The 981,558-nt window shown below is 42.1% G+C and overlaps 29 protein-coding genes and 2 long non-coding RNA genes across 83 annotated transcripts; 14 read left to right on the top strand and 17 right to left on the bottom strand.

Annotated features, from left to right (window-relative positions):
* Positions 1–6,049: 6,049 nt before the first annotated feature.
* LOC118088364 (rho GTPase-activating protein 39) lies at positions 6,050–85,173 on the bottom strand. Of its 6 annotated transcripts, none has more exons than XM_035121953.2 (10): positions 85,055–85,173; positions 34,148–34,546; positions 20,703–22,002; positions 17,713–18,265; positions 16,310–16,399; positions 13,626–13,699; positions 11,589–11,788; positions 9,965–10,056; positions 8,735–8,904; positions 6,050–8,077 (listed from the first exon to the last, which is right to left on the bottom strand). In XM_035121953.2, exons 1-10 carry the CDS (start codon positions 85,063–85,065, stop codon positions 7,883–7,885), a joined length of 3,084 nt encoding a protein of 1,027 aa, XP_034977844.2. In that variant the 5' UTR covers positions 85,066–85,173; the 3' UTR covers positions 6,050–7,882. The 6 variants fall into 6 exon arrangements, with proteins under 6 accessions (XP_034977844.2, XP_060133210.1, XP_060133211.1 ...); XM_060277227.1 differs by lacking the exon at positions 85,055–85,173 and adding an exon at positions 57,619–58,773; XM_060277228.1 differs by lacking the exon at positions 85,055–85,173 and adding an exon at positions 45,719–57,592.
* LOC132592451 (uncharacterized) lies at positions 35,924–45,712 on the bottom strand. Its single transcript, XR_009557932.1, has 2 exons — positions 44,652–45,712; positions 35,924–44,260 (listed from the first exon to the last, which is right to left on the bottom strand). It is a non-coding gene; the product is annotated as an uncharacterized LOC132592451 (long non-coding RNA).
* On the bottom strand, positions 68,235–85,048 carry LOC132592450 (uncharacterized). The gene is made up of 2 exons (XR_009557931.1): positions 77,990–85,048; positions 68,235–77,857 (listed from the first exon to the last, which is right to left on the bottom strand). It is a non-coding gene; the product is annotated as an uncharacterized LOC132592450 (long non-coding RNA).
* Positions 85,174–96,802: 11,629 nt separating the features above from the next.
* Positions 96,803–130,829, top strand: RBM39 (RNA binding motif protein 39). Of its 7 annotated transcripts, none has more exons than XM_035121961.2 (19): positions 96,803–97,121; positions 102,471–102,533; positions 102,756–102,828; positions 104,283–104,332; positions 105,675–106,942; positions 114,579–114,773; positions 115,432–115,497; positions 115,587–115,640; positions 117,578–117,695; positions 119,403–119,555; positions 120,439–120,576; positions 121,308–121,373; positions 122,562–122,766; positions 123,681–123,758; positions 125,482–125,514; positions 127,620–127,695; positions 127,802–127,907; positions 129,027–129,105; positions 130,341–130,829. In XM_035121961.2, the coding sequence occupies exons 5-19, from the start codon at positions 106,932–106,934 to the stop codon at positions 130,439–130,441; spliced, it is 1,479 nt and encodes a 492-aa protein (XP_034977852.2). In that variant the 5' UTR covers positions 96,803–97,121; positions 102,471–102,533; positions 102,756–102,828; positions 104,283–104,332; positions 105,675–106,931; the 3' UTR covers positions 130,442–130,829. The 7 variants fall into 7 exon arrangements, with proteins under 7 accessions (XP_034977852.2, XP_034977848.2, XP_034977847.2 ...); XM_035121957.2 differs by lacking the exon at positions 105,675–106,942 and adding an exon at positions 103,760–103,914; XM_035121956.2 differs by lacking the exon at positions 105,675–106,942 and having other exon boundaries at positions 102,756–103,914.
* Positions 130,830–132,772: 1,943 nt separating this feature from the next.
* Positions 132,773–136,089, bottom strand: ROMO1 (reactive oxygen species modulator 1). Its single transcript, XM_035121969.2, has 3 exons — positions 135,958–136,089; positions 134,261–134,391; positions 132,773–133,129 (listed from the first exon to the last, which is right to left on the bottom strand). Exons 2-3 carry the CDS (start codon positions 134,389–134,391, stop codon positions 133,021–133,023), a joined length of 240 nt encoding a protein of 79 aa, XP_034977860.1. The 5' UTR covers positions 135,958–136,089; the 3' UTR covers positions 132,773–133,020.
* A 10-nt stretch (positions 136,090–136,099) lies between these two features.
* NFS1 (NFS1 cysteine desulfurase) lies at positions 136,100–152,471 on the top strand. Of its 2 annotated transcripts, none has more exons than XM_060277226.1 (13): positions 136,100–136,232; positions 137,850–137,919; positions 138,453–138,569; positions 141,037–141,120; positions 142,741–142,893; positions 143,341–143,434; positions 144,044–144,178; positions 145,447–145,604; positions 146,606–146,711; positions 147,664–147,745; positions 149,255–149,338; positions 149,603–149,692; positions 150,689–152,471. In XM_060277226.1, the coding sequence occupies exons 1-13, from the start codon at positions 136,135–136,137 to the stop codon at positions 150,750–150,752; spliced, it is 1,335 nt and encodes a 444-aa protein (XP_060133209.1). In that variant the 5' UTR covers positions 136,100–136,134; the 3' UTR covers positions 150,753–152,471. The 2 variants fall into 2 exon arrangements, with proteins under 2 accessions (XP_060133209.1, XP_034977858.2); XM_035121967.2 differs by having other exon boundaries at positions 136,135–136,237; positions 137,852–137,919.
* A 1,495-nt stretch (positions 152,472–153,966) lies between these two features.
* Positions 153,967–208,502, top strand: RBM12 (RNA binding motif protein 12). 10 transcript variants are annotated; one of them, XM_060277221.1, is made up of 17 exons: positions 153,986–154,120; positions 157,258–157,341; positions 190,725–190,853; positions 192,494–192,673; positions 194,968–195,042; positions 196,285–196,356; positions 197,963–198,046; positions 198,785–198,874; positions 202,073–202,171; positions 202,737–202,823; positions 202,907–202,966; positions 203,362–203,495; positions 204,054–204,108; positions 204,188–204,239; positions 204,723–204,856; positions 205,665–205,901; positions 206,290–208,502. In XM_060277221.1, exons 3-17 carry the CDS (start codon positions 190,725–190,727, stop codon positions 206,404–206,406), a joined length of 1,605 nt encoding a protein of 534 aa, XP_060133204.1. In that variant the 5' UTR covers positions 153,986–154,120; positions 157,258–157,341; the 3' UTR covers positions 206,407–208,502. The 10 variants fall into 10 exon arrangements, with proteins under 10 accessions (XP_034980261.2, XP_060133204.1, XP_060133201.1 ...); XM_060277220.1 differs by having other exon boundaries at positions 153,991–154,120; positions 157,290–157,341; XM_035124370.2 differs by lacking the exon at positions 157,258–157,341 and having other exon boundaries at positions 153,967–154,120.
* A 114-nt stretch (positions 208,503–208,616) lies between these two features.
* LOC118089180 (fer-1-like protein 4) lies at positions 208,617–270,245 on the top strand. Its single transcript, XM_035123607.2, has 46 exons — positions 208,617–210,151; positions 210,302–212,091; positions 215,344–215,399; positions 215,994–216,082; positions 217,085–217,184; positions 218,082–218,173; positions 220,158–220,199; positions 221,639–221,794; positions 222,463–222,523; positions 223,453–223,584; positions 225,251–225,313; positions 226,174–226,258; positions 226,940–227,099; positions 227,303–227,486; positions 228,068–228,254; positions 229,561–229,931; positions 230,971–231,079; positions 232,126–232,324; positions 233,160–233,280; positions 233,856–233,956; positions 234,372–234,459; positions 235,465–235,581; positions 236,386–236,538; positions 239,888–240,071; positions 240,926–241,050; positions 242,087–242,221; positions 242,736–242,909; positions 244,392–244,508; positions 246,006–246,167; positions 247,260–247,428; positions 248,189–248,355; positions 251,614–251,745; positions 253,365–253,407; positions 255,147–255,238; positions 256,159–256,290; positions 256,662–256,772; positions 258,091–258,218; positions 258,787–258,957; positions 259,623–259,777; positions 260,403–260,581; positions 262,371–262,456; positions 263,514–263,612; positions 263,973–264,214; positions 267,091–267,383; positions 267,746–267,846; positions 268,509–270,245. The coding sequence occupies exons 2-46, from the start codon at positions 212,013–212,015 to the stop codon at positions 268,687–268,689; spliced, it is 6,123 nt and encodes a 2,040-aa protein (XP_034979498.2). The 5' UTR covers positions 208,617–210,151; positions 210,302–212,012; the 3' UTR covers positions 268,690–270,245.
* Positions 270,246–270,360: 115 nt separating this feature from the next.
* Positions 270,361–303,616, top strand: LOC118088251 (arf-GAP with SH3 domain, ANK repeat and PH domain-containing protein 2-like). Of its 3 annotated transcripts, none has more exons than XR_009557930.1 (28): positions 270,361–270,822; positions 272,809–272,881; positions 276,061–276,206; positions 277,035–277,100; positions 277,541–277,590; positions 277,704–277,833; positions 279,347–279,432; positions 280,362–280,437; positions 282,934–283,020; positions 283,634–283,734; positions 285,275–285,344; positions 285,719–285,806; positions 286,327–286,375; positions 287,099–287,262; positions 287,871–288,004; positions 288,648–288,739; positions 291,183–291,372; positions 292,073–292,158; positions 293,210–293,325; positions 294,274–294,341; positions 296,004–296,111; positions 297,334–297,571; positions 298,241–298,402; positions 299,399–299,462; positions 300,435–300,487; positions 301,392–301,531; positions 302,005–302,142; positions 302,245–302,351. XR_009557930.1 is itself a non-coding variant. In XM_060277216.1 (28 exons), exons 1-28 carry the CDS (start codon positions 270,697–270,699, stop codon positions 302,998–303,000), a joined length of 2,970 nt encoding a protein of 989 aa, XP_060133199.1. In that variant the 5' UTR covers positions 270,361–270,696; the 3' UTR covers positions 303,001–303,616. The 3 variants fall into 3 exon arrangements, 2 of the variants coding, with proteins under 2 accessions (XP_060133199.1, XP_060133200.1); XM_060277216.1 differs by lacking the exon at positions 302,005–302,142 and adding an exon at positions 302,913–303,616 and having other exon boundaries at positions 302,245–302,363; XM_060277217.1 differs by lacking the exon at positions 302,005–302,142 and adding an exon at positions 302,913–303,616 and having other exon boundaries at positions 302,245–302,367.
* Positions 303,617–307,935: 4,319 nt separating this feature from the next.
* On the top strand, positions 307,936–325,744 carry LOC118088254 (CMP-N-acetylneuraminate-beta-galactosamide-alpha-2,3-sialyltransferase 2). 3 transcript variants are annotated; one of them, XM_035121643.2, is made up of 7 exons: positions 307,936–308,079; positions 313,820–314,375; positions 316,245–316,435; positions 320,058–320,237; positions 321,196–321,241; positions 323,195–323,314; positions 324,856–325,744. In XM_035121643.2, exons 2-7 carry the CDS (start codon positions 314,103–314,105, stop codon positions 325,021–325,023), a joined length of 978 nt encoding a protein of 325 aa, XP_034977534.2. In that variant the 5' UTR covers positions 307,936–308,079; positions 313,820–314,102; the 3' UTR covers positions 325,024–325,744. The 3 variants fall into 3 exon arrangements, with proteins under 3 accessions (XP_034977534.2, XP_034977533.2, XP_034977531.2); XM_035121642.2 differs by lacking the exon at positions 307,936–308,079 and adding an exon at positions 309,218–309,895; XM_035121640.2 differs by lacking the exon at positions 307,936–308,079 and adding an exon at positions 309,218–310,130.
* On the bottom strand, positions 325,698–342,989 carry ERGIC3 (ERGIC and golgi 3). 4 transcript variants are annotated; one of them, XM_035121637.2, is made up of 14 exons: positions 342,875–342,983; positions 341,064–341,134; positions 339,529–339,616; positions 338,462–338,581; positions 338,124–338,217; positions 337,180–337,345; positions 335,523–335,580; positions 331,892–331,906; positions 330,195–330,226; positions 329,489–329,585; positions 327,854–327,918; positions 327,035–327,171; positions 326,582–326,637; positions 325,698–326,148 (listed from the first exon to the last, which is right to left on the bottom strand). In XM_035121637.2, the coding sequence occupies exons 1-14, from the start codon at positions 342,960–342,962 to the stop codon at positions 326,069–326,071; spliced, it is 1,167 nt and encodes a 388-aa protein (XP_034977528.1). In that variant the 5' UTR covers positions 342,963–342,983; the 3' UTR covers positions 325,698–326,068. The 4 variants fall into 4 exon arrangements, with proteins under 4 accessions (XP_034977528.1, XP_034977530.1, XP_060133198.1 ...); XM_035121639.2 differs by having other exon boundaries at positions 338,495–338,581; XM_060277215.1 differs by lacking the exon at positions 341,064–341,134 and having other exon boundaries at positions 342,875–342,989.
* A 1,010-nt stretch (positions 342,990–343,999) lies between these two features.
* On the bottom strand, positions 344,000–480,925 carry CEP250 (centrosomal protein 250). 4 transcript variants are annotated; one of them, XM_035122191.2, is made up of 33 exons: positions 388,841–389,054; positions 387,005–387,187; positions 386,216–386,272; positions 385,513–385,595; positions 385,207–385,372; positions 384,472–384,578; positions 384,065–384,322; positions 383,021–383,117; positions 380,447–380,545; positions 379,793–379,903; positions 376,776–376,954; positions 373,161–373,343; positions 372,629–372,773; positions 370,946–371,092; positions 369,507–369,737; positions 366,340–366,533; positions 365,700–365,827; positions 365,395–365,564; positions 362,446–362,625; positions 361,753–361,887; positions 359,502–359,645; positions 358,148–358,986; positions 357,287–357,446; positions 356,610–356,967; positions 354,150–354,277; positions 352,651–352,771; positions 351,610–351,764; positions 348,403–350,862; positions 347,505–347,633; positions 346,968–347,120; positions 346,489–346,596; positions 346,190–346,237; positions 344,000–345,165 (listed from the first exon to the last, which is right to left on the bottom strand). In XM_035122191.2, the coding sequence occupies exons 2-33, from the start codon at positions 387,185–387,187 to the stop codon at positions 344,878–344,880; spliced, it is 7,944 nt and encodes a 2,647-aa protein (XP_034978082.2). In that variant the 5' UTR covers positions 388,841–389,054; the 3' UTR covers positions 344,000–344,877. The 4 variants fall into 4 exon arrangements, with proteins under 4 accessions (XP_034978082.2, XP_034978081.2, XP_034978080.2 ...); XM_035122190.2 differs by lacking the exon at positions 388,841–389,054 and adding an exon at positions 480,876–480,925 and having other exon boundaries at positions 344,001–345,165; positions 379,793–379,945; XM_035122189.2 differs by having other exon boundaries at positions 344,001–345,165; positions 379,793–379,945; positions 388,806–389,054.
* Positions 399,012–402,654, top strand: GDF5 (growth differentiation factor 5). The gene is made up of 2 exons (XM_035122197.2): positions 399,012–399,915; positions 401,173–402,654. The coding sequence occupies exons 1-2, from the start codon at positions 399,279–399,281 to the stop codon at positions 402,039–402,041; spliced, it is 1,506 nt and encodes a 501-aa protein (XP_034978088.2). The 5' UTR covers positions 399,012–399,278; the 3' UTR covers positions 402,042–402,654.
* On the top strand, positions 420,641–469,484 carry LOC118088491 (ubiquinol-cytochrome-c reductase complex assembly factor 1). 2 transcript variants are annotated; one of them, XM_035122198.2, is made up of 10 exons: positions 420,641–420,782; positions 422,642–422,746; positions 424,395–424,499; positions 429,748–429,855; positions 436,449–436,521; positions 440,346–440,403; positions 448,894–449,002; positions 465,980–466,057; positions 467,007–467,120; positions 469,207–469,484. In XM_035122198.2, the coding sequence occupies exons 1-10, from the start codon at positions 420,759–420,761 to the stop codon at positions 469,339–469,341; spliced, it is 909 nt and encodes a 302-aa protein (XP_034978089.1). In that variant the 5' UTR covers positions 420,641–420,758; the 3' UTR covers positions 469,342–469,484. The 2 variants fall into 2 exon arrangements, with proteins under 2 accessions (XP_034978089.1, XP_034978091.1); XM_035122200.2 differs by lacking the exons at positions 420,641–420,782; positions 422,642–422,746; positions 424,395–424,499 and adding an exon at positions 426,637–427,511.
* FAM83C (family with sequence similarity 83 member C) lies at positions 480,861–494,020 on the top strand. The gene is made up of 4 exons (XM_035122196.2): positions 480,861–481,908; positions 486,797–486,964; positions 488,590–488,714; positions 491,455–494,020. The coding sequence occupies exons 1-4, from the start codon at positions 481,360–481,362 to the stop codon at positions 492,320–492,322; spliced, it is 1,710 nt and encodes a 569-aa protein (XP_034978087.2). The 5' UTR covers positions 480,861–481,359; the 3' UTR covers positions 492,323–494,020.
* A 2,628-nt stretch (positions 494,021–496,648) lies between these two features.
* Positions 496,649–509,355, top strand: EIF6 (eukaryotic translation initiation factor 6). 2 transcript variants are annotated; one of them, XM_035122202.2, is made up of 7 exons: positions 496,724–496,863; positions 497,917–498,002; positions 498,440–498,525; positions 499,340–499,515; positions 500,389–500,565; positions 502,796–502,977; positions 504,112–509,355. In XM_035122202.2, the coding sequence occupies exons 2-7, from the start codon at positions 497,974–497,976 to the stop codon at positions 504,119–504,121; spliced, it is 660 nt and encodes a 219-aa protein (XP_034978093.2). In that variant the 5' UTR covers positions 496,724–496,863; positions 497,917–497,973; the 3' UTR covers positions 504,122–509,355. The 2 variants fall into 2 exon arrangements, with proteins under 2 accessions (XP_034978092.1, XP_034978093.2); XM_035122201.2 differs by lacking the exon at positions 498,440–498,525 and having other exon boundaries at positions 496,649–496,863.
* A 73-nt stretch (positions 509,356–509,428) lies between these two features.
* MMP24 (matrix metallopeptidase 24) lies at positions 509,429–546,580 on the bottom strand. Its single transcript, XM_035122195.2, has 9 exons — positions 546,455–546,580; positions 529,775–529,923; positions 528,102–528,218; positions 522,117–522,421; positions 516,891–517,052; positions 513,726–513,940; positions 511,153–511,291; positions 510,736–511,002; positions 509,429–510,222 (listed from the first exon to the last, which is right to left on the bottom strand). The coding sequence occupies exons 1-9, from the start codon at positions 546,578–546,580 to the stop codon at positions 509,885–509,887; spliced, it is 1,818 nt and encodes a 605-aa protein (XP_034978086.1). The 3' UTR covers positions 509,429–509,884.
* Positions 546,581–549,945: 3,365 nt separating this feature from the next.
* Positions 549,946–573,687, bottom strand: LZTR1 (leucine zipper like post translational regulator 1). Of its 4 annotated transcripts, none has more exons than XM_035122203.2 (20): positions 573,446–573,686; positions 573,257–573,319; positions 569,971–570,027; positions 569,307–569,386; positions 567,203–567,311; positions 566,296–566,379; positions 565,322–565,379; positions 563,821–563,960; positions 562,527–562,728; positions 562,225–562,335; positions 561,171–561,263; positions 560,252–560,347; positions 559,470–559,653; positions 559,020–559,189; positions 558,644–558,800; positions 558,010–558,136; positions 555,846–555,995; positions 554,874–554,979; positions 553,702–553,782; positions 549,946–550,952 (listed from the first exon to the last, which is right to left on the bottom strand). In XM_035122203.2, the coding sequence occupies exons 1-20, from the start codon at positions 573,610–573,612 to the stop codon at positions 550,836–550,838; spliced, it is 2,352 nt and encodes a 783-aa protein (XP_034978094.1). In that variant the 5' UTR covers positions 573,613–573,686; the 3' UTR covers positions 549,946–550,835. The 4 variants fall into 4 exon arrangements, with proteins under 4 accessions (XP_034978094.1, XP_034978098.1, XP_034978097.1 ...); XM_035122207.2 differs by lacking the exon at positions 573,446–573,686 and adding an exon at positions 572,400–572,474 and having other exon boundaries at positions 573,257–573,310; XM_035122204.2 differs by having other exon boundaries at positions 550,818–550,952; positions 553,629–553,782; positions 573,446–573,687.
* A 3,782-nt stretch (positions 573,688–577,469) lies between these two features.
* On the bottom strand, positions 577,470–612,043 carry IPO9 (importin 9). The gene is made up of 24 exons (XM_035122795.2): positions 611,700–612,043; positions 599,663–599,724; positions 598,612–598,698; positions 598,172–598,373; positions 596,935–597,023; positions 595,858–595,944; positions 594,006–594,125; positions 593,148–593,248; positions 592,436–592,494; positions 591,866–592,017; positions 591,508–591,606; positions 590,971–591,077; positions 589,962–590,101; positions 589,113–589,272; positions 588,634–588,860; positions 587,839–587,987; positions 586,121–586,249; positions 584,332–584,607; positions 583,677–583,843; positions 582,988–583,121; positions 582,237–582,356; positions 580,970–581,074; positions 580,584–580,660; positions 577,470–579,532 (listed from the first exon to the last, which is right to left on the bottom strand). Exons 1-24 carry the CDS (start codon positions 611,836–611,838, stop codon positions 579,422–579,424), a joined length of 3,099 nt encoding a protein of 1,032 aa, XP_034978686.1. The 5' UTR covers positions 611,839–612,043; the 3' UTR covers positions 577,470–579,421.
* Positions 612,044–616,013: 3,970 nt separating this feature from the next.
* KDM5B (lysine demethylase 5B) lies at positions 616,014–670,299 on the bottom strand. 4 transcript variants are annotated; one of them, XM_035121537.2, is made up of 28 exons: positions 669,897–670,298; positions 660,138–660,215; positions 656,888–657,010; positions 656,376–656,546; positions 653,229–653,285; positions 649,548–649,682; positions 648,183–648,285; positions 647,606–647,715; positions 646,370–646,528; positions 645,000–645,119; positions 643,284–643,442; positions 641,078–641,259; positions 640,704–640,866; positions 635,316–635,435; positions 634,468–634,662; positions 632,724–632,905; positions 632,001–632,125; positions 631,192–631,342; positions 628,293–628,407; positions 626,878–627,233; positions 625,413–625,560; positions 624,932–625,111; positions 623,419–623,577; positions 622,493–622,978; positions 621,251–621,362; positions 620,504–620,658; positions 619,534–619,851; positions 616,014–618,587 (listed from the first exon to the last, which is right to left on the bottom strand). In XM_035121537.2, exons 1-28 carry the CDS (start codon positions 670,032–670,034, stop codon positions 618,450–618,452), a joined length of 4,638 nt encoding a protein of 1,545 aa, XP_034977428.2. In that variant the 5' UTR covers positions 670,035–670,298; the 3' UTR covers positions 616,014–618,449. The 4 variants fall into 4 exon arrangements, with proteins under 4 accessions (XP_034977428.2, XP_034977430.2, XP_034977431.2 ...); XM_035121538.2 differs by having other exon boundaries at positions 616,015–618,587; positions 625,422–625,560; XM_035121539.2 differs by lacking the exon at positions 653,229–653,285 and having other exon boundaries at positions 669,897–670,299.
* A 13,927-nt stretch (positions 670,300–684,226) lies between these two features.
* LOC118088270 (tubulin alpha-8 chain) lies at positions 684,227–696,909 on the bottom strand. The gene is made up of 5 exons (XM_035121676.2): positions 696,764–696,909; positions 690,279–690,501; positions 688,885–689,033; positions 686,909–687,589; positions 684,227–685,535 (listed from the first exon to the last, which is right to left on the bottom strand). Exons 1-5 carry the CDS (start codon positions 696,764–696,766, stop codon positions 685,242–685,244), a joined length of 1,350 nt encoding a protein of 449 aa, XP_034977567.1. The 5' UTR covers positions 696,767–696,909; the 3' UTR covers positions 684,227–685,241.
* An 18,236-nt stretch (positions 696,910–715,145) lies between these two features.
* RABIF (RAB interacting factor) lies at positions 715,146–717,935 on the bottom strand. Its single transcript, XM_035121677.2, has 2 exons — positions 717,781–717,935; positions 715,146–716,770 (listed from the first exon to the last, which is right to left on the bottom strand). The coding sequence occupies exons 1-2, from the start codon at positions 717,931–717,933 to the stop codon at positions 716,525–716,527; spliced, it is 399 nt and encodes a 132-aa protein (XP_034977568.1). The 5' UTR covers positions 717,934–717,935; the 3' UTR covers positions 715,146–716,524.
* Positions 716,739–737,307, bottom strand: KLHL12 (kelch like family member 12). The gene is made up of 13 exons (XM_035121678.2): positions 737,000–737,307; positions 735,239–735,478; positions 733,625–733,778; positions 731,764–731,981; positions 729,938–730,087; positions 728,562–728,676; positions 725,355–725,461; positions 723,774–723,969; positions 723,447–723,605; positions 722,392–722,490; positions 721,961–722,147; positions 718,297–721,233; positions 716,739–716,770 (listed from the first exon to the last, which is right to left on the bottom strand). Exons 2-12 carry the CDS (start codon positions 735,419–735,421, stop codon positions 721,107–721,109), a joined length of 1,695 nt encoding a protein of 564 aa, XP_034977569.1. The 5' UTR covers positions 735,422–735,478; positions 737,000–737,307; the 3' UTR covers positions 716,739–716,770; positions 718,297–721,106.
* An 8,042-nt stretch (positions 737,308–745,349) lies between these two features.
* SHISA4 (shisa family member 4) lies at positions 745,350–774,202 on the top strand. The gene is made up of 5 exons (XM_035123821.2): positions 745,350–745,636; positions 768,365–768,536; positions 770,172–770,305; positions 770,736–770,915; positions 772,150–774,202. Exons 1-5 carry the CDS (start codon positions 745,579–745,581, stop codon positions 772,194–772,196), a joined length of 591 nt encoding a protein of 196 aa, XP_034979712.1. The 5' UTR covers positions 745,350–745,578; the 3' UTR covers positions 772,197–774,202.
* Positions 745,657–768,288, top strand: LOC132592449 (uncharacterized). Its single transcript, XM_060277214.1, has 2 exons — positions 745,657–756,979; positions 762,798–768,288. The coding sequence occupies exon 1, from the start codon at positions 748,029–748,031 to the stop codon at positions 749,100–749,102; it is 1,074 nt and encodes a 357-aa protein (XP_060133197.1). The 5' UTR covers positions 745,657–748,028; the 3' UTR covers positions 749,103–756,979; positions 762,798–768,288.
* A 9,518-nt stretch (positions 774,203–783,720) lies between the features above and the next one.
* Positions 783,721–809,681, bottom strand: LMOD1 (leiomodin 1). The gene is made up of 3 exons (XM_035123188.2): positions 809,237–809,681; positions 789,913–791,628; positions 783,721–787,392 (listed from the first exon to the last, which is right to left on the bottom strand). The coding sequence occupies exons 1-3, from the start codon at positions 809,495–809,497 to the stop codon at positions 787,366–787,368; spliced, it is 2,004 nt and encodes a 667-aa protein (XP_034979079.2). The 5' UTR covers positions 809,498–809,681; the 3' UTR covers positions 783,721–787,365.
* Positions 809,682–812,684: 3,003 nt separating this feature from the next.
* Positions 812,685–821,004, top strand: TIMM17A (translocase of inner mitochondrial membrane 17A). Its single transcript, XM_035124113.2, has 6 exons — positions 812,685–812,797; positions 815,257–815,356; positions 815,775–815,838; positions 817,756–817,884; positions 818,332–818,442; positions 819,821–821,004. Exons 1-6 carry the CDS (start codon positions 812,772–812,774, stop codon positions 819,889–819,891), a joined length of 501 nt encoding a protein of 166 aa, XP_034980004.1. The 5' UTR covers positions 812,685–812,771; the 3' UTR covers positions 819,892–821,004.
* Positions 821,005–821,437: 433 nt separating this feature from the next.
* On the bottom strand, positions 821,438–832,292 carry LOC118089492 (alpha-1,6-mannosyl-glycoprotein 4-beta-N-acetylglucosaminyltransferase). 4 transcript variants are annotated; one of them, XM_060277212.1, is made up of 5 exons: positions 831,756–832,292; positions 831,155–831,189; positions 830,819–831,000; positions 828,350–828,497; positions 821,438–825,660 (listed from the first exon to the last, which is right to left on the bottom strand). In XM_060277212.1, the coding sequence occupies exons 3-5, from the start codon at positions 830,918–830,920 to the stop codon at positions 824,516–824,518; spliced, it is 1,395 nt and encodes a 464-aa protein (XP_060133195.1). In that variant the 5' UTR covers positions 830,921–831,000; positions 831,155–831,189; positions 831,756–832,292; the 3' UTR covers positions 821,438–824,515. The 4 variants fall into 4 exon arrangements, with proteins under 4 accessions (XP_060133195.1, XP_034980120.1, XP_034980121.1 ...); XM_035124229.2 differs by lacking the exon at positions 831,756–832,292 and adding an exon at positions 831,426–831,746; XM_035124230.2 differs by lacking the exon at positions 831,155–831,189.
* A 21,593-nt stretch (positions 832,293–853,885) lies between these two features.
* Positions 853,886–862,573, bottom strand: TMEM183A (transmembrane protein 183A). The gene is given in 9 exon segments (XM_035123683.2): positions 853,886–854,175; positions 854,394–854,549; positions 854,756–854,830; positions 857,348–857,528; positions 859,294–859,453; positions 860,464–860,616; positions 862,160–862,249; positions 862,342–862,410; positions 862,413–862,573. Coding segments are annotated over 9 exon segments (1,101 nt in total). The 5' UTR covers positions 862,447–862,573; the 3' UTR covers positions 853,886–853,992.
* A 3,902-nt stretch (positions 862,574–866,475) lies between these two features.
* PPFIA4 (PTPRF interacting protein alpha 4) lies at positions 866,476–973,230 on the top strand. Of its 11 annotated transcripts, none has more exons than XM_060277202.1 (30): positions 866,476–866,539; positions 897,852–898,727; positions 918,451–918,552; positions 920,328–920,492; positions 921,160–921,234; positions 922,157–922,258; positions 922,663–922,884; positions 923,723–923,869; positions 924,613–924,751; positions 926,371–926,450; positions 927,542–927,673; positions 932,614–932,676; positions 933,600–933,691; positions 937,991–938,132; positions 939,798–940,003; positions 942,056–942,296; positions 942,647–942,682; positions 946,360–946,493; positions 948,174–948,340; positions 949,145–949,238; positions 949,846–949,927; positions 950,943–951,143; positions 952,401–952,463; positions 954,858–954,884; positions 955,967–956,142; positions 957,365–957,462; positions 958,087–958,262; positions 959,073–959,141; positions 968,469–968,646; positions 972,044–973,230. In XM_060277202.1, exons 2-30 carry the CDS (start codon positions 898,491–898,493, stop codon positions 972,091–972,093), a joined length of 3,696 nt encoding a protein of 1,231 aa, XP_060133185.1. In that variant the 5' UTR covers positions 866,476–866,539; positions 897,852–898,490; the 3' UTR covers positions 972,094–973,230. The 11 variants fall into 11 exon arrangements, with proteins under 11 accessions (XP_060133185.1, XP_060133183.1, XP_060133190.1 ...); XM_060277200.1 differs by lacking the exon at positions 972,044–973,230 and adding an exon at positions 969,497–969,770; XM_060277207.1 differs by lacking the exon at positions 932,614–932,676.
* A 1,439-nt stretch (positions 973,231–974,669) lies between these two features.
* MYOG (myogenin) lies at positions 974,670–980,456 on the bottom strand. The gene is made up of 3 exons (XM_035123016.2): positions 979,902–980,456; positions 976,816–976,897; positions 974,670–975,609 (listed from the first exon to the last, which is right to left on the bottom strand). Exons 1-3 carry the CDS (start codon positions 980,454–980,456, stop codon positions 975,488–975,490), a joined length of 759 nt encoding a protein of 252 aa, XP_034978907.1. The 3' UTR covers positions 974,670–975,487.
* Positions 980,457–981,558: the final 1,102 nt, after the last annotated feature.

Here is a 981,558-nt window from a genome sequence, read left to right as displayed (position 1 = left end):
TGCTGTAGTGGTCAACTCTGAAGTGCAGGCACTCTTCAATGATAGCGTTGCACCTTGACTTTTGAGCTTACACAACAACAAAAAATATGAATTTTTTGGCTTCCGTATCAAGGCAATTTTCTGCTCACTCGCTCTTCCAACCAGGGGCGTACCTTGAGGTTGGCCATGTTGGCCCTTGCCCCCCCCCGCCAAGAGCGCAGGCCCAATGGGTGGGTGGGTGTGCAAAAAAAATTGATTCTCTCCACTCTGGTTTGGAGTGGCTAGGAGCAATTTTGCTGGGAGGAGAAGCAAGTTGGTTTATAATCTTGCTCTTTTCTTTTAAAATGCAGGTTATCCTTGTTTATAATTTTTCTGGTTTTTTAAATTGTTGTATGTTTATTTTCAAAATTTTCCAGAAGTGAGAAAATCAGGACCAGATTCTCCTCTTTCAGGTTTTGGGGGAAGCTAATAAGGTTATATAACATACCTCCTCCTCAGTCCGCTGCTCTGAGCAGCAGTCAGAATCTCTGATGTTGGCGACGGGATCAATGGCCATAATCAGAATACAGCTAGGTAGCCGTGTTGGTCTGAGTCGAAACAAAATAAAAAAATTCCTTCAGTAGCACCTTAAAGACCAACTAAGTTTTTATTTTGGTATGAGCTTTCGTGTGCATGCACACTTCATCAGATACAGCGTAAGCGTTACCGAACCGAGTTCCGCCGGCTTTAGAGACCTCTTCATAGTTCGATTCTTACACTGGCCATAGGGTGGCAGTATTTCCCTAAACACATCCTTTGTTTCCATTTCATTAACTTTAGAAATACTGTAAGGCGCAGGTTATCGAGAATGAGCAGCAGTGCTTTTTGAAATCAATGAGTTTTGATTTTAGTGGGGAATACTTTGAGTATGACTTAGTTGGGTATCATCCACACTTTTCTTTCAGCTGAAGAATTCCTCATGTTTTTCTGTTCTAGAGGGCACTGAAAGTGTGGCTCTGCTAGTAGATGCAAGCTGTGATTAACTTGCAAACTATTTTGATCACAAAGTTGCTTGTATCCTATTTCTGTTCACACTGAGAAGGCTCAGTGGGCATGCCCTTAGTCTCCCTGCCAAGTTTTGATGGGCAGAATTTTACTTATTCTGCCCAATAATATGGACAAGTTGTTGAAGATGGAGCCCAATCATATACCCCCTTGATCCCCGCCCTGTTTGGCTGGTGAAAACTGCCCCAGGCAGCTTGTCTATTTGGGAGTATCAACACCTATTTATTAGATTATGTGGAACCATTGCTTTTGTGTGTGTGTGTTTACACATTACATTTTTTTTTAAAAAAAGTTGCACCTCCCCTGAAGTACTGAGTACTTCCGGGTGGGGGGGGGGACTAAATAGATGGTAGATTGAAGTGAAAATTCCATCTTCTCATGTCTACCATCACAATTTGTTCTCAGCTCAGATTTCCACAATGAGAAGCTAATATCTAGTTCTGCACAGAAACTGGAATGCGCAAACCCAGTGTTAGCTTCTAGAGCTCATTTTTGGCTGGAAGCTACAGACTTTAAGTTGAAAATTCTGCCCCTTGAACTTAAAAGGTGAAAATATAGGATACATCAGATCTATTAGCTGTGCAATCTTTTGAAATGTTAGGGTGCAACAGTGGGAGCATTCACAGCCATGCATGATCTGAGAGCTATGGAATATTGCAACAGGGTCTGGCGTATATCCACTACCGCAGATGGGAAACTTTGGGCCAAGTGTAGCCCTCTAGGAGTCTATGTGGCTCTCCCCATGTCACACCTTTCACCCGCCATGCTTCATGCCCTTGAGTGCTCTTGACTAGCCAGAATGTGTCCTTGAATTGTGTTAATGCCTCTTGCTTGTCGCGATGGAGGGGTGTGTGACTTTTACCTGTTGTTCCACCTATTTTTAATATGGTTCTGCCTCACCATGAGCGTGTGGCCTCCAGATTGCCCACGAGGGAATGTGGCCCTCGGGCTGAGAACTGTTATCCACCCTTGACCATCCTGATGTCCTTAATTAATTGCTTCTCCATGTGACCATGTGGGACTATTTGCAGTGTTGAGCCAGCTCTTGTGTTGAGGGAAGGGTGCTTCCCACACACTCAAGAACACATTCTATTACTGTAATTCACTTTTCTGGACTAAGCCAATGAGCTGAAATCACTACTGTTAGAAGACAAACAAAAAGTTGCAAGCAGGAATGGCTGGTAAAAAGTCAGCTAACGGCATTGGAGGGGTGTGTGTGGATAAAGCCTGTTTTCATACACTCCTCTAGATATTCCTAACCAGAAAACTCCAAGCTGCAGAGTTCACAAATATTGACTTGCAATGTATCAAGCTTTTGACTGATATAACCTTGCTGTTATTTGCATTAGCACTAAGATTAGGAGCTAATATGTATTCCCGGATGGTGTAACCTGGAAAACGATCTGTGGAGGGTGAGGACCAATTTTTATACAAACCTATATAGTATGAACCGTTTGCTTTACATGTGCTTAACATTTATTTATTTATTTATTTAATAATAATAATTATTATCATTCTTATCATTATCATCATCAAACTTTTTATTGCCCAAGGCAACGCAAAGTGGCTTATAAACAAACAACAACTCCCCCTCAATACATACATTAAAACTGAGAAACAAAAATATATTAAAAGCATCCACTCTAAAAGGCCACAGTTAAGTTAAGAGGCTAGAGGCCTGGTTAAAGAAGAAATGTTTTGCTTGGCATTGAAAAATATAGAATGCTGCTGCCAGGTGATTCTCTGTGGGGAGAGCATTCCACAAACGGGGAGCAACCACTGAAAAGGCCCATTCTTGTGTTGTTACTCTCCAGACCTCCTATGGAGGGGGCATACAAAGAAGGGCCTCAGATGATGGTCCATATTGGTTCATATGGGAAGAGGTGGTACCTGAAGTTTTGGTAAAATTAGTACTCTGCTATGACCCAAAACCACAAAAGAGACAACACCACAAAAAACTCAAAAGTAGGCTGATTTTTTTTAAAAGACTGCCTGCCATTAACAATGTGTAAATAAGTTATAGTCACTATTCAGCCAGGAGGAAAGATAAGAAAAAAAGCAGATACTATGAAAGGTAGTTTAAATTCATGCCCTTAGTCAAGGCACAGTTTGTCTAAATCTAAATCGGTGTTCAAAAACACATAGAAAACAATGATGAACCACAGGTGTTTAATTATTCTTTAACAACAGTAAGGGACAGTATGTTTTGCTGATTCACATTTACAAACATGTTGGCAAAAAGAAAACAATATCCAGTGTAATTTTTAGCCTATTTTACAGCCCTTGAGGGGGGAAAGCATTAATACAACAGCCTGTCTATGCTTCTGTTATACTTAAGTGCCAGGGGGAATTTTAATCATTACCCACACTGTAATTGGCTGCAGTGTTTAAATCTGGGAGACCTGTGCATCCAGAGGACATCCCGAAACAATTTTTAAAAGCCCTTTTTTTTTAAAGGAGCGGGGGTGTATGGCATACCAAATATTGGTAAACACTTCCCATTTTGAAAAAGAATGATTTGCGTAAAATGTAGTTGCTCTATGGTGTGGCCACAAACAGAGTCAAGTCCTTAGTATGCTGCATGGATATGAGCTCTGTGTGAAACAGAGAAAATAACTTTATATCAAGATTTGTAATAGAAGCAAGCCCAAGGTACTCTTGTTTTCAGGCAAGTTTGGGAAGAGTTTTTCTAATCCAACATATTTACTTGGAAATAAGTTTGAGTTTGATGGGACTCGCTCCCAAATAAAGTGTTTATAGGATTCCAGTTCTAACAACCTGGCACAAAGAGTGAACAGCACTGGCCAAATTCTGAAAAAGGAGCCTTTTTAAATAGCACCCAGCTCCTCAGAAAACTCAGGCTTCATCAAGTACAGCTCAGTAAGAGAGAGCAAGGAGCATTCTGCACATGTCACAGTGATTGCCTGAATTCTGGATTCAGCTCAAACAGCATGTTATGGGCAGTTGTGTGGATATCACCCACATGTCTCTCCCTGGCAACTTAAGGGATGGAAAAGTCACGTGACATGCTACAATGGAGTTTCTGTAGCCACCTGCCTTATGTAAAGTAGGGAAACATGAATGCAAATTGCATCACCTGTTCCCCACATTACTAGTGAGATGTGCACATAACATGTAGTTTGGGTCCCAGAGAATGGCTCTGTTCAGATACAAGAAATCAGAACCCCCAAATTTCTTGATAATTTAAATGAAAAGAAGCTAACTCTAAAAAGATAGCTAGAAAAAGGCACACTATAAAGGTGAATGGGAACTTTGGCATTACCAAATAAACCAAGCTAAAGGATCTTTTACAGCAGAACTGGCTCAAATAGGGAAACAGTAGCATACTTTGGTTCCACATCATGAGATGGAATAATCTAGTAAGAGTCACAGTGTCTGGAGATCAAAGGATAATGTGCATTCCTCTATCCATTAAGATCACATCAACCACTATCTGAGAAGTACTAATTCGTTCTGAAGACTCATCACACTGGCAGAGGAAAGGCTCAAAGCACTGACTGTAGAAGAATATACAACCTGACTCAATTTTCCAAGATTCTGTCCTTGTCATTTCCACCAACTGGCCTCTTCCCAAGGAACCCAAGCCTGCAAGTCTGTTCAAGGGCTTTCTGAAGGAGCGACACCCACTTCCCAAATGACAAAGAGGCAAGGACATGAAAGGCTCCTGTTTCAGGTATGTACCGTGTTTCTCACATTTTAAGACACCGTCTTATAACTTTTTTCCCTCAAAAAAACACTGGGTGGCTTATTTTCAGGGAATGTCTTGTTTTTATTACGTCAGGAGCAGTGCCCCTCTTGCTCCCTGGCTCCCTGCGGGGCAGGATTCTTGACTGAAAGAAAAGGACGGGCAACAGCCACCACCAAACTCCGTGAGAGGGAGTCTGAGGGAAGGGAAGTGTGTGCGTCCCTGGCCCAGCCCTCTCTCCCCGGCCCTGGGATGTTCGTGAGGGAGGGAGGGAGGGAGCTCCTCCGAAGGGCTGCTCTCTCTCTCTCTCTCCTCCCAGGTGGGGACTCACTTAATAGCAATCTGCTACACTGGAGCTTCTTAAATTTAAACCAGTACAGTATAATGGAATCTATCTGTGTGATGCAGTACGTATAGCAAATAAGGATCTCTACCAGCCAGCCCAAGACTTAAGAGCGAAAGTTCCAACAATGTAGCACTTTGTAGCACTGATAGCAAAGAGGCTACCGGCTGATAAGAGATACTGTAGAAAACAAGGCAGTTGAGCAGCAATTAAAATGGTAAATGGTAGCAATTGTAGCAATTGAGCCAGCAGGAAAGCGGGGTGAGATAATCTGCTGGTCCTAACTGCTTCTCTTACCCACAAAATGTTAACTTTTAGCAGCTCCTAAACAGCGAGAAGCCACCGGCAGCGATCCCGGTACCAGTAAAAATCCTTAAAGGGGCAGCTCTACAGACAAGCAATAGAAAGAAAAAGAATCCTCACTTTTTAAAAGGTTTTTAAAAGGGGGGAAGGTGGGGGGAAGCGAGAGGTGGGCTCTGTGTGTGTGTGTGTGTGTGTGTGTGTGTGTGTGTGAGAGAGAGAGAGAGAGAGAGAGACGCAGGGGAGAGAGAGAGAGAGAGAGAGAGACGCGCACACAGAGTCTCTCCCTAAAGGGGAAGGCAGCGTCTTCAATCGCCCCTCTTTTCTTCCTCCTGTTTCATCTCCTCCCCACCGCAAATGCCACTTTTCTCCTCTTCACTCACACAGCCTAGCTAAAAAAAAAAAAATCGAACGGGAGGGGAAATCACGAGTCTGCAGCAACCAGCAGCTATGGCTCTTCGGTGCATTTTTACAAGCTTTTAAAAGAAATACGTGTCTTTGGAGCGACAGCAAAATGGGGAGAGATTTTTAGGGGGGGGGAGTTTGCTGGCGGGAGGGGGGAAGGGTCTATCACTATGTCTTATTTTCGGGTTATGGCTTATATCGCACAATTGCTTAGAAATCCTGCTATGTCTTATATTATGCCTACGTCTTAAAAAAGGAGAAACACGGTATCAGCGAAGTGGCAAGAGAAAGGTGTGGAAGTACTGAGGCAGCAGTCTTACTCCTACCCCTTCCCTTTAATCAGCAAGGACTCCCTGACTGGTGGAGGGGCAAAGTGGTCAGAAGACTTCAGCCTCGGTGAGAAAAATCCAACTTTCTGGGAAAGGGTGAAATGAAGTTCAGAGTGTTATGGCATCAAACTGTTCTTCTTGCTTAGCATAATTGCTCTCTTCTACCTTAAGACTACAACCTGTGTTTTTCAAACCAGAAGTATTGACTGAGGTCCTAACTATTACGGATGAAGGAAATCCATGATCAGATCTCCCAATGTTTTTTTCCCTTTCGTTTAAAAAGCAGTCACTGGTGGGGACTTAACCCTTTACTCCTCTCACTATTTGCCCAACTTAAAGTTCAGAGATGAGGGAAGAGACAGGTATTATACGGATACTGGCTTTCCTACCACACTGCATCAAGCTTCTCAGCTAACAGCAGCTTTGGAAGGGCAATTTAAATCTGGAAAGTGCAAAGGACACGAAGGGTTCAACTCCAAACCAGTTCAGCCTCCCTACAGCTTCTTTTAACCAAAGAAATAGATAGCAGGAGATCTGATCAAGGAGTTCTCATGTTATGTCTAGTTTGGCTTTGTAAGCCTGAGTGGGAAGCAGAACACAAAAGGCATATCTTGAGCTCAGTAAAAGCCTTCAAGCTGATCATGTTTGCTCATAACATCTTCACAACAACTTGATACCCGATTTTAGTCTATATTGGACTAAGGAGGAGAAAAGCAACAGGAGTCATAATTGACTGCAGTTTTTAACATATAGAGAAAGTTCCTTTCTGGAGAAACAATCTGTAAGCTATTTACATTGCTGTGACTTAGCTTTAACTCAAGGGGACAAGGATCTTTGCCATTTGAGACATCTAACCCAAACAATGAAAAAGTATATCTGGGCTAAAAAAAATAGCTCGGCATTTAATCAGCCTCTTTCTAAGGTACTATACAGCAGGAGAAGAAAGCAACAGGCAGTCTCCCAAACTCCAGTCCATGACTGTTTTTCACTGTGGAAAAAGGTTGCTGTTAAATAGCTTGACCTTGGTTTCCAACAATGCCTTCCACTTGGTCCTTCTAATATGAATTGAGTAGTGAAAGTACTGCAGGCATGAGGAGAGTCAACCTGGATCGGAAGCTACAGCTCATCCAGTGCTGCCAAACTGAACCTTTGGTAAGAGTGGTGTGTTTTAAGGTAGCAAAGAGAGGTAAAAGAGTTGGAGAAGGATGCAGCCAGCAATTTGAATGGCAGCACTGGCTGCAGCAGGTTTGCTCCGAGGCAGGATATATGCTATAGCAGCCTGAGACAACAACCCTTTTCCTTCTGGGGGTGAAGCTTGATTAGCGAAGTTTCCAATCTTCAGGTGGTGGAAGCAAAATCCCAGTATCTGAGAGCAGTTGGTTCCCAATAAACAATTCCACTTTGAACGTGCAGTGGATTCCCAGTGCAATGCAAAATGGTTCCAACTTTTGTGCTTTGACAATGCAGTGGCTGCTGCCTCTGGCATCTTGACTTCCTAGGAATCAACTGCTGCAGGTTCTTAGGAGTGCCCTCACAGCATGGTCTGAGAGTTGGCTCCCTGATGCTTCAAAACCCTTTCTAGTATGATGACCTCATTATTATGGGGTTTCCTTGGAGACATTAGCGGTGTTGCTGGGGTGAGGAAACAGCTGTCGAAGCAACAGAAGCAACCCGAGGAACCTGGAGCCTGCAGAGGGGAAGATCCATGGCTCAAAGAAGGTAATACTGGCAAGAGATCCTTGCTCCCTTCACATGGTGTTGCCTGAAGCCAACCCTTCACACCACTCCTTTGATAAAGCTGGTGTCCAAGTGCACAATTAGCATGCGCAAGAAGGACATCTCTTTGCGAGTGTTTTCAAAGATAACTCTGGGATCATCAGACTGGCATCGCAGACAGTTTGGGGCCATCACCATGGCCAAGTTGTTTACGTCCATCTTGGTTTTGCCCACATTGGTTGGCTGAGCAAAAATCTGTGAAATAAAGAAGGTGCAGCTCAAATAAACTCAAAGATATATAGATGTAAAATTCTGGAAATAGCCCAGAAGATTTAGTTGTCCCACAAAGAATCACTTACTCCTGCTAGTGTTGATATGCTGTCAACTTTAAGAAAGAATTTCATATAGGAGATCTAATATTATTATTGCGGGTCCTAAGACCTGCAGCCAAGACTGCCCCTGACACACATTAGAAGAAATGAAGATTGAATCTTCAGAGGGTTTTATTCAAATGTCATCCTTCCCCTAATGGAAGGTTCTTTGGTTTAGCAATGCCTTTTCTCAGTGGAGCTCAGGTAGAAACATTCATCAGCTAGTTCCCTTTTCTTCGGCAGCCCCCACCCCATCTCAAATCTGCTCTGGGGAGTTGACAGTATGGGAGGTGGCAAAATGCGGAGAGAATAGGTTCTTCAAGTGGTTCTTAATCCCTGTTCCATTGATGGAAGGCTGTGCTGGATTAAAGAGCCTTCCATCAGTGGAAGGATATCAACTGGATATAATCCAGAATATTTGCAATGCAGAGTGAAGCGAGACGTTCCGGAGTGCAGCTACCATATGCTACTTCAGAATGCCTGTGGCCTGTCTGCTGCTTCAGAATGATTCCTAGTCTCAGAAATGCAGTTGCCTACATACCTGTAAGAAGTGGATGAGGTAACACAAAACCAATTTGTTGAGCTCAGGCAGGAGTTCCACTACTGCTACAGCAGCATCAGGGTTCTCATAGTTGCTGATACACTCTTTGTAGAATTGCTGTGGGATGACAGGCTCCTCCAGCTCCCGATACCACAGCTTCAGCAAAGAAGCTGCAAGGGCAAGAAGGAAAAAATCAAGCACTTTCAACAACAGCAGCTTAACAAATAAGGTATCTGGGTCAGAAACATCTGTCCTGAAGCAGATATTTAATTGAATAAGGACACAACACCCCTGTTCCTCTATCTTATGCTAAACAAGACTCTGTTCTTCCCCAGAGGAAATACAGCATCACCTAATTCATTGAGATTTATGGTTTCAGACCTTTGAAATCACAGGACACAAATCCTAAAGGGGCTAAGGTACCAATGGCCTGTGGCTTCAGAAGTAGGTACTAAAAGCTTTGGTTTAAATAGGAGGGAAGAAACATAAGAACACAAGATGGATCTATCTCAGTGTACTGTGATTTGGAGTGTGACTGAAATGTTAAGGGAATCTATTGGAGAGCAGAATGCTGGAAATGGAGCACAGCTGTCAAGTTCTCCCTTTTTTAAGGGAAATTCCCTTATGCTGAATAGGCTTCCTCGTGAGAAAAGGGAAAACTTGACAGCTATGAAATGGAACAGTTGGGATTTGGCACTTAAAGAAGGAAGTGAGTATGGAACGAGGGTGGGTGGGGAGGGAATGAGGTTCTTGGGTTAAGAAAAGGTCCCAAATCAAAGATCTCTTGTTTTGAAGGCTTCTGAATAAAAGTTCCTGCTATTTATTTGATTCCCATTCTCTCATGAATGAAAACAGTTATATTGTCAATCTGGGTCTATTTTCCATGGAATTGAAGGATTTGAGCACCTCCCCACAAAAGTAATGTATTAATGGTGAGGCTGTGACGGGGGACAGGATCACAAAAAGAAAACAGGCCTTTTCAGCAGTGCAGCCTTCCTCCTGCTGGTTGGAATGTTCTCTCAGATGACTGAGTATTAATTTTTCTTGCAACAGTTGGCAAATTTGGGGGAGGGTGGTGGTGCTGTTGTTCTGCAGGGGTCGGGATGGTGGGACTGTTTTATGGTTTGATTGTACTTTTAATCTGTAAGTTGTTGCGAGACCTTTTCATAAAGTAATCAAGAAACAAACAAATCTGAGCAAGAATACAGAAGCTGTGTTGTTTATCCATACCTGGTATATTGGGATCACCAACGTTGTTAGGAATTTTCCACTGATCAACCTGCAGCTTGAGTGCATTGACTTCATCAATGTCACCAGGAATTCTGAAAGCAGACACAGAGATTGATCAATAAAGTCCAACTGAACAGAGGAAGCAAATCCCACAGATCCAGGAACCAGAGGAACAGACAAGACTACATGTACAGAGTTGTTTGACAAGAATGCCATAGTTAGTGTTAAACAAGTAGGACACGAACCAAAATATTGCAGTTTAGAGTGCATCTGTTTGATATTTCTCCTTAAATTGGGGGTTGGGGTAGGGAGAGGGGTCTCTACCTGCTCTGCTTAAGGACCAGAAACTTTGGCTCTTCCTCTCCTTGAGTCTTTCGATTCCAGCCGGTCATTACAATAACTCTATTAAGTAAGAAATAGTGCCAGAGTTTGCTTTTTTCCTCTTATCTCCCAAACTCTTTTCCTTTCAGGTCATGACTTTTATAAACTTTTAGAGTTAGACTAAGCCTCAAGGCATCATTATCATCCACATTTGTAAACTGTTCTGGGAACCTTATATGGCAGAAGAATGTGATTTTAAAATGCTATAAACAAACAAACAGACCAAGCCGCAAGATTTGGGGGTCTCATTAATCTACTAGTTCCTCCCTTTTGAGCATGGCGGCTGTGGCTAAATGAAGAGTCATGTTCTGAGAATGAGTATTTAATTAGTTTAGAGGATTCATTTTTAAAGTTTTTGACAAAACAATGGCCTTATTGGTATGGTAGACATGTTGGGGGCATGTCCTATTTCTAAAAATGCCTTTATCAGCAGCAGCCCTAGTATGAGGATACAAACTACCACAATGAAACTTCCTTCAACTATGATGCAGATGTCAACACTGCCATAAATCAAGCTCTGACTCCAAATGGTTTAAACAAGCTAAGCAGCTAAAAACGTCCCCCTTCCCCATGTTATGCAAGAGAAGTTGCTTTACAACTTTTCAACTTGTGGTCTACGGGCCCTGTCCAATTTTTTTGTAGTGGCTTCTTCAGTCTATAAATACTTATATTTCCCTTGATTTTCAGAACAGAGTGCAAAAACAAAGCAAGTTCCCCACTCTCAAGGCCCTAGCTTAGGTAGTATCTATACTGTGTGAGAGGGGGAGTGAACGGTGGCAATTCCTCTTCCCGTCCTAGCTAACTCTGACAAAGCTAGCAATGGCTAAATGGCCTTCACAAACACGCTGATATTCTAGGAAAGGAGGAGATTAAATCACAGAAAACATGCACCGCTGATGGTACATTTACCGCAGTCCCGTCTCCCCCCCCCCAAAAAAAATCCAAAATATGCAGGTGGGTAGATTAGAGACTTTAGCCTCAGGTTTTAGGAGCGAGTTCATATGTACTAGCATAAGCCTATTTGTTTGGAAGCAACTGAGAAGGTGGCATGAGTCCCTGGAGACCTCATAAATCTTTTGCTGTGGTTTGAAAGCTGCTTCCTCTCCTAAAACTGTTTGTAAAAACAAGGCTTGAGAGGATGCAGTTACACTAGGGCAAGGAGGAGAAATGTCATGCATCTCCAACTATCCGGTCAGCTATACAGTAATGGATCCTTTATGTAACTCCGGTCAGCCAACCTCACCTGAATATTCCCTCAGTCTGTTCTCCCCCCAGTTCCAAAACTTGCTGAGACAGCTGTGTTTGTACCCAAGGTAGCTTGTTATCAGGATACATGTCCTGCTGCCGTAACATGATTTCCTCCAGAGAACTGCCAAACAATGAAGGTGTTACAATAGCATTCTTGGCATGTATTATCTCTTCAATTATAGGCTTCCGGAGACCCTATAAGCAAAAAAGGGAAAGGGGGGGGAAAGGATGGAAAACAATGATGAACAGATTTGCATAAGAAACAATCACATGGAACGCCTCCTAGGAAAGCATTTTGTATTTGCTCTGAATTTTTTAAAAAATAATTATCTATGTCAGAACCTACGGGACGCAGGTGGCACTGTGGGTTAAACCACAGAGCCTAGGGCTTGCCGATCAGAAGGTCGGCGGTTCGAATCCCTGTGATGGGGTGAGCTCCCATTGCTTGGTCCCAGCTCCTGCCAACCTAGCAGTTCGAAAGCATGTCAAAGTGCAAGTAGATAAATAGGTACTGCTACAGCGAGAAGGTAAACGATGTTTCCGTGTGCTGCTCTGGTTCGCCGGAAGCGGCTTTGTCATGCTCGCCACATGACCTGGAAAGTTGTACGCCAGCTCCCTCGGCCAATAATGCGAGATGAGCACTGCAACCCCAGAGTCGGTCACGACTGGACCTAATGGTCAGGGGTGCCTTTACCTTTACTTTATGTCAGAACCTGTGTGGATGAGCATGTTAGCTGCGGCCTGTTGTTGCTGCATGCAGCACTCATCGGGGTGGGGGGGGGAAGAGGAAGGATGCATATTCACAATTAAGCCATGGGTAGTTTATGCAGTGCTCTCCAGGTTTTGGATTACGATGCAGATCAGCTCTAGGAGGCATGAGCAAAGGAAGTTGTAGCCCAGCGACATCTGGAGAGCACCATGCTGCTCTCCCCTGGCTTAGTGTGACATGCTAATCAGCCTACCCACTTCTCCACTGGAAAAAAAAACTGCAGTGGGGGCATAGAGACTCAATATGATGACAGTGTCACACACTGGAAGCTGCCTTACATGAAATCAGACCATTGATCCATTGAGCTCATTATTTCTACACTGAGTTGGCACCAGTTCTCCATAGCTTCAGACAGGAGTCTTTCTCAACCCTACCTAGAGATGCCAGCAGAGATAGGATTGGGAGTGTCTGTATGCAAAGCATATGCTCTGCTAATGCACTTTCCCAAGAAAAGTACTTCTAAATGATACACATTTTTAAATGTCATAGCAGAAAAACTGTGTGTCCATGGAGCTGTCATCCTAGTATTATTCCTCTGTAAATGTAATTCTGGCCTTCAATTGCTGCTGATAAGTTAGTGGAGCGTGCACTCATATTAGCTATTTATTCATCATTTTTGCAAACGCAAGGTAATGGAACATTTCCAATCCAGACAAGAACTTGTATAATTCATCTATGGTACTTTGATGTCATGCGTAACAGGAAGAACTCAGCCTCACAGTGTGCACATGACTCAGTCAGATGATCACATCTATGCCAGGCAAGAGTACACCATTTTTCCAGTAATGATAAATATGCTGAAAATTTCTGCATCGTAATGAAATTGATCTCAAAAACCGTGAGTGCTAGAAATTCATTCTTCACTTTGGAAAAAAATAAGGAGATTTCCAGAACTCAAATAAGTGTTTTGCTATATGCAACCTTGCTCACCCAATCCTGCAGCATGTGTTTTATAAGTACAATTCCAAGGCCGCCTATTCTTAATTCTGATTACCAGGGCATCTTCCCACCCATTTGTTGTATGAATACTCAAGACATATGAAAATGAAGATTTTATGTTATTTTGTCTTTCCACTGATTTTTTCTGTCTTAAAAAAGGAAAAATAGAAGATTTCAGGCATATCGTTCCCACATCTACCACTGACTTTCCCATTAATGTCTGCAGCTTTCCAATCTGCGCTTCTGATCACCATCAAAATAATGCCAAAGGGGCAAGAGAACAGTTCACTTAAACTACAAGATGAGAATATGACACTGACTCACCTTTTTGCCTCCAGTGACTGCAACTTTTTGCAGCTTCCGGTAGCAGTATCTGGCATAAGTGCTGATAGGCAGACCTAACAAATGGAAATAAATAAAATGGGAGTTTTAGAATAGTTGTGGAGAACTTCAGAGGAGAAAATGGCCCCAGAGCACAAATGTTTGTATTCTCCCTAACTGACCCTCAAGCTTATCCTTCTGAGCAAGTGATAAAATAAGTGCTATAAAGGCCGTATTACTGTTTTAGTGTGCAATAAATGTGCACTTGTGGCAGATCTAGATATCCTTTCTCAAGATAGCACGTCTGCCGCAGGGTTATTTCATTAGCTTGGCACTCAAAATAGTCCTCCCCTCCAACTATCACATCCATTGCAGTTTAGAGTGCTGTGAGAAATGTAATTGAATTGGGCTCAAGTGGTACAACTCCTTAAAGTCCATGGCATTTTGTGAATTTTTATTTTTTTAAAGAGGGATTTTTTTTCCAGTGCAGGAAAACTCATACAGTATTCTAGAAGGGAGAAAAGTTCTGATGAACATCAGAAAGGCAATATTTCCCCCATAGCAATGCTCTACATTTTGTGAACCTTTACCCATTAAAAACACACAAAATACTAAACTGCATGTGCTTTTTCTCTAGCACTGGTGCTTAGGCTTCCCCTGCTTAAAAGAAAAACAAAGCAACGAACAGATCACTTTCTCCTGCACTTTGTAGGACTAATATCAGTTTCTGACAGATTTTAGTATAAAATATTATTTGGCCACTGTCTGGAAAAGCACTCAGAGGGAGCTGCTAGACTGAGGTGTCTGTGAGAAATGAGTTGAACAGGTCTTACAAACTGCATGTGCAATTCTGCCTCCTAACATGAGATAATATAGATGTGCATTATTTCACTTTTGCAGACATGCTTCACAGTTTCATATAGGCACATAAAGCTGGAAATGGCAACCCTCTAATTTCTTTGGATTATTATCCCACCTCCTGCTGCTATTCAAAATGGCATACAAAAGCCCTCCAGTGCTGCAGTATTGAACATAACAAAGTACAGATACATTCTCTTTCCTGAAATGCCCTCACTTAATCATGTTTTCTGACAAGTCTGGGGTCCAGGTGACGAAGAATGCTCTTCTGGGAATACAGAAAAGGGCACGGTGAATGGACATATTACTCTGGGTATCTTCTGGCTTCAGATAATGGAACCAGCCGGGTTCTGGCATCACATATATTGGGGAACACCTCCTAGTGCATTCTTAATCCATGATGGAAATCAAAGCTCCAGACCCCTAAATTACTTTGCCAGATCAAGTCCAATTAATTTCAGTGAGACTTGAGCTTGGGCTGACACAGAGTTTTGTGGATGGGTGCTGAGGGAGCACCATTACAATTCTGGAGCAGGTAAGCAGCTCCATGTGTGAAACAGGGTCATCCTAAGGTAGCCAAAATGAGGTACTCTGGGCAATATTAAAGCAAATCACTGGAGGCCAACACTGAATTATTTGGAATTGGAAAAACAGAAAGGAATTGTGAAGAGCTCCAAAAGGACCTCTCCAAATTGAGTAATTTGAAGGCAATAAAATGACAAAAGTGGTTCAACGTAACTAAGAATAAAATGCAGAGTTTCAGATAATGTAACTCTCCTATCAGGAGAAATGTTTTAGTTTAGTTGAGGGCTTTTTAATGTAGAGAAAAGACATGTAAGGGAAGGGGAGGGCACATGATAGAGAGATAAAAAAAACTGCATGGTGTGAGGAAAGTGAATAGTGTATTTCTTCCTCTCTCATAACTAGGAGCCAAGAACATTAAGTGAAGCTGAACATTCAAAACAAACAGAAGTACTTATTCACACAGTGCATAGGTAATCTATGGAGTTCCCTATCACAAGATGTGGTGATGGCCACCACCTTAAAAGAGGATTAAACAAATTCATGGGCGATAAGGCTATCAATGACTAGTCATGATGGTGGTGTGCTACCTTGAGGATCAGAGGCAACATGTCTCTGAATACCAAAGGAACACAGAACACAGGAAGCTAACTCATAGCGAGGGTGCCATTGCTCCATCTACCTCTCAGTATTGCCCTAATTTCAGACAGGAAGCTTATCCAGCCCTCTCTAAAAGGCCCCCTTCTAAATGGAAAAGGAACTCTTTAGCTGCTAGATTAGATGGGAATGCAGTGCTGCCTGTCTACACTGAATCCAATGAATCCATCTCAGGACTTTTGCTATCAAAGTTCTCAGACTAGAAGAGAAGGGAAAGAAGTCCATCTACGTAGGGTACAAATATAGCCAAATAAAGGTTTCTCCTAAACCTCCCTGCAGTTGAAAGTCAGTTATTAACTAATCCCATCTGAATGGAGAGATCCAGTTTGCTCTTGTGAAAGTAAGATGGAAACACTACACATCTTTATTTGGAAACATGTTCTACTGAAATCAATTGGACTTTAAATGTGGTTAAGATTTGCTGTTAATCATTAAATACTGCTCTATCAAGTGTTGCATACAAATTTTATCAAGAGCCATTTTGCATTTTCCTCCATTCCCAAAATGTTGATGCCTGTACAACTCCCAGGTCTTATCTTTCTACAATAAAGCCCATACAACTATATCTGAGGTCAATGGCACACAAACACAGGCATGTGTAGTTGTGTCTCCTCCATTATTAGCCCTTCTCATAATTCAGTTATTTTTACCTTCATCCTCTGTATTTTGCTTCCTCTTTTTCCTGGATTTTGAGTTCTTTTTGTTTTTCATATCCAGAAGCTCCTTAATGCGCTGGGTAACTGAAAATCCAAAGCATCGTTGATTGAGTGATGGCAAAAACATTAAATGCTCACTGCCCTGTTTTACTCAGCCATGGCAGAAGAGGGGCCTGTATTTATTGAATTCACACATCACAAAATCAGCTCTATCCATCTCCTTTTCATTACATGTCAAGATCAGTTTTCATTACAAACATCAAGATCAGTTTAACAATGAATGTAAGAAGAAGGAAGTTCAGATTCTAAAAAATTCTTTTTAGGGTTAATAATTTGATTAAAAATCAGCTGGAATGTTTACCATTCATGGACGGGAACATTTCAGGATTATGGCTGCTGATGGGGTTACATCTGATGCCAGGAACAAAAAAGGGCCTGATTTCTTACTAATGAAGTCTCCTAACCAATTATTTTCTTTCAGCAACCTTCAGAATAGTGTACTTGGAATAAAACCATTGCACTGAATGCTTTCTCTTCACTTTCTAAAGCATTTAACACGCTTCACTTTCTAAAGCATTTAACACGATATAGAGCAAAAGTTATTGAACCGGGTTAACCCAACTCCCCAAATGTATATCTTGACAAACAGAGCAACATGAAAGACATTTGGCCATTTATTCTGAGTGAGTTGCCAGCTGTGATCTAAAAAAAATGTGATACATCTGATGCAATTATTTTTGTAACTGTTTTTTCCATCTACTTAATTATATCAGCCTTCCCTTAGAATCCTTATAATAGCTTATCACCAAGTTCTAAAGGAACATTCCAAATTGTTGCCCCCCCCAAAGAGGATAGATATTATCATTCAAAGAAACAAACTCAATGGGAGCAGATCAACCCCTTAAAATAGCAGAAATGTTTTTCTTCTTAGTTGTTTTCCAAGACTGGAGTGGAGAGAGAAATCTGCTTTGTAATTGTTATTGTTATAATTTGGCTATTATTGGGGGTTCATTGGAAAACTAATAAAAATGTATTAAAAGAAGAAGACTGCTTTGTGCAAAAAGTTAGATAAACTTCTTGTTGTAACACCTGCTCCATTTCACTTTCTAGCAAAGAAATAGCTGTTGCTTTTAATCCTGCTGCATTCTTTTGAGCTGCTTTACTATCAGAATGTACTGAGCTTTTTTATTACTTTTCGGTTACAGTACCTAATATATTACAATAAGAATAAAATATATTAAAATTACATAGTGTCCTATAGATAATATTTCTAAAACTTCCATTTCCCTAAATCTGGAAATGAAAAGGTTGCCTACTCCTTCTGAACATGATCTTTACTTAATTTTATTTGCTATTGTGCTGCAATGTATTTCACCCTTATTAGATAAGGCACTTACTATTTTCATCATTGACCTGGTTGAGATGACGATAGATATAGCCTTCTAGATAAGACTGGAACTTGGGTGATGGGGAGAAAAAGGCCAGACTGATGGCCATGAGTTCCCAGCCCCATGCCAGGCTTCGGTAGCACATATTGTCTGTTGTTTGTCTAATCAGTTGTATGTACAGCTCATCCCGTAAACCTTGAATGCTCCAGCACTTAGCAACAGTGATCAAAGCCACATGATCCCGGTCCATCCGAGCCTGGCGGTCACCCATGTAGATTTGCACCAGTTTAAATATTTCACAAGCTTCCTTTTTAATGGTGTGGTTGCTGGTGATGAGCATTGGCTTTTTGATGGAGCCACCGTTCCAGGAGAGCATGTTGGCAATGGAGAGCCTTCGGCGAAAGATGCCCTGAGTGTGCATATTTAGGTTTTTCGAGGCCCAGTCGGCCATGCTGCTTTGAGAGATAGGCTTTCGTATGGTGTGGAAGGGAAACTGATACCCCATGGTGGTGCCAGGCTGGTCATTATTTTCTTGCTGGGAATCAGACCTTATTGTTCCAGGCTGCAATGGAGAACAGAAAGAAAATGGTTTTTAAAAAGCTGAGCTATTCCTATTTCCCTGAGCAGAACAGCTAACTATAGTCACTTCCAAAAGAGGGGGCAGTCTTTCTACGAGTCCCAGTGTCTACTGACAACTTGAGAAGCTCTCTTCCTCCCTCTCCCTCGCTCTTCACTATCTTCTTGTCTCAATGTCTGAAACTTCAACTCAAACCAATTCTTTCACACCCTTCTAACTCAGTTCCTGCGTTTGTAATATGAGGCCTTTCTTCGTATGTCCCCTCAGAGGGGAGTGGCAAAATAAGAGCAGGCCTTTTCAATGGTGGCTCCCCAATAATGGAATGCTCTCTTCAGAGATATGCATCTTAGGCCACCCTTATCAATGTTTAGATGCTAGTCAAGGATGTTTACTCAGGCATTTGGCTCTTAATTGGGGTCATAGGATATGATACTCTAATTTGTATTGGGTGTTCATCTTTTAGAAGGGTTGAATAGGATTCTTCCTATTTGGGTTATTGCAGAATGAGCACCTTTACTCAATTCATGTTCATTTATCTTTCCTGGTGCATTTTAAATGTTGTGTACGCATGCTTTTATATAATTGTACTTTGCTTTGATGCATTTTTGTAGTAAGCAACATATAAATGCAGTAATAATAGCTATTGTTGTTAATTGTTACTACAGAAGCTCCAGTTTTCATTGAACAACATCTTCCTTACATATTTGTCTCGTAAGAAGGCAGGGAAAGACATGGAGTCCTATTACTGGTAATTTTGTTTATTTTGTTCCTTATGATGTGCAATGATCTCTGTTCTCTATCACAAAAGAACAGCTGGGGAGATCTGGGTGCTCACAGATGAACAACAGCCTCAGGGATGGGTCCTGGTGTTGTCACAAGGATGGCAGCTGTCCCTTGTACTATGGACATGTTTGTTATGCTGGATTCGCTTAGTTGTTGCCTCAGTGCATTAGGCTGTAGGGGAAACCCATAAGGAATCCTCCAGGAGTAGAATTTTTCAATACTGTCAGCTCATTCTAAAAATTATTAGCACCATGAACTTTTTTTTTTACTTTTCAAATTCATATTTTGGGTTATTTTGTTTGCTTTTTAGCTCAGAGCATCTAACATTTCAAAGTATTGCTGTAGAAGGACAAAATATCATAGCTTTATTTTGTTTTGTTTTTTAATCTACCCTGAGTTGAATCATTTTAAGACATAGAGCTAGTTAAAAATCACCAACTAAGTATCTTATGTGTTCTAAAGCATGGCAGTTGCAAAGTAGCCTTCACAAAGAGCTATCAGTCAGTCAATCACCCATTTCCACCACCCTTCTGAGTGATCCCCCCTCCCCATCCCCACCCCTCCCCACCCCTTCTCTACATAAGTGCCTGGAAACTTCCATTTCACTGTATCTGAAGAAGTGTGCATGCACACGAAAGCTCATACCAAAATAAAAACTTAGTTGGTCTTTAAGGTGCTACTGAAGGAATTTTTTTAGTCACAGGTTGTAATTCTTTAGGTTAAAGTAGCAAACTAGGTAATATACCGTGTTTCTCATATTATAAGACACGTCTTATATTTATTTTTTCCTCAAAAAAACACACTATGGCTTATTTTCAAGGGATGTCTTATTTTTTTCCTCCTCATCCTGCCACGGCCGGCATTGCTGCTGCACCTATCACTATGTCTTATTTTCGGGGTATGGCTTATATTCCTTGAATGCTTAAAAATCCTGCTATGGCTTATTTTATGGGGATGTCTTAAAATATGAGAAACAGGGTAAGAATTATGATTCCAGGTTTGTCCAAACATATAAATAAAACACTTTCCAAAAATCCTCTAAAGATGACAATGTTGTCCTAATTGTTAAGGATATTTAATTGTTAAGGATAATTTTAGAGGATATGACAAATACGATATAGACATCGTATATGTACACATACACATGATAGAATTATAGAGTCTGGAAAAGCCCTAAAGGTCATCCAGTTCATCCCCCTGCTGATGCGTTCCTGCAGGTGACCATCCAGTCTTTGCTTAAACTCCCCTAACAAAGTTTACCTCCTTTTGAGGCAGTCTGTTCCACTGCTGAATGAGCGGCATGAGGCATGGAGTCAAGAGGGCCTTTCAGGTCCCACTAACTGCTTCAGAAGTGGAGCAAGGAGAAGTGGCTCGTGGCTCCTTTAGGAATGTAGACAGCTGCCAGTTTTAGTTGGCTATCCTGACAGATTTATATAGCAACATCCCTTCTAAAGCAATTTTAAGAGGGCCCGAATGATTTGATAATTATTGACACCCTTTTAAACGTTATCCCACCACAGGTGCCCCAAAACTCTCCAACCCACCACAACTTGGCCATTTACATCCAAAGGCTTCATCAACTCCATTTCCACAAAATGCCTTGCTGCCTGATAAGAGAAGATTGATAAGAAAAGAATACCTGGGATGGTATCTGTGCTGATTCAGACGAAGACATATTTATCTGACTGGACACATTCTTTTCTAAAGAATCTATTTTTTCGTAGGTTCTCTTCTGCCTCACTGTGTCTTGCTGTACTGCTGGATCATTTGAGAGGCTCCCTCTACTGTCCATTCGAGGTCTGTATAATGACCTGTTACTAGAAGTCACATCATCTCTTGAGCTCCTATTACATTTTTTCAAGCGCTCCGACTGGAACTTAATTTTGTTACCCTCTGGCAAACTAGCATTTTCCAGCATTTCTGCATCTAAGCTACCTTTACTTCCTCTGCAGGCTGCTGATCGATTCACCACAGCACGCATTTCTGCAATCAGCTTGTCATTCAGAGCACTGAGTTCACTGTTGCTTCCCACAGAGCCAGGTCTTCCCTGGCCAGGAGCTTGTCGCCTTCCTTTTCTCTTTCTCAGGCTTGGAGAAGGTCCTGTTGAATAGCCAGAGTCTTGCTGACTTATAACTGTAGGATACTCTTGAACCTGAAGACTGTTTTGCCGACTGTGGTGGGCCTCCATATTTTTGAGAACGTTGGCCTCCAAGATTTTCCAAGATTGTTTGAAGCTGTCCCTGGAACTAAGCTGCCCTAGCTGTGGTTTAGCAACACCATCAACTATCACACCTGTAGAGTTAGGATTTCTGGATGATTGGTCAACATTGACCATATGTTTAATATATTCTCTTCCAACAGGGCTGTACTCTGTTGCAGATGGGTTTCTCACATGCTTTTTTCCAGCTTGCTGCATACTTGGATGCTGTAATAATTTAACTGGTTGGGGTTTCTTATTTAAGCTGTTGCTTGGCGACATTTGTGGAGTTGTCCCATTCACATTTACAATCCCAGTGTCCATATCTACAGGGGGCTCATCATAAATTGGGGAATCAATTGATGGCTCATCATATATTGGTGCTGGAGAAGCATACTTGGGAGATGAAGGCTGTGATGTTTGCGTCTGACTTCCTGAAGGACTACTGAGCCCATTAGTTAACACTAGACAAAACCCTCCATTCTCTGTCTTCTTAATTTGCATTGATTGTTTTGTTTCTGCTGAAGCTACTGGTTTCTGCATTGCTGGATTTGGGGTTATAGCCTGAGGTTGGGCATATATAACTTGTTTTGCATGCAGAGATTTCTGGCTGCTGGTTTCTGTGCTGTTCTGCATCTGAAGCGAATTGCTCGAGGTGGAATTAACTTGTCTCAGACTGTTGACTTTGACCAGCATGGCTGCTTTAGTCCCTGGTAAAGGCTGCCACCGGGTAGGGGTGTCTCTGTATGGGAAAAATAAAGCATTTAGGAAAATAACGCAAAAAAATGCAATACTACCTTCAAGTGTAAAATACAGTCAGAAGTTTTATCCAAATATCCAACTGGACCTCCAGTGAAGAGCAGCTTAGGTTGGGTATGCATGCATGGTATGTCTATGGAATGATCTGTGGGCAGAGATCTACTGCTAGTGGTGCTTCTGCCAGGAGTAGGCCCCCAAGCAGTACATTTCTGCGATGTTTTGGTGGGTGGCCTTGAACCAAATGGCTTCAAAGATCCTTATTTGCTCTGAGAGGCCCTAGGATTGAGAGGCCCATCATCTATGCCAGCCTGGAGGTTAATCCTGCTCCCCATCCTCCATTGGTTTCAATGCAACACAGTTATTGTTCTGTCCACAATTATGGTATTAGGAATAACTTCCATATCAAACCATTGTGCAGGTATTTCCTTTGTTTCTATCGGAGCTATTCAAGTTAGTAATGGAAAAATAATAAATCATTCCTGCAACAGGAAAATGCTGCTCTCGGGGAGTCTGTCCCCTATCCCTTGGACAAGCCCTCCCCTGTTTAACTCCATAGGACACCGGGCATTAATTTTTCAACATCCAAACACTGCACATGGTCTCTACAGTGCTACTTCTCAGTTGTAAGTAAAGATCGTATTTTTGTTGTCTGCTGATTTCTGTTGAGTCTTGGGGGAAAGGAAGACTTTGTCCCATTCAACATAGAAAAAACCCATGGGCTTAATTTTTTAACAGTGTCCTCCCTTGCTCTTCCAATGAATGATGAGGAATCTAGAAGTTCAACACTCGTGTAACTGGGCTTTCCTCCCTAAATCCACTCTGGAGGATAGGGAAAACCCACAGAACAGTGCATTTGGGGGGGGGGGGTTGGAGTGGAGAAGGGCAAACAGAAATGCTTGTGCTGACATGATTGGCTTAGCTGCACTCCACTGATTTCCACCCACATAATTTGCATATATTACCTTGCCGACAAAGGTTTGTATAGTTAAAGCTATGGTGTTCCCAGTAGTGATGTATGGAAGTGAGAGCTGGACCATAAAGAAGGCTGATCACCGAAGAACTGATGCTTTTGAGTTATGGTGCTGGAGGAGACTCTTGAGAGTCCCATAGACTGCAAGAAGATCAAACCTATCCATTCTTAAGGAAATCAGCCCTGAGTGCTCACTGGAAGGACAGGTCCTGAAGCTGAGGCTCCAATACTTTGGCCACCTCATGAGAAGAGAAGACTCCCTGGAAAAGACCCTGATGTTGGGAAAGATTGAGGGCACAAGGAGAAGGGGACGACAGAGGACAAGATGGTTGGACAGTGTTCTCGAAGCTACGAACATGAGTTTGACCAAGCTGCGGGAGGCAGTGGAAGACAGGAGTGCCTGGCGTGCTCTGGTCCATGGGGTCACGAAGTGTCGGACCCGACTAAACAACAACAACAATTTGCATACATTCAGAGTTGCCTATAAAGTTCCTTGAACTGAATGTGTCACTCCCCAAGGGCAAATGCCAGGGTTACATTTCTATAGGTTTTGAAAGGAGGAGGAAAACAAGTGAAATGAAAAGTAGAAATTGTTGTTGTTTAGTCGTTTAGTCGTGACCGACTAAAGTAGAAATAGCAACCATTTAAATGCTATCATGCCTCATTGCTACAGAGGATCTGGCTGCTTTCTCATATTGTAGGATTATTCTTGGTTATGAGAAGGTTTTTTATGCTGTTCCTCCCAGCATAGTAAATAAATGAGTTCTCTTTCAAATGAGTCTTGGGATTCGATCCAGGTCCATATGCAGTTCCACACTACTAGTATGAACTCCAGAAAATCATGTGTTGTAACAGTCATGCAACTCACCACCAATTTATTTGCCCAGGCAATTAGCACTTGCCCATCTTCTCACCAAATCCAGAGAATTGCATTACAACCCCCAAATTCCTAAATTGTAGGGATGGCTGTCAACTTGGATGGCTTAAAAGAGGATTAAACAAATTCATGGTGAATAAGCCTAACATGAAGGATAATGGCTACCGATATGTTTTACTTCCACAGTTGGGGGCAATATGAATACTAGCTGATAGCAATCATGAGTGACACCAGTGGTGTTGTATGCAGGTTTCCCCTTGAAGGCTTCCCATGGTTAGACATTGTGAGAACAGGATGCTGGACTAGATGTTGCCTTTGGTTTCATCCAACGGCACTCTTATGTTCCTATAAGACAGAAAGAGTAAGAGGAGGACAAAGACTGGCATCTGGATAGATACTTCTGCTGTTATTTTCTAAGTGGAGGAAACAAAGCAACATTCTCTGTATCTTGTTAAGAATACAGAGTCCAGACTGACAAGACTAGCATTTCAGGGAAATACAGTGGAACCTCGTGTTATGTACCATCCTCCTTGCGAACGCTTCGGGTTATGAGCTCCGCTAACCTGGAAGTAGATGCTCCCGGTTGCGAACTTCCCCCCAGGATGCCAGCAGAAGTCGCACGCTGGCAGGCGCCATTAGCGAAAGCGCGCCTCGGGTTATGAACAGTTTGGGCTTAAGAATGAACCTCCGGAACAAATTGAGTTCGTAACTGGAGGTACCACTGTACAGCACTGTTGTATGACAGCTGGGGGGGGGGGACACACAGAATCTGGGCAGGTGAGCAGAGCAGGTGACAGGCAGAACACTTGTTTGCAAATATCAGACGGCATCAACTGAAGCTAATGAACAGTTTCCTTCTATTTCTAATAATAATAATAATAATAATAATAATAATAATAATATAATTTATTTATTTATACCCCGCCCATCTGGCTGGGTTCCCCAGCCACTCTGGGTGGCTTCCAACAGAAAAATAAAATAAAATAATCTATTAAACATTAAAAGCCTCCCTAAACAGGGCTGCCTTCAGATGTCTTCTAAAAATCTGGTAGCTGTTCTCTTTGACATCTGATGGGAGGGCGTTCCACAGGGTGGGCCCCCTGCCTGGTTCCCTACAACTTGGCTTCTCGCAACGAGGGAACCGCCAGAAGGCCCTCGGTGCTGGACCTCAGTGTCTGGGCAGAAAGTTGGGGGTGGAGACGCTCCTTCAGGTATACTGGACCGAGCAGTTACCAATACAAGGGCCAGCACGACCAGGAAATGTTAGTCTGTTCTTCGAGTTTTGCCTATGTGAAAGCTTTATTCCGAATTCATCGGTCCGCAGCATGAAATGCAGTCTGGTTAACCAACATGTTTTCATTTATGTTTCCAGTTAATTATAGCTTTTGTGTGGTTGCTCAGGCCTCATGGTCGTAGTCTTGAGTTAAACTACCTGCAATAAGACTCACCACAGATTAACCAAACTATATCATATATAGTAGGAGTGAACTCAATTATCCGAGTGCCGATCCACGGCACCACCCACCCACAAAATGTTCCAAAACAGTCCAAGAAGGGCGTAGCATGCTCAGTGGTGATGGAATGCTAGCTGGCTGTTGTGGGGGGAGGGAATAGAGTAGTTGGGCAACATTTCACACTGCAACATCTTATTGCAGATTGCACTTTTAAATATGTCACACTAACCGCCCGCCCCCCAATCAGTTTTCTGCCCAACCAAGCAGGGCGTGCTCATACAAAGTTTACTGGAACTTATGCCAGACTCAAAGTGGGTCAAATCTATCTGGATGAAGACTGAGTAATTTAATGAATTAATTGCATCAGTTAATTAACCAAGTGGTCTTTTGATGAAGCAGAAGAGTTTAAATTTGGTTGAATACTTGGTACATTTTATTATATATTGCTTTTTGTATAAAGTGCTGAGGGAACAATACTTGGAACAAATTTTTGGGAGGTATGTGGAGAGGTCCTTCCATGAGGCTATAAACTTTCCGCTCTGTAGCCAAGACAGACACGTTGCTGTAAAGACTGCATGTTTTTTAACCCTAGTAATTGATGATAGGAGAATTTTTTTAAAGGAGAAAACTGTGTCTTGCCAGAGATATTCAGAATTTTAAGTTTGTTACTGTTTTTATTTTATTCAGATTTGTGTAACTTTGATTTATTTGAACATGTGTTAAAATAGGGGCCATAAACAAATCTTACACTTGTTTATGTTGCACAATATATATTTTTTATTTGGAACTCTCTCAATTTTGTTTAGCTTAACTTGTGTTACTTTCATATGGCTATGTACTTCTCTGTGTTAAACCCTCTTGCTTTGTGATGGTCTGATGACAAATGAACCCAAGTGGCAGTGGCAGAGAGAAGGTAGAGATTGTTGGGTAGATAGAACAAATGGTCAGGCAACCCAAGGAATTTAATCCCCAGTTCTGCTCTTCAGAAGAATTAGCAGCAATCACAACAGAGAACAGTTAATTTGATGACTCCCCAAAAGTATTTTTAGCTTGTCTTCAGAAAAGGAAATATTTTTATTTCACAACAAAGAAACAAAGGGAAACACACGGGGCTGCATCCTGCATATGATAGGATACAAGCGTGCAAAATATCCTTAATATAAACTGGCATGGCAAATATGACTACGCCAAGTTTGCTCAGGAAAAGCTTATGGAGAGGCAAGAGTCACTGTTTCAAAAAAAACCCCCAAAACCCTGAAGTTGTAACTTTAAGGAGTTCTTACTCAAAAGCATATTTACCAATGGCTCAAAATACATTTGAAGAACACAAAGTTGGGAAAGATCTACGGTAGTATAATCACACTTACAATCTAACTAGACTTGACGCATCTCTCCACCCTTCCCTCAACAAAGATTTATGACTGAATTTTATTAGCATTTAGAACAGCCATGCCGGATGCCATCTTGAATTTTCAGCAGAGCTCTCACCGTGCTCAAGATTTGCACAGAGAAATAGTAAAACCTAAAAAGTGGGTGAACCACTGCTGGGTGAGAGAGATTCTGCCGCAACATCTCCACAAACTGTCACACAAATACTCACATTGCACAAGCAGGTGCTGTTCATTTAATACACAAACTAGTCCTCTGAAAAAAACTTGCATGTGGATAAGTCCAGTCATTTTGGGTATTGAGCAGGATAGTGAAGCGCAATATAAATTATTACAGCAAATAAGTAAATAAAACAAACTGGGCTGTATCAAGTGAAGTCATTGCACTCACAAAACTTCCGCACATGCAATCAAACTTTTCCCTCCCTCTCCTCCCCTTCCCTAGATCTGCTCTTGGGGTCCTCCTAACCCTCCAGAGCAGATCTGAGGGGCACACAGGGAAAGGAGAAGTAGGGAAAGTTTCAGTGGAAGTCACTTTCCAAGTGCAATATTTAATTGGCTTCAACCCATTACATCCTGACACAGCCATACTGTTGATTATGATTTTTTTACAAATAACTTTAGAGTGTATATTTTACACAGCTGGAACATTTGAGGACTGGGAGTCTCCTAACATTTCTACTCCCACAGTTCCTCCTTTATCTACCATCAGAGCCTAAGGCTGTGAGGAGAGATAGCAATATAGCAGCAGCAGCAGCCGCCACCGCCCAATGCGGAAGCCTTGGCTTGTGAGGGACTAATACCTGGTTGCTTCAACAGTCAGTTCTAGGCCAGGAGTTCCAGCTGCAGACTGACACTTGTTGCAACAACAGAGAACTGGTGGGGAGGGAGGGAGATTTATATGCACCTTTGCTCAACTCTAGAAAATATTGTTCCATTGTCCTTTTTATTGTGTTTTAAATATAGTCTAAGCTGCCTTGAGAGCTTCAGCTATCCGCCTTGTTAGCTCCGTTGGTAGAGCAAAAGACTAATTTCAGCTGGAAGGAGCAGTATAAATACTCCAGAAGGCAGGCAGGCAATGTCAGGATCCCCCCCCCCCCCGGGACATCTTCAGACAAGGGCATTTCTCAAGTTTGTCCTGTGCAACCCTGTGAACTAACATACCAGTACTTACTTTGTAATGGCAAAGCCATTTTGCACTGTTGGTGCAAAAGACTGGCCTTTTTTTTAAAAAAAAAACTGCACAAGTGTGCAAAAGTCAAGATTACGCCCTAAGAAATGAATGCAGCTAGTGCAAAGCCTGCTATTTCACCTTTCTATTTTAAGCACCACTTTCTTCCTCCTCCTCTATGAAAGCTGGTCTCAAGGCAAGCTCTTCCACCTGCCACGTTGCTGAAACCTGAGAACTCTCCATGTAACAGACTGATAGGTTAGAACAGATGCATCTCAATACCACCAGGGGGAAAGGCTGCCAGCTTGCATAATTCTTTTAGGCTTTGCCAGCTTTCATTTAGAAAAATAGCTGCATAGGTGCCAACTCTATACGTGTGTCAAAAATGCAAAGGGGCTTGCATTCTGCACAGTTTTCAACAGGTGTTATATCCTTTTTGTGCAGTTGTCTTTGTCTATATCAGACAACGGTTAAAAAACGTCATAGGCAGCTGTTCATATGGGATTATGTGAACTTATGGCTTTATAATATTTTGTCTGCACTTCTGTCTCAGTTCTGCGTCCCTGAAATTCTGTGTCATCAGATTTGTTTTATTTTTGTTCAAGCAGCAGAACCTAGTATTCTCGGGTTCATGCAATATCTGGGAGATTTAAGAGGGGGCCATGCTAACCAATCCAAAACTGCCATGGAGCAGGGAATAAGCTTTTTAAAGAGACAGAAATCCATTGGGGAAGAAGGTGAGAAATGGGGTTTGGCTGTTAGGTTTGAGATCCAAAGAAAAAGGGAGAATAAGAGAAGTGCTCTCTACCTGAAAAACTCTCAGCTTCATACACAAAAGATACACAAATTAACAGTTGGAAGAAGAGCAATCAGTAGCAAAAGCTCACCTTATTGCTCCGGAACACCCACTCAGAACATGGAGAAATATCATCATGGAAATGATTAACCTTGTAGATGTAGTTTTAGCAAACAAACCCTTTTTTCAAATACAATCATATGTCTGACTTCAATTGGGTTGCCAGTCAGTGAATGTAATACCCTTTTTATGAGGACCAGCCAAGGTTTCAAAATGCAGCTTGCAAAGCTTTCGATTTTCATAGAGATATTTATCAGGCTGAGGTTAATGTTGTATTTAGATTTGAGCATAATGAATGTCAGGGACAGACACAGACTGGTTTTTTGTATTTTCAAAAGGAACCATGTCCATTTCTGCTTAGTCCCAGTGGGCTTTGTGTGACTTTAGCAGACGGCCTAGTCTTAACTTGATCATATCTGTGAATATTTCCACCACTCTAAGGCTGGCAAGGGTGGGGAGTGGGAACCAAAGCAATAAGGATAAGCTGGACTTTATATCATGCCAGAAACACCTACTTTTCCCCACACTCATCTACTTATCTACACACACACACACACAGAGAGAGAGAGAGAGAGAGAGAGAGAGAGAGAGAGAGAGAGAGAGAGAGAGAGAGAACTATCTCACCTAAATAAGAATTCTCAATAACTTAAAAGCTCATATATGCATTTTGATTTGCAGGTTACTCATAACATAAACACAAAGTAGCATCCTACCATTTTTGTGGTTTTTGAATTAGCATGTAGTCACGGCTATAAAATTATTTTATTTTATTATGTGTATTATTTCTCACCAGCCAAAAATGTGCTGCTAAACATTTGTTTTGGCGTGAAACCATCTGTCCATGTAAAATTATGCACAGGATTCAGTTGCCAGTTTCTTCCCATTTATCTTCCATACTGGCATTTTAAGTGATTGCATAACAATATGACCATATTTTAGTTTTGAGGGTAGGGAGAGTATTTACTTTGCCACTGTCCCTTGGAAAAAATCCTACAAATGCTCAGTAGATGTGATCCCAAGGCTGAAAACATGGTTTTAAAGGTGTCGATTTCTTTCCTCTCACAGTGTTTTCAGGTGACTGTGGTTTGAAAAAGCCCAGTTCCCACTGAGCTCCCCATAGGTATGGATGGGATCAACTTTTTTTTTTTTAGCACAATCTACACTTCATTATGCACAGTTCCATGTTCCAAAAGCAGGCAGGGCTAGACTATTAGGCTAATAAGTCTATTCGGCTAACAAGGCCCTTAAATCTTGTAATTCCTCAATTTTACATTTGAGACAGGGCCGTCTCAAGCAGGTTGGGCGCCCTGGTGCTGAGATCGCTCCGGCGCCCCCGCCCTTGCAGCGCGGCTTCGCCATGCAGCGCCACCCCTGCCAGCCCCGCGCCCTGGCGCCCTGGCGCCCCGCGCCACCGGGACTGCACCTAGAGCCGGGCCTGATTTGAGACCTTGGGCCTGTCACTCTTAGGGAAATCCATGTATGACATCTTGGGCCCAGGGAAGAATAAATAAGGATTAAAACAAAAACAAAAAACCGAGGACTGTCTCAGTAAGCATTTTAAAGTGCTATGTGTTAAAATGGGCTATAGTAGTCTAATCTTCAAAGTCTATTACACATAGCAGAAGTATCGTGTTGTGGATTGATATCCTGAAGCAGTTTCATTTGGGAGATTTCTCCACCATCCTCCACCAAAAAAAACCCAAACACATGCATAATGCTCAAATCCTTTTTTGGGGACATGTTGGTTTGCGGAAGTGCCAGCAGTGAAGAAAGTCTACTTGGATGGACCATGTTATTACAGAATCTAATGTGAGAGAATGGTATAATCATCTTAGCAAAACATTCACAAAGGTGAGTGGGGTTGAAGGTGCGGTGCACTCCAAACAAATCAGGGTCAAGCATGGAAAACTCACTTTAGATTCAAAACATGATCCAAAAGCAAAGTTAGGCAATAGTCCAAGGTCATTGCCAAAGTGATCCCAGGCAAGATGCAGCTCAGCAAGGAGGGGAGCATGGTTTGGGACCAAAGAGCCAGAAATCTCCATTGTTTCCAGCAACTGAAGGGCTACTCAAGAGGATTCTCACCACTGGTTACAGGGGACCTTGTCTGATCCTCAAAGTCCTTGACCAGCAAGGTGGCTAGTTTGTCCTCTGGCAATTATGTTTGACACCATGTCAGGGCTAAGCGTGACAGAACGTTTTCCAAATTTCACAACTGCATTTGGGTACTAACAGTAAAATGTTCCTTCTCTTTTCTAAAACGGGTAAAGAATGTCTTCTGATCCATCATGAGTCTTTCACAGCTTTGTTCCTCTTGGTCACCAACAGTGAATTTATCAGATTTCTGAACTATGATTACATCACTCGTGATTTTCCCAGGAGAAACACCTGGCAATTAGTATTCAGTTGCATATTATCTCTGAACATGGAGGTTCTGGTTAGCTATCAGGGCTAACAGTCCTTGATAGAACTATATGACTTTGATTAAAATCACTGGGTGGCATTCAAATAATACCGTAGTCACACCAGCACAAAGATTCTGCTGCTTTCCTTTCCCCCATGTGAGCTCTGTGCTGTCCCCAGATCTGCTCCTATGCATTGGGTGAAGTCCCAGAACATATTTTAGGGAGCACATGGGGGCAGTACATTCCATTGCACAAGGAGAAATTCTTGCACTGACAGAACATTTTGCTCAGTGCTATGTTGAACAGAACCTATTGTCCCCTTGTGTTGGTCTGTACTCGGGATAAATTCCTTCATTGTTGTCTTACATGATCCCCTCTCTTGCCTGCATAAAACAACAAATTTCATTTCGGGAGGCACAAAGAAAGGAATAAATCCTGATTGCCCTTCAGCAGGCCCTCTAGATTAAGGATGCAATATCTGTAGGTTTCTTTACATATAAAACTGCAGAACAAATAGGATTCACATATAGGAATATTATCTTATTGGTAATAGAAACACTAATCATCAATAAAATACTCTTTATATATAATTAAACCGAGCTCTACATTATATACATTAAAATGCATGCTGGTTGTGTAATGGTACTTGTAATAAAGATTTTTGTGTGTGTCTATATGCCCTATAGTAGAGTTAAAAATTGTGCCAACAGGGGAGGGTTTAAATATTGCTTAAAACTGGAGTAGATAGTGCTAGGGAAACACCCTTGGCTAGAAGCAATGAACTTGTTTTCTTACAATGCTGTGTTACTTGCTACCAAAACGTCTATGCAAGAAATAAACTCCATGATTTTGGGGCTGACTTATTGGCGAACAGAAAACTGTGAGTTACCTAAACAAATGAAATGCCACTTTGAGTTTCTTCAGCAAGTTGTTGACAAGTTTAAGCACTACAGCTTCAAGCACGGCTTTCAGTGCCTCCAGCACAACACTCCAGCAAGGCTTAGCCAGCAAAAGAAAGAATGGGCAGACAGCTGCAGCCTGAAAAAAGGATTTTGCCATTCCAAGTCCTGGCCAAAATCTGGAAACTCTGCTTACGGAATGTGATCTCACTTTTCAGAGAGTTATAGCTTTGTCAATCCACCAGAATGGAGGACAGAATAGGTTCAGACTAGAAACCATATACTTAGGGTGCAGGGACAAGACAACAGGGATGTCTGCTGAGAGCCAGTGTGGTGTAGTGGTTAAGAACGGTAGACTCATAATCTGGTGAACCGGGTTCGCGTCTCTGCTCCTCCACATCCAGCTGCTGGGTGACCTTGGGCTAGTCACACTTCTTTGAAGTCTCTCAGCCCCACTCACCTCACAGAGGGTTTGTTGTGGGGGAGGAAGGGAAAGGAGAATGTTAGCCGCTTTGAGACTCCTTCGGGTAGTGAAAAAGTGGGATGACAAATCCAAACTCCTCCTCCTCCTCCTCTTTTCTCCATGCCCTGCTTATGAATCATTGAGCTGGCTTCTCCTGGAAACAGAATACTGGGCTCTACCTTTTTTGGGACTTTCCATAGGGCAGTTCTTAGGTGAAAAATTACTTACTGAGTCCATTCTAAATACCTTACAAGGGCTTCAGGTACCAGTGTTCACAGCAAAAATAAAGGGAAGTTAATTACTTTATTCAATTTTTAGGCCTCATAATTAGCACTCAGGATATAAGATCTGTCTTGGTAAAACCATGTCATTTGTGGAAAACAGCACATGACATATTTCCACATTTGTGGCCGTTCTGCACATGTGCCTAGTGCTCTGCTCTCCATCAAATGATTTAGTGGACTTTGAAGGCAATGAACGCAATTGTCATAGGCAGTTGGAAAGAGGCTTGGATATGATATGATAGTACCAAAACACTAGTGCCAGTTTATTATGTCTGAACTGACTGTAAGCCAAATGAGTTGGAGTTCATCTAATCCTTATCCAGAAAGTAAGATGACAAAGACTAAAAAGCTTTCAATATCAGCAAAATCAATAACTTCCAAGTTGCTTTTGTGTTCACAGAAGTCTTACAAAATAGAGAAGAGAGGACAAATGACACACAAACAACAATCAATAACATCACACAACAGACTAGAAATGTTTTGAAAACATTTCATGATGATTTCTGCAACTGTCCCAAGTTTTTCTAGACATAATTATTTTTACAAAATGATATTGTTATTAAGTTTATTCTCTGCTCTGAATCGCAATCCTTCACGGATATATTAATTTGTAAAAGCATAGATCACCCACTCTCAGGGGGACAGTTTAAAGCTGCAATCCTACACACATGTAACTGTAACCAAGCCCTGTCAAACACAATGGGGTTATCTCTGAGTAAACATGCAAAGGAATGTGTTACACATCTCATGCCAACTTACAGCCTTTACCCATTCTTCACACAAGCATGCTAATCTCATGAAGAACAGAAGGGGGGGGGAGAATGCCCATTAATGTTAATGCATAAGAGATTATTTCAAGTCCTTTCTCTCAAATTCAACAACTAAAGCCTAGTTAAGCAACTGAACTTCAACCTTTGCAGTTGCTCTCCTACTCTGTCTTTCCCATGCAAGCTACATTCAGCAAAATTTCCTTCAAGTGATGGTTTACTGACTATTGCTTATTACATTTGTATTTTGCCACTTCCCCAAGGAGACCATTTCATGTTCCAATATCACCCTGACTGGGTGATTTAACTGAGGTCTCCTTAGTCCAGCTCAAACACCCTGATTCACATAGCATTCAAAAGTTCTTACAATGAGATTTACTGAGATTGTTTTATATACCCTTGAGTTCAGTTACTTTTTCTCAAAAATCTTTCTCAAGGGGCACTTCCTGAGTAGGACAGACAACTTCAACTTGCCTTCTTTTCCATAGTCAGCAACCAGATCACCTTAGGACTAGCTCTGTCCTATGACTTTTTCTAGAAGCTGGAATGTGGATGGGCCCCTTTAGTTAGTTATATAAAAGAGAATACTGTTACCTTCCAGTCTCTGGTCTCTTCTCCAGGCTGTTATCCTCTTTATCCTTCTCCATCTCCTGCAAGAGAGCCATCTGGACGGGAGTGTTTCGCCCGTCACTACTTGTGCTGCCCCTGTGCTGGGATGTCCTGAAGTCAGACTTGGAATTGCGTTTCATGGCTTGGAGCTGAGCCAGTGGCACAATGTCACAACCCTGTGGCCTATGCCACACTGTCTGCTGTGTGATGGCATTGTAGTAGTAGAAACGGTTGTTGTTTTGGTCAAAGAGCTCCCACCACTGGTTCTCATCTGACTGACGAACTCTGAGGTTGGACGGTGGCTCCCAGCCACACTCGCCGGTTGTCAAGTTGACATACATTCTCTCTCGAGAACGGGGCTCAATGATCTCCACCCAATCTGAGCTGAAATAGCAAAAGAAAAAGGCAATGTTGGTCGGAGCCAACACACAATATAATCTTGTCCAGCGAGGCAAATGGCTGCTTAGGTGGTCTTACGGGCTCATGGCCACAGCGTAAAAACCAATTGATTGTAGAGCCTGAGTCAAACCTACATCTAACAATGATTACGCAGACAACCTTCCAGGTTTGAAACATGGATTTGCCAGCCCTGTGCAAAACATAGTTTAGCCACATCAGATTCCTGATAAAATAGTTGTTAATATGCCCAAGCCCAACCTGCAAATTGCACAGTAGTAGCCACATGAAGTACAACAGACAGAATTTCATACGATAAGCAATTTGTATGAAGTGGCTTCCCGTGTGGTTTAGAAAATTCTCACCATGGCAGTTACACACAAAGTCAATTTAAACAAAGTGCTGGCCACATGGGGAGCTTCTACCACATGGCTATATTTTAGATGCACCCCCCCCTACAATCTGCATGCATGACAGAAAAAGCACATTGTTCTACATTATAGGGGTTTTTCTTTTGTAAGAAGAAATAAAGGACAGTAACACATTTTTTACTCCAAAATGTTTTAAAGCATTAATAACTTGCAAGCTCAACTATCAAATCTAATTCAAAAAAAGCAATGCAAACTTATTTTTCTCCACTATGGACTCCTTCAAGTTCAACATTTAGACAGAATAAACTGTATTTGTTGAGATGATGGGGGCTTAGGCAGAGTTAGCAGAAAATTGTACCAGTCCCTCACCCTGGGGAAGGGGGCAGTGCTATGGGAATTAATGCCTGGGAGCCTTTAAATACCAAAGCATTGTTCTCACAAGTGTAAACAACAGTGGCTCCAACTTTGTCTGATCTGAATGCTACTGCTTTGTCAGGGAAATTCTTAGTACGCTCAGATTCCACTTTGTAATATTCAGCATGCCACAGAAAAATGTCCCCATTGAAAATCTGTATGCAGGGCCTCTCTGTAATGAAAGCAACTTTACAACAGACCAAGAAATCGCTACAAAAATGTGCTGCATAATTACGCACACAGCTGTGGAAGTCATTAACAAACTTATGTCTGCATTAAGCCATTTGCAGCTTCTCACATTTCCTTAATCTTTTCATTTATGTAAATGGTGAGCCTCTGGTTCCCTCAATCTAGCAAGCCAGGCCCATGTCAGTGAGCCTTATCCACCTGTCAGCCATCCCACATCATCTCTTAAACAGGCATAGGGATCTCAGTGCTGTGAATTCAGCACTCCCTCTGGGAGTGAATGTATGAGTGTGTGTGCCTGCATGGCTTGGTCTGTGAGAGGTTATTTAAGAATGTGTCTAGTGCATGTGTGCTTATGACAAGGGAAGGGGCAGAGGTGCAGTATATGATGTGATATTTATTTATTTATTTATGCATCCATGCTTTGCTTCATTCAGAAGATCAGTCAAATCAAATTTCATTTTTCTTTACGTTTTGTCTATCTTCCTCTGACCTATTCTCTGTTCTAATATCCTAACCCTTGGATCTTAACATCAGACTTCAAAATACGTAATTAGACCTGAATGCACATTGTTGGATTTTCTGAAATGTCAGCAGGAACTTCAAGACTCGTGTTTTTGAGAACCTATATATGGGGTCCCATTTGGCTTCTAGGCTTAATTCCTCACATCCTACAAATGTGCCCATTTCACTATGTCTATCAGTATCTATCAGTGATACCCCTCCCCACCCTTTCTCTACATATAAGCATCTGGGGACTTCTATTTCAGTGTATCTGAAGAAGTGTGCATGCACACGAAAGTTCATACCAAAATAAAAAACTTAGTTGGTCTTTAAGGTGCTGCTGGAAGGAATTTTTTTTATTTAGTATCTTGTATGCAATTCTAGTCTTTGAGCAGGATCCCTATGCCAGGATCTCAGTGTGGATTAGGGGGCCTGGTCCTACAATTTACTCTGGAGAGCAGTGAGTGGCATTTCCCCCTTCAACACAAATTGCAGGCTTATGCGTACGTGAATGGATGGGTGGGTGGTATGCAAGTGAGTGAGAAAGAAACGGAGTGGGGTTGCCCCATTCACTTTTGGCTGCAGCCCTCCCCACCACTGGCATGGGGGGCGGGGGGCGGAAACGTTTCTCACCCCAGCTCTAGGGCTGCTAAGGCTCTATATGTTTTAAAGGGCGCCCTGAACTGCAGAGGGGTGAACTATTCTACACAAACTGAACTTCAATAAGTATAGTTCAGGAGTTCCTGCCAATTGTTTTCAAATCTCAATGTTCAAACAAAATCAAAATCTTTAGGCTGAACACACAAACCATGATTGTTCATGATTTCTAAAACCAGTCTTTTAGCCTGAAGTTTTGCTTTTAAGCATGTATGGAATACTGTTGTCCTTCACAATCATGAAGGATGTAAAACTTCTTTAAAAAGGGTTGAAAGGGTTGAAAGCTACTAAAATTACAAGAACTGGCAATCATGGTTGAGTTTGCCTGTGGAATGTGTTTAACAATATGCCTGCAGTTATAAAATCTGCACACTAGGTGTCCTTGGACTAAAAGGGAGTTGTTTTTGGTCAAGAGTTTACCTTTCATTGCTGGTATTTCAATAAGTACCTGATATTATACAGACAACAAATGCCCTACAAATCAACAGTATCAAGTCAGATACAGTATCAAGTCAGATACAGCCTAGAAAGAAAATATCCTATACAAAATTAGGAATTCCTATAGCATAGATCACCCAAAGATTTTGAGTCAGGCAAACAAGGAACTGGTAGCTGGAGACATAGCTCAGGCTCACTCTTAGATGATATTTTATTTCCTATATACAGTAATTGACAGTGCCATGCATCCTTCTGCCATATTTGTGAATAGAAACTTACGAGCTATTCTGTTGCAAGTGAAACTCAGCAGACGTTCCACCTCAAATAAGGAGTGATGGTCTCTCTGCCCAAGTCCCCTAGTGATTTGCTACCATGTGAAAGCGCTAGCGCTAGCAGCACTGCTGCTGAATGCCCATGAACTGAAACAACATTGAAGTAAACAGAACACCAGTAGCTCTGTGGAGTACTGCCTCCTTTATAATGTCAGAGAGAAAGCAGCAGATCAATGCCAGCATCATTCGAATACTCTTGAGAGTTAAATTCAGGGTTAAGCACCGTTTGCGTACACTACATCTTGAGGAGGCCAGCTGAATCCAGTGGGCAACTGAAGTTCCAGGGACAATCATGCACACTGCCTTTCTACTTGCTGAAGCTGGAACCAGATGTCATTTGGGCAAGTGCATGGCTTCAACCACCTCCCAAATTGGAGGAGACCATTTAAAATGTAGAGATGATTGGCAGGTGGGAGGAGCAAATGCTTTATCCCTCCTATGCCAATGCCTGCAAACCCCACCCACCCCACTTCAGTTGCCATTTTGCTAGCTGAATTAACTTCCAATTTTGGAGCTTAGCTGGGGGGGAACCAAACTTTTAAATATTGTGAGTGGGGAAGAGTTAAATACTCCCTTCCATTCACCAATTTTCTGTTCTGCAAATGCCATATCCAACCCTCACATTAACTGCAGGGGCAAATCTAGAGTTGGGAACCAATGATTTCCTCTGTAACGTCTAATTACTGTAGTTCCAACTCGACATGATTCTTTACCATCCTTTCCCTTGTCTCAACTACTCTCTACCCTCATTGTTATGCTACCTTTCTTATTTCTTTCCATATGAGTCCATTTTTTATTCAACAAAGTAGATCAGGTAAATGACTAACTACAAAAGCCTGGACTAGACTGTGAGTTAGTAAAGGTGCGTGCTCCAGTTGCATGGGTAAAGAGCAACATGCATACATCACTCCAAAAACCCAAGGCAGGCATGATAATGTTGGATATTAGGACAAAGCAAGGCATGATAAGAACCATTCAAAGCTGCCTCTTTTATTGAAAGTACCTATCTGCTAGCTTTGCAGAAGGATGCAAATGCAACACGCTGGCTAATAACTGTTAGTAAATATATAATCGGTATGATGTCATTCAAAATATAGGAATAAGCCACTTTAAAACAATATATGTATCATACAACACATCTCACAAAATATACAAGTAACTGCAAGTTGTTATATGTATCAGAGTCAAACAAAAAATCAAACAACTAATTAATAGCAAGGAACGCCAAACCGTCTCTCAAAGGAAGACATCTCTCCAAAGTCTCAAAAGGACAGTGCATCCAGGATAGTTAAACTGTTTCGGAATAAAGTCTTCATCAGTGAATAATTATCAATGAAATATACATAATTATCCAGTGAGCACTGATCCACTAGTATGATCTTCACTAGTATGTATACATTCGTATATTTTGAATGACATCATACTGATTATATATTTTGTTGTTGTTTAGTCGTTTAGTCGTGTCCGACTCTTCGTGATTATATATTTACTAACAGTTATTAGGCAGCGTGTTGCGTTTGCATTTTTGTAGATGGTCACATTTTGCAACACAGGGGTTTGTGTTTGTTCAGCTTTGCAGAAGGAGGCAGAAAAGGAACCAAATTCAATTACAGTAAACAGAAAGTCACAATTCTGAGGTACTGTATAGACCTTGGGAGCAAACAGTTAACATTATAGTCTACCAGTTGCTTGAAGCACCCTTACTGCCAGAAAGAGCTAGTAGCCTCAGACTATGCAGCTGTCCCAAAAGGAGGTAACCCACCCCCAGGGTCAAAAATATCTGGTGCTACCTGGCCCTGGTTGCTGGGTAGTTCACTTCCAATGGGGACAAACACCACAGTATTTCCCCATCTAGTTACTACAGAACTTTTAAAGAGCAGCAGATGGAGCACAGTCACTTCTGCCTTTTTATTTAAACAAAAATCTTATATGTAATGTAAGTTGCTCAGGAGGCCAACTCTCGGGCAGAAAGGTGGGATAGAAATATTGTTAATAAATGCCTACTATCATGTCAATAAAAATATTCCGAATAAAGGTTTGTTCTCCTGCTAGAAACAATTTGCATATTATGTTCATGAACCTGTATCATTTAAAGTGACCTTATCTATGTCCCCCCCCCTTTGCTTAATTTATAATCTTCTAAAACCTTATTTGGTGAAAACTACGGATACAGTCTGATTGATACAAGAAGCCTGGAGAATGAGTAACTTTGCAAAGAGAAAGTGCAATCGTTTGGCTGAGTGTAGTGACTCAGAAAGGGGAAGCCTTAATGTACGGAATAACCCAGATGTGCTTAAAAGAAAAACAACTGATCTAAGGGCTATTAATATCCTTGCAATGAGCTCTCTTCTCTCTCCCTCCCCCACCTGCTCCAGCACTAGTGCCTGTATGAACAAGAAATAAATCAGCCAAATGCTCTGTGGGATAGATAATCACTTCATGTAGCAATGACCAGGCACCAGGTCTAATACTTTGCCTATAAAGTGGTTAATGAGTCTGTGAGTGTTATTTCCTGCCTTATCTCCAGCTTTCTTTGTCACACTTTTGGCATTTAACATCATTCTGAAGATGCTAGAATGGTCCACAAAAATGGAAATAGAGAACTGGAACAGACACTGCCCTACTTAAAAGATTCCGAACAGATACCTATCCAACCTTTTATTGCTGGCCTGTAGTTTTTACAGTTTCCACAAGCCATTTATTTACACGTCTCAAATTGCAATGCACAGCTGGATTAAGGGTAAATATTGGGCAATTTCCTATTCTCCTGCATTGTTGTTGTTGGTGGTAATTTGTTGCCTGTCCTTCACCCTAAGGTCCCAGGACGGATGGGTTACAACGTTAAAACACAATTTTTTAAACGGTTTTAAACAACTTACAATCACAAAAATAAGACGGGTCCTAAAAATAAGTGTCAAAAAGCCAGGGCAAAGAGGTGAATAACTATGGTGAGCCCTTGACTGGTAAACTCCGCATATTCCTCTCTCACCAGAGAGACAGTATATGAATATCCTGCCACAGCAACTGCAAGCTCAACACACACCCTCTTCTAGACTTCATACGCTGCTGAGGTTGGGAGGAGCTACACCCTCACCACCTCCACAGTAAAGCAAGGCAGGCAGTGAGCTGGTTCACACATAAGGTTAAACAATAGTTTGAAATAAATTATGATTTAATAAGCATTTGCTCCATCCTTACTCCTGACTGTGCTGCATGGGAGAGGAAACACACCGGGAGCAAGCCAGAGTCTGTCTTGCCTGTTCTGTGTGAAACCGGACTCATGGCTTGTTTCTCTCCAAACAAACCACAAGAAGCCACAATTTCTCATTGGTTTATTTGGAGGAAACAAATCATGAACCTGCCAAGGCCTGGGTTCACATTTAATGCAACTTGAATGCCAAACCAGACTGCGGCTTGTTCCGGTCCAGCGGCTTGTGTGAAACAGACGAGGGGTACATACACCAGACGGGGGGGACGCCTGCCCAGCCCTTGCCACTGATGCTACCAGAGCAACTCTACCCCAACCAGAGGAAAGCAGGGCCGTGCTTAACTGCCTGCCCACCCATGCCTTGGGGAACCTGAGTGGCCGGACGAGACCTTGGTGGGTGGAAGGTTCATGCCCCCTCAGAAATTTGTGCACCCAAGGCCCTCTGGCACACACACCTCCACATGACACCCCTCCAGTCTTCCTTCCCTCCCTGCACGGCACAGTCAAGAGCAGGCATCCCCAGACTTTGGCCTCCAGATGTTTTGGACTACAATTCCCACCATCCCTGACCACTGGTCCTCTTAGCTAGGGATCATGGGAGTTGTAGGCCAAAACATCTGGAGGGCCGCAGTTTGGGGATGCCTGGTCAAGAGCAAGGAAGGCACAAAGCACTTGTGTTCATTAAACCATATTGTATTTTAAAATATAGTTTAATGCTGCGAGAGGCTGCCCCCTAAATAACCATGTGCAAGCCTGTTCCATCTACTATTAATCCTTCTCAGATGATTCAGTGAATAATTGGTTCTCACTCCAGCCTGAGGATGTCACACCTTTCAATGAAGGTGGACTTTACAATTGGGACAGAGCTGCTGTTCCTTCATAGGGCTCAGTTTAAGTTTGACTGTTGCTGTATCCACATCAGAACTCTGCTCTCTTTTATTTAGCATTCAGCCTGAGTCCAAGAAGCACAGGGGAAAACAAAATCCTGCCTAATATGGGACTGGCTTTTTTCTGACAATTTTTGTGCTTCGGGTTCTGTACTAAAAATATCAAACCAGAATATATGCCCCTATAATTATGCTATAAACACCATTTGTTCCAAGATCTATACGAAAAGACACTTCATTCAGGAGTAACCTTTTCAGCCATACCCCCAGTTTCTACTGAGCGCTTTGACATGCTTTTCAGAAACCCCAAAGCCAACAGATATCTGCTCAGCTAGTCAGACTACACACTCAAGTTATACCCACCAAACCAAAGAGAGAATTGAAAAGAGAGCAGTCTGGGAGCCTTGAATACCGCTTAGGAAAACAAATTCCAGTCAGTGGTCCTCCAGAGAATGATCTGGTGCCAGGACCCGCTGCCAGAAAAATTGGTTTGCATGGCAGCAAATGGGATGGTGGAAGAGGTCAGTACCTTGTACTGTACAGCTTTTAACTCCTTGGCTTTGCTTAGTTAGTATGATTCATAATGCTTTGCATGTCATCGCAAGGTATTTGCAGCAGGAGCTTGCTGTGATGAAGCCCAAATACTTTTTCCACTCAACAGACACAGCTGGCTTTAGAATGAAGAGGATTTTATGAATTCTCATAGTTTAAATATCAGACTGCAAAGTGCAGCAACATAATCTCCACACTGGCATGAATGTGGACCATGAATCATGCCTAGCAGCAAATAGGAATCTACTATGTTTGTATAACGTGCTATTTAAGGTCCAATAAGCAGCTTTAGTTTTTGACTAGTTCTCTTGCATCATCGAGTGTTAAGCTTTCCAACATGTTAATTGCAAGGCGTTGTTATCTGTGGCAAGATAAAAAGAAGAACGAGTTGCACTACATAAAAGAAAAGAGAGGGGGGAAAAAATCTGTATTTAACAGTAGCCAGAATATTTTTTTTTAAAAAAAAATCTCATTAGGTACAAACAACATTGGTATCACTAATTTGTAGAGAATACTTTGTGTAAAAACTTCCCCATATCTACCAGCACCACTTCCCCTTTAGACAGTCATAAGGCCCAGAGTGTTCATACATGTTTTTGACCCAGCTGATCATGAGGCCCAAATCTCATGGCTGAGACACAGCACTGCATATGCCTGCTTCTCAACCAATCTACCCAGTCTTGTGACATATGGAGTAAGGGTGCAGAGATACCAGATGTCTGTGTGGGAGAGGAAACAGATCCGTATGGAAGCAGGCTGGCACACTAAACAGCACACAGTATATACATGGCACTGTGCCCATATGTTTCTTTCCTCACAGCTGTATAGTATGGAGCAGGTGGCTAGCTGACCACTGGTGTTCATGATGGCTGTGGGAAGTTCCAATCAATGGCCACAATCTGAAGTACAGTACTGTAAAACTAGTACTGTGAACATGAAGTGAGGCAGGCAATGTTAGAATTGATATTCCTGAATAGGAGTGATCCCCTCCTGACTAAACTAAAGACAATTTCAAAAAGCACATGTGGGACAAATATTTAAAGGGGGGGGGAAGAGATTTTGCATAATCCCAAACAGATCTTTGGATCTTAGCTACTGCAGCAGAAGATTTATAGCCTACCAAATGATTCCAGTCAAGTCAGTTGAGAAGAGGGTCTTAGTAAATCCCAGAATTGCTGGTGGTGAAAATAGTTTAATAAGACTATCCCTCTGCCCCAAGCCAAGTTCTGAGGGCAATTTCATCTATATAAAAGAAAACATGGGGGAAGCCGAAGGAGGAAATATAATAATGGATGACTCATTTTCACATTGACTAGGGGTTCTAGCTTAGCCTTCTCTCTCTTAGGTTAGGTTTCTATTTGCGGGGGATTTCTTTTTGGTATAGTTTCTAATAAGAACATTACATGATACAGCAACATCACAATGTAGATACAAGTAGGTGTACATTTGTAAACTAAACAGTTAATTTTATTCAGTCTATCATGCAGGGAATTATTTTGTTTGAATAAACATTCAGTCCTGTTAGTCCTCATCTGGCCGCTAACGCAGTATAGTCTAGGATCACAGGTTTACCTCTTTATCGTTAGTTTGTGAGAACGAGGCCAAAGATTTTCCAAGTTACAAGTACAAACTCGCAATGCTGGAAAGGAACCAAAGCACAATGAGAACTCACAGAGGATTCAGTAATATCTCAAAATGACCTCATCATTTCTCCCTTTTCTGACCTCCTTCAAGTCTTGCCAATTGGAAAAATGTGAAAAGACGAATGTCAGAAATCAGAAATTTAGTTTTACTGCCCTTGCTCTTTGATTTTTTTTTTTAAAGAAAGTAGCACAGAGCCTGCTACTTATGCCTGTGGTGCTGGTTTTCTAACTCGGAAGAGTTACAAATAATCAGATGATTATAAAAGAGCACAAGAACAATTTGTCTCACATTCTGTGAAGGCTTTTAAGAGTTAGCAAAGCAGGAGAGCCATTTCCTACTTTCCTCTGATTTTTAGAATATTTCTCATTTATTTTACTTGCTCAACAATAGCAAAGGATGCCTATGTTCTAATGTACCAACAACAAAAAAGCAGTGAAAAGAAGGGGGATAAAAAACTTTGACGGGAGTACCCAGAGACACACCATTGACGAATTACTATCCATTACCACCTCGCCAACCTAGCAGTTAGAAAGCACCTCAAAATGCAAGTAGATAAATAGGAACCGCTACAGCGGGAAGGAACCGCTACACCGATCAGAAGGTCGGTGGTTCGAATCCCTGTGACGGGGTGAGCTCCCGTTGCTTGGTCCCAGCTCCTGCCAACCTAGCAGTTCGAAAGCATGTCAAAATGCAAGTAGATAAATAGGAACTGCTACAGCGGGAAGGTAAACGGCGTTTCCATGTGCTGCTCTGGGTTGCCAGAAGCGGCTTTGTCATGCTGGCCACATGACCTGGAAGCTATACGCCGGTTCACTCGGCCAATAATGCGAGATGAGCGCGCAACCCCAGAGTCGGTCACGACTGGACCTAATGGTCAGGGGTCTCTTTACCTTTTACCACCTCGCCAAGTCAGTATTGTGTTGTGACAGGTCAAACTATAGTTTGAATTATGCTTTTGCAAAATAATCATACAAAACACTAGTATTTTAAGGGGATGTTAACAACCTAGGATTCAAATTTATCATGTTTATGGTGTTTACAACCTATCAAGAGAGCCAAGCACACCAGGGCAGGAGAGGTAATCGATGCAAAACCTGTAGCCTTAGCCTTCACAGATGTAAAATTCCAACAATCACGCTGGAAGATGTTGAGAAGTGCAACAGAAGTCCCCTACTAGACCATAGGCCAAAAATGCATTGTCAATTCCCAGATGAAATCTGGAGATGGTTGCGGAAAGGATAAAACTCTAACCCCATGCAATTAACTGTATAGGCTATTTAATATATTGTCCAAACCAGTATTCTATTTGCTGCACTAATCTCTTGTTTTTCTAAGCTAGGCATTGGAAATCTCATACACTATATGAATAAAAAATGGTTAGAAAAAAATGATATCACATTTCGTTAGTTCATCTCAGGGGAAGGGCTGTAATCAACCTCTAACATCTTGGGGAAATGGCCTGTTTTTTCCTTGAGTCCATTTGTGAAGCATAACTGTAAAGACATTCATTTCAGTTGGCTATCATATATTTCTACCTTTTATTTGAAACAAATAAATAAAAGTGCAGCTTGGACAGATTTTAATGGGAAAGGAGAACTAGCCAGGGATGAGGCATAATCTGGAAACGTCATTCCATCTAGCTGCAGCACAGGGAGGGAGGAAACAGGACAAAGACCAACTGCATTTTGTTTATTCTCTCTCTGAATTATTTGTGTTCAAACTGGCTCTTAGAATAATTTTGTAAATTTAATAACTGGTGGCTAAGTCTGCTTTACCCCTCTTCCCTCCACGTGTCTTCCTTTTGTGTTGAGTCATTTCAACTGTAAGCCTGTGGGGTGGCAACTGTCTTGTTTACTGAACTGTTCTGAAGAGCATAGAAATAAAATCTTAAAACCAACAGTTTTGGAATATAAAACCCAGAGAATGGTTATATACACAAAAATGAAGAGATTAAAAAACAAACAAACCTGAGGTGTTGGGGCGGAGGTCAAGCAGGGAAAGCAATGTAAATAGATTCCTAAACTTTGTCAGGAAACATACCGGGTATGTTCTGATTCTCCATACCTATAACTAAGATAGAACAAGGTGCATGTCATGTCCTAAGATGAAAATAATTGTAGGATGTAAGATCTGGAGCTATAAAATTTAACAGGACAGTTTGGATTTAACAAATATAGTTTGGATTAAAATATATATTTCCAAAAAAATAGTGGATTGTTCAATTCATCCCTATCACCGTTCAACAGAAGTGTGGCACCCCCACACCTGCCTGTATTACTGTAATTAAGACTGAGGAAAACAAAATGTTAACACTGTCCAAACTCTTGGTTGAGGACCTGACAAAAGCATGCACTTTCACTGAATAGCAAAAACTTGTGCTTTCAGGGGGAGATATACTTCAGAGGTTTTAAACACAATGTTCACGATTAAAGAGTAATGTGCGGAAAGGGGAAAAAAAACTACCTCTACCTAAAAATGAAAAATGGCAAGCATATAATGGTTATGTGATGAAAGAATTTGAGACACAGTATTGTACTCTGGCCAGGAGCAAAACTGGCAAGAATTTGGTTCTAAAAACAAAACCTGTCATTTGAAGCATTGTTATTTCCTGGGAAAGAGGGAGGATGGAATATTTGCAGCTAGGGGGTATGCTATAGAAAGCAACTTCAAAAACTATTCCAATGGCATTCATCCATAAGTTTGTTTGCATTGTTGCTAACTATAGCTTGTTTTCCTCTCCTAGCTACATTAACCTTTGACCGCAGAGGCAGTTCTAACACAAGGGTTTAGTTGGTGGCCAATGTTGACTTCCGTGTCCACAGGTTACATACAATGAACCATTTAACAAGGATCATGACAAACCATATTTTATTTTGGTGTGTGCCTGTGTGTATATATATACATGCAAAATCTTACCTATAATAAAAAGGTATGGCTGTCATCACACAGTTTGCTTGGCTACCAATAGGTGGCTCAGCAAACAACAGCGTTATAACAGCCTTCTGAGAGCTGCTGGGTCATCAAAGCAGCATTGGAGGGCGAGGAGAAGTTTAGTGGAGAAGGGAGAAGGGAGACTAAGGCAGATAGGTGGCAAGCTCTATGGGTAGGTTATTTGGAGAGCTCCAAAGGGAGGGGGCTGCTGATTTTGTCAGGGGGGAAGGGGAAGTGGTGGAGGTAGGTGTCGTGGGTAAGCATATATCTTATCTATTCTTTCTCTCCCCCCCCCCCGGGTGTATGTATGTATAAAGAAGAACATAAGGAAGAGGAAATCTGCACTGGAATCTAGCAATCTAAGGCAGCAATCCTACTTCCCTGTGAGTTAGCACTATTGAATTCAATATGACTTACAGTGGTACCTCGCTAGACGAATGCCCTGCTAGACTAATTTTTCGCTAGACGAATGGGTTTTGCGATCGGAGGTTGCCTTGTAAGACGAATTCGTTTTGTGAAAAAATTGTCTACCGAATCGCAGTTTCCCATAGGAATGCATTTAAATTCAATTAATGCATTCCTATGGGCAAATTTTTTTAAAAAAAAAATTCAATGCATTCCTATGGGATTCACTAGACGAATTTTTCACAAAACGAATTGACTCACAGAACGAATTAAATTCGTCCTGCGCGGCACCACTGTACTTCTGAAAAGACATGGTTAGGTTTGTGCTGTAACTTTGAAAAGATGAGAAACTGAAAAGCTGTGAACTCCAATCCTATACATATTTCCTTGCCAGTAATTCCACTGTACTTAGTGAAGCTTACTCCCAAGTGTGCAGACTGGATTATAGCCTTAGACAATGTACTGCAATTGTTCACAAAAACACACAATTCCACTACCATTAAAGACAAAACAAAGAAAATTGCTGGCAGGAGTCTGAGAGAATGACCTAAATCCTAAAGAAATCTACAGACTTTCAAACAACTTGTCCAAGCCACGAAGTTGCAATCTAAATCCTAACCCTGTCAAAAGATAGTACAGAAATCTATGGATTGATCAGAACTGTTTCATGAATGTTCATTGGAAAGACATTTGTGTGTTCCTCATTCTAACTCCTGCAGCTTAATGCAGAAGAGAGAGGAAACAAAAGAGGAGCTTTCAATTTAAGTACTGTAATAGTATTCAGAAATAGTACTGCACCAGGTCACCCCCGTGGTTAAAATGTATAGCAGGGAAGTCTTCTACAAGTCTTTTTGCTAGTTTTGTTTAAAATAGTACTCATATGTTAATAACCTTGACTGATCATATACAAAGATGACTCGTATGGCTGGAACTGATCTTCTGGGCTGGCACAGACAATCACATAAACATGGTTTATATGATTTGGGAGCAAGTTGCAATGAGCCTCAGGATCACTCAGCTTTCTTCCTCTTTCCCCCTTTCATGCTTTCGCTTTAAAAACAAATCACAGTTCCATCTTACAGCTGAACGTAGGAGAGTTGTGATTTGTTGTTAGAGAAGATAGTTTCAGAATCTGAAACCAGTTTGATCCTAGCTTATTAAAGCAAACTTTGAAAATAGATTCAGGACAAGGAACCACATCTGGAAACTAAGGACTCAGTTACACAGCTGCAAATAAAACATATTAAATGGGTTGTAAAGTGCAATATACTAATGTGACACTAGATGGCGAAAGTGAGTTATGCATAATTAAATATATTTTTCAAAACCTTTTTTTAAAAAAGCATTTTCACAGCGTTTTTTATGTGTGTGTAATATTCCACCCAAGTAATAAAAATGTAAATATTTATAGAAGACAGCTACTACTTTATAAAATGGACATGGTCATGGGCCACAAGTTGCAAAGTCATAAAGCAACTTCTGCCAAACATCTGGGTGGAAGAAAAATGTTTTAGGTCACATAAATTTTATTTAATGATCTAATTCTAAACTGTGCTTAACTTACCTTCAGGATTTGGGTTTTCCTTCCCATCTTAAAAAAAACAGGAGAACAATAAAATCTTATTGTGACTCTCCGTACTTCCCTAAAGTTCCCTAAAGTGCCACTGCTCCTTACTCTTTCAAAGCCCTGACTTTGCTGTGTGAGGAAGGGGAAGGGGAATCTGTAGGATGCACATGAATGGCGGCAACTCTTCTTCCTCATCCCAGCTATTTCTGATAAACCTAGCAATGGCTAAAAGACCTTCATAAACAAGGTCATGTATGAGGAAAGAAAGGAAAGGAAATCACAGAAAGCATTTCATACATTCTAAAGATTAAACATGTTTAGATCAGAAGCTAAGTTTAGGGAAAATGCTTAATACAACATAATTCAGAGCCAGCTGTTCTCTGCAGTTTCTGCCTAAGCATTCTTTGCACACCAATATATAATTACTCTAGCTCAGAAACAAACATTTTTCTTGGTACACCCAAAGGCAGTTACCATTGCATTAGTAACAACAGAAACTGAAAGGAAGGCAAAATCATGACAAAATATGTAACCCGTCCCTAAATGCATAAGGCACTATGAATGTTAGTGCATTAAGACTTCCTATTAAAATAAAATATAGGAATACTAAATAAATTAGGATAAACTCTTTCTTTATCTGATGATTAGTATTTTATGGGACAAACTGTCAAATTCCCCTCTCATCCAGTAACTTAGTAACAAGCTTGTCTATTAATTGCAGGAATTCGGTTATTGATTAATTTGGTTCCTGAATCAAACTTCTGTTACATCACATGCCAAATAGCCGTTTGTACTGTCTCTTTTCTCTGTGTTGTTTTATAAATCTCAGGCATTTCCTCTGCTTTCATAAATATAAAAATTCTTTCCACTAAGCTACAGCCTGTCAAAATAAACCACAGCTCTGGACGGTTTGCTACTGGGGAACTTCCTGAGCAAGACAAAAACAAAATATAACACCCAATGGCACTCAGGCATTTGATCAAAGCATGCCAACTTTGTATGATCCAGGTTTGATGAGAGCCAAAGGATATTTGAAGAGTGAGACCCAATTCAGATTGGGACCACCTTCTTCTGCACTTGTGAATGTCCACTTGGCACTTTAATTTGCACAACTTGATAATGTGAGCAAGGTGTCTCAGTAAGTATTCTCAGAGCCTCAGAGAACAGTAATGTTGTGTCCTGGATTACTAATCACATTGTTCAAGCATGTAGAATTGCCAGATGAACTGCAAAGAAGGGGTGCAAAAGAACTCAACCAGCTTTGAATATTTCTCCACTTTACAACTAGGATTTAGGTAGCTCTATAAGCAGAACAAAAGAGTGATGTGGTTACTCAAAGGCAGGTCTCTTAACTCATTTTAGTTGAGAATTTGCTCCATACTTTTAATAGACCCAGAAAGCAATGTGTTCGCCACCCACCTAACACTTTCTAGACAATTCACACATTCATGTTAATAATTCTTAAAATCAGAAATATTAGCATCTGGATATGCCCCCTACACACACCACACCAAACCAAGTGCTTCCAATTTAGTAATTATTCTTGTTCTTGTTCCAACCAAGTCCTCCTTTAGTAAATGAAAAAGCTTTTCCTTGACTAAAATAAACTCTTGATTGAGAGCCTCCAGATGGTATATGAAAAAGCTAGATACAACATGATACGTCACCCAGGAAACATAAGCATTCCTTGTTAATGACTTACCACACCAGTGGAGCAATGTGTGTGCTAAATGCAAAAGTTTGGAAAATAAAGAGCAGTTCAAACAAAGCCTTAGAAGGATAAAAAATGAAGGCTTCGTCACTTAAGTTTTGCAGATAAGACAGTGATTTAATTAAGATTCACATTTACTTATTTGTTTCTTAATGGAGATTGGTAGAGTGGGAATACTCATTAAAGTACCTTGAAATGTCCTCTCATGGAGTGAAGCTGTCTCCCACCTTAAGAGATCCTTTAAGGTGAATATGTTTATTACTTTAGAAGTTATTTTGCAGAACAGAAATAAAAAGGTGAGCCTATTGTTTTCAATCCTCCAGCTAATCTAAATACCAGATTTAGCTTACAGCTGCAAGCTTCTCCTTGCTCATGAGAAAAAACAGGACAATTAGGAAACAAAGCCTGCTAAGCCATGCATTGCAAACTTATCAGCTTCTCCCTTCATCACTGTACATCATTCCTGTGGGATAACCAGCCTCATATAACCAACATGCTTAAATCTAATTAATGCATGAACAGGTTAAAGCCATAGAGGAGTAAGCTGTCCTGTGAGGCTGAGCTCACCCTGGGAGGGACTAGATAATCAAGCCTTTGTTCCCTTTTAGTCTACTACCTGAGAAGCTCAACATGTGAGGAGGTCTGAGCTGGTTGCTCCAAGCTCAGTCTGTATGGCTCTCACACCACTGAAACCAAGTCAAGATTTGCTGCCTGTGGAACTTTTTCTGAATGCTGTATAGAAAAGCACATGAATCTGCCCTTTGGGGAGTTTGTAAGTTTATCATTTTTAACATACCAAACATATGGTCTTTTGCTAGGGGAAGAGGAAAACTTTGGAAGGATATTGGAAGGGCATATTTTAAAGGTCTAACAACCTATACTTCCATGCTTTACTTTGCTGCATATTTTGTGATTTTTAATCTCCGTTGGGGTTCTCTCACCAAAGAGTACTTGCCCCAAACTTTGATCTTGACATCCAGGAATTTCCCTTTTATACCTATTTTTTACTTGCAACCAAGAATTCCAAGGTTTTAGCAACTGTGTTTGTAACCCTTCAGAATGCTTATGGATTTGCTTTTGTAGGTGAGCTCTGTACAGACAATTGATTATAAGGAGGAAACACTCTGCTTTGTCCCTTGCAAATAAGGTGAAGTTACATGTGCAATACACCGGTAATTCTTAAACTGTAACCCAAGGACCACAAATGGTGTGCTCAAAATGGACTGCTCTCCAAAATCACAAGGGAAATTAAATAAAAATGCTGATATGCCAGAGGTTTATTTGCTGTTTCCACAATAGCTGCTTGTATTTATGAAATGGAACGTTTCAGAAACACATACCTAGTAGGTTAGTTCTGACACACTTTTGCTACAAATTAAAAAATTGTCCTTTGCACTGCCATGCCAACAGCAAGCTGCAATCCATGGGTTAACAAAGGGTAACCAGTGACTTGAAGCCTTGCTTGCAAGGTTCAAGAATCATTTGGATGGTTACTTTGGAAACAGAATGCAGACTAGGAATGTGCTCTGCAGGAGGCCGCTTTGGACACTGTCTGGAAAGTGCAGGTGGCCCAAACAAGAACTGTGAGATTGTGAACTGGGCCTGGGCTATGTGACTATATGACGCCAGTCAGGCCCGGCTCTAGGTATAGTCCCGGGGGCGCCGGGCCGGCAGGGGGGGGGCGCTGCGTGGCGAAGCCGCGCGGAAGCCGTGCTGCGCGCTGCGAGGGCACCGGAGCGATCTCCACGCCTCAGCGCCAGGGCGCCCGACCTGCTTGAGACGGCCCTGACGCCAGTGCTTCACTAACTGCACTAGTTTCTAGTTCATTTCTGGGCCCAAGATTAAAGTGCTGGTTTTCGGCTTAAAAGCCCTTAACAAGTTGGGACTAGGATACCTGAAATACCATTTTTTAAATCCACATCGTGAGATCCTCTTTAGGTTCTGTTCCAGAAGCACTTCCCAAGTGAAGTAAAATGAGTGAGTACTAAAATGAGGGCTTCTTGGTGGTGGTGCCCTGGTGCTGAAATTGTCACCTCCCCCCTCACACACAAAAGTCTTATTGTTATAAACCATGCTTGGTGTTCTGTGTCTTTTAGTCAGCTGTCTTTATGCTTCTTTCTGATGGAAGCATTTTATGCTGCAAATTGTATTCAGTTGTTTTGGTTTGAATACACAAAATAGTCCCATCAGAGAAGCATAGTAAACCTTTATTTCAGAAGTATTTTAAGCTGACACCCACATGGCAGCAGAAATGAAAGATGATCTGCAAACAAAATTTAATACAAACAGTGCTATACAATATAGAAAACTGCAGTTTAGGAACTCCTACAACATCCTCAGGTAAGTAACAAGCAGTATAGTGGGTTGGGAAGTAAAAAGACATCCAGTTTTGCTTTTTTAGGAACAGGCTGTTGAAAAACAAATGCAGAGAGCTACTGTACAGATGGATTAACATTTAAAGAGGGGTTCCTAAATTAGGCATCTAACCTTTGCAGTCAACCCAAGTTCATAAAAAAACCAACCCTATAATAAAGGGGAAAGCAGGACTAACGTAAGAAAGACATTTAAAATGGGAGAACCTAGAAATCTAGGTAAGTGCTATTTTGGAGACATAGTCTTGCCAATGTTGTTTAAAGATATACTTAGAAAGAAGCTAATGAAGGTTTTTTTTTTGTTTTTTTGCCAGAGATAATAATAGTTTTTTTACATGAAAATGTCTTGCCTTTTAAAATACACAGGCTCCAAGGATACACAGTAATAATGTTTCAAACTGGTGGAACTAGTGAACACCTGTCTTTCAGTTTCTAGCATTTATCCTTTACTGTGATCCAATGCTGGTGCTTATTCTCTTGGTAAGAGACAAGATGTAAGGGGGCACAATCCTCTCATCCAGTATATTAGCAGTGTCCTAAATATACTGCCGTACAATACAGTATAGCAAAACATCTAACCTGCATCTGCTTTCATTTGGATCCCCTGGTCAAGTCATGCCCCGTTCCTGGAACAATAAATATATGAACACTGAGATTTAAGAAAGGCCTCCAAGGAGGTCTCCAAATTTGTGCTCTCTCTGAACACTTTATTTTGCCATACAACTTTACCAGCTGCTATGGTCAGTTCCTAGAGGGAAACAAATTCTATTTCCACCATCATGATACTCTCTGTCTGGATTTTCTGCCAAAACCAGGAAAAGCTATAATTTGAAACCCCTAAAGCAAGCAATTATATATATGCCCACACTTATCATGCACATTGTCAGGAAAATTACAGAGAAACCATAGTAAATATAACTGCAGCCAGTTTCACAAAATGTCCGTTGCCTTTGTAAATAAGTATCATCAAAATACACCAGAGTTTGTTTAGTTAGGCGCATATATATATTTCTGTTCTTCAAAAATATAGAATACTGTTAACTAGAGCAAGGGTAGCCAACCTTTCTTCAGCCAACCCTACAAGAGCCTCATGGCATGGCAGACCCACAAACACAGACATACTGAGGACATGCCCATATAGGGATACGGCACGTATTATTTCTGTCTATGATATATATTCAGGCATGAAAAAGCAGTGTTGAAGGCCTCCCCCTCTGGCCCTAGCTTATTTGTAGCTGCAGCTCAGGAGAAGGAAAAACACACACACACACACACACACACACACACACACACACACACACTGAGGGAATGGAGAGATTTGCATTCCCATTGTTGTGCTGGACTACTCAGAGACTGAAATCTCTATGCTGGAGTAGGGAACCCGTGGCCCTCCAGATACTGGACTCCAATTCCATGACCATTCGGCATGAGGGTCGTGGCTGATGGGAACTGGAGTCCAACAACTTCTGGAGAACCACAGGTTCCCCATCATAGCTCTGTGATCACAATTGCCCAATGATGGGCCTTGACAATGCCAACTTCTGCTCAGTAGAAATATTATATATATAATAATCTGAGACATGTGCCTGCAGAGACACTACGTACAAGTACAGCCTGGTGATATTATAATTAATAATACAGTAAATACCCAGCTATCTAAGGCAATTGTAAGGCAAAATAGTCCTAGTTGTTATGTATCTATTTCACATAAGGAGAAAAGATATACAGTATGCAGGAGAACTGTGTCCTTGATCCCACAAAGCAAACCAATACAGAAGCTTACTGTATTCCTATGCAACTCTACATCTTTGAATAACCAATACAGTCCAACCTCCGTTTACATAACCCTCTGGTTACATAAACTTCGGGATGCGTGCATGGCAAACCCGGAAGAATTTTATCGGGTTTCGCCATGCATGCACGCACAGAAGCGGTCCTCAGGTTGCGGAAACCTCGGGATCTTACTGAACCTCTGGGACGGATCCCGTCCACAACCGGAGGTACCACTGTACAACTTATCTGCAGGGCTGATTATAGAATAACTGAATGAGGTGCACTAAAGGGTATATTTGCAGTAAGATATCCACATACTGTGTCCAATAGGCATAAATTAATTAAACACAACTGCTTTGTCCTACATTGCAAAAAGACATAAGGGCAGAAAACTAGTGTATATTTTCTGTGAGGTCTGTGAGTACTTATGCAGAGTAAGCACTGAAAATATACATTGATTTCTGCCCTTCTCTCCTTTAATCAACTTCTGTACTGCAAGCTCTTGGGCAGAGTGGGTTTTTTATGAGGTAAGGCACACAGCATAGTGCCTTACACTCACCTCTCCTTCAACTTTTGAAGACCAGGATTCACACAAGAGCCTAAGTAATAAGAAAAACAAGGGGAAATGCAGCCAGGTTCGCAAACAACCCATCCTTAGTTTAATTGCATGTTGTTATGAACACAAGCTCTAGAAGCCCCAGGGTATGTCTCTGGGCTGACAGCTTCAAAAAGCCTGGGACCTGCTCCAGAGCTGGATTTTTGAAATGCTGTACTCCCATTGAAATTGGAAGCTATACGCCGGCTCCCTCAGCCAATAATGCGAGATGAGCGCGCAACCCCAGAGTCGGTCACGACTGGACCTAATGGTCAGGGGTCCCTTTACCTTTACCTTAAGTTTGTCATAGGTATGAGCTTTCTTGCTTAACACAGAGAAGATTAGAATAGAAAATATACAGCATATGCTACAATACCTCAAAGAGACATTTATTGGAAAATACTTTCCAGCCTGGGTCACAAGAAAACTTTGGGAAATGACCATTGGTTTCATATACATAATATATAGTACAGTACTTTTGGTTGTGTGAACATTTATTATATGCTAGTCACTTTTACTTGCAGGAGGTATTTAATGCAAACATTAAGAAATGGTTTCTACTACATATTATAGGCAAGTGGTACAATGCACTCTACCACTCTGCTTCAGAGTGCAATCTTATGTGTAGCTACTTGGAAATAAATCCCATTGGGTTCAGTGAGGCTTATCCCAAGTGTGAATAGGATTTCAGCCTGTGTCCCTTTAACGTGGTCAGCAAAGACTAATGTAGTCAGCTTCGGGGGGGGGGGAATAGAATCAGAATCTTTATACTTGGACATATTTGCCTAGTTCTAATGATTTCAGAATGCTTCATTCCTCAACTGCTGGGACTTGTTCTACCTGCCTAACTAAACTGTAGCTGATTATTTGGACACAGAAAAGGATTCCCAGAAAACTGTGGATTTCATAGAATTATAGATTTGTAGAGTTGGAAGGGAGCACAAGGGTCATCCAACCCCCTGCAATGCAAGAATCTTTTCCCCAACATTGTTTTATTTAATTACTGATTCTAGGTTCTCCTGCCTTATATTGGATCTGCCTCACTTTGATCTCTGAATGTCTCCAAAGTAGTATCTGTACCAGTGCTTATTACAGAATTTCATTTAAACATCAGTTTGTTCTTCATTATCCTGATATATTTATATTTGTACATTTTGATACACAGGTGCCTTCCCCGTCTTCAGAGTTCTGGGCTCCAACCTTCAACATTTCTTCTAAAATAAAAGTTGAATTTGCACAATCACCTCTGAACACCAACAACCACGATGCTGCATGGTGATGAAAGAGATGAGAGAGAAAGGTCTTGTTGCCTTTTGTCCAGGCTCTTTTGTCCTGATTTCCTTTCCTGGCTTATGAACCCTGTAGCCTGCCTAACCCTCAAATTAGTGTCTGATCATCCTTGCCATACAAATGTGATGTTGAAAAGGACCAGGGTCTCTAAGTTTGATTTCCTAAATAACGTGGTGAACATGTGCACACCCACAAACCCACTAAAAACAAACAAATCTATAAAATGCAGGCCACAGTGTTACGCACAAAGAATAGGTACAATGCCAAATAGTGTCTGCAGGGAAAATAGATCACTTAAAGCAAAGCTTGCCAGCCTGATCTTCCATTCTTGCATCTTTGTCTGCCTCCCCCCATAGCTGCCAAGTCTCCCGTATTCCCTGGGAAATCCCCATTTTTTCAGCTGTTCCTAGCTGAAAAACGGATCCCCCCGGTTTCTTCTGGCGCGGTGGCCATTTTGGAACTGGGCGGAGCATGCTCAGAAGCGACTTTTGATGCTGCTCTGCTCAGTTCCAAAATGGCTGCAATGCGACTTCTGGCATGGTGGCCATTTTGGAACTGGGCAAAGCAGCATCAAAAGTCACTTCTGAGCATGCTCCTCCCAGTTCCAAAATGGCGGCAGCGCTACTTCCAGTCTGCTACTTCCGCCCGGTCCCTTATTTCTCTGACAGCAACTTGGCAGGTATGCCTCCCCCTTTGAAGCCAAAAGTGGGACAGAGAGCCTACTAAAGGAATTTTATCTGCCGATTAAAACCTTGAGCTGATGCAATACCAAAGTTTTTCCAGATTATTGTTATTGTCCGAGGCCTTAGCATGTGTTTTGTATGACTATGATTCTTCAGGTAGGTGTTACTAGAAGGTTTAACGGAAACACCAGCAGCAAATTTTGGAACAAACGGGATTTACACTGAAGGAATTATTTGAACATCAAGTTCTTCGCACATAATAGACATGTACAGAGAAGCTTACCTTCCTAGCAAATGAAATCTCTACCACTCGCTAATTTCCAAACAAGGGGGCAAAAACTGTACAGAAAAGCAAACATGTTGCCAGAAGGGATTAAGCAAAGAACAAAAACACTATCATCGAACTGCAGAATGTCTCCTTTCTCTCCCCTCCCACCACCTCTGTGGGAGATGATTTAAAGGGGGGGGGGAATCAGCAAAACTCAACAGAACACACACACACACACACACACACACACACACACACACACACACACTGACCTTTGTGCCTGCTGACCTTGGCTCCAACTCCCTTTTGCTTCTTATCTTGCTCTTGCGGTTCCTGATCCTGGCTCCCACTGACCACACCTTCCCACACCCCTCCAGTTTGTGGTCCTAGTCTATTCATCCAGAATCTTCTAAGGGTTTTTGTGGATCTTACTTTCTCACTCTTACTCCTGCACATTAAATATAAATACCACACTGGCCCTGGCAAAGCTCATTTCCCTTGCCCAGTCCTTAGGAATGTGTCCAGAGTCCTAGTTCAACTGGAACAGAGAAGGTATGCTTAGAACTCCCCCCCCCCCAACCGCACAAGCGAGATTCAGTACTGAATGAAAAGGTAACAGGCCAGAGTCTGACTGAAGCAAATAAAGTTCCACCAGAATTCCTGGAATACTGGATAGTGGCCAGGGGCTTGATGTCCTTCCACTGCTGTCACGCTCCTCTGAACTGCTGGAAGGTGAACAGCTGCTAAATGCTACTCATCATGCACAAACAATATTCTTCTTTTGAGAACACAGATGTGCCCATAATTCTTTAGTAGCATTCAGGAGATTCTGATCAAGGCAGGTTGCTGTTATTTGAATCTAGACAATCTGGGTCTTTGTCATTTGGAGCTGCTGTTTTAAATAATTTCCCTCTTAACTCCCCTCTCTTCAGTGCTGCTGGCTGATGTTTCAAGTGTTTGTATGGAGGGCAGCATCTAGTGACCATTGCCTGCTTCTTTGGAATCATAGCCAATCAGGTTAGGAACTATCCAGACAAGCCACACATAACCTCAGAAACTGCTCAGGTGATTTGGCATCAGGCCCTGTCACTCAGCTGCAATATGAATGAGACTGTAAGGGATACAACTGAATTTTATAAATAGATTTTCTGTGCTGGACAAGCTGCTTGTGTAATTAGTTAAACCTTCCAAGTCTCTACACAGCTGCAAACTATTTTGACCATCATAGATTGTATTACAGTGCAGCGTGTGCTCTGAACAACAACAAGGAGTGCGAACACAGGACCCCCTGCCATCTCCGCCGGGAACAAAAGTAGGGACGTTGTAGGAAACAACCATCAGCATTTTATCCATCACTACCTGACCCTGCCACGCGTTGCTGTGGCTAATTCCTGTGACTGCCCCCACCTGTGCTGATCCATGATGTATCCCGCCCCCTGCTCCCCCCACCCCCGGCTTATCCCTGCGATTCCCCCCCATCCCGACCCATGATGTATCACGCCCCCTCTTCCCCCCACCCCCGGCTCATCCCTGTGACTGGTCCCACCGTGTCCTGACCTATCCCGTCCCCTCCTTCCCCCCAACCCCCACCCAGGGGAGTCAGTACTTCCATTCGGCCTAGTCTGTAAAGGCTTTGGCCTAGTATGTAAATGGGAGCAGAGGTGCTGTTGAGAGGGAAGGTTTTATAGGTGCAGTACCAGTGTAGCTGCCGCTAGAGGGCGCTGGTTTGCACCCTGGTTCTTTTCCCAGCATGCATTTTTGTCTGAGTGGTGTGTTTTGAAACACTGGGTTTTTGGGGTTTTACCTGGCAAAGGTGTGACATCTGTCTTCGAAAATGGTACAGGATCACTCTCATATTCACATGCGGCATTGTCAAAATTTGAACGCAATCGGTCAAGCGGTTTTGGTGAAAAGTAGATACTAACGGACATGGCCAGTTTACATTTATATATATAGATTACAAAACCTGCTATCCATCTTGCATAAATGCAATACTGTACACTAAAAATATAACAACACACATTTAAATGTCAAGGAAAGCTACCACGTTACACACAACCTATTAGCTCCTCCCTGCAGAGACAAAATGAGGGTACACAGCTGAGAGTACATGCTTCTCAGGCAAGTCGTAGAAAACAGAAAGCTGCCATATATTAAATTGGACTATTGGTCCGCCTAGCTCAGTATGGTCTGCACTGATTGGCTGCAGCTCTCCAGAGTTTCACAGACAGGGCTTTCCTAACCTACCAGGAGATACCAGGACTGAATTTGGCTTCTTTTGCTGGCAAAGCATGCACTCAACTCACTGAGATATATATGTGGCTTTTTTAAGTCACTTTGAGACCTTTGTGGTATAAAGAAGGAGAAGAGGAGCTTGGATTTGATATCCCGCTTTATCACTACGCTAAGGAGTCTCAAAGCGGCTAACATTCTCCTTTCCCTTCCTCCCCCACAACAAACACTCTGTGAGGTGAGTGAGGGTGAGAGACTTCAGAGAAGTGTGACTAGCCCAAGGTCACCCAGCAGCTGCATGTGGAGGAGCGGAAGACGTGAACCCAGTTCCCCACATTATGAGTCTACCGCTCTTAACCACTACACCACACTGGCTCTAAACGACTAATAAATAAAATAATGATAATAATAATAAACCTGAAAATCTGGTAACTTTTGAAAAAGCATTATGTGAGTTACTGTGATATCACTGTGAAATAAAATCCACACCCTTTCCCCCAGTGTTTTCAGGAGGGAGTTTGATTGGAAAATATGGGGAACTTGACCAATAAAAAACAGGCAAAGGTAGGTGGTGTGTGCACATAGGCAGGAGGTGCTGTGATATGACTGCCCAAGATAAGAGAAGGACCAGACAGAATTAGCACCCACAACTTCCCCTGAATATTCAAGCCAAAGCTCACTTACTTTCAAATAATGAAGGAAGAGTTCCCTGGGTGGAAACAGGGGCACTTAAAGTGATGCGCCTCCTGGGCGCAGGACCAGATCACAGACAAATATTTCCTGAACTATTGGCAAGGCTGGATAAAGTCATTATAGGTGAAAAACAACTTTCAAATGGTTTTAGAGTATTAGGCCAGGACTGGAAGACCCAGGCTGAAATTCCCTCCTAACCACAAAGCTCACTAGCTGACCTTGAGACAGCACTGGTGGAGGAAGGGGTGTGTGGTGGGTGCGACCAGCCCCAGGTGTAATCCCTGAGGGAGGGTGACATTGCTGCCCTGGCTCCCTGGGACGCTCACCACAGGTGGCACCCCGGGACACTCGCCCCGCCCCCCACGGGCTACTAGCCCCGCCCCTGGGTGCACAGCATGTGCAGTGCTCCGGGTGCTGGAGCAGCTAGCTCCGCCTCTGTGAGACAGTACTACTTCTTAACCTACCTTACAGGTTATTTGTGAGGAAAAACCAGAGGGGGAAACTATATACAGTATGCTGCCTTCGAATCCTTGGAGGAAATGCGGGGTTTAAGTGCGGTAAATAAATTAAAATGAGCAGTAAACCTGATTTTAGGCCCATCTTATATCAACTATAAACATTACAAACTGGGCTGCTTATGTTCTAAAATGTCATATACATGTCATTTGATACAGGATTTTAATTATTGTGTCAGCTTTTGTTCTTGTTTTTTAAACCTACCTTTAAATTTATGGAAGTAAACCTGCCAATCAGAAGGTCGGCGGTTTGAATCCCCTGTAGTAGCAGCAGCAGCGGCAGCATTTCAACAATACATATACAGTACTGTACTGCTTAATTACAGAGCCTAGGGCTTGCTGATCAGAAGGTCGGCGGTTCGAATCCCTGCAACGGGGTGAGCTCCCGTTGCTCGGTCCCAGCTCCTGCCAACCTAGCAGTTCGAAAGCACGTCAAAGTGCAAGTAGATAAATAGGGACCGCTACAGCGGGAAGGTAAACGGCGTTTCCGTGTGCTGCTCTGGTTCGCCAGAAGCAGCTTTGTCATGCTGGCCACATGACCTGGAAGCTGTACGCCGGCTCCCTCGGCCAATAACGCGAGATGAGCGCCGCAACCCCAGAGTCAGTCACGACTGGACCTAATGGTCAGGGGTCACTTTACCTTTTAAACCTGAAAAAGCCTCCTGTGTTTAGAAGACACAGCTTTTATTTCCAGCTTGGCATCCTTTGTATATTCCAATAGTGATTCCCAACACAGTGGTACCTCGGGTTATAGACGCTTCGGGTTACAAACTCCGCTAACCAGGAAGTGGTTGCTCCAGGTTAAGAACCCCAGGATAACAATGGAAATCGTGCGCCAGCAGCACAGCAGCAACAGGAGGCCCCATTAGTGAAAGTGCGCCTCAGGTTAAGAACCGTTTCAGGTTAAGAACGGAACTCTGGAATGAATTAAGTTCTTAAACCGAGGTACCACTGTATAAAGTCTGGAGTTTCTTTTAATGCAGAGTATGAACTAGGCATGGGTTATTTACTGTAGCATGGCTCTGTCTAATTTGCAGTTGCTCTGCAAGGGACACTATTGTAGCTTTTTTTTATTCTGAACACCCCACACATTATCCAAATGCCAAAGAGTCAGTTGTTTGCTTCCCTGCCAAAGCCCTCTATTTACCAAACATACCTTCAAACAAAACAACCACTTTGCATATGCTCCATGCAAAGGCCTGGGACTCAGTCTTGCAGGAAATGTACTTTCCATTCTGGAAGACTTAACTTCAACAGAGTAAAAATTTGCAGCAAGCCAGTTAAAAGACACTGACTCTGAAGTTACAAATTCAAGTCCCAGAACAAACCAAAATGTTGTGTGACATTCCTCAGCATCTGCTATCAGCAAATAATAGCCTTCTGTCTTTTTTCTTTCTTTCTGGGATTTTGAAGTTTCCAGCCTTTTATGAGCCAAAAGAGAGAGCTCATTGAAAACCTGCAAATACGTGTGTACTTTGGGAAGGATTTGGCTATTTTTCAGGTAGCAAAGTCCACAAGAGACTAGTCATTAAACCTATCAAACAAAGATAAATGTTGTTTTCATTGCAACTTATGTAGTTTCATTTTTCGGGAACTCTCTCAGATTGCAGCTGTCCCTATCCACAGTTGTTTCCCTCTGTCTCTCAAAGCCGAGCACTCTTGAACATATTAGCTGCCCAAGCTTGTTAAGTGTGACTCAACTAAATCACTACAACTCTGGGATAGTGTAGAAATTTGGCGATAAGCCAAACAACAAGGAGAAAACTGCTTAGTCCACAAGGATCCAAAATTACATGTTTCCTTCAACTTCCAATTACTTTGTAAATCCAAATAGAGGCACATTGTGACTTTTGAACAGGGGGAAGAACAACCATTTTCCTGATGGTGCTAAACTGCAGAAAGGAAGCCAAATGGCTAACCAAACGAAAAAGCAAAGATCTGTTTACAAAACTGCCCTGAATAATGTGACATAAATGTTTGTTCCATAAACAAAGAGAGGTTAATAAATGGACAAATGAAAGGCACAAGGTGTAGGTCTAGCAAAACATTTTCAAACTATGGGCTTCTTCAGCATTTGCCGTAAACAAACCAATCTAAACATAGTGGTCATTGTTTATATTGCAGGACACAAACACATAAGTAAAACTGCTACTTTAAAGGCTCGGGTGGAATACCTTGGGGTTTAAATTCTGCATCCAGTTTTCAGATATTTTTATTGTGACTAACAGATCTATTTTCAAACAAGAGCACATTTGATAACTGAGCAGAAGAAGAAGAAGAAAAAACATGTGTTGGGGTGAACAATACTTTTTATCCCACAGCAGGCAAGCACAACACAGCTTGATTGTTGACCAGAGTTAACTGGCAACACAAAGCACCACAGATCAAATCGAAAGTGCCAAGGACATTTGGGGAGGGACTGTATACAAGTGTTTATATGCTAATCCTAGAAGCCTCTGAGCTAAGATGGGTGAACCAGAGCGCTTCGTCTTAGAGGATGGCACTGATATAGTGTGAACAACAGAAACCTGGTGGAACAGAGAGAAGCAAAAAAACGCCAATATCATAATGTCATCATACAAATCTATGGCGTGACTGTATTTGGAATACTGTGTATAGTTCTGATCACTCTACCTCAAAAGGGAAAATGCAGAGTTGGAAAAGGTTCAGAAAAGGGCAGCCCAAATTATCAAGGGGGTGGAGTTACTCCCCTATGGAAAATATTATAGCATTTTGGGACTTTTTAGTTTAGGGAGAAGGCAAGCAAGAGGTGACCTGATAGAAATTTATAAAATTATGCACAGTGTGAATAAAGTGGATAGAAAAAAGTTTTTCTCCCTCTCTTCTAAGACTAGAACTTGTGGACACCCAATGAAGATAAATGTTGGAAGATTTGGGACAGATAAAATAAAGTATTTATTCATGCAGTGCATAGCTAAACTACAGATCATGCTCCCACATGAAGCAGTGACAGCCATCAACATGGATGGTTTTAAAAGAGGATTAGACAAACTCATGGAGGATAAAGCTATCATAGAGTCGGAAGGGAGCTTAAGAATCATCTAGTCCCCCAACAATGCAAGAAGATGCAGTTGTCCCATAGAGGGATCAAACCTGCAACCTGGCGTTATCAGCACCACAATCTAACCAACTGAGCTATCCAGGCTATCAAAGGCTATGAGCCATTATGGCTATGTTCTATCACCACTGTCAGAGGCAGGGTACCTTTTAATACCAGTTACTGTACTGGGAATCACAAGTCTGAGAGCTGTTGTGCTCAAGTAGTCTTGCTTGCAGGTTTCCCACAGCCATCTCATTGGCCACTGTGAGAAAGGGATGCTGGACTAGATGGGCCATTGGCAGGCTCTTTTTGTGTTCTTTTGAATTAAAACCTATAATAGGAAAGTTTCCCTTTCTATTATAGAATATGCCGCTTCCACTGACGTTCTCTCAACAACTCACATGACAAAAATATCAAAGCAACGGTGATCAGCCGACTGCATAACATTTACAATTATCATGTGAAGGACAACACAGATCAATTCCTCTCAGCTTTCTCAAACGCATTTCTAACCAGATTTCCTTGGTGTCAGCTGCACCTATTCAGCAAACCCAATATCAATGATGTGCCAACAGGGACTGGGCCAAATCTTGCTGTGCTGATCCTTATTAGTCTAAACCAGGGGTCCCAAGAACTTACCGGGCTTCGGGCCGGTGCCCGCCGCGCCGGCCGCGTGGCGGGCCGGAGGGCAGGGGAGTGCGCGCGCAGCGGGCCGGAGGGTGGGGGAGTGCGCGCCCGTGCGCATGCGCACACGCACACGGTCGGAAAAAATCGCCGAAAATCGCTTGTGCGCATGCGTATGGGCCTTCCCCGACCCGGAAGTGCATCAGGAATGACCTCTTCTGGGGTCATACGCATGCGCACAAAGGATTTTCGGCAATTTTTTGCCGATTTTGAATATCGCCGCCCCGCCGCGCGCTGTAAGAGCGGGCGGCGGCAGCGGGCGTCGTCGCGGGCCGGATTGGGAGGCCAATTGGGCCGCATCCGGCCCGGGGGCCGTAGTCTGGGGACCCCTGGTCTAAACTGCAGACCAGGAGATTAGCTGGAACACAGATCATGCAAGCCCCCACATATTTGTGCACCTTCATTTTTTTGGACACTGCTTCTAGTTTAAAACTTAAATTATGCAGTACTAGAAGCTGTGGCTTAAACACAGCCTAAATTTCATATGTATTACAGTATTTCCACTAGACAACAGTTCCAAGTGAAAGCTATCAAAACTCTTTCTATGGGTTGCTGCATCACAAAATGAAGAGATAGTAAAGTATGGGCACATTCTCTCTTACAAATTCAAAGCTCCACTCACTGCATAGTGCTGGGCCAATAAATTCATTGCCAGTCTCTCTGCTCCCCTTCCAGCCATTCTCCCTACCCCTTGCGCTGAGTTCAAGTTCAGACAGAATCAAGCACAAGTGTGTTTAAGTACAGTGGTACCTCGCTAGACGAATGCCCTGCTAGACAAATTTTTCGCTAGACGAATGAGTTTTGCGATCGGAGGTTGCCTTGCAAGACGAATTTGTTTTGTGAAAAATTTGTCTAGCGAATCGCGGTTTCCCATAGGAATGCATTGAAATGCAATTAATGCGTTCCTATGAGCAAAAAATTATAATAATTCAATGCATTCCTATGGGATTCACAAGATGATTTTTTCGCAAAACGAATTGCCTCACAGAACGAATTAAATTCGTCTTGCGAGGCACCACTGTAATGTCTTCATATTTCAATGCCAGGCTGGAAAACAAACACATTCCATTTAATTGTCCTGGGTATGGATGTCTTGGCTTCAATTTGGCACTTTATGCAGTCCAAAACTCAAGGAATGCAAAGGGCAGCATCTGAAATATAACTTCTCTTTTGACTGGTTTTCAAACAAGTCTATCCCAGAAGGAATGGAAATGCATTGTGTAAAAAGAAAGTGAGTGGCAACAAAGTGTTAGCAGCTGAGGTTATGCTGCATCCGTTAGAATTTCCTGACTGTGTCTTGAATGGCCACTTGCCAAGACAGTAACTGTTCTATTCAGTTGCAGCTATAGCTAGCCAGCTCTGATTCTGAGGAAATATGGCCCTTTTCAGTTACCTCTAAATAGGGGAGAGTGCACTCTTTTAAATGTTCAACTACCACTTTAGCAGGCATCACCATTTCACCCAAGCTTCTTACACTGGCTCATCCAACTCTGATAGTTTCTGCACAGCAATGAACTCTGGCGTATAAACTATGCAGCATCAACCTACACCAGGCTTCCTCAACCTCGGCCCTCCAGATGTTTTGAGACTACAATTCCCATCATCCCTGACCACTGGTCCTGCTAGCTAGGGATCATGGGAGTTGTAGGCCAAAAACATCTTGAGGGCTGAGGTTGAGGAAGCCTGACCTACACTTCGTCAAGAAACAAAATAAAAAAATTATTTCCAGGAGCACCTTAGAGACCAACTAAGTTTGTCATTGGTATGAGCTTTTGTGTGCATGCACACTTCTTCAGATACACTGAAACAGAAGCCACCAGACCCTTATATATAGTGAGAGGGTGGTGAGAGGTATTACTCAGAAGAGTGGTGGGAATGGGTGATTGGCTGATAGGTGTGGTAAACCTGTTGACGACTGTTAATGACTGCAATTGGTCTTACAGGAAAAAGCATGGGGTGAGATGGCTAAAAATAGCTTTATCATGTATAATGAGGTAAGAATCCAATGTCTCTCTTCAGATCTCCATGGTTTTAAGTTTGGTAATAAGTTGCAATTCAGCAACTTCTCTTTCCAGTCTATTTCTGAAATTCTTTTGTAATAAGAAAGCTACTTTGAGATCTTGTATAGAATGTCCTGGGAGAATGAAGTGTTCTCCTACTGGTTTCTCTGTCTTGTGATTCCTGATGTCAGATTTATGTCCATTTATCGTTTGGCGTAGGGTTTGGCCTGTTTGTCCAATATAGAAAGCTGAAGGGCACTGTTGGTCTGAATAGAGACACTGGAAAGAGAAGTTGTAAGACCAATTACAGTCGTTAACAGTCGTCAACAGGTGACTTCTGTTTCAGTGTATCTGAAGAAGTGTGCATGCACACGAAAGCTCATACCTATGACAAACTTAGTTGGTCTCTAAGGTGCTACTGGAAAGAATTTTTTTATTTGGTTTCGAGCACGGCAGACCAACACGGCCACCTACCTGTTACTTTGTCAAGAAAGGCTTGAAGTCCGCTAACCACCACAAATTATGACAAAACTCTGGTAATTTGAGATTCTGAGACCATAAAGGTTTGGAGGCAGCAAGGATCTGTGATGGTACTTTTAACACATCTCCTGTCCACAAGGACTGTAGGGAAAGGCCTAAGTTCCTATGAGGGCATGTTGCTCAATTATTAAAACATGTTTTTGTTTTAATTATAAGTTGCATTTCTTTGTTTCTCAATTTCACCCTTTTATTTGGTTATGTATATATGGTGGCATTTTATGCATTGTGATTTGCTGTTACTTTTATTGATTATACTTTAGCAATTATTTACTGTGATTGTTAAGAGTAAATTTCCATGTAATTATTATTTGCTGATATTTTCAGAGTTAATTTTGTTCTGTACTATTATATTCTAATGGATTGTTGAATATTGCTTTATTTGATATAAGTTGTTTACAGTATTTTAAAGTTATGTTTAAAGTTACCGTAAAGTTACCTATAAAGATTTTTTTGTATTGGATCAGATTATTGTAAGGGGTGTGATCTTTGTGGTATATTTTGTTGTTGTAAACCGCCTTGTGTATAGTAATATAGAAAGGCAGTATACAAATTAAAAGTGAAATGGAATGAAAATGAAATGTTTTCTTATTTCTGTAGTTAACATCTGGGCCAAAAGAGGTTTATTGATGGCCAGCATGATGCTGTGGCTAACAGACGCATCCAGAGAAACACGAATATGTAGAGGAGATTATACCCAGAGAGATGACTTCTCATAACAGATGTTGCTCTTTAGTAGTTAATCTAATGTAACTAATCTAGGCAAACTAACTAGAAAAAGGCAAACTCCATTGTGAATGGATAAGAGAAACACGGGCTTATCTATTTAGAAACTTTAGATAATGAATATGTACACTGAAATATATACTCTGTGGTAATTACAGAGGCCACTAACAAATGATAAGGGGTTTCTTTTGTGGGGGTTGGTTAGTCAGCAAATGTACTAGAATCATGTTTACAGGGTTCTTTCATGCTAATCATCTGCTGATTTAAGAAGCTACTGAAGGACTATGAATCTTTGAAACTAACTTGGAATCTGAAAAAGATTCCAAGAGTCCCAAATTAGTTAATCCAATATTAATTCCACGCATACACTACCATATAATATTTATTTATTTATTTATTTATTTATTTATTTATTTATTTATTTATTTATTTATACATACATACCCCACCCATCTGGCTGGGTTTCCCCAGCCACTCTGGGCAGCTTCCAACAAAATATTAAAATACAATGGTCCTTCAGATATTAAAAGCTTCCCTAAACAGGGCTGCCTTCAGATGTCCACTCTGCAAGTGGTACATTCCATACTAAAGCACACAACTTACCCCAAAGTTTGCTTGAAGTTGATTGATTTGCATGTTTGAAAATGTACATTTTCAAACATGCAAATCAATCAACTTTAAAGCAAACAGGATATTTTATGGCTCCGTAAAGCACCTTTAAAAGAATTCTGGGAACTGTAGTTTACTCTTCACAAAGCTACAATTCCTAGCACCCTTAACACACTGCTATTTCTAAGATTATTTGGGGTAAGTTGTGTGCTTTAGTGTGTACATAGCCTTATGTACACACCTGTCTTACTTGGAACATTATTTGGAACATTACATGGAACATTAGTGTGATTTTTCTCTGGCACAATATAGATTCAGCTTGGAGGGAAGGCAACATGGAGAAAGAAAGTGTCCATAACCGCTGAGATCAAAGAAGAAAGCTAAGACTGCAGAAGACAGCAACCAATCTTAAACATTATGGCAGGGGTACCCAAACTAAGGCCCGGGGGCCGGATGCGGCCCAAACACCTTCTAAATCCAGCCTGCGGACGGTCTGGAAATCAGCATGTTTTTTACATGAGTAGAATGTGTCATTTTATTTAAAATGCATCTCTGGGTTATTTGTGGGGCCTGCCTGGTGTTTTTACATGAGTAGAATGTGTCCTTTTATTTAAAATGCATCTCTGGGTTATTTGTGGGGCATAGGAATTTGTTCATATTTTTTTCCAAAATATAGTCCGGCCCCCCACAAGGTCTGAGGGACAGTGGACCGGCCCCCTGCTGAAAAAGTTTGCTGACCCCTGCATTATGGCAACAATAAACATTATGGAAAGGGCAGATGGGCAACAGAACAAGATTCTTCCATCGAGGCAACAAAACAGGATCGTTCAATTAAGCTAGATTAGCATTAAGAATGGTTTAATCTGTCTCAAAGAATGAGACAGATGACCCAATACCCTTACAAGCCCTTTTATTCTATAAATAATCTACAGAAATATAACTAGATCCCAAGGTGTTGTTGCATGGTGTTCTTGAAATAGTGTTTAGCACCAGAGGGCTGTCTGTGAAGAACAAAAAAAACCTTTGCACTTGGGAGTTCAAACAAAGTATTTCTATACATAGCAGCAAGATGAAATTAGTCTTTATGCACACCTGACACAAAAGACGGTCCTGCAACACGGCTGCAATCACAGCCTAATTTTCATATTTATAAGGAATCTTATTTCTTGTGGTGCATCCATAGACCAGGAAGAACTGGTTTGCACAAGGTCCACAAAAATAGTCTGACAAACAACTGCAGAGCAGATTTAATTATGAACCTACATATAACCAGAGCCACAGTAATTTAAGCAAAGAGCATAAAATACAGTAGAGGACTTCCTGGTGTACTCTCTATCTATACCTGTACAGTCAGAAATAATTAAGAAAAATAATTTATTAGTCTAATAAGTTGGGTTCCTGCATGATTTTGCATCGTATTAGTCTTTTGTTATTCCATTAAGTAGTCAAACAGAAGGGATGACTTCAGACTGTACAGATTGTGGGATTCCAACACAGTCAGAATACTTCCCCTGAATTGTGATAGCTGCAGGATGAATGTAATAGCAACCTTAGAAGACACTCTAGGCCATTTTACCTTGTTTTGAATAGTGCTGCCCTTAATTTAGCATTTCAGCTGAAAAATTTAGATCAGTGGCTCCCAAACTTTCTTCCCTTTGGACCCATAGCTGCCAAGTTATCCCTTTTTTAAAGGGATTTTCCCTTATGCTGAATAGGCTTCCTCGCGAGAAAAGGGAAAACTTGGCAGCTATGTCTGGACCATTTAAAAACTGCTGAGTGTCTTGGTGGACTACTTAATTATTGATCTTTGTGTTGTAGCAACTGTGTTGCTGGATGATTACACAGAATTACATAGAAATTAAATTTTAATACCATAAAATACAACATAAAAGAAGTAATAAAAATACAATTAAAAATCAATATAAATATTGATGATTAGCCACAACCACAAATTCACTGACTCAATCTGAACCACCTGAATGAAGCTTCCAAACCACAGTTTGGGAACCCCTGATCTAGACGACACTCTACTCTGTGACATCTGTGTTTGCATCTTTTCCTCTCTATAATTGAGCTGCACATAAACCTAGTCATTTGAGACTGATGCCCCATTAAAATTTTGCTTCTCCCCCTAACTTTTAACATTCTCCTTTCATCTACTACATTTAAGAAAACGGTGTCCCAAATCCATAAGGCAAAAGAAGTGTAAGTTATTTTTGACTTACTTAAAAAATGAGCTTTGAGTTCTCTCTATGTGCTTTTTGGAGTGGCATACTGCCCTAAATTTACATTTTCCCTGCTGTGTTAAGCCAAAATAAACCTTTGCTGGCTATTGTGAAATCTCTGGCAAGCTGTTAAAGAACTCTACACCTCATCCAAAGGGCCTTGGTGCCAACTGCCATGTATTTCAGATATCTTGATGTATGATCAGACCACCATTTCACTAAATAAACATTCACTGCTATTGTTTCATTCTTGTGGGGTGCAGCCCCACGTACAACATTTTACCCACAGCAGTTTCCTAGCAGATACTACACATTCCCTTTTATAGCTTCAGCTTCCTTGTGCAGAGAGATTAATTGCAGTTGCTAAGTTTCAGTGGAGTCTGATGGGTATGACCAAATAGGTCTTTGCTGGCAGGTTTGTCCCTGGCTGGCTTAATAAGATTATGTCTCCTAGCACAGACCACTGCTCCTAATTACACAACCATATAACCCTGTCAAACTAATAGCTTTAGTTATCCCTTTCTTTTTCTTTTTCTTTTCTTTCTTTTCAAATCTGCTCTAACAATACAACTTAGCCCTTTTGGAGGGCTAAAAAACCTATGCAAACAAGCACTTTTTTCCCCAATCCCCCTTTTGGGTTTCACAAATGCACAGTCCGTTTAAGGATGCTTCCAGCTCAAAATAACATTGTGAGATTATACTGGAAAACTCAGCAACATACCGTACTGAAAACCACTTTTATTTCAAGCACAATGGCAACATGTCTTTCATTCTAACCATGTGGTGACAGCAAGTGTAGGAACCTTTGGCCCTCCAGATGTTGCTGAACTACAACTCCCATCTTCCCTAGCAAGCATGGCCAATGGCCAAGGATGGCTGGGATTGTAGTTCAGCAATAACTGGAGGGTCAATGGTTCCCCACGCCTGGGATGCAGCCGAAATTCTTTGACCCCAACTGCCAGGATCACATATTGAATTTTGTGTGGTCTGCTTCAGGAAGGTGGCTTTGCACAGGATTCCTAGTTACAGGTAGGTAGCCGTGTTGGTCTGCCGTAGTCGAAACAAAATAAAAAAATTCCTTCCAGTAGCACCTTAGAGACAAACTAAGTTTGTCATTGGTATGAGCTTTCATGTGCATGCACACTTCTTCAGATACACTGAAACAGAAGTCACCAGACCCTTATATATACCGGTAGTGAGAGGGCGGGGAGGGATATTACTCAGAAGGGTGGTGGGTATGGGTGATTGGCTGACAGGTGTGGTAAACCTGTTGACTGTTAACGACTGCAATTGGTCTTACAGGAAAAAGCAAGGGGTGAGATGACACCATTTAATTAGAGACATAGTAGTCCTTGATCCCAGCAAAACAGAATGCTAAACCTCCACAGGTGCATGGACTTGTCAAGGTCACTGATAATGCAGCCCTTGATGAGCCTGTCTTGAGGACTTGAAGTACTGAGTACTGTAAAGGTAAAGGTAAAGGTAAAGGCACCCCTGACCATTAAGTCCAGTTGTGGAAGACTCTGGGGTTGTGGCGCTCATCTCGCTTTACTGGACAAAGGAGCCGGCTTAAAGCTGGCCAGCATGACTAAGCTGCTTCTGGCGAACCAAAGCAGCGCATGGAAACGTCGTTTACCTTCCCGCTGGAGCAGTACCTATTTATCTCCTTGCACTTTGAGGTGTTTTCAAACTGCTATGTGGGCAGGAGCAGGGAACAAGCAACGGTAGCTCACCCCACTGCAGGGATTCGAACCGCCAACCTTCTGATCGGCAAGCCCTAGGCTCTGTGGTTTAGACCACAACACCACCCACATCCCTTATTGAGTACTGTACACACTTTTATTTCCTCAACTTAGTCTAAAATACCCATGTGCTTTTAACTAAATGATTAAAACTTTGCTATCATGGATTACAAAATAAAAAGCTTTAAGTGATTAAACCTGGAGCCATCTAAAAATACATACAGTAGTTAAAAAAAGGTATAAGCAAGTGCACAGTTAATGTGCTTAAATCACCCTCGAGTTAAAGACACTTAACCACACTTAACAATGCTCTCTGTTATGCCACAGAAGAGAAATGAAGCCTGCAGGAGATTCTTCACTTAGCACTAGTAGCATCCTACAAAAGACTACACGCCAAATTCTCCTGTGTCCATGCTATTATATTATTTCCATGTTTTTCTCAGAAGCTCAAACTAGATTTCTACATTCTATAAAACCAGAACGATGTACCTACAAAGTTGTGTGAAACAACTACCTGACATTTAGAAAACACCTAAAGGCAGCCCTGTTTAGGGAAGTTTTTAATCTGTGATATTTTAATGTATTTTGCTATTTGTTGGAAGCCGCCCAGAGTGGTGGGGGAAACCCAGCCAGATGGGCGGGGTATAAATAATAATAATAAATAAAATAATAATAATACATAGAAACACATGGGACTACACACACACACACACACACACACACACACACACACACATTTTACTGTATTACAATCGCAGAATTGGGTTCTGAGGTTGAAGGAAATGGTGGGTTTTGTTACTGGAGGATTTTAGGGCCCCTGGCTTTCAGCAACATGTAAAATTTTGTTGTTTTGCAAGTGGAAACTCTGACTTCACACACTGCTTTTATGAGAAAGCAATGATAGGAAACAGAACTCAAGAGAAAGCCAGCTTCCTTCAAAAACCATATTCCAGTCAACTGCTTTTAAAGAAAGTAAGTCACTCTGAATTAGTTCTTTCAGGATTTTCTCTCAGTTGCAGTGTGAAGTCCCAAATGGCAATGCTTTCCAGACTATGGCTCTAAATCCAAGTTGTAGTATGTCTGAAAGAGATAGAATCTTACTGAAAAGTTTCTAAAAGGAACTATCAGAAACATTTAAAAATTTGGAAAGGCTCTAATTAGTAAGCTAAATACTAAGAAGGGGCCCAAAATAAAATGTAATATTAGCAGCCACATCTTTCAACGGAGGCCTTGCCTCAACCACGTATAAAGCAGGAGTAGGGTTCAATTTAAAATGTAAACGTGGGACATGGCAGAGGGTGTCTAGCATTCTCCCACTTTTGTCAGAGGCCATCCACCTGGGACTTTCCCTCAGGCCAGGACCGGCTCTAGGTAGACCCCCGGTGGTGCAGTGTGTAAGGGCGCCGGGCCGGTAGGCAGGGCGCCGCGTGGAAACCATGCTGCGCCCTGTGAGGGCGGGGGCGCCAGAGCGATCTCCGCCCCTCAGCACCAGGGTGCGCGACCTGCTCAAGACTGCCCTGCCAGGACCTGATATTGGAAATAGTAACTTGATGGCGAAAAAAAGTAGCTGAGCAGAGCAGTAGTGGACAGACAAGTAGCAGGCAGAATTTGTGCATAAGCCCCTTTTACTCTTTAACTAGGGCCCTTGCCTCTCCAGTGAACTTACCTGCATCTCTCACAATAATAAATTTCTATTAGCTGCTTTTCTGTTCACAGCAACAATCTTTCCTTTACAACATTCTGTACACTGTGCAAAAAAGAACACAGCGTCTCAAATATGAATCCACGGGAAGCATTTGTACTGTACACTATCATCAATCTTGCTGTACATTTTTAGTTGTACCTTAGTGCACTAATGACACAGCAGACTGTGGAAAACATCTACCTACATGTGAGAGGATGGCAGATAGTAGCTGCCTTAAATACCCAGAATAAGTCTGAGAATAGGACTGAGCCACATAGTTGCAATGCTTCTAAACTTCGTCAACTGGCACCAGATGAAGCATTTTACAAATATCAGGTCCACAGATTCTATATCTATAACTGGACACCGCATGGGTTGTGCCAATCTTCAAACTAATGACTACTAGCCACAAATACAGGATCTGTGTAGATGGAAGAGGCTAAAAGAGGTATTGTGGTTGAAAAACATCTTCCCTGGTTGTTATCTCTGCTAAATAATGCTTCCACCTCATGAACACTTCCAGTTTAGCACCGCAGAGGTAAATCACCCACAAGGAAAACCTTATTTAACTCTTCATTGAAACATCCATGACTTAAGGCCTTTTTTGGCTCAAAAGCTTGCAATACTTTAAAATAACTGACCAGTTAATTGGGTCAATAAGGTACCTTTAGTTTCATAGCAAAACATCTAATGCAGGTAAACTTAAAACCCCTCAGTGTGATAAAATAGGAAGTCCTTTCCATCCTTGCTTATGGGTTGCCTTGAGGTTCTAATCTGCATTACTGTTTCTACGTACAGAAGGAGAAAGGAGCAATTTTAGATGAATTAATATATAAAATGAGGGACAGCTGGATCAATGCAAGGAGGAAGGAAAAAGAGAGTACAGTAAGTTAGAGGTGTTCCCCCTCCAAACCATAGCTGCCAAGTTTTCCCATTTCTTGCGAGGAAGCCTATTCAGCATAAGGGAATTTCCCTTAAAAAAAGAGAGAACTTGGCAGCTATGCTCCAAACAATTTCCTACAGAGACTGAGAAATTGTACAGGTATTTGCCTACTTTTACATAGAAGGTAATGGGCAATTATCCCTAATGATACTTAGTTGCAAATAATTTCCAGAGGGGTTATCCATGTCCGTCAGTTGGAGCAAAACCAGCAAAGGGTCTTGTGGCACCCTGAAATTTATTATGCTACAAGTCCATGCATGTTACTTGAAAGTTAAGTCCTAATGTCTTCAAAGTTGCTTACACTCAGGAAAGTGATTTTCAGATTGCAGCCTAGCAAGAATAGTTGACACCTACAAATGCACTGTGTGTAGGCTTCTGTTCTTGAAATAAATGCAAAGATAATTTTATATTCCTGCTGAAAAAGCCAATTTAAGCATATAAGGTTAATTTACACATGAGAGTTTAATGAGGCATTAAAAACCTCCAGGTAGTAGACCATCCTAAAAAAATTACACACAGAAACCTTTCATAAACGCAGATTGAACCAGATCATCATGTTTACCCTAGTTTTAATTTATATTATAAAGGATGACATTACTGGCTGTTTTGACTACCTAAGGCCCTAAGGGGATTTTCATGCAGTAGGCTATGCATGTTAGAACAAGACACTATTCCAGTGAGGCAACAGACACTTAAGACCAAATAAAGCATTAGGAAAATGTATGTATTCTAATGACAGCTAATTGTGAACCAGGAAAAAGGCAAAAGTTGGGGGACTACTAAGGGATATGTGGAAGAGGCAACGGAGGAATACATTTTTTAAATAAAAAATGTGTTTATTTTTCAAATTTTCAATTGCATTTCAGGAAAACACACACACAATTTGATTAGTTTTGCATCAACTTACATTATGAGGTTGGCGGTAGAAATCTTCTAGATACTCAGTGTCTATCTGCAAAGGATTCTATTTTTTAAATTTCAGAGGCTGTGAAACCAAGTCCTTGTCAAACAAGTATGCATTATATTCCACCAGGAATTTGTCCAAGCCTTATTGCATCAGCTTGGGCACCCAGATTCAACAAGTATTAGTGGTACTGTACCTTTAATACCTGCACAGAAGACTTAAGCTGCTCCTTACATAATCCCTCATCTATGTAATTATTAAAAGCACAGGAAACCAATTCTATACCAACTCTGACAAATTTGTTCATTAATGTAAGTTACCGCCAATATGAATCTTTTTTACCTGCCATTTTATGATGTGTAGGACTTGCAACATTCTATTTTGCATTCTTCACATCACCACTTTGCTATAAAGATTATACACTGTTCCATACCAGAAGGCAAATAGGGACTTGGTTCTAGAATAAGCTTGTGGGCTACATGTCAAATATACAACTGAACATTTACAAGCTGGAAGCATTTCCAATTTTGACAGAGGGAGTATTCCTACTTATCAAGAGTAGATGTGGTCTAGCCAGATAATACACTAATAGATAAAGAATTCTTTTTATCTATAGGACAGTTAAGCTCCCCAAATGAAGGCTCTTTCTGCATCAAAAGGACCGAAGAGTTCTTGTATTTGGTGGATGCAAGAATATTACCCACCTCCACTGTAACTTCTGAACAGCTAGAACTGACTGTTCTTTTCAACAAAGGTTTTGTGACTGCGCCCACAAGGTGCTATCTAATGACGTAAATGCAGAGGTTTAATTTCTCACAACAGTCACTGACTTCAAAATTCAAATTCTTAGTTTTCTCCATTCCCTTCTGTGGTCAAGCATCCTAGGTGAAAGCATAGCAGATGCTCAGAGCCGCTACACCAAAGGCAGCTGGGAGGGTGATGCAAGGCCAGATATCTGATTCACTTGCAAGATGATAATCAGAGCAGATTGTCTCTCTTGATGCTGTTGCCAAAGAAGGCAAAAAAAATTGAGTCCCAATATGACATTATGTAAGTGATTTAATTACTTCTAAGTAAATTATGCTAAGGATTGGGACATACATTAATTCAAATCAAGCTTGAGGAGAAAGCAGGTCTACCAGGAAGGTAATGATGGGAATAATGATAATTGTAGAATACAGTCCATCGTACCAGCCCTTAGCTAATATTCAGTCAAAAGAAGTTTAGTAGCATGAAGGAGCTCATGGCAGCACCTGGTTCTGGATTTAGAAGAATCATTTAAGTAAAGAAATGCACTTATTAATTTATGCCTCAACAGGAACACATTTATTTGGAAACAAATCTCACTGGTTTCAATGGGACACTCCCAAACAAACAAGTCTAATCATACTTGGGAATAAGTGCCACTGAAATGGATTTATGTACATGCAAATGCATTTATGACCAGGCTGTAAATTTTACTTGGCTTTATATTTTTTATACCAGGTAATCAGTGTTGGCTCTCTCTTTTTTTCTTTTTCTTTTTTGAGCTGCTGGTTTTCAAGGACCAAGGTTTTCAAAATTACATTACTTTGTCTACTTTTAAACTAGTGTAAAATTATAACATTAAGAACTAAACTTGACCAAACTAAGCATTTGAGGTTTTTTGATATTAAAATTATGCTACTATGGGAAGAAATCACTGAAGAAATCACTTCTAGCTTAGCACTTGTAGTTTATTTGGTTGTGCAGTGTGGCAAACCATACTAAGTTTTGTTTGTGTCATGCACGGCACCAATGATAGGAAGCCACACAAGGTGCATTCACAGTTAAGGTCAACACAATGGGAAGGATAGTTCAGTGGTAGATAATATGTTTCATCTGGAAGATATTTAATTCAACTCTCAGCATTTTCAATTAAAAGAAAGTAAATAATCTCAGGTAGCAAAACTGAAAAATATAGTTCTGACCAAGACCCTGGAGATCCAAGTAAAATAAAAAAAATTCCTTCAGTAGCACCTTAAAGACCAACTAAGTTTTTATTTTGGTATGAGCTTTCGTGTGCATGCACACTTCTTCAGATACAGTGAAATGGAAGTTTCCAGGCACTTGGAGATCCACTTCAAGTCACAGAGTAAAATTATACTGGCCAATGTCACAGTGACTAATGACAAAGTATGTTGGTTTGTATGTCATGCTAACCCATAGTTTGTTTTAAACTGTGGCTTAACTGTGAATGCACCTTGTGTGGCTTCCTATCATTGGTGCCGTGCATGACACAAACAAAACTTAGTATGGTTTGCCACACTGCACAACCAAATAAACTACAAGTGCTAAGCTAGAAGTAAGTTGTAAGGTAAAGGTAAAAGGAACCCCTGACCATTAGGTCCAGTCGTGACCGACTCTGGGGTTGCGGCACTCATCTCGCATTATTGGCCGAGGGAGCCGGCGTATAGATTCGAACCGCCGACCTTCTGATCGGCAAACCCTAGGCTCAGTGGTTTAGACCACAGCGCCACCCGCTCCCTATAAGTAAGCTGTATTTCTGGCTTATTTTTGGCATATCGGTCATTGGTTTGTTGGGGGGGGTACCCCAATCCAGGGTTGTGCAACACGACAAGCCATATTATGGCTTTTTTGTGCCATGCATGACACCCACAGGTTAAATCCTTGCAAGGGGTAGAAAGCACATTGACAGTTAAGTCATAGTGTTTGTGGGGGGGGGAGTAAATGCTTTGTTTCTGTTTTTAAACTGTAGATCTGTTTGTCACTGTGGTTTCCTTTGAGAGGAGGGGAGCTTATAAATTCAAAAAATAAATACTGTAAATAGTTGAAAACGAATCATGGCTAAGTGTGAATTGTGAACTAGCTTGGTATAAGAAAGCTTTATATGTTCAGCAGCTCTGTGTCTCACCGCAAATAAAGCCTTGAGCCTATTTAGATACATAGCATATTCAGTATTTTCACAACCAAAGCTGAAATATCAGCACTATATAACTAGGTAATGTGGATTATTAACTTTCCTCCAGGGTGAAATCTAATGTCGGGTTTTTCTTAAAGGTGCACACTACTTTCTTAAACCAGTGATTACAGGGCTCCTAAAGCACTTCTTTAATAAAATTAATGTTGAATACAAGAGTTGTCAGATGGACACCACACATGGCATACTAGCAAGAGACACTCAGTGCTCTCTATTGCCTATCACCCCTACTAGGACTTACCTAAACTGTTTTTAAACACTACAGGACTAAAACCCAGAGAGGACAAAGTTATCAGAAGGTAGTTTTCATTACTCTGCCACCTGAAAACTGACACATATTCTAAACTAGAAAGTCATTTTGCCTTGACAACATTACCCTGGGCATTATTCAGCTGTAAAGCAGGAACGAGAAGAAACAACCAAATCTTAAATTCTTTATTTTATAACTTTTAAAATATACAAAGCTCGGGCTGCAATCCTATATACACTTACCTGGGTTTTGCATCACTGAATTCAGTGGGGCTTATTTCTGAGTAGCCACGCATGTATAGGATTGTACTGGCTAACACATGACTTGTTAGTCTTCACTCCGTAATACGGATTTTCCTGTTGCACTAAAGTTGCTCAGAAAGATTTACGATACAGACCATTTGTTCCCTTTTGTTAGACAAGAGGCTCTAATCCTACAATTTGCTGATCTGCACAGGTGGGCAGGCTGTAGGCTAAACACAGACCAGATTAAAGAACGAGCAATATTTATAAAACATGTAAAGGACTACTTCAAACAGAAAGATTAGGAAAACATGCAGACTCATGCTGTTTTTAATATACAGTATATATATTTATTAGGTAAAAAACACTACATAGAAATAAATATTTAAGATACAAGTCATTGCTGAGAGCCTTACACAGCTATTGCTTTGCTATTATCTAGCTCAGCCATCCCCAAACTGCGGCCCTCCAGATGTTTTGGCCTACAACTCCCATGATTCCTAGCTAAGAGAACCAGTGGTCAGGGATGATGGGAATTGTAGTCCAAAACATCTGGAGGGCCAAAGTCTGGGGATGTCTGATCTAGCTAGCTAGCTAGCATTAGTTGTGGTAGTAGTAGTAGTAGCAGCAGCAGCAGCAGCAGCAGTATTTCAACAATACATATACTGCTTAATTACAGTCATCTCTATGCAATGTACAGGAGACCCAATAAAATAAGTCTACAAATGAATTAAACCTATAAAATAACAACATAATTTAAAAGCCTGCTGGAACAAAAAGTCTTCAGTAAATGAAGTGCAACAGGGAGAGGGCCTTTCTGACCTCAATTGGAAGGGAATGCCACAAAATTGGACCCATAATACTGAACACATACTTTGTGGATATGGGCCCTGTATCTGAGCTGTGGGGGACCACTAACAGTGACTCCTGCAAAGATCTCAGTGATTTAAGCAGGGATATAACAAATCAGGTTGTCCCTGAGGCAGTGGTTCCCAACAGGTGGTCCACGGACCCCCAGGGGTCCGCAAGCTATGCCAGAGGGGTCCGCAAGATGCTATTAGAATAAAAAATATATTAAATATATTTCGTATGATAACAGATTTTTTGTTTTGGCCGCTTCCTGCATGAGCAGAGTCTACTAGAATTAGATGAGGCAGTAGTTCTGCTGTATGCTGTTAGGTGGCGCTTTACAAACACTACTGTTTTGCAAAGAGGCAGCGTGCGCATTCTACTAACGCTCACCTCCCCAAGATGCTTTGCGCGCATCGGCTTCATTTGTGCGCTACTACGCAGGTACCCTGTCTTCTCCATTCCCCTCTCTCCTCCATGGACTCTTATAAAAAGACTCTTAATTTGGCTCTCACTTTTTAATTTTAGGATTGGGAATTAATAGGGGTCCTTGTCACAATAGCGGCTCGATGAGGGGTCCTTGAGAAAATTTTGTTGGGAACCCCTGCCCTGAGGTATCCTAGATCCAAATTATTAAGAGCTCTGTAAATTAATACAGGTGGTGCTATGGGTTAAACCACTGAGCCTAGGGATTGCTGATCGGAAGGTCAGCGGTTCGAATCCCTGTGACGGGGTGAGCTCCCGTTGCTCGGTCCCAGCTCCTGCCAACCTAGCAGTTCGAAAGCACATCAAAATGCAAGTAGATAAATAGGAACCGCTACAGCGGGAAGGTAAACGGCGTTTCCGAGTGCTGCTCTAGTTCGCCAGAAGTGGCTTTGTCATGCTGGCCACATGACCTGGAAGCTATATGCCGGCTCCCTCGGCCAATAATGCGAGATGAGCGTGCAACCCCAGAGTCGGTCACAACTGGACGTAATGGTCAGGGGTCCCTTTACCTTTACGTCTTTAAATTAATACAATAACAAGTTATAGCTGGCCTAGTAGTGTATGGACAGCCAGTGGAAGCTTTTGAACACTGGAGTTATGTGCTGGTGATAGCCTGTCCCCATCAACAGCCTAGCTGCAACATTTTGCACCAGCTGGAGCTTTTACTAGACCAAGGATAGCTCAACATAGGGCACATTGCAATACAGTAACCAAGTTTTGAGGTTACCAATGCATGAATCACTGTGGTCAGACTATCCCTGCCCAATAAGGGCTGTAGTTGGCGTACCAGCCATAGTTGCAAAAAGGAATTCATAGCCACTGAGGCTACCCAAGCTTCCAGTGACAAAAATAGTCTCAAGAACACACCACAACTCCAAACTTGTTCATTCAGCGAGTACAACCCCATTCAGACAGGCAACTGGACAATTCCCAAGACATCTTTACAGGATTCAACCTCAACTTTCTGGTCAACTCCACCACTGTGCTCACACAGTCCAGATCATGTGCAGCCTCGCGTGACTCAGATGTTACAGAGAAGTAGAACTGTGTGTCACCATTGTTTTGGTGACACTTTGCCCCCAAACTCCGAATGACCACACCCAATGGCTTCATGCAGATGTTGAGTAGACTGTACCCTGTGGGACACCATAGTGCAATGAGCATGGGGCTGAAACACAGTCTCCTAATGCTGCTCTCTGGATATGACCCTGTAAGTAGTAGCAGAACTACTATAGAACAGCGCCCCAATTTCCATCCCACAGAGATGGTCCAGAAGGATACCATTGTGAATGGTATTAAAAGATCAAGAAGCAAGAGTTGCATTCCTCCTGTCCTGCTCTCAATATAGGTCATCCACCAGGGCAACAAAGGATGATTCAGTCCCAAAACTGCACCTGACTGAAATGGATCTAATTGATTCATATTCTCCAGGAAATGCTGCAGCTTTCTCAGCCACCACTATTTTCACCATACCTTATGAAAAAAGGGGGTACTTGCAACCAGATGGTAGTTGTTATAAACCATAGATTCTGAAGTGGAGTGTTTAACAGCAGTAGGCAGCTTTCCACTGAGTAAAGTTGTGTTCACCACACCCTGGATCTATCCGGTTAACACTCCCCACCAACTGGCTTTCACCAGCCAGGATGGACAGAGGTCAAGAGTGCAAGAAGCGAACTGCATCACTGCATGAAACCTGTCCACATCACTGGGCTGCATAATCCAAAATTGATCCCACAGAGCATGGGAACACACTGCATTGGATACCTCAGCTGGAACTGCAACAACAATATTTTAAAAAATTCCTTCCAGTAGCACCTTAGAGACCAAGTTTGTTATTGGTATGAGCTTTTGTGTGCAAGTCTAGACATACAAATCACAGCACTTTATCCTGAATTTAAGAGCTGTGAATATATGGCATTGTTGAATCCCTGAAGAATGTGCATGTTTCCAAGCAGAGGTTTTCAATGTTTCCAAGAAAATGCTCCTATTCAAGTACACATGACCTTCACTTTTATCTTGGAAGTAATAGTTCTACATGGGAGTGGGTTACAAAAGAAACAAAAGCACACTAGCATAAAACATTTAAAAAGTACAAGATGATAATAGAGTATATCCAAAAGAAGTGCACAAAGACCTTTTTAGTACAAACAGCTTGGGATCAACATGTTTACATTGAGGTTTCAATCTTGCGCACACTTACTAAGGAGCAAGTCACATGGAAGTAAGTCCCAAAGCCAATATGCCCAGAAATAAGCTGCAATTCTGCACTAAACAGCAGTCCCCCATGCCACACTTTGAAACCAGTTTGAGACACACGCTACTGATTGCCATATATTTCCTCTGAGTGTGTGTGGTGACTGTTCTTCAGAGAAAAATGCCAGTCATATTGGGCATGAACTCCTTAATTTGGGCAGTTCTTTGGATCATAGCCCTATGTTGTAGAACAGTGGCTCCCAAACATTTCCTCCATGGACCAATGGAGAACTGCCAACAATCTTGGCAGACCACTTAATTTTTCTACCCAAGATAGAATGCTGTATGATTTTAAATTTGCTTTTATTACTTTCATTGCATTTTACTGTATCACAATTTTAATTCCATAAAATAAAATATAAAATACAACAAGATTCCTGCATTGCAGGCGGTTGGACTAGACGACCCTTGTGGTCCCTTCCAATTATACAATTCTGATTCTATGAATAAATAATAAAACACAATGCAAGAAACAAAAGACGCAATAAAAATACATTTAAAAATCAACAATAATATTTACTGTGGACCACAGTTTGGGAACCCTTGTTGTAGAACAATTTACTTCTCTAGGTTTTTTTAAAAAAAGTTGTTTCCCGTAAGAGTACACTATCAAGTAAGGATATAATAATGATAAAAAAAATGAGTAATGGGATATATTTTATTGGTCCAGCAACTTCTGTTGATATAAGAGCATGTGCACACATACAAGTTATATTTTTGTGTGTCTATACTACATACAAATCAGAAAGTACAACTACAAACACATACACACTTATAAAAATAGAATCCATTTCATTAAAATGTATCAGGTTGCCTATTTTGCATTCCATGTTCTGGCAATAGCGCAAAGCTGCCTACATCACAGAAGAGAGGCTCGGAAGGTCAGTGGCTGATCAGCCAAATAAAATAGCCTCCTGATTAGAACTGCTAGATCTGTATACTAACCTATTCATGGATCCCAGCATAGGACAAAAGAACCAAATGGGTGCCTGTCCCAGTCAATACATAGATATGCCTTTTCCGAGTGCATGATCAGTCCTTATAGAAGCAACACTACTGTTCATAAACATGTGCATGGATTGCATGCATCTATACTATGTTCCATTGCAGTTTGAAACCCACGACCCTGTACATACATTCCCGCATGCCAAGTATGCAGATGGGAAATGGAGTCCCAGTAAGAAGAAGGGGCTTGGTGACATCTTACTGCATATGTCAGCCACGGCATACTTGTGCTCTGTAGTAACCCTAAACACATGTGATTTCTAAAAGTACCCACTCTTGACCTTTAGCTACCTTTGTCATGCTCACAACCAGCGTGGTTAACTTAACTAGTTATGCAAGGGTGATCTTTCCAGCGCTTTTCCGGGCACGGTTCTGGATGAAGCAGGAATTGCAATCCTTGTTGGCTAGCTACTGGAAGTATGGCTGGCACCCGGAGGAGAGAGTCATTACAGTACTTGCAAGTGTGCAAGGCTGCAGTCTCAAGCATGATGCACCAGCGCATCATACATTCTTCGCCTATAAGACTATATGCCCCCATCGAAACAACCACCGACATAAGGCTGTAATCCGCCGCCGCCTAAAGCCACTCACACGATAAGTCGACCAAAAACCATTAACATGTGAAAATGCACCATGCCACCTTCGTGTGGGGACACCTCGCCGGTCTGTGCCGAGGCGGGGGGCGGATTAAACTTCATTTCCAGGAGGGTCGCGCAACTCTGTTCTTTCACCACAATCCCACTACTTTCCCATCCGCCGCCGCCTCCCGCCTATTGTCCCGCTCCCCTTCCCCCAGTTTTAGGAAACTCCCTCAGGAGCCCAAAGCCAACTAAGAGGAGCTCCCGAAGACCGCCAAGTGCCCGTTTGCCATTCATAACCCCCCAAACGGGGCGCCCAAAAGTTCCCGCACACTTTTCTTTCCTCCCCTCAGCCGCGCGCTCGCCTAGGAAAGGAGCGCGGAATGGCGGCGGAGGCTTCTCCATACTTTTCCCTGCGTCTGGGGCCCAGCCCTGCGCCCCACCCAGCTCAACAGGTAGGGAGGCAAGAGGTCGGACAGGGGATCCCCTCCGTCCCGAAGTTGCTGCCTCGGATCCGACGGCCGCACTCACCTTTCCGCCATGTCCTCCGCTCGGGCCGCGCCGCCCGGGCTTCCCTCCTTGTGCCCCTCCGGCTGAGCGAAGGCTACTGCTGCTCCTGAGCGAGTCGGGATCAGGATGTGAAACCCGATCCCGCCTGCTGCCGCCGCCGCCGCCGCCGTTGCTGCCCCTCCCGGCTTCCCGTGGAGCGCAGGGACCCCGCTCTCCAGTCCCTCTGGTGGGGAAAGCCAGCTCAGGCCTGGCAGTGAAATCTGGAAAGGAAAGGGGAGCTGGGGTTAAACATTAGCGAGGGTCCGCGGGAGTTTAGTGTGCTAAAAGCGCTTGTTGCTCCTTCCCCGAGTCGGCGAAGCTTTATAGACGCGGCGGCAGACGGTCGGTTTTCCTTCCCTGTCAATCGAAGGTCACACTTTTCAGCACTACATGCTCAAATCAAAACCACCTCGTCTTTTAAACCGTTTTAATAACTACTTTTTTTCCCTAACAGGTAGCTGAAGAGGAAATATTTCATTTCTTTTTGCTCTTTCAGAGCATGTTTATTTTATTTTATCCATTTTAATGATTGCCTAGACAAGCAGGCGGTAATGGTTATTCTGGATTAATAAAAAGCAAAGTGTCTTTACGCACAGCCATTCTGCTACATACATTAGTAAATAAGAGGTATTCATCATGGTTCTGTGATCAGAAACAAGGATTAGGCATGAACTAAATTTGGAAAATGTGTGGAAATGTAACTTTTGGGATATCTTTATAACTTGGTTCAGTATTGCCTCCTTTTAACTTCAGATTAGATTATCCAAACCACTTGGTTCTGTTCTTGCAGTCTTTAACATAAAGGGTGGGTGGGTGGGACCCTTAACATTCTTATCCCTATAAATGGAATAAATATAAAAGGATAGTTGAAGTAAGTTTGGGGGTACCTGAATCTATATTAAATGATCCATTGTAAAATTATCCTAACTTCTCAGGTATACACTGCACTGTTAATTTTTCATAACAGCACTATCAACATTACAATTTCCATATGAGGAATACGGAAAGCTATTTCACTTTACTGTTTTGAACATTAAGACCCATGTCAGAAAATACATGCACAAAATAATGTGTATGTGATGGTATAAAAAAGGTAAGTAAGTACCAGTTTGTTGGCAATATATTGTCACACTTAAGGAAAACATCTAATAAGAATATTGTATATATGAGACAAAGCTTTGCTTTATATAGTATGGAACTTTCTTTATATAAACTTTATATAACTATCACTGTGAAATTAGGATATTTCATACAGTTTATTGGGAACTCTGAACATAAAATAATTTTCTCCCTTAGAATTATTCTATATTATTTCCTTGTGAATGGCCTAATAAGGAGGATGTGTTCCAAATAGTTTTCTGCCAGAACACTGCTCATCAAGCAACAGGGTTGTCATGCTTGGAAATAGAGGTGAAATAAAGTATTAATTGTGTTCTATGATTTATGAGATCTAGAGCGCAATATACTGTCCTAACTGTGTTCTATTGCAATAAAGGATATCTGCATTACTAATATGAAAGAAGAGTGCTGTGTGTGGAAACCCCAATGGGACATTTATTGAGACTCATTAAACCACAATAATTCAGGCCAGCATCCTACTCTCACTAACAAGGTCTAATGGCCTTGAACAAGTCACTTGATAGCCAACTTTCCTCCTTAGGAAAGCATGCCAATTATTGTGGACTTCTTTCAAATATAATACAATTGCAGCCCCTGGTGGCAGCTCTTTCCAATTAAATTACAACTCTCATCTGAAGAAGTGTGCATGCACACAAAAGCTCATACCAATGACAAACTTAGTTGGTCTCTACGGTGCTACTGGAAGGAAAATTTTTTATTTTGTTTCGACTATGGCAGACCAACATGGCTACCTACCTGTAACTCTCATCTAGTTAGCCTGGCTTATTTTTTTTAGTGTCAGTAAAAACTTGAAACTAACTTTGGCATATTCTGCATAAGAAACTTTTAGATCCATATACTTTGATAAACTGAACCCCTCAAATATTTATTCCCATTTTGGGAGACTCACTATAATTGTTTTTCAGGGGCTTTGAAACAGAATGCTATAAATAATATTATATTTGTTCAAGCTGCAGCATGAATTAACAGTATCTCAAACAGCATAGATCACAATCGTGTAGATTGACACATACAGATATTTAAGCCCCAATATTACAGTTGAACCATATGCACTGGTGGGGACATGTCGTGCTTCATCTGTGGTAGTTTGTCCACCTTTGGTCCCCACCCTGCACTTAGCTCTCACCTGTGGCTCCTACAAGCTGTCAGCATGTGACAACGGCCACCCCCAGGTAATGGCTTTCACTGCCTGGCTAAACTAGGTGAGAGTAGTCAATGGGTCTCAAACCATCAGTGAGTTAGGGACCTCTCTGCATGCAAAGACAAGCTGCAGCAGATTGCAGTGGACTTGACCAATAGTGGGTTCAACTGTCAATAACATGGTTTCTACTTGTGCTGTAGAGGGGAGTGAGGGGTAGATGGGCCCTGGAAAGGTAGCCCATTTAGGGCAAGGAAACTCTTATATTGACCTCTGCTGCCTTGTGGGATATCTTCAGAAGAAGAGATGGCTAAGGAGTAAACCTTACACAAATCCGGACTGGAGTCCCTAAGACAGTTGCATAGTGTTTTGTACGCTGCCTTTTGTCAACTCCTGCAGCCAAGCTGGTGACAGACACATTGCTCTGTTTTCCTTTGCACCACATCAGCAAGGCTGAGAGGGGGGCATGTCTTATCGTCAGGACCACCATACACACTGTCTAGGCTTGTGTCCCAAGGAGCTCACATTGGTGCTGCTAATGCAGCTTTGTGACTTCTTTCTTAGAGGCACACTCCACTGTCTCTCGAGACAGACTGATGCCAACAATTATTCTCTGACTAGGAGCTTCTGAGAGGAGGTGATCCCAGCTGAGCTTGCATTTGGTGCCAAATTTAAAAGATGACAACTTGCAGAGAAACAATCGGGTATGCATTCTAATGGTCCTGATTGGTCCTTTGAAGCTGCAGCTTTACCTGTCCAACCTGACCTGATATGTGGTGACAAATGTAGAAAAGGTTGGTGTGACTGGGGAAACATGGTATTGTGGGCCAAATTAGGATTTATGGTGGGATTAATATTGCCTGCAGGCCAGAAAGTCACCATGCATGTAAAAGGATAAAGTGTACATGTACCAACATGTATCATTGTTACCAGACCCACCAAGTGTCCCTATTTTCCAGGGACGTCCCTGATTTAGAGAAGCTGTCCTGCTTTCTGATTTGATCCTAGAATGTCACGCTTTTCCTTAGGATGTCCCTATTTTCACCAGAGAAAAGTTGGAGGGTATGGAGTTATTTGACGACACCCCCCCCCAAGCCGTCTGAAGGCAATCCTGTAGGGAAGTTCTTTTAATGTTTAACGTTTTACTTATGCTTTTATATTTGTTGGAAGCTGTTCATGGAAGCTGCTCAGAGTGCTGGGGCAACCCAATAAGATGTGTGGTGTATAAATAGTAAAATTAGCATTATGGAATGGGATGTCCTTGTTTTCATCAGAGAAATGTTGGAGAGTATGTGTTACTGCAAGAGCTCCAGTACTGTACTTAGTTAATTTTAAAAAATGAAATAGCTAGTTTATAAACTTTGTTGAGGTACTCAGTGCTGTTGTGCTTTTTTTTTGGCTATCATGTGTATTCTTTGCTTTTTTAGTGGTACACTTCGTGCTTTGGTAAATTATTTATCAGGAATTAGAGGAGTCATATTGTGAAATCCTTCTGAATCATTGGGTACTATCTTATGTGCAACGAACTGTAAACAGCTCAACAGCCTACATTTGGTTAATAATTTTAAACTGTTTCCCCTCTGTGTGAGAGGTCTTGTTTTTTAAACCCTCTGGAATAGGCAAGGAAGGAGAAAAAGGGATTGCCTCAAGAGCTGGAAAGCTATGGTTTATTTTTAAGAGAAAATAGAATTGTGTTACACAGTTCTGCATGTTAAATAATTCAGGTTTTTCTCTAAATGCCTATTAAAAGTCCACAAAGGGGAAAAACAGCTTATTAGGGTACTTATCATTCAGGAGAGTACAAGCAGTCCAAATGAAAATGACATATTCTTATAGCTGCCAAAGCTCCACCCTGCCCTGTGCTTTGTCTCTTAATTCATAAATCTCTTCCTCTGGATAACTTGTGCATACACCAACACAGGATAAAATAAAACTGCTTAAAGCAGCTTTGCTTCAGACAGGTCCTTGTTGTGTCTCCTGTTCCCCTACAGCTTACCCTGTTTAATTAAAAACCTCCACAATCTGTCCAGGGATACTACGCTACCATGGATAGAACCATTCCTTAGGTATGAGCTTGGCCAGCTGCTTCCTGGCCTATGTTCAAGCCAAGAGACAAGAGACTGGTTAACCTTAAAAAAACAAACCTAAGTCTGTAGTCCTCAGCTTTTTTCTCTCTCTTTAAAGTGCATCCCACTGAATGTAAAAATAACTAGTCAGCTTAAATAAAAATAAAAATAAACATCCAATGTTTTAATCATAAACATATATTATTACTTAATTAATATAACACTATTATCAGGAAACAATATTTTCCCTAACTTAAGTTGTAATAAAACAGATTATATGTAAAATTGTATTAATTTTCTTAACATAATAATATCTTTGTTTCTGTGCTTATCTGTTTGAATGTGTTTGCTTCAGATTTTAATTACTGTATGTGTGTTTTGTATTTGGCTTTACACCAGTAAACCACGAAGAGGTGATTATGGCACTTAATCAGCATATTAATTACTTAATATGTAAAAATAATTTCGTAAAAAATCACAGGGTTGTATCCAATGTTGCATGCACTGAGTTCCACTCACAAAACTGGACTTATCCTTCCTCACCTCCCTTTGTGCCCCCTATTTTGGTTTAGAGGGCCCTCCACCTTCTGGATTTTGAGCGTGTGCTGGGGGCTGCAGGGAAAAAGAAATGAGGGTGATGTTCTGTTGAGTAAGTGGAATTCTGTTGTGCAAGTAGAAAAACAGCTTTGAAGACAACCTTCAATCTTCATAAGCACAGGAACATATTAAGTATATACTTTGTTCCTTTTCTGCTGTTTTATCTTTAGCTAAATAGTTTCCTTTTAATTCTCTTGTTTGTTTTCAACCATTCGTGTACTCAGTGGTTGAAACAAGCCGGTTTTATTATCTATGGTTTGAAGCTGTCTCATTTCAAACAGTAATTAAGATTAATCACTTTAAAGTTTGGATGTAACACAAAACTGTGTTTTATTGAAAATGAAAGCCAAAGCTTAAAAATTCCACTTCATGGCTGCGCCAAAGGAGAAGAGGGGAAGATGGAGATTGTGAAACTGAGGCTCGCCTAGGCACATTCTTTACACAATTAACCATAGTTCAGCGTCGTGTCTACAGTCATACAGTTAAATTCCCACAATGGGAACTAATCATTAGGATATCTCCCACCCCACAATGAAAATGCATTATACTTGCATAGCCTGACATGACTGGACAAATACATTTTAGTGCTTTAAACAAAAATGGTTGTGTGAGAGAAATAAACCTGCAGCCCTGCAGATTTAAATTTAAGAATGAGCAAACTGGAGTTTTCTGTCTGGAGTTAACTAAAACTAGGACTTCAGCCTGGGGAAGGTGATGTATGCAGACACAAGTTGCTCTTTGCTGTTATATTTGTGGTGATGCTATCTGCTGAAGCAGTGTTTTTACCTCCACTGTGCTTGTGTATTTGGAAATAAAGCAAATATTAAAAAGGTGCTATTTGTCTCCAGTACTCCCTAACAAAAGGAAACTATAACCTGTAATTCTACTCCTAGAACTTCTGACTACAGTGGTGCCTCGCTAGATGAATTTAATTCGTTCCACAGGTATTTTCTTATAACGAAAAATTCGTCTAGCGAATCCCATAGGAATGCATTGAATTTATTTTTGAATTTATTTTTGCCCATAGGAACGCATTAATTGAATTTCAATGCATTCCTATGGGAAACCACGATTCGCTAGATGAATTTTTCATAAAACGAATTCGTCTAGCGAGGCAACCTCCGCTCGAAAAATCCTTTTGTTAAGCGGAAATTTCATTAAGCAGAGCATTCGTTAAGCGAGGCACCACTGTACTTGCAAAGGTGGGTCAATCAAATTGCAGTAGCAGCATACAAATGTCCAAACAATGATTTTGGAGGATTGGGAAGAAGCCACGGGCACTAAAGTGTTTTAGTATTGAAATATTTCCAAATAAATAAATGAAAACAGCTTATCGTCTCCAAGAATAGTTGATATTCAAGTTATGAATACATTTGAACTGATTGTCGGCCAAGGAAAGCTTAAACATTCCCATCACCAGACTTGCCAAGGGGTCCAGACATGCAAAGGAAATTCTATTGTACTTTGGGTGGTGGGATTTCAGAGGTATTTGCCTATGCTAATCTTTTACCTGGGTCTTGCCCTGACATGTCTGCTTATGCTAGTCTTGAACCAAGGACTTGTCTGGACAGGTTTGCTAGTGTACCCCTGTCTACCCCTCTCCTTTCGTGACATGTCAGTGATGTAAAGATGATGTATCAGTGATGCTATGTGAACTGTATTCTGGGTAAGAGTGGGAAGTTTTAAAAGTTCTTGTCACCCCCTTCCACCCTCAGTCCTTCTTTTAACCCAGGGGTCCCCAGACTTACCGCGCAGCGGGCCGGTGCCCGCCGCGCCGACTGCGCGGCGGGCCGGAGGGCAGGGGAGTGCGCGCGCAGCGGGCCGGAGGACGGGGGAGTGCGCGCCCATGCGCATGCGCACACGGTTGGGGAAAAATCGCCGAAAATCGCTTGTGCGCATGTGTATGGGCCTCCCCCGACCCGGAAGTGCATAGGAAATGACCTCTTCTGGGTCGGGAGAGGCCCATACGCATGCGCACAAAGGATTTTCGGCGATTTTTTGCCGATTTTTAAGATCGTCGCCGCACCGCGCGCCATAAGAGCGGGCGGCGGCAGCGGGCGGCGGGGGTCGTCGCGGGCCGGATTGGGAGGCCAATTGGGCCGCATCCGGCCCGGGGGCCGTAGATTGGGGACCCTGTTTTAACCTGTTGCGCAATAAACGTTGGTATTATATCTTTGCTCCGGTTGTTGGCTGGTTTCCTTCTTTGCTCCGCAGGGACCCATGGGCTCTGCACAGTAGGCTAGGTGGCTGAACAGCCTCACCCCTAGATTTTTTTCCGTAACAGATACTGTTTCCCCGCACCAAATACTCGTTTAGCCTTGATTATATTTCCCAGTTATTCCAAACCCATTTCCATCTTTCCCCTGAAATAGAAGTGATCAGTATTTTATTTATTTTGGAAGGTATTCACTGTATTATTTAAAGAAATCAACATATCAATGTTCCCTGGAAGGCCTTTTATTTTTTATTTATTTTTTTTAAAAATATAGTTTATTGCTTTTTCTTAAAAGAGAAAAACATATTGGAAGAAAACATCAACCACCCTCCTGCCTCAAGTGCAGAGCCAACAACAAAAGAAAAAGTGGAAAGAATTTAAGCTATTGAAAGTTGTCAGCCTCATTAAATAAGTGTGTCATACAAGAAACTTCAATGTGTTCTTGGTGGTTTGCAACCATATTCAATGGATGTTGCATATACAATCAAGTCCTATTGCATTATGTAGTAGGTAGTGAATCTTTACTAATTCAGATCTCCTTTAAATGTGTCATTAAGTTGTCCTTGATGATTAGATCCCATGTCTGTGCAAGCCATACTTCAAATAAATCCACATTAAATGTCCCCCAATGCTTGGCCGTGGTGATTATAGTGGCTGTTAGTAAGTTCGTGATACACTTTTTTTCTGAGAGGTCCCGGAAAGGCCTTTAGTCCTCTATTTAACAATAGATTTTTTAAAAGGCAGTTTTCTTAATGGGCCAGGATTTCTCAACAATGTTCTTACTGAATGCCTGGTTTGTCAATACTGAATCAAAGGAGCCTTGAAACAAAGGAGCCTTAGTGATGTGATTCCCTTTTTAATTTGCCATATCCTCATACTGTAAGTTTCTGTGGTCAACTGTTTCTTGGCTTCACTCTTATTTATGTAATTGTAATACAGTAAGCCTGCCACTTGCATGCATTTAACTTGTGTGCATTCAGCTTTACGCACATGGCAAAAAAAAAATTAAGGTAAGATATTAAAAGGGGGTGAAAAGTGGGTGGGGTTCTGGGGGAAATGACTTTGGCAAGCCTATCTGCTATTGAACCCAATGGATTTTGACAATACACAATTTTGCCTTTAGACACAATCCCTGGAAAATAACCCCTGTGTAAATTGTGGGCCTACTGTAATTCTTGTTCTATGTATCAATGGTTCTTCTCCCCTTTTCATCAGTTCTTGAAGGTCCTTAGCTTTTTACTTGGTCTTTTCCCACTTGTAGCTGTCATCTAGTCTTGTAATAATAGTAATAATTCCCATGCCAATAATCTGCAGTTTTGCTTATCTTCTCCTAATTTATCACACTCTGTTTAATCTCTCTTCCTGCCTGCAACTCTTGCATGATTTTACATAAACTTAATCCTTCTAAAGCTGAACTTCCTTTTCTTTGGCTGTGCTTCTGTTCTTTTCTTCCCTCTTTCTGTTGCACCTATTCCCTTTTCACCTCCTCCTAGGTTATAACTTATTGATTTTATATTTCCTTATATTTTCTTCTGCCATTATTGCATATGTTTGAAGTTTTACTATGTTTTTATATTCAGGTGGGTAGCTGTGTTGGTCTGACACAGTTGAAATACATAAAAAAATAAAATAATTGTCCAGTAGCACCTTAGAGGCCAACTAAGTTTGTTCTTGGTATAAGCTTTTGTGTGCATGGTATCTGAAGAAGTGTGTGAAGGAGTGTGCATGCACACGAAAGCTTATCCCAAGAACCAACTTAGTTGGTCTCTAAGGTGCTGCTGGACAATTTTTTAAAAAAATTTAATATATGTTTTTATATGTGCTGTAAGCTGCCCAGAGTGGCTGAGGAAGCCCAGCCAAATGGGCAGGGTGTTGTTGGTGTTGCTGTATCCTAATCTTATAAACTTCTGAATATCTGTAGCCTTTTCTCATTTCACTCCACCATTACACTGTTTTTCTATTTTCTAATTTATTCTTACATTTTCATTAAGTGTTCCTGGACTGCTATAATTACCCAAATTAATGACTTTAATGATATTAATCAATACAGTATGTTGTATTTGAGAGACTGACAAAGCTTCTGCCACATATGTCTAATTAATATTGCTAAAAAATTGAAACACAAAATACAGAATTTAGATTTATGAAGTAAAATGATTCAGCAGCCATTACTTAGTATTAATTAGTTTAATACTAAACTAATTATGTGACTCATACCTCCAAGTAAGAATTATTATGGCATCAATGCTAACCCTACTTACCTGGATGTAAGCCTTATTAATTCTAAGTCAACAAGGTTAGGATTGTGGTGTAAAAGAGAATATCTAGCATTTGAATTTCAGGAAGTTTGTGAATGCTAAATATAATTTTGATTTTCGGTTAACTTCCCTCGTCTTTTGTTTGGGATTTCAATACAGAACATTAAATACAGTTGAGTCAATAATGGATGAGTCAATAATGGAAATATTTATATAGAATAACATTTTTACATATACTATGTGTAAACCACTTTTAAAATGGTTTAAGTGCAATGTATGGTGTGGATGTGACATTTGTTTCATATTTACCTATATACAGTTACTTCATAGCTCCAAATGAACACTTTATTGTATGTTGGCATTAGTTGTGGCAGCTGTTTGTAACAGAACTAATCTCTGGCAGAATCCAGAACAGATGTCCCAACAAATGCCTACTCCTCTTTATTCCTTCTCCCCATCTTCACGTTTTTGCTATGCATTTTAATTTTCCTCTAATGAGTCTGTCCCCATTCGTCATTAGTTCTTAGCCATTCTCTTTATGGGGTCTGCTCTGGAAAATACACAAATTCCGTGAGAAGCAGGTGATCCAAGATGACCATTTGGTGGAACATCTGTTTCCCCCCTACCCCTATAATGGCATCATGCCTGCACATTTACCCAGGATGTGCAGGAAGAGCAGTGCCAGTGGTGGCAAGCTAAAATCCATATTAGTTTAATTCTGGGCCAGAGCACGCCAGGCACTCCTGTCTTCCATTACCTCCCACAGTTTGGTCAGACTCATGTTGGTAGCTTCAAGAACACTGTCCAACCATCTTGTACTTTGTCGTCCCCTGCTCCTAGTGCCCTCAATCTTTCCCAACATCAGGGTCTTTTCCAGGGAGTCTTCTCTTCTTTGTTGGCAAGGTGATGTCTCTGTTTTTTAAGATGCTGTCTAGGTTTGTCATTGCTTTTCTCCCAAGGAGCAGGCGTCTTTTAATTTCATGTCTGCTGTCACCATCTGCAGTGATCATAGAACCCAAGAAAGTTAAATCTCTCACTGCCTCCATTTCTTCCCCTTCTATTTGCCAGGAGGTGATGGGACCAGTGGCCATGATCTTAGTTTTTTTGATGTTGAGCTTCAGACCATATCTGGATACATATATATGTCCAAAGCAAAACTTCTTAAGTAGTAAACAAAATAAACAAAAACTGTTCTGTTTGGTCTTTGCCTTTTGGTGAGATTTTTCTAGCATCTCAGAAAAAAGCATCAAATTTTAAACCAATCAGTTGATTATAATCATTATACGTGGACTGCTGTAAAAAAGGTTCATCAAGTGCTACTAGCAGATTAACTCCTCTTTAAACAGAAGATAACATACACGAGTCAAGTAATCATGGTATTTATTGGATGATATTGATTGCACAAGACAAATGAACAAGCCACTTTTATGGGAGTTCCCAACATGGCCTACCAAAACATTATCTTTTTAAAATGCTATTATAACTTTACCTTTAGCTAAGCTCAGCATGAACATTATTGCATTTAACTAAACTTATAATATTTCTAATATATAAGTATGTGCACTTTCATAATTATATTGCATTATTGGCCTAGGGAGCCGGCGTATAGCTTCCAGGTCATGGGGCCAGCATGACTAAGCCGCTTCTGGCAAACCAGAGCAGCACATGGAAACGCCGTTTACCTTCCCGCTGTAGCGGTTCCTATTTATCTACTTGCATTTTGAGGTGCTTTCGAACTGCTAGGTTGGCAGGAGCTGGGACCAAGCAACGGGAGCTCACCCCGTCACAGGGATTCGAACCGCCAACCTTCTGATCAGCAAGCCCTAGGCTCAGTGGTTTAACCACAGGGCCACCTGGGTCCCTCTAGCAGCCCATACATACAGTAATGAAATGTCAGGGAAAATTAAATTTGCAGTTAAATTATTGAGCTTACAATAATATGCCCACTTACCTGGGCGTAAGCCCCATTGAACTCACTGATACTTACTTCTGAATAAACATGCCTAGAATTGCATTGCAAAAGAATTTTGCCTGGAATGAGATTATTTTTTGATCCATAGGCTCAGCACTTTAACCTTTGAACCTTTTATTGTGACGCTCACAGAGCCTTCTGTTCTCGCGAGAGTCTTGAGGCAGACGGTGTTCCTGAATGAGGCTACACAAACAACACGTTACTCTCGCGAGTTACTAGGCGCGTTTATGCGAGACGTCTTTCCTCGCGAGATGTGCTTGGCGGGCACCCGCCATTTGCACAGCATCCAGCCCGCTTGTGCCGAGATCTCGCGAGAGCCCGTGCGGAGAGCTCTGGGTGTCCCCATATCTCCAGCACGGACCCTCCTCCAAGCAGCAGGACGCGGCGGGCGCCATTTCAGGGAGCAGTCGTTTCTGCTAAAGCCGAGTCCGAATCTCCTCGTTGTGGAACTTCCTCGGCTTTGGACTTATCCGTAAAATATCTGTTGAGGCCCAGATTTTCCCCATCTCTCTTTCCCGTCGTTGACGGAATAATTTTGCCGTTGGGGGGCCTACTTCCCCCCCGCCCGAAACATCCGAAGCCTGAGCAAGTAAACAGCGGTAGTTGCAGCAGCCGCCCTCCTCACAGACACCTGAGCTAGAAGCGGGACCCCCAGCAGCGCAGGTAACTGCCTCCGTCTCTTTGAGGGGCGACTCGAGGGGCCGCGCACGTTTCGTAAGGAGGCCCGGGTTTTGCGTTGGGCCTTCTAGGTGGCGGACCAGTCTCGTTCCCCTTCCCCCTGGAAGCGTGCGAGCTTGGCCCGACAGACTCGGTGTTCAACCGCTTGGTTTTTCGAGGCACGGTATTCGCCTGTTTCGCAACGCGTTGCCAGTGGCTGCGGGGTGGGGGGAGGGTAGGAAGGGGAAGTCGACAAGGACTTGGTTATAGGGAATTGGCTTGTACAGTAGTCTTAACACGTCAGTTTTCATGGACCCGATCGACTTTCCTCAGCTTCACGGTGATCGGACCACTTTCCACCACAAGATTTCTAGCCACTTTTAAGTTAATATGTTTTCGTGCCAAGCGCCATTAAACTTGGTATTGTGTGTTTACGAAACGTTGATGACGTGAGCTTATAAGGGCAGTTAATAAAAAAGCCGAGGTAATACATGCTGGAAGGAGAGTAGGAAGACTTGTTTTCTTTGTGTTCCCCCCTCCCCAAGCATATTGGGAGGAGGAATGAACCCCCCATTTCTGCAGAGTTTGTAGTTTGTTTAATTACAAAAGCATGAAAAGCGTGTAAGTTTTTACCTCAAGAATTAGAATCCTATCAGGATAAATGGATTCATTTTAAGTTTTCAATTTTATCCTTCTTAAATTATTAAACCATCAGGTGGCAAATCAATGAGACATTTAAAGAACCTTTATATTGCATATGATCATAATCCAAAATTTTTATGTAGTTTAGGCCCCCCTCAAACCACACCTGAAATTTCATGTGCCATCACTTTCTCAACATTGGTGTACTCAAAAGTAGACCCACTGAAACAATGAGACTTATTTGAGAATGAGTAACATATATTCTCCATAGACATGCCCCTGGACTGGTACAAGCCCATGCATTGGGCTTTAGCAGTTCTTTGGATTCTGGTCTGAAAGTCCACACTTCACACAAGCGAGGGATGAAGCAGATTGTTTCTCATGTTCAGTGAAAAGTAAATAGCTATGCTGTTCTTAGGATAGCCACATAGTGTATACTCATAACTTTACATAAGCATGTAAAGTCATTATCTATTGTGACACATTTATAATGCTTGACATCAGACATCATCGTTCACCTTTCTACTCAGAAAACAGACATTTGACTGGTTTTTTGATAGGGTCTTCAGTTTTAAGGGACTGAAACGGTTGACTTTAACAAGCTTATGTTTCCATTTTCAATAGGATTATTTGCTTTTAAAAAGTTATGCTTAATGTAGCAAATTTTAGACAAAGTCAAAATGTGTCTCAATAAAAATTTGAAATGCTAGAAAATTACAGCGTTCTTTAAAATTTGAATATCTTGAATTACTTGTGTAATCAGTTTCTTAACCCATAATTATACAACTATTTTGGCATACCTGCCCTAAGTTAATGTGGATACTTGTATGTCCAACTCGGACAGTAATATTCTGCATCTTGTGGCTATCCAAAATCTCTTTAGCAAATTTGAATTATTTTATATCATATTTCAGTCCTCCAAAAGGGCCCCCAAGAACAGCTATGTTTGAACAGTGAGCTATACTCACTAGCAATCATTAACTTGGCCTAACCTATGGGCAGTATTATTCCTGTATTGGTGTTAATGTAATGGGAGGCAGAGAGAGAATGTAAGTTCTTGGCTTAATTAAGATTTCACCAGGTATTTTCAGCTCCTGTTCTTAGTTACCTGCCTCCACTATTTTCAGATTTGTCTAATAATTTAATTTGTGGTTTGGCTTTCTTAAATTATAGTAAAAGATAGGTCAGAGTTAGGTCTTTGAGTTTTGTGCATTTTTCAAATTTAAACTGGAATAGAATAAATTTTGGGCAAACCTGTTTTTTGCTTACAAATAATTTCCCTTATTCCTTGATCCTGCAAGACAGCAGATGTGCCAGCATGTTTTTTGCTTCTGGGGATTTTCTCATGTTTGTGAGTTTGCTTTACAGAGAAGAAATTGGTGTACAGTACTGTATCTTAAAATTTATGTTATTTGTTTTAAGTTAGGTATTTCTGGCATGACATTACCATTTTACTTACTGGCACATCATCTTTAATAAATGCAAACTTGAAAGACACTTTTCCCAAATGCATCAACTCCACACATGCTAAGCAAAATACATACCTGTTGGAAATCAAAAGTAATGCAAAGCAGATAAGCTTGCACTAACATTACTGTGCACACATTAGTTAGTACTCTCCATTATCTTTAACATCACTAGTTATCAACACAGTTTTGTATTCACTGAACTCTCACACTTAGGCAGTGGAACTTCCTCTGCCTTTCTTTCTCACATGCCCTTCAGATTTGCTCTGAGGGCTCCCCAACAGTGTTTGAAATACCCCAGACACGTTTTGTGACTGGCGTGGGTCCAATTGTGACCATATGGAGATCTCTGGATGCCAGGGTGGCGACTGACATCTCCATCTGGGTGTCCCCTCCAGCTTTCTTAAGTAGGTATGCAGAAGAGCTCATTTGTTGAATTTATATCTCACCCTTTTCTCCAAGGAGTACATGGTTCACCCCCTCTTCAGTTAATCCTTACAACAACCCTATAAGGTAGGTTAAGAGGCTGTGATTTGCCCAAAGTCACCCAGTGAGCTTCATGACGAGTGAGATTTGAACCCTCATTTCCCGGGTTCTAGTCCAACACTAACAAGTAAACGACACTGGCTTCCTAGTGTGCTTCTGCTTTGGGGTAGCTATATAAATTAAGTAGGTAAAGAAATATGGGGAAAGCAAAATATCCCTTAGGGAAGCATCTGAAATACTTTCCTTTGAAGCTTCAGTTGTTTTATTCTGGATTATTTTATTTGATGTTTTAATGTGCTGTAAACTACTTTGAGATTTTTTTTCTTTAAAATATAAAGCAGTATAGAAGTGAAGTGAATAAAAAGTATCAAAAATAATAAAATTCACTGCAGGAAAAAAGGTACCTAGACATTCCTATGTGGCGACCATAACCTAGGTTTAAGGTGGCATTTGGTGATTAATTAACATTTCTGAGTTTCTAACGCTGCCCCCCAGCCTTCTGAAGGGGTCTGCATGTGTGAATAGGAGCAGGAGCAGTTTTGTTGCACAAGGGAGTAATTACGTGAGTTTAATTATTATGTTGCTTTCAACACTCTTTGAAACCCCTAAAACAAAATTACTGTGCTATATAATGACAGTTATAAAAAAGTTTAGTGTTAGAAATTGAGATAAGAAAGCTAGGAGCTAAATGCCATGTTATACCTAGGTTATGGGCGCAACAACAAAATGTTGAGGCACACTTTTTAAAATAACAATAATACAAAGCTGAAAATGAATGAACTGCAGCTAAAATATTATGTTCCGGCCCATGGATCTGGCCCACAGAGGCTGTTTATCTGGCCCGCTCGGCACACTGCGCTAAACCAGCGCTGCACGGGGACTCACTGAGCGGCGCCGGAAATGGTGCCTGTGCAGATGCCGGAAATCATGTCTGCGCAGGCGCTATTTCCAACGTCTGCACAGCCGCAGAAGCAATTTCCGGCGCTGCAGACATGTACAGGTGCCATTTCCAGTGTCACGCTGCGCCCGTCCGGCCCACGGACAATGTTTGTGGGAACCATCCGGCCCATGGCCGGATAACCTTGCCAACACCTGCTTAAGAGAGTAGCTGAGAGTAGTGTACCCATAATCTTTATTATGACAACCTCAGGATTGTTGATATCTTGCAGTTGGGGAATCTGTAACAGCTAATTGCACACAAAAGATTTTCTGGGATAGTTTAACTTACTGTTTCGAATTTTTGACCCAAGGAGTCAATGATTCATGGTAGATTTCAGGTGATGGGAAATCATCAGATTCATGAGGTACTTCTAATCTGAAGCTCTATTGAGCTTTTTTTCACCACAGGGATGTTTCTCCCACACCCTGGAGGTAAGGCAACAACACAAAACGGATTCCTTTTTATAATTCTGCATAGCTGTATTCACTGTCGAATTTAGGGAAATGTCAATCAACTTTAAACTTGAACAAACAGCATTTACAGTAACAAAATGCTCAACTAAAATGTTAGAGCATTCCAGGGACAGTTTTATGGGAGGGTATATGCATACTGTATATGCATTTCCAAGAGTTCATTTTTCAAAATGTGCTTAAACAATTGGGATTTCTTGATTATTGTTATTTGTTACATTGAATTGACAATTGAATTGGTTCCAAAAGCTTGATATTAGTGCATATCTGGTTTAACAAGAGTATGTTGAAATGCTCTTGTTTGTTTTGCTTTCAGCCGTTGCTTGGGGCCTGCAGCATCTGTGTTCCTTGCCCATTGACAAAGTCTGGGCTCTCCATGATACAGAGAAATTGAGAGAGAGAAACTGTAACCTGAGCTGAATATCACATTTATTTTAAGAAATCTTTACCTCTGTTAGTCAGAAAGCCAACAGGATTATAATAGTTTTTTGTCTTTGAAAGTCAAATGACTTGGTGAGGGGTTTTCAGCAAATTATTCTCTTAATTACACAGGTATTACTGGAGTTCTCCTAAAACCTATTATGTTCATTTGGAGAAGGGATATTTTAGTATGTTTCATTAGCAAATAGGTTTCTGTTTATGTATGTTGGGTAGGTATTTACAAAAGTAATTTACAAACATGGGAACGGGGTTTACCTTTTTCTCTGGATAATAGGAAAACCGTAGTTTTGTGTTTGGCTGAATGTGTTACATGCTTCCAAAGACAGTGACTTTTTGCAGGCATAATGCTGAACCCATGCTTTAGTGTTACAGGATTAAGCCTAGCCTCTCTTTGAGCTCACACACTTCCCTCTCCTCTAGCATAGCTACACCTAGGAGATTATAAATTATCACTTGGAATTTTAGCTGAACTACAGTTTAGCATGTTTGAACCCTAAGCTCTGGTAAATCTTATCTATAGTTAATGAAAGCAAGCCTGCTATGGTATGAGGTTGGCTTGTTTCCATTAGCCGTAGTTAAAAATAATCACACTTGCTCCAGAGTTTGGTAACACAAAAGCTGCTGTTAATAAAAAACGGATATGAACACTTGTGGCCACTGGTACCTTTCATTTGCACTAGAGGAAGATGAAAGGGTGTAAAAAGTAGGGAGAAGCTTGGTTCATTCACTTTAACAGTGTTATGTTAAAACTGGCCTAGAGTTTCAATAATGTTAAGAATATAAAACTATGAGTCATTTGGAAGTGTGGACTGATGCAACATTTGTCACCATCACAATCTTCAAGCTCTTAATTTTTGAACCAGTCTGGATTAGTACATGCTTGACTAAAGGAACTTTTCCCTCTCTCTAGGTGTCGTGAAAAATGGCTGATGATATTGATATTGAAGCAATGCTTGAAGCTCCTTATAAGAAGGTGAGAAAATATGCTAATAAGGGCTTTATCACTATTCATTTAGCATTATTCATGAAACTACTGCTGAACTGTAAACTAACATCCCCGGAGCCCTCGTGATTTATCTTATTGGACGTGCGTTACGTGTATCTTACGAGTAACTATATGCTGTTAATGTAATTATATTGTGCAGTAGTTTCACTTCAGCGTGATGAATAAATGCCCATCTATCTCTCTTTGTAGACTTGCCTAACGATATCTCACCTCTACTCCCATGAATTCACCTTTGATTCCAGTGTGAACTGTCAATCATAAGGTAGTAATTGAGTGACGTATCGCTGTACCGTGGTCCCCCTAGGTAAAAACAAACAAAAAACAAACAAACGGAAAACACTCCTAAAAACTACCAGCTCAATTTTGGATTAGCAACAAGGTGAATGCAGTGGTTTGGTCAAATAGCAGGGTTCCAAGAATAATCTCTTCCCCAAGTTCATGGCAAGCAAATACTTAGACTGCTTAATGGAAGAAGAGTGACCTCTTTTCTTAAAAAAAATGATAGACGGGTGACTAATCTTTAACAGGACAGGAGGCAATTAACTGTTGTGCGAAAGACCTTTCCAAAAATTCTTGGATCCCTGAGTAGTTCACATTTTAGTAATAATAAAACAAAATATTGTTGCAGTCTACCGTTCGTTGTGAAAGAGTACTCTTCTATTTATTTAATTTAGCAACTTTGATATAATATTTTTACAGTTATGAATATTTAATACCTAGCTTCTAGATCTAAACAGGCAGCAAGTGTATTTAGTTTTTCACTGGATATTGGTGAAACTATTAAATTATGCATGCAGTAGCACTGGCTTCACAAATCTATAAATACAAAAAATTAAGTAATGTAGCAGTTGAACTCATGGTGTAACTGGTGTGATAACTACAATAAACATAACAGCAACTATTAGTTCATTTTGGAGTATGTTTAGTGCAGCTATGCGGTATGAGTTTTGAACAAGTGTTTGTAACCTTTTAAATTTTCATGTTTAGTTTTATGTAATATTTATTAGCAATGTAATATTTTGAAACAAATCATAATTTGTAATGTTAAGAATCTTGTGTGCTAGTTTAACATGGATATTTTCCATGTAAACAGGTATGGAAATAGGGAATATTTAGGCTGGACTGGTTGGATTATTGATGACTGACTTGGGAGTCGACGTTACTAAAGCAGTGTGAATCCCTGTTTGCTTCAGGGCGAGATGTGTGACAGAGGTGGCATCAAGCTCTTACAGTCCCAACCCTCCAACGAAAATGGGCGAAGATCTCAGGACTGGCATCGGTCACAGGAAATCGATAGTGGCTGGCTGCTAGCATGGCCACTTGGGGCTTAGGCAGAGATATAGCCTTGGTACTGGTCAAAGGGATTATAGTACATGAAAATGTTTTAAACATGAAATTTCTTTTTACATTTTATTTATTTAACCACTTGAGTGCTGAAAACCTCAGGATAACTTTAAAGTCACGTAAGGAAGTTTGTACGATTTAAATATATTTTTAAATAGTAATTCTTGTATTTGTAATTGTATGACTTAACTATAAGCAACAAAGTGGTTAAACAAGTCTACATTAACTAGTAGCACTCCATATTAAATGTAAAATAATTTTAGTATTAAAATTTTTGTTTTGTATTTTCTTATCCCTATTCCCATTACCCTTTTGACCACTTGAAATGTTTCCACTTCGTCCTCACGATGTTCTTCTATCAACCCTGCTTAGGATGAGAACAAATTGAGCAGTGCCAATGGCCATGAAGAACGCAGCAAGAAGTAAGTATCCATTGGTATTACTGAATTTGTCATTATGCCTAGGAAACATTCTTTGGCAGCCAGGCCCTCTTCTCTCAGTAATATTAGTGTTCTTCAGTTTTTAAGCAAACAGAATATTTTACTCCCAACATAAACTTTTGAAAGAGACAAATGGAATCCTTGTTCAATTCCAAAAATTTCCACCGGGTCATCTTTCAAAAGAAATTAAATACAGCTAAATATATAGTCTATGACAGATATATAATTTTAGATTTCTGTAGCAGTTTACCTAACTTTTTTTTAAAAAAAGTTAAAAGGTACCTTAAATGACTGATGGCATAATATGTCTGCTCAGAAGTAAGTTCCATTGCGTTCATTGGTGCTTATTTCCAGATAAGTGGACATAGGATTTTTGTAGCCCAAGTGAATCTGGTATGAACTTTTATAGGTAATCTCCAAATGGAATAAACTTTTGACTGTGGAATCTTGGGTCACAAGAACTTGTGTTGTTGAAGCACCTTGGAACTACTTTAGGCTAGCATACCTATCTTTCTGGAATGTTGAGAAGAATGTGTGGGTTGGTTTAAGGTGACTCTTAAGCTAATTCTATAAGGTTGGAGTCACCACTGAACAGTCTTTGCCTTGAGTTCCAGCCAATCTTGCCTCGTAGTGGCAGGACAAAAGAACAGTGTTTGGCAGTATCTTGATAAACTATTTGGGAACACAGTGAGAGTTGCTGTTTTCCATTAGTTTTTTTCTTCTAGAACAGGGGTCAGCAAACTTTTTCAGCAGGGGGCCGGTCCACTGTCCCTCAGACCTTGTGGAGGGCCAGACTATATTTTTGGGGAAAAAATGAACGAATTCCTATGCCCCACAAATAACCCAGAGATGCATTTTAAATAAAAGCACACATTCTACTCATGTAAAAACATCAGACAGGCCCCACAAATAACCCAGAGTTGCATTTTAAATAAAAGGACACAGTCTACTCATGTAAAAACATGCTGATTCCTGGACCGTCTGCGGGCCGGATTTAGAAGGCGATTGGGCCGCATCTGGCCCCCGGGCCTTAGTTTGGGGACCCCTGTTCTAGAAAATGGAAGCAAAATATTTTAATATAACAGTGAGGGCTAATGAAACAGAACTGGATTAGTTCTAAAAACTAAATGAAATAGTTTTCCAGTGAGATGATCTGCTTCTTTTAAATAAAAGGGAATCTTGGGGTCAACTTGCATATCCTTTCTTTAAATTTCTTTAAATAACACTGACTAAACATTTACTTAAACTTACTGCTGAGAGACAAGTTGAGAGAGCACAAGAGACAGAACTTAGCTCTTTAAAAGAATAATATGTTTCTTCCCAGAGCTATCCCATCAGAAAACCGCTACTGGAAAAGTACAGTCTACTCTTGCCTTCTGAGAGCACGTCTTTGCCACCTGTGCAGAATGTGGCCCTTCTTGTGGAAATGAGAGGAGTAAACTACTGTTTAAAAATGTGCACAATATAGAAATAAGACTCATTTGCCTAAATTACACTTGCGGAGTATCTGAGGTAGATTGCCTTGTTCATGTAAAGACAGCTTGTATTGGGAAGGTAGATAACTCCTTTCTTTTTGGAGTATTTGATAGTGGAAATAACTGGAAACTTCTAATTTCCTTTCCCTCATGGTTTTACTTTTATAAAGTGGAACACACTACATAGAAGAAGAAGTCATGCTGTATTCTCTCTTATCCAAATGTAATGGTGTTAGAAGGAAACTAGCTTCTCTACCAGCCTTGTTGGCCATTTTATTCAGTGGATGGTGTCCAGTGATGACTATCAGCTGCTGAAAGGTTATTTTTAATTATTTCTGCTCCCCCAACCTTCTGGAGCAGGGGGAATGGGAGATTAATAAAACTCTCTCCCTTCCATTGTCAGATTCCCTTTTGTCTGCTGACAGTCTCCACTGGATACTACCCAAAATGAAAATCTAAATACCCTGAATAATACTATTGCAGGCTCCCTGACATGCTTTTATTAGAGAAAAAACCCTGAGTTTGTTTATATTTTAAGACTGCAAGCCACAATAATAGGTTGACAGTGTTGTATGAAAAGTTAATAATGTCACAGGTCAGTGGGATAAGAAAGGATGTACTCTCAAAAACAGTGGTTTTTTAAAAAACAGTAAGTTATTTCCCAAAACCTTTTTTAATTCCTTTGTAGTAGTTTACTTGAGGAAATATGCATTTATATTTCATTAAAGCCTTTTGGACCCTTTGCTGTACTAAATTAACTGCAAGGCAGCCTGAAACCCATGGTCTTACAACCACAGCAGGCAACAAAGAACTGGCTGGACAGTCTCCTTTTAAAAAAATGCTATCTTGGTGGGAAGATGTTAACTTAGCTTTTTGTTGCTTGTCCTAGGTGTTGAGGAAAGTTCTGCCGTCTCCCGTCACCCTCAAGAATTTACAAGAGACTTTGTTCTGTCAGCCATTGGGTGAACAGGGAAACAGTGCTGAACGTTTTTGTTTTTTTAATGTAGTTTTATGTAGCCTCTGATCTCATGGGCTAAATATGGGATGGGGAACCTGTGGCCCTTCAGATGTTGCTGGACTACACCTTCCATCCCTGACAATAGGCTATGCCAAGAGGGTAAGAGGTTCCCCATCCCTGCGCTAAAATTTTATGGACATGGACAATTTCATGCAGGTTTTTTCCTGTCTGGGTTCATTAAAAGGTGTAGACTTCATACCCTGTTGGTTTGTTCAGGGCTTTAAAATCCTGACCTTTTGCTTAATTCATAGCTTTAAAAGGCCCAAAATGATGGGAAATGATCTACAATATAACAAAATGATTAGTGAAAGCATTATGCAAAAAAAAGTTTATTTACATTAATGTAAGAGAACTTCTAAGCAGCTTACAAAAATATAACATACAACATTAAAACCCTCTATTAAAAACACGTATTTAAACATTTAGAGATTATTAAAACCAGCAGTAGCCAAAAGACAGAAATCACATGTAGCTTCTACATTTATGGATAGAGTTGTCTAAACAGAAATGCTTTAAGCAGGCACTGAGAGGAGTACAATGAAGGAACCTGTCAGGCCTGGAGTTCCAAACTGTAGGTGCTGCCACTAAAATAATGATTACTACAAGTGTGGAACGAATATTACGTGGCACCTGTAACAGTGCCAGTTCTGCAGATTGAAGCAATTGAGTGGGTATATATGGGGTAAGATCCTAAAAGTGAAGAATGGATGTTGCATAAAATTCAATATGCATAAAACAACACAGATTTTGCTTATACCAAAACCTCAGTTGTCTATAATGTTCTGATGAATAGTTATCCATTTACCATATGCAAAAAAGATACATTCTAGTATAAACTAAGCAAAACTAACTACAACAAATACAATTTGGATTTAGGTTAATTTTCTGGGCGGGTGCCTAATAAACATGTCATTTACCTATTGATACCAGTGTTTTCAGTTTCTTGCAGATGTGTGCTGTATTTTAACTTGAAGCAAAATAGAATAGTAGCAAATGCACAAGCTTTTACAGTCATGATGACTGCATGTATTTTATTAGGAAAACAGCATTATTTGGTTTTATGTAGGGTGAAAAAAGTTCCAGAGCTTTTCTTTCATTATTAACATCAAATGGGTATCAATTGCAATTATAATACTTAGGCATGCTTGGCAGTTTCAGAATTTTTTCTTTTGTTTACTAAATACAGTGGTGCCTCGCTAGACAAATTTAATTCGTTTCACGGGTCTTTTCTTATAACAAAAAATTCGTCTAGCGAATCCCATAGGAATACATTGAATTTTTTTGATTTTTTTTGCCCATAGGAACGCATTAATTGAATTTCAATGCATTCCTATGGGAAACCGCGATTCGCTAGACGAATTTTTCATAAAACGAATTCGTCTAGCGAGGCAACCTCCGCTCGAAAAATCCTTTCATTAAGCAGGGCATTCGTTAAGCGAGGCACCACTGTACAAGTAAAATAAACATGGTTAGATGACTCTCTAGGGCAGGTGCTGAGGAAGCTTTTTGGCTCCATGAGCTAGATGCTTATCAGGAGCTACCGACCCATCAGCCACCTGATGTCACAATGATGCAAAGTGCTTTAAAGCCCAAAGGTGCAGCTAAAATTAAAAAGTGTTTTCCTTCATTCTGGGAAGGCTAAACCCTAGGAAGCTGTTTGTGTTGGAATTCCTTGCTAAAACAAATCCCTGCTCTGTTTTAGCAGGGAGTTCCATACAAAACCCTTCCTGAATCAGGAATTACCCCCCCCCCCACTTTTCGGCTCACAAGTAGGGGGTTAAATCTTGCTGCTTTGGCTGTGGACTCGTTCTTTGCTGGGAACAGGAATGTGTTAAATCAACCCTATCCCTAATGTCAGCTGAAAGGCAGGCAGTGTGGTTTTGGAAAAAGGACCTCATGGACCAACTTGAACCCCCTGACAGGACGAGATTGGCCCACAGGCTAGATGTTCTAACACCCATGCTCCTGGGCATCAGAAAATTTTCTGGTGCAAATGGAAAATTACCCTATGCATATTACCTTAGTTTTCCAGAAAACCTTTGTCACTGTGCACTACTGCTTACATTAAAGAAATACATTAATCATTTGTTGATTTGTTGCATTTTAGAACACCTTATTCACCAAAGAGCTCAAGGTGGCGTACATAGCTCTCTCCCACCTCATTTATTCCCCACAACAACCCTTTGAGGTAGGTTGGGCTAAGAGCAGGGCCGGCTCTATGGCCAGGCTGGGTGGTGCAGGGCGCCACGGCACCAGCCCGCCAGGGGGGGGCGCCACGCAGCTGCGGCCGGCCGTGCAGCAGCGTCATTGGCAGCCGCGCTGCGCACTGAGCCCGCCTGCTGCGCTGGAAAACGGGGCGCCGGAGGGATCCGTTGCACCAGGGTGCCAAAGGCGCTTAAGACAGCCCTGGCTAAGAGGCTGTCACCCAGTAAGCTTCATAGTCAAGTGGGCATTCAAGTCTCAGGTCCTAGTCTGATACTCTTAACAGTTAACACTACACTAACACTCAAGCTTACAAGTCCAATGGAAAGTGTGTAATTTGATAACACACACACAGAAATAATAAAAAAGCAAATCCTCAAAAGTGATGATCATACTCATAGAATCAGCGAATTGTAGAAGGGATCCTGAGTCATCTAGTCCAACCCTCTGCAATGCAGGAATTTCAACAGGTGTTCCTCCCGTCTAATTTGAAACCATATTGGAGCTGCACCAACTTGGTTAGGAACTGTTGGTTAGAAGGAACATACCTTTTTACCAGTTTGACTGCTTCATTATAGTAGCCTGATTATGGATGTGGTGTAGAGCATTTTGTATTGCTGGCATGCTCTTAAGAAATGAAGATGATTTGAAGCCTGTATTAGGCATGACCAGTGCCCATTTATTACATTTTTCTTTATAATCAGTTTGGGGCAGCATGCTGCACATGAAGTAGTTCTTTTTTATTACATTCTTCATGGTTAATCTTTAGGATGCACTATCACTGACCTCCCACGCACAGCATGAGAGTGATTTTTTGTCTGTAGTTCCAAGCATTAATTTTCCCCCTATAGCGTGTAAGGTTTTCTGAAGTGCTTCTTCATTCTCATGATTTGAAAGAAGCTCTTCCACTTAATTGGTCTTTGCTGTTCCCAAGCTATTAAAGTATTTGGAAATGAGCAATCTGGTTCACTTTGGTTCACTTTCCATAATTTCTGACTTTATTTATGAACCAGAGATCGTGATATAAAACAATCTCTAGTCAGGTTTCTAAGCGAGCTAATTTCAAACCATGAGTTATGAAGCTGGCTCATTTTAAATCACTGTTGCCTAGAACAGGAGTTTGTGAACCTGAAGCTTTTCTCATGCTGATCCCATGTAACGCTAAGCTATATTTTAGTGCTGCATACAAACCAGCCCACTTTTAATGCTATTGCTAGTATACCATTCTCTCAAAGTTCCAATAGGTCATTTGATACAGGTAGAGTTATTGTCATCAGCATAAAAAGCGGGTTGGTTTGCACATTTGCTGCAAGCATAAGACTATATACTCACCAAATTGTTTGTTGGATGAAGATCATGTTCTTCGGCTGCAACTTGTAACACTGGCAATGTCCTGCCACAAGGAAGAAAGACAATTTAAGAAAGCCCTTATCTTTTCTTTACAGAAGTTCATTCCTGTGGTGTAGGCAGTACTGGGGTGAAATCTTTTGTTATGAGAGTAAACTACAGCTTTTTCCTGATGGCATATGCAAGCATGCATTATGCATTCTTGTGGCAGATTTATTAGAAATTTAAATTATTTGACTTGTGGTAGAAATGAGGTGAAACTCTAATTTTAAACTTGGGTAAATTTCACATTCTATGTTTTATATTTTAATGGAGAAACAATTGGTCGCACTTGTTTATTTAATAATAATAATAATAATAATAATAATAATAATAATAATGAAATGAACATTAATTGTAGGTCCAAGTTTGAACTTCAGTATCTTCTCAGAGTTTCTTTTTATTCCTGTAGTAGGAAAATTCTTGTAGTTCCCATAAATGTTTTACTTGCCACATTCATGTTTGGTGCAAAACTGATACAAGAGTCTTACAGGTTAAAAGAAAAGGCGTACTAGGAAAAAAAAACATAATATAATTAGCAGGCAGCTAATTACTGGGCTTGTAGGTTCCAGGTATATGTTGCAATAATTCCTTACCTAGGTATTAGGTCTGAAATCTATACATTTTCATTAGGAAGGGGGATATTGGCGATATTTCATCTGGTTATTCCTGTATTGACAGTTTTTGTCATCTGGGAATCAAAGAAGAATTGCTTTCTATAAGGATGTTTCTTGAGGATATCTGACTGCAAAGAGGAATACCATCCATAATATCTCACTAATATCATGCTAGGTAAACTGCTTAGGTTTGAGTTGATTATTTGGCCTATGAATTTCTTGAATTTTAATTAACAAATCACAGTAGAAACAAATGGTCCTTGTGATTACAAACCAAGGCCCTGGTTTTTGCTCACTGAAGCTATCTGATTCATAACCTACTTGTTTTCATATGTACAGGGTAGAAACATAACACTGATTCAAATAGTAATACCGGTATGAATTCGTTCAATCTCTTTGTTTAGAATAGAAACTGAGTGAGATCTTAACTCCTGAATTAATTCCAGTTGTCCAGTTTAGCTAGTAACATTATTCCTGCACAAGGTTGAATACTCTGGATGCAATAAACCTTGTGAAATGAAAAGTGCAGATTATAGCAGGTGTTGTTAGCTTAAACAACTTTTAAGAAATTCAGTACTCTTGTTAGGATACTACAGCTTAAGTAAAAAATGAATGCACCACTGTAATAAACCAGGGTCAACAAATAGTTTTGTGAACACTTACGCTCTAAATCCTTTAAAGCAGAGGCACAGGAGGGAGTACCTCTGGATTTTTTTGCAATAGAACTGCAACAGTTTCTGACTCCAGCTGTTTACCAGCAAATCAAAAGGGCTCCCCATATTACACTACTGAAAAAAGTAATTGAGGAGAACTAAAAATATCTTCCTTTTCTGAGACGTGTACTTAGAGGCCACCAGTTCCTTAATTCTTGGTACATGTCTGCCTCTTTACAGTGGAAACATTATTTGTCCCTGCTTTTAAGTATGGAGAAACCCTAATATGGACTAATTAAGTCTTTTGGGGTAATGCAGTATGTATATGTTCTTACATTTAAACCTGTCTTTGGGTCCATATGTTTCTTCTGTAGTTTTTTTCTTCTTAAAAATACTTTGCATTTTATGTTATAACCAGCAAATGGTTTAGAATATATAACTATAAGGGGCTAAATAACTGACTTGGATCCAGATAAACGAGGGGAAGAAGATCATTAATGTATTAGTGCTGTTTGAATTTTCTTGCGAGTGATAATAAAATATTTTTCACAAGCCAGCAACAGAAGGTAGCATACTGTGTCTACAGTATGAGAGAAATACCGTGTTTCCCCTTTTTTAAGACACCGTCTTATAACTTTTTTCCCTCAAAAAAACACACAGTGGCTTATTTTCAGGGGGTGTCTTTTTTTTTTTAAAAAAGTGCTGGTACAACTGGGACCCACTGGCTCAGGATGCTCGGTGCTCTCTTCTGCACATTGCTGGGCGCGTTGTTGGCGCTGCCAGTTCCGAGCGCCTGCAGGGTGGGGTGGGGGTGGCAGTGCTTTAAACCCCCAACCCTGTAGAAAGCAATGGAAGTTATGGACCGTAACAATCCTTAAGAGGCGCAGGTCTTAAAAAACCCCTGGTATCACCCTTGAAGCACAGCCTTCCAAAGTCAGGGGGGAAGAGGTCTGTTTAGACAAAGGAAAGGATCGGGGTGATTCTGTGCCCTGGGACCCACAGAACTACTTTAAAAATCCCAACCTGGGGTGGGGGGTCAAATAGTGAAGCCCCATAGCCCTGTAGCAACAGAAGGCACATTCTGAAGCACCCGAGCTGTTCGGTTCCATAAAAAATCCAGGAATTGTAAAATTAACAACAATAATGGGGGGGGGCACTCTATCCAAAGAGTTAAGAAGGAATGGGAAAGTGTTGAGTTATATATGGAAAAATATGGAAAGGAAAGTTAGTTAAAGATAAAAAATAAATAATTATCGCAAGGGGAAAAATAACATCATAAAGGGTAATAATATTAAATATAAAATAGACAACACAACAGAAAAAGCAAGTATATGACTAAATGAGATCGCACAGGAGTGAGGGAAGTGGGGAGAGAGGGAGGGGGGTAAGGAATGGAAGGAGACAATGGTTGGAGGAGGGTATAGGGGGATGAATTAAAGGAAAATTAAGACTGAGAAGCGCATGGTTTTTGTTTTTTAAAGATGCAAAGGCTTGCAATCAGCCAAAGTATAGAGCCCAACTTCCAAGAGACTGCGATCTACTTGCGGATTTATAAACTGGAGGTGATCTACCCCCGTTTTATTGGTGTTCAGGTCAGAGTTGTTTTTAGAGAGAGGAAATATCCCATTTTTGAGGTTAAAGTAAAAGTTCCTGACCTTTTTTTTATAATGAGGAAATGCTGCTAAAACTCTGTTCTTCATTCCACGAAGGGGAGAGGGGGCGGGGCCGGGTGCTCAAAGACAAAAGAAATGGAAAAGGAGATAGCGATCAACTCCAGCCTCGCATTCATGCAGCCGTCGGGAGAGGCAGGGGCTGCAGCCGAGTGCTGCTTCACAAACAAACGGGGGAAAGTGCTTAGAACCCAGAGAATCCAGCTGAAAAACACGAAGCAGCAACAGCAATTGCACACACACCATCCCAAGCCAGCACAGTAACCAAGTCCCAAAAGCAAGAAAGGACTCAGCAAACACTGCTGCGGCCGGCGTTGCTGCTGCTGACTCGGGGAGCTCAGTGATCTCTTCCGCACAGCGCCTATCACTATGGCTTATTTTCGGGGTACGGTTTATATTTCTCAAATGCTTAGAAATGCTGCTATGGCTTATTTTATGACTACGCCTTAAAAAGGGGGAAACACGGTAGTGAATAAGAAAGCTGTAGGATAAACTAGTGGGCTGTAATGTCTTGAAAATAGCTTATGCAAACAGAAGCACTTCTTTGGATTTGGGGTTGCTTTTCTCATGCAATGCTCTTCCGCTAGGTCGGAAACAGCCCTTCTGTGAGTGGAAGAGGCTTTCCGCTAGCAGAAGGGCACCTGGGATCCAAGCTACTTGCTCCAATGGGACTTATTCCTTCTCCATTTGGAACATATCTAGCGTGAGCAGGCAGTAGAGTGGAAAGAGTCTCATTAAATGAACAGTTCAGAATCAACTATGAACCTGACATTTCTGCAAAGGAACTTGGTAGGTATAGTTATCTGCAGTTTAAACATTTTTGTGTCTTCTGTTGGATAAAATATTCCTCCTCCTAGGAGGGAGGTAGATATTTTAAAGAGTGAGGAACCAGTATGTTTATCCTGGTTGAGGGTATGCTTCTGAATGTGTGCTGTCACCTTGAAGGCCTCTCCATAACAGTGCATTGCTTTTAACTATTGTATAAATGGTTTAGAGAGAATTAAAATATATTATGTAATTTGATTAAAGAATGATTGCATTATTTAAAAATAATGTACATTATAAAGAAAATTTGCATTCATGCTGCAGTTGCCATAACTTAACTTGATAGGGGGTTTCTTAAACTTGCCTACCTACCCAGTGGGTCTTATTATTTGCTGCTTTTGAAAAAAAAGACACTTAAACTTGTGTTGTTTGTCCTGTTCAGGAGAAAAAAGAGCAAGAGCAGAAGTCGTAGCCATGACAGGAAGAGGAGTAGAAGTAAGGAGCGCAAACGAAGTCGTGATCGTGAGAGGAAGAAGAGCAAAAGTCGGGAGAGGAAGCGCAGTAGAAGTAAAGAACGGAGACGCAGCCGTTCAAGAAGTAGAGAACGGCGATTCAGAGGCCGTTACAGAAGCCCCTAGTATGTTGCACGAAATTGTCATTTTAGTGCTAATATTTCATTGCTGAATAAGCAGAAAATGTAATCAAAGTATAAGTTTTATTTTAAAAAGAAAAAGCAAACTAACCTTTTAATATAGATGCATAAGTCTCATTTTTAAGATGTATACATATCTGTACCTTGGCTTAGGTTTTTAAAAATACTTTTAAGCAGACAATTGAAGAGAAATCTGCTTCCAGTATCATGTGGCATCTGAAATCACAGTATGACTATAGCAGTGACACAATTTTCTTTTGCAGTATTGGAGTGGGTAATTACTGTAATGGTGGAATATCAATATTTTGTTCATACATAATACCAAGTCCATGAAACAAAGTCCTTGCCATACAGGGGGAGGATAAGACAGACCATGCAAGCCTGAAACTTTGCTTGTGTGCCTTCTTGTTCATATATATGTAGCACTAAATCATCTGAGAACTAGCCCAGACTTTCTCATAATGTCAAAATGATATCTCAGGTTAATTTTGGCTATGCTTCACATATCTGCCTTACTGCATCCCACTTGCTTTCAGGTATACTTTTAAAGTGAAAACCAGTTAGCATTTAGTTTCTTTCAAGATTGTTCCTGCTAATAATGAACTTGCTTAGTAATATATTGTCTTTTCTTCTTTTAATCTAGTTCTGGTCCAAAATTTAACAGTGCCATCAGAGGAAAGATTGGCTTGCCTCACAACATTAAAATAAGGTTTCCTTCTCTTATTTTATGGTGACTATTTAATTATCTATTTTGATGTATTTAATATTAAATAATTGGTTGTGTGCTTTTTTCCACAGTAGACGACGATCTAGGAGCAAAAGTCCATTTAGAAAAGACAAGAGTCCTGTGAGGTAGGCAGTTTAATACTACTACTGTATTTAAATTGACTGTGCAGTGTTGAATGTTATATGAGGTGTCTCAGTTGCTTTCTGTGCAAATCTCATTCTCACCTTTCAGATTTCAGAACATGCTCTCTATGCATGTTTAGTGTGCTGCCTCTGCACGCCAAGGTTATTGTTAGTGTTTTAATTTGGCTTGAGTAGCATAGAGTGCACCCATTTTGATTGATGGTGGCAGTTCTGAAATGTTGTGGATGTAGGTAGCACTACTGAATTTGATGTTCCTTTATTACTGGTAGTATGACCTTTTGCTTTCTCTGGTCATTAATAGGCACGTCCTTTGAAAGGCATCTGTGATACACCTCTGTGTGAAGGTGACATGCATTTGACATTGATGAGCTTTAAGTAGATTAATGTAAAATTTTCACAGAGGGAGCGGCAAGAGATATTGTGCTCCTTTCAGCTGTTCTCCACGCCTCACTGATGTGTCTTAGGTCTATGGGGACAACCTCTGCTGAAGGAAGGAACCGTCTGGTTTGAGTAGAGGGACTTGAATGTGTCTCTAAGTTAGGCTCTATGGAACCATTGGGTAAGACGACCCAAATGGCAGCTAAGCTGCAGGAGCTTGGGGTGCAGTTATGGCCTACAGAGATCACTATTAACTGGCAGCTTCATGGACCCAATGGGCAAATGTCATGATAGCCTCAACTGCCTGCTCCCTCATTTTTTGAAAAGCCATCTTTCACTGCTTAATTCAATACTTACGGCAGACGGTTAGGGTCATTCCCCATTCCCCCATCAGGCCAGGCTGGAAGAAAACAAGCATTGGGCTGCTTTCTTGCTTTCAGCCTAGCTACTAACTTTGGGCTCCTGTGAGCTTAAGCTTGTGAATTCATCTCTCCTACCAAAATTTTCTGGCAGCACCCATGTATAGATCTCGGCCCCTGTGTGTTCCTGTCTAGCCTGCCCACATACAGGGGACTTGCTTTGAAAATAGGGGGCTGATTGAATTAAAGATTCAATGGCAGGCATAAATTTGCAGTCTTGTAACTGGGAGTCATGGTTACTTTGCGAACAGAGTGCTGTTAGGTTTAGACCTTAATCCCATTCTTGCCACAGTCCACAAAATGTGGACATTTTGAAAGGGTAAGGTGTAAATAATGTTTGGAGGGAGATTGAAACATTTTGTAATATCTCCTTTCAGTTGCAAAGTATATGATCAATGCATTTTTGTGTGTAAAAAGTGCTATTCTGCTTAAGCTTGATAAATACAGTGCTATGCCTTCATTTTTCTATGCATCATTGCATTTCTCTTGCTGCCCAGTGCTATACTGATTACTGCCTTTGTATGGATAGAGTATCGAAAGACATAAATTTGTAAAATGGCTGAATACATTCTTTCATTTCAGACATACACAACTATTAAAGTACGTTGAGGTTAAAAGCATTTCCTTTCTAATGCTGGGATTAGGTAAGGTGTACGTACTTAGAAGTATGTCCATTAAATTAACAGATTTTTCCAGGCATACTTGTAGAATCGGGGTGCAAGACCTCTAAAACATCCTTTGTTAACCCCAAGCGCCTTCTCCCAAACCCTATTTTGTCTTTTTCATCTGCGTTACACATTGGGGTAGGAATGTATATTGGGGTAGGAAATACATTACACAGGAAGGAGCCCTTTTCTGAGGGCAATAGCTTTCTTTGCATTTTAAATAATGAATTCTGAGATATTTAGACATGGACACATCTCATTAAAGGGGACTGTAGATATCTGGTGCAGTTGAAAAACGGGTACCTGTCTGCCTTACTTGAAGCATGTGCTATTTGAATGTTATACCTCCATCTGTGTCTGAGTGTAAATGGATTTAATGAATATCAGAACAAATGTGTTCAAATTATCTTCTTTTAAAATAGAAAATTACTGACCATGGTTTATCTATTATTTTCAGAGAACCTATTGATAATCTAACTCCAGAGGAGAGAGATGCTCGAACAGTATTCTGTATGCAGCTTGCTGCAAGAATTAGGCCAAGAGATTTGGAAGAGTTTTTCTCTACTGTAGGAAAGGTGAGGTGTCAATAACTCAAATTTCTTCCGGTGTCATCCTAATATTTTTAAAGCAGAATAACTGAGCAGATTTTTTCAAACTTTCTGTATATTAAATTCCATTTAAGATACAGTGGTGTATTTGAGATGACTTGCAAGACTGAGCTGCTGAATTTTTAGGCTAAGTCTAAAGAAGCTTCCACGTGAGGACTTGCTAGCTAAAATAACATAGACCAGGCATGTCCAACTCCCAAGAGACTGCGATCTACTCCCAGTATAAAAAACTGGCAGTGACCTACCCATTGTCATTGGAGGGACGAGGAGCATGGGCGGGTTGCATGTGTGGAAGGAGGTGGCTAAGTGGATGCAGGAGGGGGGAGTTTAAGTGGGGGGGGGGAGGAAAGGGGGGCAAAAGTTCTCTCTCTGAGGAGCCAGTTGGCTTCTCTCTCCATCCCCAGCTAGCCCATCTCCCTCTCTCTCCCCTTAACCAGCTCTCCCCCCCCCCCTGTCAAAGGGAGCTGCGTTGCTGACGTGATCCCGATTGCACACACCCCCGCAAACCTTTCACCCCCGCTGCCAGAAGGACGGGGCCAGGCGACATTCCTTGCGCTTGCTGCCCAGCCTGGCCTTCTCGGCAGTGGCGGGACCCAGCGCCAGGGCCACTGCTGCAGCCGGGCCGGGCAGCAAGTGAGCAGGCAAGGAATGTTGCTCCCCCCAGTGCTGGGTCCCGCCGCTGGTGGGAAGGCCGGTCTGGGCAACCTTCCTTGTGCTTGCCGCCTGGCCTTCCTTGCGGCTGCGGCGGAAGCCTGGGGAAGGGGCGGCGACATTGCTTGCTCACTTGGTTTAATCCCACGATCGACCAGGATCACTACTGCGATCTATTGGTCGATTGCGGTTGACTGGTTGAACATGTCTGACATAGACAAAACCAAGGTACGGTAGGATTGTCCTGTTCCATTATTTTGGCCACACTCAGGAAATAGGAGAAAGTAAGTAACGTGCATGTTACTTAGTGCGTGTTAGCAAAAAAATGTGATTGGATCCTAAGGTGCCATTCTGTGGCGCCTCTGTCTAATGTTAGGGGGAAAGGCAGTTTTGTTGATTTCCCTCTCTTCCCCTCTGTAGTAGACTTTCAGGGGTGTGGTGAGGGGGATTCGGCAAAAACAGAATCTCAGGATCCACCCATGATTTGCTTACTTTTCTGATGGTGTAAGATGCTGACGCTTTTGACTCTGAAAGTTTCACAGTTGTTACACCAGATGGTCTTGAACAGGCATGTCCAACCTCAAGTAGGTTGTGATCTACCAACAAGTATCAAAAACTGGCAGTGATCTACCACCCTCCAAAGTCATTTAATGGCACTGCAGTTTTCACAAGTTTATCTGCAGGCATGGTTTTAAGTTGGCTTATTATGAAATGGATTCCTTTTTCAAACATGTTTAACATTAAGCATGCTTTCAACATGTAATTAAACTCTGCAAGTCCTGCTCTGGGTGAAGTAGAGAGGAATGTGCGACACTGATGCTTTGCTCATGTTCCATGAGGCGTGTCCACATAGTGCTAAACAGTGGCTTAATGTTACCTTTGAGCCAGACCGTGTCTGCACACTGCAAAATGACATTTGCTTACTTGGATATACTTAAGTCAGGAATCTGGGGAAACTGAAGTCTATGCTGATTAAACTTTTCAAATAGGTAAAACAAGTTTTAACTGTTCGCATCTTTCTAGGTCCGTGATGTACGCATGATTTCAGACAGAAACTCCAGACGTTCCAAGGGAATTGCTTATGTGGAATTTGTTGATGTTAGTTCAGTACCTTTGGCAATTGGATTAACAGGACAACGAGTTTTGGGGGTACCAATTATTGTACAAGCATCTCAAGTAAGTTGATACTAATTTCTGTTCTAGCTCCGTTATGATCAGTAAATCTTACTTCATGGGCACTTTATTCTTGCATTGCAGGGGGTTGGAGTAGATGACCCTTGCAACTCTACAATTCTATGAGTCACTTGTGATCGAGTCCTTACATTCCATTCTCAACTCTGGATAGATCTTAAGTGTCATTTAGGGTTATACAAGAACCTTGAATATGTCCAGTATATTTTTGACTTCTTTTGTTTGAGTTTGTCAACCTGTGCCATACCTCGAAGTGCTGTTGAAGATTAGGGGACTTTCAAAAGTTGTTTGACTAAACAATGATTGATAACAGATAAGAAACAGAGATGGCAGATAAAAAAGTTTATGAGAATAAACTAGCATGCCTATTTGCAAATTTAAATGCCATCTACTTGAATATTATTGTTAATAGTAATAGTAGTATATTTCTTAATGCTTGTGCCTAGTTATTTACAATAAACAGTGCTTGATAGTAGACCAAAAGGTGGAAATCACTTCTAATTTATCAACAGTTGCATTTTTAAGATGGTGAATGCTTAGTTAAAATTTGTTTGGCACTAAAAATACTGGTGATGACAGCAAACTCCTACTCTTGAATCATTGGAAGTCCCTTTTTTTAGTATTTATTTTTGAGTGCACTAAACTTACAGTGAGTTGGGGGGCTTCTGCTAATATGCATGCTTTATTTGTTTTTTGCTTAATGTAATAATACAATTTTTGAACTTGCCCTAATCTGTAGTGCACCCCCCCTCTCACACTCACAGTTTTTGAATACAGTCTGAAGCATTCCTCAGTTAAATGTGGGACAGTTAATGGTTAAACTATATTTAGTAATGTGGATTGTTTCTATTTGGGGTAACTTTTCTAGGCAGAGAAAAATCGAGCGGCAGCAATGGCTAATAACCTACAAAAAGGAAGTGCAGGCCCCATGAGACTGTATGTGGGATCATTACACTTCAATATAACTGAAGATATGCTTCGTGGAATCTTTGAACCTTTTGGGCGGGTAAGTTTTTTAGTTCATTGGGGACAACTGCACCTAGTAGTAGTGACAGAATTATGAATTCCTGAATGGTTTAATTGGCTAACTTCCTTACTCTGATTTTAAGAAATGTTAGTTCAAGTAGAAATAAACACTGCATATATTCATTTGATCCTAAAGACCAGTCTTGATTGAGTAACTTGCAGTTGCACTTCTATAGTAGTGGATGCCAAGTTGCGTAGACTGCTATCTTAGCCGATTGTAAAAATTGAAATAATATTTCATCTGTCTAACTGCAATATTATTCTGGTTTGTGCTTTCAACGACACTGTGATAACATCAAACTGTGGTCTGGCACCATGGGAACAAATCTTGTGCTCCCTTTCCCCCTCACACTCCCCAGTTTACAGTCCCAGTTTTCAGGAAATATCATAATTAGAAGGTTTGCTTGTAACTGCTGTTGATGGTTTGCCTCAACCAGCAAATGAGTAAGCAGAGTGTCTGAGAACGGAGCACTTAGGAATAGCACAAAAGTATGATTTTTTAGTGTTATGTGTGACACACCTATTCTTAAGGATTTCACGATCCAAATCTTGAGGATTTCAGGGGAGCTATTAGAACATTCTGTGCATATTCCAATTTGCATTATAATCCTGGACAAACAGACTTTGTTTTCTTCTACATCCTTTTCTATAAAATAAGAATTGATGAAAGTAGGTTTTATATACAGTACTAATTGGTACTGGTCTTTTCAGATTGAAAGCATTCAGCTGATGATGGACAGTGAAACTGGACGTTCCAAAGGATATGGATTTATTACTGTAAGTTTATAAAGTTTATTGTGGCAAATAGGTTCTACTGATGTCAATGAAATATATTGTTTCCAAGTGAAAATTCTTAGATCTTAAGATGTTCTGATTTTTTAGACTTTTGTGATCCTTAACTTAGTTTCAGTTTACATGTGTAAAATTACAATATGTACCACACTTTTTATAATGTGCCCTGAAAGAAGTTGAAGATATTTTAAGTCATAAACATGAATACCGTATATTCCGGCGTATAAGACGACTGGGCGTATAAGACGACCCCCAACTTTTCCAGTTAAAATATAGAGTTTGGGATATACTCACTGTATAAGAAATACGGCCCGGCGTATAAGACGACCCCTGGCTTTTGAGAAGACTTTCCTGGGTTAAAAAGTAGTCTTATACGCAGGAATATACTGTAATTCTGAAAGTTAGGTACTAAGCCCCAGGTTTTGGGTATGTTCACAATGGTAGAATAATTCCAGTTTTCTTTAAACATGAGCAACCACTGCTATTGTACTGGACTTAAAGTTGGAGTGTGAAATGAAGATAGCTGCTTCACTACCAGATAGTGGCGTTCAGTAGACTACAGTCATATCTTGGATCCTGAATGCCTTGGTACACAGACGTTTTGGCTCCTGAATGCTGCAAACCCGGAAGTGAGTGTTCCGGCTTGCATACGTTATTTGGAACCCAAATGTCCGATGGGGCTTCTGCAGCTTTGGTTTCCGAACATTTTGGAAGTTGAATGGACTTCCGGAACGGATTCCGTTCGACTTCCAAGTTACAACTGTATGTTGCTGTGTTGATAAAAGCAAATTGAAAATGAAAGGATGGAGGCAATATTGTCCATAGACAAGTATGCAACTCCTCAAGTTACATAAAATTACTAAATGCAAACGTCAAGTTGACAAACACTATAACCCTTTAAACCTGATGGAAGTATGCCAGTGGTTGCTCATGTTTAAAGTTAGTTTGTGCTCCCATGTAAATGTCTGTATCTCTGGGTTTTATAGCAACAACAACAAAAAATCAAATACATTGTGGCTTCTGTCACACTAAACCAGTTATTTGAAGGGTTCTGGTATTAGCTTTATGACTGAAACTTAATAGGATGTAGGTCATTTTTAAAAAAATAATAAATGCTGAAATAAAAGTCTGCCAACAGCTGTATTTTAAATGACCATAGATTAATTTGTTTAGTTTTCAGATTCTGAGTGTGCTAAAAAGGCCTTGGAACAACTAAATGGGTTTGAACTAGCTGGCAGGCCAATGAAAGTAGGCCATGTAACTGAACGTACAGATGCATCCAGTGCTAGCTCATTTTTGGACAGCGATGAACTGGAAAGGACTGGAATTGACTTGGGAACAACTGGCCGTCTTCAGTTAATGGCAAGACTCGCTGAGGGTAAGTATATTTGTAAAAAGCATAGTACATATTTTCTTCTAAGGTATTTTTAGCATAACACTACACTACATACTACTATTATGATTTCAGTCTTAAAGGAAAGCTCACTGCCAAGCTTTTCTAGCTGTGGGACATAGTCATCTCCATGTTGTAGACCTTCTAGTTTGGCTACATTGATTCCCAAGACTTTAAGCTAGTTTGCATACAGTGCTTAAACCATGATTTAATACTATGGGGATGAAGTGAACAAACCTAAGGCTGCACTTCCTATTTCTCTTACCACCTCCTGTGCAGCTGGGAAATAAATGCCTGCTGCATTTGCTTTGAGTTTCGTGAATCCTAGCTTGTCATGAGGTGCTAATCAGAATCAAGGTTTAAAATAAACTTGTAAGCTCCAAAAGTCAGTAAACTTTAAACCATGGGTAATGAAGCTGGCTTTAACTAATCAGAGTTTTTTTTAATTAAACTGCTGTCTGGAAATTAAACATACTCTCGCTACGAGAAGCCAAGTTACAGGGAACCAGGCAGAGGGCCTTCTCGGTATTGTGGCACCCACCCTGTGGAATGCCCTCCCACCAGAAGTCAAAGAGAATAACAATTACCAGACCTTTAGAAGGCATCTCAAGGCAGCCCTGTTTAGGGAAGCTTTTAATGTTTGATGGATTTCTGTATTTTAGTATTTTGTTGGAACGCCCAGAGTGGCTGGGTATAAATAATAAATTATTATTATTATTAACACAGCAGAAGTCTCCCCAAACCATGTGGAAGTGGGAGGGGAGAGCTGTAAAGCTAGTAGCTTTGATTGGGCTCATTATAGGTTGTACTTGTAGCACAAAACCATTTTTCATAATTTTAGTATCCTAGTTAAATGTAGAGCCTGTAGTACAAAATAGATTAATGGCTTTCTGTTCCAGGTACTGGCTTGCAAATTCCTCCAGCTGCACAGCAAGCTCTTCAGATGAGTGGATCATTAGCATTTAGCGCTGTAGCAGGTAAAATTGCTTTTTCTAAGTACTGTAATCTGGAAGTTATTATTAAGGAAGATAACTCACCTATTGATTATGATATGTTAGCTGATTTGCACAATCACAGCAATTTTCTGTATCACTTTATTTCATTTATTTCAACTATATACCACTTAGTCACAGAAATTGCGGTACAATCAGATTACAAAAGTAGCAGTGAATAAAATTTTATGCAGGAAATAAAATTAATCATAAAAACAGAATGTATTTAAATGCCTGCTGAAATAGAAAGGTTTTCAGGCACCTGAAATTCAACTATCAGAGGGCCCTGTATAATATCAGTTGTGAGGGAGTTCTACAGAATCAGGCCCACAATACTGAATGTGCATCTCCTGAGGGATATGGACTGCGGATTTGAACCACGGGAGACCACTAAAACTGATTACTCTGAAGATCTCAGAGATCAGGCAGGGATATAAGGTATCCTGGGCTCAGAATATTAAGGGCTTTGTAAACTATACAAGAACCTTGAACTTGGCCTAGTAACATGGACAGCCAGTGCGAGTTTTGAAGTGCCAGATTTATGTGCTGATGATAATCTGTCCCTACTGGCATTCTAGCCACAGTATTTAGCAGCTGCTGGAGCTTCTAGACTGAACATCATCATCATCAATATTATTTATACATACATACATACCTCGTCCAAGGATAGCCCCACATAGAGAACATTGTAGTAATGAGAATTGAGGCTACTAGTGATCAGGCTATCCCTGTCTTAAGAACAGCCATAGTTGATAACCATAGCTTGTAAAAGGCACTCCTAGTCACTGAGTCTACCTGAGCCTAAAGTGACAGAGAACCCCCAAATTATGAACCTGTTCTTTCAGAGAGAGCATACTCATGTCCATAATAGGCAGGAGGCCAATTCCCCAGTCATGGGAACCATTATTCCACAGTGCCTTCTTAGGCTCCTCATCCAGTTTCCTACTTTGCCCAGTGGTCCATTTCATGTTTAACTTCTCCTGATTCAGATATTGTGGAGATTAGAGCTGCATGTCATCAGCATACTGATGATACTTGGCCCCCAAACTCCTCATGACTGTTCCCAATGGCTTCATATGGATGCATTGGCAACAAGATTCTGCTCTGCAGCACACCATAGCACAAAGACTGGGGCCCAAGACATGATATCCTAACTCTATTCTGTATTGAATCACCGCCAACACAACAGGGAGATCACTTGACTAAGCTATTGATGCTTTAAATCAGGACAGTTATTGAATGATTGCTGATTCCTGACTTGCAGCATGAGCTTTCAGTATTAAATTCTACACACATTATTATCCCATCACTTTTATGGATGTTAGTTATGTGGTTGTCAAGACCTTTATGTAGTGGTTGCATGTACAGCTTTCTGCCTTATGTTGCTGTATCTCACATTTGTCCTGTGATGAAGATTAAAACTGCTCCTGCTTGTCCTTGTCCTGTTTTCTGCTTTGGTGTCCAGCCTCTGATTTAATGGCTCAAATGACTGGCTGACTCAGATATACAGAACACATTTCACATAACCAGTCTTGAATTGCTTGTGAAATTATCATATGACCTCTTTCTTTTATTGCTTCTTGTCTGCTAGCTTATGCATGCACAGTGACAAATTTTCATAGAGGAATGGTTGGTACTAAGGGATGTGTGAGAGAAATTTGTATTCCAAATGTTACATTAAAATGTTCTCTGCAATATTTTTCTTTAGATTTACAGACACGACTTTCACAGCAGAGTGAAGGTGAGACTGATTTTGAATATAGTTGTAAATGGCTAGAAAGACAGGCAAATACAATTCTACCTGCTTGAGAGCAAGAGCAAGTGCGCCTTACTACCCGTGAGAGGAACTCTTAGAAGCTTTAGACCAGGGGTCAGCAACCTTTTTCAGCCGTGGGCCAGTCCACTGTCCCTCAGACCATGTGGTGGGCTAGACTATATTTTGAAAAACAATGAATGAATTCCTATGCCCCACAAATAACCCAGAGATGCATTTTAAATAAAAGCACACATTCTACTCATGTAAAAACGTGTTGACCATCAGTGGACCGGATTGAAAAGGCAATTGGGTCGCATCCAGCGCATGGGCCTTAGGTTGTCTACCCCTGCTTTAGACAGTTCCCAACAGTTTGGATAAGAAAAGATACAGCATTAATTTCTCCTGTTTCTTTCCCTGTCCAAGCCACAGACAAGAGAAAACTTCCACTGCTTTCAGCCTATCATGCTTGGCTATGGAACTTGAGAAATTGGTAGCAAGGAGAAATGGATGCTCACCTAGTTAAGATAGGGTGATATCAGTGGATCCAGTATGAAGATGACATTTGAGCTTTTGTCTTTTGTTAAAGTAAATAATAAAACACTGGATTGGATGGAAAATGTTTATTTCTATTTTCCAATTCTTCTAAAAGAATTTCATTTTTCACCAATTCTGGTGTGGATGTGCTGACACTCAAAAACCTATACATACACTACTGGGATTTTGGGTGTAGTCTTATAACTGTTCTCAGACAGTCCACTCAGTTGTACTCTAGTTGTTCCTGAACCATTTCTGAGTTGGATCTAAATTTTGTAAAGCATAGGCTCTTTTGATCTAAGGACATTTATGCAAGCTTATTTGTCTGGTCCAGGATGAAGGAAGAAATAAACAGTTGACAGTCTCCCTAGTTAAAGGAGCCATGTGTTGTTTTATTGGAGCCCCTTTGACCCCCCTCCCAAAAAGGGGGCATTATTTACTACTTTTAGTAGAGCAAAATGTATGTGCAATATTCAAATAACAAACACTGCCAATGGAAGCCTTTTCAGGAACTTATCCTTATCCAAAATTGGTTGTGGGGCAGGGCGGGGAACACCCTGGAAACTGCACAGGGGGAGAAAAAGACAGATCATTGCATCAGAAATTCCAACAGAGCAATCTGCTTAGCACAATGTTGAATTTCTCCCTATATGTTTCAGACAGTATCTTGTCCTCAGAAATGGGGACGGGAGTAGGCCTATTGAAGTTAATAAGGCATGTTTAAATTAGGTTCATTAACTTTTGGCACCTCTGCTCTAAGTAGGACTTAGTTTAATACAACCCGTGAATTCAGATAGCTGTTCAAATTACTTAGTGTTTCTTGACAGGGACATAATGCAGTCAGTTTACTTGTTAGCACAAGGCTCAACAAATTGAATTGCAAATATACCTCCTTGCCCATTTTAAAGGCTTTGAAGTAGAACTCCAGTTTTTTAAAATTTGAATGGGAAAGACTGCTTATTAGGAACTGTATTCTTGCAGCAAAATCATACAGTCATACCTTGTGTTACAGACACTTCAGGTTGTGCACCGCACGAACCCAGAAGTACCCGAATGGGTTACTTCCGGGTTTCGGCGCTCGCACAGAAACGCTAAATCATGCTTTGCACAGAAGCGCCGAATTGCGATGCGCAGATGTTATGCTGCAGGTTGCGAACGCTGCTGGTTGCGAACGCTGCTGGTTGTGAACGTGCCTCCCGCATGGATCACATTCACAACCCGAGCGTTCACTGTATTTTGTAAACCTTTGTTTTCTATTTTATAACAATGTATTATGATAAATTTGCCCTGGTACTTTTAAAGTCTTAGTTGTAATCTGAGGGTGGAATTCAACTGTGATATTACAAACGTTCTGCCTGTGCAAGTGTATCAGCTTGCCAGGGGGACCATTCTGCCTCCGCTGGCATGCCTCTCGCAGCCAGTTGCGGAGGAGGGAAAGAAAAGAAGAAAGTCTGTTATGCACAAGGCTTCTACTGACAGGGCTTTTAGGCATATCCCAACCTGAATTTTGTGCTTCTTAAAATAAGGAGAAACTTACTCTACACTTTCTTCTCCAGTGTTGGCAGCAGCTGCTTCTGTACAACCACTTGCAACACAGTGCTTCCAGCTCTCCAATATGTTTAATCCTCAAACGTAAGTTAATCTCTCTCTCTCTCTCTTTTGTAAAATCTGTTTTATTTCTCTATTTTCAGTATACATATGAAGAATAATTAATTTATTGTATTGTCTTACTCTTCAGTGAAGAAGATGCTGGCTGGGATACAGAAATTAAGGATGATGTGATTGAGGAGTGTAACAAACATGGAGGCGTTGCCCATATTTATGTAGACAAAAATTCAGCTCAGGTATGTTGATTAAATCAGTACCCAAAGGTGGTAACTTCTATCTGTTCCTTTACTTCTACAATATGTGGCTATACTACTGATAGAACGGTCAAGTACTTGGGAGCATTTTATGTTCTACAAACAGACCAAACTAAAGTATGCTCTGTGTTATGCCAGAAAACTGTTACTCAGTTGTCAGTGAACAAATGTCTATACAGACATTGATTCAATTACTATTTACATCATTGCAAGGTTAAAATACATGCTTATGAATCCTGAATCACTAGCTGCAAAGAATATAGGTTCAGTAAGTACTGCATGGACACAGTAATTCAGTTTTACTAGCAAACCAGAGGTTTAGAGTAACCTCTTTTCAACCCTGGGAGGTGCGTGGGGTGTGTTCACGTGCACCACACCACAGCTGACACACAAACATGTCATGACACACAGTTTGGAAAGCTCTGCCATAGACCATCTCAGTTAAAGGAAAAAAGATGATACTCTGAAACCTAAATGAGATTTGCATGCACCTAAAACTTTTATGGGGAACCTGTAGAACTCCAGATGTTGTTGAACTCCCAACCTGCCTCAGCCAACATGGCTAGTGGTCAGAGATGATGGGAATTGTAGTCCAGAAACAATTGAAAGGCCACAGATTCCCCAGCTCTGCCCTACAAGATCATGTAGGAATGCTCCTTAATCTAGTTCTGCTTTCAGATGCACAGGTGGCTATGTGCTCACCTTTGGCTGATATGCCAGATATAACCCTTCCTGATGAAACTGGACCATGCCAGTCTTTCAATCCTTAGTTACCTCGTGCTTTTTGTGGCACTGCCCTTGAAAAGCTTTTGGAAACTTCAGTTGGTACAAAATGCTACCATCAGACTTTTGTCTCAGGTTAAACATTCAGAACAAATTACTTTTTCTTTTTTTATTGCAGGATGTATTTTAGCATAAGCTGCCTTGAATTAACTTCGTGCAGAAAAGGCAGGATATAAGTATATTAAATTAATTTGATGGATTAAAATATTTGTTCATATTTAATCGGTAGTTTTGTTCCAACAACTTGAATTGTTGATTTCTGTTGAATCTGCAAGTGAAAGGTTCTGTTAAATGCAGTTAATGTTGTTTGTATTTCAGGGTAATGTGTATGTCAAATGCCCTTCAATAGCTGCAGCAATTGCAGCTGTCAATGCATTACATGGAAGGTGGTTTGCAGGTATGTGACTTAAAGTTGTTGTTGTTGTTGTTGTTAGAATTTATATACCGCCATATTACCCTCAGGTAATGTTTGCCTTGTTGCTGTCTAACATAGGTAATAGGTACTGTATAGATAAACAGGTGGGACTTTGAGAAATAAATAGTGAGGAGAGTTGTTTTTTAGACCACCACCTAAAAAACTAGGTAATCACAAGTACTTGGGCGAAGTGGTATATCAATTTGCAGGCTTCCACTGAGAACCACAGCATCTCCACCATACTTCCTACAAATTTATCTTCAGAGCTAGTAAGCCAGTGCCCTTAGAACACATGTTGATTTGAGTTCTAATACTTTAAATTGTCTAGATTGATGATTTGCAGTTGAACTCAGATGGGATTGATATTTTGGGGAAGAAGGTTATTTGTGTAGTAGCACTTGGGTAATTGCTGGGTGAGATATAAAACCCTTCCACCTGTTTTCAGTTTGACATCCCTTACCCAGGATACTTTCCCAACAATTTTATTACAAGAGGATCAACAGTTCCATTTAAGTTTAATGTAGCCTTTGATGCCCCATCCTTCTTTGCCAGGCATATCTTTGTACGTTACAGCAGTGGTTTTCAACCAGTGTGCCGTGGCACCCTGGGGTGCCTTGAATGATGGTCAGGGGTGCCATGGGCAACACTGGCCTCTGTCCCTCTTTCTTTCTCTCCCCCTTCTGATGGCTTCTTGCGTCTCTGCCTCTCTAAGGCTTGCATAGCTGTTTGTTGCAGCAGCCCCAACTACAAGCTCCCCAGGCGAATGGTTTCTCTGGGGCTAGTCAGGGGATGCTTCCCAGGCCCCTGTGAGGCAGTGTGAGGAGGCAGCTTTCCCTGCAGCACACCTGACCATCATTCAAGGCACCCCAGGGTGCCACGGCACTCTGGTTGAAAACCCCTGCCTTATTCACTGATATTTTACTATTAACTTACTGTAACCTTAATATTTTTTCATTGGACTGGCTAACAAGTTCTAATTCTGGAAATTATTGCTCTTGTTGGACAGAAGATTTTAATGGTTTTTTTCCTGCTTTTTGTTGTTGAAAACCTCCCTGAGCATTGCAGATGCATTGTGAGGATAGAAGTTTTCTAAAACAATAGTCCTTGGAGGTCTTGTAATGAACTTCATAGGTGTTGCACATTTCTCATTTTGTCCATTCTTGTTTAAAAAGTAAATAAGAATTTTAAGCCGTTTCCCCCTCTCTCATTTCTTTTAGGTAAAATGATCACAGCAGCGTATGTACCACTTCCAACATACCACAACCTTTTCCCTGATTCTATGAATGCAACCCAGCTCTTGGTTCCTGCTCGGCGATGAAGATGGATTTAGTCAGTTTTGTACATAGCTATTTTTGAAGGAAGACTTGAGTTACCTTTTTAATTAGAAGAAAACAAAAGGAAAGGCTGTAAAGTCCTTTCGTGTACATTTCCTGTTACTTTTAAACAAAAAACAAAAAAATAGAGTAAGCAGGAATGCTGTGTGTTCGTTCTCTTGATTAGCATTCCCACTGTATACAAAGCTGACTACTTGTTCTGCCTTGTAATTCTTGTACATTTAGAACATTTGGCTAAAGTGATCTGTAGGAACAGATGTAGCTCATAGAAAAGATTTTTCTGTAAAAGGTGGACAGGACATAATTTTTAATGTTTCACAAGCCTTTTCTTTTAATGCAGGTATTACATTTTACATTCACCTAAATGTAGATGCTCTGCTAAAGGTTAATATCAGATTTAACTGGACATATTTAGTGTGTTTTGTATGGATCAAAAATTTGAGAGGCTACTGAGTGATTTCTTTGGCCAGCTGTTCTGCTCACTTAATGTTGACCAGTTGGCAAAATTGGGAGGATTATAGATGATTTTATTTCTAGATGGTAACTTTTGATTGTCTCTGTAAAAGTTTCTTGTAAATAAGGTGTAAGGTGTGTTTAGAATTCCAAACAAAGCTATCTCTGCATTTCCAGATTAAAGTTCCATTGATTGCAGGGAATGTACCTAAGTTTGAAAGTTGAAGTAGGAAATGCAGGAATATATTTTGTCTGGTTGCATATAATCTGCTCTTTTTTAAGCTCTGTGAGCTCTGAAATATATTTTTGGGTTACTTCAATGTGTTTGACAAAACAGCTTGATATTTCTATCAACAAATGACTTTCATATTGCAATGATCTTTGTAAGAACCACTCAATAAAATTCTCCTAAAGGCCTCCAAAAGCATTATTTTTGAGAACTCAAATTAGGTGCAGCCAGAAAAATGCAAATTATGAATAGTTTGGTTCAAAATGCTGGAAAATCAGCAATAGTTTGAACTTCTCTTTCCCTCCCTCCCTCCACCTTAGTGCAGTTTTTCCTTACACATATCCACCAGAATTTCTTACAGTTTAAAAACCAAGCTACATTTGTCACGGTGTAGAGGGTGGGCCCCTAACCACCTTGGGCCTACAGGCACATTTGGAATTTTAGGAGTGTTTGCATGACCACAGATTGACTGCTGCTGTTACTAAATGTTGGAAGCATACGCAGCTGTCATCTCTTGCCATCTCGAGTGATTTTTAAAAAAACATGAAAGACATGGGGCACATGTTCACCAATGGAGATGGAAAAACCTAGTGAGGCCTGCCTGTTAGTTGGAGCAGTGTACTACTCTGCTCAGCACAGGAAGTGCAGAAGCAAGTCCCTACCCAGTGTTGTATCATATCTTACTCCTCACAATGACCCTGATGGCCTTTTCTTCTGGACTCTATAATTTCTATGTGGATGGCAAAGGTTGCGGTACTTATGACTCCCATGTGTCAATTCCAGGGAACTTAGGTTCACCTCTCTGCCACTAACAGCCATGCAGCTGGTAAAGCTCAAATTGCAACATAGGTTATTTAGGTGATATGGTATCCTATCTGTAAAGTGTGTGGCCCTTGACAACTGATTGAAAGCTCTTAACCCCACATTTTTAAACTAAAAGTTTTGTTAATTTGGTTATATTTTGAGAAGGCTATGCTGAGACAAATTTGAAACTAAAAATGAATTATTTTATAAGTGACAACATGTGGTTGGGCGACACCCTATATAACTATGCCTATTAAGTGAAAATAGTTAATAATCTCTGGAGAATATGCCAAATCAATTCACAACATACCCAAACAAGTTCTCATTATTTATCCCCCTCAAAGGCATAAGAGGGCCTGAGCTCCCCTTCTATAATAGTAGTGATCCAATCCTACAGTAGTGAGTTCTTGTTATCGCCAAGTGGAAAGCTATGGACTTCTTTAAACTTGAAATGAAAATTATTTTTACTCTTCCAGAATAAGTGCAACTTAAACATGAAAGTGTTATTAGGCTTACACTGCAAAAGCTTGGTACCAACTTCTTTTGATTATCCATGCAATGATTCAAATTAATGCTGGCCCAATCCAAATTGTTTTGCAAGTCATTCTATAAACAGTTTCACATACACACTTTTGCCCAATTTTATTTCACCTCCATAAACTTGGGATTTTTGCAAAAATTCAAGCCTCCCTGGTTTGGCTTACAAAATCAAAGACAGAAGATTCCTTTGATAAACAATCAATGGCTGATCTTTTAATACACTAATCATACCCACACAGGAAACACTTGATACCAATTAAAAAGCAACTTCTAATAGGTATGATTCCTATAATTGATCATTTATTTGAGGTCACATCCATGGAGATTCATTGTATATAGAGATTCCATTGCTTCTAAATCTCCACTGCCTTTGCCACTTTTGTTGTGGAGAAAAAGATTTACAAACTCTTGCTACAGTAATAAAGGCCGAAACTTAACTTGATGGATTATTCAATCTTGGTGCAGAGATTTTTACTCTACTACATAGCAGAACTTCCAACTTGCAGGGGCATTGGTCTTCGTGATAGAAAAGTAACATTAACAGCGGATTCCCATGCCAATTGCCATAAATGTCCCAAAAGTTCCACCACTCTGCATCATGGTTTTGCCAACACCACCCATCAGTTCTCGCCCTCTCATGCCAAACCTAAAAGAGAAGAAACAATGACAGAGGTGGTTACTTCCCACAATAATGGGAAAATTTGTGTCTGTTCCTGGGAAATGAAATCAACAAAAAAAACTTAACTAATTTTGAGTGGGTACTTTGGAGTGACCTATACAGCAAGTTAGCTCATAGTAAACACGGGGTGGTCTGCCAGCCAGTGCAACTTAACAAACAGAAGTAAAGGTAAAGGGACCCCTGACCATTAGGTCTAGTCGTGACTGACTAGGGTTGCAGCGCTCATCTCGTTATTGGCCGAGGGAGCCGGCGTACAGCTTCCAGGTCATGTGGCCAGCATGACTAAGCTGCTTCTGGCGAACTAGAGCAGCACACGGAAACGCCGTTTACCTTCTTGCTGTATTTATCTATTTGCACTTTGACGTGCTTTCGAACTGCTAGGTTGGCAGGAGCTGGGACCGAGCAATGGGAGCTCACCGTGTCGCAGGGATTCGAACCGCTGACCTTCTGATCAGCAAGCCCTAGGCTCTGTGGTTTAACCCACAGTGCCACCTGAGTCCTAACAAACAGAAGTACTTCCCATAAACTAAACTCCAAAGAGAAGAAGTTAATGATAGCAGGTCATTTGAGAAAACACATATTTTAAGATTTACTATTAACCCCAAACCCCATCCTTTACTTTGTATATACAGTATACACCAACACAGTTTAAGTGTACAAAGTTTTAGTACTAATTATTCTCCAGTAGAAGTGATTTCTACAATAGATTTTATCTAAAGCTTTATACTCATGAATGTGTCTTGCTCTCAGAAATATACAGGAATGCAGTCATGATATGTTATCTGGCAACAATCCACAGAATAGGTGGGGAAGTAAGCATAAAAGATTGTTAACTACAGGCGGTGGCCATTTGGGGCACGTCCAATTGACACGCAATTGCCAACGCATGGGTCCTTATGGACTTGGAAGAGTGCAGACCATGGCCGTAATGAGGGTGGGACACACTTATATCTGCATCTCTGACTCACGCTGGGCTGCAAACAGAATCCCTGCTCAAAATGGTTACCGCCTCTGATACGATCATATAGCACTAGGCTAGGAAAGGTAACGAAGGTTCTTCTTAGGATTTATGTTGCATTCAACTACATTCCAACATACCTGAGACAAGAAAATGTGCCGAACAGTGCACCTGCTGCCATACCAACAGCAAAGCCCATCATGAAGCCCATTTTCACTCTGTCAAAGCAACTGGGTTGGGATTGGCCATATGGCCCCACTGTCACAGGCATCTAAAAATATAAAAAATACTTTAAACAATATCGCTTCCATGCAGAAGATAATCCTCATCTGCAGTGTGGATGGATTACTCCAAATATGAAAGTGTGATCAATGTACATGACTGTTATGAATAACAGGTGAAAAAGAAGTCCCTGCACCAATAAGTATTTTATTGGTTTTCAACAGTAGTACCATAGGAATTCATAATTTGATTTGCTTCATACAAAATAAAACTTGCTACAAATGTCTCTTTTTATGGAAGTTGTAATGGATGTGGGGGATGTGTAATGGGGAAATGTGGTCCTATTTAGATCACAAAGGTTCCCTCAAAATGCCCCATGGAGGCAAATGAGTTGAACATGCAGTAAGCCCTACCTGTGTGAAGATATGGCACTAAACCTAGTACTTTAGTTTCCTGCACTAAACCTAGTACTGTATTATTCTAGTCACCACATTTTCTTTGGGATCGCCAATCAACGTGTGATAGAAATGTACAAAGGATGAATGCAAGTCAGTTAAGGACTAGGCTGAAAACAAGCACTTTGGACTCAACATTAATTTTTTTTAAAAAAGTTTTAATTTCAATTTACAATAAATAATAAAGAACTGTTCCAAATCAACTTCGTTGAATGAACAGCAACTTTGAAATGAACTATAAACTTTGAGATTTTAAGCTATTTTCATTTACTACCCTGTTTGGTCTCTTAAGAAATATTTAGACAAAGTTCTATTTTACAACTGTTTAAATTCTTAAATGTTTAAATTAAGGAGCAATACTTTCCCACTAGGTAACACTTGTAGCAGTTCAGTAGTTTAGCAAGCAGAAGTTCAAACACACAAGTTGCCAAACAATCCGAAATCAAAAGGGCCTGACAACAGGCAAACATATTGTTAACATTAGCTTGAAGGATATATACAGTATCCCCACTGAATCTTCCACGGAGTTCAACTGGCTTAGCCATTATTTGTAATATTGTGCAATGTAGACCTTGAACTCGTAGACGCTTACATAATGCTTTTTATATTAAAAAAACACCAAAAAAGCCAGCAGCGTAGCCATTCTAATTTAAAGATCAAAATTCCTATATTCTTGCTTAACTCTTGTGCGAGTATCAGCATTTTCCTCCAATATGGAGAAACGGACCAGTTTCTGGAAACATTGCCGCTTTTAAAGGGATACAGAGAGGAAAAGAGAAATAATTCACAAAAGACCGACACATCTTTGTTGGGGATGCGGGGGGGTGGGGCGCAATAAAATAGGCTCAAGAATAACACGCGTGACTTTAGAATTTTAAGGTTACGTGGCAACGAACACTGAGGTCTTTAAATATCGTACGTTTAAGGGCGCGCGTATCTTTCTGTCCCACTTGCTTATTGAGTTTCTCAGTTTCGCTGAAACCACAAAGGCGGAGAAAGGCTCGGGACACGAGAACAACGCAAACAGCGGCATCGCTATGGCAACCTAAAGAGACCCCCACCCGGATACCCAGCGTCAGAAAGCCCACCCTGGACCATCTCGCTCTCTGGGCCCGCCTGCAAACAACCTTCGCCCTGCTTCTTCCCTGGTCCCCCCTCACCTCGACCACTCCGTGCCTCGTTAAACCCGAGTTTCCCTCAGCTCGGCCTGCACTTCCGTCGCACTCCGATTACGTCGCAGGAAACGGCTCTCACTGGGGAGGCGAAGAGGCGAGCGTCGTTGTTGCGGGTGCTTGTGGCTGCGCTCCGCTAGGCGAAGGACGGGAGGCGGAGTGACGATGATGGCGGTGCGGCCGGCGACATGGCGGGCTCTGAGAGGACTGCTAGCCGGCCAAAGGAGGCGGCTTTCAGGGGTTCAGCAGCAGCAGCAGCAGCAGCAAGGTAACGGCGCTCTTTCTTTTGGAATCCCGCCAGGGGGGCGAGCGAGCCTGGCGGGACGCCCGGCGGATCCAGAGTTTCAGGAGTAGCAGCTGGTAGGCGGTTCCCTTCAGCCGCTGCGATGGCATCTGCCTCCTGGGCAATGTTATGTTTTCCGCTGCTGCGGACTTGGGAAGCTCGCGCAGGAAAAAAAACAACCCCAAACACGAGTGAGAATCGCCTGGTCCCTTCTTCCCTAAGGCAGCTTGAGCAGTTATTTTTTCCTGTTGAGGGCTTACTCTCTGAAGTGGGTTTGCTGTCATTTGGAAGCAAACTTGACAGAATGTGAAAATAGTAGAGGATCGGGACCGTAGAGCCGTAAGATCGGACGGGGTAGAGCCGCCGCAGCGACACTGCTGGCTAGCCCCAGGCAGATGTGAAAAGCTCAAACGCAGAAAGAGAACGTGTAGTAAATAAATAACTACGCCTCCCGGTGTTGCGGTGGTCTGTCCAACTTTCTCTCCCGTCAGCTACAGTAAACGGCATTGCGATTGAGTCCTACTGTAGTAGCCGAAGGGATCGTTGAGATGACGGGAGTGGGATTACAGCCCTTTGAAAGTTACAGGCCCAACCTTGGGTTTGCAAAAGTGGCGTAGTTAGTAAATGTTGGAAGGGCGGGAACTCATCGTGACAGCTCCCATGGTTACATCCCTAAGAACAGTTAAGGGGGGGGCGGGAAGTAGGCTGCTTTGTTGATCAGCAAAACATTGCATAATGCCCACTTTTAGAATACAGTAGTGACCTGATAAATCCATGTTGGATTGGGAGAGACTTGGGTTCACATCTTTGATAAGCCATGAAGTTCACTGGGTGACCTTGGGCCAGTTACTGTCTGAGCCTAGCCTACCTAATAAAAGTACCATGTGCCAGACCAAACTTCCAAGCTTGCAGTGCTGGCAAATACTGCCCAATCAGATGCCATTGCTCCAGGTATGAATAACTATTGAAGCTGTTGTCTCCCATGTTCATGCTCTACTACATCACTGGTTGGAAACCTTTTCTACTTGTCCCTTGCTTGCACTTCTATAGAGGTAGCCATTTTTCTCTCCCATTGTGAATTGGGGATGATTTTGGGCAGGAAAATGCCAGGAGGGGAAAGGGATGAAATAGCCCTTTATCCTCATGCTGTCCCTGTGCTGAAACTACCAGCCTCCTGTGGCTGCTTTCCATTAAAAAAGTAGTAGGAACCAAACATTCTGAATCTGAAAATGTTTTATATGTTACATATAGCTAATCTATGGAGATAATCTTGCTCTTTGAATGCTTCACTATTGTGTGAGCTCAGTTCAATTGATTTCTGCTGGTGGTTCAGTTTCAAACTTTTAAAATGCCACATTCTGGTTGAAATGCTTTGTTATAGCTGCCTGAACAATAAAGTCCTGTGTATCAGCTTCTGAAGCTGAACTTAAAGTGGAAGTATTTTTTTAAAATATGTTTTAACCATCTGTCTGAATTGCTTGTGCATTAATTAATCTTCATATACTACCGGTACATACTGGGATAAGCCCTCCACCCCATAGTAGAAATGATATCTTCTGCAAATTTGCATTTGTCACTCATATAGTTGTCTTTCCCTAGGCATAGGAGGTGCTGATGAAACTTCGCTTCGACCATTGTACATGGATGTCCAAGCAACTACTCCTCTGGTTTGTGAACTAAGTACTGTACTCTTTTGAGGAGTGTTTGTTTAAAGAAACACATTGTTTACAGAGTAGTCCTGCACTATTTACTTAGAGGTAAATCCCACTATGTTCAGTGGGGGCTTACTCCCAGGTAAGTGCATAGGATCACAGCCCAAGTCTCCTGTCAACCGTGAGAGGTTTGATAGGTGAGAGAATAATACAATATGATATCTGACTAAGATGTACTCAGGCTAGATCTGTAGAAATGATAATTTCTAGAGTCTGACTGAGTCATATACTTCTCATTGGATCTAGTACATGGCTGAACATTTACACCCTGTTCTTAATCACGTTTTAATCCTATTTACTCTGAAATAAAGACTGTTGCCATACTGGCCATACTGTCTTGTGTACACAGACAGAAAGAAGATTGTAGCCTTAATAACAGGTCTGGGTGTGTTCCAAGCATTTGTGTGTGTACGGGAAAAATCTTTGATACAGAAATATATTTGTTAGTGATGAAATGAAATAGAAGAACTATTAATATTTTGTTCTAGGACCCTAGGGTTTTGGATACCATGCTTCCCTATCTTGTGCATTTTTATGGCAACCCACACTCAAGAACTCATGCTTATGGTTGGGAGAGTGAATCTGCTATGGAAAAAGCTAGACAGGTGAGATTTCTGCATTGTTCTTATAATCCTATATAATAAAGTCCCCGTGTCTCTGCGTCCAGATTCCCTGTGTCCCGTTTCCGCGCTACTGCGCATGTGCCCCACGGACACAGGGATTGGACCAGAGACTTGGAACGCACATGCGTGCGCTCTCCCCCCCAACCCCTCTGCCTACTGTTTACCTACCTGCGGCTGCCAACCACTCGCTTCTAAGCAGCAGTGCGAGGAGGAGGAGGCTGCGAGATAGACCCGTGCGCTTCTCTTTCTTTCTCTCTCTCTCTCTCGCACACACACACACAAACCGCCCGCCCGCCGCCACAGCAAACCACCTCAGGCGGTCACTGGAGGGAAACGCAGCTGCAACTTTCCCCTCTCACGGCTGCTGCTTTTTCCCTTCGCCCCTCTCACGGCTTATTCTTTTTCCCCTTCGCTCGCGCAGGCAGCGCGTCCCGGAGAAGCCCTGCTCTCTTCTCTCTCTCTCTCTCTCTCTCTCTCTCTCTCTCTCTCTCTCTCTCCTGTTTATTGAACGGGCTGAAATACACTAGTTTATTTATAAACTGCTTATCAGTCAAATCTCATGGCATAGCTGCCAAGTTCTCCCTTTTTTTAAGGGAAATTCCATTATGCTGAATAGGCTTCCTCGCGAGAAAAGGGAAAACTTGGCAGCTATGTCTCATGGCAGTATATGTATGGGTATGGGAATTTCATCCAGAAGACAAAATGTATTGAGGAGTTAGTGATCTGACAAGGTTACCCTTCCTCCCTCTGTTCCTTCCCCCTCCCTCGCTCTTTTAAATTTTTTTTTGCTAGTGTGAGAACAGTCTTTAATGTCCTGAGAATGAGAAGGTGAAGCCCCCCCCCCCAGCTGCCTTAATCAGTTGTGGAGGATAATGCTGGGTACCTTCTTTGCCATTGGACATTGTTTTGAAAAAGTGATGCATTGGGAGGGGGCGGCTAATGGATGATCTGCACGTAGCCAGTCTAGGAAGGCACACAAGCTATCTATAAAATCAGGCGGTTTGGGCAGAGTTTCTTTGAAGCTCGTGCACGGACTGGTCGACCGCAGGGCATGCAAACTGAGACTAGCTGGGGGAGTCGCTTTGCCACTTCTTGAGGGCTTCCAAGTAGCAGATTGAAGTGCTTACTTTGTATGTATACATTGCTTGCTGTTTTGAATAAAATCTTTATAATCTCACTCACCTGTGTATTTTGTATTGCTTCTGAATCTTATTTTAAAAGAATCACCTTGCCTTTAGCAAGACAGTATACAAAATCAAGAAAAGCAAGATACAAACTTAAAACAGTAAGAGTACATTAAGCCCAATGTAAAACCAACATGAACAATAGCCAATACTGCTATCCTGAAAAGGCCTGGCATTCAATGACAGTTGCAGCTTCTAGGCAAACCTCAAGGGCAGCTTCACGTAGAGCACATTCTAGTAATTCAACCTTGAGGGGATAAATATATGGACCACTGTGGCCAAGGTATCCCTGTGTAGCCGAAGCTGATAGAAAGCTGATAGAAGGTGCTCTGAGCCCCTGAGACTACTTGGGCCTTTAGTGACAAAGTTGGAGTCAGCAGTACACCTTAGCTTGTTCAGGAAGAATGCAGTCCAACCCAGAATAGGCAACTGAGCTGCCTTCTGGACTTTACCACTTACCCACAGAGCTTCCATCTTGTCAGGATTCATTTTCAGTTTATTGGCGATCATCCATCCCACCACTCCACCCAAGCATGTTTAATACTTGCATAGCCTCATCTGATTTAGATTTCAGAGAGAAATAGATAGAGCAGGGTGTCATCAGCATACTGGTAACACCTTACTCCAAATCCCCTAATGATGACACCTAACAGCTTCATACAGATGTTAAACAGCCCTGGGGTCAGGACGGTTTCCTGTGGCACCCCATAGCACACTTTGTGGGGGGCCAACAAAACTGCCATGCAGTGCTGCTCATTGAAATCAGCCCTGGAGCAACACAGCACCTCCAACTCCCATCCCAGGAGGTTACTATTGTTAATGGCATCAAAAGCCTCTGGGAGATCAAGTAATAGCAACAGAGTCACACTTCCCTGTCCCTTTTTTGAGAAAGACAACCCATCAGAGCAACCAAGGCAATTCAGCCATGAAATCAGACCTAAATCTAGATTGCAGTGGTTAGTGGGTTAAGGTAATCTGTCCACCAAGAATGCCTGTAGATGTGCTGCTGCTACCTTCCCTCCAAAAGAGGGTACTAGTGGCCAGGCAGTAGTTGGCAAATGCTACTGGACCATGTTTTGTTTTGTTGTTAATATAACGAAGTGGCTGCACCACCACCTGTGAGCATAAAAATGCAGTTTAATTCTAAATCTGCCCTTGCTGACTTATGAAGCAGTTGTGTTTTGAAATATGTTACAAAAAATGTCTGGTGAATGTGGTTTTCTGCCTCAAAGTAGTAACATTGTGTTCTGTCTTTTTTTAAACAGCAAGTTGCATCGTTAATAGGAGCAGATCCTAGAGAAATTATTTTTACTAGTGGGGCAACAGAATCAAACAACATAGCAATTAAGGTAAATGACTATATTGTAATGCCAAGTGATGGTGATGTAAAAACAATTCACAGTAGTCTGGATGTTCAAATATTACTGTCCTGTCTTGTGTTATAATTAAGGCAGAAGCTTAATACAATTGCAGCAACTAACAGTGCAATCCTGTGTATATTTTTTGGCTTTACCTGAGAATAAATAAAAGTATTGGCAAGTCTTAAAAAATGCTAAACCGATTACCTTGTGTGCTGTTTTTATAAGTATGTGGAAGTCACAATTCTCTACATAAGATTATTTGGATAATGTTATTGTTTTTGCATTTGCTGGATGAGCATACTGAGTCATGTTAAATATCTAAAGATACTTTGTTGTTTCTGGTATCATAAATGTATTGTAATTGTAACTTGGTTGAGATCATATAGTGTACACTGTAAGTTCCTAAAACAACTTGATGTAAACTTAACCAGGTTCACACCACACTCCTATGCACTCAGAAGTAAGTGCTATTGAATTCCGTGGGACTTCTTTGGGTAAGTGTGCATAAGAGCCTCAGGCTGTGCTCTTAAACTCACTTATTAGGAGGTAAGCCCTATTGAACACTGTGGGACTTACTTCTATGCAGACATGCATGTAAGATCCTACTGCTAGTTGAATTAAACTTCTGCCTTCCTTAAATTAGATTGGCTAAGGTTTCTTGATGTTAAGAGACATATTATATAACCAAACCTAATTCTGCCTGCTTTGTACTTAAAACAGTTATGCAAAGAAAGATTTGCATTATCAAAACAAACTGACAGGTCTCTTTTCAAGATTCTTCTCTGCACTGCAGTTTGTAAGGTTTCTGTGGCTACAGTTTTGCTTTGTAGCTATTTCCCATAATTACACTTAGGAAAAACGTTCTATGTAAAAATTAAACCATGAAATTTATTTAAAAAACTGAGCTAAAGTTGAAAATTGCCAAGATTATTTGAATAGTTTTTCATATGCAATCCTTTGCATATTTACTCAAAAAGTAAATCTCATTGTGTTCAGTGGGGCTTAAAGGTAAAGGTAAAGGGACCCCTGACCATTAGGTCCAGTCGTGACCGACTCTGGGGTTGCGCGCTCATCTCGCATTATTGGCCAAGGGAGCCGGCGTATAGCTTCCAGGTCATGTGGCCAGCATGACAAAGCCGCTTCTGGCAAACCAGAGCAGCACATGGAAACGCCGTTTACCTTCCCGCTGTAGCGGTTCCTATTTATCTACTTGCATTTTGACGTGCTTTCGAACTGCTAGGTTGGCAGGAGCTGGGACCAAGCAACGGGAGCTCACCCCGTCACAGGGATTCGAACCGCCGACCTTCTGATCAGCAAGCCCTAGGCTCAGTGGTTTAACCACAGCGCCACCTGGGTCCCTTCAGTGGGGCTTACTCCCATGTAAATGTATACCGTTTTGGGCTGCAATCCTATACACACTTTTGGGAGTAAACCCCCCTGAACTTGGTGGGACCTATTTCTGAGTAAATGTGCCTAGGAATGTGTTGTCTATTGCTTGAAGCATCAAGGTAACTGGGCATTTTGCATTTTTTTAAACTTGATACTTATAGAAACTACGGACTTCCAGCAGTTTTGATCTAATATTTTCCCCCTTTTATCTGTGTAAAGGGTGTTGCAAGATTCTATAAATCCAGAAAGAAACATATAATTACAACACAAACGGAACACAAGTGTGTGCTGGATTCATGTCGTGCCCTGGAAGCTGAGGGATTTCAAGTCACATACTTGCCTGTACAGAAAAATGGGATTATAGATATAAAGGTAAATCACTTGTTTCCAAATTTGTATCCATGTGATTGCAGCTCCTCTCTTCTTTTTCAGTCCTTTGCAATGGAATGTTAACAAAAATACAGTCTTCAACTTAGAATATGGATGCTACAGAGAGCTGTCTAAATAAAAACTGGTGAAATGTTTGTTGGGTTGCAGTGACAAAAGGGTGAGGTTTACTGCATACCTAGTATATTGTACAAAATTGGATCAGTTTAGCAGGTGCATTCAAAGAAAGGACACTCCCCCAACTTCACTACAGTACTAGTAGAATAAATTGATTTACATCTTTAACCATTTAGACTGCACATCTCAGCACAGGGAGTTGCCCTATTGAATATAATGGTGCTTATATGTTAAAAGTGCAGTGTAGTTGTAAAATAAGTTTCATTTGCAGTGCTAATGCAGTTTGAATTAGTTCTCTTCTATGATTTCCCCCAGGATCTAAAAAATGCAATACAACCAGACACAGGCTTGGTTTCAGTAATGACTGTGAATAATGAAATAGGAGTGATACAGCCAGTTAAGGACATTGGTAAGTTGACAGTTTGGGTGGAATTGATTTTATGAAAGATTGTAAGATGCTTTATGGAAGAAGTTCCTCAAAAAACTGGTTATGAAATTTGAAATAAATAAATAAATAAATAAATAAATAATAGTCTTAGCTTGTGCTTAAATGCCAAATACTTATAAAGCGCACACTGTTGAAGCATAGAATAGCTACATAATTGTGGTGACTTAGAAACAAATCATTGGCTCACATTCAATATCTGACAGCTTTTCTATGTCTGTCAATAATTTGTGAGGGTCAAAACAGATGTTACATGTGAGATCTGTGACCAGATTTCCAAACTGTTTATGTGTCTACTTTTGAAGCAGGACTGTGGGGATTTTTTTCACTTTTTCTTTTCCGCCATTTCACTCCCATCTAAATGCCCACCTCCCAGCAGTTGAAAGCTAATAGTGCGGTGAAACACAGACATCATTTGTATTATATCGGTTCCCAGATTTATTTTGTGATGACCTCTGGGTTTTAGCAATACATTTGAATTGATTGATAAAATCAGTATGTTTAAAATCTTTAAACATTTTCATAAAATATAAATAATATTTCATTCTGAACCATGTTGTTTTTGCATTGTAGGTCAGATCTGCAGTTCCCATAAAATTTTCTTTCATACAGATGCTGCACAGGCAGTTGGGAAAATTCCTCTAAATGTCAATGATATGAAAATTGATTTAATGAGCATCAGTGGCCATAAAATCTATGGTCCCAAAGGTATTGATATTTCTTATATTAGATACTACTGCATTTTTACTAATAAAGGTGGCCAGGTTTATTTGATTAGGTAGTCAAATAAACATTTGGAGAAATAGCTAACCCTTGTCAAGGCATCATGAAAAACAGTGACCATAGTACAGGGCTGGAGAACCTGTGGCCTTCCAGATGTTGCTGGCCTACAGCTCTAATCAGCCCTAGCAATTATAGCCAATGATGATCAAGGATTATGGGACTTGTAGTCCAGAAATACTGTATATTGAGGGCCTCAGGCTCCCTATTCCTGCAGTAGTATTTAAGGAGGAAACGAGAACAGCAGAGGAAAGCCTGCAACTGTCTTGCATGGATGGGCACTTCATTCAAAATAGCTTTCTTTGAAATAAGTCCTTTGAATTTTGGTGTAAAGTACTTCCATGTGAGCACTTTGAACACAACTCGGTTCCTAAACATTGGTCTGCTATCCAAGATCTGGAGACAGCTATGTGTGGAACAAGCTACATCTACAAATGGAATAAGCTATACCTATCCACATACCTTACACTATACAGATCTATATGCAGCAGCCTCCATGCAAACGACTGCACAGGGCACTAAGGTCGCAGTCTATAATATAGTAAGATGTGCTTTAACAGGTTGACTGTTGACATCTGTGTGTATGGATGTGACAGTATGCATGACAGTACACATGACTTTCTGCCAGTATATTAAAGATTAGGATGCCAGACAGTTATTTCTCATTTTCTGGAGTTAAATAATGACAAAGGAAGATCCTGCTGAGAACACCTCAAGGATTTTGATAAATAAGAAGATACTTATTTTATAGAAATTAGCAAATGAGGATTCTTCCAATTAGAAATGTAAATTGAATATCTGAGGATGAGATCCAACAAAATGTGAATGGTTCTGTTTATGTAACAGGGCTTCTTCTTCCTCTCCCGCCCCCCACTGCAGGTCCCCACAGTGACCCCCCCAAAAAAATCTTCAGAGGGTTGGGAGACCCTCTGGAGTAGATTTTGGGGGGGTGCATAGGGGGCTGCAAGCTCAAGTGAGAAACTGGAAGTTCTGTTGTAGCAACCAGATTGCCATTGCTCAAGTGGCTGAACATCACTGGATGTTGCCCTGAATGTTTAAAATGCATCTCTTATGATGAAGAATCTTGATTAAAAGTTCCTGAAGGATTTTTTCTAAATATTTCTAAATATGCTAGGAGACATACAGTATGGAAAGTCTACCTGTGTACTGAACAGAAGTAACTTCTTGTTTCTAAGGGGTTGGTGCAATTTATGTTCGGCGGCGACCAAGAGTAAGAATGGAACCTTTACAAAGTGGGGGAGGCCAGGAGCGAGGATTACGTTCTGGGACTGTGCCAACTCCTTTAGCAGTTGGTCTTGGAGCAGCTTGCGAATTGGCACAACAAGAGATGGAGGTATAAAGAGCAGTTCTAGTTGTGTAAATGTTCTTGATCCATTTATTTTACCATGTTCTTTGAAGCCTTGTTGATGGTTGAAAGTCTGCAACACATTCCTTTAACAATAATGATTAGGGTTTAATATGATGCCCTTCTCTGTACTGTAGAGAACTACCGTAATCATGCTCCTTAATTCAGCCTTTATTTTCCTATAATATGTAAAAGCAGTTAAATAAGCAAAGCAAACTTGACCTTCTTGGCAGAACAATTTTCTGAGATGGTTTTGAGTATAGTAAGTTTATTTTAGTAGTGCTATGTTCATTTATTAAGTAGTTCTCTGTGCCATGTTTCTTACAAATTCTAACCTTACAGTTAGAACCTTTATGGTCTCTGTCTTGCTGTTGATAAGAGAAGGCAGGCAGTTTCTAGAACAACTAGTGTTTATTGATTATAATAATTGTACAGGGATTTGCCTCCATTTGGTGGGCATCTCTGTTTCTTCTCAAGCATAGGATTTTCAAACAATTATGGAGGCAATTTCTTAAAGAATTTTCCTGCTACATATCTCTGAATTTTACAGCAGCAATTGTGGGATAGCAGCGCAAATTCAGGGGGTGGAATCCAATGTTGTGCAAGCAGACTTCTGTTCACAGAAAGAATCTATCCTTTCTTTCCTCCACCCCCCCATGTACCCTGAAAATGTGGGGCATTTGGGGGTATTAGAGCATGGAAGGGAGAGGAGAGGTAGGTGAAGTCCCATTGTGCATGTGGAAGTCTATTCCACTTGCACATAGCCAGCATTGGATATAGCCTGCTATCAGCTTGATAACCATAACTCTCATATTTAACTTGGGGCTGAATTTTGCTGTGGTTACTATTTGTGTGAGAAATTGTGTTATTTTGCCTTGTCTTTTTGGTTAACATGCCAGATTTTACTGATACAACATTTTTAGTACATCAATCAAGGCTCATCTGCATGTTTGTAGAATAGCTAATAAGTTCTCTTGTTTCTTTTTCAGTATGACCATAAGCGAATTAGTTTATTAGCTGGCAGATTAGTTACAAACATAATGTCTGAAATTCCTGATGTAATAATGAATGGCGATCCAGTTCATCGTTATCCAGGTATTATTAGCAGAATGTTGAGTTCTTTACTACAGAAATTACCTTTGACCATTAAGGGTTTCTTTTTAAAATGAATATAGCATTGGAAAATTTAAAAACAGATTGAAGTGTTATTCTGTTACAGCAGTATTGTTTTAGAATTGAAAGCATTGTTGTGCTCATAGGGTACTAGCCCAGAAACTCAACAAATAGCTTAAATATTGCAAAATTCTCATCATCTGTTATACAATGTTCTGTATATTCATGACTAGATGAAAACTGAGATAATATAACAGCATCAGTGCTAAATAGTTTTACTGTTGCTCTATTAAGCATATGAAGTCAACATGAAATTAAGTAGAGATTGTAGTCACCGAGACACGATGTTTAACTAATTCAGGGATGTCTTCTGCTTCTGTACTGACCTTAAATTACTGCATAAATTAATCCCAGTGAGTTGCAGATTATGCACAAGCTTTTCTTATTGTTTTACATCTTAGTTCTGAATTGTATGTTTTAGGTAGAGCACTAGGATTAGGATAAATCACTGTATTAAAGACTGAATGAAGAATTCTGTAATGGTCCAAAGAGCTGCTCACTATTTTCTTCCACTGCGTTAGCCAGTTTTAGGTTGTTTATAAATAAAAATTATGGCTCTGCTGGTGAGACAGTTGTTCTATGTGCATTTCTGGAATTAGCATTTAGCTCTCTAGTGATCAGAGCTGTGGTGACATTCACATTTCAAAGGAAATGAAAAATAAACATTCCATAAAGGGAAAATAGGCTCAGATTATTTAAGAGCAGGATTCGAGCCCCATGTTGGGCTAAAAATTCCTGCATTGCAGGAGGCTGGACTAGATGACCCTCGTAGTCCCTTCGAATTCTACAATTCTATCATTCTGTGATTCTGGAAAACTCTGTTGTCTAAAGTACAATCTTAAAAGAAGCTGACACTGCTTTGTTAACTTTGCAGGCTGCATTAACTTATCCTTTGCATATGTGGAAGGAGAAAGCCTGCTGATGGCCCTTAAAGATGTGGCTCTGTCTTCTGGAAGGTAATATTGTTGGTGTAAATAGGAAAGAATGGGTGAAATTGCATTAAGCACTTGGATCGTGTCTGAGGTGTCCATCCCTTCGTCTCTGGATTCTGTTTAGAGAAAGACCCAGCTACACAGGGTGGTTAGAAACAGTTGAAGGCTAAATACTTAAAGCATGACTCATCCAGCCTCCCTTTTTCTAAGGAATGTGTGTACATGCAGAGGCAGGTATAAAACCCAAGGTTGAATTCAGCAGCATTGGCATCAGTGTGAGGTATTTGCCAAGTGTGAGCTTTTATCATCTTGGTGGATGTTACATGCTATATGGTTCAGTTCAGTATAGTACGATGAGCTAGCATGGTAAAAGGCAAGTGATCACTACAAGGTTTGTTTCTGGGACAAGAGAACTCTATTATAGCAGATTAATTTATGATGTACCAGCATCTCTTAATGTAGCTAATGTATTTATGCTTGTCTTGTGCCATGAGACAATAGACACTACATACTTTGAACTGAACTGAATGGGATAGGGAACTGTGAAAAAGGTGGACTACTAGAAAGCAGGAAAACTCTGATATTGTGCTGGAAGAGTCTGCTGGAGCTGTGCATACTCTGCTGATCACACTGGTCAAAGTGGTGTAGTATCAACAACAGATGGTGGACCCAAGTATAACAGGTTATGGGCCAACTGACTTCTAGAAGTCTTACATATGTGAGAGAGAAGAGAGAGCCTGGAATATGGTCTAAGGACACATTATGCAGTCTATTGTTAAGGCTAAGCAAGTCTTAGTTTGGTCATGTGCAGATGAGAGATTGCCTGGAACTCCCATGGCATATATTTAAAGGAGAGCAGAATAAAAGTGGTCTTTTCCACTTCAAGTCACCAGAATTGATGATCTAGAACAAATCTATGAGCCATCTAATCCAGAATCTTTCCTTATTTTGATCAGGGCTGATTTACTTCCATTTATAAGGAGTGTCCTATTAGCATTTCTGACTCCTTTCAAATATTTATGATTCCTTTTAAAATTCAATTGGCAAATGTCAAATTACATAATTTAACAACCAAGCTTTATTGGTTATAACTGGATCTACTAGATGGTTAAGTCTTCCTGCTAATATCTTTTTGCCCTGTCCTTCCAGTACTTTAGTCCCCCTAAATTATAAGAACAACTTAGGGCATTATGTTCCTGATCACATAACACACTTTTTGATATATTACCCACCCTTTCTGATCTTTTCCCCTACCCCACACTTCTTTTTCTAACACCAATCTGTTGCTGTACTCTGTCTTCTTTAATTTTCTGCTTCTGCAGTTGAAATGCCTTACCTTCTATTAATTATGCAATTACACACTCTTCTCTTGCAGAATTAGTCTTCTTAGTTTGTTTCTGTAGTCAGTAAATCTTTAGGTGGCAGTGATAGAGTTATAATAAGAGTATATTACTCTAAAGTTGTCTGCTATTTTGATTTCTATACCAGTTCTATGTAAGGACAAAATGCCAACATATTGTTTTTTCTCGTTAGTGCTTGCACATCTGCATCTCTGGAACCATCATATGTGTTGCGTGCAATTGGAACTGATGAAGACTTGGCTCACTCATCTATAAGGCAAGGCTTATAGTTCTATATCAGGCATAGGCAAACTCGGCCCTCCAGATGTTTTGGGACTACAACTCCCATCATCCCTGACCACTGGTCCTGTTAGCTAGGGATGATGGGAGTTGTAGTCCCAAAACATCTGAAGGACTGAGTTTGCCTTTGCCTGTTCTAGATAGTCACATGTAATTATATTACATCCATCAAGAGAAGAATCCCTTTTTATGTTTTTATGTGTGCTGTGTTGCATCTGATAAGCTCTCTGCTTCATTTCAGGTTTGGCATTAGCCGTTTCACTACTGAGGAAGAGGTAGATTATACCGTTAAAAAATGCATACAGCATGTGAAGAGATTAAGGGAGATGAGGTAAATAATAATAATCTGAATATTAGACATTAACCATCACAGGATTTCTTTTAAAGTCTGTCTGTGGTAAGGAAATACTCCCAGAAGTCACTGAATCTCAGTGGTTAGAGCAGATCAAGATAGGGGAAGGAATATACTATCTCTGTAGCTGTGATCCAACCTGATATTTACAGCAAACTGGCACAATCCTTATAAAGCCCAAATATGCATGCAGTCCCATTATCATTAGACTGATATTAGCAAAAATACTTATAAAACATTCCTCTTCTTAAATATTATTATTATTATTATTTGCTATTGGACCTTCATCATTAGGTCCCTGGGTAGATCACAACAATTCAAAAATACAATACTATAATCAGTTAAAGCAAATTAAGTCACAGAATCAGGTGGGTCCTAATATATATTTATCAGGTGTCAAAGGCCAGGGTAAATAGGCATTTAGAAGGGTGGAAATTCATAAATAAATATCTTTATTTCCATTACTAGTGTCTCAGTATAATACCCATTGTGGGTTCAGGCATTCAACCTTGGTGAAATTTTGCCATAACAAAACATCTTAATTGGGTATTTCGGAAGATAGGAGTCATTCTTAGACATAATTACTTTATGTAATTAGAAAGTGTTCTTTGAGGAACTTCTTTTAAAATAATATTTTGTTCTTAGTTATTTCCTGAAAGTTCTGTTGATGTCAAATTACAGTGGTACCTCGGTTTGCGACCGCAATCTGTTCCACGGAGCCGGTCGCTCCCCGAATCGGTCGTTCACCGAAGGCACGCTTCTGCGCGAGCGTGAAGCACCAATAGAGCGCTTCTGCGCATGCGCCACTGCACAGATCGCTTCTGTGCATCCAAGCGCCGCGGAACCCGGATGTAAACACTTCCGGGTCCGTGGTGGTCGGAAAACAAAGCGGTCGTAAACGGAGGCGGTCGCAAACCGAGGTTTGACTGTATTTGTATTTCTGACTGTCATTGAATTTTCCTTCTCATTTTACAGCCCACTATGGGAAATGGTACAGGATGGAGTTGATTTGAAGAGCATTAAATGGACACAACATTAAGCAAGGAAATCACTTGTTACCTTGGACTGCATGGATATAGATTAAAGTAATATTTTCTCTACATTCCTGAGTAAAACCATGTTGTACTTGTTTAAAAATACAAAATCTTTGGGTAATCAGTTACGCTTTCTAAATTCGGAGCCTGAAAACTAAATCTAAGGTGATGTTTGTTCAGGTAAACAATTGTGCTTACAAATCATCAAATACAAATAGACATTAGTTTCCTGGAACCAAAGAAGTTGCAGTACTTTTATTTTGGAGGTGACATTGGTGCAGCTTGATATGCCAAATCTTCAACTGTCTTATTGTAAAAATAATAAAAAAGTAGTTTGTTTCTACAGTAGGTTCACCTAGAATAATTTGCATCTGTTTCAGCAACATCTGTCTTATTGCAAAACTTGTGTTCAAACAGACAGTATGGTCAGAAGTAATCCTCTTACAGAAGGCAGTCTTCCATCTAAAAAGTCCATGTCTTATATTTGAGCAGTGGTATTTGCTACATAGCAATGAATTCAACTGTGCCTAAGGCTTACTAGCTCCCAAATGCAGATCACATTCACCTTTTCACAATTTCACCTTTTCCTTACTTTTACCCTTGATTTGTTATCACAAAATATTTTCTCTTGCTTTCCAGAGTAACTTTTTCTGAGCTATTTATTGCTTTATTTTTGAGTGATGATGGAAGATTTCAATGTAATGTTTTTCCTGTAGGGCAACAAAGTTTGGTTTTTGCTGAGGATAAGAAGCTATGGTATTGAGAATGAGATTGTGTCTGTCTAGAAATAAACCAGTTGTGGAAATATCCCAGATTTATCATCACTTAAAAAATAAAACAATGTCATTGCCTTGCACTTCAGGGTGCCTGACAGTGCTAGATTAAGTTAAACTGGTGGTGCTAGTATTTTTGGTACTCAAGAAATGTGTGCCCTCATTTGTATGGGATTTTTTTTTACTGTTATTACTCTTTCTAATAGTAGAAAGAAAAAATCTATTTAAGGGAAGTTTTTGTGGTTTTTTACTGCTTTCTCAAATAAATGCAGGAAGGAAATTTAACTGTCTATAATAAATGAACACTTGTGTTATGCATCTTTGTGTGCACACCATTTTGAAGGAAATGGCTGCTGACCCTAGGCAATGGATTGTTAGCACACAATCAATGAAGTATCCTATCACTTGCCTTAACTACAAGTACACACAACACATATACTCCCATTGAAATTGTATCAGCTTCCTTGAGATAATGTTTATTGCAAACCTGTTCCAGCAAAACTGCTTCATGTAGGAGAGTTCTTAATTTGCAAAATTGTTACAGAAGTTTTCAAAAGCATGGTTTAAAATGGAAGAAGCATTGATACTGCAATGATGACAGTTTTATTACCATATCACAAAATTCAATTTAATTTTGTGGGCAAGCCATTAATCATCCCCCCCGGCAATTTTTTTTTTTAAAAAAAACAGCTTTGGAACACTTCTTACACTGTACACTGTTTCTTACACTGTACACATAGACTTTTTGAGACATTTATTTTTGTTGTTTTAGAGGAATTCTGTGCAATATAAGTACAGTGAAAGAGAAAGGACATATTACAGGCAGGCAGAGAGAAAAAAGATAATGTGTTGAAAACAAAAAACTGAGTTAAAATTGGCACAAAAATGCTTTTCTATGTTTAACTTGGTAATGTGGCACTCTTCTATTAATAAAGAGATAAAAGCAGCTTTTACTTGTTTGAGTTGTGAATTTTTGTTCATTGGGATGGAAAATATATATACACTGATTTACTGAGCAAGTACCCTAGTTCTCATAAGCATATATGAGATTATAGGAATTTTTGTCTGAATGTGCACCACTCTGCAGTTCCATACATTGCAACATATTTGCTATTGTGCACAGAGTTTGGAGAGATCCTTTTTGAAGACCCCATGGACTGCAAGATCAAACCTATCCGTTCTGAAGGAAATCAACCCTGAATGCTCACTGGAAGGACAGATCCTGAAGCTGAGGCTCCAATACTTTGGCCACCACATGAGAAGAGAAGATTCCCAGGAAAAGACCCTGATGTTGGGAAAGATTGAGGGCACTTGGAGAAGGGGACGACAGGATGAGATGGTTGGACAGTGTTATAGAAGCGACCAACATGAATTTGATGAAACTCCGGGAGGCAGTGGAAGACAGGAGTGCCTGGCGTGCTCTGTCCATGGGGTCACAAAGAGTAGGACACGATTAATCGACTAAACAACAACAGTCCTATCAAGAGGTACCTAGTGGAAAACACAGCTGCCCATTGCTACTAATATGAAATTTGAACAAAGGCACATTGAAAAAAAAGTAAGTGGCCCACCCAGGCAACCTGAAAATGTTGCACTCATCAGTTAAATATAGTTGATAACTATATTTTAGTTCAACATGCATAGAAAAGAATTGTTCCATAACCCACCACCGTTCTTTTTAGGAAAAGGAAAGGCAACTCAACTCTCCCCTTAAGGCAACACAGATAGTGATTTATCAGGGAATAACAGGGGGGAAAGGAGTCTATATTGGTAAACAGAAATGTCGGTATCTGAAGAAGTGTGCATGCACACGAAAGCTCATACCAAAATAAAAACTTAGTTGGTCTTTAAGGTGCTACTGAAGGAATTTTTTTATTTTACTTCGATCCAGACCAACACGGCTACCTACCTGTAACCAGAAATGTCGGGTTAGCAGAAACATGACAGCTGCTCTTCCGATGCTAACTTCTACCATGAGCAGAAAAAGATAAAGAGAAGCAGAAAGAGAAATGACTGACATTTAGCACCTTCCTTGCAGCTAAAAGTGAATGGGGCTGCGATTCTGAACACCATAGTAAGTAACCCCTGTGAAACTCAGCGGAACTTATTGCCGAGTAAGCATGCATAGGACTACTTTTTCTCTGTTTTTATGTTGTATATATTTGGGTTTGATATGGAAATGTGACAGAAGTACATACTGTATTTCATGGCAGGTCGATCCTAATGTTTACAAAAATTTCCCCACTCCGCCCCCTTTTGGCTACAACGTTTCTGTGTCTTTTGGCGGAGTGGCTTTTACCACCTGAAAGCTCCAAATGTACCACAGGAGGCCACCTCGAAGATGCGCCCGCGCTTTTACCTCACCAGGGAAGACCCCTCTCTCTCGCTCTGCTTGCCTTTGCCACACACGCTCTCGCTGCGCCGCCTACCGCAGGCCACACCCTCCTCTCCTCGCCGCAGACGGCCCGGAGGCGGTGCAGACGGGCGGCCATTTTGTGGCGCTGCTCGGTCGCTGGCGCTGGGGCTCAGCGCGGGGAGCGGGGCCTGAGTGGCGAGTTAGTGTCCTTTCTAACCCACTTTTTTCCCGTACAGGCCCCTCGGTAAGAACTTAGCACTTCCCTGGCGGCGCCTCCAGCTCGCCGGGGAATAATAATAGGTGGGGAAAGCCGGGCTTGTCCGGCTCGGCTGCGAGGGGGAGCGTGTTCCCCTCCCACCTCAGCTTGCACAAAGGGCGGGAGGGCGGGAACTAGGCCTCAACGGGGCGTGCGGGGGGGGGGAAGGCTGCGCTCCGGAGCCTTGTTGGCTCCTCAAGGCCTTGGCCTGTAACTATCGCAAGGGGTCTGTAGGTTCGACAGGCATTTAGCGTCGCTAAGGCATTTTGGGCCTGGTGCGCAGGGTTGCTTGGCTGCGCCTGAGCGACGGTGCTGGTTCGGGGTAGTGGATTTGCGCCCCGTGGGTTTGTGACCCCCCGTGGGTTTGTGACCCCCCGTTTCTTTTGGGGGTAGGTGAGTATCAGCGGCTCCCTTCATAAGTGGCCTTACTAAGCCGGGCTTCCCTGGGAGCACCTCCGGGGCCGGGTCTTAGGGCGGTGCAGGCGCTCCGATTGTAGGGGATGATGGGGGCGAATGGAAGCGGACTCGGTAGTGTAAAACAAAATGGCCTGAGCTGCGGGGATTTTTTTGTTTTGCATCGACCAAAAGCTGCCGCAGTTACGTCAGATTCTCTGGCGTCCAAGTCAAAGAAAGACTCGTCCTTGTGCAGATTCGAAGTGATACTGGACTTAATGTGAACAACGCCGTCATGAATTTTCGATAGCTTTCGATTGAGATCTAGCGTCCTGTTTTCACGGTTTCCTTTTCGTTTTGGTGGGGTGGTCTCCAGGTACACACACCACTGGTTGTTTTGGTTAACTGCGCTCTGTGAAATTTCTGGGCCTTTCGTGGTTAACAAAAATTAAATTCGCGGCATGAAATGATACCTTGCATGTGAAACCCGGTGTCGTTTTAAGTTGGCTTAAAAGGTTTTAAGAAACATTTGGTTCTGGAGGATGACAGCAGAGTTTATGGTTGTTCTTTAGGACTCCTGGGGTGGATCTGTTTCATATCTTCATTGAAATGGGTGTACTCATCAGGTTATATAACAAATGTATATGTTATAGAGCGATAAGGACATCATTTGTATACAAAATTAATTTATCGTTCCGAAATTTGACTTCATAAAAGAGAGCTTCATTGTTTGCTGTATTTTCCTAGTTTCTTTATTTCCTCTGAGGGACATAAATGTAAGGATACAATATTTGCTTTTTAAACAATAGGACTGTTGTAAGTAGGTAAAGTAATTGATGGTAATTAGCCAAAGATAAAGGAAGGTGATAGGAATTAAATTTGCCAATTGACAATAGAACAGCTAAACTTACATATAGGTACAAACTGTTAAGATGCTATAAAAAAGGCTTTTCATTTTTTTTTAAAAAAGTATTTGTTATGTATTTTGATTATTAGGAAATACTGGCTTTAGTTTTGTGTTGACTTTTGACTTTGAGTCTTCAGTTGTGAATCCCTTTATTCTAGCACACTTCTTCTCCTTCCCCCGTTACCGATAAGCATAGTAAGGTTACATTTTTAATACAGTTTGTTTGAAACAAGGCTCCAAGAAAATGCTTGGTCTTGGAAAGTTACTTTGTACAGTACTTAGGAATGTTCTGCTTACCTCATGAATAAAAAAGAAGCTTATCATAGGTTCTATAGGATTTTGGTGTATATTTTGGAACTCAAGGGCAACATACAAAGAGTATTCATTGGGCACAAAGTCATTAAGACCAGGGATAAATTAATATGACAGAATATCTCAGCAGACCTGGTAGTATGCTTTTTTGAAATGGTTTTTGATTTCTGAACGTGCTTGCTTGGAACTATGCATGCGGCATAAACCACAGAAAATAGTTATGGGAAAAACAGAGCATGATGGCAGACCCTTTTGTTGAATAGAAATGTGCACTGGGAACTGGTTGGAGAAAAATATTTGTTAGCATTTATATTTTGCAGTGAAATTACCATGTGGAAAATTTTCAAGTTATTTAGAAATGAAAAAAGGAGATCTCTCGAATTGTACAAAAAAATAATCACCAGGATAATTGAAAGATTTCAGATGCTGAAGTTTCACTTGTGCTGAATAATTCTCACATGAACATATTGGTATGTCCTAATCTTGAATTGTAAATAGTTTATAAGGTCAGGAAGTGAATCAGTTCTCTGGTTTTGCTGTTCAGACAGGTGTTTTACTTCAGATTTTATGTGGGAATTCACACTGTTTAAGTTTTGTGGTGCTGATGTTGGTCTGTGCTTTGAAAGTCTTTGTTTCGATTAATAGTTACTTCCTGTGGTCAGCAAAAATATGGTTTTCTTTAAATAAGGCATAATTACAGATATCACGTGTTCATAGAACTGTCTGTCAAGCCATTCATGAGACGTGTGGAATTCAGTATTCTTCGTTTTTTGTTTCCTTTCTCTAAATGGAAAATATTTTCAGGATCTGCAAATCAGGATTGCCAGATTACATTAGGGTTGTGTGTGTTTAAGTACTAGTGTATATAAACTTGCTGAACGTTGGGCACAATGATTGTGAAATACTGTTTGGTCCAGTGCTTTGAGAAGATGATTGTGTTGCAACTTATGTTGGATTGTATTTTGATTCTGCAGCTCTAAAATAAACAAGGTTAAAGAAGTGTATTGTAAGGTGTTTGCAGTCTGATTTGGCTTCAGCAAATGTGAAATGACTTTGAAAGGAAGTTGTATTTTGGTTTATTTAAAGTACTTCTTAATTGGGTGAGAAGTTGTAGCATTAGAAAACTATTCTAGTTTTCTTGATCAGTTGATCAGGAAAAATAAATTTGCCCCCTTTCTGAAATGAGACAAATCAGCTATCTAAAGAGAGAAAGCAAATCTGAAAAATTAATTTCTTTAACGAATGTGTTCTGGCTTTTTGTTTGTGTTCATTCTCATGTTGGGTATATTTTGTTTTAAAATTAAAGTAATTGTTGCTATCAAAATTTGTGAAGCTGTGGGAAAGACCAATGAATGTATATTTCATGCACTCAAACTTGTGGTTCCCATGTATTAGAGTGCCTTATGATGGACATTGCCCCAGACTGTCATAATACACAGCACATTGTGGACTGCTAACTTTTAGTTATGTGTTGCTTGCATTGATTTTTGCCTCCATTTATTCTTTATTGCAGTCTAAAAGTTGGTTTTAATTGGTTGCCCACAGGATTGCCTTGGCTTCTGCTACTTGTTAAGGAAAAAAACACCTCTCTTGGCAGGTAAGATACTGAAGATGTATTTATGCTTACTGAACACGCTTGGATAATTCAAAGTACTCAGGAAGATAGAGCCAGTACCGTGTTTCTCATATTATAAGACACGTCTTATATTTATTTTTTCCTCAAAAAAACACACCATGGCTTATTTTCAAGGGATGTCTTATTTTTTTCCTCCTCCTCCTGCCGCGGCCGGCATTGCTGCTGCACCTATCACTATGTCTTATTTTCGGGGTATGGCTTATATTCCTTGAATGCTTAAAAATCCTGCTATGGCTTATTTTATGGGTATGTCTTAAAATATGAGAAACAGGGTACATGAATTACTTTTAAAGTTTAAATCACCAAAAATGTCGGCCTCTAGTTGTGATTATTTTTTGTAAAACTTTCTGCGAGTAGAATTCTTTAAGATGGATGTCTTTTTAGGGTTATGTGGTTTTTAAAACACCATTAACTCTTCTGTATAGCATGTTTTGTGTAGTTCCCCAAATTGTCTAGCCATGTAGGTTTAAAAAGAAACAAAACCCAGGTGAGTTCTTCTCTCCTAGCTGAAGCTTGGCAGCTAAGTCTTTAATTTGCATTTGGTGTTTGAATACATTTTTATTATAATTGTAGCTCTTTGGTGTTTAGTCTGAAATAATTAATACATTTTTGTGATACACATCAGTGTTAGCTATATATTTGCAAAGCCAGATTTTTATATATCCTTGCCCCCCAGAAAACATTCTTTACATATACCAGGATGGTTATATCTACAGCCTGTTGTTTTCTGGAGAACTTTACTATTTTGCTGCTCAGTCTTCTATGTAACATTTATGAACTGTTGTTAAATGGCTGTGCAAACATTTGTGTCTTGTATTTTTTAATGAGTATTTCCAGATGAATGAATTATTTAAAATGGAAGGCCATGTTAGGCAGCTTTATGACATTATGGAAGAAATGTGTTCTTTGAGATAATGGCCCAAAGATTAATAATTTAGTTTCAAATATTTTTATCCTGCTCTCTTAACTAAAATATAATCAAAACTGCTATTAAATCTAAAACATCAGTAACTACAGTTTGGTATAAAATAAACAGCACAGCATAGCTTTTTGGTAAGTATAAAAGACAAAAGTTTTGTGAACTACCCACATAAAAACAAATAAAGATGGAGCCAAGTAGACATCTCTCAAAACGACATTCCAAAATATTTGCACCTTGTCAGAAAAGGCCCTGTTCCTATGGTCTACCAATGATATATCTGGTGATGAAGTATGGAACAAGACTTTGGTGTCTCAGTATTTCAGCCGGTTCCCAAGACAGACTTAATAGTTTTGATTAATAGAATGTATTTATCAGGACTAGTTTATCTCAAAACTCCTTATGATTGCAGAGAAAGATTTGACTGTAAACAGTACTGTTGCTTACTTGTATCACTGACCAGCGATGATTGAAAGCATCTCCCTATTTTTTGTATAAGATCAGAAATTTGGTGCACATAATGCAAGTGAAATACTTATGTAGATCAGACTAGGAGGCTTCTCCTTTTTTTAGACCAAGGACCAGCCTTCAGTCCAGACATGTGTTTGGGCATTTATATTTAATTTTCATCATACAGGCTTTACCCGATTTGCGCGGGGTTGCTTTCCTGGTTCCTGCACACATCAGAGCGTACATAAGCCTACTCTTTTACACCCCAACTCGTGTTCAGGCCACTTCCAGGTCTGCAGCGATAAGCGTGTGTGCTGTCATGTGTCAATCGGACACATATAAAATGATTGCTGCCTGTACATTTGTTTGGCAGTAGTGCTTTATATCCTGGAGCACCAGTTGAATAACTGTGGTAATAAGGTATGCAGCAATGTATCTTCAGGCCAAAGGACAATACACCTTGATTTATGAACTTAATCTGGAAGTACGTTCCAAGGTGTGCTTTACTATAGCAGCAGGGAACTCAATTTACAATGAATGCTTGCTTTAACTCGTACTAAATTGTTTGCTTGCATTTGAATAATCTACATTTTCTCATGCTTTTAAATAGGGATTAATAAACTTTTAAAAGCTTTTTCCCCTTTCCCACTTGCAAATCTAGTGCATATTAATTTGTATCTGTGACTGTCATAACATCTTAAAGGTGACAGTGCAGATTTCAAACCTGTTTTATTTTAAAAGAAAACTCTTTAATTAAGAGTACTTACTACAGTAAATATAAGCAACATTGTAAAACTGGACAAAATATATTACCAACACAAAATCACCGTTATCAGCCCGAAGGGAGGTGTTTAAATAAAATAATAACTCTTATAATTATTTCTACCAGGAACTTAATGAGCTAGTTCAGAAATTAATAAAACCATTTAATTGCATTGTTGAATAAGTAACAAGAATGCAGTTTAGCATACAAAGAATCTTGCTTTGCCAGTTCTTCTGCTAATTTAGCACAGTATGCTATTTATTCTGCACCAATCATATGATCAGGATGTCACACATAGTGTGTCCTTCAAATATGCAGTTATTTTCTGCTTAGCCATTGTAACTAATGAAATGGACACATTTTTATGGGAAAGCTTTTTCAATTCATGCAGTAAAAAGTCTGAGTGCTAATCTAGATTCTGTACCAGTAGTGTTTGAAATTTCATTAGAAATTTCTTTATTTCTTTACTTCAGAAAGACTGTGACATCACATTTTCACCAAATATGATGTACAGTATCCAGTACATCAGTAGCCCTTCCAGCACCTAGGCATTAGGATGAATGTGAAGTACTCTCTGTACAGTGGTACCTCGCAAGACGAAATTAATTCGTTCTGCGAGTCGTTTCATATTGTGAAAATTCTGTCTTGCAAATGCATTGAAATTTAATCAATGCGTTCCTATGGGCAAAAAGAAGCCACTGCCCTCCGGGGTTCCTGCAGGTCCGTCCCTGCGGTGCGCTCGCTTCCCCTCCCCCCAGCTCGCCTTGGGAGCCGGAGCTCTTTCCCGCCGACTCATCCGCCGAGAAGGAGCAGCCACAGCAGCCACATTGCCCCCAAGCGCCACGGCCGCTTTAAGGCTCTTCCTTTAAGGCTCCCACCCGGGCCAGACGGAGGGCCAGTCTTCTTCAGGGGGCTTCTTTTCTTCTCAGTTGTTGCAGCAGCAGCGGCAGCTTCCCTTCAGCTCTGCTGAGCGCTTTAAGGTTCTTCCGCTCCATGGCGGGAAGGGGGAAGCAGGAGGAGGGCCAGGGGAGCCGGAGCTCTTTCCCACTGACTCACCCGAGCCCAGGAGCAGCTACAGCAGCCACATTGCCCCCAAGCGCCATGGCCGCTTTAAGGCTCTTCCGCCTTAAAGAGGGGAAGAAGAGAAGCCCACCTGCTTCCCTCACAGCCTCGGCGCTCACCGGCCTCATTTCCGGCGCCGCCGCTGAGACCCGAGCCGGCTAAGCCGAGACTCCACTCTGAGGGAAAGGGGCGAAGCGGGCGCACGGCGGTGGGGAGGTGCAGACGAGGCCTGCTGCTGGCTGCGCTGCCCACCCGGGCTGGACGGAGGGCCAGCCTTCTTCAGGGGGCTTTTTTTCTCCTCAGTTGTTGCAGCGGCGGCAGCTTCCCTTCAGCTCTGCCGAGCGCTTTAAGGCTCTTCCGCTCCATGGCGGGAAGGAGGAAGCAGGAGGAGGGCCAGGGGAGCCGGAGCTCTTTCCCGCTGACTCACCCAAGCCAGGAGCAGCCACAGCAGCCACATTGCCCCCAAGCCACGCGGCTGCTTTAAGGCGCTTCTGCCTTAAAGAGGGGAGGAAGAGAAGCCCACCTGCTTCCCTCACAGCCCTGGCGCTCACAGGCCTCAATTCCGCCGCCGCCGCTGAGACCCGAGCCGGCCGAGCCGATACTCCGCTCTGAGGGAAAGGGGCGAAGCGGGCGCTTGGCGGTGGGGAGGCGCGGACGAGGCCTGCTGTCGGCTGTGCTGCCCACCCGGGCCGAACGGAGTGCCAGCCTTCTTCAGGGGGCTCCTTTTCTCCTCAGTTGTTGCAGCGATGGCAGCTTCCCTTCCCGTCGCGAGGCTACTTAGTCTTGTGAAGCACGGCCATAGACAACTTCGTTTTGCGAGTCTTCAAAAAAAAATCACAAAATGCTTTCGTCTTGCGATTTTTTCATTGCGCGAGGCGTTCGTCTTGCGAGGTACCACTGTATTTTCATGAGATTTAGCATTATTAGTGGATGACTTAGAACGTTGCCTCTTTGATCTAGCATAGATATATTGAAAAAATGTTTACATGAAATTTATTCTGGTGGCATAAGATGGTTTCCTGATTTGTTTAGTAATGGGAAAATGTTGTGCTTGTAAATCCCAGGCAACATGGCACCGTTGGAGCATTTATTTTTCATACTGCTGGCTATTGGTTACTTGGTTGTTTCAGCTAAAGTTCATTTTGTAGTTCTCTCTGCAACCATAAGGAAAAATGAAGGTTCTTCTGATGAGCTTCAACTAAATCAAAGCCAATTTATTGAAAATGTTATGATACTGCAAAAGCAATTATGTAAGTTTTTATCCCTTCATGTTAGCAAGCTGATGAATGGTTTTAAAAGCATTTTCTTTTAACAAAAAAGTTTTTTTAAAAAAAGAAATCATGAACATTTAAAATACTACTTCCTTTATCACATTCCAGTGATAACCATGCCAGTCCTTTTTTATTTAGAAAGGCTTGTAACAATACTATGTAGCTATTTCAGAGTGACATTATCTGAAACAGCAACATAATCAAACACAGGGTGCAGGAGAGGTGTATTACTGGTTCCTATCTGACTTCTAAAATACATCTTGCAGTGCCTGGTAATTCTAGAGTTTTCCATTCAAACACCAAACCAAGTATTGGCTTGCTTGTGTAAAGGAATTAATGACTTTGTGAAAGCTGCAGAGTAGGAAGAGACTCTTTAGAAAATAAAAAAACAAAAGTGAGGAGCAAGGAATAGGCTGGAGAGATTCAATGACTCTAGATACCAAGCAATCTGATGTATAGGAATTTTGAAGTAGTTATGCATTCCTGTGTGGGACTGGAGTATAAGATTGTGACATAAGATAATTGTTTTAAAAATAAAAAGTTTGTTGGTGCACAGGAGCCTAAAATATTATTCCAGCCATGAGCTAAATGCAAGAAGTTTGCTTTTGGATTGTCATATCTGAAGCTGGTGTTCTCCAAAAGGATTTGTCTTGGTTCCAGTTTTTGACTGTGTTCTTGTCAACAGCCTTTAACACCCCATATCGCAATTTACTGGAAAGCTTTGATACAATCGTGCTTTAAAAGTGCTTTGTAGAGAAAGCTGCATGAATAAAGATCACAAATTGTAAATTGATTTAAGATCTGCAGGAGCTTTTAAACATAAGTATCTAGGTTAAGCATATGGTGTCTTAAATAGTCTGACCTAGCCGTTGCCTTTTCTCATCTGCAGGTGTGTGTGTTTCAGCGCAGCATGGCTGTGGTCATCCGCTTACAAGGTCTCCCAATTGTGGCGGGGACTATGGACATTCGCCACTTCTTCTCTGGATTGACCATTCCTGATGGGGGCGTGCATATTGTAGGGGGTGAGCTGGGTGAGGCTTTCATCGTCTTTGCCACTGATGAAGATGCAAGGCTGGGTATGATGCGCACAGGTGGTACCATTAAAGGGTCCAAAGTAACACTATTGCTGAGCAGTAAAACTGAAATGCAGAATATGATTGAACTCAGTCGCAGGCGCTTTGAAACAGCAAATCTAGATATGCCACCAGCAAATGCTAGCAGGTCTGGACCTCCACCTAGTTCTGGAATAAGTAGCAGGGTGACTCTTCCTACGACAGTACCTAACTTTAACAGTCCCTCTCCTAGTGTAGTTACTGCAGCTACTTCAGTTCATGAAAGCAACAAAAACATACCAACATTCTCCACTGCCAGTATGGGAACTGCTCCTCCTAATATTGGTGCTACTTTTGGAAGTCCCACCTTTAGTTCCACCATACCTAGTACAGCATCCTCAATGAACACAGTACCACCTCCACCAATACCTCCAATTCCAGCTCTGCCATCATTGCCCCCAATGCCTTCCATCCCTCCCATCCCTGTCCCACCTCCAGTACCTACACTGCCTCCTGTTCCCCCAGTTCCCCCAATACCTCCTGTACCTCCTGTGCCACCTATGACCCCTCTGCCTCCTTTATCAGGAATGCCTCCAATGAATCCCCCACCTGTAGCCCCTTTGCCTACAGGAATGAATGGATCTGGAACAGCCATGAATCTGAGCACTAACTTGAATTCAATGTTCATGAGTCCCATAAATCCTATTCAGATCAATTCTCAAAGTGGTGTGAAATCACTTCCTATCAATCCAGATGATCTGTATGTCAGTGTGCATGGAATGCCATTCTCGGCAACAGAATCTGACGTGAAAGACTTTTTTCATGGACTTCGTGTGGATGCAGTGCATATACTGAAAGATCATGTAGGACGAAATAATGGAAATGGATTAGTTAAGTTTTGTTCTCCTCAAGATACATTTGAAGCCTTGAAGCGAAACAGGATGCTGATGATTCAACGCTATGTTGAAGTTGGCCCTGCAACAGAGAGACAGTGGGTGTCTGCAGGAGGCCATATAACATTCAAGCAAACCATGGGTCCTTCTGGACAAAACCATCCTTCACCTCAGACTCTCTCTATGTCCAAATCACCTAATGGTCAGAAAAGATCCAGATCCAGATCACCACATGACCAGGGCTTCTGTGTTTATTTAAAAGGACTTCCTTTTGAAACTGAGAACAAGCATGTAATAGATTTCTTTAAAAAGCTGGATATTGTGGAAGATAGTATTTACATAGCTTATGGACCCAATGGGAAAGCACTTGGTGAAGGTTTTGTTGAGTTCAGAAATGAAACTGACTACAAAGCAGCTTTATGTCATCATAAGCAGTACATTGGAAATCGTTTCATTCAAGTACATCCCATAACAAAAAAAGCTATGTTAGAAAAGATAGAAATGATTCGGAAAAGACTGCAAAACTTCAACTATGATCAGCGTGAGATCATTATGAATACTGAAGGGGAGACTGGCCCTTCTAAACTATGTGCACATATATCCAATATCCCCTACAACATTACTAAAATGGAAATCCTTCAGTTTCTAGAGGGGCTGGCAGTGGAAGAGAACTCTATACAAATTCTTGTTGATACTAATGGGCAAGGTTTAGGACAAGCACTGGTCCAGTTCAAAGCTGAAGAAGATGCTCGTAAATCAGAGCGCCTGCATCGAAAGAAACTAAATGGGAGAGATGTTGTGCTAAGAGTGATTTCCCTTGAAGAAATGAGAGAAATTGAGAGAAATCCTCCCTCCCAGGGGAAAAAAATGTTGAAAATGCCATTGCAAGGGAGTGCACTAATGCCAGGAGTGCAGAATGCTGGTGGGGATAAGCATTCTTTCATAGGTAATAGCCCCAAAGATGCAAACAGTGGTCCTCCTTTTCATTTTCCCAGCAATTTCAGTGGGTCTAATGCATTTGGCCCCCCTCTTCCACCTCCAGGAATAGGAGGTGGCTTTGGTGATTCAAGGCCAGGGATGCCTTCTATTGGAAATAGTGGCCTGCCTGGCCTGCCTGGTTCAGGAATTGATGTTCCGGGTTTTGGAGGTGGGACTAGCAATTTAACTGGGCCATCAGGTTTCACAGGAGGTCCTCAGAACTTTGGAAATGGGCCTGGTAATTTAACTGTTCCTCCTAACTTTGGTAGTGGACCTCCAGGTCTTGGTGGTGTGCTTGGACATTTAAGTGGACCTCCAGGGTTTGGACCTGGACCTGGAAACTTGCATATTGCTGGGCCACCTGGGTTTGGAGCTGGCTCTGGAAAGCCAGGGCCAACTGTCATTAAAGTTCAGAATATGCCCTTTACTGTATCAGTGGATGAAATTTTGGATTTCTTCTATGGTTACCAAGTAATCCCAGGTTCAGTGTGCTTAAAATACAATGAAAAGGGCATGCCAACAGGTGAAGCAATGGTTGCATTTGAATCTCGTGATGAAGCAATGGCAGCTGTTGTTGATCTGAATGACAGGCCAATAGGCTCAAGAAAAGTCAAACTTGTTTTAGGGTAGCTGGTAATATAAAATGTTTGTAGAATAGATATTAGTGCTGTGATTTATGCATTCAGGCTGTTTTATAGTAGCTCCAGGTTAGAACCTATAAATTGTTTAAACTTTCCATTTGTTTTGATTTGACTGGTTTAATTGTTTACAGAGCAATCACTGCAAGGGAAAATGCGCAGTTGTTCTACCAGTACAGATACATAAAGAAGGATTCTCATCAGTAGAAAAAGTTTGCTAATGCTAAATTAACCATGCAATGTTTATCAAGGAGTCTAGATTGTGTTTTTTGTTTGTTTGTTTGAAATCTTGGATGAGGAAAACTGTCTTGATGAAGTTAGTGATCTCTTAGTGGGTACTGTTGCAAGCTATTGTAAAATAGGAAGTAGCTATTTCTAGAGTTGGTTAAAAGCTGGCTGAATTTCTTTGTTTACACAGGTCAAAGTTTTTATGTTTTTTGGGGGGTTATTTTGCTTAAAAGTCCTGAGTTTAACATTGCAACTGAATAAAGTCTAAGTATACACAGATTGTTTATGTACCTTATTTTTTCAAAGATTCTTGGTGTATGGACAATGAAATTATGTACATTGAGAAACATATAGGCAGTTTTCCTATACATAAACAGAACAATCTGTAAAATTCCAGCTTTTGTGGAATAATTTTAGTTCATATTTCAACTGACTGTATAGAATAAGGCTTTTGCCACAAGTGCAGATACCTTCATTTATTACTCTGCATCTTTACTGTATGCTTAATATTGAATACATGGAGGTGCCATACCATGCCACAACTTGAAAGTATAACTGTTTGATTAGATGGATTTGTTAGGATTGTATGTTACAGTTGGGATAGGATCCTCATCACTTGGTTTTTGTACACTCTGTATGTTGTGTATATTTTTGAACCACACCCTTCTGAAATGTCTTGGTTTATTAAGTGAACATAAGGGACTGATGCAAAGTGTTAATGTTAGCAATCATTTGTGTTACTATGATTCCATGAAATCTTGTGAATTATTGCTATGATCACTTAAGAAATTAAAGCATTGAAATGTCTCCCGTCACACATTGAGTTCTTAAAGTCTTTCCAACAGATTACATTGTTCAAATTCTATATAGAATTGTCACTTTCTTAGTAGAACTCTCTTATGAAAGAGGGAAGATGCAAATCAAAGACTGTCCATGATTAGATTCAACAAGTTGCCTAAGAAACACTTGCAAATCATTGTATATTTAAAAAACATTTTAAGCTATTCTGATCCCAGTTAAAGGGAAACAGTGTCCATTTGAGTTGGGTATGATGGAACATCTGAAGTGCACAGCCTGGCATAATGTAGACGTGCAAGTGGCAACCATTCTATTCTAGTCATCCAGTGTGTTACCGTAGGTGAATGAAAAAACATGCTGAATTGCTGTATCATGAGAGGATTTTGCAGTACAGTAATTCAAGGATTGTGTGAACGTGTTGCAATGAAGTGGTGGCTGTATTACAAATTTTGTAATTCATGGATTTGAAACTTTTGACAGGAACAGAGATGGTGCATTCCTGAAAAATGACATGATTGTACGACACTGTTAAAATTACTAAGCCTCCTGTTAATAAAACTGTCTTTCTGAAGTTTCTTGCTATCTATTTTTAATTGTCTGGTGTGTTTCAACAGCAGACTTCTTTTATTGAACGGTCAATAAAAATATTACATTTTGAGGAAATGGCCTGAATAGGGAATGAGCATTTTCTACTTCTATTTTTAAAGTTTGTTCTCTAATTGCCAACTAGTTTGCAATCATATGGGTATGACTGCAGGAATACAAATCCTGAAAAGTAAAATCATGAGATTGAACTAAAAGGTTCTGTTTCATGAATGAAATGACTTCTTTCAATCACTGATGACTATTTCCATGGATGGGCAGTCCCTTTAATGAGTGGGATGGAACCTTTGGATTTAGCCTAATGTTTTATTTCAAGAACTGGTTGAATTTTGAAAGTGGCACGTAGATGAATTGGTAACCGTACTTAAATATTGAAAAATCCTAGTGTTGCTTTTGTTGATGTTAACTTCAGTTAAACTGGTGGTTTTTAGTCCTCACTTAATGGTTCTGAACGCTTTGTTTCACTTTGAAGTGGGATTGTTAGGATACTTCTGCAAATACTCTAGAAAATACAGCAGGGTACTAGGAAACTTGTAGACATGTTTCTCCAGATTGTTATGCAGATGGTGTTTGAAATCCCATCTGATTCATATCCTATATACTGTTTAAAAATTTTAAAAATAGTGCTCTAGTAAATCTTTTTTAAAATGAGAGGATATATTTGTCTGAAGTTTTTAAAATTGCAGCTTATCTTGCTAAAGCTATACTCAAAGCTTAATATTTATATTTGGTGTTTATATACTGTCCAATTAATCATGTCCTCTGGTCAGTGGCTATATTTACACTGTAACACCTCAGTATACGTATCAGATATTGGAAAATTCAATTGATGTTATTGTAGGGTTTTTTTTAGTGGTGTACAAGCTGAAATTAATTTGGGAGCTTGTGTTAAAGTTTTGACAAGAAGACAATGTTTTCCTGGAAAATTCTGCAAGACGACAATGTTTTCCTGGAAAATTCTGCAAGATGGATTGGATCCTAGAAACCACTTACAGAATGTGCTTTCTCACCCACTCCAGGATTAGAGGATCTCTATGTATATGGAGGAGGGAGTTACAAGACCCCACAGAACCCACCTTGCATTAACAGAAATTTATTCTTCTCATACTAGAGTCCCTTTTTGTTCCAACTTTTGTTCTACTGAGTAGAACAAACAGCTAAATTTTGCCTATTTTATCTAAGAAAACTTTACAGTACAATCTTATGCCTATTTACTCAGAAGTCAGTCCCATTGAGTTCAATGGGACTTATTCTTAGGTAAGTATGTATAAGATTATATTCACAGTATGATTTCCAGTGTACAACAGATTGTCACCCTCATTGGAATAGCTAAATAATTCTTGTTTAGATATGAAAGGCCAGAGAAACCCAGGCAATATGTATTTCAGATTTATCTTTAATATTGGAGGCCCCAGTGGCATCTGTTAAATGAAGTACTTTTCACCAGTTTCACCTAGTGTGCTAGCTGCAGTGCCTCCTGGGCATTATTTGCCTTTCTACAGTTACCTTTGCTGTTAACATCCATACTGCATAGTGTTGTATGTAGGATGTCCAACTTAACTTGAAATAGCTGCTTGGAACTTATCCTGCCAGCATATATTACGTTTTAATCTTAATTCAGTTGGTTGTATCCTGTGAGGAAATGAGTGGAACTCTGCTCGCACAATGAGGTTTTCTTGGCTCATCTTTCACACATCAATCCTCTGTGCCCCCTGAAAAAGCTGTTCCTGGGGGTCAAGGGTCCTTTTGAACACTGATGGGGCAGCAGGTAATGGGTACAGCTTGAGAGGGCTGCCTTGTACCAATGGAAGTGCCTTTCTGCTTTTAGGAAATATCTTTGGATCCAAGTCATTGGTTCCCAGTTTGAGTACAAGTAAAGTACTGGTCTTGATTGAAAGTTCAGAATTGGGGCTTCTGAAGGGCGTCTGATTCTGTGTGAATATCTACATTCCTTGAGCTCTTTAGACACCCTACTGTGGGTGCCTCTGCTTTTGGAGATTCAGTGGATGACTAATGGGGATAGGGTACTGTGGGTGGGTGATGTCCAATTGATGGAATAAATTGATAGAACCGCTTAGCTGGCTCCTAACTTCGCTAGCCTTTAGCTAACATTGGGGAGCATTAGATGGATTTAATTATATTTTTTGCTCTGCTAACATTATTTAAGGAGCTATATTGTAGAAGGCATAGTGAGTCTTGATTTTCTTAACATGTAGCTGATGTTCTCTAAGAGTATGAAATTAATATACTTCTATACGAACCAGTGACTTCAAGTTACAAGAAAGGAGATTCCGACTAAACATCAGGAAAAACTTCACTATAAGAGCTGTTTGACGGTGGAATGGTCTCCCTTGGGAGGTTGTGGACCCTCCTTCCTTGCAGGTTTTTAAGCAAAGCTTGGGTGGCCATCTGCTATGGATGCTTTAACTGAGATTCCTGCATTGCAGGAGGTTGGACTAGATGACCCTTGAGGCCCCTTCCAAGTGTACAATTCTAATACAATAACAGCTTTCTAAATTTTGATTAGAATTTTATAAATTGCCTTTCTGCTTTAGAGTATTTGAAGCAGTGTTCAGGAAAAACACCTGAACTGCCAGAGTACACTGCCAGAGTATACGGCACTTTATTAAATCAAATACCACACAGTTATTCACCATGTGGAGGCTACTGACTAAATTCTAACTACGAGGAGAAAAAAATACGTATAGAAGAGAGATAAAGGTGGAAGGAATAATTTTTGTGTTCAGCTTCACACATTTAGGCATTTTGTCTTTGGGTGAGAAGTCTTTATGGAAGATAGACATTTTGAGATGTGATGCAATATTGATTTATAAAGAGGAGCAAACAGTAGAGCCATTTAAGTAAGCTAGTGGCTTTTGGGAAGCAGAGGACACCAAACATGATGGTACCCATTGTTACGCCACTTCACTGTAAAAGCAACTATTTATAATGACTTAAAATAATTTCTGTTGTGTTAAAACCAAGGACTCCCATTAAAAAAAATCAGATATTGTGTTAGAAAAGAAAGCTACCACTTGGTGATTCAGTTAAGGAAACCTATGCACATAAGCAGGTTTCTGTGTATTTTTTATTTAACCACATTTCTGTTTCATTTAACAATTTATATCATGTTTAATTGTAAGCACCTCTAAGAAGTTTACATAAAATATATAATAAATATTACAACAAAGAATAAATAAATACTGCCTCAACAAAGAAGTTTTTAACAGGCACTTAAAATAGTTCAGCAAATGCCGAAAGGAATTGAGTTCCAGAGGAGGTATGGCATTAGAAGCATTGTAGGCAGTATTTAGTTCAGTACACTAAATAGGGGCGAAATTCAGCCAGCCAGCATCATAGAGGCAGAAGAAATGTTGAGGTATCTGTGGTATCAGCTTGTCGACAGGCCACTTTTTGGGGATTGCATGTGGGATTTGGGCAAATAAGCACACACTCATTAAAGTGGGAGGAAATGAAGTGAGAGGAAAAGATGCTGACTAGCAGCATACAGAAATTTGTTTTTGATCTGTTGTTGGTCTGCTGATGCATAAGATATTAGTCCTTGCACTGCTTAAGTGATTGATCGTAAAGAGCATATGGAAGGGACACTGCCAGATTTCTGAAATTGTGATAATTTCTCATAGTGAAAAATGCTTTGTTTTGGTGTTTCTATTCTACATAGCATGGTTACTTGTGCGAGGAACTTGACTTTGTGTTTGTATTTTTTTTAAAGCAAAATTCTGCATTAAAAAACGAAAATTCCTGCAGCCTGTCTAAATTACACAACTTAATTTTGCTTGCTTCTGCTACTCCTTATTTATTGCCCATGCACTTAATCTCTGTCCATGATGCCTAAAGACTTGGACTTTATATTCAAAGTTTTCATGTAAAATGTGGTTTTATGCATTTATGCAGAGTTGTATACAGGCAGCTTTATTATTTTATTTGTTGTGTGTGTGGCCAATGACACATGTCTCTCCCAGTATATCTTCATAGCTGCCTTTATGAAGAATAGTGACTGTCCCAAGGATTTACACAGTGATCTTCATGGCTTAGTGGGGGTTTGAATGTGGGTCTCTGCTCCTAGGTCCAACAAAATTCTGTTGTAGCTTAGGTGTGTGTGCACAGCTGTCCCCTGTTTATTATTTTTGGTGCAAGACTAAGTTCTAATTGGTAGCAATAAGGTTTATTGCAAAATATGCCTGAGCGTATGAAAAGTGATAGGTTGCAGGTACTCAAGCTACAATTGCTGCAATTGAGAACTTTTTTTGGGCAGCCTTTCTTTTGATTTTGATTTCAGGTCCTTTCTGTGGATTTTGAGATTTTTAGGTTAGCTAGCTTTGGCCTTTGCAGTTCAGAGTTTGGTGAAATAGTTACATAGTAACAAGTTTAGAAATTGTTGTTTTCCCTTCTGATTTCTACTTCTTTTATTCAGAACAAGTTTAAATGTATTCCGCACTTACCATAGATGGTTTAGCTCACAAGTTTATTAATATATGGGCCTTCCACCAAAAACCGAATGTGTCAGATGTGAGAGACAGATATTTTTGTGCTAAAAGTGGTTACTATGATGCACCAGAACATTAGTTTGCAGGTTCAATATGAGGTTTGTGCTTTACCTTTTAAACCAGGATTTGCTGAATGATCCTTTCTCTTAAACTTGTTTAGGTGTAGTTAACAGATATTTCTCAAATACATATACTGTAGATAAATTCCAGAGTAGTTGTTCCCAAACATTTTTCCCACATGGGCCACTTGAAAATTGGTTGGCAGACCACTTTATTATTTTTCTTCCTGTTGTAGCAATTGTAATGCACTTGCAGATGCTGTGTGATTTTTACTTTTATTTAATTGTATTACAATTTGTATTCCAGAGAATAAAATTGTAATACTATATGAGAATGAAAAGATAAAATTCAAATGAATATTTATTGTGGACATGCTATGGATCACCTGGGTGAAGCTCACAGACCACAGTTCAGAAACCCTTGCTATAGAACCTTGTTAAAGTTCTCAGAACAGTGAAACTTTGCATACAAGTAATATAATGCTTAATTTAAGGTGTGTGCATGGCCCTTGGGAGAACTATGCTTTTTTGATTGGATTATTTAAACATTTTTTTCTTGCATTCTTTACTGTTAAGCTGCAGGTCTAGTATTGTATATTGGATCTGGTTATTACTATGGACAACAAAATTAAAATCTAAACTTTGACCATAGAATACTAGAAAATATGCTGTATAGATTGAAAACTTCGTTTAGGAATTCAGTGTTGTCAGTTATCCTTTGTCTGTTGGCTCTATCACTGGGAAATGGTGGTATGTTGACACTGGCCTATCAAGAATACAGTTGTGATGCTAAAGAATCCAGAGAATAACATCACATTTAATATACATCACTTTAAGGTAGGTGTAATGTCTAGCTACATGTTGATTGGCAGTCAGTGCATTTAATTTGCTTGGATTAGCTCTCAGGGTTCTAGCAAAGCATTTTGTTCATATCTATGACTCATGTGGCCCTCATGGTAGTATTCCTAAACCACCTCAAAGGTCTATAAGCTGTAAGACATTTGGCTCTGTTTACCCACTCAGTGATGATGACCATAAATACTGTATTTCTCAGTTACTCTTATCACAAGACAGTTCAAGTGTTAAATCTCCTAAAGAACAGATACTATGATAGATTTGAACTTTGCGGACTTAATACTAGTGCAGAAAAAATTGTGGTCATTGTGTGGATGAGCAGTACCAGCTAACCTTAAGGTCATTGTAAAGACTACATCCCTTGAAAAAATAGATTTTGAAATGCACCAGGAACAAAGAATAGTCCATGCCTCTCATCATTATTGTGTGTTGCTTTTCTTCAACATTCCTTATATTTATTGGATACCTCTTGTAAACCCTAAATACTACATCTAAGAGGTTTATTTATTTATTTTTATTTTATTTATCTTTCACTTAATATTTAGACTGTCTTAAGTGGTGTACTTAAAAAAAAGGTAAGGGTACTTAAAATTCATAATAGCAACACAAAAGTACTTGAAAACCACTGCTTTGAGAGTTTTCCCCCTGGCATATAGGTATACATTTTATGAAATAATAATAATAAAAATAAATAAATAAATAAAGTGCCTGCTGAAACAGGTAAGTCTGTCAAGAACCTGAAATTCAGTAGGGAAGAGTTCTGCCTAATCTCAGTTAAAGCAGATTATCAAATTTGGTAGAAATTCAAATTAGACAAAACTAGAGAACACATTTCCTTGTAAAAAGGAATGTGCAGTTAACACTGGAAAATTGTTCGCTCAAAGTTAACCACCTAAAATTTGGTGCTACTAAAAATTGAGAATTCTTGTGTTTCATTTCTGTGTAGGGCTTCTTCTTTAGAATGAAGGCTCAGAGCAGCTTAAGTAGCAGCCTCCTGCCTACCCACCCAGTAATTGGATACACTCTTGCTTAGCTTCACTGGTGCACTCTCTGTTGAAGGGTGGTATACAAATTTAATAAATAAAAATTATAAATGATAGATTTTCCTAATAGAGCTACCCCAAAGGGAAATGCTAACAATAACTATAAGCAAATTATGCACTCTTTCTTACTAGGGAGAGTTTTTTATTTAACCAATGCATGATTTTTCTAATGAAACTCGTGAGAACTGAGAGGTGGCCATTGAATTTCCTCACATGTATGGAGAAGCATTTCATGCTGCCTACAGAAGCTGCTTTATATCCAAGCTTAACGATGTTTCCAGGCATTCAATACAGTAACTTCTAAAAGGTGAAGAGTAGACATTGATTGCCAGTCAATTACAGGTGAGTTACAAGACTCAGGTTTTGTTAAAATGGTATCTTAAAGACAACCATGAACAGTGTTTTCTTTGTAACAAATTTACCATGTAGAAACAAGTGGCTAAAGAATGAACTAAAGGTAAAGGGACCCCTGACCATCAGGTCCAGTCGTGACCGACTCTGGGGTTGCGCGCTCATCTCGCATTATTGGCCGAGGGAGCCGGCGTATAGCTTCCAGGTCATGTGGCCAGCATGACAAAGCCGCTTCTGGCAAACCAGAGCAGCACATGGAAACGCCGTTTACCTTCCCGCTGTAGCGGTTCCTATTTATCTACTTGCATTTTGACGTGCTTTCGAACTGCTAGGTTGGCAGGAGCTGGGACCAAGCAACGGGAGCTCACCCCGTCACAGGGATTTGAACCGCCGACCTTCTGGTCAGCAAGCCCTAGGCTCAGTGGTTTAACCACAGCGCCACCTGGGTCCCTAAAGAATGAACTAGGCATACACAATGAGAAATTGTGGGAAATACTAAACAATCATTCATCCTGGCATTTGGTCTGTTTTCAGCTAGAGGAGTCTTGCAAAATCCACCAACTTCTATACAGTAAATAACAAATAAGGTTCTAAGTTAAGCAGCTGTTTTCTTTATAGTTAAGGGAAGAGGATATGCTGAACATCTTCACAAATGGGAACTGAAGGTTTCACTGAGATAATGAAACTGCATCTGTAATGGTTTATTGCAGGGGTTCCCAAATTAGCCTGGGGACTGAGCTACATTAAGGTGGTCCACAGTGTGTTTGTGGATTTGTGGTTGAATGTGGGAGACCGCACATCCATTTCATTAAATAGCCATACTGATCTTTAATTGTATTTTAATTGCTTCTTTTATTTATTACATTCTGTGGAAATCAAATTGTAATACAATATGTAAAATAAAAGATGCAATTAAAATACAATTAAAATCATGCAGCATATATCATAATGCAATACAATTACCACAACCAACAGAAAAGTCGGTAAGTGGTCTTCCAAGACCTTCAGCAATTTTCAAATGGCCCATGTGGGGAAAAGCATGGGAACCACTGGCTTATTGGTTTCTGTGGGATTACAGGGTAGAAACTACATAGTTAGCATTCTCTGCTGATAGCCTTTCAGAGAATACAGAGCAGGTGACAGATGACTTGACAAATGTGTGTTCCACTCTATGCCCCACCATACACACATTTTTAGGTTTGTGTATAAACTGTTTTAAATGTACATTAAAGTGGTTTGGTTTGTGACAATATCCTTCTTGAAAACATATATTACTTGGAAGTAAAATGATACAAGTATAGTCAGTACAGTAGTGTGTTGCAAGGAAGGATACAGTAAATTTAAAATAGTAGTACTGTATTGCAATATTAAGGGAGGTTGGGATGGAGGAAAAGTAGAAAATGACATCCAAACCGAACGTTTTTGCATAAACATGTTTGCTATGTGTAGCTGTATGTTTGGGTATGTATAACATACAGTACTTAGAGAAGACTGGTTTATGTTAGTATTTGCTTCTTTCACCTACAGTCCTTGGCATTTAAGCTTAGTGTTTTCATCCAGCGTAGTAGTATTTTAATTGCCGGATTGCACCTCTGTTCTGCATTATCCATAGTTACTCTGGTGAATGATTTTTATGTATTCTTCTAAAGATATGACCTTAGCAGGAGTTAATGAAAAATTAATTAGCCTTCTACTCTATAACTTTACCAGGGGATCCATTTCTACCACTAGTTGCACAGTTTTGAACCTGGAGCAGGAATAACTAATGCTGTGTGTTCTAATTCTAAATCCTTACTGCTAAATAGCAGCAGAAAAGTGTAAATGCAGCAGTGATAGGCACAAGGATTACTCGTTTAAGCGTAGTAAAAAAGTTCTCATGGAGGAGATTTACTAACCAGATGTCACTGGATTTGCACTGGCATAAGCTTAGCCTATATTCGTGGTTGTTAGATGTGTATAGAGTTTGGATAAAGATACCTGTTTAGTATAACTATAAAGCAAGAGTATCCTGCTTATGGGAATTCTTTTCAGTCTTAACCATTGCTGCCAATATTGCAAAGCTGATTCTGCAGTTGGGCTGTCACCTGCAAAGTGTTCACTCTACAGTTTTTGATTAAACGTCTGCTACTGTGCCTAAATTCATGAAGAGTCTTGGGTAAGCCCAGGGATGCTGGGATTTGAAACTGGTCAAACAATAGACATTCAGAGGATTAATTGTAAAAGGTCCAAGTCAAGAAGGAGATTAAAACAGATTTCAGATTCTTTTCTGAAGGCTGGGGTTTGTATATGCAGCACAAAGCAGTTTAATTTCCCCCCCAAAAAGTCACACTGTTTTGCCTGTCAGGCACTTTGGAATCAAGAATAATGCAGGAGTACATTGCCCGTTGTCCATCGTTCATAACTGCAATGAGAGATGGAGCATCTTTTCCTATTGTATCCTCACTCCGCTGTAGTGAGGGAAATGGCCAGATGAGCTATATGCATGGCCAGATGCATTGAATGTGCAGCTAATAAGCATCTCTGTAAACTGAACTTTGAAAAGTAATAAACATTCAGCTTCCCCTTCAATGTAACCTCTGACAAGTTTCCCATATGGAAGGTTAGTTGCATGCTTCTAAACAAAAGTGATCTTTATGTTTTACCTGATCTGTGAAAGAGTGGTCTGTATCTGGAAAGCAGAGAAGCCTGTCATTGAGGTGAAATCTCCCATCACGGTTCCACTGCTTCAGCTTCTTGAATAATACAGGGTATTGTACTTCTAAAGCAAATACACTCAAACATACATACCCTATGAAGTACCATTTTTGGATGAAACACTGAAGTCACTGTGAGAATGAGAATAACAGAAAATGAGAGGAGGAAACGGATTTCAGTTCAGCTGTCGAATAAAGTGTTGAATGAGACCAGCAGCATGGATGTGTGTTCTCATCGACACTGCGATGCAGACACCAATGAGCATCCTGAAATCAGAAACGTGAAATGTGGATAGCAATGTGCATCCATGTCTTGCTTCCATCTGAATGAGCATTTGCATCAGGTTGCGCACACAGCCTGCTGCGATGGGACAAAAGTTCCAAAATTTGTATTGCAAACATGAAATGCTTATAATATTACACTATATAGGCAGGTTGAAGGAGCCCAGTAATAACAGCAGTATTAAAAGTGAAAAAGGCAACCCCCCCACACTAGAAAAGTAGGAATGAAAAAAGACCTTGCCAAGTGAATTCAAGGACATTATTAAGTAGAGAGCTTAAACGGACATGTTTAAGACATGTTTAAAATAGAAAGAACACTCACAGGTGAAAATGTAGTTCCTCAGAGACTCAATACATTTCTACTTAACTAAAGAACTATTTTGTAGATGAGAGACACTTGGATCTAATTTTTATATATAATCCATGAAGACTTAAGTTATATTCATGCCAAAGCTATGAAGGGAATGAAAACATTGCTGAACTAGGTTGTATACTAGCCACAAATCTCTTCCCCACCCCTTCTAGTTAGCAAATATCATAGTTACTTTCCAATATTGTGGCTTGTAAGACCAGCTTTTTAGAAAGTCTGAATAGTTTAGCATTGTGCTAAACTAGTTTTTGAAAATAAAATTTCAGCAACATTTGTTTACATGTGCTGCAACATGAGAATCTAAAATGAGACCGCAACATTGAAAAATGCAAGTGAAATATGGAATTCAACTTCATTTATTGTGTGATGATTATATCACTTAAGGAATAAGCTCAGGCTAGGAAGTGATAGAAAAGAATAGCATTTCTTGATCTTAAGTAGTACGGTACATGACGTTCTGGGCAGCTTAACTCTATGAAACTGCAAGCTATGAGAAGGGAGTTATTGATCTGGAAAGCTATGGGGGAAAGAGTTAAGAAAACCTGGTGGAAAACTTTTTTAAAAAACACCTTTCATACAATCATAGTTCCTTAGCATTCAACAAGCTCATGGCAAAGGAAATAAGTGGTTCATGACACCATAAACTTGCCGTATTGGCAGTTGGGGGGGGGGCGTAGAAAGCCACTAAAGATGATATTCTACCCAGAGTAGACCTGTTGAAATAATAAACATGGCTAACTTATGCCCATTAATATCAATGGGTCTACTCTTGAATAAAACTCAAGCCACAACCTATAACCTCAATGAGGTTTGAGAATTAGGAATGGATTAGCAGGGTCTGTAGTATGCAGTGGCCTGGGTAATTGCAAATGATTCCTGCATTGCAGGGGTTGGACTACTAACTAGATGATCCTCAGGGTCCCAACACTATGATTCTATGATCAGGAATACATTGGAAACAGTAAATGATGGTTCAAGTAAGGTTTTTCATCTTGCAATACCATGACCCCTGACCATTAGGTCGAGTCGTGACCAACTCTGGGGTTGCGGCGCTCATCTCACGTTATTGGCCGAGCGTACAGCTTCCAGGTCATGAGGCCAGCATGACAAAGCTGCTTTTGGGAAACCAGAGCAGCACACGGAAACGCCGTTTACCTTCCCGCTGTAGCGGTACTTATTTATCTGCTTGCACTTTGACGTGCTTTCGAACTGCTAGGTTGGCAGGAGCTGGGACCGAGCAATAGGAGCTCACCCCGTCGCGGGGATTTGAATCGCTGACCTTCTGATCGGCAAGCCCTAGGCTTTGTGGTTTAACCCACAACGTCACCCGCATCCCTGCAATACCATACTCCGCAGCAATGTACTACAGTAATTGCTGGTAAGTGCTCACATATAAAGGATTGCTCAGTTGGTTAGAGTGTGGTGCTAATAACACCAATGTTGCAGGTTTGTTCCCTGTATGGGACAGCTGCATATTGCTGCATTACAGGGGGCTTGGACGGGATGATCCTCGGGGGCCCTTTCCAACTCTGCAATTCTAGGATTCTGTGAATGGGGGGAGGGATTAGAATGCAGCACTAAATGAAGTATGTATGTTGGGGTAGTGTTTTGGGATAGGTCAGGGGGTGGGATGTGAGATGCTTCATTTAAGCACCCAAAGCTCACACAGCAAGTCTTTGAGTTCTTAAGCTAATCAAAGTGTGCTAGATAACCTCAAATATAGACATAGCATTGCAGCGTCTGTGGGTAAAGAAAAGGATAGGGGTTTGGGTTATTCACCTAGTTATCCTCCTGCTCTGTTGCCCCATTTCTATAGAATCCCACAACTGTCTGTCTCATATTTAATGAAAATCCACTTTCCTCATTTTATGGAAGGTAATCCACCTGTTGAGTGCAGCAGAGTAAATAACACGGCTTTGTGTATTGAGTCACTAAACAATGCTGTTATCCATATTCTGTGCATATGTTGACCCTGGGGATTTGTTTGGAGAGTGCAGCAGAAATCTGTAAATAAAACCATGAGTGTAGTGAAACAACAAGTGAACTGCTGCTACATAAATTGATCTTTGAACATTTTCACTGCTGTGCTATTCTCTTGAGCAATTGCTTCCACTGCTTCAATTAAGTACTGTGGTGTTCCAATGATGCTGAGATGCATGTCACATTATTGCTTACTACTGCTTTCCTTTTTTCACATCTGGAAAATGGGTATAAGTATGAGAGATGCATCAAATACAAACCAAAATGCAGAAGGAACATTCTGAGCATTCTGGATTAAGCTGATGAACAAAAAGCAAGCAATGCTTCTTACTGAGAAGTGCAAAATAATGTACATCTGTTGAGAATTATTCCAACTACACAGTTTTCAATTTTAAATAGAAAGGAAAGCAATTTACTAGAATATCAGCAGGCCATTTCTGTGGTCAAAAGTTATTAGAAGCCAAAAAATAGTACAAGAATAAGATGTAATCAGTACAACACAGTCTCTGTGGCCAAATCATTTTAGCTTTGCCTTATCAAAAAGATACAAAATAAAAACAATTTAAGATGAGCACCCAAATTCATGATTCTCTATTGATTCTAAAATATAATTAATTGACCGGACTTATGTGTCAGTAGTGTAGTGGAGAAGATTTGTATGCCCATTCTGAAAGAGTGAACTTAACAAAGAGGCACAAAGAAATGACTTTTGCTATATAAATTACATTACAAAGTCTAGTGACACTACTATATTCAAAAGGTCTAGAAAAATGGAAAGAACATATAACATCTTACTGGCTCTTAGCCAAGAAGTACCTGAAACCTCATTCATATATGCAGTGTTTTTTTTCTGGGGATACGCAGGGGTACACATACCCCTAAACATTTTGTGAATCTAAGTTTGACCTCATTGAGGGGCAGTATTTCAATATGAGTAGGAAAAGAGCGTACCCCTAAACATTTTTTTTAGAACAACAGCACTGCGTATATGTGATCTGACTTAACGTTACTAAATGGGAGCAAATAAAAGATATATTGCTCCATGATGACACTTGGTTCAATTTCCTATCTTCTAAGGGGGTGGGGTGGGAACTAACCTGCTATTCAGTCAGTTAGGGTTATTATGCATAAAAATTCCTGTTCAAAGGTTCGGATTAGAAACTCTGGCCCGGGTTTAGACCTTACCCAGTAAGCATTTGTGGAAACTAAATCTTGGCACTGTTCAGCTGTAGAAAGGAAATATGGTGAATTCATCGAGGAATATCAGTCATAGCCAACTTCTTGGCATATGTGTCACATGCAGAGTTCAAAGAGTGTAACAAACTAGAGCATTTATCCTTTGATGCAGTAGAATAAGATGAGAGTAGCAAATACAGTCGTACCTCGGTTTACGACCCGCTTGGGTTGCGAACAGTTCGGGTTACAAACTCCGCAAACCCGGAAGTGTTTTCGGTGCGCTTTGCGCATGCGCAGAAATGGCGCTCAGTTTGCGACCTTTTCGGGTTACGAACCGCGATCCGGAACGGATCGTGTTCGTAACCCGAGGTACTACTGTAGTGTAGATTAGGCTATGTTATGTGATAGGCTAGCCGTTGGTTCCTCTGCCACACTGCACCATGCTTCCAGGTAAGAGCAACTGTATACTACAGCAGTCCTGTTTATCTTCATAATCTTCCATGCACGTTACTTAGAATTCATTAATAATGTCAAAGAGGATACTAAAGGGGAGTATATTCAGAAAATCATTTGACTGAATGTATTTTACAGTTCTAGGGCTTTTCCAGACTGTCTTATTGCACTGAAACTATAACCCAGTTACAGTTGCATATGTGAGCCAAACATTTTACTGCCATTCTCAGTAGTGTGGTGTTTGGGCTTTTAGAAGCTAGCTAATGTACCTTTTGCATTTTTATTTGCATTGAATATAGTTTGGTTGGCAGCCTGTGGCTAGTGTCTATAGCATCACTGGTGATAAGTTACACATTTCTCTCCATCCATCCATTCTAAGGATTTTTTTTTGAGAATTTTTTTACTGCTGTACTTCTTCAGAAGCACCAATGGTTGCCAGGCGTTCCCTATTTCCCATTGGCAGAGGTCATCCAACAGCCATTGTAGATGTTCCTGATTTACATTTCCATGGAAAAAGGCCAGTTTAAGTTTCCCTTTTTGAAATCCATGTTTTTTGAACAAGCAATTGCTTGTGGCAATTAAAGCTTTGGTTTGCTACAAAATTGAAACTTGTTATACAACCAAAGTATATACTGTAATCCAAAATGTCTGGTCATGCTGTTTGTGTGCACTAAACAATTGTATCTTTTTAGAGACAAAGATCACTTACAGAATCACTTACCTGAAGGCTAAGGCTGCAGATGAATACAAGGGCTCAGTGGACAATTTTGGTACAATGCAAGATGCCATTCCTGTATTCGCATGTCTGTGGGCCATGCTTCATGACTTTCTGCATCAAATGAAAAGGCAAAATGATATATTACAAGGCCTTTTCCTTGCATTTATAATTCCTAACCTTGGAAACCAGATCTCTACAAACACATACACACCAACATGGAGGTGTTTGTGATACTGATATATAATACTATGTATAATATATTTTGGTTGTGTGTTGAAAGCAGTTTGTGGCATAGAAGAGCAGCATGTGTCGCCATGAGAAGACCTGATATAGCCAGGAAAAGATGCAGGTGGCATTCTAACTTTAGCTATGCAAAAGTGCACTTGGCCACCACTGAAACTCAGGCTTCCAGGTTCAGGGTTGAAGCTAGGAACACACCCAAACGGCAAACCTGTGTCCAAGAGGTCTGCTATCTCATCTAAGATAGAGTAAGGCCAGGATCAACTCTGCTTTGTCTGAATCAGGCTTCAATGTCTTCACTCTTATCCAGTCTTCTTATAGATGTCAAAAATGATTCAGAATCTGAACAACTTTCTTGGATTTAAATGGAAAGGAAAGGTAGCATTGAGCATCTTCAGCATATTGTTAACACAGAACCTCAAAACCACGGATGCTCTCACACAGTGGTTAGTACTGAGGCAAGATGGAGTCATGAGGGATTCTATAGCCCAATGAGCAAATCATAATACCACCTTCTGAAACTGACCCTGCACAAAGGACTAGAACCACCATAAATCAGTGCCTCCAAGTCCTATCACAACCAGGCAGTTCACAAGAATAGGATTCCATGGTTGATAGTAACAAAAATCACGGAGAAGTCTGGCAGAACCACCAGGGACATGCTCTCCCTGTCCAGTTCATGGAGTAGATTGTCCACCAAGAGGATCAAAGCTGCCTCCATCCCCAACCTGACACTGCATTCAAATGGCTCTAGATAATCAGTCTTAAATTTAAAAAAAACACCTGAAGTTAAGATGCCACCACATGCTTGAGCACCTTTCCAAGAACGGAGTACAGTATTGGAGACTGGATGGAAATTTGATACTGTCTTCACGATTTCATGAAACAAGATGTAACTGATCATTGACCACCCAAAAAAGTTGCACTGAATGACTGTGGAATGCAGTGGTGGCAGAAATGCAGTTTCTTTGCTGCCATAGAGTAGGTTTCCAGACGGCTTCTACCCTGTATTCATTTGGACTTGCTCATAGTCTTTTGCCATTATTGCTCTAGCTATTGTCCTCCTTCATTGCATCACTCTCTGCTCCCCCCCGCTCCAAAAAAAAATCCCAGAGAGTGATCTCATGAGTAATTTTGTCAACTATTCAGGCCATTTCCCCTTTTTGAAGGTGGACCAGTGCTTTAACAGGATTGCCTCTTGAAGTGAAAGGCAAACCCCCAAGAGCCATCAGCCTTCTCTGATGGCCCATTTTAATCGGTGCCTCACACCAGCAGAGGTTTGGAGCCTCAGTAAGCTTAAACCCTACTGTCAGAGTTGTTATGACTACTCCTGAGTAACGACCTTCCACATGCTTGTCTTTCAAAAGTCTTTATTAGTGCACATTATTTACAGTGTAGCGAGCTGCTGGTTTCATGTCTCCTCATTCCGAATCAGAATCCGGCACTGCCCCTTTTCACGACTTTGACCAACATAAAAGCCTCAGGACAGTGAATCTCCTCCCTTTTCTCCTCCTTCTCAATACCGGTGTCGGTGGGAAGGGTCTACGGTCTGCCCTGTTCCTGTCCACCCTTCCCGCCTCTCTTCCTGCCTGTGGAGCAGGGGCTCTCCAGTGCTGCCAGAGCCCTGGCACTCCTCCGTCTCCTGACTCACCCCTTCAGGCTCCTCGCTTTCCTGACTGCTTGGAGACGGGCTGCTTCTGATGGGGGGGTTTCTCTGTAATCCCTCCCCCTTACACCTACCATGATGGTGGGACTGTAGCACTACCACTAAGACTATACCTTAGCTCAGGAGTGGAGGTAAATGGGCAGCACTGTACACCAGTAAAATCCATATTCTGTCCTAAATACACACCTAGATGCGCACAATCCAAATGGGAAGACGGCTCTTGGGCACCTGGGTCAGGGGGTAGAATAATGATAGATAGACCCCTGTGGCTCCAATCCCTCTCTCCTTCCAGGTCTTGCAACTAATGAAGTGAGCTGTAATCCAAGAAAGCTTGTAACAATAAATTTGTTAATTTTTTAGATGTCACAAGAATCTTTGTTTTTGCTGCAAATGACTAACATGCCTACCCCTCAGATATGTTTAAAATAGAATATTTTTTTCAAGACATTAATTCTAAACTTACATTTTAAATGTGGTTTAAAAATGTTTTTGTTCATGCTGCTTACTCTTAGTTCTCCCTTCCTAGGGCTTTAACAATATAGACAGGTCCGGCTATCTGCTAGCTGAAGATTCACTTAGCCACACATAAAGAATTATGCCCAAACCTGCTGTACACTTCACAGATTCACTTATCCAAACAAACAACATCCTTGCTTGTGCTTTGCTGGTTGGTGGCAGCCATTTTCAGGTAGAAACCACAGAAAGAGGGCTGGGAGGGGGGACATGATAGGACGAATCAGAGCAAGAGAGAGTGGACAAATCTGAGCAGGTGAGATCAGATAAATCAGTTTTTCCCCTTTCTCTTGCTGATTGGCTGCAGCCATTTCAGGAAGAAACCATGGAGAGAAATGGGGAAATGTTGGAAAATCTTGCATTAGAAATATTTTGATAGGAAATAGTGCAAATCGTAAGTCTGTTATGTGAATGCTCGCCTAATGAACAATTTCCAGGGAACGCATTCTGTTCGTTAAGTGGGACCTGTGTAGCAAATAACACCACCATTCATTGTGTAGGAATAGGATTATGCATTCCTAGAACCACAAATAAGAAGTAAATTTCATATTATCGTGTGCAATACAGTGGATGAGGATCTTATGTCTTGCTCAAATTAAATACAAGTTCACTTTGCAGAGTAAGCACCTAACAGATTTCCCCACTCCTTTATAAAAACGATAAAAACTTGTTTCTGCCTTGTTCTGTGACCTTAGGAGCTATTCCTTCCTTTGAAAAGAATTACTTGCTTCAGTAGTGTAGCATACTTCATAAGAATGTAGTATTTCTTGTACAAAATGGTATCTTACCTTCAAACCTTTTCCTTTTTTTCTAGTGTAATAATATGCCTACGGGAATCTGTTTTGAGGTCTACATAGAGTTAAAGAGAAGCTTATTTATTCATCTTACTAAAGGCAGTGATTATTAAAAACTGAATGAACATAGTAGCAATTGAATAATGTAAAAGAAAGATGACAGAGCTTAACTTTCAGATTGCTGATGGACAACTGCAACTGTACTGGCCCCGCTTCCAATAACAAATTGTGCATTTGCAGAGAAGGTTTTAGCCTAGCCACCCTGGTATTCTAGCTTTCTGTATGTAGGGAGTTCCTCCTTAATTGTGGGGCCGTTTTGAGACATTGGCTTGGTTAACATGTAATGCTAAGTCTAACCATGGCTTGGCGCTAAGGTGGGTTCCCAGAGAAGAGATAGTGTCTGCTTTGCTTGTCCTCACTGGTACTGCTGCTGTGTTACTGTGAGCTAAGCCACAATTTGGCTTAGTGTATCATCTGAACCTGGATATGTGGTTTGTCTCACTCCAGACAAATCACAAGCTGTAACCACCAGTGTATTTGCTGAAATGGTACAACTGATGCAACATAGGAAGTTGCCGAAAGTATGTATTTATGTTCTGCATTTTACACAAATACATTGTGCTCAAAGTGGTCCACAGAAAACAATTCAAATACAATAGCACAAATAAGAATAATACACTAGATTATACCATTGATCATCTACTTTAGTTTGTGAGCAAGAAAGGAAAGATGTATGTTTTCTTTAATAGGGAGAATAAAGTATTCTATGTTCTTCTAATGCAAGCTTTCATATATTGCTTCTGTTTGTGTGAATGGTTTTTAATTGTCTGTATTCTCTAGAGATTCTGTGAACAGACCTTGATCATACAGCATTCATATGAGTATAAAAATTAATTGTATTTTATGTTCCCTTCATGCCATATGCTAATAATTCAGTAAAGGTAAAGGGACCCCTGATCATTACGGTAGGTCTAGTTGTGACCGACTCTGGGGTTGCGGCGCTCACCTCGCGTTATTGGCCGAGGGAGCCGGCGTACAGCTTCCATGTCACGTGGCCAGCATGACAAAGCCGCTTCTGGTGAACTAGAGCAGCACACGGAAACGCCGTTTACCTTCTTGCTGTATTTATCTACTTGCACTTTGACGTGCTTTTGAACTGCTAGGTTGACAGGAGCTGACACTGAGCAACGGGAGCTCACCTTGTCGCGGGGATTCAAACTGCCGACCTTCTGGTCGGCAAGCCCTAGGCTCAGTGGTTTAACCCACAGCGCCACCCACGTCCCCTAATTCAGTATGCACTGAATTCAGTATGCACTGGCAATTGGATTAGAGCTTTCGAAGTAAGTAGTTTTTCTTGTTAGCTTACCTTAAACTTAGGCCTGACTTGGATATTATTATTGCTGTGATCAGTTTCTGTTGAGAGCAAGACAGGCAAAAATAGTTTACGGTAATTTATTTTATTGTTTGCTCTACATTTTTACATTAGAGGAGCCATGAAACTGGCTTACAAATTTTATTGAAAGGGGACCTTTTAATTTAAAAAAATATATTTAAAAGCATCTAATCACAAACATCTGAAGCAAAATTTAACAGATATAACCAAATGTCTGCCTGGAAAAACAGAAAAGTTTTCAGTAGGCATCAAAAGGAGTATAGTGATGGTGCCAGCTTAATGTCAGTAGTGAGCTACAAAGTATAGGTGCCAAAGGAAGACTCCTTACAAACGCAGAAAGGATATTGCATGGCGCTTGGAGAAGTGCCTCTTCTGCGGATCAGAATGAATCTGCACACATGAGGTATGACAATCCCTTAAGTAAACTGGTTCCAAAGAGTTAAGAACTTTATATACCAATTAGAACAATTCAGGCATGTAGTGAACTGGCAGTCAGTGCAGATCTTCAAGCACAGGTGTAATATGCTAACAGACTCCTGTCAGCAATCATGCCGCTGCATTTTGCACTAAGTGGAGTTTCTGGACAAAAACGGGAAATCCCATGTTGAGGACATTGCAGTCGACTAGTCTTGAAGTTACTTGCTCTTAAAGCAACAGTCTTCCGTTGAAAAGGATGAATGTGGATGAAACAGGCTTTACGCAGCCTGTACCACAAAACATGGGATCAGTATTGACCTGCCAGAAATCTCGCCAGATCCAAGTTGAGCCATTAGGCTTGAGGACCAATACAATAAGGCTACACCATAATTCCACAGTATTCTAACTCAGCATTTCCTTAAACTCTATAAAGCCCTATACGGCCCAGGACCCTCATACCTATGGGACCGCCTCTTCTGGTACGCCCCACGGAGGACCTTACGGTCTGCAGATAATAACTAATATGAATAAGAACTAATATGAAAGGCCTCCCAGCATTCTCACAAGCCCATCCATATAAGATCAGCATACACAGTTGGGCCAATGAGCACTTACTGTTCCAACCCTAATCCTGCGGAAACCCATCTAATTAGATTTTAATTTGATTTTGACCTGTTTTTAGTAGGTAATTTAATTATTGTTTGATTTTATACCAATGTTATATATCTGATGCTAGCCGCCCTGAGCCCGACTTCAGCCGGGGAGGGCAGGATATAAATAGAAGTTTATTATTATTATTGTATGTTGCATCCTGCATTCTTTTGGACTGTGACACCTTCCCAGGAGTAGTAGTGTATTGTTGGATTAAAGAAATTGTGGTGCAGATTTGACATCAGTGAGGCTGCCTAGTCTTTCAGCACACTGCCCTTATTCTGCCTGTGCTGCATTATGTTTATCCCTTTTAGCTGAAAACTGGAATTCAGTTGATGCCCCCTGGTGAATTCATCTGTCCCAGGTGAGTTGAGAGAAATTCTCCTCCCATGCCAGTCATGCAACAAATTCAGAGTAAATACTTCAGAGGTCTGACAAGTATTGTGTAACCTTAGGCATAAATCCTTATCCGCAGGTATATTGTTGTTCCTTATTATGGTACCTTTTCTGATCTGAACCCTAGTAAAGCTATTCTGTATATAATCAGCACCATCTATAAACGCTACTGATTTCTGTATCTGAGGCTCCAGGGTTGCTGTGTTTGTTCTGTCCCATGATTCCCCTGTGGAAGATTGTGGGCTGTGGGAGAGAGGAAGGGGATAATTCCAGGGAGACCTGTGGGACTGCCTGAAAAGCAAACAACACAGGATCAGGAATTGTATCGTTGTGGTTGAGATGGTATATACAGGAGGGTTTTATTAAAGCACTTGACCAAACCATCAAAGAGGAAGGGATGTAGCTCATTGGTAGAGCATCTGCTTTGCATGCAGAAGGTCTCAGGTTCAATCCTGATCATCTCCAGGTATGGCTAGGAATGATCCTGCTGCCAGTCAGTGTAGACAGTAAGGAGCCAATTGTCCTGTTTTGGTATATGGCAGCTTCCTAATTTTCCAGAGGCTGAAAGTTGCTCCTCTTATGAGACTCCGTAATGGTGATATTAAAGCAAATGCAAAGGATGATTGGAGATAAGCTGGTGGCATACTTCCATCCAGGGAGAAAGATTTACCAACAAGCTATTCCCAGGGCTTCATCATCACTCACCACTAGAAACCAGTAGGCTATTCAGTCCAGTCCCTGGGAAGAGCATTGTAAGATGTTCCAGGGGAAATGCTCAACATAAGTAGAAGCTATCGGGGCCTTACCTCTATTACCTGACCCAAGGTGGGAGGAACTTCTGCTGGATGGACACATCTGGTTTATACTTGTGCAGAAAGAAATGTTGCAAAAGGACACTTGGATATTGTATGGAAGTGACATTCATGGGTAGCTTGAATGGGTAGCACCCTTTGCAAAACCTAATGCCCTCCATATATTTTGGGCTACAACTCTCACCAGCCCCCTAGTTAGAATGCAAGATTGCTTAGTCCAGTCTGCTTTGGGCAGAATCATAGTAAATTGTAGAATGACCAGGTAGTCTCAGACAAGTGTTTGATCAATGGCTGAAGAGAAGATGGGTTTTCTCTGCTTTGCTGCTGTTACTGCCCTAACTCGGGGGTGATTTGCAAATAAAAGTTCTGGTTGAGTGTCTCTTGCCTTCTCAGCAGTAGCACTTGTGGTGGATTTCCTTCCTTTTAGGGTGGGCAGAAGGTAGATCTGTGTCTGCTGGTAGATCTCAGGACATTCTACAAGAATTTCTGACTCCCAGTTGCTTGACAAAAGCAATAACAGAATTAACAATTGCTGCCAACACAAATTATACTGCTGGAATGAAGAAAGGTTGGGAAGCCTGTGTGGAAGGACTGTGAGCTTTGTTCAGTTCAGATCCTCAAAATGAGTTCCTAGGCTCTGAATTCTTTAATTTTTAGTGTGTGTGTTTTGCACCTGACTCTGGTTCAAGGATCTTGGGGTTCTAGTAAAAGAGCAAGATCCCACAAGCCTGAAGTCTGCCAGTACCTGATTTAGGTGAGTTGCAGGCTACTTCCTTTGTCATTGGGAAAGTAGCTAATGCTTCTTTAAGTGAGAGAGGAATGGGAACTTTGCAACCCTTATAAACTTGGTTAACTGCAAGGGACAGCAGATTTGCCTGGAACCTGCATAAACTGATAATAGTGTGATTTAAGAAAAGGACATTTTTGAAGAAACATAGCAGCTGCCTTGGGACTATATGGCAAATATAACAACAGATGTATTGAGTTTTGTGTTGCGTCCGTTTATGTTTGTATGCTATTAAAAAAAATTAAAGGAACATAGCTATTCTGCCAAGGCATGTGCTTTCAGATTAATTGTCGTATGGTGTTGTTATGACTTTTCCATAGGTGGAGTGTGCATAGTCGTGTGATTTGAATGCCCATCTTGTAGAAGGTGTCTTGTCTGCCCAGAGGCTTCCTTTTGGATATTTCTGAACTCGTGGATGATTATTACTTATGAATTGCCTTTTGTATTTGTGTGAGAAAGTGATTTGCAGTCGTATCACAGGAGTAATGAGTGATGGACTCATGGCATCTGCTTATCATATACTGACTTTGCCAGCTGTGGAGGCAATGTGAGCTACAAGGAATGAAACATGAACAATGAAATATTTAGTGGTGGTTTTCCTCATTTATATTTACCTATGGTAAAATTACTACTGTCACAGGTTAAGCCTGTGTGGTAGCTGCACCCTATAGACACGAGAGAGGGTGTCCAGTAAAAAACAGTTTTGTTTGGAGACAAAACAGATGTTAACTATTCTTGGGACCTTCTGGTTGCCCTTGCATCTTCTCAGGTGTGCACAGCTATTCTTTGCAGTGGGTTTGGGAAGCCTAAATGGTGTCCCCACACAACCCCTTTCTACATCAGTTAAATTTAGATGCATGAAAGGGTTGCTTGGCCTGGTGTTGCTTCTGTAGCGTCTGTAGCAGGGCTGCATCTCTTCCTGCTTACCTTCCAACCAATCTGAGTTTTCCTTAGGGTTATCCCAAGTCAACTAGCCTCTCCATAACATCTGCCCATGGGCATGTGATGATGTTGAAACAGAAAAGTAATGAGCTATGCGGTCTGAAAGTTTGCCAGTTAGTATGTTAAACCCATATCAATTTCTGTTGTATATTAACATTAGTGTGAAACTGATGTGCAGATTATTATATTTAGCATTTGGTCCATTTGAATGTTACACTGCATGTTTCTGCAGGAAAATACGCATGTGTACAAGAAAAGTGCAGCTTCATACAGTTTTCATGTTCTAGAAATATTTCTGATACTGTACAGAAAACCTGACTGTATGAAGCAACCCTAACACCATCATATTAAATGGCATTGGGCCAAAGCTTTCTGTGAGTATCAGACAAGTAGTTAAAACAGTGTACCTGATCATTACTTCTTTATTTCTTTTATTTTTGGAGGAAAATGTATTTAGCTCTATGGTCTGTAAAGACAAGAGAATACATGGCAGTCAAAAGAAAGTATTAGGAAACAGATGACATATTTATTATTATTATGACTGAATCGTTTAAAGAGTATTCATCATTCTCCTTTCACTCTGTTAACAGATGGCGCACTGCGTGACAAAGGTGGAACTGTCCATATCATGCGATAATCTGCTTGATAAAGATGTTGGCTCAAAATCTGATCCTCTATGTGTCCTGCTTCAAGATGTTGGTGGAAACCAATGGTCCGAAGTAAGGAACTGTTTGTAGTAATTTTAAAACTACCAGAAGTTGGTAATGTTTCCTTTCTGAACACATCTGAACACTTGATGTCTTGGTTAAAATTAATTAAGGATTAATATTTTACAGGTTTTAGCAATTAAATGAGCTAAATGACAACAAAATCTCACAAGTTTTGTGTGTACGTCCCATTTTTAAAATAAAAATATATACAGGGCTTTTACGTAGCCCACGCTTTTTAATCATGAAAGTTTTTATAAATTAGTTTTAACTGAATTTGTATTTGCTAATTCATTTCCTCTGGCTTTTGGTGGAGAAAGGAGGCCGGCAATAACAGCATCAGCATTTTTAATGTTCCCTTTGAAATGCTGAAAGTTCCACTATGTTGTCAAATCGTTCTACTGTTTGAAGTTCCATTTGGAGACAATGCATATTTAGTTGCCCCAAAGTCAACATACCCAACTTTTCCTCTCCTTCCCTTCTGGTTTTACTCAACATCCAACCTGAAAAAGTGTTCAGGAGAAATCAGAAGCCTGTTCACAACTTTGGCATTTTGGTTGTTCCTAACATAAAACTCTTACTATTATGCAGCTTATGGGGATTTAGATATATATATATAATGGACCAGCATGATTGCCCTTAACTCTTGTTACTTTTTGTATCTTCTACAAGTAATTGACAGTGGAAAGATTGAAGGCAGTATATTTCTGTACTGGCCTGGGTCACATGTAGTGCCAATCCCAAACAATGACTAAGCAAGAGCAAGCAAGAATGTGAGCACACAGAGCAAAATCTGCAGCTGTCTTGCTGCTCTTCCAGGCTTACTGCTGCTGCACTAATCAAAACTAAGCCATGCCATGGTTTAGTATATCATTACATGGGAACCTAGGTTCATGGTTTTGTCTCCTCCAAACAAGCCATGAGCAGCAAGCCAAAAATAAACTTTAGCTGCACTTTGTGGTTTGCTTGGAGTGAGACAGATAATGAGCCAATAATGCGAGATGAGCGCGCAACCCCAGAGTCGGTCACGACTGGACCTAATGGTCAGGGGTCCCTTTACCTTTACCTTTTACTATGGCTTAGGGGAGGAGTTGTGATGTTTGCTTTGTGTATTTGCATGCTTACTTGTTCAAAATACGTCATAGTTTGACTTAGCATTACATGTGACTCAGGCCAGTTTATGACCTGAACTACCTACAGAAAAAAGGACATTGGTGTTTTCCTTTCTATTTTTGCTTCTTCGGTCCTTAATGAAAATACCACCGTGGAAAATATGCTTCCATGAACTGTTTCCCCTGCAGTAAGCAGCCACAGGAAAGTGTTGTGTAGGAAACTGCTTTATATCAAGTCAGATGATTAGTTATTCTAGCTCAGTATTTTTATCACTGGCTGGCATAGGTGCTCTAGAATTTCAAACAGGAGATGCAGCCAAAGTTAATCACCTAAAATTGCATAACTTTGGCATGTTCAACCATTTTTCTTCCTCTTAAGTTAAAACAAAGCACTTGTAAATCCAAATAGTTTCAGAGGGGTTAAGATCTCCCACTCAAAGTAGAACTTAGAAAGTACTTAATTTTGATCACACCTCTAGTTTTCTGTTAAAGAATGTGAGTTGAAGCATGACATTTCCCTTTCTTGTTGTATTGTTACAGTTGGATCGAACTGAAAAAATAAAGAATTGCCAGAATCCTCAATTTTCAAAGAAGCTGCAAATTGATTATTATTTTGAGAAAGTTCAGAAACTGAAATTTGGCATTTACGACATTGATAACAAATCCTATGACTTAAATGATGATGACTTTCTTGGAGGGGCTGAGTGCACCTTGGGACAGGTACTGGAAAACAAGTACTGTAATGCTACGTGCTATTTTTTAATCTTTTAATTACACAGATGAAAGGAGGAGTTAATATTCTGAAAGCTTTCAGTTAAGAGTAGAAGTACTTGCATCAATTGCCTCCTTTTTTGTGGTGGTGCAGGACTCTATGGACCTGCTTGTTTGCTGGACACAAGCAAACGTCAGTCTTGCCAACCATAAAACTAGACCTCACTGTGACTATCGCACGTGACAATAATTCCATGATAGAGTTGTTCTCATTCTCACCCCTAGGCTTCGAAATAGACGTTTACCTTACGCCTGATGTATTCTAACTCTAAGTAGCCCAAAATGTGAGGTGTGGCATGGCATTGCAGGAGTGCTCACCCCCACATGTGCCAATGAAATAGGGTAGGAAAACTTACAATGCAGCAATGTTATGCTGGCAGCCAGGATAATAAAACTTATTATTCATTAAATTTATATCCCACCCTTTATTCAAAGATTACTGGGTGATTTACAATATAAAAACACACCCACCCCAGGTTTAGGCCGTAGAGGAATATGTTTGCCTGCCGCCTAAAGATATACAGTCATACCTCAGGTTACAGACGCTTCGGGTTGTGCGTTTTTGGGTTGCGCACTGCGGCAAACCCGGAAGTGCCGGAACGGGTTATTTTTAGGTTTCAGCGCTCGTGCGTGTGCAGAAGCGCCGAATCACAACCCGCGCGTGCGTGTATAACAAAGGCACCAGGTGAGCCTCCCTGGTCCTTGGGGACAGCATTCCACAAGCAGGGACTAGAAAAGGCCAGTTCTCAGGTTGCTGCCCTCCTGACCATTCCTGGAGGAGGCACATGAAGAAGGACCTCAGATAGTGATTGCAGGGTCCGAGTTGGTTCATATGGGGGAAAGCGATCCTTGAGGTATTGCAATCCTTAGCCGTTTAAGGTTTTATAGGTTGAAACCAGTGCTTTCTATTGGGCCTGAAAACTAATTGGCAGCCAGTGCAGTTCAGCCAGGATTGGTGCTATATGCTCAAACCGTCTTGCCCTGGTAAGCAACCTGGCCGCTGAATTCTGCACCAGCTGAACAGTCTTCAGAGGCAACCCCATGTACCAGAACATAGAGAACAGAAGTTAGGCTATCCCTGTCTGGTTAGGGGTGTAGCTGATGGAAGACACTCCATGCCACCAAGGCCACCTGAGCCTCAAGTGACAGCAATGCATCCAGTGGCACCTCCATGCTATTCCCCATCAAGAGCACGCCACCTCCCATCCATCCGGTCTAGGGAACCACCCACTAACAGAGCCTCCATCTTATCTGGATTGAGCTTCACTTTATTGGCTCTTATCCAGTCCATTACCAAGGCAAGGCAACAGTCCAGCACACCCACTGCCACACCTGCAGATGTAAAGGAGAAGTATTACATTGCTGACAATGTATTTGAAAGCTCTGGATAAGGGGCTGTTGCGCTGGTGGCACCAAGTCATCTGCCATAACATGTTGTTACAGCATTGGAGGTAGTTCTTAGGGCTGAGTTACACAATCCTTTCAGTACCTTGGGATGTGAGTTTGCTTGATCCTTATTGTGTTTGTTCCTTTGATTTAAAATAATGCATCCTGAGGCTTTGGGAGCTGCCTGAAAATCCAAATGGTTAAATCACGTAAAAGTTCAAATCTGTTTCTCGTTACATTTATATAATTACATTGACATGTATCTTGGCAAATGCTTTTGGGTTCCATGATAAAATTTCACACTATGTAAAAACAGGTGAAACTCGGAAAATTAGAATATCGTTGAAAAGTGCATTTATTTCAGGAACGCAACTTAAAAGGCGAAACCAATATATGAGATAGATGCATGACATGCAAAGCAAGCTATGTCAAGCCTTTATTTGTTGTAATTGTTATTATTTGTCATTAGGCAGGTCAATTATAATTGGAATGTAATTAATGAAATTAATAACGATATTTATTTTTGTTTATTTTTTATTATTGTAACTATTTGTTATATTACTGTGGAATTTCCAAAAGAAAGCATTTGTAAAAATTAAAATAAAAAAACTAAAATAAAAAGTTGCATTACTGTACTGAAATAAATGCACTTTTCGAAGATATTCTAATTTTCCGAGTTTCACCTGTAGTTATGATGGGTTGTTATAACTGATAGCTGCAAAAATGTCTGTCATGTTGACCGCATGTTAATTGGCCTTTTGCCAGTGATATTTCTTTCTTCACATTGCTGCCTCAGGGTAGAATATATCACTTTGTGTGACTTTTGTAATGGATGCATAGATTTCATTCTTCTTTAGATTGTGTCAAGTAAAACAGTCACTCAGCCTTTAATGCTGAAGAAAGGAAAACCTGCAGGAAAAGGCACTGTTACGGTAAGAAACTCATTTCTGGCTAATTTAAGGTTCCTCTACAGTTTTTTTCACCAAACAAAGACTTCCTTATTTCAGCAGGCATTTTAAGGTAGTTTTCTGGTTTTATGAATAAATTGAATTGTGAGTGTTTTTATTTTAAGAATATATATACCATTAATTTTAAATATTAAGTGATATAGAACTATCTGAAATAAACATAAATTTAAAAATTGTGATCGATTTCACAATTACTCCAGTTTAACAGACAAAATAGTGGTTTTTTTTAAAAGTGTCATATTAAAAAAAGTGATCTAAAAAGCTATCGGGGTACATTGAAACTGTCCATGTCTATTTAAATTCTTTATTGGGCTATCAGGAAGCCCTGGAGGAGAAAAAAGGGAAATATGAGATACTGGCTTATAACACAAGAGGAAACAACACAGAAACTAATGCCTGAGTGAAATACTGGCCTCATAGTAAATAATGGAAGTGGGCCAATGTACCTCAATAACCTCAATGGTCTAATAAGGTTTGCTGTTTGTCTTTTCAAATAAGAAATAAACGTTTCAAGTTTACACTATGTTAACTCTTGTGTCAAAGCAAAACAGAATTAACCCTAGGTTGAAATTTACTCCTGGAGAACCAAAAAACCCCTGTGATCCTTTTTGTAATTGTGGGTGGGTGTGTTGTGTGTACACAGGAATGTACAGGCCTTTAAAAAACCAAAATAGGTAAGTGATACAGAATTCATGATAGAGGCATAAATGCTAAGGGTTTGTCTATCCTATTTTGAGAAGTTGCCGGGAATAGCATAGACATTTTGTAGTTTCACATTCCCATTCATTTCAATAGGGCTAAATCAGACCTCTGATAGTTAAACATTTTTTAAAAAAATGAAAAGATGAAGGGAGTTAAACAGGACAACTAACCTCATTATTGTGAAATATATGTGTGGAGTATGAAGTGGTTCGGGTTTGCTTTAAAAAAAAACAGTTTTGCAAGTAATTCAAACAGCTTCTGCATTCCACAGCAGTCACATTATCACAGGAGGAATCTAGGGAGAATCTAGGAAGTAAATAACACTGCTGCTTCACGCGAATGTATTTGGAACACGATAGCTTCATATATTTCTCCTTTGGTTAAGCTAATTGTGAAGTACATTGGTGAACTTGTTTTATAATTTGTGTATTTGAACGGCCTGCATTATTCACATTAGAATACTTTCCAAAATCACACTGAAATTATTTCCCCTTGAATTTTCAGATTTCTGCAGAAGAGATTAAAGACACTAGAGTTGTGTCCATAGATGTTGAAGCCCGGAATTTAGACAAAAAGGTAAATGATATATTGAAAGTAACTCTCTTTCCAGTTCATTCGGTACTTGAACCAACATTTATATCCCATCCCTAAACGGCCTCGGTCCAGTATACCTGAAGGAGCGTCTCCACCCCCATCGTTCTGCCCGGACACTGAGATCCAGCGCCGAGGGCCTTCTGGCGGTTCCCTCACTATGAGAAGCCAAGCTACAGGGAACCAGGCAGAGGGCCTTCTTGGTAGTGGCACCCGCCCTGTGGAATGCCCTCCCACCAGATGTCAAAGAGAAAAACAACTACCAGACTTTTAGAAGACATCTGTTTAGGGAAGCTTTTAATGTTTAATAGATTATTGCATTTTAACGTTGTGTTCTGTTGGAAGCCACCCAGAGTGGCTGGCGAAACTCAGCCAGATGAGCGGGGTATAAATAAATAAATAAATAAATAATAATTATTATTATTATTATTATCTTTCCTCCAAGGAGCTCAAGGTGGTGTACAGAGCTCTCCCCACTCCATTTTATCCTTGCAGCAACTTGTGAGGTAGGTTAGGCTGAGAGGCTTGACTGACCCACTGAGCTTTATGGTTGAGTGGGGACTGTTAGGATCTCTTACTCGCGAGTAGGACCCTGGCAGAGACACATGCCTGACTGGCATGTTCTCTCCCTCCTGGTCAATCATTTGGGAGCTACAAAAGCATTCTTCTGCCGGAACATCACAGCGACTGATGCCAACTGACATCAGCACACTTACAGATCTGCAGAGTTTGTACAATTGCGTAACAGAACTCAGTAGCACAGCATTTGGCTAATCTACGTTTATTTACATATAAACACACACGGAGCAATGCAACATGGCTCCCTCTCTCTCTAGCATCAGACAGCAAAGAGAATGAACAAAGGACAATAGCCCCACTTCAGGAACACACAGTAACAAAAACATCCTGTTCCTGACACGTCTGACTTTGTGGAATGAAAACATACACCATCATGTGATAGACAACAATCCCATGAATGCAAACACAGGGAATGAATCTCTAACAGGGACTAGATCCCTGGACACCTCCCCACACTGGCTTTATAGCAGTACTTGTGTGAATAGGTTTCACAATGTATGTCATGACAGAAACATCAAGAAGGAAATGGCAATAAATGTAGTAATTAAGGGCTTACATGAGAATGGACCTGTCTGTTGCTTCGAAGGAATGGGGGGGGGGAGGTTGAATGAGAGAGGAATGAGGGACCACACTTGAATTTATTATTATTATTATTATTTTGTAAAGCTTTTTATTTATTGAAGTTAATTCTTGAAGTACAGATTTCCTAGAGAAGCATAATAATTTCAGCTCTCGCTACCATGCATTTTGGTGCTTAAAGCACTTTATAGTTTGCCTTAGCTGAGCATTGGCGTGCATTGTTTGCAGGCTACTAAATGAACAAAAGGACCGAACAGAAACATCTGTGACTGAAAATAAGCTTTTATTCGTTGAATGCTTGATATGTGGTGTGGGTGTGGGGGTGTGGGTGTGTGTGTGTGTTGCCAGTAATAGCAGAAAGGTATGTTGCTCTAGAAGTTCTTATATGCTGAATTATTATTTGTATAAAGATCAAGGTTCTTTTTCTACACAGGATTTTTTGGGAAAATCTGATCCATTTTTGGAGTTTTATAAAGAGAGTGATGGTGGAAAATGGCAGCTTGTCTACCGATCAGAGGTAGGATTTGCACAGTGATTCAACTTTTGAACTTCAGGAGCTGCTATATCTTAATGGGGAGTTATACTGCCTCTGAATGAACTCAATTGCAAAAAAATGGAACTGCAACTTCTTTGGACAAAATCGGGCAGAGGCATTATGCATAAGTGGAGCTCTGCCAATCCAGGGTGCTTCAGCCGGACTTTGGGTGATACCTCCCCATCCCACTCTCTTCCAGAGGGCTTCCGACCTTCAGAAACACCTTTTCAGTGGGCATAGTGGGCTGCATTACATAACAGTTTCTTTTGCTAGAGGTTCTCAGACTTCAACCCACTATAAGTTCCTCATATTTGGGTGGTGATGTACAAGCCAATAGGGATGTCTGGAAGGCACTGCAGCAGCTCATAAATTTTGCAGCTGTGGCCACCCAAAATCTCATACTTATGCCAAACTGTGCACGTTCAGCTGAGATCATGTTTAAATTTATCTAGATATGAAACTAGAAATTGGCTTTAAAATACAGAAAATACATATATGTTTATTACATATACATCAAGTGTATTAACAGATATTTGCTTATAAGCAATGAGTTATGTCTTATCATAATGGTACTCTACTTTTCATCCAGAAAATTATTATGCAGCTTTTTTTTTTTAATAGTCTGCAGAAATTCTAGGTGAGGGAATGCTATTGTCATAATATACTTGTAGGATGAGGAGAAATCTCAGGCACTTGATTGTAATTGGATTTCTTTTATAGGTAATTAAGAACAATTTAAATCCCTGCTGGAGAAAGTTCAGTGTTCCTCTGCAAACATTCTGTGGTGGTGACTTCAACAAACCAATGAAGGTGATGACAATGAATTAACTTTTTTTTAAAAAAAACAAAATACAGGTTACCCATTTGATTAAATTATAAACATCTTTTGCAATATGAAGTCTGACCATGAAAGAACTAAAACCAAATAATGTGTGGTTGCCCAATAATTTAATTAGTTTGCCATTATTTTTGCTCCAGATGTGTGCTATTTCCCTCCCCTTACCCATTTATCTCTTATACTGACAGCAATATACTGGCAATATGAGCCATTCTCCATCCCTCTTAACTGAGCAGGAACCTTTGTTCTGTTTATTGGTCACCTAGAAACATCATGTGCTAGAGCTGCCTTTCTGTATAGACTTAATTTTTGCAGTACATCCACTGTGGACTACAACTATGTCTGAAAATAATAAATAATATTGTTCCTACATGCTTAAATGTAGTTTTATGGAAGACCAAGATCATGAAGACCTAAATAGCAGCTTGAATTTTCAAAAGTAAGTCTGTAGTATTGCTGGTTCTGCGGGAAAGCTTGAAAATATGACCTGAGTGTACCAAAATGCCCTTTGGAGGATACTTGGCTCTGTTTTTAAGCTTTGGTTTTTGTGGCTTAATTAATGAAATTATTATCTTCACACCCAAACATTCTAAACTATACAGTGACTGCAAAGCCTCCATGAGTCCATTGCTTTTTAAAAAAATGCCCTTCCAAGTATCTAATACAGTTGTTTAATATGCTTAATTTGCTGATGTTAAGAATTGAAGTCATATCCACTGCCTGGTAAAATTGCCATTTAAGATAGGATTTTTAATATACTGGCCAACCAGATTTCACAACCTGGACTTTGTAGCCTTCTTGCAGGCTTCCCACAGCCCTTGGGTGAGCAACATTTGGCCCTCCAGATGTTGCTGGGCTACAACTCCCATCACCCCTGCTTGTTGGCCCCATACTATTTGGGACTTATGGTAATTGGTGTCCAACAACATCTAGGTGCTACAGGTCTCCACCCCTGGCAAAGGCATCTGTATTGGCTACTGTCACAACAGAATGCTGGACTTAGATGGTCCTTTGATCTGATCCAGATGGGCACCTCTTATGTTTTGTGCTGGCTGTCTTGGTAAGTTAAGACTGCTTGGGAGAAGCTGAGCTGTATATGTGGAAGAGGGAGCACAGTGGTACCTCTGGTTAAGAACTTAATTCATTCCGGAGGTCCGTTCTTAACCTGAAACTGTTCTTAACCTGAAGACCACTTTAGCTAATGGGGCCTCCTGCTGCCGCCGCGTCACTGGCACACAATTTCTGTTCTCATCCTGAAGCAAAGTTCTTAACCTGAGGTACTATTTCTGGGTTAGCAGAGTCTGTAACCTGAAGCGTCTGTAACCTGAAGCGTTTGTAACCCGAGGTACCACTGTACTATACTCACGTAAAGGAATGGAAGGTGCTAGATACCTTTAGTGAGATAGTCACAATTGGAGGAAAAAACATAAATGTTGAGGATCCTTTCAGCTGTTGCTCATTGTCAAACCTTCCATTTTTGGTGATCACAACTAGATCGAGTATTTCTAACCTGGGTCATGTCCTGGTTATGTAACTGAAGGTGCGTTAGCAGTGTCAGTAGATTATCTATTAATTGGAGATTAACGAAGGAAAATTTGACTTTAGGGGGTTTGTAAGAACTTACAGCAAGAGCAGTTGATAGTACCGATACAACTGTAGGACCTGGCATGTGTAAATAGGCCTGCAGTAAGTTGGCTCAGCTCTTAACCTGCCCAGCCATTCCCAGGGGAATCAGATTCTAATCATCTTCTAGTATCTGTACTTGGGGTTGTGCTGGAGTGGTCTCATTCTTCTTTGTTTATTCAGAATATGCATGAGCATGCTGGATTACACCACCAAATTTGCACCTATGAAAGACATGTCCTTCCCACCCAAGCAGGGAGAGAAGAGCATTTTACATTCATGTATCTTTCTGGATCTGTACTTGCAAAAGCTTTCCCTGCCTGAGCAGAGGGAGATTGAAACTAAGCAGAGCCAATTGAAACTAAATCCAAGACAAGAGTGATAATGGTTGGTGCGTAGATAGACCAGGGGAGAACAGATGAAAGGAGCATTGCTTCCTTGGTTCAGTCAGGTTTACAGTTTGAGTTTCAAGTGTAAACCAGGAGCACTTATCACCTCCTAATCTGGTGAGAAAGCTGCTTTTCCTATCTATGCCATTACTGGAAGGTGCTGCTTTTCAGTAATTGATGGTGTTCTAGGATGCACACTGTTGGCTTGTGCTGTTTTAAAACTTACTCTACTCCTAAAAACACATCACTGAATGTTGGTCACAAACAAATTAGTGGGATGTGCATTCAAGAAAATATATTTATGATCAAGCCATTTATATGTAAGCCATATATTGTATCTAGATGTAATTCCTATCTTTTCAACCTGCTGGTAAACAAGGGCAGTGGTGAAATCTACCTGTTGTTTAAACTATAGCATTACTCAAAGTTATTTTAAGCCCCAAATACATAGCAATTCTCAATTGAGTCTTGTGTTCCTTCCATTGCAGACTATCTAAATGGCTTAGAATGGACATTCAGGTCATATTTCATTTGACTTTTGAGAATGAGGCTTGCAGGTTTTTGCATGATTAGATATCATCAGGGAAGAGTATTCATGCAAAGTTCTTAAAACAAGAGGGAACTTTGGATTATACAGTTTGTGTTAAGGCTCTTCTTTGCTGTTGAATGTCTTGGGGTTTTTGTGCTGTTTTTGTTTTGTTCCCATTGTTTCTTTTTATAAGGCTTATATAAGACTTAATTTCAGTTGATTGCTTGGCTTCTATAACTGGATTTTTTTACTTAATTTAGCCTTGGAACATTCATTTTCTTCTTTTTTATCTGCTTAGCATTTTAGTTGCATTTCCATTGCCTACTAAACATGGCTTTCCTCAAGGACTCGTTTTTCCCCCCAAGAAAATTTTTATTCCTTTTATAACAATAAATAATATAACACAAAAAATAACTCAATACAACAGACTACAAACAACACAAACAAATCTCTCTCTTACTATTAGGTTTCAGTTAGTGATATGGATGACAGCACCAGTTCAGATTTGATAGGGGAGTTCACATGCATCACTGCAAAGCTGTTGGAAGTGAGAGACCAAGCGGTGAGCAGCAGTCATTCTCCATTATAAAGTTCTGCTTGTCCATTGCCTGCTGTTTCTTTCCTTTCAGGTGCACTGTTCAGATTATGATAGTGATGGGTCACATGACTTGATAGGCATTTTTGAAACTAACCTCTCCCAGCTACAGAAGGCAGGTGGCAGCTCTCCGGTGAGCTTTTACTTTTACCTTCTTTTATTAAGTAATTGAACCTATTTCTCATTGCAAAGAAGAATAATAGAAAGAATAAATTTATTCTCACAGAGCTACAATTCCCAGCACCCTTTACAGTTCCTAGGAAGCAATAGATGTTGTTTTTTAAGTCATCTGTGTTCCTCAGCAACCCAAGCAGCCTAGGATCCTAAGATATCAAATTTCTACTTCCTGGTTTACCACGAGGGGGAAAGGAAGCCAGGTTTGCTATCGCAGCAAACCGGTTGCTGCTTTTTGGAGCTTTGGGGCAGCTCGCAGGCAACAAGCGCCCCAAAGAAGGTCCTGGGGATGACCAGGACATTGAGGGTTCCCACGGAGGTCAAAAGCGAGCTCCCAAAGGGTCTGCACAGTTCCATTTGGTGCTGGATTGACCCGGCTGCCAAGCTGTGATCACTTGCCAGTATGCATGGCTACCATTATTTTTTCTGTTGGGTCTTGTCCTGTGTATCTTAAAATGTGAACTATGTGGTTTCATTTCATTTACCAGAACAAGTTCCTTTGATGTGTGTTGCTTTCTTTGTAGGTGGAATTTGAGTGTATTCACCCTGAGAAGAAGAGAAAGAAGAAGAGCTATAAAAACTCTGGCATTGTTAGAGTAAAGTCTTGCAAAGTAAGGAGCATTTCATACAGAAGAGTTTGCTATTCTGTGATTGTAGGGTAGAAGTTGTAATAGTTGTGTGCTGTTTCTTTCAGATTGAAACAGAATATTCTTTCCTGGATTACATCATGGGAGGCTGCCAAATTAATTTCACTGTGAGTTGGGTCACCTATTTACATGCTTTCCCCCCTAAGTTAAAACATAACTCAAGCATTTATATATTCCTGTGAAAAAGCCATTGCACTTAAATTGGACAAAAACCTGTTTACTAGATCTGGCAGTGAATACATCTGCTGCTTTTATATCTGCCAGATTAAACAAAATGAATTCGCCGATCTTTCTAATACATAGCAGTCTCCCTGGTTGCATTTTGGGGGAACCTAATGTTTGACCTTTCTTCAGCTGCCTTGAGTTTTTTAGTGGTTATTTCAGCAGCATTCTTCACTGGTGTTAGGTATGCTTGAAGTCAGCTTCCATGAATCTTGGGCTTTTTTTGGTTGCCTGTTTCCAGAAAGAAATCTTATATCTGTGCTGTTCATTATTGTGTCAGGTCGGCATAGATTTCACTGGCTCCAATGGAGATCCAAAGTCACCAGATTCTCTTCACTATATCAGTCCAAATGGGATAAATGAATACCTGACCGCCATCTGGTGTGTGGGGAACGTGGTACAAGATTATGACACGTATGTTAAAACTATTTTTAGCTGCTCTAGCTGCAAGCATTAGAAATAAGCGAAATTTAATAGAGTTAAAAATGACTGAGTAACTTCAGTCCCTTCAACCTTTATGGATTATGCATCACCTGCATCTTGTGTTATTGCTGAGAATGGTAATTCAGTGAGAGTTGCAGTAGATTGTTCTTTGTTTTGTTGGTTCCTTCATGAGAGTAAGTGATTGTTTTCCTTTTCTGCTTGCTCATAAAATGACACTACTGTGTCTCGGTACTTGAGAACAGGAGCTGTAGGCAGTCATGTATTAATGAAAACGATCACTACTCATGGGATGAGTGTGCATTTCCCCCCAACATTTTAAACTGAAGGAGTCAACTCAATTACAACATTGGCTCCTGGAAGCCTCGCTCCCCTGCACTCTTACTGCTTGCTTCGCTTTTAGCAGTTTTGGTTTTCTGAGGTAGCATGCAGTTTCTGCCAGCTTGTAGCAGTGGTAACTATGAATTGTTTTTGTTCAGTTGAAAGTAACATATCTATCTTTCCTCCTCCTCCACCCCCTACATCTTTCAGTGACAAACTGTTCCCTGCCTTTGGGTTTGGAGCTCAAGTTCCTCCAGACTGGAAGGTGAATTTCTTAGTTTAAGTGTTTCTTAATTAAAATGCATTGGTATTTGGCTATATGACTAAGTGTGTTTCTTTCCCAGGTGTCCCATGAATTTGCATTGAACTTTAACCCTTCAAATCCCTATTGCCAAGGTAAGTATTTAGTAATCTTCACGACCCAGTAATCGAATTTGACAAAGTCTGCATCAGAGAGTATCTTCCATTAAAAATAAAGAACAGGACCAGCAGGGCTTCTAGAGTTTTTGTCAGGATAAAGTGCACGACTATTGGTATATCTTCTTTGCCACTCCACCTGTTCTGTAGCCACAGACCTCTTGGCAGCCAGTGACCGCCTCTGCAAGGCTCCAAGAATTGTGCTATGTGCTGCAGGCAGTACATGTTTTGCCATCCTCTGAAAATAACTGATTCACACACCCACACCCTACAAATGTGGTGAAATGGGGGAAGGGATGTCTGCTCAGCTTCAGTTATTGTGCACACATTAGATTGCCATTTCTATTTTGTGATAGAAATGATAAAAGTTGAATAACTGTGAGAGGATCTATGGAGAACAGTGGGAAATAAGCAGGATACATATGAACTATTGCAATAACAATTGGTGTTTTCATTTTTCAGGAATCCAGGGAATTGTGGATGCATATCGCCAGGCATTGCCTCAGATTCGTCTCTATGGTCCAACAAACTTCTCCCCAATTATAAATCATGTTGCCAGGTTTGCTGCTCAGGCAGCACAGCAACATACTGCTTCTGTGAGTCTGTTTGATTTAATATTTTGGATGTTTTTGTTTTTATTTTTAGGTGATGGATTGGGAAAAAAATGTCACAAGAGGCATTTATTTAAAGGTGTGCTAGTATTCTTTCATTACTTCACTGTTGTGAAGCCATAGTCTGCCATGAAACCAGGTGCTGAATGGATTTGTAATCACTCTACCCTCTGAATTCTGTGTTTTCTCTGCAATTCATTCCCATGTGGTAGAGTTAGGACATACTTCCGTTTGTCCGGTGATTTCAAGTCATGGGTCCAAGACGCTTTACATTTCTCCCACTGCTTTCCCCGGTAAAACCTGTTTACTGCTGAATCAGAACAAAGTCAATCCACAGGAAACCTGATTGGTGTTTGTTCTGATTCAGCAGTAAACAACGGGTTTTCCATGGGGAAGCAGTGGAAGAAACCTAAAACCTATCGGACCCATGACTTGAAATCACAGGACAAATGGAAGTGTGCATGAGCCCTTGAAGTTCTAAAGCCTAGGTTATTGATGCTATCCAAAATAATTTCAAATAAAGCTAATGTGAAATACAGCAGCTGGTTTGAGAATAGGACAGGGTTTTAAAAGTTGTGTTTTATTGTTTTCAATCCGGGGTTGTTGTTGTTGTTGTTGTTGTTGTTGTTGTTTACTCTTTCATGCTTTATGAAGTTGTGAGACACAGTGTACAGATCGTTCTTTATATTTGAGCAAACACAGAAGTATAAAAACACCAGCCCTTCAGTCCCTTCCTTAACACTTGCCTAAGATTTGAAGTCAACCTCTATTGACTAATCTGATTTTCTTGCAGCAATACTTTGTCTTGCTGATAATCACAGACGGGGAGATCACCGATCTGGACCAAACCAGGCAAGCCATTGTCAATGCTTCCAAGCTGCCCATGTCTATCATTATCATTGGAGTTGGCAGCGCTGAGTTCCAAGCCATGGAATTCCTTGATGGAGACGATGGTGTTCTAAAGTCCTTGTCAGGGGAACCAGCTGCACGAGATATTGTCCAGTTTGTGCCCTTCAGGAAATTCCAGAATGTAAGTTGAAGAATACCTAACTCTTCCAGATAGTTATACTTTGTCAGCAGGCAATATTATTTACTTCTTGAAGACTCTTTGGTTCACACATAATGGTACAATGTAGGCAAAACAAGCCAAGGTTCATAGTCCAACCACAAACTATAACTTCAGATTGTGGTTTGTTGGCAGTAAACAAATCATAGTGAGGCTGCTGGACACAGTTCACACGTAATGCTAAACCATAGTTTAGTAAACCGTAATCTGTAGTTTGACCCAGAATTTCTCATAGCATTGTTTGCACATTTTTAAAAAATTAATAATAACAATGTCCAAAGCCAGCTATGAAAACCATTCCTTTTCTTGCTCTTGTCATCACTGATGTTGTCTTGCTCTTTCTTCATTACAGGCTCCTCGTGAAGCACTTAACCAATCAGTGTTAGCTGAAGTTCCTAAGCAACTGGTATCCTACTTCAAGATGCTTGGCCTGATTCCCATGAAGTTGCCTTCAGAAAAACAGCCATAAAGCACAATACCTTTCATTTACAAGGAAAAGAATACTGCATATAGAGCTTTCCAGTGAATAGTCCTTTCCCCTATGTATTACTCTGCATTCAAAACAATATTTCTGTACTTTCAACATATTGGGAATCTGATATATTTGCAGACAATTTATAAGAATACTAGTGCTCTTGGCAGTTCTTATTAGAAAACTGACAAATACCTTATGGTCAAATCCATTTGCATTCTGTCTACCTGCCCATGCTGTGCAGCACACAATCCTAGTGAAAAATATTGGGTTTGTTTGTTTTGTTTATTTTTAAAGTCAAGATCCTAGCCCTTGATTTAAAAGAAAGCTTTTTTTAATTTTAATTTTTTTAGTCAGTTGTGAAGGTTCATTTATAACAAATTATGTAAACACCAGATATTTGTACTAAAATTACAACAACAAAAAACTAAAAGGGGAAAAATGGCCAGGGGAAAAATGGCCAGGTATTCATGCAGCTCACTAAAAAGAATTGTCTTGTGAGTGGTTGCTTCTCTCAGTTTAGAATGTATTTGAAATCTAGCTGCTATAAAGTTTACATATATAGTTATATATTACTTACCATGTGTTGCTGGATGGTCTTTTCTGTGTCTGGAAAGAAAAATAATTTTGCATTGATATATACCAAAATCACTGATTGCCTTAATTTCTACTATGCCTTTATGGAATGCCAATGAATTTTTTAGTACTTTATTTACAATGAAGCCTTAAGCTTCAGGTGCCAAAATCGAATGCAAATCAAGAGATTCTTGCTTCTAAGGTGCTGTTTACATATAAAAATTCTTTCTCAAGGGGATTTTGGTCAGTGTGTTTCAAACTGGGCTGTGCACTGATATGCAGGGGAGAGCAAGTGAGATAATTTGTGCTTCTGTCTCTGAATTATCACTTGGGAAAATGGATGTGTGTGGATGTACTGTTGAGTAACTGCTGCACTATCTGTCCCAGGTTTATTGCAATATTTACAATCCTGTAGGTTTATTTGTAGCAGAAGCTTGGATGCTTGCTTTAGACAACATTATTTTAGCTGTACTGTTTATAAAATGTATTACATGCTTCCTACAACTTTTGGATTTAAGCACTTTAAAACATTATATAAAATATTTATTGGATTTAAGGAAAACAGTATATGGGGAACTTTAATATTTAATACTACCAACTATAACTAATCACTGTTCCAAAATATAAGAAAATTACATTAGAGTAAAATCCCTGCACAATACCTAAATAGCCTCTTCTTTTGAAACTGCAATTTGATCCATACATAAATTTGAACTTATATAAATGAGGAAGACAGGAGTGCCTGACGTGCTCTGGTCCTTGGGGTCACGAAGAGTTGGACACAACTAAACATCTTAGCATCTTGCTCTCCTTTTAGCCAAGTGCTTTTTGAGCAATTGTGATGCTTTGTGGGTAGCTATAGTGTGAGTTGTGTGTTATTTTGCGGTATACTAGTGTGCCCTATTGGCACAGTTTGGTAATCCCCAATACTATACGCCAGAATATATATATGATCTCCAGATCATGCTGTTTATGGATCTATCCCAGTATTGTTGACTCTTGACTTGCAACATCTCTTTAAGGTCTCAGGCAGAGGTCTTTCTCATCTGATCCTTTTAACTAGAAATTTTGGTGATTGAACCTGGAACCTTCTGCATGCAAAGCAGATGCGCTGCTACTAAGCTTTGGTCCCTTTTAAGACAGTGTTGATTGCAACCAGAATAAGTTATGCCTTTCGTACATCATGGCTGTAGCAGTCTGGGGGTCTCCATCAGTTCTCGCTGGTCTAGCAGTGTTCAGCTGGCATAACTGGCAGGGCCTTCTCATGGGGGAGATTCTACACACATACTGTTACTGTTTCACTGGAAATATTATTGGCCAACGTGGAATGACAGCCTGGTTCTTTGGTAGAAAGTGGAGTATTTTACCAAAGTAAGCTTTGCTTTCTTTGGAAACTATTACATTGATATTCTATTGCACTGCTTGGTTTGGTTGATTAATGCAGAAAAGAATCAGTTCTTCATGTAAGAATTATCTTGTGTACTGCAAACACCATTAAATTTCTTGATCAAGCTCAAGGTGTCTTCAGTCTCTAATTTTAATAAAATTTCACAGGTATAGATGGAGATTGATGCTAAGGTTTCTTTGTTACTTGAAACCCCCATTACTACATATGTGCAAAGACTCTGTCATTACAAACTGTTAGGTTCTTATTGCAAAGGTTATTGGAGGGAGGGGCGCAGAGCTTCTCAGCACATCACTCTCATACAGTATTGACAAACACAGGACCAAGAATGTCCAAATGGGGGTAATGTCTTTTATGTTGGGCTATGTGTGCTCACATGTTCATAGAATCATAGAGTTGGAAGAGACCACAAGGGCCATCCAGTCCAACCCCCTGCCAAGCAGGAAACACCATCAAAGTATTCTTGACATATGGCTGTCAAGCCTCTGCTTAAAGACCTCCAAAGGAGGAGACTCCACCACACTCCTTAATGTTAATTAAGTCATACACAAGGTGAACAGAGGAGAAAGGTGTGACTTCCTTGCATTTAGGTGTGCTGCAAACTAAAAGGAGCACAGTAAGAAGCACAGCTGAGCTGAGTGTACTGGTATGCAGTTATCTGCCCACTAGTGGTGCTAAACTGCTAAGCTTAAAGTTCCCCAAAATGTTATTTGACTTGGATCCATTCTCTGGTGCTGTGCACTCGTGACGCATGCAGCTGCCTTCCTACTTGCTTATACCTCTAGCCTAACGGGGAGTGGCTGGAATGCAGTTACACAGCATATTTGTAGCCTACAGGTGCTTCAGTTTCCCCTTTTAATTGTCTTACCTCCAGTATGTGTAGAAGTCCTTATAAACTTAATGTCATTCAAGTCAACCACGTAGTTCCTATTTGGCACAGCACTGGAGAAGTATTGAATCACAATCCTTGCCTCAACCAAGTTGCTTAAAAATGCATAAGCTCCTCTTTCTGCAGGTAGCATTCTTTACCATTCTTTTTTTTAAAAAAAATATCCCTTGTAAGTATTCAGCAAGCAAGAGTACTAAAATAAAAATCAGTAAAAATAACAATGCAGAGCCAATGTAAACCTGTTACACTGAGGTAGTCTGATCATTAGCTTAGATGGCTTTAATATGGGATTAGAGAAATTCATGGGGGAGGGATCTATTATTCAGTCTTGGACTTGAGCTCACCAGGTTGTGATTTCAAACATCACCAAATTATATATATATAAAAGCAGCCAATGAAACCAATCCTAAAACTGATGTTTTTTGTTGAGAACCCCGGTGTAAGCAAGTCCTCTGTGCTAACCTGCTTCCTAGTAGGCAGCTGTTTGGCATACATAGAAGTGGCAACTCCTGACATCGCCCTTTTTCTCTCGATCATAAATCACACTCCACACACCCATGAGCTTTGTTTCCAGAAGGTGAAAACACAAGAATAAGAGAAAATTGCCTTAGGTATTCATTCCATGCCATATATAAATTGTCACTGCTTGGCTCCAACAGAGAAAGGGTGGACCAAGGGTTCATGTGCAATATGAAAACACCCTTTGCCTAGATAAATCCCAGTGTGGCGCAGCTATGTTTGGGAGGGGAGAGGGAAGAGAAAACAAACTTCCGGGAGAGGGAGCCTCATGGCTGATTGATTTTCTCTCATCAGTGGTAGGCTGATTAGAGATAACTCTGTTGAGTACTGCTTTTGCAAGACTGGAATCTGGGGTAAGTGGCGTGAGGATGCAACAGCCATGCATCGATCCCAGCCCCTCAGACCTCGGAAAGCGGTGCAGAGCTGGCTTGAGGAGGGCCAGAGCAGGTGCAATATAGGAAAATGTGTGCAAATTTGCAGCTCCTGATCTGATCATTCTTCAGTTCGTTCCTCAGAACAGACAGCAGGGCCAGCCCAAGACATTTGGGCACCTGAGATGAACCACAAAATGGCATCCCCTTCCCTGACAGGGAAGAAGGGATGAATGAAGATCTGCAATGGAATCTGCTGTCTGAGGAGGTCACCTCACCTTCCCTCACAGGGAAACTAGAACTAACTAAAATGTTGAGAGAGATTAAATAGTCTGAGGAAAAAACAGGCCAGAATAATACTGTAAACATGTACATGACAAGGGAATTCATTTTCAAGTTTCTCAGCAAAGGAAGTAAACAGAATCTTGGAACTAAGCAGAAGGCAAGTCACATGTACTCCACCTATTCTGTCAACAACTAGAAAAAAGGGGAAACAATATGGACTGTGGGAAGCGTTAATGGCACTCAAGCAGAAATTATGGAACCTCCAAATGTATTTAGGATTGGCTGTGAATTTATATTATTTACTATGTATTCTAAATGTATATGAAGAAATGATACTAATATTAGGGCTCTTGGCACACTGCTCCAGACCTGAATACATCACTTGAAGTAAATTAGCAGCTTCTGATTTGATTCTTTACCTCCACTGGTTGTGTGGAGGGGGCGTTATATAGAAGGTCAAGTGGAGAGAGAGATGGGGCCCCAGCATAGCTGTCAACTTTTCCTTTTTTTAAAGGGAATAGGATTCCTTTATTCCGAATAGGATTCCTTGTGAGAAAAGGGGAAAGTGGACAGCTATGGGCCCCAGATATATTGAACAAAGAAATTTGGTGCAGTCAGGAAAAGGTGGGGGGGCGGGGAGAAGTCTCTAGAGCTCCACTCAGCAGCATGAGGGCCCCCAAACGTAACAGGACCTACTTATCATGAAAGGCCCCTCCAGACTGTTGCTTTATTATGGGTGCATTCTGCTACATGTTGGTGACACATAGTAATGAATTAGTGGTGAATTTATTCTGCATTATTAGTTGTGCAACACTTCCCCAGTCCTGCCATATAATTACTGTCCAGATGAGCTTTCATGCAAGAAAAGTGTGGCAAAAATAAACCATAATATTTGTGGTATAGAAAGTCACAAGATTTTAGCAGAAAGATATGGGACATGCACTGACTGGAAATGAAGCAGTGTGACCACCCCAAAAATTTTGCAGGCATAAGTAGTATAGAAAATGAGATTATGTATGAGCACCTGAGGAGCACAAATTATGAATGTGTGGTAAAAAGTATGGATGAAAGGGTCCAAAATTTGTGAATAATACACATATCTGAAGAGCCCCCATCCTCAACCAGACCATTTAAGTCCAGAATTTAAAATTACCTCATTGACCCGCTGAGGGGGAAATGGCTGCTGTTCCTCAGCTGGCTGTGACTCACGCTCGTTAGGCACCATGGCTTGTATTAAGGAGAATCAGAGTGGGGGGGGGATAGAGGGCTGTAGCTAGCTAATGCTCACAATTCAGTCACGTCTTACTAATTTCAATGGGCCTACTCTGAGAAGCACTAGTACTGAATACAGCCCAGAGCGTTTGGTGCCTACCCACTTTGAACGCACTTGCCAATATTGGATAATGTGTGACTTGCAGGTGGGGTCTGGGCAGCCAAACCTGCTTGGTGAGTCCCCAGGCCTGACTCACTGAGTGACGAGACAGGTGGAGCCCTGGACTCTTAGCAGCCAGCCGTCATTCCTGGTCAGTGCTGAAGCGAGCCAAGCCCTGGCAGCACCATGGCCCTGAGTGTCAGCGTCAAGAGGGTCACCCACCTGCCAGGGACAGGGGAGCGGCAGGTGCAACTGAGTTTCCGAGGTGCGGAGCATGGGGAGGCGCGGGGAAGGAAGTCGGGGTGAGGTGGGAAGGAAAGGAAATGCATCCAAGGTTTGGGGAAGGGGGTGGGGAAGGAACTGGTTGCCCGGGAATCTGTTTGCTTTAGCCTGAGATGATGAAAATGCATCAGGGGGCCAAGATGCAGGTCTGTGGGACTCTGTGCATTGTGCCTTTCCTTTTCGGTTGTATGAACACATCTGTTATGTGAGCTGTGGTCCTGCTTGTTCTGTCATGGAATCTGCTTGTTCATATAACCTTGAAGAAAGTCCTGAAACCGAGGAACTCTTCGCACATGATACATTTAAAAAACAACAACACATGTAGCACTCTCTTTTTTGAAAATGCCTGCATCTGTGTGTACAACATCACATGTAACAAACATACTGATCTCTGTCTGTTTCACTGCAAGAGTGTGCTATGGGAGCTGGCCCCCATTCAGGACTTCCCTCAACTCAAATATGTGGTGAAATAGCCATGTGTATGTTAAACACACAGGATTGTATATGCACATACTTAATTTCTTACAAGGATGTACTTAGCTGTATAAAAAATTTGTCGTGGGAAGCAGCTCTCTTTAAGGAAAAAAGAAAACCTTTCTCCTCGGTCACACACACACACACCCTCAAAAGAAACACCTCTTAAATCTTATAACCATTTAGGAGCAAATATTCATTCCCAGTCCTATTTTTCTAGAAAAAGAGGTGCCGGAACTCACCATGAACACTTCTTTTGTTCTCTTATAATGGCAATGATGCCCAGCTGAGAGGTGCCAGAACTAAGTTCTGGTAAGTTCCGGCTAATTTTTTTACATCTAAATTAGCTTTAAAAAAAGGCCTGTTCGTTACTCATATATGTACACATTACTAGTAACAAGATGTGGAGGCAGAATTCAGATTGTCCAGTCACCTGAATGGACAATATTTTGTACTGGAGATAGGACAGCAAAAGAACATAGAAACCCATTCTGCAGTGTTAATCTTAATTGGAGACTAATTTAATGGAGGTCAGCAAGATAGCGGAATTATCAAAAGATCCCACGTTTCCTAGAAGATTACTTCTTCTTGTGCAGGAAAAGCCTAATGTATGAAGTAATATTCACCTCCAAGTAACTATGCACTGGCTACAAGGGTTCTGTTAGATCTTTTAGGCAATGCTTCCAATGATTTTAATTACCCACCTCAGAAACATTTTCACTTCTCTGTCCAAGGAAGGATTTCTCTTGTAGCTTTTTTGTCAGTCATTTCCTCTTTGGTCTCTATTTAAGTCCAGCAACTCACCAGTAGTTGTTGACTCAGTAGCTGATAACAGTCTAGTATCCTTTGTGTACATTCCACTGCAATGAACTATTTGCTAAAGGAAAGAGGTGTTCCCATCTGCTTGTTAAAAAGTGGTGGTGAATTATCAGGTCATGTCATAGTTATGGTGATAATCCGTGTGGTAAGCTTTGTTTCCTTTGAACAACCAAGAAACCCAGATAGGTGAACAGTTTCCTCCACTCTAAATTAAAACCAAAAATTATGGTAATTTCATCTAGTAACCTGTCTCCCTCCCCAGTGCATAGCTGTCAAGTTTTCCCTTTTCTCGCAAGGAAGCCTATTCAGCATAAGGGAATTTCCCTTTTAAAAAAAGGGAGAACTTGACGGCTATGCCCCAGTGTCACACTCTCTATAATCCCAGAAAGCCGGTTCCTTGTGCCCTGGTTCCCCCTTATTTAGAGCATTCATGTCATACAACAACTTCTAACACTATGCAGAGGCTTCCTTTCCGTATGTACAGGGATAATTTCTCTTATGCTAAAAGAAAGTTATTTGTGTACAAAAGTCCAGTATGTCAGTGAATTAAAAGCTCATACCACCGAATGCTTTCAATGCTAGAGTTTTGCTTTCAATTCTGGGAAAAGCTTCTAAAGTCACCATTATTTAGTCGTCCTCCTTGCATGTATTCTACCATGACTAGGGGGGGAAACCTATAACATTTTGTTATCTGTAATGAGGGTCACAAATCCCCATTCAGCCACATAGCTTATCCCCATTCAGCCACATAGCTTAATGGGTGATACTGGGCCAGCCACATACTCTCAGCCCGAAACCCATCACAGCATTGTTGTGTGGATAAAAGGCAAGGGGGCATACGCAATGGCAAGGATAATGATTCTGTTTCTTTTAAATAACAACAGTGGGATGATGAAGTCTGAGACATCACCTGTGCATATCCCTTCAGACAACTGGTTACCAAAACACTCTTTAGGTAGCAATTGGCTTTAGGTGTGCTATTGTGATTAAGTCTGGTATATACCTCAAAAAGACACACCTGGCTTTATCAAAGATGTCAGTGCTCTGAGTTCTCCCTGCACAGCAGCATAGGAAGTCCTATCAAGGAGACCTTACCAGGTAACTCAAGTGCAAGGCAAAGGGTGACCAGGAATGTTTTCTGAGGCGTGGTGTTTTTCTAGGCAAAATTATTTGGATCTCTGTTTTCTAAACACATGCTAGCAGCAGCATGCTAAGGCTAGAGCAAAGCTTCTGTTAATATCAGATTCTATCATGAGGGGAGCTGAGCTAAACAAAATATGAGAGTCAAAATCTCCATAAAGTTATTATCAGTCATAGGCTGTATACACACTTGCATTTTCTCTGTATCCAGTGTGCTCCCACCACTGGTTTGGAAAGTGGTGTACACACAACATTAGCCACAATCCATATTTATATTGTTGTTTCTTATGAAAAGCTGCATGTTGATGCATCCCCGCCCTGCCCCCGGCAAATCAGCTTCAATCCCAATTGAGAAAAAGAACGACCTTGCTGCATTTTAAGTTGGCAATGTGTACACAGCTGCAGTTTCATATCACTCTGTCTTTCGTTGGATAATAATAGGGATTCTTAGGAACTCCACTAGATGTTTCCATATTATTTGAGCCCCAAGAAAAATATCTGATTTCCTAAAACAAACAACCCCAGCATCCTTGGAGGATGTGTATTCCCCAATGGAAGATGCAGATATACTGTCTAGAACGGGGATGTGGCCCTCCAGATGTTCATTGAAGTACAACACTCATCATTCCTGACTGTTGGTCAGTCATACTACCTGGGGTTGATGGGAGCTAGAGTCCATCAAGATCTGGAGGGCCAGAGGTTCCGCATCTCTGCCATAGGCATCTGGGTCGGCTGTTGTGAGAACGGGTTCACCACTACTGTACAGTATTCTAGAATGACAAACTCTGCATTTTGTCCTAAGGTTTTACTCAGAAGACAAAGAAGATACACTGTGGCCAGGAAGTAGTCTTTGGAGAGGTAAGGAAGCATTACATTGTGCTCAAAGAGGATTGAGTTTTCAGTTATGACACATTAGCATATGCTCCCAAAGTGTTTGTGGACATGCGTCTCCACACTTGACATGTCTACCACAGCAAAATAGTGTCCCCAGGCTGCTGTATAATGTGAAGCAGCATGATCTGGCTGAAGGCATGTTTGTGCTCTTAGCCACAGAATCTCATTCTGCCCCACAGTCTACTTTTATTAAATCATATATTGTTATAATTTTCCCAGTATATTAAGTGTAATATAATCCTTAGGTTATTAAGCAATAAAAGAAAGTGATGACAAGCCTTCTCTCACTGTTGTTTAATGTGTGAAGTTCTGTGACTCAAAAGATGTGATGACTGTCTTAATCTCATGTGGTCTTTTAAGATACCCCAGCCCTCACCACCCTCCAGATGTTTCAGAGGACTTGCCTCAACATGGCTGGGGCTGGTGGGAGTTATAGTCCCAAATACCTTGAGGGCACCAGGTTGGTGAAGGCTGGTATATGACATGAAGAACTGGGGAAGCGGGCTCTTCAGGATTCTTCAGGATTCATGAATTCTGCTGCTCGTCTTTTCTTTTTAGCTTTTTCGCTGGCCGCACTATGGAAAGCTGATTATGGAAGAGATGCTGATTGTTAAAGTTTACAACTGCAGTAAGGTATTCAGTAATAGGTAAGTTCATATTTATTCCAAGTGGGTGACTATGAGGCACTAGCTAGGCTTAGGGCAACAAGCCTGGCTGATGTCACCAATATATATGTCCGTTTCACAAATTTCACAGAAATCAACACATGCCTCCATTGGGAAGGTCTTGTTGCTGTACTTTGCCTCAGGCAAATTGTGTTCTTTACGACTTCATGACTTTTGGACTCTGGATGGTACAACTGGGTTAGGTGGAGTTAAAACATATGCCCTTGGCTTAAATATCAACAGAATTAAATTTTGGTGATTTGGATACAGGAGTATTGTGAGTTGTCTAAATCAGAGCTCAATTGAAGCAGATGGAGGTTCTAAACTGACCTGATGAATCCCTAATCCATATCCACCCTCTTCTTTGCCTACAGCCAAATACTCATGCTTTGACACATAGAGGCAGCCACCCCAGAGAGGTCAAATGTCAATATGGGATCACGTTTTGTGAAGTCACCAGGGTGAGGGAGGTGCAATGGCAGGTAGTACATAAGTGGACATTGTTGAGAAACATTGCCACTGAACAATTGCAAGGCAATCTAGTTTTGTGAGCATCAGATCTGGTTAAGATTGCAAGAACTACTCCTTTGCTTGTACAAATGGCAAACATTTTGAGCAGGGGTTCTGTTCCTTGCCCCCCCCTCCCCACGCATCGGCAGAGCATGCATAAGCCTGCCCTGCCCCATAACACCCCATTACGCCCCACCCACTGCACCCTATTCTGTCTCCCGTTCCACCCCCATTCTGCCCTCTTCCAGGACAAAAGGACCCGGAGGTCAGTGGTCATGTGTCAATTGGACGCGTGTAAAATGGCCGTCGCCTGAATTCAACACCCACCAGTGCACAGCAAAAGGTGCATTCCCAGGGAGTCCTTTATAAGTCTTTTCAATGGGTGGAATAGGAATAGTCAGATGTTGCTGGATTGCTGAGCTCCACATCCCTGAGTCCCTGACTGTTTCAACATTGCTTATTCTTTCATTGTAGATTACTTGGTTCCTTAGTTATAAGCCTTCAGCACTTAGTAACATCTGGACGGCTAAACATCAGAGAGCCTCTGGTTGACAAAAACTACAGCATCACAGGTGTAAGTAGTTTGACTATCATCAGAATACTGGGATACTTTCATGGGTGTAGCCAAGAGTGGGGCAGGAGGGGGCAACTGCACCCCCCCAGTTCAAGTAAAACAATAGAAATACTTAACTAACTGATCGATCACATTGGTTCTGCTCCCGAACAAAAGTCATGCCCCCCTATCAAAGTTCTGCCCCCCCCAACAGAAATCCTGGCTAGGCCCACGGATACTTGAAAAGCACTACTGAGCTGGCTTTTGAGTGCCACACCTAACTTGACAAAGCACTTAATATGTGTTAGGCTCCTATTTCCTGGAAAGAGATCCTACATGAGTTATAGAAGATTCTGCAGAGATATTCCATTGCTAACATGCTTAGATTTTGGTTTTGGGCATGCACAGACAATGGTCCATTTATTATATGTTTAATTCCTCCATTCCTCCAAAGAGCTCAGAACAGCATGCATGGTCCCTGCCTCACAACTGTTCTTTGAGGTGGGTTAGGCTGAGATACTAGGCCTCCACTTAATTTAGCGCACTATTACTTTTTACTTACTTTTGTATGTGCATTTACTATATTCTCTTCTGTTTTAAAATATTCTTATGTACTTCATGCATGCATTTATCCATACCCAATGCTTTTTTATGTGGGGATGCAGTGGGGATACATACCCCTAAATATTTTGTGAATCTTTGTACTTTTGTCCATTTACTGTATTTATTTTTCCTTATTTGAACTATAAGATGGTGTTTTTCTTGAGTCAAAATGAGAGTACCCCTAAACATGTTTTTAAAACAAAAAAGCACTGTCCATACCAATTTACATCCTGTATTTCAGGGCAAAAAAGCCATCCCCAAGCCAGCTGCCTTATAACAGTTGTGGTCTTCCTATGGTTTGCCTTTCCCATATAGATCTATATTGAACTAGAGCTGCGATACCAGCCTCCTGATGGAGCCGCAGGAACATGGGCTGAAGAAGATTTTGTCTATCAGATGAAAGACAGGTACTGGATATAATGTGAGAGGAAAATTACACTGGGGAGAAGGTAGGACTAGACAGAAGTGACCTTCCACTCAGGAACCCTAGCTCAGTCAGCCTCCTCCCAGTTACCAAACAGGTGGGCAGGAAGCCTGCTGGCAGGATCCCTACCAACAGCTGGCAGAATCCCACAATGGGTGTTCCAAGGGCTGAGAAAAGCTAGAGCTGGACTGAGCTTGCCTGGGAGCCAGTTTATAGCCGGAAAGATGGCATCAACTCTGATCATCCTCCCCATATTTGCTGAAACCAGCAGGATTACAAATGTGGGAGTGGCTCCACTGCAGGGGTTAGCAAACTTTTTCAGCAGGGCGTGAACTATATTTTGAAGAAGAAAAAAATTGAACGAATTCCTATGTCCCACAAATAACTCAGAGATGCATTTTAAATAAAAGGACACATTCTACTCATGTAAAAACATGCTGATTCCCAGACCATCTGCGGGCCGGATTTAGAAGGTGATTGGGCCACATCCGGCCTCTGGGCCTTAGTTTGGCAACCCCTGCTCCACTGCTCCACAAGGTCCCATCAGTGGGAGGGGAGAGTTTAGATTGCACCCTTAGTTTCAAAGCACAGACTTAGGTAAAGGTAAAGGGACCCCTGACCATTAGGTCCAGTCGTGACCGACTCTGGGGTTGCGGCGCTCATTTCACGTTATTGGCCGAGGGAGCCGGCGTACAGCTTCCAGGTCATGTGGCCAGCATGACAAAGCCGCTTCTGGTGAACCAGAGCAGCATACGGAAATGCCGTTTACCTTCCCACTGTAGTGGTACCTATTTATCTACTTGCACTTTGACGTGCTTTCGAACTGCTAGGTTGGCAGGAGCTGGGACTGAGCAACAGGAGCTCACCCCATCACAGGGATTTGAACCGACAACCTTCTGATCGGCAAGCCCTAGGCTCAGTGGTTTAACCCACAGTGCCACCCGCAGACTTAGTTGTCTGCTATTCAATCAGCATTCCTACAGGCATGTCTCCACCGTGCTCTCCCCTCTCTGCGGTGTTAGGAGATTTCAAAGCATTTCTACAATGAGCACAGAAACGTAAGATCAGCAAGGATAAGATTTCAGCACATGCAGGGCTCATGCAAGTGCAAATTGAATGACTAGCCCCAGGCAATGCGGGTTTTGAGGCATGAAAGAGAAATTGCCACAGTTAAGCATATTACTCATAATGTTGCTTTGGAAGCAATTGCACCATAACTGGCCTCTCACAACCACTAATCTGAGGAGTTCTGATTGCCATCAGAATCACTCTGTTGCTATGAAATGCTAGGCCAGGGGTCAGCAAACTTTTTCAGCAGGGGGCCGGTCCACTGTCCCTCAGACCTTGTGGAGGGCCAGACTATATTTTGGGGGGAAAAATGAACGAATTCCTATGCCCCACAAATAACCCAGAGATGCATTTTAAATAAAAGCACACATTCTACTCATGTAAAAACATCAGACAGGCCCCACAAATAACCCAGAGTTGCATTTTAAATAAAAGGACACAGTCTACTCATGTAAAAACATGCTGATTCCTGGACCGTCTGCGGGCCGGATTTAGAAGGCGATTGGGCCGCATCTGGCCCCCGGGCCTTAGTTTGGGGACCCCTGTGCTAGGCCAAGAGAGACTGCAACCCGTTAAGGAGATTCACCAGTCAGATATCATTCACTCACTCAGGTTTTCCTGAGAGTGGAGACAAAACAATTACATTCCAGGCTTTCCCTGTTGACATCCTTTCTTTTTAAATATCTTGTTTATGGCGCCCCTGTCCCAACTGGGAAATAGAGCAACATTTTAAACTGTGTGTGTACCCATAGTTATTATTCTGCTTCTAGTTAACTGCTGAAAGGGATAAAGGGCCCTATTATGGAAATAACCCAAGAAAGGTTAAATTGGATAGAGAGCTATTTTCTGCAGTCGGTGCATGCTTATAATTATTCTTTTTCTCCCACTATTTACTATAGCTCAGAGGTTATAATCCGCAACCCTGGATTTGAGGAGCTGGAGTAAGTGTCCTATTCAATTACCATTTTACAACCTGATATTCTGAGTTAATCAATCAAACACAAAAGCTTCTATGCACTGGTTCAAAATCACAAGTTGGGGCAGTGCTGTAGCCTGGGGGACTGAGAGGGGGCCATTGCCCTGGGTGCATTTTGTGAGGGGGCACAACCACTCTAGTTCTCTTATCAAATGAAGCCATGCCCAGGCTGGCCTTCCGGGCTGGGGTGCTGGCAGTAGCTGCTCCACTCCCGGGTCAGGCTTGACCCAGGGGTGAAAGCGTCGGAGAGGTGGTGGCGCTGCCCCTCTCTGATGCTGCGATTACACACAGCTTCGAAGCATCAGAGAGGCGCTGCCACCGCCCCTCTCCAACACTGCGATGATCCGGTACAGGAGGGAGCCGGGTGCTTCCGGCGGGCTCCAGTGGGTAAGTGTTGTGCTCCCAGCATGTTCCACTCACCCTTGGCGCGCGCACACCCCTCTGCATGCACGCACACATGCACGCCCTGGGCAGCAATCAGGGATGCAGCGCCCTTGAGTTGGGGCATTGGCTCTTGCATTGTGAGTCAACTTGGGGCACTACAGTACAACACGATAGCACTGGGGGATCAACACTGCAGAGTTGGTGACTTGCCATATTTGCTAGATGCAGTGTAGCAATGCCAAGCATAGTTGTGATATGACACATTAGTGGGCAAAGAGTGTGTGCAATGGGCCTGTGATGGAATACACAAACAACAGAAGGACCCAAAGTATGAAACTGTTACAGGTAGCTAGCCATGTTGGTCTAACGTAGTCAAAACAAACAAACAAACAAAATTCCTTCCAGTAGTACCTTAGAGACCAACTAAGTTTGCCATAGGTATGAGCTTTCGTGTGCATGCACACTTCTTCAGATGCACATGAAAGCTCATACCTATGACAAACTTAGTTGGTCTCTAAGGTGCTACTGGAAGGGATTTTTATTTTATTTTTTGTTTCCAAAATATGAAAATACTGTACTCCAGAAACTCAAAGTTATAGTATGTTTTGTCTCTGCACAACTTTGGATGTTTCATTGTGTTGTTTCAACACTGGGTTGATTTAAATTGCTTTTATATTTTGTATGCTGTTTTTGGTTGGTTTGTGTTTCTTTTCTTTTGTTTCACTGGAAAGCAGGGGGCAGGGGGAACTCTAGATCTAGCCATAGTTAAGCATTATGCCTTATGGATTGAGTGGAAAAAGAAGACACCCTTAAACCTCTGACACTGTAATAATTGATTAACTTGGAGTGGGTTGTGTTGTTATTGATGATGATGATAAAATGAACAAAAAGGGAAGAACTAGATGCTCAGTTCTGGTCATGTTGAATGATATAGATAAGATTTTTTTAAAGCTTCAGAGGCTGATAACTGTGCTTCTTAAAGTTCCCTTTGCATGTAGCATGAGCTTGTGTTTGTTGCAGCCCTGATGATGTGAAGCGAGCTGCTGATCTGGATAGGAAGGCTGCAGTACTTGGCAGGAAACTTGTCAAAGGCTTGGAGACTGATGATGATGATGATGATTGTTATGATGTGTCTGACATGGAGTTCTCCGGCATTGTCTTCACTCCTGTCAAGAGGTACTTTTCTTGAAAGCACTTTAACACGAAAGGGTCTGTCTTCATGTTTCTATCTAGCTTGGCATGTCATTGCATAGCTATTTGATATCCCTTCAAAAAAGGAACTTGGTGTTAAGCACAGTGTACCTTTCAGAACAGTGTACATGTGCTGTATGAGGGTCCTTCATCATTTATCAACAGGAGCACCATATTTCATAGGATCATAGAGTTGGAAGGGACCCTGAGGATCATCTAGAATACCACTTAAAATTTTGGAATAAGAGATTATCTATTACAGATGATGCTTTATTAATTGTCTGCATAAACCTGATTAGTATTATTATTTTATTTACTAAATTTGTATACTGCTCTTCATCCAAAGATTACAAGGTGGTTCACAACATAAAAAAACAAAATGATGGCACAGAAATGTTTTCAGCGGAAGTTTAAAAGTTAAAGCGGAAAGCGCTTGCTGAATTTCTATTGAGAGAGCGATGATAATAAAAAGCATTTGGTTAAATTTTGAAGTCAATGTTTTGCTTTCTTCTATTATCCTTCCCTTTTAAATTATATTAACAAGGGTCACAGTTCAAACTAGCAGCTTAACTTATATACCCCCAAAATAAAATAATGATTTACAGAAAATGGCATTGTTGAAGTGTTTAATCAGTGTTTTCTTTCCATTGCAGCCGTTCTAGGGTCTTTTCCAAATGGGACTTGTATGCTACTCCTAGACCACAGAACTTCCAGGTACTATACTTGCCAGTCTTCCTGTGTAAACTATTTCAGGCAGTGGCTCTCAAACTTTTTAAAAAAATCTAGGCCACACTTTCAGAATTAAAAATATGCTCACACCACATCAAATTTTGCATTGATAAGAAATAAGAAATATAAAAAGAAACAATTCTGAGCAGTGCTTAATTTATAAGATGGAACACAACTACTTCCTAATATGACCATGGGACATCCAAAAAGTATAAAATAATGCAGCTACAAAAGTACACGAATCATTCCCAAAATATAATTATAAACGAGCCTCTGATATACTGTATGTATACTTAAGTATGTATACAAACTCAATGAGAGGTGTGTGTTTGCTTTTGCCAGGTAATCTCATTTATATTAGGTCTAATTTGAGACTCTCATTTGAAACTCTCATTTCCTCAACAATAGAAATGAATCATTTAAATGTCCTTGAATTTTCTGGCCACACTTGCCATTCTGTCCTGCCACATCAGTGTGTCATGCTACACCCTTTAAGAACCACTGGTTTTTAGGGAATGTCCACATTGCCTTAAGATTTCTAGAAGGGCATATGTTCTTTTATGGGAGATAACTCCAAGTTACGTATTTAACTCTTATTAGACTAGCCCAGGACATGTTAGATCAGGAGTGGGGGAACCTATGAGCCTCCAGATGTTGAACTACAACTCCCATCATCCCTGACCATTAGCCATGCTTCCTGGGGCTGGTGGGAGTTGGATTCCAACAACCTCTGGAGGGCCATGGATTCCCCATTTCTGCCTACAGACTAGAAGAAAATTCCCAAGTGGCCCCAACATACCAGTAACTTATGAAAAAGCTCAATGATGTTTGAAACGAGCAGTTTTCTCCTTCCTCTTATCTCCCATAATGATGACATCCTCAGACTGATCCTAGGAAGTGTATTGTCTCCACAGATTGGCATAAACATTATTGAAGCCCAGAAATTGGTGGGAGTGAATATTGACCCTTTTGTAGTTGTGAAAATCGGAGATGAGAAGAGACACACAGCAACACAAAAGTCAACCAACTGTCCCTTTTACAATGAGGTATGTAATGTACAGGCAAGATTCCACGACTCCATCACTCAGAACTTGTTTTGTACACATCATGTCCACTGTTAGGCAGCTGACGGCAGGCTGCAAACTTCTCTCAAAAGACTTGCGTGCTCTTGTATATGCTACAGAAGATGTTGCATTAACATGCAAGTCATGTCTAAATTATCAAGGTTGACAACTGCACACTCGAGAAATGGTTCTGTGTACAGTTGCTAAAACTTTGCTGCAGCCTACTAGCACATGGAGGCCAGGAGTATATAAATCAAATTACCCTGTGTTCATGATCACCTATTGGATTAGCAGCATGTGGGTCAACCATTTATTCCTTTGGGAGAAATTTTTGCAACATGTGAAAAAGTCCTAAGCTTATGCACCTCTGTAGAGCAGGAGTGGAGAACCTCTGGCCCCTGGACGAATCTTGCCCTGCCACGTCCAGTTTTCCCTGTGAGGCCATTTCCCCCCAATCCATAACCACTTGTCAATCAGCTCTCTTCACTGGGCAATGCCAAATGATGGGTGGAGGGCAGGGTTCAGTGAGGTGGGCTGGGTATGGGTTCAAAAGTTTAGAGGAGTGGGAGACACACAGCTACACCCACAGAAGCCTTCCCTGGGTCCCTTTTCCCTCTTGCCCCTCCACATGCTGAAATCAGGATTGAAAGAAAGGTTCTATTGTAGCAAAAAAGTTTCAATGAAGCTTGACTGTGGGGGTGGGAACATTTTCAGCATGGGGGTCTCAAATAGAGAAGGGTGAGTTAATTTTGACCCCTAGTTGTGAGCCTCCTAACTCAAAATGCCTCCAACACAGAGGTCCTCTGTTGACTACAATGGAATGTTCCCCCCCAGGCCTAATTACAATGGAAGAGGGGTGATGGGAGGTTGCAGTTTGGGAGGGAAGGGTATCTTCTCCAGGAATACCACCTTCTGCCTTAAGTTAGACTTGGGGGTGGGGGAAAACAAAAACACTTTTGTCAAGCCTAATTGCTGGTGCGGGAAGGGTATGTGCCTTGTTGTGACAGGTGTGTGCAAAATTGCAGCAAATGCATGTGTGTATGCCATGTGGCGCTGTGGGTTAAACCACAGAGCCTAGGGCTTGCTGATCAGAAGGTTGGTGGTTCAAATCCCCACAACGGGGTGAGTTCCCGTTGCTCCGTCCCTGCTCCTGCCAACCTAGCAGTTTGAAAACACGCAGTGCAGGTACGGTAGATAAATAGGTACCGCTCTGGCGGGAAGGTAAGCAGCATTTCCATGCGCTGCTCTGGTTCACCAGAAGTGGCTTAGTCATGCTGGTCACATGACCTGGAAGCTGTACGCCAGCTCCCTCGGTCAGTAAAGCAAGATGAGCACTGCAACCCTAGAGTTGTCTGCGACTGGACTTAGCGATTAGGGGTCCCTTTACCTTTACCTTATGCCATGTGTGCATATATGTGTGGCTGTAAAGTATGCAGGAGTGAATGGCTTCAATATGCAGATGGCTGCAGTACAGTACTTGCATGTTGCTCATGGCAGCTTCCCCAGTTTGCAAATTTGCACATGGGATGAAAAAGTTTGATGACCCCTGCTTTAAAGAAAGCATCTCATACGGTGGTTGTGGTGGGCAACTATGGTCCTTGGAATATGAAAGCAATCATGAGTCAGAATTCTTCACCTTCCCTTCCAGTATTTTACATTTGAATTCCATGAACCGAGAGATGTTTTGTTCCACAGACTCATAGAGATTTCTGTAAGTATCAGCCATTGTGGGTCACTGTTATGGGGAGAGAGCTAGCATGAGCCTATTGCATAGCAAGATTGGCGCTAAGAACCATAACAAAATAGGTGGGGTACTAATCCATGCCTCTGCTTTAGGTTTCCTTCCTCTTCTTCCAAAGTTTTGCTGATTCTTAGTTTCATAAGAATGACTGCCTCAGTGGGAACCATTACAATCCAAACCAATGTGGGCATTACTATTTTTGTTCATGGTATTTTATAGTGCCTTAAGTGTAGGTGGCACTTTGCAGGAGGATCAGAGAGGTCCCTCCCTGCAATGAGCATGCAATCTAGAACTTAAAGTGCGAGAGACAACAAACAAAGGGGTGGGTAAGAGACAAATGAGATAAAATGTAATTATGTGCACCGAAGTTTTGTTTTAGCTGAAAATGAGGATTCAGGGGTTAAACCAAACGTTCAATGAAAATGGTGTGTTCTAAGAGAAATTTGAAGGAGCAGCTAAAGTAATCTGAACCTCAGCTATACTGGGCTGCCTTGGTCCTAGGACAGGGGTCAGCAAAGTTTTTTGTGGCTTAGGCCAGTTCACGGTCCCGCTGACGCTGCGGTGGGCCGGAGTGCATGCATGCATGCGTGTGCACGCACACATGCGCAAACACTATTTTCGGCGCTCCTTCTGGTGCAGAGGAGGCAAGCTTGTCTCTGTTTGTATAGTACAGTTTAACTTGGCCATTTTTTTGCCACTCACCCTATCCTTTGGAATCACCAAACAATTCTATTAGCTCAATTCCTTCCACCACTGCTGATAGAGGGTTACTACTGTAGTTCTGCACACCTTTTGACAATGCTGAGAAAGTGGTTTGTATTACTGTGCAGGTCTTCCATTCAAAGAAGATCCGATTCTTAGGTGCACTCATAGGGATATTCAAGATTGATCTAGCGACTATATACAACCAGCCAGGTATGGTACTTGGAAGTGGCTCTTGATTTCCTTTTCCATTATCTGCTTTGAGTCTATGATATGAGTTGCTCTTGCATTATGGTCTGTTTTGAACTCTTTCTTTCACAACAACATAATTTACAATTAAGTAATGAATGAGAATATTGTAAAATGGGTTTCCATCTGCCTAGTCAGGGCACAGCCCCAATACATTTTGCTGAAAACTAAGGATAACATTGTGCCTTTCCCTATTCCATGAACAAAAGGCAACCAGACTGACGGCAGCTGAATCTTCCTTGAACACTAGTGAAGGGTAGCAGACTTGTAAGTGGGGAGGAGGGTGCAGGGCTGCAAAGCTCACACAACTCTGACCTCCAACAGGGGATATATGAGCCTCATTGTGCAAAGTGTTGCCTCATCAAAACTGAAAGCTCCATGGAATTTCTATCATGTCCATGGAAAGACCACATTAAGCTCATATTTCCTGTGCATAACCTCCCGTAAATCTGCAGAGCTCTGTTGGTTTCAGGGAATGGATATTGGTTTTTGCTTGCAAAGTGTCTTCCCTGGTACTTTGTGAGGATAATACAACTCTGCTGGCTTTTCTCCAAGGCTTTGAACTTGTGATGAAAGTTGTCACCATAATATGTATTGGATCCAAGAAAATTGTGAATCAGATATTCTCTCTTTATGTCCTTTTAGATCACAGATTTTACCATAAGTGGGCTGTTATTCATGACCCCAAGGACACCAGGGCAGGAGTTAAAGGCTTTGTGAAATGCAACATTTCTGTCATTGCACGGGGGGATGTAATGAGTTCCCTTCCCACTACCTCAACAAGTCAGAATGAAGACATTGAAAAGTAAGTTCGTGTTATGGAGTGGTATGTAGTGTGTTCTCCCTAAGGATTGGCAAGCGATTGATAGCTAATGTTATTCAAGATTAGAGAACTGATGGAATTGGCCATTGTTCTGATTCAGTGATCTCCTTTCCTTCAATTTTAGTTACCCTCTGGTTTTTTAGGAGCTGTGAACACTATTTAGAGCTCAAATATATTCCTTTCAGGAACTTGCTGCTGCCTAAAAGAGTCCCAGCTGAGAGGCCATGGGCGAAATTCTGCATCAAAATGTACAAAGCAGAGGGTCTGCCCAGCATGAGTGCAGGAATCATGGGTGGTTTTTCAAAGATTGTGGGTGAGAAGAAAGTCTTCATTGATCCATATGTGCAAGTTGTTTTTTCTGGTCAGCAGGTAAGTTTAAGCTTGAGCAACTGATTTATGTGAAATGTTTGGTTCTTTGTTCTGTGGCTCACAACAGTCCAGTCTATGTAACTTGAACAAATGCTTTTCTAATGCATCATAATAGAGAGAGGGTATGTACTAAGAATGTAGGAAGCTGATTAGAAAACTGATTAGAGCAGGCATCCCCAAACTCGGCCCTCCAGATGTTTTGGGAATACAATTCCCATCATCCCTGACCACTGGTCCTGTTGGCTAGGGATGATGGGAGTTGTAGTCTCAAAACATCTGGAGGGCCGAGTTTGGGGATGCCTGGATTAGAGAGACAGCCTTCTCCTCCATTACTCTGCCTAATCCTCTTTTAGACAATCCAAGTTGGTGGCCATCACTACTTCCTGTGGGAGTAAGTTCAATAGTTTAAATATGTGCTGTGTGAAGAAGTGCTTTCAAAAATATGTCCTGAATCTGCCAACATTCACCTCATTGGATGTCCACAAGTTATTATGAATGAGAAATTAATGTTGTGTGGTTTCAAAGTGGAAACGTCTACTGTTTTTCCTTGCGTGCAATTTTGATTCATTTATTTGGTTCAGGGAGAAACTTCGGTTGAAAGCAGTACTACAGAACCAGTGTGGAATGAACAGATCAGCTTCATTGAAATGTTCCCGCCTCTTGTCAGAAAAATAAAAGTCCAAATGTTGGATGATGCCAACATTGGAGATGTTGCCCTTGCCACACACTTTATTGACCTGCAGCAAATATCTGATCCTGGCAGAAATGGTGAGTCCCCTCAGAGCAGCAGGCACTTCTGAATGTTCAAATGATTCTTTCACTCGTTGCCTATTTGTCTGGAGTGGGTTTTTAAAAAAATTGATTATATCTTTCATCTTATTTTCTGAGCTACCTGTCCAGGGAATATATTTGAAGAATGGAATACATACAAGCATATAATAAATATTAATTTATCTACTACAGCTTAGTTGGCTGGGTATGCAAATATATCCATCTCTCTGTGTGTAGAAGCACAACTAGGGGAGATCTGATGGGCACCCAAATCTAAGGCTGCATGTACACAATACAGTCAGAGCACTTTTAAAGCATATACCCGCAAATAATCATGGGAACTATAGTTTACCCCTCACAGAACTGTAATTCCCAACACCCTTAACAAACTACAGTTTCCAAGATTTGGGTGTGTGTGCTTCATGGGCGTAGCCAGGGGGGGCAGGAGGGGGCAGCTGCCCCCCAGAAGCCAGAAAGGAAAAAAAAGGTGTAAAACAGCTCGGTGCAAAAAAACAGCCGCTGTTTTTTACACAGCAGCAGCAGTCCCGCTGCTCCTCTGGCACTGCCTCCCTCCCACTGTCTCGGAGGGGCAGGACGCGGGGTGGGCTCTCTTGTGATGTCACCCTCCCAGCGCCCCTCCCCCCGCGGCCGGTCACGCGCGTCCTGGGTGACGGCGCCGAGAGCCTGCAGGAGCTAAAGGGCCATCACGGCCAGAGAAGGCGAGCAACTCGCCCCATCCCCTCCACCAGGACCCAGCGATGGCGGCCGAAGCGTGCGGGCATCCGAGTAGCCCCCCCGGGCAGTGTGGCGGCGCCAGGCGGCCTGCTGCCCATGAACCTGTTTGCGGCCTGTGAGGTGGACAGCTCCGGCCCCAGCTGCGTCCCGCGGTTAGTCCCACCTTCCTTGCGCTCGCTCCGGCGGGCCCTGCCGCCCCGCCGAGGCTCCGCCTTCCGCCGCCCCAGCCGGGATGCTCACCCTCCGGGGGGCGTGGATGTAGACCATGCCTCCTGGGGGGGATCCTGGCCACATCATCGCCAGCCAGCCAATCTGGTGGCTGGGGGCGTGGCTGGGCCCCGTGGCTTGCCTGCCCCCCCTAGTTTTGATCCTGGGTACGCCCATGTAAGTGTTTGGCATGTAGGCAATCTGTGGGATATGGCCACAGTCATTCTTGCTTAATTCTATTTGGTTACAGCCAGTATCTAGGAGGGTCACCAAGAGTCTCTGCTCTGCTCCATAGTGGGGAATGACATGTGTGAAATTCTGAACCAATTAACAGTAAATTCAGAGATGTCTTTTACCACAGGCTTTAATCCCACCTTTGGCCCAACCTGGGTGAATTTATATGGATCACCCAAGAATTCTGCCCTGCGAGATGTACACAAAGATCTCAATGAAGGTCTGGGTGAAGGCATATTCTACCGCGGGCGTCTTCTCATGGCCATTAGTGTGGAGATCTTTAGCACTATCCAGGCAGCAGAAAAAAAGCCTGTGGAAGCTCTCAAAGGTGCCCTAAGTAAGCTGAAGCTGAAGAAAAAGAGCAAAAAGGCCAAGGAGAAAGCCAAAGCTTCTGTCAAAGAGCAGCAACGAAGCCAATCTGAGGTTGACGTCCAGGAGGAGTCTGACCAGCCAAGTGAGGTGATTGTGGAGGTAGAGGACCTCCATCCTCTCCCAGAGGTGAGTCTCATATTTAGATATTAAAGCAAAGCTCTGGCTGTGTGTGTTGCCTTCTTCTAAACACACATATGTGTGTGAATTCCAGAATAGAGATGAAACGTTTCCTGGGCAGCAACAAAAGTAATATAATTATAATTGTCTCTTGCAAAGGCACTATGTAAGACAAAGATACTATGTTGCAAGGTAGGTACTAAGTTAAAATTCTGAAATCTTGAAATTGTAAGCGTCCCTTTCACATTTCAAGTTTAATGAGTTGTGATTTTGTTTCAAGGCGCTTAAGCAAATTAAGCAAATCCAGCATAGTCAATGAGACAAAGGCAAGATACGTGCCTCTGTTGTTTTGCGTGTCTGTGGCTACCACTAGTTGCTGCTTAAGTCCCATGTACAGAAGAAAGTGTCATATGGGTCCCAGAATATTCTGGCCTTCACAGGCACTTGCATCCTTTACATATAAGGAAGACAGATCCTCTAATGCATCAGCTTCTGCATGAGTATTCTTTTGCACTCAGAACTCTAGATCAAGTGGTTGACTTATTTCTCCAATATTCACATCCTTCTCCCAAGATGATATCATCCTTATACTGACCTGTAAAACAGAAACCGAGCTGAGCCAGCCAGTCATTAATCTAATCACCTATGGAACCCCACAGCTGTTTGCCCTTGTTTGTCTTGGGTGGCATTTGTATTAAGATTAGTGTGTTGTATTAAGGCACAGTGAATTAACTTTACCATGTCTCTCAGTTAGAATCCAGCTTCCAGTTTTCCCCACCCAGCCTTCTCTTGGACAAGGAGAAACCCTACTACGGTTCTCTCTTTAGAGCCCAGCCCAAGGGGGCTATGAATAAGCCATGAATAAATTTGCAATACAAGCAAAAGATGTGTGAAGCCTGAATTGGTGTCAGTGTTTAGCAGCCATCACAAATTAGTACAGTACTTGGATTTATCCACAAGTTACTTTTCTGAATTATTATTTGAGGAGGTCGATATTGTATACCTAGGCTGTTTTGAAACTACCGTATATTTCTTTGTTGTTGTTCAGAATGCCCTGGGACTGAAAGAAGAATTCCTTCTCTTTGCCTCCTTCTTTGAGGTGACTATGATGGAGCCAGCAATAGGTAGCAAGCCTGTGAAGTTTGAGATCTCCATAGGTAAATTTGACATAGACTTGTGTTCACTTTAAAACAGTTTCTTCCCAATGTGTCTCCTTTTTTGTTTCTCTCTCACGCTTTCTATTCTCGTATTCTCTTATATAAATGCCCCTCTCTTTGTGACTACCTTGTACGCTTAGCTCTGCAACTACACCAAATATACAACCTTGTCTGCAATAGGCCACAGTGAAATTGGCCACTTGTGCAACAGGTTTGCAGCCCGGCACATATTGCTTAAGGATTAGCACTCGCAAAATGGCTTGGAAAATGCCCTCAGCGGATTATCTCCACAGGTAGTTGGCCCTGTTTGCCTCTGCCTTCACTGTCATTGCTCTTGAATCACCTGAGAAAGTGGAAGCTTTTGGTTACCCATGTAGGTGTTTGTTCACTGTAAGTACAAGCAAGAGAACAGTCTAGGAAAATGGGAACTCATTGCTTTTACTCACATAAGGGATGGAAGGAACTGTCAGTTTGAGTTTTCTCAGTTTCTAATTTTTCCAGAGTTATTAATTTATCCACAATTTGCACCAATCTGCAGACTTACTTGTTTATTTATTTTTAAAATCCACATGGAAATTCACCAGTATTTTCGTGTGAATTTATCCTAATAAACACATCTTTCTAAGCTGCTTTAATGTACTTTTTTTTTGCAAAAAATTCCCCTAACATAATGCATGCGACTTTCACTAAGATCTTAATTTTTATGCACAGTTTTCCACAATACATGCATTTTTTGTAAGTGGTGTTTGTTTGGAGAGCTGCATTGCAAAACTTGGAGAAGTAAGAATTCTTAAGGAAAGCTGTGTTTTGGTTCTCGTATGAGTGTGAATTGGATAAGTTTGGCTTTTACTACAAACTAATTTGAATTTCTCCTGACTCTCTAACCCAGACCATAAATTATAATATATTAGAGCATGCATGTTATGAACACAAGTTGTTAATGCTCCAGAGATATTTATAATATTATAAATTTATTTTTATAATTATATAACATTATAAATATGAAATGTTAATGAGAATAAAGAATAACCATACTCATCTTCAAGGGAACTATGGCAAAGCTGAAGAAGTGATGACCAAAATTTCCAAGAAAGATGAGAAGGGAGAAAAGAGTGAAGACAAGCAACCTTTGCTGGAGCCCAGTTCAGATGATGAGCTGGATATTGAAGTCATAGCACCAAGTACAACTTTGCTTGATAAATCTATGACTGAGAACCAAAGACCTGAACCCACTGAATATGACAAGTAATTACTCTTTGTACTCTTAGCCCTGTTTGTGTCTTCATATTCTTTCATTCATTTCTAATGTAATGCATTCAAAAAATTATGTTGAGGCATTCGTATGAACACCTGAGTGCAAAACTGTATAAGGGGACGGGAACACACTCACAAGTTTTGCACCCCAATGTCATTGCATGCACCGTCTCCCCAAACTTCCTTATTGCATAGAACTTTATAAGCCCTTCTGATCAGGAAAGCCTTTTAATTATAATATCCAGTAAGGAACTGATCAATGCTACTATGTAATTTAAGCATGGGAAAGTGGAAAGGATTTTCATCTATGTCAAATTTGTGTAGCAGAAACACAGTTTTCTATATATCTGTATTTTGGCACTGCTAAAAACTCCAAGGGAAAAGCAGTTCTTTATCCTGTAAAGCTACCCCTACTGATATTAGGGAGTGAGTGGTGCTGTGATTTAAACCACTGAGCCTCTTGGGCTTGCCGATCAGAAGGTTGGTGGTTCAAATCTGTGCGACGGAGTGAGCTTCTGTTGCTCTATCCCAGCTCCTGCCAACCTAGCAGTTCGAAAGCATACCAATGCAAGTAGATAAATAGGTAAATGGTGTTTCTGTGCGCCAAGACCCAGAAAGCTGTCTGCAAACAAACGCCAGCTCCCTTGGCCTGAAGTGAGATGAGCACCGCACCCCATAGTTGTCTTTGACTGGACTTAACCATTCAGGGGTCCTTTACCTTACTGATATTATATATCTAAGTATAACTTTGGCATGCAGACAGTTGTTAGCTGTTAGTAGAAGGTTAGTAGAAGGTTTGTAAAACTTCTCTGTTTGCTGCTCTTAGCTCTTACAGCTGCGTGCCAATGCTGCATGAGAAGCCCTGTGTGTATGTTTGGAGCTACTGGGAAGACTATACCTGGAGACTCTGTAATTCCAACTGGATTGTCAAAATAGCAGAGCGTCTGGTAAAGTATTGCTCTACCTTTAAAGGCTCTGTCAATCCCTAATACTTTTTTTCTGATATACTTGTTTTATTTGCACCACATATCCTTAACTGGACTGAGAAAGAGCATGATTGAAATTAGATTCAGAGTACTCTCAGCTCTGTTCCTGACGAAGGATGACATCCTTGCGGCTTATATATGAGATACTTTGCTATCTTTGGAATTCCTTACACCACGAAGTATGTTCGTTTAGCTTTTTTTTATTGAACTCTGTTGATTTTATACTGACTTGTATTCCCCACCCCCATCTCTGAGCAGTGTGAGATTCCAGGGATTCCAGGCGCTTGCCCAGGATTCATGTTTCCTTTTGGAAGTGAGGTACAGCAGAGACTGTGGTGTCTTTATCATATATGGTTTACTTACACATATATACAACCTTAGTCTTCAGTGAAGGGGCTCACTGCATCCGCACCCCAAAAGGGTCTTGTTTCTCCCATAGCTGCAGCTTTGGATTCAAACAGAAATCAAACATTGCTCTCAAACATTGCTCTGACTCTCTTCTGGGACTGATATCATTATTGTATTTGCCGTAACAGGAACATGGACTAGAAGAGGTGGAGAAGCTCCTGAGGAGACCAAGGTCAAAGGCAGATGAGAGGCTTCGGCAGGTTCTAGAGGAGTTTGTAGCTGGATGTAGGTTAGTACTACATATTTGATTTCTTTTCACATAAAGCTGGCTTTTTAGCTCCCTCAGCCACAGATAATTGCAATAATCTTGAAATAATATCAGGGAGTCCAAGAACCACAAATCCTAGAAGCTAAAAGGGAGAAAGAGGCAACCCTCATACCATCTTATAGGTACAGTACAGACCCATGTGTGGTTTGGGCTGTTGATTCTGGTGCTTAATCCACAGGCCAGCATTTCAATCCAAGTATGTCTCCAAGGGAGGTGAAATGGGAAAGTTCACTCCAAAATGCAGAGTGAACCAGAATTATCCCCAACCCTGTATTAAATTCAGCTCATGTTTTCATGTGATATGTGTATCTACAGCCTGTGTGGTATGTGTGTACTACTGTCATGAGCTCAGAACTCACAGCTTCTCTGATTCCAGGCAGTATTCTCTTAACGTGGACAAAAAGCCCATGGCCCGTCCAAACAACCTTGATCGATGCCGGATGAAATCTCTACCACAAAACATTGTAAGTCATGTGATCAAACTGTGTGCATGCACTCTTGAGGAGCAGAAAGGAATTTGAATGTTCCATGTGACCGCAAATACTCTGACCTTCATCTAAAGGTAAAGGTACCCCTGACCGTTAGGTCCAGTCGTGGACGACTGGGGTTGCGGGCTCATCTCGCTCTATAGGCCGAGGGAGCCAGCGTTTGTCTGCAGACAGATTCCGGGTCATGTGGCCAGCATGACTAAGCTGTTTCTGGCAAACCAGAGCAGTGCACAGAAACACCATTTACCTTCCTCCTGGAGTGGTACCTATTTATCTACTTGCACTTTGACGTGCTTTCGAACTGCTAGGTTGGCAGGAGCTGGGACTGAACCACGAGAGCTCACCTCATCACGAGGATTCGAACCGCTGACCTTCTGATCGGCAAGCCCCTAGGCTCTGTGGTTTAGACCACAGCGCCACCCATGTCCCCTTCATCTAGCCCAATATAAACATGGAACCTCATTGTGTTGCTAGGTTCATTGGCTATCAGAGTATCCCCAGATCAGTGCAAATATCTATAGCTTTGAAACCCATTGGCTAGGTGGATCTAGATTACCAATTGGCATCCATTCATGTTGCAATTAATTCTTCATAGGGGAACCCCCCCCCCTTACAGCTACTAATTGTACTAGCTGAAAAAGTTATCACAAGGGAGAAGCAAATCATAGGAACTCCACATAATCAGGCTGCAGCCAGGTCCTACTTGAAAACCGAGTCTACTCATAGTCAAAGGACCTGAAAAAGTCCCAAGCATGAGTGAAATTAACATTTCCAAAATTATAGTAGTACTTTCTGCAGCAATCTACAGCTTAGAGCTATAGAATCGGAGATTCTCTGCTATGGGCGATTTGCAAGGAGGTGTGGGAGAGCAGAAGAAGGGAATTCGCCTTTTGATGGAGCAAAAAAGAAGATGGGACCTCTCAGCCTGGTCCCCTATGTTGTTAAATTCATGGTTAGAGGATGTGATCTTTTTGTCTTCAGATACTATATGCAAAACAGGGGATGCGCATAAGAAGGCGCCTGACTCGCACCAATGTCAAGGAGAAAGTAAATGAGACAAAGATAATCTTGTCAAAGCTGCGCTTCCTGGCTAATGAGGTATGTGATTGCAGGTGTGGGAGTACAATCGGGTTTGGGAGCTCCTATACATTATACGGTACATTATATACATTAAAAGCTGGGTAGCTCAAGCAACTGTGAAAGGAAACACTGGACCAGAGAGCATGATATTCTAGTAATACCCTAGAATCCTTAGAATTTCTGTTTATGTTTTGAAAGAAGAAAAAACAAACAGGTTTCTAGTCCTTTTGGTAGTGGGGTGGGGGGTGGGAGAAATATGAGTGCATGTGAGAAATTCAGTGTGGTGCTTTCCAAACCAGAAGGTGTCTGGATGGTGCATGAAAGGATCAAGGGTTGAGATGAATTTGAAGAAGCTCAGCTCCCACTCTGGTCCCTACATCTGTTGCCTACGCCCATGAATCATATCTTCCTTCACTTCTCCACACTGGAGAGCCAGTGTGGTGTAGTGGTTAAGAGTGGTAGATTCGTAATCTGGGGGAACCGGGTTCGCGTCTCCGCTCCTCCACAGGCAGCTGCTGGGTGACCTTGGGCTAGTCACACTTCTTTGAAGTCTCTCAGTCCCACCTACCTCACAGGGTGTCTGTTGTGGGGGAGGAAGGGAAAGGAGATTGTTAGCCGCTTTGAGACGCCTTCGGGTAGTGATAAAGTGGAATATCAAATCCAAACTCTTCTTCTTCTCAGTCTCAAACAAAAAGTTCCATTAAAAAAACACAACCTCAACTCTTCCTCCCCACAGATATAGAAAAAGAATGCTTGCACTTGAAAAAAAAATTAAGCTAGTTTTATTTCAGCTTTCCCTCTCATTCCGTCCCCGCTCCCCAGCCCCAATGTCCTATCCCTGATGTCCTGATCTGGATGTTTAGCAACAACAAGCGTGTCGCATACACTCGGATCCCTGCCCAACACATCCTTTATGCAGTGGTAGAAGAGGAGAAAGGCAAGGACTGTGCCAAGATACAAACTGTCTTTCTCAAGGTGAGTGATCACCATTTTTGTCCATTAAATTTCTGTTGCATGCACCTGACCCTCCAAGCAGCAAGAGACTCCAGGGGTTCCAGCACTTACTTACCAATGGTTCAGTTTCCTTGGAATAACAGCAGCAGCAGCAGCAGCAGCAGCAGCAGCAGCAGCAACAACAACAACAACAACAACAACAACAACAACTTTATTATTTATACCTCTCACATCTGTCTGGGTTTCCTCAGCCACTCTGAGCAGCTTCCAGCACATATAAAACATTTTTTTAAATTGCTGATACAGGGCTGTTGGAATGGTCACTGGAGACTGTATCTTTAGGATGTATGGTGTTATTTTCACATATAGACAACCTGAGCATAGGATAGAGGGGCTCCACAGCTCTAGAGCCAGTGTGGTGTAGTGGTTAAGAGTGGTAGATTCGTAATCTGGGGAACCGGGTTTGCGTCTCCGCTCTTCCACATGCAGCTGCGGGGTGACCTTGGGCTAGTCATACTTCTTTGTTTTGTTTTTTTTTAAACATACTTTTTATTAATTTTACAAAATACAAAAAAAACGGTACATACATAAACACCTTTTCCACCTCCTTCCTACCCACCCACATGGGTCCTCCCCTGCCACAGAAGTATCCCATGTATGTGAACAGTCAGAGATGGTCCATTTTATGCTTGGATTTCTGTCCTCCTCCCCCTCCCCTGACCCCAAAGCCCCCCCCCCTGCCACCAGGGAGCTCCAGCAAACCAGGGCAGTACGCAGGAGGCCATCCATCCAACCATCTATTGTCATACCAAAAAAAGAGAAAAATAGAAATAGGAAAAAAGAGAAAAAAGAAAGGGCAAAAAAAGAGAAAAAAACAATACAAAACAGAAAAATTTTTCTTACATTCATAATTGTAAAACCATATTTTGTGGGCTTCCCCCCCCCCTTCCCCGGTTTTCATCCCTTTTTTATCATCTGCAACAGTTTCTTACTTTATAAAAATACACCTTTGTATCTTATACAACTTATAAATCAATTGTTAACATTTTCATCTAATATTCAAATCACTGAAAAATCAAACTCCCATTTTATCTTCCCGTGCCTAATTTTTACTCCCTCTATAAGCCTCCATATTTTCACATTTTTCCAAAATCCATTCACTTTTAAAACTATAACTATTCTCAATTTAACCTTACATCCCCGATTACCGGCTCCACCCCCCCAATCCAGCAAATTCCATAATCAGCAGACCAGTTATAAACCTGTTAATCCATCCTTATAATCACAACATCACTTTCCCTTCACCCCACCCCCTGTTTACAGTCTTTTGCCATCCAGGCCCCCATACAGGACCCCTGAATTTCTTCTCTTCTCTGCATATTTTTTCCTTCTTCCCTGTGGGCGTTCTGGAGTTCCAGTAATACCAATCGTGCCCTCCTCAAAGGCAGGGCACTCCATCCAACTTTTTGTAGAGTAAAGTCATCATTTTTTTCGTGGTGTGTTTCATTTTGTGTTGAATCATCACAGTCCTCATCTTCATCTTTTCCTTCCAAATCACAGTCACCATCATTGTCATTCTCACATTCATCTTTTTCAGAGTCAAAAGCTTCATCTTCTAAAAAATCATATTCTGCCATCACCATCTGAAATTGTTGCTGTAACTCTTGCCGTCGTGTCTCCTCTTGACATAGTTCTATTCTTGTTTCCCACATTAAGGTCAAAACAGACCGCTGGAACTCAGGGGAACACTTTTTTGTTGACATAGTTCAATCCTGCCAAGGTCAAAACTTGTCACGTGGGGTGGAATATGATCACAGTTTATTTTCTCGACTCCATTTTAACAAACTGGCTGCATTCTTCAAGTCTTATTAACAATAAAGTTCGAACTCACATTTCACAAACATTTAAACCAAAAAAGAAATTCCACAAAGTCCAGAAATACAAAGTGAAATAAAAATTGACTTATAAATCCTGATCAACTCACTGGGTTGTCTGGGCTGCCGGCTCCCGAGGAAAAGAAAGGTTTTTCTTAGTCTTTACCTCTTGCTGCAGGGCACTCACAACCACAGTCTCTCTCCCCTTTCACCCTGCATCAAAGGGGAGATTCTCTTTGATGCCTTTGAGGGATCCTTTTGAATTGCAAATCTTCTGTTTACGGCTTCGGGTTTCTATTTACTGTCTCTTTTGTTGCCGTGGGGGGGGGGTGGCTTCCTCTTTTCTCCCCTCTCTCCCAGATCCAAATTGTTTTATAATCCAAATCGTGAGGTTACTTACAATCTTGTTTCCAATCGTTTTATTTTCGGAAGAATCCATCGCTCTCCGCCTTCGGCTTGAAGCTTCTCCCTGCTAGAATAACGTTGCCGCTCAAAATGGCCCCCGCGACTTCTACCCTCCTCGCTCCGGAGCTCTTATTAGAGCTAGCCGAAGAGTTGGGGAGTCCGGATTGGGGCTGTGCCGAGCAAATTTGCCCCCGGGACGCCCTTCCCGAGGTTCTAAGGGGCGCAGTGTCGCTCTCGCTGCCCTCCCCACTCCTAGCAGGGACGGGCCGTCTCGGAGACGAGACGAAACCCCGCCGATCGGCGCTGGCGCTGAACCCGGAAGCCTAGTCATACTTCTTTGAAGTCTCTCAGCCCCACCCACCTCACAGGGTGTCTGTTGTGGGGGAGGAGGGGAAAGGAGATTGTTAGCCGCTTTGAGACTCCTTCGGGTAGTGATAAAGCGGGATATCAAATCCAAACTACTACTCTTCTTCTTCTTCTTCTTCTTCTTGCATTAGGTTCCTAGGAAGATCCCCAAGCCCATAGCTTTGGGATCCAGCATACAGCAAGATAAAGCCTCTATGTCTCCAGCTTCCAGCACCAACCACAAACTCACTCAAAACCCCCACTTGGCCTATTGCTCTCCCTTAATAAGGTGGCATAGCATCCAGCCAGATGACATGAGAAAAGGCCCATCCCTTTGTCCCTATGCAAAAGGGCAACCAGGGCCGTCTCAAGCCGGTTGGGCGCTGTGGCATGGAGATAGCTCCGGCGTCCCCGCCCTGGTGGGCGGGCACAGCATGGCTTCCGCGCGGCTTCGCCGTGCAGCGCCCTCCTGCCGGCCCCGCGCCACCGAGACTACCCCTAGAGCCAGGCCTGAGGGGCAACCTCTTTTGACACGTAAATGGCAGGTTTTCTCTCATAGATTCTAACTTCACATACACAGGATCATAGGTTTGGAAAGGACTGACACACACACACACCACAGACTTAGAACATTGCTTTATGTGTGGAAGCAGACCTAGTAATTTATTTCATGCTTTTACTATATCAGCACTTCTTGCCCTCACCATAATATTTTAACTGAAAAAAATATTATTTGGGGCTTAAAGGTTCCAGGGTCACAGAGTGGAGAAATCTTTGCAAAACTGGAAATCTACATGTGGCTTGGGGTAACTAAATATGTGAAGAACAGCACTGCAGAGCTACCAGAGGAGTTCAAACCAATATATGATAAGGCTGTGCAGGCTGCAAGGATTCCAGCGTACATCCCACCCAGTCAGCTCAACAGAGATGGTAAGCCCATATTGGTTTTTGTTACATCCCAGTCCTTTCAGAAATGAAAAGATATCATAACTCAAAACTAGCACAGGGTGGAAGATTCTAATGTAAGGGTAGCCAGATGTTGTTGGACTCCAACTCCCATCAACCCTAACCATCATGGCCAGTTGTACAAAGCTGTAGCACAGCTGGTTGGTGGCAGTGATCCTGTCCCATTCTGGTAAACAGTAGTGACATCAGTGCTGGGAGAGCGGCTCCACCTTATCACACATGCCACAATTGTCAAATGCCATAGTGAGATAAGAAGCTGCTATATACGTTCATGCCACACAGAACTGAATTTTTTATATATGTTACTGTTCAGCAATTCCATACCAGAGTGAAGAAATACAGCCTCTGATATGTTAAAAGGAAGACTCCTTAGTGAGCTCACTGCTAACATCCCCTCATCACTCAAGGGTGCTCAAGGGTGTGTGTGTGTGTTACCTTAGCTAGGTTGGCAGGTGTATGTTTGTGTGACACACACACACACACAAACATATACCTGCCAACTTTGTTAAGGTAGCATTCAATGGCTCTGAAGTAGACCCTGGTCCATGAAAGCTTATACCACCATAATAAATCAGTCACTTATTCAAAGTGCCACAATACTCTAATGAGCTTTTAAAATGAAATGTTCATGTGGAACTTTTTTGTAGTTCTAGCAGTTTCACTTTCGTGATTAAATGCTGTTGGATATATTTATCATTCTGCCCCATTGTAAACTTTTTGAAAACAGCAATGATTCACATCAAAGTCCTGTCTAATGTGTGAACATCACACACGGCTGTCATCTTGGATAGCTGATAGATGCATTTTGCTTTTTGCAGACTTCAGTTACTTTCAGCTGCGTGCCCATTTGTACCAGGCTCGGGGGATTCTCCCAGCTGATGAAAATGGCCTTTCTGATCCATTTGCAAAAGTGGTGTTTTCAACTCAGTGCCAGACTACATGTGTAAGTGTATTTGCAGCAGACTTGTGAGTAAACACATTTGATAGCCCAGGTGAATATTGCAATGGTCCAGCATAGGGGTGGGGGAAATGCTTAGGGAGATGTTTTTGTCTGTGTTTTAGTGGGAAAATGGTGTTATAGATGTGGATAAAATTAATAAATGCCATTTTGGTTATTTTTTGTATGAAGGGAGAAATATAAGCTGCAAAGGAATACTTGGGTAGCCTGGCCAAGCTAGGGCTGTTAAGGAAATAACAGAGAGCCATTTAGGGTCATGAAGAAGACAAGAGAATAGTGTGACCAGAGAATGGGGATTTGGAAGGTTGCCAGGGTAACTGCTGGTGGGGGGAAGAGCAAGGGTTTCTGGGAGGAAGAAAGAAGAAGAAGAGGGGAGAACCATCTTTGGAGTGTGCTGACTGCATGCAGCTTATGCTGCTGCTTCTTGGAATGACTATGCCATAAAATGGACCCCCTCCATGCAGACTAAAGGTGTAAATAGGTGAATAAACCATATTTCTTAAAGCACAACAGTCTATGCCATGTCTTCCATTCTCCAAAGGGACACAGACCCTGTGTGTGTGCCTGTGGCCCCATGTGCTCTTTTGTAACAATAGTAAAAGACTGTAAGAGTCATGTTGAATGAGACCAGGCACCCCCCAAACTGCGGCCCTCCAAATATTTAGGCCGACAACTCCCATGATCCCTAGCTAGCAGGACTAGTGGTCAGGGAAAATGTGAATTGTAGTCCAAAACATCTGGAGGGCTGAGGTTTGGGGATGCCTGGATGAGACCAATGGCCCATCTAGTCCAGCACTCTGTTTCCAGATTGCTCAACCTGATACCCACGAAAATCCCACAAGCAGAATGGAAGGGAAGTGGTTAAGCAGTCCTTCCCTTTACTTAATTTCACAGACTCCTGGGGCAGCTTTTGTTTTAAAAAGTAAGTTGGGTGAAAGATATACATGACTGCAGATTGCATGGGTCTAGCCTGGTCCTAAAGGAGCTGTTTAAACAGCAGCTTTGATCTCTGTTAATTCAGATCTTGGAAGAGACACTCAGCCCGATGTGGAATGAATTACTTCTGTATGACCAGCTCATTATCGATGGAAAGAAGGAGGACTTGAAGACAGAGACTCCAATTGCTGTGGTCAATATCTTTGACTACAATAAATTTGTAAGTTTGAACATATAAACTCTCATCTGTTTTGTGTGGCTGTAATTTTCTATTTGGCTGCAATAGCTTTTCGGGTACCAAAAACTCTCATAGGCCATAACCCCACTTTCGTGCAGAAGCCATTCAAAATGGTTTGGGAACCATTTGAAGGGATAATATACATGGCAAGTTGCAGAAAAACCTACACCGATACAGTTGATCTAGTCAAGCACTTGGGTGGGCTGAATGGGCATACCAATCTAGTTCCTAATCTAAACAATGAGTTGGGGAAGAGGTTAAGTCACTCTAGCAGCAGACTTGCTGGGCAGTGCTCAGTTGTGTGAATTTTCTGTGTGAGTGAAAAGCAGAGGCAGGATGGTGATGCAGTGAAGACGGAGGTAAGGGAGCTCATTGCTCTTAGATACAAAGGGTGCTGCAGTGTGGGTAAAACACCCATCATTGGCTCTAATGGGAAACTGGGTTCCTGAAATAATGTTTCTCGCCATATCTGATAGCTGCTTCCTCTTCTCTCCAGGGCTCACCTGAGTTCCTTGGCCGAGCCTTTGTTACACCACTGGTGAAGCTGGTAGACGAGCCATATAGCAAACCTTCTCTCCAGTTTTTTGACATTTACAAGGGACACAAAGCAGCTGGGGAATTAATTGCTGTCTTTGAGCTGATTGAACTGGATTATAGTGGCTACTTAGAGGTAAGTGGGCTCATTGCCACCTCATGGTTACAGGGGATGTGTTTGGCAGCTTGAATAGGTTGTGAACAGCCAGCGAATAGTCTCATAATAATAATAAAAATGCCCCAAATCTCATGTAACAGTAAAGTTTTGTGCTGATGAGCTGGACTGAGCTTAAGTGAAACCTCAGGGACCTGTGCTCCATCACCTCATCCTGTGCAGTGCTGGAGGACTTTGCCAGTGTTTCATTTCATTGTAATTAGGGATGGGGGAAAAATCTGTTTCAATTTGGATTTAAAGGCAAATCTACTGCACATAGTGGGGACGTGGGTGCTGCTGTGGGTTAAATCACAGAGCCTAGGGCTTGCCGATCAGAAGGTCGGCAGTTCGAATCCCTGCGACAGGGTGAGCTCCCATTGTTTGGTCCCAGCTCCTGCCAACCTAGCAGTTCGAAAGCATGTCAAAGTGCAAGTAGATAAATACAGCGGGAAGGTAAACGGCATTTCCGTGTGCTGCCCTGGTTCGCCAGAAGCGGCTTTGTCATGCTGGCAACATGACCTGGAAGCTATAGGCTGGCTCCCTCGGCCAATAACACGAGATGAGTGCCGCAACCCCAGAGTCGGTCATAACTGGACCTAATGGTCAGGGGTCCCTTTACCTTTACCTACTGCATTCACACTTTCCACATGAACCAAAACACAACCATCCTTCAACATTCCCCCCTCTCCAAATTTTGCAATGCAGTTCTCCAGCCAAGAATTGTGTGCAAAAATGTATACACTGGTGTAAAATGTATTTATTAGTATTCATTGTAATGCATTTATTAGTGAAAATAACATACAAAATGTGTAATATTTGCTTGCGGTGATGTGCATATTAGGCAAAATCTCATACGGACATCTCTACTGTGAGGACTTTTTTAAAAAAAGAAATTGCAAATGGATACGGAAATGTGGAGAACTGACTTTAAAATTGGAGCAAGGAGAAACAGAGAGACACCAACATTGATAGATGTACTTACCCTAATTGTAATTTAATTTTGCCTTGTGTGTGAACCAGGGATTGTGATTTATCATAAACTCTAGCTAGTTAAACAAGCCAGCTTCATATTCCCTGGTTTGATGTTGTCTTGTTTAAAAACTAACCAGAATTTGTGATAAAACCAAGTTCTCAGGTTCATCATGTTCTCCTCGCAGAGGGGCCTTGTGTTTTAGAGCAGAATCCTGAAGCATTGATGGGAAAGAATTTTATGGAAAGGCTTGATACAAGACAGGTAGTGTCCAAGTGCCTTTCAGTATATAACCAATGACCATCTCTCACTGCTGACCACCCACAACCAGTGCTGCTCATACACCTGGGATTAGAGGGAAAAGGCTTGACAGCTTTCACTTTAGAAAGTGAGGATTGGTTAGGATGGTAATTGGTGGATAACTTGACAGGTGGGCATTTAAGTCTACATAGCTAGTAGAGAAGACTTTTAAATTGTTGTTCTGTGCTGTCCAGCCATCAGTGCCTAGTGATGTAGAACCCAAGGAGCCGGAATATTTGGGAGACCCCCGTTCTGGACGATTCATTATCCCTGAAGGTATCCGACCAATCCTTAAAGAGTTTCGTATAGAGGTAACATTATTTGTTCTTCTTTTAGCAAAGGATTTATTTAACCTAACCATTTTGATTTTAACCTGTTCAAATACATCAGTATTGTAGGGATTCTCCCCCTTACATATTGACATTATTGACATTATTGTAGAAATTGGAGTTCTCGGTGCAATCAGGAAATCAAAAGAAAAGGTTCCAAAAACTCGGGCATTTCAAGGACAAGGCCCTGTTTCATTTAACCTTTTGTGTTTGCCTGGTACACTTTGACCATGAAACTATAGCTGGTGAAGAATAAACGAAACAGGGCCTTGTCCTGGATTTGAAAATCATTTCAACTGGAATTTGTCTCATTACCATAAGCAAAAAACAGTTTGAAGAATTCATAATTAATCTCCTTCCTGGCCTGAGTTCTTGGAACCTTTTCATTTGATTATTGACATTATTGACATAATGATTATTTTTAATCATTCCTAATATGTTATTGCAATTATCATATTAATTGTTGCTCATTTAGCATGTTGTATGAGCCAATTTGGGCACAATTTTGTGAAAAAGCAGCAAGGAAATAAACAGAAGAGAGAATGAAGGAATCCAGTTTGACACACAATAACTAACAATGCAATCCCCTTTGCACAAGGCTGTGGCATAGAACTCCCTGTTCTGCCCAGGGCAGTCTCGAGCAGGTCACGCGCCCTGGCGTTGAGGGGCGGAGATCGCTCCGGCGCCCCCACCCTCGCAGGGCACAGTATGGCTTCCATGCGGCTTTGCCGCACAGCGCCCTGCCTACCGGCCCGGCGCCCTGGCACACCGCGCCACCGGGACTCTAGCTAGAGCCGGCCCTGGTTCTGCCCACCAAATGTGTGGGTGAGTGAAAATGTTGCTGGTGGGATCCTTGCTGGTAGTGTTCTGGGGCAGAGATGAACTGAGGCCACGGCCATCATGTGTTTACATGAGGCCTAATCCAGGCCCAATCACTACATCAGCTCCAAGATGGCACAGAGATTTGCCTGCTCCCCTGCCTTCTGTCCAGGCCAGCACCAGCACTGTGTTAAGATCCATTGTTCCTCAGCTGGGGTTTGGCTTGCAGAGAACAGGAGAGAGTACCGTGTTTCCCTGAAAATAAGATACTGTCTTATATTTATTTTTCCTCAAGAAAACACACTATGGCTTAATTTCAGGGGATGTCTTATTTTTATTACGCGTCCAGCCTCGCCTCTTCCTTGGCACCCCCCAGAACTGCACCTATCACTATGTCATATTTTCGGGGTATGGCTTATATTGCACAAATGCTTAGAAATCCTGCTATGGCTTATTTTATGGGTATGTCTTATTTTCGGGGAAACAGGGTAGGTGGGTGTCATATAGACCTGTTAATCTAGAATGCAACTGTGAGTGAGCATCAGGAAAGGTGCTTCAGTGGGTTTTTTTAGAAGAGGACCATTTTAGAGAAAGAGGGTGTTGGGCCCTCTACGGAGTACCCAGAAGAGTCAACTCTTCTGCTTTCTTTCTTTTTTTTAGATCTTGTTTTGGGGCCTGAGAGATCTGAAGCGTGTGAACCTGTTTGAGGTTGACCAGCCACAAGTGATCATTGAATGTGCTGGGAAGAAAGTGGAATCTGAAGTGATTACAGTGTACAAAGAGAACCCAAATTTCAATGAACTTGTCAAATTTGTTGATGTGGTGAGTAAGAGGCAGATCTCAAAATACTGGGATCGCCTTCCATTACCTGATTAACAAAACCAGAGTTGTACGGCAGTAATTTAGAAGCTCTTGTTATCTTGAGTTAGCTTCCACATTGTATACATTTCTGCTAAATAATGTTATTAATAAATAAAGGTTTCCGTGTGCTTGATTATCAGTAGAAATGGCTGAGCAACAATCTGAATGTTGCTGAATGGCTGATACTCTGATACTTTGGTCTTGAGCAGAGCTGTAGAATTCTGCTATCATACCTGTGGAAGCTCCAATGATGGAGCAAGCTGTTTCTCTTGAAAGGCCACACCACAATAAAAAGCTGCATTAAAAATACCACTAAAGATTACATGCAAACATACAACCCAACCAGTATATATGAATAATGCCTGAATTGATTACTTATAGCAGCTTTGGATTTATTTCTGAGATTTTGACTCTTAATCCACACCTTTTACTTGACTTGACCTCTCTTCCTAATGTTGCCAGGGTTGATGTGAATCATTCACAGTATCTTGTTGAACTAGGATACAGAACCATCCCACCAGTTATGAAATCACTTTACACAGTGAATAATCTTATTTGGGACCTTATATTAACTGCTGCTTTTTATCCTGACCAAGATTAGTAATTCAGTGTACTGTTTTAATTTCTGTTATCATTGCTGGGCTGTTTTAAAAAGGTTGCTTTATTGCATACTTTATTCATGGATAAACGATGTTCTAACTGCATTGTTTTATTGGGTACAGGCAGCTCCCCGTTTGTGCAGGGGCCACATGCCAGGTCATTGCACATGTCAGTGGTTACGTGTAAACCTGCCCCTCTTCTGCTCCCTTCTGGGGCCAAAAACAACACACACGTTGGCGGTCATGCATCAATTGGATGCGCGGAATTGCCGTTTGTATTTTGATTCTGGTGTATTAATTTTTCTGTATATAAACAATGTTGTGCTATCGGTCTATGTGTGTGTGCTTTTGTACACTGCTTAGAAGAAGCCATCTGGGCATCAAGCAATGTAATCAATAAATGACTAATAATGAATAAATAATCTGCATTGTGGCACCTGATTGTATCCCACAGGAGCTTCCAGAGCAGGTGTACTTGCACCCACCTCTCAGTATCTTCGTGGTGGAAAAGAGGGCCTTTGGACGCTCTGTCATGGTGGGAACTCACATAGTTTCCCATATTATGAAATTTGCTCCGAAAGAGCTAGATGAGTTGGAAGAGGAAGATGACAGTCCATCCAAAAGTGAGTCTTCAGAATCCCAACTCCTTTAAGGGACCTTTCAATGAGGTGAAATTGTATGAGGGTCGAATTAGGGTTTTATGTGTTGGGATTTAACAATTGCAAAGTGTGACACCATGCTATGAAAAGCACCATGCTTTGAAAGAAAAATCTAAGTCGAGCATGGTAAAAAGGCTGTGCAAGCAACCTAAGCTTCAGCATTTCTCCATTTTGCTTTTTAAATACCTTCTCAGAGTCAGATTGTATTATTTCCACCTAAAACCCATGCTGAGAACATATAGAGACTGTATTTCATGAAGGAGCTTTAAGATGAGTCAGGCCAGTGGTATATCTAAATGCAACATCCTTTCTCTTTGCCAGCTAATTAGAGGAAAGTTGTGGGTGGATGGCAAAGCACATTAAACCATAGCTGCCAAGTTATCCCTTTTTTTAAGGGATTTTCCCTTATGCTGAATAGGCTTCCTTGCGAGAAAAGGGAAAACTTGGCAGCTATGCATTAAACACACATTTAAAGCATATGGCTTCCCCCAAAGAATCCTGAGAGCTATAGTTTGTTAAGGATGCTGGGAACTGCAGCTCAGGGAGGATGAAACTATAGTTCCCAGAAATCTTTGGGGGAAGTTGTGTGCTTTAAATGTGCACTGAATGTGCTTTAAATGTATGGCATGGGTGTGTCCATAACTGGTTAGTAAAGCGGAAATGATTCAGCAAGTGAAGGCACGTATTCATACTGAAGTATAGAATTTATACTGTTTTCTTATAGCACGGAAAGCCTCACGGCCGAAAATCTCCAAATCAGTTCTGAATCTTGGTGCAGCTGCTGGGAAGACGGTGATAAACATTGGAGCAGCTGCTGGTCAGACAGTAATAAATATTGGTGCAGTTGCTGGAGACCTAGGAAGCAAAGTAAATCCCCTTAAGCTTGCAAAGGTGAGTGCAGTAATTGGATGGTCACAGATTCTGCTATTAGAGGAGTGTTGTGGCTCATAGGAAGAGCCTTTCAACATCCACATTGCAGAAATTGATTTTCCACATAGCTGAACCATTCAAAAAGCTTAGGTACTTTATGGTGGGGTGGACTTTACTGAGTAGCTAGGGGGAGAATATAAACAGCAGGGGTGTGAATCACTGGAAACAGATCCTCACAGATTTCACTAAGACAGATTCTCAGACACATCCTTTTATCCTAAATCCCAGGTATTTATCACAAAAGGGAGTGCTGAGTTGCAGTCCTTTGTTACTGCTTTCTCTAGCAGTAGGCATGGGTTGTGGTGTGTATGTGAGAGAGCTATGCATGTTACACATGCACATCTGCCCCAGGGAAAGCATTTTGATCTTTCCCGTCAGAAATTTCCTTTGTAGGAAAAGCCATGCAACAATTGTGGGAGGTAATATGGTTTAAGGGATGTGAGTCAGTTCCATATCAGAGCATTAGTAAGCAGTCAACATAAAACCAGGAGAATCTGGGAGTTAGGAAGCTCAGAAAATCGGTGGAAAGCGTGATTAAAGTTAGAATTATGAAACCTATAGAACAAGCTTTGCTAAGGAAGAATCAGCATGGCTTCCCCCAAATGGAATTTCTGCTTCACTAATCTTTTAGAATTATTTGAGAGTGTCGGTAGAAGCATTTTAGTAGCAGACATTCTACACTTGGAGTTTGAAAAAGATTTAACACAGTCCTTCATGAATGACTTCCAAGTGAACATAACAGGGATAAGAGGATGGGTCCTTTTGTGGACTTGTAACTAACTGAAGAATAAGAACCCAGTGAAATCCAGTAAAAGGATAGTTTTCACAAAGAAGGGATATAAGCAATGATTTGCTATTGAAATTGGTACTATTTAATGTATTCATAAATGAACTGGAATTGGGAAAAGCAATGAGGTAGTAAAACAGTAACATGTGGACTGTAATTTAGAATCTGGGGGCCCTCCAGGTACTGTTGAACTCCAGTTCCCATCAGCTGTTATTCCGGATTGCTAAATGGAACCTCCATTTTGGGAGTAGTTTACCTCTTACTCATTGCTGGGGGAATAGAGGAGAGCTTGCATATAGACTTCATTGAGCCATCTGGCTAGACACTGTTGGAAGCAGGACACTGGACCTGATGGAGCTTCTGGGCCAACCCAGTAGGGCCCTTATGTTCACACATGCCTTTGATAGATTGAGATAATTTATTCTCAGGCACAACCCCTCTGATCCATCTAATTATAGACCAATTAGTCTTCTGAACACGATCTGCAAATTATATACAAAACATCTGGGCCTAAAATTGTGTGAATGGTTGGACCACAATGACTTATTAGAGATTGAACAAGCCGGCTTTACACCTGGCTGCGCTACTATTGATCATTGTCTAGTGCTTGACTATTTCATCTACAAATATGTGAAACACTGGGGAAAGTCACTGTATGCGGTCTTTGTGGATCAAAAGGCAGCATTTGATTCCGTGTCTAGGGGAAGGCTTTGGGCTAAACTGGCCGATATGGGCATCAACAGAAGGCTATTTCTTCTGTCAGGGGCGTAGCAGGGCGCCGCGACACCCGAGGCAACAAATTGCCATACACCCGGGGCGCGGCGTCGCTACGTAATGACGCATGCCAAGCGCATGCGGAACACCGTGGAGTCGCCACACGCCAGCAGCACCCCGATCGGACTGCGCACGCGCTAGATCTGGCACTTGCGCAGTCTGATCGGGGTGCTGCTGGCTTGCGGCAGCTCCACTGTGTTCTACACGCACTTGGCAGCTGTTATGGGATGCCACGCGAGAGCGGCACCCCGTAAGGGCCGCCGAGTGTGTGCGGAACACCCTGGAGCCACCGCACGCCAGCGGCACCCCGAACGGACTGCACATTTGCGGGTGGAGGCGAGGGGCGGGCCAGGGAAGCCGAGTGCCTGTCACCCCCCCAGGGCGTCGCTCGGGGCAGACCGCCCCCCGCCCCCGCTTGCTCCGCCCCTGACTTCTGTTAATTAAATTACATGAAAATAATACCCTTCAGATAAGACTTGCACAGGATGGCAGACTTTCCAATGGAATTCCAGTTCAAAAAGGGGTCAGACAAGGATGTTTACTGGCTCCATTTTTATTTAACATCTATGTTAATTCCTTAATCACATGTTTGCATGTAATTGATACTCACCCACCTGTGTTTTCTAGTGGCAGAAAAGTTCCAATTTTAATGTACGCAGATGACGCTGTACTTCTTTCTCAAACCAAAGTTGGCTTGAAACGAGCATCAGAGAAATTCAGTGATCAATGTAACACTGAACTGCTAACAATTAACTTTGCTAAAACTAAAATTGTCTGCTTTGGCCGCTCCTTTAGGAAACATAATTGGAATATGAAGGGAAATGCCATAGATAAAACTAAGAACTTCCAATACTTAGGCATCACCTTCTCTTACAACGCCAAATTCTCAGCACATTTGACCGCATCAGCCACCTTAGCAGAAAGAAGTGCTAACGCCATTCATAGACTATTTAGAAGGAAAGGTGCTGGTTTCCTTCCTATGGCCCTAAAACTCTTTCAGGCAAAATCTCTGGTCCAACTTCTATATGGTTCACATATTGGACTCTCTGCCAATCTTAAGATTCTCGAAACAGTCCAATCAAAATTTCTTAGATACCTAATCGGCACCCCTAAGAGCACATCTAATGTAATATTAAGGCAAGAGGCAGGACTGCCCAGAGTTGAATTAAAGTTTGGGAACAAGCAATATCCCTCTGGCTGAAAATTCATTATAACCCAAAGGGAATGTTACCTCATTTTCTGGCCGCAGCCCCTTATCCACCTTGGCTTACGCAAATTACTAACAAGATCAAACAAATTGGCCTAAACCCAGAAGACCTCTTTAATGGAACTTTGAATAAGGCAAAAACAATTATTACTCAGAGGGTTTTCGATATTGAACTGCAAAAAGAAGATGCCTTACTCCCTGAGAACTACAGGTATCTAAAATCTTGGCCTAATTTGGCACTTGGCAGCTGCCCCATATCTATCCAATATTACTTTTTGCACCTTAGCTATTAAAAAACCTAAATCTCTTTTATTGAATAACATATTATAACAATTTGTCCTGCCCTCCGATGATGATATTGCTGATCTTTTGTTTGGAGTTGTGTCGTTTTGTATTGCTGGCTCTTGCTGTAGTAAAATTGACTGACTGAAAATTTACTGACTATTCTCAGGCACCTCTGAAGAAACTCCCAATTGATAAACTCATGCCGAAGGAGGAAGAATTTGAGGAGGAAAAGCCTGAGAAAGAAGAGCTGGATTGGTGGTCTAAGTACTATGAATCATTAAAGGAATTAAACAACCAGGTAATGGGATTTCAACTACTGAATTGTATTTGCAATAGAATGTAACCTGCCGCCGTCCATATGCTTTGGACTACAGCTCCCTTCATCCCTGACCATTGGTCATGCTGGCTGCGGCTGATAGGAGCTGTAGTCCAAAAAATTTGAACGGCAGCAGATGGGGGGGGGCGCTCAGGTGTGAAGCAAATGACTGCAGTGGAGAACTACATAGGAGAGGTAGGAGGAAGCAGGAAAAACCATTTCCCATCAGGATACTGCAATTCCCTCATGGGATTTGGAGAAGGAGAAGAAAGAAGAATGGGAAGGGAGTAAAAAAGGTCCTTTAGTAAACTTAGTAAGAGGATGGGTTCTTTTATGGATTGAGAACTACTTAAAAAGGGAAGGCAATTAAATGATTTTAAAAAACCCAGTTTATTTCAAATACTAAGGCACTTTTTTGGTTAAAAAATGAGGTACCAGTAATCATATCTTGATAGAAATGCTGTGTTTGCCAGCCAGCGCAAAACGGATGCTATGGGCAGGTGCAAAAGAGGTGGCAGTATTCTGTATCATCACAAAAAGAGTCCTGCCTTATTGTATTCTGTTTACAATTCAATATATGAGGTTAGGATGTGAAGTAAAGGGTGCTTTGTTTCTAGAACATCACACATTAATAAAACAGTTTAGGTTTCCCTAGCATACACAAATCCTTGCAGGATTCCCAGCAAGGCCACAACAAGAAACTGTGAAGCTTTGTGTTAGGGTGGAATGCTGATTTTGATGTTCTATTACAGGGATGTCCATCAGGCATAGCTGCCAAGTCTCCTGTATTCCCCGGGAAACCCCCGTTTTTCCAGCTGTCCCCAGCTGAAAAAACAGATTTTTTTTTGTTTTCCCCCGGTTTATTCTGGCGCGGCGGCCATTTTGGAACTGGGCGGAGCATGCTCAGAAGCGACTTTTGATGCTGCTCTGCCCAGTTCCAAAATGGCTGCAGCGCGACTTCTGGTCCAGTCCCTTATTTTTCAGAGAGGAATTTGGCAGGTATGCCATCAGGTCGACTTTGGGTGTTCCTCCCCCCCAAAAAAAGCTCAAGAACTTGGGTGAGGGCTCCCCCCAAAAAGCTTAACAACTTTGGTCAATCCAATGGGTAGATCACTGCCAGTGTTTTTATAGTGGGAGTAGATCACAGTCTCTTGGGAGTTGGACATCCCTGTTCTAGTACAAAGCAGGATTCTTTAAAGACTGAATTGGAATGCAGGGTGGGTGGGTGGGGGTTAGAATGGTGTCCAGAGTCCAGGAGAGGAGCACTGGTGGTGGGAGGGCTCCACTCTGATGGGGGGTCCCAGCTGTACCCTAATAAGCTAAAGCTACCCCTTCTGCATTTCTCCTGCCAATCATTAACAAATCAAAGTTGGTCATATCCATTAATTTCAATGAGTCTGCTCTGAGTAGGTCTAATACTGGAGACAACTCAAAATTTGTGTTATATAGCTTCTGTTTTCTGCAGCAAAATTTATGGGTTTCTGAATTTTTGGGGGTGGTATTATTGTGAAATTCATCTCACATTGTTAATAGATTTGCTCAGTTAGTAGTGACTGGTGGTTATTTGTCATAGTTTGAATAATGACTATCCTATTTTACAGTCCTTCAGTGATGAGGAAGAGGAAGAGGACCCAAATGATCCAGGTGAGATCTTCTTACTGTAGAAATTGTCAGGACCAGGAACTGAACTTCCCAGAATTTCTGGTGTTCAAATGACCTACCCATCCCAAAGTGGTGTTTTTATTATTGTTCTGCCTGTGCTTCCCCACCATGAGCTGTGAGAAGCACGGTTCCCTATGTTGATGTAATGTGAAAAAATAGGTGAAATTGCGCCTGGATTCTGTTCAGGGTTAGTGCATCAGCTGCAATGGGTGGTTAAAAATACCGTTGGGTTATTTGTATCCACCCAAGACCAAATGCCTAAAGCATTACTCATCGACTCTCCCTTTCTCTAAGGAATGTTTGTACATGCAGTGATTGGTATAAAGCCAAGGCTGGATTCAGCCATATTGACATGACTGCGCGGTATTTGCTGAATGCAAAGGTTACATGCTTTATGGTAAAGTACAGCATGGTGAGCTAGCATGGTAAAGCGCTAGAGAATCTCTCTGTAAACTTGGATCTTTACGAGGTTTATTTCTAAAACCAAAGAACTGTATTATAGTACAGTGGAACCTCGGTTTATGAACACCTCGGTTTATGAATTTTCAGTTTATGAACACCGTGGACCCATCTGGAACGGATTAATTCATTTTCCATTACTTTCAATGGGAAAGTTCGCTTCAGTTTATGAACAGACTTCCGGAACCAATTACACCCATGCTTCAGTTTATGAACACTTCAGTTTATGTACTCCACGGACCCATCTGGAACGGATTAATCCACTTTCCATTACTTCCAATGGGAAAGTTCGCTTCAGTTTATGAACACTTCAGTTTAAGTACCCCGCGGACCGTCTGGAACGGATTAATCCACTTTCCATTACTTTTAATGGGAAAGTTCGCTTCAGTTTATGAACGCTTCAGTTTATGAACAGACTTCCGGAACCAATTGTGTTCATAAACCGAGGTACCACTGTAGATTAGTTCATGATGTACCAGCATCTCTTAAAGTTAATGTAGGTAGTATGTTTATGCTTGTCTTGCACCATGAGACAAAACACACTTTATACTTTGAGCTGGACTTGTGTGGAAAAGGAGTTTTCTTAACCAGGAATTATGGAAAAGACTGACTACTGGAAAGCAGGAAGACTGAAGTTCAGCTGGAAGATTCTGCTGGAGTTGTGCATACTCTGCTGCTAACCCTGTTCAAAGTGTGGTGTAGTATCAACAACAGAGGGTGGGCTCAGTATAGCAGGTGATGGGTCTAACATCATTTTTCAGGAGAGAGACCAGTGGTGCTTTTTGTGAATATCAGTCTATTTGCAAATGTACAAAATGAACAGGAATTATAACTGGGCACAGAGTCAATTCACAGTAATAGTCTAGAACCTCTTAGTAACACTGGTTTTGGCTGGCAAACTGCTTCTTTCAGATTTCATAGGATTGGTTCACACGCAGCCATCTTAATGGAGCACTATGCTTGCAGAAACCTCCCAGTGCCTACCTACAGTGTGCCCTGGTTCTGTCAGCTGCGACAGGTGTCTGCAGAGGGACCACTTCCAGCCTTTCTTTGCCCTCTGCTCACACTGAATTCTCAATTGCAAGCATGAATGCCTGACGCTAGAAAGAATAAAGGAGAAGAATGGGGTGGAGAGCGACATTCTGGTCATTGACTTTGTTGGAAATTCTTCAAAGCTGCAGGGGGTGAATGGAAAATCTGTGTGATATTTGACTGTATGAGTTGAGCAAATTATCCCATTAATTTCCCAATGTCTTATTTAGATGTTGCTTCTCTTGAAGTGGAAGGGGACCCTGGCCCGATAGTGGAAGTTGAGCCAGTTCGTCCCAAAAGGAAACTTATAGCTACATTAAAGGTAGGTCTTTCAGAGACAGAATCCTGTCCTAAGTTATCAAGGGTAAGTCCTATTAAGGATAAGTAAGGGAAGGGCCATGGCTCATTGGCAGAACACATGGGTTGCATGCAAAAGGCACCAGATTCAATCCCTAGTGTTTCCAGGTAGAGCTGGAAAAGATCCCCACCTGAAACCCTCAAGAGCTGCTGCCAATCAGTGTCAGCAATACTGAGCTAACTTCCAAACAGTCTGACTAGATACAAGGCGCTGCCTATGTTCCTATTGGTTTCTGTGAGACATGGGCTGGTGTATTTCAGCCCCCTCCCCCAATTTGTATATTATGCACATCAATTTGTGCATTTCCTGCTAGTTGATTTGTGTCTGCTCCTGACATTTACCACAGAAAAAAATCGGGAAGGAGTAGTGGAAATAATTGTTTACTTCACTATTTACTCAGGCCAGGAAAGAGTGGCCTTTCTTATTTATGTGTGTATTGATGTTTGTTTATAAAAGTATTTATATAGCACCATCTCATAAAATTTTTGACTAAGGCACCAATGTCCATAATGTTCTATTTTGTCAGCCTTTGAGGTTGAGATCACAGTGAAGAGTGATAAGGGGAGATGTGGCTGACTACTCTTTTTTAGCTCTTCAAAACCAACAAAGAGCATCTTGCAACATCTGAAAGACTACACATTTGTTATGTCACAAGTTTTAATGGAATTCATGGATCCACTTTAAAAATGCTTGAGAGACCTGTAGGAACCTGTAGCACCTGTAGCGACATGACATAACCTATTCACTTGATCAGTGATAGAACTGAAAACAGATCACTAAAGGGGAGAGGCCTCTGGTTGCACTAACTTTTCTCTGTACTACTGGTTTGCATTATCAGCTGTTATGGCAAGAAAGCTCTAAAATTAACACATCTCTCATTTCAGATCTACAGTTCGGAGCTGGAAAACGAGTTTGACAATTTTGAGGACTGGCTACATATTTTTCCACTTCATCGTGGGAAAGCCAATGAGGATGAAGATGGAAATGAAGAGGATAATTTAGTGGGAAAATACAAGGTAACTGGTATTAAACTAACCCTGTGCACTAGTGCAATGGTAGATCTAGCCTGCTCTATAAGATGAAGGCTAATACTTTGCTCAGAATGCAGTAATAAACCTCCTTGTGTCTATTCCTTATGGAGTTATAGCTTTACTTTTACTGTGCTCTTCCTTCTCCTGTCTCTCCTGTGATTTATGTGCAATAAATTTATGTTTCGATATATGTGTCACCAGAGGTATGGTAGAGCTGTGATACTGCAGGACTCAACATGTTGCAGTCTCCTAGGAAACAAGAAGAAAAATCTTCTGACAGGTGTAGGGCTATTCAAAATATCATTCTACTAGAAAGAGTGACATAGATTGCCTTTTGTTTAATCCTTCTTTTGCAGGGCTCATTCTATGTCTATCGGGCTGAAGAGGCAGGTGCAGAGCACAAGATCTCCCAGGGCATCCCCAGAAACAGACCCGTTAAGGTCCTTGTCCGAATTTATATTGTAAAAGTAAGTATTTGTATTGAATGGCATGAGTTTTGAAACCTGTGCTACAATTACCAGATAATGAATTCATAACAATCCTACAATCTGCAAAGTCCTCTGGGATTCTGTTGTCACTGTTTGTATCTCCTTTGAGCTATGGCAAGGATGATCTCCCAAGATGAATAGTAGCTCTGTGATTTAAATTCTTCATTCAATTCAAGCTCCTCCTAATAATTGTGCTTTCATTAATTTGAGGATGAGATGCCACAGAAGGAGCCCCTTGAATTCCCAGACTCTGCCTTTAGATTGGGGAGACTTGGGACTGCTAGCGCCATCGATTCCATTCCAAGATGCAAACAGCATTCTAAAATGTTATGTATTTTGCAGAGAGCCTCCAGACTGTCAGTGTTTTGCAGGAGGCATTCAGGTGCATACGAAAATGCTAGGTTTGCCATGCACAGTTAAAGTAGATTAAATTGCTCTATCATCCCAATGCATCAAATTTGCCTCTCCATTTTAAGCAGCCTTTTTGCAGTTTGGAAAGTGACAGTGAAATGCATTGAAAAGTGAGGGGTAGATGAATAATTAACGGGAGGACATGTAAATGCCCCACAAGCAAATCAGAATGAACTCAGGCTGACTGCTCATTGTCATATAACTGTCCTATATAGAAATCAGAATGAATGCTGCATAACCTTTGTGCAAAATAATCAGGATGAATGCTAAATAAACAAGAGCCTGCAATATATTCTTTTATCTCAGCACATCATAAAAACATAGCAGTTCTTTTCCACTTTAGAACAGTACTGCTTCATTGAAGTTCCTTTTGAGGGAAAGTGGGGTTGTCTCACTCTCAGGGGTTGTCTCACTCTTTCAGGGCATCCTGGTTTTTACTTTTTGAAGTATGGCAACCCTAGGTTTCCTCCCCACTCCATTCAGGTTCAATTGGCTAGTGACCATAGTTCTGCCTGTAACATGTGCCCTAGCTTCGGCAAGCAAGCCTTCTGAAGTTACAGGCACTTTGATCGTGGTTCTGCTCCTGCTTGGGACATATTGGTCTGGCTGGCAGGAAATAATTTTTGGGGGAAGGAGGAAAGCGACTAACTTCTAGGTAGCTCTGCCTCCCGAGGCTGGAAATGATGATCTTCAAGTTCCTTGTAACTCTATGATTTTATAACTGTTGATGTTTTGATCATGTAACACAGGTCAGTGATCTTTTGCAATAGTAGTTTTTCGTTACCGATTCAACCTGAAGCCTCATGAAAGTGTTACCAGACAAATATATGTAATGTTATATGGTCTTGTGCAGGCAATGTTATAGTTCCACGTGTTATGTTTTTAGGCAACTAATCTGAGTCCAGCAGACCCCAATGGCAAGGCAGATCCCTACCTTGTGGTTAAAATTGGGCAGCAACAGAAGGACACCAAAGAGCGGTACATCCCAAAGCAGCTGCATCCAGTCTTTGGAGAGTAAGAACGCAGCTTTACTTTGCATCTGAGTTGTATCCTCTCCACATTGCTTATAGCACTAGGTGAACCTAGGCAACTGCAAAGGGTAGCTTGTGTTGGTCCCATTGTTGGAGATACAAAAGGGAGGGAGTCGTATTCTCAGCACCACCTAGGTGTGCATGCATCTCTAACAAGATGGCGGTGCAGCAAAGAAGGAAACAGGACTTTCTATAGGAAGATGAGGAAGGGTATAGCAGTTATCGAAAGTTAGCGGAAATGAGGGGTGAACAAACAAGAGCATCGTTGGGTTCTGCCAATGACTTGGCCACATGAGATGGGGGAGGGAAATTGGCAAGTTCAGGGTCATCAAGGTGAAGGGTCTGTTAAAGGGGGCTTGTGCCAGTTGGATGTCATGGATGGATGTGTGTGACTTTACCCAGATATAATACATAGATTTTAAAATGGTGCAGGTTCCATTACAACAAGAATTAAACTGGTGGTGGTTGTACAGAGCCTACTTCCATAGGTTGTTTCCCATCCTCTAGTTGCCCATATATATTCTCATCCTGTCTGCCTCTTTCTTCTTCAGGGTGCTGGAGCTGAGCATATCCTTTCCCATAGAATCAGAACTCACCATATCGATATTTGACCATGATTTGGTCGGATCAGATGACTTAATTGGGGAAACAAAGATCGACTTGGAGAACCGATTCTACAGCAATCACAGAGCCAACTGTGGGGTTGCCTCGCAATATGACACGTATGTAATATACTGTAGAAGGAGTTGGCAAGGCAACCACAAACCCTTATTGTCATTTTGTTAGTAATTTTAAAATCATGATTTTGCAGAAAGTATTGTGGCTGGTAGCAACTCTGTAGCCTTCCCAAGGAAGCCTGTTTCTATACTGGTGGGTAGGGGTTGGACTCCCAGTGCTCCCTGCTCTATAGAAACGTCTCCTGGAATGCTAGCACTAAGATGAAATAAACTAGCTTCACATCCAGTTCTATACCCATTAGGAGGTAATGGCTATGGCCTCACATGACACTAAGCCATTATTTGATGTAACTGTTCAGCAAACCACAGGTCATCTTACAGATGAACTGACAGGCCACAGCTTATTTCTCCAAAGCTTAGTTTGTTCTCCATCTGTTCTTGCCTTGTAGCTTAGATGAGCACCAAATGAAACAAGGTTAAACAAGGTAGTTGTGTTCAGCCATAATGCCATGCTAAAGTTTAAAAAAGCCATGATGAGTTAAGCCAATAACAAACCATGGTTTCACACTGTGCTTTGTTTTCAGAAAACAAACCATGGTTAGTCTGCTAGGTCCAGATGTTCAAACAAACCATACTTTGATTTAACAAACCATGGTGGAGTATTATGTGCAGACCAGGCCAATAAGTTTGATCCTGTTCCTTCCTTACAGAGAGGGATACAACATGTGGCGTGATGCTTTCAAACCCACACATATCTTGGACAGTTTGTGTAAGAAGAATTCACTCCCCTCAGCTGAGTACAGGCGGGAGGAAGTCAAAGTAAACAACAAGATTTTTAAGATCCCTCCTGAAGCTTTTCCTGAAGGTACTGGTTTATGCTTTAAAAAAATAAAATGCATTTTTTTACCCAACTTTTCTGCCAAGTTGCTCAAGGTGGTGTACATTGTTCTCATGCTCCCTATTTCATTTTCACAACAACACTATGAGGCAGGTTAAGCTGAGAGGCAGTGACTAGCCCAAGGTCATCCAGTGAACATCCCAGCTGAGTGGGAATTTGAATATGGGTCTACCCAGTTCTAGCCCGACACTCTAACCACTACAACACACTTGTTCAGTGTTTCAAAGGAGAACATAAAGCCAAAGCTGCTAAAGTGAGCAGTGGTGATATCCCTTTGAGATTCCTATATAATTTATTTATAATAATGATAATAATTTATAATTTGTACCCCACCCATCTGAATGGGCTGCCCCAGCCACTCTGGGCAGTTTCCAGCATATATAAAAACATAGTAAAACATTGAACCTTAAAAAGCTTCTCTATGAAGGACTGCCTTCAGATGCCTCCTAAAGGGTATATAATTCCTAGGCTTTGCCATGGCATTCTTTGTTGGTTGATACTGATAAACAGGACTGATTCTGTCTGGTTCCTTTTCTTAGGAGCTTCTGGCTTATTATTATTATTATTATTATTATTATTATTATTATTATAGAAGCCTTTGTAAAAGACAAGAAAGAAAACGAAGATGAAACCTGGTCCGCTTATGATGAGCACAAGGCTTTGTATGTTCTTCAACACTGGGATGAAATGCCAGAATATGGATATAAATTAGTACCAGAACATGTAGAAGTTCGGTCCCTTTACAATCCAGACAGCCCGGGTCTCCTACAGGTGAGATGAGACTGTTGGTTTACTCATAATACAGCTTCTGTACATTGGTGATATAGGATCATGTGCAAGGAATATTACACTAGCACAACTGCAGCAGGGAAACACACCCCTGTTATATCCATTGTAGGGAAGGGAAGGCCGTTATACATAGCAGATATAGACAGAAAGGCAGCACTTGAGAGCAAAAATGTATACCTTCTTCCACAATCATAAAAGTCTTTAGGCCAGCCATTACCAATGTAGGGCCCTCTAGGTGGTTTGAATTGTAAGTCCCATCAGCCCCAGCCAGCAGAGGACACTAGGTTGGCAAAGACTGGCTTAGCTTCTTCCCTTTCCATTGAAGCCTTGGGAAATCATACCTGTGTCAACGTAGACGTTTGTAAAACCTTATGCAGAGATTTTGGAATGTAGGAGTGAGAGTTGCACTAATCCCAGACCACTTCGAAACCAAAAAGAAAATTAGCTCCTAAACATTGAAATTGAATAAAAAATCATTCCCCTGATGATTTAGCTCCTAAACATTGAAATTGTTTAGCTCCTAAACATTGAAATTGAATAAAAATCATTCCCCAGAAAAGTACCTCAGAGATCGAGGGGGGTCTTAGTGGTCATCTAGTCCAACCCCCTGTAATGCAATAATATGCGGCTCTTCCATATGGGGATTGAACCTACAAGTTTCATAAAGAAGATTCCCAATCCTACCTAGAGATGCCAGGGACCTTCTGCATGCAAAGCAGGCTATCTTCACTGTGGTACAGCTCTAGGATTAGGTTAAGTAATTAGGCCAAAGGTCATTTACTAATCTCGACAATTTACTGGAGATTTGAAGAATATAATTTATTATTGATAGAATTTTATTTATTGATTTTCTATATTAAATATTTATTATTATTATTATTTTATTATTATTATTATCACCACCATCATCATTCTTACTACTACTACTATTACTACTACTGATTATTATAGAGCATTATTTACTCTTTATGCAAGGCGAGCATAAACTAGCAGCTATGAGAGTAAAATAATCAAGCAACAATAACAAAAGCAAAACAATGTAACTAGGATTAGAGTGATTTAGCTGCTGGCTAGAAAGGGACTTAGAGCAGCGTTTCTCAACCGCTGTTCCGCGGCACACTAGTGTGCCGCGAGACGCTGGCTGGTGTGCCGCGACGTGCGGCGACGAGAAGGGCGATTTGCATTGTCACGTGCCTGGTGGCCGCCAATAAACAGCGCTGACCCGCCGGAAAGCAATATTTCTCCTCCTCTTTCCCAAAGCTCAGTGCAAATGAGCCTGGCGGCCGCCAATACACAACGCTAACCCGCCAGAAAGCAATATTTGGCAAGTGTTTCTTACAGTCATAATTATAATATAGGGCGGCACAGAGTTAAAATTTTTAACTTTTTTAATGGTGGTGTGCCTCGTGATTTTTTTAACGGAACAAGTGTGCCGTGGCCCAAAAAAAGGTTGAGAAACACTGACTTAGAGGGAACCTTTACGATGCAAAAACCAACAGAGGTCACCCAGCAATCCTTCCCTGTCCCAGGGAATGGTCCACACTGAGGATGAACACTGCAACTCCGCACTCCGCTGCCGGCTGGGTTTTTTTTTGCTGCGCAGGAGCTCCCCCCCCCCTTTTTTTGCTTCTCTGGGGAGGGGCAGCTGCCCCCTCCTGCCCCATGCTGGGTACGCCCATGGTTAGCACCATTCTGGACATTTCGCCCTCCCTTCATTAGATAGATTCAGCTGCTATTGAATCTCAGAAACAAACACCTTGTTTTCTCCTAGGGTGCTCTCCACATGTGGATCGATATGTTTCCAAACGATGTCCCTGCACCACCTCCTGTCAACATCAAACCACGACTCCCAATCAGGTAAAGGCCCTCTGTGAACTGGAATAGAGCCGATTCCTAAACTATTTGTTGCTTAGCCTTTTATAGAATGTTTTCTTACATTGTGTGCCCCCTGGTAGGAACTACTGCAGAAAAACATCTGCAACAGGCACCTGACCTGCTAGTGCCTGTCCCAATAATGTATAGGAATTTCTGTGCGTATGGCTACCACTATGCAAATGGTATCCCCTTAAAGAGGAAGTCTTGTCTCTTCTGTTTTAATATGCTGGTAAAATGCAAATGGAGCATGTTTAAATGCAGAGTCCTTCGGAAGATGTTTTGAAGCTCCAGCGATCAGCTGATTGTTGGGGCTTCAAAGCACAGTGTGAGGTTCTCAACAAGCACCAACTATTGATTAAAGAGTCAGTTGAAGCTCCAACTACTATTATTTTGCATTTCCACCAAGGATTTGCACCACCACCAACACAAAGTCAGCCGAGAAGGCCTTTGTTTGGGCAGGTGGCCTGATGCCCTTTGGATGGCAGTGGGTGTTACAGCTAGTGCAGCAAAAAGGGAGGGACAGCTTGGACTCAAAATGGAGTATTTCTGCATGCAGAAGGGGAAATTACCTGACTTTGAAAGCATTTCCCCTGCTGCAGAGACTTCACACTTATATCCAGTGACCAGCTGATTGGAAGTTACAGGGAGCCTCTCTGAAGACACAATCCCAGCTCATTGGCACTAAACCTGCTTCTTCAAAAAAAGGTTACAGCAACCATCAACTGACTGATGGTCACGGAAGCCTCCTTTGAGCTTTATAGGTGTCATTACAAGTTGGCCCACAGGGGGTAGAAGAGAGAAGGATCTGGCCCGCCTTCCTGATACAGTTCCCTACCCCTGGTCTAAGAAAATTACTCAGTTGCACCCTGTCTGCCCTTTGATCATTTGGCATGCTTCTGTTGTGGTTCACATACTGGGTAGTCTGGCCCCTCGTATTGGTAAGGGGTACTCTTAGTTCTTTGTGGAAAGTTTTGTCCAGAATTTACAGATGCAGAAAATAAGTTTTAAACAGAACTTTGCATTTTCTTATTCTTTCTAGCTATGAGCTGCGTGTCATTATCTGGAACACGGACGATGTGGTCCTTGATGACGTCAATCCGATAACAGGAGAAATCTCCAGTGACATCTATGTAAAAAGGTGCCTTCACCAATAGATTCAGATAGACTGAAATGGAAGGAAAAGCTTTCAGTGGAAGATAGTGTAGCTTATCATTTCTTTAGAAACATGAGGATTTCCCTGATGGAATGGGCAGCCAACTGTTCTGGTTTCAATATGGTGGGTTGCTAGTTTAGCAGGGGTCAAAACGTTTGATTAATAAGTAATATCGGTTGTATCCAATGTAGTGCTAAGTAACTGTCCCATTTTCACCTGCACAATGGGACTCCCCCCCTTTCTCCCACACGTACCCCCTAAATTATGGGTTTCATGCCTTTTGTGAGGTGGGGCCAGGAACTGATGCTGAAGTATTGCTAGATTCTAATAAAGGTTCTTCTGCAGTTGGATCAAAGGACTGGAGAAGGACAAGCAAGAGACAGATGTTCACTTTAACTCTTTGACTGGGGAAGGCAACTTCAACTGGAGATTTGTGTTTCGCTTTGACTACCTCCCAACAGAAAAAGAGATAACTTACAAAAAGAAGGATTCAATCTTCTCTCTGGAGGAATCGGAATTTCGAGAGCCAGCTGTCCTGGTCCTTCAGGTCTGGGATTATGATAGGATTTCAGCAAATGACTTTCTAGGTATTTTAATACTCAATGTGCCTTTTAAAGGTTTGGGCATATAAAAATCTTCTTCTTCTTCTTCTTCTTCTTCTTCTTCTTCTTCTTCTTCTTCTTCTTCTTCTTCTTCTTCTTCTTCTTCTTCTTCTTCTTCTTTTTCTTCTTCTTCTTCTTCTTCTTCTTCTTCTTCTTCTTCTTCTTCTTCTTCTTCTTCTTCTTCTTCTTCTTCTTCTTCTTCTTCTTCTTCTTCTTCTTCTTCTTCTTTTCCAGAACGGTGTGCAACAAATATATTGCAAGGAAGTTAAAAACTGGCCCTACAAAGCTTCTGAAACTCTCCTTTTCTTTCTACTCCTCCTTCCCTGACTCCATAAAATTCATTCAGTAAGAGGCTTTTTTAGCAGTGCAATTTCCTAAAAACGGCTAATCTGAACTGATGAGGATTCCAGGGATAGGAAAAGGAGAGTGTGTGTGCTTGGCAAGCACATCTTTCTATAGTCCATCTGTTTTTCACCTTCATATACAAATAATTTATATTCAGTAAAAGTAATCTAGCCCATTTGTGTCTAAATTCTCAGTACAGCTATTAAAAGCTTGTCTTCTGCAAGCAAACAAATGGTAAAACACCACTCATTCATGACTCTGTATTGTATTGTATTGTTTTGATTTGGTTTCGGTTCCTATTGATTAAATTGCATGGAATTGAATCAAAACAATATGGGATAACGGATGAAATTGTGTAAATATACTGGGGCAACAACAAGCTCTAAAAAGGGAAAACTAATAGGCAGCACCATCTAGTGGTTAACCAAGGTACTGCAGGTTTTTGAACTTCATTCTGATTTTGTTGGGGTGAAGTTGCAAATTCTGAACATGGTTTGCTGCCCAGGTATCAGTTACTTTGAATGCATGAAATTCGGACAGCAACAAAGAGATCTCAGCTGTATTTCCTGCTATGCCGTCCTTTTGCATATTTCCTCTTTCTACATCCCACTGTTTTCTCATGTAATATATGTAATATGTGGATTTACAACATCCTAGTGGTAAGAAACTAACGGCAAATTTAGGTTGAAGAAGAATGTTTTTAACCAATGAAGATGTAACCTTCTGGAATAGCTGTGAGATGGAAGGAAAGAAGCACGTGGAGGATATCGTGTAGTTTTTTTCTTGATGCTAGGATCATTTAAGATTTTCCCAGGTATCTTTCTGCTTAGGTGATTGTGTTCCTTCACCCCCTCACACCTCCCCTTTTAATATAATGTTGTGTGGTGTACAAATACACCCAGGGGGTGATTTAGTGGATGTATTTTGCAGTGGCGGACTTGTGGCTCTCAAATATCTGTGGCGCCCTGTTGCATGGGGCACTAGCATTGTTGTTGTGATGCCTCACGAACCACCAGCCATTCTTGCATTCAATTGTGGAGTTGCGGGGCAGTGCTATCATGCTCTCTGTCTCCAGAAGTAAAATGTCTTGGTTGCTGAGGAAGAGTTCCTCTGCCCCACCCCGCCTTGGAATGCAGGCTTACTTGAGCTTCCCTACTTTTGTGCCTTCCAGCCTCCTAGCAGCTGTTATAAAAGGAAGTGGAAGAAGCTGATGATTAGTTGGTCAGTAGTTCCTGGGCTATGCCTTGAATCTGTTTTCTGACTCTTTGTTTCCCTTGCCTTGCTGTTCCCTGAATACTGCTCAGTTTTGTTTGCTCATTCCTTGCCAGATGGTCCTTAATTTCCCCCTGATCCAGCTATGCTGACTGTGTCTCAGTTTGTCTACTGAGACAAACGGCTGTATTTGGAACAAAATGAAAAAAAAAAATTCCTTCCAGTAGCACCTTAGAGACCAACTAAGTTTGTCATTGGTATGAGCTTTCGTGTGCATGCACACTTCTTCAGATACACTGAAACAGAAGTCACCAGAACCTTATTAGTCTTACAGGAAAAAGCAAGGGGTGAGATGGCTAAAAATAGCTTTATCATGTATAATGAGATAAGAATCCAATGTCTCTATTCAGACCAGGTCTCTCCTGTAAGACCAACTGCAGTCATTAACAGTCGTCAACAGGTTTACCACACCTATCAGCCAATCACCCATTCCCATCACCCTTCTGAGTAATACCTCTCCCCACCCTCTCACTATATATAAGGGTCTGGTGACTTCTGTTTCAGTGTATCTGAAGAAGTGTGCATGCACACGAAAGCTCATACCAATGACAAACTTAGTTAAGTCTCCAAGGTGCTACTGGAAGGATTTTTTAAATATTTTGTTTCAACTATGGCAGACCAACACGGCTACCTACCTGCTGCATTTTGGTTTGCAAATATTTTTTCCACCAATTTGGATTGACAATGATCTCAGGCTTCCCTACCCTGTAAGCTAGGGCTGCCATACATTACTGGAATTTCAAAGGTGGAATTGACATCTGGTGGGAGTTTCTGAAAGGTGGTGCCTTGTCCTGGATGTTAGGCAAGTCAATCAAAAGACAAAAAGCTCAACAACTTTTGGGGTGTCCTGGTAATCCTACTGTAAGCACCTTTTTGCAGTGCATTTTCTAACTACTTCTATTATGATGGAAGATCCTGTTTTGAACCAGGGGACTGTTTGCTCCAGTCTAAAGCTGTGATCTCTACAAAAATGTAGTGGCTGCATTCTGTAAATCATATCATAGCCCAATAGCTGCAAGCAAATTTCCCCATGGATGGAAATTATGTGTTTCCTAGCCATCTGGGGTGTGTGGGTGGGTGGGTGTGGTCAAATCTCCCATTATAAGTAGCCATAGCTGCCAAGTTATCCCTTTTTTACAGGGATTTTCCCTTATGCTGAATAGGCTTCCTCGCGAGAAAAGCGAAAACTTGGCAGCTATGATAAGTAGCTAGTATACGTTATCCCAACTTTGTTGTGTTTCAAGGAGCCATTGAGTTGAAGCTGAACGATATGGTGAGAGCCGCCAAGAGTTCAGAGCAGTGCACCATCAAGATGGCCAAGGAGAAGGCCATGCCCCGTTTCTCCATCTTCCGAAACAAACGAATGAGAGGCTGGTGGCCATTCATCAAACTCAAGGGCCAGGAAGACATTGAAAGGGAAGAGAGGGAGGCTAAGCAGAAGAAGAAAAAGAAGAAGAAGAAGAAGAAGTGGGGGAGCTCTGTAAAACCAGAAGACGTTGAGTTTTCAGATCCTAGTGGAAATATCTTCATCCTTACCGTAAGAGAATTGCACTAAAGATGCACCTATTTACATTTATTAGCTATCTGTTAACCCGTTTCTCTAGGCAGCATACAACAAAAATCAAATAGCACACTGAGGGTGCAATCCATATCCACTGGGTGTGGCATGAGTTGAGTGGGACTCTCCTTCCATCAAGTCCTGCTGAGCTCCACCGGCCTCCACCTGCAGAGCGATGCCAACGTCACTCTGCTGGCCCAGAACCCCCACTCCACTCTGAGTAAGGCAGAACTGCCGTTGGCAGGATCTCCACCATTGGCAGCAAGCGGGTGAGAGGCTCTGAAGCACAGCAGACTCTTGCAGTATGTCAGACATTTTGCTCACAGTGTGCTTCTCTGCAGGGAAAAGTGGAAGCCGAATTCCAGCTACTGACTGTAGAGGAGGCTGAGAATGCCCCAGTTGGTCGGGCACGGAAAGAGCCTGAACCCTTAGAGAAACCCAAGTAAGTATCTAAAGATTTATATAAATGACTTTGAGAAGATCAGGCTGGATCAGGCCATGGTCCATCTAATGCAGCATCCTGCTCTCATGGTGGTCAGGTACCTATGGGAAGCATACAAGCCTATGGGAAACCCCTGCTCTATACTAAGGATGGGGGAATCTGTGGGCTCCAACCCCCATCAGTCCAGCTGTCATGGCATCAGCCAGGGATGATGGGAGTTGTAGTCCAGCAGCATCTGGAGGGCCACAGTTCCCCACTCCTGCTTTGTACTGTTGTGAATTAAAGGGAATACATTAATATTGTTGGAACACACTATTTAACGGGAAAGCTGATTAAATGCAAAATGACCTTTGGATTTCCAGGCATTCAAGCATAGATTGACTTGTCTTCACTGTGAGCATTGACCTATTATCAGCTTGGGGTGGTGGTGGTTCTAGGTATGTGCTACCACAGGCACCCCCAAACTCCAGCCCTCCAGATGTTTTGGATTACAATTCCCATCATCCCTGACCACCGGTCCTGTTAGCTAGGGATCATGGGAGTTGTAGGCCAAAACATCTGGAGGGCCGCAGTTTGGGGATGCCTGTGCTATCAACAATAACTTTGTTGCTACACCCTTGTCCAAACCTGCACCAAGTCTTGCCCTTTCCTTTTCTCCCCAGCCGCCCGAAAACATCCTTCAACTGGTTTGTGAATCCCATGAAGACGTTTGTCTTCTTCATTTGGAAGCGGTACAAGAAGTACATAATTGCACTGCTTATTATTGCAATTCTGACCATATTCTTGGTTCTCATTCTCTACACAATGCCGGGATACATCAGCGAGAAGATAATAAATGGCTAAAGACAGTGCTTTCTGTCCTCTTCCCCAAGTTGGGACTTGACAAAGGAAGATAACGGTGACTTCTGTGCCAAAGACACCAAGGAGCATGTGCAGCTGGCTGATTGTGCCTGGAGCACTTTGGAAATGCAACTGTCAGAGTAAGGGAAGAGACAGCCCATTTTTGGCAGTCAGGCACCCTGCTCACATCTGTGATGTGATGACAATGATCTCTGAAGAGCTTTTGGAATGATTCATTAAACGCCTTGTCTGTCATTAGCTCTTAAGATGGTATGCTTGTTCTATGACCCAGCAACTCTTTATAGCTAAAGCAATCAACTGTCACTTAAGAAGAAAATTGGAAGAGGCCACCTATAGCAATGGATATAGAAGCATGGGAACCTAGCCAAATGGAAAGGAATTTATAGTTTTATGCCACTGCTGTCTGTGTCTCCAAATCATATGAGTCTGGTATGTGGGCGTGGTTTGCTAGGAATCGCCTGGCAGGTCCAATTGATACCCCTAGTGGTTCACAGTTGGTCTGTGGGTTGGCGGTTCCCCATTCCTTAATGTACTGGTCTGAGAAATGTGGATTTGCTAAATCTGCATTAAAATGCGGATCACATTTCTCATCCATCCCTACACTCTACTGCAATAAGCAGTATACATGCCATCATGTATGGAAGTGGGAGACAGCTGTGCGGTTTTCCATTTTTGTGGAAGATGCGCAGATGCTGGAAATCGTGTCTGTGCAGATGCCATAAATCACGGGCAGGCGTGTTCACATGTGCGCACAATCTGGCCCACGGAGGGATCTTCACTGGAGTGAACTGGCCCAGGTGAGGTAAACCTTGCCGACCCCTGGCCTAAAAGGTGCCTCTGACATTTGTGCAACCTCATTGTTTGAAGAACTATTCAGCATTATCTAGCAAAACGATTCAATTTTCCCAGCAAGATACTGCACTTTTGGAGCAAAGAAAATGTGTTGTCTTGGCAACAGAAAACTGTCTTGGACAACCCCCCCCCCCCAATATTGCCTGTATTAGCTGAAATGCTGCTTGTGTCTTTTTGCCCTGTGAAATAGTGACATTGATATAACATGATTTTTTGCTGTTCTTTAAAGATTATATGCACTTTTAAAATAAAAAACACTGCCACTTTTGCAACTTACAGGCTGGTTTCCCCCCCAGAAATGCATATTTCTACAGATGTATTTTCTTCTCTCTGTGTGTTTCTCTCCCTTACAGGTGAAGAAGCCACTGAGGGTGGGCAGTTTTAAGCTTAAAAAGCAGCCTGAGGGTTAAAATGCAATGCACCTCGCTATAGTGGAGAAACTATAGTGACCAGGTAACCTGGTCTGTACTATTCAGGTACTAAGTGTTGATGGGGGACTTCAAGGTCTCTCTCTCCTGCTTCCCCATATTCTGATTCTTTATATTTGAACTAGACTTGGACTGAGTGGTTTAAACAGAATGTAGCTGTTCAAGTAGTAAACATAATGGATAACCCTACTCCCTTATCAAGAGAGAGTGAGGGAATTACTAGGTTTCAGTGAGGATTCAAAAACAGTCAGGGGTGCCAACTTGAATAAAATATTTGGGGGGGCAGGTAAGCCCCACCCCACATAATTGATCACTAGACACAGCACGCACGCACACACACACGCACACACACGCACACACACACACCATTTGAATCAACTCTTTTGGGTGGGAGTCCCCTCAAATATTTTATTGGGGAGGCTGAAGGGACCTCAACCCCTAGCGGTTGGCTCCCATGTTAAACAGTATTTAACAAACTCTGAGTAGTACTGTGTTTTGGGGCAGGGAAGCAGCGGCAAGAGGCCAGCTCTTTGCAACTTGTGGACATGGAGGGACAGCGGCTGTTGCTCTGCTTTTCTGGTGTTTGTGGCCTTCTCTGCTACCCTTAGCTGCTTCCTCTCAATCCTGAGTTCCCCTTTTTCCGTGGCCTGGCATTATGACTCTGCTGCTTCTCTGGGTCTGATCTGCAACAAGGCGTTAAGGAAGCAAGATGCCTGAGCTTATCTCTGTCCAGGACTTTATCTCCCAGACCCAGGAGGATCTCAGCTCTCCGACCACCTCCTCTTTTACCAGCCACATGGGCAAATGCAGGAGCACCGTTTGCAGCCTAGAGGAGGTAAGAGAGGGTTCAAGGAAAGAGGTGGCGGCGGCTGGACTGAGCCCAAAGCGAAGGGGGAGATTTTGGGATCCCATGAGGAGAATTTGCTGCTGGGTGTTCCTCACTCTGTGCAGGTAAATAGACAAACTGAGGAGTGAAGAAGGGTGCAGTTATTTTTATTTATTTAAGGATTTGTACCCCTCATTTCCTTCAAAAGAGGAAGCTAAAAACAGCTTGCACAATGTCCATAGAGATTAACAGAGAACAACCAATTCCCATAAATGAGCTCGAAAAACCAAATAGCACAAGCTTCAGAGGAACTTTTATTCAATACAAAACTGCCCATCCAGCTAATGAAATTAACAGAAACCACTCCTCCTAAACATGCAGCATTCACTTGCCTTCTTAATGACTGATGGGCCAGATCTGGGGGAACAAGATTCCACAGCTATGTTGCAGGCAAGAGCCTCTACTTGATATCTTGCCAGATTTCTCCTCACTGACAGAAGGAACCCAAAAGAAGGGTACCAAAGTCACCTGGGAGAAAGCACATCCTAAGACTTGCCCCTTTGTCACAGTGACCTAGGACGTAAAATTAGCTTCTGAATTATTCTCAACCCTATTCAGGAGCACGGTGGCTTAAGTCCTTGTCCTCAGCAACTTTGCATTTATTAGAAGACTGGCAAGCAAGACAATTGTATACCTAAGGCTAAAATGGGGCAAGAAAGCATGTATAGGATTGCACTGTTGGTGTTAAAACAAATAAATAAATTGCACTGTTGTCCATGTGATATATCTGTTTGCTTTGCTCTGATACTAACTAAACCACATTGTTCTTACCATCCATAAGGGAAGGGCTGTGGCTCTTCCCTTCAAGTTTCAGATCTCAGCCTCTCCAAGCAGTCCCATGTCTGAAAACCTGGAGAGCTGCCTGCCAGTCAAAGTAGACAACATTGACCTGGTTCCCTGTGTTCCTATAGGGCACCCTTTCAAAATGCAATTATATCACACAGCTATCTGTGTAGGAGTCTGGGAGCCACCACCAAACTCTCCTCTGACTAACTTGAAACCACTTCTGCCCTTCTCACCTTCTCATTTCCTCTTATGAAATTCGTTGCATATATGCCCTTCAAGTTTCCAAATGCTGGACTCGTGTGAAGCGAAATCCAAAGGCCAGGATGCCTGATCACGTTTTGCATAATGCAGTTTAGCAGAACCCGCAAAACAGTAAAAGAGCCTTAGGGCAGTATGTTAAGATAAAATGAAAAGCTGGAAACAGGAAACCATTTAGAAATATGAATAGTTTGAGGGCTGAAAAGAAAAGCTTGCACATCAGGAAACGGAAATGTTGCATGAACTCAGGGTGCCCGAGAGGCAGGAATATCCAAAGCAGAATACTGAACTTCAAGAGAGCAACTTCAGAATGTTAAGTAATGAGGGTGAGGGGCACAAAGCTTTTGAGTTGCCCAGAGTTCCTCCTCAAAACAATGGGGGTGGGTATACAGCTGGGCATGATATAGAAGACCAACATGATTTGATTTTCCAGATGGAGGAGAGTGGTCATTACTGGTTTGTACGGTATGTCCCAGTAGCCCTTGGGGCAACTTGAATTCTGTTTTGCACCTAGAAAAACAGAGAGAGTCAAAAGAATTGGCAAACAACCTGAATCAGTTTTATAGCAGGTTTGAAAGTCAAGCATTATCAACTAGTGCCATTCAGTTTGCGCCAGAAGCACCAACAACCACCTCAACCTGTTCTGAAGTCACTCCGCTGGTGATCTTGAAATAGTGTTCTGCACACTTTGTATAAAGTACTTTTACATTGCAATGTAGCTGAAACAAAATTCCAAGTACTGTATATTAGTACTTGGCCAATAAATTATTATTCTATTCTATTCTATTCTATTCTATAATAATTTTTGCATATTTATAAACTTTGTTTTGCTTTGGGAGAGCAGCTTGTGCTTAGGACGTTTTTTTCTTTTTTTTCTTTAATGCCTTCAAGACTTTAGATTCTGATCGAATCATTCTGCAAAAAATGAGGAAAGCAGTGAAAGCAGAGCACACAACTGGACAAGGTCAGACTGTCATTGGGGATGTGATATGGGCTGCCCAGCCCAGAGGCCCTGAGAATTTTCCTGTAGCTTTAAGGGTTGCTTAGAAGGGCTAATTTTACCAGTGTCCACTTATCAATTCTTATAAGAAGAGGATCCCTCTCAGAGTCTTACAATGCAATATTATACATGTCTACTAGTCCTATTAAATCCTGTTAAATTAATGGAATGGTAATTACTCTTTGGCAAGTATATATAGGATTGCAGACAAAATTTGGCAACCATAGATCATAAAATCATAGAAGGGACCACAAGGGCCATCCAGTCCAACCCCCTGCCAAGAAGATAACACCATCAAAGCATACCTGACAGATGGCTGTAAAGCCTCCGCTTAAAGACCTCCAAAGAAGGAGACTCCACCACACTCCTTGGCAGCAAGATGTAGTTGATAGGATGAGACCTTTAAAGACACATCTTGCTTTTATGCATACACACACCTGTTTAAACAAGCATTCCCTAATCTCCTGACCGGAGCCTCCTGTTTTAATAGTTCTAATTTGTTCTTTTAATTGTTGTGTTATTTTAATGGAATTCTTTTATTGCATTGTTGCATGCCACCCCAATCTCCTAGTATTGTGAGATTCCAGGTGCTTACTCAGGGCTCGTGTTTCCTTTTGGAATGAGTCACGGTGGAGACTATGGTGTTGTGCTATATGGTTTATTAAAGGGTCTTGTTTCTCCCATAGCTGCAACCTTGGATTCAAGCAGAGAGCAGAGATCTGGCATGACTCTCTCTCTCTCTCTCTCTCTCTCTCTCTCTCTCTCTCTCTCTCTCTCTCTCTCTCTCTCTCTCTGCACTGCTTTGATTCTGGGTCACATTACTGCTCCAACTCTCCACTCTAAACTCTGACTTTTATTTGCTGAGGGAGGGGGCGCTACCCATTTGCCATCTTGTACCTAGCCCCTTGGGATGCAGGTGGCGCTGTGGGTTAAACCACAGAGCCTAGAGCTTGCTGATCAGAAGGTAGATAAATAGGTACCGCTACAGCGGGAAGGTAAACGGCGTTTTCGTGTGCTGCTCTGGTTCGCCAGAAGCGGCTTAGTCATGCTGGCCACATGACCTGGAAGCTGTACGCCGGCTCCCTCGGCCAATAATGCAAGATGAGCGCCGCAACCCCAGAGTCACGACTGGACCTAATGGTCAGGGGTCCCTTTACCTTTACCTTTACCTTGCCCCTTATTCCCTCTCCATGGCCTGTCATCCAGGTTATCACTTCACCAGTTGGCTAGCCTGCCTATTCCAAGAATTAAAAGCCTTGATTAAATTCTAACACTTGCTGGATCCAGAGATTAGAGGAGTCTAGCACATACCTTAACACCTCAAACTTATAACAGTATTTTAGATATGTGTGCGAATATTTTTGCAATTGATTTTGTAAACACCTTGCAAGCCGCTTTGGCAATTAAATGGCATACTGCATTAATAATATTGTTGTGAGTTGGGGGGGTTAATCTGCATGATGCCTGAGTCCCTTCTAATTCCTGGGGTCATGGAACCAGCCATCAAAGGTTAAAATATCTTGGAGGATCTCATTGTTGAACTAGTCAGGCAAGGTTTTTTTTGTGTGTGAGTTAATGGCCATAAGGATCACGTTGCTCTGTGCCAGAGAACAAATGGGCGGGCCCCCTCCCTCACTTAACTGGTACAGTAGTTAGAATACAAAAGCCTGGGCACTTGTGTGTGAGAGAGGAAAGCAGACTGCAGGCAGAAGCTGGAGAGGGAGAGCCATGCTTGATTTCTGCTACTGTAGAAAACACAGCTGTGGCTATGGGAGAAGCAAGAACTTTTGAGGTTTTAATGCTGTGAACCCCCTCATTTTAGACGCAGGTTGTATGTGTTACTAAACCATATATCCTAAAGACACTACAGACGGTGCTGTCCTTCATTCCAAGGAAACAGAACCCTGAGTAAGCACCACTTGGAGGTTGGAGTGGAGTGCAACATTATTATTATTATTATTATTATTATTATTATTATTGATGTGTGCACACTCAAAAACTTTACTCACAACAAGTCATATTGTGCTTAGGATACACCATGCAGGGAACCATTACCCTATATTTTAAAATGTGTGATAGCACATTAAAATGATAACCAAATCTTTATCATTTGGCAACAGTGGTAGAGCACATTCCTTGCATGTGGAAGCTCCCAGGAAGAGCTCCTGGTTTTTCCAGATGGAGCAAGAAAAGACTCTTGTCTGGAACTCTGGAAAGTCACTGACAGGCAGCATAGGCAAGACAGACCAATGATCAGAACTCTGTACAGTATCAGTAGTTCCCCATGTTCCTCACTTCCCTGAGCAATGTGAAATCCAGGGGTAGCATCTTTACAACAACTGTTTAAAATAATACAAGTAGAGTGCCTTGGAAACAACTGGTTTCCTAAAAACAGGCTGCAGAATTGCTGGTCCTGCAGTTGGGTCAGGTTCCCAAAGGCAGCAGCTGCACAATGTCAAAATCCTTCATCTTATTGGCAGCTCTCTCCATCTGCCCTCTCTTCCATTGGACTCTACCCATTTGTACCTTTTTTGGGGCATATATGAACAAATTGTAGTTAATAGCTGCCATTAAGAAAACATCACTCCATAATTTATTGATTATTAGCAAGAAAGCAACTTAACAAAGGATGACCACTTAACTTACTCCTGAATCAATATGCGTCAGAGCTTTCATTGCTAATTCAGTCAAATAGGTATAGGTAAAGGGACCCCTGACCATTAGGTCCAGTCGTGACCGACTCTGGGGTTGTGGCGCTCATCTTGTGTTATTGGCCAAGGGAGCCGGCGTACAGCTTCCAGGTCATGTGGCCAGCATGACAAAGCCGCTTCTGGCAAACCAGAGCAGCACACAAAAACGCTGTTTACCTTCCTGCTGTAGCGGTACCTATTTATCTACCTGCACTTTGACATGCTTTCGAACTGCTAGGTTGGCAGGAGCTGGGACCGAGCAACAGGAGCTCACCCCATCGCGGGGATTCAAACCGCCGACCTTCTGATTTGCAAGCCCTAGGCTCTGTGGTTTAACCCACAACACCACCTGTGTCAGTCAAATAGGTAGCTCACTGTTTTATCATTTTAGGGAATTTTTTGTTTGTTTTAGAAAGGTGTACATGAATGTTCAAACAAATTTTGCTTCTGCAGATCTCATTAACCACTTAGAAGCTCACATTATTACCCAGGAGAGGTTTTCAGGGAACTATCACAACAACAGTGATGAGAAGCTAGCTGAAGCCTTCATCACCTTTGCTTCATTCTCACGGGAGCTGCTAGATGCTGTCAAGAGTCTGGTATGAAACTGTTCTCCGCACCCACAGATTTGTCTGAAAAACAAAAGCATGATGACAGGGGCATGGTCAATGGTCTCAGTCTTCCCTTCCGGGCCCAAAGGAGAAGAGCAAAGGCCATGGGAGAATCTGAAAAGGCTACCTTTCCTTTTCTTACTGAAATTAGGGCATGCAAATAAGCCTACAGTTTGATCCCCCCCTTTCTTTTCCCGTTCCTTTTTGACAAGCTAAAACAATAATGCAATTATTTTTTGTTTTATTCGTTCTACTTTATTGTAAATGTTTCCATCCCCACCTTTCAATTAAAACTTGGATCTCCAAAGGGGGCTTACAATAAAAATAATAAATACAACACACATTTCTAAAGCACAAAATGCTCAAGGACCTCCAGGGCGTCCACTATGAGAAATGGGCCACATATTACTGGTGTTTAGCTATATCAAATAGACTAGCTATTTGATGTTAATGCCTGTCAAACAAAATGCCTTCTGGTTTTACTTTACTGAAATTGTTTTGGCATCTCTGACATTGCCTCTGAGGAGATCTGTAAAGTTTTGGACTGGACTACAGAGATCCTTTAGGAGTTTGGGGTAATACTCAAAGGATTGGGATTGCCTGCTTGATGCACTTGTTTTTGCATTCCCATAGTGCCAGTTGGATCTGTATGTTTTTATTTAGGTTGTTACAAGCAAGCAAAGCCCTAAATGTGCAGTATTGTCCTTCCCAAAATGAAAAGGATGCCTTAAATTATATCATCTATTGCTGGAGAGCACTCAATAATATGAAGAAGCCGTTAGTGCTAGCTACATATTGAACTCTCTCTTTTTGTAGTTGCTGAGCCTGTATCACAACATTCACTTTTCCCTGGACTCACTGATCAAGGGAGACTTTAAAGGGGTGAGTAAATAGATGCTGAAAAATGTGTTTCTGTCCGGTTATTACTGTTAGATTGCTTAGATTTTTGTTCATTCATTCATTTTTACATTTACATTCTGCCTTTACTCCAAGAACTTCAAGGAGGCACAAATGGCTCTTTCCATTTTTTAATCTTTACCGGTATGTGCTGCAAAACTTTGTTGCTCAACCTTGTTCTCATTGCAATGCAATGCAATGTTTTAAACTGATCCTGTGGGATCAAGTATTGAGATGCACTATAAAAAGCATGAAAATAGCAGGTAGGGAAAATAGAGGTTTGATTCTCTTCACCCCATATAGGGCAGCGTAACAGTTTAGCAATCTGTATGAAATATGAGGAGTCCTGAAAGGACTGAAATAGGGAAGAAGAAATAAAACAACAACTAGATTTATTAAGTCTTAGTTTCTTTGTCTCTTGATAGGACTTTAAAAAGCCTTTTGAGAAAGCCTATAAAGACTATGAGAGCAAACTGTAAGTTGGCCTTTTCCTCTTAAGCCAATGATTGCTTCTGTACTTGGAATTGTTTCTAGCAAAATACACCTGCACACAGCCATTAATAAATACTGTCTCCTTCTAAATTCCAGTGCAAAGATAGAGAAGGAAAAACGAGAGCTGGCAAAACAGTATGGGATGGTAAGGACAGAGGTTGCAGGAGGGGAGATTGCTGAGGAGATGGAAAAGGAACGAAGGATGTTCCAGTTGCACATGTGTGAGGTGAGTGAGGCAGATGAAAAAGTGCTTCTTCCTATCGTTTCCTGTGTCAGTCTGCTTGACAACACTGCATGTTAAAACGTGATATAGTCTGTCTATTTCCCTTTATGGGACAGATACTCATATCAGATTATTTAAATTGTTATGTAAATAATAATAATAATAGTTGCAAACTATTACTTCATTTAGGAGGCAGGAAGCACCTCTGAACTCCATAAGCAGGGCACTTGCAGGCCAAGTAGATGCAATAATTTTTTTAAAGAAGGAATTCTCTTCTAAAGATTTTACATTCATTGTGGATGGAATGAAACAATGGGTCCTACATGATATTGTGCCCAACCTAGAAAAAAAAAATCTTACAGTACAAACAGAAGTTGAGTCTGGATGTAAGACATTTCTCTACAATAAATGTGTGCTTGCTTCTATTTTTGTTTCTGTGCAGTTTTCAGGATTGTGACTCAGTTGCCAGGATATCAGATTTCTCCAGCACTTGAAGTCTTAATGCTTTGTGTTTTGTACCTGGGGAAATGCAATGCTTCCCCCAGAGAGTGTATTCCCTTTGGTACAATGCAATGTGGTTATATTATAGGTGCTGCTCTGGCACTCGTCAGTCCTCCGTGCGCCAGTAGTGATTTAGTCGTGCTGGCCACATGACCCAGAAAGCTGTCTGTGGATAAACGCTGGCTCTCTCAGCCTGAAAAGTGAGATGAGCGCCACACCCCATAGTCACATTTGACTGGACTTAACTGTCCAGGGGTCCTTTACTTTTAAAGGGATATCTTAACAACAGATCCACTGAATGTGTTTGCTTTTGTTAGGGGGGAAATAATCCTTCTACACTAGTAGCTGCGGAAGTAAGAATGAGTTGTCAAGGGTAAATTAAAAGACAATGTAAACACTATATAAAATCTGCCTTTTTTTAGAATTTGAAGGGGGGGGATGGAGCTGATTTAAGTTATCTAAATACAAAGAGTTTGATCCAGATTTGTCTTTTCATAAACAGAAGGGCTCCTTTCGTTCATGGAAGGGACTGAGATCCAGTGGAAGATCCCACTGGGGAAAGGACAGGAGGAGGCAATTTTTCCTGATTGTTGCCCTCTTACTTTGTACCACCTTTCATTTTGTTCTGTGAGTCTCCTGGTCCTTAAGAGCAGCTTTTTGGATGGCACAGGGGCTGCAGAGGGAAGAGGATATAAGCGGAAAATTACCTATGTGCCCACTTTCCAGCAGCAGGAACTTCCTTTGAGTTCTGCTTACAAGAAATCTAGATCTTAGCCAGTGTATTGTGCTGTCTTCAAAGAACAATTGGTGTATTATACAGTTCATGTAGCAAAATAATTATGCTAATGATGCAAGGTACAATTTACAAAATAAATTTATGTCATGTAATTTGGGGGAAGCATTTTTAAACGAAACAAATCACTGCAGAACACTGTTTTCTATTTGAGCAGAGGAGGCATAAGTAAACAAAACAAAATAAGTAAACTCAGCAGGTCCATGTTCCCTTTCCCTCCAGTACCTAATTAAAGTGAATGAGATTAACACCAAGAAAGGAGTTGACTTGCTGCAGAACAACATCAATCACTGCAACTCCCAGTTCAAGTAAGTGGATTCAGTTTCCTATATTCTCATTCCTCACAACGTTGCAATAAATTTTTGAGCATCTTAAATATTAACAACAGTACGGTATTACATCGTGAGCTTCTGTATGGTATTCATTTATTTTTCATTTATAGTGTGTGTGAGATCTCTCTCTCCACACACCTTTTTTTTATTCTGAATAATCTTCTTTCCCCACAGCAGAGCTTCCCCACATTACATCTTTACAAGCCTTAAGCCTTGCCCTTAAGTATACATCTGCATTAAGTAACTTGTGCAATTGTGCCTGTGTGTTCAAAATGTGTGATACTGCGCTGCCCAACTTCACCCACTTTTGGTTCTGGCCCTGCTTGCTTATGAAATGTGGCCCCTTACAGTTTTCCACTGTGGTAATGCAGCCCCCAGACTCAAAAAGGTCCCATCCCAGCCTTAAGAGAGTTCCAGAACATTCCAATTTAGATTAAGCCCTGGATTATGCAACCATGTTTGGAATACCTCCAAAGGACATTGTAGAGCTGGTAAAGGCTCAAAATGATCAAGGGGGTGGAGTGGCTCCCCTGAATTTAGGATTTTATAGTGAGTATGAAGTGACGTGATGGAAGTTTATATAATTGTGCACGGAATGCATAAAGTGGATAAAGTTTTTCTTTCTCATACCACTAAAACTTGTGGTTGTCCAACCAAGTTGAACCAACATTCAGGACAGATTAAAGAATGCCCTTTTTCGCACAGTGCATAGTTAAACTATGGAACTCACTCCCACAGGAGGCAGTGATGGCTACCAAGTCAGAATGTGTTAAAAGACGATTAGACAAATTCATGGAGGATAAAGGGTATCAGCGGCTACTAGCTATGATGGCTTTGCTTTGCCTCTGGGGTGGGAACTGGGAATATCATTTTTCTACTTTTGTTCCACGATGTTTTTCTGACAGTTTTTTCCAGGCGTGTTTAAAGGCAACAGAGAAGCACAAACAGTTTATAGAGAATCTTACTCCTGAGCTTCAGAGTGTGAGTATGCTTCATCGGTTTCAGAGGGTTGTGTTCGACTGGAATCATAGAATCATAGAGTTGGAAGAGACCACAAGGGCCATCCAGTCCAACCCCCTGCCATGCAGGACCACCATCAAAGCATTCTTGACCTATGGCTGTCAAGCCTCCGCTTAAAGACCTCCAAAGAAGGAGACTCCACCACACTTATTGGCAGCAAATTCCACTGTCGAACAGCTCTTACTGTCAGGAAGTTCTTCCTAATGTTTAGGTGGAAGCTTCTTTCTTGTAATTTGAATCCATTGCTCCGTGTCTGCTTCTCTGGAGCAGCAGAAAACAACCTTTCACCCTCCTCTATATGACATCCTTTTATATATTTGAACATGGCTATCATATCACCCCTTAACCTTCTCTTCTCCAGGCTAAACATACCCAGCTCCCTAAGCCGTTCCTCATAAGGCATTGTTTTGAAGCCTTTGGCCATTTTGACTAACATTTGCTGAGAGTAGACTTTGCTGAAATTAATGGCCGTGACTAACTTAGGTCCGTTAATTTCAGTGTGTCTAGTCTGAGTAAACATTAGTTGAATACAGCAGCACTAGAGAATATGTAAGGGCTCCTCCAGAGGATCTGTTGATTCAGCATTCATCCATAGGTAGTGGAGCATTTGTTCTGGGGTTTTTTTACAGGGCAGTTAAAAGGCAATGAACATCCATCCTGATTTGCTTGTTGAGTGTTTAGATGTCTTCCTGTTAACCAGTCATTCATCCCATACTTTTCTATGCATTTTCACTTCACTTTCAAAACTACAAAAGCTCTGTTGGCTTTTAAGCTGATTTCTTGTGCTGGGGTGACAGAGTATTTCAACCCACTTTAATTGTGCAAACCTTTAGTTTCAGTATGCCCCTGAGTCATTTGGGCAAACTGCTGATGGTCTGCAGGCACCTTGAGATTTTGAATGGTCATTATTTTTGTATCATTCTCAGAACACTTTTCGCTGTAACATGATGCTTTTTATTCTAAGGTACTAAGGCAGGGGTCCCCAGACTTACCTGGCTTTGGGCCGGAGGGCGGGGGAGTGCGCGCCCATGCACATGCGCACACACACTTACTGGTGCGGTGGCGCACTTTCAGGTCGGAAAAATCGCTGAAAATTATTTGTGCACATGTGTATGGGCCTCCCCCCGACCCGGAAGTGCACCGGAAATGACCTCTTCTGGGTCGGGAGAGGCCCATACGCATGCGCACAAACGATTTTCGGCGCTTTTTTTCGATCTGGAAGTGTGTCACCGCGCTGTGCGCCGTAAGAGCGGGCGGTGGCAGCGGGCTGGGGGGGGGTCATCGTGGGCCGGATTGGGAGACCAATTGGGCCGCATCTGGCCCGTGGACCGTAGTTTGGGGACCCTGTACTAAGGCTTCTAAGGTACTAAGGCTGCAATCCTATGCATGCTTACCTGGGATAAAGTCACAGTAGGCCTTTACTGTAGGGCTGCAATTCTAAATTTCACACTTTCCTTGAAGTAAGTCACATTGAACTTAGTGGAGCTTACGTCTGAACAGACAGGTAAATGATTGTGCTGTAAAAGGTTTATATCCTGCCTTTCTTTCATAAAAAAGGATCTAAGCTGGCTAACAGAATTAAATGAAAGCAACCAAAAACTCAAAAGCTACCTAAAAATCAGAACATTATCAAATCATAAAAGTTACAGCAGGAGAATAGGAAAATTTTATGTATTCCCCCCCCCTTCACAATAATATTGTCACCATGTCTACTGCTTTTAAGGCATAGTATAATATCATTGAACTGAAACCAATAAAACAGCAATATTATAAACACATAAAAGGAAATAAAACAGAAAGTGAGAGGATTCAAACATGTAAAACAGGTGCCAATGTTATGGGCCAGGAATAGGCAAAAAGGTATGTCTTGACAAGACTTCTGAAGTAATTGATGGTTGCTGCTTCATGTATGACAGAAGAAGAGGCATTATACAGTGCAGCAGGAGGAGCAGAAAATACCCATTGTCAGGTCACTGCCCTCTGATATTCTGCTCAGGTGCAGAGGACACAACTATTATTCATACAGAATGCATATCCTGTTTTTTCACCTGCACTGGTTCCTGTCAACCATGTGGATCCATAGAAGAGCACTATAATAGTGCGACAGAACTGGATGTGGCCTAACAGTGCAGGCACGTGAACATCTAAGCTGGGACTTGTGCAAGTGGTGATCAACCTTAGTTACTTTTAGTCTTTGTAAGTGTGGGAAGCCTATGGCCCTCCAAATGATATTGGTGTTAGACAATAGCTCCCATTGGGAGTGACCATTGACCAAGCTGGCTGGGAACTGTTTTGGGAATTGGAGGGCCATGGCCTCCGCATCTCTGCAGTATACATAGCAGAGTTATTCAGTGTAGAATGTAAAAACAGGAAGGAAATGCCTACCGAGGGGATTTAGCAGCAGCAGATGCAAGAACTCCCTTGCTTGATGGAATGTTTGTTGCACTGCCCTTTCAGATAAAGGCCAAGCAGGACGAGGAGAAGAAGCAGTTGTGCTCTCTTCGGGATCAGCTGAAAGCAGCGCTGCAACTGGAGCCCAAAGAGGTAAAACTGGTGAGGGAGCGCCTCCTTTTGTCTAGGAATAGGGATGGATGAATTAGCTAATTTGGTTTCCCTTAGTTCCACATTGTTTCAATCTTAAGTTCAGTTTCCTCATCAGTGTGATTTTTTAAAAAATGTACTCAAAAATCTTCATGCAATTTTGTGCTTATTTCTCCTATAATATACATATTTTGTATACATCATGGTCATTGATATGGATTTGGGCAAGTCATTTCCCCCAATATGTATTTTTCCATGTTTCTTTGACTAATAACCTCATTTTGTGTGCACACTTTCCCTTAATATGTGCAGTTTTGTGTATCTTGTTTGGTTTGTGACCTGTATTGCAAAATTCAGGCAGATTTTGAGAAACAGCTGTGTTTCAGTTTCCATCTTGGTTCAGAATGTGCAAATTAGGTTGGTTTACATTAATATTCTAGTGTGGTGGAGTCAGAAAATAAGGAACTCTATTTCACAAAAGTTTTTGGTGAATGTGAACAGAGGTTTGGAATAATTGTAAGAGCATGAAGCTTGGATTTTTGAACCCTGGGCCAATGTTAGATTTGTACTTGAGAAAAACTACAAAGTGCTACAAAACTGGTCTGTTTCCCAACAGAATTCTGTTAGCAAGCCATTGAGATACAGCATGCACCAGTTTCGGGGAAATAAGCAGTATGGCACAGAGAGATCTGGGAGTCTCTTTAAGAGAAGTGATGGGTAAGTGAAACCACTTCAGATATGGCAACTGCAAATATATTTTATGAGCTCAGTTTACAACAACAAAATCATAAGAAGAGCCTGCTGAGTCAGGATAATGGTTCATGTAAGTCCAGTTCTCATAGTGGCCAACCAGATGCTTATGAGAAGCCTGCAAGCAGAACCTGAACTCAGCAGTATTCTCCACACTCATAGGTCTGGTTCACACATCACATTAAACCATAGTTTAAAACAACCAATGGATCAATGTGGATGCACAATGTGTTGGCACATGCTGCTGAAAAGTTCTGTCTACTCCTCTTGCACCCATGCTGTTACCACTCTGCCAGGAAAGAAGCCAGAGTTTGGCTTGTTGTGATATTTAAACCTGGGCCCATGATTTTTCTCCTCTAAACAAACCATGAGTAGCAAGCCAAAAGCAAGCCTTAGTTTCACGGCTCATGGTTTGTTTGGAGAGAAGCAAACCACAAACCTGGATTTGGGCAGCATGACAAAACAGACTCTGGCTTGCTTCCCAGCAGTGGTACGGTAGTGAAGGAGTAGAGAAGTGTCTACCATTGTTTGTTTGTTTGTTTTATCTATGATTTAATGTGACATGTGAACCAAATCATTCTGTAAGTTTGCCTTGGAAAGATTTTATATTGTATGGCAGACTATAAATAAACAAACAAAGAAACGAGCAACTGCTGTACAGAACAGGCGAAATTTCAATGGATGAAATTTCTCATCATGCATTTCCATGTTGAGAAGAGGGACATGTGTTGCTGAATTCCTGCTTGTTATGCTGCTGGTTAAAGGCCATGCCTTACCCTCAAAAAAATTGGCAGACTAAGTTGTGTCATGTTTATATGTAACCTGATGTTATTTTAGAACTATCCTATGTACATTAGTTTAATATGTGATTGTAGGAAGGGCTAAGTAAGAGATGTGATGTTGTCACTAAGATGCTTGTTCAAGTGAGTCCTCCAGAGAGACTTTTGTGAGTGTAGGAGGGGAAAACAACAGTAACACTCCTCCCAGGAACTTCTATAAATTAATTTAGGACGACAGCCATCGTGTTTATTTCCATCATGCCCTTTGATGCACTTACCCTAGGGAAGTAGTTGGAATTAGTACAGGTGAAACTCAAAAAATTAAAATATCTTCGAAAAGTGCATTTATTTCAGTAATGCAACTTTTTATTTTTTATTTTTCTTTTAATTTTTACAAATGCTTTATTTTGGAAATTCCACAGTAATAAAACAAATAGTTACAATAATACAAAAATAAACATCGCTATTACATGCCATTAATTACATTCCATTTATAATTGACCCGCCTAATAACAAATAATTACAATTACAACAAATAAAGGCTTGACATAGCTTGCTTTGCATGCCATGCATCTACATCATATATTGGTTTCACCTTGTAAGTTGTGTTACTGAAATAAATGCACTTTTCAACGATATTCTAATTTTCTGAGTTTCACCTGTATTTGACAGGTTGGGTCTCCCACCTGAGACTTTCTGTTTAATGCGATGTTACTTTTAAATTTCAGCTTAAGAAAGGTCTGGCAGAAGAGAAAATGCACAGTCAGGTATGGCTACCTGACCATCTCACACAGCACGGTAGGCATCATGCTTCATCTTAGAACCTGTTCAGTGTAGAGAGAAGAAGCTTCTTGGGAAACCAGTTACGTACAAGAACTTTATTAGGGTACTTCCAAAGCTCATCTTCCCTACAAAAGTGAAAGAGGAAGTATCCCTTAAAAGAAGCACTTGTTATCCCAGGGGTCAGGAGTGAGGTTTTTCTGGTTCTGAACAATGTTTGCTGCTGTTCTTCATACACCAATGCTTGGTCTAGTGGTGATTAGAATGATGAGTGGGTAGTGGAGACCCACCTGATTTCTGTTTCGTACGTGCATAATCCATATTGTATGCATGTTGTGGAGCTGGACACTGTTGAAACTGACTTACAATATTCTTTTCTTTTCATCATCTAGCTAAATCGCACTCCAGTCAAGCTGAATTTGCTCACTTGCCAAGTGAAGCCAAATGTGGATGACAGGAAGTGCTTTGATCTTATTTCACGTAAGGCCTCATTTTCTGAGGAAGCATTTCAAGGAGCACCCTTTTTCTATAGTGCTTCATAGGGAAGGGACAGGTGAAGAGGGTTTTTCTTTTGTAGAAGTCTTAAATGTATGACTACATTATCTTTGCATTTCATTCCTTTCTCACTGGGTGACCTTGGCCAGCCATTGGTCTCATTTAGACATAATGTAAGCCTAATATGGTTTAGTGAAAATAAGCAAGCATGCAGGTCCCCAGAGCATTTTGCTCCTCCCCCAGCTATGCTGCAGTTGTGCAACCTAGGGCTAAGCCATGACTCACGTTTCATCTCCTCTTAATAAACCACGAGTGGTAAATCAAAAACAAACCTTGGTTTACAGCTCATGGTTTGTTGGGAGATTCACTTGTTTCCAAGTTTAGGCATGTGGGAAGAACTGTTTATGGGGGATTATTTTGTGTTCTGATAATATTTCTAAAACAAAATCATTCTCTCTCTCTCTCTCTCTGTGTGTGTGTGTGTGTGTGTGTGTGTTTATTTCAGATAACCGAACATACCATTTTCTAGCAGAGGACGAACAGGAATGTACCATGTAAGTATTGGGGAGGAGGGATGGAGCCCTTAAGACCTGTGTCGATTGAAAAAGTGCAACAGGTGACACTTCTCCTATGTTTATTGTTTTCTCATGTTAGGAGAAAGCCCCAACCATTTATTTTTGCTCTATTAACAGAGCTTTGAGCAGAACTACACATTATGAATGGTTCTGTTATTCTTCCTGTAGACTTTTTTAAAAAATAAATAAAAACAAAACAAAATATACTAACTGAGACTGAATTTGAAGGGGGAGGCTGACCTCTGTTACATTAAACCTACAGAATTCACAAGGATATATGTGTGCCTGCATCCCCCTGCTGCAGGAATGGGACACCAGATGTTGTTGGACACCAACTTCCATTAGCTTCATCCAGCACAGTCAATGGTCAGGAATGGAGAACTACAGTCTCCTGCTATAGTGGCTCAGATGCAGGCGGGACCTCTGCTTATGGGTCCAGCATCTTCCATCTTAGCAAAGTGTCCTAACAACATCATAGTGTGGTTTGAAGTTCCATCTTCAAGCTCGTCTGTTGCCTTGCATCCCTTTGTTTAAGGAAGTGGCATGCGTGGGGAAGGTATTTACTTTGGATTCCTTACAGATTCTGGCTTCGATTTACTTCCACTTGCAGCCATCCATGCAGTCCACAGTACAGAGGCCTAGGTCGACTGAAAGGATGAGGAAGTTCAGTTTATCTGACAGTAGTTTCCTTCTGCCTTGCAGATGGGTCTCTGTCCTCAGCAATAGTAAAGAAGAGGCTCTCAACGTGGCATTCAAACAAGCACAAGGCAGGGAAGAGTGCAGCATGGACGACCTGACCGGAGCTATCATCAAGGAGATAAAGCGCATGCCAGGAAACAGCATGTGCTGTGACTGCTCAGCATCAGGTGCAAAAGGAGACAGCTTAACTACTTCCCATTTTGCCCCTGAATGGCTGGGGCAGGTTCCACAGAGGGGGATGCATTGGGATACCCAATCTCAGTGATCGTGAGCAGGAGGAGGACGTATGCTAGGACCAGATCATGTCATTATTGAGGACTGTCATTGTCTGAAGACTATCCCTGCCTCAGGGTCTGGTCAATGATTCATAAGACCACTGCCATCCATGATGCGATTGTGGATGGAGGAATTGACCTGGCAAGATACTTTGTTAGACATAGCAGATGGGTCTGTTCTTGCCGCTGCTCGTCCACCAGGTTTCTCTTTAGCACAGCAACCCAGGGGGTGGGGGTGGGGTTGCAATGAGTTTTAGGAAGTTGTTAGTTTCCACTAGGCATCCTATTATTTCATTTCATTTTTATGTGTTTGAAGCTTTGAAGATTAATTGTTCTATAGTAAACCGAGCAAATGTTCACCCCTTCCACTGACGTTTTTGAGGGCCCTCAGAGGTGTTGAGAACATTTCATGAGGCGAGAGTGTGAAGATTTCTTACCATACTGTCCATCACCTTCAGCAAGGTGACAATACCTGTTTTGTTCTCGCTTACTCCACACAGACCCAGCTTGGCTCTCCATTAATTTGGGAATCCTGATTTGCATTGAATGCTCTGGCATTCACCGAGAGATGGGTGTCCATCATTCCCGTATTCAGTCAGTAGCCTTGGACAAACTGGCAACCTCAGAGCTTCTGGTAAGGGTGTTCTGACTGTGATTCTGCAACCACCTTCCATTCAAAGTTCATGATGGCATTTCCCCTTCCAAGTACAACTGATTCACCTCTTTAATAAGCTCCATTTTGGTTATAACATTCCTTCGGTGATTATGCTGTTTTCCTCTCTACCCCATTTCTTTTGCAGTCTGCCACTTTCTGTGACGTTACCATGGTTTCACCTTGCCTGCTAACCCAGGCTGTGTGCACACCATACATTTAAAGCACATGGCTTCCCCTCAAAGAATCTTGGAAACTGTAGTTTGCCATCCACAAAGCTACAATTCCCAGCAGCCTTGACAAACTTCATTTTTCAGGATTCCTTGGGGGGCATCATGGGATTTAAATGTACTTTAAATGCATAGTATGTATGCACACACACACATACACACGTCTGTGTCTGTTGTTACTTTCCTCCTTACTCCTCCCTTTACATTTAAGCTAAGCAGGACATAAATAACACAGAGGTACTACTCAAATGTTGCCATAGTTCTACTCTAATGTGATTTTCTCTGTCGTAAGACCCATCCAAGGTGCAGCTTGTGGGCAAGCACATGCTTGGCACTGACATAGCTATATTTTTATTTCCTATTGTGTGTTAAATTACATCTTGTTTGTTTTGCAGTTGGCAAAGAATATTGGAAACACACAGTTTAATGACATTGTTGAAGCCAATCTTCCCAGTGCATCTCTAAAGCCTTCTACTGATAGTGCAATGTAAATAATCTTGATTCTGTTTTTTGCTTTTTTTTATTCTGGTGAGTGAGAAAGAGTGTTGGGGAGTGGGGCAATGGGAGAAGCACAAACATGTCAGACATTACACCTCAAGCCAAATGTCAAAACAAAACAAATTTTGGTGACACTATTGGTGTTTTATCTATAATTGATTGCGGCAAGAACTTTCAAAGAGGGTTTATTACATCCAATGCATTAAGTGGTTATATTGTGAGAGATGGCAACTATGGAATTTATTAAAATAGATACTTTATATTTTGTCGGCATAGATCAGACCCAATGACTCATCAAGCCCATAATCCAGTTGAGAAGTGTAAAAGCAGGGAATGAAGGCAAAAGTCCTACCTCTCTGTTTGCAAGGTCCTACTGTCAATGTTATAAGAGTGCATTCTTAGGTATTTAGGAGAAGACAGCAGATAGACAATAAGGCAGCATGGTTTCACCACAGGTAGATTTTGCCCGACTAATTTATAGGAATACTTTGTACTACTTGTGACATAATATCTTACGTAGGTTAAATTAGTAGAGAGTGAATGTGTAATAAGGATGTGAGGTTGACACTTGAAGACTTGGGCTTTAGAGACTGTCTGGACACAGACTTTCCTGCACTGCTGTTTTGATGTAGAGAGCCAGGTATATAGGAAGATCCCTGGTAAAATCCTGGTAGTTTTTTAGCCTACCCTGCCCCCACCCCCTGTTGAACATAGGAACCCTATTGTGTAGTAGTAGTAGTAGTAGTAAGTGCTTTTTTCTGGGGGGTACTCAAGGGTACTCAATGGGTTTTCGCAGGGAAAGCTCCAGAGCAGAAGGAAAGAGTGCTCAGACACAGAATTTTAAAGTGTGGACCATGAGAAAGCACAGAGGACAGTTAAGCATAGATAAGCTCTAAGACAAGCCTATTAAAACAGCACAATTAAAAGAGCTGAAACAGCAATTAAAACAATTAAAGCAGGAGATCAAACAAATGCTTGTCTAAACAGGTGTGACTTCAAAAACCGGCAGCATGCCAATACTGATGGGCCTCTCTTGTATTTCAGCAAGGTCAGCATTCTACAACAACAATGACACTAGTGAAAAAACCTTGGCTTTTCCTTAGCCGGTAATAATCAGGCTAAGGAAAAAGAAACCAGGTTTCATATGTTGATCTTAATTCCCTTATTGGAGAAAACATAAAACAATGATTTATTTTCTGCTTCTGAAAGGGCAAGGTGTGAGATGTTTTACAAAAAATATAAAGCACAGTGGTATCTCGCAAGACGAATGCCCTGCAAGATGAATTTTTCGCAAGACGAATACGTTTTGCGATCTGATGGTGACTCGCAAGATGAATTCGTTTTGTGAAAAATTCATCTTGCAAACCGCTGTTTCCCATAGGAATGCATTGAAATTTAATTAATACGTTCCTATGGGCAAAAAAAGAAATTTCAATGCAATGAATTAAATTCGTCTTGTGAGGCACCACTGCATATCCTAAACTGTCCTTACCAGCTTTGTCAAGTGATAAGAGCACCTTGACTTTGGAGCACTAGAACAGTGCTGAAGATTTCTAAGATAAGAAAACAGGAGCCATCGGTCTGTATGATCTTGTGATCCTCTAGCTCTATGGATCTGCAGGTGTGACATTTGGCACTCCACAGATAAAAATTCTGAAAATGTATTTCTTCTTCCCACCTGAAGCGGTGATTCGAAGCAAAAAGCAATGTGATGGGGAGCCAGAACAGGGAGTGGGGAAAGAAAAGAATATGTTGCCTCCAGACTGTTAATGTTTTGGAGGAGGAATTCAGAAATATAGGTTTGCACAGTTAAAGTGGATTGTAGCAATCAGTCACAATGATTTCATTTATTTATTTATTTATTTATTGTTTGTTTGTTCAAGAAAACCTATTTCTGCAGTTAGAAAAGTGACAGGGAAATGAACCAAGATGTGTGGGATGAACAAATTATAAACAGGAAGATCTATAACTGCCATGTCATCAAATTCGGACAAATTCAACAATAATGCATTGTTGTATAACCACCCTGCAAACAAATCAGAACAAATGCTCAATAGATGTCAGGCATAGCTTAAACACCATGTAGGTTTTGTGTAAGCAAATCATGATGAATGCTCAATAAATAGGTCATCTGGTGAAGCCCATAGTCTCTACCCATAGAGTGAAGCTCTGAACTTCTGCTGCTTGTTGACTTAGAGCAGACATGTCAAACCTGCGGCCCTCCAGATGTTTTGGCCTACAACTCCCATGATCCCTAGCTAGCAGGACCAGTGGTTGGGGAAGATGGGAATTGTAGTCCAAAACATCTGGAGGGCCGCAGGTTTGACATGCCTGACTTAGAGGCTATTCTTGACATCAGCTTTTCTGCTGGCTTTTCATCAAAATGCCCCATCAGAGCCATGGTTCCCAATTTGTGCTTTGCACCATTACAGGGCTCTCCGGAAGGATTTTATCATCTCCAAGTATGTTGATAGGAAGTATGTTGCTCGGAGGACCACAGAGCGCCCAGCTGCCAGGCTCAAGGACATGCAGGATGCTGTCAAAGACAAGGATATATTCATATTGCTTCAGGCATATGCTGAAAAGGTGGATTTAAATGAGGCCCTTCTGGAGTACAGGCAGGTGAGGCTTCCTCTACCCCAAATAGTCGAACCAGAACAGGGGTAAGATGGTATTTGCACCTAGGCTATGCACCAAGGAGATTCATAAACTTTGAGTCACTGAATAGTATTGCTTTGCTATTTGGCTATTTATACAAGGCCTTTTGCTTGCATAATAAAGCAACACAGTTGTTTCCTCTTCATTATTTTTCACTCAGCATTTGGCACCCAGGGTCATATTCCTCTATGTCTCTGTAACAAAGCCACAGAGCCTTTGCCACTGTGTATTCTACGTATTTCCCCCATTGCTTCTTGCATCTCATATACTGTACAGTATTGCCTCCCTTCCCCTTAAAAAAAAAACCTGTCAGGGAGAAATAATGACAGATCTACTGCACTTTATTTATTTAATGGTTATTTAGATTATATTTTTGGATACTGCTGTTGAACTGTCTTGAGTTGCCTGTATAATTTGCAGCATATGAACATTTTAATAAAATAAATAAACATAGCATGTAGTTTAGCCCGAAGTTTATGCCAGGAACTGATTATAGAAAAATACAATTAAGAGCCTTCCCCTGAAGTTTTTAGAGTGATATGAATGCCATCAGGAAGTGATTTCCATGATGCTAAAGAGCAATAACTAGGACTTTACTGATATCTCAAGAAAGCAGCAAAACATGGTTGCACAATAACTTTGTCGTCTTCTTCTTTGTTTAAAGGAGCCAGGCGAGACACTTCTCCATCTGGCGGTTCTACTATGTGACCGAACATCTTTGCATATTGTAGATTTTCTGGTGCAGAACAGGTAAGCTGACTCTCTAGGCCTCCCCTCAACAACAACAACAACAACAACAACAACAACAAACACAACAACAACTACAGAAAGGTCCTGAATGAGAGTAGGAAGACACACACTCCATTTCCTTGCAAAAAGGCATCTGCATTGTTTGAGGAGGAAGGGAAGTTACTTGGACTTGAAGAAGTGTTGTCTCTTTGGGCTCTTCTGAAGTTTTCAGCCCCCTCTCCCTGCCCCATTTTTTTTAAAGTGCAGTCTCCATTGAGTTGGAAAAGATATTAAAGTTCTCTCTATGGTGTTTGAACTAGAATGGCATGTTCCTTCATGATAAATCATCATGAGGCTGAGCATGTCATCCAGTGCTGAGCATGCATGTGTGAATTTGTGCCTGGTGTGTGCCAGAAGGCATTCTCTATATGTTACATGCTGTTGCGCTGTCTTCCATGTCTCCAGCCCTGAAAATGATGTTGACAATTATATGCATGTATTTTAATTTGGTAATGGTAATTAGAAGATTGAGTCCCCGGACAAAAGCAGAATTTAATTCTTGGAGAGCTGGATCAGCTGTGGTGTGTGTGTGTGTGTGTGCGCGCGCGTGTGCACGCACACTTATATTGTGTGTGTAATGGCACTTATCAACAGCTGGGGAGGAGTGGTGATGGCAACACTAACTCCCTCAGCTAATGAGGAAATGAAATGGTGGAGAGAACAGAGTGAAATCAATTGCTGCTGTTGAAGCTGTGGCAGTAATGGCAAGGTCCAGGTATACCTCTTCCTTTTCCTCTTCCAATTCTGAACACTATTTAATTGCATAACCCAAAACTTGTTCCTCATATTCAAGCCATACTCCATTGCATTACCAATGCATTGCTTAGACTCACTGACTGTATATATTGTCATAAATTACATTTATCTGGAGTGTGAATGTTAGTAAGGGGGAGTTATTTGTAGACAGAGATTTTCACTCTGTGGTTAATTGAGCCATCAAAGAAATGATGTACTGTACAGTATTCTATAAATGGGAAACAGCCTGCCTGGCTAATAATTGTCTCTCATCCAGTGGGAGCCTGGTGAAGCAGACCTCCAAGGGCAACACCCCACTTCATTACTGCAGCCTTCACAATAAACCTGAATGCATAAAACTCCTCCTACGGGCCAGAGCCAACATCACAATCAGTAAGTGGTTACCAAACAAAAGAGCCCAGGGATTGGTGGTGGGATGACGCTGAATAGTCAGAGAAGCCCTGGGAGGAGGAGGTGTCAGGTTGAAGGGGCAACAGGGCCATCTTTACCCGGGTGTGGGGCACCCGGATGCCGAATTCTGGGGAGCGCCAGGCGCCCACCGCTGAAGCCGCCTAAGCTCTTAACTATATACCTGTTATTAAATAATAAATAATTTTGATCAAGCTAGAAAAACAAAATACATATATAGCTAGGTATTACCGAAATGTATGCCTACTGTTTCGCTAAAGGACTTTCAACTTTGTGTGCTCATTTACCAAAGACACACCGCGTCATTGGCAGCACTTGCCATTCACAACGGTGGTGTTTCTCAGACTCAATGACGGAGCTTGTCATTCTCAACGGCGCCATGCACGTGAAGTTAACTAAATTTGGGGCGCTGGGCAGATCTTTGCACCCCGGCGGCACATATGCTAAAGACGGGCTAAGGGGCAACAGGGCTTAGCGAGTTGGGAGAGTCTGTGTCAGGGAGAATCAAGAATCAGAGGCAGAAGCTGAAGCAGGTGAGTGGGAAAAGGGAGATCACGAGGCAGAGATGAGTCAGGATAATGAAGAGTCATACAGTGTCTCTCCATCCTGCTGTGGCAAGCTCCCCTCATTTCCTCCTGTGCACATTTCCTCCTAATATATGCATTCTTCTAAACATTGTTTGGTTGGAGAACTGAGTCGCAAAATTCAGATAAATGTAAATTTTGACAGGTGGCTATGTTTCAGTTCCCATATTCTTTTGGAAGGTGCCAATTTGAAATATTCAACTGTAAATGTGTACAGAATCAAATTTCTCCCCTGTTCCTAAAAGTACGATGATAATCAACGGAGCTTAGTCTGTTAATGGTTGCTCTCATTATTACTCATTTGGTGTCACCTGATATTTCTTAACAGCGAATGAAGCTGGAGAGACAGCCCTCGATATTGCTAAGCAAATGAATCACGATGTGTGTGAAAATCTGGTAAGAAATGGGAGGTTTATCTCTGCTTTGCCACTATTGGAAAGTAATGAGCTTGAGAAGTATTTAGAAAGGGCCATAGCTCAGTGATAGAGCATCATTTTTGCATGCAGAAGGTCCCAGGTTCAGACTCTGGCATCTCCACATTGGACTGAATGAGGCCCCTGTCTGAAATGCAGGTGAGCCTCTACCAGTCAGTGTAGGCAATACTGAGGCAGATGTACGAATGGTCTGACTTGGTGTAAGGCAGCTTCCTATGTTCCTGTGTCTGGAATCTGGACATACCCAAATCTTGGCAAAATTAAATATCTAGTGCTCTGTATTTTCAAGAGATTCAAATTACTATGAAACTATTGCTCGTGTGCTTATTTTGTGTACACACTCTACCTTGGTCTTTGCTGGAAACAAGGCTATCAGATTTACTTAGTGCTTTAAAGCTATACCCGGTAAAAGCACTGCAGTTGTGTGAATTCACTTATGAAAATGAGAGAAGTTGGGAGACGGTAGCCACCAAGTTAAACATATCCCTCTTCTCCCAGGCCTTTGGCCAATTAAACAATCTATGGCCTTTTGAACTGGAAGGGGGTCTTGTTTTTGTTACTATGTTACATAGTTTTGGGTTTTTATATTGTAAACCACCCTGTGATCTCCGGATAAAGGCTGGTATAGAAATTAAATAAATATATGTGCAAGGCTTCTCTTCATTTGCATGTTGTAAAAGCTTTTTTTCTGCTTTACTGAAAAACATGCTTCTGTGTGAGTAGTTAAGGAAGTGACAGAAATACAGCCGCAGTTTGCCAGCAATTTATTGGCAATTTGTTGTGTTGGAATTATAGCCCCCCACTACCCCTTCTCTTCTGGGTGCTTCCAGGTGGTTATTTATTGTGGGATGGCTGCTCATCATGCCTGCAAGTTTAAAAATAATTGCAGTATCCACACAATGTCATTGGCATCAAAATGCCAGCCTGCATCCTGCCCTGGGAGATGGGTATGTTTAGCCTGGAGAAGAGAAGGTTAAGGGGTAATATGATAGCCATGTTCAAATATATAAAAGGATGTCATATAGAGGAGGGAGAAAGGTTGTTTTCTGCTGCTCCAGAGAAGCGGACACGGAGCAATGGATTCAAACTACAAGAAAGAAGATTCCACCTAAACATTAGGAAGAACTTCCTGACAGTAAGAGCTGTTCAGCAGTGGAATTTGCTGCCAAGGAGTGTGGTGGAGTCTCCTTCTTTGGAGATCTTTAAGTGGAGGCCTGGTGGCCATATGTCAGGAATGCTTTGATGGTGTTTCCTGCTTGGCAGGGGGTTGGACTGGATGGCCCTTGTGGTCTCTTCCAACTCTATGATTCTATGAATCTGCCCCTCTTTTAATTTGACTTTACCTTTTCCAGGGAAAATCTGATAAACTAAAAGAAAATAAACTGTTCTCAATGATCCATTTGTGATATCTCAGTGACCTGTTTACAATATTAAGCCTCCATATTCTGGAAGCACCTTTTATGCTTTGGCAGTATGACTTCCCACTTCCCCACTGGAACTCTGGACTACAAAAGAGAGCAGTTAGGAGAACTCCAGCAAACTTAAAGTTTGCTTTGGAACTTGTCCAAACTATAACAAGAAAGAATGTGAAGAGATACTAGACTGAGTGTCCTCTGTCTTGCAGCTATTGGAGGCTCAAAATGATCAGTTCAACATGCGAGCTCATGTGGAATACGAGTGGCGGCTGGGCCAAGAAGACATGTTCGAAAGCGATGATGATCTAGATGAGAAGGTAAGATCCCAGCACTTTTGATCAGTTCTTTTGTGAACTGGAAGTCTGTCCATTGCTTTCCATTTCTCAGCACCTTTCTAAAACACATTTGGTCGCTTAAAGTTGGATGCCTCTTCCAGCAGAGAGTTTGTGAACATAGCCAAAACCGAATGGATATTTCTGTAGTCATTGAATTACAGAATTGGCAGGATTCCAAGAATGATCCACTACTGGGGTTATTAATGTGAATCATTTTAATCAATGTATTCCAAGGCCACTCAAAGCCATTGATTTCAGCAGACTTAAGCATGCTTGATTTTGTGCTAGGATGCAACCCCTGGGTTGTGGTCAACATAGTGCTAAGGAGGTTGTTCCATTCACACAAGCATTTCTGCTGCACAAGGGAACAATCTCCCCTTTCCTCTCCCACTCACTGTTCTAGGGATTCTCCAAACAATCTGGAACAGATTTGGGGAGGGCATAGGAGAGGGAGCAGGAGAGGGGATGGAATCCTGTTGCATTAGTGGGGATCCTTGCACATGCTTCTGTGCAACAAGTTAGTTGAATACAGACCTGCATGTTTTAATCAAAGATTGCAGGGGGCTATTCACCATGGAGGAAAGTTCTTTATCATGCTCAAGACTGCGATTATTACTTTTTTAAAAGGAGAGCTACTTCATCATCACCATCATTTATTTATTTATTTATTTATTTATTTAAAGAAAATAGGGCTGCAATCCTGTGCACACGTGCTAGGCATTAAACATGAATAAGGCTTCAGTCTTCACCATGAGGTGCTTGCCTGAAGAAAAAAAAATTCGACAACTCATTTAAAAGAGCCATCGCACAACTTAAGTGTTTCAAACTTAGATCCAAAATAGATAAGCATCTAGTTTCCAGGATCAGGCACTGACTATAATCTTATTCGAACAAAGACCTTGGAATTGTAAAAAAAATGAATACGTTTCAAGGAGAAGCACTTCATCCATTTATTCTACATGCATTGTGTGCATCCTTTTAGCTGGAACTTCCATGTGCAGAAGTAGTTTTCTTCTGAATACCAAACAACAGGGAACTGCTGTTGCCCTTTGTGACCTCTTGAAAGCTTCCTGGTGGCTGGAGGCTCTTGGGAGCAGAATACTAAATTGAATTGGGCTGCCGATCCAGCGATGTTGTTCTTGAGTAAGGTTTCTAGTGTTTTATTCTGCTCTCTGTTAACATGGTTTACATTTATTCGTTTCAGCTTAGCCCAGCGAAAAAAGATCGCTTTCATCGTCCTCAGAGCTGCTACAATCTGCCTGGAACAGCCTCTCAGTCATGGAAAAATCCAGCTGACTTCTCAAAGGGAGCCAGTCCACTATCCTCAGAGAAGCTCCGTGAGCTATACGCTGTGCCACATGTTTCTACCTCTAGACCCACTGTAGCAACATTGCCCCCCGCCTGTACAGGCCCACCATTGCCACCACGCAATGCACCTAAAGGTTAGACAGCATCGATAATGTCCTATTTCATCACTGCCTTTATAGCGACAAAATTATAGTGCTATAACTGCACCATTCCTATGTTAGCTAATTCCCTGATGTACCATATGAGTCATCTAATTACTCTGATTTTGCGTAGGTAGAAAGGTTGGCTTCTATCTCTCCACAATTTGCAAAGTGTACCCTACAGCTTATTTTGTGTGTGGGGTAAAGTGTAAGGGCTATAAGGCCAAAGATTACCTGACCAAAGGTGCATTATTCATATCACTTTTCACTCTGATCGAGAATGTGTTTTAATGGGGATTTTGGAGACCTAGAAGACAGGGAGGGGCAGAGGTTGATACATTTTCATACCCACAGATGTAGTGCAGCAACATGAAAGAGAGGACTAATTTCAAGTGTAAATACTGTCGTGGTAGTGAGCAGTATCCTGCATCTCCTATTCCTATGCAAAATATACAATATATCTTAAATTTTGCACCTAGGTATAGATGGCCAGCTCCTTTATTTTTAGGGCATGGGTGCAGAACTCATGGCCTTCCAGACATTGTTGACCTACAAGTCCCACCAAGCCTCACCACTGGCCATGCTGGCTGAGGCTGATGGGATCTGCAGTCCAACAACCTTTAACAAGAGTGTTATCACTGACTTTTCTCTTTTTTTGGTCAGCCCCCAGCTTCCCTCCTCCACTGCCCCCATCCAGCTGGTCAGTCCTCCCTGCAGACACAGCACCTAGAAAGATCTTGCCTCCACCTCTGACAATTCGACATAAGCGGACCTCCTCAGAGCCTTCTCCCAGCACACCCCTGAATCCTACCAGCCCAACTGCAGGTAAGAGAGCTAACTGAATCAGTTGAGGATTGCTGCATTGATTATGAAAATGAGGAACAGGAATATATCTAAATCTAGATCTATGGGGGGATGGCTTTATGCTGAGGTATACCATTGGTCCACTATTGACATTGGCTAGGGATGTTAACTCTTCTTATTCACAAACTACCACAGGACACCAGTATGTTAAAATCTGGAAACATAGCTCTAGGTATATGAAGTTAGGAAACACGGGTGGGGTTTTTTTTCCATACGCCTTCCTGCACCATTTCTAAATGTTGATTATCTGTGAATGCTCTGACACACTTTGAATATGTGGGCCACCACTTCTTGCAAACCTGCAAAAAATATGATTTTAATCAAGATATGGTGAGTTCACAAATTCAGTTCATCTGGCTAAAATTCTCTTTAAAAATCAAATTGGGTTTATTTTAGCACATTAGCTATTTCTTTTAAAATGCCCATCAGTTCATATACTGAATCACTTCAGAAGCATTCCAAACAATCCAGAATGGAGAAAGAGGATGAATGCATTCTTTTGAGGTAGCAAATAACCTTCAAATTGATTACATAAAAATCAGGGGCATGGCATGATAGTGAGAATGGACCACATCTATCCTGAGTGCATCACTCTAATTCACAACCATTTTGACATGTTATTGATGCTGTTAAGTGTCCACAAGTTGGTTTTGTTTTTTGCTGCAGTGACAGGATTTGTGAATCCTCTGACATGTTGAGATGGTGGTTTTATAATACCTCCTTGGCGGATTCACATTTTGGAGGATTTTTGAGAGATTGTGAGATGTGTTCTGGGCACGTGCATATCAGAGGCAGGTCAGAACATTCACAAAATTAGTAATTGTGGCAAACAAGGGGGAGGGGGGCTCAACTGGTTTTACTATGTCATCAAAGGATTGTTTCCTCATAAGTTTAGGCTATAGTAAACTGACCTGATTCCTGCTTGTAAACACAAAAGTCCCTTTGTCTCTGTCTTAGACCCTAGATCTTTCTCCCTTCCAAGACGTTGCTCTCCAGAAGGAGCCTCTCCTAGGAGGTTGAGGTAACAATGTGTGTCTGGGGGCTCCTCCAGACATCCTTTTTATTGCACATTCATGATTTGTGCTCCTGAAGCTATTGGGGCTGTCATCATATGTGATCCCACTTTCAATACTGTTTGCAGCTGCAAATGTTTTGCAGCAGTCTCCCGGCTTCATTTTTGGTCAGCTCATATATCGTAACTTACTGCTGAAATTCAGTAACTTTGCATACTACAATTGTTCTGGTTTATTTTTGTCCCGCTTTTGTTGCACTGTAGCACCCCCTGGCCAGCAATAATGTGGTAGCATTGGGGCAGCATTGCAGAACAAACTAAAGGAGAATAAATCCTCCACTACTGTTGTGTCAAGAACATGTTGCAGAATGCATCCGCAATAAAACACAGTTCTGGAGAGGCCCTGTGATGTAGAGCTGATTGCCTGGTGCATCACAGCTGTGTTTTGAAATAGGGTGGTTGGGCAATCTTTGTCTTTGTCAATCTGTCTGTCTCTGTATATACTGCTCAAGAGCAGAGAATGAGGTTTAAAGCAGTTCAGTTAGGGCTCTTCCAGATTTCCTGTTTGTTCATCCTTATTCATTTGCGCAGAATTTGCACGGGGGTTATGTAATGTTGCCCAACTTTGCTGTCATCCCATTCTTTCCGGTATACTTTCCTGACCACCAAAATAATTTGAGGGGTTTTGTTTTGTTCTGCTAGAGCACCAAGTTTTCTTTAATTATGCAAACTGAAGTTTCTGGTATATGATGGAATCATACCCGCAATATAGTGACAATATGGAAGCAACTTTAACTTGCATTGTGAATATAAAATTTATATTGGTCAGAATCCTCATTTACAAGACAGCTGCCTTTCTTCTGCTCACCTGTCAGTTGGTATAAGTTTTCAGGCAGCTGCTGTTTTTCAAGCACCTCGATTAGGAAATGAGGGATTCTTCAAGGTGAATGAACACTCCCCCCACCCTTATTTCCTTTACAGTAGTTCCGATTCTTCTGAACTCCCTGAAGTGGTTGTGGATTCCTGGCAACAAGGTAAAACTCTCTCTCTCTCTCTCTCTCTCTCTCTCTCTCTCTCTCTCTCTCTCTCTCTCTCTCTCTCTCTCTCTCTCTCTCTCTCTCTCTCTCTCTCTCTCTCTCTCTCTCTCTCCTCTCAGCAAATACCTGCTGAGCTACTTCCTTCTCCCCACTACAGTCCTCGACAATATTTCACATATTCTTTCCTTCTGAAGTTGATTTCTTTTTGAACCTATGGACTTCTACTATATCATAAGTTTGTGAATTTTACTCCCTTGTATTCAATTGTGCAAGGTGTTCCTACATCAGCCTTGTTCTTCCATTTTGACACCATTTCAGAATCTAGGGGCACTTCCAAATGACCTGTTTATTGAGCATTCCTCCTGATTGCAGTATGATGACAGGGCATTGGCTTTTGATGAACATTCAGCCTGACTGGCTTTTGGGGAAATTAAATGACATTGCATCAAAGCAAATGTTATCCACACTTTAAAGTGCATTTTCCTATCACTTTCCTTACTGCAAAAAGTCAAAACTTTGGGGGAAACCAGGTTTGTTGCGCATAACTTCCAGTCACCTAGGATTGCACAAGCTAAATTTGCTGTTATGTGATTGAATCCCACCCCAAAATAACAACAGTCTGGAAGTGCCTTAGGTGATATGTTCCCCTAACTGTTGCATCCCTGTGCTTCCTCGCCCAAGCTATTGCTCTGGTTTTGCAAGTACTTTGGGGGAGCTTCTGTTGAATTGTAGTTCAATCCTTTCAGATGTGAACCAGTATAGTACCATTGTCTCACTTGGTTCTAAGTTGCTTGCTGGTGATGTGTAACCTTGCCTCTATTTATTACCTGACTGCGCCTTCACTCTTGTTTTGGATTTTCCAACATGAAATAACACAACAGGGCTGTGTTTTATGTTGCAGCTGCCTTAAAGGAAGAGGGGACAATTTATGAGCAAAATCAACATGCAAGAAAAAGCCAGTGGACTTCTTGCCACTCACTGGAATCATCCCTTGAATCATCAGATGATGTCCCACCACCTCTGCCAAAAAGGGGGGGTTTGGTGTGTTCTTCATTTAAATTTACATTTTCTTACTAAGTGCTTTCATTTTCCCTCTTCATTTTAGTGTACTGTTAGCTAAGGATGATTGCCTTTCACTGACCTGAGCTGCCTCTGACTACTGTAGGAGAGGGGGGGGAGAATTAAGCTTCTGATGAATTGGGGGAGGGGTTAGTCTGCACAGCACTTTAAATATGAAATTGCCAACTCCAGAGATGTTATGAATCACCAAGTGAGCCAAAGCGATGAGGTAATGAAGTCTGTCTGTCACTAACAGGATTCAGGGGTGAAGAAATTAATTGCATGGTGGTGGCCCCTCTCCTCAGCCATATTGTGATGAGGTCTGCCTCACAATATGACTGAGGAGAGACTTCACTTACTAAATTGATGCCAGTTGCTTGCAAATGCACCGTTCAGCCCTGCTTGCTAAGAATTTTTGCCGAAAATAACAGTTCAATTTCCTTCTTGCTATAAAGCTTCTTCATGTGTAAGTGACTGAGGCCTTCGACATGAACTACACCAGGTTTGGGGGAACCTGTGGCCTTCCAGATGTTACTTGACTACAGTTCCCATCATTCCTGACTATTGGTTGTGCTGGCTGGGGCTGATGGAAGGTAGGAGTCCCTAAACATCTAGACGGCCACAAGTTCCCCCAACCCTGAACTCCATTATCTGTGTTTGCAAGCTTGACATTGCTTTCTGGTGCCCATTTTCAGAGACGCTCCAGTCTGTGTCGGGTCAGAGCCCTTTATGACTGCCAGGCTGACCACGAAGATGAGCTAACCTTCCAGACTGGAGAGATAATTGTAGTAGAAGGACAGGAGGACTCCAATTGGTGGGTATGTAACAGTTTATTCTGGGTGGTTGCTAGGGATTCCTTATCATGGCACTGATCATTACCCTACCCCATGGGACTGGCTCCAGGTTTGAAGGGGTCCTCAGCAAAGTGCCCTGTGGTCAGTGGGCCTTAGCAGGAGTCAGCGGTGATGGGCTGTGTCATGCAACAGCTTCAACACCAGACAGGGGATCTTTCCACCATTTATATTCAACAATGCTGCCAGCCACAATTTTAATTTCCCACAATGCCTTGGAGCATGAGGGAATATTTTGTATTGAATATTAAAATGGCAGCTAGACCCAATACTGCTCAGAAAGTCAGGTCTGCATTGGCAACGACCCTGGTCGGGGCTCTGGAGCTCCAATTGCTTCCCAATGACGCCAGGTGCTGCCTTCAGACATCATAGCGCATCACATCCCAATCCCATAAATATAGGGAATGATGGTCTCAGAAATACAGTTGTTGTAAGACTTGTAATTACAATGCACTGAGGTTTTTCTCTCTGTGTTAAAACTGCCTCACCTTCTGGTATTTCTTTCTTTGCAGTGTGGCAGGATTGAAGGGCAGCCTTCCAGGAAAGGTTTATTCCCAGCATCGTTTGTTTACATTCTGCATGAATAGAAGGATGGGTTGATGAAAGAACACTGTATCATTTGCTGAAAATATACAGTAATCCTCTGCTTTAAGAGTGGCCTCTGAAGGCAACATGCCAAGACTTCAGTAGTGTTCCTTTCACATTTATTAACTCAGTCACCAATCTGTAGGGTGACATGCTGGACCAGGAATCAGGCTCACTGATGCAGAAATGTCATCATAGACTAAAGTGCAATCCACTTCTCATTCAAGCCGCTGGAAAAATGTCCATTGATTTAAATAGAATTGTAGCTAAGCTGTATTATCTGACAAACTCACTGGCCTCTTTCATACACACTCAGAGTGGCACAGGAGTCCTTTTTTGGTGGTTCAATCAGTCATTGCTATGGTTTTTGTATGAATGCCAGACATCCAAGAGTGAAGCCAACTCCATGTGTCTTTTCCAACTGAATCATCCTCAAGCCTCACAGCTAGGTAACAATTGGATGGGAAAGATCCTCTAGGTGGTTGCTTCATTCATGCACACTCTGGCAGCGGTTCCACAGAAAAGCAGCTTCCACACAGTGTATCTGTGATGGGGTCAATATGTTCCAGGTATTCTGTTTGGAAAGCTCCACCTCTTCACTGTTACTCCCTTCCACTGCACAGAAAAATAGGCACCTCTTTGTGACTTAGAATCATATGACCTGGAGGACTAAAAGGCTATGAAGCTTGACTTCTTGTTCTAGTCATGAACTACCCATATGTTAACCAGCAGAAGTTAGAAGGGAGATACTTGCTGAGCCTATAGTTCCTGATGGTAGAAACAAGTAGGACAAAATCATAATAGCCGCCTTCATTCCCTTCCACAAGCTATGGGGAACATTCTTCTTGAATTCCAACATAGCAACCAGCAGTCCATGAAGCAAAATACAGTATGTCAGCTAAATCTCCAATCCCATGTGCATCCCATGCAGCAACCTTTTTCTAGTGATGCAAGGAGCCCCACCTTCCTTAAAAAAAAAACCACCCACATAAAAGATATTTCAGTTTTTGCAAATGTATCCCACTCTGTGGATAAATTCAGATTTTGCTGCTTATATAACACAAGGATGGTGAACCTTTGGCCCTTAAACGTCGTTGGATTTCAACTCCCAACATCCTCTTCTCTTGCTGACTATGACTGATGGGAGTTGGAGTCCAGCAACTTCTGGAGGGCCATTGGTTCCTGTGCCTTAGAAGACGTTCCAAGCTGTCTCTCATCCCACTCCAGTCTTAACAGGACAGTTTTACCATTCATACCAGTGATTTCAGAAATAATAGTTCTAACTGATCTAATTATATCCTTCCCGAACAGGACAGGCATTAAACACTTCGTTGCAAATAAAGTCTTACTATTGCTTTACATAACAGTAACCCTATTTACCTATTCTTACTAAGACTGCCCAACCTGACATATCCAAGAATTGCAGCTGACATCTTTACAGCTGCCTTGTGTTGATAGTTTAGATATAATCCTGATTGCCCGAATCATTAGAGCTCTTTCCTATCTGTCTTTTCAAATGATGATTCCACCTGAGAAGAAAACGTACTGCAGTCCAAAACTGTATACCATTTAATTTTTGTCTCATGTTTCTTTTTCCAGCTTATCCTGAAAAAGTGGTCTGTCTTTGTACTAGCAGTGACCTCCTAAATCAGTCAGTGTGATTTATGTCTCTGTGTGAAAAGAATATTACTTTTATTTCCTAAATGTTTTGGTACACCTGAATGCATGTTTTATCCCCATCACCACCACCACTCCGGTAATAAATTTTCTTTTGCTTATGTCTCATGCTGCTTAGTCAGATTGCCAAGGGAGATTTGAAATTACACTTTTCCAGTGTTACTTCTGAGTGGAAGGTTTTGAGGGAAGTTGAAAACCTGCTTTGTGTAGTAAAAAATAAATGTTGATGTTAAATAACTTTGTACACTTGCACCATATATAGTTCAACTCAATAAAATTACTATTTAAGAGGAGGCAGTTGTAAATAGGCGGATCTTTGGGGCTTGCTTAAAAGTCTACAATAATGGAGCCTTATATATTTCAGCTGAAACAGAGTTCCACAAGCATGGGGCCACTGCCAAAAAGGCCCCCTCCCTAATTCCCATTAGCCTTATTGCTCTTACAGTCAGGCACACAAGCAGAGTCTCTGAAGCTGATCTCAAAAAAGTGCGGGCAGACTACAGGAAGAGTGAACCCCAGGGGCTGAATGCAGCTCTCTAGGCCTTGGGATTCTCCTAGAACATGCCCCCTCACGAGTACCCATACCCCCTTCCCACCAGCCTTACTGCACTTTCTCCAAGTGCTTTTGCCTGGATGAAGGATGGAGACTTTTGCATAGCTGGTAAGTCTCATATCTGTTGCTCCACCCACTTTGGCCTCAGCCCCACTCACTTTATATCTTTAACCCTACCCACCAGTGGCATGCAGTTCAGGCTAAAAGGGGTTTCCCAGCCCTAATCTAAAGTAACCTGGTCCCAAACCTTTAAAGAATAAACTCAGTACTGTACTTTAAAATGGACCTGGAAATACACTGGCAACTTATGCACCTGGTAAGGTACCCCTGACTATTAGGTACAGTCGTGACCGACTCTGGGGTTGCGGTGCTCATCTCGCATTATTGGCCAAGGGAGCCAGCGTACAGCTTCCAGGTCATGTGGCCAGCATGACAAAGCCGCTTCTGGTGAACCAGAGCACCACACAGAAACACCATTTACCTTCCCGCTTGGAGCAGTACCTATTTATCTACTTGCACTTTGACGTGCTTTCGAACTGCTAGGTTGGCAGGAGCTGGGACCGAGCAACGGGAGTTCACCCCGTTGCAGGGATTCAAACCGTCTACCTTCTGATCAGCAAGCCCTAGGCTCAGTGGTTTAACCCACAGCACCCCCCGCGTCCCAATTATTTATTTACACATAGACAAATGCCTGAAAGCTAAAAATACAGTCTACAGTTACTGACCTCTCCTTGAAAGCATAGTAAGAAAAACTGACAAAAGAGAATTACATGTTCTGACGGTCTCCACATCTATGGATGAAACAAAATAAAAAAATTCCTTCCAGTAGCACCTTAGAGACCAACTAAGTTTGTCATTGGTATGAGCTTTCGTGTGCATGCACACTTCTTCAGATACACACGAAATGCACACGAAAGCTCATACCAATAACAAACTTAGTTGGTCTCTAAGGTGCTACTGGAAGGAATTTTTTTATTTTGTTTCGACTACATCAGACCAACACAGCTACCTACCTGTTGCTAAAATAGATCACTCTCTATAGTGGGAAACTCTGATCTGGCCAGTGGGTCAGATCCTTATCTCTTCCCACCTACAGGGGCCAAGTCTGACAGTGACCTCTCATACTATGGACATCACCACTTTCTGGAAAACCCAAATCATTGCTGTTGATGTGTTGCTGTTGATGTGTTACTACAAAAGAGAGAAGAAACTCTAGGAAAATGAGTGGGGAAAGCAGGTTAATAAATTGGCTGATGACTGGAAGCCTATATAGGCTGTATAAATTAATGGCTTTTAAAACTAAACATCCTGATCTGGTGTGTAACACACACACGGGACAGATTATATTTAAAACACGTATATTCAGGCAGCTGAAATGCCACCTTCAGTTTTTAATCAGAAATGCAGTCTAGCTTGCAGGCAAATACTGTAAATGTTACTGTTCAGACTTCTGTTTCAGTGTATCTGAAGAAGTGTTGCATGCATATGAAAGCTCATACCTATAACAAACTTAGTTGGCCTCTAAGGTGCTACTGGAAAGATTTTTTTATTTTGTTCAGACTGTTATCCTAAAATAGGAACCCTATAAAAGAAAGTGAAAGTATCTGACCTCTGTTTAACCATGTTCCTTCTTTTGCACAAATGGAACCTGTAAGAACAAGGATCAGGGACTTCTGTTTGACTCCTCGTGTCTTAGAAAGGAAACTCTCTAGCAACCAGCAATTTAAAGGATTTATGTTGCAATAAGCTTTTGCTGGCAGATTGCTTTTAGGACCACTTGTTTACATGCATGCCTCCCAAAGCCTTAAGATCTTCTGGTAAGACACCACTTGGGGGTAGGGGGGGGGGCTCCCTTCACTTACTAAGATCCATTGAGTTAGGGAATGGAGAACAGGTCTTTTCTGTAGTGGCAGCCTGCTTGTGGAGTACCCTCCTCTTAACTCTGTATGTTAAAGAGGATTTGGGGATGTATTCAGTGGCACATGCTCTTTTCTTACAGGGTGCTGGGTAAGCCTGCTGGAATTAGCCATTTCCCCTGGCAAACAGACAGTGTACCTAGAATACACCCAACACTCCCCAGCTGCTGTGAATTCCAATGGATTTCCTAGCAGTGATGAAAGGTGTGGTGGGTGCCCACCATTACTGATCTTCTCACTGTGGAGCCTCCTGAAACTTTGAAGGAATTCCAATATTTCCCACCAACAGGGCTTGAAAATATATGAGATAACCTACTATCAGAAGACAAGTTGGGGGAGTTGGGTTGGCAGAGGCAGTGCTTGTTGCAGCCAAAGTTGGTTGATAATTCTGACTGGTTAAGCAGAACAGCTGTGTGAGCCAATTTTACAATAGCAGGAGGATAGCATGATTTGGGAAAGGATTGCAGCTCAGTGGTTAATGGTTCGGTCTCCAGCATTGGCAGGTACAGCTGGCAAACACTCTGGCCTGAAACCCTGAAGAGCTGCTGCCAGTCAGAGTAGATGTACAAATGATCTGACTCGGTATAAGGCAGCCTCCTATGTTCCTAATGCAGTCAACAATGGCTGCCTGCTTGCAAATGTGACCAACCACACAGTGGCTTCCTCTATGCTGCAGGAGACATTTTCTCTTCTACAGCTTAAACAATACCATTTGCTTTTAAAGCATGTGTCTTTGGTCTGATGTGGTTGTCATTGGGTTGTTAACTTCCCCTTCTATTTTTGCAATAGTTCCTGTTCGAAAGCACTATTTCAAAATGAGTCACTTACTGCATGCAGCCATGGGAGGTGGCTTCAATCTTCATTAATATTCTGAGTGCAACCAAGGAAGATTCAGAGAGGAAGAACAATAATTCAGTTTGCCCGGACTGTGTGATTTCCTACACTTGGGTAAGGTAAGCAGGTGGTAACACTAGCAAACTATCTTTCAGCAGCAACAGTTAGGATTATTAGTGTGGGGCCTGTGGCACTATTCAGTGCAATGAGTAGCATCAGACATAGTGCATGTATCTCTGTGACAGTGTGTTTCAGGAGTAATTGTGCTCTGCTTCATAAGCTGCTGTAAAATGTCAAATTGTACTCCAAAGCAATGCTGCTTTGACACTGCACAGAAGGGAGAGGCCCCATTAAAATAGTATTTGGGCACACATAAATGTTGCTAATGCAGGAAAGACCCCTTTAAAATCAATGGGACATTCTGGCAGTTTATAAACTGAAAATAACTATTTATTGTTCCTTAATGTTCCTTTGCAGTATTTGTCAAATGCTCTGAGGGTTGTTGTTGTTGTGTTGTTGTTTTTAAAAAACCACACACAATCAGGCAGTGTATAAATTTTATTAAAATTAATTAATTAATTAATTAAAGGTACATGGTTATGTAATCTGACGTACTCTGCCTAATGCCTAATACTAAATTATTTTTAGTAGAAGTTGCTTATCTGTAGCCCATATTTCCACAGTGCTTGTAAATTATGAATAAAAGCTGGTCTTGACAACCAACACGAACCTCTCTTTCCATTGTCAGCATTATTACTATCATTATTGATTAAATTTGTATACCGCCCTTTATCCAAAGAGCACAGGGCAGCTCACATCATAAAAAATGAGAAATGAGAGCACAGAATACACAATAAAACAAACCAATAATTCCTCTCCCACAAGCACATTTAAAAGGTCATGGGATGTTAATCAGCCAAAGGCCTGGCCTGGCTATAGAGAAACATTTTCACCTGGTGCCTAAAAATATGTAATGAAGGTCCCAGGTGAGCCCCGTTCTCCTGTTGCCACCCTCCAGACCTCTCATGGGAGGAGGCACACAAAGAAGGGCCTCAGATGATGATCATTTCTGCGTCCTCCACCCTTTAAGACACTCTCTGAAAGGATAGGTGAGAATAGGACTTGCCTTGTAGCATGTTTCAGAGTGCATTTGCTAGCTGTAGTGCTTTCCGATGAAATGTGCAAAAATCCATGTAAATGTGAATCAACAAATAGGAGGGGTTAACTCTGATTTGTGTGAAATAATAATAAGGGGCCTGGCCATTATAGGTTTTACGCTTACCTTACAGAGTGATTTAGAGTTAGACCAATCAAACAATGAAAGCTTAGTGTGGGAAAACAAACTCCTGCCTCCACTGAATCACCTCTTGCGGTAGTTGGCCTGGTGCAAGCAGGATTTCCTCCTCCCACACAATTCCTTCCCCAGTTTTTCCCCTCAGAAGTTGAGGACTGTTACGCAGAGCTGCCTTGGAGAGCAGTAACTGACTCTCATGGCTATGTTTTTTGCTTGAAAGATAGTAGCAACATGTCTCTTGACTTGATAAGAGACTTCAGGGACACGAGATAACGTAGCTGCAGACTTTGAAACAACAGCCTGTTCAGTCTTCGCTGCAGGTCCTTGTTTTTGAACACACTGTAGAGTCTGTTGAGGTGTCCTTGAACTTGTTGAAACATAACCTCAATTATGGTAAAAAGTTTGCCAGATTAACAAAGGGGGGGAACGAGCCAGTTCGTTCTTTAACAGAAAGTGTATTTGCATTAGTTTTTGTTTTTCAAATGCAAATACCCTTAGTGTAAGGTGGGGGAGGGGCTAGTGATTATCTCAGCCAGGTGGGGAAGAGGACAATCTCCTGCTGAGGTCCCGAAGAAGATCCCTCCTCGGAAGCTGTTATTTGCAGTGGTGCCAAAGAGCAGCAACCTCCTTTTCCAAGTGAGTCATAGTTGTGTTTGCAGCAACTTTCCACGCTGCAGCGATAAACTAGCAGGAAATGGGAAAGAATTCCCTCGTTGCTGGAACCAGTGCTTCTCCCTCTATGGAGGAATTCCACTATCTCAGCTGAATTTGCAACAAAACTTCCGCTTGGGGCTGCCACCAGTGCCTGTGCTGTGCGTGTTGACTCTCACAAGTAAATCACAATGCGTTCAGTGGGGCGTGCTCTTCCCGGGTAAGTGTGCAGAGGGTTGTGTCTGTCTTTTATTTTTGTTAATACCCCACCCTCCCTTGCCTTCTTCCTCTATTTTATTTGCTTGTTCATTGCTCACAAACTGGTCTTCATTCACTTCCTGCCATCCGGTTTATCATATCTTTAAAAGACTTTAAAACAGCTTTAAAACACATTCGGAGTACATTTCCTCCCCTCAAATAATTTTGGGCACAGTAGTTTGTTCAGAGTGGCTGGGAATTGTTTGTGATGGATAAACTACAGTGCCCAGAATTCTTTGAGTGGGGGAATGTGCTTCAAACGTGCATTAAAGGTGTACTGTAGTGTGTTTGCAGCTGTAATTTGTGTTTTTAATTCCTTCCACACACCCTTTCCCCCTTCAGTTACAGCCGGATCCTAGGCACCTTTTATTCAGAAGAATATATTGCTGAGTTTCATAGGACTCACTCCTAAACAATGTGTCTAGGATTGTGAAGTAATAAGATGAAAGTCCCAAAACATGTACAGAGTGTGTTTCCTTCAGTCCTGCCTAATTGCATTTCAGATCCAACAATGTTCTTGACTATTGGCCCAGGGAAACTTATGCACTTGATTTGTAACCAATTACAGTACATAAGTCTTCCTAGTTCATTTACGTTCATTTATAACATTTTATACTTTAGCATCCTTAGCATCAGAGCAACAAACGCAAGTCCCATTTTAAAATGTGAAGCTCTGCACATGATCTCTCTTTTTCATTCTTCAGAGTTGTCTTCTTTCTTTCTTTTGCTCTAACAACATATCAGTAGTTGCAAAGTATAGAGTTAAAGGGGCGGGTAAGATAAAATGCCCCTCTTTCTGGAATTGTGTGTTTTCTTTCTTTCTGGTGTCCCAGCTCAACATCTCACTTTGTGCGATGAGGCTGTGATTTCATTGTTGTAACCTGACACAAACTTTTACTCTGGAATAATCCCTACTGAGCCTAGTGGGATTTATTTTGCATAGGATCAGTTTATACCATGTGAATTGTGTCCAATTAAGTTATACTCAAGAGTAGGCCTACTAAAATCAATGTTAGCCATGGCTATTATTTTTAACGCATCTGAGTAGGACTAACATTGCATACAACCCTGTGTAGGTGGCACAGTGAATTGTGCACCTTTGGAGGTGATGGGTGCATTTTGTGTTTCTCATTTGCAGTAACTTTACCATTGAAATCCTCCCCTCAATATCATTAGGTTCAGAGTCCAAAATGATCTAGTGGCACCAGTGTGTATTTGCCTTGCGGGGATTTTTGTTAGCTTTCCTTCTTCTTGATAACATTGATAGCATGTATGACTAAGAGCATTTTAAACGAACATTTCTAGATAACCTTTCTGCATCACTATTTTAATATTTAGAAATCGTTTCTGAAATGAGAACATTATTCACATTACTAAGGCTTTGTTAGAATTAGGGTATTAGTTACAGGTAGGTAGCCGTGTTGGTCTGACGTAGTCAAAACAAAATTTAAAAAATCCTTCCAGTAGCACCTTAGAGACCAACTAAGTTTGTCATAGGTATGGGCTTTCGTATACCTATGACAAACTTTGTTGCTGTTTAGTCGTGTCCGACTCTTCGTGACCCCATGGCAAACTTAGTTGGTCTCTAAAGTGCTACTGGAAGGATTTTTTAAATTTTGTTTTGCTTAGGGTATGTTTGCACAAGCCTGGATTTTCTTTTCATGTTCTTCCAGTTTAGTTTGATTTCTCCTTTGACAGCGCAGGCTGTAGCCTGTAAGCAAACCAACCTCTCCTCCTTGCTAATTTCACTGTTGCCACCAGGTAAAAATATCTCCCCACCCCACCCAATTCCTCCTAACCCCCACCCATCCCCACTAAACAGCTGTTTAACCACCTGGACTTTAGCTCACCCAGCCTACTCTCGATACTGTACTGGGTAGTGTGTGATGGCAGTTGTGCGTGGAGTGAATAACAAGACCTCACACCAAACTTTTCCAAAAAAAACATTGTGTATTTACTTACAGGTTTAGCAAGGCAACAAATTTTTAAGAAAATGGTTTCTTATAGGGGCAACCCCAATTTTTACATTTTTAGCAGTTGCCCATAAGAGTAGTTGATTTCTCTATTTTGGTTTTTTAAAATCTTTAAATACTTTATTGAAACAACACTTTAAAAGCAAATAAACAATAAACAAACCACAAAACAAAACTGTCTGCTTCTCTGACCAAACCAATACTGACAATTTGCATCCACAGTTCAGCTTCTGCATCCCTTTGTAGTTTTCTCTGGGCTCCTTTGGTGTGGTGCCTAACTGTGGTTTCCAAACACTTCCCAGTGTTTCAGGTCTCTGAAATGGTTTCGTCACTTTTTCCCTCTTGCAGCTTTTTACATTTATGACTCCACAACCTTCTGCTGAACTCCCATATTCTTTAGCTGGACTTATAGACCATATTTTCACTCCCCCTTCCACCCTTTTAACTAGGCACAAGGAGAGTCTTGGTTAAGAACAAGGATAAACCTTTGACCTTCCTTTAAGGAAAAACCTTTGACCCTCCTTTGAAGGACTTCCAGCACAAAACAGACCCTTGTGCTTTCTGTTAAAATTTGACCCGCTTACACATGACAGTTTCTAAAGCAAAAAAGCAAGTGTTTTTATGAGTTTGGTTTTGAAACCAAAACCCCCAACACAAAATGACATGCTCTTTACGAGTCTTGTGCTTTGCTGCTTTGGAATAGGTCCTTTTGAGTCATCTCTGTTTTTAGTGTGGATAAGCCAGTGTATATCCTTATTGGAGTGCAAGAGGAGAGGAGTCTCCATCTAAAAATAGCTAGGACCGTATAATACCAGAAAAATCTACAAACCCTGCAATAAGAGGGAAAGGAAAATGCAAGTATTGATGGGAATGGGTGAATTGGTGAACAAACTGTCTTTTTAACTGGCTGGGATGAGGGACAATACAGAATGTATGAAGCAAATTATGGAAATGTCAGGATGTGTTTAATGAGATGCTAACTTGATTACTAACACAAACCTTGGATACGACCAGAAATAAATACAGTACTGGATGGGTTGCTGACAGTGCTGTACAGTTGGGTACAAATCACACTCGAAGTGGCTCACCCAGAGTCACAATTATAGTTTCCTGGTCATGGTCTTGCTGCTGTTACCGGAACATAGTTGGGGAAGCAGGAAGGAGGTTGGGGCTGTGCAGCTGCACCAGTGATTTAGGGAGTTGAGGGATAGCTCAGTCAGTAGAGCATGCGATTCTTAATCTCAGGGTCGTAGGTTTGAGCCCCACGTTGGCTGAAAGATTCCTGCATTGCAGGTGGTTGGACTAGATGACCCTTGTGGTCCCTTCCAGCTCTACAACTCTGTGATTCTGAAGCCAAACCAGCAGTTCTGTAGAGCACCTGAACAGCCTTGACCTGTTCACCAACTCAGCCCTTTCAGTAAATGGCAGCATTGCTACTGCTGGGAAGGTAGTGTTGCAGTTCTGCCCCATCTGGTAAACTGCTACTGAATTGCATGCAGCATAACTGGAGGAAAGTTTGGGACCAACAGCATAGACATTTAGAAAAATATTACACCATTAAACTTCTTAATGTACAGAACGATGTCTGAAAATAATAACTTTATCTTGCCACAAGCATTTCCCTCTGCCATCTTTAGTCCATGCTAACATCATATCACACTTTTTCTGTGTGTTTCAGCATTCGTTTGATGTGAGGCCTTAACTGGTTCACACCCACAGAACACTGGCTGGCTGAATAAATGGAGAATGAATCAGACCTGGATTTTTCTGAGTTTTTAGCTGCTGAGCTGCGCATCTGTGTGGAGCAGTATCTACTCAAGAAGCTACCTGCTCATCATATGTGAACAGGAAACGCACAGAGCAAAAAGTCTGACATAGGCAATAAAGTTAAACCACACTGCATGATGCTTTTGCCTCATGGAAGGTTTTTTAACTATGAGATCCAACTGATTGAGTGAAGGATGCAGTTCAGGAAAAAGCTGTGGAGCATCCTGGCCCTCTGCCTTGTATTTTTCCTTTGGAAGGTTTACAAGGCTGTGTATATGGGCCCTTTGCCTTCCTCTGGAGAATGGCCACTGATGGAGTCTCCCTGGGAGGGAAAGATGTGCAGCCAGAACAGGTGCACAGAGCATAGCAAGTTGGACTGGTTTTGTGATCACTTTGATGCCTCGGTAAACTGCCTGCTGACTCTTAGAAATCCAGAGGTCCCCTTGGAGGTTCTGCAGTGGTGGCTGGTGAGTGTTGCACCACATTAATGGCAAACACGCAGAAAGGCTCCTCCCTGATGTGTCCATTGAGCTAAATGAAACACAGAGCATCTCCTTACTTCTTTGAGTGTTCAGAGGTTCAGGCAGTGTACTGCATACCTTTTTTTAGTTTGGTGTTTGTTTTGTTTTTAACTCCCAACTTCACCAGGAGGTCCAGCACCAAGGCCAGCTGCTGTAAATTACTGTGAGGTGGGTCCTTCTCCTGGAATGGTCCTGCAGTTCCCCTCTCACACAGGGATAGCCGCACCAAATGCAGAGCAAGGAAGAGTTGGCAAATGTTTTACATGCTCTGCATTTGTTCCAGCCACTAATCGTCACCTGTCTGTGCTGGAGGTCCAGCCCATTGAAATTATACAGGCTCTGACATTATCTACATTTTATCAGATCAGCACTGGGTTTTGGGTGGTATGGGCAGTTCCCTCACACAGGGCATTGAGCTGAGGGAGCACAAAATTGAGAAGATCCATAGTTGAGAAGATCGATTAGGGAGTGCCCAATTTTGGCCTCACACAGGGCATCATATTAAAAAGATATTAACGAAGTCCAACCATCAGATGCCAGAGTCTCACCTATTACTATAGGTTTTCTTGTGCACTCTGGTTTCCATCACGTTCTGTTCTGGTGCGCCAGAAGCGGTTTAGTCATGCTGGCCACATGTCCTGGAAAGCTGTCTGTGGACAAACGCTGGCTCTCTTGGCCTGAAAGTGAGTTGAGCGCCACAACCCCACAACACCTTTGACTGGACTTAACCTTTCAGGGGTCCTTTCCCTTTTACCTTTACCTTAGAAGGATAAGTTGACTCATGGGTCAGTTTTTCTGGGAAACCATTTTTATTTATTGCAGTGTTGTACACTGCTATGATATTTGCTGATACAGTCATACCTCGGTTTAAGTACGCTTCAGGTTGAGTACTTTCAGTTTAAGTACCCGTCTGGAACGGATTAATTCACTTTCCATTACTTTCAATGGGAAAGTTCACTTCAGGTTAAGTACACTTCAAGAACAGACTTCCGGAACCAATTGTGTACTTAAACCGAGGTACCACTGTATTTAGCCGAGCAAACACTCTCCCTGAGCAACTTTAGGAGGAAGGCACAGATATAAATTCAATAAATAAAGTAACTATTTATTGCTTTATAACTATTTATTACAGCAACCATTACTCATCATTTAGCCCATGGTCATAATTACCCTAACAAAAGGACGATCTGGCCAGCATGTTTGACCAATCTTAAACAGTCCTTCCAGCTTCACTAACTCTCTCTTGTACATATACCCAGCAGTCTCTCAATAATGAGGAAAGAGTCCTGGCTGCAGGACCAGGAAAGCCACTGGGTGGGAGATGTACAGATGCCAACTGCTTTACCCAAAGAGAGCTCCTGTGCTTTTATAGTTGCATGGCAGGGAGAAGCCACCCAGCAGAAATGTCTTCCATTTCTGAGATTAAAAAAAAAGCAGCAGTGACAGCACATGAACAATGTTTTCCTGACTGACAGCACAGGAGCCACCCTTGCATGAGGCATTCTCGTTAAAGATATTTGCCTTTGTTCTGTATCCCTATTCAGAATAGTTAGCAGTCAGTCAATTGTACCATCAAATATTTCTCTTTTGTGATCTGTTTAAGCAGGCAGTTCCTTTTTTTGTTTAAAGAAAAAGATGCTATTGGAAAGCAGGTTCTACACCCCCTCCCTTAATGTCCTCTGTTAGTATTTATTAATAATAAAAATAATTTTATCTCATCCTCTTCAAGGAGCCCAGGGTGGTCATAACAACATACTGGGGGGAAATTACAAAGAAAAAAAATTAAACAACTAAAAGCATACTTTGTTCCATTAGAAGCTGCAAGGCTATCAGGATGGAAGCCAACTCCAGAAGATAATAAAGGACTTGTTTTACATCCTTCACTCCCCTCCTGTTACAGTCCAGGATTTTAGCCAGTGTGGAACATGTGCTGTGGTGGGCAATTCAGGGAGGCTGAAGGGCTCTAAATATGGAAAAAAGATTGACTCTCACCACTTTGTGCTGAGGTAAGTGGAGTAAAGTATATACACCCTACCTTGGGCTTCATAACATTAGTGTGAATAATGCTGAAAAGTATTTTTGTGTGGTATTGTGTGTATTGTAGTATTATGGCTGATGAGAAACCATTCCTTTGTTAGGCAGATTATTTGTTAATAGGTCAGAATGACTGGCTGATGAGAGATAATTGTTGGGGGTATTATCTCTTGATACTTTAAATCTCTCTCTCTGATGGTTAATACTGAAGACTCAGCCACAGAATCATAGTTGGAAGGGACCATTAATGCTTCGCAGTTTGTATTTTTTTAAAAAAATAATAATGAAGCCATCACCTTCCTTTTTTTTGAAATACTTTTTATTAAATTTTCCAATTAAAACACATCAAATCACATTGAAATTATTCTCAATTACATTTTTACAAATCCAAATTAATCCTACAATTCCAATTAAAGGAAACATTCCAATTATAGCCAATTATACTTAATTTTTCGGACTCCCATGCCTCAGATTCCCAGAGCTCCCTGCTAATCACCAATATCCCTTGCTTCCTTTTCAATTTATCCCTTATTTAACAGCCTCTGATATAAATATCACATATTTTCAAGTCCGTTACTGTCCTTTCTTGGCCTCCAAGTTTACGTTGCCAGCCGGATGTTTCCAAATACTTTCTGTCTCTATGTGGACTGTATCTGTAACCTCCCTCCAATCTCTGGCCCCTAATATCAATTAAGTCATAACTTATATCCAAATTCCTCTCCATGGCTCCTCCGAAAATAGAATCACAGTCTTTCCAGCAGAAGAAAAGCCAGACGTCCCTTCTCACCAGGCGGCTTCTCTTCTACCTCTGACTGCACTCCATTCCAGCGCCATCTTGTTTGATTTACGAACTGCGACACAAATCTTAAATCCTCCTTACAGTCACAAATCTTCATCATCTCAGCCATGGCCAGGATTTTAAGGGAGATTTTTGCAAAGATGTCAAATTATATATAATTCATCCAAATTCATATTTCTTTAAAGTTCCATGTCCACCAGTTTGTACTCTCCATTATCCTGCTGCTCTAGATCAAGTCCGATGTTCCGTCCAGGAAAGGTATTTAATAAATTATAGACAAAGAACAAAGAAAAGGGTTGCTAGGGAATAGTTGCTAGGAATAACAATCCCAACTCCAGATTTGCATAGTTCTGAAAATCCTGAAATACTACCTATTTTTGAAAATAAAATCAGGGGCGTAGCCAGGATCAAAACTAGGGGGGGGCAAGCCATGGTCGATCAGGGGCGGGGCCACAAAGTGGGAACGTGGGCGGGGCTACAGGGCCAGCTGGCCTGACGACATTGTGGCGGCAGCGTCAGCGGCCACCTTGTGCTTCTGGGGCTGGCAGCGTCGGCGGCTACCCTGCTTGGCTGGAGAGGACGGGAGGGTCGGGCAGGCGAGAGGGGGTGGCAGGGCGGGCGAGGGCGAGGCAAGGCACGGCCGCAGTCACGACGGCTCCGAGGCGTTGCTGCATATCAGCATAATATTTCAACCATGTCGTGGGGGTGGCAGGGCGGGCGAGGGCGAGGCAAGACAGGGCCGCAGTCATGATCACTCCGAGGCGTTGCTTCATATCAGCATGATATTTCAACCATGCCGTGGGTTCAAGCCCCACCTTGGGGAAAAATCCTGCATTGCAGGGGGTTGGACTAGATGACCCTTGTGGTCCCTTCCGACTACAATTCTATGATTCCATTGATATATTATACTGTATAGCATATGCATCATTCTGCTTTCTTGAATTGTCCTACTGCTAGGCATAGCAGCCAACTCCTAGAGGCCTAGGTGCATCTCCCCCCCCCCAATTACTGGTAAATACCGTATTTGAAAGAGTCACCCCCCATGTTGATGGGCTTTCTATGTGGGGCTTATCTGCCCCCCCCCCCAGTATTTTATTAAGGATGGAAGAGGGAGGGAAGGAAGGAAGAATAGAGAGAGGGATAACTCATATTTGTGGGTGCCTCTGGGTGATGCTGTGATGCTAGAACTCTGCAGCAAGAGGACGGGAGGGTCGGGCAGGGGAGAGGGGGTGGCAGGGCGGGCGAGGGCGAGGCAAGACAGGGCCGCAGTCATGATCACTCCGAGGCGTTGCTGCATATCAGCATAATATTTCAACCATGTTGTGGGTTCAAACCCCACATTGGGGGGAAATTCCTGCATTGCAGGGGGTTGGACTAGATGACCCTTGTGGTCCCTTCTGGCTACAATTCCATGATTCTATTGATATATTACCATAGCATATGCATCATTCTGCTTTCTTGAATTGTCCTAGGCATAGCAGCCAACTCCTAGAGGCCTAGGTGCCTCCCCCCCAATTACTGGTAAATACTGTATTTTAAATAGTCATTCCCCCCCCCATGTTGATGGGCTTTCTATGTGGGGCTTATCTGCCCCCCCCCCCAGTATTTTATTGAGGATGGAAGAGGGAGGAAAGGAAGGAAGAAATAGAGAGAGAGATAACTCATATTTGTGGGTGCCTCTGGGTGACGCTGTGATGCTAGAACTCTGCAGCAAGAGGAAGATACTGGTACACCTGTACAGGAGCCTTGTAAGCAGCTTTCTCTCTGCTTGATTTACAGCAGGCTTGTCCAACAGGTAGATTGTGATCTACCAGTAGATCACTGGATGTCTGTGGTAGATCACTGCTAGATCACTGGCACCCCTAAAAAAAGCTCACCCAAAATTTTCCTCCTCCCTAAAAAAAGCTGAACTATGACCTGAAGCCCTAAACAAAAATGGGCCTCCCTCCCTCCTAAAAGAAGCTCAACAAGTTTGACCTAAACCCCCAAAACAGGGCTTCCCTTCCTTAAAAAAAACTCAACAGCTTTGACCTGAACCCCCCAAAAGGGGGTAGATCACTCCCAGTTTTTAACTCTGTGAGTAGATCAGAGTCTCTTGGGAGGTGGCCACCCCTGATTTACAGTATACAGATGCAGAAGGAGGGGCAGACTGGAAAAACCACTGCTTTTTATAAACATCACTGTGTCTATCAAAGCTACAGCCCCCCCTTTCTTATTCACTTCCTTTTAGCCTTGCAGGGCCACCTTAGTCAAATTGAATCCTCTGCACCCTCATTAAATCGCCAAAAGAACTGTTAATGCGATCCCTGAATGCTCATTAACAGCTCCCACTGAAGAACAATAGGGTGAATAGGGTGAACCTTGCCTGAAGGGATATTCTTCTCCCTTGTCTTAACTGCTTAAGTACTGGTAGCCACTTTGCTTTATTTATTTGATGTGTTTTTGTTACAGCTGTGTTCCTGCCCCCCCGCCCCCCCCCCGCCCCCAGCAAGTGGAGAGCTGCTCTTGCTAAAGCAAAGCCCTTTCCACTTCAGTTTTTGGAGGGGGAAAGTGCTGGTTATGGTCTGTAAAATACAATAATTTTTTGCTTCTAGGGGGGGGGCAGCTGCCCCCTCCTGCCCCCCCTGTCTACACCCATGAATAAAATCTGGTAATCTACAGTCCTGAAAAATGGCATCTGATTGATGTCCCTAGGCCTCAACCCATCAAATGTCAGATTCAGACATTGACCATCCCCATGTTCCTGGACTGGATATTTTGTGAAGCCTCTGATCATGTTTCTTATGTCCTTTGAGGATGAACACAGCACAAACTGCAGGTTTTGAGGAAGATGTTGGTACAAGAACCACACACCATTTCATGTACCCAGAGAGTGCTATAGACCTGCATGCTGGCGTCCATCTTGTGCTCGTCCCCTTCAAACCTCTGGATCTCAAATGGCTAGCTAGTGCTTTTTCCTCAGGAGAAATTAAGCGGTGAGCACTTTGTCTAATTGGAGTACAAAAAGCTAGGCAAGTACTACAGCGGGAACAAAACCTTGAGCATTCATTTATGGGGCAGTTTCCTTTGGGCACAACTTCTGCACTGTGAGTGGATATTCTGCTTGAACTCCTTAAAAAGACAGCACAGAGCTGGAAAAGGTGCAGAAAAAAGAAATCAGAATATCAAGGGGCTATGTGAGTAAATGTTTGTGTGCTTGTTTGGTTTTTTTTAGTTTAGAAGGGATTTATATGGGAGACTTCATAAATAAAATGTGGATGAAGTGGAGAGAGAGCTTTATTTCTTCCTTTCCCATGGTACAGTGGAACCTCGGTTTACACCTACCTCCGTTTATGAACGCCTCCGTTTACGAACGCTGCGGACCCAGAAGTTTTACATTCGGGTTCCGTAGTGCTCAGATGCGCGAAAGCAATCTATCGGCGCTTTGTGCACGCACAGAAGCATGCCTTCGGCGAGCGAATGCCTCGGCGAGCGAACACCTCCGCGGAACGGATTGCGTTCACAAACCGAGGTACCACTGTATTAGAAATGGGTCATCAAATGAAGCTGAATGGTGGGGGTTTCAGGACAGACAAAATGAAGTACTTCTCCAAACAGTGCATGATGAGGATTTCATTCCTCACAATAAACATTCCTTGCTAAGAGCAGAGTTGGTTTCTTTGTGCCGTTACATAGTCAGTAGGGAAATCTTGAAGTGACCCTTAAAAGCTTCATTGAGACTACAAATTTGTCCACTATGGGCTTAAGTGAGTGCTGCAAATGTATGGAAATATGCTTGTAATAACAGGAGCGCACCCAGTCAATCCTTATTCAGAGAGTTGCATGACTGCTTCCTCTCCAGGAATGGGTTTTATGTATACTGAACACTGGAGGGGAAAATTTGATGGTAAAAGTAATAAAATGATGAATGCTATTCTTCCTTTTCTTTCATAGTACATACCAAAGAGTCAAGCCCTTCATTGAAGCTGATAAAAGCAAGGTAAGTTGTGAATGCAGGCAATACGTTGATTTGGATCTGTCATTGCTTGTTTAATCTGTGAATTTAAGGACTGGTATGTGCAACTGCGGTGTTTTGTTTGTTTTTACAGAAATTGTCAGTGTGGCCCGTACAGTCTTATTCCAGGACTCTAGAATGGAGGTAGAGGAGCTTTAATCTCCTCCTGCCCCAACTATGTTCCCAATCCATATCTTCCCCTGCAATTTGGAGGGGGCTGGAAGGGATAGCATTGAAACAAATGGAAGATTTCACGGCAATGCAGTGAGGATGGGTAGTGGGTATAAAGCCATCCAACCCCTATGCTAGAATCCTGATCCAGACGGGGGGGGGGCATTGGCAATTTCTGCAAACAAAAGAAACAAAAAAGATATTGGCACTTAAAAGCACATAAAATGTAGTTTTAATGGGCCAGCTTTTAGGGGCGAGGAAAAGGTTATGGAGTAGAACAACACAAGTCTTGAGGTTTCCGGCAGAAAATGAACAGCTTCATTAATTTCAATAATACAAGAGTAAAATTCTGTTTTACCTTCTGAAATAAATCATTAGGCCAGAGGTTTTCAACCTTTTTGGGTCCGTGGCTCCCTTGACTAACTGCATTCTTTCTGCAGCACCCCGTGGGGCTCAGAGGCCCAGTTATGTCACCCCTTGCCTACAGAGCTGGCAGCCCCTCAACTTTTTTTGAACACCCTCCCTTGTGGAGTGTTCCCTCAGCTTCCTCTCTCCAGCTGCCACCCCTGGTCTCTGAGCTGCCCCCCGCAAAGAGAGAGGTGCCTCCTCACACTGCCCCACAGGGGCCTGGGAAGCACCCCCTGGGCCAGCCCGAGGTGCACCATTTGCTTGAGCTCATAGCCAGGGCTGCTGCAACAAACAGCTGTGCAAGCCTTTGGGAGGCAGAGATGTGAGAGGGCATCAGAGGAGGGAGGGAAGGAAAGAGGGGCAGAGGCCAGTGTTGCCTGCAACACCCCTGACCACCATTCAAGGCACCCCACCATTCAAGGCACCCCAGTGTTGAAAACCACTGTGTTAGGCCTTTGAGTCTAATGAAACGCTGTACAGTAGTCCCTCGACTTATGAATGACTCGACATCCGTAGGTTTCGACTTACAAATGGGACAAATGGCTGCACGCTTACAAATTTTTCTACATCTGAACGGAAACCGTTGGCGGTTTTTAATGCTGTTTCCTCGACTTATGAATTTTTAAATGCAATTTCCTCGACTTACAATTTTTTCCGAATATTTTTTTTCCTATGGGAAGCCGCGCTTCCACTTGCGAACTTTTCGACCTACGAATGTGCAATCGGAATGGATTAAGTTTGTAAGTCGAGGGACCACTGTACTGGAAAACTTGTATTTGTATTATTATTTACATTCTTTCTTGCCTCCAAGGAGCTCCAAGGGGCACACATGATTCCCCTGCTCCTCACATTGTCATCACATTTACCCCTGTAAGGTGGGTTAGGCTGAGAGATGGTGTGACTGATCTCTGACAGACATTCTCGACTGTGTGTGGATTTGAACCCTGCTCTCCCAGGTCCTAGTTCAACACTCCTCAGCCCTATAGCACAAGTTCAGAAATGAAAAACTAATACAAATTGGGCTTAGGTTACTCATGACTGGAGTGACTAATGTTTAAAAAGGCAAGGGCTGTTGTAATTGCTTTTTAGTTTTAAGGAAATATTTATTGAAGGTTATTTTGTACTTCTATGTGAACTGATGTTTCATTTGTTTATGTGAACTTCTTGGGAGATTTATTTTATCAAGCAGCATGAATTTGCTTTAAGTAAAAGCAACACCTTTGCTTTTAATGTGTTGCATAGGAGTCACAAACCATCTCATTCTCATTAGCTATGCTTGTGGCAGGTGGGGCAATTTGAGGAAGAGGCTATGACAGTAGGTGAGAACTTCTCAGTCCAAATGTTTTTTCTTCTCCTCAGGTCTTAATACTAAACCCTGCCTTCCTAAAATATATTCACGATAAATGGATGAAGCGCTTTGGAAGGTATCCATCCACTGGATTCGCTGCACTGCTTTTTGCTATCCATACGTGTAAACAGGTATGTACTGTACAGTGATCTCCAGATGTCTACAGATGCAGGCTGCTGTTGATATTGCAATGCAGTGCATTTGATTGTGAGGCAACTTGCCTCTTTGGGCCATGTTTACAAAGCAACTTTTCTCACAACTGATTTGGTGACAGAATGGTAGTTCAGAAAGTACATGGGCAGAGTCCCTCAGAAAACAAGATAGTCCTCCATGTTTTGAAACACTGAAGTTGACTGAAGAGATTGCATGTGGCAGGTATTGAAACTGTGCTGGGTGTCTTATGTCTTGATCACTAAGTTGCAATATAATAAGAGATTTTTTTAAAAAAAATAACCTAAAAATTACTCAAATTATACAGAAACAAGCAGGCCTTGATAATAAGCTGGCAGTGTGACTTTCCATTTTTGTTTCATTGTCTTTGCATAAAAATCCATCTCCTCTTAAAGAATGAACTAAACCTGCCAAAATTCCATACAGCCCCAAATTAAATTAGGAGTGACACTGGAGGAAGGATATCTATTAAGCAGCTATTACAGTAAATTCTGCTTTTTAATGCAGTAGGATATGTTTTCACATTTAAAAATCTTTGCCAAAATTAACCTCACCACTGCTATCTTTATATAATGGAGTCTGCTTCTGTAAAATGTGGCCACTCCTTGCAGGGTTAAAGGTAAAGGGACCCCTGACCATTAGGTCCAGTCGTTACCGACTCTGGGGTTGCAGTGCTCATCTCGCGTTATTGGCAGAGGGAGCCGGCGTATAGCTTCCAGGTCATGTGGCCAGCATGACAAAGCTGCTTCTGGCAAACAGCACACGGAAATGGCATTTACCTTCCTGCCGTAGCGGTACCTATTTACAGTGGTGCCTCTACTTACAAATTTAATCCGTTCCGAAGGCACCTTCGTAAGTCGAAAAATTCGTGAGTCGAAAAACGCCATTGGAAACGCGATTTCCCATAGGAATGCATTGAAAATGGAAAAATCCGTAAGTCGAAGCAACCCTATCTAAAACCGCTGTGGGTTTTTTCCGGATGTTGAGACATTTGTAAGCGTGCAGCCATTACCCCCATTTGTAAGTCGAAAACTTCGGTTGTTGAGTCGTTCGTAAGTCGAGGTACCACTGTATCTACTTGCACTTTGACGTGCTTTCGAATTGCTAGGAGCTGGGACTGAGCAACGGGAGGTTAGATTATCGACTATTAAATTTAAATTTAAGAAAGCTTTATTGAGAGATCACAAAACAAGCAGTAGAAGTTAGTATTTAATGAACCAGAAGAAGGAGTTGAGGGAAGTTGGGGGGGGGGGAATTGGGGGGCTGTATTTTCCTTTTTCTTTTGTTGCGGCAATGTTATTGTGATGAAGATTTTTTTTTCGTAAAACTTAATTTTTTTGTTTTTGTTTTAAATAATTTTTATTACCAATGGCTGCATGTAGCTGACCACCACTCACTGCCTGCAGACTTCTGAGAAACAGAATGCTAGGTTAGGTAGCAGCTTTTGGGCTACATAGGCCTCATGCTCTCATTTCCTTCCCCATGATGCTTTGTGTGTCAGGTATCTGCATTTGGTTTCGGCGCAGACAGCAGAGGGAACTGGCACCACTACTGGGAAAAGAATCGGTACGCTGGAGCATTCCGCAGGACTGGGGTCCACAATGCCACTTTTGAACTGGCACTCATTGAGAGACTAGCAGCTGAAGGCAGAGTATCATTTTATAAGTAGCTTGTTCTGGTGCCCCACAGACTTCAAAGTCACTAATCCAAGAAAGTGAAACCCAAATCCTGGCCCCAATGATGGTCTTTTCAGCCACAAGAGAAGCAAGGTGGATGGATTAGAGATCAAAGCACAGTTCAGCAGCCCAGCGCAGGTATGTATGTATATACATATACATACACACGTAACACTACTTCTGAACGGATTACTTTCTTAGCAAGATGGTCAACTTAAAATGTTTTTCTTTAAATTAAATTTGGACAATAGAGGCTATCTCCGATAGCTGACTTTGTTCTTCTCTTTCATTGCATTTTATGGACAATATAGGTTGCTTTATCCTTGGACAGAGATTTCAAAAAGCTGATATTGACAGTACCTCTCAGGCCTACATTTGTGCTAAAGCCGCTGTTATTTAAGTGGTTAAGAAAGGCTAAGTATAAGGCAGGCATCCCCAAACTTTGGCCCTCCAGATGTTTTGGACTACAATTCCCATCTTCCCCGACCACTGGTCCTGTTAGCTAGGGATCATGGGAGTTGTAGGCCAAAACATCTGGAGGGCCGCAGTTTGGGGATGTCTGGTATAAGGTATCAAAGGAGCTGGGAAGCAAGCACAGACTACTGAGCAATATTCTTGGCTGCAATGCTATTTGATACAGTGTGTTGAAATATGAGTAAAAAAAAGCAAATATTACACGACTTTATTAAAACTTTTTCCTGAGAATTTGGTCCAAACAAAGGGTAGCACTGTGTACAAATTAAATAGAAAATATTTGTTTTACACATGTAAAAGGTCTTGTGTTCCATATTATTGATTTCTCTTCATTTCATAATCTAGAAGTTGAGAGATAGGCCAACATATAAGACAAGTACTGAAATCTAGGGTATACAGCACTGCCACAAAAAATGGATGTTTAAATTAATCCCCCGTTTTACTTGTGAAGAGAAACTGATGATAGTTCCAGTCTTGGTACAAGTCCAGGGATCTTCTTGGCACCCTCAAAATGACCATTTGTTTAATTCCTTCAAGTTCTTCAGAGGGGATTGCACTTGATAATTATGTTGTTTTTCCGAGTTCTATTTTCTTTTGAATGACCCGAGCTGAATGATAGATCAAAGAATCAATGAGTCCTGCCACTGGAAGAAGGAGGAAAATGAAGGTCAGGTTATATGTTCCATATTGACAGTGCATGTAAAGAGGAAATTAACAAGAAACCCCCCTCTTTCTTCCAAAATATTGCTTTTAGGTGTTCGGGGAATCACTAAACTTGTCAAAGCAGCGAGGAAATAGTGCACTGCCCAAAGAGCCATATCAGACAATCAAAATATGCTGTTCACTAATACTAGTAGGAGACATTTTTTGATGAGCAAAAATGCAACTGAATGGTGCTTATTTTATATGTATAGAAATCAGATGTACTATAATATTTCAACAATCATTGTACTACTAGTGATGATTCTGCCCTCTTTGTAAAAACAAGTTTTGAAAGTGCCTAGGATGTTGATCAAAACATTTGCAAGCTAAACTTTAGATCCAAGATGTGTGAGAACAATTAAAATATTCAAATACCTGTAAATACTCCTCCAATGATGGCACAGACTCCTGTGAGAAAATGTGTAAAGGACCTATATGGGGCAAGGGGGAAAAAAACTTTGATTACCCTGTAATGTGTACATTATGAATGAACAAGTTAAAACTTGGGGGGGGGGGATGAAACACATGGATTACTGTATTTACTCTAATCTAATGCTCACCTTTTTTGGCCAAATCACGTTGCGGAAATTAAGGTGCGCATTGGATTTGATGGTGCATTAGACTCGAGTAAATACAGTAATTCAATCCCACTTGACCATGTCCAATGAACACTTAGGTTCACAAGGCAGTCAAAACGTAACCGCTTCAAATGGAAGCTTTTGGCAACTATCTCTACTGTACAACCTATTTGTATGCATCAAGTGATGAGAAAATGAAACATAATTTTATAAGCAAGTTGTAAAATGGGTTCACATGAAAACTTCTCACCTGTGTTTCTCTGTTAGTTTCACCATCATGGGAGAAAGCTCATAGAGCACAAATACTCCAGGGAGACCCTGGTCTCCAATTAGCCCGTTAGCTACTTTCTCATGTCGTGTTACTGAAAACTGATTTGATCTCACCACCTAGTAGAACATAAGTAGAACATAATGTTACTCTTAAACTAGTTAAGACACACAATTGACTATATAGGATTTGGAGCTGGGTTGAATTTTGCCACAATGCATTCTTCCCCAGCAGGAAGCATTAAGTATACCTTAGTCCAGGCACCCCCAAACTTTGGCCCTCCAGATGTTTTGGACTACAATTCCCATCTTCCCCGACCACTGGTCCTGTTAGCTAGCGATCATGGAAGTTGTAGACCAAAACATCTGGAGGGCCGAAGTTTGGGGATGCCTGCCTGTCCTCTCTCTCTCTCTCCACCCCCTCTCTGCCCAACACAAAGAAACCACCTACCCAAGTCCTACAATACACTCAAGATAATTCCCCCCATGACTCATAACTGTCCTGTCTTCACACTAGCTTCTCTAGCCTGAGGAAACTGGGTCCACAGCAATAAAGAGTTCTCTTTCAGAAATCCCCATGTGGTTGCCCTCCACACTTTTGCAAATCTGGAGCTTTGATTGTTCAGAGGCTTATTGGTAATAAGATACACAACTCTTTGCAATTTCATTTCCTCCACATTTGCTCATGTCCCAACCCCTAATTACACTGCAATAACCTGGACAGCACTATTCTATATTAAAATATAATGCTAGGTTTTGGTGTTTGTTTGCTTGTTTTTAAAAGAAAATGTGGGGATCTCACCTCACCATCGACCTTCATATACACCGTGGGGACCACTTTTACGAAGTACTGGAACATCATGGATGCTAAGTGCAAAATACAGTGTTAACAGGCCAAAGCCCCCTTATACAGAACTTAATGAAATTGATATGGGGCAAGAAGGAATTTGAATAGATAATTAGTAAGCAGCAGTAACTTTGAAGTGGGAAGTTAGAATTCTATTGAGGTCCAAGCCACATAGTAAAAACATTTGCTATAATGATTTAGTCTACAATCTTACCAGCAGGATCTTATTGAAGAGCAGGTGAGGGAGGGAGAGAAAAGAAACTCAAGATTTCATTCCCAGGGAAGAAAGATAAGGCTAGTTTGCTCTCACTATTCATATTTATTTTGCTGTGGGTTGTGGGGAGAAGAGGCTCTGTCCCTATAACTCCATCTTTCTGACCTGGGAATGGCTTAGAAAGTAAAAAAAAGGGGGTGTAGGTGTGTGGAGAAAGGAGAAAAGACAATTCTTTCATGCATGCACCCCTGCCTGTAACTCACTGTCAGCCAGGAAGGAAGAGGAAGCTTGCTGGCATCTTTCCCATTTTACTGAGCCAGAAGCCAGCCAGTTAGTTGCCCAACTTTATATTAAAATAAATGCATATATACATAACTTGTGTGGCGTTACCACAAATGTGATAGTCTTCACTTACACAGTTTTATTCCCTTCTCATGCAAACCTAAATTTAATATTAATTAAAATATTTTATTTATTTCAATTATTATTTATAAAATAGGCTCTTAACCCTTCAGTGCATGTGAGTAGAAACATCCAAGAGCTGTGTCTGCGGTGAGAGCATGACTACAGCCCAAGAAGCAATGTTCAGTGTGATTTGTGGATGGTATTAGAGGCATGCGTTTTTGTTTTTAATTTTATATTATTTTAAATCTCCTATGGCCTGTTGTTTAGAAAGTAGATTACCAGGATCCTGCACGTTGGACCACCAAGTAGGTTGATGAACTAAACATGAGGGTCTGCTTGTTTACCCTGATGTAGTGAGAGGGAGATAGAAACTAAAAGAATGTGACTGGATTAAGTGAGACAGTCCTAGGTTAGACAGTAACCATCATATTTTGGCCAGTTCATTGTTTAGGTCCTATTATAAGGGAAGGGAAGAATTTATTATTATTACCATACTTTTCAGTCTATAAAACTATTTGGGGGGACTCAAATTTAAGAAAATGAGGGGTTATGGCACAGAGTTTTTGAGCTTTTTTTAGAGGGGATTGCCAAGAATCACTCACCCGCACATGTTGCAAACTCCGCCTCTCAGCTGTCCAATCACCCGCCCAACTTCCCAAGCATCAGCCAATCAACACCACCCATTGACGCAGCAACCAATAACACGCACAATATCAATCAAACTTCCACCCTATGCACTATCCATGTATCAGAAGACATCTACTTTTTAGCATGATTTTTAAAGAAAAAAACATAGTATTATACACATAAAAGTACGGTATTATTATTATTATTAGCTATCTTATATTGGTTTTACGGCTGACTTACTGTATTTTACTGCACCTTCCTTTGTATTAATATAGTATTCATCACTTTGGGAGCAAAAGCAGTATATAAGCAAACTATAACGTAACTTATTTTCAGACCAGTACCTTGCTGTGCTGTGACAACTGTCCCATCAAGTGGGTTCACAATGCCAGGATAATCCCTCCCAAATGAAAGGTGCTTGATAAAATGGGTCATGTTTATCTGAAACAAAAAAAAAAGGGAAACATGTTCAAACAGAACCAGCAAAGGGCAGAGCAGGCTGAGTACTAAGCCTATGATCAAAAGGTAGGCAGGTGTTTTTCTACCAACTCTCTCCAATAAGAGCAGCAGGATTTTAGCACCTGTGCCCGCTTATGCAAGTTGAGCACAGCTAATGTTGTTTTCTCTTCTGTGCAATTTTCATGCATATACTACCTTAGGGCAGAAGCCCTGCTAGAAATACACTCCTCACCCTGTAATTACACACCTCCTCTCCTCTGGGAACTGCAGCCACAGGAAGGAGATGAGGTGTTCATGCTCAGTAGCATACAGGGTGAGAATAAAATAAGGCAAGGAGCTCAGGGTAGATGCTTAGTGACTCACTGGATTCTGAAAGCACCAGTATACAATGAATTACGTGGTCACCTTTTTGGGGTTGTTCTATATGTTGCTTTTTTGTTCTTTTTGCCTATCATTTACACAGCTGCTGCCAAAGCTAGAGGTGCCACACCAGTATGCACAAGGGGAAATCATCTGCACTGACACTTTACTCCCTTCTCTGCAGGCGTGAATCAATATCTCAAACTCAGTATGTCTCTCCCAGATACTTACATTGTCAAGCCCAAAGCTCTGCAGATCATGAACTGTAAGAGAGGCAAGACAACAAAATGTTAAATAACTTTAGGAAGTCTTTTCCTTTATGTAACTGCTCTGTTCTTTTTTAAAAAAGAAAAGGAAAAAACCTGCAAATTTTCACAATCCGTGCATGTTTCCAAGTAAAGGACATGACAAACTTCCTTGCGCAACTGTAATATATTTTATTTGTTGAGCAAAATATGTATAGCTTAATTGTAAACAAAACCTCAGAACAGTTTACAACTTCTCAACTCATATGCTACATTCTAAGCATATGCACAAGGATTAGAATACTGTACACCTATTTGTTCCATCATCAGACACTGCCCACCATAATTCTCAACTGTGTTTTCAAGGTGCAGCTCTTTATTCTTTCCCAACCTGCAAATATAGCTTATGGTAATTTCTGAATGCATTCAGAGCAGGCTTTCAACTTTTCCAAATTATCCCAGTTTAGTTGTAATTCCTCTTTAGGAGTTTTCAGATAGCAAGTTGTTACTACCTTTAAATAGGCTCTACTAAATAAATGGAATACATCCCGCTTTTTTATGCTATTTAGCGCTATGCAAACCAACATTTAGAAATCTAAGTAAGTGGAATCCATTGCAAATTATCAACCAAATCTATATTAATATAATATTAAGATGACTGTAATATAAGACAGGGATTTGAGCAAGGCAATTCAGCAGTAAGTGTCAGATCCAACTGGGAATGAAGCTAACATTTTGAGAATTTAGGGCAGAGATACTAGATGTTCCACTCTCAGGCTTACAACTAAGCGGTATCTGTGTGTATATGCAGCGGCTAAGGCCAATCCCTGCAGTCTGGAGTATGTATTCCTATCATAGGTTTAGCTGAAAAACACAAGATTGTCCATTTCTTTTTTAAATATGCCATGCAAGGTCTTTAGGTATGCATTTTTAAAATGTGTGAAGCTGCCTTCAATTGTCTGCAAAGCTTCCCAAACTAGTCAGTCTGCCTAGGTCTTAGCATTTGCAAAGTAAAGTAAAATATGTATCTATAGAGCAGTTTCAGAAGGCACATTCACACTTTAATGGGAAGAAAGAAATGCGCTGATATGGGCCTCAGGGCAAATTGCACTGACCCTGCCTTCAATATACCCTGCACTGCAAACTCAATCCACCACCACCCCTAGTTGCGGAAGAAAGTCTCCAGGGGGCTCCTGTGCTTGGCTGAACATGTATAGCCTGATACACAACCCAAGGTCTTGCATGCATTAGGTTTTTCCTGTCTAGGCATAATGTCTTTACAGGGTATGGAGACATTTCATTCAGTATTAAGATGAGCGTAATATAAAGCTAAGCTAAATTTTGTTTCTGCCTTTTTAAACTATTATATGCTGTCCTCTTTTTTCCTATATGCTGTGAGATCCAATATGCTGGGCAGAGGGCTTAATCCTGCACTCTCTTCCATATGTTCAATGAACATTATTTAAGATAAGAATGGAAATGACCTGACATTTTTTATACAAAAGAGACCTTCTAAAGCCATGTAAAAACCATTTGCAGTTCCTTGACTAACAACATGCAGTGTCTACTGATACTTTAATACTGTCAAATCTTTAGGGAGCACCAAGGTTGAACTGGAGAAATTAACTGGTTTAATTACAGACAGCACAGAACTAGTAAAGAAAATAAGTCAGCAACACTTACTCTCAACAGCGTGAACTGCAAAAATGAGCAGGGTTAAGAAAAGAAAGAGAGAAACATTCAGAGCTCCATACTGAAAAGCAAGGATGTAAAAACAAAGGCAATACTTGACATTAGTTTTGCTTTCAGGAGGCACTGGCTACTCTGCCAACAAAACTCTAGGCTCAGAGCAATTTGTGAAGGAGCACAAAGCAGCATGTGAACCTTCACATATACATGTGGCCTGAGGACTAAAAAGGAACACTGTGTTGCTTCCTAAAGACGCAGCATTGGCTGCCCATTCAGATGCTGCAGGGCACCAACTACAAGCCCACAGAGGAAACCAGCATGATATATGATGATCTGAATGCATGTGTTTATACAGCCCTCCCAAGGCTAAGCCATCCCTGCTCTAGGTCTTTTGGGGGCTGGGGAAAGACTGGCCTTGTGGAACACAGAACTCTATATTGTTCAGGCTTGTAGCAAAGATTAGAGGATGGAAAACAGTAGGAATTGGCACTGATCACTAGTTTCAAACAAATCTCAACCAATCTCCATCTTTTGTCTGGCCAATGCTTCTGTGCATAGTGAAACAGTTTGCACTGGCAAAGGCCCTTCACAAGCAACACAATTAGCAAGTTGGATCTTGACACTTACAACACAGGAATTCTACCAAGGAATTATTTTGCCTCTGGCCAACTGCCTCTCAACTGTGAAAGAAAAATGGGCATGACTTTAGCTGTCCTAGTATCACATATTTGGGAGAAATCTCAAGTCCTTCACCACATACACTACTGAGCAGCCAAAGTAAGTGATGCAAATCATCCACATCAGAATTTGGTTAAACCTCCCTAACAACTCATATTTCTTCCATGACTGAATTTGTCAGCTAGTAATGCAAGGAAACAGTAATAAGCAAAGGATCAACTATTTGGGGTGATGAGACTGTGAGCCAGGGAGCTGAGCACCATGCACAACCTCTGTACCCTAATCCCTGGAAAACTTATACATCTATAATTTCTCTCTAAAGCCACAAGGGTAAATGCACATGGCTACAGTCCTTCACAAACTTAAGCTACAGAAGTTCCATCTGATATAAGTGATATTTAACAGCCTAATAATGGACCAGGATTATTACATCCATTATCCTTAACAGATAGTGGAGATGCTGAAAAGCAAAGATCAGCACCATGAACTACAACTGAGGTCATGCGGATTGCTAGACTCCTAAACCTATTCCCTTCCGAAGGGAGCTCATGTGACTGAAACAGGCAGAACAAGGTTTATGCAGGGAAGTGACGAGCTTGGACCAGTGTAATCATGTTTAAACTGAATAAATTATTACAGGAAAAATTAAAAAGACAGTGCACAGAAAAGAAACAAAATGCTTTGTCCCATAATATTCTTTATACCTTCATATTTTCCCAAATTGAAAAAGATAGAAGATTAATAGTTTTTTAAATGGCAGTTAGTTGAGCTATGTAGTTTGGCTGATAAAATATTAGCTGTAGAGCAATGCTCATATTCTGAAAAGAAGAGTCCAAACCCTATGAAGCTGCAATTAAAATTTAACAAATCAGTATTATCAATAAAGTGGTGGTTGCTCTCAACTGTTCCAGCAGGATCTAAAGCAGAGATAATATACGTTATTGCAACAGCAGCAGCCTCTCAACATTAGATATTCTTATTTTTTTCCCAAAGCTTCCTCTAGCACAGGCTATGGTTTAAGGGGAATATGAAGGCAAGAGTGCAGTTGTTCAATATCAATATTTTTTTTTTTACTGTATCCCATGTTATGCTGTTCTGGACTAGACTACTCTTCCATGCCAACAGGAGGAAGAAGCTGGATGGTTTGCAAAAGAAACACAATCATGGTGATCTTAAACTACTGGCAGGATATCTAAAACAAGATTCCAGAAAAAGATGAGAATTTCAGCATTGACTGCCTCTTAGCAGCAGTGACTTTTCAAGTCAGATGTATAAGAACTCATCAGTAATAAAGTGCCCATTTGTGAAACCTTTGGTAAAAGACTAAGATGTCAAGAGAGAAAAGGAGAAGGGGAAATTCCCTGACAAAGTTCCCATTGGAGAGGAGAGGGAGGAACAGAAAATAATAAAGCTCATCTTCCTTTGATTAAGTGCTAGAGCAGAAAACATTCAACAAGTTAACAGAAGCAATAAGGAGTAATATTCTATAGCAGAGGTGGGGAACCATTTTGGCTCAGTGGGCTAGTGTCTTATCTGTCACCACCACCCCTCTGGCCAACTCTGACAAGCAGGTGGGACTACCATTATTATGTCAGACAATTTACAGTTGGGTTGTCCTACCCACCTGTCAAAGTTTATTGTGCAGCATTTCACAAGTGTCTGAAAGTCAAAGGGTTGTTGGGCAATTGGAAAGTGCAGTGCAATAGGCTTTGCTAGCCCTATGCTCAGCACTTGGCAAGTACCTGACAACTAGTTAGCTGTTGGACCTTTGGAAAGCACTGCATAACGTGCTTTGCAAACCCTGTGCTCGGTTGCTTCCCAAGTGCCAGTCACAGGGCTGGCAAAGATGCTTCCCGCAGGGATTGGCTGCACAATTGAGTTCTCTCTGGAAACTCAGTTGTGCAGCTGATCCAGCCACATCTCTACCTGCCCACACCTGGGATCACATAATGAAGGTGGGAATGTTCTGAGGAAAACAGTTTTACAGGCTAAAATTGGGACCCATGCCAGGCCAAAGGTTCCCCACACCCCACTGTTGTATAGCACTGTCACACAGAAACTTTGGCAGGAACCATTTCTATGGTTCCAGGAATGAAAACCAGAAATGGAAAATATTCAGTACAAAATTGAAGAGGAAACCTTCAGACAATGATTGCAGACAGTATATTCACTACGTATCACATACATGCGTTATGTGCATTCTGAATTTTGAAAAAGCTGCAGATGCCAAAGTACTTATTTCCTGAATTGTGTTAGTCGATGTAGCCTAACATTGGTATCAAAATCTTAATATACAGGAAGTGCACATTCAAGCAGAATTTCCGCTCATCTTGTATGCCAATGGAATAAGCTCAGCATGCTCACAGAACTATGCTACAACCTGCCATAAAATGTATGCTTTAAAATTTTGATGCATCAAACTACTGCATGCAATTTCAATCTTGGTCTTAAAATATCCTGTTTATTTGTTTTGAAATATAATGTGTGCTGTGCATAGTAAGTATACTTGTGCTTATTTTTTGTTTCATTTTGTAAGCCACTCTGAGCGGCGTGGCTCTGAGGAGGGGATAACAGTATTTTTAATTTCATTATTTAAAACATTTATGTTGTCAAATAACCCTGCATAAGGCAGCAGATTATTAACAGGATTGGAATTGCTTTGAAATGCTAGTCTTACCACTGCCAGGACAGAAGTGGCTATTGATAAAAACCCATTTATAGAAGAAAGGCATTGCCTCAAAGGATCTAATGTTACAACTTTCTTTCTCATGTGAATAGAAACATCACAATTTCCCGACATACTTCTTAGAACATCCCTTCTGAAAGTTCCTCCTTAACAGTATATTCTATATACCTACTTTAGCTCATGAGTTACAATTATTTCCTGATATTTAGTAAAAAGGAAACATTACAAAAAACCCACTCAGAAGAATGCAAACTACTTTACCATGAACATGAGATTGCTGAAAGCTTTTTCCTGGTGCAAAGTGAAAATTGCCAGCTACCTGTAAAAGACAGCTACATTTCATTAAACTGCCCAGCTCTCCATAGCAAATTGTAACAACTTTTAAAAGTGAAGCCGTATAGCTTAAAAAAGGAATGTCAAGGTGAAGTATTTAACCTATACTTCAGTACACTTTCACCCAAACTAGATCCAAGCAGGAGTTGCTAATGTCCAAAACACAGTCAGTCTTTATTATGAGAATTACTATATCAACATACAGTTGATATTTTAAAGTCAAGAGACACCAAATTGAGAAAGATAAAAAAATGATATCCAAGGATTTGAACCCCTCCTCCAAACTGCAAATGCAGATTGCTTGCTACACTGACCATTGAAGAGATAAGAATACTCAACTTCAACAGACACAGCCCAAACTATGCATCACCACATACTCTGGACTCATGGAAGCCTTTGGGAGAAGAGCAGCACATCTCATCAGAAGTAGCTCCCTTTCCCCATTCCAGCTTTACTGCTTTTGAACTTCACATACATTTCCTTCATGGAAGTAGATCAGCTCACATGTTCATAAACTAATCAGGTCCTCTGGATTGGAAGTAATTTTTTTTATGGCACAATCTCAATCTTTGCCAAAGATATGTAATATTATGTAAAAAACAAACAACCCCCCCCCAAACCCACAAAATCCAGCATGGTTGTTACCACTTCAGTCTGCAAGTGGTAAACCACATTTTTGAATCTTTCCCTCCATCAAAACCACACTATTTGAAAGTAGATTAGCACAGAAGAAAGCAAACAGGGCTAGATCCCTTCTCCCTCATATGATGAATAAAACTGGTCTGGGCACTATCACAAATAAAAGAAAAGATTCTTGCCTGGTCTCCCTACTGTGTATGTTGGGTGGTCCTCACCCTTTCTTTTATATATTCAAAAATGAAGTACCCTTCACCCAGAAGTCTGAAGTACACGCTATCATTTAGCGATACAACCTATCATTTAGTAGTCTACCTATGCAAATTTGGTCCAAAAAGTCACTTCCTGCTACAGAGGTATTGGTTACAGGAGAGAAGCTAGTGCCAAATGCTGAAGGAATAAGCAGTTTCATTAGGAACTATCTAACTTATAAGGAATCTGGAAGAGAGCTTACAGGGAGACACTGGCATTCCTCTTTGTAAGATTGAACAAAGTACAGTAAAGATTTAAGCTGCCAAAAACTTGTGGTAGACCAAAGCGTATAAAAGCATACTCCACATGCAACCTGTATTCTCCACGGGATTAAAGAGTTACATTCTGGCTCTAAAAGCTGTCAGTGAACTTTTGCTAATCACTATATTATTTTCTGAGTCTGACCAAACTGCAGGAGGCAGTGGAAGACAGGAGTGCCTGGCGTGCTCTGGTCCATGGGGTCACGAAGAGTCGGACACGACTAAACACAAAATATTAATTTCTATTCTACATGGTATCTATCTTGTATGTTGCTCAACAGTAATATGCACACCTGCAAAGATCTAGAGACACTCAAACTATGGCAACACCAGAGTGCAGATCCCATTTTCCCAGTTTCCCTTGCTTCTTGGTCACTTGTGTCACTGGGATTTCAATATACCTTTCGGCGTAAGGTGATAAAAATGGACTCACTTACTTTGTTGACTTCTAAGAAGCCATATACTTTGCAGCCCTCATTTTTCTGCTCCTGCATTTTCTGGCTAAACCCTTCTCTCTTGCATTGTTCTATTGTGTCTGGATTCTTGAAAGCCCAGCCACGCCGCCTGTATGCTTCTCTCACATCGTCACAAGTATTACAGCATCTGTGAAAAAGAATGAGCATGTAAATCAACAAAAATGGTCACCTATGAAGCACATAGTAAGAAAATGGGGTTCTGCATAAAAGTCTAGACTTCCATCTGAAATGGGCTAAGCTGTGTAAGCTCTGCCAGTTGCTTCCTGTGGGCTTCAGGAAACTCACAGCTGGGAGAGGGCTAAGGTTGCTGAGCAAGAAATAGCCACCAGCAGGGACACAAAAAGATGTGCCTTGTAGGTCTTCCCATAAGTAAAATAATGTGGGGGGGAAATGTATCTCCCCATCTCAGATGCAGCATGCTGAGCTGTTCCCAGATTACTAGCACATTGGCTGACAGACAAGTGGTAACTTCTTCATCGTTCTATGGCTTCACTCACAGGACCTTTCTAATATGTACACAGAATAAGAATAAGAAATCACCATCACCACCATCTTATGATGATTTTGTATTCATTTTAATTTTTTACCCACCCTTCAACCTAAGATCCCAGAACGGATTACAACAATTAAAAATAAATAAAATGTTATCTGAAAGACAGAAGGTTAATGAAATCCACGCACTGCCTATTTATCCTCTCTTCCAATTAACTACAGTATGAGGAAACCAATATTATCACCCTCCACCTGACCTCCAGAGTAAGCAGAATAGAAGAGCACATGGTGTTTGACTAAAAACAATCTGGAGCCCACTTCTTCCTAGAAGGTTCGGGAAATGCTATGGTTCTGCAGCTCCCTTCCAACTTCATCTCTTTGCCTCTAGTAATACTGATGGAATTAAGGCATACCTGATGTCCTCGGATTCTGCCCCGTAACAACTTTCACATCGATCAGGGTCTAAAGAGTTTGGATCAAATAGTATCTCCTCTTCTTTTCCCAACTCTGAAACAAAGACAGACATGGTCCTTGTACTAGCAACCCACAGATTCCCAGCATGGAACTATCAATCTAAAGCACACCCAACCCTACTTAACAGTGGTGCACCTCCCTGAGAAGCAGCAAATGTCTGGCCCTACAGTAGACAAGAGTGTGAGCTTGTCACTTTAGCTGCCTTTAAATCAGATGCCACAGTGTTAGCATCTTGACTGCAATACTGTTCCCACACAGTGGGAACAGTGTATTCTACCATGTCTTTCTGCCTCTGGAGTCACATGCTTGCCATCTTTATCCAAGCGCTGTTTGTAGAGGTTGTGTTCAACGTCTAGCTGTTGCTCTCCAGCTACGTCCATTGCATCAATGCTCAAATCTGAAAAACAACATTGATCAGGTGAAGGCAGATTTCTTAAGACATCAGGCGATTCCTTTACTTCATGATAAACCAGGGGCGCCGATCTGGCTCTGGGAGAAAAGCCACATCCTTCTCTCCCCCACTTCCAAGAGCCAAGGGCAACAGGTGCGGGGGGACACCCACCTGTCAAACCACATGGTTTAAAATTATACCATGCAGGTAAAAGCACAGCAGGCACTGCTAATCAGCAGCACTTGGAAAGCACTGTTCACAGGGCTTTACTGACACTGTCAATCAGCTTTTTGTCAGTGCCTGCAAACCTCCCTTCAGTTCAGTCACATCTTTCCTTGCACCAAACCTGAAACCATAAGCGATGGCTTGTGTATGGCAGGTTGGCATTGCAGGCCTTGCAGGCCAAATGAGTCCCCACCCCACTGTGATATACCCACTGAGCTATCAAATATCAAGATGGTACAAAATACAAAGGTTTTCTGAGAGAACCTTTCTAAGGATTAGGCCGATTTACTGAAGAGGATTTGATTAGAGGACTAAGCATCCAAAAACAGCAATGTAGACCCTTAAAACCACATTAGCTGGGCATAGGGAAAGACCAATAATTCACTAGAGCAGGCTTCCTCAACCTCGGCCCTCCAGATGTTTTTGAGACTACAATTTCCATCATCCCTGACCACTGGTCCTGCTAGCTAGGTATCATGGGAGTTGTAGGCCAAAAACATCTGGAGGCTCAAGGCTGAGGAAGCCTGCACTAGAGGAACAGAAAATGCCATCCTGCATAAGGGACCAGGTTCAATCCCTGGTCTCTCACTCATTTTCTCTGTAGAGGCGTTTATGACTGACTCCAGTGAAGTTCACATAAGTTATATAATGCGCTATGAGATGCCAAGCCATACCATATTGTCATGGTTTAATATAATTAAAAGCCAAGTGTTAAAGAAGATACTCACAAGCACATGGCATATGTGGAAAGGAAACATCTATGTTTATCCGTAGTTTGTCTCCCCTTGATTTGTCAACATATAATTCTGGGTGAATCTAAAAATGAAGAAAATGAAAAGTCACCCAATTGGAAAAATAAAAAAATAAATCAGCTGTTTTATTCTCATCTGTCCAGATTTGTAAATGTTTCTTTATAAGCATTCCACATTCAGAGAACTAAAAAGGGAGGGAAATTTTCAGGAACGTTAAGAGAAACAGTGTCAGAGGTCGACATGAATAAGAATGAGAAAAACCAGGCTAACAGAATTTTAGACTTTAGTTTAAGGCACAATCATGACCAAATCCCAGAACATGAGCTAGATCTCAGTCTTGCTCCTCTTTCTGAAACTGTATGTAGCGAAAAAAGAGAAAATCCCCTTGAGGCACAACAATTATTGGTAGGATGCCTTCGGAGTGGAAAAAAGACCAACAGTACTGATTTCCTCCTTTGAATAAGCAAATGTGAAAGAGCCCTAGATGGAGGATCTTAAATGAGCAAGCAAGAAAGGATTGTGTGTATAGGGACAGAATAGCATCTTACAATTCCAATTGCATTACTTTTAATCTATGAAAACAACACCAAAGGTTTGACACTAAGCATACAAGCTGAGGCAGGAGATTTTCTAAGTCTATTTTATCCCATTATAGAATAAAAGACTATTCAAAAATAGTTAGGAAAGATAAGCTAAAGCATGAATGAAAATTCTGGTTGATTTTTTACCTAAACTGTACACTAAATCTGTGCCTAGTATTTGAATATTATTCTACCCAGGCCTCAAGTAATTCAAGGAGACATCTAACAAAGTAATTGCACAAGTAAAGCAACTTTCATTCATGCAATGAAACTTCTCCATCTCTTCCTTCAGTCTGCTTGAGGTTCTCCCAACCCTCTGGAGCAGATGGCACAGGTGCAGGGGGAGGAGAGGAAGGTGAACTTCCATAGTGTGAATGGAAGCTGCTCTGCTCACCCAAAGACTTTTCTGGAGTCCCCTTTATCTTCCCAACCATTCTGTGAGGTAAGTAAGTTTGGCTAAAAAATGGTGGCTGGCCCATCAATGACCTGACTTGGTAGAAAGCAGCTTCCTATGTTCCAAATAACTCCATGAGCATCATGGCTGGATCGCTTCAGCCTTAGTCTAGCACATTATCCACAATTACTGAAATCTCTAGCATCAAAAAACAAAGACGAAGCAAAATACAGTGGTACCTCGACATCCGAATGCCTCGACTTCCGAAGGTTTCAACTTACGAAGTCGGCAAACCCGGAAGTCTTTTCGCCGCATGCACGTTCTGCGCCTGCGCAGGAGCGGCGTGCGAGGTCTGCGCATACACAAAGCGCAAAATCGCACTTTGCGCATGCGCGAAACGGACACTTCGACAACTGAAGATTCGACTTACAAAGAGCGCCGCGGAACGGATCGCCTTCGTAAGTCGAGGCACCACTGTATGTATTGGGGAGTGTGAGCATGTGTGCACAGGGGATGAGTAAAACAGACTCATTTACCTCCTTTGTGAGATAGTACTGGAGCTCCGAGAAGAACAGTAAGAGCATGACAAGTCCACTAACTACAGTCACTGCAGAGAAAGAAGGGAAAACACAAGTAACATATTGTCATATCTTGCAACGTCTACACATGATTTTATCAATATTTTAGGGAACATAGGAAGCTGACTTATACCGAGTCACACTACCGGTATTGGTTCATCTAGCTTGATATTGTCTACACTGAATGACAGTGGCTCTCCTGGGTTCCAAATGGGTCTTTTCCTGGAGATAACAGGAACTGATCTGATATCTTCAAAATAATGAGCTCATGAAGATCAACGGTTAGATAAGTTTTCTCAAAAAACTGCTTGCCCATCACCTCTAATCTTTTCATGAAACACACTGCTCACAAGAGAGCTCTGCATGTGTTCTTTGGCAGGTACACTCTCAGTACATGTAGTTTGATTATCAAGGCTCAACAGACATGGTCAGCACTCCCACATGAATTGTTCAGCATGCTGAAACATATCCCTGAACCCTTTGCAAAATGCGGCACTCTTCTCCATCCCAGAAAGGTGGGGAGGAAGATGCAGCCAAGATACATTTCAGACAGCTATATTTAGCTGTTGATATATCATGATGCTGAAAACCAGGTATCACCCAGTCCTAACACATATGTACTTGAGTGGCCTAAATTAGATTAAGTGATCACTTTCTACTTTAGTAGTCATCAAGTCTTCAATCCACCACTAAAAATCCCTTCTGTTTATGTATTTGTAAATCTATTTACAAAATACCTCTCATAAAATAGCAGGGCAGTGTACAATAATATGAATACAATAAAACAAAAACCATTAAGAACAGAATGAAGCATCTCGGTGGAATCAGTTTTAATTCTTTTCCTGCTTAACTACTTTCAAGGAACTGGAATTACTCCAAAGTAAAAAAAATTACTAGGAAGAAAATCCTACTTCCTTGTTTCCTGTGTTCAGTAAAAGAGGTGTGCTCTCAGAGCAAGCACCAATTAGAATACAACACTTGGCAAATAAGCCCCAAGATTCTTACTAAAAATAATCTACTGTGCAGAAGAAAGCCACTAGGAAGCACAGCAAGTCTCTTGCGTCTTCATAATGGGCACACAAAAATGGGAGATTCCCATCCTCTGCAGCCAGCATGGAAATATTGGAGACTCTTAGCAAGCCAGGCTAGCAAAATACATCTGCTGGAGAGTAAGTTTACTAAATTACATTTCCTGATTAAATACTAAAATCTCTTTAAACCAGTAGCTGTCTTGAGTTGACTAAGGGCATCTCTTGAGAATTAGTCCTCTTCCCACTCTTGCCTGATCATGAAGAGCCTCTGCACAACAACAAAACCGACTACACACCTGCTATGCCGCTCGAAGCAGTATAGTAAAAGGACGCCGCTTCCTATGTTTTGCATCTCTTCCACAGCTGGTTCATTCGCACCCACATGCCCAGCCTTCTTGATGCTGCTGCCGCTTGCCATCAAGAAGACTTACACGTGCGAGTAAACCAACACGGATTAAAAACACCACAGACAGAAGGGCCACATCTCAAACACTAGAGGCTTTCCGGGAAGGAAAGCTCAGCTGCAAGTCGCCAAAGTGATGAAACATCACGTGCGAACCACGCCCGTCACCTGAACACGCGAACACGCGACTGCACGTAACAGACTCGCACACAGGACACGCAAATGAAAGCATCACATCGTGAGTGAACTCGCGTCTGAATCCCGCTCCCACAGCAAGGAAGGCGCTCCTCGCCAGAGCACAATTCAGGCCGCCCCCCCCAAACGACCCCTCTCACCGAGCGCCCCGCCGCAGGTCTTAACCCGAAAATCCTCCAGTGTCTTGGGAAACGCATCGAACCGCTTCAGCCTCCCGAGCGACTCCATGACGGACACTCCCACTCCGCCCCCCCCCGTGACCCGGAAAAACAGCCTGCTTCCGGTTGGGGGCTCTGCCGCTCCGCCCCCCGTTGCTATGGCAGCTACGGTAAAGATGAGTGGGATTCCATACAATCCCCCTAAGAATTCAAGCGGTCCCGCTTTTTATAGACGGTTAGGATTTTTAGTGCAGCCCTGACCGGACAGCGTATTTTCCTCATCAACGAATTTAAAAGTAGCAACGTGGGTTTTTTCCTCTCCCCTCACCCCAACTTGGGTTGTGAACCGCAATCCTAAAGAGACTTAACTGAAAATGGAAGATCCATTGAAAGAAAGGGGTTTGCTTCCATGTAGAGAGGAATGAATGCAATGGTTTTGCGAGGGATCTGTGTGTGTGTATTCTGCATTCTGCGGAATGGAAAGGGGGGATTGGAAAGGGCTTTGGGAAATCAATTTAAGAAGACTGACTTTTGTTGGCAACATGAACATTTTGTAGGAGAGGTTTTTGGCTGGACATCCAGACCAGCCTTAGCCCGCACCTCTCATTAAACATGCTGGTGACATCCAGTTCTGCTTTTCTCTTTCTTGCCTGAAACAGGAGACTACAGCAGAATAAAGGTTCCCCACCCCTGTGCTAGAGGAACTAGCCACTCTGTGTTTAAGATAAAACAATAAATTGGAGAAATTATCTATTTCTTGATGGAATACTTATCTTAAATGAACCCTAGCCTGAGATCAATTTGATATAGGGCAAGTTAAATTTTTATAGATAAACAGGAGTATGTTTCAGATGATACGGTACCTGGCTTCAGTAACCCAAAAATAGACGGTAAAAGCAACTTTCTACCAAACTCTGCTCTCCCAGCCAGCAAAATCGGGATCATGGGAAGTTACTGGAATTTGCAAACTTAAAAAGAGAAGTTTCAAATAAAATAAGGTTGCAATCTTAACTCTGCTTACCTAGGAGTTCTTGCCATGCTGATGAAGCTGTGAAGGACACTGTGCATTACAAAAACAACCAGTGACAGGATCTGAGGGAAAATCTCAAAAAGGAGTGTATGAGACAAGCATACAGTATACTTATTTCAGAGGGGTGTGTGAGTGTGTTTCTTTTTGCAGCTGCAGGTCCAGCAGCACAAGCTTACACCCTTATACAGACATTAAGGGCTAAAATCAGCATAGAAAGTACAGCTTCCTAACAAATAGAAACAAACAAGATAGAAACTGAAGCGATCAAGTAAAGTAGACATATTTAATGTGGAAGGGTATTTGAGTTAAAAAAGTTAAAGTGAATATATTTATAAATATTAAGAAAATATTTAGTACAAAAATATTGAACAACTTTAAAGATATTTTACAATGAGCTGCTGCGTTCAGAAAAGGGCAAGACATCAATTCTGAAAAAATCTCATTACCCAATAAAATTATTAAGGAATTCAGATAATGCTGCTTTGGTTAGAATCCTTCCCCAACATTCAGTTCTGACCTGACTTCTATGTAAAATCTGGCTGGAACTTTTTTTCGTGAACTCCCATCTCCCTCAGGACTCAATTTCAGCAATTCACTTCTACTCTCCCCACCAGAAATTCAGTTCTCTTTTTTTGTTTGATTCTCATTCTTAGCTCAGTGTTCTGTTCTATGACACAATCTCCACAATACATATCTTCAGCTACTTAATATGCAGCCCACCAGCTATTCTTGTTATTTCACAGCATGTTTTAACATGATTGACTCCAAACAATGAACATACAAATTGGCAGCATGGGTCCTAGGAGTCCAGGCCTAGTTGAGTGAGGTGAAGCCCCCTGCATATTAATGATTATACGCAGTTCAATATGGGTTGAAGTTCATGTTGATGAAAGAGTCTTTCAAGATTGTTCTGTTGGAGGCACTTCTGCAGAGCTTCTGATTCCTGCCATTTCCTTCATGCTATCTTGAGGTCTTTCTGGACTGTTTTGGGTGTTGAGTTTATTGGTTGTTTTCCAGAAAAGAAACCATCCCAGCCTACTGCCAAGCTGTGGTTCAGAGTTTCATCCAACTTGCGAGTCTCCAGTTCCAGGACAGCAGCCTCGGGCTCCTTAGCCACAGCAGCTAAAGAATCAGAAAGTTCTTGGTGTAGGCAGGAAAGCTCCTGGTTTGTTTTGGCACAGCAGTCAACATAATCCTGCTTCTGCTTCCGCTCCAGCGACAGCTGCTTTTGTAGAACAGAAACCTAAAAAAAGAAAAAGATAGTATCAGGACCTACTAGATGGTTTGATTCTGAGTATCTTGCTTTCAACAGTTCTGCATCTCAGCAAGGAACAACTTCAGTCCCATTTTTTATATCCAGGTTTATTATTATTAATCATTTCTAACACTTTTCAATGTTTGCATAGTAAGCTATGTATGTAAACATTTTATACATATACAGTAACATGCAAGAACAAGACCAAAGTGACATGATCTGCAATAAGCAGCTATGTTAAAGGAGGGACTAAGATTTCAACAGATTAAAGTGGGGAGGAAGCATAATCCTCTCTCTCTTAAAAGATAACACCGGTCTTGAAAGATCTACATTGGCTCCCAGTACGTTTCCGAGCACAATTCAAAGTGTTGGTGCTTACCTTTAGAGCCCTAAATGGCCTCGGTCCAGTATACCTGAAAGAGCGTCTCCACCTCCATCATTCTGCCCGGACACTGAGGTCCAGCACCGAGGGCCTTCTGGCGGTTCCCTCATTGCGAGAAGCCAAGTTGCAGGGAACTAGGCAGAGGGCCTTCTCGGTGGTGGTGCCTGCCCTGTGGAACGCCCTCCCAACAGATGTTAAAGAGGAAAACAACTACCAGACTTTTAGAAGACATCTGAAGGTAGCCCTGTTCAGGGAAGCTTTTAATGTTTAATAGATTATTGTGTTTTATTTTTCTGTTGGAAGCCGCCCAGAGTGGCTGGGGAAGCCCAGCCAGATGGGCGGGGTATAAATAATAAATTATTATTATTATTATTATTATTATTATTATTATTATTATTATTATTATTATTTGTCTGGATGCCACTGATGGTAAAATGCTTCAATGAATCTCCGTTGGCTCCAATTATTATTACGGTACTTTTAAAGGACGGTTTGTAGGGGCAGATGCTACAGGTTAGCCATCTCTACCATAGGGGCTCATTACAGTGGAGATGCAAAACGGAAGAAGAGATAGAGAAAGAGGCACACCGTTCTGAAAGCCTCAGTGTGCTATAGAAATTAACTGCTCACCTGTTTTTGTAACTCTTCCAGTTGCTTATGGAGAACCTGAATTTCTTCCTAGAGAGAGAAAAGTGACAAGATTCAGCCACTTGCTTATTTTCAAGATGCCTACAACATGGGGGGGGGGGGGAGAGAGTACTAAAGAGGAAATTTGTTTTTTCCCTCCGATTTATCCAAGGACAACTGAAGACAACAATTTATGAATAGCACTGAAAAAGAGTTTAGAGACCAGCATACCAATATCCAGAAGAAAAGATATTACAGGACAAAAATAATTGATGTGTTTTAGAGTATGCAAGTATTCAGACCTTTGCTAGAGATGGAACCTTTTCGGTGCCAGAATCAGCCTGGGAGAGTCCAGAGCTCAGAGAAAGGTCTCCATGACTTCTTTTCAGTCTCCTACGTTCACGTTCTACCTGAAGACAAGAGAAGAAGCAGGCAAGGGCATCACAAAAGAGATTATGACAATGATCATCAGGACAAAGGGGGATAAGCAGAAGGCTGCGAAAATGCACTGGAGCTGAGCGGGTTAGGTTGCACAGGGCATTGGTATTCTGGAAAGCACCAAATCTCTGAAGACAAATTATGAGAGAAAAGAACAAAAAGATCACTAGCCCATTAAATCAGTAAAGCAGTACAAGCCTGCACTGGAAAAATCAGGAGCAGGCACTGTTGCAGTATCTAAAGGGGTGGGCAATGAGTGATAAGGTAGGTTTACCATAAATTTCACTGGGAAATGGGGAGGAGGCACATGAACTAAGCCTGATTCTTCTTTTTGTAACCTCACCTGCTCTAGTGCACCTCTAAGCTGCATATTGTGCTGCTTTAGGCCATGTTTATCATTTTCCAGCCTGGCAACAGCTTGCTGCAGAAGCTGCAGGCGTTTGCATAAGAGTCTCCTTTCAGCTATCCATGTCAGCTCTCCCTCTTTTCTCATAGCCTGCATGATGAAGAAAACAGGGTGGGGTAAAGAAGGGACCATAAAAGATACTGGAGTTGATATATATGCAGAACAGACACTTTACTCCACGAATATGACACAGTCTTTTCCTTCTCTTGGAAAGAACCTCCTTGTCTCAGCACCATAGCTGCCAAGTTTTCCCTTTTCTCACGAGGAAGTCTACTCAGCATAAGGGGAAATCCCTTTAAAAAAGGGATAACTTGGCAGCTATGCTCAGCACTGTTGTTACTGGAAATTTTAGAACCAGGCCATTAGCCCCTTAAACTAGACACGTGCCATAAATTGGGAAACTCAACAATCAACATCAGAATTCAAGTGTTCTTCTCAATTTTGGTATCCTTCCCACCTGTTCCGTTATCTTACCTTTCCAGCCTCCTTTTGCCTTATTTCTGGCATATCATTTTCTCTGGGTAGCAGACTTGCATCTCCTGCCAGAGCTTTAGTAACTAGTTTCTCTTCCTCCAGAGCTCTGAAAGCTGTATCTAACTGCTCCTGTGGAACAAACCATATTACTCACTTACCTAAGTACCCAAGTAGTTACACAGACTTTTTAAACATGTCATTACTGTGTCCCTAGAGTGTTATGCACAAGTGAACTGTATCTAAATGAGGATGTGTCTGTCAGGGTTCAACCCACAGCTACTTGGGTTCTTTCTATCTCCTACTTCATCTTATGAGTTACTCATGTCCTGCTAATTACACCCCAGAGCAGGGGTAACCAGCCCACCTATTGTTGCTGGACTACAACTCCCATCACCCCTGGCCACCAGGCATAATAACTAGGGCTGATGGGAGTTGTAGTCCAGCAAATCTGGAGAGCAACACAGAGGTACCTCACTAAAATCCAATTTTTATAATGCTATCTAGCTAAGACAGTTTCCTATTACAAAGTACAAAATGAACTGAAGGAAGATACAACCTTACCATGACATATAATCTTACTTAATTTTTACAGAGTGTGCTGAATGTAAGAAGAGCCTTGCTGAATGAGGCCCAAGGTTCATGTGGTCCAGCATTCTGCTGTCATAGCGGCTAAACAGATGTCTGTGGGAAGTTCACAAACAGGACACAAGTGCATCCATACCCTCTCTACTTGTGATTTCCTGCTATTCAGGGACGTGCTGCCTCCATTAGTGGAGCTAGAACATAGCCATCATTCCTGTAGTCATTCACAGCCTTATGCTCTGTGAATTTGTCTAATCCCCTTTGTTATAACAGATCAACTTGCAGGGTTTTTAAATAGCACCACTAAAATCCTTACTTGAAGATGAAGCCTGTCCTTATCCCTTTCTGAAACCATGCTCTGTACAATAGCCATTTCTTCTCTCAGGACTCTCAAGGCCTCTTCACTCTGGGCCAGCGACAAACCCAGTTTCTGTGCTCTCTCTCTCCATTCTATCTCTTCACTTTCTGTCTGTTTCAGAATAGCGGCCAGACGATCAAATTCCTGTCTCTTTACTCTTTTCTCATCTTCCAAGTGTTGAATTTTTTCATTTTGCCATTGCAACTGCTGGTCCTTTTCCTGAAGAGACTTGTTCTTGGCTGCCTCCTCTTCCTTCCACATAAGAATTTTTTGGATATAGTTCTGTAAATTGCAGTCTCCCTTCTCTTCCGATTTCAGAGCAGAAACAATTTCCTTCAGCTGTTCACTGCAGGTTAACAATTCCTTCTCTTTAACTCTGACTCTCTCTTCCAGCTGCTTCACATTCTCTCTCTGCCACTCAGCTTCCTCATCTTTTTTCTTCAGTGCATGTTGAAGATGCTGTATGTTCTCAAGATGTTCCTTCATCTCATCTTTCATTAGCCTTTGCACTCTCTCATTTTGAGTTCTCTCTTTCTCCCTTTCTTTCTGTCCTTCTTCTAACAAGTCTTCTTTTTCATCCCCTTTCAACTGCTTGTGTTGGTGCTGAAGCTTTTGGTGGTCTCTCTCACATTGTTCTTTCTGTTTAATTACTTCCTCCAGGTGAGTTGCCCGATTCTGGCATACCTGTAATTCTGCAAGAGTGACTTCTACTTTAACCTGGTATGTGCTAATTTGCTCAGCCTGCTTGTGAAGCTCATCTTCCATTTCTGACATTAATTGCTTCGTTTTATCTAGCTCCTGCTTTAGGCTTGCTATACTTTTCTGTTCCAACTCTTTCTGCCTCAAGAGTTCCTTTATGTACCCTTGTAAAGATTCTATCTCCTTGTCTTTGTCTTGAAGAGAAGATCTGTTCAACTCCAGTTTCTCCAATAGAGATTTAGTATGTGCTACTGCTTTTTGTGCTTGTTGCTTAAGCTGGCAATTTTCTTCCTTGAAGGACTCCAGCTGCTTCTCACCATTTCTCTGAGCATGCTCTGCTAATTCAAGATTTGTCTGCATTTCTCTCACAAGCCTTTCTTTCTCCTCCTTGTGTTCTTCTTGCTGCTCTTTCAGGGACTCAATTTCTTGCATTCTCTCCTTTAGCAATACCCTGAGTTGCTCCAACATATCAATAGTTGTTTCTTGCAGCTCTTCTTTCTTCAGCTGCTGCATTTGCTCTTTCTGAAACCCTGCACTACCATCTCTCTCCTTTAATACTGCTGCACTGTGCTGGACATCTCCAAGCAGAACTCCTAACTGCCTTTTCAGTTCTTCTTCATGTTTCATTTGAAACACCAACTCAGTGTTCTTTTCCTTCAAGAATGCCTCCGTCTTACCCAAAAGTTCACGAAGAGCCTTTAATTCTGTTTCCATTTCTCTTTCCAGCTCTTTTATCTGCTGTTTTTGTGACTCAAGCTCTTGATCTTTCTGGGTCAACATGAATGTCATCTGTTTTACTTTCTCTTGCAGTTCATGGAGATGGTTCTCACGTTGAGCCTCGCACTGCTGGAATCTTGTTATCTGTCCCCTCTGGGATTCTACCTCCCTTTCTTTGTTCCTGAGAATGGCCTTCATGTGTTCTAGGCTTGTGTGAAGAGACTTTTCCCGCTTCCCCCCCTGTTCTTCCCGTTCTTGAAGTAGCTGCTTTTGAGATGCGAGTTCCCAATCTTTTTCACTCAAACTTATTTTCAAGTCACCCAACTCTTTCAGCAGAGCACCAATTTGTGCTGAATCATTCTCTTCAGCAATGCGGATTTTTTCTTCCATGATTTTCATTTCTTTGTCTTTTTGCTCCAGATTCAAATTCAGGCTTTCCATTATAGTCCTTTGGTTTTGTAACAGGTCTTCTAGTATTTGGATCTTGTCCTGTTGAGATTTCACATTCTGGAGTGTCTCTTCTAGATCTATATTCAGTCTCTCTAGAGCAGCCTCCTGTGTTTTATTCTGCTTTCCCAAGTCTTCAATCTGTTTGTTTTGAGATTCAATTTCTTGCTCTCTTTTTTTTAGATCTTTAGTGAGATGTTCCACAGCAGATTTTTGCACGTCTCTGTGCCTCTCCAGTTCTCTGTTTTGTTGCAGCACGGATTTTATTTCTTCATCTCTTTTTCCTAGAGTAACAGTTAGGCAATCCAGATTTTCTTGCAAACCTTTTTGCACTTCTGCATCTTGCTGCAAAGTCATAAATCTCTTTTGTTGAGTCTCTGCTTCCTCCTGTTTAATTCTGAGAGTGGAGAGAGTTGACTGAAGCTCTTGTTCTAGGGACTGATTCATCTTCTCCATGGCATTTGCTCGAATTTCAGAGGCTGTGACAGATTCCCGAAGAAGATCCAGCTCCCATGTCAGCTTTTCCTTGGCCATTTGTAGCATGTCTCGTTCATTCTGAAACAGAAATATAATTATTCAAAATGCAGAAGCAAACTGCAACTCTTTGCTCTCTTTATGTAGAGTGCTAAGCTGGCCATGATGTTAGCTGAACCACCCTGGTTTTTTTTATTGTTAACTATATATATTAACAGGAAATAGGATGGTTTTCAACATAAGCTTTACATAAAAACCGAACTGATTACCTCTCTTTTTAACCAAATGTCTGCTGAAGTGGCATCACTTCACATAATAGACAAGTTATTTGAGAATAACTTTCTGAAATGTTCACAAGAGGGCATGCAATATTTCTTCCAGATTGAGAGAATCTTTAAGCCATAACAGAATAACACAAGGAGCAAACAACTATTTGATTAATCATAAGACACTAATTAAAAATCAGACTCTGAATAATAGAAGACTACAGTACTATGACACTTCACTGAATTTTATTATTTTTTCTTCTGGGTATTCTTCATTTGTGTTAGTGATAGTTGTTTATCAAAAACTGTTCAGTCCCTGCAGTTAAATGCAAAAGAATTAGCTGGAAGCATTAAACAGGCTGTGGGAGATAAGTATAGCATTATCAAAAAGTAGAGGATGTTGTAGGTTCAATGGGCATGGTTCTGCAAAAGCTGTAAGAGAAGGAAAGTAAATCCCTAATAGATGCTGTCTCACATCAAGAATAGTAACACTCCCCATCAGATATTCATGAGCCTGTCTAATTTCATAACTGGACCTCTGCAGACCACCTGCTAGCCTTACCATTACATCTTTTCTTTGCTTCTCTGTACTCTCAAGAGTCTTCTCCAAAGCAATCACCTTCCCATGCAAAGTCACATTCTCTTCTTTGAAAGCAATGACCTCTGCCTTCAAGGCAGACTCTAGGGAGCCTCGTCTGCCTTCTTTCACATTTTTTTCTGAAATGGAGAATGTAAGAAGAAAAGTATTTTTTTTTGTTTTTGGCACCAGTGAAAGATCTACCTCTTCCTCCAGACTTTTGGTGAAGATAGAGGTCAATATTTTGAGACTTACATATTCTTATTTATATGACAATGAATAGATTAAAGTGAGCATACTTGAATACTTTTAATGCTGCATAATGTTTTATTGGTTCAATTTTATTGTGTGCATCTGCTTTTTACTATGTATTACCCTGTTTCTCCGAAAATAAGACGTAGCCATACAATAAGACGTAGCAAGATTTTTAAGCCTTCAAGGAATATAAGCCATACCCCAAAAATAAGACATAGTGATAGGCACAGCAGCGATGCCGGCCGCGGCAGGAGGAGGAGGAAAAAATAAGACATCCCCTGAAAATAAGCCATAGTGTGTTTTTTGGAGGAAATATAAATATAAGGTGGTGTCTTATTTTCGGAAAAACACAGTACACCCTGAAAGCACTTGGCAATGAAGTGTGGGATAGAAGTGGCATAACTAGACAAAAAAAAACATTACAAGCTGCAGCTATTTTGAACAGTGACCCCGCCCCCTGCAAGGGAAGCTATATTTTGGAGCCGTTTCTCTAAAACAAACACTGTAGATGTCTGGTTTGCATAACTTAATGTCCCGCAGCTGCTGGATACCTCCCTTTATTCCTTCTTATAATACACCCAAAGCAATCTGCATAAAAAGGGCATCTTTTGTCTCCAACCCCTGCTATACATGACACAGCACGTTTTATTGACATCTAATATTTTTCATATTGTGGATTTCCCCCAGCTTCCGCTTTTTGAGCAGACAGCTCTGCTTCTGGGAGATCTATGACACTTCTGAGGCACTATAGTGAAAATGAGGAGTCTATACCTTCTTGGCTTTGATCTAGCCACTTTTGAAGCTCTTCGGCTTTGGCACTGACACGGTCTCTTTCTGCTTCCTTTTCACTGAGGTCTTGCTTCAGTTTTTCTGAATTCTTTCTCATCTCATCCTGCAAGAAAAGCAAGGGGTACAATGTATGCTACACATGTCCAATAAAGAGCACAGTAAAATAAGGAGAAAGACCAGGGGGCCCCAAAGGCTATGAACAAACAAACCCCTCTTTTCAGGGTAAACTACACATCACACAGAGTTCTGTATAAATCACACTGTAAACCTTTTCCTTACCAACTAGTTTTTATCTCAAAAATTGCCCTATTTGAACCACTTTTCCTCTTGCAGGAAAAGGTAGAGGTTCCCAAATCTTTTTCTCCTGTGAGAAGAAATTTTGAGATGAAAATTGCCTACTAAGAAAAACACTGTTCCACCTTCCTACCCACCAAATTTCTACTCTAGGCTACAGGCTCTAGAAACTACTTTTCTTTTAAAAAATAGGCATAAAAAGCATTAAGGTAATGTTACGTAAAACTCTGTGTATCGTATAGTTTGGCCCCCAGGAGCGTCTTAGGACCAAGTCAGCAGTAAGAAGTTGTGTAGGGCTTGAAATTTTATTCATCTGAAACACTGGAGAGCTCCTGATAGTCAATAGACAATACTGAGCTGACTAAACCTATGGTCTGACTCCGCATATGACAGCTTCCTATGTTTCTAAAATCATCTTCTCCCCACAGCAAATGGCACTACAGCAAAACCCCAATACGTTGAGGCCTAGGTAGTTGCATTAGTTGCTTTAGAAGACAGAGTCATCAGTCTTTGTTGAACACAGTTTTGTCAATACAATAGGAAAATGCATTCTGAGTTTCTGCATATCCAGCTGTTAACTAGCTGTACTAAGAAAAAGCTAAGTTTACCTCAGTTAGCTGAATCACAGGGCAACTTTTGCTAAGCTCAGAATTTTTTAGCAGCAGCAGAAAATTCAGATAGACAGAACCAACTATAATATTTTTAAGGCATATATTTATCTCCATTCCTAGTGAGCCACATAAAACCATTAGTATGACAGAGAACAGATATGGCATATATTATTATATTAAGCAAGCTGGAGATTCATTTGCTAAACACAACAAGCGAAGAAGTAAATTCAATACAATGGTACATCCTGATAATTATTACTATAGTGCTTAATGCAACCTTGGGTAACTTAGTATTCTCCATGTGTTTTGGATGACAATCATAAACTGGCTGAGACTGATGGGAGTTGTAGCCAAAACATCTGGAGAGCACCAGGAAGACCAAGGCTGACTTAATGTATACTAGGCACCACATGGAGGATTAATAGTAAGGATGAAACTAAGTGCTTTTTATTTTTCTTTTAATTCATGGGAAATGTATTTGTGCTTCAAAAGTTTACTATATCCCTTTAAACTTGGATGCCAAGGAAGGACAGTGATACTGTATGATTTATTAAAAAATGAAAGCAAAACAATTACCCGTTCTAGGCGAGTCTGCCAGAGTTCTTGCCGCAGGTCCTGAATAGCTTCTGCCACTCTCTCCACTGTAAGCTCAGCAGAAAGGTCCTTCAGCTGAGATAAAGACAGTCCCGTTCCATTATCCTGTTCTGAAGAAATAAACCTCCTCTGTAACAGCGTCTAGCTGAAGGGATGTTAGGCAAGATATAGAAAATTATTGGATTATTTTTCATTGAAGGCAGAACTAGATGTTGCGAGAGATATTGAGCTGCTGCTACTGTTCTCTTTTTCTTGTAATGCAAGAACTCTTCAGTGCAAGATAAGGGTGGGAAGATGGAAGAGATGCATGACGTAATACCAATAATGTATGACATTGCATATTCCAAGAAAAATATAGCAAAAAGACACAAAGGATTCCTATTTACTGCACATTTGTAGTGTCCCTGGGCACACTTCTGGTGTGGAGGGATCCACATGACCTTGTGCTTGAATTGTATGAATTCCAGTCCATCTGCCCCCTACCCTGCCACCCTTGTTAAAGCAGTTTCTCCCTAACTTGGAAGAATCTAAGTATTACTGTTAAGTCCAATATAAATGCGAAAACTCTCAAGATGCGGCTGTTTCAGAGAAAAGCTATTCCATTTTGAATGTAGTTTCTGACACATCATATGGCATTTATTGAGGTGAGCTCTATAACCACTTCTCCCTGGTTCCAGTTTGGCACATCTGAGCCATTTTATTTCCAGATCAGCCACATCTGTTGCTTTTACTTTGAAAGGAAGGAGAAAGAGATGGCAATCCTGCTGTGCATAAGCTGAGCTTGTTGACAAGGTGCAAGTCCCATCCAGTTATTATTTTTTTAAAAACCAACTCTGCGGGTGCAGCAAGAGGGATGTACTACGAAATGTATGTACAACTGTATGTCAAACATTTCCTGTGGCTGGACAATTACAAAAATCAGGCCCTGCTTCATACTTTCTATGCATGCTCAGTGAGGTGTAATAGTGGGCAAGAATAACCAAGAACAAGATGAGCACTTTCAGATATGCACCACCTACTGATGTGGAATAGCATAGGTGCAAAAACAAAAAATTGGGAAAAGTGGGGATGGTGCCACGCTACCCTGTATTCTGACAAAAGTGGAATGAGAAGGGAAAGATATCAGCAGAGGGGTCCCATGTGGAAGTACCCACAAAGCAACAGCTTCATAGCTCTTGAAAAGTCTGACCTCACAGGGTAACCATCATACCCAGTGCATTATCTACACAGTCCACAAGATGTCAGTGCTGTCACACAAACAAGAATCCAAGGAATCAGTGCAATTTGTAGCTAGGCCCAAGACTTGTCATTATGACTTATTTTCAGCAATATTCCACAGAAAAATGATAGTGTTCCTATCCCATCTAATCTACACACCTTGGCCAGTCCCCACCACCCCAATCTTCTGTGTCCGATTCAACTCTCAGGACACAGTTGACACTACTCTGCTATTTGATGGGTCTTAACTGTTCGGCACGGTTGAGTTTTCCTTCTACACAAAACCTTGTACCATCCCTACAAGGAAGTGGCCTCAAGACTTTTGGTGCTATCAGTCAGCTCTGCCTCCAACAGCAGCCTGTTCTTTCCTCTGGGCTAACCCAACTAATCTCAGGAAAGATCAATTCCATCCTGTATACCTGAGACAGCTAATGGCTTCACATGTGCCACATGTTGGCAGGGGCTGCTTAAATAAGCAATTTATACCACTGCTATTGAAAGGAGCAAGGTGTCACTCATTATAATAATAATAAATTTTTATTTATACCCTGCCCTCCCCAGTCAAAACTGGGCTCAGGGTGGCTAACACCAATAAAATTACAATAAGACATAAAAGAAAACAATTAATTAAAATACAGATTAAAATACAATATTAAAATTTAAAATGCAGCCTCATTTTAAGTAGTCCATAAATCAAAACCATGAGGGAGGAAAACACAGGGGTCAGACTGAATCCAACCCAAAGGCCAGGTGGAACAGCTCTGTCTTGCAGGCCCTGCGGAAAGATGACAAATCCCGCAGGGCACTGGTCTCCTGTGAAAGAGCGTTCCACCAAGTTGGGGCCAGGACTGAAAAGGCCCTGGCCCTAGTCGAGACCAATCTAACCATCTTATGGCTCAGAATCTCCAGAATCTTGTTATTTGTGGACCTTAAGGTCCTCCGTGGGGCATACCACACCAGGAGAGGCAGTCCCGTAAGAACAAGGGTCCTTAGCTTTAGGCAAAGATGGCAATATTAGGTCATTTTGCCACTCCTTAGTAAATCCATTTGAAGTTGAATCAACGTGAAAGGTGTGCCTTTTCAAGACATCATATTAGAAAATAAGTAATAAGAACCAAAGCACACACAAAAATGTATCTTCCCCTATTGCAGAGTTCTGACTCTGTCACATATTCAACAATTTACCTGCAAAGGACATAATACTAGTCCACTTATTAGACTCACCTCTTGCACTGAACAATGAGCTTCGAATAGCTTTGTCTCCTCTCCCTCCATGCTCCAGCTTTGCCTCGGGACTTTTGCACAGCATGTACTGCAGAACCGAGTGGAGCTTAGTCAAGTGAGACTGTGCCTCCCAACGGGCAGAACAAGCACGCTGACATTCCGATGCCAATGCCAATGCCCGACTCTCTGTGCTGGACAGGCTCAGGCGTAGCTGAGATACTTCACCTTCCAGCATTTTCATGGAGTCCTTCAAAGACTGCTCACTAGCACGGGACTCTTCCAGGTTCCGGGCGAACTGCTCCTTATGAGCTACCAAGGCAGCCTCCTTCTCTAGCACAATTTCCCTGAGGGATTGTATCTGGGGGAAGGCAGATACAATGATATTGGAATGGTGGATTGGAATGAAAAGAAGTTAGCACCGGGTGAATAATTAACCAAACAAAGAAGAGAAGCTGGATATCATTTGCACAGAAAGGAGATAAGGATATAATTTGCTTGTGAACACACACACACACACACACGTATATTTGGAAGTCAGTGTGTTATGGAAAACACGCCATGTTTGGGGGGGGGCTGTATAACAGAAGCACCATGTGAAGCAGATGGGGGCTGGCAGTAGCGCAGAGAGAAAAAAGGCAGTATTGTACCCTGTATTGAGGTTTTTTTCCAGGTAATACCTGTCTAGCGAGCTCCTGCTCTTCTCGTCTGTGCTCAGCAAGTAGCTGCTCTGCTTGCTGGAGTGCAGTATTCAATTTGGTGACTTCACCCTGGTGAGCACTATCACTGTCTTGCAGTCTCTTGAGCCTGAGTTCCTTCTGCTCCAAGGATGCAGCCAAACTGAAACCAGAAAAAAGCAGGACTTTCTATTACAGAATGAAAAACAAAAACAAAAACCCTATGCAAGCAAGTACAAGACTTGGCTTTTCACCTTGGTTCTCTTGCATGACACACTTATGAAAGACTTGGCTATGGCAAACAAACAGTGTGCCAACCACAAGACACTACACTTATGCAAAAATAAACAAATGATAATCTCAAGTGCAGACTATGTATCTTGTATATATAATTTCTATGTAATTGCACAAAAAGGGGAATTTAAGTGAAAAGGAGGTATTCCAGTTACAAACTTCATAAATGGGATGGGGAGCTGGCGCATAGTGGTGGGGGGGGGGGCTGAGGGCAATGGGCCTGGGTGCATTTTTCTGGGGGGTTTGCTCACACCGCCCTGTCAACCCTCTACTCCTTTGTGAGGCTGGGATCTGATTCACCAGGTAAAATCATTCAGGTCAGATGCCAGCTTCGCAAAGCAGCTCAGGGCTGGCAGGGCGGTGTGAGAAGATGCACGGAGGACCCCTCTTTGCTAAAAGTTCCAAATCAGGCAATTAATGCCCAGGATTTCTCCAAGAGAAACTTTCAAAAGTGCAGTTTCTAAAAAATTATGTATACATACATAAGTGTTTAGACATCGGGTCTGCAGAGGTGAGATAGCTATATGTGAGACTATTAGTCCACCCACAAATTATGAGAGTTGTGCTCACCTGGTGCGTTTCTGCTCCAAAGCATGCAATGCTACTTTAAGATCTGAATTCTGACGTTCAACTTCCTCCAACTGAGTCTGTTCTCTCTTCATCTTCTGTAGAGCAGTGCTCTGCTGTTCCATCTCTTCCTGCTTTGCCTGCAGCTCCATGGTCCGACATTGCAACTCCTCTTGCTGGGTATGGAGAAGGGCCTGCAAATCTGAATTCTGATGTTCAACTTTCTCTTTCCAACTCTGTAACTCTAAATAACGTCGTTCTGCCTCCTCCCAACGGTTCTGATGCACTACACTCTCATGTTCCGCTTCCTCCTGCTGTCTCAGGAGCACAGCCTTCAGCTGTGCATTCTGACGTTCTACCTCCTCTTTTTGGTGCCGCAGTTCTATGTTCTGATTTTGCAGTTGCTTATTTTGACATTTTGCCTCCTCCCACTGCCTCTGGAGTGCAGAATGCTGCTCTGAATTCTGGCGCTTTGCCTCCTCCCACTGGCTCTGCTCCCTTTCCAGGGCCTGAACTGTGGCACGTTGGTGCTCAATTTCTTCCTGCTTGCTTTTCAGCTCTCTGTTCAGATGCTGCTCTGCCTCCCATTGACTTTGTAGCATATTATGCAGTTCTGTGTTTCTGTGCTCCATCTCTTCTTTCTGATTCTGCAACTCCGTGTTTTGATGTTCTCTCTCTTCTCGGAGTTTTCTTTCTGCTTCCATCATCTTCTGGAGGTGTGAAATTTCCAATGCCTTCTGTCTGGACAACTCTTGGATGTCACTTAAATGCTGCTGAGCCTCCTGGCTAATCAAATGGCAAGAATCTTTTTCTGTCAGTAGTTGTGACTGCAACTCTTGTACCTAGAAATAGACAGGAGAATAGCAAAGATGCAGCAGTTACAGTATCCACTTATTTTAGGAGACATGAGGAGATAATATACAGATTCAAGCATCTTATTTCACAGTTTCATGTCACTTTAAACATCCACTTTAACAGAATGCAGCTTTTTATTTGCTTTATAAACCAAGCAAGACTTTTTTATAAGCATGATAGAGACATTTCCCCATTTGAGTAACATGAAAGAACTCTGGTGAAACAGGATACATTTTTAGCATGCCTAGGACTTCTTATACAGAACCAAACATATGGCTTTTCTTGGAGTATTGCATCAAAAAATTTCCAAAACTGTTTCAAATAATGGCTTTTTGGTTTCCTAGTACTTCAAGTAGTTTTCCACGATGGTTTGGGAAAGGTTCCCATAACTTAGTTTTACCCCACAAAGAGATTTCCATTTTTACTTGTCGAAGCAGCTTATGAAAAACCACACATTTGGCACTGAACAAAATGCTTAGCCCATAATTCTAAGTAAAATCACCTGACTTTGTAGAGAGTCTCGTTGTTTACAGAGAAAGTTGATTTCTTCTTTGAGAGACTTGAGCTCCTCCTTGTACTTCTTTTCTAGTGCTTCTATAGTACTGTGGGCCGCCTCCAGCTTAGCTTCCACACCTTGCAAAGTATCCTGCACTCCCCACCCGGCCAAAAAAGTTGAGTTATTTCCAAGGTTCAGGTTTGGTCAAATAAGAGAACTATTCTATAATGTGCAATTATAAAACATGTACAGCAACTGCTGCACAAGATAAAATGATCTACATCTCACAACAGTCAGGCCACAAATCTTGTGGGATGAAGACTAAGTACTTCAGTCAAAAATCAATAAATAACAATAAAAAGATGAACAATTATGAAACAGACATAAAATGCAAATTTCAATATAGCATATTATCATAGCAAGTATCTAGGGGAAATGTAGGGCATAATTAAGGATAATACTCTACAAAGAGAAATGGGGTTTATGAGGAGCATGCAATGAAAGATACAATCTTCACACTGGCATCAAAATGGACTCAAAAAAAGAATGAGGTGGCAGCTTTTCGATATAACTTACTCAAATTATATTGGAAAAATGGAGGGCACAACAAGAAAAAGCTGCAAGTAGCTACATTTATGGTTTTGTCTAAAACCATTTGGATAAACTTTTGTGTAAGGATTTCATAAATGCCTTAGTTACCAAATGTAAGCCAAAATTTGATAGGTGCTAATAAGATGCAATTTTGCATTAGAATTAGAACCCATCTCCTTGCTTTTGGTTCTATCACACGTCACAACTTTGGAAAAATGCAGAAACTGTCTGAACCTTAATTAACAGACATTCAACAAGCAGTTCTTCAAAAATGAAGCAACTGAATTATCAAATGTGATTGGGTTGGGTGAGAGTTCTGAAATCAGTCATATGCACATAATCCTAGGAAAACTTTTCACACACCATGTAATTGGTCCAAACTATCCATTCATTGAGCCAACTTTCTATCATGTTGTCATGAGTCTATGTGTATTCCTACCCTTGGTTTGTGCAGAGCACCATGGGAGTTGCAAAGCTTCATGGGACCCTGGCCATCGAGAGAGAGAATGGCCTGGGAATCTAAACTCTTGAACTCTGAGTAAGAGGATTCTTGACTCCTATCCTGTTCTTTGATCCCGTGTATAATTTCCCCAACTCTGCAGCTGTGAAATCTCCCATTCCTATGCGATAAGAAATTAGGGAGGAAGGGTTGTCCGGTGTGTGCTGGGAACTGAGAGTGTTAATTGCCCTGCAGGTTGATTAATGGGTAAACACAAGACATCTGTGTAGCCTCTAATTGATTGACAGGACAAACGGTTGTGGAACTTTTGATTGGATTATTCAAACGCCAAAACCCACGTAGATTGGATAATGACCTGTAAGCCCACGTGGAACACCTCGAGGGTTTTGAAGATTTAAGTCTGTAAGAAGTGGGCTCTAGTGTCCTTTTGTCTTGCAAAATGGCCCAGCAAGGTACTGCTGTCCTGTTCCTCTTCAAAGAGCCTAAGAGAGACTGAGGTCTGCCAATGGCTCTTGACTGCGATTTGCCGAGATGGAGAGATGCAGTCTTGATTTCAACTTTGCCTTAAGTTTGTATCCGTAAGTTAGTTATATCTTTCTTGTTTTATCTTTGTATTCCCTTTTCTTGAGAACTGTCGCATTTTACTTTGTTTAACTGTTTTATAATAAATAGTTAAAAGAGATTTCTTTGTGGATCTTGGTCCTTTCTGGTTACACTGCTAAACCCAGTCCTAGGCTGCTTTGCCCTCTACCAGGCTGAGTGTGTATTATTGGTCCCGGTGGCTTTAAGGAGACCCCGGGTGGTGGCAGCTTTACCATTTGAAGGAATTGTTTTATAACCCCGTTAGAGCCACTGAGCATAGCTAGATCCTTTCCCAGGTAACGTGGGGCAGCCAAGCGGACTCCGGAGGGAGAGCGGGCATGCCAGTGGGGAAAGAGATTAAAGGTGCTGTGGGGCGCTAACGTGACACATGTTAATATACTTTATTTCATATTTGCTTCATAGCTTTCTGCTGAATTCTTGGTAGATATTGGAGTTCTTGGTAAGTTCAGAAGTAAACAAAAAATTACAAGAACTCGGGCCAGAAAGGATAATTTGTGAAGAATTTTTGAAATTATCCTTTCTGGCCCGAGTTCTTGTAATTTTTTGTTTACTTCTGAATTCTTGGTAGATGTCATAAGCTTTTCTGTTTTGGTCTACTCCTACCTGCTCCCTCTCTTGGTTCTTCTTTATTTCCTGACGGAGATAATCTAGCTGCTGGCAAGTACTAGTGAGTTCCTGTTTTGTTTGGAGGTGAAACTCTTGTAATGATTTCTTCTCATTCTCTTTTTCTAGCAGCACCTAGATATTAGGAAGCAGAGAATTTAAAACATTCCAGCTGAACTCCAAACTGATCAAAGGATTGGAGCAGGTCCCCTGTGAGGAAAGATTACAGAAAATGGGGGCTTTTTAGTTAGAGAAAAGGTGAATAATGATGACATGCTATAGATGCATAAAATTATGCATGGTGCAGTATAAGTGGATAGAGAAAAGCTTTTCTCCTTCTCACATAATAACTAAAATACATTTTCCCCCTCATACAACACCTAAGCAATACTCATATAATACCTTTAGGCATGGACATAGCCTAGGGGAGCAGTTGCCTCCCCCTATCAATAAAAAATACTTAACTACCTGAGGTTATCCCCCAACATAAAGCCTGCCTCCCCAACATAAAACCTGACCATGCCCACGCTTTTAGGATACCTAAAAGATCGTCTCACCCCTTATATACAAAATCCAATTACTATGGTCTGCGGGAGACGGCCTCCTGCAGATACCATTCCATCACAAGGTCCCAAGACAGAAAGACAGAAGTCGGGGGATGTCTCTAGGTCAAAAGCACCTATCAAATTTTACCTCTTGCTTTGCATTTTCAGCCTTAATGAGCTCGTCTTTCATATGTGTTTTTACAGCAATGACCTCCTGTTGTAGTTCCAGCAGCTTCCTCTCATAGACACTTTCATTCTCTTCCTTTTCCTTGACTATGCGCTCCAACACCTGCTCCAGTTCTAAACGGTGGCGTTCTCGTTCCCCTTCCTGGAAGCATTTCAGCCAATTTCAATAAATGAACAAAAAGAAAGGAAAAACAGTCCCACTTCTAGCCAATGATGTAAGGTAAGGTTTACTACTTACCTTAGCAGATGCTGTGTATAGTGTTATGAGTTTTGCTTCTGGGAAGGATATTTATCAAACTTTGCTCTTAGAGTAATAATTATCACCTATGGGTACTACCCGTGTTTCTCAAATTTTAAGACATGTCTTATATTTTTTTTTACTCAAGAAAATAAGCCTATGGCTTATTTTCGGGGGTGTCTTATTTTTTGCCGAGCCCCGACTGAGCGGGAGCTGGCAAAGGCATCAGCCCGCCGCCGGCTTGGAGCTCGAGCCGGCAAAGGCAGCAGCGGCGCTTTGCCGAGCTCCAAGCCGGCGGCGGGCTGCTGCCTTTGCTGGTTTTCGCTCCGTTGGGGGGGGGAGCAGGAAGTCGCTCGCAACTTTCCGGATCCCTCCCCGCCGGTCTCCTCCTCCTTCCTGCTGCGCCTCCCCTTTCTGGGTTTCTCGGCGGCACCTCCTTCTCCTCTTCCGACGCTGGCTGGCGGCTTTGTGCTGGAATGCCGCGTGCGCAGCTTTCAGGTACCGGTAGTCGAGGACGCGGGTCGGGGGTGGGGATGCACGTGTGAACGCCCTGGGTGAAGGGTCGGAGGCTGCAAGGCAGGGATACGAACGCAATTCTCACCCGATTCAGTGGAGCTCGGCAAAGCGTCACTGCTGCCTTTGCCGGCTCGAGCTCCAAGCTGGCGGCGGGCTGCTGCCTTTGCCAGCTCCCGCTCAGTCGGGGCTCGGCAAAGCGCGCACTGCTGCCCTTGCTGGGTCCCGCTGGGTCGGGACTTGGCGCGGCGTGCCCTGCCATACCGTACCAGCATGTCTTATTTTCGGGGTATGCCTTATATTTCGCCAGGTCTTGAAATTCCTGCCATGCCTTATTTTTTAGGGATGCCTTAAAATATGAGAAACACGGTAAATGAAGGTTTCCTATTAGTCACTGGCCTATGGAACTGGTAGACTGTTCAACTGGAATGCCAGTCCTCCTTTCTCTGTGTGGCCATGTTTACAAACAGGATCGGCTTGAGCTATTAGGGGTTTCGAAGACTGGGAAATTTGGTGCTTGTGGCTGCTGTTCTCCTAACCATCAGGCATCAGCTGCTGTTCTCCTAACCACTGGGTGTGGCATTAGCTATGCCAGGGGCACTGTGAGCTCTTCTTGGCAGCATTGTGTGCCTTTTATGTGTGTGTATGAGGTGGGGGACATGGAATGGATTAAGTAATATCATGATTTTTCCAATTTCCAAATGTTACTTGGTGCTTTCCAAGCATAGCTAATATGAAAGAGTCATGAGTAACATTGCAATAGATGGGTATGGAGAGTTGTTAGGGACTTTGTTGCAACAGAATATTTTCTCCATTTTCTGCTGCTGTTATATGTTTGATATTGAGGCAAGCTAGAATACAAAATAGCTAGGCGTCTGTGTAAGGTTGGATGTAGCGGAAGCCATATTAGTTGGACCACAAGGTTGCCAGGCACAGATTGAACTGAATGATGCCAGAAGACTGGGAGATTTTGGACTAAAGTAAAAATTATATGCAACAATAATACAAGCACCACGTGAATTTGTTTTATATTGAAAAACACACTAGAAGTAAAAAAAAGAAAAACAAACCATAACAACAACAACAAAAAGTAAAAATTTGGGGCAACGTTTTAGATGTGACATATCATGCAACTGGAGGCACAGATGTAAACACACAACTATTCCAGATCCATTTAACAAGGCAGCATACTATTATAGCAAGAACACTAACTACGATGTAGTGGATAGTATAAGGAAGCTACCCACCCCATTCCTCCATTCACTACAACATGGCCTATGTGCATGTCAGGTATTCAGAGCTCTTCACATACTTTAGTAACATTGTATCACTAATATTTTATCAGCTAAGGCAGAGAGAGGAGGAGGAGGAGTTTGGATTTGATATCCCACTTTATCACTACCCGAAGGAGTCTCAAAGCGGCTCACAATCTCCTTTCCCTTCCTCCCCCACAACAAACACTCTGTGAGGTGAGTGGGGCTGAGAGACTTCAGAGAAGTGTGACTAGCCCAAGGTCACCCAGCAGCTGCATGTGGAGGAGCGGAGACGCGAACCCGGTTCCCCAGATTACGAATCTACCGCTCTTAACCACTACACCACACTGGCTACACCACACTGCATCCTGATGCAGATGTATAAGAGAACAAGAGTTTAGGGATCAAGACACTGGACCATTATGTGTACAAAACACCTCTTGTCACCCTCTGCTAAGGTTTGCTGCAATGGGAAATTCCTGGCAATCTAAGCTAAGTTACTTATTTCTGTGTTCATCAAAACCTGGCTTCCCCACCTTTCCTCCCCCTGCATCTGTCCTCCACCAATTCTACTCCATTCTACTCTGTTGGGGGTCCCCCGGAACAGATATAGAGGGTGCACAGGGAGAGGAGAGGGGGGCACTTGATTGTGCACAAAGAAATCCTTGAGCTGACAAACAATTCACCTTAGCATTATGCTGAAAACAACCCATCGGAAGCAAGGTAGTTTAAAAGACTAATAGTTTAATTAGTACAAGGCATAGCAGTTGAATGGAAAAGTAAGTCTTGGTAATCATCTGGCATTTTGAGCCATTTAATTAATTCTATCTTCTGCTCAATTTCCCACCTCCCCCCCCCAAAAAAAAATTATATCATGAATTAAAGAGGTGACCATATGGTTGCTTACCAACTCTTGACACAGTGTATTAACTTCCTCCTTATGTACAATTTGACAGTGGTCAAGCATTTCTTGGTACTTCTGCTCGGCCTGCAAGAGCTGTTGTGCTTTTTCTTCCATTTCTTGCTTAACTTTTGACTTTTCAGCTTCCAGTTCAGTGCAAAGGCATCTCACCTCTCCTGTGTGAACAAACAAAGAGCAGGAGTCTGAATGTATGAGGCATAACAGCTTGCTTGACTGCTGGCCTTTTATCACATGAAGGGAGGATGCTCTGTTCATACTACCTTTGCTAGAAGCCTTTGAAGACATCTTACCTTGTATCACTTCTTTGGCCTGGTTGATTGCCTGGATTTTCAATTCCAGTTGACCCTTGGTAACTTCCAGGTCAGACACCTGCAGCTGAGCTTGAAGGAGGCTTGATTCCAGAAGATCCTTCGTTGATCTACAAATGACATATACAGAATTTGTGTGATTTTAATATCTTGCTCATGACATAATAAAGGAGGATGTAATCCCAGCCAGTTTTAGTACCCTGGAAACACTATGAAAAAATGAAGTCATTAATTTGTAGCAGTGCACCAGTCAGTTAGAGTCTAAATATACAGACAAGAAGGACAACAATCACAGGCCATTTGTCATGCTGATACAAGAGACAATGTTTGGAAGAACAGAAATACTATTAAGTGTAAGTTTTGCAGCTTTATGGAAAACAGACCTGTCAAACTGTGTGCAGGATTTCAAACTTGGGCTTGACTTAAACATTTTTCCTGCTGTGCATTTGTTGAATTTCTTTCTCCAGATGTGGAACTACTTCTGCCACATGGCTGAACAGTCAAGACACAAAAAGCTGCATAGTCCTCTGATAGAATTCCAGAGCTCAGAATCCAGAGCTACAATGATTGCATCAAATAATTATTTGAATAGGCAAGGGCCTTCCTTTCATCAGCCTCTTACCTGTACTCTGCCACTTGCTCTGAAAGACTCCATCTCTCTCGTTCAACAGCCCCGAGTCGTACTTCCAATGTGGCTTTCTCACGCATTAATGATTCCTTTTCTTTGGATGTCTTGGCCAGCACCTCTCCAAGACGACTTGACTCCTGATGTGCATGCTCCAAATCAGTACTAGATGTCTCATGCTGGTGATGAGCCTATGAAGTAGAAAGAAAATCAATTTATAACACAAGGTAAAGCTCTGTCACATTAAGCAATAATGCACTGTAAAAAGAAACAGTTCTATAGCTTCTTTTGAAGGATAGAAAAAATTGATCTCACAGAAGAGAGGGAACTGCCTAACTGGACATTACAAAGAAAAATGGATCTGTTACAGATGGACTGTATTTCCAAACATTGCTATGGAGAAGCTTGATTATCTATACACAGGAGAGGACCCGAGTACAAAATATATAATTGCCTGAAGGCCACCGCACTTAATGTTTTACTGTGACACTTCACCAGTGGCCAGATTTTTAGAAAGAATGTGTATTGGAAAAGAGGAAAAACTCCATGAATGTTACAATGGCTGCAAAACATACTTTACCCAGAAACACTAATGGAGCACAAATAAATAAGATTGAAAATATTGTCTTATGCAAGAATAGTAAAATGAACTTTGTGAGGAGCAGCACTAGCTATTGAAGATTTATAGAATCATAGAATTGTAGAGCTGGAAGGGACCCTGAGGATCATCTAGTCCAACCCGCTGCAATGCAGGAATATCCAGCTGTCCCATATGGAGATCAAACCTACAACCTTGGTATTATCAGCACCACCTTCAAACTAACCGAGCTATTCACTTGTTCCTATTACTTCTTGGTTACTTTCAGTCATCAGTGATGAACTAAAAACTGGACAAATTTACTAGGGCTACAGTTCTATGCACATTTACTTGGGAGTAAGTCCCACTGAAATCTGTGGGGCTCGCTTCCACATAAACAGTATCTGTCTATTAAGATCATATTAAAGACACCACTGCAACTAATACATTGAACACACAAATGTATGTGTATGGCATACCAACAGTTTTGAGTGCAGGAACTGTCTTGCATTATACAAGCTGAAGGGTCAGCTCTTCTGATCTTAAAACAGAAGAATGGCGTAAAATGACTACTATTTAGCATTTCTGTGGAAAGACTTGTTGTTGTTGTTTTGTAGTTTAATCGTGTCCGACTCTTCATGACCCCATGGACCAGAGCACCCCAGGCACTCCTGTCTTCCACTTCCTCCTTCATGGATCACTGCCTTGTCGTGGCGAAGGGGCTTGAATAACTCAGAGAAGCTATGAGCTATGCCGTGATGGGCCACCCAAGATGGACAGGTCATAGCTGAGAGTTTAGACTACAGTTTACGAATTTTCAGTTTACGAACAATCATAACCCGGAAGTAAGTAAACCGAGGTTTCCGAGGCCTACGACACTCCAATGCCTTCACGGAGGCCAGGCCTTTGCTCCCGCCTCTGGGAGGCATCGGAGTGAAGGCCCAGCCTCCGCGAAGGCATCAGATGCTCCGGGCCTTCACGGAGCCATGGGAGCGCTTCCGTGGCTAGGCCACAGCTATGGAAGCGCCTTCGCTCCGGGCCTTCGCGGAGCTATCGGAGCGCTTCCGCAGCTGCGGCCCAGTCGTGGACGCTCCGGGCAGCTGCAGAATGGCAGGAGAGAAGTGATTGTGGAAGAGGACCCTGAGCCCCCATCCAAACAATGACTATCATCAGCCCAGGTAAGAAAAAATGTTAATTTTTTTCATCTACAATACTGTCTTATTTATTTTATAGTACAGTACATTGATTATTGCCTTCATTTTATGGATCAATGGCCTCATTAGACAGTAACATTCGTGTTAAGTTGCTGTTTTAGGGGGTGTTTTTCATCATCTGGAACGGATTAATCCACTTTCCATTGCTTTCAATGGGAAAGTTCGCTTCAGGTTAAGTACGCTTCGGTTTAAGTACAGACTTCCGGAACCAATTGTGGTTGTAAACTGAGGTACCACTGTAAATGTGATCCACCCGGAGAAGGAACTGGCAAACAACTCCAGTATTTTGCCAAGAAAACTCCATAGAAAGACCTAGAAATGCACATTAAAAAAAAAAAAAATCCAGGACAGGGAATGACCATTTTGCGCCTGTCACTTTTGGCCCTGGAAGGAGGTACAATGGGCTTATGCATGACCTCTGACACACCCGATGACCCGGAATGAAATCTCTGTGCAAACAGAGAGTTGCCTGCCCTTAATTGCCTAAATAGAGCACTGTCCAAAGCAAGGGAAAATGCTGACTACCCCTGGAACGTCTTCTGTTGTTATTAGATAGACTACGGTGCACCACACTTTTTGGACCAGTGGATACATTTTGAATGCTGAGAAAGTGGCGCCAGCCACAAAATGTCTACCATGGGGCATGGCATAATACAACTTGGCTACAAATCACACTTGCATACCATGTCCACCGCTCTTTCACACACACTCATTCACCTTTCCCCTTTCTCACTCACATACACGATACATGAGCAACATATGCCCCCATTCAAGAAAGCCTCTTCACAGAGTGAAAAGGACAATCCCAGACACTCCTTCTCCCCAAATGATTTTTTTAAAAAAGCTTCTCCATGGAGCTAAGCAAGTGCCCAGTCATCAGCTCCTCCTATCAATAAAGTCCCTCCACCAAAACAAAGCAACTTAATTGGCAGATGCCCCTGGGTTGCCTCAGGGACGCCAAGGTGTGCTGGGATGACAACCCACAATATAGACTTTTTATTTAATGAAACTCCAGTCTTATAAGAGATAGCAGGACATTTACTGAATAACTAAGTAAAATATCATTATTACTACCTTAGAAAAACAATCAAAATTTATTGCACTCAGAATTACTGCAATAAATAAACGGATGAAGCCTTACAAGGTAGCATAGTTCTGAAGTGCAGGTTCAGATGCTATGTGGCCTCAAAATCCACCTACAAATTCCAAATGATGAATTTATTTAGGCGTGTTATTGAAAATACCTTAAAATTCCAAGTAATGCCTCAAGCAGAATCCCATAATCTAACAGCACTGAACCCAACTCCAGAAGCACAGCACTGCTACTGCCCAATGTCCATGCAGGATACCTCACGTCTGCTGCTAACACTCACCTGGCTCAGCTTCTCACAGGTCTCTTTCTGTTCATCTCTCAGTACTCGTAACTCTTCCTGTAAACTTTCCTGCATTCCCTCAGCCTCGTGTAGCAACTGCTGGAACCGAGTCTTTTCTGCACTTTGTTCTTCATTTGTTCTCGCCAACTGGTTGAGCTGCTTCTCTGAAGAGGTCCTTAGTCTTTCCAAGTGATCAACTTTGTCCAAAAGTGCCTGTTTCTCCTGCTCCATCTACGTTCAAGGAAATGGAAGCAACTGATAAAAGAGCAGCCCTCAATGGGCCTATTCTGGCTTAAAGACCAGAGGTACCCCTTTGTCTGGAAAATCTATACAACAAACCTCTCCCACAATTGGATGGTAAACCCTAAAGTCATTCACTTCATCAGTGTCAGGGAAATTTGCAAACAAGGGACAAATTCATAACCATGTTTTAAAATGTTTTATAGCTTATAAATCTATTTTTAATTTTTAAACATCAAAATCCTCCAATTTGAAGACTAGATAGGAAAGACTTAGAAGAAATTGATTATGTTTTATGGGAAAGAATGTGAGAAAATATTTCCTTTTTGAACTAATTATGCTCATGTACGAGAAAACACCTTAAAGCTAACGAACAGATGGTACCAGCACCCCACACTACTAAGTAAAATAGGCAAAAATACATTTCTACAATGTTGGAGAAATTGTGGGGATAAAGGAACATTTATACACATGTGGTGAGAATGCCACAGATAAAAAACTTCTAGTTAAAGGTATTTTAGGAAATGGAACAAATTACTTCTAAACTGATTACTTTAGATCCCAAAATGGCACTATTTCAATATCTACAGCTGAAGCACATTATCTTTGAGACAGAGACTTAATTATGAATCTTATAACTGCAGCACTTCTTGTTCTTGCAAGGCACTGGAGGATACTGAATGCAAACATATGAAATTTGGTATGCTTATTGTTTGGGCCTTTATCTTGATGGGAAAGTTGACAGATAAAGTAGAAGAAAGAAGACAACATAAGAATCTACAAAACTTTTACAAAATGTGGTCCACTTATTTAAGTTGCAACGAAGAAAAAACATGTGTATAAAACATGGGAACATGTTTTATACACATGTTTAAAAACATGTGTATACACATGTTTAAAAACATGTGTAAAAACATGGGAACCTGTGGAACAACATTTTAAAAATTGACACCTATTAATTTATGTTTCAGTTTATTACTACTAATACAGATGGACATACTTGGGGTTATTATGGGGGGGAACTGTAATTGTTTGTTTCTGTACAGTATTCAAAATTAATTTTATTTAAAAAAAATTTAACTAGCAGCCCTCCTTTCCCCCATTCTGAATAAAATGCAACCTACATATTAGCAAATTCCTTACATATATTTTATAGGCTGCACAGAATAAGAATAGTTCAACTGCAACAGTCTTCTTACCTTCAAGAGAAGTTGATTCAAACTCACTTTGTCCAATGCTAGAGCTTCATTAAGGGCACTCATCTTTGCAACTACATCATGAAGGTGAGCAGTTTCTGCTTTTAGCTTATTGTGTTCACCAGTTAACTTTGCAAAGGACTGCCCAGCCTTGTGGACCCAAAAACACAAAACATAGAAATACCAGTCAATAAAAGCAGAATAAGACTTGCCCCTAACTTTGTTAACTTACAATAAACCATATTTTATCATGCTATCCAAATGGACTTTCCTGCAGCAACTTCTTGCACTCCCTAAAAGGTTGTCCCTGAAGGTGAGGAGACCCGATAGTATGTAGAGCTTACAGCTGGATATTTCAGATTCCCCATTGAGGAAGGTCAAATGCCTCCCACTCACCAAAGATTCACTCTCTGAAGTTGTACAATGTTTTAAATGTTTGTTTTCCTTCTGCGATTGTACCCCCAAGTGTGTTTTATAAGCTGGTCTCCGACCGTAATAAATTATCTATCATCTATCTTTCTATCTATCCATGAAGCCATTCAAGGCAATGTGTTGTGTGTTGTATTAGTCACAGTTAGAATACAGCCTTTGAAATTAATGGACATAGCTAACTTAGAACAATTAATTTCAATGGCAGTACTCTTAAGTAAAACTTGAGATACATACATATTTTTAAAGATAACTTCTATCCTCAATGCCTCCCTGTGGCATGGAACTTTCATATAGGGTTCTAATGGGAGACAGACTAGATTAATATCTGTTGGATTATTTAGAATATCTCCTTATATCATCTCAATCTTCCATCATGTCACTGGTTTTCCATCATCATTATGTCTCCTTTTCTTCCTTAAATAGAAACCCAACGACTTTACTAATGTTTGAGGATGTAACTTAAATGTCATAAAAAACACTCTTCTGACTGATCATGAAAAAAACCAACCCATATGTGTATGTGTGTGGTTTTTTTAAAAATCTCTGGGCCAGTCCCAAGGATCATGTGCTTTAATGCCAGAAACATGTTCCAATTGCCAGATATATATACATATTTTCCTTTTTTTAGTACAACCAGAACATTTTGAGTAGAAATCTTTAGCACCGTTTTACTTAGACTGGAACTAGACATTACACACTATTTGTTGAACTTTCTCCTTTTTTCTTTTCTTTTCAAAATCAAACGCAGTCCAGGAAGTTCTGACTTTCAGTGGAAGAATGGCTGCAATGGAACCAGGCAGGAGAGAAGAAGAGTTGCACCTGTTCCTGTTTTTAGCTTCCCAAAACTAATCAAGGGTAAGTTACAAAGAATTGCCCCAGATGCATGTATTTAAGCCATATAGCCAATACATGTGCACTAATATCAAATGCTGCTACAATGTTGTTTCTCCATAACTGTCCTTCACAGGCTTTACTAAACCACGGGAAAAGGGATGGGAGCATGTGATGGCTAGGAAACATGGAAACTTGTTGTGGGAACTGGATTTGCAGCCCAGCCTCTTGCCCAGAACAGGACAATACAATACCAGAATTTTGAATTTTTTGTAAACTCTACTGTTATGCTCGCTGACCACCACTTTACAGCAGTTTAATGAACATGCTAGTGTCAATCTACAGTGAGTCTCTATGGAGAGTTTCCTGTTTAAATTCAAGAGTGTGTTTGGCTATTACTAGGAAAAGAAGATGTAACTGTACCTGCTCCAGTGCTGTAGCAAGTTCATGTTTTTCTTGTTTCACCAGTTCTCCATCAAGGTGAGATTTTTCCAGTGCTTCTTTCATGGCTACCAACTCACTCTTTAACAATGAATGCTTTCCTTCAAGAGCATTTCGGTCTTCCTGACTGAATGAACACATACACTTATTTATTTTAAGTAGTGAAGTACATGAGAGCTCCAAAGTTTAATCGGGGCTGCAAATTTAATTTTCTATCATAAAAGTCCTCATACAGCACCATTTTTTATTTTTTTATGTTGCAAATTTCACAAATGCTATCCAGAGGGGCTCATCTTAAAAAGTGAAATTGGCAGAGCCCAAACACAGTCCTGACAAGAGGGTGAAGAAAGTGCAAAGCTTCCAAATTTCCACAACCTTCATAAAATGGAGAGGGATTGTTGTAAGAACTGGGTTTGTGAACAGCTCTAGCCATTTGCCAGCATCTCCTTTTCCTGTATTTCCCTAGCAACAAACTTACTGCCCTTTGGGGAAGGAAAAAAGACAAAAGGCTCACATATATTCTCTCTCCCGCAGCACCCTTTCCAATTGATGCTGCTGTTCTTCTTTTTGGCCATCCACCATGTCTCCTTTCAGCTGTAGCTCAGTATTGCTTCGGCGCAACTGCTGGACTTCCTGTTCCAAGACTTCCAGCTGTTGCTGTAATTCTATCTTGGATTTATCCAGGGTGATATGGTCACTAAGAAGAAAAAGTCTCCAGTTAGAGAAAAACAAAAAAGAGATATATTGTGAAGTTTCATTTGCACTTATTTAGCTACTACTGACTGAGCATTCTCTTTTTCCTATCTGGGCTACTGGAGAATACAGGGAAATTAGGACACCATCACATCTTAAAGGCAGAGTGACTTTTTGAGTACTGTCTCTCTCCAACCTGTGGATGCAAACTGCCCCAGGCAAACTTTGAAGAGCACAGGCCACACATGAAGGTTTATTCACAACTTAAATAGGTGCTTCAAATCCAGAGAGATATTGGGTTGCATCCAGCTAATTGCTACTCAGAGTAGACCCATTGGAAAAGCCACTTTTCAAATCAAAATCTTTATTGCGTTAGCATACAGCCATAGCAAAATAAAACAATACAAAAATGCCAGAGACAAGCAACGAAACATAATTCAAGGTGATATTGTTGGCGTAATAGCATTTAAATTACCCTGAGACAATGATGCAAAGGTTTAGGTGCCAGCGCCAAAGGTCTAATATGCAGATATATGTGAAGCATAAAATAGCCCAAAATAGGCTCGACACATTGAGTTAAAAATATAAAAGAGAGCATTAAAACAGGTCCAGGCATAGGACACACTACCCTGTCAGGGTAGCCCTGAGTTTCAGAGCCTGCACTATGAAGATTGCCACCCCACGTGAAATTTGGGGATTTGCGTCCACAAGAAGCAATTTCAAACAGTCTTCCTTAGATGTAATGGTGGACGGGATCAAGAGGAGGAGCTTAGATCTTATTGGCTCATAAATGGGGCAGTAGAAAAAGAAATGTAGAAAATCCTCTATTTCATTCATTGTGCATGGGCATAGGCGCTGAGTAATAGGGGTCTTAGAGTAAATCCCCTGCAGGAAGGCCGTGGGTATAGAATGGAAACGGGCCATAGTGAACGCTCTTCTCAAATTGGGCTCCGTCAGGTCTTTCAAGTAGTTGGCAAGTGATCTTACCACTTTCACTTTAGGAAGCCACGTAGAGAGGCGGGCTGTGGTTGACCGTGCCCGGTCCATGGCCTCATCCCTTGTAAGAATCCAGGCCCGGATTTTATGTTGGTCCCAGGATGACAGCGTGTCGAATTCTGGGAGGGAGTAGCGTGTAATAATAGTCTCAATGCCCTTGGACCATTGGTAGCTATGGGAACAAGTTAAAAAGGCTTGCCTGGCTAATAGGGAACCTGGGGCATTCATCAGTTTACAATAAAAACTAATAATTCTAATGTGGGCTCTCGCAACAATGGAGGGGAGGCCCAGTTCTGTTCTTAACTGTGCAGCAACCGAGCCCTTGGGGAGACCCAGTATCTTTCGTGCAAAAGAGTTTTGTAGAATCTCCAGCCGTTGTAGAATTTTTAAGTTCCACCCCCAAATTTCAACCCCATACAGTAACATCGGGATGACTTTGCTGATAAATGCTTTTCTAATTGGTGGAACCAGCTGGCCGCCTTTTGCATAGAAGAATTTCTCCAAGGCTTTGATGGTTCTGTGGGCGGCCAGGGTGGTCATATTTAGGTGAGCTGACCAGCTAAGCCCGTGCTGAAAGGTGATGCCCAAATATTTGAATGCTGAACAATATTCAATGGGGTGGCCCTCAAAATTCCAGAATGACTTCCGAGTTTTCGTGCCAAAGGTAAGAATTTTGGTTTTGGCAAAATTGATTTTGAGGGAGTTGGTGTCACAGTATGTCATGAGCCCTCTGAGCATGTTGTTTAGGCCCTGCTTGGTTAATGAAAGTATCACCATGTCGTCCGCATAGAGTAGTATGGGGATCTTGAGCTGTTGTAAGGAGGGGGCAGATTGGTTTAGGGCCTTCATAGTTGTAACAATGTCATTGATATAGAAATTGAATAGGAAAGGGGCCAAAAGGCAGCCCTGTTTGACCCCTTTATTCAGAGGGAAAGAATCGGAAAGAGCTCCAAGAGGGCCGAATTTTACTCTGGCCGATATGTCATTATGAATTTCCATTAGAAGGAGGAGGAGTCTCTTATCTATGTTGGTGTAACTAAGCTTCTGCCATAGCCTATCTCTGGGAATGGAGTCAAAAGCGGAGGTCAGGTCCACGAAAGCCGTGTGTAATTTGCAGTTGAACCTGTTTAGGTATTTATCAATCAGAGTAAATAGAACAAGGCATTGGCCAGATGTGCTGTGACCTTTACGGAAGCCAGCCTGTTCCGGGTGGAATAGCTTTGTTTCTTCTGCCCACTCGATTAATTTCTCTAGCAAGAATCTAGAGTAAACCTTGTATGTTATGTCCAGCAGGCTAATAGGTCGATAGTTGCGCGGATCTTGTGGGTCCCCCTTTTTATGTATTGGAATGACTATGCTCTGTTTCCAGTTAGGTGGAATTTTAAGAGTAGCATTAATGGTGGTAAAGAGAGATGCTAAAATAGGGGCCCACCATGTCCGGTTCGATAAGAATACCTCAGGTGGTATCATATCCTCCCCCGGGGATTTACCCCCTGATAGCATGCTAATTAGTTGTACACATCTCTCCGGGGAGACTGGCTCCCAGGTGGGCAAGGCAGATGCTGGAAGGGTGGAGACTACATTTACATCGGAATCTGGGGCGGAATACAGCTGAGCAAAGTGAGAGTGCCAACTGGCTGCTGTGATGTTATTAATGATGAATGAGGGGGGTCTTAGACCTGCATTAATTAAATTCCAGAATTTCTTGTCGTCACGGGTTTTAATGGCCACTGACAGTGCCGTCCAGCGTTCTTTCGCAAAGAGCAATTTCTTATGTTGGAGCAGTTTCTTGTAATATGAGCGGAATTGGGCTAACTCCCTGATTTTGCTCTGGGTGCTGTCTGATTTCATATCAGACTGGAGAAATCTAAGCCTACTTCTGCACTGTTTGCATTCATGGTCGAACCAAGATTGATTCTTCCAGGCTGAAATCGCATGGGAAGGTTTCGTAAGTGTAGGGAGCAAGTAGGCTAAAATTTGCTGGAAACTTGTGAAATGATTCACATTCTTTGTTAACAGCTGAGCTTTCAGGGCTAGAATCTCAGGGGAATTTAGGAGGACTTTTATGTCTTGCTCCAGATAGATATCCCACTTCTTACGTCCGGGGGCTAAAATCAAGGAATCCTGGGGGTGGAGGGAGCTGGGAGGCCCTAGCTGTGTGTGGTGGAAGGAGATGGCGATTGGAAGGTGGTCGCTTTCGGTTCTGTTGAACACATTGAAACAGTATGCCTTATCAATCAATACCGAGGAGGACCAGATGTAATCTATAACACTAGCCACTTTTGTCCATTAATTACAATGGGTCTACTCTGAGTAGGACTAGCACTGGAGACAACCTACTGACTTGACAAGAGGAGAGCACACTGCAAGCCAGGAGACGCATATGGATCTATTTTACAATACAAGTCTTTTAAGATGGGGAAAGCGTTACATGTCTGACCTGCGGTAAGTCTCCACCATGGACTGCAGATGCTGAAGTTGGCTAATGAGTGTGTCTTGTTCTCCTTCTAGCTGCTCAAGTTTTTGTCTTAGGAACTTACAGTGGTCTTTCTGCTGCTCTTGTTGCTTCTCCAGGGAGCTGGCAGAATTTTGACTAGACAAGAGTTGCTGTCTCAGGTGCTGCAGAAGAAGGCAAAATATAATGATTAGGGGGAAAGTGAGAGACTGAAGGGGTATTATATACATACAGAGGTGGTTAAGCATTAGTCTACAGAGAGGCAACAGCTGAAGACTGAAGGAATGTTATGTACTGGCAGAGAAAGTTGTAAGGTTGAGGTCACCATAAACAGAATTCTGGTGACAGCAGTAGTTCCAGCTTCATGGAAAGACACATTCATTACCCAGATCCCAAAACAAGACAGTGACTTAACAAAGACTAAAATTTACAGACCAATTTCATTATTGAACTGTGATTATAAACTATTTGCTACAATCTTGCCTAATAGATTGAAAAGGACACAGAGTCAGTTCCCAGAGACCAGGCCGACAAATGAAAGACAATATAAGAAATGCAATCAATTTACCTGGAAGTAAGAAATGAAAAACAGGCTGTCCTAATCTTTCTAGATGTGGAAAAAGCTTTTGACAATATTTCATGGTCATTTGTGATTAAGGTTCTGGAGAAAATGGAAATAGGTAATTCTTTCCTAGCAGGAATTAAAGCTATCTATGCTCATCAATCTGCAAATATATTAGTAAACAATTTTTTCAGATAAATGCCAAATAGAAAAAGAAAGGAGACAAGGCTGTCCCCTATGTCCACTGTAGTTTATTATGATGTTAGAAATATTGCTTCAGAATGTAAGGAGAAATAGGGAAATTAAAAGTATTGAGGTGGGATGTAGATTCTGGAAATTAAGGGTATTGGCTGACGATGTGGTGTTGACACTAGAACAACCTTTGGAGAGTGTTCCCAAAGCATTAGAAGAAATTAAAAGGTTTGGAAAAGTGGTGGGTTTCAAGATAAACCCATATAAAACCAAAATATTGGTCAAAAACATGGATGAGCAGTCAATAAAATTTAAAAATAAGCAAAAAAAATTAAGTGTTTGGAAATTTGGCTGACAAATTCCCAAATTCAACCTATTTGAAAATAATTATATTTAATTGTGGAAAGAGGTTAAGAAAGAGTTGGAGATATGTAGAATTTCAGCCATTAAAATGAATATACTCCCTAGGAGTCTGTTTTTATTCTGATCTAATCTGATTGTAAATAATTCAAGCTGCTTCAAAGAATGAAAAAAAGATATTTCTAAATTCATATGGCGGGGGGGGGGAGCCAAGAATTAAACAAAAAATTCTGATAAACGCAAAAGAAAGAGGAGGCTTTGCCCTGCCAGACCTGCAATTGTATTATGAGGCAGCTAGTTTGAGTTGGATAAAAGAATGAATTGTATTGGGCAATGCAGACATTTTAGATTTAGTAGGCCATTATTTAGAATTTTGCTGGTATGCATGTCTTTGGTATGGGAAGGCTAAAATTTATTAGAGTTTCATGAACCACATTCTTAGAATCTGTATAGAGTCTGGGAGAAATAGAAAAATCTGCTGGAAATAAAAAACCCTTTATGGCTAACTCCCATCGAAGTTAAGAGATTTAATATGGATAGACAATGGGCAACTTACAGGGAACTGCTGGATTTTACAGGGAGTGAACCCAAACTGAAACCAATGGAAAACTTGAGAAGCCAAGTTACGGATTGGCTACAATATCAACAGACACACAATATGTTTAAATTAGATTAAAATAATGGATTTATGGACCAAAGCTCACAATTTGAAAAAGAACTTTTACAAAATAAGGATGAACTTCTTCCTAAAATGTGTAATTTTTATTAGAATGGGAAACAAAAGAAGAGCTTATTAAAGTTTCAATGACACAATGGGTAATGGATAAAGGACACAATATGGACTTCAACCTCTGGGAGAAACTTTGGAAAAATGATCTGAAATTTACTGCATGTTACTCACTAAAAGAGATTTATAAATGATTCAGAGTGTTTAACTCCAGGTGGCTAAGATCTATAAAACAGAATTAGATACATGTTGGAGGTGTAAAGAAGCAGAGGGAACCTTTTTTCATATGTGGTGGACATGTAAAAAGGTAAAAGTTTATTGGGAAATGATTTATAATGAGTTGAAAAAAATGTTTAAAATTATTTCCACCCGAAAAACAGAGTCCTTTTTATTGGGAATAACCCAGAAAGAAATTCCTAGGTGTCATAAAAGGTTATTTATGTATGCAACAACTGTGGCCCATGTTCTGTTAGCCCAAAAATGGTAACTGAGCAAGATCCCAACAAAAGAGGATTGGAAACTTAAGTTGATCAAATATACAGAATTTGCAGATTTAATACATAGAATAAGAGAGCAAGAAGAACATACATTTTAAAGAGTAGAAAACATTTATTGAATAAATGGAAAATAACTGTACACAGCTGAAAAAGCTGGCATCATAAAGATAAATTCAACAGTGTAAATAATATTTGATTGATGTAAAGGAAGAAAACTGGTCTGAATGGTTACAGTAAAATATGCAGGAATGTATGACGTGTAAAATGAACCATGGAAGGAGAAGAAGGAAAATCACTGGATATTTTAAAGTTTGCAAAATGCTTACAGTATTTTGAAATGTAAAACTGAAAAGTTAATTAAAATTATAATAAAAAATAAAATAGAGAAAGTTGTAAGATTGGACATAAGCAGAATGCTCATGGGGAAAGGTAGTGATTAGAAAAGTGGAAAGAACAAATCAACAATGCAAAACCTGTCTGGGAAAGAAATGACTGTCAAAAACAGCTTGAGGGAATTAGGAATGCTTATTAGCAGGAAAAGGAAGAGGCTGAAATTTATAAGGCAGAGCATCAAAGGGAGAGAAAAGTGCTACACGAGGTGTGGAGTTTTACTACTGGTGATGTGATAGTCTTACTGGCAAGGGAACCTCTGACGTTCTCTCACCTGCACTTCATTGCTTCTCCTAGTCAGCACCTCACGCACCAGCAGGACCGCACTATCTGGGTCACCAGGGTTCAACTGCAAGAAGCTACAAGGCTCAGCATAGTTCTCATCCTGTGGGGTGCCAATAGTTGCATCACTCTCATTGATTACTGCCTGGAATCCAAGATCAACATTACTTTTTCAGTTCTGTACAATCAAAACACTGCATCTTGCTACCTATTTGTCTTTCACTTCTGCTGGATAATAGTGATCCACTGCAATTTCAAGGATGGGAAATTATGATGATGGGGTAGAATACAACCCAGCAAAATGGCAGCAGCAAAATCTAGGATTACATTATCAGCAAAGGAAAACCAACATTGTTTAATAATAATAATAATAATAATAATAATAATAATAATAATAATATCAGGGCTTAATTTGTGTCAGGCTTTACCAGCACTTAGTCCTCACAAAAGTTTTTAAATCAGAGTTTTTAAACACTGAAATACATGAACTAATGCAAGTGCCCCGAGCAGGTGCAAAATATGTAAAACCTGTGTTTAAATTTTAGAACATGTTTATACCACATCTGCGTTCATTAATTTTGTTTTAAATACAGACATGGGAAATTCTACAGAAGCAACCATGAAGACAGATTCCAATTAGGACTACCTCAGTTATTTCTTTTATCACATGTTGAAGGGAGAGTATCTCTTCATGTGTATTATTGCTCAGTGATTGTTCATATTCTTTCCGCAAGCGATCAGCATCCTAGAAAAAGAATTGGGGGCGATTTTTTTATATAAAAAAAGGTAAAGGACCCCTGACAGTTAATTCCAGTTGCAGACAACACTGGGGTTGCGGCGCTCATCTCGTTTTATAGGCCGAGGGAGCCGGCGTTTGTCCAGACAGTTTCTCCGGGTCATGTGGCCACCATGACTAAGCTGCTTCTGGTGCAACGGAACACCGAAACCAGAGCAGCGCACAGAAACGCTGTTTACCTTCCCACCAGAGCGGTACCTACTTGCACTTTTGGCGTGCTTTCGAACTGCTAGGTTGGCAGGAGCTGGGGCCAAGCAACGGGAGCTCACCCCTTCGTGGGGATTCGAACCACCGACCTTCTGATCAGCAAGCCCAAGAGGCTCAGTGGTTTAGACCACAGTGTCACCCATGTCCTCAGGGGCAATTAAGAGGGAGCTACACCCTCTTCCAGAGGTGCAATTCCCTCAGACATATCTTATATTTTAGAGCACAGGTTTAAGAAGAGTACTGAATGACAGCATCATATCAGTGGAGTGTCTCCAAATGCCCACTACGTCACAAACCAGAACTAAGATGCCAAATGAAAACATGTAAAAAAGTCTGTCTATAGGCAAGTCCAGAAGAAAGAAACAGAGCAGATTTCCTCAGAAACTTCAGATAACTTTTTTCCAGTTGTTGCATTCTATACTATAGAATCACTTGAGAATTGCTACCGTTTGTGGCAGGATTATTGTAATAACCATTCATGGCAGGATTATTGTAATAACCATTCATGGCAGGATTATTGTAATAAATAATTAAGAGCATGTATTTAAAGTAGATGAATAAATGAGTAACTTAATTTGGAATATGCAGGAAATAAAAATAAATAAATTTAAGGAATCACAGAAAGAGGGGGAAGGAAGTCGAGTTTCGAAATGTTAAAATGATTGTAAAACTATTGAAATGTATGTAACTAAAAATCATAAATAATTTTTTTTAAAAAAGAGTGGAGCAGCATCATACAGTGGATAAAATGCTCTTGTAGCCTGCTTTCTGTGATCATGCAAAAGGATACACAGGGTTCATTTCCTTCACACACAATTGTAGCTTCTTGTGAAACTCCATGAGGTAGGCAATCCACACTTAACTATTTAAATCATTTATAACCATCTCTCTCCAAAAAAAAATGGATTTTAGGGTTATATACAATCCACATGGAGGGCTACTACATGTGAACAGCTTTCCATATTGAGCAAACCACACCCAATATGTGTAATATCAAACAGATTCCATATGCTGAACACTGTATGCAAAACACTTTGAAGTACAGTAGCTATACAAAAAACTTGATGTTGATATTATGGTAAACAACAACAACTTTCTTGTTGCACAGTCCTTTGCTGACTTTAGACTGGCCAAAAAAGCACAACAACTAGTTCTTAGACCCCTTTATTATAAGTGCTGACAGTCTCTACTACAGTGGTACCTCAGTTTAAGTACACAATTGGTTCCGGAAGTCTGTACTTAACCTGAAGCATACTTAACCTGAAGCGAACTTTCCCATTGAAAGTAATGGAAAGTGGATTAATCCGTTCCAGAAGGGTCTGCAGGTAACAGGGGCCCAAAGGGCTACAATTAAGGTGATAATGTAAATCCCTATAAATCTTGGAATATGCTTATAATAGAAGAGTTATGGTAACCTGTTGCTTTAAAGAAACTGATGATTTAGCAAGATGCCGTTCTTTTACTAGAACAGAAGGTCAGCTAATACGTCAATCACAAAGAAGCAATTCATAAACTAGAACATAAGTTGTTACATCCACATGTAACACAGGTTCCCATACATGTAAACTAACAATATGTAACAGATCATGGTGAGAATCAAAGTTTAGTTAGCGATGCTTATTGCGCATGCATATTAAACATGAAATGATGTAATGATTTACAGTCATTACCTCGACATTCGAACGATTCGACTTCCGAAGGTTTCAACTTCTGAAGTCGACAACCCCGGAGGTTTTTCCGGTCCTGCGCCTGCACAGAGCAGTATGCGCCGACCATGCGCTTCGACATCCAAAAACCTCGACTTACAAAGACGGCCGCAGAACGGATCGTCTTCGTAAGTCGAGGTACCACTGTATGTAATTGGTTAAATCAAAATCCTTTGTCTGAAATGTTATAAATTCCTCTGCCCCACGTTGGGTGGGGTTGCAGTTTTGCAAAATGATTCGACTGTAGCCTATTGCTTTGCAATAAACAAAATGGACTCCTAACTCCTCCTGTCTCTGAGTTTTATTGGCCTAACTCAAAAGATAAGCCATTTTTGGCCATGCAACACGCAGAGTACATAAACTGAAAGTACTCAAACCGAAGCATACTTAAACCGAGGTATGACTGTACTAGATATATATGGAATGAACAGCTCCTCTTCATGTTTACAATAGGACAAAGGAACGTTTCTCCACAACAGCCACTGGATTATTTTTCAAACTGCTAACATACCAGAATCTCCACAGTGTCTCTGAGAGTCTTCATTGACATTTCCTTCTCCTCATTCTGTTTTTGAGACTGTTCAAGCAAGGCAGTCAACTCTATCACCCTTGGAAAAAGAAGAGAAACATTTACAGCACACTAGGTTTTTCACTAACACATTAGCACAGGGGTTGCAACCCTGCGTGGGACGTGGGTGGCGCTGTGGCAAGAGCTGGGACCAAGCAACGGGAGCTCACCCCGTCACAGGGATTCAAACCGCCGACCTTCTGATCAGCAAGCCCTAGGTTAAACCACTGAGCCTAGGGCTTGCTGATCAGAAGGTCGGCGGTTTGAATCCCTGTGACGGGGTGAGCTCCCGTTGCTTGGACCCAGCTCCTGCCAACCTTGCAGTTCGAAAGCACGTCAAAATGCAAGTAGATGAATAGGAACCGCTACGCATTAATTGAATTTCAATGCATTCCTATGGGAAACTGCGATTCACTAGATGAATTTTTCGTAAAACGAATTCGTCTAGCGAGGCAACCTCCGCTCGAAAAATCCTTTCGTTAAGCGGAAATTTTGTTAAGCAGGGCATTCGTAAAGTGAGGCACCACTGTATACTTCACAACTCATTTGACATCAACTATACTAGCTTAAAATATAGCCTTTGTCTTTTTTATCCTCTTCCTCACCCCCACTATTTACTCATAAACCACCACCCCCAGCTCAAGAATCACCAGTCAAGATTTTTTTTAGAGACAAAACGACACTGGGTTGGATCCCTTCTCTGGATCAGTGACTGATCTCTGAGATTCTAGTACAGTGGTACCTTGGTTGTCGAACGTAATCCATTCTGGGAGTCTATTCGACTCCCAGAACCGTTCAAAAACCAAGGTGCGGCTTCCAATTGGCTGCAGGAGCTTCTAGGTGGCCACTTTAAGAGGATGCTAGATTTAATAGGCCTTTGGTCTGATTCAGCAGCACTGTTATGTCATTATGTTCCATCCAACTCTTTAAAAAATCTACAGTAAATGAGGACAGCAGTTAGTGGGGCCTTTTAAGGAGGTACTTTACCTCTTATGAAGATCCTCCTTTGCTAATTCTCCTTTGACATGCAAACTCACAATTGCTTGTGCTTGCTGGTATATTTCCTTTTCCATATCCAACTTCTTGGGCCTCATATGAAGTTGCTGATATTGGGCCTGTCCCCTCAGGGTAAGGTTTTCAAAACTATTGGTATCCAAGAGCTGTGTGCCAGAACTTAAGCGTAAGCAACTGATGAGTATACAGCCAGAAAGTCTTGCTTGTTCAGCCTTTAATTCAGACAGATCCCTGAAACAGAAACAAATAATACTGAACTGGACAAATAAATTAAATTACAGATTTAAAGACATGAAAAGCTAGAGTAAGGTTTTCCCCCTGCTAATCAGCTATTTTAGTTCAGCAAATGATGTCACATTCAACTGACAGAAAAACCTCACCTGTCAGTTGCTGTCTTCATTTCCACAAAATAACGGTGCAAGGTCACCACTTGCCGCCATATGCCAAAGAGACGATCATGTTCAGTCCGCATGTAACTCTCAAAAAACTATATATGTAAAGACAACAGCAAGTCATAAAAACTGCTTTCTTTCAAAAATGCATATTTAGTTATTGTCAGCAGCATTCAGAATTGTGTTAAAGACTTTCAGAACCGACAAAACTGAGTCTCTTTAAACTGTTAAAAAATACATTTTTCTGAAATTTGAAAAAGCTTTTATTATATTTTTTAGGACTGGCCAATTATTGAGAAATCTGGAAAGAAGTCAAAGGGTTGAGAAATACTTTTCTAACTTTAGAATTCATGGATCATATAGGATAAACTCATCATACACAGCATTTTCCACATCAATAAAAGGTATGTTCAGATTACAGTATATTGAATACTGGAGTTGTTTTTTTCTTCATTACACTACCTCTGAAAATCAGTCACTGGGAACTGCATGTCTGTATAACATACAGTATAAGTTACATATATTAAATATGAACAATTTTTCGCAGCAGCATCTGCGAAACAATGTACATCTGTACGCATCCTGAATTAATTTTCTGTTGTTTGCTTAATCCCAGCCAATGCCTGCCAAACCAGAAATGAGTATTTGTGCCTAGAATATAAGGTTAATCGAGAAGGAAATCCACCTTGCCTACCCAGTATCTTATTAGTGACACATTCCTACCTCCCGCTCTTTATGCCATTCGCTCTCCTTGTGCTCCAGCTCATCTCTGGCCCTTGTCCAGTCAGCTATCAGCTTGTTGACATCCTCTCGGAGAGCCCCATTCACCTCATTGGCTTTGTCCAAGTGCTCACGGAGCAAGTTGTTCACCCCAGCCAAATTCTCACATCTGAAGCGCAGGAGAAAGGCAACTGATTAGCAAATCTCTATTTGTAAATGTGCCAATAAGATGAAATGATGGTGCTGCAGCTGTTGCACTACTTCCCCCAAAAAGCAGTTAAGATAAAGCTTCTGCAAAAGCTCACTCACCTCTGCTGCTCTTCTTCCAACTGGATCAGCGCTTTCTCTAGACCACAGTCCTCTTTACGATCCCACTGGTGTGGATGGGACCCCTTTGCAAGAAAAGCAGACAATGTAATCAAAACAACATCCATGTTAAGTCTATTCCCTCACTTCAGGATCTCCTTGTTAACATCCCATAAACAATAAGCCAGTGAACAGCTGAGATGAGCACAACTTGAAGTGCATTTGTTTGCATTTATAGGGTCTTTCTTGCTTAATAAAAGATGCTTAAGGGCCAAACAAGACAAAATGTTATTCACAACTTTAGTCCTTGTGTGGCTTATTTTTGAAAATAACTGGAGAAAATGGAACTATAATCACTTGGCCCGACTATTATCCCAGTGAGAATCCACCCCTCCACACACAACTGCTGTTCATAATGGAAGATTAGTCAAAGCTATGTCATAATTTGATTTCCTTCCTAGTTTCCATGTAAATAAGCATGCCCATTGTTTGTGACATTACAGCATATATTGAACTATGCTAATTTCTTTTAACAGTGATCACAAAAGGGAAGTAGAACACTACAAGGGAAAATAGCCAAAAACATCCCTTGCCAGGACAAGGGAACCAATTTCTTTTGAGTACTGTATCTTCCTTATCTCCAACAAACACTTTGTTACCAATGGCAAAACCACATAAAATGGTCCTCAGATACTTTAAAACTTACCCTATTTGCTTCCAGACGCATTTCTAACTCCTTGCACCAATTACGATATTGCAGCACCTGCAATAAAACAGGAAAAGTTGGTTTATTATTATTATTATTATTATTATTATTATTATTATTATTATTGCCTTTTTGAGTGTGTATGCAGCAACACCCTTCATGAAATTTTAAGAGTTCTGAGTTTGTTCCAAGTTGTTTAGGGATGATTTTGTGCATTGCACACACAACATACATACATACATACATACATGTAATGGCCATGAATAGTTTTCTTTTAAAACCAGGCTTAAACACGCATATGTGTATATTCAGTATTAAATATTCTTAAAATAAATGGGAAAGGATATTTTTAAAAAGTGAGCATTTCAAGAATATTTTCTGTGATACATACAGCAATATAGTACTGTCGTTTATATCAAATAGCAAATTAGCTTGTTATTGATGCATCAGCTTAACTTCCAGCAAGCACAGCAGAGTGCTTGAAGTAGTACAATGATGCTAATATTTACCAGTTGGTACGGCAGCTCATTGCTTTGGGGAGCAGGGAAGTATACAGGTTTTCAGAAAGACAGAAAAACGGGGAAAATCCCAAGTTTAGAGCTGAGCAATTTGCCAAGTCAGGAAAAAGGTTCTATGTCCAAAACATATATTTAGAAGAAAAGCAGAACGAAACTTATTTTCAAGAAAGCAATTTATTCTTCATGTACCCTTCTTCCACCCGCCAACAGCTCTACACTCAAAATTCATCTTCTCCTTGTTTGAATATCACTAGAAATGTAATGGTTTTACCTTTGCCTGTAACTTTTGTACAAGTACTGCCTGCCTGTGCTGTGCCTCCTGTGAATTCTGTAGTCTGTGTTGATAGGATGCCTGATTTTCCACCATCTGGTAATGGAGTGACACTAGTTGCTCTTCTGGTAGTAAGTGAACTGACTGTGTTTTCATACTGCTTGCTGCTTGGTCTCCTTCCATCTAAAGGTCAAAGCAGAAAGAAGCAAGACTGGTTTAATTAATCTAGCAGACAAGATGGCCCTGATGGCTCTACTTCCTCAAAAGGAAAAATGCACAAAGATGGGAAATAATTTGCTTTGTTTCCAACAGAAGAAAAATAAATGTTGTTAGCTGGAAAGCCATTTCAACAGTCTTGTTGGAGACTTCCATTCTGTATAAAGAATGAAAAAGCATTAGTTATGGCATTTGTCAAGCCTAGATTCTGGCAAAAAGGAAAAAGAAAAGGTTTCTCTGGAATCCTAACCAGTTGAGAAAATTGTTCTTTGTATTTCCAGACAAGAATGCAGTTACCCACATGAAACAAAGGTGACAGTTCAGCAGTCCTAATCCTTATGGACACAGTGAATGACAATTCTTGTAAATTTAGATATATATATTTCATCTAGCACATTTTGGTCAGTCATTTTTAGTCATGTTTTATGAGAATGGGGATATTACCAAAAAACACACAAACCATAAAGTGGTGTGTGACAGAGTCAAGAAAAAGCAGGTGGAGATGCAAGAGACCAACCTCAAGCTGACATTTTAAAAAGTTTTAATATGCTTGAGTAAAAGCAATAAAGTGCCTAACACATTTCAAATGGAAATCTTCCTCGTATCAACTGATCCAAATTCTTTTTCTTACAAAGGAAATGTGATCCTATGTTTGTTTCCCCCAAAAAAACAATTCCCACTATGCTGCTTATTCTCAGGTAAATGCATCAGTCTGCATTTTTAGAAATTATAATTTCAATATAACATGTTATGGTTTGTCAGTAATCTATGGTTTTGCACAACTCTGTCAATATTCTGAAACAAATTCCTACAGTCCACACATGCATGTGGAATAAGTACAAATTCCAACACAGAACTAAACCTATGCAGGAATTTCATGTGTGAAAAGCACAAATAAATATTAATTCTCTTTTCTCACCACTTGTCCTTGACAAGATAACTTTCCCATCTCAGCTTTACAGAGAATAACATTATACATCCTAGCCATGTTAGTCTGTGGAAGGGAAAAAAACAACTAGGAGTCTTGTGGCACTTACAAACTTGTCAAGACCCAAGCTTTCATGGCGCAGAGTCCATAATCTATTCTTCTGTGCATTTATTTGAAAGTATAATGGATTTCCAGGCGTTTTACTTGCTGGAAATTGCATAGAAATGCATTCCTGGTACTTTCCCTAACCTAATGTATCTAAATACTATTTACAACAATCTTGTAATGCAGATTGGTACTATCTCATGCCTGCTTACTCAAAAACAAGTTCCACTGAATCCAATGGGGCTTACTTGCAAAGTAACCGTGCTTAGGATTTTTAACCTTAGGACTTTTGAGTTTGCAACGACAGTAAGCAGCACGAGTTTTGAGGCGGTTGGGAGGGGAGAAGGTTTCTCTATTAATGGCAGATTCTTCCAATCCAGAGTCTGGGAAGATCGCAAGCTGTAGCTTCCCTTTCTGCAAACGGGTTGAGCTCAGGGGCGGAGGCGGAGCGAGGTGATGGCTCTCCGTTATAATTTTCAATAGCAGCACGTTATCCCTCACCTGTTCTGCCCTGCCTAGTATATAACAACAAGCAAGCCTCCCCGCCCTCACCTGAGCACGCCTCAACGTGCACCTGGGATGCTCACCTCCACAGAGATGGTGAAACTTCCTTTCCGCTGCCGCCCGCAGGCTTTCGTGGGCGGGGAAAGGAGGCGGCCGGAGTCCTATTACACTTCTTCTCTCAGCTCCGACAACGGAAACCCGCCCGCTCGTTTAGTGGCAGCGGCCAAGCGACTCGTTTGTGCTGCCCCGCTTTTCCACAGTTAAGAGACTCTTGGCTGCCCGGGCGCATGAGGGCGCACGTTCCCCTTGTGAGCCTGGCAAGGGGACTGTCTAGGCCTGGTACATTATCCCCAAAGGATGGACAGGCCTACTGCGAAGCTCCGACTCACAGTAGCCAGTGCCGCCGGCAGGAAAGGCGGCGCGGCGGGAGGGAGGGGGAGCGGAATAGCGCGAGGCAATAGCTGTGGCTTTTCGGAAGTTCGAGCTGCGCGATTATTTCCTGAGCGACGAGGCTAGGCCTCTCACGGCAACCCCTCTAGCGAAACACAAGAGGCCTTGGCGGTTGTGGAGCGCTTGCTGTTTGGGCCCTCGGGTCTCGGCTTCTCGCCGCCGCTAGTTCACGTCACGGCGCCCCCAAGACCGTCCACGCCGCGTCGGGAAGTCTGGGCAAGTGCTGACCCCGCTGTTCGCAATTCGGGGTACATAAGCGTCTGGTTCGTCCCGAGGGACATCTCACTCCTATGCGGAGTTAGGCTCTTAAGCCCATAGAAGCTCTCCATAGGATAGGCTACAAAGCTACAAACCTGTGCTCAAAATGCAGAGGGGTTCTCTTTAATAGTGTTTCCTTCTTATTTAACGAATTACTATTATTAGTATATATCTATTTATGTCCCACCTTTCCCTCAACATGAGACAGTTAAAACAATTTAACGTATTTAAAACATGTAAAACAATCACATATGCTCCCAGATAATACTTTGAAGGTTGCTAAAATCTGAGTAATGAAATGAGGTTTATGCAAGTACCATTGAGATCAATCTTGTGCACATTTTACATGGTAGGATGTCTCACTGCTTTCAATAGGGACCCAGGATCGGTTGGGTGAGGCAGCAGTCTTAACTGGAGAGGAACAATGCAATCCTAACACCCCATAAATTATGTTTTATTGAATGCTAATAGGGCTTGCTCTTAGGTAAATGGGATTAGAATTGCCACTTTAGGCCTTTGAATCAGGTTACATGCTTGCTTAGAAGTCAGTCTCATTGAAAAGTAATAGGACACATTTCGAAGTTGGTTAGGATCATGATGTCGGGTGTATGAAGGCAGAAATTTCAGTGCCCAGATTCAAGCTGCACCCAATAACGTGTTAGCTGCTCTCTACCTCTGTTGGAATTGACTTGAGGACTGAGTTGTAAATTATCTCTTGTGAATTGATTGCTGTAAATGTGTATTTTGGTAGCATTTAGCAGTTCTGATCTTTTTTGTAACCTGCCCTGAGAGCATGCAATTAACATGTACAATAAATAATAATAACACAAACTACTTTTACAAGTACTGATTCTAATCTCTTTAGGGACTGTGAAAACAGAACTGGGGTAATTATTCCAAGTTAATTAACACAGACATAAAATGGGAAGTTATACTAGAAGCATTCTACCGTATGTATATGAAGGTATGCCTGTAGGGCCCTTTCACACTGGCTAACAACTCCTTGCTCTGACAGCACATGGGTGTTCATATGAACCCCTCTTGTGAATCATACTACTTAAGCACAAAATTTGGTATATATGAAGAATTCAGCACCTGAGAATCTCCAGTTTCATGGTTGTTTTAACCAAAGGTTCAAAATGTATGAACAATGTTGAAATTTCAAAGTTGAGCAGTTCTTTACCTGACCAACACGCCTTGCCTTTCAGCATCTATATCGTAATTGCCACCTTATTGCCTCTACTGTACAGTTGACCAACCAGACTTCAGACATGGCAAAGCCTAAACCAGTTCACCAGCAGACAACTTTATTTCAACTGAACTTCTTTCCAAATAAATACAGTAGTGGTATCATTCACTGCAAACAGTTTCTGTCAGGCTCCAAAGACTTCTTCCATCGTTCTAGTTACAGGTAGGTAGTCTGGTGTAGTTGAAACAAACAAACAAACAAAAATCCTTCCAGTAGCACCTTAGAGACCAACTAAGTTTGTCATTGGTATGAGCTTTCATGTGCATGCACACTTCTTCCATCGTATTCTTTTCCCTGAAAAGTCCTCCTTAAAAATGTAAAATTTCTTCTGCCACACACCTGTCCTACTACATAAGTACTATCTGCGTTTTGTCCTGCTGAATTTATGAATCCATTCCTTTAGATTTTTTTTGGAACTCTTGTTTTTCATATGAAGCATTTATAAAAACTAATAATAAAATACAATTTCTCAAGTTAGTACTGATTTCAGAAGAAAAACCACATGGAACTGATCAGGAAAATAGCTGGATAATGTTAACTTTGGCTCAAAGATGTAGAAGATTGTTGCATGTGCTTCAGATCTAGCATAAATTCTGTTGGATACACTCATGATTTCTGTAGACTGGTTGCAGCTTGTTTCTATAACGTCCTGGCGCTGCTGCAGACAAGCAAATCACATGATTCTGTCTCCAAGTTTCCATGCCTTGGATTATTGTACTCAACCACTTGCTTCTTCAGATTCTTATGCTTCTGTTTGCATTAAGACACTAATGTTATTGATTTATAAGTCCAAGAAGCTGGAGACCTTGGACTCTGCTTTCCAATTATTAGAAATGTCATTTGTTAGACACTGCCAACAGCAACATCTGGTTTCTATTATTTAAAGGGACAGAAATTATTGGTAACCTTTTTTGTGAATGCCAAAGAAGCCCACAGTATCCATGCCCCTGAGAGGCCCCTTTCTTCCTCAGGTCTCTTGTAACAACTCACAGAAGCTGTCAGTATCCATACTGTACCCTTGAGGGGCCTCCACTATGAGAGCACATTTTAGAAAATGTATTTGCAGCCTTTTGGTTCCTTGGTCATAAAGGGCTGGGCTACCTCTCAACTATGGCATAAAACTCACATCAGTGGCTACTTCAGCAGGTGTTCCCATTAGCCGGGGAGCATAAAATCCAAGTTGTAGTTCTTTAGAATCCTGCAGAGAACTTTTTCTTAGCTTTATTGCAAAGCAGAGAGTGTGATGTTCGAGTGCTGCACAACTTATAATTTCCTTCCAAAGAAGATGGTTGGCCATATGTCTTTTTGTGACGGCTTAAACTACATATGGTGGCTTTCTAGGTTAGCAAAGGGATTTTTCTCTCTGAAACTAGCTAAACATAAGCTCTGAAGAGCAGTGATTTGTAGATAGGAACCATTTTTAAAACTGCTCCCTCTGGAGTACTGTTGCAGTCTGAGTACATTGCCTGCATATATTTGCTAAGCCTCTTGACACTGAAACACACTATTCTTTCTTCACTTTTCTGTTTACTTTAGTGAAGCTCAAGCCCTGCCATAGCTAAGGTTACGCCAGGATATTCCATATAGTGAGACATTCTAAAAGTTTGCAATCATTCTTGGGCGCCATAGCCTGCTGTGGCATATATTTGGCATACATCTAGGCAGTCCCTCGGCCTCCACTTTCTGCTTGTACAATTTATGGACAACTATCATGAAGAGTTTCTGTCCCTGTAGCTAATGAAGCTGAAGGTTTTGCTGTAACAGCACTAAACAGCTCTAATGACTTATTCCCACTTAATGGGTGGAATTGGCCTGGTTGCCCAGGAACAAGCTTTGGTGTTGGAGATAGCAAGGAGAAAAAATTAAATGGCTAGAGATTTGTACTCGAGCACTGGATCAGAAAGCACACAGCCTCTGAAAAGAAGAAGGGGAAAACAGCGTGGAAATTGTTTCAAATTGCACAGCTAGGTGGGTTTAAAAAATGAGCGAGGTACTTACCAGTAATATCATGGAAATATAATAATAGTTTGTTATGCTACCATAGAATGCTTCCAGACACGTTTATTGTGGGATCAGTGCACGTCATGCATGGTGTTTTTTTTGGGGGGGGGGTGTTTTTTTGTTTTTGCAGTAGCCACATCATTGGCATCAAAACATCAGCCCATATTTTTTCCTCATTTAATTTAGATTTACTCTTCCCACAGAAAATCCAATCAAGTAAGACAAATTTGTTGCCTGTTTACAACGCCTCAACAATTCATTTGCAGATTAAGACCCCGACTGGAAACATACATCGTCAATTCCCTCAGCAAAATGAGGAGGATAAGTTGGTGTGCTGGACTGAGAATGGCAAAAATCCAGCAGATTGAATGCTGGGAAACAAACAATGGGTTGCAACTGTGAAGTACTCCTGAGAGATCCTAGTGTCTGGGATGGCCTCTAGCAAGCAGTCCAAAAGTCTTAACTGGAGGACATTAGATTGAACGGCTTATCCACACTGAAGCAATATGTTGATTTGCACCAGCCTGTCTCCCCAATAATATGGGGACATCCCCACGCCAATGTTTCCCCACATTAAATGTGAGGTTTTTTTATCCTGGCCATTTCAAACTTTCCAAGTATTAAAAAACCCTGCATTTAAAGGGGACAGGGTCCAGGCCAACACTAGGATGAGGGGTATGTCCTCATATAATAGTAGAACCCCTTAGGCCTCATCTTCTATAGGTGGGGAACCTGCAGCCCTTGAAAGGTTGCCGAACTACAACTCCTACCATTCCTGACCATTGGCTGATGGAGTCCAACAAGATCTGGAGGCCACAGGTTTTCCATTCCTGTTCTACTTAAACCAAAACTAAGTGCATATTCTTCCCATTACCCTTGTCTCCATCTTCCTCCCCTTCCTCTGTACCCTCTGCCTGTGTCTGACTTTAAAGTCTCTTGAGCCCAAGCAAGAGCTGAAAATATAGTAAGTTTTCATATTAAAATCTGGTAAAATGAGGATTATGGCTATCATCATTTGCAATAGTTAGGAAGGAGATTGGGAAATGCCTTGCCTGGGGAATCAGGATAACTGTATATGCCCTACTTCAGGCTTTTCTTTCTCCTCACCAGCATTTAAAATTCACCAGGCGCTAGGCGCATTTTGCAGCTGGCTATCCGCTACTTGCGACCAAGTGAAGATGCCCGGGTGCCAGAAGGGTGCCTGACGTCTCCACCATCTGGAGGTGCATGCCTGGGGATCCTTCGATCTTGACTGTTTTCACACACTAGCAACATATCCTGTAAAATTCCAATCTTTATACAGTATTTTATTTGCACAATCAGAATGAATGCCGGGAACTAAAAAGACATTGAAAAAGATGACTTTTGAGCCTTCTGGCATAAAAATGGCAACTAGGCATTCCATTTTGGCAACTGTAACCCTTGTTTAAGGAGCTATTTGGTGCCTAGCTTATATATCTGAGCTTCTAACACTGCACCTCACGTGTTCTTTGTCAAACTGTTGAAATTCCCTGTGCTTTAATTTCTAAAGAACTGCTCAGTCCCCAAACAGCTGCGTCAGCATAAAAAGCTATAGAGCTCATTACCGTGTTTCCCACATTTTAAGACACCGTCTTATATTTATTTTACCCAAGAAAACAAGCCTATGGCTTATTTTCGGGGGGTGTCTTTTTTTAAAAAAAAAAAATACTGTACACGTTGCTGCTGCTGGGTCCCACGGACTCAGGGCTCAGGACGTGCAGCAAGCCTCCTTCTCCTTCTGCCACGTTGCTGCTGCTGGAGGCGGCCTGCCGGGTTGGCGCCCAGCTGCGCTGGCACTGGGCATCGGAGAGAGCAGGAGACTGATCAGCCACTGCGGCATCGCGCTGCCAGAGACTCGCAGCCACTGAGGAGCTCGCGGCACTGGGGCTTGAGGGCGGCTCTCGCCTTGCCGCCCTTTCTCCCGCTCCAGGGGGAGACACGGCTTCCATCCCCCGTTGCCAAGGAAATGGCCCAGGGGAGAGACGCCAGAGCGGAGGGGCCGCCCGGCTGTTGCCACCGCCGAAAACGGCAATGCTTAGGGCCGCCTCCTCCTCGCGCGAGATGAAGTAAGGCCCCTCGAGCGGTCCAGGGCTCGCTTCCGAATGCGCAGGGATAGGGCTGCGCCATTAAACTGCTTGCAAACTCCTTGGAAAAAAGAAACGTGTCCTGCAGAGCCCAGATCAAGGAGGTGGCCTGCGGGGTTGTCGCCGCTCAGCACCGCGCAGAGCGCCGGATTAAGGAGCTGGTCTGCAGAGTCGGTGCCCAGCAGCGCGGCGCTGGATTGGGGAGGCGGTGCTTCGTGCGGAGCTGCTGGGCGCCGACCCTGCAGACCGGCTCCTCGATCCGGTGGCCTGCCGGGTCGGCGCCCAGAAGCACCGCCCAGAGCACCGGATCGAGGAGCCGGTCTGCAGGGTCGGTGCCCAGCAGCTCCGCACGAAGCACCGCCTCCCCAATCCAGCGCCGCGCTGCTGGGCGCCGACTCTGCAGACCGGCTCCTTAATCCGGCGCTCTGCGCGGTGCTGAGCGGCGACAACCCCGCAGGCCACCTCCTTGATCTGGGCTCTGCAGGACACGTTTCTTTTTTCCAAGGAGTTTGCAAGCAGTTTAATGGCGCAGCCCTATCCCTGCGCATTCGGAAGCGAGCCCTGGACCGCTCGAGGGGCCTTACTTCATCTCGCGCGAGGAGGAGGCGGCCCTAAGCATTGCCGTTTTCGGCGGTGGCAACAGCCGGGCGGCACCTCCGCTCTGGCGTCTCTCCCCTGGGCCATTTCCTTGGCAACGGGGGATGGAAGCCGCGTCTCCCCCGGGAGCGGGAGAAAGGGCGGCAAGGCGAGAGCCGCCCTCAAGCCCCAGTGCCGCGAGCTCCTCAGTGGCTGCGAGTCTCTGGCAGCGCGATGCCGCAGTGGCTGATCAGTCTCCTGCTCTCTCCCATGCCCAGCGCTGGCAGGCGGCGGCATGGCTTATTTTCAGGGTATGGCTTAAATTTTACAAAAGCTTTCAAATCCTGCCATGGCTTATATTATGACTACGTCTTAAAAAGGGGGAAACACGGTAGTGGTTTGAGGACGGCAATCTCTATTTGTACAATGGAGATCATGCCGCTTGCTCAGGCTATTAGAGCACAGTTAGTAAGAAAATTAATGTTTGAAGTAGTATTTTCTTTAAACATTTCTGCTTCTGGTCATGGTCAAAACCAACTGTTGGCAGGAAAAAAATGGCTTAAGGATCAAATGACACCCTCAACCCCAATTAACACCTTTATTTTTTATTTTCTCTGAGCTGGTTGGCTCATTCCTTTTTCTAATAGAAACAAGTCGCTTTTCTGACATACAGGAGAAATCTTGTAATTATTCTGAATTTAAAAACTTGAGTACATGTGACAAATCCGTGGTGTTTCTGCAGCAACTGGGAGGCTTAACAGCAAAGTCTGTAGTGCTAAGGTGCATCAGTACCTTTTGCCATCCTAATAACAGCTTTAAAGGGCAATTTTGTTTGGAGTTGGGATGGCATAGTAGAGAAGGGTTAACCCTTTCCAGCCTGCTTCCCCCATCAAATCAGTAATCCACCAGCTCTGCTTTGAATTTTGTTTTGTTTTTTGCCTTGCTTGGAGCGACACACATTTTTTTGTTTTGCTTTGTGCCTTAAGGTTAATAGAAGATCCAGGACTTATTCACACTGGAGTTTCATTTTTTAAAACAATATTTTTAAAGAACAGTTTTAATTGAACAACCTAAAAAAGGAAAAGGAAATATTATTACAAGAGTTAACAATAATATATACCGTATACAGGGTGATTCATAATGAAGTATGCAGTTCCCATTCATAGTAAATGGAAAGTGTATACTTCATTATGAATCACCCTGTATATATACATTAGATAAGTATATAAAGGTAAAGGGGCCCCTGACCATCAGGTCCAGTCGTGTCCGACTCTGGGATTGCAGCGCTCATCTCGCTCTATAGGCCGAGGGAGCTGGTGTTTGTCCTCAGACAGCTTCCGGGTCATGTGGCCAGCATGACAAAGCTGCTTCTGGCGAACCAGAGCAGCGCACGGAAACGCCGTTTACCTTCCCGCCGGAGCGGTCCCTATTTATCTACTTGCACTTTGATGTGCTTTCGAACTGCAGGAGCTGGAACCGAGCAATGGGAGCTCACCCCGTTGCAGGGATTCGAATCGCCGACCTTCTGATCAGCAAGTCCTAGACTCTGTGGTTTAACCCACAGCGCCACCTGGATCCCCGTATATATGGGATTGTAATTGTTAACACACTGAAATTTAATGTGGATTTGAAGCTGTTTGTGTCTCTGTATTTTTGTCTGGCAAATGACGTCCTCCTCATTCAAATGGTACCCTGCACTCCTCCCTGCCCCCCATTCGGATTTTCCTGATATGCTAATCATCTGATAAGGGAAGAAGATCCAATATAAAATCACATGTGACCCAGCTGTGAAGGCATTGAAGCACACTGTGCACATTGCATGGGCAAGTTTGTTTACATACATGGCAATGCTTCACTGTGTGCCATCTATTGCCACACTTCTTCCATTTTGTTTTCATTTCGGAGTGACACACACACTCTTTTTATTTGCCTGCTCTTTTGCGCAAATTTGGCATCCCAAAAAACTTATAATTTTATTTTAAATTAAGTTTAAAAATACCTGTGTGCATGCCTACATTAGACCACAGGTTTCTGGAAATGATGGTGGGTGGGTAAGTCTTAATCAAGGGGAGGAGACAGGAACACACTATGTGAATAAATCTCATCAAGCACCACCAACTGATGTGGATGGGAAACACTGAGAGAGATTTCAGAGGCTTAAAACTAAAAGCGCTCACATTTGGACGCACAGAAATATACACAGGGAAACAGTGACCCAGGTGCATATGAATGCCTAATGTGGACACAGCCCCAACCAGACATTTCCTCCATCTAAAGTAAATAAATAAAAACAAAAATAAGCATTTGACAAAGCGGTCATAACTTCTGGGCATATTTCAGCAGGTGATGTAGGGTGTGGTGCACAGGTGGACAAGGAGCCCCTGACACATTCCCTATGCAGCAGAATTCATCTTGGGGTCAAATTTTGTTGAGCAACATGTACAAGATTAAAGATTCGGGATACACTTCTTCATGCAGAAGACATTGCTCAGCGAAGCTCACCTGTTTTTGTTACAATCGTTTCCATGTGCTGCTCTGATTCACCAGAAGCAGCTTAGTCATGCTGGCCACATGACCTGGAAGCTGTACGCCGGCTCCCTCGGCCAATAACGCGAGATGAGCACCGCAACCCCAGAGTCATCCGCGACTGGACCTAATGGGTCCCTTTACCTTTACCTTCACAGTTCCAGCAGTCTGTTTTGTAATAGCAATTTTTCTGTAAAATATCACATTTATACTACTGTAAACTACAGTATTTAAACAAGCTGCCTTTTCTTTCACAGGAGTTCTAGGTTCCTGCAGGGGACACTGCTGCTCAAACATTGACTAATCCTGGTAAAGAGAACCTGTTAAATAAAAGACTCTAAAAAGCTTTATGCAGCACTAGCAAATTTTCCCTTAGCTAGGCATCACATGAGATTTTGCTTAATTTCTTAAAGACTTTTAAAAATATGTCATAATAAATGTTTTAAAGTGCTTATTAAAGAAGAGTTTATTTTGTTAATACTCTTGTTAACTCTCATCCTTTCATCACCCAGTGACAGAAGGAAATTGCTGCTAATAAAGGTCAGCGTCTATGTTCAGAAGAACTTTATAAAACATCTCTGTGAATTAGAGCACGCTTTAATGCATTTATTTCAACTGATTTTGTTAAAGGCTTCTACTTTTTCTCTTATATGACTTTGTCTTGTTTAAAATGAGAAGTTCATTTAAGGCTAAAAGAGGCAACAAGTTGCCACTTTAAATTGCATATTCTTCTATAGAGTTTGGGTCCTACAGAGTTGTTTTACATGAAGCAGAGTATGACTCATGCTAATGGAAAGGGCAAAGAAGACTTTTTAAAAGAAATATATCACACTTAAATTAGTTTAGACAGCATGACATCAGAGAGTAATTAAATAGGTTTTTGTTGGAATTCCGCTTCCAATTCCTGAGTTCAGGTTTGTAAAAGATTTCTGAGCACCTGCAGGTTTCTGTGTGTGAAATATTTTCACTGGAAGGGATTCAAAACTTTTTAAAAAACCTTTTAATACAGAGGCAGCATTACGCCATTCTTCCTTCTTGGAAAAAAAACCCTCTCCGATTTAAACAAGAGTCCTTCAAGTTTTTAGTCACTTTTACAGAAGAAAGGGGGGTGGTAAACTTTCTCTTTTCAAGAACAAGCTGCTAGCAGAAACCAGGAGAAGACTACATTGACTAAATTAGCATTTCCACTATGGGACTGGATACAAATATTAAACAAGTAGATTTAAAGTGCTTTAAGCTGAAAATAAAACGCTTTCTGCTGACTTTGATTCTTAATTTTTTTCATGCTTTCTTATGCCAAACTGGAGGAACCTTTTCTGATTTTTTCTTTGGTGGCATTCAAAGGAAGACCAGAGGATGAAAATCCTGTACTTTCTTACTTTACTGCTTTGGCACTTTAGCTGGTTTTACCTTGTTCTCATTTCCTTAGCGCTGAGTCCTGCTGAAGCAAGTCAAGGCAATCCAGGATCCAAATTAGGATTGTCAAACATAGATGGAAAAGAGAGAAACCCCTTGCCAAGGGCAGGTACATTTAGAACGGGGAACCATGGATATAGTGCTGGGAATTCAAAGTCTAGGGCAAAAAATAACAATGCTCAAGCTGGAGTTCTCTTGGCAAAGACTGATGACTCAAAGAAGACTGTCTCTAAAGCAGGGAGCACAGACAAAAAGGTAGGAGTTCATTCTTCAAACAGACAATCGGGAATAAGGACGGTGACCCCAAAGCTACAGAACTTTGGCCCCAAAGCCCCACTGAAGAAAACTGGCACCGGCAATTCAGATGCCAGCTCCTACAAAACCAAAAAGACTAAAGAAGCTATTGCCCAAAGGGAATCTAAGGAGGCATTCAGGCATCCTGCGATCACCCCACATGAATACATGCTCTCCCTGTACAGGACTCTTTCTGATGCAGAACGGAAAGGTGTTAATGGAAGCGTAAAACTGGAGACTGGGCTTGCCAATACCATTACAAGCTTCATAGACAAGGGGCAAGGTAAGAAAATAGAATGTTTGCCTATCTTTCAAGTGCATGAAATCCATGTCAGAAGGGCAGAGGGGATCTGTATTTCCAAAAACCTTGGCAGACTACAGACATTTTCATCCTTGTAATGCAGACTTAAAGAGCATTTTTCAAATCAGCTTTTTGGTATATTTACTAAACAAAACGGTCCTGCTTTTATCTCAGTGATATTAGTAATTTTAGGATTATGTTGTTGGTGGTGTTGGTGTTGGTGTTGTTTTACAGTGAAATACGTAAAATGGTTTTATTTCCTGCAGAACATGCTACTAAAAGTGTATGATGGCAGTATATCTGCTGCAGAAAACAATAACCAGTTAGCCCATTTCAGCTAAAATACCAATTTAAAGGGTTAGACTTGGGGAGAAGAAGACTCTTGAGACTTTCTGATTTTGTTGTTTGTCTGTTGTTATGAATCAAACAAATTTAGATGTACCTTGTTATAAGAAATGAGCAGGAGATTTAATATTTCAGTGATGTCTCCAAGACCTCAGGAGTCCATCCACATTCTTCCTTAGACCCTCACAGGGCGCCACAGCAACCTGTGAATGCTGGATGGATCAAGTGACAGTGCTGTTGGGTGCACAGGTCTCTGACACAAGCACCATTGGAATGAATGATTTGTGCAACCATGCTTAGTAAATTTAGCTTGGATCAGTCAATGGATCATACAATTTTATGTAGAGAGTTTTGCAGTCATTTAAAGAAGTGTAGAGTGATTCAGAAGAGATGCAACCCAACTTTATCTAAACTAAAGGAAGTGTCATGCTAATGGACAACAAAGACTCTCACACACGTCCGCTATGTATCTCAATAGGTAGATAGTATATAAAAGAGAATGTATGCCTTCAAAGGCTAAATCAAGTGACAGCATGTAAGTTACCAAAAGCACAATAAAACAAAATGTATTAAATTTGCAGTCTGGAATCTTAATACCAATGCAGTCAAATGGAAACTAAGTCCTATTGATTAGCCTTAATGTGCTGTCGGATTAACTTTGGGGTACAAGAACGCAGACTAAAATAATGCAGAAATATTTCTATGTCTGAATTGGAAATGTGGTTTTAGTAAACCTCCATGGAGTATGAACTTGTAGCATTTCCATATCATTGTTTTATAATTTCCAAGGCTGCAAGCTAATAGTGAAGGTCATTGTATATTATTAAGAGAAATTGAAATTTTGAACAAATTTTTGTTCAGTATACATACATCTCTCCCTCTTTCTCTCTTTAGATGACCGTGCTCCAGCTGTTAAAAAGCAGAAATACATTTTTGACATCAGTGCATTAGAAAAAGATGGCTTACTGGGGGCAGAGCTGCGTATTTTAAGGAAAAAACCTTCTGACAACTGGAAGCCTACTTCTCATGGGAAAACATGTCAAATGAAACTATTCAGTTGCTCCACAAGCAGGCAAGCATCCATGCTCTTGGACTCTCGGACAGTCAACATCTTAGATACCGCAAAATGGGAAGTCTTTGACATTTGGAAGCTTTTTAGGAATTTTAAAAACTCTGCTAACTTGTGTTTTGAACTGGAGGCTTTTGAAAGGGGAAGGCCTGTTGATTTAAGGACTGTGGGATTTAACAGAACAGGGAGGCAAGTCAATGAAAAAGCTCTCTTCTTAGTATTTGGTAGGACAAAGAAAAGAGACTTGTTCTTCAATGAAATAAAAGCCAGATCTGGCCAGGATGACAAAACTGTTTATGAATACCTATTCAACCAGAGAAGAAAGAGACGGGCTCCTCTAGCAACTCGGCAAGGAAAGAGGCCCAACAAGAATCTGAAGACAAGATGCAGCAAAAAAGCACTTCATGTGAATTTTAAGGATATGGGCTGGGATGACTGGATAATAGCCCCTCTTGAATATGAAGCTTATCATTGTGAAGGACTTTGCGAATTTCCTCTTCGGTCCCATCTGGAACCCACCAATCATGCTGTTATCCAAACGTTAATGAACTCTATGGACCCAGAGTCAACACCTCCAACTTGTTGTGTTCCGACAAGACTGAGTCCTATTAGCATCCTGTTTATTGACTCTGCTAATAATGTAGTCTACAAACAATATGAAGACATGGTAGTGGAGTCATGCGGCTGTAGGTAGCAGCAGCGCAATCTCTCACACTACTAACTGCAAAGCCTTTCCTAGCAGTTGACAAAAATGAAACTGACACAGATCAGCACTGTGATATCACTCAGAGTGGTTTGCGCTGATCGATAGCTGCTGTGGCATCTGTCACAAGCAATGCATTGGTTGGCAATTAATGCAAGCCTGTTTTGCTCTGCTGCCTCTCAGTTGCAGCACCCTAACCTCTACAAGCTACCGGTACCATCAAAGCTCAGTGGGATGGAGGACTGTGTAATATTGCATACCCTATGGTGACTGAAACTCCGTTTGTGGTGCTACATTGTTCAGTTGTTCCCTGCCATACATCAACCATGCCTCCATCATGCTTCTTGTCTGTCCTGTTCAGCACTAATTAGCAATTGTATGCAATGCTGTTGTGCCACATTTGGAGGGGCTCACGGTTGCCAACACAGCAGCTTAAAATATGCTGAAGTAGCCATTTAAAGTCTTGGATCAGCTCATAGTGCCAAGCCATAGACAATGTTGTTGTATCAGTGCAGCATCTGTTGCACTACACCTTAAATGCTTGTACTAGTGACACAACTCATAGGACCAGGCTGTATGTTTTCCAATAGCTAGAATAGATTTATAGAAGAAGTGACATGAAAAATCTACTGAAATGTAATTGTTTTTGTATCTACCTTTTGGACTCATTCCAACACTAATTTATTACTTCCAGACTCTGTTCTAGTTCAAGACATTTTGCTCTATGGAGCAGAGCGCCAAATGGTGATGCAGATATTAGAGTCAACACTTCTAAAAGTCTCGCTGCGCCATTCAGATGTCAGTTCCTGCCCTCATCTATCCACCTAAATTCCTATGCCTGAAGCAGCTTGATTCACTTTGACACACAGTAGGGAAGGCCTAGAGTTGCACAGACTCACCCAGAGTTACAACTTTCCTATGAAAACCTCCTTCAAAGGACATTTAATTTTCACATGATACAGATTTTTGAATTTCTAAGGACACTGGCAAATTCAGTACAAGTTGCTTCTGTACATTTTTGTTTTCTCCTTCTGGCACTGTTTCGAAGCCTGAACAATAATAATCCATCTTTGCAGGATTAACCCTCTGTTTTCATCACCATATATATAACTTTCATATGTGCTTTAGGATATCTCTACAAAACAGTGGACAAGATTCACATAACGAACCCCATTAGCCCATTAGTGCAATGGAGCATTGCCTCATCACCTACTCCCATAATCCAAAACATTGACGGGGGAGGGGGTGCCAGAAGAACCCCCAGAAGAGCACATGGAGAAAGGGGGGGGTATCATTCCATCTGGTAGCCAGAATGCTTGTACAGATGGAATGACTGGAAGAGCATGTTTAATTCTACCAACATTGTTTCAACTAATTAGTTTAACACAAATAGTTATGAGCAACATTTCATAATTATTAAAACTGTATATTTACCAAAAAATAAATGTTGAATTTGTTTTAAATTGTACGCATTATACATGGATTTAGAGAACTTCAGACAAACCTATTTCTTTCAATGTATATTTTATTTCAGCTTCATAGCTTTATTAAATATCCATCTTTTTCATGTTATCGTTCAAACTGTTGTATTATTCTGCTTCGAATTCATGCTGTTCTCTATTGCTCGTAGTAAAATAACACCTTAAGATGTACTAAATTATTGACAGTGTTAAGTGTATCTAGGTGCCATAGTTACCATAAATATAATTTTATTTTAAAAAGCTTGTTGTTTTGAATGTTTTGTTCAATTAATGAAAGCCAAACAAGAGAACCTAGGACTGAGGCGGGCTCTGTTTCTGAGCAATTATGGTTTTGTGCAAATGTTTGATTGTCAGCAGTTGTATCTTCTCTAGAGGGTTCGTGGGTGAGGAAATTGCTGTGGTTGTACTTGCAATTTACACCCTTGGAGTGTCATATAGGAAGGTTCTCTTGCCAGTCTACCTCAGACAACGCCCCCATCTTCCAGCCAGAATCTGTTATTGGCTCCCACCAGTGGGCTGCCACATTGAGAATCCTGTTGGCTCCTTCCCACACCCTGTGCTAGCAGCACAAGACAGCCCACTGCCCAATAACAGAGGACATGGATAGCATATAGTAAAAACCTAAGTATTCCCTGGCATTTTGTGTTAAAAGATTTCAAGCAACGTTGCTGGAAAGATTTATGCTGAAGACCATAGAAGGTTATTGCCAGTCAGAGTATTCAGCACTGGATTAAATGGACCTTAGATCGAGTGGAATAAGACTGTTTGCCAGTTTCATATATTGGTATTTACTTACATTTCTGTGGGTGTTACCTTCATTTCAGTAAATAGCTATTGAGTGACTCAGGGCCCCTAGCTCTGGCCTTTGTCTGAGTCAATATCTGAATAATAAGTCTGGGAAATAAAAATATATAAATAAAAAATGTGGCCTCAGTTCACCTTTCTTCCCCTTACTTTATGACTGCTCTTGAGGAACTGTAGAGAAATTAACTTCGGTGCAGAACTGAATACTGTATAGGTTTAATTTCCCTCGAAAATGTGAATATTGCAGTCGTGGTGTTCATGAAATCCTGTTTATTTTTATTTTTGCTACTTATACCGGTATGCTGTGACAAAATAAGTGGTAGGGAACACTGGATGCATACAAACAGACATACAAGCTTCATCTGCCTTGCTCCTCAGAAGACATAGTTGCCTCTGAATGCAAAGCTGATTTTCTCTTCCCTTCCCTTGTGCATTTTTTGATCAAAGGCTTGTATTGTGCCTATTTGAAAATTGGTTTAAAAAAAAAAACTTGGAAAACTTTCTGAAGGGAGGAAGAGGAGGGGCTTAATGCTGCCACAAAGGCTATCCCAACAGCACTGTGCACAACTGGCTGCTAGCAAATAGTAGACATACCTCATTTTATTGATCTTTGTTTTATTGCTCTTCACTTTCAGGGGAAGGAAGCCCCCTGCCACTGCCACCCCTCTTCTGGCCCAGGGAGTGGAGCTGGCTAGAGCTGGTGCTGGACTTTCCCCCTCCTGCCCCTGCAGCCAGCAGCAGATACTTGCTTACTAGACGACAGCAGAGGTTTTCAAGCTTTTTGAGTTCATGGCTCCCTTGACTATATTCTTTCTGCAGCTCTCCTGTGTGATACCTGGGGAAAGCCTGACCATCATTCAAGGCACCCCAGGGTCCTGTGGCGCATCGGTCGAAAACCACTGGATTATACTATAGTGTAAACATAACTTTTATGCGTACTGGGAAACAGGGGGAAATGTGTGATTCACTTTATTGCGATATTTGCTTTATCATGGTGGTCTGGAACCAAACCCACAATATGTCCAGGGTATGCCTGTACTGTCCTGCAGAGAAGAGGTTGTATGCTTGAATAAACTAGAGTATGCATGGGTCGCTTTACAGCAGGCTTCTCCAGCCTGGCGCTCTCCAGCTGTTTTGGACTGCAGCTCCCATCCTTCTCAGCCAGCTATGCATCCATGCTGGCTGGGTCTGGTGAGAGCTGTAGCCCAAAGCATCTGGATGGCACAGTGACCTGAGCACTTTCATCATGTCAGGATACATCCAGCCAGTATACCTTCTAAGCCTCCAAGGCTAGTTCAGTGCTGGCCCAATAATTAATTTGTTGAATAACTTCAGCTGCATTACTCCCAAAGGATGGAGTCTGTCCCTAAGATGTGCTTCCCAAGTGTTTGTAGTGCATGCACATTTGATCCATTCATAATCACAGGACTGATCGTCGTCACATGTTATCTCCACAAAACACATGGAACGTTCTGTTCATGGCCAGGAGAAAGTGGTCATGTCAATCCATTCATAAATAGTTATTGTACCCTTAGCTATAATCCATTAATACTACATTAAAACCTCAAAGAGAACGGTGAAGGCTTGCTTTATGTCTAGACAGAACACATCTAAGCCACTAGGGTTTCTTTTTGATACATAATAACATCTGGATTTCATCAGCAGGTAAAGGATGGGAGCAAGATCACACGCCCCCACAGAAGTCTTTACAGCACCTGGGAGAAGAGCCTCATGAAACAATTTGGAACACAAACTGGCTGTGAAAACTAAAATGTTGCCCCATTATGCCTGATAACATTCAGGATAAGGGTGAAACAAAGGGGGGTGTTGCACTAATTGGTAGTTGCAGGCACACTCTAGGATCTATCTAGTGCTGGCCCTACTAGGCAGAAGGAGGCAGCCACTGGAGGCAGCCCCAACACCACCATTTCCCCCAAGTCCCCTCAAAAATTACCTTGCTATGGCAATGTACAGTGGAGGATGCTGCCCCAGGGCCAATGATGAGATTCAACTGCCAATTAAATAAATATTTAAAAGATCATCCTGCTCTTAAGCCAAAAAAAGGATCCCAGAGAAGTTTACAGATTGCTAAAAAAAAACCCCAAAAGACTCTTCCATCAGGCTTACAATTGAAAAAGACACAACGTAAGAGGTAAATGGACTGAGAGGAGAAAATAAACAAACTCTTACCAAGAGGGTATTTCATTGTCCTTTGCTTTAAACAGCCCTGAGTCCCTATCTGGGGAAATCAAGAGAGAGCTTCGGGAAAATTCTTTGGCTTTTAAAATGTAATTGTTTGTTGTTTCTAAATTAGCGTAGCTATACTGTTGCTTGTGAAATGCTTTTTCCTTGAACAGCAGGATACATGTATCCAAATAAATAAACTGCCCAAATAAGTAAAATGGCCATACCTTCCTGAGAAGTTGTGCTTCATGCTTTTGAAAACCATAAGTGTTGTGACATCTGTAGTACATCTCACAGTACTGTCAGGATTAGATTTGAGTTGACAGGCCCCAAAGCAGGAGAAGGAAGAAACAACTGACCAGTAGGACAGGGGGGGGGAGCTCATTAGTGAGAGCAAGGAAGTGGGGGCAAGGATGCCAGCTCCATACCCTGATCTCCTGGCTGAGTGGAGAGCCTTACTGGAGGCTGGGCTGGGCTGTGGGCAGCTGTGGGGGGAGGCAATTCAGGAAGGCAGCAGTATCTGATCAGAAGCCTGAATAGGAGAGTGCAGTATTTTCCCCTAGAACCAAGCACCAATCCCGCAGACCTGAACAGACCCACCCACCCTCCCCAGAGGAGTGTGCATCTGCAAACCCGCAAAGTAAGTGAATCTCGTGAGTGAGAGTGTAACACTCCATTTTTAAAAGCTTGACAGGCAGGATGTGGAAACTCTTGGGACATCTTCGTTGCTTCTGACCAGTTCTGAACATCTTGTCCTGCTCCTGTACTCCTAAAATCGTGATTCCTGGATTCTGTGTCTGCTGCCAAGCCCATACTGTTAGTTGGCCTGTGGAAATACCTCTTTCTTACTTCCTTTTAAGAACCTCTTGCCTGTGTGTATGGAGCATGAGGCAGGCAATTATTGCCATAGTGAGCCTTTCCAAAGTAAGGAAGACATAGTTTGATCTTTCCCACATGTAATGAAGAAAAAAACAAAGCAAAGATGACTTGGCAGGCAAAGTTCATTTTCAACCCATGCATGGTAGTGATCAATGGAAAAGGAAATGAGTCTGAAGGGCCCCACCCAAAGAAGAAAACCTTTCCAAAAATATTAGGAAATAGTTCTGCAAAAAAAGAAGAAAAAGAAAAGTGAGTAAGAAAGACTGGCGGTGGGAAGGACACGATGTGGCATACATCGCTACATAGAGCCAATGTACTGCCCACCACCTAAAAAAAACACCACCTCTAGATATTTTTAAGCTTACAAAAAGTGTTGTAAGTTTTTTCAGAACTGCTAATTCAAACTTGAAATTTGTTCATATTGGACCTAAAAGAGAATTATTATTATTTTAAAAAAAGTGCTAATGGAATGTCTCTGTCTTTAGTAAGTCCCACTATGTTTGAGGTTGGGAATGGGGTGGGAAAGAAGATTGGATAACTGGGATCATAAGTTTACAAGTGAGTCCATGCAACATAGTGTTGCAGTGCTGGGTAGTTCTGTTCAGGGTTCCATCCACTCCATTCCCCTTCCTCCCTGGCCACCATAGCAGTCAGCAAACATATAATGCCTACTGAACATGCCTAGTCCTTAGTGGTCTTTTTTTGGCAGGGGTAGGTCGCCATTTTGTTTTGTTTTTCTGGGGGTGGAGATGGGCTAGACATACTTCTGCCTAATCCTAGGCAGAGTAAAACATTTAATTTTCCCATTGATATCTATGATCAGCTCTCCTACTGTGAAGAACATTTTATAGTAGCTTCTCCGTGTGAAGCAGGAATTTTCTACACATTCAATACTTTCGCCATCTATGTATCCCTGCTTCCTTCCTTTCTTCCCAGCCACTCCATTCTATTCTCCCTTCTACCCAGTCCCTCCCTCAGTCGGCATTCAGTGCCATTGCATCTTTTGGGGCTGTTTGTGCCAATAGGCCAATGCAGTGGGTTACATTTTCTTTATTTGCCAATCATTTTAATGGTGGTTTTGTATTATTTTATAGTGTTTCATGTTTTCTTGTACATGAGTTGGTGGTATATAAAAGCGAGTGAGCAAAAGAAAGAAAGATCTTACCAAGCTACATTATTTGCAGGAGCAGTGGAGAGAATCTATGGATTTTTTTTTCAATAAAGTGTAATTGGACTGTAAAAGTGATTCATGAATTTGAACAACCTAAGAAATGGAAACCTTCAGAAGGTATTGTTGAGGATTTATTTTAGCTAAACTCTGTATGTTAAATAAGAACTAGGAAGCTTCATTGCTCGTGTTTGTTTGTGTTTTGCACCTTTTCTGCTTTTTTTGCAATGGCTATGGCTATGAGCAATAAATATTTATTGTTCTAGCAAATCAGAAAAGAAAGAACAATAAAATGAGATATAGTATAAAGAGACTGAGCAAAGAAAATAATTCACTCTTAATTAGTCAGGGCCCCTTATTAAACTGATTTCACATAATTAACAGCAGAAACCTATACATGTGCCCCCATTGTAATTTAATGAGACTTCATCCCAGGTAAGTCTTTATAGGACTGCTGCCTAAAGTACTTCTCATAACACATAAACTACAACATTATAGAATTCACATTATGTTAGCCACTAGCACAAATGGCTTTAAAAAAACCCCAGAGACGTTTACTGAATATATTTACTAGTGGTACCACTTCCATCTAATGGATTTTGGAGGCAAACAAGAAATGGATATAAACAACTTACCCTCCTTGTGAACTTCCTTGGGGAAGTTTGGCAGTTCGAAAGACACAACACTGGTCTAAAGTGAACCATTGGTCTGATCCAACATGTCACTTGTCCAAGCTCAAGTTCCCACATTGAACAAACTTTAATTGTGAACTCTGAGCATTTATGGTGCTATGTGGCTGCAACCATGAGCATGTTCTCCTGTAAGTATGTCATATTTAATGACAATATATACATTTATATATGTGTTGCATGTGCAGCCATTATCTAGAAGCATGAAAAGCTATACCGAAACATGTCAAAGGCTTACAACTCCACAGCTATTACTCTCTTATCAGCTGTTGGATTCTGCTACAGAGTGTGAAGACTGGCGTCCCATATTATTGTTATTGCCAAGTGCCCTGCTCTCCACTGGGGAATTGGCATTAGGCAAATGGTAAAAATGAGAAGAAACATGAGTGGTAAAATAATACAGGTTAAAAGTTCAGCTTTCCACCTTTATGATGGCAGGTTTCTCTCCTCTCTCTCCCTCTTACTGAAAATGTCTCATTTGTATTTACTTTCTAGGGTCATTATCTGTCCCTAGTGAGTCTTTGTAAAGGTCCAAATTTCAAATAAACAGTACACTATGAGACAGGTATGTGTTGGTAATTTTTGTTGCATTTGGCAAAAATATGAACACTAAGCTGAATAGGTAAACATAAAAGTATGCCATTTAAAACAATGCATTCCCATTAGTGTTTGAATATGCGCCTAAACTCCATGTACACTTTTACATGGTTATGTCATTTCCTGTATAAAATGTGCTTGTTTATACAGCAGCCATATGAAAGATGCAGTAACCCAGTATGTGGGCTATTTGAAGCTGCTTTTAAGAAACATAAAACCCCCTTGGCCCTTGTATAATAAAAGGTGTTAAAAGATACTGCTTTTACAACATCTTAACCAAGCCTGATAAGATTTTTTTCTTTTTCTTTTGCTGTTAAAAACTTTTGCTCTGTGGTTTTGGTTAATCTTATTCTTCTTGCATAGTGTAGGCCGGGGTATTTTTTTTTACAAGTTAGACATAAAGTTATGTATCAGGTGACAATGGTTTTCAACAATTGTTAAATAATTGTCAAGCATGAACAGTCAAATTAGTTGACAGGCCGCCTAATCCTCAGGGACTGCAAAGGCGCAGAAGCGAAGAAACAGCTTTGTGCCACTAAAATTCATAAGACTGTGTGGACAGCAAGTTTTTAGGGACTTGGATGTGGTGTAACAGAGCCACCGTTGCTTCAATCCCCATTCATGTGTTCGTTTGTTTTTAAACTGTTCCACCACAGCTCCTGAAACAAACCAATTTTGCAGATTTCTGTAACTCTTCAAGCAGTACCTGAGGAAACACTAATCTAGTTCCCAGCTATGAGGCCAGTTTTGCAGTACTAGACGTTAGTGTCCATGATATCATGGGTGATGGGTACCCCCTCCACATAGTTTTCTGTTTCACTCCAGAAAATAACGTGTAAAGAACATGTGTTTATCCAATGCAGAGCAGATAATATCTGCTCATCTGCAGTAGCGGCTGGAACATATTATCCTTAATATTGTAATTACTGTATAAATGTGCAGTTTTGTTAGTTGTTTTTAAAAAGTGCCTTGGATCCAAAGGAAAGTTAACTCAGAAAGTGCTCAGCAGGCAACCTTCCCCACTCAGCAACCACATGCACCCCTCTCTGGGGTTTGGGAACCCCTCCTGAGCAATGAGAGATGGAGTATGAATGACTGCTAGGTGAGGGAGAAGATGCTTTGCTTGAGTCCTGGCAGTACCTGCATCCTTCCTATGCCCAAGGTAAGTTACTGAGATTTGGGGACATGGGAAGGGGTGTGTGGCACTCAGTTTCAAAGTGAGCAGGGCCCACTTTGTCATGCCTTGCTTGGAAACATCTGAATGGGGTTGCCTGCTTTTTCAAGTTGCCTGTTTGAATATTTGTGCTGTCCAGGGGAAAAAACTAGGCTTTATTTCACCCGGGTCAAAGACCCAGTTTAGCACACACAAACCCCATTTGCGTACACACACAGGTTGGGAGCCTCAATGTCGCCTCTCTGGAGATTTCACCAAAAAAAACCCAGCTTAACCCCCCCCCCCGCTATGGCACTTGTGCTGTCCCTAATGATTTATATTTGTATACACATTTCAGTGGGGTTGGCTATAGCTCAGTGATAGAGCAGCTCCTTTGCATGCAGATGACCCCAAATTCTGACTTCTCCAGGTCAGGACTGAAAATAATAATAATATTGGGCCGCTTCCAACCGAATATTAAAAACAGTACAGTATCAAACATTTAAAACTTCCCTAAACAGGGCCGCCTTCAGTTGTCTTCTAAAAGTAAAATAGTTACTTATTGCCTTGACATCCGCTGGGAGGGCGTTCCACAGGGCGGATGCCACTACCGAGAAGGCCCTCTGTCTGAAACACTGGACAGCTGCTGCCTGTCAGTGTAGAAAATACACTGAGCTAAATGAGCCAATGGTCTGATTCTGAATCAGACAGCTTTGTGTGTTCCCATGCTAGCTTCATGTTCCTTTGATATGATACATCAGACACACATTCTGAAGATCATGCTGTTCAGTTACAAGCCATCAGGTTTACACAGAATGACTTTATGACTAGCCTACAATAAGAAATGTAGGGTGCAATGGGACTTTTCTAAAATATTAATTATCCTACCAGCATTTTGGATGCTCTGTCATACAAAATCTGGATCCCCACAGATGTTTTAAATAGTGTATGAATTAATCTATTAAAAATATTTATTGACTAGACCAGGCATCCCCAAACTTCGGCCCTCCAGATGTTTTGGACTACAATTCCCTTCTTCCCCAACCACTGGTCCTGTTAGCTAGGGATCATGGGAGTTGTAGGCCAAAACATCTGGAGGGCCGCAGTTTGGGGATGCCTGGACTAGACTGTCATACTTCAATGCACTGAAAAGGAGGCCAAGAATTTTCTTTAATTAAAAGAAGTGATGATGACTCTAACTGCCATTGAATAAGGCAGTGTCTTTATGAGAGCAAACTTTTCAAGCTCAATTATAGGAGTGATAAATATGGCTTTGAAATCAAAACCAATATTGACATCACTTATTAGAATGCAATTAACTCATAATATTGTCACCGATTCTTAGTTTTAAACGTATGCTATGCATGAGCACTGCTCACCAAGTTTTTTAGACCACTCGCTTAGAACAGGCAGCAAATACTGTTAAATGTTTTACTATCTGGATATAGTTGGTTCAGTTTTACTGGAGCATGCTCTCCTCTCTGTTGTAAGACTCCCCTGTCTGAACACCACAACTTGGAATAATGAATCCAAATGTATCAGGGCAGAGGTCACTAATGCACACGCCACTACACGATTTTGAGAGAATCTGTCTTCAGATTTCAGTCTCAGGAGTGGATTTTTTTTAAAAAAAAAAAAAGGATGGAGACAAAAATCATAGGAAGTGAATGGAAAACTTTACCCAGCTTTAAGACTAGTGGTTCCTGCTACTCCTGTTAGAATGACACATTTATTTATTTTAGCTGATCATCTGTGGGGGCTCTGTTTGCGACTACCTGCCCAGCAGGATGCTCCTGGCATTTCAACCCTCCCTGTCAATTTCTGAATATGTTTTGGCACAGTGCCCAGCTGGAAGGTTTGATGACTCCAGCAGACATTGTTACAGCAACAGAACAGAACAGTGATTAAGCTGCCCTCTACTTTGTCAGGTTTTTCTTCTCATTTCTGTGCTGTTTAAAGAAGAGAATCTTTGCTGGTCAGACAGGTTTTTCACTCCTGCCTGCTTTAGCTTTCCATTACCAATAAGAGGTTATACAGCGTACAGGGCTGCACACTGTACCACACTATATGTAGAGGAGGTGTTCAGACTTAATTTATTCCCTGCCCCTGGATAAAGATTATTGCAGCTGTGTGTTTTGGAAAACCATCAATGAAGGGAGTTCAGCTCATACAACAAGCTTTGAATAGGCTACTGTACTCTGTATTTCCAGGTTCTGTTTTAATTGCACTTGCATATTACCTTAGAGAAAGCCAAAATCTGGAAAATGTTTTCTCATAGATGGTACCTCAGCCTTCTTGACCTTCTTTTTCACACCAAATGCATTCATGCATATGATCAAAACAATCTAATATGGAACAGGGCTTGTCTATAGAACAAGCTTGCATTTGCCAAAATCCAGGTTTGCTTGGCCATGGGTAACATTCTGCAGACACTGGTCTCCAATGACCCTCCTCTGGACATTTGTTGAGTTATTGTCAGGAGATGCAGATTAAATGGGAAAGTGGGGGGGACCAGACAGGTATTTTGTTGCCAACAATGTTGTGTGGATACTGGGGGGAAATGCAAGCATGCATGAGTAGCACCAATTCCAGAATAAACTTCAATCTGGAAGTGCCCCATGACATGGGAGATATTATGATCCTATCCCTGGGTGTTATTTCATGTTCCAATATATAACTATATCATAAGATACTGAACACCCGCTAATCTGCAGTTGATATGTGCGGGAGAAAAGTTGGAGGCACGCAGTGGTGGCTTGGCTTCATGTGGTTGTCTGTCAGTTTCCCTGCCAACCTCTGCTGCCTTGAGATAGTTTGGGAACCTGGGGATTGGGCTTGTGTGTATGGCTTTCCAGGCAGGATTAGAGCCTTAAATGTATTTTAAGATTACCAAGGGCTCCCAAAAAAGGCCTTGTAGCCCACACATTGGACCACCCTGCCTCTTTGCCATTTCACACTAAAGGATGGAACTAGAACATTGAATTGGACCTAGAAGCAAATGGGAAGCTGATGAAGTTGATGTAAAATCAGTTCAATGCTGCAGCCTAAGAGTACCAGACAAGTCTGGCTGCCGTATTTTGTGCTAATTGGCACCATACCCTAAATGTCACCACCCCACTTTTGCAACAACAAAGGAATGGGGGAACGACAATCACTCTTCCCTCCGAGCTATTCTTTCCACTTGCTTTACATGCTTTGCCATTTTTGCACTGTCATCCACTGCAGCTTCAATCTTGAACATCACTAACCGTTCCAAGCACCAATATGACTGCAAAACCTTGTCTTCTGTGTTTGATAGATCTAGTTTTTGTCACCTGTTGATTCCCAACCCCCAAAGTTTTTCTGATACCTGAAAGGTCCAAATTATTTTCTTATTGGAGGTAAGCAAGTTACAAATTAGAGGACTTGTGAGGAATCTGCTTTAATTTTAATCACATACCATGAGGCAAAGGAAGGATAAACCTTGGCATGAAAAACACAAACAAAAATGCCAACCTATTTTGTTATTACCCTGAATCCATTGGCTGGAAAAGGGAAGGAAAAATCTTGGCATGATTGATAGAAAACGGATGGTGACAACAAGCCGTACGGAAGTCAAGAAACTTGTGCTGCGGGTTGATTTTGGCTTCAGAACTGTGAAAGAAAAGTCCCAACAGGATAAAAGCAGATTGGAACTGGCAGAAAGTACAGAGTCTAGTCCAGAGTAGCAACTGAATGATCAATGACTAATTTGTGGGGAATCTACTGAGCAAGACCTGAGATCACAGAACATGAGACAAGGCACAACTACATAGTGGAAAGCGTTACAGCAAATAAAAACAAAACAAACCTCAATTAAATTAGCTCAGTCCTGAAAAACACTCCGCAACTTCCTTGATATGTACTTGTCCTCAAGGAAGTGCAGACCACAAGTGAAAATGGAGGTTCCAGAAGCATTACTAATTATTAAACTGCTTTTGGTGTCAAACACATTAATTCCACTAACTGTGTTAAATTTGTTGGTTTCAAGAATTTTATATTGTAATACCCTAAAGAATTTTGTGGTGGTGAAACCTCTGGCAGAGATTGACTGAGCTGATGAAATGTCATGGAATGTTCACAACAGAACATTCTCAGTCTTTTACAATTTCACACAGGCGCGTGGGACAGAGGGGTTGTTACATTGGCAATAGAGGTAGACTGCTCTAATGCCCAAGGTAGCTTTAACAAGTCAAATTGGATAATGGATTCTAGCCTTCTATGGTAACCACATCTTCATGTTTGGATGTGTTCCATCCAGCATATGGCAATCCTTAATATTTTTAAAAAACACTTTTATTTCTAAATGCCAAACATATGTTTCTCTGGAGAGGATGAGTCTGGAAAGACCTCGGTGTTAATGAATATTAGAACTTAAACTTCGCCTCAATTCCAGATTAATATTTGTACAGCTATTTCTATGCATTTGCTTAACATCTGGGGCTTATGTTTATTAAGATGGTATCAGTGTTTATTCTTGCATTTGAAGTGCCAGGAGCAATTGATTTGTTTAAGTCAAAGCTGGGCTATACCTAGTTTTGTGCTGCAAAAGAGAGCTTCCATGTGGGGTGTACCTGAGTTGGGCATTTTATTTATTTATTTCATTTATAAAAGTATTTATAGGCCAGAATCTATCTACTGCAACACCAGAGCAGTATATATAACTAAAACATAAACCTAATTTTAAGGAATGCAAGACACATATACAAACACACAAACATATTGCAACATGCATTAAGGGTGCTTTCAAATGCGTCATTTAGATTTGATTTTAGTGTATGTCTGTTTGCACATTAGCTCCAAACACAATTTTTTTTTCAGTCATGAATTTTCATTGCTATGCTGATCTTATTTAGAAGCTTGTCACTCCCTTCAATTGCTCCTTCCCCTTTCCACAACCCTTTTCTGTTCTGGGCATACACACAGATAAATTTCAGGAAGTGTGCAAGAGCAAATGTTACAAGGCCTGCTAGTTATCATGTTTCCTAATGGGTAAAATGAAGGTTTGTGCTGTCTTTTTATATGTGCATGTGTGAATTTTCATTAAAAAACATGTTACTTAATACCAAAATAGGCTGTTACATTTATCTGGGTTAGGCTTGCACGCAAATGATAAAGAGGTATTGTTGAAGACCCTTGTGTTGTTGTTGTTGTTGTTGTTAGGTGATGAGCAAATGGAAACCGGGTTGTGGTGGTGTCAAAGAGACCGGCAGTAAATCACTCTGTTCGAAGTTGGAGTTTACTTTATTACCAAAATAAATAAATAAATAAATGAAAATGACTCAGACTTAGCTTAGTGTCTTATCCCATGAATCATCTGCCGAGACTGAAAGTCCTTGCCTCTCCACAGCTGTCTAAGCCTCCCCCTCTCCAGAGCTGTTTCCAAGCAATCAGAGACCATGCCTGCATGCAGCCTGCCATAGCTCTGCCAGTTTCAGACCTCTTCGAGTTCTGGGAGATGGAGGGGAGGGAAGCCTGTCACAGCAGAGGAGGGAAACAACCCAGGAGTCTTCACCAGCCTGACTTATCTCTGCCTCTTAGCTTCCCTCTTCCAACTGACACAGCTTCTTCCTCCGATTCTGGACTTCTCTCTGACACAGACTCTCCCAGCTCACTAAGTCCTGTTACCCCTTCAGCTTCTGACACCTCCTCTTCCCAGTCTGTTTACTGTGATCACTCATCGTTGTCCCACCACCAATCCCTGGGCTCGGAGTCTTACTCCCTTGGAGATTTCCCAGTTGGTTCCTCCCACGATTCCTCTGCATCCAACCAGTCAATAACAGGTAGAATTAGATGTCACAAAGAGAAATGTCACCATAGGTGACAAGTTACTCAGATGCAGAAATGTGCTAATAAACATTGATGAATTTTGCTCTCAGTGACAAAAATGATTGTATGTTATTTATACCCCCTATTGTCAGCAGTCAACACCTCCTTGAGAGGCACTACACAAAAATTTGGGGGGGGGGGGATTCAGTACTTATATTTCAATACATGCTCTAGTTCTAAAACCTTATATTTCCATACCAGTCCTTTATTTAGTACAGCATTTGCCAACTTGGTGTTCTCCAGATGTGTTCTGCTACCGGCACAAATCCTGTCACCCTCAGCCAGTGCTTTTTTTCTAAAAAAAAATGTTTAAGGGTACTCTCATTTTCCTACTCATATTGAAATACTGCCCCTCAATGAGGCCAAACTTAGATTCACAAAATGTTTAGGGGTATGTGTACCCCTGTGTCGTCGTCGTCCCTGAAAATAAGTGATGCCCTCAGCCATCACAGCTATGCTAATGGGCTGAAGGGAGTTGTAATTCAAAACATCTGGAGGGTACAAGCTGGCAAAGGCTGATTTCCTACTTAAAATGGAGTGTACCAATAGCTAGCTGGTACCATGTCACAAAAGAATTGTAGCATCATCATAATGCTGGGCAACTGTTTAGAACCAATGTGCCATTAGCGTCTAGTTAAATATTGTGTCTAGGTTCAGGCAATATTTTAAGAAACAAGTGGATAATTTAAAAGAAAGCAGGAATATATTGGATTTACGTAGAATGTAATATATATGAAGGCCACTTTTTCACTTATTTACTTATTTTATTAAACTATTCCCCATCTGGGTCTCAAAGTGGCTTACAAAATGGAAACATAAAATATACAAAAATTCAAAACAATAAACATGAGAGGTTTAAAACATCAGAGATTAACACATCAGAATAGCATTCACTCTACAAAGGCCTCCTGGAATAAAATAATTCTAACCAAGCATCTGAGAACTGGCTAAGTTGAAGCTGAAGGCACTGAAAATATTTATCAAGGAGAAAACAACAGGAATTCCAGTCTTGAAAGCGCCTATGCTATCAGAACTAGCAAAGCTGGCAACTCTTTTCAAATACATATCTAAACAGCTGCTATAAGGTTGGTGGAGATCAATTGTTCTCCATAGCTACTGAAGGTAAGGGAGGAAGCAATGATTTTTGAGTTACAAGAACATTTTCAGCTTAAATATTACAAAAGGAATTGTAAATGTGAAAATTGTTGGAGAGTGGAATAAGTTAATAGTGGTGATTATGGAATCCCTTTCATTGGAAATTATTTTAAAAAAGGCCAGGGAAAAGATTCTGCCAATATGATTTGGCAATGTGCCTATTTGGGAACTTGCCAATACACTGCCAGAAATGGTCTGGGTATTTAAAGTGTAGAACTTCAGAAGCATAAACAGTTTAAGAATGGAGCTTGTTCACAACACAACACAACACAACACAACACAAATAAAGTCTTTCCCTCCTATTGTTCCATGCTCATCATGACTCCATTCTTGACAGCTCCTTTTTCACAAATGGGCCTTTTATCACAGAAGGCCAAGACTGACGCAATGAATGGCTCCTCAGTCCTCACAGCTCCTTTCAGAGGCAGAACTTGCAGAAGTAGCCTTAAGGAAACTTACAAGGCCTGGGCATCTGACTGATAGCATCCTGCATCTTTGGCATTCAGAGTTGAAAGTTATGCTCATTAATAATGCCATCATTCAGAAGATGCAAAAGTGATTTATATTTGGGTTGCAAATGAGTTTAGGGCTGCTTCACACATTATGCCAAATATGAATCTGTACTTGTTCACTGCATGCTTCATGTATTATGTGGGAGACAGATATATGAAAAGGATCACTGGCCTCAGAGTACATGTTTACTACATGTTAACATCTCCCCTCCAAACATTATAGGTTCCAATCTTTCCTTGAAGGCCAGAGCTCCTAATACTGTTTAGCATTTTCTAGTAAACCAGAGAAGCAACAGAGTGTGTTTCCTACTATAAGAAGTGCTTTTATTTGTTTCTTTTATATAGTATTTGTTTTGTAGCCCTTTCTAAAGGTGGGGTGGGGGATAAGAGTGAGAGAACAGTGGACACTGTGTGTCTCTATCTATCAATTTTGTATTTATTTTTGTGAATTCGATTGGAGGAGAAATGGTTGGTGGCTTATGTAGCAACAAGCTCTGTATTAACCATTTCCCTGCATTCACTCATTAAAAGCTACTGCAGCAGCAGCTGTTTAGTAGGGAAAGACTGCTTGATTGCAGATGTCAAAGAGTTAAACAACTGTAAAAAAAATTCATAGACATCTGAAGGCAACCCTGTTTTAGGAAGCTTTTAATGTTTTATGTTGATTTTCCCTTGTATTTTTATTGGAAGCCTCCCAGAATGGCTGGGGCAACAAAGTCAGATGAGCAAGGTTTAATAAATAAATTGTTGTTGCTGTATTTCCAGGAAAAGTGTGTGTATCTACTTCCAACATGCCCCTCTAAGAGCAAAGTTCAAAATATATTGAATGCAGCATGGAGGAAATGTTGTTCCTCTCTTATAAAAAAAACTCCATAAAAGTGCAGAGAATAATTGATGGAGGTTGTTTTTTTTAGTGAGACAGGGTACATATGAAATGGTACACTTTCCAAAATGAGTGCCATACTAGTCTTATTGTGAGGAAAACCACAAGGTTAAAAATTTCAGCCCTACCTAGACAAAATCTTACCAGCTGCCACTGATTTTTTTAGCTTTTCTTATGCAATTATAAATCTGTGGTTCTAATCTAAACATACGTTGACAGCAGTTGACATGGGTGTCACACCAAATGTATGGGTTGCACCAGGCGCAGTTATGGCACTTGTTAAGCGCACAACAAGAGGGTGAGGAGAACAGAGAACAACCTGGTCGGAATTAGGCACTGCCACCTCATCCTTGGTATGTGTGTTGGGGGAGCGGGTTGTGGCTACTAACTGGTGGGAGAAAATTGCACTCTGCGCATTTTTGAAAGCAGGGCCAGATTTAGGTTTGATGAGGCCCTAAGCTACTGAAGGTAATGGGGGGCCTTTATATGTCCAGCTGTCCTTTATCAACAACAAATTGTCGCTGTCTTTTGTGTTGAATATATGCTATATGGTAAATTATGGACCCAATAGGTATCTAAAGCCATTTGCACATAACAAAATATGTATTTTATCAAAGTAATTGTTGAACTGAAATACAATTAAGAAGTATATTAATAGTGAAATAATTATTAAGCTCTAACTTAAAATGGTTTTTTATTCATAACAAACTTAATAATGGAAACACATTGGCATTTGGCAGTAACAAAAGTTCCTGTAGAAACACAATTTACAAAGACTCGATCTTTATTGGTTTTTTATCTTATATTTTGAAAATGTACACCCAGTTGTTTTTTTCCTTTAAATTTTTTTGGGGGGCCCCAAGAGAGTGGGGCCCTAAGCTATAGCTTGTTTAGCTTATACGTAAATCCGGCACTGCTAGAAAGCACCTTCCTCGTCATTAAAAATACATCAAGTTTCCGAGGCTTTATGGGAAACAGATTTCGAGGAGGATAAAATTAAAAGAAACCTTCACGGCGTTTCCTCAGCCACTACGGAGAGTCTCCTGGCTTCCCCATAATAAATACGAGCTGCGAGCTGCCCCGCAGGCGCAGGTCGCCCCTATGGCAGCTCCCGCAAATAGAGCTCCGTTATTATGCCCCTGGCGCAAAACTAACAGCAAGGCTAGCGAGGCTACGAAGGAGCTTCTTCACGCGGATGCCCCGCCGCCCCCGGCCAGACACGCTCCGCAAGAGCATCCCGGGGGGACTTGGATGAGGGCCGTTTCGGAGGTGGCGGCGCCGGCATCAGCGGCGTCGGATGAAGGAGCGGAAGCACTTTGAAGTTTCGCGGAAGCGGAAGCTCGTCCTTGAAGAATTATGGCGGCGCTGGTGAGGGTTGTGGTGAGTGAGGTTGGCGACTGCCTTTGCGCGCTGCCTTCGTGAGCTCGGCGGCCGGCCCCACTCTCTCGGCCTGCAGGGCCCGAGGGAGAGGGCTGGGGAGGCCGGCTTCGGGCAGCCTCTCCGGGGCCATGGGCTTGAGACAGCCAAGGGGCGCGGGGTGGGCGGGGGGGGGGAAGGGTCCGCAAGGGGCTGTCGCTGGGCAGCCCCACAAGCTGCCACCTGGTTCACGGTGGGAAGGCTGAGGAAATCGGGAGCGAGGGCTCCTGCTCGCCATGGAAGGCTTTGCCCTTGGAGGCTTCGGCGAGGTGACAGACGTTGCTGTGGGAAGGACGAAAGCGCCATAGCTGCTTCTGTTGGGACCCGTCGTAGAAAGGCCAAAGCATCACCGGGTGGCCTTCACAGAATTAGGCATAAAATTATTTGTTGCATTTATATGCCACCTTTTTATCCAGAGAGCTCAAGGCGGTATACATGGTCGTCCGTCCCCCCTCAGTTAATCCCCACAACAACCCTGTGAGGTAGGTTAGGCTGAGAGGTGGTGACTGGCCCAAGATCACCCAGTGAGCTTCACGGCTCAGCGGGGAATTTGAACCCTGGTCTCCCAGGTCTAGTCCAACACTAACCATTTATATGCCTGTAAAGTAACTTCAGCAGCCAAGGCAAAATCTCTGGTAGTATAACCAGGATCTTCAGCGGTTAATTTAATAGTCTGGCCCATGCTCTGTCATAATTAGTAGTACAGTAGTGCTATTTTTTAAATATTTGTAATGACAATGGAGGTGGGCTCTGAGTCAAAGTTTTTTGCAGAGATGGTCTTTACTTGTGCGCCACATTTTTCAGCTGTTTTCACAGCACCATTTCATGCCTTGTTCTCTGTGTCTGTATGGCTTAAATCAGAAATGGGGCATATGTGTCAGCTGGAGGGTGGTATATCCTTCTGGGCCACCTTCTGGGGGCTGTGTGCCAGAGGTGGATAGGGCCAGAGGCAAATGTGAGGAGAGCAACACATAGAAAGTTTATATTTGTAAACACACACACACCCCTCCATTCAGGGAAGCAGGAAGCATTATCAGAGTTCAAATACACATTCCAGCCAAGCAAAGACATTTGGGGTATGAAACAGGACTGGTGGGGTGTGAGTCTGGGGGGAGTCATATTTATGGCCAAGGTTCCCCACTCCTGCCTTAAACCTAAAGAACAGGAAGATAACCCTCTTTTTGGCTTTTCTGCTTGCTTACTAGCAGCAGCCCTTTAAATCTCATTGTCTGTTATAACATTTTTCTTATGGGCTATGTAGTCAGCAAAAGGGCTGGGACTGGAAGGGACATGTGGTTATCCAATCTCCTTTGGCAAGGCAGGATCTTTTAGAAGTTAAGCCATGTTACCCCGGTTATATAACTTAGGATATAATCATTATGTAAGAGAATAGCAGTGAGCAAGGTGTGGTAAGACACACAGTGTCTTGAGGCAGGAAATAATTTAGACATATGGAGCAAATTATAATTTCCTCACTTTTGCTTGTATCAGTTATGTAGAAGGACTGTGGGTCCTTTTACACTGGGCACCTTTAGTTGTTGTATTTCTTATCTTTGTGATTTTAGTTAAGACTTCTTAGTAGAGAATGTGTCAGTTTGCCTGAGCAGATACTTCTGCATGCCCATTGCATATTTGAACTTCTAGCAGTAGGTTACTTTGAACTATAATAGTTCATACTGAATCGTGCTGAGGAGATAGAGAATCTTCAGATGAGCAGTACTAGTGTTTTTACAGTATTATTCAAACATGGGGTTATAGGAAGGTGGGTGTTTGATAATGCTGGTCAAAATAATCACTGCTGATTAGTGGCTATTATTTTATAGACTCATCGAGCTGGAGTACCACAATGGATTGCATTATGCAGTGGATTGATACAAACAACATTAGCTCAGCAACAATGGGGCAGGATGCTCCATGGCACTCTCCAGGTACGATTTTTTTAAATTGCAAGAATGAGAACTTTGCTAGAGCTTATCAGAGTTGTTTGCTAGAGTTGTTGTTTTCAGAGCCCTAAGAGAAATGCTTTGCAAATCTGTATTGGTTCAATGGTTAGTATTTCATAATGGCTATATATTGCTGCCTCTGAATAACACTTCTGGAGAACATGAGTGCGAGAGTGTTCATACCCTCATGTCCTGCTTGTGAGCTTCCCACAGGCATTTGGTTGGCCACTGTGGGAACAGAATGCTGGGCTAGATGGGTCTGAGACCTGATCCAGGAAGTCTACACTCTAACATTCCAATGTTAACTTTCCATGGCTTGTATTTACTCATATTTCAGGGAACTGAATAGTTTGAGCCAGGTGTGACTCGCCATGATAGTATTTACCCTTTCTCGAGGCCCAGCGTGATATATACAATACGGGACATTATTCCTCACAAAACAGATTAAATATTGAGTGTACTTCTTTAGGCTTACAGCTCTCCTCAGTGGTGCACCAACTGGAAATGGTATCAGACTAAAGCAGGCATCGGCAACGTTTTCCTGCCATGGGCCGGAGCATTCCCATGGACTATCGTCCGTGGGCTGGACTTGGGCCACACATGCGCAGAAGCGATTTCCGGCACCACGCTGCCCATGTCCGGGGCGCCGGAAATGGCTTCTGCACATATCCGCAATGCTGGAAATGGCTTCTGCGGATGCGCAGACGCGATTTCCAGCATCTGCGCAGGTGCAGGCACCATTTCCGGCGCCGCTCAATGAGTCCCTGCGCCGCGCCACACTGCACCAGTTTAGTGCAGCATGTGGGGGACTTGCCGCAGATAAATGGCCTCCGTGGGCTGTATCCGGCCCATAGGCTGGAGGTTGCCGATGTATGGACTATAAAGCCTTGTGTCAGAAAGACACTCTAAAGGAAAGCTATGTGGCTGCTCATCACTTGCTTTAGCCTACGAATGCCTCAAGGATATGGGACAGTTATCAATATTTTAAATCGTCTGACATGGGTTTTTGCTATTTGAATGTTGATGAAATAGGAAGTAAATAATAAATACCATAGGCTCTATACCACATCCAAGCACATACAAAAGGTATTTTGGTTCAAAAGATAATGAAAAATGCAGACTTTTCAGTTTTATTTGAGATAACTTTTACTGCAATTGTTCCCAGTTGCTGGGAATCACAAGAAGGGAGAGTGCTGTTGTGTGAAGATTCTGCTTGCAGATTTCCTATGGGTATCTGGTTTGCCACTGTAAAAACAGGATGTTGGAAAAGATGGGCCTTTGGCCTGATCCAGCAGGCTCTTCTTATGTTTTTAAGAGATTCCTGATAGTAGCAATATTTCTTAGGTCGAGGGTGTGTGGTGTCTTCATGACCTTTTCATCTTTTCTGGTGTATGAAGCTGGTAAGTTTAGAAGGCCAAACAATGTAACCCTTTCCTTATGTATTTGTGAGCAAAGTTGTGCTGTGCTCATGTGTACAGTATAATAAACCTGAGAACTTTGAAAATCTCTGATCTGAAATTCTTCCACAGGGAAACACTAATGTATAATTTGTGTGCCTAATTGTATGATCCAGTGTTGCCCTTCCACACTACTATTTTTTACGCTTGGTTATTTCTCTTTGTTGTTTTACCAGAGACGCAAGAATGGCCAGTCACAACTAACCCAAGTTTGCTGTGGATTAATACAAACTATTGGTACAGTAAAGCAGCCAAACAGAACACTTCATCACACAAACAAGGTCAGACCAAACTGAAGTCTTGTATTTCAGATATGCTGTCTGCCCTTATTGAACTAGGATTGTGGTTCTATTGGGGGTTGGGATTTTTTGAGTTAACAGGTTTCAAGCAAAACTTTAAATGCACAGTATTTGTTGTCTTATTATGAAGGAGAAGCATTAAATCCCAGAGTAATCTGAGGAGGTGAAACCTGCTGAAAATGGCAGAATACTTTCAATGATTCAGACAAATTCATGGAAGATCTTAAATGGCTATAAACCAGAATGCTAAGGAGTGAGATGGCACAAATAGGGTACTATGTTATTCTGACTTCTAAGATCCACAAGGAAGAAAAATGAGATTGCTTTTTATACTACAATTTTTTATGCATTTAAAATCAGTGTGTGCAAATGATCTCTGAGAACTGTTTTTAGTTGCATCTTGCATTGCATTTTGTCTGATTCAGCTAATAGCTCTCCAAAGCAATTCTTATGTCAATATATCTTTATTGTGCCTGATGGTGTTGGTGATTTATTTGACTTATATCTGCCCTCTTACCAAAGGGGCCCAGGGTGGCAGGTGTAGCACTGATAAAACATTTTTTTTAAAAAAAAACAACTAAAACCATTTTTAAATGTTACAGGGGGAAAAATATTTAAAAGTTAAAAAAAACCTCTTACCTACTGATCTCATGGCTACCAGGCTGACATTTTAAGCAATTTTTTTTATAAAAAAAACTCCTGTAGATTTGCTATCATCAAAACCAGTCACACACACCATGGCATGAGCTATTTTTGCACCTTGGTAAATTCATAATGTACACTAGGTATAAACCTCTTGCCTCTTTGCAGGGAGATATAAGGCTAAGAATCTTGTCACTGGGGTTCTACTGCTCCTTTTTCTAGATTTGGAGGTTTGCAGTGGAATTGACTTGGCTTGTAGTTTGTTGAAGCCAGCCATATGGCATGACCCACATGTTTCCCAAATTCCTTTGGTGTGTGAAAGTCCATATGCTTTTTATGCCATATTCTGTGAGGAGGGTAAATAGATTGGGAGAATAAAGCAAAAGAAGGAAGGAGACTGAATGATGAAAAAGTTGTGAGCATCAGTGTAGAGCGGGGGAAATACTGACATGGAAGTGCTAAATTGCAGTTATCAACTAAGCCAGCTTTGCAAAAAAAAAATGTTTGTGGCACTTGGGCTTGAAACAACAAATCCCAGACACTCTTTAACAATGGGCACAACTTGCTGTTGTCAATGAATAGTGAAGTGAATAGTGAATTCTTCCTCTCCATGCTGGTTGAGTGGTTTCTCATCAACCTGGAATAAGCATAGCCAGTACTTTAAAAAAAAAAAACACAACCATCTGACTAAACCTAATCTGGAAAGTAGTTTAGGAAGTGCTTGAGATGCAGTTACAAACTTTTGGTCCTGAGTATGTCCATTTTCACTCAGCTGCCTCTGAGACATTAATTGTGAGTTAGGTTATGTCACATGCTAAGGGCCCTGCATAGTAATTCAGATACATAAGCTGTTAAATACTGAAGCAGTTTCACAGCTAAATGCACATTGTATTTCACTTGTTCATCAGGTTGAATACTTTTTTAAAATGCCAAGTTGGCAAACTTCACAGCTGGAGCAGGCCCATATATTTCTCTAGTCCCACCCCCCTCACCTTTCCTCTTTCCAGAATGTAAAGTAAATGTCAGATTGCGTTTTCTTTTAACTTCTTACTCTTTATGAAAACATGAAAAGTGTTTTCTATCTTGGTAACAGGGATGGGGGATGTTTTGCAAGCCAAGGACTGCATTCCCTTGTAGCTAACTTTCTGGGGGCTGGTGTCCAGGGCTGTCTTAACCATATCTGGCGCCCTGGTGCCAAGATCCCTCCGGCGCCCCCCGTGAGTGAGGCGGGCAGGAGGGGCGCGTGGGGAGCTGAGAGGCACGGAGGAGGCAGCCCCAGGCTTGCGCTCCCTGTGCGCCTCCAGAGAGTGGCCTGAAGCTGCTCAAAAACTGAGAGGCACGGAGGAGGCGCCCCCAGGCTCCCGCTCCCCGCGCAAAGCTCCGGAGGTGCGTGGGGAGCGTGGGCCTGGGGCCGCCGCGCTGCGCCTCTCAGCTGTTCAGGCGGCCCCAGCCCCGCGCGCCTCTGGAGAGCAACCTGAAACCGCTCAACAGCAGAGGCGCGCAGAGACAGACACCAGCGTTCGGCGCCCCTTCCACACCCCTGATGGCCAGGCGCCCTGGCGCCTTGTGCCACCCAGCCCGGGGCTAGGGACGGCCCTGCTGGTGTCAAAAGTGGGTGAGGCTACAGCCATTCAGTTCATTTATTTTATCACACACCTATACACAGGCATTCATTACATTCTCTCTCTCTTTCTCTTTCTCTCTCTCAACTGCACACACACCCTTCACAATCACATGCCCTAGTTATTCTCTCTCACACCTATCACCACACAAGCATTTGTTCTTTTCATATTCTCTCACATCATTAATCATCCCAGATCCACTGCCTTCAGTTAATCTATTCCCCCATCCATATTGTAAGTATAAGGGTGGGCATATTGTCAGCCACCTCATAGGTAAGCTGTGGGGTGCAGGAGTGGACAAAGTGGGGCTGGTAAAGGGCCAAGGAGAGGTGTCTTTCAAGGAGAGTCAAAGTCCTAATAGAGAGGCCCTGAGTGCCACACCTGGCCTGTGAGTCATAGGTTCTTCCCCCCGACTTCTAATTTGTTCAACTTGGGGGGGGGCACTACAATAATTTTCGGAAGAGGCTCATATCTACAGTAAGAAACCAACATGGGGGATTAAGAAATGAGGTTTATGCCTAATTGTAGAGCCTACTGCTGTGATTTATTTTCATAGTTTTGTTGTTGTTATTGGATCTTCGTTAGGAAACCCTCTAGTGTGAGGGCCATCCATCCAGTGTCCTTGATGCCTGTCGAAGACTACTTGGCTCAAAGAGATGCACCCATGGAGTATCTTCACAGCAAAAGGGAGCAGTATGGGCAGGGACAGGGCACTTCATATGTATACTTTGTAAGTGGCTCAAACAGCAGTCGCTCCAGGCAGCTATGTTATCATTTTAGCCAGCATCAATCCACCATTTCCTGCAATGACAGTAGCAGAGCTACTAGAAAGTGCTAGCTGTGGAAGACACTTTAGTTACTGTGTCCACTAACCTGTATGACAAGGTTGTATCAGAATACTTTAGTTTATTGTTCATTTTAATTACTTTTTATTATATATATATATATATATATATATATATATATATATATATGTTTTTAACTCTATCATTTTAATTTAATATTTTATTTTTTGTGAACTGTTTTGAGATTTACAATCAAATAATATAAGCATTTTGTTAAATAAAAAAAATAATTGTTTAGGTGTGCCATTTCTAGAGGGTAGATATGGGCAATGTCTGCTTTCCTTACCCTGGAATGGCAGATCACATGTGACTATTCATCAGAAACACTTGTATTTCGGGGCACCTCACTGCTTCTATACATATGCCATATCCTCTTACAAAACAAATAAATGGTCTTATGTGCTATGCTTACATGCTAAAGGAATCTTTGCTGCTTACAAAAAAAGTCACCATGCTTGAAAACAGATAAAATGTATCTCAGAGTAGATACATTTTGAACTGCTGAATATCTTTATACCATATTCTTTCATGCCTTTCTTCTGAAACAGCACCCCTGAAACTACTAACTTCGAAAGACTCGAAGTCCATTATGGTATTTAGACTGATTAAAAGAGACCTCAAGAGTTTGGGTGGACAATTTGCAAATGTAGTGAGCTGAATATTCTTAAAAGAGGAATCTATTCCAGAATGCATTATCAAATGTGCTTAGTGGCAAACAATTTGCTTCACCTTTTTCAGGTCTGAATTGAACCTAAGGTATTCTCATTTTCAGTTGTGATAGTTTAAGGCCTATAAAATTAAAAACTGTACAGTTCATAACAGTCTTCTAGTAGGAAGAGGATATACAATGTACTATGTGAACTACATTTCAGAGCCCAGTTCCTTTTACACACACACACATTAGAAGGATTTTAAATGAAGTTCTTGTATGCTGCTATTAGTGGGCAATATAATGCTAGTTTTAAAGGGACAAATACACATTTAACAGTAAAAGTTGTTAAGATAAAACTTAACTGTACAGGAATAAGCTATTTTGTGAGATCTTCAATCTCTGATTGTTCATTTCAGGGTTGTGAAAGTAGATTTAGACAGCGATCAGCAACCTCTCATCCTGACTTATAGCTATAGGTATATCTATTCATGAATTTGTCGAATCTTGTTTTTCATGTTACAGGTAGGTAGCCGTGTTGGTCTGACGTAGTCGAAACAAAAAATAAAATAAAATTTCCTTCCAGTAGCACCTTAGAGACCAACTAAGTTTGTCATTGGTATGAGCTTTCGTGGGCTGAAGAAGTGTGCATGCACACGAAAGCTCATACCAATGACACTTACTTGTTTTTCATGTTGCTTATAGTGCTTTTGATCATGGATTTCTCTATTTCTTTAAAGTGCCAGCCTCACACTGGCTTCTTCAAGTTCATGTAGGCATAAATTACCTGGTTAATTAGAACAGAAAGGCCAAATGTGTTGCCAATATTATATTATCTCATAGGGCTGGACATGAAAGGGGCTTATTTCTCATAGGCAACCATGTGGATTTCATTCCTAACTAACTAGTCCAGCCCCCAGTTGGAACACAGAGTTACTGTTGCAGACCATGCTCTGTGGTTTTTATGTTTTCCCATGTTAGGAACAATGTTTTTTTAAGACTTAAGAATATTCTTGAAGTGACAAAGGTAATCAGAAACACTGTTTTTATTGTCATGTAATAGCTTTGATTTCTTCCCAACAATGTGGAAATATCATGTTTTCCCACCTCGTGGGATACACTTATCCCATCTTCAGAACTACTGGAGGCCCACAAACGTTTTAAACATGTAAATGTGATATAGAGGCATTAAGTCTAACACAGATGGGGCCCACATTGCACAGTCACTTACACCGCCAAGGCTACTTAGACACCGGATTTCACATTTGTGTAGCCTGGTCAAAAAGGACCATGCATGTGGCAGATAGGCATGGCAGCCTCCATCTCCTATTCCAGATTGGCCTGGCCTGGACAATACCTTTCCTCCAATGTGTGAAGCATCCCTTTTGGCTTAATGTTGGTTTAATTTGCAGAGAATGCTTTGGTGATTAAGATGTGACTCCTGTTAACACATTTCTTTGCTTTTATTATAGGTTTTTACAGCCAAAGACTCCCCTCAACCATCTGAAGAGAAAGTAGGTGCTTTCACGAAGATAATAGAAGCAATGGGTTTCACAGGACCACTAAAATATAACAAATGGGTAAAAAATTCATCTTGTTTTCAGTGGCACTAAATCAGGAAGGACTATCAGAATAAAGTAGTTCAAACTTCTGCTTACAAGCACATGTCTGAATGTCTTTTACGGTGCAATCCTACTTATGTCTGCTTAGAAGGAAGTCCCACTGAGTACAGTGTGGGCTCACTCTCAGGTACACATCTGTAGGATTGCAATGCTACTTAACATTTGTATCCGAATGGCTAAAAGCTTGTGTATGTGTGGATTTCAGCCAATTATAATGGACTGGCTGGACATTTGTGCCACATTTTCTGGTGGAACTACCATTCATTTGATCTGATTTATTTATTGATATTCCACTTAATCCCAGAGTCTCTTACAGCAGTTTTTCCTTATTATCAATATGTCTGACCCCCAGGGGCTCAAAGGGACTAAAATTCTTTGGGTGAAAAAAGGCCAAATGAAGTAAAAATACATTATAAACATAAAATATGTCTAAAACAACAACAGAGCTCTCATCTCACCTTGAATGACCTGTCTAAAAAATACATTGAAAGGATGGGGTGTGGGTGTGGTGATGGTATCTCTTGAGCTTTGTCTAGGAGATAGATTGATCTATACTCCCAGCCCCTGGTATGCTCCTCTTCCAGCAGCAAAAGCACCAGCTGCTTTTGTTTTGAAGCTTTATTTTTAATTTCAGTTCCTTTTAGTCTTCTTCTGTGTGTGTATTTTATTTTATTAAAAGATTTATAGACCTCCTTTCAGGGCAATTGCCATGACAAGGCAGTGTACAGTGAAATAACACAATAAATATAAAAAAGCACTGCAGTAAAACTTTATCCAGATACAACAATTAATCAAAATTAGATTAGAGGAAAACTCAAGAGCATATACTGATGTTACACAACAAAATAACTGTCTGCCAACCCATCTCTACAATCATTGATTTGATAAGCCTGTTGATCTTTTAAGATGTTATTACTTGAAGATAAGGATAATGCCACTGGCATTATTGGACCACTTCTGCTGCTGGCCTGGCACCTTAGTAACATGGAAAGTTCTCACAGGGCCCATTTCTAGTAATGACCCCATATACCATCATGGGCTGGTATGAAGCTCCATCCTGGACCCTGTGAAATTTTGATCTGGTTGGCTTGGATTGCATCGTGATTTTATGTTGTATAGACATGGATGTAGCTGAATCTATAAAAACTGACTGACTGAGCAGATGGTTTGGCTAGCATACATGGGATTCCTTGACTCTCACAAACATTGCATTCCATAATAAGCACCAACAGTAGTGTTCACAAGCAAGCCTACGGTCACTTAGTCTGAGGTCTGGAAATGATTATTCCATCACCTCTCTTGGATTCATTTCATCCACTAGCTATCCTCACTGCTTAAAAAAATGTGTCTCATTTTGAGCCCTCCAGATACCAATTTCCTGGGTTTTCAACTATGTTTTTAAAGAGAACTAGAAAGTCTATGTCTAATGTTATATGAATCAAAAGTACGATTTATGTTACAGTGCTTCTCTTCAGTACCACAATTGATCCTCCTGCCCATGCTGTCAAGTTGGAATTGGATATGGCATATTGTCAAACTGCCTATGGCATTGGGATGTGAAAATGGGAGTTTTCACTAAATTAAGCATTTCTATAACTACCATACTTATAATTTTCCATGTAGTCAAAATACTGTAAACATTCCTGTAATATGGAGTTGTTCAATCCGTAAAATTAAATTACTATTTCTTTAAAGGAAGGCTCTTAAAAATACGTGGTAGGTACTTATTTGAGCTGGTCTTCTTGAAAGAACTAAGAATCTTACGAGAACTTAAAGCGTAGCTTCTACGCTTGCACCAACTATCAGAAATTTTACAAAGGCAGGTGGAAGCAAAATCTAGATGTTTGCTGTTCTAATTACTGTACTTGAGGGAAAACTTGGTGGAAGATAGTTGAAATGTTAGTATGGTGTCAGAGTGCAACAATACTTTGAGAGGTTATTGGGCAAACCACTTGTTATTAGTTCTGCAGCTTAAAGTTCTAGTTACTTTTTTATATATGTGGAATGAGATGGGATTGTGGTTTGATAGTATACTACTAAAAGCTACAGTCCTAAACATGCATTCTAGAGCTAAACCCACTGAAGATGTGAGATTTATTTTTGAGCAGACATGCATAGAATTGCATTAAAAAGCATTTAAGATTTTGGGAAAAAAACTAATTTGGGGCACAATCCTGATTTCTTGCTAAGTTTACTTTGATGCAGTTTTTATGTTCTTTTTGTAAAAAAAAAAAGACCTGGCTCATGTGTTAGGCAAAATAATTTATTTCTGTTTTAATCTGTATTTATTGTTAATCTATTTAATCCATGGAACCATTTATGTAACAGGGAGCTAGCACTTTCTGAGACACAGCCAGCAGCATTATGCTTCTGCATGATTCTGGATCTCCAGTATTTTGTGATTCACACAGAAGCAAGCTATCTTGAAAAAAGTGGGGGTTATTACATCGTAAAAAATGAATGGAATTTTACACATTTTTAGAGATATCCACCACAGTCTATTATCTATCAAGCTAAAGCAGTGCTTTCTAACTCCCTAAGAATGTTGAGTTAATAATATTTGCGATATTCTTAGAGGAAAAAGATATGGTAGGATGTGCCTATTTCACTTAATTTATTTGTCAGTTGGGGAATTTAGTTTTGGGAAATGGTCTGTCCTATTAGTGTAGTAATTATGGTGCAATTGACCAGAAGTGTGAATTCATTTAATTACCGGTATCTTTGGAACCTGATGTGGTCTTGGTGGTATGACAAGACTTTAATTGGAGTGGTTTTAAATAGCAATACTTTTTAGCTATGTTTATTTTCCAAATTGCCTTTATTTCCAAATTACAATAAGAACATATTGTTTATTTAAGGGATTTATAGCCTATTTTTCAAGGAATTCCTCACAAAGTGGCTTAAATCAAGTTTACAATGCAAATGCAAGTCATAAAAGCACTTTTAAAATACATTAGTAACATAATCAATACAAGCAATAAGACAATAAAATTATCTCCAGTAAGTAGCTGCTTTCTGTGGTCCTACATTAAAAGCTTTGCCAAGGAAAAAAGTTTTTAAAGCTCACTTAAGAGTTATAAGAGATGAGACCACCACCAAGAAGGCCCTATACAGTGGTACCTCGGTTTACGAACTTAATCCGTTCTGGAGGTCTGTTCTTAAACCAAAGCCATTCTTAAACTGAGGTGTGCTTTCCCTAATGAGGCCTCCCTTCGCCGGTGCCCTTCCAGCATTCGGCTTCCGTTCTTAGACTGAGATAAAGTTTGCTAACTGGAACACTACTTCCAGTTTTGCAGAGTTCTTATACCAAATAGTTCGTAAACAGGGCTGTTCTTAAACTGAGGTACCACTGTACTACTAGCCTGCTTGCTGTTACTGTGACACAGTTGAAACAAAATTAAAAAAAATTCCTTCCAGTAGCACCTTAGAGACCAACTAAGTTTGTCATTCGTATGAGCTTTCGTGTGCATGCACACTTCTTCAGATGCACACGAAAGCTCATACGAATGACAAACTTAGTTGGTCTCTAAGGTGCTACTGGAAGGAATTTTTTTATTTTGTTTCGACTATGTCAAACCAACACAACTACCTACCTGGAACTAGAACTGTGACACAGATCACGGTACAGGTAATGAGTATAGGCATTCTTTTCAAGATCATTCAGGACTTAAAATGTAAGAACGAGGTATTAAAAAATAAAATAAAATGTAAGAACCAAAACCTTGGATTGGGCCTGGAAATGAACTGGCAACCAGTGCAACTGATACAATATCAGTGTAGTATGTTCTGACTATACCCAGCTGTAACTAGTTGGTTACACTTTGTTCCAGCTGAGGTTTCCCACCCATCTTCAAAGGCAGACCCATGTAGAACATTACAGTAGTCCAATCTGGATGTGACAAATGCATGAATGACTGAGGCGAGATCTGACCTCTCTTTACATAGAGTTGCAGTTGGAGTACCAGCCTAAGCTACCATCACCACCAGAGCTTCCCCAGAGAGCAATAATTCTGGAAATACCAACTAACTGCCAACTGATCCTTTAGGTTTAGTGTCAAGGACAGGCTGAAAAGCTCTATACAAAGGTGTCTACTGTCCCACACACAGTACCTCTGTCATATCTGGATTAAGCTTCAGTTTGGTCTCCCTCATTCATCCCCCAAATGGTTTAGGAGCTCCACAGTCTCCTCAGGATAAGCTTCCAGAAGAGAAAAATGACTTCTCCCTGTGGCTTCATATAGATAATTTGCTTAGCAATATGTTTTAGATATAACCTGAGTTATTCTACCTGCCTATCAGCTACTTTGATTCTATTGTGGTGTCTGGTGACTTAGTGCACACAGATTCTTTTTTTCCCTTTCTTTGCAAGTACAGCTTAAATTCAGGGTTCATCTGGAAAGGAAGTTTTTTTGTTAATGGAGCCAATCCCAGCAATTCTTGAAGTTGGAACCAAATTTAAAATGTGCCAAATAAAAGTCCCATTTGCAGAAGAATGATCAGGAGTGCACTCCAACACTCCTTTTTGTTCTTTGTAGCCACAGCTTTACCTTGATGTCAGATGTGTGTAGCTGGGGAGAAATGGATTTACATACCAAATGAGGACTCCTGGCAGGCCTGGTTTGCCCTATGAGCCAGATGTTCCCTATATGCTTCCCCTATAGGAAGCTGCCTTATACCAGATCATACATTTTTGGCCCATCTAGTCTTGCATTGCCTCATCTGACTTATATTGGCTCTCTAGGGATGCTGGCCAGGGTCTTTCACATTACACACAACCTGACACTTTTAGCTGGCGATGGCAGGGATTACATTTGGGTTCTTGTTTCATACTAAGCATGTGTGCTTCCACCTTTACTGCCAACAACACAGGGAAACAAATAAGAATGTCAACTAGTTCACTAAATAGCACCTGGATTTCTTGGTGCTTCTGTGACCTTGTGAGATGCAGTTTAAATAAATACTTGGCCAATCATATTGGAACGAAAGAGCCCAATCTAGATTCTGGAATATAGCATTAGGCTCTGGGCTTCTAGCAGTAGCACAAAGGGGCTCCTTGTGCTTTTGAATCCTTTGGCTCTGGTTCTAAAAAAAAAGTTCTACATAGCACAGGAATGCCAACACAAGGGGCTTAAAAAATCTGGAGTGGGTGGAGCCTGAGCTAATGCTGTAGTGAAGAAGTGAGTTTTGTATTTCAGCAACTGAGGCAGAGGTTTTCCCGTCTGCTTCTCTTGCACATCTTGTGCTTGCACTGCAACAAGTATACAGTAATAGGGAACAGAATGGTGCTGTAACTTGTGGGGTGACTGCATAAGGTGAAGATCCTCAATCCATGTTTTGTATACGTGCATTCATTGAGCCTAGTACTCGAAACTGCACAGAGCATGTACTCCTTCACATGTGCCATATATTCTCTGATATGTTGTCACTGTGGGCTCATTCAGCTTATTTTCCAGATGATCTTTGTTTTCATTATAATTTCCTTTATGAGCCCTATGAGGGTCTTTTTCTCTTACTGCTCTTGCTTTTTCCCAGATCTGAGATGGAGGAGTATTGAGCGTCTTGCTCTTTCTTTGTCTTTATTTTAACTTTGCAGAGGCTCACCAGAAACCTGTCTGGAAATTGGCTTGCAGTCTTCTACACTGTTGTTGGTTTAAAAAAAACCACTGGTCTAGACAAGTTGGAGTTATTAGAAAGGGGAAGGGTTAGGATTAGAGGACCTGAAGAACTAATTAATCAATTGCTATAATTTTTACTGCCCAAGAAATTGTTAGTGTAAATAATAAATTGGTTAGTCATAATTTCCTGGACAGAAAAGAGATGGTGGCTACTAGCCAGTATAAGTTTAAGAATATTGCCAGCCCAACAAAATATCATTCTATGGCAGGAAAATCCAGTAAACATAATGTGTTTCTTGACTTAAGAACATGGAACTGTGTCAAATCTTATTGGAGGAGTAGAAAAAAATTGGCTGGAATATTCACTAATGTGTCAATGTATAAATGGTATACATGAAACGAGACCTTGGAAGGGCTAGTCTTAGGAGTGAGTACAGTATGAAGATATTTTTTCATTTATGAACTTACTCATCAGATCTCCATATAATTGAATGAAACAGCAGACACATTAGAAAACAGTATTGCTCATGATTGTCATTAACAGGAATTTAGATGGGCTAAATGTATGAAGAGCTGAAATGCATGCAAAAAACCTTGACAGACGTTGATAAAAATGGTGCACTGCTGACTAGACAGTTTGAGCATTTGGAGCCATCGATATGATAACCCAAAAGTTAACTTAGTATTTTGGTTTGTTTTCAGTATGGGAGAGTTAAATAGCAACAAACATAACACAATAATATAAGTATCTCAGAAGACTGAAGGCCATCTCCACAATTATTTATGCAAATGTTTTAAGATAGCCAGACTATTTTATTACAATCCTTAAACAATTGTATAGTTTTGATAGCAGAAGAAGTGTATTTGGTGTGATTAATGAAAATTGTCACATAATGCATGTTGTGAGTACTAAAAGCAATCGTTTTTCCTCTCCAGAAAATCAAAATAGCAGCCCTGCGAATGTACACATGCTGTGTAGAGAAAACAGACTATGAGGAATTCTTTAACAGTAGGTTTTCCATCTCTCATCTCTTATTCACTTCTATTATACCCCCACCCTTAGGTTATGGAGGAAGTAGGACAGCCTGCAACGTGGTTTTAATGCTCAAATCTTGCTTATTTCCTTATAAGTGTGTATGCCTACACTTATTTCTGCCTGTTATAAGGAACAGTTCTTATGAAACAAAGCCTGCTATACAGCCAACATATTGCATATTTAAAAGGAAAAGAAAGCGGTCATTCATATCCAGCCTATTTTTTTTTATAAAAAAAAACCAAATCTCACCAATATGAAAACACTTGTCTTCACTGTCACTGCAGGTAACCTAGGCACTGAGTTTCCTGCCCTGTTGCCACTCCTGTATGCTCAACTTGTTTTTCAACCATCCTATGATCCTTTAATTATTCAAGCACAGAATGGAATGTGAAGCCCATGTTTGGAAGAGAACTATCATTAATATGGTCCTGCAATAATAATGACTTGGCTGTTAAACAAGATAGTGGTTTTCAACTAATAGATCAGTGTATAATGAGCAATTGAGTGGACAACCAGAAATCATTAATCCATTAAGAAAGGCTTTTCCTCACTGTTCCAGTTTATAACAGAATCAATAAAACCACAAAAACTAAAGAAGTAAATATGTAAAATTAACCAAGTTGCAGACAGAAAGCTTGCCTAATGAATAAAAAAATTCAGAAAGTGGTGATGTGTCACCAGAGAAGGTGCCATATGACTCTCTGAAGATACGGAGTTCTAGAAAGGGTGCTGTAACAGAGTTTCCCCACATGTTCCCACTAATCATGCTCAAATGGAGTTGGGAGATGTAGGAAGACCTCTCCCAGTGATCTGGATGGATCGGCAAGATTGGTAGAAGGAATTGATCCTTTAAGTATCCTTGGTATAGGCTGTTTAGGAAATCTACTAGGTCAGCTTCTCCGCCCCATCTTAAGCCATGAAGAGCAAGGATCAAAAGCAGAGGTGGACAACACCAGTTGGGTTCATCATAAGTCTTTGCTTGCTGCCACTCTCATCCCTGCAGTTTTTTAATTAATCGAAGCTCCCAGAAACTAGAGAGCCAATCTGGTTCTCACTCATAAGAGTGGATATTTGGAAGTGATAATTTTGAGAGTGCCAATCATTTCTCCATTCCAGAGGTCAGCTACAGTTTGAAGGGAGGGGGCCATAGTTCAGTGTTAGAGTACATGCACCCCAGTTTTAGTCCCTGCCATCTTCAGGTAGCCTGTTTCCTGTCTGAAACCCTGAAGATCTGCTGTCAGTCAGCATGCAGACAATTTTCAGCTATATAGACCAATCGTCTGAGGCTGAAAAGGGAGCATTCTTTGACAGAACCACCACTAGTCACAGCTGAGAAAATCCCCCAGAGCCATAGGGATACAGTGGGGATTGTCTTCCTCCTCTGCAGAGGTGAGAGGTCGCAGGACACATTTTAAGGCAAGTATATTAATGATGACAGTTCATGATCTTGGTATTACATTCTTATGTTAACACCTTGCTCACTCAAAATACAGCATTTGTTGTTTATTTAGAATGTTTATATGCTTAGCTGTGATTTCTGCATTTAGCTATGACTCCCTTGAGGTCCCTCTCAGCTCCACAATTCTGTGATTCTATGATCCTCCAGTTTAAGAAAAACCAAAGGTGACTCTGACAATAAAATAGCAAATAAAATTAAACTTAAAATGTACATGAAGCAATAGAAGCACAGGAGAGTATTAAGTCTAGCAGAACCATTGGTTTAAAATAGCTTTGGTAACATGCTGAAAAGCCTGGGCAAATATGCTGGAAAAGACATGAGACTTGGTACCAGGCAAAAGTCCTTCAAGGGGGCATTCCACATAAGGGGTGATAAAACTGCCTCTGCCTGGTAATCACCTAATTTCAGGAGACAGGAACTTAGAGAAGGGCCTTCATATAATGTAAAATTTGGGCAGGCTTGTGTGGTCAAGTATCTTGAGTCCTAAGCCATAAAATGTGGCCCCCAGGCCCTTGAACTGTTCCTAGAAATACACTACAGTTATTTAAGAAGTGATCCCAGTTGCCGGTAGTAGCCTAGTTCTTCTATTGTCCAGTAACAAAAGTTTCCAAAATGTCTTAAAAAGCACTACAGCACATTGCAATATAGATGCAATATAGATAATATAGATGAGAAGTTACCAGGGTGTGGATAGCTGTTGCCCGGTTGTTGTTGTTTTGGTTTTGGTTTTTTTATGAAAGGCTGTAGCCATGAGCATAGCCAGGATTTATTTTAAGGAGGAGGCAGGCTTTATGCTGGGGGGGGGGGAACCAAAATACCTGCAATACAATCAGTGAGCTAGTTAAGCATTTCTGTTTATTTACTTAAGGGGGGGCAGCTGCCCATGGCTGCAGCTGGAGTACCAGGCTTAACCATTTGAAGGACAGAGGACAGGATCACACTTCAAAATGACCTTAACAGATTAGACAACTGGGCCAAAGCAAACAAGATGAATTTTAACAAGGAGAAATGTAAGGCACTACACTTGGGCAAAAAAAATGAAAGGCACAAATACAGGATGGGTGACACCTGGCTTGAGAGCAGTACATGTAAAAAGGACCTAGGAGTCTTGGTAGACCACAGACTTGACATGAGTCAGCAGTGTGATGCAGCAGCTAAAAAAGCCAATGCAATTCTGGGCTGCATCAATAGGAGTATAGCATCTAGATCTAGGGAAGTAATAGTACCACTGTATTCTGCTCTGGTCAGACCTCACCTGGAGTACTGTGTCCAGTTCTGGGCACCACAGTTCAAGAAGGATACTGACAAGCTGGAACGTGTCCAGAAGAGGGCAACCAAAATGGTCAAAGGCCTGGAAACGATGCCTTATGAGGAACGGCTTAGGGAGCTGGGTATGTTTAGCCTGGAGAAGAGAAGGTTAAGGGGTGATATGATAGCCATGTTCAAATATATTAAAGGATGTCATATGGAGGAGGGAGAAAGATTGTTTTCTGCTGCTCCAGAGAAGCGGACACGGAGCAATGGATTCAAACTTCAAGAAAGAAGATTCCACCTAAACATTAGGAAGAACTTCCTGACAGTAAGAGCTGTTCGGCAGTGGAATTTGCTACCAAGGAGTGTGGTGGAGTCTCCTTCTTTGGAGGTCTTTAAGCAGAGGCTTGACAGCCATATGTCAAGAATGCTTTGATGAGTGTTTCCTGCTTGGCAGGGGGTTGGACTGGATGGCCCTTGTGGTCTCTTCCAACTCTATGATTCTATGATTCTAAGGTGCTGCATGCTGTGGGAGCCCCATGAGCCCCCACTGTATCCAGCCCAATCCAGAACAGTTTGGACATCTCCCTGTTCTATGAATTGCCCACCAACAGTGAATCAGTGTCATAGGTCAGTCTAAAACCTGATAAGGAACAATAAGCTGAAGCTCATTCCAGAGAAGCTCCATTCCAGGAGGTTTTGTTGGTGGGCAATTTATCTTCCTTGTAGTATTAACTGCATAGCAAATTATCATTCATTTTAAACTTTGCATAGGAAAACATTTGATTTTGTTACACTGTTTTTAATATTGTATTTTATGTTGTTGTAACCTGCCCTGGGGCCTTACTGATGAAGGGCAAATAAGAAATCTCAATGATATTATTAATTATTATTATTATTATTATTATTATTATTATTATTACCCTGCCCATCTGGCTGGGTTTCCCCTGCCACTCTGGGCAGCTTCCAATATATATAAAAACATAATAAAACATCAAACATTAAAAATATGTTTGTGTAAATTCATTTACTTTTTTAAAAAAGATTAAAGTAATGGATTTTAAAAATAATTATATATCTTCTTAAGAATTTCAGATGCCTGACACGTTGAACTCATGGTTTTTAGTAGCACAGCTTCATGTCTGGTAAGCAAAAATTTAAAGGTATATTGTCTGCCCTCCAAAAGCTGTATTTACTGAATTCTGCAAAATCTATACCAACTACAGAAGTCTGTCACTGCTAGTGACAAAAATGTTGGACTTGTGGGCAATTTTAAAAAAAACAAAGGTCAAAGAAGCCTCATATTTGTAGTTATTTCTAAAGTCTAGTAGTGGGAAGGATATGGCTAGGAATAACTTTAAAATAAATAAATATATAAAGGTTTCATTCACCTTGAATGGAAAGGTCTCTTATTTAGCTGTTATAGGAAAATCTCACATTTACGTAAAAGTGGTTTGAATTGTGAGAACCTGTGGTGATTTTACTTTCTGGTTGTCAGAAGCCTTTAACAAATTATACCATTGACATTTACAGTTGCACCTCTAAAATGTACCTACAGATTAAGTGAATGCCAGGTTGGTTGCATGTAGAATATTTAACACCTCAGAAAGTGAGTTTTTCCTTCATTTGTTAAATAACTGGCCAATAAAAATAATTAGGCAAAATATAGTTTTCATCTAAAGTTATGTGTTTGAAAAGGTCAAAGTGATATAGCAATGATGCAGAGGGAAGGAAATTATTTTTCCAATTGCTTGCCTCTCTGAAAGTTAATAGCACTAGATTTGAGTCTACCAATATAGACACTCAGAAGGTGTCACCGAACAAAGTGTAATCACATGACCCAGATAGCATGTTTACTTTTTTTCATCTCTCTTTTTCCAAGCTTTCTCAATTACTTCAGGGTTCCAAATGATATTATGAACTTTATTCCAGTGGTGTGCGATGTTAGCTTACAACAGGCATTTAGAAAATGAGACACCTGAAAGATTAAAGTGTGTATGCATCTCATGAGTGCATTTAAGAAAGCCCCTTATTAGAGCACATTAATCACTGGGTTGGGGATGTGACACAGAGACACGTGAATCCTGAGCTAATATAGGGTCCTTTGGGGGGATTTTGGTTATGTCCCAAGGTGAACTGGGGATCTGAACTAGGTACCTGAAGTAAAGTGAGGTCCCGTGGTGCCTCAGTGATTCAGATGTCTAAAAATGTTGCAGAAAAGTTTGCCGTATATGAGCAAAAGCGCAGAAGCATATATCTATCTTGTTTATTTAATTATTTTTAATTATTTAACAAACTTATACAGTATTCCACTTGATTGGAAATAGACTCTCTAAGCGGTTTACAAGGAACAAGCTTTAACATTTTAATTTAAAAAAGACAAAGTATTTAAAGAATTCAAATACAGTGGAAACCTCAGTTTTCGAGAGTCTCAGAAGCTGAAGAATTCGGAACCCAAATGCCAAAAACCCGAAAGTAATTGCTTCCGTTTTCGAACATGCCTCAGAGGTTGAACAGCTTCCGAGGTGAGTTTCTTCATTTTTTTCAATGGATTTTGCCGAACACCCATTGATCCTCAGTTTTTGAATGTTTCGGAAGTCGAACGGTCTTCCAGAACAGATTATGTTCGAAAACTGAGGTTCCACTGTATAATTAAAATCAACAGTTAAGATGAAACAGCTTAAATCATATGCATTCATCACATGCATGTCTGGAAAGACTTGCCTGAACAAAAATGTGTTAATACCGTAATCATTCTGCCCAGACACTGAGGTCCAGTGCTGAGGGCCTTATGGCGGTTCCCTCACTGTGAGAAGCCAAGTTACAGGGAACCAGGCAGAGGGCCTTCTCGGTAGTGGCACCCGCGCTGTGGAACGCCCTCCCACCAGATGTCAAAGAAAAAAACAACTACCAGACTTTTAGAAGACATCTGAAGGCAGCCCTGTTTAGGGAAGCTTTTAATGTATAACTGTTAGGTTAGAGCCATTGCTGTTGCTCACAGCATGACTCATCTAACTTGCTGCTGAAGGGGAAGCATGTGGATTTAAGCAAGAATGGAAGAAAAGGGGAAGCAGCAACCGGCTGGGGATTTATCAGTCGGCGCAACAGCAATGGAGATGAAGTTAGAAGATAATACTGAAGCTCTCTGGGCAGAGAACCAAGAGTTGAAGGCAAGATTAGCACGGCTGGAAGGAGTGACCTCAGAACAAGCAAGACAACTCTCTGACTTATCTGGCAGGCAAGTGGCAAAGAATTTTGTTCCCCTTCCCCCACGTTTTAGTGGGAGCGGTGCAGAGTATGATTCATTTCGGGCTTCCTGCTTGTATTATTTAAGGCTTAAGGGAGAAGAATACAGAGATGATGATGCCAGAGTGGCCCTGGTGGTGGGGCTTTTAGAAGGGAAGGCGCGGCAGTGTATTGCCCCTTACCTAATGTCTAATGACCGAGTGCTCACCAACTTATCAGCCTTCTTGAAGCTTCTGGATAGCATGTTCAGGAATCCTGCACAAGAAGCAGAGTGGGAACAGGAGTTCTTGAGCCTTAAGCAAGGAAAGGGAACTGTAGCACAGTTCTGGTCCTCTTTTGTGAGACTTGCTAGACAACTAGGCTGGGAAGGAAAGGCCTTGGTTGGATTGTTTAAGGCGGGACTCAGTGAAGAGATTCGGGTGGAGTTGGCAAAAAATCCTGGGTTGAAGACCTTGGAAGAGGTGGCACAAGTCGCCTTGCAACTAGACCTGAGGTTCCAATCGCTGGACAGGTTGCGTAGGGGCCAAGGAAGGTCAGAGAGCCGCAGGACATTTGTGCCCTTAGAGCTGCCGGATTCACGAAGGGTGGAGGAAGAAGCACCCATGCAACGTAGTTCTATCAGAAGGGGTACAACACCTAGTATTACACACGCTGAGAGAGAGAGAAGGTGGAGAGATCGGTTGTGCCTTATCTGCGGCTCCCCCAATCACATGGCTCGTCAGTGTACTGTAGGAAGAAACCGAGGTGCGCTGTCTGGCACAAATGTAACAACACCTGGAGAGGGCATAGTGGAGCAGTCGGGAAACGAGATGACCCAGCCCGTTCTGGAGGCCTCGGGTTGGGGGAAAAGAGACCCAAAGGTTAGGCTATAGAATCACCCCAGAGGGGGTGCACATGGATCCAGCAAAGGTTCAGGCAGTAGTGTCATGGCAAAGACCCAAGACTCGAAAAGATGTACAAAGATTCTTGGGGTTTGCCAATTACTATCGGAAGTTTATACCAATGTACTCAAGCCTTACAGCACCGATAACAGATTGTTTGAAAGGCAAAAAGGCGTTTAAATGGACTGAGGAAGCCCAAAGGGCGTTTGAGAGACTTAAGAACTTGTTTGTGGAGGAAAGATACTTGGCTCATCCAGACCCGTACAAGCCGATGGTCGTGGAAACCGATGCTTCGGACAAAGCCATTGGGGCGGTGCTTCTCCAGGAAGATGACAAAGGGGAACTGAGACCATGTGCCTTTCACTCAAGGAAATTAAACTCGTCAGAACAAAATTATACTATATGGGAGAGAGAGTTGTTGGCAATAAAGGATGCTCTACAAACTTGGCGGCATTTCTTGGAAGGGGCGCAGCATCAGGTGGAGGTACGCACTGATCATAAAAACCTAGAGTACTGGCAGACGGCTCGTCAATTGAACCAACGACAGATTAGGTGGGCGCAATTCTTTGCCAGGTTCAATTTCCGGATTAAGTATGTGTCTAGTGCTCAGAACCAGCGGGCGGACGCATTGTCCCGAAAACCGGAGTATTCCGAAATAGAGACCGGGTTAGAACGGAGATTGATCCTGAGCCCCGAACAACTGCAGCTAGCAACGATGACGGCATTAGAACGGTCAGACTTTCTCCAACAAACGCAGAAGGATGGGTTCGCTCAAGAGAAGAGGAAGGCAATACGTAAGGGGGAAGTCCAAGGGAAGGAGTTTACTGAGAGAGGAGGGCTGCTGTACAAGGGGGAAGCTCTCTATGTGCCAGAGGGAGAGCTTCGTGCGAGGGTGCTGAGACAATGCCATGACAGTCCAACAGCAGGACATTTTGGGCAGTGGAAGACAGAACGTCTGGTATCAAGGGATTTTTGGTGGCCACGGATGCAGGAGGAGGTCAAGGAGTATGTCCGGGCATGTGAAGTGTGCCAACGGTCCAAAAGACCTCGCGAAACACCAGCCGGGCTACTTCAACCACTGCCCACACCACAAGCACCGTGGGAAGGCATTGCTATGGACTTTATCACTGATTTGCCCGAGTCGCAGAAACAGACAGTGGTTTGGGTGGTAGTAGATCTGTTCTCCAAGATGGCACACTTTGTTCCTTGCAAGAAATTACCGTCGGCACAGGAGACCGCGCAACTCTTCATAGAACATGTGTTCAAATTGCATGGATTGCCGCAGAAGATTGTGTCTGATAGGGGAACGCAGTTTACCTCCCAGTTTTGGAGGAGACTGATGCAATTGCTGAAGGTGGAGGTGTGCCTCTCATCGGCTCGGCATCCTCAGACAAATGGAGAGGCCGAACGGACGAACGCGACGTTGCAACAGTACCTACGTTGTTACGTGAATTATCAACAGGATGACTGGGTTGGGAAACTAGCGTTGGCTGAGTTTGCTTATAATAATGCTGTGCACGCTTCTACACAGCAGACGCCATTTTTTGCCTGCCATGGGCGACATCCACGGGTGTTTCCAGGTCAGGGAGATGGACTGGCAGTGCCTGCAGCTGAACAGTTCGCAGAAGAAATGGAAGCGTTGCACAGTATTCTGCGAGAACAGCTAGAAAAAGCGAAGGCTCTGTATAAGGCAGAAGCTGATAAACACCGGCAAGTGGGCAAGGAGATAAGGGTAGGGGACCAAGTTTGGCTATCCACTAAAGATTGGCCGAGCAAGGGACGTTGTAAGAAGTTACTGCCGCAACGGGTAGGGCCATTCGAAGTGTTGGAACAAATAAATCCTGTTTCATATAAGTTACGTTTACCGACTTCAATGAAGATGTATCCGGTGTTCCATCGGTCACTCTTATCGCCAGTAACGCCAAGACACCGGTATCAGAAGAGGAAGGAGCCACCACCTTTGCCCATCTGGGTGGAGGGTGAACCGGAATATGAAGTGGTTCAGCTATTGGACTCTCGTAGAAGGGGCAGGGGGGTACAGTATTTGGTGGCTTGGAAAGGGTACGGACCAGAGGAGAACTCATGGGTGAATGCGAGTGATATACATGCATCTAGGCTGCAGAGAGAGTTTCACCATAGGTACCCTAATAAACCCAAACCCCGGGGTTGGGTAGAGGAGCAGGCAGAACAGGCAGACTGGGAAGCTGAAGTGAATGGTGGGTTTGAAGAGGAGGAAGAAGTAGAAGAGTCGCAACCGGGTTGCAGTTATTGGGGAAGTGAAGAGGGAGAATGGTGGGAGGTATCTCATAACGCCCCAAGTAAGGAAGTGCGGAGGCGGGAGGAAGGAGAGGAGGCCCCTAGAGGGGGGGATGATGTTAGGTTAGAGCCGATAACTAATGAGGCTCAGCTGTCGGACTTGGCTGATAGCCCGGAACTGGAAGGGAGGCTTGCTTTGATAAAGGAACTGGCTGGGAGGGGTGAGCAAATGGCAGAAATAACTCAAACCTCAGAAGAGAGTTTGTCCGAGTCTGGTCCTAGTTCTTTAAAGTTACAGGAACGTAGGAGGGGAGGGTTACAGGATAAGAGGAAATGGCAATTACAGAGAGAGAGGCAGAGGGCGTTGTTCGAGCGTAGGAATAAAAGGAGGTGGACTCACGCTAGAGAGCTAGATGAGTCATCATCTGATTAACTAGTGGTCTTGAGCAGGAAGTTGCAGTCTTTCTTGTGGTTACTTGCCTTTGTTTTGACTATTTGGAATAAAACTCACTATTTACACACAGACTGTGTGCTAGCCACTACTGTATTTTAATATTTTGTTGGAAGGCCCCCAGAGTGGCTGGGGAAACCCAGCCAGATGGGCAGGGTATAAATAATAAATTATTATTATTATTATTAAATAAGGCGCTGACAAGAATACAGCAATGGTACCTGCCTGGTGTGAATAGGCAGGGAGTTCAGAAGTGTGCTGTGAAAATAAAAGATTGTTTCCCCACCCCACCCCTGGTACCTATTTGTTTGTTTGTTTGTTTCAGGCAATTTATATAACACTTGTAGAAAAAAAAATCAAAGCAGTTTACAAAAATGATAAAACAATGAAATTATCACTAAAAATTTACAGCCATAATTTAAAACATAAAGTAAAAATCACAATAGACTAAAACAAATAAAAACTCATACTAACTTTTAAGCGATTTAAGTGATTCCTTTTTTATCTCCCTTCTCAGCCAAACTGCAACGGCGCTCTTGCAGTAAAACCACAGCTTGTATCCTTCTGAAATTTGTCACAATTCACTCCCTAATAAGGATATACCATTTCCTTAAATTCCACACACCCACACCCCAAATAAAAGTTATAGAAATTTCATTTTGAGTGCAACACAAAAAGCCCTGGAGTGAGTTGCCTGTACTGCAACACAGTGCGACAGTCTTTATTTATCCACCCTGGAGCAGGGGCAAGTGCCTTGGACCCTGCACCAAATTTAAGTTGAAACTGAATCTTGTGGCCAGAAACCAATTTTGCAAGTTGCTTTGGGTTACATTTTGTAAATAAAATTGACTAATAAGTAAATAATAATAAAAATAATAATCTTATCCTCTGAATGTTCATTCTTAATTGCTGCTGTTAGACTCACAGAATTGCTAGTAACTAGCTCTGTAGATGAAGGGACACAGGTGGCGCTGTGGTCTAAACCACAGAGCCTAGAGCTTGCCGATCAGAAGGTCAGTGTTCGAATCCCCGCTACGGGGTGAGCTCCCGTTGTTCGGTCCCAGCTCCTGCCTACCTAGCAGTTTGAAAGCATTTCAGAGTGCACGTAGATAAATAGGTACCGCTCCGGCGGGAAGGTAAACGGCGTTTCCGTGTGCTGCTCTGGTTCGCCAGAAGCGGCTTAGTCATGCTGGCCACATGACCCGGAAGCTAGACGCCGGCTCCCTTGGCCAGTAAAGCGAGATGAGAGCTGCAACCCCAGAATCGTCCGCAACTAGACCTAACAGTCAGGGGTCCCTTTACTGTTACCTTTAGCTCTGTAGATGGCCATCACAGCAGCCAAAAGCAGCTATGCTAATTGCTGTACTTGTATTTTCAAAAGTAAGTGTTGAATGTATTCCAAATATTTCTGGTACCCTTGCAACTAATTACATCTCAATAATACTTTAATCATTCAAGCTATTTTGTGTTGCCTGCATTCACAACTCAGATTGCACTTTGCCCTAAGGCTGAAGATGCCAAGTTGAGGCAGCCCTGTGCTCATCAATTTCATTGTGCAAGCCTCCTTTGTTTACCTCTTTCTAAAATGCTGAACAGGAGAGTGGGAAACTGTGATGTTTTTATTAGAGATCTCTAGCTCCTTAATGGTGACTAAAATAAAAACCCCAAAACAAAACTGAGGATGGCTATCCCAGGAGATGGATAGTACTCAGAAGTCATCTTCAGTAGGCAAGTACAAGCCATGGATTTTGGACACACATCCTACAAGCTTGCACACCAACTTGCTCCAGGCTGAGGTATTGGAAACCAAAGATATCTGAGGACCAAGCAAGTCATTAAATGGATATTTGCATTTAATTAGCAGGTTTTTAAAATATGCAAATAGCTTCAACTGAAGCATGATAATTATTAGGATTGCAGCAGGTAAGGAGAGGAAGTGCCACCTGAAAGGTTGCTTTTTCCTGTTGATATCTGCCTGTAGGTCTGTGAACTACCCTGAGACCTCCGGGTATAGGGCAGTATAAAAGTTCAATAAATAAATAAATAAATAAATATCCTCTATTGAGGCCCTGTTATATTATCCACAGACATACGCCCATAGCATAGAATAAACTTGGTCTGTTCATATTTCTAAGATAATTATCTTTTTAAAATAACATGGATAGTCTTTTTTAAAATCCCAGATATTAATACATCTCTAAAGCAAAACTTCCCTATACTCAAAATATGGTTTGGTTGTTGAATAATTGAATATATTACAAAACATGACCTTATGGTAAAACAATAAAAAGTTTTGCAGCTGTGTTGATGTAGTTAGAAAATCTAAGAACCTGTGTCATTTAACCTCAAGTGGCAGTTGTTGTAAATGAGGTACTGTTTTTTAAAAAATAAACTCTCCAGATTCCATGACCTCATTCAGGGTGCTGCAACACTGCTCTGTGACAGCACTAAACATCCAAATATACAGCATCTTTTCAAGCGTTGGGCTAAGTGTTACTTTGAAAAAACATTTGGTTGTTGTTCCATCAGTGAGAGCTTTCAGTGCTTGGTCTCTGCCACTTTTGGATCCTGTTGTTGTTAATACAGGGAACATTTGACAAAAGTTTTATAGTAAAAACGGGCATGTCCATGGTCCCACGGAGCTTACAGTCTACAGGATGGTGCTTATGTTGTTATCAGACACACTCCTGCTCTATATTCCTGGATCATGCACCAGTTGCATCTCCTTCTTTGTCTCCCCTTTGTACTTCTCATACTCTTAAAGTCAAGATTTCTAATGTGTTTCCTTTGCTATCCTCTAGGATGTGTTTAGTACGAATGAAGCAGGAAGGACGAACAGGAAAATACATGTGTCGCTATATAGTTCATTCTATGTGGGAAGATGTTGAGCAACGTGGGAAGGTCATGGGAGTAAGTAGTCTGTGGCACAGATTCTTTTATCACATGACTGTCATGTTGTGATCGGTGTCAGGAAGCCAGTGCTTCAGAATTCAGATTGCCCTAGCCATGTGGTCCATCTAAGATTTTACTATTTAATATGTTTGGAAGAATGACTGAGCAGAACAGTGAACAGATGGTGTTTCCAATGATCTTTTCTCACGTGCAAGTACAGCTAGCCATAAGCTTCATCTTAAGCTAAATTTAAATATCTCACACTGAGGTGACTAATATGTATTCATCCATGTGTTTTATTTTTTGTTTATTGCATTTATATCCCACCTGCCTTGCCTCCAAGGAGCTCAAGATGGCATCCCCCTCTCCATTTTATTCTCACTACAACCCTGTAGTAGTTAGGTTTGGCTGAAATCCTTAACATAGCTGTGTGAGATTAGAAGGCAACTCCTCAACCATTAGAGAGTAGGTAGGCTGACCTTGGCAAAATGAGGTATAAATGCTAGGTTTGCCCAACTGATCAGTGATTTCTCATTGCCAGCAATAATCTAATGATGGTGTCCAATTATTGCACTGTTGATTGATTCTTTGCAAGTGTTCATCCTTGATGGGGGGGGGGGAATGCATTCTGACTACTTACACAGAATGGACAGCAGTTGCTATGACTTCATGGGTTGCTGTAGAGAGATGTTAGCCACTCTCTTTAGACACTCCCATCACTCCGTACCTGAGAAATAGTAAGCTTGCTGCTCCTATGATGAACTCACAGTGGAGGTTCTCAAATCATCCTTCCAGCCTATAAAAAAGTGTGCTGCCTAATGCTGAGAACTAATTATAGTAAGCAGCAGTCAGAGCATAGGAAGGTCAAGGATATACCATCAGCTGCCCAGAGCAACAAGCTAACAATTAGCTAATTAAGCAGTATTTATTTCAGAAAGTCAAATCCAATCAAATTATGCTTTCTGAAAATATGCTAGCTTTGGTCAGTTTCACCAATGTGATTTAAAAAGCAAAGCCTGTCATGTAATAAAGGGGAAGGCAAAAAAAAGAAGAAAAGGAAAAAGAAAAAACCCTCCTGGCATTGCCATGGGATATTTTTTATAAGGTATTCAGTTTTACTTTCTCAGTAGTAATTCTACCAGCTCATAGTTAATGATGTGAAGGCCTGGGGGAAACATGGGAATTCCCCCCCCCCCCCAAGAACTTTAAAATAATTTTCCAGGGGGAACACTGAAAGTTTTGGGGAACAAAACTTCTTATGCAATATTTTTTTCCTCTTTGAATTAAGAAAATGATGTATAATACTGTTATTTTTATATCAGATAGTCTACAGCAGAGTAACTTATTCCTGAGTAAACTGTAGGCATATATACAGCACACAAATTCCTTATGCATTTCTGAATCTAGAGAGCGCTGCCATGATGATGAAAAGACCATACTTGGCCTAGCTTTCTTTGAATTGCTCCTTGCTTCCTTCTGGTGATGTTTGATTTAGTTTTGAGATTCTAGAGCAATTATTCGCCATGGCTTCAAAATATCCGGAAGTGTTGCATCTCTAAATGTATCCAAGATTAAAGTTCAAAACATTACTATTTCCTACCTGAGAAATAAAAATACTTGTACAAAAAATAGTATTGCAAACCTATGGATCAGGGATGAGGAAGCTGAAGCCTTCCAGATGTTGTAGGATTCCAGCTCCCTTCATTCCTACTCACTGACCATTCTGGCTGGAGCCGAGGGGAGTTGGACTCCCAACAGCATTTGAAGACTTTCTGGTTCCCCAGCCCTGCTTTATTATACCTGCTTTATTAATTAATTTAGAGGATCATTTAACTATAATGTGACTTTATGTGGCTGAAACTACTGCAAGCTTTATTTCAGTTATGGGTTAGTAATATAGAAGAAAATGGAGTGGTATTGAAAGACAAAGTGTAGATTGAATAACATTTGTAAAGCCCTAAGTCCTTGTCCTTTTTGTAGATAGATATCTGGCACTGGCTTCTTAAGCTGTATATGAAGGCCAGAATAAAACACGTGAAGTCACTGTTTTATACATATTTTTCTGAATTTTCACATAGAGAAAAGTGCAATTTTTATTTCTTATATTAATATTACTGAGAATTTTTGTTATCGTTAGCTAGTAAGGAAGTCTGATTCCATAGCTTTCTTGTTCTGCTGATCCAAACAATGATGTTCTTTAAAACAGAAGGACTCAATTTTTATGTTAAGAATTCATGGCAGAGAAAGTAAACTAGCTCAAAATAACAAGTGCTCATTCCAGAACGTTGATGATACCTTTCTAGGCCAAAAGGGGGGTTTCAACCTATGAAACCTGCTTACTCAAAGTTAGAAGGACTTTCGATTTTCAGAATTTTGATTTGAGATCTATCAGTTTTGAGTTCTATATGAAAGCATAAATCGGTCATTTCATACCAGCATAGCATATAGATATAGCAGTATAAGTAACAGGCACAAGGAAGTTCAGCTATACTTTTACAAAGAAACCCCATTTAGGCGCAAGCTGTATGAAGAAATTATAAAAAGATCTGCAGTTAATTGGAATACTTTTGAAAGATAACTATGCTGAAGAAAATAAAACTTAGATACTATTTTGGCAAGGCAAGTGAAACATTGCTTTCATAGCTGGCAATGCATAGAGAAAATGAATGTTAAAATTATATATTTCAGATCTGGTGCCTTTGTTTAGTTTTAGAACAGATTACAGATGTAAGGATATCATGGTTTGAACCAGTGCAATCCATTGCATTTTCACTTCAAATTTATGCTTATCCCTGTTTTAAATGGTGTATTAATTCATAGACTACTTGTAAAAATTGTTGCAATCTGAATCTCAGCTGCAAAGTTTTGGGACCCTTTAACCTGGGCTCCTTCAGCACTCTTGATTGTTGGCAAGAGTTGAGACCCAAAACTTGACACAGCTGTAAAAACAGAAAGAAAGCCTTTGGCCTCAGCAATTCTACTGGTGCAGGCAGATTTCATATATAAATTTTACTCTCCTGCCCCTAGAACTAATGAAGTCAGTTTCTTTTGGTGGTTATGCAGCCAGGTGTGTCCAGTTTTGTGGCTAACCAGTGTTCTTTACTTAATTTTTCCACTTGTGACTTTTCTACCAAACTTAAAAACAAGCATGAAAATTGGCTTGATTCAAAGTATTACTAGTAACATTAGGCTCGATAAAAGATTTCCTTTTGATCCTGCTCTGCTCTTGTGTCTGTCTTGCATTTTATAGACATGAACTGTCTAATCTGTCAGCTGCTCAGTAGTTTTCGTAGGTGAGAGCCAGGGACGGAACCTGAAAACACAAATTAATGTTCCACCTAAACAAATAAATGAATCTGTTAAGATGCTTCTCAAAAAAGAAAAACCCTGAATCATCTTTTCATTTTCAAAACATCTGAACTGGGGATGGGTGGGATTAAAATAATGGTAGGCGTTGGTATATGTCACTGAGTGAGTTATAGGCCTGGTTTGGATTGTCACACCTTTGCTTATTAAGCTGATATGTTCACATTGCAATTGAATATTTCGTCTTGCTCCATAAAATTGTAAATACAGTTTCCCAGTTCAGACAAAATGGGAAACCATGTTTAATTAGAGTCTTCTTGGTTCAGTCTCTGTTTGCATGGGCAAAAGGTTTTGTATATCTCAGCTTAATCAATGGAGATGTTCATTTGAATGCACCTATAGGCTTCTCGCTGATTTAAATTTTTAACTAGGATTTTGGAAGTCTGCTATGCAATTGTGCCTGTTCTGCACCCCCACCCCGCTTGATCACCCCCCCCCCGAATATATCAAGTGAGTCTCTTGAATTCACCGACCCCCATTAAGCTAATCCCCACAATGCTTCTGAACACATATGCAGAATATTGGTGCATCTGTAGATTGATGGCTGTAGCATGCAATACCAAACTAGAGAGAAGTAGGAAGCACAGAATCCCACAACCTGTTCCTGATCCCTAAGCCCTAGTTATTTTTTATTTCTGCCCCAGTCCTTAGAAATGTTATCTTCTGCTTAAAATTTCAAAGCTCTCACTTTCTATACAGAAACTTAAAAACTGTGGAAAACATGACTTAAAATCACATCTGAAATAAGCATTCCTAATGGCAAACATCTTTCTAACAAAAACCTTGCCTTCAAGTTGAAGTGCTGCTCTTATCCCACAACGTACAAGACTTGTTTGTTCAGTGTAAAATCCTGATTTGTAGCTGAGCCTGTTTTAAAAGCTGTACAAGATGATAGGAGCAGGAAGAGGCCGTCCAGCCCAACATGCCAACCGCATTTTAATTTAACTTAATCCCACCTTCCTGCTTTCCCACCAGACCACTCAGGCCCCTCCTTTTCCAGAAACACATCTAAGTGTCTCTTGAATTCATTTATTGGCCCTGCACTGTGGAGTACAATGAAGTCTTTGTTATGTTTTTAGGTAGCGCTATTTATACACAGTAGCCCCTATTCTATATTCAGTTACTCTGGAGTGGTTCAGATGAAGTTTACTGGGATTACTTCATATTATACCAGAGCGGCTAAAATGAGTCTTGCCTGATGTTCTGCAATTAATTGAAGTAAAACTCATGCTCCCTTCTTTCTTTCCTCTCTTCCCCCGCCACCAGTACACTGAGGATTAATTTATAATAACACTAGACTATAATGGCAATAGAGGTTAGTATACAAATCACAGTCTTAATCTATTTCATAGATGCCATACTTCCAATTCAGAAGGATCTCTCCTGGTTACAAACAGATCCAATAATAGCAAGAAAAGGAATCAGTAAAATTAGTCTGAATGGATAATTATCACAGGACCAAACAAATTGTTCATGTAACCCAGAACCATTTAATTGATAGTACTGTTACTTTTCTCTATATGAGCAGGAGAGTAAAAACTGCCTAATTCACATGTCACAGTAAGCCAGTATTGCTGGCTTATCAGAAACAGGCAGTGTGCTAGTGCATGCTTTCCGATTGCTCTCACTTGCTCACGCTAAGGGAAGAGCAAAACACCAGGAAGCCGCAATTAAAATTGGCTTCCCATTACATCCCATTACATCCAACTAGGGTTGCCAGACTCAATAGAGAACAGGACTTCTGTGCCTTTAATTGCCCTGCTCTCTTTTGAGTCTGGAAACCTTAAAGAGAAACCAGTTTAATTTCCAAGCAAAGGGTCTGCTGGTTTCTCTTTAAGGTTTCCAAACTCAAAAGAGAGCGGGGCAATTAAAGGCACAGAAGTCCTGTCCTCTATTGAGTCTGGCAACCCTACATCCAACCCAGGATCCTAGTTTGTTGCTCTCTACCATGCCATTTTTAAAAAACTTGAAATTGCTAACTTCTTAAAGAGCAACAGACTAGGGTCCAGGGTTCGGACAGCATATGAAGCCATGTTTAATTGAGGCTTCTAGTTTCTGCTGCTCATGCTGCATAGGAGTGAAATAGGAACAGTTGGGCAGCATGCAGGAACACACTGCTCATTTCTGGTAAACTATGATAAGCCAGCAATCTTGACATATGGTGACAGGAAAACATGGTTCCTTTGTGTTCAATCCCAGTGAAAGGCCAGACTAATGCACAGAAACAATGGGATAACAGTGACTTTAAACTCCAGCTAAATTTATGGAAACCCTTCCATGTGGTAAGTTGGCAATACATATCTGGAGACTTTTCACCCTCAAAAGTTAAAGGAGGGTAAGTTTAACAAGGGAAACATTTGGACCCATGCATATGAACAATAGAGCGCATTAAAAACTTCTACGTAGTTTCAATTAAAACAGTGGCAGGGTGACTGCTTGTGTGAATTTGGCCATTTGCAGTACTTGGAATGAACTAGTTCGGTTTAACCAAGTTCACAAAATTCATTTTAAAATCTCAGAACCACATCTGAAAGCAGTTCCCATAATTTTCAGGTGAACTGAACACGAATTAAGTCCATTTTAGGGTAGAACTCTGAGCTCTCTCTCTCTCTCTCTCTCTCTCTCTCTCTCTCTCTCTCTCTCTCTCCATCCTTAATATTTAGAAGGAATTCTTGTTTACCCAGGCATTTGGTGAATACTAAAGAATGCTGTTTGCAACAACCCTGAAATCACTGGATGGAATAATATTTTTAGCTAGCTGTTTTTAGAATGCTTTAACTGTTTTAGAATTCTTTTTTGAAATGTATGTTTGTCACCCTGAGTTTTCAGGAGGAGAGGTGGGGTATGAATTCAATAAACAAATCTTCACTATTGAAAATACAGTATTCAAGTTGTTCTCTCAACTTGACAAAGTATGGAAGCTATTTCTCACTTGTTGGTTTTCTTCTTTGAATTAGCCCCAATATCATAGTCCTGTTCTTACCTTATTCTTCATGTATTTACTAAAACCCTGGTGGGAAATCAGGATCACCGTAGCTAGCTCTGAGCTCTGCACATTTACTGGTCATTCCCGCAACCTTCATACATTGGGTCAGAGATGAGAACAAGTCTGCATACACAATTTTACACATGTGGGGCCTGTATGAGTGATCTGAAAACATGTTCACACATACCTGTTCTCACATTGTACCCGATGTTGGAAAATTCCATTCCACCTTTAGTTGCAGACATGGGATTCTTGTGTGTCACATGTCTGGTTACATTCCAGCACTTTGCTGGAACAAGCGGAACTTCCTTTGTGTTGTTGTTGCTTTTGCTTTTCTCTCTCTCTTGGAAGAGACAGCAAGGAGAGAAACGACATGTTTCTTTGTCCTGATTTATGATTAATAAATCCGTAGTTCCTAGTATGTTTCCACAAGCTTCAAGCCTCTTTTGTTGCGCAGTTTTGCCCTGCTAATTAAAGTGTGCCCATGGCTGCAGACTTGGGTCACTGATTTATGTCACACCAGAGGTCGAGGGATCTTCACAGTTGCCTGCTGGAAGAAGAAGATCCAGCTGGGGGCTAGCCAACTGGCTGTTCGACCCCAGATGCCAACACCCAATACATGGAGGTTGTGGGACAAACAGCCACAGTGCCATTTCTCACAACATATAGCTTGAGGAGAGCTCATGTCTATTATTCTTAGTCCCTCTTGGTCTGCATCAAAATGAAGGTGAATTTCTGGCACAGAAAACTAATCCTGTGTTAGATTTTGCATGTAAAAGGTAAAGGTCCCCTGGATGCAAAATGCTTCCATCAGTCTCTTGTATTCAGCCCGAATAGCCTTGGCTTTTTATTTTTTATACAAAAAATGCCAGTCAAAGCCCACAGATCTGCCCTCACTCACTGCAGATTTCTATGGGGCATGGCAATTCCAACTCCAGAATTGCAGCTAATGAGAACATATAGGAGGTAGTAGACCAAGCAAAGGGTGTGTGCATTGTAGGCTCATAGACTATATTCCAAACACCCACTTCTTACAGTTCTGTCTTTTGTGCTACTCTTCTCTTACTTGTGGTCAGAGGCTATAATGTTCACTAGGAGTGCCAATACATCTCAATCAGTAACTCAGCATGGCGAGGGTGGCTTATATAGATTTCTTGGAATTGCCCCCACCCAAAGCCACATATTTGTATGAAACAGATTCCATGCTTCAAAAGGTCACTTCCTAGTGGTGGGAAGATGGGCTGGTATAAACAGTAGTGGGTAGTTCATTGGTTACTGTGAAAGGGCTTTTCATTGGTAATTTGTCTATGAAAGGTCAAATAGAATTTACATCATTGAAATTATGGGAAACTCTGACAGAGGTATCCCCTTCATGGATCAATGCCTTGTCGTGGCGAAGGGGCTTGAATAACTCAGAGAAGCTATGAGCTATGCCATGCAGGGCCACCCAAGATGGACAGGTCATAGTGGAGAGTTTTGACTAAACGTGATCCACCTGGAGAAGGAACTGGCAAGCCACTCCAGTATCCCTGCCAAGAAAACTCCATGGACAAAGACAACAGGCATATAAAAGTTATGACGCTGGAAGATGAGCCCCTCAGGTCGGAAGGCGTCCAACATGCTACTGAGGAAGAGCGGAGGACAAGTACAAGTAGATTCAGAGCTGATGAAGCGGCTGGGCCAAAGCCGAAAGGACGCTCAGTTGCGGATATGCCTGGAAGCGAAAGGAAAGTCCGATGCTGTAAAGAAAAATATTGCATAGGAACCTGGAATGTAAGAACCATGAATAGAGGTAAGCTGGATGTGGTCAAAAATGAGATGACAAGAATAAATATCGACATCCTGGGCATCAGTGAACTAAAATGGAAGGGAATGGGTGAATTCAGTTCGGGTGACTATCATATCTACTACTGTGGGCAAGAATCCTGTAGAAGAAATGGAGTGGCCCTCATAGTCAACAAAAGAGTGGCAAAAGCTGTAATGGGATGCAATCTCAAAAATGACAGAATGATCTCGATACGAATCCAAGGCAGACCTTTTAACATCACAGTAATCCAAGTTTATGCACCAACTACCAGTGCTGAAGAAAGTGAAATTGACCAATTCTATGAAGACCTACAACACCTTCTAGAAATGACACCAAAGAAGGATGTTCTTCTCATTACAGGGGATTGGAATGCTAAAGTAGGGAATCAAGAGATAAAAGGAACAACTGGCAAGTTTGGCCTTGGAGTTCAAAATGAAGCAGGGCAAAGGCTAATAGAGTTCTGTCAAGAGAACAAGCTGGTCATCACAAACACTCTCTTCCAACAACACAAGAGACGACTCTACACATGGATATCACCAAATGGGCAGCATCGAAATCAGATTGATTATATTCTCTGCAGCCAAAGATGGAGAAGCTCTATACAATCAGCAAAAACAAGACCTGGAGCTGACTGTAACTCAGATCATCAGCTTCTTATAGCAAAATTCCAGCTTAAACTGAAGAAAGTAGGAAAAACCACTGGGCCAGTAAGATACAATCTGAATCAAATCCCTTATGAATACACAGTGGAAGTGAGGAACAGGTTTAAGGATTTAGATTTGGTGGACAGAGTGCCTGAAGAACTATGGATGGAGGCTCGTAACATTATACAGGAGGCAGCAACGAAAACCATCCCAAGGAAAAGGAAATGCAAGAAGGCAAAATGGCTGTCCAACGAGGCCTTACAAATAGCGGAGGAGAGGAGGCAAGCAAAATGCAAGGGAGATAGGGAAAGATACAGGAAACTGAATGCAGATTTCCAAAAAACAGCAAGGAGAGATAAGAGGGTCTTCTTAAATGAGCAATGCAAAGAAATAGAGGAAAACAATAGAATGGGGAAAACCAGAGATCTGTTCAAGAAAATTGGAGATATGAAAGGAACATTTCGTACAAAGATTACCATAATCAAGGACAAAAGTGGTAAGGACCTAACAGAAGCAGAAGACATCAAGAAGAGGTGGCAAGAATACACAGAGGAATTATACCAGAAAAATATGGAGGTCTCGTACACCCCAGGTAGTGTGTTTGCTGACCTTGAGCCAGACATCTTGGAGAGTGAAGTCAAATGGGCCTTAGAAAGCACTGCTAATAACAAAGCCAGTGGAAGTGATGATATTCCAGCAGAACTATTTAAAATTTTAAAAGATGATGCTGTTAAGGTGCTACACCCAATATGCCAGCAAGTTTGGAAAACTCAGCAATGGCCAGAGGATTGGAGAAGATCAGTCTACATCCCAATTCCAAAGAAGGGCAGTGCCAAAGAATGCTCCAACTACCGCACTATTGCGCTCATTTCACACGCTAGCAAGGTTATGCTTAAAATTCTACAAGGCAGGCTTAGGCTGTATGTGGACCGAGAACTCCCAGAAGTGCAAGCTGGATTTCGAAAGGGCAGAGGAACCAGAGACCAAATAGCAAACATGCGCTGGATTATGGAGAAAGCTAGAGAGTTCCAGAAAAACGTCTACTTCTGCTTCATTGACTATGCAAAAGCCTTTGACTGTGTTGACCACAGCAAACTATGGCAAGTTCTTAAAGAAATGGGAGTGCCTGATCACCTCATCTGTCTCCTGAGAAATCTCTATGTGGGACAAGAAGCTACAGTTAGAACTGGATATGGAACAACTGATTGGTTCAAAATTGGGAAAGGAGTACGACAAGGTTGTATATTGTCTCCCTGCTTATTTAACTTATATGCAGAATTCATCATGCGAAAGGCTGGACTAGATGAATCCCAAGCAGGAATTAAGATTGCCGGAAGAAATATCAACAACCTCAGATATGCAGATGACACAACCTTGATGGCAGAAAGTGAGGAGGAATTAAAGAACCTTTTAATGAGGGTGAAAGAGGAGAGCGCAAAATATGGTCTGAAGCTCAACACCAAAAAAACCAAGATCATGGCCACTGGTCCCATCACCTCCTGGCAAATAGAAGGGGAAGAAATGGAGGCAGTGAGAGATTTTACTTTCTTGGGCTCCTTGATCACTGCAGATGGTGACAGCAGTCACGAAATTAAAAGACGCCTGCTTCTTGGGAGAAAAGCAATGACAAACCTAGACAGCATCTTAAAAAGCAGAGACATCACCTTGCCGACAAAGGTCCGTATAGTTAAAGCTATGGTTTTCCCAGTAGTGATGTATGGAAGTGAGAGCTGGACCATAAAGAAGGCTGATCGCCGAAGAATTGATGCTTTTGAATTATGGTGCTGGAGGAGACTCTTGAGAGTCCCATGGACTGCTAGAAGATCAAACCTATCAATTCTTAAGGAAATCAGCCCTGAGTGCTCCCTGGAAGGACAGATCGTGAAGCTGAGGCTCCAATACTTTGGCCACCTCATGAGAAGAGAAGAATCCTTGGAAAAGACCCTGATGTTGGGAAAGATTGAGGGCACTAGGAGAAGGGGACGACAGAGGACAAGATGGTTGGACAGTGTTCTCGAAGCTACGAACATGAGTTTGACCAAACTACGGGAGGCAGTGCAAGACAGGAGTGCCTGGCGTGCTATGGTCCATGGGGTCACGAAGAGTCGGACACGACTAAACGACTAAACAACAACAACGACAGAGGTATACCCACATGAGAAGGAGCTATGAGGTGATGTTCCACATACTGCATCTGATCACCCTGGGTTCTCTTGATTTAGCATCAGGGTATTATGATTAAGCCCTCAGATTCATTTTTTTAAAAAAAATTCCCATGACCCCCCGTCTTGTGAACTGTTGTAGAATCATAGAATTGTAGAGTTGGAAGGGGCCAGCTCCCTGCAATGCAGGAATCTTCTTGCCCAATGCGGGGCTTGAACCCACAACTCTTGAGATGATGAGTCTCATACTGTATTGACTGAGCTATCCCAGAGGTGGTCTTGCTCCTAGAGTTCATTCATACTGCCATTCAGTGTTGATAGTACTCTTCTTGTGCCTCCATCAATCTGCAGTCCATATGATGCTCTTCACATCTCTGCCCTCCCTTGTTGCTACTTCCTTTTCCTTTATAAAGTTTCTAAACCCATTCTTTCTTAAGGTCTCACATTTTTCCAGTAATTCTCCAGTTGTGCTCTCAACTTCTTTTGACATCCAAATGTATTGTTTTTCTTGCTTGTGTGTGTGTGTGCGCAATCCGCACATGTCTTTAATCCCCACTTTCCTGACTGCACTGTTCCCCACTTTCTGTTGTTGTTGTGTTTAGTCGTGTCCGACTCTTTGTGACCCCATGGACCAGAGCACGCCAGGCACTCCTGTCTTCCACTGCCTCCCGCAGTTTGGTCAGACTCATGTTGGTGGCTTCGAGAACACTGTCCAACCATCTTGTCCTCTGTCGTCCCCTTCTCCTTGTGCCCTCCATCTTTCCCAGCATCAGGGTCTTTTCCAGGGAGTCTTCTCTTCTCATGAGGTGGCCAAAGTCTTTGAGCCTCAGCTTCACAATCTGTCCTTCCAGTGAGCACTCAGGGCTGATTTCCTTCAGAATGGATAGGTTTGATCTTCTTGCAATCCATGGGACTCTCAAGAGTCTCCTCCAGCACCATAATTCAAAAGCATCAATTCTTCGGCAATCAGCCTTCTTTATGGTCCAGCTCTCACTTCCATGCATCACTACTGGGAAAACCATAGCTTTAACTATATGGACCTTTGTCGGCAAGGTGATGGCTCTGCTTTTTAAGATGCTGTCTAGGTTTGTAATTGCTTTTCTCCCAAGAAGCAGGCGTCTTTTAATTTTGTGACTGCTGTCACCATCTGCAGTGATCACGGAACCCAAGAAAGTAAAATCTCTCACTGCCTCCATTTCTTCCCCTTCTATTTGCCAGGAGGTGATGGGACCACTGGCCATGATCTTGGTTTTTTTATGTTGAGCTTCAGACCATATTTTGCACTCTCCTCTTTCACCCTCATTAAAAGGTTCTTTAATTCCTCCTCACTTTCCATGGACAAAGACAACAGGCACTTTCTGTTACATATCATTAAATTACCTCCCAGCATCCATCCCACTACTTCTGTTGGTACATTTAAATTCCTAACAAAGCTGTCTCATCATTTATATAGCTAACCAAACTCATAGATCTCACCACTCCTTTTCTGCAGGATGTGTTCTAGATAATAGATTTTCAGCTGATGGGTTGGAACCTGCTGCAGAGAGTTATAACCCTGTAGAGACCTAGAACAAATATTACAAGCATGCAGCATTTGCAAAAAAAATCTCTAATTCTGCTCTTCAAATTTTGAAAATGGTTTTTGAATTTTAGGTTGAGATCTGAAATTTAGCATCTGTTCTGATGCTTTTCATTTGTTAGCTTCTGGATTTCATTTTTGAAATGGACAGGCCAGCTTCACAAGGGAACAAGAAGGATGCTGCTGTCCTCCCTTGCCCACTGAAAGCAGCCCAGGAATGAGCCAGTAGGAGGAGCTGAGTGATTCTCAAGCTGCCGTAGGTCAGATGTTACCTGCAAGCCACTATTTGCCCACCTCTTGCTTATACATATTTCATCCACACCATTAAATACCGTCAAATACAACATGACATAGAAATCTCAACTGTTAAATAAAACATTTGTCAGCAAATACCATGATGTACAGATAACATATGGTAAATTAGAATTCACAGCAGAGTAGAGAGAGAGAGAGAGCGCAAACTTGCCAATTGCAGCTGTATTTTGAACCACTTGAGCTCAATTATGTTATTGCTTAAGAAAACTAGCTGGGGAAGATGATCCTTCTCTCTGGGATTGTGGTGGTGTTACCCATCAGCTGCCTAAAAGTATATCATTAAATGAGATCCAGATAACATGCAAAATACTACATGTCAGTGTTATATGCTAATCACTTATATCCCCCATCTATAAACTGAGGACATCAAGTATTTTTACTATAACGTAAGCAGTTAGTTCTGCAAATGAATGACAACCAATTTATCATAAATGTTATCTCATTTGTTTTTCCCGATGATGATATACTTTCCTAGCTTAGCCATGTGTACTCTTATCTTACCTTCCCCTCAAAGATGTTATGAATTGTCACACTGTGCTTCTCCCTGCCAGTCCCATTCATTTAAATGAGAAAGTTAAGCATGTGCTTAACTCTGTCACTGAACTCTGCAGTGCTTTAAAGTGCTTAAACTGGGCTAGATTGAACCACAAATGTGCAAGTTTGAGGCCCGTTAGGAAAGCCCAGCAAATAAAATGCACTTTGTATTTTGGCACAGGCAATCTTTATTTTGTTGTGGCAATTTTTGCTACAAATTAAGAATCACATACCACCAAAAGATGAACACAGCTAAAGAGCAGATGAACACTTTATCAAAAAGGATCCTTTGCACATAACATTTTTCAACGGAATTGAACAAACATTTTGGAGATTTGCAGAAACTTTTGCATTAGTGGGACATAAGTTTTGCAACAAGGGTACAATGTGTTTACATAACTTATAAACAAATGCTTAAAACTTAAGAATCCTCCAGGATTCTCAACATCTTACTGTGTAACTTTTTTGTGGTTCACTTTCCTTCTTTTCCTTTTAGTTGAGGGCAGAAGTAGGGCAGAGAAGTAATTTTTATTCACTTCAGAAAGGTTATAGTAATAAAGGAACTCTTGTTAACATCAGAGAGCATGGCAGCCAGGAGTTTTCACAGTCTGGCATTGTTTATTTTACCAGCAATTTGGAACCTTCTGCACTCTTAAAATATTGGCAAGAAAATATTTAACTGTTAACTGTTTTGTGGCAAGCATGAATATGATACCTTGGGTAGGAGGAGCGCTTAAGGGGAGCTAAGCTTTAATTGATCTAGAAATCCCTCTGCATTTGAGAGAGGAGGGGGAAATCCTGCAGTGTAAATGACAATATTTCAAGACTACATATGGAACTTTTACAAATGCAAAGTTCAGATATAACAAATGTTATGAGCAAACTTTGCAATGTGACTAGAGACTGAAAAGGTTTAAGACAAATGTATGACACCAGAAGACATTGGGTGAAAACTTTGATAAAACACTGTATTCAGATGTATTAATAAAATGTGGTTTATTGTTACAGGAACAATCCATAACAATCCTTGGGCTCCTAGGCTCCCCCACCCCCACTTCTTCTGGTACTACAACCACAAGGAAGCTATAGGGAACTTATTTCTATTTTTGATTAACAGCAGTTTAGCATTGCACCAGAACCCTACACTGTGGTTAAACTTCGCTATGGTGTATTAAAAGAAACCAGCTTCGTAGCCCAAGGTTTGAAGGTGGCTTATTTCAATAAACCATAGTTAAAGTTAACCACACTTTGATCACATTTAGTTGGAAAGGAAAAACGCAGTGAATACAAAATAGAAGCAAAAGCTTCCAATCTCCTTATAGCCGTGCCTGAGGAAGACAGTGGGGGGGGGGGAAGCTTGAGATCTTGCTATGTCTGAATGCAGCTAAGGTGTCCCTCTATATTGTCATTGATAGATACCATACTGCTAAGAAACGAAAATAAATTTCAAAGGAGTGCCATTGAAATCCTTAGGCTGGGAGACTGGGGACAGTTCTTAGGCCCTAAGAGCTCTACACATTTATCTTGGAGTAAATCCAGGTGAATTAGTGGAACTTACTTCTGAGTGACTTGCTTAGGACTGAAAGGCTTCTTTCAAAACTAAGTAGTCTTATATGCAGGTATAATCCAAAATTGCTATTGGATTCTTGGATATAGCTTTTAATATATACCCTTTGGTGAAATTCTGAAGATTCCATACACCATCCTAGTATTTTTTGTTCATCCCTTCTAAGAATCCTTGTCTATTTTGAACCAAAGCAGGTACTGGAGTCCAAGGTCTGTTTTTGACAAAGTGTGAAGGAGCTTAAATTTACAGGAGAAATCCAGTGGCTATTAGCAGCATTAACATTGAGTAGCAGTTTAAACTTTTCTAGTGCCCTTGACACTTGAGACAAGCTTGCAGTCAGTGAAGTCATTTCTATTGAAAGCCAGGTGTTGAGAATTGCCAGTGCTGGGAAGACGGGATTGAGAAAAGAATGTTTCTAAAGAACCCTTCTTTAAGTTTATTTACTTATTTTAATGAGATGGTGTTTCTCTAGTATTAACCAGTTTCCTCCAAATACTGCGATAGCCCTCTTAAAAAACGTGATGTTATCCAGGATACTGCCCTCCCCTCCTATGTAAGAGTCATATTTTTATTTATTGCCATGTTTATTTAGCTTTGTTATCTCCTTATTAATCTCTTTCTTAAAGCTGCTGCTTTTTGCTTTTATATAGTGAGCTGCTCCCTTAGGGATACAAAGTCCAGGACCTGTCCCTGTAATGGTGCTGTTTATTTTCTTTGCCCCCTTGCAATTGCCTGCTGTAACATTTGTAGTATGTGTTAAGTAATCCTTAAGGTAACATTTTTATTATGTCATAAAAAGTGCATGGCAAATATATTATAACTCATGGAATTTGTTTGTTTTAAAAATGGAAGGATAATTTATTGAGTGTGTTACATGAGAGCTGCTCCCCCTTATTAGAGTATAGAAATGCTGCTTATTTAGGAGTATGTTCTATTGAGAAAAGCCATGGTCTCTGACATGCCTAGAAAGTACAAGCCTGGTTGGCTAAAAGTGACATCATAGTTTATGTACTCAATAAAAATTTAATTAAGTCATTACAGAGGTTGCAGTCATCATTTAACCCTGTGATTTCTTCTATTTAGCGATTTTTTCATTAAACATTCAGTAATAGCCCAATGACCAAATCTTGATGGCCTATAAAATATATGCATGAATTTTCATAGTTTATATAAATGGAAAAATATGAGTAACTGACATAAAAGAACTTTTTCCTTGTGGTTCCACTGTATGCATGTATTATAAAAATAATGTTATGAAGGATAACAGTTTAATGGAGGACTATATATAAGCCATAGGTTTGATAATATGACATGAACTAATTAGCTGTTGGAGGGGGAAATTATTACAAGGCAGTAACCGCAGGGCTATATGCATATTAATAGGGCTTTGATGACATCATTGATGAAGCAGTACTGGTTTCTTTTATCAAAGTGTTGAGATTTCTGTATGGTGTTATTCATAGCTTTCTTTTGTGTGTCAGATTCAGCAACTGATGGTCCAGCATGATCTTTGAGGGCTGGACATTCAAATTCTGCTCGGCCTCCCTTTTACTTATAGTAAAAGGTGGCCCAACAGTAATCTGCGGCCCTTCAAACATTGCTGGATTCCATCTCTCATCAGGCCCAGCCACCTTGACCAATAGTCAACAGTGATGGGAGTTGTAGCCTAGCAAAATCAGGACCACCACAGGTATCCCACCCCGTCACTGTTGAGTTCTCCAAGTGGCTTCACTTAGTTTACTTGCCATATTAGGAGCCATATTTGGAAGATACTCTTCCTGCCTTTGTTTTGTTTACAAGTATAGTGTATTGCCCATGCATTGCAAATACATGGAGATGTGCTGATGAACATGCACCTTCCTCCTTATGTATTCCAAGGCTCTTCTGTGAAATTTGTTTATCCAGACATGTTTCTACCAAACCCTGGCCAACAAGGGTGCTTGTTCTGTTCTATCTAGATGTGGGTTGGATAAGCAAGAGACTGCTCACTTCTGATTTCCCCAATACTACTACTGACTGCTGTTTTATTTTTCAGATTGATTCTGTTGCCCTGAAAACGAGTATGAGAAGCATGACAGAAAATTTCTATGCAGCTATTTTTGGATATGATGAGGTAATACTAATGTATGTAGACAAGATAAATGGCAGGTGCATATTATGCACTACAAAAAAGATGCATTATTTCTGTGCTGAATATACTGTGTTTTCCAAACCATAGAGATTATTCCAATGGAAGTGTGTTTGTGCATACTTGCTTGTCTTGGCTAATTTGTTCTGCTTCTGCTAATGATGCTCATTGACTAAAGCTAGGGAGTGTGATGTGGTCATAAGGGAGCTGTCTTTTGCCCATATCATGCTGCATGTTAGTGGGGAATGTGTTGTTCATAGGTAGCACGAATCTGGGTAAAGATTTTGTGTCTCATGCAGACTTCTGCAAAACTTGTTTATTTATTTTTTTAAATCTAGAGTATCAGCACCTGATCCCTGAGGCTACTGAATCTGTTTCTCAGAATTGTGCCCAAGTTTTCAGAGTTTCAGACCTGTATTTGCTGCTTGTTTTCCCTCTGCCAATAAGATCTCTGATGCTTTGTCTTCTCCTACCAATAAAGGAAGGCAATGAACACACCATAAAAATAGCAGTAATAGTAGTAGTATTCGTATGCCATGGCTTCCGATCTGTTTACAAGTATAAAATCAATTATAAAATATCTACACACAATTAAACTACACAATAAAAAGCTAGTTTAAAAGCATAACATTTAAACTGTTATTATTGGAAAGTTTGAAGCTGTATTCGTACATTGCTACAGTTTAGAGCAGGCATTCCCAAACTGCGGTCCTCCAGATGTTTTGGCCTACAACTCCCATGATCCCTAGCTAACAGGACCAGTGGTCAGGAATGATGGGAATTATAGTCCAAAACATCTGGAGGGCCGAAGTTTGGGGGTGCCTGCTAAAGAGTCTAGAGGGAACGTCCAGCTAAATAGTCATTTGTAAGGTCTGAAACCACTTCCTATTTAGTGTTTACATTTTCCCAATTTGCTGTTTTTCTTTCGTTTTAGGGAATTTTATCAGATGATCATGTGCTTGCAGCAGCCATCTGGAGAAATCTGTTCAACAAGCATTGTGAAGACCCAAGGCAGCTGGAAATAATGGTGGAATATATACGCAAGCAGGTGGGAAACTATTTATAATGTGGATGTTTTCCCTACATTTCAAACAATATGCATGCTTGGTGTACTTGCCACTGGCCTTTCTCTCTCCCCCCCCCCCAAAATTCCTTAACCATTGTTAAGCCTTTGAAATCTGCTTCAAACACTAGCTTACAGGCACTAATTTTTAAACATGGTTATGGGCAGCATTGACACAACCATATTTTCCCTTGTATAACACGACCCCATGTATAAGACGACCCCTACTTTTGGGAGCCCAAAATTTAGAAATCATTATTTTAAAGTTGTTCAGTTTTGGGGGAAATCACCCCAAAAGCTGTTGAGCTTTTTCTATCCTCTGTACCTCAGAACAGCCTTGCCTCTCCAGTCAGCTCACCCAGTACTTATCATATAAATCTGTGTATAAGACGACCTCCAATTTCTTACTAAAATTTGGGGGGGATTGTCTTGTACAGAGAAAAATACGGTACATTGTTCCAATTCCTTAACTGTGGTTAAGGGATCAGGTTTTTCTCAACCTGCATAGGCTCATGTAAGGGCAATTATAGAACAAGCAGAGATTCAAAGCCGTATGGAAATTGTCCAGTCACACCTAGCAATAATTTTACCATCCTACTAACCATATATTTCAGTACCCTAATACCCAGGAGAAATGCTTTTCTAAATGTAAAGCATTTTTTTGCGGGAGTGGGTGATTGCAAACATCATTAAAGCAAAATGAGATGTATTCATTTTAATGAGATAGTTAGAGTTTTTGCTTTGTAGAAAGAAAAACCACCCATAAAGGCGAAAAGGAAATGGCGTTTGTATGATCCCTACCACTAAAAATGAAAACTGATATATAAAGAATAAGATATGTAGTTTTGGTTACTCTAGATGCCAATCACTTGCACACAGGCAATTGGCATAATGGTTAGAGTGTAAGACCTGGACCAGGGAGGCATATTGGGGAAATCATCATCATCATCCTTTTATTTGTATGTCACCCTTCTATAGTTAAAACAATGCTCAAGGCGGAATGGAAAACAATTTCCACATAAATCATAAAATCTAAAATGAAGAATACAGTATTAATATCAATCACAATTTAAAATGATATAGATAAAAAATAGCAATTTTAAAAAACAAAACAAAAACAGAGGCCTCTGCACCCAGCAGCAACATAAGTCCTTTATGGAGCCTGACAAGCCCTGCCCCAAACCAGGTGAAGAGAAGCAGGACAGGGCCCTTTAGGCTCCCAGCAGGTCAGGTCAGACTTCTGATTATCAGGCCAGTTATTCTCCACCTAACCTAATTTGTGGAACACTTACGCTAGACTAAAATGTGGTAATTTCATTAGCTTCTTGGAGGTAGAATGTGAGATAAAATGCATTTGTTTATCACATTTATCAGATGGATTACTCTAGCAAGCAGTATATAGGGGATATCTGCTCATTGGAGGCCAATATTTTCTGTTTGTCTCCAGATTAGAGAACAGCTCAATCTGAAACAGATAAATGTTTTACAATTGCCTTTTATATGGCATTATTTATCTTACAAGGGATGCTGGTAGTGCTGTGGTCTAAACCACTGAGCCTCTTGGGCTTGCCAATCAGAAGGTTGGCGGTTTGAATCCTCGCAACGGGATGAGCTTCTGTTGCTCTGTCCCAACTCCTGCCAACCTAGCAGTTCGAAAGCACACCAAAAAGTGCAAGTAGATAAATAGGTACTGCTGCAGCAGTAGGTAAATGGCATTTCTGTGTGCTCTGGTTTCCGTCACAGTGTCCTGTTGCGCCAGAAGCGGTTTAGTCATGCTGGTCACATGACCCAGAAAGCTGTCTGGACAAATGCTGACTCCCTTGGCCTGATGAGAGATGAGCACTGCACCCCATTGTCGCATTTGACTGGACTTAACCTTTACCTATTTATCTTACAAATGTCTGGTTTACTTACTAACACCTTTTTGGTCCCATATAACCTGAAATACCATGAGATCACAAATTCCCTGTCTTTACTTCCTTAGTGGTTGCACAGGTAGACTTCTGATGAGAGGTATCATATTTAGAATCACTCTGTTGGGTGACTTGCATTATTCTGTTGTGACTGTCAGGTGCAGCACCTGGATGCTATTCCTGGAGAAGACCTGCTGCTGTCTGGTGAAGTGACCTGGCGCCCCCTTGTGGAAACAAATGCTCAAAGCATCGTGAAACCTGCTTTACCAACATACAATGATGCAGGACTCTGAAATCTTCATCACCCTGCTTGAAAACGTTTGCTGCTGACTGTGTTTAATTCTATATGTGGAACAATTCCTGGAAGTGAGAGTTGATTTCCTGGGGGTTCCCAGGAAAGAAAGGAATAAATGCTGTATTTGCTATTTGAAAGAGTGATTAGAACTCCTCTTTTTGTAATTATTTTCACCTTAGAAAGATTAACATGCTACTTTTATAGTATTATATATGTGGTTAAATGCTGCTAGTTCATTTCAGGAATCCCTCTCAGTTCCATTATCTGGTTGTTCTAACACACAGGTTCTTGAATGGAGCTTCCTTTTCTTGAGAGCAAAATAGTTTACCAAAGTGACAGGCAATATGCTTTTCATCTAGTAAGAGGGGATCAGCTATCTAAACATACTATAATTCTGTCTTCCATAAAACTGGTAAGCACAAGCATGGATGTGAAAGAAGTTCTTCGGTACAAGTATTGTGCATCTTGGGGCAAATGGGAAACTAGAATTCCAAAGCTTGAAAAAATACAGAAGTTTTTGAAAGGATTGCCTGCCGTTTCCCAACGAAGGTTAGTATGAAGCTGATCCAAATAGTCAGGGACAGTTTCCTTCCTTGCCTCTGTAATAGTTTTTATGACCCCATAGATGGAAGAGTTTTTGTTCCTTTAAAATGATCCCATGGGAGGCAGAGAGCCAAACTAGGCATAATATTAATGTGCAGTTTTTTTTAAAAAGCAGAACATCAACTGCCATTAATTGGGAATTTCTTTCCACGGAATGTTCCATTTGCATTTGAGAAATTTACATGAGGATTGCAGCATGGGAGGAAGGTGTTACATTTCTTCTCCATGCCTGATGCAATCTTGATTATTGTCAGCCCCACCCTAGCTGATGCCATTTGCATTTTTTTAAGCTGCACATTATGCTTGTAATGTCAGACTGGTTTGGGCCTGAGACTTGTGACTAAAAACACTTCAGGGTTCCATGTCTCCAAACTGTGTTCTGAAGGCTTTTGCAGTATGAGCAACATTTCCTATCCATGGGTTTGTTTTGCCACTTTGTAAAATAGTGGCTCAGGATCCTACGTGACTAACAAATTTGGCCAAGTGGTAGGTTTTCTAACTTGCTTATCAAAAGAGTTCATTCACTTCAAAACAGCCCTTGTATGTGTTGCATTAAGCAGGTTAGCGCATTATTCCAAACCTATTTTGTTTCTCTTATGGTACAACATGTAACCCGAGAAACAATAATCATGTTTTTCCTTACCGTGTAATGCCTTTGTTGAAAACCTGGAGAATAGTTCTCCACACACATTTCAAAATTTGATCCAAATAAATGTACTGAAAATATAGAAATAAGTCTTTCATTTTGTACAGCATGCACATTCACAGAAGTTGGCTTTTGAAGCTTAACCAGGTCTATGCATGTCTCTGTGCTCTTCCGCATACCTTCCAAAGGGCTGTCAAGTTTAATCCTCTTGGGGAGACTCAAATATGGCCCCCAGCACACAAACCTGCTCTTCAGTGCGTGCATCCAGGCAAGCAGTCTTATATTCTGTATTTGCTACTGGCGAAAATTATGTGATGGGGTGGATTAGAAAATGCATTATTTAGTGCTATTATTCCTGGGGAGGTGGTTGCATGAAAGAAACTTGTACTTCTTTTAAGTAGAGGCAGACGTCTTTCAATGACTGCCTTTCATAGAAGTTTCACCCTAGCTGCCTTCCTGGTAATTGTCCTGCTCCTCTCCTCATTCATTATTGTAAGGATGGGGAACCTTCAACCCTCCAAGTAACCCCAGTCAGCATTGCCCAATAATCAGGGTCCAACAACATTTGTCATTAGGTTACCAACTCAATCCCTGCATTTTTTGGAAAAAGTGTTGAATTCAATCTGTTGCACCTGTGAATGGAAATTAGCTTCTTGTAAAAGCTTGCAACACCACTATCCCTTGCTGAGACACACTGAATCGATTATATTGGGGGAGGGGGTGTCTGGGTACACTGGTAACTCTACAAATTCAATGTGTTAGGGGGAAACTGAAAACTGGAGTCCCAGCTCCAGGCCTCAGAGAGCAGGCATGCATGGGAGATGTGTGCAAATTAGTATGAAGACGAGAAAGAACAAAACTACAATGAAATGAAGTGCAACAAGCTGGCTTCTCTGAATGTACCCTTAGGCCTCTGCAACAGCTACCAATTTTCTTTGTACAAAAAAAGCCAATTTGTTATTTTTTCCCCCAAAGCAAACTTCCTCAGTTTAACTTGTTATAAAATGAGTCATATAAAGAAACTTTATATGTGTGAGGTATATTCCACTTCTGTGAAAACATTACAAACCAAACATTTTTTTCTCAGTTTATTTAAGATGCTTTTGTTGCAAACTGAGCTAAGGAGAGAAAACCTCTTATGTGTGAAGTATTATGCAGTGTGTGTGAGAGAGATAATAACACCTTGTAATTCATTACAGCTGTGTTGTATTTACATAAAAGAAGGCTTAGCTGTGTAGGAATTTGCTGATTAATTTATTTTTAATGGGAGTGAAGTATACCTAGGACCAAAATAAACTTTACTGTGTGTATCTTGCTGCTCCTGGAATAGATGGAAAAAGTAATGGTAGATATTTTGGCACAAAGCTACATACATTAATTCATATTCAAAATACTCACTTAAACATTAACCCCCACTCCTGAACCCAGGACTGTCTTGTCATCCAGCAATGCCATGGGAGTACAATACTGCCAGCCAACCTTAGTGGAGGCCTGGGATGCACTGGGAATGCAAAGCTGTTATGCATCAGATATGCAGTTTACAGTCTAGAATTGTTGGTGTCTCACTTCTAAGCCATGGGACCATGTGGAGCCCAGGGGACCCCGACCTCAGCATGTTTAAATACTATTGGTTTTGTTATTGGCTACTCAAATATTGGCACCTCTCTTAGTGAATTGAGTGTCAAGTTCTAGATCCATATTAATATTCTGTGGCCCCAGAAAATGCTGCATGGCTGTTGAGCTGCAAATGGAGGCAAAAGAGAAATGAACCATGAGAGTGATATCTTGGCTGTTGGTGTACAGTCATAGTCAACAGAGGAAGGTAAGATACTGGTGACATGGACTGGTTGTACACAGATGAGTGGTAGGAGGAACCAGCTGGGGAAAGACCAAGGGAAGAAGGCTCAGAGCCTGGGGAATGGTGGTGGGACAATGATGAGTGGTCAGAGGGAGAATAAAGGGAAGAGGAGGGGTTGGAAGCTGAAGAGGTAACAGGGCTTAGTGAGCAGGGAGGGTCTGTGGCAGAGAGAAGTCTAGAATCAAAGGCTGAAGCAGGAGAAGGGAGGCTAAGAGGCAAAGATGAGCCAGGCTGATGAAGATTCATGGGTGTCTCCCCCTCCTGCTGCGGCAAGCTCCCCTCTTTTCTCCCAGAACCAGAAGAGGCATGAAAAGGGCAGAGGAGAGGTTTGGCTGCCTGCAGGCGCAGTCTCTGATTGCTTGGGGAAATCCCTGGAGAGAAGGGGACTTAGGACAGCTGTGAGGAGGTGGGGACTTTTAGTCTCAGCAACTAATTTTCATTAATTTACTCCATAATTTTTATGGAGCACGACCACTGGGAATGCCTGCTCTGCTCATTATTCCTGACACTCAACCAAGTCTGTAGAGATGATGTATTTGCTAACAATAACAATTTATATGTCACCCATCTGACAGTTGCCCCAGCCAAAAAAAAATAGTTACAGTGGTGCCTCGCTAGACGAATGCCCTGTAAGACGAATTTTTCGCTTAACAAAGATTTTTCGAGCGGAGGTTACCTCGCAAGACAAATTCATTTTGTGAAAAATTTGTCTAGCGAATCGCGGTTTCCCATAGGAATGCATTGAAATTCAATTAATGTGTTCCTATGGGCAAAAAAAAAATTCAATGCATTCCTATGGGATTCGCTAGACAAATTTTTCGTTATACGAATTGACCCGTGGAACGAATTAAATTTGTCTAGCGAGGCACCACTGTAACTCCAATTTAGGCTCCTGTAACAATTGGGTTGCAAGAAGCACTGCACAGGTTGTCAATTTGTCTCACATATTTACAGTACACAATCCTACAGTGAGCCATCTAATATTTGGAACCCTACAGTCACCAATAATTTCGGGGTTGACAGGGATAGGTCTTTCAGCCATCAAATGCCTGAGTAAACTGAAATGCTCAAAATTCTTCCTAAAGTTAATAATGAGGGAAATTGATAGATCTCGCTAGGGAAGGCATTCTACAAATGGGGAGCTGCCACCGAAAAGGCCCTCTCACGGGTAATCACCAACAGGGTCTCCCCTGCTAAGTATAGGAGCAAAGATGGCTGGTGTTCGGTCCCAAGCCGTTTAGGGCTTTATCTGCTCATACTAACACCTTGAATTGGGCATGGTAACTCACTGGTAGTCAGTGCACTGCTCTACAGACAATGTTCCCATTTGGACTGTCCCAACCTGGCAGCCATATTCTGCACTAGCTGAAACCTCCATACCGTCTTCCTATGTAGAGCACATTACAGTAGTCCAGGTGGGAGGTCACCAAAGCCTGGACCACTGAAGCCAGGCTATCACAATCCAGGACTGGCCATAGCTATGAACCAACCTAAGCTGGGCTAGCACTCCTAGCCACAGAAGCCACTTGAGACTCCTGTGACAGGTTGGAATCCAGAAGTACAAACCTGTTCTTTCAGGGGAGGTGCAGTGCCTAATTCCCAGACCCACAGACCTCCTTCTTGTCAAGATTCAGACTCAGTTTATTGAACCCCCCACCCAGCCATCACAGCCTCTCCTGGTTGTGGTAGAATGGGGGAGAGGAGAGAACTGCATGTCATCAGCATACTAATGGCACCAGGCTCCAAATCCTTGGGTGACAGTTCTCAACATTTTAATCTACATAATGGACCCTTGCAGGACCCCACAGCTCAAAAGCCATGGAGCCAAGCAACAGTAGGCAGCATATGCATTGCTTCCAGTTTCCACCTCCCTGAGTCCCTCCACAAGGTCACCATGGTCAATAATGTCAAAAGGTTCCTGAGTGGTCAAGAAGGGTCACAGTCCCCTTTTCTCCCAAGAAAGGTCATCAGTCAGGGTGACCAAGGCTGCATTGGTGCCAAAATCAGGCCTGAAAGTTGAATATATCTAGAGATAATCTATTTTCTCCAGGTGTACCTGCAGCTGTCAGCCACCACTCACTGGATACAGAAGGGAATATTAGAGACAGGCTGGATCCAGGGAGGACCACACTTTTGAGGCAAATGCATGTTATCCTCCTCCCTTACCAATAGTGCTTTAGCACAAGGCTCTGATGGCCTGGACAGGGGTTTTGGGTTGAAAAGGCTGGGCCCTTCATAACCAAGTGGGGGATATGAACTTTAGTCTTTCCAGCTTGAGTCCAACACACTGGCTGCAGGTGGTTCTGCAACACCTGGGGGCAAATCCTAGCATAGTCATGAATTTGCTTAGATAAGGCTCTGATTTAATCTCATTAGAATAGAGGAAGAGGTTCACTGTGAAGGCATGTAAAATGGAGATCATGAAACAGTTGGCACATTAAGAGCCCTATATGCATCATACTGTGCAAACAATTGCAATCTATAACCGAAAGGTGTCTGTTGCAACATGTCTTTGAAGCAAGCCTGTTCCATTTCCTACAGCAGTCAGTGGATAGTACACTCAACTGTGCTCCCATGTATGTTCACTTCAGACGAATGTTTCCTTTTAAGTTTAGGGTTCCAAAATGTGGATGTGTAGTTAAGTTTTTCCTCAAACGTTTATTGTTATTGTTATTGTTATCCCACTGTTTGGCTACCAAAATGTTTTTTCTTGTGATAAAATAGATTCAAAGCTTCCTGGAACGGGAATTGGTTGGGGGGGGGGGGAGTTGATGTCACAATTACTACCGAGAAGGTAGTTGAAAAATAAATAGTCACTGCATGCTTGCCAAGATGATAGACAGATACTAATTTCACACAGCAGCACTTTTCACAATGAATCAGAGGGTGTGACTTGATTTTTTGTTTAGAAAGCTCCAGTAGAAAGGGCTTTATCAGAACTGGCAACCATATCAATAGATTAATTTCTTTGGGGTTTTATTTTTATTTTTAATTTGATGGTGGTGTATAGTCTTTTTGTGCACGGTTTCAACAACCCTGCAAGGTAGGCTATTGTAGGGATTTGATATAGTTCCAACATTAGAAAAGACATCCCACGGAGTTAGCTACCGGTACTATGTACTTCCTCCTAATTTTTATCACAGAATTTTTATCACATAGAATCATAGGGACCCCAAAGGTCATCTAGTCCAAACCCCTACAATGCAGGAATCATAGCTAAATGCAAGGGTCACAGCTAAGGAGAGCATATAAACATTATAAATAAATGACAAATGTTGGATTTTGCGTAAACAACATGGTTAAGACGAAGAATGTCATTCAAAGATCATGAAGCAACTAAATCTTGTGAAAAGACTTTTGAGGTTTGTTAAGTCACAGTTTCCCAGTTATGTGCAAACTAGGAAAATATGGTCAAAAAACTGACTACCATCCTGACTGGCAAACCAGGATCAAAACGCAGTTTGCAATCCTTGTTTGTAGCTGCAAGTTACAACTTAAATCACAGTTCCACAATTCCCACATAACACTTCTGAGGTTTATTAAGCCAATTCCTTGTTAACACACACACACAAGCAGTGTGCAGGCACAATGGTACCTCTTTGTAGGATAAATTATGTTGGAAGTCATGTATTTACCATGCACTATTTACTGTACAATCCTATACATGTATACAGAGAAGCAAATGCAATAATTTTCAATGGGGCTTACTCCCATATACGGGTGTATAGGATTGTAGCCTTAATTTATTATAGCCACCATGGAAACCAGGCTAAAATAAATCAACCAAATCTAGTATGTAAGTCAGGATAAGGGCTGGTAACTTGGTCAAGACCACCCCAAAAAGTATCACTGCAGAGCAGTGACTGCAGGGCAGCAGATAATACTGCCTATTATTGCTAATTACTATTATTATCCTCATTAATACTGTTTTCGAATGTGCCACCAGGGCTGTAACTATACACACCCAGATGTTTGCAAAAATGTCTAACAACAATATGTTGTGAACAGTGTGTGTGTCTCCTTCACGGCTGGGACTCCCTTCCTTTCATTAGGGATTTTGCAATACAGTATTTTAATATTGCGACTCACAACTGCATGCATATCTATCTAGCATCGATTTAGTGGGAAAGCTCCAAGCTGCTACACTGGTGTATCCCCTCTCTCTCTCTCTCTCTCTCTGCCTTCATCTCTTTTTATTCCTGCCAGACTCACAAGCAAAGCCAAGATCTACTTACTCTCCAAGCCTGCTTCCATAAATTGCTCAATTACCTTCATTAGTAGCACTGTTCTTAAACTTTGGGTCCTTGGCTATTGTTGGACCATAACTCTCATAACCTCCATCCAGTTTAGCCAGCAATGGTTGATGGGAGTTGTAGTCCCAACAATATCTGGGGCCCTAAGGTTGTTGAACACTAGATAGGGAAAAATGGCCCTAGGAAGAAGACAGAGTTATTGTTATGCTCTCCCGCTGTACCTTCATCCCTGACACTGTTGCTGTGTTGAAGTGAGCAGGGCTGGATCTGACCTCTCCTCTTGCTTGCAGCATGGCAACAAACCTCTCCACATCACCCTACCCTTCAGCCCTTCCTTCCTACTGCCTCTGTCTCCCTTTGGGTGAAGAGCAAGGCTGATTCGGTTCACAAGCTTGGCCTCATGCCAAGAGCAAAATGGAAGAAAGGGTTCTCTGCTCCAGCACCACAACCCCAACAAGATTGCACCCCCCATTACCACCACACCATACCAGTGGTGCTATCATCATCATCGTCGCCGCCGCAATGGAGGAATCTAATCATAGATCTCCAAATTTCATGTCTCGTTTGACCATAAGTTGGGTGGACTTGGAAGGCTTAGAAATTAAAATGATGTTTCCTCTAACAAAAGCCATCCTGACCAAAGTAAGGTAAAGGTAAAGGAACCCCTGACCATTAGGTCGAGTCGTGACCGACTCTGGGGTTGCGGCGCTCATCTCGCATTATTGGCCGAGGGAGCCGGCGTACAGCTTCCAGGTCATGTGGCCAGCATGACAAAGCCGCTTCTGGTGAACCAGAGAAGCACACGGAAAGCACCTGGCAAATGTGCCTCTAGATATGGCTTGCCTTTTTTAGGCTAGGCCACGTCACCAGGACACCATTAGTAATTTTGCAGCTCCAGCCCCCTTTATAATGAGTACAATAATGAGTGCTCTTCTGGTTGAATCCAGCTTGCGGGCTTCCCACAGGCATCTGCTGGGCCACTAGGAGAAGATGATGCTGGATTAGATGGCCAACTGGCTTGATCCAGCAGGCTCATCTCATGTTCTTATTAAAATGAATGCAAACTGCTAAACCAATCAGTGTCTGGGGTCCAAAGAGCTTATTGAGTGAAGGGAAGACACCAGCCCTGCCCCCCCGCTGCCCAAATTTCTACCCCCACTGAAACCATTGCATCACATCCCAGAGTGTTGTTGGCCTTTGGGAGTAGCTTTGGGGGAAAGCGGGACAAAGGACAAAGGAGGAAGCAGGAAGCAGGAAGCAGTAAAACAGAACACTTTATAAGCCAAAGTGCACTTGGGTCACTCTGATTCCAGATGCCACTGTTGAAAAATGAACATCTCTACATGTGTAACCCCTTGCTGACAAAGGTCCGTATAGTTAAAGCTATGGTTTTCCCAGTAGTGATGCATGGAAGTGAAAGCTGGACTATAAAGAAGGCTGATCGCCGAATAATTGATGCTTTTGAATTATGGTGCTGGAGGAGACCCTTGAGAGTCCCATAGACTGCAAGAAGATCAAACCTATCCATTCTGAAGGAAATTAGCTCTGAGTGCTCAATGGAAGGACAGATCCTGAAGCTGAGGTTCCAGTACTTTGGCCACCTCATGAGAAGAGAAGACTCCCTGGAAAAGACCCTGATGTTGGGAATGATGGAGGGCACTAGGAGAAGGGGACGACAGAGGACGAGATGGTTGGACAGTGTTCTCGAAGCTACGAACATGAGTTTGACCAAACTGCGGGAGGCAGTGGAAGACAGGAGTGCCTGGCGTGCTCTGGTCCATGGGGTTAGGAAGAGTTGGGCATGACTAAACAACTAAAGAACAACAACAACAACACATGTGTAACAACCAGCAATTGTACGCCACCATATTAATGTAATACCCACAGTTCAGAAACATTGATAAAAATGCAATAGTTTTAAGTAGCTAAATGTCAGTTCTGTCAGCAGCAAGGATTATTTGCTGCTCTCTTATCCAAAAGGCAGTATGCTTTACAAACCTTAAAATTAGGTTGTTATTATTAATAACAAAATATATCTGAAATATTAGTTAAAGACTAGAAAATACTTCAAATAGATTTTCTTCTCCAATTTGGTGCTGTCTGGATATTTTTAACTATAACTCACATCATCTCTGATGATTAGCTATACTGGCTGGGGTCGATTGGGGGTGTAGTCCAAAATATCTGGAAGCTACCAAACTTGGGAAGGATGCAGTAAACACACACACACACAAACACACACACAGAGGAATTCAGCCAGGGTTGATCTTTAAGAAATTATCCAGTCAAAAAAATATTGTAAAGTTCCATTTACTTCAATAGGAGATATACAAGCATACATTCAACACTGAAACCAGTGCAACTTCACTTTTTTGTACGTATTACTATTATTACTAAAATTTGTATACCACCCTGTACCACCCAGGGTGTTTCACAACATAAACGTTTGTTACTAAGTAAGGAACACTGAATATCCTAGGGGCAATGCTATTTATACCGTATATCAATATTGGTAGCCCATGAGAACAATATGATGTAACAATAAGCAAATACAAAGTGATCAGGGCTGGCCCTACTATTAGGCAGAGTGTGACAACTGCCTCAGGCAGAAGCTGCTGCAGAGTAGCAGTGGCAGCCCTCTGGCTGTTTCTCTTAAGCTCACCAGATGCTCCCTCTCCTTAGTTACAGGCTCCACTGGGACCCCTAAACTGGCCTGCTGCCTCAGATTAAGTGCAGGAGGCTATTCCATTGCCAGTGCAGAAATAAAGATTCAGGTGCCAGTTCAATGAGCTTCTGTACATAATAATTATTATTTATACCCCACCCATCCGGCTGGGTTTCTCCAGCCATTCTGGGCTGCTTCCAACAAAATATTAAAAATACAGTAAGAGATCAGACATTAAAAGCTTCCCTAAACAGGGCTGCCTTCAGATGTCTTCTAAAAGTCAGATAGTTGTTTATTTCCTTGACATCTGATGAGAGGGCATTCCACAGAGCAGGCGCCACTACCAAGAAGGCCTTCTGCCTGGTTCCCTGTTAACGTTGCTTCTTGCAGAGAGGGAACCGCCAGAAGGCCCTCGGTGCTGGATCTCAGTGTCCGGCCTGAACGATGGGGGTGGAGACACTCCCTCAGGTATACTGGACCGAGGCCGTTTAGAGCTTTAATGGTCAGCATCACGTACTGGGAGCCAGTGTAGGTCTTTCAAGACCGGTGTTATGTGGTCTCGGCGGCCACTCCCAGTCACCAGTCTAGCTGCCTCATTCTGGATTAGTTTTTGTTTCCGAGTCACCTTCAAAGGTAGCCCCACATTGAATGGGGAGTAGTACCATTTTGACCTTTACCTCAAGCAACAAAATGTCTTGGGCTGACCCTGAAAGTGATAGAAGAAGCTACTTATGCATCTCCTCCACCACCACCACCACCACCCCCATCATTATTGTTTCGACATCTTAGTCGCTTGTTACCTAAAATGTATTCAAGAAGCTTACATTTTTAAAAATAAACATAAATACATAATATCATTTAAATGTCATATCAAAGTTTTTAATTTTCAAGCAAACACCTACAATTCCTTTTAAAAAAAACACCACACATGCAGCCCGTAACAGCCACAGGAAGCTTTAGCAGCACACTAGCACCAGAACAAAATCAACTCAGTCCATCAAAAGCCTAGTGGAAAAGCTAAGTCTTTACCTGACATCAAAAATATGTCAGTGAAGGAGCCGGACAGACCTCACTGGGGAGAGCATTCCAGAGATAGGCCTTCGCTCAACATTACCCTCCAAGTTTCCCTCAGAAGAAGTTCCAGAGGAGAGCTTCAGATGAAATAACCTAGACATAGCCAGAATGCTGACTACACTTGTCCTAAATCTAATGTTATTTAAACATTGTAAAAAAATAAGTTTGCCTAATACTTAATCATTTCTGGTGCACTTCAAAGAAAATATGTGCTCTGGAGACCCTAGACAACCACAGCCCTGCCCTGAATTGCAGCAATTTGCAGAATTTATTGCACAGGTGTGCACCCATTAACACCAGAAGAAAAAAAGAATACTAATGTACACTAAAGAACACACTACAATCTTCCTTCCTATTTCGAGCTGGGTTCAGTGTTAATATATTCTTTTTCCATTTGTGTATAGTTATTATAGTCACATAAATCAACACTGACCTTAGAACAGGTTCCAGCATTCCTCTTTCCTCTTGAGGCATGAGAACTGCCTGAACAGGTTTCAGGGTTTTGACTGCAACAGAGAAATTTGTTCACGGTTAGTTAGGGCGGGAACTTATTTGAGTCTCACTGCTTGAGGAAGCGTATCTAAAAGCAGCTACTGCAGAAAAGATGGGGAAATCCTTCTTGACATTTCCATGAGGAAGGCAACATCGAAACAGGCCCTGGACACCAAAATTTCCAGCAACTACTACTTCCTTCAGCAGACAAATTGGAACAACCAGAGAAGTTTCCTTCTTCCTGGAAGGAATGGATGTTTAGAAGAGGCTGCGGAGGACAAAGGATACAGATCCTCAGGAGCTAGAGTGTCGTCGTGAGCTACGTTGTTGAAGAACCCAGCAAAAAACAGAAATAGCAAACAGGAAGACTCCCGACTGAAAAAGAAGCAGAATTTTCCTCAAGAGGGGCAACTCTGAGTATTATCATGTTTGGCTACTCAACAGCAGAGGCAATGAACTGGCTCCACAGGGGCTATGGGAACTCCCAAGGGACCACAGGGCAATTGAAAAGCCGTTTGGATGATCTGAAAAAGCCCTGGAGGGTGGAAATCACCCCTTCAATGCTGCAGCATAGCGAGACGGCGAGGCTGGCTGTGGATGCCTTTCTGGAACAGGGAGAAGGTGGCTACCGGCAAGCCATTACTAAGGAAAAGGAGCTGCCATTTCTTTCCACATTAGATATGGATTACATGAGCCAACATAGTCAAAGCATCACAGGGTCTCCAATTAAAAGACGAGAGTCAGGGCTGACGAGAGAAGACAGTGGTGACGGGGCTTCCCTCCTCTCTGGAGTCACATCTGGGACATACTTCCCATTTATGTCAGACATTGATCCCCCAGATCTGGAGCTCGGTTGGCCAGAGGTTCCCACGGTCTCCTCATTTGGCCAAACAGAAGTTACTCTGTACTTCCAAAGGGACAAGACACACAATGTAAAGGAATTACTTCGGTCTCTGATAGGCAAGGCCAAGACAGTAAGTAGAGCATTTGATATGTAATCCAAAAGGGGAAGACGGGGCTGATCATTGGGGTTCTGGAGTTGCACTGGAATTACTTATATGTTTGCAAGGCTGGTCCTACCATTAGGAAGAGTAAGTCGACTGCCTCAAGTGAGCAGCTTTCCCTAGTGTTCCCTCTGAGCCCCACTTCTGTACTTTTCTATTGGCAAACAGAGCTGTATGTGCCCTATAGTCTGTCCCAGGTGTGGTGGTGGATACCATCCTGTTCCTAATATTGTAGTAAAACGCAGCTGCCTTCTGCATGTGGAGTAAGAGTGGGGTGCCCTTTTGTCCTTCATCTCTGGCAGCAAACTGTCTTTGGCCAGTCCTGGTAGTTTGCTCCCATTTTTATGATATCCTGCTTAGAATTTTTGGGCTATAGCCAACGCCACTGCTCTGCTCATGCAGCAGATTTCCACTTCCGCATCTGAACTTCTCCTTCCTTTCATCTGCCCTGCAGTCTCCCACACAGCACCTCTACTCCAGATGGTTGGGGGACACTCAGGAGGAGATTTGGACAGCATTAGATACAATTATTTATGTATTATGTCAGCTCCGTGTGTGTTTATGTGTGTGTGAGTATTTTAGCCTTGTATGAGTTTTTTATCTGATGAGTTACATGACAGGCTTTGACGCTCCATTGCTCAGTATTGTAGTGGAAAGTATGTCATATTTAGCTATTGCAGAAGTGGGCAACCTATATTTTCAATCCCATTATAAGAATTCTGGGGGAAGAATAATATTTTGCCGCACACCTTTAGAAATGCTTAGATTCAATTATATTATTCTTTAGTATAAAGTCATCCTTGCAACCTAGGAGTGAGAACTTCACCATCATGGAGCAGGTGGCTGTATGCATGGCCCAGGTATTATGCGCAAAACTCAAAAACAGAAGCAGCATTAAACTGTAAATAACCCAGCTTCTAAAAATATTTTCCCGAAAGCATGAAACGGTAGAGAAAAAGGTTGTGTGGCAATGTCCCTCCTTCCCCGTAGAAATAAAACACAAGAGACAAAGATAGATTTTAATAGGCTAAAAGGCCACAACTTTATTGGTTACGGATGTTGAACGGTATTGGCTTAGGCATTGGATCCTAACCGACTATATCCGACTCCAACCCGTGTGTTGGAATCTGGGAGAAGTTAACCACCAGTAAGGAGCTCAGTGATATACATCAACCGTAACTCCTCCTGTGATCACCGTTAGGGGCGTGCCTTACAGCCCTGGCCTCGCGAGGCTCTGGACCAAGCTCCGCCCCCGGAAACCTTTAACGGAATACTTCTCCATTTCCTGGGCAGGTGATGACGCTACCTGCCCCCCATTCATCTTTTACTGTAATATCCAATGCCTAACCGCCAAACCAATAGTTGTGACGTATTGCTATGAGGTAGGCGAAAAAAACATCTTGGCTAGCCCAAGTGGGAAAAGTCCTACCAGGCCCCTGGCCAACCAGGCGACCAACCGAAGTCCATAGCAGTGTCAGCCTAGCCTAAAGAGTGGGCGGGCAGGTGAACCGATGCAGCTGGGATTAAAGAGACCGGGTTCCCGTCTGCGGCCTGCTTAAAAGCAGGCTGGCCCCACCCCCGGCCAGCCGGGCGGGAACCACCACCCCGAACACGAAGGGGCTGAGCTCTCAGCCCGTGTGAGTGCAGGAGGGACGCCCACAACTCCACCTCCGACGCAGGCACGGAAGTGGTTTTATCCTACAATCATTAAATTTGGTGTGGTCTCCAAGAACCAAATAAAATTGCTTCCTGGACCATACCTGGCCGTGCAGTCTCCTCTTGGCCATCCCTAAACTGTAGCCCAGCAGAGTATCAAGACAGGAGAGTTATTTGGGATGAGTCAGTCAAGAAATGTATGTGGGAAATGTTATACCAAAGTGGACAGTCCATGCGGCTTTTCTAGGAAAGAACCATGAATAGGATGCCAGGTTCCTGCTAGTTCCTTTTCTAGGATATCTCCTCAAAACTTCAAGTAGTTTTTCCTATTTAGTGTAAAATGTTTGATGTTTATTGTCTCAAAGAAGTAATTCCAAAGTGTTTGTGCATGTATGTGCTATGTCAAAATGTCTACAGACCTTGCTCTGGTGACTGCTGAAAGTACTTAACAGAGCTTGCAACACATCTGTGAATAGATTTGTTTCCTAAATACATTTACATGTAGATCTGTTATTCATTTGAATAGAGTTAATTTCCCTTTAATCGTCTATCACATTCACGCCAAACACTACCACTCAATGTTAAAGGCACTGAGAGTTGTGAGGAGGCGCTAAACAAATTACAACTACCATGATTCTCTGGAGGAATATATCAACCCATACAGTCACAGCAGGCGCTGCAAGTCTCCAGTGTGGTTTGGCTTCACCTCCAAAGACGCACTCCTCCATTGTCTTCCGAGACAGGCAGATGCCAACAATAATAAGAACCGACAAGAGCTGTGTGACTGTGTTGCCTGAGGAAGAGGTGGCAAGGACACATGACGGGTGGAAGGATTAAGTGCACTCCCAGTTTTTACAAATACTTAGTGCTAATCGACATTTATGGTTGAGATCAGTTACCTAATTCAGCTGCTTACTGGAATGTTGTTGTAATATTGGTGTAATTACAAAACCCCTACAGAAATAAGAGTGTGACACTGAAATTAAGCTCATTAGTTGGCAGGGTTGCCAGATCTATAGATGCTGAAGAATTGAATATAGAAAAACAATAACATACAAAAAACACATTCCAAAACTGTAAATATAACTAAATGCAAAAAAATATGTGAAGATCACTTGTGCTCTACATAGCTCAGCTGGTTAGAACATGGTGCTGATAACATCATGGCTGCAAGGTTCAATCCCCATATGGGACAGCTGCATATTCCTGCATTACAGGGGGGTTGGACTAGACTAGACTAGATGATCCTCGGGGTCACTTCCAACTCTACAATTCTATGATTCTATGATACTTAAACAACATGCAGTAGCCAAAAGCAAATATAACAAGGGAGCTAGACAATGAATGGGCCTTTTCAGCTCATACTCCTCCTTCACGGCTGTAACTCCTGTGGCTCCCGTGTGCACACTATCATTGAGCTATGGCCAATCTCCAAACTCTATTAACTTAATATTTAATACTCATGGTATTAAACAGACATCTGTATCCACTTCAAATTTAAAATATTACTCTTCATCTATACAGTTGCCAGGTTAAGGCATTTTTAATTCCCTCAGGCACTGTATATAAAATGGATGGTTTAGCTCTTATGGTAAAAGATGTTATATTTGAAACACTGTAATTGAGACTTCCATTATCCTCCCTGAATTTGTTTTAAAGTTGTGGTTAATTTGTAGAATGGTTTTTATTTATGGAGTTGTTGTTGGCTCCACCCCCACCCTGGTATTTCATTAAGTAATAGCGTTTTATTGTAATTTACTATTGGGAACCAGTCTGGGATATATTTGCATGAAAGGCAGCATACAAATACTTTAGATAAATCCACCTATTTGATATGAGAAGAGCTCCTTCGAAGTACAGGATTCCCTTCAGGTCCTGGCCTGCCAAACTGAGTCACAAAACTCCCTCCACATGCAGGTCTTGGGGCATTGGTGCCATTTTGTGGGCGTGATTCAATTGCATACCAAATTCAGATTGCACACCAAACCCGCTTCCAAAACAAACAAGCCCTGAACTTTCTGCTCTAAGGAGTGTTATGGAAATCCACTGAAAACTGTAGAGAAACAATTGCTTAATGTGGCATTGTATACTGTTATGTGCTGGGGCACCAGTTTTGTGGGTGAATTCTTATAATAAATAAAAGTTAGAATCAAGGTTTGATTAAACTCTGCCAAACACGGAAATTCCTCAGTGTAGCTTCCAACTCTACAATTCTTATTATGTGATTCTAATTCAGCCAAGATAGCAGTAATGATTGTTAGTAGATAAGGTGATTTGGGAACAGAAATACCGTATTACCTGTTGTGATGAGGATGACCTCTATCTGAAGCACCAGGCTAGCATTACACCTGGCTATCCAGGCAGCTGCTGTGGCTACGATCTGGCCACAGTGACACATGCCTCAGTCATATTACCACAATGTGTTCTACATGGAGCTTCCCTTGAAGTGTGTCTGGAAATTAAAGGTAAAGGTAAAGGGACTGACTCTGGGGTTGCAGCACTCATGATCTCATGTTATTGGCCGAGGGAGCCGGCGTACAGCTTCTGGGTCATGTGGCTAGCATGAGAAAGCCGCTTCTGGCGAACCAGAGCAGCACATGGAAATGCCGCTTACTTTCCCACCGGAACAGTACCTATTTATCTACTTGCACTTTGACGTGCTTTCGAACTGCAGTAGCTGGGACCGAGCAACAGGAGCTCACCCCGTCGCGGGGATTCGAACCGCCGACCTTCTGATCGGCAAGCCCTAGGCTCAGTGGTTTAACCCACAACGCCTTCGTCAAAATGCTTTCTGATTATCTGAAAGACTGGTGCTGCAATGGTATTTTATTGCAAACAACAACGTGGCTAAGTCAAACCTGGGAGAGAAAAAAACCATCATTAGAGAGAACACTAAGATGTACCCATTTGTCAGCGATATTGCATGGGCTCTCCTTAAAAATGAGTGACCAAAGGACTGCAATTCCATACAAAAGAGCTAGTGTGGAAGCAGCCTAGGATAGAGGACCAGAAGAAGCTCACTTTGTCTGTCTCACTTTATCTGTAAAGTACCCTTGCTCTTCCATTTTCCCAAAGCAAACCAAATCACTTACAGAGATACGGGAACTCATTGCTATGTTTTGGAAAATAATTTTTAGTAGTACAGATCTACAGCTGGTCTTTTTTAACATGTCCCCTATCACTTTCACCCCGGTCTGTGCAGGTGATTGCAATTATGATGGATCTCTTCACAGACATGGAGATACTCAGTGACCTGATGGAGGCTTCAAGCAGACGGCGTGTTCCGGTTTACCTGATCCTTGATGAGAAGAACTTGAGACACTTTGCAGAAATGTGCAATAAAATGGATCTCACTATGGATGACTTCCCAGTATGTTTCTAGTTAGTTTTGTTAGTATAGTACTACTAAGTTAAAACAACCTGTGAGGAAATATATTGACATTAAAGGGGGAGGACAGTTATATGCCTGTCATTATAGTGCTGTTGAGAGGGGTTGGGGGCTAGAGACCTCTAACAATTCTCAGCATCCTCACCAGACCGAAACCCCAGGCTTTTTTGGAAGACATAACAGTTAAACTGGTATAACACCAATATCAGTTTGCAGTTTGGCTATACTGTCATTTAAAAAAGAAAATTGAATTTTGATCCCTGCTTCCTTACAATGTAGGTGAAGAAGTAGAATGTGTTGCTGAATGTTTGTTCAGCTGGATGACAGAGAGAAAAGCAAACAGGACAAGTACAGCCTTTAAAGCAGAGGTTGTGCATTGGCAGAAGAGGCTTCACGTGTCATTTCTACCACTCAGGAGCAGCCCCAAGAGCAGAGACAGTGATAATTATCAGGGCTAAGTTACAAATGCATATACCATGCATCAGGCTCAGTGACACACTGTGAGGTCTTCACCCACATATTTCCATCCATCCATTTTGGGTGAAACCAGATAGGATGGCAACAGCAACATTTGTTTATATGCCCAGGTCTGCCCTGATCACATATAAAGATGGATTTATGGAAAGCTCATGCTTGAAGCACATGGGACCAGAGAGTGAATCTCTATCTCTCTGACACACACACACACACACACACACACACACACCTTTTCTTCCATCTATGCTCATTTCTGGTATGGAAACTCAACTGAAGAGAAAACTGCCTGAGGGGCAATACAGATACATTTTATTTCCCTGATTTTAAATACAATTGGGGCAAACATGAAATTAAACCTATGGGCCTCCTGGTGTCATGTCTAATTGTGCCCTTTGTCTTCTGAAACTATGTTCTTCTTCATAGCACTTTCTTCAGGAATTAAAATATAAGTTCTGCCTTGGTGGATCAGACCAAGTTCATCCAGTTCAACAGCATTCTATTTCCATTTTCTAATAATCAAATAGCCTGCTTGTCTACATTATTTAACCTATACTGTACTATATTTGTCAATATGAGCTTATCCTATACTCTTAATAAACATTCTGTATCACAGAGGTTTTTCTTTTCCAGTATTTTATAATTTTAGAGTATTTTGCCTGAAAACATGAGGCAAAACAGCTCCTGGTCTTTCATATCTGCAGCAGTTATTATATTTTGAGATATATATTTAAACTGCAATCTATGCATCCTCACCTGGGATTAAGCCCCAATGAACTCACTGAGCCCTACTCCCAAGTTGACATTTACTGTTGTAAATTGTGCGGTTAATCTTAATGGGGTAAGGAAACATGTACATTGGATTTTTTTTTTGAAACATTCCCTTAAATCCAAACACATTGTTGATGTGTATGTATGCATGTGTGTATATATATATATATATATATGTGTGTGTGTGTGTGTGTGTGTGTGTGTGTGTGTGTGTGTATATATATATATATATATATAGCAATGGCAAATTCCAAGTTTCATATTAATTTATACACACTGCATACACATGTAAGTTCAGCACAGAAAAGACGACATTTGTCTTTGCTCCCTTTGATCTCTACTGTGCCTTGTTCCCATTTCAGAATATGCGCATACGCTGTGTGAGTGGAGACACATACTACAGCAAAGCTGGCAAGAAGCTTACAGGACAAGCACTTGAGAAATTTGTGTTGATAGATGGCGAAGAAGTCCTTGCAGGGACCTACAGGTGAGATATCATGAACAATGCATGTAAGATATGACCACCTCTTTCTTTAGGACCTGTGCTATTTTAGGCCCTGTGAATAGGATTTATATGCTTGCTACTTCGTTCATGCAATTTGGCAGTGGGATATATGAGAACCAAAACACAGCCAATCCTTTGAAATTCACACTTCTCAGAATTTTGCAGGGCAGTTCTTCCATGGAAACAGATTGTGTTGAGAGTATGCCTGACCCAGACATTGTGGTTGGACATGGATCTCCCTAATCTTCTTCCAAGTAAATAGAGATAATGTGACACTGACACAAACATTTATACAGTATAAAAGAGATAAGTTTCACAAGTTGACTGTTCACTCATTGATCTTGTCCCCTTCCTTGCTGATGCTATTGCATATGTATTTTATCATCAGTAAGTGCAGCTTCCTTTTTATTTGCATGCCTCAATTACTCTGCCACACATGCCAATCCCTTGGCTTTGCCTTCAGGAGGAAACAGCCCTGTCTTGTTTTAACTGCAGCTAAGAGGACTTCCTTGACTGATACAACTCACTCCTTTACACCCAGACAGATTCATCAACACTTTAATAGCTGCCTTTCCCTTGCCCTCTCATTTTAACTTACAGGAAGCCTGGCAACCCAATGGAATGTTCCCATATCATGAAGCCATCTCAAAGAACTACAATGCATGCATTCCAAAATGGCATTTTTTTCTTCATGGCTTTTAATAGGCAGGGATACTTGGGTGTGGGAGTTTATAATAACTTGGCAGCCAGACTTGTTATTGTCAAGGGCATTTAGGAACAGGGTAATTTATTGCACCAGCACAAGACACGATTGATGCAGTTTTAAAAAACCCACCCACTGGATTCTTGAGTTGCTGGGATTCGTTGCACTTCAACTATTCTACTCAGAATCCATTTACCCATTTCAAACAAACCAGGCAAAATGTTTGTTTCAATATTTCTAGACCAGGCATCCCCAAACTTCGGCCCTCCAGATGTTTTGGACTACAATTCCCATCTTCCCCGACCACTGGTCCTGTTAGCTAGGGATCATGGGAGTTGTAGGCCAAAACATCTGGAGGGCTGCAGTTTGAGCATCCTTTAATATATTTGAAGGATCAGGCTGGATCAGGCCATGGTCCATCTAATGCAGCATCCTGTTCTCATGGTGGTCAGGTACCTATGGGAAGCATACAAGCCTATGGGAAACCCCTGCTCTATACCAAGGATGGGGGAATCTGTGGACTCCAACCCCCATCAGTCCAGCTGTCATAGCATCAGCCAGGCATGATGGGAGTTGTAGTCCAGCAGCATCTGGAGGGCCACAGGTTCCCCACTTCTGCTTTGTACTGTTGTGAATTAAAGGGAATACATTAATATTGTTGGAACACACTATTTAACGGGAAAGCTGATTAAATGCAAAATGACCTTTGGATGTCCAGGCATTCAAGCATAGGTTGACTTGTCTTCGCTGTGAGCATTGACCTATTATCAGCTTGGGGTGGTGGTGGTTCTAGGTATGTGCTACCACAGGCATCCCCAAACTCCAGCCCTCCAGATGTTTTGGATTACAATTCCCATCATCACTGACCACCGGTCCTGTTAGCTAGGGATCATGGGAGTTGTAGGCCAAAACATCTGGAGGGCCGCAGTTTGGGGATGCCTGTTCTAGACCTTTCACTTTCACTTTCTGGAAAGTGGCTAACAAAAAAATTAAAAAAATGCATAATACAACGGTATACAAGAACAAAAATAAGAACATGATAGAATAAACTGTAAATCACAGCAGTACACTGATAACTAATTCAATTCAGTAGCAGGAAATGGGAACAGTGAACCAAAAACTCGTCCCAAACTCAGAATCTAAAAGATAATTAGACGGAGATGGAGTGAGCTTCTCTAACAGGGTGCTGCCATTGTAAGAATGCCATATCATAAGCTGATGATTTCCACTGTAACCCCAATGGCACACACACCTGGAGCAAACCTCTTAGAGGAAGATGGAGGTCAAGCCTCCCTAGACACCTTGTCCTCTAAACTAAATTTTAAACCAATATATATGGAGATTAGCCCTAGTAACTCATCTTGAGCAGAAAGTGCTTTACACATGTTCAGGAACACCCATTACTTTTTCATATCCCAGGGCTGGTCCTTAACATTGAAAATAAAGTCCAGGGCTAAACCCTTGTAAAGGATTACTGTATTCATATTCTGCAGCAAACACCCCATTCTTGCTTCAATTTATATTTCTGAGCAGTCAGCTCTGTAACATGTGCTGCCAACACAGCACCACCTGGAGTTGCCAAGTGGTAGGGCCAATTATATTTCCTTACACTGTAGACTGGGGAGCATATCAAAGGCTAATCTAGGGAATACTGGTGTGGATGGAATGGCCCCCCAAGGTCTTTTTCTCTGACATACTGAATATATGACAAACAAACCTACCAGTTTCCCCCCATATCTGTTACTAGGATCTTATAGCAATCATGAAGTATAACAGCTTGGCATATTCAGGTAATAGCTTGAATTATTGCCCAACAACCTAATTTGTATGAACTCATCCTGAGTCACTACTCCTTAAACTGATCCACCCATTATTTTCATGCACTGAAAAAATACTGATGTGTTCAGCTAACTATCCTGTCCAATGCATTTCCATAGTATCCAAATAGATAACTATTTGAAATCAGAGTTATTTAGTATGTTGATGATTCACGGGGTCTCTGAATCCTTTCCTTTTCAGTTTTACGTGGCTGTGCAGTCAAGTACACACTGGCCTGGTGACACACTTCAAAGGAAAAATTGTTGAGGACTTTGACAGAGAGTTCCGATGCATATATGCCGAGTCTAGATCTGTGAATAAACTCAGTATCCCCAAAGCTGAAAATTCCACACCATCTCCCCACAGATTGTTGCAGAAACTTGAGCCAGTTTCTAAGCGTATTCAAACGAATGAAAATGAGACCACAAGCCCCTCAACTAGCCTCTCAAATTCAAGCGTAGTAAGCATAAGAAGATCACCATATCTAGACCTGACAACTTCTAATGCACACTGCGAAATTAAAGAACGGACTCCCGGTGAAACAAGAATGAATGTTGCAGGCTTCCTGGGACTTAATGACTTGAAATACCAGCCCAGGGAGCTGCCAGACTCTAGCTGCAGTGCATCAGCTAAATTAAATGATGCACCTAATCTACTAAGACTTAAGACATCTTTGCTGTCAACATCTTCACCAATACTAAGCAACAACACAAGAAATGGGCATGATTTGAAGCTTCAGCCTGAGAGCATAGGAATGAAAGTCAACAAGAAGTTCCCTTATACTATTCAAGCTATGGAAGATGTAAACAAAATACAGAAGGATGAAAAACCAGCAACTCATGGCTACAGCAAACTAGATCTCAGTAACAAGCCTAACAAATCAGTACATTTTGAGCCGAGGACCACGGATTCCAGTTCCTATTGCTCCTCTGATGATGTGCCAACGAAAAACAACAGCAAAATACACAGGGATGAAAAAAGGATGACTCTTGGTCACAGTAAATTGGATCTCATTACCAACTATAACAAGTCAAAACCAAAGCTAGTTCACAGTCGATTTGAAATGTAATTTTGTATCATCATTTTAGCAAAAACATATGATCTCATTCAAATGGTTAATTATATCTGTAATAATACAAAAATATGGAAGTCCCAAATCTCCCATTCATAGTTGGTGTATCAGACTTAGTTTTAAAAAAGGAAAAAAAAACCCAAAAATCTGAATAGTCTTAAAAAGGAGTCCAGAAATATAAACCCATAGCTATGTGACAGCTATAGGATGAACTCTTGATATTGTAGGGTGCTAGAATATAAAGCAGCATGTCCAACAGGTAGATTGCTATCCAGTGGTAGAACACGGGGTGTTCATGGTAGATCCTGGTTGATCTCTGGCCCCTCAGCGATCTTACAAAAAAGCAAAACAAAAAACAAAAAAACCAACTTTGGCTTCCTAAAAAAAAACTCCACAACTTTGGGTAAATCACTGCCAGTCTTTTTACGACAATGTGTAGATCACTGCCAGTTTTTTAATGTGAGTAGATCACAGACTATTGGGAGTTGGAAGTCCCTGATATAAGGATGGCATATTCTGAAAACTGGAAAAATGGTTAGTCTGGACTTCTGCACCATTACATAACTAGGTTCCTGAAATAATGGGTGGAGTTGACTAAATCTCTCATTTGCAGAAGTTAAGAATATTGAATCATGACCAGGAAGTCTCTTTGGGGAGATTCATTGGGGATCTTGAGCCAACTGCTATCTGTCAGCAAAATGTAGGGTTGTTGTAAGGGTAAATGAGGGAGTAGAGTGGACCTGCATGTCATCCTGAGCTCAGTGGAGGAAAAAAACGGGATAAAAATGTAATCAATCCATTAAAAAGTAACATGAGGCACACAAACCACCCACTTTAAAATACTGGCAGAGAGACTTCAATCCAGCTTGTTAGTGGAACTAGAAGCACTCTCTAGTCAGAGCTGCAAGAAATCGTTGCTACCAAGGGGAAGAGTTCACAGAGGTAAAAGTTGTAAAGATCAGTAGAAGCCAAAGTAAAAGCTATGCTCCCACCTACTCCCAGTTGTTACTTTCCCACTTCTCTTTCCTTCTCCCCCAGAAATGTCAGTCAGGGCTGACCCACGCATGAGGCAAGGTGAGGCAGCTACCTCGGGTGGCAGGATCCAAGGGGCAGAATATCTGGCCTCCAATGAATGCAATGCCTGCTGCTGCTGCCACAGTGGCAGCAACAGCTACGGTGCACTCTGTGGAGGCTGGAAGTGCCACTTCTGCAGCACCCTCTTGGTGAATAGAAGATACTGCTGGTCTCCTCCCACTCTTGTTCCCGATATAGGTCTTTATTCCCCCCCCTTGTTCCCAATGTAGATCTTCACTCAGCCATTCTGCCATGGTGGCAAGGAGGCTCCATTTTGAGGTTTGCCTCAAGTGCCAAAATGTTTTGGGCCAGCCCTGCATAAAGCTATTAATTCTAATGGAGGAAGCAGCAGATAATATGAAAAATGCTTAGTGGTAGGGGGATTAGTCATATGAAATTATGCAAAGCTACTGTATAAATCCCAGTGCCTTGTCAGTCATAGGTTCTGCTCCTGTAAAAATAAATAAATCTGCTCTTGTAGGAAGAAAACATCAAGAATACATTGGTTTGCTTTGATTGTATCTCTTAAAAATAGCCTGTGAACCCTGTGATGAAAGATAGCATGGGAAGGGCTATAATTATTGACTCTTTGTGTTTAATAAACACTTTTGTGTTGCACAAGTTGGGCCTCTGGGTACTGAGCATTGGTGTCACATATACAAGAAGCCTTTCCAAAGGGTGATGCAGATAGATGCCTGGAAATGTCCTGAACAGCAGCCTATACGACCTGAATTCTGAATTCCTTGACACTGTGCCATGTGCGTGTGTTTAATTACATGAAGACATGTTGTATTTATCCCAAATAGGTGGTCAACCAGATTTTAACAAAGGATCTACACAATCCTAGAATACGTCATTCCACCTGAGTCAATGGAACAGAGTTAGGTCACAGTCCAAAGTTACACACTTGGAAGTTCCACTGATTTCAGTAGGAGGGTTAATTGCATGCTTAACAATCTGAAATCAGTGACACACATTTAGCTTTGACTAACTTGAACTCTTACTTAGTAGAGAGAAGCAGGCTGTCACCACCAATGCCTGTTATTTCTCAAAATCAAGACTAGGTGTGTTGCTTGAGAGCTGCGCTAGTTCAGCCAAGTTTTCTGGGCTTGATGGGAGAGATTTTGGGGAGGGTGCAACAGCAGAGGAGGAGTGGATCAGCCGTGATTTTCTCTCTGAACAGCAGCACACTGTGCATTCACCTTTAAATGATAATTTAAATATGGCTTAAAGTGATGTGCAAACTGCACCATCACTAGAATAGGAGGTATTAGAGTAGGATAAAGGTTTATATATGGGATAAGTTTCCTTACAGTCTCATACTGAGCAACAATGTGCAGAGCTCAATGGAATGGGAGACCAGTGAACCAGAAGAGTCTCAAGGGTTTACTTGCCTGGAGGCAGGGTCATCATCCAAAGTCAGGTCCAGTCCTAGGGTCGGATGAACAGCAATCCATGTGGTCAGATGGTCCAGGAACAGGAAGCAGCAAAGTAGGGCCAGGAACTACTGACTGCAGCAGGATGCTCTGCTTAAGAAGGCTGAAGCCAGCTGTTTCTTATCAGCGCCTTCTCCTCTGTATCATTGAAAGCTGATCAGCTGCAAGTGGAGTCACTCCACCTTCTCCCCTTTTGGGCTGTTTAGCAGGCAAAGCCAACTCCTAGCCCATGATACCAGTAACTTCTCTGCTGCTTAATCTTCTGGCTTGAAAATGGATGAAGTAGCCAGATGTTTCTCCCTTTGAAGTCGAGACTTTGCTACTGGGCTGCAGGTAGCAGATGCAGGAGGCTCTGGGGAAGCAAAAGTGCTACAGTTCTCAGGTGTTCCAACTTTTAGACATCTTATGATGCTAATGAATTAACATCTAGTGCATCATGCCCATGCAAGAACCACTAGATTGCAGGGATTGGGTGTCTTACTGAGTCCAACACCGCAGCAGCAGCCGTCCCATCCCAATCCCTTCGGCCCTGACTGGTTTGGCAACACACACACTGTTCCCCCCTTTTGGCTTATTCTCAGATTAGGAAAACCCAGATTTACAAGTGAGAATGTATGAGATAGGGGCTGAGTGGGGAGGGCATCATGAGGGCATTGCTAAATAACAGAGACATAAGCAACCTTAAATTCCCATTAAACTCCAGTGTAGACAACCCCTCAGAGAAGAACATTGAGTTGCAACCACTCTGGGACAACAAAGTCCATCACCACTCCTTTTAAGGCAGACCTGTGGTCTTGTGCCTACCTCGCAGACCAAAAAATATGATGCTTAATGTCCGCCTTTCCAGTGCTATTTTTCTCAAGAGGTGCCAGAACTCACCAGGAACACCTCCTTCGTTCTCTTATAATGGCAATGGCACTCACCTGAGAGGTGCTGGAACTAAGTTCTGGCAAGTTCTGGCTGAAAAAAGCCTTGCTTCTTTCCATTACCAATGTCGAGAGAAAGCCTTTTCAGCACCAAGTCGTGTTGGGAAAGGGTCAGGGCCTCTGGCAACCTGGAGGCAGGTGGCAATCAGAGATACTGAAAAGTGATTCATCTGGATTGGGGAATTTCCAGGTTTGAACTGCAGCCTCTCCTCAATGGGAGCTGCTTTAGAAATCGATGGGAGTAGAAAGTATTTTAGTGTAACTGCGATTGGTCAGCAGCACCGAAAAAGAAAATATATAGCAACAGAAAGTGCCTGCTCTTTCAAACCCAGATCTTACTTCATTTTGGGGCTTGTAAACTTTCAAAGAAACAATCCCTACCAGTACAAACGAAATCCATTATTTCCACAACTACAGGTTGTAGGGGTTGAAAGAGCGGCTAAAGACAGCCCTGCAGTGCAACCCATTACTATTATTGCGCGTTAGAGGCCAGACTGATGGGGATGCCCAACCAAAAAAAAAAAATCCCTCACAGGAAGTTCCCAATTGCAACGAATACCAGCCTCCTTACATTTCCCCCTCGCGCCCTCTCGGCGCCCGAATCCAGCGCTCATTTGCATACTGCAGTGTTTTTTCCACATTAAATTAAAACTTGGAACTTTTTTCTTTCTTTTTTTACTGGGGATGTGGGGCACGTTAATGCCCAGTCACAAACACGGTGGAAACCCAGGATTTCTCCACTGTTTTGTTCGAGTTACTTTTTTTCTTCTACGGACGGAGGAGGCGAGGAACCAAAACTCCAAAGTCACCCCCGGAATCAGGCCTCCGTACGCACGACGTGCTTCTGCGTTTAAGAAGCGGAAGTGACGTCGCCGCGTGTTTCCGGGCGACGGGGCTTGCGGCCTGTCCGCGTGTCTAAGGAAACGGGCGAAGGGCGACGACGTCGGGCGGTTTTCCTCTCTCTCTGCTTTCTGCTCGGGGGCTCTTTGACAGCAATGGCGGTGCGGGCCAGCTTCGAGAACAACAACGAGATCGGCTGCTTCGCCAAGCTCACGAACGCCTACTGCCTGGTGGCCATCGGGGGCTCAGAGGGCTTCTACAGGTAAACACCCCCCCCAAAAAAAGGCCTTCCTCTCAGCCTGGTCGCCTCGAGTCTCTCCAGGCTATTTCTGTCACCCTTTTCTCCTGCCTTTCGATCTCCGAACTCGGACCTGAAACCAGAGAGATCCCTGCGCAGAGCCAGGCCTGACCCGTGAAAAGGAAGCTGCCTCTCTGATTCCACGGCAGCCGGGCTTCTTTCCCTGCCCCCCCCCCAATACTGCTAAATCTAGGCGGGAATCCATTAAGGCGCTGGGCAAGTTATGGGTGGCAGGTTTTGAACTGTTAATCCCGAATGCTGCTTCCACACTGGTGACTGTGGGACCACATCACACTAGTGTCCTAGTGTGGCTCTCCCGGCCTGTTTCCGAGCACCATTCGAAGTACTGGTTAAAGCCCTAAATGGCCAACACCCTGTCTACCTGAAGGACACTGAGGTCCTTCTGGATGTTTCCTCAATAGCCGCACCTGCCTAGTGGCACGCCCTCCCGTCAGATGTTAAAGAGATCAACAGTTGTATGACTTTTCATAGATATCTGAAGGCAGCCCTTGTTTGGGGAAGCTTTTAATATTTGATGCGTCCTCGCCCCCTGTGTTTTGTTGGGAGTTGCCCAGAGTGGCTGCGACAATCCAGTCAGATGGGTGGGGTATAAGAAATAAATTGTTGTTATATACCTGCAATTTTGGATCGTCTCTTCTTTTTGAGCCTTGGAGAATGACAAGAGATGGAATGGAGTTCAGAGTCCATCTCCAGCATTGAAAGAGAGTCACTGACCCATTGTTGTTGGTTGGTTTCTCTGTTTTCGTCAAAGGCTGTTTGCCTCTTAAATTGATAAATTTGCTTACCTGGGTTCTTCCAGTTTAGCAACAAGCTCATGTCATGCCATGTTGGTTTATGCCACAATAAAGCCGTATGCCAGGATAAATCTGTTAGTTGTTAAGGTGCTGCAAGAGCTATTTGTATTTGGTGCAGGAGGCTCATGTGACTGACTATCCTTGCACAAGCTTCTCCTTTATTCGACTACCGTTTTACAATTTTCATTCTGCTGTGCTTTAGTGTGTTTGAAGGGGAGCTTTCGGATACCATCCCTGTAGTTCATGCTTCAATTGCCGGATGTCGAATCATTGGCAGGATGTGTGTGGGTAAGTTGCATTCTCCAGTCGGGTTGTCTGAATCCTTTTTAAAATATAAATGCTGTAGCTCAGTGATACAGCATCTGCTTCCCAGATTCAATCTCCACCATCTTCAGGTAGGGCGGCAAATGTCCCCTGCCTGAAACTCTGGAAAGCCGCCACTGGTCAGTGTAGACAACACTGAGCTGGATGGACCAGTGGTTTGATGCAGCATAAGGCAGTTTCCTGGTTTTGTGTAAACCACAAATTTAACAAGGAAAAGGGAGGGGCCAGTGAAAGAGGAAAGTGAAATAAAGAAGAAAAAGGAAGAGAAAAATACTAATATTAACAGTAAACAGCAATGTGAACTGATGGTAGTATACTGTTATTAGTGTTAAAGTATTACATAATGTTATCTAAGAGCTGGGAAGCAGATAGCTAATATCACTGTCCTTTTGCAACTTAAGTCACCACTGTTTCCAGGAATATCTAGCAGCTGCAGAATGTCCAATTCCCAAGAAGAGTACTCCAGGTCCAGGAATAAAAATTAAAGGTGGAGACTATTTTCACTGTTTTCTTTTTTTTAAAAAAAATGTTTCTTGTGGCTTAGAAACCTATTATCTAGCAGAAACACAGGGTATATTTAAAAATATATATAAACTTGTTTTAAATTATGTAGATTAACAACTTAGTTCTTCTGACACTAGTTTGTTAGCTAGATATATTGCATTTATTATATAATATTTTATATATCTGAATGAGTATTCAATGACCCTGTACTGGGGCGGAAGTATATGGCTTGGTTTACTTGCATTCATGTCTGTAGTTATTTGCTTTGTGAATGCATTTCTGTACTCCATTAACAGCAAGAAAGGTGTCACAGGAAGTTGGGTTAGATCAATTTCTGTGGTTCTGTGGCAGAGTTCACACAGTTAATAGTTTACAGTGAACATGCAGGTGGCCCCACTTTCCTTCTTCCCTAGTGCAAATGGGAGCTTCAAACCATGATCCCAAGATTTGTTTTCTGGGTAGTGACTGTTTGTGTTTCTTCAAACAAACCATGATCTTAGGTCAGTGTTGTTCTTGTCTTCCCAATTGTTTGAGCAAAAGAAACCACACATCCCAGTTCCTACATAAGCCAGGGATCATGGTTTGTTCCGGCTACCACTAGGGGAGTAGTGAAGTCATCTGTCTGTTCATGGTAAACAGTTAACTATTGTTTACTACGACCTGTGAACTCAACCAATGATTTTTTTTTTTCATTCGTTGCTTTATGGCATCCAGGTTTGGGGGGAGAGAAAATTAAAGACCTGGTACTCCTGAATCATGAATTGTGTCTTTTTTCTTCCCCACCCCTTTTCTTTTAGGAAACAGGCATGGCTTGTTAGTCCCAAACAATACCACGGACCAGGAGCTTCAGCACATCCGAAACAGTCTTCCAGACTCCGTACGAATTCAGCGAGTGGAAGAGCGCCTCTCTGCCTTGGGCAATGTCACTACGTGCAATGACTATGTAGCACTTGTCCATCCGGACATTGACAGAGTAAATGAGTTCATTTTGATCTGAATTTTTCAGCAATTAGCATGCTACCGCTACTTATGTTAAGTAGTGATAGTAGTTTAGGGAGCCCCCTTCTTCCACACAAGGTTCAGCAGTTGAGCTGCCTGCGAACTCTGGCATCCTCTCTTCCGGGCCCTTGACACCATCGGCTGAATTTTACGACAACTGGAAGGCAGGATGCCAGAGACATAGTTACAGAGGCAGTTGGCAGAATGGAAGAAAGGAGTTGTCATTTAAACTATTTTTTATTTTATTAAATTTCTATACTGCCTTTCAGCTGAGGATCACAGGATGATTTACGATATAAAAGTTGGTGGTGGCAGCATGCTAATTCCATTCTAGTAGTAAATCCTTTTAATATGGCTTTCCTTCTAGCAGTAAGAACTACATGCTGTGTGCTATTGATCACTACTGACTTGAGAGTCTATACTCAGAGGCAATGGAAACTGATTGTGCTCAGTTGAAATCACCTAGCAACCTAGGAAGCCATTCTATTTCATTGGTTCACAGAAGTCAGTACTGTCTGCACTGACTGGCCGTGGCTGTCCATGGTTGAAGGCAGGGGTCTTCCTCAGCCCTGAATTAAATCTGAGACCTTCCACAAGTCTCTGGTGGTGCACTCACAGAGCAACAGCCCTTCCACGGCCAGTATCTAAACACAGGCTCTTCTAAACATGAGTGGTGGTGTTTGTTTATTAAACTGAGTTTAGTTCTCAAAAAGGCCTTTATATTAATATTGTGATCATATGTACATTTCTTAACGTGATAAATTGATTTAGCATTTGATTTTAATTAATTAGGAAATGTTTAATGTGTACAGTGCTGGTTTTAAACATTTCCCTCTTTTTTTTACAGGAGACAGAAGAGATTTTAGCAGACGTACTAAAAGTGGAAGTATTTAGGCAGACGGTAGCAGAACAAGTGCTGGTGGGAAGTTATTGTGCTTTCAGCAACCAGGGAGGACTTGTGCACCCCAAGACTTCCATTGAAGACCAGGATGAGCTCTCCTCGTTGCTACAAGTCCCACTTGTGGTAACTACTCTTTTTGTTGAAATTTTTTTGAGTGCCCAGTTTTCTTACACTGTGAAGCAGTTAAGAGGCTGAGTTTGAGTTGTCAGCCCCCCCCCAACACCCCTATGTACCCTGTTTCTCCGAAAATAAGACGTAGCCATAAAATAAGCCATAGCAGGATTTTTAAGCATTCAGGGAATATAAGCCATACCCCGAAAATAAGACAAAGTGATAGGCGCAGCAGCCATGCCGGCCACGGCAGGAGGAGGAAAAAAATAAGACATCCCCTGAAAATAAGCCATAGTGTTGTTTTTTTGAGGAAAAATATATAAGACGGTGTCTTATTTTCGGAGAAGCACGGTAGTGGTCTAAGAAGACTGAGATCAGAGACCATACCCTCTGTATTTATGACTGAGATACCATAGCCACACCCTGGCCAATTCAAAACATGAGATCGCTTTCTAATGCCAGTTCTAACCATTCCTTAGTATGATGCTGGGCAATGTATAAAAGCACAAGATTACTCTCTTTTCCCAAAACAGAAAAATGTGTATGAAGAGCAATGAAGAATTTGAGTGAATGTTTACATTAACAAGAAATGCTTAATGACTTGGAAGACACCCAAGACTGAGTGTTTTAGAGTGTCTTGGGGAGAGGGGTTTGAAATGTGCTTTGGGAATAACATTGATTAAATGAAAAATGTCAAAGTGCCATTGTTACATTGGCTGCATACAGTGTTGGTGATTATAATTGGTTTCAAAAGGATCAGACTAGAGCTATTTGACAAGTACTCCTCTTAAGAAACTGACTTAAAAGGGATAAAAGCTTTTGATGCTGCTTCTCCTGGAATTCTGTAAAGAGAACTTTGGAGTGCCAATCTTGTTTTGATTCAACTCTTCACTTACCCTAATTGTCTGCATTTTAGAGTCCACAGACTGTGAAGAGAATCTTATCAGTTACTATAGAGGTAAAGGGACCCCTGACTATTAAGTCCAGTCGTGACCGACTCTGGGGTTGTGGCACTCATCTTGCTTTATTGGCCGAGGGAGCCAGCATACAGCTTCCGGGTCATGTGGCCAGCAAGATTAAGCCGCTTTGGGCGAACCAGAGAAGCACACAGAAACGCTGTTTACCTTCCCGCTGGAGCGGTACCTATTTATCTACGTGCACTTTGACATGCTTTCAAACTGCTAGATTGGCAGGAGCAGGGACCGAGCAATGGGAGTTCACCCCATCGCGGGGATTCGAACCGCCGATCTTCTGATCAGCAAGCCCTAGGCTCTGGTTTAGCCCACAGCGCCACCCGCATCCCTTATCAGTTACTATAGCTAACACTGAAAAGTGATGTGTACATTAACGGTTATGTTGATCACAGATATTGATGATTATTTCTACATATTAATTAGCAGCCAGGGCAGCCTGTTTCTGAGCAAAAGTGGGCGTGAGGAAAATGAGGTTAACTCTATCCTCTCTGGTCCCTTCTTAGCAAGTTGCTTTCTCAGCCATGGGAGTCAGGGGATGGGGTTGTGATATGAAGCTTCCATATCTTACATGTATATTTGTCCCCCAAACTGGGGGGGGGGGGAACAGCTCACATAGAGTGGTTTTAAGCTGTAAGGGGTTAAGCCACCCATTTTCTGCATAGGTGGAGCTGGTTCCAGTCTTAAAGGATTGAAACAAGTGGAGAATAACATGCAGAAATCTATGTTATGTGTAGTTGGAGCCTACATGGAATGGGGTGTGGAAGTGCAGAATCCCAAAACAGAAACACACCCTGTGTTTAAATTCCACACAATAGATGAGCACTTGTGCTGTAAATTGTTTGCCAAGACCCAGTGGATTCCTCAAGGCCACTCAATGAGAATTATGGGCTGGAGAATTGGGGCCTGGCTTTTCTGATGTTTCTGAATGCTGGGCTATATTATTTTTGAAATGATGGTAAAACATAAAGAGCTAACTTACATATGCCTTCCTGGTTCTGGAGGGTTTGGCTTCTATTGCCTTTTCAAATATTTTACTTAAAATACTTCTATCCTGCCTTTCCACTAAAAAGTATTCAAGGCTAATGGTTCCAAACTAAATTATCAGTTACATATACTTTACTTCTGGCTCATAATACATCCAACCCTGGGTGGTGGGAGGTATTAACTCTGATATTGGTGCATTGGGTATTGCCGTTATAGATGAGCATGACAAAAAAAAATCTCTCTTAGCCAGAGGTACTGTCATGAATGTCTCTCTTTTTTACCAGGCTGGAACTGTTAACCGTGGCAGTGAGGTGATTGCAGCTGGAATGGTTGTGAATGACTGGTGTGCCTTCTGTGGCCTGGACACAACCAGCACAGAGTTATCTGTTATTGAGAGTGTCTTTAAACTCAATGAATCACAGCCAAGTACCATTGCTACTACTATGAGAGATTCTTTGATTGACAGGTAGGTTTTCTCACAAATCCAGTAAATGCCTCAAGGTTGGTGGCTGCCTGGATTCTCATTTTGCTTATTATAACTTTCCTATCATTAATCATAAATGGTGGTGATTATACTGTAGTTCGTTTTCTTCATTTGTCTCAATACTTTCACCTGCTTATCACGGTCTGTGAAACTGATCTGCTAGAAGTTATAGTACCACTTTCATCATTTGCAAAGGGAATACTTTTTCTGTATATCCTACTCACCATTTTCACTCCACTTACGTGAGGGTTACATTTTGGGGGCCCATGCACATAAGTGAAATTAGATAAAGTGGGGAGCAAACCACTTTAATTGGGGGGGAGCGCAGGGAGGAGAGAGAGAGAGAGTCATCCTGGAGATCGTTCAGGGCCGCTGCCTGGCCTGTCCCAAGCCTTCCTAATGGGAGCTAGCGCACATAGTGGTGGATGGCCACAGAGGATGAGGGCTGAGAAGGACACCCAGCAGAACTGTTGCCAGGATGGGTGTGCCCTGTGATGCTGGCCAATCAAAGGCCACCTTCCCTCACTCAAGGCAGCAGCCCAGAGCAACTTCCAGGCAAAAGTCCCAAGTGAGGCAAGGCCTATCTATTTTGCGACGACCTGCATAAACATTTGTTTTGTGTTGCAAAAAGATTGTGAGGCATGCAAGTGGGATGTGTGTAAGTGTATGCAGGCGATGTGCCTGTAATTAATATTTGCAGTGACTTGATCCACGACTCGATTCAAGAATAATAAACTTTGTAAGTTTTTTTTTTAAAACCTTGCAGCTTCTCGTGTATCTGCTACCTGTGTGAGCACATTGTGCTTTGCTACTGGCTTATGGAATGGCCAAAAGGGGCAGTGAATAAAGTGGGAAGCCACTGGACTCTTTGCCTGTATGTGGTATGTCTAATCTCCTGAACATTGTGAGAATTCAGTACTGACATGGCTGTATAGCTGATATTTCTACATGCATCCAGTTTGTGACCTTCACAATGCAGTCCAATTAGTGTGACAGGTTTTGAATTCTCTGTTGCACCTTGCCTGGTTTTTTAGATGACGGAGATGAAAATAAGACAGCCTTGCTGGAGCCCCAAAAGTATTTTTGGCTAACCTTCATTTCTGTTTCCTTTTTTAGCTTGACATGATCTGCTACTCCCTGACCACCACAGAAGCACTGAAGGCCAGATTATGATTTTGATTGCTCACTGAAGTAAATGCTCTGTTTATTACTCTGCAGACCTAGACGCGGAAGGGTATACAACAATCAGCATTTCTAAACTACAATGTTACACACCTGTGCCCCCTTTTGTTACTTCTGCTAATTTGGCCTGCTTTCATTAATTCATGAGATAATTTTCAAATTGTGAGTGTATGTCTTAGAAAAATGTTTTAAAATTCATTACCTGTAATAATGGTTTAAAAAACAAACAAAATTGTTTTCTTCTTCTGTATTCACCAGCATGTGCCTGAACCAGCTATCATTTCTTGATCAGACACAGATGGGATTTCTACTGGATCATTTTTACATAGCCTGCAGCCTAGATTAATGTAGCTGTCTTATGTAAATTTGGTAGTCAGACACTTCCTGTTAAAAGGACTGAAATAAGCCATGGAGCTTTTTCCCGTATCCCTGTAATTCTGTAAAGCCAACATGTGCTAGCAGTTCTCTGAAATTACACTGGCCTTTATCTGTGAAAATAGCCTGGGTGGAAATAATTTATTTTGACCTCTTCGTTGTATGCACACTTCCTTAACAATTCAGTCATAAGAAACTACTTTGCAACCTGTATCTTAAGCCTCTTATGAGGCTCTGCTTTGTTGCACAGCGATAGAAGCAATCCTTGGAAGTAGGTGATGGTGTCACTTGAGGTTTAATGCAAAAGGCAGTTAAAACTAATAAACCCTAAAGCTAGAAACGGTTGTTCTGGACATTGATACTGGAATTCAATATTAGGGATAAGGGCTTCATCAAACTTAAGGGATCTGAAAGAACACATACGTTTTGTTAAACAATCTGGCCTTTGCTTGAAAGCTTACCATAGCTACTTTATGATTTCATAGCTTTTTCTTTCCCTGCTGCAGTTTACTGGCCAAAGTACCTGTTTCAATTGTGCCACCTGTCTTTTCTCATTGTTCCTGGCTATTACAAAATCACCCTTGTCTTCCTTTGTAAGGTGATCCAGCATGCTCTACTCCATGTTTTACTACATCTAGCTCAAACACATCCCAGTAATGAAGGATGGTGCAAGTTAAAAGCAGCTGAAGGTGTATTGCACTGGCGTGAGGAACCTTTGATCCTCCAGACAGTGCTAAAATACAGCTCCCATCATCTCTGATTATTGACTAGGCTGGCGGGAGTTGGGAGTCCAATAACATCTAAAGGGCCACCGGTTTCTTGCTCCTGTATTACACATGTAATCCTCCAGTCTTGCACTATCGCTTACATTATTTCCCAAATATATTACTTTCCCCACCTCCCACAATAGTGAGGTTTTGCAGTTCTTACACGCTGATGCTGTTAAGGGAATCTAGTGCAACAATAAAGTGTTCAGCTCACAACAAATTTTCTTTATGAACTGTAGTGGTCCAGGGCAGCAATAAATAAATAATAGGTAACAAGTTCTTAGCATAGACTATTGAAAGCGCCTTTATAGCTATAGTACTTCCTTACTAACGTTACACAAAATGCCCTATTGCAACAGCTTTCAAGCATGTATACACACACACACACACACACACACACACACACACTTGCACTCACCATACATGCTCGCATTGGAACGTCTTGTAAATACCTAGCATCTATATGACTATGCCTTGAAGTACAGCCACATTGAATAATAATGGCTAAACCACTGTATCCCAGATGTGAGTGCAGTAGCATTTTATTTAGCTATCTGGCCCACAGATGACAACTAAGAGATTGAGTGTGCACAGAGGACTAGATATTTTCTTCTGCCATGTGGCTATTTTTCTGAGAGTGGCCAGACTGCTTTGTGAAGCAAATGTAACCTGCAGCAGCATTTAAATGTGTTGTTAGCAAGAGTGATGGGTAGAATGTTTAAGAAAAGGGAAACAAATAACTTATGCAGTAACCAGTTGGAAAGAGACTACTTGATTAAAAAAACAAGCATTATGAATATGGAAGAAATGGAAAATACATTTAACACCTTAAGTGTGGAATCTAGAAACAAGCTCCCATCAACAGATTAGAAAAGCAAAATATTTCTGCCTGAAAACAGCAAAAAACAAAAACTCTGAAATCTAGGAAAACCAGAAATGTAACACCTTAGGAGCTGGCAGATTTATTGGAATAGTAATAAACTGGCCAGTCTCAAATTTTTAGAGTTTGGAAACAACAGATGCTGTTCAGGTGTCCTGACAAGCATTCATTTAAAAATGTATGACAAGATGACAAACTCATTTAATAAATGTGCTGGTGTGTGATTTCATGAGCACTTTTTGTGGTATGGCAAAATGACAAACTCCTTTAATAAATGTGTCGATTTGCATTGTAACGCAAGTAGATTTAGCTCATACATAACAGTGTAGATAAGGAATTAATAAATAATGTGATTTTATAAAATTTAGATATGACTCAAATAATAATGAGGTGGGACATTATAACAGATTGATACAGTAACATTGTAGAATAAAATTTTCGGTACTAGGGTAAGACCAAGTATCGGCAAGGATGTGTTTTCAAAGCAGAGCTGCAAGACAAGAATAAAATCCTATTGAGTCCATATGATGGCAGCATATTTTAAATAAGTGGGTAGTCTGACAGAATTCGATATGGGGCAAAAATAAATCTAGTTAATACCGTACCATATGTGATCTTGGTAGTGTGTTACATAGGGACCACTCAGCTATTAGCAGGAGGCTTCCATGATGTTTAAAGCAGATAAAGCTTTAGGGACCATTTTAATTATTTTTAAAGCAAAGATGGATTGCCATAAGACAGTTATGCAACTTCTAGATTATATCAAGTATTTGCTCTGGAAATTTTATGCTTCTCAGGTGAGTAATTTCAGAACAGTAGCAGTGTTTGGAATTAGATTCAGGTAGGTAGCCATGTTGGTCTGACGCAGTCAGAAATAAATTTTTAAAATGTCCAGTAGCACCTTAGAGACCAACCAAGATACCATCTGAAGAAGTGTGCATGCACACAAAAGTTTATACCCGGAACAAACTTTGTTGGTCTCTAAGGTGCTACTGGACAAGTGTTTGGAATTGTGCTGAAAGGAAGCTTGATAGTGTGAAAGTTATTCCTGGGTGCACAACAAAACCATATTAAGAGTTCCATAGAATAGCCAAGTCCCAAGCTTGCAACTTGTATGGATATTTTACTCTGCCCAACTATTTGAAGCCTTTGCAGTGCTGCAATTAAATTCACATATAAATCAGTATTGGATTGGGGTGGTAAAATGCATATGAGCAAGTACTGTCAACCTGCATTTCACTGTTTGTAGCACTTTCACATCTGTTCAGGTTCATTGTATTAATAGTGATTGCATGCAAACCACACAATTTACTGAGGTTTATGTTGGTTCACAGAAGCAACTCCTTGCATGCACTGATAAAAGTCAACATGGCCTATCTAAAAACCATGCTTGCCATCCTGAATAGCTGCAAAAAAGGCAAAATGCTGTAGCACCTTACACACTGCCTTATTGTGGCATGAGCTTTCAAGGCAACATCAAATGTATTAAGTGTATCCGCTTTAAAGTATTACATGGCTTTACGTTTCTAAACTTTCACCCGAAAGTGAAGGTAATACAGTATAAGGGAAGTATCTTCTAGTTACATGCTAAAACTGAGACAATCCAGTGTCTCACCCATAATACCAATTTGATGGATAATTGTTGGGGAGGGAATGGAAACCCCACCTTGAATAGTTCATGATTTTTGCTCCAGTTTGAGGGGGTGGAAAGCCAAGAGTGGATGTGCAGACTACAGTCAGTGGACATGGGATAAGTACCTGTCCTCACAATAGACCCTGCATCTCCATTATTTTCGCATAAAAAAGGTTTGGATCAGGCCACTAGCAGAACAGACACAGTTGGCAGAATGGATTGTCCCATCTCAAAATCTGCTCCAGAGGATTGGGGAACCCTCCATAGCAGATTTGGGGAGAAATTAGGAAAAGAAAGTCTCTGTGATGTTGGGTGTTGTCCTTAAGAGTTTTGGCAACATGAACTTGTGATATGAAAATAAAAATTAAAACCCCAAAAGGTTTTTCTCTGATTACATTCCTATAATTTCCAATAGGTCTCTAGCATAACAGCAAGTAGAGAATTTCCTGAAACGGCCAAAAAGATTGATGTCTTGCCAACAAGAATGACAAAAATATACTGCATCAAAATAAACCAACTTGGTTTGTCTAGCCTATAAATACCGTAAACCCGAAATACTTAGTTTTTATACCTACCTGGAAAGCAGAATTGGATAGTTTCTATCAGGCCATCAAGAGCACAACTAGTGAATGTCATCCGCTGTAGTAGTATAAAAGATAATTGCAGCTTTCTTGTTTTACAGATACATGTGGCACACCAAGATCATTTAAGCACCGATACTATAAAATACTGCAATTTACTTCATACATTTTGGAGAATTTGCCAGACAAGTTTCTAAATTGCAATCTTTAGGATAACCTCTTACTCATGATTAAGTGGTATATGAATGCCTCTTGAATAAACAAATCAGATTTTAAAAACATGAATTTCCTTCTAAATGCCACTCCTTTCCTGCACTCCCGCAACTACAATTCTCATTATAATTTTGTTAAAGAATGTCAAGCATCCTAATGTACATGCCACTTGGCCTCCATTTATAAAAGAAAAAGGATCAAGGGGACTAGTATTTGCAGAGTACCATATTGGCCACTGAAAGAACAGTGTTGGGCTGGATGGACCTTTGGCCTGATTCAGCAGGACCCTTCTTACATTCTTAAATACTGTATCACAGAATTTGCCTTTAATCTTATAATGGTAACAATTAATTTATTGTTGCCAACTTAAAATAGTGGTAATATGACATTTAAATGTTTAGTACATGACAGGTTCTTAAAAACAAGAGTTTTAAGGGCTGCATTCATGTTAGTGTTCAAACCCAATTGCTTAGTCTTGCAGACTGGTTGTATTCACAAATTTCTGTTCCTAGTTGCTGTTGTGATTTGATCTGGCTTTAGAGCTGTTTGAAGTCGTGGTCTACACAGAATTATCTCCTAAGAGCTCTTTATATGTGTCTGCTATTGCAGAGTGGGAACATCAGCTAATTACCATGAATGTACAAAACATCTGACCAGCAGGTATTGGAAAAAAAACAGTATCCAGGTAATTGCCTGGTTCCTGTAATAAATTAAAATATTTCAGAATGACTCAGCCTCAGAATGTCTTCTTCAGAAGGTCCTGAAGTGTTCCTTTTGTGTCCCACAGTATTATCTCTTTTTTTCTTTTATGAGACAAGTGTAGGAGAAAAACAACTTGTTGAGAGGTGTTTGGCTACACTGGCAAATGCTGGGTTTAAAAGAGGGCACTGAAGAAGATTGCTCGAGTGAGTTGAAAAAAGGTTGAAGCAAACTCCTCTTGAGGTCTCTGACACTCACTGAGTGGGTTGGTGAAAAATGTCACACCGAGACATACACGGCACTGAGGCAGTCAGTCAGTCAGAAGGAAAGCGGCTCCACCGTGCAAGGCCACCTGGGTTTAATTGAATTTTGTTCCTGTTCTTTCAGTCCCAGAATTCTCTCTGACTCATCTAAATCTCTTGAAGAGTTATGTATGTTTGTTTGGCAGGCTATCCTTCAATCTCCCCCTTTTTAAAATGTCTGCAGCCTGTTGCCACCATCCTCAATAGTCGCCACCGTCTTCTTCCATCTTGTCAGCCCAAACGAGCTGGTGAGCCTGTCATACCCACTCTTGTACGGGTCGTCTGTAATAGGTCACGCTTTGCTGGACCTCTTTGTTCTTGAACTGGAAGATTGTGTACACCAGGACAAGGATACACAGAGATAAAATGCAGGGGATCACGACTGCAATTGCATTGACAGTGCTAGGCACATCGTTTATAGTCACCATAATATCCACATCATCGTGAGAGAGCCGCCGGTCTTTGCTCCGTTCAACCTCCTTTTGGTTGCAGCCCATCCAGTCTTTGAGGATTGACCTGGGGTATCCCGGCTCCACAGTCAACCTCTGGTTATCAAACTTCCAGTATTCCTTACCTTTATAAAAGTAGGTATAAACTGAAAAAGAAAACAGATATTATTCCATTCTGTGCCATTCACATATTCTGGAGGTGTGCAGGTGGGAGAAAATATTCTATATATGGCAGGAGTGGTTATGTTGGAAATACAGATGGTCTGTATGATATATATTGGATAACATGGGGGGATCTGTCTTACCCCATGCAAAGAAAATAACTTTTGCTTCTGTACTTGCATTCATAGGGATAAGAAAAAATGATTTATTTATTTTTTAATAAAATCAGAGAAAAACTCAGATGAAAACCAATCAATCACCCAGTTTAGGAAGAATAGCATGTGCTGTGCCTTTACCTTTATGAAACAAATATCTGCCTCAAGTTTACTTTGGGGTGGGTGGATATGTGATATATGGGCAAGTAAATGTCCATAACTACATGTGTCTGCAATCTTGTAAATGTTCAGGCTTTAATACAATCTGAATGTAAAGTTCAGCACATGGAGGATTATTAAACACTACTAAGCTGCTAAATAAGCCACATATTTAATACTTACAGCCTTCTTTACTGACAAAAGCTCCTTGCGGGGCTTGTGGGATTCCTTTCCACACAGTGATGGGTTTGGGGTAGCCTGGATCTGTTGCTCTCTTGTCTTCATTATACCTCCAATATCGGTCTCCTTTGAAGAAATAAGTTTTGCCTACAGGCTCCCACCTTAAAGCTGTGTCGATCCCTTCCCGGGGAAGACAACTGCCCAACTCCACTAGGTTGTGTGGGTACCCTGGCTCTGCAGTCACCTCCTTGAAAACCCAGTATTTATCTCCTAGGCAAGAAAGTGGGAGAGGAGGGTGGGTAAGACATCTATAATCAGCTACAGCCAATGGGACTTTACCTTCCTCTGGAGCAGATTTGGGGGACAACAGGAAGGGGAAGTACACACACGCAGTGTTGGATACAACCTCAAAATGTTTACCTTTAAAGAAAACAAATTTCCCATCAGATCTTTCATAGGCAGCATCAATTTTTGCAGGGAGCCCTTTCCAGAACTGTTCGATCTGCATGGGGTAGCCTTCTTGCACTCGATTGTTACGGAGACGCCAAAACCAGCGGTCCTAAAAAGGAAAAGGAAAAATAAGAGTCTGGTTGAATGTCTACATCAGATTCCAACATGAATAATAATAAAAAAAATTTTTTATCTATACCCCGCCCCGTCCCCCAGCGAGAGCCGTGCTCAGGGTGGCTGACATCAACAAGATCACAACAAAACGTAAAAGAAAAAAAACTATTAAAATGCAGATTAAAATACAATCCAAATTTTTTAAAAAATTTTTTTAAATGCAGCCTCATTTTAAAATGGCCCAAATCAAAACCATAAGGGAAGAAAAACATAGTGGTCAGACAGAGTCCAGCCCAAAGGCCAGGCGGAACAGCTCTGTATTGCAGGGCTTGCGGAAAGATGTCAAATCCTGCAGGGCCTTGGTCTCCTGTGAGAGAGTGTTCCACCAAGTCGGGGCCAATACTGAAAAGGCCCTGCCCCTAGTTGAAGCCAATCTAGCCACCTTATGGCTCAGGATCTCCAAAATATTGTTATTTGTGGACCTTAAGGTCCTCCACGGGGCATACCAGGAGAGGCGGTCCCGTAGGTACGAGGGTCCCAAGCCGCATAGGGCTTTAAAGGTCAAAACCAGCACCTTAAATCTGATCCTGTACTCCACTGGGAGCCAGTGCAGCTGGTAAAGCACTGGATGAATGTGGTCCCGCAGCAGGGCCTCCGTAAGGAGCCTCGCCACGGCATTCAGCACCCGCTGGAGTTTCTGGGTCAGCTTCAGGGGCAGCCCTGCATGATGAAATTAATTTTAAAATATGACAGCACCCTCAGGTTTACTAACATCAGACATCCCTTTAACTTTCCAATCACTGTGTTCCTCTCAGGTAGAATTAGACGACTCCTCTGTTTGTTATCTTATATTCGGCACCAGTCATTCAAAAAACAGTCTTACTAAGCAATAACTGCCACCTCAAAAAAAAGTGCCAAATAGTGCCACTAACAGCCACCTCCAAAAGCTTCAATTTCCTGCCCTGCTTAGAACTTCTCTTGCTATTCTTGCTATCAAGTCATTACCCCAGACAAAATAATAGTGTGCTTTCTTATTTATGATATTCTCTATGTTGTTAAATGTCTCAAAATAAAATTCACTAGCAGGACTAGAGTGAGTCGAAGAAGAAGAAGAAGAAGAAGAAGAAGAAGAAGAGGAGGAGGAGGAGGAGGTGGTGGTTTGGATTTGATATCCCGTTATATCACTACCCGAAGGAGTCTCAAAGTGGCTAACATTCCTTTCCTCCCCCACAACAAACACTCTGTGAGGTGAGTGGGGCTGAGAGACTTCAGAGAAGTGTGACTAGCCCAAGGTCACCCAGCAGCTGCAGGTGGAGGAGCGGAGACTCAAACCTGGTTCCCCAGATTACGAGTCTACCGCTCTTAACCACTACACCACACAGAGGGCTGTGTTCATCTTTTACTTTGAGCAGACCCACTGAAATTAATGCACACAAACTAGTAATGTTCATGTATTCCAATGTGTCTACTCTGAGTAAAAGTTAATTGAATACAATCCACACGTCCGATCTACACACATTGTTCATTAAGAAGGTAGAATTCTGGAATACTAGAGAAGACAAATGCTGAAAACAGGATCTACGTCTGCAGGGCTTGTTTGGAAGCAAGTGAAAAATTGATTTTTTTTTTGTCCTAGATTTAAGAAGTTTCACTTAATTTAAGTGTTGCTGAAGGAAACACATTATTTCAACTATCACAACAAACATTCTAATTTATTATTATTTCTTCAAACCAAGAAGCAAGCTAATCCACAATTTGTGACATCTACCAATAAAAAATCTGCAGAGATTAAAATACCAAGAAATTCTGGTGGCGTTTAATTAATTATACATGCATTTGTAATATATAAAGATTAATGGAAACAGCATTGACAGTTCTCCCATTTTCCAATTCCTGCAAGGTTGTTCTAAGCACAACCATAATATTCATGATGGAAAATAAATAAATAATAAAAAGACAGATAATAATAAATAATAAATAATAAAATAATAAAAAGACAGATTACTTAATAAATAAATAAAAGACAGATTACTTTCATGCATACTGAGATAACTAGTGTACGGAGAAGCGGTGGAAGTCGCAAATGTTGTTCAATGCTATTTTGCAATGTACTGTATTTCTATTTCTCTCTCTCTCTCTCTCTCTCTCTCTTTTTCTTCTTCTCTGCTTTATTCTCTACATTCCATTTGTGGAGTATTTCTTCTCTTTTCTCTTCTTTCTTCTTTTTCTCTTTTCTTCTTTATGAAATGTGATGTATGATTACTTCGAATAACTGTCTATGACATAATCTGCTGGTATGTATTTTCTTTATTTGATTATGTATGTTTCAATTGAATATATGCATATTTTTATTTGAATTTATGAATAAAGGATTTTTAAACATAAAGGGGGGGGGGAGAAAACAGCATTGACAGGATGATTTTCATTACCTTAAAAACAAACATTTCTCCTCTGAAGAGAGCCACAGTATTGAAGTTCCCATCACAAATGTTTGGTTTACTGCCTGGGGTAGAAGGCCTGTCTCCTAGAGGAGGTCTGGGAGGTCTCGAATGTCTGTCATGCTTTCTTTCTGAAGTGGAATGGATTCTACGAACAGGAAGGGTTGGTAAAGGTCTAGTGGGTTCAAGTGGCTCAGCAGGTGGGCCTAAAAAAAAAAAAGAGGGAAGAGAGAAAACCAATTAACAGCTTGAATATTGTACCCATCATTTGAAAAACCATCATAAGTTTGAACACTCCTTCCCAATTTTTTCTCAAAATCTTTCCTTCCACCACAGACATAATCACCATCCTCAACTTGCTGTCAAAAGTATTGGCTCTAGATCACAGAATCACAGAATTGTATAGTTGGAAGGGATCACGAGCATCATCTAGTCCACCCCAGCAATGCAGGAATCTTTTGTCCAATGTGGGGCTTGAACCCATGACCCTGAGATTAAGAGTCTCATGCTTTACCAGTTGTGCTCTCTCATCCCAATCATCATGCTCATACTTTTGTGTAACATCATCTAGCAACAGCACTTGACCTTTGCATTGGAACTGGCCCATCCATTTGCCAGGGACCTCATAGTTTATGATTATTCTTTCTCTTTCCTACCCTGGACCTCATGGTGAAGGATAGGTAGGAAATCTAATAAATGATAAGACTCTAACTTGTCTCCAAAGCCACCCTATTTTAGTCCTTTGCATCCCAGTACCTCAAAAACTTAATCCAAGAGTTTCATTATCTAAGCTAAAGGTTCCCCCCAAGTAATCTAGGTTTTTAAAGTTCCCCTTAACTCGGTAACTGTTTCCAAAATTTGCTGCTGTATCTGCTGTATAGAATATCAGGACCTGAAATCCCAATGAGAGCTAACTGCTCTCACTGCATAGCAATAAGGCCCTCAGAAGCAACCCTCTACAAAAGCATACATCAAATTCACGTAGTATATACATATACTTTCTATTCCTTAGCCACAAACCTTGTAAAGGTATGTCCTATAGCTGGAGTCAGGAGAGGTATATAAGATGGAAGTGGCTATTTTCAGGTGGTGAACAGTAGGAGCCAGCTCCAGATTCTGCAAATTGAAGCTGTCTCAGGCTGGAGCCAAATAAAAAAGTGTTGGCCCCTTTGCAAAAGAAGTAGTGTATTTGGATGGATACAGGTGACCACTTAACCACACAACTGCACTGGGTATATCATAAGTCTCTCCCCACTCTGCACCCCACCAACTTGGCAGCATGATAAAGAGGGCTGATTCACACATGCATGGCACATGCATGACAATCACTTAAATTCTTATCCATTTATTTTCCTGCATTCTAGGAACCTCCACATTAGGCCACTGAAATATCTCATACATGGGTCCGTCTCTGATGATTGTTCAGACACTGACGGCACCTGACCATTAGGTCCAGTCATGACCAACTGTGGGGCTGCGGTGCTCATCTCGCGTTATTGGCCGAGGGAGCCGGCGTACAGTTTCCAGGTCATGTGGCCAGCATGACGAAGCCGCTTCTGGCGAATCCGAGCAGCACACGGAAACGCAGTTTACCTATTTATCTACTTGCACTTTGACGTGCTTTCAAACTGCTAGGTTGGCAGGAGCAGGGACCAAGCAACGGGAGCTCACCCCGTCGCGGGGATTCGAACCGCCGACCTTCTGATTGGCAAGCCCTAGGCTCTTGAGCTAACTGAGACTAGGCATTATGGTCATATTTTGGTGGTTCAACTGCACTACCAGTAACTCCTGAGTCAAAGTGCCAGTTTGGGCTTTTAAATCTCTTCACAACTTGGGGCCAGGGTACCTGAAGGACTGCCTGTCTCCACATATTGGTTGTAATCTACTATTTGTTTTCCTTATTCTTCAACATCCAGAAGACAGCAGAGCTGGCTGCCAGGGGGAAAACCTTCTCAGTGGTGACATCCTGACAATGGGGCACTCTTCATCTTGAATGAGTTTTCATTTTTATGTCATAATCACTGAGGTATTAGAAACCCTCACAATGTAGTTTTTTGGAACACTGTTACATGGTACCTTTGATAGAGCACCAGCACCACAACATTCCATTCCCATGCAATGGAAGTATTGGCTTGCTGCAAGTAGAATAACACTGAAAGGGAGAGCTATTTTCATGGTGTGTGTGTGTGTGTGTGTGTGTGTGTGTGTGTGTGTGTGTGTGTTTTGCTGCTCTTCTCTTCATTGTTATTTTAAGGAGGGTGGTTGTCAGTAAAGATGTGTGTTCCAGTACTGGAAAGGGGTAGTCCATAGAACTACATGAAAACAGAAAAAGGAGGCAAAGGATCAAACAGTGGCAGAGTGTTGCTATGGGAGAAAGGGCAGCATTGCTGGAATTGTTAGTCTATAAATTATTTCATTTTAAAATCTGGCTAAGAATTCCTTTCCATATTGATATTGCAGTCCGAAACACTTATTAAAATGCTGGCAGTTTTGGGGAAGGGGGAGGGAGTAAGAGCAAGACTGAACACTGAAATATTTGTCGGGCTTGAGCAACTATTCTACTAGTAGTTGGTTATACTCACAACAGCTGTGCAGGATGGAAATGGCATATTACCAGCCAGCAGCATATTACAGTAGGGGGAAATGCAATTTCCCCATGCAATTACAAGGGAAAATCACTTCATATGCATCCTGCTCACCTGATCAGTGCCCTGTTCATTGCTCACAGTGAACATCTGGAAAGGCCTCAAGGTTCCCTGATGACAGTATTCTAAGAGTGCCCTGTTTATCAGTTACCAAGATGCAAGACATGGGAAGAGGCAGTTTTAGGTAACTGCCATTCAGCTTTGGAAGTCATCTTTGTTTTTACTGCAGTGTGTCAAACCCAGACCCTCATCATTTTCCTGAAGAGGTTTATTTTCACGAACAATTGATTGCTAATGGAAAATAAGTGGGAGTTATTTTAAGTGCACTTTCCCTTACTATAAGCTTTATTTAAAAACAACAACAACATGGCCACAGCCACCATATGCCCACACATCCCAGATAAATATACACATCTGTATATTTCAGTACCTTAAGTTGCCTGAGCTTATGGGAGGCGATGAGGAATTGGCATCCTGCCAATGTCAATTAATAAAACAGGTACCATCTTACCATAGATCTTCTGGATTCCTTGAAGGTCATCCTGTGGTAACTTGAAGTTGTGCGTTTCCATATATTGATAAAAAGGAGCCATGATGGCGCTGGGGTCATTGGAGTGCTCAAGGCCTAGGGCATGGCCCAGTTCATGCACCGCAACAAGAAAGAGGTCATTTCCTACAGAGGCAAGATGTTACAACCATCAGCTTCAACATCCATAGGGCAATAGTGCCAGTCACAAACTTAACAAAATTCTAAAGACGAAGATAAAGCAGTTTATCCAACAACTATAGAGGCTCAGCAGGAACACTTTTTAAAATAAGTCTTGCAATGCACCTGGTCTAATTAGATGATTATCAGATGCAGTAGCTGATGCTATTGCAACTGCTAAGAGTACGACCAGGAAGTCCCTGGTTCATATTTATGGCACAACAGACACATTCATCTTTTAAGGCACCAACAGATTCTTCGTTGTCCGCTAAATATAATGTGGAAAGAGATTGCAAAAGACTGTTGACAATGTGTAATTAAACCAGCAAAAGAGACAATGACTGAATCGCTCTGCAAAATTGAGAGAATATATTTTGAGAAGTCAGAGAGGGAGAGAGAGAAAATATAAAACCTGAGTCTAAAGACATATGCTCCAGATTCAATTAACTGTTTGTGAAGAAGCCACTGATCAGCATCTTAAAAGTAAAATATGTAGCACTGGGCTTTTGGAGTTTAGGGAAAGTGATGACTAGAAGCTGATGAGAGTCAGAACAGCATCAAAAAAGGGAGGCAAAAACGTCTCCTAGACATGCCCTTTGTTGTACCAAGTGGCTTTGTTGCTCAAGTACATCTCATGAAGCAAAGGACTGAGGCAAAGGGTATTAAAAGTTTAGTGGCTATGGATTTTGGAATTTTGTTTTTTGGTACAAAATTATGCCTTTAAAAATCCATTTGGAGTCTTGGGATCAGAGCAAATAAAATCAAATAAACAGTTACAAACAGTACAACAGTTACATTTGGGAAATAGGGAGGACTGATTCTTATCAACATGAAAATGGATGTCCTCAAAGAGTGAAGGGTGGTTAGCGGTCAAAACAGGAGTAATCTGATAAATAAAGACAAGGTTATTAAACAAGTAGGCCATAAAATAAATCACATGTGTGGTTGAGAGTAATGACAACAAAACCATGATTATTTAAAGTAAAATGTGGGTGATCCTAATCTGTCTATAACCGCCCTACTTTGTTATTAAATTAAGCTTTGCCAGCATGACAACAATATTACTAATGAGACACTCTTCATTTCAGTCCTGTAAGTAAGTTGAAAACAAGTGAAAGGCAGTCCTAATCATGTAGCAGCACGTTGAAAAGTAAGAGAAATGAAACCAACATGTGACCGGGGTCTAAACAAGTAGGAATGACAGAAGGGAGATAGTTTTAATATGATGGCAAAGATTAGATGAGCTCCTTTAATAGGATAGCAAAGCTGATAATATAGCAAAGTAGATCAAAGAAAGTGGATAGAATTTTGAAATGGTTCCATCCACTTAAGTCAGTAATAGCTGCCTGATTTCCAGAAAGGCAACAGAGGAGAGTTCTAAGAGCAGATCTTAAAACAACCTGAGAAATCAAAATTGTTTAGGAACTGCAAAAAAACTGACGTGTCATCTGAAAGGTGCAGTTAGGTCTGAAGAAAAGCTCCTAATTTAGTATAGCGTCAAGGCATGGGCATATATTTTGTCACTTTTTAGTTCTTGCAGTACAGAACCTGTACAGTGTTTGACTAAAATACAGTTGCTATCTGAATTTAGGGTATGACAGCAAAACGTGGATCAGCCTTATCTAAATCATGTGGTGTGGTACCCAATTAAATCATACTACAAATAGACTCAATAACATCAATGGACTTCTCCAAGTATAGTTTGGGGGTGTTGACATTACTGCCTCAGACTGCAGTGAGTGCCCCCCAATACCCCCGCTGTCACAGCTCTCCCCCCCCCCCGCCTCAGCTGTTCACATTAGCACAGCCTCATGGCTTCATTTGTTTCAAATTTGTACGCCAAGGTGTTTCACAGCTTGGCTAGAGACAAATTAGGAATGATTTAAGGATTCCAGTCAGAGAGAGGCTGATTTGAGAAAAAAACACATTAGACAGTAATATTTCATGGCAAAGCACAAGATACAAAATGCATTTTGGATAATGCCATGTGAACATGGAATTACAGCCTAGCACCGGAAACATAGTGAGTGCTGAGTAAATGGTTTACACAGCCTTAGTTAGGATACCACCCCCCAATCAACAGTCCTTTGGGCATTATGGGTGAAGCAGAGCCATCTTGAGTTATAGAAAGGGGCTGCAGAGGCCCAGAATTTCTCTGTACCCAATTGTTCATGAGATGCTAATAATAATACATTAAATTACTGGTTTGTGTAAAAGAACAATTTTGTTGCAGAGCACCTGGAGCCCCTAATTACACACTGGGCTTTTCATGCTTTTCACCACCTTTCAAAAATACTAAGTGATCCAGAATTCATCTCAGGTCACTAGCAGTCAGGTTAATCAAAAAAATCCCTATACCTGCCACACCAACAACAGCCTGCATATATATATTTATATATAATCAATTTTATATAAAATTGATTTTATTTACATAAAATCAATGCAAACGTCAATGCCCAGGATTCAGCGTGCTGTGGATCTAGTTTCAGGACCATCAAAATCTGCATTATACTGAGTGAGACCATTGTTCCATCTAGTTCAGTATCACTGAGTGCTCTCCAATATTTCCAGCAGGAGTCTGTACTAGCAGAACCTGGAGCTGTTTTACCACTGAGCTACACCCCTTCCCTATATGTTTGGCTGTATAGCTGATGGAAGTGGTGAGGGCTAAAGAAGTATGATTTGGTAATCAGTATAATTTTCAAAGCAAGGGAGGAAGGGACTACACTGCCAGTTTTGAAAGGACATTATTTGAGGAAACTGAGGACAAGGGTTCACCTGCCTGGGATACAGATTTTGAAAGTCTACTTTATCATTGGGGGGGGGGCACCTCTGTCTCAACCAGGATGGCATATAGGAGTTAACCAATGCATCTTAACAACTTTGAATCTGTAGTTTATTTTGCTGTGCAGTTGTTCCATATCTGTTCTGCCTTCTCTCTAATCTTTAAAAATACATTTTCATTTAGAATAATTAAACATGAAGGTCTCCCTGCTTACTGGGAGAGGCACCAAAGTAAGATGCTTAGGACTGGGGCGTACAAAATATTTTAAAAATGGTAATGGGTGGTAAAATAGGATGTGTTCTCATTAACTCTAGGTAGCTGAGAAATGGCAACTTCACAATGATCTGATACGAAGTGTGAGTAGTACATAAACAACAAATGCTTAATAACCATATTGCAGCATTCACAAGGAGCCCTGAAAGCAGTTTTGGGCAATAACTATACCACTGCCTTTCCACTTATAGCAGGCATCCTACATGAATCAACAGAAATGTATAGCAAGTCCCCTTACCAGCATTGCAACTCCATAGGACACTAAGACTCCCACAGTGTCTTCTTAAGCAATTGTATATATACCAGTAATGACAGTTATGTGGAGTCCCAACCATGCAGAAGCCAATTTTAGCAGCAACCACAGCCCCACATTCATAAAGGAGATACTATGTTTATGTTATATTTATGTAATTTATACAGTGGAATAAGGCAACCTCATCACACCACACGAAACCAGAAAAATACTGTGGTGGGGAACAATAATACAAAATCAGAAGAATCGGTACAAATATATATATAGAGAGAGAGACTTCTGAGAACCATTGTTTTAACAAAATCCCTGAAACCATCAAGTACTGTATCTATTTTCTCCAAGTACCCTCGTCACAGCTGAGCACTCTACATCCAATTATTTCCCCCCAGCCTCTGGGTAACAGCCTCAGAGGGTGGGTGGCTTCATACTGTGGTATTACCTACTTGAAGAATATACTGGGATTTAAAAGATTTGTATTTCCCACATAATCAGCATAATTAGAGGAGAACATTTCACAGTGAAGCCTTGTTAAAAAAATAATAATTGTATTTATAGCACGGACTTTACTGAAAAAACATCACTGCACAGAATGGTCTCTGCAAAAGATGCTATCATCAGACCCTGGGCTACAGAATCACTTGAAATTTATGTGAACCCAGATAGGACAACAGTCTTTTGTGCCATCAATGGGCCTTTTTGCTCCAACTAATGGGTTGTTTTACCCCAAGAGTCTTCTGAACATTGATGCACAAGAATGATGTTTGAACAGATTGCACATGCCTAAAGTCCACCTAGGGTAGACACAGGTCCCCAAATCCAGAAATTCCTTCTTCTATTTGGACTGTTGTATGTAGGGTGTTAAGGTAAAGGGGACCCAGGTGGCGCTGTGGGTTAAACCACAGCGCCTAGGGCTTGCTGATCAGAAGCTCGGCGGTTCGAATCCCTGCAACGGGGTGAGCTCCCGTTGCTTGGTCCCAGCTCCTGCCCACCTAGCAGTTCAAAAGCACATCAAAGTGCAAGTAGATAAATAGGGACTGCTCCGGCAGGAAGGTAAACGGCATTTCCGTGTGCTGCTCTGGTTCGCCAGAAGCAGCTTTGTCTGCTTCTGAAGCTGTCTGCGGACAAACGCCGGCTCCCTCGTGATGAGCACCGCAAGATGAGCACCGCAACCCCAGAGTCGGACACGACTGGACCTGATGGTCAGGGGCCCCTTTACCCCTTTACCTTTATGTAGGGTGTACATCCTGTTCAAATGTCTGTGTAATTGAGTGCAGATCTGTGCAATTTAGTGCAGGTTGGCTCTCAAATGCATCTGAAACATTTGATGTCATAACTACTTAGTACTTACAATAATTAATCTTTTTGTTTAAACTTAATTTCACCAATTAATTTTCTCTCTCTCTTTTCCCTTTTCACTGAGAATTGTTCTAGTTTCTCAGGCAGCTAGATCAGAGTGCCATTTAAATTTAATCTGCCGGTTCATATTGCTTTTGATTTATAAGCAAAACTGGCATTATTTTTTGGAGGGCAAACTCATGTTCTTCTAGCCTTGGGGGGGGGGGAGTGGGGAGCATGGATTTTTGTTCACCTCAGTATCACCAAACTTTGGACCACATTCTTACAGGAAGTCCTGTGATGACACCTCTTCCTTTCTGTAAGCCAACTGCCTCATGAAATATCATATTAAAAATTCTGTTATAAAAACCCCATGTCATCTTACCATCATGGTTAGAATTTCCCAGTGTCCATGGTTCATCTGAATCAAAATGAGTATCACCTCCTATCCCTGGTCCAGGAAAATAAGCATGGGCTAGGAATCCACCCTCCCCATCAAAAGGAGAGCTGTCACCATGGAAACCAGAAGCAAAAAATATCATAATGTCTGCCTCTTTTCTGTCACTTTTAATTTCATGGTAAGGAACTTCTTCAAAGGTGAGCGGAGTCACCCTCTGCCAAACATCAAATGCTTGCCGGATGGCTTTCCTTGTATCAAGCTCTCCAACCTTGGGGGTGTAGTTGTGAACACTGTGAAGAAGATGAGAAGGGGTTTATTTAGGAGGATTCATTCAGAGAATTTCGTATTCTCTGATGTTAACAAACATGTTTCAGGACTCAGATCAACACAACCGTAATACTACATTTTGAGCACTTTGATATCTTTTGAGTACACATTACGGTACACATTATGAGGTTTACAAATATTTCCTACATAATAAATAATAACTAGAGGGTTTTAAAACAAAATTCAGAAAACGTAATGACTTAAAAGTATTGCATTCCAACAGCTAATCCATAACAACAAGGCCACCACTAATAAGACCCATTTACTGTCCTCTGAATATGAATACTGTACTCAAGGCTTGGTCAGATGGCAGGTTCCTGAGCTTCCAACTGGGCATACGGGAAGTGTTTTGGACACAGAAATATACCTTTACAGTATTTCCTAATCATGCAAATTATGAAGGTTGTGCTGGCAAAGCATTTCTGAATACTGTACTGGAGACTGGACAGTTTGATTCATTGTAACCTCTCCTTGCAATGTTGTCTCAGTCCAGAAACAGGAACCTATTTGGATATATTTTAGAGGCCCCGATACATCGTATCTCTATTCAAAACCCTACATAGCACCAAACCTGGCAGTGGGATAAACTTCACAAGCTGCTATACAGAAAGCCAATCAGCTTGTCAGTGTGGTCACTTGGTGGAATTAATCCCAGATAATCCCCATATGTAATACAGAACTGTCTCTATAGTGTAACTGCTTAGCATCCCGTCCAACCGCAATGCTCAAATCTGTCCACAACTACTGCAGAATCTAGTATTAGTACCATTTGCTTCTTACATGGGTAAAAGTGACTGACTCAGGGATCTTAGCAGACTCTAGTCTAAAAAGCATGTTGCCATTGATAATGTGTGGGATGGAAAAGGCATATGAAATGTTACATCATTGTACAAAATCAATGGATTGCCTTCATCTAGAATACTGTGATCAGCACAGATGATTTAACCACAGGATATCACAGAACTAGAGTAATGTCAGTACAGTAAAGGATAAGAATGTTGATAGATTTAGGAAAACCAGAAAGACAGAAATAAAAAAAATGCTGATAAAAACAATGTTAGATGACAGGAAAGGGAGAGTGGGAAATCACCTCACATGCAAAGTAAGGTACAGTGAATTACAAGAGAGAAAGGATAGATGACATAATAAACTATGGTTACAGGAACAAGTTTTCTGAGACTCAGATGAGTAACTCTCACCTCCTCCTCTGACATAGCTATAGGTCAGAGGTTTTCACTCCTTTTTTGTTTGTTTGTTTAATCATAGCTTTGCAATACAACTGAACCTTAAAGCATGGTTTGTTCAACAAGCCAACTTCATAACCCTTCAGGGTGGAAACTCCTATTTTATCAACATGGCCAACATTCTTTGGACCTGAAATGAAAAGGATTGGCTCCGTAATGGCCCTTAGATTGCAATTAGTTTTAATTAAAAACAATTACAATTTATCAAAATTCCTTCCAGCAGCACTTAAATTTATTTATTTATTGAAATTTTTAATTTTGTTTCGACTACGTCAGACCAACACAGCTACCTCCCTGTAACTACAATTTATCAGTTTGACTCTATAATATTTTATTTTAGACTTCCCATTAAAATATTCTGGCCTGGATTAAACCAAGCAGTTGCATTAGGAGCAGTCAGCACAAGAAGAGCCACTAGTGCAATGGGTCTTCCCTCCTCTCCCCCACCCCCACCCCCCATTTGGTTCTGTGGGAGACAGGAGAACCACCAGAACAACATGCAGGGGGAAGAGCCCGGAGAGTGTTCCACCTCACAAACTGAAATGTTTGTGCTGATGGAACGATTGCTATAGAACCATGTTGACTTCCAGCCTTTGTTAGCTCCCATGCATTCATGGACAACTGTTAATAGGCATAATCTCTGGGACACACTCTGCCCACAAAGGGCAGAGCCAACAACAGACATGGTCACACCTCCATATCTTTGAATCCTCAGCAATAAGTAATGTTCCGTGGCATGGCCAAGAGTTCCTAACTAAAAGAATAAACACAGAAACCAAAGCAAAGTCCAAAAACGTTTAAAACACAGCACCAGCACTTAAAAATTGATTGTAGTCACTAGTATCAACCACTAGAGGGAAGCATGGCTATACATTAGCAGTTGTCAGTCTCTAGTTACCTTAAAAAGCAGCTACCACATTTTCAGATAAAATTGTGAAATGCTGCAGGCTGAAATTGTTGTACAGTGGTACCTCGGTTTATGAACACAATTGGTTCCGGAAGTCTGTTCATAAACTGAAGCGTTCATAAACTGAAGCAAGCTTTCCCATTGAAAATAATGGAAAATGAATTAATCCGTTCCAGACAGTCCGCGGAGTACTTAAACTGAAGCGTTCATAAACTGAAGCGAACTTTCCCATTGAAAGTAATGGAAAGTGGATTAATCGGTTCCAGACGGGTCCACGGAGTACTTAAACTGAAGCGTTCATAAACTGAAGCATGGGTGTAATTGGTTCCGGAAGTCTGTTCATAAACTGAAGCGTTCATAAACTGAAACAAACTTTCCCATTGAAAGTAATGGAAAGTGAATTAATCCGTTCCAGATGGGTCCGCGGCGTTCATAAACCGAAAATTCATAAACCGAGGTGTTCATAAACCGAGGTTCCACTGTACAAGGAATTATCAAAAGGGGACTAAATCAATAGCTGACTATCAAGGCAACTAAAAGGAAAAGTTTGTCTCCATATAAACGGTGACGTGGGGTCCGGAGCTCTATTTTTCCAACTGCAAATGCAGTATTAGGCAAGTTTAGCAGTCTCAAGGTTGTATTGTAATTAATTATTTTCATTGCTATTATCTTAAGTTTTGGGACCTATAGTTGAGCAACATCCAGAAAGTCAGAGCTTAGCCATCTCTGGTTTACTAAATGCAAGTAAAATAATAATAGTACTAAATTAGATCATGCTCGGGTCTAGGGCATCAGAAAATGTTCCAATACAAATTGACTTATGCAAATACTGTAACCCTAATTTGCATTTAAAAATTCCAAATAGTTTTAAATACAAACATTTCTGTAAAATCTGTATCACTCTATGTTAATGCATACAAGATGGCAATTTTTTTTTACAAACACATACCCTCCAACATTCCTCAGAAAACAGGGACATTCTAGTACGCTTTTTGCAAACACACAATACCAAAACAAATGACGTGACAAACAATGTTTTACTGTAGTATTATTTCACAAAGCAGATTTCATAACAACAGTTCCCTGTTTTGGCACATCAGACTGCTGATATGGAAAGACGGCTCAGCAGGATTCCTCAACCTCCATAGTATATTTGTGGGGGAAGAGATACAGGGAAGGAAATGGAATGGAAGTCCTGTTTGTGTTGCACATGGAGTGGAAGCCAGTTGCACATGTGGGCTGATGTCGTTTAATGCTGTCCCATAAACAACATAAAGCATGCACAAATAAATAACAAACGTAGACATATATTTCCAGGAGCACCAATGCGTTACAAACAGTAAGTAAGCACTTTTGCATGAAACTGTAGTCTAGTGCTTGTCCTAGACTACATGATGAGTTTAGGGTGGCCAGATGCAAAAGAAAGCAGGGGTTCAGCACTTTTGATAATTGTATAGAAGACTAAATTTCAGCAGGTGTAAAGGTGCAGAGGCCCTGTCCTCTTTTGCTCCTGGCCACCACTCTATGATTCTAAACCTGAACACAACCCAAGAGAGGTGGAGCAATCTATTTCTTTTCTAAAAGAAGGATATTGTTACCGTAGCAGCTATCATTAGATTGATAGCCGTGTCCATACTAGAGGTGTGTACAAAGTCTTTCAGATGCCCAAGTATCTTAAAGAATCCCAAATCTTGAAGAATCCCAATTCTCTATCTGTTGCTTTAAGAACACCAGTACAGAAAATCTGTATGAATCTCTGGCTCTTGGACAGTGTTCAATTTGTGTTCAATTTGTCCACTTTTATCCCAATCCAGAGTAACAAACAGGAAAACAACACTCTCTGTTTGTGCCACAGCAAGCTTGAGAGAAGTGTGGTGAAGCCATATTGCTGCATGCTTGGAGGTCCAGGAAGGAATTGGCAAACTGTAAAGGTGCATATAGAGCTGTCATACTTCAAAGGGATTTCCCCATTTACTTCAATGAAAGGGGCAACACACACAAAGGAATACATTCATAGATATTCTACCAATAACTAAGCAAAGAATACAGGAGAATGGAGAGCCTAATTTAAGTCCAATTTTAACATGGAACTTTTGGTTCCTACTTTTTTAAAAATAAAGTAAGCTAAAAATACCATCATCTATTGAAATTCATCACTTAGGCAGACTGAAATGTAGCATTCTCCCTGAAGCAGACTTTGCAGTCACTTCCATCTTGCAAGGTTGGAATAAATTAAGATAAAATAACTAACAAAGTCACCTTTTCAGCTAAGTTTAGAGGGAGTAAGTGTGTCAGACATCAGATTAAAGATAGCAAAAATAAATGATTAAAGGGCTTTAAAGAAAGAAAGACCCTGTTGTCTTTTTACTTATAAATTCCTTTGCAGTTAGCAATGAAGGAGAAATCCATTTTAAGCTAATTTTATACAGTACATGGAATTTAGCAGTTCTGACCCAGTCAAGCTTTGCCTGCATCGCGCTACCTACTGCATTGAATGCCCACTTATGTCCAAGTCACTCATTGTGTTGTTTTTTAACAAAAAGTCTGACTAATTATATCCAAAAAATGTAAGCAAAAAAAATATGTATGCAGGTAAAGGAAAAGGTAAAGGACCCCTGGACTGTTAAGTCCAATCAAAGGCGACTATGGGGTTGCGGTGCTCATCTCACTTTCAGGCCAAGGGAGCCAGCATTTGTCCATAGACAGCTTTCTAGGTCATGTGGCCAGCATGACTAAACCGCTTCTGGTGCACAGGACACTGTGATGGAAACCAGAGCGCACAGAAATGCTGTTTTACCTTCCCACCACAGTGGTACCCATTTATCTACTTGCACTTTGACGTGCTTTCGAACTGCTAGGTTGGCAGGAGCAGGGACAGAGCAATGGGAGCTCACACTGTCGCGGGGATTCGAACCACCAACCTTCCGACCTCTGACAGTGGAGGCAGCACAATTTCATAAGTATGAACACAAAAATATTTTAAGAGTTATATCATTTTTGTGTGAATGCTTAGAATTACAGAACAGTAGAGTTGGAAGGGCCCACAAGGGTCATCCAGTCCAAGCCCCTGCAATGCAGGAATCTTTTGCCCGACATGGGGCTCAAACCCATGACTTACGCTATGGTTACTAATATAATACAATATAATATACTGCTTCAGTAATTGTTTGTATTTTCATTTTATTGATAGGAAACAGAAGCTGGGAAACAGTGGTTTGACTTGCCACTCCTGTCACATGTCTTCTGGGGCAATTTGGGAGCAGGCAGTAACTCTGAAGGGAAGAGATTTGGCCTAGGTGACTCCAATTGCTTATCCCTACTGAAAATGTGTACCCTGGGCATTTGCAGGTAGCAGACTATTAAATAAGTCAAAATTACCTAAGGAAATTGATTGCTACGTAACATTGTTACACATACAAACGCGCATACACACCCTATAGAACTCAGTTGAATATCTATGTATTGAACTTTAAAATACTGCATTATACACACCTGTATGTGATATGCTTCTGCCTCCACTTTTGTCCGGTTAGTGCATATCGCTTGCTCCTTCGTCTATGGCTTAGGTGGGGATGATCAGGAACACCACAGCGAGGCTTTTTCATCCACCTGGAAAGTGAAATATTCCCTTGTGAGTCTGGGAAATATGCTAAATGACATGGCTATGAGCTAGGCTGTCCTGTTTGGTGGTTCAGCTACAAATAATGAATGCTAATTAATGGGCAACCAAGATAAGCTCGGAATGCAGATTACACCTGCCTGCCTACACCCGGAGGGCAGGCACTGAAATGGAATAAAGAAAAGGGCAGCTTGAACTGGGCCAGAAAAAGAGCTTTTAGAGTTTTTGAAGTAGGGTATAAAGAGGGTTTGAGGGTTTGCTGTTGCTTTTGGAGACTGAAGATGTTTAAGAACTAGTGCCACATTCATGCATGCAGTTTCTCCTATCCTTTGCCACCACACATTTTCAGGGTTCTCTTTCTTCACAGGAAAACTGCAAAAACAAAAACAAAAACCTGTCTCTGGAACTTCCAAATCACTCAGGAAAGTGGGGAGGGAGCTTAAAACAATATTTTAACAATAAGTTGGATCCATTATAGATTAGACAAAAGTAAAAATACCAATACATTTACCAATCAGTTACCTATATTCTGAGCTGTAGGGAGCAGGAAGGGAGGAAAGCTGACATTCATATAACTATGTGTATATAAGAGCCAAACTATTTGCTCTTAATGTGTGATTTTTCTTGCAGAAGTAGCTAACGCTCCTCTGCCCACGTAAATTGCAGGAATGGGGTTCCCCTGTTCCAGATTGCAATTACAGTGCAATAGAGGGCTAAAGAACTCGCTGTTTTGTGCAAGGGTTCCAATATGGACCATTGCTCCCCACAACCATCCTCAGGGCTGGCCCTATGGCAAGGCTGGGTAGCGCAGGGCGCCAGGGTACACAGCCGCCAGGGGGTGTCGCACTGCTGAGCCTGCGGCAGCCGCGCTGCACACTGCGCCCACCAGACAGCCGCGCTGGGAAACGGGGCAGGGGGGGGCGCCAGAGGGATATTCACACCACAGCACCAGGGCACCAGATATGCTTAAGACGGCCCTGACCGTCCTGCTCTGCTACTTATTTCTGCAAGAAAAATCGTGTGCTCATTAATAACATCCCATGCAGTTTGGCACTACGCAAATCAGTAAAGACCAGGCTCAGATTATGTCAGAGACGCATTTTGAAATAGCATATCTTTAAGAATATAGAATGGTTTAAGATATAGAACTGCAATACCTCTGTATATATGGGATTTAGACAAAACCCAATAATGGTTATATTATACATTGCACACAATGTTGTTTTTGCATGTCTCTGTGATGCACAGTGTTCCAGTTGTTAAATCAATTTAGTTAAACCACCACAAATCCCTGTATGAACACTCTTATTTTGGATTTAACATGGATTATGTTAGTTGATCAGTTCATTTCCAGTTAACTTTATTTAGCAAGAAATGGGGCTTGGTTGGCCATTTGAGCTGGGAGTCAGAGACATGTTCTGTTCCAGAGAATATATAAGCGCAAAGTGAATTTATGCAGGTCCACATTATACAGGATTTCATTAAGCAATTAATGATGATTTTGGTGAATACAATGCTTTCAACTGTTTACAACAGTAACTCTTACTCAATTGTCGTTGGGTCCAACACTCCTGTCACAGGGATGCCATAAAACTGCTGCATAGTGGTGACTGCAGACTGCATAACTTTTCCTGAGTGCAGAGCAGACATTCGGATGTCAGAAGGAAGCAGATAACCATAGGTTTTTAACCAGCTCTGAAAAAAATATGGTAAAGCAAAACCACGTTCACAACATAGTCTGATTTGACAGTATATATCAGCAGGTTAGATGTGTTTTAGTTTTAACGTAAATCCAAAGCTGAAACAGTTTGCTGCATATTTTGAGCTCATTCGTCCTACTTGGTATATCTGAATATATGCTGTTTTGAGGATAACAATAAAAGTACATGAGCAAAGGCTGATTGCCATAATCAGTGCTGGTTTGCTAACCTCCCAGGGGCGGTTGAATTACAGTTTGTGTGCAAATTTATCTCCTTTGTCTGCATACAGGTCATTAGTGTACATATCTCAATTTCAGCTGATGTGCTTATTTTAAAGTATATGCTAGGTGGTTCTGAGGGTGGAGGGTAGATTCCCCACATATTTTTGTTTCACACTCTTGGGGTTTTTTTTTGTCATACCCGAAATGTATAAAGCTGTTTACAATAGTAGTCCGCATGGTTTTTGTGTTATCAAAGTGCTGCAGACTACATAGAGTTCCAATGAGAATCAAATTAGGATGCGGCAAGACAATGTAGGAAATTAATGCATTTAAATATGACCAATACTCGAAAGGCTTTAAGAACACATTCCATAGCTGCCAAGTTATCCCCTTTTTTAAAGGGATTTTCCATTATGCTGAATAGGCTTCCTCGCGAGAAAAGGGAAAACTTGGCAGCTATGAACACATTCATGGAGAAAAATTAAAACATTGCCGTATAACAGATCAGACTATTTGTTCCTCTAGTCTCGACCACTACTGTCCAATCTGACTGGAGGTAGCCTCAAGCAAAGGACTGTCCTGTTTCCAAACAAAGCTTTGGTTCAAACTATATGTGACAGTGTCTTTTTAAGATCTCCCTCTATTGCATATAAAGGGGGGGGGGGAGAATGAATTCACCATTAGTCCATAGAATTCTAAAAGGAATATGTACTCTTAGGCAAATAATTAGGATTAAAATTTGATATTTGAAAGTAAGTCATAAAGCAACCTTAACTGGTGTTGCTACCTGCATATCCCATAATAGTCTTTACCGCATAATGCACACAGAGTGTGCAAAATCTCATGATAAGATGTTTGCAGACCTTTCAAGTATAGAGCAGAGCTCACAAGTTAAACCAATTCAACATATTTTCAGTTTAGCAGTAATGTCTTAGGTTTTGACATCAACCAGTGCAGCTCTATTGCACAACTACCGGTATTACAGACTACAGTGCTGTAATTTACTCAAAATAGTCTACATTCTGAGGACAAAAAATGTTGCGTTGGTGGCATTTTTTTAAAAAATAGCATGCATAGGACCTTTATGTCTTAACAAAAAGCAGCCATGCCAGGAGGAGAACAGGGTGGGATTCAGGGAAGAGACCATGCTTGGGACTATGACTTGGAAAGTGGGTTAGGATTGAACTCTTTCTTCCATACTGTTTCTATATCAAATATCCCCACAAAGCTGTTATATACTGCAACATTTCTCCAATTATACTTGCATTTTCCCTTTCATAAATACATACAGAAGTGTCCAGTTGTGCCCATCCACTCATGCAATGGATTTTCACTCGCATGATTCTGTTTACAAACACACACACACACACACACACACACACACACACACACACACACACACACATTAAGGTATTTATCTTGTATTTAAAACACTAAATAACTCAATCCTAGAACAACAGTCCAGGACAAAAATAACAGCAGGTACTGATATGACAAAGAGTTGAAGAAATCCAAATTAAATGGGGTTAGACATATATAGGAATTACCGTACCATAACCATCTAGATTAAAAATTATGCCCATTCGATACATGACTATTAATTTTCAGTAGGTAGGTACTGATCATAATCACTTGAGCCATTTGCAAAATGATTTTATATTTTCAGTTACCAATGAAAAATATTTCAAGACAGCTCAGTTTAATGTAATCAAAAACAAATGTCTCACCAGAAGCCTGCGAAACATTGATTTGAGCCAAGCCATCCTGTAAGGTAGAAAGAAACTTTGGTGCCCTCTGCATCAACTATACAGCCAGCCCACCTAATTTGCACATTGTGGAATATATTTCAGAAATGTATATTGCTTTAATTTGAAAGCTGCATAATCCTGCTCTGCTGCTAACTGAATACATAAAAAGACACAAGTTGTCTTAATTTATGTCATTAGGTCTAGTAAGGCAGATTTTTTTTAAAAGTAATGCACAATGGTGTCACAACACTGACTTGCATCCATTTCAGAGGATTTACTACATGACAGCCCAGGGGCGACCACCTATTTATTTATTTATTTGCAACCATTTCCATTATCACCACCCCTGCAGAATACAGGGTAAACCAATTAGTATATCGAAACAAAATAAATAAAAAAACTTTCCAGTAGCACCTTAAAGATAAAGGTCCAGACAGTTGCGGATGACTCTGGGGTTGCGGCGCTCATCTTGTTCTATAGCTGAGGGAGCCGGCGTTTGTCTGTAGACAGCTTCCGGTTCATGTGGCCAGCATGACTAAGCCGCTTCTGGCGAACTAGAGCAGCGCATGGAAATGCCGTTTACCTTCCCGCCGGAGCGGTACCTATTTATCTACAGTGGTACCTCTGGTTAAGAACTTAATTCGTTCTGGAGGTCCGTTCTTAACCTGAAACTGTTCTTAACCTGAAGCACCACTTTAGCTAATGGGGCCTCCTGCTGCCACCACGCAGCTAGAGCACAATTTCTGTTCTCATCCTGAAGCAAAGTTTTTAACCTGAGGTACTATTTATGGGTTAGCAGAATCTGTAACCTGAAGTGTTTGTAACCTGAAGCGTTTGTAACCTGAGGTACCACTGTACTTGCACTTTGATGTGCTTTCAGACTGCTAGGTTGGCAGGAGCTGGGACCAAACAATGGGAGCTCACCCTGTCGCGGGGATTCGAACCGCCGAGCTTCTGATCAGCAAGCCCTAGGCTCTGTGGTTTAGACCACAGTGCCACCTGCATCGCTAGCGCCACTACATGCATGCACACACAAAAGCTCATACCAATAACAAACTTAGTTGGTCTTCAAGGTGCTACTGGAAGGAATTTTTTTATTTTGTTTCATCTACAGCAGACCAACACGGCCTGTAACTACAATTAGTACATCAATATAGATAGATCACCTCTCAGGGAAAGCTTGGGAGAACAGGTATATGTTAAGCAGGTACCAAAATGCCATATTGTATGTCTCTGCCTGTTGTTCATTGCAAGCACATTTTGAAGGGCAGGTATCATCACACTAAAAGCTCTGGTCTTAATGGACAAAACACAAAGTTCATGCAGCACTACTATAAGTGCCTCAAGCACCTGAAAATACTTGAGGTCTTGTGCACCAAATCTGCATACTGATAGGATTCCTACATGACAATGCCCTTGTTTTTCCAAGGCAGAGGTGCTTTATTGTTCTGGGTTTTTATTTTTCCTTTGATTCTTGTTTTGCATTCTTGAAAATATATAAAAGGGGGTGGGGGTGGGCAGAAGTATCAGCCAGCCAGTTTTTAGATTACAGATGTATTTAAATGACAAAAACAAAATCCTGAGTCATTAAGCCACAGCAAAGGCTATTAGTCAGACACAACATCTGTTCATCAGTTAGCTACACAAATAATTTTTTGGGCTTTCAGGATAAGGTATAATCAATTTTAGGGCTAGCTGTTGGTTCCATGTATATATCATTGAAAGGCAGTGTTCTCCTATATTCCTATTCAAGGAGGATTGTTCTTTGGGTATGCTTTCAAAACTAAAATCCTACCTTATTTGTCTCTGCTAATTATCTAGGATCTCAATTGCTAAACACTCCAAACAAAGATCACAGATATCTTTGATAACAAAAGCCCAATTTTTCAATCCAAAAAGTTCTGACATATTGATCTAAATTTACCACAAATCCAGCTCAACAACAATCCCAACATGCCTTCTTCTCTCAGGGCTTGGGCCAGCTTCCTCTAACCATACAAGAGGAGGAACCAACACACATTTATCTTTTATGCGCCTATTAGGTCACTGTGGTCTGTGAGAGGGATTATTCTGCAAGTTCCAAAGCTATCAGAGGCCTGCTCCACAGTAATTCTGAACAGGGGCAGCCACACTGAAAGCCCTGCTCTGTGTTACAGTATTCCTGACAAGATACAGCAAGGGCCCAATGGCTACACTTTCTGGAAACAATTGATGACATTTTTGTTCCAGCTACATGAATTGGTTTCTGCCATGGGTGTCTATTCTGTATTGGGATATATGTTATTTGTGTGTTTATTTTTAATTGTTTAATTGTTTTTAAGGTGCTTTTATTTCACATCATATTGAGAACTGTGTGTAAGTGGATATTAAAATATAAGTAAATAAAAACACATCAATGGTAGGCAACCTTATTCCTCAGAAAAAGAAGCTGGACTCTTCATATTTTTTTCAAGGTGTGCTTATTAAAAGCAGGAAATCTTAGAATTCTTCCACACCAAATCACCAAATTACCAAGCCAAATTATCATGTTTTTGGAACTCGTTTTTTTTTTTAAGGGCATCTACATGTCGTTATCATCATTTTGTAGGATTTTCCCATCTTTTTTTCCTGCAGAAAACCTGACTTGGGATTGTATCAAACAACACTGCAGTTCTACCTGCGGAACAGAAGTTCTTCTTCCTGTCCTGTTCCTTTCAGCCCCCATGTGCACCCTCCAAAGGGCTGGGGACGCTGCAGAGCAGAGTTGGGGGGGTGCAGGGGGGAGGAAAGGAAATGTTAAGTCCCTTTATGCCAGTGGGACCCCACACACACAGCACCAGAAACCTGCTAAGTGCCCCATGCAAGATTGCGGCAACCCTTTTGAGTGCCATACCCTTGCCCTTGCCTTTTGGGGGGTGGCAAGAGCAAGGCATGGGTCATGTGACTCACCCAGAAGATCATCTCAGAAGACGTATGTCCCTGTTTTGGGTCTGAAAAAGTAGGATGGTACGGAGACAGCCCTTAGCTGTAATATGTGCTGTTCTTTATCACGCAAGTGAGGCTATCTCCATACATCTATACTAGGAGATGGAGAACCTCCCGCCATAAACAATATTGTTGGACTCCTACTGCCATCAGTTTCAGCAAACATGGCCAGTGGTGAGGGGTGATGGGTGTTGTAGTCTAGCAGTATCCAAAGGGCCATAGGTTCCCCATTCCTGGTACACCAAGTGCATGCCATTTTTGTGAGTGTGATGATAATGATGGTGATGATTTTAAAAATCTGTCTTATTCACTAAAACACACTTTTGCCTGTTTGTTTTAATTATTAAAATAATTGTTGGTGTTTTAGCATCAACTAAAAAGGCATGACTTTCCTGGTAGGTGCCATTTTACTGGGCTACTTCCCCCACCACTATGAGTTTCCCTTTTAATTTCAGCTTTAACATTTTAGCATCTCTCTTCACTTTTTTGTGATAATCAAACAAGAGAGCAAAAATAAAAAAGCACTTAAAGCAATTATTGGGCAGAGTTAGGCGACAAGGGGAGACAAGAGAAAGCAGGCTGAAATCACTTAGTGATGACAAGGGAATTGTATAGTTGCACCCTCCCAAGCAGAAAATCAACCCACAAAGGTAATGGTAGACATAAATGGCAGTGTTGCAGGCTGCCCTTGCCTTCAAGGCAGTGGGCATTCAGCACAGATGGATCCCCCATATTCTCTCCCCTTGTTACTCTCCTGTAGCTATACATTTTGGAGAACTAAGAATTGTGCCCATTATTTCAGAATGCAAAAGATTAATTTTACCTGCACTTGCTTTTGACCTTAAGATAGGTCTCAGAAATCTTTCAGCTTTCTTAGGATGTTTAAAAAGTTCCCTCTGTATACTAGGCACATCATTACTTTTTCCAACTCTAACGACTGCAGGAAGACAATTGCCAAAACTATAACACATTTAAGTTAGAGGACTATTATGGGTGGCACCAAACCCATTGGCAGACCAACTCTGTGTTACAAAGATGTCTGCAAACGTGACTTGAAGGCTGGCAGCATCAACAACCGCAGTGCCTGGAGACAGGCAGTCAGGTTGTGCATCCGTCACAGTGACCAGAGGAGGGATGACCACTGGGAGGAGTGCAGAGAAGAATCGTCATGGTGCATCTGCAGCATCATAACCAGATACCTTCATCTGCCCCAACTCCAACAAAACATGTCTCTCCTGTATCGGTCTCTACAGCCACAGCAGGCGCTGTAAACTTCTAACAGTGACTTCACTGCCAAAGGCACACTCCGCCCCGTCTACCAACACAGACAGATGCCAACAACAGCATATCAAGGGTGATTAGACACTGCAAAAGAAAGCTTGAAGGTGAGAATATGTTTTTTTCAGTCTTCAGGTGACCATAAACTACGGTATATAAAGAAGAATAGCCAAATAAAATGGGATATAATGGTTTTTTTTGACAGGATTCACAGCTTCCCCTTCAAAATCAGTAAAGAGGCATTAGAAACCCCACAGTGCATTAACATTTCTTACAGTGTTCCCTGAACCTTAGGAAAATGACCAATTTAGTACTTTGATTCCTGCTGTGGCAGAGCTAAGGCAGAAACCTATGTTTCTATATTTTCACCCAAGCATCTGAAACTCCCCCCCCCCCCCAGGGTTACAATATTTCTTTGGGACTTAATAATAAAAACCCATTTATGAGTTTTGAGGTACAAATTATAGGACCAAGGTATTTTAATATGCACAAAGCATTTTTTCCTCTTCTATATACTTTTAATCTGATTAACTTTTCAGAAAGCCGAGAACTTAAAACATTCAGGTGCATGAGTTCATATAAATGATACTGCCAGAAATGTATAGGGAAATGTACTCAAACAAAATGTCAGCAGAATAAAAAAACAATAACTGAGAATCCTAATGCCTGCCTGAAACAGTTCACTGGATTTTTCACATTAAAACTATAGGCGGAACAAATATTCTAGAAAACTCATCTCTGTACTGGGAAATTGAAACAGTTGGCATTTTATGTACCACCCTGGAAGACAGTGGTCAAAAAGCCTATTGCTGTCATTGGAAAAATGTTTCTTACTTTGTTTCAATTTTTTCTAGCTTCAGCTACGAAACACTATTTAATTCCTTAAAGGTAAAGGGGCCCCTGACCATCAGGTCCAGTCGTGTCCGACTCTGGGGTTGCGGCGCTCATCTTGCTCTATAGGCTGACGTTTGTCTGCAGACAGCTTCCGGGTCATGTGGCCAGCATGACAAAGCTGCTTCTGGCGAACCAGAGCAGCACACGGAAACGCTGTTTACCTTCCCGCCGGAGCGGTCCCTATTTATCTACTTGCACTTTGATGTGCTTTCAAACTGCTAGGTGGGCAGGAGCCGGGACCAAGCAACGGGAGCTCACCCCGTTGCAGGGATTCGAACCGCCGGTCTTCTGATCAGCAAGCCCTAGACTCTGTGGTTTAACCCACAGCGCCACCTGGGTCCCTCATTTAATTCCTTAGTTAGCTATATTAAACAATTTTCTAATATTAGTGTTGCCTCTGTAAGAATCTAAATACAGTGAACAGAACTCACTTTTCCTGTTGGATAGATGAAAAGGGGTAAACCAGCTAACACTGACTGGCCTGATTCACAAGGATTATTAAACCATGGATTATTAAGTCATTTTTTAGTGTTCTGTGTGAACACTGCCCAGTGGCTCAATAATGGCACGAATATAGCCAACGAACCAAAATCTGACGCCATGGCTTGTTGTTGGCTTATGAACTGGTAGCTACAGTAACTCATGGTTTCTTATACAAGCCATAGCTTAGTGTTGCATGTAACGCAGATCAGCCAAGGGGAGGCAGGGAGGGAGAGCTGCCCCCCCATCAATAAAATTCAATAAAAAATACATAGCAAACTGAGGTTCTGTCCCCCCTAACAAAAGGGCTGTGCCCCCCCCCCCAAAAAAAATCCTGGCTACGACCATGCTTGGAGGATGGATGGCGGCTAACAGATTGAGGTTGAACCCTGACAAGACAGAAGTACTGTTTGTGGGCAATAGGGGGCGGGCAGGTGTGGAGGACTCCCTGGTCCTGAACCGGGTAACTGTGCCCCTGAAGGACCAGGTGCACAGCCTGGGAGTCATTCTGGACTCACAGCTGTCCATGGAGGCGCAGGTCAATTCTGTGTCCAGGGCAGCTGTCTATCAGCTCCATCTGGTACGCAGGCTGAGACCCTATCTGCCTGCGGACTGTTTCGCCAGAGTGGTGCATGCTCTAGTTATCTCCCGCTTGGACTACTGCAATGCGCTCTACATGGGGCTACCTCTGAAGGAAACTTCAACTAATCCAGAATGCCCATCATGCAGCACAAAACCTCCAAATAATAACCTGGCAAACCAAAGGCCTATATTGCCTAACTGACTTCTATAAAAACAACAAACCCCTGTCAGCACAAGAAATACAAGCCAAACTAGAAGACACCCAAATACCCTGGTTAGCACAAAACCAAATACATACTCTTCTAAACAATCCAGCAATAAAATCGGCAGCAACTAGACCCCCAACAACATTTGAAAACCTCCTCCTAACGACAAAGGGCTGGTATCCGCAATATACAAAATACTACTCAAAGGTCCCACAAACCCCCTAGACCCGATCAAAAAGCAATGGGAGGACGACATAGGATATGAAATAAACCCCACCCAATGGACCAAAATGTGGTCTAAACCCCCCTTCAAATCCCCCCAGAACTGGTCTTATTAAACATCTTCCAATACAACAACACCCACACAGAATACAAAGAACTCATAACCCACCTACTGTCAGCAACCAGAAACATCATAACCAGACACTGGAAAGACCTGTCAGGAGTAAGCATGGCCCAATGGTATCAAGCAGTATGGGAAACAGCCCTAATAGAAAAACTAACCAGTAAGCTGAAAATGACACGGGGACAAACAGAAGAAGACACCTTCACCCCAATATGGTTCCCCCTCATCAATTGCACAGCCCAACAAGACAATGACAAAAACCCACCGTCAGCATACAAATCAATATGGTTAAACTAATCAAAAGCACCCACCCCACTCACACAAGAAACCAAAGACCACCACAGCCATCCACAAATGAATAATTACACCCTACGCCAACCCCCGACCCCTCTCACCAACGAAGGAACACAAGCGAACAACAGAGAACCCGCACAAACAACGCTGACACTGAACCCCTGCATATATCAAGGAAAACAGAAACATAGCCACCCCACCCCACCCACTCCCCCATCCCGCCCCCCTCTTCCCCCCTCTTCCTCCTAATGTCTCAACAAGCAAGATTGATGTGTAACAAGGGAAAAATTATGAGACACTGCATTACCTTTGTAAACCAAGAAAATCCTCAATAATTTTTTTAAAAAAGAAACTAATCCAGAATGCGGCAGCTAGACTGGTGACTGGGAGTGGCCGCCGAGACCACATAATACCAGTCTTGAAAGATCTACATTGGCTCCCAGTACGTTTCCGAGCACAATTCAAAGTGTTGGTGCTGACCTTTAAAGCCCTAAATGGCCTCGGTCCAGTATACCTGAAGGAGCGTCCCCACTCCCATCGTTCTGCCCGGACACTGAGGTCCAGTACCGAGGGCCTTCTGGTGGTTCCCTCGTTGCGAGAAGCCAAGTTGCAGGGAACCAGGCAGAGGGCCTTCTCGGTAGTGGCGTCCGCCCTGTGGAATGCCCTCCCATCAGATGTCAAAGAGAAAAACAGCTACCAGATTTTCAGAAGACATCTGAAGGAAGCCCTGTTTAGGGAGGCTTTTAATGTTTAATAGATAATTTTATTTTATTTTTCTGTTGGAAGCTGCCCAGAGTGGCTAGGGAAACACAGCCAGATGGGCGAGGTATAAATAAATTATTATTATTATTATTATTATTATTATTATTAATCTTTAACTTAGTGCCTCCAAAATGCCTAATGTTTTGAATATTCAGTCATTGATACAGTAGACAGGAATTCAATATCAAAATTATAACAGATTATGGCAAAGTGAAAGAACATGGACTACATAATAAGAATGTGTTTAGTGGAGGTCTTTGGTGAACTGCCAAAAACTGGTAAACTGATGTATCCAATTTAGATTGATATTAGACAAACTATGATAGAAGTTAGCATACATTGCAGCCTAATTGATCATGCTATTCATACACACACGTATGCTATGTACAAACATTTCCCTAAAGAAAAAGAAGGAACATGGGACGGTATTCAATGAATTAGTTATGTTAGTGCAAGGATTTCGGGTTGTATAACAGAACGTCTTCACCCTCTCCTCCCCCTACACCCCTAAACCTATTCTCTGTGTGTTTGTCCCCCAACCCTCTGGAGAAGATTTGTGGTATGTGCGAGGGGGAAAGAGAGGAAGGGGAGCTCCATTGCACAATCACAAATCCTTGTGCTAATGCAACTTATTTTGTTAGATGCTGCCCATAATTTTGGAAACATTCAACAGAACTTGCTGTGGAGGAAAGGTATTTAATTACACTTTTAGTAGCTTCTTCAAAACTACTAAAGTCAAAGCTACTTCAAAGTCAAAGAAAACCAAACTTAAATGTGAAAATTATTTTTATTAAGACATCAAGTCAATAGAGTAGAGGACAATGTTTAAAGCTTCTCAAGATACATTAAGAACAGAAATAAATAACTGAACCGAAAAGGAGAGAGCAGTAACCACATAACTCAACATTACTGTGATTATGGAGAAAGTTACAGTATTTATTTACCCCTTTAAAATAGAAGCTGAGACATGGACTCCTAATGATCCAACAGAATATTTTAACATGATCACCAGTGTTAGAAACTGCATGATATTGAATCTTATGGTTAAAATGGCTGTGATCCAAAGAACCACATAGCTGGCTCCATACACCTGAGGAGGGCTGTGCTAAATACTCCTTCCAACATTTTGTATTCCCCATAAGGATTGCCTCAGTTGACCAGTAGCTTGAAGCAGGACAGCTATAACTGCTCTGCAACAATTTCAGTTTCATGGAGTTTTAAATAACTTATATTATCTTGCATTATATTTTAATTATGAGCAGACAAACTGATACCTGAAGGAAAGCTTCTATGGGTTCTACAATGCATGCCTCAAATGACTAACAGACCAATCTCAACACTTGCTGCATCAGCAAACAATTCATTTAGATGGAATATATTGACTGCTGTTTCAACATAATGTCACAAAAAGGATCTGGGCAGATAAAAAACTCATTATCACCTAAACTGACTTTGGTTCACATCCATGTTTGGATTATGGGAAGAACTATGGTGTAATTTCTGTTGGATGAAATCTTTCTGCTATTGTCACTCAAGACGAACTCAAGAGTTTGTGTAAGGGGAAAAATATTTTTGTTTCAAAAGCCTACCAACCATCAACAAATGTCTAGCAATGTAAACTGAACTCTAGAATAAATATTCAGAGATTTGAATTAAGGCTCAAAGCAAGCAGGAAATTGCCCTAAAAATGGCAATATATACATATATTTGTATTTACCTTTTAGGCTGTGTGCCTGTTTCAACAATTCACATAAGTGTCTAGTAAAAATATCATTTATGGAAATAGCAGGATTTCTACAAATGGGTCATACTAAAATGTCAGAAAGCTACTTTGCAACTACTAATTTGTAACCCAGGATTACATCTTCTACAAGGAGACAGAGCAGCTTCAAGCCTAATGATAGAACCACCCATGCTAGTCAATGTCACCCTATACAGCAGCTGTACCTTGTGTTCATTGATCTGATGCTGAAGTCCACAAAATACTTAGTACTTCAGTACTTTGCAAGTGAATATAAAGTAAAGCACCAAGGACTTCATGCATCTGTAGACTGTCAAACCCAAGGGGGGGGGGGAGCTATACATTTACTTGAAAATTGCATGCATACATGTACCATATTTGCTTCTCATTTCTATTGCTTATGAGGATGGCTTTTCTCTATACTTTTCTCTATACTTTCTCTATACTTTTCATACACAGCTATGCTGCCTCTACAATGAACAAAACGAAACAAAGCAACTACTGTGCCAGGTAGTGTGTACACCCTTGACCACTAACAATATAATTCAGGGCTCGAGACACAACTATTCATTCAAATATTTCTATATTCAAATAGATTTCTCGTAAATACTTCTATAAAACTCGAGCAAATTATGTCATATTATTTTCTATCATTTGAATGAACTTGAGAATGGTAGCTCCTAGTTCAAATGGCTGGAGAACTAATGGTTCAAACTTCACGAGAAATGGCACCTAGGAGGACATACCGGTATCTAGTTTTTAAAAATACTTGGGTAAATACTATTAATGACTCTATTGTTTCAATTCATTTTATGCTTCTTTACATCTATGTTTCTAGCTTTCATTTCCCTTCTCTACTTTTCCCCTGCTCCATATCATAAATCCAGATAGCATAACTGCATAGTTTTACATATATTTATTGATTGCATAGCATGTAATTAATCTATTGATCATTCACATTGTCAATTAAACTTGGCTCCATTAGCTTATGTTTGCAACTAAGGCTGTAATCCATCTGTCCCCTTCTGCTTGTCAGTGGGAGATGGAAAGCAGAGCTCACTCCATCAGCTCTGCTGTGACAGACCAGTTCCATCAGGCCTCTTCTCCCTCAACTTTCACCTTGAAGCAGCCATTTCATCAGACTGCCTCTGTGAGAAAGATAGGAAGCAGGGCTCGTTCCATCAGTTTGGCATCAGGCACCTCCTACCTCTGAATTGTACCAGTAGCTGGTCATTATAAGAACAGCTGTTTAAGAATTGGGGCCTGAGTTTGATTTTGTGTTCAGGAAGGGACATTTTTTTTGGCTAAAGAGCAGGGTACAAATGCTCTAAATAAATATATAAATCCTAACCACAGCTACTCAGAAGTCAGTCCCATTTAATTCAATGGGGTTTACACACAGTTAAATGGGGTTGGGATAACAGTGTAAGACTGCAATCCTATACCCACTTACCTTCCAACTGAACTTGGATGTGAATTACTTCTGAGCAGATATGCATATATTTCACTGTAAAGGAGGATCTCTCTGCAATTGCAACCCTGCATCCAGTTACTCAGGTACAGAACTCATTAAATTAAAGGAAACTTAACCATGCATAATTAAGGGCAGGGTTGCATCCACAGCTATCACACAGAACTACCACTGGGGGTGCACACATGCCATGGTAGCTTCTCTGCTCATAGAATCCTATCCAGGGAATATTAGGCTTCAGTCCTACACAAACTTACATGGGAGTAAATCCTATTGAACTGAATGGAATTCCTTCTAAGGAAACATCTTTAAGAATGCACTATTAGTTTCACTTAACATTAGCTGTGATGTGATCCACCTGCCCCATTGATTTCAAATGACCAAAATGTAACTTTCTCCAAATTGGGGCCACAGAACTGTAGCATATTAAATGTAGTCGAAACAAAAAATAAAAATATAATCCTTCCAGTAGCACCTTAGAGACCAGCTAAGTTTGTCATTGGTATGAGCTTTCATGTGCATGCACACGTCTTCAGATACACTGAAACAGAAGTCACCAGACCCTTATATATACCGGTAGTGAGAGGGTGGGAGGGGTATTACTCAGAAGGGTGGTGGGAATGGGTGATTGACTGATAGGAGTGGTAAACCTGTTGATGACTGTTAACGACTGTTAACGACTGCAATTGGTCTTGCAGGAAAAAGCAATGGGTGAGATGGCCACATACACCCGCACAACACCATTACTGGCCCCAACAACATCAAACATACCATCTCAGGACTATTTAATTGCTCATCTTCTAACATTGTGTATGCCATCAAATGCCAACAGTGCCCTTCAGCTCTCTATATTGGACAAACAGGCCAAACCCTTCGCCAAAAGATAAATGGACATAAATCTGACATCAAGAATCACAAGACAGAGAAACCAGTAGGAGAACACTTCAATCTCCCAGGACATTCTATACAATATCTCAAAGTAGCTGTCTTATTACAGAAAATTTTCAGAAACAGACTGGAAAGAGAAGTTGCTGAATTGCAACTCATTACCAAGCTTAAAACCACGGAGAGACCTGGTCTGAATAAAGACATTGGATTCTTATCCCATTATACATGATAAAGCTATCTTTAGCCATCTCACCCCTTGCTTTTTCCTGCAATACCAATTGCAGTCGTTGACAGTCATTAACAGTCGTCAACAGGTTTACCACTCCTATCAGCCAATCACCCATTCCCACCACCCTTATGAGTAATACCCCTCCCCACCCTCTGACTATACATAAGGGTCTGGTGACTTCTGTTTCAGTGTATCTGAAGAAGTGTGCATGCACACGAAAGCTCATACCAATGACAAACTTAGTTTGTCTCTAAGGTGCTACTGAAAGGATTTTTTATATTTTTTGTTTCGACTACGTCAGACCAACACGGCTACCTACATGTAACTAATATTAAATGTAATTAGCACAAGCTCCTTCATTACAGGAACATTCACCTGCACATACACACCCAACTCTACAGATCAGCCTTTCTCAACCTTGGGTCCCCAGATGTTGGACTACAACACCCATTATCCCTAGCTAGCAGGACCAGTGGCCAAGGATGATGGAACTGATGGAACTTATTTCAGCTACTTTAGGCATGCCCAAATGCTTGGCTGCACCCATAATGATACAACATCCCCACTCCATCTTCCAAACTACTTTAGAAAGTTTCCTCAGTCTATGTATGTGCAAACCTGCCAATTCCAGTTTCTCTTTCTTCTAGTCTTAAATTCAGTTATCAATATCCGGACATCAGCTTGAGATTTATTTTTAAAAGTTAATGAAAATTTGGCCTTTTTGTACAAATTTCTCCTAATACAGTATACACTCTTGTATGTAATATTGCCTAAAATATACAACCCCCCCCAACAAATTTCCCTAATGCATTTTGTATGTTATTTTCAAGAATATTTACATTTGAATGCACATTTTACTAGAGTATATGCATTTCTGTACATATTACTCATCTGAAGGACGGCACTGCAAGATCTGGGAAAGTCCTTATTTCGAAGAATGGTTGTTCATGTATTGCTGCAGAAAACGTGGATTAGGCAGATTTGCTCTTAAATACAAACAAGTCCTATCTCAGGGTCAATAGTGGTTTAGCATGTGATGTGTGGGGCTGCTGCTGTTTGAGCAATGTCAGCTGAAAGATCCTTGGGGCATCTCACCAGCAGCCATTGGTCAGTAGCAGTCAGTGTTAAGAAACAGACCAGCTGTGCCCATGTATCAGAAGTTTTATGCACGGTTTGCTAGTCTGTCACTGCTCTGTGAAGGTTCTACAGTTGCAGTTAACTGGACTGTCCTTATCTCCTACCCACCTCATTACTTTAACCCTTCAAAATCGGAATATTCAAGACCGAGTAAGTAATAACACTCAGCTTTATTGACAAACAAAACTGCACACCTCATTTAACTGGGCAACCTCATCCTAAACGCTAAAATGTGCATGATCAACCATGCATATCTTTGTCCTTAAAAGTTGTGCCTGGTTGCATTTTCACACCATGTTTTTCTTCTATTATTACTATTGATGGAAGGCATTAACACCGAGACATATACCAAACAATACCATATAAAGCTAGCAAAAAGAGGAGGGTACAGGAATATAATTACAGACCAAAATCAACAGCACCATTAGCGTTTAGCTAGCGCCGTACTTCTCCCTCTGTGCCTGCTGCGCTGCTGGCCACAAAAGCGATTCATGCTGCTCAATAACATGTATGCACGTTTCTATACTGGCAGATCTTTCCCATGAACGCACCATTAGGGACGTAAAGGATACAACATTATCGAGTCCCCCTCGGGAGAAGCTGGCTCACATGTTTCGTGTGCCCATTTCCATTAGACCAGGGCACCCCGATTCACCTTTTTCTCCCTCGCGCATCCTAGCCACCGTCCTCCATGGCATTCCCCCTGACCCCCAGAATCATCGCCGCCGCCGCCGCCACTTATTCCCTGCAGGCGGAAGAGAGCAGCTCAGGCCCCTTCCCCCAAGGACCCCACGCCAGACCTCCGAGGCAGGGGCATCCAAACATATCTCCCCCATCAGCAGCCTTCCTGGAGATACCCACTCCTTCCTCTGAGGGACGGAGGGGACGGAGGGCAGGAAAACAGCCAACAACACCCCCAAGGCGCCGGGAGGAGCCCCTCGACCCGCGTCCACCTTCATTTAATTGGAGACAACGCCGCCGTGCCAGGAGGAGAGCGAGGAAGGGGGGGCACCCCGAGCAGCCCCTCCCTGTCTCTGCCAGCCTTGCCAGCCTGGGGAAGGCGAACTGGTCCAGCTGCATCTCGCGTCCCTGGGGGTGGCTCCACCTGCCCTCCCCTTCAGCCGGGGGGCAACCCAGCAGCCCCCCCCAGGTTGCCGCGCCCGGGGGCTGGGAGCGGGGGCGACGCCCGGGGATGGAGAGGAAGGAGCCCTCCGGGCGGCAGATTCCCATTTGTCTCCCTCACGGCACCCACCGAGGCAGGCGGCTCGCCGCTCCCTGTCCCTACCGGGCCGGCGCTGGTGTCCCCAGAAGCGCAGAGCAGAGGGGCGCAGAGGAGGAGCAGCAGGCGGCGGCACCCCCAGGCAGGGGCTCCACGGCATCCCCGCTGCCTCCGCTCCATCGCGGGGCCCATCCCTGCACCTGCTCAGGCAGGGAGAGCAGGGCCTGGCCGACCGCGCATGCGCCCGGCCACAGAGGTGGGAAGGGGACGCGATGCAACTCAACCCCGCTGGTTCCTTGAGGTAATCGCGCGCGCGCGCGCGCGCAAACACATGCACACACGCAGACCGTGCCCACCACCCGCCCCGGCGCCCTGGGCGCCTCCTTCCCGGGTGGCGGGAAAGAAGGGTTTCCGTTCCAGGTTTGCCTGTCTGAAGGGCGCGCCTTGGAGAAGCTCGCCAAGGGTGGGCACCACCTTGTGTGGCAAACGCGGCTCCGTTTGAGGAGAAGGGCGGGCGGGCGAGGTTTGGGCTTAGCCCGGGTTGGAAAGACGGCACTCAAAAAATAATAATAATAAGGCTGAAGGGCTCCAAGATGCTCGCCAAAGCAAGAGGGGCACCGGGGGGGGGGGAGTATCAGCAACAGAACTCGCTGTTCCGCCGGGCTCGAAAGTTCTTTTGGCGCGCAATCCTAACCATGCCTACTGGTACTTGGAAGTCCTTTTGAACTCAGTGGCGCTTGCAACCTTAGATATCAAGTGTCTTGATTGCAGATGGTCACCGTGTGAAAATTCCTGATGCTGTTATCCTGGATTATACCACTCGCTGCCCCTTTAGAGCGTCTTTGGTATGTTTTTGTTTTTTAATACATGCAGACTTGAATTACAACCCAATTCTATTAAACACAATGACTAAGTAAAATTGTATAACGGGGCTAACTTTCAAGTTGTTTTTCATTATTATCCTTTTTTACTCCAGTCTCGGAATCTCTTAATTTACTAGTAAATTTGCTTCAAGATGATCCAACTCCCTAATTATTATGATCAGTGTTTTTTTCTTCTTCTAGAAAAAGAGGTGCAGTGCCGATACTAAGTACCCTTGAGTACCCTTGGGAAAACACTGATTATGGCCCAACACACACACACAGTTTTAAGTGTATTGAGAGGTAACCTAAGTAACTTTAAATGTGCAGACTTGTGGCTCTCATACCAAGTGAGAAAGCAGGGGTAAACAGAATTCTGAGATATATCGTTTAGCTTTTTCATTCTAGATATGGAATGCTAAATTCGCAGGTTAGATATCTATGATGACTGTGCCACAATGTCATGGTCTGGTAGGAGGAACGAGCTGGAGAACCACCAAGGGAAGAAGGCTCAGAGCCCGGGGGGGGGGGGAGTGATGGAACCACCACTCCAGTTCTCCAGTTCTCTTAAAGGTGGCCTGGAGGACCAATAATGTTGAAAGAGCCAGAGAGAGACCCTCTTGATGCAAGTGCAGCCATGATTGCTTCTCTCTCAGCCAGACTCTGCTTGCAAGCAGCATGACCTATTTAGCCGGTACCTGCTCTTCTTAGAAAAAGTTAGTTAACCTGACACACTTTGTGGTTGGAAGTTTACTGTCAGTGTCAAAAAGGCAAAGTCCGGGACAGAGTGTGACCACAGAACCTGCGGAAGCCTGCTTTTTAGGGACCTAAGCCCAGTCCTAACTGAATGCTGACCACAAAGCTTTTCCATTTTGATACTCATGTCTCAGATGGATGCTAATTAACAAGGGATTGAATGCTTTTTAGACAATCATTTCTGTATTTCTATGATCACACATGTATGTGACAAATAGGTAACATGGTCACACTTTTGTTTTTTTATGTAAAAATGTATTGGAACCTTAAAGGTACTATGAGGAGTTGCATATTTTTAAGGTGTTAAACCTATTGAAATGGATCTAGAAAATCAGTTTCCTCCAAGAGCACATGGATGTGGTCTGCAACAACCCACTCAAGAACCTTGCCCAAGGAAAGATTGGCAACTGGCCAGCAGTTACTTAGATATTCCAAGTCCAGTGTTTATTGAGGAGTAGTTTTACCACTGCTTCCTTCAAGCAGGCAGGGTCTACTCACAAGGAGTCATTCATCACCTTCCTCCCTAGCCAGCTGTGCCCTCCTTGCTAGTTTTTATCAGTCACCCCAGAGCCAGTCACGCTGGCATGGATGACACTTAAGTCAGACCTAGCAGACACCCTGTTAAAAATAAGTGTTTTGCTCAAGTAAGGTAAAGGGACCCCTGACCATTAGGTCCAGTCGTGACAGACTTTGGGGTTGTGTGCTCATCTCGCATTATTGGCCGAGGGAGCCGGTGTATAGCTTCCAGGTCATGTGGCCAGCATGACAAATCCACTTCTGGAGAACCAGAGCAGCACACGGAAACGCCGTTTACCTTCCCGCTGTAGTGGTTCCTATTTATCTACTTGCATTTTGACGTGTTTTCGAACTGCTAGGTTGGCAGGAGCTGGGAATCCCGTCACAGGGATTCGAACCGCTGACCTTCTGATCAGCAAGCCCTAGGCTCAGTGGTTTAACCCACAGCGCCACCTGGGTCCCAAGTTCAAGTAATGGTTACAATTGGACAATAAGTTATATCTCTCACAGGTTGCTGGATGGGGTTATCCGGAGGTTCAGAGTATGTTGTCAGCAGTATGCTGAATGACACCCAGCACTATTTCTCCTTTACATCTGCAGGTGACGTGGAAGTGCTGGACCAGTGTCTTGCCTTGGTAATGGACTGGATGAGAGCCAACAAATGGAAACTCAATCCAGATAAGACTGAGGTGGTTAGTGGGTGGTTCCCTAGACCAGATGGGTGGGAAATCGCCTGTCTCTTGATGGGGTTACACTTCCTCTGAAGGAGGTTCGTAGCTTGGGGGTACTCCTGGATCCATTGCTGTCGCTCGAGGGTCAGGTGGCCTCAGTGGCCCAGAGTGCCTTCAGCTAGTGGCCCAGCTACACCCCTGTCTGGACAGGGATAGCCTAACTACTGTTGTCTATGCTCTGGTAACCTCAATGTTAGATAACTTCAATGCATTATACATAGGGCTGCCTCTGAAGAGTTTGGAAACTTCAGCCTGTGCAGAATTCAGCAGCCAGGTTGCTCACTGGAGCAAGACGGTTTGAGCATATTGCACCGATCCTGGTCCAGCACTGGATACCAATTAGTTTCCAATTCAAAGTGCTGGCTTTGACTTATAAAGCCTTAAACAGCTCAGGACCACAATACCTCAAGATACCTGTTTCCATATGAACCTACCTGGACCCTGAGATCATCTTCTGAGTTCTCCAATATGGCATACCTGTTACTGAAGCTTGTAATTGACATTTTGATTCAACTGCAAAACATGCTCTATTAGTTAATTGAAAGGTCTGCTTTATTCAGATACGTGTTTTTTTTTCTAAAAGGAGTACAGTGAGAGTAGAGAACAAGCAAAAAGCAAGCCAGCCAGCAATTCAGCTATACTCCCTTTGGGCAGGGGATGTTGAGGTTGCTAACGAAAACACTTTTTTTTTAAAAAAAAAATGCAGACAAACAAGGAGACAACTTTTATTTGATCAATTTCTATGTGAATGTTTCAAGCTATACTGAAAACTTAAGTGTGCAAAATATCAGGCATTAATGTTCCCTAATTAAAAGATTGCATCAAAGGCTTTCGAGAGTACACCACATTCCAATATACATTTACATTTCTTTGCCACTCTGCTTTTCAGAAAGTATATTCAACCTTTAAACTATAAACAGACACAATGAAAGGGATAACACTGTTTCGAAAAGAGTCTTTGGTGACATCTGCTTAGATGCTGGGAAAGGAAAAACATCTACGACTTAACAAATATACGCTGGATGCACCTTGTCAACAGATGCTCCATGTAGTGACTTGTTACACTGACGGAGAAGCAGAACACAGTTTTGGCTGCTCCACTGCATTCATAATTACCTGAAACCATGAGGCACTGAATCGTTTTTCCTTCAGCTTCTATATCTCAATCCACCTGATTAAATGGAATTGTGTCAGGCATCAGAAGTGTACTGATGGGAAAAGGAAGCAACTTCTCTGTTTGGATAAAACCATATTGTCGTGGTTCAAATGTGATCCTCTCAAGGACAAAGAATCAAAGAGGCATTATCAGTAATAAAGTTAAGTAAATATTTGTATCAGGCTTGTTTCTTAGTAGTGCCAACATGCCTGAGAACTGTCGTATCATCTTCTCTTTACATCCCTGTGGTCAGGTTCAGGTTCAGGTTCAAATTTACCTTTCACACATTCAAAGGTTTCCATGCGTTGAGGACATTCTTCACCAGATCAACGTGGAATGGTAACAAAGGTTAGACAGAGACTGGTGGTACAGGTAGGAAAAGTGCCATCTCTTGAAGAAAAAGTGCAATATGAAGAATACAGGAAATCTTAGATATCTGAGCCAAGTTCAGCACATTGCTTGTCTGATATGTGATTTGCTAATGATTCTATGATGTCAAGTAAGAGAGGCTGACTGAGGGACCGAAGATTTGGCAATTTCGAAACCTTCAAGAGGAAAAAAGAGGGGGAGGGAGTTAGTTTTCACTGTAACTACAGCAATGTTTGAAACACATAGAATAATAAAAATGATATTTGTTTATTTTGTAGGCACCATAGCCCATGCCAATCTGAAGCCCTATATATGTTTTGGACTACAACTCCAATCAGCCCTAGCTCACACAGCTGTGCTGGAACTGATGAACGTCAAGGGCATATGGACGAGTTTTGTAATGCCTTCTTTCAGCCTCATTGTATCCTGTTTGTACAGGTACATTTTTATTATTAGTTTATAGCATTTTAATATAACACAGCACTTAATTTGTTCAAAAACATACACACAAGAGCACTAAGCATTGTGTACCAGTATATTTACACATTCAGGGCTTAGGTTTCCAAACATCTCAAAATTAAATATTGAAACCAACATAAAAGATTCTGTAGGGTTGTTGTTGTTGTTTTTAAAAAAGCAAGTGTGCACCTTTGTACTTTGAAACTTTATATTCTTTTCCCTACTTTAAAAAGTCCTCACATTGGTGTCATTTGCAAACAGAGTTTCAAAAGAGCACAGCACTTGCAACAGACTTGCTTTTAGTGGACTCCTTTTAAATTCTGAGCAACAGCCATAATTTTCCTAGTAGACAGTACAATCTCAACTGAATCAGAAACAAATCTATATTTTATTACAATTCTAAAGTAAGCAAGCAAGCAAACATCATCAAAAACATGTTACATTTTTATTATGTGTCAATACCTAATATTCATAATAAAAGTGTGGGTATGTGTAAAGTAGTAACACGTGTCTTTACTTGGCCTTTGTTATTTTATCTCACATGCAGCTACTCATTCTACTTGCTTATTTTATAGCTTTGTTTTTCATCTTTTAATTTTCTTCTGTTATAATTATACTCTGTTTTCTATACATTATAATAAAAAGCTTTACCCCCCCCAAAAAAAACCTGCCACTGAAATCACAAGAAACTTATAATACCCTCTTGACCATTAAGTATTGCTAGTTTCATCCACCAATTTATGCATCAAAGGTAGAAAAAGCTTTTCACCAAGATTACAATACATTGGGCTTATATAAAAATTCTATTTCAGGGATCTATTATACCCTCAGCATATGTATTTGACTTTAAAGATCCCCCAAAAGGGGACATAGCATTATCAAGGGATAAAAGAGAGTAGTGCTGTTAACATTGGTGGAAATCTGCCATTTACCAGGGAGGAAAAAAGGTGGACAGTTAGGACTCCAACACAAAGAAATAACAGAACATAAAACTCCAGAGGGGGGAAAAACACTATTTGACACTTATTAAACTCTGAAGAAGACTTTGTAATGAGGCATAAAGCTTTATTCTTAAAAAACCAACCTTTCTTTAGCTTAATAAAACTGATCTATTCAGGAAACAGAATTCCAAAAAACACTTTTTACTTGCCACACAAGCAGGTTTAGTGAAGATGGAACCTCCCCCCCACCCCCCCACAAAACCATCTCCCTTAGTCTCCTCTAGTTTTCATCTCTCTGCAACTAAGCAGAGGGTGTTTCTGGAACTCATTTTATGATATTTTTTCAGAAGTCAACAGAAAGAGGTTTTATAAATATTTCAAAACACTGTAAAAATGTAAATAATTGAAAGAATTAGATTAAAAAAAATAGAAGGATTTTAGAGTCTCAGCCACAGTGGAAGCTTGGGTTCTTCCTGGCTTTGCAACTGAGATGTCAGGTGTGGACCAACAATGTTTATCCAATCATTTTTAATTTGAAGTTAGAAGACAGGCATATATATATATATATATATATATATATATATATATATATATATATATATGGTCTGTGGTTGGACCATAGCTGCCAAGTTATCCCTTTTTTTAAGGGATTTTCCATTATGCTGAATAGGCTTCCTCGCAAGAAAAGGGAAAACTTGACAGCTATGGGTTGGACAGGCAGTTTCTTAGTGACATCACAGACACTAGCCCATCAGCCCAATGCACAATAGCTATTGCTGTAGATTCTCCCCCCACAAAAAAACCCTGAGAAAGGAAAGGCATATTTGGAAAGGTACTTCAAATCAGCTCCACTGCTGTTAAATGTTATGCATTACTTCATCCTTAATGGGCTCTTGAAATGGGCTAGAGGTAGCAATATGGAATTTTGAGGATTTGTTCCTTTGAGCAGGTGACCTTTCTATGACATATCACATTCCCTGCATTTCAAGAGCAGTTTGTCATGTTGTGTGTCTGGGGGTGGGTGGCAGAGCTCCTGCTTGTGAAACACATATCTAAAGTTTCCTTAGATTCTCAGAATATTTTCAGAGATTTTTTAAAAAAAATCTTGACCAACACAAAAGTATATTGCAGTTCCATGAAAATAGCATTTTGCAAAGTTGCAGAAGATCTTTTCCCTGGAATAGAAAGCTGAGAGTTCTATTTACATTCATTACCAGAAAGGACCTTATATGCTATATGGCCAAATGAAACACGTAGAAACCAGGTACACAGAACAGTCAGTACTTAAGAAGACAACAAATAAAAGGTAAAGAGGCACTGAAGAAATGGAAAATACGACCACAAACATATAAAAATCATGTTAGTGACTATATATTTATCAGTGTTAAAGACAAGTTATAAAAGCATAGCACACAGTCCAAAGGGAGGAACAAGAATGAAATGGAGGACTACCTTAAGCTGTTTTCAACCATGGCAGTGAAAGGGGACAGCAGATGCCCAGAACCCAAGAAAACATCCAACCAACCTTGGTGAACTGGTGAACAATGATATGCAGGCAGTGTCTCTTCATATCCAGAGCCTGGGTCTTGTCAGCTGCCTCTAAAATCTGAAACAGAGTTTCTACGTTTTTACTAAGTTAAAACAACAACAAACCAAACCATTTTAAATGTTTAATTTTTTTAAGAGCAATCTTTATAGATTAATGGTGCAATCCTATTGTAAGATCCACTGGGGTGAGCAGGATTAGGATCCAAAAGATCTCTAGTTGTGCTGAGAGGTTCCCAGTACAGACAGGCTACACTGGCTTCCTCATCCTCAGCTCAGGCACAGATATACCAACAGAACTCCCCGATCTTGACTGAATCAGGACCTAGCTGGCTGAGCCAAGCCCAGTAGTGACTCTTAAGCCAATGTAATCCCTGAGAAAGGGGAGTTGCATACAGCTCAGTCAAGTAAACTGGCAACGGAGTGTAAATTAGGCCATCAAAAGGGTGGTGTAACACACTATTTTAAAAGCTTGTTTTCCCTCTGCCAGGCTTTGGCTGCCTCAGCCAGCTGTAGCCTGACTCCTGAAATGAGTTTGAATCCTAGTGTATTCGCACTGGCTTAATTTACGCCAGGCTTGCTTTATGCCAGCTTCTTGTGTATAGGATTGCTCCCAGGATTTTCGTGTTTTCTTGTATTTGAGGCAGAAAACAGCACAGACACTGATTATACACCCTCCATTTTTAAACTTATGGCAGTAATAAAGTAATTGGGGCAAGTCCATAAAACTTCATAAACAAACAAACTTTTTTTTAAAAACAAAACAAAACTTTATTTTAAAAGTTTTCATTTAGAAAATAAAATAGTAATTGGGGCAATTCCTATGATACTGCATCAACTCAAGTCTGTTGTAGAAATATATTAAGGATTTAGCCACTTTGTAGGGTGTCTTTACATCTTGGGGCCAGTCGGATGCAATCCCAACCTATGCACCATTTTCTATGGGAAGGAGTGCATTTAACCCTCTTAGGCAGTCGCCGTAATGTTCATCTGGGAATGTGAATTCATCTTACAAACCTCCAAGACAAAAATTTGTGGGCCTTTTATTTGACAAGTTTCCATAGAAAAAAATATGTTAGGAGCTAATTGTAATTACAGTTATTAATTGTAATTGTAATTACAGTTAGTTCCTGATTAGGTGGTAATAAGTACCTGTAGCACGTTTTCCACAGTAACGTTCATTTCTAGGTTCTGCTTACAATATGCCTGGAGTCGGTTATTGTAGAATCCGTAATAATAAGGGGCAGCAAAGAGGTAGCTAAAAAAAGCCAGTTAAAGAGAATTCATGTTTCAAGTTGCAAGGAACAGAGGTACCATAAACCTAAATGGAATGGCAATAAGGATGAACAGAGATTTGACCTCTGTCTGCTGCATTCTCTCTAATGTGTTATTGTTATAATTGCTGCTGGCTGCCTCCTTGAAAGTTGTCTTTGGCTCTGGGCCATGCATAGCACGGTGCCACATCAACCATGCTATATATGCAGCAGCTGTTTCCAGGTTTTCTGTGAACTCAAACATTCTGGAGAGACAGAATAAGCAAGAAATGGAACAAAAAAACCCAGAACTAGTGTCCTTGAAGAGGATCAATTCTTATAGTAAGCTGACAACTAACTGCCTTCCTGAACTGAAACTATCTGTTTGTCTGTCCAAGGATTTTGGCCATGAACAGCACTAAGGAAAATCATAAACTATACAAAAAGGCTGGGAAAGGTGTGCTGGGAAAACTACCCTATATTTTTACACCAGATGGGAGAACCAAAGCAAATATTCAGTGATCCTCCATTCTTAACTGTGTTTGGAATATGCTGAGAGACAAAAGAAAAATTAACTCATCTGAGCTTTTAGGTTAATGCTCACAAAAAACATACTCTATTTACTGTTCTGTTTGACTATGCAAAGCTAGCTCTTTCCCCAAAATCCTATTATACTCTTCAAGATTCATTCAAAGACTTAGCCTAGATGTACAATATATTGGTTGACAAAGAATTACTGTTCACCTCGGTATGGTATTTGCATATTTATAGCAGAGAAAAACGTGTGAACTGGAAACACTAAAATGTTAAGTACATTTTTATAAAAGTATCAAGGAAATAGATCCAGCCTATATAGTCAGATAAAGGATACAGAGAATCTTCAGGAGGCATGTTCACTTCACCATAATAAATATATCTTAGCATAGACTCAAATGCTTGTTTGCTTGGAACCATCTCACCTATTGAAATATTAACTTGCCCATCTTCTGGCATAAAAGAACGAAACATAGCTTCAAAGTAACTGGAAAAAATGCAAATGTGGTGATGCAAGAAGAAACAGGGTCAGCCAAAATAATTAAGGCATTTTTCTGCTACTGTCTGCTTTTCATAAGATTGTTTCACTAATTTGTAGCCAGTAAGAAAAAAGTGTATGGTGGGAGGCCTAAGGCATTTCTAAATGCCTCTTATATATTAAATTGCTTAAGTCTAGGCTTATCCAAATGCAGAATTTTAACAAACTTTTTCAGAAACACATCCCATATCATGTCTTGAACAAACAATGATTAATGCGTAGCAACTAACTAGCATTTCTAAATTTATTTCTTAATAATCTATTTCCCTATACTTTCCTTCAGCAAATTTGCTTTAGGATTATACTTCGTGCATCTATAAAGTAGTCTCTGCTCTATGAAAGCTTATGCCGTATTACAATTCTTCAAGAAATTCAATGCTGTCCCTTGTGGCTTGACTTCAGAAAGTGGGTAGTTTCAAACTAAATAACTGCATAAGCAGAATGACTTGCACTTGAACAATGTGACTTGAACAATGCCCTCATCCTCCCCCTGTGCCTACAAATCTGTTGACTCATGCAAGAAGTTATTTAGTGTTGTTTTAGATAAAACCTTATGGATTTTTATCACAATGTGTTGATTATCTTACCCAGTGCCAGGATGTTTGTGTTATAACCAACGCTGTCTTGTCAATTGCCACTGTATCTGTTTTGCTTTTACATAATTCTTAATATTCTTTTTGCATTTGGTTCCCCTCTAACTTCACTCTTCCCCACATGTGTGCACAAGCTGACCAATTTACATCAAACACCCAATGAAGTGGACCCAGGTCCAAAAAAGCTTTCGCTATACAGTGGTACCTTCGGTTACAAACTTAATTTGTTCCAGAGGTCCGCTCTTAACTCGAAATCATTCTTAACCTGAGCCGTGCTTTCGCTAATGGGGACTCCTGCTGCCACGCGACTTCGACTCGTATCCCAGGGCAAAGTTCGCTACCAGGAGCACCTACTTCTGGGTTAGCAGAGCTCGTTACCTGGAGCGTTCATAAGGAGGATGGTACGTGACCTGAGGTTCCACTGTATTAAATATGCTAATCTTTTAAATTACAGGTAGGTAGCCTGCTAGTCGTTAACAGCCGTCAACAGGTTTACCACACCTATCAGCCAATCACCTATTCCCACCACCCTTCTGAGTAATACCCCTCCCCACCCTCTCACTATATATATAAGGGTCTGGTGACTTCTGTTTCAGTGTATCTGCACACGAAAGCTCCTACCAATGACAAACCTAGTTGGTCTCTAAGGTGCTACTGGAAGGAAATTTTTTAAAAATCTTTTAAGGTGCAACAAGACAGTGTTGTTTCCCCTGCAACACACTAAGTTGGCTATCCCAAGAAAAAAGTTGCTTTTGTATTTCTCATTCCCCAATAATTTCTGCAACCTATCTTAGCAAAACATTCCATCAAAAGTTGGTTGTTTAAATGTGGTAGTGGCTCAATAAGAGCTAGCCAAATATTTGTTTATTTCTTAAGGACTGTTTGACATTACTCCTGATTGTGAGAACAGGAGCAGATTTCAGCTTTTTTATACTCCTCCCCCCCAATCTCTGCATATAAGCCAACATCCAAACCGGGGCAGAGGGCACAATTATTTGAACATGGATTTCCGATGTTCCTGGATATCAAATCTGTTTTGCGCTGTGTATTCAATATCCATACATAACACATCAAGAGTGATCCCCATTCCAACAACAGCGGAACTCCATTCAGGAACTCCCTCCACTCAGGAACTCCCTTCTATATGCCATAAAAGGAACAAGGAGAACAGAAAGGAAACAGAAGCCTAAGAGAACTGAAAGGAGGAAGTGAAGCCCAACAGCTGAAAGTATAACTCTGTACCACTGAATGACTGATCTAGTAATAATGATGTTATTATTTGCACCCCGACCATATGACTGAGTTGCCCCAGCCACTCTGGGCAGCTTCCAGCATATACAAAAACATAATAAAACATCTAAGTGACATACCTGGAGCGGGCTGCAAGAATAGCTTTATGAGCTGGCCTTGGGTGACCATCTAAGAGTAAAGTTATATCACAGAATTCAAGTCCAGCACCTTCCAGATAGGCCTTCATATCCTGAATCAATGAGGTTCCTGAACATGAACATACAGAAAATAAATGTAACACACAAGTATGGATCAAGGTATAGTAAAATGCCATGGGACTAACTATGTATGTAGAACCATATACTGATAGGCACTCCAGTTCTCAATCTGGGTAATAGTTACACCATTACTCAACCCAGCTACTAAGACCAGCAACAGGGTCTCTGGTGTTTATGACCCTTTAGTTAGTGGAAGGTAACTTCTTGTTAGACCATCAATAAGAGCTAGCCAACAATCAGATTTCCATTCCCTCCCCGCTAAAAACTACAAAGTGTCACTACACTATCCTCTTAAGATAAATTTTATTTCAAAATAACTTTTTCACTGAATTTTGTTCTACGTCCCTCTATCAACTCTTGAAAGAGTTAAAGTAGTTGTGCAAGCAGAACTAAATGACAACAACATCTGGAGACAGTCATGTTCAGGATATGGGTCATTATTTACATCCATCAAGAGCCACAAACTATCTTTCATTCAGGAAGGAAGGTACGTTACCAATATCAAGAGGCTGATCGGAATGTGTTCGAAGTGGAGGTTGCTGTTTTCTTCGTACTATCTCCACAATCAAAGCTGAGGAAAGGTGTTCAAATTCTTTCATCATTATTACTTGATTAAAGTGTGATTCTTTTACTACAAAATTCAGGCAGTGTTCCTAAAGGAAACAAATAGTTGCTTGTCATCTGAAGAACCACCACCACTTTAAGAAAAACACAAGTCTGTCATATTTCTCCTGCAAGTTATCTTTGAAGAATCTACCAGCAAGTCTTTTCTCCCTCAGAATCTTCTAGAATGGGATTTAACCAATTAGGTTGATTCTATTTGGACTAGTTTTTAAAAAAATGAAATCGTACTCAGTCTTGTGCACACCTACCTTTAGCTGATCTAACTGAAGTTTGTTCGCATTTTCGCACACAACAAGCACATTCTGGAGATCGACTGAGGCCTCAATATACTGGACACACAGCTGTTCCAATCGTGAGAGTTTGAAGTTAAGTGCCAATTTGTACACATCCATGATTAGCAATACATCTTGCACATGCCCTGTACAACACAATATATATATAAATATAAATAATGCGATTTTATGTACTGAAGACAGAGAGAAAAGTGTGACAGCAGGCTGGGAAAGGTTCCCTGTTCCAATATTAAGAATAACTTAATTGGGCTCTACTACCATAGTATGAAAATGCCCTTGAAGCACAGATAAATAACAATGTGTTTATGGACTGAAACTACATAGTTATTATGTGAAGAAACTCTGAAAGAGGCTGAGACAGAAAATGTACACTTCTTTTCCTAGGAAGCCATTCTGCTACCCTACCTTTGCGTGGGTATTTGATTTTGTCTGTGTACAGGAACTGCATGAGCACCTCAAAAGGCTGGGCTTCAGCTTCCCGGATGGTCACCTCCAGCAGCGGCTGCAGGCGGCACAGCTTGACATTGTTGCCTGCTGTCTCCATCTGGGGTGCTCCTTCTCCTTCTTCATCAACATCTTGCTTAGATTTCTAACAGCACAATGGGAACAAGAAAAGACTGAACCATCTGGGCAATCTTACAGCATAACAGCACCCCAAAACTATTCATGCATTTAACCATGTACAGACAATATCAGGCAAACCAACTTTTGTTTTTAACGTAACTTCAGTGCTAAAAACCTAGAATGGGATCACCAATGTTGTGCTCTCCAGATGTTGTTAGGCTAAAACTCCTATCAGCCCCAGGCAGGATGGCCAATATGCAGGGATAATGACAGTTTTAGTCCAACAGCATTCAGGTAATCACGCTAGCTGCCTCTGACCCAGAACATCTTGTTTCTTAAACAAAACAAAACAATTCTGACACAGGTGCTCATCCAGGTTAACGGAATCCAATCACAGGCTCTGTCTTTCAATTTATCAAGACAAACTTATGTAGGTACTTAGAAATCATGTGTCACCCTTTTTGATAGATATTGCTGTGCCATATCAACAAAACTGCAAATCTGGAAGTCATGAGATTAACCACCAAATCAATTCTTCAAAATGTTTTTCAGAATGCATGCCATGACAATGACGGCTATAATAGCTAATCATCCCACAAGGAAACCTTCTCAGCAAATCATACCTGCTTCAATCTCTCTCTTGCCTGTGTAATTTTCTTCCTGAGCCACTTACAGCGGGCTGTGACAATGGCTGTATGTCCTCGCACTCTTTCTTCCTTCTGTCAAACAGTTGAGAGAAAAAGATTTGCATTCCTTGACAGTTATAGGATTTGACAGATAGCTGAATTTTAAAATCTTTTAACTTGCTGCAGTAACAGCTGATGAGAGGCAACACAGCAAAACAAACACCCTTATTTTCATTTTAAATACATGCAATTCCCCATTTACATGGGAGTTATGTTCCAAGGCACTGGGAAGCCTGGAAGCCCACCCCGTTCTGCCCTTTGGAATGCCAAAAATGGTGCGTGCATCAGCGGTCATGCACCTGCCAACTGTGTGAAATGGGGAGGTGCCTGTACAAAACCAGGAGATTGCTACAGATGTGCAATAGCTAGTATAAACCTAACATTATTTCAATATTTTCCAACATCAACATTACACCATCCATGCTGATGTCATGCAAACGTTAACATATTCTTGCTGGCAACTTTAAAATCCTTAAACCAGAGGTACAAAAAGTGACAAGCAGAGATAATAGGCAATATCCAGTTAAGCATACTACAAGTATATCCACAGAAATCAATGAACTTAAGTTCAATGGGTCTATTCTGACTGGACCTCACCTAATGTACTACTCCGTTTCCCTATTTCCTAAATAACAGTGGAATATGTCACTATCATACCTACCCTTATAACCTATATACATAGAGAAAACTCTTCTGTGAAAAAGCACATAAAAAGCCAATTTGCAACATCTGTTTCTCTCCCTCTCCATCAAAGTATATAATTAAAAGTATCTGATGTAGTATTGTATCACAACTGTATCTCTTTAGCCAGGAAATAAACAACTTCTGCTCAACATTTCCATTAGAACACACTCACCTCTCCAAGAACAAATTCCAGGTCACTGAATTGCCTGTTTTCCCACAGTCTTCCATAGTCATCATGTAAAGTGCATTTGGGATAACAAGAAAACTGAAAATGAGAGTTCAAGTTCTGTTAAAAGTCTGAAATGGAAAAAGTTCTGTCGTTGAGTTGCCATATTACAAATGTGTAATTATTAAAGTTGCCATTGGACCAATGTATTGTTGCAGTATATAGCAGCCAGCTGTAGAATGACTTACAACATTTGAACAGGAGCAGTGCGAAAGAAGCATCCAGGCCTAATTCACAGGTACCAACAGCGGTGTAGGTGGCCACTTGAAATATAACCAAGTGGGGGCAACTCTGCATGGAAAGCTATCTGAAATGTGTGTAGTATTAGTGAATTTCAACATACATCAACACAAATATACAAAAAAAAATCAGGAATATAGGAATAGCTAGAATAAAAGTATTTCACATGAACAGCTTGTTGCACTGAGCCACCTCAGAATAGCTGTGTTCAAGTAGCCACCCATATTACTTCTTATATTTGCAAGTCAGGTTTTTGCTAAGTAGGCAGAGGATTAACACATTTTCATGACGTACTTGTGATTCTATGATGAGATGCCACGTGCTCAGGTAGAAGGATATATGCTCTGGCAAGGAAGTTCGCAAATATCAGCCAGGTGCAGAAAAATTAATATCAAACTCCTGTTACAATTAATCATCTTTGTTTTCTATTTGTATGGGGGCAAACTCGTACTGGCTTCAAAATCAAACTATTTTGGAGAGCTGCCTAAGGCTATTGTTATGGATATGAATGTGGTCATAGATGTCTCTTCCTGGTCACAGGGCCATGTTTCAAGATGAGTTATTTAAAGAACATTGTTTGAAATGTTGATGAAATGGTTGAACTTACATTGATTAAAGTTTCACATTATAATTTAGAATGAAGCCAAATATAAAAACTTTTAAAATAAATTGTTCTTTGCTGTTAAACTTTGTCATTGGGAAGAAAGAATAATTATCATAATCTTAAATGAAAGGAAGACCAGTGCTTTTAACGTGTTACCTGAAATCTATACATTTCTCCACTTCTAATGTTGTTATCCACTGTTCCACCAAAGATGTACATTGCATCACAGATGACTGCTGCAGCATGAAAAAGTCTTCCAGTTGGAAGCTAGAAGGGGAGGTCGGGGGGGAAGACACACAACATGAACAGACATTGTATCTGTCAAATATATAAAACAGAGATTTTTTTCAACCCAAAGGCCACATTCCCCTAATGGCTACTTTCTGGGGGGTTATTCAGCAATATCTGGAGGGCTAAAGGTTCCCCACACCAGATTTAAATCTTACTACTTTTTTTACCTCGCTATCTGGGCTTGGCTGGATAACTTCCCATGTCTGAGAATCTACGTCATAGCAGTGAAGTTCATTAGGCAATGTGTTGTCTGCAGCGCCACCAAACACATAGAGATGGCGATCAAAGGCAACCATTGTGTGACCATATCTCCGCTGTGGGGGAGGAGGAGAGCCCCGTAGTAAATGCTCAGTCGGAATTCTTGTCCAACTGAAGTAGAAAACAAAAGGTTTTAGTGGCTCAGTCCCTAAAGACACACATGAATCCATATACACAACTATGTTATCTTTCATTCTCATAGCATACCACAAGCTGTAGTATGATGTCAATTCTATAGCTCTTTTCTTTATGTGTATGCGTGTTGGATCTGTTGTCTTGTCTAAGATGCAATACTCACTCAGACTGCAATCCTAATGACAATCCTGAATACAGTGGGATTTATTTATGAACAGACATACGATTGTGCTATTTCTTTTAAACTTATCTTAAATGCATTGGTACAATGAATTTTGTTTGTAAGCAATAAATGTAAACATTTGCAACATATGGGAGAGAAGTACAAGCTTTTGTCTGAGTAAGTGACTTTAGTAGGTACATATACAGTATTATATAAGTGCCCCAATATACATCAAGTGAGCAGAAGAGCAGTCTGTAATGACAATTCTTGCGCTTCATGGGCAAGGAGACCTACACTGCTTTGGCTTTCTGGCCCCAACCTGGTGTGTCAAATACATCAGCAATGCATGATGTCACCTCACAATATTATTGTACAAAAGCAGGGATGGCTACTCCTAAACTGGGGGCCTAATTCAGTACCCAAACAAGTGTTTATACTCTCAAGGTCCCACTAATTTTGATGGGAGCAGAAAAAATAAAAGCAGACACAGTGCTGGGGTAGGTAGAAGGGACTTAAAAGTGCTCCACCCAGTCCAAATGATAATCAGCTGCAGCTACAGCCCCCTATTTACATTTTTATTAGTATTTTCATACTTTTTCCTATTGAATTGGGGGGGAACCCCAATATTTTTGTGGGCACATTATAAAAATCACATTAAATACTTCAACTATTTCTATTTCACAGTACAGGCAACCCCCAATTTGTGTGGGGGTTTCCTTCCTGGTTGTCACGTGCGATGGCAGAGCACACATAAGTCCACCCTGCCATTTTACACCCTCGTCTGGGTCCAAAACTGGCACACACATGCACCATCACATGTGCCTTGAACATGCACAAAATGGTTGTTCCTGTATTGTTTTTAATTCAGCCACAATTTGGTTTGGGTTGGGTATTTTGAGACTCACATTTTTTCCTTGAATTCAAACTGAAAAAGATTATTGGTGATCTTTGCTCCGCTCTGACCAGAGAAGACAAACATCTTCTCTTTGCAAACAGCTACAGGAAAATTGCAACACGAAGGAGGAATCTCACCCGTTTGCTTAATCTGAAAAGCAGCAACACAAAATAGACCATATTTCATCTTGAAATTAAGCCAAAGGACAATTTCAAGTTTGGACTGCTCATTCAAAACATATACATATACAAAACATATACAACAACTATGTTCTTAGCAAACCATGCAATTGTTAACATGCCCCAAATGTATTACAAACACAAACCTTACTAATATCTTGCAATACAATCCTATACATATCCACTAAGAAATATGAACCACTGAGGTCAACAAGGTTTACTCTCATGTAAGCAGGCAGAGGACTGCAGCCTTTTATACTTAAGGTACAATCTACCAGAAAATACATAGGTAGCATCGAAGTAACTGCACACACCTAGTTATGAACATTGGTTCTCTACTATCGGTGTCACATGATGAACGAAGTTTGAAACTTTGGAGACTTCAATAATAAGATATTGCCAATAACAGTTCTTGGCAATTTCAACTATTCATTGTTTACTACTACACCAAAACATATAAAATTCAGTCATTATTTAACTTAAACTACTGAGTTAAGTAGTAAAGACATCAACTGAGGAGGATAGCAGCACAGGTGTTCGATTGTATGAAAATGAAAGTTTAGGTCATGCAAATATGCAGGAGTAGATTTCAGAATCCTGAAAAAGTTTTAAGCTTTGAAAACATTCAGCTTTAGTAAGTTCATAACCCTTGTTATTGTGAAGAAATGTTGAAAGTATGTAAGCAATATCTATTGGTGTCTCAAACTATTTGGGTCCATCTGAATGCATCTCCCCTTTTATTAAAATTAAAAAGCATGCTATTCCAGATTTTCTCCAAACTGGGAATGATCCAAACAGCCTTCTGTATCTATGGTTCTCCAACCCTTGCTCAGCACTAAAAGATACCTTCCTCTTCACCTGAAGGAGGTGGGGGAAGAGAAAGGCTTCTCATGCTGTGCTGCTAAGCTCTTGATACAAAAAGCTCCCACTTCCCCAATTCTCTGGCAAGTGCAAAGAACTTGGAAGAAGAGAATGGATGGCCATCTCTCATAGATGCTTTAGCTAAGATTTCTGCATTGCAGGGGGTTGGACTAGATGACCCTTGGGGTCCCTTCCAACTCTACAATTCTATGATTTTATGAGAAGGCTCTGTGATAACCCAAACCAGTCCACAATTCGTGGGCCCTTGGATCCAATAAAGAATGTGTGGCAAATGCTCCATTATAAATGTATATCAAAGCCATCAGGGTGTTCTAGAGAAATGGTTAACCTTCACTGTTACAGAGGAATTTAATTTTGACAAGACTAAGCTTCTCTAGATCAGATACGTGACACAAACTATATCAAGCACTAAAATGAATAGTTACTTTTAAAAATATCCATTCCTCTTACCTCTTCCCAACAAGTTAAATCCCTGTCTTGTAAACTAATGGTCCACATGTCATTGAGTCTGCATCAAGAGGAAAGATCAATTTTAAAATACTCTTTAAAAGCTGATCACAACCACACTGGAGTATATTTTGCTCCTTTCACATATACAATAAGATTCCTTCCAATTTGGAGACTGAATAAAGATCAATCTATACATTACAGATACATGCATGCAACAAACCTCTCTCACCTTTTCCCCTACAAAAAGCAGCTGTGGGGAGAGGGGGATATGAAATGGAGAGAGAGCATGGGAATTAGCCACTTACTTTGTGCTGCTCCCCACACTCCTGACGTCAGCCAGCCTTTTATTAGGGACTGAGCTTTCAGTGTGGCAAGCCCTGTCGTGTGGAACTCATACTCTCACCTCATTTTATGAGTTACACTGCCTTTCTGTATGTTATGAAAATGTGGTTTCTGATGTTTAAATAAATAAAAGTGCTTAGCAAGGCATTTGGCACAAAGTATATTACTTCTAGTTTGTTCTTGTCTGCACAAGAGGCTCTAAAGGATGGGAATTATCAATTCCCAACAGTGAACATATTTCAAAACTACTTTAAACATGTTATATGATCTTCCTTCACATCAGTTTCAGTTGCTCAATAAGCTACACACATGCCAGTTCAGGTCTTATTAACTACAAGTTTCTAGATGTCATCAAGGCCCAACTCTAAACTTAAAATACTAATTATCTTTTATCCATGTTGTTTTTAATTGTATATTGCGTGTATTCTGTTGCTATGGCTGTCAGCTATGCAAATAAAGCTGATTGATTGATTGATACTAATTAAGAAAACAGTAGGACTTAGCACAGACGTCCTAAGAGAGAAGAGTTTTTGTTACAACTCAGAAAGACAAAAAACCCTGTTTCATATTTAGCAATACTGAAGCTGGATTATTGTGTGTGAACCAGAAGAGACCAGAAAAATGCTACCTACCGTGCATTCCCATCATATCCTGCAAAGATCCACAATTTGTCACTATAGACTGTTGCACCATGAGCTGACCGGGCAACAGGTAATCTGAAATAAGAACAGACCTATCAATCATTTTACATGACAACGTGAACACACATTTACAATAAAGGCAATACGTGGTATTCAACTAAGTTTTCCTCTGAACAGACCCACTGACATAAATGAACACATCTGAGTTAGATCCATTATTTTCAATTAGTCCACTCTGAGTAAACTTCCAATGAGTATCTCGCCACTCCCCAATATTTGCCTTGACGCCTAAAGAAGTGGTTAGTAGTATCTAAACTTTAAGAACTGGATCTAGAGAAATGCCAGAAGGGAAAAGATAACATTCCTGCCCCCCCCCCACCTACTCACAACATGGCAATCCCCACATAAGGCTCTCAAGGGCAGTGCCAAAGTGCTGTCTGCTGGCACTTGGTGCAGGAGCATGTGCTTGCCCCCCCCCCCCAGCAGGGATGGAGTGCGCTAACCCAGCCCTCGCCGCTGCCAGACCAAAGCAGGGACACAGAGGGTGAAGAGCACTCTGTGTGCTCACCCAGCCACCTGTCAGCTGACAGGCAGGCATGGTGGCATTGCCCCTCTGGACCCCCCACGCTATGCTACTGCTTGAGGGTGCGGGACCCTGCTGAATGGGTTAGGCTGTGGTGCATAGCATGGGGGTGGGGTCCTAAAAACTCCATGAGTGGAGTTTACTGAATTTAAACAGTAAAAAATTGCTATTGTTTATTGGCTGACTAGCACTGATGCTTGCTTTTTTTAAAAAGGACAATAAATTTCAACTATCTTTGCAGGCTTTACAATCATATTCACTATAGTATAATAACAATCTCCTTTTAAAGGCTTACACTGATGCACAGGCTTTTACCTTCCTTCAATCTTCCACTCAGTCCACTGACCAGTTGCAAGCTTGTATTCAAAAAGATCATTTTTATTCTTCAAATTGGAATTGGAATAGATGTCTCCAGTATAGCCACCTAGATGATGATAATGTGAGTGCAGTAAAAGGGATATTAGGCACAATTGCAGATTGAAAATATTATTTAATAAAATTCTGGAGTTGAACAAAGCAAGCCAACTAGGGTGCAGACCGCTATATGTATAGCTATCAGTAGATAACACAGCCCAAAACCCCTGGAGAAGTTACAATTTTTTCTTTTACCAGATGAAATATAGCCTAAAAGACACCAGAGCATTTCCATGTACCGTATGTGCAGACAGGGTGTTGGGGAAGTTAAAGCAAAAAACCATGGAGTCATTTTCACCATGTAAATGGTGGCCATTAAGGTGCTATTGTTGCTGGGTAATAATACGGTAAGTGAGGCAGACATTGTGACAGGCTAACAGACTATGGCCTCATCCAATGTCCTTTTTATTGTGCACTCATGCCTAATGATTTCTGCTCATTGTTATACTGAGGCACTTCTACGTGATCCTGCTTTCTATACTGTTTGTGCCTGCAAATGTTTTGGGGCAAATGTACTGTTTGATTTCCAATCTGTGTGTGGCCCGTAAACTCCTACTGATACCGTAGTACCGTACCCTCCACAAGGGTAATAGGAGTGTCCCTCCAGATGGCAATAATGCAGTAACACTGGGGAAGCCTCACAGAAAAATGAATGAAGAAAAATGCCGGGTGGCCAGTCCACCACTAAAGCGGTATTTTGGGCATCAATGGCAAGTTGCAGAATACATATACAGTACCAAAAATACTAGTCTGGTGGAGCCCTATGTTGTTTTGTCCCCATGAAATGCAGCATATAAAAGAGCTGATAACCAAGCTCTGGGGTAGACTCACCTGATACTTTAAAAAAGTTATCAGGCATATTTATCTGGCTGAACTTTATGCTTTTTTAAGCGTACGCGCACACGTGCACACCCACACAGTTTTGATTTACTGCACCTGTATGTTTTTATATCCCGTTGCTCGGTCCCAGCTCCTGCCAACCTAGCAGTTCGAAAGCACGTCAAAGTGCAAGTAGATAAATAGGTACCGCTCCAAGCGGGAAGGTAAACGACGTTTCCGTGTGCTGCTCTGGCTTGCCAGAAGCGGCTTTGTCATGCTGGCCACATGACCTGGAAGCTGTATGCCGGCTCCCTCGGCCAATAACGCGAGATGAGCACCGCAACCCCAGAGTTGGTCACGACTGGACCTAATGGTCAGGGGTCGCTTTACCTTTACCTATGTTTTCATGATCATCTATAATTTCCATTGCTCAATACAGCACTATTCATATATTTTAGTATCCTGAATACATAAATTATCAAGAATTAAGCTGTTTGTTTGGATATCCATATTAATGCTACCTGTTTGAAGTAAGTTGTGTGGCCTCTCTACAAAACTGGCAAATTGGCAATTATCTACTATGTTGTTGTTGTTGTTTAGTCGTTTAGTCGTGTCCGACTCTTCGTGACCCCATGGACCATAGCACGCCAGGCACTCCTGTCTTGCACTGCCTCCCGTAGTTTGGTCAAACTCATGTTCGTAGCTTCGAGAACACTGTCCAACCATCTTGTCCTCTGTCGTCCCCTTCTCCTAGTGCCCTCAATCTTTCCCAACATTAGGGTCTTTTCCAAGGATTCTTCTCTTCTCATGAGGTGGCCAAAGTATTGGAGCCTCAGCTTCACGATCTGTCCTTCCAGGGAGCACTCAGGGCTGATTTCCTTAAGAATGGACAGGTTTGATCTTCTAGCAGTCCATCATAGGACTCTCAAGAGTCTCCTCCAGCACCATAATTCAAAAGCATCAATTCTTCGGCGATCAGCCTTCTTTATGGTCCAGCTCTCACTTCTTATCTACTATATGATGGCATCTTATCTACTATATGATGGCACAAACACTTTTATGATTCCACTTGTCCATTCTTGCACTAGTATTTGCTGGACAGCTCTTTCACAAATCCAGCAAGACCTCAAACGTATATTTATTCTGACTTGCTCACAGATAATGATGTAGCTTACTAATAACTTACCAAATACAAACATACTGCTTCCATAGACTACTGCTGAATGGTGATATCTGGGTGCTGGAGGGGTCCCTGTAGTAAAAGCCCTGTGCAATGTAACACAAAGCAGTACAAATGCAAGAGTACTCATTAATGTGACAATATTTTATTTGTAAGGATATTTAAATATTCATAGTTTGGTGTGCATTTTAAGTGCATTTTCTATTGCACTATTGACTCTAATCTAATTAAATAATTTGTTCATTTCACACTGTTACAGATGCATGTCATTTGTGGTATTTTGAGAATTTTCTTAGAACATTTTAGAGTCTTCAAACTGCAGAAAAGAGCAGCCATTAGATATATCTTGTTTTACTATAGGAAAACATTATTGTGGGCTAAATATAGATTTTTAGCAAACTTCCAAGTTTAGGATTGTATCCTGATTTTATAAACAAAGGGTTGAGGCCTTATTACAAGTTTCAAAATTACCCTTCTTTCCCCATCTATAACACTTCAACGTAATTTGATTACAAACCCATAGTAGATAGTTATCAAGTATACATTAGCCATCAAAAAATGCAGCATGCCAATAATATCTATTTTTTTCAGCCATTTAGGTCTAATCGGTTAGGCTTAAAAATGGATGCAAAAATAATGCATGAAATATTCACTAGAAATAGAGCTGTACCTGCACCAAGAACAGTCCTTCACATCAAATCTCAACAGGTCATTCAACATGGTTTTCCTTCAGAATAAGGGAAATAATATATACAGTTATCCTCAGATAATCCTCAGATACAGGCATAATGCCGGCCTCCACATTATTTAGTTTTCAGTCCCCCACCATTCTAAGCAGCAGACAGTACAAAAGAGATGCTTTGTACCCAAAACAAATGAGAGCAAACACAGGAATTCACATTGGCCTGGTTCACTCACAACACAAAGCCTTGGTTTGTTTAACCAAAGTATAGTTTGTTTGAATATTTGAACCAGCCTACGGGCTTACCAGGATTTGTTTTCTGGCAACAAGCCAAAATACTGAACCATTGTTTGTTGGTAGGTTACAAATCTTGGCTTTTTAAAACTATGGCCTATCATTATGTCTGAATACAACCATCTTGATGAACATTGGTTTGTTTGGCTACTCTGCCCCAGACTTTGCCAAGCTACAGGAGCATAAGACAAAAGTAGACAAATCACAAACAAAGATTTGGTGTTTCACCAGTGTGTTTTCTCATCTGTGAGATGGCTTGAAGTTTGCTGAACCATGGTTAACCCAAACAATGGCTAAGCAATAAATGCGAATGTTGCTATTTATACTACTTGTTTATATTACAATTAACTTTACCAGCTATTACACTGATTTGCTAAAATATGACACATTTATTATTTGCTGAAACTGTCCTGGCTATGCCTATAATAATTTGGATTTAATTACTGTTTACTAATTTCCCACACACATATGTGCATTTGTCTCTATTAATAAATTGCTTTGAGAAATTATACAGATCTGCCATCCCTCAACATGGACCAAGTCAAGATTGCCATTTTCTCCCACAATAATTCTACCACTTTGAATCCCATAATGAAGATCCAATTTTATAATCAAGATACTTTTAAACATAAATTTATTCCAGCATATCCACTTCTAATATCTTACAGAGTTACGGGAGAGATACGGCAACACCAGGACAGAGGGTTATTTTCTTTGCAAATGATTTTTCCTAGCTATCTTTGAAGTCTTTGCCTTCTCTTTACTACAGTGGCAATGATGACAGCTTATCATACAAGACAGTGAAGGAAAATTCATGATTTTAGTCATTTGCAGGCATCATCCCCAACCCTTGAGCATTTTATAGTAGAGATGCCACCACAGAGTGGCCCTTTCCCAGCTTCCTGCATAGTAGACTTCTATTGTCCCCCACCAATGATCTTACCACATCAGCAAGTCAGTATGTAAGGCGATGCTCCAAATACTTAAATCCCAAGTTGTACAGGACTTGACAAGTCATTACTAATACTCTGAATGTGGCTCAGTAGCAAATTGGCAGTCAGCGCAAGATCAGTGGAATATAATCCTGGTAGGCTAAACCACTCAACAGCCTTGCCAACAGTTCTTACTGAATACTAGTGGACAGCTATATTCTAGATTGTGGATAAAGATGGCAAAGATGGCATAATGCTGGGGATCGGCTAAGAGGAAGCAGCTTATGACTATATGGTTCAGTATTACTGTCCCCATCAGAGTGGGGAATGATGTTGGAGACAAGGCAATACTCAGTTTTTACTGTTAGTTTTATACGCTGCCAGTATCTTTTTGGTGAGTGTGAATGCTACCCATTATACTAATACTACCCATAATAGTATTATGGGTATCTGAAGAAGTGTGCATGCACACGAAAGCTCATACCAAAATATAAACTTAGTTGGTCTTTAAGGTGCTACTGAAGGAATTTTCATAATAACATTGTTATTATTCCCATATTGCCTGGATTGCTCTTATCACTAACACAGATTTTAGATACCAAACATAAGAAACCAAAAGATAATAAATAGGCTTTTGGTTTTTTTGCTTCCATAGTAAAGTTGGTGTCAGAACTTCTTATATTCAGCAGAAAGCAAAACTAGAGGTTGATCTCTGTTAACTGTAATTTGTGAAAACAGTTTCTAAAATCACACATGATTTGAGCTTTTCACGAGGACTATTTATTGAATTTATATACTGCCTTATACCTGGAGATCTCAGGGCAGTTCACAGAACAAAATCAAAATATAAAACCACAAAATATATAATCAAAATAAAAACAACAATACAGTAACGCACGCCCCCCCCCCCGGAACCTCTGGACATTTATAATATGATTTGGCATTCCTTTATGACATATACAGAGGAACCATCATTTTCAGGGCAACCTCTGTCACAAGCCTGGCAAAGCTGGAAGGATGCTTGATGATCTGATAAAGGGCATAAGTCTTTATTTGTTATTTTAACTCATATGCAACTACTACATGCCTATTTTATAGGTTTGCTTTTCGTCTTTTAATTTTTGCCTGTTATAACTGTTCTCTCTGTTTTATATACATTATAAAATGAAATAATTATATATCTTCCCCTACCCTCATCCCCAAAGCACAACAGCAAGCAACAGCAAATTCAGCTCCTCTGGGCTGCTCTTTGTTTTTTCGTATTTCCTGTTTTAGATACCAAACACCAGAAACCAAAAGATTTTTATTTGCATGCGTAGCTTTTGATCTGCACGGCAAATCTCTCCAGCAAAAAAAAACCTTCCCCATCCATCACCGCACACTTTCCACTTGGGTTTAGGGTTGCCACTCGCTTTTGTTCCCCCCCCCCCCAAAGCGGGGCTTCTGTGCATATAAGCGTGTGACAAGCAACAATTCCACAGGGGAGCCTTTCTGGTAGGGAGACTCCCCCCCCAATCGCATTGCTAAAAGGCACACAGGGAAGGGAGAGAGAAAGCGATGGTGGCATCAGCCTCGCCTACACGAAGGCGACCTGGGATCAAGACCTGGGGATTACAGGTGAAACTCGGAAAATTAGAATACTGTCAAAAAGTGCATTTATTTCAGTAATGCAACTTATTATTTTTTTCTTTTTCTTTTAATTTTTACAAATGCTTTCTTTTGGAAATTCCACAGTAATAAAACAAATAGTTACAATAATACTGTACAAAAATAAACATCACTGTTACATTTCATTAATTACTTTCCATTTATAATTGACCCGCCTAACGACAAATAATTACAATTACAACAAATAAAGGCTTGGCATATCTTGCTTTGCATGTCATGCATCTATCTCATATACTCTATTGGTTTCACCTTTTAAGTTGCGTTACGGAAATAAATGCACTTTTCGACGATATTCTAATTTTCCGAGTTTCACCTGTATAAACTGCCGCCTGCAACAGGGTACCCAAGGGATCGACGCGATTCCCGGGAGGAGGACTCACCCATTATCCCCGCCGAAGACGTAGATGGCGTCTCGATAGGCGACCACGGTGTGTTTGCTGCGGCTGGAAGGACGAAGGAGAGAAAACGGCCTTATTTATGATTTATCCCTCCGATAAACTGTCAGCCGCCGCCCCCTCGGGGCTCCCCCTCAGCGACACCCCCCCCCCACCGCCCAGCAGCCTCCTCACCGAGCCCCGACGAACTCGTCGCAGGGCGGGAGGCGGCGCCACCGGTGCACGGCCTCGAAGGGCCCGAAGTTCAGAGTCAGGTACTCGACGCTGTCCGAGCAGCTGTGGTCGAAATCCACGCTGGGAGCCACTTTGGAGCGCCCGCCCGAGCCGGCCGCATCCGCCATGGCCCGGGCTTGAGAAGAGGAGGAGGGCGAACGACGGCCGGTAGCGGCCAGGACGGAGCAGAAACTACACTTCCCGGCATTCCCGTCTCACCTCAGAGGAACTGACGCTACCCAGGAGCGCTTTTAGTCGTCGTCGTGGCCACGCGAGACTACAATCCCCAGCATGCCAAACGCGTTCTGAGGCCGGGCATTCGGAGGGCTGTGCCGTAAACAAGAATGCGGAATGAGCGCGGAATGAAGCATCCGCGCAGAAACGTCGCCTGAAAATGGCCTTTTGGCCTCTCTCGGTTTCGGAGATGCCCCAAATAACAGACCCAACGAAGATGACCCCGAGCTTTAATAAAAAATCTTAGGAACCGCCACATCAAAGGTCCTACCGGGCCAGACGTGCAGCTCTTTCTTCCCAGCGCGCCAGACAAGACCTGGATGTTTGCTTCAGAAATGGGCATAAAGATAAATAAGAGCACTGTGCCGGAGAGTTAATGCAATAAACGTATCTCTTGGTTAAACTGTGGCATTCAGTCACCAACATTTAAAAGGTCGTTAGCCAAATTCATGGAGAATAGGGCTTGCCATGCCTACTGGTATCGGAGGCAGTTTAGGAATCGCAAGCGGGGAGAGGAGAGCGCATCTGGCTGGCCATTGTGAGCACAGGATGCTAGCCTACATGCGCCTTTGTTTTATTTCAGCCGGGCTCTTCGAGCGTTCTTAAGAAACAAAAAACAGGATTCAACCATATTTAGCAAACAGAAAATCCTTCTCTGCTCTTTAAGCCCTGAGAAAGGCAGCCTGCTTTCCACACTGGTTTTAAACCCTTAAGAAGCAAATCCAGAAAAACTAGTCTTAACTTGAATTTTCTCACTAAGTTTCAGGAAAGTAGCCGTGTTGGTCCGACGCAGTCGAAATCAAATAAATAAATAATTGTCCAGTAGCACCTTAGATACCAAGTAAGTTTGTTCCGGGTATAAGATAGTGTGCATGCACACTTTTTCATGCACACGAAAGCTTATACCCAGAACAAACCTAGTTGGTCTCTAAGGTGCTACTGGGCAATTTTTTAATTTATTCCTCACTAAGACTCCGGATAGCATTTAACTAGTGTTTATCAAGCTTCCCTATGTCCAGTAAGGCAAAAGACTCACATGAAACAGGTATCAAGTTCTTGTGAATAGAGAGAAGAGCCGTTGGAGGCTGTGCCTCCTGCAGCCTTGTCACGTTAGAACACACAGAACCAGAGCATGCACCTAATAAAGTTGTATTATTTGTAAAGCTGTTATCAAGAGCATTAGCTAGCACTAGGCAAAATCTTGATGCAGCACACTCAATATTGGAATTTTGAGTCTAGGAAAGATCAAGATTGGCAAGAATTTTCCCTCCATTAGAATAGTAGAGCAATACAGTAGTTAGTCCCAGACTGATTTTTAAAAGGCCAGGCAGATGCCCTGGCAAAAGCTTGCAAACACGACATGATAGCTAGAAATGCAGTGTTTGCCAAATACTGTGGGTGTATGGCCACAAATAGATCTAATTTTTAGGCATCAGTGCCACCACCTAAGATCAGCTAGCTAGGGCTGAGGAACTAATGGTTTTCCAGTACAGTAGTGGATCATTGGCCATGGTGGTTGAGGTTGATGGGAGATACATCTGGAGGGCAAGATACCACATCCTTCTATTTGACAATTTTATGGCAATTAAATTCTCTATCAGATGAATACATCCTTCCAGTTATCTTTTCCTGAGAGCCCTTATGTAGCCTGGATTGTATTATACTTATCCCTGCCAGGGCTAAAGCACATCAGGAACTAAGGCCACAATCTTAGTTGTACTTAGTTGGGAGTAATACGCATTCAACACAGGACTTCTGAGTAAACATGAATAGAATTCCGCTCTAAATTGCTTGTCGTTATGGTTCTTTGCCTGCTAGATTGATAAGGTGCTGGCCAGACAACAGTGCAAGTTAACCAAATGGTAAGCCTTGTTGTAAAACTAAATACAGAACATATCCAGGATTAGTCGTCTGAATGCAGGCAGGAGTTCCTGCATCATTTAAGCAAATAGATGCATATGAGCACAGGAAGGCTTGTGTGTGTAGAATAAAGCAGACATTGAACATTTATTTATAGAGTTTATTAAATTTTCTCTACACAGAATCAAGACACAAACAATATTTAGGGATAGCTTTAGCTCAGTTTCTAAAATTGCATTTGACCAGATCTAACCTCTGTTCAATATATATGAAGCTCTGAGAGTTCCTAAAGCAAGATACATATAGAGAGGAAGGTTGCTTGCATTTTCTTTCATCAAGGAGTCTGGCATAGATGTATAGCAGGCATTCATTTTAAGGAGCAATAAAAACATGAGGTACTCAAAGTCAATCCTTTAGTGTGCAAAGAGTTTAAGATTACAAGATGAGACATACCATACATTCATTAAAGGACAATGAATGTATGAGACATAAGCTGTTTCTAGTATCCTAAATAATAGTTTAATATGCTATCCTGAGCTATTAACTCCTGAGTTTACATTTTAGCTTTATGTACTTCAAACACAGGATGCTGTGATCTTTACAGTTCTCCTATGTAAGACACATTTTATAGACATGCCTTAGAAAAGGAAACAGAAGGGAAACCATTCAAATGGATGTTTCACACTTGGGGTAGAACCAAACATAGCACAAAATCTTGCACAATGGAACCTTTTCTCTCTTTTCCCACCCCATGTGTGCCTCCTAAATGTACTCTGGGGTGCCCTCAACCCCCTGGAACATATTTGGGGAGGAGATTCCTGTTGCACAAGCAAAAATCCTTGTGCTAGCAGGGCATGGTAGTTGAATCCCATCTGTGGTCTTTAGTTGGTTGTGTCACAAGATTGTTTTCAGCTAACTGGTATTTTTTCAAGTTTCCTAACTTGCACAAAAAAGCCTTAAGGCATTTATTTTTTTATAGTTCAACAAAATATTTTTGGCAAGACAATAAAAACAAAGATTACTTTTTAAGAATTGCAAATGTCATAGCTTTCGATACTGCCCTCTTCAAGAAGTTGGTGTCACTATTTCCATAAAATAGTCTAAACTCAGCTTCAATTTAGAAATGGTTTATAAACTATTAAAAAAATCTTTTTCTCAGCTATCTCCACCTTGCCACCTAGATGGTTGTTACGGGAATAAGTAGGAGGAATAACCCCCCCCCCCAAACTATACTTAACATATATAAATAGGTTTTTATTAGGAAAAGACATTTAAGATGACTAACTTCACAAGCATGTCAGTTATCTATGTGTTTTGTTTTGGCACAGTGGTCCTAAATTTGTGGAGTGCTAGAAATTGCATTTATGCCACCCCCCTAGAGAGATGACTCATAGTTCAGATCAGTGCTTTCACTTCAGCTTATTTGCCCTAGCCCAGGGGTAGGCAACCTCAGGCCCGTGGGCCGGATGCAGCCCAATCGCATTCTCAATCCGGCCCACAGATAGTCCGGGAATCAGCATGTCTTTCCATGAGTAGAATGTGTGCTTTTATTTAAAATGCACATCTGGGTTAATTGTGGGGCATAAGAATTCGTTCATTTTTTCTCCAAAATATAGTCCGACCCACCACATGGTCTGAGGGATGGTGGACTGGCCCACGGCTGAAAAAGGTTGCTGACTCCTGCCCTAGCCTAATATCTGCCTGAAGATACACATGTGGTTAACTGCTACTGTATTTTGCAATCTTCTGGAAGTGGATCCATGGCAAACAGGTTATTTAAAAAAAATCTTCATACAGTAAGCTTTTTTAAAAAAAAATCATGTTGTGCAATAATAGATTAAGTTGGTATGGACTGACAATAAGAAAGTGAATATATAGCTTCAAAGTTATATACTACAAAGAAAATTAGACATTGTTGCTCTGTAGATTTTTTAAAAAGTTTATTATTTTGTAAAACTGTAACTCTGGCAACAGCCTCTAATGCAGAACAGAACTTCAATGAGACTGATTCTTACTGGCAAATTAGGCTTGAGTATAAAAATGCTGTCAGGAAACAACTTCATTTGGAGAGACATGCATCCTACATACTGTATCTCAATTAGATTTAACAAAAATACAAAATAAACTTACCTTCAATTGTTTTTTGTACTGTTCTTAAAACTATTTTAGCTGGTTTTATCATATATTTGTAAATTGCCTTAAGGCATATGCAAATAGCAATTCATTGATGAATAAATGGTCCAAATGTGCTCACACATTCAAATTGAATTATGGGGAGGGTGGAACCACAGTTAATATTGGTCCCTCAATTAACAGTCTCTCTCTTTTACACTCAGCATGCAAAGCTAAGCTTGGTCCCAGCATGTTTGTGATTTTATTTCCCTTGCTAAACCCCTACTGCTTTTTCCTTGGCACTGTACTGCAATTAAGCAGTTGAAGTCTCAAGTTGGGGCTGAAAACCCTGACAGCTATTAAACTGAAACACTCCCCAAACCTCCAGCATCTCATGATTCATTAAATTTTATCCATGGAACATGAATAAAGTATTATAAATCCAGTTTTCAGACCTGGCAGCCATCACTCTCCTCCATCATACAGTATCTCATCCAAACTGTCTTCAGTTGTAATAAACACATGAACTGTCTCCATTGTATCTTTATAAAGTTGATAGATCATGACATCATTAAATTACATCATTAAATTTGGATTTAATTTTGGAAGACTCATATAACCTTTAACATAAAAACCAGTGAAACAAGCTGTGCAATACCTCAAATTAAAGATGCCTATACCTCGTTCAATGCAGTGGCAATTAAAGGCTGCTATGCTTTTCACACGTGAATTTTAAAGAGATTACCAAAGGATGCAACTTTGTTACCTGGATATTTTAAAAAGAATGATAACAATGGAGGTTTGAACAGTTTTATTTTTAATTTCTTTCCCAAAAAGGGAGAAAAAGGCAAAGAGGTGTTGTGAGATGCATCACTGTACTTGCAGATTAGCCAGTAAATGTTAATTTTATGGCCCTATAAAAATACACATACTAATTTGTGGAGTACAGCTTAGCCATATTGTGTGATTTGTGTATGTGAAGGAAGCAAAGAGTATATGAAAGCTGTATTCATGGAGTAAATAGACAAGTTAAATACAATCAAGATTTTGTATAAAAATGTTTGGTTGCAAAACCAGTCATCAGTAACCACAGGAACTGAGTTTTTTAGCAAGCCTGCTCAGTATGGGTGCATGATAGCTTTAGTAAAGAATCATGAGAATAACGGAGCTCAGATAGGAGTCGTTTACTTCTATATATGAACGGTAAACAATTTTATTTTTCAGGTTTTAATCCAAGCTCTTGTATTGTAAGCGGATTCCATTTCCACTCAAGTGTCTGTAAAAAGATGTCGTATGGTAAAATCAAGATAATTTACCCTGTGTGACAGAAGTGCAAAGTGGGACAAAACTTCCCAGTTTCAATACACATCTGAACGAATGGCGATGTCTTCCTCATTTCATTAAGCTGTGCTGTGAAAAGTCAGTGAAGTGCTTTTTCAGTGGAGGAGAGAAAGTTGGCTTTAGGGGCACGATACTTTAATTTTCTCCTGAAAAGCTGATCTGAAGAATAGTGTTCCCGTTGTGCAAATCCAGTGTGCAAAATTCTATGCACATCTGCCTCTTGTTGCCTTCAACAATCCTTCTCTTAACCCTACATCATGATGAGGAACAGTTCTTCAAAATAAAGATAATCACATCTGGCGAATAATGGAGGATGTTTCATGTTTCAAGTCACAAAACGTGAAATAAACCAGAAAAATATTTTCCAGATATGTTCACAATGCTCAGGATTTATAAGCCAATGGTCTGAAGAACTCTTCTTTCATTCTCATTGAGGTGGTCTGAGAACACTGCATAGCAAGGCTGCTGTGCAAACTGACATAAGAAGTTTGTAAGGTAAGCCTATAAGGGAGACAAATAGTTGTCAATTCATTTCCACAGGATACTGCACAATTATTTATATGTGAAATTATTCTATAATACAGTACAGAAGAACAAAAGAGTGATATCAATATAAAATACTCAAGACCTTAGTTTGAAGGTCTTAAACCCTTAAGCCTTGTGCCTACTCAAATGTTCTTTTCATGCCAGGCAAAAGACCTTTTTATTTTTCCACCTGAATTGCTCCCTGTCAGATACCAAGAATAAGACTAATCTGTCACTGCTTTGCTTTTATTGCTTCTGTTGTTTTAGTTTATTTTGTTTTGGTATGATTTTACCAGTTATTTTAAAATAAATGATTGCATTTTAGCCCCAAAGAGTTTCATCTAATTCTAATTTAAATTTTGATTTATTTCATTTTCTTATACATCAGATTCAGTATTATATAGCTCTCTTGCTGTTACAAGAAACTTTCCTGAAAGATGAACCTTCCTCTCCAAATACATACCCTCTACTGACTACAACAACTCTATGGCATTAACCAAGAGTTACAAAATCTGTGTTGGGATAATATAACATCAAAGCAGTTTCGGAAGGGGGAAAGAAGCAGAACGTTTTCAGTCATTTTCCCACTCAAAATTAAAACTCCAGATGCTTCCTGCCGCAAGATTTAAGAAGCTTTTCTCTTTAAAGAACAACAGCAGATCACTATTACATCCCAATATTCAGGATTACTGTCTGGCGACACAGAGAAATCTAGATTTTTCTTTCTGAGTCCTTTTATCTACTGACCACCAGATGGATGTACAGGACTGATATTTTTCTTCAGCCTCATGTGTGGTGCTATGCATTACTGTGAGACAAAGCTTTCAAAGTTAATTACAGTAGCTTCATGCTGTTGTGAGGGCATGTTAAACAGATGAGAATAAATATTTAACAGTCAGTATTCAACAGTATTAACTGTATTCCAGGTATTTGAATAAGTATTTTAAAAGATTAGAATAAGTATTTATTAGAATAAGTATTTTAAAAGATTAGTAAACAGCAATGAAACCTTGATCATTCAACCCACCTGTAGGTCTATCTGATACAGAGGATCCTTCAGTGCATCTGGATCATCTTCATCATCATCTTCATAATAATCGTCATCTGTAAACAAACAATGTGATGTAATATGTCATGTCAGCCATCATATTGGCAAGAAAACACCAAGATGCACAATTACAGAAATCTGTCCTTTTTTGCATACACTTTTTGCACTGAAATGAACTACAACACTTTTATTTAGACACTGAATACATTTGGAAGAAGAAATAAACTGGTGTTATTTCAGTTCTTACACAAGTCACATTTCTAAACAACACAGTGAAAGTGGTTTGTAAAATACTTTTATTAAATGTCTGGGTCTACCTCTCCCTGCACAAATAATCTTCACAAGTTTAGAACTGCTTTGCTCACCATACTTGTTTGTAGCAAGAATATCAGACAATAGCTGCCCTGCTAACCCTTCCTCCTCCTCTTCCTCTTCCTCTTCTTCATCTTCCCACATATCATTGGATTCCTCTGTTAATTAAGAGAGAAGTAGTAGTTTTGCCATGAGGACTGTGGTTTTTTGTTTTTTGTTTGCTTTGATGTAAAGTTCATCACCTGGACATCACTTTTTAACTAGGAGACATACTGGAAATTTCAATATGGACAGAGCTGTACATTTCTGAGCAAGCAGAATATTACCAAGGAAGCTGCAATTCTCACCAAAAAGAAAAATAAACTGAAAATGCCATGGTTGACAATGGAATGTTCTATATAGGTACATAAAAAGCATGCACAGATTCAATTCCAAGTACATATGTTGGACATATACCTACAATTAAGTACAGTGGTACCTCGGGTTACAGAAGCTTTGGGTTACAAACTCTGCTAACCAGGAAGTGGTTGCTCCAGGTTAAGAACTTTGCCCCAGGATAAGAACGGAAATTGCGCGCCAGCGGCACAGCGGCAGCAGGAGGCCCCATTAGCAAAAGAGTGCTTCAGGTTAAAAACCGTTTCAGGTTAAGAACGGACCTCTGGAACAAATTAAGTTCTTAACCCGAGGTACCACTGTACTATTTTAAAATTGTATTTATTGCCAAGTAAATTTGTTATATTATTTTGGTTAGTAATTCACATACTTCTAATTGAAAATATTTGTTTCATGGAATACTTAGTATTTCTAGTCACTGAGGAAAATTACATAGAAATGGGGCTATAAAGGGGGCAGAGCTCTCACTGCTAAGTAAGAAGACCTATTCCCAGAACTCCTATTCTCTAAACATCTGTACTCTCATGCAGCTTAGTGCAAATCTAAGATTGTCCACAGCGTGTGAGCATTCTCTATGATGTATGGGTTAAAAAAATTAAAACTACATTCTCACTCTCTCCATGCGGGCATAGTTGACATTTCGTGCTACAGAAGCAGCAGTCATATATTTTAATGTATTGCATCTGTATCTTACCAAGGAGCTCATTGCAGCATACTTGGTTCCCTATCCCTCCATTTTATCATCACAACCTTGTGAGGTGGGCTAGGTTGAGAGACAGTGACGGGCCCTAGTGTGAGATTCATGTCAGAATGGAAACGTGAACCTGGTCTTCCTAGACCTAGTCTGAAACTCTTTACCACTGCAACATATTGGATGGCACCAAATGATAGCTACCATAAAGATTGAAAGTGACATCAGTGTTATACCTTGACTCCATTCTGCAGCAGTTTGTCGAGAAGCGCTTGCTTCCATTGCATTAGAAAGTTCATTTATTATCAATTTTAAGATTTTAACTAACAAAGGAATGTTTGTCCAGCGTTCAGGATCTGAGAGGAACAGAGAAAGTAAATATATATCTATACATACAGCTAAGAATTTTGGAAACTCGATGCAATTATGTAAACGTTCACAACTGTCTGAAGAGGCATTCCAAATCTGCTAAACACTTCAGTTTTTTAAGTTGTGACAAAAAACAGCAGTAATCAACTCTTTTCAACACTATACATTCACTATGATCCCTTTAACATTGTTTTCTAAACTAATGACTAAGCATACATCCTGTTGAGCAGTTACATTTGCAGCATCAGGGAGAACAGGATGACTAAATGCCAATCCTTTGCATCATCACTTTATCTTATTATTTAAAAGATGGCATTCTTCTCCTATATACAATTGCTATTTATAAGTCAGCAATTGTGCACTGTTTCTGACCAACATGCATTTAATACATTCAACTACTATCAAATCTCTTATGTCTGTGTAAGTCTTGCATTGTACATTAGTCTGAAAAAGACCAAAAAAAAAGATGTACATGTCATAACTTTCAAAGCTTTTAATTCTCTGTCAGTGGCACTTAAGTCCCACTGGTTTTGATGGGAGTTGTATCATATTTTAATGGACTTTCTATGCCTCTTACTTCTGGCTGATTCAATCTTGAGAGAATATTTTAACACTTACTTTTAGCTGCTTTTGATCGTGTGCGTATTCCTTCTTCCATATTAAATATTTCTTCTCCCTTTACCCTGATATCCTGCAGTCGCTTGTCATCTGTATTGATACCATGCTGGAGAAGTTTACACAGGGCTACAGAGCTGAAAATTTAAAAAGTCACATACTTGAAGATCAGCTCCATTATTACTGTCATCCTCTTTACAAGACTTTAGAACAAACTATAGTTTCCCCTTATCTACAAATCTGGGGCAGAGTGGTTTGTTCAAAGAGCAGGTGATTAAAGCAAAACCAGGAACAAACAACTATCTACAATGACACAGGATTCTTTTAAAATGAAAGGTATGAGCATGCTCAAGTATTTCAAAACAAAATTAAAAATTCCTTCCAGCAGCACCTTAGAGACCAACTAAGTTTGTCATTGGTATGAGCTTTCGTGTGCATGCAAACTTCTTCAGATACACCTGAAACAGAAGTCACCAGACGCTTATATATAGTGAGAGGGTGGGGAGGGGTATTACTCAGAAGGGTGGTGGGAATGGGTGATTGACTGTTAACGACTGCAATTGGTCTTCCAGGAAAAAGCAAGGTGCTGCTGGAAGGAATTTTTTTATTTTGTTTCGACTATGTCAGACCAATACGGCTATCTACCTGTAACAGGTATTTCAAGGCATACATGTGATCATGGGACACCTTACCTGACCTTGCCTTCATATTGTCCATAAAACAAATGTTGTCGACTCATCCACTCTGACATTACAAATTCCAGGGCAGGCTTGCCTGTTGGCCCAGGCAGACTACAAAGAAACTCTAGTAGTGGTTCAAGTTGAGAATGAACCAGGTGAGCAAATACCATGATCAAAGACTGCAAGAGAGACAAAGTAAGATAGACATTTTGACTTTTGTATTTTGGGAATTTCAGTGATTTTACCAATGCTTGAAACTGAACTCAACAATAACATCCTGCAAAACAAAAACCAAAAAAGGACTGCAGGATCAGTCTCTGAACTTGACTGAAAAAGTTACCAAGCACCTAGTCCCCATGCACCCTGCTAAGAAGTTTATGACTAAGGTCTAAGGTCATTTCTAATATAGGACAATATGTTTTGTACGCAAATACAATATTTGTGGTAATTATAGGGAATATACTGTTTCATAAACAAACTTGTGAGTTCAATTCAGAACACCCACTTACAACTGGAATACCATCCCGCCAGGCATTAGTGAACATATCCCTGACCAAATTGGCTTTGCTCTAAGCCAAGTGATCTTCATGTATAAAACTACAGCTAAATACATGAAGGGGTTTGGGCAAAGCTACTCATTTTATCAACTTAGTTTTGAGCCTCTTACCTGCATTACAGTGAGTGTTTCTGCTTGCTGCATTTTACTAAGAATTGCTCTCAGAATCTGGTCGAGATTCTCTCCTAATTCACTCCCTGCTTTAGAAATCAACGTGGAAACTAATCTGCCTACAAAGGCAGCTGTGAATTCTGAAGTGCGTGGATCAAGAAGCTGGCTCACCACCTGCATCACATACCACAGTCCATTGTGGCCTTGCTCATCATGCCATTGTGCAATTTGCTCCAGAGCGACTGAAATATATGCACGTAGACACTCACCACCATTCTGAAAGAACAAAGCATGTAAGAATACACACTTTCAACCTACCAAGTTTTTCAGACATTTAACAAACAGCATTATAGGCCCAAAGGAAACAAATTAACTGGGAAGAGATTGTACGAGTAAAAAACTGTATGTGGAATATCTTTTTCATGCAAACTTGCTCCTTTCGTTTTATGCCAGGGCTAGGAAATAGTCCTGAGTGCCACCAAAACATTTTTATCTGGCAAAACTTGTACTTGGAAACTATCTGTTATGATGACAATGTTCTGAGCTCACACACTTAACATTGAGAGAATGCTATGAAAACATGGGATGCATTTCTGGTCCTGTTAGCTGCTGCATAGATGGGAGACAAAACCTGGAACTATATCTGAATGGCTCCAAAGGGTATAAATACGATCTACAGCCAGCCAGCTGTGAAATACTCAACTGGGGAAATGTTACTTATTAAGCAATGACAACCTACCTGTATTGCAGGCACAGTAGTACCAGTGCCAACAAAGACATGATGGAAGGGATCCCATAATTCATTAGTTTATGCTTTATGAGTTATTGTTTTGGATTTGAATGGGAACTAACTCTCCTGGGAAATCAAGGTCAGTGAAGCTTGCCCCAAGTACATGCAAACTCTATTATGTATTATTTATTTTATTTATTCATCACTTTGCTCACTAAAGTGACCCACTTAAACCAATTACAAGAGCACATCCAAGAAAACCACACCTATTTTAAATATCTACACAAACAGAAGACAAGTCTTATAGATCCTGCCCCACTACAAGAAATCGTAAGTACTTAAAATAATATTCAAATTAATGGTCAAAAGCACATGTAAAAAGGAAGGTTTTTGCCTGACACCTAAAAATAGATAAAGATGATGCCAGACAAGCCTCTGGGGAGCATTCCACCAACAAGAGGCACCACTGAAAAGGCCCATTCTCATCTTTCCACCCTTCAGAACTTCTGTGGAAGGGGTACATGGAGAAGGGCCTCAGATGATGATCACAATGTCCAGGTTGGTTTATGTGAGGAGCTTGGACTTAACTCACAAATTCCTTTCAAATATTCTTCTGTGAATATATTTCATCTTTAGGTTTCTTGCTTCTCTCCAATTCATTCATATAATTTGAGCTGTGTTAATAGTCTAATAATAGACAGTCTCCTATGAAAAGTTGTATCATTCTACAATAAAAAAAGTTACTAAAAAATATTCTCAAGGTACTATCAAACCCATTTATTTCTCTTAATTTTACAAATTACCAAAAGAAAAAGAGAGGAGCATGAGGCACTCACTCGCTCTAGTATTTTGGGGGCTTAAGCAAGGTAAATTTCAAGTTACTATGACCAAGAATTATAATAAAAATAAGATACTTGTGCTTTCACTAACAGATCCAGTTGCAATTTCCAGTCCATAAACCTAAACATGATATGCAGTATGAAGTGGCTGGCTTCAACTCAGAAGCTTACAGACAATGCAAGATCTAACAACAACTTCCCTCTTCCCAAAAATGATTACCTGCATGGTAGCATGGTCATCTGTGTGCAGACTACACTGAGCCACAGCAGGAAAAGCTTGGCAGATTAGGAGCTGTGAAAGGGGAGGTTTAGTATTCCTCACAACAGTTGTTAATATGTCTATTGAAGTCTGAAAAAGAAAAATTCAGATAGATGGTGAGTAGTTGTAGAATAAGGAGACACAGCACAAAGTCAGGAAATGAGCAGATCAGTTTGCAGAAAACATTTTTGTCATCTGCAAAATATTCTTGCAGACATTCTTCCAGATGGTTGCATCAAGAGTAGTCAGAAGAGTGGTAGTTTTAGTGTGCCGGCTGGAACTAAATTAAGATGTTGAACTTAGGTCCTGTTGAACTCAAAGAGTTACATTAGTCATGACTAGCTCTCATGGAAATAAATCAAATTTAAATTCAACTAACGTGTCCTGGTCCAAACACTGTGAAAAATCCTCTCAATCTGGTTAATGGTTCAGTTTTCACCAAGAAACAGTTACTGTTACCTAAAGGACCAAAGATGTGCACTGTTCTCAAAATATACACAGTGGGAGCACATCTTACATGCATTCTATTTATGCAGATCCAGCTGCAGTGGGTCTTCCTCAAGTGGAGAGAGAACGGGGGGGGGGGATCCTGTTTCAAAATGGTGTTCCCATCACTTCTCCAGAAGGAATATCCTCAGTGGAGTGGAGAAGGGCACCTCAGGGGGCTTCCCAGTTAGCAATGGCCCACCCCACTTGGCCCCATCACTCTTATCCCTCTCCACATGTGCCTGGGCAACAAAGGTGAGGCACCCCTGCTCTCCTGGCTTCCAAACATAGCATGTTGCTTGTATGAGAGGGAGAGGCACAGGGAGCTCGGCACTGTGTATCTGTGTAATGGCAAGAGTAGAGGACTGGTTCCACTGCACTGTACAATACTGAACTCACAGCACCTTATCCCTGCCTCGCTTCCTCCAGAATGTGCCAGCAACATGCTGTGTTTGGAAGGTGGGAGAGCAGCAGTGCCCAGCCTCTGCCACCCCGCTGGCTGCTAATAAAAGAAAGGGTGAATCCAGCAGTGCTGTAGATCTTGAGGCCATTAGGCAGCTGGAGGTGCTAGGGTTCATAGAGGCAGGGGACGGGGATGAAGAGGCAGGGTAAATCTGCAAGTGCCAAAAAAGCTGTGAAAGGCCGCTGGGTTGTAGCAGCAGTTGGCGGGTTGCTCAAGTACTTGTTGCTGCCAGTGAGAGGAGGAACAACCTGTTGCTGCTGGTGATGGAGGTTCTTCTTCCTACAGGCGACTCTCCACTTACACGGGGGTTATTTTCCAAGCCCCTGCATGCATAAGTGAAATGCGCGTAAGTGGGGAACACCCTGGAGAGTCCTTGTGGCTTGCAAAGAGACCCTTCCCCAGAGCCCAAAGAGGCTGTCCTTTTTGGGCTCTGGAGTCTCCCCGTGAGCCAGACTTTCCAGGTCTCTCCCACTGCTTTCAGGTTCCTGGCACTGTGCATGTGTGCAGCTGTACGCAAGTAGATTGCGTGCAAGTTGGGAGTTGCCTGTACACAATTTTGTGTATATGTGCTTTGTCAGAAACCAAACCCACACATAAGATACGATCCAAATGTATGCCCTTCTCTTCGATGATTATGTATTTTTCAGTAATAAAAAATATTTCTGTTTTTATAAACTGCATAAGGCTATATAAAACATTTCACGTTCTGAGATGATACCCTCATACTTACTGCACAAAGCCCTGCTGGAATCTTATCAGCAGGAGCCTGCATGATGCTGACAAGGGTTGGGATCAATCGCATCTGCATTGCATCTTGGCAGGCTTCTATTTGCGCTAATTCCTTAAAGATATCTTGGGCAAGTGAGGCCACAACAGGATCTAAAGCAAGAAAAACACCCAATTACCAAGAGTATAAAATTACATCAAATTATACTACTGAAGTAAGGAAATCCTCCTAGATTGAATATGATGCTCTTCCATTATATGTGGCAGGGTTCCTCCTTTCTGCCTAAACAAAGCAGTTTGTTTTAAATTATAAAGGTCAGAAAGAAAAAGTCACAGCTGTGATGTTTGCCTTTGGTGATTCATGCATTGTATGTGGGGGTGCCTTAGCTTGACTCATCTGCAGTCCCAATGTCATGATATCTGGTTAGAAGTATCAACAATCAAGAGTAAAGGACTAAACCGTGGGAAAGAATGCTTGACTTCCACATACTTAAAATATGTCCCTTGCTCCTAACTACTAACAGTAATTATTAAATGCAAAGGGCGGAAGAGGTGCTACCAGAACTGGGTGAAGAAAGATGCAGAGATTTTGATCAACCACACCTCAAAATTTCTGGCATTATTTACAAGAAAACAGGATTGAAATAATTTATACCGGTAGCTCTAATTATTATAACTACAAGTTCACCAAGCTCTAGCTGGGACATTTTCACAGATTAAGAAATGAGCACATCAAATACAATTTCTTGATGGATTTTCCTATCCAATGTATATTTAATAGTTTTGCCTGGGCACATACCATTACTATATTTGAGAAAGATGGCAATGGTGAAGGGGCAGATCTTGTTCTCTACACTTGCTGTAAAGGCTGGATCTACTGTGCAGACAATGCAAAGTGTTTCCATCACAAGGTTGAGGACCTCAGAACTAAATTGAGCTGCTAAGTGAATTAGTCCATCAAGGATACTGGGAAGGAAAGGCTGCAAGACGTGGGTGCTTTCAGATATCTTCAACTGGTCACAGTACCTAGGAGGGAAAACCCAAAAAACATCAATAATATAGTAATGGTGTCCAATATTTCTTCAGGCTGCAATCCTATCCATGCTTATCCAGACATAAGTCTAGATAGGGCTTATTTCTGAGTAGATATGCACTGTCATAATCACAGAGTCAAGAATACAGCTTCAACATTTCACCTGGCACAGCAAGAAATTGTGAACATTTTCTTGTATCAGCCTACAATCAACTAATATAGGTTCTATTTCTTGACCTACTTACCCCCAAATAGCCCTTACTGCAGAAATTCGAACAGAAGGGGGTTGAGTTTCATGAAGACCACTGACTGTGGCTTGTAGGAACTGCTGGATGAGCTCTGGAGACATTGCAACTGTGAAACGACTGGCAGCCCAAAGAGCACGACCAAGAAGGAAAGGAGACACTGGAAGAAGGAAAAAAGCGTCCATGCATTTCTCCCTCATAAGTACCATTAAACAGAAGGATCCAATATATTATTGAGAAGAGCTGTATACAGTTACAGAATGGTCTTCAACTGTTTACTCATTGTAACTTTACTGAAATTAATGGACTTAACTTAGTCATCTTCATTAATTGCAATGGGTCTACTCAGAATAAAACGTAATGACTACAAATTATTTGTGCCTTTGCATGCATAGACTGCTCCCTTAGCAGTATCTAGGGCATGTTCAAGCAAGTAATAGCTGAAAGCAGTATCTGAAAATCTCTTTCGCCTGACCTGGGAGTGGGCTGGTTTGTCACTATGGTTCCTATTACCTTGAAGGCTGAAGCACAGAAGAGACACACAATGCTCCCAGAGCTATGACTCTTGAAGAGGTAGCAACAGTTTCTATTTGAAAGGCACAAGCAGATTCAGGGAAACAGGAGTGGAGAGATGACACTGCCTCTCCCACACTGAAGCTCCCACTATTTACATTTTATGAACTTCATTTTAGCAAATGTTTCCCTCCTGCGTTAATATTTTGATGTTAATGTTTTAGGCTAGTTTATCTTTTTTAAGTTTAGAAATCTATGGGATAACAATTTCTCCAACACAGCTTGAATTTCAGGTTATTTTCTAGGAACCAATCAGTAAACCAAATGATGAAGTACCTGACAGGTTGAGGTCTGCAAGAACTACATTTGTTAGAAATCCATGCATATCAAAGTGTATTCTACCATTCTTCACACTGTCTGTGATAAGAGATTTGACAGAACCTAAAGCCAGCATGCAAGCTTCATGTATCTTCCACCTGCAATATACAAATAAGTTACTTGGGTCTTCCAATATTCATTTTTCTAATTTACTTCTGGAGAAATTATACAAATAAGTTTTGTTACCCTTAATAACACAAAAGGTAAATATTTGTATATACCGGTATTAACTGTAAACATGGAGTACCGTATAATTAAAAAGAAAGTGGAAAAGAATTTCTATAAAATGCTGTACTGGGGGGACTGGGGGAAAGTTAAGCCATTCAGAACTGCTGTAAATTGTATTATGAATGAATTTATGCTTTTCTATTAATCTGACTCCATTAACAGATTTGACCAGATCAGTGGTTCCCAATTAGCTAAGTACTGAGGGCCCCGATTTCAAGAGTCAAGCCACTGACCCCCTTACTTTTGAAAATTTTGATATCTCTATGGTAGCTTTTGTTATGTGAATGGTGTCACAGACCCACTAGGTGTAATTACACGGACCCCCAATTGGGAACAACTTAGATTATAAAATGCATCGTTCCCCCCCCAAAAAAATCCTACAATAATTTGGATAATCTAACTGGCATTTGAATAGTATCAATATAGTGCATATGCCAGGCATAGGCAACCTTGGCTCTCCAGATGTTTTGGAACTACAACTCCCATGATCCCTAGCTAACAGGGCCAGTGGTCAGGGATCATAGGAGTTGTAGTTCCAAAACATCTGGAGAGCCAAGGTTTCCTATGCCTGGCATATGCACTATAAACATAAATTTAACAGCTGGAAACTGGAATAGTTAAGACTGTCAGTTAATATCATTTCTGACTACATCAATCAATGAAACTGATTTGTTTTCGTTGCCTGCTAAATAATCTGAGATAGTACCATCCAATGAATAGCTGCCACTCATAGTCTTACCAATGCTCAGCACCACTGTTTTTAGCTTGCTCAGCTTCCTGCAAGTGTCTTGTAGCTGCTGCAGCCAATGCTGTTGCACTCTCATTCTGGAAATCAGTTGCAACAGCCTACAGAGAAATACGACAATAGGATACATTTTGCAGACAAGAAAAAAGGGAACTCATATCACTTTACACCTTGTTGAAAATCAAGCTAGATGTTTAAGTACATAGTCCCAGAACACAGAGAATCTGGGCATGATAGAAATGCCCTCAACTCTTCATTCCCTGTTTCAGATTGACTTTTTCCAAGATGCTTAGTGGAATATCCAAAGGGAATGAAATCACAGAATCATAGAGTTGTAGAGTTGGAAGGGATCTTGAGGGCCATCTAGTTCAACCCCCTGCAATGTAGGAATCTCAACTAAATCATACATGAAGTGGCTCTAAAGAAAATACTCAAGTTCCACGTATATGGGTTTGTATTTGTGTATTTGCTGCATGTGAAAAATCACTCCTATTTACCATTACTGCAAAAACACAGCATATTATTTCTTACCAGCAGTAAGTCCTGTGCAGCAATCCTAACTGTGTAGGAAAATGTATCATCATCTTCATCTTCAACAAACTGTTGTGGGTTTGCAGTCCAGACTTTTATCTGAGAAGGAAAGCACAATACGTCAGTAACTTACAGGAAATCCTTAGCCTATTCAGGAATACATGCAACTAAATGAACTAACACATGCAGAAAGATTCCAATGTTATTTTTCAGATCACTGGAGACTATTACAAAGGAACCGATTCAATAATCATAAATATTGTATCTTCTACCACTAAGTACTAACCAGCCTTAAAGGCTGTATAAGAAGCATTAAAAAATCATTTTCTAAATAATAATGTACAGTAAATATACTTACCTGCTCTTCTGTAATCTGCATATAGAGAATGATGTAATATATTAGCTCTGGCAACGCTTTCTTCACTGTGCTTTTAAATTTGTGGTTTTCCAACAGAGCGTGAACAAACTCAAATATGCTGAATACTAGGTTTTCAAAGCCCAAAACTTCACCTAAATTTGAAAAAAGTAAAGACTGTTAAAGTCAAGCTTTTTCTGAGATAGGAAAAAATTATGAATAGGTTCCAAAATTAATTCAACTTATTGCATGACAGTCGAACTATTTTTTTTTACAGTTTCAAATCTTTGCCAACAGCAAGTATCTTGTTTATGTTGCTGTTTTAACAATATTTAAAATCTCAACTATAGTTATACAGTATAGAAATATATTAAAAGTTATTGGCTTCACCTAAGTTAGTCAGTTTTTAATTTTTTCCAAAGAGGTTTCCAGCAAATAATACTTAATCTTATAATATTCGCACAGCATGCTTTTCAAGGATGACTTCTTTCTTCTAGAGATCCATGTGCTGTGAGTTTCTTACAGATGCTTAGATACGAGTTTCAATCACACCGGTAACAGTGAGTTTCTTACCATCAGAATCCACTGGGTCTTCTACTTCTTCTGTGTAATTTACTTCTGTTCTCACATAGGTATGTTAGTTAAGGAGAAATAGATTCAGTTGACATGGCACCTTTTTTTAGGACCAAAATGAAATTTTGCAATGAAATTACTATACTTCAGTCAGAGTAAGTGAGCAACAATACCCCTTGAACAGGAAATCAATAACATATTGTGGCTAATTCTTTTTTTTAAAAAATAGACAAACTGGCTGCATATCACAGCAATCTTTATTACAGACGTTAAAATGATTTTTTCCCCTTGCAAATGTTGATTATGTGATACGTTTTTCTCAGGGTTGTAAGCCAGTTAGAGCATAATCTTTTTGTGAAGAGGTGGTATACAAATAAAGTGATGATGAGATAATCTAAGGTCCAAATAACAAGTTATGACACAGATGCATCCATGTTCTTTCTTAGGGGACTCCCATTCTGTATCAGACCTAGGTTGAGGGTGTCCCATCAAAGCTATTTGTTCCAGTAGCCAAAATATTCAAGCATGCCTTCACCTTCTCATGTCAATCTTCTCAGTAAGATATATTATTCAGAAGTGCCACAGATCTAATTCTTTCAGCCTCAAGTCATTTGCTTCTGAGTGAAATGCTTATTGCATGTTTACTTTTTCCTGCCTTAGTACTTCTTTCTAGAAAACCTGCTCTTATTTCAAAATGCAGAAAAAAGGATATAAGGCTGCACTTTCTGTAAGTGTATTCCACACAATAGGAAGGATCTGTTGCATGGAGGAAATCATATGCCTTGGGTAGTTTTTCACTAAGGCTGTCACTGCCTGCAGAAGGAAGGGATACTTAGAATCATTTTTTACAAAATTAGCAATTTTCCCTCTAAAAACCACTATATTCACATTTATCCATCTGAAGAATAGAAGAGACTTGTCTGATATATATGCAAGTGAGTATTAATACTGAAATGGGTAATTAAATGAACACAAACGTGAATCTATTATTCTCTGATTCTATGATCCATAGACACAGTATGACCCATAGAATCATTTATGTCATAAGGAGGTAGCAGCTGACAATTGATGGACGATCTAGAAAGCCATGTCCATCTTTAAGAACCCTACTGGAAACATATTACAGACTTACGAAAAGCTAATTCATGGGTTCTGACAAAGGACAAGCAAAGGGTTGCACACAAACCCTTAGCCTTATATGCTCCAATCTCATTCTAGATAAATTAACTATATAATAAAATATCCTGGAGTAATTTCTAACAAAGCATTCATACCACTTCGCCAGTAGTAGCATTTGCAAAGGGAATACTTATTTTTGATCCCTAAACAGAGCTATTTTACTCCTATGTAAGGGTTTCTAAAGAAATATATTTCCTGAAAGTCTCTTGTGTTGTATTTTGTTTACCTAAATTTAATGGCACCTGTTATTAACTGCTATATTAGTATTGTTATAATGTCACATACCATGTAAATAAAAACAAAGCTTAAGAACACATTTTTGTTGCCCACTAAAGCAAGACTTTCAAAAGAAGGTTCTCTGCTTACATGCAGGTGTATTTTATATACTCACCTTTAAAACCTCCATTTTAAGTCCACTATCTGATGTAGGGCCATCAGGCAGTTGTAGGGCCTGAACAAAAGCTTCAGTGAATTGCTGCACCACAGGGAAAATAAGGACTTTGGCTGCTCCCTACCAGAATAAAAAGTATCATTTGGTTTTCAGTTACAGCAATGTGTAAACTGCTTATTCCTGGAAAAAACAGTGAAGGAAACGTGTGACTCACATGCCCCAAAGCTCTTCATGGTCCCCCTCCTCCTTAAAAACAACTAACTGGTTCTAATTGCTGCAGATTTCAAAGCTACACATACGGTAATCTCTATCTCATTTATTTATCACTTAGTTTCCAAGCTTTGTATTCAACTAAGACTTACAGTAGACCCACTGAAATTAATGAACCTATGTTGGTTGAATCCCACCCAAAATGGTTCAGCTTGCCCTTAGCTTCCCCCTCTCTTAGTGTTCCAGCAGCTGCCTTTATAAACCCTCAATTACTTGGCTTCGCCCTATACCCCCCCAAACACAACAGACTCAAATATCGTCAACCAATTGAATTACATATTCAGCAAGCCTCATTTGAATCCAACTAGGGACCCAGGTGGCGCTGTGGGCTAAACCACTGAGCCTAGGGCTTGCTGATCAGAAGGTCAGCAGTTTGAATCCCTGTGACGGGGTGAGCTCCCGTTGCTTGGTCCCAGCTCCTGCCAACCTAGCAGTTCGAAAGCACATCAAAATGCAAGTAGATAAATAGGAACCGCTATAGCGGGACAAACCTAGACAGCATCTTAAAAAGCAGAGACATCACTTTGCCGACAAAGGTCCGTATAGTTAAAGCTATGGTTTTCCCAGTAGTGATGTATGGAAGTGAGAGCTGGACCATAAAGAAGGCTGATCGTCGAAGAATTGATGCTTTTGAATTATGGTGCTGGAGGAGACTCTTGAGAGTCCCATGGACTGCTAGAAGATCAAACCTATCCATTCTTAAGGAAATCAGCCCTGAGTGTTCCCTGGAAGGACAGATCGTGAAGCTGAGGCTCCAATACTTTGGCCACCTCATGAGAAGAGAAGAATCCTTGGAAAAGACCCTGATGTTGGGAAAGATTGAGGGCACTAGGAGAAGGGGACGACAGAGGACGAGATGGTTGGACAGTGTTCTCGAAGCTACGAACATGAGTTTGACCAAACTGCGGGAGGCAGTGGAAGACAGGATTGCCTGGCGTGCTATGGTCCATGGGGTCACGAAGAGTCGGACACGACTAAACGACTAAACGACGACGATAGCGGGAAGGTAAACGGCGTTTCCATGTGCTGCTCTGGTTTGCCAGAAGCGGCTTTGTCATGCTGGCCACATGACCTGGAAGCTATACGCCAGCTCCCTCGGCCAATAATGCGAGATGAGCGCGCAACCCCAGAGTCGGTCACGACTGGACCTAATGGTCAGGGGTCCCTTTACCTTTACCTTTACTCTCAAGATGGGCTCTAAAAATGGACTAAGCATACCAGCTGCCATTCCTGGGAGACTGTTGGAGGTCTCCCTTTGCCACACATTATAACCAAGTCAAAGGTTCCTTGACTGTCATGCTAAAAATTATACCAATCTCTCAGTTTGGCAACACATTTCCTACCAACAGGCCACCTTCCATACAATCTAGTCCTATACAACGCAGGGTATAGATCAGAGGGTTTGAACATAAAAAATCACATTCAAATCTCCTTTCAGTCCTGATGCTAGAAGGAATTTTTGATCTTGTCACCTCTTTTTTAACCTATCACAGAGTTAGTACATCCCTGTGCCAAGTATAATGAAAAGAATATTATACTACTACAATCAACACAACTCATAGATAAGGAATCAACAATTTACCTTTTCTAACTCCTCCATGTTACAGATCATATGGGCACAAGTAGTGAAGATTTCCACAGCACGTGATCTTGTACGAATACCGTAAACCTAACAGGAGAAGCAACTTGTCAAAATATGAAAATGACTAGCGTTTGTTAATGTGTTATCAGCAGTTGCCACCCACAATACTAGTTCTCCCTGCTTCATAATTCTGCAGAATTGTATCTAGTAAAAAGTAGTTGGCTTTCTAATTTTTCACTGTGCAACCTAAAATCATCAGATTTTCCCCAATAGATATTTTAAGATAGAATAATATATACTTTCAAACTAGCCTTTCAAAGCACTCCTAGCTGAAATGTTCTGACAATTAATTTTCTGTCAAGCATACTTTGTTAATCTGTTTCTATTGAGAAAAAATGATTTCCTTGTACAACCAAAATAAGCAAAACACTCATTTTTGTAAGAAATATTCCTTTTGTAAGATATTCATCTAGAATATCACATAATTGAAGACTGGGATGTTTAGAGGATTCTGTGAGAAAAATACTAGGATCACTGGGGCACTAACAGAATTGGCTTAGGAGACAGATAAGCATTGAAGAAACCATTATATACAACTTGTGTTGGTGTAATCCTTGATATAGCATGTAGCTAATAGTATATTTATAAATATCACTCTAGACCTGGAAATATGAAAACAAAGCCCAAAGGCATTTTCTCTGTCTATATTATGCAGAAGCTACCATATAGGGGCCACCAACTTCTTGAGGATAGTTCTTGCCACACACCATGAGTGTAGTCAAGTGGGGATAGGGAGGGGCAGCTGCCCCTCATCAATAAAAATACATACCTGAGGTTCCCCCCCAACAAAAGGCCTGCCTCCGTAACAAAAATCCTGGCTACACCCATGCTACACACCCACATTTCAACTTGTCTAGAGATCCTCTAAGTACATATTTAGAAGAGAAGCTAGAGGAAGTATGTGTTAACTATGCAAGAGCATAGTTGATCTAAACAGATCAGTACCTAGTAGGATGGATCCTCTAATGAAAATTTTGTTATTCCTACTAGATGGAAGCCATCCATTTTCACCCATACCTCTGCCATTGTAAAAATCTTGTACATCTCTGGAAGAATAACAGGAGCTACAAGGGGCATCTGTGTATCTGTCACCTCCCGAGTAAACTCTAGAAAAAAGAAAAGTAGCAAAGTACTTATTGAGAGATTATTCAGAGTAACATCTCACTTCCATATTGTTTGGTCTAATGACACACACATTCACGAATGGGCAAGGGTTAAATTTCCTTTTAGGATTACATAAAGCAGATGTCAACTTCCTTCTGAGGTGTTAAACTGCATCTGGGTTGTACTGTTTCAGACTACAGGTTGTTGCTCACATAACTGAAGAGTTCACTATACATAACAAATATTTGTACACAGAGGACTAAACTATGAGACTGAAGAGTTCTAGTCTAGTCTTCTCCCCAACATCTAAACCAGCCATAGCTTTACAACCTCAGTGACAACTAGGCTTATATCCAGTACAGGAGTCATTCAGAATTTAGCATTAATTCTCTCTCAGGAGTTACATACAACTGCTTTGAAATTATCCACTTAACATGCGCCCTAATTCTCACACTGTACAGTATAGCCAAGGCTTCGGCTTGGTAGCACTACAGAGGTTCATTATGAAAATCTGCAAAAAGAGGGTGGTGGCTCCATGAACAGAGCAATCACTGATTGCCTTTTGACTAAACCCAAAGTATCTAACATCCTTATCTCACTCAACAGAGTTTCAAGAACTCAGTGTAGCTGAGGTGGCACAAGGGGGCTACAAGATTCAATTGGGAACAAATCTGACAAAAATGCTATTAGCCATTTTACAATCTTCTGTAAAAACCCAACCCTGCAGAGGTAAAAATAAATAAAAAATACCTCAGTTCTACTGGATTTTTTTCTGTTTTAATTTAACATTTATGAACACCATAGTTATATATACCTGGCTAGACAGATGAACTAGTGACTACGTGCAAGGGAGATGGCTAAAGTGGATTATTTGCTGAAGATTTACTGGAATCAATAGCCTCATCTACTACTACACCTAAATTATTTTATCATTACGCAGCTTCCAGAAATTTGTACGAGTGGAAACTAAAAGTTTTTCCAATAATACAAGCTGCAGTACGAACAATGTAATTTATAAGGCAAAGAAAGAAGGCAACACCAAGTTTCCCATCTAAAAATAAAAATAAAAAATCAACATATTAAAATGGTTTGGAAGCCCCAAAACAAGTTGCAAGAACTACTCAGTTAAGACTACATAATCCTCACATACCTGTAAGCACTCGCATTGCTCCATGCACTGCATTCAGATCCCCACTGACAAGCATTTCCATCAACAGATTGAAAAGCTCAGGCCAAGCTTCAGGCCAATCCCAATGAGCTATTGCTGAAACGGCATACGCAACACTTGAACGTACTTTGCTAATAGATTCTCGCAACCCATTGGGAAGCAGTTCCCTAATGGCAGCTTTTGCCTGTGGAAAATAAATGGTAGAGGAACTTAGCAAGGGACACCAATCATTTGCACAATACAGTAGGATGTACAGATGATGTACTATTCCAAATCACCTATCAGTAAATACCCAGCTGAGGTGTATCCTACACAAAAAGTTCTCTATACATTTATAAATAGCTTTAACTTGGAAATCAAGGAAACACATCTTTCTTCCCAACTTGAGCATTATGTAACTGAGCAATTAATGAAAGTATTACCCTTTCTGTAGTCTCAGGAGGCCTAAACTTGTCTGACTGGGAACACCAGTGAGTTTCCACATATTGTTTCAAGATCACAGAAGCCAGCTGCGAAGGAAAGCAAGGAAGATAAAACAAAACCAAGCTGTTGAAATTTAGGTCTTCAAAGCTCCTTTTTATCTCTTAGATTGCCCACAGAAAGGGCAAAGCTCTCAACATTAGATAAACATTCTAATTCAGAAGATGCCTGCCTCTTTGGTGTCAAAGTACGAGAAAAGGAATGTCAGCCATCATATATATGTGCAAAGAGTGAGGATTTTGTTGTGGTCTGTGCTTCAGGAATAAAACAATGTAAACATTCAGAGGCAAGGCAATAAAGGCACCTTTCAATAGACAAAAAGAACACTTTCTGCAAGTACATCATCCTGTCTTACACGATACCATGTTCAAGAGTTAGCTTTCTTTCATTCTTCACTCTGACAAGGGAGATAAGAACTGCCAGTATCAACATTCCAGTGAAGTCACACGCCTTTGGATTGATCCTTCCTAAGTTAAGCACTTTTATTTTCAAGGAGAGAAATTTAAGCATGTGCTCTCTCTCTCTCATTTGATTTAATGGGACTTAAATGTGCTTAACTTTAAAATGTTAAAAATTGAATGTCCTTATTCATGTCTGTCTGTATATTTTAAGAAAGGCATCATAATTTTACCAGCAGTAGCACTATTTTGTAATATGTATGTTCTGCTTCTATCTCATCATAGCTAATACTCCCTGTTTGGGCAAGGTTCTGATGACTGCATTCTTCTGCATTGGTTCTCTAGGTTGAAGACTGGGACACTGTTTTACAGTGGTTCCACTCCTATTTGGGCAGCTGTTTCGAGAAAGTGGTGCTAAGGGACCCTTACTCAGCTTTGTGGTATTAACATCTCTGGAAGGGGCAGGGAGAAGTGAGTCGTAATGCATGAAAGTGAACATCCCCTGTACCAAAATAATTGCTCACCTGGTAATAGGGATAACAGGAGGCTACTCGGCAAACAAATACTTTCATTAAATTATTTGAGAAAGACTGACCTGACGAATGGCCAGTGCTCCTTGGGGATCTACAGTCAATTCTGCCAAGTGAACACCAAATTCTGAAATTAAAAGAAAAACAAAGTAAGCTGCTGGTAACACAGTATCTCAGAGGTTATAACGCTGAGGAAACTACATTGTCGTTTTTACATCTAGAAATCTGAACCATTTGAAGAAAATAATGCTTTGTCATTACTTTGCCACTAATACACAAATATAGATGATAAAAAATAGTGTCTGACATTCCAACCAAATAATTTACAAAGCAAAAAGGTCATTACAAAGCAAGTTCATACAATTTGAAAGTAAAGCTTGAAAATTACAATCCTGTGTGTATCTAAGCAGTAAATATTTTATTTAGATCAGGGACAGCAAACCTGTTTTCAGGTGGAGGGCCACATGCCAGTAGTGAGTGGGGATAAAAGCAGAAGTACGTGGCGCAACAAATGTGATCCAGCCACACAAAATGTATAAGTTTCCACAACCACATGCATTTATATCATCTTTCTCTATCATCCATCCAGATAAACAAGCATTCCAGTCAAGCACCAACTCTCAAGAAGGAAATGGAGCATGGTCACTAAGCTATGTGGCCCAGGAAGAAATCAAAGGGCCTGGAGGGTCACATGTGGCCTTGAGGTGTGAGATTCCCCACCCCAATTTTGTATTTCAACCTCCTTTATAAGGTAAAAAGCTTTCACAAAGGAACTTATAATTACGCTAACATAAATATGAGTTTAAAACTATAAACCTTCAATTAAAACAAATAATTCCTAATGTCTCCCAGTTCTATGGCACAAGAGAAGCTTCTGCACTTGGACTTATAATAGACACCATTGCAGCAGGTACATACTGATCACATTCACATCCTATGCAAAATCCACTGGTGATTGATGCAGTGCTAGTACAGCCCCTCAATATTTTCACCAACATCATCTCTGCAGTTTCTTATCTCCCTCTCCAATAAGACATATTATTCAATTTTATATATGCAGTTTTTAAACTCAGGGGTGGGACTTCTGGCTCACAGGGTGTTCCCATTCAATCACCCCAATTTCTGGAATTTCACAAAGAAAAATGGGAAGATGTTGCTTTGCAGCAGAGCTGTTAAGTATTTCTGCTCCCCAACCTGTGTACTAATTTTTTCTTTTGCCAAGATATGTGATATCTTTGCAGGAAACGTCATTTGTATGCTGAGCTTTCCAACAAGACTACCCTTTTGTTTGTAAATGGACTTTAATTACTTCCCCACAAATCAGAGAAATGGTTCCCCTTTTGCTGATGCAAACCTTAACCATAACTTTTCCTCCACTCCACTCTTTCAAGCAGAGACAGATGGGGTAGGAAGGAGAGAGAGAGGATAGGGTAACTGAAAGAGTCATTCAGTCAAGTCATGGTTCCGTTTACCTATCCACTTCTTGCTTTGGCTCCAGCATTAGACAGGTTTCCCCCAAAAGAATGTGGCCGGGGGGGGGGGGGAGATTTCCCAATGTCAAGATTGGCCTTGTTCCCACAACCCTGCATGACAAGGCAGTGTGCAGCCCGTGGGTTCCATGTTGAAGTACTCCTGTAGCCCATTTGGTATGAAAAGTTGGACTGGCCTGCCTCACATCATTATGTCAGGTGACTGACAGCCATCAACATTCAAAATATGCTGACCATTATGCAGGAAGGAGGGGTAAATGGTCCTAAAAACTGAGCATCTTCTCCTCTGCAGAGAACACCTTTGTATTCAAAGCACTTCTTCCAGCACTCTCTGAATACAAGGCTTTCTGTGCACCTGTTTCCAGCTGATTGTACAGGCTGCAGTTGTGCAGGGCTCTCTCCAACACCCAAATATCAACTGATCATCTGTGCTTGCAGAGAGCCCTAAGCTTCAAAACTCCAACAATCAGCTGATAATTGGGACTTCAAAGCACCATGAAGAGGGCTTTGCAGGCACCTTTCTGGTCCAGCGGTGACTTTACGTGTCCCACATTTGACACCAGAAAGGTAGATAAGCATGCATTGATCAGAATTGCCTGGCAGGACAAATGGGGAGGGCCATGGGTTGTAGGTTCCCCACCCTGATATAGAGAATGCAATGAAAAATTCAAAAGAAGTCTATCTTTCTTTCTTGCTCCTGAATTTTTATGGGGCACAGTTCCTATAAGAGCACGAGCATCCTAATTAAAAGAAGAAGCAATGTTAAAGGTTTCTTTTGTTCAGAAATATTTTCTCAAACTACTTGTGGAACCAAAGCCAATACCAGTAGTAAAAAAACTGCAAAACTGGCCTTTATCCAAGTACAGGCTCCATCAGCTAGGCCCAGTGAACACCACATGCTCAGGACTGAGTCTTGATCCCCGAGGGTTCTCCCTTCGCAGAAGAACATTGTTTAGGCTATACTGGAAGAGATCCAGAAAACCTCAAGTGAGAATAGGAAAGCAATTTCTCCCTCCAATTCCAAGTTAGTGGAATCATTATATGACCACTATGGTCACCTAGTCTTGCAACCATAGGAGTAATCTGAACTCAGGAAGACTGAGCAGGGTTTAAAGCACTGCTTGGTGTCAGTTTTGGGTTGGTAGTGAGAAAACAAGCTGCAACTTAATCCAGACAAAGTGGAAATATTGTTGGGCGAGGAGGTTGGAAACTGGGAGGTAGATGTAAAACTTGTTTTGGAGAGGACTGCACCACCCTGAACATCAGTCTCAACACTGGAGTGCTCCTGGATTCAGCTGTGCCTAGAGGCCAGATAGTGAGGCTGGGTAGAATGCTGTTTTTATGACAGCATAGGTTTCAGCTGGCACATGGCCTCTTTCATTCATACGCTGTAGTAAATGGGCATCTACATTTTGAACCAAGACATTATGTAGGACTCACAGCTTGGATCATCTCTCTGTTATCATCTGATCTCCATTGGTTACCAATTTGTCCCTGGGCTAAATTCAAAGTGCTGCTTTTGACGTTAAACAGCATAGGACCTGATACTAAGAACAGTCTTAAGAATCCAGCCAAACACAGAAGTCGACTTCAGAATCCCAATTCTATGCCCCTCTACCATAAGAAGTGAAGCTGGTGGGCATTAGGGACAGGATCTTCTGTTGTGCTACAAAGATTACTGAACACCCTCCCCAAAAAGGTATGTACAAAATATGTACCGTAAACATACATCCTTACGAAAGACTTTTTGGGCGCTACACTTTAATCATAGGGTGCTGATACTGCCATTAAAAAAATACTGATTCCTGTTATTTTTTAATTGTGGTTACATTTGTTTTTTAATTTTAATGTATACTTCATTTTTGATTATATTTTGTTAGCAGCTGAATATTTACCTAAGACAGAAACACAAGACAAAAATATTTTGAAAAAGGTATTTGTTTACAGTAAATTTCAAACTATGCTATCACTGCAAAGACAAACCTCTCTAATGAAGCAAAGACATAACTACTGAGAAGCAATATTGCATTCAAACCAGGGTGGATAAAAATCAATGATTTTTTTTAAAAAATCAAAAAAATCAGATTTTTTTGATTTAAATCGATTTTTTTGATTTAAATTGGATTTTTTTTAAATAAAATGCTTTTTGAGGAAAATATATTACCACCCAAAGGTTATTCCATCATGAAATAAAGATTAGTTTTTTAAATTATGTAGAATAAGGTTGTATGTGTTTAATTTTGGGGGTAAATAAATTCCATTAATCTATTCACAATGTCGTGCTCTTCCAGAGGTTTTTGTAAGATTATTGGACAGTTTCTCTGCCTACAAGATATTATCACAGGTGCTTGGTTTACTTTTGCAGTTCTCAAAACTGAATTTGACTCAACAGAGATCACATGCCTCTTCTTCACAGCAAAAATGTTATAACATGAACAGAGTTGAGAAAAAGACCTTAATCCTATTGTTCTACAAACCTATGAATACAGAAACAACCCCTTCAGTGCTAAGTTGCAAGAAGTTCAGTGAATAGAATGGAAACAATATTTTTCTTATTGGAGTGGACAGTATTTAAGTTTTTCATGTGTAGGCTGGGCTGGCAGTCTAAGTTTCTTAAATATATATATATATATATTGTTTTTGTTTAGCCAAATTAGTTAACAAACATGGATGTTTGTTTCAGCAAATAACAAACGCTGTAATGTTATTGTTTCAGTTGAATAAATCTATTTAAATTGTTATTAGTAAGGTAATGATTATTTTTCTCCTTCCTAAGTACAACAGTAAAGTTGTCCAAATATGAATGATTAACCTATTAAACTGGGGATAAAAAACTAATATGAAAAGTTGTTATTCTAAAAATCTTCATCTACTTGCATATTAAAGTTATACCAGCAAGAATTAGTCTTTATGTAGAAAACTATGATTTAAATCAAGCCTTACTGACTAGTGATTTAAATCGTGATTTAAATCGTGATTTAAATCAGTTTGATTTAAATCAAATCCACCCTGATTCAAACTGTGTTTTAAATGAAACCAAGTACTTTAACTTATTCACATAACAGCAGAAGATGACATCCTTAATGCTGATTGTTGACATTATTGCATGGACATTGATCTAATCCAGCAAAACCTAGCTCAGTGGTACACGGTTTGCCTTGAAGCAGAAAGTCCCAGGTTCAATCCCCCGCACTTCCAGTTAGGGTTGGGGAGACTCCTGCCTGAAATCCTGGAGAGTCACCGCCAGTCAGTGTAGACAATACTGAGCTAGATCAAAAAATGGCCCAACCATGGTATAAGGCAGCTTCCTATGCTGTCATAAAAAGTTCATTCTCAGGATCATCCAGCACAGATTTTAATTATGCACTCTTGATTTAGACCAGAGGTGACTAACCAGTGACCCTCCACATGGTTTTGGACTCTCATTTCCATTAGCCTCAATCAGTATGGTCAATGGCCAGGGATGATGGAAGCTGTAGTCCAACAACATCTGGAGGATCTCGGGTTAGCAACCCTTGTTTTACACATTTAAAACATATTGGTGATTTGAGATGAGGCAAGACTGAGGGCAGTCCTAGAAAGTCTCCAGGGAAATAGGGATGGCCAGCTGTGGGGTAGCCAGTGAGATACATCTCATGTGACATGCTCTTTCACATAATTTAAGTGCTCTGACAGTGATGCTGTCCTATGCTATCTCAACTGAAGCTTGCAAAACTCTTCCTGAGCAACACTATGTAGAATGCTTCACACTAGCCTATTCTCAAGGTTAAATCCATTAACTTAAAACCATTAACTATTTTCACTAAATCGTAATCTCACAGCCATTGCTTTCCCATCAAATGGACTCTGTGAAGAGGTATCTTTGGATGTGATCTGGGTCAAAAATGCCCGTTTTCAAACCTGAGAGACTGAATCTATCTATAGATAGATTGCAGGGCCCACCTCATCTAGCAATACGGTAGGTTCACAACTATTAAAATTCAACCCAGAGCCCTCTGGATAGGAAATAGTAACAACCTGAATAATTGCTAGGGCAAGAAAAGTACTTGAATAATTGCTAGGGCAAACTAGTGTTCATTTGCAAACTAGTGCAAATTTGCCCGTGTTTCCAGTTTCAGCATAACAAAACCTGCAGGTTCTGCCAAATACTACTATTACTACTACTACTACTTTATTTATTTATTTTAATAAATAAATAACCTGTTCAGAAGGTGCAGGATGTAAATGTGACAGTTGTGAATGACATATGTAAGGTGCAACACATCAGAGGGCCCAATGGTGGTTGCTCACCCCATACTGTACCATTACATGATCATATAATGCAACAGAGTCTGGGCTTGCTGCTAAAAGTAGAAGTGTGACATGTTCCCAAGCTCGCTTGAAGCAACCACTCCTAGAATGAGCAATTCTCATTTGTTCTGTAACAGGAGGACTGACCTCAGGTCTTCAAAGCAGCTATCAGCTCATATTTGATACTACAAGCCGCTTACTGTATAAATTTTCCCTGTAGGTGCGAGCACTTGACACTTGGGATATGTAAGAAATAGGTTGGGAATCATTGAATTTGTATGGGGAGGAGGGTAAGAATGTGTGTGAACAGACCCATACTATCCTTTCAAGAGTCTGAAATCCTGCATTGTCAATTTGCCTGCAGTCCCTGAATTTTCAGTACTGTAGTACATTCTCAGATTAATCCTTTATTTCCAGTGGGTCAGCTAATCTGAAGTGGTTTGCCTTATGTAATGTAAGTTCAATGCTGTTGAGGTAGACCCAGCGTCAAACTAATTTATATTATATGTAAGATGGATGTTTTGTCAAAAAAAATCTATAAGATTTAATAAAAAATATTTTAAAAAATATTAGTTTCCATCAATAGGTGATTCATCAACAGTATTTTGTCTCTTGAAACCATTCAGCCAGGTGACCACAGATGCTTTCTCTCTGAATCTCTTTTCTGCTAGGTGCTCTGAAACATCTAACTAGCTAAGACAAGAGATTGACTTAACAGTACAGTGCTGCCTCGCTAGACGAAATTAATTCATTCCACGGTTCAATTCGTGAAACGAATTTTCGTCTAGCGAGTCACGGTTTTCCATAGGAATGCATTGAAACTTAATCAATGCGTTCCTATGGGCTCCGGGGGACTGGCGGCAGGGAAGGCAGGCAGGCGCTTGCTCTCTTGCCTGCCTGCCTTCCCCACCGCCTGTCACACGAAGATCAGCGGGCGCTGCTTGCGGGGCTTGTCAACTCCGGCAAACAGCGCCCGCCAATCTTCGGCTCTGTCCCCCGATGCGCTACGGCTCAGGGAAGCAGGCAGGGAGACGGCAACAGCCCGCAGCTTCCCGGGCTGTTGCCATCTCCCTGCCTGCTTCCCCAAGCTGAAGCGCCCGGGCAAGCCCGACACAGCGGGGGATCCCGCCTGTCACACAGCGGGGATCGTAGGGGCTTCTCAAGCCCATACGATCCCCACTGTGTGTCGGACGGGATGCGGGGGAGACGCAGGAGAAATCCTGTGTTTCCCCCGCATCCCATCTGTCGGGGGGCTAGAGGCGGCGGCGGGAAAAGACCTTCTACCGCTGCCGCCTCCCGCCTGCCTCCCCCCACACGGAGCGCAACTTCGGAGGTCTCCAAAGTTGCGCTCAGTGTCGGGGCTGCGGGGCGAGAGGCAGCGGGGGGAAAAGACCTTTCCCCGCCGCCGCCTCCCCCCACACTGAGCACAGCTTCGGAGACCTCCGAAGTTGCGCTCCGTGTGGGGGGAGGCAGGCGGGAGCCGGCGGCGGTAGAAGGTCTTTCCCCCCCGCCGCTCAGTGTCCAAGGGGAAGACAGGCAGGGGCAGCCGCCGCACCGCCGCGTTTCGGCTCCGCCTCCCCGGCAAAGGAAGATTAGCTGTCAGCTTCCCGCGCTGACAGCTGATCTTCCTTTGCCGCTTTCTATGGCCGCGCTTCGTAAGATGAAGCGGCGGTCATAGAAAATTTTGACGTCTTACGAATGCCTCTCGCAACGCAAAACTCTTTCGTCTAGCGAGTTTTCGTTGTGCGAGGCATTCGTAAAGCGAGGCACCACTGTATTTCATTTTAAGTCTCTCTGTGTGTTTTTGCCTTCCCTTTTCTTCTCCCCCACCTTTCACCAAATAAAATTTCATATAGTTTGACATTTGGCTTCAATTGTTTTAAAAAGCAATTATCTGGAATGTCTCATAAAACTCTTCCCCACATGCTCAACAATATGATTAAGTTTTGTGTTTTAAGGATACAGTAGTTTATGACTTGGTGTACTCTCAGCTTTGGAAAAGTGAGTCTAAAGCTGCTTCCTGTTTAATATTTTTATGAGCTCTCAAAAAAATGAGGCAGCCTAGAGTTTTATGCTGGCTAGCATTATCCTGTTGTGATGACCTATGGAACTCTCATACTTTCATACACAATAGTGTGCTGTAAATTCTCTTCAACTCCAGCATTCCTTAGTGCTATTATTCCTCAGCACAAAAGTGGGCTTGCTTACAGGATAGGTACAGAAAAAGCTAAGCTAAGTTACAAAGAAAATATGTGCAACTTACTTCTGATCTTAAAATATATATCATTAATGCTTAATCCTATGTGAAGAAGCCTCATGGATAAGCCTTCTCAGAAGGCTATACAATTGATTTCTTCTATTGCAATAATTAGTGACACTTTAATAGTGCCATCTCTGTCCTCTTTGTACAATTAATCTTTCTGCCCTCTCCACCAAAACCTCAACACACATTTGTACTCAGCAGACATCTCCAATTAAATTGTGCCAGAGATAAAAGAAACCGCATTGGGGGAAGCCTCAAAGGATTTAGCCGGGTTGGGTTTCTGAAGGAAGTTCCCTTTGAAGTGACATAATCAAACTGTTTAAAACAGACAGAAACAGAAATATAGTACAAATACACATAAATATTGGTACTTCTCCTTCAAGCAATGACAGCTTTCAAACAAGAAGAACAGCATCACAAAAGTGCTATATTCTTCATGACTTGCTTCTGAAAGTCGGAAGCTATGCCTTTCTCCCCTATAACTCCACTTGCCTGCACAACACGATTGCACAACAAAGACCAAGTAGCAATCCTATCTGCCCACAACACATTACATACAACTACAGCCTCAGGAATTTTCTTCTCATTAGTCACTTAAGTTACCATAGTGGGGGTGGCAAGAGAGGGAAAGGCAGATAAATTTCTTAAAGGCTGATTTAACATTTGAATTTGCTATGGAAAACATTGTTTTTAAATATTTCAACAGAATATTCCTAATGCATAAGTACATAAATAATTCATAAATTGATAAATAAAGCTAATGCAGTTTTTTTTTCTATTGTAGAATTTTGGCAGGAGAAATTAATTTCCTTAGCACAGGGTTGGGGCACATGGTGTCCAGCAGCTAATTGTTGGAATACACATCTTATCACCCCTGATGATTGACTGTGCTGGCTGAGACTGGTGGGAGTTGGATCTAACCACATATAAGCACATAAGCACATATGTATGTATGTAGGTATGTAGGTATATATCAACACATATAACACACACACAACTAATAACCACACAGAATTAACTTCAGATCTTATAATAACTGCTATGTCGCTCCTAAATCTATGAAGTTTAAATGGGTTTTAGAGCACATTTAAAAAGCCTAAATTGGAAATTATGGAGTGAAGTATCAGCACGTTCAGACTGCAATTTAGACATGCAATGCTTCAGCCCTTGCTGAGCTGCGCCAGTTCATATGGTATATCGTGATCTGTGTGGGAATATTTATGCACCTGGCACTCCCACAGCTAGCTTATCACAGTGAGCATAACAATGCTCCAGAGGAGAAGTGGGAGAAAGACAGTATACCCTGTGACAGTACTGTATACTACGCCTAAGCTAGTCTTAAGTAGGAGAGAACGCCTTTTGGAAACATTTCTGCATAAGGCTTAAGATCTACATCAGTACGGGCCACATGATCTCCTGCAACGATTTTGCAAAGTTTTTTGCAGATAAAGTGGCTCAGATTCGGGAAGAGGTAGACTCCACCATGGGCGCAGGGCCGGGTGCGGGGGAGTGTTGGAGGTCTGTCTAGTCCAGTTGCGTGGGATCAATTCCAATCTGTTACCTCCGAGGATGTGGACAGGCTGCTTGGACGAGTGAAACTAACCACCTGTCTCCTTGATCCTTACCCATCCTGGCTTATAAAAGCTAGCCGGGAAGGGCTGGGCGATGGGGCTTTGCGGGTTGGTGAATGCTTCTCTCCATGAGGGAGCCTTCCCAGACCCGCTGAAAGAAGCGGTTATTAAACCACTTCTTAAAAAACCATCTTTAGATGCGGTCAATATGGCCAACTATCACCCAGTCTCAAATCTTCCATTCTTGGGCAAGGTGATTGAGCGAGTGGTTGCTGAACAACTCCAGGCACGCCTGGAAGAAGCGGACCATTTGGATCCCTTCCAGTCGGGATTCAGGCCTCATCATGGGACTGAAACTGCCTTGGTCGCACTGGTTGATGATCTCCGGCGGGCTAGAAACAAAGGTGAGAGCTATTTCCTAGTACTGCTGGATCTCTCCGCGGCTTTTGACACCATTGACCATAACATCCTTCTGGACTGTCTAGAGAGGTTGGGAGCTGGGGGCACTGTTATACAGTGGTTCAGCTCCTTCCTCCTGGGCCGTGTTCAGAAAGTGCTGGTGGGGGATGAGTGTTCAGACCACTGGGCTCTCACTTGTGGGGTGCCTCAGGGTTCTGTCCTCTCCCCCATGCTTTTTAACATCTACATGCAGCCGCTGGGAGAGATCATCAGGGGGTTTGGGCAGGGTGTTCATCAGTATGCGGATGATACCCAGCTCTACCTCTCTTTCAAATCAGAACCAGTGAGGGCAGTGAAGGTCCTGTGTGAGTGCCTGGAGGCGGTTGGAGGATGGATGGCTGCTAACAGATTGAGGCTGAATCATGACAAGACAGAAGTACTGTTTGTGGGGGACAGGAGGCGGGCAGGTGTGGAGGACTCCCTGGTCCTGAATGGGGTAACTGTGCGCAGCCTGGGAGTCATTTTGGACTCACAGCTGTCCATGGAGGTGCAGGTCAATTCTGTGTCCAGGGCAGCTGTCTATCAGCTCCATCTGGTACGCAGGCTGAGACCCTACCTGCCTGCAGACTGTCTCGCCAGAGTGGTGCATGCTCTAGTTATCTCTCGCTTGGACTACTGCTATGCGCTCTACGTGGAGCTACCTTTGAAGGTGACTCGGAAACTACAACTAATCCAGAATGCGGCAGCTAGACTGGTGATTGGGAGTGGCCACCGAGACCACATAACACCGGTCTTGAAAGATCTAAATTGGCTCCCAGTACGTTTCTGAGCACAGTTGAAAGTGTTGGTGCTGACCTTTAAAGCCCTAAATGGCCTCGGTCCAGTATACCTGAAGGAGCGTCTCCACCTCCATCGTTCTGCCCGGACACTGAGGTCCAGCACCGAGGGCCTTCTGGCGGTTCCCTCATTGCGAGAAGCCAAGTTGCAGGGAACTACCGGTAGACAGAGGGCCTTCTCGGTAGTGGCGCCCGCCCTGTGGAACGCCCTCCCATCAGATGTCAAAGAGAAAAACAACTACCAGACTTTTAGAAGACATCTGAAGGCAGCCCTGTTTAGGGAGGCTTTTAATGTTTAATAGATCACTGTGTTTTATTTTTCTGTTGGAAGCTGCCCAGAGTGGCTGGGGAAACCCAGCCAGATGGGCGGGGTATAAATAATAAATTATTATTATTATTATATTATTATTATTACATCTCTATTTAAGTCTACTACACTTAATGTTAATGAGCACAGCTTTTTCTCATTAAAACCCGGCTGTACGCAACCCTTTAGGCCAATCCATTTTACTACAGAGATATTACTATCTCACTCAGCTCAGTGCTGCTCTTTAAAGTCTGAATAATTCAGCTTGGAAACCCTTAAGGCTGCTTTATAGGTGAACTTCAGCAAGGCACAAAGACAAAGGCCCTTCCATCCCCAGCCCCAGCCCCCAACCTATCCCATGAGGAACCCTCTTTCCCTTCACCCTTTTCTGACCAAGGACCCGCCTTTAGCCCAAAGGGAGAAAGCCACTTTTTAAATGCATCCTGTAGTAGTTGTGTGGCAGCACCGCTGCGGCGACCCTTAGGGCCAGGCCGACGACACTCACCAGACGAAGGCCGATTTATGCCTTACACATACACAATGGGCACAAAAGGAGAAGCGGGGCCCACTCCCGAGATATATAAACTCCGGGCGACCTGGAAAGAAGCCTTGGCATCTCCGGTGCCGAAGAAGAGGCGAGCCTGGACTGAAGGGAGCGCGGAACCGGTGGCAGCAGAGGCAGGACACGAGTTTCCCAGTCCACCTCGAGCTCTGCGAGAAGTCCCTTCCAGCCCCTTCCCCCCCCCCCCAAAAAAGGGGTTAATCCAGAACTGGAAAACCGAGGAGCAGCTGCATCCTCATCTCCTTCTCTGCCCATCGCCCTGGCCGGGGAGACCCGAGGCTGATCCCAGGCCGAAGCCCACAGAAGGGAAGAAGCGGGAGGCTCCGCTCCCCTCAGAGCTTCCCCCCACCCCGTCGGGCAGTTGCTGCCCTCCCCCACACTCACCCTCGGTGACCTCCAGCACCTTCACCTGCTCCTCGGCAGCTGCGCGCACCCCTTGCACCGGGCACAGGATGCCGTTCAGGGTCTCCACCAGCGCTTCCTTCAGCCCCTGAGCCACAGGGCCCGCCACGACGCCCGCCATCCCGCCGCGCCCCTGAGAGCAGCAGCAAAGGCGAGGGAGAACCTCTGCGGGGGCGGGGGCGGGGGGGGGGAAGGAAGCGCGAGGCGGGAGGAAAGGCAGCGGGTGCGGGAGAGGCAGCACTAGGTGGGTTGAGGGCCGCGGCTCCTGCCGCCACCGCGCGCCAAACGCGCACGCAACGACGTGCTCTCGCGCGGAGAGCGGCGCCTGCGACGATCCCGCCGGAACTGGTTCTCGGAGAGCGCCCCCTGCAGCACGGATTGAAGCATCGCATTCTTAGGCTGACAACTTTTTTTTTTTTTTACACTTGGAGAGTCCTTTATTACAGATCAGGCAGATTAAAAAGGCAGACAGTTAGGACTATGTAAACCAGAAGGCTGAAACAAAAATGTACCCATTTAAACGTTTCAAAAACCATGTATGGAAAGAAGCTGAAGGAAAACACCCGAGAAGAGGCAGGCGTGCCGCCTTTCCCAGCCTGCGCTGTGCTGGTGGAGCTATTTCTCTTGGTGGTCTGCTAAAGAGAAATGTTGACATCATGCCATCTCATTCTGCTGGTACTTAATGGGTCAGGCTGGCATGGGTCAGAGACACCATCACGAGTCCGACGAACCAGAAGCTGCTGGGTGAAAAGTGACTCATGGTCAATGGTGACAGAAATGCCAAGCCATGCCATGCCATGCCATGGAATGGCAGGAAGTTGCTGTTTCTGCAGTTACAAGAAAGATAACAGTGGGCCCCACCAAATTCCTGCTTGGCTTTGCAGCCAAGGGCTGCTGGACTGGCTGATACAAGTGAAGGACAAAATCTAGGACAAAATCATGAGAATTTAGTAAAACCCCATTCTCAGTGGCAAGGCATGGCTTCCAGTCCTAAAGGTTCAGCAAGGTCAAATCAGGAGAATTTCCCATCCATCATGTAGTAGCACTACATCAATCCCAAGACTATGGTTCCCAAAACAGGGATCAGCTAGACTGTCCAGAAACTTCATTCTTTCGAAGGAGACTTGTTTGGAACCTTGGAGGCATTAGGATTTCTGTCATACAGATGAACCTGTCCTATAAGGTATTGGTCAAGCATCTCATGGGCCCCTGCTGGATAGCATGCATGATTGCTATTAATGAGCAGCCATCACTGTGCATACACAATCTTTTGTCTCTTAAAAAAAAACAAGCATTTTTTTCTCATTGCCACCATCAGAATTAAAATGCCCACCCACTCACCCATCCTTCTCAGTAGTGAGCTATGAACTAAAAGCAGAGCTGTAGCTTGGCATCATTCTCCTGGCTGTACTTCAAATAGTGGTGAGGCAGTAAAGAGAGAAGATTGCTGAAAGCCCAATAAGGGCTGCTTTCTTAAGCCAACTAACTGCTCATACAGCCCTGGAAGAACAGGAGAACTGAAAGGCTACACTGTGTTGCCACAGCTGACTTCCCTTATATGGACGGGTGCTATGGAGGATACAAAATACAAAGGCTGCACCAAAAGACTCTAAGAATTGAACAGAATTTGGTTGCATTTATAAATTTTATGTCTGTCCTGGTCTATTGTCTGATGATTTATTTTGTACTGTGTGTGTTTTTATTGTACATTGGCTTGTAATTACAATGCGAAGTTGATATAGAAGTATAATGATGATGAGGAGGAGAGGGGACTTTTATTAATCAGAGCTGGAAAAAAAATGCTTGCAACTTCTACATGCCTGGAGGGCTTGCCTAACCAAAAGATGTTTGAAACAGGCACCATTAAGATTACAGTGAAAGTGCCTACTACCTGACCTCATTCACAGGAAGTACCAAAGTGTACATGCTGCCACACTAAAAGACAGATTTATTACAAGTGCAAAACAAGTATTATGTGGCACCTGTAACGAATGTCCTGCAGCATCAATACGTAGCAAAGTTCTTTTTCCTCCATTGCATGCTGAAGCAAACTGCTGAAGGGCTTGCAATGCTTTTCTTAGAATGGCTGATTTAATTAATCATGCAAAAACCACAGACAGAAATATGTGGATTTTTCACAAATCCAACATGTACTATAAATACCCCATTGTTTGTCCTGCAGATGGATGCATGAAACCAAAAGCATGGTCTGACTATAGGCATCTTCCTTTTGAACTAGCACATTCTGAGGTAAATCTGGGTTGTAGCCAGAATTAAATATGCCAGTTCAGATCTGATGAGCAGGCAGTAGTGAGACATGTGTGTCATGCCAGTGAAGTGCATGACAGAGCCTATAAACATCCAGATGAACAGAGTATTATTATTTCTGGCCTATTACCAATACAGTATATGTACTAACCCAATTTCATTGTTGCTATTTTAAGACAAAGCTCCCTAACTGGCTTTGTTGTGCAACTGCTTTCACTAAAGAGAATGCCTGAGAGGACGACGCTTTGCACAGATCAACAGGGTGACAATTTAAATGTTTCCAGCACTGGCTTGTTACATCAGCACCCATGTGTTCTAGAGCAGGGGTTCCCAACAAAATTTTCTCGAGGACCCCTCATTGAGCTGCTATTGTGACAAGGACCCCCATTAATTCCTAATCCTAAAATTAAAAAGTGAGAGCCAAATTAAGAGTCTTTTTATATTTTATATTTATACGTTTTTTACAGTTCTTCCTCTTCATCTGTAGGCCTTTGTCGTTTTAACGAACCACTTTTTAACCAACGGTCCATTTTTAACTACGCGAACTGTAGCTTCCACGAAAACAACGCTTTGTTTACAAACACTACTGTTTTGCAAAGAGGAGGAGGGAGGAGGGAGGGGAATGGAGAAGACAGGGTACCTGCGCAGTAGCGCACAAATGAAGCCAACGCGCGCAAAGCATCTTGGGGAGGTGAGCCTTAGTAGAATGCGCGCGCTGCCTCTTTGCAAAACAGTAGTGTTTGTAAAGCGCCACCTAACTGCATACAGCAGAACTACTGCCTCTATCTAATTCTAGTTTTGCGCTAGACTCTGCTCATGCAGGAAGCGGCCAAAACAAAAAATCTGTTATCATACGAAATATATTTAATATATTTTTTATTCTAATAGCATCTTGCGGACCCCTCTGGCATAGCTCGCGGACCCCTGGGGGTCCCCGGACCACCTGTTGGGAACCACTGTTCTAGAGTAAATGCTTTGAGAGTACTGCTTTGCAAAGACCGGCATGGTGACAAAACAATCCTATTTAAGTGCTTCCATATGAAAGATCAGTGTTTTCTTAAACCAGTACCCTTGTGTTCTAGATCCGATTCTGTCAAAACAATGGCAATTTCTCTGTAATAACCTCACTATTGTACAGGGAACCAACCAGACCACTGTATGTAACCCAATCTCATGTTGGCTGTGCAGTGGTGATATGATAAAGTCTAGTTTTTGTTTCCTTCCCACAATGCAGTGCTTTCGAAGCTGAGGGCCTTTGCAAGAACCTGGCAAAACAATGCAATATTGCCACTTTTTCTCCCACTCCTTCTTGACACAATAGGTGCTCCCCTCTCCCCATTCCCCCAAAATAAAGTGTCACAGGCCAATAATGTTCTTACCTTTAAACACGCATCTCTCATAAGGGGAAAGGTTGGCGGCACTGGCTCAAAGGTAACATTGTAGATTGAAATGAGATGTTTATTTATGTCTGAAGAGGGTACATTTCTGAAAAACTAAGGGCTGATCAGTCTAAAAAACTTTTATTACTCTATTGATGCTACTTTGTGTTTTCAAGGTGTAACTTGGATGAGTTATACCTTGATGCGTGTTGGTGTTCTTAAGCTCACAGGAGGACTTTTGATTCAGCAGGTGCTTCTGCTAAGCCAATGGATGATCACAGAGGGGGTTGTTCACCATTTCTTCCTTGCCCCCACAGGTACAAGCATTTCCCCAAAATCAGAGTGAATGTTGAGGGACACCTGAAAATATGGGAGGTGGCATGGGGTGACTACAGCAGGAAGAGCTAGTCTGCAAATATCACGTTCCCTCAGAATCTGTTAGCAGAGGTGTCCACAGGTTTTCCACCCAAGTAACACAGCATTTTGGAAAGGAACACATCTAGGACAGTATTTCTCTCACACACAATCTTTTTCTACACAGTTCTGTAACAGGTTTCTTCATAAAGGAGCAAAGTATTTTTTCATTCTGCCCCTCCCCACCAAGTGTTGATCAAGATGTTCTTTATTACAATATAATAATATAATATAATATATAAAGTGGCACTAGGATTGTTTTGGCATGGCTTTCAAGGAAAGGCTTTCCCTCAGGTAGCCTTCCTAAGGCTCGTGCTCCAAATGTTGAGACTCCCAACTGCCCTCAACCCCAGCCATCATGACAATGGGTCTTAGTGTGCTTTGTTCTCAAATAATGGGAGTTCTGAAAGTGCTGCTGGTCAGTGCAGCCAACGCACTGCAGTTGGGACAATACCTTATTATAAAACACAGTTTCCATTGCTTTTCTGGAACCACTACAAGGGCTGCAGGTAGACAGAAGAAACTCCTGGACTATAGCATCCATAATTTGTACTGCTTGTACTCACTAGCTGTCAGATTTAGTGCAAGTCTTAAGAACTAATCCCATGGCATATTCCCATCACTAGTTCCAAAAGTTAAAATGAAATAAGAAGCCTGTAAATAAGAATTCCATCGCCACTCAATTTTTGATTTTTGTGTTACAAACATGTTTTATGCTTTAAATGTATTGGCATTTTTTAAAAAAACAGCCAGCCAATGTTTTTTTCCGTTCTGCTAGCAAGTTACATTTTAGGCCAAATGTATGTCAAGAGTCTCATTCTCTGCTGACTGAGCTTTCATCTAATGTAACATTGATTCTGAACTCAGTTGGACTTGTTAGAAGTGGCAGTTATACAGAGATAGAAGCAAGAAGATCAAAGCTGCTAGGAATATTTCTGTCCTTTTTCTCACTGGTCAAGAGTTCCAAACTGTATTCGTGTCACCCATGAATTGGGAAAGAATGGCATCTGGTTGTGAAGACTGCTGTCCAAAAACTTACCAAAGTCAGAAGTGAGCAAATATATACCATGAGGAATTAACACAAAAAGGAACACCAGTCCAATATACATATAGCCATGGGCAGGGTTTGTGCTGACAAAGCTTGTAGATGAATCCTGGTCCTCATACTGAATCAGACCACCCGCTGCTGAAGCCTGGACTGGCAGTAGCACTCAGGGTTTAAAGCAGTGGTCTCTCCCACCCATACCTGGAGATGCTAGGGATGGAAGAAGACATTTATGTCCACTCTGTTGCAGTTTGTCTTCTGAAACTTAACTACATTATTAGTCTCACTTTCCAGTTTGGCAGAGTTTTACATTAACTGCTATTATTACGTTATTACACACCATTTCAATGCAACGGTAATTCATTTCAATACACAGGGAACTCAATACAAATAGGGAAAGAAGCAATCAATCACGCACCACTGGCAAACTCAAAACAAGAGCGAATACGTATCATATTCGCTGAATTGATTTCTGTTCCAGACATGGGACAAATAAGTGAACATTGCCAGTTTCCACACCGATTTCCATCAGAATTCTGTGACAAGTCTAGAGATGCTGAGGACTGAACCTGGGGTGTTTTGCCTGCAGAGTCTGGACTCGACACTGAGCCAAGGCCCTTCCATCATTTATGTCATCTGAGAGACCTTTGTAAAACATATCTACAAAAGTTACTACCTCATAAAACCCACTTGCCTACACATTTGTGGTCTTAGAAAAGAAACAGATTTGTTAAGTTTCTATGCATATTTGCCACAGGTAATGAGGAAGTATGTTTTTACAAGGCTGATCTAGGCTATGTGGAATTAGGGAGAGAAAGAAGTTTGAAATGCAATGGCATGGATGCTTTTGAAAACATGCATCATAAAAGTGATTGAAGTGGGAAACGGCTGCAATGCAACATCTTTGAAGACACCAGCATCAAATTTTGTAGCATAACCAAAGGTTTATTCCACAATATAAACTGCAACATTTGATACAAGCTACCAAAAAAGAAGAAAAAGCCAAAATACAGCTGTGGCCATTACTTTACAGAGCTTTCTTGTCTCCTACATCACTAGTCCATCAGTGACACTAGAACCTAAACATTTGCTTTCTGTACATTAACCAATGCTAAAAGCACCACACGCTGTTCAGAAATAGAATTCCAGTCACTGAAACCAGACACAGAAGTTATTGCTCAGATAAATAAACCTAGTCTACAAAATCAAAGGAGGGGGGGTAATCTAAAGTTTTCAAAAATGTTCAAAAGAGTAAACAGGGATTTCTTCAAAAAGAGGAATTATGGGAGTTCTTAGTGCAGTGTTTTGCACCTAAACAGATTGATTAAATGTGCTGGTAAATTTCAAAGAGGTAATTTAATGCTATACATGAAAAGGTGCATGTTTTGATGCCTTCAAACTGGCAAAAAAACCCTGTCTGAACAGTCAGCATTTCAAACCTCAATAACCACAAACAGCTTAAAGGATAAAAATACAAAAGTGTCAAATTGTTTTAAGGTCTGAAAAATGATCCCATTAGGATAGAAGTAGCACCATTTGCAACTTGGCTCTAAAACCAGCCTAGTGGCTTTATGGAGGAAAAAAAGCTAATCTTCTGTTGTAGAGTTCTTATGTTCATCAGGCATGTTACTTTCGATATGGAGAGTCCTTTCCCGTACAGCTCACACATATGTAGTCTTCTTTTTCTGCCATTTCTGGAGAGACACCCACACATACTTGATGGAACCACTGATTGCAGCAGCCATCACACTGGACCCAGTCCACCTAGACACAAAGAGAGAGTTAAAAGTCTTCACACAACAACAAATATAGTACATCACTTTTATATCTGTTTGCTAGCAAGTTTTCTGTAGCTACATGCAGGCCCGGTGCGTCCATTTAGGCGGACTAGGCCATTGCCTAGGGCGTGAAAATGGAGGGGGCGCTGCCGAGCCTGCCCCGCAAAACCCCCACGCCACCGCCGCCCTCCCAAGTCGCGTGCTCGCGCTCCTCCCGCCTATGGAGGGGACGCAGAGAGCTCCCCAGCGGCGGCGGCCGCAGTGAGCGAGCGGCGGCGGTAGTGGCGGCAAGCACCCACAGCCGAAGCCTTTAGCTATGGGCGCTGCCACCGCCCGCCCGCTCGCCAAGGAGCCCCCAGCGTCCCCTCCACAGGCGGGAGGAGCACGAGCCAAAGGGAGAGCTCAGCGCCCTCCCGCCCATCGAAGGGACGCTGTGAGCTCCCCAGTGGCTGCAGCGAGCAAGCGGCAGCAGCGCCCGCTGTTGAACCCTTCAGCTATGGGCGCTGCTGCCGCCGCGGCCGCTGAGGAGCTCAAAGAGGCCCCTGCACAGGCGGGAGGGTGCCAAGCTCCCCCCTTGGCCCGTGCTCCCCCCACCAATGGAGGGGCATCAGCAGTGTGTGTGCGTGTGTGTGTCATGATGCATGCGTCATGACACATGTGCCCGGGGGCGCCAGAAGGTGTTTTGCTTAGGGCGCAAAAAGCCCTAGCACCGCGCCTGGCTACATGTCTAGCAGTCTAATAGTACCATATCCTGTACTGGGCACAATACTTTGAGGAGATAGAAAAACTGGTGTTCAGAAAACAGTCTTAGGGTGAAAGGCTGAAAGAACTGGGTTTGTTTGTCCTGGGTAGCCTATAATGTCCCCTCCATCTCTATGATTCTACCAAACCATGCATTTTTATATCCTTTACAGATATTTCCTTCAACTTACCTCATCACCTTCAGGCTGCAGGCAGTTGACAGCTGGACAGATGGCATCCTCATCTTCAGATTCTTCTTGTTCAGAGAAGGACATATCCGAAAGAAGCAACTGGCTTTCACCAGACCGCTGTATGTCAAACAACCTGTTTCTTTCCAGCTTGCTAGTACCCAGTTCCCTCAAATGAGATAATTTCAGTTTTTTCTTGTTGGGAGCTATTTTTCTGACTCGTGTTCTCATCTCACTGCAGAAATCTCCTCTCTCAAATTGTCTTTTCAGCTTCCTTTCCACAGAGCAAATTCCATCTCTCTTCCCTCGACAAAAATCAGTCTACAAGAAACATGCATTATAAGATCATAAAGTACCATATAGCCAGTTCCTTATACTTCTGCATGCTATGCAGTAACCATCCACACATTTAATGAGAAGCACATATTAAGCATAATACTTCAGCATCTCTTTCTTATAGCACTTAAGAATGAGATTTTTTTGAAAAGTTTAACCATTTTTTCAACACATACACAAAAAACTTCCTTTCACCTTTTAAGTGCAAGGGAATTAATATTGAGAGCGCACATATTGGCTGTGAACTGCCACAGCATGCAAGCTATCCCTAACTACTTTTGGAGCTCATAAGCAATGTCACAAAAACCTGGATATTAGAGCTTTGGTTTGGCAAAGCTTATACAACAGAACGTTGGTAAGAATTCCATTGCAAGTGCACATCTGGTGTGCTTTTTTGGGGGAAGGGGGTACAGAGAAACAACTGAGCTGGATTTCTATTGTGCCCTCTCCATCATCTCCTGGTGGCTGATGTTGAGGGAGGGGAAAAGTGATACACAGGAAAATGCTTCTGTGTGTGCATGTGCACTGTTGATGGGGGGGGGGGCTGTATTTACACTACAGCAATTAAGGTTTTTGAAACAAGCAGGTTCAAGCAATTACTCCCTTTCTGAGATGGACCCCAGTCCCAAATACATACGTTTTCACTTGTTGGTCCTACTGGTGACCTCTGTTCTGTCTTTGCAACTGGGCTTTGCTTTGTGAATAAGATCTCATACAGCTCTTGTATTTCAGGTAGTGAAACCTGTAGTAGTTGGGCTTCCATCATCAGTTCATTCAGCTCTGCACTTATGGCTAGAGTGACAAACACAATAATTTTAAATTATCAGGTGAAGTTACATAGCTTTAAAACTTTTCTTTCCAAAGCACATCAAGCAAATTGAAATTATTTTTACAAACTCTCTGCCTACAAGACCCTACACAAAGGAGCTCATAATGTTATGTTTAGGATTTCACACTGATTTTTTAAAAAAGTATTTTTATTAAAGGTTTCTTGATTTACAAAAGTATGTGCAATGTCTCTCTCTTGTATTTTTTCTATTTATCATTTTTACAAATCAGTTGGTCGAAGAGAGGTAGCCGGGGGGGGGGGGGAGGTTGGGTGACTATGCTTCTATTTTACCTAATAAATGTAGAGTTTCATGTCAGCGTTGCTTGTGTAAGTTCTCTTTTGTTTGCTTGTGTTCCTTTGGTGGTTAGTGTTGCCCTAGGGTGTGGTTGTTCATTTGTGGTTGGCTGTGGTGATCATTATTTTCATGTGTGAGTGGGGTGTGTGTGTGTTTTGGATCAGGTTAGCCATATTGATTTGTATGCTGTTGGTAGATTTTTGTCATTGTCTTGTTGGGCTGGATTTCACACTGATGAATGCTAAGTACAGCATACTTACCATGAAGGGGGATGCAGTTTTGTCCTGTAGAGAATGGAGAGTGTAAATGCATGGGTCTGTTATTCCAGTCATGTGGCAAAGAGAAAGATGTAGCACCAATTGTCTGTGAAACCTAATTAAAGAGAAGCAATTAAACACCACCTTATTTCTTTAACATGCTGTGAACTTGAATGATCATGGTGTTAAAATGTAACTTTCAATTAACAATTGATTAAAATGACCTGCCCGATATCTTACGTTTTAGAAAGTTCTATTATTATTACCGGTATTATTATTCCAATTTATTACTCACTCTTCACCATAAGGTGCTATGGTTGGCTACAACAATTTAAAACACAATATTATAACAGTCTAAAACAAACTGAAGTCACTGGATTAGGTCCTCTTTTGGACTGGAAACTGATTAAGGAACAGGAAGCAGGAGTGAGGAATAAACAGTTTTCCACAACAGAGTAATGCATGTAGGCAAGATCAGTATTGGAGCAGGTGCTATTTAATTTAGTCATAAGTGACCTGGAGTTAGGGGTGATGTAGCAAAGTCTGTAGTTAATACAGTACCAATTTATCCAGTATTGTGAAAACTCAACAAACATGTCAGGAGCTTCAAAAGCATTTCACCAAACTGGGCGGATGGCCAGCAAAAAGTAGCAAATGAAAAGCCATTGAAATGTGAAGGGGCAAAACATTCTAACCATATATTCACTAATAGGGTCTAATCTGTCTGTGACTTGGGGAAAAAATCTACATAGTCAAATCTAATTAGACCTTGGAGGAGGGGGTGTTACTCCCCAAGACAAATAGTCAAACAAGTTTCATCTCAACCCAGCTAAACAGACTGTGACATCAGATCGTCTGGTCCACAAGCAGACTGGGGGTCCATGACAGAGGAGCTGATGAAGGGCCAGAGACACAAGACTGATAAGAGAGCCCTACTGTTAACAACTGAGCAGGAAAGCAGGGGTGCAGGAGGATTTACTTTATTCTAAATGATACAGTTTAGGACAGGAACATAAGGTAGCTTAAATCCATGATAAGGCTACATATCAAGGAAGGAGAGTAGAATTCATTGCCTAATAGGGCAATCCATTAACTAATAAATGTGTGTGAACCAAGGCCTGGGAATTAGCATGTAATTCCTTAATAATTTACCACAGTATTGTTAGCTCAGAGTTTAGATAAATGTGTCAACTGGATGTTGCGCAACACATCCTTGTGAGCTCCCCTTATCAAGGAGAACCTTACCTTACTTGTCTCTTGCAACTGGCCTGCCATGGTTTGCCATCTGCTGTACAGTATACCTGAGCCCACTTTGTCTTGTATATGTTTTATATTCCCTGAGGATAACATCTGCTGTGCTCTATGTTGCCAGTTCACGGTTCTCTCTATCATATACCGTAAAGCATCTCCCTCAGGCAGTCTCACTCGAATACGCTGCAAGGAAGCCAGTAAAGGTAGAATCTTTTCTAAAGGTGGCTTTTCAGATCTATGACAGTGAGGGCAGAGCCACACCCGAGGTTCCTGCAAAGTTCTGGGCACTGAAACACAGCTGGTATGGAAGACCGCTCTGCATAGTTCACACTGTATCATTGGTGCTGCAGGCTCACTCTGGCAGAGACAAACTTTGATCTCTACATCCTGTTCAGTGGAGAATATTTTTTTTTCATTTGCTTCTCTAAGTGAATGCAGTGCTTCCATCTCCTTTAAGCGGGCTTCACCAAGTGTGGCCATCTGGAAGAAAATGACATGAAAACAGTCAAATTCCTCAGAGCAAGGTTTTTAAACTGAAGGGCTCAACTGAAGGGCTCAACTATAATTTTCTCTAAATCTTGCGAGAAAGCTTTAGATGATCCTCAGGGTCCCTGCCAACTCTACAATTCTATGATTCCAGCTAGGGAGTCAAACCAGATGCATTCTTTTTGAACCTTTTTTTTTCATGGCACATTGTCTGACACTTCATCAAATGTTAAGGGATACATGTAGAGTAAAAGGCTTGACTTTCATTAACAGAAGATCCATCCCAAACACATCTTATCTCAATCCTCAGAAAGTCCCATTTTTAAAAAGTATTAAAAAATGGAAGAAATGAAGCATCATAAAAGAACAAAGCAAGAGAAAAGCTTAATCTACTGAACACCTATTTCCAAACTCATTTCCAACAGTATACATACCGCAGCAGCAGTTTCCTTACTCTCAGATAAAGCTCTTTCTAAATCACTTAAACTCTCTAATTTGGTGCTCTTCTTTTTTGCATTTGGGACAGGCTCTTTTAATTTCTTCATTTTTCTTTTAAATCCCAATGTTCCAATATCACATCTTGGACACAACACCTGGTGAAGAGTCAGAACAACCATTATTCATCCTGGTGTAAAACAACATAATTATATCCTCCTTGTAAACGGCCATCCACAGTAGCTGTGTTAGTCTGTTGTGGCAAAAGCAATAAAGATGCATCTGAATCAGGAGGTTCTCAGCTATGCAAGGTCATGCTGTCAAAAAAGAGGGAGGCAACAAGACACTGACCTGCTTCACAAAACACAGTAAGACAAACTTGTAGGCTCCTGGAGAGGAGCTCACAATAATTTTACTCCTCCCAAGTCCTTTTTACTACTGTGCCACACCTAGTTAAACCAAGGTGTGGCTTAATGCTTTACCAGAAGTGATATTGATGGTCCAGGGGTCCTTTAGCTTTACCTTACCTTTTACTCATGGTTAAGCTAACTGCTCACTAAACATGAGTTGTAGCCAAGAACAAACATAGGAGAGGGCATACATTACTCAGCAGTGACCATCTATGAGAAACAGCCTGGAAACAGAAGACTGCATATACATCTTTTAAAATCTGATAGTCATCAGTCACCTGAGCCTTTAGGGCTGTCAGTTCCAGCACTTCCTTCTTGTATAATTCCACTTCCCATATCATAGTTACCTGGGAATCTCAAGGGCCAAACTAGTTACTGCACACAGTCATGTATAACATCATCCTGATAGACCTTCTCTGAACCAGGAAAGCCACCTTTTGGAGGGACAATCAGGATTAATGTGGTCCAGCTTAGGACTTCATGGCTTCCATGACAACCATGGATCAGTCATAGTTTGTCACTGGCCTGACACAGAAAGCATATACTTTGCCTTGGTGAGGAACTTGTCAAGATGGATTCTTGCATTCTAGGTGAATTCCTGGCAGCTAAAGATGTGGAGGCCTCACTGTGGAATGGTGAGACGTGATAGGCCATTGGCACAACAGCTTCTGAGCACCCTCTTGGCACGATGGAGCCTGAATACCCCCGCGTAGTGGTGAGGGCAGCAATGAAGGCTTATTTTGCAGCCCCCATCACATTGAGTAGCTGTCCAGCAGAGCTTTTCAAAGAGGTGCAAGGTTTGCTGATATCTGCCGCAGGAAACAGTATGCTGGAACCCTCAGAAGCCTGCTATGTGAGTTTTGCTAGGCAATTTTAGGCCAAAATTCTTGATTTCATAGTGATCCAAATACCATAGTTGGGACAAATCTATGTCAGATGTCTTGTCCAGTTTTGTGGGATACTTTCAGTTGATGTACCCTATGGATGTGAACAAGATACTTGTGGTATTTCAGTCAGCCCTTGACTCTTAATTTCTATGTGGTGTGTATATATCACAAATACTGAATTAAAAGCAAACATGTATACACCTTAAACTGCTTACCTCAAGAAGAGAATAAGGTGAATTCTCAGTCAAAAAAGTATTGCTTGCACATTCTTTCCAAGTTTGAACCTCAGCAACTAATGATTCCAATCTTGGCAGATATTCAAGATGTACTGGAATAGAGCGACTTCTAGACACCAGTTCCACAAGTGTATCTAACACAGGCACACGTCCACCAACCTAACAGTGTAGAAACATTATTTTTTTAAAAAACATTAAAGTAATTGTATTATTCTGCTGCATGTCTATATAAGGCAGATACGGAGAACTTGTGGGACTCCTGATATTGCTGGACTACATGCTGGCTGGGGTTGATGGGAGTCCCAACAATATCTGAAGGATAACAGGTTCCCCATCCCTACCCTAAGGAAACATCAGTTGTACAATTTAAATTTCTGCCAGCAGTTGAACACCACACACTCTACAGAAACAAATGAAATTAAGAGTGGAATCAATGATGAACATCACTGATGATCAATACCTTTCCTACCTGCAAGCCATCCACTTCCTGTAGCCAGTCTCTGGCCTTTTTTACAGCCTCTTTCAGAGCTATGCCATTTGGAAGGTAAGCAGGAATTTCCTCAATCTCCTTCACTGCTGCTTCAAGACTACTTAATGACTGCCGCGGTCTTAAAATAAACAAACATATATGATCAAAGTGTTGTATTATTCAAACACTGGTGAAAAATTGCTATTGGCCAAACAATGATAGTATCATAAGGCACTTATTGTCAGTATGGGATGTCAACAGATAAATCAGATGCATATATAATTCAGTTTAAATTACAGGCAACCCCCCATTTATGTGCGGGTCACATTCCATGTTATCACACATGTAAGCCCACCCTGCTTCTCTTCCAACACTGAACATGCAGAAATTGAGAATTGCTTGTGTAAGGTTCCCATATCTTGAAGACCGAGAAGGAGAATGCGGGGGGGGGGGATTCTGGGGAGGCCAGCTCACTTGCCTCATCCAAAGCCGCCTTGGCGCAGGGGTTGGGCAAGGCAGAGGCAGCCCAGAATCTGCAGCAGAGAGCCCTGAAAGCAGTGCAAGGGCTCTGTTGTGATGCTGCTGCTGGACTGCCACTGCCTTGCCCAGCTGGGAAGCGGGAGCAAGCCAAAGCAGTTGGCTCCTTCCATGTTCTCTCTGCCTGCATATGCTGCTTGCAAAGCAGTTCAGCAAACACATGCATACACACACAGACTCTTTCCCCCCATGACCCCAACACACTTTTTTGCTAAGCAAAATATCCCTTACGGATGCAATTTTTACATTTTAATCAGGGGAATGGGGACCAAGTGTTGGAGGATCTTCTCAGCCCGATGGTGATAAAAATAAAAATAAAAGGGAGGAGAGGAATTCAACATTGCACTCTTCTGATCTTTCCTCCTCACATGTGCTGCTCTGGGGAGTATTCCTGACCCTTCAGAGTGGAATTGGGGAAGTGGGGGAGCAGCAAATCCCATATACAGTAGTGAGAGCCCTTGGGCTGGTGTTCACTAGTGCGCATGGTTACCTGAATCCAGGGCAAAGTTCTAGCCTGGCCACTTTCCTGACAACAGTTTTTTATGTGCAGGGACTCTGTATGCATGTGTGTGTACATATGTACATACGGAGAAGCATTGAGACACATAAGGCTCCATCTTGAAGTCTAAAGTGGTACAGGTCGGAAACAAGTTAATCCCTGTAGTTAAAACTAGGCTCAATACATTATTATAGGACTCTTGTAGGACTCTGTGTCACCCAAATCCCTTCAAGTGGAAGATGGGTTAATGGTTAACCATTTCCTGCCTGCTGGGACTGAGAATATATCATCTCGCTTTCTTTCCTGTACACAGGGTGCTACAGACTCACCTTTCCTCATTTTTGTGAAAGTTTGGGGAAATAATTACTTGAAAGCAGTGAGTGGTAACTGCAATAGTTCTGAAAAAGGTTCAGTTTCTACCTGGCTTTTATCATGGTTCTAGCCTTGTCATCCCAGTGTTCAGATACTGTCAAGAGCTCTTGCAGCTTAGCCATTGCCTTCTCAACAGCAGGATGAGGAGCGAGCCCAACACCAGAGTCTATAAGTCTTCTCATATCATCCAGAGTAAGAGAATTTTGGTCCAAGCAAACATGCTGCACATCTTCCAGCCAGTGGGCTTGCTCTAGGCGTATCCGTAATTCACTCAGCTGGGGAAGATCAACATCGAAGTCAAAACTGACATCCAACAGTTCCTGTATTTTTGAAGCACTGGGAATTTCTTCAGAGAGGAGTTTTTGGCTATACTTCTGAAAGTCTTCCACACGATTAAGAAGATCCTGAAATATAAAGCAGCAAAATATGTCAAGGGTTTAAAACTCTTCCACCAAAATATTATGAAATCTATTCTGTCACTTTCACCTGAACAGCAAGCAACCTAGCAGGTTTTTCAGAATGCATGGCATATTTGTTTCCAAGAAGTAAAAAAAAAATTCATCAGATTTTAGGATTTCTGAACAAATCTCGTTTTAAGAGCTTGTCAACTTTGCCAAGATCTGCTTAAATAATGACCAAAAATTCTGATGTGTTTCAGAATTTTGTATGAGTTAACCAGGTCAACTTTATTAGATTTAGATTTTGGTCAGGGAGAGCTCCAATCTGAATTCATATTCTTCCTGTTCTTAGGAAGTGACAACTCCTTGGGGTAAGGTTTCTACACCAAGAAAGGATTGAAAATTAGTAAGTAATGCAGACCTTCCAATTTACATTCATTTAAAACTATGTCCAAATACATACACCAAAATATGATATATATGTTTGGTTTGCACAAAACACTAACCCATGGTTTATTAAAACCACTGTTTGATTGTCCGAACCCTGCCCAACAGCTTAACTATGGTTTGTTTATTCCCAATAAGTTGTTGGCTCTAGTGGGATTTGTTTCTCTATCCAAATTATATAATAATAACAATAACAATGATAATAATAAACAATAACAATAACAATAATTTGATATTTATACCCCGCCCATCTGGGCGGCTTCCAACAGAAAAATAAAACACAGTAATCTATTAAACATTAAAAGCCTCCCTAAACAGAGCTGCCTTCAGATGTCTTCTAAAAATCTGGCAGCTGTTTTCTCTTTGACATTCCACAGGGCGGGCGCCACTACCGAGAAGGCCCTCTGCCTGGTTCCCTGCAACTTGGCTTCTCGAACGAGGTAACCACCAGAAGGCCCTTGGTACTAGACCTCAGAACGATGGGGGTGGAGACGCTCCTTCAGGTATACTGGACCGAGGCCATTTGCGGCTTTAAAGGTCAGCACCAACACTTTGAATTGTGCTCAGAAATCGGAGTCTGTTTTATTAGTATTTATTATCTAGAGCACTCTAATTTACCTTCAACAATGTTGTTTGGCTGATGACACATGGTAAAGCATAGAGCTGCCTAACAAATAAACGAAGTTCATTCACTGTCAGCTGATTTTGAGATTTCCCTCCTCCAGACCGATACCTGCAATCACAGAGACATAATTACAACATGCTTCCATTTACTGTATTAGCATAATCAGAAATGATTTTTTAAAAATGGATTTGTGCCCCGCTGTTCAATAAAATTCCTACAGCAGTTGGACTTTTGTTGCAATTGATACTTTTTCACCTGCTATTTAAACTTCATATAAGCTAGGGGTGGGGAACAGCATGTGGTCAATGCCATGTGAAGTGTGAATGTGCTAATTTTACTCTTCTTGGAGAATAATGAGGCCAAGACAGGTTTCATACAACAATGGCAAATCTTCAAGTTGCAGAAGAAAATGGTCTAATTTTGTTTACAAACACACTGACTGCAACACATGAACATTAGACGATACCTGCTGGATCAGACCAAAAGTCTATTAGTCCAGAATCCTGTTTCCCACTGTGGCCAACCCAATGTCTATGGGTAGCCCACAAGGAGGAGATCATGGGTAAAGTTCTCTGCCACTGTTACCCCACAATTATTAATATTTCGAGGCATGCCACCCTTGGAACCTGCAGACAGCATGTAGCCATGAGTAGTAGCCATTGCTAGTCTTATTGTCCATGAATCTGCCTAATCTCCTTTAAAAGCTAAACTGATGGCCACCATCAGATCCTGCAATAGTGAATTCCAAGGTTTAGCTATATGAAGTACTCCCTTTTATCTGTCTTGAACCTCCCATCATTTAGCTTCATTGGATGACCTCTCTCCACTTTCTGCACACCAGGAGTGGAGAACATCCAGTTTGCAGGTCAAACCTGGCCCACTACTGAGTCAAAACTGGTCTGCAAGGCCAGTTTCTCTAAACCACTTCCAACCGCCCAACAGCTGACACCACTGGTGAAGTTTTATTTAGTGCCAATGTGTGTTACTTTACACTTACGTGCACTAAGCTGTATTTCCCATTTCAATGCCCAGTTAGGAGACGTACCGTATATTCTGGCGTATAAGGCGACTGGGCGTATAAGACGACTCCCTACTTTTCCAGTCAAAATATAGAGTTTATCCCAAACTTCCAACACACACCAAATAAAAATTTTCTGTATCTCTTCCTCTCCCTGCTTTTTAAATACCAGTAAATGAAGCCAAAAGAGAGACATCAGTGCTTAAATGCACAGATGTTTAAATGCACTTACTTGCAGGCATGCTAAGAACTACAGGTAGCATTTTGAACTACCGTAGATTTCATTCGGAGGGAGGGGAGGAGAGGCGGAGAGAGGGAGAAGGGGAGGGAGCGCAGCCCAGAGCCGGTTCCAGGCACGGAGGCGAGTGGGGGGGGGGAGAGAGAGAAAGAAAGAAGCTGCTTTCCGTGCATGCTTTCTTTCCCCTCTTCCTGCAGGGAAATAAAGCGGCAGTTGCTTACACGTGCGTAAACGGGTGCCGCTTTCTTCCTCTGCACGGAGGAGGGAGGAGGGGGGGGGGAAGAGAAAGAAAGAAGCTGCTTTCCGTGCTTTTCTTTCCCCTCTTCCTGCAGGGAAATAAAGCGGCAGTTGCTTACACGCGCATAAACGGGTGCCGCTTTCTTTCCCAGGAGGGAGGAGAGCTCCGTGAGGGAGGAAAGCCCCGTGCATCCCCTCTCCCTGGACTGAAAGAAAGCCGTCACTGCTTACATGCGAGTAAGCGGCTGCTGCGTTCTTTCCCTGCAGGGAGGAAAGCCCCGCGTGTCCCCTCTTCCTGCACGGAAAGCAAGCGCCAGCCGCTTACATGCGAGTAAGCTGCTCCTGCTTTCTTTCCCTGGAGGGAGAAAAGCCCCGCAAAAGAAAGCGGTGCCTGCTTGCATGCGAGTAAGCTGCTGCTGCTTTCCCTGCAGGGAGGAGGAATGAAAGCCCCGCGCCGCGTCCCCTCTCGCTTACACGGTCGCTGCATATGGCGGGGATGCGGCCGTGGCCGTTTTTGAGCTCCCCCCCACACCGTATGCGGCGACCTGGCGTATAAGACAGCCCCCCAACTTTTGAAAAGACTTTCCTGGGTTCAAAAGTCGTCTTATAGGCCAGAATATACGGTATCTTTTATTTTTACTACCTTGAATAATTTGGTGTCACTGTTGGCTACCTTACTGCTTACCATGCTCATTCCAATTGTCTTCCTCATTCAAAAACTGAGAAGCTGCTACTGCCACCGAAAGAACTGGTGCACTCAAAATACATCAAGTGTAAAAATAGAAAACTTGAGTGCTTTTGAAATAAAGTATTTTCTTCAGCACCATGTGATGCTTGCCTCTGTGTCCTTTCCCACTCCTGTTTTGCTCCTTCTAATCTCCTCTGGTGTTTACCATTGCTAAAAGAAGCCTAAGAAAGTTACACTCTGTTCCTGCCAACACACCTCCCATCAGGATATGGGAGATTGCCACCAAGGTTCCTTTGATGATGCAGGAGCGACTGCAGCCATTTCCTATTAATTAGGTCAATGTGGCTATTTAAGAACAGCAGAATGAACAAACAATTACTGTACTTCATTGTGTTATTGGCTGCAAACATGCTCTCCTCCCAAAGGGAAATTGAAAATTGCTCAGCTCTCTTATTGTTCCAGGTAAGGCCCATCATCATAGTAACTGATGATGCCAAGCATAGATATGCATGTTTCTATTCACATTTAACCTCAATAAAAATGTAGGTAATTTAGTGTATTTTCAGCACTTTATGCTGTAGGGTTGTATTCAGCATTTTTAGAAGCAAAAAATGTTTAAACACTCACTATAATTTAAAGACATGAAGCAAGTTTTCCTAATAAACCCCCTGGGAATTTGAAATCAAGCTACAAAACACATATTAAACATACCTAGTTTGCCGTTTGCCATTAAGAAGTTGTTGTGCAACTGAGGCACATTTCTCTGCATCCTGAGTAACTAAACGAAGGTGTCTCAGCAAATCATTGTCTGGAAACTTTCTCGTTTCAGATTCTTCAATTAAAGCTTTGAAATTCATGAGACCTTTGGGAGAACCAAATTTTTTGGTAATTATAATAGTAAAGTGCACTATTTTGGATCTGCATTTTTATAGTAAACTGTTTTACTTACTTACCGTATTTACCTTACTTATTTGAAATACTACGACTTAAATATATATATCAAAACAGTTTACAGCAATAAAATATAAAATTGTACAATAAAAACCATATAAAAAAGTATAAAACAGACATCAATTAACCACTGTGGAAGAATGTATTCTTAAATTGCTTATCATGGCTTGCTGAATCTCTATTAGCAGAATATTCTACTGGATTGGGCCTTTGATTGTTGTAAAATGAGCCTTCATTAACTTGGGGAACGACCAATGGCACTCCTGCAGTTGATTTCAGTGACTGAACTGGGGGGAAAGGGTTCAGGAGAGCTCTGGACCTAAGTTGTTCTGGGCTTTGTAAATTAAAACAAAAACCATAAACCTGGCTTGGTAACAGATGAGGTTGCTCATCTTCAACCTATACAGAACTAGCTGCAGTCATATGTAAATTTAGTGGAGAGTAAGGATCACTGAACTTGGTGGAATTTCTGGGTACATGTGATAAAGAACAGCCTGATAATATCAAACTAATAACAACATTTGACAATATGTAGTCATAGTACAAAACAAAAAGGTAAAGATACATACTTTTTTTATTATTAACTTTTGCCTCCAAAGCTTCATTTACGTTAGAAGCCCATTCATTGTAGGATTCAGCCCGCAGCTTAAGTGCATTCATCATTGGATAGAGTTCATCTAATGTGTAACGATATCTGGAAATAGTACAGAATTTCAGTAACTACTTACAAATTTGAAATTCTAAGTGAAGCATTTTGGCATGTACTATTCTACTACAATATGCACAGTATGCTGAAATGTTAGGGAGACTGTAGCCACTGCCAACGGTAGCAGCCCCACTACCCACTATTTGCCGATGCCTTAATTTATGTAGTGCAATAATTAACCAACCATATTGTACCTAATGGAAAAATGATGGCAAATCTCATCTAGTTTAAATTTTTAGAATATATTTTAAACTGTATTCTGATTGATTTTATGTTTTTAATATGCTGTGCTGGTCGTTAACTGTAATAAATTCTCCTCTTCCTCCTCCTCCTCTTCTTCTTCTTCTTCTTCTTCTTCTTCTTCTTCTTCTTCTTCTTCTTCTTCAACTATGATCTGTTACTGTTTATTTAAAACTCTAACCTATTATAGGTTGTGATAAGAAACCAAACAAAATTTGTTGTTTAAGCTTCTAAGATGCAATTTTACACACAATATTCAGCAAAAGCAGGAAAAAAGAAATGCAATTATACTTTAAGAGAAACATTTCTATTCCTCAGAATTGAACAGTTGCAAACAAAATCTTACCCCATTTTGTATTTATAAGCGGGACATGTGCAGAGGTCCTCTACATGATACAGGCATGCCAATGAGTCAGGATTACAAGAACAGTAGACTGCAGACATGTAACAAGTGGTTTTACACTTTATGCACTGTCGTTCATCATCGGGCAATATTTCCAAATTCACTCTCTCTAAATCAGTAACTCCCTGTAATAAACAACAGTCATTCACTTCGTAGGACAGTAAAAACAAAACAGTTCATGGATGTTAGTAAATTTCAAGAATGGCAAGGTACCATCCTGAGAGATTCAGGCATAGCTACTTTCCATACAAATAAACTGATTCACTGCATGTAAACTGTACATTTATGAGTAAACTACCCCATCATGTAGATTAAAATTATCAATAATTATCATTTTTTGGAATTAAGGATTTTAAATAGTGAAGTTAAACAACTCTTACCAAAGTTAGTAAACAAACAATAAAACTTTTCAAAAAAATAAATGTTACCTGCATTAATGGCCAAACATTCTGATTGCTTTTTCTAATATGGACAGCTACTATGCAAGGAACAGAAGTAGGAATATCTCTCCTTGCTAGCTGAGAGTACAGGATATAGGAATGTAGGAAGCTGCCTTATGCAGAGTCAGAACATTGATCCATCTACCTCATTACTGTTGGCATGTTTGAGAGAAGGGACATTCCCTGCCATACCTAGAGATGCTGAAACTGAACCTGGAAGCTGGGCCAGAGGGGGACCTAGGAGGGCCATTTGCCACGAGGCCTCAAGTTCAAAGGAAGCCTCAAATTTAATTCAACACTTGTTATTTTGGGGGAATTTGGTACGTTTCACAACTTGTTTTTATGTACATTGGACCAGATTGTGACACACCCTCCCAGCTTAGAAATGCAAATTTAAACAAATGGATGATTTTCTAAAAGACAACATTTTTGGTTAATTGATAGGGATTTTTGTCATATGCTTCTTATCAACTGCTGTATTTCATGAAAGTTACATTTTACCTCAATAATTTATGCACTTCCATAGGAAAAGGGTAGAAAAGTCTAAAAAAAATTAAAAATCAAATTATGTCTATTTTTCTGTTGTGGTTCCTTTTTGTTTGTTGTCATGCTTCATAGTTATTGTGGCTGGGGCAGTGGAGCCGTTGGAGCAACCAGGGCTTAAAACACCAAGTGCTTTTTAACACATACACCCCAAAAAATCTCAAAGGCACATTTTTTCCTGTCCCATAACCAATTTAAACTCTGAGAGAAGTATGTATTCTCCAGGAGGACCTTCTCTAGCTCCTGTTCACTGGCCAATCAACTCTCTGCACAACTCACTCAGTCCAAAAGTAATGCTATGGCCAGGAGGTCTCACCCATCTGTGCAGTATTTTTAACCCTTTATCTCCCAGGTCCCATTCCACTCAATATTCAACATCACTTGAAATATTGAAGTGAATAACTTGGGAGGGAAAAAAATATTTCCCCATAGCTTGGAAGTTCATGGGGGCCCTTGTGTGGCACCTTTAACACTAGCAGTTTCAGGCTGCAATCTTGTACATACTTATCAGAGAGCAATCCCCATGGAACTCAGTGGATCTCAGAAGCAAGCCACCACTGGCTAGGGGTCCTCAAAAGTTGTAAATGGCCCAGGGCTCTGAGATGGCCTGCTTAGAAAGACCTGCAAGCAAAGTAGGTGGCTACCACTGAGCTGCTTGCTTTGAAACAATTTCACTGCTAATCGCTTAACTTCATAAAACATACCAGTTTACACACAGCCTCCCGTAAAGCCTTTTCATCTTCAATCATAATAGCCATGTCTTTCTCAACAGTAGATGCTACTACTACATCAAGAGTCTCTGCTTTGGCAGCCATTCTGCATATCATCTCATCATGAGAAAACACACAGTAGCGGTTTAATAAGCGATAGTGCTCCACACATTGACGTCCCAATGGCAACTAGAAGAAAAAATACAATAAACGGATTTCCTTAACGTTCTCAGGAGAGGCGAAGCTGTATAAAGCAACAAATTCTTGCCAATACATAACTGGCCAAGATATCAAATTAATGCAGTCCACTTGATCCAGAAGAAACAAGGTAAGCACAGCCCATTCTAGGACCCTGTACAAATAAGTATTAAAAACCATTCTCTGCAGAAAGGAATTCAACGTTAATTAAGATTGTACAGTGCTTTGTGCAAAACTGAAGCATAACCAGAATCTTGGCAGCACACTTCCAGCTGAAATGTTTCAACCATTCACAGCATTTGGAATACATCAGCAGGGATATATCCATTTTACTTCAGTGGATTGGAAGAACTCAGCAGTCAAGAATGCTATATGCACAATGAAGCCCTTCTATAAAATTTTGAATCAGAAACAAAATGTGTAACAGAGTTTGCTTCTTAAGGTGAGATGATGACAAGGTGTTCAAAGAATACAGCAAGATCTTTTAAAACCTAATTCATATTCTTAAAAAAGAATAAAACTCATACTATCCACACTGTGATCCAACTCACAGAAGTGTTTTGAAGGGTAAAGGAAACAATGGCCACACCTTCAAATTTCAGAATATGCTTTCCAACAAGATGGCAATAAAATGTAAAACTTACCCAGTCAACAGTGCAAAAATTAACAGCTTCAGCAAAGTTGAAACCTTGATTAAAGCCACTATGATAGGCTCTTGGAAACGTAATCACAAATTCACCAGCACACTGGTTAGTACGGTAAATCTATGGCAAAGCAAAGCAAACCAGAAAATGATGAAGTTGAAAATTTAGAATTTTTAGAAACCTTTTTAAAAGCCATCTAGATCAGACCAAGCATCCATTCGCATTCTAACCATAGTTAATCAGTTGCATCCAGGAAACCCATAAATGTGGTGTAAAGGAAGAAACAACCCTCCATGTTCTTTGTCCCCACCATCTGGTATCCAGAAGTATGGACTGCTTCTGTACATTTACCTATCAAATCTATTTGGCGCTGACAGAAATATCCTGTTAGTTTGTCCAAGCCTTTTCCCCCCCAAGCTATCTATGATGACAGCCATCATCATCAGAAAAAGTCATTGCTGTTCACAAAATGGGACAGCTGTTGAAACCCATGGATACTGAGGGGTTCAATTATCCAGGTGGCTCAGCCTCTAGCTCTAATACGCTCTCTGTCACATTATGTTGGCAAACAAAGGGGCTAAATATTAAGGAAGTTATTCAACTAAGCTTTTACTCACTGTAGAGCCACTGAAATTAATGAACATGACTAGCCCAGAGCCATTAATTCCAACAGGTTTGCTCTTTTTTATTTAAACATGTTTATAAAAGTTTTGTAATCATACAAAGAGAACATTCAAATAAAGTAACTAATCAATGTCTCTACTACGAGTAAAACTAAGTTGGACACAACCAGTTTTACCCAGCCTACAACCTGTTTTCCAGGGACAGCATGCTACTGGTGCTGCATGAAGGTAAAGGGACAGCTGACCATTAGGTCCAGTCGTGGACGACTCTGGGGTTGCGGTGCTCATCTCGCTTTACTGGCCGAGGGAGCCGCGTACAGCTTCCGGGTTATGTGGTCAGCATGACTAAGCCGCTTCTGGTGAACCAGAGCAGTGCACGGAAACGCCGTTTACCTTCCCGTCGGAGCGGTACCTATTTATCTACTTGCACTCTGACATGCTTTTGAACTGCTAGGTTGGCAGGAGCTGGGAACGAGCAACGGGAGCTCACCCTGTCGCAGGGATTCAAACCGCAGACCTTCTTCCGATTGGCAAGCCCTAGGCTCTGTGGTTTAGACCACAGTACCACCTGTTGTGGAGCTGCTTTTGTGGTAAAAACATGAATGCAGCTCTCAAATGTGATCGGAGTGTTTGGTGCTTTAGCTATTTTATATTGTTTTGATTTATCTATTGTATATTTCTTTTGTACTACTATGTCATTCACTGCTTTGGGGACTTTTGAGCCAAAAAGTAGTATGTAAAAAATCCATAACTCCACATCTTTTGGCACCAGACCAAGACTCCTCAGCATTTTATTGTAAAATGTTTTCTCCTGCTGCTTGAAGGGTTTTGTTAGCTCCCTGTTGTAATAGTTATCTTATTGTTGCAGCTGGGGAACGGGTATTTCAATAGCTCATAATTAGTATATAATCACTGTTATAAGGGTGCTTCTGTCTTCACATAAAGTCAGACCACTGGTCCATCTAGCTCAGTATTATCCACAGAGATGTTTTGTTGGATAGAATGTTTATATCTTACTTCTTTAATGCAAGTCACTTTTAAAGCTTTGTGGTATCAGGAGAGGGAGAGGGAGAGAGGAGAGGAAAGACTAATAATAACTCTTTCAATTTAGATTTTCCATTCTGATGTAACTTTCTACCTTTATTCCTTCATAGGAATTACTCCAAAGTAGTGCCCTTGAAGAAAAATCATTACATCATTTTACAGTCACATAATTCCTACCTGGATACTATAATTTGGACAAAAAGGAAGCAATGTGTAACAAAGGAATAATTTCCACTATGGAATTGTGCTCATTTATTGTGCACAATAGGAGCTTGGAACAGCAAGCAAAAATTGGTTTTGCTAGTTTCAAATTAATTATTGAGAAGCAAGGACAGTATTGCTCTTTCTATAGCTATAGCCCCCTTCATGGATCAATGCCTTGTCGTGGCGAAGGGGCTTGAATAACTCAGAGAAGCTATGAGCTATGCCATGCAGGGCCACCCAAGATGGACAGGTCATAGTGGAGAGTTTTGACTAAACGTGATCCACCTGGAGAAGGAACTGGCAAGCCACTCCAGTATCCCTGCCAAGAAAACTCCATGGACAAAGACAACAGGCATATAAAAGTTATGACGCTGGAAGATGAGCCCCTCAGGTCGGAAGGCGTCCAACATGCTACTGAGGAAGAGCGGAGGACAAGTACAAGTAGATTCAGAGCTGATGAAGCGGCTGGGCCAAAGCCGAAAGGACGCTCAGTTGCGGATATGCCTGGAAGCGAAAGGAAAGTCCGATGCTGTAAAGAAAAATATTGCATAGGAACCTGGAATGTAAGAACCATGAGTGGAGGTAAGCTGGATGTGGTCAAAAATGAGATGACAAGAATAAATATCGACATCCTGGGCATCAGTGAACTAAAATGGAAGGGAATGGGCGGATTCAGTTCGGATGACTATCATATCTACTACTGTGGGCAAGAATCCTGTAGCAGAAATGGAGTGGCCCTCATAGTCAACAAAAGAGTGGCAAAAGCTGTAATGGGATGCAATCTCAAAAATGACAGAATGATCTCGATACGAATCCAAGGCAGACCTTTTAACATCACAGTAATCCAAGTTTATGCACCAACTACCGGTGCTGAAGAAAGTGAAATTGACCAATTCTATGAAGACCTACAACACCTTCTAGAAATGACACCAAAGAAGGATGTTCTTCTCATTACAGGGGACTGGAATGCTAAAGTAGGGAATCAAGAGATAAAAGGAACAACTGGCAAGTTTGGCCTTGGAGTTCAAAATGAAGCAGGGCAAAGGCTAATAGAGTTCTGTCAAGAGAACAAGCTGGTCATCACAAACACTCTATTCCAACAACACAAGAGACGACTCTACACATGGATATCACCAAATGGACAGCATCGAAATCAGATTGATTATATTCTCTGCAGCCAAAGATGGAGAAGCTCCATACAGTCAGCAAAAACAAGACCTGGAGCTGACTGTAACTCAGATCATCAGCTTCTTATAGCAAAATTCCAGCTTAAACTGAAGAAAGTAGGAAAAACCACTGGGCCAGTAAGATACAATCTGAATCAAATCCCTTATGAATACACAGTGGAAGTGAGGAACAGGTTTAAGGATTTAGATTTGGTGGACAGAGTGCCTGAAGAACTATGGATGGAGGCTCGTAACATTATACAGGAGGCAGCAATGAAAACCATCCCAAGGAAAAGGAAATGCAAGAAAGCAAAATGGCTGTCCAACGAGGCCTTACAAATAGCGGAGGAGAGGAGGCAAGCAAAATGCAAGGGAGATAGGGAAAGATACAGGAAACTGAATGCAGATTTCCAAAAAACAGCAAGGAGAGACAAGAGGGTCTTCTTAAATGAGCAATGCAAAGAAATAGAGGAAAACAATAGAATGGGGAAAACCAGAGATCTGTTCAAGAAAATTGGAGATATGAAAGGAACATTTCGTACAAAGATTACCATAATCAAGGACAAAAGTGGTAAGGACCTAACAGAAGCAGAAGACATCAAGAAGAGGTGGCAAGAATACACAGAGGAATTATACCAGAAAGATATGGAGGTCTCGTACACCTCAGGTAGTGTGGTTGCTGACCTTGAGCCAGACATCTTGGAGAGTGAAGTCAAATGGGCCTTAGAAAGCATTGCTAATAACAAGGCCAGTGGAAGTGATGATATTCCAGCTGAACTGTTTAAAATTTTAAAAGATGATGCTGTTAAGGTGCTACACCCAATATGCCAGCAAGTTTGGAAAACTCAGCAATGGCCAGAGGATTGGAGAAGATCAGTCTACATCCCAATTCCAAAGAAGGGCAGTGCCAAAGAATGCTGCAACTACCGCACAATTGCGCTCATTTCACACGCTAGCAAGGTTATGCTTAAAATTCTACAAGGCAGGCTTAGGCAGTATGTGGACCGAGAACTCCCAGAAGTGCAAGCTGGATTTCGAAAGGGCAGAGGAACCAGAGACCAAATAGCAAACATGCGCTGGATTATGGAGAAAGCTAGAGAGTTCCAGAAAAACGTCTACTTCTGCTTCATTGACTATGCAAAAGCCTTTGACTGTGTCGACCACAGCAAACTATGGCAAGTTCTTAAAGAAATGGGAGTGCCTGATCACCTCATCTGTCTCCTGAGAAATCTCTATGTGGGACAAGAAGCTACAGTTAGAACTGGATATGGAACAACTGATTGGTTCAAAATTGGGAAAGGAGTACGACAAGGTTGTATATTGTCTCCCTGCTTATTTAACTTATATGCAGAATTCATCATGCGAAAGGCTGGACTAGATGAATCCCAAGCCGGAATTAAGATTGCTGGAAGAAATATCAACAACCTCAGATATGCAGATGACACAACCTTGATGGCAGAAAGTGAGGAGGAATTAAAGAACCTTTTAATGAGGGTGAAAGAGGAGAGCGCAAAATATGGTCTGAAGCTCAACATCAAAAAAACCAAGATCATGGCCACTGGTCCCATCACCTCCTGGCAAATAGAAGGGGAAGAAATGGAGGCAGTGAGAGATTTTACTTTCTTGGGCTCCTTGATCACTGCAGATGGTGACAGCAGTCACGAAATTAAAAGACGCCTGCTTCTTGGGAGAAAAGCAATGACAAACCTAGACAGCATCTTAAAAAGCAGAGACATCACCTTGCCGACAAAGGTCCGTATAGTTAAAGCTATGGTTTTCCCAGTAGTGATGTATGGAAGTGAGAGTTGGACCATAAAGAAGGCTGATCGCCGAAGAATTGATGCTTTTGAATTATGGTGCTGGAGGAGACTCTTGAGAGTCCCATGGACTGCAAGAAGATCAAACCTATCCATTCTTAAGGAAATCAGCCCTGAGTGCTCACTGGAAGGACAGATCGTGAAGCTGAGGCTCCAATACTTTGGCCACCTCATGAGAAGAGAAGAATCCTTGGAAAAGACCCTGATGTTGGGAAAGATTGAGGGCACTAGGAGAAGGGGACGACAGAGGACAAGATGGTTGGACAGTGTTCTCGAAGCTACGAACATGAGTTTGACCAAACTACGGGAGGCAGTGCAAGACAGGAGTGCCTGGCGTGCTATGGTCCATGGGGTCACGAAGAGTCGGACACGACTAAACGACTAAACAACAACAACATAGCTATAGCTCATGAAACACCACAACTAGTGTTTGCAAAAAAGCTTGAAGTTTGTCAGGTACTACAAAACAACTGCCTAAGATATGAACCTTGCACTAGAAGGGGTAGGGATGAAAACAAAAGCTCAATGACATACAGGCACACCATGAGACATTAATGTATTGGGATTCATAATTGTAACCAGCTGATGTAAAAGGTCTGGCTGAGATTCAAATAGCTCAGGAGCCAACTTCTTCATTACATCTTCCAGTTGCTCCGCTGCATATCCTGGGGCTCCATACCATGTTTTAGGCTCCCCCCTGCAAACATAAAAAAGCAGATAAACTACAATAATCAACCATTTGCAGGTTTTAGGATCATAATTATGTCCTATAAGTGGGGAGACAAGTTAGGTATGCAGAATTACAAATACCTAGATATAAATGTTGAAAGGAAACATTATAATTTAGTCTGGTGACCTATATATCGTTGCACAAACATATCTATATGCTCCATTCCCTATAAACTCACCAGTGCAGATAGTTGATGGAATAGCTCCAGTGATCCTCAATATGCCAGCAAAACGAGGAAAAGCACATCCCTACATATAGCCAGGGCAACTTCATTCCACATATATCTGCAGTGATGTGAGCAAGTACAGACTGTTCCATCACAGGCATATTGTTCAAATTCCATCCACTATCAAGATACTCCTGAAAGCAAAGCAAATGGGAGAGTCCACAGGTTTAACATAAACCACGTTTAAAAAGCAGTTTTCTATTTGAGGAGGACATTTTTCTAATTTGATAACTCTAAAAAATGCCATAGAATATTGCATGGGTAGTTTACCGCCCCAAGTTTAGCTATTGCTTTAACATTAGCTTTTCCAGTAAAATAAATTTATATTCCTATTAAGTTCTTATTGCACTTGTGTCCTAATACATGTATTACAGATCACCTGGGCTGCTTGGAAGTAGGATGTCTTAGCACTGCTGAGGCATAATTATCAGCTGTAAAATAAAATAAAAATAATGGTTCCATACTGCAGTTAATACTGTGCTTCATTTCCATTAGCATAAAGGAATGCCCACCCGTATGGTGAAGGGCCAAATGAAGATGGGTATATGTGGATATCCACACACAACGGTAATTTTACAGAACTTATGAAGAGAAGGGAATGCAAGAAGCACTGGCGGAGCTTCATGCTCTGGCACCGGGGGCGTGGCTGGCGCTCGTTCTGGGAGCAAGGCACGTGTTCTGGGGGCGTGGCAAGCCACCCGTAGGGGCGGACTGCGCGTTCTGGGGGCGGGGGGCAGCCGCCATGGCACCCTCGGAATCGCGCTGCCCGGGGCGGAGTGCCCCTATCGCCCCTCCCTTCCTACGCCCCTGGCAAGAAGGGTTCCCATAATCCCAGGCCACTAGCCATACTGACGGAGGTTTGATGGGAATCCGTTAACATCAGGAGAGCCACAGGTTTTCCCACCCTGGATTACTCCTTCCTCCCACATTTCCTTGATGTACTGAACATTAGAACAGTAAAATATCTCTCAATGCAGATGGCATGGATTTCCCCCTGCCTTTTCCAACACACATGAAGCTGCAGAAATCAGAAAGCAACAAGAGATCCTGCTGCTTTCCATCACAGCCCAGATCTTCCCTTCTCAGCCTTGAAAAGCAGCAGGACCTCTCACTGATTTCAACAAACAAATAATATTATTATTTATACCCTGTCCATCTGGCTGGGTTTCCCCAGCCACTCTGGGTGGCTCCCAACAGAATATTAAAAGCACGATAAAACATTAAACATTAAAAACTTCAGTTGTCTTCTAAAAGTCAGATAGTTGTTTATTTCCTTGACATCAGATGGGAGGGCGTTCCACAGGACGGGCGCCACTAACTCCAGTGCCATGTGAATCAGAGAAAGGAGGGGGATTTCATAGTCTTTGAATCATTTGCAGAAGGTATTTCACTGTTTTGGAAACCTCCCCAGCTTTGTGCCACACAAAGTCCTCTTCCTTCATATTGGAGTCTAAGGGCAGGGGGTCGGGTGGAATTATGACAGTAGTTCTATTCCAGTGCAACAAGGAAGGGTGGGTGGAAACCTGGGCTAGAAATGTAATGAAGGGAGGTATGGGACTGTAGCACAAAGGTGATGTACACCAGCCAGGGCTACAATGGTCTTCTGATTCCCTCCCCTTACAACAGTTGGGGAGTTTATGTGCTCTAAAAAGGAATGAAAGACAAACAAGACAAAGCCAAAAGAACAATAATTTGATGGCTGAGTCAACTGGATGATTTGTTAAAAAAATAGTATGTGAACAAAAGATTGTGATTCTGGACTAAATACATAGTTTAAAAGCTTCCATGGTTGAAATAAGCATAGAAACTCTGAGCAGCTAAGTAACTGGCTTCAAATTATTCCCATCTGGGATATTTTTGGCCTATTTTACCACATTGGAAAGGAAGTGCTTGATCTGGGGGAGTATATTGTTGTTCCAGAATCTCATTCACGCCTAAAGTGATAGCAAAGTGCTCTCCTCACTCCTCTTGGAGAATCAGCAAGATGGTTATTTCGGAACTGAAAAATACTATAACAATCACCTAATTCACAAGCAGAGAAACCGCCAAAAGGCTGAGGCCAGTCAGAGCTGCTCATTTCTTACTCTGAATCCATGAAATTTTATACATGTTTCTAAACAGCCTACATGCCAAATATTAGTTAATAGTCAAATCTTACCTCTTCTTCTGGTTTTAATTTGATTTTCCCACCTCTCACAGGAAACCCACTGCCAAACTCCTTTGAAGCAATATCAGCACCATATTCCACTGTAACATCCTCTTCAATTGTGCTAACAAGACGCCAAAACTCTTTCTCAACCAATTCTGTAGGAACCATCTGAACAAGAGGCAGGTAAAAGTTACTCGCAAAAAATAAAACAGCAGCATGTTATAAATATAAAGGGCTGAAACGGAATTGTGAGGTGGTGAGGGTTAAGTGTTACTATCCCTAACATAAAATGCCATCCCCTATCAAAAAACAGGGGAAATGTAGCAGGTATGCTACAAATATAAGTAGGAGAGGCCACAATGAAATAAGAGAGCTGGAAAGGAACTAGTAGTGCACCTTAGTGGTGAAAACCATGAACACAAAGGAAAATACCACTTTCATACTTTCCCTGGACCAGTTGAAGTGCCACATAGAAACCTGGGGGGTCCTTCCATGAATAGACATGTCAATGAGAAAGATGAGATGGGCCAGTGGATGATTCAGGTATCTCAGGTTAATAATTAAAATATTTTAGGTTGGGAAAATCTCTAATGGGTCTCTAATGGGCATCAACAGTCTCTAATGGGCATCAATAAGAATTATATCTGCATGCAAGTATCACTGGTCATTTCAACATTTTGCAGGGATCAGTACTTGCTTTGTGTTACTACAAACACATGCAGTTTTAAGGAGTCAGATAAGTACAAAAATATATTTACATTGGTACTGTTAGAAGACATTGTACTCCACAACTCAGTGTTAAACCCTTTTAACAAATGCATTTAAGGTAAAGGTAAAGGGACCCCTGACCATTAGGTCCAGTCATGACAGACTCTGGGGTTGCAGCGCTCATCTCGCGTTATTGGCAGAGGGAGCCGGCGTACAGCTTCCAGGTCATGTGACCAGCATGACAAAGCCGCTTCTGGTGAACCAGAGCAGCATATGGAAATGCCGTTTACCTTCCCGCTGTAGCAGTACCTATTTATCTACTTGCACTTTGACGTGCTTTCGAACTGCTAGGTTGGCAGGAGCTGGGACCGAGCAACGGGAGTTCACCCCGTCACAGGGATTCGTACCGCCGACCTTCTGATCGGCAAGCCCTAGGCTCTGTGGTTTAACCCACAGCGCCACCTGCGTCCCCAACAAATGCATTAAATCAGAATAAATGCTAGAGGAAACATTAGAAAAGGTGGTAACTAATACCAAAGGATTTAGCGGATGGGCGGTATGGAAGTGTCATGGCAAATAAATAAGTACCAAGCAGGTACTCCTTTCTGGGGTAGTCAAGTTGTTATAGTAGCCACCTGTTCATTAAAATGCAAGTTACAATGAATTCCTTTAAAATGCCAGGATAGCAGTGGGAGAGGGAGGCAAGAATCTTTCAACACCTTAACTCCTTCCCCACACTGGTTCTGCCCAGAGTATCAATTCTGAATCTTCAACTTTATCACGTAAAAACCAAATGGGAAACAGCTGTCATTCTGTCTTATAAATAATCACATTGCCACCCACTTTATAGGGATGAGATAGAAACTACTGCCAGTGTTTAGTTTCCCACTCCAAATTCATAACTAAATTCTCCATTTTTGTTTTCTAGATACCAACACAAGTTTCCCCCGAATGCAAATTTTAATAAACCCAATAATGAAACCCAAGTTAACAGACTCATTAGAAGTGTGAACATACATGCACTGGCATATTGAAATAATCTGACTTGAAGGCATCTGCCATTTCTCCAAAAGTGCGAAGTGTGTAGTCTCGTGCTGCCTGTTCAAAACCAAATGCTTCTTGTGGTTTATTACACTCCTGTGTAATTAAAATACAGCACTGAATTAACAAAAACATACCATACATAAAGCGAGTATTTTTTTAAACAAACAACTAAAACAACCAAGATGGACTAGCATGGATCCATTTTTACAGGTTGACAAAAGGAATTGCAGGTTACACTACACAGATAAACATGGAGTAGAGAAATGTAGATGGTGCTCTTCAAAAGTCCCACCACCTTTTTCTCAAAATTAGTACAAACCGTTGGGGAGAATGCTCATTGGCAGTTTGGGGGACACAGGGCTGACAGTGGGAGCTTCCCATCAATCCTGGGTCACAGAGTCCAATTACTCACATCGAATTACCTAAACCAAAGGACCTTGTGAGGCATGTATTAAAAACTGACCGTAACTGGATGCAGCATGGTGTCAGTGTACATTTACCATAGTGGTAAAACAGATCACCTGAGTAAGAGAAGATGTCAAGCATGCACATATTCTGTACCCTTCTGACGATATAAAAGAGTGTGGCCTGGGTGTGTGTGGAGAGAACGAGGCTGGACCAGGACACAGAGCAACCGACTTTGAAAGTTAATGGTAGAAGGCCACTCTTAACATCCCAGACCCATAAATTAACCTTGAAGAGGGAACTGCCTAAAAGGTAAGTGGGAAAGCTACTGATAAGAGGAGTAAAATTAACTCCATAAATACAGGACAGTACTGGAAGGGGTTTTGTAACAAGACACAGTCAGACACGCACTATACTAGATATGTGTGGGTGCCCTCTGATGAGAAGAATCTTAAATTTTCTCCAGGAGGAACAAAGGAGTCACCAGAACCCTTTGCTGAATGATAAGAAGGGTCTGGGGCTCTAAGAGTATGCTGAATCTAAACAAAACTCTTATACTGAATGAGTAATTGCATCCTGGGGTTGGGGTAGGACGAAGGTGTACAACAGTGGATTGTCTACAGAGTAGCCTTAAGTTGCAGTCCCATCAGACGAAGGATTACTACTTGTGCAACAGAACTCCTCCCCCCACACCTCCATACACTTTGTACAGAAGATCTGGGGAAGGCGCAGGGCACTTGTGCAGATAAAAGTACCTCTGGAAACCCTTGTGTTGATGGGACATATTACTTGGATACCACCCAGTGACCTCCAAGGTAGAGGAGAAGTCAAAGAAGAACATATTTTTGTTTAATGTATATTAGTCTACTTGGGTGCTGACCTTTTATATTTGTGAGTCCGGGGGGGGGGGGAATATTTCACCCACATTTTCTTATTACCTGAGCTAGGCATTGGGGGCATCTCCAGTCCCCCTTGGGAACATCATGAAGAGGTGGTATTAAGCAAAAGGTATGGTAACTGTCATCACAGCCATCACATAGGAGCAGGCGATCCTCATCATTACCACTGCCGCACAAGAGACAAACATATAAATCCACCTGTAAAAAAAAATTACCAAAGTGAGGGATGGGGGATTGGTTCCATCATTACCTTGCTTACTTTTATGCATGGTTCTTGGTAAGAAAACACTTGATAGATATGATGTAGGCTTGTCATGTGTATGCAGAAACACATTTCATTTCTTTATCCTTACAAACATCTCAAGCTAGAGGCACTGTGATCCAAACACCCTTGGAACTGGTGAGAAGATTCAGAACTGAACATTTGAGAAGTACTGTATAACCTACTAGCAGCACTCCACAGAAAGCTCCAAAACAGGGCATTATGGGGGAGCAGTTGTGTTGCCCCAGGACTTCACTGCTGTGACAAGATGGCACTGGGCCCAAGCCTGATAGCTGTGCCAACTTCAGTCCTGGGCAGCTTGAGTGGCAGGGATGCAGAAGCATCCTGCCACTTCATTAAACCCTACTGCTGCCAGGCCAGGTTTGGATTGCACCATTAATGGCCCAGTTGTTTGGAGTGAGTTATCTATGAATAGATGGATGGGGGAGGGAGTAAAGAAAACCTGGTGTGCTACCATCAAAAACACCCTTATTTTCTAATAGTTATCCCACCCTTCCATCAAGGAGCACAATGGGATGGATGGGCAACCTCATTTTATCATGTCAGCTGTGGCTGCTATAAAGAAATATGCAGTCAGGCCGTCTCCTAGAAGAGAGAAAGGATCCAGTAACAGTTACAAAGCTTCCTGCATATCAGCTTTTCAGAAAAAGCAGCTTTCCCATTACATAGCAAGATAGAGCACGTGACACAGATATCAGATGGAATTTGCCATATGTCTACTGAACAGCTGAATGCCAAAATTGTGATCTCATTCTAAATGAATGAGGTAATTGTAGAACCTCGTTTGGATCAACTTTTTGCAAAAACCTGTTACAGTTAACACATGCTATCTTTTCTATATTAACCAAGAATAAAAAGTATTGCATCACTGTATTTCACAACACAAAATACCAAGAAATTCTTTTTCTACTACTGTACTAAGTTCAAACTACAAGCCCATAATTTTCTACAATCAGCATTAATTAAAGGGGGAGGGAGAGAAGAGTACTCACTGCATTAAAGCTTTTCTTAGAACGTCCCTTTGGTTTTTCTCTTTCTGCTTCCCAGATGGGTTGCTTTTTATCAACCGTTTCCCGTTTCACAAGGCCTTGAGACTCTTTATCTGATTCAGCAAAATACATTTAGAAAATATTACTCAAAAGTGTTTGAGACAAAATAGAAATGCTTTTAAAAGAGTTTAAATGGGGCTGTCATCCACTTAAAGAATTCTCAAGTGATTAAATTGTGTGAATATTAATTTATTAAATCTGCAAGTTAGGTAAAAACAAAGAGAAAGGGGAAAGGGAATAGGTTCTTCTAAGATGGTGCCCACCACCTACTTACAATTTGCTTATTTTTTTTAACAGAAGTTGCATTTTAAAAAACCAACCGTCTCAGCAATGTATTTTCTCTTGTTAAAGGTCATCAGGTTCATAAATTTCAAAGCTTTATTTTAAAATAAAGATTTTGCTTCAAAGCCACCACAATTTTGGCAAATACTACATCCAAATGAATACCAGTCAAGCTATAACTTGGATGTTAAAAAGCAAATGCCCACTATTTTATTCCCCACCCCATTGATACACTTACCACTGTCAGGCTCAAGCTTTGGAGGGGTGGTTCCCATTCTACGTCTCAAATTGTGAGTTTTGGTTTCTGTAGCTTCCTCCAATTCAGTTTTAATATTAGTAGCCTAGAGGGGAGGGGAATTAAGCTTATTCTTTATTTATTCTTCCTTTTTGTTCAGTACAGAATTACCTGTCATGAGCTTATAATATGCAACAGCAGACCGCTCCTGGAATAGTTATTTGGATGTGTTCAAATGCATAGTCTTCCCCATAACTTATTTATCACAATAGTGAGATTATGCAAAGGTGAAAAGGAAGGGGTGCTTCTGACTCCTTCCTCAACTGCTGGCATTTGATTTTCTCTTATGGAAGCACAGTAACGACAATGCTGAGGAATGTTTCCCTGAAGTATCCAACACCTACAATTTAGTATTTTACTGATAAACTAGAAGAATGAAGGAAGTCCCATTCATAGACATTTTGTTCCCTACTAAAAGTAGGTAGGAGTTTCATGTGCTGATATTGCTCCTGCACAGCTGTGGGTGGATGCCTAAGTCAAAGTCAAGGCAATTCACACAATCCAGGCTAAAGCTGCATCCTAGACTATTCAGAAAGTTTAGATTCAGCTGCTTTAAAACAGATGTGCTAGTATATTATTAAAATTAAAACAACAACAACAACAATTGAGACAATTGATGTCACCTTTGGTGGTTCTCCAGAAAACTATAAAGTTTCAGGGATGCTACACTTAGTCTTTTCCTAAACTAGATTCTAGGAGGAATTCAAAAGAATGTTATGTTGCTTAAGGCCTCCGGTTTTAAAGGGCAACCCAAATTGTGCATGACTCAGGATTTCTGAATAGTCAGTATTTCTCAGCCTCAGTTTACTCAAAAGTGGAAATTATGACATATATTCTACAGCGCTGTTGTATAGATGACTACAAGAGATTCTAAACCCCAATGTGTATCAGAAATGTTATATGAATATAAACTGTAGTATTGAAGATGTCAACAGCTTCAGACAATACAAGGAAATGCTAGTGAAATCTAGACCCTAGTTTCAAATCCTTGTTAAATGGGAACCCTGATTATCCAGTTACTGTTAGTGCCAACACCAAGACTTCACTGTGGTTAAGGCTGAAAGATTTGTTCCCACAAGGAAAGGCAGTGTGACCCTACAGTGTGATCATAATCTCTTAACCACATTAAAGAGTATGTCTGCATCAGTCCATAAATAAAACTGTACAGTATGTGCTCCTCAGAACCATAGGCAGAGATGATGTGGAAATATTGGAACTGCTTTTTAATTTCTGGCAAGGAAAACAACTACTTCTGTGGCTTTGAATTATGGTCATTTAAGAAATCAATATATGAAAAGTCAATCCTACCTCTGCTTTCATGCGTTTTGCTCGACGAGCAGGTGGACAAGTTTCAGACAGCTGAACAGACTGTCTTTGAGGAATATCATGTGGTTTATATTCCTTGTCCTTTGAGCCACTGGTAATATCTGGCTTCTGAAGACACTAAAAAAACAAACAAAAGTGCTTTTTTCCCCTCTCTCTATTTCCTAACAAATATTTCACACTTTTTTTTAAAAAAAAAACAACCCAATGTAAAGTATTTTTAGTAGCTAAAATAAAAAACAACACATGATCATATTCACTACAGATGGACTGGAATGACAAAGCTGTACTTTCTAAAATGATTTAATAATTGCAAATTTATTTGAAAATAAATCTGTTACAAGTTTCCTGTTCTATATAGCATTCCAACAGTAACTGCAGAAGTAAATCTGGATCCAACAATCTGGCAGTTTTGCAGTGGTGGAGACAAATGACAGTGGATAGAAGAAAAGTAGATTGCGATCATTTACATCCAAGGTACTCTGCAAGGGACCTGCAATGTAATTCCTGACAATTTTACCATTTCTGTGGATTGCTATTGATAATAACATTTGAGTTTTCTGGGCAGTGGGAAGAAAATACCAAATCTGCTATGAAAATACTGAAGTATTACATGGTTTTGTCACCCTTCATTCCTAGAAAGAAGGATAGTGTACATTTATTCCCTAGCATGCACATTTTATTGTCACAACAATGCTGTGAGATAAGGTTAGGAATAGAGTGGTGACTAGCCCAAGGTCTCGCAAGGAGTGTCATGAAAGAGCAAGGAATCTGAAATTGGGTCAGTCCTGGTACAACATATTAACTGCAACCCTCCAACCACTGGCTCTCAGGTAGGCACAAATCATTAAATGTTTTACTGAAGAAGCAAAGAACACAAGTACAGTGGTGCTTCGCTAGGCGAATTTAATTCGTTCCGACGGTCAATTCATCCAACGAAAAATTCGTCTTGCGAGGCACCATTTCCCATAGGAATGCATTAAAAGTTAATTAATGCGTTCCTATGGGCTCCAGGGGACTGGCGGAAGTGGCGGCACTTGCTCACTTGGCTTGCCGGAAGGCAGGCAGGCAGGCGGTAACAGCCACAGAGCTGTCCTTGCTGTCGGCGGCAGGGGGAGAGGAATGAAGGAAGAGAAAGGGCAACTTTCTCTTCCTTCGTTCCTCTCCCCCTGCTGCTGAGTGTGCACGGATACCGGGGTTCGGAGAAGCGCTTGCGCAGCACTTCTCCGAACCCCGGGATCTGTCCTTGCTGTCAGTGGCAGGGGGAGAGAAACGAAGGAAGAGAAAGCAGCCCTTTCTCTCCCTTCGTTCCTCTCCCCCTGCCACTGACAGCAAGGACAGATCCCGGGATCTGTCCTTGCTGTCAGTGATGGGGGGAGAGGAACGAACGGAGAGAAAGCAGCCCTTTCGTTCCTCTCCCCCCCACCGCAGAGTCAAATGCTGGCTCTGCCGGGCGGGGGGGAGGGAGAAGCGGAGATCCGATCCGATCCTCCGCTTCTCCCTCCCTCCGCCCGACAGAGTCAAATGCCGGCTCTGTTGGGCGGGGGGAGGGAGAAGCGGAGGACCAATCCAATCCTCCGCTTCTCCCTCCCCCTGCCCAACAGAGCCTAAGTGCGGCGGTGCGAAAGGGGAAGACAGGCGGCAAAAAGCCCGCGGCTGTGCGGGGGCTTTCGCACTGCCGCGCTTCGGCTCCGTCCCCTGGAGCTGAAGTGCGGCGGTGTGAAAGCGAAAAGCCCCCGCCACCTGGCACACAGCTGCTTGCCTTCGCAGACCCCACACCGCCGCACTTCGGCTCCGTCCCCCAGAGCCGAAGTGCGGCAGTGTGGGGGCGTTTTGCCGCCTGCCTTCCCCAAGCCAAGGGGAAGGCAGGCGGTAAAAAGCCCTGGCAATTTTTCGCTACACGCTGGACTTTGCAATTGGAGGTTCATTTTTCTATGGCCACGCTTCGCAAGACGAAGCGGTGGCCATAGAAAACCTCGTCGTCTTGCGAGGCAACCTCCAATCGCAAAATCCATTCGTCTAGCGAAAAATTCGTCTTACAGGGCATTCGTTAAGTGAGGCACCACTGTAGTTACCAAACATACATGTTTACTGCTGGGGGGCGAGAACAATATTCATATTCATATATTTATTTCATTAAATTTATACACCGCTTGATGTAGAAAATACACTTTTTCTCCATGCCCACTTTTTTTTGAAAAAATTATTGACTGCTATTCTAATGAAGGGAAATATAAAGTCAATGTACATGTACCTGTTCCCCCAGCAGGATTAACAGCAGATTTGCAGCAGGGGGAGATTAAACAGAGTGTTGCTTTTTCCAGTATTAAAAAAAAGAACTGCACATCTGTTCTGACAGCAAGGTGCCATTGTCATAAAAAGCTAAACCTGAATTCTTTGCAGATTCAACAGAGACACAATGAGAAACAGTTCTCAACCTTTTGATCATTCCTCTTCTGCCAGCTGTGCATTGAAATATGTTTCCTAGCAAATCTACAACTGAACTTACAAATCTACAATTGAACTTAAGTGTTGCCTGATCAAAATGTGGTACATAGGTAAACACCACATGGTGGTAGCACAGGGATGTCCAGACAAGGGAAAAACCAAAATGGCCTGGATGCACCGAAAGTTCTCTCTCTGCCTGACCATGTACTTTTAAATAAACAGAATTTTAATCATGCACCAAACTACTTATATAAACCTCTACATGCACAAAATGGCTTTTAACTCCCCCCCCCCAACAGCTTTCAAGAATTCAAAAATTCAAAAGTTACAGAAGCACTAATAAAACAAAATTCCATAGCAGGTTGTCAATTCTCATCACAATGCTAATTGTTCTCCTGAGAAAGATTTAGACTTCAAACAAAAAGCTATGAAGATACAAGTAATAGACAGGGGAGCAGAATAATCATAGCTGCTAAAGAATCATTTTGCATCCAACAAACAGCACTTTGCTTGAAGGGTAGAAGCTTTACATATGAAAAAAATAAATCTTAAGTAAATAACTGCAAGCCTAGGGCTTGCCGATCAGGCCAGCGGTTTGAATCCCTGTGATGGGGTGAGCTCCCGTTCCTCCGTCCCTGCTCCTGCCAACCTAGCAGTTCAAAAGCATGTCAAAGTGCAAGTAGATAAATAGGCACCGCTCCAGCGGGAAGGTAACAGTGTTTCCGTGCGCTGCTCTGGTTTGCCAGAAGTGGCTTAGTCATGCTGGCCACATGACTCGGAAGCTATCCATGACTGGACCTAATGGTCAGGGGTCCCTTTACCTTTATACAACAACAAACACCACAATACTCCATAATATCACAAATATGCTTAAAAATGAATGCAGGCTATTAATAAGAGTCAACTAATTTTTTATACAGCATTTGCCTCCAGTTCTCCCTCTCTGTATTATACACTAACACACAATCACTGAATACAGGAAATAATGTCTGAGTTAGGCAATGAACACGCCACACTAAAGTAACATGCTTTTACAGAAACATTATTGAAAAGCATATAATTGAAATGCTGTGCCCAAAACACAGATTTGCACAATTCTTTGATGCACTTCACAGAATATAGAACTATTTTGCACAGGTGGATATAGAGGAAGCACCTAAAACAGCTTAGAAGAGAAACAGGAAAGGATCATCATTTTAAAAAAAATGTTGAACATACCTTTTCCAGAACTGCATCATCCACTAAACACATCAGTTTGGAACAAATGTCTGGCGCCTATTGCAAGAGAGAGCTTGGAGAGTTACAATTTAAAGAACTGTGACCCTGTGAAGTCGGGTCACAAGTAGCTATTTGAAAGTCATTTCCTTCTAAGTGGTCCTTTTCTGAAAAGCTGCAAGTTTTCATTTCAGAAATATAAAGACACCTATACCAGGACTAGATTTTCAGTAAGTACATGGGCATTAAGACAGCCCTGTTTTAAGATGGGACTAAAATATCCTCTTCTATAAGTTCCTATTACAATAACTATAAAAACCTGATTACACAAGGCCAAAGCAGCAGATCTTCATAAGATGCTACCATGACTATATAGCCTTTAGAGCAAAACACAAACTGCAATGATTTACTGGCTTCTACTGGACAGAGAATAGGAATGTACTAACAAAGATAATGGCAGAAACACTAAAATCAAATTTTTGATACAAAAATCTAGTATTTTCCCTTCAAAGGTTTTGTCCTTGCATCATTAGCATTTTTATAAATTAATAACAAAAAAATTCAGAACTTGGGGGGGGAGGGGGGAACCACATACTGTATATACTTAATTGAGAAAAATAAGTTTTTATTTACAACCTACAATATACCATTATGGTTATTTAGTGGAAACAAAAGAATCTACTTTTTTTGGTTTAATTAAACTCTTTTAGCTCAGCAGCAGCTATGTTTCAGTTGGCCTATTACAGTCACCCCAGAATGAGGTGGTTCTATGCATGATGTGCAAACACAGCCACTGTAAGTAAGCTTATGACACAAAGACCATCAAGTTTAAAGGGCCTGTCATATTGCATAATGGGATAAAATTAGTAGCAACAGCTTTCTGCATGATCCTTGAATATGAAGACATCCCTGTTATTATAGACACAGTTAGAGTTTGACAGCTATTTTGATTACTACCATATACATCCATAGTCTTTACTGTGTAGACTAACTTAGTGAATAAGCACCACAGTGCCACATAGACCTACAGAGAGGTTAGTAAATGTCTTAAAAGACGAATTCTAAAAAGCAATACTATGGATATTTAGAATGACTTCTAATGTGCTATCAAATAGCACAACTGCTATGAAGAATGAACAAAGACTAATTCAAACTATGCTATGCGCAAGATGGGAGGTAATGCAAACACAGCCTTTTAATTGTGGTAAAGAAACATTGCACTAAAATGTGCAGCTTTCTTTGCAACTTCAGACTTCAGTTTAAAAGCCTATCCACCCTTCTGAATTTATATCAAACCAAATAATTTCAACTTGTTTTTCTTTTTTTAAAAGGAGAAAGAAAACAAGATCAGTATAAAAGAAAGGAATGAAAGGTACAGAGGAGTCTGTACAGACAGGGATACAACTTCTCTCCAATTCCAAAGTAAAAAATGCCTTTTAGCACACCAAACTAGTTTTAAAGCTAAAGTTACATATATAATTTGGATCTTTCCTTTTGCTCAAAATATTTTGTTCAATTATTTAGAAACTGCCAGAAGTGGTCTGTAAAACTCCTGTATTTGTGGGTAAGGGGGGGGACCCTTTATGATTTTCATTTGACAATAGAGACAGACAGAGAGGGGGAGGTGATTGGGAAATCAGCCTGGGTCATGAAGTTCTTCCCATTCTGTTTATTTATCTGATAAATTTCTACCCTCTGTTTTAGGGCTTGCAATAAACAATGTTAGAATAGAACTGACACACAGCATAACAAAAATAAGCATTAGATAAATTTGATGGGAATCAAAATCTAGACAGAATAAATATTTAGGACCCAATTAAAGAGTTCTAGGGAGAAGGAATTCTACAAGGGTAGGGACATCACTATATAGGCCATGTCCCTGGGACCTGGCTGCCTGAATAATGGGGCTGAGATAGGACTTTAGAAATCAGTACCATCACTTAGTCCAGAAACAAAAAGGTAAACCAACGCAACCAATACAAAATTGGTATTATATTATCTGCCTAATCCTCACAAGCAACCTGGCATCTGTTTCCAGACTGTCTTCAGAAACAACTCTACATACAGTAAATTACAGTAGTCTAGTCTGGATGTACCCAGTGCATGTGTAATGAGTTATTGGCCGTAAAAGAACTGCAGCTCAGTGAAATATAGTACAATATCTGCTTTGCAATCAGGAAGTCCCAAGTTCAATCCCCAGAAACTCCACATGGGGCTGGGATTGTCCCGTCAGAACCCCTGGAGAGCTGTTGCCAGCTGCTGTAGTTAAATGGCCCAATGACCTAAATATAGGACAGCTTCCTATGTTCCTATAGAACAGGCACCCCAAACTGCGGCCCTCCAGATGTTTTGGCCTACAACTCCCATGTTCCCTAGCTAACAGGACCAAGTGGTCGGGGAAGATGGGAATTGTAGTCCAAAACATCTGGAGGGCCGAAGTTTGGGGATGCCTGCTATAGATGGTCTAAAGTGGTCTTTGATCAGCTGGAGCCTATCCTTTCTACATAACATTTCTACTCTTTCAGTAAAACAGTGTCATGTCCTTTCAGACATACCAGCTTTCTATATACCAATTGCACAACTACCTCAGAAACTGCAGATAAACTTTAACCACTTTGGGGTCCAATAAAGTAAGAAACTTACTCCCATTCAGTGCAAGCTAGGGAAGGAACCCAAGCAGGCTAGAACTGCACAAATGTAAGCTAAGAAGATTACCACACTGAAAATGTGTACTGTAAAAAAAGTGCTGCATAGAGCCCTCAAAGTAACATACAGCTTTAGATGTGGTTCAAAAGCTAACTAACTACCTTGTTTCTAACTGTGAGGAAGGAACAAAGCAATCCAAACCACTTCCCTTCTACTAGGCAAGAATAGCCATTGTAAGTATCAACTTCTTGATCAAGCAAGAAGATAAAACCCTAAAAACAGCAGCTAATATACAACTATGACTTTGTGTTCAGTGAAACCTTAAAAAATTATATTAAAATTTCCATGACTCTGCTGTAGTAAGTCTTTTTTAGAACTCTAAAAACATTCACCAAAAAAGAAAATTGAAAGCAATGTTGAAACATTGGAGGACTCTTTCCCACAATGGATAAACAGTCAATTTGTAAAGAAGTTCACAATCTAGGCAAAGTAGTCAATACTCACCAGCAGACTAGCTCCAGTCTGAAATAAGTTGTAAGGGTAAAGAATGCGCTCATAATGAGCACGAATATGTGAGCCCACAGCTTTGCCAGGAGCAAACCCCATCTTGGTAGCTATTTTAGTCCATTTTCTGTCCTTACACACCAAGTCAAATCCACCTTCTTCTGCAACTAGCTGCAAATGAAAAGGATTGCACATCAAGATTTACAAATTTACAGGGTCATTTCCGACAAATATAACTCAGAAAACAAAACTGCTTAACTCCAGTGAGCAGGTGCTATCTTATAAATAAATGTCAGATCCAGAGGAAGTTATTACTTTAACACAATTACCTAGTGTGACAGACAAAAACAAAGCTTTGCGTAATTAATACAACTACTTAATCCCTGTTTGTCTAGATGCTACATTCTAAAATATTTAACAACTCAAGGGCCTTCAGGACCAAACAAGTCTACTTTTACTTGCTTACTACTGAAAATTAGCATAACTTCGGCCAAAAGACATGTGAAACTTACCCTATTAAGCTGGAATAAATCCAAAATCTTTCTTTCTACATGTGGAATTTTCAGTGTGCATCCCTGAAGTTCCCAAAACTTTGCAATCTGGTCCAGAAAATTCAGTTTTACGCGGGTCTGAGCCTGTTCGGAGTGTGGATTTATTATACAGTTTAGTTATTATTTTCAAGTACCAATTTTAATATTCTCCAATCTATTATGCATAATGAACAAAGAAAGTGAAAATAAAGGTGATTACTATTATCCTTTGATGCAAGCAGCAGTATAGAGGAAGAATCTGCTATGATTTAAGCAACCATGTACACCATCCAAATGGGAGTTCTTCTCGGTGCATGTAAAAACTACATCAGGCGGGACTTGAGCTCTACCTACCTGTAGCAAGCAGAATTTGCTGTTTTAAAAGTTCTGAATGTTCTAGAGCTCTAGTCCTTTCATGAAGCTAGGAGCACCATGTAGATTCCCATAGATGGGTGGAATCTATGGTGAGTGGGAGGACATTTGAGCAAAGTACCAGAAAGGAAATGTTTGTCATATGGATGAGAGCCTTGAGCCTTGCTCAGATTCTCTGACAGCACTGCTGAAAGGATGATGACTGGAGCTTTAAGGTGTTAGCTTTGAAGCTCATGCTCAAACCAGCTTGAAGTAATAACAATTCTGAGATTCCAACTTTTGTGTGTGTGTGTGCAAGAGCCCTTCTTATTACACCATTTAGAGAACACTTTCCAAGTGTTTTGATATATCCAAGGAAGAAGATGCCGGAGGTCAACATAGTATCAACTGGTGGGAGAAAGGCCCAACTTGATTGAGATACTTCCACTCAGTATTCATACATGCAGGTTCTGCCATGCTGGAACTGGATAATGAAGCTCTCCCTAAGTCAAGAGGTTGTCATGCAAAAGAAGTCCATTGGAATTCTATGCCCATCTCAGAAGACCATGGCCTTTAAGGCCAGTATGGGGCCACAAGGTGAATTGTACCCTCTCTTTTCTCATCTTCTTCAAGACTTGGGAGAGGAGTAGGAATGGGGTGAAGGCATAAAACATTCCTGGAGGTCACGGTGAGGACAGAACGATTGACTAAGGAGGTGAAGAGGTCCACCTGGACTGTCCCAAAAGCAGGACACAATTTTTCTAAACACCTCAAGATGAAGCATCCATTCTCCACAAAGGAGGTGTTCCCTGCTCAGCCAGATGGCTTGAGCATTTTCAATCCATTTGAAGTGCTTGACAGAAATGGAGTCCACGTGTTCTTCTACCCATAGGAGGTGCAATGTGGAGAAATGGATCTAATGCCACTCTGTGACTGTTGGTCTGTGACATTGCTGGTTAAGATTAGGATCACCCCCAAATGTCCCTTGGTTGCAAAGTGCTGGACTATGAAGCGGGCTGCCCTTCATTCCAAGTTGATGAGGAGAGTCTCTTCTGAGGACTAGGTGCCTTGGAGCATCCAGCTGCTGGAGAGAGGCCCTCAGTCTATCTGAGATGATGACTGTCCAAGGGTGTCGTCTGACAGGGAATCCCTGGTGAAGGGAGGATTTCTGAAACCACTGAAAAGAGTGACACACCAATCTTGGCAGGGAAATGAGGGTATGTCACTTGGCAGCTATGGAACTTCGATGAGAGAGCAGCAGCCACTGAAGAGGTCAAGAATATAGTATTGCCATGAGACCCAGAATTTGCACCATGAGGTCCACTCATGATTTTGACAGAACTGAGTGCACTGCCGCTTTGACCTTGCCTATCCTCTCTGGAGAAAAGGACATTGTTCCCACAATAGAGTCCATCAGGGCTCCCAGATGAAGAATGTGCTATGATGGAAGGCTTGAACCATGCAATCAGAAGAGGTCAAAAAAATGCTTCCACAGTAGCGAGACAGAATTTTAGACTGGGTTCATGAGAGAATTAACGCTGCCGAGCATTCAGAATTTTAAAACAGTGAATTCTACCTGCTACCACTAGGTGGCATTTAAGTCCCACCTGATGTCTTGCATGCACAGGAAAAGACTTCTGAACAAATGCAAATACTGTATAGCATTTTAATACATACTACAGAAATATATTTATTTAAATTACTCCTGCTTCTTTAAAATGACAAAAATAATAATCAACTGATATTTTTGGTAGATTGGAATGTAGGTAGTCAAAAGGAGCTTGCAGAATGAGCAGAACAAGCTTAATGACTGTTCAAAACAAAATAGCTGTCAAAACACCAACAAAGAGAAGTTTGGGTGTGTTATTTTGAAAATGCACCAACCGGCACTTCTGAAGCACCTCCACATCTCAACCACTGGAAAGGGATAGGCAGGACTCAATGTCACATAAAACATGTAACAGCCAAGATATTCAGAGGAAAAGTGGTAGAAATACAATCTAAGATTAACTTCTCCTGAAGTCCTTTCCAGATGAACCAGTAGTGTGGTTTTTCCGGGCTTATGAATTACCCCTTCTCCACATTTCTAGATCATTTGAAACTCTCCACTTTTCTGTATCTTATTTCCCATCTCACCCCCAACACGGATACAATTTTAGGATATCCTCATGTTCATTACAGTTAGATGAGGAGACCCTCTTGGTTGCGCTAAACTTTAGAGATGTGAATTTGGCAGTAACCAGGAAGAGGGCCTTCTCTGTAGCAGCACCTTCCCTATGGAACTATTTACAATACATCTTCTGCTAAGGCAGACCAACACTAGTGTGTTTCAGCACTCATAAAAAACATACCAACACCCCTAGGCTTTTGCTGATGTTTGATTCCACTATAGAGTGGATCTTTTATTTTCCTTGGATCACTTTTGTATTTTTAATTGTTCTTAATTGTTTAATCTGTTTATACCTTTGTAGACCATGAGATGCCAAATGAAAGAAAGCATAGAAATACTTAAATAATATATGCCCGGGAAGCTGAACATTAGGCAGAAAAATATGGTGTATACTTGCTCCAAAAAGACATCTTTAAAAGGTCAAAATGTTAGAGAAGCCAACCAGAGTGCTAGCAGCTGAGGCTCTCTGACTAGAATTTATGTATTTGTCAGGTCCTCAAACTGCTGAGGGAAAGGTAGCATTCTAGAACTTCTCTATCCAGCCTTACAGATCACAACCTAATGGTGGCTAATCACCACACCTGTTACCTCTTTTTGTCTGAAAAGGAGATCTGCTATTTTAATTAAAAATACTGCATTTTTCTCAACAGTTTTAGGCATCCAATCCATCAGCAGCCACTGGGAAGTATTTACGATTAGTTAATTCATTACCTCCAACTCATTCAGCCTTTGGATCCGTGGAGTAAAGTGAAGTTTATCAACATCACATGCAAATGGAGGCTGCCAATCCTAGGAAAGAGGGAAAAACAATTCAGTACAGAGAAGAGAATTGTTTGACAGACCAAAACTGATATACAATTTAAAAGATCTTGATCACTTTATTTTCAGATGTAGAAAAATCTAACAGAAAAATATAGTTCACATTTACTTCTTACTAGCATTAACTTTCATCCAGCTTTGCGGGGTAAGACACTTACTGCAGGCACATTTCTCATTGTGCAATTTACTCACACACATAACCACACACAAATTGTCAGCTGTGCAGCGTTCCCAAGTTTGAGCCAGTTACCACTTACTGATTTAGTAGTGGAAACAAAAACCACCTGCAGCATAAAATGGCCCAGAAAAGCATTGAATTTTGCTACTGGGGTGTGTTTATTACTCCAGCCAATTTAGTGGATTGGGGTAGTAAAACACTTCACTGTTTTTTCATAGACAAATGGTCATGGAAAGGTCAAGCAAATGTCAGTCGGTTGGCACAAACTATGTTTCTCTAACCAGGAAGAAGTTTTCTTGTAGGTTTCTAAATGGGGTAAGAAAAACATTCCAAAAAAACATTAAGGTTAATTCTCAGTTGTAATTTCTAGACATTTTACAGTATTTCCAGAGCATTTTTAAAATATAGTTTTTGCACTTTGGAATTGTTTGCAATTTAAAATAAAAATATTAGTTTCTTATTTATACAACATCCCATGAATATTGTTTCTGGCTCTGGGTGTTTGGGTTCTGCTGAGCACACTTCATCCAATACTACAAACACTAATATTATATGGGGTAAAAATGCTGCCTCACACCATACAGTGCAAATCTCATTGGCATTAGAAAATGCATGCCAAAAACCACTATTGCTGGAAATCTAGTCAAATACAGTAGAATGCTGTCATCACCTTTTTTAATCTTTTCAAACACTGGAATTAATCCAACAAGTCACTGCATGAGCAGAACAACTTTAGCTTGCATAATGGAACCTCTCATCCTTCTCTAACCACACACCACCCCGAAATCTGTTCCAGGGGAGGGCCCAAATCAGGTGTGGGTGGGCATGTGGAGAGAGGAGAGGAAAGGGAAGTTGCACTGTGTAGGTAGAAATTGTTTCACTTGCACAGTGATTAAGTTGGATACAACTCACTATTTCCTTGTTCTAGTTTTTTTTATAATACTCTCTAAAATTTAATAATAAAAATTAAAAGGAAAACAATCTGCACCAAGTCGAAGAAAATATGTATTTATATGGAAATATTTTGAAGTATGGAAATCTATATAGAGAACATAAGATTCTATGAGTGTGGGTGAATGTGTACAGTTGTAGGCTGACTGATGTAGAGGAGTTAGTAGATGTGGATAACTGAGAGAGGATAAGTATACTGAGTGGTTGGAATTCTACATTTTGGAGGTTGATCTCTTATATCCTCTTTTATTGTATTATTTATAGATTTTGATATTTTCCATAATGTATCTACTGTATTTTTATTGTTTTTTTTATTTTCTTTGCATACTGCTTTGTGATCTTTTCAATGAGTGATGGAGTGGTGGATCCACTGCTCAAGCAGCTGAGAGAGCCTTAGAATTAAATTCCTCATGGAATTCGTGGAGCTTTGGATCCAGGGTATCTAAAGCCACTTGGACCCAACCTCGCAATACCTCATTTCAGAATGTACTGCCTGCTTCTGCCAATGGGAGAACCATCAGTAGGAGCCTTCCACCAGGCTGAACACAGCTACCTCTCCCACTAACCATGCTTCATTCTAATGTCAGAGGCCAGCAGAGAAGCATCACAATCCCATATTAAAGGAGCCAGAAATATGCAAGGAGAGGGAGTTAGGACTGCTCAATACCTATCAAATTTACAATACTATATAAAAATGGCTAACTGTGTTAATGTATGAAATCAACTATTTTCAAATTCCTATTTTTTACCTTTGGGGTGGGAGTGGGGAAGTACAGAGCCTCTGTTGCCATCCAGAAAGACAAGGCAGCAGAAATTTAAATTTAAAGGGAGAATTACACAACTGCCACACTAATATGTAAGAAAAACCTAAACTAGAAATCAGAGGTGGATCTTTTTAAACTCAAGATGGCTACATCACTTATGTTTCTCCCCCGCCCGCTGTATAACAGCTACAGATTTAAGAATTAATCTAGTCCAATACTGGTGAAAGTGAATCCAACAGCTACCACTTCTCTGCTACAGCAAGCATACTGACATTATGGGCTAAAGTATACACTCAGGAACAAGAAGGTTCCAATCCCAAAATCTGCTGATAGAGTGGGGAACACAGGAGGTGCTGATCATAAAGCAGAAAGGAGGGCTATGTAATCTCTCCAGTGCCTGCAAATTTCTCCTACAAATGCCACCCACAACGTAATTTCCCCCCCCCCCCAAGTCCTAAAATCAAAAATCAGAGAGGGAAAGTAAGTGCCCAGACAGTACCTACAGGAGAGAACTGACAAGTGCAAGGGGGTAATAACAGCCCACCCCATACGCAACAACCCACTACGGTAGTTTTCTTCTGCAAATATCCCCCGGTCCATGTTGCCTTAGAAGGGAAAATACTGGAAAACTATTTTTTCTCTCATAATATCAGGTTCGGCCCACTTCACACAACATTTTTTTCTATATAAAGATGGCTTTCAAATGGTCTGGTTCACACATCACATTAAGCCATAGTTCAAAGTTAACTATGGTTTAGTATGAATGCTCATCATGCTATCACATGCAGCTAAGGATTTCTCACTCCACCTTCCCAGCTCCTGCCAGAGTCTGGCTTGTGATTACATCCAAACCAGGATTCCTGGTTCTTTCAAAAGCACAAGCAGTAGCCAACATTTGTTTTGGAAAAACAAACCACAAGCCCATGTTTGGACAAGCCAGTGTTGCTTGTTTCCTAATGGCACATCAGGAGCAAGTGAAAACAAAAGCAAAAACTTTCCAGTAGCATTCACTACAGTGCATTCATTTTAAAACATTTTTGAAGTGTGGTTTAATGTGACTTGTGATGCAGACATATGGAAAATGGTCCTGATACAAGCCCAGTCTGGTGATCCTCTTTGTTTCCTGTTAAGTCTATGTTCTGAAATCTCATAAAGTTCTCCAATTCCGTAGACTGCAAGTGCTATTTTTCTCTGCTACATAACATTTTCACACAAGTTACCACACTGAAAATTTAGCAAACCTATCGTCCCTTTTCCTGACTTGGATTTTAAAATATTGCTAACTTTTTCAGTTAGAAAAGACATGGTCCATGGTATAAAACAGTGATGTGCCAACTTAAAGATAATAATAATAAGGGTAATTATTGGCAGGAATATCTAAAAGATACATTTGATGGCATGCTCTGGAATTGTTTTAGTAGCATTGAAAAGGGTCAATGAAGACTTCATTACCTGCATAAATCCAGCATTTCAAACACTGTACTAAATTTGCCATTTTTTTAAATTGCCCCACACAGATAACCCAAAAAAGCTTGATCCTACAAAAAGCACTTTGTATTCAAGTGCCATCTTACAAGTACTACCCAATTAGTGCTTCATACTGAACTCTCCATCCCGGGGTGTTTTAAGGTGTGTATGTACACCAAGCTTCTTAGTTTGTGCAGTACACCAACTCCAGGCTGCGTTCACTGCCTTAGGAACATTCACTTGTCTCTGTCTGGCTCATAACACATTAGGCATGCCTCAGCATGCCACAGTTCATACAAATAACCAGATTGGTTTCTACATGTTTCTACAGGGATGTGATAATAATGCACAGGTTTAGCACCAGAAATCACTTTGATCTATGTATGTCCTTTTAGCAAGACTTGTGTATTACCAGTTGAAGTTTCTCTTGGGAATGAAATTGCAATATTAAATTACATTAAAATAAATCAAACATGTAAGGTATAGTCTCTGTAAAATTCACTTCTAGGTCTCTGAGAAACAGGGGAGGACTGATGTTCAGTAAGGCATCACTGATCAAGCCCTAGACCAAACTCCTAAAAGTTTTTTATAGTTAGACCAAGAATGGGGATATAACTTGAAGGTAGCAGTTAAGATTTCTTCAGGTAGGATGTTGGGTTTCCAAGAGCAAGAGAGCAATTGGGAAAAACCTCCTTCACCAAGAACTGCAGATTTTCACAACCAGTCAACCAAATTGAGACTAATAAGAAGCAAGTTCAGAGAAGTGGCAGTTAGCAAATGAACTGTAATGCAACTGGTGAGCCTTTACAGTACTAACAATGGCTTGAAAAGAAAATTTAAAAGAACCATGTTACAAATTTTCTTAAGAGAAACAGAAGCCATCATTTGAAAAATTGCATGGCCCCAATTTTAAGCCATGCAATGTAGAGTTGGTTCCCACATCCCTTTGCTGGACCTCTAAAAAATAAGAGTGTACTCTTGAGACCAATAGCATGCACAAGGAAAGTGTTGAAAACTATTCCAGAATTACAAGTTTTTCATCTGATTGTGCCATGCCAACAGTAGAATATGAAAACTAAGATACAGATTAGATTTAAGGTAATGTTCATCATCAGCAGGTAGGTCCCTGCTTCAGATTTTCCAAAAGTTCATATTTTGAAAGGCATATATTTTGAAATTAACATTTATACCACCTGAATGGATAGACTCAGGGAACTGCTAGAATTTCATCAAAGTACCAGTGTGCCCAGTTTTGGCAAGTTTAGGTCTGGTGAAGGTGTTTTTCTTGGCAAAGATCATGTCCTTTTGACAGCAAAAAATCTAATATGCATGACCTCCTCATTCCATTCCAGGAGAAGCACCTGTTGAATTCCTTTTTGCTGTAAAAAGGTACAATGTCTATGCCAGGCAAATACAGTCAAAAGGTCAGAAGCTTTATTGAAAGCTATCGTCTTATGGTAATGCTAGAAGACTGTACTCCATGTTGCTATAGATATGACACTTCATATAGAATAGTAAACAATACTATCATAACCTCATTTCAGGAAGCAAAATGCCTAAAAAACAGACTAAGTTTCACCTTTGCATGAAGGTATGTATATTAAGTCTTCTACAACGGGAAGGAATAAGGCATGTGATGTTGAGAGTGATTCTGCTATCCCAGTTAGATAAAAGTTGTTCACATCAAAGGATCACTTGATAATAAATAAAATTGGAAGCAAGATGGATATTCTTGTCCACAAATGTTGATCAGGGGTTATAAAAAACCATAGTGTATTGTTACATGAACAAGCTCAAATAAAATCTTAGGTATGTGCACTTCCTTTCCCCTTCATACAAAAAAAGAAAGATATAAAGCTTCTATTCCTGGTTAGAAACAAATTGTGGTTTGTTGGTTTACGAACTTGGCAAATGGCGGTTTGTTAGTAAGTTAGGCTCAAAACCTGGGTCTGATCCAAGGCTTCTGCCAGCTCATTGAAGTAACAACAACCTACTTCAATGCCACCACCAAGAAGGCAATGTCAAATGCTGAAATGTGCACATTTAACCCATTTTAACTCTCTTTTTTCTATGAGATTAACATTATTTGAATCCAAACATTCCAGTTTGATGAGCTCTGGTTGGGCTATTAGGAAAAAGAATTCTTAGTCCAGAAAGGAGGTTTTCAATTACATTATCAACAGTGCCTTTGTAGTTCTGGTGCAGCTGGAAAGAAACATTTGGAGATCTGGAAGTTATTTTACCTGCCTGCCAGACATCAACAGAATTACAGCTGGGAACAAGCTTTAATTTTCAGAACATGGCTTGCTACAGCACCTTTTCCAGGGAAGGCCTGGGAGTGAAGATTCATCTGCCTTCTGGACAGAGCTCCAGAGAAACAATCATCCATCCCACTTAACTTTACAGCATCTCTACAACAAGTAGGCATTTAGCAGATGGTGTCCACAAAAATCACTATCCTTTGGGTGGCATTTTGGACTGGTAATTTATGGTGTGGTGTGGGTATTTCTTTTCTTTTTTAAAAATATAAAGGTTACCACCCCATTTTTTCTTTTTTCTTTTGCTTCCTTTACCCACCCACCCCCCAGTGTACAGGATTTTAAGTCTGTAGATTTAATTCAGTACACAAGTTGCGCTAATTTCAGTGAGACTCAAGCATCCGTAACAATCACCCTGATCAGAGTTAGGAGCATCATTCTAAACCCTTTGAAATCCATGGTCTTAGGCATGTCTAAGCACACAATCAGGCTGTCTGCCAGACTGCAGGCTAAAATATTAAGTATTCTGAGACCAGTGCAAAAAAATCTTCATTTAAAAGCAGGTGGAACCTACGGTCCAGAGTTTAATTTCACATCAAATACACCAATATGAGGTGCTGAGTAGTATTATTTGGTGATATTAAATTCCATGGGCATTTCGTCTTCTACATCATTATTTGTGTGCTTCACTATTCAACAGCTTCATTTGAAAACATACAATTCTCACAAATGTCCCTCTTTTAAAAATATCTGTCTGCTCATATAACCAACAAAAGTTGGAGTAACAAGTTTAAAAGAAACACACTCACAGAACATGGTGGTAGAGTGTACCTCATTCAAAATGGCAGCAGGCTGCATCTTGAGTCAGAACAAAGCATTAGTGTTATGGGTTGGAGGGATTATTACATACATACAATTCTCATTGCTCCCCCCCCAAAAGCTCTTCAACAAGGCAACAGAAACAAAAGGGATGTCATTTTGCCTCTGTAGAGCTGGAAGCAAGAAAGCAGGCTCCTATAAACAATTATTTGCTACCAAGCACTGCCAAAATTAAGTGACAAAAAAAAAAAACACCAGGCAAACACCCAGCAAGGAATCCTTTAGAACAGAGATGGCCAACTTGTGTCCTTGAGGGTCATATTATAGTCTAGATACTAATCCATGGGCCATCAATATTTTGTGCGTTCTGACCCATTCAGGGATGAGCAGGCCCTTTTATAAATATGGTGTCACCTACCAGCAAGGATCTCAAAGGTATGGGACACAATGCATTCATATGATAAAAGGCCTGGGGTGGAAGGAGAGAAATGTGCTTCCTAAAAAATCACCTCAAAGGGCAGCCTGGCAATACCTTTCTAGAATGCACCTAAGCCTGAAGTAATTTCTATGAAATGCATGTCTCATGACTTATTTTCCTAAAAAGTAAATCTTGATTGGTAGGACCACTGGGACCAAACAATCAAGCCAGGCCATCTCAGCATTAACAAAATACATACCGGTAACACACACACTTTACCTCCACCCTATTCAAAGGCACTAAAACCATAACCAACCCAACAACCAACCACCAACAATAATTTTACAAACACAGGGACTTAAAATGGATGCCATGTATGATACACAATCTTAGGTGCAGTTTTTATCTTGTTCAACCACACACTTTTTAATGCATACACATGTACAATTAAAACATAAAAATGAAACTGAAGAAACTTTAAAAGATCATATATTAAATGGAGTTACTTTCAAATCAAAAGGCTGCCCTACTTAAGTCTATATGTGAGGGACACCCACCAATCACTCTTTCCACACAAACCTTACTAAAATAAATGGAATTTAACAGGAACAAAGGTTGACAAGATTTCACCCAGTAGAATAAGAAAAGTTCCTACAAGCTACTTTCTTCAGTCAATGGTCAATCTTCAGTTATGTTTTCCAGTTAGGACTGAAAGTCATACTGAAATGTATCTGGATACAGAGAATGTATAAAATTCAAGTTTCATTGCAAAACTCAAGTTCATCAAAATGTTTCATTTATACTCAGCTCCAAATTAACATTTCAAGTATTTTAACTACAATGTAAATTGTTTGAATTCACATTTACCAATACATCTCCCTAAATGAAGATTGCCTTCTTTTTAGTGAAAGTAGTGTATACCCCTTGCAACAAACAAATCTTTGTTTCTTCAAATCCTTCCTCAATCACAGTTTACCTTTTTTTTTTAAGGAAGTGCAAATAACTGGGGTAATAAAGCTGAAGCAAATTATACTGAGAAACAATTTTTAAAAAACTGAATTGCGTTAGTGGCTCAAAATCACCCCTTCTATAGCCCTCTGTAGTGTCTGTTTATACTGGTAATGATGAAGACTTATCACCCTTCCCACTATGTATCGCACTCTAAAATGGTGGCCATGTCTGCCTAGGATTCTGAAAGAAAAAATCTCTGAAAACTCAATGGCTTCTATATATTTCCAACTTTAAAATATGGGTGCCAGTATTAAAATTAACCCAGATGGAACTAAAGTGGCCACAGAAAAGCTTTTTGTGGGTACAGAAAACATGGAAATAAGAAAATCCACAGTCCTAGCTCAACCACAATGCCAACATGGAGGGCAACACCCAAGCAGCTGTCTCAGGTTTTAACACAGTGACTGCTATAAAGTATTTCTATTCTATTGATATTTGTAGCCCAGTCCCCAAGAATTTGACAATGCTTAAACTTTGTTAGTTAAACCATGTGGAACAAACATTTATTTACATTCAAAATACCCTACTATAGAAAAAGGTAAAACAGTGACAATGGCTGCCTCTTTCTAGCCATAAAAAAATCAACTACTTCTGCTGCATTAAGTCTTTAGAAACAAACAAATAATGTGTTCTTTCTTCACTGTAGTTGCCTGTAAGGTAAAACTTGTTCCCTCAATTTAAAAGTGGGCTTGCAAGGCAGGTTTTGAGCCTTAACAAAGTTTCTTCCACCTCCCCCTTCCTCACTCATTTTAAAAGCTGCACTCATTACTCAACTAGCTGTGCAGAGATCCTGTGCAGAGAAACAAAAGCCTCAACTGGTCTTGAGAGGCTTTTTGCCACTGGAGCTACCCTAGCACGAGTCATCCCAAAGGAGGCACTTCGGGAACAACTTCCCCGTTTGATTTGGAAAACTAGCAGCTGAGAAACGTGCCTCATTGTGTGAAAGGTGCGGGTTTCTTGCTTTTTTTCCCAACCCGCGGGCTAAGACACACAAGGCAACTTTATTTGGGTCGAGGAGATGGGGGAGACGCGGGAGGGGAGCTCCCCGAGTGGAAAGTGAGCCAGGGGCCAAAGTGAGAGAGCCATGGGGGCCAGAGAGAGGGAGAGGGAGGAGGGAGGGAGGGGGGAGAGAGAGAGAGAGAGGCAGAACGCTCACTGGCAGCCATATTAGAGTGGGTCTCCCTACGGGAGCCAAAGCTCAAAAGTCCGCTGGGCTGAAGCGACACAAGAGGGCCATTCTGCACTCCAACGCATGACCCCGTTTCTGTGGGATAAACGCGAGCCGGGGCTCCGAAGCGAGTCCATATGGGGACAAGGACGCCTTTTAGGACTCTCTCAAGAGCTCATCCAGGCCCCCAGAAACCCAACGCTTGCCCGCCCCTCCTGTCCATCATTCAAGGGTCAATGGGTGGGGCGGGGGGCTCTTCCCCCCCCCCAAGAAGGTGTGCAGTGGGGGGGGGACGGGGACGAATGGATGGAAGGCCCCCGAAACTCCCTGAAGATTAAAGGGGGAACCGACGGAAGATGTACACGTTTATTGAGTAGGGATGTGTAAAATGATACCTGCCCCCCCATACAGGGGTCTTGGGACCGGGAGTTTTTAGTAACTTGGACGGCGGGGGGTGGGGCAAAAGGCTCGAAGGGGGAATAGATGGTGTTGTTGTTGCCCCCAGACTCTCTGCATGCAGGCCGTCCGCCCCCCCCCCGCCCCCGCTCGGCCGTCCTCGGCGTCGCTGCTGGGGGGACGGGAGGCGGCGCACAGGTCGGTCGCCCAGGCTCACTCACCGGCGGCGGCCGCACCTTGCAGATCCCGGTCTGCTCGGCGATGGGCCGGATCTTGTGGATGAAGGCGAAGGGGTCGGCGAACTCCTCCCAGCTGGGCTCGAAGACGGGGCACTCGGGCGGCGGCAGGAACTCGGCCATGGTCAGCCCTGGGTCGCCGGCAGGACGGGCAGCGCCGAGGCAGGCAGCCGTTCCGAACAATCCCCCAACAGCCAAAGCGTCGCTGAGCGCCGCTGGAACGGCCCGTGTGCCTCCGCCAGAGCGAGGGCGGGGGGAGGGGGAGAAAAAGAGTTCCGAGGAGGAGGAGGCCCGGACCTATGGAAAGTGCCTCCCTCGCTCCCCCTTAGGGATCCGCCCGTCCCTCCCCCACGCCACATGGGGTGCCAGCCCCTTTTCTCCACCGCACCCCTTTGTTTGGTTTGACTCGCGGACGCCCAACTCTAGTCCGAAAGAGCTTGCGCAAAACACGGGTTGCGTGCGTGCGTGCTCGCTCCTCTTTACAGGAAGGCCTCTTCTGGGACGGCCGAGTATAGGGCCCATCTTGGCTACGCCCATGGGGCCCATATGCATAAAAAGTAATGGGGCTGCAGCAGCAGCAGCAGAGAAAGTATTGCAGCCGGGACTGGTTCAGCTGTGTGTCCCCCCCGGGAATGTGTCTGTTTTGGGAAGAGAGAGCGTGTTCTCCATACGAGGTTATGCCTTCAGGCCCCATGGTAGGCTTTCATTGTTTTGGTGGGATCGATCCAGTGATCCATCCCATTTGGACTCCTGTTTTCCGACAAAATGGGACTGAGGAAAAAGGAGCCACCTTTGCAATTCGCTAAGGATCAGGGCGTTCTTCGTCTAGGTACCCATTATTTTGTTTCAGGGTACACAGTACACTCAACAGTCACTCCATTTTGTTTCTCTGTCACAACCAGGAATCCCTAATATTCTCCTTCATTACATGCCTTCCACTCTAAAATCTGTATTTAAAATTTAATTTCATCGTTTTTCCATAATTAATAACTAATAAAATGATTCAACTAGCTGCGCTTTAAAATATCTGTTTCTGACTTACTCAGCACCTATTACGATGACAGAACAGTTTGTTCATAACAGGAAAATGTCCATTTTTAAGTGATAACGCCCAAATGTGCAAAGATTAATATTCTGATTATGAGCATATTTTATTGCTGGTTTTAAGTGAAGTAGCTTTAATTTTGCCAGCCCCAGGAACCTTTAAAAGAAAGCACAACATATTTATGCATTTAGTTTGTTTCACATATGGTGGGCTGAAAATCCCATTTTGTTTTATTAGGATGCTGTATTCTCACATTGATACTGCCAAATGATTAGTAATTACATAATTCTGAAATACTTTAATGTTTTAAATGTGCTAGCTTAATGATGAAATACTTAAATATGCCTAAATATGCTTCAAGTGTTTAAATATGCTTCAGTAGGCAGGATTCTGACCTATATTTTTGATAAACATACAACAGATCCACGTGTTTTCAGATGCAGTAGTTAATTCTACAAGAGAATAATGCACATGCAAGGAAGATTAGAACTCCATGGTTTTATTTAGCCATGCATTGTTTTAAAAATACTTCATTGTCAAAAATATATTAATGTGTCTCAGCAAGGTACAGTATATGAAACAAATAATAGTCTGACATTTAAAACTGAGTTTGGGTTTGCTTTATATTCATACTTTATACTGTTTCATAGATTCTATATTGGTTTCTTTATGTGCAAACCATTCCTAATTCAAAATGGAGATTGAGCCAAAAGGGTTAGCAGTATGTTTTCTCTCACATTAGTTTTATTTATTTTCTTTATTTCTCATGCATTTCTAATATTACCTTTGCTGTTTTCAAATTAAACCAAAAAGCAGCCTGATTATATTGTATGTAGGCTTATGGGTAAAGCCCACCAACTTCAGTTATTTATTTAATTTTGTAACTTCCCATAACCCAATTATTTATTGATCTTGACCTCTAAAGCCAGAGCTTTCCAAATTGTGTGTTGTGAAACATTAGTGTGCTGGCTGCAGTGTGTAGGTGTGTCCGCACAAACGCTCCCAGTGCTTCTGCTGGGGCTGGAAAGGGGTTAGTTTCACCTCAGGTTTGCTAGGAAAACTGGATCACTGTGTCACGAAATGATGCATGTCTAAAAAGTGTATCACCAAGATGAAAAAATTGGAAAGTTCTGTCTAAAGCAATTATCAAAATCAGGTGGTTTTGTATTGATTCCAAGAGAATGCTTAAGGCTGCAATTATAACTTCTTTACTTGGGAGTAAGCCCCATTTAACTCAGTAGGACTTCCTTCTGGGTAGATATGTTTATGCTTTTAGCTCTAATAGTGGGGGGGGGGGAGGGAGAGGATATCATGTACACTGAGGGAAGTTTATTGTGTGGCTTGTACATTTTAAGTCATGCACAGATTATACATTCAATCACCATAGTCAACACCACAGGATATAAATTGTGGGTGGCCTTCCAAGTTAGGTATGGATCATTTTTAGTACCATGCATTTTGTTACAAGACTGCAATCTTCAGTCCATTTCCTTCAGAGTAATACTGCTTCTTTTAAATTTAGAATGAGGAATAAAATGGTGATATATATATATACTGTAATCTATCCCGTGTGTGTGTGTGAGAGAGAGAGAGAGGACTCCATTATTAAACCACAAGAATTATTTTATCCCTAAAATACTATGTTCTGTATAAGTTAATGGCTCCTCAACCAAAAGATAAAGGCATGTTCCAAACTTATTAAATTAAGTAGAGCAGGAGTACCGCAGGATTGGCACAATCTCCTCCTTTAGATCTGTTGTGCAAAACTTTAGGATTTGTCTTTGTGGCATGGGGGTGGGGACCTACAACGTGACTGTTCCAATGACAGATTCCCTTCAGTTTCGCCAGCAACAGGGGATCACTAGAGGCCTCTAAGCTAATGAGCTCCATGCAGAGAACGCCAACCACATGGGTCTCCTCTCTCTAATCCACCTTCTTCGCCTTTATGATCTATGTTTACATGTGCGCAGGGATCCTTCACAGCTGACAGCCACCTCAGTGCCGGCACTTCTTTTTTTAAAGAGCCTCTCTATTCTCTGGGATAGGCCAGGGCTTGGGGGGACGTCAGAGGGGGAGGGAGGCCGAGCTGTTTCATTGTCTGCGCCTGGCTCTGTGCAGTAGGGAAGCCTTCCCTTTCCAGTGCAAAGCAGTGCGTGGAGCAAGGGGGGGCGCACTGTAACGCTGCTATCCCTGTCGCTTCCTAGCTCTCATACGGGACTTGGAGGCCCCTTGGTTCAGAGGGGACTATAGGCAGATCACTGGAGTCCCCAGGACAATGGGAATTGATGGTTAGATGGGAGGAAGGCAGCGGGGGGGGGGCATTGCTCGGCGCAACTATCGTACAATTCTACCACGGGTTTCCTTAGCAGTAGGCCCCACTGAGCTCAATAGGATTTATTCTCGAGCGTAAGGCTGCAGCCTTAACGTCTAGGCTATTTTGATAAACGGTGCCACGCTCTAGGGGGAGGGGCGGTGATCAACCGCGGAGCTGGCAGTTGCTAACAGTGCTCCGCCCACTGATCTGTTCTCCCTGGTGGGGTTCCCCCCCCCAAAAAGGTAGCTTTGTCGCTGCTCCTCCCCACACCGGGCCACAACCTTTCCCCTCCCCTCCCTGCCCCACCCCCTCAAAGCGGATCATACCTTCTCCATGAGATGAACTGACACCATCACCCCCGCCCCCCGTTTTATAATCCTTCATTCCCCAGCAGAACCCCTTCGCTTCCAGCAAAGACCGGGCTCCCTTCCAAGGGGGTGGGGTGGGGGAGATATTGGAACTGCTCCAAAAGTTGTGCACAAAAGAGGTTCCTCCTCTTCTCGCCCCCCCCCAATGGAGCCACTGACAAAGGTTGCTGAAGGGGTTCGTTCCAGAACTTCTCCTTCAGCATCCACGGCGTGTCCTCAGAGGGGGAGGGGGCGGTGGCTGTACTGCTCCCTACGCTTAAGAGAAAACAGATCAAGCCATCTTCTCAGTAGTACCCCAACACACACACCCCAAATCTGGAGACGCCCATTGTAATCTCTTCCCACCCTGAACTCCTTAGTAGTTATGCCTCCCTCATTTAGTATTGCACAAAGCTCGTGGGTTCCGCTACCTACCCCGCACTAGCGGGGATGTGTTCCCCCGTATCACTTCCAGCATTCCTGCAGCAGCTGTCCTAACCCTCCAGATGAGTATCGTCCCCCCCCCTTGTGCAGTCTTCCATGCTCCTCTAATCCTGCCTCCGCACCCCCAATTTCATTACTGGGAGAGGGTGAGGAACTTGGGGTTCGGCCGGGTGATCCTGGGGGTGAGCAGCCCTAAAGGCGTGTAGGTTAGCAAACAGACACCCCCTCGGCCTCGGGCCCGTACTCCGGGCCACTCTGCCCCCGTCGATGCCGATGAACAGGACAAAGGGAAGGGGCAGCCCCCTCTGGTGTCAGCTTCTCCAAGGGAAACGCAACCCATCCCGGACGCAGCCAGGCCCCCTCCCCACCCCCTCCGCATCTGGCAGGGGTCTGCCTTATGGAGGCCGGCGAGGGGAGTCGAAGGAAGCGCCTCCATTGGTGAAGAAACACATCGAGCATTTATTACCAAAGGGAGGGAGGGCGTGTTGGGGTGGCGGAGGGGGGGAGAGGCATGAGGCTCTCCTCGAGGGTCGACCCAGCAAAGAGGGATGATGGAGCCAAAGAGCCGATCGACAAGGCAGCCACCCCACCGCACCCCACGGATGTGGCTCCCCATTGAGGAACTCTCTAGGACCCAGGGGAGCAGCGGGCGCTGCACGTAGCACACGTGTATTCGCTCCCGCATTTCTGGGCCAGCCTGCTGCTCCCCCCACCCCACCCGTCCAACCTTGCAGCCATCACTCCCCTTTCTCCGCGGTCCTGACACCGCCCCCTCTATTATCCCGACTTCTCCATTGCCCCGCGCCCTTCTCTCTTAAGTATGCGCTAGGCAACTTCTCCAGCATAGCAACAGCTTAAGGGGAGTCTTCGCCGTCGAGCCACATGGGATCAGGTCTTTTAACTTACAGCGCCACCCTGAATTTCGAGGGGACGTCGTTTCCACACTGCCGGGGGGGGGGGCGGGTTTGCCAGCTCTGAAGCGTGGGCCCTTTATCCAACCGGGTCATCTTCACAAAGGAAGTTACTGAGGACTGAAGGCAAGGCGTTGCCCCACTTCCCAGTACACGCTGTGGGTGAAGTTTAGCACAACTGTAATCTAAGTTAGTTGCTGTGTCTACAGAATCAGGGAGTGGTTTTTTATGATGGATTAATAAAAAATTAGCAAAAAGGGCATGTGTTTGTGTATTAAAAGCTACAGTGGAGCACAATCCTTTGTATGTTTACTCCGAAGTAAGGGCCATTATGCCCCAAAGTAAGGCTCAGGTAGCAGCACAATTCTAACCACAGAAGCTCAGAAGTGAATCCTATTGATTTCAGTGTGGCTTATTTCCAAGTGAGAATGCACAGAATTAAACAGATGTAAACAAAGCTTTCAACAAATGCATTATGCTAAGAAGGCTTTTGTATGATCATGATAAAGGTCAAATATATGTGCCTGCATTAAAAAAAAAACAAAAACCCCACAGCCTTAAAGTCCTATTCCTCCTCTGTAGACTTTATACTGAGTATCTACCAGATATCCAGTGCTCAGCACTGGATATTTAATGCTACTTGATATTTGGCATTCAATATTTATTAAGATATTTTAGGCTGTATTTTAGGACTAGGATTCTGACAAGGAAGCTTCTGTTACACAAGTAGTACAGAATCATATTTAATAAAAATACAAAAACCCCATAGAACATCTAAAAACAATAGAAAAGCCACAGAAAAAGCAGCAGATATAATAAATAACTGTAAAAGCAACAAAGCAAAATAGTGACAAATAGCAAGGTCAATTCAGCACATGCTACCATAGTCACACTTCCTGAAAGACCCTCTTTTATTCAATTGTTTGCAGCCCTGTCCTCTTTGGCAATTGGCCACTCTTGAAAGGGGTAAGGTAGGATTAAGGAACCAATCAACAAACATCTGCATTGCTCGTAAAAAAAGGATGCACCCCACAATCTAAAGCACTCACATTTTGAAATAAAATTTCAAAATCAAAGCTGAATTTTTAAATTTCAACTGCTGTTGAAATCTTGAGAAATTCTGTTTTAGCTTTGTTGCAGACATCTTTCCAGCTGACTCCGAGGCTCAAATAATTCCAAGGCAATCTCCTCCTGCAATAAAAAGCAGCAAACAGAAATGGCCAACATATTATTGATAATCCACTTCCCCCACTGACTGGTTCCCTACAACTCCTATATAATGGACCAGACATTGGCTTCAAATCCCAGCCAGACTTATTCATTCTGTTCTGTGTCCTTAGATACAGGATGGGGAACAAACTGGTAAGTAAAAGGAGGAAGAGCAATGGATGCAACTCTTAGAAAGGTAAAGGGATCCCTGACCGTTAGGTCCAGTCACGGACAACTCTGGGATTGCGGCGCTCATCTCACTTTACTGGCTGAGGGATCCGGCCAACAGCTACAAAAGGCTAAATGCCAACCACTAAAAAAATCAATGTTTTCTCTACATACGACTCTCCACCTGTCCTATTTTGCTGCCTGAGGCGAAACAGAAAGATGCTCCCTTCTGTCAAGGCCACGCTTACTGAGGTTAAGCGGCAGTGTCTTCTGGTGAGATCTTGTGAGGTGGTAGGCAAGGAGTTTGCAGTGACGCCATCCCATGGGATTACATCACCTGAGGTGGCTGCTTCAGTCCACCTCATGGGCAGGCCAATCTTGCCATCTACGCATGCAAGAGGCATTATCACAGTTCAAGGACAATAAAGCACACAAAAAGTGCCAAAAGGAAGGCCAGTGAATGTCTGACATTGTTTTATTACATTTCTATCCCACTTTTCTTCCATTACATAAATTGCAGCAATGTAATGGGATTTGCAGGCAGTCTCCTATCCAGGCCAGTTAGATCTCACCAGACTGAGATGTGCAAAAGATCACCAAAGAGGCTGTGCCATATGCCTTCAGACCAAACCCTGTAAGGATGCTGGGTATTCAGAGTAAAATGGTGTGATTATTTTATCTATAGATAGATATAGATATTGGTTCCCCCCCCCCAAAGCCTACTCAGATTCTCACACTCCTGTGTGGATGGTGCTATTTTGGCTACTCTATAAAGATCCATCCTAGGAGGATGAATTTATGCTTAGAAGTAGGATGTATGGAATCTGAAACCAATTCGAAAATAATCCGATCTTTATTTCTTTGCAGATTTGGGATTAGCAACAACCAGGCAACAAGAATCTACAGGAAACCATTTGTAGTGTGTATAGTAAAACGACGATTTCTGGCAAACTAGTCAACTCATCATAGAAAAAAAATCATATACCAGATCTGTTCTTATTCACGTGTTCCACTAGATGGCAACATATAAAACAGGATGCTTTTGCTTCTAATGGTCAAACGTTAGGACACAAAAAGTTTGCCCAGGCCAGCACAAAGCAAGCTGAGTGACGAATGGCATGGGATGTTAGGCAGTGCGAGTTTGCTCTCTCTCTCTCTCTCTCTCTCCCTCTCTCTCTCTCTCTCTCTCTCTCTCTCTCTCTCTCTCTCTCTCTCTCTCTCTCTCTCTCTCACACACACACACACACACACACACAGCAGCCTCAGTTACAGGTAGGTAGCCATGTTGGTCTGCTGTAGTCAATACCTATCTTAAGAAGTGTGCACGCACACGAAAGCTCATACCAATGACAAACTTAGTTGCTCTCTAAAGTGCTATTGGAAGGAATTTTTTTATTTTGTTTCGACAGCAGCCTCAGATTGGGGAAGAAAAAATATTCAGTGGCAATAAGAAACAAAAATCTAAGAATCAAACAAGCCACACATACAGAGGACGTCCTCCTTCACATGCTTTTATCAACACTTGGATTTGTGGAGGGAGTTTTTATCGGCAGCCAGATATGTATCTACCCTGGCAGGATACAAGATTCACTTTAAAGCAACAAGCTATGCAAACACATCTACATTAATGTCCTGATATCTCTCTTGTAACAGCTCAAATAATCTTCCCCTTAAAGTGGCCTCTGCTTAAGAAATGGATAGGTTATCTCTTAGGAAACTTTTTGAATGTCTGGAACTTATTTTCTGGCTATGTGATTCAAGGAATTTATTTCCCTTTCTCATTCTATGATTCCCAGAATGCTTGTTCTGCTTTGGCAGAAAGGTGTATAAATGGAGCCCGGACAGCCCCGTGGTTTTCCACGGATCTGAGGGCAATGAAACAATCGCTGAGACGGCTAGAGCGCTGGTGGCAGATAACTCATTCTGAATCTGACCGGACACGGGTTAGAGCTCAATGTCGAGCCTACCAAGTGGCGGTAGCGACGGCGAAGAAGACTTTCTTCACCGCCTCTATTGCATCTGCAGAAAACAGTAGCAGGAGACTTTTTTCAGGTGGTTCGCAGTTTAGTGGAACCACCAGCTCAATCACATGATCCCCTGCAACGATTTTGCAAAGTGTTTTGCAGATAAAGTCGCTCAGATTCGGGAAGAGGTAGACTCCACCATGGGCGCAGGGCCGGGTGCGGGGGAGTGTTGGAGGTCTGTCTAGTGCAGTTGCGTGGGATCAATTCCAATCTGTTACCTCCGAGGATGTGGACAGGCTGCTTGGACGAGTGAAACCAACCACCTGTCTCCTTGATCATTGCCCATCCTGGCTTATAAAAGCTAGCCGGGAAGGGCTGGGCGATGGGCTTTGCGGGTTGGTGAATGCTTCTCTCCATGAGGGAGCCTTCCCAGACCCGCTGAAAGAGGCGGTTATTAAACCGCTTCTTAAAAAACCATCTTTAGATGCGGCCAATATGGCCAACTATCACCCAGTCTCAAATATTCCATTCTTGGGCAAGGTGATTGAGCGAGTGGTTGCTGAACAACTCCAGGCACGCCTGGAAGAAGCGGACCATTTGGATCCCTTCCAGTCGGGATTCAGGCCTCATCATGGGACTGAAACTGCCTTGGTTGCACTGGTTGATGATCTCCGGCGGGCTAGGGACAAAGGTGAGAGCTGTTTCCTAGTCCTGCTGGATTTCTCAGTGGCTTTTGACACCATTGACCATAACATCCTCCTGGGCCGTGTTCAGAAAGTGCTGGTGGGGGATGAGTGTTCAGACCACTGGGCTCTCACTTGTGGGGTGCCTCAGGGTTCTGTCCTCTCCCCCATGCTTTTTAACATCTACATGCAGCCGCTGGGAGAGATCATCAGGGGGTTTGGGCTGGGTGTTTATCAGTTCTACATTGGCTCCCAGTACGTTTCCGAACACAATTCAAAGTGTTGGTGCTGACCTTTAATGCCCTAAATGGCCTCGGTCCAGTATACCTGAAGGAGCGTCTCCACCTCCATCATTCTGCCTGGACACTGAGTCCAACACCGAGGGCCTTCTGGCGGTTCCCTCATTGCGAGAAGCCATGTTGCAGGGAACTAGGCAGAGGGCCTTCTCGGCAGTGGCGCCCGCCCTGTGGAACGCCCTCCCATCAGATGTCAAAGAGAAAAACAACTACCAGACTTTTAGAAGACATCTGAAGGCAGCCCTGTTTAGGGAGGCTTTTAATGTTTAATAGATCACTGTGTTTTATTTTTCTGTTGGAAGCTGCCCAGAGTGGCTGGGGAAGCCCAGCCAGATGGGTGGGGTATAAATAAATAAATAAATAAATTATTATTATTATTATTATTATTATTATTATTATTATTATTATTATTAATGTGGCAAATAAATATCCTTAACATCTTAAATGCTGCACTATAAACATTAGTTTTTAATATGTATTGCATTTTTATTTATTTTTGGGGGGCAAGGAGGTTGCTAGTTATTGTAGAGAAAATAGACATAACATTCGCAATGTAGGTTTGCCAATTAACCAGAAAAGAGCAGGCGGGGTTGCATGTGTACCTTCCACAGCAGTACCTTCTGTTAAAAACAGCAGGTGAAAGTTTTTCATGGGCCCAGCCAGCACAGCTGATGGGAGCTGTGGTTCAAAACGTCTGGAGGGCACCAACTTGGAGAAGGCTGTGAGATAACAATTAACTCCAGTGACTGGGTGTCTCCCTTCTGCAAACCCCTATGCTGTGTAGAAAGAAAAAGAGGCCAGATCTCACATAGTATTCCACAAACATTCTGCAATATAGACAGATTGAGATGTACCTTTACACAACCTAAGAAAACACACGTTTTGTGGCTACTTAAAATCGTGACTGCATGTATTGTGTTTTACATAGGATAAGTCTTTTGTTTGTAGCCAGTTAAATTAACAAATAGTTCCAGTAACTGCAACATGTCTCTACACATCATAAGAGACTGTTTGCATTGGCTTTGTGATGGCAAGTAGCTGATTTATCCAGCAACCATCAGAAAATAAAATACTTGCTAAGCAGAGCAGCCTTCATGCAGGAATTTCAACCAACTACCAAGTATGTAGCTGATAGTTTGTATGAATGGGACCCAGTTATCTGAGACCAAACATCAAAAGTATTTTCTCTGTCCATTTGGGGCCTAAATAAATTTGCAAGTAAGGGCATTCAATTGCCACAATGCACATGGAATTTTACGGTAGAAAACTCATTCTGCCAAATAACCTCCTGGGAACAAATGAATTTAGAAATGGAGAGCATCTGTTTCTGATCAGGCCAAACCAGTTTTGGTAGGCACACAGCCTACATGGCACTGAGTCATCAACTGTGGCACAGGTTTCCCTTGTACTTTCACCATCTATAATGGACCTCATTTATCTCCTTTTTTCTTTAAGGCTGCTGCAGCTTCAGATGTGCATGAATGAAACATGTATGCTGCATATTTAATGCATACATGCACATGAAGATGAGAGAATTTCTCATTCCCCTCTGAAAACTGATGTAGTCCCACTGAATGAGGATCAAGAGCCAAAACTGGCTTCTGGCCTTGTACTAGAACTTAACTGGGTATTGGATTCCACACACTCCCCCCCCCCCAATGTTTTAAGAGATCTGGATGTATTAAGAGGTAGGCAGCAAGTGCAGAGAAGAAGAAGAAGAAGAAGAAGAAGAAGAAGAAGAAGAAGAAGAAGAAGAAGAAGAAGAAGAAGAAGAAGAAGAAGAAGAAGAAGAAGAAGAAGAAGAAGAAGAAGAGTGTGAAGCAATGGCTAAAGTGTTTTACTTAGGCAAGGGTGACCCAGCTTCACATTTCGTCTCAGTCACAGAGCTCATGGGGTGCCCTTGGGCCAGTCATTCTGGCTAATGGACTCCAGAGGGTTATTGTTGTGGGGAGTAATAGGGGGAATATCATCATCTTATTGTTTGGCAATCATTTGAAGCTGAGTATGATTGTCTTCCATAAACACAGTTTTAACAGCGAGTCTGTCAGTGACTGTGGAGGCCACTTCTGGATCCCTGCACTCCTTGGAGTAAGAGGATAGGAAAAGGAGGCTCACAGGTTCACCAACCCTGCTTTAGTCATTTGTATGGCAAGAAGGATTAAGTTCACAATTTCCTTTCCTTTCCCTCTTCTAGTTCAAATTCAGTTTATTTGTTAAGATCTGACAACCGATGTGTAATATGCTGGTCTGGGATTCCAGACCTTCAAAGAAACCTACCGTAGTTGCAGCCATTTATCACCACGGCACGAAAGTCTCTTGAATTAATGTGGGCGACAAGAAACCAGACCACATGGGCCATGGAACAAGAAGCAACAGCGGCAAAAAAACACTTGACGGGAAATGATCAACACAGGAAGGAAGTCCTATCATGCTTTTGGCAGCACTCTGTACACAGTTATAAAAACCAACAAAAAAACAAAACAATGTCCAAAAAGGCCTCCAGTGTGTGTATTTGTATGTTTTAAAAAGTATCAACATTTATAAAGCAACAGTCATTACCTTTTGGAAGTAATAATTGGGCTTGGGGTTTGCTTCAGCTTTAGCTAGATTTTGAAGCTGTAAGGATCACCACTATACACCTTCACCTGGGAGGAAGCCCACACGGTGGCACATATTTTTGTGTAGACGTGGCTAAATCCACAGTTACTACATACTACTATCAGTATGCAGATGATACTCAGCTCTACCTCTCTTTCACATTGGAACCAGTGAAGGTCATTTTGGACTCACAGCTGTCCATGGAGGCGCAGGTCAATTCTGTGTCCAGGGCAGCCGTCTACCATCTCCATCTGGTATGCAGGCTGAGTCCCTACCTGCTCGCAGACTGTCTTGCCAGAGTGTTGCATGCTCTAGTTATCTCCCGCTTGGACTACTGCAACACGCTCTACATGGGGCTACCTTTGAAGGTGACCCAGAAGCTATAACTAATACAGAATGTGGCAGCCAGACTGGTGACTGGGAGCAGCTGCCGAGACCACATAACTCCGGTCTTGAAAGACCTACATTGGCTCCCAGTGCTGACCTTTAATGCCCTAAATGGCCTCGGCCCAGTATACCTGAAGGAGCGTCTCCACCCCCATCGTTCAGGCCAGACACTGAGGTTCAGTGCCAAGGGCCTTCTGGCGGTTCCCTCGTTGCGAGAAGCCAAGTTACAGGGAACCAGGCAGAGGGCCTTCTCGGTAGTGGCACCTGCCCTGTGGAATGCCCTCCCATCAGATAAACAACTATCTGACATTTAGAAGACATCTGAAGGCAGCCCTGTTTAGGGAAGTTTTTAATGACTGATGTTTTAGTGTGTTTTTATTCTTTGTTGGAAGCCGCCCAGAGTGGCTGGGGAAGCCCATTCAGATGGGCGGGGTACAAATAATAAATTATTATTATTACAAACATAGGCTCTAGGACAGGGTAGGCAGCATGCAACATGTGGCCTAGTTTCATACGGCTGGAGCGGTGTTGGTGGAGAACAGTGGCAATGGCAAGGGTGTCAGAGTATGCTGTCAGGAACAAGAGTCCAGTGTCAGATGACTTACCAGGATCCAAAAGTGATCAAGTGGCAGAGCTGGAAAGCAAAGTAAGGAATGAAGGCTGAAGAAAAATCATGATCAGAGATCAAGCCACAAGACAGGACTCTGCTAGAGCAGCATGGTGAGAAATGCAGGACATGCTAGGGCTCTGGCAGGCCTTGTTCAAGAAGGAACAAACAGAACAGTGGACCATCCTTGTGGCCAATTGATGCCTATAGGTCACAAGCAGGGCTTCCAATGAGCTAATCCAACTGGAAAAGGAAGTCCTTTGGCTCCTCTTCGGCTGGAAGGAGTCTAATGGGAAGCCTGGGCTGAGAGAACCAGGTCAGAACTAGAAGATTCTTCTCTAAGAGTCTCATGCAGCTCACCACAGAGGGCAGCGCTCAGCAGTTCTTGAGAGAAGGGGTTGGCCAGCTTCCCTTTTGCTCCGACCCCGCCTTTTTTTTTTTTTTTGCTTAGGACCCACCTACTCAGTCCCAGTATGCTTTACTTTCTTTACAAGTGTATTGCCATATAAAGTAATTTAGGGGATATAATGCCTCTTTGATATGCAAGGTTTAAGAACAAGATGCTGCAGTATTTGCCAATTTAATCTAGGCAGAGGGATGTGGGTGGCACTGTGGTCTAAACCACAGAGGCCAGGGCTTGCCGATCGGACGGTCAGCGGTTCGAATCCCCGCAACAGGGTGAGCTCCCGTTGCTCGGTCCCAGCTCCTGCCAACCTAGCAGTTTGAAAGCACGTCACAGTGCAAGTAGATAAATAAGTACTACAGTGTTTCCGTGTGCTCCTCTGGTTTGCCAGAAGCGGCTACTGTTTTGCCAATGTATTTCCTATGAAGGCATTGATGCTCCCTGTGACATAGGAGCACCTCTCCCCATAAAATAAGCTGAAGGAAAAATAAAGATGCCTACAAAATTATTACAATCATAAACTCCCCATAGCCTTCTGCAAAACTGTTACTGGCTAAACGTACAAGGCTAAACATACATCGAACCCGTTCTGTTCCGTGCCTCCACTGAAGCTTGGGCAAATAAGAGCATGACCTATTTTCGGGAGTCTTAAGCTTTTTTCTTTTTGTGCCAGGAACAGCATGTGACTGGAAAGTGACATATTAAAAAAGGCCTTGCCTGCTTTAGGCAATGAGAGAAAATTATTAACAGGGAACTCAGACTGTACCCACACCATCACATCATAGCTCTGTGAAATGTGGAAATATAAATACACACCAACAGCATGATGTGTTTACAAAAGTGGATCTGATCAGAAATGTAGTTTTCTCCTCCCACAATCCCCATTAACAAAGTTTTTAAAATATTCCAGATTTTTTAACATCAGGAATTGGTCAGCAATAGTAACAAAGACAACATTTATTAGATCTCTGACACATTGCCAGACAGTAACCAGTGGCAGAACTCCACAATTTAAGTGATCTAGTCAATTATATGTGATTTTAAGGCCTACCCCCTGCCTCCTCAGACATTTTATATGATAACTAAGTAGAATTTGAGCAGCCATGTGCCACAAACAGACCTTCGATACTATCTGATTACTTTAGATGTGTGCATGCACACGAAAGCTCATACCTATGACAAACTTAGTTGGTCTCTAAGGTGCTGTTGGAAGAATTTTTTTATTTTGTTTCATCTTACCTGGGTTCTTCTGCCAGCTTCTCTTCCCCTTTTCTCATCTTCAACACCCTCTTTTGTCCTATTGCATGTAGTATCTTGTTCTGGAGGTGCATTTTCCCTCCAGTGGGTGAGCAGGTTGTGAGGGGCTGGCCATTTACTCTTTTGTTTCTACTTTTAATTAGACCAATTACAACAGTTAAAAGTTTTGGTTCTTATGGCAATTTGGCAATTCCGAATAAGCATATCTAGGAATGGAGTATTTCATTAGCTATAAGTAGAATTTATATGCACTACTCACAACAATGATTAACATTTTCAAACACGTTGGAAAACAGCTTGGCTTTTTGTTTGTTAACAACTACTTGCTAGTGCAGGAGCAAGCAAATTGACCACCGAAGCTTGTTAGTGGCTAAGCCACCAATGTAACCCAACTTCTTCCCAATGATCTATCTCCTCTCCCTAAAATCTGCCTGCTTCAAGTGTTTAGGGCATGTAGCAATGAGACAAGTACTCCATGTTAGTAAATAGCAAGGTGGTTTTTTTTGTTTTCATCCAGCTGAATGCTTTAATGCTTGCATCATCATCAACTGGCAAGATACTCAGTTATAAAAGTGTTTATTCCAAGCGCTCTGGCATGGAATGCCAGGTGTACTGTTTACATTTGAGATTTGCTCCCCATTTACTTTATTACAAAGTAGCAAATGGTAACAGCCATATAACAGACATGCGTGCAAGTCTAATACTCCTCGCCTTCATCATCACCATCCAAGGAGTCTGTGCCCACTTCTTCATAATCCTTCTCAAGTGCAGCCAGATCTTCTCGGGCCTCCGAAAACTCCCCTTCCTCCATTCCTTCTCCGACATACCAATGGACAAAAGCACGCTTGGCATACATCAAGTCGAATTTGTGGTCCAGGCGGGCCCAGGCCTCTGCAATGGCTGTGGTGTTGCTGAGCATACAGACTGCACGCTGGACTTTGGCCAAGTCGCCACCAGGAACAACCGTCGGAGGCTGGTAATTAATACCCACCTAGAAATACAGACAATGTAAAGTTTCCTATATCACAGTAATATCTAATTTGTGTGCATTTGCAAGTCAGAAAGGAGCTGCCTCTGTACACAGGCCAGCAAGCTCAAGATCACCTTGTGTTAAGAACACCGGGGCTGGAAGTGTAGAACCTCACATTTGTTCTAAAAATCTTTTTATCTGGGCTCCTTTCCCACATTGATTTAAATGTAAGAGATGTCTAGCTATATCAATTTCCTGAGGGGTATCCAGATACGTTCCCCACAAAATAGTATTTGTGTTATGGGCCAAACTTTTACCCATTTGCAAAAGTGCAATATTTTGTGCTACTATTCTTCACAACTAGCATAGTGGGGAGCTCTTATAACTGACACATGGATGGGACTTTCAGATACCCATTAGAGCAGGCACCCCCAAACTCGGCCCTCCAGCTGATTTGGGACTAAAACTCCCATCATCCCTAGATAACAGGACCAGTAATCAGGGATGATGGGAATTGTAGTCCCAAAACATCTGGAGGGCCCAGTTTCGGGATGCCTGCATTAGAGCAAAGGGAGGGTGTCTCTTCTTCCAAAGGCTGCATACTCTTTCTTGCACCCTGTTCTCCTCACCCGGTGGGAAGGATTGACAAAGAGCTCTTGCCAGAAGTCAGAACAGAGAGATTTTCTACCTCCTTCCATTTCAGCTTTCCTTTGTTTCCCACCCACTTCTCTCATGTGGCATTAGACTGAGGGATGCAGGCTTCCCACCCCTACATTAGAAGCTGAAACATCATTAGTCATCGACATAATTCTCTTTTCTCTACAGGCCTACATCATTTTATAATTCTGTTAGGAGCTAGTGCTCCCATTTTAAACTACCCCCACAAAACAGTACATTAATCTACCATGACTAACATTAGAAGGCCTTTTTATATTGAAAAGTCCTGATTGTTAACGTTCGAATCAGCTTTAGTTAGTTCATATATATGGCAAGCTGGGTATTGACTGAGTATTTCCACCCTCCTTCACGTAGGTTCTGCAAAAGCAGAAAATGGTAGATGCCCTCCCACCAAAGGTGGTGATCCAGTTCAGGGGATGGCTGCATGCCTTTAGGGCAGGCATCCCCAAACTTCGGCCCTCCAGATGTTTTGAACTACAATTCCCATCATCCCTGACCACTGGGTCCTCTTAGCTAGGGATCATGGGAGTTGTAGGCCAAAACATCTGGAGGGCCGCAGCTTGGGGGTGCCTGCTTTAGGTCACCTTAAGACTGAAATACAGTGAATTAAGCCTGCCTACACCATTTGTAAAATTATATACTTGAGATGTGCTTATTCAATCACCTATAAATCTTGACATGAAACAGACCAATTGAATGCAATCAGCAGCGCTTACCTTAAAACCAGTAGGGCACCAGTCAACAAACTGAATGGAACGCTTCGTTTTGATAGCGGCAATGGCAACATTGACATCCTTGGGGACAACATCTCCACGATACAGCATACAACAAGCCATGTACTTGCCATGGCGGGGATCACATTTCACCATCTGGTTGGATGGCTCAAAGCAGGCATTGGTGATCTCAGAGACAGAGAGCTGCTCATGGTAGGCCTTCTCTGCTGAGATAATGGGGGAATAGGTTACCAGAGGGAAGTGGATTCTGGGGTAAGGCACCAGGTTTGTCTGGAACTCTGTCAGATCCACATTTAAGGCGCCATCAAATCTGAGAGAGGCGGTGATTGAAGAAACAATCTGACCAATGAGGCGGTTGAGGTTAGTGTAGGTAGGCCGTTCGATGTCCAGATTCCTACGACAAATGTCGTAGATTGCTTCATTATCAACCATGAAGGCACAGTCAGAATGTTCGAGGGTGGTGTGGGTTGTAAGGATGGAGTTATATGGCTCAACAACAGCAGTTGAAACTTGGGGAGCTGGGTATATGGCAAATTCTAATTTTGATTTCTTTCCATAGTCGACTGAGAGGCGTTCCATCAGCAGAGAAGTGAATCCTGACCCAGTGCCACCTCCAAAGCTGTGGAAGATCAGGAATCCTTGCAAGCCAGTACACTGGTCAGCCTGGGGGGGGGGAAGGGGAGGAGAAAGGACATTATAGCAGGCTAGCAATCCTAACACTTGAGAATGGGTTTTGCCCATTCACTTTTCTACCTTCTTGTGTGGTATTCTGCCCAGCAGCAAAAAGTTCATTTATCGTTCAAGTCAACCACTAAGCATTTGTAAGAAAAAAACAGAGACCAAAGGTAGAACTCTTCAGCAGGAACTGTGAGCAGTTCCCACACCAACCAAACAGATCTGCCAAATGGAGGTAGATATTTCTTATTACATGGAGGTCACAAGCAATGCAAGTTCATCAACTGAGCAGGCCAGGTGTATTTCAGTCACCCAATAACTTACATTCTCTGGGCAATCACAGCTTACAAATTTTTTGAACCCCCCACCCCGCTTCAGTTCTCTAACCCAATACTATTTTATACATAAAAATTGAGAAAGCTAAAATCTATACCAGGACCAACAAATATTGCAATCTAAATATTTTAGAGAGTAAGAAAGCCATAGCCCCCAGAATTCTCTTACTGTAGTTATCTATAGCCTCATTCCTCTTTGACTCAATTCTAAAACCATGTGAGATGAGACCAAATCCATAAAAATGGCAGAAACCAATGTAAAACATTGCATTAGTTGCCTTACATGGACCTCCTAGACAAATACGTAGTACAGTGGCTAGGGAAGGAAGAGGGTATGTTTGCTCAAGTCTTATTAGTTTAACCCATGGGTAGCTAGACTAAAGCGCAGGGGCAAGATCCAGCCCAATCGCCTTCTAAATCCGGCCTGCGGATGGTCTGGGAATCAGCATGTTTTTACATGAGTAGACTGTGTCCTTTTATTTAAAATGCATCTTTGGGTTATTTGTGGGGCCTGCCTGGTGTTTTTACATGAGTAGAATGTGTGCTTTTATTTAAAATGCATCTCTGTTATTTGTGGGGCATAGGAATTTTTCATTCCCCCCCCCATATAGTCCAGCCCCCCACAAGGTCTGAGTGACAGTGGACCGGCCCCCTACTGAAAAGGTCTGCTGACCCCTGGTTTAACCACACCAAACCTGTCACTTCAGGACTGCCACATGGTTCTAAACAGAGTAAAAAAATACATGAAGCAACAGTCTGTGTTCTAGTAGCATCAAAAGTTAAATACCCCCCCCAAATAAATTTAGATGGAGCTACAAAAGAGCTCGAGGATATTTACATTTTTACAGGCACAGATTGACAGATGAACACTGAACATTCAGAATTAGTTTTGAAACAGGGCAAAATGTTTCAATGCAAGTTTGACTGTGCAAATGCAACAGAACTTACCAGTTTCCTGACGCGCTCCAATACGAGATCAATTATTTCTTTGCCTACAGTGTAGTGACCTCTTGCATAATTATTAGCAGCATCTTCCTTGCCAGAAATCAGCTGTTCAGGGTGAAAGAGCTGTTTATATGTCCCAGTCCGCACTTCATCTGAAAACAAAACCACAAGTTATTGTACAATAAAAAATGAAACAAATAAAATTTACAATTTTGTTTGTGCTTGAAGCACCCTAAGTAGTTTTTCAGGTTTATAGAACTTGAAGAGAACTTTTTTTCCTGCTTATAGGCACTGCTAGAAATTGCCTAGCACAGGTTTTGTTAGTACAGTACAGTGGTACCTCGGTTTATGAACACAATTGGTTCCAGAAGTCTGTTCATAAACTGAAGCGAACTTTCCCATTGAAAGTAATGGAAAGTGAATTAATCCGTTCCAGATGGGTCTGCGGCGTCCATAAACTGAAAATTCGTAAACCGAGGTGTTCGTAAACTGAGGTTCCACTGTACAAGAACAACGGATTTTTAAACAATATACTGTACATAGAAGTATAAACAGCTGGCAACAGTATCCAGTATGTGGGTTAAAATTATTTTCCAGCTACAATTTAGCCATGCTAGTCTGTTGTAGCAGAGTGCAACAAAGAGTCTTGAAACACCTTAAAGACTAGTAAATATGTTAAGTGTTTTACCAGTTACAGTGGTACCTCGGTTTAAGTACACAATTGGTTCCGGAAGTCTGTACTTAACCTGAGGCGTACTTAACCTGAAGCGAACTTTTCCATTGAAAGTAATGGAAAGTGGATTAATCCATTCCAGACGGGTCCACAGAGTACTTAAACTGAAAATACTCAAACCAAAGCATACTTAAACCGAGGTGTGACTGTAGTTACACTCAGAGTAGACCCGCTGAAATAAATGGGCATGAAATAGTCCATTAATGTAAACTAGTCTACTCTGAGTAATGATTACTTGGATGTAAACTTTCACCTTTTAAGATGCCACAAGACTTATCCCGTCCCACCATCTGTAAACACTTTATTGTAAAAACTTAGGCAAAACTCCTGCAATCCAGTATTTCACATACCAAGCATTACAGATATCCACAAGTGACATCTTAACCCAGGCTACATGTCCATCCAAGTCACAGCAAAGTACTATCTAATTTCTCAAGGATTTCTGTATCTAAACTTAAACAATGATAAATACGTTGTCCACATATTTAGAAATACTGTGCCTTGCTCTGGCTATGTCTACAGTTAAGGTCACACAATGTGTTTATATAGCATCTAAAATACAGCAGGGAAAAACTGAATCCTCACAGTCCAGACTTTTTATTATACAACTGTCCCACATCCCATCTCACATCCATTCCAACCACACAGGCTGTATTTACTTTACCTATCACTGATGGCTCCAGATCCACAAACACAGCACGAGGGACATGTTTTCCTGCACCAGTTTCACTGAAGAAGGTGTTGAATGAGTCATCTCCACCACCAATTGTTTTGTCACTTGGCATGGTGCCATTAGGCTGGATCCCATGCTCCAAGCAGTAAAGTTCCCAGCATCCATTGCCGATTTGCACACCAGCTTGGCCAACGTGAATTGAGATGCACTCACGCTATGAGGAAGGGAGACAGACAGAAATGGTTAATGCTAGTTTCCTCCTCCTTTGTTCTTTGCTGAAGCTGAAATGTAAACTGCCACCAAACCCATGAAAAGGGGAACATGCACTTAAAGAGAAGCTGCCAAGCACAATTCAATTTACAGTTACTAATGTCCTGTGGGATAAAAAAAGAGAGGATTCAATAGTCTCTGTGTCCCATAACTGCCAACCTAGCCACTACTGAAATAGTACTGATAGCAGATGGCCCACCATTGATTGCATATACAATACAGTATATGAATTATTCAGCTGAAAACAAAAAAACCCATCTAATTTAGGTTGAAAACTCAGCTTGCCAAGAACCACCTCTCTAGCTCAGTCGGTAAATCATGAGACTCTTAATCTCAGGGTTGTGGGTTCAAGCCCCACGTTGGGCAGAAGATTCCTACATTGCAGGGGGTTGGACTAGATGAGCTCATGGTTTATTACATTAATTTCTGTACAATTAATTAATTTTGAATTTATATACCACCCTATACCCAGAGGTCTCAGGATGGTTCACAGAAAAGACCACAATGTATATAAAATAAAAACCCAATAACACTCCCTCCCCAAGAGCCACATTTTAAAAGGGTATAGGTTGTCTACTGATCAAATTATTTCCCAGTTACTATGAGTCCAATCTTGCCCAAGAAGGAAGTAGAAAAGGTTCTTGACCATCTAGAATCCCTGGAAGCTCTGCTTTTCTAGAACCAATCAAGAGAAAAATATTAGAAACCCAAGCAGCTTTAGCTTTGTAATTAGATTCCCATATATATTCCTATAATGTACTGTGTACAGCATTAATAATTTTTTATTGTGAGTCACCCAAGGAGTCTTGACTAAAGAACAGTATACAAATATGGCAAATAAAGCACAGATTAGTCCATTTAAAGAAAAAGTTGTATTTTTCCAAGAAAGTTGTCATCAGTTTGGATTGTGATGTTCTGGTGCAATCATCAAGCCAGATGGTGATATGTTACCATACAGAAATTATGTATCAATTGGGCTAACACAAATCCTAAATCTCTACCCTAGTTAAGGTTTTCCCCATTCCAGTTACTGTTTTTTTCAAGTTCCTCCTCCCCATGTAATTTAAATATTCATCTCTCATATTACTTGTTGACTGATGCTGCTTTTTCTTGGTTTATTTATTTTTAATGCAAAAAAAGTTAAGCTTGCCCCCAAAGTATTCTTTATCTAGAAATAATGATGAAGCTAACTCAATTAGCAAGCTATTAGTGCACTTTTAATTAGCTGTCCTAATTTGTTAACTTTATCCCGCTGGTGTCTCAAAGCTCAGGATATACTCTCTTGTAAGACCTATTTTGAGATATCTTACATTTAGATATTTCTCTCATCAATTATCCATACTAGGTAATTTTCTTCTAACACGGAAGGATAATGATCTAAAATGATCTAAATTATACAGCTCACAACGGTATTTCAGTTGTAGCTTAAGCAGCAGCTAATAATATATTTTTAATGTTAGTAAGCGCCTTAAATCTCATTCTGCTCTTTTCCCACAAAAACTTGTCTCCCCTTTCAGAAGGTCTCTTTCTTTCCACATTGTGTTGTTTAGTCGTTTAGTCATGTCCGACTCTTCGTGACCCCATGGACCATAGCACGCCAGGCACTCCACTTTCCACCAGGGGCGTAGCCAGGATCAAAACTAGGGGGGGCAAGCCATGGTCGTTCAGGGGCGGGGCCAAGGCACGGAAGGGGAGGGGCCACGAAGTGGGCGGGGCTAAAGGGCCAGCGGGCCTGATGACATCGTGGCAGCGGCAGCAGCGGCCACCTTGTGCTTCTGGGGCTGGTAGCGTCGGCGGCTACCCTGCTTGGCTGGAGAGGACGGGAGGGTCGGGCAGGCGAGAGGGGGTGGCAGGGCGGGCGAGGGCGAGGCAAGACACGGCCGCAGCCACGACGGCTCCGAGGTGTTGCTGCATATCAGCATAATATTTCAACCATGGTTCAAGCCCCACCTTAGGAAAAAAATCCTGCATTGCAGGGGGTTGGACTAGATGACCCTTGTGGTCCCTTCCGACTACAATTCTATGATTCTATTGATATATTACCATAGCATATGCATCATTCTGCTTTCTTGAATTGTCCTACTCCTAGGCATAGCATCCAGCTCCTAGAGGCCTAGGTCCCCCCCTCCCCAATTACTGGTAAATACCGTATTTGAAAGAGTCATCCCCCCATGTTGATGGGCTTTCTATGTGGGGCTTATCTGCCCCCCCCGTATTTTATTAAGGACGGAAGAGGGAGGGAAGGAAGGAAGAAATAGAGAGAGGGATAACTCTGCAGCAAGAGGACAGGAGGGTCGGGCAGGCGAGAGGGGGTGGAAGGGCGGGCGAGGGCGGGGCAAGGCATGGCCGCAGCCACGACGGCTCCGAGGTGTTGCTGCATATCAGCATAATATTTCAACCATGGTTCAAGCCCCACCTTAGAAAAAAAATCCTGCATTGCAGCGGGTTGGACTAGATGACCCTTGTGGTCCCTTCCGACTACAATTCTACGATTCTATTGATATATTACCATACCATATGCATCGTTCTGCTTTCTTGAATTGTCCTACTCCTAGGCATAGCAGCCAACTCCTAGAGGCCTAGGTGCCTCCCCCCCCCCAATTACTGGTAAATACCGTATTTGAAAGAGTCATCCCCCCATGTTGATGGGCTTTCTATTTGGGGCTTATCTGCCTCCCCCCGTATTTTATTAAGGATGGAAGAGGGAGGGAAGGAAGGAAGAAATAGAGAGAGAGATAACTCATATTTGTGGGTGTCTCTGGATGACGCTGTGATGCTGGAACTCTGCATGTACAGGAGCCTTGTAAGCAGCTTTCTCTCTGCTTGATTTACAGCAGGCATGTCCAACAGGTAGATTGTGATCTACCAGTAGATCACTGGATGTCTGTGGTAGATCACTGGTAGGTCACTGGCACCCCTAAAAAAAGCTCACCCAAAATTTTCCTCCTCCCTCAAAAAAGTTGAACTATGACCTGAAGCCCTAAACAAAAATGGGCCTCCCTCCCTCCTAAAAGAAGCTCAACAAGTTTGACCTAAACCCCAAAAAACAGGGCTTCCCTCCTTTAAAAAAAAACTCAGCAGCTTTGACCTGAACCCCCCAAAAGGGGGTAGATCACCCCCAGTTTTAAACTCTGAGTAGATCAGAGTCTCTTGGGAGGTGGCCACCCCTGATTTACAGTATACAGATGCAGGAGGAGGGGCAGACTGGAACACCAATGCTTTTTATAAACATCACTGTGTCCGTCAAAGCTACAGCCTCCCCCCTTTCTTATTCACTTCTTTTTAGCCTTGCAGAGCCACCTTAGTCAAATTGAATCCTCTGAGTCTGCACCCTCATTAAATCGCCAATAGAACTCTTAATGCTCCTGAATGCTCATTAACAACTCCCATTTAAGAACAATAGGGTGAAATGGTCAGCTATCAAATCTTGCCTGGGGATATATGCTCCATTGTCTTAACTGCTTAACGACTGGTAGCCACTTTGCTTTATTTATTTGATGTGTTTTTGTTACTGCTGTGTCCCCCCCCACCCAGCAAGCGGAGACTTAGCTGCTCTTGCTAAAGCAAAGCCCTTTCCACTTCAGTTTTTGGAGGGGAAAAGTGCTGGTTATGGTCTGTAAAATACATTACTTTTTTTGCTTCTAGGGGGGGGCAGCTGCCCCCTCCTGCCCCCCTGCCTATGCCCATGCTTTCCACATTGCTGACACCTTATTAGTGGTTCCTGGACAAATGGCCAAGGATATAGTGCATGAGGTTTAATGCCCCCATCATCTTTAAAGCTGAGTATTTGCTTAGTGTGAAAAGTGCCACAGGATTCTCAATTTCTGCAGCAAGCTGGGAGGCACAGAACAGGAACATCCAGTCCTTGGCTTCCCCACACTGAGAAAACAGCCTCATGGCTGATTCATGTTTCTGCTATCTGCCTTTCATCTCTTAAGCAGTGCACTTCAGAGGACACCCATTGAGAGTGGTGGTGGCTTACTGGGCAATCCAGCAGTATTGTCAGGATTTAACCCCAAGTCTTTTACTGCACCCCCCCCAAAGCCAGGGACAACTGTTGATGGAACGCAGGCACATCTCGGCTAAGGCAGAATGAAAAAATATGAAGCACAGACAGAAAGATGCTATAATCAAAGTAAGGGAAATAGGTAAGGGAAACCCTAGCTGGCAGTGGCTGTAGCTGTAGTAGAAACCTGCAAAAATTAGTTCAGTCGAAATATCATACACGGGAGTTGAATCATATCAAAACTGCAACCCTGAGTGTGTGTGCTTGTGTATGAGGTTTACTGGCTTCATAATGGAATAAACTCTCAAGAATATTAGGACAGCAGATAAAATCTTCAGTTGTTGATTAGAGTTTCCTTTGCCTAAGGAATCATGAGGAATGATCAATAATTTCTGTTACCTGTTACACTGCTCCCTGCTATTTCATGTCTGCGGGAGAAAAAAAACACATCTCTTCTTGCAGTCATTTAGTAACTGGCATAATTGGAATTGCTGGCAAGTCATTCTTGATGCAAGACATTTGTAATCTAAAATTCAACTAAGGCCATAATTTTGCTGGACAGAGTACAGCACTTTAGCCAGATATTAAGAAATGCCCTCTAAAACAGAATTCAGGTCTTTGTAGTCATTTCAAGATTTAGTGTCTATCACCATTACAGCAATGTTTCTCTTGCCTTTTGGGTTTGTTTTTTTTGTATGTGTTCACAAAGTTGTATTTTGAGAACTCACTAGCAAAAGTGAAGGATGGAATGTAACAGGAAAGCCTGCCTGGTGCCAATTTTGAAAGAATGAAGTATGTATTTGTGCATGTGTGTACGTGTATACTGTACACACACACACACACACACACCAGTCAGTTTGACAGGATGGAGCAATTCACATTAAGGGATAACACAAAATAGCAATGTGAACTTTGGGCTAAAAATCAAAGAGACAGACTTAAAAACAACAACCCTAAAACCCCAGGATGTTGAAATACCAGGGAAGGGAAGGACTGAGAGAGGCAGCCATCTTCTTTAAAAACTTCCCACCATTTTGCAGCAATGCTGCTTTATAAACTTGTAAAAAGGGGAGCACAGTGAGTGGCCAACACAGCATCAAACTAGTTTTGATACCCAAGAAATCTTCCAGCACTCTTTAAAAAAAACCCGACAAAAAACCACTGCCTGGTCAAAAATAACCAATTAAGTCTTGAAAGGCTTAAAACGGAGGCAAGCAGGACAGAGGGTGGTGGATCAAAAACTCTTGCCCCTGCTGCCCCTCCTTCCCATTCTAGACAAAGGAAGGGGGCTCGGAGATGTCAGCTCGAAGCCTCCCAGACAAATGAGTCATGCCCAAGCCATTTTAAGTCTCAGCTTCCTTTGTGTCCTTTGATTTGATTTGAGAGCGTGTAGGCATCTCTTGCATATCCCCAAATGCATGTCTAGGCCCTGAGACGATTAAGACTGAGAATCTCAGCAACGGAGGTTTCAAGAGAAGCTGGCAGAAAGGACAAGCGGGGCAACTTGAGGTTGAGGCAAAACGAGACACTGAATCGGAGAAAAGAGTCCAAGTGCAGCAGCAGCTGTTGGCTGGTCTCCCACGCGAGGACTTTGGACACTGACCTTTTGCAAAAACCCGAAGCTCACCCCCCCCCCCAACTCAGCCTACACCAGCTGGACGCGCGACTCGGGCGGGGAACCAGGAAACGAAGAAGGGCCCGATCCTGCATTACTAGCTTCACGGAGGCCACACTTAGGGAAACCTGTGGGCCTTCCGAGATCGACGGGACCCCCCCCCCCCCACTGAACAGTCCTGCATCTCTGTTTCTATAGACAGCATAGGCTGCGGTCCTCACCACGTCTACTCAGAAGTAAGTCCCGTTGCATTAAACATGGCTTACTCCTGTGTAAGCGGGGATAGGATCGTTGTCTTAGCAAAGGCTTTCCGCTCTGTCAAATGCGCATTACACACCGATCTACAAGATGTTCCCCAACCCTCTTTCCCGCAGAGCAGAAAGAAGCTCCCTGAAGGACACGGAGAAGCCCTTCGACGTACCCACTCGCCCCAACGTCGCTAGCGCGGTACAGAAAACGGAAAGGAAAGCCCGACGGCATGACATTACGTAAGGCAAAGAATCACATAACACGCGCCTTTATTAAGAGGCACGGAGGGGGAGAGGCAGGAACCCGGCGGGAAGAAAAAAAACAAGCAACCCTCACCATGTCTCCGACAGGCTACGAAATATGTGAGGTTGTAGGTGCTCTGGCTTCAGCAGACGCGCTACGGGTCTGATCAGCACCACGAAAACAGCTGCTCTGATGACTGGGCATCCCTTATATAAGGGGCTCCGAAGGAGCGCTTCTCTCCTCGCAGCCGATTGGGCAGCGCCAGAGTCTCCTTGCCGCGCCCCACTGAATAGGGAGCAAAAGGGAGACGCCCCCGGCCCGCCACCATTGGGCAGCAGTTACGAATTTGCCCATTTGCGGACAGCCATAGGGTAATTCATAACAAGGCAAAACTGAGATACGAGTTCCCGCCAAACCAGAAAATGATCGGGATAAGAGCGAACCCCCCCAAGCTCTTTCTCTCGTGCTATTTCCACCACTGGCAGAACCTTGCTTCCCTGATTTTGGAAAATTTCCAAGTGCGTCGTCCCCCAGAGGCTGAGGGTTGGTCAGTTGTTTCTGGACGTGTGTCCCTACGTGTTCCTTGAGCAGGCAAACCTTCCGCCCACCTTGTGCCGAACCGCTTGCCGGAGAACCCTGCGCTTATCTTTTGGCTGCGCTTCTCTGCGCACGACTTGGCGACATCCCGCGAACTTGCAAGGCGGATCAGGCTGAAGAATGAAAAGCGGTGGGGTGGGGTTGGACGCGAATCTGACGGGTGCAAAGAGATGCACTGATTCATTACCGACACACTTCGAACCATCAATGTTATGGGAAACAAATCCACTTTAAATTAGGTTGAACCTAGCACTCTATATGGTTGTGATTCTTACTTCTCCAAGAGCTGCCGGGTTTCGGTTCCTTTTGGGAGCGGGAGGAGGTCACTAGATGCTCACTGGCACACTGTGACATTTGCATTTAGTGACAAATATGCCGGCCGCCCAGTTTAAACACTCCAGCAGATGCACAAAGGCCACTGCTCCCGTGTGAGACCTCCAAGGATGAGAGCAGGGTGGGTGGGTCAACTCTATATCAGCGATCATTAGGAAAGAGATTTTTAAAAACTGCCCTTGATAGAAATCTATGGTAGCGCCATACTTAGAATACCGCATATAGTCCCCATTGCTGTATTTCAGGAAGGATTTTGTAGAGTTGGAGGAAGGGATAGCCAACATGATTAGGGAACTGGAGTTAAGACCTTAACACAATTTGGAGCTTTTTTTTAGGTTGGGAGAAAAGAAGATTAAGGTGTGTGTGTTGGGGTGTGTTTGTATATGATATGCCTAAAGGTGTATAAATGTATGCACAGTGTAGAGAAAGTGGATAGAGAGAAGTCTCTCCCCGCCACTGCCAACCCCATACTAGAAGCTGGGGACATTCAATTAAGCTGAATTGTGGAAGATTTGGGACAGACAAGAAGGGCTACTTTTTCCACACAATGCTAAACCATGGAATTTAGCTACCACAACTATGGTGATGGCAACCAGATTAGAGGGCTTTAAAAGAGAATTGGACAACTCCACAAGAGAATAAAGCTGTCATTGGCTACTAGTTATGGTGGCTGTACAGTGGTACCTCGGGTTACAGACACTTCAGGTTACAGACTCCGCTAACCCAGGAATAGTACCTCAGGTTAAGAACTTTGCTTCAGGATGAGAACAGAAATTGCGTGGCGGAAGCGGGAGGCCCCAATAGCTAAAGCAGTTAAGAACAGTTTTAGGTTAAGAACGGACCTCCAGAACAAATTAAGTTCTTAACCCGAGGTACCACTGTATAGTATTTCTCCCTCTAGGATCTGAGGCATCCTGCTTTTCACTGTCATTCACTGCTGGGGAGCCCAAGCAGAAGATCAAGATTGTGCTTTTGCCCTGCTTGTGGGCTTCCTTTGGGCACATGTGGGAAACAAGAACGGTGAACTAGAAGGTACCGTATTTACTCGGATCTAGCTGGGCTCTTGTGTGAAATATCAGGCAGGGCTCCCACCCTGTTAATAATTGTGTAGGGATTTCAGCAGGTTGGGCTTGTCATGCAAGTTACACCTGCCAAAATTCTCTCTCCTACATAACTATTAAAGGGGTTGGAGTCTTGTCCACTCTTTCATCTAGTAAGACAGGTGTGGGGGAACCTTCAGCCTTCCAGATGTTCCTAAGCTTCGATTTCCATGTGCCCCAGCTAGCACAGCAAAAGCTCAGGGATGATGGAAATTGTAGTTCAGTGGCATCTCGAGGGTCAAAGGTTCCCTACACTTGTAGCAGGGAAGCAGTTGTAGCATCCTAAGATATTGATAAAGCCCAAGCTGAGTTCTCTGTATATTTCTCTGTTTTTCTCAAACTGCAGTGTATGTTTACACATGGATTAACACATCCTTAGCTAGGAGGGGGCTAGTACCTTCTCTGATACCGTGTTTCTCCAAAAATAAGCCATACCCCAAAAATAAGCCATACCCCAAAAATAAGCCATAGTGATAGGCAGTTTAACCTTGTAGGTTAAACTGTACCATACTTAATAATAAAAAAGACATCCCCTGAAAATAAGCCACCGTGTTTTTTTTGAGGAAAAATAAATATAAGACGGTGTCTTATTTTTGGAGAAACACGGTAGTTGTCCAAATCAACAATCAGTTGGCTAATTATTTATTAGTTCCCATGCCAACACATTACCAACACTTTTGTCAAGTCTACTTATTGCCTCGGGGCAACCTAGACAGCTGACAGAAATCTGATGGAAAACAGATACAATATAATTGAGGTTGTGCCAACATGTTACTCAGATCAATATTGTATATGAATTGTCATTCCAAACACACTTACGTACTAACTAGTAAGTCCCATTGAGTTTGGGGAGACATACCTGTTTAAGTAAACATGTATAGGGTTATGCTGGTAGTTAACTCATAGATAAACTGTTATTTCCAGGAATGATAATAAGAGAATTGATTTTTTGGTAGTAGCTCCCTGTCAGCATTTAGTAAAATCCTGTGATATGTAAATATTAGTTAGGGTTTTATTATTGGACTTTTTTTCTTTGGACAAATTGAGGTTCATTGGCAGCTACAGGGGGGTCTGGATAGATCAAGGGCCCTTGGGAATTAAGCTCCTGGAGATTTATAGCCCCTTATCTCAAGACTGGTACCCAAGTTTCTAGGATATCCACCGATTCCTAACCAGTAACATCTTATGGGTTTTTATCTCCTGACTAATTCTGGAATGGGCATGTCTGTATTAGCACAGGGCCACCTAACCCATCCACCCAGGTCTTAGTTAAATATGCCAAGTCTGCGCCTTCATCCACAATTAAATAATTAATGTCTGATGTTTTATTCTGGCATTTAGCAACAATACCACCAGTTTCTGCATCATGGTTATGGAGAAGCCATAATCACTGTAAATTATAACAGTAGTATTTAAATATCATTTTCCAGTGATATTTAGCACTTCCCATACATTATCTCAAAAAACCTCCTTACAATAACCATCTTTAGGGAGATCAGAATTATTATCCCTATACTGCAGAAGGGATTTGTACAAGAGGCTAAGATAATAATAGATGGTTCAAGATAGCCTAATGAGGTCACAGCAGAACTTGAATGCAAGACTTCCAAAGACTCTGTTCTTGATCGTTTTGAGTGCATGAGCAAGCCTCTTTCTCATTTAAAGCAGCCCAGTAAATGTAACTTGGTTTGTCCTTGGCCTTTTTCCAGCAGGAGACTATTACTACCGGTATAAAGAATTTAATTATTGCTTCATGGTTTCTGGAAGGAAGGAACCTGGCCAGGAATTAACATGGTATGTCTGTGTGCAAGGGGAAAGTGGGTTGGTATTGGCAAGAGAAACACAGGAGGAGTATTTACAGCTCTGGGAGTTGCCTGCCTGCTGTAATTGCTGTATGTGACTTACTTATTAACCAGTCAGACAGGCCAGGCAAGATAGACCAGGGATTATTTTGCATTCTCGAGTGTGTTAGGTAAGGCTGAGGGATTTTTAAACACCCACATAATACATTTCAGCGGGTTTTTTTTCATGTTCTTTAAATACTTGTGCTTTGCAGCAATCCACATTTCACTAGGCCTTGTGCCAGGGCGCATCACACACTTGGTTTCAGAGCCATTGGGTGAACAAATAAATCTGATTTTTGATGGCATTTGGTTACTTTTTTTGCTGTAGATTTTACTTATGAGTATGCTTAACTCTGTGCATGGTGTTTTAGAAAAATTGGGGTTGGCTTTTGCAACCCAAATTCCCAAGGGACTTAGAGTCCATGATCGGTCAGAGAAGAATGGATGGAGGCAAAACCCAGTGAAAGAAGGAAGATATTTATTTTTCTGTTGCAATGGAGTCCTCTCCCCCCCCTTTGCAAGGAGTTAAGCAACCAAGAACAAAGGTGTGCAACTCCCTTTAAAGACTTTTGAAATTGCCCAACCCCTTACCCAAAGACCACCCCAAAAGCACCATACATATATCACAGGAGGAGGCTGTCCATAGCAGAAATTTGAGTACATGGCTTCTCTCCTGTCTGTCAAAATACCCTAATGTTTTACTGATTGCATTGCCTGGAAAGCCTGATCATGCTTTTGAGATGGCAAATACTTTAGTTCTTGAATCCAGGTAACAGGCATACCCTATTCATACACAAAATATGCCCTCAAGACAGGATTTGTAAGTGAAAGAACTGTTGGGAAAGATTTCCCCAATATACTGTATTTCCTTCTGCAGAGGAAATATTTGGAGTCATTAGGAAAGCCAAGATGGCTTTTTGGGATTGTTCTGTCTGCTAAAATAAAGTGTAATTTTTCTCAGGGAATATTTTGTGTGTCTGCTATGTGTGTGCACCCTAAACTTGTATAGCAATGCTAACTGGTTTTGTGAGCAGGTTTGCCACCACATGTATGAATAACTGATGTGGCTGTTTTGAACTGCGAGGGCTCCCAATACACGAGTTTGTGTAGGAGAGAAGATGCAACTGGGAGTAGATATTGACCAATAAAATACATGTGAAGATGTCTTACTGCAGAATTTCCCAACCTGGTGCCCTCTGTGTGTTTTAGACTACAACTCCCATCAGCTTCAGCGAGCATAACTGTTTAATGTCTCTTCCTACTTTTGCTATAGCAGACTGGGAAGTTTGAGGTACCGTACTTTGATGCTAGACTCAGCTCTCTTCTCGCATTCTTGATCAGCCTCTGGTACAGTGGAACCTTGGTTTTTGAACATAATCCATTCTGGAAGTCGGTTCGACTTCCAAAACTTTCAAAAACCAAGGATCAAAGGGTTGGCAGCAAAATCCATTGGAAAAAAATGGAGAAATGCGCCTCGGAAGCTGTTTGACTTCCGAGGTGCATTCGAAAACGGAAGCAATCACTTCTACGTTTTCGGCTTCCGAAACATTCGGCAGCCAAGACGTTCGAAAACCGAGGTTTGACTGTACTCTGCAATGTGAACTTTTACACTTACATTTTACTGTCTCCAGCTCAAACTTGAGAAATATCCCAAGACAAAAACAGGGCCTCAGGGCACTCTTGGCTGAATCTGGCTTCTATCAAAATCAGTGCTGAATGATTCACCAGTATTACTGGGTTTGAATTGAAACCCAGAGCAAGGCAGTATAAAGATCACACATGCATATGGCAGAATAATTGGAAGGAGCTCTGAATGTTGTGTGTACTTCTAGGCAGGGCTGTAACTAGAGGGTGGTGAGGTGGGCCCCTGCCAGGGGCGCAGGTGAGGGTGTGTGTGCAAAATCAGCTTTAAAATATGTCCATAAATAGGTCTATAAATAAAAATATTGATTATTGTCTCATACAAAAAATGTTTTAAATAGAGGATGAATTGAATGGGTGGAAGAGAGGTGGAAAGTAGAGCTAATTTGTCAGTGTCTAGGGGCACAATCTGGACAGTTCTGCCAGGGGTGCAAGATCACCTAGCTACGGCTCTGCTTCTAGGTGGGAGTGAGGAACCTTTTTTAGCCTGAGCGTCACAGTCCCTTCTGGGAAGCCTTCCAGGGGCCACATGCCAGTGGTGGGCATGTAAATTTTAGAGTTGTGCAGGAGGCTATACATACACTCATACATCCCTCTCTTGTCATTTATCCAGGCACACAAGAGGCAATATCAAGAGAAAAAGGACCTATTCCTTGGGAGAATTCCTAGGATTAGGTGAAAAGGCCTATGGGGGCGCATTCAGCCCCTGGGCCTAAGGTTCCCCACCCCTGTTCTAAAGGGATGAGAATTGTAGAGTTGGAAGGGAACACAGGTCTAGTCCAACCCCATGTAACGCAGGAATATTTTGCCCAATGCAGGGCTCGGACCCATGACCCTGAGATTTAAGAGTCTCATGCTCTACTAACTGAACTATCTCTATTCCCCTTTGCTGTGATTCTAGATGCCATGCATTTTTACTGAATTGCACAGGCTTGAAATTTAACCTCATGGGTTTCATTTTGCAAATAACAAGATGAATCGGGGGACATTACCAATAAAGGATAGTTTGTATTGTTGTCCTTGACTCATCATTTGTCACTCAGATGGAGGGAAATGGCATAGGAAAGATAGCACTTTTAACTGGGGTGGAAAAGTCCAAACAAGGAATCACAGAGATAGTGCTGTTTCAACGGCTAAGGTTGATCCCATAAATGGTTTTGCATGACAGTCTTCCTCAATTTAATCATTACAAGAGTTGATATAATAAATGTGTGATTTATGAGGTGTAAAACAACAAAGCTGTATTGTTATGGGTTTTCTATTAGATCACTATGAATGGGTTTTCTGTCCATGTGAGTTGCCTTGAAGAAATACCTGACTAGCCTCTTAGTTTTGACAAAACAATTGATAGCTATACAGTATTAAGATGGTGTGTATCTGTGTTAACTATGATATCCCAATAAAACTAAGTGAGCCTTGGGAAATTTTCTTCCTTTTAGTCAAGGGAAGCATGGCAAGGTGTCTCTCTGTGAGAAGAACAGTTGACTGCAGTTTTGAGTGAGACCACAGTTTTCGGAAAAGCCCAGAGACACAGAACTGCTTAGCTTTTGGACTTTGTGAGCTAGCAGTGTTTTGGAGTGCTAGTTTTTTTTGCCTGGCTGGAGTCCTGAAGTGAGAGCATTGAACTTTGGCTCTCATGTGGAGTGTTTAAGCTATGATTCCATGTGGACGTTTCCTCTCTGCATATATAATATTTATATATCACTCTCAAACACCTAATTTTATCTTGTCAGCTGAAAATCAAAGAGTACAGACAGCTTCTCTTTAATTTAAATTTTAATGCATGATTTTATGAGATTTCCACTGTATTTAAAAATGAGACTTGCACCCGTACCATATTATTTTGCATACCAAAGACTGCAGAACTTTATTTCTTGTTTTACCTGTTAGGAATTGGGCCTAATTGCATCATCATATTTCTTAAACCATTCATTAGCAAATGTCTTTTTAGTCTTTCATCCAGTACAAAACCTCCATATAATGTATTTTAAAAAACCCTGCTCTTTTAAATATGTCTTAATCCCTACAACAATGATAACCATAATTAGGATTGAATTGCAACATTTAGGGTGCAACATGACTGCTTTATTGCAGAAGGAAAGCACAGTTGTTTCATGGATCCACACAATACATTTCAAGCACATTCAATGCAAATTTAAAATACGTTTGCACCTGAGGTTTGCACATTCCCTAATTAATTGGCAATATAAAACACTTGAGTGAATATATGACAAAATAGCTTAGCTGTCTGCATGGGTGAGTGAAATTGCTGCTCTTTCATAAGAACATGAGAAAAGCCTGCTGGATCTGACTAATGGGCCATCTAGGCCAATGTCTCTGTTTCCACAGTGGCAAACTGGATGCCTGTTCATACCGGTAGCTGTCAAGTTCTCCCTTTTTTTTAAGGGAAATTCCCTTATGTTGAATAGGCTTCCTCGCGAGAAAAGGGAAAACTTGACAGCTATGTGCCTGTTGTTGTTGTTGTTTAGTCGTGTCCGACTCTTCGTGACCCCATGGACCAGAGCACGCCAGGCACTCCTGTTTTCCACTGCCTCCCGTAGTTTGGTCAAACTCATGTTCCTAGCTTCGAGAACACTGTCCAACCATCTTGTCCTCTGTCGTCCCCTTCTCCTAGTGCCCTCAATCTTTCCCAACATCAGGGTTTTTTCCAGGGAGTCTTCTCTTCTCATGAGGTGGCCAAAGTATTGGAGCCTCAGCTTCACGATCTGTCCTTCCAGGGAGCACTCAGGGCTGATTTCCTTAAGAATGGATAGGTTTGATCTTCTTGCAGTCCATGGGACTCTCAAGAGTCTCCTCCAGCACCATAATTCAAAAGCATCAATTCTTCGGCGATCAGCCTTCTTTATGGTCCAGCTCTCACTTCCATACATCACTACTGGGAAAACCACAGCTTTAACTATACGGACCTTTGTCAGCAAGGTGATGTCTCTGGATGCCTATAGCAAACCTGAAAGCAATATCTAAGTACAACAGCTGTCTCCAAAACCTATGATTCCCAGTAACTGGCATTCAGAGGCATACTGCCTCTAACAGTGGAGGTGGCAAGTAGATAGGGTTGCCAGACTCAATAGAGGACAGGACTTCTGTGCCTCTAATTGCCCTGCTCTCTTTTGAGTCTGGAAACCTTAAAGAGAAACCAGCAGACCCTTTGCTTGGAAATTAAACAAAGGGTCTGCTGGTTTCTCTTTAAGGTTTCCAGGCTCAAAAGAGAGCAGGGCAATTAAAGTCCTGTCCTCTATTGAGTCTGGCAACCCTACAAGTACAGTAGATGTTGTTTGCCTTATCTTGCACGAATTTGCCTAATCCACTTTTTTAAGCCATCCAAGCTGGTGGCCATCACTACTTCTTGTGGGAGCGAATTCTATAGTTTAACTATTATCCACACTTAGCTTTTGCCCTGCTCTTTCCAGGCATGGGCCCACGCTCAAAAGCTCAGTGTCCAAGTTTGTCCCCCTACCCCAGAGCTTTCCCCACAAAAATCTGCCCTTTAGCGCTTAATCAGAGCAAACGTCAATTTGGGTTTTCTGCGGATTTTCGCTTGCTCTGATTGAGCTTTAAAGAGCAGGTTTTCACGGGGAAAGATATAGAGTGGGAAAAGGGTGTTTAGACACAGAGCTTTAAGGTGCAGCAGTCTGTGTGAAGAAGTGCTTTCATTTGGCTGTCCCGAATCTTCCAACATTCAGCTTTATGGGATGATGTCTCCAGTTCTAATATTACAAGAGGAGGGAGTAAAGCTTTTCTCTCTCCATTCTCTCCACGCAATGCATAATTATATGCTTCCTTCTGCAAGATAGTGATATCTTGCAAAGGGCCTCTTTCTGCTCAACCAGATGTTCTGAGTTTGCAGGAAGAATGATGAGGTGAAATTCTCTGGTGTATATCGTAGTGGAGATATGCCTCGGTCTAATTTTTACATATGATTTGCATTTATTGTGCCAAAATGGTGTCTAGTTTCATCAGTGGGTTTTAGGAATCTATGACAGATACAGATATAACTCCATAACAAATCAGCACTTCCTCTGTGTTTTTAATTATTTATAAATTCCCCACTTTCCCCTTTAATATTACATAAGGTAAGGGTATAGCCATTATGGATTTCTAAAGAACTTCTAAAGAAGTTGATCATTGTAATGAATGTTTATGATGCACAATTTTCACAAATGGCAAAGAATTCTGAACAATAGTATAAATATTAAATCGGTAAAGTAAATACCTGATTTTTGAGTGAACAGAGCTTTACCTGCCAATCTACTATATACTTTGCAACGTTGCCTGCTTTGCTATGGATTTAGATACATCTCAAGATATCATAACCAAATTTTGCATGGAATTGCAGAGAGCAAGGAACAGGATTTCAAATATGTTTGGATGCAATGGAATGGCAGTTTTGATCAAAATAGCAGACCAAACTTTTCAAACCTGCGCTGATGTTTTGGTTTCTTAGAATTACTGAGCAACAGAGGACACAATGCTGCTAGCTGTAAATAAGATGTCCACGGGTCTTTCATCTTTCCCCACTTTTTTCCTTTCTTTGTTATTACAGAAAAGAAAACATTGTCCCAAAAATCTCTATACTGTATATCCAATCAATAAATTAAGGTACAGTATATTGTCCATGGGGTCACGAAGAGTCGGACACGACTAAACAACAACAACAATATTGTCCAGCTAATAAATGCAATGCAAAAATGAATAAACATTTGAGGTATTGAAGTATGCACTAAACTAGGGGTAAAGGTAAAAGTATGGCTAACCATATTTGGCTAACCTTGGGCAGCCCTCCAGGGGCTGCATACCAGCAATGATGTCCAGTGACTGACAGGTGGGTAGCCATGTTCATGAGTCAAAGCTGGCCTGCCCAGGGGTGGGGGTGGGGAGATAAAGATCTGGTTTGCCAAGCCAAAAAGATTCTCCACCCTGGCTTAGAATTTGGATACCTGAGGGAGCAACTTCTAACTTATGGGCCTGCCCAAGTATTAAGTGCTAATAGGGGCACCATCTTGACAGTGCCACACTTGCCAGGGATTGAAAATGCTGCAACCCAAGCAAGGGCACTCTGATTATTCCTCAGATAGAGTTGGTGTCTGGCTTTAATGTTTGTTGATGGCTTGCATGGTTTTATGGTGTTTGAATGGTATTGCACCCCCACTTTGGGATTATTTTGTAATGAAAAGCAACAGGGAACACATTTTAATAAATAAATACCATGTGGTACTTCTTTAGCTGAATCTACTTCTTACTGAATCTGATATTCTTCATGTGCCAACACGAGAAAGGGCCTTTTCTGTGGTGGCTCTCCATTTGCGGAAGGCTCTCCCCAGCGGGGCTCACCTGGTGCCTTCATTACATATCTTTAGGCACCAGGCCAAATTGTTCCTCTTCCGTTAGGTCTTTGCCTGGTTAAACAATTGAAACATGGACCACTTAGAAACTCCATCTCCAACTCCTCGAAAGATTCCATCAACGGTGTCTCCAAAATTTTTTACACATCACTTGGGAAGACAGGAGAACTAATGACAATGGACTGGAAGAAGCAACGATCACCAGTGTTGAAGCAATGGTTCTTCAACATCTACTTCGTTGGACTGGTCACGTTGTTCGGATGCCTTCCAAAGCAACTACTCTATTCCCAACTTAAGAATGGAAAGCAAAATGGACAACAAAAGAGGTTTAAAGATGCACTCAAGGCAAATCTTTAAAAATGTAGTATAAACACTGATAACTGGGAAACACTGGCCTGCAAGAGCTCCAATTGGAGAATAGACTTTACCAAAGGTGCCATGGACTTTAAAGAAGCATGAACTCAGGGCAAAAAGGAGAAAAGAGCTAAGAATAAGGCACTTCTGGCAAACCCTCAGCAGAACCTATGTCCCCACTGTGGAAGTATGTGTGGATCCAGAATTGGCCTCCACAGTCACTTACAGACTCACTGTTAAGACTGTTTTCATGGAAAACAATCTTACTTGGCTACAAGTGATTGCTAAAGAAAGATGGGCTTTTAAATGTGCTTGTAGGAGGGGTTTTTTATGTTGATTTTATGTTGTTTTTAATTTCTATGTTATAATGTTATGTATTTTGCATCTTTGTTTTGTATTTTTGTGTTGTACAGTGGATAGTGTACAACACCCCACTTTTTTCTTATCTGATAGCATGATTTAAGTATCCCTTCTAAATTTAATCCTACCAGATGTTCCCCACATATACCTATCACTTAACAACTCTTTCTTCTTCTTCTTCAGATTCAGTATTGTAATAGGTGGCTGTCAAAAGAGACAGCCCAGGATTTAACATGTTCTTGGATTTCTGCCAGTTCACAAATAGATCGCTAGTACACAAATAGACCTCTGTCTCTAGGGGTAGAATTTAATAGTTAATAAAAGTTTTTGATTGTAATACTGTACCATAATGCATGCTTTAAATTTGCTGTTATGCCTTGCTGCTCCAAGGTCAATATGGAACTTTCTCATGGTATTTGGTGTTAAAATGCAACTTGGAAGCTTAACTGAACACTGAAACACTGTTGAAGAAGCACGCTTTACACTGAGACGCTTGAGTTTTGAAAATAAGAAAGCTAAGCTTATTAAAGGAAATACGGTACTTAATAGGAAATATCCTAGTTCTCACTCAGGTGGAGATACAAAGAGCTATGTTTGCTCACTGATGTCTGCGGGAGAGACTCATGAAGATGTCTCATCTCCCAGGATGAGCATGAAGAAAAGGAAGTAGGAAATGAGGCCAGGGGCTCTGAGAGCATCAGTAGAATACTGAATAAATAGATCAGCAAAAGAAAGACCGTGAAGGAAGGATGGAGGTTCCTCCCCATTTACCCTTCCCATGCCAGTCTACAAAGCAAGATGTGTTGCACCCCAACGTCTCCCTCAGAGAAAACTTTTAAATGGGCTAGCATGGCTACTTTATAATTCCACTTTAAGCCGGGATTGGGGGGGGGGCTTCCTTTTAAGCACTTAGGACTGTTGCCTGCCATAAATGGATGCCTATGCAATGGTTCATGAGCATATAAAAAGTATTGATTAAAAATATGATAAACAATGTTTTAAAGCAATAAAATTCCTTCCAGTAGCACCTTAGAGACCAACTAAGTTTGTCATTGGTATGAGCTTTCGTGTGCAGAAGTGTGCATGCACACGAAAGCTCATACCAACGACACTTAGTTGGTCTCTAAGGTGCTACTGGAAGGATTTTGTTTGTTTGTTTTGACTATGGCAGACCAACACGGCTACCTACCTGTAACGAGAACTATTGTTTTAAAGGAAAGCTGCTTGATATTTGATATTCTTTTTGTTGTTGTTGTTAAAGAAGAAGTACCCAGTCTAGCAAACGTTAGACATGAGTTAAGTTCCACTGAAAAGAAGGGAAACTTGGTTGATTGGGAGTAAAACTCCATTTCTAAACATGCTTCCCACTGAACTCAAATTCCCATTGCGCTAGCAGGAGACCTGGCACTGGCTCCAGCCGGCAGACCTACTTACTTGAACCTGGCCCACTGCAATGTTCTTCAAATCTAGTTTCCTTATAATAACCCTCCGCCTGCCAAATTTTCCTATGGTACTCACTGCCTAAAGAGCCAGTACTTCATCCTCTTCTTCAGCCTGTCCTGGCAGAACGAGCCAAGTCATGATCTGCACAGAAAGGAGAAAAAGGAATTATTCCATAATGAAGGCAAGAATTTCCTGGCGCTCCACACATCGTATCTCGTGAAGGAATGTTCTCCAGCTAGCACTAAACAGTAGCTAGGGGCCTTTTGTTCCATCGCAGGATGGTGCTGCCTGAAGCAGCCTGCTCTGACAGCGCTGAAAACTGCTGACGTGGCATCCCTTTCCTGACTGTTCTTAGAGGCAGCTCTCCTGGCTGGGGGACAAACACACCATGGTACATGAAATATACTCGGAGTCGAGAGTGAATTTCATGCTCTTTATTCAGCTCATATTCATCAAGGAGAAGAAGAGAAGACGAATGGCTCTTTTCCCAAAACCATCTGCTTATATACATTATTTACACAATGGGCCTTGCGTGATTGGCTACTTCAGGGCTACACCTGTGGGCCAATTATATTGTGGATTGACTTCTGCCTGCAGCCTGATTGGCTGCTCCTACAGGCCAATCAGGTAGCAGATTCACTTCTGCCAGCCGCCTGATTGGCTGCTCCAGCAGGCCAATCAGGTTGCGGATTCACTTCCACCTGGAGTTGGATTGGGTAGCTCCCGCTGATTCTGAATCCTATTGTTCTAGGATTCAGCTCAGTACATAACAGTACACCAGTCCAGTTCAGTTCAAACAGGGGTGGCCAAACATCTTCCTCTCAAAGGCCACATCCCCTTGAGGATAGTCTGTCAGGGGCCACATGTGAACTATGGGTAGGGCTGAACAAGGAGCTGGTAGAAGGCCACCCAGTTCTCTCTCTTCCACTCTTGCATGTCCAGCAGGCTGCTGCAGGAGGGGCACGTCACTCTTGTCAGAGGCCTGAACTAATTTGCTTGCAGAAATTAAGCCAGATGGGCGGGGTATAACTATGTTGTTGTTGTTGTTGTTGTTGTTGTTGTTGTTGTTGTTGTTGTTGTTGTTGTTGTTGTTGTTGTTGTTACGCAATGCTCACCTGTGAATTAAAAGAGTGATCCCAGGTCTGCTGCTTAACTAGAAATGGTCCATTTGACCATAGCTGTCAAGTTCTCCCTTTTTAAAAGGGAAATTCCCTTATGCTGAATAGGCTTCCGTGCGAGAAAAGGGAAAACTTGACAGCTATGCCATTTGACCAAATTGTTACTTTTTAATTGTAAAACATATGACGCTTTAAATTAATATAATTTCCAGTTTGGTTTGTAATGTTGCCTTGCTAAGCTGTGAACTTTTTTTGTTATTTGTAGCTGATAATGAACTTTTATTGCAGAAGCACAGTGTTTGTTTTTAAATTCATTTGATTCTAGTTTACTCTGTTGTGTTAGTTGCGATGGATGTCTTGGATGCGTTATTATTATTATTTGTATTTCTTATGTATTTAAGTATAGTTTCAAATATACAGTAACCCCCCCTTTACACCTGAACGATATTTCAGAATTCAGATTTTGTTTATTTAAAACACAATATATAGAATCATAGAATCTTAGAGTTGGAAGGGACCCCAAGGGTCATCTAGTCCTACCCCCTGAAATGCAGGAATCCCAGCTAAAGCATCCATGACAGATGGCCATCCAACCTCTGCTTAAAAACCTCTAAGGAAGGAAAGTCCACCACCTCTCTATTCTACAGATAGGATAATTTTTTAAAATTTAGCATAGTATTACTTTTTCCTTTACTGTGTTCATTTTTAAAAATAACCAATAATAGAAAAATGACACCATTAATTAGATCCACATTTAATTTTTCTTAATTCATCTAAACGTTCTTCAATTTCCCCTTAAAAAGACCAAACCATTTAGCTGGAACTGTTCTACCCAATTCCTGGCTATTTATAAAATAAACAAATAACAGTCTGCCAAAAGCTTTTCCATCTTTCTTTGATCTCCCATTATTTGAAGTTTGTGAGACAATATTTCCCGTGCTGCTCTTTGCCGATACAGTAGTACCTCGAGTTACAAACGCTTCAGGTTACAAACACTTCAGGTTACAAACTCTGCTAACCTGGAAAAGTTACCTCGAGTTGAGAACTTTGCCCCAGGATGAGAACGGAAATTGTGTGCCGGCGGCGCAGCGGCAGCAAGAGGCCCCATGAGCGAGAGAACACTTCTAGTTAAGAACAGTTTCAGGTTAAGAACGGACCTCTGGAACGAATTAAGTTCGTAACTAGAGGCAGGGCTGTCTTAACCATATCTGGCGCCAAGATCCCTCCGGCACCCCCCCCGTAAGGCAGGCAGGAGGGGTGCGCGGGGAGCTGAGAGACACGGAGGAGACAGCCCCAGGCTCGCGCTCCTTGCGCACCTCTGGAGAGTGGCCCGAAGCCGCTCAAAAACTGAGAGGTGCGGAGGAGGTGGCTCCAGGCTCCCACTCCCCGTGCGAAGCTCCAGAGGCGCACGGGGAGCGCGAGCCTGGGGCTGCCGCGCTGCGCCTCTCAGCTGTTCTGGCGGCCCCAGGCCAGCGCTCCCCGCGCGCCTCTGGAGAGCGGCCTGAAGCCGCTCAACAGCAGAGGTGCGCGGAGGCAGACACCAGCGCTCGGCGCCCCTTCTGCGCCCCTGATGGTCAGGCACCTTGGCGTCTTGCGCCACCCAGCCCAGGCCTAGGGACAGCCCTGACTAGAGGTACCACTGTAATCCATTTATCCTCCAAACGCCTACTGAAAGAGGTGCATCTTAACCAGGTGCCTAAAACTATAAAGAGGTGGAGCCAGGTGCACCTTTGTAGGAAAAGTGATCCACTTGCAAGGTGCCACCATAGAAAAGGCCCTTCCCTGGGCCACTCACAATCTTGCTTAGGGACCACCAAGAGGGTGTCACCTGCTGGTCTTAAAGCACAGGTAGGTTGAGTTGAAAGGAGACATTCTTGCAGCTATTTGGGTCCCACACCATTTAGGCCTTTAAACATCAAAATAACCACCATGGTTTTGGCCCAGAAAACAACTAGCAACCAGTGTAGTTTTTTCAAGATAGGAGTAATGTGCTTATGGCCTGCTGTTCCGATTAATATTCTTACTGCAGCATTTTGCATTAGTTGTGATTTCAAGACAGTTTCCAAAGACAGCCCCATGTACAGCAAATCAGGTTGTAGCTTATCAGATTGTGAATAACTATGGCCAAGGTATTCCTATCCAGAAATGGTTGTGTTGGTACATAAGCTGAAGTTGGACATAGGTTTTCCTAGCCACGGCCACCTTGGCCTTGAGTGACAAAAAAAGACGATTCCAGGAGTGTCCCCAAAATACACACACTTCAAAAGAAGTGCACCCTATCAAGAACAGCTAATTCTGCCACCTCCTGGACACCCATAGCACTTCTGCCTTGTTTGGATTCAGCTTCAGTTTATTTATATTACATTTCTATCCCATCTTTCCTCCAAGGAAATCAAGGCAGCAGATATATTGGTTCTCCATTTTATCCTCACAACAACCCTGTGAGGTACGTTAGGCTGAGAGACAGTGACTGGTCCAAGGCTACCCAGTGAACTTCAAGGCTGATTGGGGATTTGAGCCCACCTCCCAGGTCCCAATCCAACACTGTAACTACCGGTGCTACACTACACTTAAGATGAATTATTGGGCCAGATCTAGCTCACTGCCACCTCCAGGCACTGACTGAGCAGTGGAAAAGAGAACACTGTGTGTTACATCAGCATACTGGTGACTTGGCGCTCCAATCCTGATGGCTGCTTCCAGTGGCTTCGTACAAATATGAAATAGCATGGACAATTAAGACTAAACTGTGCGTGACTCTGCAAGAAAGCTAGCTCTGGCCCAAGCAGAAGTCACCCAGGGCTATTGTCTGAAGCTGCCACAGAATATGAATGGAAGCACTGCAAAGGAGTGCTTCCTACCTCCTACAGATGGCCTAGAAGGATAACATGGCCAATGGTATAAAAAGCCACTGAGAGGTCAAGAAGAATCAGCCACTTCAGAAAAGGTAGTAAAGAGGTATGAAGGAAGCTGCTGCACTGGAGATAATCACTGCTTTAACAGGGACACATTCACTTATTTGCAAGACAAGTGCTGGATAACAGAAGCTAAAAAGTCCACACTACAGCCCTGGAGCAGTAGTGCCACCATGAGGTGTACATTTGAAATGGAAATGCCATCATGCCCTCTCTGTTTTATTTTCCAGGTCATTTCAGATGCTTGCCAAGAAGGGCAATGGCTTCCTCTCTGGTGTCCCAGAGGTCAGGACAAGATCTAATGGGTTTAAATGATAGGAGGGCAGACTTTAACTAAATTAGGAGAAATGTTTTGATGGTGAAGAGCACGTCAGCAATAGAACTAATGCCATAGAGGGCTAGAGGTCTTCAGGAGAGGTTGGGGATGCTCTGAAGCTGGGTTTTCTCAACTAAGCAGGGTGTTGGCACTATAAATCTACTCACTAGACCAGGCATCCCCAAACTTCGGCCCTCCAGATGTTTTGGACTACAATTCCCATCTTCCCTGACCACTGGTCCTGTTAGCTAGGGATCATGGGAGTTGTAGGCCAAAACATCTGGAGAGCCGGTTTGGGGATGCCTGCACTAGACCAGGGTATCCCAAAATCCAGATGTTGCTGGACTCCCAACTGCCACTAGCCCCTGCCAATATGGTCAGCAGTCGAGGATTATGGGAGTTGTAGTCCAGCAATAGCTAGAAAACAGCACATTGGCTATTGCTGGGCTAGGATATTTTTGCCTAACAAAAGCATTGGACATTTCTCTTCATGAAGTCCTTTAGCAATGTTTTGTAGTTCTAATTTACAAAAGGTTCCTTTGATCTATCACAGAATTGTAGTGTTGGAAGGGATCCTGAGGGTCATCTAGTCCTACCCCCTGCAATGCAGGAATCCCAACCAAAGCATCCATGGCAGATGGCCACCCCATCTCTGCTTAAAAACCTCCAAGGAAGGAGAGTCCACGACCTCTCGAGGGAGTCCTTGCACTGTCAAACAGCTCTTACTGTCAGAAAGTTCTTCCTGATGTTTTATTGGAATCTCATTTCTTGTAATTTGAATCCATTGGTTCGGGTCCTAGCTTCGGGAGAAGGAAACGAGCTTGCTCCATCCTCCATGTGGCACCCCTTTAGATATTTAATGATGGCTATCATCTCTCCTCTCAGTCTCCTCTTCTCCAGGTTAAACATTCTCAACTCCTATGACGGGTGTTTCTACATGTGCTACTTTGTTTTTATCCATCACTGTTGTTGTTGTTGTTGTTGTTGTTGTTGTTAGAACAGGAAGAGGTTTATTGAACCAGTGTTTTTTTTTTAAATATTTGCATATTCATTGTCAACAAGCTGAGGCCAAGAATAAATGCTGGCAACTGTTTTCTTTGTTATCTGTCAGATTATTCGTCATTCTCATAGTCAGCTGGGTTCTTCCTTTTAAGACGTTCAAATTCTTCGGTTCCCCAGGAATAGATGACATAGGCACCCCCCCCCCCCAAGATCTGTGAACTGAACCGCCTCCAGACATTAAGAATTCCTTTGGAGAACTAGTTTGGGAAAGCTCTTTGTTCAAATGGAGACAAGCTGTAGGTCAGGCATCCCCAAACTTCGGCCCTCCAGATGTTTTGGACTACAATTCCCATCACCCCTGACCACTGGTCCTGTTAGCTAGGGATCATGGGAGTTGTAGGCCAAAACATCTGGAGGGCCGCAGTTTTGGGGATGCCTGCTGTAGGTGATCACATGCCTTACTCTCTCCAGGTTTCCAAAGTATATACCCATTTTGGCAGGCTGTTCCGCTCAGCTCCTTGCAGGAAAGGTCACGTTTCTCACTCCAGCATCAGCAAAGGCAACAGGTACTCCTGTCCCTTTTCCCATCCATCACTGTTATTGAAAAAATGGATAAAAAAAGGCCTCTGCGGGGAAGTAGAAGTAAATCCAACTGAAGCATTCTTTCTTTGTCAAGATTTGCTGTGTTTTTAATTAGCTAATTAGGTTCATTGTCTCTGGCAACATTTTATAGAAAGATCACAACATACAAATTGAAAAGCTTGGTTTACATTTAATTAAATACAAATATTTGTAAAGGGTTAGGAGGTTAGCTCCTCCAATGACATTCTTTTCTTGTACTTTTCTTTCTGCACTCTCAAAAGCTTCGATTTATTTTCCCACATTTAAAAAGTCCTGCAACCAAGACTTGGCTTTCAATAACCATTATAAGATAGAAATTATAAAATGTCAATTGACAGAGATATAGCAGTCATGTCTGTAAACATTAAAGTCAAAAGTATGCACCCTTTGGTCCAAAATATAGCAGAAAACCATACTTCTCTGGATATGATACTGCCCAAAAGCAACAACAAAAAAGAATTATTCCAGTTGCATTAATATGCTCATTTTACAGGGGATAGATGGTTCAGTTTATCTCAAAAAAATTCTTTCATTCAATAATTAAATAAAGCGAATATTTGCTTCAAATTACACCAATGTAATCTGCAAGATTTTAGACAAGAACAGGACTCAGGGCAAGAATTAAGTGGGGAAGAAGGGATTCAAGGGAGTTGTAAGTCACTTGACAAACAATATAAGCAGACACTTCTTTCAATGCAACATGGCAGGGCACCATTCTTGAGCCGTTTTCAAGGCTGCATGTTGGCATTACAAAGTAGACATCAGTTTGCTAGAGAGGCGAGTAGCTATAACATGTCCGAACCAGCCGACAGGAAGATCATTGATCTTTTGGTCACCAGCCAGCACATCATTCATGGGACACACGGTCCAAGGCCACGTAAAAACTCTTTTTGTCATCCAAGCAGTGCCAGCCAATAGGACCGATTTCACAGTCTGCACAGATCAGGAACTTTATATTTCCAACATCCTTGGTGAAGCCAACATTTTCAAAAGAGAACATGTCATCAACCAGCCAGTGGTCCTGTAGGACATCCCCATCCAAGTCACTGTTACCCACCAGTGCAGTCTTTTTCTTCATAGCAGGGAGGAAAAGCTGTCAAGCAACAAAATAAGCAAGTCAGCTGCTTTTACTGCGAAAGGAGCAACATGGCTGGCATGATATGCTGGGACTTACTATGGGATAGTTAGAGCTCTCTACAGTTTCCCAAACACACAACTCCCTGTCTCTTCACTGTTACTTTGAATATTCATCAAGAGTGGCTAATAACCTGTGGCCCTCCAGATGTTGTTGGACTACAACTCCCACCATCCCTGACTACTTATCATGCTGGCTGGGGCTGATGGGAAACGGAGTCCAATAGCACTGGTCAGCCTCCCCTAGCATACACAAGCTGTCTAGCTGCATACAGGGGCGTACCTAGGAGCTGGCTGGTTTGCCCCTGCCAAGGGCGCAGGCCTGGGAGGGTGGAAAAATTGTGCCTCTCCGCACCAATAGATCTCCTTGCCAAGGGTGCAAGGGAAGGCAGGGGCGAGACAGCTGACTCCGAAGGGTGCAAGGGAGCCTGGGTACGCCTCTGGCTGCAAAGTAGGCTCTCCACCTAGATTTTGGATTCAGGGCTTCATTTTAGGCAATTGTAAAGCATGTGTTAATAATAATATGCCTCTTAGCATCTGCAGGGTGTCTTTTCAGTCTTCCCATTCTGCAGTCAGACAAGTTGCCAAGCGTCTTTCTGAAACAGAGGCAGTGTTCTTGGCGGAAACGCCTTTCATAGCCATTATTTTCACTTATGCCTTCAACAAGGTCAACATTGCAGATATCACCCCCCCCCCCCATCCCATTTTTAACTCGCAACCTCCCTGCAAGGTAGCATTAGGCGAGTCTGAGAGAATGACTGGCCCGAAATCACCGAGGGATCTTCAGGGCTAGGCAGAGATTTCTACCTCAGGCTGCCTCCTCTTATTAAGCAAAGCACTACCGGACGAAAAGGAGAGTCCGGGGAAGCTCCTCCGAAAACCCCTCCCTGGCAAGCCGTCTCGCGGCACCCGGACGAGGCGGGCCGAGGACGGGCGCCCCAACAAGCCCTTCTCCCGCCCGCTGCCTACCTCTCTGCGGGTGAAGGTGGCGGTGCCAGGCAGAAGCACGCGGGAGCTGCAGCGCTGGCACAGGACGGCCTTGCGGTTCCGGCCCCGCGCGCACACCAGCTCCTCCGGCCCCGCCGCGCCCGCCGCCTCCATCTCCGAACCGGGCGCCGCCATAGCCACGCAGGCGCAAGAGGGCGAGGGCGGGGCGACACCGCGGGGCGGGCGGGCGGCAGCAGCGGGGACCAGAGGCGCCCTGCTTTGTTCCCCTTTGCCGCTCCAGGAGGCCGTCTCGGCAAGGCGCGCGCGCAAATTACGCCCAGCGCTCCTAAATGCTAAAAGCTCCTCTTTTTCTCCCCCCCCCGCCCAATCCTGCCGTTGCACCAGTTCGGTGTTTTTTTGTTTTTTTAAAGTACTAATATAATATTGAACGGAAATAGTAAAAGTAGATGCCGGCTGAATTAATCAACTACGAACCCGGGGTGGTGGTGGTGGTTGGAAGATGAGCAAATGTCTGTGCCCTTGTTCACAGTACTGTACCGGCAGCTTCCAAGATATCATGAACACGTCTGCGTGGATGGAAGGCAGCTTCCCGTTATGCCAGGAAAGGTGGTAGCGCACATCCCACTTCGTTTTGAGAAGAACGCCCTGCTAGTGCTGATTCTTCTTTGTTCCTGTTTGCCAACTGGGGAATTATTGAAGGCTGGCATAGGTGCCGTTATGGTTTTGTTTTTTTTTTTTTCAAAGGCGGGTGGGATTGGAGGGGTAGATGTAACCGAAAGTCGTCGTCCCAAAATAAAACGTGACTCCATTCACACATGTGGCCATTGTGCCTTCCAAACAAATCATTGTGCCCATGGGTTCTGTGTTCAGATTACTACCCCGTTTCCTCTCCTGTAACGTATTTCACTGAGTTCGATTAAAAATACAGTACTAAAGAGGAAGAATATGGTGGCTTCTTGTATAAGGACGATGGTACCTGGCTATAGCTCCCGGCATCTCTTTTATGGTGGTAAGATATTACAGAGAGAAGTGGAAGAGCTCAAAAGAGTAGGAAAACACACAGAATTATTTCTTGGCAACTTCTTTTCCAGACAATGAGATGCATTAATTATTTCATTCAGAGCCTGCCTTAATAGATGGCAGTTCCCTCCCTGAAAAGCACAATGGGGTCATACTATAATGTAAGCAAGAGTGGAAAGGGAGATCCGAAGATATGCAAGATTAAGAAAGCCACAAATGCAATTTGCGCATCAAAGTAAAAATAATCTTCAGTTGGTTAAGAGTGTGGTGCTGATAATGCCAAGGTTGCAGGTTTGATCCCCATATGGGACAGCTGCATATTCCTGTATTGCAGGGGGTTGGAGTAGATCAGGCTTCCTCAACCTCAGCCCTCCATATGTTTTGAGACTACCAATTCCTATCATCCCTGACCACTGGTCCTGCTAGCTAGGAATCATGGGAGTTGTAGGCCAAAAACATTGGAGGGCCGAGGTTGTGGAAGCCTGGAGTAGATGATCCTCAAGGTCCCTTCCAACTCTACAATTCTATTATTCTATAAACATTTTCTTAATCCCTATCACTTTACTTTCTCTTTAAGAAATATGTAAAAGAAAAAAAGGAACTTAAGAGAAAAGTGGGCAAATGCAGACTCCACCAATGCCCAGTTGGCACCTCTTCACAAGAAGCTTACATAAAAGGTGCACTTCACCAACAAAGGCTTTAGATTTTAAAAACTTGTTTAGAGAATAGCACTGCAAAAATAAAGGCAACCTACTTAGAGAGACCAAATGTTCACATGTACCAGAGATACTTTTATTAAAAAATACGTAAGAAATGAATCACAAACACTGATGTGATAGGACAGGACTTATAAACTCAGTGTTATTTGAAAGTGCATCATTCTCCCATGCTACCATATCCCCAAAGCAAGGAGTCAAGATCACCCAGCAAATAAATACATTCACCCCTTAGCTCCCAATAGAGCTGTGTGACACAGGAAGAGGCTCAGTGGGTCATGGGAGAGAGAGAGCTCCAGGATCATGCTGAAAGTTTAGGGCACATCCATGAGGGGTTGGAGGCGCATTATCCACAGGCTCAGGTGTCCATTTCAGCAATGTGGTGTGTGAATTCACATATCTAGTACAAGCTGCAGAACACACCAGAGGGGTATTAAAATAGGCAAGGAGAATCATAAATATGCCACAAAAGATGCCTTGAGCAAATGTTCCAGTTCACGTGAAATCCCTTGTTGTAATTGGGTATGGAGAGAAATGTCACCAGGTAAAACTACAATGCACTGTAAACATTAGTGTGCTCTTAACGAAATATCATGCTCCTACTTTGGTGCTAAAGCAGAAGCACAATAAAAGCTGAGTGTAAGACAACCTGTGCTGACAATGCTCATGCAGAAGGCCTGCACAGGGTATCGGGCTTAAGACCAGTGTGGGGTTGAGAAGAGAAGTTCAGTGATTTGTGGAGATTGAAGGGACATTTGCAATGCAGCCTAAGTGGCCTGGGCAGATGCACCCTTTCCAGAGCACATTATACTCTTTCCTGCCAATATGTCAAGATTTGCTACTTCACTGCTCCACTAACACTAAAAAACGTGGCTTAGATAGCAGATGTAAACAGGTTTTGGTTCACAACTACTAGAACACACACCCTCTCTTCAGGAAAAATTGGTAAAAACATGAAATTCAGTATTTTCTTCCTGTCTGCTTGCCTTTCTTCCCAGCAGATAAGACTGAATATTCCAGCAGGCTATAGTCTCCACTGCCCCCTTTTCCGTTATGGTGGAAGGCCAGATTGCTTACACCAACACACAGTCTTTATCAGTTGCATGCATCAGCCTGTGTTCCTGGCTCTTTTCCCCAGCACTATGGGGAAGTCTGTGCAGAACGTAAAAAGCATCCAAAAACAAACCCAGTGTGCCCACATAATGCTCACAAACAGTATGTCTGCACTGCAGCATATTTGGTACATGGAAACATTCAGGCACAAACCGTTGGTGCCATGCTCAAACTTCCTTGTGTGTGCCAATGCTCTAGAGATGCAGCAGGCCAGAAGGCATAGACACCTTTACTGCTTTAGGCAACTCGCTTCCACAGGGTTAGCATTACATGAGCATGTGATTTTTCTGTTTTCAGTTCAAAGTGCCTTGTGTGTGGATTGTTTTTTAAATGGAATCAGTAGCTTTGACAATGAGACTGAAGGTCTGCAGCGCAAGGCCAGCTAGCAATGCTCACTGCATCCACAGCTCCAAGAGCAATAGCTGCAAGTGAGCCAGTACTTTCTCCCGTAGTCTCTTTGTTCCACAGGCGTGCTCTCGTAAGGCCTTCCCCCTAAGGTCACTTCTCACGCAGCACACAAACACCAGCATCACACCGTTGGGTTCCCAGCGATGTCACCACTTCCCAGCTGTCAATGATAGGGTCATAGCACTCAATACTGCTCAGAAGCGAGTTCCCATCGTACCTACATGTGAGAGAAGATTACTGATGAGAACATGTTAAAGTCTGGAACTCTTAAAAAGGAGATGACTTGATAATAGTTTGGAGCGGTGGAACACCCATCCCTATTAAGTCATACGATGACAGAACTCTTGTATAGTGGTACCTCAGGTTGTGGAACTGATCTGTTCCGGGGCGCCATTTGCACCCCGAAAAGTCCACAACCCGAGCGGCGCTTTTGTGCTTGCATGAAAGCACAATAGAGTGCTTCTGTGCATGTACGAAGCACGCAGAAAACTTCTGCACATGAGCGCACAGTGAAACCCGGAAGTAAACACTTCCGGGTCCGCCGTGTTTGCAACACGAAAAAACGCAACCCGCAGTTGATGCAACACGAGGTATGACTGTATTTTGTGAGAGGTCAGTGCAAGGAAACACTTGCCATGTCCATCTTGGATCATGTTACCACAAACCCACCCACCACAGCTTACAATTTCACAGAAGGAAGACTCACGCCTGGTATGCCAGTAGCTCAGCTATTTTGGCATCCTGTTCTCACAGAAACCTATAGGGAGCCTGCAAACAAGACCTGAGCGCAACAGCATTTGTCCCTCCTGCATTTTTTATCTTGATCATGTGCCTCAGTGTGCAAAAAAGATATATGCTGTATCAGATGGGCCTTTTGCCTTGTTACTGGGCATCTAATATGCTAGGGCTTACAGGTATTTCTGAGTGAAGCTTGGCCCCCTTACCCTGCTATGGCATAAAGTCGTCCCCTCAGGACTGTTGCTCCAACATAACAGCGGGGGGTTGTCATGCTGGTCACTGTTGTCCATGAGTCTGTGCGAATGTTATATGCCTCCACAGAGGAGAGATGTGCTGTTCCATCAAACCCTCCAACCACAAAGATATGATCATTTAGCAAGGCTACTCCAGCTCCTGGAAAAGAAAAACCATGGAATGTGGCACCAAATCCCACAATTAGGCATATCAGGATGGAAGATTGTGCCTCTTGCTTTCTGAAAATTAACAAGCCCCTTGGTGGGTGAAGTTATCAATGCCTGCCTCTTTTAATAGTCACAGTTTACCACTGCAAAGCTGACAGGGGGAAAGTAATCTTCCTATTAAATTAAAGAAAGCTGGTATACTGCCAACAGCTCCCCACCCTGATCAGGACTCTCACCTGAGCGCTTTGTGGCCATTGGAGTGACATTTGTCCAGTGCCCAGTGTGGGGATCATATCGCTCTACAGAATTTAAGATGTTCAGACCATCATAACCACCTGAAAACATAGAGAAACTCATTAAATTACTTGTATTACTTTTATGAGGAGCTATTGCCCATGCTCACTTCACTCACCAAACCAACCTTCGCACAAAAAACACCCACATCCCCTTAAGAACTCACCAAAAGCCTTTTACGATCTCCCTGATCTCCCCATTGCCTCCACTTCTCCTTTTCCTCTCCTGATGTCAGAGGAGTGCAGGGAGGATCATGAAAGGCTTAGACTTTCTTGTGCTGTTGCCAAACATTTTAGGATGAAGAGTCAGACTGGCAGGAGGAGGACTGCAGGAAGAGGAAGGCAGCAGCAAGCCAGCCTAGGGATTGGTGGTGGCGACTGCAGCAGTGGATTATCTGTCCACTGCTTCTACCAACATTCCTTGCTCCCACACTCCTCCTGGCAGACTGACTCCTAACTGGCAGCAGTAGAAGCAGCAGATCCCCAAGCTGGCTGGCGAAGTAAGGTGGCCAGTAGTGGCAGTGGCTGGCTTGGGCATCTGGATTCTGGAGGCAGAGGCTTTAGGGTTGGGTAGGCTGAGGAGCCTGTGGAGCTGAGGGCTCTGCATCTACTGTGCTGGACAACTCTTAAGTACCTACTAAGGATTTCTTTGGGATGGTTTCTTAAATATTAAGTCACCTCTTCAAAACCAAAAGATACAGGACTGACACAATGCAACAATTCCTGAGCTCTGTCCTGCAAAATTCACTGCCTTTGCTCTGTTTCTTCGTTTATACATGGAGCCTACTGCTTTCAGATATTGGAATTCTGAATTCAAAGGCTTTCCACGGAAGAAACCTTTCATACTTGATGGGCATTCCAGGGCAAAACAGAACTTACAAATGCTGTGAAACTAGCAAGATCACTTCCTAATTACAGCTTCTTGCATAGTCTTTTCACCAGACTGCAGCTGAGGCACTGCCACATAAAAATTTGTAAATACACTGAGGTTTACCTACCAAGACAATAGATAACATTATTAGCAACCACCAGTCCTGCTCCTTCTCGAGCTGTCTGCATATCTCCCAACATACTCCACTGATCAATGTTGGGATCATATCTTTCCATACTGGTGTGGCGCCGACTTCCATCAAAACCTCCAGAAACATAGATCATGTCTGTAACACAGCAGGTAACTGAATTAAACAAATCACAATATTTAAAATCAGTATTTTACAAATATGCATTTATGTCGGTTGAATAAATGAATGAATTTCCCTGAAAAAATGAATGCACTTAAGATTGTTTCCAGCAATGATTATCAGTAGGGGAATTAGAATACATACCTCCTAGTGTTGTAGCCCCTGCTAGGCCCCGTCGAACGTTCATGGGAGCCACAGAGTACCAGATACTGTCTTCGTCAGATGTATAATCCAAACATTCCACAGAACTGAGGCGAGAACGGCCATCATAACCACCTATTACATATATCCGATCATGCAAGGAAACTGTGGCAACATAGCGTCTTTTACGGCTGATACTCTATGCATAAAGAAAAAAGTGGAAGCAATTTTTTTTTGTATCTCTAGGTATGATGGGCACCTGCAATTTCCTAGTGATGCCACACAGAGATAATGTGATCAATATAGACAAGGTGCTGCACTAATGTGTCAGGGCTTATCATTTCTATATATCCTGTTTATCTACAATATGTTCAATATATTCAATTTCACACATTCACCTCTTCAGTATGCAGCACACTTTTGAGGTTCTCTGCGTGAGACGAGAAGAGCCTCAATGGAATGCAGTGAGTATTAAAAGATTTTGACATAAAGAAAGCAAACAGCTCACCAGGGGATTTAGAAAACATTAATTTAAATTTCAGATGGCTCTGTGAGTATAATCATCATCCAGAACCTCCCCAGTTCTTCATCTCAGACTACTTTACACAAGAGGCCTTTCTAACATTTACTGTGTATACGTACAATGCTTTTATGGGTTCAAATAGTTTCACATGCCTTTTCTGGACAATCCTTATACTAGCCCTATGAAGGCGAAAAAGGGCAGTATTATTTTATTTTATTATTTTATTTATTAAAAGCCTTCCTCTCAAAGGAGGGTGGAAATTATTAGGGGAGTGTTGGTGGGAATGGAAGAGTGTGGCTTGCCCAAGATTACCCAATGAATTCAAGGAAGAGATGAGATTTGAACTGGGGACTTCTGACTCGCAGTTTATTCTTGGTAAGAAGTCACCATTCAGCTCCTGCAGCACAGAAGGTGGTCAGAGACACATGTACTATTGCCCACAGATGATGCTGTACAGCAGAGCTGGCTAACCCCCTTTTTAGCCAGATGTTAGCAAACTCCATGCCACTGAGACATACATGTGGATGGATACACACAATCCTACATTGCAGAGGGTTAAACACCTCTCAGCTCAGTGCTGCAAGGGATGGCCGGCTTTTGCCAAGGTGTGGTGAGCTACCTGCATTGGTTTGCCAGGCCGAATCCAGCCCACAATTTCACAACAATGGGACTACAGGGTTTATCCATTTTCCTACATGGAGAAGATGCCTGCATTAGAAACATCTTTGTGAAGCCCTCCCTGCAGCAACTTTTCCAACCACAAGGTTCTAAAGAAGCATTTTCAATTGCAAATGTATGTCCACACCACGGAGGAAAAGCAATCTGAGAGGAAAAACAGAGGGCAGGGAGATGGTAAAGCACTCCCAACTGCTGCTTCCCTGTTTTAAATTCCCTCATCTCTCTTTAAAAAAACAACGTGTTGAGACACTGTTACATGCATTAGCTAGTAAGTGCAGTTAGCATTAGTAAGCTTAATCAGACTGGTCAAACATGTGTTATTAAAGTATGTACCTGGTATTTTACTGTTGCAAAAAAAAGTGATAAAGCAAACAATTACATACTGGTAGGAAACTCCACTCCTGTGTCTTCGGATCATATTTCTCCACCACATCAATAGGTGACTGTTGACTTCCAAAGCCCCCAATTACTAAGAGAACCTCATTGGCACCTGAATAAAAACAGACCACTTTAAGGATAATACCCGAGAGTATATATTTTTTACTTCCATTATTGATGTACAGATGCTCACTTTAACTCTAAGTAGTGGGTCAAGAATAGTAGAACAGAGTGACACACTAGTTCAGCCTTGAAAATAAAAGCACAAGTGTTACTAGCCTTTATTTTGTTTTTTTGATAACTTGCTAAGGAGCTAGTGGCCTGCATTTCCATGCCAGCTGTGGAGAACAGAAGTCCATCACCCGTGGTCAGCATGGAAAGGCAGGCTACTAAAAAACTGCAGGCTGGTGAAAGGATAGGGTGTTTCATTCTCCCACTGCATTTCTGTGATGGTTGTGGAGGAAGAGACTTTCCTTCCTCTGTTGCTAGACTGGAAACCAAGTGGGCAGACTGAGAAGGATGGAGCAACCCATCTCTCAGTCAGGCCTTTAACGCATCTACATAGAATTCCTATGGCTGCTGGGTAAATTGTTAAATACAAGGCCACATACCCTTAAGCCACTCTTGACAGGTTGCCTAACCCTTTTAATCTCTCCAGCAAGAGACACCTGACTATTTTAGTAAGCAATAGATTTCATTGCACTTTGTAGTCTTAGTAGTCCCCCCTCCACTTGCCACCCTTGAATTATGCCAGGGGTCCCCAAACTACGGCCCCCGGGCCGGATGCGGCCCAATCGGCCTTCCAATCCGGCCCGTGACGACCCCCGCCGCTGCCCGCTCTCACGGCGCGCGGCGCAGCGACGATCTAAAAAATCGGCAAAAAATCGCCGAAAATCCTTTGTGCGCATGCGTATGGGCCTCTCCCGACCCGGAAGAGGTCATTTCTGGTGCACTTCCGGGTCGGGGGAGGCCCATACGCATACGCACAAGCGATTTTCGGCGATTTTCCCCCCGCCCGTGTGCGTGTGCGCATGCGCACGGGCGCGCACTCCCCCGCCCTCCGGCCCGCTGCGCGCGCACTCCCCTGCCCTCCGGCCCGCCGCACGGTAAGTCTGGGGACCCCTGAATTATGCCTAAATCTATACTGCTTCCATTTTAAACACAGGGCACAATTTGCAAATCATGACGCTTAAGCATGTTTTTTTTAAAAAAATTATTTCAATAGCATCTAAGCAAACCTATCTATGAGCTGGTGTATTTCACTGTGTTTTGCTTTTTCTTACATGATTGTGAGGAATAGTAAATCCTATTTTAACAACAGCCTTGTTATTTTGCCCATCAATCTACTAAAGGCTAGATAAGTGTGACAATAAGAATCTAGTTTTGGTTTAACGCCCAACTGAAGTGTATTAATTTCCTATGTCTGTGAATCCAAGCCAATAACCCTTGCTCTTTTCTTTTCAACACCACCACCACACAGATGACTCATGCTTAGCTTGTGCCATATAATCTTCATCTCTCTCTCTTGACAACCTTACAGCCCATTTTGCAGCTGTGCACTTGGGCTTTGTTTCCTAACCATATTTGCCCTTGGCAAGTCCATTCTATTAATTTCCAGTTAATTGCTCCAATCCGGAAGATAATAGTGAAGCTTCAAGGATGTTTGCCATACCACATGAGAAGTCTTTTTGCTCACTTTCCAGAACATCCTGAACATGTTGTCTTAAAAAAAAATGCTTTGAATTTCTCCCAGCATCATCAGTTTGTCATTAACAAATTTAGGTTGAATTTTCAGCATTATACAGAATCTAAGAATAGTAAGTATCTGTATGCCTGTCAGACAAAGGTTTGAGTATCTGAAAATTACCACTGAGCTGTAATATCATGTAATAACTTACTTCCATTTTCTTCTAACAAGCCTTCATTACACAATGCTTCAGTTGAGAGTAATATTAAATACTATACTGCAGAAGTATTTTTATATGCTTGTTTATCATATACAGAGATTCTCTCTTGCTTGGAATACAAGTTAAAAATTATATTTATCATTTATACCAGGTTTGTAAGATGCAATTTATATGGCTGTCTTTCGTGATAGCAATAGCTTCCAGGCATGCATGCAAGCTAGTATTAACAAATTTCATTCTCTTTTAAGTCACATATGCCATGTGGGCAAGTATGGACATACTGTATAGGCTAGCAAAATTTTCTGAGGCTAGACAGTTTGCAGAAGTATTTGCAAGACAGTTAACATCCATCTATACCACACACACACACACACTAATCCAATTAATTAAAAGACCTAGCTAAAAATTATTTGTTTTCTGAGCATTGTTTATGTTTGTGCAGGACCTGAGGTATGTAAATGAATATATTGGCTAACTACAGGTAGCTTTCAGCAATTTTACTTCCCCAAAGGTGTGTTTGGGGCAACAGCTGCTATTCCCAGCGCTTTTTTTCTGGGGATACGCAAGGATATGCATACCCCTAAAAATTTTGTGAATCTTTGTCCTTTTGTCCATTTACTGTATTTATTTTTCCCTATTTGAACTATAAAATTGGGATTTTCTTGGGTCAAAATGAGAGAGTACCCCTAAACATTGTGTTTTTTTAATAGAAAAAAAGCACTGGTTATTCCTATAAAGCAGTTATTTAGACAAATCTGTGAAGGTGCTTCTTTTGTATCATGCAGCTGCTGTCTGGGTCCTTGTACCTACACGTTTATTAGGTCTGTGCACACAACCAGCATCCCCCCTACATCATTCCCTATGTCTCCAGGGATAGTCTGAAGGCACAGTTTTATTTACTTCTTAAAATCATATCTTGCCCTTCCTCCCAAAAGGTCCTGGGTAGCAAGCATTTCCATAATAAAAACATTATTAAACATAAAAGAAAACTTATTTTAAAAATTTCAAGAACAGTTAAAACCTCTAAAAGCAATAAAAGCATAACAAATTAAAAACAGATTACATATCAAAATTATATGTCTGGATAGGCCCACTGAAACAAAAGTTTTCAACAGGCATCTAAAGGATTACAGTGACAGTACCTGTGTAATGTCAACAGGCAGAGAGTTCCAAAGTTCAGGTACACTAAAGAACAGACTCCTTGTATACATGAAACATTGCTTCATTTCGAGCCTGCCAAATGGCAGAAGACATTAAACCATACCCTTTCCCAGCTATTTTGATATGTACTTCTCTGATGCTTACCCAAACGTGCTCTGGTTCTGGGACCTTGCATCTGACTCCGAAGTTCAGGTCTTAGATGAAACTTCTTCGCTTCATCTACAAGGTCTCTGCATTGCAAACTACATCGAATAAAAGGCTGGAGAAGACATACAGGCACTATTTTCACTTTATCCAATTCTTTATACACCTTTACAATTCTTCAAAATACCCTATAGCTAGTAGAAGAATGGAAATACTTGCACACTATGACCCACTGCAAAAAAACCTAATATTTAATGAAATTAATCTAAAATTAGTTCAGTTACATTAATTCAAGTACTGTAATATAAAACATGTGGAAAAACCATGCTGGTGGAGCATGCAACAGAAATCTTTATTCAAATCCAGTTTCCAGGATTAAAACTTCACTGGTTCCAGAAGACCTTTGCATTAACTTAATTGGTTTGAATGTAAAAATTATATACTAAGGATACTGATTTGTGAATTTGATTTTGGCCAATTCTCTCTTCCTTTAGCAAAGCCCTGTGCCTCATCCCACACCATTCAGGAAGGTCCCATTTTTGAGGCAATGCAAAGGACTGCCTGGGGTAGGGGTGGCAGGTAACCTTCTGTGAGCTTCCTTCTATTGTCCTAATTTTCAAGGATACAACATAGAAATTCCTTCCTCAGTTACTGGCCAAAATTGCAAAAATCTTGTTTACCTACTTGCTAATACTAAAAAGAAGGCTACTCTGAAAGCAGCCTAACGTTTCTATGGCAGCTGCAAATTTTTGTCAAAGAAACCTTGACTTGTGTAGTAGATTGCAAATTAGCTGTATTACATTTATTAGAACTGATGTTACTGTATTTTGTTATATTAAGTCATCTGAATAGCTAAGGCCTGTGGCAAAATAACTGAAAATTATGGTTGGTTTTTTTATATGGATGGGGAAATTTAAAAAAAACAAAACACAACTAATGATGTACAGACCAGAGTTTCCCCCTTTCTGCACAACGGCTATACCAGAATTGGATTGTCTTTCTCATTTCTATGTTTAGGCATCACAGAACTCATGGCTACCTCCAGTATTAATACATGATACTGAAGGAAGGAGGGGAAATGGGGAACAGTTAGGTTAGGTCATTCATTTCACTGCTGAGAGGCATGTTCAGCTGACTTGCTTCAGATAATTTTTCAAGTTCTTATACAGTAAAGCAGATGGGTTAGGGGTTAGGGTTTCTCTTAAGGGAGAATTGCAGGGGTACTAATTTTTGTTCCCATATTCTAACATGTATATATGCAAGGGATCAGCTAGACCACATTACAAAGTTACTATTATGAGTGAGGTTTTCCTAAATACAGCTGTTGTTCTGCAGGACTTATTCCATGAGCTGCTTAATAGGGCAACGGGCCCTACCTCAGTGTCTATGACATCGGTAATGTAGCGTGGGGTGAGTAGTGGCATGCGCACATACTGCAGAAGCTCTGGCAGGGATGCTTCCCGTTCCTTCTTTGAATGCTTTACCCAATTAATAACAGCCTCAAAGACAGGCTCTTCAGAATCCACCTATAACAAAAGGCATGGGAATAATCAGTCTTTTGAAAAATAGATGATACGGGAGGAGGGACTACTTTAAGGGGGGGCAGCATAGATTGTACTTCTGGTGTGGGGAAGCTGCATTTGCACAGAAAATTATGGGGGTTGGAAAGCAAGATCCACATTGCAAAGCAAACACAGGCAGATCTCTAGAGGGGGAAATGTGTAACTTTGCACATTATATGCTTGTCACAGTTGCACGACAATGTCAATGATACATCCTTTTATTTGTATGCCGCCTTTCCATAGCTAAAACCATGCTCAAGGTGGCTTACAGCATGAAACAAATTACATAGTTTCAAATATAACCATGGCAGTAAAAACAATAAACACATCAAAAAGTACACAACCAAATTGAACAATTTCCACATAAATCACAGCAAGATTTAAAAATAAGGATAGAAAAAATTAATCGGTTAACAGCAACAATCCCCCTGCAACCCTCGCTAAACAGTACCCCAAGCCAAGACCAGCACACATTCCTCACTATGACCATGCAAGATGTTTTTCTTTTAAAAAGCATTTTCTCTGAAGAAAGTGCAGTCCCTTTTATTTTTATTCTTTATTAAATTTCTATACTAATCTTATATCTGAGAATCTCGTGGCGGTTTACAACATAAAAACACTAAAATCCATATCAAAGTAAAAAACAATAACACACACACACCCAACACAACTTTGTTTGGGTTTGCTCTTTTAAGAGGGGGACAATCAGGTTTTGTTCATAAAGCAAATATATCCCATGATGTTAACCTAGGCAAACATATATTTAACAAGATAGGGTTAGCATGAGTGTAGTGCAAAGAGGGCTCTTTCCCACTGATAAAAGGGTGATCATATCTACAAGCACAAATGTGCTTAAAATCTGGTTGGTGCCTTTCAAAATGCTTCAAAATCTTTCAGAGTAACTAGCAAGACTGAACTTCTCACTTTAACCATCTTCAACAGCTTCCACAAATTTTAAATCATTCATTTACTGCCAATGATTTTGTAGCACAAAATTAAGTATTGATTTATAACTTTTAAAGAGCATGGACCAACTGTTAAAATCCCCACACCGTGTGCCTCAAAAGCCCTGTTTGGACATTCAGAATCTTGGTTTAACACACACACACATGGTGGGAAAAGGGCATGAGCTCTGGTCATCCTCATGTTCCTCTGAGAGTTCAAGGACTACTGTTTGCAACAGGAAACCTCCTGTACTTGTGGAGACACCCCCACATTGTGTCATGCAGGGAGCATTCCTGGAGAAGCAAGTAAGAACTCCTCTTGATTATTCCAGATTTACATCTTGTACATCCTACACCCTGCCCCCTTTTCAGCCCTGAATTCTGAATTTTAGCCTTGCATCCATTCTAGCCCCTTTTTGTTCACATTCTCTCTTTTGCCATTGCTTCTTTAAACAGATCTTGGTAACTCTAAAGGCTACCAACTTGCTTCTATATTGAAATGAAAACTAGGATTCTCAGAATTCTAGTAAGATCTTACAAGTGCTCATGGATTGTAAATTACTAACCTCCAAAGTATGAATTCCATCAGTCAGTTCCATAGTATTTTACCGGTTAATTCCTAGGTAGTGTTTGGTTCCCGTGTCAAATACTAGAACTTAATAGCATTGTTTTGGACAACAAGAAGGAATATTTTACCTGAATCTCATCACATTTTATTAGCTTTTCCACTTCTTCTTGATTTAGGAGAATAAATTCTTCGTGTTGAACTACATCTGAGAAGTGCTTCTGGCTGAAAACCTCAGCTGCCTGCATTAAGTCAACACAATTGTGTGTTTCAGCAAAATCTCGAATCCCCAAACAGTTGGAAGGATCCAGCTGGCTTTCTAGGAACTCACAGCAAGCCTGCTTCACTCCTGTGAGAAATGACATGATTTGCACTTCAGAGGGCTAAGTCACTGTTCTGAAAAGTGTTTAAGAAGGGGGGAAAACTGTGCTTAACAAATCCATCCATTTTTCTAACAAACACCAAATTTGGTAAATAAAAAGCCATCTTTTTATCATAACCAGCCTGCCATTTTCCTTGGTAGTTAGTACTGGGGTTCTTTTTGGTGGTAATAAATTCTGAAAATGGTGTGACATCAGTAAAATACATTCTTAATTAACTATTGTATTTTAATCTATATTACAAAAAAAAATCTCTACCCTTTCATAAAGACATAAATATCTTACTACCCAGAAAATGCTCCCAAATTACTAATCAACTGCAGCTTTACAATTTCATTTGTTCTCAGGATTTTCATTTGTCCTCGGGATTGCATTTCCCCCAGAACTCAGATAACTGAATGTTCAGGATCTTAGTATATAATAAAATTGTAATGATGTCATCAAGCTAAAGTTTGTGTGGCCAATGGGCAGCCATGCAAACTGCTACATAACAGGGATGGGGGTTTGGCCAGGCTTAAAAGGAGGAGGGTTGGTAAGGAGCAGTGGTGCTGGCAAGCAATGCTAGCAGGGGTGCAGTTCCTAGTATGTCTATAATTTCAAATTTAACAATCTTAAAATGGGGAGACGCTCTCACTAAAGAGTCCCCATATGAAAATTTGTAAAAGTATATACCTTTTACTATGGTGTAATGTGGGTTTTAATATGATTTTATATGTAATGCTGGTTGTATAATTTTCTGTACATTGCCTTTGAATCCATTATGAAAGGCAGTTTATAAATTTCAGTTTCTAAATAAAAAGTGTGGCATTAGAGAACAGTTCCTATTTGCTGTCCAATTACAAAATCAAAGCATGAGGCATGAAACCACAGAAACACCACATCCCTACCCACATCACTTGATGAAACATGTTTTACTATGCTTAAATAAGAACAAGCAGAGATGTTTGCGATCCTTTTATTCATTAGGGCAAGATTTCTTTTTTTAAAAAGAAAGCCTCCTTGACTTTTATATTGTTCCTGACATTCCTTATTAATCAAGCTACACTTCTGGTGAATCCTTGGAGCACCTTCTGCCCGTTGAGAGCATGGTTCAAGATATTTCTTCAGACCCCAACCCACTAAAGCAGAGGTAGTCAACCTTTTTATACCTACCGCCCACTAATGCATCTTTCTTGATGGTAAAATTTCCTTACCGCCCACCAGTGCTCGATGGAAGGACGATTCAGCTTGTGCCGTAGAACCCCCTACCGCCCACCTAGAATCCTGAAATGCCCACTAGTGGGCAGTAGGGACCAGGTTGACAACCGCTGCACTAAAGTATCACCCCACTGGTATCTGCAATGTGGCATTTTCAATCATATTACCTGAGTGGTTGACACACTCAATTGAATAGGTTCACTCAAGCTACAATGCTTTTGTTCATGTGGGCATTTAGACTAGGTTAGGCTCATGTTGTATTAGAAGCTGCTGGTTTTATATTTTTTATTAGTCTAAATATATTTGTTTTCTTATTCTGTTCACAACTTTGTAAATCTCTAAAAATGGGCAATACAGATCAAGGATTCTCAAAAGCTCTTCACTCCTGATCTATACTGTATGTTTTTGTCATTACCTTTCAGCTGAAGCAAACAGGCTGCTGGAAGCAACTCCTGAACATTCTCCACTGTCACATGAACGGTCTCAGTGTATACGAAGTCCAGCAATATTTCCATAGTTGATGCTGTTAGCCCTTGAATATCCACATAGGGTTTATCCTTCTCTGAAAGCTGCGAATTATAAACAAGGGAAGTACTTTTTTTATTCCCTGGGTTTTACAGGGTTCCAAAACATAACCTGGAAAACTACAGTGTGGGCAATGAGGAAGAGATACAAATCATTAATCTCACATGAATATTTCAGCAAATGGAACATATAACAAATACCCTACAGACATTTTGGTGCAAGGATAATACTTTGAAAAGTGTTATTTTAAATATCAGAGAAACAAAGAGTTTAATAACATGCTTTAAATATATTCTGTCAAAGGGCAGGCAAATTAATTCACCAAAAGTAATTAACATGCACCTCTACATATAAATCACAGCAATGTCCTTATTACTCTGAATTCAGGGTTGAGAGGAGAACATAGTAATGCCTTTCTATCCTACAAAAATTCTGCATGGCTTGTTTACCCATTACGTACTTACATGGGTCACTTGCAGCCAAATTAAAAAAGAACCACCAACATTTGTAAAGCTTCCTTCCTGGTGGACCAGAAGACAAAACACATTTGCCAGCCAGCTTAGTAACAATTTAAAAGTGTGGATTTGCAACAGAGATAACATTTTTAAAGACCAGATATCCAAGAAAGTTAAAGTGTTTATAAAGTTGAAACATTAGGAAGCCTACAATTTAACTTCTCTTATACAGTGGACGATCGGGTTGCGAACGTGATCCGTGCGGGAGGCACGTTCGCAACCCGCAACATTCGCAACCTGCAGCGCTCCATCTGCACATGCGTGGGTCTGCGCATGTGCAAAGTGTGATTTAGTGTTTTGCGCATGCGACGAAACCCAGAAGTAACCCGTACTGGGACTTGCTGGTTCGGCGCGGTGCGCAAGCCAAAAACTCACAACCTGAAGCGGCTGTAACCTGAGATATGACTGTACTGGGATGTTGAGATCGGCTAGCAACACTGCCACCATATGATTCTTGTGGCAGTGCAGGAGAGGGCCAATTCTGTGGTGGCCCCCAGGTTCTGGAATGCCCCCCATCCAAGGGGCAAATGGCCTTGACTTAGTATGACTTTTGATGGCAGGTGTCTAGATCTTTAGGGGTACAGGATAAGACCTGATGTTCCCTATTGCAGTGCTGTTGTTGACATTGATTGCAATTTAAGATGGATTTAATTGCTGAGTAAGTGAAAAGTATTACATCAGGCATCCCCAAACTGCGGCCCTCCAGATGTTTTGGCCTACAACACCCATGATCCCTAGCTAACAGGACCAGTGGTCAGGGATGATTGGAAATGTAGTCCAAAACACCTGGAGGGCCGAAGTTTGGGGATGCCTGTATTACATGGTTTTGTGCGTAATGAGCATTAGGGCTGCTTGGTGAAGAGCAAGGTATAAATGCATACAGAATTGCAACCTTAATGACATTTTTTGGACTTTTAAGTTGTATTACAAGCAACTTTCTTATTTGCATGAATAAAAACAAAAATGTGTGTACTCTGCATCTTGCCTACCTCACTGGTGAACATAGCACAGAAGTAGTCACTGCAAGCAGCTAACACAATACGATGGGCTGGAAAGTCTTTCTGCTCCACACGAAGGGTCACATCACAAAGTGTGTTACTTTTTCGTAGAGAGTTCATTGCATTGAGAATGGACTTGGCATGAGAATTAGTCATTATATCTTTAGGAGCCATAGTGAATTACTCCAGTCAACAATAGCGTTGAGAAGGTAGGTTCAGAGTATGAGTAACCTGTTAAGAGAAGAGTCTGCTTCACTAATGGCATCAAGCTTGAAAGAGGTAGAGAATGAGGATCTTGGTTTCTGCTGGTCCTCTCTTCTATCCCATGGGCCTGTCGTCTACCTTGATTCACTTCTAATTGCGCTACTCAACCACATTCAGATGACCACCATCCCTACCTAACAGAAGCATAGGCATATCATAAAACACAGAAATTCTATGTTTGAAGACAATAAAATCTCAGAACAGTACACATTTATTAACAGTGAAATGTATGCTAGGCAAATTGTAGAACATCAAAGCATCTCAGAACTACAGACTAATAAAGACAAAGACAAGATTAAGTGCAAGGACAATAGTGGAGAACCATCTGTCCAGGAAAGCGCAACAGTGTGGCCAAAGTTAAACCATATATTGCCACCTATTTAACTTTCCCCCATGTAAGTTTGTAAGTTCAAAAAGAGACACAAATATATGACTATTTCCTAATGTAGATCAATAGAACAAGACTTCTACAATGAAAGCCTCTGCCTTTGTTTTATAAAGTGTATAAATGTATGTTAATAAACCTTCAAGAACTTACTATAGTTGATACTCAACAATCATTATCTGCTGTAGTAATTACATAGAAGCAAGTACCACTGAATTTGATGGAATTCACTCCAAAACAAGGGTGCACAACTCAGAATATAGTAGCCTAATCTTTCTTGTTTCAAAGGTTGTTAAAGCTATACTGTACCTCCTAGCCACCCCTAGCTTATCAATGTAACAACAGGTAACTTACTGTGCACACAAGTTTTACTTGGTGTTTAGTTGCAGCAACTGAAGTAATGGTTCAAAGACAGTAGCATTTGCAAATAATGTGAGCAGAGAACATCCATTTCAGAGCTAATTCTGCTCCCTACCACAAACAGTTGTGTTAACTAAGGAGATTCGTTGACCATTCCAGTGGCATTCCAGTGTGGGAATAATATTCTCTTGGAGTTGAATTCTCCAACCAACCTAATTCCCACATAACATTACAATTCTTGGGCATTCCTAAATGAGATTCATATACCTCAGATCAAGCAATTGGTCCCATTACCTAGCACATAATTGGGGAATCTTAGCCCAGAGGCCAAATACAGTTCCCCAGGGCTCTCTCTGTTGGACCTTCAGGTGCCTCCCCATGTCATAGCTGCCACTTCCCCTGCTTCACACCCAAGTATTTATCCTAGTTGGAACTCATCCCTGACCTCTGATCATGCTTCACGCTTTTCTGGGTGGAGGTTAGAGAGCCGTGTACGTGTGTGTGTAGAAACTAGCCTAACAGTACAAAGGCAAAAATTAAATTTGCTACAGACTTTGCCCACAGGCATGCGGCTCCCAGAAGGTTGCCCAGAAAGCCATAAATACGGCCCTCCGACTGAAAACGGCTCCCACTCCTGACCTACTACTAGGCGAAGATTTAGCTACACAATTTGGTACTGGTATAACCAATGCGGTCGCCAAAACCCACAGCAGGGCAAGATCTCTATTTTGAAATACTGGTACCTATATATTTGGCTATTCAGCAACGGCTGGGAACGGAGCTGTGGCTCAGCGAAAAGGGAAGCTCTCCTTCTCCCTTTTCGCCCAGGGCTTCAATGACCTCTTCCCCTGGGCCGGTGGAAGCCCTCGGAGGGAGCGGTGGCTCAGGAGCTCCGCTCAGCAGCACATGGAAGGGGGCAGGCCGCGCAGCATTTCTGCCCTCGGGGCCTTCCCCGTCCAAACTCACCGCCGCACCCTCCCCGTGAGGGGAGAGATTCCCGGCTCGGCTCCTCAGGCCCACACGTCTCCTTCCTCCTTCGCATCTGGCGCGCCTCGATGACGTCACTATGGTGGACGCCAAACCGCAGGCTTCGGGAACCATCTTTTAAACAGGAAAAAGCGCGGCGGATGGATTCGGCTCGGCCTCGGTTGCTAGGCAACAGGATTCACAACGAAGCTGCACGACGCCAACTCCCGCCGGCTGGATAACTCCGCCCGAACGCTGTAAAACAAAAAGAAAGAAAGAAAGGCTGCTCTTTTCTTGCCGTCGTTAAACTGCCATATGACCGGAATTTCCCGGACATAACAGGTATTCGTCGAAAATGACGTCCGGACGGAGTTTTGGAAAAGCTGTAAATCCCAGCCCAAATAAGAAGCGTTGCTTTTTTTGGGGGGGTGCTGGGATGCGGGATGGGGTGGGGTGGGGGCTTCAATGAGAAAAAGGACTGCCTAGTGCCTTCTCCTCCGTCCTACTACACCCGAGGATTCCTTGGTGGCAGGGGGATCTTTGGGAAGGGGGCGGGGGAGGGGGCAGTATAATATATGTAAGAAAAATTGAGTTAAGGATTGGAAAATTATGATAAAGGATATTTTTTTAAAAGGTTATAAATTGAAGATCAGAAAGGGGGGGAATGGGGAAGTCTGCAAGATAATGATTTGAAAATTAGATGTATTAAAGCTTGTTTTTTCTTTTTTTTCTCCCCCCTTTTTCTGTTCTCTTTTTGATTTTTCTTCTTCTATGTATGTGTTTGTTGGTGTATTTGCTTAATTATGTTTTTAAAATCCAATAAAAATCAGTATTAAAAAAATAGAAGCATTGATTTTCTTTTTCTTTTTCGGTTTCCCTAAAAATAGGTAAAAAACTTCATTTTTGGGGGGGAAAGCAGCCTCAATTTCTGGGCCGGAGTTTGACCTGGGCTTTAGGTCAGATTGCATGCAGAGGCATGGAAAAAGCCACGACTACTGTATTGTTGTTGTTGTTGTAGTAGTAGTAGTAGTAGTAGTAGTATTGTTGCAATGACAAACCTAGACAGCATCTTAAAAAGCAGAGACATCACCTTGCTGACAAAGGACCGTATGTTAAAGCTATGGTTTTCCCAGTAGTGATGTATGGAAGTGAGAGCTGGACCAAAAAGAAGGTTGATCGTGGAAGAATTGATGCTTTTGAATTATGGTGCTGGAGGAGACTCTTGAGCAGGCACCCCCAAACTTCAGCCCTCCAGATGTTTGGGGCTACAATTCCCATCTTCCCCGACCACTGGTCCTGTTAGCTAGGGATCATGGGAGTTGTAGGCCAAAACATCTGGAGGGCCGCAGTTTGGGGATGCCTGCTCTTGAGAATCCCATGGACTGCTAGAAGATCAAAACTTTTCCATTCTTAAGGAAATCAGCCCTGAATGCTCACTGGAAGGACAGATCCTGAAGGTGAGGCTCCCATACATTTGCCCACCTCATGAGAAGAGAAGACTCCTTGGAAAAGACCCTGATGTTGGGAAAGATTGAGGGCACAAGGAGAAGGGTACAAGAAAAGGATGAGATGGTTGGACAGTGTTCTTGAAGCTACTAACATGAGTCTGACCAAACTGTGGGAGGCAGTGGAAGACAGGAGTATCTGGCGTGCTCTGGTCCATGGGGTCACGAAGAGTCGGACACAACTAAATGACTAAACAACAACAAAAATCATACAGTGGTAGAATAGCCTCCCCAATGCAGAAGTTACCCTTCCAACACATGGAGGGTAATGGAACATGGGGAGCTGTCTTATACTGAGTCATGTTCTGTCGCATCTTCCTATTTGTGGATGGGAGGCCGAATGATTTTTGTTTGGCTTTAATTAGCCACTCTATTATATATTAGAATTCAAAAGCAAGCACAGAACAAAATTATCACAGAAAACAGGTATGAAATTTGAAAAAGAGACAAAAAGCAGGCCAGAGACATCAGCAACACATTCCAGACTTTTTATATAATAGAAATTATAACAAGTCATACAGTCCTAATTGTCTTGTTTTACTACTTTGGTGGGGCTCCTCTAGAGAAGAAAGAGCAGGACAGAAATTAAACAAACAAACAAACACCCTCCCCCACGGACCCACACCGATAGTGCCACAGTACTGTTGTTTTTGCTGCAACATGCTACTATTCTGGAAATTACCAACTTGGGAATCCTTTTTTCTTCCAGAAGATGGCAGACTTTCCTAATTGTTTCACATTTAGCTGTACTGTACAAATTTAGCAAAACACTTTCTTGGTTGACTGGGAGAGGGAGAGACATTGTAGACAGACAGAAAGAAAGAAAGAAAGAAAGAAAGAAAGAAAGAAAGAAAGAAAGAAAGAAAGAAAGAAAGAAAGAAAGAAAGAATTTTAATAACATTTGTGCTATTCCAGGCAAGTTGAGATAGTGGTATTTTTAGCCATTCAGTAAGATTCGTAATATAAATACACTATAAATAATTCCTGACTGTACCTGGGAAAAAGCTGTGGTTCTATTCAGAGCTTTACCTCTTCTAAGACAGGATCAGTGGTGGGACCTCTGCATTTTAACTTGTTCACAAACCGTCTAGGTTTGGGGGTGTCCCACACATTTTGGGCATTGCCATTCAAATAGTGTGCATGTGCCACATCATGTGATTATATGGGGCGGGGATTACCTGTCTCCCCCAATATTTTATTTATATATACAGTATATATAATTTTTGTTTATTTTACATTTAATAATATACCTTCACATCATTGTTGTTGTTGTTGTTTAGTCGTTTAGCCAGGCACTCTTGTCTTGCACTGCCTCCCGCAGTTTGGTCAAACTCATGTTCGTAGCTTCGAGAACACTGTCCAACCATCTCGTCCTCTGTCGTCCCCTTCTCCTAGTGCCCTCAATCTTTCCCAACATCAGGGTCTTTTCCAAGGATTCTTCTCTTCTCATGAGGTGGCCAAAGTATTGGAGCCTCAGCTTCACGATCTGTCCTTCCAGTGAACACTCAGAGCTGATTTCCTTCAGAATGGATAGGTTTGATCTTCTTGCAGTCCATGGGACTCTCAAGAGTCTCCTCCAGCACCATAATTCAAAAGCATCAATTCTTCAGCGATCAGCCTTCTTTATGGTCCAGCTCTCACTTCCATACATCACTACTGGGAAAACCATAGCTTTAACTATACGGACCTTCACATCATTACACTCCACTTTACGTCCCTGGCTCTTTAGAGCCTGTCAACTTCCTTCCCTCCCACCTCATGGCTTTCAAAATTAACCTTTATATCATTGCATTTTGTACATTTTCCAATTCTAATTACACACATTACAAAATAACTCAAAATTTAAATGAATATAGAAAGGTAGAAAGCTTCTCATTACAAGTCTTCAAACAAGCCTGCTAGTGATGTTAATTGCTTACAATAATCTTTCAAATATCGTATAAATTTACTCCAGTCCTTTTGGAATACTTGATCTTGCTGGTTTCGGATTTTTCCTGTCAGCTTCGCCAGTTCTGCAAAGTCCATCATCTTCATCTGCCACTCTTCTTTCATTGGTACTTGTTGTTTCCATTTTTGGGCTAAGAAGAATTCTTGCTGCAGTCTTTTATCTTCCCTTGGTATCTCTTCACCCACTAAACCCAATAAAAAGGCTTCTGGTTTTTTAACAAAAGTATTTTTAAACATTTTCTTTAACTCATTATATATCATTTCCCATTAAGCCTTTACCTCTTTACAAATCCACCACATGTGGTAAAAGATAGCTTCCTTTTCTTTACATTTCCAGCACTTATTAGTTCTTGTCCTATACATTTTGGCAAGTTGAGCTGGTGTTAAATACCATCTATACACCATTTTCATAACATTTTCTTTAAGTGGGCTGCATGCATTAAAATTAATACCTTCCTTCCATAACCTTTCCCATGATTCTAATTGAATATTATATCCAAAATCTTTAGTCCAGGCATAGGCAACCTTCAGCCCTCCAGATGTTTTGAACTACAATTTCCATTATCCCTGACCACTGGTCCTGTTAGCTAGGGATCATGGGAGTTGTAGGCCAAAACATCTGGAGGGCCAAAGGTTTCCTATGCCTGCTTTAGCCCAATACATCATCACAACCCCTCCCCAATATTTTATTCAAGTTGGCACCCCTGGGCCCAAACCGCTTTCAGCTCCATCACATGGCACAGCAGGATGTGGTCCAGTCGTGATCGACTCTGGGGTTGTGGCGCTCATCTCGCCTTATTGACCGAGGGAGCCGGCGTACAGCTTCCAGGTCATGTGGCCAGCATGACTAAGCTGCTTCTGGCGAACCAGAGCAGCGCACAGAAACACCGTTTACCTTCCCGCCTTTTTATCTACTTGCACTTTGATGTGCTTTTGAACTGCTAGGTGGGCAGGAGCTGGGACCGAACAATGGGAGCTCACCCCGTCGCGGGGATTCGAACCACCAACCTTCTGACCCTTTAACCCACAGCACCACCCACGTCCCTTGTGGCCAGCAGAAAGGGTGGTGTAAATCAAATGCCTCCGGAATGGAATAGGGGCTAAATTGTCCCAGTGCAATTTATGCTGGCGTAGTTGGTGCATAACTCCTACAGTTAGGATTGCTCTGTTGCAAGATGACTCCATATGTCATCTTGACAGCCATATGTCAAGAATGCTTTGATGGTGTTTCCTGCTTGGTAGGGGGTTGGACTGGATGGCCCTTGTGGTCTCTTCCAACTCTATGATTCTATGACTCCCGTAGGAGTCTGCTGTGAAATACTGGGTGCTACAGCTGGGAAGCTGAGTGAGCCCTTGTTTATGGGCTCATCTTCAAGTTTTGCACTAGTTCCGCATCACTGTGTGTTCCTGCCTCTTGGACATTTTATGGGCCAGGAAAGCTTCTGGTCTTACTATGAGGTTAAGAAACAAAGGAGCTTCCTAGCTTCTCAACCTTCCTATGGTTTACATTGCCACTCCATTTCTCAGCATGTACAAACCAAGCCTGGGGGTGGGTGCATGAGAAGATCCTTGGCTCAAATAATATCCATCTCAACAATGTTTTTGCACTGTTCTTACTTGCTTTTTGAATCTGGTTACAATGTGGAGTATTTTAACAGCAGTTTGAGATATACACGGTGTCACTTTGGTCAAAACAATTTTGTATATACCGTAATTCTGGAGTGTGGGGGTGGTGTTTCTGGTGATTTGCCTGAACATCAATATTTTTTTTAAATAAAAAAAATCCTACTGCCCTGACAGTACCTTGCTAGCAAAATCCCACCCCGCTAAAATCATTGGAGTACAACAACCCAAACTCACCAGTTTATGCTGTCTAAACCTCCAAAAGGACACCAATTTATGCTCCATCCTTAACCCAAAATTTATTCCATTAACTTTCCAGGTCAAGAATAAAATTCTTGACTTCTATTCTCCCCCTCCCCAATCAATTTAATACATTTAACTTCCTCTTCCCTCTAAAAGTTATTTAATAAATCTCTTCTTCCAAAATTCATTTCCTTGCCTCCGAGCTTATTTGACAGCAGTCCAACTGCCCCTCCCCACCCAACACCATTCATTCTCCATTACAAAGACTACAAATCACAACATACAATTTGCTCACCAGCGCTTATTGTTAAGTGCTAAAGTGGTGCTGCTGGCTGCAACCCCTTGTCCCTACTCTGATGCATTCAGCAGAATTCTGGACAGATTGCTGAAGGTCCACACTTTGGCTGCTGACAGCATCACAGGCAGCTACTAAGTAGTGCTGTGTTTATTTTTATCTTATTTTGTGTGTGTGCGCACACAAAAGAATAGAAACAGTACCAAAACCCAGCAACAACAGATGTAGTTGTTGCAAAGAAAATACTTGGACTGTTTCTCATTCATTTATTGAATTCAGTAAGTATCACCATTAATAGTGCTGCCAAAAATTAAGGCAAAGCATTATTTACAACATGGAACTACTGTATAAAGAGCTAAAAGGCAGCCATTTGGGGGGGGTGTATTTAGAAAATTACAGAGATGAAAATTACCCATATTATACCCAAGGGTTCTTGGGGAAACCTGGGGAAATCCCCCTCAAACAGCACCATTGAATTTGTCACCAATAAATGTTGGGGGTTCTATGGCCACCAAAATTCTCTTGGCAGCCACATATAGCCCAGCCATGAACCAGCCATTTCTGCTTTAAGGGCTAGCTGTGGTCTAAACCACAGAGCCTAGGACTTGCAGATCAGAAGGTCGGTGGTTTGAATCCCTGCGACGGGGTGAGCTCCCATTGCTCGGTCCCAGCTCCTGCCAACCTAGCAGTTTGAAAGCATGTCAAAGTGCAAGTAGATAAATAGGTACCACTCCGACGGAAAGGTAAACAGCGTTTCCGTGTGCTGCTCTGGTTCACCAGAAGTGGCTTTGTCATGCTGGCCACATGACCTGGAAGCTGTACCCCGGCGCCCTCGGCCAGTAAAGTGAGATGAGCACTGCAACCCCAGAGTCGTCTGCGACTGGACCTAATGGTCAGGGGTACCTTTACCTTTACCTTTACATATTCTCATTTTACCCAGAATAAGTATCTGGGCTTTTGTAGTATGACCAAGGAACTGTAGAATTCATTGTTTTGGATGATTTTGCCCACAGACTTAGTTTGTGAATGAGAATAGGTTTGGTGGAAGCTTGGTAAGGTTGGTTCACCTGGATGACTTCAGAACCTCCTTCTGCAACAAAGCACCTTGCCCTCTGATAGCTGAGCTGAATACATTTCTTTCAGGCCATGGTGAGATGATACTAAGGAACCATAGTGGGGAGGGTTTTGGTTGTTTTCAAGTTTGATGCTCCCAAGTATGTACCTGGGGACCTAGGTGTATGTGTACCACACAGGTGACTCTTAAGCATGGTGAGATGCTATTGAGTGCCAGAGGAGAAAGTGGAACTGCTCAAAACCTACTTTGCCTCTGCCTTCGCTCTGCCCAAAAAGAAGTAAGTGCCCAACAACCTGGTGATGATAGAATAAATAATTCATAAAGGGAGCTGCAGCCCAAGAGGTGATAAGACAACACGTAGCTACTTTAAATGAATTCATATCTCCAGGGCCTGATGAACCTCACCCAGGAATACTACAAGTGAAACTCGGAAAATTAGAATATCGTCGAAAAGTGATTTATTTCAGTAACACAACTTAAAAGGTGAAACCAATATATGAGATAGATGCATGACATGCAAAGCAAGATATGTCAAGCCTTTATTTGTTGTCATTGTAATTATTTGTCATTAGGCGGGTCAATTATAAATGGAATGTAATTAATGAAATGTAATAGCGATGTTTATTTTTGTATTATTGTAACTATTTGTTTTATTACTGTGGAATTTCCAAAAGAAAGCATTTGTAAAAATTAAAATAAAATAATAATAATAATAATAATAAGTTGCATTAGCTACTGAAATAAATGCACTTTTGGACGATATTCTAATTTTCCGAGTTTCACCAAGGAACTTGCAGATGCAATCTTAGAGGCTCCGTCTATATTCTTGAAAATTCTTAGAGGTTCCTGTGGGCTGAAGGCAGGCAAATGTCCCCATCTTCAAAAGAAAAGGTTGTTTTTTTGTTTTTTTGGTTGGACCAAGCAACTACCAATTGATCAGCTTGACGTTGAGACCAGGAAAGGTCCTAGAACAGAGAATTAAACAGCCAGCAAGCACTTAGAAAATGATGGGTGCCTGGTTACAATTTCGGCGCATGTTAAAACTTTCCCTTGTTCAACACAGCCTTGGGTGGCTGTTGATGCTAGCAGCTGTGGAAATGTTAAGTATGTTGACTGGACTCGACCGTAATTGTGTTAGTTCTGTATGGTGTTTTATGGCGCTATTGCACGACGTCGCCATGAAATGCCCAACTAACGCACGGCGCGCAAAAATCGCAGTAGGTATAAATTCTGCAGTGGGGCATCCTTCCCGCCCTCCACCGCTCTCTTCTCTCGCATACCTAGCAAAACGTGGGGCTCTAAAAGCCCGCCACTTTCCAACCTCTCGCCATCGATTCCCAGCCTTTCGCTGCCAAGGAGACTAGTCCTTCTTTCCCTCCTCGATCTCGCCCCCCCCCCCGCCACCAGCGGCGCCAAGGAGAAGCACCGCGGGGAAGCATCGCGGAGCAGCCTCCGCGTCTGGCTCTCAAAGGCTGGTCGTCGGGCTCGCCAGTGGGGGCGGCTTGCTCCAGGTTCCAGGGTGAGGCTCTCCGCCCTTCCCGGGAGAAGAGGAGGAGGAGGAGGCGTCGCCCCCCGCTCCGCTCGGATCCGGTTTCTCCGCTCCCGCCCTCTCCCGCAGCGTCGCCCTGGGGCTCGCCGAGCTGGTCTGAGCCGTCGGGAGCTGTCGCGATGGGAGCCTGGGGCCTGGCGGCGATGGTGCTCTGCAGTCTGGCTGCTGCAACCTTCGGTGAGGCGGTGGAGGCGAGAGAAGCGCGGGGAAGGGAAGGCAAGGGGCGCCCGGGCGAGGCGGGGAGGGGGGCAGGATGGGCCGCCCCAGGGCTACGCTGCCCCGCCCGAGGTGCCTTTCTCCTCCTCCTCCTCCCGCCCGAGGAGAACAACGGGGCGCTGGGTGGCGCGCCTGCTTCGAGCCCGACCTGTGGAGTCTTGTCCTGGCGCCCCCCTGGAAATATGGAGGGTCTGGGCGCGCCTCTGCTGGGAGGAGGAAAAGCTGGGGCGCGCGGGGGAGAGACACGTTTCTTCCCCGGAATTTGAACCCGGGGCAAGTTGTTCCCCAGATTGTTTTTTTCAACCTGAGAAGCCACGCCTCTGAGCATGTGCAAAATGCCTATATCGCGACTGGGTTAAAGAAGCGGGGGGGGGGCTCACACAGCTCTCATTAGTTGGGAGGAAGCCTCGATCCCAGCAGATCCCCACATGGTGGCTCTGTCTGTGCGCCCTTTGCTGCTGCTTGCTTGTGAATTGAGGGCTACCCCCACCCCCGTATATTTCTCAAGGTTTTCTGCCTTGGGAGTTACGTCTTAGACTTAAGCTAGCCAGAGGTGTGTATGGATTATTCATGGTGTGGCGGGAAAGTGGATGGAGAGGAGTTTCCTAATCCTCTCTGAGTATAGGAAGCTGGGTGGTGGGAGATTCAGGACAGAGAGGAAGCGCTTTTTGAAAGCGCAGGTAGTTAAAACTGGAATTGGTTACAGGTAGATGTGGTGATGGCCACCAACCTGGATGGCTTTAAAAGGGGGACTAAAGGAACAATACAAAAAAAAATATCCTTCCAGTAGCACCTTAGAGACCAACTAAGTTTGTCATAGGTATGAGCTTTTGTGTGCATGCACACTTCTTCAGATACAAAGGAACAATAGATAGTGGATAGGGCCGCCAATGGCTTCTAACATGACTATCTATTGCCTCCATTGTCAGAGGCAATGCTCACTTGCTGGAGAATTAGAGCCCTGGGGAAAGGGCTATCACAATGCACTCATGTCCTGCTTGTGGACATCCTATAAGCATATGGCTGGCCCCTGTAGGGGCAAAATGGTGGACTTGATGGGCCTTTGGTCTGATGACGCCACAATAATGGGTTTTATTACAGGCGGCGATGAATCTGCGTACAGGGGGGAGGTTCAAAAGGTATCCACATGGTGCTCAGAGAACAATCTGCATCTAAACATTGGCAAGACAAAGGAGATGGTGTTGGACTTTCAGAGGAAGAAAGGGGAGCTAGCCCTGTTGTATATTGGGGGGGGGGGGCTGTGAAGACCTAACTTGGAAGGTCAATACAGCCCAGGTTGTTAGGAAGGCCCAACAGAGACTTCCTTTCCTTAGGCTCTTGAGAAAGAACAAGGTTGGACAGCAACTGATGATTTCCTTCTATCGGTCCACGATAGAAAGTGTTCACTCATACTGCATTACGGTGTGTTATGCTTGTTTGACAGCCATGGACAGAGTACCTGTGGTGAAGACAGTTCTCGTGAGCTGTCCCCTGAATCGTGGGAGACCCTTGCCTCAAGAAACATCCTCAGGGATGACTCACAACCTAGCCAGCACCTTTTAAATCTCCTCCCTCAGGCAGGAGATATAGAAGCATGATAAGCCACACCAACAGGTTTAAATAACAGTTTTTACCCATGGGCCGTGAGGCTTGTGAATGGAAGACAGCAACATGTTCGGGGTTGGTGGTTTTAGGACAGTATCCAGAGTGAAACAAGGACTGAGAGATTGCGGGAGGGGGATGTGGGGCTTGTTTCATCTCACTGTAAACAAGTGGTACAGTGACAAAGTATGTATGTATGTATGTATGTATGTATGTATGTATGTATGTACTGTATGTATATATTTATTATTTATCCAGCACAGCTCTTCTTCTGTTCCTATATGCGATGTGATGTTTGCCTCTGTAGAATTTCTCTGGATTTATTCCTATGGAGGCAGACACCCTATGGAGAGTATCACACCCAAACTGTATTCCTTCAATTAGTAATTTTTTTAAATGAGGATCTTAAACCACTTTTAGATATATTAAGAAGCTTCATTATGCCAAGCCAGAACATTGGTCCATCTTGCTCAGCATCATTCACACTGTGGATCTCCAGGACTTCAGACATTCCCAGCCCTACCTGAAGATGCCAGGGATTGAACCAGGCACCTTCTGCATGCACAGCAAATGCTCTACCACTGAATTACAATCCTTATTTTTTTGTATTAAGTGGTATATAATCTTTCCAAGTAAACAAGTAAAATTCATGGATTGGTTTTAGGAGCCAGAAAAAAAGTCAAATATAAGAAACTTGCCATACTAAACACTGAAAATTTCTGAGTGTGCTCCATTGAAGTGAATCGGAGCCATGCAAGAATGTGGATACAATCTATTTCAGAGAAATAGACCAAACAGGAAAGGAGGAGGAGTAGCGTTATATGTCAGGGATGTGTATACCTGTGAAGAGATCCAGGATTTAAAACTTCAAAGCCGAGTTGAGTGTATCTGGGTCAAAATTAAGGGAGAGAAAAATAACAGTGATCTCATTGTGGGAGTTTACTATAGATCCCCAAGCCAAACTGAGGACACAGATGATGCCTTCCTGGAACTGATGGCCAAGCATTCAAAAGGAAGTGAGATGGGGGATTTCAACTATCCTGATATTTGTTGGATGTCAAACTCAGCCAAGAGCATAAGGTCGAACAGATTCCTCACTGGCCTTGCAGACAATTTCATTGTCCAGAAAGTGGGAGAAGCAACAAGAGGATCAGCCATTTTAGATCGGGTCCTAACCAATAGTGATGACCTGGTTAGTGGGGTAGAAGTGGCAGGATCATTAGGTGGGAGTGACCATGCTCTTCTGGAGTTTATTATACAGCGGAAAGGAGCAACCAAGCATACTAAGACTCAAATCCTAGACTTTAAGAAAACTGACTTCAGAAAACTTAGAGAAACGCTGGGTAAAATCCCATGGACAGTAATACTAAAAGGGAAGGGAGTTCATGATGGTTGGGAGTTTGTTAAAAGGGAGATATTAAAAGCACAACTTCAGGCAATACCAATGAGACGGAAACATGGAAGGTGCCTAAAGAAGCCAGGGTGGCTATCTAAAGAACTTTTAACTGAGTTAAGATTTAAAAGGGATATGTACCAAAAATGGAAAAAGGGGGAAATCACCAGAGAGGGATTCAAACAAATAGCCAGCGTGTGTAGAGACAAAGTCAGAAAAGCTAAAGCACAGAATGAACTCAGGCTTGCTAGAGAGGTTAAAAGCAACAAAAAGGGCTTTGATGGGTATGTCCGTAGCAAAAGGAAGAACAAGGAAGCAGTGGGGTCACTTAGGGGAGAAGATGGTGAAATGCGAACAGGGGACAGAGAAAGGGCAGAACTCCTCAATACCTTCTTTGCCTCAGTCTTCTCCAAAAAAGAAAACAATGCCTGACCTGAAGAATATGGAGCAGATGTTTCAGCAGGGGAAACACAGCCCAGAATAAGTAAGGAGGTAATACAAGAATACTTGGCTAATTTAGATGTATTCAAGTCTCCAGGGCCAGATGAATTATATCCAAGAGTATTAAAAGAACTGGCAGAGGTGATTTCAGAACCACTGGCAATAATCTTTGAGAATTCCTGGAGAACAGGCGAAGTCCCAGCAGACTGGAGGAGGGCAAATGTTGTCCCTATTTTCAAAAAGGGGAAAAGAGAGGACCCAAACAATTACCGCCCAGTCAGCCTGACATCAATACCAGGAAAGATTCTAGAGCAGATCATTAAGCAAACGGTCTGTGAGCACCTAGAAAGGAATGCTGTGATCACTAAAAGTCAGCATGGGTTTCTGAAAAATAAGTCATGTCAGACTAATCTGATCTTATTTTTTGACAGAATTACAAGCCTGGTAGATGAAGGGAATGCTGTGGATATAGCCTATCTTGATTTCAGCAAGGCCTTTGACAAGGTGCCCCATGATATTCTTGTAAAGAAGCTGGTAAAATGCGGGCTAGACAATGCTACCATTCAGTGGATTTGTAACTGGATGCAGCAGCTAAAAATGCCAATGCAATTATGGGCTGCATCAATAGGAGTATAGCATCTAGATCAAGGGAAGTAATAGCACCACTGTATTCTGCTCTGGTCAGACCTCACCTGGAGTACTATGTCCAGTTCTGGGCACCACAGTTCAAGAAGGATACTGACAAGCTGGAACGTGTCCAGAGGAGGGCAACCAAAATGGTCAAAGGCCTGGAAACGATGCCTTATGAGGAAAGGCTTAGGGAGCTGGGTATGTTTAGCCTGGAGAAGAGAAGGTTAAGGGGTGATATGATAGCCATGTTCAAATATATAAAAGGATGTCATATAGAGGAGGGTGAAAGGTTGTTTTCTGTTGCTCCAGAGAGGCGGACATGGAGCAATGGATTCAAACTACAAGAAAGAAGATTCCACCTAAACATTAGGAAGAACTTCCTGACAGTAAGAGCTGTTCGGCAGTGGAATTTGCTGCCAAGAAGTGTGGTGGAGTCTCCTTCTTTGGAGGTCTTTAAGCAGAGGCTTGACAGCCATATGTCAAGAATGCTTTGATGGTGTTTCTTGCTTGGCAGGGGGTTGGACTGGATGGCCCTTGTGGTCTCTTCCAACTCTATGATTCTATGTGACTATTCATCTCAGTGGAGTTTGTGCAGGGAAAAACTTTCAATGGTATTTGCACTTTGTAGGTATTGTGATCACTGCCATCCATCCATGCATTCTGTTGCTGCATCTTGGGCATCTCTTGGAAGCCAGTGAAAATGCACATCCCAACGCCTACCTGCTGGACCCTTTTTCCATTTCCTGCCACGTCCCCATTGAGTTCTTTGTGGGTAATTTTTGTCTGTGGCTAAGGAAGGATGTTAAACCTGTAATTAGAGGGCACCAAGAGAATTAAATGTCTTATTCAGTGTGAGTTTCAAAAATAACTATGCTTTCCTTTCTTTTTTTAGAAATGTGGATTTGTGCATTGACTTGAGTGCATGCAGTAACTTATTCCTGGCAACTGAACATGCTGCTGTCTGATTCTCTCAATAATTCCTTTCTATTTCCCCCAAAAGCAGGGTTATCTGACTATACTACCGGTATATAGAAAGAGTCAGAGTGTAATTGCTAATGCTCTTTTAATTGACTATTCAGATTGTTGCTTTGCAGTATGAGGTTTGCAGAGCTGATTCAAATACTCAGGGGGAAAATTGTGACACAGGAAACAGAAGTGGGGGGGACCGCACATTTTTATACACTCCTGCGTTGAACGCTTATGAAAAACTAACATGTTAGATGTTATGGAAGAACTGGGAGTGAAACATACTAAGTGTACTTTTGTACGCTTGAAACGCTGAGCATTTTCACATTAGGCACCTCTGTGACCATATGAAGCTGCCTTATTCAGAACATTGGGCCATCTACCCCAATCAGGGGTGTCATCTTGAATAAAATATTGCGGGGGCCCAGGTAAGCCCCACATAATCGATCACATAACGCAGTGCAGACACACCAATTGAATGGGAATGTCCATCAACTTTGCAGGGACCTGGCCCCCTAAAATATTTTATTGTGGGGGCCGAAGCCCCCACGGCCCCTAGGAATTGGCTCTATGAGCCCCGATGCTGTCTATTCTGACTGGCTGCAGCTCTCTCATTGTAGTAAGGCAGAAGTATTTCTCCTTAACTGGAGGTGCCAGGGGTTGGTGAGGCTTTCTATGTACCAGTTGTGTGCTCGGTCACTGAACTAAGGCCCCTCCAATAATTTGCCCATAGTCGCTTTTCCTTAAATCTAAAGCAAATGGAAAGCCTGTATCGGCAGGAATGCACTTGTTGTTTCTTTTAAAATTTTATCCTATGGTAACAACTATTGCTATAGGGAACAAGTAGTACTAGAGTGCCTCAAATATATTTCTGCATGTTTCATGGAAACAGTATCTGTATGGAATCTATAAACTCTGTCTCTCTTGTGGAGTGCTGTTTTCAAAATTGTGCTGGTAGCTACAATGAGACTAGGATTAACAAAGTAAATGTCAGCAATGATATTTACAAGAGAGAGATACAGAATTGATTCCTCAATCCTGAAAAATGGTCTCTCCCCAGACTGTTGTCCCAGACTGCTGTCTTAAATTAACTTAATATAGATTTCTTATCCCTTAACATACCCGTTAGAGTTATTACTTGTTACAGGTAGGTAGCCGTGTTGGTCTGACGTAGTTGAAACAAAAAAAAAAATAAATTCCTTCCAGTAGCACCTTAGAGACCAACTAAGTTTGTCATAGGTATGAGCTTTTGTGTGCATGCACACTTCTTCAGATATTACTTGTTTGTTACATTTATATCCCAACTCTCCTCCAAGGAATTAAGGGTGCCACACATTGTTCTTCCCCATCCCATTTCAATCTCACAACAACTCTGGCCCAAGGTCCTCCAGTGAGCCTCATGAATGGAGATATAAACCCTGATCTCCCGGGTCCTTGTCCAAACGACTGGACTCAGTGGTCTAAACCTTTTTTTTAATTAGGCTTGCTGATTGGAAGATCAGTGGTTTGAATCCGTGCGACGGGGTGAGCTCCCGTTGCTCTGTCCCAGCTTCAGCCAGCCTAGCAGTTGGAAGGCACACCAGTGCAAGTAGATAAATAGGTACCTCTGCAGCAGAAAGGTAAACGGCTTTTCCGTGCACTCTGGTTTCCATCATGGTGTTCTTTTGCACCAGTAGTGGTTTAGTCATGCTGGCCACATGACCTGGAAAGCTGTCTGTGGACAAAAGCTGGCTCCCTTGGCCTGAAGCGAGATGAGCACTGCACCCCATAGTCACCTTTGACTGGACTTAACTGTCCAGGGGTCCTTTACCTTTTTTTAATTTTTTTTTTACCGTCCAACCACCAAACTGACTTACTAGTAAGTCACAATTTTCCTGCTGATTTCAGACACTGACTTCTACCCAGCTTTTTTATTTACTTCCATAACAGTTCCTAGAGAAAGAAGAAAGCTTATTTTTCTTGCACCCCAATGTTCATTTGTCCTGTTTTTCTACTGAGGAGAAAGAAAACCCTTGATTATTGAAGCTAAAGTGCTTATTGGGCGGAAAAACCTCTCCAGTGCTTTGGGAAATATTCATTAGGGGCTCTGTCTGTAACAGTCTGTTGTGTTTAGTCTGTGGCAGTAATTTTGTTCAGTAGAGGAGTAATCTAAGATCTATCCCAAGTCAGATGACTCTGCCTTAGATCTAGATATAGGGTGGAATTCAATGGAGGCATTGCATGCATGGATTGAGGTCTGCTCATGCAGTGGAATTTCCCTCCTTTCCTATTCCCTTTCCTATGCCCCCTAAATCTTCTCTGGAGGGTTGGGGGGGGGGAATCCCAGAACAGATTTAGGGGGTGTGCAGGGGGAAGTGTCCCACTGTGTAAGTAAACCTTGTTTCCTTTATTAGTGCTACTACTGCCCCACACTTGAGATTAAAAAAAGTTTTCAAAGCAGCTTTCAATTTGAGAAAATTAAAAACACACACAGAAGTTATGCTGCTATTCCCAACACAAAATACAGCTGCAAAGAGATGGGTTTTTTTTAATTAAAAAAAAATCAAGGAAAGGTTCTGGCAAGAGCAAGTCAGTGTGGTTGGAGAAAATGTCAGCCACAAATCTATGTAACTGAGGCTCAAACTACACATAATGGTGGCAGACCAATCAGTTTAAACCAGGGGCTCTCCTCATGGCACAGAAAGGAGGGGGTGAAAACCTAATTTATAGAGCAAAAAGGAGTGTGCAGGTGGGGGTGTAGGCCAGACAGGACGGAGAGCCTATGATCCTCCAGTTGTTGTTGGACTCAACTCCCATCAACTCCAACCATATCTAGCTGTCAGGAATGATGGGTATTGTAGCCCAGCAAGATCTGGAGGGTTGGTCTCCAGTGATAGCCTCTTCCTTTAAAAATCAAAGCAGCCATGGAAGGCTGTGATCAAGAGTAGAAGAGTCTCTTTAACCATGGCCAATTTACTGTTCAAAATTACTCTCTTGACTGCTTTTTCATCTGTGATACCTATATTTTTTTCCTTTCTTGGGTAGAAAAGCAGCTTTGGCAGCAGGAGCTTCCTTACTGATACGGTAAAAAGGCCAGAGGAGGAAGCAGCTCCCCACCCTCTTCTCTTGCGAAACACACCACCCCTATCACCAGTACACAAAAGCAGGAGTCTTAAGTGGGTTCAGTGTAATCTTTCATTAGAACTGTATTTTTTCTAAAGCAAACATTCTTCTTCTATTCATATCCCACTGTCTTTTCCTTGCCAAATAACTATTTGAAATACTGCATAGAAGTTATAGATTTGATTCCCCCCCCCTGCCATATATATTTAAAAGCTGGTTAAAAGAACTCAGCCCCTGGAATTATATGTACAATGCAGTGCCATTTTTTGGGGTTTCCTGTTTTTAACAAAAATTGCTTTTATTAAAAGATTTTCTTGGATAACAAAAGTACATACAGCATATCTGTTTCCAATTCATAGAGTCCTTTCTGCAGACCGGTTGTCTGGGTTTTCTGTTTTGTTTTGTTTTGATATTGGTTTATTTCCCCCCTCATTATCTGTAGCAACACCCTCCCCCCCAAAAAGGGGGGGGAAAGAATTGAAAGAGAAGGAAAAACCAGAACAAAAACTTGGAAGTCTTGAAAAACAGATGCTTTATGTTGTCCAAAACTATCTGGAAGATAAGTCATTAAATGTTAGGGATGCAGTTGGCGCTGTGGGTTAAACCACAGAGCCTAGGGCTTGCTGATCAGAAGGTCGGCGGTTCGAATCCCTGCAACGGGGTGAGCTCCCGTTGCTCGGTCTCAGCTCCTGCCAACCTAGCAGTTCGAAAGCACGTCAAAGTGCAAGTACCGCTACAGCTGGAAGGTAAACGGTGTTTCCGTGTGCTGCTCTGGTTCGCCAGAAGCGGCTTTGTCATGCTGGCCACATGACCTGGAAGCTGTACGCTGGCTCCCTCAACCAATAACGCAAGATGAGCGCCACAACCCCAGAGTCGGTCATGACTCGACCTAATGGTCAGGGGTCCCTTTACCTTTACCTTTTAGTCATTAAATGATGTCTGTGTTCTTGCAGCTGAGCTGCTCCTTTTCACCTTCTTAGAGGATCAAGGATGTATTCACTTGCTGTTGGTGTGTGTGTGGGGAGGAAGAGAGGGAGTTGGTGGCTTCAGAGGTAAATGCTTTAATTGAGGATAATCAGATGAAGATGTATATCAGACAAGTATTCATCAAAGGGAGACAAGATAATCCCATGGTGGAGACAGTAGGAGAAATGAATCTACTTACGGTAACAAGTGTGGATTCTTTTGTAGCTAGCTAAATGTGAAAGGCTGAATGAAAAATTCCTGGTGGGGGGAAGCTGGGAGAATGAAGCCTGGGAACCCTTAAAGGTAGGGAAATCCTGACAGCAAGGGAGGAAAAATAAAGCAGGGGCGGGGAGGCATGGAAGAAGGCAGATATCTGTCGGTAGAGCATGAAACTTTTTATCTCAGTGTTGTGGTTCAAGTCCCACATCGGGCAAGAGATCCCTGCATTGCAGGGAGGTGGACTAGATGACCCTTTTGATCCCTCCCAACTCTACCAGTCTATGCTTCTAAGGGGGAGACTGAGCAGAAATATGACATTTGAGATCATGGCTCATGACAGAAGCCTTGTTACAAACTCCACTAACCCAGAAGTAGTACCTTGGGTTGCGAACTTTGCCCCAGGATGAGAATGGAAATCGCGTGCTGGCGGTGCGGTGGCAATGGGAGGCCCCATTAGCAAAAGCGTGCCTCAGGTTAAGAACAATTTTGGGTTAAGAACGGACCTCCGGAATGAAGTTCGTAACCCAAGGTACCACTGTATTAGGTTTAATGTGAGTTTCTTGCATCCAATTGTGCATCTTGGTGGTGCTGTCCATGGTACCATCTGTGGTACCATTTTAATGACCAGGTACAGTACTGTGAGGTATTGCTTAAGAGGCAACATGGCACAACTTCCATATTGAGATTCCTACTCCCACCCCCACATTATGTGCACTTGTGATCTGCAAGCTGTAGAAGCAGATTTTTTTTTTAATCAAGTTGATTGGATCTGTCTTAGCCTTTGGGTGGTTGGTGAAGACCTTTTTATTCTGAAAATCCTCTGAGTGGATCTGGCTAGATGGTTCGGTTAAAGATGTCCATACCTATGCTTATCTTTCTATAGACATTTGTTTCTGTCTTGGATCTGTGTTGCTTTGTTGTTGTTGTTTAGTCGTTTAGTTGTGTCCGACTCTTCATGACCCCATGGACCAGAGCACGCCAGGCACTCCTGTCTTCCACTGCCTCCCACAGTTTGGTCAGACTCATGTTGGTAGCTTCGAGAACACTGTCCAACCATCTCGTCCTCTGTCGTCTCCTTCTCCTTGTGCCCTCCACTTTTCCCAACATCAGGGTCTTTTCCAGGGAGTCTTCTCTTCTCATGAGGTGGCCAAAGTATTGGAGCCTCAGCTTCACGACCTGTCCTTCCAGTGAGCACTCAGGGCTGATTTCCTTCAGAATGGATAGGTTTGATCTTCTAGCAGTCCATGGGACTCTCAAGAGTCTCCTCTGTGTTGCTTATGACCCCGATAATACTAGCAGAGTGGTTGTTCCTTTTTTCCAGTTTTGCATAAGGAAGAGATGTTTTTACTGCACTAAAGGAGTTGGTGCCAGAAACGTTAATTATTCAAGCTCTGTTACAAGAATGCTTTTCCCATGCTTGGCAATATCTCTGCACAAAATGCTAAAGAGTGATTAAACTCAGTAAATCGACTACCTAGCCAAAAACAAGTCTGTTGTACGAGCATCTCTAAGATCATATTGAAATACTGAAATATTGAAATAGATTCAGATTTCTGGCCGGAAGACACTGAATAAATTCCTTTCTGATGTCCAAATCTCCCTACAGATGGATAGCTTATGTGTTAAAAGGCTATGCTTGTATTAGCTTGCTTTTCTACCTCTCCATCCTGTCACCGCAGAGCTATTCCTACTGCATACCTCAAACCCTATAGAAGAAGTAATATGAGAGTGTTAATGGTGGCTATGCACACCCTTTTCTCTTTTCTGGGCTTCCAGTGCCAGGGGAAAGAGTGATGCTGTGGTCTGCAGAGAGAGTGAGAAAGGGAGGTGCAGCTGTTCCTCCTGCAAAAAAAAAAAAAAAGCACATATATTGCCTATCCTGTCTGCTAGTCCTGGCTCAGTGAGTGAGCACAGCAAATATGGACCCTTGATGAGATTGTCTTTCCTGAGACCCAGTATATTTCCATTTATGTTTTTTGGATCATGTGAGGGACAGGGGATATCGCGAAGTCCCTCCCCTCCTGAGTTCAAGCCCGTCCCCGAGCAAAGGGGAAAGCAGGGAGAGTTCCGATTCCAGTGGGGAAGCAGGAAGTCGTGTCCGAGGCTCAGGCAAGGTAGAGGAGCCAGGGTCCCAGGTGGGACAGGAAGGGGCAAGCAAGGGGGGAAGACCCATCCCTCCAACTCCAGAATTACGCAGGAAGAGGAGGGGCAAGAGGATGGGTCTGCCAAAGCTTTTGTGTTGGAGAAAGACGCGCCAAAAGCCATTAGGAGGTTCTGAAACCGACTGACAACATCGCTCCGTGTAAATAGCAATGACTTGAGCACTGTAAATACGCAGCACCAATAAAAGAATAAAATGCAGAGCTGCGTAGCGTCGTTACTCTGAAGTAGTCCACTCCGGCCACTGTGACAGCAACCTCCTAATCATTTTTGGGCTACTTCGGAGTTGCCGGGATGAGCGTGTCCGAGGCGGAGAAGTGGCGGCAGATCGCTGAGCAAGCCCAGCTAGAACTGCAACAGCTGTCGCTGCAGGCGCAGGGAGAATTGAAGGCAGCTAAAGAGGAGACTAAGAAGGTCCAGGACGACCGGCTACAACTTGCGGAACAGGTGAGAGAGCTCCAGGAAAAAGAGCAGCATTTAAGGGCGGTGGCGGTAGACCTCCAAAACAAGCTGGATGCAGAGAAAAACAAGGCGGGAGGGGCTCCCCAAGTCCAAGTGCTGCCAGGAAGGAGAGCAGGGACCCTTGTAAGCAAGTTCAATGGAGACCCGAAGGAGTTTCAGGGCTTTGAGACTGAGATCGTGTATGCTCTTGAGCTGCACCAGAATGAGTTCCCCGATGATGAGCACAGAGTAGCGTTTATTGTGGAACATCTCACCGGAGCAGCCAGGGAGTGGCTAAGACCATTAATCGCAACCAAGAATCCTTGCATGAAAAATGTCCAACAATTTCTAGAAGGTTTGAGGACGATGTATTCGTCCGATAGTCATTTGGACCAGACTAAGGAGGAACTGCATAATTTACGCCAAGGAAATATGACAGTTCGCGCATATTGGGCGAAATTCACCATGCTGGTGCACAGACTGGGGTGGGTTTTGGATTCGCCTCCCATGCAAGCTGCGTTTTACTTGGGTTTGAGCGAGGAGGTGAAGGATGAACTCTCGAGAGGTCCAAAGCCCAGTACTATGGATCAGCTGAGCAAAGCAGCTCTGGCGGTGGGGGTGAGGCAGGAATCCCGGTGGAACGACAAGCAAGCGACGCGCGCAAAGCGGGCTTGGTTCCCACGGTCGCAGGAGAAGCCACTCCCTCAACAACCCTTTCAGGCCACGCCTGGAGCCAGCCAGGACCAGGAGCCCATGCAGATTGATAGCGCGCGCGCGCGGGCTTTTCAAACCCCAGCGGCGCCAAGACGCAAGGAGGGAAGGGGCGGGAATTGCTTTCTCTGCAACTCACCCCAGCATCTCGTCAGAGACTGCCCACATCGCAGGGAGTGGCAAGGAAAGGCGGGAACGGTGGTGCCCTCCCCCACTGACGCAGCACCACAGCAGGGAAACGGGAAAGCCTGGCTGCAGGAGACAAGGGGCAGCAGCCAGGCACAGTCAGCAGACAACAGCCCCAGCCCGCCCACCCGCACAGAGAGGTGCAGAGCCAGCCCACCCCTCCCAGAGCAGGAGTGGTTCTAGAAGTGACGCTAACGCTCCCAAATGGCTATCCCCTGACGGTCCTCGCCTTAATTGACAGTGGGGCGTCCGCCAACTTCTTCTCGAGAAGCTTTGCAGAAGAGCACCAAATCCAGCTTTTGCAGTTGGATTTTCCTCTGCACGTAGCAACCATTGACGGCAGGGAGCTGCTGGGAGGGGCCATCACACATCAAACCCCCCCCATGAGAATGACGGTGGGAAGGCACTCAGAGACACTGGCGTTCAACGTCACCACCATCTCAGACCCCCCCATCGTCTTGGGCATGAGCTGGCTGGCGCGCCACGACCCCTCCATAAGTTGGCATCAGAGATGCATCACTTTTGGATCGGACTTTTGCCTGGAACATTGCATGCAGCACCAACCAGGGGAGGGGCCTCCGATAGCCACGGTGGCCACCATGCACGTCAAAGGGGGTGAGGCGATACCCAAGCCGTACTGGGACCTGCAGGAGGTCTTCAGCGAAGCGGAGTCCGACCACCTACCCCCACACAGGTCTTTTGACTGCCAGATCAACCTGGTGCCAGGGGCAACTATACCCCCAGCCAAGCTGTACGCCATGTCAGACCAGGAGCTGGAGGATCTGCGCGCTTTCATCGACAAGAACCTCAAGCGGGGGTTCATAAGGGAAAGCAAGGCAGCAGGGGGCAGCCCGGTCTTCTGGGTGGACAAGAAAGACACGCAACAGCGCCGTCTTGTGGTGGACTTTAGACGGCTGAATTCGGTGACAGAGCCCGTGGCTTTCCCCATGCCCAGAGTGGATGATCTCCTGACAGCGGCACGCAGGGGCAAGATTTTCACCAAGCTGGACCTAAGGGGGGCGTACAACTTGATCAGGATCCGGGAAGGAGATGAATGGAAAACCACGATGTTCACGCCTCTGGGCTCTTTTGAATATCTGGTGATGCCCTTCGGTTTGCAAGGGGGCTCAGCATGCTTCCAGGCCTTCATGCACCACGTCCTGGGGTCCCTCCTCTTCAGGAAATGCTTGGTCTTCCTAGATGACATCCTTATCTACTCGAATGACCCAGTGCAGCATGTGAAAGATGTCAGAGAGGTGTTGCAACGCCTGAAGGAGAACCACCTGTATGTGAAGCTGGAGAAGTGCAAGTTTCACACCAAGGAGGTGGACTTCCTGGGCTACAAGCTGTCAGACAAGGGGCTGGCGATGGACAAGGACAAGGTGCAGGCCATCCTGGACTGGCACAGCCCCAGGACGCGCAAAGATGCCCAACGCCTACTAGGCTTCGCTAACTTCTACAGGAAGTTCATCAAGAACTTCTCTCGCGTTACGGCTCCCATCACGGACTGCCTGAGAGGCAAGCAGAAGTTCAAGTGGACACCAGAGGCGCAAGCAGCGTTCGAAAGCCTCAAGAGAGTGTTCGCCTCAGACCAAAACCTGTTCCATGTGGTGCAGGACGCGCCCCTACGCATTGAGACAGATGCTTCTGAAAAAGCTGTGGGCGCAATTTTGTTGCAACTGGACGCCAACAGGGAGTGGAGACCCTGTGCCTGCTTCTCCAGGAAGCTGACACAGCCTGAACGCAACTACACAGTGTTTGATAGGGAACTTCTTGCGATCTACGCTGCGTTCCAGCACTGGCGACACTTCCTGGTGGGCGCGAAGCACCCCATCCAGGTGTGCACAGACCACAAGAACCTGGAGTTCTGGAGAACTGCCAGGGTGCTCAACCAGCGGCAGATACGGTGGGCAGAGTTCTTCTCGAACTTCAACTTCTCCATCCACTACATCCCGGGGGAGCAGAATGTCAGGGCGGATGCCCTCTCCCGCAAGCCAGAGTACATGGAGGAGGAGGCGCCACCAGCCCCAAGGCACATTTTCCCCCCGTCGGCATGGTCCTGCGGAGCAGCTGTGGTGAGCGAGGCAGAACTCACAGCACTGACGGCAGCGGATGAATTTGCCAACCGCATCTTCAGAGAACTGAGAGGGGGGAGGGAGCAGGCAAAAGACTTTGCAGAACGCAGAGGGCTGCTTTTCTACAAGGGTGCGCTGTACCTACCCACCACCCAGCTTCGACGTACGGTCCTCAAGCAGATGCACGACAACCCTACAGCGGGGCATTTTGGAAGGGACAAAACCGCTCACCTAGTCATGAGACACTTCTGGTGGCCAGGGGTGCGGGAAGATGTTCGAGACTATGTAAGGGGCTGTACCACCTGCCAGCGGGCGAAGGTGGTCAGAGCAGCGCCACCAGGGTTGCTGGAGCCCTTAGCCACACCACACAGGCCGTGGGAAGTGGTGTCCATGGACTTCATCACAGATCTGCCTTCGTCCAGGGGTAAGACTGCAGTGTTGGTGGTGGTGGACCTTATGTCCAAAATGTGTCACTTTATACCGTGTGCCAGGGCAGTCTCGGCAGAAGAGACAGCCAAACTGTTTGTTGATCACATTTTCAGACTGCATGGATTACCTTTAAGGGTTATTTCGGATCGTGGCCGCCAATTTGTTTCCAGGTTCTGGCGGCGGCTCATGAACCTCCTACAGGTGGAGGTCAGCTTGTCGACGGCTAGACACCCGCAGACCAACGGACAAGCGGAGAGGGTCAACGCCATTCTGCAGCAGTACCTGAGATGCTACGTCAGCCAGCGGCAAACGGACTGGGTGGATCGCTTGCCACTAGCAGAATTTGCCTACAACAATGCAGTGCACGTCTCCACAGGGGTGTCGCCCTTTAAGGCCAATTACGGGCGCGACCTCAGATCTTTCCCAGAGAGGGAGAGGGAGGAGGAAGAGGAGGAGGGCCCACAGGCTGAGGATTGGGCAGAGGAACTGGAGACGGTGCACCAGCAGCTCAGAGAACACTTGGAGAGGGCCAAGGAAGCGTACAAAAAGGGGGCAGATCGCCACAGGCGACAAGGGGAGGTCATCAGGGTGGGGGACAAGGTGTGGTTGTCCTCGGAGGGCCTTCCCACCAGAGGGAGGTGCAAAAAGCTGGCACCCAAAAGGCTGGGCCCCTTCACGGTCACGCAACAGGTAAACCCGGTGGCATACAGGCTGGCACTGCCAGAGGACATGAGGGTGCATCCAGTGTTTCATAGATCGCTGCTGTCGCCGTACAGGGAAAGCAGCAGGCTCCGAGACAGCGAACAAACCCCCGAGGGAGGGGGGGAGAGGGAAGGCAGGGAGCAACTCAATGAGGCCACGGCCATCCTGGATTCAAGGTGGGGGGTGGGGGGACTGGAGTACCTCATGGCATGGGAGGATGCTCCACCGTCCCAGAATGAATGGGTCCCAGCCACTCAGATACAGGAGGAATTCTTGGTGGAAGAATTTCACGCCCTCTTTCCCCACAGACCCAAGCCCTGGCACATGGAAAGGGAGGGGGAGGAGGAGGAGGCACGGGAGAGCAGCTCACCATGGCGCTGGGAAGCGGAGTTTGAGGAACCAGAGGATGAGGTATGGGTGTCACCGAGATCCACCCAGTCAGAGGAAGGAGCAGATTGGCAGAACGTTTTTACCCCCACCAGCTCTGACGCCACGGACTTTTTGGGATTCCCGTCAGCCCAGGCGGAAGGGGGGGGCTCGCAGGACTGGGGGGAGGTATTCACACCAACGGGCTCGGAGAGCACTGAGTTCTTAGGCTTCCAGTCGTCACCGACACATGGGGGGGGCCTGGGGAGGGGTGAAGGAGAGCTTGGGAGGGGGGTGGATGTGAGGGACAGGGGATATCGCGAAGTCCCTCCCCTCCTGAGTTCAAGCCCGTCCCCGAGCAAAGGGGAAAGCAGGGAGAGTTCCGATTCCAGTGGGGAAGCAGGAAGTCGTGTCCGAGGCTCAGGCAAGGTAGAGGAGCCAGGGTCCCAGGTGGGACAGGAAGGGGCAAGCAAGGGGGGAAGACCCATCCCTCCAACTCCAGAATTACGCAGGAAGAGGAGGGGCAAGAGGATGGGTCTGCCAAAGCTTTTGTGTTGGAGAAAGACGCGCCAAAAGCCATTAGGAGGTTCTGAAACCGACTGACAACATCGCTCCGTGTAAATAGCAATGACTTGAGCACTGTAAATACGCAGCACCAATAAAAGAATAAAATGCAGAGCTGCGTAGCGTCGTTACTCTGAAGTAGTCCACTCCGGCCACTGTGACAGATCAGGTGGCTATGACCTTTAGGTATCTGTCAGCCCTGTAGTTCTGTGGTCTCGTGGCTGTTTTTCAACTTTTTAACCCACAAAGCCATGCAACTTCTAGCTACTGTTTCTTAGTCGGTCTGTATTGTGGGTGGTACAGTGGGGACTGTCAGAGAAAGGGCCTTTTCAGCAATGGCATCCCAAATGTGAAACATCTTCAAATCTCGCCTAGGCATCTAGGTCATGTTTGTCTATTTTGTTTTATTTTTTCCAGGCATTTTGAGATTACCGGTACTTAAAGATTTTTGGTATTTTTGACTCTGTTGTTTTCATATATGTTTTGCTGTACCTGGTTTTATGTAATGGTTTGATTTTGTAATGCAGGTTTCTTTCTGTTTATCTTCTAGGGTTCTTTTTAAAAATGATTTTAACATTTATTGTTGACTAAGAGGGTAGTGCTAATTGGGTGACTTAGGGTGAAGGGCACGTAATAAAATAATGACAATGACAACAATAACAACCGTAATAATAGTAATGCAAAATATGTTCATAAATAATAAATGCAGTTTCCATGGACTGGGGGACACCAAGCAAATCCCAGGTAAAAGGAAGTCACTGCATTTATTAGAATGTATATATATTTTATTGATTCATTACAAAGAGAAAAGGGCAAACATAACAAAAAGGAAGCAAACAAAGAAAAGTACAAAGACAGAAGTCACTGTATGGGAACAGTATTTATTAGGTAATCATCAGATCATTACTTTTGAGATTTGCCTTAATCTTGTATTTACTGCCAGAGATTACAAACACATTTCTAGATTCTGTGGAGTGGTGAGAATACATTTTCTCTGTAAGCGAATTGCTTGCATGTTGGGGAAGGGCTGCTTTTAGAATTGCAGATGTTGAAGGGGCTAACATTTGTCAAAAAATATAGTGCTGTGTAGTGGTTAGTGTTTTGGACTAGGGCTGGTTCAGATCTCCACTTGGGCATGAAGCTCACTGTGTGATGTTGAAACTTAACCTGTCTCACAGGATTCATAGAATCATAGAATCATAGAGTTGGAAGAGACCACAAGGGCCATCCAGTCCAACCCCCTGCCAAGCAGGAAATACCATCAAAGCATTCTTGACATATGCCTGTCAAGCCTCTGCTTAAAGACCTCCAAAGAAGGAGACTCCACCACACTCCTTGGTAGCAAATTCCACTGCCGAACAGCTCTTATTGTCAGGAAGTTCTTCCTAATGTTTAGGTGGAATCTTCTTTCTTGAGATTGTTGTGAGAATAGAGTGGTGGTGGTGGTAAGAATCATGCGCATCATCTGCAGCTACTTGGTGAAAGGACAAAATATGATAAGTAAATAAAATAGCTTGTGTACGACAGATGGTTATCACAGTTTCTTCAGAAGTTCAGCATAGTTTGAAAACAAAATGTATTAAAATAACTTATGGTTTAAGTGCAGGTCATTATGATGGCATTGAAATAAGCTTGAATTGGATGGATTTGCCGATTTGCCCCATCATTGCCTAAAAGTACTAGATAATTTCCTAACTGCTAAAATACGAGCAGACCCTGCATGCTCTATGCACCTAGTGTATCGGTACAGTTTCCTAAAAGATTTGAGAGCTTGTGGCAGTTGCTATGGCCCAAAGGTCACAGGCAGAATGGCAGAAGGGTGGGATTCCTGAATAAGGAGCTGGACCTGGCTGGATAAGGCAGGTTTCATGAATCAAAGCCCCGCTGTGTATATAGAGCAGGGCATGCATCATTTCCATCCATTCCAAGGCGGCTGATCATGTTCCATATGTGGAGATTACATTTGGAAGAGAAGGGGACTTGGAGCGTGAGTATGAACTCCCAAAACATGATACTCTAGGTGGCAATATAAAACCACGGCAGCTGCCCAGTCTACATGTCTCAAAGAGCGGAGGAGTTTCAGTTTCCTGTTCCCCTGCTGCCCTGACTCATGGCCAGGTCTGATGTAATATGATCTATGTGTGTCTGATTTTTCTCGCCTGCGACAGGCTTTATATATGCATGCTCATCTACATTTCCAAGAAGGAAGGACATGCATGTGACTTCAGCACCTGCCCCCTCATCTATTTACAGTATTTTAAAAGCAGAATGGCTACATGTGCACCATGTTATCTCCCGCTTGGACTACTGCAGTGCGCTCTACGTGGGGCTACCTTTGAAGGTGACCCGGAAACTGCAATTAATCCAGAATGTGGCAGCTAGACTGGTGACTGGGAGTGGCCGCTGAGACCACATAACACCGGTCCTAAGAGACCTACATTGGCTCCCAGTACGTTTCCGAGCACAATTCAAAGTGTTGGTGCTGACCTTTAAAGCCCTAAACGGCCTCGGTCCTGTATACCTGAAGGAGTGTCTCCACCCCCATCGTTTAGCCCGGACACTGAGATCCAGCGCTGAGGGCCTTCTGGCAGTTCCCTCACTGCGAGAAGCAAAGCTACAGGGAACCAGGCAGAGGGCCTTCTCGGTAGTGGCACCCGCCCTGTGGGACGCCCTCCCATCGGAGGTCAAGGAGATAAACAACTACCTGACATTTAGAAAACACCTAAAGGCAGCCCTGTTTAGGGAAGTTTTTAATCTGTGATATTTTAATGTATTTTGGTATTTGCTGGAAGCCGCCCAGAGTGGCGGGGGAAACCCAGCCAGATGGGTGGGGTATAAATAAATAAATAAATAAATAAATAAATAAATAAATAATAATAATAATAATGTTGTCTGGACAACAGGAAAAATAGTTTTGTTCTACATTTTGTTTAACTGCAGATAAGGGGTGACAATGAGTTAATACAGCCCATGAAAAGAATAAAAGAAGAGCCTGCTGGATCAGGCCATAGCCCTATCTAGTCTACAGCACTCTTCCCCCCCCCCACTTGCAATGCTCAGCAACTGGTATGCCAAGGCACACTCCTTCTGATATCCATAATGGCTAGTGAGCGTTGCCATAGACTTGTCTGCATGAATTTGTCTTATCTCCTTTTAAAACCATCCAGATTGGTGGCCATCCCAACACCTTTCAACAGTGTGCCATTTAACTATGTGCTGTGTCTATCCTTCCAACATTTGGATTTATTGGATGGTCCCAGTGATTTGTTACTTCTCTTGCTCAGGACATGTATCTACATAGGGAATTGGAGGCTGTCTGGTAAATTGTTTTTGCTTCTGAGGGAAAAGGAGAAGGGAATTGAAGTAGGAACTGAAAACTTGAAGAGGGCGAAAGTGTGCCAAAAGCTTCTTACATATCCCTATTGGGAGAACTTTACTCTAGAACAACAAACGTGTTACCTGGAGGCCAGGAGCTCATTGCATTGAGCACCCACAACGTCTGTCCAGCAGGCAGGCAGTCATACTTCTGACATTCTGTACAATACACTGAATAGCCCTGACACTGATATTATGTTTTTTTAATGCTAATTTGCTTTGGAGTTTGGGATTTGTTACAGAGAGAATAGCATATTGGAGAGCATAGCCTGCCTGGGTCTCTTTGCCCAGCTTCCCACCTCACTTGTCACTTTGAAGCTTTGCCATTGGGCCCAAGATGCTTCATCAGATGGGGCTCCCCTGCAGTATGGAATAAATAAATATTACCTTTACCTGGTTTACAAAGGAGAGGAGTTCATGTGAGGTTTTGCATTTACAGGGTACCTCGGTTTATGAACACAATTGGTTCCGGATGTCTGTTCATAAACTGAAGCGTTCATAAACTGAAGCGAACTTTCCCATTGAAAGTAATGGAAAGTGAATTAATCCGTTCCAGATGAGTCCGTGGCATTTGTAAACCGAAAATTCATAAACCGAGGTGTTCATAAACCGAGGTTCCACTGTATTGCAAAGGACACTACTAGCATTAGGACTCTTGATGATAACTTGATAGGCGATACAGTGTTGCTTTGATTGGATTAGAAACTGGATGAAGATTAAGCATTAGCTATTTTAGGAGTTCCAGTTGATGTATAGAGGGTGTTGATACTCCCTTGTCCATTTAAAATAGAGGGCTTCAGTGGAAACTTTCAAGTGCATTTTTATCTTGGTTTGCTATATCTTTACTAGCTCCCTTCAGAGGAAACAAAACTTTTTTGTCTAAAGTACCTTGTGGTAGCTATTATGTTGCACACCACTTCTATTTACAGTGGAACCTCGGTTTATGAACACCTCGGTTTATGAATTTTCGGTTTATGAACACCGCGGACCCATCTGGAACGGATTAATTCATTTTCCATTACTTTCAATGGGAAAGTTCGCTTCAGTTTATGAACGCTTCAGTTTATGAACGGACTTCCGGAACCAATTACACCCATGCTTCAGTTTATGAACGCTTCAGTTTAAGTACTCCGTGGACCCGTCTGGAACGGATTAATCCACTTTCCATTACTTTCAATGGGAAAGTTCGCTTCAGTTTATGAACGCTTCAGTTTAAGTACTCCGCGGACTGTCTGGAATGGATTAATCCACTTTCCATTACTTTCAATGGAAAAGTTCGCTTCAGTTTATGAACACTTCAGTTTATGAACAGACTTCCGGAACCAATTGTGTTCATAAACCGAGGTACCACTGTATGGGAATTCTTTAGCCACAGAGAATTCGAAAATGTTGCTGTCTCACTTAGTGTGACCCAGCTGTTCTTTCTTTGGTAGGGAATTTACTGTGAAATAGCCTGCTTTAGTCACTTTTTTTTAAAAAAAATGAAGGCATCTGCACAGTGAACAAAACACCCCTATCTCATGTTCTCTCTGTTCAGTTTTTGGTTGGTTTCCCTCCCTGGGATGACCTGCTGGGTGGCTATTTTGGCCAGTTATGGCCTGCACAGATTGCCCTAGTCATTTTCTTCTCTGTCGGCTCTTCCACCTCTCTAGGAATAAAACACCTCTAGGAATAAACACTATCACATTAACCCTCCATTTCCATAGTGGAGAGGCAATCAAATGATTGGGAGTGCAGTGAAAGGGGAGTATTTAACCCTTCCCTCACACATAATGGCCCCAATGAAAATGGGCCCACTCCAACATTTCGGCTGTGGAAAAGCAGAGTGTCCCCTTGGCTGAAGAGTGTTAGAAGTTTGGAAACAGATTTGCTGTTCTGCTTCGAGCAGCAGTGTTTTGAGTGCTGCTAAATTGTCCACCTCTGGAAGCAATCACAGAGAAAGAACAGAGAATTGTGATATGGAATTGTGATTCAACTTTTCTATTTGTATGCATTCATGCAGGAAATTTATACTGCATTTAGAGGAAGGTGTGCAGTATATCCTGATATCCTGGTTCTTGTAAAAGTGGATATTGAGCAGGGAATAGCTAGATTATAAAGACTGCATCTTGTATTATTGGATTGCATTCTAGTGTGCTCCTTAGGCTGTATTCCAGTGGTGAAAGAAAATAGATTTTTTTTTCTCCTGGTATGAATGCTAGCAGTGATAAAGTTGTGCTGTTGTATGGCATCACTGCCATTTATTTTAAGCATGTGGGTAGGGAAGCAGACATGCTGCAGTTGACAAGTGAGGGAAATTTACTCTGCACATGCTCAGAGGCAGGAAAAGACTAACGAATGACTTATTCAACCTCCCCACAGTCTCAGCCGATGAAGACTGCAAGTGGTACATGGACCGAAATGGCTCATGGCATCCTGGCTTCGACTGCCACTTTCCCTCCTTCTGCTGCGGTGACTGCTATCAGCGTTACTGCTGCATTGACCTCAGGAAACTCCTCACTGAACGGCAGCAAAAGCACTGCATAGCATTTGGGTAAGAAGAGGCAAGATGTGTGCCAGGAAAGGGAGGGGCTGGGAGAAAAAAAGAGAGTGGAAGAAAGGGTCAAGGTTGTGCTTCAATACTTGAAAAGGCTAAACCAGATGGAGCTGAGGAGGAAAGAAGTGAGCAGACTTCTTATTATCCCCCACTCTTTTTTGTTCATGGAGGAGTTGCAAATTTGATCAGATCATAATAGTGGCTGTGGGGGGTGGGGCAGGGGAATAATTTCCTCTGAGTGGTTTTTGTAATCAAAATTCCTGCTGTGTAGGTGGGAATGGCTTTCACCATGGAGATGGCCCCCTAAGGGATGTTGGAAAATTCTGACAAAACAGAAATGGGAGTGGGATTTGCCAATGTTCGTTTATTTGCCCCATGTCCAAAACAGACATCAATCCAGTGAACATGATTGTTATTTGCTGCTGCTGCTGCTTTCCATCCTCAAACGATACACAATTAATTACGTCCCCCCCCCATTTGCATTGCATCTCTTTGTATTGAAATGATCAGGGTGGAGTAATGCAGTGACAAGGTAATGGCATAATTTACATAATTAATTACATAAGTGATGTAAGTTACATAAATTTGCTGCAATGGACAGCGAGATGAATAACATTGTTTTTGGCAGAAGGTCAGCTGCAGCAGAATGGAAACAGTTCTGCATGCTGGGAATACAGGGCAGAACGAAAAACACTGCCTTTTCACATCCCTACTGCAGACACAAGCATGTATCACACTGTGATCCACACACCTCACTGATTTGAGAATACAGTACAGAGTTCATATCTCAGTTAGAAATCATGGATATTATAGGTAAGATCAATCCCTAGTGAAGGTGAACCTCATGGGATCTGCTACTCCAGGGTTGGAAAATCTCAAGCCCACAGGCTGAATGTGGCCCTCCAGGCATCTCTGTCTGACCCTCAGGTTTGCTCCATGTCCTCCTTAAATACTTCTGCCTAGCTGGAATATATCCTTGAATTCTGATATTACCTCTGGATTACCTGGCTAGAAGATGGAGAGCTGTTTGAGCAACTTCTGACATTTGTGCAGCCAGAGTGCAGCCTACTATACAAAGGTTGCTCCACCCATTTTTAGGCCCTGCTCCCTCCAAAGGGTGCCCAGGAAGGATTGCAACCTTTTGACTATAAAATGTTCTTCACTCCTGCTATAGTTTCTATAGTCTTTCTACACACATATATTAAAATTGTCTGCCCCAAAGGTTGTTGGATCCAGCAGGTTTCCACTCTGCCCTCATCAGCTTCCAGTTAGCTTATCAAGGCTTCCTGTTGATGCCCTGGTGAGTTAACTATATATTCCATTTAACCCACAATCAGGGTAGCTAAAAACTAGAAGAGGAAGCATTTGACCACACATTCAGTGCAGGCCAGTGCATGAAACTGTTATTCTTAATCATGTAATTATACATATAGGTGTTTTTTAAGTAGAACTAAAAGTAATCTGTCACCTAGCTCATCTATATTGACAACACAATTTCCTCCTGTTATTATTAAGAAAAACTGATTTGTTTCTACCTCAATCAAGTCTACTTCTGGAAGCTCTGGTGTCTGGTTTGGTATCAGATGCTATTGTATGCCCAGCTCATTTATCATCTCTGTCTGTGTCCTATAGCCCCAAAACCATTGCTGGCATCGCTTCAGCTGTGATTCTCTTTGTGGCTATTGTTGCCACAATTGTCTGCTGCTTCCTGTGCTCCTGCTGCTACTTGTACCAGCGACGGCATCATCTTCAGACACCCTATCAAGGTAGGAGAAGTCCTGGTGATTAATTTGTATTAATGCCTTAATACAAATCCATAGTGAGACCACACTAAGAATACTGTGCACAGTTCTGATCTGTGCACTTAAGAAACAATACAGTACAGCTCAAAAAGTTGCAGAACCAGACTCCCAAAAGACCAGAGGCTAGAACACCTCCCCTAAGAGGAAAAGTTACAATGTCGGGGGCTGTTTAGTTTAGGGGGGGGGAAGCAAGTTAGGGGAGGCATGGAGGTGAATCTGTGGCTCTTCACATGTTGGATTCCAAAGTCCTATCAGCACTAACCAACATACCAAATGTGAAGGGTTGAAGGGAGATGCAGTCCAACCACATCTAGAGCAGCACAGGTTTTCCATGCCTGACTTGTAGACTCATCAGCCCAGCATATGCTCACAGAGTGTGTTTCCTTTGTCCCAGGTCAAGAGATCCCACTTTCTGGCTACCCTGCCCAGCCTCCAGGGCCTTACCCTATGGATCCCAAAGCTGGGCCAGCACCATATCATCCTGGCTATACCCCAGTTGTTTCCTATCCTCCCACAGCACCAGCTGCACAGTATCCTCTGTACCCACCTGGGCCACCATACTACAACCCTGCAGGTAAGAAAGCAGGGGGAAATTAGACTTGAAGACAAGTGGGCCTTAGTTAAAGCTTTGTCTTATCCTCTTCTTCTGCATAGAGAACCTGCCTCAGGAATTGAAGTGTTACATTTCATTCAGCCACCAAATGGGGAAAGAAGGGGGCTGGTGTTGGGAACCTCCAGGTTTTGTTAGACATAAGCTCCCATCCCCCCCCCCCAGCTACCATGGACAATATTCAGGGATCACGGGAATTGTGGTCCAGATACTTCTGCAGGTTTCTGAAATTAGCCACCCTGTTCTAGACCAACATCTCCAGAACAGAGGTTACTACCGGGAAGTGGAAGATGGTCCAACAGGGCGAATGGTGAACTCTTCTACCAACATTGGCCAGCCTCTGCCTGCCTTCTTAACTTACATTCATTCCATGGGGTGGCACTGTCTCCTCCCAAGTATCAGGGTTGCTATTGACTCCTACATCTGTAGAGTAGGCTGCATTTCCGCCATTGCCAACTCAGCAGGGAGGAGGATGGGGAGGTGGGAAACTCAAATTAGTTGGCTCTACAGTCGTACCTTGGTTTTCGAACAGCTTAGTTCTCGAAAGTTTTGGCTCCCAAAAGCCGCAAACCCAGAAGTGAGTGTTCCGGTTTGCAAACTATTTTGGAATCCGAATGTCTGATGGGGCTTCTGCAGCTTCTGATTGGCTGCAGGAGCTTCCTGCAGCCAATCAGAAGCCACGTTTTGGTTTCCGAACATTTTGGAAGTCAAACGGACTTCCGAAACCGATTCCATTCAACTTCCAAGGTACGACTGTACTTGGCTGTGGCTCCCTGTGTTGTTGGCCTTTCTGCCTTCTGTCTTACCAGTCCCAATGGGTGCACTAGTCATCACTGCTACCTGGGTGGTTCAACGATAAATTCCTCTTCACAGAGAGCTCTGGGAATTGTAGCTCTGGAGGCAGAATATGGGTCTTCTCATAACTCTTAGCACACCAGCTCCCAGTATTCTTTTGGGGAATCCATGACTCTTTAAAATGGTATCATAGTGCTTTAAATCTGTGGTGTGAATGTGGCCCAAGTTTCTTCTGGTTATTCCTGAGATGTGGGGGGATAACACCTCCCTTATCCTTGCGCACTGTGCAGTATGCAACTGCTGAGTGATGACTTTCACATCCACCCCTCCCTATGAGGCTACTCTCCCTTTAACCTTCAGTGCCTCTAGCCACCTCCTGATTGCCCCTCTCTTTCTGCTGCAGCTCCCCCACCCTACATCCCACCACAGCCGTCACAGCCCAGCTCCTGAAGAGGACCTTGCAGAGACTATCCAAAGGAGCCCTTTCTCTCTGGGTCTGCCATTTCCACAGAACCTGTATTGGGTTTCCTGCTGCACTGAAACTCCAGCCCAAGCTTCAGCATTTGCCAGTGTCCCTACTCGTTACCTTTTTCTCTGCATGGTAGGAGGCATCATGACTCTCTGCATCTTTGCCTGCGCACCCGCCACCCCCAATTCTTGCAATTCCTGCCTGTGTCACTGTGGGGAAGCTCCTAGTCCTCCTTGCCTTCCACCTGGGCTCAGGAAAGAGCATGTGTTAAGACGGCCACAAACGCCATACGTTGCATCAACTGTGCTGCTGAGCCTCTTCGATGGGAAGTGAGGGGAGTGATGGGAAGTGAGGAGGTGACTGTCTCAAGGTGGCAACAGAGAGCAAAGTGCAACAGTCTGTATCTCACACAAGGACTTCGGTCCACCCTGTTCCCTGACAAGGCACAAGGATCATTTATGCCTGCTGTTCATGGTCCCAGGTTGAAGTTTTGTCTCTAAGGAAGTCCTGAAACTTTGGAAAAGAGGAATGGGAGGATACCCAAATACCCCAGGAGCCTGATATCACATGTGGCTGTTATAGGCCATTAAACTTACTCACCCAGTGTCCCTTCTTTTTTTTACAAACAGCTAAGCTGGGTACTTGTCCAGCATCCCTTACCCAAACCCTTTTCCACTTCAGCTTTGTCTGTGGCCTTTGAGGGGTGGGTGGAGGTTAGAGCACCTACTTTAAATGAGCTTCTTTGCAGCGTAGCCATTATTTCACATTTCCCCAGGAAGTTATTGGTGCTCCCTGCAGCTTTGCCTGTATTCTGGCTGCATGGCTCTTTGCCTTGGCTGAGCAGCTCACCAATCTGATCCTGTAGGCTTAAACCAATCCTTCTTCTCAAACGATAGCAAACCTTCGGTCTGTGGAGATGAGGATGCAAGGTCCAGGGTGATGTCCCTCTCCTGATGCATTGACCTTTGGAGTGGATAGCGTTGGAAACTGACTCTTACATTTTAATTCTCTGGAGTAGAATCATGGCACAGGGAGCAAGGCAAGAGTGTGGAGCAAAGGCACAATATACCAGTCAGGGTACAAAGGCAGTCATTGTGTGCAGAAAAGAAAAGAAAAAGAAAAAGGACTTTTTGTTGTTGTTGTTGATGTCACAGCAGTGAAGCAGTTCCCCATGAGCTCATGGCTCTTAGGAATGGATGAGGCCAATGGGCCCATTGTAAAGAGGGAAAATGCACCATGCATGTGACCTTTACCGCAAGACCAGAGCACAGCTTTACATGGTGTGTTGCTGTCTTATGGAGCTGGGCGGCCGAGAACGTTGTCTGGGAGTACATCTCAGGAGAGAGCTCAGACCTCTGTCTCTAGGGTGGAGAACCTCGCAAATATTTATTTGAAGTATGGGGCAGTATAGAAATAGCTTAAATAAATAACCTGTGGCCCCCCACTGCTGGACTACATCAACACCAGCTAACATGGCTAATAGGCAGGGATGATGGAAGCAGTAGTCTAGCAACATCTAGAACAGCCTGCCCCCACCTTGGGTCCCCAAATGTTGCTGGACTACAACTCCCATCAGCCAAAGCCAATGGTCAGGAATGATGGGAATTGTAGTCCAACCAGCTGGGAATCCAAAGGTGGGAAAGGACGATCTGGAGGACCCCAGGTTCCCCACCCCTCCCCTAGGTCAAGCCTTGTTCCCACTGTGGGGGGGGGCATGGCCCTGCTATTTTCCAGGAGCAGCAACCAACACCATGAGCTCATGTTATAGTCAGAATGACAAGTGTTGGCATCACAAAATGTTGGCTAAAATGTGGATTAAACTTGTAAATAAAGCAACTGTTTTACGTGTGTGTTCTTCCTCTCTGTGAGGCATACAGGGTGGTACATAAACCTGAAGGTGGTTCTGAGAGAATTAACAACACTTAAGAGCGGTTTTCTCACTTTTGGAAGGATTAAGAGCTTGATATGGGGAAAAATATGAATATGTTGGAGAAAGGAAGGAAAGTGAGTCGGTGTGATTCTGCACTGAGGTGTGCACACTGACAGGCCACTCTGAGTAATAATGCTTACAAACAGCTGCAAAGGTAAGCTTCTCCCACTTCTAAAGTGTAAATTCTCAAGCAAGCTAGGGGGGAAATATAGGCCCAAAGTAGCCCAGCCAGTATAAAATGGCTAACGAAAGCCTGGTTGCCATGGTAACACAGGCTTGAATTTGGAACAGTGCTCTTGGTGTACAAAAATATCCCTTCAGTGTTTCCCTGAACTGCAGCCCTATGTTTTAATTACAGCACAGTTTGAGAAACCTGTAGACCGTCGGATGTTACTGGACTGCAACTCATCAGTCTCCCCAGTTGGGCTGATGGGAGTTGAGAGTCCAACAATAGGTGAAGGTACTCACGTTCCCCATACGCAGAGGTACAGGTTTGCTCTTCTCCTTGACCCTCAGAGCTTTCTCTCTCCCTGAAGCATTCCTTCCCCAATGGGCACACATTTCCCCCATGTAACTGACTTCATTTGGAAGTACAACCACTTAACAGATGTTTTAATTTTGGACCGAATTTTGTCATGAGAAATCTTTCTTCTGCCTCTGCGTGGCGTCTTACCCAGCCATAGGAATCTAGCTGGATCTCTGTATTCCTGCCACTGCCACTTCAGCCTGAGGCTATAAGCTTAAAAGTACGGTATGTATGCTAGAGCATTGCCATCTAGATCAACAATCAATAATTCTGTTATAGTGGGCCCTGTTCTTGCCCCCAGGGCAACCATAAGTGGACTCCACAACAAGTTTTAGGTCTTGATGATTTTCAGCAGGGCAAACCAAGCCCCTTCTGCTGATAATTGTGATAGGCAGAGGGAAAAAGGAGCAGTGTTGGAGGGGCAGTTGGAGCAATAAGACCAAGTAAGTAAAATGGAGGTAGAAAAATCAGGGTTGTTCACCCCTTAGAAAAAGGACTCTGGATTTTCAGTGGAGACAGAAGCAGGGTGATGCAGTGCACAAACTACTGTTTAGCTAGATGGTCTACCAATACCACAGACATGCCCTGCTTGGTAACTGATTCTTAAGCAGAGATGTCAACTTCACAGTTTTATTGAGCTGGGAATGGAAGGAGAATCCAAAGGAAAATCTGTCCTGAAAACAAACAAACCTGTAACTCCACAAGAGCTGAATAAATTCTTCCCCATATTAGTCACTTCTGGAGTAGCTGGCACCTTTCCGTGAAAGGGCATTGGCACCTAGAGGTGCTTGGGATATTCTGCTGGTGGATCCCTCATTGCTTGGGTACCACCTGTTGGCGGAGGTAGAGGTCCCGGATCTCGGACAGGCTGCTGCAGACACCACTCAGGGCTTCAGCAATGCTGTGCAAGACGGAGGCAGTCTCCCTGCGGCTCTCAGCATATTCCTGCCGGAAGGCACGCACCTCCTGTGCCAGCTGCTCATTTGACTGGACAATCCGCCTCTCTGCTAGGCTCAGGTGGCTGCTTTCTGACAGCCCTTCCTGAATTGGCACAGTCTCAGGAGCAACCATATCTCCTATGTTGCAGTCGCTTAGGTGCCCAGGTGGTGGTGACTCATGGTCAAATGCGATGCTTGCATAATCCGAACCCAGGGCCTCTGAGAGCTCAGTCTGTGAGGAATTTGAGGGGCTTCTCCTCCAGCCCTCACAAGGATCATTGGGGGCATGGGCAGAGCTCCTGAGCAGCTGCGCCTCAGCCCCCTGGCTCCCACGCTGGTGGATGGCCTTAGTGGGAAGGGAGTGAGGTGGCTCTGGCTTCACATCTACTGGTTCTTCCTTCACTGGCTCCTCCTTCACACCTGCCCAGAGCAGAGAGGACAGATCAGGTTAACTCAAAGTAGCAGCCAGCTAGAACCACGAGCCCTTTCAGGCCCTTCCTGACATCAAACATGCAGTTAGAGAGAGAGAGAGAGAGAGAAAGCCAACTTCAAGTTGTCCCAAGAGCCTGTATCAAAGGATCTATCATCATACAGAAATGTTTTGGTACAGGGAGACAAGAAAGTGGAAAAGAAAAATATGCACTGCAAGATGGAGTATAAGAAGCTGCCTTATACCATGTTAGACCATTGGTCCATGTAATAAGTTTTTTTTTCCAGGCAGACAAAGCTTGAAAGGGGGATTTCTAATTGTATGCGTGCCCTTGGGCCATTTTTACCTCTGAAAAAAACACGAGCTTTCCACTATGTCAACAACCTGTAAAAACAGTTTGACAAAAATATGTGTACCATACATAGCCATAGGAAGAAATGCTTTCCCCCCTCAGTCTAAAAGGCTCTTGTCTTGCTGTATCTAACTTCCCTCATCCTTTGTTGCTGTGAAGAAATACCTCCCCGCATTACCAGGATGCTGCTCTGCACTACATTGCAACTTCTTCCTATCTTGTCATGTGATATGCATGGCAATGTCAGCACTTCAAAGACCAATCCATGCTGTTAAAAATAGTAATTTTGATAAAAATGAACCTAGGCTGAAGGCCAAGAGGGCAAAAGGACATCAAGGCAGAGGAAGCGGCGCCGCAAATGAACAGAAAGCTGAGAGAGCAGATTATGAAAAGCCAATGCTGGCCTTATTTGCACCATACATTTAAAATGCTAAAATTCTTTGGACACACCAAAGAATTATGAGAAGTGTAGTTTGTTTGCAATTGGCAGGGTGGCTAAACAATCAAGTCCTCTTTCCAGGGTATTATCGGAATTATAATTTTGTGAGGGGAATAGGTATCTCTTAACAAATCTCAACATCCCTTAACAAATGACGTTTCCCAGGATTCTCTGGGGGAAGCCATGACTGCTTATAGTGGCATGATACCGCTTTAAATCAGGATGTAGATGTGGCCTCTGTTTGGAAAATAATTGCCTTCGCCCAACATCACATTAATATAAAGTGCAATGAGGCTTCCAGAGTTCACACTCCAGCAGTAAGAGAACATTATATATAGTGTAAGCAGAGGTATTTAAATGTGTTATTCCCAGTGCAGCTTAGCCCTTTGATAGGGCTTTGATTTCACACGCCTCCCCACAGTGTCTGCAAGCAACAATAACAAATTTATGTTGGGTGTGCAATAATGGAACTACTAAAGAGATTTTGGATTGATTTTTATTGGACAAATAGATACATGGCAAAATATATTTGCTTCTCTAATTTCAGCAACTGTAAAGCTATTATCAAAATACTTCTCACCGTTAAGTGGATGCTTGTGTTTCTTAGCTATACCAAAATCTTGTTTTGCTGGTCCAACAAATACACCCCAGCTGACTTTTTACATCAGTGGTCAGGTGCCTGTATGCCCAGTTCCTACCAGCCCCAGCCAGCATTGCCATTGGTGAGGGATGATGGGAACTGCAATTCTATGTGTGGAGGCCTGCAAGCTCCCCATCCCTGTTTTAAACCCTTCCAGGGGCAATTCCACACCATACAAAGACTCCTGGGAATTGTAGTTTCCCCCTCCCAGAGCTAAAATTCACAGTGCCCTTAAACTACAGCTCCTAGCATTCCTTGAGGGAAGTCATGTGCTTTAAATGTGCATTGGATACATGCGCCTTATGGGCATGCTGTGAGTATGCTAGCCCAAACAGAGCTAAGTGCTGCTAGAGCGATGCCTCAACTTCCATGAGGCTGCTGCATGGGTGGCGCCAGAGAGGGGGGAGGGGACGGGGCAATCACCCTCCAAACAAGCCCCCTCCCATTGCTGGATTCCTGTCATTAATATATGCTGTTAATTTTCTTTCAGCGATCTTAACATGTGGGTTACAATTTGCCCATCTAGAAATATACTTTGCCCCTTCTGTGCCTCCTACCCAGAAACGTTTTTTCTGGTGCCACTGCTGGGTGGATGAAAAGGGTTACTGGTTAGTTCAGACTAGGTGGGGAAGCTTTGTGGGCCAACCTTTTAGGAGCCACATGTCAGTGGTGGGTGGGCCAATGGCTGTGATTTCAAGTTTGAGTGGAAAGCTACATTCTAGAGATGAAATCTAAAGGTTTACACACACACACACACACACACACACACACAGTGTGTCCCCAAAGAATCTCTAGAAGCCTAGTCTGTTGAGGATACTGGGAATGTGAGGTTTGTGAGTGGGAAACTATGGTTCCCAGGATTCTTTTGGGGGGAAGCCACGTGCTTTAAAAGCACACCTTATGCACTTTTAAGTGCACAGGGCGGATCACACACTCATACATCCATTCAGGCAAGCAAAAGGTATTCGTCACCCGTTCCAAGGACACAAATTCCAGAAAGCCATATGAGAAGGCGTGGCAGGGTCCGCGAGGGGCGTGGCCTACGGAGGGGGCGGTGCTAAACGAGAGCATCCCGAGGGCCAAATGGAGAGGCCGCATTTGGTCCCTGCGCCTGAGGGTTCCCCCACCTTTGTCTGTGGGCGGAGAACACTCACCCTGAAGAGCCACAACCTCCATAGCGGGAGGCGATGGCGGCGCATCCGAGGGGCGCACGGGCGAGGCCCACTCGGGGCCGAGCTCCGGTGAGCTGTGGGACTCGCTGCTGCTGCTACCGTCGACGCCACTGCCGGGGAGGTGGGCGAGGCGGGGTCGCCCCCCGGCCAGGGCCTGCGCCTGGCGCTGCAGGAGACGATGCCGCGCGATCTTGTCGTTGGCGCGGCGCCGCAGTCCCCGCCAGCGGTTCTTGACCTCGCCAATGTCGCGCTGGTTGCGCCCGGCCGCGTTGATCTTGCCGGTGATGCGCCACCAGATCTTCTGCTTCTCGTAGGCGTTGACGGTGGCGGCGGCGGTGCCGAAGAGCAGCTGCTCGTAGCGGAGCACCTCGCTCATCAGCACGTCGATCTCCTGCAGCGTGAAGTTGGGCTTGCGCTTCAGCAGCCCGCGGCGCCCGGCCATAGCGCCGCGCGGTCTCCGCCCGGCGGTGCACACGCCCGCACCACATTGCTCTCCGCCACCGGCGGGCCAAACGCGCGGGCGGGGGCTGAGAGAGAGAGACCAAGGGCCTTTTGTCTGCTGTTGGCTGCGCCGGGCCAGTTTGTCTCTCGCCCCCTGGCGGAGGCACTTGGCGCAGAGAAAGGAGATGGGCTGCGTGGGAATCGGTGTGTGCGTGTTTTTGCGTGTGTGCCTTTAAGGGAGCTGGACCCCGGCCCTGTCCCCATGCAGGGCTAAATCTGATCCACGTGGAATCCCCGCTCTCCCACCCGGCAGGACTCTCGTACATGGCGGGCAGAAGTTCAACAGGTTATGCTTTTCACGGAGAGGCAGTGATGTGGAAGGTGCTACCTGCTGTAATTCCTCCTGCACATCACACGTGTAGTAAAAGGCCCGGAATCCCAATATAATCAATATATTGTGACATAACCTTTGTTGACTAGGGAACCCTGCTTGTCTGGTGCGTGGAGATGAACTTACTCATGCTTTAGCTAACCTGGTGCCGCCACTGTTTTGGGCTTCAATTCCCATCAGCTCTAGCCAGGAGCAGGTTAAGGATTTCCTTCGTCGTACATTACGTGCATTAGGGTTATCACTTGGTTCAATAATTTCCCATCATTTGCAGAGTTCAACATGTGCTTAATAGGACTTAAAAGTCCTCAATTGTGCCTGGATTGCGCCTTAATTGAATCCCAAAATATTAAGAACAAAATACCTCTGCAAACCTTTTTTTTTTTAATGAAGCCTACAGCCCTTCAACCAATAGCAATGTGCCTTTCCTTGAGCATGTGAGGCAAGAATCCCACCACTTGAGGGCAGGGCTGCATTACCCAAGTGGAAAGTGAAGTCCCAGATTATTTCTCCATCCTTTCAATGCATGCTGATTGGTGAAATCAAAGTGTAGGTGTTGATGATAGTTATTCAAGATTAATTAACACTGGAGTAAGGCAGTGTCCAGTCTTGATTAAAATCCATTGCTCCACCCCTGCCACTTGTTTCCACCCCTAAGTGTTATGTTCCACGGCTTGTGATAATGGATACTACTGGTGCTCTAATGAAAGTGGGACCTAAGGACCCTGATCTTTCTACTGATCCTTTCACCAGGAGGGGAATGTGGAAATGAAGCTGAACAAGAATTCCCATAGATTTCTTTATTTCTGCCCTCTTCCCAATAAAAAGCAGCCCTCTTTAGAGATGATTCCATTTTTACTGCCACCTGCAAACACACACACAAAACCTACTTAAAAGGTGCCCAACAGAAAAACAAATGCACCTATTTGTCTGTAATTTGGCAGACAATATTCACTCAGAAAGAGCTGGTAACTCTGCACATTTTAATCAATTCTGGAAAAAATAATAAAAGAAGTGATAACTGATTCAACAGTGGGCTAGCCCCATTGAACTTCACCTTCCTCTCCATGGGCATAGTCAAGGGGGTTGGGGGGCACCTGCCCCCCATAAATAAAAATCAATACAAATCTGAGGTTCCCCCCCTAACAAAAATCCTGGCTACGCCCATGTTCCTTTCCTCTCCCTGCAGCCCTCTGTGTGCCCTCAAAATTTGGTCTGGAGGATTGGGGTAGCTCAGTCTGTAGAACACGAGACTCTTAATCTCAGGGTCATGGGTTCAAGCCCCATGTTGGGCAAAATATTCTGCATTTCAGGGGGTTGGACTAGATGACCATTATGGCCTCTTCCAACTCTATGAAACTGATTTTGGATGCACATGGGAGGGCTGCACTTGGGAGGACAGAAAGCTTCCTGAAATGCAGGTTTCTGCCCATATATATATATATATATATATATAATCAGTGATTGGGCGTCAGAGATGAAAAGACTATGGTTATGTCATGTTGAGCTCCTGAGACATTGGGAGATCCATGATCCAATAATCCTCATTCTTTTTAAAATTTAAAAACTGTGCATGTGTGTGGACTGGGACAGTGGTGTTGGAAAGGATAACTCCTTTCCTCCTCCTGTTTTCTGGTCAATCTTCCCACTTCCAAGCTATATTTTGCATCCTGGGGAACTTGCCCAGAAAAGGGGCAGAAGAGATTGTCACTGATCAAACCAAAGAACAGGATGTCTTTTCCAAATCAAATTATCAGAACATTCAATTCTGTTTTGGGTCTGAATAGAGATTGTGGCTTTCTGCCTCACTTAACGTATTAAATTACCCAGCAATGCTAAGATGATAGTTCATCCCCAATCATTTCTGCTGGGAAGGGTCATTTTGCATACATTTGTGATTTAGCTGAATTGTCACAGACTGTACTTTTAAAATTCAGTTGCTATTTAACTCCTACCTAACCCTTGTTCATGTGTATATATACCTGACAACTGAGGACCACTTGCCCTGCATCTGATGATGTGGACTGCGGTTCTTGAAAGTTTATGCCGTAATAACAAAGGTCTTTAAGGTACCTTTGTTGTTTCTGCTGCAACAAACCAACATGGTGAATCTTCTGGAAATCCTTCTAGTAGTCCTGGGACAGCATAATTCAGTGCTATAAATAACAAAGGGTGCTAAAGTTCCCTTGTATACTTTCCAGCATTAGATGGAGAAATCCATAGTGTTTACCGAGGAAAGACAGGCCATCCTTTTTCATTATTTTCAGTGGAAAGCAGAAGTTCCACAGCTCTGGGTGGCCAAGGGGAAGTGATGGTGCTATGACCCCAAACTGCCTGATTTTATGCACTGCAGTGCAGAGAGAGACCACCAAGGGTAGGAAATTGTCCTCATCTCATGGTATCTTAACGTATTATTATTATTATTATTATTATTATTATTATTATGCCATTATAATATTAGTGGGAAGGGAAGAGCACAGAAATTCCTCTTAAAATGACTACAGGTGCACCATTCAGGGACCACACAACTCAAGCAATTAGCATTTTTAGTTTCCCAAAGCCCTGAGACATCGTTATTTGGCTCTGAGTCACTGCTGGAATGGCTCCCTCATAGATGCTCATGTAAAACTGTTTTAAGTGTAAACATCTTCATTTATTAAGTTCCCAGGTTCTGTGCAGATTATAGACACAAATGCTATGGCACAAGTTATTTGGCTTGCACTGACCGAAAAATCTGTCCCCCCCCCAATAATCAGTTAGGCAGCCCTCTTTTCCTCCACTACCTTTCTCAACATTAGCCACAATTTTTTCATGGTTGTTTTGTATGCAAAACAGTGTAAACTCACTGATATCATAGAAATATAAGCAACTTCAATTACGAAACTGTATGAAAAAATGAAGTCTGGGTTTGCAAACAGGAACACCCCGTATGAGTGTTGAAGCCTGGCTTACTTGCAAATTCCTCATGCCACTGAGTGCTCAGTCTTCCACTTTCTATGGCTGGTGGTGTGCACTGAATCTGTTTCTAATATTGTGGCATTTTCTCCAACTTCACCTCATTGGCTGGGACAATACCAGACAACATTTTGGTCTTGGATATCACTGTAGCAGTGTGGGAGAAATGGTAGAATGCACAGGGGAGAATCCATGTGACACAATGAAATTCAGATCCATACTGAGGATTTGCAGGGGGGGGGGAATGCTTTCTAGGTTGGTGGGAAATGAAGTCTTTGTGACTTCACCGGCTGGTCGTTTTAGGCGGGTCATGCAACCCGATAGTATGAAAGTAAATCTCCTCCTTTTCACATCACTTGCCCTTCTTTTCTATTTTCATCTGCCACCTGTGGGACTGTTTGCAATGTGGCACTGACTTACAGAAGTCAAGGGGCATCTGTGATAGGACAGCAGAGCCTGCCAGGTGCTCTTGTGACTGAGGGCAGCTGTGTGCTGATGGCAAAGATCTTGGTGGCAATGACAGGAGAATCACAGGTGGAAAAAGCACCAGATGAGAGAGGACCACAGTGCTGCTGAGAGTGTAGCTTGGTAACCAAAGAGGAGGTCCTTGTGAACTAAGCCTTGTTTTCTCTCCTCTTCTTGGCCGCTCTGGGCAGTTGGAAGGCTTCCCACTATTAGGAAGAGCAAAGGAATGAAGTTTTGCTTGGGCTAGTCTATGCAAAATGCCCAAATATAGACATTTCTCTGGACTCTTGAGGAGCAATTCAGCTGCCCTTGGAGTCAGCCAGACCCTCGTCAGCAGTGATTGACTTCTGCACAGAGCTGGCAGGCAACCCTCTGAATTGGCAGCAACAAGAGGGAGAAGCTCCTCTCTGGCCCAGTGCCCAGCACACTCAGGCTGCACGGTGGGCTTCTTGTGTTTGTACACAAAGAGAAATGTCCCATCTCAGCTGTGGATTTCTGCAAGTTCCTGACATTCTCTGGTTAGTTTTTAAAAAGAACAGAGAAAAGGAACCAATTCTCCACTTATTTTATCACCTATTTTGAGCCTGACCCGAAATGAAAATTCTGGACTGTGTGATCAGACCAGCTACAATTGCAAGAAAACCATTGCTTCTTAACCTCAGTTGCCCACGTGTCAAGTGGGTAGCAGTAATAAATTAGTTCATGGGGTATTTGAAACATGATTCTGATGCCAGTTGACACACCTACAAGGCTGTCCAAATCTGCACATACTTGCATAAGTCTAAAGGTATTCACCGCCCACAGCCTCAGAATTTTCCACTACTCGCCATCAGCAGCATTTTGTGAGCTTTATTAATGAAAGTGTGGGTGATTTTGTACATATTTCAAATAAGATTTACATTCATGAGTTAGAACTGAAAACTGCAGCAGCTTTTACACCCAAGATCACCTGCTCAAGTGATTTGTCTCTTGTTATTTCTCTCTCCTTCTCCAACATTTGTCCAAAATGTGCGACAGATCTAGGTGCATGCTCTAGTTATCTCCCACTTGGACTACTGCAATGCGCTCTACGCGGGGCTACCTTTGAAGGTGACCCGGAAACTACAACTAATCCAGAATGTGGCAGCTAGACTGATGACTGGGAGCGGCTGCCAAGACCATATAACACCGGTCCTGAAAGACCTACTGTACATTGGCTCCAAGTACGTTTCCGAGCACAATTCAAAGTGTTGGTGCTGACCTTTAAAGCCCTAAATGGCCTCGGTCCTGTATACCTGAAGGAGTGTCTCAACCCCCATCATTCTGCCCGGACACTGAGATCCAGCACCGAGGGCCTTCTGGCGGTTCCCTCGCTGCGAGAAGCAAACCTACAGGGAACCAGACAGAGGGCCTTCTAGGTAGTGGCGCCCGCCCTGTGGAATGCCCTCCCGTCAGATGTCAAAGAGATAAACTACCACCTGACATTTAGAAAACATCTGAAGGCAGCCCTGTTTAGGGAAGTTTTTAATGTGTGACATTTTAATGTATTTTGGTCTTTGTTGGAAGCCGCCCAGAGTGGCAGGGGCCCCCCGGTTGGATGGGCGGGGTACAAATAGTGAATTATTACTATTATTATTATTAATAATCCAATACTACTTTCTTTTTCAGTAAGCAAGCACAGATTCCCTCTCCAAAGACTGATTTAAAGAAAACCCAAACCCACGAAGAACAGTTCTCTTTCAAGTGCTACATAAACCCCCTCCCGTATTTTACACTCACTTATTAGGACCCCTCTAACCTCAGAGTTTGCATGATCAGCTGGATAAGAGAATAGGCAGGGAAAGCCTTTTTGAGTTGTGAAGATCCCCATAGACACGTTAACAGGAGTTCCACTTGTCCTTCATGGAAGGATGAACACCGACATGTGCAGCTTGGGGAGAGAGTTCTATGCTACCTGTTCCTGGGTGAGAAATCTTGCTGGTTTCTCTCCTACCGCATAGGAACCATGAATGAGTTTCCTAATCTGGAAACTGATTTAAACAGACCGGTAAGCGAATCACTTTCCAGTCACTTGCACCTGCATCACTTGGCACCATCTCAGTGCAGACAAGCTTTGGCAATTTGTGTGAGAAATAAAACTCTGCTCCTTAGAGAGGAAATCTATTACGATATATATCCATCTGTCTATATATTAAACTCTTACAGCCATAGAAATGCATAGATAATCTTTCTTTCTTTATGTACAGGCTGAGCCACAAACTGGTTAAGCTGCAGGGAACTAAACTGGGCAACATCCTTGTAGCTGAACTGGTATACAACTACAGCTGCTCATTATCCATCACTCACTCCATGCAGGAGTAAGGAAGATGCCATTTTCATTCTTCAATCTAACACATCCCCAATTGCTACAGCTGAACTCCTATTGCATGTGCTAGTGTAGTGCAGAGGTCAGCTTGCTCACTGTTTATGTTGCCTTCTTCATTTAACTAAAGGGCAAACCCCACCGATTTCTTGAAAACAGCTGCTCAGCCATTTCCCTTAAGCAGGAAGAAAGATGATGCCATTGGTTACTCTTCTTCTTGCAGGCCCCCTCCGTACATTCTCTTTGTGGCACATTTGCTACTTCAAAAGTGCTTCCATGTGGTTGACCCAAATGCCCATCAGCAGCATGTGGATGTTCCTGCGCACTACACGGGGAGTCTGAATTACGTACATGGGCACCTCCCTTGGCAGTGCCCCTCCACTGGAACTGCTGTTGCTGGCATGGGAAATACTCCTGCAACCCAGGCTATCTGTGGAGATGCAGAACATCCACATGTTACCAGTGCGTAATGGGAAGCAACCGCAGGAGAGCCTTGGGCAGCCACCATGCTGCAAAGGTAATGTATGAGCTGGGCTTCGCTTGCCTGGAAAGAGAAGAGACAAGAAACGGAAGCTGAATCTGACACATAGGATGGTTGGAGGACATAGTATCTTCACAGCCCACATGCCATGGCTTGTTGACAATAGTTCAGGAGACACTGGTCAACAGGCCACAAATGCTACTCCCTTGGGAGTGCCTCTTTCACTTCAAATGAGCAGATGTTGAACTATTTTGAAAAGTTCTGAATTGGCACAGAAACCTTCTGGTCCCAAAAACAAGCCTTATGTTGTTTCTGTAGCAAACAAGTGAAGCAGGAGTTCTGTACTCTCTGCTAGGTTACTGTCATCTTGACCAGGCTTCCTCAACCTCGGCCCTCCAGATGTTTTGAGACTACAACTCCCATCATCCCTGACCACTGGTCCTGCTAGCTAGGGATCATGGGAGTTGTAGGCCAAAAACATCTGGAGGGCCGAGGTTGAGGAAGCCTGATCTTGACTATCATGACACAGCTGGTGCCCAAGTGCCAGAAATATATGAATGAGTAGTTGTCAGTTTGCCCTGAGCACTGGTGATTCTGAATGAAGGTTTCCCAATGCAAGCTTTCAAGCCTGCTTTCAATTCTGTTGTACACATAACAGCCACTGCTTGCCTTTGCCATCACCTCCATTGCATGGCCAACCATAATGTGCTCCTTCCCTCCCATCAGGCCTCTTAAGATTAGGCATCACAATAGTAGTTTGGAAGATGCTGCGTATGTCAGAGGTGCAAGCACCATGTAGATCACCGCCCCCTCCCCCCATCACGGCAGCACAATCCGTAATCCTTTCAGAGCCCTTGCCCACGCGTGTGCTTACAGGTTTGTTCGCAGTACGGTGAGAAGCCATTTACATACATACACATACAAAACACATGCTTCTTCAGGGAACAAAGCCAGCCTTTGCATGATCGTCTATCAGAAAAATGGAATCCTTGAGATCACAGAGACATTGGGAAATTAGGTTTGGCCCAGTGATTTCTCCTCCAACCTTCTGCTTCATAATATTCCAGGTAGAGTAACATTGGTGCTGCCAGTTAGATTTAGCGGCAAATGGCAAGAACATGCTGCTGCTTTGTGTGGCAATTTTGGAGTCATTTTGTGCTGAAGATGAGCCTGGTCATTTTCTTCTTCTGTGCTGCTACTCCAATGTGGCTTTACTCTTGTATATATTTCTAGCGGCAAGTGATTGCCGTGGTGTCTTAAGATAAGCAGGGATGCTGCAAATATAGGCTTCTTCGAGACTTCCCACTTTTCTTTCAAAATTCCAAAAAGGGGGAGGGGGATTGGACAATTAACCCAGCTACATAACACTCTGAGCGTCTGCAGACGTCTCCTCTCACAGGGGGAAAAAGTTTTATGATTGAAAAGCTCTAACAATAAATATTGCTTCTTCCTGACACGTTTCCTTGGCAGCTCATTCAGTCCTTCCATCCAATTCAGTTGAACCCCATAGAGAACACTGCTCATTTGGGACTGGAGCAAGGCAGCTTCCTGCTCCTGCTGCGTCCTTCTCGTGTAAACAGTCACCTGAGAGACAAACATAGTGATTCAGCCTTGGCAATCTCATCCTTCCAGGGAAATCTGGATTCCGTTCCCTATTGCAGTATCTTGGGAACCTCCACCTGCCAAGATGAAAGGTGTGCTTGTTAATGCAAGATCTAAAACCAAAGGAAGCTATCGGTGATGCAAATAGCAGTTTGCAGAGAGGGGGAGCAATTTTCACCGGGACCTGCAATCCTAGTATGGCTCCCCATGTGCACCACATCTGCTATTTACATTACAAAAATGTGCCTGTTAATTGCATCTATGCGAACCTTGCTTCACATATGAAGGGACATTCATTTTATTTTTCTGTCTGTGTTTTTTCATACATGGATCTACAAGCATCTACAACATATGTTTAAGAACACAGTCTCTGAGGTATATGCCATGGGTATGCTCCCAGTATGTTTCCGAGCACAATTCAAAGTGTTGGTGCTGACCTTTAAATCCCTAAATGGCCTCGGTCCTGTATACCTGAAGGTTTGGTCCTATATACCTGAAGGAGCATCTTCACCTCCATCATTCAACCTGGATTCTGAGGTCCAGTGCTGAGGGCCTTCTGGCGGTTCCCTCACTGCGGGAATAAATTACAGAGAACCAGACAGAGGGCCTTCTCAGTAGTGGCGCCTGCGCTGTGGAACGCCCTCCCATCAGATGTCAAGGAAATAAACAACTATCTGACTTTTAGAAGACATCTGAAGGCAGCCCTGTTTAGGGATGGTTTTAATGACTGATGTTTTAATGTATTTTTAACCTTCTGTTGGAAGCTGCCCAAAGTGGCTGGGGAAACCCAGCCAGATGGGCAGGGTAGAAATAATAATAATAATAATAATAATAATAATAATAATAATAATAATGGATTTGGTTGGTTAGTGGTCAGAGATATTATAAGCTGCTCTTCAGTTAAAACTCCCAGAGCATAACTAAATCAATGCAGTATTTTTTGAAAGTATATATAGCATCAAAGCAGAAAAAAAAAGTGTTAACAGGGCACGATGGTCTAAAACATTATTATACTGTTTTTGAATGTTATAATAAAGCCTCCACAGGGGCTAGGAAGACAACTGATTTACCCATACGAATAACATGAAACTTGGTTCATTCACCAGAAAAGCATTCAAAACAAAGGGAGCCACCACCTGATAGTTTATATCCCTGTTTGGTGGGGCACCATGGGGGGGGGGCATCTCTGATTTTCAAGGATGATCTTAATAACCAGGAAGTCCATGTAAGTGCAGGTGGTCATTTAGGAATCCAGGTTCATGATCAGTTAGGGTTTTGAAGATTAAATATGTCCTGGAAATGTTTTAAGATGTCTACTGGTGCATGAGCTTCACAACATTGCATATGACGGGCAAAGTAGATACACGTGGTTCCTCATGATTGTAGTTTACAGATTTTGTACAATGACTCAGTTCAGGCGTCATACCAGATCTGATTTGAACAGCCCCAACCATGGTCTGAGCTTCCACATGTACAGCAAACCATGGTTAAGAAGTATTTGTCTGCTTTCATTTTCCATTCTCTAAGCACCTAGATCCACAATGTCACTCTTATCTCAACTGCACAGCAGTCTCTGAAGACAGAACTACCACGGTAACTATAGCTTGTCAATTCAACCCTTGTTTGCACAAAGTCTAGTTTGTCAATTCAGTAATTTATGATTCTGTTTCTTTTATCAATTGCAAACAATGGTGTTCAAACATGGCAAAGTAAAATTAAGCTTCCTTTACCATGGTTTGGCATGTCGTCTGAACTAGGAAGCAATGTATGAAGTGTGTAGTGCATCAATGGTGAAGTATGAAAGTATCTATTTAGCCCTGAGTTCACATACTGGAAAGCTGAGCAGATGCACAGATGTCACAAAACTGTCACATGTGTGTACATATTTTGTGGATTTTACATCAATGCAAAAAACGTTTCATGTATCAAAAGGGGATCATGTTTGTTTCCAGTTCTCACCTCTTCCTCCCTTTAAATTATTCCATGAAATCAGCGGACCAGTGTGAACCTGATAATCCATCCTTGCAAGGACCCCAGAGAGGCTCGTTTTCCTTCTATTTTGTTGCCATTTTGGTACCTTTTAATTTCCCCAGTCCTTTTAAGCTGTCTTAGCATTAAGGTGTTTTTTTGTCTCTGCGAGAATTATTTTTACATAGCACAACACTGTTAACTGTGACTTGTTCAATTGTTATTGAGTTTTTAATGGCTTTATCTTTAATAATAATAATAATTATTTATACCCCGCCCATCTGGCTAGGTTTTGCCAGCCACTCTGGGCAGCTTCCAGAAGAATATAATAAGTTGTGAGCTGCTTTGAGAGCAATATTATTAATAAATAAATGCACATGCTATTTAACAGTACTGAGCCATTCTGGGCTTGGTACTCATTGGGCAGTTCTCAGCAACACTCCATACTTCTTTAGAATGCAAGTGATGGAAAATATGCCTTTTATCAGACACAGGAGATTGGGATGGGCTAGGGGGAGTGCGTGTGTCTAGCACTAATCCTAGATAGCTGGCATTATTAAGAGTGTAGCTTCAATGAACCCAGCAAGGACTTCACCCCAGGATGATTCCCACATTTGCCCTTTACTTGCCTTCTTCAGTTGTTTGACATTGGTGGAGCGAATGGCTGCCAGAAGCTGGTCTCTGGAGTTCTTCTCTTGTGGAGGAAGAGCTTTTTCTACCATCTTCCTCTGAGTTGCCGGAGAGAGAGACAACCGTAAGTTTTCATTGATCAGGGGAGGAGCCAGGAAAGGAGCCGGAGGAGGTGGGGGTGGGGGTGCTTCTGGGGCTCCGGCTTTCTTAGGGGAAACTTTAGGGGACATTTTGGGGGATGGCTTTGGAGAGGCCTTAGGGGAAGAAGCAGCTGGCAGGCCTCTTGGCACCTCCAGGAAGTCCTTCTCCCCTTTCCCCTGAGCCTGCTTCTGCTCCTGCAGGCGCTTCTGCCGCTGCTTGTCCATGTTGCGGCTCAGCAGGTTGGTCACGGTCATCCGGGGCCCTGCCAGCTCAAAGTGGTAGCCCAGCTTTAGGAGGGTGGTGTTCTCCTTCAGCAGCGTGGCTATCTCCATCTCCGTCTTCCCTCCGCAGATATGCCTCTGATTGTGAAAGCGGAGCTCAGTCAGAGTGTTGTTCTGCAGCAGCGCACGAAAGATGGCCAGGATCCCTTTGCCCGTGATGTGATTGGAATCCAGGTTGATGCTGGTCAGCGTCTTGTTGGCCTTCAGCATGATGGCAATGGCAAAAGCAACATGGTCATCTGCGCGTGTGTTGGCCAGAGCAAAGACCTTGGCGACGGTGTTGAATTCCAAGGCCTCGGCAAAACGCACCAGGATCTCGTTGTTGATGCAGTCGGAGTTATTGACATTGATCTCTATCATCTCTGGGTCGTTATTCTTCACTTTCTCCAAGGGCTCATCAAAGATGCTGGTGCCTTCCTCTTCCGTGCTGGAAGAGCCCTCTGCCAGTTTAGAGGGGCTGCTCTCAGGAGCCTCTGTTGTCCCATTCCCTTGCCCTGACATTGAGGTTTTCCCCTCAGAGGTTCCTTTGCTATCTGTTGGGGATTTTGCCTCACTGGCAACCTTTGATCCTTGCTTTAAAGCTGAACTTTTCTCTCCATTTTTCTCCGATTCCTTTTTGTCTTCTCTCCGCCTGTCTAAGCCTGACTTTAAAGCAGAGCTTTTTTCTCCCGTTTTTTCAGATTCCTTTTTATCTTCTCCCTTTCTGTCTAAGCCTGACTTTAAAGCAGAACCCTTTTCTCCAGTTTTTTCATATTCCTTTTTCTCTTCTCCCTTTCTGTTTAAGCCTGACTTTAAAGCGGAACCTTTTTCTCCAGTTTTTTCAGATTCCTTTTTGTCTTCTCCCTTTCTGTCTAAGCCTGAATTTAAAGCTGAGTCCTTTGCTCCTGTTTTTTCGGGTTCTTTTTTATCCCCCCTCTTTTTGTCCTTTTCAGTGCCCCTCTTCAGCTCTGTTGCCTTTTCTTCTTTCCTTTTTTCCTCAACAGCTTTGATCTTGGCTGCCAGGCCCTTTTCTTCCCATCTTCCTTTAATTTCATTATTGTCCACTGAGATGGCTTTGTATTTTTCTTTGGGTAACTTATTTCCCTCCTTCTTCTCTTCTTTGACTGACCCAGTATTCTTAGTAGTGTCCAGTTCATCCTTCCCTTTCTGATTAGCTTTCTGGACATTTTCTTCTTTTTTCCCTTCATTTCCGAGATCAGAAGATTTGTTTCTTTTCAGATCTCTACCATGGGTTTCCTTTCGTTTTTCTTCAAGAACCTTCACCTCTTTCTTCTTCTCTGCTGCTTTCTCTTCCTAGAGCAGGGGCAGAAATGCAGAAAGAAATATTTGTTGAGACAATAGCATGCTGACGATGCAGCAAAAATGCAGTTCGCTCCTGGAGGCTATGTTTGTCATATTTAATAGGAGAAAATGACAGTGGTTAAGGAGAGCCTACCCATTTCCTCCCCAAATCAGCTTTAATTAGAATTGAGAAGAAGAATAACCTAGATGCATTTTAAGCCAGGAATGTGTACAATGCAAACTAGAGAGAGATCTTATTAACACTCATTTGACTTTGACGTGGATCCATGGTCAGCTCATGCCAAACCCTCCAAGCAATGAACTTGCCCTTTGGATCTCAATGAGCATTTCTATAAACATCAGGTCTTGCTGTCCCTTGAGGAAACAGCTGAGCCAAAATGCTACATCTGAATCTCTGGCTTACACGGATTTCATTTCTGGCATGGCCAGGACCTAAACTTTCTAGAATCAATGTGCCCTCTAGCTAAAGGACACCCATAGAAAAGGCAATCTTTTATATGACTTTGGTCTAAGAAATCTGGAAAAATAACAACCCAGCACATAGTTAAAACAAATTTGCCTCAAGACATTATTTACATTATGGCCATAAAGAGACTCCCTTTTGAGAAAGCAAGGATCTGTATTTAGTTAAGAGATTACGAGACTCGTTTGAGTCCAGTATCTAGAGCTGCCCTTCCAGGACTGGAATGCAAACAAGTGGACCAAACACTCAGACATGGTTTGCTGCTGGGTCAGAAAAGCAACCTATAGCCCCATGCCACCTAGAAATGCAACAACAGCCCTTTCTCTTGCTAGCCTTTACAAATATTTTTAAATTTAAAAACAAGAAAGGAAATTGGCATTTTTTTTGAAAGGAATTAACCTAAGTGAAAAAGCAGAGAGGGACAAGAGACAAGAACCAATATCGGTAGCTTTGACAGTAGATTAAACAGTCATTTATTATGTTTTTTATATAAGTTGGAAGCCACCCAGAGTGGCTAGGGCAACCCAGTCAGATGGGTGGGGTATAAATTAATAAAATTGTTGTTGTTGAAAAGGACACCCCTATTCTCATCGGAGAAATGCTGGAGGCTATGAAATTCACTTGCAGCCCTCCCTCTGACCTACCCTCTTATACCATCCCATGAGTGGACAAAATGTCTCCCTAGTCACCATGCCTTGCAGCTATTGGCATGAACTTATTATGCTCTGCCCCGGCCTTTCTTTAAAAAGAACCAGCCTGTTGCTTGCGCCGATTCATCACAAATGTTTTGACAAACTAAAGCACTTCAAGTTCCTCCTAAACATACTAAAATGAGCATCGCTGTTGCTCGCTGGCAATTACAGTTCCGCAGCCCCACTCAGATGTTTCCTTAAAAGGAAAAGGAGACTTGGGAACTTCTTGTTTGGAATCTGGGCATTGAGGCACTAATGATCCCTCCTTGGTCCTCTCCCTGGTGCAGCTAGCCTGCTGGACTGGTGCCCAGGGGTGGCTGTGTGCTAGTGGTATTATTCAGCAGGTACCAACAGAGTGACTTAATTGAGCTGCAGAGCTTGGCAGGTGTTTGGCAAGGGATGTGAAAGGCACACTTGGGTTCGAGGGTTGTTAACAGCCAATACTTACTAAACGACATCTCTGCTCTTCAGCCTTGCAGAGAGTCAGTAACAGTGACTATGTAAGTATGAATGCAACCCCTAGCAGCAAATCTAGATTGGTCGCAGAGAAGAAAAGATTATTTACATTAAACATCCAGTGGAAGACAGTACTATGCTAAAACAATCCTCAATAACCCTCAAGTAATTATCCTTAAATCAAGACTGTGGACACAGGACCAGCTTAAAACACAGCTAGGTAGTTCTTTCTCTCAATTCGGATTGATGCTGGTTTGAGGAACAACATATAAAAATACAGTATTTCATAAGGAGTGACAGGATAGATGCAGGATAGTAAAGATGCAGGATTGTGGCTAACACTGTGTGTACATTGCTTCCCAAACTAGCAACTGGAGCATAATGGATGCAGAGTAAAAAAAAAAGGTGTGTGTGTGTGTGTGTGTGTGTGTGTGTGTGTGTGTATACAGTCCAAGAAAGGGTGTATACATTAAGTGGCATAAAATGCAGTGAGGATGTTCCCTCTGGCTGCATTTCAAGTTGCATTTGCACTTGCTGTACACACCAGAGAGGGAGGGTTTTCACTCGATGTACATAACCCTATTTGTTTCCATGTGCCCCAACACCGTCTGCACTCCTATTCATGGAAGCCATCGTCTGCACAAGTGTCTGAACACAGCTGAAGCATGTCTTGCATTTTCAAATCAGATTGACGCTGCAATCCGTTAGGAGTATTCCTCGAGAAACTACAACTATATGGATTGTGGCCAAGGTCATGGGTACTCCACTTTAAACACCAGTGGTGGGAGCAGCTGGGAGCCAGAGTAAATGGTAATGTGTACACAGCCTAAGCTGTAGCCTGAAAAGACATGACCTTGGCAAAATTCTGAAGGTCAGGAAACCCAGAATCCCAGGAGCCAACAGCTCAGCCCACACGGGACAGGAAAGAACTCCTAGGGGTAACTATGGCAGGCATCAAATCTTGCCAATGATTCCTTTACTCTGAGAAGTGCCTGCGCAGGGATGGGTTGGGTAGGGATTTCCTCCTCCCCAAAAGCATGACTATTTCTGGAATGGGTGTGTGCACATTAAACATATGTCTGGAAAGCATGAATCTGATCTGCTTCCTGGTCTTCATTCCTGTCTTAAATTGGGCTTTCCACATTGTTGCTTGGCTTACAACTGAGATCTGAAGTAGGCACAGGGCGAACATTTGAAAGTGGGGAGCTCAAAATGGTTTCCTCAGATACAGCACACATTTGTGTTGGGTTGCGTGGAACCCTTTGAGCATGGGCAAACTGAAAGAGAGGCATGCACCCTCTTACCACATCGCCTGCTGCTTATTACCCAGTGGCACCATAGGTCAGTGCATCTGGCTATTAAGCAGAATGCTGGTGGTTCGAGTCCACCCAGGGATGGCAATGGACGGGTTTCCTGCATTGCAGGGGGTTGGACTAGATGGCCTCACAGTCACTTCCAACTCTATGATTCTTCCACTTCTCCAAGCCAAAACACCTTTGCAGGGGGAACTACGGGATAGATATCTATTGTCATGTGAAAGTTGCTGCAAAAACTAGCAGTTGGAATGTGCTGATGTGGAGTAAATGGTAATGTGAATATACCTTGACTGACCCGATCCAGCCTAGTCATTTATCAGAGGACTATAATCAGAGGATTTATAAGAGCACCCGAGGAAAAAATGTATGCTGTCACATATAAACATCCCCCAATGATTTGAGCTCATGATGGTATGGAGGTGGTTATACGGGATCCTGCTTTCAATACCGTTTGCATCTGCAAGTTTTGGGGCAGACATACCGGTACTGCTTCATTTCCAGCCAGTGCATGTGTACCATAGCTTCTTGCTGAATCCCTTCATACCACAAGTGTCCCAGAGTGAGTTCGTTGTTCCTCTTCAGTGCATTATGGTGCAGGAGTGTCCCTCTCAAGTGCAATAATATGGTAACATTGGCAAAGCATCACAGAACAACTAATAAAGCAGAATGATGTGTGGACAGTCCAGTATAAATCTGACACTAACGCGCTATGCTTAGGACTGCACCCAGTTTGAGATTCTATTCCATTTCCTTTGTTAAATATTTTGTAGTAGTCTCCAGTTGCTATTAAAAATGTGAGCTCCCCCCCCCCAAAGAGTGGGCAAATAATAATAAGTCTTGTACAAAGGAAAAGATTTGCTTTTAACAGATACAAGACCAAAACTCAACAGGCATTTTCTCAGCATAGACAGAGATGGTTGCAGGATTCCCCCCCCCCAAAGAAAAGTACTTATGAGGAATAATTCAGTAATACAATCTAAATAACCCAGGCATCCCCAAACTGCAGCCCTCCAGATGTTTTGGCCTACAACTCCCATGATCCCTAGCTAAGAGGACCAGTGGTCAGGGATGATGGGAATTGTAGTCCAAAACATCTGGAGGGCCGAAGTTTGGGGATGCCTGAAAGAACCCAAGGAAGTAAGCCAGTCACACACCACATGGCATAGCAGAAAATGAAACACCACTTCACATTGGGGAAAGGGACATGACAAGAGTATCTGAGGATGTTCATTACAGGAGGACTCAAAGGAGACAAAGTGTATCTAGTCATGGAAACTAATTCCAGGACTCAGCTTGGTCTATGTATTTTATATGACTACTCACAATCACAATGGATATCTCTAATGCTGTTTATGAACATTGCTAACAAGAAAGTGCAGCTTATTCTACTTGTTTGAGAAGAGAAGCATTCAGAAACATGACTGCGGATGATGTTGACCACAGAACTAGCTCTGTAACATCCGAAAGCCCATTTCCATGAAGAAACATTTCAATTGTGCAGCATCCAGCTAAACTATCACATTCAGATCAATATACTCCCATAATAGATGAGTTGGTGGTGCCAAGTTGCGGAAAGATTATGCAGTTAGCAACAGCTTATGCAGTGCCAACTGCATCTCTCAACTTGAAGGTGTCAACAGTTCCTCAAATGTCAACTGATATTCAATTATGTTTCAATGTGAACCGTCCAGATGGTGTGAAAAAAAGAATATGGCTAAATAACATTGTTGCCCCAAAACAAACTTAAAGATGATCAACTTGCTGTCTTCATCATTTCGTCAGTTGCAAAAATTCGCCTGCTGGTTTTTTGTGCTCTCTCTGGATCCAGCTGTTTAAAAAAAGGTAAAGGACCCCTGACCGTTAAGTCCAGTCACAGACGACTCTGGGGTTGTAGTGCTCATCTTGCTTTACTGGCCGAGGGAGCTGATGTTTGTCCGCAGACAGTTTTTCCGGGTCATGTGGCCAGCATGACTAAGCCGCTTCTGACAAAACCAGAGCAGCGCACGGAAACACCGTTTACCTTCCCACCGGAGTGGTACCTATTTATCTACTTGCACTTTGACGTGCTTTCGAACTGCTAGGTTGGCCGGAGCTGGGACTGAACAATGGGAGCTCACCCTGTTGCGGAGATTCAAGCCACTGACCATCCAATTGGCAAGCCCTAGGCTCAGTGATTTAGACCACAGCACCACCCACATCCCATAAGTTTAGCCCTTTTCAAATAACTTGCACATTCTCTGCCTGAATGACTTTGCAGACAATGAATATTGTGAAAGAGCTAACAGAGCAATTAAACCTGGGGCAGACACCTGTCACTAGGAACACAAGAAGATCCTGCTGGGCCAGGCCAATGGCCCCTCCAATCCAGCATCCTGCTCTCACAGGGGCCACCCAGGGTTCCCAAGCAAGACCCAAGCACAGGAACACTTTCTCCTCTTGTGGTTTTCATCAAGTGGCATCCAGAAGCATACTGCCTCCAACAGTGAAGGCAGAACAATGCCACTGCGGCTGGTAGCTATTGATTCAGAAGCATGACTTCTGAAGCTTTACCAGGTTGGCATCTTTATTGGGTTAGCCACTATGCCCCCCAGGTCTCATTCCCAGTCAGTCACCACCATGAGTGTATATGGGAAATCAAGATTTTTGGCCTTGGCATGCATTACTTACACTTTCTTCTCCTTCTGCATGAACACCTATGTAGGCTCTATAAGCAACAAGTAACTGATAAACCCCTTCCAGTTTCCTATACGCTACCAATAACCTCAATTGTCCTTTTTCGTTGAGAAGTTTCCTTTTATGGTCCTTCTCCCCACCCCCCACCCCAACAAAGCAATTCACAGGCTCCAGCTGACTCATGTCTTTGGACTTTCTGGCTGGACATAGTGTGATTCTGGGAATGGTGAATTGACATTGGCTGCCACACCAGCATCAGCCAGAGATGTCACAGAGGTTAACTCTGTTCCTCATTCTGACCCTGGTCACACACAACAGAGTATGTCTTCGGGTACCTCTCTTGGCTTATTTGTCTGGATTGTAACAAGTACATATTAGAGAATTACTTCACAACTTTTGTAAATTCTTATGTTCACTGGTTCCACAGAGAAAAGTTTAGGTCCCGCTTCTAATCAAATAACTTCCTATTGTTTCTCCAGTTTGGGCTATATGCCTAAATAGGAACTGAACAGGAATGCCCGAGTTTGCTATTAGAGGAAATAATTAGAACAGTGCTTTCCGAACTTTTCATGTTGGTGACGCACTTTTTAGACATGCATCATTTCGTGACACAGTAATTCAGTTTTACTAGCAAACTGGAGGTTAAACTAACCCCTTTTCAGCCCTGGGAGGATCTTGAAGAACATTTGCTTGACACAACTACGCACTGCAGCCAACACACTAATGTGTCATGACACACAGTTTGGAAAGCTCTGGTGTGGATGCTACACAACCTGGTCACCTCTTAGGTTTCCCTTGGGCCATGATTTTCTTCGCAGATCTGATACATGCTAAAGCTATTTTTGGTCATCTGCATACTATCCCTTGCTTTTTCTTGTAGGACGAAATGCAGTCGTCAACAGGTTTACCATACCCATTGAGTCAATCACCCATCTCCTACTATCCTTCTGAGGAAAAACCCCACCCCACCCTCCCACTGGTGACTTCTGTTTCAGTGTATCTGAAGAAGTGTGCATGCACACGAAAGCTTATACCCAGAACAAACTTAGTTGGTCTCTAAGGTGCTACTGGATAATTTTTTTAATTTAGATCTGAGAGTTGTTATGGTCCTTTCCTAGAGAGACGCTTTGCTAAAATTGGGGAATGAGTAGGGTCAGGATTTATCTCTAGAGAAATGTGCCTGGCACCATCATAATAAACTTTTAGACACCAGGCAAATACATTCTTGTTTACTGTAGCATTCAGTTCTTAACTGGGATCATATGGTATGTTACTCTAGTCTGGACCAGTCTTTTAATAGGATATGGCACAATTCACCCTTTTTATGATATTGCAGGATAAGCTCTTTTACTAAAGAATTTATTCATGTTCCTCCTTTAGTGGGTTGGGGTAGATTTGTCTTTTTATAACATTGCTGGGTGAGTTTTATCTTTTTGATGTTTTAAGTTTTGTATTCTGTAGATGGTATGAAATGAAGTAGTAGACCCACTAGAAGTACCAGACTTAATGTGCTTTAATTTTAATGCGTCTGTTCTGAGTAAAACTTCATTGATAACTAGGTAAGGTAAAAGGTAACTACCAGACTTTTAGAAGACATCTGAAGGCAGCCCTGTTTAGGGAAGCTTTTAATGTTTAATAGATTATTGTATTTTAATATTCTGTTGGAAGCAGCCCAGAGTGGATGGGGAAACCCAGCCAGATGGGCAGGATATAAATAATAACTTATTATTATTATTATTAACCCCTGGACAATTAAGTCCAGTCAAAGTCAACTGCGGAGTGCAGTGCTCATCTCGTTGCAGGCTGAGGGAGCCGACGTTTGTCCACAGACAAACTACCCTTTATGTTTTCACAGTGGAAAGGCTTTGAAACATTTTATGTAGTTAGTGACGAATAAACACAATTATAATAGCAATCCTTTCACTAGCAATAAGGTTAACTGACGCCCCCCCTGAGCTGTGTGCATTTGGCTTCTTGAGTATGAGGAAATCATAGAGATGCCCATTTCTATTTTAGGTTGTTTATAAACAGCTTCCTGGTTACCTATGGTTGTTCTAACCATCAGAGAAAAAGAAGACCTGTTATTATGTAGTCAAAGTAGTTCCAAATATAACTTGCTCTTCTGAGATTCAGTAGAGAACCAGGATCATAAATACCTGCTACTTTCCCATGTCCCTGATAAATTCCAAATGAACCTCATGGACCTGGCTTCTGTCTTTTTCTCTCATTCCAGGAAAATGATTGGTATTTACCATACAAGGTTAAGCAGATGCAAGACCACCCCGTTCCTCTGCCAGCTCAACAGAGCAGAGTAGGTAAAGCTGTCTAGGAGGAATGGACATTGGGTTAGCAATCTCCAGCACAGCTGGCAGGTATTGGTTTGTGGATGTCTGGTCTGATCAAAGGTGCATATTTTAGATAGCAGCAAAGCCATGAACTCCAGATTAGTCAGCTTACAGTGAAGCATCCCTCAGCCCTGCAACATTTTGCTTTGTTAACCAAACACCATCTGAAAACATCACAATGATATACAGTATGGGGTCCCTTCAGCTCACATACCTACACAGAAGAAAAGGCTGCAGACTGACATCCAGGATGGAGGTGGAAACATGAGGCAAATGGAGGAACACAGGAAGCTGGTTTCTACTACGTTAGACCATTGGTCCACCAGCTCTGGATTGTCAACACTGACTGGCAGTCTCTCTTCAGGGTTTCAGACAAGGAGTGTCTCCCAGGGACATGGAGATGCCAGGGATGGGACCTGGGATCTTCTGTATGGAAAGCAGTTCTTCCATCACTAAACTATAGCCCTGTGTGCACTTATCACACAGACTTTGGTTACTTGAAGGTAGAGGCAAAGCATGTTTCCTGCTTGGCAGGGGGTTGGAATGGATGGCCCTTGTGATCTCTTCCAACTCTATGATTCTATGATTCTATGTGGCTATCCTGAGTTGTTGCAGTGGCTTTATTCTCCACCTAGAGCATCTCCCTGCTTGCAATGAACTCATCTGCCACAAGCAGAAGGTGCTGCCTCTCCTATGTGGTATGGTGCTTAGCATGTTGGACTAGGTTGGGGGAGCTGTCAGCTTGAATCCCTTCCCAGCCACGATGCTTGCTGTTGGTCCATCATTATATCTCGGCTTAACCTACCTTCCAGATTTGTTGTGAGGATACAAGCAGGGACAAGGAGGAACTGTACAAGCAGGGACAAGAAGCCTTGGGCTCCTTGTAGGTGCACTGCCTTGCAGGGTGTGATAAAAATGCAATAGGCACATTATAAATACCACCCAAAGGCCTGTCAATTGTTGGCATGCAAAACTGAATAGGCAAGAACTGCCTTGGTGGATCAGATCAAACCTCCACTTAATCTCACACTCTGTCACCAACAGCACTAGTAAGATGCCTTTGGGGAACTTATAAGCAGAGCATTTAGAGAGAGATTATTGCAGCATAACTGGAGGCTCTGCTCCTGGCAAATCAATGCGGCAATATCTGCTTCGGGCAGCTCTATGGACCACCCCTCAGCTCGAAGAATGCTTTGAGTCTCAGCCTGAGCACTGTCACCTGCTAAACAGGCCTTCAACCAAACCTTCACTTTGGTCTTCTGTTTCATTACTGTATTAATTCACTCAATCGGTCATGGAGAACAAACCACTGGGCACAGGACCAAAAGCTCTATGGTTTGACATATTGCGTTTCCATGAGGTAAGAAAAACTGATGGGGAATCTGTGGGTCTCCAGTCAAGAGAAATGGGATGATGATTTCAGTGTATGAGAGATCTTTATGTTATTACAAACTATACAACAACTATAATGTTACATGTGTTTGAACTATGGGCAAACTATAATGTCACGTGTGAACTACGGGCAAACTATAATGTTACATGTGTTTCAATCTATTTCAACTACAGTGGTATCTTGGTACTTGAATGGCTTGGCTCCTGAACAAATCGGCTCCCAAACACCGCAAACCCGGAAGTAAGTGTTCTGATTTGCGAACGTTTTTTCAGAAGCCAACTGTCTGACATGGCTTCCAATTGAGTGCAGGAAGCTCCTGGAGCCAATCGGAAGCTGTGTCTTAGTTTTCGAATGGTTTCGGGAGTCGAACGGACTTCTGGAACAGATTACGTTTGAGAACCAAGGTACCACTGTATTGTTTTTAATATAGTTCTATAGTTTGTTTATACTACAATACTATGTCTTTTATAATGGCGTTTTAAAATGCTGTGAGCCACCTTGAACTCCAATTTGGGAGAAAGGCAAGATATGAATACAATAAATATATAAACAAACAAACAAACAAACAAACAACTGGAGGGCCACAGGTTGCTCATCCCTGCTCTAAGTACAGTACAGTGTCTCAGATGATCATGACAGAAGTCACAGGATTAACAAAGGCTGATTCACATGTTATTCTTGTATAACCCAGGGGAGATGGGAGGTTCTGCATACCTGGTGTGGAGCGAAGGGTGGGGGGGTGGGGGGAGACGGTAGCAACATGCCAAATAGTGACACTAGAATCTCAGCTGTGCCTAGATTGAAGTGGCCCAGAATTAATTTCAGCCTTGAGAAAATTCCAAACTAACACAACTTAAAAGGTTTTAACCATTCAAAAGGGTTCGGTTGAAACAAGAGAATGCTAAAGTCACTACTCTACTTATGGAAGAACCAGAGGAGCACAAGGAAGACTGCATTCGGATGATGATCTTCTCAGCCTGTGAGAGATCTTCGTGTCATAACAAATTTGGCCCCGGTTTCAGCCCCGCTGCTGCCGGGATCTGGGGTTTCAGGAGTGTTAATCCCCCTATTACTAACAAGCCCAAGGAGGAGGAAGGGATTGGACAGGGTATTTTTTCTTTCTCTCCGGGGATGGAAAGAGAAGAGAGTCAGCTAGGCAAGATCTTATTACTGCAACATGATCTAAAGGGGGAGATTTACCAGGCAGCTTGACCACCAGCATAAGTTCTTTGTCTTCTACAGTTTAGCTCTGTAGTACATACATCAAATTAAGCAAGTTGGTAATTCTTTGAAGGTGTCATTCAATATTTTAAAAATGTGTATTTGGGGCCTTTCTTTAGCTTGGTCCATGAAATCACTATTCCGTGAAATCTACTCTTTGTCACCGATCACACTTTGCAGAGCTTTGCACTACAATGGAAGTAAATCCAGTGAAACAGGGTATGCTATTTAGAAATTTGCATTCTTTCAGATACTGTTATTAAATGGATTTCAGAAAGCAAAAACTTGGAAATCCGATGGTGCCATATCATAAGGTTAGTTTTTGGTTTTGGTTTTTTTAGAAAAAAATAAATAACATGCATTCTTTTCTTAATAGGCTGCAGATGACCTCTGGCAAAGGATATCTTAAGGTGAGGTTCCCAGGCTTTTTAAGAGCAATAAAACAAATCCAAATGACCAGTTGATTTGGTGGCATTTAACCTTACCCTTCGACTCACCATTCAAAGAAAAAAGGAACAAAACCATATGATCCAAAGGCACACCATATAATTTCTTAGGAACAAACTTTTTTGTTTTGTTTTGCAGGAGGGAACATTGTTAAAAATAACAAATAATGCTTCACTGACCTCTAGCATTGATAATGTATATGAGGATATTGGGGTGGGGAGCATCAGGTGTGATCCTGTCCCCATCGTCCATGTGATGATTCAGTACACATTTATTGTGTGGATAGGGTTATATTATTGAAGGTACCATGAAGGCACACATGTGCTGTCCACATGGGGACTTTAGTAGTGGCTGTATCCAACTAAGGCTATGTATACATTAGTGGCCTAAAATGCAATGAGGTTGTTTCCTTTCACTATGATTTTCAAGTTGCATTTGCCCACTGCTGTACACACTGGAGAGGGGGTTAGGACGCTTTCACCCAATGCACATTATCTGTTTGGTTTCCCCGCACACAAAACCCCGAACTCCTATTCAAAAAGCTGTCATCTGCACGAGAGCTGTCATCTGTGCACACACAATGGCTACCTCAAATGTGCACACCTCAGCTGAACTGAGAAGTGAATGTGGCTTACATTTTCAAATTGGATGGAAGCTGGTTTGAGAGAAAGTGCACCAACCAGCAGTATTTCTCAAGAAACTGCAGGATACATATGGATGGCAGCTTACATTGTATATACGATAACTGATGACTCCAAATGGTGGGAGCGCCCTTGGGTCAGATTTTTTTAAAAATGTGTACAGGTTGTCCTACTCAGAGTAGATCCAGTGAATTTAATGGAACAAAGTTAGTTGTGTAATGGGTCTGTTTTGAGTAGGATTGACATTGGATGCAACCCCAGATGTTTCTCTTTCTTCAAAAGCCATTGCTTTACACTTTCCATTTTACAGTTATCTGGCTCAGCTTCAGCAAAATTTAGCTGTCATACCTTAAATAACTTGCTGAACATTCGAAGTTTTGAAAGGAGCCCTTCTTATAATCCCTCGAGCAGCTTATTTTAATCAGTATTATTACTATGAACAAAACCTCAATGAAATAATAAGTACTTTTTGTAGGACTACACATGAAACTGACTTCATCAAAGACAAACCATGGAGCAATAAACAGGCAGGGAGGTTGATCAGCTGAAGCAACAAAAATCCACTAAACAAAGAGTAGCTACAATTGGCACATCTTTTATGCCTTTCCGCTGGCTCTTCTAACTCCCTTATTACTTTCACTATGGAAAGCATTTATTCCTTGGACTTTGCATGCTTTACATTAACTGATTCTCTATAGCTGGCTCTTAAGTCCAGAACAATGTTGAAACCAATCCTATGTTCTTGCTTCACAGCAACAGACAATCACAGAGCAAAGCTTATGACTTCTCATGTGGGCATCACGGTGCACATGTGCAAAAGCAACCCTTGGGTAGCACCAACCATTGACACTACAGCATTGATCCTAGGGGGACGTCTCTGTGGTTCAGGAGCTTTAAAAAGGCATGGAGGCAAATTCATGGTAGTCTTGTCAATAGCTATTAGCAATAATAGTTAAATGGAAGCTCAGTATTCAGATAGGAAAACACGAGGGGAAGGCTATTGCATTTATGTTCCTAGAAGCATCTAACCCAACCAAGTATGGGGAACCTTTGGCCCTCCAGATGTTGCTGAGACTTCCATCAGGCTCAGCCAGCATGGCCAATGGTCAGGGATGATGGAAGTTAGTTCAGCAACATCTGGAGGGCCACAGGTTCTCCATCCCTGGACTAGTCACTGTGAGAAACAAGATGTTGGATCAGATGGACATTTGATCTGATCTAAAAAGGCTCTTCTTCTGTCCTTTGTGTGTTTGATTTTTGACCAGGTTGTGGGCAGGTAGAATAAGAAACATTTTGAACCCAATCATGAGGGCTGATAGCAGCCTCACAATCTTGGCACCAACACAAGTTGGTGCTAGTAAGGAAGTTCCCTGCACACATTTGTGTGTGCATGTACACACACACACACACACACACACACACACAGAGAGAGAGAGAGAGAGAGAGAGAGAGAGAGAGAGAGAGAGAGAGAGAGAGAGACTGAACAATAGGAAACCAGCTGGGTGTATGTATGCGATTGTGATCACAAAAATGGCCTGTAGGAAAATTATAGAATTGTAGAGTTGGAAAGGACCCTGAGGATGCTGCAACACTGGGATCTCAACTAAAGCATCCATGATGCATGGCTATCCGATCTCTGCTTAAAAACCTTCAAGGAAGGGGAGTCCACCACCTTCTGAGGGAGTCCCTTCCACAGTTCTTTCAGGACATCATTAGTGGCTGTGATCTAATTTCCAGCAACCCCCCCCCCAAAAAAAATCTAAATGATGAATTTCATTACAAATAAAGAAACATGAGCTTGATCATTCCATGCAACTGAACGCTGGAGAATTCAGGGAAAGTAAAAGAAAGTACTTCATTACTCAGTGCATAAACTATGGAACTCACTCCCCACAGGAGGCACTGATGGCCACCAACTTGGATGACTTTAAAAGTAGATTGATTGGACAAGTCGTGGAGGTTAAGGCTATCAATGATTGCTGCACTCTGCCTTCATGGTCAGAGGCAGTAATGCTTCTGAATACCAGATACTGGAACCCATGGGGGATGGGGGGAGACTGCTCTTGTGCATGGTTCTGCTCGTGGGTTTCCCACTGGTATCTGGGTGGCCACTGTGGGAAAAGTGATGCTGGACTAAATGGGTTATTTGCCTCCTCCAAAAGGCTCCTCTCAGTTTCTTACGATCACAAATCTCCTAATGTCATGCGTAGTTTTAAGGAGAGGCAAATGGGACAGAGCTGTCCACCTGCCCTATGTGCCTGGCAAAGGATGGCACAGCTGCTTTAGCAACTGGGTGGAAGGAAATGCTTGGCTACAATGATGGAAGCTTTAAATAGGATTGAACTGCTTGTGCACTCTTTGCAGCACACAACTTGGCAGTACAGGACAGTGTTCATGAAGCTCCTCTGCTAAAGAAACACTCTCTGGGAAAGATGTATATTCTCCATAGCATTCAAATCAACCCTGAGCCACAAATAATAATAATAAAAATGGTTAACAGTGTCTTTAACTGTCTACTTCCTTTTATGGGTTTTTTTTGTTTTTTTTTATCATCCTGCATGCTCTAGTTAAACTCATTGTTTATGCAGATTCCCTTAAACTGGATGCTTACAAAGAATCGTGCTGCATACACAGTGTGCTTAACTTTATCTAGTGGGAAACCAAAGAAATAAAGAGAAACACTGCTTAATTATTTGCAGGACTAGAGCTATAAAGGAGGCATCAACTATGCATGCATGAAAGAGCCTGTGACTCACCAAAAGACAGCCAATCAGCCCACAGTCCCAGGGGCTCAATGAACTTGTTGCTGCTTCCTGGGACTAGGATGGCTGATGGGCTAGATTGAGTCTGGTGGGTCACAAGCCATGCAAGGCCCCATCCACAAGCTGCCTTGTTTTCCATTTTTCTCATTGGTTTTCATCAGCTTTGCAGTTCAGACTACTTCCTGTTGATCTAGGGCGAGACTGAAAAATGAACTGTCAAGTGTGACTGTTCATTGAAATACCACAGTTGTGTTGTTGTTGTTCTGGCCTTCGTTCAGCTCATCCTGGAACAGAAAAACGGGCATGCATTCCCAGTTACATGCTCCAAGCCCCTAGGCTGGACCAAATAGCCTAGCAGTTTAAATACAAACAAATACAGAACCTGCACTTTAAAAGCCACATTTTTCTTGGTCCTGGTTTCATGGACATTACATGTTTTAGTTTCCAAACAGAACAGCCAATGCAAAGTAAAACACATTTTATATATTTCAACACTTGAAATCAACTAACTATTGCCAACTTTATTCGCATGCACGAACACAGGGTCTGAGCTCAGTGGAAGAGGACATCCATTCTTTGCATGCAAAAGCCCGGCCTAGGAGGAATGCCTGCTGGATGGAGCGCAGAGAGAAGAAATGCCATGGTGCATCTGCAGCAGCACAACCGAATGCCTTCTTCTGCCCCAGCTGCAACAAAGCATGTCTTTCCCCCATCAGTCTCTGCAGCCACAGCAGGCGCTGCAACCTTCAAACAAGGTAACCTTCTGAGTAATACCCCTCCCCACCCTCTGACTGTACACAAGGGTCTGGTGACTTCTGTTTCAGTGTATCTGAAGACGTGTGCATGCACACGAAAGCTCATACCAATGGCAAACTTAGTTGGTCTCTAAGGTGCTACTGGAAGGAATTTTTATATTTTTTGTTTCAACCTTCAAACAGTTTGACTTCATCTCCAAAGGCACACTCCTCTATTGTCTCCCGAGACAGATAGATGCCAACCAATGCCTGGGGTCTCCAGGTAGGGCTGGGAAAGACTCCTGCCTGTACAGTCACTGCCAGTCAGTGTTGATGATTTCAAGCTATAATACCTGTCAATCATGGGCACTGAAGATCTGCGGGGAGGACTGCTCCCTGTTGTCTCAAAACAAATTCAACAGAGACCAAGTGACTGAAAATGTTTTTTTTTTAAATAAAATATTTAACCCCTCTAAGATGTCTGTTACACTTCATAAGTTTTTCTGTTGTTGCTTTTAAACAGAAAAAAGCATAATGTTTCAACGCAGTATTGTGTCCCAAATTACAAACAGAATTTCGCAGGACTGCTGATGTTAATGTTAAAGATAAGCCTATCCCCCCCTTCCCTAGCAAGTACCGTAACTGAATTCTTTTGAGTCCCCACAACCACATGCGTGTGTAGTGAACATTTAGTTCTGCAAAAGGGATCAGTGTGTGTGCAGTGGGGAGAGATCAAGCCACTTTTTTCAGCTCCATGGCAGACAGAAATAGAACAGGTCCCACTTCTCTAAGCATGGAGGTTCAATTATGGGAATTACTTAACCTGTTGAATTTCTGCCTGCTATGCAATTATTTTTTGAAAACACGGACAACCCCTGCACAGAATGGTAGCAACCCCTCCAGGACAAAATATTACAAAGTTTCAGTTGTGTGAAGTCAACATTACCGTGACTCTGATTTTGTGAAGCAAATCACCACTAATAATAAACACACCTCCTTTCTCCAGCTTTTCTTGCTCAGCGGCCTATGCTCCCCCAAGTCCAATTCCAGTATCAAAGCAGCAGCAGGAGGCACCCTATCAGAATATAGAACTGGGCAGCTTGCAAAGGCTACTGCTATGCACAACAATATTATTTAATTTTATAAAATACATCAGCAATAATGAAGGTAGATCATTTATTTTACACCAGTTTTTATTCCTGCCCTGGCTTCCTGTCTGTTCTCAGATGTTCTCAGATGTCTGTTCTCAGATGTTCTCTTGCTGTTAAACTCCTCCATGGCCTTGCTTTCCCTTCTCATTTTGCTGTTTTATCCCATTTATTTACCATTTTAGTGTGTATGAAATTGAGTGTCGCTGCAACTGCACTGCCACCGTCCCACCCAGCTGTGCTGATGCTGCCATTTGCCAGGACCAGGATGAGGCACAGCGGTGGTAGGGATGGAGGGGTATCAGGCTGGCAGTGGTGGGCACAGATGCATGAGAACCTCCCAACCCCACCCCAACTTGGTGCTTACATGTGTCATCCTCACCACAACATGCTCCACCCCATCACAGTACCAGAAAGTACCTGTGTGCCATTGCCTCTCCTCAGTTTCTGCTCTCAGGCACAGCAGGTACAACAATTGAGTAAGAAAGGCTAGATTCCCAAGGTCAGTATCACAGCCTTTGGTAAGGAAGGTGGCAGGAAGCAAACAGACCTGGAACCCCAGTCAGGCCTGAGACAGAATGGCCTCCTGACCCTTATATGTTCCTGCTCCCTGCTGGGCTGGAGGACACAGAGCAGCAAAGTCCAAATGGCAGAAACAAAGATACTGTACTGTATTGTGACAGTGACTTATATTTCCTAACTCTTGGGGACATTTTTTGCGAGAGTGAAAGGCAACAAGAGTCCCCTGACACAATCATAAGCATCCTTTTGGCACCAAGTTAAAACTCACCCCTTCTCCCAGGCATTTGATGGATTATTGCTATCTGTTGACGGCATGCGTATGTTGCTGAATGTTTTGCTGCTGTTCTATTGGATTTGTTTTATAGCTTATTGTATGCCTTTTATTGTGATGCGTTGTTCTTTCCTCGCTGAGTTTATGTCATGCTTTAAAAATTCTGAAGCTACTTGGAGACTCTTTATGTGTGAAACACTAACTAATACAATGAAATAATATTAATAATAGCGGTAGCAGTTAGCAGTAAAACACTGACACCTTGATCTTCCCTGCTGGGTTTCTTGATTATCCCCTTTTGGAAGAGCTAACACTTAAAAGACGATTGTATTAATTCCGCTGCATCTTACCATGCTCATTACTATTCTCTAAGAGGGACAGTGCTCAACTATTGACTCATTGATTTGCTAGTGTCCCTTAAGTGGTTTTCATAACACATAAGTCCTGTTCCTGCCTTCCCCTCCAAATTGCACAAATACTCCCTTTCCCAACACTCAGTAAGAGCAACAACTTACATCTATTGATTGTTCCCTCTGAAGAATTTTCTTGCTCTCCTTCTCACAATAATTGAGCATTGCCTCTCGATTGTATTTGCCACTTGGCTGCTTGTCAGTTTGGTCTCTCTGCCGCAACCCCACAGGAATGTTTGCATCTGTATCAGAGGCCTCCAGCTCTTTTTCTAGCTCTTCCATCTCCTCAGCAGAGAGTGTAGACAATAAGTTGTCAATATCTGGATCCTCACTGACTTGACTTCGGAATCTTGCTACCTTGGACATTTTGGTAGCTTGCAGTTGAAGCACAGTATGTCTATATATTGAAAAGGACAAGTGCCAAATTAATAGGCTTTCAGGGGAAACAGTCCAGTGAAACCAGGTTCTTCTTTCTCTTACTTTGGAGGTGTTGAGATGTTACATGAAAGCAGCTGTGACTTCCCCACAGCCTTGAATATAATGGATATGCAGCTGAAAAACAGCTGGCCAATGAGAGTCAAAGCAGTGCAGCCTGGTTTAGATAGGCCAATCAGACATGGCAGGAGGCGGAGCTGGTGTCTATCAGAGGAGTTTGAAACCTGAGGACATTCCAGGGAATCTTCAAGTGCTGCATGACCAAATTTAGTCCTGCACATTTAGCTTTTTAAATGGGAAAGAAAACATGTAAAAAGAAGAAGGAAAAAACCCACCCCCCAAACAAGAGATTAAACAAACGCTGCATGAAAAGTATCAGAACTGTTTGCAGGACATCCTCTACTTCAACATCAACATCACATTTATTGACAAAGTATTGTCGGCACTTTGTATCCTTTTAATTAAACAGTCAATTTGCGAGAGAATGCAAGAGATCCAGGACATGCTTGTGGCTTTCATTTTCACTAAATGTTTCCATTTTAAAAAGAATAACACATGCTCTGCTCTTTATACGGTAGTATATGAGCATCTGGGTCTTTCTCTGGAATGTTATGCAACACAATGTACTTCTATGAACAAAACAAACAATTGGGGGAGGGCCATAGCTCAGTAGAAGAGCCTCTGCTTTGCATGCAAGCATTTCCCCCCTTCAATCTGGCATCTCCAGGTAGGGCTGGGTGGGACCGAGGTCTAAAATCCTGGAGAGCTGCTGCTTGTCCAGGGATGCTAAGCTAGGAGGACTGATGGGTTCAGTATAAGGCAGTTTCTTCTGTAGAAAATGACAGCCATTGTTTGGATGATCTGCAGTAGTGGTCAAGGGAGTGGGGCAGTGGCACTTACCTGACCTCCTGTCACAGGCATCAGTGCAGGATACCAGTAGGAAGAGTGGCAAGACTGGTGTGGTGCTGACACACCAGTAGAATCAGTCTGGAACCACTGGTGTGTTTCCACTGTACTGACCTTGCACTGCTTGTCCCCTTTTGCTACCAGTAAGCTTCAGTGATGCAGGAGATGGGAGGTTAGGTTAGTGCCACTGTCCTGCCCCACCAATCACAACTGCAGATCATCCATCCAATCTGTTTCTGCATTCTGTGGCTCTTGGGACCTGATAGTTGAATCTGGCTCATTACCTTTGTTTTTAAATTTACAAAGGAATTATAAAATCATAGAACAGTAGAGCAAGAAGAGACCCCATGAGTCATTTAGTTCAAGGCCCTGCAGTGCAAGAATCACAGGTAAAGGTCCCCTGTTTAAAAACCTCTAGTGAAGGAAAAAGTCCCCTTTCAGGAATGGGAAAATATTGTTAGTCCATCCCAATCTCTGCCAAGAGGTGCAAAATTCCAGGGGTTTGTGTTCGTTTGGAATGAGGCACCAAGACTAATGTTTTAAAGAAATATGGTTATTCTTCAATGGAGCAGGCACACAAAATTACACAAGAGTGTCTCTCCTTGCTCCTCTCATAGTTTTAGCAAGCTTGGGTCCAAAGCAGCAGCTAGCTGCTGACCTCTTGGTTCAGCCTCTCCCATCCAGTGCTCATGGAGTTCTGCTTTACTTCTCCCTTTTCCAGTTTTCTGCAAATCTTAGGCATCAAAAGGCTAAGCTCCTGACCAGTGAAAAAGAAATTAATTGTAAATTCTCAGCACTCACTTTCAGATTGCTGCCCAATATTTTTGGTGTAGAACTTTGTGGTTTGCTTGTGCAGTTTTCTGGTTTTGTGCAAATCGGAGGAATAAAAAATAAAAATCCTCTATTCAGGAGCATACTGGAGATAGTTATGAGCAAAGTGGGAAAAGAAATGAAAGCATTGAGTGAGGACAGAAAGGGGAGTAGCAGAAAGTGACAACTGAACCACCAACTCAAAACACCAAAACTCCGTAGTAGAAGAGTTTAGAGCCTGATTTTCGCCTCATCAGATTATCCTTGTTTTGAGTAATCCTGAAATTTTAGGGGCAAAGCATCAACACTGGTGTTGCTTGAGGTGATGTCATGTAGGCTACACAAATTAAAGGGGAAAGCAAACAGCTGCAAACACTCATTAAATTCCAGTGTGGACAAGCCCAGAAGCATTACAAACTATGTGCCCCATCTGCTGGCGGCTTTTGTTATTTTTTGTTTTTATTATTATTTTATTTTATTTTTCTGAAAAAAGAAGCAAACAGACACCCACTGGACCCCATCCACAGCTTTTTATGATCATTTGAGGATACCTGGTTTGGATCTAAAAGTGTTTTTGTTTTTGTTTTGCTTTGTTTTAACATTGGTTTTTTCACTCAACTGTTTCGTGAATTGCCGCGTAATTACTCCTGTTTGTGCTCTTCTTCCTTCCCTCCCTCCTCCCGCAACACCTCACTTTCTATACTATCCCGCCCCCATGTATTTGGGCGCCAGATACTCAGGACAACTCTTCCTGCATCTGATGAAACAGGCCGTAATCCAGGAAGGTTGATGCCATAATAAATGCTTTAGTGTTTCCGGTGCCAAAACATCATTTGTTGCTTTTTGAATATTTAAAGCGGCGCACGAAATGAACTCCCCATAAAAAAAAACTGCCGACATTGACTCAGAGTTGTTCTACCGCAGCATCTCTACCGTCGAAGACTTCTCTGTCTTTTGCTTTGGAAGAGCAAGTGGGAAACCAAGGAAGAACACATCTAACCTATTTCTAGTTCTATGGAGGAATTTCAAAATAGCCTCCGCGTTAGCCTCTCGCCCCCACTTTACCGTCTCTACAGGAGGCGCTGTTAGTTTGTAACATAGAGATATAAATGTAGAGACACGCTCTTTCGCAGACATAATGGGCACTCTTGCTCTCAAATCGAACTAGTTCCGACTCTGCAAAGTATAGAAAGTTCCTTTCTTGGTGTACCACATACGTGACCGACACCACACTTGTCAGAATCATGACCGTTCCCCCCCGCCCGCGTCCTTCACCAAATGTTAACAGTACGTATTGTGTGTCTACTACAGTGTGTCGCTTTCTTTTCCTCCTTCTCCTGATTCCTATTGGCTCGGCTCCTGGAAGCCGGACGACCAATGGCCGTGCTCAGAGGAGTCTCGCGGGGAAGCGGAGGTGCGGGGACCCACGTGACTCGCATGCCGGCAGCCGGCTGAGCGAGCGCGTTAGGTACGGAAGCCGGGAGCCAAGATGGAGGAGTACGCGCGTGAGCCTTGGTGAGAAGCCGCATTTCCGCCTTCCGCTTCTCCCGGGAGAGACGAAGAGAGGGACGGAGGGGCGGCGGGTTTGGTCCTTAGCTGGCAGAGCTGGCAGGAGCCGCTTAGCCTCCCTTTCTTCGGGACCGGCGGCGGGCAAGTGACCTTGGGGAGCCGCGAGTGGGTCAGCCGCCGCCGCTGCTGCCTGACCGGTTGCAGGGGTTGGGGAAGCCCCTCTTGGCCTTGCTTCTGCCTTGGCCAGCTCCCTTGCGGGTGGATGAAGTACCCGATCCCAATGGGTCCCAGAGACGCGGGATGGGCTGAAGCTCCCTGTGCCCGGGCAAAATGGGCATGTCCATTTTGTCCTTTGAATTGCAGAAAGGAGGACGTCTTTTTGCTAAACTGGAAGCTCCTCGGAGTGCCCTTTTAATCTCCCATGTGGCAACTCGGATTTACATGGCTATAACTGGCTATAAGAGAAGGTGCTCTGCAGGTCCATGGGGGCCAGTTTCTCGTGCGTCCTTCACCCATAATGTTTCCAATTTGCTGAGGCTTTGTAGGAAATTGCTGGACTGATACCACCAGTGCATTATGTGTACTCTTAAGCAACATGGTGCATGCTTAGGTTACACTTAAAAGTGGATAGGTTTAGAGATGCTGAGTATACACTTTTGCTTTATAAGATTAAAAACACATTGTAGGACTATGCAAACAAAAAGTATAATACAGTGGTACCTCTGGTTACAGACGCTTCAGGTTACAGACTCCGCTAACCTAGAAATAGAATCTCGAGTCAAGAACTTTGCTTCAGGATGAGAACAGAAATCGCATGGTGGCGGCACGGCGCCAGTGGGAGGTCCCATTAGCTAAAGTGGTACCTCAGGCTAAGAACAGTTTCAGGTTAAGAACGGACCTCCAGAATGAATTAAGTTCTTAACCCGAGGTACCACTGTACTGCAGAACAGTGGGATCAGCACACACCTTGGCAGCACTTTATGGATGAGGTTGCTAGATCCACTGTACATGGGTTGGGGTGGGGAGATGGCTTGCATTTATAAATCATTCATGAGGAGCATGCAACCTTTGGCTTAGTATCGGAGGGGAGAGAAGGAGAGTGGAAGGGGGACAACTGAAGTGCTTGGAGCAATGTAAGAAGGGAAACCTCTGCAAGTCATCAGTTCTGACCTGTGTTAATGAATGAATGAGGGGAAGCATAGTGGATGGAGAATTGGAGAGACGCAGGGTGCACAGACAGGCACAGGGTGTATCACCTTCAAAGACCTTCCCTGGCACCCACAGGTTCCCCCTCTCAGAAAAAAACAGTCCCGAAATTGTATCCAATATAATACATATGTCTGCTTCGTGGTGTGTGGTGCCCACAGCAGCTTCTCTAGTTTACAGATGAGTCCAAACTGGTTGTTGACCTCTGAAGTATAGTTTAATGCTTAAGTGTTCCAGACCCAATAATGTTCTGCAATGGCAAAAAAAACGGAGAAGAGATTTTGAGTATATAGTTAACGGGAGTTATAGTTTTACAGTGTCATATGTCCTTCATTTATTTCCATTTATGAATAGCTTCCTATGAAACATAACAAAGCAATTAGCAATAATAACATCAACGTTTAAAACAGATACCAGACCCCGGGCGGTGTGTGTGTCCTCCACTAAAAGGATTGTGGAAAAAGTATTCAGTAGGTCCCAAAAAGACAATAGAGACAGTGCCTGCCTGATATATAATGGGAGGGTATTCTAAATGGTGGGTGCTGCCACACGAAATGGCCAATTATGACATTATACAGAACAGATGCCTTGATGAGATGTAATCTGCAGTAGGCCCTCTCCTGCAGAGCACAGTGGTCTCTTGAATATGTAAGAGGTGAGACAATCTTTTAGGTAGATAATCTTTTTAGGTTTAGTGAATCTATATATAAAAAAATATAAACTGGGCATGTGGGTTATTATCCACTTTTCTCTGAAACCGCTTCACCGTTTGCGTTCAAATTTGAACACAACGTCCAAAGTGAATGTCCGAAGGCTCTTACAAGGTTTTCAAAGACAGGTGCCACACCTCCGCCAGATGACACCCCCCAAAAACCCTGTTCCAGAACGCACCACTCAGCCTGCTGGGAAAAGAACCAGGGTGCAACCAGCGCCCTCTAGCGGTGGCTACACTGGTACTACACCTATAAAACCTTCCCTCTCAACAGCACCTCAGCTGCCGTTTACATACTAGGCCGAAGCCTTTACAGACTAGGCTGAATGGAGGTACTGACTCGCCTGGGTGGGGGTTGGGGGGAAGAGGGGGTGTGATACGTCATGGGACGGGACAGGTTGGGGGGAATCACAGGGATTAGCCACGGCAACGCGTGGCAGGGCCAGCTAGTAAGGTTATAAAATAATGAAGTGACCCATTTGTTTCTTTTACTATGATGTGATGTTTGTGAGACTGAGCACATTAATGTATGTGTTCTTTCATTTAGCCCTTGGAGAATAGTGGATGACTGCGGTGGCGCTTTCACAATGGGAGCCATTGGCGGTGGCATCTTTCAAGCTGTCAAAGGATTCAGAAATTCCCCAGTGGTGAGTTAAAATGATTTATTGTGGGGAAGGTTTATGATGATATTTTTTTTAGTGATAGTGAAAATTAATGCACATATTTTTTTTAAAATGGAGACAACTCTTTCAAGGTCTATTTCAGGATGTGGCAGAATCAGGCATAGAAGGGTCTTCCATGAGAGAGGAAAATTAGATGCTTAGAACCTCTTGAGCTTAGCTCAGGAGATGAAACCAATGTGCAAATAAAAACAGTTTAAAAACAAAACAAAAAAAACCCCTATTTGCTGTAAGGTGCTATATAGAAACAAGAAACTGATAAAACATGCAACTTGCAGCAAACAAAATAGGTTTGTTGTTTTCAGACTAAATGCATCCTAAATTCAGTATGTGAAGAGCTTCAACTATTGAAATTGTTCCAATTTCATTATTTTATCTCTTGCAGGGTGTAAATTATCGGTTGCGGGGTAGTTTGACAGCTATTAAAACCAGAGCACCACAGTTGGGAGGTAATTGCACTATATATCCAATCTCTTTTTTTTCTATTCTGTTTTTAAAGGGATATTGGTAACAGTTCTCACTTCCCTTAGTTTACCTTCATTACATAATTGTTCTTAAATGAATGGGATGATGAAACATTTCTATTCCAAGAGCACATGTGTATTGATTCATACAACTGGTTTCTTATGGACTATGTTGTTTCCTGCTTTCTATGTTTCCCCTCACTGCTACCTCTTAACATTTCTCTTTTTTTGAACACAACCCATATCCAGTACCAGTTTTTAGCTCTGTAAACCTATCTTGGGCTTTACATAGCTTTCTCTCCAACTTTATACTTAATAATATGTACTGTTGCACAGTCTGGAAAAGTGCAGATGAGACTTGTTCAGGGTTATGCTTCCATTTTTTTAAATGAAAGAATCTAATGTGCACAGGTAAGTGTATGTAGAATCTATGGAAATCAGTGGCACCTGTACAAATTTTAAATATGTGTGTGGGATTGTGGCCCTGACCAAAATATCTACTTGGTGCTTTTCTGAAAATAAGCAGGGTGCTTTTTCTCAAGTTTGTTTGTTTGCTTTTAAAAATCAACTTCTCAGTGTAACTCATGCATGTCATGCTAAACCAGGCTTCCTCAAACTAAGGCCCATGGGCTGGATGCAGCCTGCGAGGCTCATTTATGCAGCCCCCGGCAACCCCCGCCGCCCGCTGCCGTTGCCTGCTCTTACTGGTGCGGCGCAGCTGCCCACTTCCGGGTGCCTGGAGCATCGGAAATAGCTTGTGCGCATGCGCAAGCATCATTTCTGGCGTACTTCCAGGCCGGAGGAAGCCATGCGCATGCGCACAAGCTATTTCCAGTTTTCTGGTGCCCCAGAAGTGCATCGGAAATCGTGTGTGCACACGTTTGGGTGCGTGCTCCCGTGCGCTCCCCCGCCCTCTGGCCTGCTGCGCGATTGGCGCAGTGGGCACCGGCCTGAAGCCAGGTAAGTTTGGGGACCCCTGTGCTAAACTGTGGTTTAGTGCAATGTGCAAGCACAGCCAACATCAGGCATTTGCTCCTGTTCTCCTGCCACTGGGCAGGCAGCCAAATAAAACAATTGTCTTGTTTCAACTGATTTTGTTTTGAAGTGCTTGGTTTTTAACACACTAATTGCGTTTTATTACCGTAATATTGCCAAGTGGTTTGAGGACTTGCACAGAATATAGTGCTCCAGAACTTTGAATTGTTGATGAGAAGCTACTGGTGGCGGCCAGTAGATTCAGTTGTAGAGTGCAGTGAATAGAGTCTGTTAGGAAAGGAGAATCTGGATAGTGAGAGACTTGATTGTTGTTTCAGGATTTTTCGTTAACATGTGATAGGAATTATGGGCTGCAGGTGGCGCTGTGGTGTAAACCACTGAGCCTTGGGCTTGCCAGTCAGAAGGTCGGCGGTTCAAATCCCCACGACGGGGTGAGCTCCTGTTGTTCGGTCCCAGCTCCTACCAACCTAGCAGTTCGAAAGCACGTCAAAGTGCAAGTAGATAAATAGGTACCCCTCCAACGGGAAGGTAAACGGTGTTTCCGTGGTTTTTCCAGAAGCAGCTTAGTCATGCTGGCCACATGACCCAGAAAAACTGTCTGCGGACAAGTGTCGGCTCCCTTGGCCAGTAAAGTGAGATGAGCGCCGCAACCCCAAGGGTCCTTTACCTTTTTAGGAATTATACTTATGAAGACATTTGTGTATTGTCGGCTTCCTGAATAATTATTGGCAGATTTTGTCATGAATTTGCCTTTGCTTCTGTTGTGGGCTTGAAGCGGAATATCTGCAGTAACCATTGCCTTTGCTGGGAACCTGAAACTTAATATCCAGAAACCCAAATAAGGAAACTGCAATAAGTACTGTTTTCGCCAGTTCTGAACCCAGATATCTTCCCCCCTTCAAATAGGTAGTTTTGCTGTGTGGGGTGGTCTCTTCTCCATGATTGACTGCAGTATGGTGAAAGCAAGAGGAAAGGAAGATCCTTGGAATTCCATCACTAGTGGTGCCTTAACCGGAGCTATTTTAGCTGCAAGAAGTAAGGACACCAGTTTGGAGTTAATGCTTATTGGAAATATTTCATTGAAAATATTTTAATGTCAGTTTTTAAAAATGTTAGACAGTCTTACGTTCACATACGTGCTTGACCTTTCTGCGGTAAGGGTTGTATTGTTTATAAAAGTAAGAATTTATAATGAACACATGATTGCATCAATATTGCTAGGGTAGGAACTTGGACAATTTTAGCATTGAGAGAGAAAAAATTTGAGTTGTAAATTCACTCAAGAATAGAATCATTGAATGCCTTTTATTTGGCAAACAATCCGTACTGCTATTTCTTTCCTGTATTAGCTCAATTATTCTCCCAGGAAAGATGCGTACATAACACATAGCTGACATTTCCAATAGTGTTTGTGAAATAATCTGGTGTACCATTATAAAATATTTTTTAAAGCAACACTTTCCATATTCTACCTCTTTTCAGATGGGCCAGTTGCCATGGTTGGGTCTGCAGCTATGGGAGGAATTCTTCTGGCTTTAATTGAGGGAGCTGGTATCCTATTAACGAGGTTTGCGTCTACACAGTTTCCAAATGGTAAGATGCCTATCACAACTTGGGATGCAACACAAGATGTTAGTCATGATTCTTTTAGACTTTACGCTGTTTAGCCATTTGACTTCTGTTTATCTGAGGGAAGGCTATTCTAAACTACAGTATATAAAGATCTTTAACCAAATGGTTTGTTCGGGAAATTAAGATGGTATAATATTTTGGAATCTGGGAGAACAGGAATGTGACAAGATAAGCTTTCTTATGGATTATGTACCTGTTGATACCTTCACAGAATTGGGAAATGCAAACTGATATAAACCAACTGTTAATAATAGTTCTTGAACCGTATATGGATTAATTCTCAGTGAGGTGGTTGCCTTTATGCAGCATTTCACACCATTAAACTGTTAATGATTAACACTAAAGCTTGGATTACCAACAGATATGGTCAGAAAGAAAAACTTTCCCGGTTTTATCCTAGGCTTTCATGAGGATACAGTGGGATAAGTGGTTGTGGTTACAATTAACGGGATGATGCCCACAATGTCATGTGCAGTGCCTATGAAAATCAGTACTGGGATCTGTTTAGCCAAAGCAGCAAAGATGCTTTGGAATGATATGTATCTGTTGATTGCCCAAGTATGCAGATTTACCCAGGAGTAGTCCAGTTGATTTCATTGAGTCTTACCTGCTTCATCAGGACTTCATATTTCTTTGGCAACTTGCAAATGTCCATGTGCATTTAACTTCCCACTGAAATACACAGCTTGTAGCTGAAAGTGCACTATTTTCTCCACTAACCTCCTGCACTATATCCCCCTGACCGTAATTCCCACCTTTAGCATCCTTACTATAAGCTGATAGGGCAGACGTGAGCAACCAGCAAGCTGCATGTACCCCTCATGCTGTGTGGCCTGCCAGTTCCCCATTGCCACCATTACTGCCATACTTGCTGCTGCTGCTGCTGCTGCTGCCAAGTTCAACATAAAAGGACTTCTGCTTGCTTACCCTCCCACTCAGAAGTTTTAGGGGTGGTTTTCCTCTGCTTCATTGCTGCACTAAACTCATATTTGATCCTTCTGCCCCGTCTGATCTTGTTTCTAACCATAGAGCCTGTGCCATAGATCCTCTGGATACTTTGTGGGCTCTATGGCCTGGCTTCCTTTCCATCAGCTCCAGTGTTATTTTACAGTGCTGAGGAGCTAATCCATGCCCCTTTTCATACTGGAAATCTCCTATTGCACAGCACTGGGTATGAAACAGATTAACCTCAGTCTGTGCAGTTTATGTTTGGTCTACTAGTAAGTACTTAAAACAATTGTATAGAGTAAGTTATAAATGCTTGATCTGAAGACATACCCACTGTTAACATGCAGCAGAGCATTGAATACTTAATGTTTGTTTTGTGTTTCAAATGCAGGTCCTCAGTTTACAGACGACCCATCTCAGTTGCAGCCCTCTCCATTTGGGGACTATAGGCAGTATCAGTGATTTCGTGTGTCCTCCTGTTTTGTGCGGTACAACAAATTGTCATCCTTTATGAACGAGCAAAATGCAGCATTATTTGAAGACTTTTCGTTGGATGTGTGCACCTAGGTTTTCTGTACTTTTCACAATATTTAAAAGATAATTATGAATAGTAGGATTCTATTATTGCAAAGTGGATATGAGGTGCTTGAAAAACTCTCTAATTAAGCCTTGTGGTAAGAGGATCAAGCAATGTATTACAGAAAGAAAGTAATCTGTGGCCTTTACAGTGTAGCATTTATCACACTGGTGCCAACTTTAAGGAAAAGAACAGCCATACTGCAACAGAGCTGCCTGGCCCAAGATCTGATGTCTCCCACATCTCCCACAAGAGTGGGCTAGTATCAGGGCAAATGAGGCTGTCTGCTTTCAGTTTTATACTAGACATTTGGAATTGGGGACAGAAGTGAATAGGGAGTATTTATTTATTTTCTTCCTCTTCCTTACTATCTTTAATGCACAGACAGGTGTGAGAGGTGGCAATTATTTTTCTCAACACAGTGGTCTCAAAGCACTCAAAGGGATATATTCATAGCAGAACTGCTGGAGATAGTTCATAAAAACTCTACCATTTCTTTGCAGAGTACCTAAGGACTTCAGTTTGCTTTCTCCAGAGTTGTCCTGGGCTACAGGACACTCAAGTTTGAATGGCCATTTTGCATCCTTTACAATTAGATCTTGTATGTAATTCACATATTAATGTAAGAATGGAATGTTGACAATTTGATGGTGTAATTTCCACGTTGTAGGGTCTACTTCTCAAACAAGAGAAGTATTCAGAGTAAATCTATTACCCCCAAAACGTATTCAACACTTGCACAGCCTGAATATCTCTTTAACACTTTGAATGGACTTTCCACATCCAAATATGAATTGACAATATATTACATCCACAGTCTTCTTAGCTGGATCAATGATGATTACTTTTGCCTAAATTAAAATTTGCTTGCAGGTGTCTATAAATGTGGGAAATTGAACAAGCTGAAATACTCCTGCTATTCCAGTCATCCAGCATTGTTCAGTGTTCCTAGTTACTGACCGTGCTTTTCCATTAAATGTGGTTATTTATAAATGTCATTTGTCTTTGACCTATGTGAATGCTTCAGAAGCCATGTCAACTAGAGGTTTGTTTTTGCTCTCAGCTAGTGCAGAGCTACACATTTGGGAGCTGGGGAGGGAATTGGCATCACACCCACACCCACTTCGTGGCTCTAGCATTGGGAGGAAACCTTGTGTGGATCTCACTCACCAGCCTGCCCTTTTGCCATGGCAAGAGGAGCAAGCAATATTGTCAGACTCTAATCCCAGATAACACTACAGGCCTTTCAGATAAACTAGTCTTTGGAAAGGGAATGGTAAAAATGATAAGAGTGGATTTCTAAGGAGGAGACACAGATCAGGCAAGAGCAATCCATATAGTAGCCCCAAACTACAGAATAGCTATGTAATGGATTATCTGCACCTGAGAAAATAGTGCAGCTGTTCCATAGCGTTAAAAATGTTGGCCTTTATGAGCTCTGGAGAAAACTGAACAGGGAAAACTAGGGAGATGGATGTTTTTGAGCACAATGTCATGCTAATGCCTCATAGAAGTGAGTGAACAAAGAGTGGCTAATTCACAGAAAATGGCTGACGTGGAAGCAGGTGGCACGAGTTTGGCCTAGAGCACTAAGGGCCAACATGATGTCCTCAATACATTATTGGAATATACCTCCCAATTACAACTTCCCTAAGTGAGAGTTAGCTCCTGAAGGAACATTGGATACTTACAGCATTTTGGAATATTTGGTTTATTCACGAAAACATAGAAGTAATAGAACATAGATGGATACAACCACCACTGCATTCGTATTCCACTGTCCCACATCAAATCCTCAGAGAGGGGCAGGTAAAGGTAAAGGTAAAGGGACCCCTGACCATTAGGTCCAGTCGTGACCGACCCTGGGGTTGCGCGCTCATCTCGCATTATTGGCCGAGGGAGCCGGCGTATAGCTTCCAGGTCATGTGGCCAGCATGACAAAGCCGCTTCTGGCAAACCAGAGCAGCACATGGAAACGCCGTTTACCTTCCCGCTGTAGCGGTTCCTATTTATCTACTTGCACTTTGATGTGCTTTCGAACTGCTAGGTTGGCAGGAGCTGGGACCAAGCAACGGGAGCTCACCCCGTCACAGGGATTCGAACCGCCGACCTTCTGATCAGCAAGCCCTAGGCTCAGTGGTTTAACCACAGCGCCACCTGGGTCCCTTCAGAGAGGGGCACTGCACCCCAAAATACTCCTAGGTTCTTTGCTAATTCTCTGCCTCCTCCTTTTTGCTCAGTTGTTTGAGCATGATTCTCTTAATCTCAGAGTTGTGGGTTCAAGCCCCACCTTGGGCAAAAGATTCCTGCATTGCAGGGGTTGAATCAGATGACCCTCAAGGTCCCTTCCAACTCTACAATTTTATGATTCTGTGAGTTGTTACTTTACACAGAGAGACCTTCCATTAGCCTAGGGAGGGGGCTTTTGCATTCCAGAGTTGATATCTGCTCAACCATCGTAGATACAAATAGCAAAAATCACTGGGTGTGGTTCCATCCATGCACAAGAGAGGTAGCAGCAGGTTTTAGGTGTGCAGAAGTACAAACAACTTTGTGTACAGGGAATTCCAAAATGGTGCCCAAAGGCCACACAATGCTGAGTGATGTTTGATGGGAATGGAAATCTGGAGGGGGGATGGAATGGAGCACCCTAGAATAGGGCAGGATTGGCTGGCTGGCTCCATATTTAAACTTTTTGTTTCAGGTCCCATGCATCCTAAAAATCTAGCAGTCATTCTGTGCCATTAACATATATTCTTCCAAAGGAAAGTCTCCTGGTCACCAAGAGTCTTTTTTTAGATAGACGACACTGAAGTATGTCCTTTGTGGGAAGGGTTTTCTCAGATTTACAGTGCAATGACATAGATTTAAGGTACAATGACATACTATTCCATGTTGATCAAAACTGGTAGCGGCTTCGTTCAGGGTTGCATTTTGAGAACTAGTCAAGCAGATTAATTAAAAGGCAGACAATATAAAAGTGAAATCTAGTTACCCCACTAAACAATAGAGCCTATCTGACTAAATAATGGGAAATCTCAAATGCAGCAAGCATAACACAGGTGAACAAACATGGCTGTTTAAGGGAAACATCTTTAGAGACAGAATCTTTGCAAGAATGTGCTTCAAGTCATTTTGATGAGAAGTACGATACCACTCACTGAGACTGCTTTTCTTGTTGCACGGTCATTTGTAGGGTCGCTGTGCTACATTTTTTACCCTAGTACCTGTGAGGTTCAGGTGGCAGTCAGAATCAGAATTATCTTTATTTGCATCAACTGGTAGCTGTTGCAATAAAGTAAAAGACAATGTATTGAAGATAGAGGTAAAAACATAACTTTACAAAATACATTCTGGAGGTCTGCATCCATAATCAAATAGATCTTATTCTGATTGCCCCTGGTAAAAACTTGGCAGTTTTTGCTGTCACCTGATTATCTGCTAGAAGAAAGGACACAGTAGCAATGGTTGAGCAACCTGGTATGGATAGTAATAACATCACTCCTAAAATCTTTATAAAGAGTGCAGGCTAGAAGCACATGAGCTACTGACTCAATACTGCTATCTCCATATGAGCATAAGCGTTTTCCCACTCACAGAGAGAAGTGAGGTTACAGGGAACCAGGCAGGGGGCCTTCTTGGTAGTGACATCCACCACGTGGAACACCCTCCCATCAGAGGTCAAAGAGATAAACAACTACATGACTTTCAGAAGACATCTGAAGGCAACATCTGTGTTGGGAAGTTTTTGATGCTTGATGTTTCATTATGTTTTTTATATTCTTTTGGAAGCCACCCGGCGTGGCTGCAGCAACCCAGGCAGATGGGTGGGGTATAAGTAAGAAATTATTACTATTATTATCATCATCAGAGTTTGCATTCTTGGTCATAATAAGCTGCTATGGGAGTTACAAATCTATGCATTCACCAATAATGCTGACAGCCTGCAGTTTTTTCAACTGCTCCCAAAGAGTGATATTCTCTCCTTAAGTTCCCTGTGTCACCAGATTGGCTTAGCTTGTGTGCATCTTCATATTCATGATCCCACTGATATTCCCCCTTTTTAAAAAGTGTAGCTGCACATAGAAATGTTAACATAACTGGAAGATGAAACAGAGAAACCACTTCACGGGACTTTTCTTGGCTTACTGCCACCCATAGCTACTCTCTCTGGGAAGGAAGTGAGCTATGATTTTGCAATCACATCTGTGCATTAGAGAGGCAAAAGAGCGGAGGAAGGACACTGTCCACCAGCTCTCTAGCTCTAGTACTGTCAGTCATGTTGACTGCCACCTGAACATCTAAGTTCCTAAGGCAAAAAATGCTCTGCTCCATCCTGTGTTCCAAATGCTTCTTTGCGCTTGGAGGCTAATCTCCCCTCTGTTGAATTACAGATTTGGTGTGGGATGTTTAATTATTGGCTTCGGCTAAATTAAAACCCCACCGGTCTACCACCCTTAGTATCACAAGATTGTCATGAGAGCGCTTGAACTCGAATTGTCATCCAGTTCAGGGACCAGCCTTTGTCCAGATGCTTATGCTGCTTATGATCAGCCATTCGCTCTGAGTCCTAGTCACTGTAATGCGCACACACTCGGGGGCAGAGGCAGTCCTGCCCCCAAGGCCTTGCTTGTCAAAGTTTCCATGCTCAAAGTGTCCAATTGGGGTGTAGCTAGTACAGCGCAAGCCACCCCGGCCCTTCTGGGTGCCCAACTCCACAATCCCCGCCCGGAGATGGTCTCCTGGGCGCTGTTTGGAGCCTGTGAGGATCTGGATGCGGAAGATTTGGGTAGCTTGCTTAAAAACAATCGTGAATGAATTCCCAGCAGAGGGGTCCTTGCCCCAGAAGTAGTCTTCCATGTTGCTGTAAGCCTTGCTGGGAAGGTAATTCTCAAACGTCTTAATATCTGTAATCATATCTGCAGGGGGGTTGTCAGGGTGTGTGGAGAGGTCTTCTTCAAAGTCTTCATCTTTCAGCTTGTTTACTGTGCCCTGGAAGGAAGAGTAGTGGCCAATGTGCTGAAAGAGGGACGGCTTGAAACGGACTGCGTCCTTCTGGGTAAGAAGAAGGCGGAAATGCACGAAAAGCCAGTCGCAGGGCATCTCTTGGTAAAAGAGCAGAAGGAACTGAGCGAGACGGGGCAGGTCGCTGGAGTGGTAAAGCTTGCCAATGTAGCCAAGCTTGGAGAACTCCAGGGTGACCCAGGGGGAGCCTTCCCGAGACGCCACAGACTTTCTGATGGCCGTGGAGAAGGACTTGGAACAACGGACGTCATCCTCAATCATGAGAAAGTAGGTGGAGAGGTTGGCTGCAAAGTTCACGAGGTAGGCGTAATCCACATTCTGCTTCGATCTGAATCGCACACGGTCTTCGGCATCGTTGAAATTCCGTTTCAGGCCTTCCAAGGGAGGGTAGTATTCAGAAGGAGCATGGATGACCAGCAGGCGGCCCAGCAAGACTTGCGGAGCAAACCTCTTGGCAATTTTCTCCAGTGCTTGAGAATTCCACTCCTGGTCTGGATCAGCTAAGTGGACAACCACCACCATCTCTCTCAGCTCTTCATGGGTTGATTGTTGAAAGATAGACTGCAGGGTTTCCAGAAGGTAGTTCTCTCGCTTCCGCTTGACAGAACACAGCCCTACAGTCAGAAACTCTGAAATCAGGAGCCAAAGGGGAGACACCTCATGAATGCAAGACAGGCTGACAGCAGATTATAACAGACATATTGTTTCCAGTCAATGGGAAAAGCAGTTCCTTGCATCTACACAAATCCGCAAGAACATCGCTAAATCAAAGTGGCGGGCAGTAAATTCAAGACAGACAAATGAAAGTGCTTTTTCACTGAAGGAGGCTTCTTTCAAGAGCATGCGTTTGTGAATCCAGGATTTTATTCTGGAAAAATCTCTGGCTAAGGTCAGACCAACATTTAGCAAAACTTGTTTAGAGTTGCAGAATAGAAAAGGCCAGGCACAGTGTTGTTACTGTTTGACGCAGAGTTATTAAATTTCTGCTAAAATGTCATCTCAGGACATTTTTGACCATAATTTTTTGCTGAAGTTGACAAAACTGACCTGGAATATATGAAGAATTCTAGTTTAGTATATTAAAAATAAACTCAACCATTAAAGGGGATAATTTCTCCCACCCTGTTAGCTTTATGAGTTTGGATTTCAAACTCTGCCCACTCAACATGTGCCTGGATTAGGCCAACAAATGACCATCTTTGTGTATGAAAGCATCAGCCCAGATGAAAACCTTTGTGCTCTACATCTTCAACTGGCTTTTATGTAACTCACCTGGAGATAGATTCCTCTGTTAATTTCAGAATGTTCTGAAATAATTTCAGAATATTCTGAAATCCTAAATTTCAAATTTCAATTTAGATAGGTCCTGGCTAACATAGACAAGTTATATTCACTAGCAGCAAGAAAGTGACCATAAAATGGTTGTGTTGTACTGAAGGTACAGAACTGCTCCAGAAGCTGTGCTTATATCATCTTGGCACTCAAGATAGGCCTACAATTAATTGATAGTGCTTGGTTTGCTTTGATGTTACCCTTATCATTGGGAACTGGGATGTTGAGCTCAGAGCCCAGAAGAGGAACTATCTATCATGTTCTGGGTATTTGCTACCTGCAACTTGGTCAGGTGGCTGACACAGACTGCCCTACTGTATAAAGACTATATATCTTTGCTTGGGTGCGGACAAGCTGTCTCCTTGCTGTAGAGTCCGCCCCACAGAAGGCTTTGAGCCAGGACAAGGGGAACTGGCAGGCTGCTTTGCTGTAAGCCTATACCTATCTTCAATAAAGTGTCAGAACTCTGCACTCTGGTGGTTAAGACTCTTCTTGGAACTCCTGCTTCTCACAAACCCCCATAGGCTTTCCTCCAGCTCGGGGTCTGGGGCTTGGGTTCACTTGTTGAGTGCCAATAGGATTTTAAAAATCTGAATGTTTTAGGAAACATGACAATTATAAGTTTTGAAAGCTGGTTGCTTGGAAGATCTGTACAATCTGAGCAAAAGTGAAAAGAATGTGATATATATGCTCTTTTGCTCTCTCTCTCTAAAAAAAACAACCCTGTGAATTTTACCTGTGATACAGCAGCACAAATGTTTCTGTACCTGTCCCAGCATCAAATCAGAAAACATGGGGAAAATCACCCCCAAATGAAGTGATAGCAAAGCACAGGTGAGCATAAGGCTGAGAGGATGACTCAGGCTTGTTCTGCTATCATTTCCATTTGCTGAGAAGGGAGGTGAGGGACGACCATGCATCTATGCAGGGCATAGGTTGCCTTGAATGTGCATGCACACAGAGAGGACATGAAGGTGTTGTTGTTTGTGCCCATGCACACCTGTCTACTTTTGGTGCATTGCAAGCCAGAGATCCTCTCACACCAAGGCAGTGGGAAAGGATATAGCTGCAGTCCCTCATACCCCTTTCCACTGCCTCTCTTTCCATTTCCTTCCCCACATCTGTGGTACTATAGGAACCCAGTGGCCTCCTGGGTGCAGTGGACAAGGAAAGCAAGTGAGCAAAAACAGCCACTGTGAGAACAGGATGATGTTCCAGATGGGAACTGGCCTAATCCAACAGGCTTGCCTTCTGTTCTTATGAGATGCATCAACCGCATCCTCACCTGTTGCCTTGGAGGTACAGAAAATGAGCAAATGGATAGAAGGGGCATTGCCCTTTCCCTTCTTTCCCTGATAGCAAGCACAATAGTTGAGGAAAGCTATGCATTCCTGTACACTGTAGGCTTCAAGCTCTATTTTCCCACTGGGTGGCAGTGTAAGGCCAGAAATGGACGGAAAACCCCACTTTTATCCATCTAGGTAAAGAAGGAAGCAGCCAGAATGGGCTCTCTTCTGTCTCAGATTTGCCCTAGAATTAAAGGCAGAAACATGGTTCCACTGCAGAAGTCTGCACTTAGCAAAAGATGAGATCCTAGTAGTGAGCCCACAAAGGCATCCCACATCCCCAGTTCTTTCTGATCACACCCGCACCGTAAATTTAAAGCACTCTCATAGCACTTTAGCAGTCATGGCTTCCTCCAAAGACTCCTGGGAGCTGTAGTCTGTTAAGGGCACTGACCACAAAGGCCTACAGTTCCCAGGATTCTTCGGGTGGGAGCCATGACTGTTAAAGGGGTACAAGAATATATCAAATGCATGGTGCTGATGTGACAGATCTGTGCATACACAGTCCACATTCTCTTGCGACAGCCTGAAATGCAAATTTCTTCTATGCAAACATGGACTTCTAAAACAGACTTGCTGTGAACCTCTGAAGTTTTGCTTCTAATTTTGATCTGCCTTTTGGGAGGTGTTCCATACTCACTTTTCTGAGGTGGGGGGATGCCAGCAAGATAGCGATAAGAGATGTTCAGGAAGTTGGTGGCATTCCCTAGCTTTTGGAGACTACGTTGTTTCCAGTCAGTGTGCAATTGCTGTAGCCCCACATGCTGGGCCCACTGTCGTACTTCCCTCTGTGAAAAAACAGGACCACAACACTTAGAAGAAAGTATATGTTCCAGAGCACATCTGTGGCCCAACACATTGGGCTCTACATCTCTAGATACGGAGACAACAAGCAAGGTAGGTTCTTGGCAACTCCCAATGTTACTACCATCACTGCTCAAAATAGGGGGTAGCAGAGTGCCTATCAGTTTGGAAGCAGAAAGGGGATGGCTTCTACATACCAAGGGGACTCCCAAGGTATGCAGAATGGTAAGTTTGTAGAATCATAGAATTGCAGAGAGGGACCTGCCTTAAATGAATGGTGTGTATGCAGCCAGCATAAATTCCTGTTTTGTTTTGGTGTGTGTGTGTGTGTGTGTGTGTGTGTGTGTGTGTGTGTGAAAGCATACTTGCTTCCTAGCCACAGCTACATGAAAACCCCAGGTTTCTCCATTATCTGTTACGAACAGCTGATTATGTGTATCTATCAATGACATAAATCACCAAGGGAAGTCAACACACACATAATAATAATAATAATAATAATAATAATAATAATAATAATAATTTATACCCCGCCCATCTGGCTGGGTTTCCCCAGCCACTCTGGGCGGCTTCCAACAAAACATTAAAATCATCTATTAAACATTAAAAGCTTCCCTAATCAAGGCTGCCTTCAGATATCTCCTAAAAGTCTGGTAGTTGTTTTTCTCTTTGACATCTGGTGGGAGGGCATTCCACAGGGCAGGTGCCACTACCAAGAAGGCCCTCTGCCTGGTTCCCTGTAACTTGGCTTCTCGTAATGAGGGAACCGCCAGAAGGCCCTTGGCATTGGACCTCAGTGTCTGGGCAGAATGATGGGGGTGGAGACGCTCCTTCAGGTATACTGGGCCGAGGCCATTTAAGGCTTTAAAGGTCAGCACCAACACTTTGAATTGTGCTCGGAAATGTACTGGGAGCCAATGTAGATCTTTCAAGACCGGTGTTATGTGGTCTCGGCGGCCACTCCCAGTCACCAGTCTAGCTGCTGCATTCTGGATTAGTTGTAGTTTCCAGGTCACCTTCAAAGTTAGCCCCACGTAGAGCACATTGCAGTAGTCCAAGCGAGAGATAACTAGAGCATGCACCACTCTGGCGAGACAGTCCGCAGGCAGGTAGGGTCTCAGCCTGCGTACCAGATGGAGCTGATAAACAGCTGCCCTGGACACAGAATTGACCTGCGCCTCCATGGACAGCTGTGAGTCCAAAATGACTCCCAGGCTGTGTACCTGGTCCTTCAGGGGCACAGTTACCCCATTCAGAACCCGGGAGTCCTCCACACTAATAATGTTAATTTTCAGAGGGGTAGGGAAGAAAATGGGCAGCAGAGGGAATGGTTTGTTCAAGCTGCTTGCAGTTGAGAAAGAATGCTGGAGGAGAGGTTGTTGGGGTACAAGCCTTTCCTGTAATATGTTGGCATGTTTCAGGAGGGAGAAAAGGAGGAAATGACACCCTAGTCTTTAGAGCCAGTCACACTCCACCCACTGCTATTTAGCAATACAATGTGAAGTTTAGGGTTGGCTGCCTCCCTCCCCCCCCCACTGCCTGTCCGCTGCAACCTGAGCCCTCTAGACTCTAGAGGTGGATGTAGGAGTCCCTTTGCCCTTTTAAAACCTCCCCTTGTCCCAAGAGGTCTGAGCAGCCCTGAACAAGAGTACTTTTCATAGGGGGTGGGGATTCACCACAATGTATTGTTGTAGGAACCACTTGGAAGAATCATAATGAGGAATCAGAATCCAAGATATACTTGGTGATTTGATGCCTGTCACTTTCAATCCATGTTCCTGCTATCGAGTGAGAGAGTGGGTGCAAGACCAGTTCCTGAAGAAAAGAGGAGGAAGACCCTACTTTACAAAGGCATATCATTTTCAATCCCATCAGTTATTATTATTTATCACCAATGAAGCACCATTTGGCTTTTCTGCCTCAGTCATCAGAATATCCACAGCTGCCTTTGACCCCTCTCCCCAATGAAGGATGTGTGTCACCAGCTAAATTTAAGAATCTGGATTCCCACCATAGCTGCCAAGTTTTCCCTTTTCTCGCGAGGAAGCCTATTCAGCATAAGGGAAAATCCCTTAAAAAAAGGGATAACTTGGCAGCTATGATTCCCACCCCCCTGCAAAAAAAGATGGGTGTGGAGGGGGGGAAGTCAGGTCCATATATTTCCTGAAGATATTTTGCAGAAATGTCTCGAGACAATCCCTGGCTTCTAACCAAACAGCAGAACAACAGGATGGGAGTAGCAAGGCCTGTTGGGTATCAGTTCCCTTTTATTCTGCCCAGAACATGTGGTTTATGCTCTACTCACCGTCTCAGAATCCTCTTGGGTCCAAGGAGACAGACTTATGAGGAGCAGGAACACAAGCAGGGAAATAGCTGCTGCCAGTGAACGCCTTAAGAAGAACCGCATGGCAACTGGCCCCCTGGATATGAATGTTCCTTCCCAGAGGGTGCAACTCCACAGGCCCTGGGTCCTCCTCACGCTGTTACCTGGGGGGGGGGGGGATGAAGAGCTGAGTAGAAAGGCTTAGACCTGTGTTCTTCTCTTCTTTTTTTAATTAGAGCAATTTCACATTGCAATATAGTAACCCTGAAACAACGTAAGTTAAGGTTCTTTTACCCAACTCTCTTTATAAATATCTACCTGAACTGGCTTGTAGCTGATCACTAAGAAACCCCCTGTAAAGAAAATAAACAGAAGGGAATGAAAGCAAAATAGGTTAGACCAGAAATGAAGTATGTGGTAGAATATTTTCATTTCCCCCCCCCATAAATTGATAATCTGCACTTTTATAAACATGTAACAAGGCAGAGTACAAGATATCAGGATAATGTCAACAAAATACTAATAAAACAGCCATAAAACATCCAAAAAATATCAATTGATTCTGATTGGCCTAATATCTGCATCTCACCTTTCAAAGTGATGATAGAGAGGTTTACGATTGGAACTCTACACCCCCTTTCAGGTTGGGAGGAAGTCCCACTGAATTCAACGACTCCGCTTCAAAGTAAAAAAATGCACAGGACTGGGCTGCAATACTATTCCCTGTGCCGCCAACAGTCACACAAGGCAAGCTCTCCTTTCTTTAATATGATCTCCCAGCCCAAAAGCAAAACCAGTGCCACTCTTTCCCAACCACATCCTGCTCAGTGCATCCTGCTCAGTCAATCAGGCTGTAGTGTTTCCATTTAGCACCAAAATGAGATGCAAATTAGCCTCACCCCAGCACTACTAAGCATACCTTTTCACACGCCTTTGTCCTGTCCCAGCAAGGCAGAGTGCACCTCTCTATTTCTTCATGCAGTGGGTTTCTTTCATAGGTGTGGCTGAGCAGGTGGCTGGAAGTGACAGCAGCAAAAGAAGGAACCTGAAAGTCATGCTCCATTGAGAAGTGACGTCTTGCGAAGGACCCCATTCTTCAAAGTCTCCCAAATAGGTTGGCTATAGAGAAAGGCATCATCCTAGCCAACAGAGGGACAAGGGCTTTCCAGAAAAGCACAGGATTCAGAACACTCTTCCAAGAGCCGAGTGATGCAACCAGACTTCCACAACCATCCTTTCCACTGGCAGCTGGCAAGGACCCAGGTATTTTCAAGATTCTCTCATCAGTTGCTCTCTTCTCTACATCAGGTGGCTCTTTGCCCCAGCCTTAGGCAGATAATACGAGGGGAAATGCCTGCGGAGAAAGCAAATGTTTGTCTCAGAAACATTATACACCTATAGAGCTCTCTCCATATATTATTCATACTACGGAGTCAGCACAGCTAATGCTCTTTCCACTTAGCTTTTATTGCTTAACCACTTCCCGGCAGTTTCAGCAGAGACTATCTATGACAAATCAGTGGACAGACGAGCGGTCAGAAGCTTCCCCATTGGCCCAAGGCAGAGCCAGTCAATAAGGCCTTTGTTGTACATTGAAGAAAGAAAAGCAAATACAGAAAGAATTGGAGGAAGCAACTCTCAGACACTGAAACCCAGAGCAGGATAAACATCTGCAGCCTGCACGTGTATTTGGAAGAGCATGATCTTATGCATGTCTACTCAGAAGTAAGCCCCACTGAATTGTGTGAGATTCTGGCCAATCCCAGAGGGCCTGTTTATTGAGCACTCATTCTGATTCATTTGTAGGGATATTAAAGCAAATTGTGGCAAGCAAGTGCTATCCTATACTTTCCTGTGCATTGCTTCCCTGTTTGCAAGAAGTCTGATTCTGGGTGGGTGGGTGGAGAAAGCAGGGTTGTTGCGCAAGAACGCCAAATCAACATCAATTGTGCAATGCAAATTTGCAGTTGAATCCCAACAGAAAATAGCAACTGTCTGAAAGTGCCCTTACTGCCAGGTGAGTGGGCATAAAATTCTATCCTCCATAAACACAGACAAAACCGACATTTGGAAGACATAAGCGTAGGGCAGGGATGGTTTGCCTTGTGGGTGAGTTATTGCAACAGGTATGGAGAGATAGTCCCTTCTGCAACATGCAGCTTGCAGGTCACTTAAAGAGCTATCAAAACTCCAAAGGTAGTGAGAGCTGAGCTGAGCGATCAGATCTCTGGGAGTTTTGTTAGGCGCGTTTTCCATACCAATTCAGCAGGTATTGAGGAACATGGGTTTCAAACTAGGTCTGTGTACACACCATACATTCAAAGTGTGTGCACACACCCAATAGTTCTGGGACATGTAGCTTGTTAAGGATGCCGGGACTTGTAACTTTGTTAGGGGTAAGCTACATTTCCTAGGATTCCCAGGGAGGGAGGGTGTACTTTAAATGTACACAGATAGCTCTCAAGCCATATTTTTGAATCACTGACAGATTCTTCCAGGAAAAAGATGAAAAGACACTGATCACCTGTGCCCCCAATTTCCAGTAGAATTTTTTTTTACCAAAGTGGAGAAAAGGTTGCAGCATTTGAAACCTTTATATAAAAGGCGAGAAAGAGATGACAGGATATAATATTATAAAATTGTGCACGGCATGAAGAAAGTGGATAAAGAAAAATTCATATGGGAAGAGGCAATCCTTGAGATATTGTGGTCCTGAGCCATTAAAAGCTTCATAGGTCAAAACAATAAGAGAACAATGTACAAACGCTGAAACAGAAGCCAAAAGCAGATGTCAAAAGCAGATAACATATACAAATAAATACCAAAAGGTGAAACCAGTCTTTATGGTCTTTGAGGCTCTGTTTGTCAGGCTCCTGTAGTGGTCAGCAAAGTAGCAACAGGTCAAACGAAGTATCAACTGGAATGCAGACAGATTAGACAGGCTGCCGGCATTTGTCACCTGTTTCGCCCATGAAGAGTTTCGGGCTTCTTCAGTAATTTCTCTTTCTGCTTTCTGTTATGTTTAATACATTCACTGGTGGTATAAACCAAGTCTTATTAGTATTCAAGCTAAATTACTAATGGTCATCTAAACAAACATATGTCAAAGGCAGTACTTACAATTCATATGAAACCTCTTATCTTGGCTTAGGCCACAAAGCAGGTTCTCCCATAAAGGAGAGCATGGGTTGCGGAAGGGTTAACAAGACATCCCAGGGTGGGAGAGGCGGGTCAGTTTGGATGGCCACATGTGTGATTGGTGGGTGTGCTGTTGCTGGGGAAATTTGCTTGTACCCCACATTGAAAGCTCCAGGGGGCCGAAGAGCATACCCCTCTGGAAATGGAAATCTAAGCAGGACTGGAACCACCACAAAGTGAGCTGGCCACTTTTTGTTATACAGTATATATATACAGTTGTTGTTGTTTAGTCGTTTAGTCGTGTCCGACTCTTCGTGACCCCATGGACCATAGCACGCCAGGCACTCCTGTCTTGCACTGCCTCCCGCAGTTTGGTCAAACTCATGTTCGTAGCTTCGAGAACACTGTCCAACCATCTTGTCCTCTGTCATCCCCTTCTCCTTGTGCCCTCCATCTTTCCCAGCATCAAGGTCTTTTCCAAGGATTCTTCTCTTCTCATGAGGTGGCCAAAGTATTGGAGCCTCAGCTTCACGATCTGTCCTTCCAGGGAGCACTCAGGGCTGATTTCCTTAAGAATGGATAGGTTTGATCTTCTAGCAGTCCATGGGACTCTCAAGAGTCTCCTCCAGCACCATAATTCAAAAGCATCAATTCTTCGGCGATCAGCCTTCTTTATGGTCCAGCTCTCACTTCCATATATCACTACTGGGAAAACCATAGCTTTAACTATACGGACCTTTGTCGGCAAGGTGATGTCTCTGCTTTTTAAGATGCTGTCTAGGTTTGTCATTGCTTTTCTCCCAAGAAGTATATATAGATATATACAGTATATATATACAGTATATATATACCAGGTGGCGCTGTGGATTAAACTACTGAGCCTAGGGCTTGCTGATCAGAAGGTCGGCGGTTCGAATCCCTGTGACGGGGTGAGCTCCCGTTGCTTGATCCCAGCTCCTGCCAACCTAGCAGTTCGAAAGCACATCAAAATGCAAGTATATAAATAGGAACCGCTATAGTGGGAAGGTAAACGGTGTTTCCATGTGCTGCTCTGGTTTGCCAGAAGTGGCTTTGTCATGCTGGCCACATGACCTGGAAGCTGTATGCCGGCTCCCTCGGCCAATAACGCGAGATGAGCGCCGCAACCCCAGAGTTGGTCACGACTGGACCTAATGGTCAGGGGTCCCTTTACCTTTATAGATAGATAGATGATAGATAGATAGATAGATAGATAGATGATAGATGATAGATAGATAGATGATAGATAGATAGATATAGCAGCAGGTGCGTGGGTGAACAGGGCTCAGTTCACCTGTCCAGCACTTGTTTACTCTTTCCCTTATCCATCCATCTCCCTTGCCTTTTTTGTTCAATCAAGCACCTGTTTCTGCTTCCTCCAGACTCCGCTCCTTCCTGAGTGATTAGCCCAGCCTGAGCCACCCACTGGCTGATTTCCTGCGCTGTCCCCAAGACTCCTGCTACCATCCTCCTCTGTGGGGGGCAGCCATGCTCTGCGTGTGCTGGGAGGAAGCCCTTTTGCTCACAGCAGGGTTGAGAAGCAGCAACTGAGGAAGGTGGGGGAGGACATCCGAAAGCGAAGATTTAAAGAGACTGCAGTTGCTACTTTCCTGGTCTGCCACCGAGACAAATGATAAGCTGGTCTAAAGCAAGAAGAAACTGCTTCTCCCCACACTTGCATTTCCAAAGTTAATATATGTGTGTATAAAACTTAGCATAGAAATACTAACATTGTGCAAGGAATAAATCATTTTGAAACTCCAAATCACTCCTAGATCCCCTCCTAGAAAATTACTTCAGTGGGTTGCCTAATTCTCTTTCATGTGGGCAGCTGCCACTCTGATTTCTGCAAGCTTGGGGGGGGGGTCAGGCTAGGCTAATGGGGGTCAGGGACAGAGTCTGCTTTAAATGAGCTTTAGCTATATGGTGTGTATTTAAAGCCCCATCCCAAAGAATCATGGGAACTATAGTATACCACTCACAGAGCTACAATTCCCAGCATCCTTAACTACAATTCCCAGGATTCTTTGGGGGCACTTTAAATCAATGGTGTGTATAGACTCTGGACATAACAGGAGGAGGCTCTTTAGATGGTAATGTGTTTTGTTTTTCTTAAACAGTCTTCACCCTCCCCCCTTTCTTCAAAGTGTGATGAGCCAGTCTGCTGTGTACCTTGTTTTGAGGACCCTCCTACTCATTCTGCGGAGTGAGGCCCCATGGCCTCTGCCCAAAGTCATAGCACTCCTACTGCCTCTTGCATTCTGATCTGACACCTCCCCTGAGCGCCAAAGGGAGCTCTTTTCTCATATACTCTGTGCAATTTCATTGTTATCCGAGGCGCATTTCCAGGGAAGGATCCCTCCCTACCCACCTCCAGAGATTCCTTTACAAAATGTTTGGGAACAAATACAGTTCTTGTTATCTCACCGGAAAGAAAAAGTGGCAGCATGGAAAGCAAATATGGGCTGGTTGAGAATGTGAGTCACAACTTCCATTCTTGAGATGAATGAGTGAAAGCGAGGGAATCAGAAATGTCATGAGCGGTAGTACGGCCTTGTGGCATAATGAGTAAAGTCAATCTGCTTACAATAGGAATCGGCTCTAAAGCAGATTCTGGTTCTTGGTTGAGATTTCTATTCTGGCTGACAAGCATTTTTGTAACTCCAAGGGTTGCACAACTTTCCACCAGAATTTGTTTTGTTTCAGGACAGAGGTAACAAAGCTTTCTAGATCAAACCCGTTCTCGTGGACTAGTTTTATAGCTCACTAATCTTTTTTCTTTTACAATGCTTTGGGGAAAGGCTGCAGCTCAGTGGCACAGCACAGCTAGGCTTGCGGATAGTACCTGGTCCAGTCCAGACTAGAAAGACCAGAAAACAGAAGAATAGAGCGTGCACACTATATATCACAAATGAAAAGTGGCAGGTTTGCAAGTCTGTGAGCAAGTGACTTGCAAGTGACTTGCCCATAGCTTCTCAGTCTGCTCATTAGGTGTTAACCATTGAGGAACAGCTTCAAGACTCCTGCTCTTATCTTTGTTTAGCATTGGAGCCACTAGGCAGCCCTTCCAGTAGACGCGGACATGCAACGTCACATGCACGGGCCTCCACACAGTTCAGCTCCGCCCTCCGCTGCCAGCAAGGCACCCTTTTCCGCGGGAGGGGCTTGGATGGCAGAGAGCCATTCCCCCCCGCCCCCCTGGAAAAAAGGTGACTCGGTGGCAGGCTGCAGTCAGGTTACTCACTGGGGCAAGATGGTTTGAGCATGTTACACCAGGCATAGGCAAACTCGGCCCTCCAGATGTTTTGAGACTACAACTCCCATCATCCCTGACCACTGGTCCTGTTAGCTAGGGATGATGGGAGTTGTAGTCCCAAAACAAATGGAGGGCCGAGTTTGCCTACGCTTGATATTACACCGATCCTGGCCTGACTGCACTGGCTGCCAATTAGTTTCTGGGCCCAATTCAAAGTGCTGGTTTTGACATAAAAAGCCTTAAATGGCTCAGGACCATAATACCCCAAGGACCACTTCTCCCCACCCTGACTCTGCAACCATCTCAGACCCTTCTTTGAGTGCCTCCTTCACAAGAGGTCCAGAGGGTGGCAACAAGCCTTTTCTGTGGTGGTTACCCATTTGTGGAATGCTAGGCTAATAATAATAATAATAATAATAATAATAATAATAATAATATATTACGGTTAAAGACCAGCTCGTATAACACAGTAATGACAGCGTTCATAAGGGTAAAATATACAATTGGAGCAGAATGCAGCAATAGCTCATGAATTAAAATTGAGATATATACAGATATATACATATACACATACAACTGAGATTTGGGCTACCATAAAAATTGACCCTGAGGCGCCCTAAAGGGTGACTTCAGCTTTTCCCTAGTGAGCTATTTTATTCTAGAGGATGATCTGTGCCTACAAATCTGGGCACAGAATCTGGCTACCAGCCAGGCTAGGTCGTCTTGTGAGCTTTGCCCAAGAGGAGAGAATTAAGTTTAGACTTGTCTGGAAGATCGGCGAGCCTCTTCAGCAAAGGGTCAATGGTGTATCTACAAATCTCAATATAAAAAGGACATCTAAAAATATATGTTCGGGGCTTCCTATTTCCCCTAATGGGCAGGCGCAAAGTCTCTGTGTGTATGGGACTCTTCCAAAGGAGCCTTCCAGAACCGGTGAAGGCAAGGCCGAGCTTCTAGCAAGAGTGAAAGCCCTTCTTGCGTTTCTGGATGCAAGGAAATAGAGATTTGCTGCTGGAGCGGCTACGTATCTCCTGTTTGCTATGGGTTTTATATTCGGGGACCCTTGTACAGTCCTGTTGTCTCTCTATGTCCATGATTCTTTGCCTAACCACGGATCTAGCTTGGCCCAGGCCCATAGATATGAGGGTTTGGGAAGCAAGGCCCAGTTTCTGAAGAGTGTTTAAGAATTCTGTCTACTAGCCAGACTGAAACTGGTCACTCAGAATCAATAGAGCTATTCCTCAGGGGGAATGCTAGGCAAAAAAGTTTCTCTTTAACCAGCCATTTGACTGATTAACGTTCTATGGCCTTTTAAATGTATGGGGGGGAGTTATTGCTTTGTTTTGCTTTTACAGTCGTACCTCAGACATCGAACGGAATCCATTCCGGAAGTCCGTTCGACTTCCAAAACGTTTGGAAACCAAGGCACAGCTTCCAATTGGCTGCAGGAAACTCCGACAGCCAATTGGAAGCCACGTCGGACGTTTGGGTTCCAAAGAACGTTCACAAACCAGAACAGTCACTTCTGGGTTTGCGGCATTCGGGAGCCAAAATGTTCAACTTGCAAGGCGTTCTGGATCCAAGGTACAACTGTATTATGAATTTTGTGTTTTTGTTTTGTATTTTTATGTTGTGAACCACCCTGTGATCTTTGGGTGAAGGGCAGTGTACAATTTCAATACAATACAATACAATACAATACAATACAATACAATACAATACAATACAATACAATACAATACAATACAATACTCCCACTGTATCCTCACAACAGCTCCAATAAAGTCAGTTAGCCAGTAATTTGGTAGTGGCTTCAAGAATTGTCTGAATTCAAAATTTGTCATGAACATCCATATTAGCTCTGATCGGTAACATGGGACGGGGCGAGAGGGTGTTTTGGCCCTTTCCAGTTTTAGCGCTATTCTACTAAAATACACCAGTTATGTTAAGAGGCCATTTCCCGGCTCCTGCATGAGGAAGTACTTCTTAAGATAATATGTTTTTTACATCTTAAGCTTATTACAGAGATAAGATAGGCAAAATTACAAATCAAGATGTACAATGTAACCCATGCCTAGGTTTTTTAAACATTTTTTAAAAAAGAAACACAACTTAATTTATTCTACAAGGAACTTAGCACTTTTCTTCTGGCAGTGACACGATTACTTATAACAAAAAACTGGAAAGGACCTGATCATCCAGACATCACACAATGGAAACATCTATTTTTTCTTTTCCCCCTCCTTATTCTGCCTGTTCTCTCCCCCCCCCTTTTTCTTTAGTGTTTTGTTTTTTGTTAAAGCCTTTTTTGTGAATTATATTGTATTAGTGGCATTGATGTCTAGTTTTTTTCTTTTTTATGTATTTGAAAAATCTTTAATAAAAAATATTATTAAAAACCCCCAAAGTTTCCTGAACACTGCCTATTCATAAATTGACTTTCCTGTGAGACATGTCAACAAAACCAGCAAGGCCAAGTTACAAAAGAGGAGCACAGTGGTGGTGAAGAGATCCAATTACCTAGTAGGTACATAATCCAAAAGGTGAGCAAGATAACAGAAAAATGTCTGAATTAGCAACCACAAAAAACTGGCACAGTAAGTTTTTTGTGCTCTCCCCCCCTCCCCCCCCGGCTCCTGTCAACCAGCTTGAGGCCATTTGCCAGGAAAGGAGGGGACAAAGCTGTCCCCCCTCCCCACCCCACTTTATAGCAGTGTTTAAAAACAGATGTACATTTATGGTAAATATGCACCTTTTTGTGCTGGGTTCTTCAAGGCGCTCCCCAAATATGCTAGAGATGTGGGTGCTCCTCCTAGGCTCACCAAAACTCATAGGGCTGTGCCCTCAGACCCACCAAAAGCAGCTGTTAAATCTACAAATAGGCAAGGACCAAAATGCCCCAAATGGTGGCATGTCTTCAAGTTCTCCAGAACACCAAGCAACATCATGCACAAAGCAGGAAATCTGAGGTGGGTGGGGGGTTGAAAAAGCATTCCTTCCTTACTTCCTTTGTCCTCATCTCCACATACCAATATTTCATGACTGTTTTCTTGGTTTTAATAAAGGTACTGCTCAACTGTGGATTTTGAGCGTAGACAAGTTTTTTGGGGGGGCAGAACTTTTGTTGGGGGGGGGGCAGAACTGAAGTGATTGGTCAGTTACTTAAGTATTTCTATTGCTTTACTTGATCGGGGGGGGGGGACCGCCCTCCTGCCTTCCTTGGCTATGCGCATGGTTCCACTCCCCCCACATGGACCAACACTGCTGCCGTTACTTTTTATGTGCCTTCAGAAACAACTCTGCTCACTAGTTCCACCCCAACCCTTCACCAAACTCTGCCTAGGGGAGCTGAGAGGGGTGACACCCCCCCCCCCCCGCATTGTGTTCATCCAGCATCTGATGCAGTTGAAGACGCCATTATGTCCTGTGCTCAGTTATTCAGTGGAATATATCCAACCAGATCAAGTCTATAGTATAGAGTAATGTAACATTTGTTTAAAGAAGGCTCAGGATTGATTGACAAGCCATGGCAAAAACTGCACACGGGTTGCTGTGAATTTGCGTCAGAGACCTGGAAAAATCTGCATTTGCATCCCCAGGCATGACCAACAGGTAGATCGTGATCTACCAGTAGATCACTGGGCGTCTGTGGTAGATCGCTGGTAGATCATTGGCTCCCATCAAAGAAGCTGAACAACTGTGGCTCCCCTAAAAAAAGCTCAACATTTTACCTCCTCCCTGAAAAAACTCAACAACATTGACTTGAACCCCCCCCCCCCAAATGGACCTTCCTCCTTCCTAAAAAAGCTAAACAACTTTGACCTGAACCCAAAAAAAGAGGGTAGATCACTGCCAGTTTTTAACTCTGTGAGTAGATCACAGTCTCTTGGGAGTTGGCCACCCCTGAATCGGTTATATCATCGAGTGCACCTTCAGTAAACTGAATTAGGTATAAGCATGGGTGGGGAAGTTTTTTCAATGGAGGCAGCTGTCAAGGCAAGCACAGCGGAGGTAAGAAATGAGGTGATTTTCATCACGAAATCATGAACTTAATGTAGAGATTGGCAAGAACAACAGTCAGAAAGGGAGGCAGCATAAGAGCAAATGATATCAAATGTGCTTGTTTTTTAAATGGCTTGACAATCAAGGAAGTGCAGCCCAGTGACAAATCAACACCACATCATGCCAAATCCTGCTTAAGTCCCATGTGCACACTGCATGCTCATCACCAGCAACATTGACCCAGTTGGGCTTAAACTTTTCTCTTTCACACTGGAGTTTGGAGATATCACTAGCTGCTTTGCTTCTCAATATTCTCTGGTTGGCCTCTGTTGTTTTCTCCTACCGATGGAGAACCTACAAAGGACTCTATAAGGGCAGGTTTTGTTTACAACAGTAGATTTGTTGGTCTTTAATGTGCCACATGGGGAAAAAGCAATGAGAAACCTAGACAGCATCTTAAAAAGCAGAGACATCACCTTGCCGACAAAGGTCCGTATAGTTAAAGCTATGGTTTCCCCAGTAGTGATGTATGGAAGTGAGAGCTGGACCATAAAGAAGGCTGATCGCCAAAGAATTGATGCTTTTGAATTATGGTGCTGGAGGAGACTCTTGAGAGTCCCATGGACTGCAAGAAGATCAAACCTATCCATCCTGAAGGAAATCAGCCCTGAGTGCTCACTAGAAGGACAGATCCTGAAGCTGAGGCTGCAATACTTTGGCCACCTCATGAGAAGAGAAGACTCCCTGGAAAAGACCCTGATGTTGGGAAAGATGGAGGGCACAAGGAGAAGGGGACGACAGAGGATGAGATAGTTGGACAGTGTTCTCGAAGCCACCAACATAAGTCTGACCAAACTGCAGAAGGCAGTGGAAGACAGGAGTGCCTGGAGTGCTCTGGTCCATCGGGCCACGAGTAGTCGGACATGACTGAACAACTAAACAACAACAATGTGCCACATGAGTCATTGTTGCTTCTTTTGAATGAAATTGTAGCTTACCTGGAAAGGGCTTGGCAGCAGCTTGTTCCAGAATGCCTGCAGGGCTGATCTCTTGCTGTGTACTGTATTAAACTTCCTGACATGAATTATTTTAGACTCACCTCCGCCCATTCCTTTCGTGATATTACAGGCCTGAAAAGTGGAACTTCCTTTTTTTTTTTTTACTGTACAGGAGCAGGTGCCACTGTTCAATGACTGCGGCGTTAGCGTGTTAGTGCTGCAGATCTTTCCAGCCATGCAGCTTTTGTTGAAATAAAAGTCCCTTAAACTAGGTGGGTGTTTAAAGTCAAATGTTACTGAGATGACAGTTGTTTGTATTTCCAGTCTCCCTAACTGTACTCAGCAAAACAATAGAAAGAAGGGGAATATTTGCTTTATTTTCTGAAACAGTGCGTATTTAATCTTCACAAACATGCAGGAAATCAAATGTGATCACTGTCCCCCACTTGTGTGGTTTTAAAAACTAATATATAAATCTATTAAAATGCATGCGCACAAACAAAGCCATTATTAGAAAGGCAATTCATACATATCAAGGAGGCTGGCTTACCCTTAAACATTTCCAGCAGCTGGCCATCTGCTGTTGCCTAATGAAATTGCCTTGTCTGCTTCACATGACCCAGTTGCCTGGACAATTGAGAGGAAGCACTTACTTTTATGTGAACAGAGTCACTGTAAACCCCAATTGCAAGGATCAGTTTACAGCACTAGCTCCTGGAAAAACACCACAATGCTTACGCCCTATGATCGTCAGACAAGAATGAAAGGCCAAAGGTATTCAGAGACAATTAAGCAGGCTAGTCTGGCAGGCTTGAAAACCCAACTGTCCCAGTCTCAAGTGCTTCTGAAAGCCATATGACTAAATGACTTTCTTTCTTTCTTTCTTTCTTTCTTTCTTTCTTTCTTTCTTTCTTTCTTTCTTTCTTTCTTTCTTTCTTTCTTTCTTTCTTTCTTATTAAAGATTTTCTTGATTTACAAGATTATGTGCAATGTCTCTTGTAACATTTTTACAAATTAGTTTCATTTGTTGAGCCTGGGAAGAAAGGGGGGAAAGAGGTAGATGGGGGAAAGATAGGTGGGGGTGGGGTCGGGTGACAATGTTTCTATTTTACTTAATATATGTGGGGGTTTTTTTGTCAGCATCGCTTGTGTAGGTTCTCTGCTGTTCGCTTGTGTTCCTTTAGTGGTAAGAGATGTTGGGTTTGGCCTAGGGTATGATTGTTCATTTGTGGTTGGCTGTGGTGGTCTTTGTTTCTTCCTGCTGGTTGCAAAGAGAAGCTTGCAAATGTCACCTCAGATTGTAGACTAAACTCTCCTGGAGCCAGACATGTTGTTTAGTCGTTTAGTCGTGTCCGACTCTTCGTGACCCCATGGACCATAGCACGCCAGGCACTCCTGTCTTGCACTGCCTCCCGCACTTTGGTCAAACTCATGTTCGTAGCTTCGAGAACACTGTCCAACCATCTCGTCCTCTGTCGTCCCCTTCTCCTAGTGCCCTCAATCTTTCCCAACATCAGGGTCTTTTCCAAGGATTCTTCTCTTCTCATGAGGTGGCCAAAGTATTGGAGCCTCAGCTTCACGATCTGTCCTTCCAGGGAGCGGAGCCAGACATACAAATGGATAGATGGGTGAATGTATGAAAAGTCACTTGCGCTGCACAGTCACTTAATATATGCACTGTATATATACCTGCCTCATTTTTAAAAACATGTTCAAATGACCCTGAATACTTAAGAGTATTCCTTCCAGCCCCAGCCACAAAGCAAGACTGAGTAATGGGTTGTGGTTCTATATTGCACAGCTACCAGAGTGACTGCTACGTACTTAGCTGAAGCAGTTGGAGAACGAAGTCAAGGGATTGATTATTGCCCCATTCTTCCATGCAAGCAGCATCTCAGATAAGGAATATATTTTAAACTACTCGAGTGGGAGAGAAGCAGTAATGCAGAGACCCGACTCCACACAGACCCCCTTGCTTTATGGCTACTTGCATTCTCTGAAAAGTGAAGCGATATCTTTAAGAGATCCTTCCCAGGGGTAACCAACAGTATCCCACAACTTGCATTTTTGGGGACAGCTGTTTCTCAAAATCACCCTGGCATGTCTGCGGGTGAATCCTAGGGAAGATCCAGTCCCTTGTGGAGCTGTGGGTGCAGGAGACACAGATTCAAATCTCCACTCAGCCATGAAGCTGACTGGACAACCTTGGGGCAGTCACTGTATCTCAGTCTAACCTACCTCACAGGGTTGTTGTGAGGGGAAAGGGATTTGAAAACACCTTGCGTGCCATATTAGCTCCTTGGAGGAAAGGTGAGAAAGAATAAATGTAAATAAATATGTTTCTTCTTCCTTTGGCCCTTAATTAGACAGGCCCTCTGATTGCAGGAACGTGGCACAGGGGATGGAGAGGGCTAACAATTTGGGGGTCCTTGAGTCCCACAGTACCCAGGCGTCTCCTCCTCCATGCCTGCCCAACAATATACGGTAAAGTAAAAGACATAGAAAGCCATGTGAGGGAGCCCCTCAATGCAGAGTTGCCACTGAGGAGGGGAATTTCCTCAGTGAGAGGAAATTCTAGTTTTCATAGTAGGAGCAATGGCGCCATCTTCTGGTGCACTATTTTGCCAGTGATGCTTGTAAGATCGGAATACAGGACAAGCTGTTGCTGCTAGAGGAAAATGTGCCCCCTCACAGCTGCCGCCACCACCTCCCCCTCTGCTGTGCACCAGCAGCCGCCACCACCTGCCAACTGCAATGGATACTCAAGGGAGGAAGCAGTGGTGGGTATGCAGATAGGGGTGTGTGTGCAGAGGAGGAGGTGGCTGACATGGGCAGGAGATGGATCTGCCACCTGTCCTGAGGCAACGGCTTCACCTTGCCTCATGGACGGGGCTGGCACTGCTCAAATGCTTCGTTGCCAGTGCAATGCAGCAGAACTGCAATACCTGTATTATAATCTTCTGGTTTGCATGGATAACATTTTTTCCCAACTTCTCCAGTTCTCCTCCAAACTGCCAAACTCAAATCAGGGAGGATGGGAACGCATGCTTCATGCAGGATCTATCAAAAACTGCAGGCCCTCTGCAGAAACAAGCAGCGCCTGGTCTGGAGGAGCCCTGCCATGCATCTGGTCTCCCTGCAGCAGAGTTTCTGCTGCTTACCAGGAGGGGCAAGGTGGAGGGGATGGTGACCAGATACACTGGTGGAGCTCATCCAGTGCTCTAATCCATATGCTTGCACTGCACCCCCCACCCCCCGCTGAATGCTGCTAGTAAAAAATTATTCAGCCTTGTTGAAGGTGCAGACCCACTTCTTCTTAGAATCATAGAGTTGGAAGGAACCCTAGTCCAACCCCATGCAATGCAACGCAACTGTCCCTTATTGAGACCAAGTCTGCAACCTTGATATTAACACCACCGCACTCTAGCCAACTGATTCTAACACCATGTAGTGATGGATTCCAGTATGGCTGTCTCAAGTCTCTAAGGACCTACATTGGCTTCCCAGTACATGTTCGAGCACAATTCAAAGTGTTGGTGCTGACCCTTAAAACCCCAAACAGCCTTGGCCCAGTATATTTGAAGGAGCGTCTCCACCCCCATCGTTCAGCCTGGACACTGAGGTCCAGCTCTGAGGGCCTTCTGGTGGTTCCTTCACTGTGAGAAGCAAGGTTACAGGGAACCAGACAGAGGGCCTTCTCCGTTGTGCCGCCCGCCCTGTGGAACGCCCTCCCATCAGATGTCAAGGAAATAAACAACTATCTGACTTTTAGAAGACATCTGAAGGCAACCCTGTTTAGTAAGTTTTTAATGTTTGATGTTTTATCGTGTTTTTAATATTCTGTTGGGAGCTGCCCAGAGTGGCTGGGGAAAGCCAGCCAGATGGGTGGGACATAAAAAACAAATTATTATTAATAAATTGTTTATTTGTTATTTATATGCTTGCATGCATGAGTGGATCACGCCTGCATTATGGGACTTACCTTTGAAGTGCAGCTATGAAGGCTGCCACAATGAGCTCCTGAACTTCATCTCCCCCCCCCCCCAGCTAGGCTATTGGGTGTTGCTGCCGGGAATGTTAAGAAATGCAGTTCAGCAGCCTCCAGGAATTCTCCAGCCCCCAGGGCTGTTTTGGTATGCATCACAGGAGCAGTTCGAGTGAGTGACCGTTTAGAGGCAGCATCATGTTGCAGCCCCAACCACTCCGTCTGCTCCTTCACTAGAACTCACAAAGACAATAGACTAACCTGATCCCACAAAAGTAGGGATAAGAGCAGGTAAGATGAAAGCTGGAAGGGGACTCTGGAGGAATGCAGCACCCTTGAATCAGGTTACAGCTGACCTTACCCCTATCCATTATTCAAGCTCCCCAGCCTGTCTAGGAGTGCAGTTAGGAGAATAAAATGAATGAGCACAAGGTAGAGAGGAAGACGACTAGGGAATCCTAGACATCACATTCTTCACTAATCCAGAGAAAGTCATGACCTAGGGGCACATTTTAGGCTCCTCCCTTTACAGGCCTGACCTTCAGGAGTAAATTATGTTAGGGAATGCAAGATAATTTGGTGCATTTTCTAGATGGCTAAGCAAGCGGTTGTTGGTTGTTGTTTTCCCCCCTGTAATGGGTTGTTTTGAAAGACACTCTCTCTTTTTTAAATTAAGTTCCTTCCCAACTATATTGCTATATGCCATGAAGCTCCCTAGATGACCTTGGGCCAGTCACTGTCTCTCAGCCTAACCTACCTCACAGGGTTGTTGTGAGGATTAAATGGAGAGGGGAGAACCATATATACCGTATATATATTAAAATACTTACAGAGCTGCTGGGCATGCTGCAAAGCTCAGTGCCAGTGAGAACTCAGCCACTCACCACTTCAATTTGTAGAGGTCCCAATCCACATACGTACTGGGAGCAGAAAATCCTGTTCATATCCCATAGTTCAGGATTTGAACCAGCATCTGTCACCCCCTGCCCTCCCTGAAAGTCAGCCTAAGTTCGCATCCCTGCTTACAAATTGTGCTAGGTTCTTTAAAGTATCTAGCAACACCCCTGCTTCCTTCCTTTCACAATGCCAATAACCATCTTTTCCTTCTGGTTTCCCAGCAAGCATATTCTTGGCAACAGAGGAAAGAACAGCAGTCTTACAGGAAATTAAATGTATGGGGAACTGATAGTACAAATATATTTCCCTCCCCGCTTCCCTGTATGTTTGTTCAACATTAATAAAGCATGTGGGTGTTAAATCTCACAGGAATCAGGTACAAGGGCAGAGAAGCAGCCATTTAATCCATGATTTCTGCTTCCAATGGCAGGGCTGTGCTGTTTAGATCTGTATTGTGGCTCTGAAATGATACAGATGTCCAACCCACCACAAGGTTGGAAAAGCTTACCAAGTGGAGCGTTTTACCGTACACAATTTGACACCAAGGCAAAGCAGAACTAAGCAGTAGAATTATGCTATATTCAGAAAGGTACACATTATTGAGCAAATGTAGTGTGTGGGAAGAAGAAACAGATTTCTCTACAACTAGCAAAGTCAGCGCTTTTGGCTTCAGCTTCTTCAGGCAGTGGGCTGTTGCTATTTTAGGCTGGGCTTCAGCTACACAGAACACACAATTATAGTTATTATTATTCATTGCTTCTTTTCTGGGGGTACACAAGGGAATGCAGTAACAGCACTCCCCTCCCCACCCCACCCCAATGTTAAAAGTGCACTTACTGTAACAACAGTACTGTTGTTGCTGCTGTTATTATTTATTCCATTTATATGCCGCCATTCATCAAAAGATCTCAGGGCGGTTCACAAATACCCTTCTCTGTGCCTGAAAAGTAGGAGCTTGGTGATCAAATGAAGAAGCAGAGGGTGCTGGTAAATGTGGGGTTTGTGTGTGTACGTGCAGAGGCTGTTTATATAATGGGAGACAGTGTGAAAATATATGTATCAGTGGATTGGTAACGGTCCAGCAAATTCTTTCAAAATCATGGGAGAAACTAATCCATTTGGGTGCCTTTGCTGCTGTCACTGAAAAGCAGGCATCCAGGTAGGCTGAAGCTGTGAGCCATTGGGACATGGAACCAGTTGCATCTTCCCACTTGCAAGAGCACTAAGGGCAGAGCTCAGGTGGACCTGAGTCAGCTGCAAAATAGACGTATCATAACATCTGTTAGATGGTATGTTGTTCTATGCCTGGAAAACAACAGGTAGGGTTTTTCTTTTTGCTTGCCAAGGATGCACGATGATCTTCAGATACCGGATAAGCTCCCTTCGGAAGGCAGATTGGGTGCAGGCATAGAGATACATATTGGCAGCAGTGTTGGTCATTTCCAGCATGGTCCCTATATCCGCCACAATGTTTATGGTGTTAGAGTAATCTTTCCTTTCTATGTCATAGTAGCCGGTCTTGATGATGAGTTGGGTAACAAACCTTGTGGTACAGAGGTAGGCAAATGTCATTGAAACTGTCACCAGGAGGATAACTGACTTCTTTTTTGGTTTCCCTAAGTGGGTTTTAGGTGGGGTTCTATGCAACATCCCTCGAGAGAGACAGTGCACTTTGTTATGGCGCATTATCTGTCTCAGAGTGAGGCTGTTCAAGGTGAAGATGATGGTGTATGGGATAATATAGAGCAGAGAAGTCTGAAACCACACAAGGGCTTCAACATATGTTCTGGAGAGCTTAGGGTTATACTTGCAGATAGAAAGTCCTGTAGCATTCTCCACTGCTGAATAGTTGGACCAGTAATGGGGGATGGCCACAATGTAGCTGCAGACATGGATCACACCAATAGCATACAGTGTGTTCCTGGCAGAACAGATTCTCATCTTTAGCCTGAAGGTGTTGATAGTGATGAAGCGCTCAATGGTGAAGGAGACCACCAGCCAGACAGAAGTGTTGACTGCACCATAACAGAAAACATCCCGCAGGGTACACCAGGGGTCATTGTACCAGAATGGTCTTTCACTGAAACATTGTGTGACCATCTCAAGAAGGACGAAAAGAACAAGGACCACTGTGTCTGAGAAGGACATGGCCATGAGGTGGTAGCGACTGGAAGGGGCAATACGACAGTTCTTTCGCCACAAGATGAACAATGTCATAATATTTGCTGCAATGCAAAACAAGAACCATGTAACCCGAGACCCAGGACCAAATTCTGTAACTGGAAGCCTGTAATCAATAAACCGTATGCCTAACCAGTCAGTGTAGCCCTGACTCAACCCACTTTGTGCCTTGGCCCTGTATTTTCACACTTTTGTCTTCTTGTGTCCCTTCCACTCTGCCATTCCCTAGACCTGTTTCCTCCGCTAACCCCTATACCTGCTTGTTCTGTTTATTCCTTCAGCTACCCTGTCACCTCAACTGAGGGACCTCCTCTCAGTTTAGCAGCCCATTTACTCTCCACATACCTCCCCAAAATCTGTATGAAGTATGGATCCCAAATATATGACATTCTCCTCTCTCATAGATGTTGAGCTGCAAACATTCTGTTGCTGTTCCTTCTCCCTGAGCAATTCAAATATTTGGAAACACTGTCACATCAGCTCACCCAATTTGCATCCCCATTGCAATTATTGCTGCAGATAACTCCATTGTACATGTTGGGTAAACTATTGCTCAGCTGGCAACCAAGGATCAGGTTCCAAGAGAAAATAAAGCTAATAGAGCTTCCTCTTTCATGGCACTATGCAGAGGGGTTGTATGCAGCATTTGGCATCCAACCGGGTAAGCTTTTCATCAAGTTCTCCACAATTGTAGAGTCGGAATATAAAATTCTGTTGACATACTCCACAGTTGTAGTCAGAATATAGAAAGTGCCTTTCTGCCAATGTACTCACACAAGGTGGTTTGATATCTAAAATAAAGATACCAAACCACCTTGTGTGAATACATTGGCCGAAAGGCACTTTTTATATTCTGACACTACAACTGTGGAGTATGTCAACAGAATTTTTTCAGGCCATTGGTGGTCCTTCAGGAGCTAAATTCTACCCTATTCTATTCCCTGTAAATTGGGAAGAAGAGTTATTTAGATTATCATTCAGCATCTTAAACCATCTATGACTGTTTCTCTCGTATTATTTTTAAATGATTCCAATGCTATCACTGTAAACACATTTGAAGTAAATTTCAAGACAGTAGCAAGTCATATGCCCGCTTAAGATCACTAAGAAATAAGCTCAAAGCAGGCTTAGCTGGAATACTGATTTGTAAACATCTCTAATGGCTGTCAGAACATGGAAGAACTGTATGAGCATTACTTACAGACATAATACTGGCTGTCAGAAATCCAAGGACACAGGAGGGAGAGCAGCTTCTAAAGCACCACCCAGTTTTAGGGACTGTGAGAAGCCCCCCCCCCCCCGACTGTTGCTCTACCAGACATTAAATCTTTGTTGCTTCTGTGATTGTATCCCTTGCTCAGGAAGACAGCCCAATTTTGGAAGACATTTCTAATTGCTGCTTATGTCCAGCATACTTACATGGGATCCCGATTATTGCTAGAAGTGGATAGAACACTTTATTTAGTGTTACCATCCAGTGTTCAGACAGCATTCTGAAATCCAGTTCTCTAGCAAACGTCTTGTCTGCTAGTGTTAAAAGACAGTCCAGTATTTCCTTATGGCAGGACTGTCCTGTGTTTATCTTCCTAATTACTATCGGTTTAAACAATCAGTAACGTAATTTAATTTAGCACCTACAAATCTCAGGTTAATTATTATCAGGTTAGTTATGAAAGGAGAAGATATGCCACAGAGACAAGATTATCAGCACAAAATTAAACATGATCAACTTAAGTGGCAGAATAAGGTAATGGATATACAGTAGTACCTCAAGTTGCGAACAGGATCCGTTCCAGAGGCCTGTTCGCAACGTGAAAAGCCCACTACCTGAAGCACCGTATCTGCGCAGGTGCGTGGTGTGATTTGGCGCTTGTGTGCATGCGTGAAGCGCAATTTAGTGCTAATGCGCATGCGGTGAAACCCAGAAGTAACCCTTTCCGGTACTTCCGTGTCGCAGTGGGACGCAACCTGAGAAAACGTAACATGAAGCAGACGTAACAAGAGGTATGACTGTATGCGCAAATTCTGATGCAGGCAAAAGAAAGGATGGATGCTGCTCTAGGTTCATGATTAAATGTTAGCATTTTTTTTAAAAAAATGCCCCACTTGTCTCCAATTTACTCTTTAACATGTCTGTTGCTATTGCAACTTTGATCGCCTTTCATATTACAAGAAATTGTGTTTTGTATTTCAGTTTTATGGCTCACAAGGAAGGAAAAATATAACTCAGAAAATGCCAAATGTCATTTGACACCAACACCTGAAATGTTTTTGTTTGGAAATTAATAATAATAATAATTTATTGTACCCCACCCATCTGGCTGAGTCTCCCCAGCCACTCTAGGCGGCTCCCAATCAAATATTAAAGCAATACAGCATTAAATATTAAAAACTTCCCTAACAGGGCTGCCTTCAGATGTCTTTTAAAAATAGGATAGCTGTTTATTTCCTTGACATCTGTTGGAAGGGCGTTCCACAGGGCAGGTGCCACTACCGAGAAGGCCCTCTGTCTGGTTCCCTGTAACCTCACTTCTCGCAATGAGGGAACCGCCAGAAGGCCCTCGGTGCTAGATCTCAGTGTCCGGGCTGAATGATGGAGGTGGAAAGCCAAACACACCGATCTTCCCAATATGGACGAACTACGCATCAAGCAGAAAGCCTCCCACTATTAAGGTGATAATCAGATAAAGGTCCCAGCAGAACTGAAATAGGTGTATCAAATAGAGTACGAGAAAAGGAAATGTGAGGCAACTGTGCCGTTGCAAAAACTCATACAAGACCAAATAAATGCAAGAGATGTAGAAGTCAAAACCACAGTGAAGAGTGGTTCTTGAGCCAGTCACCAGTTTCACCTCAAACCATGTTATGTGTAGTTTGAATTTGATCTTTATAATAATAGTTTCAACAGTATTCAAAGTAGGATTATATACAGATGTTATTTCTGTTTACTTGTAAGCCACCCTGGCAGTTTTTCTGGCTGAAGAGTGGGCTATAAATGCTTTGAATGAATACATAAAATGCCCTCCAAGTGTACTGTGTGTGTATATGAGAAAATAGCTGTACCTGAGTGGGAGGGATGGTGCAAATTCCAGCTTCCCTTTAAAGCTAGCTCCCACTCCACTTTCTTTTCCTTAGCCTGTGATTCTCCCATTGGTTCCTTCACTTGCATACATCTGCTGGTCTTAGCTGTTTCCTACTCCAATACCGGTAGAACCCTCCTTCAGTTTGTTAGCAAGGTAACTAATGCATTGTCCAAGCCTTAGATAGTACTTCCAGACAACAGCCATCTCATTTGAACACCCAACGTCAATTCTTTATCCTTTGCTTTGTGACTTGTTAATGCAAGTCACACACCCCTTTCCTTCCCGTGTCACCTGTTTGATACCTAAATGTAGTGTAATGACCATGAATATGAAAAGGCAGGGGTCTCCCTCAAGTAGCATTTAGCAAAGGAGCTAAATAGACAGGGGGAAGACACTATTTGCCACATGAAAGGTTGCAGATTTCCTACATATTTATTGTCTTATCTTACTTCCTCACATCTTGTCAATGGGCTCTTCGTCAGCCTGCGCTGGTGAATAGCTTGAGGAAGAGGCAAGACTTGCAGAGGTTTAATAATTTATACAATTAATGGGTGGTATTGAATTAAATAGCTGTGCAAGTCCAAGTTCCACCTGGGCAACAGGACTCCCCCCCCCCAACCAAAATATGCTCCAAAGTGTTGGGGAAAGCCACAGAACATATTTAATTGGTGCACGGGGAGAGGAGAAGGGGAAAATGTTCTGTGAATACAACCCAATGACATTATGTTAAAACTTGTTGTGCCCAACTGTCTACCCTAACACTACACTTTGGTGACCATGTATCTTCTTTCTATAGCCAAGTAGCATGGAGACTTATGAGCAAGTTGCTTATAGAACATTCCAGTATTTTGCCTAGTATAATATCCAAGTCAGAAGTGACTTTGTTATAGACCAATTACTCCAAGAAATCCTAATAAGCTAGCAAGGTAGCAAGCATTCCTCCAATTACTGCAAAATGGAAACTAAGATAATTATACAGTTCCCTGAAGTACAGTACACAGGGAAGTAGCTATATAGCATGTGCAAGCACACCCAGCTAAAGAGAACTTTCTACTATAGCCATCTTTTGAAGACACACATTTAAGCAATTCAGCTCAGTTCTACTTCATGTTTTTGCTACAAAGATAGTCTGTGAACCGTTATGTCCAAGGCATAGAGTGAATAAGTCCTGCTAGGAGTAATCAAGATTGGTGAGGATATATAACTCTGCAGTCCTTGTAGTTTTCTTACTGAGTACACCAGTCCAATTATGCTGTAAAGAGATCACCAGAAACTATCACTTTAACTTGGTTATACCACTAGTACCTGAACTGTCATTCTATATAGAAACAATAGGCTTTTCTCATAAAGGTGGTGATAATTTTCATTGGCATCAGACACGTTTTAGCTGAAGCTCCCCCTCCTCCCAACCATAAAATGCTTTACATAAGTTCTTCTGCAACCTTATCATAAAATATTCCTCCCATTGCTGACCAAATACAGAGACTTGGCTTATCAAGTTAGTCATTTATGGAGATGGTATATAGAATATAGTCTACAAATATAATCAGGATTCTTGAATTTTTTTCCAGTTCATATGACAAACTACTTGAGAGTTTTCAGGTGTATGAAGAAGGAAACTGTGGGTGCCACCAATCAAAAAGGCGCACACTGTGTACAGGGTCCATTACAACTTGCACTCCATGGTCAAATCTGTGTTTCTTGCCACTCCAAACTGGAGAATCGTGGAACACCATTTTCACTCTATGATGCCTCATGTCAGTGCTCACATTTATCGTGAACTGCAAATAAGATAAATCAGAAACATTAAGATCTGGACCTGTCAAATATGAACACTATTTACTATAGGATTTGAATGTGCAAATTTTAAGAATAAGCTTTATCATTTGAGGAAATACTTCCTCACAATATAATGATTTTTCTAGCAAAACTGGTAGAAAGGTTGCACAGGACATATTTTGAAGCTATGGTTGAAAAGTACAGAAGTTCTAACACTTACCAAAGTAACTGTCATGCCCATGACTATAGGAATATATATGAAATCAAGAGTAGTGATCTGCAGCAGACAGCAGTCTTGGTCAGGGTTCATGTGGACATCTTTGTACCGGATGGGTGGTTGAAGATGTTTTGAACACTTATTCTTGAAAGACTTATTCTTGAAAGAAATATGCCCATTAGTTTGCTAGAAATTGATTCCATATCTATAAACTTTCATAACTGCAGACTATTCCTGAAATATTTTCGATTGCTGCTTTTTACGTCTGTTTTTAATGGTGGTTTAATATTATAAGTTTATTATTTTACTATATTGTGGTATATAAATAACATCCATGAAATTGCTACGTTGTTTAGCTTTCATACCTGCCTTTGGAATTTGAAGCTGAATTCCCACAGTGAAGGCTGTCGACCAACTTTTTTAGACCAGAAAAGCAGACACTGATGCAGAAAAGAGAAAGATTTCTTTTTAAAACAACAACACTATAGCTTTAAAGCAGTTTGTACAAAGAATGCAAATTAATAAACTTTGCATTGCCCATGAATCAAATTGTTATTTTTTTACAGTGCTATGAGGCAGCATAACACTTGCTAAAAGCTTAAAACATGCTTCTGCCCCAAACATTACATGTGAAATCTGTGTCAAACATGACACAAACCAGTCATGCAATATAGCTATTTGCACATAGCACTCACATTGAAACACCTGAAAGTAAATAAACCCAAGAGCAGAAAAGTGACAATAAGATGAACTAGTGGTTTATTATTAGTTGAAGCTTCAGGGCACATAGTTGTGCATTCAGGTTAGGGGCATATATTCTGTAGAGAAGCTTATAATCACATGGGACAATTTACACCTACACTTACAGTTATCAAGCTGCAGTTGGTGCAGAATGATTGCTGACAGGGCTAAAGAATTGTCAGCTTATTAACGCTCAGAGATCTGCACTGGTTGCAGATTTGCTAGCGGGCCAGGTTCAAGGTATTACTATTGGTATATAAAGCCCTTAACAACTTTGGACCAGTTTACCTACATGTGTCCACTTTACTGCTTCGATTGGCAGAATGGACCCTTCTGCAGGTGCCACATATTACCTGTTCTGCGTTTGTAAGAACTTGATTGTTCAATGTGGCAGAGCCTGCACTTTGGAATTCCCTGCCCATTGAGATGAAGCATGTACAGTACCTTCACTCTACTCTTCTGGTGCCTGCTAAAAACATTCCTGTTTATACAATGGTACCTTGGTTGTCGAAAGTAATCCGTTCCGGAAGACCGTTTGACAACCGAGGCACAAAGAGCAGCCTGCAAAGTCAATGGAGAAATGTGAAAAAACCAACAACGCAACGGAAGCCGTTCGACTTCCGAGGCAAGTTTGAAAACAGAAGCAATTACTTCCGGGTTTTCGGTGTTCGGAAACCAAAACATTCAGCTTCTGAGACCCTTGAAAACCGGGGTACCACTGTGCAAGCCTATCCAGATGCTTAGAAAGTTGATGTAATTTTAATATGTTGTGTATTTTAACTTGTGTATGTTTTCAAGTTGAGTTGTATTTTTCTTGACTTTACTGTTTTATCTTTTGTAAACTGCTGAGTTTTTATTATTATTAAACAATCCCCTCCAAAAAAGAGGAAAAGGCCCAAGTCCAAAGGCAACAACTGTTGATTCATTCTTTTTATAGACAGTAAGAGGGAGGCACTCTTCTATTCAAGGGTGATTCTTCCCTTCAGTCCTAAGTATTGTATAGGTAAGAGCCTACACTAGTAACGGTCTATCTACTATAAGCAGCAAACCTTCATTCTTTATAAAGGGGACATGCACAAGCCAAATTTTAGTTAAGTTCAGAAGCATGCAGCAAGGAGCTTTCATGCAAACCTGCCTCTCTTCATAGCTTGTCAGAAGCATGCTCCCCTGTTAATTATCCCACTCCTCTGAGCAGCCTTGGGTATGAGTTACAAGGAGGAAAGTAGTTTAACACATGAATACCTCCTAAGGGGCTGAGGACGTCATCCACATGTCAGCTGCCCTACCCTTCAGATGTGTACCATGTGGCCTGCTGCTCCAAACAGTGGGGATGTCCTTAAGGGCAAACTTCTGCTGACACCACAACGGCTCCAGTGTCCCACAGAAGCTACACTGGGAAAGAGAAAGGGAAATTAAATACAAGATCTGGATTCAGTAACCAAAGGGTCCAAGTTCCTCTGCCTTGCATGCTCAATGTGGTCATCTCCCGTAAGAGAGGAGACTCTAAATGAGGAATACTCAAATCAAAGCGTAGAGGCTCTGTGGCTGTACAGTGTGCAAACACACTGCTATATACACAAATGAGTAATTTGCATTTCAATAATGCAAAGGTGCAATGAAGTAAGATTGATGGCAAATGCCCACACTTACAGAATTTAAGCAAAACCGTAACTGTTACTGCAAGACAGATTTTTCACATTTAATTTCCTTTTATAAAGTTAATTTACAAATACACGGGATGTAGATTGTTAGTATGACTGCACTATTAGCTGTGGACACCAAAGCCGTTGTGATGTGAACATGAAGAATCAAAGGTGCCAATCCTTCTTTTCCATTAGATTGGGAACTAGCTAGCTCACAACCTCCTAGGAAAGAAAAATTTGACAAGGGAGTACAAGCTGCTTTGAAACATATTAGTTGTGCATACACATTGCCAATGGACAAGGAAAATGTTAATCTTGTATTTTAAGAGTAAACATCTTAATTTCTGCTTTGGCAGGTCAAAGATCAGGCACTCATAGAATAAGATGCCCCTAGAAATCCAGAGCCAAGGCTTTAATAAGTAGTAAGTAAATATGCACAAATGTGCTCCTAGCAAAAACAAAGCCTGTCCAAAAATGTGGGTTGAGAAGTGGGCTCAAACACATGCATTTCATTGCTTCAACAGAAATACAACACCACACCACTTGGATAAGAGCACATTTCTTCAAACTTACTTTTGAATTTTTGAGAGTGCTTGGTGTAGTTTCTGGGATAGCTGGATTCCTGGCTACCTGAGAAACAAAAGGTCTGTACATGTGGTACAAAGACCGAATTACACACGCACGAAGGCAGTACAACTTTCCCACTGACTCTGGCTGTAAACGGACGGGGAGGGATGCATTTCTGTTGTAGTGCCTAAAATGCAAACAGAAACTCATTTAAGACAAATACTAAATTTCATGCAAAGACTACTTAAACCAGTGTTTCTCAGAGAGAGTTTGCTCCCCCGCCGCAATGCAAGAATTCAATATTTTATTAAACGCATAGCCAAAGTAGTACAATATGATTATAAATGTAAGTGATTTATATAGCATTGAACATGACATGTATAGCATTGAAAATGACATGCACATCCATGTACAGCTGAAGGCACGCAAAAAAATGTATTCCCCTGGGACACAGCACACACAAGCCGCTGTTATTCAGGCAAGAACCTGCGCTTGTAGCTCTTGCGTTTGTGGACTTGCACAGGGGATTCTTGTTTGATGGTCCAGCAGTAGTCTGACATCATAGTTTGGTCCCATCGCCCTTGATAACGCTCTTCCATTTTCTTCAGGTCTTGATGAAAGTGCTCTCCCTGTTAATCACTGACTGCCCCAAGGTTTCTGGGGAATTGATCTAGGTGACTGTTCAGGAAATGGAGCTTCAAACTCATATTGCACCCATGAGTTTGCTCCTTTTGGGATGTATTCTGTTTTAGGCCACACCCTCTCCAAACCCAGTACCAACTATCTGATCCACATAATGTCAAGCATGAATTAATTTGAAGTTATGTTCATGTAGCCTGCTCATATGTCAAAGAGATCTATGGATTGGAGCACTAAGCCAACACTGGAATTAGAATGAGAACTCCACAAGGCATCTTAACATCTCCTAATAAAAAAAGTGGAAGAACAATGACCCTCACTAAAACTAATGTGAAGAGTGCATGCAGCCCACTCATGTATCTTAGTTGGTGAGGGAAGGGTGGTTTCATCTGCCTCAGCGTCCCTGCCCTTTTAGATAAACCCAGAAAAATACTAAAAATGGCAGGTATCTGACAAAGTCAAACTAAGATCTGACCCACTGAAATCAATCGACTAAAGTTAGTAAAGTTCACCATTTTATTTGGTCTGCTCCAAGTATGAAAGTCATATACCACCCTATAACCCCCCCCCAAAAAAAATCACATTTATTTTAAATGTTTGCCATCATGGATTTTTCTCCTGTACTATTCGTCAAAATGTGCATAATCAAAGTCTAGGTTTACAGTGGAGAACCAGGTAGTTCAGCATTCTAAAAATGCTGATCATAACAACATGAAAAATCCTGTAAGATTAATATAGAAATTTTTTGAAAAGGAATACTAGCTGAATGTACCAGGTCATTACGCCTTTCCCCATTGTCATTCTTCCATTTATCATGCACCATATACTTCTGATAACCGGATCTCTAAGGGTTGCTCACCCATATTTTAATACCCTCCCTCACACAGTTAAACACAAGCGCAGTCACAGTAACAGCAATTACCGGGCGTATATTTACAGTTACTTTAGCAGAAGCTAAAAAGAACGAGTACTACACAAAACACTGAGCTGGTCAACATAGTGGTATGGCCAATTATGACTTTTTCCTGTGATGCAGACACTGGTGTGCTTTCCTTGTCCATCATTCATAAAGCCAATGCAAAGCTTTGTGTCAAAATCCAGTGAGCCATATAATCTCTCCCTACTGCTGCACAAGAAAAGAATTCCATTCATTTGACCTCCATGCAGTGTGCCAGATATATGTTATGCACATGGGAGGACTGCAGACCCCATCCTGCACCAAAACTAGCCTACAGTTCAATTCTCCATTCTTCCTGTATGATGAGAAATAATGTAGTCAATACTTACAAAAAAAAAGTTATAAAATGTCATACCTTCTATAAAGTCTGGTCCAAAAGGCAGCAGTACAAGTGACAATCCAGGCTTTTTTACAGATAAGAGAAAAATTCACAGTATCTTCTGGACGTATGTAGGAAGCCAGCACCAACCAAATATCAATGGGATAGTCTTTGCCTATTACCTCATCAGAATCATCTGAAGGAAAGGGGGGGAAAACTGTTACTGAAACTCATCCTATCAATAGTCTTCAAGGCTAGCAAGAAATGGACATTGTTTTGCTAGAACTAGGCTCCAAAGTGAGATTTACGACACTTTGCATCATGGTGTAAAGTTTGCCCCTTTTCTTAGTTGATTATTAATGGTTACTTTATTCTGGCAGGCTTTTGTCATATGTGGTTAATAAATGTTTTAATGCTTGATTTTAATTGTTGTTCCGACCTACTTGGTTGACAGTTTAATATCATTTTTATACTATTGATGTTTTAAATTTTGTAAGCCACCCCAAGTGGTGCTTTTGCACCAGGACAGGGTATAAATGTTTTGATTGATTGATTACACGTATGGGGAATTTCTTTAAAACACTCAATTTTAAAAAATTGTCTTCCACACACATCTCAATGCAATGTACAGTATCAAATATGTCACAGTCAAGAACCTGGCAATTAGTCTTTGCTCCCCAGCAAGTGCTAGGAAGTTATCAGCATAGTCAGCTGCAATATAAAAAGTTGCCCATTCAAACAACTTCATCTTCTAAGATCATATTTCACGTAGCCAAATAACTGACTCAGGTTCAACCAGTAAGCTTCATGGCTGGAACAAGTCTACAATGGCTTTTGGCTAAGGTTTTTACCAGCTACAGAGGTAGTAAAAAGGAAGCTTGCATGCCAAATAAAGACAGAAACTTGAGAAACTACAGTGGTACCTTGGGTTAAGAACTTAATTAGTTCTGAAGGTCCGTTCTTAACCTGAAACTGTTCTTAACTTGAGGTACGACTTTAGCTAATGGGGCCTCCCGCTGCTGCCCCCAAGGGATTTCTGTTCTCATCCTGAAGCAAAGTTCTTAACCCGAGGTACTATTTCTGGGTTAGCAGAGTCTGTAACCTGAAGCACCTGTAACCTGAGGTACCACTGTATATAGCTCTCTCTCACACAAAGTAATTAATTTGACAAATGGGAATGTCTGATTAAATCAACTCAGCTCTTACCTTTATGTCTCTTGCTTTTCTTTTTTCCAGACAATATTGAATCATTGGTGATATCCTTAGAATCCATTTCATCACAGCTATCACAAGATTCTGCCACTGATAACACTTCATCAGTAGGTACACAAGAGGCTTCCAAACCACAAAGTGATTTTACTAAAACCACAAAGAAAGAACATATTAAGATACAAGAGCTGGCAAATATCCATGTTGAATGTTATCCTAGTATCCAACTGTTAGAGGAGAAATAAATAGCCAAATGGTAGTTTCAAATACAACATGGAGCCTATTTTACCAAGCATGACTTGCTATCTGCACTGGTGGTAAAATTTCCTATTGCTGGATGTAGCGTGGTAGCACAAAATGTTCAGCTTCAAAGTAAACAAGTTAGTTTACGGTCCAGATTCCCTAAGGAACGGAAGTTACTGGTTTGGCTCGGATTAAAACCTCACACAGGAGAAGGTGAAGAGCAGGGAAGCTATGATGGGAATTAGGCAAGCCAAGACAGGGAGTCCAGAGGCAGCGGATCTGAAGGAAGGGTGCACAGCAAGCAACAGACTAAGTAAGAGAAATCTGAACATATGTTAAGAGAGAATGGGGCTTGAGAAAAAGTTCAGAGGTGACAGGGAAACTGATACAAGAAGGGCTAATCAAAGAAAAGTTTGCTTAGTATACAGAGGAGTTTTAGGAAGACTAGCTCATAATACATTCTGGTTACAGAAAGCAAGCAAGCGAATAGTGGTCTGAAAAGCAGGAAACTTGAGTCAATGGATGATTGAAAAATGGAGTTGGGGAGGAAGAAATAAGAAGAGCCAAAAAGAAAATGGGACTGGTACAATGCTATATGTTTGTCCTACACCTAAAGGAGAAGCTGTGTACACACATACATGCTTTTATTTGTACTCCGCCTTCCCATAGTTAAAACCATGCTGAAGGTGGATTACATGAAAATACATAATTACAAACATAATTAAAGTAGTCATAAAAAATAATTAAACTTCAGAAAGTACACAACCAAATCAAGCATTTTCCAGATAAATCATAAGATCTAAAATATACCCAAAAAATGGGAAAGGGAGATTTGAAGGACTGTGGACTTCGAATGAGAGGGGATGAGAGGGGAGCGGATAGCATTACTCAATCTAGACTGCACACAGAAATTCTGTCATTTGCATCTTCAGCGGTAACGGGGCCAAAAAGCAGATATGATAAAAGCAAGCATCTGGTTATTTGACTACAGGGCTCTAATAGTTTGTTAGCCTATAACAGCACTTTCTAAGCTTGTGCTAGCTAGCATACCATTTCTTCAGAATGAAAATATTACAGGGATGTGCTCACTCTTCTGTTCTAAAGGCCCACATATACATGCATCAAAGATACATGGATCCTCCTACTCTGAAAAGTCTACAGTGATGAGACCAATTAACATAGTTGCCTTGGTTCTTGTTCTGGTGGGCAATGTGGTGGTCCCATGTGCCATGATTAGACCACACCTTGGGACCTAATTCAACCCTGCAGTTTTTACGAGATTTTTTTTTTGGGGGGGGGGAGTAGAGGAAGGCAAGAGGCCACCCAAAAGCGTTGGACACCAAAATACAGATTGCTAATTTTTTAATGCCAACATGCTCCAAGTTGCCTCTGTAGACTCTCCAGGTCGGGAAAAAAAAATCCTCCGTGGGCCCTTCAAGCCCGAACTCACCTTCCTGCTGTAGCGCGTTGGCCACAGCCTTCTTCACGCGGCCGGATTTCACCACGGAGGGGTCCGAATTAGCATAATCGGCTACGGTCACTACAGGCAGAAAACGAGAGTTTAAGGATTCGGAACAATAATGGCCGACCTCCCCCCCCCCCGGTCACTAGCACTGGGCCTCAGCGACTCACCGCGCTCCAAGCAGACGTCGCCGGCCCGAGCCTTGAGACGTTTCCGGGCCCCGCGTTTACGCATGGCAAAATGGACGCGGTTACTGGCCGGTCTCGGGGCGCCATTTCCTCGGCGACAGCCAGGCCGCGGAGCCTCGCTCGTCGGCTCCAGGCAGCTCCTCAGCCATCCCCGCTGCGGCCGGCCCCGTGAACCGACGTTACCGGCAACTCTCGCGACATCCAGAAGCGCCCCGGCGCGCGAGACCGACGCAATCGGCCGATGACGCTAACCCGCCACGTCATCAGCCTGCGAAAGTAGCGGCGGCTCGTTGAGGCGCACAGGGGAGTGCGGTTTCTCCCCGCTGCGCTTGCCTCGTTTCTCACCGACAGGCAAGTGGTTGGGCGCCGCCGCCTATGTGCTTTCATGCGATATCTCTTCTTGAAAACAACACCACGGGTCCGTCCTCTTTTTAAGGCTCTCCCACGGTCCTGCGTCCCAAGTGCGTCCCTTTCAAAGAGACAGGGTGGCACCGTATATAGATGGTACTTTTCGGGAAGAACTGCGATCAGATTTCCGTTCAGCTCAAGCTTTAAATCACTCTCAGGCGACCCCAACAACCAAAGAGATCTTTTGCAGGATGAAATACCAATATATTGTGAATTGCCCTCTGGGCTTGGCTTTCCCCATGCAATAACTCCATACCACTAACTGATGAAAAAAAATGTTGCAAAGTTCGTTGATTTCTCTTAAGCATGATAGGCGAGATAATAAAATTTACATATTTTTATTACTCTACAGAAAGTTAAACAGAGTTCCTCCAAGGCAGTCATAAGCAAACACGGCCCTCCAGATGTCTTGGGACTATGTTGTTGTTTAGTCGTTTAGTCGTGTCCAACTCTTCGTGACCCCATGGACCAGAGCACGCCAGGCACTGGGGGACTATAACTCCCATCATTCCTAGCTAACAGGAGCAGTGCTCAGGGATGATGGGAATTGTAGTCTCAAAACATCTGGAGGGCCGAGTATGCCTATGCCTGCTCCAAGGTGACCCGACAGATCAGCAGAGTAGCTTTTTTTTTTACATACAACAACCCTTAAAACACATAGTACAAACATCTGCCCCCAACTATGCCCATGCTAGGTAGTAAAATGGGTGATACCCAGACTAATCTACAGAAGGCTGCAACTTAAGTGGGGGTTACGCTATGGGGTTTGCATGAAAGCCAAAATTGCATATAATCAAAGCATATTGGGTGCAATGATGTGTGGGATTGCTAAAGTGCCTTTTCCCTCAGACACCTGTCCGCCTTCTTATTTTTTGCTATCTGCATAAAGCTGAATGTGCAAAAGTTCAATGCACGTAAGTTGCCAGTGTACTGTACTTCAGTTTATTTCAACCTTCCCCACTCAGGTTCTAATAACTTTTACATTTTTCTCTCTCAAACAGTTGCCTCATCTTTTCTCCCAAGTTTCCCCAACTGAATTTGCATTATAAGGATCACACCCTGGCCTAGCAGAAACCTGAAAGCATTAAATTCTGATATATTGCCCTAGTTCACTTACCATCACCTTTTTCTAGATGAGAGGAATCAATACTAATTTCTTCTTTCACACAACACTTACAGTTCCCCCTCCCATCTTCTTAACAGCTATAGCTGCTCCTGCTGATAAAATCATTACTTCCAGCAACTTAGCCAAGAATTACATATTTAGAGAGCAATAGGCTGCGATTTTTTTTTGTTATGCAGTAACGAACTAACTTGATTTATATAGACTAAGAAAGCCTTTATAAAAACGAAACCAAGAGCAGAATTCTTTATGCAATTTACACCATGGGGGGGGGGAGGGATGACCATAAATATGCTGCAAACAAAGGGGTGTGTGAAGCTTAGCTTTCTCATAACTGCAGATTGTTGATCTGCAAATATTAGCAAGTGATTTTTTTTAACATTGTCTCCTGCTTAATTGTAGATCAAGCTGCTGTTAAAGGCACAGCTGCAGGAACCGATTAAAATATAGATGTGTTGTCAATCTCAGAATATCTAACAAAAAGCCCATTTTGGTTCAATCATGGTCTGCAAAATGTGTACACAGTGATATATTCAGTGTTAGAGGACTAAAGCCATTCATGTTTAAAGTTAATTTTAGATAAATTAAGACTGTAATCCTAGACATGCACCTAAAAATCCAGAAACATGCACTTTCTGAGTAAACATGCATAGGATTGTGACAAGGTTTAGCAGTTATCTCACATGGGAAATTTAGTTACAGGTAGGTAGCCGTGTTGGTCTGAGTCGAAGCAAAATAAAAAAATTCCTTCAGTAGCACCTAAAAGACCAACTAAGTTTATATTTTGGTATGAGCTTTCGTGTGCATGCACACTTCTTCAGATGAAGAAGTGTGCATGCACACAAAAGCTCATACCAAAATATAAACTTAGTTGGTCTTTAAGGTGCTACTGAAGGAATTTTTCATGGGAAATTTAATTATTCAAATTTAACTGATGATTTGCTATGTAGAATGCAGCAAGCTACTGTAAGTGGTCCAATGTCTTAATGTAATCTACACCAGAACGTAGACACTAGGAAGCTGCTTTACTTTGTGCTGGTGTGCATCCTAAGGCCTAATTAGATTTAGGCTGCATGTAAGAAACGCCTTTTAAAATTTAAAAATAATTGTTTTTAATTCAAAAGGTAATAAAGGGATTTAGCAACAGCTTAAACAGCTACAGAGATTATGAGAACTACACCATTGAGGCACTTTGTAGTGAATATAAATACTGTACTGTGTTCATCCTCCTAGACTACCTTTATGGTCTGCTACAGTGGATTGCAGCCCTAAAGCCGCAGGTCTTCATCCTTACTGCTGTTCTTGAGCCACTGAAGAAAGTATAGAAGGCTGGAAAAAACTGAACTGAATTCAGTGGGACTTAATCCTCAGTACCTTATGTGTATGTATTATACACTGTGCTTTGATGCGCTCAGACCATGATGTCAGATTTTTTAAAACAGGTGTTGGCACTTTCTGTGAGCTTGGACATTATTTTTTTGCCTAACATTAACTGGTTTCCTCTCCTATTTCACCTTTCTCTGCTCCAGCTTAGCCTTGATGCCAAAGGATATCTTAATATTTCATACTGCATCATGAATTAAATGTTTATTTATGGAAGTTGGCACTGGCTAATAATTCAGAACCTTCCTTCCTCTCCCAAGTACAGCTAGAAGTCATGTCTCCGGCAGAATAGAGAAAACTTGGAAAGAGGCCCATTTCCTAGCAGTAGCCTAATAAGCTCCTTAGCTAGACTCTCCTATAGATTAGCACATGGAAAATGAGTTTTTGAATCTTTTTACCTGAATCATATATATATGTGCAGGACCTTCTCCCAGAATTGAATAGCAATACTGTACTGTGCAACTTGCACCCCAGTGCTATTTATTGGACTCTCAGATAGGCGTCCATATTAATCCCATTAATTACTGTGTGCTTTTAGGTAGCTCCCACTGTTTCCAACGGACATTATTACTCGTTTTAGTACATCCCCGCATAGGACTAAAGCGGGACGGCATGATCTTATGCGCGTTTATTCAATAACCAAGCCCCTTAAACCTGGGTTCCCTCACTTAGCTTGTGGGGAAGCCCCATTATGCTCAACAGAACTTCAAACACGAACAGAATCGGGCTGTTAAATGCAAGCAGGTGGGTGTGCACTGCTATGTCTCGCTGAGCATGAGCATCAGCACCCACTTCCAAGGGGCAACGACCATTCTGACTCCAAGCCAGCCAGCCACTCACTCAAATGCTCTGATCCTCAGTATGCTGGAGGAAATTCATCCCTCTGACATCAACGCGACTCCTTTTGTCAGGCAGCCGCGCGTTTAGACTCGTCGTAGCAAATGACAAGGGACGTAAGAAAAAGTCCGTACCGCCAGCGCCGCTTTCTCCTTTTCCGCATGCGGAGAGGCGGGGTCAGAAGGAGCGTTCCAGAGCGCGCGGGGTAAGCGAGGGGGCGGGGCCTCGTCCTATTGAAACGGCGCTGGGAAATAATACTGTACAGTAGTGGAATAAAAGGGGGCGTGGCCACCCAGGCAAGAGACCGGCGCGGGGGCGTGGCCTCCCACGAGCAGAGAAGGGTGAGGCGGAATGGGGGCGGGGCCTTCCGCGAGCGGGGACGCTGCTGTGGTAGCGGCTGCGGTGCGCGAAAGCTCCTTTCCGAAGCCGGTGAGTGGCGGTTGCTCCTGAGGGGAGCATGATGATGATTTGGGGGGGGGGAGAGAAGGAGAGCGCGGGGTGCTGCTTTCACGTTGGTTACCTCAGCGCGCCTGAGGGCGACTTGCCCGGATGGAAGCGGGAGCGGGCGAAGCGAGGGAGCCGTTGTTTAGCTGAGGGGGCTTTTTTTGCCGTGGTCGGGAATGCAAGACGGCGGGGTGGCGGCGGTGGTGGGGAAACGTGGCTGCCCAGTATCATCTTCGCCTCGCCGTTCTGAGGCGCTGCGGCTCGACCGGGGTGGAGGCGGCTCGGGCGGGTGAAGCGAGCGTGACCGCCCGCTCGCCCGGTCTCCCCAGGCCTCTGCCTGCCCGTCCTTGCCGCAGCATGTCAGTCAGAGAGCCCCCCTCGCCTGTTTCGCGCCGCCGCCGCCGCTGCTGCGGGGGGCGAATGAGGCCGCGAGCAGGTGCCCAGCGTGGCGGGCGGAGGCGCATCCATGGACGCCACCGTCCCTTTGGCTTCTCGGGCTCGCGTCATACCAGGGATGCTGCGAGCCGGGCAGGGTGGGAATGCGAAGCGAGGGTCTTCTCCTCTAAACCATGGCCGGGGGGGGGGGAGTCTTCTGAGCTTAGCAAATATCGCCCGCCGCTCTTTTCTTCTTCTTCTGAAGCTACTTCGCTTCCACAGCAGTGGAGGTAAAAGTGATGGGCGTAGACGGCGGTCACTCAGGGACCGCGACGCTTCAAGTGCTGGGAAAGAGTACCGTACTCGTGTAGCCAAGCCTGGCCTTGCCATTTCGTCCGGTGTATTGATAGTGTACTGATGAATGTATTGATACAGGGTGAGAAGAGGGACGTGCGGGCCTCGTGCCATGTTTGCTGTGGCTTGTGGCTCTCATTGGGAAAAGAAAAAAAAAGAAGAAGAATAAAAAGCTCCTGCTGGTTTATTTTCTTTTCAAACCTTGGCACCTGCTTCTAATAGGAATATGAATTCTTTCCCCTGTGTCTCTTAGAAGTTGTTCAGTTTCAGCTTTTGTGTGGATCAGGGAGGGGTTATATTCAACACTTGGAAGATTATTATTAGAACCCAATGTATTTAACTTAGAGATGGATTCTTTCAGTTTTGTAATTTGAGGCACAGATAGAGATCTGCAGTTGATATTCACTGTTTTACAAAACTCTGACTTTGCTTTCAGTTGGCGATTAGGGTGTCATGCTATTGCATAATTATTATTTCCTTGTTGGGTGGTGTTTAATAGGCTACTGTGAAATCCAGCCCATGTCACAGGACTGTATTCCTTCCTACAATGTGAATGATATGCTTTTTTTGTATATATGATTGCTATGAAATAGGAGCACTACACCATGGAACATTTGCATACTCTAATTACTTGGATCCCTCTCTTCTCAGCATTGCCATAATTTCCAAAGGTGATATGCAAAATGCTCCCTCCCTCTCCAATACTTGTCCCGAAAATCTTAAAATGAAGCCTGAAATAAGGAGGAACAGATGGATGTGACAAATGGTTGAAAGAAACACAAGGGGAGAGCATGATAGTACAGAACAAGAGAAACAGCTGTCATAACACACCAGCTGCTGAACCATTATTGAGCATTCTGTAAGCATCATGGCTGCTTTTTAAACTGTATGTATGTATACACACACACAGAATTAGACAAAATAAGTGACTTCATCTACACTCAGATGTCACAAATGAATGCCTAAATGAAACTATGCCCTTGCTTTTTAGTATCAAGTAATAAAATTCGGTCCTACATAAAATAAAAATGACAAACTTGCAGCCTCCTACTCTAGCTCTTTAATCTGAAGCTTTTTTTAAGTGCTAAGAGTGTTCTTTCTATCCATGGACCTAATACTTGCAAGCTATGTGGGGTCTATTGGTGATGCCCCTGTTAATCACTGTAGCCTAGTGGAATGGATGAATAGGGTTGGCATAGGTAGCAGAGACAAAATGATTGTAGCAGTGCTTACTGCATTGGTTCTCAAACTTTTGTTTGTGGGTCACACTTTCAGAATAAAAATTTGTTTATGCCACAGTGAATATTTTATTGATAAGAAATACATGGGAAAATAAAAAGAAGCAACTCCTAGCATTGATTTATAACATAGAGCATGACTACTCTATCATATGAACATGGGGCATCCAGAAAGTATAAATGCAGATACTTAAGAATCATAGAGTTGGATAGGACCCTGAGGATCCCCTTCAATACAGGAACCTTATTCAACATGTGGTCCCCCATTAAGTTTGAAACCATATCAGACTGCTTAGCTTTGGAAATGTGCTAGCAGTTTCATTGCTGCACCACTAAGAACATGAATCATTCCCAAAACATTGTCCTTGAATCTTCTCACCATACTTGCCATCCTCTCCTGCCACACCAGCATGATGCGTCACACCCTTTGAGAACCAATGGCTTAGTGTCTCACCTCTGCTTCTAGCTTTCTGCTGCAGCCAAGGGAGAATATGCTTTCCAGACAAGCTCTTGAAGTCAAGAAACAAATGGGTTGAGCTGCCTGTAAAACAACTCATCTGTCTTTTCTGGCAGCGCATACAGTACTTTTATTCTAAACATGGACTTGGTAAAACCAATGAGGGGCGTGGGCAGTCTAGCAATTGTCACCAGACAGAAGGGAGATTGTACCTTTTGTCTTCCATAAAGAGCACACAACAAGGAGAAGACCCGCCTAGGCTCAGTTTTCAGGGAATGAGCAGCTGCAAGGACCTTATTTCCTACCTCAGTTCCAAAAGACCACCTCAAAAGTCTTATGCTCATAGGGATGAAGGGATGGATAGAATGATTAAAGAACCGAGGACCTCTGAGTAGTTGCATCACCTTAATCTTAGCAAGAACACCAACAAATTAATCTAACTCCCAATTCATGGCTGCCAAGTTTTCCCTTTTCTCGCGAGGAAGCCTATTCAGCATAAGGGAAAATCCCTTAAAAAAAGGGATAACTTGGCAGCTATGCCAATTGCCTGTTAAAAGTGTACTTGTTGCTTTCCCACTATCAAACTGGTAGCTGTCATAATTCACTCTTGAGCCTTGTGGGTCTGTTGTGATTGCAAGTCTGTTTTCAGTTTGATTTATGGATAGCAACTATTTAATGGAGGCTCTTTAGAAATAATAATTAGAAAAAGAATGAAATAGAGGTCTTTTTGGGCAGAGTTTTGTATATTCTGGGCTTCAAAAATACAAATATTACATACACTCAATTATCTAATGTATACCAAGAAAAACAGAATTTAGTTTTGAGTTTTTGTTAAACATGACTTAAAACATGATCCTAAGCATGTTTCTTCATTAGTAAATGCATGGAAATGTACCTTGCAATATTGCCCTCAGTGTGTTTCTATAGGGTTGCCAAACTTTTTTTTGGAAACCCAGCCACCTGAGTTGTGCCATATGGGTCTCCCTTTCTATTCTGGGTGTTAATTTCCTTGCCTTATTTACATTTATAAATAAAAAAATGGGTGGTTGTACTCTTTAAGATATTGGAGAAAAGTACTAGAACTTGGTTTCTGAAAATGAGATGGACATAGTTCAGTGGAAGAATACATATTGGGTTACATTTTAAGGTAAAGACCTGTGTTTGAAACCCTGAAGGGTTGCTATCAGTGTAGATAGACAATATTGTACTAAATGAACCCATGGTTTGATTCACTATAAGGCAAAATAAAAAAATTCCTTCAGTAGCACCTTAAAGACCAACTAAGTTTATATTTTGGTATGAGCTTTCGTGTGCATGCACACTTCTTCAGATACACTAGAAACAGAAGTGTCAGACCCTATATATATACAGAGGGTGGGTGGGAATGGGAGATGGGCTGATGGGAGTGGTAAACCTGTAGATGGATGTTAATGGCTGCTGATGGCTGCAATTAGTCCTGGGCTGAGGTGCTAAAGAAAGCTTGATCATGCATAATGAGATAAGAATCCGATGTCTCTATTCATCCCAGGTGCTTCCATGGTTTTAAGCTTGGTAATGATTTCCAATTCAGCAACTTCCCTTTCCAGTCTGTTCCTGAAATTTCTCTGTAATAAAACAGCTGCTTTGAGATCTTGTATAGAATGTCCTGGGAGATTGAAGTGTTCTCCTACTGGTTTTTCAGTCTTATGGTTCCTGATGTCAGATTTATGTCCATTTATCCTTTGGCGTAGGGTTTGGCCTGTTTGTCCAATATAGAGAGCTGAAGGGCACCGTTGGCATTTGATGGCATACACAATGTTAGAAGATGAGCAATTAAATAGTCCTGAGATGGTATGTTGGATGTTGTTGGGGCCAGTAATGATGTTGTCCGGGTGTATGTGGCAGCAAAGTTGGCATCTGGGTTTATTGCAGGCTCTGGTACCAGTGTCCATGTTAAGTCTGGTGGTTGTATTATTGTGGGTGAGGAGTTGTTTAATACAATAATACAACCACCAGACTTAACATGGACACTGGTACCAGAGCCTGCAATAAACCCAGATGCCAACTTTGCTGCCACATACACCCAGACAACATCATTACTGGCCCCAACAACATCCAACATACCATCTCAGGACTATTTAATTGCTCATCTTCTAACATTGTGTATGCCATCAAATGCCAACGGTGCCCTTCAGCTCTCTATATTGGACAAACAGGCCAAACCCTACGCCAAAGGATAAATGGACATAAATCTGACATCAGGAACCATAAGACTGACATCAGGAACCATAAGATGGCTGGCAGTTCATTTCAAAGCCCAATTAAAGGTTCTTTGGTTACTGTTTAAAGCCCTGAATTTGTGAGACTGCTTCCTTCTCTACAGACCTTCTTGGAAGTTAAGATCAGAAGAGAGGGCCCACTGGCTCTGGTACCAGTGTCCATGTTAAGTCTGGTGGTTGTATTATTGTATTAAACAACTCTTTTCTTCTCTGCATCATACGTGCACACTCCTGCTAGTATGGAAATAATTATTTTAGTAGCCTTTTCCACTAAGCCTGTAAAGATGTATGGCCTGTGTTTGTTTATTTATTTATTTATTGCTATTTTCTCTTAGATATTAGATATTGTTGTTTTGTATATTTACTTCTGTAAGTAACTTTAAGTACTGGGATTGTATGTTGTTGTTATTATTAAATTTATTATCCACCTTCACCAGCAGGTCTCAGGGTGGGCTACAACAATTTAAAATTCAGTATTAAAAACAGTTAAAATGAATTACAGTCACAGAAATAGGGTGGGTTTTGAAAACACCATCTCATGTTTCAAAGGCCAGTGTAAAGATTTGCAAAAAGCTGTATAGTGAAGGGACTAGATACATCTCAATTTAGGGACTGCCATAGAGAATGCCTTCTCCTGGGCCACCTCATTTGCAAATATCTAGGGTTTGGTAACTACCAAGTGGGCCCTCTCTTCTGATCTTAACTTCCAAGAAGGTCTGTAGAGAAGGAAGCAGTCTCACAAATTCAGGGCTTTAAACAGTAACCAAAGAACCTTTAATTGGGCTTTGAAATGAACTGCCAGCCAGTGCAGCTGTTTTACAACAAGGGTTATATGAGTTCTAAAGGTAACCCCAGCCAGTAATCTGGTCGCTGCAATTTGAATCAGTTGAAGTTTCAAAGCTGTTTTCAAGGGCAGCCTCGTGTAGCCCCATTGCAATAATCCAGTCTGAGGGTTGTTCTCTGGCACATAATTGAGTTCTGAATATTTCCTCTTGATAATTAGGTGTATGCGCTCTCTACTTTTTAAAAATATCAAAATTCTATATCAAGCATAATTCTGTGGCCAGAATGAATTATACAATTTAATGTCTTTCTGCTTATTTTCAATAACGTATTCTGTTTCCAACATTTATGAGATAAGGAAGGAGCTTGTAAGATACTGAAGCCCTGGCTGCTGCCCCCTGTCTACAGTTTATGGTATTTAACCTTGCAGCAACTCTACTTCTAGCAATATTTTGTACGGGCTAGGAATGAACTTTTCTAAAATTTGAACTTGAGAGTCTCAGTATGCTAGATTATGTTTAAAGATAATCTTCAAGAGCATATGTGTTATACATCCTGCTCAGGTAAAATTATTATTCCGTGCTCCTCTATAATGAAACAACAGCATTCAAGTGAGAATTTGGCACCTAGCACAAAGTTAGATGTTTCATAAATAACAGCTGGGACTGAGGATTCTGACAGTAGCTCATGGTGCTGATCATATATGGCATTACTTATATTCTATATAAAATGTATTGTCTCAAAGCACCCATTTCTATATTTCAATTCCTGTGTCAATCACAATTCACCACCCAACTACTTTAATTAGTTCTTCCCCAACTGATGGTATTTGAACTGTCTTGCAGTATTGGGAAGATCTTACTTGTCATCACTGGGTTTTGATCCTGGCCTCATTTAAGTGGTTTAAGCAAGAGATTGCCATTGCATCACATTGCATCCCTTATGGGATGATATAGTTATGCTGATTATTTTGTCACCATTTGATTTCCCCAGTGCATTGTATTTTCTTTAGTACTGTCTTTTGTGAACAGTTCCCACCTTTCAATTCTAATGCTTTCTGGTAAGGGAGTGTTAATGAAGCATTGAGTCACACATGTGCTGCTCTGCAGCTGTATTTATGCTTGATTTTTCCCCCCCATTTGAAACTTTTCACTGGTTCTATTTCAGTTTGGAGAGCATAAGTACTGTGTCTGTTGATCATTATGTTGACTCTGGCCTGGCTTTGATGAAACAATGCTGTTTGCCATGACACTGAAACACTATTTTCCATACCTGCCTGCCTGGGTCTTAAGATCTTCAGTTGAAACTCTTTTCCTATGTATTGCGGTTCAAGGACCCATCCCCCACGAGGAATAAAAGACACAATGACACATGAATTTAGGTTAATGGGCAAAATAAGGCCACAACTTAATTGGTTAGAGCAAGTGAGAGGTATTGGCTTAGGCATTGGACACACGAGCAAGTATGACTCCACCCCGCTCAGCGGGGAGTCATATAAGGTTAACAGCCAGTGGGAGGAGCCTGTTGATGCAAATACAACTGGAAGCTTCCCCTGATGTCACTGGGGGTTGTGCCATGGCCCTAGCCACCAGCAGGGCTTCGGACAGGATCCACGACCGCTGGATCCCTTTAATGCAGTGTTTCTCAACCTTTTTTGGGCCAAGGCACACTTGTTCCATGAAAAAAATCACGAGGCACACCACCATTAAAAAAGTTTAAAAATTTAACTCTGTGCCGCCCTATATTGACCATATAATTATGACTGTAAGAAACACTTGCCAATTGCTGTGTTGGTTGCAATCTCCTGTAATAAGGCTTCACAAGCCACTGATTTCTCTGCCAGCACAATCCTTTGCTCAGCAAGTTTCAGGTTGAGCTCATCCAGCCAGCTTCTTTAAGTTTGTCTAAAACCACCCTCCCGTGGTGGTGGCTGTTGAGAGCTGCGCTCGCCCCGCGTCGTGACCCGGCCGGCTTCCTTTCCGGCGGGTCAGCGTTGTCTATTGGCGGCCACCAGGCACGTGACAATGCAAATCGCCCTTCTTGTCGCCGCTCGTCGCGGCACACCAGCTGCTTTAATGGGATACCCCTAAAAGAGGAGGGTTGGATGATGGTCACAACCAGTCCTCAAACACACAAGACAAATACATATTCCAGTGTGTAACCGCCAATACCAAAAAAGTTGTGACGAATTGCTATGAGGTAGGCGAAAAACCAAGAGGCTGGTGCCAATTAGCCAAATGGATAAAAAAATTCCTACCAGGCCCCTTGGGCAACCAAGGCAACCAACCGAAGTCCATAGCAAGGTCAATAGCAAACAACACAAAGGGTAGACCTAAAGAGAGGGTGGGCGGGAGATCCGATGTGGTGCAGCAGCAGAAAGAGAATTTGAACGCTGCTGCACCTGCTTAAATGCAGTCAAACCCCGCCCCCCAGCTGGCCCTATTGGCCAGCTGAGAGGCTTGCCGCGGCAGCAGGGATAGGCTGGAGCAGGGGGCCGAAAACATGCCCCCCTGCTTAGCGCGGGAAGTGGCTCCCGCTCACAAAGTCTCCCCTCTTCAAGGAGGAGAGCTCTTCACAAACAAGAGAGTATTTCCTGTTGTAATACCCCCAGCTTTGGAATACCTTCCCCTAAGAGGTATGCCTGGCACTGGTCAAGAATGTATACACAAAAACCCAAGCAGAAATCTGTCTCACCTCTGAATGGATATTAATGTGCAGAGCAAAATGTTTGTGGGCTGCATGATGAAATGTATTGAATTGCACTGCTAGGTGGTATAAAAGCTATGGTTGCAAATTAATACTAAAAGGTTACTAAGCATACTTATTCTGGTAACACTTAATTTTTAGAATTAGACACTTGATTTAAATGGATTCACCAATTCATTTCCAGTTTGATATGCCCTGATCCATCAATCTGTGTGTGTGGGGGGGGCATTCTCTAAATTATAATGATAATTCTTTTGATGAGAATTAGTTTTGTATTTCCCGATCCATGAAAATAATATGCTTTTGAGGTGGTTAAAACTGGATTGTTGGAATCATTTATATAGTTAGATAATCTTTACACAAAGGTTGAATAGTTGCAATATTCCCACATGTTTGTAATCTAATCCAATTTGAGGTCTCACACTATGCTTTTGTGAATTGTAGAGCAATGGTATTATGGTAGTGGGAAATACTATAAGATGAGGATAGTGGGTGGTGAAATTACAGTCTTAGTAGGGGCTACGGTTATATAAGTCCAGCTCCCCAAGAATGTATGGCAGTAGAGCTGAACAAATAACATTGTACCTAAACTTTGCTAGTTCTGCCATGAAATACCACACTGCGGAAATATTGCTTTGAAGTCCTAGATATTATCTTTGCTTAATAACAGTTGCTGCCCTCAGTATCACTGAGCTCTGAATTAGTTGTTGCTAAAGTGCAAATCTTCATGATCTAATTATGTTTATGAGCAGACAGCTAGTCCTGCTCATATTCTTCTTTCTACACTCCCTTTTACCAGTGATTTGTAGCAGTGGTTTTGAAACTTAAAACACATTATTAATTTAATTTAAAATAATTTGTATTTTGCTGTTCCTTCCTGGGGAGGTCAGAGCAGCATATATTAAAAATAGTAAAACAATATGCAATAGCCAGTGCCAAAACTCATGGCCATTGTACCTTTTTATTGTAGTTATTTTCCTGAATGTTAGCTCCCTTACCTTGACAGACAACAGTTTCTTCTCTAGCACAGTTCACAAATAGCATTGCATTCCTTCTGTTTAATTAAAACAAAACAAAACACTTCTACTTTGCACTGCCCAAGCTGTTCAACTCTAGGGATTTTTCAGGCAGTTACTTAAATAAATTACAGCAAAATATTTCATACACTCATTAGGATTATGTCTAAATTTTCAGGTAAAGTGGGGAACCATGCTTTCTTTCTTATGCCATTCATTAATATAAAAAGCAATACTGTATCTTTAGAATATATTTCTCTGTAATTGTCCACATAAGATCTGCAGCTAAAGTAGTCACTTGCTTATAAAGAGGTGTTTTGTAATGGTTTATTATTAGTATCTGGAATTAGCAGTGAGAGCTTTTTCAGCCATGATTTCCACCCAGTACTCCTCAATTAAAAAATAAAACGCACGAAAGTGACAATGAGTAGATTCTTTGGCATCGAGACTGACTGGGAGACTAAGTTGTTCTTAAAACCAAGTATTCCGATTTAGCTGGCTGGAATATGAGGGGATAGGGTGTTGTTCAAACTGCTGAAGAGTAAATGTTGGCTACATCCCTACTTAGCATGCATCTGCAACCATGGACGAAGGAATGTTTAAATTCTGAAGTGTCTCAGACTTCAGTTAGTGTCAAAAGCATCAGCGCTGAAAACTGACAAGCATAAAATCTGTTAGCCAGTAGAGATTGTCTAGAAGGCTAGATCATTTGGACATTGTTCAGCAACCCCAAAGTAGCTTTGGTAGGTAGAGCAAGCATGCATGACGAGGGAGCAAGACTGATGGTAGTAGAGTGCAGTTTCTTTTCTTAACAAGTATCTGACTCTCTTTGGAATTTTGAAGAATTCATAGTTAATTACTGCCACCAGAAATTTAACCTGCTATTTTATTTGAGGGCATGGTTGTAAATGCTTAGCAACTCATTTTAGTTTCTCTACTTATTTTACTTATTGTCGGAGGTCTTTCCCCCCAAACCTTGACTTTTATTTCTGTATTGCTGAACTGATCAACAGAGAGCTCCAGTTGTGTGGAGCCCATGCAGTATGGAGTGGGATTGCACCTGCTATCTCTGACCACTAGGGATGCCTGATAGCCACACATTGAAGATAATGTTGGAATAAGGCCTTTGTTTTAAAGAAACAGGGTATCTGCACCAAAGCTGGTGCACAATGGCAGGACTCTCAGTCCTGTTGAAGTCAGAAACTTCATAAACGGTCTTCCATGGATTATGAAGTTAGAAATATTATGTCTGAACCAGCCCTTAGTACCGTATGTGTCTTGTTGAGGCATTAAAAGCATGTTAATACATTGTTTGTTCTGTTAAAACTTTAAGTGAGCTATAACACCCTATTGTTACCGGTCCTCAAGGAAAATTTGTGTGAACAAATATGCTTTGACAGAGAATGCTAATCTGTGTTATTAACACAGTGTACTTTCCTAATACAGACAGTCCCCCACTGCTGCTGCTTCCCAGCAGCTCTTTTCAGAATTCTCATTTGCAACCTGTATGGCACCATAGAGAATTCTCCACAGTATTTCTGGCGTGGAGCATCACTGTGCTCCTTTGTATTTGCTTTTTACTCATTAAACATATTTTAATCGGGGTGGACTTCCACAAATACTGTGGAGCAAGAATTGACTACAGTTTTCCCACCTAGGCTTAGAAGCCACATTATCTTGGATGAACAACATATGTGTCTCTTCTTCCTCTGCTGGTGAGGAAATGTGCATGCCTGAATCCACCATAGTGGCCCTGGAGACCTGCAGATATTACAGGATTTTTTCCTGCAATAATCTGGGCACAGTTCCATGTGAACAGACCACTGTTGTACATCATCTGTTCCCTCAGTGTGGGTAACAGAAGATCACAATCTGGTCTGTGAATACTGCATCCAGATAATTTTGAATCCAAATTCATCGCCTGCCACAAGAATTCAAACTAAAAATACTGTTAGCAGTGCTATTAAATAATTAAGAGTAATCATGCTGCATTCATACAATGAAATGGTTTCATAGCCCCACATCATAGCCTGGTGGCACCTGGTGTAGCTCTGTTTCTAAAGCTAAGTAAATTGAAGCCAAGCTAGTCCTTGGTTGGAGACAAACTTGGAACCCCATATACTCTGCTCTGAACTCATGTTGGACACACGCTAATTGCATATGAATAAAAATAAATGTGAAGTACTTGAAGAACTTTCTGTGGAGTCAGCAGCACCTTGCAGCATCTGACTCTCCATACTACTTCCTGTGTGCATGATTACTTGCAAGCAGCTTAAGCATAGATCTTATACTTCTCTGTAATGCACACCATTTTAGCAGAACACTGCAGCTATGTGTTCTGAAATTCAATATAGGACTTCAATTTTTCTGAAGTAATACTTATTTCTGTGATCTGTAAATGATTTAGAAATGCATAAGGACATTTTTTTTTGCCACTCTGAACTTGCTTAATGCACTCAGACTTCTAGGGATAGTTTCCCCCTTTTTTATCTTAAATAAGTCTATTTGCTCATTTTATAAAGAAGATACTGGTTGGGCCAGTTACTGGAAAATATATGCCTTGAATTCTGGGGAAATATACTTGTTGCCCTCCAGTGGTTAGTTGAATATTAACACATGTTTGGACATGGGCATGCATACCTGTAACCTTCTAAAACTAATATGTTAACCCTGAAGCAAGCATCTTTGCCTTTTTTCAGCTCACTTGCATTTAGCACGGTGTGGCTGCGTTATATGAAGGATTGTGAACTAAATAAAGTTTAATACAAGTCCAGTCATTCCATTTAGTACTCTCTTGGCACAGCAACCTTTCAGGACATTGCTGAAGATGGCTTATATATAAGCTGATGAATGCATGTTACTCATTAACTACTCCAAAAATTGCATGATGTTGAGAGTGTGAAGTGGAAATTGGCTAATTGGCAGGATCAGCACTTCTGCTGATTTCTGGAAATCTAATAGTTAAACTACATCAGCAGAATCTGACTGGAAACAGAACTGCTACCTGGTGTGTAATTGGAGCTTTTTGAATATAAAAGTGCATGCTACAGTGCTGGGAGTTGACCTTCTATTTTCATTTGTTACAGGAAAACAATCTGTAAGCATGTAGCCAACACTAATATCTTGGAGCATCTCTCTTTCCATGAGTTCTAGAAAAGATAAGCATTATCGTTCCTGTGCAGAGTATTAAGTTTAGAAGCCCTATTGTCGCTTCCATCTTGCTGTTTTATGGTAATGGTATATATACTTCAACCTATGATACTGTAGTCATCAAGCTTTTGAGTTATCCTTTGGCAAACATTACAATGGGGAATCCTGAGAATGTCACCGTACTGCTATTTCTCATTGTCCCAGATCCCAAAGTTGATCAGCATGTAAAGCTTATTTGTCTCTCTCAGTGCTTTTAGCCTTCCCAGCCTCTTCCAAACAATGGAAGGTAACCATTCAAGATTATGTTGGCTAGGCCAGAGTTCAGCTATGTTAGATTAGTTTTCCTTCTTTAAGCATCTCAGTGTAAGCTTTGCTTTTTGGGTGGAAGTCTAAAGATGTGGGAATATTTTACCCAATTAAACTATTTCCAGGGGTGGGCAGCAGTGATCCTTATGAGTAGTTTTCACACCTGTGATGAGAACAAAAGTCAGAGGATATTCAACCTCTAGATGCTGTTCCTGAGATGGCAGAATCTGAGAACAGCCTCTGACTTACAGTTAAGCACACCTGTGTGAGAAATGCTCTCACAAATGGATCTAAAATAACACAGGACTTAAAAGACTTAAGATGAGAAAAACTCTGTAAGATAATGTCATTAATGAGCCCTGCAGACATAATATAATGGGGCCTTATAAGCCAAGTAATTTACTTCTTCAAATATTAACAGTAAGGACTGAAACTGCCTTGGTCGCACTGGTCGATGATCTCCGGCGGGCTAGGGACAAAGATGAGAGCTGTTTCCTAGTTCTGCTGGATCTCTCAGCGGCTTTTGACACCATCGACCATAACATCCTTCTGGACCGTCTAGAGGGGTTGGGAGCTGGGGGCACTGTCATACAGTGGTTCCGCTCCTTCCTCCTGGGCCGTGTTCAGAAAGTGGTGGTGGGGGATGAGTGTTCAGACCCCTGGGCTCTCACTTGTGGGGTGCCTCAGGGTTCTGTCCTCTCCCCCATGCTTTTTAACATCTACATGCAGCTGCTGGGAGAGATCATCAGGAGGTTTGGGCTGGGTGTTCATCAATATGCGGATGATACCCAGCTCTACCTCTTTCAAATCAGAACCAGTGAAGGCGGTGAAGATCCTATGTGAGTGCCTGGAGGCGGTTGGAGGATGGATGGCAGCTAACAGATTGAGACTGAATCCTGACAAGACAGAAGTACTGTTTGTGGGGGACAGGAGGCGGGTCCTGAATGGGCCTGGTCCTGAATGGGCCAGGTGTGGAGGACTCCCTGGTCCTGAATGGGGTAACTGTGCCCCTGAAGGACCAGGTGTGCAGCCTGGGAGTCATTTTGAACTCACAGCTGTCCATGGAGGCGCAGGTCAATTCTGTGTCCAGGGCAGCTGTCTATCAGCTCCATTTGGTACGCAGGCTGAGACCCTACCTGCCCGCGGACTGCCTCGCTAGAGTGGTGCATGCTCTCGTTATCTCTCGCTTGGACTACTGCAATGCGCTCTATGTGGGGCTACCTTTGAAGGTGACCCGGAAACTACAACTAACCCAGAATGTGGCAGCTAGACTGGTGACTGGGAGCGGCCGCCGAGACCACATAACACTGGTCCTAAAAGACCTACATTGGCTCCCAGTACGTTTCTGAGCACAATTCAAAGTGTTGGTGCTGACCTTTAAAGCCCTAAACGGCCTCGGTCCAGTATACCTGAAGGAGCGTCTCCACCCCCATCGTTCTGCCTGGACACTGAGGTCCAGCGCCGAGGGCCTTCTGGCGGTTCCCTCGCTACGAGAAGCCAAGTTACAGGGAACCAGGCAGAAGGCCTTCTCGGTAGTGGCACCTACCCTGTGGAACACCCTCCCACCAGAGGTCAAAGAGAACAACAATTACCAGACCTTTAGAAGGCATCTCAAGGCAGCCCTGTTTAGGGAAGCTTTTAATGTTTGATGGATTTCTGTATTTTAATATTTTGTTGAAAGCCGCCCAGAGTGGCTGGGGGAACCCGGCCAGATGGGCGGGGTATAAATAATAAATTATTATTATTATTATTATTATTATTATTATTATTATTATTATTTTATAAATAGCCAAACCATGTCTAGATCTGCTTCTGCTCATGTTTGAGAAAAATTGTTCCTTGAAAGAAAGCAGTTTTGTTACAGCAGAAATAAATATTATTGAGATGAGATGACTATAGAAAAATGGGACAAAAAAAGGCCAGGACACATAAGAGATACATAAGATCCTATGTCTCTTTTGACTTTAATGTATCTGCTGCACTTAAGTAATGTTAAAAATATTAACTCCATTTAGGAATGTAGCAGCTAAATTAGTTTGCATTGCTAGGAAGCAAACAGCAAAATCTGTTATGTAGGTCTCTGAAGAGAATTAAGATAAAAATCAAATAAATAGGTGGTTCTTTTCATAGTCATAGAATTCGTTTTCCATAAAGGGAAGAAATCCTTATGCTGCTACAGTTGTTGCTATTAATAACCTATCCATGTGATTGGATTTATTTATTAAATTTATATCCTGCCCTTCCTCCCATAGGATCCCAGTGCAGTTGCATGATGCTCAGGAGTGTAAATCCTGATTTTGAAGTGGACCTTTGATTGCCTAATGCATTAAGAATAAATGCTCAAAGCCTCATTTGGCTTTGTTCCACTTTTATGCTTAAGAGCATATTGTGCTACCAAGAACAAAATAAATTGAACAGAGTACTAAGGGAGCCAAACATCTGCTAAACCTTAAGGGCCAGAGGTAGGAGAATCTTATGACTCATTCATTCCTCCTTTAGCAGACAAGAATGTGGCAGGTTGTCGGTCTGTGTTAAAGACAACTCAGAAAAACTCAGACTACAGAGACTTAGGTCCCAAGGAGTTAATGTTCTATAGATTATTCCTGCATTTCCAAACTAGTTTTGGGTTCTGTAGTGGCAGCTCCTGCCTTATCCATGCAAATCTTTCTCTCCATAGTGGCTTTTTGTCAGATCTTGGAAAAAACTCTCTATGCCAGTGAGATCAATTACCATGACCTCTAGGAAAGTAGGAATATTATAATCTAATAGATAACAAAATAAAAAAATCCTTCCAGTAGCACCTTTGTTGTTGTTGCTTAGTCGTTTAGTCGTGTCCGACTCTTCGTGACCCCATGGACCATAGCACGCCAGGCACTCCTGTCTTCCACTGCCTCCCGCAGTTTGGTCAAATTCATGTTCATAGCTTCGAGAACACTGTCCCACCATCTCATCCTCTGTTGTCCCCTTCTCCTTGTGCCCTCCATCTTTCCCAGCATCAGGGTCTTTTCCAGGGAGTCTTCTCTTCTCATGAGGTGGCCAAAGTATTGGAGCCTCAGCTTCAGGATCTGTCCTTCCAGTGAGCACTCAGGGCTGATTTCCTTCAGGATGGATAGGTTTGATCTTCTTGCAGTCCATGGGACTCTCAAGAGTCTCCTCCAGCACCATAATTCAAAAGCATCAATTCTTCGGCGATCAGCCTTCTTTATGGACCTTAGAGACCAACAAACCTTAGAGACCTTAGAGTCTCTAAGACCTTAGAGACCAACAAACAGTGAGGGTTGTCTTAAGTGTGTATTGAACCTCTTGGGTAGATAAGTGCTTATAATACGTTATAGATAGATAAATGTAGAATGAGCCTTCTGGTGCAGGAATTCTTTAGATGTCAAGCACATGTCTCCTGCTGACTGTAATACACAAAAATATATTCATATGGTGTGGTTTCCTCATGTGAATCTTCTAGTACCTAGTACTGTCCTTTCCCTGGTTGAAAGTTACAATATTGACAGACGAGGCTTGTGTGTTTTGTCCCCCGCCCCCCAAAGTAATAATTTTCTATTTATGTTTCCCAAACTTAATTCTTTGTTGATTAAATCAAAATTTCACATGTGTAAATTAAAATAGTCACTATGCTGAAGTGTATTCATAACTTACAGGCAGCCAAGTTTAACAGAATACTGAAAGTAATACCATTGGTTTGATATTGTAGTTTAAGCCTTGCTGTTTGTCTTTTGAAAAAACAAAATATATGTTCAGCACTGATGTGGATTGTAGTACTCATTTCCACAGGGTTTTAGAAGTCAAGACTTTGTGACTCTGTATTGGTTCCAGGAAATTTCATTATGTATGGTGGACTGAGGCACATATGAATTCCCAAAGCGCATTGTAGCCTCTGGGCAATTTGGTATAAGAGGAGCACCATTCAATCTTTCTCTGTGTTCATAATATTGTGATAACCATACACATCTTGTTCAGCTGCAGTGTTAATGTCTAAAAGCTTCAGTTTTGCAGCCCTTGAGCAAAATTCTGCATTGATGTCATGCCTCTGCAGTCCTTCTCTTCTAGACATTTGTAGTGCTGCTACCTGGATTATAATAAATTCAAGTTTATGTAACACTGCATGATTAACTTGTTTCATAGATTTGATATAAGCTCCTGAAATTTATATTTATTTTTTAAAATGCGGAATCACATGAACACTGGCAAGGGATGAGAAATCATGTTTCATTATACCTCCAATGCCTCTTAGGTTTTTTTAACCTTTTATTACAAGCACAGTGGTACCTCCAGTTATGAACTTAATTTGTTTTGGAGGTCTGTTCTTAACCTGAGGCACGCTTTCAATAATGGGGACTCCCACTGCCAACATGCGACTTCTGCTCGCATCCCGGGGCAAAATTTGCTACCAGAAGACCTACTTCTGGGTTAGCGGAGCTCGTTACCCAAAGTGTTCGTAAGAAGGATGGTATGTAACCCGAGGTTCCACTGTGTGGGAAATGTTTCATCCTCCAGATATTGCTGAACTATAACTGTCACCATCCCTGGCCGTTTGCCATGATTGCTGAGGCTGATGGGAGTTGTAGTGCAGCAACATCTGGAGGGCCAAAGGTTCTTCACACTTGTTTCATTAAGATGATTTGGGGTTCTTTGCAAACATGAGGAAACAGAAACCCAGAATTTAAAGAAATAGATTTATCCTTGTACAGTATTGCAGAACCAGTGCTGCTAATGCTGCTGTTCTTCTACAACTGTACACTAGATTGGCCATTTGTTTTTATCTGGTTGTTGAACGTTTGGAAAGTACTGTAAACGGTGCTGCATAAGGGACTTTGACACATGTCAATTATTGTGATGCCAGATGATTGGCATGTGGAGTTTCCCACCTATCTGTTGAAGGTGGCCTGCAAAGGTGGGGAAGAGATAAGCATCTGGTCTGCCAGGTCAAAAAAAGATCCCCACCTTTGCACAGTGTCCTAAGACAGCAGCTTCCATCAGGCTTTTCATTCTTCCCTATGATGGGTCAGGAAAAGTAATTTGGACTTCATCCCAACTTTCTTCTGTTTGTTTGGCCTAGAGCACCTGTATGTACGCTATTACACCTAGCAATATGCTTGTTTACAAAGCTATTGTACTACCAACCTTACTACGTATATGCTTGTGAAACATGGACCACTTATAAATGCCATCTCCAACTCCTCGAAAGATTCCATCAATGGTGTCGCCGAAAATTTTTACACATCACTCGGGAAGACAGGCGAACTAATATCGGTGTAGTGGAAGAAGCAAAGATCACCAGCATTGAAGCAATGATTCTTCAACATCAACTTTGTTGGACTTGTCATGTTGCGCGGATGCCTGATGATTGTCTTCCAAAGCAACTACTCTATTCCAAACTTAAAAATGGAAAGTGTAATGCTGGTGGTCAACAAAAGAGGTTTAAAGACTGTCTCAAGGCAAATCTTAAAAAATGTAGTATAAACACTGACAACTGGGAAACACTGGCCTGCGAGCGCTCCAGTTGGAGAACAGCCTTTACCAAAGGTGTCATGGGCTTTGAAGAAACTTGATCTCAGGACACAAGGGAGAAACATGCTAAGAGGAAGGCACGCTTGGCAAATCCACACCGTGATCAACTCCCGCCTGGAAACCAATGTCCCCTCTGTGGAAGGACGTGTGGATCCAGAATTGGCCTCCACAGTCACTTACGGACCCATTGTTAAAATCGTGTTTATGGAAGACAATCTTACTTGGCTACGAGTGATCGCCAAAGAGAGAAGCATCTAGCAAGTGGAAGAAATGTTTAGATTCATGTTCAAATACAATGCAATATACAAGTTAAATAAATAGAGAAAACTTGCCTGATGTATGGGTCATGAAAATCAGATGGAATATGCAGACATGTATCATGGGCCCTCTTTAACAATCAGAAGAAGGGAGGTGTTGATATTGTCACACAATGATTATACCTTGGCCAAGTCTCCAATACCCCAGAGGATAATTGATAAATAATAAATGCTTCCTGACTGAAATATTTTACTCTTTTAACTTTCTGGCAATTTGTTATGATTCCTGGATCAAGAATATCTAAAGAAAAAAAATCCTTGTGTACGGTCTGATTTGAAAAATCTAGATGATGAAACTGATGACAGCAGCCCGACCGTTGTCTCTGAAAACCCTGAAAAGTGAACCTTGAACTCGTGACTGATACTTTAGAATAATATAGGGCAGACATGGCAGCAGACTGGGCAAATACTGTAAAAGCTCTTCAGCAATAAATTAAAGAATTAGCCGTATGGGTTAAGGATACCTCCCAAACTGCCACAGAGGTTAGGGATCTTTGAAGCATAAAAGGGCATTAGAAACCTTGTAGAGGAACAGCTAGGTATAAACAGAGAAATGGGGGATTTGAAGGAATGCTGCTGCAGACAACCTTAGGCTGAGTTTGATGATGAAAATAATGCTATAAATTGATTACTGAGCTGCTTGCATGGCCGAATGGTCTGTTTCCTGAAATGGAGCTGACAGAAAGTGATATTGACAGAGCTCACCAGCCCCTTTACCCTAAGCCCAGGGCGGCAGACAGATCCGGAGACGACATTATACAATTTCAGAGATGCTGTAAAAGACTTGTTTTATTACATATCCTGCAAAAACGGACAATACTTTCAGCCTCCCAGCTACACACGACCAACTGTAGTTGAGTACTTTTGGTTGACAGAGAATAAAGGGGGGTGGCAGAGAGAAAAGGTGACCCTACCTACTTTGAGTTTAAGCCCCACCCACTGCCTATATGCAACCCCCAACAGATTATCCCCCAGGGAATGCAGATCTCAACATAAAAAAGGTTGCCTACCCATGAGCTAGGGGAGCCAATGTTCTGGATTTTGAAATGATTCAAGTAATAAATTTGCAATATTTAGAGTTCCTGCATTCTTTTTAATCACACAAATGGGATTTGTGCAGGTATGTATGTGCCTGTGCAAAACTTTTTCCAGAACTCTAGATAGGGAGCTGTCACTCCTGCTTAGGATGACAGTTTCAGCTCTTTGTGCATTCCTTGTGGCTGGTGCCCACTTCCATGTGCATCACAACAGGCTGACAGAGGGCAGGGTGTTTGACCCACACAGCTCTGTCTTCCCAACATCTCCCTACCACTCCCCCATCCTCCAGCACCCACAGCCTGCAGCAGTAGTCTCACTCTGCCTAATGATAGACCCTGACCGATGGTCCATTCTGTTCATGTTGCCTTAATGGCTCAAGCTGGGTTCCTTACGTTGCGCCCGGCAGGGAGAATGACAGTCAATAATGACACCGAAGGTTGAATTCAGAGAAAAAGTTTATTTCTCTATAGAGAAGGCACTTGGTGATGCTTCACGACAAGAGCAAAGAAAGACAGTTTGCATAGATTCTTATACGCTTCTTGGGCTCCTTCCCCCTCCTCAGGAATCCACTCTGTAAGTGTGCACACGTAAGAGGGTCATAGGTTACAAATACACATACAGGAAGATCCGTGTCCTGTCCTTATCATACACACATGCTGACAATGTAAAACTCAGCAACCCTGTACCCTGTACCATCAGCCTTCAGCAAGGCTGGCTTGTGCGTCAGACTGGTAGCATCAGACAAGGCCAGCCATTCGGCCTTGATAGCTAGCAGGGCATCCTGTCTCGCTGTTCCTTATGCTTACATTACACTTTGGCACAGAGAGAGAGGCAAAGAGAAAAGCAAGCATCCCCCGGAATATGGGGCTGAGCCACACAATCAGAATTATACAATGCAGACAATGCAAACTATATGATCAGATTTAGCTCAATAATACAATTAGCAAATCTCTTCCTACATTCACATCCGTAAAGCACTATTGTCCTTGGTTGTGTGTGCCAAGTCAAGCACTGGCTTTGACAGTGTTCTTTATACACTTTTCTCATAGGTACATTCCTTCTTGTGTTTTAGCCCCCTTGGGCAAAGACCCAAGAAGAAAATACATTGCTTACCTTAAATTGGCTTCCTTTGCTTAGCCACAAGTCTAGTCCCACAATCCATCCTCATTTCCTGCTTTAAGTGTGTCTTGCTCTTAGAAGGTACTCCTGTTTTTTGGCAGTTGTGATGAAAATCAAGATGCTGAGAGTCAAAATGCTTTTTCTGAGAGGGTGGGTGGGCAGGAGCACCATCTCCATAGTTAAAGTGCTAGAAGGTTCCATGAATGGCTCTGCACATGTTCTGATCCTGTATGTGTGGCAGCACTAATGACCTTTAACCCCAGTTAAAGGTAGGCAACTTGTTTTTCTTCCTCCAGGGTCTCTGGGTATTCAGACCTGTGGTGAGACAGATGTTCATCCCATTTTCCTATTTCCCAACTTCTTTGGTGGTCAAAATTAAGCTCTATAATTGAGGACGTCCCAGCTGAGTAAGCCAGCAGGGAAGCTGTTAACTTGAATATGACTTAATTAGTGTTGGTTTAAGAGACCCCAAGTGGGATTTCTTTTAAATGCATGTCCAGGAGGACTAAAGCTCAGTCAGAGCCAGTCAGAACTCGCTTTGGAGGCAATTTCATAATTGCCTGCCAGTGTCTGAGCTTAGCCATGAAATACTAATTGGTTCTCTGACATTGCATCTAAACGGCCTTGCTATTGTGCTGACTACTTTTCTTGTCTGAAATAAGTGGATAGTGAAAGTAACCATTAACAAGCCTTTAAAACTGGTGGGAAAGCAGAAGCTTGTCTGATTAATTCCTGGAGCTTTGAATCTTGAATGATTGGACTGAGCACACACCTTCTAGTGGAAATAAAAAAGTAAAATCTAGGAAAACGTGTGAACAGAATCTATGTAATGTTCATCCAGGAAGCTCAAAAAATTGTGCATACATGTAAATGATGCCAGCTTGGTTCCTTTTATGAGAGTATTTATTCTTAAATTCAATTTTGTGGCAAGAAAAAACACTGCTATGGGCAGGTGACTTTGAAACTGGTTTTGAAAGTGATGGGTAGAGATGAAGATAAATGCTTAAGGGACTTTTCACTGGAAGCTACTGAAGGACAACAAAATGCATATACAGTGGTACCTCTACTTACGAATGGAGCTCTGTCCGCCATCTTGGATGCGGTTTAGATAGGATTTTTTCTACTTACGAATTTTTAGATAGGGTTGCTTCGACTTACGATTTTTTTCTCCCAATGCATTTCTATGGGATTCGACTTACAATTTTTTTGACTTAAAAATGTGCGTTCGGAACGCATTGAATTCGTAAGTAGAGGTACCACTGTAGTATTGCTGGGCATGTACTGAACATGACCTCTGAATGCTAGTTCCTGGGAATCACAAGTGGGTAGAGTGCTGGTGTGCTTAGGCTCTTCTTTGGGGCCTCCCATAGGCATCTGGTGGCCATGGTGAGAACAGGACATCATTGCAGAAGCCACAGTTTAGCCAGAGTATTCTCCCCTCCTTTAAAGATTGAACCTCTTTAATTGAAGAGGGACATTTTTGTAAAGCAAAGCTTGTGATTGTGACAGAACTGCTACCCTTAAGCAGCATTAGAGCTTTGCTCTCCTATAGCATTTTAGCCATGCCACTTTAGCCTTGCCTGGTTAGTGTTCACATCAGGACAGAGGGGAGATGATGATCAGACAGATGGAATTCCCCAACCGAGAGGTCAGAGATACCGTACAGCAATTCTTGACAATTTGCCTGTACACACAAATGCTTAAAGTGTTTATGAGGACAACAGCGCACTTGCAAGCTCCATCCTCAGTGTCCCCATGTGCTTGATCTTCCTTGTGTTCCATGCCTTAAAGATCTTGGGACCCAGGATACTTGAATGAGTGTTTTTCTCCCTTTTGGCCTACAGAATTGTCACAATCCACTGAGGAGGTCCTCCTGGTTGTGTGGCTGCCTATGGAAGCATGGTTTGTAGCCACTAGAAAAAAGGCTTTTTCTGTGACAGTACCTGTACTATGGAACCACCTTCTCTCTGAGTTTAGGTTAGCACCTGCATTAATGTTGTTTGGGCACCTTTTAAAAACACATTTCTGCTTGCAGATCTTCACTAGTGCTTTATTTCTGTATGTTATAATTTTAATTCTGCCTTAGTTTTTCAACTGCATTTTCTTCCTGTATTTTAATGTACTGGTATGTATTTTAATACTGTTGCACACACCACCTTGGAACTTGACATGGGAGGTGGTATAGAACTGTAATGGGAGCAAATGGATTGATTTTCATGAATTTCCTTAATTCCTGTGTTTTGCTTTGGTTGCAATATTAGGTTTTTGGATTTTTAGTTTACAATCATATTGTGCTAGTGGAGAGAGAAGCAGTATGGACTGGCAAGCACTATTAAATCATCCAGTGGAAGGAGTTGTCTCTAAGGCAGCTGGGGATATCTCAACTTCGTTCATTGCTTGCCTACATTTTAAAGCAGATTATGAGGGGTTGTATAGGGATTTTCACACATTCCACCTTTTCCAAACCCTTCCCCAGTTATATGTGCATATTCCCATTTGTAGCCACAGGAAAATGTAGCTGGGGTGGATCTGCTGTTTTGCCAAAGAGTTGTTTTTAAAATCTACAACGATGGGGTGCCTGCTACAATGAAAAAATCCTGTATATAGGCATGCAGATTGTCTTCTGGAGTGCCCGTGTAATCCCTTCCTGAAGGTCTCCATCTCTAAAATTTCAATGTGCCCGCTTATTTTTGCCTCTTGATGTTTTGTCACATGCTAACTGCTAGTATCCAGCTGGCAGGGCTTTCCCTTCTAGTCTGAGAAGCCTGCTGGCACACTTAGATAGACATTTATGTTAATTGACAGCACAGAGACATATTTCTCTGTCTTTCAATGCAGCTGGGACATGTCCCTTCTTTACTTGTTTTAGTTCTGGGGAAGGCCTGTAGAGACAGATTCTGTATCTTTTGCTTTCTGTCACACCTTTACTATACCTGAAGGTTACATGTGAACCATTTCTGGTGCAATTTCATGTCAGTCTCGGTGGTTGATAAAACAGGCCATGTTTGGCCTTTTCAGCCTAACTGAAAATCAGTGTCCTGGTCTGTCAATTGGCATGTCATGGTTGGTGGGTTAAGTTAGAAATAAAAGATGAAATTCAGTGCTGTGCTATGACAAATGTTCTGTCTGTCTGTGAAAGTATTGTGGAAGACAATCCCTCTCTCCCCAATGTGCTGTTCTCAGGGTTCTCCTTTGCCCCCCTGCCAATTTTGAGAGGGGTGTAGGAGGAGGAGAATAAGGTGAGAAGAGTAAGGTAAAATCCCATTGCACAAGCAGAAGTTCTTGTGCAGAATTCCACCCAATACATATAGCCTGCCTTAGAACAGGAATTTGAGTAAGATATTATCTGCATGTTTTTATAGTGATGCTTTTTGAATTTGGAGCTCTTTGAGACTTCCGCCTGACCGCCGAGCTGAGTGGACGGGAGATTCCCGGCACTGGGAACCTCCGGCGCGCTGAAGTTCCATGGAAAATAGGTTCATATTTTGAAACAAAATTAAAAAATTCCTTCCAATAGCACCTTAGAGACCAAGTTTGTCATTGGTATGAGCTTTTGTGTGCATGCACACTTCTTCAGTGTGTGCATGCACACGAAAGCTCATACCAATGACAAACTTAGTTCGTCTCTAAGGTGCTACTGGAAGGAATTTTTTAATTTCATATTTTGAGGCTGAGTAGCTGCTAAATTGTTGCAGTCATTGCAGACCAATGTGTTCTATTGATACAGAAAGAGGCAGCTGGTGGCAAATGCTCTTATTGATGCTGGCTTTTTTCATTTTCCAAATAGAATGGGTGGCCAGACCCCTCCTTCTCAAGAACAGTTTTCTTGTCTATGTTCCAGAGGGTGAAATCACTCCCCACTGTGACTTGGGTGCTAAGGCAGGGGGTGTGATATGTTAAAGCTTGCAAATGATGAAGAGCAAGGGATAATTATTTGTCTCATCAAAGCTTTAGTGTGTTAAAGCATAGACTTCAGTAGTGCTGCTCAGTGCTGGTGACTCTGAATAAATTAGCACTTGTTGTCATGATCTCAGTAATGCAGAGGAGGAATTGTGTGTTGAGAAAGCAGTGACTGCTTTAGCTGCAGAGCTGCTCCATTTCCACAGTGATACTGATAATTACTCACTGATATATTGGCACTTGCATGACACTGGGAGCTCCTTCTGCATTGATGTCTGAAAGTTGAATGGTAAATAAGTGCTGGCACCACTTCTCATTTCTGAAATAAGGAAGGCTTTCCCCCATTTAAAGCTGTGCATTTGCTTTGTAGTCTCTGAGCTGCATTTTGTGGCTTCCTATCCAGAATCCATGGTAGAATGTTGAGTTTTGATTAGAACATTGATCTTTCCTTTGGCTGGAGTAGCCAGAAAAGCAACACCTCGGACTCTGCAGCATATTATCATTTATCAGTGGTCCTTGGTAGTTCTGACATTATTTAATCAATAATTCTTTGAAACTGTGTAGTCTTCAGCTTGGAAGCTTGCCTGTAAATGACTTTTTATATTTAGTCCTCACTCATTACCAAGTGGTACTTCCACTTTTCATTGGTTCACCCCAATACAGAATACTTTCTCAGGCTTGCAAGTCAAAAGAGACAAAATGTTTAGCTTGACTGCTGAAGTATTGTTTAGATCAGAGACACACAATGTAAATATTTACAGTATTGTAACCCTATAAGAGCCATATTGCTGCTGGTGGATTTATAGGTACAGTATGTGCAGAATTAGGGCTCCCTATAGCTGATGGCCACCCAAAGTTATTTGTATACTGTACATTGTTAACTGGGACTGTTAACATTTGAAACATAAACCTATGAACCATGAATTGCCATTGTTGAATTCTGCTATTTCAGTTTATTCCATTGCTTCCACTCTTTATTTCTACTACTTCCTGATTAAAGTGCATTGCAGGAGGATGGACTAGATGCCCCTGGGGTACTTGGTGGAGGCTTGTGAATTAGGACAGGGGTTACCAACCCAATTCCTGCATTGGCCTTAATTGGTGTCCCAGAATGGGGCACCAGGCTCTGAGCTTTCTTTTTCTTCTTTCTAAATTTAAGTTTCTAGTCCTTCTAGAAAGAAATTATGAAGTATAATGTGCTGTTTTTGTTAAATGAGCCAGACTGACGGCTCCTGCCTGTTTTTAGCCAGTGAGTGAAGTCAGAGTTGGGACTGGTAAGTGCTTTGTTTACCTGTTGTTGGAATATTGCCAGAAAATGCTGTATCTTAATGACTACCTTAAATTAGAGTTAGACAACAGTATATGCTTTGCTGTCTGGTGAATCTGTTTCTCCTATTCCTATTTCTATAGCTTGGGAAGTAAGCGGTGGTTCTTTTTATCATTGGAGAGATTTTTTACTTGACTGCAATTCAAATCCCCAATCTTTTGCACTTGCAGTGGAGGATGGGGCAGAGGGCTCATTTCACCCAGCCCTAAACACAGCTGGCATGAGTTTCCTTGCCTTCCACCCTGGCTGGCATGAGCAGCAGGACTGTGGATGTGGTGGTGGCTGCACCACACTGCCATGTCCATCAGCCATCTGGCAGCGGCTAGGATTGGTCTTTTTTTAGTCTCTTTTTATCATTTGCAGAAAGCTGATCCTAAAAAACAACTTGTGTATCACATTTTACTCTAGTCAGTTGTTTTAAATGCATATATAAATGTTTAACACCAGTGGTATATACAGTGCTGCATTTTTTGAATTGCTTGGCTATGGAACAACCGTTATGATTATTCTCTTTGTTTTCTTTAGGAAATAGTATTTCTACAAGATTGCTTGAAGCATATGGCTTTCTGAAAAAGCAACTGAAAGATATAGTTTCCTTTTTCTGATGCTCTCTCTGTGTCAATGAATTATGTTTTTATTGAGCATATGAATGTGAGGTTTGCTGAAGAATTCAAAGTGGGCTGGATGTAAAATAAGTTTGTTCTGGGTATAAGCTTTCATGTGCATGCACACTTCTTCAGATACACGTGTATCTGAGGAAGTGTACATGCACACGAATGCTTATACCCAGAGCAAACTTAGTTGGTCTCTAAGGTGCTACTGGACAATTTATTTATTTATTTTGACTGCGTCAGAGCAACACAGCTACCTACCTGAATCTGGAGTTTCAGCTCTTCTTTGCTTCCTTCTTTGGTGCAGTACAACTGAGCCCCCTAGCTCTTTCCATTGCTGCTTATGTCATCCTGAGCTGTTACTCATACTTTCAGGAAAAGTGACAGCTCAACTGAGAAGAACCCTCCAGTGTAGAATTATCTTCACATGTGAGCACACACTTTTCCATGGGGTCCAGGTAAAAGTTGGATCCAGTAACCTGTTTCCTTGTGACTCCTCTATATCAGAGAGATGGGACATAATATGCTAGCTGATTACTTCTTGATTTACACATTTAAAAAACTAAGTTGGCCTTTCTCCCATATAGAAAATTATGGGACAGGATTATTCGCCAGAGAAGGATCTTCTTCCACTAACTCTCATTTCATTATCTTATACAGAAGAAATTATTTTTAGAGTCTCTCCTATTTTGCAGGTTAGGGGGGAGAGAATATTCACATTGAAGGTTCTGAAGGTGCTAGCTCTTTACACAGTATCTCCCTCCCTGTGGAACACCCTCTAATTGGACGTCAAGGAGATAAAGAACTACAGTATCTGACTTTTAGAAGACATCTGAAGGCAGCCCTGTATAGGGAAGTTTTTAATGTTTGACATTTTATTATGTTTTATATGTATTGGAAGCCACCTAGAGTGGTTGGGATAACCCAGCCAGATGGGCAGGGTATAAATAAAGTATTTCTATTATTATTAATAATAATTTCTAGTATTATTATTATTATTTCTAGTATTTCTATTATTATTATTATTATTTGCACAAAACCACTAAAATCAATGAATGTGTGAATGGCTTTAAAAAAGTACATGGTAGGTGTTGGGCCTTGATGCTGTTTGGGACCCTAGCAATGGGATAAGGAGGCTTAACTATTTGCCTCCTGTTGTGATTGCAATCTGTTTGGGGACCCTGCATCTACTATTCGCAACAATAGTAGCTTTTCTTTCAAAGAAAATACCCCTACCCCCTGGCAAATCTGGGTTAAGACAGGGGTAAAGTATTAAAGTCCTGCTTTCCCCCAGTCACAGCTAGATTTCACCATTATTATTTTTCCAGGCATTTCTCGTTTCTGCTGTGGGGAGTGCGGAAAGTCTAAAGGAATCAAAAGTTGGACCAATTACAGTATGTGCATCTATAATTTTAGTCTACGGGTGAGGGCAGTAGAGATGCAGAATGTTAAGCGGTCTGGTGAAAACAAGTAAACAAAAAGGGGCAAAAGAGAAGAAAATTGCCCGCTTTACTTCCTAACCAGGTATTCTGGAGTTAGAGTGAGGTCTGCTCTGTCCTAAACATCCAAGAATGCAAGCTAGCTCTAGTTTCTATTCCAGGACATGATGAGAAGTCTTGAGGTTTGCATTCTTGGTCTGCTGCTGTCATACTTATTTATTCAGAATGTGTGATGCAAAGATAACAAAATGAAATCAGTTTCTATATGTCAGCCTCTTTGTGGTTACAAATTGTACAGCTCATAGCTGGAATGCATTTCATGTCATAGGGTATATGGCTTGAATCTGAACCATTGTATCCAAGGAAGAGTTACCGTAAAACTGAAAATATTCTTGACCAATACTTGTAACCCCATTCTTTTTTGTCACAAATATTGTGCACTGTCTTAATAAGTGGAACACCCCATCTTCATTGTGTCAGATTTCAAACATTTGAATTGTTAAGGTGCCTTGATAATTATTTGATTGAAAGGCAAGGTAACAAATACTGTATTTAAAGCATCCTTCTTGGTAGAACGGCATATACATGGAAGTTACAAGAATATAAGGGGTAGTACCCTGACTTGGGAACATCCTCTTCCAAGAGGTATGCCTGGCAGCAGTTTTACTGGCATTTTGGTGCCTGGATAAAACTCACCTGTTCACCCAGGTATTCATTAGTGGCCTGGTGATGACTGCATATTATTTTGGGGTTTTGTGTGTGCTTATTGTAGGTATGTGTGGCTTTCTGTGAACCAGGGAAAGTTATCAAAGTTGCCATTGCGTCCATGTTGGCTACCCCAGCTTCAGTGGTTAAGGCATGACTCACTCATTCAAGAATTAAACATGGTCAAGGTTTAAGAGGCAGGCAGCAATGTTCATGAAAATGTTCCTGTTATAACTAATGATCAGGAAAGCATACTCTGTGAAATTAAGGGTTGTATCCTTCACAATAATGGTGCTTGTAGAATAACCTGCTCACATAATGGAATTTCCCCTTGATCTCCCCACCCCCACTCCCACCCCACACATACCCTCCCAAACCTGCTCTGGTGGTACTGGAACAGATCCGGGTGCCCTCTTGCCATTGTTTGCCAGGCAGTGGAAACTTATATTCCAGAAGACTTTTGTCTCTGGTTTCCTTTATACTCTTATGTGTATTGTGTGTGTTTGTTAGCTTATTGCTTTAAGGATAGTAAATCATCCTGAGTAAAGATTTTGCATTATAATAGTGAGATACTAATCTGTTTGTAAATAAATATTGCTTTCTTTCCTAGTCAATACTTTCTCTCCATCAGCAGAAAAGTCTATCATTAAAGCATACTGACTTCAGTCTCTGGAAGGAATGCACAAACACGCTGTCAGTGATGGTGCTATCTCCAACATTCTGCTATGTCAAATATGAAGACTACAATAACTTGAGCTGATCAGGATCTTCATGCAGCTCTAGCATTCAGTAGCATCCTCTTCAGTAAAGCTTGGCATTGGAATCTGTATTTACATATTAATAAATTTCAGACTGTTTTTTCCTGAGAATGCATATTGTCTTCTGCTGGTGGCATCCAGTACCCTCTTTCCGGGTAAAGTGGTGCTGAAAAACCTCTTCCCAGAAATGCTTGACATTTATCTTCTTGTAACAGAAGCAGTTTCAGCTTGAATGACTCTAACAATGTGATAAATTTCCCCCTTGAGTATATTTTTCATCAAATTTATGGATAGATTCGCCTTGCAACTCTTTCCTTTTTGTGTGGATAATCATTCCTGAGAAGATAACTGATTTCTGAGCTTGTTACTGATTTTATTTTGATGCTAAAACAATTCATTGCACTGGTGTAACAGTGCCTGAAGTTGCTAGCCCAGGAATTACTAAATCATAGAATTGGAAAGGACAAAAGTCTACTTAGTCCACAGGCATGTGTGTGTCTACATATGTGGGTATATGAGCACCTACACACAGCAGAAGCACCACATACCTGAGTCTGTGATTGGGGGAGATGGTTGAGTTGTGTTATCTGCACTGGCTACTGATGTGTTTCTGTGCTGGTTATTCTCTTTAAAGCCCCATACAGTTTAAAAAGAGGATATCTAAAAGTCTCTTAACATAAATCTGCCCACTCTCTTGTAATCTGGAGAGTCCCTATTGCTAATACAGTGGTACCTCGGGTTACAGACGCTTCAGGTTACAGACTCTGCTAACCCAGAAATAGTATCTCAGGTTAAGAACTTTGCTTCAGGATGAGAACAGAAATTGTGCATTGGTGGCGCAGCAGCAGCAGGAGGCCCCATTAGCTAAAATGGTACCTCAGGTTAAGAACAGTTTCAGGTTAAGAACGGACCTCCAGAACAAATTAAGTTCTTAACCTGAGGTACCACTGTAGTTATGGCTTACCTAGCAGGAATGTGAAATAATGCTTTCCCTTCCTTTGTAGAGCTGGCTGATAGAGTTTCTATTAAGCCACAAATATGGCATGGAATGGCGGGGTATGAATACAAAATTGTTGTTGTTGTTGTTGTTGTTGTTGTTACTGTTACTACTACTATTTATTTATTTTCTCTGTCCTCCCTGTTTTTGCATATTTCTGGTTCTTTCTCCTTTTTTAAAAAAAGCTTTACATTTTCTTTTGTTTAAATCAGTTTTACGTCCATTCATTAGCTAGTCCTTGTACCTGCGGTGTATTATATATCAAAGCATGATCATCTGATCATCTGCATCTCATTGATTCTTACAAGAACATTTTAATTGATATAGTGTATCTCGACTTTATTATTTTTACTCCTCCACTTTTTTTCTTTTCTGTTTATTTGAATTAAGCTTTGTGGCAGGTCCTTGTATTTTTATTCAGCTTGTATCATACCTACTTACTATAAGTGCTCAATAAATAATAAACATTACTGCTTTTTTATTGTACCTGTTATCTGGACATGCAGAAAGGCCAATAACTAAGATAGAAAATAGAAATAATGTAAACAATATTCTTTGGAAATGTGGTGGAATGATGCTAGTGAACGTGATACTTAATTCCAAGACACATCCTTATAAAAATGGGCTGAGGAAATAGAACCTCAAACATGATAAAAACAATCGAAATGAGGGGAAGTGGTTCATAGCATCTAGAATCTATACATAGAAATATCATGTCTAAATTAAGGGTGGTAACAAGAAACAGATGGTAAACAAGTTAATTGAAACCTGTAGTGCAGCTTGCTGTAAAAACACCCTCTTTTGGATTATCTCATGGAAATAAAAAAGGCAATATACTAATCTTAAGTTCTTGAGAGGAAAAAAATTGCAAAGCAATAGATGGACACTTTCCTAATGCATAAAATGTTCTTTTTTCACAGATTCTAGATCAAGAGCGAAGTACGACAGCTATTTCGCAAAGGCGTAACCTTGCTGGGAGAGTGACCAGTCTGCTCCGATGCCACTCAAGACTTCACAAGCCATTGGCTGACCTGTCTAAGCTGACTTCCTGCTAACGATATCAAGGAAAATGAAATATTTCATGGGCTTCCTAATACTTCTGAATCTTTCAAGGCAGCAAATGTGTGTGTGTATGTGTGTTGAAAGGGGACATCCTGTTTTCTGAATGACAGAGAGCTCTGCCATGGCTGGTGACCATCACTGGAGGGGTCTCAGGAATATATGCCAGAGTTATCTGGAACAACCCTCACAGGATTACCCTTCAGTCCTGGGGTCTTGCTGGTCTTAATTACTTTATGTATTTGATGTTAAAAATGCTCTGATGACCTTTTCAGATGTTGATAGATGTAATGTAAACTTCAGCTGTTTGCAAAGAGAAATGGAGGGTTTACGGACCTTACCATGCAGCCTGCATTTGACAGATGCCACAACCTGCAGTTGGCTACAGTAACCATGTGACCTTAGCTTACTGTTTATAGAGCCTTAAGAGGCATCCTGAGGAGGAATTCCCTGCCAGTCTCTTTTCTTACTGTAACGCGGGGCATTTGCCAAGTGTTGCCATGATGTGTGAGGTAATGCCCACCATCAGCGAGAGTGACCCCTTGGGGTCACAGCCGGGCTCTGATTCTGATGCCAACTTTGAACAGCTGATGGTGAATATGCTTGATGAGAGAGACAAGCTGCTAGAGACTCTTCGGGAAACACGTGAGACTCTGTCTGTGACTCAGGGCCGGCTACAGGAGACCGTGCATGAGAGAGACCAGCTGCAGAGGCAACTGAACTCTGCTTTACCTCAGGTAAGATAAATGCACCGATTTTGTAGAAACTAAAAGATGGTAACAGCAGGAAAAGTCATGGGCAAAGATACTGGCATGCCAGGACAGAGGGCATGACTTTCTTAGTCTAATTTGAGAGGATATGGCTAAAGTTGGACATGAATGTAATGCATAATGCATTGGTTTCTCATCACTGTAGGTGCTTGCTGGAGATGGCGTTTTGAAACCTATTCTAATTTCCTTCTAAATTGACTGCATAGCTGCTTATAGCGGGTATTACATAATACTGCATTTCCTGCTTTAGCAAGGTGTTAATACTTTCTTGCTCCCAATATTTCAATAGCATCGACAACAGTGTCTTTCTGTACTGACTGGCACAACTCTACAGTGGTTTTGCTCTGACTAGGAGATAGTGCTGGAAGACCACCAGTTGGCTTCACTGAAATTCATCCTGTTGGATGTAATAAGAGTCTAATCTTGCCTTCTAAGAAATTTAACGTCCATATGAAATTTAACATCCATATGAAACTTGTGGGTAAGAACATAAGGGAACCTGAGGTGACATACAGTATATCATCAGTGATGCCTAACTCTTTTTATCCTTGTCCTTGGATCCAGGTGTGTGGATTCTCTGAGAAAAAGCTTAAATGTAATTAAGATAAAGTGGAGTTGATAGTCAGCCTAGGAGCAGGTGGGTTGCCTCTTCTGGAGGGGCTTGCAGTTCCCTGTGAATGAGTAGTTTTACCATTTGGGAGTGCTCAATACAGCTACAGTGGTACCTCGGTTTATGAACACAATTGGTTCCGGAAGTCTGTTCATAAACTGAAGCGTTCATAAACTGAAGCGAACTTTCCCATTGAAAGTAATGGAAAGTGGATTAATCTGTTCCAGACAGTCCGCGGAGTACTCAACCTGAAGCGTACTTAACCCGAAGCATGGGTGTAATTGGTTCCAGAAGTCTGTTCATAAACTGAAGCGGTCATAAACTGAAGCAAACTTTCCCATTGAAAGTAATGGAAAGTGAATTAATCCGTTCCAGATGGGTCCGCGGCGTTTGTAAACCGAAAATTCGTAAACCGAGGTGTTCATAAACCGAGGTTCCACTGTACTTTTCCAGCTGATTGTTTGTTGGAGAAAAACTAGACATTGTTATACATGCTGTAGTAACTTTATATATACAGTCATAACTTCATATGTCTATTTATCATGCAGTTCCAAGCAGGATTTGTGGGGCTCAGGAATTACAGGCCTTGGTCACAAATGGCCATAACTGCACCCATGTCTGTGATTGCAATGGAGCTTAATGCCCAGGAAGGCTGTTCTGAAAGCTTGTGTAAGGAACATAAAATCTGGTTCTTGGGGAATTGGCCAGTTGCCACATGTAAAATACTACATTTAGCAACTGAATGTTGGTCTTTATTGTCTTGTAGCTATTTATTTAAAACTGGAGACTGCCTCATTGCCCCAGGCTAAATTCCAAGGAAAAGAACTGTTCAGTCATAATTGTTTGCAGTTTTATTTCCAGAGTTGTTCTAATTAATTTCTAACACCTTAACTAGTAGTGTGCCAATAACAGAATTCCTCTGATATTTGTAGTCCTTTTAATTCTGGTTCTCATTTTTTCCTAAGTCAGCCTGTATAGCTCAGTTGTTTAGAGTGTTGTGCTGATAATGCCAAGGTTGCAGGTTCAGTCCCTGTTTGGGACAGCTGCATAGTCCTGCATTGCAGGGGGTTGGACTAAATGATCCTTGGGATTCCATCCAGCTCTACAATTCTGTGATTCCCTCCTGACTCAACCTTCATGGAATTTGATGCAGCAGTGTGCTACCTGTTGGATCGTTCATGATGTGTATGTACATGTAGTGAAGGTTATTCTGTAACTAATTAAATGAGGTAAAGGTAACTTGCATCTTATACTTGATTACAGCTTTATGCTGAACATCAGAAAATAATTAAATAACATCAGAAAATAATTAAATAAAATTTGTGCATGGGGGCGGGGAGGAGGAGTAAGAGTGAGGAAAAAACGGCCAGCAATCCGTCAGTCTTTGGGAGAGTGGTTGAGAGAGTAATTGGAGTGTGGAGGAGAGTGGAGGAGATAGCAGAGAGTTTGGGAGGTGGTTGGAGAGAGAGTGGAGGAGGCCAGAGAGACTTGTGGAGGAGTTTGAAAAGACATTGCGGGAGGTTGGAGTGTGGAGGAGGTACTTTGAGAGAATTGCAGACTGCAGAACAGCCCCCAAACACAAGGTATCATTGTCTTCAGCTGCTGAGAAACCAAAGAAGCAGAGGGTGGCTCCCATGCTGGAAGAGAAAGTGGTTGTGCTGGACTTTTGAAGGTCCAGCCCCTGTGCCATCAAGGTGCATAAGGAGATTTGTGGGGAGATTTGTGGCAGCAAGCATACCACTAACTGAAAAGACCAGCCAGGTCAAGGCCTTGGTGACGATGGAGAAGGCATTGAATTTGTGGCTGGAAGACATGAATTGTAAATGTGTTCCTGTGGTGGGCAGCATCTTGTTCCAAAAGGCTCTTAGTCTCTATGTCCGCTTCAAACCTTCCACCACAGTTGTGGAAAGCCAGCCCAGTTTGGCGTAACAGCTTTAAGATCCACTTCAACCTCATGGATGTCCAAATGACTGGGGAAACTGCATCTGCAGACAAGAGGCTGCAAAAACATACCACGTGCAACTAAAGATGCTGATGTATGACAAGGTATATCTTCATTGCAAGTCTTCAGTGCAGACAAGATGGGGCTGTTCTGGAAGAAAATGCCTGAGGTGACATACATTGCCAAAGCTGAAAAACAAGTCCCTGGCTTGCAAAAGATCCAGTGACTCTGCTGCTCTCTGGCAAAGTGGCTGGATGTCTAATAAAGCCAGGCTTGCCGTACAGGTCTCCTTCCTGTGGTTTGGCAATCCAACAAAAAGGCTTGGATGACTTTTTCATCATTTCTGGACTGGAAGGAACGGAGAGAGCCTCAAGGAGAAACACCTGGAGTTTAAAGTGATGCTGCTTGTGGATACTGCTTCTGGGTAGCCCAAGGCACTCTGCTTTGCTTCATCAAGCCTCTGGATCATGGTGTGATTCACCGCTTCAAGGTTGCTTACATGAAGCTCACCTTCTCTTGGATGATCAATGTGATGGATACTTCAATATTGCCTATTGCGTCACCTACATCAAACAGACAGTGAATGCAATCAGGACTGAAACAGTGAATGCATGCTGACAGAACATGCATGTGCATGATTTTGAGGGATTTCCAAGCATTGCCACTGTGCTTGAGGACATTGTGCAGATGGCCAGGCAAGTGGGTGGTGATGGCTTTGTTGAGCATATTTAGGGGAAAAGCTAATTTGGGGCCAACAGGTATTGACTGTTGAAGAGCTTGAGGAACTGGTCAGATCAAGTTCAGAATGTGAGGATGAGGACGGTGAGCATGAGACAGCAAGCTGGAGCCTGCATAACTTTTATAAACTCTTTCAAGTAACAAAGCACACAAACGATCTGATTCCAGAGTTTGATGCCTCCATGGAATGCAGCCTCAAGATCAAGATCATTTGTGACATTACAGGCACTATGAGACCATAAAAGGAAATGCTTGACAAACCCAAGAAACAACAGTGGCAGTTGCCAATGGCCATGTTTCTGACGAGGAAACCACCAGTAGCAGCATTAGATGAGCCCACGCAACCCACCTGTGGTTCCAAACCACAGCCAAGCACTTTATCTCTTCCACACAAAATCCCCCAAAGCATCTATCAGCAAAAAAGAGGAGGAGGGAGACTAAGAGCTGCATTTGTTCCTCATTGGTAAGTGCAGCAATATTTTTTGAGGTTTCAAGAGGTTGCCCTGGCTTTATACAATTTTGCTTATACACTCAATGACCAGGAGCATAACCCTTGTGTAAGATGCGAGTTACCTGTATTACTACCTTTTACGTGAGGGAGAGCCAAATGTGAAGTTCTAAGCTAGCACGTAACACTGTAGGATATGAAGAATTTACCATCTTTTTGCAGTATGTTTATAAACAGATTGTCAAAAGCAGTGCTACAAACTCTTCCCAGCATTGACTTTGTGTGTGCCCTTTGCACAAGTACCTAAACTCATGAAAGTTTTAATAAACTTTTTTGACACAATAATTGTATTCAGTGCAAATTCATAATTAGCATTTTTTTCTACATGTACCCTAACATTAATACTGTGATGCTATAGAGTGCTTATTCTCATGAAAATCCACCCCTGATAACTGAGGGGAAGCTGAACAGGTTTGGTACACTGTTGTGGCGTGGTAGTACCAGCAGGTGGTGCTGAAATCTAGGGAAGACCCATAGCTGGTGCCCAGGGTAAAGTTTTATTTATGCTAGCGCTCTCTCTCTCTCTCTCTCTCTCTCTCTCTCTCTCTCTCTCTCTCCCCCCCCCCCGATTCAGGTGGAATCTGAGGTGTTCATTTACAATGCTGCAGGAACTGCTTAATCATGCCTTTGCCTGTTTATTTTCTCCCAAACTGTTCCATTCTGTTACGCTTTTAATAAGGTAAAGGTAAAGGTAAAGGGACCCCTGACCATTAGGTCCAGTCGTGTCCGACTCTGGGGTTGCGCGCTCATCTCGCATTATTGGCCGAGGGAGCCGGCGTATAGCTTCCGGTCATGTGGCCAGCATGACAAAGCCACTTCTGGCAAACCAGAGCAGCACATGGAAACGCCGTTTACCTTCCCGCTGTAGCGGTTCCTATTTATCTACTTGCATTTTGACGTGCTTTCGAACTGCTAGGTTGGCAGGAGCTGGGACCGAGCAACGGGAGCTCACCCCGTCACAGGGATTCGAACCGCCGACCTTCTGATCAGCAAGCCCTAGGCTCAGTGGTTTAACCACAGCGCCACCTGGGTTAGGTACATGCATAATAACATACTGTGTGTGATCTTCCTTTGTAAGAGAACTTGGATGCCTCCAGTCACAATTCTAAGTATGAACATTGTATCTTCTCAACATTGTTGCTTCTTTCGTGTATTCTTTTCGAACCCAAACATTTGTTCCTTGCTCACCATTTACAGTTGATTCATATTATATCGAGGGCATTAAATACAGATATACACTTGAAACAACAGTTTATATAGAGAAAAGATAGTGTTTATACTTGGAAGTTTGACTGAAGGCATTAAAGTTAATATTTGCCATAGGGAAAATATGTATACAAATACAGTTCCAGGGTGTGGTTAATGCCTCTATCTTAAAAATGCCTTCCCTGGATCCAGTAGAAAACTACTGTCCCATCCTGAGCAAGGTGATTGGCTGAGATGGTGGTGGCAAGCCAGCTGCAGGTACACCTAGAGGAAGCAGATTATCTAAACCCTTTCCAGTTTGGTTTCAGGCCTGGCTTTGGTACTGAGAAGACCTTGATCACCCTGATTGAAGACAGACAGTGGGAGTGCAGCCCTGTTGGTTCTCCTTGACCTCTCAGTAGTTTGGGGCGCTATTGACTGGTTTCTTTCTGGAGTGACTTGAGGATGTTAGAGTGGGAGATACTGAATTACAGTGGTTTCACTCCAACCTGCAGGGGCACTACCAGAAAGTAATACTAGGAGACTGTTGCTTGGCCCCATGGCTTTTCAGTTGTGGGGTCCTGCAAGGGTCTTACACCTGCTTTTAAAGGGGTTATATTTCCTGTGAAGGAACAGGTTCGTAGTTTGGGAGTGCTCCTGGATTCCATCTTGTCACTGGAGTCTCAGGGGCTTCTGTGGCCTTTAGTGCTTATGCTCAGCTAAGGATGGTTCACCAGCTATTGGAAAAGCTTGGCCTCAGTTACCCATGCTTTGGTGACCTGCCTGTACTACTGTAATACACTCTATGTAGAGCTGCCCTTGAAAGTGATCTGAAGATTGCAGCTAGTACAGAATTCAGCTGCTATGTTGATAAGTGGGGCATCCCAATGGGATGTGTCCTTAGAATTCTACACTGGCTGCCAGTGAGATTCCTGGTGCAATTCAAGATATTAGTGTTAGCATTTAAGAATCTAAGTGGCATGGGACTCAAGTACACAAAAGAGCAGCTTCTCCAATGGCAACCATCTTGGGCATTATGATAATCAAGAGAAGCCCTATTGGTGGTATTGCCATTGGTAGTTGCTCAGTTGCCCTCTTGGTTGCAGTCCCCTGCTTGTGGCATTCCTTACCTTGTGAGGTACACTTGATCCACAGCACGGATATATTACAGAAAGAATAAGCAATGCCTGAATACCAGTCAAAATGACTGTAAAATGAAATTGTAGCATTAATTTGCTTGAGATGGAAGATGCAGAAAAAATTGCTTGCTTGAGATGGAAGATTCAGAAAAAATATTGTGATAGTCAGTTCTTTTCTTTGTTTTCTCAGCTACTTTATTGACAGTGTTGAAATGAGATTTCTACTCTGGACAGAGCAGAATTGTGTTGATTGTTGGAAAAAGGTGTCTCGTGATCCCAGTCTGTACTTATTTGTGTAGTAATTTATTGTCTTTTGCTTGTTCCAAGGAAGGGAATGTTTTGTTACTAATGAGGCCAAATTACATCTATTTTCTTCAACAGGTATTCAGTACCAATATATGGGGGTGAGAGATAAGACTCACATACTCTTTCCCATTATAATACACCAGTGGACTTTACGCACAATGGTTTTTAACTGTTAATGAGCATGGAGGCGTTGCTGATTCTATGGCAAGCTACCAGCACTGGCAATATTTCCAATAGGATAACAGGGGCCGGTTTAAGCTCATCAGAGAAATGATGACAGTGCTGTGGATGCCTTCATTATACTAAGATGTACTTGGGCTACACAGGGCTCTTAGGCTGGTGACAGAAGGTATGTGGATTTACCTTAAATTATTGCTATTAAGTGCTGGGTGCTATAGATAAAGGTAATATTCAGTTTTGCCTAGGAATGACATAAGAAATCCTCAGCCTCCTTTATGTGCTGTGCATCCTTTATCATTTCATAGTGCAACAGTAGAGCACAAGCCTTCCATGCAAAAGGTTCCACCCACAGTATGCCTTTGCCTAGGCTGTTACAAGTAAACATAGAAAATTATGTAATAGCACAATAGTTACCCATTATTGGAGTATTTCAGCAGCCTAGAAGCCTGCAAGATTTATGATAAAACAAGGTATTAAGGACAGGGCTTTCTGCCTTCTCTTACCTTTTAAGTACTGTGAGTGAAGCTGGGTTGAGCCAACTATTTTCTCTGGGCTCATCATATAGCAATGTAACTTCACAAGCATGAAGCGGAAGAGAAAGTGCTTTGTATTATTTCATGTGACATTGAGACTGAATAGGCTAGAGTAGGTCCCTAGTGCCCAGAGAGCTGGATGCTGCTGCAGGCCAGATGAGTTTAGGCCACAGACTGCATTTAGTTCACAGGCCAGGAGCACCCTGTTCCAGCATTATCTGTGGTAAGGTCAGCAGTATCCAATTTGACTGTATACTGTCAAACAGGTGGAGGTTGTGAAATTCACCTCAGAGAGGTTGATCTTGCACAGAACAGGTCTCTGGGGACATGGCTTTTTCATTGCCGACCCCATTAGCTGGTAGTTGAAATCTGGGCACCATAATGGGTATCTCCCATATGTTTATTATTTAAACTTCAGTGCTTCGAAGACTTAGAAGGGGATATATTTGGTCTGCTTCCCACATTACTCCTCCTGGAGCTGAATCTGGAAGTCATTCATACAAAATCAGAAAGTGGATTTTTTTTTTTGCAAGTATTTGAGTCATACAATGGTGTACTAAGCTGCTCCTGAATTCTTGGCACACCACTATCTGTCTTTCAATGAGATGTGAGTAAGTATTCTACCCTTCTCACACACGTTATAATTTTACTCAAAGGATGCATAAAATCCAAGCCAAAGTTTGACATGGCTTGAATCAAAATATACCTAGGTTTATTTATTTTTGTTTATTTCACAGCTAGATTGCAATAAAACCTCCAAGTGGTTTAAAATAAGAATTACCAGTAAAGAAAATAGTTAAAAACAACTATTTAAAACATTCAAAAAATAATTAAACTCAATTATATGCTTAAAAGCCAGGTTAAAGTGCATGTCAACATTTTACATATCTGGATAGGCTTGCACAAACAAAAATGTTTTTAGCAGGTGCCAAAAAGAGTATAGTGAAGGTTGATTGCCACTAGGAACAGCTGCAGTTTTAAAGCATTACAAAGATTTTGCACAGAATCTGACATTAACTGACATGGAATTTTATTGTCTAAAGCAGGCACCCCCAAACTTCGGCCCTCCAGATGTTTTGGACTACAATTCCCATCATCTCTGACCACTGGTCCTGTTAGCTAGGGATCATGGGAGTTGTAGGCCAAAACATCTGGAGGGCCGCAGTTTGGGGATGCCTGGTCTAAAGCAAGTGCAGCCAATGTGATACCCTCCTGAAGTTGTTCAACTATAATTCCCATCAGCCCAGTCAGCATGGCCAGTGGTGAGGGTTGATGAGTGTTGTAGTCTGTCAACATCTGGCGAGCATTGTGTTTGACTACCTGTGGTCTTACCATTCTTACTGAAGAAACTTGGTAGACATGACATTGTGGCACTTCGCAGCTTCTGGGCAGGAGGATAATAAGCCAATCCTAATTGTAGTTGTCACTGTCTCCTTGTTTCATGCAGATGATTGAACGTGTGTGTGTGTGTGTGTGTGTGTGTAGTGGGGATGGTTGAGTTTACCTTCAGTGAAATGCAGACAAGATTATTTGAAAGCAGTCTGAGTGGCTGTTACTAATATTGTGTGTCCAAGGCTCTGAGTCTCATGTGCATATCTCTCAGAACAGAAGAGAGCCCAGGGTTGGGATTAACCTTGGCAGCCATGTTCTGAGGTGATTATTTAGCAGGTCAACCATGAACCCCAAACTGAGACGCTGGGCCCTGCAGCATGCTGCAGAGCCTAGCCAAGGGTGTGACAGCTCACTTTCTGGCTTGTAGTGAGAGGGGGGAGGACCTGTATTTTTAGAAGGGGGAAAGAAACTCAAATATTTTGTGCATTATAGTACTACCAACCCCAGGGTACTTCACATTCAGCTGAGCAGCAACAGCAGTCTGCAAGAGCTTGGCAAGGGAGGGAGAGCTAAGCACTCAGCCAGGCAGGCTGCTTACAAGCCCAGTATGAGCACCTTCTGGCATTGACACATTTTGGTCTTTCTGCTTCCTCACTGAGCTGAGTGACCTTCTGCCCTTGGCAAATTCCCAGTTGGGTCAGCCAGATCCAATAAATTCCAAGCTGGTCAAAAGGTACCCTGGCCCTAAATGGGCTCTGCCGTAGCTGATTATCAGGCACACGCCCCTTTGTGGCCTCACATGCTCAATGCCCACGTCTTGGATTGAGAGCCACAGCTCTGGTGTCTGCACTCATCCATGTTGAGCAGCTGGGCAGAGAGCATGCCAGGTCAGCCAAGGGAGGGTTACGCCTCTAGGGCTCTGCAGCCGCTTGGATTAAGGGGCTATGCGGATTTACTCTCTGCTCTTGCTTCAATTCCTCTCCCTCCGACGTTCTGTATAGGGAACATGCAAGCAATGCAAAGCAAACTAGGTCATTGCAAAGGGACTTTGTGCATCTGTGAGATCCTCTGGGGGAGGCTGCTGGCTCTCCCGGCTCCCAGCTTCTGCTTGTAGCATTTTTGCCTCCCTTACCAAGTCACACTGCTGCCTCCCCTGGATCTTGAAAAGGGATGTGATTAGCACAGGCAGCAGATGGGGAATTTCCGTGAGCTCCAAATGCCTCCTCTTGACAAGTGCTTCGCTGACACTATTCCAGTGCCCAGTTCTCCTCCTCCTGGACAGACAGATTCTGCAAGAAGCAACTTCCTGCTGGTTTGAACCTCAGGCACCAGGGTCTGCAGCAGGGCATGGAACTTAGGCTGCCTCTACCCTTCATTTCTGGATTTAGTTGCTGTTCTCCCCTCGGCCTGGCAGAGTCATGGATTTACAGATCAAGCTGGCTATGATTCCCCAGCATGAATACAGGGAACAAATCCATAACCATCCATCTGTCCAATGGCATTAATTTCAGCATGTACATGTATCAGGTAAGCAGGATACCCCTTTGCAGTGTCTGCCCACCATAGCTTTTCACATTTTCTTGGTAGATGGAAATACTCCAGGCTCTTAAAGCAAGTGTTGAGGCCTATCTGAACCTCCACAGCTGCTTTTCTTCTAGTTCTACTTCTTTCAGGAGTTGTGTTGCCTATAGGCATGGAATTCTGTTCATATTTGTTTCTGTTAAGAAATGGAAGAATCAGTGCTATTGTTGTTGTTTAGTTGTGTCCGACTCTTCGTGACCCCATGGACCAGAGCACTCCAGGCACCCCTGTCTTCCACTGCCTCCCGCAATTTGGTCAGACTCATGTTGGTGGCTTCGAGAACACTGTCCAAGTGCTATCAATGCTATAGGCTACTCCAAATGTCTTGAGGGGAGAGGGGAAAAGAGCAGTGTTTGGGGATACTCTCACTTTCCTATTCATATTGAAATCATAGAATCATAGAATCATAGAATCATAGAATCATAGAGTTGGAAGAGACCACAAGGGCCATCCAGTCCAACCCCCTGCCAAGCAGGAAACACCATCAAAGCATTCCTGACAGATGGCTGTCAAGCCTCTGCTTAAAGACCTCCAAAGAAGGAGACTCCACCACACTCCTTGGCAGCAAATTCCACTGCCGAACAGCTCTTACTGTCAGGAAGTTCTTCCTAATGTTTAGGTGGAATTTTCTTTCTTGTAGTTTGAATCCGTTGCTCCGTGTCCGCTTCTCTGGAGCAGCAGAAAACAACCTTTCTCCCTCCTTTATATGACATCCTTTTATATATTTGAACATGGTTATCATATCACCCCTTAACCTTCTCTTCTCCAGGCTAAACATACCCAGCTCCCTAAGCCGTTCCTCATAAGGCATCGTTTCCAGGCCTTTGACCATTTTGGTTGCCCTCTTCTGGACACGTTCCAGCTTATCAGTATCCTTCTTGAACTGTGGTGCCCAGAACTGGACACAATACTCCAGGTGAGGTCTGACCAGAGCAGAATACAGTGGTACTATTACTTCCCTTGATCTAGATGCTATACTCCTATTGATGCAGCCCAGAATTGCATTGGCTTTTTTAGCTGCTGCATCACACTGCTGACTCATGTCAAGTTTGTGGTCAACCAAAACTCCTAGATCCTTTTCACATGTACTGCTCTCAAGCCAGGTGTCTCCCATCTCCCATCCTCAATAAGGCCAAACTTAGATTCAAATTTTTTTTAGGGATATGCGTCCCCCCGCGTTCCCCCAGAAAAAAAAGCACTGGGGGAGAGTATTGGGCACAGTTAGTCCTATCAGGTGATTCCCCTGACAGTTCATTGAGTACAAACAAAAGAGCAGTTGACCTTTGGGAGCTTCTGATTTATTGTGGTTTGTTTACCCTAACATGCTTGAACAAACAGAAACCTGCAGGTTTGGAATTTAGAAGTGGGAAATGCCTAAGTATGAACACATAGCCTGTTGGTTTTTCCCTGCTGTTTGAAGCTACTTTGTGAGCTGCCCACTGTACATCATGGTAAAATGCCTAGATCTTTGCTCTATTTTGAAGGGTCCATGTGAACTAGGGCCATACTTTCAAAGGGCTGAAGTTTTTCCTTCCTGGTGGACCATAGGTGATTTACCTTTTTTTGGAACTAATCGCCATAGCCCCAAAGGCCTTTCTCCAAGTGGGGGAGGGCTGAGAAAATCCCAGGGAGTCTATAGTCAACAGACTCCTAGAATTTTGATTGGTAGCACCATGGAACTGGACAAAACGCATGACATACATGTGGGACTGATACCTAAAAAATCACACCTATCAAAAATGTGTGAAATTTTGTTTTCCACCCTCAAAACTGCCTACTCCTTCCTTTCATTTGTGTCTTTATGTATGCATACCTCTCAGGCAGCCTGTGAACAGACATTACATTTTCCTTCAGGAGCATTGGCCTGTGTTGCTGCTGCAACGTATTTGTATTTATTTTCCTGTGACCATCCTGGGCATCTATTGGATATGTCCAAAAGGAATAATACAGTCTCTTTACCTGTTCTATATGCTTGACTAGTTTTGGAATTAGGCTGGGATTAGCATCATGGATTGCACCTGACAGTCTCATTTTTATTCTCCCTGATATCTCTCAGAAAGGTGACTGTTTGGATAATGGTCTACCTTACATCTCGTCATTTTCTAGCCCAACCTAGTGGCTTTTCCCCTGACAGTGGGCAATTGTCATAGGATTGTAGGAAAAACCAATCTTTTAAAAGGGAATTAGACCAATTCATTTCCAATAAAGCTACTAGTCATAGTGGCTACAAGCAGCCTGCACAGAGCCAGTAGACAAGGGAATACCAGTTGCTGGGGAATAACTATGGAAAAGAGCTATTGCTCTTATGTCCTGCTTGTGGTCTTCCCCTGAGTATCTGGCTGTATAATGTGGGAAGCACAACGCTGGACTAGATAGGCCTTTGGTCTGATCCATCAGGAGATGGGTTCCTTAAGTCCAATACTGATTCATTTGGAAATTCTTCTTTAAAATTCTCCTATGTGCACATTGGACTAGTTATTATCTGTGATGCAGTTAATAACACTGATTGCTTCTGTACCTGTTTTGATCCACCATGCCTGGCACAAATATTTATTCCAATTAGATGCCGAAAATGTGACTTACAGTATATCCTAAATGGACCCAATTCATTCCTTGAACTCTGAGGCAAATCAGTAGGGAAAAGAAGAATAGTCCTTGTATATGAAAAAAATGTCCCACATTCTCAGTCATTACTGTGTTTGGCTCTTCCGATATTAAGAAAATCACTTTACATAATTGATATGCTCTTAACATCACAAGTTCTTTCGTTTTTGCTCAAACGGTTGAGCTGTGACAGATACCCCTTAAGGTAGTCTGTGCCAGATCCACATAAGGCTTTAAAATTTAACTTGATACCTTCAGCTACACTGGGAAGCAAACTAGAAGCAAGTATAGGTTTTAAATCTCATACCTGTATAAAATGCATCCAATAATTAATTGCTTTTGAATACTTGAACAATCACATTTGGTGTCTTCTGACGTTTCTCAATAGTCTTAAGTTTTTAAGAGTTCTTAATTGAGCCAAGATTAGGCATCCGTGTTTCACTTTCTAATCCATTTATAGGTATCACTGCCTAATCTGGAAAGCTTATGGCTATGCAATTTACCATTCAAAGGTTGAGAGAAAAAGGTCTGGCAAGGTCCAATGTCTGTTGGAAAAAGTATAAGCTTATAAGGGATTTCGGTAACTTGAGGATGAAGGACTTGTTAAACTTGTCCACAAGACAACCATCTTCTAATGTGGTTCCAAAGTGTCTAGGCAGCATAGGACTGAAAGGTAGTATTTAGCTTAACATTAGAATAAATCTCCCAAATCTTCTTCTAATTGAATGAAAGCTCATGCCATAATAAAGCAGTTAATCTATAAAAGCTGCAGCCTTTTTGTTTTATTGCTTCTACGTTAGGTGATCCTGCCTGGCGATACTGTAGAGACATTCTTCCTCAATGGGATCATTCCATATCAAGTGATCCAACTTTTAAACCTCATGTCATCCAATTTTCTTAATATTTTGTGCACTTGTTGAATGATCAAACTTAAGTTTAAATCTAAAATTTTAATTTTTTTATCTCATCCCGTTTTTGAGTTATGAGGGTTTGAAATTTCAAAAATTTGACAATTTTGGCCTCCCCAGACCTACACAAAAACCTGAAAAGCTCAGCCCAGGATTGAGATATGTCAAGACCTAAAACACCACTCTTTCCAGAACTTCATAGGCTTTAATGTATGCCACATGATGAATTTATTCTAAATTTTAATTTTAGGTTACAAAATTTTAAAGTGTTTAAAAAAATTAATATGATTTAAAAATTCCAAAAAAGTTATTGATCATTTAATATTTCTAAGAGCTACCTACAGAATTTCATCTTGGGATCTCAATGGGATCACATTGCGCGATCAGGCGGAGTCCCCCAAAACCCCAGGCAGCCCCCGAGTGGAATAATGACACCAGACAACATTCTATGGGATTAAAATTGGCCACAACTTTATTAAGATTCAGATGTAGGGAGACCTTGGCTCAGGCACTGGGCGTTTATCCTTCCCAGCCCCCAGCTGGCGGTCTGGGTAATTTTTGGGTTATCCAGCATATGTGGGGGTTGGGCTAGCTCTGGAGAACATATGTTCAAGCAGATAGCCCGCCCCCCTTTTCGCCGCTGCTGGAGGGGGAGGGCAATGACGACCTCTGGGCATATGGTCAATGCCTCCCCCCTAGACCCCGTTTACGGGAACCCTGGTATCACCGCCGCCATTGGTGTGTGTGGGGGGGTCACCTTCCCCACACCTCCCCATTCTGGAAAACGACTAAAGGGTTCTGCCCAAGGCCTGCACCCGCCAAAGTTTTGACGAATTGCTACGGGAAAGGTGAAACCTGCCAATGCAGGGAAACGCCCTTCAACAGCGGCCTAGTCGTAGCAGTGCTTGCGTGCGTGTTCGCCTGTGGAAGAAAAAAGGGGTTAACCTGTAATGTAAGCATTCATTTTGGGAGTGGAGGGTGGGAAAGCTCTGGAGTCGTCGGCTGCTACCCAGGTATGTCTCCCCTACGGCTGTGTGCACTGGATGGTTACCTCCTCCTACCTGGCCAATCCCCCCTGGCAACACCTCCCCCAGCTGGATTGGACGGCTGGCTGTGTAGGCGGAGACCACAGGTATCCAGCCCGGGAAGGTGGTGCCAGCCTCCGAACTGCTATGGGCTGTCCAGGGGTTCCCAGGGGCTGTGTGCAGCTGCGCAAAATGCGCACCCCTTTTTATATGGGGAACGGTCATTACAATTTTTTTTTTACATGTCTGCCTTATTGGGTTCTATTTAGGATAAATGGGTCTTCTCTAAGTAAAATATAACAGAATAAACAAGGCTACAACCATAATATTAGTTGCTTCAGGCATTTCTTTATAATGTTATTTAATTAAAAGGTGTCTGAAAAGCTAGTCAGGCTTTTCTTTTAAAAATGTGTTCCAAAGCTGAGTGACAGCTTGCTATTGCATGATAGAATTAATGCTTTGAAAGAATTATTGTTAGTACTTTATTTCATGAAGCACAACAAAATACATATCATATCAAACAAAATTATAGCACGGCTGGGACTTGTTAACTGGTGCTGAGATAACATCCCTTCTACCCAGTTCTTATTTTCAACAAATGAGTACAGAAAAGAAGAAATGTTCCTGAAAGACGCTTTGAAAGAGTGAAAGCGATCAGGGGAACACAAGGATTTCATTGCTACATCCAGTCCAACAGAAATTGTGATCAATGTGTACTCCTTTAGCAATAAGAGTGAGAAGTTTGACATTGAAGGAGGTACAAAATCTCTGGATATGGCTGAGATAACTGGATATGTGACCTGTGACACAAAACATGTTGCTTAACTTATATGCTATTGGTGGACTATGAAAGTGAAGAAGCAACTGTGACCTCCTTACACCCACCAGGGCCAGCATCACCATTTGTCTAGTCAGGATGTACTTAAGGTAAGGCGAACACCAGTTCTAACAAGCGTTGAACCAAGGACTGCAACTTGCCGCACTCACACTTTGACAAAAAATGAAACGTGCAACCAATGCTCTTGAAAAACGTTTGGTGTAAAGTACAGTATAAATAATGTTTTCAGCCCCATTTAATGTGTAAGAGTCCCCCTCCCTAATTTTGTTTGATATGCATTTTGTTGTAGCTCTTATAAATATTAAATAATACATTTTAAAATATATATATCAATTTTTAAATCACTTTTTAAATTTTGTAACTTACATTTTATATTTTGAGTAAGTTCACCATGTGACATATCATATTAAGGTCCTAGTCCAACACTTTTACCACTTATAGCACAAAGCTCATTTTCTTCCTGTTTCTGTTAATGGAGCTTGCTACTATAATTCTTCTCTAAAAGCACTATTATTAATAACTAGCATAATGCCTGCCATGATGATTGGTGTGTGCCTGCGAAGGAATTGTATACTGCATACTTTCTACATGCGTGCCTTGTGGGCAACAATGCACATGAATACCATTGGGGAAGGGGCTGAAAATGTACCCTGCTTCTCAGTGGTGTGCGGTGAATTTTTTTCATGGGGGACAGTTAGGGCCAGAGGCACCAGTATGTGATGCCGATTCAGGGGATTGATGTCCTGTTGTCCCACATGTGGGCATCACACCTCCCTCCTTAATCTGGGCAGAAGCTTCCTGGGCTTTGGAAAGGAAGCGCCAGGCCTCTGAAAGGATGCAGGAGCCCTGCTGTCTCATTCCCAAAGCTGGGCAGGCTTTGAGAAGGTGGATGGAGGGCCCTACACCTCGTCTGAGCATCACACCTCCCTCCTTAAGCCAGGCAGAAGCTTCTTGGACTTTGGGAAGGAGGCACTAGGCTTTAATAGTCTAATTTACCAAGAACTTTTAGGGGACTAGCCTAGTCCCCCATGTCCATTGGCCACACACCACTGCTGTTTCTACTGACCCAGCGTGGAGAAGCAAGTCTACTCATGTATCTAGCCCAGCGCCTTCGTTTATATAGTTTCTTTCTGGATTCTCTTTCTTGGTCACTCTAAAAATATGCTGGAATGTTGTGAATTAGATATTCTGCATATGCAGATGATGAAATCTTAGACTAATTTCTACTCTTGAAAGTCAGGAATATTAAAATTAACATGAAGCTTATTGGATCCTTTCCCATTAGCTTGTCTGAATCCTCTTACAGACTGCCACATCTAATATGCATGTATTCAAGCTAGGCCTCTAGTGTCTCAGTGAAAAATCAACATGCACACAGGAATTTTTCTCCTACCACTACAGTATCTTAATTTGTATGCCAAACTATAAAGCAGTGATAATTCAGGATGACTGCATAAATGCTGTTCCCTTGTTTGCATTCTGAAGCTCAGGAAACATAGCGACAGGCCCACTCAGTTCCCTTCAAGCTATTTCAAATGCTTCATCAAGTGGGTGGGTGGGCTCCCTGCACAGTTCTTATTTTGGTTGCCTGTTTTGAACTCTGCTTGGTTCAGCCTTGCCCTTTCAGAAGTAATCCCCGCAGCTGTTAGAATTTACCAATTGGAATTTACTTTTGTAAGGCCTCCAGTTTAGATAACGGACAGTGAGGAAGGGCTGGTTAGCTGGGAAGTGTCTGCTGTTATTTTAATTTCCCTAGCAGCCTTCCTTAACTACTGGTACCTGCTTTGTTGTGCATATCTTTGTGTTGCCAGGGAGGTTCTAAACCCCTAGCACAGACATAATCACAGCAGCTTCTGTAACAAATGAGTCCATATATGTCCCTCCCTGTTGTTATAAAAAGCAAACCAGTAGTTATTGAATACTTTTGTGGGAAACATACTTCATGGTCACTGTGAAGATTGCATTGACGGGCACCTTTGACATTGCTCCCTGGCTGGGACAACAATACTTTGACTTACTTCGCTTTTTTTAAAGATGTGTAGCCTGCCTCATACCAAATGCTCAGGGCAAATAACAGGATTTGTGTTTTAAATAGTTCAGATATTGTTACTTGCTAGAATTATTTCCACAAGGCATTGGATATAGCAGAAAAGGTGAAGAAAATCTATTGAACATAGTGGAAGACTAGTGAACCTGCCTCACTGCCCTACTTCATCCTGTCTTAGGGTATTTTGATGCAGGTTTAGCCTTTCATTGGTTCTAATTAATGCAAGGCTCATTGGTGTGTGACCCACACCAGTTCCTTAGGGATGCTGCGTGGAGTATGTGTGTATCAGAAGTATCAATAATCTATAAAGAAACATTGACTAAGAAGTTATCTGATGCTGAATACATAGATCTTTAGATGGCCAAGATAAACAAGGAATTCTCCTCTACACAATCACCTTCATGAAGAAGAAGAAGAAGAAGAGGAGGAGGAGAAGGAGTTTGGATTTGATATCCCGCTTTACGTTTCCGAGCACAATTCAAAGTGTTGGTGCTGACCTTTAAAGCCTCGGTCCAGTATGCCTGAAGGAGCGTCTCCACCCCCATTGTTCTGCCCGGACACTGAGGTCTAGCACTGAGGGCCTTCTGGCGGTTCCCTCATTGTAAGAAGACAAGTTACAGGGAACCAGGCAGAGGGCCTTCTCGGTAGTGGCACCTGCCCTGTGGAACGCCCTCCCATCAGATGTCAAAGAGAAAAACAACTACCAGATTTTTAGAAGACACCTGAAGGCAGCCCTGTTTAGGGTTTTCTTTTAATGTTTAATAGTTTATTGTATTTTATTTTTCTGTTGGAAGCCACCCAGAGTGGCTGGGGAAACCCAGCCAGATGGGCGGGTATAAAGAATTTATTATTATTATTATTATTATTCACTACCCAAAGGAGTCTCATAGCGGCTAACATTCTCCTTTCCCTTCCTCCCCCACAACAAACACTCTGTGAGGTGAGTGGGGCTGAGAGACTTCAAAGAAGTGTGACTAGCCCAAGGTCACCCAGCAGCTGCATGTGGAGGAGCGGAGACGCGAACCCGGTTCACCAGATTGCGAGTCTGCTGCTCTTAAACACTACACCACACTGGCTCTCATGACTGAGATAGTTTGTATTCAAACTATTTTACCCTACCTAAAGATCCCCAAGTTTAGGACTCTTGGAAGCTGAAATTATTTCAGGAATAGTCCAAAATGGAAGCAAAAACTAATCTGAAATGAAACAGTAAGAAGTGCCTGCAAATTTCTTTGTTGTGTTTAGTTTTATGATGTCTGAGTTCTACTGCTAAAAAAGTAGATGCCCACATTGTTTCTTTTTTAAAGAGGGTATTCTGAATTTTGCTGGATGTGGGAGCAAAAACAAAAACAAAAAAACTGTATATCTGCACTACTGTGATTCACATATGGCAGCAGCTGGCATGTAAGTCTCAAGCTGTTTTCTGTCCAGAAGATACACTTGACTGCTGGCATGTTGCACTGCCTTAACTGATTGGAATGAAATGCTTTACCTGCTGTTTCTACTTTCCTTAATTGGTACAAAGGGGAGCAGGTGAGAAGCTCTTACCCAGGGGAGAAGTTCTGGTGGAACCAGTACTGCCTTATTAGAATGCCTTGGGGTGGCAGTTTTGATATTGGCTTTGCAGATACATAAGCTGGCTAGGTGACAGGTTAGTCTGAATATCATTTATTATACAGTGGTATCTTGGGTTACAAGCGCTTCGGATTACAAATGCTTCAGGTTACAAACTCTGCTAACCCGGAAGTAGTAACCCGGGTTGCGAACTTTGCCCCAGGATGAGAATGGAAATCGTGTGGTAGCAGGAGGTCCCATTAGCGAAAGCGCACCTCAGGTTAAGAACGGTTTTGGGTTAAGAACGGACCTCCGGAACGAATTAAGTTTGTAACCCGAGGTACCACTGTATGTCAAAGGACCAGTAATTCACTAAACAGAGCCTTTGAAGTGTCACAAAAGCCCACCAAGGAGTCCCAGAATGAAAAGTTGTAAAAATTTTCTGTTCTTGTTAATTCTGATTGTTGTTTTGATGACTTTCGTCCTCTTTTGTGTGACAGCCCATTTTTGGTAATACAAGGGGATCCTCTTGGGCGCATGTGATGCAACCATGTTTTTTCATGCAGATGCTTCTTTTTCTTCATAAAAAAGCTAACTTAAAGCTGGGGAATCTGAGGAAACCTGGCTCCTCATGATTGTAAAAATGTGATTGCTTTGCAGGAATTTGCAACACTGACTAGGGAACTCAATGCATGCCGAGAGCAGCTGTTGGAAAGGGAAGAGGAAATATCTGAACTGAAAGCAGAGCGTAATAATACAAGGGTGAGTAGAGAAGCCCAGTTGGCTGCCTGGTTTGAAAAAAACACCACCTCCACCTTCAAAGGGAGCGTTTTTTAAAACAATCAAACTGTGTATAAATTTTATGAAACAAACACAAATAGATAAAAATACTTGGTTTGACCTAGGCTCAAGGTATGCCAGCATGGTTCAAGTTCTCTTGGCTCTGCCAGAGGTATCCAGTTTGCACTCACAATAAGGTTTAACAGGATAGAAGGCTTTTTTTAAATGGAATTTCCCACCCAGTGAATAGAGTTTGATAGGAGACTTGTATTCTTGATTGAATGGGGAGGGTTTAGCATAATCTCTGTAAAATCCAATTTAATTTCTATAGAATGTTGCTGTTTTTTTATTCTTATTCCAGTACAGCTTATGTTTATGCCTGCAGAGACTATTCAGTCCTGTGTCACAACTATCTTTGCCCTACATCTCAACAATACTGAGCCTCCAGGTGTGCTAAGGAACCTCAGCCTGCACCATCCCCATTACTAGTGTGCAGAATTAAACTTACCCCTTCTAGGGAAATAGCTTTGTTTCCACTTCCAGAATTTGCCTGTTACTGGACCATTTCTGCATAGCACCCAGCCTTTACTGTTCAGCTGCTTTTTCTGGCATGCTCTCAAAGTGCTGCCGAAATCAAGTTTTGTGATAGTCCTAGGTCTGGGATTATGAGGGAAGGGCAAATCCTTGACTGGCAAATAGCCCCTGTTGATTGCTATACTCGACTATTTTTGCCTGCTGAACCCATATCTCATTGAATCACCTTCTTTTGGAACAAATGTGAACATCACTGATTATTGATTGAAGCAGGTAGGTAGTCGTGTTGGTCTGACGCAGTCGAAATATATATAAAAATTAAATAATGGTCCAGTAGCACCTTAGAGGCCAACTAAGTTTGTTCTTGGAGAAGTGTACATGCACACAAAAGCTTATACCAAGAACAAACTTAGTTGGTCTCTAAGGTGCTACTGGACAATCTTTTTACTTTTTTGTATAAATATTTAGATTCTTGAAGGAAGAAGTTTGTTATCTGTAAGCCTGTATGTATTGTATGCATCTACCACATAACATTTATTAATTTTGCTGTGGTAATTCAAGACATGGAATCTTACTCATCGGACACTGGCAGAAATAATGTTTTGTCACTTAACAAAATGATCTATGTAACATATTTTATATGCTGATATTCTTTAACGACATACATCACACTTGTTCCAAATGTACACCATTAGTTTAGTTTAAAGCAGCTTGCTGCTGATGTTAGCTGGAGATAGCTGTTTTTAAGAGAAATGAAAATGACTTGAGAATGCATTGCTTCCTATGATGTGTACATACATTTTTTGGTCCAACTTTTGCTCGTGGTCCAATAGGTTTTTATTTTTATTTCATTTTTTTACAAAAACCTGATTATCTGAGGCAAAAGTGACAAGGGATCTCTTTCAAAATGCTTTCAGCTCTTGGAAAAAATGTCATTTGTGTCATCATAGTTTTGTTTGAGCAATGTGTTTATGCATGCTTTTTGTTAGAGATCTTGGCAAAGTTATTTCAAGTCATGCTCATGGCAGAAATGGCCTGCTAGTAAAACCTGGCTACTTTTTTTTTTGGTTACACTATTATTTATTTATTTATTTATTTGCTTGCTTGCTTGCTTGCTTGCTTGCTTGCTATACTCTGAAATCAACAAGAGGACAGATAAAGCCTTTTCTTACCTCACATTGACTTTGAATAAGAAATGTCTAGAGCTGTTCCTTGCCTTGCAGCTTTTGTTAGAGCACCTGGAGTGCCTGGTCTCAAGACACGAACGCTCCCTGAGGATGACTGTGGTGAAGCGGCAAGCTCAGTCCCCATCTGGTGTCTCCAGTGAAGTTGAAGTTCTAAAAGCATTGAAATCTTTGTTTGAACATCATAAAGCACTGGATGAGAAGGTGAGGCTGTTTTGGGAAGTGACTGCATAGCTTCAGCAAAACCAACTATGGTATTTATAACCCATGACCTTTCAGTTACTGGTCTCTAATGGTCCAAAGTATTGCTTTTGGTCAGTGCTATCCTGCAGATCTCCCATGAACTTTCTGGTTATGAGTAATTTCTAGCCCGGACCAATCATTTGCCCTTTGAAGAATGGTCCCAAAAATGACTGCTTTGCATCCAAGAAATATGTTAGCAGGATTGAATCTGTGCTAATGCTCCTTTGAAGGAGTATTCCGGCCTTCCACTCTCCCAACCCCAGTTCAGCTCTACACCCATCACTATATTGCTATAGTCCAAGTCAGGCAGATCTCTGCTGAGATCCTTTTATGCTTATACTAATTGGCAGGTTAACTCAAGATTCCAGGCTTTAGCCCACTTCATCATACTTAGTGTTTCTTGTTGCTTGCAAATCTAGCTGAGATGCTGGACTTCTGGAGCCACGTACTGTTCTTTTGTGCCCTTTCATGTGATGAGGGGAGGCTTAATTGAATTATCTGTGTTATGAACTAGATTTCTTGATGGTTGGGAGCAGGGGTGGTGGTGGTAGGCCACTAAACTGCCTGAAGCATCCCTAAAGGCTGTGTATCAACTCTGCCCTTGACAATATTTCCCCCCCCCTTTCAGGTGAGAGAGCGCTTACGGGCAGCACTGGAACGAGTAGCTACACTAGAAGAACAGCTTTCTAGTGCTCACCAACAGGTAAATATGGGGTTTCAGATTGTACTGTGGATTTCACTGAGGTGAAATCAAAGAAACTAAGACTGTTGATTGCAGGGAAAAAAATGTATCTGCAGCATTATGTGACATGCGATCCACTGTTGATCTTTATATTTTTGTTTCAGTTGCTGGACTTGTGACACAAGCTCCTGTATATTTCTCTCTCATTTTCTTTAGACAAGAATCCCCTTTTAAATTCTCCTCTAAAGCTATTTTATACTGATATAAGGAATTTTGTTAACAACCAAGGTAAACTTGAAGCCATTGTTATGAGAGATAATTAAAATAATTGTGGAAAGCTACCCAGGCGAAATGGGAAAAAACAAAAAAATGTTCAGGAAGGGGGAGGAAGGACCAGTTGCTAAGAAGCACACATTGCAGCAACAAACATATGTCGAGAGAATATTGCAAGGGGGGGGGGTGAGAATCAAAATAATTGCGGTAAGTAATGTGACTAGGTAGCAGAAAGGGGAAAAAAATGTTACGAGATTAAAGGTGAAAGGAAGATACAGGATACACTCCTGCATGTCACAGACCTGCTCAGCTCATACCTCACAGCTTCTACTCAAAAAACAATAATTGGACACATTAAATGTATTCATGCTTTTACAATATTGTGTGGTTGGGCCCTTACTTTCCAGGCTGGTCTTACACAAAAAGAAGTCAAATTACCCATTACAGTGCCAATTACATATGCTCCCACACGAAGTTATTGAATTACTTTGTGTAGTAAAAATCCTGGCTTTTACAGAACTCTCCTTCATAAGCGTGTGCAATGACAGCTTCTTAACAGTGACAGCAACAATAGAAGGTGGACAAGAAGCTCTCTGCATGTCCTGCATTCTTATTTTTCACACTTAAGGAAACCTTAAGCACAAGTGCTTATTTAAAATGTGTTTTGCAGGTAAGTGCTCTTCAGCAAGGCCCCTCCCAGAGGGAAGCACCTGTAGGAGAAGATGATAAAAGGACTGAGGGAAAAGAATCTGGGCAGAAGCTACTTTGGAAGGTGAGATCCATCTTTCTTGAAAGTGGAGAGTATCTAATGTAATATTGAAGTACTATGTGTTTATAGCTGCGGGTCACTCAATCAAAGGTACAAAATGGGAACCCTTTGCTTACTGATAAATTTTATCTTCCCTTACTACTTTTAAACTCTGCAATAATAGGCCTGTTGAATAAATGTCCAGTGGCAAGTTACAGCTACCTCAAAATGCCTCCTTTTCAGAAAATACCATTGTTACAGTAGCAATCTAGCATCTCTTGCATACTGTTAGAATGAAGAAAAACTGATAGTTCATTTGGAGAGCTAATTTATTGAAATGTCACACAGTGGCATTTGTTTGGTACTGTGTTTGACTGAGTAGTGCATATTCCTTGGAAACGTAGTTCTTTATTATGTGACTTTCACAGAGACTTCCTAATGGCTCTATACATCCGGATGATGAGGCAAGCCGGACTGTAGAACTGCAGGAACTTCTAGAGAAGCAAAACTTTGAGGTAGCGCAAGCTAAAGAACGAATAGCTGCTTTGGCTGCCAGTGTTGCTGAGCTAGAAGAAGATCTAAGCACAGCCAGGAGGGACCTAATCAAATCAGAAGAAATGAGCGGCAAGTACCAGAGGGACCTAAGAGAGGTGAGAGAGTTCTGTTCCAGCAGCATAAACTATGTCATCGAGAGAATCTCTGAATCAACTTTAAAAGCCATCTTATTTTTTCCAGGTGTAGAAAAAATAAAATAGTCTAAGCATCTGCTTGCAGAAAGTTATTGCTGTTTCTAGCAGTGAGCTTAGTTATTCAGTGTCAAAGTAAAAAAAAAACTATCATAACTAGAGATTTGTGACCCTGCCTCCTCTCAGTTTGCCCAGATAATTAATTGGACTTTCAGTGTTCTAGTAGAATACTTTGGGGTGGGGGTGGGGGCGAGTTTTTCACATATTCCCTGTGAGTACTCTAAAAGTACAATTACCATTTTCCTGCCACTTTCACTTCCCTGCCAGCTGTCTACTTCATCAAGCCAAAAACCCTGGGGAAGAGCAAGACATGACAGATAGTGGAAGGGTTCTCAACAACACAGGAAAGGCCTTGTGACTGCGAATGGTGCATAGAGCATTATTTCTTGCAATCATGAGGTTTGACTGTGGTGGGAGCCTCCACCACCATTTGCCTTGTCCCTCAAGTTATGGTTGTTTTGAGGGGCAAAGACGGATGAGGCTGTTGGGCAGGGCTGGAGAGTGGTGGAGGCAAGTGTGAGCCCGACTTTGATTTGGAATCAGCTTTAATGGTTCCAATACAACCTTTCAAAACGGGGCCAGCTTATTAATGCGGGGAGAGTTTGCATTTTGAGCTTTAGTGTAGTACCTCAGTAGTCATAACAAGCCCTTCTCATGCTGCAGTTCAGGCAGATTTTTCTATCATCATGAGGGCCATTCAAACCACAAAGTTTGTGACTTTCTTCATGGCTCATCCTACCAGGCTTTGGCACAGAAAGATGACATGGAGGAGAGGATCACCACCTTGGAGAAGCGCTATTTGGCAGCCCAAAGAGAAGCCACCTCCATTCATGACCTCAATGATAAACTAGAGAATGAGCTGGCCAATAAAGAGTCTCTCCATCGCCAGGTAACAGGCTTTAATGGCATGCCATCTGAAAAGCCAGCTTCCTTCCTCTGAGTCAAGGGCATGTGTGGCTACAATCATAGGTACAATCAAAGACCCTCCTTTGACACACTCTCTTGAATATATATATATTCTTTAATTTTTAATGTTTAGATGATTTTAACACTAATCAACCACAAGTAGGTATCAGCATGGTGTACAATATAAGGCCAAAAGGTCATACAACCAAAAGTGCAACCATGAAATGAAAAACAATAAAATACAGTCAAAACAGCTTTATAAGGACAGAATACACAAATAAAATGCCTGGGGAAACAGAAACATTTTCACTTGACACCAATAAGTTTGCACCAGTTGTATCTCTGTGTTGAGGGTGCCACAGTTGGGGTGTCATGATGGAAAAGGCTTAGCTTAGTTGACACACTTGTGTTTAGAAAGTACTTTAAGAAGATCTTAAGATACATCCGGAATCAAATAGGCAGCCAAAGTTGTTCTCTTAGAATTGGTGCAATAGCATCCCCTTAGTCAATGCCCATTAACATTCTGGCAGCCACATTAACATTCTGGCAGCCACATTCTGCACTAGTTGAAGCTTTGGTCATCTTTAAGGACAGCCCCCATGTACAACTTGTTACAGTAAGCATGGACTACCGTAACCAGACTATTCCTGTCCAGGATCGGATGCAGGCTGAAGCTGTGTTTGGTCACCCCCTTTTTCATGACTGCCATTCTGCATTGTTCTACAGTGTGAGGAGAAAGCACGGCATCTCCAGGAGCTTCTCGAACTGGCAGAGCAGAAACTGCAGCAGACAATGAGGAAAGCTGAGACGCTGCCTGAAGTGGAAGCTGAACTGGCTCAAAGGATAGCAGCACTCACCAAGGCAAGTACACAACCAGTAGCTGGCTTCAAAGCCCAGGGTGCAGAAAGGGTTTAGTGTTTCTCCAGAATTTAGAACTTTCCTGGGATTGGGGAGAAAGGTGGAAGAAAGAGGAGCTTTTAAATTCATGTTACAAGTATTACTTTTTCCTTTCTGCTCTGCATTGTCTCTTCTGCAGTAGCTGGATATCATAATAATAATAATAATAATAATAATAATAATAATAATAATTTATTATTTATACCCCGCCCATCTGGCCGGGTTCCCCCAGCCACTCTGGGCGGCTTACAACAAAACAGAAATTCTAAAATACAGAAATCCATCAAACATTAAAATACAGAAATCCATTAAACATTAAAAGCTTCCCTAAACAGGGCTGCCTTGAGATGCCTTCTAAAGGTCTGGTAATTGTTGTTCTCTTTGACCTCTAGTGGGAGGGCATTCCACAGGGTGGGTGCCACTACCGAGAAGGCCCTCTGCCTGGTTCCCTGTAACTTGGCTTCTCGTAGTGAGGGAACCGCCAGAAGGCCCTCGGAGCTGGACCTCAGTGTCCGGGCAGAACGATGGAGGTGGAGACGCTCCTTCAGGTATACCGGACCGAGGCCGTTTAGGGCTTTAAAGGTCAACACCAACACTTTGAATTGTGCTCGGAAACGTACTGGGAGCTGCCTCTTTGGATGGGGGCCTCTCCTAAGGAGGGTTTTGTTTGTTTGTTTTTAAATGATGCTCTAGCAGGTCATGCTGGGTTTTTCATAGGTATGTTTTAGGCACCCAGAATCTGAAGACAATGCTTGCTTGTCCTAAAGTGCATTCTTTTCAACCAAGAAGCTAAGCACTGCATTGGACTAGGCAAGCTTGGAACAAGGGTTTGAGGTCTATTTACCATTCCTGAGACTTTTACCTCAGAGATTGCTACCTTCATACAGAAGAGTCTGGATTTGATATCCCGCTTTATCACTACCCAAAGGAGTCTCAAAGTGGCTAACATTCTCCTTTCCCTTCCTCCCCCACAACAAACACTCTGTGAGGTGAGGTGAGTGGGGCTGAGAGACTTCAGAGAAGTGTGACTAGCCCAAGGTCACCGAGCAGCTGCATGTGGAGGAACGGAGACGCGAACCCCGTTTACCAGATTATGAGTGTACCACTCTTAACCACTACACCACACTGGCTCTAAAAAAATGGGACAAGAGCATAAATCTCTGTTAAACTAATTGTGCAGCTGTTAAATTGTGCAGCGAGGAGTGATATGGACCAGGAAGTTGCTGTGAAGTTTGTACAGCAACATTCAGAAGGCCCATATGGCACTTCCTCAAGCCTAGCTTGGTGCAAGGTTATTTTAGATTTGAGCTTAGTAAGAATCTCCAGTGTATTAATGTGCTAGTTCTTGAGAGAGACCTTTCCCAGCATCCCTCATCTTATGTTTAACACCCACCCAAATATCTCATGAGAACAAATCCACTATGGTCACATTCCCATATTTTTGGGTAGTACTGCACTCTGCCTGATTGCTGTGTCAGTATGTTCTTATGTAAGAACAGGTATCTCTTATCCCCACTCCCTATCCCAATTCCCAGAGCTTGTAAGAATTGCTCATTCCTTTGGGACTGTCTTGTTCTGTGTAGGCAGAAGAAAGGCATGGCAGTATTGAAGAGCGACTGCGGCAGCTGGAGACTCAGTTGGAGGAGAAGAACCAAGAACTAGCAAGGGTAGGTTGACTTCTGTGGAGTATATAGCACTGTTTTTTATCATTTTTGACACCTTATTTACAGCACCACAGTTTAGGTCAGGATCCTGTTGTGTGTGGGAGGGAGAAAGATGATTTGGAGTTAGCTTCTACATTTGCTACTTGGATTCCAGTGTCTTATTCACAAGTGTTGCATACATGGTTGCTGCAAGTCTTTAACCACACTGTTACAGCCTGCTTCTTTAAGGCTGAGTTTTGATGGCATGGTTTAAGTTGTGACACCCAGGCACACAGGAAACTCCTTTATAATTGAGCTCTACATAGTGGAACAATTGTATCACAGATGGTGGTCAGCACTTCTGAATTCAATCGAAGTTCTGAAATAAAATGGGAGTTCTTATCATTTCACTCCTACCAAAATCTATTCATCTTCCTTCCTGATAGCCCTATAATGTATACTAACAAAACATTTATTTTGTTTTGGGTTGCCATTTCAAAGACTTTTAATACAGTCATACCTCATGTTACGTCTGCTGCTGGTTACATCTGTTCGGCTTGCGCTCCGCGCCGAACCTGGAAGTACCGGAACTAAATTGTGCTTTGCACATGTGCAGAAGCGCCGAATCACAACCTGTGCATGCGCAGACGCGGATTGTGAACGTTGCAGGTTGCGAACATGCATCCCGCACGGATCACGTTCACAACCCGACCATCCACTGTACTAATTTCAGTGAGCAGTTTCACAATAGTAAAATAGTTGCAAGGAAATGTTTTTTTGTGTCATTATTGTACACAAGAATAAATCTGTACCACTGAATGATATAAAATCACTTCTTAATTTGCAGTGTAAATAATATTAATAGGAATTGGGCTCCCCACTGGTATAAGCTGATGTAGTGGAACCACTAACAGTTTGGAAAGTGGATTCGCAAATCTTTCAATCAATGTGGTGGACATAATATGCTTGTGAAAACTTTACTACATTAGGTTGTTAGAAAGAAGTTTATTTTGGAGGAGATTCTTCAATGATTAGGGCTAATTTTACAGCAATTTCAAGGCAAATCTGCTTTGAATTACTTGGTTGATTATGATTCCCCCTTAACTCCCAAACAGGCCCGTCAGAGGGAGAAAATGAATGAGGAACACAACAAGCGGCTGTCTGATACTGTGGATAGACTGCTGAGTGAGTCCAATGAGCGGCTTCAGCTTCATTTGAAAGAACGGATGGCAGCCCTTGAAGAGAAGGTATGTATGTATTAGACACCTCATAAAAGTAGCTCTATGGGTGTCATACACAACTGGCCTTTTTGCCATGCTATGTTTAAGATCGAGAATATAATTTTGCTGACAGTCAGGATTTGACTGGCCACCCTAAAAAGAAACTGAGATCAAAGCTATTCTTGATCAGTTAATTCCAACTATTGAGTCAGGCCCAAGATTCTTTTTTAAATGAATGTTAGCAAAATACTATTGCTATGGAGTAGAGCAGTGGTTCCGAATTGGTGGTTGCTGACCCCCCAAGGGGTCCGCATAACCCATCCAGAGGGTCTGTGACACTACTCATGTGTAACAAAAACTACCATAGAGATAACAAAAATTTCAAAAGTAGGGGGCCTGTGGCTTGGCTTAGCTAACTGGAAGCCACAAGTTGAGGATCTTAGAGACTGGTTTTGCAGAGAAGGCATCCTTCTTTGTTGCCTTGGGCTCTGCTGGTCCCTTTGCATCTTCCTTTGGGTTTAGTGTATTCTAACTAATTCTAAGGGATAGAGGATTGCACTGATGGCTTCTTGAATGATTTGTTGGTACAGTTTAACTGGCTGCTGCAATAAACGTGGAACAAAATTTTGGCTTTTAGGATGCTGTTGTGTCTCAGCTACCTACATATTCATGTATTGGCATCTAAGTATTTGTAGTGGTATCAAAAAGCCATTATTCATTGAGGATGGATGGGTAATTGGATGAATGGGTGGGAAGATTTTAAAAATGTTTTTGTTACTTTACTGTGCCAATTTATTAGCTAATGATCATGGTTTTGAAGATAAATACTGCTGTAAAGGCAAAGAGTCTATAAATATTTGTTAGTAATTTGGATGGCACAGATATCAATTCACGTCCTACCTCATACCTCAGCTGAACCATCTTAAGTGTCCCTACCACTTTCTTTTTCTTCTGATAGTGTGTAGCAATTGTAATATCTATACTGTGTGAAGTTGGATCCTCACTGGGCCAACTTCAATGAGAATAAGCTCCGTAAGAATCAATCATTCCTTTCTCTTCTAATTATTATCATGTACTTAGAGTGCAATGATGATCAATGCATCGCACATGTAAAAAATGTGATAAAAAGAGTGTCATAAAGAAAATAATCTTCATTTGGTCTAGTTGCCTGTTGAGCTCTGATTGTGTTAGGCCAGGAGCCACAAACCTTTTTGTATCCACAGGCACATTTAGAATTGTGAGGGTGTTCTCCACAAAAATTATCCAAAATGTATAAAGGAGCTGATGAGAAGTGCTGGCGATGTCAAACAGAAATAGGTAGTTACATCCATATATGGTGGAGATGTAATGAAATAAAGCCCTACTGGGATATGATTTATAGAGAAATGAAAAAAATTCTTAAGTACTCATTTAAAAAGAACCCAGAATTATTCCTCCTGGGTATACTACATGATGAAATTCGGCCCAAAGATAGAAGCATCGTAATGTATGCTACAACAGCAGCCAGAAATTTGATTGGTTTAAATTGGAAAAGCAATAAGGTACCAACCAAAGATGATTGGCAGAAAAAATTGCTAACATACTACAATTCAGCAACGAAATATGCTGAAATTAAAGGAATTAATGAGGAAACCAGAAATAAAGATTGGGAGAAATACAGAAATTATATAATGACAATGATGGAAAAACCCTCATTTGCAGAAGCCATTTGATGACTCAGGCACGAAAGACCTATTAAGAGATAAATAATAATGTTTCAGGTATACAGATGACTGAAAAAAAAAACACAAAAGGCGCAGAACAAAGATGGCTGGAAGCACAACTTTCACGTGTGGTGGGTGGAGGGTGGGATGGTGGGGGTTAGAAAATTGTAAACTATATATATACATACACACACACACACACACACACACACACACACACATATATATATCTTTTTTATATATAATTCTTTATTTTTCTTCTTTTAGTTACCTTTTAATCTCATTCTTTTTATTTATGTTTTTCTTTGTTTCCTTTGTTGGTCATTAATTTGTTGAAGTTTACTTTTATATTGCTATAATATGTTAAATGTATATGATTTACCATTTTATATGATTTCTTGATTTATAACAGCTTATAATTCATAATAGGTTTCTTATCCTTCTTTTTCCCGTCTTCCTCTGTTGGTGTCGATATAATTTGTAATGATTTGAAATGCAAATAAAAAAATGAATAAAAAAAAAAGAATTTTGAGGGTGTTCTGGGGACACCAGTCAAAACTTGCCTTCTGTGTGTGGTGCGGCATAATGCAAAACGGATGCCACGAAGAGTGGCATAACAGAGACAGCCACTCTGGACAACCTTATGCTTATCATAGAAAGTCTGCTCTGTAGTATTGGTTTTGATCGTGGAGTTCACACAATATTTATTTTATATATGCACACTCTGTTGCTGTTGCTGTCTAATAGCAACAAGGAGCAATCCTCAGTACTAGGAAAATACAGAAGATAGCAACACCACTCTCATTTCACAGAGTTCACTTCGTAGGTACCTGTACATTTTGCCCCATAACTTTCTTTCCAGGAGGGGTTGATACTTACCTCAAAAAAATAAATAAATCTCAGAATATGGAGCACCTGTCCAGGAGCACCAGCAAAATTGTTTCCAAATGCTATAGTGCCTGCAGGTGCTGGGTTGATGACCCCTGTTTTTAGTCATTCTATCTCAAATGGTGTTGTTGGTTTTTTTTAATGGCTGTTGTGCTGGAAATTCAGACATTAGTGATTTTGACAAGCTCTGCTCAAGGTCTTTCAAAAGTATTCCTCTCTGCATTTAAAATTCATGGACTTGATTAGAACACCTGATTAGCATTTTGAATGCTAACTTCAGTTGTCTCAGTTCTCCCGTTACTAGAGTTGTTTAGCTCTTGGGGTGTGACAGGTTCCAAATTGTACAAATGGGAGCCATAACGGCACTCAGTGAGGAACAATTGCCTGGTTGAAATCTGCTGGGGAAAGACAGGGACTTCTTCAGTACAGTACATTTTCAGGGGTGGAATGCATTTTTGAAGCCTACCCATTTTCAGCCCTAGCTCTGCTATGTTTCCAGTATGATAGAGACCTGACCAGGGCTGCCTTTAGCAGATGTGGCGCCAGGGTACAAATATCTACTCAGCGCCCCCAAATTACCATCCATGGGGGGGGGGTAGCTGCGCACTGCCAGCCATGGGTGTGTGTGTGCGCGTGCAACTCTCCCCCATGCCGCTGGGGGAGAACAATCCTCACAGAGGCTTGGGAGGGAAGCTGTGCGCCCGTCAGCCATATAATTGACGGGGCGCAGCTTCCATCCTAAGTCTCTGTGGGGATCTCTCTCCTCCTGTGGAGTCTTGGGAAGGAAGCTGCATGCCAGCCAGCCAGGGAAGCTGCGCTCTCCTCACACGGAGGCCTGGGATGGCGGGCGTGCAGGAAAAGGAGAGGCCGCCGGCAAAGCCGCGCAGCTCCCCCACTGACTGATGCATCTCTGAGAGGCACAACGCACCACTAAGCCCTATGGGAAAGACGGCTCTGGACCTGACTCACACCTCTTCATATTTTTTAAGGATATACTTATTCCCCCCCCCTGGCATGGAAATGGGAACAGAGGAAACTCCCATACAAGCAGTTAGGTGTATGGTCAGATAACACACAAAGCAACCGGCTGAGCTCATCTCCTCTCTGAATTGCATAAAGGCCCACCATGTAGGGATCTGCTCTATGGGAGCAAACTTTACTTTCTATCAGCAAGGATAACACTCAGTGCCATTTATAGCAAATGCTTCCTCTGTAGCTAATGAGCCCAGAATTTAGGGCACCAATGGGCCATTACCTCTTCCATTATCTCATTTATACCGGTGCTGAATAATAATAATAATAGTAATAGCATTTTGCATGCTCTGCATCCAGGTGTAAGTGATTTTATGTGAGTTTAGGGAGTAATGCTGTGGGCTGAAATCCTACTTGTTTGACCATCTGGGAACTCCTCCTGCTCTACTGGTCTCAAGTTTAGAAACTTGGCATAAAGAACTTTCATTGGCTCAAATTTGTCACTGTCAAATCTAAGTGGCCTTGTAGTTTCCCCAATACCATTTCCCTTTATTAATGCTAATAAAAATATTAAGTGCTTAATTTGTTTGTAAGTTGGCACACAGCTGCCTTCAGAAGTGCACAACAATTTTTAGGTTAGACCAGTATTATGTGCTGTTTTACTGTACAGGAGTTGGTTTATTTTTTTAAAGACAGATTTCTGACCTATTATCACATCAGATGGAATTCAGAATTAAGGTCAAACTGGCCATCAAATTTGGCACATAGATTTGGCATGCAAATTGTTCATGCCACACTCCAGATCCGGCTCATTCCACCCCGATTTTATTTTTTAAAGAAACCTTGCATGCTTGACAAATATTGTATCTAGTTTGGCCTTCAGAGGCAATTTTACTCCCAAGGTAGCTCCTATCCATGTCTAACATTCTTTTTAGCGATTAGCAGTTAATTTTTGGCAGCCTCACTAGAGGCTCATGTGAACTCTTGTGGAGGGATCACTTCTACAATTACCTGTTGGACAATGCAGATATCTGTTCTGATATATAGCTTTCAATCTCAATACTCAGAGTTCCCCAGAAAGCCACTTGAATAGCTTTACTTAGAGACCTAAATAGTCTCTTTGGTCCCTTGCTAAATGAGCATTCAGCCTGATTGGTTTGTGGAGAGATGAGACAACGTTGGTTTCTTAATGAGTATTCAGTCTCATTTGTTTGTGGGGAGATTAGATGAATTGCATCAAGAAAGTGTTAATCCACACTTCCCAGTGCATTTTTCTATCATATTCCTTACTGCAAAAAGTTTGATCATTTGAGGAAGTGGATTTGTTTTCCAAGAGCTCCAATTTTAAATCAAATTTGAAGCACCCTTTCTCTCTCTTGTAATTACTCACCTTTGCTTTTTAAGAACACATTACTACTTGAACTGGAAAATACCCAAAAACAAATAGAGGAGCAGCATCATGACAAGGTAAATGCCACTCCGGGGAACTGTGGAAGGAGTGGCAAATATATTTGTTAAGTGCATTTTTGTTGCCTTGAAATTGCATGATCAGAAACTGTCAAATGGTTGTATCATGATCACCAGTAGTTTCCCAGCAGTAACTGCTTTAGATCACTATAAATTTTTTTTTGCATCCCTGCTGGGTCCTCCTTTAGAAGAGAAGCTGATCAAACTCTGTTCATTTCCAGTGAGCAGGATGTCATCATAGAGGACTGCAGTGGTTCTGTTTTGCCCACAAACACTGCATTTTGGGCAGAGTTTTAGTAGGGATAGGATCTTAGCTAAAAGGTAGTAAATTAAACTGCAAATAACTCCCTTTGGAGTCCTGTCTCGTGTCATCTCAACATTTTAACTGGAGACCTTTTCAACCCCATTGCACTAGCCAAAGTTCTTATGCAGGCTTCTGCTGGCAGGGCACAATAATTGACTCCCACCCTTTGTATGGATGTAGCAGGACTACTTCACTCCCCTACCTTTAATATGTGGACAAAAATTGCACTATATTGCATGATCTTCTTGTTTATGGTATTGAGGCTTGCATTCAATGATTTTTAGGATAAGCCTCGGATTTTTGGTCACTTCTGTCTACAGCTATAGATTTCTCACTGTTTGCTAGCATGACCAAATACATTCTCAGAGCAACAACAGGAATACAGTTAGTGTCCAAGTAGCATTCACTTGCTGCATGTAACAGCCAACAACCAATAAGTGCCTGCTTTTCCCGCACCCCTTTGCCTGCCTCTTTGTCCCCTTATTCTCCCCTGCTTTCCCTTCAGCATGATAATCTACAATTGCTGCATGACTTTTGACTTCACAGATGGTATGAAATGTATGTGTTACCATAGTTGTACTGGCTATAGAGAAACTATTTCTTATTTTGTTGTGAACAGAGAAGGCTGTCAGATGAAATTGACAAATTGAGATTAGAAATTGACCAGTTAAAGACAAGAAGTGGATCTTTTCTTGACAGTGTACATACAAGGTGAGAATATTATTATTTTTATATTATTTTTCATGGCAAATACCTCTGTGACAATTTGTTGTTGTCGTCACCATTATCCTAATCATTTATTAAATTTGTATATCTCCCTTCATCTGAAGATCCCAGGTCAGTTCATAACAGAAAAATACAAAATACATAATAAAACAAACACAAACCAATGACCCCACATACTGATGGGAGGGGGGGTTGTCTCTCTGAACCAATGCCTCAGCCTGTGTTGCTGTATCTGCAGACTTTTCTTTGATGTTTCTCACATCCCAGAGTTCTTCACATTGAAGCAGAATGAACAATCAGGTGGGCTGCATTTATTGAAACTTGCAAAAATGTTCTTGGCAAAATTTTAGTTTTGGCCTCTGTTACTTTGATAGATGCTGCTGAAATTGAAGGGCTCCCAGAGCCCAAGTGGCTGTGTCACAAATTGTTTTCATCTTAATGGCAACTAAAACATAGGTCTTCTGCGTACCTGACGGTTGTATCATAGCAGAGCCTGATTTCTGGTGGTCCAACTGGGTTTTAGCTACACAGTTCATAGAATAGAATTGTAGAATTGGAAGAGACCCTGAGGGTAATCTAGTATAACTGCCTGCAATGCAGGAATCTTTTGCCTGACATCTGGCTTGAACCTGCAACCCTGAGATTAAAAGTCTCGTGCAGTTGGGCATCCTGGGGATCTAAACAGGAACACTGCAGACTGCTATGTTTTGTTGCAAGTCCTTCTTGCAAATAACACAAAAGAAGCTTTCCCACTCTCTTCTGCCTCTTCAAATGCTAAACTGGCCTAATATAATTTATCTGAAAGCAAAATCTGACTCTTTGCTATCACTGTGTGATCCAGTAGAGGGTGCAATTACACAACATGCCAGCAAAATAGATAAGACAGCAAGCACCTACAGTGCTCTAGCTACCAGTGTTTTGCTTTTGTTTTGGAGCCTAACTAGTAAATAGGAAGGATAACTTCTGTAATGGGCATCAGTTCTCTTCACACATTACATGTTTCATATTGATAGTACATCAGTTTATAAAATGGTGAAATTCAGACCTGCATTTTTAACATGGAGCTTTGGTGTGTTTCATTTTGTACCTGATTATCTTGCTAGGGTTTATTTAGTCAGTACACTGTGGTCTTAAATGTTACCTGTCTTAAGCCTCTGTGATTTAATCTAAAAAAAAATATTGATCCTCGGGTATTGTCTTTTGATTGCAACCTTTAATAGGTTTAGTGGACACAGTAACCTTTAGTAGGTTGTCTACACCATTGTGCTAATCCTGTTCTTAGTAGACAATATAATTGCCCACTCTGCACCTTTTGTGGTGGCTCATGGCTCCTTCAATCCTTGGCATGTCCAGTTAAAGATTCTCCAATAAGCAAGCTGTTGAGAGAACTCTTCCTGAGATGCTGAAGATAAAGTAGTATGGACTACAGTATTGGTATGATTGGGAATAATGCAGCTCTGAATGGAATCTGTGCTGTCTTTGGCAGTCATGTGATTGCTACAGTGAACACATTGATGCAGTTCAGCCCACATTTACCCTGCTAGTATGTAACCCATTTTTCAACTAGCTTCACTGTGGAATTATCAAATCAGAGTTACTGTTGCGAGTGCTGTGTTTAACCATGACTGTTCATGGAAAATTACTTACAAGCCAGGGAAAAAAGGATGATGGTGAGAAAAGGAAGTTGAAGCCATATTGTAAAGGGAAGCCATTGGAACTGTCATGCCGGGTCTTGCTAACCCTTGTAATCCGTAATCTGTGAAACTGTAATCTTCAGAGAAAAACCACAAGCCCTGTAATGTGCTGTGTTGTTTGATCACAATTTCTGGTAATAAGAGGCATACAGACGCAGTTGAATATGTGGCTGTTACGTTCATATATAATGACATGTTCTGCTATTTTATGAGATAAGGAAGAAAAGTAAGATGAAAAATGAAATATGAAATCATGTCGCTTCACTCCTAATCCATCACTGGTGGCAGTCTCTTCATTGGAGGAAAAGAGATGATATCCCTTCCATGTACACATATCATTGCTTGTTCAAACAGCCTACTGACAGATCCCTGACAGCATAATCCTTTGCATGTCTATTCAGAAGTAAGCCCCACTGAGGTAATTGGGGCTTACTTCCAGGTAAATATTGTGTAGGATTGCACCCTGAATTCTCTACACTGTTCAGCCATTATGGATTGAATTCAGCCTCTTTTGTCTGAATCATGCCTAGTTTAAGGAACACCTGACAGGTTTTTCTTTCCCCTGCTTTGCAGAGATGGTTACTATGTCCCCCTACTGCTGTCTCCAATCAGAACAAGAAGGTGCACGTACTGTAGACACTGGAGTTTGAAGGGGGAAAGTGAAGCACTATTGTCTTTCACCTTCTCACTTATCAATCACTCTTGAATATAAAAAAAATCCTTCCAGTAGCACCTTAGAGACCAACTAGGTTTGCCATTGGTTGGTCACTTAGTTGGTCTCTAAGGTGCTACTGGAAGGAATTTTTTAATTTTGTTTCGACTACGGCAGACCAACACAGCTACCTACCTGTAACTAGAACTCTTGAATATGTTCGTACTAATGGTCCGTTTTTGTGTTCAGGTTCCATAGACTCTGTAAATTATTCATTTAGCCACAGAAGTCTGCAGTCTTACATTATTGTACTATGAGGGGATTTCCCAATTTTTCTCCCCCTCCCCCGTGGCTTCTCACAGGCCCCTAACTTCTTCAAACACCATTGCTTGAATACCTGGGGTTTCATTGATGATTTTCATATTCTGCTATTAACCTTAGCAATCTAGAATAACTTCTTGTTTAGGGATATGCTGCAAAATAAACCACAACAGTCTTTTTGAGCCAAAGGGTTAATGGAAGGGTAGATGGGACTGAAACTGGCTTTTGCTACAGGATGTGTCCTTGTATTGCAGAGGCAGATAATTGTGTTGGATTCTCCCCCACCCCCAAATATCCTGGAACACCAGAGTGCTCAAATGATAGGGCTGGAAAGTGCTGCACCCACTGGGGATCTCAGCTGTCACTTTCACTTTGATCTCCTCCTCTCCAGACTGAAATGAGGCTCTTAGGCTCAGCCAGTGTGATGAGAGATGGGTTGGTAGCCTGTATGTGAGCCTGGTGTGGCATGTGATAAGCTTGGCATATAAACATTTAAAATATTACTCGAGTATGATTTTAAATTTCAAAAGTGTGTGTGTGTGTGTGTGCACTCTCACACACATTTACGGTACTTTAATAAGAGACTCTGCATTTCAAGCTTGCTTCTAAAGAACTGAAACTTAATACCCTTTCAATTGACCTGGTGGGCTTGCATTAAACTCTAAGTAGAAAATTAGGAGCTGCTTATTACTTGCTAATCAATGGAATGCTTCTTTAACATTCAGGGTCAAGTTCTTCAAAGTTTGGATTGTCACATACTGCACTCTTAAGTGCTTGTTTAGCTATATATATTGGCCTCTGTCCAACAAGAAGGGACATGGAAATGGGTGTTGCACATGTGTTTCCCAACACTGAAGAGATTCTGGAGCAAGATCTTGAATACCACTGATCATCTATTTGGAGGAAATGGAGTTTTCCTTCCTTGACTGATGATTGGCAGCACTCTAACCCCAACTTAGTGATTGCTATTTAAAGTCTGTTGTGACATTTGTGTTTTTATTGTTTTAAGCTTCTTGTGACTACTTTAAATTATTTTGTTATAGAGTAAAAACATTGTGAAAAATGAACTCCTGGAATGTTCTTTTCACCTTTGGGAAACACTCATGCAGCAGCAGTGTCATCTTGTTGAATCAGGGTGCTACTGAATAGCTTGCTTTCCTGATTTTACTGAGGGAAGGTTACTGGTTTTCTTTAAAAGTAAAACTAAATTCAAGGTGTTTCATTTACCAAGGGATGGACATGTGTTGACCAGAACTGTTCCCTGTTCCCCACCCAGTTTGGACTTTCCTGGTACTGGTTATGTACCCAAATTGCTGTCTGAATCTCAGTTATCTAAATCTACATTCACTGTACATGCTTGTATGGATTTCCTGTTTTTCCAGACTTACAAGTAGTTGAATATTTTGGCTGTGAGACAATGATAGCATACTGTGTTTCTCAGTGTGTGTTTTGTTATACTGTCAGTATCTGAAATTACTATCTATTTTAGACTGGTGAAAAAACAAGTAAAAATATTAAAACTATTTATTACGAATTATCCCCATTAAACAAAACTAAATTATTCTATTTTTATTTACTTAGGAATTTTCTCCTCTCCTGCTCTTTTCCCCCCCATAGGTCGCTTGTTGGAAGCACCCCAGACCTCAGGTATCCCCTGAGTACTATTGTCCATGCACCAGCCGAGCCCTTTGGAACACCCTCCAGTCTTCACCGGGCACCAAAGAGCCGATTTACAACTCTGCGGGAAGACCCCTCCAAGGTAAAGCTCCTGATGTTTGCCTTGCTCCAGCTAATCTTTAGCGGGCAGCTCCAGTTACGCCTGCATCTTGGAGCATATCACAAAATCTTTGTGATGGCAGCAGCTGCAGCAGCTGCCCTGCGCCTTTAAACGAGGGGCTTTGGCCTTTCACTCGGCAGTAACAGCTGCAGACCTAAACCCCTTCTGAAGGAAAGAGACTCCCTGTTGTGCAGAAAGGCCACTGGATGGTGGCCAGGATAGTACTTATTTGATGGGCTTCTGTGGAGGATGGTGAGATGAAGTTTCAAAGGTCTTTGCTATGCTGTGAAATCTGGGCAAGAAAGAAGCCTGCTGGAGCCCTTATGCCTTACTGCTTAGTTTGAGCGTATACATGTATTGTTATAATTACTCTTAGAAGCCAAAGGACTAGCTTGAATGCTATAGATGTAGCTACATGTTGAGAAGAATGAGAATGTGTTGCATATCATCCCTTTAAGGCCCACTTTCAAGCTTGAATGCAACTTGAATTCACTTAAGTTTTGTTTTAGTGGAAGTGTCTCAATTCAGTCCATTTAAAACGGGCAAAAGTCAAAGTGTGAACACCTTGGTGAATTTTGTTTGTTTGTTTGTTTCAAGGGTGGATAGATGTACTATCTGTCTTTTTTCCATCAGGAAACTCAAGGTAGTGAGTGTATTATTGGAAGAGTTCAAAGGATCAATTACCATAGTTGCAGAGTACAGGAACGAGGATTTTCTTGTTAAGCTCTAGTGCATCTTTCCTCAACTTTGGATCTCTAGATGTTCAATTTCAACCCCAGCCCAGTATGACCAATGGTCAGAGATGATGGGAGTTGTAGTCCTACATCATATAGTAAACCAAATATGAGAAGACTACTCTAGTATAATGAACTTACAGCTCTGTATGGAGCTCACAAATACAGTTAGAGAACAGGCAACTATGAAATTAATAGCAGAGACATGGATACTATAGAAAAATTAGTTGCTTATTCTTTTGGTAGCAAACTGTCATATTTATGCTGAGATATAAATAGTAGACTGTTATGTGTACTGTATATCAAAATGCTTTATTGACACTTAAAACCATGTTTTGCATGATGTTCTGGCAGACTATAAATTGTGTTTTTGTGCTTCTTTAACAATATGTGGTCCAGACAAAGCAACATACTGCTTGCTTACTTTGAGATGGTTAGTAAACCTACTGAACTTCTTTCTACACAGTTATTTAAAGGCATGCTGTTGACCAGTATCAAATATGGCAACTCCAACGCTATAGCAAGCCATTCCCAGACTGCCTTAAACAAAAGAAACTATGTTTCTCTTAGCCATTTCTCTGGCCTTCCATTTACACTTTTCTCTATTTGTAGCCAAGGGAATGCCAATAAAGGCTGCTTAATCCCCAAAATAATTTTCTTAATTCCTGCTACTGCTATACCTTTCAAAAGTTGGAGATTTTTAGAGGAACAAATCCATACTCCCATAAGTTCTAGTCTGAGCATCGTTCTATCAAGGTTGCCTAGGTGAAATCATCCATAGCCCAGGATAAATGAAGGCCCTTCATTTCAGAGTACAGCTATGGGAAATGGCATTCTTCCCTTTGGCCCCTTCTTATTGGAGTTTTAACATGGTGGTGGTTGCATGAGTTATTTTGTGGTTTTATGTATTCAGGATTGGGACCTTGCTCAGCCAGGTGGGGTCCTTGCCACTACATCTCACACCTTTGACAGTGACCCAGAGATCTCTGATGTTGATGAGGATGATCGGGAGACTGTGTTTAGTTCCATGGACATGCTGTCACCAAGCGGTCACTCTGATGCCCAGACCCTTGCTATGATGCTGCAGGAACAGCTTGATGCCATCAATGAGGAGATCAGGTATGGAATGGAGCAGTCCATCTCATGATATTGACTTGAATCTATCTATATTTTCACAGTGACTCTGAAAAAAATCTAAATAATTTTGTTTGGACTACCTCTCAGAAAAAGTGAACTGCTTTCAGTCATCTCTAATCTCAATCTTCTGAAGATCTCAAAGCATAGTATAGATGAAATATAAAAAAAATATAGCAGTCTGCATAATCCATAAAGCCTGAAGACATACCTTGTAGCATTCTCTCTGGAAACTTTAAAAAAATAAGATGGGAGGAAGAGCTGAACCTGGGAGGGAAATGAAGACATGAAACAACCAATTTGGGTTGCTGCAGAGGACCCAGGTGGCGCTGTAGGTTAAACCACAGAGTCTAGGGCTTGCTAATCAGAAGGTCGGCGGTTTGAATCCCTGCAACGGGGTGAGCTCCCGTTGCTCGGTCCCAGCTCCTGCCCACCTAGCAGTTCGAAAGCACATCAAAGTGCAAGTAGATAAATAGGGACCGCTCTGGCGGGAAGGTAAACGGCGTTTCCGTTGTGCTGCTCTGGTTCGCCAGAAGCAGCTTTGTCATGCTGGCCCCATGACCCGGAAGCTGTCTGCGGACAAATGCCAGCTCCCTCGGCCTATAGAGCGAGATGAGCGCCTCAACCCCAGAGTCGGACACGACTGGACCTGATGGTCAGGGGCCCCTTTACCTTTACCCTAGTCACATAAAGGCATATGATTAGTTGCTAATGTTGTCTCAGCACTGGTTTGAATGTAGTACTGAATAGAAGCATATTCTCATCCAGTGCTCCCATGCTCTAAGAAAACTCAACATTGCTATATTAATCAAAGAAAAATGAGTAATCTTCCATCTGTCCCCAACTCAACATCATAGTTGCAAGTCCACAGAAAACATTTTGTTGTGCCTCTAGTCTAATGCCTTCAAGTGAAACTGAAGTTTTTTGTTTATTTTTTAAGGTTGAGGAAACTAATGTTCAGGAAGCTTGGTGATTTCCACCAAATCTTTTCCTAGATTCCGCACAGTGATAAAATAGGAATAGGGTGGCTTCTAGTTCCAGCTTTAATTTTCTAATTTAAAGGAAGAATTCAACATTGAGCTATGTTTGCCAGACAGAGCATGCCCTCTACTCTTCCCACATGCACTGTTCTGGGGGTTTTCACAACTCCACTCCAAAAGCCCAGGGTGTGTGCTAGGGGAGGAAAGGAGGGGACAGCTCTCTTGCACAAACAGAAGTATTCATGCAGGACTTCTACTGATGGAACTTGTTTGGTGAATCCTACCCCAAGTTACCTTGCATTTATCATTTGTCAATAAATATGCCGAAGGAGTTTATGGACTGAAGCATATGGAGGCCAAGCTTAACTTTTAATAAAAATGTTAGTTTGTTAGCCCTATGGATTTTGAAAGTATTACAGATGTGACCCATATGTAAGGGATACAGAGTATGAGCTTGAGAGCCTGGCAAAACAGTTCTTAGGAAATAGAGTCCTTCAGTGAAATATCAGAAGCTGTATTCTAGCTCAGAGTTCTTCAGCCTTGGGTGCCCAAGGTTATACTGCAGCTCAGTACAGTACTTTTCTTCTAGATAAAAGGTGACAGTACTCAACATGAAGTTGTTACAATAAAGTGCCACACCTTTAACCAGTGTTTTTCTTCCAGAAAAAAGGTGTAGGTACTGCGTATCTTTGAGTACCCTCAGAAAAAAAGCACTTCTGCAACTCCCATAATCCCTAACCATTGGCTAAGATGGTGGGAGATGGTGGGGGATCCCAGGTTGAATAACTCTGCTATAGCTTATTGAGTCATGTAGATGCATAAACCATGGAGTAAGTCTTGAGGAGGCTCTTGGGGAGATGGTGGTAACTAACACATCAAGGAGAAGTGGGGTAAATTGCTGCCCTCTGGGTGAAATGGTTCTGAGTTGGAGCCATTGAATACCTTTATATTTTTCTGCATAATATGACTAAGCGGATAAGAATTCCAAGTGGTGTTTGTCTAAATAAATATTTTAAAATGCATTGCAAGCGGAGCTGAAATGCCTGTTTTCCTTTAGAATGATCCAGGAGGAGAAAGAATCAACTGAGCTGCGGGCTGAGCAGTTGGAGAGCCGTGTCACCAGTGGTAGCATGGAGGCCCTGAATCTAACACAGCTACGCAAAAGAGCATCTATCCCCACCTCCCTTACTGCCTTATCCTTGGCCAGCTCATCTCCTCCTGTCAGTGGGCGCTCTACTCCCAAGCTCACCTCTCGCAGTGCAGCTCAGGATCTTGATCGGATATGCAGCATGACCCTGGTAAGCAGAGAAAGAGGAGGAAGACAGGTCGGCTGTTTGATTATATATGCTGTCCTTAGAATTGTCTTGCTGCTTCAGAATATCGTTTGTGCAGACGGCAGGACTTCTGGCCTTTAGCATTTCCACTTGGGTTCTATTTATCGTGCATAGGAATTTAATTCAATGACAAAATTATATGCTGTTTTGTTTGTCTTCAGGAGGCCTTGTCTATCCTGCCTGATGCCCACAATCTCTTGATGTTCTCTTTAGTTCAAGTTGTAGCAGGCCTTTTACAGCATCAACAGTTTGCTTTCTCCTTCATACTGTTATTTTAAACTAACTTCTCTACTCTTGTGTCTGGTTTTTCACAGCCAAGTGACTTGAGGAAACACAGGAGGAAGCTACTTGTGAGTCTATTGGTTTATTTTCTCTTATGTGTATTCTTGTTCCACTTCTGTAACCTCGTTGCCCTTCTGCTCCCTCGTTAACCCTGTCATAACTATTGTCAAGCAGGTCTAGTGCACTAACATAGTGGAGCTGGCTTTATTCTGGAAAACCTCTGTATGCTGAAAAGAGAAGTGGTGGAGGTTGCAAAATATTGAGTTGTTTTAGGTAGGGACTCTTAACTTGCTTATACTACCTTCATTGCTTCCACAAAATGTTGTTGGCATCTGTCTCAGGAGACAATGAAGGAGTGCACCTTTGGGGGTGAAGTCAAACCATTGGAGAGTTACAGCACCTGCTATGGCTGTAGAGACCAATATGGGAGAGACCTATTTTGTTGCAGCTGGGGCAGATGAAGGCGTCCAGTTTTGTTGCTGCAGATGCACCATGACGTTTCTTCTCTCTGCGCTCCTCCCAGCCATCATTCCCCTTTCTGGTCACTGCTGTAACTACATGACCTAATAAACTGTCTCCAGGCACTGTGGTCTTCTGCAAGGGATTCCCACACAGCAGGGTTGATGTTGACAGCCTTCACGTTAGGTTTGCACACAAACAGCAGAGAATTGGCTAAATTTTTCCTTAGGTCTGCCAAGTTGCAACCTGGAGAATCTGATTTCGCCTTTGTCTTCTGCGTACCTTCTTCCTTTGCGTGCTGTAATAGAATATTGCAATCTTCTACAACAGGAAGATCAGAGGAGGAATAATTAGAAGCAGGGCTGCAGGACAGTTTCCCTCTGCTAAATGCTATATAGATAATTGTATGTCAAGCAGTAAATACACAGCTATTACTGAGGATCCAGTGGTCTTTAACTAAGATACCCTGCACTCAAACCAAGATCTCTTGAATGTGCTTTTCTGCTGGAACATATATTTTATCGAGTGGTGTAGCTATGCAAATATTATTGTAGATTCATATTGGTCAGTGTCTGTAACATCACTGACAAACATCATAACTCTACCCACCATGACTGTGCCATTGTTTATTTTAAAAATAAAGTGCATAAGAAGACCTTAATCTGTGATAAGTCACTATGCTGTGCTACGCATACATTGCTAATGTACTTTTCTCAAGTCTGTGCACCTCCTCAAAATACAAGTACATAATGGTTAACCTATGATCAATTAAAAAATGTTGTGATCTCTGGGCTGTGCATAGGCAACATCTTCAGTGAGAAAGGAATAAAACCTTGCCATCTTTTAATTGCAGTGGATACAAACATTTTCACTCAAACTTTGTTGCCATTTCCCCAATACCCTGAAACTGCTGTGCTGGTTGTATGGCTGTCAGAGGCACTAGATTAGAGATTGTCAGGTTGAGGCTAGAACTGGTTTGTGGCCATAACTAAACATGGAGGCTGTATTCTCTGGCTCAGGGGTCCCAGACATCAGTAGTCTGAGAAGAAGAGAACTGAAGCCTTAGGTGCAGTAAATGGAATATACTATTTTGTTCAAGCAAAGGCAGAAGTCCTGGCTTTTAGTATCTATACCATGCCTGGGCAGAGACTGATGCACACCCCTCTGTAGCCTTAGCACAACATATGGAACTTCACTGGGCCAGTCTCCAGCCTTGTACTCTGAAGTTCCCAGTTCTAAGCCTCATAATCCTTACCATACGGTAAAGGTAAAGGGACCCCTGACCATTAGGTCCAGTCGTGACCGACTCTGGGGTTGCGGCGCTCATCTTGCGTTATTGGCCGAGGGAGCCGGTGTACAGCTTCAAGGTCATGTGGCCAGCATGACAAAGCCGCTTCTGGTGAACCAGAGCAGCACATGGAAATGCTGTTTACCTTCCCGCTGTAGCGGTACCTATTTATCTACTTACACTTTCATGTGCCTTCGAACTGCTAGGTTGGCAGGAGCTAGGACCGAGCAACAGGAGCTCACCCCGTCGCGGGGATTCGAACCGCCGACCTTCTGATCGGCAATCCCTAGGCTCTGTGGTTTAACCCACAGCACCACCTGCGTCCCTAGCATACAGTAGCTATGGCATTATTGATGGCAAGGAACTTGTTGGTGAATGTGTATTGAATTTAGTTCTTTAAAAATAATTCTTCTCACATTACACTTCTTCATTGCAGTGCTGCAGTGCTTGTGTAGAGCTTAAAACATGGAGAACCAATTAAAAAGAACCAATTCTCCATCAAGAAAAAAACCTTTTGGTGGGAGAAATCTACAAACCCATTTTATTTTGGCAGGATGTACTTGCCCTGTTTAACCTTTTTAAATGGTGGCAAAGTGGCTCTTCCTCATAGTGACCCCCCCCCCCCCCCACATCCATCTAGCTTGGCCAATTATCTTCCACTATTGGTGCAAGATTGGGGCTCTATCTATGAGTGCCCTTAACACAATGAAGTGTTCCTTTTGCTTCTGAAAAATTATCTCCATACACAGTTTTAGTATTCTTTAAAAAACTACTAATTTTGCATTCAAAACCCACCCTACATGATGAATAGCATAATTGCAGCCTGGCTGGCTATGGTAGTGTGCAGCAGCATACCCCTACCATTCCCTGCATGCTTCCACCTGCTGCTTCATTTTTATCTGTTGTTGTGTTCAGCTTCAGTGCCTGCCTGTGATTTGTTCAGTGCAAATGAGTTTGGAGATGACTCCTGTTTAAACAGTAGCGTGTATTCTCTCCACCCACCTCCTGTCCCAGTGGCTATGCCTTATGTCTCTAGAAGCATGTTTATTCCCTCTGTTTGGGTGCTTAGATCTTGCTTGTAGTGTCAGATTCTATTTACTTTAAGGAGAATGCTTTGGGAAAGCCAAAGCAGTTTCTCTTGACTTCCTATTTATAGTTCAGCATGACAGAAATGGAAGTCCTAAGAAAATCATAATATTGAGAATCGTGTCATATTTCTAAGAGAAGTAAGAGGCTGCTTTGCTGCACCCCAGGGTCTGTGAGAGCAATACATTATTTTGGCACATGCTTAGCTTATGTTTACCACTTTTTTCTCACCTTGACTTAGTGCATGCAGTGCTCTTTAAACCTGCCCCTTAAATTGCTGTTGCAAAGGAGGCATAAGCAGGGTACATGGTCACCCTCCTATCAATCTTTGGGTAGTGCTGCTTGAGGATTGTTCCTTGGCTTAGGCAGTAAATTGCCTGCTCCCAGTTGTGGACAACATACTATGGAAGGATACTTCAAGGATGACCCTTATAACAGTGGGAAGCTACTTTGGAACCGATGGTACCAGATGGAAATATGCTCATCTAAATGATGACAACACTTACCTTCTTCAAAGATCTGTGCAGTTTGAATGGTCAGACTCAAAAGCAACTCTGTATATGTGTTGCTTCTAAGTTAGAGCATAGGCCTTGGGAAGGCAGAGGCAGCTTTCCTTGTTGCTACGATGGTGATGGGTCGCAACCTGTCTCCTCCTTCCTGCTGTTATTGGGCTCCATTCCCTCCCATTAGGGCTACATCACTCCAAGTGACACTGATAATTGTCACTCAGTCATCCAGGCCTTTGGATTAGGGCCTGCAGTGAGCAGCAGCCCCCGAAAATGCATGTGACCCTGTTCCACCTTCTCCTTTAATTGAACTGGCAGGTGAGCTATGCTGATGGTGAGTGAGCTAGAGATGGGAGGGAGGTGCTTGGACAAGGATCTGCACTCTGACCTCCCCTTATTTGTTCAGTCACCAGCTGGTCGAGATGAGAGTCGAGAAGATAAAACCACCATAAAATGTGAGACTTCTCCTCCTTCCTCACCCAGGACACTGCGGCTGGAGAAGCTTGGACATCCTGCTCTGAGCCAGGAGGAAGGCAAGAGGTATAGGGGGCTGACAAGAGAGGGGAGGAGGGGCTCCGCCTACTGTAGGTAACCATTAGTGTACTGTATGTTTAGTTAGATTGACAGGTTGGATTAGAGGTTATGGAAAGGTATTCTGAAATCTTTTCCAATTCAGTTAGGAGAGTGTCACATACTTGATCAACATCTACAAAAGTTTCCTGGATAATGTGTCTAAAGCTGATTTTGTGTCCCAATTCTGATGAGAAAGGTACCAGAATTAAATGTGTACTGCAATCTGCAACTAGCTGTTAGAAACCCAAGCATGCACTTTTCATTCATTTGAGCTCCTTCAAAGATAGATGGCAATAGCTCTTCAGAATGTCATGTAGATGATCTGACCTTTCCTTTGTGGAGAAAACTCCTAGTAAGGGATCGATGAGGCATAATTGGAACATTATATCTAATCTCTGAAATGTCCATTAAATGACAGGAATGCTCATGAAAATGTGGCTATACCGTCAGCTGTAGTTGAGTAATTGGGTCAGTGATGTATCTCACCTGTATATGCCCACAACATTGTTCCTGGCCCTTTGCTTTCTGGCCTGTTAATATGGCATTCTTTGCTCCTTGATTGCATGGCATGCAAATAGGTGTGAATTTGAGATGTGTGGTGATTGTTTTAATGACTGCGGATGTCACAAAGGCAGTGAGACTCCCTAAGGCAGTAAGAGTCTCTGTTTAATTCCTAAGAAGGGTGGGAATCTCTGCCAGGTGATAGGTTGGCTCTTCTCCAGACTGTTGGCTGTTATCTTCTCTTTGTTCCTCTTAACTTTCTAACAGTACCTCTCCTTCCCATGAAGGCAAAGTTGTTCCGAAATGGAAGACTGATGTTTTCTAAGACTTGTCCATAGGGAATTTCTAAGGTCTTTCTGATAACTATCATTCCCTGTATTTCAAAGAATAGCACATCCCTTTACACTAGGGATGGGGGACTGGATCCAACTAGTGGGCCAGATTCCTAATTCACATACCCGTGCAGGCCAACTTTGACAGTTGGACATAATGATGCCTGGTAGTTGACAGCTGTCAGGGTTCAGAGGATGATGCTGTAGCAAGCAGATTCAGGGAGCCCCGTTTGGAGAAAGCAGAGGAGAAAAAATGCTATATTTGGAGGAAGCAATTTGAATGGAAACTATTTCCTCCCTTGGTTATGCTAGGGAATTTCCAATAGGGAACTCTCTTGTGTAGCCAGCCTAACAGGGCTTCCTGTAAGAGCCATTCAGCCCTGCTTGCAGAGGAACAGTTGGAAGCTCACTTTAAATTTCTGATACTTCTTTTGTAGGCATGTCTACATCTGACCCACACCTGATGTCACATACACCATCAGGCATGGGGCAAGTGGCCATGGGGAATGACTTCATGGCCAAATTAGGGACATGTGTCAGGCTTAATTAGGTCCATTGATGGTCACCACTCTTCCATAGACAGAACTCCATTTTCCATCTTTCTCCCATTTTCTTATCACCAGTCATTTGGCACATGTGGGTGCTGACTACTGTCCTCCCAAACAGGGAGTGACTGAACAGTTCACTGTGAAATGTATTAGGGATGTTTTTTGTAAAAAGAAGAAATGGGACTGACTCCAAGAGAACAATGGCAAATAATTCATTGTAGATGCTGACAGACTGAATATCTTGCTGTTTCTTTCACATACTTTAGCTTTTTAGAGGACCAAGCAAGTAATCCCAGCAGCAGTAACAGCAGCCAGGATTCTCTGCACAAAGGTTCCAAAAGGAAAGGCATCAAATCTTCTATTGGGCGCTTGTTTGGAAAGAAAGAGAAAGGACGCTTGATCCAGTTCAGCAGAGAAGGCGCTACTGGGCAAGGTCTTTGATTCTCTTCACTCCTTCTAAAGAAATATTTCTGGGGCAGCTGACCATTTTGGATAGGGTGCACTCCCTTTTTCTCTCACCCACCCTTAGTAAAAAGGAAAAATAGATGTCAGCCTGGATAGCTCAGTTGGTTAGAGTGCAGTGCTGATAACACCAAGGTTGCAGGTTTAATCCCTGTATGGGATAGGTAGCTGCATATTCCTGCATTGCGGGGGGTTGGACTAGATGATCCTCAGCATCCCTTCCAACTCTACAATTCTATGATTCCATGATTTTAAGTGATGAGATTGGAACACTATGCCAGTTATACATTTTCCCTGAATTATTGTAAGACTCAGATTATATTTCCCTTTAATACTGGTGTGGACCATCTTTATATGGTGCCCATGTATGTAAGTAGCACAGTGCAAATAAGGACAGTGGGGATGAGGAGAAGATAGCACAAAAACTGTGTAGATCCATACAAGGCACTAAAAGCAAACACTGCAGCCTATGAGAATTTGGGCTGCTTAAAGCATATGGAAATCAATGTCATTTTAGCAGTCCAACTGTGTGTAGGATTGTAGCCAAAGTGGATTCTGGAGATGCAGAGCAGAGAATAAAGTTGATGGCTTGATGATCAGTTGAAACTGCCTGTATTCCCATGTAACACTAAGTCATAGTTAAGTTCTTGGTAGCAAAGGGAATGCAACAACTGGGAAAATGATGCAGAATATTTGTTGGGTAGATAAATTGGCTTATTTTTTAGCATTTGTGAGTCACAATCTAATCTAATTCTTTATCTATTGTGTTTCTCAGTTATGTTGACAGATTCAGAAATAAACATACAGGACTCTCTTGGTCTTGGCAAACTAGGAGCTCAAGCAGAAAAAGACCGACGGCTCAAAAAAAAGTGAGAAAGCCTGCTTTAGTATTCCCTTCAGATATGTTGTTTAAACATACTACCTTCAGAGAACATTTATTTGGCTGCCAAATAAAATGTACCTTTTGTACATTGAACACAGAATCTTTGTGTGGCGCAGAGGATTCTGAGAGGTATGCCAGGGTAAATTCTTATGTGGGGCACCAGCCAGGCCTATTAGAACTATCACACTTGGTCTGTTAGTGACTCTAGTTACTTTCTTGCAGCTACACTCTGCAAGAGAGTATTGTTTATCTTTTTAAATCTATGTTTTATTAGGGTAGCTCCTGGAATTCTCTCCCAAGGGAGGTGAAACTAACCCCAGTCCAGGTGGCATTAAATGGGCAGTGAACACACACTATGAGGTTTCTAATGGTGTCTAATATATGACTGGAGATTTTCATTATTTTCATTTTTATTTCAAGGTTTTAGATTTATTATTTGCTACTTGATTTAAAAAAAATGTAAACCACTTGTTAGGACTGAAAACAGTATAATTTTTTATATGAGTTTTATAAATTACTGGCTGTGAACTGTTGAGTGCACAGCTAGCTAGCAAGGAAATGGTTGTATTACCGCTTACTGCTTCTCCTTCCAGACATGAACTTTTGGAAGATGCTCGAAGAAGGGGCGTTCCCTTTGCTCAGTGGGATGGCCCAACTGTAGTCTCCTGGTTGGAGGTAAGCTTGCCTCAGGCTCTTCAGATGATTAATGGTATCTAGTAGATGACTTTGGCTCTTTGTAGACAGGTTATTTGCCATTTATTTCGATTATTTGACTTAGTCTTTCTTCAAACAACCAGACTCACTACCACACATTGAAATTAATTCTCGCATCTTCTTTAAAATTGTGTCCCTAAATTAGAATATATTTTTAGCTAACCTTTTGAAGTTGCATATCAGTGGTACAGTATTGTGTTGTTAATTTAAAGCAGCTGCCTTTTAATTTCCCACAAGGAGATAAATTGCAGCCTGGTTCCTATCTCCAGTAATGGGTTCAGCCTCCCAATTATTCATCTATTTATTTGTTGTATTTGCCTCTGCCAGTTTCAGCAGGTGTGTTGCTGAGAAAATGTTAATTAGATTTGTAATGCATTCTTAAACATGTCTATGCAGTATTCCCAATGAGAGCTTGCTCCTAAGTAAGTTGGTATAGGATTGCAGCTTTATTGTATTTGTTCCTCAAGACAAGTGAACAATTTAATGCTACCATGTGTCACAAGTCAGGGCTGTAGATCTTTTCTGAGACATAGAAAGTCCATTTGTTTCATGAAAGCATAGGTGTATAGTCTTTTAAAACAGAAAAAAGCACCTGAAGTTCACTCTAGAGTGGTGAAATTGACTAGACCAGAAACTGCTTGAGTCAGTTTTATCACTTTGTTTGTATTGAACTAGGAAAAGCAGCCACAATTAGAAAGATGGAATGGAAAACTTTTTTTTCTCTTGCAGAAAATCTGCCCTTCCCCCTTTCTCTATTTTGTTTATTAAGCTACCATTACTGGACCAAGGCTACTGTCACAATAGTGAGAATCACTCCTATTGCTCCCTGTCAATACTCTCAGACTAACAAAATGGTTTAAGAAACTTGAACCAATTTCTGTCTCTCATCTATGCAACAATAATTCTGCTGTGTGAAAGGATGAGTATCTGAGTAGAGATGTAAACATAAGCTCACCTGTGACCTTCTGTGTTGCAGCTTTGGGTAGGCATGCCTGCCTGGTATGTTGCAGCCTGCAGAGCCAATGTAAAGAGTGGTGCTATCATGTCTGCCTTGTCGGATACAGAGATCCAGAGGGAGATTGGCATTAGTAATGCTCTTCATCGATTAAAGCTGCGTTTGGCAATTCAGGAAATGGTGTCACTAACAAGCCCTTCAGCTCCACCTACTTCAAGGACAGTAAGTGCTTCATATTGCATTCTTGAGATTAACAAACTGGCCTAGGAAACTGCAGTTGCTCATTCTGCATCCAACATGAAGGGATAAAACCCAAGCCTAATGCCTTTTAGTGAGAGGTAGAGTAGTGCAGGCTGTTGCCTCAGGTGTAACTGGTAAAATTGATCCAAGAAGGCTTAGCCCTTACTTCACCTTGTGAGAGCCAGTGGGTTCATTTAACTTAACATGCTTATTTGCTCGGCTGTAGTGGGAGCCTGTAGCCTTTCTGTCAAGATGGCAGGTAAAAGTGCTCAAAGGTATTGTACCTTTCCCACCCGTTTTGTCATCGCCAGTAGACAGTTCAAAACAACCTTATCTCTGGCTTGTAGCTGTTCTAGTGCTAGGTCTGCTAGACCTGTCCCCGTAATTAGTGACAGTAACCTGTTCCTGTTCACCTAGGTTTTGGAGGACTGAAGAATACTAAAACTTACTGTTTTGGGTAGCCTTTGCTATATTAGTTGTGGTTATTTTAGGTTCCGTTTAAAAATATTAAAATTGACTTTTTTATTTTGTTGTTTGCTGCCCTGAGCTCCTTTTGGAAGGAAAGGCGGGATTAAAAAAATCTAATAAACAAACATACATTATTCCTAGGGCACTTGCTGGATTGGTTGTATTTGAAGCGTGATTGGCTCTCTCAGAAACTCAATCATATTCTTACTTTGAGTTCCCTGCTTACTGGGTGAGAAGTAGCAATAGGTAGAAATATAAGGACTAAGTAACATATGCTGAGAGATCTCTCCTTCCCCCTTATTTTTTTCTGAAGAAGCAAAGGGCATGGCATCTTAATGCAAGAATTTGGGACAAGCAGGGGAGGCGGAAGGAAATGGGGCAGAGCAGACAGTAAGTGAGGCACAGGAAATACAGGGCTGCAATTACAGGTCTCCTAACAGGGTTGAAAATTCTAAAGAGAACTGCATATTCATTCAGATGGCTTGGTACAATGCCTACCATTTGGGAAGAAAAGAGGTCTAGTTCTTTAAAAGCCTCAAATATTTTTTTCTGAATGAACTTAATGTACAAAAAAATCAGGGTCTTTTTCTTTAATGTAAATTGACCATGATTTTTCATAGCGTTATTGTCATTTCCACAGCCACTGAAAACTATCTTCACCCATACATTAGCCATGGCTTAATTTAAGATGACTTCAGATTAAAATGCTCTACTGACAAGTTCACAGTTGTTCCTTCTCCTCTCATTAATCTATTTCATCTTTCCCTCTAGTCATCTGGAAATGTTTGGGTGACACATGAAGAGATGGAAACTATAGCAACTTCAACCAAAACGGTAAGTTTCTTCTGTGTGATAGTTTCCTTTGTATAATTTGTCCTTCAGTGTCTGAGATCCCTGCCATCTCATCCTCATAAAAACAAGCAGGGAAATCATTTAGCATCTAATTAAAATGTAAGGCCTTTTCAGGACTAATACTACAGTATACCTATTTCAGCATACTTTACGCATGATGAGAGGTTGGTTCAATTTTGGTTGGTTCAATTTGAAGGTGATTCACTTCACTTCTCAGGACACTGTTCGTATTGTTGAGGGTTCAACAATCTTTGAGCCATCTTTGGTGTTTACTCCATTGGAAATGTGAGCTATAACTAAATAAATTATTCTTTTCTATCGGGTAAACATGCCCCACAATATTTAGGAACCCCCTCAGTATGCATGGTAACTGACTTATTCTAGTTAACTGTAACTTTTAAGAACACATGCTTAAGCTTAATTATTTTTCTTCCCTCCCATTGCCTTGTGTGTCATGTCTTTTTAGATAGTGAGTCTGAGGGCAGGCACCATCTTAGAACTGATTTTTGAAAGTTGCTTTGAGAATCTTTTTGGTTTGGCAGATTATGAATCCTGTAGAATAATAATAAATAACAGTAAAGGGTCTTTTTTGAAATGTATCCATATAGGGTGGCTGGCAGCTGTGCCTTTGCCCAGCCAATATTTATGTAAGGTGACTGGCAGGTTTCTTGCTCTTAATTAAGCAGATACAAATGTAATGTATGTGGGTTATGCCTAACAAGAAGCACATTTATCTGTCTCATGTAGTTGGCAACTTGCTGTTCACCTATTTGTGTGGTGACTGCAGCCATAGGTAGCTAGCAGTTGTTCACTGGCACATGTCAGCATCATTTCCTTTTTTATATTTACTGCTTGAAAACACTAGTGGTTGAAAGGTATACATTTATCAGGAAAACAAATTAATTTGTGGCTATTGACATATTGTGGCTACTGTTTACCCACGTCAGCCTGGGAGAAGAGGAGAGTTTTTGTCTGGCACCTAAAGATATATAACAAATGTGCGAGGCAAGTCTCCCTGTGGAGAGCATTCCAGAAATGGGGAGCCATCCCAGAAAAGGCCCAATTTTGGGCTGCCGCCCTCCAGACCTCTTGTGGAAGGGGGCACATGAAGAAGGGGCTCAGGTGATGATTGCAGGGATGGTGTCAGTTAATATGGAGAGATGTGGTTGGTCCTAAGGGATTTTGGTCCCAAGCCTTTTAAAGGTCAAAACTAGCACTTTGAATTGGACCAGGAAACTAATTGGCAGTCAGTGCAGTCAGACCAGGTTTGGTATTACACGCTCAAACCCTCTTGCCCCGGTGAGCAACCTGGCCGCAGAAATTTGTACCAGATGAAGTTTCCGAGCTGTCTTCAAAGGCAGCCTCATGTAACATGCATTGCAGTAATTTAACCTAGAGGTTACCAGAGCATAGACAACAGAAGTTAGGTTATCCCTGTCCAGATAGGGGTGCAGCTGGGCCACCAGCCGAAGCTGATGGAAGGCACTCCATGCCACTGAGGCCACCTGAGCATCAAGTGACAATGGATCCAGAAGTACCCTCAAGCTGCGTACCCACTACTTTACTTTAGCTTCATCAAGAACAGGCCACCACCCCTCCATCCAGTTTAGGGAACCATCTACTAAGACTGCTTACATTCACACTGCCCATTTTAATAAGTCTTTTAAGAATGGATGTTAATGTTTTTGTTACTATGCAATGCATTTTGTGTTTTTATTTTGTAAACCCTATATGAAGGGTGATATAGAAATTTAATAAACAAACAAACAAACAATCTCCAGGAAGTTTCACCTGCTCCTTCCTTTAGTGCAGCACCTGTTATTTATCTCTTGAGTTTTGCATATGCCTCTCTGTTTGAGTCATTATGGTGGCATGTGCAGTATAGTATGACTTTTCTGCTCATTATTGAGAGATTCAAAATATTGACCACAGTGAGATCCCTCACGTTATGCATGCTGAAGAATGAGAGCCTGAAAGTGAAATCATATTTGTGCTTGTGCCATGTGTGTGGTCTGTGTGTGAAAGTATCCTGATTATTTTGTTTTACGCTTATTGGAGAACCACTGTGGTGTAATGGTTGGAGTGTTGGATTATGACCTGGGAGACCAGAGTTCAAATCCCCACCCACTGGGGTAACCTTGGACCAGTCACTTTCTCTCAGCGTACCCTACCTCACAAAGTTGTGAGGATAAAATGGAAAGGGAACAACCATGTACTGCACCTTGAGCTTTTTGGAGGAAAAGGTGGTATGTAAATGTAGTAAATAAAAAATAAAATAAAGGAGTCTCTGCTTGTATCTTAAATATTGTCAGCCCCCATATGGTGATAACTTACTTTGCCTGTTGTTTTGTTGACATGCTGCATTGTTACATTTAGGACAATGAGGAGGGCAGTTGGGCACAGGTGAGACGTGTATATTATCTTGCCTTTTTCCACTTAGACACACAAAATTATGTGAATAGTCGGAACACATCAAAATTGATTCCACAATGACACTTACAATCTGATTATATCACCTTGCTTTGGTTTTGATTTGTTTTAATAAGCTGGGAAGACTTTTCTCAATGAAGACAGATGCAGAATGCTCTTAACCCTGCTTACACTTTCTGGTTACTAATGCTATACAGTTTTCTCCAAACAGAAAAAGCTTCCATAATATAAGAGAGCTCTCATTTCTTACCCCCCTCACCTAGTTCCATTACAGTTATAGTTTTGCAAACTGTACAGGTCTACTCTATTGATTTACTGCTGTTTCCCACATTAATTTTAGCATTCCTTGTTCTCAGCCAGATTTGGAACACCTCTAAATTCCTATGCAAAGGGAGCAAGTACCTGTGGCCCTTTGCTTCATTACCAGATGCTTCCTCGTTTTGCCACTGGAAGGCAGACATAATAAAATTCTGGCATGCATGACTAGGCACCACTGCTTCTTTTCTTTTCAAATGTTTCTTCCCAATCACTGGAAAGTCTGAAAGTAGATACAGGGTAGAGATAGATTCAAACCCTTCAGTTTATCCAAACCCTTCAGCGGGAAGCATGTATAATAGAGCCCACTGCCCTAGGCCTTTCGACTTAATAGCAGGATCCAGAAGCCACTGCATCCAAATGAGCTTGTAAGGAAAGATCCCTGCAAAGTACTTTGTGATATATTCCTGCCCAAGGGGATGAAAATGGAGCACAGATTCATGATTAAGGTTTTCAAGACATGCAATATTTAGGACACTGGCTGTTCCAGACAACTTGCCAATGTGGTATCACCAACCATATGAAAAATCTTTCATCTCTGTGATAATCATTATCACACACAATAGTGTATACTGTATTATATTATCAAGACATCAATAAACAATCAAGATAAATCCAAGACATGAGATTACTGTACCTTTATTAAATTATTCTAAATTACATTTCTGAGAGTTCCCAATAGGATTCTGTTAATGCTTCTGAGGGACCTGCTCTTACATTCTTCTTCTTTACTTTCAAAGACATTGGCTTATGGGGACATGAATCATGAATGGATAGGGAATGAATGGCTTCCTAGTCTGGGTCTCCCACAATATCGCAGCTATTTCATGGAGTGTCTGGTGGATGCACGGATGCTGGATCATCTGACTAAGAAAGATCTTCGAGTGCACCTCAAGATGGTGGACAGTTTCCACCGGTAAGCAAATTCTTGGAGGGTTATTGTTTCATCCCAGGAGACCAGAATTTCTTGCAACCAATTTAAGAGTTGTTTCATGTGCTCATCCCCCCCCCATCTGAATTTATCTCACCTAAAGTCCTTCAGTCAGTTTATTCTTTTGGAATGAAGCACACTGTTAAAGTTGAGGTTGATTTGTGTGTTTACTATATGTTTTTGAAATTGCATGTTATAATATATTTAAAGCAAAAGAGGAGATGAGTGCAGTGGTTATCATTTGCCAGGAAACTACAATATATTGCTATGCATATTTGCCACAGACTTAAAAAACAGCAACAAAACCTTTGGAAATAGATGTGAAGAGTTCCCCCTCTTAGCATAAGTAATTGGGGGGACGGGGACAGAAACATATTTTGGGTTGTGTGGTTTATACAGTGATCTGAGATGGTTATACTGCATTATCAAGTCTCATTTGTGTGGAATTAGATGGCACAGGATTAGCCCTGCTGAATACAGTAATACCTCGGGTTACGAACGCAATCCGTTCCGGATCGCAGTTCGTAACCCGAATAGTTCGCAAACCGAACGCGATGGGTGCTGCCATTTTGCGCATGTGCAAATTGCGCGATCGCGCGCGCGCGCGCGGCGAAAACACTTCCGGGTTTGCGCAGTTCGTAACCCGAACTGTTCGCAAACCGAGGTGGTCGTAACCCGAGGTACGACTGTAGTCCAGAGCACTGTCTTAGGCTTCCTTTTGGTTCTTAGGATTTCTGGTTGCTACCCTCCTGCATAAACCTGTCAGGCTTTTGGAAATCTGCAACACTCACGCAGAAGGTGCTACTCTCTTCTTTGCCTGCCTGTGCTCTTAATAGGGCCAGATGCTCTGGGGCTTTCCCTGCAGCTGCTTCTTTTCCCCCTTCCTTCCTTCCTTCCTTCCTTCCTTCCTTCCTTCCTTCCTTCCTTCCTTCCTTCCTTCCTTCCTTCCTTCCTTCCTTCCTTCCTTCCTTCCTCAATTCCACACCTCTCCCTCAACAGTTGTGCTTTATCTCTGTCCACCGGGAGAGGAGACAGACCTTGTTTATCACTGGTTGAGCCTTAAAGGACTCACATAGACATGACACTAGTGCTGCAACTTCCTCACATGTGTTATAAATGCTGCAATTAAAGATAATGAAGGATGTTTCAAATAGCAAGATTTTGGTTTGAAATGCATTGAAGTAAGTGCTGTATTGTATCATTGCAGCACAAGCCTGCAGTATGGTATCATGTGCCTGAAAAGACTAAACTATGATAGAAAAGAGCTGGAGAGGAGGCGGGAGGAAAGTCAGCATGAAATCAAAGGTAGGTAACAATGAAGAGATCTGTTTGTGGCAGGCTTCAAAGGAACAAGACAATGATACAGAGCTTTTGATGCCATTTTGCTTTTCCCTTCTTGAGGCATCATCAGTGCTGTTTTACAAACTCAACCTTTGTCAGTTGCAGAGAAGGGGAAGCTGGCATCTCTTCTACTTCTATTACTTCTAGAGGCTTTTCAGACACTGGAAAACTGCTTCTGTCAGATGGTATGATGAACAAATGCACTTGCATTTCTTCATTATAGTTTTCTGTGGACTTATCTTCATTAGTTGACTCATGTTTACTATGTGGTTGGGGCACCAGCCTTCTATGTTCTGCATTTAAATTTTGCCCTCCTGGGGTTTCTTCCCTCAGTGCTGGAGCTCTGACCATTCTGTTCTGGTGTATGATAACGTGAACAAATGAGACTGCTACAATCTGGGCAATGTGACTGATAGGTGCAAGCTTAGGAAAATGCTATAACCTGTCTGTTTTTAATCTTGTGGCTTCAATTGCAAACTTTAAACAATATATCAGTCATTGTGCTTTTTTCTATTTTTCTTAACCAACTTATGTGGACTTAAATATTGTTGTGTTTTGTCCTGAATGTATGGCTTCACTTCCTTCTAGATGTGTTGGTTTGGACCAATGATCAAGTAATTCACTGGATTCAGTCTATTGGGCTTAGAGAGTATGCAAACAATATTGTTGAGAGTGGAGTCCATGGAGCCCTCATAGCATTGGATGAAAATTTTGATTATAATAGTCTGGCACTTGTGTTACAAATACCCACTCAGAATACTCAGGTAGGAAAGTGATGTTTTTAGGATGACCATTATATGTTTAAACAAAACAAAAAAAATTCCTTCCAGCAGCACCTTAGAGACCAACTAAGTTTGTCATTGGTATGAGCTTTCGTGTGCATGCATACTTCTTCGTGTGTTTATGTTTAAAGAAATCTGAGTCGGATGTGTTTTTATTAGTGGCAGCTGGTATCTCCAAAAAGCAAGGAGTCTACAAGTTTCCCTGCCAAGTTACTTCCACTACATGCCTCATTTTCTCGATTCTCCCCAACACTGTTCCTACTGACTTCACCTATGGAAGACCCCTGCCACCCAGCTTATTGGCCAGGCAGAATGACATAGTGCTGTTGTCTTCATTCCCTGTTTGTAAGCTTCCCAAAGGCATTTGGCAGGGCACTGTTAGAAACAAATTTCTGGAATAGATGAAGACAAGTGATTTGTCCTAAGCCACAAACTAAGTTACAGAGGTGGGATTGAAGTAGCAAACATCAACCACTTGTTTGGCCCTACAATTGTGCAGCAGCACAACATCTATTTCACTGAAGGCAAACTAGTGAAGTTGATAAATGAATGACTTGCCCCAAAGTGCATACTACATACAAGGCAGAAAGTCTATCTAGTCCACCATTCTTTTTCCCACAGTGGTTTGTGGGAAGGCCACAAACAGGACATAAAGGCAATAGCCCTTTCCATGGAGAGAAAGCAACTTTCAAGAAATACTTCATTTACTATGACTGGAAATTTGGCGGCACTGTTAGTGTTGTTTTTGTTTTGATAGACCACTATTGTTGGCTTATCTAATGTTTTTTGCAGGCACGACAAGTGATGGAGAGAGAATTCAACAATCTGCTTGCCTTGGGCACTGATAGGAGGCTTGACGATGTGAGTACAAAGTACTATCCTCTGACTAAAACATGCTGGGAATTTGAGAAATTTTGGGCCCATACTGTTGGCTAAGAAACTGATGAAGCAAGAGAAGTGTTGCAAGTAGGACTGGCAGTGCAGTTATCTTCTGTGAAGGAACATTGTAAGTGCTGAAATTCTGTTCATGAAGAGAGCAAATGGATATGGTAAGCCAGAGAGATTTCATCTTGCAGACAGGCATAGGACCCCCTGTTATGAAATGGTGTGTTGGGAGAAGAGCTGGAACCCAGGCTGCCTTCTCACTTCTTATGTGAGAAAGGATTGGTGTTAGCAGAGCCTATGCTGTTTACTTTTTTTTTTTGTAAACCTGCAAGGAAATTCTGCTTGCCATTCACTTGTGCATTGGCTCCAACAAACCTGCTCTTCTTTCCTTCAGGAAGTGTAATACCATCCCCGCATGAATGTTCCTATTTTAGTTTACCATAAACCATTTTCAGTTGAATAGGACTATAAACTAAAATATGAGCAGCAACATGGTTGCATACATTTTAAATTCATCCCACTAGTCAAAATGGTGTAAGTATGTTGATAGACAAAAGCTCAGTCTGTGGACTATCTGAAATGTACTCCCCTAAGTAGTAGGAATCATATGTTTTCATACTGCTCTGGACAAAGCTCTGAAGACCAGTGATGTTGAAAACACTCCTACCTTCAGCTGGGACCTCCTAGCCCTCCTTTGTCATAGCTTCTTGTGAACCAAACCCCATGAGGCGTGGAGCTGCTCTCCCTGTCAACAGCATGATCTCGTACTATTGTAACAGAAGTGAGTTTACACAGACACACTGCTCTGTGGAGTATAACCTTTTTGTATGCTTTGTGAATCACTGTCACACTGCTTGGTGTACCAAAGTTATCTGTATTGGTCAGTCAATAAATTATAAACACTGGACTGGAAATATATTGAAGGGTTTCTTTAAACTTGGGGATCTGGGAACATCTTGATGTAGTTGCCAGTTCTGGCTGAGCCTTTTAAATAATCATTATAAGACCGTATCAACACACATCTTGCAGACATAGTTGAGGGAGGGATATGGGAGGGAGGACGGAGTATCTTCTGGAATGCTTAGTGCAACAGTAGAAGACACTAACTGTTCCCTCAGTGATCCTAGCGCAAAGCTATAGGTGACAGTAGCGCATCCTAACACAGGTCATGCCAAATTCTTCTAAAGCAAAGGGCAGCATGGGGAGTTTTAAAGTGCAGCATGGGGAGGCAGGAGGGAGAGTGAAACACTTACTTGCCCCTCACATCTTCTCCCCAGCAGTTTTTCTACCAAGAGGAGTTACTTTTGGTCGGAAATTAGCTATTTCATGGGGAAAGCGTGAGTAGTGCACAGGTATACTTCTTACGGAACTTTGGTTGATTGGAGCTGCTTGTTGAGTGTAAGCCTGAGGGTTTTCCTCAGTGTAATGCATGAAATGATCCATTCATGAGAAGAAACTTTGAAGTGAAGCATTATTCAAGGACAAGGGTAAGGTATGGATTTCGCCAGCAATCTGTTGCATTTTCAGGAAGGGAATGTATCAAGTGAAAATAACTGGCACACACCTGAGCATTGCATGTGCATTTACCTCTCTGAAATGTTGGCTGTATAGGAATACTATTGTAGATAAACAAACAAACATACAAACAAACAAACATCTGGTGACCCAAGGTTGAAGACCACTGGTTTAGATGATAAATATTACCACCTAAAATTTCAAAGTGGAATAGAAATTATTCAAATGGTTCCCCAAAGCTGAAAACTCTATTTTTTGTTCAAGAAGAAAAATCTGGTATATATATGTACTGGTTACCTAGTATTATGTCAACCTGATTTCTCTCAGTGGTGCATCCTTATTATCCATAACTGCATTTGGTTGCTTTAGGATAAAATCTGAGGTACACTCAGTTATCTGTATGTGAGTTAGGCAATATATCCTTTTGCGACTTAGTCATCATAAAAAGCAGTAGCACCAGCTGACAGTGTACCACTTCCTGCATGGGCTGAATATTCTGGAGTACTTAGGAGTTATTTTTCAAGTGGTTCTGTTATTCCACTTCAACATTTACACTCATAAGATTTTGCAAGCTGTTATACTTTCTCATCTTGACACTAAGATCACATAGACCAGGCATCCCCAGACTTCAGCCCTCCAGATGTTTTGGACTACAATTCCCATCATCCCTGACTACTGGTCCTCTTAGCTGGGGATCATGGGAGTTGTAGGCCAAAACATCTGGAGGGCCGCAGTTTGGGGATGCCTGACATAGACTATTAATAAAACATGCCCTGAGGAATGTATATGTGTTGTTGATACTTCTAAAGCACTCATAATGTGCAAATTGTAGGTCAAAAATAAAAATCCTCATTCTAAAGGGGTGATCCACTGTTTACAGAGTGAAGAAATACCAGTGGCTTAATCTTTAAAGCAACATTTTTCTACAGAGAGACAATCTCTGTGCAGGTAATATTTATTTACAGCATGTATACCACAAAATGAAAAATAGAATACTGTGCCATTTTCAGACATCATTACTATGCACACTTTTATTTTCACCAAAGTGTTGGTTTTGAAGGCAGAAAATCCAAACTTCCTCCAGTGGGTAAATGCATAATAAACTATATCATCAAGAATTTACAGCCATTTAATGAAATTGCACAGTCTACTACCTGAGGTTGGCTGAAGCCTAATGGTAGGGCAGGTGATGATAAGCGGATCATAAAGTAAGAAGCAACACTCTCTTGGAGAGGAAAGGACACATAGGATGGTATGTTCAGCTTTCCACAATATAGGGAAGGTTCTGTCAATCAGATGCAATGGATTCTGTACCTTCAAATCTTTGGAGATGGAGGAAGTTTCTAAGTGATATACAGGTAAGCACACAGATCTCTGTGAGCTTCAGTACTGGTAAGTATGTTGCAAATTACTGTATAGAGACCCATAATCTCCACGTCAGAAATGAAATCAAATAATCTGGCTATCACAGTATAACTAACAAACTTTAGCCCGGAATAGGAGCACGTGCTTGTATGCAATATTTGTAGCCCAGCCCAAATTTTGCAACTGGGAGGATTTCAATATCACAGTATTACAAACTTTCTGTCTACGCAAGCGTTTCAGTTTGCCAGATGGAACAATAGCCGCTCCCCTCCCACACTGTTTTGGAGATTCTCTTGACTGCCCTCCCGAACCAATTTTGGGGGGCATATGGAGGAAAAGCCCCTTGCACATGGTTAGGTGAACTCCACCCATTACCTTTTTGGCCCCAGAAGAAAGTTAAAAAATTTTTTTTTTAATTCCCAGGCTTTTTAATGTATTGTTAGTTTAGTATGCTGTCACTTTGATCTTGCATTTTATCTCATTTTTGTCATTGAGCATCATTGCTGAAGGGTGGTGTATAAACCAACAAGCCTTCCCCCAGTGTCTCAGGCAGCATATATGGGAATTATCTCACTTTATCTCTTTGCAGTGGGTTAGACAGAGAATGTGTGACTGGTTCAAAGTTACTCAGTGGTTTTCATGGCTGAGCTGGAATTTGAACCCAGGTCTGACCACATCACATCCAACATTCAGTCCTCTGTGCTACAATGGGAACGGGCTAGAGGGGAGAAATCCCCCAGATACTCTGATCTCCATGTACCCAATTTCTACTATCTGAGGTGGAGTGATAGTTACAGGCCAAAGGCCAGGTTATAGAGGAAAGGTTTTGCCTGGCACTTAAAGATAAATAACAATGGTGCCTGGTGAACCTCCATGAGGAGAGCATTCCACAAATGAAGAACCACAGAAAAAGCACATTTTTGTGTTGCCACCCTCTGGACCTCTGGTCCTCATGATCACAGGGTCCCAGTCAGTTCATATTTAACAAGATTTATAGACCATTCAATTAAAGATTGAATAAATATCTCAGAGGTTTGCATCAAATAGTATTAAATACTCATAAGAGACTGCTGAAAATATTAGCAGACTTTCAAAACAGGTAGACATAATAAAATGATCAAACTATATAAATAAGATCTGAGTTCACAACAAAAATACATGTCTGGGTAGGCTTTCCTACAGAAGAAAGTTTTTAGATTGTCTTGAAAACAGTACCACTGTGTTGCTTGCCTGATATTAATATGCAGTCAGTTCCAGAGCTTAGGTACTTCCTTAGTAAAAGACTAATTCATCACAAGTGTGGAACGGACATTATATAGCACATATAAATGTGGGTGTTCAAGTGGGCACAAATGTGGTAAAGTGATCCTTCAAGCAAACTGGTCCTAAGCTGTTGGCAGCTTGATATATTGCCAGTAATATCTTGAATCTGCTGCTTGGTCTGCTAACAATTTGGCAGCCAGTGCAGATCTTTGACCAGGGTTATACTGATAAGGTCTCCTGTCAGTAATCATGCTGCAACATTCTTTGCTAACTCTGGCTTCCAAATTCAAGGACAAAGGAAGCCCCATGTAGAGTGCATTGCAGTCACCCAGTCTTGAAATTACCAGTGCCTGGACAGCTGTGGTCAAGCTATCCCAGTCCAGCAATGGCAACAGCTGTTGTACTAGCTGGAACTGATAAAAGGTGCACTGTGGCCGCCTACACCTCCAGTGACAAAACTTAGATCCCCATTAGACTACTTAGTTTCAGAGTGCAACCCTCTCTACAACAGGCAGTTGACTAGTTTCTCAGAAACTGGGGCTATGTGCCCAGAGCGCCTTCATCTTTCTGGGACTCAAAGTTTTTATTTTCCACAGCTAGCATTCAGGCACAGAATCCTCAAATTCTGATATGAAGAAACTGTGCTGAGTATCATCAGCATACTGATAGCACCATGCTCCACATTGCCTCATCCTCCAGTATTAGAGCTAAAATAGTGCCCTGCAGCACTCCTTAGCATAACTGCCAGGCGTCTAAAAATCACTCTCCCAATGCTGGTCTTGTAGATAGTGCTGTAGCCATTGTAACACTGTGCCCCAATTCCCATCCCATAGAGCTGATCCAGTGTAGCATATATATGTGCTACTTTGGAGGAATAAAACCCCTGCTCTAGCCCACTTAGCACAGTGCTGTATTGTGTTTCCTTCTCAAGGGCATACCTAGGAGACTCTGCTGACACGGAATAGTTCTCTCTTTTGCAGCACTGGAGCTGCAGACTACTTTGCTCATCCATAAAGGACTCTGGGCAGTAAATGTCCCTCCTCTGTCTTCAAAATCTAGTTACTAACCTTGTGATTTCCTAAGGCACGGATACTTCTCTCCCCAACTCTTGACGGAATTGTCTGTCTGGGGAGAAGAGATGTATTCTGTACCTTGGGCATATATTAATCTACTTAAGGGATGGGCAAACTCTTTTCTGTCGGAAGCTGCAATCACATGGCGATAATTTGGGGGGAATGCATGCTGACTCTCTGGGCAGGGCTAAAGCCAGTGATGAGTGAAACCAGAGCCAAAAGTGGACAAGGCCACCCTTTCTCTCTTCTTATGACACTCCTCTGCTCTCCTCCCCCCCCTCCCTTCTCAGTAGGCTGCTGGGGAAAGACAGATCACACTTTCCAGAGGCCTGAACAAGTCACTTACACAGGGCTTTTGAAATTAGGCCTATGATTGCCCACTTCTGATCTACTTCAAGGTTATTAAGGTGTAGAACATGAGTTTTACCATATTCAAAGCTGAGCACCCATAATTTTAATGAATAATGTAGTGAAGGAGTGGACATTGCATTTTGTTTGGTCAAGCCACCCAGAAGGCTGTTCTGCTGTTGCCATTTTGAATACAGCTGGAAAAATATGAGCATGGAAGTTTTGAAGGGAGTATGGCAATGCCATATGCAGAGTGTGGTTTAAAGTTTTTAAATGTTTAAATAGCTAGAGAGAATACATTACGGGGACTTCCTCCCTTTTGGAAGAGGGAGAGAATGTATCTCGCATAATATTGCACCTCATAGTACTAGGTAAGGTAAAGGGATCCCTGACCATTAGGTCCAGTCGTGACCGACTCTGGGGTTGTGGTGCTCATCTTGTGTTATTGGCCAAGGGAGCCAGCGTACAGCTTCCAGGTCATGTGGCCAGCATGACAAAGCTGCTTCTGGCGAACCAGAGCAGCACAACGGAAACGCCGTTTACCTTCCCGCCGGAGCGGCACCTATTTATCTACTTGCACTTTGACGTGCTTTCGAACTGCTAGGTTGGCAGGAGCTGGGACAGAGCAATGCGAGCTCACCCCGTCACGGGGATCCGAACCACTAACCTTCTGATCGGCAAGCCCTAGGCTCTGTCCCTACCTCATAGTACTAGTCCATCCCATAATAACCAATTTTGTGGTATTTTCAGCTGGAGATGCATTCAAATTTTAAAACATTTATTCTAAGGCAGCTAACTAAAAAGAGAATACACATGCAGTAAAAAAAAGTTACAAATACAATGAAAACATGGAATGCATTGTTATTAAAAAGAAAAGCAGCCAATGATAAGCTGGTAAAACCATAAGAATAACCACAGGTTTTAGTTAAGCCACTAAAGATATAAGAAAGAAGGCTTTCACACGGTGGTAGAAGGCAATCAAAGAAGCAATGAGGCAGACTTACCTGGGCAGGGAGTGTCAGAGCCTGGACTCAGCCACTGAAAAAGTCTGCTCCCTCCTCACAAAGAGCAGAAGGGCCTCTGTTGATGATCATAATACTCAAGGACGCTTGTATTGGGAAAGGCAGGTCTTTGATTTTCAGCAAATAAAGAATGATGAGGAAATGGTAATTTTGCTCTGAACCTGTGAAGACCCTGGCCTGTATTTATGTATTTAAGCTATTATATACTTGGCTTTTCTGGCTAAGTTTCCCAAAGCATAGAATAGAATATTAAAAATTAAATAAAACACTAAAAATACCCAGTAGCTTTAAGAACCAACAGAAGGCAATAAAAACACAGAGTCAATCATTGAATGCCTTCTACAATAAACATGTTCTCGTGCCTTCAAAAAATGGGAACACCTCTGATCTCTCTAGAGCAGGCATAGGCAACCTTGGCTCTCCAGATGTTTTGGAACTACAACTCCCATGATCCCTGACCACTGGGCCTGTTAGCTAGGGATCATGGGAGTTGTAGTTCCAAAACATCTGGAGAGCCAAGGTTGCCTATGCCTGCTCTAGAGCAGTGTTTCTCAACCTTGGGTCCCCATATGTTTTTGGCCTACAAATCCCATGATCCCTAGCTCACAGGACCAGTGGTCAGGGATGATGGGAGTTGTAGGCCAAAAACATCTGGGGACCCAAGGTTGGGAAAGGCTGCTCTAGAGGGAGAATTCCACAGGTGTGGCATCACCATTGGTATTCACCAGTCAGAAATTGGCTAGTGACAGGCCAGAGAGAATAGCTCTGGATGCTGAACTGTGAAACCTGTACAATTTGTGTGAGTGAATATTGGTCATGATTGCTAAGATTTCACCAGCTTAACATTATTGGTTTCTATTGTAAAAATGCATTTTGGGAGCGATCACTGCAAACCCGGAACTAGTGACATGTGCTTAGGGTCTGGAGAGTCTAGCAGTCTGTTTCCTAGGCTCTAAATGATTTTAGAAATGGACTAACTCAAAGCCCAGTTATTGGCCCCATCCCATTAGGATGAAGATATTTTTAGAAAGATTTTTCCATTTTGTGTACTGCGTTCCAATTGCTTTGATTGCCTTAAAAATGAATATATTTCTTTTAATGGGGTTTTTGAAATTTTACCTCTGAATTTGAATCTTCAGCAGCTATCTATGTGCTTAAACAACCTATTTACCATTAGCAATATGCAATATTTTTGTTTTAGAGGTCACAATGAGGAAACTTCAAAAGGAAGAAAATAAGGGGCTATGAGGAGTGATGACACTGGGCGATCCTCTTTGGGTTATCACACTCTGAAATCATCTTTTGTGATGAATTTTTAAAATATTCAGAGGGAAACATCTCGAGGTTCAAGGCAAGGAGGCTGGCTTTAGAAAACTCAAGGCAAACATTTTTTTAAAAAAACTGATACGGAATCAGAAACTTTGACACTAGATTAGAAAGGGATTTGGTCATTTCAAGTAAACAACATCTACTGTTGTTATTCTGGCAGATTAACTCTTATTTCTACTCGAAGCAAATTGAAGTAAATTTGAATTCTTTCACATTTCTGTTAATCACCATCAGCATCTCAGTATTTATTTGTCAGTGAGTGAAGGAAAGAATAAAGTCCCCAAGGGCTTCTCATTAATTTTCCATAACTGTGTTCTGCTTACGTTTCCTTGAATCTGAGATAGAATTATCACTTTACCAAGACAAATGCTGGTTTAAAACACTATTGGTATATTATTATCTTCATTATTCCACTTTGTAGGATGGCCAAATTTCTAGATCGTTTCCATAGGGATATAGAGCCAATTTCTGAAAAGTATGCGACTCGGTTAGAAAATTAGAATATAATCCTTGGGAGATTTCTTACTGAATGCTGAGGTTTTTGTACTATTTGACCACATAAAAAGGAGATTGAAGGCCTATTCACACAATGTCATTGAGCTGATTTGTGCTGTGTTCAGCATGAAATATAGAAGTGAGTGATTATTTCATCCAAATCCTAGCTTGCAACTGAATCAAAATTTATTACAATACCACATTTTAACACACTTTCAAAATCTTTGCATCAGTGTAGTCTATGTGAGTTGAGGTGGTTATATAATGAAGCAATCACAGAACCTGCTTTATCAACATGTCTATTTGGTAATGAAGATTCGGCCGGTGGACAAAATGTAGAAGAAACATGGGTTTCTGCATGGCACACTGAGCAAATTAAGAACAGATATAGACCAGTATGTGGAAGGCTAATTGCAGGAAACAAAATGTGCACTGTGGAGTCTTGTCTTAAAGTTTCAGGGGAGACCAGTTTGATGCCAGGGTGCCAGGATAGCACAGAAGTTGTGTGCCAAAGAGCAGGATCATGGCAAAATGGGTAATCCAGTCAGAGTCAACTCTGCTTGATCCCAGCCAGGAAAGCAGGACAAAGCAAAAGGCAGCTTGTCAGTACCTTGGACAGCTCACAGTGGCCAGTGCTACTAGCTAAGATTCAGAGAGATGTTGCCTCGGGGGCATGCCCCAAACCCAGGAAAACTAGCTGGTCTGAACCAGCCCAACTCCCTTCAAGGAGTTGTCTGTCAATGTTTTTCAGACTTTGCCGATCTTCCTGTACCATAAGAGACCTGCATGAGTCTTTTCCTTTCCACAAATGCCAGTACTGACTACTGCTCCCTGAGGAAGGCCTACCTGATTGCTTTGCTTGGTACGTGGTATAATCTTCTCTTTCCTTACAGGGTGATGACAAGAGTTTTCGGCGAACTCCCTCCTGGCGAAAGCGCTTCCGCCCCCGAGACTTTAACAGCATCAGCATGCTTAGCGGATCAGCAGAGACGCTCCCAGCAGGGTTCCGAGTGACCTCCTTGGTGCCCCTTCCACCTCCTTCAGCACCACCGAAAAAAATGCCACCAGAAGGTAAGGTCCAGCTTTGCTCTTGTTCATGGGAGATGAATAAGACAGTTTCAAAACCATCAAGTGTTGGGACGCTGCATGGTGTGTGATCTCTGCTGATAAGAAGCCCAACACTCTAGTTTCCTGAATATAATCGTAACTACTAATTGGACTTCTAGCATGATTTGCCTGCGCAGACTACATATAGACCTTACTTTTGGTTCTTGTACTCCCTGAATCTGATGCTGGTATAAGAGAGTTTAGATAGGCACAGAAAGTTCTGAGAACAGTTGATGTCCCATTTGATCTCGCCAAGATTATCCCTTTCTGAATCCCATGCAGGGTATTTGCTTAGTTGCTTTAGCCCAGGGATGAAGGTATGAAAAGATAAATGAGAAAGCTATTTTGTATATTTTGATGAGTTTCTAATCAGTCTGGAAGAAAGGAGCTTTCAGGGATCTGACCTTGCAAATCAGGTATGTTCTGTGGTGTCCAGCTGATGTGAACTTACACTCTCCCATAATAGAACAACTCCTCTCCCTCCAGTTCTGCTCCATGAATAGCACCCTTGGCTGCTTTAGACTCCTGTCTATTTAGTCATTCAGTGGTCTGAAATGTTATTTCTTATTGAGCTCTGAAGCCATATACCTCTGATGCTAGGCAGCTACAATTTCATGCCTTTTAAAAAGCATTAGTTAGTACTTTTTAACTGACTAAACTTGCTTAATTGACTTTAATTGCTCCTGACCTTCATAATAAGCCAAGCTAGGCAGTCAGGCAACAGGGAACCAAGGGTTTAATGGTGTGCTTTGCATGAGAGCTCTGATCTCACTAATTGCATGCTTTTTATGTGTTGTTGCTAAATGGTTTGCAGTTGGTGCATCTGGGTCCCAAAGGCTGGAGACATCCACAGTTCGCACATATTCCTGCTGAGATTCAGTTTCCATTGGGACCATTGGCCCAGGGCCCAGGTAAGTGTAGAAATTAGGGCAGAGCAGCTGTATTCTCAGTAGTCTAGAGCACTTCCAGAAACTAATGAAATAAACCAGAAATCAATTTCTCTGTCTTCAGGCTTCTAAACACAATTTTTGTTACCTGCCTTAATTCACTTGTAGGGAAGCTTCCTGTATCACCAGTTCAGCTTTTTGTGCTATATGTGTGTGTGTGAGAGTATCATGACAAAATGAGTTGCACAGTGCTGTATTCCCATGTTTGAACTGCAGCACCCCAGTGGTCTCACAATTTCCTCTAGTCCATGTCAGACCAGAGGGCCCAGCACAGTTGTTATATATCTGATGGGTGCCAGATTTATTCATTCAACAACCCTAATCTCAACAACAATGGGCTTCAACACTTTAGCTCTGTCTTGGTGTTTGCAGGAGCAGTTGTTAGCACAGTGATATCTTCTAGCATGTATTTATAGGTGATTCCTCAATGCACACCAAACATCCAGTACTGCTTCAGTGGCCTCTCTTTGTAGGGCAATAAGGCACAGGCACATTTTCCTTCAGAGATATTGCAATCCAACATTTAAATAATAGAAAGCAAAGACAAGTGGACAAAGCCATGGAGCCCATAAAATAAGCCAACATCCATGAAGAAAGAGAGGAGAGACACCAACAAGCTTAAATCTAGCTTGATTTCAGATTAAACCTCTGAATCACCAAAACAACTTATAGCAATTTTATCTAACTCCTTTCCCCATATATATATAGTGCATAGAGGGCTACTCTGTGTGTTATGAAGCTATTATTTTCTCTCAAAAGAAACCAGTTTCTGCCAGAAGAGCCAACCCCTTAGTTGATACCTATTTAAGGTCAATGCAGAGCTCAGTTCTGGAAGAGAATAATCGTCTAAAACATATTGACAAGCTGTTTTCCAGAGTTGGTTATCACCCAATTCTATATAGCACAGTGCAGGAAAGAACTTAATTGCAACAGTAGCTGTTCTTTTATTATACTTGATTAGTGCCGTCCACTCTTGGCTTAATTGTTGGCCACCCGGGTTCTGTACGAAGAAGAACTGTTGATATTCCTGATGGTAGAGGGTATAGCTTCTGAAAAAAAATATTGTGCACAGTTTCTAAAACTTTAATGGACTTCGCACATTACTTTTAGATGTGTTGGATTTAGCAGAGAATCATAAATTGTTGGGCTATGATCTGGAAAACCTGTCTGTAATTCTGTGCTCAACTCTGAAGCTCTCTGAATGACTTTGGGGAAGTCACTCTCCCTCAAGCTAATCTGCCTTACAGGTTTACTGTGAATTTAAAATGTCGTTCTGAGTTTCTTGGAAGAAAGGAAGGATAGGATTATAACATGAATATATAGTATAACTCATAGTACATGACAAAACATCTTGGATGTTGCCTAGCAGATGCACCTATCTACCTACCACAGACGAGCAACCTGTGGCTCTGTCAGTATTATTAAACCCAAATTGCCATCAGCCCCAGCCAACATGGCAAGTGGTCAGGGATAATGAAAGTTGTAATCCAACACTATTTGCAGAGCCACAAGTTGCCTACATATGAATTTTAGGTCAATATATTCAGCCCGACTATCAAGCTGTTATTCCAACAGAAACTTCATTTTGATGAAACTGCTTCCCTTTTATAAAGCTGTTCTCCAAGACTTGTTTAATAGTTATGGTGTTTGTAGGCAGGACCCATTTACTGGCAGAGAAATTGAGCCATTCGGATACTTTCTCCTTCAGATTATAATAGAAGCTGTTTCCTGCCTAGTAGGAAACTTTCTAGTCTAGTTGCATGCTGTAAGCTCAATAACCAAGAAATTCCAGGGACTGAAGTGTCGGCAAAATCTTAATGGATCATACTAACAAAGAGGAGGAGGAAGGAGGAATGTGCTGAATAGGGGCTGGAGAGGCATCTATAGAAATGAAGGGGACAGCTGTTGGATAAAGATAGCAAAGTTTATCCCTTTCTCCCCAAGGCAACATCAGCACTGACGCTTCCAGTGACAAGAACAGACTTGGCTATGTTCATTGTGGGTCTCACAGTCAAAATCCATGGATCAGCCATGACTGTGCTTGTGTCTAGCTTCTGCTATTTCTATGCTGATCAGTGTGGACTCTAAATCTGCGCTAAAGGCTGGTGAACAGCAGTTTGCCAGCATCAGGATTCTTGAGCATGGCAGCTTCAGTGGGATCTCCTAGCCTGCCAAAGGTGGGGGTGTGAAAACTGCGGATTCTCTCAACCTTTCTCTGACCCTCTTAGGTGCTCCATGCAAACAGGTGCTTGGAGCATTGGGCCTTGTTTCTTCTGTTGGGGCTTGGTTGAATGCCAAATCTTTCACCAGGACCCTAGTGAATAGTTGTAGGAGGAGCACAGGCACAGAGCAGATTTGCCACAGCATCGTACCCTTCATGTTTAATGTAGACTTTGTACCCTTTTGTTTTGCAGCACATTCCCACTACTTGTATGGTTATACACTGGCTGCTTTCCGAGATTAGGCCAGAGACCAGACTGTGCCTGCTCCTTGGCTCCAAAGAACAGAAGCTACAGGCCAACCATTTCAGGCCATATGGCCAAAAGAAGATTCTTCCTCCTGCTTGTACACAACCCCTGATCTCCTGTTTGGTGTCCTTAAACCCCAATTATATCTGTGGCTTCCCATTTATCTCCCCCGTTCCCTTGGCTTTAGAAATGCTCTCACTGAGAAAGAGAACAGACATCTATCCCCCCACTGTGTGTGATGCAGTGATCTTGATGTAGGTCTGGTAAGACATGGAAACACCTTAATGCTGGTCTGCAGAAGTCCCTGCACCGTTATCTGCCTGCGTTTCATTTTGCCAATATGCCTGAGAGCAGCAGTAGCTGCTTGTTCCCACCGTACAGCTCGGACCCAATAAGACAATCGCTAAGGAGACAAAGGCAATGATGAGACTATGGGAGACTCCAACTCTGAACTCTCCCACAAGTGCAGCAGAAGGCTTTTCTGCTGGAACTGCCCACCATGCCACAGGCAACAAGGAACATCTGCCAATGGGCAGTATTGTTCCTCTGATATGATAGGGCCAGGGCTGAAAGCAGGGCATGGAGGTGCTTGGTGGGAAGGAGATAGTAGCTACCAAACAAGTTTGTATGTCTTCCAGGTCCCTTTGTCATGTATGAAATGAAATCTGAAGCTGGGAGTACAAGTGATGTCCTCAGATCTCTGTTGGGTACACAGTAAATGCTCTTATCTTTCCCTTGTAGACAAACAGAAAATCTCCCCTTTCTTCTCTTTGCATTTACAGATAGCCTGTGATCCAAAAAGGTTCCTAGCTGTTTCTTCCTTCTAGGGTAGGATCCGTTTGTCTCCTCATGCTGCCTTTTGCCTAGTGTGGCCCTCTTATTACTGACGTGGTATTTCTTGGTGGCTGGAATGCCCTATACTCATACCGTGCTGTTTGGAAGTGCAATATCCAAGAGACTGTACAGTTGCAATGTCTTTTTGGTGTACAACTTGCCTAATACAGTATTAAATATTTTTTTAATTTAAAGAGTAAGTGATCCCTTTATATCAACAACCTCTTTCTTTTGTCATATTATTGGTACTGCATGGATTCCAAACCCTGCAAAAAAAAAAGTCAGGAATGGGTGTATGTGTGTTCCAATAAATCTGATTTTAAAGCAAGGCTCGGTGGATTCATAATTCTCTTCTGCATTAATACAGATTCTCTGGGCATGATGTTTGTGGTAACTGGTGGCATGTGAGCCGTATCTGGCCTGATGATGATGCTTAATTGGCCCACTAGTTGACTGTACCCTTCCTATGGCTTGATGGAGCATTTTAGCACCATCTTACATCCTTATGGCTGGGTGGGATGAGAAGTAAGGAAAAGCCCATAGCCACCCACATTTTCAATGTAGTCTCCTTACTTGAATAAGGCATGCCAGTCAGAAGCTTTTAGACCCAGTCATCTTGGAGTCCCTTGGCAGGCCCAGGGAGTGATGATGTAATGATGCTATTCTTTTGACACCTGCATCAGGGGTGTTTCAAGGGCCTGTGTGCACAGACCATTTTGGGGCCTTGGGTGCACAGATTCTTTTTTTTTCTTTCACAAGGTGCACACCCTTTGTGCTAATCTTACATAGATCTCGTAACAGTACACATAACAGACATGGGCAGTTGATTCCTAGACATCCAATAGCTGAAGCCATTTAAATACAGGGATACACTCAAAAGATGATTTACTTGAGGAATGTGTATGAGTTACAGGGCTCCCATCCACATCTGATTGGCTACTGTGGAAAAGAGAATGCTGCACTAGGGGGGGGGGGCGCTTTGATCTGATGCAGTATAGTTCTTAATTTTATAATTCATGCAGAGAAACAAATGACAGGCTTATTTGAGGGTGGACAATTTTGCTGGGGTTTTTTTTTTTACACTGGGATTGATGGATCTAATCATATCCAGTACAGAGATATGAGATAATTATCAGTTACAACACAAGTTGAATGGCAAAGTATCAAGAAATGACATCGGATCACAGGGGGAGATTCTTTTTTTGGTAGAAGAATGCACAGAGCCACCCCCAAATCCAATCACTACTTTCTCGCATTGAACCAGGATATGCTTGAGCATTTATGCTCTTGCAGGAGGTGACATTGGAAATTGTGGCTGGACTTTCCTCCTTTTGCAGGGACCAGCTTTTATGTCCCTGGAAGTTCTTGAGAGTTCCATTTTATGAATGTAGAGGAACAACAAAATTCAGAATGGTTGCTGGAAAAAGGGGAATTTCCATGGACACACTATATTCTCCTTCTGCTGTCTGTTCAGGTAAAGTAAACCTTGAGCAGTTTGTCACGGGCTCCATGACAGTAGCTAATACTTGATGTTAGCTGGGTGTCTGACACTTGGGATATATCTGTACTGCCCCTTTGGTGTGACACAGCATATTTTGCTTTGTTCTGATGGAATAAATGAGGGCAGGCATCAACTATAGTAAGAAGGGGGGGAAGACCACAAAGTTATATTGAAGATGATATATTGCCCAATACATTTCAGTTACTTTGATTCAAGACTTCCATAGGAAACCAAAACTCTTCCACACAATCTCAGAAGAAATTCCAAAAAAATCCTTTATTTTTTTAAAAAAGAAATCCCACAATAAATTAGCAAAAATACAAAAAAAGGTAACTTCACACAGTAGAAAAGACTTCAGAGGCAGCATTTTATACGGCTTCTGGGCCTGGAAATTGCAGACTGCCAAAAGAAGTTGGTCAGACAGTATTTTTAAAGTAAAATTAAAAAATACACACTTGCACACACCCACATTTCTTTAGAAAAAAAGACCATTGGCCCCCAAAAGAAACAAAACTTCTACAAAAACGGAAGAAAGAACAAAGGCCACACTGGAATACTTCCTTTACAGGCCACAGGAGTGTAATTTCTCTCACCCTTAGTGTTCCCAGTAATATATCAGAACGCTTTGATCAGTCAACTCCAGCCCAATTTCCAGAGGAAATGAGATCCATAAGCTTATCAGTAAAGTCATGATATCCTACCTTTCTGGAAAGCAGGCAGACATTATGAAAATTACTAGGCCCCTCTCTCATTAGCTTGCCTCTGGGGGAACGCAGAAGAAAAAAAGAACCACTTTTCAGTATATGGAATTGAACAAGTGGCTTCAGTGGTTAAAGTCTATGACTTTGGCATGGGGAAAAAATATCCAGTGTTAGTTGGGAAGGAGAACTTTCCCCCCCTTTGGAACATCATCCAGTGTTAGTGAGGAGAGGAGAGAAACTTCTCCTAATTGCAAAGTCCTAGTATCATGTTTCTTCTACCCTACAATCTGCTGGTGATTTTGGTTGTTTTTTTTAAATAAAAAAAGACTGAGATGGACACCACTGTCTGGATCCTCAGTTCTGAGCCCTCTCCTCTTGGAACGCAACGGCCACATCCTCCACAGCAATACTGTCCACAATCGAAGACAGCGAGTGAAGATTGTGGTCTTCGGAAGAATCATCACTCAGCAAATGATCTGCGGAGAACAAGAGAGTGACCTTAAGCAGGTGGCTTTCTCTGAGAATTTGGTTGCTGCTGGACAAGGGTAGAGGGAATCTTAGGTGGGGGGGGAAATAAAGGCTCAGACTATTTGTAGAATGTAGCTTAGTGCTGTGTATGCCTCTATCTGAAGGATGTGTTCTCTCCCCCCTACTCCCCCCTACAACCTTCATACTAAATTTAATGATACTCAATTGCAGGCTAAAGCACGCCAACGCCATTTTTTGTGCAACTCAGCATCCATTGCACCTAGCACCTGCAAGAAAGGATTCTGTTCCAGTTCATTTGAATTTCCACTGATTTCTAATTACTCTATTCATTTGTACAATGGCAGGAATTTAAGAAGCAGTGTGTTGAATTCATGGTGAATGGAGACATGTGAACACTATTGAAAATATAAACTTCAATTAATAAGGACACGGTTATTTAAAAATTGCATTTTAAGTTAAAATGTTTTTAATTTTAATAGAAGGTGCGGAAGAGCCTCTGCCCCTGGTGACATTCCACTGCATGGTTACAAAAATAAATCCTGGGACTTTTGGTTTGGGCTATTGCTTTGGTTTTTTTTATTTCCTGTTGCACTTTAGTAATGCCCTACAAATATACGGATACTTTTGCCTAGCTTTTTATCCCATCAAACTGTTGGCAGACACCTTTGAAAGTTCGTCAAAATGATATGGGATATTTTAATATGGAACAGACAGGTTCCAAAAAAAATAATATGTGCTCTATCAGGGGACAAATGGAGAGAAGCCCATCAGCTTGTCTCTCCCTAATCAAATGGTCTCTCAATTCTGATTTTTAAAATCAATGTGTGTTGACAAGCTGATTCAGTTCAGAGGGAGAAAGAGACATCTTGATAGACCAATGGATTTTTACATTGGATGTCAACTGCTTATGGAAATACAATTATGGATAGAGGTTTGGGGGGGGGGACACAAATTGGTTTAATGATCAACCAACATTTTGGGATGCCTGTGCTTAGAAACCCAGAAGCTTCATCAGTGTGGGTGGCTTCCCTGCCTCTAGGACTTTGGAAACAGGCATCAGAAACATGCCTAGAGAGATGGAGGAGAGAGAGCAGAAAAGCCTGGAAGGAGCTCTTGAGAGTGATGGTCCTGGGCTGATGACAGGGCAGAACCTCCAAAGAGGAATTGGTCATTAGACAATGCTTCCTGCTTACCTCCAGGATGAGTGCTAAAGTCTAGCTGGGTGCTCCATTCAGGGCTGCATGAGGTGCTGCTGGATCCATGGTCACTAGTCACCTGAAATCGGAAGATGGAGGCTGTTAGGATTGGTTACATTTAAGGATATCCATTAGGAATGTGCCCTTGCATTTGTTCCTTCACTAACTCAAAAGTTATTTTTGTCCCTTTAGCATCCTGTATGGAATTTATTTCTTATTTTGCCAGGAATGGTCTGATTGAAAATACTGACAAAGTCAGTGAAATGGCATTGTATACAGGATCCCACTGGAATTTAGATTGGGGTGTGTGCATGAGCTTATTGTGTGTGTGTGTGTGTGTGTGTGTGTGAGAGAGAGAGAGAGAGAGAGAGAGAGATGATGATGATGATGATGATGATGATGATGATGATGGTGATTTAGTTTATATCATGTGGTACTGATATTCCCACTGTTCTTTTTGCTTTGTGTGTGCATAATTAAAGAAGTGCCATAAATGTGTGTTGGGGGGGGGGAGCCCTGTAAGCTGAATTCCGAGCCAATAGTACAATAACCTATCCTCACTAAATGGCAATGTGTGTACAGCCATGCTGTGTGCATGTGGGTCGGGGGGGGGGGCAGGTGGGTAGCATGCAGCTGTTCATTACTCTCTCTGACTTTCTGAAAAAAATCAGTCTGGATAAGCATTCCAGAGCCGGCTTTGTGCTATATGGGAGTATGCAGCCTACAAAAAGTAAAGACTCCTGAAATGATAATGTCGCTGGAAAAAAAGATGGGGTAACCATGCTGCTCTTTGACCTTAAAAATAAAGGAAACTACTGCTCGTGGATGAGTGTTTAATTTACTCCAACAGAGCCAGAGGGCAAGTTTTGCAAAGTGAGGCAGATATGAAAGGGGGAGTTCTGTTGATTTTCACAAAATATCCCACACAACAATCAAGTCATGCCTGGCCACCACATTCTTTGTGTGGCAGTAAGAAGGATATGTTTGCATGTGTGGAAAATTTTCCAGGTATGAAGCATAAGGAATCCTTCAGGGCCAGTAAACAGAAGTGCAGCTATCCTCTGTGCAACTAATTAACAGCTGGGAATTTCCTGGGTTAAAAAGTGACCATGCAAAACACTAGATTTCTTATTCTTAAAGACCGGGAGGTGGACAATGTAGAGGAAATGGAGTTTCCTATTTAAAAAGGAAGACTTCACCCTGCTTCTTAAATAGAACTGTTAAATATTGCAAAATACCTCAACAATTCTCTAGTGCTGAAATTGATCAACAGACATCAAAACACTTGTTGCTGCTCAACACAATGGAAGGGGAAGATCAATATACCGGTAAGCTGCAACCAGCCCTGAAGTTTACAGTTTTGGTTTCAGACAGCAGCTAGTGTGAAACAGCTTTCAGAAGACAGCAAGAACAATTGCTTTCACACGTTTCTTTTCTCAACAGCTGTTTTCCTGACATTTGTATTGTTTTTTAAAATGCAGACACAGCAAAAATAAAAAAATGTAAACCATAAAGTGTCACAGCCTGGAAAGTACTGTGCAGCTCCAAACGAATAATAATATATAAACTCTTGCAAAGATCACATTTACAAATAAAGATGTAAAAATAAAAATATTCTCCGCCTGTGAATTCCATCATTATTGATGTTTACATGTCAATGTCAAGAAAACCATGAAACAAAATGTGTAGCAAGATCTAGATCCTGAAAAGGATGCCCTGAAAGGTGGAGCTAGGCATGTCCCTCTGCTACAGGGAAGCTTCAGAAGGGAAACTCAGTAATGTTTTAAAAGCATTTGTTCACCTTTTAATCACCTCTTCTGTCCCCTTTGGACTGTAGGTCCAGGTTTGTACCCAAATGCCCTTGTGCATCTTTAAATGGAGACCCAGCAATCCATCTGAACTCGACAGGTGTCCAGCTATCAAAGCTCCCCCCCCCACCATACTTTCTCATTGGCACATATGCTAGAATTCGCTTGTGAATTGTCATCTGTTGAATAAGTACGCTGGTCACTTTGGTTACAAGGGTTGTGCCAGTCATGGTTCTGCTCTTTATTCCCATCTTCTGTGTAGACAATAAAGGGTTGGTATCAAAAGCATCTAATGCACTTAAAAATATATATATATTGAAAAACACTTAATCAACCCAGCTTCGACTACCACAGTTCTATTGCAGCCTTTTAAATAGGTGAATGGTAATTAATTGTAAGTGGGATGTAGCAAGGTGGCCACAACTGCACTTTTGGAGAAACGGAATGAAGAAATATAATATATTCCTGCAGGTTATCCACTAGCTCTGCATGCTGAGAACATGAATGCTATAACTCAACCAATGTTATATGGCAACATTATGCTAAAATAACTTTCCCCCACTGTGATAAATTCACTTGGAAGGGGGGGGGAATCCTTCAGTCCATGCTGACTTTTCTGCATCAATTCTCAGGCTGGCTTTACAGTTGCCTTAGGCTGCATAAATGGCGAGAACCAGTGCAATTTTTCTAGGAAAAAAGGTTCCAGAACTCACCATGTACCCCTCTTTTGTTCTCTTTATAATGGCAATAGTGCCCACCTGAGAGGTGCTGGAACTGAATTCCGGTGAAAAAAAGCCCTGGTGAAAACACGTAAGGAAACATGATGCATGCTATTCCCTGCGAAGATACAGCTAACACAAAATATATGTATTCTATGCAAGATAGGTATGGTGTAGGAGCCAAAAACTGAAACTAGAAAAGCTGGCTGGCACTTCACTGCCAACTTAGAAATTAGGAGGAACATCTTGTTGGGTGCTATTGTGGAAGGGCCATAGTTCAGTTCTGCTTTGCATGCAGAAGGTCCCCAGGTTTTCTAGGTAGGGATGGAGATGCCCCCTGCATGAAATGCTGACTGTCAGTGTAGACAATACTGAGCTAAATGGATAATTTATCTGACTTTGTATAATTCCTATATTCCTATGTCTATGGGCCGAATTAGTCATTTAGTAAGAGCGACCAGTAGAGTAGTCATTTGGCTCCTACAGTCGGACGGTGGTGTGGGTGCTCTTACGCTTGATGGCGACAGCTCACTCGTACCCTTCCCCTGGCACTTACCACCGCTTGGGTGCTGGAGTTGCAGTAGCGCAGTTCTCGCTGGTCCCTCTCCTGCTGATTGAGAGTACTGAGCAGAGCTTGCAAGCGCTCAATGTACTGGATGGCACTGCGCAAGATCTCCACCTTGGGAAGCCGCTGGTTGGGGTTCAATAAAGTGCTCCTCTTCAGAGCTTCAAAGGCCTCATTGACTTTCTTCAGCCGGCGCTTCTCCCTCAGGGTGGCAGCCCGGCGCCTGTCAATGGAGACGCTTTTCCTCTTGCACACTTTGCACGCCCAGGGCAGACACTGGCCGGGACTGTGGTCTGGCAGGGATGAGGCCTTCTCCTCTAAGCCAGCCCTGCTTTCGGGGCACAGGGTCATGGCTGTTCGGTCTTGGTAGGCCGTCTGCTCGTAGCCATGCAAGCGAGGGCTCAGGTAGTTTTCCCCGTCGTAAAACCTCTGGTCTGCGAAAAAATAAGGGTTGGTCTCAAGGAGTTCCATAGCGAGCGTCTGGCAAGGCAGAGCCTGCGTCTGGGAGTGAAACACTGGCTCCTCGCACCAACTGCTTGGTGGCATTTAAACCCCGTGCGGGCATTAAATCATGGAGATAAATATAGCAAACCTCCAGGAAACCTGAGCTTGCCCTAAGCTGCTGCTTCGCATCAAAACTTGTCCATCTGATTTCATGTACTCTCCCTGTGGGGATTAGTCTGTTGGTTGGGGTAGTGCTGTGTGGCTGAAGGGGGTGGGGGTGGGGAGAGCTGGCATGTGCTCCAGAGAAGCCCAGCCGCCTCTCAAACAACGGCCCCATTGGATTTATTTTCACTTGCTCTCCTACAATGATCTTGATGATCAGTCGGCTCCCTGAGCTGGCAGCTCTGCACAGCATTCCTGCCTCATCTGCTGCTTTCAATTACTGCTCCCTGCCAGTCCTAAGGCCTCTTGGCCCTCCTCAACAGCAGCAATGCAGGGACAGGCACAAAGGCAGCTCCAAAGCTTCTCCTGAGCTGAAGAGCCATTCGCCTGCCAAACACTTCTGCTTCTGCCTTGGCTCAGGTGGCATAATTAGCATTGCACCACCTGTTTATGGATAGAAACCATGTGTCCTTAACACAACGATGGGAGAGGCTGAAAGTCAACAGGTGAAGTCCCTTTCCAGACACTGCTGGAGAAGTTCCCCTTGTTGGTTTTCTGTCTCGCAGGTAACTGTGAGGGGCATGGAATTTCTGCCTATACAGATGGCGCACCCTAATCATGGCACCTGGGTCAAAGCTTGAGGTGCCTCTGTCCATTGAAAAAAGGTGATGAACAGCAACCCAAGACAAGAAGTCATTAACACCCTTTTCACTACCAGGGTTGGAATCCAGTCATGTGATCTCTGTGGGGCTGCCCATAGATGTGGCCCAGAAACGTCAGCTTCATTGAACAGATATATGGAAGAGGACCCTTCTCAGTAGTGGCCCCTAGATGACAGAATAGCCTCTGTGGGGAAGTATGTCTTAGTCAGTACCACCTCATGGTAGGCAGTGAAGATGTTTGCAGGAAAAGCAGTAATACCTCATTTTGGTAGTTTGTATTGGTGCTGCTGGGACCCAGGTGGTGCTGTGGGTTAAACCACTGAGTCTAGGGCTTGCTGATCAGAAGGTCAGCGGTTCGAATCCCTGTGACGGGGTGAGCT

This window comes from Zootoca vivipara, chromosome 7, assembly GCF_963506605.1.
Source record: "Zootoca vivipara chromosome 7, rZooViv1.1, whole genome shotgun sequence".
In the NCBI taxonomy this organism is placed as follows: domain Eukaryota; kingdom Metazoa; phylum Chordata; class Lepidosauria; order Squamata; family Lacertidae; genus Zootoca; species Zootoca vivipara.
The sequence above is the reverse complement of the archived record's forward strand: the minus strand, read 5'-3'. Positions and strand labels throughout refer to the sequence as shown.

Bases quoted from the DNA above. Each gene is read 5' to 3' on its own strand.
- CEP250 (XM_035122190.2), bottom strand. From the start codon at position 387,187: ATGGAAGGAGACCAAGCAGCAAGCAGTATGAAAACACAGTCAGTTCAC. The intron at 361,888-362,445 runs GTAAAATTTGAT...CCTAATATCTAG, and splicing joins CTGAAAATGCAAAGCAAGAG to GTGCTGCTAGAAAAAGAGAA. The intron at 356,968-357,286 runs GTATTACCTGGA...GCCTTCCCCCAG, and splicing joins AGCAGGAGCTCGCTAGACAG to ATACAATCCCTCAGGGAAAT.
- MYOG (XM_035123016.2), bottom strand. From the start codon at position 980,456: ATGCCACCAAGCAGTTGGTGCGAGGAGCCAGTGTTTCACTCCCAGACG. The intron at 976,898-979,901 runs GTAAGTGCCAGG...TTCCGATTTCAG, and splicing joins ACTCCAGCACCCAAGCGGTG to GTGACTAGTGACCATGGATC. The intron at 975,610-976,815 runs GTAAGCAGGAAG...TGTTCTCCGCAG, and splicing joins CTTTAGCACTCATCCTGGAG to ATCATTTGCTGAGTGATGAT.
- LOC132592449 (XM_060277214.1), top strand. From the start codon at position 748,029: ATGCAAGAATGTGGATACAATCTATTTCAGAGAAATAGACCAAACAGG.
- KLHL12 (XM_035121678.2), bottom strand. From the start codon at position 735,421: ATGGCTCCTAAAGATATAATGACTAATTCTCATGCCAAGTCCATTCTC. The intron at 733,779-735,238 runs GTAGGCAAGATG...TATAATTCGCAG, and splicing joins GTGCTATGTTCACCAGTGAG to CTTTCAGAGAAGGATAAACC. The intron at 730,088-731,763 runs GTAAAATATTCC...CTTTTGTTATAG, and splicing joins TAAAATGTGATGAGATTCAG to GTGGATTCTGAAGAGCCTGT.
- LZTR1 (XM_035122203.2), bottom strand. From the start codon at position 573,612: ATGGCGGATGCGGCCGGCTCGGGCGGGCGCTCCAAAGTGGCTCCCAGC. The intron at 562,729-563,820 runs GTGAGTCTCAAA...TTTCTACTTCAG, and splicing joins TTTGAATTCAAGGAAAAAAT to TTGGACAAGAATTCCGACTG. The intron at 559,190-559,469 runs GTAGGGTAGCAG...TGTGTTGTACAG, and splicing joins AATCAAATACCCACGCAAAG to GGCATGTGCAAGATGTATTG.
- FAM83C (XM_035122196.2), top strand. From the start codon at position 481,360: ATGTTTGGCTACTCAACAGCAGAGGCAATGAACTGGCTCCACAGGGGC. The intron at 481,909-486,796 runs GTAAGTAGAGCA...CGGTCTGTGCAG, and splicing joins TGATAGGCAAGGCCAAGACA to GTGATTGCAATTATGATGGA. The intron at 486,965-488,589 runs GTATGTTTCTAG...TTCCCATTTCAG, and splicing joins TCACTATGGATGACTTCCCA to AATATGCGCATACGCTGTGT.
- KDM5B (XM_035121537.2), bottom strand. From the start codon at position 670,034: ATGGCCGAGTTCCTGCCGCCGCCCGAGTGCCCCGTCTTCGAGCCCAGC. The intron at 647,716-648,182 runs GTAAGTGTATCA...TTGCTGAATCAG, and splicing joins AAAGCTTGAGCCTGACAGTG to ATAAAGAGTCTCAAGGCCTT. The intron at 628,408-631,191 runs GTATGTTTAATA...CTGTGATTGCAG, and splicing joins AATGGCAAACGGCAAACTAG to GTATCGGTCTGGAGGAGGGA.
- PPFIA4 (XM_060277199.1), top strand. From the start codon at position 898,491: ATGATGTGTGAGGTAATGCCCACCATCAGCGAGAGTGACCCCTTGGGG. The intron at 942,683-946,359 runs GTGAGTCTATTG...TTATTTGTTCAG, and splicing joins AACACAGGAGGAAGCTACTT to TCACCAGCTGGTCGAGATGA. The intron at 949,928-950,942 runs GTAAGCTTGCCT...TCTGTGTTGCAG, and splicing joins CTGTAGTCTCCTGGTTGGAG to CTTTGGGTAGGCATGCCTGC.
- EIF6 (XM_035122201.2), top strand. From the start codon at position 496,757: ATGGCGGTGCGGGCCAGCTTCGAGAACAACAACGAGATCGGCTGCTTC. The intron at 498,003-499,339 runs GTAAGTTGCATT...CTTTTCTTTTAG, and splicing joins CATTGGCAGGATGTGTGTGG to GAAACAGGCATGGCTTGTTA. The intron at 499,516-500,388 runs GTAAATGAGTTC...TTTTTTTTACAG, and splicing joins TCCATCCGGACATTGACAGA to GAGACAGAAGAGATTTTAGC.
- SHISA4 (XM_035123821.2), top strand. From the start codon at position 745,579: ATGGGAGCCTGGGGCCTGGCGGCGATGGTGCTCTGCAGTCTGGCTGCT. The intron at 768,537-770,171 runs GTAAGAAGAGGC...TGTGTCCTATAG, and splicing joins AAGCACTGCATAGCATTTGG to CCCCAAAACCATTGCTGGCA. The intron at 770,916-772,149 runs GTAAGAAAGCAG...TTTCTGCTGCAG, and splicing joins ACCATACTACAACCCTGCAG to CTCCCCCACCCTACATCCCA.
- NFS1 (XM_035121967.2), top strand. From the start codon at position 136,135: ATGATGGCGGTGCGGCCGGCGACATGGCGGGCTCTGAGAGGACTGCTA. The intron at 141,121-142,740 runs GTAAATGACTAT...ATCTGTGTAAAG, and splicing joins CAAACAACATAGCAATTAAG to GGTGTTGCAAGATTCTATAA. The intron at 144,179-145,446 runs GTATTGATATTT...CTTGTTTCTAAG, and splicing joins TAAAATCTATGGTCCCAAAG to GGGTTGGTGCAATTTATGTT.
- GDF5 (XM_035122197.2), top strand. From the start codon at position 399,279: ATGAAAATCCTGTACTTTCTTACTTTACTGCTTTGGCACTTTAGCTGG. The intron at 399,916-401,172 runs GTAAGAAAATAG...TTCTCTCTTTAG, and splicing joins CTTCATAGACAAGGGGCAAG to ATGACCGTGCTCCAGCTGTT.
- ROMO1 (XM_035121969.2), bottom strand. From the start codon at position 134,391: ATGCCTGTGACAGTGGGGCCATATGGCCAATCCCAACCCAGTTGCTTT. The intron at 133,130-134,260 runs GTATGTTGGAAT...CTTCTCTTTTAG, and splicing joins GGCACATTTTCTTGTCTCAG to GTTTGGCATGAGAGGGCGAG.
- ERGIC3 (XM_035121637.2), bottom strand. From the start codon at position 342,962: ATGGAGTCGCTCGGGAGGCTGAAGCGGTTCGATGCGTTTCCCAAGACA. The intron at 339,617-341,063 runs GTAAATGAGTCT...CTTCATTTTTAG, and splicing joins AGTACTATCTCACAAAGGAG to ATTCACCCAGAATTATATGT. The intron at 326,638-327,034 runs GTGAGAAGTTTT...TGCCCCATATAG, and splicing joins AAACTAACAGAGAAACACAG to GTCCTTTACACATTTTCTCA.
- RBM39 (XM_035121955.2), top strand. From the start codon at position 102,483: ATGGCTGATGATATTGATATTGAAGCAATGCTTGAAGCTCCTTATAAG. The intron at 127,908-129,026 runs GTATGTTGATTA...TTTGTATTTCAG, and splicing joins TAGACAAAAATTCAGCTCAG to GGTAATGTGTATGTCAAATG. The intron at 129,106-130,340 runs GTATGTGACTTA...CATTTCTTTTAG, and splicing joins ACATGGAAGGTGGTTTGCAG to GTAAAATGATCACAGCAGCG.
- RBM12 (XM_060277224.1), top strand. From the start codon at position 162,756: ATGGCTGTGGTCATCCGCTTACAAGGTCTCCCAATTGTGGCGGGGACT. The intron at 204,109-204,187 runs GTGAATTTCTTA...TTTCTTTCCCAG, and splicing joins AAGTTCCTCCAGACTGGAAG to GTGTCCCATGAATTTGCATT. The intron at 204,240-204,722 runs GTAAGTATTTAG...TTCATTTTTCAG, and splicing joins TTCAAATCCCTATTGCCAAG to GAATCCAGGGAATTGTGGAT.
- LOC118088270 (XM_035121676.2), bottom strand. The intron at 689,034-690,278 runs GTAAAGTAAATA...TTTTGTTTTCAG, and splicing joins TCTGGAGCCATCAGTGATAG to ATGAAGTGCGGACTGGGACA. The intron at 687,590-688,884 runs GTAAGTTCTGTT...CCCCCCCCCCAG, and splicing joins TGGAGCGCGTCAGGAAACTG to GCTGACCAGTGTACTGGCTT.
- LOC118089180 (XM_035123607.2), top strand. From the start codon at position 212,013: ATGGCCCTGAGTGTCAGCGTCAAGAGGGTCACCCACCTGCCAGGGACA. The intron at 244,509-246,005 runs GTAACATTATTT...TCTTTTTTTTAG, and splicing joins TTAAAGAGTTTCGTATAGAG to ATCTTGTTTTGGGGCCTGAG. The intron at 264,215-267,090 runs GTATTTTAATAC...TTGTGTTTCAAG, and splicing joins TTCAGCAAATGACTTTCTAG to GAGCCATTGAGTTGAAGCTG.
- MMP24 (XM_035122195.2), bottom strand. From the start codon at position 546,580: ATGGGCCCCGCGATGGAGCGGAGGCAGCGGGGATGCCGTGGAGCCCCT. The intron at 511,003-511,152 runs GTAAACATTTTG...TTTCTTGCCTAG, and splicing joins GAAATTTGTTTTCTTTAAAG to GAGATAAATACTGGGTTTTC. The intron at 510,223-510,735 runs GTAAGTATTAAA...TTTCTTTTTCAG, and splicing joins TTTTGTCAGTAAAGAAGGCT to TTTATACCTACTTTTATAAA.
- LOC118088491 (XM_035122198.2), top strand. From the start codon at position 420,759: ATGGCGGCGCTGGTGAGGGTTGTG. The intron at 422,747-424,394 runs GTACGATTTTTT...TTGTTTTACCAG, and splicing joins TGCTCCATGGCACTCTCCAG to AGACGCAAGAATGGCCAGTC. The intron at 467,121-469,206 runs GTGGGAAACTAT...TGTGACTGTCAG, and splicing joins TGGAATATATACGCAAGCAG to GTGCAGCACCTGGATGCTAT.
- LMOD1 (XM_035123188.2), bottom strand. From the start codon at position 809,497: ATGTCCAAGGTAGCAAGATTCCGAAGTCAAGTCAGTGAGGATCCAGAT. The intron at 791,629-809,236 runs GTAAGTTGTTGC...CCCCTGCTCTAG, and splicing joins AGAGGGAACAATCAATAGAT to GAAGAGAAAGCAGCAGAGAA. The intron at 787,393-789,912 runs GCAAGTAAAGGG...TCATCTTGGCAG, and splicing joins ATGTCAAACAACTGAAGAAG to GTGGAGGTTCCCAAGATACT.
- LOC118088251 (XM_060277216.1), top strand. From the start codon at position 270,697: ATGCCTGAGCTTATCTCTGTCCAGGACTTTATCTCCCAGACCCAGGAG. The intron at 291,373-292,072 runs GTGAGGCTTCCT...CTTTGTTTAAAG, and splicing joins CCCTTCTGGAGTACAGGCAG to GAGCCAGGCGAGACACTTCT. The intron at 297,572-298,240 runs GTTAGACAGCAT...TTTTTTGGTCAG, and splicing joins ACCACGCAATGCACCTAAAG to CCCCCAGCTTCCCTCCTCCA.
- LOC118088254 (XM_035121643.2), top strand. From the start codon at position 314,103: ATGCAGTTCAGGAAAAAGCTGTGGAGCATCCTGGCCCTCTGCCTTGTA. The intron at 314,376-316,244 runs GTGAGTGTTGCA...TTGTTCCATTAG, and splicing joins AGGTTCTGCAGTGGTGGCTG to AAGCTGCAAGGCTATCAGGA. The intron at 320,238-321,195 runs GTGAGCACTTTG...TTTCTTTCATAG, and splicing joins TCCTCAGGAGAAATTAAGCG to TACATACCAAAGAGTCAAGC.
- TIMM17A (XM_035124113.2), top strand. From the start codon at position 812,772: ATGGAGGAGTACGCGCGTGAGCCTTG. The intron at 812,798-815,256 runs GTGAGAAGCCGC...TCTTTCATTTAG, and splicing joins GAGTACGCGCGTGAGCCTTG to CCCTTGGAGAATAGTGGATG. The intron at 817,885-818,331 runs GTAAGGACACCA...ACCTCTTTTCAG, and splicing joins AGCTATTTTAGCTGCAAGAA to ATGGGCCAGTTGCCATGGTT.
- IPO9 (XM_035122795.2), bottom strand. From the start codon at position 611,838: ATGGCGGGCGTCGTGGCGGGCCCTGTGGCTCAGGGGCTGAAGGAAGCG. The intron at 584,608-586,120 runs GTAATCATTTTT...TTGTTCTTTCAG, and splicing joins ATGACCATGCTACCATGCAG to AATGGTGGTGAGTGTCTACG. The intron at 583,844-584,331 runs GTAAGAGGCTCA...TCTCTCTTGCAG, and splicing joins AAACACTCACTGTAATGCAG to TCTTTGATCATGGTATTTGC.
- LOC118089492 (XM_060277212.1), bottom strand. From the start codon at position 830,920: ATGCGGTTCTTCTTAAGGCGTTCACTGGCAGCAGCTATTTCCCTGCTT. The intron at 828,498-830,818 runs GTGAGTAGAGCA...GTTTTTTCACAG, and splicing joins CCCAAGAGGATTCTGAGACG to AGGGAAGTACGACAGTGGGC. The intron at 825,661-828,349 runs GTGAGTATGGAA...TCCTGATTTCAG, and splicing joins CATCCCCCCACCTCAGAAAA to AGTTTCTGACTGTAGGGCTG.
- LOC118088364 (XM_035121953.2), bottom strand. The intron at 13,700-16,309 runs GTAAAAATAACT...TCCATTTGTTAG, and splicing joins GCAAAATACAGAGGATGAAG to GTCTGCCTATCAGCACTTAT. The intron at 8,905-9,964 runs GTATGGATAAAC...TTGCCCTTGCAG, and splicing joins TGGTGATCCCAATATACCAG to CTTCTTTGCTGAAGCTGTGG.
- RABIF (XM_035121677.2), bottom strand. From the start codon at position 717,933: ATGGCGGCGCCCGGTTCGGAGATGGAGGCGGCGGGCGCGGCGGGGCCG. The intron at 716,771-717,780 runs GTAGGCAGCGGG...GTTGCTTGACAG, and splicing joins CCACCTTCACCCGCAGAGAG to CTTTTCCTCCCTGCTATGAA.